Source organism: Rana temporaria, chromosome 7, assembly GCF_905171775.1.
Source record: "Rana temporaria chromosome 7, aRanTem1.1, whole genome shotgun sequence".
Classification (NCBI taxonomy): domain Eukaryota; kingdom Metazoa; phylum Chordata; class Amphibia; order Anura; family Ranidae; genus Rana; species Rana temporaria.
The window spans coordinates 126,698,079-127,735,419 of NC_053495.1; the positions used below are offsets into that span (position 1 = coordinate 126,698,079).

At 44.5% G+C, this 1,037,341-nt stretch overlaps 11 protein-coding genes and 2 long non-coding RNA genes across 21 annotated transcripts; 7 read left to right on the forward strand and 6 right to left on the reverse strand.

The window, feature by feature from the left end:
• Nucleotides 1-22,254: 22,254 nt before the first annotated feature.
• RTCA (RNA 3'-terminal phosphate cyclase) lies at nt 22,255-71,317 on the reverse strand. Its single transcript, XM_040359942.1, has 12 exons — nt 71,218-71,317; nt 66,600-66,682; nt 63,791-63,891; nt 60,215-60,358; nt 58,341-58,464; nt 52,492-52,550; nt 49,799-49,940; nt 46,628-46,752; nt 46,315-46,373; nt 32,443-32,537; nt 30,413-30,517; nt 22,255-22,714 (listed from the first exon to the last, which is right to left on the reverse strand). The coding sequence occupies exons 2-12, from the start codon at nt 66,648-66,650 to the stop codon at nt 22,619-22,621; spliced, it is 1,101 nt and encodes a 366-aa protein (XP_040215876.1). The 5' UTR covers nt 66,651-66,682; nt 71,218-71,317; the 3' UTR covers nt 22,255-22,618.
• Nucleotides 71,318-71,812: 495 nt separating this feature from the next.
• On the forward strand, nt 71,813-99,075 carry DBT (dihydrolipoamide branched chain transacylase E2). Its single transcript, XM_040359943.1, has 11 exons — nt 71,813-71,936; nt 79,024-79,141; nt 81,840-81,915; nt 87,356-87,537; nt 88,686-88,810; nt 89,961-90,204; nt 92,500-92,666; nt 94,262-94,339; nt 95,161-95,352; nt 95,454-95,525; nt 98,503-99,075. Exons 1-11 carry the CDS (start codon nt 71,886-71,888, stop codon nt 98,668-98,670), a joined length of 1,473 nt encoding a protein of 490 aa, XP_040215877.1. The 5' UTR covers nt 71,813-71,885; the 3' UTR covers nt 98,671-99,075.
• Nucleotides 99,076-110,833: 11,758 nt separating this feature from the next.
• Nucleotides 110,834-124,654, forward strand: LOC120945626 (dynein light chain Tctex-type 5-A-like). Its single transcript, XM_040359944.1, has 2 exons — nt 110,834-111,334; nt 123,920-124,654. The coding sequence occupies exon 2, from the start codon at nt 123,927-123,929 to the stop codon at nt 124,503-124,505; it is 579 nt and encodes a 192-aa protein (XP_040215878.1). The 5' UTR covers nt 110,834-111,334; nt 123,920-123,926; the 3' UTR covers nt 124,506-124,654.
• A 7,286-nt stretch (nt 124,655-131,940) lies between these two features.
• Nucleotides 131,941-186,727, forward strand: LRRC39 (leucine rich repeat containing 39). 4 transcript variants are annotated; one of them, XM_040359951.1, is made up of 9 exons: nt 150,899-151,170; nt 155,171-155,333; nt 166,998-167,103; nt 170,728-170,884; nt 173,355-173,491; nt 175,758-175,903; nt 176,368-176,520; nt 184,043-184,185; nt 186,205-186,727. In XM_040359951.1, the coding sequence occupies exons 2-9, from the start codon at nt 155,209-155,211 to the stop codon at nt 186,225-186,227; spliced, it is 990 nt and encodes a 329-aa protein (XP_040215885.1). In that variant the 5' UTR covers nt 150,899-151,170; nt 155,171-155,208; the 3' UTR covers nt 186,228-186,727. The 4 variants fall into 4 exon arrangements, with proteins under 4 accessions (XP_040215884.1, XP_040215882.1, XP_040215885.1 ...); XM_040359950.1 differs by lacking the exons at nt 150,899-151,170; nt 186,205-186,727 and adding an exon at nt 131,941-131,962 and having other exon boundaries at nt 184,043-184,361; XM_040359948.1 differs by lacking the exon at nt 186,205-186,727 and having other exon boundaries at nt 150,896-151,170; nt 184,043-184,360.
• On the reverse strand, nt 186,417-213,326 carry TRMT13 (tRNA methyltransferase 13 homolog). Its single transcript, XM_040359947.1, has 11 exons — nt 213,041-213,326; nt 208,905-208,951; nt 205,257-205,323; nt 198,288-198,347; nt 195,322-195,391; nt 193,481-193,587; nt 191,335-191,502; nt 191,096-191,162; nt 190,944-191,018; nt 186,717-187,101; nt 186,417-186,622 (listed from the first exon to the last, which is right to left on the reverse strand). The coding sequence occupies exons 1-11, from the start codon at nt 213,209-213,211 to the stop codon at nt 186,448-186,450; spliced, it is 1,392 nt and encodes a 463-aa protein (XP_040215881.1). The 5' UTR covers nt 213,212-213,326; the 3' UTR covers nt 186,417-186,447.
• Nucleotides 213,327-214,146: 820 nt separating this feature from the next.
• Nucleotides 214,147-244,362, forward strand: SASS6 (SAS-6 centriolar assembly protein). Its single transcript, XM_040359945.1, has 16 exons — nt 214,147-214,482; nt 218,093-218,153; nt 219,458-219,642; nt 221,302-221,473; nt 221,556-221,633; nt 222,990-223,109; nt 224,176-224,367; nt 231,324-231,518; nt 231,600-231,689; nt 236,142-236,321; nt 239,348-239,429; nt 240,841-240,938; nt 241,027-241,158; nt 241,272-241,339; nt 241,452-241,540; nt 243,694-244,362. The coding sequence occupies exons 1-16, from the start codon at nt 214,412-214,414 to the stop codon at nt 243,786-243,788; spliced, it is 1,908 nt and encodes a 635-aa protein (XP_040215879.1). The 5' UTR covers nt 214,147-214,411; the 3' UTR covers nt 243,789-244,362.
• Nucleotides 244,363-248,937: 4,575 nt separating this feature from the next.
• On the reverse strand, nt 248,938-312,669 carry MFSD14A (major facilitator superfamily domain containing 14A). 2 transcript variants are annotated; one of them, XM_040359952.1, is made up of 13 exons: nt 312,567-312,669; nt 285,705-285,817; nt 282,055-282,150; nt 277,867-277,929; nt 275,098-275,225; nt 274,026-274,140; nt 266,242-266,460; nt 264,201-264,314; nt 260,751-260,822; nt 257,415-257,527; nt 253,846-253,943; nt 252,607-252,770; nt 248,938-249,871 (listed from the first exon to the last, which is right to left on the reverse strand). In XM_040359952.1, the coding sequence occupies exons 2-13, from the start codon at nt 285,783-285,785 to the stop codon at nt 249,665-249,667; spliced, it is 1,470 nt and encodes a 489-aa protein (XP_040215886.1). In that variant the 5' UTR covers nt 285,786-285,817; nt 312,567-312,669; the 3' UTR covers nt 248,938-249,664. The 2 variants fall into 2 exon arrangements, with proteins under 2 accessions (XP_040215886.1, XP_040215887.1); XM_040359953.1 differs by lacking the exon at nt 312,567-312,669 and adding an exon at nt 311,984-312,429.
• Nucleotides 312,670-330,745: 18,076 nt separating this feature from the next.
• NPHS2 (NPHS2 stomatin family member, podocin) lies at nt 330,746-356,361 on the reverse strand. Its single transcript, XM_040359955.1, has 8 exons — nt 356,094-356,361; nt 351,829-351,932; nt 349,106-349,178; nt 346,925-347,007; nt 343,467-343,670; nt 341,849-341,904; nt 331,324-331,402; nt 330,746-331,237 (listed from the first exon to the last, which is right to left on the reverse strand). The coding sequence occupies exons 1-8, from the start codon at nt 356,338-356,340 to the stop codon at nt 330,968-330,970; spliced, it is 1,116 nt and encodes a 371-aa protein (XP_040215889.1). The 5' UTR covers nt 356,341-356,361; the 3' UTR covers nt 330,746-330,967.
• LOC120945635 lies at nt 341,612-352,466 on the forward strand. Of its 2 annotated transcripts, XR_005750610.1 has the most exons (3): nt 341,612-341,988; nt 349,784-350,160; nt 352,207-352,466. It is a non-coding gene; the product is annotated as an uncharacterized LOC120945635 (long non-coding RNA). The 2 variants fall into 2 exon arrangements; XR_005750609.1 differs by lacking the exon at nt 352,207-352,466 and having other exon boundaries at nt 349,784-350,201.
• Nucleotides 356,362-383,025: 26,664 nt separating the features above from the next.
• On the forward strand, nt 383,026-719,359 carry TDRD5 (tudor domain containing 5). Its single transcript, XM_040359954.1, has 16 exons — nt 383,026-383,253; nt 406,506-406,736; nt 423,958-424,335; nt 424,506-425,326; nt 443,023-443,106; nt 470,850-470,903; nt 474,942-475,098; nt 508,954-509,066; nt 543,403-543,614; nt 595,650-595,862; nt 616,372-616,438; nt 616,516-616,716; nt 642,118-642,252; nt 685,627-685,797; nt 697,582-697,750; nt 717,571-719,359. The coding sequence occupies exons 2-16, from the start codon at nt 406,508-406,510 to the stop codon at nt 717,801-717,803; spliced, it is 3,237 nt and encodes a 1,078-aa protein (XP_040215888.1). The 5' UTR covers nt 383,026-383,253; nt 406,506-406,507; the 3' UTR covers nt 717,804-719,359.
• Nucleotides 480,709-481,819, reverse strand: LOC120945634. Of its 3 annotated transcripts, none has more exons than XR_005750608.1 (3): nt 481,679-481,819; nt 481,100-481,557; nt 480,709-480,934 (listed from the first exon to the last, which is right to left on the reverse strand). It is a non-coding gene; the product is annotated as an uncharacterized LOC120945634 (long non-coding RNA). The 3 variants fall into 3 exon arrangements; XR_005750607.1 differs by having other exon boundaries at nt 481,100-481,239; nt 481,424-481,817; XR_005750606.1 differs by having other exon boundaries at nt 481,100-481,814.
• Nucleotides 719,360-721,172: 1,813 nt separating the features above from the next.
• AXDND1 (axonemal dynein light chain domain containing 1) lies at nt 721,173-868,371 on the reverse strand. 2 transcript variants are annotated; one of them, XM_040359957.1, is made up of 25 exons: nt 868,115-868,371; nt 859,257-859,435; nt 844,099-844,199; nt 843,170-843,272; nt 837,687-837,772; nt 836,723-836,779; nt 836,511-836,619; nt 834,848-834,969; nt 830,728-830,868; nt 827,375-827,479; nt 817,449-817,569; nt 817,195-817,296; nt 816,461-816,627; nt 812,711-812,786; nt 811,143-811,377; nt 800,573-800,786; nt 797,378-797,471; nt 792,031-792,236; nt 785,081-785,159; nt 782,040-782,147; nt 770,449-770,565; nt 766,371-766,505; nt 766,197-766,288; nt 763,398-763,522; nt 721,173-721,561 (listed from the first exon to the last, which is right to left on the reverse strand). In XM_040359957.1, exons 1-25 carry the CDS (start codon nt 868,215-868,217, stop codon nt 721,464-721,466), a joined length of 3,075 nt encoding a protein of 1,024 aa, XP_040215891.1. In that variant the 5' UTR covers nt 868,218-868,371; the 3' UTR covers nt 721,173-721,463. The 2 variants fall into 2 exon arrangements, with proteins under 2 accessions (XP_040215891.1, XP_040215892.1); XM_040359958.1 differs by lacking the exon at nt 770,449-770,565.
• A 99,957-nt stretch (nt 868,372-968,328) lies between these two features.
• On the forward strand, nt 968,329-1,006,523 carry LOC120945637. The gene is made up of 15 exons (XM_040359959.1): nt 968,329-968,434; nt 972,966-973,048; nt 974,025-974,087; nt 977,888-977,947; nt 979,611-979,649; nt 981,404-981,469; nt 985,163-985,207; nt 987,651-987,677; nt 989,565-989,612; nt 992,760-992,786; nt 995,055-995,090; nt 997,321-997,368; nt 998,686-998,727; nt 1,003,960-1,003,992; nt 1,006,339-1,006,523. The coding sequence occupies exons 1-15, from the start codon at nt 968,383-968,385 to the stop codon at nt 1,006,354-1,006,356; spliced, it is 687 nt and encodes a 228-aa protein (XP_040215893.1). The 5' UTR covers nt 968,329-968,382; the 3' UTR covers nt 1,006,357-1,006,523.
• The last annotated feature ends 30,818 nt before the right edge of the window (nt 1,006,524-1,037,341 follow it).

Sequence of the window (1,037,341 nt, forward strand, 5' to 3'; positions counted from 1 at the left end):
ACATTTAGAAGGGAAATCAAAGGAAAAGGTAAGTGAACCAACAATGCACTAGCTTAACCTTTTAAGACCCGGACCTTTAGGCAGGTAAAGGACCCGGACAGTTTTTGCGATTCGACACTGCGTCGCTTTAACTGACAATTGCGCGGTCATGCGACGTGGCTCCCAAACAAAATTGGTGTCCTTTTTTTCCCACAAATAGAGCTTTCTTTTGGTGGTATTTGATCACCTCTGCGGTTTTAATTTTTTGCACTATAAACAAAAATAGAGCGACAATTTTGAAAAAAATTCAATATTTTTTACTTTTTGCTATTCTTCTTCTTCTTTGCGTATTCTTCTACCTATGTTTGGTATAAAAAAATCGCAATAAGCGGTTATCGATCGGTTTGCGCAAAATTGATAGCGTTTACAAAATAGGGGATAGTTTTATTGCATTTTTATAAAAAAAATTTTTTTACTACTAATGGCGGCAATCAGTTTTTTTTCATGACTGCGACATTATGGCGGACACATCGGACAATTTTGACACATTTTTGGGACCATTGTCATTTCCACAGCAAAAAATGCATTAAAAATGCATTGTTTACTGTGAAAATGACAATTGCAGTTTGGGAGTTAACCACTAGGGGGCGCCGAGGGGGTTAAGTGTGACCTCACCTGTGTTTCTAACTGTAGGGGGGCGGGGCTGGACGTGTGACGTCATTGATCGTGTTTCCCTATATTAGGGAACACACGATCAATGACAGCGCCACAGTGAAGAACGGGGAAGTTGTGTTTACACACAGCTCTCCCCGTTCTTCAGCTCCGGGGACCGATCGCGGGACTCCAGCGGCGATCGGGTCCGCTGGTCCCACTCACGGAACTTAAGTGCCCGTGACCCTCAGCTGGGCACTTAAAGAGGACGTACAGGTACATGCTTGTGCCCAGCCGTGCCATTCTGCCGACGTATATCTGCAGGAGGCGGTCCTTAACCACTTCCCGACAGCCGTACGACTTTATACGGCCGCAGGGTGGTTCTAAATCTCTGTGGCCTCGTACACACGGCCGAGGAACTCGACGTGCCAAACACGTCGAGTTCAGCCCTGAAGCCGCCGAGGAGCTCGGCGGGCCGAGAGCTCCCATAGAACAACGAGAAAATAGAGAACATGTTCTCTATTTTCTCGACGAGTTCCTCGGCGGGCTCCAACGGGCCGAAAGTGTACAGACGACAGAGTTTCTCGGCAGAATCCGGCTCTGACAGAGTTTCTCGCCGAATTCTGCCGAGAAACTCTGTCGTGTGTACGAGGCCTGAGCCGCCATGTTTTTACGGCATCCGCTCCTCCTGGCCACTGGGGGGCGCGCGAGCATGCCCGCCGCATCACTGGAATGCCGATGCGCGTGCCTGGCGGCCGCAATGTCCGCCATGCTCCTGCGATCGGCGGTTAAAGAGACAAGGACGTGGATCTGTGTGTGTAAACACACAGATCCACGTCCTGTCAGGGAGAGAGGAGACCGATCTGTGTCGGTCACCTCCCCCAGTCACCCCCCTTCCCCCACAGTTAGTAACACTCACTAAAGGTACACATTTAACCCCTCCCTCACCCCCTAGTGTTAACCCCTTCAATGCCAGTCACATTTATACAGTAATTAGTGCATATTTATAGCACTGATCGCAGTATAAATGTGAATGGTGCCAAAAATGTGTCAAAAGTGTCCGGTGTGTCCGCCATAATGTCGCAGTACCGATAAAAATCGCAGATCGCCGCCACCGCCATTACTAGTAAAAAAAAAAAATTTCTGTCCCATATTTTGTAGGCGCTAAAACTTTTGCGCAAACCAGTCGCTTATTGCGATTTTTTTTATTTATTTTTTACCAAAAATATGTAGAATACGTATCAGCCTAGACTGAGAAAAAAAAAATTAAAAAAAATTGAGCTATTTATTACAGCATTGTCGTTTATTATTGTTTATAGCGCAAAAAATAAAAACCGCAGAGGTGATCAAATACCACCAAAAGAAAGCTCTATTTGTGGGGAAAAAAGGACGCCAATTTTGTTTGGGAAACACGTCGCACGACCGCGCAATTGTCAGTTAAATCTACGCAGTGCCGAATCGCAAAAAGTTCTCTGGTCAGGAAGGGGGTATATGTGCCCAGTAAGCAAGTGGTTAAGTGGTTAAAGGAACCTATTTAGAAAATAAAAAACAAATCTTTACAACCCCTTTAATGTAACCATATTGCTACACTTAGAGGCGCCTCTCTTCTCTTTTATACGCAGTTGTGACATGACGCTACTTGAATATCAAGACATTGCTTGTATATCATGTAAAAATGTATTAAAAAACTTTGCTTGTCTTGCAAAACGCTCTCAAACCAAGTCACTCTCAATCCAAGGTTTTACTGTACAGTACATTCAGATCTTTTTACAGAAAAGTGTCCAAAAGACATGCTTTTGTTTGCCTAAATGGTAAAATGAATGATGATTCCCACGCTTTTTATATAGGAGTCCTTTAGTAACTGTATACAGTAAAGTTAACTGTGTTTCTGAATTTGCGGTTTGATCCTCTGACCACAAACCTGATTCACATTATTTACAAGGCAGAAGGGGACTTTACATTGTCCTGTGTGTGGGACAGTCTGTCATAGTCCTCTGCACCTGTCACCATCTAAAGCAGGAATACACCAAATCAATGTGTCACATGCTTCTCAGCCCTCATAGTCACCACATAATAAACCAAAAGAAAACACTGTATGGGTGTTGACTCATCAAGCAATGTAAAAAATGTCATCAAGCACAAGAATGGTTATAGCTAGGGTGTGCATAGCTTCCATGTGTGGGTGCGATGTCCCAGTCATGCACATTACACTCAGGTGAGAACTTCTAAGGAATGTATTATTGAGCTGGAAAGAGATCTAATTAAAACATGATTTGTAAAGACTTTCTCATTTGGAAATCTCCAATTTGATAGAAGTCCCCTTACACCTCATACACACGATTGGACTTCAAACAAACTTTTCCGTGGATTTTTGTTTGAAGGGCGTTGGCCGTGAACTTGGTATGCATACACACGGCAGGACTTTTTCAGCAAACTTTCCCAAAATCACGTGTTTTCTCTGCTCTTTACCGCCACCCTTTGGTCAACTTCTGATATTGTTGGTTGATTTTAACATTGGTTCTGAGCATGCACCATAAAGTCTGATGGATTTCTGTACACACGGCAGGACTTTGCACCATAGGACTTTTGTTGGCGAAAAGTCTGTCCATTTGCAGAGCGAACTTTTGTCCGATGAAAACTGAAAAAGTTTGTCCGATGGAGCGTACACACGGTCGGATTTTTTTTGAAAACTTGTTCATTTTGAAGTTTGTTGTCAAAAAGTCAGACCGTGTATATGGGGCTTTACACTGTTGCAGCCTGAGCTGATAGAGGGTGTGCAGTGAATGTGAGTGATCTCGTTAAGTCCTGGCTTACACCAGTGCTGCTTTACAATCGCACTACTTGGGCGCTGAAAAAAGCGCTCCAAAAACGCCCCTCTCCATTGAAATTAATTGAAAAGCGCTGTAAAAACACCTTACCCTTTCACACTGAGGCACTGCAAAAATGCCCTAAAACGTTAGGGTCTTAGGCCCCCTTTCACACTGGGGCGTTTTTAGAGCTTTATTACAGCGTTATTTGAGCGTTTGTCGAGCGTTATTACAGCGCTATTGGAGCGTTTTTCGAGCGTTATTCGAGCGAAGCCTCATCTGCAATCCCAATGTGCTGGTAAAGCACCGCTAAGGCCCCTTTCACATTGAGGAGTTTTTCAGGCGGTACAGCGCTAAAAATAGCGCTGCTATCGCGCCTGAAAAACTCCTTCACTGCAGACTCAATGTGAAAGCCCGAGGGCTTTCACACTGAGGCGATGCGCTGGCGGGAGACAAAAAAATCTCCTGTCAGCAGCATCTTTGGAGCGGTGAGAGAAGCGGCATGTATACCGCTCCTTCACCGCTCCTTCCCATTGAAAACAATGGGAAACCGCGGCAATACCGCCCGCAATGCGCCTCTATAGAGGCGCATTGCGGGCGGTATTAACTCTTTATCGGCCGATAGCGGGGGTTAATACCGCACCGCTAGCGGCTGATACCCGCGGCAATTCCGGCGGTATAGCGCCGCTATTTTTAGCGGCGTTATACCGCCACCGCAGCTCCCGCCCCAGTCTGAAAGGGGCCTAAGACCCTAAAGTTTTAGGGCGTTTTTGCAGTGCCTCGGTGTGAAAGGGTAAGGCGTTTTTACAGCGCTTTTCAATTCATTTCAATGGAGAGGGGCGTTTTTTTCAGCGCTAAAAAGCTGCTCCAAAGATGCAGGGCTCAGTGTGAAAGGGTCTATTGAGATGCATGGAGAGCGTTTTATGAGCGCTATTTTTAACACTAAAACGCTGTAAAAACGCTTCAGTGTGAAAGGGGTCTTAGCGGTGCTTTACCAGCACATTGGGATTGCAGATGAGGCTTTGCTCGAATAACGCTGTAATAACGCTAGAATAACGCTATAATAACGCTGTAATAACGCTCGAATAACGCTGTAATAACGCTGTAATAACGCTGTAATAACGCTGTAATAACGCTCGAATAACGCTGTAATAACGCTCGAATAACGCTGTAATAACGCTCGAATAACGCTGTAATAATGATGTAATAACGCTCGAATAACGCTGTAATAACGATGTAATAACGTTCGAATAACGCTGAAATAACGCTCGAAAAATGCCCCAGTATGAAAGGGGCCTTAGAGATACATTTGCTTTGCTTTGTGCTAGAAACCCTCCGGGGCGCAGTTTGGAGACCCCTGAGTTAGACAAGCATCAGAAAGATTTACTTCACCAAAAGACACATTTTGTGGCTATATCTTGCCACTTTCTGTTCAATAACAAATTAAATGTTTGTCATATCTCTCATTTTTCTCTTTCACAAAATTGTGTCTATGTGAGCTTCATCTAACTTGATGACTAAGACCCATCCTTATGCCTCGTACACACGACCGGTTTTCCCGTCGGATAAAAAAAACAATGGTTTTCCAGACGGAATTCCTCTCAAGTCTGCCTTGCATACACATGGCCACACAAAAGTCTGGTGAACTTTTGACTGCCAACAACGCGGTGACGTAAAAGACTACAACGAGCCGACAAAATTAAGTTCTATGCTTCAGAGCATGCGTCAAATTGTTTCCGAGCATGCACTTTTTTTTTTCCGTCGGAAAAGCATACAGACGAACGGTTTTCCCGCTAGGATTTTTTCCTAACGGGAAAAAAGAGATCTTGCTCTCTTTTTTTTTTTTTTCGGTAGTTTTCCCGTCGCAGTTTTTCAGACAGGAAAACCGGTCGTGCGTACGAGGCATAAGACACATAATGACAGATGTCTCTGCCATTCATTTTACCGATGGGCTTTTCACCTTCACTCATCCAGTCGAATACCCACCTGAGACCCCAAAAAGCAGTGATGGCGACTCTTGGCGCCCCAGATGTTTTTGTAACTACATTTCCCATAATCCTCATGCACGCTGCAGTGTAGTTGAGCATCGTGGGAAATGTAATTCCAAAACATCTGGGGTGCCAAGGCTTGCCATCACTGCCATAGAGGATCCAGGATTGGGATCCTCACAGCATTGAGAGTAACCAATTTCACCCTACCTGGATTATTTTTTCTTCTCTTTTTTTTTTTTTTTTTTTGAGGAAATAACTACATTTAGATACTGAGGGGCAGATCCACAAAGCGAGTACGCCGGCGTATCTACTGATACGCCGGCGTACTTTTTAAATTTCCCGCGTCGTATCTTTGTTTTGAATCCTCAAAACAAGATACGACGGCATCTTGGTTAGAACCGACAGGCGTACATCTTCGTACGCCTTCGGATCTAAGATGCAATTCTTCGGCGTCCGCTGGGTGGCGTTCCTGCCGTAATCCGCGTTGAGTATGCAAATTAGCTATTTCCGACGATCCACAAACGTACGAGCGGCCGTCGCATTCTTTTACGTCGTCTCTAGTCGGCTTTTTCCGGCGTATAGTTAAAGCTGCTGTTTCGTGGCGTATAGTTAAACCTGCTATGTTAAGTATGGCCGTCGTTCCCGCGTTTAATTTGGATTTTTTTTTTTCGTTTGCGTAAGTCGTCCGTGAATCGGGATGGACGTAATTTACATCCACGTCAAAACAATGACGTCCTTTAGCACAATGCACGGCGGGAAATTTAGGGACGGCGCATGCGCAGTTCGTTCGGCGCGGGGACGCGCTTCATTTAAATGAAACACGCCCCCCTACTCGCCGATTTGAATTAGGCGCCGTTACGCCGCGAGAGATACACTACGCCACCGTAACTTACGGCGCAAATTCTTTGTGGATTCAAAGCTAAAAAAAGTAAGTTACAGCGGCGTAGCGTATCTCACATACGCTGCGCCCATGCAATTCTTTGTGAATCTGCCCCATACTGTACAACACTATAAGGGCTCTCCCATTTCTCCCCTCTTTTTTTCCGGTGGATACCTTGGGCCTTTTTATGGATCTCAATTCTGATTTTTTTGTCTGACCCCTTGGACCTTTGAGGACCAACACCATCATCTGAATCTGACATTTTTAACCACTTGCCGCCCGCCAATGACAGATTGACGGCGGCAAAGTGGTTTTAGAATCCTGACTGGACGTCATATGACGTCCTCAGGATTCTGAGCCGCTGTGCGCCCCCGGGGGCGCGCATCGCGGCGATCGTTGTTGCAGGGTGTCAGTCTGACACCCCGCAACACCGATCTCGGTAAAGAGTCTCTCACGGAGACTCTTTACCATGTGATCAGCCGTGTCCAACCACGGCTGATCACGATGTAAACAGGAGGAGCCGTTGATGGCTCTTCCTCACTCGCGTCTGACAGACGCGAGTAGAGGAGAGCCGATCAGCGGCTCTCCTGACAGGGGGGGTTCGCGCTGATTGTTTATCAGCGCAGCCCCCCCTCGGATCGCCACACTGGACCACCAGGGAAGCCCACCCTGGACCACCCTTTTGCCAGGGAAGGGCAAAAAAAAAGTCTGGACAAAAAAAAAAAAAAAAAAAAAAAAAAAGATGCCAATCAGTGCCCACAAATGGGCACTGATTGGCAACATGGGTAAATCAGTGCCACCCCACAGTGTCCATCAGTGCCACCCCACAGTGTCCATTAGTGCCACCCCACAGTGCCCATCCATGCTCAGTGCCCACCTATCAGTGCCCATCTGTGCCACCCATAAGTTTCCATCAGTGCCACCCATAAGTGCCGCCCATGAGTGCCCATCTGTGCCGCCTATGAGTGCCCAGTGCTGCCCATGAGTGCCCATCAGTGCCGCCCATGAGTGCCCATCAGTGCCGCCTATGTGTGCCCATCAGTGCCGCCTATGTGTGCCCATCAGTGCTGCATACCAGCGCCACCAATCAGTGCCACCTCATCTGTGCCCGTCAGTACTACCTCATCGATGTCCAACGTAATTTTTTTTTAAAATTTTCAGTCTTTTTTTAGTTGTTGCGCAAAAAAAAAAAACGCAGAGGTGATCAAATACCACCAAAAGAAAGCTCTATTTGTGGGGAAAAAAGGACGCCAATTTTGTTTGAGTACAGTGTAGCATGACCGCGCAATTGCCATTCAAAGTGCGACAGTGCTGAAAGCTGAAAATTGGCTTGGGCGGGAAGGTGCGTAAGTACCCTGTATGGAAGTGGTTAATATGGCAATGGTCAGGCTTTATTTTTCCGATGAGGCATGGATAAATAAACAATAAAAAGTTGCCACATGAAATTAATGTGGGAATGAAATAGCTTAAAGTACAACCACTTTAAGCTCTGGACAGTGGTCTGAGGAGGCCTGTAATGCTGCACAGTGCTAAGAACGCCACACCACTAAGCATACATTCCACCCTCAAGTTTTTGTTAGTTGACGAAAATTTAAATTGATTTTCGTCATAGTTTTTTTTAGTTGACGAAAATTTGGCATAATTTTAATTTAGTTTTCGTTACTGGAAACATGCTGCTGACAAAAACGATGACAAAAATATTTTTCCGTTGACGAAATTTACACTGGAGCAGATCCTCCCCCCTACGAGTAAGCATCACACGATGCGAAACATGTCAGCTCTTTTTTCCTAGTCCACTTCTTGTTTGACTGCATGAATTTTGGCTGTTTTTTCTATTTGCATTTTTTTTTTTTTTTTTAATGTCTTGAATAAAGACATCGTTTTTTGAGGAGTGCGGCGATCCAGGATTTTTCTTTCATCCCATGCTAATTGAGCACAGCCAGCACCCTCTTGGTTTGTTGGGACGGAAGCAACGGGGATTAATTGTTTTATAGAGCGGTATACTTTTCTCCCTTTTTTTTATACTATTATTTATTTATTTTATTACTGGTGGTATGATAATACCATCTATGTATGACATTTTGTATGTAAAATATTTTTCAATAGACTTAGATTGAACTACAACTATGAGAGCAATTTATGAATAAAGGCTACAACAGTACATAAATGCACAACAGGAAAGCACTGACAAACTGACAGAAGAGCCCTGTAGATTACACTGGGTGAGTACAGCTCTCCCTGTGTAAATAATAGATCTTTGCTGTCACTTTTACAGCCAGTCTGTAATTTATGCATTGTCAAGGCTTTTGATATAGAGGGCTCCACAAGACTGAGCTGCCACTTTTAACTGATTGGTCCTACAGGAGACTGCAGGTTAATGTAGAGATAGACAAGGGTTGTGCCCCCACCCCAACACTGCACCCAAGGTGGGTACTTCTACCCCTGGGGATTACAGACATTACCCCGCTGCTCTGGGCTGTCTCTAGGGTTTCAATTACAAAGCCTTGGAATTCATAGGCAATAAATGCAATTCACAACATAATTGGGCATCAGAAATACAAATATAACTTCACTATAGTAGATGTAGAACAGCTGTGAAAATGGTTATTCGTTTTTTTGGATTACACTTTATTACCAGTTGTAAGTCATAAAAGGGGCAGATCCACAGAGATCTGCACCCGCGCAGCGTATCAGAGATACGCTACGCCCCGGTACCTTACCTGGCTTTAGTTCGAATCCAGGAAGATTTCGCGCCATAAGTTACGGCGGTGTAGTCTATCTCTGGCTGCGGAATTCAAATCTGCGATTAGGGGGCGTGTTTCATTTAAATGAAGCGCGTCCCCGCGCCGAATGAACTGCGCATGCATCGTTCCGAAATTTCCCGCCGTGCATTGCGCTAAATGACATCGCTAGGACGTCATTTTTTTTAACATAGACGTGAGTTACGTCCATCCCGATTCACGGACGACTTACGCAAAAAAAAAAAAATTCAAATGAAACGCGGGAACGACGGCCATACTTAACATGGCAAGTCTAACTATACGCCGCAAAACACCAGCTTTAACTATACCCTGGAAAAAGCCGACTAGAGACGACGTAAGAGAATGCGACGGCCGCGCGTACGTTCGTGGATCGTCGGAAATAGCTAATTTGCATACCCGATGCGGAAAACGACGCAAACTCCACCCAGTGGACGCCGCAGTATTGCATCTAAGATCCGAAGGCGTACGAAGCCGTACGCCTGTCGGATCTAACCCAGATGCCGTCGTATCTTGGTTTAAGGATTGAAACTAAAGATACGACGCAGGAAATTTGAAAGTACGCCGGCGTATCAGTAGATACGCCGGCGTACTCTCTCTGTGGATCTGCCCCATACACTGTACTCGCCATCTCCTTCCCAGACTATACATTTATCTGAAGCTGGTCTGGTTTATTTCCTCTGTGACCAAGAGATATGAACAGATTTTTTTGCTGCTAAAGATTTCTCATTGATCAAAGATGTTCCGGAGTACAATAGTGAAGAAATACAGGTCATTTATATACAGTACATAATGTGGTGCAGTAGCAATGTGATAAAAGACATATATGCCTTCTGTGGCCAGGATGTGGCTGTAAACACCATACATGTAAATACATACAATTACAGAAAGAGACTTGACAAAAGCATTGTGTTTTTGTCGTTTAGCGTTTAAAAAGAAAGAAAAAAAAACAGAGGATATCACCAAATCTCACTACATCCTGTCATTAAGTCACTGGTTAAAATTTAAAGTTTAACCCACAATAGTAAAATCAGTCTGTATATGCAGTAAATCATGCTGGTTCTACTCACTGTGGAACCTAATGGGTTAATCCTTTGCATTGTGTAAAAAGGCTTCTTGATCCTGTATGCACAGATCCTCCTCTTCTTCCACTGACTGTACAGATCCTTTGGAGTCAGGCTGCACATGCTCACTTTGGTGTGTATTGCTAGAGAGAGTTTTTTTTTCTTGGGGGAGTGCATGTGATCAGCACAGGGCCAATCAGCACTGTCAAGAGGGTCAGGGATCCTGGATCCTGATAGGACAGCAGTATGAAAAAACTCCTCCTACAAGCTTATCAAGAACTGATAGAAGTCACAAGATTGCTATATACTGCTGAGAACTGCTGAAAAGGTATTTGACAGTTTATATTTACTAAAATAATAGCATGTTCTGTGTACTGTGGAAGACCAGATATAGTGAATGCAGGGTCCTGGGTTTACCAACACTTTAAGTTTAGAGCAGGAGTTTTCAAACTTTCTAAACAAAGGGCCAGTTTACTTTCTTTCATACATTAGGGGACCGAAGTGGCCAGTGGAAGGAGAAAATGCCCCCAGTAGGTAGTGCATCAGTTGGAGTAAAAAATATATGACATAGGAATATTGTCCCATCCTTGGTGTCAGTGGAAGGAAAAATGCCCCATTGGTGTCAGTGGATGAAATGGTGACCCCTTGATGGTGTAAGCTGGAGGAATAGTGCCCTGAGGGCCAGATAAAGGTAAGCATATTTAGGGTAGAACATGTATCCTTTTCTAGGTCCTGCCTCCTCTTTCCCTGATCCCTCGCTCAGTGTAAGAGCTGGCAGGGGTTCCCCCCCCCCCCCCCACACCCGCTGTCACAATTCATAAAGAGCGCGGCCATGTGGGGCTCCGCCCACATGACCATGTCAGTTATTCATAGTTGCCTCCGAATGAACGAATTACAAGTACCGTCATCCAACGCAGCACGCGGCTTGTAGTTATCAATGAACTTTGCAAATATCTGTGCATTTATTTATTTTTTCTAAGAAGATAAACTTATTCTTTAATTAAATTATTTTTAAAAAGTGATGATACTTGCATTAAAAGCGAAGTGTCAATTGTTCTGGTGGCTGCTCAATTGAAATCTTCCATGTTCTGGCCCCATACTCCCATAATGGTAATCTTGCAGTGCTGCGTGGATTAATACGAGCCACTGGACCTGTCACAGGCACTTATGAGGAGTGCCGACTATGTCCACCCTTTCCACCTCCCTGTCATTCACAGAAGCTGAACTATAATTCTAGCATTAAAAAGACCTTTCATTTATCTGTCCATCTTCCATTCATAAGCCTCATACACACGGTCGGACTTCAAACAAACTTTTCCGTAGATTTTTGTTTAACCACTTAACGCCCGCCGCACGCCTATTTACATCCACAGAATGGCACGTACCGGCAGATGGGCGTATATATATGTCCCTGCCTTCTAGCGGGTCGGGGGTCCGATCGGGACCCCTCCGCTGCGCGCGGCTTACCTCGGGGAGCGATCCGGGACGACGGCGCGGCTATTCGTTTATAGCCGCTCCGTCGCGATTGCTCCCTGGAGCTGAAGAACGGGGAGAGCCGTATGTAAACACGGCTTCCCCGTGCTTCACTGTGGCGGCTGCATCGGTCGAGTGATCCCTTTTATAGGGAGACTCGATCGATGATGTCAGTCCTACAGCCACACCCGCCTACAGTTGTAAACATACACTAGGTGAACCCTAACTCCTACAGCGCCCCCTGTGGTTAACTCCCAAACTGCAACTGTCATTTTCACAATAAACAATGCAATTTAAATGCATTTTTTGCTGTGAAAATGACAATGGTCCCAAAAATGTGTCAAAATTGTCCGCCATAATGTCGCAGTCACGAAAAAAATCGCTGATCGCCGCCAATAGTAGTAAAAAAAAAAAAAATTATAAAAACGCAATAAAACTATCCCCTATTTTGTAAACGCTATAAATTTTGCGCAAACCAAATCGATAAACACTTATTGCGATTTTTTTTACCAAAAATAGGTAGAAGAATACGTATCGGCCTAAACTGAGGAAAGAAAAAATGTATATATGTTTTTGGGGGATATTTATTATAGCAAAAAGTAAAAAATATTGAATTTTTTTCAAAATTGTCGTTCTATTTTTGTTTATAGCGCAAAAAATAAAAACCGCAGAGGTGATCAAATACCACCAAAAGAAAGCTCTATTTGTGGGGAAAAAAGGACGCCAATTTTGTTTGTTAAAGCGACGCAGTGCCGAATCGCAAAACCTGGCCTGGGCATTTAGCAACAAAATGGTCCGGGGCTTAAGTGGTTAAAGGGCATTGGCCGTGAACTTGGTATGCATACACACGGCAGGACTTTTTCCAGCAAACTTTCTCAAAATCACGTGTTTTCCCTGCTCTTTTCTCTTTGGTCAACTTCTGCTATTGTTGGTTGATTTTAACATTGGTTCTGAGCATGCATGTTTGTACTTTGGACAAAAGTCCAATGGACTTCTGTACACACAATAGGACTTTGCACCATAGGACTTTTGTTGCCGAAAAGTTTGTCCATTTGTCCGATGAAAACCGAAAAAGTTTGTCCGATGTGCCCAATAAAAAAAATAAAAGCATTAACATGGATATATGCATAATCATGGGCATCAATAGAATAGATCTGGGCAGCTGGCATGATACAGAATGTAAACATGAAATATATTTGCATCTCTTTCCAGCCGATGATTTGGCCAAACCCAAAAATGTGTCAATATGGACATTGCCAGAACCACTTAAAGTCGCATTGCAAGAATTAATATGTCTGCTAGTGTAAATAGCAACAACAGTCTAAAACAAAAACAGTGGTTGGTATTACAGGTTACGTAATTATGTAAGGCCCTTATTTCTACACATAAATATGGCAACTTTCCCACTGAAGGGGTTTTGGAAATGCAGAACAGATTTACAAATGAGGAAGCAGAGCACATTCATAAAAAGATCCCAATAGCATGTATGATATACACAAAAGAAATAACACAGTATGTGGCATCACAAAGCAGTGCATTTCATTAACCACACTTGCTAGGGAAATCCTAGGACACTGGTATTAGTGCAGCAGTAATCTTTTAATCTCACAGCTGACACAGGCAGGGTTCATCAACCTTGAGCAAGTATTCAAAATCAAACTCTCTGCTGCCATCTTCTGGTGCTCTGACACATAACCAATTTTGGCAAAAAAAAATAACTTTTTGGGATATCTTTACATATTACCCACTTCAGCTCCGGGAAAGATTTGCCTTACTTTAACTGACAATTTTGCAAGAGGTGCGACGCTGTACCCCCCCAAAAACAAATAAATGAATGTTTCTTTTTTCCCCACAAATAGAGCTTTCTTTTGATGGTATACGATCACCTCTGCGTATTTTTCTTTTTTGCGCTATATACAAACAAATTCCGACAATTTTGGAAAAAAAAAAAACAACAATATTTTTTACTTTCTGCTATAAAGCATTCCCAAAAAAAAATCGAATTTCTTCATCACTTGTGAATACGGGTGTATTGATTGTCTTGCGCACAAGTTACAGTGTCTACAAACTGTGGTATATTTTTATTAATTTTCCTTTTTTTATTAGTAATAGAAGCGATCAGCGATAGTGGGACTGTGATATTGCAGCAGACAAAAACTATGAACTGTCGCTGTAACAGTGAAGGAACAGGAACAAAAGATCAGCACATTGCTCTCACAGAAATGCATTGTTTTCATAGAGAGACTACAGTTCTTCCTTTCTCAGGAATGATCGTCGGGTCCCAGCGGATATTACGTCCACCGAACCCGCTGATTGGCTCCCACTCTGTGTAATCACAGCGGGAGTGGGTTGCTGACGGCACGCGCCCCAGACTCAGAACTGTCAGATCACGTACCATGTACGTGATCTGGCGCAGTAAATCTACGGTGGGCAGTCGCTAAGCGGTTAAAAGAAAAACATATAAAAAAAATATGTTAAAGGGTTTGTAAAGGAATTTTTTTTTTTTTTTTTTTTTTTGCATTTTAGTCTAAATATGAGATCTGAGGTCTTTTTGACCCCAGATCTCATATTTAAGAGGAACTGTCATGCTTTTTTCTATTACAAGGGATGTTTACATTCCTTGTAATAGGAATAAAAGTGATAATTTTTTTTTTTTTCCAGTGTAAAAAATAATAAAATAAATAAAAAAAAATAAAAAAAAATTTAAAGCGCCCCGTCCCGACGAGCTCATGCGCAGAAGCGAACGCATACGCGAGTAGCGCCCGCATATGAAAACGGTGTTCAAACGACACAAGTGAGGTATCGCCACGATCGTTAGAGCGAGAGCAATAATTATAGCCCTAGACCTACTCTGTAACTCAAAAAATGCAACCTATAGAATTTTTTAAACGTCGCCTATCGAGATTTTTAAGGGTAAAAGTTTGACGTCATGCCACGAGCGGGCGCAATTTGTAAGCGTGACATGTTGGGTACCATTTTACTCGGCGTAACATTATCTTTCACAATATATAAAAAAATTGGGCCAAATTTATTGCTGTCTTATTTAATTAAAAAAAATGATTTTTTTCCAAAAAAAGTGCGCTTGTAGGACCGCTGCGCAAATATGGTGTGACAAAAAGTATTGAAATGATCGCCATTTTATTCTATAGGGTGTTAGAAAAAAATAAATATATAATGTTTGTGGGTTTTAAGTAATTTTCTAGCAAAAAAAATGTTTTAGTCTTGTAAACACCAAGTCTGAAAAACACCCAAAGTAGAGAAGTGGTTAAAAATAAGTGCCTCTGCTGTTTAAAATGCAGTAATACACTCTGTCACCCTGTTCTGCACATGCTCAGTTGCGTTCTAATTTTAGGCACTGCCAAATTTGTAGAGACCGATCTGCTGACAGTCTTAAAGCAGAATTAAACCCTCCTATCCTTTACAGCCAAGGAAGCTGCTTATCTGCAACTTCCATATTACACATGTGACCAGTTATGATGCCATCCCTTTGATGGTTTGACAGTTTGGTTGAGCACACAAGCAAACGTGACACTAAGTAGTTCCTGCATTCCAGGATTGTAACTTTTTTTTAAACTATTAAATCAAAGGCTTCCTGATGACATGGTAACGAAACGTATGTCGAGGCGGTACCTGGTCACGCGCAGCTACACACTTCCGGTCCCGCTGGTTCTCTGTAACAAGGAGGTGGAACGCACGCCAGCTTCCCCAGCGTGGAGCCATCTCTCCATAACTACACGCCGAACAGCCTCAGTGCCAGGTCACAGGCACCAACAAAAGTAAGGAGCCACTTGGCACTGTTGTTTTATACTATCTTTTAATAAACTGAATTATAGTATGGCGGTCTTTTCTCTACTTTGTCCCGCTACATGATGTTGAAGTCAGGCTGAACCAAAGGAATTTAAGCTGCATATAAAGTCCATTGTGACACAAAGCTACTATTGACCTCTTTTTAATTAAATAGGTCAATACCATCTGGTAAGGTTCCATCCTTTGAGCACATTTTGGTTGATTTTACAGCTGGTGAAGGTGGAAACTTTTTCACAGTGAAGTTTGAAGATATCATCTGAGCACAAGCACTTTATTTATTGAAGGACTTTTGTACTCATATTTTGCATAAATCCACCAGATTTGGGTGGTATTTCTGGAGATTGCTCACAATATGAATTGTTGGTTTTGTTATTTATACATTTATTGATTTATTCATTTTTTGATGTATTAGGATTACTATTACTATTTACTAAATTTGGAGCGCCCCCTTCATTCACTATTCACCATTCAATTCAGTTCACAGATTTTTTGGGGAGCAGCCTATTACTCATGTATTTATGAGTTAATAATATTCACTATTTATATTTTGCACGGTAAATTCATTTTATATATTTAGTTGGTGCGCGATCCTTACCTTTTTCATATTAAATCAATGTGTTAAGTTCCACTTTATGATTTACTGCTGTTCAGGGGTTTTGGGCTTCAGCAAAATGGCAGCCTCCTGCAAGAAAAACAGGAACAATGCTGGAGGCAATTTACAGCACACACTAATTTTTGGTAGCAGAATTGTTTAGGTGGATTGAACGTCCCATGCCAAAGAATATTACTTTTGATCAAGTTGTTATGGGTAAAGTTCTGCTTTAACTTATACCCGCATAGGTAGTTTTCAAAATTTTGAGATGTGGCATGAATGGCTTAAAAGGTGAACTTTACCCTTGACAACTTAATAAAAAAAATGTTCTTTAGCGAGGAACATAATGGATATAAAGTCTATATACTCCTGTTAAAATGTCAGTTTTCTGTGATGTACAAATATTTGAGAAAAATCAAATCATTTCAGAACTTTTTCCACCTTTAACCACTTCCATACCGGGCACTTACGCCCCTTCCTGCCCAAGCCAATTTTGAGCTTTCAGCACTGTCGCACTTTGAATGACAATTGCGCGGTCGTGCTACACTGTACCCAAACAATTTTTTTATCATTTTGTTCCCACAAATAGAGCTTTCTTTTGGTGGTATTTGATCACCTCTGCGGTTTTTATTTTTTGCGCTATAAACAAAAGAAGAGTGACAATTTAAAAAAAAAACACTATTTTTTACTTTTTTATTTAATAAATATCACAATTTTTTTTTAAAAAAACATTTTTTTTCCTCAGTTTAGGCCGATATGTATTCTTCTACATATTTTTGGTAAAAAAAATCGCAATGATCATATATTGATTGGTTTGCGCAAAAGTTATAGCGTTTACAAAATAGCTGATAGATTTATGGCATTTTTATTTTATTAATTTTTTTACTAGTATTGGCGGCGATTTGCGATTTTTTTACTGTCACCGTGACATTGCGGCGAACACATCGGACACTTTTGACACGTTTTTGGCGCCATTCACATTTATACAGTGATTAATGCGATAAATATGCACTAATTACTGTATAAATGTGACTGGCATTCAAGGGGTTAACACTAGGGGGTGAGGGAGGGGTTAATATGTATACTTAAATTGTGTTCTAACTGTGGGGGAAGGGGGGTGACTGGGGGAGGTGACCGATCTATGTCCCTATGTACAAGGGACACAGATCGGTCTCCTCTCTCCCCTGACAGGACGTGGAGCTCTGTGTTTACACACAGAGCTCCACGTCTTGTCCCTGTAGCCGCCGATTCCGAGTGCCTGGCGGACATCGCGACCGCCAGGCACGCGCATCGGCATCTCGGGGACGCGACGGGCGCTCGCGCGCCCCCCAGTGGCCGCAAGAATACAGGACGTCAATTGACGTCCTGTTGAATTTTCAGAGTCACCGTGGAGCCGTCATTTGACGATGGCCCGGTACTCTAGTGGTTAATGTGACATATAAGCTCTACAACTCAATTGGGGAAAAAAATACTGAAATCTTTAAACTTTTTGGCCACAAATCCAATAGATATGCACATCAGGAAAAGAACACCATACCCACCGTGAAGCATGGTGGTGGAAGCATCATGCTTTGGGGCTATTTTTCTTCAGGTGGAACAAGGGCCTTAGTCAAGGTAGAGGGAATTATATACAGTTCCAAATACCAGTCAATATTGGCACAAAACCTTCAGGCTTCTGCTAGAAAGCTGAACGTAAAGAGGAACTTCATCTTTCAGCATGACAACGGCCCAAAGCATATATTCAAATCAACAAAGGAATGGCTTCTTCAGACGAAGAATAATGTATTGGATTGGCCCAGCCAGAACCCAGACCTGAATCCGATTGAAAATCTGTGGAGTGATCTGTAGAGGGCTGTGTACAGGCGATGCCCTCGCAAACTGATAGATTTGGAGTGTTTTTGCAAAGACGTGCCATGCTGATCGACTCATACCTAAAAAGACAGTGCTGTAATAAAATCAAAAGGTGTTTCAACAAAGTAATAGTCTAATGTCGCGTACACACGATCGGAAATTCCGACAAGAAAACCGTGGATTTTTTGCCGACAAAATTTTGCCTCAAACTTGTGTTGCATACACACAGTCACACAAATCTTGTTTGAAATTACGAGCATCAAGAACGCCGTGGCGTAAAAACACTACGACAAGCCGAGAAAAATGAAGTTCAATGATTCCGAGCATGCGTAGGATTTTTGTGCGTTGGAATTTCATAGAGACAATCGGAATTTCCGACAAGAACTTTTCCCATCTGAAAATTTGAGAACCAGTTCACATCGAACTTTTCTTGTCGGAATTTCCAATCGTGTGTACGCGGCATTAGGGTGTGCTCACTTATGCAACCATATCATGTTATTCCCCCCCCCCCCCCCCCCCCAAAAGATTTCAGTTTAAATTTCAATTCAGTTGTACAGTTTGTAGGTCACATGAAAAAGGTGGAAAAAAAGTTCTGATTTATCTTTGTCTCATTTTTTTACATCACAGAAATCTGACATTTTAACAGGGGTGTGTAGATTTTTTTATATCCACACTACATGCCACATAATAATTATGCTACCAAATCGCTGGAAATTATTTCCGGCATTGCTCCGGTTTCTTCTTGTAGAACGAAGGCTGCCATTTTGCTACAGCCCAGAGCCTATGAGCAGCAGTAAATCTCTAGTGGTTCTGATTTTCAGTGCAATGCCAAAAATGAAGCGCAACTGAGCATGTGCAGAGCAGGGTAAGACAGTGTATCATGCGACTTTGAAAAGTATACGTACTTAAAGTTTTACATAGCTATACCTGCAAATAGGACCATGATGAAGTGATCGAGCGGGATTTAATTTTCTGAATAAAGTTCCACTTTAATGAGCCTATTCTTGATAACCTTGGTTTTAGTTATGCATAGATACTTTGGAGATTTTAGCCCTCTGGGAAGATAGTCGAGTTGTACCTCCCCGCTATATGATAATACTGCTAGGCATGATTGAACGCGCATCAAAGTCTGATCAAAGTAGTGGGAAAAAAAGCCAAAAAGAGAAAAGGGAATGCAGCCACCACATCTAATGATTGGTAAGCTGCAATACCTTACTTTTTTGGTTTTGGGCTTAAAACCACTTCTCATACTGCAAGTCATTTTCTGTTTTGCACTTGTTCTCTCACTTTTCTGTAAAGCTAAGCCAGGGCTTTTTTTCAGGGGCAACCTTTGGCTCAGACCCTTTGGTGCCTGCTCACCACAATCACTTGTAAGCACAGAAGTCTGGTTTCTGTGTTTACAAGTGACAGCTCTGCCCTCTGTGTGTAACCCCCTGAACTCTGCACTCTGTATGTAATGCAATTCTGGTATTTAATGCCCCTTTAAGACCCTTCTACTGTTTGTGAAATCCGAACTCGGGTCGTGGTTGAGTTCCTGCACCTATTTTATATTCATATATATATATTCACACTAAATAATCTTATAAAAGGGGTTGTTGGGGTGAATAGGGCCTGATTAGGAGCAGTAAGAGCTTTATTTTTTTTAAATCCTCTTTTTTACTTTTTCAGGTTTGCAGCATTTGTAGTTCAGATCAGATCACAAAACAAGTCATTAATCTACAATAATAGTCTGTAGCAGTATAACTTTATTGCAACGTTGCCCTAAATGATCGCAGTCACTTACTAGCTGCTATAGTAATCATTCAAGCAGGAGCGGCTATAATTGGGTCTTGCTCACAAACCAGGACTTCATGTGTCAAGCTGACAGCGGGTACATTGAGTTTAGCACGGGCATATTTGGAAAAGCACTCAGAATGGAAATCCATTAAACATATATATATGTCCTGGAGGCTTATTGGAAATGTATAGTGTTTTGCATGCATGTCTTTAAAACCATTTACTTATTTTTAATTTTTAAACCTAATATAATGCATATGAATACTTCTTTCTTAAAGCTGAATGAAAAACATCCCATCCTTAGGGTCACGTTTAGATATGTAGCAGACTGCATAGTGAAAAGTTGTTCACAGTGGATCACTTTTCAGATGCATTTGACAGGGGATAAGGAGGCAATCTGTCCCTTCCTTACAGCCTTTTAACCCTGTAAATACCTTGCCACCGCAACACAACCTTGTGCATTGCGTGTGGTTTGAGGGCGGTTGCACCATGGCCCCATTCACTTAAATAGGTTGCGTTCAGCTGTGATAATGCCTGTCGAACATGACTGGGTTGTATAATTTTTGCTGTGACCATGATGTGTACACCCCATCAGCTCAAGGGGGGGGGGGGGATGTGGTTCAGACCCTTTTTTTACTCTCCCAAACCACAAGTGTAAATAAGACCTTACAGCTGAGAAAGGTACCATCTTAGCCCCTTCCCAAGACTTCCTTGGCTTGTGCCTCTCCATCTCAAATCTTCCTTCCTCACCAAGTCTCAATTTAGCTATAGAAGTAGTATTAGCTGCCAAACAAACCATTGTAAGGGCTTGGAATCCTTGGATGAAGCAATTTACACAATTCACACCCAATGGAAAGCCTCAGTGTCTTTTGCGTCTCATTCTTTCCGCTAATATTCCTTCTCTCTCCCTCTATTTCTATTCATTGAACTTTCCCTTCTATACTTTACATTGCTTCGATGACGACTTGGCTCTTTTTCTCATCTATGATTAACGCTTCCACCTACATTTCCTTATACTTTTCATAACTCCGTTACCTTACACATTTATTTTCTGCATCATGGGCTTGCATATCTTTTATGCTTTATCCTTGTCATATACAGAATATGTAAATTTACACTGTATTGACCATTTTTATTTTATGACAGTTGTGTACTGATTGTACATTATATAAGAACCTCTGCGACTTGGTAATGGTTTCCTGTATAAATCATAAAAAAATAAAAATAAAATCTATTGAAAGTGAAGGCATCTGTAATCTTCTAATCAGTCGCTGAATTTCAGGTCCAAGCTGTACACTGGGCATAACATCTGATCATAGGACACTGGTCCTGGCCACTAATCACCACCCTCATAATTCAATGATCCAATGATAGAACCCCATTAGCTAGTAAAGACCCCGACAGTGGACTGTGTAATAACATCAGTAGGGCTTAGTATTAGCTTGGTTACAGGTCAAAACTAATCATGGGCCTGAAATCCATGAATTTCACAGGGACTGCTTCAAAGATTTTTACAGGTTCTTGGAAAATCAGTTTTTCAGTGCTTAGCTTTAACCACTTGCCTACCGGGTACTTTTAACCCCTTCCTGCCCAGGCCAATTTTCAGCTTTCTGTGCTGTCACACTGTGTGAAAGTGTGAAAGTAGCCCAACACTTACCAGTGCAGGGATCCATTGCTCCAGACCAGTTCCTCACCGTCTTCAGGTCCCAGGCGCCACCCTCTTGTTTGTGGGAAGCTGGCTGCGGCTTCTTGGGACTTTTTAGCTGGCTCAATGCGTGAGTCGCATGGACCTGCAGCCTCCTGGGATATGTGATGTGTCCCAGGAGGTTGTAAGCAGGGGAGAGCAAGCCAGCAGAGTGAACGTGGGAGCAGGTACATGTCAGAAATAGGTACCCACTCCCAGAAATACAATAATAATAAAAAAAAAAAAAAAAAAAAAACATCCAAAAAAGGAGGTAGGGGGAGCAGTTTTTAGGACTTGACCGACCGATTTACTTTTAAGCCACAGGGCTGGGATTTTCAAGGAACATTCCTTCCATTACACATGCTCCAACAGTTTTTGGTGAAGAATGTTATCTGTGTGATATTTTACTAGGTTAAACATTTGAAGAATAATAATAAATATATATATATATATATATATATATATATATATATATATATATATATATATATATATATATATATATATATATATATATAAATAAATAAATAAATAATACACACACACACGCACACACACACAGACGCACACAGACGCACACAAAGAACATATAATTTTTTTGAATACATCAACACAATTGTGCATGGTATCCAGCTAAATGATTTAATGTAACGCATGAAAGTTGCTCCCCAACAGGACTCTCTGCCTTCTCTTTCAGATGTCACTGGTGTCCTTTGCTGCACAAAATCAAAATGGAAGAGAAGTACTCTGTCCGATACGTGGCAGAAAGGTTTTGCAAGGCATAACTTGTCCCTGTTGCCAATGACAATCTACCTGGAAAAAAGAAAAATTTGCTGCTGGTTTGTGAATCCAACTAATCAGTGTAGTTATAAATGCAATGGAAACAAGCAGCCATTTTCAGTAACTGATCAGTTATATAGACAGACATTCATATCATCTGTTGGGTTGATTGCGCTATTTTATTACACTTCGGCTGATCCTTTAAAGACGGCAAATACAAATCTGATATGCAAGTCACAGCAAGTAAGCCAAGAAGCCCATAAAATGACAACCTGCCATCATTTGTGTACCTCCATTTATTTATGGCATTGGCAATTGACTGTCACAAGTCATAAAATATTCATTTCAAACTCAACTTCATGCGCACAAAATTTCTGATTACCTCTCAGACTGAAAACAAAAATGGAAAGCTGTAAAATGCCAAGTCCTATGCATTGCCCCCATGTGTCATGCTTTCTTTATTGCATGCCATGCTGCAATCTGCGGAGACTTCTTTTAGAATCCTTTCCTTTGCTGTAACGATTTTATGAAGCATTCTTGTTCTGCAAGCCGGTTCCTTGACATTCTATGATGTTGCTATCCGTGTTGGGTTCATCACATTTTGTCACTGTAAACTTAGCCTGTTGGGAAGTAAAGATGTAAAACAGATCATTATATAAAAAGAAAAAAACACAAATAAACCGCCGAGCAACTATTTTTGACTGACAAGCCAAATGGTCACTCATGGCTGACCAGCAATAGGCATCAAACCAAACACACAAAAAAAATTAACAGTGGCGCTAGACCAAAGAGATTAGGTGAAAAATTGTACAACACATGGATGGACAAATGCACATAAAATATCTATATAAAATGCATGTGAAGTATAGACAATGGACATTACATATTAGATCATATTATAGTCCTTAGAAGTCCATGATGCAATTCTGTCAGCACCTGGGAGCAGCACCCTAATGCCGCGCACACACCATCACTTTATGTGATGAAAAAAAAACAACGTTTTAAAAAACGTCAATTAAAATGACCATGTGTGGGGGAAAACGTCGTTTTATGTCTTGTGAAAAACGACCAAAAAAAATTGAAGCTTGCTTCAATTTTTTCTGACGTTTTTCAAAACGTCGTTTTTTGTGTCAATTAAAATGATAGTGTGTGGGCAAAACGACATTTAAAACAACGTTTTTAAACCCGCGCCTTCTCAGAAGCAAGTTATGAAGCTAGCTTCAATGGAAAAGAGTGCTGAACGTAACCGCGCTTTTCTAGAGCATTTTGAAAAAACTATGGTGTGTAGGCCATCGTACGTCGTACGCGGCATTAGAGTGAAGCAGTGGACTCTGTGGGTAAAGCAGGAACAGAGGGGCGCCAGACTAAGTGCAGTATTAAAATCACAGATTTATTAGTAAAAGCAAATGCCAACTCACAAGATTGAAAAATCAAATTGGCATGTGTAATGGAATCGCCAGTCCTGGAGTCTGTGTAGACTGGGTTTTCTCCTCACACATGCACATCATGTCTTAAAGCATGTCTCTGTGCAATGTCACCAGATGGACAGAACTGTTGGAAAAACTGCAATAACAATTTTGAAGTCCATAGCCCAAACTGCTAGACGTGCTAGCCTATCATGGTCTGGAAAGGAGCACCAGCTTCGAAATGCATTAGCGCCCCCCTTCATGTCTGAACGCCAATTATCTTCTTCCTGTGATGTCACGTCCAGCCCGGCGCCATCCTGTGGTTCACGCTGGTCACGGCTGTGCTTCCCGATTCTTGGATCCCCTGCATATACCATCCATGCTCATGGTGGCCATAGGCCATTGTGACGCTGTTACACAGACTGCAGGACAGGCGATTCCATTACACATGCCTATTTGATTCTTCAGTCTTGTGAGTTGCTATTTGCTTTTACCAATAAATCTATCAAACCAATGGCTTTAAACTAACATGCAAAATATTGAATTGAAATCTAAGTGATTAAAGTGTTTGCAAACCTAAAAAATGTAAATAAAAAACAAATTACCAAAAAACGTTTGTTTAGATCTGATTTGTCATTTCGGTATTAAATGTCAGCCTTCCGATGTCTTGTTTTACCTGGTTGATCCTGCCTGTGCCCCTCCTCCTGAGAGTAAACGAACCATGCTAGCAATGCTCCATGCTAGTGTGGTCAGTTTACATCTTGTGTCATTCCGCTGAAGATACAGGCATGATTTGCCAAAGTACAGCATATTTTCTGTAGTCCTAACGACGTGGCAATCACGAAACGTACGTCGAGGCGCACTGGTCACGCACAATCAACGTACTTCCGGTCACGCTGGCTCTCCTTCCTTGAGAGGTGGAACGCACACTGCTCTGTAGGCTTCCTGAAGTGTGGGACCGTCTTTCCCTCTGTATTCAACGCCAATTAGCCTCAGTGCCGGGGATAGGCACTATTCAAGTAAGGGGCCACTTGGCATTGCTTGTTTTTATCATTTTTAAAATAAACGTTATTATTCTATGGCGATCTTCTTTTTTGATTTACTTCATATGGTGTGGAGTGTGGCGGTTTCAAGATAGCAAGAATCAAGTCTGGAATCTATGGTTATGTCTTACGCCTTATTGACCTCTTTTTAATTAAATTGGTCAACATCTTGCAGTAAGGTGCCATCCATAAGCACTTTTGCATTGATTTTACCCTTTTTCTGGTGGAGGTGGAAACCTGTATTAATTAAGTGGAATCATCTTTCAAGCATTTGTTGTTTATTCACTTCAATCTATGGACTTTTTTCTGCACATTATTTGTTTTAGTTATCTCCCATTTGGGAGTTTTGCACTATAATGGACAATAATGTATTGTTGTTACATTTTTAATATTTACATTTGTATTATATTCCTCACTTAGACGAATCACTGTTGTTGACATAATTATCTATTTGTTCACACTTAGATGATCAATACCTGTTAGCGCCCCCTTTCTTTCACTCATTCACATGGTTACAATTCACTGTAATTTTGAGGAGCAGCTCAGTACTTAATTTTATTTATATTTTTATTATATTTTTGGCGCGAGATTTTACCCCCCACATGAGTAAGGTTTACAAAACACTTTAAAGCTGCAAGCATACTTCCTTAAAGGATGAGTCCACCTTTTGAAAAAAAAAAATAATGTTTTTGCAGGTAAAGAAAATGTGCATTTTGCTTTCTCAGGAGCCTGCAGAGCATTGCACCAACGATCAGTGGATCATGGGTATAATGTCAGGCTCCTGCAGACACTTACTACAGCTTCCTGCCCATACTTCTGTAAAGGCTTACTGATAGAAAGTTGTAGGTAGTGTATATGAACTACAAGAGCGCTCACCAGTGCTCTTGCAGTTCATGGAGAATTACAAGCAGTCTGTTGCATTGGTAGAAGGTAATTGTAGTTCATTCACAGATTCCTGCAAATGATTGACACGGCTGTGCCGCACGGTTTTTGAAATCTGACAGTGGGTTCAGAGGAGAGATCCCCCACCCGCTGTCACTTGGGGGGGGGGGGATCAGGGGGATATGGGAACAGGTGCTCGTTACACATTGTAACCGAAAATATGGGTGGAGCATGCTCCAAATGGTGAACTTAAGCTGGCCAAAGATGATGCGACTTTCTTTCCATGGATTGTTTGCAGGAAAGAAAAATTGCTCGCTTCCCCCATCAACACAGTGCCGATAGGGGGATCCCTCCTGAAGAGCTATTGTGTTCTACCAGTGGGGGGCCAGGAGGAGCCATAACAGCCGGGAGAACACAGTGATCTCATAAAAAAATTGACAGGCTGGTTGTACCCCGGTTGATCGATCGTTCAATCTGGGTACAATCAGCCTGCCCATAGATAGTTCAAGTTCAGCAAGGACTGGCCGAGATTTAAATGGTCGGCTATAACATTTAAATGACAGGTCTTGAATGGCTCTCAACTATATCCAAAGAGTGTTTTATTCTTCCCCAATTATAAACTGTGTCAAATCTGGAAGACCAAAGGGATTATTAATTGGGGTTTGTTAATAGTCCATTGTTACCCTGTCCAGGTTTACAAACACTTTAAACAGTGCCGATCCTGACCTTCCTGGGGCCCTAAGCAAAATGACATGGCACATTAAAAATGAGAAGCGGGGGGGCCCTGACGACAGTGACATGTCACATTAAAGAAAGTTGAGAAGCGGAGGGAGGGGGTGTTCTGCTGTCGGAAATTACTCAGCCAGCGAGTTTAGAAGTGGGGTGAGGGTGCGAAAATGACTTCTCACCAGGCGGGGCCTCTAGTACTTTGGGGGGCCCTTTGCGTCTTTGCGGGGCCCTAAGCTGCTTGCATAGTGAGCCTATAGTGAGGATCGGCCCTGACTTTAAACATCCCACAAAAGGTGTTAGTAAATGAAGTGATTCCAGTGTAGCAGGGTATTAGGGATATTTTTTTAGTTTGTTCCTTTTATTTAAAAGAACACATCCTCCAAATGGTTTATTCTAGAGATAAGTGGCAACAGAAGATCAGTTCACGGTCAGTGTAGAATTATAGATCTCCACAAGATGGGGCTGCGATTGTGCTTTTTTTTTTACACTTGTTCTGGTCAGACATCCCCAGTTTCTTATCTGACTTGCTAGACCTTCCTGTACTAATATATATATATAATCCAGGGGAAATACTAAGAAAACATTGTGCAGGCCAATTCTTTTAATATGCCTGTAATGCCATAGCATTTCACTGGAAATCAGCTACTGTTCCCAAGCTCTCGTACTGAGAAAAGCCAATTAACCCAGCTCTTCCTTTGTACAAATGTACCTGGACAGTGTGCAGCTCTTAGAAAATACAATAGCACTAATTTTTCCCAGAGATTGGAGAAAGATTAAAGTGGATGTAAACCCACTCTCTTCCTTTCTAAACAACTGCCATAGTGGTTATCTATAAGGATATACATGCCTCCTGCATGTATCCTTACCTGTCAGAGGACCCGAAAAACTGCAGATTCTGTGGGTGGTAGGGTGCCCACGTGTCCCGGACTGTCCCGCAATTGACATGTCTGTCCTGGGTCCCGGGCACCTTCATTCTGGGACAATACAGTGTGCCAGAATGAAATAGAGGACACAGCCACCCCCTACTAACTAATAACTACATTTCTAGAACTGATTGCTAGGGCTGGCTCTGCCTGGCATCTTGCAACCAGTGACAATTCTCTCAGACAGTGAGACCGGGAGTGAGGCCTGCGCCTAGTGCAGCACTGCTGTCCCCTCCCACCTCAGCACCTTCTCCGGCACCCAGCCGCAAGCAGCAGAGACTGGTGTGATCTTCACTCTCCAGATAGAGACTCCACTCCTTTCCTTCTACGCACGTGGCTCATGCAGAGGGAGTGACAGCAGCGCTGCATCTGGTGGCAGGCTATGGGTGGCAAGCGGCACTGCATCTGGTGGCAAGTGGCACATTCACCTGACAAAGAAGCCGCTGCCTAATTCCCCATCAACCCCGAGACTACATTTTCCCCCGCCCCCCTCATCTTTTTTTGGGGAAGGTGAGAGAGGGGGTGTGTCCCTGAATGGCGGTTTGGAAATGTGGTTACCCTAGTGGGTGGTTCTGTTGTCTGGAGCTTGGTCGGTGGAGTCATGATGTCAGTAGACTCCCCGCCCACCTCTACACTCCCCTTGTCAACATACATTTTCCCCTGTGTATTTCTTACACTGAACTTCTGCTATGATCACTTATGCACTTGTACACACAATCGGAATTTCCGATGGGATAAAATCTGATGGAATTTTCTGTCGGAATTCCGTTCAAGCTGTCTTGCATACACACTGTCAGACCAAATTTCGACCGTCCAAAACGGTGATGCAAAACACTACGACGAGAAAAATTAAGTTCAATGCTTCCGAGCATGCGTCGACTTGATTCTGAGCATGCATGTTTTTTTCTCCGTCAGAGTTCCACACAGACGATTGGAATTTCCGATAAGATAAAACATGTTCGATTCCTAAACTCTGACGGAAAAAAAGAGCGATGGGGCCCACACATGGTCGGAATATCCGATGAAAAAATTCCGTCTGACTTTTTTCATCGGAAATTTTAATCGTGTGTACAAGGCATTACATCCAGTCAAAACGCAGAAAAGTCACCACATGACTTCAGCATTTCCAATAATGCTATGGTGTGGAGCGGCCAATTATGGGATAGCTGGAAAAGAAAGGAGGAGGGGATCTAAACTACACAGAATGCTTGTCTCAGTCTCTTGCATGAGATATGTAAATCACCTGTCACTCACAGCAAGGGGGAGAAACATCTATTTCTCTGTCCTGTCCTATTATCTAACTGAAAAAAAAAATAAGAGGACTGCTCAGAGCTGGAATAACTCTTTGTATAAAGACTGGACACAGATGACATGAAATCCTATACTGTACAAGGTGCAAACCTTAATTAAAAAAAAAAAATTGGCATTTATATCCACTTTAAGATTTGCTGATTCCCATCATCCAGATCATGTGCAAGCAAACATGCTTTCCCCCCCCCCCCTTGCACCCGATTGGGTATACTTTACAAAGTCAAGCTTCACCACAGTTGGACTCCACTTGCAAAGCGCACAGTCTGGGGTGGATTTACGAAAGGTAAATGTGCTGTGCACTTTTGCAAGTGCAGTGGTCTAGAGCTTAGTACATGAGGGAGAGCTCTGCTGACTTTCATCATCCAATCATGTGCAAGCAAAAATGCTGTTCATTTTATGTTCCTTGCATGTGATTGGGTAATCTTTGTAAAGTGAAGCTTTACATCATTTACTAAGCTCTGGAGCATGGGTCTTCAAACTTCGGCCCTCCAGTTGTTCAGGAACTACAATTCCCATCATGCCAAGTCATGTCTGTGAATGTCAGTGTGTTACAATGCCATCATGGGATGTGTAGTTCTACAACAGCTGGAGGGCCATAGTTTGAGGATCCCTGCTCTGGAGCAACTGCACTTGCAAAAGTGCACAGTCTATTTGCCTTTAGTAAATCAAACCCATTATCTTGTAACAGTTGGGGGTTCAAGTGACATGATGATTTATTTATTACCTGGTTTATTCCTTTAAAACTATCATAAGGGCAATCAGCAATTAACGACCGCTGCATGTACATATACGTCGGCGAAACGGCACGGTCAGGCAGAACGACGTGCCCGCACGTCGCTGCCTAGACGTGGGTCGGGGGTCAGATCGGGACCCCCCCCCCGGTACATACGGCGGTCGTTAATCATGTGGGAGCGATACGGGATGAGGGGACGGCTATTCGTTTCTAGCCACCCCCTCGCGATCGCTCCCCGGAGCTGAAGAACAGGGAGAGCCGTACGTAAAACACGGCTTCCCCGTGCTTCGCTGTGGCGGCTGCATCGATCGTGTCATCCCTTTTATAGGGAGACACAATCGATGATGTCAGACTACAGCCACACCCCCCTACAGTTGTAAACACACACTAGGTGAAACATAACTCCTACAGCGCCCCCTGTGGTTAACTCCCAAACTGCAACTGTCATTTTCACAATAAACAATGCAATTTAAATGCTGTGAAAATGACAATGATCCCAAAAATGTGTAAAAATTGTCCGCAGTGTCCGCCATAATGTCGCAGTCACGAAAAAAATCGCTGATCGCTGCCATTAGTAGTGAAATTTTTTTTTTATAAAAATGCAATAAAACTATTCCCTATTTTTTAAACGCTATAAATTTTGCTCAAACCAACCGATAAACGCTTATTGCGATTTTTTTTACCAAAAATATGTAGAAGAATACGTATCGGCCTAAACTGAGGGGAAAAAAAAAGTTTTTTTTATATATTTTTGGGGGATATTTATTATAGAAAAAAGTAAAAAATATTGCATTTTTTTCAAAATTGTCGCTCTATTTTTGTTCATAGCACAAAAAATAAAAACCGCAGAGGTGATCAAATACCACCAAAAGAAAGCTCTATTTGAGGGAAGAAAAGGACGCAAATTTTGTTTCGGTACCACATTGCATGACCGCGCAATTACCAGTTAAAGCAGCGCAGTGCCAAATTGTAAAAACACCTCTGGGCATTTAGCTGCATATTGGTCTGGGGCTTAAGTGGTTAATAAATCATTTTTTGTAAATTATAGGTTTGTTATGGTAAATAAAAATTGTTTAACTAAAAATTGTATTACAATAGGTGGGTTAATGATTATATTCTGTATCGAATGCTTATCTCCAAAAGGGATACAGTGTGATATCTTGCCGACTTATTTTGGTGATAAACCAATCAGATCTGATCTTTCACAGGTTCACAAGGACAAATGATTGCCGATTGGCTGCCACGGGTTAAAGCACCTTACACATAGATCTTTGTTTTGATCAGGACTTACCTTTGTTAATTGCTCTGTGAAGTGTATGGCTGTTTGCGTATGCAGGGTAAGAGGACCTGTCCTAATCTGAGAGACTCCATCTGCCAGAGCCATGAAAATAATCAACTGTAAAAAAGAAAAAAAATATATATTATCAACATTGCAGTGGCTTTGATACAAATTTACACAACTACACCTAACCTTTAAAGCCTGGGACATTTTCTGTGGCACAAACTAACTAAAATGCAAACCATGTACAGTATGGCAGCCTTATGGAAAGGGAGGTAACCGGTCCAGGTGGATGTGCTTTGGTGATCAGAGAGCAAGGGTTCTGGCAATGCATATAGCAATGAGCAAAAAAAAGATGTTTGGACAGCCGCACTCCAGAAAAAAATCCTTTAGTTGCCTTTATTAGTAAAATAGGATAAAAAGCACAAGTCACAGCAAGAAAATAGGACACACAGCTGACGTGTGTCGTACTAGTACTTAGTCATAGCTATCCTATTTTACTAATAAAGGCAACTAAAGGAATTTTTCCTGGAGTGCGGCTGTCCAAACATCTTTTTTCATTCTTTGTATGGCAGCCTTAAAGCGGAGTTCCACCCAAAAATGGAACTTCCGCTTTAAGTGAAGGTGACCCCCTGACATGCCACATTTGGCATGTCATTTTTTTTGGGTGGTGCAGATACCCTCTTTTTAGGAGGTATCCAGCGTCCACTTCCTCCCGGGGCTCTGAAAAAAAGTTCAACTCTCCCCCTCCCTCTGTGCAATCTTCTGGGACATGTCACAGGTCCCAATAGATTGCCCAACCAATCACAGAGCGGCACGCAAATGCGCAGTGTGTGCCTGGCTGTGAAGCCACAGCCGGGCACCCACAGTCATAATGCTGGCACCGTGGAGAGGATCGGGGCTTCATTCGCCCGCATCGCTGGACCGTGGGTCAGATGAGTGTCCGGTTATTAAAAGTCAGCAACTATACTTTTTGTAGCTGCTGACTTTTATATGGGTGGAACTCTGCTTTAAGTGACCCACACTCCTATGTGAAGGGGCAGTCTTCATTTGCATGGGATTCACAGGTGTTCTGTGCAGAGCCATGCAGACAGCCTGATGAAATCAATGATAAGCAGCCAACTGCACAGATCTGCATGTGCAATGTGGACTGTACATCTATGTGGGTCTTATGGTACGCAGTCTGTCTACATTGGAGTGCAGGGGAACCAGAGCTTACATTACAGATTGAAACAAACAAAAAACAAGAAATGTATTTAGGACTGGTTTATACCACATTGCTCCTGTTCTGTATGCATGTTTCCATACTTATGTAATGTATTTTGCAGGCATTACTTATGATTTTTTTTTTTATAGGAGTTGTATTTACATGTATTTAAGGTGCATTCATGAACGTTTATGTGCTTTCCAATACAGTGCTGTACTTTATTTTTTTTTAACTAGGCTCATTGAAATGCATTAATTTTGCTGCCATATAGGTTCAAACTGCATTTAAAAACATGGTCGACTGCATTTTCTGTATGAGCTCTTACATTGAACTCTTTTAAAACAGTCTTTAAAGTGGTTGTATAGTTATATTTTTAACTTTTACCTACAGGTAAGCCTATAATAAGGCTTACCTGTAGGTAAAAAAAAAAAATTATCTCCTAAACCTTTATGGTTTAGGAGATATTCCCCTCGCAATGAGCCGCTGAATGCAGAGGCGCATGCGCACAGGGGATTTTCGGCTTAGTGTCCTGCAGCCGCAGAACCTTGCAGGAAGAAGTCTTCCACACGCATGGACGACATTGCGACATTGCGGCTCCAGCCACTCAGAGCTCTGGAGCCTTGATACCCGGAAGACAAGCCGAGGCAAGATGTCATCTCCCTCGGCGTGGACCAGGTAAGTTACTGATGCCTCGTTCTAAGGTAAGTATTTCATAATGAGCTAGTATGCAGCTCACTGTAAATACTGTAAATACTGTAAATGTCGTTCGTATGCTGGATGTAATGTTAGCCATTTTTTTTAGGGTGAACCCCTGCTTTAAAGCCTCAGATCATACCTGGTCCTGAAGATACTCATCAACACAGCCTCCATGACGCAGGTTACGGAGAAGGATTTCTGCAGCTTCAGCTCCAACACGGTCTGCAGTTACTCCTGAAGTACACAGAACAATTGAGTCAATGATGTAAAAAAAACACAAAAACGCACCATGAACGCATGACAAATTTTAAAACAATCCTGGAAATTAATTTAAGCTAAACAGTATTCGAATTGGTGAAAAGTCCAATGATTAGGGGCATAACCCATAGTACCTCATTAGAATATACATGACTATTGAACACTACTAAAAAAATATGAAATATTACCGATTGTAATGCTTTATTACACTTGGTAATACAACTTATTCATGGAACCACTGGATAGTCAGTAACATCACATCCCCAATGCAACTTTTATGACAAAAAAAAAAAAAAACGATTTTTTATAAAAGAATTTGCATTAATGCATTTTATGCTATATAATGATATTCATATTGTATAGTTATTAGGAAGTTGCAATAATGTAGCACATGCTTTTAGAACCTTGTTTTTACCCGCCTAGAGGATGTGCAAGTAGCGAGATAGCAGAAACATATTGCATGCTTTCTGTCTGCAGATTTGTATTTCTAGTTTTTAATGGTAACCATTAGGATTAAGGCATTATACACCTTTTTACCTGCTTCTTGTGTTTTTCACCTACATAAAATGTGCATTGATCACCTAGTTTTATGATATAATTTGTTGCACTTTATGCACAGCCTAATGTAAAAAAATAACAATCCCTGTGTCAGCAGTTTTTGTGTCAAAACATTCTGTCAGTAGTGCGAGACCTGACACTTCCTACGAAGAAACTGCTTATTTCATAATCCCTCCCTGGGTGTCTGTCTAGTGATCATGCAGGTGGAAGCTACGCAGTAATTAGATGCGACACAGACACAACATTTGCCGACACTGAGGTGGGGATGATGTGCTTCTATACATTAGCACTCCAGCACGGAGGGAATGACAAAGCATGCATTGGATGCTGTGTGACCTAGAACAAGAAGTTGTCTTGTCCCCTTGGTACATAGGGACCAGCTTGCTGAAGCAATATATGGATATGGAGGAATCGATCAGCCATGACACTACACACTGCAGCCATAACATATGAGCCCATCATTGCAAGGCAAGACAAACAAAATACACTAATATAACAATGAAAACACTTGAAAGAGTCCAATGACTTTAACTACATACCAAGGACATCCCTAGGCACACTTAACCCCTTCAGCGCCACCTAGTGGTTAACCCCTTCACTGCCAGTGTAATTTTCACAGTAATCACTGCATTTTTATAGCACTGATCCCTGTAAAAATTACAATGGTCCCAAAAATGTGTCCGCCATAATGTCACAGTCACGATAAAATTTGTTGATCGCCGCCATTACTAGTAAAAAAAAAATATTAATAAAAATGCCATAAAACTATCCCCTATTTTGTAGACGCTATAACTTTTGCGCAAACTAATCAATAAACGCTTATTGCAATTTTTTTTACCAAAAATATGTAGAAGAATACGTATCGGCCTAAACCGAGGAAAAAATTATTTTTTTATATATATATAATTTTTGGGGATATTTATTATAGCAAAAAGGTAAAAAATATCGATTTTTTTTTTCAAAATTGTCACTCTATTTTTGTTTATAGCGCAAAAAATAAAAACGGCAGAGGTGATCAAATACCACCAAAAGAAAGCTCTATTTGTGGGGGGAAAAAAAGGACGTCAATTTTGTTTGGGAGTCACGTCGCACGACTGCGCAATTGTCAGTTAAAGCGCCGAATCGCAAAAAGTGGCCTGGTCTTTGACCAGCAAAATGGTCCGGGGCTGAAGTGGTTAAAGTGGAACTGCAGGAATAACACATTTTGGACATTTGCTACATACCAATACAATTATGGACGTACTATGCGTGGATGACCAATGGGTTGGGAAAAATCCCTTTTTGGTTCAGCCCCGACACAACTGTAAGTGTCAAACTTCCGCTGCTGTAAATCAGCTCAGCTTCCATCACTTATACAGAGCAACACTTGCTCTAAACTACATCCATTTATAAAAAATGCCTTGTGTTCTATTGACAGAATACAAGGCGTTATGTGACTAACATGGGGTGGTCCTGACATTAATCCACCCAGCCTCTTCTCTTGTTAAACCACAGAGCATCTTGTATCCTGTAAATCAGGGCTATGCAAATAGAAGACCTCCAGCTGTTGCAGAACTACAAGTCCCATGAGGCATAGCAAGATCCTGTCAGACACAAGCATGACACTCAGATGCAGAGGCATGATGGGACTTGTAGTTTTGAAACAGCTGGAGGTCTGCTAATTGCATATGCCTGCGGTAAATAGAATTCCAGAAGTTTTATGAATAAAAAAGTGGTAGATCGTGAGCTATGCTGTTCATGGCAATACGAGAGACAGAACATTGATTCACAGATCTGGAGCAATCACAGACCATTTCATTTTTGATCTGAAGTCTGTATTCAGGCCATTAGACGTGGCATATAAAAAAAAAAAACACACACACACACATTCAGCTCTGTCATTACATTAATTACAGCACTGCAGGCTCCTTGGGACTCAAGCAGAAAATTTGGTGCTGCGGTCCTATGCCAATTAATTTCTGTATAATTAATACAATACTTTTATGCAGTATTAACACAATAAATATTATGACACTCTAAAAATTTAAAAGCTCAATAAAAGGGACTAATTTACAAAAGCTGGAGCAAATTTAGAGCTGCTGCCACTAACAAGCAATGAGCAGTGAAGAGATGAATGAATTTCTACTGTTGAAAAATGATGATGAATCTGGCCTTTTTCTATCGTTTGGACATACGATTTTTTGCAAAAGTCAAACAGTATGCGAAAGCATTGCAAGCCATATGTAATATTTGGCAATTTCAAAAATAGAAATTGTTTTTATAAAGGCCAATAGAGCTGTGCGTACTTTCATTATCTAAAGCCATCTAAGGCTTCTTTCACACTGAGGCGATTTGCAGGCGATATAGCGCTAAAAATATCGCCTGCAAAGCGCCCTGAAAGAGCCGCTCCCTTCTATCCAGTGTGAAAGCCTGAGGGCTTTCACACTGGAGCGTTGCGCTGGCAGAACGGTAGAAAAAGTCCTGCCAGCCGCATCTTTGTGGCGCGGTAGGAGCGGTGAAAATACCGCTCCTATAGCGTCCCTGCCCATTGAAATCAATAGGGCAGCGCGGCCGTAGCGCCTGCAAACCGCAGCGGCATTTTGCGGGCGGGTTTAACCCTTTTTTGACCACTAGTGAGTGTTAAAATCTCCCCGCTAGCAGCCGAAAATTGCGGCAAACACGACGGTAAAGCGCCGCTAAAAATAGCGCCGCTTTAACCGCCAGCGTACCAAACGCCTCAGTGTGAAAGTACCCTTTGCTGCCATTTATCTATCATATACAGTATTGCTAAATTTTCTTGCCATGTATCTCCCATATATTGCTGAGATTTACTGTGATTTATCCCACTATATATTGCTGATCTTTAAAGCATCACTTTTCAACATGCTAGAACTAAAGCAGCTATTTGACTTTTGTCTAAACAGATTATGCCGAGAAAGGCTTGGGGTAAAGCCGCTGTACTAACGATTCAACATTAGTACAGCGATCGACCCTGCTGGTTTTTTGTGTTCCGACAGGGGGCGGCCCCCTCCCCACCAGAACCCTCCGGTCAGCGCTCCTAGCCATTTACTGAGAGCGCTGATCGGCTGCTGGTTTCCCAGCATGCTCGTCCAACAGTCGGCTTCTGTCGGACTTGCTGCGTTACACATGGGCGAAATGTTGGACAGTTTTTATTGAACTGGCTGATGTTGCCCAATTTCAGAGTATTCAAGTCCCTTTCTCTAATGAATAAGAGCCTAAATGAGTAAAGAGTTCCCAAAGTACACCCCAGCAAATGATGTTTGGGTTACAGCAGCAGAAAATCTGAATAGTAAGCAGACAGATGTGTCATTACATTTGGGCTGAAGACCCAAGTGCAATGATTGGATGAAGATGCACACATGACAGGCTGACAACGCTTCTACTGCCGCATAGAGTTGTCAGTCTGCAACAGATGTATTGCAACTAGCAGAATCCCAAGGTAAGAAACTTTGACAAAGATTCATAAAAAATTCTTGTTTGGGAAAATCATATACCATGAAGCATAATGCCAAACATGCAGAAAAAAAGAAGATGTAGCTTACAAGAATTTTTTTTTTATCAAAATGGAAAAAATAAATAAAAATCACATAAAGCCATGTGCTGATAATATGTTTATATACCATTTTATAACATCAGTAAGTAATGTTGGACCTTGTGTTGGGACCAGCGTTTATGCATTATTTGATACTGCCATTCAACATTTAAAAAAAGGACCCTTTAACTGGTGGAAGGCGTTTGATGTGCTCGATAGCGCTGGCTCATTCCCATCTCTTCACAAATCAGCCTACGTAATATTCTTACATTTTTGACAGAGATTGGGGAGGTTAACCCTTTCTGCTGGGAGGGGAATTATACTCCAATAAGGTTATGAGGATGTTCTTTGTTTTTTCATTTGTTACCATTGTTGCTGCTCCCATGTCCGCCGGGTGAGGGTTTTGCCCCCTGGCGAGTTTCGGCGACTTTGGGTAGGTGGTTTTGAAGGGGGTTAGCCAGTCATGAATTTTCTGTGACTCACATTAACATGCATTTATATTGTATGTCCTAAGTATATATATATATATATATATATATATATATATATATATATATATATATATATATATATATATATATATATATATATATATATATATATATATATATATATATATATATATATATATATATATATATATAGTAGATTCAGAAAGAGTTAGGCCGGCTTATCAGTAGATAAGCCGACCTAACTCAGAATCTACGCCGACTTATGTTTAAGTGTATTCTCAAACAGAGATACGCTTAAACATATCTAAGATACGACGGCTTGCGCCGTCCTATCTTAGGTTGCAATATTGAGGCTGGCCGCTAGGTGGCGCTTCCATTGCGGTCGGCGTAGAATATGTAAATTCGTAGATACGCCGATTCACGAACGTACGCCCGGCCGACGCAGTACATTTACGCCGTTTCCGTAAGGCATTATCAGGCCTAAAGTTATTCCATCTAATAGATGGAATAGTAATGTTAAAGTAAGGCCGCCGTTCCCGCTTCGAAATTCGAAATTTTTACGTTGTTTGCGTAAGTCGTCCGTGAATAGGGATTTACGTAGTTTACGTCCACGTCGAAATCAATAGGCCCGTGCGGCGTACTTCGCCGCAATGCACACTGGGAAATGTAGGCGCCCGACTCATGCGCAGTTTAAAAAAAACGTCAAAAACGTAAGGTCAGGCCCCATTAACATAAAACACGCCCCCTTAGACACATTTGAATTAGGCGCCCTTACGCCCACCCGCTTTAGGCTACGCCGCCGTAACTTAGCAGGCAAGTACTTTGAGAATCAAGTACTTGCCTAGCTAACTTACGGCGGCGTAGCCTAAACACACTAAGCTACGCCGCCGCAACTTTGCACCATTCTATGTGAATCTACCTAATAGAATTTAACATGTATGTATATTTTGTTGTAGAAATTTGAATGTGCTCCCTAAACGCCTAAAGAAGCAACAGACCACAAAAAACAAAACAAAAACAAAAAACACACACACACACACACACACGAATTTAGCTGTCCACGCATTTTCCCTGTGCATTTTCAGCATACTGACTGACCCTACTATTTACATCTTGTGATCAGCAATCATAGTCGGAAACTCATGGCAGCTTTTGGGAGAGGATATGTAAAATTGTGTGTGTTTTTAGTAACGCTTTTGAATTTTGTGCTAAAAGAGAGATTTATGTAGACTTTTAATTATTGGATTACATGTAATCTATGATAGTACCAACAAAATCCACAAACTCTCCCTCGCCCTTTTCAGGTTTTGGAATTGATAGGACGAAGGGAACACTTAAAGGGGTTGTAAAGGAAAAAATGTTTTTTCATAATAAGCATCCTTTACCTACAGACATTGCTCTTTTCACTTCCTCATTGTTCGTTTTTACTCAGAAGTTGCTCTATTTCTTCTCTGTTCTGTTCACTTCCTGCTTGTCTGATTGTTACTCACCACCGTGATGAGAGGCTTTACTGCGGTGGTGAGTAACGTGCTCACCCCCTCCTGGGAACTACATCTGTGCGGCAGGACGCTCTCTACGTGTTAGAGACTTCAAGGAGGTGTGAATTACTGGGCGTGCCGCAATTCATACTGGGAAATGTAGTTCTTACATGAACGAGCGCCGCAAACCAGGAAGTGAATGAGAGAACAGAAAAAGAGATTTTTAATACAGCTTACCTGAAAAATCTTTTTCTTGGAGTACATCACGGGACACAGAGCGGCATATTCATTACTATATGGGTTATATGGAGTACCTTCAGGTGATGGACACTGGCAATCTCAAAAACAGGAAGTGCCCCTCCCTATATAACCCCCTCCCATAGGAGGAGTACCTCAGTTTTGTAGCAAGCAGTATGCCTCCCAAAATGGTCCCCAAAAGAGGGGTGGGAGCTCTGTGTCCCGTGATGTACTCCAAGAAAAAGATTTTACAGGTAAGCTGTATTAAAAATCTCTTTTTCTTTATCGTACATCACGGGACACAGAGCGGCATATTCATTACTATATGGGATGTCCCAAAGCAATGCTTACAATGAGGGGAGGGAGAACATCTTCCTAAGACAAAGGGATTTAATTTAGAGATATACTCAAATCATAATAAATCCAACTTAGTTGAGAAAAATTAAATTTTTAATTTTTAAATTTAACTCAAAAGGGAGCCCCCGGAATCCGAGGGTCTCAAACTGCAGCCTGCAGCACTGCCTGCCCAAAGGCTGTATCAGTATTCCTTCTTACGTCCAACTGGTAGAATTTTGTAAACGTGTGGACAGAAGACCAGGTTGCCGCCTTGCAAACTTGAGCCATAGAGATCTGGTGGTGTGCTGCCCAGGAGGCGCCCATGGCCCTAGTAGAATGAGCCTTTAATGATAACGGAGGAGGCAACCCTTTCAAGCTGTAGGCCTGAGTGATTAACTGTTTAATCCACCTCGAGATGGTGGATTTTGCAGCTGCCTGCCCCTTCTTGGGCCCATCCGGTAAAATGAACACCACATCTGTTTTCCGGATCTTCTCTGTAGCTTTAAGATAGGCCTTCATGGCCCTGACAATATCCAAGGTATGCAGCAACCCTTCCTTTCTGGAAGTAGGTTTAGGAAAGAAGGATGGTAATACCAAATCCTGGTTTAGATGAAAACTGGATATAACCTTTGGTAGGAAGGAAGGATGAGGGCGGAGAACGACCCTGTCCTTATGCAAAATAAGATATGGTTCCTTACAGGATAAGGCTGCCAGTTCCGATACTCTTCTGGCGGAAACTATGGCGACCAAAAATACTAAACTTCCTTGTCAGTAAAACCAAAGGAATTTCAGCCAACGGCTCAAAAGGTTGTTTCTGTAAACTTGACAGAACAAGATTTAAATCCCACGGACAAAGCGGGGATTTAACTGGAGGATTAATACGTAAGACCCCTTGAATGAAGGTCTTAACCAGTCTTAACGAGTGGGTGGCCAGCGGCCGCTGAAACCACACTGACAAAGCTGAAATCTGTCCTTTGATAGTGCTTAATGCCAGTCCTTTATCCACTCCTAGCTGGAGAAAACTTAATACTCTATCGATGGTAAACTTACGAGAAAGCCATAGCTTGGACTCACACCAGCCTACATAGGCCTTCCAGACCCTGTAATATATCACCCTAGAGACCGGTTTCCTGGCTCTGATTAGGGTAGAGATTACTTTCTGAGACAGACCTCTACCCCTGAGAATCAGGGATTCAGCTTCCAGGCCGTCAAATTTAGATGCCGTAAGGCAGGGTGGAGGATCGGACCTTGCGATAGCAGGTCTGGCCGTAGAGGAAGAGTCCAAGGGTCTCCCACTACCATCTTCAGGATTAGTGAATACCATGCCCTTCTGGGCCATGCTGGAGCTACCAGGATGACTGGTATGTGCTCCACCCTGATCCTGCGCAGCAGGCGGGGTAGTAACTGGAGCGGGGGAAAAGCATAAAGAAGTTTGAACTGATGCCAAGGGCAAACCAGCGCATCGGTTCCGCAGGCCATCGGATCCCTTGAGCGGGATATGAACCTGTCTAGCTTCTTGTTGAGTCTTGATGCCATGACGTCCACGTCCGGCACTCCCCATCTCTGGCAGAGTGTCTGAAAGACCTGTGGATGTAGAGACCATTCCCCCGGCAACAGAGTCTGGCGACTTAAGAAGTCCGCCTGAAGGTTGTCCACTCCTGGAATGAATATTGCCGATATGCAGGGTACATGAGCTTCTGCCCATAGGAGAATCAAGCTCACCTCTCTCTGAGCGGCTTGACTCTTGGTTCCCCCTTGGTGATTTATGTATGCCACTGCCGTGGCATTGTCCGATTGAATTCTCACCGGGAACCCCTGCAACTTGGACGTCCAAGCCCTGAGGGCTAGTCGAGCAGCTCTGAGCTCCAAGATGTTGATGGGCAACTGCTTCTCTGGCTTTGCCCAAGTGCCTTGGCGAGTGCAACCATCCAAAATTGCTCCCCAGCCTGTCAGGCTGGCGTCTGTGGTTACTATCTTCCAAGCCACTGGGCTGAAAGACTTCCCCTTCAGTAGATTCTGAGGGTCTAACCACCAACACAGACTTTGTCGGACTCTTGATGAGAGCGGCAAAGGGATATCTAAGGCCTGTGGCCTCCTGCTCCATGCTGACAGGATGGCTGCCTGCAGGATGCGAGTGTGGCTCTGGGCGTACGGTACCGCCTCGAATGTGGCCACCATCTTGCCTAGTAACCGCATACATAGGCGAACAGTTGGTTCTCTCTTGCTTAGAACCAGTAGGATTAATTCCTTGATGGCTTTGACCTTTATCAGAGGCAGAAACACCCTCTGTTGTTCTGTGTCTAATCTCATGCCGAGATATTCCAGCTGCCTTGTGGGCTGGAATGCTGATTTTTCTCGATTTAGGACCCAGCCGAACCTCTCGAGGTACTGAACTGTGAGGGCCACTGCTCGTTCCAAGCCAGGAGATGAGTGATCTATGACTAGGAGGTCGTCCAGGTATGATAGGATCGTGACCCCTTGGATCCTTAGATTGGCTAGGATTGGAGCTAGGACCTTCGTAAACACCCGGGGGGCCGTAGCCAACCCGAAGGGAAGCGCCACGAATTGGAAATGACGTAGAGCCACCGAAAAGCGTAGAAATCTTTGATGTGGCTGGTAAACTGGAACATGAAGGTAAGCATCCTTTATGTCTATGGATGCCATAAAATCGTCCTTCTGAAGTGCGGCCACTGCTGACCGCACGGATTCCATCCGAAATGAGCGGACCTTTAGGTATGCATTCACCATTTTTAAGTCCAAAATTGGCCTGACATCGCCGTTGGGCTTTGGGATGATGAATAGGTTGGAGTAGAAACCTAGCCCCTGTTCTTGGACTGGTACCTCTACTATTACCTCCTGAGAGAGTAGATGATTCAATGCCGCTATTAATGCGGCTCCCTTCTTCGGATCGTTTGGTACAATTGACTCCTGAAAATGAGGAGGAGGAAACTTTAGGAAGTCTAGTTTGTAGCCTGTAGCCACGGAAGACCGTACCCATCTGTCGGGAATGCTGGCCTCCCAAACCTCTGCAAAGAGACGCAGTCTTCCCCCCACCTTCGAGGGTGGGGGCGCCCCTTCATAAGGCCGGCTTGGGGGCTGGCTTTGCTGGCTTGCGAAACCACTGCTTCTTGCCTGCGACGGCCTGTCCCTGCGACTTGTTAAAATTTGATCTTGCAGGAGGCCGTCGATACTGTCTGGTATTGGAAGGCCCCTGCCCAGGGGAGTACTGTCGTTTAAACGCAGGCCCCCGAAACTTCTTCTTGGTGGGCAAAAGAGTACTTTTTCCGCTTGAAATGGTCTGGATGTATTTGTCCAGGTCTTCTCCGAAGAGTCGTCCTCCATGGAAGGGGAACCCTACCAGGAGCTTTTTGCATGGGGGCTCTGCCTCCCAGCTCTTTAACCATAAGAGTCTTCTCATATGGATAAGGGATAACGATAAACGCGACGCTTGCTGGATAGAATCCTTAATCGCATCTACCGTAAAGAGTATGGCCCTAGGGACGTCCGAAAATTCTTCTGCCTGCTGGGCAGGAATGAGTTTAAGCATCTGCTTAGTTTGATCCGATAATGCTTGTGCAACCCCAATTGCAGCCACAGCTGGCTGCACTACTGCCCTTGCAGTAGTGAAGGAGGTTTTAAGTAGCGTTTCCAAGCGTTTATCAACCGGATCCTTGAACACCTGTATGTTTTCTACAGGGCATGTTAAAGATTTGTTAACACATGAGATGGCTGCGTCTACAGCCGGGGCTGCCCATCTCTTGGAAAATTTCTCTTCCATAGGATATAAGGCAGAGAATCTTTTTGGTGGTACAAAGATTCTATCTGGCTTGGCCCAATCTTGGAACATAACTTCCTCTAGTAGAGGATGGATCGGAAAAACCGCATTGGTTAGAGGCGCTCTTAGTGAGCCCAAAGCTGAGACCGCTGATACTTGGAGATCTGGTACTGGCAAGTTGAACGTCCTATGGACCAAGTCTGTTAAAACTTGAACCCACCAGCTCTCCCTTTGGGAGGCTGCGCCAGACTCCTCCGTACCCGGGTCCTCGATCCCTGAACCTGCTTGGTCCTTGTCCAAGAGGTCTTCCAATTCCCCTGTGAAGGGGACCTCCTCATCTGAGGGTTCACGCTCGGGCGACGGAGATCTATTCCGTTTCTTGCCCCGCATAGCCCTGGCTATCATTTTTTCCATTCTTTTTTCCATCTCCTTTAGAGAGGTGGACAGTACCTCGTCCGTGACCACCCTAGGGTTGGACTGACCCGTGCCAGCTCCAGCCCCAGATCCCGATGGTCTCACCAAGGCTCCTTCTGAGGAAAGTAGCGGTAAGACTTTGTCCGAGACCTCAGACCCTCTGGGGGAATCCCCACCTTTTGTACCCTCCGGACCAGATGCCATGGTACAATACCGAGGTACGCCCGCTACTTAACGGTGTTTGGGAAAATAAATAGTTGTTGCCCAAAAAACCTTTCTGGGGAAAAAAATGCCTGTTCTTATTAATCTTGGTTTGTTTTCTTTTTTCTTTTTTTAAACCAAAGAAAGAAAAACCATTCTGTCCCCCTTTAGTAGTATTTGCCAAAAAAAACTGCTGAAAAGAAAAAGAAACCCTATCTCTAGGGTAAAAGACAGTCTTTTTGAAGACTGTAATACTCTTCTTTGGCCACTGTGTGTCCTCGGCGCCCCACTCTGCCGCTCTGGTCCTTCCTCTCTCAGTTCCAACACTTCACTGAGCTGGGAACTTTTTGGAAGGGCCGCCCCTTCCTTTTACCTACGGGCCCGCCCTTCCCCTTCAGCAAAACGGCGCGAAATTGCGCCCATATCACGGGGACGCGCGCCCGCCGGCGGGGGGGGGGGGCATACACGAGGAGGTCAGAGGCTGATCCTGCCGTCCAGGCCAGGATCCACAGAGCGGCATTATTTTTCTGCAGCAACCGCCTGGACCTCTCTGAGCAGGCTTGCAGGTAAGAGCATTCACTCCCTTTACATAAGAAACCTCAGTAGATTCCCAGGGGCTTCTCTTAGAGAGAATTGTCACTATACACACAGGCCCTTTTCAATGCTTTCTAGCACCAGTTGCAATACTACCAGGGAGGTCACAATTATGGGGAATATATACATAGAGTCATCCTATCCTAAGATATGTGACTCACCTTGCCAGATGCAGCGCATAAACCATAGGCATGTCCCACTGTGACCTTCCCCCAGAAAAAACCTGCTGCGAACCAAGTTCCGCAAGTTTCCCCTTCACTTACCTGCTCCATGCCGCAGGACTTTGCACAGCAAGAGGTCCAATCTTCCCCCATCTCCGTGGGGCGTCTAGACCTTCAGGCCCTGGGTTCCTATGAAGGATCCACTGTCCTGGGCCCATATAGCACCCTGGCAACAGAAACATTAGGCCCCCAAAGGTTTCTAAGTTCTGGGCCCAGAGTCCAGCTCTCTGTGACAGAAAGCATTATGGGCTATACCCCAATGGTTTGGGGTCCGGTTGCTGACCACTTTAGCACTGAGGCCTTTGGACAGAACCGGTTAGCCCACCTTAATCCCAAGGATGTGGAGGCAAGCTAAACCATGACCAACACCTAAGACACTGGCGTAAAAACTGAGGTACACCTCCTATGGGAGGGGGTTATATAGGGAGGGGCACTTCCTGTTTTTGAGATTGCCAGTGTCCATCACCTGAAGGTACTCCATATAACCCATATAGTAATGAATATGCCGCTCTGTGTCCCGTGATGTACGATAAAGAAACTAGAACGCCGGAGGTGATATAGATGAAGGAATTTGATAGGTATTTACTCGTTTTTTAACAGAATCATTACACTATCCTGTCTACCTTGCAGACATTAATTTTGGGCAATTTTTTCTTTTTCTTTTAGTGACCCTTTAATTGTGCTGCACTCAGATTGGAATGTTGGACATTGTAGGATGTCAAGGTATACCACTACAGTGAATAATTTCACTATTAGCACAGTAATTCATATACGTCTTCATGTAATGATGTTAATCTTCCTTACTTATCAATTCTTAAAATGTTATGCAAAGTCTTCTGTTGGTGTTTACGGAGTAACTGTTTTATTGAATTTTTTTGGTTGCATTTTTGCCTTGCTTATCCTTTATACAATACGTAATCTATGATTTTCATGGACAATGTGCTCTCACTGTCAATTGTGTTTGTTGGGAAAAAAATGAATAAAACAAAATTAAAAAATATATTACAAATGATACTCGACACAAGGCCTGCTGGATGGTCAATAGGGAGTCCCCTATATAGGCCAGTATCATATGTAATTTAGAGCTGTACCGTGGCTAAGTGGTTAGCACTTCTGCCTAGCAGCACTAGGGTTGTTGGTTCGAACCCCAAACAGGATGCTACCTGCCTAGAGTTTGCATGTTCTCCCTGTGCCTGCATGGGTTTCCTCCGGATACTCTAGTTTCCTTCCACACTCCAAAGACATGCTATTAGGTTAATTTAGCTCCTGTCTAAATTGGCCCTGGTATGTGTATGTATCAATGAGAGCAGAGGCGGCTCTAGGCTTTGTGAGGCCTTAGGCAAAACTTAACATGGGGCCCCAATCACACTCATGATGGGAAAAATAATTCAAGGACAAGAGCCTCTTCCCCACAACCCTGGCCACTAGGTGGGGGGATGCCGGCAGGGGGCTTATCGGAATTTGGAAGCCCCCTTTTACAAGGTGGCCCCCAGATCCTGCTCTTTAATAACTAAGGGGTGGGGTTTTACCCGGTGATGTCACCTAGTGAACCCACCCCCTTGTGACTGAGGGCATGCTGGATTATTGACGCCACAAGGGGTGGTGTCACTGATATTCACGGGTTGTTAGGGATGCTGGCAGCCCCGCTCCTTGAGTCAGGGCTCTTAACGCTGGTTGAGCACAGCAGCGTTAAGGTCCCCTGTCCCTCCAAACTGGGGTAATGGATTGGGTAAGTTAGGCGGCCGCAAGGCCCATGTGAGTGTGAGGCCTTAGGCGACCGCCTAATTTGCCTAATTAAAGGGCCGCCTCTGAATGAGAGTTAGGGACCTTAGATTGTAGCTCCCTGAGGGCAGTGACTGATGTGAATGTACAATATATGTGTAGAGCACTGTGTAAATTGAAGACACTATAAAAAGTACCTGTAATAAATAAATAATAAAATAAAGCAGCATTACCCTTCTTCCCTAGTGATGATCCTGCAAATATACAACCTGTGGAAGTCTCTGCAACGATTCTATAAAATACAAACAAAAGTAATACACATTAACAGATAATTAAGTAGAAAGAGTTTTTATTTTTATATTTTTTAAAGATACTAAAAATGTATTCTGCAAGAACAGTCATGCCTCTATACATGTATCTCCATAAAGCATTCTGTGTTAAAGACAACTCTGTATCATCCAGACAGTTCTATTGCACAGCAGTGCCCCCCCCCCCCCCAAACATATTCATACAACCCATAGACATAGAGACCCAGACAACACTTACATAATGCCACTACCGTTCCCCACTGCTTTGTCTGCAGGCTCTTGGACACCTTGAATGTTCACATACAGGTCCCTCAACTCCCGTCGTATGCAGCGCACTGCTGCTGAAATCATGTCCTTCACCATCTTGCAGCGAGATCAAGAAAATATGGTGCAGAAATTAATTGTTTTTTTTAGGTAAAATTAAATGCCATAAATAAAATGAAAACTTTGCTATTGTGCAACTCTATTTTTGCTGAAATCGGAGCTAAAATGTAAATGATATTTTTAGAACAAATGTAAGTCATAATTTCATCAGCCAGGGGTGTGGGCACTTAAACCCCCTTCGTGCCCAGACCAATTTTCAGCTTTCAGCGCTGACGCATTTTGAATGCCAATTGCGCGGTCATGCAACACTGTACCCAAATTATATTTTTATCATTTTTTTCCCACAAATAGAGCTTTCTTTTGGTGGTATTTGATCATCTCTGCGATTTTTATTTTTTGCTTTTAAACAAAAAATCACAATATTTTTTACTTTTTGTTATAATAATATCCCAATTTTTTTTAAAAAAAAAATATTTTTTTCCTCAGTTTAGGCCGATACGTATTCTGCAATGCAATAAGCGCATTTGATCGGTTTGCGCAAAAGTTATAGCACCTACAAAATAGGGGATAGATTTAGGATTTATTTTTTTATTTTTTATTAGTAATGGCGGCGATCTGCGTTTTTTTTTTGTCAGGCCTGAGATATTGCGACGGACATATCGGACACTTTTGACACAAATTTGGGACCATTCACATTTATACAGCGATCAGTGCTATAAAAATGCACTAATTATTGTATAAATGTGACTGTCAGGGAAGCGGTTAACACTAGGGGGTGAGGAAGGGGTTAAATGTTAAATGTATTCCCTGGGTGTGTTCTAACTGTGTGGGGGGAGGGGACCGATGCTGTGTCCCTATGTACAAGAGACACAGATCGGTCTCCTCTCTCCCTGACAGGACGTGGAGCTCTGTGTTTACACACAGAGCTCCACATCCCTGCTGTGTCACCGCCGATCGCGTGTACCCGGCGGACATCGCGGCCGCCAGGTACACGCATCGGCTTCCCAGCGATGCGCCGGCACAGTGTTAATCCGCTGCGCGCCCCCCAACGGCGCGCGCGGGTAATGCACAGAAAAAGGCGTCCAAAGACGTCTACTCGGCACTTGAGAGCCGCGCTGTGGACGTCTTTTGTCTATAGCGCGGATCTCAAGTGGTTAATTAGGATAAGACAGCACTAAAAAAACTCAGCAGAGTTTAGACCGGTTTCTTGAGGTATAGTTGAACCACAATAGTAAAAATAAAAGCTAGCCATGCACTAGTAGAATGTTAAGATGGTTTGATTTTCTAATCTTAAGTGAGGCAAAATCGATTTTCCTTTTTTTTTTTTGTCACAGTGCAAAGACAATTTGAAGATGCAGAATGGAAATTTTTCCATGAATGAACGAATTTAGACAGTGCAAACTTCTTTCCTGCAACACAGACTGTGCCGACAGGGGAATCCCTCCTGCCAAGCAATTGTCTGCTACCGGCGGTGAATTTTTTGTTTGGGAAAGTCCATTAAATCCAAAATTGAATGTTAAAAGAAAATGTTTTTGAAGTACATTCAAATGGCATTCCTCAAATGATCGAATATACAGATGAGAATTTTCCTACAAACATTGGCCAGCTTGGGCATAGTCCCAAAAACGAAAGCTTTATGCCCCGTACACACAATCGGAATTTCAGATGGAAAAAGTCAGATGGACTTTTTCTATCGGATTTTCTGATCGCATCTGAGTTTTTTTCATCGGAAATTCCGATAAACTCCATCAGACTTTAGATATAGAACATGTTCTATGTTTTTCCGATTGAATTCCATCGGAATTCCGATGTGATTTGGCCAGGCAAAAGTCCAATCGTGTGTACGTGGCATAAGGGGAAAGCAGCCAAAAGTCACAAAGGGCGATTTTTAGTAGCTCAATCGGGCTTTCAAAATGGTTTGCAACAAACTGCTAAGAGTATAGATCGATCTCTCATCGATGGAACAGATTTCCCCTACTGATGACAGCTACAAAAGTAGAAGGTAGTAGTTGTTATTTGCACACAACTGCTGCATTAGGCTTCCGTGTGTGATTAATTGTTGTTGTAGCTGTATATAACCATCCTATTAGAGACACAAGTGCATTCACATAATGTGGGCACTTATGTAGCAGTGCCCAAGCATAATGATCCCGGTTAGACTTTCTTCTACTCCAACAAGCTGTTCTCATTCATTTATGTAGCCTGGTGATAAAAGCTTTGGCTGGAATAGAAGATAAATAAATCAGACAGACCAATTAACTTTTTGCTGAACTGAACATCTTATATATACACACATTTTTTTTTTTTTTTTTAGAAAATAAAGAACTGTAATCAAATTGGGGCTAGTCATTCCTTGAAAAAATGTTTTTATTTTTTTTTACAAAGATAATATTGAGAGCCGGTTCACACTGGGGTGGCACGACTTCGGGGGCGACTCGGCAAGGCGTCCTGAAGACGACTTCAGAGGCGACTTGCAAAATGACTTCTGTATTGAAGTCAATGCAAGCCGCCCCCGAAGTCGTACAAGAACCTTTTTCTAAGTCGGAGCGACTTGCGTCGCTCCTATTAGAACGGTTCTATTGAATAGAATGGGGCGCGACTTGTCAGGCGGCTGAGTCGCCCGACGAGTCGCCCCAGTGTGAACCGGCTCTTATGAATGTGAAAAGGTGGTTATTATACCAAGACAAAATTATTCCACTAAGAAATGTGTTCCCAATAAATAAAAAACAAACAAACAACAAAGTAACATGCTTAACGCCAACCACATACTATATCCTTTAAATGAATAGAAAAAAAAATTTGAGCAAGTGATACTACGGTTTTGAAAATGTTAGGAGCCCACTTTTGTCACCTGCATTTGTGGTGCAATGTGAATTATTAATAGAATTATTCCAATACAGGATTTGTATAGAGTCAACAGTTTCACAGTGCTTTACAGCATAAAGATAGACAGTACAGTTACAATACAGTTCAAGACAAGAGATTTAGGAGGGCCCTGTTCCTGGAAGCTTACAATCTACAACAATTGTAAAGACTGGCATCGCTGCATTTACACAAATATTATATAGGAAATGCACACACTGACCTTGTAGGGAAGAACTCCAGCCACATAGGCCCGTCCATAGATCTTTGTGATGGTGCCTTTGTCTGTTAGGTTGATGGGCTTCAAATATTTTATAGGAGATACTCTGACTAGTATTTCCCCTCCTCCACGTGGGTAGTAACCCCTGCAATAAAAAAAAAACAAAAAAAGAAGTTGTCAGCACCAAATCAGAATTAATCAGAATACCATGCCAGCCAATATGTTTTCAATTTGATAAACAGATCATTATAATATCTTTATTGGATTACTTAATTACAAATATGTATAATATATACAGAAGACATAAAAATCCATATACAGTGAGGGAAAAAAGTTATTTGATCCCCTGCTGATTTTTGCCCACTGACAAAAAAAAATGATCAGGCTATAATTTTAATGGTAGTTTTTTTTTTTTTTTTTTTTAACAGTGAGAGACAGAACAAAAAAAAAAATCCAGAAAAACACATTTCAAAAAAAAGTTATAAATGAATATGCATTTTAATGAGTGAAATAATTATTTGACCCCTTGACTTAGTACTTGGTGGCAAAACCCTTGTTGGCAATCACAGAAGTCAGACGTTTCTTGTAGTTGGCCACCAGATTTGCACACATCTCAGGAGGGATTGTGTCCCACTCCTCTATGCAAATCCTCTCCAAGTTTTTAAAGATTCAAGGCTGATATTTGGCAACTCGAACCTTCAGCTCCCTCCACATATTTTCTATGGGATTAAGGTTTGGAGACTGGCTAGGCCACTCCAGGACCTTAAAGTGGAGTTCCATCCTGTTTTTTTTTCCTAAAATTCCCCCAAAAAATTTGAAAAACTTTTTTTTTATACTCACCAGAAAGGGCTGTTGCTATGCGGAAATAGCTCTTCTGCCTCTTCCTCCACCACAGTTGTCTTCTTCCTCATCCTCCGTCGCGGTGTCTTCTGGCGAATGGGGCGCGCTGCCTTCTGGGAATAGTGTGTATCCCAGGAGGCAGCCGCCCATTCACAAAGCGCCGTGCGAGTCGCGCATGGGCAGTAGGAAACGGGCAGTGAAGCCGTAAGGTTTCACTGCCTGTTTCCCTTAGTCAGGATGGAGGCACCAGGACCGAGCGATCGTCGTCGGGGGCCCATTATTGCGGCCGCCTAGGACAGGTAAGTGTCCTTATTAAAAGTCAGACTTAAAAAAAAAAAAAAAAAAAATTTGCGGGTGTAATCCCTCTTTAATTTGCTTCTTCTTGAGCCACTCCTTTGTTGCCTTGGCCGTGTGTTTTGATGGTGTGTCATGCTGGAATACCCATCCACGACCCATTTTCAATGCCCTGGCTGAGGGAAGGAGGTTCTCACCCAAGATTTGACGGTACATGGCCCCGTCCATCGTCCCTTTGATGCTGTAAAGTTGTCCTGTCCAAACACGGCAAGTTGAGTTAATGCCAAGGAGCTTGATTTTGGTCTCATCTGACCACAACACTTTCACCCAGGTCTCCTCTGAATCATTCAGATGTTCCTGAGCTAGCTTCAGGATGGGCCTGTACATATTGCTTTCTTGAGCAAGGAGACCTTCCGGGCGCTGCAGGATTTCAGTCCTTCACGGCATAGTGCAGTGATGATGAACCTTGGTACCCCAGATGTTTCCCATGATGCTCAACTACACTGCAGAGTGCATGAGCATCATGGGAAATGTAGTTTCAAAACATCTAGGGTGCCAAGGTTCGCCATCACTGGCATAGTGGGTTACCAATTGGTGACTATGGTCCCAGCTGCCTTAAGATCATTGACAAAATTCTCCCGTGTAGTTCTGGGCCGATTCCGCACTCTTCTCAGAATCATTGAAACTCCACGAGGTGAGATCTTGCATGGAGGCCCAGATTGAGGGAGATCCACAGTTATTTTGTGTTTCTTCCATTTGCGAATAATCACACCAACTGTTGTCACCCTCTCACCGAGCTACTTGCCGATGACTTGTAGCCAATTTCAATCTTGTGTAGGTCTACAATCTTGTCCCGGACATCCTTGAACAGCTCTTTGATCTTGGCCATGGTGGAGAGATTGGCATCTAATTGACTGCTTCTGTGGACAGGTGTCTTTATTTACAGGTAACAAGCAGAGATTAGGAGCACTTCCTTTAAGAGAGTTCTCCTAATCTCAGCTCACTACCTGTATAGAAGAAACCTGGAAACCAGAAATCTTGCTGATTGATAGGGGATCAAATACTTATTTTACTCATTAAAATCCAAATCAATTTATACACTTTTTTGAAACGCGTTTTTCTGGATATTTTTGTTATTCTGTCCCTCACTGTAAAAATAAACCTACATCCCCTCAGCTCCAGAGTCCAAAAACCTCACCCCCTCAGCTAAGAGTTGTTGGGAGAAGGAAGGCTGGTAACCCTGTGGGCTCTGCTCGTGCAGAGAGGCGTGTGAGCTGGCTGCATATTCCATATCAGGGCTGATCTGGCAGGGATCTGTGTCAGTTTTCTATACTGCAAACTGCCAAGATCCCTTTATTAACTGGACGCAGAACCCAACAAGTTCCTATTTTACTGTGATGCAGAAACTGCTGGAACAGGATGGGCAGTGAAGTAAACAATCTCAACTCCATACGTATATCAGCCAAAAAATAGCATATGAAAACAAAAAACAAGTCATATTACAATATATGTAACACACACAATGTTTAATTTCATTATTATTTGTTAAAAAAATGGTTTACCTTTTCCTAATGTCACAATCCAGCTTAAACCCAAACTGCTCTGCAACAGGCTTAAACACCTGAATTAAACATAGATTAAAGAAAGATTTGATAAGTATTGGTCAGAATAAATCAAATAAATGTACAATTCTATTATTTATATATCAGTGTCCTTTTACTCAGGCCTGTGACTGCTTTGACTGGCCATTCAGAGGTACAGAACACTGTGCAGACACACAGCATGCCTGTATTTGGTAGGTTGTTCAGCCACAATGCCCTCCGACCAATCAAAGATTACCTCTGGCACACACCCCCTCCCAATCACAGCATGACTCTTGAACATGTCCCCTGCTCAAGCACTGCATCTTGTCTCAGACTGAACAGACTATAGTACAAAGGCAACACTGTGGGGTCAATTTACAGTAAAACCTTGGTTTGCAAGCATAATTAGTTCCAGAAACATGCTTGTAAACCAAAGCACTTGTATATAAAAGCATTTTTTTTTTACAGAGTATAAAAGAGAAGAGAGGCACCTCTAAGTGTAGCAATAAGCTACTAAATGTTGTACCTTTATTAAATGTAACCGTATTGCTACACTTAGAGGCGCCTCTCCTTTTTTATACTCAGTTGTGACTTGACGCTACTCTTATATAAAACACATCACTTGTATATTAAGGCAAAATGTATTAAAAATTTAGCTTGTCTTGCAAAACGCACTCAAACCAAGGTTTTACTGTACTAAATGCAAACAGACTGTGCACTTTGCAAGTGCAGTCATTACAGAGCTCAGTAAAATGAGATAAAGCTTCACTTTGCAAAGACTATCCAATAAAATGCAAGAAAAAAAAAAAAAAGAAGAAGAAAAAAAAATTGGCGTGCACATGATTGGATGATTGATGTCAGCAGAGCTTCCCCTTGTTTACTAAGCTCTGGAGCAATTGCACAGTCTAGTTGCCTTTAGTAAATCATCCCCTGTGTGTCTTTACAATGTCCTGTAACCCTGCCACCTACTATCAGAAAGAAGGAGGTGCATGGTCACATGACAGAACTTTTTAACCTTGAGAAAATAGATAAGAAAGTTAATTTTTGAAACTAACCAAAAGCAGTCATGGAGCCTGCATAGTAACTGTAATAAAAAGTGTCTATATGATACAGTGGAACCTCGGTTTAAGAGTAACTTTTTTTTTTTTATTCTGACACTGTTTGGGAGAGTTGACTCGCAAGACGAGCAGAATTCAAGCTAAATAGGCATGCAGTACCTCATTTGGCCTGAGGTACGGGGGCGCAGGAGCCGAGAAAAGCCAAAAATTGGCCTGCAGTACCTCATTTGGCCTGAGGTACGGGGGCGCAGGAAACAGGCTGAAGTGTCCTCAGGCCTTTTCAGCGCTCTCTGGCAGTGAAGGGAAATCTTCGCAATAGGACACAGATGGAGAAAAAAAAAAATCCAAAAAATAAAAAAAGTTTTGCCTATAGTTAATCGTTAATCATTCTACTTCAGAAAAAAAAAAAAAAAAAAAAAAAACGTACATCCTAAAGCTGTCATGCATGGAGTATGGATGAATACATAATTTTATATCAGGGACAACGCTGTATCCTGGCCTAGGCCAACAAGGCCCATGCCTAGGGCAGCACTTTGCAGGGGGAAAGAATCCCCGCCGGCTTATGCTACACTGTTATTGTAGTGCCAGTTTTATGGTGTGGAACTGGGCTGAGAGGCAAATTAGTAGAGCCCCCCCAAAGCGGCCGCACTGCTTCCAGTATGCGGGCGGCCAGCATTCCGCAACTGTGTGTGTGGGGGGGGGGGCGCTGCTTCTAATTTTGACTGTCCCATAATCCTGGACCACAAACCTTCCTCACTGTGCTATGTGTTTTCTGTTGCACCACTGGCATGGTTATATCTTCTTAGTCTTCTGCATAAAATTATCAGAAATTTGTGCTTAAAGTAGAACTATAGGCAACACTTTTTTTTCCATTTTGGATAGAGTAAGGGAGGGTTACATCCCCTGTCAGTTTATTTTTTTACCATCCCTGTCCCATTGCAGAGATTTCCCTTCACTTCCTGCCCCATAGCCGAACAGGAAGTAAGAGGAAATCTATGCAAATAAAGGGAATCCATCCCCTCTGAACTAGTGTCCCCACTCGAAAATTTCAGGGCGGGTCTTAAACAGAAAGGGTGTGGCCTTGACAGGAAGGGGTGGGTCATATTTAAATTAGGGGGTGCGCAAGTTTAGTCAGGCCTAGGGCAGCACAAAACCTAAATACACTACCGATAAGGGGTAGGAAACCTGGGACCCTCCAGCTGTTGTGGAACCATTTCCCATGAGGCATTGCAACGCTGGCAGTTACAATTACTCCCAGAGGCATGATGGGACTTGTAGTTCTGAAACAGCTGGCGGGCCCCAGGTTGCCTGGCAACATACTGGGCTGCAGTTAATAATCACAGATTACCGTATATACTCGAGTATAAGCCGACCCGAATATAAGCCGAGGCACCTAATTTTACCCCCAAAAAATGGGAAAACTTATTGACTTAAGTATAAGCCTAAGGTGTCCATCTGCATGCCTCACTTTGCCTCACTGTGCATGCCTCACTGTGTCCATGACTAGACTTACGTTTAACATGGGAGAATATAGAAGGGGTGCCCAGCTTTGAAAAATCAGTGCTCCCCGGCCGTAGGTCCCCTGAAGAGCACACTTGTAGAGGAAGAGTGGGGCTATATGTGTGCCAAGTTTGGGGTCCAGGGGACCTAGGACCGGCCGGTACCAGGTCCCCAAAGTCCCAAAAAGGTGACTTGAGTATAAGCCGAGGGGGGCATTTTCAGCACCAAAAAATGTGCTGAAAAACTCGGCTTATACTAGAGTATATACGGTGTATATATATATATATATATATATATATATATATATATAGTTGCAATACTAATACTTTGTCCTTATAATCCACAGGAAAAAACACAGAATAGTCTACTTTGCCATTAAAAAGGCAGATTATCATAATAAGCAATTATTATAAAAGATAAAAACACATGGATGCTCTAAGCCTTGGAGTAAAGCCAACATTGAAGAAGTCCCAAGAGGTGAGGACCCCAAACATCTCAATGAGAGTGCTGGATGCGAATTGTGACATTTTTCTCCAAGCCTGCCAATGTACAGATGCAGGGCACATGCTGTGCGTTCTGCAGAGAAAAGGGAACAAATGCTGAAAGAGCACAAAGATTTTCCAAAAAATGTTTGATAATGAGAGAGTCTAATGTTCTCAAATGCTCATTATCATTCTGTGGATAAAAGGATAACTGTACTGAAAGAATTATGTAAGCTGCCATTGCGCATTTCTGGAAAAGCTAGTTCTAAGCAATCACATTCCACTGGATATGTTCTGTAACGTTGAAGTCCTGCGAAAATTAATAAATGGACACTTACCTGTCCAGGGTGCACACGATGGCAGCAGAAGACGAGCAATCGTTCATCTTTTTGCTGCCCCTGCCTCCAGCCTTGCGGCTTCACTGTGCGGTTCCCTACTGCGCAAACGCGAGTAGCGCTGCACGTTCCCAGTGGTCCCCGCTGTCTCATGGGACCAGTGAGGTTCCCAGAAGGCAGCATATGCAATGTTACAATTTACCCATAGTTCCCTTTTCAAAGATTTTAATACTTACTGATCAGGAGTTATGACTTGACGTCTTAGTTATTGAAAGCCTTGAATCTGGTAACAGTTAGGTAGAGTTCCCATGAAGAAGTGGCCAATGTCAGCCTCAACATTGCTCTCTACACTGCAATTTTCCATAAAGATTTTATAACCAATTTTGCTACACAAGGATGCATTTCTGGCTTTGACTGATGCTACAGGCTTGTGCTGATGAATACTACAATACAGGAGTAGACCTCCCATGTAGAGTGATGGGCAGAGGCGGCTCTCCAATTAGGCGGTCGACTAAGGCCTTGCATATACAGGGGCCTCGCGACCACATAATTTGCCAAATTAAAGAGCTAGAGGTGGGTAGGAATAGCAGCGCCCGGGTGGCTGGAGGACGGGGCGAGTATCCAGAGCTCCGCCCCTCCGTACCCTCAGGGACCCTATTCATCTCCCCTTGGGACAGGGACCCCCCTTCATCTCCCCTGGGGGAGGCACTGAGAAAAAGTGTCCCAACACCAGCACTGAAAACACACCGACGCCAGTGCTGAGAAAGAGTGCACTGACACTTTAAGGCTCTTAATATATGCAATTTATGCAGTTAATTTTTATCGCTTACATTTTTTCCATTACGAGCGCGAGTGGGGCCTCATGTCTAAGTTACGCCCAAGGCCTCACAAAGTCTAGAGCCGCCTCTGGTGATGGGTGGTGAAAATCCAGTCACACTCTGCATATGCAGAGCCCTGACTATGTGTGTGCGAATCCATATGGCACTAACAGCTTCAGTTTTTTTTTTTTTAAGCAAAGATAAAATGTAGTGTCTTCAGCTAGCCACTTTCATTGGTGCACAAACTCCTGGATAGCAGGGCAAACATAACTGGCCCAGATCACCAAGTGAAACAGACAGGATTTTGTTCAACAAGGTGAGAGGACAATGATGTCTGTATACAGTGTCCCAGATATGGATAGGCTTATCCTTTATCCCTGTAGTGTAGTGCTACAAGTGTCAGCAAAATGACTACCGGCAATGATGTTTGTATATAGGTGTTCAAATAACTCCTTCTGCAGTGCAGTGTCTGTTCCCTGCAAATGGGCAGAAATGCCCTTTCACCAATAGGGCCCAAACGAACGTCCTGGAAAAGGCAGGCTTTCCTGGCAACCTGACCGGTCCCCATATGTTGCGCCTCAATATACACCTGGGATCCCCCTCTCAGGCTGGACATCCCAACTGGCAGCGGAGGCCTGAATCGCACAGAGAGATCATCTGAGAGACAGAATCTCTCCCTCAGGTCTGGTCTCTTCCCTCCCTCAAGTCTGACCCACCTTTCCTCAGGACACAAAATGGAGTCTTTTACTCTCCTGTCAGCAAAGCCTCTTGGGATTTGTATTTCTCCCTGTATGAGGCCATTTTGTGTGGGAACTGCTTGTCCCAGAATCCATTGCAGCTCTTCGTGTTGTTCAGTACAATCTCTTTCATTGGTTGTTGTAACTGTGCCCTCAATTGGTTTTCCTCTTCTGGCCAATAGGGACACAAGAAAGACCACTAAACGCAGAATTATGTGTGTGTCAGCTCATATTACATCAACTCAGTCAGTGAAAACAGGAAGAAGGAAGGGGGAGGAAATCCCCCTTGCTACTGCTAGCAGGCAGCTCTCCCTAACTCCAGCTGGAAAGCCTGTGTTCTGGCCGGATTGCGGGTGAGACACCTGCTACATTTGCATTTCTTTTTTAATTAAACGGTATTACCCTATGAGATCTCTCTTGGTTTTCTCTCTGTAAGATGTGGATTTGAGAACCATCATGAGGATTAAACACCCATCTTGGTTGATGTTGACCTCCCTTGGCATAAGCCTAAGATGTCAACAACTTCTGGTGAGTTTGCACTCATAGGGGACACGGAGTGGAAATTGAGTACATACTACATTTTTTAAGAGGAATTGCACAACATCCGTTTGCACTTTTTTTCTGCATAATAGCACTTCAATGTGGACTGTTTATAACATCAAGTACTGGATAAAACTGTTATTTTAGCACTAAAGCACTTTAATTTTGATTGTAAGGAGGATTTATGCCCTTCTAAATGCATTTTTGTATTAGATTTGATAGGTTGGAAGGGTAAGCCCAGCTCTTTTCTTTTATACACAACCCCAATTTGTCATTGTATGCCCTCTGCTGCCCATATATTAAATTATCTGTCATTCATTGAATATTTGATATGATTTACATGATAAATCATACTCACCATTGTAGTATAGTCAATCTGTGGTGCCATCTCAGCATTTGTACCTCCTTTGAAGATGAGTTCACAGGGGGACTCGGCAAAAAGGACGCAGGGGAGTGAGACTTGAAGCAGCAAGCACACACTTCTACAGGGGACAGGGAAGGGAAGAATAACGTGATCAGGAAATTTCCTTCTGAGGATTAAATAGCAATATAAGCAGAACAGAGACCCTAACTCCTCCCTGTTCTCTTAGTCATGAGCTCCGGCACGTTTGTATACTAGTCTAAACCTGCCTGACATATCCCACCAGGTCACTATGGACCGCCAACCATAAGAGGTGGAGGCATTCCTTGCCCCTCAGCCATGCATATATATAGGTCCCTTGTATAGGTATGGCTGCGAGGTAGGGAATGCCTCTGCTGCGTCCGACTGCTGCCTGGTGGGATAGCTTAGGCAGATTCAGGCTAGTATCGGAACACAACTCTAAATAAAATGTATTTCAGGCTGCTAGTGTCTCTGTTGGGAAAACTCCCCTTAATTTCTGTCTTGATGACAATACTGGAAGTAAAGGGTAATCATCCCAAGCGGAGATAAACACTTGAGCTCTTGTTATTTCCAATATCTTTTCTGGAAAAAATATACACACATATAATCTACACTTTACATGATAACATTTAAAAAAACAACAGGACAAAATTATTCTCCTTGCAATTATTGTAAAAAAACAAAGAGTGACCCCATTCGAGATGGAAGATACAATACCGCAGCGGGGAGGATTCTATTTTCGAAGCAGGACCTGCAATTGGCTATAGCACTGATAGAATGAAAAAAAATTCCTACATTCTTGTTCAAGAGAAGCCGATCATTAGATTGACTTCTCTCTAGCCACCATAGATGGATCAAAATTTGGTCAGTCACTACTGAACCGGCAAATTTTGATCCATCTATGACCAGCTTAATGAAATGCTGTAATAACCCTGTGGAGATTTATGGGTTTGCATTCTGAATGGAGTGCCATATTATTAACCCTTGTGAGCCCTCAAATTCATTGATTTGACATGCAATCCATACATTTTAAAGTCAAATTAAAGTTTGACATAAACGAGATGATGTCCCAGGTCTAGCTTACACACTTTACAAGACTGGAGAATTTCTATTAGTGTAGCTGATCCACAGATAACCAAAGCCTTAAAATACCCCCCATCTGGCCAGATGCGGATTAAAAGACCGCACCGTGCATGCGCGAACCACATCACATCTGTCGCTCAACCCATTACCGCTAGGTCCCAAAGTCCGGCCCCAGAGAGGGCAAGGAAGCTCCCTCTGGTGGTCGGAGGAAGAAAGTCCCTCTCAGGTCGATACGTCAGGAGACTTTGGCAAGCAATATTGTCGTCGGATTGAATGTGCACATGTATGTAGAAAATTATCATGTACTCCTAACAAGAGTGAATAAAGGAATGTGCATACACAGTACATTATGTGATTTTAAATTGATTATTATGTGTATATATGTTTTCTCAATAGAAGGCTTGTATCTCTAATGGACAGCATCCCCTGAAGAAGTCCAAAATATGGGCGAAACATGTTCGGAAATCTATTCTACAGTGCTGTATCCATGAAATTGTATTGAAACGTACTTGCCAATTGTTTAACCTTATTGTGAAACTTAAAAATCCCATTCAATTCCTTCTTATTTATTGCTTTTACTATAGACACCGTTGGGCTTTTTTGGATGTGCAGCACTTGGGATCTGTCCTTCCTTTATGTTTACACATGGAGCCGAGCTCTCCCTCAACCTGCACTCCTTAGCAAGAGTCATCGGACCTAGACAGATAAGAAGCCTAAAGCAGCACCCCCAATGTTTGGCTTTCATCCAATATAATATGCCAACTAACCCAGCTGTCTTTGTATCAGCAGTCAGTGCTCCTCCTTTTATCCTTCCAGGTGCAAAGTTGATCTCTGTTGATCCAATATGAGCGTTTTCCAACTGCCCACAACACAAATCCCGAACAGTCTCTAGTCCAGATAAGTGCTGTGGCCTAGGGAGAGGATAGAAAATGTTAGGCACAGTAATAACTGCAAATAGTGGTCATGTTTGTTCTGGAGACATTAAGGTCAATTGGAAAGACACTGTCAAATGAAAAAAATATTTTTAGTTAAATACAGTAAAATTTTCTTTACATAATACATTTTGATGCAAATACAACATTTTTTTTTTATAGCCGCCAGTAGTAGTAGTCTATTGTTAAATTCCATTTACCAAAACAGATCCCAACTTTGATTACAGATTTGAGACGGATATAAAAAGGATTAGTAAAGTGTAACCACTGCACTACAAAACAGGGGTCACAGCATGCATATTTAAAAGGAGAAAATGGCAGACACTAATTTACATCTAATTAAAAGCTATAAATAGGTTTTTAAAACATTGATACGTGTTGATATGACTTTTGACATCAGACTAGTTACATATGTATATCGAAAAATATGCACAGAAATACAACTTTATTCCTTTAGAGCAGGAGTTTCCAAACTTTCTAAGCAAAGGGTCAGTTTACCATACATCAGGCTTTAGGGGGGGCCGTGGTATTGGTGCCCTATCATTGATTTATTTATTTTTTATTTTTTAACAGAAACGTTTTTATTAATGGAAAAAGGAAAAAGCAATACAGAAAATAAATCAACAAAACTGTGGTACAGCAAGGTTCAGTACAGCAGAAATCACAGCACAGAGTAAAAACTGATATAAGTACAGCGCAACACACTAGAGTTAGACCCTGTCGGGTCAAGGGTGGGTAACCGGACAAGGCGAAGACTATCTATTCATACTTCAGGGCAGTGAGCATCTTCCCCAATGTGGGGGGGGGGGGGGAATATGGGTCTCCGCAGAGACATAGAGGGAACAGCATGTATCTGTAGGTCATTGATCAATGGCTTCTAGCATCTCAGGGCCTGAGGATCTCGACTCAAGGGGAGAGCAGTTCAACATGCGTGCGATGGTGTGGAGATCTAGTCTCGTCAAAAAATAAGGAAAAAAGGGGGGGGGGGCACCAGAGACTACCCAGCTCGTCATGGAGGCCGTCCCAGAGTCCAAGAGTATCGTCAGCTATGTCGCTACACAGAGGTTGCCCTAGCCGCTACCCTCGACCCCCAGACCCTGTCAAATTTCTGAGGGCACTTCCGGCCCATATATGTCAGCTTGTAGAGAGGCAGTACTGAGTCAACCAAAGCAAGCCACTGGGTCACAGTAAGGGGGGTCGTCAACTTCCATTGGCGCAGTAGCGCCTTCCTGGCGTAGAAACATAGATAAAACAATTGCAGTCCAGCATGCGTGGACTGTGTCACTCCCTCCGTAATACCCAGAAGGAGAACCTTAGGGTCCAGTGGCACCTGGAGTCCAGTAGCTGCAGTAATTTTCGCCACCACCTCTTCCCAGTAGCCCCGGATCACTGGACAGTCCCAGACAACATGATAGAACGTTCCAGTTTCCCCCTGGCACTTCGGGCACTAGTATGATCGAGTACTGTATATTCGGGCAAGTCGTTGGGGGGTGTAGTAGGCCCTATGTAAGAACTTTAGTTGGATGAATCTGTCTCTAGCAGATATTACTGTCGGTATGTAGTGGGCCAGTGCAGACTCCCAGTCGTCTTCCATCATTGATTTTTTAATGGGAGAAAGTGTCCCATTGTTGGTATCAATTGGAAGAATAGTGCCCCACTTATGGTGTCCGTAGTGGGAATGGTGCCCCATCATTGCTGTCAGTTGGTGGAATAGTGCCCCAAGGGCCAGATTAAGGCAAGCAAAGGGCCACATTTGGCCCCCCGCGCAGCAGTTTGGAGACGAGCTAGAGAGTCTCGGACATCCAAGTTATGGAACAATGAACTCCGTCTAATACATTTTGGAAGGGCGCATACCCCCCCCCCCCCTAATCTTTTCCCCTTCTAACACCACAGGTCTCGATTCCCCCATCATTAGAGTCAGTGTTGATGGAGGGCTTTTGTGTTCTGCCTGAGGGGAGCCTTACCTGCGAGCAACACACAATGAGTATTGCTAGCAGCTATAGCTGCTGGCAGTAAATGCATGGAAAAAAATCTGATAGACTGAATATAATGAAGTCCGTCGATGGATCAACTTCAGTACAACCGGCTTGCCCATAGATTAATCAAATCTCGCCTAGTCCTTCCTGAAAATCGGCCAAACTTTGATTCATCTGTGGCCTGTTTAAGTTGGCTTAGTACAGATTTCCTTTACAGATTAAGGACCCATTCACACTAGAAACATCGGGCTAGATTCAGAGAGAAGATACGCCGTCGTATCTCTGAGTCCGGCCGGTCGTATCTATGCGCCCGATTCATAGAATCAGTTACGCATAGATTTCACTAAGATACGACCGGCGTAAGTGTTTTACACTGTCGTATCTTAGGCTGCATATTTACGCTGGTCGCTAGGTTGGGCTTCCGTATAGTTAAGCGAGGAGTATGCAAATGAGCTAGATATGCCGATTCAGAAACATACGTCCGGGCGGCGCATTTTTTTTACGTCGTTTACGTCAGGCTTTTTTTGGCGTATAGTTACCCCTGCTATATGAGGCGTATCCTATGTTAAGTATGGCCGTCGTTCCTGCGTCGAGTTTTGAAAATGTTACGTCGTTTGTGTAAGTCGTTCGCGAATAGGGATGTACATAATTTACGTTCACGTCGAAAGCAATGGCATTTTGCGGTGTATTTTCGAGCATGCGCACTGGGATTTTTTCACGAACGCATGCGCCGTTCGTAAAAAACGTCAAATACGCGGGGTCACAGTTAATATACATAAAACACGCCCACATCATCCACATTTGAATTATGCGGGCTTACGCCGACACAGATACGTTACGCCACCGTAACTAAGGGCGCAAGTTCTTTCTGAATACAGAACTTGCGCCCTAAATTACGGCGGCGTAACGTATATGAGATACGTTACGCCGGGCATAAAGATAGACGATTCTATCTGAATCTAGCCCATCGTCTGCACGTTTTTTCCTTGCATGTATGTATGCATTTCATGTGCATTTTTATGCGTAGTTGCATGCAGTTCAGGAGCATTTTTCTGTCTGCATTTGTCTTGTGTGATCACTGGCTTCTTCTTTCTTTCTTTCCCTGGGTTCTATGTGCAGTGTGATACGTTGCAGTGCATTTGTGGGCATTTTTACACATTTGCGGCATGGAAAAATAACTGCACTGCAATAATGTGAACTATGCCATAGTGTTACCTTGTATTTGGACTGTCTATGCAGTTGGAGTGAAGTCAAAAATGCATCCAACTGCACCAGGTGAGCGTGGGCCCAAACACTGAGAAAAGATAATGGCTCTGCAAACCTAGTCATGGAAAGCAGCAGCCTTTTCAACCCAGTAGACAGCTAATAAAGACATCTTGAGGTGGGTAAACTTGCCCTCTTTTATATACTACATAGGATAGAAATGAGTTCTCACCTGAGTCCTGGAGTGCTTCTTCCTGCCCGGATCTTCATTACACGCACGCGTAATCCAAGAAGGCAGCTCAGAGAAGTGCAGATACGCAGGATCTGTCCTCCCTAGGTTTCCAGAATAACACAATGACCATAAATGTCAGACACAAAAACAATCTGTACATGTACTTCTTAATGCAGAACTGTTTTGGACAGAGTAGAGAAGGTTTACAACTTCTATGATGTCCTTGCTGGAAAAAACTTCACTTCCTACCCACCTTTAAAGCAGAGTTCCACCCAAAAGTGGAACTTCCACTTAAACCACTCCTCATCCCCTTACATGCCACATTTGGCATGTCATTTTGTTTACCACAAAAATTCTGTAAAAAAAAACAAAAAACACACCACAGCAAAATTGTAAGTTAATTTTGAAAAAAAAAAAAAAAAAAAAACGCAATAAAATGACCACATTTTTTTGTTAAAATATAAAAGCCGAGGTTGCACCGAGTAAATAGATGCCCAACGTGTCAAACCTTAAACATGTCAGTACCCTATATTTTCCATAGACACTTTAAAAGCCCCCTTAAGGTCATCAGTTTCATGTTACCAAGGAGGTCTGGTGCTAGAATTATTGCTCTCATTCCGACGTGTATCGCATAAGGCACAGGGATCTTCCAGGAAATTTAGGAAGGTGTGGTTTTCGGTGGGTGGACTCGAGAGATACTCTGGATGGGGAGGTAAATCAATGAGACAAAAGTTTTTTTTTTAATATACATTTTGGATAAAGTGGAGATGGATTAAAACTCCTGGCAGTTTTCATTGCGGTCTGTGCCCCCGTTCACCATTATCATTCAAAGTGAAAGTAAAAAAAAAATCCCATTTGGAGCCACTAGTTCTGATCAAAGTAAAAAAAATTTGGGTTGTCCCCAGAAAAGTAATAGAGGAAAACTTACAATGGGGACTCTAGTTCTTGTGACCTGGGGATTCCCTTAATTTGCAGAAATTTCCTCTCACTTCCTGTTTGGCTATGGGACAAAAAGTGAAGAACAATCTCCCCATAGGGACACAGATGAGGAAAAAAAAAAGTTCTGCTTAGGAGTTCTACTTTAAAGGAAAGTTCCAGCCTTTTTTTAGGTTTATTAAAAGTCAGCAGCTACAAAAAGTGTAGCTGTTGACTTTTAATAAACAGAGACTTACCTGTTCCAGCGATGCGATGCTCCACTCCTCTCCCCCCCCCCCCCCCTTTCCAGCCGGAGCCTCCATTCATGCGCAAGTCACGCTGCACGCTATGAATGGATAGACGATCTCCTGGGACCTGTCAAGTGTCCCTGGAGATCGCCTAAATGGAGGGGCCACCTAAGATGAGAAGAGAAGTCGCTGGAGTGCTTAAAGCTGAAGTTCCACTTTTGGGTGGAACTCCGCTTTAAAGGGGTTGTAAAGGTACAATTTTCTTTTCCTAAATAGCTTCCTTTACCTTAGTGCAGTGTTTCTCAATTCCAGTCCTCAGGCCCCCCCCCCCCCCCCCCAACAGGTCAGGTTTTCAGGATTTCCATTATTTTGCACAGGTGATTTGATCAGTTTCACTGCCTTAGTAATCACCACAGCCTTTTAATCTGAGGGAAATCCTGAAAACCTGACCTGTTGGGGGGGCCTGAGGACTGGAATTGAGAAACACTGCCTTAGTGCATTCCTCCTTCACTTACCTCATCCTTCCATTTTGCTTTTAAATGTGAAAATATTCACTTCCTGTTCTGTCTAACTCCACACAGTAATGCAAGGCTTTCTCCCTGGTGTGGAGTGTCGTGCTCGGCCCCTCCCTTGGTCTACAGGAGAGTCAGGACGCCCACTAACATGCAGCTCCTTTCTCTATCTGCAACATAGAGAGCATCCTGACTCTCCTGTAGTCCAAGGGAGGGGGCGAGCACGACACTCCACACCAGGGAGAAAGCCTTGCATTACGGTGTGTAGTTACAGACAGAAGAACAGGAAGTGAGGATTTCTCAGAAGAAATAAGGACATTTAAAAGCAAAATTAAAGGATGAGGTAAGTGAAGGAGGACTGCACTAAGGTAAAGGAAGCTACCATATTTATCTTGCTATAAAGCGCCCCAGCGTATAGCGCGCACCCCCGAACTTAAAGGAAAATTCCTGGAAAAATAAATAAAAATACTTAGTTTGGATGCCCTTCGTCGGTGTCTTGCCCGTCGTCCATCGCATCCTGCCCGTCGTCTATCGGTGGCCTCGTCCGGTCCGGCGTCTTTCTGCGGCCATCGTGGTGTCCTCCCCGCTCGATCCCCGCGCTGTGTTTGAACCACTGCGCCGACATATACCAAGCGCAGTACACTCGGGTATAGTCGGGCAGGCTCGGCTCCTCTCGCGTAAAGGATGTACAGGACATGACCGTGAGAGGAGCCGAGCCTGCCCGACTATACCCGAGTTTACTGCGCTCAGTATATGTCGGCGCAGTGGTTCAAACACAGCGCGGGAAGCGGGTATCGGCGTATATCGCGTACCCACGATTTTTGCCCCGATTTTCAGGGCAAAAAAGTGCGCGATATACACCGATAAATACGGTATTAAGGAGTTTTTTTTTTTACCTTTACAACCCCTTTAAGTATCAGTAAGCCGATCACACACAGAGTTTGCTTCTGATTCAGTCAAATTGATTAACAAAATTGAATGATAATTATGTAATGTGAGCATTTATTTAGATTATATTCAATGAGGTAGAAGAGCTCATACTACACAGAATAAATCTGAACACATACAGGTGTGTGCCCAGCATCACTCTCCTGGGTACACAGAGGACAGCCAGTGACAATATGAATTACTTACTCCCTCCATGATGCTACCATCAATGTCTATAGTTGACCCCTCTTCTGCCATGTTTCCAGCCTCTTGGGTTTCACTAGTAACTCCTAAAACATAATAAAAAGAAAGATAAAAATTGAATACTTCTGCCTTGCAGCACTGGGGACCAGTTCCAGTCCCGGCCAAAACACGATCTACATGGAGTTCATATGTTCTTCCTGTGCTTGCATGGGTTTCCGGAAAGTAAAGATGAACTCATGGGGGTATGAACATGCCTGAGCTCTTAGACCCCTTTCACACTAAGGAGTTTTTCAGGCGTTGTGTGTTGTCGGATTTTCCGACCGTGTGTACACAAGTCCCTCGGACAAAACTCCAAAGTACAAACACGCATGCTCAGAAGCAATGCTAACCATAACACAACATTAGCAGAAGTTGCCCAAAGGGTGGCGCTAAAGAGCTGAAAAAAACGCGTAGTTTTGTGTTTTTAGGCCGACAATGCTTTGCCGTTACAAGTTCACGTCCAACGCCCTTCGGACAAAAGTCCTATGCTTTGTCCGCGGAAAATCCGATCGTGTGTATGAGGCTTTACTCTATCCAAAATTTTTAGCTCTACTTATAGCCAGACGCTGATACATTTTCTTCATTCAGCATCAAGGCTGAACAACTGAAATCTAACCGATTCCTCCATCCACCCTATACAGTGTAGGTGAATGAATCTCTCACTGTGCGCACTGCATTCTCACAGCCAGCCCCGCTTCCTGTCAATATACCTGGACAGCTATTGCATCTGATTGGATGCAGCCATTTTTTGGGCCAACAATTTTTTGTTGGGCGACAAGACCATCCACTGAGCGAATTTCAGAAAGTTCATCAGCAATAGGGAGAAGCTTGGCGTGAACCTAGTCTGAACTTATTTGAGTGAGCTCGCCAGTAAGGTGTCACCTCTACTGGGCCAATCAACTGCAGCCATGGCATTCCCCACGCCACAGCCACGTGTATGCAATAGGCGTGTATACATGCAGCTGCGGAGCAGGGAACGCCATGGCTTGAGATGGCTGGCCCAGTACAGGTGACACATTACTGGCAGGTTCGCTCAGGTGGGTTCAGACTAGGATCCAAACCCAGTGGAGCTCATCCCTAATCAGGAACGTGCCAAAATGTGCATACTGTATGGCCAGTGTTAGACTGTAATGCCCTGTACACACGATCTGAGTTTCTGTCGGAATAAACTCAGACTGGTTTTCCCTACGGAATTTGGTTCAGCCCAGGTTCACACTGGGTACGATTTGGTACGATTTGAGATGCGATTTCAAATGTCAAATCGCATCTCAAATCGGCGGCATTTGCCGGCAATTGTCAGCAATGGCACGTCCTAATCGGTGCGACGCCGCATCTGCGGCGCTGCACCGATTTCAAAAAGTAGTTCCTGTACTACTTTTTGCAATTTCGGGCCGCGATTTACATTGAACCCTGCACAGATGTCTCTTAAATCGCGGCCGAAATCGCGGCAAAACCGCAGCCGCGAAATTGCGGTAAAATCGCGATTTTACCGCGATTTTGAATTCGCAGCAGTGTGAACCTAGCCTCAAGCTGTCTTGCATTCACACGGACACACCAAATTCCGACCGTCGAAAATGCAGTGACGTACAACACTACAACGAGCCGAGAAAAATGAAGTTCTGACCATGCGTCGAATTGTTTCCAAGCATGCGTGACGAACGGAATTTCCATCGGAAAAAAAAAAAGAGAACATGTTCTCTTTCTAACTCCGTCGGAATTTCCGATAGAAAAAGTCTGATGGGGCATACACACGGTCGGAATATCCAATGAAAAAATTCCGTCTGACCTTTTCCATTGGAAATTCCGTGTGTACGAGGCATAAGCCCCTTGGTGCTGGGACTGAAGTGAATGCACAGTACGTAAAGCTGCAAAATTGTCACCACCATATAAATACCTGTAATAAAAGAATAAATAATACAAAGGATGAACTATGAAGGTACTGCCTGACTAATTGCATCTGCAGGATTCTTGAGAGCATTACTAATATAAAGTGTACCCCAAGGTACATATATATTTATATACGTATGTCTGCAATCTAAAGTATACACTGATCAGCCGTAACATTGTGACCATCGACCATAACATGACCACCCACCGTAGGTCCCCCTTTTGCCACCAAACAGCCCTGACCTGTCGAAAAAAAAATGGACTCCAGAAGACCTCTCGTGTTTTGCCGTGGTATCTGGAACCAAACCAACAGCAGCAGATCATGTTGTGAGATGGGGCCTCCATGGATCAGACCAGGGGTGGACTGACAACTCATGGGGCCCCCGGGCAATAGGAGATTATGGGGGCCACCGGGCAATAGGAGATTATGGGGGCCCCCGGGCAATAGGAGATTATGGGGGCCCCCGGGCAATAGGAGATTATGGGGGCCCCCGGGCAATAGGAGATTATGGGGGCCCCCGGGCAATAGGAGTTTATGGGGGCCCCCGGGCAATAGGAGTTTATGGGGGCCCCCGGGCAATAGGAGATTATGGGGGCCCCCGGGCAATAGATTATGGGGGCCCCCGGGCAATAGGAGATTATGGGGGCCCCCGGGCAATAGGAGATTATGGGGCCCCCGGGCAATAGGAGATTATGGGGCCCCCGGGCAATAGGAGTTTATGAGGCCCCCGGGCAATAGGAGATTATGGGGCCCCAGGGCAATAGGAGATTATGGGGCCCCAGGGCAATAGGAGATTATGGGGCCACACAGTATACACACAAACATACAGTATACATACACAGTATACATACACACAGAGAATACACATACACACACTGAAAAGGTTCTGGAGAGGCAGGGCAGCTATAATCTTGGGATTTTTTTTAAAACACAGATTTTTACATACCGTCCCTGATTTTACCGAGGCTGGCAACCCTGATGGGTCCCCCTAGTGGCATGGGGCCCTGGGACAGTGCCGAATAGTCAGTCCGCCCCTGGATTGGACTTGTTTTTCCAGCACATCCCACAAATGCTTGATGGATTGAGAGCTGAAGAATTTGAAGACACCTTCTTCCATTGCTCTGCGGTCCAGTTCTGACGCTTACATGCTCGTTGGTTGTGGGCAAGGGTGATCATGGGCACCATGACCAGTCTGCAGCCACGCAGTCCCACTATGCACAGTGGGGTTGATTTACTAAGACTGGAGAGTACAACATCTGGTGCAGCTCTACATAAAAAAAAATAAAAAAATGGAAGCTGATTGGTTTCTATGTCAAGCCTTCATTGAACAAGCTGAAGTTAGAAGCCGTTTCTCTACCATGCACAGCTGCACCAGATTTTGCACTCTCCAGTTTTAGGCCGCGTACACACAATCGGTCCATCCGATGAGAATGGTCTGATGGACCGTTTTCATCGGTCCAAACCGATCGTGTGTGGGCCCCATCGGTTAGTTAACCTTCGGTCAAAAAAAATAGGAACTTGCTTAAAAAAATTTAACCGATGGACGCCTAACCGATAGGTCAAAACCGATCGTTAGTATGCAAAAGCATTGGTTAAATACCCGCGCATGCTCAGAATCAAGTCGACGCATGCTTGGTAGCATTGAACTTTGTTTTTTTCAGCACGTCGTTGTGTTTTACGTCACCGCGTTCTGACACGATCGGTTATTTAACCTATGGTGTGTCGGCACATCAGACCATCAGTCAGCTTCATCGATCAACCGATGAAAACGGTCCTTCGGACCTTTCTCATCGGATGGACCGATCGTGTGTACGAGGCTTTAGTAATCAAACCGATGTATGTTCTGAAACCTATCGGAACCAGCATTAACTTTTTCTGCAATTTGAGCCACATTAACTCCTCTACCGTATCAGACTACACAGGCTGGCCTTCGCACCCCATGGGCATCAATCAGCCCATGACCCTGTTCCTTCCTTGGACCACTTTTGGTAGGTCCCAAGGATGAGCCCAGGGGCGCGTTCGCAAAGTCCACGTGCAGAGCGCGCCAGGAAGTCAGCACTGCGCTGCGCTAATCACAGGCAAGGAGACATTTCTCAATCTCTGCAGCCGAGCATTCGGGACAATGTCTCACTGCCTGCGATTAGCGCAGTGCCGTGCCGACTTCCTGGCGGGCTCTGCACGTGGACTTTGCGAACACGCCGGAGCTCATCCTTAGTCCTGAACACTACAGACCTGGAACATCCCACAAGAACTGCAATTTTGGAGATGCTCTGACCCGTTGCAATTAGGCAAAGTCACTCCAATCCATACACTTACCCATTTTTTTCTGCTCTCAACATATCAACTTTAGGGCTTTAGGGACAACATGTTCACTTGCTACCTAATATATCCCACCCACTTTCAGATGCCATTGTAACAGAGTAATTCATGTTGTTCACTTTACCTGCCAATGATCATAATGTTATGGCTGATCGGTGTGTATGCACACCCTCACATATGAGTGGGGATCTGTGATTATGGCTGCACAGCCCATAACCCGAGTATTGTAGCAGCCTCCCTGTATATATATATATATATATATATATATATATATATATATATATATATATATACACATGGTCTGTGTGATAAAACCCTCTCTATACATATATACATATGCATGGTGTGTGTATGATGAAAGCCTCCAGCACCCACCAGTCCCCGATCAGTCGGCCCTGTCCAGTGAATAGAAGTGCAATGAACACCGGTGTGGCTCCTGTCACCCTGAGCCCGCCCCTTCCTGTCACTCATTAACCCTGCCACTGCCAGGGGAAATCGCGCTATGCACTCCAATTATGTACTAAAAACCTGTTTATATATCTCTCTCTATATATATATTGACATTCCAATAAAGTTAAGTAACCAATAAATAAGAACACCGTACAACAATATGTTTATTATAACTACTTAGACTTATTTGTACCCAGGTTTATGTTGCACCCACATCTAGATGCATTATTCATATAAGGACTAGTAAGGATTTCGCAATATTCGAAGTAAAAGCCTCATTGAATGAAATTTGTATTATTGATGACGGTCTCCTGATCTTTTTCTAGCCAAGAAAATGGCTGCTCACATTGCTAGCGACAGGTTCATAAAAACGGTGTCCCTGTAGGATCGTTCAGATGGTCTGGCGCTCCGCCCCCTGCTCTGACAGCTGAGCAATGGTTCATTCCAACTCCGATTGGCTGTCGGGCCTCCACACCCCCCTCCCTCCCCCATCTCCTTGGCATTGACACTGAATTGTTCTAGCTCTTGTGTTTTGGTTGGTCGGGAGAAGCAGCTCTGTGATCTGATTGGTTCTCCGGGCTTTTCCGGGAAACATGGCGGCTGTGAGAGCCTTGAGGAGTTGCAACCGGTCATTCGTCCGTCTGGTGAGAGAAGCTGAAATGTGCTGTTCTGTGTGAGGGGCAAACTGTGAGGGACACCCCGGGGGTAATGCCATTCATGTCTGGGGGACGGTGACAGTGACACTTTCTTATCAGTTATTAGAAGACAGTCTGATGTCACTGGGCTGTACATTGCAAGGACTGATAGAGGAAATCCGCCATGACATTGGCAGGATAAACCAGCTAGAGCACAATAATAATCACAACACAGACAGCTGGCTTTCCTCCATTCCAGAGCTGAGGTGCTGGCTTCATTCTCCATGGGGCACGATCTGCGTGGAGTTTGTTCTTTAGGGGGGCGCGATCCGCGCAGAGTTTGTTCTTTAGGGGGGCGCGATCCGCGCAGAGTTTGTTCTTTAGGGGGGCGCGATCCGCGCGGAGTTTGTTCTTTAGGGGGGCGCGATCCGCGCGGAGTTTGTTCTTTAGGGGGGGCGCGATCCGCGCGGAGTTTGTTCTTTAGGGGGGCGCGATCCGCGCGGAGTTTGTTCTTTAGGGGGGCGCGATCCGCGCGGAGTTTGTTCTTTAGGGGGGCGCGATCCGCGCGGAGTTTGTTCTTTAGGGGGGCGCGATCCGCGCGGAGTTTGTTCTTTAGGGGGGCGCGATCCGATTGTTGTCCTTTTGTTATCATTAGTGCTCCCTGGGTTAAGGTGACCAGATTTTTAAAATGAAATCCAGGGACATATTTTTTCTTTACTAGTAATGGCAACAATCAGCGACTCTCTGCCCGTCGTCGCCCACCTCACAGCCTCTCAAGTCTCACTCTCCGGGCCCCCGGATACTACTGGATGGGGAGCAGAGGAAGATCCCTCCGCCAGGGAAGGCAAGGAGATAGGCAGGTGGCTAGCCAGGATTTGAGTCAAGGCAGAATAACATGTGAGCGAAGCTGAATGGGCATGTGCCCAAAACTGAAGAAATATTCCCTCCGCTCCGACCAGCACATTATCATAAAAAAGGGGCACAGATAATGGGGAAAAATACACCCCCTATGCTAGTAGGCACGGCGGAGCTGGGGTGTGTAATTCAAATATTTTTATTTTAATTCTGCACTGACTGTCTTTGAAATTGCCCCTGCCCCCTATTAAATCCAATCTGGGGACAAAACCAGGGACAGACTTGGTCCGGGGACAGTGTCCTCAATCAGGGGACTGTCCCCTGAAACTGGGGATGTCTGGTCACCCTACCCTGGGTGCCCTGCTTTATACCAGAAACATACTGCCAGCTTAATTGGCTTCTGGATACACATACTGTGTGTATAGTTATACCAACAGATTGCAAGCTCCTCCACTGTGTTTATATTTTATAGATACAGTGCTGAGAATTTACATATAGCACATTTAAATCAGTCCCTGTTACCATCTAAAGTCCCTAGCTCGCATTCATACATACACAATTTCTAGAACCAGTTTAGAAAGGAGCTAATTAACCTACCAGCATGTCTCTGGAGAGTGGGAGGAAACCGGAGTCCCAGAAGTAAAGCCACGCAGGCACAGGGAGGACATGCCAAACTCCAGGCACATTTTGTCCTGTTGGGAATTTAAACTGAGAACCTCAGTGCTGGCAGGCAGAAGTGCTTACCATTTAAAGTGGAGTTCCACCCGTTTTTTTTCTTTCCATTAAAAATCCTAAAATAAATATTAAAAAAATTGTATTTTTTTTTTTTTTTTTTTACTCGCCTGAAAGGGCTGTTGCTTTGCGGAAATAGCTCTTCTGCCTCTTCTTCCACCGCAGAGGATCTTCAGGCTCGTCCTACGTCGCTGTGTCTTCTTGTGAATGAGCCGCGCTGCCTTCTGGGAACTGTGTGTATCCCAGGAGGCAGCCGCCCATTCACAATGTGAGTCACGCATGCGCAGCAGGAAACGGGCAGTGAAGCCGAAAGGTTTCACTACCTGTTTCCCTTAGTAAGGATGGAGGCGCCAGGACTGAGCGATCGCCTTCGGGGGACCGACATTACGGGCGACTAGGACAGGTAAGTGTTTTTATTAAAAGTCAGCAGCTACACTGTTAGTAGCTGCTGACTTTAAAAAAAAAATCGCGGGTGGAATCCCACTTTAAGTGATACTAAAATCTAATTTTTAAAGAAAAAAAAAACAACAACAAACATATTATACTTACCTGCCCTGTTGCAGTGGATTTGCCCAGGGCAGCCTGGATCCGCCTCTTCTTGGCTCCCTCTTTGTTTCTGCTGGCCCCTCCCTCCTGTCGAGTGCCCCCACAGCAAGCAGCTTGCTATGGGGGCAGCAGAGCCGCAGCTCCCTGAGGCCATTCAGACACGGAGCTGCGGTCTCTCTTTCTCTCTCCTGACTTTGACAACAGCGGGAGTCAATGGCGCCGCTGCTGTGTCTTTTCCAATCAGGAGGAAGAGTCCCGGACGACCGAGGCACTCATGCACATCGCTGGATAGAGATCGGGCTCAGGTAAGTATTAGGGGGCTGAGGCACACATACGTTTTTTTATCTTAATGCATTAAGATAAAAAAACCTTCTGCCTTTAAAACCACTTTAAGTGTCACTAATGGCAAAAACTATTTTTTGTTTCTCCTTTTGGATATAGTCAGTTTATTTTTTTGTTTGCCCATTTGTGTCCCGTTTATGAGATCTCCGTTCACTTCCTGTCCCATAGCTACAACAGGAACTGAGAGAAAATCTGTGCAAAGTGAATCTAAGTGTGTCACCAGCACTAGTGTACCCATTGGAAGAGCCCGCCCCCCCATTCCAGTTCTGATGTCAACTCAAATATGGGATTCTCTTTGACAGCTACTCGTCCCCACTCCCGGGAGACCTTGCCACAGTGAGGAAGCTCAGCCCTCCTCCTTCCACCGCTGCCGGGCCATTCAAAAAACGCAGCGCTCTTCACGCATGCGCAGTAGGGACCCGGCTGTGAAGCCATGAGTCTTCACTGCAGGTTTCCCTTACAAGGAATGGAGGCGGTAGCACCCCGAGAGCCCATTGGAAAAATCAGCTGGTGTGCCCCCGGACAGGTAAATGTCCTAATAATAAAAGTCAGCAGCTACAGTATTTGTAGGGGAGGCTGGAGTTCTGCTTTAATGTTTTACATCACTTTACCTGCAAAAGGGCCCAGCCTGAAGTAATCCATTCAGTACTTAATTTTCTGATTAAAGCTGCAAAGGCAGCCAGATGGGGCCGTTCACAAGCTTAGCAGGTGCAGCAAAAATTCATACCTCCTGTGAAATGAATGCCACCGTACTGCGACTGTGTGCCCTGTGGCGAGGGGCAGCAAGGTCAGTCTTTTGCTTTGTTCACTCCCATTGACAACCCCTAAATGTTGTAAAAATACATAGAAGCGTATTTATAAAGCAGTGGATGTGATGCTCACTGCAGGAGAATCTTTCTGCTGAATGTATGAGAAAGGGCCAAGTATTAAACCAACATTTATATCATCCGCTTCCTTTCTTCCCTGGCTGAACCTGCATACATTTTATACCAGAAAAGGTATATACATTTTTTTTTTTGTATGTGCAAACTTAAATGCAGAGTTTCAGCGCTATGATTTTTCTGGGGAGCTGGTAGGTATGAGGTCTGCCCCGCCAACAGAGCCTAGAGCAGTGGACATCATCTGGTGACGTCCCCGCTGTACGTGATTCAGCTTTCCACGTTACGCCAATGTGCTGGAGCCCCGAGGTCATGTGACCAAATAGAAACACATTTAAAAAAGGTATTTGCATTGTGGGGAGAAAAAAGGCAGTGACATGAAAATGTTGGTTTATTAGACTCTCCTTTTACTTTGATATACAGTGAATGATTTCACAGTAGAGGTCGACCGATATGGGTTCTTCTCTGGCCAATGCCAATATTTAGAAATCGGGGTGGCGATGGCCGATATATGATGCCAATTTTTGCGGCCGATATTTTAGGCCGATTTTTACTTTTTTGGCAGGCACTGGCTCGTGGAACTAAGAGATGACAGTGGCACTAATTGGCACTGCCATGTTGCACTAGTTGGCACTGGAAGATGGCACTGATTGGCAGGTGACACTGGCAGGCATTAACAGGTGGCACTGGCAAGTGGTACTGGTTGGCACTGATTGTCAGGAGGCACTAATTGGCACTGGCATGTTGCACTGGATGGCACTAATTGGCACTGGCACTTGGCACTGGAAGGTGGCACTGATTGGCAGGTGGCACTGGCAAGTGGTACTGCTTGGCACTGATTGGCAGGTGGCACTTATTGGCACTGGCAGGTGGCACTAATTGACACTGGTAGGGATCACTGGATGGCACTGGCAGATGGCCCTACTTGGCACTGGCAGGTGGAACTGGTTGACACTGGCAGATGGCACTGATTGGCAGGTGGCACTAATTGGCACTGGCAGGTGGCACTAATTGGCACTGGCAGGTGGGTCTGGATGGCAATAGTTGGCACTGACAGGTGGCACTGGATGGCACTGGCAGGTGGCACTGGATGGCACAGATGCGTCCAGTGTTAAATATCGGCCTAATTTGCATAATAATCAGCCGATTTCTCCGAATTGGCCAAATATCGTCCGACCTCTAATTCACAGCTTTAAAAAAAAAAAAAATGCTCTTGAGTGTTTATATAGCAAACCCTTATTTAAAAAAAAATCTTACTCCTTTATGGTACTATTTGTACTCCAGAGAGCAGTTGGAAGTGGAGAGTTTGATCTTTCTGTAGACAATAGGGCAGCCTTTCTCAACTTTTTCAACACAGAAGAAACCTTTAGCGCAGGTTCACACTGAGTGCGGAATGAAATCATGCGAGTTCAGCTGAAATTTCACCATTCCATTCCCACATGTCGGTCCTGATTTCGGGGACGATTTCAGAGACGACTGTGCGCGTTTCTGCTCAGATGTCAGTGAAAATTGCATCCCGAAAGCACCAAAAATAGTACAGAAACGACTTTTGGAAATAGGTGCGGCGCCGCAAATGTTGTGCCGATTAGGACAGTGCAATTGCTGCCGATTTGGCATGCGATTTGACATGTCAAATCACACCCATGTGAACTAGGGCTCAAATAATTTACCGGTTTTGGGAAACCCCTGCCAAAAATTCCCCTATCTGCAACTCATGGTACGTTAGTGTGGAGGTCAGTGGGAAGAATTACCCGCTTATAGATGGATAAGTTCCCACCGACACTGCTGACCTTTTTATCTGAGAAGCAGAAATGTCCCATTGCTCAAGGAATCCTGGTTGAGAAACCCTGCTAATAGAGTATTTGTTGTCATTTTAATAATCTCTTTAATATTGTTGAACATTATCAAATTCTACACACTTTGTAAAAGTGTTTTGAGGCTGCTGATGAGTTCCAGTGATTAAAGCGAAGTTCCACCCTAAAAACAAACTTTCTATAAAAAAAAAAAAAAGTTTTACTCACTTATATCTGGCTGTTACTAGGCAGCCTTGTAATCTGCCTAGTTCCTGGTCCTAGGTGGTTCAGCTTCCTGTCCTAAGACCCCCATTGCCTCCTGGAAAATGATGACGCTCATTTCCCAGGAGTCTCTGGGCATTACTGTGCCTAAAAATCGCCCAGCATGCACCTCTCCCTGAAAACCAGAAAGAAAAAGGAACTGGGCTTCACATGCCCACACATATGATGGATACGGCCACAACATGAGCTGGAGGATATAAGGCAAGTGTTTGCAATGATTTCTGGAATGATTGGGGAGCTATTAATGTTTTAGGGACTATTTGATGTGATTAATTTTGGCTTGCAAAAAAATTTAAAATTACGCCCGGAACCCCCACTTTAATATGATGCTGATGTTCAACAATCTTAAAAGAAACATGACAGAGAATGGCCTTGAAGTGATTAAATACAGAGAGCAAGGGCTAATCGTCCAACATTTTTCATTGCAGCTCATTGATTTTTCCGAGTCGTCATCTTGATGATTGTCCCTAACATATTACATTGTATCATTCATCTGGATATTGACACATCTGGCAAGAGCTTTATATTTTATGTATATGAGAAATTGCTATTTTTTTTTTCTGGCAGATTCTATGTAATAAAGTATCGCTACAGGTGGAGGGGCCCTAATGTTGCATTTGACTTGAATATAACCCACAAAGCAAGGCATTTAAATGCAGCACAACACAGTAGGGTAGATTTATTAAAACTGGAAAGTGCAAAAGCTGTGCATGATATCCAATCGGCTCCTAACTTCAGCTTGTTTAATTAATGCGGAGTTCCACCCAAAAGTGGAACTTCTGCTTAATCCACTCCTCGCCCCCTTACATGCCACATTTGGCATGTCTTTTTTTGGGGGGGGGGGGGAGTGGGGGTTTCAGTAGGAGTGGGACTTCCTGTCCCACTTCCTCCTTCCGCCCAGGGACCGCTTGGGCGATACGTCATATCACCTTTTGGTGGCCCCTCCCTGTAGGCCAGTGGTTCTCAACTCCGGTCCTCAGGACCCACTTACAGGCCAGATTTTAAATATTACCTTGGGGGGAGATGCAGACTAAAATACTGCAATCACTGAGCAGCAAATAATATCACCTGTGATTTATTTCAGTTATTTTGAAAACGTGACCTGTTAGTGGGTCCCAAGGACAGGAGTTGAGAACCACTGCTGTAGGCGGTCGCCTGTCCACCGCCGTTCGCAGTGAGTGCCCGGCTGTGAAGCCGAAGGCTGTCACGGCCAGGTGCCCACAGTTACAATGGAGGCCCCGGCGGAGAAGGGGGGAGACAAGCAAAGATCCGGGGGCGCGTCGCTGGACCGTGGAACAGGTAAGTGTCTATTTATTAAAAGCCAGCAGCTACACTTTTTGTAGCTGCTGACTTTTAATAAACATAAAAAAAAGGCTTGAACTCCCCTTTAAGCTTTGGGGGGGGGGGGGGGGAAACCTGGAAGCTGATTGGTTTCTATGCAGAGCTGCGCCAGATTTTGTATTTCTCCGGTTTTAGTAAAATAACCCGTGTGTGTATATGAAAGACCATGCTCCATCTGAAAGCATGACTTTCTGCATTGCTCTGCCTTTGGTCTGTAATGCAGGGTAACACAAGCAGTGTGATTGGTCTCTTGGAAAACTACATTCCTCTTGCCTTCTATTGATCGTGTATTTCCACTGATTGCTGTTTTGCTCTTATTCCCCCTAGGCCAGTTTTAGACAGCTGACCTCATGTAACCGGTTTTTGCTGATAAAATCATGCAAACAACAACCTCATTCTTCACATCTGCAAACTTCACAGATCAGATACTTCAGAACTATTTCAGGTAAGCGTAGAGAATCCCTTTCTAAAGCTTTAACAATCGCTACTTGCTGGGCTAGATGCGTTGATGTTTAAATATTCCCAAGGGTTTGATCTCATTCCACAGTCAATTTTCTCCATTACCAGTATTGATGGAGACCTCCATATGCACTTGCAGTGCACACACTGCCAACAGCCAGCCAGGGAGGGAGAGGGCAATCTTTTGACACAAGCAGGAAGCTCCAGGGCTTTGCCTAACCAGACCAACCCAGGATTTGAGTATTGGGTGAAGAGGAGAGATCATAGGCTGCAGCAGGTTCTGTGCAGGCACCTCTAGGTTATGCTGCAGCAGGTTCTGTGCAGGCACCTCTAGGTTATGCTGCCGCAGGTTCTGTGCAGGCACCTCTAGGTTATGCTGCAGCAGGTTCTGTGCAGGCACCTCTAGGGGTATGCTGCAGCAAATGGTTTTAAAGTGGAATTTTCCTTTTAAGAGGAATCGCAGGTCAAGTTGGTGAAACTAAATTGGCTACTAATATGGAGGAAACACTGCAGCTATGTAAAATCTAAAAGGCCACTCAATTTAACTGTGAAAGGAACATTTTAATGATAGAAATTTAGCAGCTGACATTGTTGACTTGTGTTTTGAACATGTGAGATCCAGAGCTTTTATTCTTTCTGTACAGCTTAGCAAATCATTGTCCTTGAATGAGCATGAGTCAGTAAAATAACAAGACGCCTATTACACACATGCTTGTTCCAGGTCATCCTCTTCTCTGGCATGGTTGTTTTTACCAAAAGATTACTGAATGCTGATGGAAGTGGTGTGTGTCTTTGCGTATATTTTTGACTGTAAGTAAGCAAAAGGGGTTCCCGTGTTTTGAACAAATTTTAGGATGAACTGGTTCACTGCAGCTAAACCCTGAGCAGGTTTGATATGTATGTAGCCATTGTAGACCAGAGTTTACATTTCAAATAAAAAAAAGGAAATCTGGGCTTGCTGAAACTTTGATTGCAGCCATCAAAGAAAAAAATAAAAGTAATGGGTAATATTTACAAATTTTCTTTGCCTAGATATACACCGCACAGCCATAACTATATGACCACTGACAGATAAAGTGAATAGGCAGCAAGAAAACATGTTGACCTTGAAGTTGATGTGTTGAAAGCATTGCAGTTTGTTGTGTAAGGAACCAGTCGGGGAGCCCATGCTGACCCATGTCCCCAACCAATGGGCACATGAACATCAGAACTGGACCACTGAGCCATGACTAAGCACTGACTGCCAGTGCGAAACGCGTCGGCCATACTGTATGTTGTTGGTTTGCAGTGACTGTATGTACAGTTGAAAAATAAAAGACATCTCTTTTTTAAGTGATTTTGGAGTGCGGCTGTCCAGTCTTTGTCCTTTCTATTTTTGCCACTGAGCAATAGAAGATGGCCTGGCTAATGAATCGCATTTTTATTTAAATGTGGATGGCTGGGTGCGTGTGTATCGCTTTCCTGTAAAAGAGATGGCACCAGGATACACTATCAGCATTGTTATTGACCCAACTATACCCCTTCATGTAAATTGTAATCTCTAATGGCAGTGAGGTCAGAACTGTACAGGCCAGTCAAGTTCCTCCACCCCAAACTCGTTAATCCATGTCTTTATGGACCTTGTTTGTACACTGGTGTGCAGTCATGTTGGTACAGGAAGGGACCATCCCCCAACTTTTCCCACAAAGTTGGGAACATGAAATTGTCCAAAATGTCTTGGTATGACGCCTTAAGAGTTCCCTTCACTGGAACTAAGGGGCCAAGCCCAACCCCTGAAAAACAATCCCACACCATAATCCCCCTTCCACGAAATGATTTGGACCAGTGCACAAAGCAAGGTCCATAAAGACATGGATGAGCGAGTTTGGGGTGGAGGAACTTGACTGACCTGCACAGAGTCCTTGCCTCAACCCGATAGAACACCTTTGAGATTAATTAGAGCAGAGACTGCAAGCCAAGCCTTCTCATCAGTGCCTGATCTCACAAATGTGCTGGAAGAATGGTCAAACATTCCCATAGACGCACTCCTAAACCTTGTGGACAGCCTTCCTAGAAGAGTTGAAGCTGTTATAGCTGCAAAGGGTGAGCCAACTCAATATTGAACCCTACGGACTAAGACTTGGGATGCCATTAAAGTGGTTGTAAAGCCTCAAGGTTTTTCACCTTAATGCATCTTGGTTACATCATATACAGATGTAAGGGGCAGATGTGCAGTATAATGGTCGCCGGTCTCAATGTATTTTGCTGTTCAATCGCTTCATCAGGAGACCTCACAAATGACATGACCATAGCCTCATTACTCTAGCGCTACATCCAAAATGGAAATAATCAGGCTGTCTCAGATAGAAAAAGGACACACAACTCAGTATAAACGGCTATATGAAGCCTCTTCTGAGTGGCTTATGTCCTAATAAATTGCAAGCTAAGTCCAGTTACTTAGTCGATGAAAACACCCACGTATTCCAAAATAGTGGGGCCTCCTCTTGTATGGGTGGTGAGCAATGGAAATGTACTTCTAGCCAGTCAGTAGGTGATCTTGTCCCATATTGTGCCACCCCGGTCACATCCCAAAGCGCCCAAAGATTTACCTTTGCCTTCTCTCTGACTTACTGGTTGTTAATGTATGTGAGCTGAATGGTTTCTTTGTATTCACAAATCTAGTGATGGTTTATTTGTTTTTTCAGCATTGAATGGTCAGATTGTACAGTTCAAGTTATCAGACATTGGAGAAGGAATCACAGAGGTGACGGTGAAAGACTGGTAAGTGAACAAGAACTGGCAATCTGATTTCTGAAGACTGACGCATTGAGAATGGCAAGTGTTGCCCAAGCAACCAATCAGGCCGTTTTATTTTTCCATTTCTGACATCTGCAATTTCTTACCTTGTATATACTTCATGCTTTGTATGATTGGTATTCATTTTATTTTTCCACGCCATATTATAAAAAAAGGTTTTCAGATTCTTCTATGACAGTGTACAGGTGAAAGTGTTTATATAATATAGTTATAGCATTGGAGAGAGAGCGGAGAAACAATAGAACCTCTTGTCATATTTATTTTTTGGACCCCCTTTCACACTGAGGCGATTTGCAGGCGCTATAACGTCAAAAATGGCGCCTGCAAAGCACACTGAAAGAGCAGCTCAATTCACTCCTGTGTGAAAGCCCAGGAGTTAAAGGCGCCCTGCTAACTGCCAAATAACGCAGCGAAAATGACGGTAAAGCGCCGCTAAAAGTAGCAGAGCTTTACCGCCGATGCCCCCACCGCCCCAGTGTGAAAGGGCTCTTATAGCGGTCTGTGCCCCCATATGTAAGATCTCCCTCCCTTCTTTTAGGACAACAATTCCAATAGCGTATGATGAATAAGCAGAAGCTCCAGTCACTTAAAATTTTTATATTAACCGTTTGCTTACTGGGCACTTAAACCCCCTTCCTGCCTTGACCAATTTTCAGCTTTTAGCGCTGTCTCTGACAATTTCGCGGTCATGCCACACTACACCCAAATTACATTTTTTATTCTTATTTTTCCCACAAATAGAACTTTCTTTTCGTGGCATTTGATCACCACTGGGTTTTTTATTTTTTGTTAAAAAAAAAAAAAAAAAATTGAAAAAAACAAAACGTTTTATATTTTGTTATAAAATGTTGCAAACGGGTCATTTGTTTTCCCTTCATTAATGTATGCTGACGAGGCGGCACTGATGGGTGGCCCTGATGAGCACTGGTAGATGACACTGATGGCCACTGGTAGGTGACACCAATGAGTCACTGGTGGGCATTGATAGGTGGCACTGTTATGCACTGGTGGGCAGCACTAGCAGGCGTCACTGGTGAGGTGGCTGCACCTCTTCCTCTTTGGGACCGATGTCCCTATCACAGAAGCCGGTGATCGGCTGTGAGCACAAGGAAAAACAAAATCGATTACCAACCTTCTGTTTACATCACGTGATCATCTCTCATTGGCTGACAGCTGATCGCGTGGTAAGGGGACTCATTGACTTACAGATCACAGAGCACGCGCCACAGGGGGCGCACAGGGTGCTTGCAAAGGGGAGGACGTAATTTGACAGCCTCCCGCCAATGTAGGTCTGCGCTGTAGCCGTTGTTTGGATATAGCGCGGGCAGGAAGGAGTTAAAATGAGTAGATTTAAAAAATATATAGCTGAAGTAATATGCAAAAACATTATTTTGCTTGACCTAATCTACTTGAGTGGTCTCATGAACCAGTAGGTAGCATCTACCTGTTATTTTTTTTTCTATATTGGCTGAAAGTGGAAAGTCAGGAAATGAAGCCCTGCTAGATCACCTCATGCTGGCCCTTTTGGCAGGTATAGCTACTGTATGTAAAACATTAAAACTAAGCACCTATACTGTTTAAAATCCAGTAATATACTGTCTCACCCTACTCTGCACATGCTCAGTTGCTCTCTATTTTTAGGCACTGCCAAGTTTGTAGAGGTCAATCTGCTGTCAGCCTTAACCAGTTCGGCTGTAGAGCAATACATACAAATCCTAATTGTTGGCAATAAAATTATATAAACCCCCAGAACATTTATATATTTTCTGAAAGCAGAGGCTTTGTAGAATAAAAAGGGGATAGTTGCAATTTTTTTTTATCATTGTGATATTTGTGCAACTCTTTATTAAATTGAAATTTTCTGGAAAAAAATATAATAAAATAAATTTTAGTGCAAAACCACACCATATTATACCCATTTTTGGTTAAAATATAAAAGATGAGGTTGTATCAAGTAAATGCCCAACATTCCATATTTTACGTTTTAAAAGCCATTACAGCTCATCATTTTAGAGTTGACTAGGAGCTCTTGTGCTAGAATTATTGTTCCCACTCTGATGTCTGATGTAAAAGAAAAAAAAAGGCTAATATATAAAAAAAAAAATACCAAACCCCCCCCCCCCCCCCCGCACCTACATACATATGGTGTGCACATGTATGTAGGTGCGGGGTTTTGGCTTTTTTTTATATATTGGCATTTAATTTTTTTGATTTATTTTTTGATTGCTATAATAAACCCCTGTGATGGCATTTGGCAGGTGACAGGTATTATTTATGGAGACATTAGTGGTCAAATAGACCCCAATGTCTCCCCTGCCCTTCACACTATATATAACCGAGCACAGATCGGCTTGGTTAGATGTGTCTCCTGCCTGTACTGACCAGGAAAGTGTGCATATAAAACTGGAAAGGGGCATCCCTTCTGGTTTCATTGTGTGCATGTTAGATCAAGGCATGGATCTTTATGCAATCTCTCTCCCCCAGCTGGTGGATGTGTTCCTGGGCATCGGTAAGCACAGGACAGCCCGGGAACCATAGGGGTGGGGGGGGACGTTGCACTGCCGGCTTGGAGAAAGTGATCGACGGCTATGGAGCTGTCGCATCACTTTCATGGTAAAGCCGGTCACCGGCTCTACAGAACACACACCCGCTGATGACTGCAACTTGTGTTTAATGGTTCACACTTTGAACCAAACAGCTGAACTGGTTAAAGCGGAATTAAAGCCTCTTATTCGTTACAACCAATGAAGCTGCTTCTGTTTGATCTGAAACTGCCATGGTGCTGCACATGTGACCAGTTATGACTGCAGCTATTTGATTGTTTTGTCAGTTTGGTTAACCGCTTGCCGCCCGCCGCACACAGATATACGTCTGCAGCATGGCACGGGCAGACAAAGGGACGTACCTGTACGTTCCCTTCAAGAAGCGGTAGTTGCGGGTGCGCGCGATCGTCTCACGGACACATAGAACGAGGAGATGTTAGTGTAAACATCTCCCCGTTCTGCCTAGCTGACACTGTCACTGATCGGGAACACGATTGACGTGTGACGTGTCACAGCAAGCTATTCCCCCCCCCCCTACAGTAAGAATCACGCCTTAAGGAACACTTAACCCCTACAGCGGCACCTAGTGGTTAACCCCTTCACTGCCAGTGTCATTTTCACAGTAACCAGTGCATTCTTATAGCACTGATCGCTGTAAAAATGACAATGGTCCCAAAAAATGTGTCAAAAGTGTCCGATGTGTCTGCCATAATGTCGCAGTCATGATAAAAATCCCAGTCATGATAAAAATCCCAGATCGCCGCCATTACTAGTAAAAGAAAAAAAAAAATAATAAAAATGCTATAAAACTCCCCTATTTTGTAGACGCTCTAACTTTTTGCGCAAACCGATCAATAAACGCTTATTGCGATTTTTACCAAAAATATGTAGAAGAATACGTATCAGCCTAAACTGAGGAAAAAATATGTTTTTTTTTATATCTCTTTGGTAGATAGTTATTATTTCGCAAAAAGTAAAAAAATATAGTTTTTTTTTCAAAATTATCGCTCTTTTTGTTTATAGCGCAAAAAATAAAAACCGCAGAGGTGATCAAAAGAAAGCTCTATTTGTGGGGAAAAAAGGACGTCAATTTTGTTTGGAAGCCACGTCGCACGACCGCGCAATTGTCAGTTAAAACGACGCAGTGCTGAATCGCAAAAAGTGGCCCGGTCATTTAGCAACAAAATGGTCTGGGGCTTAAGTGGTTAAGGACACAAGGAAACGTGACAGTTGGCAATCCTGGCATTTCAGCAATGTAACTGTTTTTTGAAACCGTTAAATCGTCCAGTTTAGTACTGCTTTACGATTTGCTGCTGTTCAGGGGCTCTGGGCTTCAGAAAAATGGCAGAATCCAGCTAGAAGAAACGGGAGCAATGCTAGAGACGATTTACAGCACACACTAATGTTGGTAGCATAATTAGAACTGTGGAATGTACAGTGCATCCGCAATGTATTCACAGCGCTTCATTTTTTTTTTTTTTTGTAATGTTACAGCCTTATTCCAAAATGGATTAAATTCATTATTTTCCTCAAAATTCTTCAAACAATACCCCATAATGACAACCGGAAAGAATTTTGTTTGAAATCTTTGCAAATTTATTATTGGGAAGAAAAAAATATCACCTGTACATAAGTATTTACATCCTTTGCCATGACATTCAAAATCACCTGATTTTTTTAACCTTTTAATTGCTGTACTACTGTGTCGCAATTGCATGGCATTCATGGGTTTTAAATCAGGTGGTGAAGAAGCAACATATCGCCTCCTCACTACCTGTCAACACACACACACACACACACACACACACACACACACACACACACAGATCACTTTTCAGAGGAGCAGCAGTGCCTGCTGCACTTGTAAATGAGCTCTTAGTTGCATTTGGAAGGGGCACCCTTAGGGCTCGTTCACACTAAAGTAGGGGGGGGGGGGGGGGGGGGAAAACAGTAGGTACACTGCACTTTGTGGTGAACCCGCAGTGCATCAGTGTGAAAGAAGCCTTGTACTAAAATGCCCAGTGTATTGCTTCACACTGACCTAAAGATCTCTTCTTTTCTGCTGTTGGCACCACTCTGGAGACCACTAGCCAGGATAAGAGGTGGAGTGCATTTGGTATCGCTCCGCATGGGACAGGAACCAGCACTACAGAGGAGGGATCAGCTTATGTGGCTCTTGCTCCAACTTTACAAGTAATCTTCCTACATTGCACTCTGATGCTCTAGAATGGCGGGTCAGCAATCCCAGACTGAGATCTTCCAGTCACCTGTCCGTGATCTAGTGGTAGATTGCGATCTACAGGTTGCTGACCCCCATGCTAACCTCTCTATGGATCTATAGTAATGGGGACAAGCTCAACTGCTATTGGTCACAGCAAACCATGCATAAGGCAGGGACAGTCTAAGCAGGTTTGGCCTGCACTTTTGATCAGCAAGGCAGCAAACAAACACAGTTTCAATGCTGGAGGGCTTTGTACAGCAAGTCCATAGCTTAAAACAATGAAACAAATAATCATCTGCTCTTCTGTGCCTGTGGCTGGCTTACAGGGTGTACTGTAATGGGTTTCCCAAAATAAACAGGCGGCACTTGCACCTTTTTTAGTGTTTTGTCATCACTCAGCCTTTTCGCACAACAGTGGGGTCCTACAGCAGACAGCCTAAGCTCACATATATGTATGTGTATATATGGCTGTGGACAGCTGAGACAAATGGCTACCAGGTGAGCTGTGGACTTAGAAATAGAGGCTTTATCCCACCCCCAAAGTCTCTGGGCTGCAGGACCCAAAACACAACTTCGCCACTTATTTTTACATATTTTTCTTCCAGAATTGTCTATTTGCTTGTAATATCTGTCTTCTCAGGTATGTGAAAGAAGGCGACACAGTGTCACAGTTTGACAGTATCTGCGAAGTACAGAGTGACAAGGCTTCAGTGACGATCACCAGCCGCTATGATGGGGTTGTTCGGAAGCTGTATTACAATGTGGATGACACAGCATTTGTGGGGAAGCCTCTGGTCGACATTGAAACGGATGTTCTGAAAGGTTTGTAAGCAAGCTAATAGGATTGTGTATTTGTACCACTAAGCATTATGATACCACTTAAAGCCTGTCAAGAGAACTATGCAGGCTGCAATTATGACCTTTTCTGAAAAAAAAATACTAGTTGCCCGAGTGTCATTCTGATGCAATAGTTTTAAAGAAATCTTGTTAATAATTTAATAATACATTTAGTCCTTTAACCCCTTCCATACAGGGCATTTTCACCCCCTTCCTGCCCAGACCAATTTTTAGTTTTCAGCGCTGTTGCACTTTGAATGACAATTGCGTGGTCATGCAACACTGTACTCAAACTAAATCTTTATGTTTTTTTCCCCCCACAAATAGAGCTTTCTTTTGGTGGTATTTGATCATCTCTGCGGTTTTTATTTTTTGCGCTATAAACAAAAGAAGAGCGACAATTTAAAAAAAAAAAAACACAATATTTTTTACTTTTTTATTTAATAAATATCACAATTTAAAAAAAAAAAAAAAAAAAACATTTTTTTTCCTCAGTTTAGACCGATACGTATTCTTCTACATATTTTTGGTAAAAAAAAAATCGCAATAATCGTATATTGATTGGTTTGCGCAAAAGTTATAGCGTCTACAAAATAGGTGATAGATTTATGTCATTTTTATTTTATAAATTTTTTTACTAGTATTGGCGTTTTTTTTTTTTTTTTTTTTTACTGTCTGTGACATTGTGGCAAACACATCGGACACGTTTTTGGGACCATTCACATTTATACAGCGATTAATGCTATAAATGCTATAAATATGCATTGATTAAATGTGACTGGCAGGGAAGGGGTTAACCACTAGGGGGCGTTGAAGGGGTTAATATGGTCCCTAAGGTGTGTTATAACTGTAGGGGGGAGGGGACTCTCAAGGGGAGGAGACCGATGTGTGTTCCTCTGTACTGGGAATACACTCGTCAATATCTTATATATGGCAGATATGTCCCTTTGATTCATATTGACTACATAAATGTTCCATGGGTGTCGGTGTTGCTAGATTTCCCCCCCCCCCCCCCCCCCCCTCTTACACTTTTTTGTCTTTTTTTTAAGCATACAATTCACGTTTTGTGTATGGAAATGAAGCTTTGCCAGTTGTTACTGTATATATTGCCAGTGATCACGTTTTTCCTGTAGATGGAGCTCCAGAAGAGGATGTTGTGGAGACTCCTGCTATATCTCAAGAGCATACACACCAAGAAATAAAGGGACACAAGACTCTAGCAACTCCAGCTGTCAGACGCCTTGCCATGGAGAACAATGTATGTTATTTTGCTGTTTATAGAAATCTTTACATCAATGCTATGTTGAAAGTGCTATTTGCATTGCACTTGGTCTACATGTTCAGCCAATAAATAAATCCTGAACATCCATACAGTGTAGGTACAGTGCCTTGAAAAAGTATTCATACCCCCTTAAAATTTCCACATTTTGTCATGTTATATTGGGGAGTTTATGTGATAGACCAACACAAAGTGGCACATAATTGTTTTTCAAAATGATTTACAAATAAATATCTGAAAAGTGTGGTGTACATTTGTATTCAGCCCCCCTTCTGATACCCCTTACTAAAATTCGAATGGAACCAATTGCCTTCAGAAGTCTCCTAATTTAGTAAATAGCGCCCACCTGTGTGTAACTTAATATCCGTATAAATACAGCTGTTCTGTGAAGCCCTCAGAGTTGGAGAACCTTAGTGAACAAATGGCATCATGAAGGCAAAGGAACACACCAGAAGGGGCAGGGATAAAGTTGTGGAGAAGTTTAAAGCAGGGTTAGGTTATAAAGAAAATATCCCAAGCTTTAAACATCTCATGGAGCACTGTTCAATCCATCACGGAAAATCTGACTGCAAACCTAACAAAACATGGCCAGCCTCCTAAAATGACAGGCTGGGCAAGGAAAACGTTAATTTAGTTTAGATCAAAGCATATTCATGTATTAGAACGGCCCAAAGTCCCGACCTAAATCCGATTGAGAATCTGTGGCTTGAGACTTGAAAATTGCTGTTCAGACGCTCTCCATCTGATCTGACAGAGCTTGAGCTATTTTGCAAAGAATGTGCAAAATACCCAAAAAGACTTGCAGCGAAAGGTGGGTGTACATAGTATTGACTCAGGGGGGCTGAATACAAATGCATGCCACACTTTTCACATATTTATTTGTAAGAAATATTGAAACCCATTTATAATTTTCCTTCCACTTCACAATTTTATGTGCCACTTTGTGTTGGTCTTTCACATAAAATAAGTTTATGCTTTTGATTAAAACTGACAAAATGTGGAAAATTTCAAGGGGTATGAATACTTTTTCAAGGCACTATACTTCATTGACAGAAACCCTAATTTAGCACAAGATGAGCATTAAATGTTTGCAAGGTACTGAATTCTGCGTTCTTTTATCTTGTTTTAGATAAAACTAAGTGAAGTAGTGGGCACTGGACGAGATGGACGTATCCTAAAAGAAGACATTTTAAACTTTCTGGCCAAACAAACAGGAGCCATATTGCCACCCTCTCCAAAATTGGAGATCATACCACCTCCTCCTAAAGCAGAGATCTCCAAGTCATCCCAGATACCGATAACCCCTAGTATTCCTGTGACATTTACTAAACCCATCACATTCTCTGGAAAGGATGTGACAGAGCCGTTGAAAGGTAACACAGTGCTCACAAACAAAGACATGTGCATGTGAATTGTTCTCTTTTTTCATAACACAGCTAAAGCAGGCCATACACACAGCAAATTTCTCCCATCAAAACAGACCTTTGTTGAATGGAGGAATCCCTCCCACCAAACCATTGTAATCTCCCACTGGGAGAAAACAGTGAATTTTGTTAGTGGCTATACCAGCTGCTAGCAATAATTGCAAGTAAAATCCAGCAGGCTGGTTGTACCCAAGTTGATCGATCAACTTGATACATTCAGCCTTGTGCATACATGGTTTAAATCTCGGCCGAGATTCAAACTGTCTATGACCGGCCTAAGTGGTCTATTATTGCAAAATTCAGCAGCTGACTGTGTACCCATATATTTCAGTTGCATGCACAACGGGTTTAACCGCTTAAGCCCGGACCATTTTGTAGCTAAAGGACCAGGCCCCTTTTTGCGATTCGGCACTGTGTCGCTTTACCTGACAATTACGTGGTCATGCGACGTGGCTCCCAAACAAAATTGATGTCCTTATTTTTTCCGACAAATAGAGCTTTCTTTTGGTGGTATTTGATCACCTCTACAGTTTTTATTTTTTGCGCAATCAACAAAAAAACTTTTTTTTCCTCAGTTTAGGCCGATACGTATTCTTCTACATATTTTTGGTAAAAAAAATCGCAATAAGTGTTTATTGATCGGTTTGCGCAAAAGTTATAGCGTCTACAAAATGGGGGATAGTGTTATGGCATTTTTATTATTAATTATGTTTTTACTATTAATGGCGGCGATCAGCTTTTTTTTCTTTTTTTTTTTTTTTTTTTTGATCATGACTGCAACATTATGTCGGACACTTTTGACACCATTGTCATTTTTACAGTGATCAGTGCTATAAAAATTCACTGATTATTGTGAAAATGACACTGGCAGTGAAGGGGTTAACCTGTAGGGGGTGCTGAAGGTGTTAAGTGTGCCCTTGTGAGTGATTCTTACTGTGTGGGGGCGTGGTTTGGCGTGTGACGTCATTGATCGCCATTCCCTATGACAGGGAACAGACGATCAGTGACCCTTTCACTAGGAAGAACGGTAAAAGGTTTGTTTACACTTGCCTCTCCCAGTTCTTCAGCTTGGTGACCAGATCCCGGGACACCGGCGGCGATCGGGTTCGCGGGTGGCGCGGCCACGGAGCTCACTACTGGGTCACGAGTGCGCGACCCACGGATGGGCTCTTAAAGGGGACGTACTTGTACGTCCTTTTGCCCAGCCGTGCCGCTCTACCGATTGTATATAGTCGTTAGGAGGTCCTTTTTTAAAGTGAAGTTTCCATCCCAAATTTTTTTTTCATTATTGTGCTCATTAGACCTAAAAAAGAGAAAAAAAAATTTTTTTACTCATCTGGAAATGCCTGTTGCTATGCAGTCCCACAAAATCTGCCTTTGGAATCACCTAGGATCCTGACATCATCTCCCTCTAATGCTCCTGGGAAATGTGTGCCGTCATTTCCCAGGATGCAGTGCGCTACCCAATTATCACTCCCCATCCAAGACTTCGAGGAAGTAAGTTGCTTGTGGGCTTCACAATGCCCACAAGCAAAATGACAACGGTGTGGACATAGTTATTCAAAAAAGATAGTTTATAAACTATGCGGAGCGGCGGCAGATTGTAAAATAGTAAGTGACCGGATTTATATTCTAAAAACGCAGGATGAAAGGACATACATTTAAAAAATGCTAATTGTGGTTGGAACCCCGCTTTAAGTGGTTAATTAATGATTATTAATATACCACCTTTAGCTCTAATATGCCTTCTAATAAGCTACCAAAGATGTAAATTTGTTACCTCATTTTTCCCACCACTTTTATTGGCTCGTATTGGAAAATATAGAAAAATCCCAGCCAAAAAGCCAAGTCTTGTGTCTGCCATACCCAGAAGGGGAAACCAATAGTCATAGGAGGAAAGTTCAGAAAGCAGCATGCGGCTTCAGCCTACAGCTTGCCATTAATAGGATTACAGCAAAGGAAGCCATTCTGATTATTTTGAGAGGTACAGGGCATTTCGGATCATTGGCGTATCATCAAATATATGCTAGGAACAGTCTTTTCAGATGTATTCATAAAAGGGTAAATCCTATATTTCTATCCCAATGAGCGCTTATATAGTCTTTGCTCAGACATCGAAAGGATTGTTTACAATCTAAAATAATATATAATTATTTTTACTGAACCAAAAATATTTCTCCAGTTTTTTGGAAATGTGCACATTTTCTTCCTTGTTATATTTTTTGTAATGTTTTATTGACGTAGGGTTCCATAAAGCCATGGTGAAGACCATGTCTGCGGCATTAAAGATCCCTCACTTTGGGTATTGTGATGAAATTGATATGACCAAACTTGTCCAGCTGAGAGAGGACCTGAAGCCTTCAGCGGAAACACGAGGGGTCCGTCTGTCATTTATGCCCTTCTTCCTCAAGGTGAGGTTACAGTAGAAGGTACAAGAACGGTAATAATAGTACAAAAATCGCTACAATTTTTCCTGTTTATAAAAATGCAACATTCTCCATATTTTCCTTCACTGGAATCCACACCTCCTCCTTTTTATTTTATTTTAGGGAAATTGTGTTTATGCCTTATAATGGAATTGCTGCATTTGTGTCAAATAGAAAATCTGTCAATGCTAATAGGATGAGAGCTAATAAACTGGCTTGCACTAACAATTGTACTGTATTTGCACCTACAGAAAAGATCCCACCCAATGGAAAACAAACCTTGTCAATGATGGTAACTGTTTTTCAATGCCACAAAGAATGAGAGGAACATTACAAGTTGAATTGTAATTGATTGTGGCCACATTAGTGCACTTGCAGCAAAACAAGTACTGTTAAAAATTTGCACTAACACTTTAAAACCAGCCATAGAGATTCGAACCATGTATGAGCAGGCTGATTGTACCCAAATTAATCGATCGGTCAACTTGGGTACAACCAGCCTGTCAGATTTTCCATGCGGTTATTGCCATTAGCAATAATCGTTGTGTGTTCTCTCGGTGGAGAAACCCTTGTTGACAAGCACAGACCTAAGACTTTTCTTGTAGCTGATTATCAGGTTTGTACACATCTCAGTAGGGATTTTGGTCCACTCCCCCTTCTGTTATAAAAAAAAAAATCTTCTTTAAATCCTTAAAGGGGTTGTAAAGGTAAAAGTTTTTTCACCTTAATGCATTCTATACATTAAGGTGAAAAAACTTCCAACTATACTGGCCCCCCCGTTATACTTTCCTGACCCCTTGAAAGTCCCGCGCTCGGCCCCGACATCCTCTTCGCCGCTCAGCCTGGCCGTTGATTGGCTAGAGTGGCTGCATTGAAAGCAGCGCAGCCATTGGCTGGCACTGCTGTCAATCGCATCCAATAACACGGCGCGCCAAGGGGCGGGGCGTCATGGGAGCTCGCCCGCAAGGACGCCACACAATGCGAAGGAGCTTGCATGAATGTGTGAAGTTCTTGCAGGGAGGACCAGAGACAGCCGCCGAGGGACCCCAGAAGATGTGGATCGGGGCCACTCTGTGCAAAACGAGCTGCACAGTGGAGGTAAGTATAACATGTTTGTTGTTTAAAAAAAATTGTTTACAACCCCTTTAAGGTTTCTTTGCTGTCGCTTCCTATGGAAGTTTCAGCTCCCTCCATAATTTTTCTTTATAGGATTAAGGACGAGACTGGCTAGGCCACTCCATGACCTTAATGTGCTTCTTCTTGAGCCACTTCTTTGTTGCCTTTTGCGGTATGTTTTGGGTCATTGTCATGCTGGAAGACCATCAAAGACCCATCTTCATTGTTCTGGCTGAGGGAAGAAGGTTCTCATCCAATATTTTACTATACATGGCCCCATCCATTGGCCCCTCAATGCGGCAAAGTTGGTCTGTACCTTTAGCAGAGAAACTGCCCCAAAGCATAATATTTTCACCTTCGTGCTTCACTGTAGGGATGCTCTTCTTAGGGTCATGGTCACCATTTTGCTTCCTCCAAACATGGCGAGTCCCCCCCCCCTCAATCATATTTCCTCTTCCTTTCAGGCAGCCAGTCTGGGTTTACTGCAGTATCCAGTCCTCAATGCCTCTGTGGATGAAAACTGTCAGAATATCACGTATAAGGTCTGTATTTGCAGAATTGTACTGTTCATTTAAATATACATGGTTACTGTTTTGAGAGGACCAACCAAAAATGTAACTTTAAGTGCAGGTAACCCCCTGACATGCCACATTTGGGGGACGAGCAGGCACTCTGTTTTTATGAGTACCCAGCTCCCACTTCTCCACTTGCTCCATGGCGCCAGAAGGAAGTTCACCCCCCCCCTCCTGTAATCTTCTGGGATACATTGCAGGTCCCAGAAGATTGCTCGGCCATTAGCAGCGCGGCTCGCCCAACTGTGAAGCCACAGCCGGGCGCCCACAGTTAGAATGTCGGCGCCTCGGAAAGGATTGGGGCTTTGTGCGCCCGTATCGCTGGTCTGTGGGACAGGTGAGTGTCTGATTATTAAAAGTCAGCAGCTACACCTTTTTGTAGCTGCTGACTTTTAAATGGGTGTACCTCCGCTTTAAATGTTTTTAGGGTTAAACCGAATCGGGGATAATATTCCAGGAATGTAACAAACATCAAGTACAGATGTATACAAGTCATAAAGTGATATATTCTGATTATAGATAGAGGAATGTGAGCCAGAATCTTGCATCTACTGCTGCAGTCTCTGCGGTGTTGTACAAATGAGAATTCTTTCAGTAAAATCTTCTTGTAATGGATGTTCTTGCAGCCTAAATGCAAAAATCTTTTCACAATACCCGCATACATATACAAAGCTCGCAATGAAAGCTGCTAAAAAGTGCAATATCTGTTTCACGTGGACTGACCATTTAACACAAAATGCTTTGCCCTGTATATAAGCACATTTTGACTATTTTCAACATGTCATTTCTAGGCTTCTCACAACATTGGGGTTGCTATGGATACACAAAGAGGTCTGATTGTTCCAAATGTGAAGAATGTACAAGTACGAAGTATATTTGAAATTGCTGCTGAACTTAACCGACTACAGGCCATGGGTGCCTCGGGGCAACTGGGGGCTTCCGAACTGACAGGGGGAACTTTTACACTATCCAACATTGGTTCTGTAAGTGATTGTGGTATAGTGTGTGTGTGTGTGTGTGTGAGAGTGAACACTTACAGAGCCATCTGCATAGTTTACTGACCTCTTCTGTTTTTCATTTCTAGATTGGGGGTACCTATGCCAAGCCTGTTATATTGCCTCCAGAAGTAGCTATTGGTGCTATTGGAAAATTGCAGGTTGGTTATTTGTCATAAAAACATGTAGAAAGAAAATGTAATGCCACACTATGTCCTGGAATATCATTGTTCCACACTTACACAGACACTGTTATTGAAGAATTACATACATATATCTGTACATTGCCTGTATATTATCTTAGCAGTGTGAATGTGTTTGCATTGCAACAATTTTATATTTGTATGTAGGCTTTTAACAGAACAGGATTAAGATACTTCTGTTCATGTTCAGTGTTTCTTTTATTGGAAATCAAATGCTGTGTTTCAGACAAAGCTCACAAGGAAAAATGTGTACATTCGGATCTTTCAGGTCTACACAGTTGCAGTAGTTCATATAGACCATAATGGCAAAAAACAAAAGCTGGACAGCCGCACTCCAAAATTTTCTTTAAAAGAGATGTCTTTATTTTCAACTGTGCATACAGTCACTGCAAGCCCACAAAAATCAGTATGGCCAACGTTTCGCACTGGCGTCAGTGCTTAGTCATGGCTAAGCACTGACGCCAGTGCGAAACGTTGGCCATACTGATTTTTGTGGGCTTGCAGTGACTGTATGCACAGTTGAAAATAAAGACATCTCTTTTAAAGAAAATTTTGGAGTGCGGCTGTCCAGCTTTTGTTCTTTTGTTTTTTGCCATTACCGCATTGCCAGCACCCTGGTGGTTCAACAACCCCTGATCATCACGAGGCTCACCTGGAGCGGTGAGAATTCTGTCTGTGTGTCATATAGACCATAAACTGGTATTCAGTGCATCAACAAGTATTTACCGTTCAATCCAGCATACTGCCGACATGGACAGTATGCTGTGTTTTTTTTTTTTTCTCGGTTTACATACCGTAGTATAGGTATTTCTTCCCCCGGCTTCCGGGTAGTGAATCCCGCGGGACTGGGCGTTCCTATTCGAGACTAAGTGATTGACATATGACAAAAGCTTGCCCCCCGGCGCATAATGCGCATCACCAGTTTCCGAAAGAAGCCGAACTGCGAGACGGCGCGATACGGCGCCTGCGCACCGACGTTCGGCTTTTTTCGAAAACAGGTGATGCGCCTTTTGCGCCGGGGGGCAAGCTTTTGTAATACGTCAATCACTTCGTTTCGAATAGGTACGCCCAGTCCCGCGGGATTCACTACCCGGAAGCCGGGGGAAGAAATACCTATACTACGGTATGTTAACCGAGAAAAAAAAAAAAAACAGCATACTGTCCATGTCCGCAGTATGCTGGATTGAATGGTAAATACTTGTTTTTAGGGTGAACCTCCACTTTAACTGTCTACCCCTGTTATTCTCACTCCTTCTTCAGTTCTCCTCCTGCCCAAATGGTTGTCAGGATGAAAATTGCATAGATCCTTTGGAATAGTCTACATGGTCTCTAGGAGATAGCATTTTTGCCTATGGCACTCTAAGAGACATTCTGAGAATAAAATGTTTTCACTTTTATTATTCATTTTTTGATGGCCCAAAGAGCAGGACTCATTATTGTAATATTGATTTCTAATTCTTCTATCATGATAGTATGTAAGGCATGCTGAAGTGGCCTCACAGACAATAATCCTCCCTTTGCATGCTTAAGTTGTAAATCTGGTAAAAACCTAACCACGCTTAAACCTGCTCCCTCCCCATTCTAAGCCCTATACTAACTACTTTGTATATACTTGCCTAATCTGAGGGTGTGCGTAATGTGATTGGCTCCTAGCGGTGGCCTCAAGGGAGTGGAGGGACAAGAGACAACGGATGCCCCATAGTAAGTCTATGGGTGACGTCACCACCCAGGCATTGCAGCCATTGTTCCTATCTCCTGTGCCCTGAAGCTGGCTGCTGGGGAGATCACATGACCAGATCAGAGTGCCCTTAGATTAAGTTTACGCCCCTTTTCTTTACATGGTAGTATAGGGCTAAGAATGGGGTCTGGGAACAGGTTTAAGCTTATGAAACAAGAAAAGCTGCTCCAGATAATGACTAAGCGGTAACATTTGCGCGAAACACGTCTACCTATTTGTCCCCTGCTCCATCTGTCAACCACTTGTCATATGAAGTTTCAATAAAAAGATTTTTTGGAAGTGCAGCCGTCCGGAATTATTTCTTCAGGTTTCAGCTTAGTTGGGTTTTGACCAGACTTCCACTTTAAGTTCTGATATAGCTGTTTTAAATTGGGATTATAATGTTTAAAAATTCTCTAGCTCTGACTAGCCGTGAAATGCTGTCACTTAATAGTATCTAGCAATAGCATCATTTTATACATGTAATGCCGCGTACACACCGGTCGTTTTTTGTCTTGTAAAAAAACATTGTTTTTTCTCATGGGGAAAAAAAACAACGTTTTTCAAACTTCATTTTAAAAAACGACGTTGCCTACACACCATCGTTTTTTCAAAATGCTCTAGCAAAGCGTGGTTACGTTCAGCACGTACGGCCACACTCTGTTCCATTCAAGCTTGCGTCATAACTTGCTTCTGAGCATGCACGGGTTTAAAAGCGTTGTTTTAGCCCACACACAGTCATTTTTTTATGACACAAAAAAACGACGTTTTGAAAAACGACATAAAAAATTTAAGCATGTTCGAATTTTTTTTTTTTGTCGTTTTTCAGAAGACATAAAACAACGTTTTCCCCACACACAGTCATTTTAAATGACGTTTTTAAAAATGTCGTTTTTTTTCCATCACAAAAAACGACCGTGTGTACGCGGCATTAGAAGCCGCTACATATGACTGAACCCTGTGGTGTTCAGCTGCCATATTTTGAGGAAAGGGCAAGCTGTGAGATTCTTCCCACATCTTTGAGACTTGAACGGTCTGTTTCTTTATTTTGCCACTGCATGTAATTTATACATTGATGTGTCTCGCCTACATTTTTTATGTTGTTGCATCTGTAACCACAATGACAAAGGGGATTAGTTTCATTATCACATAATCTGTCATTAAAATCTTGCATAACAAACTGTAGTAATTAGCTGTCTTCTTTCTCCTGTCATACAGGTAGTTCCACGGTTTGACTCAAGAGGGCAGGTTGTGAAAGCTCAAATCATCAACATTAGCTGGTCTGCAGACCACAGGATTATCGATGGAGCAACCATGTCCAGATTCTCTAATCTCTGGAAATCCTACCTAGAGAACCCATCTTCCATGCTCCTTGATCTAAAATGAAATGGATGACGAAAATGTATTATATTTTCTCCAGGAACAGGAACAACAAGCTCTCTCCAATAAAAACCTCAACATGATTTCCCTTTACTGTGGGAGGCACTTCAGCCTGGCTGTATTGTCCTATGGACAAATGTGCACAAATTACAGGCCGTCTATCCAATTCAAAGCGAACGCTCTTTAATACTGTTTAGAATTTTAAGTTTTTAGATTCAAATATCTGGAGCTACATTACAAGGTATTGCTAGCCCATCGATCTATGAATGGCTTTAAGTGGATCCTTCAAACACATGTATACATTGGGCCTTACTAGATAACTTGCATAAGGGAGAGGAAGAATGTATGTCGTTTTTAAATGCCGCTTATATTCTGCCTTTCAATCATATGATACACAATGGGAGAATAAGAGATATAATGTTTGACATTGGCAACAAAATATTTTTTCCTTGAAACACTTCAAAAAAAATAAGGTTCGCTTGTCTAGTATTAATGTTTCTTTTGTGGTATCACTTGACAAGTGTTCTCTGCCATAGAAATGGATCTACCATGTTTTGCAAGATTCATGAATGTGATTCATAGTCTGAACTAGGGTTGTCCCGATACCACTTTTTTAGGACCGAGTACAAGTACCGATACTTTTTTTTGTGTACTCGCCGATACCGAATACCGATACTTTTTTTTTTTAAATGCAGCCATGTGTCCCCAAATGCAGCCTTGTCCCTAAATGAAGCTTAAATGCAGCCATGTCCCTAAATGCAGCCTAGTGGGGCTCAGTGTGGATGGAATGGACTACACTAGTGGGGGCTCAGTGTGATCAGCCATAGAAGTACACATTGCTTTCTCTCTCTCTCTCTTTCTATGTGTCTGAGAAGAGGACCTGTTGATTTCTGAGTGTTGATCCTCTCCTCTGGGTAATGACTTCCCCCTGCCATCTCTACACAACACACACCTCCCCTCCTCCTTATATTATACATGGGGGGGGGGTCTGTAGTGATAACACATTTCCTGCTCCTCAATATAGATGGTGAGTGTTGTCATCCTATCAGAGGACGAGCTCTGACCGGGAACAGCGCCCCCCATCCAGGGACCGGTGCTGTGCAGTGGACTGTTGGGGGATTACACACACTGTAACTTTCTGGCTGGACCCAGTGGGGGAGGGGAGATCTCCGTACTACAAGTCCCGGAGCCATCCGTGAGAAGTGAAGTGATTATCAGGGCCGGGAGGTGAGGGGTTAAGCCGCGGGACGGTGCGGTGTGCACGGGGAGGGAGCTTACCCCCTTGACATCACTCCTCTCCCTCTGGCTGTCAGTGTCCCTCTGTATATCGCGGGGTAAATGTGCAAAGTCAAACTAAAGTGAAAGTCAAGCCCCCCCACCCCCGCCGCTGCCGACATCTAGTTGATCAGCGCGGGGAACATACAGCTTTCATTTGAATAGCTGTGTGTTCCCCGCGCGCCTCGTCATGTATAAGCACTCCCCCTTGCTCGGGCACTTTGATAGACATATCACCCGTCCAATCCTGGGACGGGTGATATGTCTATTAAAGTGCCCGGACAAGGGGGAGGGGCTATTCAATAACGAGGCGCGCGGGGAACACACAGCTATTCAAATGAAAGCTGTATGTTCCCCGCGCTGATCAACTAGATGTCGGCAGCGGCGGGGGTGGGGGGGCTTGACTTTCACTTTGGGGACTAGGCAGCAGCGGCGGCGGCAAGTCTCCTCTCCTCCATACCCGAGGAGTGCTCTGCTCCGCCCGCTCTCCACCCGCTCGCGGCGGGGGGGGGTTGGGGGGGAAGTATCGGGGGAAGCATCGGGAGCATTTGCGCGAGTACAAGTACTCGCACAAATGCTCAGTATCGGTCCCGATACCGATACTAGTATCGGTATCGGGACAACCCTAGTCTGAACCAACTGTTGAATGCCTGGACAAGATCATAAGTTAAAATTAAGTGTTGTATTGGCTACTGACTGGTCAATGAATTGAAACTGAGCCTGTCAAGCAAAAAAAAAAAATTAGGTGACTGTTACACTACATAAGGATCAAATTAAACCTACAAATGTGCTGATTAGTGTGTGTGTTTGCGGTAATTCGAGAAATATGTAAAATGGTTTTAAATGATCATGAGAATTTACACTCCATGCCCCCATAATGTTCAGTGTCGCTGTAATAAATATGGGATTGTGGCAAAATACCTCCTGATTTTTTTTTTTTTTTTTTTTTTTTTTCTTTTTATAAACTAGAATGGGACTTCTTATATTTCATATTCTAAATGAAAAACATTCTTGGAGTTTAAATTGTTCAGCTTAAAGATGATCCAAAATGATCCAGTATTCGCCTTGTGGGTAACTACATTTTTGATGAACTTCAGACAAAACTTTTATGCTTCCTCTATGTCACATAAAACCTTTTTTGTTTTCTCTAAAAGTGTGTCAGTGACACCATCACAGGTTTGACACCGCAACAAAACTGAACTTTCCACAGCCCTGTGCATAGCACTGAGCTGTGGAAAACGTCCTGCTTTTGGCTTACCAGGTCTAGCCCAGGACACGTGTGTGTGTAGGGGAAACTGCATTTATTTTTCAATCTGATAATATATCTCTCACAAGTTGTGTACATATAAGCATCTGTATGAATCAAGCGAATTGGCCAGTTGCATGCCCATCTGAACAGCAATTTGTAAGTCTTGCCACAGATTCTCAATTAGATTTACGTCTGGACTTTGACTGGGCTATTCAAACACATGAATATGCTTTGACCTAAACCAGTGATTTTCAACCTTTTTTTTTTTTTCTCCAGGCAAGGCACCCTTTAACCACTAGCCGACCAGCCGCCACAGTTAAATGGCGGCAGGTCGGCGGCGCGAAATCACGTAGCTATATGTCACTTCACATTGCAGCCATTAGGAGCGTGCGCCCCCCTGCTCGCCCCTGGTGCCGACACAAGTGCCCGGCAGGCATAATAAAAATGCCATAAAACTATCCCCTATTTTGTAGACGCTATCATTTTTGCACAAACCAATCAAACGCTTATTGCGATTTTTATTTTTTTTATTATTTTTTTACGAAAAATATATAGAAGAATACGTTTTTGTTTATAGCGCAAAAAAAAAACGCATAGGTGATCAAATACCACCAAAAGAAAGCTCTATTTGTGGGGAAAAAAAGGACGCCAATTTTGTTTGGGAGCCACGTCGCAATTGTCAGTTAAAGTGACGCAGTGCCAAATTGCAAAAAGTGGCCTGGTCGTTGACCAGCAAAATGGTCTGGGGCTGAAGTGGTTAAAAGTATGGACAGTCTCAAGGCACCCCATTCTAAAATGTAAACATTTTTTCTAATAGCGTTACATAATGCAGCAACATCCACACGTAGGACACCCAATGTTGGAGGTGATTTTATTTTTTCAAAGCATACTGGTACAGACTGGTATTCTCCAGCTCTGTCCATGTTCCCATCAACTCTGACCAGCTTCCCTGTCCCTGGTGAAGAAAAGCATCCTGACAAAATGATTCTGCCACCGCCATGTTTCACATGGGGAAAGTGTGTTCAGGGTTATGTGCAGTGTTCGTTTTCCGCTACACCGAATTTTTGCTTTTAGGCCAAAATGTAAAATTTTTACTCTGACCAATGTTCAATCTGATCAGAGCACCTTCTTCCACATGTTTCCACATGGCTTCTCGCAAACTGCAAACCGGACTTCTTATGGCTTTCTTTCAAAAATGGCTTTCTTCCTGCCACTCTTCCATAAAGGCCAGATTTGTGGAGTGCGAGACTGAGGCTGGATTCACACTTATGCATTTTTAGTGCTTGTTGCATTTTGCAGATTTGCACTACAGAACATTTAACATGGTTTCCTATGGAACACGTTCTGCAGTACAAATCTTGCAAAATGCAAAAAGCACTAAAAATGCATAGGTGTGAATCCAGCCTAATAGTTGTCCTGTGGACAGATTCTCCCACCTTGGCCCTATAGACCGGTCATATGCGTGCCCTGGAGCGTCTAGCTCACCGGCCACACGTAGAGCGACGGGCCTGTCGTGGACGACCCAGTGCGTAGCTCTGGTCGGCACACGCTCGATGGCTGAAACTGGGGGGACTACAAGGATCTGGGATCCAGCCTGTCGCCCAGTCGAAAAAAATAAATAAAAAAAATAAAACCAAAATCCAAAGTAAATTTGAAATAAAATCTCCAGGCCTATGGGCCCGAAGGGAGCCATGTCTTCTTAACTAGGCAGAAAAAAACTGAGCTGCTTGGTGCAGGCTGAGGGGATATAGCCAGTAGGACCGCCCCCTGAGCTGGGCTGTTCAGCTTTGAAGTTAACATTTTCTGCCTAGTCACTCCTAAATGAAGGCTAATACCCACTTTGTCAAGATTAAGGCTGTGTCCATCCATGAACGAAAGAGAAAGTGGCCCGGTAATTTGGCTGCATAATGGTCCTGGGCTTAAGTGGTTAATAAAGTAAAAAAAGTGTGAAAACTTTTTGAAGAACCCTTGTATTTAGGCTGTGGCAGGTCTGTCGGTTTAGTAACAGGTAATCCGATGAGCATACCACGGCAACTATGCATCACTGATGTGTATCCTCTATCTTATTATTGCATAAATTTGCTTTATGTTAAATATTTAGAATATGGAATGTAAATAAAAATTAACTAAAAGAAGGTAAATTCATAATCCGAATGACAGCAAGGTCCGATTCGGTTAGGAGGGCGATGTGGTTAAAGACCTGGCCAGGGGACACAGCACCTAAAAACAGGCTGTGTGGAGTACCTTTTCAGGGGGATTTATTGTTTGGGTCAGATTTAGATGCAGTGCTTGACAGGACTGTAGACAAGAAAAAATCTTTCCCTGTCAAAAAGAAAAATCAGGCAGAAAGTTTTTTTCGTCCTCAAAAGGCTTAACAACAAAGTAAGCCTCAAGAGAGGAAGAAAGGTTGGTCAGGAAAGGGAAAAGGCAAAAGTAATGTCCTTTTCCATCCTCCTGCGGCAACCAGCAAAACGCAATGACAACCGGTTGCAGGTAGGGGGAAGACTTCAGCGTTTTCTCCCTTTTTGGGCAAGCATAACAGAGAATCAGTATATTCTCTCAATGCTGTCTCAAGGTTACAGAATAGAGTTCTCGGACCCTCCCCCAGAGAGGTATCTATTGACAAAACTACCAAGAGATATAGTCAAATCCCTAGCAATGAAGAACCTTTTGAAGGATCTGATGAACCAGGGGGTTGTAACTCTAGTACCAGAGGGGGAGCTTTATCAAGGGTTTTATTCCCATGTATTCATGGTAAAAAAGCCGTCCGGAAGTTTCAGACTCATTCTCAACCTGAAGCCATTGAACAGATCGGTCCGATACAAAAAATTCTGTATGGACTCAATCTTCACAGTCAAAAATCTTTTGACAAAGGATTGCTTTATGGCATCAATCGACCTGTGAGATGCTTATCTGCATATCCCCATAGCCCCCCAATCCCAAAAATTTCTAAGGTTGGCGGTAAACATGGGAAAAGAGGTTGTGCATCTCCAATTCAAAGCCCTCCCCTTTGGCCTTTCCTCAGCTCCGAGAATATTTACAAAGGTCATGGCAGAAGCCCTAGCTCCCCTTCGCTTACAGGGGGTATCGGTAATTCCATACCTGGACGACCTGCTCTTCTTTGCCCCCTCCAGGGAGAAATTGTTGGAGCATCTCGAGAGAGCTCGCAGTCATCTAGAAGCATTGGGCTGGAACATAAATTTGGAGAAACCAAATTTCAATCCAACCCAAGAAGCTCAATTTCTGGGGTATCGTATAAGCTCAGTGGAGCAAAAAGTTTTTCTCCCAGAAGACAAAAAACTAAAGATGCTAAGGGTTGTAGCCTCCTTACAGACAAACCAAGAGCTATCAATCAGACAAGTAATGTCCGCTCTGGGAACCCTTACCTCATCTATGCCAGCGGTGCAGTGGGCAAGGCTTCACTTCAGACCGCTTCAGAGTTTCCTTCTGAAAATTTGGGATCACAGGACAGAATCTCTGGAGGAAAAGATAAAAATCCCCACCAGGGTAAAACGGTCGCTGTGGTGGTGGAGAAATCTGGCAAACCTTTCAGCAGGCCTGTTATGGTCATTCCCAATAGAAAGAGTGGTTACAACAGACGCCAGCCTATGGGGATGGGGGGCACACAAAACAAAACTATGCTCAGGGGGTTTTGTCCTGGTCAGAAGCGGAAAAGTCCTCCAATTGGAGAGAACTAAGGGCAGTAAGCTTAGCTTTCGATGCCTTCTCCGCAGACCTTCAAGGTGCCCATGTTCAAGTCTTCTCGGACAATGCCACTACCATAGCCTACTTAAACAGGCAAGAAGGCACAAGAAGCAGGTCACTTCAGCTTCTCAACTTAACCATCCTAAAATGTGCAGGAAATCATTTGCTGTCCTTATCAGCGGTCCACCTCAAAGGCACTTTGAACATAGTGGCAGATTTTCTAAAGCACAAAACGGATTCAGGAAGCAGAATGGACCCTAAATCAGAAGTCTTCAGGTTGATCACCCATGCCTGGGGTCAACCACAAATAGACCTATTTGCGTCAGAAGAAAATACGCAACTTCCCAGTTTTTTCTCCATTCACAGAAAAGACGGTTCCCAGGGAACAGATGCGTTGATACAGCCTTGGAACTTCCAGCTGGCTTACGCCTTCCCTCCGTTTCAACTAATTCCGTTGGTACTGAGGAAGATTCAGGAGGAGAAGGTGGAAGTAATCCTAATTACTCCATTCTGGCCAAAAAGGGCTTGGTTTACCACTATTCTTCAAATGGCAGTCAGGCCACCTTGGCGATTGCCGCCCCGGCAGGACTTACTTCTACAGGGTCCGATATGCCATCCGGAGGTGGCCTGTCTAAGCCTCACGGCGTGGTATCTGAGAGGCAGTTATTGAGACAAAAAGGTCTGTCTTGATCACTTGTGACTACCTTACTTTCCAGTAGAAAACTGGTTACCAGAAAGACCTATGGTAAATATTGGAAGGTCTACAACTCCTGGTGTCACTCGTCAAATAGAGTGGTAAAAAATCTAGTGTCAGTGTTGGAATTTCTTCAGAATGGAGCTGTCAATCAGTACACTAAAAGTGCAGATAGCTGCATTATGAGTCTTTCTGGAAAAGCCTATATCTTCAGAGCCTTTAGTGGCAAGATTTTTAAGGGCACTTTCTAGGTCTAGACCAGCTCCCGTGCGACACTTCCCCAGTTGGGATTTGTCAGTAGTTCAGTAGTGCCTTACTCTCAAGACGGTGTTCTTAGTGGCAATTACGACAGCCAGAAGAATCGGCGAACTACACGCCCTGTCAATAAAGAAACCCTTCCTATCTGTCTATACGGACAGGGTGGTACTAAAGACTGACCCAGCTTTTCTACCAAAAGTGGGGTCAGCCCTCAATAGGGCGCAGGGAATGGTCATTCCAACCTTCTGCTCTAATCCATCAGGGGAGAAGGAACGCCAATTTCACATGTTGAATGTAAAAAGAACCTTACTACATTACCTTGAAGTGACCAAGGATTTTCGATCTTCAGACTCCTTGGTCATACTGTTTTCAGGGAAAAAGAAGGGCCACCAAGCATCTAAGGGGTCAATTGCTAGATGGCTAAGAACCGCTATTCTGGAAGCCTACTCCCAAGCAGGGCTATCTCCCCCATTGGGAATTAAAGCACACTCTACTAGAGCTCAGGCCACTACATGGGCAGAAATAGCTGGTGCCACCCCAGATCAGATCTGCAAGGCAGCTACGTGGTCAAGTTACCTTACGTTTGTCCGTCATTATAGACCAGATCTTCTGTCAGCAAGCGATCAGGCTTTTGGCAGAAAGGTCTTGCAGGCTGTGGTCCCTCCCTACGTGGGTAAGTCTCTATTATCCTCTCAAGGTGCTGTCCTGAAAGACAATAAGGGAAAAGTCAAGTTAGGCTTACCGGTAACTTGTTTTCCATGAGTCTTTCAGGACAGCAGCAACCCGTCCTTAATGTTTTGAATAATTATGCTGTGACTAACCATACTCTGATTATGTGTTCCAGCTTGGGCCAGAGGTTTCTCTACTACTACTGATGATAAGTGGAAGGAGCCTCCCTTTTAAGAAGTTTGGTGGAGGTGTGTTTCCTGTCAAGTGGGTGGAGCCACGCTCTCAAGGTGCTGTCCTGAAAGACTCATGGAAAACAAGTTACCGGTAAGCCTAACTTGACTTTTCTCTGAGTAAATGGATGGACACAGCACCCACCCCTCTTTTTTTAAGTTTGTACTGCTTGTTACCAACTGAGCTGCTTGGTACAGGATGAGGGGATATAGCCAGTTGTTAACACTTTCTGCCTACTCACTCCCTCCTAAATGAAGGCTAATACCCCCTTTGTCAAGATCAAGACTGTGTCCGTCCATGAACTCAGAGAAAAGGATTTTACGGTGAGTATAAAATACTATTTTTTGCGATTCGGCACTTCGGCGCTTTAACTGACAATTGCGCGGTCGTGCGACGTGGCTTCCAAACAAAATTGGCGTTCTTCTTTTTTTTCCCACAAATAGAGATTTATTTTGGTGGTATTTGATAACATGTGGTTTTTATTTTTGCGCTATAAACAAAAATAGAGCGACAATTTTGAAAAAGTATAATAAATATCCCCAAAAAATATCTAAAAAAAAATATGTTTTTCCTCAGTTTAGGCCGATACGTATTCTTCTACATATTTTTGGTAAAAAAAAATTGCAATAAGCGTTTATTGATCGGTTTGTGCAAAAATTATAGCGTCTACAAAATAGGGGATAGTTTTATAGCATTTTTATTAATATTTTTTTTTTTTTTTACTAGTAATAGCGGCGATCATCGATTTTTTTTTTTAATCGTGACTGCGACATTATGGTGGACACTTTTGACACATTTTTGGGACCATGATCATTTTTACAGCAATCAGTGCTATAAAAATGCACTGATTACTGTGAAAATGACACTGGCAGTGAAGGGGTTAACCACTAGATGGCGCTGTAGGGGTTAAGTGTGCCCTAGTGAGTGATTCTTACTGTAGGGGGGATGGGCTACACGAGACAAGACATCGATCACCGCTTCTGATTACAGGAAACGGTGATCACTGTCATTTTCACTAGACAGAGCAGGGAAGATGCTTGTTTACATCAGCATCTCCCCGTTCTTCCTTATCGTGAGACGATCGCGGGTATACCCACGGCGATCGAGTCCGCGGGGACCCGCGGTCGGGCTCACGGAGCTTGCGCGCGTCCACAATGATGCGCTCTTAAAGGGGACATATATATACGTCTTTCTGCCTGTCCATGCCATGCTGCCGATGTATATAGTCGTGCGCTGGTCGGCAAGTTGTTTAATTAAATTAAGTGCAAAAACTTTTGAGGACCCCTCATACATTTGTCAGGTTGTGTACCTTTTGGCCCAGTTTCTGTAATGGAGCCTGCTCTGTGCTTTATACACTATAGCTACACTATTGCATGTAAGGGTGGAAAAAATAAACATAATCTTAAAAAGAAAAAAAAGGTTAAAGATGCACATATTACATAAACAGAAGCAGCCGCAAGTGAATGCAGTGATTGAAATAATACACAGAGCAAAACATGGATCATCGTCCAAGGTTTCCTTGCTCTAATGAGAGGATGTGCAATGTTTATTCACTAGATCTGTTGTTATGTAAGTAGTCTTATGTGACAGTTACATGTTTGTTTATTAACAAGAATTAATCAGCAGGAGTGTGTATATAATTTACATAACAAGCAGTTTTTTACACTCAAATTAATCTTTTAAGCTCCAGGAAAATGTAAAGCTTTCTGTAATCATAACATTCCATAGTATCACATCACAGTCTTTATATTGTCCAACAATCTTAACTGCTGTAATGTGTAATAATGCAAAGAGCAATGTATTTGTTTTCTTACTTACAGACCAAAACTTCATACATAACCCATAATTCTTACTGTAATAGTCACCTTCGTTAAAAGTGGCCATATAACATACAAAGTTACATAGTTAGTCAGGTTGAAAAAAGACACAAGTCCATCCAGTTCAACCACAAAAAATAAAAAAAACAAAATAAAAAACACAGTAAAATCCTATACACCCAACTCCATACCCACAGTATATGAAAAGACTATTTAGTAAAACTTCAAACATGCTTATATTACAAAATAGACATGTGCAATTAATATTGTTACAAATTTACAGTTTTCGGATGAAATTTGCCATATTCATGCATTCGGAAGCATCCGAATGAACGAAAGACTCTTTTGAAGAATGCATATGAAAACGAATTGTCAAAAAGAACGAAGATCCAAAAAAACGAAAAACTATTTAACCTACGAGTTTAACGAATCGATTACATTTGGATAATTTCATTTTTGGTATTTTCGATTATAATTAAATTATTAAAGTGATTGTAAAGCTTCAGGTTTTTTTTTTTTTAAATAACAAACATGTTATACTTACCTCCTCTGTGCAAGGGTTTTACACAGAGTGGCCCTAAAACTCCTCTTCTGGGGTCCCTCTGCGGCGCTCCTGGCTCCTCCCCACATCGAGTGCCCCCACGGGTAAGCGCTTCCCTGGGGACACTCCTGTGGGCGCACTCCCGGGTCCTGCTGCTGACAGCAGGACTCGGCCTCGCCCCCAACTCCCGCATCATTGGGAATGATTGACAACAGCGGGAGCCAATGGCTGCGCTGCTATCAATCTATCCAATCAGGCCCCGAGACACCAGCATAAGAATCCACCACTAAACTATAACTAAAACGAAAAACGGTGTCATTAATACAAATTAAAAAAAAAAAATCTTTAAATTTAGGTAAATATGAAATATTGCCTATTACTATTTTACATTCTCTTTTTGATCTAGCGGGTGGATTTTAGCTGTATTTAGAGCTATAAAATTGTAATTTTATTTAAATTTTTTTTTGCATATGCCTTGCTTTTTTGTGGACCTTGGCTAGTATAAAATGACAATCTCACCTTTAGGGGGCAAAGGTATAAGCCAATACTGGCTATACACGGGAAGGGGGATAGGGGGCTTTTTTGAAGTCGTCCTTAAGGGATTTAAATCAATGGGGAACTAGCTGTTCTCCAGTGGATAAAAAGTACATTTCCTAAAAATCTTTCTCTTGGACAAAATGTTGTAATTGCTACCAATAATTACCAAAGTGCCATTATCTTTAACCACTTCCCTACCGTAGGACATCATATGACGTCCTGGACTTTAGGGGGGGGATATCTGAATGATGCCTGCAGCTACAGGTTCCGCCGCTTTATCGTTCTTATAGGCGGCGGGAAGGGACGTCCCCCCCCTCTCGCCGCCATCCGGTGCTTCTCCGGGCTCTCCCGTGCCATTGGAGGCCCGAAGAACGAATCGGCCGCCGCCGGATGAGGAAGATAGAGATTTCCGGTGACCTCTATAACTGTCGGAGGCCCGGGTGTGACGTTATGACATCACGCCCGGGTACCCAGAAGTAAACAAAGCCGCAATCGCGGCTGAAAGCATGAGATCTGTGAATTTTTTTTCCCACGATCTCATGCTTTCCAGCCTGGAGGAGAGATGTGGGGTCCTATTGACCCCGCATCTCTCCATAAAGAGGACCTGTCACACACCATTAAAAAATTACGTAAAACTATTTTTTTTTTAAAACGCCTCTGTCCCCAGTAGATCTTGCCCAGAAGCAAACGCACACTTAACGCACATATGTTAACACCGTTCAAACCACACATGTGAGGTATCGCCGCGTGCGTTAGAGTGAGAGCAATAATTCTAGCACTAGAACCCCTCTGTAACTCTAAACTGGTAACCTGTAAAAAAACATAAATGCGTCGCATATGGAGATTTGTAAGTACCAAAGTTTGGTGCCATTCCATGATTGTGCGCAATTTTAAAGCATGACAAGTTAGATATCTATTTGCTCGGCGTAACATCATCTTTCACATTATACAAAAAAAATGGGCTAACTTTACTGTTTTGTTATTTTTTAATTCATAAAACAATTTTTTTTCCAAAAAAAGGCGTTTAAAAAATGACCGCCACTTTATTCCCCAGGGTGTTTGCTAAATATATATATATATATATATATATATATATATATATATATATATATAATGTTTGGGGGTTCTGTGTAATTTTCTAGCAAAAAAAATTATGATTTTAACATGAAGGAGAGAAGTGCCAGAATAGGCACGGTATGGAAGTAGAAACACCCTAAGCACCCTCAAGTGACTTTTTTTTTTTTTTTTCGATTGAGGATTAATTATACTTTAGGAATGTGACTTTTAAAACGACTTGTTTGCTTCCTAGCCACCAATTGGTAGTATTTCATGGTATTTCAAAAGGGAGGGGTGCCTTTAAAGAAAAGCGAAAAAGACATAGGGAATGTGATATTGTAGCTAATCCACAGACCTGGATCTGTGTGATAAGGAACATCATTGTTGAATGTTCTATGCATGCTAGGATGATAGTGTCAGTTTGGGTGAGGAATAATAGTAATAGTAAAAAGCACAATAAAGAGCATCAGGGGTGACAGCAGGGGAGCAAGGACTCAGGGTCTCATGGCAACATCATAGTGCTGCAATAACATGCAACTCTGGCAGTGAGCAGGTTTATTTACTTCTGAGCTGAAGCCTGGAATAAGAGCAGACAGATCTACAGAAGCTGAGGGGAGCCGAGTCGTAAGGACCAACAAGTAAGTGGATGATAATACAATATGCGTTTACGTAAAAAGTCACAGGGCAAAAAGCAGCAACCCATGGCAACCAATCATGAGTCATATTTGGAGCTTCTCTAAAGCTAATATAAGGTGAAATGTAATAAGATATTGCACTTTAGATGCAATTGTTCTTTGTGAAGTCTAATTAAATAAGCCAGAAAGACAACTGCCGTAGACATCACATAGCAGCTGAGTTTGAGGCCGAATGAAAATAGCTTTTTAAATCTGCCACTTCTGACATTGAACATCTCTTGCAATTATCCGTTTTTTTCTCATATCCTAGAGGCTGATGATGTAGTCTGAGATATTTGTTATCATTCGGGGGAAACTTTCCAATTTGTTAGAAATTCTCCCATCAAGTGGTTCACAATTCATCATTATTCTGTGTAGAAGAGTGAAGGAGTAGAAGTAGCACACATGTACCAATGTCATTGTCATGTAAGAATTTTAGCAGGTCCTAAGCAGGAACAAGTCCCTTCAGAATAGGCAGATATCAACCTGCACTTTGTTTTGGGGGATACGGGCATACCCCACTTTTAAGTACACAATGGGGTTTATTTACTAAAGCTGAAAAGCGCAAAATCAAGCTCACTTTTACATAGAAACCAATGAGCTTCTATCCCCAGCTTGATCGATTAAGCTTTGGTAATAAAACCTGGAAGCTCATTGGTTGCTATGCAGAAGTGAGCCTGATTTTGCGCTTTCCAGCTTTAGTAAATAGACCCCATTGTGTACTTAAAAGTGGGGTAAGCCTGTATATCAGTTTAGTCATGATCTAGTTAACATCAACAGTACATGTTTAAATGGCACAAGCATACATGTCTATACATGTGAAGTAGGTTTGATGCCATCTTTATTCGGGGGCATGGGTATCACACAGTAGACTCACCCTAGGCACTATGGGCCAGATTCACAGCGGAGATACGACGGAGTATCTCAGATACTCCGTCGTATCTCTCAGAGTATCTATGCGACTGATTCATAGAATCAGTTACGCATAGTTAGCCCTAAGATCCGGCAGGTGTAATTGTTTTACACTGTCGGATCTTAGGATGCAGTACCGTGGCCGCCTCTGGGGGGAGTTTGCGTCGTAAACCAGCGTCGGGTATGCAAATTAGGAGTTACGCCGATCCACAACGGTTTTTCGCGTTCGCTACGTCGCTGCTGGTCTAGTTTCCCGTCGCAATTTTAGTCGTCGTTTGACCTGCCCTAACACGTATGTGCTGTATAAAGTATGGCCGTCGTTCCCGCGTCGAAATGTAAAAATCAACGTCGTTTGCGTAAGACGTCCGGGAATATGAAAGTACGCTACGCACGTCGCCGTTCGAAAAAATGACGTCACTTCGCGCAAAGCACGGCGGGAATTTCGAAACGGAGCATGTGCAGTAGGTCCGGCGCGGGAGCGCGCCTAATTTAAATGGCACACGCCCATTTGAATTACGCGGGCTTACGCCGGAGGCCGCCAGCGTAGGTTTTCATTGCAAGTGCTTTGTGAATCAGGCACTTGCGATGAAAACTTGCGGCGGTGTAACGTATCTACGATACGTTATGCCGCCGCACTTCTACGTGAATCTGGCCCTATACTCCCCTCCCTCCCAAGAGCTGTTGGCTACAAGCGGCCAGAAAGGGCTTCTAGTCATAATCCATTATTTAAAATTTGGGAATGCTTAGACTGTTTACATTTTTTTCTGAACCTGCAATTAATAGGTGCTATTTGGCTGAAGAAAAAACAATATTGAGCCTTTCTGAGCAACAGAAAATTGTTGTACAAATTGTTGTAATGAACCAAAACAGGTATTACAGAAAATAGTATATTTATCTTGCAAGTTTAGAACAGTTTATGAAAATAGCATCAACTGTTTGTAAAAGATCCTTCATTGCTTTGCTTCACTGGGAGTTCTCCTGTGGCTTTGTGACTTGTTTTATAGGGCTGGGCATGAATAGCTATACTGGGTACATGGATACAATGGGAATGTAGTTAACAATGTACAGATTTCTGTAGTCAGGCTTTCAGACATGTATAGAGGTCTTCTATAGTTCGAGATTTTCCTAGCTTGTGACGGAAAATATTGATTATATGAAGACAGGAGGCGAGTATCTTATGCATTATCTTTCTTTAATAATGCCCATAGCAGAAATACAGTAAACATTTATTGTAACTTAAAAGAAAAAATTCAAAGAACTACCCTTCCCAGCAGTCCCTGGGCCAGTGTAGCCCCTCCCAGACCGTAGTCTATATAAGGGACTGTCTGAGGTAACCTCTTCCTCTTTCTTCATGCGAATTAGTGTAAACAGGAACCGAAAGTCCAATTAGACATCTCCGCGGCTGCCGGGAACCTTCCGACCGGAACACAACATCTGAATCTGGAGGAAACGAAAGGACAAGGCCAACACGGACCAACTTCATCCGGACCAACTTCATCCCAACGGGGACTATAGGAAAACCAAAACCATTCGGAGCCGACCGGTCAGTCGTCTTCAGGAACATGGACCAACGGATTCAGTCAACGGCACAACGGCATCCCGACTCCGGATCTGGAACGTAGTAGGAGCCTCCATCTGCGGTGAACTAAACCCATGGATCGAAACGGAACAGCAATCCCGACGGGGTTAGTGAAAACGAACTGCCGGGGCGTACCAGCCTCCGACTTGCAGGGTGTGTGGTTCAACAGTCTAGAACGAGAGAGAGACAACCTCGTGACAGGGTTGGGTCGGGAGGGAAGATACTCGCCTCCTGTCTTCATATAATCAATATTTTCCGTCACAAGCTAGGAAAATCTCGAATTATACCTCAGACAGGAGGCTCATATCTTATGCAAGTTCAAAGCTATAACAATGCATATATAGATGATAACAAATGAAACAACTACAAAATTGATATAGATATGTGTTCCTCCTCCTTGGCGGAAAGCAATCGTGGTTACCAGTCCGCCGCTAGCCGTAAATCCTATAGGGAGCCGCCCGGGGTGATGACCTAGGAGCCACCGCTCCTCTGGAGGGGTGGGCGCCCAACGGGGTTACGTAAGACCCTGCCATTTCCATGATTGATCGTACCCCTCTGGCTAGCGTAGCTGAGGAAACCGGAAACTGATGTTTAGCGTAGGAATGAGGAGTAGGAAGAGATGCGAAGATCGCAGTGGGACCGTGAAGGACTAAGAAATCCGTAGACAACGGAGTATGATGTGCGGGGAAGAACGGGTAGAAAAAAAAAAAAAAAAAAAAAAAACGATGAAGTCCCGCCGCTGTCCTACGCACGACGGAAAAACCCCGACTCTCCGAGGCGGGATCCGACGCCTGGAATGGCCAACGTCGTGACACTCGATATGCGTCTGACGGAATCAGACACGAGGGGGCAGTAGCTCAAACGACAATAACCTCCGACAGAGTGAGATTGTCCCCCCAGTCCTGGCGCATGGTCAGGACCACTGATCACCTCCCAAGAGCGTTGATACCCTGGGTGTGATGGGCGTTGAAACTTAACGCTTACTAAGTCGGTACACCATGGGTGTTATCCCACCGGTAGTAAGTCTACAAGGGAGCGGTAGTCCAAGTTCGCAGCGCGGAAGGCGCAGGGGAGCTATAGGACCTCCCGGACTCAAACGAGTCCACCAGGTAGTTGGTCATCTCAGACGAACGCCTTCATGAGGTTAACTTGTCGTTGATCACCAACTAACCCAGAGTCCTCCGGATGATCGAAATGTATATCTAGTCCCAAGGCTTAGATCAAGGCAAGTGGAACCCCCGTTATAAAAGAAAAGGTCACTGTCCGTGACCGACACCCCGAAAACCCAACCATGCGAAGAGAAGTAGGACGTGCGTCGTGAATAGAGGGTGCAGATCCCCGTACAGACTGGGGAGAGAAAGGATCCCATAAGGGAGCAAGGGCCAGGAACACTGACCGGTGCAGTCGTCAGTCGATGGAATTGGGCGGGTAACGAGAATTCCAATCTAACACCATAGCGGAAGTGCCTGGGGTACATTTCGCAGCTGGAACGATGTCGCGTTCCAGGCAGAAATGTCAGAGATCTTGCTAGATCCATTAGGTGGACGTGTGTGGCATTAGAGTCCTGATGGCAAGGCGGTCGTCAGGATTTCCACGTGTGAACGTGCAGCAGAGACTCCGCTGTGGGCCACGCCCCTCCTGTGGACGAGGGACCGCATCGAGTACCCCAACCGAGGTGGTTGGCAACCTATTCCAAGATGAATCCGTAGTGGAGTTGCAGGTGGACCTGCCGTGCCGTCTGTCGACCTGACGTAGCCACCACCGTAGTTCAATTATGGCTTCCGTGTCCAGAGTGACGACGTCTGCACAGTGAAACCCCTGGCAAAGACGTAGGGACTGAGACTCTGAAGGTCTCGATAGTGAAAGAAGCTGGACAAATGGCCTGGATTAACGCCAGAAACAGGCCAACCAGGCGAGCCAGTCCGCGTAAGGATACTGACCTCGTGCAGATGGCGGCCAAGTGGTCATGGGTAGCCGAAGGATCACTAGGTTGGTGTCCAACAAGAACCCTAAAACTCTACCTCCTGAGATGGGGAGAGGATAGATTCCCCGTGATCTATGGGGGACTGTCCCGGAGGCGTGTTCGTTCGCCAGGCGAGGGGTACGAGCCATTAAGAGTAGGTCGTCCAAGTAGATAATCAACCTCACCCTTTGTGTCGCAGAATGTCGTCACTGTATACGGTAATTACGAGAGATTTCTCAAGTTACTACCGGGCGATAACCGCCCTCCTTTCCTGACCAGGAAGACGTTCTTGGGGAAACCCGGGGAGAGCGGGTCCGTCTCCACTATCGTTTGGGTGAACCAGAGGCCCTGCAATTCGTTGTCTATTAGGGCGGTGTTCAGGTCTGAAGACCGAGGAAAGAGGGACTAGGTCCATCTCCGGTCCTATAATCCTGATAGACCGGCACTGTACCGTGTTAGACTTTGATGACGTTTGGGCTCATCCGGGATGGAATAGAGTCCTACCGTCTTGGAATATCTTAATCAGCGTGATCCCGACTAGCCTGCCCTCGGTGGTCGGACCGGGGTCTGATTCGGCTAGGTGAGACAGCTGGGGAACAAGCCACGTTAAGATTCGAGCGGCGGTGTCCAGTCGGACCCGTAGTGTCCACGCATCCCAGGAGGCGACCGCCCGTTGGGCCCAGCCCCGATTTGGGACAGGTCAGTCGGCTGTTCAGCGGCGTGGCCTGCTCACTAAGGTGTGGGATGATGGTGATAGGTCCCAAAGATCCAAGGCCCTGGTCTGTATGATCCGAAGGACCTCTCTATTCCCAGCTTGGGGGATTTCCCGTGTATGGTGGGATACCCCCAGGGTATGGGGTTCACCTCGGGAGTGTGCACAGCCATAAATGGTAAAGGAAGGGGGTTACGCCCTGAAAATGATTCGGTGAGTTTTTCGACCGATCTCCGGGTCCATTATGTGATATATTGGATCACCTCGGGTGGAGGTGCCCAGTCATCGGAGTGTGGATGGCATATCGCCCCCGGATCTATAATGGCTCTCTACGAGAATCCATAGAGTGTCACCCTGGGAACAGGGTTGGCGTCGTCATAGAGCGCCATGTGCCCACTGCCCTAACACTCATCATCATTCTCATCATCTACAACCTCAGACTCAAGGTGTTAGCCGCCTCAGACTCCGCGGACAACTCTGGAAGAGTCCACGAATGGGTCTGGCTTAGTCCGTCTAACGGATCGCTGCCTCTGCATGTGCATCTCCCCGAGGCTCGGGGGTCGGTCGGAGTCTGGGAGGGCAGTGGGTCGGCAGTCCGGGTAGGGTACTGCCTGGGACATATTATTTACTTCCCCTGTCGGGGAGTAAAGGGCCACAGAAACGTGGCAGCGTTTTGGAACGCCCAGCCCTTCTCAGGGGCGGTAGACCGTTGCCAGATGGTCCAGGCATATGGTGTGCAGGCGGGGGTAACCGACGCCATGGTCGTAAAGATTGGTCTACCGATCAGTTTTGGCAACTGTGTAACACTGTTGAGATTTGGCCTCCTAGGACTGTGTCCACCCTATCCGGGGTACCGGCATGAACAATGCCATGATATTCATTAAATTGTAGAATCTTTGTACAATTCAATACAATTTTTTATACATATTTGTATAATTTATTTATATAATGAATATATAATTTGTACAATCCATCTATAATTTATTATATGTAAAACTGAATAATGGATTTAGTTATATATTATAAGTAATAATATATATTAATAATAATATCATTAATAATAAATGTATTTATTCATTCAATCCTTAGATAGTTATTTAATACATTATTTATTAGGAGTATGTTGTAGGGAATAAATTCCCTGGAGATAAACATGCTATAATTTCTTTATTTAATTTATTGATTTATTGATCTATCTACATATTGATTATTTATTTATTAGGATAAATAAGGTATATGTTCTAGGGAATAAATTCCCCAGAAATATAATTTGAGTATATATTGAATTATTTATTGTAGATTCGGTTATTTAAATTATTTAATTTAATTAATTAATTTATTAGATATTGATTCATTGGAATGAAATATATATATTTATATATATATATATATATCTGAAAAGATGTACTGCCATCTAGTGGTTGAAAGCATGGTGAAACAGCAGCAGGTTCCTGGCTACGACACCGCTGGGAAGGACATCCTGCGGTGTGAGGGGAGCCTGAGGAGATTCTAACTCCAGAGGCGAAGTCTCGCGAGACTACGGCCTCTGGAGTTCTTATTGGCCCGAGGTTGTGAGGGACGGAACGGTCGATGAGAACCGTTCTCCCCCGTCTCGCTCTCGATACCGAGAGAGGCACCGAAAGAGAGGAGAGGAGCGGCCGCGGCGGAGACCCCGCCCCCCACCTGAGCGCGCGAAGGGAAGCGTGGGGAGGGAGGGGGGGGGACAGTTGCCCAGGCATGGCGCCCGCCGAGGGAGCGAATGAAAAACAGCGCGGATCCCGCACGGACGCCGCAGTGCTCCGACGTCAAAGAAATTGGAAACAAACAAACGTGGCCTCTCAAACATATCTGCCTGACACCGGTCCGGTGTCAGGCAGACAGAAATAAAGCGCAGAAACGGGGGATAGCAGGGAGAACCCCCAGTATTCCAAATCTTCCAAAAACTACAGAACAATCAATTCTGACAAAATACCTGACACCGGGGCATTCGGTATCAGGGAGGAATTCCAGGGAAACTCCCCATGTTCCACAATACCTCAAACATATCAGTCAAGACTGAACAAAATCACCCGACACCGGGGCACTCGGTATCAGAGACCATATATACAATCAAACAATAAAGGTACATGAAACACCTATCTTGTAAATAATAAAGATACAAGAAGTACCTATCCTGTAAATAATAAAGGTACATGAAATACCTATCTTGTAAATAATAAAGGTACATGAAATACCTATCTTGTAAATAATAAAGGTACATGAAATACTTATCTTGTGTGCTCTGCCATGAGCAGAAAGAAAGAGGAAGAGGTTACCTCAGACAGTCCCTTATATAGACTACGGTCTGGGAGGGGCTACACTGGCCCAGGGACTGCTGGGAAGGGTAGTTCTTTGAATTTTTTCTTTTAAGTTACAATAAATGTTTACTGTATTTCTGCTATGGGCATTATTAAAGAAAGATAATGCATAAGATATGAGCCTCCTGTCTGAGGTATAATTCTATACACTTCACAAAGGCAATGTTAGGAAAGGAATGAGGCTGCAAACTAAAGCAACCCATAGGTTAGTCATGCAAAATTACACACTATCCAAAAAATAACGGTTCCTTTATTCGTTTTCCACTATGGAATCTTTGCTCCCATATCTGTAGAATCACCTTCTTTATATACAGTTTAGAAAGTTTTTAAGTCTTGAGCACTCATGTTTTTGTTTTTTTTAATAGTGAGGTGCATCCATATACACAGCTGAAGCTTACAATACGTACAGATCAAAATACATTATGCATACATTTATATCTCTGCAAGACATGTATTTGTTAACGTTTAGCATGACTCAGAACCTATATCAAGTTTGTTTGATAGAACGTTTAATGCTTTTTCTGATTTTTCCAATGTTGTGTTAGATCCACCAGAATTCCTAATTCTGTCCAAAGGCTAATGTAAAATGCAGAGCTAAATGGCAATGCCAGGCTCCCCTGATAAGTAGAATGAACTTACAAGTGTTGGATCATGCTGCAAAAGTACAACACTTGCTATTTTAACATTCTGTGAACATTTTAGTGGCACCATAACAGTATATTGATACAATCTTTAGACCTACTAAACACATTTTTGAATATTTTTTATTGTCCTACAACTTCCCATTGTAAAGTTCCATATCGCCCTACTCACATCTTCCTCATGCCCAACAGTTCTCTGTGAAGGCATATTGGACTGGGAAAAAATATCCTGTTCTGGCTTTTCTTCATTTCACTGAGACAGCAGTTTTTCCACCAGTAAGAGCAGCATTTTACGAACAAGGGAAAAAAAGAACTGTAGAGCCCTGTACACGCGATCGAAATTTCGATGGAAAAAGTCCGACGGACTTTTTCCATTGGTAATTCCGACCGTGTGTATGCCCCATCGGACTTTTTTTCAGAGGAATTCCATCGGAGTTTAGATAGAGAACATGTTCTCTTTTACTCTGATGGAATTCCATCGGAATTCCGATTTGAGTTTGGCCCGGAAAAAGCCTGATCGTTTGTACGGGGCATAACAGTTTTGGGATCACTTGGAGTTAGCCAGGGTGGCCATCTGGAATGAATTTCCATCCTAACCCACTGCAGAACTGTCCCTGCAAACAGTCACTGGTGATAATTCTAAAAAAAAATATTCCTTTTATTCCCATATTCTCCGTGATCCAAACAGCTTGTTAATATTTAAAGTTTTTATACTGGGCCTCTTTGACCATCTAGGCTTTGTGCTGAACTCTCTAAGTATATCCTATCTGTCACCTGTCAATTCTATCCAGGTCGTGCTGGCTACGTGGTTATGTTTTTGGGAAGCTTTCCAATAAGCTCCACTGTGGGCAGAAAAAAAGTGTCCTCTCTACCCTCTGGTTTGGATTACTGAGGCTGTCATTCAGTTTCAAATATCCTAATGACACTACACTTCTGATAAGGTTTGAAATGTGACATTTTTCACAGCTGTAATATAAGTTGCCTTATTTTAGGAGACAAATACAGCAGACCTAAAAGCTTTCTAATAAATTAATTGACAAAACAAGCATTTTTTCATTGACTGATATATGCACTGCACATAAGCACACGGTTGGAACTAGTGTGCTAACACCATTGCCAGAAAACTCTTTCCAAGTCTTTTTAAACTGGGCATTCTGCAAGATGAGAGGTATTTTAGAAGTGAGTAGTAGGAAAGAGGAAGCTGAAAAAAAAAGATTTTATGTCCCAGTCTGGGAGATTTCCTATTGGAAAGTTAGGATATGATTGTCACCATTCAAGATAGTGATTGATGCTTCTTTTTAGAGTTGAAAATATGTTTATTGGAAATTTCGACATATCAAACAGAAAAAGGACAATAAACATTAGAAGGCACAGTCCGCATACAGTCACAATAATGATTGGGGGGAAGAGTCAGCCAAATGGCTATCGCCCACAGCTAGACTCTCACCGATAAGCAAAACAATAGATATGACAACAACTGTATATAAAATGAACCAATAATAAAAGAAATTATGTGCGACCGCTAAGGCCTTTTCTTTTTGGCAGAGCTGCGTCTGTAAACTACGGTATTGAAACAAACAACAACAAAAAAAGGGGAGGGAAAAAGAAAAAAGGAGGAGGAGAGGAACAAGAATACAAAAAAATTTGAAATGAGAGGGGAAAGAGGAGGGAGAAGGGGGAGAAAGAAGGGAGGCGAAAGAGAGACAGGTAAGAGGGGATTCGAGGGAGGAAGTGTGGGCTGCCGACAAGACAATCTGGAGGGAGGGTGAGGGAGGGTGTATCTACAGGGAAAGATCCCGAATCGGGGCATCAACCCGTCCCGGGGTATAGAACAATACACTAACGATCATGTTGCAGGTGACAACATGCTCAACAAAGCATCAGAGGAGAAGTGGAGCCAGGTTGATGCTTCTTTTTATATGTGAAAACAAAAGGAACAAAGAAAAGGGAAATTAAATCAAAACCATGTAGGTCCACTAGGAAGAATATTGCATTAGACCAGGGGTCTCCAAACTTTCTAAACAAAGGGCCAGTTTATTGTCCTTCAGACTTTAGGGGGGCCGGACTGTGGCCAGCAGGAGAGGAATTTTTTCTGGCATCAGTGGGAGCAAACATCACCCATTTGGTGTCAGAAAGAGGAATAGTGCCCCATGGTTGGTATCATTGGGAGGAAAAGTGCCCCATTGTTAATGTCAGTGTAAGAAATGGTGCCACATTTTGATGTCAATTGGCAAAATTGTGTCTTGTATCAGTGGGAGGAATAGTGCTCCGAGGGCCGGGTTCAGGCAAGCAAAGGGCCCTAGGCCGCAGTTTGGAGACCACTGCATTAGACTAATAACATTACTACCTAGTGGCAAAACTACTAATCATAGTATAAATTATATTAAAATGGTTGTTGCATTTGTATAAACAGCATGCTAACATTTCCCCCAATTTCCTGCTTCTATAATGGTGTCAGACCGAACAAAAAGGGAGGGGATATCTCCTCTATAAGAATAAAATAAAAAATTATTTTCTAGCAGCATGAGGAAGGCTTAAGCCAGGGGTGCCCAACCTTTTGAAGAATGAGGGCCACTTAAGCAACTTGGTAACCAGTCGAGGGCCACAATGAGCGAATCGGGCGGATGACAGGTCACGGCTACTCTATAGGCCCTCCGATCCGCCCAGAGGAAAGGGGACGATTTCCCTTCTGTTTTTCGGATTGGAGGTAGGTGGGCGTAAACAAACATCTGTCGCTCTATAGAGGCGAATTGAGAGTCCCATTTGGTCAGGCTGATCGTGTGAAAGGGGCCTAAGACTGCTTTCACACTGATGTGCTGCGGTTTATCCACACCGCGGGTGCAGCGTAGTGCACCTGTGTCTATCCTGCTGAAATTTGCCATAGACTCCACCTTTGCCAAATGCCGGCGCTGTAGAGGAAACATCGGCTTATGGGGCTCTGCTCCGCAACCGATTTCTTCCTATACCACCAGCTTCATTCACAACACTGATGCTGTGGTATGTCGGGTCGGCAACCTGCGATCTGGGCTTGCCAACCCATTATTCCAGAGCAGGAGGTTGTGGGCCACATCAGAGGGCTCCGTGGGCCACTGGTTGGGCACCCCTGGCTTAGGCAATCAGGTTTTCATTCCAGTGGGGGAGAAACAGGTTTCATACAGTACAGGAAGCAAAGAAAGATTTCTTGAATAGGAGCACATAGAATCTGAGAGACACTAACCCCACCCAACTCTTTTTAAAACCTAAAGAATATTTTGGTTGGAGTTGGATTTGCTTTTTATTATTCTGTATACTGGAAGTATTTTTCCACTTTGGAACAAGATTGAGGAGAATCTTTAAATGGAGTCACCTGTTCCATCGAATGCCTCATACAGACAACCAGTTTTCCTGTCGGGAAAACTGCCGTGACAGCTTTTGGCCGGGAAAACTGGCCGTGTGTATGCTCCATGGCAGTTTTCCCGACAGGAAAACCACTGGAAATCATGGCGGGAAAAATTAGAACATGTTCTCTTTTTTCCTGTCAAGATTCCCGGCGGTCTGTTCCCTAGCAGTTTTCCTATGGGAAACACTGTGGTGGAGCACACACATAACAAAGCTCTCATGGCAGTTTTCTTGCCAGGAAAACCGTCCGTGTGTAGGGGGAAAAAGCTGCCGAGCCGGTTCTCGGGTTTCCTGTCGGTAAAAAGTCCGCCGGGAAACCAGATCGTGTATATGGGGCATAAGAGGACTTTCTGTTGTGTTTCCGGGATGAGACACAGACAGTGAGGCCCCATACACACCATAGAATCTATCCGCAGATAAATCCCATCAAATGGGTTTCTGCGGATAGATCCTATGGTGTGTACACGCCAACGGATATTTATCCGCAGATAAATCTCCCCTGGGATGGATTTCCAGCAGATGGATATTTGCTGACATGCTCAACAAATCCATCTGCTGGAATCCATCCCAACGGATGGATCCGCTCGTCTGTACAGACTTACCGGATCCATCCGTCTAAAGGGATTCCCCGCACGCGCCGTAATGATTTGACGCATGCGTGGAATTCCTTATATGACAGCGTCGCGCTCGTCGCCGCGTCATAATAGCGGCGACGGCGCGACACGTCATCGGCAGAGGATTTCAGCGCGGATTTCAATGCGATGGTGTGTACACGCCATCGCATAGAAATCCTCTGAAATCTTAGAGAGGATTTATCCGCGGATACGGTCCGCTGGACCGTATCTGCGGATAAATCCTCTCGTGTGTATGGGGCCTGAAACATGAATGTCAGAGGTTTTAAAAATTCCCTATTCTATGAAAAAAAAAAAAAGGCTCGATATACTTTATACTGACTGATGGCTATGTTTTTCCAATTTAGCTTGGTAATGTGCAATTCTAATGTTTAGGTGACAAATGGAGGCAACCCATGACACTGAGATAAGACGATGTATTTGTCCAAAGCCAAAGCAGCGCCAGAAGAAGTGTGAAGGTGATGGGGTGAGATCTCTTTCAGAGACACCCATGCTTCTTTGTTCCCAGCGGTTTCAAGATCAAGGCCTGAGACGTAAAGCTGTTTCTCAGGATAACATAAAAGCAAGGAGCCATTCTCGACCTAGTGCCATGGAAAGCAGACCTAATGATCCAGATCTTGATCTACACCCACAGCCTAGTCGATGTTTTTCGGCAGAAGAAGCAGTACGTGTCATCAAGTCTGTCTTGGATGAAGAGCTGAAGGATTGTGTTTATGATGCCACAACAAGCCAACATAGAGCAATGCAGCTTGCAGAGTTAGTAAAGGCAGCAATAAGAGATCTTGGGTATGAACGGTACAAACTTGTCTGCTTTGTTGCAATAGGTCCAGTATCACAAGGCACTATATATTGCTGCAGCAGAAGTGTGTGGAGTCCAAATTCAGATACATATGCAGAATATCTGTTCAAGAATAATTCTCTCTTTGCACTATGTGTTGTGTATGCTGGATACTATGAATGACACTGTCTACAGAACTAAAGTGTGGGAGTTGTAGCACATGGATTTTATTAAAGGGAACAGGAGGGCTTCTACCATTACTATAGAACAGGGGTGCCCAACCAGTGGCCCGGGGCCACATGTGGCCCGCGGAGCCCGCTGAAGTGGCCCGCGACCTCCTGCTTTGGGTTGGAATAAAATAGAATAGAATACTGTTATTAAGCCTAGGTTCACACTGCTGCGAATTCAAAATCGCGGTAAAATGCGCGATTTTACCGCGATTTTGCCGCGATTTGCCGCGATTTCGGCCGCAATTTAATGTAAATCGCGGCCCGAAATCGCAAAAAGTAGTACAGGGACTACTTTTTGAAATCGCAGATGCGGCGTTGCACTGATTAGGACAGTGCCATTGCCGACAATTGCCGCCGATTTGAGATGCGATTTGACATGTCAAATCGCATCTCAAATCGTTCCAAATCGTACCCAGTGTGAACCAGGGCTCAAGGTAAGTTTATTACTAAAATCACAGGGCCAGATCCACAGTGAGAGTACGCCGGCGTATCTACTGATACGCCGGCGTACTTTCAAATTTCCCGCGTCGTATCTTTAATTTGAATCCTCAAACCAAGATACGACAGCATCTGGGTTTGATCCGACAGGCGTGCGGCTTCGTACGCCTTCGGATCGTAGATGCAATACTTCGGCGTCCGCTGGGTGGAGTTCGCGTCGTTTGCCGCGTTGGGTATGCAAATTAGCTATTTCCGACGATCCACGAACGTACGCGCGGCCGTCGCATTCTCTTACGTCGCCTCTAGTCGGCTTTTTCCGGCGTATAGTTAAAGCTGGTATTTTGCGGTGTATAGTTAGAGTTGCCATGTTAAGTATGGCCGTCATTCCCGCGTCGAAATTTGAATTTTTTCTTTTTTTTGCGTAAGTAGTCTGTGAATCGGGATGGACATAAGTCACGTCTAAGTTTAAAAAATGACGTTGTTGCAACGTCATTTCGTGCAATGCATGGCAGGAAATTTCGAAACGGAGCATGCGCAGTTAATTCGGCGCGGAGACGCGCTTCATTTAAATGAATCACGCCCCCTAATCGCCAATTTGAATTCCGCCGCCAGAAATACACTACGCCGCCGTAACTTACGGCGCAAAATCTTTAAGGATTTGAAAGAACGCCAGGTAAGGTACGGCGGCGTAGCGTATCTCTGATGGATCTGGCCCACAGTGTATATATGAGCATATCTGTTCTGCAATGGTTACTGGGCTGCTTTCAAACTGATCCGCAGGTGCAGAAAAGTGCCCTTGTGGGTTACCTGCACTGAGCCATAGACTTCTATTACCTGTGAATTTGGCATGCTGAGAGTAAAGTGGGCTCTATAGAGTCGAGTGGGCTGCCATCCACCCGCTGCGCTCATTGTAGCCCGCGACCGGTTACCAATTCGCTTAAGTGGCCCTTGCTCTTCAAAAGGTTGGGCACCCCTGCTATAGAACATGCTATTTTAAAAGCAAACAATATGCAGAAATATATGCTAAGGAATAATAATAAAAAAAAACTTTTATTTCAGAAAAACATTTGATCCACCTTAGCCCAAGAGGAATACTTGAAATAGCTTTGCAGTCTCAGGGAACCCCTGCTAAAAAATACTATGGGCTAGATTCAGGTAGGGGCGTGCATTGTTACGGCGGCGTAGCGTATCGTATTTACGCTACGCCGCCGTAAGTTCGAGAGGCAAGTGCTGTATTCACAAAGCACTTGCCTTGTAAGTTACGGCGGCGTAGCGTAAATGGGGCCGGTGTAAGCGCGCGTAATTCAAATGAGGATGAGGGGGCGTGTTTTATGTTAATTCTTGGTGACCCGACGTGATTGATGTTTTTCCCGAACGGCGCATGCGCCGTCCGTGGAATTTCCCAGTGTGCATTGCTCCAAAGTACGCCGCAAGGACGTCATTGATTTCGACGTGAACGTAAATTACGTCCAGCCCTATTCGCGAACGACTTACACAAACAACGTAAAAAACACAAACGAAGTAAAAAATTCAAAATTTAACGCGGCAACGACGTCCATACTTAACATTGCGTACGCCTCATAATAGCAGGAGCAACCTTACGCCGAAAAAGCCTAACGTAAACAATGTAAAAACATAGCGCCGGGCGTACGTAAATTTGTGAATCGGCGTATCTAGGTCATTTGCATATTCTACGCCGAAAACGACGGAAGCGCCACCTAGCGGCCAGCATAAATATGCACCCTAAGATATGACGGTGTAAGAGACTTACGCCAGTCGCATCTTAGGCTAATGTCGGCGTATCTTGCTTTCTGAATACAGAAAGAAGATACGCCGGCGCAGCTTTGAATTTACGCGGCGTATCTATAGATACGCCGGCGTAAATCAATGCTGAATCTAGCCCTATATCTACAACTCATGATACATTAGTGTGATGGTCAGTGGGAAGACTACTCCTCCTTATGCTTGTGGTCATTGAGAAGAATTACCCCCTTATACTGTAGATGGCTAAAAAGATCAATGGTGTCAGTGGGAAGCAGAAAATGCTCATTGCTCATGGACCCCCTAACAACCTCTGGAGGAACCCTAGGGTTCCATGGAACCTTGGTTGAGAAACCCTGCATTAGACATTCATACACATCAGATGTTAATTTATATCAGTATAGCACCAGGGGTAAATAGGGAGGGTAAAAGAGCCTTGGCTAATTGACAAATAATTTATGCAACCTAGAGTGAAGCCAAACCAAGAATGAACAAACTGATTGATGGAGCATCAATTAAAACCATTTTTTAGAGATATAATGTAGATCAGACTACACAAACACTCAATCTTACTTAGAAACCTCTAGAAAATTACCAATCTCAGATTTTGTCCACACAATACTTTTAATTTTAAAATTACATTTTATTTTGTTGTAAATATGTGAAGTATTTTCTTGATTGTTGATGAACTAAATAAAGCCTTTGAATTAACCTTTTACCTCATGCGCCACTTTTGTTGTATTATGCTGCGTACACACGACCGTATTTCATGTCATGGAAAAAAACAAAGTTTTTCGCAGCGTGATTCTTGTCAAGCCTGCCTTGCATACACACGATTGTGATAAAAAATGCTCAAGCAAAGCGCGGTGACTTACAACACGTACGACAGCACTATAAAGGGGAAGTTCCATTTGAATGGCGCCACCCTTTGGGCTGATTATGCAAATTTGCCTTCTCATAACTTGCTTCTGAACATGCGCGTTTTTTTCCCTGTCATTAAAGCCTACACACGACCGCTTTTCACAATGAGAAAAACGCTGACGTGAAAAACAACGAGAAAAAATAGAGCAGGTTCTAAATTTTTAATGGCCATTTTTCTCGTCGAGAAAAATGCTCTGGAGCCTACACACGATCGTTTTTAATGACCAATTAAAAAAATTGAATTTTTCTCTTTATGACAGGATGATTACTCTAAGGCCTCGTACACACGATAGGTTAACCAGAGGACAACGGTCTGATGGACCGTTTTCATCGGTCAAAACCAATCGTGTGTGGGCCCCATAGGTTATTTAACCATCGGTTAAAAAAAAGCCAACTTGGGGGCAGATCCACGTAGATTGGCGCTTCTCTCCGCCGGGCGTAGCGTATCTAACATACACTACGCCGCCGTAATTATTTTTTTTTGAATCCTCAAAGAATTTGCGCCGTAAGTTACGGTGGTGTAGTGTATCTTTGGCGGCGTAAGGGCGCGGAATTCAAATAGATGTGATGGGGGCGTGTTTTATGTAAATACGTCGTGACCTGACGTAAACAACGTTTTTTTTCCGTGGGGGTATCCCAGTGCGCATGCTCGAAATTAAACCGGAACCAGCCAATGCTTACGACGGTGACGTCATTCTATGCAAATCCCTATTCGCGAACGACTTACGCAAACAACGTAAAAAATTCAAAATTAGACGCGGGAACGACGGCCATACTTAACATTGAGTACGCCTCATAATAGCAGGGGTAACTATACGCCGGAAAAAGCCGAACGCAAACGACGTAAAAAAATTTGCCGGCCGGACATACGTTCGCGGATCGCCGTAACTAGCTAATTTACATACTCGACGCGGAATTCGACGGAAACGCCACCTAGCGGCAGGTGGAAAAAATACACCTAAGATCCGACGGCGTACTAAGACGTATGCCTGTCGTATCGATCCGCGATGCCGTTGTATCTTGTTTTGTAGGTACAAAACAAAGATACGACGCGGGAAATTTTAAATTACGCGGCGTATCAATAGATACGCCGGCGTAATTCTTTTGTGGACCTGCCCCTAGGTCAGCGTATGTCTGCTCTAGAGAATATGGCTGTGCACTGGCGGAGGCGGAATAGAGGAATATTTTTTTTTTTCCTCGTGGTTCTTTTTGGTTGGTTTGTTTTTGTTCTGTTTTTGTTTTTTGTTGTGCCTGCTTGATAAATAGAAAGGACGATGATTATCTATACAGTCAGTATATCTAGAAACGAAAAAATTTTGGAACTGAAATGCTCTGTAAATTCCTTCTATTGCAGAATCAATTTGAGATATGTTATATATGTGATACGTATGCAATTGAAGTATGTTTGTTTGTATAAAATCGATTAAAAAACAATAAAATATAGAATAAAAAAAATAAAAAAAGAGCCAACCTGCTTCAAATTTTAACCAAAAAAAATCCATGCATGCTCAGAATCAAGTCGACGCATGCTTGGAAGCATTGAACTTAGTTTTTTTTAGCACGTCGTTGTGTTTTACGTCACCGCGTTCTGACACAATCGTTTTTTTAACCAATGGTGTGTAGGCGCGATGGACCATCAGTCAGCCTCATCGGTTAACCGATGAGAACGGTGACCGGTCATGTGTACAGGGCATCAGGCTCTCATTTTTTCATGTTGAACAAAAAAAGTAAATTCCCCCATTCACACACTCAATGTGGATGGGGCAATCCTTCCCGCTAAGGTATTGTATTCTGACAGCGAGGAGCCTTCTCCACCATCAGAATATAATAATCAGTGTTGCCGACCATGGGCGTCCGCATGGTGGGGCAAGGGGGGAGGTGTCCTCCTGGAGCAAGCGGACACTCAGGGCCGATTCTGGGTGGTTGCCCAGGGTGCACAATGCTCAAGTGTCGCAAGCTGCCGCAAAGGAGGGGGGCACCGAAGCTGTGGCAGTCACTTACTGTTGCATTCAGCAGCAGCGGCACCGCTCCAAGGTTCTCTCTAGGTTCTCCTTTTGCACAATCCGCTGGCCTCTCTTCTGCCCGCTGCACTGGTTGCTAGACTCACCTTCTGCCTGGTGTTAAGCAACCATGAGGCCGAGGTGAGTCCCCAGCATTCAGAGCAAAGGAGGAACTTCTTCCTTCTTGGCGTCTGGTCAATTTTGGCTCCATCCACCTCCTCCATCTTCTCCAGGCAGCACGGCAGAGTCTGAGGGAAGGAAAGGAGCACGCCTGAAGAGCTGAGTATGAACTGTCCACATGCACCAGCACCTGCCAGTGGGGTAGATATACAGGAGATATCATTGCTAACCTTCTAAAAATGCTCTTTAACTTGCTGTAATGCTGACCCATGGGTCTGAAAGCTTTCTAAGCCAGAGCCTGTATGCACATCAGAAAAGTTTAAGGAAAGTAACAAATTCTTATCTGCATTCCTCCTCTTGGTTAATGAATATAAATATTGGAACAACAGAGCCATGGTGCTGTAATTTTCAGACAGCAAAGTCAGCAATGGAAACCTCTGTAAACATGAAAACAGATTATAAATGCTAATCAGACAATGACAGCTTGATCCTTCTATTAAGCTTTTGCATCAGGTTTCTCAAACGCTTTTTGTGAAAATGACTAGGCCCCTCATATTCATGACATTGTCAATAAGGGGCGGAGCATGGGTGACCTTAAAATTATGCCCCCCCCCCTCCCAAAAAAAAATGGCTGCACTGATCATTTGGAAAAAATTGTTTGCATACAAGTCCACTGATAGATTGACTTGTGTACAACAAGCCCGCCCATAGGGGATGGAAATTTGTCTGGATCCACTGACAGAACACAATGGCACAGCAGGAGTGATTCCCTCATCCACCTTGAATGTGTGGATGGGAGAATCACAAAAAAAATTTGTTCAACACACTGGTAAAAAAAAAAAAAAAAAAGATAATGTATTTAATGCCTTAGCGATAGTTCTCTTGCATTTATCTTTTATATCTCCTGCAGTCTCCATGGTCGATTCCCTACAACCTCTGACTGAAACCTGCACCACCATTTAAAAAAAAAAACTTACTGGTCACCAGGTTCTTCTTCCTTGATGTGTGATAGCCAACCAGCGACATCTATAACTAATCTTGTGCATGCAATGCATGAGACCTAGCACAGCTTAAAGGAGTTGTATGGGTTCGGGTTTAAAAAATAAAATAACAAACATGTCATACTTACCTCCACTGTGCAGTTTATTTTGCACAGAGTGGCCTCGATCCTGGTCTTCTTGGGTCCCTCGGCGGCTGTCTCGGCTCCTCCCCGCAAGCGCTAACCCCCTTCATGGGAAGCTCTCTCCCAAGGGGGTTAGCTTGCGGGCACGCTCCCGTGATACAGCCGGTGGCTATAGCCACCAACTGTATCACTCGGTCCCACCCCCGGCACGCAGCGTCATTGGATGTGATTGACAGCAGTGCTAGCCAATGGCTGCGCTGCTATCCATCTTTAATGACGAGCCGCCTCAAGCAGGGGGAAACCATCGCAGGAACAAGCTCAGGAGTTTCGTGGCTTAGGTAAGTAAAACGGGGGGGTCGTCCGAGATTGCAAGGTGTTTTCTCACCTTAATGCATAGGATTAAAAAACACAAAGCTTTACAACCCCTTTAATATGCTCAATAGGAAGCTGCACCAGATCTCGCACGGGTCATGAGAAAGATCAGATGTAATAGGAATAAAAGTGACACATTATTTTTTTTTTTTTTAAAGAACAGTGAAAAATAAAACATAAAATAAATAATATATTTTTTTTTAAATGCGCCCCGTCCCGCCGAGCTCACGTGCAGAAGCAAACGCATACGTGAGCAGCGCTTACATATGAAAACGGTGTTCAAACTACACATGTATTGTCTTATTTTTTTATGAACATTTTTATTTTAAGTGTGCTTGTAAGACTGCTGCGGTGTGACAAAAAGTATTGCAACGACCGCCATTTTATTCTCTAGGGTGTTCGGAAAAAATATATAATGTGTTCTAAGTAATTTTCTAGCAAAAAAAAAAAAATTGTTAACTTGTAAACACCAAATCTCAGAAAGAGGCTCGGTCCTTAAGTGGTTAATAAGGGTCACCTGTTTGACACATGTTTTTTTAACAGACTGAATGACCTCACTAATTGAATTCCACACTTGTATTATTTTGAACACCCCCCCTTTCAACTAATGATTCAATTACACAGAATCAACAGCATGCATGTCAGGTCTGATGGCCAAAAACAGTTACTGGTCTGGTTAGTGATGTTGGTAGGGTTGCCACCTCATCCCTTTAAACCCGAACACATATTAATTACACAGGTTCTGAGGCTAATTAAATGCAGATAAGACAAGTGAGTTTAATTACCACCTTAATCAGCCTCATAATTAGTGTTGAGCAGAATATGCCATATTCGATTTCGCGATATATCTCGAATATATATTCGAATATTCGAGATATATTCGCTAAATTCGAATATTCGTGATATTTTATCGAAATTAATTGAATGCGATTTTTCGCTATTGCGAATGCGAAAATAATTGCGATTTTTTTAATAACTGCGGTAGGAGCGCTCTGATTGGCTTAGAATATTCGTGATATTTTATCGAAATATCGCAACATGCGAATGCGATATTTATTGCGCAATTTCGAGATATGCTGGAGGAGCGCTCTGATTGGCTCAGAATATTCGTGATATTTTATCGAAATATCGCAACATGCGAATGCGATATTTATTGCGCAATTTCGAGATATGCTGGAGGAGCGCTCTGATTGGCTCAGAATATTCGTGATATTTTATCGAAATATCGCAACATGCGAATGCGATATTTATTGCGCAATTTCGAGATATGCTGGAGGAGCGCTCTGATTGGCTCAGAATATTCGTGATATTTTATCGAAATATCGCAACATGCGAATGCGATATTTATTGCGCAATTTCGAGATATGCTGGAGGAGCGCTCTGATTGGCTCAGAATATTCCTGATATTTTATCGAAATATCGCAACATGCGAATGCGAAATTTATTGCAGATATTTCGAAAACTGCTGTAGCAGCACTCTGAAATCGAATATGTATGATATTTTAACCAAAATACATATTGCGATTGCGATTTTTCGATCGCGCATGCGCAATTGCGCGAACAACACGCGACCATTTCCTGGAGCCTTGCCAGTTTCCCAATATTACAGCAACATGGTGGGAAGCAATTTCACAAAGTCTGAGGAAAAGTTGCTGATTTGTGTAAGTATTTTGACCACTGTTATTTCATCATCTTCAACTGCATTTAAGTCTAGTTTAAAAGTTAGTATATATGATCAGATATTAGTATTTAACCAAAAATGTGTCTCCTGCTTTTACAAAACTACAAGTCCCAGCATGCCTGGACAGCTGCAGACACCCTGGTTGGCAAATGTGTATTTAGGCACTTTTCCTTGTTATTTAGCATAATGAATTTAAAATTTTTTTGGACATAGGACGTATGCGAACGTCCTGACTTCAGTGTCCTCAAGGCCCAAGGACGTTCGAATACATATTGCCCTTTAGATGTTGCAGAACTACAACTTCCAGCATGCCTGGGAATGCTGGCACTTCTAGTATTGTAAGTTCTGCAGGCCCACATTTTTCAGGCCTTTATGCACGGGTCTCTAAACTGTGGCACCCTAGATGCAGCAAAAGTAAAATTCTTAGCATGCACTGAAAGACCGTGGCTGATGGGAGTAGTAGTTTTGCAACAGCTGGAGGTGGACTGGTCTTGAAACCCAGAGTTAGGTAACAAACCCGTAGTGTTTTGCAACCATTCTGCCTCCAGCTGGTTATTTTCTGTTGAAAAGCCTGTGGCGTGCAAAACACAACCCAAAAACTCCACCCGGTGCAAGGAAAAATTTGCACACACCTAAAGAGTGACATCACAAAAAACTGCGACGGTTGCATACGTCAGTGGTCCTCCGAAAAGGTCCCGTCTCTGACCCCCCGGGGCGTTAGGCTCCTAGGCTCCTGACAGGGAAAAGAGTTACTGTGGTCCATACAGCCGAAGCCATATGGACCCATCTCGGTCCAAGCAGCGCAATCAACACGCGAACAACACGCGACCATTTCCTGGAGCCTTGCCAGTTTCCAACTTATGATCGCAGCGCAATCACACAGCAACATGGTTGGAAGCAATTTCACTAAGTCTGAGGAAAAGTTGCTGATTTGTGTAAGTATTTTGACCACTGTTATTTCATCATCTTCAACTGCATTTAAGTCTAGTTTAAAAGTTAGTATATATGATCAGATATTAGTATTTAACCAAAAATGTGTCTCCTGCTTTTACAAAACTACAAGTCCCAGCCCAGCCCAGCATTTAAGTCTAGTTTAAAAGTTAGTATATATGATCATATATTAGTATTTCACAAAAAATGTGTCTCCTGCTTTTACAAAACTACAAGTCCCAGCATGCCTGGACAGCTGCAGACACCCTGGTTGGCAAATGTGTATTTAGGCACTTTTCCTTGTTATTTAGCATAATGAATTTAAAATTTTTTTGGACATAGGACGTATGCGAACGTCCTGACTTCAGTGTCCTCAAGGCCCAAGGACGTTCGAATACATATTGCCCTTTAGATGTTGCAGAACTACAACTTCCAGCATGCCTGGGAATGCTGGCACTTCTAGTATTGTAAGTTCTGCAGGCCCCCATTTTTCAGGCCTTTATGCACGGGTCTCTAAACTGTGGCACCCTAAATGCAGCAAAAGTAAAATTCTTAGCATGCACTGACAGACCGTGGCTGATGGGAGTAGTAGTTTTGCAACAGCTGGAGGTGGACTGGTCTTGAAACCCAGAGTTAAGTAACAAACACGTAGTGTTTTGCAACCATTCTGCCTCCAGCTGTTTTTTTCCTGTTGAAAAGCCTGTGGCGTGCAAAACACAACCCAAAAACTCCACCCGGATGCAGTGAAAAATGTGCACACACCTAAAGAGTGACATCACAAAAAACTGCGACTGGTACATACGTCAGTGGTCCTCCGAAAAAGGTCCCGTCTCTGACCCCCCGGGGCGTTAGGCTCCTGACAGGGAAAAGAGTTAGCAACGCATATCTCCCCTATACGTGTATCCTGTGTTGTTAATAATATATTCATAATTATGCAAATGATAATGGCTGCTATATTTATGCAAAAAAGGTGGCGACCGAAATGGCAGGATATAAAATCTTTCATGTTACCCCTGTCATTGATTAATAAGGCGAGAATGCTTCCAATTGTTGAATAGCATACATTTACGTCATATATCCATAAGGCTGTCAACAGAAGTATTACAATATACTTTGTTCTTCATCTTGCAGAAGTTCCTGGAAACAGGATACGATGACCTGCGGCGGCAGCCACAGAAAAGGGCTGTGGTCAGCGCCCTAATCGCTGACTTTGGCGGCCATCATGACCACAAGGCCATTGTTAAGAAGTGGTCTGATCTAAAGAGGCGCCAAATGGGTAATGTCAGACGTCTTCGGGCTAAATATCATCCAGGTAAGTTATTGTTGACAGTTATGTTTTTTTTTAAAAAAGTGTATTTTGTGCGTGAACTCGAAAGAGAGAGGAGCCGGCCTGCAGGAGTTGGGAGGCCTCCCCCAGAGGCAATCTGCCACCTTTCTCCATGCCCCGGTTGGCAATGGCGGGTGTGAGGGGGTCCTCCCAACCCAACCTCGCATAGCACACCCACCAGTGGCGGGGCTGAGACCACCAAACTCAATTCACAGGTAGCCGAGAGCGGGATCCGAACCCCTAGCTGCAGAGGTGAATCAGTTGTCAGTGCAGTGGCAATCGCGTGGAGCCACCGCAGCTCCTTTGGTGACAGTTATGTAAGGTCATATGTAATTCATGTAAGGTCAGATGTTGTTAACCAAGATGCCATGTTGTGCTAACATATATCACCACCGGCCAAGGTATTCATAGTACTGTTGAAAAAAGACATGGGGCAGCAGACAGGAACACAGAAGTTATGTGGGAACATAATTTTCCCATTGCTTTGCATGGGACTTTAAAGAAAAACCCCGACCATGGCAAGTGGGGGTGGGTAAGGTTTAAACCACCTATCCTATGTTTGTGGCTGACATATAAGTAACCTGTGTGCCAAGTTTCATATAAATATCTTTAGCCGTTTGTACGTGATGCTGGAACATACATACATACATACATACATACATACATTTATGCACACACACACGTTGAGTTTTATATATATAGATTACCACTAAATTCCTGTGTTAGGAGTGGGGTTGTTATAGTAATCCCGTGTGCTCCATCAGGCCCTTTTTTTAACATGAGATGGTCTGAACAAAACAAAGGAGACAAAAACAGCTCATTTTAACATGGTTGCATCCCAGCTCACGCTCAGTCCCCTGTAGTGCCCACAAGACCCTTTAATATAACATTGTCCCATTGGTTAACTGTCTATATAAATCAATTTGTATTCATATACAATACAGCACAGTACACAGAATTTGCATACGTCATTAGAAAACATTTTTATAATATATGAACATTGTGTTATTATAGGAGCTCCAATGCCAGTTGTCCGCGCCAAGCGCAGAAGGCGCCAGGCCGATGAGGAGGAGGAGGAGGATGCGGCAGAGGAGGATGCGGCAGAGGAGGACATGGATGAGGAGGAGCAGCCAGGGCCCTCCCACTCCCCAACCCCAGCTCCTGTTGAGGAGCAAGCTGAGGAGCTTCCCCCCCCCACCACCCCAACTTCTCAAGCAGAAGAGCAGGAGGAAGAGAGCGGTCCTGTGAGCCTCATTCAGGAAGGTAAATATGTGCACAATGATTAATAACATTTCAACAACAAAATGTAGATATAAAAATGGACAACATATAAAGCGCACCTGTCAGATTGTAGAACCATAATATGGTATTGATGCTAGAAGTATACAGGTAGTGCATAATTATTAGTCAAGTTGTATTTTTTGAGGATTCATTTTATTATTGAACAACAACCATGTTCTCAATGAACCCCAAAAACTCATTAATATCAAAGCTGAATTTTTTTGGAAGTAGTTTTTAGTTTGTTTTTAGTGTTAGTTATTTTCGGGGGATATCTGTGTGTGCAGGTGACTACTATTACTGTGCAGAATTATTAGGCAACTTAACCAAAAAATAAATAGATAGCCATTTCAATGATTTATTTTTAACAGTGAAACCAATATAACATCTCAACATTCACAAATACACATTTCTGACATTTAAAAACAAAACAAAAACAAATCAGTGACCAATATAGCCACCTTTCTTTGCAAGGACACTCAAAAGCCTGACATCCATGGATTCTGTCAGTGTTTTGATCTGTTCACCATCAACATTGCGTGCAGCAGCAACCACAGCCTGCCAGACACTGTTCAGAGAGGTGTACTGTTTTCCCTCCTTGTAAATCCCACATTTGATGATGGACCACAGGTTCTCAATGGGGTTCAGATCAGGTGAACAAGGAGGCCATGTCATTACTTTTTTTTATTTAATACCCTTTCTTGCCAGCCACGCTGTGGAGTACTTTGACACGTGTGATGGAGCATTGTCCTGCATGAAAATCATGTTTTTCTTGAAGGATGGTGACTTTTTCCTGTACCACTGCTTGAAGAAGGTCTCTTCCATAATCTGGCAGTAGGACTGGGAGTTGAGCTTGACTCCATCCTCAATCCGAAAAGGCCCCACAAGCTCATCTTTGATGATACCAGCCCAAACCAGTACTCCACCACCACCTTGCTGGCGTCTGAGTCGGACTGGAGCTCCCTGCCCTTTACCAATCCAGCCACGGGCTCTTCCATCTGGCCCATCAAGACTCACTCTCATTTCAGCAGTCCATAAAACCTTAGAAAAATCTTTCTTGAGATATTTATTGGCACAGTCTTGACGTTGCAGCTTGTGTGTCTTGTTCAGTGGTCATCGTCTTTCAGCCTTTCTTACCTTGGCCATGTCTCTGGGTATTGCACACCTTGTGCTTTTGGGCACCCCAGTGATGTTGCAGCTCTGAAATATGGCCAATCTTGTGGCAAGTGGCATCTTGGCAGCTGCACGCTTAACTTTTCTCAGTTCATGGGCAGTTATTTTGCACCTTTGTTTTTCCACACGCTTCTTTTGTTTGATGATCACGCTTCAGAAGCTTTGCAACTTTAAGAGTGCTGCATCCCTCTGCTAGATATCTCTCTATTTTGGACTTTTCAGAGTCTGTCAAATCCTTCTTTTGGCCAATTTTGCCAAAGAAAAGGAAATTGACTAATAATTATGCACACCTGATATAGAGTGTTGATGTCATTAGACCACACACCTTCTCATTACAGAGATGTACATTACCTAATATGCCTAATCTGTAGTAGGCTTTCGAGCCTATACAGCTTGGAGTAAGACAACATGCATAAAGAGGATGATGTGGTCCAAATACTCATTTGCCTAATAATTCTGCACTCCCGGGATGTGTTAGACACATAACAAGTGTATACACAGGATAATGATTGATTAATAAGCAAAAAAAAATATTTATTTATTTGGTAACGTTATTTGAAATCCAAATGTTTTTTTATTATATCCTAAAAGCATCAAGAGATCTGAAGAGGCAAAATATACTCATTGAAAAGACGCACCAGAAGATCCTTCAGAACCAGCGTAAGATGAGCTACCTCAACCAACAAAATGCTCTGCTAGAGCAGCAGCTATCGGGTCAGATTGCGGAAATGCACCGCATTCAAAAACGGATTGAGAGCTATATTTAAATTTATTTTTGTATTAAAAAAACTTATTTTTTGGAAATGTTTCATTTCTTTTTGAGATAGAGTTGTAGGTTTTTCAACACATCTAACTTCACATCAAACAAATCAACATCAACACATTTAACTTCATAATAAGCAAAAACATTTTATACTATTATTTTATTTAACATTAACCTAGGACAAACTAAAGCACACGACACAGACACGACGAACACAAAATAAACTGTTGAAAAATGAACATAACAAAAGCAACAATATATATATATATATATACAAAGAGAGAGAGAGGGAGAGCAAGAAAGAGAGAGAATGCAGATGAGCTCTTGCAGTCAGCCCAATGGTTGCAGTATAAATGCCGCAAAACAGGGTTTAACATAAGGTTCATTGTTATAGTTACACTTGCTGTTTAGATCCGGTCTGGTAGTCCGGTCTGGTAGCTTGTAGCGGAGGCTGTTGGTGGATCCGCTGTGCCAGAAAGGTCATGAAGCTTTACTCAGCATGGAGGCAGCAGCAGGAGTATTAAAATATAATATAACTAGACAATGCATTTCCTGAGGAAAATGCGAGTGGGAATGCTGAATAGCTTAATTGGTGAGCCCCTTGCCAAAGACATTCACCATAACCACTACACTATCTTTAGGACACACAGCTTCTTTCTCTATCTGCAAAGTATAGAGTATGCTGACTTCCTGGTCGCCCCTCCCCCCTCAATAGGTTTCCCCTCCCCCCCAGGTCAGTGAGGAGGAATATTGCACTGAGGTCAGGAAAGTTATTTATGGAAAGAAATAACATTACAAACGCTTTTAATTCACAGATCTAATACATGATTTAAGCCTCCAAACAAAGCTTAATAAATCCTCAAACGTACATGCAATTGATACAACGACTACACCGTTTGAAATACACGGCCCTTGTAAACGCATCGATATGAAATTTATGTAGATAAACTTAAAAATGTGGCCATTTCTGCGATTTAGAAAAGAGCGTCTTTGTGAGTTCTGCAGCAACATTTTTTAGATAATTTCACATGAGAGTCTATGAGACATAATTTCTGGCTGTTGCTCCAATAATTAAAACTAAAATACGTATCGCAGAATTGGTCACATTGCCATAAACCAGACAAGCATAGCTACGTTTTGATCTAAAAATTGTGTATGAAAAGTAGATCTTGTGGGCGTGAGACCAATTTGTTTCCCCTTTTTGTAAAGATATTTTTAATTACAAAGATCTCCAATGTTAAGGTCACATGACAGACTCTAAATCCCCTCCATAGGATTACATTATAACCTATTGCATTTTTGTGAAAAATTCGCAAAACGTAAATTGCGTTTTCACCAAAAAATTGTAAACGATAACGATCTGAAAAGTCATAGCCGGATAGCTAAATATTTTGTGACCGCTTTAAAGTTTTTTCAGTGTCTGTAAGTGAAAGTATGAAGTAGCTGAAACTTTTGGCATGGCATGTGAATTCAAAGGGGAAAAGGATGTTCTCATTGACTTCAATGTTTAAAAAAAGGGTCTAAAAGCTTAAAATTTATAAAAGTGTAAAAAGTAGAAAAAAACTTGAAGAAGTCCCATCATTAGCTGAACGAGACGAACATTTTTACAGTTGAATGGTCTCAATAGCTGAAAGTATGCCGAAGTTACGCAGAACCAAAAAACTTAAGGAATAATAAGATTACTAAATTTACGGATATCAATACTGGAAATGTTTATTAAAGCATTCACACTAATTAAGATTAATACATTTACGGGTATCCATACTAGGAATGCTTATTAAAGCATTCCCACTAAGTATCACACAGGCATGATTTACAAGCAGTAGTGGTAATAGTAATACATAGCATAAAAACACTTGGGGAATACTTTACAGCATCAGTAGTGGTCATAGTAGTCAATAGTGTACCAAAAAATTGGGACACAGGTGTCTTGACTGAGCTGTAATAGTAGTAGTAGACATTGACAATACAGTGTCAAATCACTCGGGCAAGAGGTGCCATGATGAACAGCAGTCTTAATAAGAGTATATAGGGTGTGAAATAACTGCTGACATAGGTGTCTTGACTGGGCAGCAGAAGCAGCAGTAGTAGTATTAACAGTAGTAGTTGATACAGAGTCATATCACATGGGCAGGAGGTGCCATCATGAACAGCAGTAGGAATAGGAGTATATAGAGTGTCAAATAACTGCTGACATAGGTGTCTTGACTGGGCAGCAGCAGCAGAAGCAGCAGTAGTATTAACAGTAGTAGTTGATACAGAGTCATATCACATGGGCAGGAGGTGCCATCATGAACAGCAGTAGGAATAGGAGTATATAGAGTGTCAAATAACTGCTGACATAGGTGTATTGACTGGGCAGCAGCAGCAGAAGCAGCAGTAGTATTAACAGTAGTAGTTGATACAGAGTCATATCACATGGGCAGGAGGTGCCATGATGAACAGCAGTAGGAATAGGAGTATATAGAGTGTCAAATAACTGCTGACATAGGTGTCTTGACTGGGCAGCAGCAGCAGAAGCAGCAGTAGTATTAACAGTAGTAGTTGATACAGAGTCATATCACATGGGCAGGAGGTGCCATCATGAACAGCAGTAGGAATAGGAGTATATAGAGTGTCAAATAACTGCTGACATAGGTGTATTGACTGGGCAGCAGCAGCAGAAGCAGCAGTAGTATTAACAGTAGTAGTTGATACAGAGTCATATCACATGGGCAGGAGGTGCCATGATGAACAGCAGTAGGAATAGGAGTATATAGAGTGTCAAATAACTGCTGACATAGGTGTCTTGACTGGGCAGCAGCAGCAGAAGCAGCAGTAGTATTAACAGTAGTAGTTGATACAGAGTCATATCACATGGGCAGGAGGTGCCATCATGAACAGCAGTAGGAATAGGAGTATATAGAGTGTCAAATAACTGCTGACATAGGTGTATTGACTGGGCAGCAGCAGCAGAAGCAGCAGTAGTATTAACAGTAGTAGTTGATACAGAGTCATATCACATGGGCAGGAGGTGCCATGATGAACAGCAGTAGGAATAGGAGTATATAGAGTGTCAAATAACTGCTGACATAGGTGTCTTGACTGGGCAGCAGCAGCAGAAGCAGCAGTAGTATTAACAGTAGTAGTTGATACAGAGTCATATCACATGGGCAGGAGGTGCCATCATGAACAGCAGTAGGAATAGGAGTATATAGAGTGTCAAATAACTGCTGACATAGGTGTATTGACTGGGCAGCAGCAGCAGAAGCAGCAGTAGTATTAACAGTAGTAGTTGATACAGAGTCATATCACATGGGCAGGAGGTGCCATGATGAACAGCAGTAGGAATAGGAGTATATAGAGTGTCAAATAACTGCTGACATAGGTGTATTGACTGGGCAGCAGCAGCAGAAGCAGCAGTAGTATTAACAGTAGTAGTTGATACAGAGTCATATCACATGGGCAGGAGGTGCCATCATGAACAGCAGTAGGAATAGGAGTATATAGAGTGTCAAATAACTGCTGACATAGGTGTATTGACTGGGCAGCAGCAGCAGAAGCAGCAGTAGTATTAACAGTAGTAGTTGATACAGAGTCATATCACATGGGCAGGAGGTGCCATCATGAACAGCAGTAGGAATAGGAGTATATAGAGTGTCAAATAACTGCTGACATAGGTGTATTGACTGGGCAGCAGCAGCAGAAGCAGCAGTAGTATTAACAGTAGTAGTTGATACAGAGTCATATCACATGGGCAGGAGGTGCCATCATGAACAGCAGTAGGAATAGGAGTATATAGAGTGTCAAATAACTGCTGACATAGGTGTATTGACTGGGCAGCAGCAGCAGAAGCAGCAGTAGTATTAACAGTAGTAGTTGATACAGAGTCATATCACATGGGCAGGAGGTGCCATCATGAACAGCAGTAGGAATAGGAGTATATAGAGTGTCAAATAACTGCTGACATAGGTGTATTGACTGGGCAGCAGCAGCAGAAGCAGCAGTAGTATTAACAGTAGTAGTTGATACAGAGTCATATCACATGGGCAGGAGGTGCCATCATGAACAGCAGTAGGAATAGGAGTATATAGAGTGTCAAATAACTGCTGACATAGGTGTATTGACTGGGCAGCAGCAGCAGAAGCAGCAGTAGTATTAACAGTAGTAGTTGATACAGAGTCATATCACATGGGCAGGAGGTGCCATCATGAACAGCAGTAGGAATAGGAGTATATAGAGTGTCAAATAACTGCTGACATAGGTGTATTGACTGGGCAGCAGCAGCAGAAGCAGCAGTAATATTAACAGTAGTAGTTGATACAGAGTCATATCACATGGGCAGGAGGTGCCATCATGAACAGCAGTAGGAATAGGAGTATATAGAGTGTCAAATAACTGCTGACATAGGTGTCTTGACTGGGCAGCAGCAGCAGCAGAAGCAGCAGCAGTAGTATTAACAGTAGTAGTTGATACAGAGTCATATCACATGGGCAGGAGGTGCCATGATGAACAGCAGTAGGAATAGGAGTATATAGAGTGTCAAATAACTGCTGACATAGGTGTCTTGACTGGGCAGCAGCAGCAGAAGCAGCAGTAGTATTAACAGTAGTAGTTGATACAGAGTCATATCACATGGGCAGGAGGTGCCATCATGAACAGCAGTAGGAATAGGAGTATATAGAGTGTCAAATAACTGCTGACATAGGTGTATTGACTGGGCAGCAGCAGCAGAAGCAGCAGTAGTATTAACAGTAGTAGTTGATACAGAGTCATATCACATGGGCAGGAGGTGCCATCATGAACAGCAGTAGGAATAGGAGTATATAGAGTGTCAAATAACTGCTGACATAGGTGTCTTGACTGGGCAGCAGCAGCAGAAGCAGCAGTAGTATTAACAGTAGTAGTTGATACAGAGTCATATCACATGGGCAGGAGGTGCCATGATGAACAGCAGTAGGAATAGGAGTATATAGAGTGTCAAATAACTGCTGACATAGGTGTCTTGACTGGGCAGCAGCAGCAGAAGCAGCAGTAGTATTAACAGTAGTAGTTGATACAGAGTCATATCACATGGGCAGGAGGTGCCATCATGAACAGCAGTAGGAATAGGAGTATATAGAGTGTCAAATAACTGCTGACATAGGTGTCTTGACTGGGCAGCAGCAGCAGAAGCAGCAGTAGTATTAACAGTAGTAGTTGATACAGAGTCATATCACATGGGCAGGAGGTGCCATCATGAACAGCAGTAGGAATAGGAGTATATAGAGTGTCAAATAACTGCTGACATAGGTGTCTTGACTGGGCAGCAGCAGCAGCAGAAGCAGCAGTAGTAGTATTAACAGTAGTAGTTGATACAGAGTCATATCACATGGGCAGGAGTTGCCATGATGTACAGCAGTCTTAATAAGAGTATATAGGGTGTGAAATAACTGCTGACATAATTGTCTTGACTGATCCAAAGGAGTCATGGGAGAAAATCATGTGGTCAGATGAGACTATAATATAATTTTTTGATCATAATTTCACTAACCGTGTTCGGAGGAAGAATAATGATGAGTACCATGCCAAGAACGCCATCCCTAATGTGAAGCATGGGGGTGGTAGCATCATGCTTTGGTGGTGTTTTTCTGCACATGGGACAGGGTGACTGCACTGTATTAAGGAGAGGATGACCGGGGCCATGTATTGCAAGATTTTGGGCAACAACCTCCTTCCCTGAGTTAGAGCTTTGAAGATGGGTCGAGGCTGGGTCTTCCAACATGAGAATGACCCAAAGCACACAGCCAGGATAACCAAGGATTGGCTCTGTAAGGAGCATATCAAGGTTCTGGCGTGGCCTAGCCAGTCTCCAGACCTAAACCCAATAGAGAATCTTTGGAGGGAGCTCAAACTCCGTGTTTCTCAGCGATAGCCCAGAAACATGACTGATGTAGAGAAGATCTGTGTGGAGGAGTGGGCCAAAATCCCTCCTCCAGTGTGTGCAAAGCTGGTGTAAAACTACAAGAAATGTTTGACCGCTGTAATTGCAAAGAAAGCCTACTGTACCAAATATTAACATTGATTTTCTCTGATGTTGAAATAGTTATATTCAGCACTGTAAATACATCAGGTCCGGGGCTTCATCAGGGAATGCATGGCAAGGGACCCTTCAGCGCCCTGAACCGACGACGGGTGCCAGAAAGTCACCGCCGATCCAGGACTCATTCATCTTTATGAATGTGAGTCTGTCCACGGACTCTGTGGACAGACGGGTCCTCTTGTCCGTGACCACCCCACCTGCCGCGCTGAATGTCCGCTCAGATAGTACGCTGGAGGGGGGGCAAGACAATAACTCCAGCGCATACTGAGCGAGCTCGCGGCAGGTGTCCAATCTGGCAACCCAGTACTCCATGGGGTCGTCGGTGCTCATACTGTCAGAAGCACCGACGGACGCCATGTAGTCTGCCACCATGTGGGCCAGCCGCTGGTGGTGACTGCTGCTGCTGCTGCTGGTGGTGGTACTGGGTCGCTCGGTTTGGAAGAACATCCTCATCTCTTCCATTAGGTCCCCTGCTCGGCTGCAGCTGGGTGCAGCCACCTGCTGGGTGAGATGAGGGGGGACAACTGGAGGCCGGGGAGTTGCCTGCTCCAACCGTCTGACAATGGCTGCCTGCAGTTCCTCCATCCGGTGCTGCCTCCGGCTGGCTGGGATGAACTGCTCCAGTTTCCCCTTGCACCTGGGATCCAAAAGGGTGGCCATCCAGAAATCATCCCTCGTCTTGATGGTCTTAACCCGGGGGTCCCTCCTGAGGCATCTGAGCATGTGGGCAGCCATGGGGAAGAGCACAGCCCGCTGTGACTCCTCAATGCTGGCCAGGTGAATGAGGTGCGACTCTTCTTCCCTGAGGCGCTGCTGGTCAAACTCAGACATGCCCAACCCCCGGACTATCGGTGCCCCCAACACCGGCTCTCCCTCCTGACCAGGCCCTGACTCCGGGACGACACCAGCAACCACCTCCTCCTCCTCTTCATCATCATCCTCCTCCTCCTCCTCCTCCTCCTGGTCCTGGCCCTGGTCTCGGTGGAGCATTGCTGACTCCTCCTGCTCCACCAAGGCACTCTCCCCAGCCTCGAGCAGGCGATCTAGTGTCCTCTCCAGCATGAACAGTATTGGCAGCACGCTATTGAGGCCAATTTGCTCACTGCTGACCATCTTGGTCGCCTGCTCGAAGGAGGACAACACTTGGCAGACCTGGTTTATCTGCCCCCACTGCGCACAGGCTATGAAAGGGAGTTGTGGTGAAGCCCTCTGAGTGCCTAGTTCCATCAGGTACTCCCTCACCGCCCTTTGCTGCTCCCACAACCTCTTCAGCATGTGGAGGGTGGAGTTCCACCGCGTCACACTGTCCACAATCAGCCTGTGAAGGGGCAGATTGTACTTCCGCTGCAATTTGGACAGGGACGCGGTAGCGGTTGGGGAGCGCCTGAAGTGGCTGGCAATCCTACGCGCCTTTGCCACAATGTCACTCAACCCTGGATAAGTGCGCAGGAACTTCTGCACCACCAGGTTGAGGACATGTGCCAGACAGGGCACGTGCGTCAGACTGCCAGCATGGAGGGCGGCGAGTAGGTTGCTGCCGTTATCGCAGACAACCATACCTGGCTGGAGCCTTCGGGGTGTCAGCCACTTCTGGACCTGAGCTTGAAGTGCTTTCAGCACTTCTTCTGCAGTGTGTCTCCGGTCCCCTAAACTAACAAGCTGGAGCACGGCCTGACAGCGCACGTGCCCCACACTTGAGTAGCTACGGGGGCGCTTGCTGGGAGGCTCAGCAGCTGCGGAGACAGTGGCTTGAGGGAGACCAGCAGTTCTCCCCTGGACACCCCGGGGCGGCACCACAAGATCGGTTGCCGACGATCCCTCACCGACGCCTCGGAGGGAAACCCAATGGGCCGTGAAGCTGATGTAGCGTCCCTGCCCATGCCTGCTGGTCCAGCCATCCATTGTCAGATGAACCCTGTCGCTGACAGCGTGATCCAGCGACAGGGTTACATTCTGCACAATGTGCTGGTGTAGGGCAGGGACACCAGTCCTGGCAAAGAAATGGCGGCTGGGGACACGCCATTGGGGTTGGGCCTGCTCCAACATCTGCCTGAAGGGGTTGCTGTCAACTATGTTGAAGGGCAGCAGATGTTGGGCAATAACCCTTGCCAGGAGCCCATTGAGGGAACGCACACGTCGGTCTCCAGGGGGGAAGGGAGTGGTGCGGTCAAAGGCGTCTGAAATCGACGCCTGGCGCCGGACGGCAGTGCGGGACACAGACGTGGAGGGTGCTGTGGAAGTAGAGGTCTGGCTGCCGGTACCAGTACCTCTACTAGAGGGAGCGGGGGGGCATGACCTGCTGGAAACAGATGAAGATGTGGCAGGGGCTGCTGTACCCTGCTCACTTGTGGTGGTGGCGCTGCTACCACCACCACGCTTCATCTCCTCATACAACGCCCAGTGGTTTATCCTCAGGTGCTGGTTCAGGGCTGTGGTACCCACCCGAGCCAAACACTTCCCTCTCTTCACCCTCACTTTACAAATCCGGCAGATGGCCACGGTAGGGTTGTCTGCCACCAGGGTAAAGAAATTCCAGACAGGTGACTTCAGCACCGCCCTCCTGTCAGATGGGGTGACGCTTACTTGCACCTGCTGGGATTCGGTGCGCACAGGTGGAGCTGCCTGCTGCTGCTGCTGCTGCTGCTGCTCCTCCTCCTGACACCTCCTGCTGCCATCACCAGTGGAGACCCTGACGATGGTCTCCCTGGTGGTGACCTGGCGCACCGTTTCACCAGGGTGCCTACCTTCCCCGTCGTCACTGACGTAGTGAGCCGACGCGTCAGATGGCAACCATGATGGGTCACCCTCTTCGCCCCCAGAGATGTCAGACCAAGGGCTGAGATGTGTTGGTCTGAGGGAACCACGTGACATGGAGCCTCTAGCCTGGCTCCGCTGTCCCCTCACCCACGCCTGGGTCTGACTAGGTGCTGCTGTTTCCTGCACCAAAACAGCAGCACCAGTTTGAAGGGATGTCTCTGGGATACTGCCAGCAGGTATCCCATCCTCCTCATCCATCCCTTCAAAAAGGTCCTGACCATCAGGACAGAGCTGGAGGTCTGCCTGATGCATGGCCTCCCCCAAGAGATCCCTATCACTGTCGCTGTCGAACAGTAAGATGCTGGACTCTTGGGGGCTGGGGGGGGGTAGTACAGGCAATGGTGTAATGGTGGTACTACTGTGAGTCGGGACCGACGACTCAGTGGCACTGCTGTGCCCCATGTAGTCCACCACTACTTGAGCCTGAGATGGCAATATCGGGCGGCTGCCCGATGGGAAGAACTCCCGGATCAGGCGTACTCCCCTTGCACCCGATCCTCTACCACTAGTAGGGGCACGAGAGGTACCCCGTGCTGGCAGCGATCCAGCACTGGGAGTAACTCCCCTACCCCTACTGCCACGGCCACGGATGCCGCTCATAATTGCTGATATGTGTGTGGGGGGGTTAAACTTTATTGGGGGGGAAAATGTGAACAAAATGTGTTTTTGTGTTTTTTTTACAAGACAGGCACGCAGACAAAGACGTACACAGACAGCTACTAAACTATAAGAAAAGTAGTACACCAGACAAGGACTACAAAATTAAAGATAAAAAAAAAAAGCACTAAACAAACACTAACTTTTTTTTTTTTTTTTTTTTTTAAACACAAAACACAGACACTAAACACACACTAAGCTAAGCTAGATGAAATAAATGTACACTAACAGTGTGTACACTTACTACACAAAATTTAACTAAACTGAACACAAAACTTAGCTTTTATAAAAGCTCTTTAGGGAAAACTAAACAAAATTTGAACTGAGATGCCTATCAAATATCACTGAACAGCGAACCTGCAAGATCTGACAGTAACACAAGATGAACAAAACTTAGCTTTTAGAAAAGCTCTTTTATAAAGCTCAGATCAATATGTGTTCTGAAATCTCTTGCAAATATAACTGAACAGGGAGGATTGCAGGATCAAACAGTAACACAAATGAAAAAAACAGCACAAAACAGCACAAAACGTAGCTTTGAAAAAAGCTCTTGGGTCTATTGCTTTGAAAAAAGCAGTTGATATACTGGAAAAGATCCACTGGAATCACTAAATAGCAATGCTGGTGATGATCTAAATCAATCAAGAACAAAGACACAGGAAACCAGGAACACAGAAACAGCCTCCACACTCTATAGCCAGCTTCTGAATCTGCAATGAAATGGTGCTGGGAGTGAGCTTATATAATGTCCATGCAGGCAGGTTCCTATTGGTTGCTAACCTGTGACGAGTGTGGAAGGAGAACTCTGATTGGCTCTGATGCAAAAGGGCGGAGCAAATAATCGCGCAATATTCCTATTGCCGAATATTCGCATTGCGAATATTCGGCAATATAAAATGATCGCTTCAGCTACTCGGCCCAATGGCTCTAATCATACCAGCAATGCTTTCAGACGTCTATGGAGATCACTAGGATGTGATCTGTTTTAAAAATGAAACTGTAAAAATCGCTCTGATGCGGAAGATCGGGGCGAGGAAAATAATCGCGCGATATTGCGTTTGCCGAATAATCGCATTGCGATCTTTCTGGAAAATTCAATGAACGCTTCAGCTACTCGGCCCAGGGTCTCTAATGATACCAGCAATGCTTTTAGACGTCGATGGAGATATCTAGGATGTGATCTGATTCAAAAAAAAAATTGTAAAAAATCGAATATTCGGAATTGCGAATATTCACCGCGAATTTCGAAATATAGCGCGATTTCTCGAATATGCTATATTCGAGTCGAATATTCGCAATGCGAATATTCGTGAGCAACACTACTCATAATCTGTGTAATTATTAATTGTTTGGGTTTAAAGGGATGAGGTGGCAACTCTAGATGTTGGACTGCTATTATTTTGAAAACAACTGTATATTTTGCCTCCCCCCCATGAATCTGGTAATGAAATATCAAACTTTATAGAAGGGTAAATGTCCATGTGGAGCAATAGGCATTCCTAGGCAGACTGCCCTATGTATCTCCCTCATGTGATGCTGAGCATCCAATAATGAACAAACTGAAACCCAATGAATGAAAGGAATGTACCAGAGAAAAAGAAACAACTTACCGCGCTCTACCCAATATCCCATTTGGGCTTGTGAAAAACGTTTGGTGCTCTGACTTAGACCCCTTTAACACTGAGGAGTTTTTCAGGCGGTACAGCGCTAAAAATAGCGCCTAAATACCGCCTGAAAAACTCCTGCCCAGCCTTCTCAATGTGAAAGCCGGAGGGCTTTCACACTGAGACGATGCGCTGGCGGGAGAGAAAGAAATCTCCTGCAAGCAGCATCTTTGGAGCGGTGAGAGGAGCGGTTTGTATACCACTCCTTCCCATTTAAAAAATGGGAAACCACGGTAATACCACCCGCAATGCGCCTCTGCAGAGGCGCATTGCGGGCGGTATTAACCCTTTATCGGCCGCTAGCGGGGGTTAATACCGCACCGCTATCGGCCGAATCCTGCGGCAATTCCGATGGTATAGCGCCGCTATTTTTAGCGGCGCTATACCGCCACCGCGCCTCCCACCCCTGTGTGAAAGAGGCCTTATGCCGCGTACACACGATCGGTCAAACCGATGAGAACGGTCTGATGGACCGTTTTCATCAGACCAAACCGATCGTGTGTGGGCCCCATCGGTTATTTATCCATAGGTTAAAAAAAGCGAAATTGTTTTAAATTTAACCGATGGATACCTAACCGATAGAAAAAAAACGATCGTTAGTAGGCACAACCATCGGTTAAAAATCCACGCATGCTCAGAATCAAGTCGACGCATGCTTGGACGCATTGAACTTCGTTTTTTTCAGCACGTCGTTGTGTTTTACGTCACCACGTTATGACACGATCGTTTTTTTAACCGATGGTGTGTAGGCACGACTGATCATCAGTCAGCTTCATCGGTTAACCGATGAAAACGGTGCACCGGTCCGTTCTCATCGGATGGACCAATCGTGTGTACGCGGCATTAGGCATCTGTTGGCGAGTAAATGTTCAATCATCCAAAATAGTGCCTACTATTTTGGATGAGTGGTGGACTAGGGACAGGCCAGCTGGGGAGGAAACAGCAAAACGAAAAGCAAGGTTGGAATTCAACTGAACAGAAGGATCACACAGCCTGTAACACCTGCCATTTGTAAATGATATACTTCATTTTCTGTAATGAAACACATTTGAGTGAGTCCTATAACCCATGTCTTCTAGTAGTACAAATCCAGCTACTGGACATACTACAGTATATATATAAATCTTTATTCTCAAATAATACTAGCATATGATATATGAAGTCACAGTGGGTTTGATTAACTTGAAGCCAGTGACGTCCCACCTGTCACACTATCTAGCTTCATGCTATGACGGCTATTTTCAGCTGGTCACGTGTTACATTCAGATGATGGGTGACATTCCTTCATCCACAGACTGAGTACAAGGTCTGTAGCAGTCTCCCATAGAACTCTCAGGACCCTGTGATATTACTCAAGGATTTTTTTTATAACAAAATGTACACATTCTATTGTACTACACTGAATGGGTCACTGGAATTCTTTCAGGAATATTACTGTGTGCTTTAAATCTTCATAAATATATGAGCACTACGTTCCTACATGGAAATTAATGTGTTGCAGTAAGGAAGATGCAGTGATGAGATCAATCAGGGTAAGATACAATGTGAAAATGAATGTATTTGTATATTTTATTATTATGCCCATTTAGCAGTTATCTGTAAGCCATTGTGAAATGTTTGCAGCATGCAACAGCTGCGCATTTAGGATGTACATATTTAGTTTTTCTACTTGATTATTTTTTTTTTTAATTAGTTGTATAACAGTTTACAATGTATTCATTATAAGATCATGTTATTTTTTATATCAATATACATTAAAAAGCAAATGCTAACAAGTATACATATTCTTCATCAGTAAATAGCCATGCTGAAAGAGGCTCCTGCCATCAGGGAATACTGGGCCAGATTCACAAAAGAGATACGACGGCGTATCTCCTGATACGGCGTCGTATCTCTGAGATACGATTGTCGTATCTATGCGCCTGATTCATAGAATCAGGTTACGCATAGATAGCCATAAGATCCGACAGGTGTAATTGACTTACACCGTCGGATCTTAGGCTGCAATTCTAGGCCGGCCGCTAGGTGGCGATTCCATTGCGGTCGGCGTAGAATATGCAAATTACTAGTTACGACGATTCACGAACGTCCGCTTTGCCCGTCGCTCTAAATTTACTTTGTTTCCGTAGAGATACGCGGGGTAAAACTAAGGGTGCCCTCTAGGTGGCCTAGCCAATGTTAAGTATGGCCGTCGTTCCCGCGTCGAAATTTTAAATTTCACGTCGTTTGCGTAAGTCATCCGTGAATGGCGCTGGACGCCATTTACGTTAACGTCGAAACCAATGACGTCCTTGCGACGTCATTTAGCGCAATGCACGTCGGGAAATTTTAGGGACGGAGCATGCGCAGTACGTTCGGCGCGGGAACGCGCCTAATTTAAATGGTCCCCGCCCCATTTGGATTAGGCGGGCTTGCGCCGAGTGGATTTACGGTACGCCGCCGCAAGTTTACAGGTAAGTGCTTTGTGAATCAGGCACTTACGCTGTAAACTTGCGGCGGTGTAACGTAAATGGGATACGTTACGCCGCCGCAGCGTAACGCATTTGTATGTGAATCTGGCCCACTGTTTCCATGAAGGAGTGTACCTGGTTTGTAGCAATGTTTAGGTGGGTGGTACGTGTCAAAGTACACCTACATGAATGGCAAGGCCCAAAGTTTCCCAGCAGAATATTGCCCAAAGCTTCATACTTCCTCCGCCGGCTTGCCTTCTTCCCATAGTGCATCCTGGTGCCATCTCTTCCCCAGGTAAGCAATGCACATGCACCCGGCCATCCATATGATGTAAAAGAAAAAAGATTCATCAGACAAGGCAACTTCTTCCATTCCTTTGTGGCCCAGCTCTGATGCTTACGTGCAGAATGTACGCAATTTTGGCTGGGTCAACATGGGCACCGTGACTGGTCTGTGGCTACGCAGCCCCAAACACAACAAACTGCAATGCCCATTTTTTTTTTTTTTTTGCTTATAACACTCAGCTTCAGGGACAACATGTTGACTTGCTGCCTAATACAGTATATCCAACTGACTTTCAGATGCCATTGTAACGAGATAATCAATGTTATTCACTTAACCTGTCAGTGGTCAGAAATGTATGGCTGATCGATGTATAATTTAATTTGTTATACATATTATCATTTGTTGTTCATTATCTTAAAACCACAGAAAAGCATTCAAACCTAAAAATCATCATCATAACATCTGCATATATGTGACATCTAAGGTGAGATGCTAGACAATGGCTATGTATAACGTAAGTTACTGGGTGTCTGAGTATTTACACATTGATGCTCAGACATGCTGGAACATAATATTGTGGGATGTTATTACCGATTTTTTAAAAGGGTCAGGCTAGGTTCACACTGCTGCGAATTCAAAATCGCGGTAAAAATCGCGACTTTACCGCAATTTCGCGGCTGCGATTTTGCTGCGATTTCGGCCGCGATTTCGGCCGCGATTTAAGAGACATCTGTGCAGGGTTCAATGTAAATCGCGGCCGAAATCGCAAAAAGTAATGAAGTGAAATCGGTTAAGCGCCGCAGATGCGGCGTCGCACCGATTAGGACAGTGCCATTGCCGACAATTGCCGGCAAATACCGCTGATTTGAGATGCGATTTGACATGTCAAATCGCATCTCAAATCGTACCAAATCGTACCCAGTGTGAACCAGGGCTTAAGTGAATTTATGGGATCTAATTAAAGATACACCCTATGTAAGAAATGGGGTTGTCTGTTGATTAGAAGATTGTAAATGTCACTTGTGCAAATGGTGAAAAATTGACTAAGGGCTCTTTCACACGGAGCGGACCGTTTCCGGGTCCGCTCCGTGTGTCTCCGTCGGCTCAGCGGGGATCCCCGCTCAGCTGTCGGCGGATAGGGCGGTCCCCGCACACAGTGCAGGGACCGCCCTGTCTCTGCTCCGCTGTCCCCTATGGGGAACCTGATGCAGACGGACTGTCTGTCTGTCTGCATCAGTTCCGCTCCGCCGAACGGAAGAACAATAGGGTTTCTTCCGTTCGGAAAAGCGGATCCCGACTGACGCGGACGCTAGCGGATGCTCCATCCGCTAACGGACGCGTTCCCATAGGGATTCATTACAAGTCCGTTAACGGACTTGTAATGAACGGACAGGCGGAGCGGACGTGTGAAAGAGCCCTAAAGGCGGCCATACAAGGTTCGAATTTTCGAAAGAATTTTCTTTCGAAAATCGTATCAAAGAATTTTCGTCCGAATTTCGCACCGTTAGTGGGTTGCAGCAACAGCCGATTTTCGCGCGGCAAACAAATTAGAGAAATCCGACATGTTGGATTTTTTTTTAAAAACAAACGATTTTCAGATCAATTATGGGAGAATCGTGCGAGAAATGTAATATAAAAAAAAACGCATGTGCAAGAAAAGAATATTCCCAGAGAGAAACGAATATTCCCGGCAACATGAATATTTTCTCGGCCGAATTTCGAACATCAATGGTGGCATCATCGGATCACAAAAGAAACAAACTTTCTGATTTTGAAAAGAAAATTTGTTAGAAATTTGACCGTATATGGCCTGCTTAAAGTACACTATTAGATTTTCTGCAGATTTTTTGTCTTCAGATTTACCAAAACCATATAATATGAGGTCAAACTTTTAAGCCCCATACACACTATCAGTTTTCCTGCAGGTTTTTGTCTTCAGATTTACCAAAACCATCTAATATGAGGTCACACGTACACACGGTCGTTTTTTGTGATGAAAAAATACCGACATTTTTAAAAACTTCATTTTAAAAAACGACGTTGCCTACACACCATCGTTTTTTCAAAATGCTCTAGCAAAGCGCGGTTACGTTCAGCACGTACGGCGGCACTCTGTTCCATTCAAGCTCGCGTCATACCTTGCTTCTGAGCATGCGCGGGTTTAAAAACGTTGTTTTAAACGTCGTTTTAGCCTACACACGGTCATTTTTTATGACACAAAAAACGACGTTTTGAAAAACGACATAAAAAATTGAAGCATGCTCAAATCTTTTTTTTGTCGTTTTTCAGAAGACATAAAACGACGTTTTCCCCACACACGGTCATTTTAAATTACGTTTTTAAAAATGTTGTTTTTTTTCATCACAAAAAACAACCGTGTGTACGCGGCATAAGAGTTTCAATTCGTATGCAATCAGGCAGGGCCTTGCACTACAAGGTTTTGGTAAACCTAAAGACAAAAACCTTCAGAAAATTTTATATGGGGTGTCTGTGGGAATGCAGAATAAACTTTTATGCATGTGGGTAATGGCTCGTATTGCCTACTGATAGGATGGTGCACCATTAAAGGTGCTGCGTTTCCTACTTATATGAAAAATAAAGTGCTGATGTCCTATACACTAATTAATACATGAAAAAATCCATGCATAAATAAACCATATAAAAACCTCATCAGTGTCCAAAAGTCATCCAAAATAATTCATCATTGCCAAGCACCATCTGCTCTGTCTAACTTTTTACCTCACTGTAGAAGTGTGAAAGACATAACATTCTAATAAATATATATTATGTCCACAGAGACATTTCTAATCACAGCTTGGGTATGAGAAAGCAACATGGCTGCTGTGGTGTACGTAGGGTCCATTTCTAGTATCCGAGCTTTATGGGAAGGCCGAATCCAACAACACCAAGAAGACCTGAAAGCCCAGAAAGATCGCAGAGGAAAGAAGGGCGTGGGAGAGTGAGTGACAAGAATTATTTTTTCTGTATGGCCAGCTGCTTACATAGCATATGTATGTGTGCGTGTGTTTAATATACAGAACATACAGTATATGTGTAGCACCCTCTAGCTTAGTGTGCTAGATGTAGATACATTTTTTGTGAGCTGTACAGTAGGTAAATTTGGCTGGGCTGGCAGCCAGGCCTAGGCTAAACCTGAACAACAGCAACAATGTTCTCCTGCGCATAGATGTGATAGTTCAAGTCAGAAAATAATTCTGTAGTCAAAAGTGGATATTACTTTAGAGCAGTGGTTCTAAACCTCCTAGCGCGTGACCCCTTGATAAAATTTCCCAAGTTGTGGGGACCCCTAACAGTAAAATTATTTGCGTGTCAAGACAAGTAATTTGCGCCCCTAACCCACAGACATTTAGCGCTCCCTGAGTCCCTTCTACTCGTACAGTGTTACAACCCCTTATGGTACATTTTAGGATGTACCACTCTTTCTCTTTGTTCTCCTTTTTTTTCCCTTGTATCTCTCTCTATCCTAATTTCTTGTTTTTTCCCCCATCCCTCTCTCTAGCCATCTTTCTTGTTATTTCTCTTATTCTTTCTCTTGGTTCCTCCCCCTTTTCCTCTCCCTTCCATGTATTCTCTATTTTTATTCCTTCACTTACTCCTTGGTGGGAGGCCACAGGAACGTACCAGCTGAGCGGCCACATTCTCCAAGGACAGCCCTGCTGGGGGGGCCGCAAAAGGCTGGGAGAGCGGTGTGGGCTTTAGGAACAGCCCAGGATTCGTTGACCCCTGGCAAATCATCATTTGACCCCCGAGGGGGTCCCGACCCCCAGGTTGAGAACCACTGCTTTAGAGCCTTACTGCTCTCTATGGGCCATATTCTCAAATACTTTACGCCTGCGTATCAGCAGATACGCAGACGTAAGTCCGATCCTATGTTTAAGTGTATTCTCAAACTGAGATACACTTAAACATGCCTAAGATACGACGGCCTGCGCCGTTGTATCTTAGGCTGCAATATTTACGCTGACCGCTAGGTGGCGGTCAGCGTAGAATATGCAAATGACTAGTCACGCCGATTCTCTAACGTACGCTTGCCCGCCGTAGTGTTTTAACGTCGTTTCCGTAAGCGATACGTGGCGTAAAGATAAAGATGCCCCCTAGGTGGCGTACTCAATGTTAAGTATGGCCGTCGATCCCGCGTCGAAATTTGAAAATTTAACGTCGTTTGCGTAAGTCGTCCGTGAATGGCGCTGGACGCCATTTACGTTACAGTCAAAACAAATGATGTCCGTGAGACGTCATTTAGCGCAATTCACGTCTGGTAATTTACCTGACGGAGCATGCGCATTACGATCGGCGCGGGAGCGCGCCTAATTTAAATGATCCACGCCCCCTACCAGGATCATTTGAATTAGGAGGGCTTGCGCGGGTGGACTTTACGCGCCGCCGCCGCAAGTTTACAGGTAAGTGGTTTGGGAATCAGGCACTTGCCACTTAAACTTGCGGCGGCGTAACGTAAAGGACATACGTTCCGCCGCCTCAGATATTTAAGAATATGCCCCTATGATAGGGGTTGTCCTCAGAAGACTGTGGGAAAACAGATAACAACAGAGGGCACACTGGCCTAGTGCATTATCCAACAATAAATGTATTGAAGATAAAATATAAGATATAACTACTAACAAACGTAGGTAATGAAAGTGCTCATCAAGTCACTACAAGTGGCTGCCATCTCCCAGCTTTGCTGAAGCCTCTAGCACAAGCAGCACCTTACCATTGTCCCTGCTGGCTGACACGTTTAGAAGGAATGTCCTTCTTCATCAGAGCCAATGTGCTGGGAGATTGCAGCCACTTGTAGATACAATTAGGTAGATTCAGGTAGAGTTAGGCCGAATTAGGCCGAATTAGGCCAACTTATCAGTAGATAAGTCGACCTAACTCAGAATCTACGCCGACTTATGTTTAAGCGTATGCTCAAACAGAGATACGCTTAAACATATCTAAGATACGACAGCTTGCGCCGTCCTATCTTAGATTGCAATATTTTGGATGGCCGCTAGTTGGCGCTTCCATTGCGGTCGGCGTAGAATATGTAAATGAGGAGATACGCCGATTCACAAACGTACGTCCGGCCGACGCAGTTCTTTTACGCCGTTTGCGTAAGAGATGGGCCGCGTAAAGTTAGAGCTAGGCCCTAGTGGAATAGTAATGTTAAGTATGGCCGCCGTTCCCGCTGAGAAATTCGAAATTTTTACGTCGTTTGCGTAAGTCGTCCGCGAATCGGGATTTACGTCGTTTACGTCCACGTCGAAATCAATAGGCCCGTGCGGCGTACTTAGCCGCAATGCACACTGGGAAATGTAGGCGCCAGGCGCATGCGCAGTTTAAAGAAAAACATAAAAAACGTGAGGTCAAGCCTTATTACCATTAAACACGCCCCCCTAACACAGATTTGAATTTGGCGCCCTTACGCCGTAACTTTATTCCATTCTACCTGAATCTACCTATTGATGTGCACTTTCACTACCTGCATTTGTGAAAAGTTATATTCTATCTTCAATAAATTTGTTGTTGGATAATGCACTAGGCCAGTGTGCCCTCAGGTTTTTTTATATTTTTCAATGGGTTGAATCTGGGTCAGGGATGAGTGACCCAGGGAGGCTGGATGACTTATCAAGCAGCACCTCTAGCAACTCCCCCTGCTCTCTTGAACCTTGGAGAAGCTTCCAGAAGTAGAGGATGGAGCCTAGGAGGGGCCACTTGGAGTATTGAAGAGGGCCCCAGCCAATCCCCCAGCAAGAGGACTGGCAGGGGGTGGGCACCTCTTAACCAGTTCCAGACCGCCCACCGCACATATACTGCGGTAGGGCAGCCCGGCTGTGTGGAAAAATGTACATGTACGTTGTCCGTGCAACCTAGTTTGGGGTGCGCACACACATCGCCAGCAACCCACTCTCAGTGTGACTGGATATTGCTTCGATCGTTCTGGTGAATGAAAGAATGGCGGTCTGCTGATCTTTGTTTACATCAGCAAAGCAAAGCAAACAAGCAAACCTTCTGTCAGGAACAAAGAGATCTGTGCTTCCTGTTAATCAGGAACACAGATCTCTCTGTTCTTGCAGTGAGTCCATCCCCCACACAGTTAGTAAGCACAATGAGGGAACACATTTAACCCCTTGATCGCCCCTGATGTTAACCCCTTCCCTGCAAGTGTCATTTATACAATGTCAGTTAATTTTTTTTAGCACTAATCACTGTATTGGTGTCACTTGGCCCCAAAAAGTGTAATTTAGTGTCCAATTTGTCCACCGCAATGTCATAGTCCCGCTAAAAATCGCTGATCTCCACCATTACTAGTAAAGAAAAAGTCCCAAAATCTATCCCATAGTTTGTAGACGCGATAACTTTTGCGCAAACCAATCAATATACGCTAATTGGGATTTTTTAACCAAAAATATGTAGCAGAATACATATTAGCCTGAATTGATGAAGAAAACTGAAAATTTACTATCAAATACTAACCACAATTTTCCTTTCCTGATAGGCTCCATGGCAGCACTGTGGGGGTTAGCCCTGCCTCCATAACTACCCTATAGGACTGCCCCATATATCTTTGCTCTAGGTTACCAGCCATGTTCCATAACTAGCCTACTCCAGGCATTGGGAGGGGACTCCTGTTGCCATGGAGCCTATCAGGAAAGAAAAATTCTGGTAAGTATTTGATAAGAAATTTTTCATTTTCCTGACAGGCTCCATGGCAGCGTACGTGTTGGAAATAACTCGCCAAACACACCTGGAGGGGCCAAATGCTGAGCAAAGAAAGCAAAACACCGCAAACCGACATTATATGCAAACCAAAATTAACAGATGACAAGGCAGCTGGTACAACACAGTAGTGAGACACAAATGTGTTGATAGAAGACCAGGAAGCCGCTCTACAGATTATTTCAGGAGCTACATGTCAAGAAACTGCCCAAGAGGTCAAGATGCTCCGAGTTGAGTGTGCTGTCACTGCCTCTGGAGGAGTCAAGCCCTTTGCTTTGTAAGACCTTTGAATGGTCTGTACGATCCATGCAGCAATGCATCTAACCGAAGCCTGCATTCCATTGTTTTTTCCGCGGAGAAGGATGAAAAGAGAATCCGATTGTCTAAAGGGAGCCGAGACTTCCAGGTATTGCTTCAGAGTGTGCCCCACATCAAGGGGATGGACATCCTGATTTTCCGTTGACCTAAAGGTGGGAAGCACAATTTCTTGATTTTCATGGAAAACTGTGGTCACTTTAGGGTTTGACCCCAACATGGGAATTAACACTGCTCTGTCTGGAAAAAAGTTAGAAAAGGCTCCTTCGAACCCAATTTGAGACACTCTTTTGGCTGAAGTAACAGCCACCAGAAAGATGGTCTTGCGTGTGAGATCTTTCACTGAGAGAGGCTTGTCAGGATCAGATCCGAGCTTAGAAAGGAAAACAGCCGTCACAGAGAGACTTGCTGGCAGGGACCGGGGCCCTACATCCCCCAACATGACTTCTCCGCCCCTTGCTGGGGTGAGATGAGGGAGGATCTTTACTACAGTGTCTGGACTTAGAAGAGCCGCGGTGCCTGGATCCAGAGGAAGAGTGCCGGTGGAGTGATTTAGAAGACCTGCTCCTTCTGCGGGAACTTGCTGCGGATCAGACCTGGAAGGGCTGTGGGAAAGAAAACAGGTACGAGAAAAACTATATATTAACGCTAATGCCCTGGACTCACTCTCCCCCCCCCCAGCAGGCAGAACACTGGAATAGTCCCACATTCATACCTGCTGCGAGAGGGCTGGCCACCAGGAGGCAGTGAAGGATCCATAATATTCCAGATAGAACACTGCAGGTGGGAAATAAGGATCAGTCACAGGTAGGGTTTAAACAATCCCCTAAAGGACATTATTTACCTGGGATAGCCGCAACAGATGCATGGGGAAGTCGCGGCAAGTTCCCACGATCATACCCGAGGCTCTGCAGGCTTCCCCACAATTTTAAACGTGGTACCGCGTGACGTCACGACAGCACCAGACACAAGACACTCACACGCATGAGCGAACCAGGCCTCATTTTATTTCAGGGACCCCGCATGTGCAGACCGTACGCCAGGACCCTAAAGAGAGAGAGAGCGGCGGCTGTAGCGCAGAAGAAACCAGCAGCCAAGCACAGGGACACAAGCCGGCAGGAAAGAGAAATAGACACAGGATCAGAGGTAAAACCAATACAACATATACAGACACTGCTGCCATGGAAGGCAACGTCCATCTTACCCCTCCAACTACGATCGCTTAAGCCGAGAGAATCCCATACACACACTGGACTTATAGCAGTTAATGGCCGCCTGCTCATAGCTAGGCAATCAGGCCTATGCGTGCTCGCCTAATGACAGACAGGCTTCCAGCTCTTCAGCGCTTGTCTGCATATATAATCCATACCTGCCTTAACAGTCAAGGCTTATCGGAGGGATGAGACTAGATATGTGCATTCCCGTTCGTACGAATGTTATTTTCGTACGAAAATGTTCATTTTCGTACCCGCAGAATAATGTGTACATACGAAAAAATTTAAGCACCAAAATACGAAAACGACGGGATTACGAATGAGTCACATAACGAACAACCGCAAATACGAACGAACGATCCGACGAAAATACGACAAAACGAAAACGGCAAAAGAACGAATATGACATCTATAACAAAAGACTTGCATTCTTTATTTTGTTTGAATCCTTGTTCTGTTCGTATTTTGATTTTCAGTCGTATGTTCATATGACATCTAACAAAAGATTTTCATTCTGTATTTTGTTTGATTCCTTTTTCTGTTTGTATGTTCATATGACATCTTATAACAAAAGATTTGTATTCTGTATTCTGAATTCCTTCTTTCTGTTCGTAATTTGGTTTCAAAATACAGAATGCAAATCTTTTGTTATAAGATGTAATTTTCGTTTTTTTGAATGGACAGTGAGTGTAGTTAGTTAGTGAAGCAGCTTCTCTTTTGTGCTGAGTACAGTAGTACAGTAGAGCCAAATAAACTTTTCTGTGGATTTTCGTCTGAAGGGAGAGATCAGTTGGCTAGACTTTTGAACCTGGAACCCAAAAATGGTTTTCTGATGGAGTTTAAAAACGAACGAACGTTCGGTAAAACGATCGTTTTTATGTTTGTTGTTAAAAAAGTCTGACCAAGTGTATGGGGCTTAACAATAGTTAATATGGATGAGCCGCGTGTTGAAAGTGCCGCGAATCCCGCAATATATTTACGAAAGTACAAAATGATGAAAATTCACAAAAATTATTGTCTAACAAGTAACGAACATGAATTAAACAGAATAACGAACCATTCCGCATGTACGAAAAATAAAACGGTAACCAAAATACGAAGCGATCGGAATACGAAAAAATCGCATTGTACGAAAAACGAACGGGAACGAACAGGAAAACGGGCGTCTTACGAAAAACTAACGGGAACGAACCTACGGAACGATACGAAACAGAACAAAAAAAAACGAAAAAAAATTCTGTGCACATGTCTAGATGAGACACCATATAAGTTGTCCGATCCTGATCATAAGGGAGTCGTCTTCGGGTAGGAAAACCAACGACTTGGTCCTACGGAGGAGGACAAAAAAGGAACATGGCTGGTAGCCCAGAGTAAAGATGTATGGGAGAGGTGTCCTATAGAGTAGTTATGGAGTAGCCAGGAGGGCTAGTGAAAGATGCTGCTGCAGCTTGGAAGGCTGGCAGGGCCTGAAGAGGTGGTGCTGGGACCAGTGACCACAGGAGGAAGTGCAGTAAATGAGTTAGTGTTGTCACTCTACATCCTAGAATATAGGGGCAGCGCGTCCATGGCAGGGTGGGGATCCCAGTTCACTTGCGGCTCCTACGTGGGGTGCGCTTCATATGGAATACATATTTAACATATGGCTGGCCATACATCTGTAAGCAGAAAGCATGAGATAGCTCACCTACCAAAACAAAGGTGCTGAAGTATGTTTTTGTTCAGTTCTATGACACACAGACACATCCACAATGGAAAACATGGTTTTGTGTTTAGTCTTGCATGATCGTATTAATTTTATATGTAGCACTACCCCCAGAGGAGCTGCTGGTTTGTTTTGGGTGGCACATTTACCTCGTGGCTCTCCAAATTCCTAGGGGGGTTTGGTGCATATAGCAGATGTAGCACTACCCCCGGAGGAGCTGCTGTTTTCTTTGGGTGGCACATTTACCTCATGGCTCCCGCAAATGCCAAGGGGTGAATGATACGTATTGCATTTGGTAGCAGTAAAGGAATGTTCGCAACAGGTGCTCTTTGCTGTGCTCTTTATTAGGTGAACAGCAGATTCAGGCGTGATGGTAGGGAAACAGTCCTGCTCCCAAGCGTAACAGTTTTCTGCGCCACTCCTATGTGAGTGGGTTTAGCGTACCCGGAAAGGCCTCTCTCACTGACCTTGCAGCCGGAGTATCACTTGAACATTTGTAGGATAAAGTGCCTGCCACATACCATCCTTGGTGAACTTGAACTTGAGGAAAAGTCTCTGCCACAGACCCTCCTTGGTGAACTTCAGAGAGACACCCCTGCCACAGGCCCTCTCTGATTTGTAGTTACGGAGGAGATCCTCCTTAGATGAGTTACGCCTGGATTTCCTTCAACTTGTCGCCCAGGTACCGACAGGTGATCAATCCTTCAGTGTCTGGCTACCTTGATCCCCGGTGGTTTGTCGGGGCCCTTTTGGACCGCCAGCCTCTCAATGGCGCTCCTCAGACGGACTCCCCACCGAACAGCAATACAGCTTGGGATCCTCAAAGGTGGCAACCCAGTCACTCTGATCTCCCTCTAAATTTAACTAGCACCGGTACTAAAAAGTACACAGGCGCTACACAGAAGTAAAGGAATGTCCGCAACAGGTGTCTTTTGCTGTGCTCTTTATTAACCAGCCAGGTAAAAACAATAAACTTGTGGCGAATAAGGTAGAGTTGAAGGAAGAAGGAGAATAGCAAATTCAGGCGTAGCAATAGGGAAACAGTCCTGCTCCCACGTGTAACACTTCTTTGCGCCACTCCTGCCTGAGTGGGAATAGCGTACCTGGACAGGCCTCTCTCACTGACCTGGCAGCCAGAGTATCGCTCGAACCTTTGAGAAGAAGTCTCTGCCACAGACCCTCCTAGAATGGATTCAGTGAGAAACCTCTGCCACAGGCCCTCCTGATTGTAGTTACGGAGATGTACCTCCTTACTGGAATTAAGCCTGGAACTCCTTCTAATTCCTTTCAGGTACAGACTGACAGGTGACCAGCCTCCCAGTGTCCAGATACCTCGATCTCCGGTGGATTGTCGAGACCCTATTGGATCGCCAGCCTCTCATTGGCTCTCCTCAGATGGACTCCCCACCGAACAGCTATACCGCTTGGGATCTTCAGGATTGGGAACCCAGTCGACCACTGGGCTCCCTGCCACGACTTAAATGTTCCAGACCCATATGGTCCCGGAACCAGTAACTCCGGTAGGCCATAACGCCGGGCGCCTTGGTGCAGACACCCTAAAGGTGGATGCCGCACTTGAAGAAGAAGAAGACCCAGAACCAATGGCGTCTGCCCCATAAATACCCTCCCCCAGCATGCACAGCGAGGCTCAACCCTCCTGATTGGCTGCTGGGGAAGAGCACCCAAACCTTGACTCCACTGCTGCCACCTACTGCCCTGGGGTGGGAAGAACACCCCAGCACAACAGAATGAGCCCACAGCACAGGCAAGCTGAGACAGAGACCCAATTTGAACGCCTAATTAAACTGACCTGGCCCCTCCTCCCCTTGTCCTATGTCCCCCTCACTCCAAACCCCCTTGCTACTGTTTGTTTTTATTGTTGATATTTTACATGGTTTCTCTTTTCTTTTATGTACACGAGCTATCAGTTCGTCTATGAAGTATTTTTTCTTTCTTTTCTTGGATTGCTTTTTGGTCCAGAATAGACCAGCGGACCTCCTTCCAGCGCTTAGACACACCCTTCAGGGTGTATGTGGCGCTGTAAAGAAATCTTAAAATCAATCAATCAATCAATCAATCAATTTTAACCAGATCAGAGTTTAACTACACTCTGACCTCTTTCCAAATTTAAATAGCACCGGTACTTTGAAGTAACCAGGCGCTACACATATTTATTCCCAGAGGATTAATGTTATGTTCCTGACACCTAAATAAAGGTGCTGCTTCCTATAAAAATCCTTAATTTATGCTGCCAGGTACCACCCAAAGCTAGGGTGACCACATTTCCAAAGTGCCATTCAGGGACACCCCTCCCCACCCCCAGCATGCACCGGTCAGTGATGTCACAAGGGGGGGGGCTGTGCCAACATGTGATGTCACTGGTTGGCCACGCCCCTTGCCAATTTAAGCATTTGTTTCATCTATGTTAGCCCAACATTGCATCTGCAGGGGGCCACTTATATTCACAGAGTGTAATTGTTCTTACAATATTGGGTTAACATACATGAAACAAATGCTTTTTATATCTAAGGCACTAAAGTTGTATATAAAAGCCCGTACTCTATACTACAAGAGGAATACAAATGACCAGAGGGATCTGGAGTAAAAATTGGACATATGCTGACCTTCCTGATTCCTACACTGACCTTCCTGATTCCTACACTGACCTTCCTGATTCCTACACTGACCTACCTGACCCCTACACTGACCTACCTGATTGCTGCACTGAAATACCCGACCACTAAGCTACCTGATTCCTACACTGACCTACCTGATTCCTACACTGACCTACCTGACCACTACACTAACCTACATTATCCCTATACTGACCTACCTGACCCCTACACTGACCACAACACTGACATACCTGATTGCTGCACTTAAATACCTGACCACTAAGCTGCTTGATTCCTACACTGACCACTACACTAAGCTACCTAATTCCTACACTGACCACTACACTAAGCTACCTAATTCCTACACTGACCATTACACCAACCTATCTTACCACTACATTCCTGATTCCTACACTAAGCTACCTGATTCCTACACTGACCATTACACCGACCTACCTGACCACTACATTCCTGATTCCTACACTAAGCTACCTGATTCCTACACTGACCATTACACCGACCTACCTGACCACTACATTCCTGATTCCTACACTGACCACTACACTAAGATACCTGATTTCTACACTGACCACTACACAACCTACACTGACCACTACACTAAGCTACCTGATTCCTACACTGACCACTACACTAACCTACGTTATCCCTATACTGAACTACCTGATTGCTGCACTTAAATACCTTACCACTAAGCTACCTGATTCCTACACTGACCACTACACAACCTACCTGACCATTACACTAACCTACCTGATTCCTACACTGACCACTAAACTAAGCTACCTGATTCCTACACTGACCACTACACCAACCTACCTGACCACTACACTAACCTTCCTGATTCCTACACTGACCACTACATCAAACTACCTGATTCCTACATTGACCACAACACAACCTACACTGACCACTACACTAAGCTACCTGATTCCTACACTGACCACTACACTAACCTACATTATCCATATACTGACCTACCTGATTGCTGCACTTAAATACCTGACCACTAAGCTACCTGATTCCTACACTGACCACTACACAACCTACCTGACCACTACACTAACCTACCTGATTCCTACACTGAGCACTACAACTAAGCTACCTGATTCCTACACTGACCACTACACCAACCTACCTGACCACTACATGAACCTACCTGATTCCTACACTGACCACTAAACTAAGCTACCTGATTCCTACACTGACCACTACACCAACCTACCTGACCACTACACTAACCTTCCTGATTCCTACACTGACCACTACATCAAACTACCTGATTCCTACATTGACCACAACACAACCTACACTGACCACTACACTAAGCTACCTGATTCCTACACTGACCACTACACTAACCTACATTATCCATATACTGACCTACCTGATTGCTGCACTTAAATACCTGACCACTAAGCTACCTGATTCCTACACTGACCACTACACAACCTACCTGACCACTACACTAACCTACCTGATTCCTACACTGAGCACTACAACTAAGCTACCTGATTCCTACACTGACCACTACACCAAACTACCTGATTCCTACACTAACCACTACAACTAAGCTACCTGATTCCTACACAACCTACACTGACCACTACACTAACCTACCTGATTCCTAAACTGACCACAACACTAAGCTACCTGATTCTTCCTACACTGACCACTACATTAACCTACCTGACCACTACACTAACCTATCTGATTCCTACACTTACAACTTCATTGCAAGTTGTGCAAGCCCTTCACATTTTCAGCCACTGCTGTTAACCCCTGCAGCATCAGATGACTACTCGGGACAGTATCAGGCAGCACTATATAGCACTGATGACCAGTGCTATATAGTTCTGTACAATGGCCATTCCCTCACAAGCAGTACTATATTTTGGGTGTTTAATACTACACTTGCTGGTCAAGGCATCTCTTGCACCTTTCTTCTAATCTGATGTTTTATGATAATGTTCAGCACAGAGTTAAAGGGGAGAAAAGAGCATGCTCTTATGTGTTTTTCTATTCTGCTCCACCAGAATCTCTAATGTATGGGAGAGCCGTATCCAATTATCAAGACTGAAGGAGAAGATCTGCAATGAAGATGGAAGGCTGATTCTCAGGATTGAAAAGGAGGAATGGAAGGTACGTCAGCTTCAAAAGTGCAATTAGTTCTGTGATGATCACATGAAAGAGTCTTAACACACCTCTGAAAAAGAGGGAAGGTATAGAGACACAGGAGAAATTTCTTTATAGTATAGTAATCAAATGGTACGTGATTTTTAAAAGGTTAGATGATTATCATCAATTTATACTAACTGGTTGCTTGATACCTTGTAAATGGTCAGCAACTGGTCAGTGTGCATGGTGAATATTTCTGTCTCCATGCAGATCTTTAGAGGATAGAATGCTCTCTAGGTAAATCAAAAAAGTAATCAACTAGTTACGTGCTGCCACCTAGTGGTAAGTGAAAAAACATATCTAAAAAAAGCTGCTGCTATCACTTACAGTGCTTTGCAAAAGAATTCCTCCCCCTTGGCATTTTTCGTGTTTTGTTGCCTCACAACCTGGAATTAACATGGATTGTTTGATCATTTAATTTACAGAACATGCCCATAACTTTGAAGATTTTTTTTTTTTATTATTATTATCATTAAAGGGGAGGTTCACCCTAAAAACGACTTTCTCTTATTACACTGGCCCCCCCACACTACAAAACGATTATGCCTATTAGTTTTTTTTTGATGCTGTACATACCTTGATACAGCTTATTCACCCGTGGCTTCCGGGTTGCGAGTCCCGCGGGAGTGGGCGTTCCTAACATGCTGGTGATTGACGTTTTGACAAAAAACGAGCTCCCCCCGTCGCGTAAGCTGCGTCACGATTGGCGAAAGGAGCCGAATGGCGAGTCGGCGCTATACTGCGCCTGCGCATCGCCGTTCGGCTAATTTCGGCAATCGTGACGCAGCTTACGCGACTGGGGGAGCTCGTTTTTTGTCAAAACGTCAATCACCAGCATGTTAGGAACGCCCACTCCCGCGGGACTCGCAACCCGGAAGCCACGGGTGAATAAGCTGCATCAAGGTATGTAGAGCATAAAAAAATAACTAATAGGCATAATCGTATTGTAATGTGGGGGGCCAGTGTAATAAGAGAAAGTCGTTTTTAGGGTGAACCTCCCCTTTAAGCAAACAACAAATAGGACAAAATAACAGAAAACATCAATGTGCAAAGCTATTCCCCCCCCCCCTAAAGTCAATACCTTGTAGAGCCACCTTTTGCAGCTATCACAGCTCCATGTTGCTTTGGATAAGTCTTTACGAGCTTGCCACATCTTACCACTGGGATTTTTGCCCATCCCTTCTTGCAAAACTGCTCGAGCTCCTTCAAGTTGGATGGTTTGCCGTTCTGAACAGCAATCTTTAAGTCTGACCACAGATTTTCTATTGGATTGAGGTCTGGGCTTTGACTAGGCCATTCCAACACACTTACATGTTTCCCGTTAAAACCACTCAAGTGTTGCTTTAGCAGTGTGTTTGTGGTCATTGTCCTGCTTGAAGGTGAACCTCCGTCCTAGCCACAAATCACACACATAGTGGTACAGGTTTTTCTCAAGAATATCCCTGTATTTGGCACCATTAATCTTTCTCTCTATTCTGATCAGTTTCCCAGTCCTGACTGCTGAAAAACAATGGTGCTCTTTGGGTGATGTGATGTGTTGTGTTGGGATTGCCTACACATGGTCTGAATATCCGACCAAAAGCTCACATCGAACATTTGTTGTCAGAAATTCAGATCGTGTATATGCGGCATTAGGTTGCACACAGGTGGACATCATTTCACTAATCATGTGACTTCTGAGGGTAGTGGGTTGGAGCAAAGCTTTTTATGGGCTTCATAACAAAGGGGGTGAATACATACGCACATGGCAATTATCAGTTTTTTATTTCTGAAAAATAGTTTTATGTATATATTTTTAAAATTTTACTTCACCAACTTAGACTATTGTGTTCTGATCCATCACATACAATTCAGATTAAAAAAACATTGAACTAAAGGCATTGAACATGACATGACACGTGACTTTGTTCTGCCTAATGCGTGCAGAGTAAGGATGAGCCAAACAGGGTATTACATAAAGGATATAAGAGCCTCCATAGTGTAGTAGTTTAAAAAACTTAAGATCTTTTATTTAAAATAGATAGAATAACATCAAAAAATTGCAGAGTCAGCAGCATACACCGGAAGTTACGTCACCCAGCTTCTTCCGACTTGTTACGTCACAACACACGTGACTATATTATATTTATAAAAAAAAATGGTCATTCGGCCATAACAGTATAACTCAAGGCAAAAAAAAAGTTTGTGTTGGATGGAGTGGAGAGGGATTAGTCAGGTTTTATTGCAGTCTGTTTCCCCCATTAGGGAGACTCACCCTCTCTGTTTGTCCTGTTTACCATTATCATTGAAAGTAAAAGAAAGTCCCACATTTTGGGTTGTCCCTAGAAAAGTAATAGAGAAGAAAAATTCCAATAAGGATTAGTGGCGACCTGTCTATTAAGGGCGCACAGGCGTCACCCCCCCTTTCCAATGCGTCCAGCCCCATACAGGGTGCCGGACACAAGGATTCCAATGGGGGGGTGGCCAGAGGCTCTAATAGGCTTCAAAAAAGGGTGGGCTTGGGGCACAGAACCCACCCAGTTGTGTGACATTAGCGAATGTATATTTGCTATTGCCACACTGATCCTCCTCCCGGCCAATCAGGAAGCGAGTCACCTGATTGGCTGAAAGGACAGGCGATCCTAGTGGATGCCTAGGAGGAAGGAAGGAGGAGACTCACAGAGGAAGCAGCCGCAACACAAAAGAGGAGGAGAGGACACAGGAGCCGCTGCCCGTAGCCAGTGGGAGCACTGCCCTCCCGCAACCTTGACGGGGTGGGTGACCAACCGACCGGGGGGGGGGGGGTTCAGATGACCTGACCACCGACCTAGAGCATTTGTTTTCTGTTTGCTGACTTCCCCCTAAAAAAAAAAAAATGCCAGCCGCCACTGCAAAAAGGTACAGTATCTTCATCTTTTAGGATATAACTTAGTAAATTTCAGATTTAAAAGCTAACATGGAGGAACTTTTGGCCCTTTCATGGTGGGGACTTTTATCTGGGCTAAAGAAGGTGTAAAATGGAAAAAGTGCCATGGTACCACAGTAATTGGTGAGTGAGGTGAAAGATGGGTACATAGATTTCATTTCAGGACACCTTTCTCTGATAGAAAAAAAGTTTAGTTATATACCATCTGCCATGGTGACTTTTTTGCAGCAGTAGCCTGGTGGGATATTCCATTAAGTAGCATGTGGGATTATTTTTTTAAATATACTGTACAAATGTACATTATTTAATGTGACACGCCTACTTGCATCTTCCAGCATCAGCTTCCTTTACAGTTCTTAACATATGGTCACATGACATCTCATTGCCGCTAAGGAAGTTGATGCTGGAAGACTTGTTTCCACCAGATGCTGCGATGGGCGATCTAAACAAGGAACAGGTAGCTACTGTATATAAAAACCCACTTACTGGCTAAAGCTTCCACTCTGATGTCTGAATGGTGAAGCCTTACATTCCATAAAAATATTGGCCAAGGGGTGCAATAATACCCCACAGACCTCTAGCCCACCCCTGATAGCGAGTAAAGTGCAGCTCCACTGCCAACTATTTGTTTGTCCTACCCTTTAAGGATTGCTACACACTTAGATTGATTCTTCTACATGCAGACACTGCCGGCTTGCCTGGTAAAATTGTCGCAGCTTCAGGAGTGGCAGCTCCACCGCACAGGACTGACCGCCATACCCGCATTCATAGCAAACTTTAGCAACCTTTTGGTCTTGGACTTATCTCGAAATGCTATTGCTACAATTCCTCGAGAGATTGGTAAGTCATCATGCATGTTACTGTTTTTTTTATGTGCTATTTAGATGATAGTACTTTATAAAAAATATTATATTATATCAATTATGCTCATGTTTAGAGGTATAGATACCCATACCTAATGTTCAATAAAAATCCACAAATGTTTAAAAAAACACCTGTCATGTGGGAAATACATGCATTGCTGGCCTTCTGAAAATGTCTGGGATTGTCACAGACCAAGAAAGAGGTATAGTGTCAGAATTCCATTAGGTAGATTCAGTAAGAGTTAGGCCGGCTTATCAGTAGATAAGCCGACCTAACTCAGAATCTATGCCGACTTATGTTTAAGTGTATGCTCAAACAGAGATACGCCTAAACATATCTAAGATACGACGGCTTGCGCCGTCCTATCTTAGATTGCAATATTTCGGATGGCCGCTAGGTGGTGCTTCCATTGGGGTCGGCGTAGAATATGTAAATGAGTAGATACGCCGATTCACGAACGTACGCCCGGCCGACGCAGTACTTTTTTACGCCGTTTACGTTAGAGATAGGCCGCCTAAAGTTAGAGCTTAGCCCTACATGGAATAGTAATGTTAAGTATGGCCTGAAATTCGAAATTTTTACGTTGTTTGCGTAAGTCGTCCGTGAATCGGGATTTACGTAGTTTACGTCCACGTCAAAATCAATAGGCCCTTGCGGCGTACTTAGCCGCAATGCACACTGGGAAATGTAGGCGCCCGGCGCATGCGCAGTAAGAAAAAAACTTCAAAAACGTAAGGTCAAGCCTTATTAGCATAAAACATGCCCCCCTTACACACATTTGAATTAGGCGCCCTTACGCCCGCCGCTTTAGGCTACGCCGCCGTAACATAGCAGGCAAGTACATTGTGAATCATGTACTTGCCTAGCTAACTTACGGCGGCGTAGCCTAAACACGCTAAGTTACGCTGCCGCAAGTTTAGGCCAATGTGTGTGAATCTAGCTACATATCTTTATATCTGCTCTAGGTCATTGACTCAAACTAGTGAGGCAAAGCACCATTATGAAAACCAGGAAACTAAGGCTGGCCATAGATGATATGATTTTCTTTCCTTCCACCACCTTCTTCCACAGGTGGAAGGAAAGAAAATCACTCAATTCCTCACAGTCACTGCTGATGGGGGAATGCCTCCTGCTGCGCTATTGCATTCTGCCAGCAGGGGGGTACGGGGAGCATAGAAGGATACAATGGTTTCTCCCATCAATTGATCGAGCCTGTCCATACATGGTTCTAATCTTGGCCGGTCCCTGCTGAACTGGCTGAGATTCAAACCGTCTATGGCTGGCTTAACATTAAGCTTAAAGAGGAAGTAAACCCGGTATTTTTTATTTTATTTTTAAAACCCTGCACGAGAATGGCAAAATGAGCTAGTATGCATAGCAGGTGCATAGCATACTAGCTCATTATGAATGACAGGTGCATAGCATACTAGCTCATTATGAATAACTTACCTTGCCTACGCCGCCTTGCCTCGATGCCCCTTCCGTGTATCGCTGCTGTGACTGGCCGGAGCGGCGATGACGTCACTCTTGGGCATGCGCGTGGGACCGGCACAATCCCGGCATGATTCCATTCATGGAGCAGGCCCGCTAGTGCGCCTGCGCGGTTGTCTACAGCGTGCATGCGCCGTAGACATCGGTGCCCGTTTTTGGGTAAATATCTCCTTAACCGTGTAGGTTAAAGACATATTTCTTGCACCTACAGGTAAGCCTTAATCTAGGCTTACCTGTAATTGCAAGTTGTGTGGTTGGGTTTACAATCCCTTTAACATAAGCTTAACTTATGACTAGGGTATGTGTGTGTACTAGATTATAATGCCCATTTTGTTGGGTGTAAAAGACAAATAACGAGATCATAGCAAAATATTCCTTGAATGTGTGAAAGCCCCTTTAAAGCGGAGTTCCACCTCTCCCAGCAAAAAATTTAAACTCAGCAACTACACATACTGTAGCTGCTGACTTTTAATATGGGGACATATACTGGTCTTGGAATCCATCGATTTTGGCAACCCAGCCAATGTTTCCATCGGCTATCGGTGCTGCCGCCGCCATTCGTGGTGAGGGGAACCGTCAGTGAAGCCTTTTCGGCTTCACAGCCAGTTAACTACTGCTCATATGCAAAGCACGCTGCGCTTTCTGAATGGCCTGGCGGCGGAGAAAGGAGGAGAGGGGCTGAACTTCCGAATGATCTCGCGGCAGCATTGGAAGAGGGGAGGAGGCAAAAAAGTGGAGCTTCCACTTTTGGGTGTATCTCTGCTTTAAATTAGCTGACATGGATTGTAGATAAATGGGACTGGAGGAAAGAGGGCATGCAGGATAGAGGGATCGAAGGCTGGGTGTAGCATGCAGGGAAGGAAGACATGACTCTGAACTTAGTATTTATTTGAAGGCACAGAGGATTTACTACTGAGCTTATTATGAACTGGTCTTTATTTATTACCATTACCAGGCAGACTGACTAAGCTCCGGGAACTTCTACTCAGCTACAACCGCATTTCTGAGGTCCCTGCAGAACTGGGTGACTGTGAGAGTTTAGAAAGGCTGGAACTTGCAGTAAACAAAGACATTTCTCATCTACCAGACCAGGTAACAGGAAAACCTAATATGTTACAGCTCAACACCAAGCTGCCTTTAAATGTACCTATGCTGTAGGGTTCCCCGTCCACTGTATAGGTTAAATTATAACTAAAGGCAAAACTTTTTTATTCGTTTTGGATAGAATGGGATTAGAACTCTCGTCAGGTTTTATTGCTGTCTGTGCACCTGGGAGGGAGATTCACCCTATCTATTTGTCAGGCTAAGGCCTCTTTCACACTAGCGGACCGTTCGTCCGTTTATTACAAGTCCGTTTACGGACTTGTAATGCATCCCTATGGGATTGTGTCCGTTAGCGGATGGAGCATCCACTAACGTCCGCAACCATCCGCGTCTGTCAGGATCCGGTTTTTCGGATGGAAGAAAACCCTATTTTTCTTCCGTCCGGCGGAACGGATGAAGACGGACAGACGGTTCGTCTTCATCCGATTCCCCATAGGGGAGAGCGGAGGAGAGACAGGGCGGTCTCTGCACTGTGTGCGGGGACCGCCCTATCCGCCGACAGCTCAGCGGGGATTACGGATGATCCCCGCTGAGCCGACAGACAAACACGGAGCGGACACAAAAACGGTCCGCTCCGTGTGAAAGGACCCTTACTGTTATCATCGAAAGTAAAAAAAAAAATTGGGTTGAAACCAGAACAGTAAGAGGGGAAATCTTCCAAAGAGGACACTAATTCTGGCAATCCTGGTGACACCCTGGGATTATGTCGCTTTGGAGGGATTTCTTCTCACTTTCTATTTTGGCTATAGAACAGGAAGTGATGGGAAATCTCCCAAATGGAACACAGATGGCAAAAATAAATAAAGGTGAATTGCTTACCTAATTCCTCACACCCCTGGCAAATAGCGCTCTCCTCTATAGTTTTACTCTCCAGGTTGTGGGCAGGCCTTTATCATTCAGTATTGTACTTGATGGGTAAATTCAAATGCAGCCCAGAATTGGGCTTGCGCCCTGGTTAACACTGAGCTATGCGATTTTACTCCAGCATGTCAGTCCCGATTTTGGTGGCGATTTCACAGACATCTGTTCCTTCTGCACTGATGTCAATAGAAATCGCACCCCTAAATTGCAAAAAGTAGTACAAAAACTACTTTTTTAAATCGTGGCGGCGCTGCATATGTTTAGGACAGTGCCATTTTTGCAGATTTGACATTCAATTTGACATGTCAAAACGCACCAACATAAACCAGGGTTTAAAGTGGTTGTAAAAGGAGAAGGTTTTTTTACCCTAATGCATTCACAGGTCCCCTTCCCGACTTCCATAGACAGACTGCGGCCTGACCTCCGGGAAGTTTGCCCCCCTCTTCCTTCCCCTGCCGCCAGGCCAATTCAAAAGCGCAGCGTGCTTTGCTCATGCGCAGTATGGAACCCGCTGTGAAGCCAAAAGGCTTCACTACCGTGTTCCCTTACCAGGAATTGCGGTGGCAGCAACCCGGGAGTCGATCCAAACATCGGCTGGTGTGCTGACATTGTGGGCTCCCTGGACAGGTAAGTGCCCTTCTTTTATTTGTTTTCACCCAGGCTGGACCTCCTCTTTAAGAAATAGCTGGCCAGCTCAATAGGTAAAAAAAAAAGGAATAAAACATAAAAATAAACCAATGCAGCCACCACATCTAAGAACTGGAAAGCTGAAATACAGTGGAACTTCGGATTGCGAGTAACGTGGTCAACGAGCGTTTCGCTATACGAGCACTGTATTTTTAAAAAACTAACTCGGTTTGTGAGTGTTGTCTCGCAAAATGAGCATGATTCAGGCCAAAGCGGTGTGCAGTACCGCATTTGGCCTGAGGTGGGGAGGGCTCCAGAAAGAAATGCTCGGAAAGACACTGAAATACTCCGTTCCCGAGCCTTTCCGAGGTTTGCCGAGGACAGCTGAACTGTCCTCGGGCCTTTCCATGTGTTTCCGAGGCTCTCCGGCGCCCCCCACCTCTGGCCACATGCGGTATTGCATGCCATTGAAGTCAATGCGGAAAAAAACTTATTTTCGTTTCCATTGACTGGGAAAACTTGCTTTGATATGCCCTTGTGGAACGGATTATGCTCAAAATCCGAGGTTCCACTGTATAATAGTCAAAAGCTGGATCTCAGCACTCCATGTAGATGACAAGTTCTTTTTTCTGGAACAATGAAAATCAACTGGCATTGTACATACTAAACCATGGGAAAATTTTGATAACAATTGGTACATTAAGATCAATATCCAAAAATGAAATTTTATTATTTTGAAACTTGTTTGGCTTTATCACTTCTCTAGCTGTGTAAACTGAAACAGCTTACCAATCTGGACCTAAGCATGAATCAATTCTCATCAATCCCAAGGGCTGTTTTGGATCTCCCAGCACTGGAATGGTTGGACATGGGCAGCAACAGAATAAGTGAAATACCCAAAGAGATAGACAAGTGAGTAACTTCTAGTAGTTGTTTAATTATATTTATACTTTCCATTCAAGTAGCAGGTCTGGACAAACATTTAGGTTAAAATGAGTTGACTCAATTATGACAGGATCAAATGCTCTGCTGAATATATTGTTTTTTGATTTTTGTATGAATGGTCAAATTTCCACTGGTGTATGGCCAGCTTAAGAAATGTCTTACTTCTACAAATCAGATTCCAACCTGTCTTTGGAAGAAGAGGGATGCAGAAGTGCATACCGGTACTTCAATAAGTGAATCCCCACAGAATATCTGTAAAACTGTCTAGATTCTGCTCCATGGGCTCACACAAAACTGGATTACAGGAAATGTAGTGAACTTTCTAAATTATGCACAGTTGTGTCTACTAGATTGCAATGGTAGTTCACCAATTAACTTTTTTTATTTTATTATTGCCTGGAATTCCTCTCACTGTGGTTTTCATTACATAGGATGCAGACATTACACACTTTGTGGCTTCAACGCAATGAAATCTCTGAGCTTCCAGATTCCATCAGCTGCCTGAAAAACCTCAGTACTTTGGTCCTCACCAATAATCTTATGAAGCAGATCCCACTTTGTCTGCAGAGCTTGCACAACCTTCGGTAGGATTTTTTTTACGATCATTGTAAACTTTGTATTATTCGTAATATATGTAGCGCTACCCCCGAAGGAGCCGCTGTTTGATTTGGGATCGGCCTATTAAGTTACCCTGGCGCTGTCTAGGGGTGCAATTGTAGAGACAAACAGTGAGCGAAGGTCCAGACAGTGAATAAAGGTTTTTTCTAATGCTTTATTTTCCAGGCCAACATCAACATCAATTGAGAAGGGTAAAGTTGATGAATAGAGAGAGAGGAAGAACCTTGCAGTATCAGGCCTGGATATTAAATAGAGCAGTCAGTACTGCTCTGCGTAGTACCAATTTGTAACTTGTCGCCACTCCAACTGAGTGGGTAAAGTGCCCCCGGACAGACCCTTTTTTACAGGCCTGGCAGCCGAGACGTCACTTAGGATTTCTGGGAGGAACAGGCCTCTCTCACAGACCCGGCTCGGGCCTCTGCCACAGGCCAATTACAATAACTGAGCTAGATAGATCGATAGATCGAGCGAATCCTCCCAGTAGATTTCTGCATCGGTCACCAGATGACAGCAAACATACCTGTCAGTACTCTGGTCACCGGATCCCCAATTGGTTTGTTCAGGCTCTGTTGGACGACCTGCCTCCGGGTCCTCCTCAAACCGACTCCCCAATCGAACGGCACCCAGCCCGGGATCCTTTCAATAGAATCAGGAACCCAGCCAAAATTGACTGGGGTCCCCTTGTACCTCCGGATGAGGTTTCAAGCGGTCTGCAACTATGGCCAGGTGGGCCACGCCGGCGGGGTCCATGGATGCGCGCACCCTGAAGGTGGATGCCGCACCTGGAAGAAATGGATGCCGCAAAGATTTTTAGAACACATGACACCTGTCACAGATATACTCCTCTCCAGCACGCCCCATGAGGGAAAAACTCCTCTGATTGGCTGCTGGGGAAACTTACTCTGCCAGAACCCCTCTGGCGCCAACTGCTGGCCAGGAATGACATTGCATCCCTGGCCCACAGACTGACCCAGTGGACATTTTTGGAATGACAGAAGTCCCATAATTTGAACAAACAGTGAATGGGAGCAAGGTAACTCTCCCATTCCCCACTAACTTTAGCGTAGTGCCCATACTGAAAGTAAGGGGGTGCTACATATAATTTTGTCTGTATCTATAAGTAGATAAATAATGTATAGAGTTGTTGTTCAAAAGCACCTACATCCCTGTATATATATATGTGTGTAGATTAACCCCAATACGGGGAGAGAAAGTGGGATTTTTTGGGTGCTTATTGAAGATCAAAGCATATTTAAGGACACACAAATTCATAAAAAATCCATATTTTTATTCACAAAATTCATTGTAGTTAAAAATTAAGAGACAGGAGATACAACGCAGTGCATGCTCTTCTACAAAGTCAAGGTTAACAGTCCTACATGTTTCGCCTGGGTTAGGCTTCCTCAGGGACATACAAAGACTTTGATTTATCTCCAAGCTCCTCTATAACCTCATGAGCAGTAATAGTATGCCACCTTACGGAAAGTAGGGGACCCCTACATAAATGAAAACCAGGGCTCAACACTCATACGTGTCAATGCTCAAACACAGATGCATGGAATATCACAGAGGGTCTCAACAAGCGGGATCCGCTCGGGGAGCCGTGATGTACACACACTAATTAGCAGATCCATCTGGTTTGGTGATCTTATATGGTCTTTTTTTTACATCGTCCTCGACCAATAACCCCATTGTGGCAAAGTCAAACTTAAGATATTGTGATGTTTTGCGTCCTTAATCTGTAAAGAATACCTGCTGCTTTGTGCATTCTAGGCTCCCGGGCCATATTGTTTTTGTTTGGCTAATGTGTCAACATATCAATAGGACCCACCTTGCTGTCCTTTTGTTAGCCAACTGACCTTACTTTGTACAGTAAACGTTTATGGGGAACTGTATTGAATGCTTTTGCAAAATCCAGATACACCACGTCTATGGGCCTTCCATTATCTAGATGGCAGCTAACCTTCTCATAGAAGGTTAATAGATTGGTTTGGCAAGAACTATTCTTCATGAATCCATGCTGATTACTGCGAATGATACAGGTGTCATTGCTAAAATCTTGTATATAGTCCCTTATCATCCCCTCCAAGAGCTTGCATACAATTGATGTTAGGCTAACTGGTCTGTAATTCCCAGGGATGTATCTTGGCCCTTTTATAAATATTGGTGCAACATTGGCTTTTTTCCAATCAGCTGGTACAATTCCAGTCAGTAGACTGTTCGTAAAAATTAAGAACAATGGTCTGGCAATTACTTGACCGAGTTTCTTAAGGACCCTCGGCTGCAAGCCATCTAATCCCGGTGATTTATTAACCACTTCCATACTGGGCCAATTCTGGCACTCCTCTCCTACATTACAGGACCCCCAAACATTATATATGTTTTTTTTTAGCAGACACCCTAGGCAATAAAATGGTGGTCATTGCAACTTTTTATCTCACACAGTATTTGCGCAATCATTTTTTAAACACCTTTTTTTTGGAAAAAAAACGATTTCATGAATTAAAAAATAACAAAACAGTAAAGTTAGCCCAATTTTTTTGTATAATGTGAAAGATGATGTTACGCCGAATAAATAGATAGACAATATGTCACGCTTTAAAATTGTGCAGACTCATGACATGGCGACAAACTTTGGTACTTAAAAATCTCAATAGGCGACGCTTTATTTTTTTTACAGTTTAGAGTTACAGAGGAGGTCTAGTGCTAGAATTGTTGCTCACACTCTAACTCGATTCTGAGCGAGAGCTACCGGGGACAGGGGCGTTAAAAAAAAATTGAATTTAATTTTACACTTTCTTTTACATTCATTTTTTTTATCACTTCTATTCCTATTACAAGGAATGTAAATATCCCTTGTAATAGGAATCTATCATGACAGGTGATCTTTATGGAGAGATGTGGGGTCAACAAGGCCATCCACATGCCCAGCGGTTGAACGCTAGCTTAGCTAAATTGCTAGCACTTCAACTGCTGCCTTTTCAGTTGGTAGATTCTGCCCCCTTCCGTGAGTTTGTGGAATGTGCGGTACCTCAGTGGCAAGTTCCCAAACACCACTTTTTCTCACGGAAGGCGATTCTGGCTCTCTAGCGACATGTGGAAGGCAATGTCCATGCCTCGCTGGACAGGGCGGTCAGTGGTAAGGTGCATATTACCGCTGACTCATGGTCCAGCAGGCATGGACAGGGACGTTACCTTTCTTTCACGGCGCATTGGGTGACTACTGGCAGCTGGGAAGGACGCAGGACAAGGTACAGTAGTGTTGGAGGTTGTTTCGCCACCACGCCTCCAAAATGCTACTACTGGTTGTGACACACCTCTCTCCTCCACCCCCTCTTCTTCTTCCTCTGTGGCCTCTTCCTGTGCTGATGTGTCCTCGGAACCAGCGGTGCTCCGTAGGCGTTCAAGGGGCTACGCAGGTACGCAGGCAAAGAGATGCCATGCGGTGCTTGAGCTGGTGTGCTTGGGGGACAGGAGCCACACTGGGCCAGAGGTCCTGTCAGCTCTGCAGGGCCAGGCTCAGAGATGGTTGACGCCACGCCAGCTTAAGCCAGGAATGGTGGTTTGCGACAATGGCACCAACCTCCTCTCCGCCCTGCAACAGGGACAACTGACCCATGTGCCCTGTTTTGCTCATGTCCTTAACTTGGTGGTGCAGCGGTTCTTGGGCAGGTACCCGGGCTTACAGCATGTCCTGAAGCAGGCCAGGAAACTCTGTGTGCATTTCCGATGGTCATATAATGCCAGTGTTTGGCTGGCAGACCTCCAAAAGGAATACAACCTGCCCAAGAACTGCCTAATCTGCGACATGCCCACCAGGTGGAACTCTATGTTGGCCATGCTGCAGCGGCTGCACACGCAGCAGAGGGCCATCAATGAGTATCTGTGCCAATGTGGCAGCAGGACAGGGTCAGGGGAGCTTGTTTTTTCCCCCCAAGCCAGTGGGCCATGATCAGGGATGCATGCACTGTCCTGTCACCATTTGAGGAGGCCACGAGGATGGTGAGCAGTGACAGTGCATGCATCAGTGAGACTGTCCCTCTTATTCACCTGTTGGAGCACACGCTGCGTGGAATAATGGACAGGGCCCTTGAGGCAGAACCCTGTGGTCTGGACTTGCTGATCCATTTTTCCAGAGCATCAAAACAGAGTGCAATGCAGAGTGACTACTTGTAAAGTTGGAGGTGTAGTAAGGAGCAGAGCCGCAAGAGCTGATGCTTCCTCTGTAGTGCTGGCTCATGTTCCATGTGGAGTAATACCAACTGTACTCCATCTCTTATTCCGGGTAGTAGTCTCCAGAGTGATGCCAGCAGCAGGAAAGAGGAGATCTTCAGGTCAGTGTGAAGCAAAGCACTGGGCATAATAGTATAGGGCTGCCTTTACAATGATGTGCTGTCGAATGCCACAAAGGGCTCAGTCACAAGTGCAGCAGGCACAGCTGCTCCTCTGAAAAGCAATCCAAGTGTGTTTGACAGGTGTGAGGAAGCGATATGTTGCCTCCTCACCACCTGAATTAAACCAATGATTGCCGTGCAATGCACATGATTGCGAAACCGTAGAACGGCAATTAGAAGTTTAAAGGTGTCAGGAGGCAACACTGTGCCTGGTGATCCTTGACTTCTCCCATGTTGTTCAGATAGATCTCCACCTCATTAAGGTTTCCTTCCCCGATATATCAGTGGTGTTGAACCTTTTTAAACTTGTAATCTAGGCATACATCCAGTGAATAGTTTACAAACTCATCACTGACAGTATACTATTGTTTTGGAGCCACAAAAAAAAAAAAAAAAAAAAAAAAAAGGTAAACTTGTATTACTTGCATTTAGTGTCTACTTTTTATTTTTTTTAGGTACATTTATCCAGTACCCATGAAGGTGTTAAATTGTCAGCATTTAGTTAATACCATGGATTAATGCGTGCCCAGAAAAGTTCCCCATAACAATACACTACCCTCAGCCACTGACGCAAAATCAGATGGATCCATGGATTAATACTGTGTATCCCAAATTCTGACCTTACATGTTGCTGCTGCAGAAATTGTCAATGTTTTCCCTATATTCAGTCATCCAATTTTTGTGCTTCTATGTTCCACTGTAACCTGATGTTCTTGTTAGCTGACAGCAGTGGTTAGGGTAATGAATGAAAATTCGCTGATGTCCGGTCAGCAAAATTTTCTTCCAGCAGAGGTCTGAATATCACGTTAGTACCAGTGGCGCCTTTTCGCATGTGCCAAAGTGCATGTTGCTGCAGCACCATGTGGCTTGGTGCGGTGCAATAAAAAAAAAAAAAAAAAGTTCAAGGACTTCTTTTCCCTGTGATTTTTGCGGGTAGTGCAGCCCATTAAAATGGGCTGACCTACTCATGACGTGTGTACCTAATGCACATGCACAGATTTAAACCCATTCTTATATCAGCGTCCTCAGTCCCCTCCTTCGTCAGGAGTGTCCTTAGGTTCCCCTTTACATCACCCCCTCCACCCCTTTCACAGTAATGTTCTCATACTTCCTTGACATCAACCCCGACAGTACTGTCCTCTGCCCCTATTTACATTATCCCCCAACATTACTGTCCCACGTCTCCCCCCCATTACAGTCCTCAGCCCCCCCCCCCCCACATTACTATCCTCAGCACCCTTCACATTACTGTCCTCGTTGCCCCCACATCACAGTCCTCAGCCTTCCCCAATTTGTTGTCCTCAGCCCCCCCCCCCCCACGCGCACACACACACACACACATTACAGTCCTCAGTCCCCCACTTTAATGTCCTCAGCATCCTCCACATTACAATCATCAGTCCCCCCACTTTAATGTCCTCAGCCCCCCCCACACACACACACACGCATTACAGTCCTCAGTCCCCCACTGTAATGTCCTCAGCTCCCTCCACATTACAATCATCAGTCCCCCCACTTTAATGTCCTCAGCCCCCCCCCACACACACACACACACGCATTACAGTCCTCAGTCCCCCACTGTAATGTCCTCAGCTCCCTCCACATTACAATCATAAGTCCCCCCACATTACAGTGCTCAGCCCCCACTTTAGTGTCCACAGCTCCCCCCACCACATCACAGCTCTCAGCAACTCCACTTCAATGTCCTCAGCCCCCCTTCAATGTCCTCAGCCCCTCCCCCCATATTACTGTCCTCGGCACACACACTCCTCACTCCCTGCAACTCCCCTCCCTCACTGTCTTACCTTACACAGATTAGAGGGAGGCACAGCATGTTTGAATGGAGGGAGGGTGTTGCAAGATGGTGATTGGCTGCTAGTAACCAATCACCTGCTTGTTAACCTCAGGCAGCTTCACCCTCCATCCAAAACTGTCTTGCCTCCCGCTGTCGGCTCTGTGAGGATTACAGAGTGATGGCAGGGGGAAAAAAAGGCTTCTAAATGGCAGTAACACGGCAGTCTGAATGGGAATGCATTGCAGTCTGCATTTGGCCCACGGTCCACCATTTAGTGATGCCCGGGTTATGGCCTTCTGCTGCTGTAATCCACCCAGTTCAAGGTTTAAAGTACTGTGCATTGGGCAGTGCCCTTTTACAGTTTACTATTGGGAAAGGTGTTTTACAGAGCAGTTTTAGGCTGCATTCACACAGGCGGCCAGGAGCGGATAGCAAGCTGCGTTTTAGATGCAGCAACACTTTATGCTATGGGTGCCTACAAATTGTCTGATTATATGCAGTCAGTTTGTGTGTGGCCAAAACTCGGCAAAAATGCAGAGGCTCTATTCTTATGAAATTGCTAAGATGACCACACCCTTCACCACTTGTGTTAATAAAGTGTTTTTGACCACATAACTACCACTCACTGTATGTTTCCCACCATGGAAGGTGAACACCCCCACCAATTTTCAGGCAACAATATAAGTAATTGTAGTACTGACCAAGCTCCATTAAGCTATGATGAACAGTAGAGGAGTCCACAAACAATTGCAAGCAAATTCAGAAAAAAAAACATTTTTAGAATGTATGCACGGGTAGAAACAAATCTGAAGGCTTTCTTATAGAAAGGGAAAAGATCAACTTAGTTTAACTGTAACAAAACACTCCTGATCAATTTAGAACAGTGGTTCTCAATCTGGGGGTCGGGACCCCCTCGGGAGTCAAATGATGATTTGCCAGGGGTCATTAAAAGAGAGTGAGAAACAAAGAAAAGAGGCAAAGAAAGAATAAGAGAAAGAATTAAAAAAAATATTAAAAATAAAACGGCTAAAGAACAAAACGCCTACGATTTTTTTTTTTACTGTTAAGGGTCCCCACAACTTGGGAAATGTTATCAAGGGGTCACAGCACTAGTAAGGTTGAGAACCACTGCTTTAGAAGGAACATTATACAAAAGATATTATTCCTTGTAGGTGTTTAGCCAGAATTCTGGTAATACTAGCCATCGTCTGATTTTACAAATATACTGTATAGTTATAACCTAAATATATTGAAGAATATTGTAAAACTGAATAACTTAATATACCATTATGTTCTCAGGTTTGTAAATTTCAGGGATAACCCATTAGCGCTTCAGGTCACTCTACCAACCAGTGATGAAGAAGAGGAGGATGAGAGAGAACTGTTTGGCCTACAGTTCATGCATGCATATATCCAGGAGATCTTAAAATGCAACAACTCAGGTATTTTTCCCACAATGGCCTTCAGTCTGTCATTTAAAATCTCCCTTTTGTATTTTCAGCCTCACAGAGACAATGCTATTTACCGTTAGGAAATTTCTATTTACAGCTGAACATCAGGCAAAACGTTAAAAACACAAATATAATTTGTACATGAAGCCGTTTTCCTTGCCAAAGCATTTGCATTTATGTATATGAAGTTCTAAGATTTAAAGCAACTATTTCACTAAAGTTTTAAAAAGGCTTACCTGCAAAGAATAAGGTTTAGGCCTTATTCGGCCAGCTTATATTATGACGTGGAAACACAGCCACATGTCCTATGTGATGGGCATGCAGGGAAGGGTGAATTGCCCCAAACACACACACTGTCTGCATTAGGGACCACTCTCCCATCTCTGCACATCTGTCACATTAGGATGAATGTTCATACATCCACTACGACCCTATAGAGTAATATGGGCTGCCTGCATGCAGCTCCAGCTGCATAAACATGGCACTTATTCACATTGTACACGCCACAGTGTGAATTAGGACTTATACTTCCCCTCCGGCACTGTGGATCTCGGCAGTCTTCAAGCGCTACACTGGCTTTTTTTTTTTTAAATCAGATACACTGTGTGCCGAGGGTTCTCTCTAATGCCCCTTACATCACTCTTGCGCCTTGTTATGGTCATAGAGTACAGAGAGGAACCAGGCTTCTGACACTCTCTCATGCTACAGATTTTTCAACAAGGGTAGCGAAAACAGAAAATTGTATCACACTTACTGTAATATTATTTTCCTGGTGCCTATTTATGGCAGCATACATGTGATCGGTATTCTGCCATGGAGGCAACAGAAAAACTGAAAATTGTATCATACTTACTGTAATTTTCTTTTCCTGTTGCCTATCCATGGCATCTTACTGCCATGGAGGCACCAGGAAAGACTGGTGGTGCAAGGGTAAGCATTAACCTCTTATATTATTTTTTTTTAAGGAAGTTTTTAACACTTTTAAGCCTAGCAACTGAGCCACTTTAGGGAATATATTGGCATCACCTCCTTGTACTCAGCCTGCTCATTGGATATTAAAATAAAAGAAGTAATTGGCTGATTCCACTACTCTGCTCATTCTGCTTTCTTCTCCTGTTAGCTTGTGCATGTCAGCAGTGAATGTGACTTTCAACAAACAATTACTGGTAATGAATCAATCATTGACATTTAAACACATGCAGGGGGAAGATTCACCTGCATTGAAAGTTTGTTCGGTGTCACATTCACTGCTTTAGGCCCCTTTTACAGTAGCAGACCAATCGGGTCCACCTGTCAATTTTTTTAGGCGGTTCTGATTGGTCCCTCCAGTCTCCTCTATGAAGCGGCAGGTGTCAATGTTCATGTGAAGGTTGACAACCGCCAACATCTGATGCGCTAAAAACAGATGAATGGGGATCGTTCCCCACCCGTCTGTCGGATCGGATGGCAGGCATGTGTAAACGGACAAACGGTCTGTTTACATCCAACCACCCCATAGAGGAGAGATTGATGCTCATTTTGTCAAGGGGAATCGGGTGTTTTTTTTTAAATCGAAGCAGTACTTACCGTTTTAGAGAGAGATCTTCTCCGCCGCTTCCGGGTATGGGCTGCGGGACTGGGCGTTCCTATTTGATTGACAGGCTTCCGACTGTCGCATACATCGCGTCACGATTTTCCGAAAGTAGCTGAACGTCGGTGCGCAGGCGCCGTATAGAGCCGAACCGACGTTCGGCTTCTTTCGGCAACTCGTGACGCGATGTATGCGACCATCGGAAGCCTCTCAATCAAATAGGAACGCCCAGTCCCGAAGACCATACACGGAAGCGGCGGAGAAGATCTATCTCTAAAACGGTAAGTACTGCTTCGATTTAAAAAAAAAAACACCCAATTCCCCTTGACAAAATGAGCATACATTTAATGTTAAAACATTTTTTGCAGGTGAACTTTAACAGGACCTCCAAGTAAGACTTGCTTTAGAGGAGCTTAGGTTAACAGTGTTATGTATTTCAGACACTACAATGGATTTTCAATAAAGACTTCAAAGCTGGATTAGTAGCAGCAACTTTGATTGTGTAAATGCTCAGGATCCTGGAATTCCTCAAAGGGCTTTCATCCACTTAGCAGAAAGAAACTTTTCATTGCTAAGAGAAGAGATAAAATTTGACTTTTTTTTTTCTACATCCTGGATGATGTGCTGGCAATAAGAATGTAAAAAAATTGTGAAAAGTCTACAGTTATTTAAGAGTTTTTGCTTTACAATCGAGGTACTGCTATCAACAGGACATTCTCTAAGGACACTTCCGGCTCTGTATAATATTCAAGACTAGCAGTGTAGCCCATATTGCTCAAGTAATCTAGACGTCCGTGATCTATGAGCAGTTTGCAAAGACGTCCTAAATTTTCTCTCTCCTCAACAGTCAAAGCCAGCCTGGAAAACAGAAAAAAAAGACAGGACTTTTGTACAGTCATATGTGCATATTGTTTTTTTTCTTTAATAAATAAATGGTAATAATCACACATACCCTTGTACTCCCTCTAAACTGCAGTCTGTGTTTTTCAGGTCTAGGTCATGTTCTTCTGTCTCTTCAGGTTCTCTTTTCTCATTCTCAATTAAAACCTTCCCTGCCGTCCTGGAACCACAGGTTGCCCAGCTTGACATGCGCTGAAATACTCCAAATTCCTTCTGTCCTAGTCCTAGCTTCTGGAAGAAATCTCTGCCCACATAGTGGTGCCAGTCACAACGGTGGTGACAACAAAGGGCAATAACAATCCCTTTGACTGGACAAGTGTTTATTGCTTTGTCTTCTGCATTGTCTTTAAGTTCTCCAGTATCCATCTTGAGGCGCTTATACTGTGGTTCCTTCACTAGATTAGAGTAATTTTGCACGAGGCAGCGAAGACCCAAATCTACAAATTAACAAATGAGTAGACGTTTAAAAGCAGAAACAAAATATTCTCACTATAAAAACAAAAAAAAATACTACAGCAATCAATAACTGTCAAGGTAAGAATAATTCTATCTTTGTATTATCAAGTAGAGATATATATATATATATATATATATATATATATATATATATATATATATATATATATATATATACACACACACATACATACATACACACACACACACACGGGGCCAGATTGAGAAAGATTGGCTTAAGTTTAGGTGGGCGTAGCGTATCTCATATACGCTACGCCGCCGTAACTTAGAGAGGCGAGTACCGTATTCACAAAGAACTTGCACCCTAAGTTACGGCGGCGTAGCGTAAATGGGCCAGCGTAAGCCTGCCTAATTCAAACTAGGCTGGTAGGGGGTGTGTTGTATGGTAATGAATCGTGACCCCACGTAAATGACGCACCTAACGAACGGCGCATGCTCAGTATCACGTCGAATTTTCCCCGTAAATTACGCTGGCTCAATGCTTAGAGGGCAGCAGATTTTCCATAAGAATTTGATGGTATTTTGCCCCATCCATTTTTCTTCCATCCTGACGAGGGTTCCAGTCCCTGCTGCAGAGAAACACCCCATAGCAGGATATTACCACCTCCATGCTTTACTATATGAATGGTGTTATTTGGATGGTGAGCTGTATTGGATTTCTGCCAGACATATCATTTGGTGTTGAAGCCAAATCATTACATTTTGGTCTCATCTGACCATAACACCTTTTTCCATGTGGCCTCAGAATCTGCAAGGTGCGTTTGAGGTGGTGAGAGGAGACCAAAATTGAATGATTTGGCCTCAACACCAAACAATACTGTGACAGACCTAGCTGCGACAGAGGCTTTTGGAGAGGGCTGAATGCGAGCCTCTTGCCTTGCGATTATGGACCAGGGCCTCAAAACAGGAAGGCGGATGGGTTATCCCGGCAGACAGACCTGGAACCTTAAGATTACTTTTCCAACATCCTCGAGTTGACCCGTTTGGGGTCCCACTGTGGCTGTTGGACTGTTTCTCAGGGGGGAGTATTGTCAAGGACCTTGGAATGCTGAAGTGTTTGAATCTGCTACACAGTGGGGGGTCTTCTACCCTGTCTTAAAGCTAACCCCCCCCCCCCTCCAGACGGCTCCATGGTCTGGAGGAAAAGCATTGTTCTGTGTTTGGCTGTTTGTGTACTTTGATTGTCCCCTGTGGCTTCTGTCTCATTAGACATAGCAGTCCTCCTTTTCAAGCTATCGGACCAATCCCTGCTGACCCTGTTTCAAGTCCTTATTTGCATGGCTAAGAGGACCTAATTGAGAACTACAATGTACTTTACAATTGACCAATAGGAAAGCGGTTGTTGGGGGTGGGGTGTTCAAACTGCTGTTTAAAAGTGTGTTGTGTGTATCCAATAAAAGAGTTTCCTGTTTGAACTTACATACAGCCTGCCTGGTGTTTGTTCTGATGGATTTCGAACGGCACATAGCTGTAGTTCGAATCCCGGAGCCTTGGATGACCGAACCATCAGACGTTGCGATCTGCAATCTGATTCAATAGCAGCAGAGGAGTGTCGGGAGAGTGGAACCGAGCGAGCAGGGGTCTCGTTACAAATATGTCTGGCAGAAATGTAATACAGCTCACCATCCAAATAACACAGTTGAAAATCTGACCTGAAGACTGCAATGCACAAACAGTCACCATCAAATTTAGCTAAACTTGAGCAGTTCTGCAAAGAAGATCGGGTAAATATTGCAAAGTCTAGATGTGCAAAGTAAAAAAAAAATTCTTCTGACATGTTGGTTTTATATCTCTCACTTGGATGTTAGAAGTTGTAGTAATAAATGCAGCTAGATAAAACAAAAACGGTGTCTGTCTTATTTCAGGCTGCAAAGCAACAAAAATGTGATTATTGTACAGGGGAGTGATTTGTTTCCTATACCCACCGTACATCATAACTTACATTTAGTATGATGTGTCCCTTTTGCTGATTCTTCTTGGTTTAGGAGACATTTTCTATAACAACTGTATGTCCCTTTTGCTGATTTTCATGCTTGTAATTTAGGCAAAATTTAGACTTAGTGTGTTTCACACCAGGGCGGGAGGTGCGGTGGCGGTATAGCGCCGCTATACCGTCGGAATTGCGGCGGTATTCGGCCGCTAGCGGTGCGGCTTTAACCCCCGCTAGCGGCCGAAAAAGGGTTAATACCGCCCGCAATGTGCCTCTGCAGAGGCGCATTGCTGGCAGTATAGCTGCGGTTTCCCATTTCTTTCAATGGGAAGGAGCGGTAAACACACCGCTCCTCTCACCGCTCCAAAGATGCTGCTAGCAGGACTTTTGGAGCTGTCCTGCTAGCGCAAGGCTCCAGTGTGAAAGCCCTTGAATTCAGATAAAAATTGAGCCACAGCATGTGTGAATGGATCTTTAAGTCCCTTTTACACCAGCGGACCGATCAGGTCAGTTTTTCAGGTGGACCCGATCAGACCACCCATTGTTCTCTAAGGGGTGAGGTGTCTATGGGGTGTCCATGCCTGCTCAGCAGGGATCAGCAGAGAGCTCCCCTACTGAGCAGGCAGATCCGCTTGGACGGATTCCGCCCCGTGTGAAAGGAGCCTAAATGTTAAGTGCTCATTAGGTTGTCAGAGTGAAGGTTAGGTGTTAAGCACTCATTTAAAGGAATAGGTTAAGTGAAAGGGTTCAGGCAGAGAGAGTGCTGTATTATTATTAGATTCGCTTTGCTATACTTATTTTTCTAAGAACTTACATATTGCTAAAATACATTAAAGCGGATGTCCGCTGAAAAAAATGTATTAAAAGCCAGCAGCTACAAATACTGCAGCTGCTGACTTTTAATATTAGGACACTTACCTGTCCTGGAGTCCAGCGCCGTCCGCAGCAGAGGATGAGCGATCGCTCGTCACTCTGCTGCTCCCCCCGCCATCCTCAGTGAGGGAACCAGGAAGTAAAGCGCTCCGGCTTCACTGCCCAGTTCCCTACGGCACATGCGCAAGTTGCGCTGCACCTGCTGATTGGCTCCCGCTGTGTACTGGGAGCCGAGTGTTCCCAGCACACAACGGGGGGGACGGGAGGTGATGTAATGCCTGCAGTCTGCCCGAGACTGTGTGGCCGGAAGTGGGTGCAAATACCTGTCTTTAGACAGGTATCTGCACCCCCATCCCCCCTGAAAGGTGTCAAATGTGACACCGGAGGGGGGGGAGGGTTCCGATCAGCGGGAATTCCACTTTAGGGTGGAGCTCCGCTTTAAGTGTGTGTAAAATCATGCTGCAACTTTTTTTTTAGAAAGGGAAAAATAGTTAAAGAGGAACTGCAGTCTGCTCACATAATTTGTAATAAAAACATCTTTGCTATTCTGAAGCTTCCCTCCAACCACTTTGTATATTATTTTATATAATGTGTTATTCTCCACTTGCCAAATTTGCTGCAGAAATCTCCCTCCACCAAGTCTGGCTGCAACCATTTGAACTGTGGGCAGCTGAAGCTGCTGCCTGTTCACTTCCTGGATTTACACAGATGCACACCTCCAGCTCTGCAACTCTCATTGGCCCTCTTATGATTCACCCCCCCCCCCTGCCTTTTTGGCAAACTCTTACCAGAGAGAGAGCGCTGTGCATTATGTCATAAGCCTAGGCTTTTTACCAGACAAGAAACAGGAAGTGGGCTGTATAAGGTATTTACTGACAGGATGTTTTTTTTTTTTTACTATGCTAATTTAAAACAACAAGTGCAGAAGATTTAATAGATGGAAAGATGAAAAAAATTACTGAAGGTCCACTTTAACAACCCGTCCTTAGAGTCACTGACCTGTGCCAGCTCCACAGAGATGTTTTCCAATTCCAATGACTGGCAGCTGTTTCTGAGCAAGGCTGGGGACTTCATCTGAAAGGAAGAAATTCAATATATCTCATCTTTCCTCCTTCCAATCCCATCCCTTTATACCTTATTAATCTACTAACCTAAAGAAAGGTGCTGGATGTCAATATGTAGTCTCTCAAAAGTGGATTTTTTCTGCTTCCCATCCACCTTAGGACAAACAAAAGGTTACAGCTGGTTAACATGCCTTTCAATTCCACTTTAATCTAATATACGATTTAATAATATACTAATAGCATACATAATTATCATAAAGTGCTATAATATAAATTGGTACTAAAGATAAGAACTGGTTTTACTAGAAAGATGGTGTAAAAATTACCTTAAACCTTGTGGAGGCTCTCTCTACCAATAGGAAGTGGACATTTTCAGCATTTTCTATGGCAAGGTTTACCCAATGGGATAACTTCCCTCGACCTGCTCCAAACTCCACAAAGCAGTGGGACGTGCCCAACAGACCCAACCTATCCAAATGACCCAAAATAGAAGCCTGTAAGAAGAGAATAGACATGTGACTACACAAACTGTATACAGTAAAACCTTGGTTTGAGAGTAACTTGGTTTGAGAGCGTTTTGCAAGACAAGCAACATTTTTTAATACATTTTGCCTTGATATACAAGTGATGTCTTTTTAGAGCTTCCATTTGTCGATGGACATTTAAAGCGGATGTGCCACTAAAAAAGTATATTAAAAGACAGCAGCTACAAATACTGCAGCTGCTGACTTTTAATATTAGGACACTTACCTGTCCTGGAGTCCAGCGGCGTCCGCAGCAGAGGACGAGCGATCGCTCGTCACCCTGCTGCTCCCCCCTCCATCCACGGTGAGGGAACCAGGAAGTGAAGCGCTCCGGCTTCACTGCCCGGTTCCCTATGGCGCATGCGCGAGTCGCGCTGCGCCCCTGCCGATTGGCTCCGGCTGTGTGCTGGGAGCCGAGTGTTCCCAGCACACAACGGGGGACGGACAGGATGCCAGAGAAAAACCCGTCTTTTGCCCGTGACGTGTGGCCGGAAGTGGGTGCAAATACCTGTCTTTAGACAGGTATCTGCACCCCCCTCCCCCCTGAAAGGTGTCAAATGTGACACCGGAGGGGGCCGATCAGCGCGACTTCACTTTAGGGTGGAGATCCGCTTTAATGGTTACACAACCTGGTCACATTACGATAATATTTTTATATGGACTTTAATCTGAAGGACCTACGAATAAATGGTTGTTGAACGAATCATTTGAGTTTCCATTATTTCTTATTGGGAAATTTGCTTTGATAGACAAGTGCTTTGGATTACAAGCATGTTTCTGGAACGAATTATGCTCGCAATCCAAGATTTTACTGTAATTGGTAATAAGCCACAGTACAAGAAGAGAAGAAGTGCTAGCAACCATAAGGTTTTTAATTCTATTTTATAGAATGTAAAGTTGAGAATGAGGGGCACTTCAGGGGGACAGTGATCTGTGGTGTGCAAAGGTAGGTGAATTTTGAGGACCGGGGAAGACACAATCTGGCACCCCCTGGGTGCCTCAACCACTTCCCCTTTTTACTGCAGCTGCAATGCTTTGCTTCGCAGGTGCAGCATGAATAATACCTCCTGCCAAACATGACCCATTTAAATGAAATCCACATGGTTGCAGTATGCTAGTGCGGGGTTGAAGGGGTTAAAGCAGACAGCAAGGAGGCGATACAAAGCCTCCTCATCGCTTGTCAAATGCTCTCAGAAGAACGATCTGAATGTCGATCTCAACACGTGAACAAACGCTTATTTATTTTTGTAATTACCGTTTAAAATATATATTCTCTTTTTTTACAGTCTTTACACTTTCACATTCTCACTTTTGAGACAGGCAAAGGAACAAAGGACATTCCTTAATCCATTTCTTTGCAGCCTTAGCTGCACTGGACAGTAAACGAATGGGAAGCTCTCTACATTGCAGCTTTCTATTCATACACAAACTGAAACATAATAAACAGTTTACCATGCCTTAATTATGAATAAACACAGGAGCAATTGGTACCGATCACTCACTGTGTTTATTCATGGAAGGGACCCTGAACCTGATTCTCCTGTGTCTCTCTGCAGCTGTAGCCAGCAGGAGGAAGAGGAGGAATACTGCCATCGCTGCGGGGGGAGGGGCAGCACACCAGGGGATCAGAGCAGCGGAGGGGGCATGAATAGGGGTTTGGGGTTGTTTGGCACAACTGGAACCAAGCCCCCTGGGGGGACAGTCACCAGAATGGAAGACTACTGTATGCAGATACTGTAACCGATCCCCTGAAGCGGGATCAGAGCCGGATTAGCAGCAGGGAAATTGGTGGAACCCAGTACCAGATCTCATTCTGGAACTGGGCTCTGGGATTAGGCATGGAGTCATCAGGACTTCAATGAATTCTCGGGATGGTCCTACCCATTTTGGAAGGGTTGAGAGATATGTAAAGCACATACAGATTCTGGGTCAGTCAGATTTGCAATACCTGTTGTTTGAGATGCTTGGAGGCAGTGTCTCCATTTGTTGGGTCATTCAATGCTTCTTGTAATGCAGAGTGACATAATTTTCTGTCTGGCAGTGGCGGATCAAGACCTAGTAACAAGACAAACTGTACTGAACAAACCAGAGAGTGTGATGGTGGCGGTTTTGGCAATGTATAAGCCCCCCCCCCCCCCCTTCCCACACTGCTTATTTAAGTTACATTGTCTAAATTGTGAAGGTAATATCCCTCACAAAGGGCCACATGAGACTTGTGAAATATCATTAACATTAATACAGAAGGTTAGTAAACAGAATGTCTCAATCATGTAAGCCTGGGTACTGTTGCCCATTTTATATAACCTCCTAAATGCTACCATTTTTTTTATTTTACAGTGCCTGAGGCATGAATGACAACATTAAGGGCCAGTTCACACCGCATGCAGTCCAGTGCGTTTTTTTTCTGCATGAAAAACGCATGGAAAGTAGGTTATACGGTTTTCAATGGCATAGTTCCCACCAGTGCTTGCAGTTCCAATGGGGTAGATTCAGGTACGTGCGCTTCTTCTTACGGCGGCGCAGCGTATCGTATTTACGATACGCCGCCGTAACTTACAGGAGCAAGTGCAGTATTCACAAAGCACTTGCTCCGTAAATAGTGGCGGCGTAGCGTAAATGGGGCCGGTGTAAGCGCGCGTAATTTAAATGTGGAAGGGGGGGCGTGTTTTATGTAAATGTATGATGACCTGATGTGATTGACGTTTTGTACGGACGGCACATGTGCTGTCCGTGTACATATCCCAGTGTGCATTGCTTCCAAGTACGGCGGAACGACGTATTGGTTTTGTCGTGAACGTAAATTAGGTCCAGCCCTATTCGCAAACGACTTACGCAAACGACGTAAAAAATTCAAATTTCGAAGCGGGAACGACGTCCATACTTAACATTGGCTGCGCCTCCTAATAGCAGGAGCAACCTTACGCAGAAAAAGCCTTTACGCAAACGACGTAAAAAAACTACCGCCGGGCGCACGTACGTTTGTGAATCGGCGCATCTAGGTAATTTGCATATTCTACGCCGAAAACAATGGAAGCGCCCCTAGCGGCCAACGTAATATTGCACACAATTCTACGCCGCCGCATTCAAGTTACGTCGGCGGAGGAAGCCTATTTTTTCCGCGTATCTGCCTTTGAAAATCGGCGTAACGATAAGCCGGCGCAGATTTCAAATTACGGCGGCGTATCTGGAGATACGCCGCCGTAAATGCTACGTGAATCTACCCCAATGTGTTCCAGAAAAAAAAAATAGAACGTGCTGCATTTTTCCAGCACTGGAACGCTGTAAAATGCACCAAAAACACACTGGAACACACGTCTTTATTTACGGTTAGGAAAAAAATGCACCGGACTGCATCAAAAACACACCAAAAAAGCACTGGAACGCATGAAAAATGCATCAAAAACTTGTCTGTAGAAAAGCATCTGGAACGCATACTGCCACAGACTGAATTTCTATGGTTTGAACTGGCCCTAAATTTTGTAGAAGCAGCTGTAAAAGTAATCCGCTGACAGAGAAATATTAGCAAGGTCACTTAAAGTAGAACTCCGGATAAAAAAATAATAATTGAGCTCTGGATAGCATGGTGAAAAAACTTGTAGCTGTCTGTGACCCAAAACATAGAGATCCACCCTATCTATCCTGGTGACCACTCAGAATGCTACAGAGAATAAGAGGAAATCCAAACATTTACATCTGTCACCGGAACAGGAGAAGGGGCACCTGGCATGACAGCAAACAAAGGTTGGCTGGAGTTCCACTTTTAGTAATTCAAACTGATTGGTCACTTACCACTGGTGACCCTTCGTAATATTTCTGTAAGATTCTGCAGGTCTTCTTTCGACAGGGAACTGAGGCTTACCTAAAAGGACCATAGAAAGAATATAAAAATATTAAGTGGGTTACCTAGGACCCGAAGGGTGACAGACTCTCACATGTTGTGAACTGAAAACAACGGTGCATGTTACTGAATCTCATTATCTGTGAGATTCAGTAATATGCAAAGATCCAGAATATTTCTGCACTCCTCGGTATCTTAATTGGAGCATTAAATTATGACAGGAACATTAAAAGGTAACACATTTCACTCTTACTCCAATCTCATATATACATACATCACAGGTGAAATACCTTCTGTGCTGCAGCTCCTCACTTTTTCTTACTTGACCCCGATCCGATCCAGTGATGTGCACGAGTGCAGCGGCTCCAGCCACTGTTGCACTCCTCATTGGGTAGATTCATAGCATTACTAAAACTGAAATGTGCAAAATATGGCGCAGCTCTTCATAGAAACCAATCGTCTTCCAATTTTTTTTTTTTTTTTGCCGAAGCTTAATTGAACAAGCTGAAGTTAGAAGCTGATTGGCCACCATGCACAGCTGCAATAGATTTTTCACTCTCCAGTTTTAGTAAATCAACCCCATTGAGTCACTAAGAGCCGGTTCACACACAAGCGGCACGACTTTGGGGGCGACTCTGCAAGGCGATCTCAAGGCGACTTGAGAGGCAACTTGCAAAATGACTTCTGTATTGAAGTCAATGCAAGTCGCCCCCAAAGTCGTACAGGAACCTTTTTCTAAGTCGGAATGGCTTGCGTCACTCCTATTAGAACGGTTCCATTGACTACTGTGGACCGTGACTTGTCAGGTGGCTGAGTCGCCTGACAGGTTGCCCCTGTGTGAACTGGCTCTTAGGCTGGGTTCACACCTATGCAAATTGGATGAGGGTTTCCCTGCATCCAATTCGCATTAGCAGGAGAATGTGACCGGCTCTCTATGGGCAGCTGCGGAGCGCACTGCACAGAAACGGTGTGCGTTTTTAGCTCCGCAGCCGTGGTGTGCGTTTTCAGCTCCTTTTTAGCCTGAATTCGGCCCGATTCGTCCCTGAACCGGAGAATCGGGAACGCACAGCGTTCTTGTGCGATCTGCAGCTGGTTCCAGTGTGAACCGAGCCCAACTGTGAATACGTTTGAGGATCAGGAAAGAAGTGTATAGATGGGTATATAATAAAATTGGAGCACACAGAACTTGTGAATAATAATTAATCAGCTTTTAACCTCAATTAAGCTTTGACAATAAAACCTAGAAGATTCCATGAACTCCAGTACAGTGGAACCTCGGATTGCGAGTAACACGGTTAACGAGCGTTTCGCAATACGAGCACTGCATTTCTAAAGTTCCTAACATGTCTCGCGAAATGAGCAGTATTCAGGTCAAAGCGGTGTGCAGTTCCGCTTTTGGCCTGAGGTGGGGGGCTCCGGCGCTGTTCGGAAATGCACGGAAAGGCTCGTGAACGGAGTCTTTCCGAGGTCAGCTGAACTGTCCTCGGGCTCTTCCAGACGTTTCCGAGGCTCTGCGGTGCCCCCCCCCCCTCTGGCCGCATTCGGTATTGCATGCCATTGAAGTCAATGCGGAACAAATTATTTTCGTTTCCATTGACTTCAATGGGGAAACTCGCTTTGATATGCGAGTACTTTGGATTACAAGCATTCTCCTGGAACGGATTATGCTCGTAATCCAAGGTTCCGCTGTATTAGTAAATCCCTCATAGTTTTTAAACCAGAGAGTTAGCACGAAAGCCTCCATGATCCTTCCAGTATGTGTTTACTCTAAAAATGTACCTACATCTAGTCTGGAGTAGAAGGGAGTACTCCAAATCTGCAGACTGTAAAAACTTGGGGCCAGATTCACAGAAAAAGTACGCCGGAGTATCTGCTGATACTCCGGCGTAATTTCAAATTTGCCGCGTTGTATCTTTAGTTTAAATTCTCAAACCAAGATACGACGGCTTTTGGCATCGATCCGACAGGCGTACGGCTTGGTACGCCTTCGGATCGTAATTGTAATTCTTCGGCGCCCGCTGGGTGGAGTTTGCGTCGTTTTCCGCATCGGGTATGCAAATTAGCTGTTTACGGTGATCCACGAAGGTACGCACGTTCGTCTTATTCTCTTACGTCGTCGCTAGTCGGCTTTTCCCGGCGTATAGTTACGGCTGCTATTTAGGTGGTGTAAAAATAGACAGGCCATGTTAAAGTATGGCCGTCGTTCCCGCGTCGAATTTAATTTTTTTTTTGCGTAAGACGTCCGGGAATAGGAAAGGACGTACAGCACGTCGCCGTTCAAAAAATTACGTCAGTGCGACGTCATTTCGCGCAAAGCACGGCGGGAAATTTCAAAACGGAGCGTGTGCAGTACGTTCGGCTCGGGAACGCGCCTAATTTAAATGATGAACGCCCCATTTGAATTAGGCGGGCTTGCGCCGGACGGATTTACGCTGCCGCAAGTTTACAGGCAAGTGTTTTGTGAATCAAGCACTTGCCCGTAAAACTTGCGGCGGTGTAACATAAATGAGATACGTTACGCCGCCGCGCAGCTACGTGAATCTGGCCCTTCATGACCATCCATGCAACCTCAGTAATTCCAAAATGCTATTGCAGATACAATTAGAGTACAATTTCAGACAAATAACAAAACACACAGTTGATGGACGCTAATGTGAAATTTTACCTGCTGAAATAATTTTTTAGTTTTGTGATTCTTATTACTCTGCCACACTGTGTAGCCTGGAAGGTCACACCATTATTTCCTATTTCACTCATGGAAGCGCTTGTATCACCTGCTTGTCCAATGGACTACAAATCAGCGTAGTGATGCCAATTTATTGTCCAACGGGAGGAAAGCTGAAGAACAAAGTGCACATCCTGGCATGATAATAACATACAGCATCTCCAAAGCTTGTATGTAATATGCTTGAAGTACCTGTTCCTCGCAGGTGTCTAGATCCAAAGAACCAGAATTAATATTTTTCACATAAAAGACCTAAGAAAAACAAAACAAAAATGAAATTCTTATTACCAAAAACAGTACTGGCCAAAATAACTGTAGATGTTATAACATAAAAAGAATTGTTAAACTCCATAGCTAAATCAGTTCTCAGTTCAGTTGGATCAAGTGATGGGCAAACCACACCCTCAGCTTAGGCCAATTTGGGGTAACAGCCATTAGACAGGTTGGAAAACCTTGTTTGCTTGCTACTGCTTTCTCCTCTGATAAACTAACACCATGGGTACCTGCAGCATTTCTTCCACAGGTCCACTGCAAAGGCTAAATATCAAAAGCTGCTTGAAGAGACCATGGGCTAGATTCAGAAAGAATTTACGCCGGCGTATCTATTGATACGCCGCGTAAATTCAAATCTGCGCCCGCGTATCTTCTTTCTATATTCAGAAAGCAAGATACGCCGAAATTAGGCTAAAACCCGACTGGCCTAAGTCTCTTACGCCGTCGTATCTTAGTTGCATGTTTACGCTGGCCGCTAGGTGGCGCTGCCGTCGATTTCAGCGTAGAATATGCAAATGAGCTGAATACGCAGATTCAGAAACGTACGTGCGCCCGGCTGATTTTTTACGTCATTTGCGTAAGGCTTTTTCCGGCGTAACGTTACTCCTGCTATATGAGGCATAGCCAATGTTAAAGCGGTAGTTCACCCTCCTTTCCATCATTAGACCATTAAATTCGGCATCGTAGCGCGAGCTACGGTATGCCGGTCTTAAATTTTTAATCCCCGTACTCACTGTGGTATCGCTGATTGAAGAAATCGACTCCCGCGGGGAATGGGCGTGCCTATGGAGAGGGAGGATGATTGACGGCCGGCTCTGGCACGTCACGCTCCCCGAAGACAGCCGGAGTAGGTCTCGGCTATTCACGACGCCTGCGCACAGGCTATGCGCAGGCGCCGTGAATAGCCAAGCCTATTTCGGCTATTTCCGGAGAAGCGTGACGTGCCAGGGCCGGCCGTCAATCACCTTCTCTCACCATAGGAACGCCCATTCCCCGGATTCTTCAATCAGCGATACCGCAGTGAGTACGGGCATAAAAAATGTAAGACCGGCATACCGTAGCTCGCGCTACGATGCCGAATTTAATGGTCTAATAAAAAAAAACTTTTTTTTTTTTTTTAACAGGGCGAACCCCCGCTTTAAGTATGGACGTCGTTCCCGCGTCAAATTTTGAAAATTTGACGTCGTTTGCGTAAGTCGTTCGCGAATAGGGCTTTGCGTAAATTACGTTCACGTCGAAAGCATTGACTATTTGCGACGTGATTAGGAGCATGCGCACTGGGATACGTTCACGGCCGGCGCATGCGCCGTTCGTGAGAAACGTCATTTACGTGGGGTCATGATTTATTTGCATAAAACACGCCCACCTCTTGACAATTTGAATTCAGCGCGCTTACGCCGGCAGATTTACGCTACGCCGCTGCAACTAACGAAGCAAGTGCTTTGTGAATACTGAACTTGCCTCTCTAAATTGTGGCGGCGTAGCGTAAATAACATACGCTACGCCCGCACAAACTTACGTCCCCCTACCTGAATCTAGCCCAATGTTTTTTTCAACCTGATCATTAAAACGACCTTGCCTACACACGATCGTGGGCTGCTTTAGCTGATTTTGTGTTAGTAAAAGATGATTTGCGCTTTTCTGTCTGTTACAGCGTGATGAATGTGCTTACTCCATTACGAACGCTAGTTTTACCAGAACGAGCGCTCCCGTCTCATAACTTGCTTCTGAGAATGCGCGGATTTTTCACGTCGTTAAAGCCCACACATGACCATTTTTTTACAACCCGAAAAACGACAACGTTAAAAACGCAGTGAAAAAATGGAGCATGTTCGAATTTTTTTTTGCCGTTTTTCAGAACCCAAAAAATGCTTTAAACCACACACATGATTGTTTCAAATGAAATAAAAAAAAACGTCATTTTTTACAACCCGAAAAATGATTGTGTGTACGCGGCATTAAACTGTTCTCAGACCTTTCACAAAGAGAAAAGTACAGATGGCTGGAAGTGGTCTGAATGTGCCTGAACATAGGGCTGCTCTTGTTATAAAACTCAACTCCAGCTCCCCCATCTTCTAGATCCCACCATACTTGGAGTATTCCTTCATTCTTTTATTTAAAAAATAATAATCTGTAAGCATACTGTCATTTTCAGTCTGGGCAGCATGTTAAAGGGGTTGTAAAGGTAATTTTTTTTCCCTAAATAGCTTCCTTTACCTTAGTGCAGTCCTCCATCACTTACCTCATCCTTTGATTTTGCTTTTAAATGTCCTTATTTCTTCTGAGAAATCCTCATTTCCTGTTCTTCTGTCTGTAACTCCACACAGTAATGCAAGGCTTTCTCCCTGGTGTGGAGTGTCGTGCTCGCCCCTTTCTCCTTTCTCTATCTGCAATGTAGAGAGCGTCCTGACTATCCTGTAGTCCAAGGGAGGGGGCGAGCACAACACTCCACACCAGGGAGAAAGCCTTGCATTACTGTGAGGAGTTGCAGACAGAAGAACAGGAAGTGAGAATTTCTCAGAAGAAATAAGGACATTTAAAAGCAAAATCGAAGGATGAGGTAAGTGAAGGAGGGCGGAGGAAGGAGGAAGGAGGTAAAGGAAGCTATTTTTCAAAAATATTTTTTAACTTTACAACCCCTTTAACCACTTCCCGACTGCCGCATGTAGATATACGTCGGCAGAATGGCACGTACAGGCACATTGGCATACCTGTACGTCCCTGCCTAGACGTGGGTCAGGAGTCCGATCGGGACCCCCCCCCCCCCCCCCCGCTACATGCGGCGGTCGGATTCCCACGGGGAGTGATCCGGGACGAGGGCGCAGCTATTCGTTTATAGCCGCCCCGTCGCGATCGCTCCCCGGAGCTGAAGAACGGGGAGAGCCGTATGTAAACAAGGCTTCCCCGTGCTTCACTATGGCGGCGCATCGATCGAGTGATCCCTTTTATAGGGAGACTCGATCGATGACGTCAGTCCTACAGCCACACCCCCCTACAGTTGTAAACACACACTAGGTGAACCCTAACTCCTACAGCGCCCCCTGTGGTTAACTCCCAAACTGCAACTGTCATTTTCACAATAAACAATGCAATTTAAATGCATTTTTTGCTGTGAAAATGACAATGGTCCCAAAAATGTGTCAAAATTGTCCAAAGTGTCCGCCATAATGTTGCAGTCACGAAAAAAAAGCGCTGATCGTTGTCATTAGTAGTAAAAAAAATTTTTTTTATAAAAATGCAATAAAACTATCCCCTATTTTGTAAACGCTATAAATTTTGCGCAAACCAATCGATAAACGCTTATTGCGATTTTTTTTACCAAAAATAGGTAGAAGAATACGTATCGGCCTAAACTGAGGGGAAAAAAAATTATATATGTATGTTTATTATAGCAAAAAGTAAAAAATATTGCATTTTTTTCAAAATTGTCGCTCTATTTTTGTTTATAGCGCAAAAAATAAAAACCGCAGAGGTGATCAAATACCACCAAAAGAAAGCTCTATTTGTGGGGAAAAAAGGACGCTAATTCTGTTTGGGAGCCACGTCGCACGATCGCGCAATTGTCTGTTAAAGCGGCGCAGTGCCGAATTGTAAAAACCCCTTGGGTCATGTAGCAGCATATTGGTCCGGTCCTTAAGTGGTTAAGTCATGAGTCTTTCCTTAAAATCAGGGGGTTTTCTCGTCCGAAGGAACTGCTGTTTGCTTCACTGTGGGGTTTATTTACTAAAGCTGGAGGGTGCAAAATCAGTCTCACTTCTGCATAGAAACCAATCAGCTTCCAGGTTTTATTGCCAAAGCTTAATTCAACAAGCTAAGGTTAGAAGCCGATTGGTTTCTCTGCAGAAGTGAGACTGATTTTTCACACTCCAGCTTTAGTAAATAAAACCCTATGTCCTTTATGAAACTCATTGCAAAATGTAAAAGTTGGTCACCATACACCCTCAGAAATCTCAGTGTTGTTAAGACGAAACACTGTAGTGTCTGCATCTCTTAAAGTGGATGTAAACCCACCCAAATCCTTTCTGAACTACTGCCATAGTGCTGATCTATAAGGATATACATGCCTCCTGCATGTATCCTTACCTGTCAAATGTCGCCCCTCTGTCTCTTATGAGACCTGAAAAACTGCAGATTAGGTGGGTGGATCTGTTGTCTGGAGCTCGGTGGGTGGAGTTGTGATGTCAGTAAACCCTTGCCAACATGCATTTTTTCCTGTGTATTTCTTACACTGAAGCCAGGTTCACACCTATGCGAATTGAGTGCGGCTTAAACCGCATCCAATTCGCAGGACATTTCAAAATACATTGTTTTCAATGAGGCTGGTTCACATATGTGCGATGCATTCGCACTGCGCATTGCCTCCAAACTGTGTGCGGTTTTTATGTCTTGCGGTGCGGCTCAGGTGCGAATTCAGTCCCATTATCTTCTATGGGTACGCATCTAATTCGCAGATGTGTTCAGTTGTCTTCAGGAATTTCTCTCATTCAGCTCAATACACTTCTCCCCCACTCTCCTCTCACCTGAAACTTCTCCCAGGTCTCCAAATTCGCATCTAAAACATTGCTAATCTGCTGAACACTTCTCTTATCTCTCTGCAGAGATAAGAGAGCTGAAATTCGCACTGCACTAGTGTGATTCCGGCCTGAATTCTGCTATGATCACTAACATCCAGTCAAAATCCAGATAAGTAACCACAAGACTTCAGAAAAGGAGTGGGGGTGGGAATTAAAAAATAATGCCTGTCTGAAGCTAGTGCATGAGATATGTAAATAACCTGTCATACACAGCAAAAGGGCGGAAGGGACTAAGGTTTTTCTCTGTAAGTCTGTTTTAATTCACTGAACAATAAAAGAGGATTGATCAGAGCTGGATTAACTCTGAGTGGCAAGACTGTGCACAGATGATAGGAAATCTTATACTGTACATTGTGACATAAAAAAAATCAGGTTTACATCCACTTTAAGGTATGGATGATCCTGAGCAATTTAAAAAAAATAAAAATAAACATTCATTGCAGAAGATGCCTGCGACTTTACTCCTAGCTCAGTGCAGATTTCTGGGTAAAGCAGTTAGGCAATCAGATAAGACAAAAATAAACTTTCTGGGGGAGTTTCTGCACACACACACACAGTGTACAGAGTACTCCAAACTTGCCAAACTGAAAATAAAAAAAAATTACAATTAGATTTTTGACAGCATTAAAGCACTGAAAGGAACGGTTAACATTCAAAAATCATTGATAAATACATTTGGAAAAAGTAAAATGGGATTTGTGTTTTTCTAATGTGATCAGAAAACAGTCTTCTTTAACTTGCCTGATGACATAATAAGATTAAAAAAATGGTCTGTAAAATGTAAACCCCCATATTTTATTGTTTTAGATAGTGTAGAAGGATTAAATTCCTTTTAGGCACTATCCATTTTTTACGGTTCTCTGTGTCCCCAGTTGGGAGACTTTTTTTCATTTCTTAGCAGTTTTATAATTGTCAGATACAGTAATGTTGCCACTTCCTATCAATTTGACAGAGTTAAAACTAAAACAGGAAGTGAGGGGAAATCCCTCAATGGGAACACTGCTGCAATAAAACACATTTCCTAGTAGTCAGGAAGGCTTATGTCTGGTACACACAATGAGATTATTGGATGAATGATTGTCCGTATTTTTTTTTTTTGCATGCTAGTCATATACCGAAAGTTTTGTTTACTAAAGTTACAAAAATTCTTGTACGACAGAATTTTTTTTTGGAAGTGATGTAATGTATTGTAGTGTATTCGTATTGTATTTTCGAACGACAACTGTACTGATTAAATGAAAATTGTAAGATCTGGTATCGTATGAGAAAAATGTTTGTGCTTGTCCCATGGGATAATATCAGATGAGCTTGTGATCGGCTCTCGAAAGCTGTGTACTAATGATCCGATTATCGTACAATCACTTCAAAAGCAGTACATGTTGTAAGATTTTCTGTTTGTGTGTACGTGCAATTAGATCACGTGCCAGAATTTTACAATGCTCTGATTATATGAGTGAGATTCACCCTCACTTCCTATACACGTGACATTTGTCAGACAGTATAGAAACAGTAAAGAAACCCAGAAAAACATCCTCAACAGTAACACTGACAGCACCTGAAGCCTCGTGCACACGCACGGTTTACTCGGCAAGAACCAGCAAGAAAACTGCTGGCAGAGCTTTCTTGCTGAGTAAACCGAGCGTGTGTACGAGGCTTTCTGGTTTCTCGTCAAGAAAACCGCCCAAAATCTCAACAAGAAAAATAGAGAACCTGCTCTCTATTGTCTCGTTGAGATTCTCGGCAGTGTTTTCCTGCCGAGAAACCCGAGAGTGTGTATACTTACCTGCCTCCATGGAAAGCTGTGCATGCTCAAAATGACTTTGACGCATGCGCAGTAGCTTCCTAGACATAGGTATTGAATGTGACGAGTGCATGCTCGTCGTACGCGATGACGTCACCGCGTTCTTGCCATTCAAAAAAACGGCGGTTCCTTTCAATGGAGTGTCTGTACACTCGAGCGGCAAGAGATTCTTGCCAAGAATCTCGTCAGGAAAAACAATGTTTTTTTCCTGACGAGATTCTGCCTCGTATGTACAGGGCTTGAGGCTGGATTGACATCTATGCATTTTTAGTGCATTTTGCAGATTTTCACTACAGAACGTGTTCCATAGGAATCCATGTTAAATTGACTGCAGTATAAACCTGCAAAATGCACTAAAAATGCATAGGTGTCAATCCAGCTTAAATCCAGACCTAACAAACGTTCTAATCCTTCCCTACACTATTCAATGCTAAAGGAAAATATTGGCTGCAGCTGGGCTTCATAGAAAAGGATAACTACTGCATCATTGTATTTATTATCTACCGTACTTACCGGTTGGGGCTTCTCCCGGGAATTACATTTCTTAATGTGTTTTTTCAGCTGATCCTCATACACTGTGCTATGAGAAAGAAATAAAGATACATTTTAGGAACAGTACTGTTGCTGCCAACACCTTCCATGTTACTTATAGTTGATAGTTCTTCTCTCACCAAAAAAAAAAAAAAAAAGAAGAAAACATACCAAGGGTGTCGCTGATGCCACATAGGCATTCAGATTGTGAATTTGTCAGGACAGAACCCAGCCAATGACTATGGGCTATTTTTAAATGATGCAGACCTGCGCATTGCTCTGCATTTCATCAGAAGCAAAATAGATGACAGTCACACATAAATGACAGTCTCTATTTATCTACGTCGATCTCATTATGATCTAGTGGTGGGGGAGGGCAGAAAAAAGCACAAAATAAATGGTATTGAGCCCTTGCGCATGCAAGTGTCTGTTACTGCAGTCACATTCTGTTTATCCATAGAAGTCATGAATAAGCCCTACTGCTCCAGTTCAAGGGGGAAAGCCGAGAACCTGGCAGGAAAACTGCCATGGAGCTTTGGTCGGGAATCCCGGCCAGGTGTATGCTTCATCGGCACTGCCTCGCAGTGTTTCCATAGGTCAGTAGTAAAAAAAAAAAATTGGGGTCTCACCTGGACCCGTTTCCCATTATTCAGGGTATTATCATCAGTAGTATGCTTGATATTGGGGGGTTTTTCTTCTCCAACAATTTAATGCTTTGCATGCAGACATTCATATTGCTTATAGAGTTTTCCCCCATTTTTCCTTTCTTTATTTGGTAATTATTTATAATATATTCATATTGATATGTATGATCCGTTCGGGCATGTGTTGCTCATGATGCTTATCACATTGTTGTAACCTAATATGAATTCTCAATAAAAATTTATTGAAAGTAAAAAAAAAAAAATTGGGAATCCCGGCGGGAAAATAGGGAGCAGGTTCTCTATTTTCCCGCCTGTTTTCCTGACAGGAAAACTGTGAGGAAGCATACACACGTCCGGTTTTCCCGGCCAAAAGCTCTCCTGGCAGTTTTCCTGCCGGGAAAACCAGTCGAGTGTACGAGGCTTCAGAATAGAACTTATAAAATAAAAAAGTAACTGAGGATAGTAGCTTTAATGCAGTAAAACGCATAGCTAGCTAGGTGAACAGGCCACTGCAGTCACCCATTAAAGCCAAACTCCATGCAAATAGGTAAATACACATATGAAAATACATATAATACATTTGTATTTCTGGCAATCCAGTCCTGAGAATACTAGCTCTGTCACATAGAACAGCCCTGTTTGGCAGACGAGAAGACTACATTATCCTTTGCTGAAACACTGCAGGTCATATCTCTACCCCAGCCTTTAAAGGGGTTTTTTCACCTTAATGCATCTTATCTGGCAGTGACCGCCCCCCCAGCACCACGTTTTACTTACCTGAGCCCCCTACTTCCCTCGGCGGAGACATGGCTCTTGATTGTATATATTGATAGCAGCGCAGCCATTGGCTCCCGCTGCTGTCAATCAAATCCAATGATGCGAGTAATGGGCCGAGTGTGGTATTCGTGTCTATAGATGCCGAATGCTGGACGCGGGAGCGCACCCGCAAGGTAACTCCCCGGGAGAGCGCTTCTCCTAGGGGATTATCTGATGCAGGGAGGAGCTACCGAGGGACCCCAGAAGTCGAGGATCTGGGCCACTCTGTACAAAACAAGCTGCACAGTGTTTGTTATTTAAAAAAAAAAAAAAAAGAAGGCTTACAATCACTTTAAGCCAGGGGTGGCCAACCACTAGCCCTCTGATGTGGCCCGCAACCTCCTGCTCTGGAATGGCAGGTTGGCAAGCCCAGACTGCAGGTTGCCAACCCGCCATACCTGCCATACCTCAGCATCAGTGTTGTGAATGAAGCTAGTGGTGGAGGAAGAAAGTGGCTGCGGAACAGAGCCCCATATTCCGATGCGTCCTATACAGCGCCAGCTTTTGCCACAGGAGGAGTCTATGGCAAAGTTTAGCTAACCCGCAGGATAGACACAGGTGCACTATGCTGCACCCGTGGTGTGGGTAAACTGCAGAACATTAGTGTGAAAGCAGTCTTAGGCCCCTTTCACACGCTCAGCCCGACTAAATGGGACCCTCAATTCACCACTATAGAGCTACAGATATCAGCCTACCTCCAATTCGAAATAACAGAAGGGAATTTGTCCCCTTTCATCTGGGCGGATTGGAGGGCCTATAGAGTACCCGTGACCTGTCATCCGCCCGCTGCGCTCATTGTGGCCCGCGACTGGTTACCAAGTTGCTTAAGTGGCCCTCGCTTTTAGAAAGGTTGGGCATCCCTGTTTTAGGCAGAAAGAACAGACTAATGAGCTCTACTTCTATCACCATGCTCATGGCACTGTAGCATAGCTGACTGGTTCCTTATGTTGTTTCCTCCTCTCCCAGTCTGTAACAGGCTGACATTAATCGCTTGCATGTAATGAAATACATTTACTGATGTATTTATACAAACATACAGTGCCTTGAAGGTGCTCTTTGTTCACTAAGGTTCTCTAACAAATCTCTTAGGGCTTCAAAGAACATCTGTTATTTATACTGAGATTAAATTACACACAGGTGTAGTACTCTATTTACTAATTAGGTGACTTCTGAAGGCAATTGGTTCCAATAGATTTTAGTAAAGGGGCTGAATACAAACGCATGCCACACTTTTCAGATATTTATCATTTTCCTTCCACTTCACAATTACAGTATGTGCCACTTTGTGTTGGTCTATCATATAAAATCCCAATAAAATACATTTACGTTTTTGGTTGTAACATGACAAAATGTGAAACATTTCAGGGGGTATGAATACTTTTTCAAGGCACTGTATGTGGAGGGGGGTGCCTTTCCTCCAATCATCTCATACACAGTGTATGCCCAGACTGACCTCCAAACTGCTGAAACAGGAATAAAAATCTCTAACATGATGTGCACTTTCTAAAGAATAAAGATAGCTGAGGACAGCAGATATACATGTAAAACTTATGTAGGGAGATGTGTTTCATCTCTGTGTATCATCGGAGGCTGTTCACTTCACTGGGTATATGTGAGGGTTTACATCCACTTAAGTTGTTGCTGTTCTATATTGCTATGCTGGATATGTCCCACAATCTATGAGAACAAGGGGTCAGTTTATGGTCCTTCAGACTTTAGGGGAGCCGGACGTAGGTGTGAGTGGGAGGAAAAATGCCCAATTGGGGTCAGTGGGAGAAAGAGTGTCCCATCATTGGTGCCTGTAGGAAGAATAATGCCCCATCATTGGTATCGGTGGGAGGCATAATGTCTTGTATAATTGAGGGAAACACTGACCCAAGGGCCAGATAAAGGCAAGCAAAGAGCTGCATCTGGCCCCCGGGCCACAGTTTGGAGACCACTGGTCTATCACATAAAATACCAATAAACTACATTTACGTTTTTGGTCCGTAACATGAGAAAATGTGGAAAATTTCGAGGCGTATGAATATTTTTTCAAGGCACTGTAGCTGCACTAATTTGGGTAGTTTATAGGAGACTGGAGTTTAGTTGTAACTTTATAACCCTCAACTACTTTTGTTGTTTAGACAAGCATTATACAGATAACAAACCAAATTGACTAAAGACTCACTGTTTGGGGTCCAGAGGACAAGGAATCCTTCTTCTGTTGTTTGATTCCTACAATAAAACCAAAACGATTTACAGTTCATTGTTTTCAGATCCACACAGGTATTGATTGTTCAAACATGGAGAGGACTGCTGCACTAAATTAGACAAGCCATAGATGGACAGATGCCTACCAAGTTACCAAGACCCATCTGAATTACTCTAGTGACTCGCACTAACAACTGAAATAGTGCACAAGCATTGAAGCTGGGTTCACACATATGCAAATTGGATGCGGAAATTCACAGGACATTTGAATATATGTTCTTTTGAATGGGTCTAGTTCACATATGTGCGTTGCATCCGCACTCTACATTGCACAAAAAACGTGTGCGTTTTTCTAGGTAGTGCGGTGCGAATTGCAGACACATCCATAATCTTCAATGGGAACTCATCTGATTCGCAGATGTGTTCCGTTCTGAACACAAATTCTCTCCCCCTCCTCCTACACCCCCCCCCTCTCCCTGGTCGGCTGACCCGCAGCTACAATGGAGAGGAACCGGAACGAATAATTTTTATCTTCGCAGGGAAACCGGAGCTGAAATTCGCACAGAACATGTCTGAACCCAGCCTTAAAGGGACACTAAAGGTTCCCGTTTAAAAATGTTATACTTACCTCCACTGTGCAGCTCGTTTTGCACAGAGTGGCCCCGATCCACGTCTTCTGGGGTCCCTCTGCAGCTGTTTTGGCTCCTCCCCGCAAGAACTAACCCCCTTAATGGGAGCTCTCTCCCATTGTTTGTTCTTGCGAGCGGGCTCCTGTGATACAGCCGGCGGCTATAGCCGCGTCATTGGATGTGATTGACAGCAGCGCAAGCCAATGGCTGCGCTGCTGTCAATTCATCCAATCTAGCCAATCAACGACCAGACTGAGTGGAGAAGAGGACGTCGGGGGCGAGCACAGCAGGTGAAGGGGCTCAGGTAAGTAAAACTGGGGGGCTGGGGGGGCCGTCATTGACAGGTTTTTTTTCACCTTAATGCATAGGATGCATTAAGGTGAAAAAGACGAACAATTTAATATATTCCGTTGTATCATTCCTTTAGTGTAGTAGCTGCATTCCTTTTATTATAAGGCCTCATGCACACTGGGCATTAAAAAAATACTTAACAAAACAAAACGGAGCAAATAAAATAAGTTCAATGTAAGGCCCCTTTCACACGGGTGGACTGTTCAGGTCCGCCTGTCAGTTTTTTCGGTGGACCTAAACGGGTGCTCCATGTAAGTCTATGGAGCATCGGATGTCAGCGGTGACCATGTCCGTGGTGCTGACATCCGATCCACTAAAATCAGACGTATGGCGATACGTTGCCATCCGTCATGGCGGATCGGATGATATCTGATGAAGACAGACATGCTGTCCGTTTTTGTCCGACCTCTCCATAGACAAGCAGCGGTGCTCGACAAGCCCCTCCCCGCTCAGTGAGCAGAGAGGGACCTGTCATCCGTCGGCTCAGCAGAGATCAACGGCGATCTCCCGCTGAGCTGGCGGATACCTCTGACGGATCCGTCCCCGTGTGGAAGGGGCCTTAGGGTTTACATATGCTTTATTGTCTAATTTTCAAGGGTGAAAATTCAACATAAAATAATTGAATAATCACGCTAGAGGAGAAAAAACAAAACACATCCTTCCTGCAATGGATATTTATTTAGGATTCCAATTTGTTCCTCTGTAATATACTTCTAGATTTTGGCAGATTAAAGAGGAAGTAAACCCTGATGGGTTTTACTTCCTTATTGTTCCCTGCAAAGTAAAAGCATAATTGGCTACTATGCATCGCATAGTAGCCCATTATGTGGCACTTACCTGCAGAAGCAACCTGCGATGTTGGCGATGTCCCCTCTCTCTCGTTGCATCAATCTTCAACCCCTCTTCCTTCCGGGGCCGGGGACTCCGGCTCTGCTATTGGCATGCATGCAGGAGCCGATGGTCACGGTACGGGCACTATAGAAACGGCATGAATCGTGCCCTTTCTTTAGTGCACATGCGCAGATAATGTCGGCGCCGGCTTCTATGGCAAATATTTCCTAGACCATAGAGGTTTAGGAGATATTTCTAGTCCCTACAGGTAAGCCTTATTATAGGCTTACCTATAGGGAAAAGTGGTTGTACAACTTTAAAAAAAAAAAAAATAACACGCACATCTTTTTGCAGGTAAAAATAATAATAATAATAAAAATGCCATAAATCTATCCCCTATTTTGTAGACGCTATAACTTTTGCGCAAACCAATCAATATACACTTAATGCGATTGTTTTTACCAAAAATATGTAGAAGAATACATATTGGCCAAAACTGAGGAAAAAAAATGTTTTTTTATATATTTTTGGGGAGATATTTATTATAGCAAAAAGTAAAAAATATTGCTTTTTTTCAAAATTGCAGCTCTTTTTTTGTTTTATAGCGGAAAAAAATAAAAAACGCAGAGGTAATCAAATACCACCAAAAGAAAGCTCTATTTGTGGAAAAAAAAGGACGCCAATCTTGTTTGGGTATAACCTTGCATGACCACGCAATTGTCAGCTAAAGCGACGCAGTACAGAATCGCAAAAAATGCTCTGGTCAGGAAGGGGGTAAATCCTTCCGGGGCTGAAGTGGTTAAAATAAAAAAAAAATGTGATCACTTTTTTTTCCTATTACAAGGAATGTAAACATCACTTGTAATATGAATAGTGCATGACAGGTCCTCTTTATGGAGGAATCTGGGGTCTATAAGTCCCCAGATCTTTCCTTCAGGCTGGAAAGACAAAGATCAAAAAAAAAAAAAAAAACTGTCTCTGCCTTCCCAGCCGAGCCCCTGGCATTGTTTACATCCGCCGGCCCAGACGTGATGTCATAACATCGCGCCCAGGCCTCCGAGGGTCATAGAGATGACTGGGGACAATCTGGTCAACAGAAATCTCTATGGCTAACATCAGGCAGCGACCGATTTATACATGAACGATCAAGCGGCTGAACTGATGCTTTGATCGCTCTTATGGTGCACAGAATCGCCGGCTGAACAAAATATATATCTGAATGATGCCTGTAGCTGCAGGCATCATTCAAATATCACCGCTGAAAGTCCATGACGTCATATGACGTACTGCCGGTGCGATTTGATGGCTTTACAGTTCAATTGAGAGCACAAACAAATGTGACAGTTATCATTCACACGGCATGCCTTAAATGGAACTGTTTTACTAAACAGGTAAATCAATTTCTAACTTATACATTTAAAAGTGGAATGAAACCTGACAATTTAAAGGGGTTGTAGAACATCATGTTTTTTCACCTATGCATCCTATGTATTAAGGTGAAAAAACAGATTACGATTACCAGCCCCCCGTTTTACTTACCTGAGCCCTGGAAAGTCCCACGTCGCGAACGCGTTCGATCTTTGCTCGGGCTTCTTGGCTCTTCATTGGATAGATTGATAGCAGCGCAGCCACTGGCTCGCACTGATGTCAATCAAATCTAACGACGCGGGCGACGGGGGGCGGGACCGAGTCATACACTCGGCGACTACAGGAGCGCGCCCGCAATGTAACCCCCTCAGGAAAGAGCTTCCCAGAGGGGGTTAGCTATTGTAGGGAGGAGCTGAGAGGGCCACCGAGGGACCCCAGAAGACGGCGTACGGGGCCACTCTGTGCAAAACTAACTGCACAGTGGAGGTAAGTATAACATGTTTGTTATTTTTAAATAATAACATTTGAACCTTTAGTATCACTTTAACTGTTTCCTAAAACAGTTCCATTCAAGGAACACCATGATGATAACTGTCACATCTGCTTGTGTTCCCAACTGAACTGTCAAGCCATCAATTGGCTGGTGACATAACTGATCACGTGTGCAGCACCATGGCAACTGCAGATCTAACAGAGGCTAAGATGGCATCTTCCTTAGCTGTAATGGATAGGAGGGTTTAGTTCCACTTTAATTTACCTGTGATAATAATGGCAGTTCTGGTTAGATTCAGGATTTCCTGTTATCACTCACTCTAAGTCACGCCTCCTTGTTATATCATTCCCATTGGGATGAATGGGCTGGAATATTCCAGTATAAACATTCCCTCCATGTACTACTGTAGTGTCCATCTCCTCTTATAGTAATAATAATTACCTCCCCATTGTCTGCATGCTCACCACAGAGCTTCTTCCCTTCTGACACGATCATCTTACAATATCTCCTCTTCCTCTGTACAAAGTAACTGCATCTCCCCGGCATGGGCCCGCCAGTACTCCCAGCCCCCTTCTCGGGGACACGTTCTGCTTGCTGCTCAGTGACCTCCATTAGCTCGTACGTGGCTGTATTGAATTTACTTTCCAATAAACTTCCTATAGCTTCTAACACCCCGTTTACTCTATATCAGCATATGCACCTCTTTGCCCATAACAAAGATGTCCGCCCTTCGCAAAAAAACCTTGCAGTGCCCAAATGCAACATGGCGACGTAGAGACCTGGACGCCAAGACGTCAGCGCGTACAGGAAGGACGTAGCGGGCGGTTGATTTGGAAATAGTACCGCGACTCCTGGAAGCCCGATAGAGAGACTGGGGTATACATAGAGGGGAACCGTGTGAGGTGATAGAGAGGCCCGGGGTACACCGAGAGGGGGGTGTCCTGTGAGGGGATAGAGGCCGGGTATAGTAGAGGGGGTGTCCGGAATAGAGGCCGGGTATAGTAGAGGGGTGTCCTGTGAGGGCATATAGAGGCCAGGTAAAGTAGAGGGGGTGTCCTGTGAGGGCATATAGAGGCCAGGTATAGTAGAGGGGGGTGTCCTGTGAGGGCATATAGAGGCCAGTTATAGTAGAGGGGGTGTCCTGTGAGGGCATATAGAGACCGGGCTACACTGAGAGGGGGGTGTCCTGTGAGGGCATATAGAGGCCAGGTAAAGTAGAGGGGGTGTCCTGTGAGGGCATATAGAGGCCAGTTATAGTAGAGGGGGTGTCTTGTGAGGGCATATAGAGGCCAGTTATAGTAGAGGGGGTGTCCTGTGAGGGCATATAGAGACCGGGCTACACTGAGAGGGGGTGTCCTGTGAGGGGATAGGGGCCGGGTATAGTAGAGGGGGTGTCCTGTGAGGGCATATAGAGACTGGGGTACACTAAGAGGGGGTGTCCTGTGAGGGGATAGGGGCCGGGTATAGTAGAGGGGTGTCCTGTGAGGGCATATAGAGGCTGGGGTACACTGAGGGGGTGTCCTGTGAGGGGATAGGGGCCGGGTATAGTAGAGGGGTGTCCTGTGAGGGCATATAGAGACCGGGGTACACTGAGAGGGGGTGTCCTGTGAGGATACAGACACAGTACACAGTTTAGGGTGAGGGAAGCCGGTCAGGCTGGGTGTAGGGTATTATAGGGGTGACAGCAGGACTCATGTGGTATTAATAGAGCTCTGAGAGGCCGGGTTCAGCCAAACAGGAGCAGGACGTTATCCTACAAACGCTGGAACCCTATTAAAAAGTGAATAGCACAGACATAGGCTTGTGCGCACCATGTCTCAAGTCCAGGAGTTGCTCAGCCGGGAGCTGAAGGTTCTGATAAGAGGCCAGGACTGCAAAGAGAGGTAATAAAAAAAAAAAATATATATATATATATATATATATATAACACACGTGTATGAATTTATGCACCAGGTGTGCTGCCAACAAAAAATGCCTCTAATGTTGCATATGTATGTGCGTTTATGGGCGTATGTAATGGCGTATTTAGAAGCACATGAGCATAATCTCATTCTTTTGGCTGGAGTATTTGTTTTCTGCCTCTAGAATACATTTTACACACATATACATGCGTTTATGGACATCAATTGTGCTAAATGATCCTCTCTGAATGCACAGACAACCATAAACACTTTACTGATCATTGGGCAAATAAAGCCCCTTTCACACATGCGGACCGTTGAGATCCACCTGTCAGTTTTATGGAGATTTTTAAGTACCAAAGTTTGGCGCCATTCCATTAATGATCGCAATTTTAAAGCGTGACATGTTGGGTATCTATTTACTCGGCGTAACATCATCTTTCACATTATACAAAAAAAATTGGGCTAACTTTACTGTTTTATTTTTTAATTCATGAAACTTTTGAAAAATTATTGCGCAAATACCGTGCGAGGAAAAAAATGACCGCCATTTTATTCCCTATGGTGTCTGCTAAAAAAATATATATAATGTTTGGGGGTTCTGATTAATTTTCTAGCAAAAAAAATGTGATTTTTACATGAAGGAGACAAGTGCCAAAATAGGCCCGGTGGACAAGTGGTTAAATGTCCTTATTTCTTCTGAGAAATCCTCACTTCCTGTTCTTCTGTCTGTAACTCCACACAATAATGCAAGGCTTTCTCCCTGGTGTGGAGTGTCGTGCTCACCCCCTCCCTTGGACTACAGGAGAGTCAGGACGCTCTCTACGTTGCAGATAGAGAAGGGAGCTGTGTGTTAGTGGGAGTCCTGACTCTCCTGTAGTCCAAGGGAGGGGGCGAGCACGACACTCCACACCAGGGAGAAAGCCTCGCATTACTGTGTGGAGTTACAGACAGAAGAACAGGAAGTGAGGATTTCTCAGTAGAAATAAGGACATTTAAAAGCAAAATCGAAGGATGAGGTAAGTGAAGGAGGACTAAAGTAAGTCGCCCCAGTGTGAACCGGCTCTAAAGGAAGCTATTTAGGAAAACAAAATTGTACCTTTACAACCCCTTTAAACCCAAAAACCAAAAAAGTAATGTATTGCAGCTTTCCAGTTTTTATATGTGGTAGCTGCATTTGTTTTCTTATGTTATTCATTTTCGCCTTGTGATCTGGCCAGTAAGTTATTTTTCAACTTTTTTTTTAACAGACCAATCTGTCCAGCAAAAGTTGCAGTTGGTTGTTGTGATTGGTTAAAAAATGTTGGCTGGAGTTCAGCATTAAAGTACTACTAATTTCAAAAATAAAAATGTATTAAATTGCAGCTTAGCTAATTTTATGCCCCATGCACACGAGACGCTGTAAAAACGCGTGTTCAGAGGTAGTTGGACACTTTTTGTCAACTGCCCCTGAACACATTCAATGTTATCCTATGTGTCCATGCACACAGACTTATTTATTGCCGTTTTTAGGCAGCAGCGTTTAACCTCGTTTTTCCAGAAGCAAAAAAATTGGTTCAGACGCAAAACCTTTCCACGTTTCAGACGCTAAACGCGGTAACAGCGTTTTTTGCCGCGATTTCGTTTATAGGCGTTTTTAAAGGTGACCTATTTTTTTTTTTTTTTTTTTTTTTTTTTTACATTAGAAATCTCAAATGATGGCAAATGATGAAAAACCATTAAAATATAAAAAAGAATAATTGCTTGCATTGCATTGTGGACACTCCACAACTTGTGGCCAGGGGACACTCCACAACTTGTGGCCAGGTGACACTCCACAGCTTGTGGCCAGGTGACACTCCACAACTTGTGGCCAGGGGACACTCCACAACTTGTGGCCAGGGGACACTCCACAACTTGTGGCCAGGTGACACTCCACAGCTTGTGGCCAGGTGACACTCCACAACTTGTGGCCAGGGGACACTCCACAACTTGTGGCCAGGGGACACTCCACAACTTGTGGCCAGGTGACACTCCACAGCTTGTGGCCAGGTGACACTCCACAGCTTGTGGCCAGGTGACGTGGACAATCCGCAGCTTGTGGCAGGTGACGTGGCGAGTGGACAATCCGCAGCTTGTGGCAGGTGATGTGGCGAGTGACACGCTAAATACAAGTACACTGCTGGTGTCTCAGCTGCTACTCACTCTGGTCTCAGAAAATGGCTGAAATGGTTAAATAATACAGTTTTTTTTGAGCTTTGGGAGGGTCTTATGATGTTTCTTAACTAAACGCCTAAAAACGCAAACGTGGTAGAACGCAGCGAAATCGCGGCAAAACGGGCGTTTCTAAACCGTGTGCATGGGGCCTTAGATGTGGAGGCTGCATTTGTGTTTTATTTTTATTTTTTTGGGGATTGTTTTCCTTTATTTTCACTTGGTGATCCAGTACCTTAACAGACCAGGCTGTCTAAGCAAAGTTAGCAGTAAAGTAAGAGGGTTGAGACAAACCACTTAACATTGACAGTAAGATTGCACCGATACTAAGCATTTACGCAAGTATCGGTACTCGTGCAAATGCTCCGATGCTTGATCTGATACCTGTTGTATCTGACCAGGCATCCTCAGTGTAGCAGGGGGGACCGGGCAGCCTCACAGCCCCCCCCCGTATAGCCTTTCAATAAAGCAGCTTCTCCCCCTCTCCCTCCCGTGGCTGTCAGCGGCTTTATTAATGGGCTATAGGGGGGGATCAGTGCTTTTTAACCCCCACTAATGCCCCGATTACCCCCTTACCCCCGACTGTCTCCTGTGTCCTCCCTCTCTCTGGTGTCCTTCTCCCTCTGAGTCCCCCCCTCAGATCTGTCAGGTTGGAGAGTGGAGGAAGGAGCTGGTAGATCTGTAATTTACCGGTTCCTTTCTTTTCTGACTGCACAGAGTCACTGACTGTCCATTCATAACTGAGCATAGTAAACTGTGTTTACAATGTTTGTTTATGAATGGAGGGGAGCCTCTGTCTTCTATCCATTCATCTTCAGTGCAGCTAAGGCTGCAGAGAAACTGACTGGGGAATCTGTGTCCTTGGTCCCTTTCCCTGTCTCAAAGAAGATGGCAGGGTCTGTTTAGACACCTGATATCTTGGCAAAACCCCCTCAACAGGGCTGATAAATAAATAAATAAAAAAAATTAGAGAGAATAATAAGTAAATGTTAAATTGTAAAAAACAAGCTAAAAAAATAACACTAACAAACCTATGTATGTGTTCTATCATAATTATGCTGATCTATACTGATAACACACCATCTTTCTGCGATCAGTTGCCTCCTCTCTCCACTGCTGACAGTTCCAGCGGGTGGTGCCGAGCGCTGCCGCTGACATCAGCTGGAGAGGAGAGACAGACCTGAGGAGTCACATCATCGCTGGAAAATGCTGTGTTATCAGTACAGATAAGCATATTTATGATCTAACAGACACAGGGGAACGTATTGTTCTAATACAGAGTGGATGGGAGCTTTTAAACCCAAAAACCAAAAAATTAATGCTTTGTTTCACTAAATGTACAGCATTGCTGCAGAGTGATGTGAATTTTCTTAACGTGATGCCGCTTGATGTCTTCCAGGCAACAAAGGATTCGGGTCTGCATAGAGGTGCACGTAGCTACCACACCTGTCCATAAAAAGGTGTGTATACTTTTATCTGTGATCTGATGTTTACTTGATGAAGGCTGATGATATTTGCTCGGGGGGAAAAAAACTGATTTTTTATTTTAATAGCACTGAGCTTGTATGTCTGGTACAATTGTCTCATTAGTATAACATCTCAACAGTCATCATGCAATTGCTTTAATGTAGGAAGGTATGAGTGCATTTTATGTGATGGTGGCACTGTAACTGCAGTGCCTTTAAAGCGGGGGTTCCGCGGGTTATCAATTTTTTATTTTTTTTTTTTTATTCTTCTTGCGCTCTTACCTTTAGCACCCCTCCACCAGTGTGTCCCACTCCTTGAGCCGCCGTAATCTGTCTTCTCGAGGAAACAATATTTTATAAAAACGAGCGATGTACGTTTCCATTTTAACTGAGGGCACTGTGAAGCCCACAGGGTAGTCTTCCGGGATACAGTGAATGCTGACCTCCCAGCATTCACCGCTCTATCCCGCGCATGTGCAGTGTTGACGGCGAGCATCAACACTACACGCTTGCTGAGTCACGTGACCCGCGGGATTAGAGCACAGCGCGTCTCCTGGGAGCACTCACTCCCAGGAGACATAGCATAGCGCTGGTCGGGGGAAAAGGACCATACACGCCCACTCCCCGCGGGGAATGTTGATTGACAGGACACAAACGGCAGCAATACAAAGGTAAGAATGGCGATTAAAAACAAACAGTGGATTATTGCTTGTCTATGGCTAGTAGTTGACTTCAGCCAAAGTGAAAATTTAGAGTGAACCTCCGCTTTAAAGAGGCTTCAGGGGATGGGTGGAGGAAGCCTGCAGCAGAAAAGAATAAGGTATTACATCTTCTTCTCCACCTCTAGACTTAAGGAGTGTTTAAAGGGGTTGTAAAGGTACAATTTTTGTATTTATTTTTTCCTAAATGGCTTCCTTTACCTAAGTGCAGTCCTCCTTCACTTACCTCATCCTTCGATTTCGCTTTTAAATGTCCTTATTTCCTCTGAGAAATCCTCACTTCCTGTTCTTCTGTCTGTCTAACTCCACACAGTCATGCAAGGTTTTCTCCCTGGTGTGGAGTGTCGCCCCCTCCCTTGGACTACAGGAGAGTCAGGACGCCCACTAACACAAAGCTTTTTTATCTGCAACGTAGAGAGCGTCCTGACTCTCTTGTAGTCCAGGGAAATTTTTTTTACCTTTTACAACCCCTTTAAGCTTTGTTTTTCTTGCAAAGACACTTGTTTCACTACCTACTAAGATTTAAGTTTTTGCCTCCCGTTTTAGTCCTTCTCTAAATAATGTATTCTTTTCCTGCAGGATCTTGTTGTTCGGATGACAGATGATACAGATCTTTTCTTTTTGTATACTCTTGTCATTTCTGAAGATGATTTCCAAAGCCTGAAGTTACAGCAGAGTCTGCTGGTAGACTACACAGCATTTCCTCAAAAGTTTATTGATTTACTGCATCAGTGTGTTAATGAGGAGAACAAAGATGCACCTAGGTAAGGAATTAGGTGACGTGTCCATTGCAAATTGCATGAGGTACTGCTGAAGTCTTTCTTGGTACTTTAAACCAATACATTTTGATTGCTTTTTCCCAAAAAGAATGAAAACATTGTGAAGGTGGTGTTATGATTATACAGAGCTATAGAATTCCACAGGCTTTTGTACCAAACAGGGTAATGTAGCTAGAGACAGCACCTGATAAAAATTGTGACTAATGAATCTGGTGTCAGAAGTCTACAAAAAGAGTGCAGCAGGAAAAGGGGGTGGTTGGAAGGAAAGGAATAAATAGGTAAGTGACAACTTAAAAAATGGGGATTTTTTTTTTTTTTTTTATCACGAGTGGTCACCAGGACAAAGAAAGGGTTGCACCTCATTCATACTGTCACTCCTAGGTTCGGCTTTTCTAAATGCAGGAGAAGCCACCTGGAAAGTGTAAACAACGTTTGTCCCCCAGGTTTTTTTTTTTTTTTTTTGGTGCAGTTTGATTTACCCTTTTACTGACGTGTTTTTTATTTTTTTCTATTAAAATAATAAACATGTTATACTTGTCTGCTCTGTGCCGTAGTTTTGCACAGAGCCACCCCCGATCCTCTTCTTGGGTCTTCCGCAAGGCACTCCTGGCTTCTGCTGTGTCTGAGCCAATGAGTTTGGAGAGAGCCTTTGCTCTCGGGCACATCACTGGATCGAGATTGGGCGTAGGTAAGTATTAGCGGGGAGCTGGTGGGGCAACATACTGAAGGTTTTTTTCCTTCATGCATAGAATGTGTGAATGTAAAAAACCTTCAGCCTTTTAGAACCCCTTTAAAGCCCCTATAGGTCATCACTAGAGTTATCCGTGAATAGCCCTAGAATTCTTCCTCTCACTCTGTGTGGGGCGATATTTAAAGTGTATTGCAAACAACCTTTTTCTTCGTGAGTGTGCCTACATTCATGTCTGCATATGTAGGGCATGTGCAACATTTTTTTGGGGGAGGTATTCTTACAGCTTGGGTGTAACTAAGATTTTTTTTGTCACATTTTTCACTAAAACTTTTTATTGCGTAGGGACAAAAGTCCCCCATGTGATGTAATATGTGGTTCTTTTTTAATGAGACATCAGAAGTCTACAAGACCCATAATGTCTCACCAGCCTTTCATTTAAGTTAATGGAGCGCAGATAACTCAGTTTTAGGGGGTCACAGTAGGTTTTCTGGGGGCTGTCTTCTAAATGTAGCGACAGTGGTGTGATGGCTTAATATTTATCTTATTCGGTTCCAGGAGCGGCTGCACCCATTGCTGTTAGTCATATGCTTTCCCTGCTGAATGAAGTGAAAAACCCAGTTGTAGAGGCAATGGATCTCTAAATAATATTAGATATTAATCCTAAAGGTGTTTAATGAGCTTGTGTGGTGCAAAACCCTTTTCTGTGCACTGCGTTGGGCAATATGTTTTTTTTTTGTTTGTTAAAATCAAAGTTTAATGAGCATAAGTTTATGGAAGTCGGATGTTTTTCTGATTTATACATCTAATATACACCTAGTTAAATAGAAAGTGCTCATCCAGCGAGCAATCGGTCATTGAGACCTGAATGTTTCATGTACTTGAGACCTAATTCTATTACAAGACTTGGGGATACTTGTAAAATCTAAAAAGTAACATATGATATATATTTGCAGGTTCCTTCTACAATTCTCTTATACAGGCTCGGTTTTGGGAAGTTCACCTGCACAGCTAGACGTGGTTGAGACAAATTCATTTAAGCACCTGACGCACCTTTCACTACGCTTCCAGCCAGCAAATGATGTAGAAGTAAAAACATACCTAGCAACATGCTTAAGATGTATTAAGGTAGTTCTCTGAACTCCTCATAATAGCGAGACATTGCAATTCTATTCTTTGCATTTTCTCCTAAAATCTTCTTCTTGTGCAGGAGGAAAAATGTGTATTACAGCAAGCATTGAAGAAAACAGAGGAAGATCTGAACCGGCAGCTAGTCTGTGCTCAGCAGGTGGTTATTTTACTGAAAGGGATCATGTGTTAAATAAAAAAAAAAACAGGTGGTACAAATAAATATTTGGGATTAGTGTATGTGAAGGTTGCAGAACCCTGGAAGGATGCTCATACAACACTGCTAGAATAAAACAAAACGGTCAAGTAATCAGTGGGCTTCTTAACCACTTAAGCCCCGGACCATTTTGTTTCATTTTTTTTTTTTCGTGACTGCGACATTACAGCGGACACTTGACACATTTTTGGGACCAATGTCATTTTTACAGCGATCAGTGCTACAAAAATGCACTTTTTACTGTGAAAAATGACACTGGCAGTGAATGGGTTAATTGAGCGCTTCTTACTGTAGGGGGGATGGGCTGTGTGTGACAAGACAGTGATCACCGCTTCCGAATTACAGGAAGCTGTGATCACTGTCATTGTCACTAGGCAGAGTGGGGAGATGCTTGTTTACATCAGCATCTCTCCGTTCTTCCTCATCATGAGACGACCGCGGCTATCGGGACCTGCAGTCGGGCTTGCGGCGGGCGCGCACGTCCACAATGCCGCTGTCTTAAAGGGGATGTACAGGTACATCCTTTTGCCCAGGAGTGCCATTCTGTCGTCTTATAAGTGCGTGCGGCGGTTGGAAAGTGGTTAAAGAACAACTGCAGGCGTTTTTTTTTTTTTTTAATTATTCACACAAGTTGTAAGCATCATGAATTGATACCTGATTAACACGCATCATCTGTCTCCTCCCCCATTTTTGTTTCTCTGCCACTGAATGCTGATAATGATGGTTGGAGGAGTATAGCAGAGCTCCTGCATGATTTCCTATTACTGTGCTAGGCTTTACTTCTCCCATAGGGAAATAAAGTTCCCAGGATTCCCCTGGCCAATACGTCTGATCAGGCAGATTATTTTTGCATAACAAAGTCTTGATTGACAGCTGGGGTGTGTAATATGAAAAACAGACTTGGCCCTATCAGTTATGTGACGTTCCCAGTGTTGGGCAGGTTGTTGTGTGCAGGGAAGAGTTAGGCAGGGAATGGGCATGCTGTTCCACCGACAAGACATAACTCATACAGTATCTACCGTACACCCCTAAATTGCCACCAACACACAGTTATGGAAGGCTCTTATTTCCAAGCTCTCTGCTCCCTAAGATGACAAACATTAGATAAGTCTGTAGTAATGTACAATTTCTACACCTTTGGTAGACCATGCACAATCCTTGTATTGTTTTTGGAAACTCATAGAAGAACTCTTAGTTTGGAAAGATGTTGGTCTACTGTATAAGGGTTTTGCTGTTGAAACGCATATTCTTCTGTATTTACTGTAAGCACATTACATTTTTCTTTTGTATTTTATGCAGGCTTTGTCTGATAAAATCAGGGAACTGGAAAAATTAAAAAGTGACTCCTCTCTCAAGGTTTCTGAACTACACAGCCAGCATACAACAGAGATTGCAAGTGAAAAAGAAAAGGCCCATCAGGTAAAACAAAAGCAAGTCCCATATGACCGATTCTGTGTGTGTGTTTCAGCCGGATACACCAGACATATGCCAGATCCTCTCACGTTTCCTTAACACTCATTGAGATCCTTGTTGGTTTTTACCCTACAATTGCTTTTATCTACCAGGACCCAGAACTCCTTCTATTAATATGCCCTTCGTGCCTTAAACCCTTGTGTGGGGAAGGAGTACCCTAAGTAATTCTAGCCTTATTGCCTCCAGGCACACCAGCTAGATCTTAAAGCCCTGAGAATTGGCGTCTATAAGTCAATAGCACAGAGCTGCAAGCAATGCCTATGAAATCACATCCCTTCAATGCTCCTCTCTGCACCCTTGCTATGGAAGTCACTACATTAAAGCCCAGTCCTGTCATGCTCTCAGAAGTAGCCCCTTCTCCCATTCTGAGTTTGGATTCCTCATCTTCAGACACAACTTTTTTTTTTTTCTCTCATATACTGAAGGGAAGGGGAATTCTTTAACCTTCGGATGATTTGCCGCCTATTGCTCCTTTTTATTCTCCATTCTCAACTTTTTGCTGGAAAAGAGGGACTAGCTGCTAATGTTATCTGTCCAGTGGAGTGTTGCGTGAGCACAGTCTTTCCACTGCTGCGCCTGCTTGCAATGCACCTCATGAAATTTTAATCTTCAAACTGTTACTGCTGCCCGCCTACAGTGACTTTGGTCCCTTGCAGCAATCCAAGTCTCACCTGTCACCAGATGCCTGGGTTTCAGAAGACCAAAACATTTCCACCTCAACGAGAACATTATTCTGCCGCAAAACATGGCATAAAGAATATTGAAAGCTGAAGACGGCAGATATACATGTTAAACTTATGAAGGGAGATTTGTTTCTGCTCTGTATCATCTGAATCTGTTCACTTCATTCTTTTGTGTGTGTGTGTGTGTGTGTGTGCGCGCATGCCAGGTTTACACACCTTAACTATAGGTGTATAGAAATGGGCATTTTTTTTTTGTGTTGCCGTATATAAATGTAGATGTATACAAGTAAGCCATAGGTACATTTATTTATTTTTGGTTATTCTTTCAGGCATATACTCAGCTACTTCAACAGTATGAACAACAAAGGAGAGAGTTTGATTGCTCGCTTCAGAAGAGCACACAGCAGATGCAGAGCCGAGTGAGTGAGTTGGAACTATCCAACAAGGAACTTCTTGAAAGGAGATACAAAGCAGAATCCACTGTCCGAGAGCTTCGTTCAAAGGTCCAAGGACTGGAAGAGGTAACAAGTGCAGACTTTAAAATCTATTTAAGAAAACTGATTTTTGTTCTCTGCATATAACCCTCCTTCTGAAGTATAGAAATCAGGTGATATACTATATCTTTCCTTTATTACTAAAAGCGTTTGTTTTTGTTTTCTTTGGAAAGATTACTTTTTACTCTTCTGTGACAGATTGCTTCAAGTACAGGCAATAAGGGGAAATCCTCCCAGGAGATCAGACAACTGTAAACTACTACTAAATCTCAGTCTTCTTTCTATGTACTAATACATCAACAATAAAAAAGAAAAATTCCCAGCATGGTTCCAAAATCAAAGGATTGACCGATCGGATCCATTTGAAACTAGCTTATATGCTAAGATAAATGGTACCTGAGCCTCGCAAGGTTTTGCCTGTAATAGGACCTCCCGGCGCTGGACCCTGCTTGGTGGAATTGTGGACACCACAGAGCTAAGGCATTCCTGCAGGGTGTGGGAATGGACCCTAAAACATGAAAAGGGTACCCAGTCCTTTAAGGTCCTCAAGTAACAGGAACCCACCGTGATGGGTGGGTAACCACTTGATGGGTAATTTAGGCTGAGAGTGGCTGACATGCAACGCTTCCAGGGGACAGCTGTGGGATACCGAGCAGGCTCTGAAAACCTTTCGCTTTCAGCAGTTCATTTTGTCTTAAAGCGGAGTTCCACCCTATTTTTCAACTTATCAGCATTAGTTTTAACACTGCCCCTTTAAATACATTTGGGATGTCTTTTTTTTTTTTTTTTTTTTTTAAAAACTCACGTTTTTATCCCGGAGTGTCTTATTCCCCCCGCCGCGGCGGAATGGCCCCCCCCGCCGCATCCAGCGCTGCTATGCCTCCTGGGATATGTGTGTCATCAATCCCAGGAGGCTGGCCTAAACATCGCAGCCGTGGATGAACATCTCGGGGGGGCGGGAGGGAGGGAGGGCAGTGCCGCCCATAGAGGTGGTGTCCTTCCTCTTCTCCCTCTCTAACTCCTCCCCCGTCCTAGCAAGGCCCCCCCCCCCCCCCCCCCCCCCCCCCCCCCCCCCCCCGCCGTCTGTCTCCGGTGCACGGAGATACAGATCATCAGACAGACAGAGCGGATCTCACTCTGTCTGATAGATCTGTATGTGAGAGCACCGAGCGTAGTACAGCCCTGCCTCCCTGTACATAGAAACATCGCTCTGCACTGTGTGTTACAATTCTAGTGCAGGGAGGCGGGGCTGTACTTCAGTGTACTCACATACAGATCTACACAGACCGAGATGTGCTCTGTATGCCTGATCATCTTTACCTCCCCCACTCTGCACTGGGCACTAATTGTCACCGCACTGATGGGCACTAATTGTCACCGCACTGATGGGCACTAATTGTCACCGCACTAATTGTCACCGCACTGATGGGCACTAATTGTCACCGCACTAATTGTCACCGCACTGATGGGCACTAATTGTCACCGCACTGATGGGCACTAATTGTCACCGCACTGATGGGCACTAATTGTCACCGCACTGATGGGCACTAATTGTCACCGCACTGATATAAGGCACTAATTGTCACCGCACTGATATAAGGCACTAATTGTCACCGCACTGATATAAGGCACTGGTGCCACTGCACAGATAATGAACTGGTGTCACCGCACTAATGGGCACTGATAATGCACTGGTGGGCACTGACATTTGGGTCTGTTTGTGGTTCTGGGGCCGATGCGGGGTGCTGTGCCGGGGATGATGCGGTGGGCTGGGGCCGATGCGGGGTGCTGTGCCGGGGATGATGCGGTGGGCAATGTTATGGTGGCAATGTGCTGTGCTGGGGGAAGAAGGAAGCAGGAGGAACTCGGCACAGCACAGGGATGGTGGGAACCCCTCATAATGGGCACAGCGGGTGTACAGACCCAGGAACTCAGCACAGGGATGGTGGGAACCCCTCATAATGGGCACAGCGAGTGTACAGACCCAAGAACTCAGTGCAGGGATGGTGGGAACCCCTCATAATGGGAACAGCAGGTGTACAGACCCGGGAACTCAGCACAGGGATGGTGGGAACCCCTCATAATGGGGCACAGCGGGTGTACAGACCCGGGAACTCAGCACAGGGATGGTGGGAACCCCTCATGAAGGGTTCCCACCATCCCTGTTCTGTGCTGACTTCCTGTGGCTGTACTCCTGCTGTGCCCATTCTGAGCGTCCGAATTGAGTTTCGGGCACAAAATACGAAATAACGGCTAATGCGAAACGAAACTAAACAAAATGAATTTATTGACAGTGCACATGTCTGGTATATGTATACACACCACATATATAACAAGAGATATATATCATCTTGTTATGTAGATATATCTGCACAGGAACAAATTATTTCGTATATTTACTGGTTCCTGGAAGGAGGAGGGGAGGATTGCATAGATAAGGGGCGGTAACTTCCTCTGACACTCCCGTTGCTATTGAAACCTGATCTGAAACCATTACACTGCTTGTACAGCACTGAGCATGTGCGAGGCTGAAATCCAGGAAGTCATACAGTCTGGCTTCATGATGCCCACACTTAAGATGGCCCCAGTCAATTTCTGTTTTATAAGTGTCTAAATGCTGTAACAACCTAACAAAACGGACCTTAGTTTACAGACTAACTGTAGTAGAATACATTAAGCTTGTGTATTACAGGGGTATTCATATTTAAAAAGTTTTTATTTTTAAAATTGTGTCCGGAACTCCACTTTAACCGGTTCACGTTGGTCACAAGGTGTTGGTTGGCAAGCTAAAGAGCTTAGCAGAATTGTTGCATAGGGGCTTGGTGAGCCTTATTAAAGGGTCTCCCTTCTGGGGTAAAATACTAAACCCAGGTACTTCCTTTTTATGGCTTGCAATGTCTTCAAAAAAAGAGGAGCGAGGCTAACACTATAGAAAAGGGCACACCTATGTCATCAGTAGCTCCTGAGGAGCCTAGTTGAAACCCTAGTGTTGTATCCCCTGAGAGACCAGAGGCTGAGCCGCTGCACCTGTCCTAAACCTAAGCTGGTGGTTGCAGGATCGGAAAAAGGGAAGATCCTTCCTCCCGGTGTCTTGGAGCGTACTGACCACAGATGCCAGTCTCTCGTGCTGGGAAGCGACCCTAGAGGGACTCTCATCTCGGGGAAGATGGTCAACAGCAGGGCCTGCCCATCAACATCCTGGAGTTACGGGTGGTAGGTCTGACCCTACAGTCCTGGACGGTGGAGCTTCAGGACTTGCCCCTTCAGAGATCAGTCCGACATTGCCACTGCAGTGGCCTATATCGACCACCAGGGTTTACCAGGAGCCGTTCAACTCAGGAGGTGAACCACATATTAACCTGGGCAGAGGAACATATCTCGGGTGTAGAGAACTGAAAGGCAGATCATTTCAGCCGCCAGCAGATCTGCCCGGAGAATGGTCCCTACACCTAAAAGTTTTTCGGGAAATCTGTCAGCGTTGGGGATGGCCAGAGGTTGTTCTATTGGTATCCAGGTTCAACAACAAGCTACAGCAGTTTGTATCCCAAACATGGGATTACTTCCTTATTAAAGACCTTTGTTCTACCAGTGTCCATTCACCTGGAGATGAAGTATAACCCAGTAGGTAATGAATATTGGCCTCACTCTGTGTCCCATGATGTACTCAAATAAAAGGATTTTACAGGTAAGTATGATGAAACAACATTTTTTTTTTCTCTTTTAGCGCTGCGCATATTTTCATAATTTTGCTACACAATTTTGTCATTTTGCTGTGCTGGCTGCTTTTTTCAATACTTGGGATATTGGCGTGGTATTCCCCATTCTTATTGTATACTCCCCTTTTACATTCCAGGCCCCTCTCCTCCCCCTCCCCTTTTCTCCCGTGTGTACAGATAGGAGAATAGTTGGGTAATCTGGGTTCTTTTGGTACTGATGGATTTGTAATGGAACGTCCCACACTCCGCTTGAGTGTTTTCGTCATATACCGCTTCCTATCAGTCTGGATATAGATATCGGATATTCCAGCTGCTCTCAACACACGAGACAAGACTTGTTTGTGTGCTAAACATGGAGTGTTTAATAGAACCAAGAATGCAACCTTATATACAGTTTAAAGAGGAGGTTTACCAGAACATAAATTAACATGAGCTAATTAATCATTTACCCAGACGAGGTGACTCCGAGATATGACCTTCAGAGTAAACGTCCCGTCTGCTCACCTGCTATACAATACACATTATCATAAGTGTAAACACAGGACATCTTCACACAATAGCAGGGTCAATTAGCACAGGGAACAGACAGATGGCTGGAGGTGATGGCATTAGCATCTAACAGTATGTGTCCCAACATGATGAATGGGTGACTCTTACAATTAACCCGTTGAGTTCAGAATCAACAACCAGTAAATAGTTCTTTACAGATATCCTGGGATATATTGTGGATAATAATTACATAATCCATCTCAGGTAGTCCAAGATATCATTTCTCAGTCATCCTATGCCCCTAGTGGGCATAGGATGATTTTACCAGGGGTGCTCAACCAGTGGCCCGGGGGCCACATGTGGCCCGCTTAGCCCTCTGATGTGGCCCACGACCTCCTGCTCTGGGATGGAGTAAAATAGAATACTGTTATTAAAGGTAAGTTTTTATTATTAAAATCACAGGGTGTGTGTATATATGGGCATATCTGTTCTGCAGTGGTTACTGGGCTGCTTTCAAACTGATCCGCAGGTACAGAGAAGTGCACCTGGGCGTTACCTGCACTGAGTCATAGAATTCTATTACCTGCGAGTTTGGTGTGCTGAGAGTAGAGTGGGCGCTATAGAGCCGAGTGGGCTGCCATCCACTTACTCCACTCATTGTGGCTCACGACCGGTTACTAAGTCGCTTAAGTGGCCCTTGCTCTTCAAAAGGTTGGGCACCACTGTTTTAGACATAAGAGGGTCCGGGGATGTCCCGGGTGAGTCTGTCACAGGATTCATTGATTTATTTTTATTTTCTCTTGATGTTGCGCTAAATACGTGTATTTATGGAAAAAGTTGCAATGCATATAACATAAACTATGTATGCCTTGATGCATGATTTTTTTTACGATGCATGTAGGCAACAGGTCTGCTTTAACCACTTCCCTACCGCACGCCGTCATATGACGTCCTTGACTTTCAGCTGGGATATCCGAATGATTACTGCAGCTACAGGCGTCATTCAGATATCATTCTTTTCTGCCGGCGATTCTGTGCACCATAAGAATGATCATAGCGGCAATTCTGCCACTTAATCATTCTTACAGGCGACGGGAGGGGACATATACCCCCCGCCGCCATCCGGTGGTTCTCCGGGCTCTCCCGTGCCATCGGGGACCCGGAGAAAGAATCGGCTACCGCCGGATGATGACCATAGTGATTTCCGGTCATCTCTGACTGTCGGACGCTCGGGCACAACGTTATGATGTCATGTCCGGGCCGCAGATGTAAACAAAGCCGCGGTCGTGGCTGGTAAGCATGAGATCGGTGAAATTTTTGTTCTCGATTTCATGCTTTCTAGCCTGGAGGAGAGATGCGGGGTCTTATTGACCCCGCATCTCTCCATAAAGAGGACCTGTCACGATAGCTCCTTATTACAAGGGATGTTTACATTCCTTGTAATAGGAATAAAAGTGATCAAAAGAAAAATGAAATGTAAAAAATAAAAAAATAAAAAGTGTAAAAAATAAAGTTTAAAAAAATTATTTAAAACTGTCCCCGGTAGCTCGTGCTCAGAAGCGAACACACATGCAAGTCCCGCCCACATATGTAAACGCTGTTCAAACCACACATGTGAGGTATCGCCACGTGTGTTAGAGCGCAAGCAACAATTCTAGCACTAGACCTCCTTTGTAACTCTAAACCAGGGATATGCAATTAGCGGACCTCCAGCTGTTGCAGAACTTCAAGTCCCATGAGGCATAGCAAGACTCTGACAGCCACAAGCATGACACCCAGAGGCATGATGGGACTTGTAGTTTTGCAACAGCTGGAGGTCCGCTAATTGCTTATCCCTGCTCTAAACTGTTAACCTTTATAAAAAAAAATTTAAGCGTCGCCTATGGAGATTTTTAAGTACCGAATTTTGGCGCCATTCCATGAGTGTGCGCAATTTTAAAGCCTGACATGTTGTGCATCTATTTACTCGGCGTAACATCTTTCACATTATACAAAAAGATTTGGTTAACTTTACTGTTTTTTGTTATTTAATTTATTCCATAGGGTGTCTGCTAAAAAAAAGGGTTTGAGGGTTCTGAGTAATTTTCTAGCAAAAAAAAATTTTTTTACATGTAGGAGAGGAGTGCCAGAATAGGCCCGGTATGGAAGTGGTTAAACACTTTAAAGTGGTTCTAAAGCCTTAAAGGGGTTGTAAAGATTTGTTTTTTATTTTCTAAATGGGTTCCTTTTAAGCTAGTGCATTGTTAGTTCACTTACCTTTTCCTTCGATTTCCCTTCTAAATGTGTGTTTTTTTTTTTTTTTTTTTCTTTGTCTGAATTTCTTACTTCCTGTTCCTCGGTAAGCTTGCCCCATCTATGCCGCCCCCCCCCCTTTTTTTTTTTTTTTTACCTGAGCCAAATCCAGTGATATGCGCAAAAGCAGTGGCTCTCACCACTGTCTCCCTCCTCACTAGTCAGTTTGATAGCAGCAAGAGCCATTGGCTTCTGCTGCTGTCAATGAAATAAGAGGGGGGCCGAGCTAATTGCTCTGTGTCAGTTAACAGACAAGGTAGCTTGGAAGCGCACAGATGCTTCCGTGGAAAGCAATGTTCCATGGGGCACTTGCTGAAGAAAAGGAGCCTGGAGCGCCGGTGCAGGACCCCAGAAGAGGAGGCTTGGGGATGCTCTGTGCAAAACCATTGCACAGAGCAGGTAAGTAGGACATGTTTGTTATTTTAAATGAAAAAACAAGTTTGAAATTTAACTGGATTTTCTGCTATATCTATTTTTGCTTTTTAGGAATTACAAAGAGCACAACAAAAGGCGTCTTCCTTAGGCAGAGAGAATACTGCACTGGATGGGGAATGTCATGATAAAGAAAAAGAGGTAAATCGTCTTCAGACTCGCCTTGCTGTTCTGGAGCAAGAGCTGAAAGACAAGGATCAGATAGTGCAGAGAAGTAATGAGATTCTCTTGGCCACCCAACAGCAGAAGGTTTGTGTACTTAAATGCTACAAAATGTGTATAAATTACACTGCTATAAACAGGGATCATGAATAGTGTGTTTTTTTACAGACCGGATTAGAGGATAGCACTGAGAAGAAGCAGGCACAGATCGGAAAGTTGGAAGCAACAATACAATCCTTATCTGCAGAGCTCCTCAAGGTAAGAGCCAGTTTGTGGCATGCTGCTTCATGTTTTCTGTGTATGAGATTCATGTTTGTTCCCACATTTTTTTAATATTAAAGTGGATGTAAACCCTCACATATACTTAGTGAAGTGAACAGCCTCAGATGATACATAGATATGAAACAAATCTCCCTACATACGTTTTACATGTATATCTGCTGTCTTCAGCTTTATATACTGTTTAGAAAGTTAACTTCCTCATTCTGCACTGAGAGAATTCTTGGATTACACTGGGAGACAGCTGATTGGAGGAAAGGCACACACTCCCCTCCAGATAGACAGAAGCTTTCAGAGCTGTTTTGTGACTAAAGCAGCTTTCTGCTAATCTATTTATAGCACCCTTCTTGATACAAAATGCAGCCTGGTTTTATCAGGTGTCAGAACAGTGCTTTGAAGAGGAGAGATAAGAAAATACTGCAGATATATGTGCCCAGCTCAAATTACATCCACTTTAACTGCTTTGTTTTTCAATACTAGCAAGAGAAGGGTGAATATTAAAGTGGTTGTAAACCTATTACAACCACCTTTTACTACAGGTAAGCCTATAATAGGGCTTACCTGTAGCTACCTTGGATATCGCCTAAAACTGCATGATTTAGGCGATATCCCTTGTATCAGCATGTGCCGACGCCATCGAAACATGCGCACTGAAGCAACGGCACGTTCGACCCAGAAGAGGATCAGGGCTGCTCTGTACAAAACCATAGTACAGAGCAAGTAATTATAACATGTTTGTTATTTTAATAAAATAAAATCAAGTTTTACAATGGCTTTAAAGATGCCTTTTTAACCTTTTCTGTAGGTGTGATGATAATTTGGCACAGGGGTGCCCAACCTTTTTTTTCCCTTCAAATAACAATTTTTTTATTTATATAAAACAGTTCAGTTTGCGATAAAACACATACATTAAAAGGTCAAAGCAAACATGTGCCAAGAAATATGAAGACTTTTCCCACAAACCGCGGGAGTAGGAGGGATTGGGCCAATGGCCAGCGCAGTATGGCTATAAAAACTAGTCCCTCCAATGATCATGTCGGTAAACCTAGCACAATGAACCGTATCTCACATTTAGTGTCGCAAACACTGCAACAGTAGTCTATTAGAAAGAAGGGGGGAGAGAGAAATGGAAAGAGAAAAGAAAGAAGGAAAATACAAAACAAGAATAGGTTCTAGGTTACTGTGTCTGCTCCCACACCCGGCGAATACTCCTGCCGATGCCACTCCCTCCAGACCTCTTTGCATTCTGCCTGTCATCTTCTCAATCAGCTCCACATCCTTGATCCTAGCGTACAGGGCCTCCTGAGATGGGGGTGTGGATTTCTTCCAGTTGAGGGCTATTAGGCACCTAGTATTTTTTTATATGGTTTGGCAATTTTAGGCTGAGATATGCCCAGCAAAAACAGTTTGGGAGTCAGGGGAATTGGTGTCCCAAGGAGACGGGTGAGCAATTGCTGTGTAGATTGCCAGAACGAGGCAATAAGGGGGCAGGCCCAGTAGATGTGGAAGAGCGAGCCTCTGTCTTGGTGGCAGCGCCAACATCGATCAGAGGTGGAGGGGTAGATTTTATGGAGTCTGGTAGACGCCAAAAAATAGATTTTATCCGGGGTCTGGTACCAGAAGAATACCTTGTATGTGTTTTTCTTTATACAGAGTACACAGGGAGCTTTTGGCCGCCTGTCTCCAGATGGCCTGCCAGGCTTCCGTCGGCAGTGTCTCTCCTAGCTCTCTCTCACTGCAACATGTATGCATGTTTCCCCCGCACTGGCAAATCATACGCATTTAGGATCTGATGTCCGAAATCGGTCCCCTTCGGTGGCCACCCTCCAGAACAATACGTTCAAATGGAGAAGGATGGGAGAATTGGAGCCGCAGGGCTATGGTCTGGGCATAGTGTCTGATTTGTAAGTAGCTATAGAACACCCGTCTTGGCAGATCGTGTTTCGTTTGGAGCTCTGAGAATGCCAGCAGCCTACGGGTCCCCAGGTCGACCAAGTGCCCAAAATGGAATAAGTTCCGCGAGGCCCAGGGCCAGGACATCTGGTGAGTTAGGCTGTCTGGTAATTTAGGGTTACAGATAAAGGAGTTCAACAGGGAACACTCGGACTTTCACGGGACAGCTTGCGCCAGAGCCCGTGAAGCAGGGACATCGATCCCAGTAGGCAGCGGGCGTCTACCTCCACATTTGCATCCCATAGGAGACTATTTGGGTGAACTGGAGCTAGCCAGATTTTTTTCTATCTCTGTCCATTTGTTGTAGGACCTCCTGGGGGAACCACGAGACTATTGCGTGCAGCTGGGTGGCCTGATAGTATCTAACTAAGTCAGGGAATGCCAAGCCTCCGTCCCTACGCGACGCCGTCATGACTGAACAGGGTATCCTATGCTTTTTATAGTTCCAGACATACCTTGGCACATCGCTCTGAAGTCTGCGTTAGTGGGTATACGGGATTGGGATGGGCAGCTTCTGAAATGAGTAGAGGAGCTTGGGGAGGACGACCATTTTAACGGACGCGATTCTGCCCAGGAGGGAGATGTGATGGGCCTTCCACTTTTGGAGGAGATTTCTAACCATCCGGAAGAGAGGGGGGAAATTAGCCTGATAAAGGGAGCCGAAGGATGGGGTAATATGCACCCCCCAGGTACTTAAGGGAAGAGCGTTCCCATGTATAGGGGAAATTCCACTGCAAATGGCAGACCTCGGTCTCCGGGATGTTGACTGGGAGGGCTGCGGACTTTGATGCATTTGTTTTGTATCCCGAGACTGTCCCGTATTCCTCTAGTTCGGCATGAAGGTTGGGTAGGAAAACCCTGGGTTGGGTCAGGGTGAGAATAATGTCTGCAAATAGGGACGTTTTGAATTCCTTACCCCCTTACCGAAATGCCCCTAATGTTCGGATTCCCCCTAATGGTCGCCGCCAGGGGTTCTACACACAGGGCAAAGAGTAGGGATGAGAGTGGGCATCCCCGGCGTGTGCCATTGGTTATCATAAAAGAGGTTGATGTGGCAAAGGGGGGGTTTTAACTTGGGAGGTGGGGGTTTGAGTACAGATGATGTACCACCCGCAGGAAGGGTCCTTTGAACCCCATGTGTCGCAAAGTAGCTACCATAAAGGGCTAGCTCAGGCGGTCGAAGGCCTTTTCTGCGTCTAAGCTCAGAATCGGGGCCTCCGCCCCGTCTCTGTTGACAACATCGATTAAGTCTATGACCTTCCTGGTATTGTCGCCTGCCTGACGAAGAGGGACAGAGCCCATCTGATCTTTGTGGACCAGCGCGGGGAGAATAACATTCAGACGGATCGATAGTAGTTTCGTAAATATCTTAAGGTTCGAATTAAGCAGGGCTATGGGTCTATAACTAGCGCAGGAGGCAGGGTCTTTATCCGGTTTTCGGTATAAGGGTCAAGAAGGATCCCTGCATGTCGCCAGAAATTTGGGTCTGTTGTAGGAATGCATTGAATAATTTGGTCATGTGGGGACTCAGGAGAGGGAGGAAGGCCTTATAATACTCATAGGGTAACCCGTCCGGGCCAGGGGATTTACGGGCCGGGAGGCCCTTCACGGTCGCCGCCAGTTCTTCCGTCGTTATGGGGGCGTTTAGGTCCTGTAGGTCCGCCTCTTGAAGTCGGGGCAGACCGACCTGCTCGAGATATCGGGTCATACGGGCTGTCAGGTTGGTGCCCAACCTTTTGAAGAGCGAGGGCCACTTAAGCAACTTGAAACCAGTCGCGGGTGCCACAATGAGCGTAGAGGGCGGATGACAGGTTGCGGCTTTTCTATAGGCCCTCCGATTCGATCTGCCCAGATGGAAAGGGACAAATTCCCTTCAGTTTTTTTTTTTTTTTTTTTTTGCGGATCGGAATGGAGGTAGGTGGGTGTAAGTGGACAAAAGTCTGTTTGCATCTGCCGCTCTGTGAATTGAGGGTCCGATTAGGTCAAGCCGATCTTATGAAAAGGACATAAGACTGCTTTCACACTGATGTGCTGCGGTTTACACACTCCGCGGGTGCAGCGTAGTGCACCTGTGTCTAGCTGAACTTACCATAGACTCCACTGTACAGGAAGCATCGGCTTATGGGGCTTTGCTCCGCAGCCGCTTTCTTCCTCTACCAACCAGCTTCATTCACAGCACTAATGCTGTGGTTTGGTGGGTCACGAACCTGCAATCTGGGCTTGCCAACCCACCATTCCAGAGCAGGAGGTCGTGGGCCACATCAGAGGGCTCCGCTGGCCACCCCTGATTTTAGCATCTACCCACAGCAACAACTTTTCTAAAGATGGCGTTCAGGTTCCCACGTATGTAAGAGTGCAAGTCATTTTATTGCAATTTGTCGGGTGCTTTAGAATCTAGCTGAATTAAGGTGGTGGTGGGTTCAATTTGGTTGAAATGATCATGTTTTTTTATTTTTTACTTTCATTTATTTACCAAAGGCCAATACTATTATTAAGAAGCTTCAAGGAGACCTAAAGACTTTAATGGGCAAACTAAAGCTAAAAAATTCTGTGACTGTGCAGCAGGAAAAACTTTTGTCTGAAAATGAGAAGCTGATTCAGGAAAGGGAGAAGAAAATGACTGATGTCCAGCATAATCTTCATGTGAAAGAAGAGGAGGTAAGTTTAAAGGGTGATAGATATACTTAAAGCCAAACTGGTAAGATGTGTTTATATTTCAGATACTGAAACATACTGTAGATCAGGGGTAGGTAACCTTTAAGAGGTGGAGATCTGCCTAAACAGCAGTGTCTCCTTTTCACACCTGATTTAAAACTCCAATTGCTGTACTACTGTCTCACAATGGCATGCATTGCAATCATAAATTTAAATCGGGTGGTGAGGAGGCAACATATAGACTCCTCACCACCTGTCAAATACACTCAGATCGCTTTTCAGGGGAGCAGCGGTGCCTGCTGCACTTGTGCATGAACCCTTAGTGGCATTCTGCAGCAGCACTCTTAATGCTTGTTAACACGGAAAGTTGAGGGTGTTAAAACCCTGCGGGTGAGTGGTGGTTTTACTGCCCCCAAATCCCTACCTCTAGTTGCTAAGGCAGCACCCAAAACACCAGATGTCTTAAGAGACGCAGGCATGTTCTGGCGAGCGTGGCGTAAATCTAAATCCCTGCAAGACTTTACCCTCTACAAATTTGCCCTTCTCAAATACAACTCCTGCCTCCACCCTGCTAAACAAGTCTACTACACCACTCATTAAAACCCTCTCATCCAAACCTTGTCAACGCTTTCTTTTCTACCTTTTAATTCCTTCCGTGATTCTGCTCTGTCAACAGCTGTCTGCATTAGGATCTGTACTCCTTAAACTCTTTCTTCTAAGTGCACAAGATTTGCTGGTGTGCTTTATGGGAGCTTCATTTTGTCTAGGAGATTCTAGCCTACATAGTAATCAAGGACGCTCATCTTCATGTTTCCATTGCTCCATCCGCCAATGTTTCCTCAGCCCATAATGGGAGATCTGCCTTCCAGTTCTTTTGACCTTCTGTTTGGATTGGCACTGTGAGTCTTCACTAAGACACTGGCTCTAGTCTTGGCTCTTTTACGCCTCGTGGGATATCTGGATATCTTGTTCCTGTGAACTTAGCTTGCTTTGGACTCGAGCTGTCCATCACAATTAAATCTCTAGAGAACTTGCCTTTATTCCAGTCAGTCCTGATCCCTCCTTCCCATTAGGAGTACCTAGGACTCACTCAAGAAAACTTATTTTGGTCATGGTTTTCCTTCCACAGGAAAATCGTCTTCATGTCCTTTCGCTTACCTCTCTGCCGGATGATGGGCCTAGTGGGGGTCCTTCATAGAAGTATTTTTATGCACAACCCCATTCCAGAACTCTTTAGAGAGGATTCTGCTTTTATTGAACGGAGTCCTGGGTTTGATAGATCAGCCCATCTGCTTATCTTTCCAGTTGCATCAGTGCCTCTGGGTTTTGGTCTCCAATTCTGTTTGCTGGGAGGTCCTTCCTATCCACCTGCTCCATTTGGCAAATCATTACCAGAAAACCCAGTCTCCTTTTGTGGGGCTGTTGATGGAGCTTTTCCCCATTCAGGGCCATTAGAGTTTTGAGGATATCATTGTCCTCTTTGATATCCTAGAGTTTTTTTCTGGGGGGGGGGGGGGGGGTTTAGTTATTTTTCTCCTTGTTGGACGCCGTTGCTCCAGAGTTTCCTGGTCAGAGTACCATTGCACTTGCTGTGGCTTGCCCCTATCATCATAGGGGTGCCAGGAGCTGGGCAATGGCTCTGGAGGCGTTTCCACTTCTCCACTAAACTAAATTTCTTGTACCAGCCTTTTTTCAGTAGTTTACTTCTTAGAGGTGGACTATACTGGCTAGCAAACTATTTTACGCACCAGAATCTGGAAAAGGGGCAATGGTCTTGCATGTTTTGTGACACAATTACTCCCTCATACAAAACCTAACACTGAAGCACCTTCCATGTTTGCTGCCAAGTATGGAGCAGGAAGGCTCCATACTTGGCATGAAACCGGGCTGACCACACAGACTGGTTTCACATATCTCCTGTGGGTGATTACAGACACCCCATGGTGCCTTCTGCTCCATCAGGATCAGTCCTTCCATTGTTCAATCTTCCACCTCAATTGACAGTTGCTGGTTTTGATTGCTTAGCTGTTGAGGTCCAGGTGCTGAGGAATACAGACCTATCTCCTGTAGTTAAGATGACTGGAACATGGAAGTCCACTTCTTATTTCTCTTGCCATGCCTGGCATTGGGTGACCAAAAAGTTACAGGTATTTTACTCCCATGTCCTGGCTCTTTTCCAGGGGCATGGAAAAAAAATTGAGCTCTGTGAGGGGCAAGGGTTCAGCCTTAGCCATTATTTTGTAAGTCCCTTGTCATGCCTGTTTCGGGGGGGGGCCTTTTTGATAGGTTTCCTTTTCTAGGCCTTCTGCCACCATGGGCTGTGAATCTTATTCTGACGGCCTTACGAATTTTTTATTTTTTTCATTGTTTAATATTAGAGAGATTCTCTTTTTGACCTAGCGCACAGTGGCTTCTGCTGGCCGTCTATATAATTTTACGTTACCTGTGCCTGTTTCCCTTTCATCTGCGAGGGGAAGCTCTTGCCTGGATGGTGGTCAGGGCCATTGGAGTCTACCTCCCCAGCTGCAGCGTTTGGTCGGCTTTCTGATACTCTCCGCATTTTTCAGGTTGGGCAGGACAGGCTGCTTCCTCTTCCACTATGTCTAGCTGAATTTGTTGCTCTGTGATCCAGGCCTATGCCATATCCAGTCAAGAAGCTCCTTTCCCAGCTACTATGAACTCTGCCAGGGTACTTGTGCATCCTGGCCGGTTTTCCGACATACAGGTCGCAGGAGACAGCAGGGACCCCGTAAGGATGCGCAAAACGACTCAAGCATGTGCATTAGGGAACCAGGCTGTGAAGATGCCTGCACCCGGGAGCCGAGAACCATCGCGGGTGCCCTGGACAGGTAAGTGTCCTAATATTAAAAGTCAGCAGCTGCAGTATTTGTAGCTGCTGACATTTTAATATATTTTTTGGCAGAACTCCGCTTTAAGACTGCTTTTATAGGGGAACTAAAAAAATGTAAGCAGTTAATGTTGTTGGTAATAATTTTGTGAAACCAAGCTAGATTTATTTATTTTTTAAGGTAGGAAAGTTGCATGAGAGACTTCAAGAAACAGCGCAAAAGTTGGAAGAGAGCAAAGAACTGCTTAAAACGAATGAGAACGGTGAGTTAAAAATAATCTGATAATATGTATATTTTTGGCTGCTGTTAATGGACACCTTTTCATTGTGTACCTTTTTTATTTATTTTGTTCCTGTAACTAGAGCAATGATCATTTATCAATATTTTCCACAAGAGGTGCCTTATTACCCTGCAGTTACTAAACTGATTTGAAAAACGTAAAGGACAGGTAGTCCTAGACTATGGGTTATATGCCACTATACTATTTTATAGTAATACATTCGTAATTAAAGTGACAATATAGTTTTGCAATGATATCTATTCATAGAAGGTGGCATATGACCTGGGCCCAGCTGGGCAGTACATGAACAGGGAGAGGCGTAATCTGCAATACTAGACGCATTTATCGGATGCACCAAGCCAGCGATCCCAGATTTTTTGATTTTTTGCAGGGCCCCCTTTATTAATATAAATTAATATTTTATGAGGTAATGTATTGTTTACTTCAGTCTTCCGACCCAGTCAACCTGGGGGGGGGGGGGGGGGGGGGGGCCCTGTCTCATCCAAAGTTTGGTAAATGTTTTGCGGGCGGAAAATAAGGTCTCATGCATGAAAATGTTGGTGTATTTGTCGGCGGCATTGTCCGGGAAGATACCTAGTAGGCACAGTTTGGGGTCTAGGGTCAGTGGAGACCCCATGTCGTCATGAAGGAAACCACCACCCGTTTCCAGAATCTGTGTGTGTGTGTGTGTGTCTGACCACAGGGGGTGATAGAATGTGCCTGTTTCTCGTTTACATCACAGGCATATGGAAGGGTGTCCCTGATTAAATCTGGCTATTCTCACTGGTGTGAGGTATGTACGGTGCAAGATATATATTTGGGTTAATCTGTCAGACAGCTTGGGTAAAACAGCCTTGCACGTATCCAGTGCCTCAGTCTACTCCTCATCCTCGATATTCCCCAGGTCACCCTTCCATCTCGTTTTTACATTGTAGGCTATTTTAGGTGAGGTTGCTTTTTAACTTTTTGCTATTTTTTCTTTTAGTTTGTGATGGCATTGGACAGATGACTGGTGCACACTTTCAAGCCTTATAGAAATGATCAGGTTCTAGAGATGCTGGGATCACTTTATCTAAAAGTCCCATGTTGGCTGTCGCTACCATGCGCACAACTGCAGCAGCTGTAAGCTTGCTTTTAACCCCATGTTTACTATTTTTATTTAAATGTACCTTGGTAGACAGGGGGTTAAAATACAGCATTTAATTAAGGTCCTAAATCAAAGTTGTCTGTCTTGCTCTAAAACCCAATATTTACATACTTTTACTGAGGTGCATTTGAGTAGTTGGATCCAGCAACCAATCACTGCCCACTTTGTTGGCTAATCTGTATGAAACTTGGAAGCTGATTTCTAAGCTGCTGAAGGTTAAACAATTTGTCTTACTGTCTTTATCAGTCATTTCATGGTTAAATAAGCAACTGAATGAGACTCATTCTGTGGGATCCAATCAGAGCAATGCTCCCTTCCGTGCCACAGTGTCACCCAACCAAATGGTGAGTCTTTTTTTTTATCTGCTACTTATACTGCCTGCATGCCAATACCTCAGTAATTTTACTGAACTTTTTTTTTTCCCCCCCACAGCCAGACAACAGAATACCTTGTCACAGCACTCGCATAAACTACCCTCTACCGTCCTACCCAGTTACGTCCTTTCTTCCAGTCCCTGTATCTTCCCATCAACCTTCTCTGGACATAAACCGTGCAGGCCTGAGGGTGAGGAAACTGTCTGGAAAGACACTCAATATTTGGTATCTTGCATACATGTGCTCAGTTTTATGTTTCCAAAAGTGTTATAGTCGGTCTCTTCTTCTTTCCCCACCCTCAAGGTTCACCACAATAATCCACTTACAAAATTAAATCGGCCGCAAAGCCTTTCTGGGCCAAACAAAGAAAAGTAAGTACCTTCTCATGTCACTGCTTCTCTCCTGACTTCACCAGAGCTTCCATTCTGACTGCTAAAGCTTGACCACCCTAGATCAGTATGTTAAAGCTGTTTTCTGTTTCAGTGGAGAATCAGCAGGCCTGGATTTGAAATATTTAAAGAAGCAAGAAGTGGGCCTCCCTTTGCATGGCATTAACCAGAACACTGCTTCAGGTAGGCACTTTTCAACTTGCTATACTTCAACAGTGTTTGCACGCCAGGAAGGTTATGGTGCCCATACAAGTGCAGATTATCTCCAGACTTTTGCCTATTGGTGTGCATAGTTCCTATCCCATAATGGTATATTTCAGGTCCAGATGAAAGATGCAGTTATTCAGGGATTGTAATTGTACATAGGCCCCCTCTAAAGTGGGGTATACACAGAAAAGTGTGTGTGTGTGTGTGTTTGTGTTTTTCCCCCCCCCCCCCCATTCAACGGCAGGTTAAATGAAAAAATAAACCTGACGACAGATCTCTCTATCTGCACTATTATATTGTCATAAATACACTGATTATTGCTGCAGCCATTGGCTACAAACGCTGACTGAATGCTGGTTTTACAGAATTCAACAGACAGGTTCACACATACTGAAATTCAGCCAGTTCCTGCTGAACCAGACACATTTTGATATGTGTATACCCAGCTTTAGGATACTGGATGCAGAAGGGCATCAACCATTTGTGTTGTGGTGGCCTCCCTACCCGTGGACAGCTGGGGTATGGAAAACGTAAACTCGATAGACAGCCTAAAATGCAAGGTGTGTTGGTACAAGTTTACCCGCAAACCTCCAGTAACCAGTTTACCCGCAAACCTCCAGTAACCAGTTTACCCGCCTATATTCTGAGAGTTGGAACCACCTGCACAGTGCTTCCCCCCCAGCCATAGGCTTGAAGTGATACTATAGCTTTGTTTTTTTAAATAACAAACATGTCTTGCTTGCCTCCACTGTGCAGCTCGTTCTGCAGTGTGGCCCCAAATGCTTTTTTCTGGGGTTCCCCCAGTGGCTCTCTCAGCTCTTCCCCCCGCTTCAGATAACCCCCTAATGGGAAGCGCTCTCCCAAGGGGGTTACCTTGCAGGACTCTGCCCCGCCAATGGCTGCACTTCTATCAATCTATCCAATGAAGAGCCGAGAACCCCGGGGAAACCTCAAACGCATTCGACGCAGGACTTTCCAGGGGGCTGGTAACTGTCAAATGTTTTTTTAACCCTAATGCATTAAGGTAAAAACACATGAGGGTTTACAACCCCTTTAAATCCCAGATAAGGACAGTTTCTTTTTTTCACATCTGGCCATTACTGTGGATAATGACTTGTGCTGCGAGGGAGGCCACTGGGCTCCAACAGGTTTTTGTTTAAACAATTCAAGTACTTTGCTTAAGGGGAACGTTGGGATCCAGACAGATGCATCCTTCCGTCAGCAGTAATTGTTTGAACAGATGCCTAGTTAATATTAATAAATATAATGTATATAAAAAAAAAAATATTGCTTAAAAAAGGGGGGGGGGGGTGGCCTTTCTTCCCCAGGGCTAGCTCACGTGAAAAGTGTGTCAAGCAAAAGCTGAATATTCGCAAAATAAATCACTAGGCAGGAAATTAAAGCAATCTTTACAGTGGGGACAGAAGAAGCATTTTAGCAGATTGGGAATGTGATCGAATCCCCTATATTTGTGCTCCCAATAATATGTCCTTACTTCCCCCAAGTGATGCAGACAGAACTAAATCTGACAAGTTGTAACCCTCCGCACTGTATCCGAAACAGTGTGATATAAATAAAACGTACACATCCTATGGAGGTAAAGTGACTGTAAAGGATTTTTTTTTTTTTTTTAATAACATGTCATACCTGCTGTGTGCAATGGTTTTGCAAAGAGCCCCAAACCTCTTCTGTGGTTCCATGCTGGTGCTCTGGGCTCCTGGACTTTGTGTGCCCCCCATAGCAATCTGCTTGCTCTAAGGGCACATCTGCAAGCTTACTCCAGCAGCAGGCTGTGTGCATCTGACACAGCATGGCCCAGGGTTGCTCTCTGCTCACAGAATCTGATCAACAGCAGCCAATGGCTAGTGGCTCTTTCTCCTCACTGGACAAACGTTGGATCAAGATTGGGCTCAGGTAAGCATAAAAGGAAGTGTAGCTAAACAGATGGGTTTTTTTTTTACCTGGTAAAATACTTTCTGCTTTTAGAACCATTTTCATTCTGGATCTATTCATTGCATAGAGATGTCTATAACAGAATGGCATGAACATGTTTGTTTCCACTAAATACTAGTCTTTAATGTTCCACTTGCACATATAATAAACAGATGTGATCTTTCTTCCTTAATTAGAGCCACAGAAAACATTGCGTACACTGACACAAGCAAAGGCCGTTCCTCCTCCTATTCAGTCGGCTTACTTTCCTGGACAAGTTTCCTCTTCATGATGAATTGAAACATGGTGATCCCTTCTTGTGGTTTTGGAGCCAACAGATCAGGCTTGTTGATAAACCAGAACTGACAGACTCTCAAGTGCAGTGGCTTTGTTTTCAGAATGACTCTGGCTGATAAAGCGAAGTAAATGCACTTCTGTGATCTCATAGGGCCATCAGTGTGATATCACAAATATGCAATAAGATCTCACTTACCTTCTGCTTCTAAAATATATGCATCGGTGCTCCAAGTTTTAACATATGGATGGATGATTGAGTTTGTTTTTCCTTTATATTAAAGCAAAGCATTGTTTTGTGTTAACAGTTGGCACACTTTCAAGCTCCTAAAATGCTGACTGGAGTAGGACATTTTAATACTGTATTTTGCACATTATGCGATAAATTGCATTTAACATTTTTTATTTTGTCCAAAGAAATTAATACATATTCTACCTCCTGATTTTGTATTGCAAATATGTTGTGTGCTTCTGGAGTGTGTAACTGTTAATATCTAAATCAGAGCTCTTCCTAATTCTGAATGTAATGTTCTCATATTAAATGCCATCTGGCAGGTCTTCCATTTCACAGACCGGAGATTGTTTTATTATACTTAACATCTGCCTTTAAACATCTTTTCAGGGGTTGTGTCATTCATGTGGATAAAACGGTCATGTCTGGACTATTGTGCAAGTTTCTATAAAGTCCCCTTAAGTTTTTCATTCTTCAGATAGTTGGGGCGCATTCATACTGCCCGCACAATAAACTAGGGGTGATTTAGTATAAAGGCAGCTGTTAGATTTGGTTGTGGCGAAGGAGCAAAGTGATGCATGTTTCAGCGCAGCACAGTGACACTTCTCTCAGGCCACTGCTCTGCTGTCGTAAAATGCAACATGTCTGCATCTCATCGCAACTCACTGCAGCTCCAGCTTGTGTTGCAGTGTGAACAGGGCCCATGCAAAATGTATTGTCAATGTTCTTCCAGTGCAGAAAAATACAAGTCATTGCACTGTGTGTGAATAGGCCATTAGGGGCTTCTTTGTCAAATGTCCTTATAGAATAGTAGCTGTGATGGGAGAGTAGCAAAAAGTTCATCTAACAACACCTTGTATTCTGCACACTCTGAAAATAGTCAGGATGTTGTGGCAATGGCTATTCTGGCTAAGGTGGCCATGGTTTGCTCCTAGAATGACTGGTAGAGCTGCCAGCCCCCCCCCCCCCATGCAGGACAGTCACCTGCACCTAGTATTGTACACCTGACTTCAATAGCAAAGAATTTGAAGGGGAGAGGCTTTGACACCTAGACCTGTCTTCTGCAGTAATATTTCTAAATGCTACTTTCTCCCAAATCAACCTATAATGGAGGTCTGGTCAAGGCACCTACAGATGGCTTCAGAAAAAGAATGGCAAGCGGACAAACCTTGTGTCATATTCTTGACCTCTTTCAGTCAGTTTTGGATATTTGCCTTCCAGAAGAAAAGACTCATCTGATGCCATTAGTGGCTACATCCTGGGCTTCTTATGCCAAGGTTTTGGCTGATGTCATGTGTGCAAAGTATATTTTCCCCGTCTTTAAAGTTTGTTTTTCTGCAAACGCTAGAGTCGTTGGTACTTCAGCCTTATCTTTGAAAAAAAAAAAAATTCTTTGTTTTATTGATTCGCTGGTACACTTTTGGATGAGTCGGGCATAAGGATGTTTTTCATACTTATCGGTTTTCCTTTACAGATGTTCCCCACCTAATATGCCTTTGCTCGGCTAATTAGGGAATGTTGAACGAGGGTATAGGGCTGCCTTTATTAGGGTTGTCCCGATACCACTTTTTTAGGACCGAGTACAAGTACCGATACTTTTTTTTCAAGTAGTCGCCGATACCGAATACCGATACTTTTTTTAAATGTGTCCCCAAATGCAGCCATGTCCCCCCCCATATGCAGCCATGTCCCTCACATATGCAGCCATGTCCCTCTAGCCATGTCCCTCACATATGCAGCCATGTCCCTCTAGCCATGTCCCTCACATATGCAGCCATGTCCCTCACATATGCAGCCATGTCCCTCACATATGCAGCCATGTCCCTCACATATGCAGCCAGGGGGGGGGGGGAGAGAAGTATTCTACTTAGGTATCGGGGGTATTTGCGCGAGTACGAGTACTCCCGCAAATACTCGGTATCGGTCCCGATACTGGTATCGGTATCTGGACAACCCTAGCCTTTATGCTTGAGCAAGGGGCAGAACACCCAATAGTGCATCTCCAAAGTTACGTGATTTCCAGTGCGACTTTTGGTCCAATTTTAATCCTACTTTGAATCCTATGGCTCAAAAATCATACCAAATTAGTGCAGGCAACTTTCAAAGTCACCGATTTGAATGGGTGCCACTGAAAAGAATTGGGTGCGATTTGTCATTGCATGACAAATCACACAAATTTACGAATAGCGCTTTGATATAAGAGTACAATTACGGTAAGTACGGAAGAACGGAAGAACAATTTTCCATAATATGAACACAATGAGTTATACTTTCACAGAATCCTTTTGGTAAAAATATCCTCTGTATTTTATATTCCAAACCTCCTAATTTTAGCCTGAAACACATTGTATTAATAACCATGGATTCTGTATAAAAATAACTTACAAGTATTTTGCAAGGTTAAATATAAAAATATTTAGGTTTATTTGTAAACGTACATCATTCAAATCTGAGCCAATGAGAAATGTTCAAAGTACCAAGCAAAACAAAAAGTGATCTATTAAATTATACAATACTTTTTATACAAAGAACACTTTTAAATAACCAAGTAAAAATATGTACAAGTTATATTGTTTTAGAAGATAAATTCACATCTGTTACTTTTTTTTGTATAAAGCTTTCTGTGGAGTTTATCATAAGTATCTAGACTAAAATAGCTTTTCTTTAAACCTATTGAGTGCCAGCAAACCAAAGTCTTGCCAGCTTCTGGCATTCATGAGGTTAAAATTAAAATGGAGGAAGGCCACCAATAAATGCACAGCCTCTGGAAGCTGTATATTCAAGTTTTGGACATCAAACATCCAACATATTATAGATAGTGGTATGTAAAAGTAGAGGTGTTAGCCTGAATACTTCTCTAACATCTGACTGGGAGTCACACAATTATTAGAGTAAAAAAAACAAAATGCTACCTTTTGTACTTGCTGTAAAAAAATCTTTCCTGTTGAGTTAATGCAAATATGGTGACATTACACTGCTGCCTACAAGGGAACTGGATATTGGCAAATAGTCAACCCCTGCCCCTCTCAGCATGCCTATGTTTTGGCATAAAGTAGGACCGATAATATAAACAAAGACAGAGCGGTTGGGTTTATGGTGAGTACAAAAAATCCTGCATTCTTGTTCATTGAGGGACACAGGAGTTTAAATACAGAAGTCCAACAAAGGATAGGCAGCCCAGCAACAACCCCCATGTGAAGGGCACTGGGATTTGCCTGCAGGACAAATCTGAAACCAGGTGTGTGAGGCAGTACAAGGCCAAAATATCCTGCATGGAGATCCCCTCCCCCAACAACAGGTAAGAGGACTTCACCTCATCAGATGGCACTGAGGAAGACTCTACTGATCTAGATGCTGTAACTATAGGGTTCTAGTTCGCAGCTGCCATTTACTTCAGACAATACAAGGAAATGGTCCAAAATTTACTAAAGGTGTATGGGCTGGGGGGCTCACTTGTAACAGCAGGACTTGCCCCTCTGTGCAATGGTAATGCAACTAGACCCCAAAGTGTTAGTCAAGACTTCAGGTAATTGCAAACCCAGGTAACTGCCACCAGCTTCCCAACAATCTCACTGTAGTTGGGCAGTAGGTACAGGCAGAGAAGGGTTGGGTAGCTTGGTGGCAATCATGTCACAGTAGGTGTAGACCACATGGAACATTGCAAGCAGGAAGCTTTCTTCTCCCGGCTAAATGGTGGGGAAATATGGCAGAGTAACATTACAATGCAGATGGATGTGTTAACCTATTCGGTGAAACCAGGAAATCTGAACAGCACACAGTACGGTAGCTGCAGGTGCTTTAGTTTATGTGACCTTATTCAAAGACGGGGAGCTGAGGTAATTCAATGGCTAACTTATCAGTACACCAAGGTCTACTTGCCACATCCAGCGGGATCCAGGTACAACACTCTAAAGTCAGACTTGGGGAAAAGCCAACCTGTATAGCCGCTACATCGAGACCAGCTCAAGCAACAAATTCTGACTGAAGTGAATGGAGGAACAAACTCAAAAAAATTAAAATGTTCCTCTTCATGAAAAGAGAGACTATATTTAAAAAAAAAAAAAAAACCTAAGGGATGCTGGGTGAAAGAGGGATTATACAGGGGCTGGCTTTTATTTTTGCCCGTGTCCAATCCTTCTATAGGCAGCTGTATCTGAATTATTATGTCCCTTAATGGAGGGGAGAGGGTGTTTTCCTCACATATTTTAGTTAATCTTGGGTGGGGGAAGGAGAGAGGAGGCAGGGTAAGATCATTTTTTTACACATGTAAAATAAGATGGCAGTATATGACTATGATCACGTAAAGAGAATTACCCTTCACACATAAGGCTAGAAGTACTTTGAAACAATGCGCAGTGATTAAAGAATCCCTGTCCAGCAGGTTCCAGCTCAGTGCACAACCCCTGAAAGAAATCAGCTCCTCTGTTTTAGATTTATTTCTTTTTTACATTTACTCTACAGTGGTTAGGGCTGTGTGTCCAAGTGGTAGAAACTATCAATAACACCCAGCTCCTCTCTAAAAACCTGGATTGATTTTTTTTTTTAAATCGAGAAAGCCTCAGGCTTTGTATTAGGTACATGTCCAAGACTGCATCATCCAGCAATTATTGTCAGTACAACAGTCATATGGATTTAGAAACCATTAAAAACCCTCCCCACACTGCATCATCCAATAATTTTTGCCAGTACCACCATTGAAGTAAAGCTACAGCCTCACATTGGGAGAGTACAAAGGTAATGTGAGGCTGTAGCTTTACTTCAATGGTGGTACTGGCAAAAATTATTGGATGATGCAGTGTGGGTGGGGAGGGTTTTTGAGGGGGACACCATGACACTACCCTAGGCAGTAAAAAAAAAAAAAAAACAAGGATTAGACAATGCAGTTTTCAATTAATTTTCCATGCCACACATTAGGTTAATAAAATCATGTGGCTCTAAAGCTGCTGAACTCCACTTCAAATATACAGTACAAATGATGAATATCTAGTTTTTCTTACAACACAGGACAGTCTATCACATGTTGCAAGTAGTAATTAAGGCTTGGTGATTTACATAGCAAAGTTACTTCAACTGTGCTATAGTATTCTAAAACTGGGGCAGGGCTAAAATAGTTCAGTCATTACCGTTACATGATGTATGTTTTGTAACATACAATCTGCTCTATTGAGCTATCATTACATAGAGAGGAAGATACACAGGCAAGCATCAGAGAAAGAGGGGAGGGCACTGTAATGAATAAAGCAAAAGAAAACACTTTGGCTAATGAAAAACTGCTGGAGGCAATTCAAATGCAAGGATCATGTTTCTTGTCCCATGCCAGCAGGGTAAGCCTGCTGTATGTCCAAGTCCACCAAATACATCTATATTTTCAGATCTGTGAGTTGCAATAACCTGGCACTCAGAAGGTAGAACACACGCTGATTGTCTCAATCAGGCTGTAAGTAGGCTGGAGACTTGCCTGCTAGAATAGAGGCAGCAGAATTCACATCTCTACAGTAGAAAGGGCCCAAGGTTGGTCCTTCACCGGAGAGCCCATTCATTCCATTGGAGTAGAAATTGATCCTGCAGGTATCTCAGTTTCTAACTGAGTGGAATGCAACTACATGAGCAGCAGAAGCCTGTCATTGTCTTTCAAGCACTTGTCATACATTTGTGTCCTGTAAAAGAGGCTCCTTGCCTTCACCAGGTGCTGGCGGACTGTGGGGGTGGCTGTGCCCTGTTCCATGCTTTTTCCAGTTGCCGTTGCGCATGTTCAGGTTGGTGTGTTCTGGGATAAACAAAGCTACGAGCAAGGCTAGAAGAACAGAGCACGCTCCAAACAGGAAGGGAGGCCCAGGGATGATTGAATTCTGAAAACAAATACAAAATTTAGATTATACTCTGCCTGTTCTGCAATTAATTAGAATTGGTGTATGAGTATTGCATGTTCACATGAAAAATATGGTGCATTATGTTCTAGTCGTAAAGCTGTTCTGAAGGCTTTAGGGACCAAGTAGACACAGCGCTGTTCTGTAGTTGTGCAATAAATGGACACCCATTTCTGTTCATGCTGGCTGTAGCGCCAGGCCATGGGTATTTCAATGCGGGAGTTACAGCCAGCAACGAAGGATGGCTGAAGACTCCCTTATGTTTTCCTATGCAGAGCAATAGGTTTGTAATCAAGTAATTGTGTTGCACAACTGCTAAGCAATATACAGCTCCAATGCCACAAAAGTGTGTAAAATCTACATTAAAAAAACAAAAACGCCCTACAACCACGCTTTTATGGACAAAGCTCTCAATGTAATATCTGTTTATAATCCAGAATACTTATTGATTTCCATTAGTTATCTTTTACTACATTTTGTTGACCACAAATCTGCTATTTACTGACATGTTGTTTATGATCCTATATTTGCTTGAAATGCATCCTGTATTTTGTTAAAATGGCAGTGAAAACCGAATAAAATGATTTGCAAAGATTAAACCCATATTTTATTATTCAAATTTCATAGTCTTAAAAAGGGCCTTGGCAGGAAGGGGGTGAAATGATAGAGAGTGATGGTGTCCCAAGGAGCCGTACATCAAGTCAAAGCCTGCTGTGTGACGGTGAATGGCCGTCTCAGCCTGGACCACTGCCAGGCCACGCCCCCAATGTGTTTCACGCTGCACACCAGAGCTTACTCATGTGGAAAAATATAGTGCAATATTTACAGCATCTGGTTTTTAGTGCACGATATCTAATCCAAGGACATATAATCCATGTAGAAATCGTCCACATCAAGTTTAAAACATTCATAAACTCCTGCAAGTACTTTGGGCAACAAACTTTATGACAAACACAGCAGCATGCATGTAATCCTGTAGTAATTTCTCCACCTACCCCCATCAAGACAAAGTAATAAATCAGGTGGTTTGTGATTGCTGCCCAGGAAGGTCCAGCATACATCACCAGTTGTCCAAGCCCATGGAATTCCTGTAAACCAGGAGCACACAAGGAGCCTTGCGTTGGCAAGTCTCCTCTTCCTACTTGTAGTGAATGACAGCGCTGGTGTCCAGAACACTCTGCTGCCAGAGACAAGCACTGTCACTCGCACCCAATTGTCATCAGATGAGACAGACTGTATTGTAGGTAGAGTAGAATGTCTCTGATGGGTAAATGGTGTTTTCTAAAGCACAGAGAAAGACAAATTTCAGGTCACAAGGGAATAGACTAGGTGAGATCCCATGTAACAAGGTTCTAATTCAGTAGTGATGATAGACCAATGGTCTCTGAAACCGGATACAAAGCACAAATCTGGTTCAGACCCCACTGCAGGAAGGAGAGAATTCCTCCCACTAGCCCTGAAACTCACCCCAAGAGCAGATGATAGATAGACCTCCATATCTGACGATAAGACCTTGTGGGCAAGTACACTTCCTAGCTTTGCAGGAATCACACACTGAAATTAAGGTCACTTTCTGGGATGGTAAATTGAACCTTAAAACAAAAGATACTGATGATCTGGCAGCACCCATGAAACATCTACAGGAGTCTTACCAGGTTGGGGTACATCATCTACCTAAGCTAGCTCAGAGCAATGGGGAGAGCTAGAACCCCCCATTTCAACTGCACAAGTAAAGAGGTAAGAAATGCATAGATCAGGGTGTACCAATTGTATAGTACAAAATTTGCATTTACTGCTTCCACATGAGGATCCCTGTACCTCAATACAAGTTTTTCTAGTTTGTTGATAAGCCTGGGCCAGAGGGTCCACCTACAACATAGGTTCTGGAATACCTTCAGATGTAGGGGCTACTTACCCATTGAGCAGCCTGTGCCAACTGTTCCCTTAACAGATTGCTGTCTCAATATCTCACAATGGGTGCAGAAAGGCTAATATTGGGGTCAAGACCCTGGTGAATACCCGAGGTTTATTTGAGAGACCGAAGGGCATGGCCATAAACTGGTAGTGTAGGGGCCCCACATTAAAGCTTGCAGACATTTAGTGAAGCAGAGTCAGAGGCTAGTGTCTTCCAAGTAAAAGGAGATGGTTATGACAGATCTGGTAGATTCAATCCATAATTTCTGGACCCGAATAGACATTCAGAGCCTTGAGAGTCAAGATGGATCAAATGCTCCCTTTGGATTTGGGAACAGTGAACAGGTTACAGAAAAACCCCTAAAACAGTTTTTCCACAGGAATTATGCCAACCACACCTTAAATCTGACTGGTCTTGATGAAAATCTGCTAATCTCTGTGCCAACAAAAGGATTGGAGGTAAAAAAAAAAAACAGTAGTAAAATTAGAAGTAGTAGTCCTAGAATACAACCTCAAGCATCTCTGCTGCAAGCTGTCCACACATTTGCAAGGGTTAACAAATGTGCAATCACACTCCGATTTGCTCAGCCAGAATAGGTAAGCTGACCTACATACTTCTTTTTATTAGGCACTGGATGACCATGACAGCAAAGCAACTAAACATTTTAGGTAAGATGAGGAGGATGCGAGGAGAGTGTAACCTAACAAATTACATATACATGATCAACCCATCTTTTTCAAATCTCCACTTTAAAAAGTAGCCATTTAATCAAATATATCCAGTACGTCTACAATAAATATACCTGTTGTAAATGTGTAGTGGACATTTTGTCTTGGCCTGGGCTTTCCTCTTTAATCGGGTTTTCATCAAACTCCACATGAAAGATGTAAAATATAAAACCGTATAAAGCAGGTCCAAGGCCGTTGCACAGCCCTCGAATTCCTGTTATCATTCCTTGCACAACACCTGCGGTAACACATTCATTAATGTCAAGATTTGATCTACTAAATTAGACATTAAAAAGTCAATATACACAGACGCCAGTCTAGACATTGGTTATTATTATTAATTTTGGATTCCAGCTGTCAAGCTGCATATGTACAATAGTAAGAAATTTACTTTAGTAGCTCTATATTGGGAATTCACTTCTATAGAAGCTTGAGCAGGAGCAAAAAGGCCTTACTGCGAGCTGTTCTGTCTGATATTTTTCTTGGTCTTCCAGATCTTGCTTTAACTTCCACTGTTTCTGATGACTGCCATTTCTTAATTACATTCCGAACAGAGGATACTGACATCTGAAAACGCTTTGCTATCTTCTTATGGCCTTCTCCAGCTTTGTGAGCGTCAACTATTTTCAGTTTCAGTTTTCTAGACAACTGCTTAGAAGACGATGTTTGAGAACAATCCATGACACTGGCAGGTCTCAGCTTTGCAAAGGGGGCAGTACAAGATATTAACTCTGCAGGGTGCCCAAACTTTAGCAGACGCCAATTTTTTGTTTTCTGTAATTTTGAAAGTGTAAATGATGGAAATAAAATCTAACTTTTTTTGACATATAAGAATGTCTAATCTGTAATTTGATGCCTTTTGGAGATTTTTCCATCTTTCCTTGGCTTCGTTATACACATTAATATACATTTTTACCTGGGGTGTCCAAACTTTCGATCCCCACTGTAGATGGATTTGCATTTTAAACACAATTAATTTAGTATACCATTGACAGGTAGTATCAAGGAACACTTGTATAAACTACTATAAATGAAATAATAATAAAAAATAAATAAATCATAAAGCTTCTTAATGCAGTCCTTTTAGAAGGGGGGGGGGGTGTTATTTTGCATTGTACATACCTCTTTGGACTTCACTGGAAACATTGCAAGAAACACATGTACACACACACAAAGGTAAGTGCAAGTTTGGGATTATATTTGCACCTCAAAACACTGCGGTAACTAATTTTGTGTAATACAACATATATTCTTTCAAAGCAAAAGTTTTAGGTTTCATCTGTATACAACAAATGGTCTCATGTCTACCTTACCTTGTTGGTCAGCATCAGCAGTTCGAGACACCAGAGCACTCACTGCAGGGAATGTAATACTGGACATGGCTGCCACAGCGCCAGCAGCCCACATCATCCTAAACAAGTATGAAGTGGAGAATAATACATTATATTTATAATAGTATGCGATTGTTTTATTATTACAATTGTACAGTTTATCCTTTCCTGACTGCAGCAGTTTTAGCTCATTAAACTAGATGTAAACCCCAACTAGAGGACAGCACTGTGCATCAAAAAAACTGCCATGCTTTTGTTTTATAAAAGAGTGTTTTCACATTTTTCCCTCAGTTTTTATCTCAGTGCTGCCAATCTCCTAGTTTTTCAAGCAGTAGGCACTTCCTGTCTACATGCATTTCCTAATGTGGCAGCTGCAGATCATTGCTCTAGACAAGCTTTGCGATAGTTGTCTACTAGGGTTCGGTGTACCAGGGTGACCACTGAGGATCAAAACTGGGAAACAGAACACTGCAGCTTTTAAGGGGCTTGTGAACACCTTGTTAGTGCATTTATATTAGAGATTTGGTTTAGATCTACATTAAATGCACAACTGGGTATCAATTGCTGCACATTCTCAGTAGAATATAGTACTTTAGTTCTGGGGAAAAAGAAAAAATACCGGTAGATCCCATATCTTGGAAATGGTATTACAGTACATAATAGAGGCAACTTGTTCATACACCATGGGTTATAGGGGCATACCTTCAGATGACTGGACACTAGCAAGCTTTTGAGGATACATCCTCTCCTATAACCTTTTCTTACTCGGTGGGTGCTCAGTTTTGTAGTAAGCAATGCAGAGTAAAAAGGAGAGTATCCTGCACTGCGGGTTTTCCAACCACGTGCGGTAGGCAAAAGAGCAGCGATGACATTATCTCTCACCGCCAGCCCTGCATCTCTGCAGTTCCGCCCTCGCTGTGCAGCCGCAGCCAGCAGAGAGATTAATTATGTCTCACTGCCTGCCCTCGCTCTGGGACTCAGCCAATGCACATGTGCTAAAAAGCTGGGGAGAAAGACCTCTTTGAGGTCACCGTTGCCTGCCCATCAAATTGCCTTTACATTTAAAAAGTGACAAGCTGCAGGCATAACCTGACTGCTCTGATCTCCAAGATGTTGACGGGGAGTTTGGTTCCTCTCTTGACCATGTTCCCTGAACAGTCAAGGATTGAAAATCTCCTCCCCAGCCTGACAAACTAGTGTCTGTTGTAAGGACTTTCTAGCTGTAAGTAAAAGATTTTCCCAGTGATAGAGCTGGGGTGGCGATTCACCAAGACAAGGAGGTTCTCTTTTTCACTCCAATCTGACTGAAGGTTTTGTTGGAAAGTTCTTGAATGGAAATGGACAAAAGGTTATTGCCTCCAATGCAACCATTAGGCCCAGAACTTGCATGGCAAATCTCACTGTGGAATCTCAGTTGTTGAGTATGAGCTCTTAAAGAAAATAAAAATCTTTTTTGGAAGGGATGTTTCCAGGGTCAGTCCAAGTATTCCAGGTTAAAGCAAGGCTGGAGAACAGATTTGTTGAAATCGATTACCCAGCCAAAGACTTGAAGCAACAGATATCTTTTGGACATTTTTTAGACGTTGTAAAAAAGATGAATCCTTCAGGACCAGGTAATCTAGACAGACTGACTTGTTTGCACCGAGTTCTGGAAAGGGCAAGCAAGGAACACCCTGGAGCAGAGGGAAGGCTGAAGGGTAGTGCAAAGAACTGGAATTGGTTGTCTGTCACTGACAAGTGCAAAAATAGCTGGTGAGTTGGGTGAGTGGGAACATGCAGATAGGCATCTTGGGTGTCCATGGATGCCATGTACTCTCCTGGTCTCAGAGAGGCAATTACTAACCTTGCGGATTCTGGGCAAAACTTTAGAATATGAAGGAATTTAAAGTTGAACGATAGGCAAAACTTTTTTCCCCACTTTGGATAGAGTAAGGGAGGGTTCAAACTAGAGCTGCACGATTCTGGCCAAAATGAGAATCACGTTTTTTTGGCTTAAAATAATTGATTCTCACGGCATAAAACCTTTCACATTATACAAAAAATAATAATTTGGGCTTTTTTTTTAAATTCATAAATTGTTTCCAAAAAAATTGCATTTAAAAGACAGTTGCGCAAATACAGTGCGACATAAAATATTGCAACAAACACCATATTATTCTCTAGGGTCCCTATTATATATATATATATATATATATATATATATATATATATATATATATATATATATATATAAAATATATGTTTGGGCTTCCAAGTAATTTTCTAGCAAAAAATAATAATTTTAACTTGAAAAATACAAATGTCAGAAAAAGGTTAAACTTCCCTAATTTACATACAGAAGTCTATTCCTTTGATGTAAAAGACAAATTGTTACAATGTTTAGACTCAAAGTTCCACTGCTAAAGAATGTTCTGATACTTGGCAGACTGCCCAGATTTTTTTCTTCCTTTCTTTCGACTCCGAGCAGAGAGAATTCTCTGCATAGAATGATCGGGAAATACTTTGATTGATACTAAGATTGCAACAGGAAAAAAATCACAATAACGATTCTTGACAATTAAAGCAGATGTGCGCTGAAAAAAAAAAAAAATTAGAAGCCAGCAGCTACAAATACTGCAGCTGCTGACTTTTAATATTAGGACACTTACCTGTCCTGGAGTCCAGCGCCGTCTGCAGCAGAGGACGAGCGATCGTTTATCACTCTGCTGCTCCCCCCGCCATCCTGCTCCCCCCGCCATCCTCGGTGAGGGAACCAGGAAGTGAAGCGATCCGGCTTCACTGCCCGGTTCCCTATGGCACATGCGCGAGTCGCGCTACGCATGCCGATTGGCTCCTGTTGTGTACTGGGGGCCGAGTGTTCCCAGAACACAACGGGGGGGTGGGGGGGTTGGCGAGTTAGTGGCGTCATGCCCACAGTTTGCCCGAGACTGTGTGGCCGGAAGGTTGCCAGTGTCCAGTCATCTGAAAAGTACACTCCTAAAACCAAAGGAGGTATGAATAAATTGTCTGTATACTGTACAATTAAAATAATAATATTTTTAACTAAAACAAAAATGTAAAAAAATACTTAATAAACGAAAAGCAAAAGTGTTTAAATTTTCCCCCTCAAACGAAGAAATATTTGAAATAATTTACCCCTTTGACAGAGTGGGCAATGCAGAGGATCCGTAGAAGACACATTTCTCTGATTTGACATTTCAGGTTTAGGGCAGATAATAAAGCAAAGACATGGGCGGGCAGGTTGGTCTATCTAGTATTTGACCCATATTTGTCAAATGCACACACTCCTAAAGCATAATTTTTTTTCACCACCCTCGATTATAAAATGAGAAAAGAAGATAGACCAGTCTATCCAGAATTCTGGCTTCATTGGCATATTATGCTGCCAGTTTATCTAGTTTCAGGATGTGTACTATTTGCATTAGCAAAGACTGACATCATAGCCGTTGTGTGCTGAAAGGTTTTTCCAGTAATTATCTGCAAGGAGATTATGTACAACTCAGCATTGTTGAAAATGTCTTGTTCCAGCAGTAAGGTAATGAAAAACTTACCAAGGTTCTGATCCAAATCCATACCAGGCCAACTGCAATATTTGGAATCCCAGACCCAGGAGAATGGTATTTTTGTTTCCAATTGACCTCATGAGAAAGCTCAAGACAATGGTCTGTACAAAGAAAATACAAGATGTATCAGGTTAAACATGTATCAGATCTAGAGTGGTATAGGACAAAGGGATTTTAATGCAGTACAGTCAGATTGTTCTTGTATTTTCAAAAGTAACTGAACATATGTCATATTTAACATCGCTCCCATCATTAAGATGGATGGACACAACATTGCCAACACAGACCGTATGGATCCTGCAGAGTCAAATACTTGTAATCTTAGACCATTTACAGTAAAATCTATTTTGAAGTGATTGATCAAGTCAGTCACTTGTACCAAGTATATCAAATAATATGGCTTAAGAGCAGGCGTCAAAAGGAGGCTGCAAGTACGGTATATTTTTCAAATCACTCTGTATCCAATATATAGGCTAAACTTTTACATGTTGGAGGCAGGATTTGGCTCCAAGTCAAAGCAAAACCATAGCCCATGGACAGGTAGATTTTGGTCTCGTCTGACCACAACACTTTCACCCAGTTCTCCTCTGAATCATTCAGATGTTCATTATCAAACTTCAGACGGGCCTGTGCTTTCTTGAGCAGGGGAACCTTGCTGGCGCTAGTGTGTTACTGGCACAGTGCGTAGTGCAGGGTTCGACAAATTCCGGGTGCCAGGTCGCCGTTGCGCCTAGAATTATCGACCTGGCGCCCAGGGCAGCAGAGCTGGGGTATCCTGTGCGCGTCAGACGCCCCCCCCCCACCCGCGATGGCCGCTAACTAAGGCCACGGCTTTGCGGCCTATGCTTCCTAGGGGACTGGAATGACCAGGGGGCGGGCCGCCCCAGGGTGACACCCACTGGGGGGTGTCAGGCTGGCGGCGCCCCTCCCGCGACTGAAGACAGTGCCGCAGGTTTAGGCAGCGGCAGCACGGATCGGTCACGTCCTGTACCTGTAGAGTCCGAGGTAGTGGCTTTGCGGAGGGTATTGCGAGCTGCACCTGAGCCAGTCGGAACACCCGGGACCCGGCACAACCATCACATTCTGTCCTCTCTGTGGTCGCAGCTCTGATCAGTCTCTGCAGTGGCTTTCATAGCCCAGCAGAGTGAAGCCGCCTCCCCTCCTCCGTTATGTCTACACAGTGCTGTGCATGCAGGAGGAGGGGGGGGGGCGCCTTCACTCTCTGCTCAGCTATGACAGCTGCTGCCGAGACTGATCAGAGCCAAGAGTCCGCGCGACCACGGAGAGAATGGGATCATCATGGCGCCGGGTCCCGGGTCTGCCGACTGGCTCAGGTGCAGCTCGCATTACCCTTCCCCCTGCAAAGCCACTACCTCAGAGGCGTACTAATTGGGGGCCGGGCCCCCCCCCCCCGTGACTGGAGCTATGACAGCGCTGAGCGCCGCGGTACAAGAGGAGGGGGGGGGGGTTGCGGGGTGACACCGCGGCACCATCCATCCCCTCCTCTCACTGTAAAATGCAAGTCTAGAGGTGCTGTGCAATGTAAAGGGGTCCAGGGGTGTTCGCTTCTGCACGTGAGCTTGGCGGGACGGGGTGCGTTTTCTGGCTCCTAACTTTTTTAGCTGGCTCCTAGACTCCAAGCAAATTTGTCAAACCCTGGCGTAGTGTGTTACCAATTGTTTTCTTGGTGACTATGGTCCCAGCTGTCTTGGGGATTCATTGACAAGATTTCCTCCTGTAGTTCTGGGCAGATTCCTCACCATTCTCATGATCAAACTCCATGGGGTGAGATCTTGCATTTAGCCCCAGACCAAAGGAGATTGCATTATTCAATACACACTTTTGATCTATTAAAGGCTTCAACCAAGTTTTCTGAAACCTCTGCAAAGGTTCTATAAACACATGCTGTAACACACACTGCTCATACGCAAGCCAAAGCCTGTGTAAACAAGGTCCTAAAGGCCATTCTGGACCAGAAAATAATATGGCTTCAAAGATGCAATGGTATTCTTATCTTCTGTTCTATATCAAAGAGCATGAAGGGAAGAGATAGACAGAATGCTCTGGTGTTAGACACTAGACCACACATCAGGTGCACATAGCATAGTGTGTTGTCGCTTGTTGTACTGCAATCCACATGTGTCTGTGCGCTGCTGTGCAATTCAGAGTGGCATCTCACAAACAATGTGCGTTCCCGCAATGCAACAGTGTGAACTTTCCCTTAGATTAAGAATCAATTTTCTAGAATGCTATTTCTTATAGCGCACCCCCTAAAACACAGGTGTCAAACACAAGGCCTGTGGGCCAAATACGGCACACCAGGCCATTTCACGTGGCCCCCACACCTCTCCAGCCCTCCTCCAGACCCTTAATTTCTGCTTTCAAGCACAGCATCCAGCTTCCCAGCAGCAGCATAGGGTAAGGGGGTGCACTGTGATGTAAGGGGGGGGACTCAACTTCTGATAGTGGGGTGGCTCTTGACATCCAATGTAAGGGGAGGGGATGTGCCGGAGATCTAATCTTACAGATACAACCGGCCCTTTTGAGCACAATAAATGCTGATGCGGCCCACAATGAAATTGAGTTGGACACCCTTGCCCTAGGATATTAAATACTCGAGAGATTCAACTGACAAAATCGCAACCAGTTTTCATTGTCACCTTCTCTGCCCTTCTGCTTTTGTCTTATTACTGACTCATCACTTTGATGGGTGGTCTCCTGACAAATAAGTCAGGGAAGGAGAGTGTAGTTCTGTCAAAAAGCTGGATACACATTAAAGCACCCCAGTATATTTGGCGATCCTGACGAGTATGGCTTGTTCCACCAGTAGACGGAGGCGAATCATCCTTGCACGGCAGATAAGTGCAGCAGAATGGGTGTTGGGAATTTTTAGGTGTAAAAAAACTGAACTAATTTTTTAAAGCTACAGTATACACTGATTAACAAGCCTGGACATTGCTTGCCTATGGCTTTGCACATAGCAAATCTAGATAATCAAAATTAAACACTCTTGGTGCATGATGTTACTGATCAACTATGCAGGATCTTGTTAGAAGAAAGCATACGCATGTACATGTGTAAATCACCAACCTCTGGTGCAGATTTTAATATTTTTACTCTATTGATTTGAACACAAATAGAAACTGTGTTCAGACATAAGAAAACAAAAAACGCAGTACTGATAATTCTGCTATTTTTTTGGGCTGCATGCATTAGCACACAAATTTTAATTTTTCCAAAAGGAAAACTTGAAGACACTCATAATATATACACACACACACACACACACACACACATACATACATACACACACGCCTCACTCACCTGAGCAACAATAGACAGTATTCCCAGCACCGCTATGAAAGCAGTCACACTTTCAGGGGAAAATTTCATTATCTGATGTAAGGAGAAAAATAAATTTAAGAATTTAGCTTTTGTCAGAAGCAGCTGACACAATTTGAACAATTTTATCAGTTACTCAGCAAGAAAGCGGTTAATGCATGTACTTGTATACAGTTGTGCTCAAAAGTTTGCATACCCTGGCAGAAATTAGGAAATGTGGGCATTTAAATTGAAAATCTGACTAATCATGCCAAAAAACGGTCTTTTATTCAAGGATAGTGATCACATGAAGCCATTTCTTATCATAGTTTTTTGTCTCCTTTTAAAATCATAACAGAAATTACCCTGATCAAAAGTTAAAGCGGGGGTTCACCCTATCGACGGGAAAAAAAAAAAAAATTTTATTTTACCTTAAAATCAGGCATTGTAGCGCGAGCTACAGTATGCCTGTCCCAAATTTTTTACCGCCGTACTCACCTTGTAGTCGTCCATCGAAGATTCCGGGGAATGGGCGTGCCTATGGAGACGGAGGATGATTGACGGCCGGCTCTGGCGCGTCACGCTTCTCCGGAAATAGCCGAAATAGGCTTGGTCTTCACGACGCGTGCGCATAGCCTGTGCGCAGGCGCCGTGAAGAGCCGAGACCTACTCCGGCTGTCTTCGGGGAGAGTGACGTGCCAGGGCCGGCCGTCAATCATCCTCCCTCTCCATAGGCACGCCCATTCCCCGCGGGAGCCGGAATCTACGATGGACGACTACAAGGTGAGTACGGGGTTAAAAAAATCGGGACAGGCATACTGTAGCTCGCGCTACAATGCCTGTCTCGATGGTAAAATGTGTCGGGGGGGTGAACTACCGCTTTAACATACCCTGGAATGTTTGGCCTTGGTACAGGCACGGAAGGTGACACACACAGGTTAAAATGGCTATTAAAAGGTTAATTTCTCACATTTGTGGCTTTTTAAAATCGCAACTAGTGTCTGTGTATAAATAGGCAATGAGTTTGTTAGCGCTCACATGGATACACTAAGCAAGCTAGATACCAAGCTATTGGAAGCAGAAAAGAACAGTCAAAAGACCTGCGTAACAAGGTAATGAAACTTTACAAAGATGGAAAAGCATATAAAAATATATCCATAGCTTTGAATATGCCAGTCAATCATTTAATAAGACGTGGAAAATTTGGGGATTTATTGATACCAAGCCAAGGTCAGGAAGATCAAGAAAAATTTCATCCACAACTGCCACAGGAATTGTTTGGGATACAAAAAAAAATCCCACAGGTAACCTCAGGATAAATACAGGCTGCTCTGGAAAAAAATGGTGTGGCTGTTTTTAGAGGAGCACAATACGATGACACTTGAACAAAAAAAGAGCTGCATGGTCAAGTTACTAGAAAGAAGCCTTTACTGCACAAGTTCCACAAAAATGCCTGAATACAATATGCCCAACACCACCTTGACATGCCTCATTGGGCTTTTTTGTGGCATTGGCGCAGTAAAGGCTTCCTTCCGGCAGCTCAATCATGCAGCTCTTTTTTGTTCAAGTATTGTTGAATTTTTCTCCTTAAAAACAACCACACCGTCTCTTTAGAGACCAGCCAGTATTTCACCCGAGGTTACCTGTGGGTTTTCTTTGTGTATCCTGGGCAATTCTTCCGCCAGTTGTGGCTGCAATCTTTCTTGGTATACCCGACCATGGCTTGGCATCTAAAGGGCTTTGAATTTTCCACTTCTTAATAAGGGATTAAATAGTACTGACTGGCATATTCAAGGCCTTAGGTATCAGTTTATATCCTTTTCCATCTTTAAAAAGTCCCTTTAGTGTCTAGATGCTTAGGGCACCCAAGAGATAGCTTACAAACTCATTGACTATTTTTCACAAATGTGAGAAATTAACCTTTAATTGCCATTTTAACCTGTGTGCGCCACCTTCTGTGTCTGTACCAAGGCCTAACATTCCAGGGTATGTAAACTTTTAATCAGGGCCATTTGGGCGATTTCTGTTATTATGATTTAAAAAGGATCCAAAAAAGTATGTGATAATAAATGGCTTCATGTGAGGACTATCATTAAATAAAAGACATTTTTTTGGTATGATCAGTCATATTTTCAATATAAATGCCAACATTTCTGCCAGTGTATGCAAACTTGAGCACAATTGTACTTGCATAAAAATAAGATATAAAGGAGATATCTGGTTGGCTGCCACAAGTTGCAAGAAATCAAAACACGTTGTACAAGTTCAAGACCTAACATTAAACCATCAAATTTCAACACTCCCTGGTAGTGATGGTTTTGTGTCTTTGCATGTTCCTATTGGCTCACAAAGCCACACATCCAAGGATAAGGTCATCACTAAATAGAAATTTAATGCACAAAACAGTTTGTGTATTTCAGGATTTGAATAGAATTCTAAAATAGGCCTAAAGAAATATCCATTACCAACAAATTGTAATAAAATACTAGATTTTCAGGTGTAATTTTTTCCCCCGATTTTTCTGGTATTTCCTTGTTTTATACTGGCTTTGCTTTGTTAATTCTTTCATGACCAGGGTTCATTAATGCCAAGCCAAATGTAGCAGCTACACCATGTCAGCATGTGTCAGTTAACATAGCAATTCTATGACTAATTATAATACCTAAATAATTATATTTTTTACGAACATGCTAAGGCTCAATTTAGTACACAGTTTAAAGTTGAATAAAATTCCTTTGCTTTTAGTTAGGGCTGAAAAATTTGAACACATCTTTGAAATATTATTTCTATTTTTGTAATCCTTGCTGACATAGTCATTACATCATCAAAATCTATAGAGCGGGGATCCTGAATGCCAGTGACAGCCTGAATTGAGATCAGGCAGCTGCATAAAGTGTTGTGGCGTAGACTCCCACAGATAATGCGGGAGTCTATGCCCAGAAGTGGGTGCAAATACCTGTGAGGTATCTGCACCCCCCTCCCCCCTGAAAGGTGCCAAATGTGACACCGGGGGGGGGGGGGAGAGAGGGTTCCGAAAAGCAGAAGTTCCATTTTTGTGTGGAACTCCGCTTTAACATAACTCCAGCACGAGGCTTCATGCTTGGGGATGTTAAACAGATTGTAGATTGACAATATGTAATTAAAGTTTTCCACTAAAGGCATAACTATGGAGGCATCTCTCTCAATAATATACCCAAGGCAAAGCAACCAGCATCTGTGCAATAGGCAAATGTTGGGAAAGAACACCCAAAACTCTCATGTGGACAGGAAAAGACTAAGGAATTATCAAGATCCTGATCATCAACACAATTTGCATAAATGTGTTTGATTGTATATTTTTCCATGCAATTTTCACTTTAACAAAAACATATTCAAACCATGTTAACAGAGCAAGGGTCAAAAATATGATTACCTGCCCTATCACACATCCCAGGAGATGCCTTTATTGCTTACCTGTCTGAGGTACAGAAAAAAGCTGGAATACTGTCCAGCCTCAGGGAGGTAGGAGAGGAACACTGTGATACAGATAAGCAACACAATGGAATCCTGGCCGACCTTCTTCAGAGACTGAAAAAATAAAAAAATAAAAATAAAAACAGTATTTAAAAAAAATTAAAATAAAAAAAATTACCACAGTAAAGAACTTAGGAGTCCAAACATGCTGCATTAAGCCATGTGCAAGATATGCAGTGTCTTACAAGCTAGTTTCTAATTAAACAGGAGTGTTAAAGAGGTTGTAAACCCCCCCCCCCCTCTATACTAGCATTATGAAATACTTACCTTAGAACTAAGCTGTTACAGCAGCACACCACTGAGACGGCTGACATTTTCCCCAAAGTTTCTTCCAGGTTCGTGGGCTCCAGCGCTGCGATTGGCCGGAGCAGCGATGATATCACTCCTGTGCATGCCGCCGGTCACAGCAAAGGGCCCTGAAGTAAAGGCATGATCAGCCACTCCTTCAGTGTGCATGCTCCGATGACGTCGGCGGAAGAGTATATAAGTAAATATCTCCTTTATGAAGTTTAGGAGATATTTACAGTAGCTACAGGTGAGCCTCGTTACAGACTTACCTGTAGGTACAATTAAACAGGAAGACTTTACTTCCTATTAAAAGTCACAAGAGCACTCTATAGAAGACCAAACTGCAAAGATAACCCAGATATTTTGGATAACTAGGTTCTCTAACCAGTCCAATTATTTTGTTCTCCGAGAACACTTAGGCTATATATACACACACACATGGATGGTTTGGCCTGTCAGCATCAAATCCCAACATTTCTGGGCACCCAGAAGGCATAGGTGCAGCGGCCAGCAACCTGTTAAAGCCTGAGATGCTAAAAAGCTTGGCAGCTGGATGCTGTATCAAGGTACTCACATTTAGTGCCGTAGGAATTCAGGGTCCTACTCCAAATGTAGAATTGCTTTGTTCAGGTAATATGGCCCTAAATATGAGTATCATATGGTACAGCAGCCAACTCTCGTGCATTTCAGCCTTTCATAAATTTTAACAGGCTACTGGCAGCAGGGCTGGATGCTGCACCGATGCCTCATGGGAACCCAAAAATGCTAGGATTTGACGTTGATGGGCCAATTGCCCCCTTATTCAGGCTGATAGAGCGCTGTCCCACAGACATTGGATCAATGCCTGATGTCCACTGGCACCTTTAAAGCTTTTAACAGGTGTTGATAGTGGGCAGATGTGAAGAAGCAAATCAACCATCTGAAGAGGTTCTTCGGTCCAGCTTCATGCATAAAGTCATCACAAAAGTTCCTGTTATGTCAAGAATACTTGGGAGGAAACATGAAGATGCAACACAGATGCGATCAGGTAAAAATCCTTGCATGTTTATTGCCACTTTTAGAACATGCTAGTAGACAAAGCAACAAGGTCCAGTAATAAAGTTGCGTTTACATGTAGCAGAAAAGGCAACAAAACCTAAAGTTGGCCACAAAGCATACAAACTGTACCAATTGTGATATAAAGGACTAAAAATGCAGCAAAACAAAATAGCTGCTAACACAGCCTAATCCCGTTACAAAAGAAGAATTAAATAAGCCAGTTCCTCCACAAAAGGAGCACAAAACGAATGAGTTTTCATCATGTGTCTTTCTCTGACATTGTTTGCAATATTTTGTATGCTATTGTCACTTTGTAAAGAGGAAGAGAGGGGAGAAGAGATCCAGCCATGCACAGCTTTGGATCTTTTCTTTTCTCCTCCCCTTCATTCAGAGATGGGGGGAGGATAGAAAGCTAAAAAAAAACGTTTTTTACCTTAATGCAGGGAATGTATTAACTAAAAAACTGATTGTATAGCGATCGTTAGGAAATAATAAAAAAGTACCAATCATGCTGTTTGAGCATCACAAATCAAACATGCACAATGAGAGCAGTTTTTCATCTCTTTCCACAGTTCAGCAAAAGGGGTGTCAAATCACAGAATTACAGCAGTGTAATTAATTAATATAACAGCTATGGGCAAATATGGCCACTTACTGCAAAAGGGTCCGCTTGCTCCCATGAAATTGGGGCACCCCATGATGCAGGCCTCATTTTCTCCGGGAGCGACTCTGGAACAGCCACCAAGATGAAACAGATGTCAAGCAACGCTATTGCCGTTGCTAATAGCACCACAAGGGAGTCTCCATATGCATGACTGAGGTAAGCTCCAATGGCCGGACTAGTGACAAGACTAGCAGCAAATGTGGCAGACACCTGAAAAAGAAGGAGTAGGAGGAGTGTTTAAACTTAACAATACACATAAGACACAAGGAAGGCATCTACAGAAATACATGCATGTGTTATCCATAGTAACCAGATGCCCCAATATTTTTTCTCAAATGCAAAGTGAATGTAAACCCCAACAACAAACTTCTCTTATTTGTTCCAAATGGGTACGTAAAAAGGTGTACAGTATACCGTATCTGGGCAAAGCCTTATAGTTATACTGGTGACCATTGCCATTTAGAAAAGGAGGCGAGCAGGAATTTAAAACTTTAGAGTTATCACCAGAACAAGATGTAGCGAGAAATCTTCTAATAGGGATACTCGTTCCGCAGAAAACTGTCCAAGGCCGGGCTTAACAAATTTTCTTTGAATCTAGAAGTCAGCTAAAAAACTTAAGAGGCCGTTTTTATTTTTTCAACAAAGCTTTATTATCAAACGATAAAAAAACTCTCTCTACGATAAACAATAAAAAAAAAAAAAAACATCCCTGATGGGCATCTTTACATATGCACAACACAGGTTTACACACAGAGAATACATGGAGGTGCCGATATGTGAAAAAAAAAATCTAGACGCCCTCCTAGAATTAGCCAACCACACGTTCAACAACCATCTGCCTGGCGTCCGAAACTGCATATCCGATGTGGGACAAGCGCCCAGGCACCAGGTCACAATGGCACCTGGGATTTTGAGCCCTGGTTTAAGGCTAGGTTCTCACATGTCTGGCTGTGGTTTGCAGTCAGTTTTTAAAAGTAGTCCAGTGTAGTTCACTGGTTCAGTGCAAATGTTAACTTGAATTTGCATCTGAACCAGACCTAAAATCGCACAGGACTCTTCAAAATAGACCACGGCTCCCCCGGACATGTGTGAACTGGCTCCATTGCAAGCCAGTCTAGTTCACGTTATGCAAATCGGATGTAGTTCAAAAAGCATTTGAGTTGCAACCAAAGTGTGTTAACCAAGCCTAAGAGGGGATGCCTCTCACTTCCCATTTCACCTCTGGTACAGGAAGTGAAATTAAAATGTCCCCAACTGCACAAAGACAGCAGAAAACAAGCAGGGATTTAACCCTTCTCTATTCTACCCAAATGAAAATAAATGTTATGGTTATCTTAACTGTAACGCCACCATATTTTCATGCCATATATGTCGCGCTTTGTTACTAGTGGACTAAGGGTTAATAATACAGTTACTATGCTCATTTTACCATGACTTAAAGACCTATATTTTATCATACTTATGCAATAATTGTCCTATTGTTAATATTATGATTTCAATGTATACTTGTACATCTGTTGGAGTCAGGTTGATACTCCCATGTTTTCACTCTCTATTGTTTAATTCTTGTTTAAACCTTAATAAAACAGATTCAACATAAATATACTTCCGAAAGTCTAGTTAAGTGCAAAAAACAAAAAAATAATCCTTTGATTCTGCCAGAAATTGAGGCATGTCTTGTGCACACTAATTGTTATCTCAAACTATTTTCCCTCCAACTTACATCCATGGACTACAGGACACCTCCCTCTATGTTATGGAGGTTTGAAAGGGAGGAGCCGTGGGATTTGTAGTCCTAACACTTCCTGCCCTAGGGTGACAACATTGTCCCTCCATAGATAAGGTACAGTGAATATTACCACCCTTGGACAATAAATAATAGCAGGATAACCAGATAAAAGGAGAGGGAGGGAGAGAGAGAGAGAGAGAGAGAGAGAGAGAGAGAGAGAGAGAGAGAGAGAGAGAGAGTGTGAGAGAGTTGTGCTCATAAGTTTACATACCCTGGCAGAATTTATGATTTCATGGCAATTTTTCAGGGAATATGAATAATAAAACAAAAACATTTGTTTCACTCGTGGTTGGTGTTTGGCTGAAGCCATTTATTATCAATCAACTGAGTTTACTCTTTTTTAAATCATAATGGCAACATAAACTACCCAAATGATTCTGACAAAAAGTTTACATACCCTGGTGATTTTGGCCTGATAACATGCACACAAGTTGACACAAAGAGGTTTGAATGGCTATTAAAGATAACCATCCTCACCTGTGATCCATCTGGTTGTAATTAACGTGTGTAAAAAAGTAGGACCAAAACAACTAATCGATTATGAAATTAATTGATTACCATTTTCATAATCGATTAATCGGCCAGTAGCATAATGGGGTTAAAAAAACACACTACAGTGCATTTACATGGTTTCCTATGGGACACGTTCACATCCATGATTTTTTTTCAGCTGCTGCGTATTTGGAAAGGGAAAGGACTTTTAACGCAAAACGGTGCTATTTTGTTTTTTTGGTTCAATATACTTCAATGGAGAAGCTGCAGAAATGCATGTAATGCGTTTTTGCGACAATTTGTGTTTTTTTAATCTGCCCAAACAAATTGGCCAAAAAAAAAAGTCAAAATGCAAATCGTAGCAAAATTACCATTTTTTTTTAAGGTTATTAACCGATTAATCAAAACAATAAATCGGCCAACTATTCTATTAGGAAAATAATCGTTAGTTGCAGCCCTATATAAAAGGTTGAGTTTCTGGACTCCTGACAGACCCTTGCATCTTTCATCCAGTGCTGCACTGACGTTTCTGGATTCTGAGTCATGGGGAAAGCAAAAGAATTGTCAAAGTATCTGCTAGAAAAGGTAGTTGAACTTTATAAAACAGGAAAGGGATATAAAAAGATATCCAAGGAATTGAGAATGCCAATCAGCAGTATTCAAACTCCAATCAAGAAGTGGAAAATGAGGGGTTCTGTTGAAACCAAACCACGGTCAGGTAGATCAACTAAAATTTCAGCCACAACTGCCAGGGAAATTGTTCGGGATGCAAAGAAAACCCCACAAATAACTTTAGGTGAAATACAGGACTCTGAAAACATGTGGTGTGGCTGTTTCAAGATGCACAATAAGGAGGCACTTGAAGAAAGGTGGGCTGCATGGTCGAGTCATCAGAAGAAAGCCATTACTACGCAAATGCCACAAAGTATCCTGCTTACAATACGCCAAACAGCACAGAGACAAGCCTCAAACCTTCTGGCACAAAGTCATTTGGACTGATGAGACCAAAATTTTGCTGTTTGGCCACAACCATAACTTTTGTTGAGAGTCAACGAGGCCTATGATGAAAGGTACGGAGGTGGATCGCTGATGTTTTGGGGATGTGTGACCTACAAAAGGTATTAGTCAAAATTGTTGGCAAGATGAAAGCAGTATGTTATCAAAAAATACTGGAGGAACATTTGTATTTATTAGCCAGGAAGCTGCGCATGGGATGGATTTGTACATTCCAACAAGACAATGATTCAAAACACAAGGCCAAGTTGACCTGTCATTGGCTACAGCAGAATAAAGTGAAGGTTCTGGAGTGGCCATCTCAGTCTTCTGGCCTCAATATCATTGAGCCACTCTGGGGAGATCTCAAAACGTGCCGTTCATACAAGACAGCCCAAGAATTTACAGGAATTGGAGGCTTTTTGCCAAGAGGAATGAGTAGCTTTACCATCTGAGAAGAAAGAGCCTCATCCACAAATACCACAAAAGACTTCAAGCTGTCATTGATGTTAAGGGGGCAATACACTGTATTAAGAACTGGAGTATGTAAACTTTGATCAGGGTCATTTGGGTAGTTTCTGTTGTGATTATGATTTAAAAAGAGTAAACACAGTTGATTAATAATAAATGGCTTCAGCCAAATACTAACCATGAGTGGAAGACAAGTAATTCATATTCTCTGAATAATGGGCAAGAAATCAAGTTCTGCCAGGGTATGTAAACGTGTGTGTGTGTCACAAAAAGTAGTCCTTGGGATAACATACACTTTAAGGGGCTAGTTTTAAAAGTTTTAAAAGTTTTCACCCAATATTTACACATTTGGGAATTCAATTAGGAATGTGTAAATCCTAGGTCAAAGCTGTGACAAAAGATTTATGTACATATACGTCTGCAAAATGGCACGGACAGGCAGAACGACGTCGCTGCCTTTCCGCGGGTCGGGGGTCAGATCGGGACCCCCCCCCCCCCGGTACATGCGGCGGTCGGTAAGCCTCAGGGAGCGATCCGGGATGAGGGCGCGGCTAGTCGTTTCTAGCCGCCCCCTCGCGATCGCTCCCGTATGTAAACACGGCTTCCCCATGCTTCACTGTGGCGGCTGCATCGATCGTGTGATCCCTTTTATAGGGAGACATGATCGATGACGTCAGACCTACAGCCACGTCCCCCTACAGTTGTAAACACACACTAGGTGAAAACATAACTCCTTCAGCGCCCCCTGTGGTTAACTCCCAAACTGCAACTGTCATTTTCACAATAAACAATGCAATTTAAATGCATGTTTTGCTGTGAAAACGACAATGGTCCCAAAAATGTGTCAAAATTGTCCGAAGTGTCCACCATAATGTCGCAGTCACGAAAAAAAATCGCTGATCGCCGCCATTAGTAGCAAAAGAATAAAAAAAATGCAATAAAACGATCCCCTATTTTGTAAACGCTTATTGCGTTTTTTTTTACCAAAAATAGGTAGAAGAATACGTATCGGCCTAAACTGAGGAAAAAAGAAATGTATATATGTTTTTGGGGGATATTTATTATAGCAAAAAGTAAAAAATGTTGCATTTTTTTCAAAATTGTCGCTCTATTTTTGTTTATAGCGCAAAAAATAAAAACCGCAGAGGTGATCAAATACCACCAAAAGAAAGCTCTATTTGTGGGAACAAAAGGACGTCAATTTTGTTTGGGAGCCACGTCGCACGACCACGCAATTGTCTGTTAAATCGACGCAGTGCCGAATCGCAAAACCTGGCCTGGGCATTTAGCTGCCTAAAGGTCCGGGGCTTAAGTGGTTAATAGGTTTCTAAAGCCTAGTACACACAGGCCAAATGTCCTGCGACATCAGGCTGTTTATTAAAAACCGGCCTACATTTGACCCATGTGTATAGAAGCCAGCCGAGCACACTGGAAAACCAGCAGCCAACTGGCTCCCATCAGCGCTCTCAGCCAATAGCCGAGACGCTGACAGTAGTGTTCTGGCAGAGGAGCCGCCCCCTGTCAAAAGACAAAAGAACAGCATGGAAGATCACTATACTAAACATCAGTTTGTAAAGCGGCTGCGACCAGAGCCGTCAGCTTTTATTCGTTCAACCCGCTGGATTGAACAAAAAATAAAAATAAATGGCGTGTACTAGTTTTAAGTGTAAATTGTTGGGTTATCTGCTCAGAAGACATTTACACATCTAATAAGGATGTACACCTGTCACTTGTGGCTCATTTAAAAAGGTAGTAGCACATACACAATTCACATCATCTTTAAAGTGGAAAACTTACATCCGAACAGATAAAAACACAGGCCCAGATTCACAGAGAGCGGGCGCACATTACGGCGCCGTAGCGCAAACAATGTACGCTACGCCAATGCAGCGCAGAGAGGCAAGCATGGAATTCACCAAGCCAGTGCTCCCAACGCTGCGCTCGGTTTCGAAGGCGTACGCTGGCGTAGGTGGAAGTGGGCGTGAGTAATGCAAATGAGGCGTGACCTCATGCAAATGATGGGCCAAGCGCCAGACAGATACGTATCACAAACTGTGCTTGCGCCGAGACGTGGACGCATGCTCACAACCACGTCGGAACAACTGCCTAAACTACGCCCGATCACTGCGTATGGCGTGAACATAACCTACGCCCAGCCAGACACGTCCAACGCAAAATACGCCGGCTTGTGTTCCCTGGTGCAAACCTTTGCATGTCTGCTGCTAGGTTACACCTCCTGTATGGGGAATAACTTTACGCCGGACGTACAACTTACGCGCACTGCATCGGGCGCACGTATGTTTGTGAATAGCCGTATTTCCCTAATTTGCATATTTGAATGGCTAATCAATGGGAGCGCCACCATGCGTCCAGCCAAAATGTGCGCCCACCCTACGCCGGCAAGTTACGTCGGCGGGATGAAGCCTATTTTTAGGCGCATCTTAGTTTGTGGGTTCGGCACACAGATACGACGGCGCACATTTGCACTTACGTCGGTGTATCTTGTTATACGTCGTGCTTTGTGAATCTGGGCCACATACTTTATCATGTTAAGAAAAAACGCCAAAACACAAGTCTTTGCGTTGACCCACATCGCACATCTATCACAATTAATAACAATCTATGTCCTGGTCATACCTGTGTAGAACAAAGTTTACACTACTGCCTACATCATACGGCTATGGGAGGCGCATTCCCCGAAAAATGTAACACAAGATGCTCATTTCATGACTAAATGAGGACTATGTAAATATCTCTGGGAACAATCAACAAAGATTTTAATATCCAGTTCTTAAAGCGGAAGTTCACCGAAAAGTGAACCTCCGCTTTTCGGAACACCCTCCCCCCCCCCCGGTGTCACATTTGACACCTTTCAGGGGGGAGGGGGTGCAGATACCTGTATAAAACAGGTATTTGCACCACTTTCGGGTATAGACTCCCACGAGAGTCCGGCCCCTCTGCGTCACCCCCCCCCCCCCCGTTGTGTTCTGGGAAACACTCGGCTCCCAGAACACAACGTGGACCAGTGGGAACTGCACAGCGCGACTCGCGCATGCGCAGTAGGGAACAGGGCAGTGAAGCCGCAGCGCTTCACTTCCCGATTCCCTTACCGGTGATGGCGGCGGGGGAAGCTGGACAGGTAAGTGTTAACTTTTTAAAAGTCAGCAGCTGCTGTATTTGTAGCTGCTGGCTTTTAAAACATTTTTTTTGCAGGTGAACCCCCGCTTTAAGGATAACATATCTGAGTAAATAACACAAAGCTGCGGCATTCTTATTCCACTCATTGCTGGCCAACAACTGAACAATTTAACAAAGTGATACCGATTTAAGTGCTTTTTGTGTATGTGCAAGAATTTGCTTGGTTGCTTTGCCAGATAACAAGCAAAAACTGTGCTTTACGAACAAATAGCAAACAGACAAGTGGGCATGCTTACACAGGAAAGATTACTCATCTTAGAAAACTTAAAGCGGAACTAAACCCTCATATCGTTTTCAGCCAAGGAAGCTGCCATCTTAGCTTCTCTTTGATCTGCAACTGCCATGATGCTGCACATGTGATTAGTTATGACACCAGTCATTTGATGGTTTGGCAGTTTAGTGGAGTGCACAAGCAAAAGGGATATAACATTCCTGGCACTACAGCAAGCCACAAAGCAATTGTGCTTCATAATAGTGCCACACAATACAACAAAAAAAAAGTTTAACAGTTAATAAATAAAAAAACAGGGCTAGACAAAGAGAACCAGTCATTTTCTTTACAACTGTAGCATGCAACAACTCAACCCAATCTCTGCTTAGGAGAGTTGTAATATTCCAATCTAGGTTTAGGCAAACAAGGCATCTGGTTTCAGACACGTGGAATCAAATGCATTCAGTTCCACTGCCAATGACATCACTATCCTAGGAAAGACAGTTGGCTGAGACTTTACTAGAAAATGGACTGGACTGCTTAGAGTACACAAAATTGAGGTTGGTTTCAACACAAAGGCTTTTAAACAAGCTGTAGCCAATGGCAACATGATCCACTCACCAGTCCATATGCCATGCTTCTTTCATGTTCCTGTGTTATGTCAGCCACATAAGCAAATACCACAGAGAAGGTGACAGCAAACACTCCTGACACAGATATCACCGCAAAGTACCACCTGAAAAAAAAAAAAAAAAATAGGTTAAAGATCAAATGAGCACACAATTTAAAACTGTTCAGCAATACATTACCATTGTTGTAATAATTCAAATTCCATATAAAAATCAATAAGGAACAGTCAAGGAGACTAAATGGTGTCTTTGTGAGGACTGTAGAACATTACTGGTGCGCCACATCACTTTGCATCTTGAGTTGGTGTGAAACAGAAGTCCTGGTTCACACTGGTGCGTTTTGACATGCGATTTGACATGTCAAATCGCCGGCAATGGCACCGTCCTAATCGGTGCGACACCACATCTGCGGCGCTGCACCGATATCAAGAAGTAGTTTCTGTAATACTTTTTGCGATTTCGGCCTGCGATTTACATTGACATATGTGCAGAAACTGCACAGATGTCTCTGTAATAGCATCCAAAATCGGAACTGACAAGCGAGAGTGAAATTAGCTGAACTCGCACAGCTTCAGTCCTGCAGCCCAGTGTGAACCTGGGCTTAGTTGTGAATTGCCACACTGCAAAGTCTGCCACCCAGGTAGAGCTGGGAAACCCAGGCTTGGGATAACGAATTACAACAATGTTTTCACAGAATGCGAGGCGTTCAGTGAAAAGACTACAAAGAGTTTTGTGTATGGACGAGATGAGTGGGTGAAAGATAGGATTCTAGAGCTCTCAGTTGCAGCACCAAAAGATAAACGCTATGTGTCGTATCCTAAAATAATCAAACTAAGATGTGTACAGTAAACAGCAGAGACTGGGGCACAGGATAGACAGCATCAGAGGCAATTTTATTGTGGACTACAATAAATAAAAAGATAGCTTTCTGCTTTAAGCAAGTAAAAAAAAAACTCAAATATCCTAGTATGAACAACGCCCATATACACATTTCTATGCCACGACTATGTGTCTGAACTTTACATAGGGGTTGGCAACAGAAAGAAATGATTGCTTCTACATACCATGGGCTGATCTTCATGAGTGGAATAGGAGCACATGTGAAGAACACTGTTAGCAGCAAGAAGGACTTTCTTCCCCAGACATCAGACAATGCTCCTATCAAAGGGGCACTAAGGAAGGACAACAAACCCTAAAGAAGAAAATAATAATATTAAAGTCAAATCACAGCTATACAGCACAAATTGTACTGCATTTCATGGTACCAAACAGGTCCCTGCATGTGCAGACCTCATGAACTCATTTTATAATCAGACTAAACCAGTTTCCTGAACACACAATTGGCAAAATGCTGCCAAGAATACACAAACATGTGACAAATGTAATTTATTAGAGTAGAGTGAATCTAACATTACAATCTATCCTCAGTTTGTTACCACCAGAACCCCTACAAAATTCTTCAATCTACACATGATTTCTATTTATTTTTCCATATTTTGAGGTTTTGTAAAAAGATGAGCTATACACAAACCTATAATGGCCCTTTGTGGCACACCCTTTTGGGAGTGAGATTATTTTTAGTGTGGTTCTAAAAGCACATTATGTCAGGCCTGTAATTCCTACTAAACAAGGAGAGCAGAGGTACGAGTTTTCACAGAGCCTATGTGGATTGTTACAACTATCAGAACGGGGGGGGGGGGGGATTCCCTCCAAAAGGAAACATTCTATATGCGCAAGATGCCAACAAGAAGGCTTCAACAGATGAGTAACTTATTGAGGTAAATTTGTCATATGAAAATATTAGACTAGGTTAGTGACTTTTATACTGTTCTGCCAACATGGTTTATGAATTAACAAAAATTGTAAATGTCCTTTAAAGTGGTAATAAATCTACAGTACATAAGCCCACTAAAAAACCTCAGGGTATAATCAATGATGAAACAAATCCTCCCACATAAGCCCTCTTCCCCTTCAGAGCAGATGGTATTTCTCTGCTTCCAGGAGGCAGGGGTAGGGATCAGTCATCTCACACTCCACAGCATAGAGCCAAGTATAATCTGAGACCTCAGTTGAAGAAAATGAACGCACCTCCTTTTACACAGCCCCACCGAGAAACATGCACATCATCAGTTTGGTGATGCAGTCAATCACCTCCTGTGTTACCATGAATTGCATGGTGTCACAGGGTATGGACACTAATTTACCGACATACCAGTATGACCACCAAAAACCTAATCTTTCTGATCCTGAGCTGATAATATCCTGCTTCCACCCACCAAGCCATTATCTCCTCTGAAGACCCCTAGTCACCCCTCCTCCCGTGCCCAACTCCCAAACTTCTCCAATGCCTCTACTTCCCTCTGAAAAGCACTCTACTCCAATCTCTTTGGCCATCTTCTTCTCTGTCCACCTTTAGGACATCTATGAACTCTTTTCTGAAGGGAAACCTATCCTGCCTCTACCTAACAACTAAACTTTCTCTATCAACTTACCCTCCTCACAGTTATTGCCTTTTGTATAACTCCCCCCTTCCTTTTAGATTGCAAGTTCAAACGCAGGGCTCTTCTAAACGTCTTGAATTGTATTGTAACTGTATGGTGCTGTGCAAACTTTTGGCATTATATAAATTCTGCATAATAAGAAAACCAAAACAATGATCTTTTCTTATGTGCTCCTTTTTGGTATGGTAACTAGACCATTGATAACATTCTAATATTGGTTCGATAAGTGCAAAAATCTACCTTCTGATTTTTTATTTTCAGATCTGCAATATATTCTTACAAAGATCCCGATTAGCCCTCCTAGATCTTATCTTGACATTACAGATCAATCTGGCAAGCCCACAGGCCGAACAAGAAAAGGATTGGCTATATTATATTTAGACAGCCCCGACCTGTGATTGTCTGAATGCCTGAACAGCAACTACATCAAATACAATGCAGTCACTGATCAGCCGATCATTTTCCACCTACCTCAGTGGATTTTTATCAAGTTGGGCTCAAATATCAGCAGGTTTTGGCTAGCTTATAATTTATGTTGTGTAGAATAGACTAGTGGGTGGGTTAGAGTCGTTTAGAAAAAAAATAGTCCACAAACAAGCTATTTGTGCATTTCTGACCGATCAACAGGTATTTTATGTGTATTTGAATGTCTTCAAAGGGATAAAAATGTGCATGTATTGAACAGATGTAACGCATTTTTTTGTTCTAACATATACTTTATACGATATTAGAGGAAATTTTAGCCACGTATAGTAAATTAGTGGTATTAACCAACAGCTTTAGAACATCTCGTAATGCTGAGAGTAGGGGCTAACAACAGGTAAAAGGCAAGAGTAGAGCTGGAGGGTTAAAGATTGCAGAAGCACTCCCTTCTTTGTTGTTCCTTCGCAACCGTGAAGATAATAGGTTTCTGTTCAGTACATGGTTCGTCTTTTATCTCAGTGCAAATTTAATTAAAGAGACACTGTTAGCTTTGACAATACAGTAAGTGTGTCTCTGTAAAGACATCCAAAATCCCAAAGTATGCCTGGGTGCCACCATCATGGATGCAATGTCAGCAGCGCCAGCAGACTAAGAGCTATTATTTAAATAACCATCTGTAGTATTACCCTATGTCCCTTCCCTGGCAACTGTGTAAATATGTTTAAAAAATGTATAGGAAAAGGACAAGGACTTAGGCCAGCAATGACAATAATTAGACACTCCCAAAAGAGGAGAGGGCTGTGGTAAACAAATTAATATTATACTTTTCTAGCAAGTTCAAATGGCACATTGAAAGTGAATATACAATTATTTATGACATGAAAAAACAATAGTAGAATGAGAAATTACCTTTACTCCCTGGATGAGGCCATTCATAAGGAAGGTATGCTTAGGGAATGTCTCATGCAACACCTACATAGGTTAAAAAAAAAAAAAATTAAGTGATTTACACCACTCTAATACATGAAATGTCTGCGACTCATTCTGTGGTTTGCAAGTTTTGGGCCTCCACTGCTTAAAATATTTTTTTTTTTGCTTTAAGGGAAATGACTGTCACAGCTGGGAAAAGCAGGTCAGGTACAAAGGCAACACAGAAACAAAAATGAATGATCCCTCCAGGTATTGCCCCTAAAAAAATAATTACAAACATTAATGTGTAGAACGCTCTAAAAAGCGGAAAAGGGAAGGATAAGTAGGGTGGGAGCTCTCGGTGAGCACGTCATATATAACTCAATTAAAAAACCTGTATGAGCTCTACCAACCCAATTGTGTACCTATAAACACAGCCCACTGTACATATTAGAATACCAAAAAAAAATTTATTGTATCAGATACATAGAAAAGCCAACATTTAATCATTCAAATGTGACATTCGTGCAGGTAAAACCCCATGTCCACCCTGTCATAACCATACCCAATGACCATATATGTAGAACAATTGAGATCTTTGAAATATATGAAAACACAATTGTATCGCTTACACCCTCGAAATAGTGCCAACACTATGTATTTAAAGGAATCATTCCTTGGAATACAAATGGTCCACCAGGGACCAGGATTGGTGCACATATCAACCAATCTCTTTGTGAATTCCAGTACAGTACATGGTTCTACCTATAGCCTTTGCACTCATATGGCAATCTTTGATATACAATACAGACTGTGACTACAAGCCTGATTACTGTAGCTCCTCTGGACCACTGTCATCATTACGTTTTTCTTCAGCTACCTTCTTATTATTACATCAGATATCATTGAGGACGAGTGTTAGTTGTTCAATTTTGTGCATCTGTCCAAAGAATTGAGGTCCCACTTAATTGATCCAGGACCATTTACCATCAATCCCTTGCAAAAGTATAGCATAGCCAAGCAATGACTCCCCCATATACACAAACATATCCATCCCTCTGTGTTGGCACTATTTTAAGGGTGTAAGCAATACAATTGTGTTTTTATATATGTCATGGATCTCAATTGTTATACGTATATGGTCATTGGGTATGATTATGAGAGGTGGACAGGATTTACCTGTATGAATGTCACGTTTAAATGATTTGGATTTTAATGCTGGCTTCTCTATGCATTCGATACAATAAAAAAAAAATGCTATTCTAATATGTACAGTGTGCTGTGTTTATAGGTACACAATTGGGTTGGTAGAGCTCATACAGGTTTTTTTAATTCCGAGTTATATACAAAGGCAACACAGCTTTAACAAGTCATATACAAAAAGTATAGGAGAAAGTTGGTCAACGTTTAAAATTACTACTGGGGCAATATAAAAAGTCCCTTTAAGAAAGCTCCCAAAGATCTGTGTAGGCATTAAGAATCGACACAGTCTGTAGCACTTGAAGGTGGCAGAGTGTGCCTACTGCTGCCCACCCGAAATATTCAGAGGTTTTTATGACTGGGAGCATATAAACACACATTTTTTGCTCAAGTGACAGTCCCTCTTTAAAGGGTGGGTGATAAGTTCTATATCACAAACGCAAAAAAAAAAGTTAATGAAAGAAAGGCATCATTCTTATGAAAGGCTAAAACACACTGCAGACCAAATGAAGGCTAATAATATATTTAAGTGAACCCGTCATGAAATGTGTGCTTTCATTTTCAACCTACTTCTGAAACTGCCTAGCTTTCATGTTACTTTTCTGGCTTCCTCAGTTAGGATGTCACTGGAAAGTTTTAAGATTGGGAGTTCCAACACAATAGATTGCATATCTACTCAAGGTCAGAGATTCACTAGCCAGTAAAACCAAAGAGTGTGATGGCCAGGCAACTAGTATTTCCAAAATGAGGTTGACAATGGCAGTGCACTTGTGGCTCATTGCAGGTTTCAGCAACTGTCAATATGCACGTTGTACATGTTCAGCTTAGCAAGGGGGACATTTGTGGAATATCAATTTTTGGAATTTCCTAGAACAGTTCACCACAAAGCTGGTAAACGCAGCATTCAACTTTTAAGGATGGACAGACATTAAAGCGTATAGCCAAAGGAATTGTTGAAAATCCTTTCTTCCTAAAATTGTAACACTATATCAGTAAAAAACAACCAATAACTTGTGCCCTTTGGTTTATTAGGACAAACATTTCTACAGCTGGCTTAAACGCCCTGCAAAACTTTCAATATATGACATTGCCATGGCAAGCTATGCAACAATGTAATTTTTGCCCCCTCACAGATACTCTGTACTTTTGAAGAGAACTGCATGCGGGCAGCCATCTAGTCCAGTAGTCTCCAAACTGCGGCCCAGGGGCCAGATGTGGCCCTTTGCTAGGTTTTATCTGGCCCCTTGGGGCACCCTTCCACCAACTGACACCAATGATGGGGCACCATTCCCCCTACTGACACCATCAACTGCGCACCATTCTACTATTGATACCAACAACGGATCACTATTTCGCCCATTAAAACCAATGACAGGGCACTATTCCTCCCGCTAACACCAATGATGGAGCACCATTACCCCCACTGACACCATCAATAGGGCACTATTAATCCACCGACACCCACAATGGGGCACAATATCTTCCATTAAAACCAATTATGGGGCACTATTCCTCCCACTGACACTAATGATGGGGCACCATTCCCCCTACTGACACCATCAATGGAGCAATATTCTGATGTTGGGGCATTTTATACTCCCACTGACCACAGTCCAGCCCCCCTCAAGCCTGAAGGACTGTAAACTGGCCCCTTGCTTAGAAAGTTTGGAGACTCCTGATCTAGTCCATGGAGTGTCAAAAGCGCAGGCCATCTTGGGTAATTCACCCAATCTTGTGGTACCCCTATACCTCCCGACATGTGAGAAAGATCTCAAGAGCACTTTTTCACCAGCTTGAGAGCATATCCTCCTCTTCTCTCATAAAGCATACATTTCTAGCTTTATTTGAAAAACGAGGAATAAAACAAGAGGGTACCACGTCTTTTCCAGGCTTCATAAATTGTTTGATTGATTGATTGATTTTTGAGCTTAATTAGGCGCCAAATGCCCACTGTGAAGTGAGCGTCTAAGCGCCGCTGGTGAGTAACTTTGAATCAATCCGTGGTGAAGAAGAGAGAGAAAAGAGAAGAGAGGGTGGTGAAAGGAAAGGGTATCCAGTGTCGTTCCCTCTGTTGGAGATGTGGCTTATAAGAATAGATAATACTCATTTTCTGGAGCTGTCCTCAGATTTGAGGCTTTAAAAACTTACAGATAATAAGTTTAATAATTCAGCTGCATTTTTTCTTCCACCTTGCTCACAATAAAATAAATCCCTCCTGATACATTTAGATAAAGCAGCCAGAGCAAGCAAACTATATTGAAAGAATCAGACTCCCCACTCCCAGGTTGCGGTCCTTGAAAAAGAAGGATAGCAAAACAATGGGAGACCTCAACTTTCTGCTCAAACATAATGAAAAACCAGGTTTTACTTGGTAGATTTCACATGCTCCCAATAAACCAAAACCCAATTGATTGCATCTGATAGACAGACAAGCCCACATACACGACCACTTGAGAGCTTTACCCCTATACTATTGTAACCATGGAGCCCACGCACATTTGACTTTTGTTCCGCCTAGTTTTCACTCTTTATCCCTCTGACCCCCTATTCCATCTTTGTATTCCCTACCCTACTTTCCTCCCCATGCTTTGGGCTGTTATTGCCCCTAGCTTTTTACCAAGATCCATGCCCAAGTCAGAGCTCGCCTTTCCCCTTATGTCCCCTCCATTATACCCTACCAGGGACTCTGTAATATTATTTTCCTGACAGACTTTAAATTGATAAATATTGGTCCCTGGCAGGGGTTCATTTTTATTTGATCTGTACTGAAGCCTCTTAAATTTGAATTTTTGCCAACGTAGGTAAAAATATCAAAAAAAATAATACAAATAAATGAGCAAGAATGAACAGCATAAATAATAAAATAATCAGGAACATTTCTGAAGTAGTATAAATATATATTTTATTTACATCAGACATTATAATGCCCAACAGTAATGTAAATGCGTCTTGTCATTCTGTAACCAGTATATGTCATTCATAACTTACCACCAATGTTGGAGCAGTAAGCAAGCCCCAGGCAAAGAACTCGAGGAAGATCACAATGACAGCATGATACACGCTGGGAGAACCAAACCCCTGAGGCTGCATAAAAATGGAAATATAGAGCATAATTTAATGTAAAGCAAACCCATTTGTACTGATAGAGCAAAGTATCAATCACAAGTTTCACATTATACAAATCTTACAGCTCTGCTGTACAGCCTGTACATAAACTAAACGGGTCAAATTCAGGAACTTCCACTGCGTGCATTTAAAAAGTTTTGATGTATTGATTACAGAGCTGCATTTTTTGTGCCTACATTTAATTCAGGAGCTTCTAAACAAATTAACTGAACAAAAAACAATGTCTAAAATTGCTTCTTAAGTTTTGCTTCCTTGGTAACATCCAATTCCCTGTCCTGCGAATGGACACTGAACAATGCATGCAGAGACATATTTATGGAGGTCATTCCTATGCATGTGTACTGAAAGTCAAAGAAACCCAACTGGCTCAATTTATTCCCTCTCCAGCTGCTGTGCAAGGGACTGATTACAGAAAATTAGAAGGTACAAGCACTAGTTTTAAGTGATACTAAAGTCTTGTTTTTTGGCTAAAAATAACAAATGTTATAGTTACCTCCTCTGTGCAGTGGATTTTCACAGAGTAACTTGGATCCTCCTCTTTTTGGGTCCCTCTTCCGCTCCCCTACCCCTGCGCCCTAGTGAGTGCCCACACAGCAAGCAGGTTGCTGTGTGTCTGAGACAGCAGTGGGAGTCAGATTCCCCGGAGAGCTAAGGTACTCGTGCACATCGCTGGATCGAGATGGGGCTTAAAGCGGTGGTTCACCCTGCAGAACAACTTTTTAGCATAAAATTCGGCATAGTAGCGCGAGCTTCAGTATGCCTGTCTTAATTTTTTTATCCCCGTACTCACTGTGTAATCGTACATAGAAGATTCCGACTGCCCACGGGGAATGGGCGTTCCTTTCAAGAGGGAGGGTGATTGACGGCCGTGAAGAGCCAAGCCTATTTCGGCTATTTCCGGAGAAGCGTGACGCGCCAGAGCCGACCGTCAATCACCTTCCGTCTGGATTGGAACGCCCATTCCCCGTGGGCAGTCGGAATCTTCTATGTACAATAACACAGTGAGTACGGGGATAAAAAAATTAAGACAGGCATACTGTAGCTCGCGCTACTATGCCTAATTTTATGCTAGAAGAACATTTTTTTTTTTTTTTTTTATAGGGTGAACCCCCGCTTTAAGTAAATATTAGAGGGGCTGCTACACAGAGAAGGGTTTTTACCTTCATGTCCAATGATTGCATAACAAAAATAATTTTCAATGTCATAAAAAGAAGGCGTTTAACAAAAAAGCCTTAAAAAAATTATGTACGTGTATTACTCAGGTAATGACACAATTATTGCCCAAAAAATTCCCATGTCTATAGGGGGTGTAAAGGTGTAGGAGAATCTATTTAGGAGCCACTACTGACTTGATTTTTTTATATAAATCTTTATATATTTAGAAAGAATTTTCCTTTACACAACAACAACTAGGACAGGAAACATACAATGCTGTCCAACCGTATATCCAGGCAAAATACAATACAACAGGCCCGATTGGCCATCCAACAGATAGGATAAAAGGGATGGAGGCGTCAATTGTTAGGTTCGAGGTACATATGAATCTAAACATACTTAAGGCGTCCCCAATCACTTAGTTAGGTGCAAAGGATAGGGAATGAGTGGATGACACCAAGTCAGACAGGTAAATAAAAACAACAAGAATAAGAAAAGGAAAAGTGACCAGAGGACAAAACAAGAAAGGTGTACTCATGTTCATTGCGAAAACATACCTGCAATATATTGGTCAAATGTAATCATCCGATCAAAAGAAAAAGCTAATAAGAACATAATTACTGCGCTCCTCCTGTCAGGGATTGGAAAGAAGGGAGTGAATTTGCAGCTGTCCCCATCACCATAATGAATCCATGTGGCCCAAACACCATACCATTTGTCATATTCGTCCTTACACTTTGTGATCCACTCCTCTGCGGTCTTAATATAATTCACCAACCGAACCCAGTCAGAACGGGACGGAACTCGGCCAGTCTTCTAAAAAGTGGGAATTAAACTCTTGGCTGCATTTAAAAGGTGAGGCAACACCGATTTTCGATAGAGGCCGAGGGGAATGGCGGGAACGTGCAGGAGAAAGCCCATTGGGGAGTCCAGAAGGTCTATATCTAGGAGAATTTTAATTTTGGATCCAACATCCTGCCAAAAAGGGCGCAACTTAGGAAACTCCCACCATATATATCCCTGCCAGATATATCTAAGAAACGCACTGTTGAGGCTCAAGAAAAAAGACCTAGGTAAGGAAATGGGCACCATTTGGAGAAAAAACAAAAATGCGAGGTAGCACGTTCATCTTTAACACACTGACTTGGCCCATCCACAAAAAGGTCTCTCTATCCCACCGGCGCAGAACTGACTCAATAGTGGAGAGCAACTGGGTGTAATTACTGGTATACAGTTGGAAATAGAGGGGGGTAAGATAGACCCCCAGGTATTTCATGCGAGTTGTACACCACATGAAGAAGAAGGAGGATTGCAACCGTGTACACAGGTTCGGGGGAACATTTAATGATAAAATCTTGGTAAAAATTAATTTTGAAATTAGAGAGGGAGCCGAAAGTCTGCAATTCGGTCATAATACTGGGGAGGGAGATCAGAGGGTCTGCTACATAAAAGAGGACATCATCCGTGTATGCGGAGAGTTTATGTTCATGGGAGCCGACGCAGAAGCCCTTAATGTTAGGGTTAGAGCAAATCCTATTAAGCAGGGGTTCCAGGGTGAGGGCAAAAATAAGAGTTGACAACGGGCAGCCTTTTCTGGTCCCATTCCCAATAGGGAAAGCGTCAGAAAGAACTCCATTGACCTTAACTCGGGCCTCCGGACTGCTGTACAAAGAGAAAACCCATGAGAGCATTTTAGGGCCAAGCCCCAGTCTAGACAACACCGCACGAAGGTATGTCCAATCCACCCTGTCAAATGCCTTTTCGGCATCAGTGGAGAGTAGAAGATGGATGGTCAGCCTGCGTCTGTACCCATTGAATCAACAGAATGGCCCGGTTCGAGTTGTCCCTCGCCTCCCGTTCGGCAATAAACCCAGTTTGGTCAGGATGGATGAGGAAAGGAAGAATAGGCTGCAGACAATTCGCTAGGATTTTTGCTAAAATTTTGATATCGGTGTTCAAGAGCGATATTGGCCTATAACTACTAGGGCCCGCGTGAACCTTCCCCTCCTTGGGCAACACCGATATATGGGCCAGCAGGCCCTCCTTGGGCATAGGAGCGCCCGAGGCTAGTGACTTGTTTTTAAAAGTGTCAGCTCTGGTTCCTCCATCCTGATTTCACATAGTAAGATACTGACCTGAAACAAGCATGTGGCAAAATGCATAAGATTTCTATCCTGCATACATACATTAGGACACTGACTCACTATGTACCAAAGCCAGGTTGGCAAGTGCTCTTATTTTTGTAAACAGGTTTATAATCGGTTGGTTTTTTAACAGCAGTTTGTAAATTATAGCTTTACCAATGTTTTTAGCAGTGAACAAACTCAGTCAGTTTATATTGCTGTTTTTATACTCACCGTGCCACCATCTTTAATGATGATTTTTTTGGCAAGGAGCACACTACGGTTCACCCTCTTCTTTTTCTTCCCCTGAGTCATTTTTACATCACCGTTGCCCTTTCAACATCTGCCTAGAAAAACAGAACCATAACACGTAACTAATTTACAAACACAAAAAGCGATCTTGAAAAACAGAACCATAATCAAATATTCAATTCTGTGAACAGGACAAACAAAATTTTATGAGAATTGTCCTTCGATTATATAACTGATGATGACATTTTACGTTGCTAAGCTATAGCACCTACTTATATAGTTTACAAAGCAGGGGAGAGGGTACAGATGTAACAGTTCCTTTTCAAAGAATAGATGGAAAAAATAAAAAATAAATTGGCAGAATCTAATCACAGATGGATATTGGCAGAATGTAGAAATGTGCTACATGACAAAAGGATCAATAGCACAATGGAACAAACTGGCAACTGCTCTACCAGGCCTTGTAGTGTGCTGGGTTTGGGAAAATGCTGTGTCTCTTTTTTTTGTTGGCAGTGACCACTGGCATTCAGTTCAAAATAATTAATCTGCTGTAATTCAGTGTCAATGCAATAGATGGATCTGATTGGGCCCTTACTTACCTTACTTATCAGTTTAGCTTTACTAATTGTGTCCAAGCATAACAGATAATGGCTGCTTTGCCCACCTGCCTGACCCACAGACACCCAACTGAATCTACAAACATGCCAAAAAAATCCTGTAGTTGTGGGGACAACGGATACTATAAGGAATTACAATCTCTGTCATGTTGTGCACGATGGCAATTACATGGAGTCACATGATTGACACACATTTTTTCCAATAAAAAACTGCGCTCCTTCATGGATTTGCAGAATAAAATGTAACCTTCCTCAATCAATGTAGAAATTAAAATATACTTCTAATTGTCTTAAAGCGGATATCCGCTGAAAAAAAATATTAAAAGCCAGCAGCTACAAATACTGCAGCTGCTGACTTTTAATATTAGGACACTTACCTGTCCTGGAGTCCAGCGCGTCCGTGGCAGAGGACGAGCGATCACTCGTCACTCTGCTGCCCCCACCACCATCCTCGGTGAGGGAACCAGGAAGTGAATCGCTCCGGCTTCACTGCCCAGTTCCCTACGGCGCATGCGTGAGTCGTGCTACGCCTGTCGATTGGCTCCCGCTGTGTACTGGGAGCCGAATGTTCCCAGAACAGGGGGGGACGGGAGGTGACGTCATGCCCGCAGTCTGCCCAATACTGTGTGTCCGGAAGTGGGTGTAAATACCTGTCTTCAGACAGGTATCTGCACCCCCCTGAAAGGTGTCAAATGTGACACCGGAGGGGGGGAGGGTTCCGATCAATGGGAGTTCCACTTTAGGGTGGAGCTCCGCTTTAAGGGTGAACAGTGTTCTTATGTCTGATTGTGAAGGACTACGACGTATCTGGAATTGACAATGTTGAATTGTATGTTCTTGTTTATTTCAATAAAATCCTTTTGAGAAAAAAAAAAAAAAGACTTTAAGTGCCTGTTCACACTACTGCGACTTGGGATCCGACTTGTGTCGCCCCAAGTCACGCGACATGAGACATTGAAGTGCATGAGAGCCAACTTAATGTACACTACTGAAGTCGCTCCAACTTCAGAAAAGGTTCCTGTACTACTTCAAGGTAACTTGTACACATTGATTTCAATGGAAGTTGCCTCCAAAGTCGGATCACTGTCTTAACTGAAGCAACTTTACAAGAAGAGAAAAATAGTTTTCTCAGGCAAAGCCCTCCTTCCCACAGAGCTGATTATTCTTTGATTGGCCACTGGCAAAGTCGTCTGTCCTGGAGGCGACTTGAAGTTGCGTTGTAAGTCGCTCCAAGTCGCCTTGCAAATTCGCACTGGAAGTCGTGTTGCCCCTGTGTGAACCGGCACTAAGTGTTTGTAAAAGTTATTTTTATTTTTTTCTATAAAAATAACAAACGTTATACTTGCCTGCCCTGTTGCAGTGGATTTGCACAGAGGAGCCTAGATTCTCCTCTTTTCCAGTCCCTCTTCTGTGATCCTAACTCCCCCCCCCCTCTTGTTGAGTGCCACCACAGCAAGCAGCTTGCTATGGGGGCACCAGAGCCGATTCACAGCACTCTGTGTCCATTCAGACACAGAGCCACGGGCCGGCCTGTCTCTCTCCCGATTGGCTGACTGACTTTGATTGACAACAGTGGGAGCTGCTGCATTTCAGCTAATCAGAAGAGGAAGAGTCTCGGACGGCTGAAACACTCGTGGACATCGCTGGACAGAGATGGGGCTCAGATAAGTATTAGGGGGGCTGCTGCACACAGAAGGCTTTTTATCTTAATGCATATAATGCAATAAGATGAAAAACCTTCTGACTTTACAACCCCTTTAAATGTGATTGGGGGGCTTCTATTGGACAGCGTGGCACAATCAGGAGTTGTAAAGCATTATATGAGGTCTTGGAGTTTAACTTGACACAGCAACAACTCTCAGATTTCAGGTAACTTGATTCTTGCACCAAAGCTTAAAATGGAGTTCCACCAAAAAGTGGAAATTCCGCTTTAAAGAGTTGTAAAGGAAAACATTTTTTCACCAGGTATCTGCAATCTATGCATTAAGGTGAAAAAACATATGATGATGCCGCCCCCCCCCTCCCCCGAGCCCCCGTTTTACTTACCTGACCCCTCGAAAGTCCCGCGCTCGGTCTCGAGATCCTCTTCGCTCTCAGCCTGGCCGCTGATTGGCTAGAGCGGATGGATTGAGAGCAGCGCAGCCATTGGCTGGCGCTGCTGTCAATCACATCCATTGACGCGGCTCGCCGAGTGATACAGTGAGCGGCTATGGCCGCTCGCTGTTTCACAAGGGCGCGCCCGCAAGGACTCATCACCATGTGAGTTCTCTCGCATGAATGTGATGAATTCTTGCGGGGAGGACCAGAGACAGCCGCCGAGGGACCCCAGAAGATGTGGATCGGGGCCACTCTGTGCAAAACAAACTGCACAGTGGAGGCAAGTATAACATGTTCGTTATTTTTAAGACATTTTTTTTTCCCCTTTAGTAACCCTTTAAGGTCTCCTAACCCCCTAACACAGTGGTCTCCAAACTGCGGCCCGGGGGCCGGATGCGGCCCTTTGCTTGCCTTTATCCGGCCCTTGGGGCAGTATCCCTCCCACTGATACGAGACACTATTCTGACATCTGACACCGACAGTGGAGGACCATTTCTCCCACTGACTCCACTAATGGGACATAATTCCTCCCTATGATATAAACGATGGGGCACCATTTCTCCCTCTAACATATGGTATTAAGTCCCACTGATGCCAGGAAAATTTCCACCCCCCCGCTTGCCAAAGTCCAGCCCTCCAAAAGTCTGAAGGACAATAAACCGGCCCTTTGTTTATAATGTTTGGAGACCCCTGCCCTAACATGTATTTTTGGGGGGGTACCTGATTTTTACAGGTACCCAGCTCCCACTTCCATTCGCGCAGCCTAGGTGACTCGAGCGGAAGTTGTCTCCTCTCCCGCCCTGCAATCTTCTGGGACACGTCACAGGTCCCAGAAGATTGATCGGCCATTCAGGACGCGCAGTGCGCACCCAGCTGTGAAGCCACAGGCTGTCACAGCCGGGTGCCCACACTAGTAATGCAGAGGCGGGGGAGAGAACCGTGGGCTTCAGACAGCTGCATCGCTGGACTGTGGGACAGGTGAGTGTGTGTTTATTAAAAGTCAGCAGCTACACTTTTTTGTAGCAGCTGACTTTTACTAAACACAGAAACGGCTGGAACTCTGCTTTAAGGGGTTGATTTACTAAAGACAAATACTGTTTACTTTACAAGAGAATTTTTCCCAGAGCTTGGAGTCTTGAACTTTGTTTAAGCAAACAGCATTATGTTTACTGGCCTGGTTTGGTTCCAAGGAATCAGCTAGTCATATGGCTAAATAAACAAACAAAAAATCTAATTTCATGGAGTCCTTTCTCTATTGGTAGAAAAATAAGAAATCTTTGCTGCTTGAAGCCTTGTTCACACGGGCAGTGCATTTACACATACTTTGAAAAAGTGATCTATGGTGGATCACTATTCAAAGACAGTTTTGAATCAGTTCATAGTAGCCGAGAAGACAATATTGCAGTCTCCTGAATGCCCTTTTCCCAATAGAATGTAGTAAGGTAAAGAACCTTCTGCCTTTACAAACAATTGAACTTACTGGAAATTAGTGTTCATTGACAATTCAAATTTTGGGGTGTCCTATAGATCACACATTATGCAACATTCTCAAGACATAATTCATAGTGTATGGGATGTGGCATGAATGATCATGAGAGTTTGCCCAGGTCCCTCAGTATACAACAATAAACCTTAAGAGCCGGTTCACACTTAGGCGGCATGACTTCAGGGGCGACTCCGCAAGGCATCCGGAAGACGACTTCAGAGGCGACCTTCAAAATTACCTTTATATAGAAGTCAATGCAGGTCGCCCCAAGCCGCCCCCGAAGTCGTACAAGAACCTTTTTCTAAGTCGGAGCGACTTGCGTCGCTCCTATTAGAACGGTTCTATTGCATAGAATGGGACACCAATCGGCAGGTGGCTGAGCCGCCTGACGAGTCGCCCCAGTGTGAACCGGCTCTGAGCTTAGAGAGAAGAAAAAAACAGCCAAGCTACAAAGCTTGGAAAAAGGAACATTGATCCCAACAAATTGAACGAAAAAATTATTGGGCGGGTAATAGCGATGTCCTGGAAATTCAGCTAACAGATAAATAAACCCCCCCTCCCTCCCTCTCAAAGCCATATTCCAGGACAGGAGAGTACATGCTAGCAAAATTTCTGAGGACAGTGCCAAAGTCCCATGTAGGAAATCTTGCTCTGGACGGTCTGCTACACCTTGAGACTGCCATCATGAACCTTTTGAGTAGCGGCTGCTCTGCCAGTTAAAGCTCAAAGAAATTAAACAGGGCTGCTACTTTGACATCATTATTATACAGGACTTATATAGCACCAACAGTTTTGCTCAGCACTTTACTTAAAGCGGGGGTTCACCCAAAAATACATTTTTAACATTACATTCAGCCGAGTTGTCCTAATGACAATCGGCTGTTTTTTTTTTTTTCCCCGTACATACAGACTTTCACCGCTGCTTCCGGGTATGTCTTCTTCGGGACTGGGCGGTCCTATCTGATTGACAGGCTTCTGACCGTCGCATATAGCGCGTCACGAGTTGCCGAAAGAAGCCCAACGTCGGTGCGCAGGCGCCGTATAGAGCCGCACCGACGTTCGGCTTCTTTCGGCAACTCGTGATGCGCTGTATGCGACGGTCGGAAGCCTGTCAATCAGATAGGAACGCCCAGTCCCGCAGAAGACATACCCGGAAACGGCGGTGAAAGTCGGTATGTACGAAAAAAAAAAATAAAAAAAAAATTGTCATTAGGACAACTCGGCTGAATGTAATGTTAAAAATGTATTTTTTGGGTGAACCTCCACTTTAAGGGCAGACAGTATAGTTACAACACAATTCAATACAGAAGGCATCAGAGGGCCCTGCTCTTTAAAGCTTACAATTTAGAAGTTCATGCCTACTACACACAATCAGAAAATCGGACGAAAAATGTGGCTTTCAAAGAGATTGTGTGATTATCTGACCTTTCGTATACAGCTTCAGAGAGCCGATAATGACAGTTCATGCAAAATTATCCAAAAGGAACAAACACAATCATTTTACTTGTATGATACCAGAACGTACGATTTTCGTTTAATCAGAACAGAATTTATCTGAAAAATATCAGAAGACCAAGACTTTACATGCTCAAAAACAAAATACATTATTTAAAAAGGTTTGTAACTTTAGTAACCTCTTCATTTTCGATACAAGACTAGCATGCAAAAAGACAAAAAAACAAAACAAAATAATTTGTACGATACGCTTATCATGTGTACAAGGTTTCTACCAGAGAGTTTGAAAATACCAATAGCATTTAAGAAGCTACCGACGTGTAAAACTTAAGGTGAGAGAGAAAGTACCCCACACCTCACTCTTTTACCACCGTGCTCCAAAAACGCCCCAGAAAAAAAGAAATGGTGCCTGAGCCCCTGCACTAACCTGTGTCAATGACATACAAGGGAAGAGGTAGATTAAAAACCACCAGCCTCCTTACATTGGTGCCTGCCTCCCCCAGCTCTGCCAGATCTAGTTCAGACATGGCTGTGGACATTCCCTGCCAACCATCTGACTGTCCTACTGGCTGGCTGTATATATGGGAGTATAATAGGCTCCACCCAAGCACCTGTGTCCACCCACCTGGTCCATATGAGGAGTTATGGATCTAGTGCCAGTGCCACCATGACTGCGATACAGCCCACAAGAAATGGCAGCCCCAGGTTTCTTACACTAGTATGGGCAGTAATCCAGCTCTTCCTGGAGGGGTTACTAGGAAAATACAGAGTCCCCTGAATGCAGAGACGACCTGTCTATCTCCTTCCCTAGGAACTAACCATTCTCCAGGATCTCTGCTCCTGTTAAGCTATGAATAAGCACTGTATGAGAGTGTGAAACGCGTTATCCCTTTTTCCTGTTTTTTTTGCTGTGACATCCATGTTGTGACCAGTTTTTATTAAAAGGAACACATTTTTATTTTTGGAGTGCGGCCGTCCCGGTTCTTTCTTATACATTTTTGCATACTATTGCAGCGCCTGCACCCAAGTGTTTGGACTCCACTTTGCAGTTCTCTGGGACCTCTGAGCGGTATACTTTCTTTCTTTTCCTGTTAAGGGAACACTGCATCCAGGTGGCATCTGCCATTTTACACCCTATCAGCCTGATAGGGTCACATCTATTGTTTAGATTTTACTCCCTATCTGGCTGGAGGAAACGCATAAAACTAAAGGACCTGGGAGATTGTGTGCTTTTTATAATAACGCGGATCATGTGTTTTCTGTCTAGGTGGGAGGAGTCTCTCTTTTGTGAAGCTGTCCTGGAAGATGACTTGTGAAAAACAGTTTATTACTTTTTTTAAAGGGGGTTTTCCACCCATTTTTTAAGTTTATTAAAAGTCAGCAGCTACAAAAAGTGTAGCTGCTGGCTTTTAATAAACTGACACTTACCTGCTCCAGCGTTCCAGCGACGCGCCGGCCAGGGGTCCGCTCCTCTCCCCCCCTCCCTGGCCGGCGTCTTCATTGTCACTGTGGGCACCAGGCCGTGACAGCTTTCGGCTTCATGGCCGGGCACCCACTGCGCATGTGTGAGCGGCACTGCGCATGCAGCGCTGTTTGATTGGACAGGCGATCGCCTAGGACCTGACGTGTCCGAGGCGATCGCCTGCAGGGAGGGGCTGCCAAAAGGTTCCATTTTTGGGTGGAACTCCTCTTTAAGTCAAAATAAAGTGAGGACAGTATAAAAGCACCTGAAATTACCTAATTGCATACACTTCCCATTGGGAAGATCAATGTATTGCTCTCGCTGCCTCCTGCAGTCTCCACACCCACCTCGTCAAGCCTCGTATGTAGCTAAAAACAGAGGTCATATGATCACTTATAGAAAAATATATATATATTTTTACACACACACACACACACACACACACACGTTTTGCCTGGCATTTCTGTTTAAACTGAATAGGTTTTACAAAGGTGAGGGTTCACATACACTTTAATAAGTATGTGTAAAGGATAGGCGGGGGAGAAAGGGTTTAAAAACAAAACAAAAACACACAATCTGTGAAAACGCAAAAAATGAATCAACAGCAGCTGCTGCTGCAGATCCATTAAATCATTCATCTCCTGTTGACAACTTACTACAATTCTTATCCTTTCTCTGTTGTAAGAGGAAGAAGACAGATCTCCAATATCAACAATAGCATGTGACCTCTGCAATGGGCTATCATGTGGCACCAAGACCCACAGATCGGCTCAGTACACCATGTTCCAAGCCATCAAATGCCATAGTGGTACATGGCTATAAGTGCTTAGAACATCCGTCTAAGCAGTTTTCTCCATCTGCATTTATAAAGAAATAATGGTCCACCAATTTGGCGTTTATAAAAGTACGGCTTGCGTAGGTTTTTGCCTGTGTACGACTGTGTGACCCATATTACGATACAGAGATTTCTAATGCAATAGTGGTAATCCTTTCTGATTTAGTAACCCCACTGAATCAGAAGCATTCAATCTGATGCAAACACAAAATGCTCAGAATTCTTGTCCGGTCGGATATTTTAACCCACACATGATAGTAACTAAACGTGAGAGGAAAGGGAATATCTATCAATAGCAGAGGGCAACACATGCAATCATGGGGTAAACCAAGTTAAAAAAAACAGCTGTTACTGTAAATTTTTTCAGCTTTTAGGAACCCTTGAAATGATTTTCAAGTCTCAGAGAATCCCTACTATAATGTATACCTACAGCTTACAGTGTGTTTCCAATATCAAGCTTTATGCACAAGAAGATTACTATAATTTTCTATGGGGCCCATTCACGCCTGTGCGTTTCTCTTCTGTGAATTTTTGTAAAAAAAGTACTGTTTAGTAAGTGCGCCTTTTCCCCTACAGAGGTCAATGGGATTGCGTAAAAAAAGCATAAATACGCAAAGGCATAAGCGTGAAAAGTGATTAAAACCCATCAGGTTTGTACAGACAAAACATTGCCACATGGCAAAACACACGTTGACCATGCTAATGGCCCCCCAGTGCACTTTCAGCGCACCTGTGTCCCACAAAAATCCAAAAAATGAGTCTCAATCCAATACTAGCGGTATTTAACCACTTAAGACCCGGACCAACATGCAGCTAAAGGACCTGGCCCCTTTTTGCGATTCGGCACTGCGTCGCTTTAACTGACAATTGCGCGTTCGTGCGACGTGGCTCCCAAACAAAATTGGCGTCCTTTTTTTCCCACAAAGGGCTTTCTTTTGGTGGCATTTGATCACCTCTGCGGTTTTTATTTTTTGCGCTATAAACAAAAATAGAGTGACAATTTTGAAAAAAATTCAATATTTTTTACTTTTTGCTATAATAAATATCCCCCAAAAATATATTAAAAAAAATGTTTTTCTCCGTTTAGGCCGATACGTTCTTCTACCTATTTTTGGTAATAAAAAAAAAAAATCGCAATAAGTGTTTATCGGTTGGTTTGCGCAAAATTTATAGCGTTTACAAAATGGGGGATAGTTTTATTGCATTTTTATAAAAATTTTTTTTTTTACTACTAATGGCATCGATCAGCTTTTTTTTTGTGACTGCGACATTATGGCGGACACTTCGGACAATTTTGACACATTTTTGGGACCATTGTAATTTTTTACAGCAAAAAATGCATTGTTTATTGTGAAAATGACAATTGCAGTTTGGGAGTTAACCACAGGGGGCGCTGATGGGGTTATGTGTGACCTGAAGTGGGTTTACAACTGTAGGGGGGTGTGGCTGTAGGTGTGACATCATCGATTGTGTCCCCCTATAAAAGGGATGACACGATCAATGCTGCCACCACAGTGAAGAACGGGGAAGCCATGTTTACACACGGCTCTCCCCGTTCTTCAGCTCCGGGGACCGATCGCGGGACTCCAGCGGCGATCGGGTCCGCGAGTCCCGCTTCGGGTCGTGGGCGCGTGCCCGCGACCAGGTACTAGTACAGGACGTACCTGTACGTGCCCAGCCGTGCCATTCTGCCGATGTATATGTGCAGGAGGCGGTCCTTAAGTGGTTAACAATCAATCAATAAGTAAGCCGCATACATGCTATCTCCACCAAAAAAAAAAAACTTCTATAAGTGTTTCAACTAGAGGTCAACCTATATATCAGCCGATATTTGTCCGTTTTGAAGAAATCGGCATCGGACGATTTTTGTGTAAACCATGCCGATTCGCTGCTTTACCCGCTCCTGCTACAGCATGTGAAATCAATCCTTCACACGCACGCTGCTGTTCACTTACAGAAGGGAAAAGTTTCACTGGCACCGCATCGCCCCGCCCCCCTTTCCCGGCGGGCTGTAGCAAAGGAATAATACTTCATTAGCATGTCACAAGCCGACTAGTAACTCCACCCAGCAGGTGATCGTGGCCAGCATCATCAGCTAGCACTTTCTTCCCTGCTAAAAAGGAGCCTACTGGCTGCTTCTATTTTATTGTTATGCGATTGGCTGATCAGCGTCTATCTGCATGCACCTCCTAGTCTTATCAGGTGCATGCAGATAGATATCAGCAAGAGTGGAGGGTAAGTCACAAAGTGCTACTGTGCCCCCCTGCAGACTTTATTGAATCTCTTTTTAAAAAGGGAAACCTTGCTGAGGCGGACATTGAGAAAAAAGGATGAGGATGACTCTGGGTGGATAGGATTGTTACATTGTAGAGATCCTCTTCACAATGCAACTCTCATCCTCACACAGAGTCATCTTCATCCCCACCCAGAACCATCCACCCCTCTCCACCACGCATCACCATTCACCCCTCTCCACAACACATCACCAGCACCATTCACCCCTCTTCACAACACATCGCTAGCACCATCCACCCCTCTCCACAACGCATCCCGGTCCAAAAATCGGCCAAAAATATCGGCATCATATATCGGCCGCCCCGATTTCTAAATATCGGCATCGGCCAGAGAAAAACACATATCGGTCGACCTCTAGTTTCAACACTCCTGGCTTGCTTACAAGGACTGCCTCTGTTGCTGTGCCAACACTATCAAGTGTTGTGGAGCACTGTTGAAATGGCACCCATTTTTTATTAATAATAAATCATCATCATTCTGGATAGGGTAGGGAAGGATTCAAACCACTTTCAGTTTTTTCATCTGTATCCCATTCAAAAGATTTCCCCTCACCTCCTGTATCATAACAGGAAGTGAGGGGATATCGATTTCCAAGTTAAAGTGTAACTCCACTTTTGTTGAGCAAAAAAACATTCCTATGTATAGCGCAAGGAATATAACAACCTTTGTTGCCGATTCCTACCTTTTGTTATTCTGAAGAAATCACTGCGTGTTTGTCTGTGCTGAGTGGGTCTAATAGGAGTGGTTTTAGAATTATCAGTTAGCTGTGGCAGCAACCCTTTATACATGTTCCTATTGGAAATATCTCACCAAAATTTTTGTTTTTTGTTGCAGGGGATTCCTGAAATCTGATTTGTATCTTAGACAGACTTCTGTGAAAATTAGTGAGCCAATCGGGTCAACCTGTTCGGATCGGAACAGTATGCGATCCGCGGAACGCACTGCCACCGCAGGAAAGACCGCGGCTTCGGCCTAGCTCCGGAGCGGTCGGCCATCTTGGTACACTCGGCGGCGGTGCGCGCTGACGTCATCACCCCTCCCTCTGCTCGTGGATTTTTTTTCTATTTTGCAAGAGCGCGCTGCGCCGCTGACTCTGCATGTAACTTGGAGACGGACCGAGTACATCAGTACAGTGAGTTGGCTAATGGCTTAATAGCCATTAGCCAACTCACTGTACTGATGTACTCGGTCTAGTAAAACAGTAACACTGTAATTACCATTTTTGCCACTGTAATAGTCATAGCCAACATTGCCCCCACACTAGTAAACAGTAACACTGTGTGTATAGCCATTTTTCCCACTGTAATCAGTGGCAAAAATGGCTATACACACAGTGTTACTGTTTACTAGTGTGGGGGCAATGTTGACTATGACTATTATTACTGTGGCAAAAATGACAATTACAGTGTTACTGTTTTACTAGTGGGGGGCAATGTTGGCTATGGCCATTAATAATAGCCATAGCCAACATTGCCCCCACACTAGTAAAACAGTAACACTGTAATTGCCATTTTTCCCACTGTAATGGTCCCAAAATTGTCCGATGTGTCCGCCATAATGTCGCGGTCACGAAAAAAAAATCGCTGATCGCCGACATTAGAAGTAAAAAAAAAAAATATTAATAAAAATGTAAAAAAAAAAAACTTTTGTTTGTCGTGTTTTTTTTTTTTACTGATCCGAAAATGTTCCGATCCGTGACTCCTGATCCGAGGATCGATCCGATCCATGAGTGTTTTGATCCGTTGCAGCCCTAATTTAAACTATTATTAACTTCTTCAAATCGCCCACCCGGCAGTTTATGTGCAGTGGCCAGCGATTTGCAGTTCTGAGTGGACATTCAGGAACGTCCCTCAGAACAAGGCTGCACAGCAGCGCGATCCAGATGCGGCATATATCTCCAATAGGTAGAGGGGCTCTGTGATCGGACACAGCCATCATGTGATCAGAATAGCCAATCACAGCCACGGTGTGATGTATACAGAGCTGGCTGTCAGTAAATCAGCTGTGCTTCTCCTCACATGGAGCCTGTCGGTGAAAGGGTGAGCCGGTCTGTGTTGCAGGCAGAATCAGTGAGTGTACAGCACTTTACACTCACTGACGACACAGGTAGTGTCCCTACACAGTAAAAATCATCTGTCCCAGCGATCAACATCTGTTGAATGTGGTTATTTTGATGGCAATTCCATTGTCCTGGTCTTCTAGGGCCTTCACAGTGTAATAACTAGTCAGGAAATGAAATGTGTCATTTCCAAAGGCTGTGTAAAAGTCTCATGTGGTATCACCAAACTCAGAAGCAGAATGTATTTCGGGTTGTAATTGTGTTTGCTTTCCAAAATAGGGTCATTTAGTGGGTATTTCCATTGTTCTGGTGCCCCAGGGCCTTCAAAAGTGTGATAGATAGTCATGACACTAGATGTATAATTTATTTTCCTAGAATGCCTGAAGGTGATACTTGGATGATGGGCCTCTCTATATGGCCAGGCTGTGAAAAAGTCTCACACATGTGGTATTGCCATACTCAGGAGTAGCAGAATGTCTTTTGATGTGTAATTGCAAGTATGCCTATGCCGTGTGTGAAAAATAACTTAATATGACAATTTGGGGAAAAAACATTAAATTCAAGTATTGTGGGAAAAAATGAAAACTTAAAAAAAAAAAAACCACCATGCCTCTTACTAAATGCCTTGGACTGTCTACTTTCCAAAAAGGGGTGACTTGGGGAATATTTGTACTGTCCTGACATTTTAGGGCCTCAAGAAATTAGATAGGCCACCAGTACATCAGGATTGATCAATTTTCAATGATGCTCAGCATAGCTTGTAGACTAACTTTAACACAAACCAATTATCATCCACTTATTAGGATGTTATTTTTTACCGAAGACATGTAGCAGAACACATTTTAGCCTAAATTTATGACAACATTTTTATTTGATATGTTTTAAAAAAGAAAGTAGCAAAAATAAAAAAAACATGGTGGTGAATCAATACCACCAAAAGAAAGATCTATTTGCGTGAAAAAAAAATAATTTTATTTGGGTACAATTTAGCATGACAGAGTACTTGTTATTTAAAGTGTGAGAGCACTGAAAGCTGAACATTGATCTGGGCAAGAAGAGGATGAAAGCGTCCAGTATTGAGGTTGTTAAAGTAGAACTATAGGCAAAACCTTTTTTTTTTTCATTTTGGATAGTGTTTAAACACTTGTCAGGTTTTTTTTTTTTTTTTCTTGCATCATGTCTGCAATCTCTTAATTAAACTTACACTGCTAATAGTATTAGCAAAATTTCCATTCAATGCACCTCTAGCAGACATGATACAGGAGATGGTCATGGACTGCAGACATAAGACATCTTCCCCCTCTGTGGATCAATGCAGCCTCACCAGTGCCTGACAGATGCAGCCTACCATGTCAGACGCAGCCTGCCTGTGCCCGGATCAGAGCTGCGATCTCCCGCTGTGTCACGGAGCTGGATTTGAACTTCCCGGTCGCAGTAACAATGTCCTGTAATCACATCACACTGATTCAATGTCCAGCCATTGGATCAGTGTGCCTTCTATTACAGTAGGCAGGACATTGTAACTGCTGCTGCCTGAACAATTCAGCATGGCTCTGAGAGGAAAGCATTATCAGCATTTTCTTCTTTCGGCAGCATGTCAAAAACACAGTTTACCGAAGATAAATTTTGGTGCACCACTACTAAAAAATAAAAAAAGTTTTGCCTTTAGTTATACTTTAAAGCGGGGGTTCACCCCAAAAAAATAATTTTTTAACATTACATCTAGCAGAGCCAGCATAGTAAGGACATTTACTTTAGGCAGGTAATTTTTTTTTTTTTCTCCTTTATATTCTGTTTTTGTCCAGGGCTTCAGGGTTCCGATGACTACGGGACTGGGCGTTCCTATCCTTCGGTTTGATGATTGACGGCTTGTGAAACAGGTGACCTGTCGCACAACGCGCGTCACCAGATGTCGGAAATAGCCGAGCTGCGAGTCGGCACTATACAGCGCCTGGCAAGTCAGCTCTACGCGGCGGGCGCAGGCGCCGTATAGTGCCGTCTCACAGCTCGGCTATTTCCGGAAATCTGGTGAGGCGCGTTGTGTGACAGGTCACCTGTTTCACAAGCCGTCAATCATCGAACCGAAGGATACGAACGCCCAGTCCCGCAGTCATCAGAAACCCTGAGGCAGGGATAGGAACGCCCAGTTCCGCAGTCATCAGAACGCGGAAGCCCTGGGCAAAAATCATAAAATCAAGGTATGTACGGAGAAAAAAAAATAAAAAAATGACCTGCCGAAAGTAAATGTCCTTAGTATGCTGGCTCTAGTGTTAAAAATTTGATTTTAGGGTGAACCCCCGCTTTAAGCACCTTAGTACCATTGTAAGTATATTTTACAGCCTCATATTAAGTTGATACCAAAATCACGATTTCTGCTTTCAATCTGTCCAATGAGGAGAGAGACAGCGGCTGAGCACATCGCTGAATCGGATTGGGCTCAGGTAGGAAAAAAGAGGGGGACTGCAGCATAGAAGGTTTTTAACCTTTAGGCTTTATAACAAAAAACAAACATTTATCAAAATTCAGAGTACCAGTCCTTAGATGCGATTGCTGCATTAAAAAGGCGGTCCAGCCCCCCACAAAAAAATGTCAGCAGCTACAAACACTGCAGCTGTGGACTTTTAACATTAGGACACCTACCTGTCCAGGGAGCCCGCCATGTTGGCACGCAGTTATTCCTGGTAAGGGAACCCAGAAGCGAAGCCTTTAGGCTTCACAGTCGAGTCCCTAATGCACAAAGCATTCCCGCAATCGGTCCCCGGGGGTGAAGAACGGGGAGAGCCGCGTGTAAACACGGCTTCCCCGTTCTTCACTGTGGCCCTGTCATCGATTGTGTGTTCCCCAATATAGGGACGCACAATCAATGACGTCAGACCTACAGCCACACCCCCCTACAGTTGTAAACACACTTCAGGGAACACATAACCCCTTCAGCACCCCCTTGTGGTTAACTCCCAAACGGCAACTGTCATTTTCACAATAAACAATGCATTTTAAATGCATTTTTTGCTGTGAAAAAGACAATGGTCCCAAAAATGTGTCCGAAGTGTCCACCATAATGTCGCAGTCATGAAAAAAATCGCTGATCGCCGCCATTAGTAGTAAAAAAAAAATAATAAAAATGCAATAAAACCATCCCCTATTTTGTAAACGCTATAAATTTTGCGCAAACCAACCGATAAACGCTTATTGCGATTTTTTTACCAAAAATAGGTAGAAGAATACGTATCGGCCTAAACTGAGGAAATTTTTTTTTATATATATATATATATATATATATATATATATATATATATATATATATATATATATATATATATATATATATATATATATATATATATATATATATATATATATATATATATATATATATATATATATATATATATATATATATTTTTTTTTGGGGGATATTTATTACAGCAAAAAGTAAACAATATTGCATTTTTTTCAAAATTGTCGCTCTATTTTTGTTTATAGCGCAAAAAAAAAAAAAAAAACGCAGAGGTGATCAAATACCACCAAAAGAAAGCTCTATTTGTGGGGAAAAAAGGACGCCAATTTTGTTTGGGAGCCACGTCGCACGGCCGCGCAATTGTCTGTTAAAGTGACGCAGTGCCGAATCGCAAAACCTGGCCTGGGCATTTAGCTGCCTAAAAGTCCGGGGCTTAAGTGGTTAACAGACCAAGCTGTTGAGAAAAAACACTTAACACTGACAAGGGTACTTACAATTAACAGTTTTTATTCATGTAAAAACTTTTAGCCCACAAGGAAAAAATGAAATAAAAATTGATGCTTATATACTGTTATATATATATAGTATCAGTAAATAATACTATTATATAGTACTAGTAAGTTAACTGTGCAAAGATTGCATGGTCAGAATGGACTGTGTATGATGACCCCAGCTGGGACACAAACTGGAAAAAAATAAAAAAGAGTGATTCTAACCCCTCACCATCAAAAAATAAAACAAATTCGTTTTTTTTTTTATCAGTCAGTGTTGATGAAGAAATCCCTCTTGCATCACTATTGTTTTCAGCCATAGGGAAGCCTTCTCTACTGGCAGAATACGATTGGGCAACAAACCTGACAGGCTGGTTGTACTGAAGTAAATAAAAGGATCAACTTCAGTTCAACTAGCCTGCTCATAGACAGATTACAATTTGTCCGGTTTCTGCTTAACTGACCAAGTTTTGAACCATCTATGGCCAGCTTATGCTCACATAATTTGCAATTTAAACATCTTTTCCATGCTTCCCTCCAACCACTTTGCATTCTTTATATATACTGTGAATCTGAACTTGCCCAATATGCTGCAGAAGTCTACCTCACAAAGTCTGGCTGAAGCCATTTTAAATGTGGGCAGCTGAAGCTGCTGCTTGTTCACTTCCTGGATTTACACAGAGGTACACCTCCAGCTCTGCCACTCATTAGCCCTCTTATGACTCACCCCCCTCTCCTTTCCAGGCAAACTCTGACAAGTGAGAGAGAGAGCTGTGCATTATGTCATATGCCTAGGCTAATGACCAGACAAAAAACAGGAAGTAGACTGTATAAGGCAGTGATGGCGAACCTTGGCACCCCAGATGTTGTGTAACCACATTTCCCATGATGCTCATGCACTAGGCATTGTAGTTGAGCATCATGGGAAATGTCATTTTAAAACATCTGGGGTGCCAAGGTTCGCCATCACTGGTATAAGGTATTTACTGGCAGAAAAAAAAAAGTTTAACAATCCAAAAGTTAAAACAAGGGTAGAAGATTTAATAGATGGAAAAATTACTGAAGGTCTGCTTTAAATCCTAAATCCATTATATTCGTCTGAAGCGCTACAGATAATGTACACTGACCAGTCATAACATTATGACCACTGACAGGAAAAAAGAGATTTTTAATACAGCTTACCTGTAAAATCTTTTTCTTGGAGTACATCACGGGACACAGAGCGGCATTCATTACTATATGGGTTATATGGAGTACCTTCAGGTGTAGACACTGGCAATCTCAAACAGGAAATGCCCCTCCCTATATAACCCCCTCCCATAGGAGGAGTACCTCAGTTTTGTAGCAAGCAGTATGCCTCCCAAAATGGTCCTCAAAAAGAGGGGTGGGAGCTCTGTGTCCCGTGATGTACTCCAAGAAAAAGATTTTACAGGTAAGCTGTATTAAAAATCTCTTTTTCTTTATCGTACATCACGGGACACAGAGCGGCATTCATTACTATATGGGATGTCCCAAAGCAATGCTTACAATGAGGGGAGGGAGAACATCTCCAAGACAAAAGGATTTAATTTAGAGATATACTCAAATCATAATAAATCCAACTTAGTTGAGAAAAATAATTTTAAATTTTAAATTTAACTCAAACAAGAGGAGCCCCCGGAATCCGAGGGTCTCAAACTGCAGCCTGCAGCACTGCCTGCCCGAAGGCAGTATCAGTATTCCTTCTTACGTCCAACTTGTAGAATTTTGTAAACGTGTGGACAGAAGACCAGGTTGCCGCCTTGCAAACTTGAGCCATAGAGATCTGGTGGTGTGCTGCCCAGGAGGCGCCCATGGCTCTAGTAGAATGAGCCTTTAATGATACTGGAGGAGGCAACCCTTTCAAGCCGTAGGCCTGAGTGATTAATTGCTTAATCCACCTAGAAATGGTGGACTTTGCAGCTGCCTGCCCCTTCTTGGGCCCATCCGGTAGAATGAACAGCACATCTGTTTTCCGGATCTTCTTTGTAGCTTTAAGATAGGCCTTCATGGCCCTGACAATATCCAAGGTATGCAGCAACCCTTCTTTTCTGGAAGTAGGTTTAGGGAAGAAGGATGGTAATACCAAATCCTGGTTCAAATGAAAACTGGATATGACCTTCGGTAGGAAGGAAGGATGAGGGCGGAGAACGACCCTGTCCTTATGAAAAACAAGATATGGTTCCTTACAGGATAAGGCTGCCAGCTCCGAAACTCTTCTTGCGGAAACTATGGCAACCAAAAATACTAACTTCCTTGTCAGTAGAACCAAAGGAATATCAGCCAACGGCTCAAACGGTTGTTTCTGTAAACTTGACAGAACAAGATTTAAATCCCACGGACAAAGCGGGGATTTAACTGGAGGTCTAATACGTAAGACCCCTTGAAGGAAGGTCTTAACCAGCGAGTGGGTGGCCAGCGGCCGCTGAAACCACACTGACAGAGCAGAAATCTGTCCTTTGATTGTGCTTAATGCCAATCCTTTATCCACTCCTAGCTGGAGAAAACTTAATACTCTATCGATGGTAAATTTGCGAGAAAGCCATTGCTTGGACTCACACCAGCCTACATAGGCCTTCCAGACCCTGTAATAAATCACCCTAGAGACCGGTTTCCTGGCTCTGATTAGGGTAGAGATTACTTTCTGAGACAGACCTCTACCCCTGAGAATCAGGGATTCAGCTTCCAGGCCGTCAAATTTAGATGCCGTAAGGCAGGGTGGAGGATCGGACCTTGCGATAGCAGGTCTGGCCGTAGAGGAAGAGTCCACGGGTCTCCCACTACCATCCTTAAGATTAGTGAGTACCATGCCCTTCTGGGCCATGCTGGAGCTACCAGGATGACTGGTATGTGCTCCACCCGGATCCTGCGCAGCAGGCGGGGTAGTAACTGGAGCGGGGGAAACGCATAAAGAAGTTTGAACTGATGCCAAGGGCAAACCAACGCATCGGTTCCGCAGGCCATCGGATCCCTTGAGCACGATATGAACCTGTCTAGTTTCTTGTTGAGTCTCGATGCCATGATATCCACGTCCGGCACTCCCCATCTTTGGCAGAGTGCTTGAAAGACTTGTGGATGCAGAGACCATTCCCCCGGCCATAGAGTCTGGCGGCTTAAGAAGCCCGCCTGAAAGTTGTCCACTCCTGGAATGAATATTGCCGATATGCAGGGCACATGAGCCTCTGCCCATAGGAGAATCAAGCTCACCTCTCTCTGAGCGGCTTGACTCCTGGTTCCCCCTTGGTGATTTATGTATGCCACGGCCGTGGCATTGTCTGATTGAATTCTCACCGGGAACCCCTGCAATTTTGACGTCCAAGCCCTGAGGGCTAGTCGAGCAGCTCTGAGCTCCAAGATGTTGATGGGCAACTGCTTCTCTGGCTTTGCCCAAGTACCTTGGCGAGTGCAACCATCCAAAATTGCTCCCCAGCCCGTCAGGCTGGCGTCTGTGGTCACTATCTTCCAAGCCACTGGGCTGAAAGACTTCCCCTTCAGTAGATTCTGAGGGTCTAACCACCAACACAGACTTTGTCGGACGCTTGATGAGAGCGGCAACGGGATATCCAAGGCCTGTGGCCTTCTGCTCCATGCTGACAGGATGGCTGCCTGTAGGATGCGAGTGTGGCTCTGGGCGTATGGTACCGCCTCGAATGTGGCCACCATCTTGCCTAGTAACCTCATACATAGGCGAATAGTCGGTTCTTTCTTGCTTAGAACCAGTAGGATTAATTCCTTGATGGCTTTTACCTTCCTCAGAGGTAGGAACACTCCTTGTTGTTCTGTGTCTAATCTCATGCCGAGATATTCCAACTGCCTTGTGGGCTGGAAAGCTGACTTTTCTCGATTTAGGACCCAGCCGAACCTCTCGAGGTATTGGACCGTGAGGGCCACTGCTCGCTCCAAGCCGGGAGACGAGTGGTCTATGACTAGGAGGTCGTCCAGGTATGCTAGGATCGTGACCCCTTGGATCCTTAGCTTGGCTAGGATCGGAGCTAGGACCTTCATGAACACCCGGGGGGCCGTAGCCAACCCGAAGGGAAGCGCCACGAATTGGAAGTGACGCGAAGCCACCATGAAGCGTAAATATCTTTGATGTGGCTGATAAATTGGAACATGAAGGTAGGCATCCTTTATGTCTATGGACGTCATGAAGTCGTCCTTCTGGAGTGTGGCAGCTGCTGACCGCACGGATTCCATCCGAAATGAGCGGATCTTTAGATATGCATTTACCATCTTTAGGTCCAAAATTGGCCTGACATCTCCATTGGATTTTGGGATGATGAATAGGTTGGAGTAGAAACCCAGCCCCTGTTCCAGGACTGGTACCTCTACTATTACTTCCTGGGAAAGTAGATGATCTAATGCCGATCTTAATGCGGCTCCCTTTTCCGGATCGTTTGGAATCCTCGACTTCTGGAAATGAGGAGGAGGAAACCTTAGGAAATCTAATTTGTAGCCTGTGGCCACGGAAGACCGTACCCACTCGTCGGGAATGCTGGCTTCCCAAATCTCTGAAAAGAGTCACAGCCTTCCCCCCACCTTCGTGGGTGGGGGCGCCCCTTCATAAGGTTGGCTTGGGGGCTGGTTTTGCTGGTTTGCGAAACCACTGCCTTTTGCCTCTAACAGCCTGTCCTTGTGATTTGCTGTTGAAGCCGAAGTTTGCTTTTGCAGGAGGCCGTCGATACTGCTTGGCATTAGAGGGCCCCTGCCCAGGGGAATACTGTCGTTTAAACGCAGGTCCCTGAACCTTCTTCTTAGTTGGCAAGAGAGTACTCTTGCCGTTTGAAATGGTCTGAATGTATTTATCTAGGTCTTCTCCGAAGAGTCGTCCTCCATGGAAGGGGAACCCTACCAGGAGCTTCTTGCATGGGGGCTCAGCCTCCCAGCTTTTTAACCATAAGAGTCTTCTCATATGGATAAGGGATAACGATAAACGTGACGCTTGCTGGATAGAATCCTTGATTGCGTCTACCGTAAAACATATGGCCTTAGGGACATCCGAAAATTTTTCTGCCTGCTGGGCCGGAATAAGTTTAAGCATCTGCTTAAATTGATCCGATAATGCTTGAGCGACCCCAATCGCAGCCACAGCTGGCTGTACTACTGCCCCTGCAGTAGTGAAGGAGTTCTTAAGTAGTGCTTCCAAGCGCTTATCAACTGGATCCTTGACCACCTGTATGTTTTCTACAGGGCATGTTAACGATCTGTTAACACATGAGATGGCTGCGTCCACTGCAGGAGTAGCCCATCTTTTGGAAAATTTTTCTTCCATCGGATATAGGACAGAGAACCTTTTAGGTGGTAAGAAGATTTTATCTGGCTTGTTCCAATCTTGGAACAAAATTCCCTCTAATAGAGGATGGATCGGAAACACAGCATTGCTTTGAGGCGCCCTCAGTGAGCCCAAAGCTGAAACCCTCGATACCTGGAGATCTGGTACTGGCAAGTTGAATGCCCTATGGACCAAGTCCGACAATCCTTGAATCCACCAGCTCTCCCTCAGGGAGACTGCCCCAGACTCCTCTGTATCCGGATCTTCGATCCCTGAACCTACTTGGTCCTTGTCCAAGAGGTCGTCCAATTCCCCTGAGGAAAGGACCTCCTCTTCTGAGGGTCCGCGCTCGGGCGACGGAGATCTATTCCGCTTACTGCCCCGCATAGCTGCGGCTATCATTTTACCCATGCTTTTCTGCATCTCTTTTAAAGAGGTGAGTAATACCTCCTCCGTGACCATCTTAGGGTTGGACTGACCCGCGTCAGCTCCAGCCCCAGATCCCGATGGCCCCAAGGCTCCCTGTGGGGAAAGCAGCGGCATAGCTTTGTCCGAGACCTCAGACTCTCTGGGGGAATCCCCACCTCTTGTACCCTCTGACCCGGATGCCATGGTACAATACCGAGGTACACCTGCTACCTATTGGTATTTGGAACTATAAAAGTTAATTGCCCAAACACCTGTTTGGGGGATAAAAAATGCTTCCTCTCCCCTAGATGAATTTTTTTTTTTTTTTTTTTTCGTTTTTGTTTCAAATCCAGGAAAGAAAAAACATTCTGTCCCCCTGAGTAGTATTGCAAAGAAAAACTATGAGATGGAAAAGAAACAGCCTATTTCTAGGCTTGAAAAACAGTCCTCTGAAGACTGCAATATCCTTTCTGGCCACTGTGTGTCCTCGGCGCCCCGTGCTGCCGCTCTGGTCTTTCTCCTCAGTTCCAAAGTATTGAATGGAACAAACAAGGAAGGGCCGCCCCTTCCTTAAGCCACTGACCCGCCCTTCCCCCCCCCAGCAATCTCAAACAGGAAATGCCCCTCCCGACAGGGGGGGGGGGGGGGGGTTTGGGAGGAAGGGACCTCTCTGTTCCAGCAAACTGCAGCCTGGAACCATGAGGAGGTCAGGCTTTGAGGAGGAAGACTGAATGGAGCATCGCCTGGAGGCTTGCAGGTAAGCACAGCTCTCTGACACACACATATATTTTTATATAACACAGGCCCCACTCAATGCTTTTCCAACACTACAAGGGAGGTCACATCTTATGGGGAATAATACATAGAGAGCCATCCTATCTTTATGATATGTGACTAGTTTGCCAGATGCAGTGCATAACTTTAGGCATGTCCCCTGTGACCCCCCAGAAAAAAACCTGCTAAGAACCAAGTTCCGCAAGTTTTCCCCTCACTTAGCTGCTCCATGCCGCAGGACTTTGCCAAGCAAGAGGCCCAATCTTCCCCCATCTACGTGGGGATGTCTAGACCTTCAGGCCCTGGGTTCCTATGAAGGATCCACTGTCCTGGGCCCATATAGCACCCTGGCAACAGAAAACATTAGGCACCCAAAGGTTTCTAAGTTCTGGGCCCAGGGTCCAGCTCTCTAAAAAGAAAAGCATTATGGGCTATACCCCAAGGGTTTGGGGTCCGGTTACTGACCACTTTAGCGCTGAGGCTTTTTTGGACAGAACCGGTAGCTCACCTAATCCCAAGGATGCGGAGGCAAGCTAAACCATGACTAACACCTAAGACACTGGCGAAAAAACTGAGGTACTCCTCCTATGGGAGGGGGTTATATAGGGAGGGGCATTTCCTGTTTGAGATTGCCAGTGTCTACACCTGAAGGTACTCCATATAACCCATATAGTAATGAATGCCGCTCTGTGTCCCGTGATGTACGATAAAGAAAGTAAATATTATATTAGAACAATGGCATCTGAAAGTGGGTGGAATATATTAGACAGCACGTAGTTGACAACATGTAGTCCCTGAAGTTGGACAAAAAAGGCAAGCGTAAGTATTTGAGGGCCTTTGACTAGGCCAAATTGTGATGGGTAGACGACTGGGTCAGAGCAACACAAAACTGTAGCTTGTGAGATGTCCCCAGCCTGCAGTGGTCAGGAGCTAACAATAGTGGTCCAAGGAAGGAAAACTGGCAGACCAGCGACAGGGTCATGGGAGGCCAAGGCTCATTGATGAATGTGGGAGCGAAAACAGGCCCATTTAGTCCAATCCTATAAAAGAGCTACTGTGGTTCAAATTGCTGAAAAAGTCAATTCTGGTTGTGATAGAAAGGTGTCAGAACACAACAGTGCATCGCAGTTTGTTGTGTATGGGGCTGCGTAGCCACAGACTGGTCAGAGTGCCCGTGCTGACCCATGTCCACAGCCAAAAGTGCCTACAATGAGCATGTGAGCATCAGAACTGGACCACAGAGCAATGGAAGGTGGTTGAATGGTTTGAGAAACACAATGACCACTTGGAGGTGTTGATTTGGCCTCCAAATTCTCCAGATCCCAATCCAATTGAGCATCTGTGGAATGTGCTGGGAAAACAAGAGCGATCCATGGAGGTACTACCTCGCAACTTACAAGGACTTAAAGTATAATTAATAGAAAAATGTTTTTTGTTTTGGATAGAGTGGAGAAGGATTAGTACATTTTATTTAGAATAGTTTATTGTTTTGCTGTCTGTGCCCGTTATGGAGATTCACCCTCTTTATTTGTCCTGTTTATCGTTAAAATTTAAAGTAAAAGAAAATCCAAAATGTTGGATTGTTCCCAGAACAGTAATAAAGATTAAAATTTTCCTAAGGGGGCAATATTTTTGGTAACACCCTGCGATTCCTTCACTTTAGAGGGATTTTCTCACTTCCTGTTTGGCTATGGACCAGGAAGTGACGGAAAATATCCCCAATGGGACACTGATGAGAAAAAATAAATAAAAACCTTAGGCTGGTTTCACACAGGCGGTCCAATCAGGTCCGGCTGTCAGTTTTTCATGCCGACCTGATCGGAGCAGCCATTGTTCTCTATGGAGCGGTGGATGTCAGCAGACACCTGCCGGCATCCAATCCGCCATAAACAGACAGATAGGGATCCATTCCCCACCTAGCCAGCGGATTGGATGACAATCAGATGTTAAAGGACAGGCAGTCTGTTTGCACCCAACCACTCCATAGAGGACAGGAGGGCTGTGTCCATTCTGCATAGCGACGTAGACATGGACCCGTCATCTGCCGGCTTAGCGGGGATTCGTGGAAAGATCCCCTGCTGAGCAGGTGGATGCACATTACAGAGTCCACATTGTGTGAAAGGGACCTTAGGCCCCTTTCACACGGGCGGACCGTTTAGGTACATCTGTCAGTTTTTTCTATGGAGCGTTGAATGTCAGCGGTGACCATGTCCGCTGACATCCGATCCACTAAAATCAGACATATGGCGATACGTCACCATCAGTCCTGGCGGATCAGATGAGAGCTGATAAAAACGGACATGCTGTCCGTTTTCTTCCGATCTCTCCATAGACAAGCAGCGACACTCGACAAGCCCCTCCCCGCTCAGTGAGCAGAGAGGGACCTGTCATCCGCCAGATCTCCCGCTGAGCTGGCGGATGCCGCTGACGGATCCACACAGTGTGAATGAGGCCTTACAGGAATTATAATAGGAAAAAATATAAAAAAGCGCGCTGCCTTTAGTTCTAATTTAACTACTCGCCGACCAGCTGCGATGTCTGCCGGCGACCTGCGATCGCTCCTGACAGAGACAGAATGGGGATCTGTCAATGTAAACAGATAGATCCTTGTTCTGCCAGGGAAGTAGAGAGAGATCTGCTGTTCCTAGTGATCAGAAACAACGATCTTTCTATTCCAAAAGTATAAAAACGCATAAAAGCAATGAGTATAAAAACACACAAGCATAAAAGCAATGATAATAGGTGCACCTATTATCATTGCTTTTATGCTTGTGCGTTTTTATACTCATTGCTTTTATGCGTTTTTATACTTTTGCATAGAATTTTATCAACAGCTCAGCACTACTTTTTATATCCATGCACACTCAGGTCTTGGTCTTACCTTTCAGTGTTTTGTAGCAGTTGATTCATACTTAACCCCTTCACAGCTGTCATTCAGCTGTTCCACAGTAGCGCGTGAATACTCTTTATATTGATCTCTCTATTCCCCCATCAGTCCCACCCCAAATGTAACCCCTTGATCACCCCCCTAGTTCTAACCCCATCCCTGCCAGTGACATTTATACAGTGAACAGTGGCTATTTTTAGCTCCGATCGCTGTCAATGTCCCAAAAAAATATGTCAAAAGTGTCTAATCTGTCGGCCACAATGTTGCAGCCCTGCTAAAAAAAAAAAAAAAAAAAAAAAAAAAAGCGCTCATCACCGACATTACTAATTAAAAAAAAAAAAGTAATAATAAAAATGCCATAAATCTATCCCCTATTTTGAAGACGTAACTTTTGCACAAACCAATATACGCTTATCGGGATTTTTTTTACCAACGATATGAAGAAAACATATTGGCCTAAACCAGTCATGGCGAACCTCGGCACCCCAGATGTTTTGGAACATTTCCCATGATGCTCATGCACACTGCAGTGTAGTTGAGCATCATGGGAAATGTAGTTCCAAAACATCTGGGGTGCCAAGGCTTGCCATCACTGGCCTAAACTGATTAAGAAATTTGTTTTTTTACTTTTTTTGTTTATATTGCAAAAAAATTAAAACCACAGAGGTGATAAAATACCACCAAAAGCAAGCTCTGTTTGGGGGGGTCAATTTTGTTTGGGTACAACGTCACGCAACTGTCAGTTAAGGCGACGCAGTGCCATATTGCAAAAAAAATGGCCTGGTGAGTAAGGACGCAAATCCTTGCGGCCCTTAAGTGGTTAAAGGATCTGCTACTGACGGCTTGGGGCCAGATACCACAGCATACCTTAAGAGGTGTAGTGGAGTCCATACCTGGCCAGGTTTATGGAGGGTGGTCATAATGTTATGAAATATAAGACCCCCTGATGTGTCAATGTATCCTTCTTGCCGAGCTCCTGGTGGGGAGATCCCCCATAGTGACAGAAGAGGAGATGAATGGAAGTCCTCCTCAGTTGGGGGTCATAGATAATAAAGCACTGACCCTCTCTCCCTGTACAAAGTTTCTGCTGAAGACTCTACTTGGTGTTCCCGGATCTAGAAGGTGTCATAGCAGCTTCCTGCCTTCAGCACACACCGCTGTGGATGTGATCAGCGCACACAATGATAGTCTTCTCCACACACACCATACAGACAGGTCCTCCTCCTCCTATACATCCGGGCTCTGTGTCAGCTCCATTGTGTGTAATGGTCTGTCCAGGTCACTATTCACCTGCTGCTTCTCCTGTCAGTGCTTGCCCCTCCCCCCCATTCCCCGGACACCAGGCCAGTCCTCAGAAACGTCTCCCCCCTGTCTTGTACCCCGCACTGAGACCTTCTCCCACCCCCACCTCCTTTATTCCCGGTCACCCGGGGCTTCTCTCCCCTCCTACCTGTCTCTTATTATTCTCGCCGCTCTTCTCACTCAGCCGCCATGTTCCGCACGCCTCACCCTCTCACGTCAAATCGCGCGACCCGCCCATTGGCTGTTTGCGTGTAGCATCACCAGCGAGGCTCGAGTCGCGGCACGTGAGGGGGAGGGGCGTAGAGGAAAGCGTAAGCGGTACCTGAGTGACGAGAGCGTGACACGTCGCTGGAGAACACCGGGAGCGCGAGATTATAAATGGTCAATGAGCTACGCACAAGAGCCAATCAGATGCTTTCTTTTATTCACCGTCATGCAATAGAAAAAAGCAGTTTGAGTCTGATTGGTTTCTCAGGGTAACAGTGTAACTTATTTTACTGGCTAGGAAACTGAAGGGGAGGAGGAGCGCGTTCAGGTGTACTTAGCTACTAAACGCTGAAGCTCGTACTTACAAAAAACACATTGGGGTAGATTCAGGTAGGGGCGCGCACTGCTACGGCGGCGCAGCGTACCGGTTTTATGCTACGCCTCCGTAAATTACTGGAGCTACGCTTCATTCACAAAGCATTTGCTCCGTAATTTGCGGCAGCGTTTCGTAAAAGGGGCCGGCGTAAGCGCGCGTAATTTAAATGATCCCGTAGGGGGCGTGGATCATTTAAATTAGGCGCGTTCCCGCGCCGAACGTACTGCGCATGCTCCATCGGGAAAATTTCCCGACGTGCACTGCGGTAAATGACGTCGCAAGGACGTCATTTGCTTCGACGTGAACGTAAATGGCGTCCAGCGCCATTCACGATCCACTTACGCAAACAACGTAAATTTCGAAAATCGCGACGCGGGAACGACGTCTATACTTACCATTGGCTGCGCCTCCTAATAGCAGGAGCAGCCTTACGACGAACGCAAACGACGTAAAACACAACCGCCGGGCGCGCGTACGTTTGTGAATCGGCGTGAGTATGCAATTTGCATACTCTACGCTGACAACTACAGGAACGCCACCTAGCGGCCAGCGTCAGAATGCAGCCTAAGATACGACGGCATAAGAGCCTTATGCCAGTCGTATCTTAGCCTACAGTCGGCGTATCAAGCTTTCTGAATACAGAAAGTTGATACGCCGGCGCTACTTAGCAATTACGCTGCGTATCTATGCATACGCAGGCGTAATTGCTTGCTGAATCTACCCCATTCACTTCCAGCGCTAATAGGTCTTCTGGGGTGAAGGGTAACAGGTTTGAAGTATAATGTGGTATAAATGGTATGGATGGAAGCTGCCTTCCTCAGATGGGGTCATCTCAAGGAAACACTTAGTCCCCATTCACACCTAGGCGTTTTGTCGCCTGTAGTGTGACGCCGCTGCCGCCAGAGGGCTGGAAACACATTGCCCTCTATGGAGATGGTTCACATCTCCACGCCGAACGCCATACGCCTGGACCGGACCTTTTTTTCAGGCGGCTTTCGGCGTTCGGGAACCATCTCCATAGAGGGGCACATCCTAGGGGCACATCTAGGCAGACAATCGCGGTACATAACGCCACTATTTGCCCCCGCAATTCGCGGGACAAAACGCCGCGATTTCGTCCACCTAGATGTGAATGGAGCCTAAGGACGAGCTCCAGCGTGTTCGCTGCGCTAATCACAGCCAGTGGGACATTGTCCCGATGCTCGGCTGCAGAGATCGGGAAATGTCTCCCTGGCTGTGATTAGCGCAGCGCCCTGCATACTTCCTGGCAGGCTCTGCACGTGTACTATGCGAATACGATGGAGCTCGTCCTTAGGAGACACCAAGAAAAACTAAAATGGAAGGCGCACACACTTAGTGCATTACCAAAGATAATTTATTGATAATTTTTTTATAAAATGTAATACTTACAAAATGGACCATAGAGACTGTGGGTCGGATTCAGAAAAGAGATACGACGGCGTATCTACTGATACGCCGTCGTATCTCTGAGTGCGGGAGGTCGTATCTATGCGCCTGATTCAGAGAATCAGTTACGCATAGATATCCCTAAGATCCGACAGGTGTAAGTGTCTTACATATCTTAGGCTGCATTTTCAGGCTGGCCGCTAAGTGGCGCTTCCGTATGTTTACGCAAGGAATATGCTAATTAGATAGATACGGCGATTCAGAAACGTACGTTCGTCCGGCGCATTTTTTTACATCGTTTACGTTAGGCTTTTTTCGGCGTATAGTTACCCCTGCTATATGAGGCGTAGCTAAAGTTAAGTATGGCCGTCGCTCCCGCGCCGAGTTTTGAATTATTTACATCGTTTGCGTAAGTCGTTCGCGAATAGGGCTGGACGTAATTTACGTTCACGTCGAAAGCATGACGATTTGCCAACGTCATTTGGAGCATGCGCACTGGGATACGTCCACGAACGGCGCATCCGTTCGTTAAAAACGTCAAAAACGTGGGCTCACTACTATTTTACATAGTACACGCCCCCAACCAGCCTATTTTGAATTAGGCGGGCTTACGCCGGCCCAGTTACACTGCGCCGCCTTAAGTTTCAGCGCAAGTTCTATGTGAATACACAACTTGCTGCTCAAACTTACGGCGGCGTAGTGTATCTGAGATACGATATGCCCGCCTAAAGATAGGCGAAGCTCTCTGAATCTGGCCCAGTGTATGCAGAGGCGGCTCTAGGCTTTGTGAGGCCTTAGGCAAAACTTAGACATGAGGCCCCACTCACTCCCATAATGGGAAAAATAATTCAATCAAGAAAAATGGCTGCAGATAATGCACGGATCTAGCACACAAGTGATCAGCACCACTTCCAGGGCACCTCCCTTACGCATCAGACATATTCAGACAATTCAAGAGAGGGGAGGTGAGAAAGAGAGAGGGGTAATAGAGAGATCCGATGATGCCGACATTAGTATTGATCACAGGCAAATTATGCGGCTGCGAGGCCCCTGTGAGTGCGAGGCCTTAGGCGACCGCCTAATTAGAGAGCCGCCTCTGAGTGTATGGACATGCACAGAACACATAGACTGCACAGAGCCTAGCTCTGAGGATGGGGGTGCGCCCCCGAAACGCGCTAGCTGTACACCATGTTCTGTGCATGTTTATACACTATTGTCTCCCTATTGACGGTTGCATTTTGTGCATTTTTTGTGGACTTAGCTGCTGGCTGGTGATTACCCATCTACACATGCAAGATGGATGGAGGAATCCTCCCAGTGGAACTCCTCCACTGTCAGAATACACCGATCGGCAGGTGCAGTCAGCTGATCGACAAGAGTTTTCCAACAGTCCCATTAAACAGAAGACAAGCTTTGGATCATCTTTTGTTGAGCTGAAACAGCTATAGATAGATTGAAATTAGACCCAGTGCCGATCCTGACCTCCCTGGGGCCCTAAGCAAAATGACATATCGCATTTAATTTGAGAAGCGGGGGGAGGGGGTGTTCTGCTGTCGGAAATGACATCTTACATTAAAGTGAGAAGCAGGGGGTGCTGACTTCTTACCTCTTCTCCCATGCAGCCAGCGAGTTGAGAAGCAGGGTGAGGGGCCAAAAATGACTTCTCACCAGGCGGGGCCCAGGGGTGGACTGACAACTCATGGGGCCCCCGGCAATAGAAGATTATGGGGCCCCCGGGCTTACAGATGGCCACCACGCCAGGAGGCATTGCATAGGCAGGGCAGCTAAAATCTCAGGATTTTCACATCAAAAGCATGTCGGTTTTGGACATATTAGGGACAGATGTAAAAAAAACACAGATTTTTACATACTGGTTTTATTGAGCCTGGCAACCCTGATGGGGCCTCCTAATGGCATGGGGCCCTCGGGCAGTGCCCGAGAGTCCCAATGGTCAGTCTGCCCCTGGCGGGGCCTCTAGTAATTTGGGGGGCCTTCCACAGCTTTGCGGGGCCCTAAGCGGCTTGCATAGTGAGCCTATAGGGAGGATCGGCCCTAATTAGACCTGTCCCTGCTAAACTGGCTGAATTAAGACCCACCTCTGGGCAAAATTAGGCATCTGTTTATGAAACTGAAGAGCAGCGATCCAGAGGATCACTGCTGATCTCAGTTCATTAATGGTTTATGAAACAGAGATGATCGGGAGAGAACATGTTCTCTGCTTATGATCTCCGCACTCAGAGAAGTTGTCATTAACTCACAAAGAAACGGACAGTTTATGAAGGTGCAATCTCAGCACTTCACTGGTGATCTGTGTCAGAATTCACCATCCCCGATTCACCATCTCTGTGCTGGCAGCTAAACTGTCAGCTAATTGCCAGCTCCCATCTCTCCACAGTGACCCACCTGTTGATGATCCTGCTCGTCAGCTCTGCCTACTTAAAGCCTTCCAGTTAATTTGCTCTTTGCCTTCGCCTGTGTTAACATTACAAGAGACTTTCTCCTGCGTTCCTTTTGAAGACCTGCTTGACTCACATTTCCTCTGGCTACAGATCCTGCTTGCTGTACTACTACCTTTATCGATGGCTCTTGGACATTGGCTTGGCCGACTACCCGATCCGGTTACTGAACTCTGGCTATGTTTTGACTACGCTTACTCTGTTTATCTTTTTATTTTTATTATTAAACAAGTGAGATTTAACTGTACTTCTGTCTCGGTCTGATTCATGGTTTCTGACAAGTTCAAAGTTCGGCGGCCATTTTGCCAGAGCCCTCAAGCATGCTGAGGTGGCCGGCGGCCATTTTCTAGTATTCTCAGCTTTTTTTTGCCTCTAGCTCTGGGGGATTTCCTTCTGGAGCGGCGCGAATCACACAGAGCACCTTGTGAGGGAGAGCGGACGGCAGCACAACAGCACAGTACCTGGATCTGGGTGGTGAGTCCTACGGGGGGCCCCTCAGTCTGTGGCAGCTAGGAGGGTGGACTTTTTAGTGGCTTGCCTTCAGTCCCTAATGGGTGTCAGGCGAGTGTGGGTCAGCATGGGATTAGAAGTGCTTCTTCCCCAGACATACCTGTGGTGGCAACCGGATCTCCTGCACCTGAGGTGCCTATGGACGCTTTGTCGGCGGTTCTGGAGTCTTTTGTTGCCAGGGTGGAAGCGGCATGTGGGCACAAGGGGTGTAAAAATCGCCCACTCCCCCCACCGTCTTCTGGGGAAAATTCTGATTCAGACTCGGGCCTTGCTGTGGCAACCGGCTCCTGTTCTGAAGTTTCAAAGGATGCGGACCAGGACCATTCGGAGAATGAGGATGATTCCGGGTCAGCGCAGGAAAAGGGGCTGACCCGGATTAGGGGGAGATATTTCTTAATAGGATATTACTGCCTATACAAATGTGGATCTCCTGGCTTCTCGACTCAATCGGAAGGTACTGAGGTTTGAGTCGAGAAGATCCCTGGGCGGATGCGTTGGTGGAATCCATGGGGGCATTATTGGCTCATTTATGCCTTTCCTCCAATAAAACTTCTCCCTCGTCTGCTTCGCAGAGTAGAGACCGAGGGGATTCCGGTGATTCTGATTGCCCCAGATTGGCCTTGGCTCCCCTGGTATGCCGACATAGTACGAATGGTGGCGAATGTTCCGTCGCGACTGCCGATGCGAGAGGACCTTCTGTCGCAAGGTCCTATTCTTCATCCTGCTTTACAGTCGCATGGCTGTTGAAAGTCAGGTGCTAAGAGACTGAGGTCTGTCGGATTCGGTAATCTCCACTATGATGAGGCCGCGGAAGTCATCTTCTCGGAAAATTTATTATTGCACATGGAAGGCCTACATCTCTATGTGTGAGGAGATAGGGTGGTGTCCACGTACGTATTTGACTTCCAGGGTTCTGCTGTTTTTGCAGCGGGGAGTGGATCAGAAACTTCCCTAAGCACCATTAAGGGGCAGATATCAGCCTTGGCTGTCTTTTTTCAGCGTCCTTTGTGCTCTCGGTACTTCAAAAACCTTCATTTAAAAACATTAGTGAGATCCCCCTATGGTCACGCTCTCAGAAAGTAGCCTTTCTGGTGGCTATTACATCTGCCAGGAAGGTTTCAAGTTGGCGGCCTTGTCTTGCAAGTCTCCCTACCTGATCCTCCACAAGGATCCTGCAGCCTTCGTTTCTTCCTAAGGTTGCTTTGGCGTTTCATCAAAATGAGGACATTGTGCTTCCATCCTTGTGTCCTCGGCTGTCGCATCCAAAAGAGGTTGCTTTGCATTCCTTGGATGTAGTCCGGGGCTCTGCGGGTGTATCTGTCAGCCACAGCTACGTTTCGGAGGTCGCATTAACTTTTTGTGTCAGTGACTGGTCCAAAGAAGGGCCTGATGGTCTCGTCGGACACCATTTCTCGTGGATTAGACAGATCGTAATCCAGGCTTATGCCTTAAAGGGGCGGGCGCCTCGTAATCAGATCGTAATCAGATCGTAATCCAGGCTTATGCCTTAAAGGGGCGGGCGCCTCCCTTTCCTGTCACGGCACATTCGACCAGGGCAATTGGTGCCTCCTGGGCTTTCCGACATCAAGCGTCCGTTTCTCAGGTGTGTAAGGCGGCGACCTGATTTACAAGGTTGATGTGGGTGCATCTGTGGATGCTTCCTTCGGCCGCAAGGTTTTGCAGGCAGCTGTTTAAGGTTGCAGCTCCTCCGGTGAGGAGCTCTGGTTGTTTGGGTGGAGTTTTTTAGTTGTTGTTCCCACCCCTTGTTATTTTGACACTCTTTGGGGATGTCATTAAGGTCAAGATTTAAAGTGCTTTGTCCTTCAATGAACGAAAGAGAAAATAGGATTTTTGTACTCACTGTAAAATCCTTTTCTCTAAAGTTCATTGACGGACACAGCACCCACCCCTCCTTTTCTGTCTGTACTGCTTTTTGACGAACTGAGCTGCTGGATGCAGTGTGAGGGGTTATAGCCAGTAGGACCGCCCCCTGGGCCGTACTGTGCAGTTTTGCTCTTTTTACATGTTCTGCCTAGTCCTCTCCTGAAGGTGGCGATATAACCCTGATGTCCGTCAATGAACTTCAGAGAAAAGGATTTTACAGTGAGTACAAAAATCCTATTTTTTACTTTCTGTTATAATACAAATCCAAAAATATATAAAAAAAACTAATGTATTCATCAGTTTAGACCAATATGTATTCTGTTACATATTCTTGGTAAAATAAATCGCAATAAGCGTATAGTGATTGGTTTTGTGCAAAAGTTATAGCGTCCACAGAATAGGGGAAAGATTTAGGGACTTTTTTTTATTGTTTTTACTAGTAATGGCGGCGATCTGCGTTTTTTTTTGGTGACCAGTGACACCAATACAGTGATGAGTGCTATAAAAATGCACTGATAACCTGGTGGGTCAACAAGGGACAGAATTGCCCATTTTATGGACCATAAGGGGATAAGTACTACCACTACTTTAAGGAAACTTTAGAAATGCCCCCCACAGAGACCTTTTGTCTATACCAAATTACACACTTTCTACAAACCTTATAGCGGGAGGGGGTAGACATCACCACTAGGACACTCTTTGAGAACAGATGTGCGAAAGAGCCAGAATCAAGAGGAGGGATCACGGAATTATACTCCATGTTCAACAATCAGGGTACCAAACCCTCCTACCAAACAGCATGGGAGGCGGACCTAGCGGTAGACAATTGAGGAGGAGGTGTGGACGAAATGGTCGACCATGGTACACAAAGGCATACTAAACAACTCATTGGTAGAGGCGAATTATAATGTGCTATCGCATTGGTATCTTGTTCTTACAAAACTGGCAAAAATATATCCTGGTTCTTCCTCCCTATGCTTTAGGGGATGCGGCCAGGAAGAAGATATGTATCATGTCTGGTGGTCTTGCCCTAAAGTCCGACGGTTCTGGATTAGAATGTTCAACCTAATCTACTCAGTGACCGGACAAAATATACCTAGAAGGGCTAAAACTGGGATGTGTAGTGATATCCCGGAGGGGATACCCAGACATTTATGTACTCTCATATTCTTCATTCTTTTAGCGGCTAAAATAACCATTCACGTGCATGGAAATCGCCTGTAATCAAAATTGCCATGGTGAAACATAAGATATCATGCATTATAATCACTAAAAAAGAGACTAGTATTCGACAAGATAGGCAAACTAGGTTTGAAAAAGTATGGAATCCCTGGATCGTTTATCTCCAGGCTCCTTGAGGGCGTGACAGGTTCGTGAACGGGGATCCAAAATTAAGAGATGCACCTAACTCTGCTCTTTCTTGATTTTTCTGCATTTTTTTCTTTCTCTTTTCTCTTCCTTTCTTCTTTTCTCTCCTTCTCTTTTTGGAATTGTTTTGCTACCAGTTCCATAATGTAAAAATATAGAAAGCTGGAATCTCTATTGAAAGCCTCCTCCTGGCATCAATAGACATCAGAGATGCATATCTACATGTGCCAATATTCCCCTCTCACCAAAGATTTCTAAGGTTTGCGGTGGGTCAGCGCCACTTTCAATTTGTGGCCCTTCTTTTCGGGCTGGCTACGGCACCTTGAGTGTTTACAAAAATACTGGCCTCTGCCCTGGCAAGGCTAAGGGCACAGGGCATAGCAGTAACAGCCTATCTGGATGATCATAGATCAGTCCGCTGCACGCTTGGGCCACAATGTGCACAGCAAAGTGAAATATTTAGAGTACCCAAGCTGGGTCCTCAATCTGGAAAAATCCTCCTTGCAGCCTCAAAGAAGGCTGGAATATTTGGGCATGATTATAGACACATCCCAAAGCAAGGTATTACTTCCCAATCCAAAAGCAGAAGCCAAAGGAGACTTGGTCCGAGTGATAAAGGCAAAGAGAAGGCATCCATCCGTCTATGCATGAGATTATTGGGAAAGATGGTAGCCTCATTCGAGGCTGTCCCTTATGCCCAGTTTCACTCAAGGCCATTACAGGGAAGAATTCTGTCCGCTTGGAACAAAGATGTTCATACCCTGGACCTTCCTATGATCTTATCTTAAGGTTCACCAGAGCCTCAATTGGTGGTTGCTCCCCCAAAATCTGTCAAAAGGAAATTCTTTCACTCCGGTTACCTGGAAATTGAAATCAGTCTGACAATGCTACAGCCATGGCCTATATCAATCACCAAGGAGGCACCGGAAGTCTGTCTGCGATCCTCATTCCAGGGGTAGAAAATTTGCAGGTGGATGGTCTCTACATCCCAACATATTTCAAATCATATGTCAGAAATGGGGCACCCCAGATGTGGACCTGTTTGCTTCCAGGTTCAACGCAAAGCTGGACAACTTTGCTTTGTGTCAAGAACAAGAGATCCTTGTGCTCAAGGGTCGGATGCCCCGACAATCTCATGGGATCGTTATTCTCTGATTTATGCGTTCCCTCCAGTTCCGCTTCTCCCATGATTCCTTCAGAGAGGCAAGAGGGAAGGAAAGCCAGTGAGACCCTGGTACGCAGAAATCGTAAGGATGGCAGTGGGAAGACCTTGGGTTCTGCTATCACAGGGGCCAATATTCCATCCTGCCTTACAAAGTCAAAATTTGACGGTTTGGCTATTGAGACCCACATTCTGAGAAAACGTGGGCTTTCAGGTCCAGTCCTATCCACTCTGGTTAATGCTAGGAAGCTGGCCTCCAGGCTCATCTACTACAGAATCTGGAAGGCATATGTTTCCTGGTGTGAACCCAGAAGGTGGCATCCTAGGAAGTATGCCATTGATAGGATTCTTGCCTTTCTTCAGTTGGGCTTAAATATGAAGTTGGCCTTGAGCACCATCAAAGGCCATATCACAGCCTTGTCGGTATTGTTTGAAAAACCGCTTGCCTCTCATTCCCTAGTCCGGGCCTTTGTTCAAGGAGCACTGCGCTTGAATTCGCTGGTTAAGTCTCCCGTGTGCCCATGGGATTTGAATTTGGTATTGTCTGTTTTACAGAAGCTACCTTTTGAACCATCACACCATGCTTCTTTAAGGCCGCGTACACACGATCTGTCCATCCGATGAGAATGGTCTGATGGACCGTTTTCATCGGTCCAAACCGATCGTGTGTGGGCCCCATCGGTTAGTTAACCTTCTGTCAAAAAAATAGGAACTTGCTTTAAAATTTAACCGATGGACGCCTAACGATAGGTCAAAACCGATCGTTAGTACGCACCACCATCGGTTAAAAATCCATGCATGCTCAGAATCAAGTCGACGCATGCTTGGAAGCATTGAACTTCGTCAGCACGTCGTTGTGTTTTACATCACGCGTTCTGACACGATCGGTTATTTAACCTATGGTGTGTAGGCACATCAGACCATCAGTCAGCTTCATCGGTTAATAGATGAGAACGGTCTTTCGGACCGTTCTCATCGGATGGACTGATCGTGTGTACGAGGCCTTAGTCTTTTGACAGTTTTTTCTCGTAGCCATATCCTCAACAAGGAGGGTATCGGAATTGGCGGCTCTTTCGTGTAAATAACCGTATATGTGCTGCGTCCTCATTCGACTTTCTTACCTAAGGTGGTTTCAGGATTTCATCTGAATCAAGATATAGTCCTACCGTCTTTTTTTTTCAGATCCGCAGTCTGCAGAGGAAGAGAGTTTACACTCTTTAGATGTTGTAAGAGTGGTGAAAATGTATCTGCAAGCAACGGCTCAGATACGAAAGACTGATTGTCTGTTTATTCTGCCACAGGGCCCAAGGAAGGGCCAGGCAGCGTCGAAGTCCACTATTGCAAGTTGTATTCGACAAGTCATTATTCAGGCCTATTGCCACGTACACACGATCATTTTTCGGCATGAAAAAAAACAAAGTTTTTAAAAACGTCATTTAAAATGATCGTGTGTGGGCTTTACATCGTTTTTCGGCTTCTGAAAAACGACAAAAAAAAATTGGAACATGCTGCATTTTTTCACCTCGTTTTTTAAAATGTATTTTTCGTGTTGTTAAAAATCATTGTGTGTGGGCAAAAACGACGTTTAAACCCGCGCATGCCCAGAAGCAAGTTATTAGATGGGAGCGCTCGTTCAGGTAAAACTACCATTCATAATGGAGTAAGCACATTCATCACACTGTAACAGACAAAAAAGCACGAATCATCTTTTACTAACACAGAATCAGCTAAAAGCAGCCCAAAGGTGAATAGAACTTCCCCTTTAGAGTGCCGTCGTACTTGTTGTACGTCACCGCGCTTTGTTTATCATTTTGAAAAAACGATTGTGTTTGGGCAACGTCGTTTTTAATGATGAAGTTGGAAAAACTTCATTTTTTTTCATGATGAAAAATGATCGTGTGTACGCGGCATTAGGTTTAGAAAGGAAGATTCCTCCTTTTCAGGTGAAAGCGCACTCGACTAGAGTAGTTGGTGCTTCATGGGCAGTGCATCCCCAGGCCTCCATGGCTCAGATCTGTAAGGCTGCTACTTAGTCTTCGGTCCATACATTTACTAAATTCTACCTGGTAGATGTGAGAGGGTACAAGGATGCCGCCTTCGGGCGTAGTGTGCTGCAGGCAGCAGTATAGATCCTCTGGCCCAATGGCAATCTTGTTCTGATCTGTGTCTCCCTCCCCTCAAGTTTAGCATTGCTATGGGACATCCCATTAAGTGATTAAAGGCTCTGTGTCCCGTGATGTATGAGCAAGAAAATAGGATTTTTTAATACAACTTACCTGTAAAATGCTTTTCTTGGGAATACATGTCGGGACACAGAGCTCCCGCCCCTCTTCAGAGTTAAACGTGGGACACCTATTGCTTTGCTACAAAACTGAGGTACTCTCCATTTTGGAGGGGTTATATAGGGGAGGAACTAAATTTTAATTGGGTTTACCAGTGTCCAATCACCTGTATTGACTACATAACCCATTAAGTAATTAAAGGCTCTGTGTCCCGTGATGTATTCCCAAGAAAAGGATTTTACAGGTAAGCTGCATTAAAAAATTCTATTATATAGATGGGCAAATATATTTATAAATACGGTGTGTGTGTAATAAATAAGGGTAAGATATAAGACAATTTGAAAAATTACAATTAATATGTAAACTATGTTTATGTGTCATTAACCACTGAAGGACCGCCGCACGACGATATAAGTCGACAAAATGGCACAGCTGGGCACAAGGGCGTACATGTACGTCCCCTTTAAGAGCCCAGCCGTGGGTCGCGCAGCACACCGCCGGGTGCATGCTCACGATCCGGTTCTCTTCATGACGTCCCTGCGGGAACAGCGGACCTGATCGCCGCCGCTGTCCCGCGATCGGGTCAAACCTTCCCCGTTCTTCCTAGTGTGGCTGTCACTGATCATCTGTTCCCTGTGTTAGGGAACGACAATCAGTGACGTCACACGCACAGCCATGCCCCCCCCACAGTAAGAACACTCTCTTAGTACACACTTAACCCCTACAGCGCCCCCTCCTGGTTAACCCCTTAACTGCCAGTGTCATTTTCATAGTTATCAGTGAATTTTTATAGCACTTTTTGTTGTGAAAATGGTCCCAAAAATGTGTCAAAAATGTCCGATGTGTCCACCATAGTGTTGCAGTCACGAAAAAAATCAATGATCGCCGCCATTAGTATTAAAAAAAAAAATATTAATAAAAATGCAATAAAATTATCCCCTATTTTGTAAATGCTATAAATTTTCCGCAAACCAATCAATGAACGCTTCTTGTGATTTTTTTTACCAAAAATACATAGAATACGTATCGGCCTAAACTGAGGGAAAAAAAAGTTTTTTTATATCTTTTTTGGGGATATTTATTATAGCAAAAAGTAAAAAATATAGATTTTTTTTCAAAATTATCGCTCTATTTTTGTTTATAGTGCAAAAAATAAAAACCGAGGGGATCAAATACCACCAAAAGAAAGCTCTATTTGTGGTAAAAAAAGGACGCCAATTTTGTTTGGGAGCCACGTCGCACGACCGCGCAATTGTCAGTTAAAGCGACGCAGTGCCGTATCGCAAAAAGGGGCCAGGTCCTTAACCTGCATATTGGTCCGGGTCTTAACTTATTAACTTGTGGTAATAGAATAGTGCTAATTTCCATGTCCTTATTGAAGCCCATAGGTGACGGGGTGTTCAATGTATAGATCTAGTAGAATTATTAATGATACTACAACAGCCTATGGAAGGAGTTGGGAGGAGAGGGATTCAATAATGAAAACATTTCATTCTTATGTGGATTTTTGGTGTTTCATAAAGAAATTAGGCAGCATACTATGATCTAAGCTCCCGGTTTCTCATTTGCTCCCCAAATTATTCTGGTTATCCCTAAATGTAAACTCCCCGTACCCCTCCATTCCCTATGAATTTGGCTTATCGTCCCTCACATACTACCTTACACATTGCTCAGGCATAACCTACAAGCATAGTTCATTGCAGATATCACCAGAATAACAATGGAATCCTGCAGACTAAGGGCACTGCTATGCATTTAAATTTTGCACCAAGCTTTGCCAATCTAATAATCAGGAATTGGGATAACATAAACGTCTGGTCCAATAATGCATTTTTTTTCATAGTGGATATGATTTTATAGCGCTGCTATTTATTTAATTACATATATTGGCTATCAGAGGCAGGGGCGGCCCATCCATTAAAGGCGCACGGGCGCCGCCCCCTTCATCACGCCACCCCCTATATGACTAATGGATTGATTAATGCACCATGAATCTATCCATGGCTGCCACTACCACCACCCTATTCAGGCGTTCGGACCCTTTTCACTATAGGCTCTAATAGGCTTCAAAAAAGGTGAGCACAATGAGTCCACCCAGATGTGTTAGAACAGTAAATACTATTTGCTTTTCTAACACTGAACCACCTCTCCGCCAATCAGGAAGCGCGGGTCTAATACCCATCACCTGATTGGCTGAAGGCACAGGCGCCCCTAATGGACGCCTAGCAGAGCAGAAGAAGAGAGGAGGGGGAAGCATGGAGGACACAGGAGCCATCCCACAGCTCGCTGCCGTCACCCGCTGCCTGACCCGCCACCAAGATGGGGTAACTGCCGGGCAGACAGTGGCTGGGCAGGGGTCACAGTGGCTACATTTGATGGGAAAGAAGTGGTGACATTTGATGGGCACAAGTGGCGACATTTGATGGGCACAAGTGGCAGCATTTTATGGGGCACAAGTGGCAGTATTTTATGGGCACAAATGCCTGCAATTGAGGGCACAGTGGCTGCAATTGATGGCACAGTGGCTACAGTATTATTTAGTTTGTTTGTGCCCCGCCACTGATCAGGGGATATTTTGAAGCAACAGCTGGAGGTCTCCATTTACTGTATGTTTGTCTATAAAAATGCAGGTGTTTTACTATTAGAAGTTTTTATTTCTGTTAGTGTCCTTATTCGCAAGATTTCCCTCATCACTTTTTGTTGTGGTGACACCAGGACAGGGAATGAGAGGGTGCAACTGATATTGGGACAGATACACTAACACCAATAAAAACCTGAAGGATATTCTAACCTCTACCTAATCTATAATATAAATGTGCATTTTTTTTTTTGCTACTTCTGGCCCACGTGCTTGAGACACCATTTTACCAGAACAGAAAGTTAGGGTAAATCTCACTAACATATGACCCCTCTCCCACACAAATCTAAAAAACAAAAAGTGTTGGATTGTAGCTGGGTTCTAAAGTAATCCACATGGACTTTTTAAAGGCAGCATTGTTATCTGGACATCATTAGCTGCATATGGATTAGTGATGTTTGCAGCTAAAGTGGCTGTATTTTTAGCTTACATAGAAAAGTGATGGCAGAAAAAATACCAAGTGGTCCATCAAGTATGCCGTTTTTTTATTTTGACATGTTTTTGTATTTTTCTGTTTAAAAACTTTTTTTGTCTGAGTATTGTTTTATCTTTGTCCCAAACATCGGCTACCAACTGGATGTCGTCCGCATACAAATGGAACCAGAGACCATGTTTGGCAATAATGTCAGGTAAAGGCCTAACATAAACTTTGAAGAGAATGGGGGACAGGGCGGATCCCTGAGGGACCCCATTCTCCACTGTGGTAATCGGGGATAGAAAAAAGCCCACCTTAACTTGGTGGGTGCGAGCTGTTAAAAAATCACGGAACCAAGCAAGGGCAGTATCTCCCAGTCCGAAAGAGGACTCGAGTCTGGATAGCAGAATGGAGTGATCCACGGTGTCAAAGGCTGCGGACAGGTCGAGCAGCACCAGGGCTGCCGACCTGCCCGCATCCACCACGTTAAGGAGCTTCTCTCGAGTGGACAAAGCTACCAGCTCGGTTCCCCTCCCAGGGCGGAAGCCCGACTGTAGATCGTGGAAGAGCAGGCCATCCTCACACTGAGATGAAAGAAAAATCCTGGAACGCCGCACTCCTCAAAAAACGATGTCTTTATTCAAAACACAAAAATTCAAATGGAAAAAACAGCCAAAATTCATGCAGTCAAACAAGAAGTGTATTAGGAAAAAAGAGCTGTCATGTTTCGCATCCTGTGATGCTTACTCGTAGCTACAGGATGCAAAACATGTCAGCTCTTTTTTCCTAATCCACTTCTTGTTTGACTGCATGAATTTTAGCTGTTTTTTCCATTTGAATTTTTGTTGTTTTTTCATGTTTTGAATAAAGACATAGTTTTTTGAGGAGTGCGGCGATCCAGGATTTTTCTTTCATCTCATGGCAATTGAGCACAGCCAGCACCCTCTTGGTTTGTTGGGAAGGAAGCAATGGAGATTGATTGTTTTTAGAGCGGTATACTTTTCTTCATCCTCATAATGAGTTTGGAGCTGGAGAAGAGCCACTCTTTCGATAACTCTTTTAGTAAAATAATAATTTCTAAGATAAGTTTTAAACTTTACTCCTGTTAGTTTAAGGTCATGTCACTGTGTTCCCAATTTTGGCTTCATATTGAAAATTCTGCCCTCTTGAACCTTATTCGCTGGTTTGAAGTATTTAAAGGTTTTAATCGTGTCTCCCCTTTCCCTTCTTTGCTCTAGACCAGGAGTCTCCAAACTTTCTAAAGAAAGGGCCAGTTTACTGTCCTTCAGACTTTAGGGGAGCCGGACTGTGCCAAGTGGGAGTAAACGATGCCTGATGTTTGGTATTAAGGGGAGAAACAGTTGGTGTCAGTGGAAGGAATTATGCCACGTTGTTGGTGTCAGTGGAAGGAATTATGCCACGTTGTTGGTGTCAGTGGAATAAATAGTGCCTCAAGGGCTGGATAAAGGCAAGCAAAGGGCCCCACCCGGCCCCAGGACTGCAGTTTGGAGACCACTGCTCTAGACTGTACCACTGCTCCTGATATGTATTATGTTTCAGCATTTTTGTTACCCATCTCTGGACTCATTCTATCTTATCAATATCTTTGTGTAAAGTCCTGTACACACGGCCGGGAATCTCGTCAGGAAAAAAACATCGGTTTTCCTGACGAGATTCCTTGCAAGCTTTCCTGCTCGCAGAGTGTACACACTGGCCATTGAAAAGAACCGCCGTTCTTTTGAATGGCAAGCACGCAGTGACGTCATTGACTACGACGAGCATGCGCTTGTCACACTCGATGCCGTTGCCGCCATCATGCTACACCCTACACTACCCTTGTAAGCTACCGCGCATGCGTCAATATCTCATTGAGCATGCACGGGCTTACCGGGGACAGGTAAGCATATACACACGCTCGGTTTTCTCGGCAGGAAAACATTCCTGCCGAGAATCCAGACCAGAAAATAGAGAGCAGGTTCTCTATTTTTCTCGTCGAGATTCCCGTCAGTATAGTTTTCTTGGCAAAAAGCTCTCCCAGTAGCTTTCTTGCAGAGAAAACCGTGCGAAGGGGACAACAACCACGTCATTGGCTGAAGAAGGAACCAATCAGTAGTTCCAAAACTCGTCCCATATTGATGACCTATTTTCTGTTTGCGGTCCACGCTGGTTGTTGTCCGCTTCTGCTGACGTCATTTCCGGGATCCTTGTTCCATGCTGACCTAGACTGCTTCACCAGTGTTTCCAGAGCCTGGAGCGCACATCTGCTGGTCTCCCTGGATTTTTTGCTGGAAGTTGTATATACTGGGACCCTCCTGATGCTGGATCACCCATTGTACACACGCATGATATGCCCTTTGTTATCTTTGATCCTGTAAGTGTTTTTAATCCTTTTTGGGGATATAAAAAAAAAAATTCTACACTTAGAGGCGTCTTTTTCTTTTATCTGTTTTCTATTAGAGATTGCTTTCCTCTTTGAGTGCGGCCTGAAGTGTTTGAAGATCACATCCTCTCAATACCCTTATCCAATGCAGACATTATCTGCTGGTCCTGACATTTCAGAGCGCCCTTGTTAGATGTTTATCTGGATTACTGGAACCATGTCCTGTAGTCTGATGAGACCAAGATAAACTTATTTGATTCAGATGGTGTCAGGCGTGTGTGGTGGCAACCAGGTGGGAGTACAAAGACAAGTGTGTCTAGCCTACAGTCAAGCATGGTGGTGGGAATGTCATGATCTGGGGCTGCGCGAATGCTGCCGACACTGAGGAGCTACAGTTCATTTAGGGATCCATGAATGCCGTGTACTGTGACATACTGAAGCAGAGCATGATCCCCTCCCTTCGGAGACTGGGCCGCAAGGCGGTATTCCAACATGATAATGACCCCAAACACACCTCCAAGCTGACCACTGCCTTGCTCAAGAAGCTGAGGGCAAAGGTAATGGACTGGCCAAGCATGTCTCCAGACTTAAACCATATTAAGCATCTGTGGGGCATCCTCAAATGGAAGGTGGAGGAGCACAAGGTCTCCAATATCCACCAGCTCCGTGATGTTGTCATAGAGGAGTTAAAGAGGACACCAGTGGCAACCTGTGAAGCTCTGATGAACTCCATGCCCAAGAGGGTTAAGGCAATGCTGGAAAATAATGGTGGCCACACAAAATATTGACACTTTGGGCCCAATGTGGACATTTTTACTTAGGAGTGTACTCACTTTTGTTGCCAGCAGTTTAGACATTAATGGCTGTGTGGTGAGTTATTTTGAGGGGACAGCAAATTTACACTGTTACACAAGCACTCACACTGAGGGGTGTACTCACTTATTGTGTGTGTGTATATATATATATATATATATATATATATATAAAAAATATATATTAATATTATTCAGCTGCAAAAAATATTTTCTAAATGGCTACAGTACATTTCAGCTTTAATAGCAAGTTGAATAGACTGGGTTCCAGTCATTTTAATGTTGTCATTTTTTTTTCTAAAAAATAAATAAAAAATTTAATTCAGATATTACAGGACTAAGGGGTTGATTTACTAAAGGCAAATCCACTTTGCACTGCAAGTGCACTTGGTAGTGCAGTCGCTTTAGATCTGAGGGGAAGATCTGAAATGAGGGGAGGCCCTGCTGATTTTATTATCCAATCATGTACAAGCAAAAATGCTATTTTTTATTTTCCTTACATGTACCCCTAAAATCTATAGCAACTGCACTTCTAAGTGCACTTGTGGTACAAAGTGGATTTTTCTTTAGTAAATAACCCCCTAAGCATCTAAAAATGGGGCAATATGTATTACAATTGTATCAGATAAACATAATCAAAGTGTTTGTTAAATTACAGCATTGGTGAGTCCTTCTTGGTATCCTGATCGGCTTCTGTATCTAATTTGGGCGAGTCCGTGTTATTTTGCTGCACTTTGGGCAAAACATTGAGATTCATAAGATCAAAGGGAAAAGGTACTAGGAAGGTGGCGGGTTTTTCAGAAGTCATACATTGCAATGTGTGCAGGTAACGGAGTTGAACTGCAGTGGGGGATCCAGATAAAGTTTCTGCTGCTACTTTCAGTGATTCAGACACAGTCTTCTCACATTCTGCTGCAAGAATCTGTCAGAAAGTACAAGGTAATGATTACATGAGTCAAAGAATAATTAGAAATGGTTACCGCTATCTACCAAGTCTTAAAAATGTACCTTTACTTTAGCATGCCTTTGTGCTTCCGACTCAATGGCCATTGTCTGCTTGACCTCTTCTGGCAGTTTTACGTCTTTACTGCAAAGAATAACAGAATATTTCTCCATTACTAAGGAACAGTTATTTAATATGATTAGTGGGTCAAAATACACATGCTTAGATCTGCTACAGTGACAGTAAATAAAACATAAGAACTTGAAGTGTTGCAATGTTTATCCTCATGACATGTCACAGGAAACACCCTCGTGGCCAATAGAGGACAGGATTAGCATTAGACTTGAAAAAATTATCAATAAATCACCAGGACCAGATGGCTTGCACCCGAGGGTCCTCAAGGAACTCAGTCAAGTAATTGCCAGACCATTGTTCCTAATTTTTAAGAACAGTATACTGATTGGAATGGTACCAGCTGATTGGAGAAAAGCCAATGTAGCACCAATATTTAAAAAAGGGCCAAGATACATCCCTGGGAATTACAGAGTTTAGTAAATGAGGTAAGGCTTCACTTTGCAAGGAAAAAAACAAAACTGCCTTTTTGCTTGCACATGATTTGATGATGGAAGTCAGCAGAGCTTCTGCTCATTTACTAAGCTCTGAAGCAACTGCTCTTCCAGAGTGCAACTGCACTTTTTGATTTTAGTAAATCAACCCCTGTATTTAGCTGATGGGTCTCTTACACCTCCACTTCTCATCCTTGACCCTGCCATAAAGCATTACTGCTATATGAACCTATTGATTCAGAGACTGGATCCCCTTCTGCTCAGAGTCCTTACGGCATACATTTGTGGTAGCATTTGATTTGTAGGTGCATAAGGGGATCAGTGGGAACTAGGTCCATAACCTCTAACCTAAGTATTATTACCTTTTTAAATAAGGCTGTATTGGTGGTTCACAAATTCTTACTACACATTTTTAGGGTGGAACATGTAACATGTCCCTGCTGCTGTAGCTCTTCCCCAATCCCTCCCTCCCGGTGACAGCAGGCCGGGAATTTCCCTGCACACGTTATCACAATTTAAAAGGAGCACAACTGTGCGGGGCTCCGTTCACATGGCCACTTTGTTCATTCACAGAGTTCTGTGAATAAATATAATACAAGTAGCCCTTACAGCTGATGGCTTGCAGTTCTCAGTGAACTACAAGGGTGCTGGTGACCATCCTTGTAGTTCATTAAATCTACCTAAAGTACAGTAACTGCCCATTGGAGGTATGGACAGACAGCTACACTAATGCCGTGTACACACCATCACTTTTTGTGATGAAAAAAACCCAAAATTTTTAAAAACGTCATTTAAAATGACCGTGTGTGGGGAAAACGTTGTTTTATGTCTTCTGAAAAACGGCAAAAAAAAAATTCGAACATGCTTAAATTTTTTGTGTCGTTTTTCAAAACTTTGTTTTTTTTGTCATTTAAAATGATAGTGTGTGGGGAAAACGATGTTTAAAACAATGGCCCAGATTCAAAGAGATTTGCGCTTTTTTTGCGGAGGCGCAGGGCAACGATTTTGCTCTGCGCCCCCGCAAATTTGCTCCACTGCCCTCGATTCACGGAGCAGTAGCTCCGTAAATTGCGAGGGCGCGCCGGCAAAATTGCCCGGCGCTAGAGCACGCAATTTAAATGATCCCGTAGGGGGCAGGAATCATTTAAATTAGGCGGGTTCCCGCGCCGATCGTAGCGCGCATGCTTCATCGGGAAACTTTCTCGACGTGCATTGCGGCAAATGACGTCGCAAGGACATCATTTGCTTCCAAGTGAACGTGAATGGCGTCCAGCGCCATTCACGAATCACTTACGCAAACGACGTAGATTTCAAATATCGCGACGCGGGAACGACGGGTATTCTTTAGCATTGGCTGCCCCTACTATTAGAAACGGCGGCCTTACGCTAAACACGCCATACGGAAACAACGTAACTTGCGTACGCAGGGCTCGCGCAACCTTGTGAATCGGTGTTAGTATGCAATTTGCATACTATACACTGAGCACAATGGGAGCGCCCCTTAGCGGCCAACGCAAAAATGCAGCCTAAAATATGCGTGGCATAAGAGCCTTATGCCACGCAGATTTTAGGCTGCAGTTGGCGTTACGATTTTCCTGAATCAGGAGCATTCGTAACGCCGGCGCAAGTAAGCAATTGCGCTACGTAACTATGGTTACGCAGGCGCAATTGCTCTCTGAATCTGGGCCAATGTTTTTAAACCCGCGCATGCTCAGAAGCGAGCTTGAATGGAACAGAGTGCCATCGTATGTGCTGAATGTAACCGCGCTTTGCTAGAGCATTTTGAAAAAACGATGGTATGTATGCTACGTCGTTTTTTAAAATTAAGTTTCAAAAACGTCGCTTTGTTTCATCACATAAAACGTCGTTTTTTTCTATCACAAAAAACGACCGTCTGTACGCGGCATAACAGTCTGCAGGAGCCTGACATTTTTTTTATACATGTAAAAAGAAATGTGCATTTACTATTTTACTACTGCAAATTCTATCTGAAAAAAAATGAAAGAAAATCGAGAATTCAAATTAAGAACTATTAAATTACAGGTATTGGAATTTCCTTTCAAATTTGGCTGTTAGTGAATGTAATGAATACAAATTTATCTGGAGGTTAAGAATTATCCAAAATAACGAATGGAACAAAATAATAATAAATAATAATAATAATAACATTTATTATTATTATTTATTATTATTAGATCGTTACGTTCCATTCATTATTTTGGATAAATTGTAACTTTGGATGAATTTGTATTCGTTACGTTCACTAACAGCCAAATTTGAAAGGAAATTTCAATACCTAATCTCCAAAATATAGAATTTTGAATTTCCTAATTGTCGAAATTTCGGTATTCCAACTTGCTCATTTCCCGACTTAGTTGGGGTAGGCGGTAATCTTTGGTGGGGGGTGGGTCAGCCATGCCTTGTGACCATTGACCTCTGGGGGAGGTCCCTATTTCAATTCCTGAGTACTAGCCTTATTCTTCAAGGGGAAACCATAACCCTAAACCCTGGCCCTGACCCTCAAAATTTGCCAAAATTTGTTATAAAATTAATTTCGGAACTAAACGAATTGCACATGTCTACGACATTCACTTACCTGCAACTCATGTTACTCTCATTCACAAGCTGCAGCTTCACACGTGGACCAGCAGAAGGTGGGCCGGGGGGCAGTCATCTCCTAGGCTTGCACAATCAAACAGGTGCCTTAACATTAGCTGCTGGGGGGAGGGATCTCTGTCCCTGGCAATCAATCTTTTTTTATGTTTCTTGCCGGGCAGCACACCTAAGCTCCCCAATGTTAGTGACACATTCTGCGCAGGGCACCCGTGGCACAGACTGACTGCTTGTGATCGGCCTGGATTTACCTTTTTAAAATCTGTGACTGTCCCGGCCAAATCAGGACAGTTTCCAACTATGCACTATACACACAGGAGGACTTTTCAGGATCTTTGTCAAGGGGAGCATATTTGAATTTTTTTCTAAATGTAGAATTATTGCCCTAAGGCTGCATTCACATTACAGCGTTTTAAATCCTGGGTCTTTTATGTGGTCCGCCCAAACCTGCATGAATAGTTTGAGTCTGGCTCCCACTACCGCAGGTCGGACAGGCATATCTTCAAAATAACTTGTGTTTGTTCCCCACAAAAGGAAGATTTTTTTTCCGTAATCTCAAGAAAGAAGACTGGGTATTCCTTCAATTTCTTTTGAATTCCTTGCCCGGCCTATATGACTTTGCTTCCCTGTATCTCTCTGGAAGATGCTTTCTCCTGTTTCAGTCTCCTGTCGGAAAGGAATAAGACCCAACTTCCCATCTGTAACTTTTGAGATGGCTGAATCTAGTTTAGATCCAAAAAGATTTGTTCCATAATTGGGTACCTTGCACCAATTGGTTTTGGAGGCTGCATCCACTACCCATGGTTTCAGCCACAAAGCCCTTCTGGAGGTTATGGAAGTCAGCAATGCTCCGGCGGGAGATTTAATTATGTTCACCGATGCCTCAGTTACGAAGTCTCCTGTGAGATGGAGTTCATAAAGAGCAGTTATGGTTTTATCCTGGTAGGCCTCCCTCTAGCAGCGCCTTTTCGATATTAGAGGCCCAGCTGGAAAATGCTCTTCCTACGGCGGCTAAAGCATTAGCTGGTCTGCAAGCACCTCCTACTACCAAATAAGCTTTTTTAAGGTTGAGATTAATCTTTTGGTCAAGTATATCTCTGAAGATTACCGCATGCTCAATAGGCAAGGTTACATGCCTGGCCAGGCACATTAGGGATGCGTCGACAACTGGAGCAGAATTAACGTATTCATGTTGGGCTCTTTTAATGGATATTACTTTGCCTATCTGTTTTTTTCCACTGGCCCTAATCAGATCTTCGAATTCCTCTATAAATGTGAAATATTCTGGTTCCGTTTTTTGATTTGGGAAGTACTTCCTGACCTTGCGCGGTTCTTCCTTCGCCTTCTCCCAATCGATTCCTTCTTTGACCGACTTGGCAAATGGCTCTATAAGAGAGAAAAAAAATCTAAGCCCGGCAAAACTTCCAATTCTTCACTATCGGATGAGTTCTGTTACTTCTCTTTCTCTTTAGTTGCTTCCTCAAAGCATGAACGGCAAGCCAATTTGTCTGTAAGTGCTGGGGCCCCGTATAACCAATGGGCGTTTGTTGCAGGATGGGTGCGATGACTGCCAGATGATGGATGGTGATGAGGCGAAAGCAACTTTCTATGACGTGAGTGACCATGACGGAAGCAGGACTTGGATCGACTTTTCTGTGAGTTCTCCATCTGGAATTCCAGGATCTTGAGGACCAGATAGGGCTGGCCAAATAAGACGGCATTAATGGTAAGGCTCTCTTTTCTCATTATCTTCGCTACCTGCCAAGACCTCTTACCTTTCAGGCTGAGGATGGTCTGCTTGGGCAGTGGCCTCCATGAGCAGCGATAAAGAAAGCTTCCACCTAAAAGATATGACACTAGCGGAGAAAAAAGGGGAACATTCATCCAGGAGCAGCAGTTATAAACTGTGCCTGCGTGTTATACACAGGGGGCTGTGGAAAGGGTTTTTCCTGAAACTTCCCTCTTAAAGTTAGGGTGCATTTTATACCCCTGTGCGTATTTTACGCCGATAAATAGGGTATAGTGTCCCGCTTGGATGGCCGGACTAGAGTAGGGAGTGAGAGCGCTATTGTTGGCTCCCACAATAAAGGACAGATGTATGGATTTCTAAGAGGTTATATAATCGCGATTTATTTCCTGATTGGCCATTGTTTATATGTTTTTAAAGGCTGTTATATGATTGAAAGTATATACATGTATATATGACATCTGAATGTGATTACTGCTTAACTGGTTTATTGTTTATATGTTTTTATATCCCCCTGTGCGGAACCCTGCTATTTGATAATGGATATGGAGTTATTCCAAAAGCTGGGATTTTAATGCCTTTTTGGGATTAAATAGGAGAACAGGGTGAGGTAGTGTCACAGCATGACTGTATACACATTGCTCAACGGGACACTTCTCCCAGGTCATTTATGACTTCCACTGTTTTATCTGATGTACACAAGGGTTTTGTAGATTCTGCTGTTATTAGAGGGCATTTGCAGAGTCAGCTACTAGAGCAACCAGCACATACCCAAATCCCAGTACTAATACCTGAAATAGCACTGCTAGGTCATTCATTATTAGATCTCCAGACACATGCCACAGAAAGAGATTTTAAGGTTTGCGAGGGATTACTCGGAAAAGACCATAAATGGATTTTTTCCTCGAAGAGGGGAAGACGGGACATGATGCATCCCCGCAGCTAGTGCATCTTTGTTTATGGCTCAATACCATGGGGTAGGTCATAGAGGTTGGCAGAACACATTTTACTGAAGGATTTCTTTGTCGCTAACCTACCCAAAATTGTTAAAAGCATATGTGTCACGGTGCATCACATGTATCATCACATGTACGTGCAAACATACCACACATGAACACCTCCCGTTTCTTACTACACCTTTCACTCATCTGAAAATAGATTTCACCCACATGCCAAAGAAAGGGACAGAGCAAGAATACCTTTTGGTCATCGTGGATGTATTCTCATGATAGGTGGAAGCATTCAAAAGAAGACACACAGACAGTAGTGCGCATACTCATGCAGGAAATCATTCCTAGGTGGGGATGTCCATTGCAAATAGGAAAGCCACGCAAGGAAATGTAAAAGATTAGCTAGTACACTTACCCTTGATACTATACCAAATCAGAAACACCCCTAGTTCAAGAAAAGACTTTCTCCTTATGAAATTTTAATGGGTAGGCCAGTACAAAAGAGGAAATGGTTTATGGAAAATGAAGATCCCCAAGTGGATCCTAACCGTTACTCCCTACAGGAAAAGTACGTGAGAAATCTGGTAAGTACACTTAGTGGAAATTATGAAGCAATGGCTGTCACCTTTCCTCCTCTTTCCACAGATCCAATCCACCGGGTCATACTGGGAGACAAAGTCCTAATAAAACAACTTGCAGTGAAGAAAACATATAGGACCCGTTTACACCGGCCTACACGAAGTAGAAAAAGGTCTCCAGAACGGCTGTACTTACTTCCCAGGGACCACAATGGATTTGTGCATCCCGAATAAAGAAGACCCCCCTTTTTTTTACTTTCAACTTCAGAGGCACCGACAGAAGAGCAGAAAAGGAGGGACCAACAAGCCGCACAACTGGAGGACTTAATCCAAGGATTGGAACAGGTCACAGTGAAACTACCTTGAACATTGTCAAAGACTGGCCCCCAATTTGCTCCCCCGTTTCAGTCCCAGACCACTTACCAACTCCACATTGGCCCAAGTTGCAAAATATTTTTCTTTGTCACCGATTTTTACATGTTGTGTTCTCCTTATTGAAATCCCAGGAAAATTACTAACCCCCATGTGAAAAGGGGTGAGAAGGTCAGCATGGCAATGTTGACCATAGAGCAGAAATGTTATAATGAGTGATCGCGTAGGCTAGGGCCTACACGAGAAAAGGAGGGATTGAAAGGCTAGAGTTCCCCCATAATATCAATGCATTATAAGGCTTGCTAGAGTTCCCCCATAGTAATGAATGCTTGTATGTTTATGTATCCTTTCACCCAGAGCTTCTAGGACTAGTTACATAGAAACTAACAACAACCTTGCCATTTGTTATTATGTACTGAGCAAAGAACAATAACAAAAGATAAGACGTGCTCTGGAAACAAGATTTAGTCGGGCACACAGAAGACAGATTGTTATATTTTACATACGATGTATAATTGTGACGAATATTACTTGTATAACCTAATTATTTAAATATGATTGGCTGAGACAAGGGCGTTCCTTTATTGTATGATTTGATTATATACAAGTAAGCATGAGAAATAAAGCCTAGTCTTGACATACCATATCTCCGTGTGGATGTATTGACTTGCTGATGCATGAGAGAGTTCCATACATCCAGAAGTTCTAATAGCCCGGGTCTAGTTGAACCAGCAACCTTACAATGGATACCATGCATGTCTATGATCTGAAGTGGAAGCCCTGGTCCCCCAATCATAACGCCGTCCATTTAGCCACAACTTTCCTGAATCCTTACAATAAAATGCATTACTGCCTGCATCTTTCAGTTTGATTTCCCGGTAACCTTTTTTGTTTTAATCTTTAGTTTGGGAGGGTTTCAAATTTTTCTTTCTTTCACATGTTATGTTTATATTTTATTTTTCATTCTGCTCAGAAGTGTCATAGTAATGTGTAGAGATCTAGTACATCTTTTGCTTGCATGATTTTCAACTCTATATGACTGACTCTAATTAAAGCTTAATTGTTGTAACATCAGATTCGTTAACTGGACCTCTTTGGTCCTTGTCGATAACCTACTATCCTAATCAGGATTACTGTATCTCATTTTTATTGATACCACACATTGTTACGTGTTCTATCTCTTTTTATGCTCTGTACTGGACGCTTATTGTTCATGCCTTTATTTCCCAAATAAAAGCGTTTGTATTAAAAAAAAAAAAAAAGAAGAACATGAGCTTCTTTGGGGCAGATTACAGGCGTTTTTCTGCTTTTTACATTGGTGACCTGTGCAAAAACGCAGTAAAAAAAAACGTGTGACTTTGAAACGTTCAGGTGTGAATGCAGCCTAAAAGGTAGAAAATTAATTCCCTGCACTTCTTTTTTTTATAAGGTAAAGGTAGAAAACAGAGCATGTGGGCATCCCCCGGCACAAGGTAGTACAATAATACACAGAAACGTAAAAAGCAAATAAACCTAGAGTAAAATAAAAAAGAACCCACTCTTGCTAATCATAGGAATTCCCTGCACTTCTGCTAACCTCTTCCTTGTCCAGACAGAGGGTTAGGGGTCTTGCAGTCTCATAGCACAGTCAGGAAACTCCTCCTACAAGCTTTAACCAGTGCTTGGCTGGACACTGATAGAAGTCACAAGACTGCTCTAACTGCTGATGGGAAAAGGTATTCAGCAGTTTATATTTACTAAAATAATAGCATTTCCATGTTCTGTGTACTGTGGGAGACTAGATATTGTAAATGCAGGGCCCTGGGATTAGTAACACTTTTAAAGGCTAATTCATACCAGCTGACACATTACAATGCAGTGGCTGGTGTGGTGCAGTGGGATCACTGCAGTGTTGATGCACTGTTCACGGCGCATCGTACTGTTTACTTTTTTGTAAACCAGCTTCATTGAAACATCACAGAGTTACATTCCATTAAGTTGTATTGGCTGTCGTTCCGTACAAGGCAGTGGATTGCCTCGCACTGTGAGGTGTTAAAAAAAAAGAACAGCCTGCCATAATTTTTTCAGCACACATCACCAACACGCACTGGTATGAACTGGGCACATAAAAGACAAGGCATTTTGCCCTGTATTGTGGTGGGACTGCACTGGAATTAGCCTCTTAATGCAGTCCCACCATACCTGGTGTGAATGGGCCCTTAAGATGGACTTTTTAGTTCAGACCTCTCCTCCCCCAAGTGGAAAAAGTCACCTGCGAGATAAAAGTTAGAAAATGTACTTACTTTACAATAAGTTTCTAAGCATTTACCTATGCATTTAACTATGATGTCATGATCCTTCCAGCAATATCCAGGGAACAATGAGGATTTCAGATCTTGTAACAAGACACTTTTGCACTGATCTCTCCAGTGTGGAAGCCAAAGTGTATTTTCTAAATCTTTTCCTTTTTAATGCAGCAATTACATACGCGGTAGGAAGGGTCTGATGTCATAATGGAGCTTAATTTAATATAAGGTCCATGTGTTGCTAAGGCTATTTGTAGTGATTTTTATAGCACTAATATGGAGTAACAGTTTAGTTACACGTGTTTTAGAGGCTAGGCCTCTCCTATTGATATGCAAATTAACCCGTTGAGCTGGTTTATGAGCTCAGCACAGGAAGTCAGACTACAGGATATGATGTAGCAGGAAATAGGGGGAGGGGAATAGGACTTTGAACAAGCCACGTGCTTGAGGAACAAAGGAGCAGCAGTGGTTCTGGAAGACAAAGAAGACACACCTGTACTGGAGACAGGGGAGGACAGAGTTGTTTTGAGACTTTGGAGGAGTTGTGCTGGACTATGAGAAGATTTAACCGCCAGTTAAGTAGCTGATTAGCATACTTATACCAATTTCATACATTGTACATGCTCATTTGTTGGGAAGGATAGATAGTTTTGTACATTGTAGGCATATTTTGTTATACTTTGTATGCTATGCATTGTGTATTCTGCAGTTGTATATGCAGCTTTTCTGTTTAGTAAAAGCATTAATACGCTACAGAGTTTTAATTGGTTCCTTTTACTTTTACCGCAAAGTAACCTTAAAGAGGAGTTCCACCTAAAAATTTAACTTCCTCTTAACCCACTCCTCGCCCCCTTACATGCCACATTTGGCATGTAATTTTTTTGGGGGGGGGGGAGTGGGGGCTTCAGGAGAAGGGGACTTCCTGTCCCACTTCCTCCTTCCGCCGAGGGGCTGCTAAGGCGATACGTCATATCGCCTTTTGGCAGCCCCTCCCTGTAGGCGATCGCCTAGGACACGTGACAGGTCCTAGGCGATCGCCTGTCCAATCAAACAGTGCAGCGCCGCGCGCGCATGCGCAGTGCCGCTCGCGCATGCGCAGTGGGTGCCCGGCCGTGAAGCCGAAAGCTGTCACGGCCGGGTGCCCACAGTGACAATGAAGACGCCGGCCGGGGAGGGGGGGAGAGGAGCGGAGCCCCGGCCGGCGCGTCGCTGGAACGCTGGAGCAGGTAAGTGTCAGTTTATTAAAAGCCAGCAGCTACACTTTTTGTAGCTGCTGACTTTTAATAAACTTAAAAAATGGGTGGAAAACCCCTTTAATGGACACCAAGCAAAAGAGTCCACGTTAAATCTAGCTTTGAAACATGACTAGGAATATGTGCTTTACACAGGACCCATTTTGCAAATAAACCTTTTTTGCCAATGAGGAGAAAAATGGTTGCTTTATGGCCTATGATTTTAGTTTTCAACAATCACACTTACATTTCTGTCCTTTCCACTTTGATCCCCCAGTGGCAAGTTACAGCATCCAGAGCGACCTGCAAAATCACCAGAAAGGACAATATACAGACATGATTTCCTTGGTTAAAGAATTAGAAATACATAGGTGAAAAAATGCACAGGTAAATTGATCCTGAAAGTATTTAAATAGAGGAATGCTTATTTATACTTAGTGTTAACTTAAAAAAAAAATCAGAATCAACTGTCTGCCCTAAAGTGGTTTGAATGGTAAAATGTTTTTTACCTGAATGCATTCTCTGCTACACAAAGCGATTAGTAAAATTGTTTATTAGAGATTTATATGGGGGGAAATTCATCAGGGGGGTACAGGCAATACACCTGTAAGGGGCCCGGATGGCAACCCCCTTTGTTTTTTGTAAGGGGCCCGGAGGTCCCCAGGGCCCCTTTTTTTTTATTTTTTATAATTCTTTTTATAGATATATTTTTTTGTTTTAATTAAAGGGCCCAGAGGTCCCCAGGGGCCCGGATGGCAACCCTCCCCTTTTTTATATATATATTTTTATTTTTATTAAAGGGCTTGGAGGTCCCCAGGGACCCGTATGGCTATCCCCCCTATTTTTTATGTACTTGTTTTTATATACTTTTTTTTTTGTAAGGGGCCCAGAGGTCCCCAGGGCAACCCCCCCAATTCGTGGCAACCCCCGCTTCTCAATTCACGGCCCCCCTGCTTCTCAATTAGCGGTGGCCCCCTCACCGCTTCTCAATTTGAGACAGCCCCCCTGCTTCTCAATTTGAGGCAGCAGCACCCCCTCCCACCGTTCTCTGCTACAGGAGGCCCATGCCTGAAGCTGTGTAAGCGGCGAAAATGTGAAAAGAGGGAAAAACCTGCGCTAACCCACAAGTGAAAAAAATGTATATATAGAGCGGCCAGCACTCTAACAAACAAAGTAAATGAAAAATGGAAATAAATAGTGCAGCGCTGAATATATCAAACATATTATGACTAATATGGTGACAAAAAAATCAATGTATACTGGGTACACAATCACAACTAATTATAGTGTTATAAAAGTCCATATGTGGTGACCACAACGTGAAATATTCTTCCAAATAACAACACTGGATGTGGAATGGCTGATCGCCTGAAAGAATTAAGGTGACTTCACATAAAGACAGGATGAGGTACTTTACCGTATGGTGTGGACTCATCTGTTTAAAAAACAGTAAATCTGATGTGCCTATGGTCTCAGTGTAAGGGGCCACATAATTCCTGATGGCGGCCCTGCTTGGGGATATTTATCAAAATATAACATTTTACAGCCATACATGTATACTGATGTATGGTCGTGTGCAAGAGCCCTTAATCTTCAAAGTACACAACATAGACAATTAATTCACTTCTCTTCCTTCTCCTTTACTTTTAATGAAAAGTAGACAACATGGCACTATGACAATATGTGTATTTCACTACGTGACCGTACACCTAATGTGTGACTGTGTAAAAGAGTCCTAATTTCTCCAAAATGCGTATAGCTTCAGAGGTAAATGAATGCTTGCTTCAAAGCACTTTTGCCATCTATGTCCAAAACGAAATAAAAATAAATACACTTCTTTGAATCTTAATACATTTTGTCCTGACCTTCACTTCCTGTCCAATGGATCTTCTCTCCAGCAAGATATCGGGAAACGATTTGTGTGCCAGGATACGCTTTGTTGTGCTTTGGATGAGCAATTGCAGTGCACTGGACATATTGCTTACAGTGGTCACAAAGAGAGAGGCATTTTCTAAGCGATAGTAACAAACTGCATCAACCTCTAAAGTAACCAGATCCTTGGTCACAATCTAGTTTATAAAAAAAAAAAAAAAAAAAAACAAGAACATAAGATGACAGAAGCTGACGGGATGTAAAGTATGTAGTCAAAGTAAAATAGCAACACAAAGGGCCCCTTCACAATGGTGCACTTTTGCCACGCTAAAAAAACTCTTTTCCAGCATGACAAAAGCACATGAAAATTATTCCCCACTAAATCCTATGTAACTGCTCACATTGCTGCTCTGCGCTTTGAAAGGTCCTGCATGCTGCATCTTTGGTGCACTTTTTAAAAGCACACCAAAAATGCACCTTCCATAAATTCTATAAAAATGCACCAAAAATGCATTTTGAGTGTCATGTCTAAATCTCACAGGTGCATGCCTGGAGTTAAGAATCCAGAAAATGCACCAAAAAATGCATTGAAAAAACCACAACATGTGTTTTTGAGTGCGCCATTGTGAAAGGGCCCAAAGTAAAATTTACATTGCTAGTAGTCTGGGCCATTAAGCCATAAAAGTAAGTCAAAAGACAATTTTTAGGACATGTACAACAGCAAGGCGCAGGACAGATAAAGGTAGAGTTGCACACCTTTCAGTTCTATGAAAATGATAAATAGTAAAGGATTACTGTTTGTAAAAGTGAAACTCGGGGACACAGCTAAATGCACACATACTGTATGTGAACTGTTTTGGTATTCCTGCTCAGCCAGTCCTGTGATTCACATTTCTGCCACATTGACACCCCTGTTTCCTGATGCAGTTGTATGGTTTCTTGCATCACCCTTCACCAAACAGGCTATCCATTGGACCAGGACACTGCACATCTGCTGTTGAGAAGTGTGTGGCTGGCTGAATTTATTTACAGATTAAAAAAAGTGTACACACCTGCTTATCTAAAGATCCAAAAAGGAATAAAAGGGGGCGCCAGCTAAGTGCAGCATTAATGGGTTTATTACGATTAACCACTTTCCGACCACTGCACGCCGATATACGTTGGCAGAATGGCAGCAGGGGGGCAATGGGCGTACCTGTACATCTCTTTTAAGAAGCCGTGCGGTGGGTGCACTGCTGGAGGCACACGCGAGTGCCCGCCGCACTTTTAGTGGCCACGAGTCCGGCAAACTCAATGTTCGCCAGCGGCTCATGATCGTGTCACAGAGATCAGACGAACCGATCGTGTGTACAGGGAATTAGCGTTTGCAACCAAACACAATTATTTTTGGTTTGAGAATGTTTTACAACAGAGAGGGGTCGCTATGGGAGCAACATTTTCCCCCATTTTAGCAAACTTGTTTATGGGCAAGTGGGAGGAGGATGTTGTCTATGCCTATGAGAGACCCAAATTGGTCCTCTGGGCTAGGTACATAGACGACATCCTCCTCCTATTGTATGGTTCAATACTGCATCCACCTAGGTATGTATAATGGACAAATAAAAAAAAAAATGATACTTCTCTTTTAAGTGAATGTTGGTTACCTTTTACAACTGCCACTGGAATGGATTAAACTTCCAACTTTCTACATTTGGACCTTCTTGATACACAGTAGTTGTTGGCGTCCCAGGCCCCTCCTCTTCATTGGGTGCCCCAGGGAAAGCGGTTTTCCCTGGGGGCACCCATGTTTGCTTGCTCCCAAGTCTCGCTGCTGCTTCCATTGGCATGTACTCCGCTCCTGTGTCACAGGATTTGATTGAAAGCAGTGTTAGCCTTTGGCTCCTGCTGCTATCAATCTGTCCAAAGAGGAGAGAGACAGCAGCTAGAGCCGCTGTGCTCATGCACATCACTGGATCATGCTCGGGTAAGAAAAATGGCGGGTCTGGGGGAGCTGCAGCACAGAAGGTTTTAGAACCACTTTAAGGATTAACTGTTTTAAGTAAATTAGGGTCAGGTTTTGTGACCGCTGGGCAAAATCTTTTGACAGTTGTCCTGCAATCTTTTTTTTATTGATAGATTGCTAGGAGTAAACTGATTACTTCTGAGGAAAAAGCAAGTGAAATGCTTAGTTATCAGTTACAGCTGCTGACTTACAATACCTTCCCAAAAGAAACAGTTATGCAATTGTAGCGCTACCCCCGGAGGAGCCGCTGATTAGATTTGGGATTGGTGTGTTTAAGTTACCTCTATACTGTGTCTAGGGGTGATAGTAGTGCCGAGAGCAATAATAGAATGTCCAGGACCGTTGGTTGACGTTTTCAAATGAATTATTTTCCCGGTCAAACACGACCAACATGTGAACTTGAGGTAGACAGGATGGGTTGGTGAAAGAAGGGCAACTTCACAGTATCAGGCTATGGATAGTAAGGGCAGTCCTGCCCTCTGTAATTTGTATTCGTCTACGTCGCCACTCCAGCCGGAGTACGTAAAGTGCCCCCTGGACAGACCTCACTCACAGGTCTGGCAGCCAGAGCGCCACTTAAAGCTTCTGGGAAAGGAAACAAGTCTCTGCCACAGACTTGGCTCTAATTTAGATTTAGATGTCCAGATGAGACCTCTGCCATAGGCCTAGTGCTTGGAAGTTAGGACGGTAGAGCAAATCCTCCCAGTATGTATTTGGGATCACCCACTGACAGCTTGAACGTGACCTGTCAGTGTCTGGTGCCCAGATCCCACGGTGGTTCGTTCAAGCCCTGTTGAAACACCTGCCTCCGGGCTCTCCTCAGACCGATCCCCCACTGAACAGCACCCAGCTTGGGATCCTCTCAATAGAAGTGGGGACCGAGTAAGTCACTGGGGCCCCTCTTTAGTATTAGTTGCTCCGGGCTATGAGAGCCCAGAGTCAGGAACTCCACGTAGCACGTGACCCTGGCCAGGTAGGCCATAGTGGTGGGGCCCGTGATGTGCGCACACCCTAAAGGTGGGTGCCGCACCTGGAACCAGGAACCCGCGAAGATCCCCGAACAACTGCCTCCGCCACAGAAATACCCCTCCCCAACATGCCCCGCGAGGGAAAACTCCAATTGGCTGCTGGGAAGAAGCGGCTCCGCCTGGATCCCTCTGGTGCCACCTGCCGCCCAGAGATGAGACTGCATCTCTGGAGCGCAAACTGACCTACAGGACAATCCAGATTTGGCGACAGCCAAATTTAACAAATCACAGAATGAGAGTAACATAACTCTCTCATTCTGCCACTAAATTTGAACATAGCACCTGTACGAAAGTACACAGGCGCTACACAATAAATTTGCATACATTTTCACAATATTTAAGTTTGACACACAAAAATATTACTTATACTCTGTGATTTCACAACTACATTATGATAACCATCTCTTTAATGCTCATTTACCTGGTGAAAAGGAACCTCAAAGGTTTTAATGCGGAAGTCCACTTTGCGACACTTGTCCAAACAAGGGAGGTAAAAAAACAGCCCTGTGAACAGATATAATGATGACATGAAAGCTTATTCATATACTACTAACGAAGCATAATGTTACATAAAACCGCTATTCTTTGTAAACTGATACCAGAGACAGGGGATGGATTATTTTTATAAATAAATACTACACACCAATAAAAAATGTATCTGTACACAAAATGCACATTTCAATTCTAAAATAAATAAGTGCTGAATTTAATAAGACCCCTTTGATCATTTAAAAAATTGGAGGTGAAAGCGCAAACAAATCAAGTACAACCCCAATTCCAAAAAAGTTGGTATGTTGTGTAAAATCTACATAAAACAGAATGCAATGATCTGCAAATCTCATAAACCCATATTTTCATTACAATAGAAAATAGAAAACATATCAAATGTTCGAACTGAAAATATAAAATTTTAACAAAAAAATTATGTAAATTTGAAATTATTGTTCAAAGACACACGTCTTAAAAAAGTTGGGACAGGGCAACAAAAATTAGCAAAGTACAACGCCAATTCCAAAACGGTTGAGACAGGGACATGTTGACCACGGTGTAGAATCCCATCTTCTTTTGACTCTCTTAAGTAGGGGCAGATTATTCATGAAGCATTTAGGGCCAGATTCAGGTACAATTGCGGCGGCGCATTGTAACCCGTTTACGTTACACAAAGCCTGATCCACAAAGCACTTACCTGTAAATTTGCAGGAGTGTATCGTAAACACGTCCGGCGCAAGCCCGCCCAATTCAAATGGGGCGTGTACCATTTAAATTAGGCGCTCTCCCGCGCCGGACGTTCTGCGCATGCTCTGTTCGCAATTTTCCCGACGTGCTTTGCGCGAAATTACGGCGAAATTACGTGTTTGTTAATCGCGACGTGCGTAACTTACTTACGCCAAAAAAAATAATCGACGCGGGAACGACGGCCATACTTTAACATGGTGGAGTAATTTTACACCATGTTAATAGCACACCTAACTTTGCGACGGGAAAAAAAGACTTGCCCCGACGTAACGAACGCGAAAACCTTTGTAGATCGCCGTAACTGCTAATTTGCATACCCGATGCTGGAAAACGACGCAAACTCCACCCAGCGGCGGCCGAGGTACTGCATCCTAAGATCCGACGGTGTAAGTCAATTACACCTGTCGGATTTTAGGCCTATCTATGCGGAACTGATTCTATGAATCAGCCGCATAGATACGACAAGAGATACGACGGTGTATCAGGAGATACGCCGTCGTATCTATTCTGTGAAACTGGCCCTTAGTTCCTGGAATATATCTCCTCTTAGCTCAGGCATGCAAGCAGGAGGGTGTTCTTAGCTGGGAAAACCCCTCCTCCCCTTTTCCAGATGAAAGAAAAAAATGCCCAAGAAAACTGAGATTTATGACATAATTTTGGCCTAGGTCAGAAACAGGAAAGCAACTAAAGAAATGTTAAGGCATTTTTAGTTTTTGGCCATTTAAAAAAAAAAACATTTTTGAAACGCTTCTAAACGCAAACGTGGCAAAACGCCACTAAACGCGACAAAACGGACGTTTTAGACGTGGTTTACTCTGTCAAATTGAATCATTTAGGAGCAGTTGTAAAAATTTCCCGTGTACATGGAGCCTTAATATAAGATACTTTTCTATTTATTACTGCTAGCAACATATGGAATAAAAATAGTTAATATTGACTGTGAGAGTTTAGTTCCACTTTAAAGCGGATCTTCAACCTCCATGCAATCTTCATTCCTATCCACCCCTTCTCCTCTGAAATAGTAAGGCTTTTTAATATATATATTTTTTTAAGTGTTTAGGCCGCCCCTAGTTGCACATAATTTATCTAGATGTGCACTGTGCTCCCTTTGCCTCCTGGGATATGCACATAACATATCCTAGGAGACATTGTCCTTCATTCAGTAAAAAAGGAGAAGGTGATGTGTCATCGGGAGACCCATTAGCTAAATCCGGAAAAGATGGCACCTACCGATGAAAACATGGAAACATGAAAACATGAAGATCTGCTTAAACTCAACTGCAGATCTGTACACTGCAGGGAAATGACAGCTTACTAATTGTTGGTATAAATGTTACTAGTGCAGAAGCAGTTAAATTATTATTACCTGGTCCTCTAGCTCGTCCTGGTAACAACCGCCCTAGTCGAAATATAATAACTCGCTCATACTCCCTTACAATCTGCAATGCAAATTATTATTTAATGTTTAAAGCCACCTTAAAATAAATATTTCTGTACATAAATTCATTGTTTTTAGTACATAATACAGATGAAGATAACAACAGAATATTTGATCACTTCTGATAAAAACTATGTCAGTATGAAAAACAAGCACTTGCTACATCATACAGTATGGGTATTCATATGAAATACTTTGTAACGGAAGGGTATATATTAAAAAATAAAAATAAATTTGCAGCTGTCAATACATAATATATGAAAGCCTATACAGCAATACCCATTAATATGAATAATTTCAATATATGGGTAAGCATATCAACTCTGCAAAAAATGTTTTAATACTTAAAAAATAATATATAGAAAGAACATGAGAAAAACAAACAAACATGTAGGTGTACTAGCATTTTTGTTTTTGCTATTTACTAATGTTTTGTGACAAGTTCACAGAACAATTAATTTACAATTTAGGATGTAACAGTCTGAATTTAATTTGGAATACATATTGATGTTGTACTTTAAGTGGATGTTCTCCCTAAATTACATTTTGTGCTGACTTGTCTCCTTGTCCCTTTCTCTCTTACCAATGGATGCTATTTTTTTTTAGGTAAACCTTATTTACAACTTACAAAGCAGCAACTTTCTCTTTTCTCACCCAGGCAAGATATTCTCGCCGCCCGCTGACAAAATGCCTACATTGACTTTAACACTTTGGCAACTTGCAAATGCAGCAGTAGGAAAATTACTGTAGGGGAAGAGCTTGCAACTTAGACTGGATGATCTTGCCACTGGATTCCCGAGAGATATAGGAAATGAATCAGGTCAGGCAGCATATACCTAAAAAGAATATTAATAAAACCCTTGAGAAAGTCACGTGATCTGTGACGCAACACTTCGGGAAGGAGCCGGGTGACCTTAGACTTCCGGACATGGCCGAGACGGAAGCTCATAAATAGACTGATGCTGACTACTGTGCAATTTTATGTGAGCTACTACTTATGATTAAATGTGTTTTATTTGAATTACTACACTATGAAGATCTATAGGTAGATTCACAGACAATCGCCTAAACTTGCGGCGGCGTAGCTTATCGTGTTTAGGCTACGCCGCCGTAAGTTAGCTAGGCAAGTACATGATTCTCAATGTACTTGCCTGCTATGTTACGGCGGTGTAGCTTAAAGTGGGCGGGCGTAAGGGCGCCGAATTCAAATGTGTGTTAGGGGGGCGTGTTGTATGCTAATAGTGCTTGACCTTACATTTTTTACGTTTTTTTTTAACTGCGCATGCGCCGGGCGCCTACATTTCCCAGTGTGCATTGCGGCTAAGTACGCCGCACGGGCCTATTGATTTTGACGTGGACGTAACCAACGTAAATCCCGATTCACGGACGACTTACGCAAACGACGTAAAAAATTCAAATTTCGACACGGGAACGGCGGCCATACTTGACATTACTATTCCACTAGGGCCTAGCTCTAACTTTACACGGCCTATCTCTTACGTAAACGGTGTAAAAGTACTGCGTCGGCCGGGCGTACGTTCGTGAATCGGCGTATCTCCTCATTTACATATTCTACACCGACCACAATGGAAGCGCCACCTAGCGGCCATCCAAAATATTGTAATCTAAGATAGGACGGCGCAAGCCGTCGTATCTTAGATATGTTTAAGCGTATCTCTGTTTGTGCATACGCTTAAACATAAGTCGGCGTAGATTCTGAGTTAGGTCGGCTTATCTACTGATAAGCCGGCCTAACTCTTTCTGAATCTACCTACTTGTTTTCCTTTTTTATGTGAGTGTTTAATAGGGGAGAGTGGAGGAGCCTAAGGAGATTATGGGGGTTATTTACGAAAGGCAAATCCACTTGTAAGTTCAGTCACTATAGATCCGAGGGGGACATGCAAGGAAAATAAAAAAAATAATTTTAGCTTGCACATGATTGGATGATAAAATCAGCAGAGCTTCCCTTCATTTCAGATCTAACGCTGAGATTTACAGTGACTGCACTTTCGAGTGCACTTGTAGTGCAAAGTAGATATGCCTTTCGTAAATATCCCCCATATCTACTCAGAAGGAATATTAGTTTCATCTTGATCTATTGCCATTTCCATATACCACAACTCTATGGGATACGGCAAGGAGAGGATTTCTTAATGGTCGGCAGTGACCCGAAGCACCATGAGACCCATTGGGGTCTTTTTCTGTAGTGAAAGTCTGGGGCACACCTGTGGTGGATCACGGATGCTGGTGAAGGAGATGTTTACCACATATTAATTGAACTTCACCTTTTACTGCTTTTGAAATACTGCACTTTATTATGGAACGTCCGTCATTGGACTTTGAAGCTATCTTGCACAATCTGCACATTGCTCTTTTTTTGCACATTTTTGTTGCACTTTATATAATTATATTGTTTTCTGTGGATTATGGACCATTGAATCTACATTTTTTGGACTTGGTTTTAATGCACATGCATTTTGCACTTTATATTTTATTTGAAGATTGTTGAGTGAGCGCCACTTATACATTCATTCATATTCAGTGGCTGCCGCTCTTAATTTATCCAATTGATTGATTTGAGCATCAGACTACTTATTATCATCTACCTAAAAAGGAAATGCCAAAAAAGATTCTCACAGATAAATACACACCTTGAAACAGAACCAGATGGAGAGAGGGAAAGTGAGGATTAGCAGCAGAAGACAGCAGCAAATGAGGATCACCTCACATACTTGGAGACCTGTGGGCTTCAAGGCTGCAAATGCAAAAATGTATAGTATAAACTGTCTTGTAAAAAGCATGTTATAATGCAGATGCAATTCAGCAAAATATAATGCAAACATCAATAGGCAAAATGTTAAACTTAGCACTAATTGTCTAAAGAAAAGGGTGCAAGAGGTTCAAAAGAGTCATGCACATATAGTCACATGGGCATCTCTCATTCATTTTACAAGGCTCAGCCCAACACTGCACTACAAAACCTACTGCAACTCTCAAAGGCTTAAATGCACTGTTTTATTTTTTAACAGGGGCCCCTCATCCAGATCCAAAGGCAGAGAGAAATATTTCAAGACTCATTCGCGTTGATTATGAACCCTTGCACACCGAGGCATCTAGCTGTTGGGTATCACTCCTGGCGGATCCACTTTCCCTTCCTAGCAATGCCTTTTAAAAATATTTCACTTTTGGAGGATCTGTAAAATGCACATTGGCTGTGGACTGGACAATTCTTCTCTAAAAAGAACATGTGGAAAATATAAATATAAAGGCAGAGATAAATTCTCAAAATTTAATTCTACGCAAGTAACAAAATACACAGTTTATATCTGTAGATGGGAGCTAGGGTTGTCACCTAAAACCCGGACACATTATTCAGACTGGACTATGACTTCCCAGCAGGGTTGATGGATGCAGTTGTCTAAGCTGAGAGTGTCTGTTACACACTCTTTTACACTGCCCAAAGCCAGCACTAACAATCCCCCCCCCCCCACAAACACACACAGACGGGAGAGGAAAGCTGGCTCGATCTGCACCTCTCCCTTCCACCCCTACCCCTCTGTGTCTGCCCACACTCCAATCCCCGGCGCTGTGCCTCAGAAAAGGAAAGTGGGGTCCGTAAATTTGAAGACCAGCAGCCTCAGATATATCTGGATTGAAGGTGCTGACTGCCAGGGGGTGAGTGAGCTCCCCCTTCATAGGAAAAAAGGGGAGAATATGGGAATCCCACCTAATAAAGAATAGTGCAGTACTCACCGATATTATCGGGGGGTGCAATCAAAAAGTACAATATAACAAAAATAAAAAAAAGAGACAGACCCTAAAGTGTTAACTACAAGTTTATTGAAAAAATATATCAAAAAGAACACACATGTATCAGGCATAAAAAAATGGGTCCCCTAAAAATAGGTGGACCTACCCAGATAATTCCCTAATGGACACCCCCCCCCACAGACCGGCATATACTGGTAACTAGGATGAGGGAATACTCGATCCTCCCGAAGGAGGGTCAGAGTAAATAAATAGCGCACCCACCCTTCACACAATACACAGATACCGCCCCCCACATAAAAAAGCCCAATTGCTAATACAATATATCCCTAATAGTTCCCACACAGGACAGTGGTTTCCTGAAATGACAGGTAAAAGTTACCACTATCTATGTGAGGGAACGCAGCAAAGAGGGAAACCAAAGGAAGGACATGAAAATGTATCCTGTATAATGGTAGTGGTAATATACCCCTCCACTAGGACTAGTGACCAACAAAGTAATCAATACTAACAAAACCAGAGGGATCGTGAGCCTGAAATAGCTGAGAAAGTCTCTCATGGAGATCACCCGTTTAGAAACATATGTAGCTTCCATGTGAATCTGGTTTCATTAATTTAAAGTTATTAGGGAGACATTGAAGAGATGGCAGAGGCACTGTAGTTATAGTTTTTCTTCACAATCAATTTCACCTGAGATGCACTTAAGGGGTTTTCCACCCATTTTTTAAGTTTATTAAAAGTCAGCAGCTACAAAAAGTGTAGCTGCTGGCTTTTAATAAACTGACACTTCATGCTCCACATTCCAGCGACGCGCCGGCCGGGGCTCCGCTACTCCCCCCCCCCCTCCCCGGCCGGCGACTTCATTGTCACTGTGGGCACCCGGCCGTGACAGCTTTCGGCTTCACGGCCGGGCACCCACTGCGCATGCGCGTGCGGCCCGGCGCTGTTTGATTGGACAGGCCATCGCCTAGGACCTGTCACGTGTCCTAGGCGATCGCCTACAGGGAAGGGCTGCCAAAAGGCGATATGACGTATCGCCTTTGCAGCCCCTCGGCGGAAGGAGGAAGTGGGACAGGAAGTCCCCTTCTCCTGAAGCCCCCACTCCCCCCCAAAAAAAATTACATGCCAAATGTGGCATGTAAGGGGGCGAGGAGTGGGTTAAGCGGAGGTCAATTTTTAGGGTGGAACTCCTCTTTAATGAGAATGCAACAATGTTACCACTGATAGATATCTGAACTGATTCCCATAAAGTGTGGATATAGTCCATTGGGTTGCTTAGGCAAGCATGTCCTTGAGGTGGTTCCTTGTGTTGCTTTTGCAGCTTACAGGTTTGGATAGGCAATTAGTGATTAGACAAATGGTATGATGGTTGTAAGTGACAGTATTAGCAGCGATGTTTCACAACAGTGTAACACAAGATTTACTCACTGTTTGCTGTCAAATGATAGCCCGAGATCGTAGCTATTCCATCCAGTCTATAATCACACGTTTGCTCAAAGGGTCTGCAGCCAAACCATCCATACGTATATCTCCATAGTACCTGAAGTGCTGCTCATTATAAAAGTGCTTGTCCGGTGAGGTGATAGTAGGATCTTATATCCAGTGAAGGACAATGATAGATGTCCAGTGTCTCTAGTGATAGTTGGTAGTGCCAATGTCCAGAATAGGATAATAAATCTTTGGTCTCCAGTTCAAAAAGTAGCTCAATGCAGAGCATGGCAGTTGTAGTCACTATGTATTGTTCATGTCTCCATAGGATATCCTTCAAATGGCTGCATCAAAGCTCAAGGTGCAAATGTCACCTAGCTAACAAAGGGAAAGGTAGCAAGGCTTAGACATGTATAGGGGGGTGCCTGTACCCCACGAGTTTACATGTTTCGTTCCGCTACTCTCGGAACTTCATCAGAGAGTTCTGATGAAGTTCCGAGAGTAGCGGAATGAAACATGTAAACTCGTGGGGGGGATATATTTTTTCAATAAACTTGTAGTTAACTCTTTAGGGTGTGCAGCAGTCTCTTTTTTATTTTTGTTATATAGCTCCCCATTCATCCCTGTCTGTGACTGAAGTCTCTCCCTTCCCTGCCTCTGAGTGAGTATACTACAGTAAATCAGGGTTTTCAGAGCACCTCTTACATCAGAGTTCCACTGTGTTCCCCCCTTACATCAGAGTTCTCAGTGTCCCCCCTTTAATCAGGGTTCCCAGAGCATTCCTTATGTTAGAGTCCCCAGAGTTCTCCCTTACATCAGAGTGTGCAAAGTCCCCCCTTGCAGTGAAAGGGAACTCTGTGAGTTCAGAAGTAAAAGGGGAACTGTAGACTCTGACGTAAAGGGAGACTCTTGTTTATCAACTTCATATAATTAGAAATGTATTTTATTAGCAAAATATACAGTATGTATATTAAAAAATTGCTGTGCGCCGCTAAAGTGTTCAGTTTTGACTTGAAGAAAAGGTGGTAACCCTAATGGGAGCCCCTGTCAGACAGCACAGCTTTGTCCTTGATGTCCATTGCTGCAGTATCACAGCTTAAACAAGAACACAGTTGACTGATTGAAAAATGAAGGCGTAGCAACACGTGGATAAGCATTTTTTAATCACTACCTTTATTAATTGGTGTTTATTATATATATATATATATATATATATATATATATATATATATATATAAATATTATCAGTAGCATTTTGCACAATATTCACAATTAGTGCACTTTCACACGGATCAGTTTTTTTTTCAGTTTTTGCATTACAAAAAGCACAATAAAAATGCATGACCATTAAATCCTATGGAACTCTTCACACCAGTCAGCTGTGTTTTAAAAGTCCCGCATTCTGCATTTTTGGAGGATGTTTAGTGTGGTAAAAAAAAAAAGAAAACACCAAAAACACACTTTTCTATTGGAATCCTTTGAAAACGCATCTAAAAAAACCATGACAAAAATACATAATAAACGCACCCACGGTTGTCGGATGTCCTTTTTTTTCCATAGATGCAGACTGATGTAAGGCAACCACAAAAGACACAGAAACATGGCAAAAACGCAGAAAAATTATGAATATACTGTATAACTCTATTGATTTATGTACAGTATATTGGTAAAATGTATCAATCAGAAGTCAGTAACAGTCTATGTATATTTGAGTGCCTACCTTCATCCTTCTGTCCAATTTCCAAAAGAGCCATAACTTCTGTCTCCTGGTCTGAAGCCAACACATCATCCACGTCGACCACAGCAGAAACCTTTGCATGATTCTTGCTGGGCTCCCTACTTCTTCCAGACCTAGATCTTTCTGAGCTTTGGCTGCTTTTCTTTTCTCTTTTAGAGCCTTGACTAGAATTGTCTCTCTGTTTCTGAGGAGGCTCTCTGGAAGAGCTGCGAGATCTCTTCTCAGTCATAGTTGTGATAAGCAGTGAGGGGGCAGAGCAACCTACTTATATGATGCCACCAGGTGGGAGATATCAAGGAGGACGGATACTAATGAAGATGTGCAGTTAATTAAACTGTCTATTGTAAATGCTTAGTGGTGCTTTAGCTGGAGTTGACCACAAACATTGGACAATTGTGATTAGAATTTTATATTATTTCCAAAATAAACTCTACTAGTTATAACGCATATTCAGATATAGTGGTGAACATGATTTGATTTAATGCAAATGACCTTATCAATGTTTTAAAAACTTTGAGTCTGTGCATATCTTCTATTTAGAATTGTAAACTAGCACAAATGTGTCCCTTAGGCCATACATGGTCGAATTTCAAAATAATTTTCTTTTGAAAATCAGAAATTTTGTGCGTTTTGTGATCTGATGGTGCCACTATTGATTTCGAAATTCGACCAACCAACCCTTCAATTTCACCTCATGTTCCTACAGAAAAGTATTTTCGTGTCTGGGAATCTTCTTTTCTTTCTAGGAATTTTCTTTTCTTGTACCAGCGCATTTCTTTTTCGTTTACATTTCTCCCACAATTCTCCCATCATTGATTAGAAAATCATTCCTTTTTCAAAAAATTTCCAACATGTCTGATTATTAAAATGCAAGAAAGGTGTCAAATGTGACACCGGAGGGTTCCGATGAGCGGAAGTTCCACTTTAGGGTGGAGCCCTGCTTTAAAGCAACCTGCCTTTACACACACATGAACTTTAATGGTATCCCAGTCCAAATCCATAGGGCTCAATATTGAGTTGGCCCACTCGTTGCAGCTATAACAGCTTCAACTCTTCTGGGAAGGCTGTTCACAAGGTTTAGGAGTGTGTCTATAGGAATGTTTGACAATTCTTCCAGAAACGCATTTTTTGAGGTCAAGCACTGATGTTGGACGAGAAGGTCTGGCTTGCAGTCTCTGCTCTAATTCATCCCAAAGGTGTTCTATCCGGTTGAGGTCAGGATTCTGTACAGGCCAGTCAAGTTCCTTCACCCCAAATTCGCTCATCCATGTCTTTATAGATTTTGCTTTGTGCATTGGTCAAATCATTTGGTAGATTATGGTGTGGAGTTGTTTTTCAGGGGTTGGGCTTGGCCCCTTAGTTTCAGTGAAGGGAACTCTTAAGGTGTCAGCATATCAAGACATGATGGACAATTTCTAGCTCCCAACTTTGTGGAACAGTTTGAGGATGGCCCCTTCCTGTTCCAACATGACAGTGAGGCCCGGAATGACAAACACAAAAAGAAATATAATGCAGGGCCGGGCATGACTGGTGGTGGATGCAGGCAACCAAGGGGTTAAGGAAGGAGGTGGTAGCAAGGAAGGAGGCTGGGGACCAATTGGAAGAAGGGGGAGGAGTGGTATATAAGGGGGGCGGGGGCGGCCCACGTGCACAGCCCCGGGAAGGAAGCAGACAAAGAGGACAGTTTTTCTCCCATCTGCACAGCAGCGTTTTTACTCAAAAAGAAAATGCAGAAAATTGACTTATTTTTGGCAAAACTGCGCGCGGCAGCGGCGAATAGAGAACCAGGATGGCTTGAGGAGCAGATGGGGGCCCTTATTCCAGAAGAAGGGGGGGGGTCGCAGGCCGCAGAGGTAGCTTCACCACGTGCTCGGCGGTCGCGAGCGCCGGATCGTTATTCCCCCGCACCAACTGGCAGGACCCAGCGCCATAATAGGAGCCCTAGGGAGGATCCGTCACCCCCGCCGGCCAAGCGCTCTCATGCTTCGGCCGGGGGTGCAGGTAGACGCAATACGCCAATCAATTTGGGCCCTGCGGGCGGGGCATCGGGCCGTAATGGCGCCCGTGTCTTGCCCAAAAAGAAGACAGCAGCAGGAGCGGGTCCCTCAGGAGCAGACAGGAACAAAAGGGGGGGGCCCCAACAAGAGACAAGCAATGGAACGGCCGGGGGGTCCTCACGGATCGGGACCACCGGCTCCAGGTCAGCGGGGAGGCCGGATTCACTTGAAAGGCGGAGGGAGGTGTCCGGTAGATCCCAGGGACAGAGCGGACATTTTGATGCGTCCACGACCGGGTTGAGGGGGAGAGGACGACCCGCCGAGAGGCTGGGGTCTTCGGCCTCCAGGCTTACCGGGCCTGGGGGGCTGACGTCGTCGGCAACGCCGGTCTTGGAAGGTCGTTCTGAGGTGGAGTCATCGGGATCGGATGAGGAAGATCGGGTGGAGGATTCGCCAGCGGTGGAGCTTCCGATGTCGGCTGTGAGGGATGCTCCTGGTCAGCCTGGTAAGTTAACTAATTTTACTTCTGGGGATGTTGCTGCTTTGTTATGCTCATTGTTGGGGGTTGGGGGGGGCGGGCCTCAGGTAACAGGGGGCAATGTGGGGAGTAATGTCCTGCCGCCTTCCGGGGGCCCCGGGGTGGCGGGGGTAATGCCTGCCGCCCAGGGTTCTCCTGGTGGGCTGCAAGAGTTATTGAGGGGTATGGGGGAGCTAATGCAACGGTTTGCCGGGGGGGGCGGGGTGGTGACGCCGCCGCAGGCTGCGCCCTGGTTGGGGGCTAATGCTGTGCCCCCCGTATTGGTTGGGGCACCAGCCCTGGTTGGTGGGGAAAAGGGGGCGACACCCGAGGGTGGGTCAGGAGACGCCGCAGGGGGTGGGAAGCCCGGGGGGGGGGGAAAGGGGGATGAGGTCAGGCTGGAAGATGCGGCGAGAGGGGAAATGTATGTATGCTTTGAGGGTCCACTGGGGTCCCATTTGAAACAGGAGGTCAAGGATAAGATAGAAAAGGGCGAGTATGTTGAAATTTTTTCCCTGTTGCCTTTAGAAAAATTCAATCTTGACAGGGTTAAAACGGATGGGATAAAAAAGGATGATGAGGAAAAGAGGAGGTATGGATTGATTCCCCGTACGTTTAGCAACTGGTTGCAAGCGTTTGCAATCATGGCCAGCGTCATTGGAGAGAAAAGCCCGGAGCATTGTTCGGCGCTTTTCTGCTACATGGACGCCATAGGGGAAGCACAGCGGGTTTATGGGGGAACGGGATGGCTGCGGTACGACGAGCAGTTTCGGCAGCGGCGGGCGGTTCGCCCGTATCTGCGTTGGGACCATAAGGATATTAGCTTGTGGATGAGGATGATTTCCGCTCCCAGGTCTAATACACCGTTTTTTCAGGGGGGGGCCGGGGGTACACCCACCTCTGGATCGCCGGCCGGGAAAAAATGGGGGGTGTGCTGGCAGTTCAACGAAGGTTCCTGCAAGTTTGGGGGAACCTGTCGTTTTAAGCACGAGTGCTCCGGATGCGGGGGTGCTCACCCCCTGTCACGGTGTTTTAAGAAGGGCAAGCGGGGGGGGGGACGCTGCTAGCAAAGGGGGTAACGCCAGTGAGGGTGGAAAAGATGGGACCTTTTCTAGATAGGTACCCGGATAGGGCGGCAGCTCGGCTGCTCGCGTCGGGGTTCTCCGAGGGATTTGTCATTCCCAGTTCTTTGTCGAAGGTGCCACCCTTGGCGAAGAATCTGCGGTCTGCCTTGGAGAATCCTTCAGTGGTATCGAAAAAACTAGCAAAAGAAGTGGAACTGGGCAGGATGGCTGGGCCGTTCACGGAGATGCCACTGCCGGATTTGGTAGTGTCACCTCTGGGGGTGGTGCCCAAGAAGGAACCAAACAAGTATCGCCTCATTCACCACTTGTCTTTTCCAAAGGGGGGGTCGGTGAATGACGCAATAGATCCAGAAGCATGCTCCGTGTCGTACGCGTCGTTTGACGCGGCAGTGCGGTGGGTGCGGCGTTACGGGAGGGGCGCCCTGATGGCGAAGTCGGACATTGAGGCTGCGTTCCGCTTGCTGCCGGTTCACCCGGACAGTTTTAGGCTGTTGGGTTGCCGGTGGCAAGAGGAGTTTTACGTGGATCAGTGTTTGCCTATGGGATGCTCGATTTCCTGCGCACTGTTTGAGACATTTAGTTCCTTCTTGGAGTGGGTGGTCAGGGACGTGGCAGGGGTGGATTCAGTTATCCACTATCTTGATGACTACCTGTGCGTGGGACCCCCGTCATCCAAAGTGTGCGCAGTCTTGCTGGCAACATTGCAGCACATTGCGGAGAAGTTCGGAGTGCCGCTGGCGGCCGACAAGACGGAGGGCCCGCGCACGGAATTGATGTTTCTAGGTATCATGATTGATTCAGAAAAAATGGAGTGTAGGCTTCCGAGGGACAAGGTTGAGAATCTCCGGATGGAGATTCGGGGGATGGTGGGGCAGGACAAAGTTCAGTTGCGGACGTTGCAGTCGTTATTGGGAAAATTGAACTTCGCCTGCCGCATCATCCCTATGGGCAGGGTCTTTTGCCGACGGCTGTCGGCAGCAACCGCGGGTGTTCGGGCACCGAAGCACTACATTAGGTTGACAAGGGATCTAAAAGCTGATTTACAGGTGTGGGACACATTTCTAGAGACATACAACGGGAGGGCCATTTGGATGTCCGGCCCCTTCAGCAATTTTGATTTGGATCTGGTCACGGACGCGGCTGGATCCACAGGTTACGGGGCCTTCTTTAAGGGAAGGTGGAGCGCGGAGGCATGGCCGGAGTCCTGGGTAACGGCGGGTTTTGAAAAGAACCTGGTGCTACTGGAGCTATTCCCAGTGGTGGTGGCGATTGAGCTATGGGGGGCAGAATGCAGGGATCTGAAGATCAGGTTGAACTGCGACAACATGGGGGTGGTGCAAGTCATCAATCGTATCTCCGGTTCATCGGTTCCGGTGGTGCGGTTGCTGCGGCACCTGGTGTTACGTTGTCTTCAGTGGAATATTTTCCTGTATGCAGTGCATATTCCGGGGGTGGATAATAGGCTTGCTGACGCCCTGTCTCGATTCCAGCGGGACAGGTTCAGGGAGCTGGCTCCAGGGGCCGACGCAGAAGGGGTTCCTTGCCCAGGGTGGATGTGGGGACTTGCTTTGGAGCCGCAGCAGACTGGCTCAGGAGGTCGGTGAGTGGGCCGACGTGGACTGCATATGCTAAGGTATGGGCGGAATGGGCTGGTTTTAAGCGGTTGGCGGAGGTGGAGCGGGCAGACATGGAGATGGGCTGGTTAGTGGTGTATTTTGTGTCTAGACACATGGAAAAGGTGGGGTCAGTCTCTGCGTTGGAAAAGAAGCTGGCGGCCCTGGCCTTTTTGTTTAAACTGGAGGGGAGGGAGGATTTTACGAAGTCGTTTTGGGTAAGGCAAGCGGTAAAGGGATACAAGAAGGGACGTCAGAGCAGTGATGCGCGGAGGCCGGTGACATTTTCCGTACTACGCAGAATTTTTGGGGTATTGGGGGAGGTTTGTTCGTCCGCATATGAAATACGGTTGTTTCGGGCGGGGTTTTCGGTCGCGTTTTTCGGTGCGTTTCGGGTGGGGGAGCTAGTAAGTCCCTCCAGGCGGGTTCCCGGGGGTTTATTGGTCAACGACGTTCATTTAGCAGAGGGCAAAGTGGTTTTTCGCCTTAAGCGCTCAAAAACGGATCAAGGGGGAAAAGGGGTGGACGTATCTTTGTATTCGCTGCCGGGTTCAGAGGCTTGTCCGGTAGGGGTGGTAAGGGAATTTTTTAAGGTACGCCCCAAGTTGGGGGGCCCATTTTTGATGCATGGGGACGGGTCTTTTGTTTCACGGTTTCAATTTACGGCCCTGTTTAGAAAATGTTTGAAAAAGGCGGGTTTGGACGAGCGGCTGTTTGCCTCGCACTCCTTCCGCATTGGGGCGGCGACCGAGGCGGCCCGGTGCGGGTTGGATGAGACAGCAGTAAAACGAATCGGGAGATGGGAATCTAGGAGATTTCGCTCTTACGTGCGCCCACACTTGGCGTTGGATTTGTGAGAGGTGTGGGATCAAGAAAAAAGGACCGGTTTATTGCAATATGTTTAGGGTGTGGATGATCATTGTTTATTTTGTTTTACAGGTGGAGGAAAGCCAGGCCTCGTGTGGATAATGGGGCATTCATATGTTTGTAGGGGGGCCAGGAGAGCAGATGCTAGGCCAGAAGGTAGGCAGTTGGGGATTTCCAGGCGGGAGGCAACGGTCAGGTGGTTGGGGATCCCCGGGATGGGTTGGAGCAGGGTGCTGTCTGAAGTGCAGCGCTATGCTCGGCTCGACCGACCTCCTGATGTGCTACTGTTGCACGTCGGGGGAAACGACTTGGGGATCCGGCCGATAGGGGACTTGATGACGGCAGTCAAGGCGGACGTCTTGACGTTGCGGGCATCTTTCCCGAGAATGCTGATAGTATGGTCTGACATTGTCGCGCGAACTACCTGGCGTATGGCAAGGTCAGTGGACCGGGTCAACAAAGGGAGAATAAAGGTAAATAAGGTGCTAGGGCGGTTTGTGGCCAAACATGGGGGGTTAGTGGTGAGACACAGAGAATTGGAGCTTAATTTGGGGCTGTACCTGCTCAGGGATGGTGTCCACCTAACCGACGTGGGTACGGACTTGTGGGTCCTGGGAGTGCAGGAGGGAATTCAGAGGGCCCTGCGGGTGTGGAGGGGCCCGTAAGGAAAAGGGGAGTTTCCCTTTCGGGCTGTGGCGGTGTCCTTGGTCTTTGATGGTGGCAGTTAACGGATGGAATGGAAATGGTGGGGGGCTCATCGGTGGGATGGCTCCCCCCTTACGGGGTTATTACAGTGGAATGGTGTCCGCTGTAATACGGTGATGGTACACTGCAGGTTAAAGGGGTGTCTCAGAGCTGGGTCGGCTGGAGGCCGGTTATGGTAATGGAACGCAGTGGTGGTGGTGAAGGAAAAGGTTAACTGGGGTTTACCGTCAAAGACCAATTGGGACTGGTGTAAATAATAAAAGAGTTTTGATAAAATATTTGTTAATAATAAAGTTGGAATTGTTGGAAATTCCTATTTCACGTTTGGTTAAAAATATAATTTAATTTGGTTACAAAATAAAAATGGCTGTTGTGGCCAATTTACTCCAATTTTACTGTGTCAGTGTCATTACTGGGTAAGAGGGTCAAGAGAAGGGAAAAGGGGGGTTGGGGTGAAAAGGGGGGAAGGTAAATAACAGGGTTGCAATATCAGACTACAATAGTCAAGTGAGGCCCGGAATGACAAACACAAAAAGAAATATAATGCAGGGCCGGGCATGACTGGTGGTGGATGCAGGCAACCAAGGGGTTAAGGAAGGAGGTGGTAGCAAGGAAGGAGGCTGGGGACCAATTGGAAGAAGGGGGAGGAGTGGTATATAAGGGGGGCGGGGGCGGCCCACGTGCACAGCCCCGGGAAGGAAGCAGACAAAGAGGACAGTTTTTCCCACCCACCCTCCCTGTGTTTTTGTGGTGTGTGTTGGTGTTGTGCGTTTGTTTTCTTTTCTTTCAGGATAAAGGCAGGATTGTCGCAACAGCATTGGCGGTGTCCTTGGTCTTTGATGGTGGCAGTTAACGGATGGAATGGAAATGGTGGGGGGCTCATCGGTGGGATGGCTCCCCCCTTACGGGGTTATTACAGTGGAATGGTGTCCGCTGTAATACGGTGATGGTACACTGCAGGTTAAAGGGGTGTCTCAGAGCTGGGTCGGCTGGAGGCCGGTTATGGTAATGGAACGCAGTGGTGGTGGTGAAGGAAAAGGTTAACTGGGGTTTACCGTCAAAGACCAATTGGGACTGGTGTAAATAATAAAAGAGTTTTGATAAAATATTTGTTAATAATAAAGTTGGAATTGTTGGAAATTCCTATTTCACGTTTGGTTAAAAATATAATTTAATTTGGTTACAAAATAAAAATGGCTGTTGTGGCCAATTTACTCCAATTTTACTGTGTCAGTGTCATTACTGGGTAAGAGGGTCAAGAGAAGGGAAAAGGGGGGTTGGGGTGAAAAGGGGGGAAGGTAAATAACAGGGTTGCAATATCAGACTACAATAGTCATGTGCACCAGTGGACAAATCAAAGTCCATAAAAACATGGACATGCCAAGGTCCTAGGAGTAGTCCAATCACTGTTCAAATCTTGCCGTCTCAACCTCTGCAACATCTCCAAAATACGCCCCTTTCTAACCAATGACACAACAAAACTCTTAATTCACTCCCTGGTCATCTCTCGCCTCGATTACTGCAACTCCCTCCTCACCTCTGCATACTCTATCCCCCCTTCAGTCCATCATGAATGCTGCTGCCAGACTCATCCACTTTACCAACCGCTCTGTTTCTGCTACTCCTCTCTGTCAATCCCTCCACTGGCTTCCGCTCACCCAACAAATTAAATTTAAAATACTGACAACTACCTACAAAGCCATCCACAACTCTGCCCCCAGCTACATCACTGACCTAGTCTCTAAGGCTGCATTCACACCTGAGCGTAGCGTTTTTTTCAGCGTTTTGTCGCGTTTATTCACACGTATTCGCACGTTTGCATATAGCGTTGTCCGACGTTTTTGAGCTTCATCGTTTTTTATTTTAGCCAATAGGAAAAATGATCATCTCTTTCATCATTTGTTGCTATGTTTTTAGATTTTTTTTTAACTTCTTCCTGGGTGAATATTCTATTTCACAGAACAGATTAAAGCTACAAAGCGCCCGTAGAGACGCTTGAATCGAGCATTTCCATTAGTTCCTATGGGAATACAAACGTTCAAAAATGCCCAAATCAGCCCGATTTGCGCGGCAAAAAAGGGTCCAGAACTTGTTTGAGCTTCAGGCGTTCGGCTTCAGGCATTTTGGAGTGGAGATGTGAACCATCTCATTGAGAATAATGGATTTTTTCCCCCTCTAGCGTTTTGGAGCTTCAGGCTTCAGGCTACAAAACGCTCAGGTGTGAATGCAGCCTAAATACCAACCTAATCGTTCTCTTCAAGACCTCCTGCTCTCCAATCACCTGCTCCCATGCTCGTCTCCAGGACTTTTCCAGAGCCTCTCCGAGCCTATGGAACTCCTTACCCCAATCTGTCTACATCTCTATTAGCTTTTAGAGGATTCCTGAAAACCCTCCTCTTCAGAGAAGCCTACCCTACCCACACCTAACAACTGTATTTTCATTTTGTCCATCTGATAATCACCCACAGCTAATACCCTTTGTTCCACTTGACCCTCCTTTCTAGACTGTAAGCTCTAACAAGCAGGGCCCTCTGATCCCTCCTGTATTGAACTGTATTGTGACTGTACTGTCTTCCCTGATGTTGTAAAGCATTGCGCAAACTGTTGGCGCTATTTAAATCCTGTATAATAATAATAATAATGAGCGAGTTTGGGGTGGAGGAACTTGATTGGCCTGCACAGAGTCCTGACCTCAACCCTATAGAACACCTTTGGGATGAATTAGAAAGGAACTGTTATAGCAGCAAAGGGGGGGGGGGCAACTCAACATTGAGCCCTACGGATTAAGACTGGGATGCCATTAAAGTTCATGTGCGTGTAAAGGCAGTTTACTTTACACACACATACTTACTAACATGGGATTCCATTAAATTTCATGTGCGTGTAAAGGCAGGCGTCACAATACTTTTGGTAATATAGTGTAATATGTTTGAGACTGGCACAAACAAACTATGTAAAGTAAATCAAAAGATAAAAGTTCAGCTTTAAACCCCTTTCACATGGGCGAGTCTTGCTCTCCTCTATGGGGAAATGGGATGAAAAAGGACTGCCTGTTCGTTTTCATCTGATCCCATCCAATCCGCCAGCCAGATGGAAAATAGGACCACCATCCATCCGTCTATATTTGTCGGACAGGATCGGAGAGCAGCGGGTGTTAGTGGACATGTCACTGCTGATAGGGGTGAATGCATGGTCCGATCAGGTCCGCCTGAAAAACTGACAGACAGACCTGATTGGACAGCCGTGTGAAAGAGCCCTTAAAGCGGGGGTTCACCCTTAGAGGGCACTTTTCCCCCTTCGCTTCCTGCTCGTTATTACTAGGGGAATCGGCAATTTATTTTAAAATATGTGCAGTACTTACCCGTTTACGAGACGCATCCTCTCCGTCGCTTCCGGGTATGGGCTTCGGGAATGGGCGGTCCTTCTTGATTGACAGGTTTCCGAGAGGCTTCCGACGGTCGCATCCATCGCGTCACGATTTTCCGAAAGAAGCCGAACGTCGGTGCGCAGGCGCAGTATAGAGCCGCACCGACGTTCGGCTTCTTTCGGCTACGAGTGACGCGATGGATGCGACCGTCGGAAGCCTCTCGGAAGACTGTCAATCAAGAAGGAACGCCCGCTCCCGAAGACCCATACCCGGAAGCGACGGAAGAAGATACAGCTCGAAAACGGGTAAGTACTGCACCTATTTTAATATAAATAGCCGATTCCCCTAGACCGAACGAGCAGGAAGCTAAGGGGAGATTTTTTTTTTTTTTTTTAAATGGGTGAACTCCCGCTTTAAGGTTTCAGAAAATGTTATTAAAAAAATTATCAGTAGCATTTTGCACAATATTTACAATTAGGCCTGATCAGTTTTTCTTCAGATGGTGTTTGAAAAACAGCAGAAAAAAACCCCCCGCATGACCATTAAATCCCGTGGAACTCTTCAAACCAGTCAATTAAGTCCCACATGCTGCAGGTTTGGTGTGGTCAAACAAAAAAAGAAATGCACCAAAAACCCATCTCCGCATTGAAATGCATTAAAAAGGCATCAAAAATGTATCACCCACTGTTGCATTTTTGGTGTGTTGTTTAAGTCACATGTGCACAGGTACAAGCTGATGTCAGGCAACTACAAAACACACCAGAAACATGACAAAAAAAAGCACATTTTTGGAACAGAGCAGTGTAAAAGCAGTTTTAAACTACTATACTATATTCCTAAAAACTATGGGCCAGATTCACCAAAGAGATACTACGGCGTATCTCCTGTTACGCCGTCGTATCTCTGTTTCTATCTATGCGACTGATTCATAGAATCAGTTACGCATAGATATCCATAAGATCCGACAGGTGTAATAGTTTTACACTGTCGGATCTTAGGATGCAGTACCGCGGCCGCCGCTGGGGGGAGTTTGCGTCGTAAACCAGCGTCCGGTATGCAAATTAGGAGTTACGGCAATCCACGATGGATTTTCGCGTTCGCTACGTCGCCGCTAGTCTAGTTTCCCGTCGCAAAGTTAGTCATTATTTGACCTGCCCTAACTTTACACAGCAATCGTATTGCTGTATAAAGTATGGCCGTCGTTCCCGCATCGAAATGTAAAATTTAATGTCGTTTGCGTAACACGTCCGGGAAAACGCGTCGCCGTTCGAAAAAATGACAAAGCACGACGGGAATTGCACAACTGAGCATGCGCAGTAGGTCCGGCGCGGGAGCGTGCCTAATTTAAATGGCACACGCCCATTTGAATTGGGCCGCCTTGCGCCGGAGTAGTTTTTATCGCAAGTGCTTGGTGAATCAGGCACTTGCAATGAAAACTTGCGGCGGTGTAATGTATCTACGATACGTTACGGCGCCGCAGTTCTACGTGAATCTGGCCCTATAAACCTACATCAAGTTTCCATATATGCACATCTGAAAAAAACATTCACATCCTACAAACATAATTGTCATTGTACAAGTGACTTAGTAGTTAGCATTTCTGCCTTGCAGCCCTGGGGTCTTGGTTCAAACTAACAGCTACTGTAATGCCGCGTACACACGATCGGTTTGTCTGATGGACCGTTTTCATCAGACTAAACCGATCGTGTGTGGGCCCCATCGGTTATTTATTCATCGGTTAAAAAATTCAGAACTTGTTTTAAAATTATCTGATGGATAAAAAACCTATAGAAAAAACGATCGTCTGTAGGCACGTCCATCGGTTAAAAATCCATACATGCTCAGAATCAAGTCGACGCATGCTTGGAAGCATTGAACTTAATTTTTTTCAGCATGTCGTCGTGTTCTGACACGATCGTTTTTTTAACTGATGGTGTGTAGGCACGACTGATCATCAGTCAGCTTCATCGGTTAACTGATGGAAAAATCCATCAGACCGTTTTCATCGGATGGACCGATCGTGTGTACAGGGCATAAGATGCTGTCTGCATAGAATTTGCATCCTGTAGTTGTGTGGGTTTCCACAGTGGTACTCTTAAGCCGTGTACACACAAACGGTTTGTCCGATGAAAACAGATCAATGGACTGTTTTCATCAGACAAACGGATTGTGTGTGAGCCCCATCGGTTTGTTTTCCATCAGTGAAAAAAAAATACAACATGTTTTAAATTTTTCCTATGAATAAAAAAAACAATAGAAAAAAAACGATCGCCTGTGTGGAAGTCCATCGGTCAAAGATCCACGCATGCTCAGAATCAAGTCGACGCATGCTCGGAAGCATTGAACTTCATTTTTCTCAGAACGTCGTAGTGTTTTACATCACCGCGTTTTGGCACGTTCGGATTTTTGACTGATGGTGTGTAGGCAAGACTGATGAAAGTCAGCTTCATCAGATATCCGACGAAATAATCCATCAGATATCCGATTGTGTGTACGAGGCTTTAGTTGCCTCTCATGCTTAGCTGGCTTCTGTCTAATCTGTCCCTTGTGTGTGCATCTAATATAGTGGACCTCAGCTTGTAAACTTTTTAAAGTTAAAGTGGAGGTTCACCCTATAAAAAAATTCTAACACTACATCCAGCACCGTGCTGCATATAAAATGACACTGACCTTTATTTTTTTTGCCGTAGATATCGTTTAGCCGTGGAATTCACCACGGCTTCCGGGTAGGGAATCCCGCGGGAGTGGGCGTTCCTATTGTCATGCCAATTGATTGACATGCTAAACGACGGCGCACACAGCGTGTCACGACTTCCCGAAAGAAGCTTGAGTCGGCTCGGCTCTATTCGGCGCCGGTGCGCAGTTTGGTCTAGACACAATTAAGTTTACACGCTGTGAGTGGGTAACTATATATACCAATATTTTTATGTTCCACAATACTCAGTATTAATTGTTAAGACTGTTTTACTTTTATACATTCATTTTCTGTTACAGTAGCACCTCAACTTCCTCCGAAGAAGACCCCAATATGGGTTGAAACGCGTCAGGATTTACGTTACTTGCATGTTAACCATTCATGTTAATTGATGTCATGTATTTTGGTGCATACTCTTTGTGTAAACGTTTTTTAGTGTATACTATACCCGAGCTTATTTTTACAATTGATTAAACTTTTTTACTTTTTACATCTGTGCATTTCATTCAATCTTTTACCCGTTTTCTGCCTAAAAACCCCATTGGGGAGCCTTTCCATTTACTAGTGTCATTTTATATGCAGCACGGTGCTGGATGTAGTGTTAGAATTTTTTTATAGGGTGAACCTCCACTTTAAGTAATGATGTGGATGTATAATATGCAAAGCACTGTGTAAATTGTTGGTGCTATATAAATTCTTGTGATAAGTAATTTAAAATAATGTTTCAGAGGAACGTAAAAAATAGTCTTCTACGCCAGCCACTCATTGTTAAAGTGGAGCTCCACCCTAAAGTGGAACTTCCGATCATTGGAACCCTCCCCCCCTCCGGTGTTACATTTGGCACCTTTCAGGCGGGAGGGGGGTGCAGATACCTGTCTAAGACAGGTATTTGCACCCACTTCCGGCCACACAGTCTGCGGGTAGAACGTCAGATCCCCCCCGTTGTGTTCTGGGAAACACACGGCTCCCAGAACACAGCGGGGACCAGTGATCACGGCGCAGCGCGACTTGCGCATGCACCGTAGGGAACCGGGCAGTGAAGCCGCAATGCTTCACTTCCTGGTTCCCTCACCGAAGATGGTGGTGGGGGCAGCAGAGTGACAAGCGATTGCTCATCTTCTGCTGCCGACGTCGCTGGACTCCAGGACCGGTAAGTGTCCGAATATTAAAAGTCAGCAGCTGCAGTATTTGTAGCTGCTGGCTTTTAATATTTTTTGTACGGCGTAGCTCCGCTTTAAGATTTTGTGACATGACCGAACTAACTAAATATCAGTGGTTCATAAATGGATGCAGGTCACTAAGAATACAATGTGTAATTATACATCCTTGAAGCACAATTCAGTCTGTCATTTGTGCTTGAAGTTGCTGACATTGCAGTTTTCTCATACATACTAGTACAAATGTAATTGTTGTTCTATGTGGGCAGATCTTAACGGAGGAGTGTTTGGTAATGAATTCCTTTAAAATTAGACAACTGACCTGGTTATAACCTTTAGTTGGGAAGAAAAATAGCTTAAAAGCAAACCTAAGGAGCATCTGAAAGTCAGCAAACAGAGGTGACTGTAATTACTTTTTTTTTTTAACCCTTACAAATATAAAGTGTGCTAAAAACTCTAACCCTCCCCCTTCTCCGTCCAAGTACAAGGGGGATGACAGAGCCCTCTCCTTTGCTCCTCTGCTTTCAGGGAAATCTTAATTTTACAGTTTTTCTCCATTGTTTTGGCTCATTTCTTGAAACAGAAATGACATTCTCGAAACTCTAAGATCATTTGGCTAAACAGTCTTACAGTTCAGCACAACACTATAACTCACGTGCAAAAGCCCATCTCTCTCCCAAAACTGTTCACTCATGCTTCAAAAGCATATTCCTTTCCCATATAAAGAGTCAATGCCCCCAAAATGGCAAAGATTCTTCTCAATTGCTTTGGCTCATTTCTTGAAACAGACCAGACGTTCTCAACTCTCTTGGTGCTTTTGCCAAAATAACCTGGATGGTTCGGCACAACACCATGGTTTACCTTCAAAAGTTCATATCTTTCCCAAAACAGTTCACTCATGTGTAAAAACTAAGGGCCAGATTCAGATACATTTAGAAAGACGCAGAGTATCAGAATACGCTACTCCGCCGTATCTTACCTGGCTCTAAGTCGAATCCAGGAAGATTTCGCGCCGTCTTAAATTCAAATTTTGGCGCGGGAACGACGGCCATACTTAACATGGCAAGTCTATCTATACGCCGGGAAAAGCCGACTAGCGACAACGTAAGAGAATGCGACGGCCGCACGTACCTTCGCGGATCGACGGAAAAAGCAAATTAGCATACCCGATGTGGAAAACAACGCGAACTCCACCCAGCGGGCACCGAAGTATTGCACCTACGATCCGAAGGCGTACGCCTGTCGGATCGAAGCCAGAAGCCGTCGTATCTTGGTTTGAGGATTCAAACTAAAGATACGACACAGCAAATTTGAAAGTACGCCGGCGTATCAGTAGATACTCCGGCGTACTCGCTCTGAGAATCTGGCCCTTAATTTTTTTCTCATTCAAATAGTCAGTGCCCCCAAAATGCTTTGTCCCTTTGGCATTGTGTAAGCACTGCAATTCAAAATGTTTAGATGTTTTGTCTCTATGGCACAGGACCATTGAAATATCCCTCATGTCCACCGTTCAGTCTTAGCCCAGTCCTTCATTGACAATGGTTACTGTACACTTTTTGTCTAGCTAACTGAATACAATTGTGTATAAAACTGAAAAAAAGAAAAGATTTTAGGGTAAGAGTAGCCTCCAAGGTTTAACATCACACATTGCACTCATACTGCCAAGAAACAATTACTTTACAGTATTGTAACTAGGGGTGCGCATCTTCACCGGTCTCACGATTCAATTCAATTACGATTATCTGGTCAACGATTCGATTCCGCGATGCATCAAGATTACCGACGAGGTCTCACTTCCGCTTGGGCCGCCTAGGTGGCCCTTCCTCTCCGCAATCTTCTGAGACACATCACAGGTCCCAGAAGATTGCCCGGCTATGCAGGACAGCGCAGTGAGACATGCGCACCTGGCTGTGAAGCTGCAAGCTGTCACAGCCGGATGCCCACAGTAGTATTGCCAGCGCCGTGGACAGAATGGAGTGTTCGGGTGGCCACATCGCTGGATTGTGGGACAGGCGAGTGTCTTTTTATTAAAAGTCAGAAAATACACTTTTTTTTGTAGCTGCTGACTTTAAATAATTAATTTTTTTACGGAACTCTGCTTTTAAAAAAAAATAACCTCACTCCCTTAAAGTGGAGTTCCACCCAAAAGTGGAACTTCTGCTTTAAGCACTCCTCGCCCCCTGACATGCCATATATGGCATGTCATTTTTTGGGGGGGGTGTCCTCTTTTTAGTGGGACTTCCTGTCCGGGCTGTCTAGGTGACTCCTCCTGTCGCCCCTCCCTGCCAGCTATCTTCTGGGACACAGGTCCCAGAAGATTGGCTGGCCAATGTCAGATCACAGTGCGCGCCTGGCCATGAAGCCATAAGCTATCATGGCTGGGTGCCCACAGTAGATATGACGGTGTTGAGGAGAGGAGCAGGGAAAGGTATGGGGCTCTGTGTCGCCGTATCGCTGGACAGGTAAGTGTCGGTTTAATAAAAGTCACCAGCTACACTTTTTGTAGCTGCTGACTTTTACTAAACTAAAAAACGGTGGAACTCCACTATAAAAGGTGCACTAATCCGGTGCACTACAGGGTACAGTAATATACGCATTTGGCTGCTGGGAGGTCAGGAGGGATTAGAATTCACAGCAAGTTCCCTGTACCGTCTCTGTGTTGAAATTTCCCTGGATTCCCAAGTTCGCAAATTCCAGCACACTAGGAGTTAACACAATGGAATGTGCAAACTTGGGAGCCCAGGGAAATGTCAACACAGAGCACAGGACCGTTTCCTATTCAGAATGGAACGCGTCAAGGATGCCCACTCTCCCCCATTATATTCATCCTTACCCTGGAACCACTTCTGAGAACTATAAGAGCTAACTCAGATATCAGGGGTATCCGGGGTAAGGGGGATGAGTATAAGGTGGCAGCATATGCCGACGACCTACTGTTTTCGATCACTTCCCCAGTAACGTCATTACCATTTCTACTAGCGGAAATAAAAAAATATGGGGAAATGTCAAATTTCAAAGTGAACTATAACAAGCCAGAGGCTATGGGAGTGGAGGTAGATATTCGATTGCAGCAACAACTAGCAGTCAATTTCCCTTTTAGATGGACAGACTCCCACTTGGGATATCTGGGGACTAAGATCCCATGTAAGTTAAGCAGAGTTTTTGAACTAAACTTTGTACCCCTGATAAAACAAATTAAACTTGATCTGCAAAAATGGGATAAAGAGATCTTCTCATGGTTTGGCAGAATCAACATAATAAAAATGAATGTGATGCCAAGAATACTATATCTGTTCCAGACCTTACCCATAAAAATACCGTCGGGATTTCTGAGAGACTTGAGATCCAGGTTTATTAAGTTTATTTGGGCAGCAAAATCTCAGAGAGTGCGGAGAAATATATTGACTCTGCCAAAAGAAAGAGGGGGAGTGGGACTCCCAGATCCAATGGGTTATTATGACGCCTCACACCTAGCACGAATAGTGGATTGGTGTACACATCAGGAGGACAAACCATGGGTTAACTTGGAACGGGAGATTAGTAACATCCCCCTAGAAGGCATGGCGTGGATAGCTGAGATTAATATACCTCAGATTGCAAAAAAACACCCAATGATAAGTGCTACACTCAGAGTTATTAGAAGGATAGGGAAGAAAATGAAGCTGTTGAAATGTATCGGCCCAATGACACCCGTCTTGGGTAATCCAGGCTTTGAGCCAGGTCTAAAGGACCGATGTTTTAGTAATTTGAGAAGGAGAGGATTTAGTAGACTGACGCATTTCATGATAGGTAACCATGTGATGAATAATGAGGAGATGGAGAAGGCATATGGGGAAGAACTAGACTTATGGAGACGAAATCAGCTCAGAACTTTCATAGGATCTCTGAAACTTCGAGGGGAAGAAATAGGGAGTCCATCGAAATTTGAAGAAATATGTTTAAAAAGAGAACCAATGAGACATATATTATCATATACGTATAATTTACTGATCGAGTCAGATGCACCAGAAGAACTTGTCTTTATACAGGCGTGGGAAAGAGATCTGGGTATAAAGTTCTCAGAGAAACAGAAAAATAAGATATTCTTATTCACGCATAAGGCGTCCATAGCATCCAGATATCAGGAGGGGGGTTATAAAGTTTTGACAAGGTGGTATCGGACACCAACATTGTTAAATCGGATTTTCCCTCAAGTCTCAAACATTTGCTGGAGATGTCACAAAGAAGAAGGCACTATGATACACATCTTTTGGGGTTGTCAAAAACTAAAAGAATTTTGGAAAATGGTCTCGGATACAACCCGTGAAATTACTGGGGTGAATCTCGGAGACAGACCATCAGCATTTCTATTATATGACATCCCACTATCTGTGGAAAAATATAAGCAGTCCCTGTTAAGGCATTTGATTACGGCAGCAAAGTCCTGTATACCAATACTATGGAAGAGTACAGCACGTCCAACAAGGACACAATGGCTTAGTAGAATAACAGAGATTCAGCTGATGGAAAATCTCACTATGGGGCTGAGGGAGCTAGAGGAGGAGTACCGGAGGACCTGGACTCCATATATTGAATACAGGGAACAGAATCCTTGAGGGGGGGAGAGGGGGAGAGGAATAATCTTGTTTTTTTTTTTTTTCTTGCGAGGGATTGGGGAGGGGAATGAGGGGGAAATATTACTCCCTTTGGGTGGAATGCTCCTCCGTTGGGCGAGGTCGGGGGAGGCAAGACCACGCAAGGGGTAGTATTGGTGTAAGGGAGAGTTGAGAGGGTGAAAACAAAGAAAGAAGAAAGGTATATAAGGACCAAGAGATGTTTAGTTGATGTGAAATATGGATGTTAAGGTATATATGATGCAGAAGAGATTGTTTTTTGATTGTGAAAAAAAAAAAATATACATAAAATAAAGAATTATAAAAAAAAAAAAAAAAAAAAAACAGAGCACATGGAGGAGGAGAACGAATACTGCTGTAACTAAGAATACCCGTTTTGCAATACATGCCGTTCTAAACCATTAAGTGGCCACTGCTGCATGTGCTTTTTAAAATATATACAGCTTCTCATACCTGCATTTCTGTCTGTGTATGCTCTCTATATTCCGCACATGTGACTCTGTCCTGTCCGGCCCGCCTCTCGCTCTCCTCTTTCCCGACGTCAGTGGGAGTTCTCAGCCCCACCCACCGACTGTACTGTAGCTATCAGATGAGAAGAGAGGCGGGCGGGGCTGACGTCAGGAGAGACGTGGGAGGTGAGAGGCGGGCCGGAGCGAACAGTCACATGAGAAGACAATACAGAGTATACAGACAGCAATATAGGTATGAAACACAGTATATTTTAAAAAGCATATGCAGCAGTGGCCACTTAATGGATTATAGCAGCATGTATTGCAAAACGGGTATTTTAATACACACGCTCGGAGCGCTCTCCCGGGAGGGGCGGGGCAAGTCGGGATGACGTCACCCGACATCGATTATTGGGGTCACATGCATCGATGCCGCATCGGGGGCCCCCGAATCGCGGTGCATCGATGCACCGATTATATTCAGCACCCCTGATTGTAACCATTATCATTCACACACAAAGTAACTTCCATACATCAGAGTCAAAAGAAAATGTATACAGCATAATATACGGAAATATAAACACACAAACAAAAAACAAGGAAAATTACATTTAGCCTACAATGCTGTAAATAAAGCTGGAGCTATACAACTACTGTAACATCTCTTCACTGGTTGCTGTCATCACCCTCCCTCTCATTGATGGGCACTTATCAGGCTGAGCTGATGGGCACTGGTGATGCTGCATTTACTGATGAGGCTGGGCTGATATTCACTGGTGAGGCTACATTGATGGGCACTGATCAAGCGGCACTGGTGAGGCTGCGCTGATGGGCACTGATGAGACTGCACTGGTGAGTATAATACACTCTTCAAACATGCACAGAACACGGGGTACAGCTAATGCGTTTCGGGGGCGCACCCTCTTCCTCAGAGCTAGGAGCCTGTACATTTTTACATAGGGGTGTACTCACTTTTGTTGCACGTGGTTTAGACATTAATGGCTGTGTGTTGAGTTTTTTTGAGAGGACAGCAAATTTACACTGTAAGGCCCCTTTTACACTAAGGCGTATTTCAGCGCAAAAATAGCGCATAAATAACGCCTGAAATAATCCTGCTCCAGCATTCTCAATGTGAAAGCCCAAGGGCTGAGCACTGAGGCGATGTGCTGGCGGGAAGAAAAAAAATCTCCTGCAAGCAGCATCTTTGGAGCGGTAAAGGAGCGGTGTGTATACTGCTACTTCCCATTGAAATCAATGGGACAGCACGGCTATACCGCCTGCAAATGTAGAAAGGAATGTTTGGACAGCCGCACTCTGAAAAAACCTCTCGGTTGCCTTTTATTGGTAAAAGTTTTCAAACACCACACATCACAGCAAAAAAACAGGGGCATGCAGCTGACGCGTTTCACACTATTGGTTAGTGCTTACTCATAGCTAGCATAATAGAAAATGCACACAAAATATATAGTATCAAAAAACCAAAACCATATGATCAACATCAACCAATGATAGATTGTTCCCAATTGAATGAGAATCCATCATGTGTGTCCGTTAATTAAATACCACTTATGGGTGAGGACACACTTTAGACCATTGACCCTTTAAACAGAGACTGAACTGAAATGTGAAAGATAAGGAAAAAATCCTTATAAATACGTGCTTAAAAATAATAACGTGTGAAATAAAATTGTGTTAACGAATTGATAGTGTTATATGGTGACATAATGAAATACAATTAAATTAAATCCAAGTATGTGTGACTGTCTGTTTATATAAGAAGGATAAAGTGTGTATATATAGGACTGGGAGTGTACCCCGTTGGGACAGTATGAACACTTGGAAAAGTGATACTTATACAAGATCTATATGTATATGTTATTATCCAAAAACTGAAACTGTGAGGAAATTTATATATCTATATATGACAATTAACAAAAGTGCAACTATAATTTATGTGTGAATACAATAAATGTACCAATTTATGAAAATTACGTGGACTTAAATTATAAACAAATACCAGAGTAAATGAATGGATTCATAATGTATTATGTAAGGGATTGGTTGGAAACTGACTAAATGGCTATTTTCTCGCTGTATGCAATGCATTATGTGTGGTGTAGATATCGTTTCTAAAGTATGATAATTCTCAGTCATAAAAGCTGGTACATAATTCATACACAACCTCACTAGAGTCCATCAATGTAGCCTCACCAGTTTCCATCAATGCAGCCTCACCAGAGTCCATCAATGCAGCCTCACCAGAGTCCATCAGTGCAGCCTCACCAGAGTCCATCAGTGCAGCCCCACCAGAGTCCATCAGTGCAGCCCCACCAGAGTCCATCTGTGCAGCCTGTTCAGTGCCCATCTGTGCAGCCTGTTCAGTGCCCATCTGTGCAGCCTGTTCAGTGCCCATCAATGAAGCCTGTTCAATGTTCAGCAGCTCAGCCTGTTCAGTGCCCATCAATGCAGCCTGTTCCATGCCCATCAGCTCAGCATGTTCAGTGCCCATCAACACAGCCTGTTCCGGCCCCATCAACGCAGCCTGTTCAGTCCCCATCAACGCAGCCTGTTCAGTCCCCATCAACGCAGCCTGTTCAGTCCCCATCAACGCAGCCTGTTCAGTCCCCATCAACGCAGCCTGTTCAGTCCCCATCAACGCAGCCTGTTCAGTCCCCATCAACGCAGCCTGTTCAGTCCCCATCAACGCAGCCTGTTCAGTCCCCATCAACGCAGCCTGTTCAGTCCCCATCAACGCAGCCTCTTCAGTCCCCATCAACGCAGACTGTTCAGTCCCCATCAACGCAGCCTGTTCAGTCCCCATCAACGCAGCCTGTTCAGTGCCCATCAACGCAGCCTGTTCAGTGCCCATCAACGCAGCCTGTTAAGTGCCCATCAACGCAGCCTGTTCAGTCCCCATCAACGCAGCCTGTTCAGTCCCCATCAACGCAGCCTGTTCAGTCCCCATCAACGCAGCCTGTTCAGTGCCCATCAACGCAGCCTTACCTAGAGGAGAGGAAACAGATTATACAGAGCGGGGATCACCCCGTGCGGCCTTGGTCCTTAGACAAAGTACCGCTTCCTATGATAGACGTCATAAGTGTGCTCCTATCATAGGAGCAGGCCCAGGAGGCGGGACTTCGTCTGGCAGCCGGGTGATCCCCACTCTGTGTAATCCAGGGACAAAACCAGGGACGGTGTTCTCAATCCCAGGACGTCTGATCACCCTACCGTTGGGGATACTTGAGAACTGAGTTTGAGAACCACTGCACTAATACGAATAGGAGTTTTATTTAGCAGAGGCTAGGGTTGTCCCGATACCACTTTTTTAAGACCGAGTACAAGTACTGATACTTTTTTTCAAGTACTTACCGATACCGAATACCGATATTTTTAATATAATCTCATGTGAAAGTGGCACGTGTGAGTATTTTTTTTTTTTACAATGCTTTCCTCTTTTTTTTGGGGTGGGGTGGGGGGGGATGTGGGGACAGTGTCAGTGTGTGTGTTTTTTTTATTATTTTTTACAATTTTTTTTAATTGTTTATTGCAATTTTTTTTTTTTTTATCAGCCCTGTTGGGGAGGCTTTGGTGAGATATCAGGGGTCTTAACAGACCTCTGACATCTCCCCTTTGAGACAGAGAGAGGGACTAGGGACATGTATTCCCCAGTCCCTTTCTCAGCAGCCTCCGCTGCACTGAAAATGAAAGAAGAGAAGACAGCGGCTTCTCTTCATTCATTAACCTCTTTCCCACCGGGCTTGTTTTTCAGATTCGGTGTTTACAAGACTAAAACAGTTTTTTTTGCTAGAAAATTACTTAAAACCCCCAAACATTATATATTTTTTTTCTAACACCCTAGAGAATAAAATGGAAGTCATTGAAATACTTTTTGTCACACCGTATTTGCGCAGCGGTCTTACAAGCGCACTTTTTTGGGAAAAAAAATCACTTTTTTGAATTAAAAAATAAGACAACAATAAATTTGGCCCAATTTTTTTACATATTGTGCAAGATAATGTTACGCCGAGTAAAATGATACCCACGTCACGCTTAAAAATTGCGCCCGCTCGTGGCATGACGTCAAACTTTTACCCTTAAAAATCTCGATAGGCGACGTTTAAAAAATTCTACAGGTTGCATTTTTTGAGTTACAGAGGAGGTAGAATTATTGCTCTCGCTCTAACGATCGCGGCGATACCTCACTTGTGTGGTTTGAACACCGTTTTCATAAGCGGGCGATACTCGCGTATGCGTTCGCTTCTGTGCGCGAGCTCGTCGGGACGGGGCGCTTTAAAAAAAACATTTTTTTTGTTTTCTTATTTATTTTTATTTAGTTAATAATTTTTTACACTGAAATAAAAATAAAAAAATTGATCACTTTTATTCCTATTACAAGGAATGTAAACATCCCTTGTAATAGAAAAAAGCATGACAGGTCCTCTTAAATATAAGATCTGGTGTCAAAAAGACCTCAGATCTCATATTTAGACTTAAATCCAAAAATAAAAAACAAAAAAATGTCAAAAAAAAAAAATGTTGCTTTAAGACGCTAGGCGGGACTGATGTTTTGACGTCACTTCCGCCCAGCAGAGCTATGGGGACGGGTGAAGGAAATTTTTCCTTCACTCGCAACCCCAGTCACTTGCCGAACAGTCCCGATCGCCTCCGCCGCTACCGACGGCTCCAGTAAGCTGCGGAGGGCGCGGGAGAGCCCCTCTCCCGCTACCGATAACGGCGATCTCGCCGCGGAGACCGCCGTTATCGTGTACACCACCGCCCACTGAAAAGATGGATACCTCGGTTGTGGCAGCAGCTGCTGCCGTTACCGAGATATCCATCTTTAAAAACAGGACGTCTTTTGGACATGGGGCGGTGGTCAAGAGGTTAACTGAGACATCGTAATCCCAGGAGGTTACAATGTTTCAGTTATGTGAATGGACAGAGTCAGTGATCACTGACTCTGTCTATTCAGAAAACGAAGGAGCCAGGTTTACCTCCGCTCTCCATCCTGAGATACCGAGAGGGACAGATGCACGGAGGGGGACACGGAAGAGAGAGGGGGACGGATGCACGGAGCAGCATAAAGGGGGACAGATGCACGGAGGGGGACACGGAAGAGAGAGGGGGACAGATGCACGGAGCAGCATGGAGGGGGACACGGAAGAGAGAGGGGGGCAGATGCACAGAGGGGGACACGGAGGAGAGAGGGAAGACAGATGCATGGAGAAGGACGGATGGGGACTGGAGATGGATAGGGGACAGTCAGCGGTGATCGTGTGTGGGAGAGAAGCACCGATCACTGCTGAAAGCCGCGGCGGGGCGGTTTGAAAGAGAGAGGACCGGCTGTGGCTGTCAGACTTTTAAATCTATACAGGGTGATCAGGCTGGGAAGCCAGCTGCTGTGTCCTCAACAACCGATGAATGTAAAAAAAAAAAAAAAAAAAAAAAACATTGCCGGCTAAATACATTCACTGTGTGGGGTCCCACCCCCAAGGGCATACCACACCCTTCAGTCTGGTATGGATTAGGAGGGGACACCCCAAAATCCATACCAGACCCTTTTCTGAGCATGCAGCCTGGTAGGTCTGAACCATACCAGGCCCCATGCCCTCAACATGTGAACAAGAGCCTTTTCCAGTTAACCCTGGCCAGTGGTTGTTGGGGTCTGCAGGCGGGGGGCTTGTACGAATCTGAAAGCCCCCTTTATCAAGGGCCCCCTCCCCCCAATGTGAATCAGGTACATCATACCCCTACCCATTCACCAAAAAAAGCAATGAAATGTTAAAAAAACACAAAAAAACCCACCAAGAGCCAGTTTTTAAAAAGTTCTTCATTCTTTATCTCCAAATGACATCATCCGATGGCCAATCCCCATGGCTATATAAGAGATGTCAGACAGCTGGGGATGTCACAACGGAGGAAGACAACCTCAGGACAAGATCGGCCTTTTATGTTTTTAGCGGGTAACCGGCGGCGAGTTAGGCCCCATGCACACGAGAAGCAAATGCAAACACATGTAAACTCAAGTTTTCAAAGGCAAAAAACGGCGTTTAAAAAGCCAGTTTTTCCCGCGAATTTCGCTGCGTTTTGCCACGTTTTACCGTGTTTGCGGCTATCAGCGTTCATAACAAAGACATTGTAGAACCTCCCAAAGCTTTGAAACGCAAAAACGTTTGCGTCTGAACCCAAAATTTTGCGTCTGAAAAAACGAGCCTAAACCCAACTGCTTTAAAACCCAAAAAAACGTGAATGTGTGCATTCACACATAGGATAACATTAAAAGCGAACGCACACGCAAGTCCCGCCGACATATGTAAACGCCGTTTAAACCACATATGTGAGGTATCGCCGTGTGCGTTAGATTGCTAGCAACAATTCTAGCACTAGACCTCCTCTGTAAATCTAAACTGGTAACCTGTAAAAAATTTCAAAGCCTTGCCTATGGAGATTTTTAAGTACCGTATTTTGGCGCCATTCCATGAGTGTGTGCAATTTTAAAGCGTGACATGTTAGGTATCTATTTACTCGGTGTAACCTAATCTTTCAAATTTTACCAAAAAATTGGGCTAACTTTACTGTTTTGTTATTTGTTTAATTCATGAAACAATTTTTTTCCCCAAAAAAGGCATTTAAAAAATATTGCGCAAATACCGTACAAGATAAAACGTTGCAATGACCGTTGTTTTATTCCCTAGGGTGTCTGCTAAAAAAACATATATAATGTTTGGGGGTTCTGAGTAATTTTCTAGTAAAAAAAATTATGATTTGTACATGTAGGAGAGAAGTGCCAGAATAGGCCCGGTATGGAGGTGTGTATAAGAGCCCTGTATGGAAGCGGTTAATAAAGTACTTGTCAAAAAGCGGCAGTTTTTTTTACATTTCACAGCTTTTTTTGTAAATGGGTAGGGGTACCATGTATACGATACCCATTTACATAGGGGGGGGGCTGGATCTGGGGGTCCCCTTGGTAAAGGGGGCTTTCAGATTTCGATAGGTCCCCCGCCCGCAGACCCCGACAACCACTAGTCAGGATTGTCAGGAAGAGGCCCTTGTCCCCATCAACATGGAGCTTTGGGTGGGAGGGCACAGAGCCCCCCTTCACATGTTGAGTGCATGTGGCCTGGCATAGTTCCGGGGGGGGGGGGGCTGCTCACTCACCCCGTCCCTTTTTTGACCTACCGGACTGCATGCTTGGATAAGGGTCTGGTATGGATTTTGGGGGGACTCCATGCCAGTTTGTTTTATTTTTGGCGTGGGGGTGTCCCCTCCAAATCCATTTTGTTAGTGAATTTTTTTTTACATTTAGCTGTTAGTGGGGAAGCCCGCTGACAGCCGATGACTCATCGTTGTTAAGGACATGGCGGCGACTGAGGGACAGAATGAGGGACACCTACATAGGACATTCGCCCTGCCACACCCCCTTAAAGGAGTATTAATCACTAAAGGTTAATTAAATCCACAGGGGCTTTTTTTTTTTTTTTTTTAACCACTACTATTCCTTTATATTGCCATTTTTAAATGTATAAATGCAGAAATTTAGAATTTTGATGAAAGGTTTAGCCCAGCGAAACACAATTTCAAAGATAAAAAGTGCATTTTATATACAACCACTGGTATATAGATCAGACCAAAATGAGGGGGAAAGAAGGACATTGCTCCAAATCAGGGACAGTTGGGAACTATGTAACATTTCAGAAATGTTTCACCTGGTGCAAATCACAGCTGTTGCTATCCATATCCCTGGAAATCTTAGAAAAGGATCAGTAAACTGGGATCTATTTTTTTACCAACAAAATGCAGATATATTAATACACTTATCTTCCACAGTGCGCGGGTCAGTATCACGTGACGCCTGAGGTTCCTCTATGGTCCGACACAAGAAGTGCGATCCGCTCCTTCTGAGAACCACATTGACACACTGCCCCCAGCGTCTGGTAGCCGCCACTACACCACGTGCACCGCATTACCTGCTACGCGGCGGAATGATCTGTGAGTCACGTTGCAACCGAGGCGGAGTAATCTACGCTGGGAGGAGGACCGCTGAGTGTGGCCGCGCTGTTGAAGTTTGGAAAGCTAAGTGAGTATTTTTCTCGTATAGCACAGCTTTATTATATAAGAGTTGGATTACATACACATTTCCTCAGAAAGAAGGGTTCTAATGAGGTATCCAGGTCCATAGAGTGTCCTTCCTGATATGCAGGCCCACCCAGTGTTAGACATACATCTTGCCATCTCTCCCTAGGGCCCATTTAAACGGGGTGGATCTCTTTGGGTGTGTATGAAGGAGCCCATAGATTTTAGTTGGCACTTGACTAATGCACAACAACTAATCTAATAGTGAATTCTCTGCATTTTTAGGTTTCATTTCAAATTCTATTCATTACTGCAATACAATAGTGGGACTAGGCCCCTAGAGCTACCAAAACGATGCTAGAGGCGTAGCTAGAACCCTCAGGGCCCCGCTGCAAGAAATTATGAAGGCCCCCCCCCTGTCCTGGGGGCCCTAGCCACTAATCCAGGCCCTTTAAAGTGGAGTTCTACCCAAAATTGGAACTTCCGCTTTAAGCACTCCTCACCACCTTACATGCCACATTTGGCATGTCATTTTTTTGGGGGGGACTTCGGTAGTCCCACACTTCCTGTCCCACACCCTCCTTCCGCCCAGGGACCGCCTCTGCAACTTTTCTTCTCGCCTTAGGCGGCCCCTTCCTTTAGGTCAGGGGTGGCCAACCAGTGGCCCGCAGAGCCCTCTTATATGGCCCGCGACCTCCTGCTCTGGGAAAGAATAGAATACTGTTATTAAAGTTAAGCTTATTACTAAATTCAGTGTGTATATATAGGCATATCTGTTATGCAGTGGTTACTAAGCTGCTTTCAAACTGATCCGCAGGTGCAGAGCAGTGCACCTGTGGGTTACCTGCACTGAGCCATAGGCCCCTTTGACACGGTCAGTTTGACCCAATTGGACCCCCCCATTCACCTGTAATGAGTAGCAGATGTAAAGTGTCTGTTTACAAACGCCTACCTCCAATTAGATCCGCAAAAAAAACGAGTGGGCTCTATAGAGTAGAGTGGGCTGCCATCCACCCGCTCCGCTTATTGTGGCCTGTGACCAGTTACCATATCGCTTAGGTGGCCCTCGCTCTTCAAAAGGTCGGGCACCCCTGCTTTAGGTTATCTCCATGGACACGTGACAGGTCCCAGGAGATCGCCTGTCCATTCATAAAGCGCGACTCGCACATGTGCAGTGAGTGCCCGGCCGTGAAGCCGAAAGCTGTCACAGCTGGGTGCCCACACTATCAATGGAGGCGCCGGCGGAGAAGGGGGGAGAGCAGCTGAGCTCTGGGCGGCTGCATTGCTGGACCGTGGAGCAGGTAAGTGTCTGTTTATTAAATGTCAGCAGCTACACTTTTTGTAGCTGCTGTCTTCTAATAAACGCAAAAAGGCTGGAACTCCCCTTTAGCCCTGGTTCACACTGGGTACGATTTGGAACGATTTGAGATGCGATTTGACATGTCAAATCGCATCTCAAATCGGCGGCAATTGTCGGCAATGGCACTGTCCTAATCAGTGCGACGCCGTATCTGCGATTTAAAAAAGTAGTTCCTGTACTACTTTTTGCGATTTCGGGCCGCGATTTACATTAAATTGCGGCCGAAATCGCGGAAAAATCGCAGCCGCAAAATCGCGCATTTTACCGCGATTTTGAATTCGCAGCAGTGTGAACCTAGGCTTAATGCTATTGCAGGGCCCTTTTATTGTGTTCCTGCAGCAGGACCCCTTTCTGCATGGTTGCCTAACTTCCCAAAAGAAGTCACGTGCACTTTTTTTTTATGTGTTCAGCCAATGTAGGCCAATTTTTTTTGGCTATTCATACTTACCTCAGTGGATGCAGTATCAGACTGATGCTGCATGTGTCCCCTGGTATCTCTGCACTGAGAACCGAGCCACAGAACACCACCGATGCCTCAGTTCTCACTCCTCCCCGAGCAGGGTGATGCTGACTGTTAGTCGCTTCTGCTCTACTTCTCAACGCTCATTGGAGCGCTGAGCCATGGAGGGGCGGGAAGCGGCTGTCTCATCGGCTCGCGGAGACTACCATCAATTAAGGCAGCTGGCGGATCCTGATCTGGAAGTCGGGATGACGCGCTGTCTCGACTGATGGCAGTGATGTCAGCGGAGAGTGGACTACAGACCGCTCTCTGCTGAAAACGGCTCACAGGAATGCAAAACGAATTGCACTCCTGTGACCCAGAGGAGAAGCCCAGCCTAAAAAGCTCAGGCTGGACTTCTCCTTTAATTAGGGGTGGGACATATAAAATGTGCTTGGTTCCACAAGAACCATCCAATGCCATATCCCTTTCCCAGAATACCTCCGTACCCCTCAGCATGCCTCTATACCCCTTGTACCTCCAAAATGATCCCTGTACCCCTAGCACACTTTTGTACTTTGCTGGACCTCCTACAAATACATCTGCAGCTCCCGGCATCTATCATACCCCCCCCCAATCACACCTTGCACCTCCTAGAATCCTCTTTGTCACTCAGTATGCCCCCATAAACCCAGCAAGCCATTGTAAACCCCAGCACACCTCTGCACCCCCAACACACACCTACACCTCTGCATTCCCCAGCACTAACTAGACCCGGTTTTAAGGTATACACTCTGCTGCACATTTCTGCACCCCCACACATACATTGGCACCTCTGTATGTCTCCAACACACCGCAGCAAGTGAACTTGGCACCCCTAAGGCCCCTTTCATATGGGGCAGACTTGTCCGCGGAATCCGCTTGCTGGAAACCAGGGTGGATTTGATGTAAATCGCTAGTAAAAAGGCTTGATTTAAATCATAATTTTGAAAGAGCAACTGTCATCTCTGTCCCGCAGTGGGTCCTCCTCTGACCCGCTGTTGACTCATCGACAGTCCCATTCTCCTTAATGGGATGGCTGATGATGCGGCAGTGACACATCAACGGTGAGGCACGTGGCGGCAGCAGGTGAGTGGATACCCGCTAACAGGCGCTGCCATGATGGATCTGAAATGACAGGTGCTTTTTAGATGCAAGGACTTATTCTTGCTGGTAGTTAGAATCTTTAACCACTTGTCTTCGGGTGGACGTCATATGACGTCCTCGACTTTGTGCAGTGATATCTGAACGATGCCTGCAGCTACAGGCATCATTCAGATATCACTGTCTTCTGCCGGCGATTCTCTGCACAATAAGAGCGATCAAAGCAGCAGTTCCGTAGCTTGATCGTTCTTATAGGCAGCGGGAGGGAACAACCCCCGCCCCCCCTCCCGCTGTTATCCGGTGCTTCTCCGGGCTCTCCCGTGCCATCGGGGGCCCGGAGAACGAATCAGCCTGCGCTGTCTGGGAAATGTAGAGATGACTGGTGAAGTCATCTCTATGACCGTCGGAGTCCCGGGCACGGGTACCCAGATGTACACAAAGCTGCAATCGCGGCTGTCGGCATGAGATCAGTGAATTTTTTTTTTTTCACAATCTCATGCTTGTAAGCCTGGAGGAGAGATGTGGGGTCTTATTGACCCCACATCTCTCCATAAAGAAGACCTGTCACAGTGATTTCTATTACAAGGGATGTTTACATTCCTTGTAATAGGAATAAAAGTGATAAAAAAAAAAAATATTAAAATAAAGTGTAAAAATAAAAAAATGAAGTGAAATAATTTTTTTAAAAACGCCCCTGTCCCCGTTAGCTCGCGCTCAGAAGCGAACATGTATGTAAGTCCCGCCCACATATGTAAACGCCTCCACTGTAACTAGAAAATAGTAACCTGTAAAAATGATTGCGCAGATACTGTGCGAGGAAAAAAAGTTGCAACGACCGCCATTTTATTTCCTAGGGTGTCTGCTAAAAACAAATATAGAATGTTTGGGGGTTCTAATTAATTTTCTAGCAAAAAAAATTTGATTTTTACATGAAGGAGAGAAGTGCCAAATAAGGCCCGGTATGCAAGTGGTTAATATTTGTTAACTAAATTAAGGTTTCCTATTTATAATAAGCTGTCAAGTTAGAAAAACAGCGATATAAGAACCGAATTCAATCGTACAGTTTTTAGTGTACATAGATTTGCATTTGGATAAAGGTATTTTCCTGAACTTTGTTTTATCTCATGGTTACTGTGAAATTGTGTGAATGCAGTACATCTTAACGGACAGGGGGACCAGATAAGTTTTAGTGTGAAAGGGGCCTAACACATCTGTGCTTTGTACCCACTCCACCTCCGGTGTGGCTTTCCCTCACCGCATTCTAGTGTGAAAGCAGTCCTTTGCATCCCGGGATAGTGGAGCAGGTGAACTCTCTCAGGCCTGTTCACATTGGTAAACTCAAATTTCCCGCACCGCATTCCAAATACACTGCCCTTGCGATCTGCAGCGGGTATCAATGGATACTTCTTGCAGGTCGCAACTGCAGTGCGTTTGCCCTAACCGGATTGCATGGTACAGCATGTACCATGCGATCCAGTTGTAGTGCATGCCCTACTTTTGGTGTGGTGTGATTTGAGCCGATTTGAAATGAATGGGCTAAAATTGTACTGCACCGCACTGCACTTGGATCATACGTACATGTGTGATTTGTAGTGTGAATGAGCCCCAAAGCTGTGAAAAATAAACAATTAACCAAGTTGAAAAATAGCCATAAACAAAGCATATTAAAGGGGTTGTAAAGGTTTGTTTTTTAATTTTCTAAATTGTTGGTTCACTTACCTTTTCCTTCGATTTCCCTTCTAAATTTTTTTTTTTTTTGTCTGAATTTCTCACTTCCCGTTTCTCCTCAGTAAGCTTTCCCCCATCTTCCGATCCGTTCTGGCTGGGGGTTAGTCATTTACAGGACCTCCTAAAGAAATGATGGATATCCCGGTTGTGGCAGCAGCTGCTGCTGCCGTTAACGAGATATCCATCTTTAAAGTACTGACGTATATGTACATGAGCGGGTCCTTAAGTGGTTAAGCACTATTAAGGGGCAGATTTCAGCCTTGGCTGTCTTCTTCTAACGACACCTGGCGGCTCACTCACTGGTAAGTACATTTGTACAGGGGGTCCGACACTTGATTCCTCCGATTAGATCACCCTTACTCCTTTGAGAATATCAGGGAGATTCCTCTCAACGTTTTCTCAGAAAGTTGCCATTACATAGGTCAGAAGGGTTTTTGAATTGGCGGCCTTTACTTGCAAGTCACCTTACTTGGTCCTCCATAAGGTAGTTTCGGCTTTTCACCTAAACATTGTACTTCCATCCTTGTGTCCTCGGCCTTCGCATCCCAAGGAGGTTGCGCTACATACTTTGGATGTTGTACGTGCCCTACGGGTGTACCTGTCTGCTACGGCTCCGCCCTGGAGATCTGACTCGGTGTTCGTGTCGGTGTCTGGTCCACAAAAGGGCCTGGCGGTCTCGTCAGCCACCATTTCTCGGTGGATCAGGCAGACCATCATCCAGGCCTATGTCCTTAAGGGGTGGGCTCCTCCCTTTCCTGTCACGGCGCATTCGACCAGGGCAATTGGTGCCTCCTGGGCTTTCCGACATCATCAAGCATCTGTCTCACAGCATCTGTCAACGGGTCTTCCTGTTTACAGGAGCCTCCGCCAGAGGCTCTTTTCCGAGATCGGAGATGCAGGGTTTCAGACTGACACCCCGCATTACGGATCGCTGCGCGCCCCCATGTTAGCCTGCTAGACGTCCATAGACGTCCAGTCAGGATTTCAGAACCACTTCCCGGAGGTCAATATACTATTGACCGGGCGGGAAGTGGTTAGGAGTTGAACAGCCCCACCCAGGAGGTGGTCCCTCCAGACATAACCCTCCTCCCTGCAGTATGCAGCCTCAGTTTCGTTCTGTCTAGCAAAGGAGGACGTATGGCTCCCCTTGGGCCCAGCGCTCTGAGGAAAATTTTTATTTTATTTTTTTCTTGAAAGAATCTTCTATCAACTGTCGGCTGAGAGACTGGCTGGATATATAGATCCTTGTAGTCTACTCAGTCCGGCCAGCGAGCGTGGACACACCTTTGCAAAAGAGGATGGGTCTGCCACGACATACCTCATGACTCCTGGGCTGGCCGGTGAGCTTTGCTCCGAGGTCCACATATGACTGGGCTGTGGTGTTGTCTCACTCACAGTGGACCGGGCTGATAGCTACCTCCATTGTGGTTGTAGGCCTGTCAGGAATGCGTCAGTGAGTCCTCGCTTGGACGGGTAAGTACAGTCCTCCCGCTTCGGTGGGTTGGTACAGCTGGGGTTCGGGGGTCCTCCTATCCTCCCTTCCCTGCTCCTTTTTCCCTCTGCTGCATTACATTATTGCCCCCCGCACCTTACTGAGGGGACTGCGGTGTGTTTATTTTTACTGCTGGGGTCTTTTTAAAAAAGGAGTTTGGACACTTTAGCCTCTTTGGGCTTTCACTGTTTTGCTGCCATTTTTGCAGCTCTGTCGCCATTTTTTGGGTGATTTTCAGTTACTATTGAAAATCCCATTGGCGGCCATTTTGTTGTAGCCATGCTATGACGCAGGTTACTTTTGCAGTCGGCCATCTTGTGCTGGTCCCTACGGCGTGCATCACAGTTTACCTCACGGTTTTTCCTCCTCTCACACACGCTGTGTACTGAAGGCAGGCAGCAGTGCTGTGCAGTCTTTTCCTGTGATGGTGAGTCCCCTGGGACCCCCCTTTCAGCGCAGCAAGAGGGTGGGTTTTCAGTCTAGCCTGAATAGGGAGCTTTTGAAATGGAGTCAGTCTTTTCCCCAATCATGCCTGAACTGGCAGCTGGTGCTCTTTCACCTGGGATTCCCACAGACACTTTGTCAGTAGTCCTGGAATCCTTTATTTCCAGAGTGGGAGCGGAGTGTGGATGTGAGGGGTGTACTAGGCACCCCCTCCCCCCGCTATCCCCTGGGGAATGATCTATATCAGACCAGGACCTGGCTGCGGCTCAGGTCCCCCCAGTTCTGTTTTATATGGAGACTTGGTGTGGTGGTTCACTCCCTCACCTGGCAGCTGGACTCCAACACAAACTGACTGGAGATTGCATGCTCTCTCCTTATGTCTGCGTGGGTTTTCTCCGGTTAATCCGGTTTCCTCCCACACTCCTATGACGTGTGTAGAGCAGTGTTTCTCAACTCCAGTCCTCGGGGCGCACCAACAGGTCTTGTTTTCAGGCTTTCCATTATTGTGCACAGGTGATTTTATCAGTTTCACTGCCTTAGTAATTACCACAGCAGTTTGATCTGAGGGAAATCCTGAAAACATGACCTGTTGGTGCGCCCCGAGGACTGGAGTTGAGAAACACTGGTGTAGAGCACTTGTCAGTGCGCTGTATGTAACTCCCTTATGCTGTCTGTGCAGCGGAGGTTTCCTCTGAGGGCTCGGTCTTTTTTGTGCAAATCAGACCGCTCTGTGAAAGCTTTTCCTTATTTTTTTCTTTGACTAGTCAATTTATAAGGAATGGGAAATGCCGCAGAAGTATTTTTAGTTCCTCAGCGCCTGGGGTTTCTACCTTTTTGAGGAGAGTTTAAAAAAAATAAAAAAATAAATTCTCTGTTGCTCTCCCTATAGAAGGGACCTTATTGATAGGTGGGTTGAGGCGCTGACCTGCTCAATGTTTACCATGCTGGGTTATGCATTGCGACCTGTTGTGACCGCAACCTTGGTGTCTCTTGACACTCTCTGAATGGGCAAGGTTTTGCACAGACTGTGGAGGAGCACCAGCTCCCTCCCTAAATTTTTAGACTGGCCGACCAGTTTGTCCAGGGCCTTCTATATGTCTGTGATGCCACACGGGCATCCTTGATGTTCAAAGCCTCTGTTTCTGCGGTGGTTTTGCGCCCTCTGATTTGGCTGAATTGCTGGTCTTCTGACCTAGCATCTTAAAATGCCCTGGCTGATTTACCCTTCAGGGGTGGGAGTTTTTTGGTACCTCGTTGGATGACATTATCAAAGATGTCACTGGGGGTGAGAGCACTTTCCTCCCTCAGTCCACCAGGGGAAAGGAGCCTTGCCGTGGGCTGGGTCCTTCAGTCCCCGCTCAGAAGCGGCATTTTTGCGTCAGTCAGGGCCTGCGGGTTGACCCTCCTGGGCCGACTAAAGGCTTAACTGGGAGACTGAAATGTCCCTGGGTGCGTAAGCTGAACACGCCGGCACCCTATCCCGCCAATGAATGTAGCCACCCCCTGCCCGTAACTTGGGTGGGGGCACGGCTTTGCAGGTTCACAGCTCGGTGAACCTCCCTGCTCACCGACCAGTGGGTCTGCGGGGTGGTCTCTTCGGAGTATTAGATAGGGTTCATTCCTATTCACAAACAGATTTTTTTCTCTCGAGTCTTACGGCTCATCGGTCTGCCCTAAGTCAGTGTGGCACTTGCTATGCGGAGGGGTAATTTTTACTTGTCCTGCAGGACTAGAGGTTTGAGAGATTCTATCCGATTCCGTTCTCGGTCCCAAAGATGGACAGGGTCCGTCCGAAATCCATTCGTTCGGTGGTAGCTGCGCTCCATCCAGGGGACTTTTTGGCGTTTTTGGACATCAAGGACACATACATGTATTTCCTATTTTGCGCAAGTCGCAGAGATTCTGTGCTTCGCGATTGGGGAGGTCCACTGTCAGTTTGTGGCTCTTCCTTTTGATCTAGCGTCCGCACCAAGAGTTTTCACCAGGGTGCTCGCACTTATCCTAGCTTTGCTGGGACAGCGAGGCTTTGCCATCTTGGGCTACTTGGGACGCCCTTTTTCTGAGCGGAGCTTCTGGCTCAGAATTAGTGGAGGATGTGTCTATAGCCATTGTGGACCCTCCGAAAATTTGGGTGGGTGTTAAACATTTGAAGTTGGTCCTGGTTCCAACTCAGCGTTGGGAGTACCTAGGGTTGATCTCACTCACCCACTTCTTCATCCCCCCTCCCCTCCAATACTCACAGTTAAAAACAATTCTATTGTAAAAAACAATAGTGCAGGTAATGTACAGTAGATGCTATGTGTTTACTCTTATGAATACTTCCTTACGAGGATAGGCTTGTGTCTTCTATTCTCACAGGTAACCATTACTAGATTATTATTTCACACTGAACAGAAACCAAATATCCCCCAAAAGGCAGATTTTCTGAGAATTACTCATCACTTATACCTTAACTTAGGTTGCTATGTGTTGAAGTAAAACAATAAAAGGCTTGTTTTAACGTGTGTTATGGGAAGGCATGCTAATGTAATGGGTTATGACACTTTTAGATGACCTCACTCACCCACTTCTTCATCCCCCCCTCCAATACTCACTTTTAGATGACAGACCTCAGACCAGCGCGCTCGAGGTACAGGTGCCTCCTTCCCTCCTCCTCCTTTGACCTCTGTGCACAGGAGGAGGAAGGGCGGGTTCAGTTTGCTCTGTTCTACAGTGCAGCTGGGGAGAGGAAAGATGCCAGCTGCAATGCAGTGGGGTGGAGCGGAGCTGGCGGCGTGCAAGAACGGGGACACCTCACACAAGCCGCGGGCATTGCGGCACTCTATTGCAGCATGGACGGTCCCCGCGCTCTTCAACTAGACAGCGGTGGCGGGGGGGGGGGGGGGGGTCTTGGCCTTCTCTTCGAGCCAGTGCACTGCTCCGCTCTCCGCCAGTGCTGGATTGAATGAGGGCTCAGTTAAAGCGGGGGTTCACCCTATAAAAAAATTCTAACACTACATCCAGCCCAGTTCTGCAAATAAAATTACACTGATCTTTTTTTTTTTTTCGCCGTACATAGCGTTTATCCTTAGAATTCACCGCGGCTTCTGGGTAGGGAATCCCGCAGGAGTGGGCGTTCCTATTGACATGCCAATTGATTGACATGCTAAGCGACGGCGCGTACAGCGCGTCACGACTTCCCGAATGAAGCTCGGGTCGGCTCGGCTCTATTCGGCGCAGGCGCCGACTAGAGCCGACCCGAGCTTCTTCCGGCAAGTCGTGACGCGATGTACGCGCCGTCGCTTAGCATGTCAATCAATTGGCATGTCAATAGGAAAGCCCACTCCCGCGGGATTCCCTACCCGGAAGCCGCGGTGAATTCTAAGGATAAACGCTATCTACGGTGAAAAAAAAAAAGGGTCAGTGTAATTTTATTTGCAGAACTGGGCTGGATGTAGTGTTAGAATTTTTTTAGAGGGTGAACCCCCGCTTTAACTGAGCCCTCATTCAATCCAGCACTGTGCACGTATGCAGCTCTCCTCTCCACTCACTTCCTGGTCTCACAGGCTTTGCTAAAATAGTGGGAGCCACTGTCAATCAAAGCCAGGGATGAGGGGGTGGGGGGCCAAGCCCCACTGTCTGTGTCAGTAGACGGAGACTTGGGAGTGAGCCCGCACAAGAGAAAAAGGCTTTCTGTGGGGGCACTCACTGGATGAAATGAGCCAGCAGTGCTGGTGGGGGACCCGAGAAGAGGAGATTCCGAGGCACTCTGTGCAATTCCATTGTTTTCCAAAGCTTTATAACCACTTGCCCACAGGGCACACCCCCTTCCTGCCCAGGCCATTATTCAGCTTTAAGCCACAAATTAAAAAAAAAAAAAAAAAATGTTTAGACCTCAACCCAATAGAAGTCCTTTGGGGTGAATTAGAGCTCAGACTGAGCCAGACCTCATCATTTCTTCTTCCTTTTTTTTTTTTTTTTTTTTTCAAATAACATTTTATTGATCTTTAAAGAAAAAATAAAACGGTAGAACAGTGGTACAAAAATGGCAAGTAGACATAGGCAGAATTAAAACGAGAGCATCGTCAAGTATGCAAGTGTCGGAGCCCTGAAAGAGGGATCCTCCTGTAAACTATGGCATCACACAAAATAACAATAGTAACAATGTCTCTAGAGGGATATGTAGCGTATGTTGCCTCGAAACTGATGCCTCGTTTAACTTTTCATAAGACACTTTAAATATACTTAAAGAAGTGAGAGAGTGGGGAGAGAAAAGGGAAGCAGAAAAAGAAGAAAAGGGGGACCAAATGAGCAGCAAAATAAGGGGGAGAAGTACCTTCCAATGTCGACCGCCGGATCAGGGTGGATCCTCCCGAGAGCGCCACCGCTCCCAGACACTGTCGTGGTCGTCAAGTCTGTCTCTCAGTCTGGCCGTCATTCTCTCCATTATCTCAATGTCTTTGACCCTGGTATAAAGGGCTTCCTGTGACGGAGGTGCAGTCCTCTTCCAATGGAGGGCTATCAGGCACCTTGCTGCTGTGAGAACATGTCTGAGTAATTTTTTATAGGGTTTGGCTAGCTTTGGCTGGGAAAGACCGAAGAGGAAGAGTTTCGGGGTCCAGGGTATGGGTGACTCGAAGAGTCGGGTCAATAGTTGTTGCATAGAGGTCCAAAACGGGACTACTACAGGACATGCCCAGTAAATGTGGAAGAGCGTGCCCTTAGCTTGCTGGCACCGCCAGCAGCTATCAGAGGTGGAGGGATAAATTTTGTGGAGGACGTCCGGAGTCAGGTACCAAAAGAAGAGGATCTTGTAGGAGTTTTCCTTATAGAGGGTACACATGGAACTCTTGGCCGCCTGGCGCCAGATCGCCCCCCCACGCCTCCTCTGGGATCTCCTCTCCCAATTCTTTCTCCCAGCGGAGCATATAAAGGTGCTTGCCCTGGACTTGCATAGAGTGCTTGTTCAGGATTTGGTAAATGTCAGAGATCAGTCCTCTACGTGAGCCTCATCATTTCTATTGTGCTTTACCTATTTAATTGTGAGTTATGTAACTTCAGTTATTTCCTAATACTAAGGGACCATAAGGGAAGAGTTCTTTTTATAGTACAGTGAAACCTTGGATTGCGAGTAATGTGGTTAACAAGCGTTTCGCAATACGAGCACTGTTTTAAAAAACTGACTCTGTTTGCGAGTGCTGTCTTGCAAAACAAGCATGATTCAAGCCACAGCGGTGTGCAGTACCGCATTTGGCCTGAGGTGGGGAGCTGAAAACTCTGAAATACTCCAGTTCCTGAGCCTTTTCGAGGCTCTCTGGTGCCCCCCCCCACCTCTGGCCACATGCGGCATTGCATGCCATAGAAGTCAATGCGGAACAAATTATTTTCGTTTCCATTGACTTCTATCTGTAAACTCGCTTTTATATGCGAGTGCTTTTGGATTGCGAGCATTCTCCTGGAATGGATTATGCTCATAATCCAAGGTTCCACTGTAATGTGAATCGTGTGTTTCCTGTTTAGGTGAGAGGGGCCTCTCTCGTTAAGCTGTCCTGTAAGATTGTTAGAGTTCTAGTTTTTTTTTTTTACAAAAGTGTACCCCTCTTCTTCTTTTTTTTTTTTTTTTTTTTTTTTATTTCTGGTGCAAAGCCTGCTAAATTTATTAGTGAAATAAAGGCATGCTTTAACTCAGGGGCCAGCAACCTGTAGATCGCGGACAGGTAACTGGTAGATTGCGGTCTGGGCTTGCTGTCCCACCATTCCAGCGCATCAGAGTGCAATGCTGGACTACTTGTAAAGTTGGAGCTGTAGTAGGGATCAAGAGCCACATAAGCCAATGCCTCCTCTGAAGTTCTGGCTCCTGCCCCACGCAGAGCGATACCAACTTCACTCCACCTCTTATCTCCTCTAGCGGTCTCCAGAGTGGTGCCAGCAGCAGGAAAAAAGAGATCTTCAGGTCAGTGTGAAGCAATACCCTGGACATAATGGTATAGGGCTGCTTTCCCACTTACCGCGACTCAACAGCAGGGTTTTACCAACCCCCCCCCCCCCAACTTTACGTGTAAACAATCCCTAAGGGTGCCACTGCTGAATGCAACTAAGGGCTCATTCAAAAGTGCAGCAGGCACTGCTGCTCCACTAAAAAAAAAAGAAGAAAAAAAAAGTGATTCGTGTGTACTGAACAGGTGATATATTGCCTCCTCACCACTTGTTTTAAACCCATGATTGCATGCAATGCACGCAATTGCGACACGGTAGTACGTCAGTTAAACATTTAAATCGTTTGTGAGGAGGTGACACAATGCCCGTTGATCTTTGACTTCTCCCATGTTGTTCAGGTAGATATCCACCTCCTTTAACCACTTCAGCCCCGAAAGGTATAATGCTATAATGAATATCTCCCAATTTCCCTCAGTTTAGGCCAATATGAATTCTTCCACATATTTGTGGTAAAAACAATGCAATGAAGCCCTGTACACAAGGCCGGGAATCCCGTCAGGAAAAAAACGTTGGTTTTCCCAGACGGGATTTCTGGCAAGCTTGCCGTGCATACAGATTGGCTTTCAAAAGAACCGGCGTTCTTTTGAATCGCAAAAACACGGTGACGTCATCGATTAAGACGAGCCTGCGCTTGTCTCATTCGATGCCGTCTTCGCCATCTTGCTACACACCACAGTAGGGGTGCAACGGATCGTCATTGATCCGTGATCCGAACCGAAAAAGATTGATCCGAACCGCACACACGTGATCCGAGGATTGTTTTCTAAAAAAATAAAATAATAATAATTTGCGCATGTTCAGTCCACACACAGTGTGGTCATGGCGAACGGAGGAGCTTGAATGCCCCGCGTCATTTAAATCCCCTGTATGGGAGCATTTTGGCTTCCCTGTCAAATATAATGATGAAGGAAAGAGGTTAGTGGATAAAACCGTGACGGTGTGTAGGCACTGTGGCACAAGAATGCCATATGACAGTGGGAACACATCAAGTATTGTCACTAGGGGTGCAACTGATCCGTACGGATCAGCACCTTCGGGTCGGGACACACGGCGATCCACGGGCCTCCCGGTCCATAGGAAAGGCCGCGGCTTCGGCCTAGCTATCGAAGCGGCGGCCATCGAGGTCCACCTGGCGCGGAGGATGCAGGCTGCTCCTCGGAAGTTTGTGGGCACTTGAGCTCAATATGTCATTGACTCCTAACAGCCCAGCGTTGAGCTCCATGCTGCACCTTGAGGAATCCACACGGGGAGCCGCTCCGCCGCCGCACCAGGCGTCCTGCTGCTTGCCAGAGAAGAGAGAGGAGGCGATCGGGGGGATCTGTATGGACTGAGCACGTAGGGGGGATTTTCACTAGACACTCAGCCCGCCGATCAATGACACTAAAGGGATCTGATGATTGGGATAGTTCAGGTCACAGTAGGGAACTGGTGACAACACTTTCGTACATGGGGCTGCGACTTCCACTTGGCTGCACATATAAGTATTGCAAGATGCAGTTATTTCAACACAAAACAGAGCTTATACGCTTAAATACAGTATTTGTAAATCTGACGGACTGTTTAAATGTGAAAATCAGGAGGTGTTCTGTCACATTAGCAATAAACAGTCCGTCGGATTTCCAAACACTGTATTTAAGCACATAAGCTCAGTTTTATGTTGAGAAGAACTGTGAAATCTAAAACTCTGGTGGGTGTAACAAGATTTGTCTTTTTTTTTTTTTTTTGCTAATCCGAAAATGATCCGATCCGTGACTCCTGATCCGAGGATCGATCCGATCCGTGAGTTTTTTGATCCGATGCACCCCTACACCACAGTAAACTTGTATGCTTCCGCGCACGCGCCGAACTCATATCGCGCATGCGTGGGTTTCCAATGGAACAGGTAAGCATACAGACGACCAGTTTTCTCGGCAGGAAACACTGCATTGAATCCCGACGGGAAAATAGAGAGCAGGTTCTCTATTTTTCCCTGGCAGTTTTCCTGTCGGGGAAAACTGCTAGGGAGCATACACACGGCCGGGATTCCTAGCCAAATGCTCTCCTGGCAGTTTGCCTGCCGGGAAAACCGGTCGTGTGTATGAGGCTTAAAGTGGTTGTAAACCCACTTTTTTTTTTTTTTACTGTACGGTTTAGGAGATATTCCCCTTGCAATGCGCCGCGGTGCATGCGCAGGGGGATCTACGGCGAAAGGACCGGCAGCCGCCGGACCTTGCCGAGTTTTAAATCTCCCGCGCGGGAGTGACGTCATCGCCGCTCCAGCCAATCACAGCGCTGGAGCGGTGCATATTAGCTCATTATGACTTTTGCCTTACAGGAGAAAAAAAATAAAAAATATTTGATGCAGGTTTACAACCGCTTTAAGCGTATATTGGTTTGCGCAAAAGTTATAGCGTCTACAAAATAGGGCATAGATTTATGGCATTTTTATTAGATTACGTTTTTCTCAAGTCGTCTTCCAGGACAGCCTCTGAGACCTTGGGCTCCTCCCTCCGGGACAGGAAACACACACCCCCACTTCTTTAAAGGCGGTCCTCCAGGCCTCCATCTTCAGTTATTTGTGTTTCCTACCGGACGGGAAGGAGCACGCACGTAGGGAACATGGGAGCTCTAGGTCTCAGGACTGTCCTGTAAAAGAGCACTTGGTTATGATCTTCTCAGCCTGGGCACCCCTCTGACCTATTAGGGTAGAGTACGGTTGCCGGATCTAATGCTGCCCCTTTGCTCGGAGAGAGTGGGACCGTCGGTGGTGTTTACCCTAACCCCATTACCTTAAGGGTTCGGCATACTGGCGGCGGCGGGGGACGCTGACCGGCCAGTATCGTTCCTCCACGTTGTGAACGAAAGACTCCGGACTTCCGGAAGCCGAGGGGCGGGGTATGCGTTCCAAGGGAAGGAAGTGACGAGCACTTCCGCCGGAACGACGTCATCGGAGGGCGCCGCGGAGATGCGTTCTGATCTCCTTAAACGGCACAGCAGAAGAGACAGGCCCGGAGCAGGGTGAGTTCATCGGCCAGGCCGTGAGTATACCCAGTGACATGGAGGAAGCGATCCAGGCTACAGATCCATGCGCAGCAGGCTCCGGTACCTCCTAGGTAAGGTGGTGAGGGAAGACTACACTTACACTCGGAGGTTGGCACTCTTTTTACTTCACTCTCCTAAGGTGGGGAACCTATGGTGGAGGGTTAGGCACACACTCATTCCTTCCTGCACAGAGGTGTTAGGTTAAGGCAGTGTTTCTCAATTACAGTCCTCAGGCCCCCCCAACAGGTCAGGTTTTCAGGATTTCCATTATTTTGCACAGGTGATTTGATCAGTTTCACTGCCTTAGTAATCACCACAGCCTTTTCATCTGAGGGAAATCCTGAAAACCTGACCTGTTGGGGGGGCCTGAGGACTGGAATTGAGAAACACTGGGTTAAGGAGATGTTCTAATAGCTTCCTGGTCTGTTGTTTCAGGTTAAAGTGCCTCCTGTACAGACTCCCAGGAAGAAGTGTGCCGTGTGTGGGGCAAAAATGAGCATTAATTGGAAGAAGCCAGTATGCCCAGACTGTGTGAGTGACCTAGTTAAGGACGATTCAGCAGCAGAGTGCCGAAAAATCCTGTCTTCCGTTAAAGATGAATTGGCGGCCACCTTTTCATCATTCAGCGGAATGATGGATAGAGTACAAGTTCCATCCCCTCTGCCCAGGGCAGCCAGTACCCCTTCCTTGTCGGTTCCGGGACTTCCAGCACAGGAAGAGGAACTAGAAAGGGAGGAGAGAGCAAGTGGATGGTCTTATTCGTGCCCGGCCTCTTCCCAGGCAGATTCTGCTTCAGGGTCCGAGGATGGGGAAGATTCCTCCAGGGGATCTAGGTATAGGCTGACACTAGAGGACGTGGGAGATCTGTTAAAAGCGATCTATGACACGTTAGAGATTCGTGAGGAGAAAGTCATACTTTCTAAGCATGACCAGATGTATTTAGGGTCTAATGCACAGAAAGCCAGGGTTTTCCCTGTACATAAATCTCTCATTGAATTGATTTTGCTGGAATGGGAACATCCAGAAAGAAGACCATTCTTTTCGGGAAGTCTTAAGAGGAGATTCCCGTTTGAATTTGACGTCTCTCAACCATGGAATAAAATTCCAAAATTGGATGCACCATTGGCCAAAGTATCTAAAAATACAGATTTGGCCTTTGATGATCTAGGCGCACTGAAGGATCCCATGGATAAGAGGGGAGATGTGCTGCTCAAAAGGGCCTGGGACGCCTCGTCCATCAGTTTAAAACCAGCCCTAGCAGCTACCTGCGTAGCCAGGAATCTTGAATGCTGGCTTACACAGTTACAGTCACATATTTCAGCAGGTACCTCTAGGCAGCAACTGCTGGGCTCATTTCCCTTACTGTTTAAAGCAGTGGGTTTTTTAGCGGATGCCTCAGCTGAGTCTGTCAGACTTGCAGCCAGATTGGCGGCTTTAGTCAACACCGCTAGGCGGGCAGTATGGCTTAGGACTTGGCCGGGTGACTCTGGTTCCAAACGAAAACTTTGTGGACTGCCTTTTTCAGGCGATCACTTGTTTGGGCCTGGTCTACAGGAGGCCCTAGAAAGAACCCAGGATAAAAAGAAATCCTTTCCTGAGAAATAGAAAAAAAGCGACAAACAGTTTTTTCGTGGATTCAGGCAGCAGAGGTCAAAGGAGAGGGATGGTCACCCCAAAAAGCACTGGGCAGGGCATAAAGGGCGAGGGAGAGGAGGCATCTTATTTAATCCTCAATCCACCCCAAAACCCCAGTGACGCCTTAATCCCTGTGGGAGGAAGATTGGGGGAGTTCCTTCCACAGTGGATTCAGTGTATGCCAAGTCCGTTCGTTCTAGATGTCATCAGGAACGGTTACAGGCTGGAATTCGATTCAATTCCCCCCCCTATGTTTTTGCTGACCAGGTTGTCAAAAGACCGAGAAAAGGCGGAAGCCCTAAGCCTTTTGTTGGGAGATCTTCTAGACCAGAAGGTCTTGGTGAGAGTTCCTCGGGAGGAGCAAGGCCAGGGGAATTACTCACACGTGTTCGTGGTGAAAAAACCTTCTGGGAAGTTCAGGTTGATCCTGAATCTCCGTCCCCTGAACAGATTTCTGAGGTACAAAAAATTCCGGATGGAATCGATATTTTCGGTAACAAATTTTTTGTTTCCAGGTTGCTTCCTAGCAACAATAGACCTCAGGGATGCGTATCTCCATATCCCCATACATCGGGAGTATCAAAGATTTTTGAGATTGGCAGTGCAGAGAGGCTCGGAAGTGGTCCATTTCCAATTCAGGGCACTTCCCTTCGGCCTAGCCTCCTCTCCGAGGATCTTCACAAAAGTGCTAGCCGAAGCCTTAGCACCCTTAAGGATCAGGGCGATCACTGTAATTCCTTACCTGGACGATCTGCTTTTTGTTTCCTCCTCCGGTCCCCAGTTGAAAAAAGGACCTAGAGGAGTCCCAGAGGCTACTACGCTCCCTGTGCTGGCTGGTCAACTGGGACAAGTCCCAGCTGATTCCGTCCCAGGAAGTCCTGTACCTGGGGTACAGGATTTCCTCAGTGAAAAGGAAAGTGTTTCTTCCGGTAGAGAAGATTCAGAAGGTAGTCCAGGCAGTGGCTCCGATACAAACCAATCAGGTCACCCTAATCAGGGATGTTATGAGGGTTTTGGGACTTATGTCAGCCTGCTTTCCAGCAGTGCCGTGGGCTAGGCATCACCAGCGCCTGTTACAGAATACGATGCTAAGACAGTGGGATGGCAGGAGAGAAAGTCTAGACCTCCCAATGCACATCTCGACCAAAGTAAAAAGAACCTTATGGTGGTGGCGGAACCACCGCAATTTGGAGATAGGGTTGTCTTGGAATCCGTCCACGGCCATAGTGGTGACTACGGATGCCAGCTCGCTGGGGTGGGGAGCCCACCTAGGAGGCAACTTGGCTCAAGGCTCCTGGTCTCCGAGAGATGCTCAACGGTCTTCAAACCAGAAAGAACTTCTCGCAGTCCTAAGGGCAATAGAGTCCTTCCAGCCCTTGATATCAGGGAGGCATCTGCAGGTCAGGACGGACAACGCGGCTACTGTCGCATATTTAAACAAGCAGGGGGGCACAAGGAGCCCTCCCCTGCAGGCTATTGCAGACAGGATAATGAACTGGGCGGAAATAAACTGGTCTTTCCTGTCGGCGGTTCATCTAAAGGGTTCTCACAATACTCTGGCGGATTTTCTGAGTCGTCAGCCAGGACGAGTGGTCCCTAAATGCGGAGGTATTCAACCAGATAGTGTCCCACTGGGGGGAGCCAGAGGTGGACCTTTTCGCATCTCAGAAAAACAGGAAAGTGATGAAATTCTTTTCCATTCACCCACAGGACCTAGCCATAGGGGTAGACGCCTTTGCCAATCCTTGGAGCTTCAGACTAGCTTACGCCTTTCCACCGATAAGGCTGATAGCCAGAGTCCTTCAGAAGTTTCTGGTAGAATCCACGGACTTGATCATAGTAACGCCATTCTGGCCCAAGCTACCATGGTTCGCCAACCTGAGGAGATTAGCTGTGGATCCTCCTTGGACCCTTCCAGTAAGGGAAGACCTAATTTCCCTGGGGCCGGTTCTTCACCCAGAAATAGGGAAATTAAATCTCACAGCTTGGTATCTGAAGAACAGCTGTTGATATCTCATGGGTTCTCAGAAAGAGTGGTTAAAACACTCTTAGAATGCCGCAAACCTGTTACCAGGGCCATTTATGGCAAGGTCTGGAAAAAATTTAGTTCCTGGCAGGCGGAACGAGGGATTGTTCGGCCTAGTGTTCCGATAGTATTGGACTTCCTTCAAGTAGGGGTCGATTTAGGTCTATCTACCAGCACTTTAAAGGTGCAGACGGCGGCCCTGAGTGTGTTTCTTGAGTTTCCTCTCCAGAAAAATCAATTCATAAAGATTTTTTTCAAGGCTTTAGCAAGGTCCAAGCCAGTTAAAGTAAGAGCTTGTCCTTCCTGGGATCTGTCCCTAGTCCTTAGGGCACTTACCAGAGTCCCTTTTGAACCCCTGGAGAAATTATCTCTACAGTATTTAAGTTTAAAAACAATTTTTTTGATAGCGATCACATCGGCCAGGAGGGTCAGTGATCTGCAGGCCCTGTCAATTCAGGAGCCTTTTCTGTTAGTTCTGGAGGATAAGATAATTCTTAAGACAGACCCTTCCTTTCTACCCAAAGTGTCGTCCACTTTTCATAGGACACAGGATATTATCTTACCCACTTTTCGTTCCACTTCAGAAGGTAATGAGGAGGAATCTATAAGCTTATTAGATGTCAAAAGATGTCTCCTATGTTATTTAGAGGCCACTAAGAATTTCAGGCACTCTGAATCCCTTTTCATTAATTTTGCGGGAGCCCGCAAAGGATATAGGGCTTCTAAATCGTCCATGGCAAGGTGGCTCAAGTTGGCGATCACAGAAGCTTACCAGTCAGAGGGCAGGCAACCCCTTTTGGTTAAGGCACACTCGACCCGGGCAGTCTCGGCATCATGGGCGGAGAGGGCCGGAGCGTCACTGGAAGACATTTGCAAAGCAGCGGCATGGTCATCTTCCTCCACGTTTGCCAGGCACTACAGGTTAGACCTGCTATCGGACAAGGATCAGGCGTTTGGACGCAAGGTCCTCCAGGCAGTTGCCCCACCCTAACGAGTGAGTTTTCTTGCTTATCTCAGAGGCTGTCCTGGAAGACGACTTGAGAAAACCAGAGTTAGGCTTACCGGTAACTCTGTTTCTAGGAGTCTTCCAGGACAGCCGGGGTTTCCCACCCGGTGTTATTTACCTAGGTATCTGAGGTATGAACTGACGTTGTGTTAGTGTATTATGTCTTTCAGAGCCTTCCGGTAGTTTCTTGTATGAACTGAAGATGGAGGCCTGGAGGACCGCCTTTAAAGAAGTGGGGGTGTGTGTTTCCTGCCCCGGAGGGAGGAGCCCAAGGTCTCAGAGGCTGTCCTGGAAGACTCCTAGAAACAGAGTTACCGGTAAGCCTAACTCCGTTTTTTTTTAATCAAGAATGGCGGCGATCTGATTTTTTTTTTTTTTTTCTCGTGACTGTGACATTGCAGCAGACACATCGAACACTTGACACCATTTTGGGACCATTTTGAATTATACAGCAATCAGTGCTATAAAAATGCACTGATTACTGTGTAAATGACACTGGCAGGGAAGGGGTTAAACACTAGGGGGGATCAAGGGGTTAAGTGTGTCCTAGAGAGTGATTCTAACTGTAGGGGGGATTGTCTCGCAACAACATGACAGAGATCACTGCTCCCGATGACGGGGAGCATTAGATCCATGTCATGTTGCTAGGCAGAACAGGAAAATGCCTTGTTTACATAGGCATTTCCCCGTTCTGCCTCTCTGTGCCACAATTACGGGACACTGGCAGACATAGAGTCCGCGGGACCCGCAATAACGGTCACACAGTATGCGGCGCGCTCGCCCACTAGACAGCAAATTAAAGGGGACGTACAGGTACACCCATTTGCCCACTACTGCCATTCTGCCGACGTATATCGGCGTGCAGCGGTCGTAAAGTGGTAAAGGTTGCCTACCTCTGCTTTAAAGTGAAGTTCCACCCAAAAATGGAACTTCTGCTTTTTTCCTCTGGTGTCACATTTGGCACCTTTTAGCGGGAAAGGGGGGAGCAGATACCTGTCTAATACAGGTATTTTCTCCCACTTCCAGCGATAGATTGCTACAGGTTCCGCAGCAATCTACGCCACGTCCGTCCCCCCGCTGTCTTCTGGGAGACGCACATGTCCAAGAAGACAGCAGGGACCAGTGAGGACAGTAGGGAACCAGGCTGATTCCCTTACTAAACATGCCAGCGCCTGCACCTGGACCCGAGGGATAGATCGGCTTTGGGTGAGGACATCGCAGCTGCCCTGGACAGGTAAGTGTTAGTGTCAGTAAGTCAGCAGCTGTAGTATTTGTAGCTGCTGACTTTAATTTTTACTTATTTTTTTGGCGGAACTCCGCTTTAAATTGTATGCGTTCTTTTTTTTTTTTTTACAAAAATGACAAACCATTTTTTTATATGTATTCATAATACAATTAAGAAAAATTTTAAGGAATTAAAGAAGTTGGACTGTTTAGGAATTAGTAAGTGCTCGTTCACAACTGCGGCACTCTTTATCGCCCCTTTGAAAAGTGATATGTGGTGGATTGCTTTTTAAGATGGTGGCAGAGCAGTGACTACCAGGCATTCAGGATGCACACAGTCTGTGTCCAGGGCTGATTACTCGTAGGTAATTGTTGCATAGTGATTACATGCAAATGGGTACAATTGGCCACGGGAGCCAGCAGCCTCACATTGCTTTCAATGAGGACGCCTCCCGCAGCTAAGCGCTAGGACCCTCTGCTGATTTTCTCACATCTACATGCTGTCAGACAAAAACACACGTGTTAATGCAACCTATAGGAACTATGTTAATTTAACTACCGTATTTATCGCGGTATAACGCGCTCCCGCGTATACCGCACACCCCCAAAGTGGCCCGAATTCCTGTGGAAATTTTTTTTTTTTTTGTACTTAGTTTTGGTGTCTTGCGCGGTGTCCATCGGCGGCCTCGTTGGGTCCGGCGTCCTTCTGAGGTTCGGGTGTCCTCTGCGGCGGGTCCGGTGTCCTTCTGCGGCGGGTCCGGTGTCCTTCTGCGGCGGGTCCGGTGTCCTCTGCGGCGGGTCCGGTGTCCTCTTCGGCGGGTCCGGCGTCCTTCTGCGGCGTCCTCGCGGCCTCCTCACGTCCGTCCCGCCACGAGTTTGAATACTGCGCTCGCATATACCGAGCGCAGTACACTCGTGAAGCTTCGTACAGGACGTCAGCGCGAGAGGCGCCGAGACTGCCCGAAGATTCACGAGTGTACTGCGCTCGGTATATGCGAGCGCAGTATTCAAACTCGTGGCGGGAAAGCGGGTATCGGCGTATATCGCGCACCCACGATTTTGCCCTGATTTTCAGGGCAAAATAGTGCGCGGTATACGCCGATAAATACGGTACTGAGTACACCCATGTTATTTGGATGACCCACTGTATATTTCACGTACTTGGTATGCTCAAGGACTTCAAAGCGGTAGAAAAGTCTCTTTGAGGAAAAAAAAAAAGTTCCCCCTGCAGGTTAATATAATAATGTACCAGTATGCACCGCATACTAGCACAATATGACAGACTTATCTGTATCGCTGTTTTCTCCAGCGGCACCCTGTCACTGCTGACAGGGATTCTATCTTCAACTGGTTTTGCTGCAGGGTTCACATGCTCTGAATGGCTAGGCTGCAATGATGTCACTGTGCATGGGAGCCATGAACGCTGTACATCACTCTCAATGGACGGCACACTAGTGTGCCGCCCATTCAGAGCGCAGTGTGCATGCATCAGTGACATCTCCCGCCACTACAAATGTAAATATCGTACCTTTTTATAGGCTTACCTGTAGGTACAAGCGGAAAAGCAGATTTAACTAGTTTTATCTTTGAGCTCTCCTTGATTGTGTTAACATACTGGCTATAACACTCATTGTAGTCAGGATTTTATATGCTTTTGTCTGTACTGATTCTTTCTTACATATGACTACATGGAAGCACAAGTAGTCGATTTCTTGTAGATAGTAAATTAATAACTACTACTTTTATTTTCTCCATCGAACAGAAATGGACAAAGACCGGATCTTGGAACGACTGAAAAAAGATCTACGCTCCTTGCTGATTGCCTCCAAAGGAGGGCTGACCATCCAAGAGCTTGAACATGATTACCGCATGTTAATTGGTTCGCCTCTCCCAGTCAAGTCTCTAGACTATAGATCAACCATGGAGCTGGTTCATGATATGCCAGATGTTGTAACAGTTCAGTCTAAAGCTGATGGCACAGTAATATTGATTGGTATGTATCAGTCCATCTGAGGGGGGGGGGGGGTATTCGATTCACTTGAAAAATTTAAAGAATTAAAGTGGAGAGGGACTAGACTCTGTCTTATTGCAGTCTTTGCCCCCGTTATGGAGATTTACCCTATTTGTCCTGTTTACTGTTTATGATTTAAAGTGAAAGTAAAAGAACATTTTGGGTTGACATCAGAACACTAATAGAGGTGCAATCTTCCAATAGGGACACTAGTTCTGGTGACACGTCGATATTTCAGCACTTTGGAGGAGTTTCCCCTTTCCCATTTTGGTTATAGGACAGGAAGTAAAGGGAAATCTCCCCAATGAGACACAGATGGCAAAAAAACTGACTGGGGTTATAACGCTACCTTACTACAGGCATACCCCACTTTTAAGTACACAATGGGACCGGGGCATGTATGTAAAGCGAAAATGTGAAGCAATACCTTTTTTCACTTCTAAATGTGTGCACTGCATTGCAATAGTCATTTACAAGCATAACTGATATGAATAATGCATTGATAACTAAAATAAACACAATATTCAAATAAAAATTGTAAGCTTACCCCATCTCATTGTTGCAAGGCCAGAGAATTCATTGTGGTAGGAAGGGTGAAGGCATACAGGTATCTTCTGTTTCACTAGTCAAATCTTCAAAGGCGAGACGCTTTCTTGCTGGCGAAATGGGTGTACTACAAGAAGAAATCGGAGTAGGAGCAGGACTTGATGGTGATGTCAGAGCTGGAAATGGACTGTCAGGTATGCAGGTATCTTCTGTTTCACAAGTCAAGTCTTCAAAAACGAGGCACTTTCTTGCTGGAGAATTGGGTGTACTACAAGTAGCAATAGGAGCAGGACACGGTGGTGATGTCAGAGCTGGAAACAGACTGTCAGTTGATGATGTTCTGCGTGCTGATGGACTTTTAGAAAAGTATGTTTCTATGGAGGTTTGAAGTGTAGCTCTCTTTTTCTCCCTGTAGATTTCTTTGTAACAGGCATAAGCCCATGAGATGTTAGCATTGATTTTGGAACTTCTTTCAAAATCCCTATCATGCTTTTCAAATAGAGCCATGGTGCTATCAAGATGACGGAAAGCTTCAAAGAGAATTTTTGAAGTTAAACATTCAGGCTGATCAATGATCTCAACCCCATCCTGCACATCTTCTTCTCTCTCCTCTTCAAGTTCTAGAAGATCTTCATTGCTGAGGGACTCTGTGTGGGACGCAAGCAGTTCAGCAACATCTTCTGGCTCCACTTCCAGCTCTAACTGCCTTGCCATATCTACAATATTTTCAGTAACAGTAGCTACATGATCGTCACAGCCTTCTGTATTTTCAACTAACTGGGCATAATTTTTTCCATGCCCTTTTCATTGTGGTTTCCTTTATGTCATTCCAAGCATCTCTTACAGTTTTAATGCAATCCAAGATGTTGTAGCTTTTCCAGAATTTGGATAGGACTTCTTTACCTTCTCCTTCTTCTTTGTCTATTGCTGCAATACACTTACTGAATGTTCTTTTTAAGTAGTTTAACTTGAAGGCGGCAATGACGCATTGATCCATTGGCTGCAGTAGTGAGGTAGTATTTGGTGGTAGGAACTGCACTCGAATGTTAGGGTTCAGCTCATCTAGTGTTCGAGGGTGTCCAGGGGCATTATCAACAAGCAGCAAAATGTGGAAAGGGATATTGTTGTCCTTTGCAATAGGCTTTCACCTCTGGAACAAAGCAGGTGTCAAACCAATCTTCAAAAAGGGCTGCAGTAACCCATGCTTTTTTGTTAGCTCTCCAATGCACTGGAAGCCTAGTTTTAACGTAGTTCTTCAAAGCTCTTGGATTTTCCCATCTGTAAATTAGCAAAGGCTTTAACTTTAAGGTACCAGACGCATTGCCACCTAACAGAAGGGTTATTCTATCTTTAGCTGGCTTGTAGCCTGGCATTGATCTTTCCTGTATTGCGATGAAGGTTCTTGCAGGCATCTTCTTCCAGAATAGACCAGTCTCATCCACATTAAAAATCTGATCCATGGAGTAGCCTCCATCTTGAATAATTTTGGCAAGATCGCTTGGATAGCTTTCTGCAGCCTTATGATCTGCAGCAGCTGCCTCTCCTTGTATTTTAATGTTATGTAGGTTAGACCTTTTCTTGAACCTATCAAACCATCCACGGCTTGCAGAAAATTCTGCATCCTTTGCTGTCTCACCTTTCTTAGCCTTCAGGTCTTCGAATAGACTTAAGGCTTTAGTTTGTATAATTGCCTGGTTGACAGAAAAATGACGTGTAGTCTGATTTTCTATCCAAAGTATTAAGAGTCTCTCCATGTCTGCAACAATGCTATCCCTTTTTCGAATTGTTGTTGTGTTAACAGGTGTAGCACTCTTAATTTCTGCAAGAAGTTTTTCTCTGTTTTTCATGACGGTGTTAACTGTAGTTCGAGTGTAGCCTAGCCTTCGGCCTATTTCAGCTTGAGTTACACCTTCACCATACAATTTAATCATTTTAGCCTTCATATCCAAGGTAATTGATTTACGGCTTTTTTTTGGTACTATCTGCCATTATTCAATGCGTACCTGGCAAGCAATGCTGGGCTGGCTGGCGGACACCTCTGGGCAATGCTGGGCTGGCACCTATTGGTCTTGGTGCTGGCTGGTGTGCACCTCTTGGTCTTGGTACTGGCTGGTGTGCACCTCTGGGTCTTGGTGCTGGCTGGTGGGTACCTCTGGGCCTTGGTGCTGGCTGGTGGGCACCTCTGGGCCTTGGTGCTGGCTGGTGGGCACCTCTGGGCCTTGGTGCTGGCTGGTGGGCACCTCTGGGCCTTGGTGCTGGCTGTCGGGAACCTCTGGGCCTTGGTGCTGGCTGTCGGGCACCTCTGGGCCTTGGTGCTGGCTGTCGGGCACCTCTGGGCCTTGGTGCTGGCTGTCGGGCACCTCTGGGCTGGCAGGCACGATAGGTACCTGTAACAATGAAAAAAACTGTGGGGGGGGGTCAGGGGCTGTAATGTGGGTCCAGGGCTGGTAGTGGGGGGGGGGTAGGGCCAATAGCAGGGGGGGCTATACAGTACTGTACTAGAGGTAGACCGATATGGGTTTTTCTCTGGCCGATGCCGATATTTCAAAATTGGGGCGGCCGATGGCCAATATTTTAGGCCGATTTTTTGCGCCCGATATTTTAGGCCGATTTTTTTTTTTTTTTTCATTATCTCAGAAAATCTAGGTTGGGGAGGTGGTTATTGTTTAGGGTGGAGAGGTGGAGTGCAGCCTATCAGTGTCCATCAGTGCCCACCAATGCAGCTCACCGGTGTAGCCTATCAGTGTCCATCAGTGCCACCTCATTAGTGTCCACCAGTTCAGCCTGTCAGTGCAACCTCATCAGTGCCTACCAGTTCAGCCCATTAGTGCCACCTCATAATTATTAAAAAATAAAAAAAATACAATCTTAGTCATTTTAAGGAGGGGGGTACAGAGAGGTGGTTGTGGAGGAGGGGGGTACAGAGAGGTGGTTGTGGAGGAGGGGGTACAGAGAGGTGGTTGTGGAGGAGGGGGTACAGAGAGGCTGACTGGCTGTAAAGCCACCTCTCTGTACCCCCCTCCTCTACAGCCACCTCTCTGTACCCCCCTCCTCTACAGCCACCTCTCTGTACCCCCCTCCTCTACAGCCACCTCTCTGTACCCCCCTCCTCTACAGCCACCTCTCTGTACCCGCATCCTGCACAGCCATGTGTTGTGGAGAGGGGTGGATGGTGCTGGGCGTGGGTGGGGATGCGTTGCGGTGATGCGTTGTGGAGAGGGGTGGGTGGGAATGCGTTGTGGAGAGGGATGGGTGGTGCTAGGCGTGGGTGGTGGTGCGTTGCGGAGAGGGGTGCGTTGCGGAGAGGGATGGGTGGTGCGTTGGGGAGAGGGATGGGTGGTGGTGCGTTGCGGAGAGGGATGGGTGGTGGTGCGTTGCGGAGAGGGGATGGGTGGTGGTGCGTTGGGGAGAGGGATGGGTGGTGGTGCGTTGGGGAGAGGGATGGGTGGTGGTGCGTTGGGGAGAGGGATGGGTGGTGGTGCGTTGGGGAGAGGGATGGGTGGTGATGCGTTGGGGAGAGGGATGGGTGGTGGTGCGTTGGGGAGAGGGATGGGTGGTGGTGCGTTGGGGAGAGGGATGGGTGGTGGTGCGTTGCGGAGAGGGATGGGTGGTGGTGCGTTGCGGAGAGGGATGGGTGGTGCGTTGCGGAGAGGGATGGGTGGTGGTAGGCGTAGGTGGTGCTGCGTTGTAATGAAGATAATTGATTTGCAGTGCATTTTGAAAATGAATGAGGATGAGAGTTACATTGTGAAGAGGATCTCCACAATGTAACTCTGATATACACCCAGAGTCATCCTCATCCATTTTCTCAATGCCTCAGCCAGGATTCCCTTTTAAAAGGAGTTTAAATACATTCTGCAGGGGGGGCACAGTAGCACATAATTTGGGCAACTAACCCTCCATACTTGCTGGTATCATACACTAATTCTATCAGCATGCACCTAGCCTATTAGGTGCATGCAGATAGTATTAGTGTATGATCAGCCAATCATTGTTTAGAACTTGGTGCAGGCTCCGCCTCAGCAGGGAAGGAAGACAGCTATTGCTGACAACGATCTCCTGCTGGGGGGAGTTACATTAGTCAGGCGGCAGTGTAAGCCAATCATTGTTTCTCCCTGTCCCTAATACAGAATGCCGAGGGAGGGGGCGGGGCACGGCTGGCGGCGCGATGTCGGTGATATCCATGTCCCTTCTGTGGTGGCCGTGCAGATGGAGGAATTGGATGGGAGCGAGGTCAGTACTGCAGGGCACTTTAGCCGCGAAAAATCGGCCGATGCCGATGTCACAAAAACGGCCAAATATCGGCCGATATATCGGTCGACCTCTATACTGTACTTACGTTTATGCAGACTGTGGCTGGCTGGGCTGGCGGCACCTCTAAGCAGCGCTGGGATTGCTGACAGCCAATGCTGGGCACCTCTGGGCCGACAGGCAATGCTGGGCTGGCTGGCAGGTACCTCGGTGCCGAAGAGCAATGCTAGGCTGGCTTGCTGGCAACTCGAAGGAAGTTTTGCCTCTTCCCTCACAACTCTGGGCGGCAGCTCCACCCCTCCAGATCATACTGCAGCTGCGCGGCGCGGGAATGTCCGTAATTGCGAGGCACTTTACGTACACTCGCGGGCATGTCCGTACTTGCGAGTGTTTGTAAAGTGAGTGTCCGCAAAGCGGGGTATGCGAGTATATTCAAAATGGGAAAAAAATAAGGTTTTGCCTTTTAGTTACACTTTTATTGAAACTCTACATTGAAAATAAAATGTTTTTTTTAGTTTTACAGTACAGGACACAAGGGCTTTGGTCATTAATACTGGGTTATATGCAGCTACCTTCAGGTGATTGGATGCTGGCAAAAAGGAAACCCCCGCAAAGCCTCTGTTTTCTGCCTTGGGTGTATGATTTTTTTTTTTTTGCTGGATTTAAATTGCCCAGGCCGGGCGGGTGCAGTAACAAAGTACCCGCCTTGTATTGTACACATCACACTGATTAAATTTCCAGACATTGGATCAGTGTTCCGTCTGTCATAGGAGGCGGGACATTGTTATAGCGGCTGCCGAACAATTGAGCTTTGTGACACAGAGGGAGATCGCGCTCTGCGTGACAAGGAGAGAGGGGAGGACTCTGACTAGGGCGCACCAGGATGACACCCCCACAATGTGCAGCACCCTGGGGGGGGGGAGACGACTCCCATTGGCGGCCATTTTGTCATAGCCATGCTATGGCGCAGCTTACATTACGGTCAGCCATTTTCCTGTGGCTGCGTTCTGAACGCTCAACGGCCATCTTGGAGTAGTCCTGACCCCTAGTGCTGTATACAACTCACGGAGTGAGCATTTTGCACCAAACAGTGGAGGAGCACTGACTCTCCCGAAGTTATTAGGCTAGCGGACCAGCTGGTCCAGGGCCTCATATAGGTCTGTGATGCTTCATTGAATGCTGCGCCCTTGTTATCCAGGGCTTCCGTTTCAGAATGGTTTTATGCACACGGTGGTGTAGTGGTTAACTCCATTACTTGGCAGCAAGAGAGTCATTGGTTCGAATCCGGACACCGACGCCAATCTGCCTGGAGCTTGCATTGTCGCTCCCTGTGTCTGCGTGGGTTTTCTCTGGGTACTCCGGTTTACTCCAAAGGCATGTGTGCATGCAACTACATAATATACATACACACTATGTGTGTGTATTATTTAGGGGCAACCCTCCCAGGCTGTCAAAGGCCCAGCTGGGGGACTAATCCGTCCCTGGGTGCGTAAGCCGATCACGCCGGCACCCAAATCCTGACAATGTATGTAGCTTTCCCTCCCTGTCTCTAGGTGGGAGAGGCGGCTTGCAGGTTCACAATTCGGTGAAACCTCCCTGCTCTCCGACCAGTGGGTCTGCGAGGTGGTCTCTTCGGGGTGCTAGATAGGGTTTCCTCCTATCCACAGAACAAAGTTCTTTCCTCGTGTCTTCCTCTACCGGCCCGTCGGTCTGCCTTGGGCAGTGTGGGACTTGTTAAGCTGCGGGGTAATTTTACCTTTCCTGCAGAATAAGAGGTTTCGGGTTTTTTATGGGCCTCAGGCCCTAAATACCTTTGAATGTCTGGTAGTTCCGCATGGAATCCATTCGTTCGGTGGTAGCTGCGCTCCATCCAGGGGACGTCCTGGCGTCCTCGGACATCAGGGACGCATACATGCATGTCCCGTTTTGCGCATTTCAGTGTTTCTTTCTGTGCTTCGTGATGAGAGAGGGTCTCTGTCAGCCTGTGGCCCTCCCATTTGATCTGGCGTCAGCGCCATGGGTTTTCAGCTGGGAGCTCGCATATATCCCAACTTTGTTGGGACAGCGAGGCTTTGCCTCATTGGCTACTTGGAAGACTTTCTTCTGAGAGCAGCTTCTGTCTCCGACCTAGTGGATGTGTTATTCCCATTCAGACCCTCCAAAGATTCGGGTGGGTGTTAAACGTTTAGGCCAGAAGGTGTAGCTCAGTGGCAGCAAGCCTGCCCTCCATGTGTGCGACCCAGGGTTCAAATGCTGGACATGCTAGGTTCCAACTCAGCGTTGGAGTATCTAGTGTTGATCCGGACTCCTCGGTGGCGAAGGTCCTTCTTCCCCTGGAGAAATTGCAGACTCTTCAGTCTGCGGTGAAGGTATTGGCATCACGCAATCGGTCTTCTCTCCGGGCGCCTGCTGGTCCGGGGCCTGTGAGTAGCCTCCTTCAAGGCGGTACTGTATGCCCAGTTCCACACTCTGGTTTTCCAGGAGAAATTCTGTCCAGGTGGTAAAAATCTCTGGTCTCTGAAATCATCAGATTCCGGTGCGCCACCTAGTCAGTCTCTCTGAGTTGGTGACGGAGATCCCCCGACTCTTCGGTCCGGGAAGTTGTTTCCTCCTTCCAGTGGTCGGTGTTTGCGACGGATGCTAGCTCACGGGTTGTGAACCTGGGGGGGTTCACAAACCTGGGGGGTCCAGTCGCCACTGAGTCGCTGGACTTGCGCGGACCTACGGCCACACCTCCCTGAATGTGCCCACTCTCGACTGGTCTCGGTAGCTACCCAGGGTCGGGCCTGGCTAGTGCCTGGGTGGGAGACCGCCTGGGAATTCCAGGTGCTGTCTACTGTTCATTGTCCTTCTATTTTAGGCGATCAGGCTATGCTTCTCCTTGTGGTCGACCGATCTGGTTTCAGCCGGACAACGCAACGGCCGTGGCTTCGGTCTACCATCAGGTATACCGGCAGGCGGACTACTGGAGTCGCCAGATGCTTGACCAGGGCGACTGGTCTTTGTGCTTGGGGTGTTTTGGCTCCCTTGCACGAGGTGAGCCTCACAAGGCATAGATCGTCTCCGTCGCCAGGGTGTCGAAGTTCAGTCAGTCACGCTGGTGGCCCTGTGGGGTCTGTATCGGCGACTTTTTGCCATTCCTCCATGGTAGTTGCTTCCTCAGCTGCTCCACAGAGTGGAGGATGAGGAGATCCTGATGATTCTAATCGCTCCAGATTGACCTTGGCATCCTTGGTACGCCAATATCGGGTGCCTGGTAGCGGAGGTACCAGGGCAGGAGGTCCCTCTTTTTCGAGGTCCCATACTTCCTCCTGTTGTACAGTCACTGACTTCCTCAACATGGCTATTGGAAGCCAGACTTTATGTGACCGGGGTCTGTCTGACTCGGTCATCTCAACAATGCTGAGGGCACGGTAGTCTTCTTCCGGAGGATCTACCGTCGCACCTGGCAGGCCTACATCTCAGAAGGTGGCCCCTTTAGTGGCCTTTACCACTGTTAGAGGGGTTTCTGAGTTGGAGGTCTTGTCTTGCAAGCCGCCATGCTTGATCCTCCATAAGGATAAGGATTAGGTGATGGTGTGCCCCCGACCTTCCCTTCTTCCGAAGGTGGTTTTGGCCTTTCGCCGGAATAAGAACATTGTTCTCCCATCCTTCTATCCTCAGCCGGCACACCCTACGGAGGTTGCCTTTCATACTTTAGTCGTGGTACACGCTTTGCGGGTGTACCAGCCTACTATGACTCCGTTTCGGAGTTCTGACTCTTTTGTGTCGGGCCCCCTTTCCGGTCACGACACTTTCGACCAGGGCAATTGGTGCTTCCTGTTTTATTTTTTTTTCGACATCATGCGTCGGTCTCACAGGTGTGCAAGGCGGCGACTTGCTCGTCCGTTCACGCTTTTTGCAGAATTTACATGATTGCTGTGAGCGCATCTTCTGATGCTTTTTTCGACCGCTAGTTTTTGCCGGCGGTTGTTTAAAGTTGCACCTCCTCCATTGAGGAGCTCTGCTTGTTTTGGGGTGAAGTTAAAATTGGTTTTACTGATATTTCACACCCCTCGTTTTTGACACTGTTTGGGGATGTCCCACTTGTCAAGATTTAAGGAGCTGTGTCCGTCCATGGACGATAAGAGAAAATAGGATTTTTTGTACTCCTTTTCTCTGAGTCCATGGACTCAGAGAAAAGCACCCACCCCTCCTTTTTAGGTTTGTACTGCTTGTTACGAACTGAGGCTGCATGCTGTAGTGAGGAGGGTTATGTCTGGAGGGACCGCCCCCTGGGCGGGGCTGTTCAACTCCTGTTAATGTAAAATGTATTTAATTATCTAACATGTTTCTGCCTAGTCCTCTTAAACAGGGAACATAACCCACTTGTCAAGATTTAAGGAGCTGTTTCCGTCCATGGACTCAGAGAAAAGGATTTTACGGTGAGTACAAAAAATCCTATTTCTCTTCCGTTCATGGACGGACACAGCAGCCTTTGACCTTAGGGTTATTAACAACACTTTCCTCAGTGCAGCTCCTCCCAGGGGGCGTGGTTCCCCGGGTATAACCCACACCCTGCTCTAGCAGCCTGTTTTTCTCTGCCTAACGTCAGGAGAGGACAGGCCCTCTAGAGTTTTTTTTTTTTTTCCGCTTTTTGTTTTGTTCCTGCATTTTTGAAACCTGTGATTATTCTATCAACAGCCGACTGGGTGAGAGGCTGGGTCTTGACTCTTGTAGTCTCCCCATGTTCAGCCATCGAGCGTGTGCTGGCCCTCAGCTCAGCTTTAGGTCGTCCCTGACAGGCCCCATTGCTCCAGGGGCGGCCGGGGAACTTCATGTTCCAGGACACACATATGACCGGTCTCTATGGCTTTGTCACAGTGTGTCTGGCCGACAGCCATGCCGTTAGTGGACGTTGGTTCTGTCTGGGATACCTCCAGCCGGTGGTCGCAGGACGGGTAAGTAGTGGCCCCTTGCTCAGGTAAGGTGGTATGGCTGGTGTTTTCCCCTGGGAGGTCGACTGAGGGTTCACCCTGCTTTCCTCTCTCCCTTATTTCCTCTCCCTCCTTCCCCATTTTGGGTAGCGGCTGTGCGGGGGGGGGGGCCTTCTGGGGTCTCTTTATTACCACTGGGGCCTGTGTGTATAGCGGGGGCTGTGTATTTTACTCTGGGGGGTGCTGCTGTATGCTGCTGTGTAGTGTGAGGTGTTTGGTGCATCACTGTGGAATTTAAACTGCGCCACGGCCGCCATTTTGCCGTGGTTGCGGTTTACATAGCTCGGCGGCCATTTTCCTGTAGCCTCAGACGGCGGCCATCTTGGAAATGTCTTGGCCTCTTGTGTCAGTTTTAGCGCTGCAAAACACAGCAAATCTTCCCGGAGGTTACAGACGCAGCACATCAGAGCACACCTAGGGTTTTCAGCTCTCTCTGCAACCGGGTGGGGTGGTGAGTCCCTGGGAGGCTTCACCTTCTATTTTTACGGCTGGGAGGTGACCGGTGGGGTTTTCTGCCTTGCAGTACACAGCGGTGGGGCCCTAGCAATGCCTGAATCATACTTTAATCCCCCTGCCGCATCTGTTGAGGCAATGTCGGTGAAGCAGCTAGTGCCCAGAAGGGGGGTACAAAAGCTTCCCCTCCCTGAGCCTGCTTCTGGGGATATCTGACACAGATCTGGTCTGTCATGTCAGACGATGCTGGCTTAACCCACACGGACTGTGAGGATGACTCTGCCCCAGGGTCAGTACGTAATAGGGGATTTGTCTTATTTCTGCGGTGATACTCATAAACTTGAGCATGGCGGGGGCACCGGATGTGCCGGTCCCTTTTGGGTTCCGCAAAACCGCCCAGCACCGCTAGAGTATTTCCCTGTATTCTATGTTTGGAGCAATTGCTATGTATGGATTGGACACACCACAGAAAGTTTTTTTGCTGTTTCTAAAAAATTTGTGGCCACTACATTGCCTGTGGAAGGGGCTCCCGCTTTTACGGACCCCACTGATAGGAGGGTGGAGACTGTGGCCCGCTCTGTGTTCACAGTTGTGGGTTCGGCTGTGAGACCGGTTGTGGCCGAGTCTCTGGTGTCGCAGACACTGACTGAACGGGCAAAGTTGTTGCTGCAGAAGCTGGAGGAGCAGGATGCTTCCGAGACCTGCAAGGACCTGGCTAAACAATTGGTTCAGGGTGTAGAATTTGTCTGTGACTCGACCCTATATACGCTTCCCTTGCTTTCCAGAGCCTCCGCCTATGCGGTGGTACTACGCCGCCTTGTGTGGCTGACATGCTGGTCTGCGGACCAATCCTCCAAGAAGGCCTTGGTGGATTTGCCCTTTAAGGGTGAACGGCTTTTTGGGGCGTCCCTGGATAACATCATTAAGGATGCCACAGGTGGTAAGAGCACACTGCTCCCACGGTCTGGGAAGGGCTAGGAGCCTCGCCGTAGGCAAGGGCCCTATTTTACTACCCCTGCAGGGCTAAAGCTCCCCTGATTCCGCAAGCCTCAAGCCTGCGGACAAACCTGCTTCCGCATGAAGGTCTGCCCCCGCCCGTGTCTCGGGTGGGGGGGCCGGCTTTGCGAGTTCACGGCTCGGTGGAGGTCTATTCTCTCCGACTGTTGGGTTTGCGAAGTAGTTTCCTCGGGATACAAGATAGTGTTTCTCTTGTCCACCAAACAGATTTTTTACTTCCTACCTCCAGCTTCCTCCGGTTCGCCGGCAGGCTCTGTCAGGGGCTGTCCAGGATCTTCTGGTCAGGGGAGTGATTGTACCAGTTCCCCTCGTTGGAACGGTTTCAGGGGTTTTACTCCAATTTGTTCGTAGTACCCAAGAAGGAAGGGGTCCATCCAATCTTGGACCTCAGGGCCCTCAATTGTTATGTCAAGGTGCATAAATTCAGGATGGAGTCGATTCGCTCGGTAATAGCAGCACTCCATCAGGGGGACTTCCTGGCGTCCTTGGACATCATGGCGTCCTTGTACCTACATGTTCCCATATGCACAAAGCACCAGAGGTTTCTGCGCTTGCGTTTGGGGAGGACCATTTTCAATTTGTGGCCCTCCCATTTGGCTTGGCATCGGCACCACAGGTTTTCACCAAGGTGCTTGCCCCGATACTGGCCCTGCTGAGACAGCTGGGGATCGCTATCATGGGATGTCTGGACGACCTTCTCCTGTGAGCTTCCTCAGGCTCAGAATTAGAAGAGGACGTGTCTATCACGTGTCAGACTCTCCAAGAGTTCGGCTGGCTTCTGAATATCCGGAAGTCAGTGTTGGTTCCGTCTCAGAGACTGGAATACCTGGGACTAGTCCTGGATTCCGCGGAGGCAAGAGTTTTTCTCCCAACGGAGAAACTTCTGACTCTGCAATCTGCAGTGCAGCAGTTGTCGACCCAGAAGTGGTCATCTCTTTGATTCTGCATGAGGGTTCTGGGTCTGATGGTGGCCTCTTGCGAGGCGGTTCCGTATGCCCAATTCCACACCAGGGTGCTACAGAAGGAAATTGTGTAACGTTGGGACAAGGTCCCGTCATCTCTGGATTACCAGATTCAGTTGAGTCAACTGGCGTACGTCAATCATCAGGGGGACACACGGAGTTCAGCTGCAGCGATGGAGGTCGCGCACATCCTTCGGTGGGCCGAGAGGTCCATTCCGGATGTACAGAATTGGCAAGCCGACTTCCTAAGTAGCCAAACACTAGACCAGGGATCCTCAAACTACGGCCCTCCAGCTGTTGCAGAACTACATATCCCATGAGGCATTGTAAACCTCTGACATTCACAGACATGACTAGGCATGATGGGAATTGTAGTTCCTGAACAACTGGAGGGCCATAGATTGAAGACCCATGCACTAGACCAAGGAGAGTGGTCACTCCACCCAGAGGTGTTTGAGTCTGTGCCAAAAGTGGGGCACGCCAGACGTGGACCTAGCGTCCCGTTTCGATCGGAAGGTGCCACGGTTCGTGACCAGGTCAAGAGACCTGTGGACGGACGCATCAGACGCGTTGGTGGCACCTTGAGGTTGCTACCGCCTAATCTACGCCTTCCCTCCTCTGAAGCTTCTTCCTCGCTTGCTGCGCAGAGTGGAAGCTGGAGGGATTCCAACAATCCTGATCGCCCCAGATTGGCCGCTCCTGGTCCGCGGACCTGGTGCGTCTGGTGGCAGACGCCCCCTGGCGTCTACCCCTGAGAGTAGATCTTCTGTCGCAGCGTCCACTGCTTTTACAGTCGCTGGATTTGACGGCGTGGCTGTTGTGAGCCAGGAACTGAAAGACCGAGCTGTGTTGTATTATGAGCCTTGACCCCACGTAATTGACGCGCCTAACGAACGGCGCATGCGCCGTGCGTGAACGTATCCCAGTGCGCTTGCTTGAAATCATGTCGCAAATAGTCAATGCTTTTGACATGAACGTAACTTACGCACAGCCCTATTCGCGTACGACTTGCGCAAACAACGTGAACTTTGACGCTGTCCCGACGTCCATACTTAACATTGGCTACGCCTCATATAGCGGGGGTAACTTTACGCTGAAAAAAGCCTTACGTAAATCAATGCGCCGGGCGGACGTACGTTTCTGAATCGGCGTATCTAGCTCATTTGCATATTCTTCGCCTAAATCTACAGAATCGCCCCTAGCAGCCAGCGTAAATGTGCACCCTAAGATACGACGGCGTAGGAGACTTACGCCGCTCGTATCTAGGCCAAATCTATGCATAACTGATTCTATGAATCAGGCGCATAGATACGACCGCACTCATTCGGACATACGACGGCATATCTGTAGATACGCCGTCGTATGTCCTTTATGAATCTAGCCCCTAGTCTTTACAAACTCAAAACCAGCACGTTCAAATGTGCATTCAAAGTCCTGTATCAAAAGAAAATGGTCCCGGTATGCAAACCAGAAGATAATGCTTTTTCCTAGGATTCTTGCCAGATGTGAAGACCTTTTCATCTGGGTCTAATAAAGCTTGTGATCTAAAATTTGATAATATTTGGATCATAAGCTTTGAAAATATTGAAAATGCATCCTGTCTTCTGCTTTGAATGCACTATGTCTTCTGTGATGTGATCATTCTTTAATAAAGATTTGGACATAATTAACGATCTGTGGTGTGCACCCGCTACTCCTAAAGCCTAATCCATGAAAGTGTGCGATGGGAATATCGACGCTACTTTGTTTACTGCTTAATATCTTACTTATGTCCCCCCACTTGACATAAGTAACCAAAAACAAAAGTGTAGTACTTCAATTAATATTGTGCTCACATTATTGTGAATAAAATGTGCCACCAACTCAGTGCTCTTCCATGCACACTATCCCCATTGTCCATCTATTCTTGCCCAATAAGGAGCACAGAATATATGGTTTATATGTGATTAAAGGGTCACTAAAGGAATTTTTTTTTTTAGCTAAAAAGCTTCCTTTACCTTACTGCAGTCCTGGTTTCATGTCCTCATTGTTCGTTTTTGCTCTGATGTTGCTGTAAATCCTCTCTGTTCTGGACACTTCCTGGTTGCCTGTTTCCTGATAACCACAGTACTGGGAGATTTCTCACGGTGGTCACTACACAAGGAGGTGTGATTACTGTGTGTAAAACGAAACTGGATTGGTGCTGAGGAGTTTTAGACAAAGTATCACTGCTCTCTATTGGCTGACTGCCCTCTAGTGGCTCTCTGTACATCAGAGAACCAGCAAACAACAGCAAAAACGAAACTACACTGCAGGCACATTATATGATTGTTTTTTATCTATGTTTAATCATTTTTAAAAGGAATCAGTTAACTATTATGTCTCTATGCCCTGTAAACAGTCATTTCAGCTAAAATTTTTTTTTCCTTTAGTGACCCTTTAAGAGGTGTATTACTAATATAGTATTTTTTTGGGCTGAATTGTCGATAAATGAGGACGTTATTGAACAGGATTTGTGAAAAAAGTTATATTTGCCCTGCTCACCTTCCCGTCACTCCCCCAGAAAATATATGCAGGATCCCTACATCCAATTCGCAAAGGTGCGAATCCAGCCTTAAAAGGGTCACTAAAGGGAAAAATCTTTTTTTCTGAAATGACTGTTTACAGGGTATAGAGACATAAAAGTTAACTGATTCCTTTTAAAAATGATTACAAATAGATAAAAATCAATTATATAATGTGCCTGCAGGTTAGTTTCACTTTTAAACTGGTTTCATGTTCCTGTGAACTAGAGAGACACACAGAACAAAAACAAACAAATCCAGGGCAGTGTTTTGTTTTTAAAATTAATCCGATTAGTTCTGTTAAGTTTTAGACACACAGTAATGACAGCTTAGACCAACAGTGAAAAGCTCCCAGTACTATGGTTATAAGGAAACAGACAACCAGGAAGTGTGGAGATCAGAGCAGAATTACAGCTACTTCAAAGCAAAAACAAATAATAAGGACATGAAACCAGTACTGCAGTAAGGTAAAGGAAGCTATTTAGAAAAAAAAAAAAAATTCCTTTAGTGATCCTTTAACCACTTAAGCCCCGGACCTTTAGGCAGCTTAATGCCCAGGCGAGGTTTTGCGATTCGGCACTGCGTCGCTTTAACAGACAATTGCGCGGTCGTGCGACGTGGCTCCCAAACAAAATTGGCGTCCTTTTTCCCCCACAAATAGAGCTTTCTTTTGGTGGTATTTGATCACCTCTGCGGTTTTTATTTGTTGCGCTATAAACAAAAATAAAGCGACAATTTTGAAAAAAATTCAATATTTTTTACTTTTTGTTATAATAAATATCCCCCAAAAACATATATACAAATTTTTTTTTCCCTCAGTTTAGGCCGATACGTATTCTTCGACCTATTTTTAGTAAAAAAATCGCAATAAGCGTTTATCGATTTGGTTTGCGCAAAATTTACAGCGTTTACAAAATAGGGGATAGTTTTATTGCATTTTTATTAATTTTTTTTTTTTTTACTACTAATGGCGGCGATCAGCAAATTTTTTCATGACTGCGACATTATGGCGGACACTTCGGACAATTTTGACACATTTTTGGGACCATTGTCATTTTCACAGCAAAAAATGCATTGTGAAAATGACAGTTGCAGTTTGAGAGTTAACCACAGGGGGCGCTGTAGGAGTTGGGGTACACCTAGTGTGTGTTTACAACTGTAGGGGGGTGTGGCTGTAGGACTGACGTCATCGATCGAGTCTCCCTTATATAAGGGATCACTCGATCGATACGCCGCCACAGTGAAGCACGGGGAAGCCGTGTTTACACACGGCTCTCCCCGTTCTTCAGCTCCGGGGAGCGATCGCGACGGAGCGGCTATAAACAAATAGCCGCGCCGTCGTCCCGGATCGCTCCCCGAGGGAACCCGACCGCCGCATGTAGCGCGGGGGGGGTCCCGATCGGACCCCCGACCCGCGGAAAGGCAAGGACGTACGTGTACGCCCATTTGCCTGTACGTGCCATATTGTGGACGTACATATACATGCGGCCGTCGGGAAGTGGTTAAGGTCTGCAGAATTTGTAAGTATCTATAACTTAAAGTGGAACTTCACCTGAAAAGGAAAGTTCTGCTCAACTCGATTCTCCCACAACCCCCATAATTATGAATTTTTATTTTCCTGGTTGCGGGTACCTATTTCTGACAGGTACCCACTCCTGAGTTTAGCCCCCTCCCCCACTTGCAACCTCCTGGAACATGTTGCATGTCCAAGAAGATTGTGAGGCCATTGAAAAAGCACAGCGCATCTTGAATTTGCACAATGGGGAGCCAGCTGTAAAACGCCAGAAAGTCCCAGATGTCTTCCCACAAGTAAGATTGTGACACCGGGGACCTGTAAATCGGCGAAGAACTGGCCCCGATGATAGCACTGGATCCCTTGGCTGATAAATCTGTATAATAAAGTGATTGTAAAGCCTCTCTTAATTATTTTTAACAAAAAAAACAAAAACATGTTATTCTTACCTGCCCTGTGTAGTGGTTTTGCACAAAGCAGCCCAAGTCCTCCTTATTGGGTCCCTCTTCAGCTCTCCCGGCCCCTCCCTCCTGATCAGTGCCCCCACAGCAAGCAGCTTGCTATGGGGGCACCGAGCCTAGCCACAGCTCCCTGTGTCCTTTCAGATACGGCTCTGGCCCTGCCCCTTTCTGTTCTCATTGGCTGACTGACAGCAGAGGGAGCTGATAACGCGGTGCTGCTGTTTTAGCCAATGAGACAATCCTACAGCCGAGACAATCCTACAACTTCGCTGGATAGAGAGTGGGCTCAGGTAAGTAGTGTGGGGGGGGGGGGGATGCTGCAAACAGAAGGCTTTTTATCTTAATGCATTAAGATAAAAAACCTTCTGACATAAACAACCACTTTAAATGTCAGCAGCTACTATATTTTTAGCTGCTTACTAATTTTTTTTTGTAACTGGCCAGAGCGTTTCTTTAAATCTTTTTGTGTTTTTGTTTCAAGGTGTGGTTAATGAAGAAACTAAAGGTGTTGCAGAACTGGTATCCAGACAGAAGACCAGTAGGAGATCTATAAGTAGGCGACGTATCACAATACCTCGTTACCATGTGGACCTGGTGAGACGTGGCAGAATAGCTCCGGTTCTTCCAGCATCACTAAAGAGTGACCTACGAGATCTGCTCTCTATCTCTCCGTTGCTGGTCTCCAAGCTAGAAACTGCCTTCTATAACCGTTTTGGGCGCAGTTTTCAGTATACTCGCTATGGATTCTACTCGTTATTGGAAGTCCTAAGATCTGTGTCTGATATGGTGGAAGTGACGCAAACTAGAGCTGGGTCATTGCTGATGTTGAAGACTCCGTATAATCATGGCACATTTACTGGTGAGATAAACGCAGCGTTTTTAATTTGTTACATTTGACGCTTTATCTTTATTTAGGTGTTGCATATAATTTATGCCCTTCTTTTTTTAAAATTTTACCAATCTTGTATTTGGTTTCTTTACATTTGTGCATAGCAGTCTAAACAATGCATTTTCATGTCTGTGTTCCAGATTTCTTTGCAAAGCCAGTTACAAATTGGTCATATAATCAAGTTACCCCTGCCAAGCCAGCTAAACCTTGCAGGGTTCTTAAAAATGAAGCACCATGCTCCAGAAATAAGACATCCATGAATGTTTCTTTGCCATCAGCATCTTCTGCTTCAGTGCCATCCACTGGCTGCATGCCAGCACTTTCTGCAACGGCACTATCCATTAGCCCCACATCAGCATCTTCTGGAACTGCACCATCCACTGGCCCTACGTCAGCACTCTTTGCAACTTCACCGTCCACGGGCCCCACATCAGCACCTTCTGCAACTGCATTGTCCACTGGCCCCAGGCCAGCACCTTCTTACAATGCAAATTCCACTGGCACCACACCAGCACCTCCTGAAAATGCACGCTCCGCACCAATGCCTTCTGAAAATGCACAGTCAAGACCATCACCATTCATAACTGTACCTTCCAATGGCCTCACACCAGCATCTTCTGCCACCACATCATCCGCTGCTCTCACAGTTTTGGATACGTTGTTTAAGGCAGCCGAGGCTGAATATTATGCCAGAAAATATTCTCTTAAAAATGACACTAGATCAAATTTAAACTGTGAAACTGGAGACTCAACAGTGAACTTTAACAGTGTAGAAATCACTAAAACCCCATTATGCTCTTTGCCTCCAGCTATAATTCAGGATACTAATAACAATTTACTTGTTCAGCTACCTCCAAATGTAGAAACTGTCACTGCTGAGGTTATAAGCTTTGCTGATGACTTGAAAGTTGATATAGTTGAATCTAGCATGGAGTGTAACCTCCAGGAACTGGAAGAAGAGGTATGTTTTAAACATTTACTTTTTCTCTAATATTCACTGCACATTTTCTTTTATTCCTTGTTCCTATCAACTAGTTGTGACTTTCCTGCTTATTAATCTAACTTTCTTTTGTAAAAAGCATTGCTGTTAACCACTTAAAGCGGGAGTTCACCCTAAAAAAAAAATTTAAGATTAGATTCATGCTCATTTTGTCTAGGGGAATCGGCTAGTTTTTTTTAAAAAACGAAGCAGTACTTACCGTTTTAGAGAGCGATCTTCTTCGCCGCTTCCGGGTATGGTCTTCGGGACTGGGCATTCCTTCTTGATTGACAGGCTTCCGACGGTCGCATCTATCGCGTCACGAGTAGCCGAACGTCGCTGCGGCGCTATACGGCGCCTGCACCGTTCGGCTACTTTCGGAAAATCGTGACGCGATAGATGCGGAAGACTCAATCAAGAAGGAACGCCCAGTCCCGTAGCCCATACCCGGAAGTGGCGGAGAAGATGTATCTCTAAAACGGTAAGTACGGCTTTGATTAAAAAAAAACTACCCGATTCCCCTAGACAAAATGAGCATGAATCTAATCTTAAAAATTGTCATTTCCGGGTGAACCTTTACTTTAAGCCATGGAGGTTTTGGCTGCCAAATGACCAGAGCACCTTTTTGTGATTTGGCACGAAGTCGCTTTAACTGACAATTGCACGGTCGTGCGACGTGGCTCCCAAACAAAATTGACGTCCTTTTTTTCTCTTTTCGTCCATGGACTGACACAGCTCCTTAAATCTTGACATGTGGGTTATGTTCCTGTTCATAGGAGAGGACTAGGCAGAACATGTTGTTTATCTTAAAACATGTAACTTTAACAGAGTTGAAGAGCCCTGTCCAGGGGGCGGTCCCCCCTGTCATAACCCCTCACCTCATTTTTTTTTTTCTCTTTCTTTCTGCCTAGTAGAGGAGATCATTCATGGACGGACACAGCCTTAATCTTGACAAAGTGGGAAATAACACTTTCTGCCTAGTCACTCCTAAAGGAAGGCTAACAACTTCAAAACTGAACAGCCCCGCACGAAGCAGTTCAGTTTTTTTTTCTGCCTAGTTAAGGAGAAGACATGGCTACCTTCGTGCCCATAGGCCTTGAGGCTTTTAGTTCAAATTTATTTTGGGATTTTTATTTAAGTTTTTAATCATTCCTGTGATCTGCGATCAACTGCTGACTGGGTGACAGGCTGGATTCCAGATCCTTGTAGTCCTCCCCCCTCCAGTTTCGGCCATCGAGCGTGTGCCGACCATAGCTACGCACTGGGTTGTCCACGACTTGCCCGTAGCTCTACGGGTGGCCGGTGAGCTATACGCTCCAGGGCTGCATATGACCAGTCTAGAGGGCCGAGTCGCAGCACCCGGGCCAAAAGTCGCCTTCGTTACCATGCAGGAGATGCTCTGTCTAGGATGCTTCCAGCATAAACCCACAGGAAGGGTAAGTAGTTATTACCTTGCTTCAGCAAGATGACAGAGCTGGGCATCCCTGGAGAGGTAAGTAAGTAAAGGGCTCTGTTTCCCTTCTCCCCTCCTCCCTAGGCTCCCTGAGCTAGCTGCTGGGGCGGGGGTTCCCCTGGGGAGCTTCACCTGGGGGGAACCATGTACGTTCACTAAATCAGTGTTTAAGTGCCAAGAGAGATTGCTTACCTGTGTCCTTCTCCATGCTGTCGGCAACCATTTTCCCTGTGATCCATGCTGTATTGTTTGTACTTGCACTGGAGGCCATTTTCCTGTAGCCGCATATATACTTTTGGTATATCTGCATGTTTACTTTCTGGTTTTACATTTGCACTGGCGGCCATCTTCTTGTGGCCACACTGTATTTTGCCTCTAGCGGCCATCTCGGCGGCCATTTTTCATAGGATTCCGGCGATATTACATCCACGCTCGGCGCCCATGGTTTGTAGGGCCGTACCGCGTCTTATCGGCCGCTCGGCGGCCTGCACAGTATGCCCCATTACGGCACTATAGCAGTGGCATTGCTTGCAGCCTTTTTGCCACAAGGTCGGGGGCCTCTAACTGCCGTTCGGCGGCCATATTTTTGTAACCTCACTATCTATTATACCAGCCCTCAAAATTTACACTCGCATTTTGCGAGTAAATTTTGAGGGCTGGCGAGTGTCTGGCTGGCTGCTTGGGAGCAGGGGGGGGGAGAGGAGGAGGAGGAGGAGGAGCCGCCGCGGCATTCAAACCGCGGGGAACATTACAGCTTTTAATTCAATAGCTGTGTGTTCCCTGCAGCGCGCGGCTTATTTTTTCTTTTTAAAGTGTATTTTGTGCGTGTACTCGAGAGAGGAGCCGGACTGCAGGAGTTGGGAGTAGGCAAGCCTCCCCCAAAGGCAATCTGCCACCTTTCTCCATGCCCCGGGTGGCAATGGTGGGTGTGTGAGGGGGTCCTCCCACACAGCCCGCCCTACCTGCTCCGCTTTGAAGCCCAACGAGGCAGAGGGACTCCCTATAAGGGAGTGAGAGGATCTAGCCCGCTCAACCAGCCCCGTTAGTCCTTCACCTCTCTTTTTAGAGACCGCGTGGTCAAAGTGCGTGCATGTTAACCCAATTTTGAGTGTGTGTAAGTGTGGTGGTTTTTGTGGGAGGGGGGTGGGCGTACTAAGCGCAGGCTTACCTCGCATAGCACACTCACCGGTAGCCGGGCTGAGACCACCAAACCCAATTCACATGTAGCTGAGACCGGGATCCGAACCCCTAGCTGCAGAGGTGAATGGCTTGTCAGCGCAGTGCCAATCGCGTTGAGCCACCGCAGCTCCCCAGCGCGCGTCTTATACAGCCCCTCCCCTCCGGGAAACTGATAGGCAGATCACCCATCCCAGGATTGGATGGGTGATTGTCTATCAAAGTTTCCCAGACAAGAGGGGAGGGGCTGTATAAGACACGCGCTGCGGGTAACACACAGCAATTGAATTGAAAGCTGTAATGTTCCCCGCGGTTTGAACCATTCGGCGGCGGCTCCTCCTCCCCTACCCAGCACAGGTAGGATGCGGGGGAAGAACTCTGGCTAATATGTGTGGGGGGGGGGGGGAGAAGAACTCTGGGTAATATATGTGTGTGTGTGGGGGGGGGGAGAGAAGAACTCTGGGTAATATATGTGTGTGTGTGGGGGGAAGAACTCTGGCTAAAATGTGGGTGTCATGGTCTTACCTCTTTGCTGGCTCATCACTGACCTGTGTGAGCGGCCATCTTGCTTCATGGGGTTCTTGTAACTTGTCCCACCCTACGGCTCCTCCTTTCCACTGGGAGGAGCTGGATGCTCAGCATATATATAGGACGGCAGCTGCAGCATTTCCTCGCTTGGGCCTTTCGTCTGACACCTCTTCTGTGATCGTGCTGCCTGCTCCTGGTTTCCGATCCGGTCTCGGACGTTCCTTCTGGTTCCTGATTCCCGGCTTCGTTTCACCCCGCCTCTGGCTACAGACTCCGGCTCGGCTGACTCTCATCCCTGACTATCGACCCTGGCACCGTTGGACGACTCTTCTGGCTGTTTCAATCATCTGTGTGGACTTTGACAAGTCCGTAAGAAGATGAAAAGAGAAAGATAACCGCTCAGGGAAACCGGAGAGCCACGATCCTTGGATTCGAACCTTGGGTGCAGGCAATGCAATAGTAATGCAGGCTTGAGGAAAGAAGATTGGGACAGCCGCACTTCAAAAAAATCCTGGTTTATTAAAAGTTGATCACAAAACAACATGCCACGGCCAAAAAACAGAAAAAAGCTAAGTTAGCTTTTTTCTGTTTTTTGGCCGTGGCATGTTGTTTTGTGATCAACTTTTAATAAAACAGGATTTTTTTGGAGTGCGGCTGTCCCAATCTTCTTTCCTCAAGCCTGTGTGGACTTTGACCTTGCTGTTTGGTTTCCAATAAAATCTTCTTATTCATTTATCTGTTTTGTACGTCTGATTCATGCTTCCATGACAGTGTGTGAGGGGACTCTGGCTGCAATGTGGGGGGGGGGGACTCTGGCTGCAATGTGGGGGGGGGGACTCTGGCTGCAATGTGGGGGAGGGGACTCTGGCTGGAAAATGGGGACATTTTGCTGCATTGGTAGACATGGGCAGGCTGCATTTTTTTTTTCTTGGGCACGGATTAAGTTGTTGTTAATATTTATTACTTAATTCTACATAAAACATTTAAGTGTAATTTCATGAGATTTATGAGGGCGTGTCTAGGGGCAGGACATGGTAGGGGTTGGGCGGGGCAACTGGTGGCGAGTATGCCTTGAGGCCTGGCTAGTAGTTTAGGACTTTAAATTTTGAGCCCTGTATTATACATAACTGGCGGCCATGCTTTTGGGGCCTCGGCGCTGTTGGCCTCTAGTGTCAGAGCGGTGGCCATCTTCATTATTTAAACGACACAGTCAGACAGACACGCTGCTGACTAGTCAAACCAAGCAGCTGACAAAAGCAGCAGCCCTATTAATTAATGGCTATCACTAAAACCGCCCAGACCAACAGACACAATCTCTGTTAGTGTTCAGCGGACAAGAAGCAGCTCCGCTAAAGAACGGCACCGTACTACTGGTTCCTGGGTGGTGAGTCCTCTGGGGGGGGAACCCCTCATCTCTGCTGCAGCTAGGAGGGTTGGTTACTGTACCTTGCTTGGGAGTCCCTGTGTCAGGCGTGTGGGCAGCATGGTGTCAGAAGCAGATGTTTTTTCCCCGGAGACACCTGAGCTGACAATTGATGCCCCTGCACCCGATGTATCGGTGAACGCTATGTCGGCAATCCTAGATGCCTTTGTTGACAAGGTGGAAGGAGCGTGTGGGGAAAATGGGGGGTAGAAAGCGCCCCCTCCCCCCGCCATCTTCTGGGGACAACTCAGATGCAGAGCCGGGTCCCTGGCTCTAAGGACCCTGGCTCTAAGGTATCTGGCGATGCGGACCTAGATCGGCCAGACAGTGAGGATGATTCCGGACCCAGGTCAGCACGCGAGAGGGCTCTGGTGAGTGACCTTATCACCGCAGTGCGAGATACCCTAAAGATAGAGGGGTCTGTAGAAGCAACAGAAGCGCTGGTCCCCTTTGGGTTCCGTAAGGCGGTCCGCACTGCTAAGGTGTTCCCTTGTGTGTCTTACCTAGACAAACTTTTGTACAAAGAGTGGGACAAACCACAAAAGACTTTGGGCTAGATTCAGAAAGAATTTACACCGGCGTATCTATTGATACGCCGCGTAAATTCAAATCTGCGCCAGCGTATCTTTTCTGTATTCAGAAAGCAACATATGCCGAAATTAAGCTAAGATCCGACTGGCGTAAGTCTTACGCCGTCGTATCTTAGGGTGCATATTTACGCTGGCCGCTAGGTGGTGCTGCCGTCGATTTCAGCGTAGAATATGCAAATGAGCTGGATACGCCGATTTTTTTACGTCGTTTGCATAAGGCTTTTTCCGGCGTAAGGTTACTCCTGCTATATGAGGCATAGCCAATGTTAAGTATGGACGTCGTTCCTGCGTCAAATTTTGAACATTTTACGTCGTTTGCGAATAGGGCTTTGTGTAAATTACGTTCACGTCGAAAGCATTGACTATTTGCGACGTGATTAGGAGCATGCGCACTGGGATACGTTCACGGCCGATACGTTCACGGCCAGCGCATGTGCCGTTCGTGAGAAACGTCATTTACGTGGGGTCATGTTTTATTTACATAAAACACGCCCACCTCTTGACAATTTGAATATGGCACACTTACGCCGGCAGATTTACGCTACGCCGTCGCAACTTACGGAGCAAGTGCTTTGTGAATACTGCACTTGCCCGTCTAAGTTGCGGAGGCGTAGCGTGAATAGGATACGCTACGCCCGCACAAACTTGCGTCCCCCTACGTGAATCTAGCCCCTTGTCAGTACCTTAAAATCTGGCGGTACGTTGCCCTCTTGGAGAGTTGCTTGAAGAAATGGACCTCGCCCCCGATAGTGGACCCTCCTGTGTCCAGACTAAACAAGCTAACCACCATACGGTGAAAAATAAAAAAGAAAATCTGCGCTATCAGGGTAAACAAGCAGCTACATACAATCCAGTGAAAAAGGAAAGAAATACAAACAAAAAATCCAAAAAATGCAGCGCTAAGAAATAACTGATGAAAAGACAGTGATGTCTGTGTTAAACGCACATATAAATAAACAAAAGATGCGAGTCCATGATATGTGAATAATTCATATAAAATAATGATGAATAGTGTGATGAGACACCATAGACCTAAGTCTTAATGATTATAAAAATGAAAGTCCATAAGGTGAACGTGAAATCAAAAGTCAAGATGATCAATCAAGTGACAGTGATGAGGCACCCACGGTGATTCTAATTGGTCTGGAATGTTAGTGATAACGCCCGCCACCAGGAGGGAAGGCTTACCAGATGCGATGGATCCAAGTGAGCGTATGCCCAAAGGATCAGTAAAGCTTTGTATATGGGATGGATGGACGGATATACCAGGACACACCAAACCGAGCGACCAGCAAATAACGGTGGGGTCTTCACTTAGTAACAGGTGGAAGGGATAGCATCAGCTGGGAGATGGCTCATGGGAGTTGGAGAGCTTGCCCAAAGTATGTGGAGGAAAATGAAAGGCACATAGCGTAATACCGTAAAAACGGGAAAGTTTAATGCCGGATAAAAACACTTACAATTTAGTTGATAAAAAGGACATCAATGTGGAAAAGTGCATGGCAGCAGTAGAGTCCCAGGGACTCCCAGGATTCGTGACCCGGTGGACATTTCAGATCCCCGACCGGTGGGTTTGCGAGGTAGTCTCTTCAGGGGACAAGATAGAATTTCTATCTTGCCCACCAAACAGATTTTTTTCCCTCCAACCTCCAGCTACAACCGACTCAGTGGGAAGCCCTATTTGGGGGAGTTCAAGACCTGCTGAAACGCGGGGTGGTTATTCCTGTCCCAGTACAGGAACGGTTTCAGGGGTTTTACTCCAACCTGTTCATAGCACCAAAGAAGGAGGGCGTTCATCCAATTCTGGACCTCAGGGCCCTCAATTGCTTTGTGAAGGTACAAAGATTCTGGATGGAATCGATTCGCTCTGTCGTCGCTGCCCTCCAGCCGGGGACTTTCTGGCATCCCTGGACATCAGGGATGCCTACTTACATGTCCCCATATGCACAAGACATTAGAGACACCTGCGCTTTGCGGTCGGGGAAGACCACTATCAATTTGTGGCTCTCCCCTTTGGCCTGGCATCGGCACCAAGGGTGTTTACCAAGGTGCTTGCCCCTATTCTCGCCCTAAGACAACGTGGCATAGCTATTGTGGGCTACTTGGACGACCTGCTTCTGAGGGCCGCTTCAGCCTCAGAATTAGAGGTGAGCATATCTATAATCTGTCAGACCCTCAGACACTTTGGGTGGGTACTGAACATTCAGAAGTCAGTAATGGTACCGACTCAACGCCTAGTATATCTGGGATTGATTCTGGATTCCTCAGAGGCAAAGGTTTTTTTCCCTGTGGAAAAATTGCAGACCCTCCAGGCTGTGGTGCGACAGCTGACATCCCAGAAATGGTCGTCGCTCTGCTTTTGCATGTGAGTCCTGGGCCTCATGGTGGCCTCCTTTGAGGCAGTACCATATGCGCAATCTCACACGCGAGTGCTACAGAAGGGCGATCAGGCTGTGCCTCTCCACATGGTCTCATAGGCTACAGGGGCGTCCAGTCAGGATCCAGTCGGACAAAGCCACGGCGGTGGCATATGTCAACCATCAAGGAGGAACAAGAAAGCTCGGCTGCAGTGTCAGAATTCGCTCACATCCTAAGGTGGGCAGAAAGGAGCATACCGGCCCTGTCGGCCGTATACATTCCGGCTGTGGAAAACTGGCAGGCGGACTACCTGAGCCGCCAGATGGTGGACCAAGGAGAATGGTCTCTGCACCCAGATGTGTTTCAGCTCCTTTGCCAAAGATGGGGCATGCCAGACGTAGATCTCCTGGCGTCTCGACTCAATCGAAAGGTATTGAGGTTTGTGGCGAGGTCAAGAGACCCATGGGCTGACGCGACAGATGCGTTAGTGGCGACGTGGAGTCAGTACCGGCTAATCTATGCCTTCCTTCCTCTAAAGCTCCTTCCTCATCTGCTTCGCAGAGTGGAGGCAGAGGGGATTCCAATGATCCAAATTGCTGCGGATTGGCCTCTGCGTCCTTGGTACGCCGATCTAGTGCGTCTGGTAGAAAACGTCCCTTGGCGTCTACCGCTGAGAGAGGACCTGCTGTCACAAGGTCCCATACTGCACCCTGCATTACAGTCGCTGGCTTTAACGGCATGGCTATTGAAAGCCAGGTATTAAGAGATCGGGGCCTATCGGATTCTGTGATTCCTACCATGAGGAAGGCTAGGAAGTTGTCCTCTAGGAGGATTTACCATTGCACTTGGAAAACTTACTTAGCCCTTTGCGAGGAAATGAAGTGGAATCCACTGGCTTATTTAGAGTCCTGCTGTTCTTACAGCGCGGGGTGGACCAAAAGCTTGCTTTAAGCACGATTTAAGGGGCAGATATCTGCCCTGGCTTTTTACTTTCAGCGACCCCTGGCGACTCACTACCTAGTGAGAACATTTGTACAGGGGGTTCGGCATGTGGCCCCTCCAGTCTGACCTCCGTGGGACTTAAACCTGATTCTCTCGGTGCTTCAGAAACCACCATGCGAAGAGATTAGGGAGATTCCCTTGACACTTTCTCAGAAGGTGGTCTTTTTGGTGGATGTCACATCAGTTAGACGAGTCTCTGAGCTGGCAGCCTTGTCATGCAAGGCTCCCTATCTGATCTTCCACAATGATAAGGTGGTGCTGCGTCTGCAGCTTTCCTTTCTACCTAAGGTCGTCTCGGCCTTCCATCTCAAAGAAGACATTGTACTTCCATCCTTGTGTCCTCATCCATTGCACTAGAGAGGCGGCGTTGCATTCCTTGGACGTTGTCCAAGCTCTGAGAGTATACTTATCTGCTACTTCTCCGTTCCGGAGGTCAGACTCACTGTTTGTTTCGGTGGCTGGTCCCAAGAAGGGCCCAGCGGTCTCATCGGCCACCATTTCGAGGTGGAGCCGACAGATCCTGATCAGGCTTACGCTATAAAGGGTCGGGCACCTCCCTGTCACGATGCATTCGACCAGGGCAATGGTGCCTCTTGGGCTTTCTGACATCAAGCGTCTGTTTCCCAGGTGTGTAAGGCGGCGACCTGGTCGCCTGGTCACACTTTCACTAAACTTTACAAGTTGATGTGAGTGCATCTTCGGATGCCGCAAAGTTTTGCAGGCGGCTGTTTAGAGTTACAACTCCTCAGTTGAGAAGTTCTGTTTTGTGGTGAAGTTTGATTTTGTTGTTCCCACCCCTCATTTTGACACTGCTTTGGGACGTCCCACTTTGTCAAGATTAAGGCTGTGTCCGTCCATGAACGAAAGAAAATAGGATTTTATACTCACCGTAAAATCCTTTTCTCTGAGTTCATGGACGGACACGACCCCCACCCCTCTTCTTCTTCTTTTTTTTTTTTTTAGTTTTTACTGCTTGCTACGAACTGAACTGCTTGGGGCAGGCTGAGGGGATATAGCCAATAGGACCGCCCCCTGGGCGGGGCTGTTCAGCTTTGAAGTTAACACTTTCTGCCTAGTCACTCCTAAAGGAAGGCTATTTCCCACTTTGTCAAGATTAAGGCTGTGTCTGTCCATGAACTCAGAGAAAAGGATTTTATGGTGAGTATAAAATCCTATTTTTTTTTTTTGGGGTGTCCCTGCGGCCTTCTCATCCACCTCAGTGTGCTCGGGCACCATTTTTGGTAGCGCCGGCGCCATTTTCTAGTGTGTTTTTTTTTTTCTGCATTGAAAATCTCCATTGGCGCCCATTTTGTCGTTGCCGCGCTGTGGCGCAGGTCTTCATTGCAGACGGCCATTTTCCTGTAGCAGCACCCTTTTTTCCTGCAGAGTTTTTTTCACTTTGTGGCTTGGCCTCTTGCGCTGGAAGCTTCCTGAATGGCACGACTAGCAATAATCACCTCACAGAACGCCTCAGTCACACTCTGTGTGTGAGGCAGAGCGGACAACGGTGCTGGGCAGTCTCTGGGTGGTGAGTCCCTGGGTAACCCCCCGGTTAGCGCAGCTAGGAGGGTGGACATTTTCTTGTCACAAGTGTCTTGACTTGGTCCCTAAGGACTGTCAGTGGCCCAGATTGGAGTCTGAAGCTGGTATTTTTTCCCCAGACATTCCAGAGGCAGCAGCTGGTGCCCCTGCACCTGCAGTTACCATGGACAATTTGTCGTCAGTCCTGGAGGCATTTGTTGCCAGGGTGGAAGTGGCATGCGGGCGTAAAGGGGGGGTAAAAAGCGTCCCCTCCCCCCTCCATCTCCTGGAGAGAATGCTCTGACTTGGGCCTGGTTGCAGCACAGGACCCCTGTTCTGAGGTGTCAGAGGATGTGGACCAGGACCGTCCTGGCACTGAGGAGGACTCCTCTTCCGGGTCAGTGCAGGACAGAGCACTTATCAATGCAGTAAGGGACACCCTTAAGCTTGAAGATACTGCTGGGACATCCACTGGGGTGTCAGTCCCTTTTTGGGTCGCACAAAACGACCTGCCCTGTAAAGGTTTTTCCTTGTTGATTTCTTTGACAGATTCATAGATAAGGAATGGGAACGGCCACAGAGGTCCTTTGTGGTCCCTCAGCGCATGGCGGTCCGTTACTCCCTTGAAGAGAGCCTTTTGAAAAAATGGTCTTCTCCCCCCTGTAGTTGACCCCCCCCCCCCCCCGGTAGCAAAGTTGGACAGAGTAACCACTATCCCAGTTGAGGGGACCCCTGCCTTTAAGGACCCTACTGATAGGAGATCCCAAGCGGTGACTAGGACCGTGTTCGCCATGCTGGGGTCAGCGTTGTGGCCGTTAGTGGCTGCGACTTTGGTGTCCCGAATGGGCTTAACTCTTGCACCAGGCAGTGGAGCAGCATCAGCTCCCACAAGAAATTGTGACACTGGCCGACCAGCAGGTGCAGGGTCTGGTGTACATATGTGATGCAATCCTGGATGCGACTCCTTTTAATCTCCAGGGCCTCTGTATCCGTGGTGGTCTTGAGTCGCCTGATATGGCTGAATCGCTGGTCCGCTGACAAAGCTTCTAAGAAAGCTCTGACAGATTTGCCTTTCAAAGGTGGGAGGCTCTTTGGTGCCTCACTGAACGACATTATTAAGGATGTCCACTGGAGGTAAGAGCACACTTCTATCTCAGTCCACCAAGGGTAAAGGGCCGCCCTGTAAGCCGGGGGCCTTCCTTTTCCACACAAAAGCTGTATTTACGTCAGTCAGGGCCCGCTAGCAGACCCTCCCAAGCCGATAAAGGCTCAACTGGGGGACAGAAGCGTCCCTTGGTGCGCAAGCAATCCAAGCCCCGCAAACAATACCAGCATTTGCATGAAGTTTTGCCTCCACCCGATACTTGGGTGGGGAGACCTCTTCGCAGGTTCACAGCTCGCTGAACCTCCCTGCTTTCTGACCAGTGGGTTTGCGAAGTGGTCTCTTCAGGGTACAAGATCGAGTTTCTTTTCTTGTCCACCAAACAGATTATTTCACTCAAATCTACCTCTCCTACCGTCTCGTCGGACTGCCCTGACTGGGGTAGCTCAAGACTTGTTGAGGTGCGGGGTAATCATACCCATACCACCGCAGGACAGGTTTCAGGGATTCTTCTCAAATCTGTTTGTGGTCCCAAAGAAGGACGGAGTCCAATCCTAGACCTCAAGGCCCTCAATGTCTTTGTAAAGGTTCGGAAATTCAGGATGGAATCGATTTTGCTTTCTGACCAGTGGGTTTGCGAAGTGGTCTCTTCAGGGTACAAGATCGAGTTTCTTTCTTGTCCACCAAACAGATTATTTCACTCAAATCTACCTCTCCTACCGTCTCGTCGGACTGCCCTGACTGGGGTAGCTCAAGACTTGTTGAGGTGCGGGGTAATCATACCCATACCACCGCAGGACAGGTTTCAGGGATTCTTCTCAAATCTGTTTGTGGTCCCAAAGAAGGACGGAGTCCAATCCTAGACCCTCAATGTCTTTGTAAAGGTTCGGAAATTCAGGATGGAATCGATTTTCGCTTGGTGGTAGCTGCACTCCATCCCCCGGACTTTCTGGCATCCCTGGACATCAAAGACGCGTACTTGTATGTCCCCATTTGCAACAGGCACCAGAGGTTCCTGTGTTTCGCGGTCGGGGAGGACCACTATCAATTTGTGGCTCCCCCTTTGGTCTAGTGTCGGCACCAAGAGTTTCCACCAAGGTTCTCGCCCCGATTCTAGCTTTGCTGAGACGGCGAGACATTGCCGTTGTAGGTTACTTAGACGATCTTCTTCTGAGAGCTGCTTCCTTCTCAGAATTGGAGGACTTGTCTATAGCCAACCCAACCGGTCAGGCTGGCATCCCACGTGACAAGATGTAAGGAGCTGTGTCAGTCCATGGACGAAAAGAGAAAATAGGATTTTTTTGTACTCACCGTAAAATCCATGGACACAGCACCCACCCCTCCTTTTTAAGTTTGTACTGCTTTTTGACGAACTGAGCTGCATGCTGCAGGGTGAGGGGTTATGACTGGGGGGACCACCCCCTGGGCGGGGCTGTTCAACTCTGTTAGTTACATGTTTTAAGATAACATGTTCTGCCTAGTCCTCTCCTATGAAAAGGAACATAACCCACATGTCAAGATTTAAGGAGCTGTGTCCGTCCATGGACGACCGATAAAAGGATTTTACGTTGAGTACAAAAAAATTTAATTTTCCCCACAAATAGAGCTTTCTTTTGGTGGTATTTGATCACCTCTGCAGTTTGTATTTTTTGAGCTATAAACCAAAATAGAGCGACAATTTTAGAAAAAAAGCTATATTTTGATATTTTTGCTATAATAAATGTCCCCAAAAAATATATTAAAAAAAAGTTTCTCTTTTTCGTCCGTGGATGGACACAGCTCCCTAAATCTTGACTTGTGGGTTATGTTCCTGTTCTATAGGAGAGGACTAGGCAGAACATGTTAGATATTTTAAATACATGTTACTTAAAACAGATTTGAACAGCCCCGCCCAGGGTACGGTCCCTCAAGATATAACCCTCCGCCCTGCAGTCAGCAGCTTGTTTTTTTTCTGCCTAGTTGAGGAGGACCTGGCTCCCTTTTGGTCTCAGGGTCCTGAGGAAATGTTTTATTTTATTTTTATGATTTTATTTTGAAGAATCGTCTATCAACTGCCGGCTGGTTGACAGGCTGGATAATATAGATCCTTGTAGTCCCCCCCCCCCCCAGTCCGGCCATTGAGCGTGAGCAGGCCATAGCTACGCGCTGGGTTGGCCACTATATTCTCCAGGGTCCACATATGACCGGGCTGCTTTCTGTCTGTCACAGTGGACCGGGCTGACGGCTACTCCGTATTACTCGGTTGAAGGTCTGACCTCGTAGGGACGGGCAAGTACAGTTCCTCCTGCCTCGGCAGGATGGAACAGCTGGGCATTCCCGGGAAGGGGGTTCTCCTGTCCTCCGCTTCCTCTCCCTCTGTCACCTCTTTTTCTCTTATCGTCCATGGACGGACAGGCTCCTTAAATCTTGACAAGTGGGTTATGTTCCTGTTCAGAGGAGAGGACTAGGCAGAAACATGTTAGATAATTAATACATGTTACTTTAACAGAGTTGAATAGCCCTGCCCAGGGGGCAGCCCCCCCAGACATAACCCTCCTCCCTGCAGTATGCAGCCTCAGTTTCTTTCTGCCCAGCAAAGGAGAAGGATGTATGGCTCCCTTTGGGCCCAGTGCCCTGAGGAAAATAAATGTTCCTTTTTTTCATGAAAGAATCTTCTTTCAACTGTCAGCTGAGAGACAGGCTGGATATTATAGATCCTTGTAGTCTACTCAGTCCGGTCAACGAGCGTGAGCACACCTTTGCAAAGAGGCTGGGTCTGCCACGACATACCCCGAGATCCACATATGACTGGGCTGTGGTGTTCTCTCACTCACAGTGGACTGGGCCAACGGCTACCTCCAACGCGTTTGTATGCCTGTCAGGAATGCGTCAGTGGGTCCTTGCGTGGGCGGTTAAGTACAGTCCCTCCTGCTTAGGTGGGTTGGTACGGCTGTGCATACCTACGGTCCTCCTGTTCTTCTTTTTCCTTGCTCTGTCATATTTCCCTCGTCACGCCCAGTACCCGGAAGTAAACAAAGCCGCAATCGCGGCTGTCGGTCATGAGATCCGTGAATTTTTTTTCACGATCTCATGCTTGTAAGCCTGGCGGAGAGATGTGGGGTCTTATTGACCCCACATCTCTCCATAAAGAGGACCTGTCACAGTGATTCCTATTACAACGGATGTTTACATTCCCTGTAATAGGTATAAAAGTGATTAAAAAAAAAACAAACTTTTTTTAATTTTTAATACTCCCCTGTTCCCGGTAGCTCGCGCTCAGAAGCGACCACGCATGCAAGTCCCGCCCACATATGTAAACGCTGTTCCAACCCCACATGTGAGGTATCGTCGCGTGCGTTGGAGCGTATGCAACAATTCTAGCACTAGACCTCCTCTGTAACTTGAAAATAGAAAACTGTAAAAAACTTTAAAGCGTCGCCTATGGGGATTTTTAAGTACCGAAGTTTGGCGCCATTCCGTGACTGTGCACAATTTTAAAGCGTGACGTGTTAGGTATCCATTTACTCGGCGTAAAATCATCTTTCACATTATACAACAAGAATTGGGCTAACTTTACTGTTTTGTTATTTTTTTTTATTCATGAAACCGTTTTTCTTTCCCAAAAAAAAGGTTTGAAAAATGATTGCGCAAATACCGTGACCGCCATTTTATTCCTTAGGGTGTCTACTAAAAAAAAATATATAATGTTTGGGGGTTCTGATTAATTTTCCAAAATAGGCCCGGTTGTCAAGAGGTTAAAAATCTCCTCGGGTAGTGCCCCCCTGTGCCCGGTTAAATAGGGGTGACCGCTCTCTCTATAGAAGGGACCCCTGCCATCAAGAACCTTACTGATAGGAGGTCTGAGGCGCTGACCCTCTCCATGTTTACCATGCTGGGGTCTGCATTGTGGTCTGTTGTGGCCGCACCCTTGGTGTCTCGAGCTCGGGAAGTGATGTTCCTCTATGTAATCCGCTCTACGAGAAGCCAAAAAAGGGCAATCGGTGTGTGCGGGGAGCGGGATGAGGACGGGGAGTACAGCATGGATCTGAAGAAACAGCTGACGCTGTGAAACGCGTAATCCCATTGGCTGGCCTGGACTCCCACGTCACTTCCGGTGCGACGGCGGGACGCTGCGCTCCACAGTGAAGCGCACGCCGAATCTCCGTGGCCTTTCTGGTGTTCCTATCCCCGGACATCGAACATCATCAGCCTGCTGCTGCCCGCGATTTGGACACCCGCTAGTTGAGATCACCGAATGACTCCAGGCACGCATCTTATCACCGATCATCTGCATCTCTCCATTCCGGTTCTGTGGCTACTATCTACCTCTGTTTGTGAGTAGGCATTGCACATGTATACTTATTTTATTTGTATCCTTCATTAAATTTGGGCTTATTGCACTTAGATTGGCGCATCTTGTCCCTTCTACTTTATTTTATTTCACTTGTGTACCAGACACTAATATTGCACTGGTGTTCCTTGTGCACTATTTACAGCATACTGTTTATTCGATGTTTTAAATTCACAATTTTTATTTGCAGCGCAGCTTTCTCCTTTTGTATTTGCCATTTATGTTTCTATCTGACATATTAGCTGCAGCAGCATTTCCATTTATTTTCCACACTGTGATTCATTGTTCACGAATATATAGACCTGCGCAGTATTTTTTCCAACCTTATCAACTCAATCGCAAGGTGTCAAGGTTCGTGGCCAGGTCCTGAGATCCCTGGGCAGACGCATCAGATGCGTTGGTGGCCCCGTAGGGTCAGTATCGGCTAATTTATGCTTTTCCCCCACTGAAGTTGCTTCCTCGTCTGCTCCGCAGAGTAGAGGCCGAGGGGATCCCGGTAATTCTAATCGCTCCGGATTGGCCCCGGCTTCCCTGGTACGCCGACCTTGTGCGCCTAGTGGCGGATGCACCCTTCCGGTTGCCAATGCGGGAGGACCTTCTGTCTCAAGGTCCAATACTTCATCCTGCTTTACAGTCGCTGGTTTTAACGCCATGGCTATTTGAAAACCAGGTACTAAGGGATCGAGGTCTGTCGGATTTGGTCATCTCAATAATGCTGAGGGCGCGAAAGTCATCTTCTCGGAGGATCTACCATCGTACTTGGAACGACCCTTGGTGACCCATTTACTAGTGGGTACGTTTGTGCAGGGTGTTTCGACATGTGATTCCCCCAATTAGACCACTGCTTCCTCCATGGGATTTGGGATTTGAATCTGGTGCTCTAGGCTCTTCAGGAGCCTCCTTTTGAGAACATCAGAAAAATTTCTCTCCTGACACCATCTCAGAAAGTGGCCTTTCTATTGGCCATTACTGTCAGACGTGTTTCTGAGTTGGCGGCCTTGTCTTGCAAGTCACCTTACTTGCTACTCCATAAGGATAAGTCGGTGCTACGTCCGCAGCCTTCTTTTCTTCCGAAGCTGGTTTTAGCTTTTCACCTAAATGAGGACATATTACTTCCTTCTTTGTGTCCTCGGCCGTTGCATCCCAAAGAGGCTGCGTTACATACCTTAAACGTAGTACGTGCCTTGCGGGTGTACCTGTCTGCTACGGCTCCGTTTCGGATGTCTGACTTAGTGTTTGTGTCAGTGTCTGGTCCACAACAGGGCCTGGCGGTCTCGTCGGCCACCATTTCTCAGTGGATCAGGCAGACCGTGACGTAGCCAGCTGGACCCGCCCCTTACCTAATATAAGATATGTCAAACTGGGGAGCCTGCAGTAGGAGGCCAGCCTTCATGGATGGCAGGAGCGCTTTTATTCTGTTTTCTTTTCTTGGTGCGGTGGGTGGTGTGATTGACAATGGTTTTACATGGGGAGGACACTGTTTTTGACAATTCCTTCATTAAAAAAAAAACTGTGTGTTACTTTTTGACACCTTTTTTGGTGACTGGGTAGAGGTATCCCATACTCATTCACATGGGGGGGCAGGATTTGGGGCCCCCCTTCTTAAAGGGGGCTTCCAGATTCCGATAAGCCCCCCCCTGTCCACAGACCCCCACAACCACCAGCCATGAGGCCCTTGTCCCCATCTGGTATAGATTTTGGGGGGGACCCCAAGCCATTTATTTTTTTTCCCATCACTTTTAATTGTCTGCACTTTTTTTACATTAAGCTGTCAGTTTCCTGGCCGGCTCCTCAACAACTAGCTATTTGTCAAAAAACAGCATGGAGTCTCCTCGACCCGCACACTGTTTTTTTTTTACAGATACCGCCAGCAAAACCCTGGGGGTAAACATTTTTTTACTCCCTGTTCTGTTTGAATTGTTACTTAAGTTTTTAAAGTGATATTTACCTGCACACTTTTTATGATTTTTTTTTTTTTGTGGCAAATACTGCATAATCGTTGTTTTTTTTTTTATTTATTTTTTTCCCTCTATGAAATGGGCTTAATTTGCCACATGTGATAATTTTATACAAATGAGTCGCGTGTGGTGGTAAATGGTGCATTGACCCCATTAACCATAGTTAAAAAGATTTATGCCAAGTTTTCTCTACTGCAATATAGGACCTAACGTTTTCTGTGCCCTCTTTTCTAACAGCTGGACAGGAACTTGAAACTGTGTTTGTCACAGAAAACAGCAGGCAATGTCATCGGCCCTGAGCTGCGACAAGAAATAAAAACTGTAAGTTAATAGAACACATATTCATTTACATAGTAGATAAGGTCCATCCAGTTCAATCCATATGCCAATGTTTGTGGAAGCTTTTTTTGTAATCATATACATATCCCTGTATGCTGTGCTAATTGAGGAAGACATTTTACTTAACCACTTCAGCCACGGAAGAATTGACCCTCTTCCTCACTAAGCCATTTTTTGCGATACGGCACTGCTTCCCTTTAACTGACAGTTGTGCGGTCATGCAATGCTGTACCCAAATAAAATCTGGCCCTTTTCCCCCCACAAATAGAGCTTTCTTTTGGTGGTATTACCTCTGCAGTTTTTTTATTTTTTTGCGCTATAAACAAGAGCGACAATTTTGACAACTTTTTACTGTAATAAATATCTCCAATTTTTCAAAAACAAATTTTTTCTTCAGTTTAGGCTGTGTATTCTTCTACATATTTTTGGTAAAAGGGCATATATTGATTGGTTTGAGCAAAATTTAGAGCGTCTACAAAATAGGGGATAGATTTATGAAATTTTTATATATATATATATATATATATATATATATATATATATATATATATATATATATATATATATATATATATATATATATATATATATATATATATATATTAGTAATGACGGTGAGCAGCATTTTTTTTTTTTTAATTGGGACTGCGACAGATCGGACACGTTTGACACTTTTTTGGGGACCATTGACATTTATATAGCAATCAGAGCAAACTGATTACTGTATAAATGTCGCAGGGAAGGGGTTAACACTAGGGTGCGATCAAGGGGTTAATTGTGTTTCTAGGTGTGTGTTCTAACTGTGGGGTGATGGTACTGACTAGGGGAGGATACCAATTATTGTTCCTAAGCATTAGAAAATATAACAAGAGGTCACACCAAAACAACACATTTAAATTGGAGTTTCCATCCCAAAAATCTTTTTTCATTATTGTGCTCATTAGACCTAAAAAAAGAAAAAAAAGAAAAAAAAATGTTTTACTCATCTGGAAATGCCTGTTGCTATGCAGTCCCACAAAATCTGCCTTTGGAATCACCTAGGATCCTGACATCATCTCCCTCTAATGCTCCTGGGAAATGTGTGTCGTCATTTCCCAGGATGCAGTGCGCTACCCAATTATCACTCCCCATCCAAGACTTCCAGGAAGTAAGTGCTTGTGGGCTTCACAATGCCCACAAGCATAATGACAACGGTGTGGACATAGTTTATAAAACTATCTTTTTTGAATAACTATGCGGAGCAGCGGCGGATTGTAAAATAGTAAGTGACCGGATTTATATTATAAAAACGCATGATGAAAGGACATACATTTAAAAATGCTAATTGTGGTTGGAACCCCACTTTAATCTCTTGTATGAACTCAGGTATGCCCTTCCCATACATAGTTGAAGGTAAATCTAAAGGAAATTGAACAAGAAAATTGCATAATGTATGGCCAGTTTTACCCCCTCGCCTTACCACCAGATTAACAATGCTGCTCTCTGCTGTGCCCCTTTATCCAAAAATGTTGACATGCTAATACTGGAGGTGTGTTTAGTGGCCAGATCACCAGGAGAAAACAGAGGGAAAAAGACTAATGTAGTCACCACGTTGAAGGATTGGAAAACTGCAGTATATAAAATTTTTGGTTTTAGCTCTTTAATAAGTGACCAAGTCTCTATTTTTCTGGTGTACCACTGAGCTAACCAGTGTCAATGATCTTTAACCACTTAAGGACCGCCTCCTGCACATTTACCTCGGCAGAATGGCACGGCTGGGCACATGCACGTACAGGTACGTCCTGTGCTAGTACCCAGCTGTGGGTCGCGGGCACGCGCCCCAGTCCGAAGCTCCGGGATCCGATCGCCGCTGCAGTCCCGCTCTTCACAGCTTCCCCGTTCTTCACTGTGGCGGCGTCAGCGATCGTGTGATCCCTTTTTATAGGGATACACAATCGATGACGTCACACCTACAGCCACACCCCCCAACAGTTAGAAACACATATTAGGTCATACATAACCCCTTCAGCGCCCCCTTGTGGTTAACTCCCAAACTGCAATTGTCATTTTCACAGTAAACAATGCATTTTAAATGCATTTTTTGCTGTGCTGTGAAAATGACAATGGTCCCAAAAATGTGTCAAAATTGTCCGAAGTGTCCGCCATAATGTTGCAGTCACGAAAAAAAATCGCTGATCGCTGGCATTGGTAGTAAATATTTTTTTTCCTATAAAAATGCCATAAAACGATCCCGTATTTTGTAAACGCTATAAATTTTGCGCAAACCAACCGATAAACGCTTATTGACCTAAACTGAGGAAAGAAAATGTTTTTTATATATTTTTGGGGAATATTTATTATAGCAAAAAGTTAAAAATATTGCATTTTTTTCAAAATTGTCGCTCTATTTTTGTTTATAGCGCAAAAACTAAAAACTGCAGAGGTGATCAAATACCACCAAAAGAAAGCTCTATTTGTGGGAAAAAAAGGACGCCAATTTTGTTTGGGAGCCACGTTGCACGACCGCGCAATTGTCTGTTAAAGCGATGCAGTACCGAATCGCAAAACCTGGCCGTGTCCTTTAGCTGCCTAGTCTTAAGTGGTTAAGAACCAGAAGGATTTTCCCCCTCAATGACCAGGCCATTCTTTGCGCTACGGCACTGCGTCGCTTTAACTGAGAATTGCACTTGTGCAACTGTACCCAAACAATATTGAAGTCATTTTTTTTCAACAAATAGAGCTTTCTTTTGGTGCTATTTGATCACCTTGCGGTTTTTATTTTTTTGTGCTATAAAATGCGAAATTTTTGAAAAAAATATTTTTTTTTTTGCTAGAATAAATATCCCAAAAAGCTAATTTCTTCATCAGTTTAGGCCGATATACATTCTTCTTCATATTTTTGTTAAAATTGCAATAATCATATATTGGTTTGTGCAAAAGTTATCACGTCTATAAACTATGGGATAGATTTAGGGACTTTTCATTTTTGTTTTTTATTGTTTTTACTAGTAATGGCGGCGATCTGCAATCATTTTTTATTTTTTTTGTGGGACTGCGACATTGCGGTGGACAAATCTGACCCCAAATGACACTTTTTGGGGACTAGTGACATTATTGCATTGATTAGTACAATAAAAATGCACTGATCAATGTAAAAAATACACTGGCAGCAAAGGGGTTAACACTAGGGGGCAATCAAGGGGTTAACTGTTACCTAGGTGTGTTCTTTAACTGTAGGGGGATGGGCTGCCTGGGACATGACAGAGATCACTGTTCCCGATCACTGAGAACAATAGATCTGACATGTTCTGTCAGAATGGGGATCCACTTTGTTTAAAAAAGGCAAATCCCCATTCTGCCTCTTCTCACCGCGATTGCGGGCCTCCTCCGAACATCGAGTCAGCCCGACCCGCAGGCATGCTCCCACAGCGTGCCCGCCCTACAATAGCGCCAATGTACAACGACAGCGTTTCGTGCAGGAGAGCATCAAATATTTTTTATTCTTAGGCCCCTTTCACACTGAGGCGTATTTCAGGTGTTTTATCGCTAAAAACGGCTATAAATAACGTCTGAAATAATCCTGCCCCAGCATTCACAATGTAAAAAAGCCTGTGGCAGTGAAGCGGGGGAGGATGCAAACAAGCAGTCGTGCTTTGCTTCGAAGCATCCCAAAGAAATTATCTTCCCCGTCAGTGCAGCAAGGAGGGTGGATTTTTCAGTTTTATTGACTAAGTCCCTGAGAGCTGTCAGTGGTGTACTATGGAGTCAGTGTCTGGCCCTTCTTCCCCAAACATGCCAGAAGCAGCAGCCGGTGCCCCTGCACCTGCGGTTCCCATGGACACTTTGTCGGCAGTCCTGGAATCATTTGTTGCCAGGATGGAAGCGGCGTGCGAGCATAAGGGGGATAAAAAGCACCCCCTTCCATCTCTCGAGGAATGTTCTGACTCAGACCCGGGCTTGGCTGTGGCACAGGACCCCGTTTCTGAGTTGTCAGATGATGCGGACCTGGACCTTCCTTGTGAGGACCCCTCGCCTGGGTCAGAGCAAGACCGGGCACTTGTTAGTGCACTTGTCAATGCTGTAAGGAACTCTCTCAAGCTGGAAGGTGTAGCTGAGGCATCCACGGAGGGGGTCAGTCTCTTTTGGGTCGCACAAATATAACCGCTCTGTAAAGGTGTTTCCCTATGTGTCTTTCTTTTAAAAAAATTCATAGATGAGGAATGGGAAAATCCGCAGAAGTCCCTTGTGGTCCCTCAACGCCTGGCGATCGGGTATCCTTTTTAGGAGAGCCTTTTGAAAAAATGGGCTTCTCCTCCTGTTGATCCTCTGGTTGTTGACCCCCCCCGGTCGCTTGGTTGAATAAAGTAACCACTCTCCCTGTAGAAGGGACCCCTGCATTTAAGGACTATACTATTGTAGGAGGTCCGAGACAGTGAGCAGGTCCATGTTTTTAGCCTATTTTAGCTGCAACCTTGGTGTCTCAGACACTCATTGAATGGGCAAAGATTTTGCACCAGACTGTGGAGGAGCATCAGCTCCCCCCAGAGTGTGTAAGACTGGCAGACCAGTTGGTGCAGAGCCTTGTGTATGTCTGTGATGCCACTCTGGATGCAGCCCCCTGAATTTCTAGGGCCTCTGTTTCTGCGGTGGTATTGCACCGCTTAATTTGGCTGAAATGCTGGTCTGCTGAAAAGGCTTCTAAGAAAGCTCTAGCAGACTTGCCCTTCAAAGGTGGGAGGCTTTTTGGTACCTCGCTGGATGACATTATTAAGGATGTCACTGGAGGTAAAAGCGCTTTTCTCCCTTAGTCCACTAAGGGGAAGGAGCCGCGTCGTAAGCTGCGTCCTTACTTTCCTACGCAGAAGTGCTATTTTTGTCAGTCGGGGCCCGCGGGTAGACCCTCCCAAGCTGACAAAGGGCCTGCTGGGGGACAGAAGCAACCCTGGGTGCGTAAGCCGAACAAGCCGGCAAACAAACCTGCCACTGCATGAAGTTTTGCCCCCGCCCGACTCATGGGTGGGGGGACGGCTTTGCAGGTTCACAGCCCGGTGGACCTACCTGCTCTCCGACCAGTGGGTCTGCGAGGTGGTCACTTCGGGGTACAAGATCGAGTTTCTTTCCTGTCCGCCGAACAGATTCTTTCGATCAAATCACGCTCTCCTTCCGACTCGTCGGTCTGCCCTATTGGGGGCAGTGCAAGATTTGCTAAGGTGTGGAGTGATTTTTTGCCTGTACCACTGAACTAGAGGTTTTAGGGATTTTATTCAAATCTGTTTGTGGTCCCAATCTTGGACCTCAAAGCCTTAAATGATTTTGTAAATGTTCTGAAGTTCCGCATGGATGCTGCGCTCCATCTGGGGGACTTTCTGGCGTCTGTTGGACATCAAGGACGCATACTTGTCCCAATCTGCGCAAGACACCAGAGGTTTCTGCGCTTTGCAATCAGCGAGTACCACTACCAGTTTCTGGCTCTTCCCTTTGGCCTAGCGTCAGCACCGAGGGTTTTCACCAAGGTGTTCACCCAGATTCTAGCTTTGCTGAGACAGTGAGGCATTGCTATGGAGGGCTACTTATACGATCTTCTGAGAGCAGCTTCTGGCTCAGAATTAGCCAGTCAGACCCTCCGAAAATTCGGTTGGGTATTAAACATTCAGAAGTCGGTCCTGATACCGACACAGCGTTTAGAATACCTAGGGCTGAGGCAGTACCGTATGCCCAATTCCACACAAGTCTTGCAGAAGGAGATCCTGTCCAAATGGAACAAATCTCCATTATCTCTCGATCGTCAGATTCAGGTTATTTACCTGGTCAGGGCCTCTCTGAGTTGGTGGCTGAGATCCCCGGCTCTTAAGTCTGGGAAGTCATTCCTTCCCTTCCATTGGACTGTGATTACACGGACGCCAGCCTCGCAGGTTGGTGGGGAGTCTGAGGGGGTCCAGTCGGCCCAGGGTCGCTGGACTCTGGACAAATCCAGTCTGCCGATCAAATGTCCTGGAACTTCAGGCGATCAGACTGTGCCTCTCCTTGTGGTCGAGGAGGCTACAAGGATGCCCGATAAAGATCCAGTCGGACGGCGTTGGCTTATGTCAACCATCAGGGGGGAACACGGAGCTCGGCTGCAGCGTCTGAGGTCGCTCATATCATGCGGTGGGCGGAAAGAAGTGTGCCGGCTCTGTCGGCCGTTTACATTCCGGGCGTAGAAAACTGGCAGGTGGACTATCTGGGTCGCCAGATGCTGGACCAAGGAGAATGGTCGTTACATCCGGAGGTGTTTCAACCCTTTTGCCGGAGGTGGGGCACGCCAGATGTGGATCTCCTGGCTTCTTGACTCAAATATCAAGGTGTCGAGATTTGTGGCCAGGTCCAGAGATCCCTGGGCAGACGCGTTGGTGGCCCCATGGGGTCAGTATCGGCTAATTTATGCCTATCCCCCACTGAAGTTGCTTCCTCGTCTGCTCCGCAGAGTAGAGATCGAGGGGATCCCAGTGATTCTAATCTCTCCAGATTGGCCCCAGCGTCCTTGGTATGCCGACCTGTGCGCCTGGTGACGGATGCACCCTGGCGACTGCCAATGCGGGAGGACCTGTCTCAAGGTCCCATACTTCATCCTGCTTTACAGTCGCTGGCTTTAACGGCATGGCTATTGAAAGCCAGGTACTAAAGGACCGAGGTCTTTCGGATTCAGGCATCTCAACCATGCTGAGGGCACAGAAGTCTTCTTCTAGGAAGATCCACCATCGCACCTGGAAGGCCCACATCTTTATGTGCGAAGAGATGGGGGTGGTGTCCATGGACGGTTTCCAGGGTCCTGCTGTTTCTACAGCGTGGAGTAGATCAGAAACTTGCCTTAAGCACCATTAAGGGGCAGAGTTCAGCCTTGGCTGTGTTCTTTCAACTGCCTTTGGCGGCCCATTCCCTAGTTGGTACCTTTGTGCAGGGGGTTCATCATGTACTTCCCCCTATTAGACCACCTCTTCCTCCATGGGATTTGAATCTGGTGCTCTCGGTTCTTCAGGAACCTCCCTTTGAAAACATCAGAGAGATTCCTCTCGACACTATATCAGAAAGTGGCCTTTCTAGTGGCAGTTACATCTGTCAGAAGGGTTTCTGAATTGGCGGCCTTGTCTTACAAGTCACCATACTTGGTCCTCTATAAGGATAAAGCGGTGCTACGCCTGCAGCCTTTCCTTCCGAAGGTAGTTTCAGCCTTCCACTTGAATGAGGACATTGCGTTCTTTTGTCCTAGGCCATTGCATCCCAGAGAGACTGCGCTCCATACTTTTAGATGTGGTACGTGCCTTGCGGGTGTACCTGTCTGCTATAGCTCCGTTTCGGAGGTCTGACTCACTGTGTCGGTGTCTGGTCCACAACAGGGCCTGGCGGTCTCGTCGGCCACCATTTCTCGGTGGATCAGGCAAACTGTCATACAGGCCTACCTTTCCAGTCACAGCACATTCAACCAGGACAATTGGTGCTTCCTGTGCTTTCCAACATCAAGCATCTGTCTCACAGGTGTGTAAGGCGGCGACTTGGTTGTCCGTTCACACTTTTTCCAAATTTTACAAGGTTGATGTGAGTGCATCTTCAGATGTTTCCTTCGGCCGCAAGGTTTTGCAGGTGGCTGTTTAAGTTTGCAACTCCTCCGTTGAGGAGCTCTGCTTGTTTGGGGTGAAGTTGGTTGTTTTTTTGATACTGTTTCTACCCCTCGTTTTTTGACACTGCATGGGGACGTCCCATATGTCAAGACTTGAGAAGGCTGTGTCCGTCCATGGACGAAAAGAGAAAATAGTATTTTTTGTACTCACCGTAAAATCCCTTTCTCTGCCGTCCATAGCAAAAAACAAAAGAACAAAAGCTGGACAGCCGCACTCCAAAATTTTCTTTAAAAGAGATGTCTTTATTTTCAACTGTGCATACAGTCACTGCAAGCCCACAAAAATCAGTATGGCCAACGTTTCGCACTGGCGTCAGTGCTAAGCCATGACTAAGCACTGACGCCAGTGCGAAACGTTGGCCATACTGATTTTTGTGGGCTTGCAGTGACTGTATGCACAGTTGAAAATAAAGACATCTCTTTTAAAGAAAATTTTGGAGTGCGGCTGTCCAGCTTTTGTTCTTTTGTTTTTTGCTATTACCGCATCGCCAGCACCCTGGTGGTTCAACAACCCCTGATCATCACAAGGCTCACCTGGAGCGGTGAGAATTCGGTCTGTGTGTCTCTGCCGTCCATAGATGGACACAGCGCCCACCCCTCCTTTTTTAGGTTTGTACTGCTTGTTACGAACTGAGTTGCTGACTGCAGGGCGGAGGGTTATGTCTGGAGGGACCGCCCACTGGGCGGGGCTGTTCAACTCTGGTAAAGTAACATTTGTTTAAATATCTAACATGTTCTGCCTAGTCCTCTCCTATGAACAGGAACATAACCCATATGTCAATACTTGAAAAGGCTGTGTCCGTCCATGGACGAGAGAGAAAAGGATTTTACAGCGAGTAAAAAAAATCTTTTTTTTTGCCTGTTTATTACTCCATCTTGGAGTACAGTACAGAACCCAAGCAACCCTCCCACCTGTTCCTGTGCTTTGCTTGTTAAAAATCGGAGTAATCACAGAGTAGGGTAGGTTTGCGGGGTAAGCCATAGGTGGGGCCCATCCAAAAACATTGTCAGTGTTGAATCGCTGTAACCTATAACCCAGGTAGTGGCCTATAACCCAGTGTGTATAAATATCCAGCCTCTGTACTTTGCTTTACTCCTAGATACAGATATTACAGGTAAGTTACATTCCCTTTTAATCACTAAACTGAGGGGGGACCCATCAAGCATATTGGCAACAAAATGGGTACTTGGTAAAAAAAAACTGGTTGTGGTTTTATTTAGCAAACAAAGGATTTCTATTGGTGTTGTGTGTGTGTGTGTGTGTGTGTGATTCCAGCACCTACAATCCTGGACTGAACAGGAAAAGACAGAAGCGTCTTCTAAGTGTAGCTGTTAGTACATAGTAATTTATTGGTAAGATAAAATCAGAACTACTCACAAGTGTAGTTAAATAGTGAACATCCATAAATGGCTCAGAAACTGGTAGTCCTCAGTGACCATTGGCTGGGGAGGAGGTCCACGAGAGACGTGCCAATCCGTCAAGCTGTTAGCTGGCGGCTGGCCTAAATAAGGGGCTCATGCTCCACAAACGCGTTGCCGCTGCTACGTCGTCCACCCGGGAAGTGATGTCATTTTCACATTGCCAGTTTATTCCACAGACCTAGTAGTGCCGGAATCCACCGGCCAGCCCACAGCCTGACTGATGACGGCATCCCTCGTGGATCCCCCTGCCCAATGGTCACTGAGGAATACCAGTTTATATGTTTTTATAGATGCTTACTTTTTAACTACACTTGTGAGTAGTTCTGATTTTATCTTGCCAATAAATTACTATGTGTATCAGCTATGTGCTGGTGTCTTTCCCTGTTGTGTCTTTAGAGCTGTCTTCTTGCTCTACACAAAGCTGCTTGAATCATTTATGGACTACCTCTAATGGACTCTGTTCTTATGAGCAATTTATCTCCAATGAACTATGTATTGATGGTTTTATGATGTTATCCACTGTTTGCCCCTAGTTTTTTTATATTGACCACATGATCAAGTGTCAAAGTTGCGCCACTTTTTCATGCTTTTGCAATCCTGGACAGGCAGCTGCATTACTTTGTAATAGATTTAACATGCTTGTATACAGTTGTCTCCTGAGGCTCTCTAACTACAGATGATGGCCTTGTAGGGCTGCACGATTCTGGTCAAAATGAGAATCACGATTCTTTTGCTTAGACAAAAGATCACGATTCTCTCACGATTCTCAAAAATGTAATACCAGAACCCCCCCAAAAAAAAAATTTATAAAAAAAAACTGATTTATCTGAAAATATGAATATATAAAAAAAGAGATCAGTGATATGTCTATAATGTTAAAGATCATATAACTCCTATGATAAAAGCAGAATAAAACTTTGATTCAGATTTTTTCATAGGAGTTATATGGTCTTTAACATTATAGACATATCACTGGCCTCTTTTTTTATAGATCAGAAGCACTACTATCAGCAACCATTGGGTGGCGCATGGATACACACAGTTGTACAGAACTGTGAGAAGGTTTAATACATCAGAAGCAGTGCCGCAGTACCGCCGACAACCTCTGGGTGGCGCATGGATACAAACTATTGTTGTGAGAGAAGCTCAAGGAATCTATCCAGCGGCGCAGGCTGCTGACGACGGTTTCGATGTCGGCGGCATTTGCGTTCCACGCTGGTTACGTGGAACCAGCGCAGAACACATTAGAATCGCGGGTCATCCCACGGGGAGATCGCGGGCGGGGAGAATCGAAATCGCGATTCTCTCCGCGATTAATCGTGCAGCTCTATGGCCTTGTACAAATGAGGGCTCACTGTGCAAGCTGCCAGTGCTAAAGAGGATGGAAATTAGGATGTGGGTAGGAGTAGACCATGGTTTTGCTGGAGCATTTAACCACTTCAGCCCCGGAAGATTTGGCTGCCCAATGACCAGGCCATTTTTTGTGATTTGGCACTGTCGCTTTAACTGAATATTGCATGGTCGCGCGACACTGTACACAAACAAAATGAACGTATTTTTTTTGCCACAAATACAGATTTTGTTTGTTATTTGATCAGCTCTGCAATTTTTAATTATTTGCGCTATAAACAAAAAAAGCAACAATTTTGAAATAGAGGACTAGGCAAAACATGTTAAAATGGCAAAAACTGTACAATACCACCCAGGGGGCAGTCCTACTGGCAATAACCCCTCACTCTGCATCCAGCAGCTCAGTTTTTTCTGCCTAGTGTAGGAGAAGGACCTGGCTCCCAGTGGGGACCATTTGTCCTGGAGATTATTTTATTTTTTTTTAAGATTTTTTTTGATTCCTGTGAGATCAGCTGGGCTGGGCAACAGGCTGGATAATATAGATCCTGGTAGTCTCCCCAGCTCTGCCATCAAGCGTGAGCAGGCCCTAGCTACAAGCTGGGTTGGCCACGACATACCCCGTCTGATCCAGGGCTGGCCGGTGAGCTATATGCTCTGGGGGAAACGCATATGACCGGGCTACTGCAGTGTGCCGTGGCCGACAGCCACCCCATTCTGCTCGGGTGATGGGTCTGTCCGGAATGCGTCCAGCAGTTCCCACAGGAGGGGTAAGTATGGTTCCACCTGTTTTGGCAGGATGGAGCAGCTGGGCATTCCCTGGGACAGGGGGCCGCACTGGGTGTGTTGGTCCGCTCGTCAGGTCCCTATGTCCTGAGCATTCTGGGGGGTCTGGCAGGTGCACGCTGAGGTGGGGGGGCCTTCTCCCGGCGGCCTTCTCCCGGTGCTCGCGGCCATTCTGTTTCCATTTTCTTGCAGTCTCAGCCTATTTTTGCCTTTAGCGCTGGGGGACTGGTAGCTGAACGGCACACATTCCACACAGAAAGCCTCGTGAGGGAGAGCGGACAGCTGAAGCGTGGTACCTTGGTCATGGTGGTGAGTCCTGCGGGGGGCCCCTCAGTCTGTGGCAGCCAGGAGGGTGGACTTTTTGTGTACCTTGCCTTAGGTCCCAAAGCTGGCGCTTCTTCCCCAGACATCCCTTTTGTGGCAACCGGTGCCAGTCGACACTTTGTCCGCGGTCCTGGAGTCCTTTGTTACCAGGGTGGATGCGGCGTGTGGGCGCAAGGGGAGTAAAAAATGCCCCCCCACCGTCTTCTGGGGAAAGCTCTGATTCAGACTCGGGCCTTGCTGTGGCAAGCGACCCCTGTTCTGACGTTTCAGAGGATGTGGACCAGGACCATTCGGACAGTGAGGATGACTCCGTGTCCTGGTCAGCGCAGGAAAGGGCGCTTGTAGGAGCACTTATCACAGCAGTGCGGGATAACCTGAAAATGGACGATACGGTGGGGCATCTACTGAGGTGTCGGTCCCTTTTTGGGTCCCACATGCCGACCCACACGGCTAAGGTGTTTCCCTACCTAACTTACTTTGACAAGTTTATTTATAAAGAATAGGAACGCCCGCAGCAGGCCTTTTCGGTCCCAAAACGCATGGCGGTGCGTTACCCCTTTGATTAGAATTTCCTGAAAAAATGGATATCTCCCCCAATTGTGGATCCCCCGGTTTCCAGGTTAAATAAGGTAACCACGATTCCGGTGGAGGGGACCCCTTCCTTTAAGGACCCTGCCGATGGGAGGACTGAGGCGGTTGCCCGGTCCATGTTTACGGTGGTGGGGTTAGCATTGCGGCCAGTCCTGGCCACGACCCTTGTGTCCCAGACACTTGCTGAATGGGCAAATTGTTGCACCCTGAGTTTGAAAAGCAACAGGCTTCCCTGGTCTGCGTAGAACTGGCAGATCAGTTGGTGCAGGGCCTTAAAGGAGTTGTAAAGGAAAAACATTTTTTTGCTCAAATTACTGTTTACATTGTTTAGAGACATAATAGTTAACTGATTCCTTTTAAAAACGATTAAAAATCGATAAACAATCATATAATGTACCTTTTAGTTTCAGTTTAGTTTTTGCATGTTATTCTGCCTCTGTGCTGAGCCATAGAGAAGTGAGGGTTTGGAAAACAAAACTAGAAGCTCCCAGTACTGTGGTCCAAAGGAAACCGACAACCAGGAAGTGTCCAGAACAGAGCAGAATTACAGCAACATCAGAGCAAAAACGAACAATGAGGACATGAAACCAGGACTGCAGTAAGGTAAAGGAAGCTATTTAGCTAAAAAAAAAAAAAAAAATTCCTTTAGTGACCCTTTAAGTATGTCTGCGATGCGGCCTTATATACGGCCCCCTTGCTTTCTAGAGCCTCAGTATCTGCTTCGGGGGTTTGCGGCTCGTTGCACCTCCCTGCTTTCCGACCAGTGGGATTGCAAAGTGGTTTCATGAGAATACAAGAGAGTTTCTCTCTTGTACGCCAAACAGATTTTCTCTTTCGTCCATGGACGGACACAGCTCCTTATATTCATGACTTGTGGGTTATGTTTTGTCTGTTAGGAGAGGACTAGGCAGACATGTTAGACATTTAAAACATATGACTTTAGCAAAGCTGAACAGCCCCGCCCAGGGGGGCGGTCCCTCTGGTCATAACCATTCACACTGCAGCCAGCAGCTCAGTTTTTTTCTGCCTAGTAGAGGAGATGGACCTGGCTCCCTTTTGGGCCCATGGTCCTGAAGAACTTTGAGTTTTTTATCTTTATATTCTCGATTAGGGGGTCTCCTGTCTTCCCTTTCCTCTCCCCCCTCCCTTTTTTTTCCTCCTCCCCATACATGCGGGGCCTGCTGTGTGTGACCGGGGTGTACCTGCAGGGGGGCTCTGGGGGCTGCTGGTGTGTCCGGGTCCGCTCTCACTGTGGGTGGTCTGACTTTGGGGGGGCCTCTGCTTGGGGGCCACTGCAGTATACCTGCCTTCTCGTCCATCTCAGGACGCTCGGCGCCATTTAAAAAAAAAAAAGCCGGCGCCATTTTCTTGTAGCCGCGCTGGTGCTGTATGTAATACAGCTGGCGGCCATTTTGTTGTGGTCGCGTTGTGGCGCAGATGGTTACTGCGGGTGGCCATTTTCTAGGAGTTTGCGCTCCTTTCTCTGAGGCGTACGGCCGTCATCTTTGTGTAGTTTTGCTCTCTAGTGCTGGAATGGCCTTCTGATGGAACATTCAGGATGGATCGGCGTTGTTCACCTCTGAGACATCCAGGCACACACTGGCAGTGTGAGAGGGCGGTCCGCGGCGCTGTGCGGTGCCCTATCACTAGTCCGGACGTAATTGGTTCAGCCACAGGTCATATGCACACCATCCAATTTGATTCTTTAATCTAGCTGTAAAGGAAATGGAAAAGGGGCAATCGAATGGTTCAAGTCATAAGTGCTTGATAACCCCTCCTTTAGCAAAGCCAAAGGGGGCTTTTACAAGTGGCTGGACCCAGTGTGTGAGGGGGGGGGGGCTAAGAAGAGAGAAGGAGCAATGGGAGTTTGGCTAAGGGACATCCTAAATTGCCTTATCTTTAAGAATAAAAGTGAAAGCCGTGTGCATGCACTGGTTAGACCATATTATTAGTTGGTAGTCCTAATTGCCAAATAAGCAGAAGGATGAGCTGGGAATTAATCAAGCAGTTCTGCAAAAGATTTGTTAGTATTGTTAATTAAACAATCCCGGCTGAGGATTTCCAGTTAGATCTGTTAGTATCCAGTAGGTGGAAATTGATCTAGTTCATCATTAATTTGCCTTGGCCATGCATAAACAGTCCTGTCACAAATGGCTAAGAGGGAGATACTCTTAACCAGATATAGTTAGACAAGCATGATGAGCATTGCACTGAAGGTGATGATAGAATGCAAAATGCCAAGGTAATGCAGGCAACCGGTAACTGAAACAGATAATAAAATGTTTAATACGTTACCGCAGTGTTGCTTGTTGTCACTTTTACACTTGCTGGTTTGTTACTGAAGCATCAACTCATGGTGGTGAGGTGTAAACATCCCACTGTGATGATGAATTGACCAGGTAGCTAGATGAAGAGGTGACAAGGGATGTCGCGATTTTTGACCATTCCGAATTGTTGTCCTGGATGGACTCTATGTTGCACCAATTTATGGAGCCTGGTCCCTTTAAGGCAGTGGTGTAGGGTTCAGGAGGTCACCCAGAGGGGGGTGAGAAGTTCCGGCAAATTAAAAGTTGATCCAGAGAGGATGGGCTTACAGTCCTCTGTCCTTTTTTAATGTTATTTGGGGGCCGGAATTTCGGAGGCTCTAAAGTGACATTCGGGAGGGAAAGAGCCTCCCCTTCTGACCCCTGGCTTTCAGGCACACAGGGGGTTAAGAACTCCCAGGAAATCAGCTTAAAGGACAGGAAGTGCTGATAGAGTGTGTGAAGGAGTATGGGAGTGAACCTGTCTGCAGAAGCTGTGCACTGCTGAGAAGGACTGGAAGTTCTACCTAAACTGTATGTGCCTTTGTTTTGCTTTATTTGCTGTGCTGAAGGAAAAACTGACTTTTTCATTTATGCTGAAGACAAGCAGGACTTTTGCTTTGATGCTTTTCCCTGTGTGCTGAAGAAAGCGTTGTTTCGTTTGGTCACAAATAAAAACCATTTTTGTTCACTGTTACGGTTTTAGCACGTAATCTCGCAGAGCTAAAGAACCCCCAAAGTTCACATTGTGTATCCAAGTGCTGCCAGAAATTACTGTTCACTGTAGTGTGAATCCGGTCCTCATAGCGGGGATACCGCTTATGGCTGATGCACTTCCCCGTTCCGTCCCGCATCTCACTCGTCTCACTCACGGGGGGCGTCATGTGACTGTGCAGGGTGATGACGTCAACTCATTTCGCCGTGCTTAGTGGCGTAGCTTCATCTCAGGCGTTGATCATCACCAGCAGCTGTACTTGTTTATATACAGATCAGCTGATGATTATCACCAAAAAGGAAGTGAAAATAGTTAAAAAAAAAAAAAAAAAAAAATCTGGTCCCATTGTAAAGAATACGACAAATAGTCCATTGTAGCAATTCTTCTTAGTTCTATACCATTGCCGTGCCTTTTTGGAGGGTAAGGGGTCACTGCTGGTGATGGGGTAACGTCCGAAATTAAGCTACGCCACTAAGCACGCCGAAACGCGTTGACGTCATCACCCTGCACACGCCCCCCGTGAGTGAGATGCAGTGAAGGAGCAACGGAACACCAAAGTGTATCAGCCAAAAGCGGTACCCCCGCTATGAGGACCGGATTCACACTACAGTGAACAGTAATTTCCAGCAACACGAAACCCTTGGATACACAATTGGGACTGGTCACGAATCTCGACATCCCTTGTCACCTCTTCTAACTGGAAATCCTCAGCCGTGATTGCTTAATTAACAATACTAACAAACCTTTTGCAGAACTGCTTGATTAATTCCCAGCTCATCCTTCTGCTTATTTGGCAATTAGGACTAGCAACTAATAATATGGTCTAACCAGTACATGCACACGGCCTTCACTTTTATTCTCAGATAAGGCAATTTAGGATGTCCCTTAGCCAAACTCCCCCTGCTCCTTCTCTCTTCTCCCCCCCCCCTCACACACTGGATCCAGCCACTTGTAAAAGCACCCTTTGGCTTTGCTAAAGGAGGAGAATTTTTGTGAACAAATACCAATTGTCAATAGCACCTCACCCCGATAAGGAATGAAAAGTAAAAAGGACAAAAAAGGGGTACCATATGGACCCAGGGGCTATTGAAGTGGTGCAGAATAGAGATTTCAGACAGTCAAGATTTTGTAAAAAATAGAAAACAATTTATTACACAAAAATTATATGACATAAATATGATAAATAGAAATAAATCTTGATTAAATACATGATGTGGAATCAAGACGAAGCATTGTTTTGGTCAGCTCTACATGTTTCACTCTTTTGAGTTTCCTCAGGAGCTTTTAGACAGACAATGCTAGATATCAGAAAGAAGAAATTAACAAAAAACATATAATTAAATAACTGTAAAGTAATTTTTACACATCAAATGTATACTGATAAATATACAAATAATAGTTAATAATATAAAGGGGAAGAATACATCAATTTTAGCAGAATATGCATGTTTAAGGGTCTCAATCATAAATAAACAAACAAGGGCTCCAAAATAAAATTAATAGAATTAGATTTTCAAATAAACTTACCATAAGGTAAAAATTAATATATCAAGAAATAACAGCATCAAAGAACAGCAGATCACGCAGGAGTAGCCAATGCTTCAAAGGGCAGAACCCGAAAGACACCTCGAGAGAACCACAGCAGAATATAAAGCCAATTAATATGAAATAAATATCTGAAAGATAAAGGATACATATGTGTACACATATGTCCAAGAGTCTTTCCAAATTGATACAAAGTTCAGTATATATATAAATAATAGAAAGTACCTGTCTGTTTGAGACTAAGGAGCTTATATTAATAGAACCAATCACTATGTTCCACAATTAATGAATCAAATCACGAAGGGACATCATTGCAGCCAGTTGGTGGGGAATTGATTGCAGTGGACAATCACTCTATAGAAAAGTATATAAATATATATATATTATATGTTTAATAATAACAAGGAATAAATGTGCGCCCAAAAAGCGCACATAAGTAATCCTTAGTAGCCAAAAAATCTGAACACAAATCAAAAATGAACTGCGAGTAAATACCTGGTTTGAAAAAGTCCAAGGGAAAAGGATGCATAGCCACCTGGATGGCTGTGAGGGATACAACCGTTCCTCACAGAGCGTGTGTCTGATCTGATAGCTAGAACGCCAAAACACGGCGCTGGGCTTTAAATTCGCCACCGCGGCGGTGATTGACAAATCACAACGCCGCGATGCGGACACGTGACCGGAACGTCAGCATAAACATCTACCAGCTGACGCTCAGCTGTTCCTCATATGACGAATCAGGAGGCGGCGCAAAACGAGGCCTGATGACCGAGCCTCAATGGGCGGCCCCCACATGATCAGCGCCATTTTGGAAGCTGGAAAATTTCCAGTACTAAAATCACTGAAAAGCAAATGGAGTGAAAAGCGCAGGTGATGGAAAGACAAGGGCGCTAAAGAGATGTTTATACTGGAGTGCAAATGCTAACATATGGGTCAAAAGAAACGGACCTGCAGGGAAAATAAAAAAGGGGACTGGTTAACCCTATTAACCCTTACAGGTCCCTACGTGTCCGTATGGTTCTCATAGAGGGATCCGGGCCCAGAAGCAAGATCAAAGCACCCCTGGAGGTCACTGTCCTTAAGCACAAGAATTTTGCCGAACAATGCTGAAATAAATAAAATAAATTTAATGGTATATACTATAATTATAAATTTGTATGTTAGTTGAAAAAATAGTATATAAAAAATAATAAAGCGCCTTGTAATGATGAGATCCATGAACAGGCAAATCCTCAATACATATACATAGAAAATTGGTAAATATCCATACATGATTGCACAAAAAGTTTCCTTTATATAAATGTAGCGATTCTAGGATCAAGGAATCCTCATGAAGGTTTCTAGAGTAAGAAATGCAGAATTAGTAATAGAGAATTTAGAAAATTTGGTGGGGATATAGAGTAGATAAATAGCCATTGAAAAAATAAATTGAAAACGCCAAAATAAATAAAATAAAAAATAAGAATAATAATAAATTATAAAAAAGGTTTGAAGCTCAAAGCTTCATTGAGCCCCGGGAAGGTTAAAGCGGACAAGGAGTATATCCATTTGGTCTCTTTCTGAAGCAGTATCTTGTCGTAATTACCCCCTCTCTCACCAGGGGTAATGTATTCCAGAGCAGAAAATTTCATCTTATGACTATTGAATTGATGATGGATGCCTGAGTGGCGGCTTATCGGAGTTTCCATTTTTTTCTTTGAAATAAGAGAAATGTGATCCCTTATTCTATGAAAAAATGGACGTTTAGTTTTTCCCACGTAAAAGGCCCCACATTCACATTGCATCAAGTATACTATACCGATAGACTGGCATGTCACAGAGAAAGTGGGTTTTAGTATAAGTCCGTTTGGAAGTTTCACGGTGGTGGAAGCGTGAATGTAACAACAAAACGGACATTTGTGACACGGTCTGGATCCTCTTGGTCCACATCGACGTGTATTCCCGACGGAGTAATGACTGCGGACCAAACGGTCCCGCAGCGATCTAGATTTCTTAAAGGTAATCTGTGGATGATCCTGTATATGTTTAGACACAGCTTCATCACTAAGTAACAGACACCAATATTTCTGAAGGATAGAGCGCACCTTCTGGTGGTGACCAGAAAAGCGCGTAATTACCCATATACAAGGGTCAGTTTTAGGTGTTTTAGGATGATGGAGCAAGGAGCTTCGTTTGTTCTGTTTTGCTCTTAAATAGGCTTTCTTTAGGCCCTTTTTACTGTACCCTCTTTCTTGGAATCTAGTTTGTAATAACTTTGCCTCGTGCTCGAAGCCAGAGTCTGTACTACAATTGCGACGTAGTCGCAAATATTGTCCATACGGGATATTTGAAATAAGGGATCTCGGATGTGAACTAGATGCATGCAGGAGTGAGTTACCTGCCGATGGTTTGCGAAATAGGGATGTCTCAATCATTCCAGCATCGTCAATTGAAATTTGAATGTCTAGAAAAGTTATCGACGATTGACTCATCTCTGAGGTGAATTTAAGATTATATTTGTTACTTTCCAAGCTTTTAAAAAAAGACAAAAGGTCGATCTTGGGGCCCGTCCAAATAAAGAAAATGTCATCTATAAAACGACGCCAGAGAGGGATGTGCTCAAAATATGAATGCACATCATCTGTGCGTAACAAATTTTGCTCCCACCCCCCCAAGTACAAGTTCGCATAGGAGGGGGCACATTTGGTCCCCATTGCTACGCCTTGTACTTGGAGGTAGGGGGAGCTGTCAAAAAGAAAAATGTTATTGGAAAGGATGAAATCCAAGAGTTCCAAAATAAATTTATTGTATGCCGGTGAGGCCTCAGTTTTCTGATATGAAGCCCTCTACAACCCTCAACCCCAAGGAATGGGGGATGGAGTTGTAGAGGGCCTCTACAAGAGTCCTTGGGGATATTGATCCCGTCTAAGGACTTTAAGAGATCTGTAGTGTCCTGAATATGCGAAGCTAAATTTTCAACCCAAGGGCGAAGATATTCGTCAATTAATTGACTGGCTTTTTCAGTCAAAGAGCCATTGCCCGAAACAATGGGTCTACCCGGTGGGTCAATGGGATTTTTATGTATTTTGGGCAACGCATATAGCGTCGGTGTTCGAGGATTAATCACATTTAAAAATTCCCATGTAGATTTGACGATTAAGCCCTGATGATAAGCCAAGTTGATAAAATTTTGATAGCGCAAGATGGTATTTCTGAGATGAGTCTCAGATACCTTTTTGTACCACTCTCTATTGTTTAGAATCCTATAGACCATTGATTCATAACTTGATTTATCTTGAATGACAATGTTGCCACCTTTATCAGATGGTTTTATGATAATTGTGTCATTAGTCTGTAAAGACACAAGGGCAGATTTTTGTGTCTCCGATAAATTAGAGTGGGGCATACGGGACCAATTGGTCCTAGCTATTTCTTTTGTTACCTGATTGGTAAAGGCCCATATGCTCGGGTTCCCTTGCAAAGTAGGAAACATCTTGGATTTTAATTTATAGTCCCTAGGTTTAGAAATCGTAACTGATGTTGTTTCAGTAACATTAGACTGAAGGTCAGGGGGGGTGGCCACATCAAGGAGATCCGCCTCCAATAGGTCGGTCTCGTCGATGCCTCCCTCCTCCCAGAGTTCTGTCAGCTCCTCAAGAGCCTTAATATCTTTTAGGGTCATTTGTTGCCAAAGTGGATTATCAAAATTCGTAGATGTAACTGATGGCTTTGGCTTGTCAAAAAGGACTTTCAGCATTAATCTACGGGAAAATAAATGTAAATCTTTGATTAAATCAAAACTATCCATATTTTGTACAGGACAAAAAGTCAGACCTAGATTCAAAACGTCAATTTGTTCAGCTGATAACCGTCTCTATTAAGACATCTGATCAAGCCTCGAATGCTAAAACTCATGGCTTTTTCCAGCCAAAATCAAACAGAGGAAACACAAGAGGCAATTCCTCCAGATTGACATCGAGGACCCCTATCAACACGCGGGCACAAGCTGCCAAGGCCACTTCAGCAAATGCATCAGCATTATCAGATCCAGCGAGCGGTATAGAGAGTGGTACAAAAAGGTATCTGAGACTCATCTGAGAAATACCACCTTGCGCTATCAAAATTTGATCAACTTGGCTTATCATCAGGGCTTAATCGTCAAATCTACATGGGAATTTTTAAATGTGATTAATCCTCGAACACCGACGCTATATGCGTTGCCCAAAATACATAAAAATCCCATTGACCCACCGGGTAGACCCATTGTTTCGGGCAATGGCTCTTTAACTGAAAAAGCCAGTCAATTAATTGACGAATATCTTCGCCCTTGGGTTGAAAATTTAGCTTCGCATATTCAGGACACTACAGATCTCTTAAAGTCCTTAGACGGGATCAATATGGTTGGTGGCCCTAGACGTAGAGGCCCTCTACAACTCCATCCCCCATTCCTTGGGGTTGAGGGTTGTAGAGGGCTTCATATCAGAAAACTCTGAGGCCTCACCGGGATACAATAAATTTATTTTGGAACTCTTGGATTTCATCCTTTCCAATAACATTTTTCTTTTTGACAGCTCCCCCTACCTCCAAGTACAAGGCGTAGCAATGGGGACCAAATGTGCCCCCTCCTTAGCGAACTTGTACTTGGGGGGGTGGGAGCAAAATTTGTTACGCACAGATGATGTGCATTCATATTTTGAGCACATCCCTCTCTGGCGTCGTTTTATAGATGACATTTTCTTTATTTGGACGGGCCCCAAGATCGACCTTTTGTCTTTTTTTAAAAGCTTGGAAAGTAACAAATATAATCTTAAATTCACCTCAGAGATGAGTCAATCGTCGATAACTTTTCTAGACATTCAAATTTCAATTGACGATGCTGGAATGATTGAGACATCCCTATTTCGCAAACCATCGGCAGGTAACTCACTCCTGCATGCATCTAGTTCACATCCGAGATCCCTTATTTCAAATATCCCGTATGGACAATATTTGCGACTACGTCGCAATTGTAGTACAGACTCTGGCTTCGAGCACGAGGCAAAGTTATTACAAACTAGATTCCAAGAAAGAGGGTACAGTAAAAAGGGCCTAAAGAAAGCCTATTTAAGAGCAAAACAGAACAAACGAAGCTCCTTGCTCCATGATCCTAAAACACCTAAAACTGACCCTTGTATACGGGTAATTACGCGCTTTTCTGGTCACCACCAGAAGGTGCGCTCTATCCTTCAGAAATATTGGTGTCTGTTACTTAGTGATGAAGCTGTGTCTAAACATATACAGGATCATCCACAGATTACCTTTAAGAAATCTAGATCGCTGCGGGACCGTTTGGTCCGCAGTCATTACTCCGTCGGGAATACACGTCGATGTGGACCAAGAGGATCCAGACCGTGTCACAAATGTCCGTTTTGTTGTTACATTCACGCTTCCACCACCGTGAAACTTCCAAACGGACTTATACTAAAACCCACTTTCTCTGTGACATGCCAGTCTATCGGTATAGTATACTTGATGCAATGTGAATGTGGGGCCTTTTACGTGGGAAAAACTAAACGTCCATTTTTTCATAGAATAAGGGATCACATTTCTCTTATTTCGAAGAAAAAAATGGAAACTCCGATAAGCCGCCACTCAGGGCATCCATCATCAATTCAATAGTCATAAGATGAAATTTTCTGCTCTGGAATACATTACCCCTGGTGAGAGAGGGCGTAATTACGACAAGATACTGCTTCAGAAAGAGACCAAATGGATATACTCCTTGTCCGCTTTAACCTTCCCGGGGCTCAATGAAGCTTTGAGCTTCAAACCTTTTTTATAATTTATTATTATTCTTATTTTTTATTTAATTTATTTTGGTGTTTTCAATTTATTTTTTCAATGGCTATTTATCTACTCTATATCCCCACCAAATTTTCTAAATTCTCTATTACTAATTCTGCATTTCTTACTCTAGAAACCTTCATGAGGATTCCTTGATCCTAGAATCGCTACATTTATATAAAGGAAACTTTTTGTGCAATCATGTATGGATATTTACCAATTTTCTATGTATATGTATTGAGGATTTGCCTGTTCATGGATCTCATCATTACAAGGCGCTTTATTATTTTTTATATACTATTTTTTCAACTAACATACAAATTTATAATTATAGTATATACCATTAAATTTATTTTATTTATTTCAGCATTGTTCGGCAAAATTCTTGTGCTTAAGGACAGTGACCTCCAGGGGTGCTTTGATCTTGCTTCTGGGCCCGGATCCCTCTATGAGAACCATACGGACACGTAGGGACCTGTAAGGGTTAATAGGGTTAACCAGTCCCCTTTTTTATTTTCCCTGCAGGTCCGTTTCTTTTGACCCATATGTTAGCATTTGCACTCCAGTATAAACATCTCTTTAGCGCCCTTGTCTTTCCATCACCTGCGCTTTTCACTCCATTTGCTTTTCAGTGATTTTAGTACTGGAAATTTTCCAGCTTCCAAAATGGCGCTGATCATGTGGGGGCCGCCCATTGAGGCTCGGTCATCAGGCCTCGTTTTGCGCCGCCTCCTGATTCGTCGTATGAGGAACAGCTGAGCGTCAGCTGGTAGATGTTTATGCTGACGTTCCGGTCACGTGTCCGCATCGCGGCGTTGTGATTTGTCAATCACCGCCGCGGTGGCGAATTTAAAGCCCAGCGCCGTGTTTTGGCGTTCTAGCTATCAGATCAGACACACGCTCTGTGAGGAACGGTTGTATCCCTCACAGCCATCCAGGTGGCTATGCATCCTTTTCCCTTGGACTTTTTCAAACCAGGTATTTACTCGCAGTTCATTTTTGATTTGTGTTCAGATTTTTTGGCTACTAAGGATTACTTATGTGCGCTTTTTGGGCGCACATTTATTCCTTGTTATTATTAAACATATAATATATATATATTTATATACTTTTCTATAGAGTGATTGTCCACTGCAATCAATTCCCCACCAACTGGCTGCAATGATGTCCCTTCGTGATTTGATTCATTAATTGTGGAACATAGTGATTGGTTCTATTAATATAAGCTCCTTAGTCTCAAACAGACAGGTACTTTCTATTATTTATATATATACTGAACTTTGTATCAATTTGGAAAGACTCTTGGACATATGTGTACACATATGTATCCTTTATCTTTCAGATATTTATTTCATATTAATTGGCTTTATATTCTGCTGTGGTTCTCTCGAGGTGTCTTTCGGGTTCTGCCCTTTGAAGCATTGGCTACTCCTGCGTGATCTGCTGTTCTTTGATGCTGTTATTTCTTGATATATTAATTTTTACCTTATGGTAAGTTTATTTGAAAATCTAATTCTATTAATTTTATTTTGGAGCCCTTGTTTGTTTATTTATGATTGAGACCCTTAAACATGCATATTCTGCTAAAATTGATGTATTCTTCCCCTTTATATTATTAACTATTATTTGTATATTTATCAGTATACATTTGATGTGTAAAAATTACTTTACAGTTATTTAATTATATGTTTTTTGTTAATTTCTTCTTTCCGATATCTAGCATTGTCTGTCTAAAAGCTCCTGAGGAAACTCAAAAGAGTGAAACATGTAGAGCTGACCAAAACAATGCTTCGTCTTGATTCCACATCATGTATTTAATCAAGATTTATTTCTATTTATCATATTTATGTCATATAATTTTTGTGTAATAAATTGTTTTCTATTTTTTACAAAATCTTGACTGTCTGAAATCTCTATTCTGCACCACTTCAATAGCCCCTGGGTCCATATGGTACCCTTTTTTGTCCTTTTTACTTTTCTTTGCTAAAGGAGGGGTTATCAAGCACTTATAACTTGAACCATTTGATTGCCCCTTTTTCATTTCCTTGATGGCTAAATTAATTAATCCAATTGGATGGTGTGCATATAACCTGTGAGTGAACCAATTACGTCCAGACTAGTGCTGTGTCTATGTTTTGTAACTTGTGAGTCCTGTTCGTCATATATGTCCATGGCAATCTATTTCTTTTAAATGATTCAATTTTTTCTATAAAGTTCGTCATAACTGCACTTTTAATATACTAACTTGATACTGGAATAAAACTAATTTTATATCATTTTTTGTTCAGATCATTACTTGTTGCTAAAGGTAACCCCTTTTCTATTAGCCTTCTCTTAGGCTATTCCCTCTCCCCATTCCCTTTTTTATAGTTATGCTTATTGGTTACAGCAACAAAACCCAACAGGGTACATGATCAATTATAGGCATCTGTATTGATTACCTATACAATTAGTGGTTAACTTGCGTTCTCCCCCCCCCCCCCCCCCATCTTCCCTGTATGTTTGATACAAGGGTGAGCTGTCTGGATCCAGTCGGACAAAGCCACGACAGTGGCGTATGTCAACCCTCAAGGGGGAACAAAAAGCTTGGCTGCAGCATCGGAGGTCGCTCACATCCTGCGGTGGGCAGAGCGGCGCGTGCCTGCTCTATCAGCCGTGTACATTCTGGGCGTAGAAAACTGGCAGGCAGACTATCTAAGACGCCAGATGCTGGACCAAGGGGAATGGTCGATACATCCGGAGGTCTTTTGACGCCTTTTTTTGAGATGGGACACGCCAGATGTGGATCTCCTGGCCTCTCGGCTCAATCGCAAGCTGCTGAGGTTTGTGGCCAGGTCCAAGGATCCCTGGGCGGACGCAGCAGACACGTTTGTGGCTCCATGGGGGCATTATCAGCTGATTTATGCCTCCCCCCTCGATAAAACTCCTCCCTCGTCTGCTTCGCAGAGTAGGGACCGAGGGGATTCCGGTGATTCTAATTGCCCCAAATTGGCTTTGGCCTCCCTTGGTACGAATGGTGGGGGATGTTCCTTAGGGACTGCTGATGCAAGAGAGCCTTCTCTCGCAGGGCCCTATTCTTCATCCTGCTTTACAGTCGTTGGCTTTAACGGCATGGCTGTTGAAAGTCAGGTACTAAGGGACCGTGGTCTGTCAGACTCTGTAATCTCCACTATGATGAGGGAACGGAAGTCATCATCTCAGAAGATTTATCATCGCACATGGAAGGCCTACATCTCTATGTGGGGGGGAGATGGGGTGGCGTCCACGTACGTATTCGGTTACCAGGATTCTGCTGTTTTTGCAGCAGGGAGTGAATTAAAAGCAGGCCTTAAGCACCATTAAGGGGCAGATTATCAGCGTTGACTGTCTTTTTTCATTGACCCTTGGCGACTCATTCTTTGGTGAGTACGTTTGTGCAAGGGGTTCGACATGTGGCCCCTCCGGTTTGGCCACTGCTGCCTCTGTGGGGTTTGAATCTGGTGCTCTCGGTTCTTCAGAAACCGTTATTTGAAAACATTAGGGAGATCTCCTTATTGACACGTTCTCAGAAGGTAGCCTTTCTAGTGGCCATTACTTCCGCCAGGAGGGTTTCTGAGTTGGCGGCCTTGTCTTGCAAGTCTCACTACTTGATCCTCCACAAGGATAGGGCAGTGCTACGCGCGCAGTCTTCTTTTTTTTCCTAAGGTTGCTTCGGCATTTCATCTCAATGAGGACCTCGTGCTTCCGTCCTTTGTGTCCTCAGCCGTCGCATCCTAAGGAGGCTGCTTTGCATTCCTTGGACATGGTCCGAGCTCTGCGGGTGTACCTGACTGCTACGGGTCGCGATTCGGAGGTCGGACTCACTCTGTGTCGGTGTCTGGTCCGAAGAAGGGCCTAGCGGTCTCGTCGGCCACCATTTCTCGTGGATTAGACAGATCGTAATCCAGGCTTATGCCTTGAAATGGCCGGCGCCTTCCTTTCCTGTCACGGCACATTCGACCTGGGCAATTGGTGCCTCCTGGGCTTTCCGACTTTAAGCGTCAGTTTCCCAGGTGTGTAAGGCGGCGACCTGGTCGTCCGTTCACACTTTCACAATATTTTACAAGGTTGATTTGAGTGCATCTGCGGGTGCTTCCTTCGACCGCAAAGTTTTGTAGGCTGCTGTTTAAGGTTGCAACTCCTCCGTTGAGGAGCTCTGGTTGTTTGGATGGAGTTGTTTGTTTTGCTGTTCCCACCCCTCATTTTTTGACACTGCTTGGGGACGTCCCTAAGGTCAAGATTTGAAGTGCTGTGTCCGTCAATGAACGAAAGAGAAAATGGGAGTTTTGTACGCGCCGTACAATCCCTTTCTCTGAAGTTCATTGACGGACACAGCACTTACCCCTCCTATTCATGTTTGTACTGCTTTTTGACGAACTGAGCTGCTGAATGCAGAGTGAGGGGTTATAGCCAGTAGGACTGCCCCCTTTTAACACGTTCTGCCTAGTCCTCTCCTAAAGGTGGCGATATAACCCTAAGGTCAAGATTTAAAGTGCTGTGTCCATCAATGAACTTCAGAGAAAAGGATTTTATGGTGAGTACACAAATCCTATTATTATTTTGTACTTTTTGCTATAATAAATATACCCATACAAAATAGGAGAAAGATTTATAGCATTTTTATTATTTGTTTTTACTAGTAATACCGGTGATCTGCGACATTATGATGGACACATCAGACACTTTTGACACATTTTTGGGGACCATTGGCATTTATACAGCGATCAGTGCTATAAAAATGCACTGATTACTGTAAAAATGTCACTGGCAGAGAAGGGCTTTGATGGTGTTCCCTAATGTGTGTTCTACCTGAAGGGGGATGGGACTGACGTATAGGAAATGATAGATTGTGGTTCCTAGCTATTCGGAACTCACGATCCACATTTCCTCAGCTCACAGAACAGCGGTGTGTGTGTGTTTACACATACACGTCCCTGTTCTACCTCTCGTGCCTGGAGATCGCTTGCGATGCAGTGGACAGGTGCGCACGCCTGCTAGCTCGCTTAAAGCGACCGACGTACAGCTACGACAGTTCGCCCAGCAGAGCCAGCCTGCCGCAACGTAACTGCGGCGGCTGGTCCACAAGCGGTTAAGCAGCCGAGGCGTGGAGGTTCTAGTAAAGGGCAGCTTTAGAGGGTGGATTTGTGTGTTTTTTTTTAAATGTCAACAGTTTAAAATTTGAGCTGTAATATGTAACTAGACATAACATAACATTCTACAATTTTCATTCATTTAACAGGTTGTTCACAAATATCCAGGACTATCCATTTCAAAACTCCCAGTTTTGTACAAGGTACTGTATTTTGGTGTGTGTTTGTGTTTTTTTTAATTTACTTTTTCTGTTTTATTGGATAATTTGGAAGTACATCCTTTTTAGCAGCTGTTTACAGAATTTATTAAGTATTGGGTCTTTTTAAAGGAGTTGTAAAGGAAAAAAATGTTTGCTTAAAATTAATGTCTGCAAGGTAGAAAACGAGTAAATACCTATTAATTTTCTTCATCTATATCGCCTCCGGCGTTCTAGTTTCTGGTCTTTTATTCACTTCCTGGTTTGCGGCGCTTGTTCATGTAAGAACTTAATTTCCCAGTATGAATTGCGACACGCCCAGTAATTCACACTTCCTTGAAGTCTCTAACACGTAGAGAGCTTCCTGCCGCACAGATGTAGTTCCCAGGAGGGGGCGAGCACGTCACTGACCACCGCAGTAAAGCCTCCCTTCACGGTGGTGAGTAACAATCAGACAAGCAGGAAGTGAACAGAACAGAGAAGAAAAAGAGCAACTTCTGAGCAAAAACGAACAATGAGGAAGTGAAAAGAGGAATGTCTGCTTTAAAGGATGCTTATTATGAAAAAAAAATGTTTTCCTTTACAACCCCTTTAAATACAATGGTCCATGTTGTTTAATGCCCATGTTTATGTTCCCTGTCACTTTAAATAGTTTGCTTGGGGCATGATGACCCTAATAAACTATTTCTTTCCACTAAGTGATGTGGCAGGTCTTAGCACGGTATCCTACTGTAGAATTATGAGCTACATAGAGTATGCATTGCCATGTTCCTGCAGCATTACAGGCAGCCCCCCTGTCTGCTACTGGAACAAAATCTAGCTGATTGAGTGTTTCTCAGCTATTCAGAGGAAGCCTTGTATTTTCATGAAGGAATATGATTATTCCTCCGATTGGCCAAGGTGGGAGAATGACGTTATGATCTCCACCTCCGCGTGGGGAAGTTGCCTGTACTGCCTGTATTTTCTGCGTGTCCCGGTCCACTTTTTTTCCAATTTATTCCTCATATTGATATTAAATTCTTTCACTATATTGGAGTCATTGACCGGTTTCAGCTTAATTTGTATTAATTTGATCTTTTCATTGAGTCTACTCAACTTACTTTGTTTCCTTTTCAGTACCAAACTTTGTAATTCTCTCCCTACTCTATTAAAAAAACTCGAGCCACTCATCCATATATATTTTATCATTGAGTCCATTCTGAGGTGATACCTCCCACCTCAGGCTTCTAAAAATCAAATTCTCCTTCTCATAATGCTCGAATGTAAAAACATCCCACCATGTCTTAACCTGTTTTTCAAGCAGGTTATCCAAATTTTTGAGTAATCCTGAGTAATCCTCCCCACATTCAGCCATTTCCTGACTGTTGGAGAAGATGCACTCAGAATCCATCTGTCTGTTGGACAAATAGTTAATCGCTTCCATAGCTGCAAGTGGTTAAAATAATCAGTATGTAAACAATGGTAACAAAGATGAATCCGCCCTTTCTGTGTTATACTGTAATGTTACTTTGTTTTATTGTTAACCATCATTTGCTTAGCCGGTACGCCATTCAGCTGCAGCACTGATTTATTTATCTTGACATCAACAACGTTTGCTCATACAATACGTAAATCGGTGACTCCAGTGCTGTAAGAGGTGATTTCACCACCACAGTTTAAAAAAAAAATGGTGCATGTATGCCCATGTTTAGAATTGGGTGGATGAAGGTTGGTATTCTAATGGTGGGACGAATTAACTCAACAGCACGCTTGCGATTTATCACAGACGGATTCAGGCATTTTACCAATTTTTTTTCAATATGTGCGACATAAGCTTCTAATGTTGTGCATAATAACCTATTGAGCCTAATGTTGTGCATAAAATGCCAGGATTGTTCAAAACCCCCCAAATTACCCCTTTTTGAAAAGTAGACACCCTCACCTATTTGCTGATAGGCATGTTGAGTTCATGGAATATTTTATATTTTGCCACAAGTTTCGTTTTTTTTTTTTTTTGCACAAAGTTGTCACTAAATTATATATTGCTCAAACATGCCATGGGCATATGTGGAATTACACCACAAAATACATTCTGCTACTTCTAAATACAGGGAAACCACATGTGTGAGACTACTTTTTGGGAGCTGTGTACAGGACCATGAAAACCAGGCTCAGGCTTTCTGAGGGCGTAAAATGGTGATTTCACGTTCTCACTACCTATAACAGTTACGGAGGCCCTGAAATGTCCAGATAGCAGAACCCCCCCCCCCCCCCCCCCCCCCAAATTACCATTTTTTGGAAAGTAGACGCCCCAAGGTATTTGCTAGTAGGCACGGTGAGTATTTTGCAACTTTCATTTGTTCTTGAAACTGAAGAAAGTAAAACAATTTTTTTTTTTCAATTTTCAAAACTTTGTGACAAAATACTCAACATGTCTCTGGGCAAAAGCTTGGGGTGTCTTCTTTCCAAAATTGGGTCACTTGGGGGGGTTTTGTGCTATCTTGATATTTCATGGCCTCCGAAACTGTGATGGGTAGTGAGGAAGTGAAATCATAATTTTACGTTCTGAAGGCAGTGATTGGTTTTTAGGGATGCTGTACGCGGCTAGGCTTCCAGAAAGTCTCACACATGTCGTATACCCGTACTTGGAAAAAGCAACAATGTATTTTGGGGTGTAATTGCACATATGACCATGGCATGTTTAAGCAACATATCATTATTTAGTGACTACTTAGTGCAAAAAAAAAAAAATGTATTTTCCTGCGACTTATAGCGGGGGTTCACCCGTACATAACACTTTTTCCCCTTAGATGGATGCTCGTTTTGTCTAGGGGAATCGGCTAGTTGTTTTAAAATATGAGCTGTACTTACCGTTTACGAGATGCATCTTCTCCGCCGCTTCCGGGTATGGGCTGCGGGACTGGGCGTTCCTATTTTGATTGACAGTCTTCCGAGAGGCTTCCGACGGTCGCATCCATCGCGTCACGATTTTCCGAAAGAAGCCGAACGTCGGTGCGCAGGCGCAGTATAGAGCCGCACCGACGTTCGGCTTCTTTCGGCTACTAGTGACGCGATGGATGCGACCGTCGGAAGCCTCTCGGAAGACTGTCAATCAAGAAGGAACGCCCGCTCCCGAAGACCCATACCCGGAAGCGACGGAGAAGATGCATCTCGAAAACGGTAAGTACAGCTCATATTTTAAAACAACTAGCCGATTCCCCTAGACAAAACGAGCATCCATCTAAGGGAAAATCTTTAAGGCAAAATCTAAAATATTCAATGGACTCAACATGCCTCTCAGCAAATAGCTTGGGGTGTCTACTTTCCAAAATTTGGTCATTGGGGGGGGGGTGCTATCTTGCCATTTTATGGCCTTTGAAATTGTGATAGGTAGTGAGGAGCGAAAACAAAAATTTAGGTGGTGCTTGGTTTTCGGGGCCCTGTACGCGGCTAGGCTCCCAAAAAGTCTCACATGTGGTATCCCTATATTTAGGAGAAGCAGCATTGCATGACTGCACATTTTACCAGTTAAAGAAGCACAGTGCCAAATTGTAAAAAGTGCAGGAAGGGGGCAAATCCTTCCGGGGGCTGAACTGGTTAAAGTGATACTAAAGTCCTTCTTTTTTTTTTATATATATATATTTTTATATATATAGATATAAATATAGACATAGAGAGAGAGAGAGAGAGAGAAACATGTTATACTTACCTGCTCTGTGTAATGGTTTTACACAGAGCAGCCCAGATCCTCCTCTTCTCGGGCGGACAGCTGAGTTCCTTTTGCAATTTCGCTGGATCGAGATGTGGCTCAGGTAGGTATGAGGGGAGCTTCTGCACGCAGAAGTTTTTTTTATCTTAATGCATAGCGTTTAGAACCAATTTAATAAACTATGCATGCATATGTAAAACATCAGCTTTGCACTTACTGCTGTGAAGGCCTTATCTCAGGATGGGGGACTTAGCACATTGTTTTTAAAATATTAGGTTTTATCTAAAAGCTTTAAAATAGGATTTATCTAGACATAAGCATTCCTGCTCTTCTATAATGATTTTGTCTAATTTTAGGAATATACTGGAAAGATCCTGCCTTTCAGAGATCTGGGATTTATGTCTGTATTGGATCTGGTCGGATCATTGGGAGATACGCTAAATTTGGAAAGCACGAAGAATGGAGATTGGTGTCTCTTTGATGCTGAAACAGAGTGCAAAGAAAATGAGACCGGTGAGGGATGACTGAATTTTCTGCTATAGAAGGTGTAACACCAAGTCCTAATTCACATGGGTGCTATAGTCCTTACAACATCCATGAGACGGTTGTTTATGCGGCTTGATCCACACAGAGCTACATGCAGGTAGCCTATGGGTCCTGCAATCGCCGTAAAAATCCAGCACTCTCATATAATAATTGATAACCTACCACTATCTTTAAAAATTCCATTAAGCAGATATGCTCAACCCCTGGCCCACAGAGCGTTCTGATGTGGCCTGCAACCTTAAGCCTGTGGCAACTCGCACAGCCTCTTTAGGGTGCATACCACTCTACTGAGTGATTGCTGGTTCTCAATTTTGGCGGCTGTCATCTGGCGGCCATCTCCCCGCTCTTCTCTTTTCTAACACACTGAAGGTCGATTCTCACAGTTGTGTGTTGAGCTTGGATGTCATTCAGGGAGTATGTGAGTGCATTATGTGTCATTTTATCTTTGCTTGGTAAAGAAGTTTATTGCACTACTATGGCAAGCGCTTCCCTGGTCAGTTGTTTTTTTGTTTAGATTGCCCACAGTCCTTATTTTGGCAATTCAAGGGATGGCTGCAAAGACCCTGATATAGTGAAGGCTGCAACACTGGTTCAGAGCGTTTTTGTCTGGTCACACCTGAGCAGGAGAGTAGGATTAATCTGGTTAATCAAGTAATTAGATTTTTGTGAGTAAACAACTGACGGGCATTGGAAAATTATGATCCTGATTGGTTAAACAACTCATGTACACTGGGCATTTGTACTGCTGCTGTTTTGGGCATGAAATGTTTAAAGGAACACTAAAGGGAAAAAAAAATATTTTGAAAAATAAACCTGTTATTCTTACCTCCACTGTGTAGCTCGTTTTGCCGATCCACTTCTTCTGGGGTCCCTCGGCGTCTGTCTCTGGTCCTCCCCGCAAGAACCCCACACATTAATGCGAGGGAGCTTGCATTGTGTGGATTCCTTGCAGGCACGCTCCCGTGATACAGCCGACGGCCCCGGCGCAGCGCATCATTGATTGTGATTAACAGCAGCGCGAGCCAATGGCTGCGCTGCTTCAATCGTCCAATGAATGAGCTGGGAAGCAGGCCAAGATGCCAGTGCGTTCACGGTGTGGGAGTTTCGAGGGGTCAGGTAAGTAAATGGGGTGGGTGGGGTCAGTATTGTCGGCAGTTTTTTCACCTTAATGCATAGAATGCATTAAGGTGAAAAAACTTTTACCTTTTACAACCCCTTTAACTACCTCTAATCTCCCCAGCTTGTTATATATGTGTTCATGCACATACAGGCTTTTATCAGTGTTTTTTGGTAGAGTTTAGTGGCAAAAAAAAAACCTTCTCTCTCCCCTCTCTCTCCCCTCCTTTCTCTCTTTCTCTTTTTCTCTCTCTTTCTCTTTTTCTTTCTCTCTCTCGCTCCAAGAGTGTGCATATATCTACAATATATCATGAAAGAGGGAGACCATCATGGTGCTACACTGCTTTTATTAAAACTTTTGTAAAACAATAAAATAAATCTAAAATTGGCTAGTGCTCACCCAATGTTTGTCTGTTTGACGTGAGACTTTGTATAGCCAGGTTTTTATAGTTAAGGGTATGTTACCTAATATATTAGATTAAGTTTAAGTGTAAAAAGACGTCTGTGCTTTGCTCCTGGGGGCTTTAGCTGCATAAACTAATGGCCCATTCCATTTTAAAAGTGAAACTCCTATATTTTATTTATAATATATATATATATATATGCGTTACACAGAGTGATACATTTCAAGCATTTCTTTCTTTTAATTTTGATGATTATGGCTTACAGCTAGTGAAAATCCCAAATTTTAGTGTATCAGAAAATCTGAAATGTAATTTTTGGGGGGGGGGGGGGGGGGAAGAGTGGAAACCCTCTTTTTGGAGGGTTTCAGCTCTTCCTTCCGAGGCACCGCGGCGCCGGAACGATGGAGCACTTCATGCTTCCCTCTGCTGACACATCTATAAAAAATTTATTTCACATTTTGGATTTGGTAAGTGTAAATGTAGCGCTAGTGATAATGTAAAAAACTCCAAAATCAACTGGGTAACTGAAACAAATTGAACAAAAAATCCATAGAAGTGAATAAATAATGTGAAACAGTGTCCATCAATATAATCTGAAGATAGATGCTGCATGAATCATCATGGAACCAAAATTCCTTCCTGCTCTAAGAAGTAGATGGAATGAATGGAATACCCTTACCGGATCTGGTGGATCTAACCGTCAGCGACAGTAGATCGTACAGGCATGAAAGCTCCCAAACGAAAAAGTAGACTGGTCTGCTGATTCTGAAGGGCCACAAGCTTGACCACCCTGGAACTCGACAATCATTCGCTGGAAACCTATCACTGGGTAGATGACAATCCATATGACAGGAATGGACCTGGAGAACCGTGATAGCTCTTTTCCAAAGTAAGGAACGAAGGTGGAACTCCAAAAAAAACGTAATCCAGCAAGACATGCAAGGAAAAAGAAAACAGGGGCTCCCAATGGTGCAGGTCAAAAATAATCTGGGGTTTATTATAATAAAAACCAAACAAAAATGACATAAAAGTGATCACAAAATGGAATAAAATATATAAAAGCAATATGGGGAAGTAGGTAAACCAAGCCCTACGCGTTACGTCCAAGGGGACTTCAATTGGGGCATCTACCTTCTCCCCCATACCATATATATAATATATATATATATATATATATATATATATATATATATATATATATATATATATATATATATATATATATATATATATATATATACTCCTAATTGAACTGTGGAACTGGCCACTCAGACGAATTCCCAGTGTGTGTCTGTGATTGGAGTAGAGTCCATCACATGACAAGCTGGACTCATCTGGTCCTCCAAACACAGACCAATCAGAGTAAACTCAATAAACCCATCCTGGATCACACAGTGACAACATCCTGTGACCCGGTATTAATCCTCCTTGAACCAATAGAACATGAAATAAACAGAGGGGCCAGAAAACATGCAACATATCCCCTCATCATGTGTCCAGTGACCAATAGAAAAGCCTAAACATAAACATGAACTCAAAGGCACGAGGACAGGGGAGGTACACCATGAAGGGAGGAGGGGCTACACAACGAAAAAAAATGTAAGCGGTTCTGGTGTTTTTAATTTGAGCTCGGTCATCCTTACTGGTGAAGAGAAACTTGTTCTTGATAAAGGTTTAAAATCCGTTCCTCCTAGAACATTGAACAAGTTCTCTACATTCATAGATGTACAGAAGTTTATCCGTAAACTCAGTATAAAGAGACATTTTTTTGTCGCCACCTTTTGGTACAGTCCCCACAGTTTCTAAACCATCGGATGATCATGTACATACAGGGCTTGCTAATCCATCCCTGTTTAACCCCTCTGGAACCATGGCTCCGGCAATTAATGTTTTCCGCAGTCTGGTCCTACAGGATTTAGAGCAGGGGTCTCAAAGTACCGGCCCGCGGGCCATTTGCGGCCCACGGACCGGTTTTAAATGGCTGCGGGGGGTGCCGCGGAAGTGTAGATGCAGAGTAGCGCAGGAAGCGTCTGTCATAAGTTCACTTGTCTCTCATGTCATGCTTGCGCTGCTACTCCCCGGCTCCCCCCCCTCTCATCTCGTCCATCCCCAGTTGCTTGTGACATCATCTGAGATGGACGAGAAGAGAGGGGGGAGGGGCCACCGGGGAGTAGCAGCGTGACATGAGAGACAAGTGAACTTATGCCAGACGCTTCCTGCGCTACTCTGCCTTTGAAGAAAACAGGTAAATGCTGACCTGTGCCCTGATGTGCTCTCATGTGCTACCATGTGCTACCATGTGCTCTCATGTGCCCTGATGTGCTCTCATGTGCCCTGATGTGCTCTCATGTGCCCTGGTATGCCCTGATTGTGTCCTGATGTGCTCCCATGTGCCCTGATGTGCTCCCATGTGCCCTGATGTGCTCTCATGTGCCCTGATGGGCTCTGATTGTGTGCCATGTGCCCTATGTACCCTGATGTGCCCCATGTACCCTCATGTACCCCGATGTGCTGGGCTCTGTACATCAGGGTACCCTGTTGTGCCATGTGCTCTCATGTGCCCCATGTTCCCTGATTGTGCCCTGATGTGCTCCCATGTGTCATGATTGTGCCCTGATGTGCCCTAATTGTGCCCTGGTGTGTTTGTATGTGCTCGGATTGTGCCCCATGTGCCCTGATGTGCTCGGATTGTGCCCCATGAGAGCACATCAGGGCACAATCAGGGAACATGGTGCACACCAGGGAACATGGGGCACATGAGAGCACATCAGGGTACAGGACAGCCCATCTGGACAGAGCACATGGCACATCAGGGTACAGGGCACATGAAACAGCACATCAGGGTACAAAGCCCAGCACATCAGGGCACATGGCACATCAGGGTACAGGGCACATGAAACAGCACATCTGGGTACAAAGCCCAGCACATTAGGGTACATGGGGTACCCTGATGTGCTGGACTTTGTACCCTGATGTGCTGTTTCATGTGCCCTGTACCCTGATGTGCCATGTGCCCTGTCCTGATGTGCTGTGCCCTGTTGTGCTTTCATGTGCCCTGGTGTGCTCGTATGTGCCCTGATATGCCCCATGTGCCCTGGTGTGCTCGTGTGTGCCCTGATTGTGCCCTATGTACCCTGATGTGGCCCATGTACCCTGATGTGCCATGTACCCTGATGTGCCCTGTCCTGATGTGCTGTGCCCTGATGTGCCATGTCCTGCACCCTGATGTGCCATGTGCTGTACCCTGATGGTGAGTGGTCAGTGTGCAGTGTAGTGTAGTTTAATAATGCGTCCGCTCACACCAGTGCTGGGGGGTTAATAATGTGTTCGCTGACACCAGTACTGTTTTTAAAGTTGGAAAGTTTGCATGCGGCCCCCCATGGGATATGAAAACTTGTCTTGTGGCCCTCAGGTAATTTGAGTTAGAGACCCCTGATTTAGAGAAATTACCTAATAAAAAGATACACATGAATCCCAAGGTCAAGGGAGGTCTGAAAAGACTCTGCGAACAAAAAGATTTATTCATTCGTCCAGCTGATAAGGGCGGTGCCATTGTTGTGTTGATTACATTAAGGAAATGAATAGAATTGTTGGTGATTTGGAAACTTATACCCCTATCCACACGAATCCCAATTCTCAGTATAAGAAATCTCTCGTTGAGTTGGTGGACAAGGGTTTTTCTTTGGGGATTTTGGATAAAAAAGAGCAGGATTTCCTGGTCCCTGTGGTACCTAGGATTCCTGCTATATATTATCTTCCCAAAGTACACAAGGATCCGGCCAATCCTTCTGGCCGGCCTATAGTTGGTGGGATCGAACGGCTAGGATAGGCAAATATGTAGATTTCCACCTTCAGCCCTTGATCAGACTCATGCCCTCCTACCTTAAAGATACTGGGGACACTATCAGGTTATTGGAATCGGTCCCCTTTCAAGAGGGCATGATTCTGGCAACGGCTGATGTGGCGGCACTTTATACGTGCATTACCCATGAGTTGTGGAAAAAACATGAAATACCCCCTCAAGGGTGGGACTTTATAAGTGACACAAACACGTGAATGAGTAGAAAAATATATAGCAAATTTATTTAAACAATTTAAGTAAGGACATCGTACAGTGTCCTAGCAAGGATAAAAAACCACATGCAAGTGGTATACAGATCCTATTTGTAAAGCAATAAAACAGACATGAGACAAAAATTGGTCCAACCCGACAGCCGTTTCGGTATCTGTGATCCTTCTTCAAGGGGTATTACAGACGATCATTGTGTCAGAGAAATACATGTCTATTAGAAAAGAGATATATACACATATTACATAGAAAAAATTCAACTTAAACAATATTTACAACTCTAGTGACCGAAATTGTTAAAAAACATGGGGAAGGGGGAGACAAGAAAAGGACAGCCATACAACTATGTCATTTATCAAAACAGATATGAGTTACTTACAGTCAATAAGATCTGTAGATAGAGTCCTGTCTCAGTGTGAAAGTACGCCAAAAACAAGGGGAAAATGCTGTATATGGAGATCAATGTCTCTGTGTTCACGGGGAGGATATACAATCATAGCCTACCAAAAAGGTCCACGCCTAGGGAAGGAAGGGAAAGAGGAAAGAAGAAAAAAAAAAAAAAAAAAAAAAAAAAAATAATATATATATATAATATGCATATATCATTATTTGTTGCATTCAAAGAGTTAAATGCAGACACACATTTATAGCAAAAAAGAGTAACCCCATAGAGCTGGTAATCCAAAAATGGAGAGTAACTTACCAGATATGGGAATCCATATAGGAGAGGGTATGCATGTGCCAGAGAACAAAAGTTCAGCCACAAGGAGACAAACTACCCAGATTATCCTATGTTTCAGGAAGGGTGGATTGCTGGGTGATCGCAGGCAGAGATCACTGGAAAAAGGAATTTAGGAGTATATATAAATAATATGTATGGCTAGTCTGGTGAAGTGTGCATAAAGGCACAGCACCAAAAACAAACAATAAGCCAAACATCAACAACCAGTGGTCCTACCTGCATGTGAGAAGTCTCCATAAGTCCAGCAGACGCCATGACAGTCAGAGACAATAGTGTCTGCAATGGGCTTAAATAGAGTCCATTAGTGGCTATGGCGCATGCGCGCGCGCACGTGCTGCGTAGTGACGCAATTGCGTCTTGGAAAAAAAAAAAAAAAAAAAAAAAAAAAAACGGGATGGGCTTGAATAAAGTACATTAGCGGCATAAGCGCATGCGCGCGCGTATGCGCTGCGTAATGACGCAATTACGGAAATGACGCTATTGTGATGAAACTCGCAAGTGGACACCAGCACATTGATATCAATGCGGTGACTACACTCGAACAATTATTGCCTGCACAGTCCAAATACATTTAACAGACGCCATGATAGTCAAAAGTATGGACGTCGCATGTGTCGATCAGCATGGTAACACCATTGCTGCAATGACACATGTAGTAGCGTTGGCATGATGATGCAATCGCGGCAGACGGGTATAAAGTCGCAATTATATCAATGTCAATATGGTGATTCCATATATGACATTGATTAAAAATTGAAAATAAAATTAAATTAAAAATTGGAAATAATAAAGGGAGGAGATATCACTTAAATGAGTGATTTTGCCAGTGCCAATCCACCCTTACACAAGTATATAACCCGAATTAGGATGACAATGCCATCAATACGGGGGAAAAAAAAAAAAAAAAAAAAAGGGGGGGGGGGGGTGGGAAAGAAAGAAAGAAGGAAGGGAGATGGAGAGGGCCTTTCGCACAGGGCGTGCCGGATATCGCCCAAATAATGGGAAGGAGCCGGCATGGAGTGTGCGCTGACGCAAGAAAGCAGTAATTACTGCAAATATGGGGGGCAAACATAACAAAACCCAGGTGGTGAACCGTAGGTGCGCATGATATGCCCCCCACGTGCGTCAGGTGGGGGCCAAATAGATACCCTCACCCGCGAAGCATTATACAGCAAATGAGTGTACAAAAAATGGTCGTATGGGGATGGATGTGGAGAAATCTATTCCTCCCATCCCCCGGAGGAAAACCCCTCCAGAAAAGGGCGATAGCTAACTATTTCATTAAGGCCTGGTTTTCTAGTAGCATCTAGCATGGCTATCCATCTTGTCTCCCTCTGCAGCAAGGTCCTATTCCAGTCGCCCCCTCTACTGTTGGGGTGTATTCTATCCAAAATGAGGAATTTGATTTTAGGGATCATCCCACCATGGGCGTCTCGAATATGGCGCCCCAGGGGGAGGTCCGGGTCTGCTTTCCGCATACATGTAATATGTCTGGAAGCGCGTTTAAAGAAAGGTTGTTTCGTTTTTCCAACGTAAAAAGCCCCACAGTGGCATGAAAGTAGATATACCACTCCAGGTGTTTTGCAGTTCGCAAAGTGGGAAGGTCTGAAAGTTTTACCATCAGGTAATAGAATATTGTCCCCAATGTTCATATATTGACACAGATTGCATCCTCCACATCGGAAGGTGCCAGGCCTTTTACATGGATCTGTGCGAAATTCACCCACGTATTCACTCTGAGTAAGGCTATCTTTGAGTGACTTGGTTTTACGGTAAGTGATCAAGGGTCTTAATGGTACATAGGGGGCTAGTAATGGATCTACACTAAGCAGATGCCAATGTTTAGAGATAATCCTGCCCACATGTTTGCTCTGCCTATTAAACCTGGTAATGATCCGAAGGGCATTTGGATTTGCGTCGGTCGGTAATTTCTTACATTGTTTTTTTCTTGGTAAGTAGGTCATTTCTTGGTCTGGCACTGGCTTTCCTAAAGGCCTTTTTGAGGCAAGTTGGAGAGTAGCCTCTTAGAAGGAGCCGATCTCTTAGCTTGTCAGCTTCTATTTTAAAGGTCTCATCCTTTGTACAGTTGCGGCGTAGCCGCAAGTACTGGCCAAAAGGAATAGATCTAATTAAAGATACAGGATGTGCGCTTTGTGCATGTAGAATAGAATTACATGCAGTGTCCTTTCTAAACAACGCACTTGTAAGTTTACCAGATGGGTCTTTCTCAATGGTCACATCCAAAAAATTGATTGAGACATCACTATAAGTCATAGTGAAGGTTAAATTGTATGTGTTGTCATTCATGGCTGAAAGGCATGCTAATAACATTTGGGGGGTACCAGTCCAGACCAGCAGGATATCGTCAATATATCGACTCCAGTGTATAATGTGGTCTGTTAGGGGCAAGTAAGCCTCCTCAGACAGAAACCCCTGCTCCCACTCCCCCAGGTACAGGTTTGCGTAGCTTGGGGCACAAGAAGTCCCCATAGCTACGCCCTGTACCTGGAGGAAGTGGGAGCCATCAAATGAAAAAACGTTTCGAGTAAGAACATGTTCCAAGGCTGAAAGCAAAAAATTATCAAAGGTCCGGTTGTCTCTATGGGATTGGGATAAAGTGTGTCTGATCACCTCGATGCCCCTCCGGTGGGGAATGGAGCTATAAAGAGCCTCCACATCAATAGCCACCAGAAGGGCATCAGGGGGAACAGACAGACCATCCAGTTGTTGGAGAAGGTGCAATGTATCTTGAACAAAGGAGGGTAAATTATTGACATATGGACGTATTTGTTCGTCTATAAATTTACTAATGTTTTCTGTGATACTGCCACAACCCGAAACGATAGGACGTCCGGGGGGTGGTATCTTGTTTTTATGAATCTTGGGAAGACTATAAAACGTGGGAATTCTGGGGTGCATAGTCCTTACAAAATTCCACGTTTGAAGATTAATGGTTTTTATAGCATACGCATTGTCAATAAGTTTGTAAAATTCCTCATAAAACTTATTGATCTGCAGCCTAGAAATTTTAGTATACCATTCATTGTTGCTCAAGATTTTTAGACACATCTCTTTGTATTGCTGGTTATTCATAATTACTATATTACCGCCCTTATCCGCTGGTTTGATAGTTAATTGTGTTTGTTTGATAAGGTTATCTAGAGCAAGTTTTTCTTTTTTGGTCAGATTAGATGAGCAGGTGGGGTGAAAATTTAATCTGTTGATGTCCCTAGACACCATGGTTAGGAATGCGTTCAAATTCATATTGGCGTTTAGAGCGGGAAATTTATCCGATTTTTTCAGTGCAGTGGAGCACTATCTATCCCTCAGTACAACCTTGTCTATCATACAGCGCAATTTTATTATGCAGCTTCTTAGGTTCGCAGCCAAACACAATTACTTTTGGTGGCTATGGGGGCTAAATGTTCCCCCAGTTTGGGCTAATCTCTTCATGGCCAAGTGGGAGGAGGATGTCTTCTTTGCCCTTAAAAGGCCGGAATTGGTCCTATGGGCTAGATATATAGACGACATCCTCCTCCTATGGAAAGGCGACCATGAAACATTAAACGAGTTTATGTCTATTAAACACCAACGACAGGGGTATTAGACTGAGCCATGAGGTTATTTCTACCTCAGTGTATTTCTTAGACTTGGAGTTCAAGGTGGTTGATAACCACCTTGAGTTTAATACTTCAAGCCCACTGACCATAAGGGGTATATCCCGGTGGACAGTTGCCACCACCCACAATGGTTGAAGTCCGTACCTCGGAGTCAGTTTTTGCATCTAAGGCGCAACTGCACCAGAGTAGAAGATTTCAACATTCAATCTGCCATTTTTTTTTTTTTTTAAATTTCATTCTTTATTTGTCTTTTTTTTCTTTATACACATTTGATTATTTAAACAAATCTTTCATATCAAAAAAGTTCCAAGAACCAACATCCTTACTTGTTTGTCACTTAATCTTAGTGTGCGATACATCTATTATAAAAATTAAGAATATACATTGATCATCTTATTTATATAAAGGGAAAGGGAAACAACATCCCGTGAAAAGGATGAGAAAGAGAAGGGGAGAGGAAAAAAAAAAAAAAGAAAAAAGAGAAAGATAAAAATGCTCAGATCATCCCCATTACAGGGGGCTGTTCTTATATCTATTCACAATGTGGTTGGTGCCCAAAGTTTTCGTTCTCAACTTTATGTATCTAGACCCTCCCTCCATCTTTCTCTCTCCCCAGGTGGGGTTTCGAAGCCAGCCTCGGCTTTCCTAAATGACACATGTCTAGCTTTATTTTTAAGAATTATTTTATTTCTACCTCGTCCCAGTTATATTTCTTACCCACTAGAGGGGCAGGTCCTTCTGTTCCAGCCAAGGTCTCCACATCTCCTCAAACTCCTTAAGGTTACCTCTTTTTGTATAGACTGCTCTTTCTTTACATATTGTCTCATTTACTACTCCCTCCCATTCCCTTATTGTTGGAGGTGTTATCGCCTGCCATCTTAACATTATTAATTTCCTTGCTTGGAACAGACATCTCAATAACACTACTGTGGTGCTTTTCTTCTCGTTCCGTTCCCTTCTATATCCCAGTACACATAGTGTGGCTTCTGCTTCCAGAGGTACCCCAAATGTCTCCCCTATGACATTTACGACTCCCTCCCAGTAACGAAACAACTTTGGGCATCGCCACACCATGTGTACTAGGTCTCCGGTCCCCTGGCATCTAGGGCATTTGTCATTTGTTCTTCTCCCAAATTTGAACAGACGTTTAGGTGTATAGTAAGCACGATTCACCAGCATCAGATGGGAGACCTTCTGTGGGGGTGAGACCGAAACTTTCGGCCCCATCTCCAGAACCCTCCGCCACTGATCCTGTGTCAATTCCCCCAAGTCCTCCTCCCATTTCTCTTTTGTTTTTAACAGATGCCGGCCCATATTAGCCTTTTTAACCATCTGTTTGTATAATTCAGAGATGAGTCCCTTGGTTGGTCCTACCTTGCCTAGTTCTTGGAGAAGGGGCATTTCGCACCACACTAGTGTTTGTGTCCTAAACTGGGCTTCAAGGGCATGCCCCACCTGTATATAAGTGAAAAATGAATACTGAGGTATCTTAAATTCCTCTCTTAAATCCTGAAATTTCCTATATTTATCCTCTTTATACAGTTGTTTCAACCTTTTAATACCGTTTATTTCCCATGCTCTGACCTTTCCTATCTGGAGGACTTCCTTCAGTTTATTGTTATTCCACAAAGGGGAGAGTTCAGAAAACCCGGTATAGCCCATCAATTTTTTAACCGATTTCCATATTTTGGTTATCATTTTTGTTGTTGGATTCCTATATCTAAAGGAATCAGCCTCTAGTGCTTCAAAGATAGTGTCGTGAGAGACCCCGTTCATCATTATCATCCCATTAGGGGTACCTCCTCCTGGGATATTACCTCCCCCTATTTGTTGCAGTTGTGCAGAAAAATAATATATCTCGGGTTGGGGCACTGCAAGTCCTCCCTCCCCCACCGGGAGTTGTAATGTGCGAAGGCGTATCCTAGCTTGTCCCCCTTTCCAAATTAGCTCCCTAAAGAGAGATTCAATTTTATTGAACCATTTTTTTCCAATCCATATTGGGGAATTGTGCATTATGTATAAAAGTTGTGGTTGCCAAATCATTTTGATTAAGCTACACCTGCCCGCCACTGACAGATGGAGACGTTTCCAAATATAAATTTTTTGCTTGAACTTAGCAAGTAGAGGGATGAGATTTTTATAAATGTATTGATTAGGGTTTTTCGTCACCAATATCCCCAGATATCTCATTGTGTCCACCACTGATAACTGTGGCAATCCACGTATTGCCGTTTCTCCCAGTGGATCTAACGGCAGTAACTCGGACTTCCCCCAGTTTATTTCTAATCCCGAAAAACTCCCAAATTCCTCCACCAAACTCATTGCTTTTGTCAGAGATTGTTCCGTGTCTCCCAGGAAGAGCAGGATATCGTCGGCATAAAGCGCGATTTTTTCTTCTCCCGTCATTCTCTGGAAGCCGGATATCTCGATATTTGACCTAATAGCAATTGCCAGAGGTTCCATCGCTAGGGCGAAGAGCAGGGGTGACAAGGGGCACCCCTGTCTCGTCCCCCTCTCGAGGACAATTTTTTTTGAGAATTCATTATTTATTTTTAACTTAGCACTAGGGTTATCATAGAGCATTTTTATCCACCCTGAAAAAGTCGGGCCAAACCCAAATTTATCCAGCACCCTCCAAATATACCCCCATTCTACGCTGTCAAAGGCTTTGGTCACATCCAGTGACAATACGGCCCTTGCTCCCTCATTCTGTGTTGGGGTTTGTAAGTTTAGAAATGTCCTCCTGATGTTCATACTAGTGGATCTATTGGCTATAAACCCCGTCTGGTCTGGGTGAATTAATTTTGAAATAACCCTATTAAGCCTTGTCGCCAAGACCTTTGCTATAATTTTGGCGTCAGAGCACAAAAGGGATATAGGTCTATATGCCACAGGGTCCAGTGGATCTTTCCCATCTTTTGGTATAATTATAACCGTTGCTTCCAGCATTGAGGCAGGGAGTTTACCTTCTACCGCCGCTCCATTTAATGTTTTTATAAGCTGAGGTAACAATATATCTCCATAATATTTGTACATTTCTAGTGGGAGCCCATCTGGTCCTGGCGATTTTTGATTCGCCATACCTGCTACTGCCACCTGTAACTCCCCAAGTGTTATTGGGTTTTCTAGTTCTTCCCTTTCTAATTGGGATATAAACGGGATTTCTAGTCTCTCCAGGAAGTCCTCCATTTCTTTCTCCATTCCCCTCTTTTGTGTAGTGTACAATTTCTGATAATATGCCCAGAAAATCTGCACTATCTCTGAGGTGTCCGAAGTTATCGCACCACTTGTTAATCTGATGGACCGAACGCCGGAGGAGGAGGAGTTAGATTTTACCACCTGCGCCAGCATCCTTCCAACACTTTCCCCTTCTACAAATGAGGATTGTCGCAAAAAAAGTCGTCTGGTCTCTACTTCCCTTGTAATTACCGATTTATACGCTTGTTGTTTTTCAAGCCATATTTTCTTTCCCTTCGGCGTTGGGTCCCCCACATAGTTATTTTCTGCCTCTAACACCTCTCTACGGGAATTTTCCTCCGCCTCTCTTGCTTTTTTATTAAATTTTGCTATCTGCTGGATCAGGACTCCTCGTAGGTATGCCTTCAGGGTGTCCCATAATATCCCAGTGCCCGAGGTGCCTTCATTGATATCTACAAATTCCTTCAGTTTGGGCAGAACTTCATCCGATTTTTTTATTAACTCACACCAGTGTGCATTAATTTTCCAATCTCTCTGAATTTTTTGTCCACCTTGATTTAGGGTAAGAACCATAGGAGAGTGATCAGACACTCCTCTTGGCAAATATATTACTTTTCCCACCCTCTGTAGTGCTAAATAATTCCCCAGGGCCATATCAATCCTCGAGAGTGTATTGTGTGTACTTGAATAACAAGAATATTGTTGAATCCCCGGGTTCCTCACTCTCCACAAGTCTAACAGACCAACCTCTTCCAAAAATTGACCCAGGCGGCTATTTTTCATGAGGTCTGGGACCAACGGTGTGGGAAACCTATCCACTCTTCGGTCCAAGACCTCATTAAAATCTCCTACCACCAACACCGGTATCTCTTCCTTCCCCATTATGAATTCATTTAATCTGAGCATAATATCAATCCTAAAGGGCGGGGGGACATATATATTTGCTATTATATACATTTTGTTGTCTATTATACAATGCAAAAAAATAAATCGACCATATTCATCTATGCTGACCTGTCTGCAGGAAAACCCCACTCCAGCTCTCACCAGGATACTCACTCCTCTAGAATATGTAGAGTGCACTGAGTGGTACTGAGTAGGGTATTTTTTACTCTGTAGTAAGTAACTTGTATTTTTCATTAAATGGGTTTCCTGCAGACACATCAGCCCTATTCCATGTTTTTCCAGCGTGGCAAAGACTGCAGCCCTTTTAGCTGCAGTTCCCAGGCCTCTAACATTCCATGAGCTTAAGTTTAACATTTTACTTTACATTTTACTTTACATCTAGCAACCACGGTTATACCATAGGGGGATAGGGGCATCCATCCCAGAAAATAATTTATGTAGCTATTCATTACCCTAGTTATCTATGTGTATAAATAGTGTTTACTAATTTTACCGTGTCTATTAGAACTTGTGAACTAACATCCCCAAGAAATATATGTGCTATTTTAGTGTTATTTCCATATAGGTTTTCAAACTCTATTTTCCCATATAAAATTTATACCCCTTATGAAATACTTTAGCGTTTTCCCCTTTTCCCTATCCTTTGTGCATTATCATTACCTTCTATACTTTTCTTTGGTTCGTGTTTTACGTATATTTTACTTATTACAGTGAACATTTTTTCCCTGTGTATCATGTACTTGTCTTCCCTTCCCCTCCCACCCTTCCTCCCTCTCCTCCCCCTCCCTCCCTTCCCCCCCCTCCGCACCTACCCAGGTGTTCCCCTAAGGGGTTTCCTATGGCCGTTTCCCATATCGTCCTTTCCTCTCTTAACATACTTTCATTCACTCCCCCCTTCCCCCCCCCCTCCCCACTTCTCCCACCCCTCCTCATTCACAATCCTCCCTTCTATATTCAACTCTTGACCAATTCCTCTCACTCATTTAAGTGTGCACCTTTCCTCCCACCTCCCCCCCCCCCTATCCGTGCAAGTTACAAATTAAACCCCTTACTCCTAGCTCCCCCCTCCCTCCTTTAATTGCGTTTCCATCCATAATGCTGCATCTTCAGGTTTATCAAAAAATAATGTCGTTCCCAGCGCAGCCACCCGTAGCCTCGCTGGGTATAATAAAGCATATGGAAGTTTAGCCCTCTGCATTTTCCGTTTAACCTCCAGAAACCCCGCCCTCCTCTTCTGTAACTGGGGAGAAAAATCAGGGTAAAATGAAACTTTAGAGCCTTCAAAAAAAACCTCTCCCATTTCTCTACTCTTTCTCAATAGGGACTCTTTATCTCGGTAATTCAAAAATTTTAGTAGCATTGATCTTGGACGCCCCCCGGTGGGGGGAGGCTTAAAGGGGACTCTATGCGCTCTTTCTATTGTAAATGCTTGTGAGAAGCTTTCTCTACCAAATAGTTTTACAAACCAGTTTTCCAAAAATTCTATTGGTCTAGCCCCCTCGCATTTCTCCGGTAGCCCCACCAGCCTAACATTGTCCCTCCGGAGTCTATTTTCTATTTCATCCATTTTCTCTTCTAATGTCTCCACTTGGGTCTTCATGTTCTTAACATCTTGTTTGAGAGGGTGCATTTCATCTTCCATTTGTGAGATCCTCCCTTCTGCTTCTGATATCCTTTCATTAGTCTTCCTTAATTCCTGTCCCACTGAGACCAGTTCTTCCTTGACACTTTTCATTTGGTCACACAGTTCTCCCAGTGCCTTTTTACATTCATTCACCACTAGGAATACGTCTTTTATTGTGGGAGCATCTTCAGGCCTGGGGGTTACTTTTGGATCCATAACTATGGGCGCTGCGTTCTTATTAACTGCAGTTTTGCTTACTGCCGCTGCCGCTGTTTGGCCTTGGCTTCGTCTCTCTGTGTTTATTTTGGCAGAGGCCTGGGACGTTGAGCCATTTTTAATGGGGGTCTGTTCTGATAAAAGAACATATTTTTCTAATTTGGCTGCTGCTACCGCAGCTACCCCCACCTTGTCTTTTGCTGACCTTAATGCTTGCGGCCCAGACATTCTAGAGAGGAGAAAAAAAAAAAAAAAACTTCTGTTTCTTTCCCCCTTCCCTCCCTCTCCCCTTTAAAGAAAAAAGGAAAAACAAAATAAATTGACCATTAATGCTCAATCTTCAGCTGATCCTGATCCTGATAGGCAGTATATAGTCACAATGAGACCAGTAATGGCTATTAGAACAATAACTCTGTATTTACAAGCGTATAATGAAGAAGTCTCTTTTATCCTCGATACGGTATGCAGTATGCGTATTCTCACTTTACTTCACTTTGCTTCCTTGTGCAACTGAATTCGTTTAGTTTTAGGATTTTAATCAGTCCATTTATCAATGCACATCACCGCACAGTACAGCACCATTAATTCATTTAAAACCAGCGTAAGTCCAGCAACTCACATAGGGCCTCCATAGGTAGCAACAAAGCCTATCAATGGCGCAGTGTTCAATTGTTTGGAAGTGCTAAAACAACAAGTCCAAAAGGCAGTTCAAAGGCAGGATGTCACACCAGCCGTGTGCCAGAGGTCATAAATAGATAATGATCAGTAGCCCTGCTTCACGAGCGTATTCTCACTTTACTTCACTTTACTTCCTTGTGCAACTGAATTCGTTTAGTTTTAAGATTTTAATCAGTCCATTTATCAATGCACATCACCGCACAGTGCAGCACCATTAATTCATTTAAAACCAGCGTAAGTCCAGCAACTCACATAGGGCCTCCATAGGTAGCAACAAAGCCTATCAATGGCGCAGTGTTCAATTGTTTGGAAGTGCTAAAACAACAAGTCCAAAAGGCAGTTCAAAGGCAGGATGTCACACCAGCCGTGTGCCAGAGGTCATAAATAGATAATGATCAGTAGCCCTGCTTCACGAGTGTAAAGTGGAGAAGTCTCAGTTTTCTTCAATGCAGTGTACAATGTATATACTCTCACTTCACATTACTTCATTTTACTTCACTGAGCAGTTACTTCATTAGGCATATAGCCAAACCATGTCTCAATGCACAGCACCGCACAGCACTATTGGTACCTTTGATATATATCCAGTCCAGACAGCATACCACAGTACAGGCCCATTCAAGGCACAATGTAATCCATACGTCACTATTTGTGCAGAGTTTTACTCACTTTTATGGTGTTTTTTTTTTGCAGGTTTTCCCCACTGTTTCTCCTCCTTTAAACAAGCCTGTGAGGCTTTTAGTATAGCGGTATAGGGGGGGAGTAAGTCCTCCTTATCAATCTGGTTCAGCTCTGCAGGGTAAGGCAGACCCCCTGGCTATCTCCCGTGTCTCCTCAAGCCTCCAGCAGCTAGGAAACGCCGATTCGCGCTGGGACTGACACGGCCGGTCACATGGGCTAGTCAGCTGACCACCGCCGTCCAATCATGCGGTTAGCTCGCCTGCTGCAGCTACGCCTCCACACCAGGTCTCCTCCGCTCTCTCCCTGGCTCCAGAAGCTCCCCAGACGGGACGGAAAACGAGCAGGTAATAAAAAAAAAAAAAAAAAGGGCACAGGACATCAACAGCTCCCGACCAGCGATGCAGGTAAACCGCCTCTGTCAGATAGGCTATGGAACAGATACGGCGTAGTAGGGAAGAAAGATAAGTTCAGCAGGTAGGAGAACCAGACTCCAGCAATTTAAGCAGCGCTCCCAGCATGGCCATTTCATATGCCTGTAGGGGGGGAGAGATACATGGGAGGCTTAGGCACACGCCTCTCCACTTCTCACATCTCTGCCTCGCTCACTCTCCACACTCCACGCTCCACACTCCTACATCCGGCCACACCCCAGGCTGTGATCCAATCTGCCATTTTGAAGGACAGGTTTGTCGAAGGGTTATGTGCCTAGCGACCTCGATGTTGAGATTGATCGAGCCTTGCAGACTGATCGTAGCTCATTGTTGCAGGTGCGCCCTAAGAAGACCAGGGATGACAAGTTCAGGTGGTCCTTCTTTACCACATATTCCATTCAGTCTGGACAAAGTAAAGAAATCCTTAGGAAGCATTGGGGTGTCCTTCAAAATGACAGAATATTGGGACCAGCTTTACCTGAAAGAGCAGGTGTTATCTTCAGGCGTGCTAGATCTATACAGGGCCAAATTGCGCCTAATGTTATAGATCTCCCCAAAAGTGTAACCTTTTCAGGATTGTAAGGCTTTCTTTCCTTGCTGCAAGTGTAATGTGTGCTTACACAACACTAGCGACAGACGAAAAAATGAGATGTTTCAGTCCATGGTCACCTTACAGGTATACCAGATGAAACAATTTACCACGTGCGCCACACAATATGTTGTGTACCTTTTTGACTTGCCCATGCAAGAAACAGTATATTGAGCGCACTATTAGGACCTTTACTGTTCATGTGAACGAGCATATAGCTAACATCAAATTGGGCAAGACCAATCGCAGCGTTCCCCGTCACCATTTACAATTTCACCATCGTGACCCCATGGGAACACAGTTTCTGGTGATTGACCAATTCGTCCCTCATTGGAGAGGTGAGTCCCGTATACGTGGAGTGTCCCGCTTGGAAACATATTGGATCCATGAACTGCGTACATGCAAAACTTTCGGTATGAACGTGGAATGGAACATTAATTCCTTTATTAATAGGGCTTGATCACCCATTCACTATCAGGTTGTTTCTATCCTGTTGTGCCACCCCATCTGAGATTTTTTGGCAATTTTGTGGATTCATGTGTATCTTTTTTATTTGTCCATTGGTCCAGTTTTTGCTAGGGTGAGGTAGTTCTGTTCAGGAGGTTCTCTCCTTCACAGATCTATGGCCACTTATGTGGCGTTTGTTGGTCGTGGCCTGTAATGGTCCGGCTTCATGTGGCTGGGTATGGATGTGTGCAGTGCCTTCTGTTTTCCTTAAGGTGGTGCTGTTCTACCCTAGCAGTGGTCACGTTAGTATCTGTCGCCCGTACGTCTCCTGCGCACGGCTGGACGCATTGCGGTTTACCTGTGCGCTTCATGTGACGTGGACGGCGTCGTCGTGGCGTCATGTGTGGCGCGACGGCTTTCCGATTCAGATTCCAGGTGCCTGTATAGGCAAATAATCGGCGCTGTTGCTGATTTGAGAGATCCGGTTCACAGCCGCATAATGCATTCATGGATTGGACGCCTCCGACGGCGGTGTCCACATATCGCCCTGTATGTGTGCCTCTCTATGGATGGTCTATGTCTGGGCTTCCCCATTGGTCGCCTGATAGGTGATGAGGGGACACGTCGTTGCCCATTGGTGCACGTCGTGTAGCCCCTCCTTCTTTCATGGTGTCCCTCCCCTGTCCTGTCCTTGTGCCTTTGAGTTCATGTTTAGGCTTTTCTATTGGTCACTGGACACATAAGGGGTTATGTTGCTACTCATTGGTGCATGTTTTCTGGCCCCTCCTCTGTTTATTTAGTGTTTTTTTTAAACATGTTCTATTGGTTCAAGGAGGATTAATACCGGGTCACAGGATGTTGTCACTGTGACCCAGGATGGGTTTATTGAGTTTACTCTGGTCTGTGTTTGGAGGACCACGTGAGTCCAGCTTGTCACGTGACGGTCATGTGATGGACTCTCCTCCAATCAGACGCACACTGGGAATTTGAGTGGCCAGTTCCACAGTTCAATTAAAAGTATTTATTATTTTTATATATATATATATATGTATGGGGGAGCAGGTAGATGCCCCAGTTGAAGTTCCCTCGGATGAAACGCGCAGGACTTAGTTTACCTGCTTTTATCCATTTTATTTTATTTTGTGATCACTTTTATGTCATTTTTGTTTGGTTTTTATTATAATAAACCCCAGATTATTTTTGACCTGCACCATTGGGAGCCCCTGTTTTCTTTTTCCTTGCATGTCCTGCTGGATTGTGTTTTTTTGGAGTTCCACCTTCGTTCCTTACTTTGGGCATTGGTTCTTTTTATTTGTAACACCTGCCGGAAGGAAAAGAGCTATCACGGTTCTCCTGGTCCTTTCCTGTCATTTGGATTGTCATCTACCCAGTGAGAGGTTTCCAGCGAATGATTGTCGCGTTCCAGGGTGGTCAAGCTTGTGGCCCTTCAGAATCAGCAGTCCAGTCTACTTTTTCGTTTGGGAGCTTTCATGCCTGTACGATCTACTGTCGTTGACGGTTAGATCCACCAGATCCGGTAAGGGTATTCCATTCATTCCATCTACTTAGAGCGGGAAGGAATTTTGGTTCCATGATGATTCATGCAGCATCTATCTTCAGTTTATATTGATGGACACGGTTTCACATTATTTATTCACTTTTATGGACTTTTTGTTCAATTTGTTTCAGTTACTCAGTTGATTTAGGGTTTTTTACATTACCACTAGCGCTATATTTACACTTGCCACTTTACTCAATTTTGTCACATTGCTGTGTAGCAGCTCACTTTGTCTAGATGAGCGCAGTATTTTTTTCCTTTTTATTTTCACTTTTTGGATTGAATTACTGAAATAAACTTTTTGATGATATTCTAATTTTATCAGATGCATCTGTATATTCACCTGTTTAAAGCGGTTGTATACCCGCAACATTTTTTGTTATTTACACCTGAAAGGCAAAAGGCATAGTGAGCTAGTATGCACCGCATACTAGCTCATTCTGAAATGCGTACCTTGGAATGAGGTGTGGAGAACTTACCTGGTCCACGTCGAGCGAGATGTCATCTTGCTTTGGCGTGTCTTCCGGGTATCGCCGATCCAGCGCTGTGATTGGCTGGAGCAGCGGTGTCGTCACTCCCGCGCGGGAGATTTCATTCCGGCAAGGTCCGGCGGCTGCCAGGCCTTTAGCAGAGGATCCCCGCTGTGCATGCGCCACTGCAATCAGCGGCACATTGCGAGGGGAATATCTCCTAAACCGTACAGGTTTAGGAGATATTCTTTATACCTACAGGTAAGCCTTATTATAGGCTTACCTGAAGGTAAAAGTGGTAGTCAAGAGTTTACTACCACTTTAAAAACAATTGTGCAATTACAATGCTAGTCAGAGTTTGATCAGTGTGATAAAATGCTTTCCCAATGGCGCGGTTTATATCCGGCGAAACCGAAGTCATGAAATCCTTGTAGCTTCCATTCCTTCCTTCATTAGTCACTAGGATTGCTTTTGCATGAAAGCTGACTGCTAGCTGAACAGAATGATACCAAGATGATACCTAAACCTGCAGGTATCATTCTGGTATAATCACTCAAAAGTTCAGCAACATACCTGTGGGCTGAATGAAAAAAGATTGATCGGTGGGTATGCCCACCATTAGAATACCGCCCTGTATCCACCCACTTCTAATCATGGGCATACATGCACTGTGCCAATTCCATGATCAAACAAGTGACTAAAAAGTGGCACGCTTGTGTGTAATGTCCACGTTGTTATGACCCTGAAAATGATAAGACTCTACTTAATGTTTAGACCGCAGGTGTAGAGGCTTATCAGAAATCAACCACCAGTTCACTCTCACAGAACAATAAGAGTTTGGGGTATTATCATCATATCCTCTAATGAAGGTAACACATAAAAGTAGTAGCTTAATTCCTCTTAAGCTTAATTCCTCTTAAGCTTAATTGATAGACACAACCCAAATTCTATAAGCGTAAATCTAATTTAGGTATTTGCATCAAATAAAGGTAGTAGAAATTACTGGTATTGTAGTATCTCACCACACACATATGAATAGTATGAAGTACTCTGCTGTATCTGGTGCTAGTATATAGTAATAAGTATAGAGTCTAGGATATAGTTCAGGCATATACTAGCAATCACTATTAGCAACAAGCTGGTATTACATATACTTGCGGTTTAGGAGGTGGTCTGTACCAGGAAGGTCCGCACAGGTGTTGATGGTATCTTATACTGCAGTAATGTGGTTTGGATATACTTGCGGTTTAGGAGGTGGTTTGTACCAGGAAAGTCCGCACAGGTGGTGGTGGTATCTAGCCTGTAGTGAGCAATGGTGGTGAATCTCCAGCAGAAGGTAGTGATGTCTTGGGTCTCTGAACAGGTGCGCTGTGAAGAGAGGTGCTACAGGGACTCTGTAGCTCGTTCTGGGTTCCCAGGTGGCGGCAGGGTCCAACAGGAATATCCGAACACCCTGCCGCCATTCCCGGGAGTTTAAATAGCCCGGGCAGTGGCTGAGCTGAGCGCCGCACGTTGGAACGCACTTCCGCGTTCCAACGTGGAGCGCAGACGTCCGCGCACCGGAAGTGACGCGGACGTGTATCTGAATGGAGCGCAACTGTCATAAGTGACAAGTCTGCGCTCCATGTGGAAGGAGTAACGCTGACGGCGTTACATACCCCCCTCCTCAAGGGGGCACCTCCGGAGCGCCCAGTGAGACATGGTTTATCAGGATATTTATGATGAAACTGCTTAATGAGCCGAGGAGCATGAATATTTGAAGAACATTCCCAGGAATCATCTGTGGGAGAATAGCCTTTCCAACGAATCAAATATTGAATAGAGGATCCTCTTTTCCTAGAATCAAGAATCTTCTCTACCTGATATTCAGTTTCACCAAAAACTTGAATTGGAGGAGGAGGTTGTGGATCTCTATTTGGAAAGGGGTTAGATTTATAAGGCTTGATTAGTGAAACATGAAAAGATGGATGAATCTTCCAATCTGGAGGTAGAAGTAATCTAACAGCATTTTTATTTATTACATGAGAAATTGAGAAAGGTCCTGTATATTGACGACCAAGTTTCTTTGAAGGAATATTAAGTCGTAAATTCCGAGTGGATAACCATACCAAATCTCCAATCTTGTATGGAGGTGATATTGTTCTATGAGAGTCGTAATATTTCTTTTGTCTAATTTGAGCAGTCTTTAGATTAGAACGAAGAGTGTTTAGAGTGTTTTTTATGGTTGATAAGAAATTCTCAACAGCCGGAACATTACTTGGAGAAAAAGTAGAAGGTAAACTATTAGGATGAAACCCATAATTTGCGTAAAAGGGTGAAAACTGAGAAGATGAATTGGAAGCATTGTTATATGCAAACTCTGCATGTGGAAGTAAGTCAACCCAGTCATCTTGAAGATGGGTGCAATAACAGCGCAAATATTGCTCAAGAGTTTGGTTAACACGTTCCGTTTGCCCATTTGTTTGGGGATGATAAGCAGTAGATCTACGATGATCTATTTGTAAAGTTTGGCAAAGGGCTCTCCAAAACTTGGAAATAAACTGTGACCCACGATCCGAAATGATTTGGGATGGAAGGCCATGCAATTTAAGAATATTAGATACAAAAGCCCTTGCTGTTTCTTGAGAAGTAGGTAACTTTTTCAAAGGTACAAAATGGGCCATCTTGGTTAATATGTCAACAGTGACCATGATGGTGTTAAATCCATTTGATCTAGGAAGATCTACTATGAAATCCATGGATATAACATACCAAGGTCTGTCAGGTATTGGGATGGAGGTTAATAACCCATAGGGTGGTTTCCTCGAATGTTTGTTGATTGCACAAGTGTGGCAAGAACTCACATAGTCATGAACAGTCTTTGTCATATGGGGCCACCAATAATTTCTCTTCAGTAAAAGAATGGTTTTACTAATACCAGGATGACCTGCAAGTGGGGCATCGTGGAGTTGTTTTAATAGTGTGAGTTGTAAACTTGGTGGAACGTAGATCTTGTCGTTGAAAGTAAATAGTCCATTAGACTGCTGTTGTAGACCTTTAGGGAGTTGAGATTTATCTTTAGAAAGAGTTTGAATGAGCAATTTATCGAATGTCAAAGTTGTTCCAATAATTCGGTTGGAAGGAATAATGGAAAGTGGTGGAATGTCCATGGATTGATCTTCATTCATACGAGATAGAGAATCTGCTTTGATATTTTGAGTACCAGGGAGGTATGAGATGACAAAATCAAAACGATCAAAAAATAAACTCCATCTGACTTGACGGGCAGAAAGAGTTTTGAGATGCTGTAAATTACGATGGTCAGTGAGGATAGTGATAGGGTGTGTAGAACCTTCCAGAAGGTGTCTCCAGTTTGCGAGAGCGTCCTTTATTGCTAACAGTTCCTTTTCTCCAATCGGATAGTTCTTTTCAGCTGGTGATAAAGTTCTGGAATAAAAGGCAACAGGATGTAGTGGGTGTGATAATGTGGGTCGTTGGGAAAGTACAGCACCCAAGGCAAAATGTGAAGCATCAACTTCCAACGTAAAATGAAACATTGGATTGGGAAGTTGGAGAATGGGAGCTGAAGAGTAACTAAGCTTAAGTGTTTCAAAGGATTTCTGTGCTTCCTTGGACCAAATGAAAGGTATCTTAGAACTGGTTAGACTAGTAAGTGGTCTCACAATTGATGAGAAATTTTTAATGAATTTTCTATAATAATTAGAAAATCCAAGGAATCTCTGAAGGGCCTTTCTGGACTGGGGAGAAGGCCAAGACAAAATGCAATCCACTTTAGTATGGTCCATCTGAACTCCATCTGGAGTGATTTGATAACCAAGAAAGAAGATAGTAGTCTGACTGAAGACGCACTTCTCAAGTTTTGCATATAGAGAGTGAATTCTGAGTCTCTCCAGAATCCAACGCACATGTTTGTGATGTTCCTCGAGAGTATCAGAATAAATTAATATGTCATCTAAGTAGATAACAACACAAATGTCAAGCAGATCATGAAAAATATCGTTAATAAACCACTGAAAAGTTGCTGGGGCATTACATAAGCCGAAAGGCATTACACAGTACTCGAAAAGCCCGTATCGAGTTTTAAAAGCAGTTTTCCACTCATCTCCAGAGCGAATCCTTATGAGATTATAAGCACCTCTGAGGTCTAGCTTTGTGTAGATCTTAGCTGTCTGTAACCTTTCAATAAGCTCTGGAATGAGTGGTAATGGATATCTATTCTTTATTGTGATGTTATTGAGGGATCGATAATCTATTATCGGTCGAAGTGATCCATCCTTATTTTTTACAAAAAATAGAGCTGCACTGGCAGAAGAAGTGGAGGGCCTTATAAATCCTTTTTTAAGGTTCTCATCCAAGTAAACTTTTAGGTGTATAAGCTCTGGTTGTGAAAGGGGGTAGATCCGAGCGGTAGGGATAGGACTGTCAGGAATTAAGTCAATAGGACAATCGTAAATCCTATGTGGAGGGAGTTTCTCCGCGTTAGTCTTACTGAACACATCATCAAAATCTTGTAAGTAATCTGGTAAATTAGTAGGATGAATCTCTGAGAAGGAGATGACACATGGAGGATGACAAAATTCTGTACAGTAAGTAGACTGTAAAGAAAGAGATCTTGTGGGCCAAAGAATAGTAGGCTGATGAAGATGCAACCATGGTAAACCTAAAACTATAGGGAAAACTGGAGATGAAATAATATCAAAATTGAGAGTCTCTGTGTGGCCATTGGCACAAGAAACTATTAAAGGAACTGTCTGAGATCTAACTGGTCCGAAAGAAGAGTTAGATCCATCAATAAATGTGAGTGACACTGGAATCTGCTTTAACACACTGGGAATTTTATTTGCTTTTACAACATTTGAGTCAATGAAGTTGCCACATGCCCCGCTGTCGACCATTGCTTCAATGGAAATCTTTCCTTGATCCCACTGTAGGGTGAGAGGAACAAAAATATAATGATTAGATATGGTTCCGGGTGAATTTAATTTATTAATGTGGGAGAAATTACCTTCTGAATTCTTCTTGAGAAGAGGGCAGGTGGAAACGATGTGGTCAGGAGCAGAACAATATAGGCAAAGATTGTTAGCTCTGCGGCGCTGTTTCTCTGCAGAGGTTAAAGGTCCTTTAATAACACTAAGATCCATTGGAGAATCTTTGGGAGGTGATCTAGATCTCCTGAAGGGAGTGACAGAATAGGTAGTGGCACGTTCGGTCTTTCTTTCGCGAAGGCGACGATCAATAGTGACTGAGAGGTGCATAAGATCTTCCAAAGTAGTGGGTAGGTCAACACGAGCTAACTCATCCTTCATAGCTTCAGATAAACCCAAACGGAACTGGTTTCTGAGAGAAATATCAGACCATTGAGTTTCTCTGCACCAACATTTGAATTCTGAAATAAAATCTTCAACAGGACGCCTTCCCTGTCTAAGACTCCTGATTGAATTCTCAGCTGTTAACTGTTTGTTGGGATCTTCGTATAACAAAGACATCTCATCAAGAAATGTGTCAAAATCTCCTAAGAGATCTCCGTGTTCTTCTACATAGGTGTCAGCCCATACCCTGGGCTCACCTCTAAGAAAAGAAATTAATGTAAGGATCTTTATCCTATCAGAATGATAAGTACGTGGCTGTAGTTCAAACATCAGTCGACATGAACTAATAAATTGTCTGTAATTTTTTCTATCTCCAAAAAATGGTTCCGGTGAACAGGCCTTTGGTTCAGGTCTTTGCCTGGCTTGTGCCAAATTTTGATCTCTTAAAGCATCATTCTGCATACGTAACTCATTCATGTTGTTAGTAAGATTATCAACTCTTTGAGAGAGTGCAACTAAATGATTTGCAAGGTCAGCTGGATCCATTTAAAAGATATATGTAAATATATCCTTTATCTTTTTGGGTTCGGATATTATGTTATGACCCTGAAAATGATAAGACTCTACTTAATGTTTAGACCGCAGGTGTAGAGGCTTATCAGAAATCAACCACCAGTTCACTCTCACAGAACAATAAGAGTTTGGGGTATTATCATCATATCCTCTAATGAAGGTAACACATAAAAGTAGTAGCTTAATTCCTCTTAAGCTTAATTCCTCTTAAGCTTAATTGATAGACACAACCCAAATTCTATAAGCGTAAATCTAATTTAGGTATTTGCATCAAATAAAGGTAGTAGAAATTACTGGTATTGTAGTATCTCACCACACACATATGAATAGTATGAAGTACTCTGCTGTATCTGGTGCTAGTATATAGTAATAAGTATAGAGTCTAGGATATAGTTCAGGCATATACTAGCAATCACTATTAGCAACAAGCTGGTATTACATATACTTGCGGTTTAGGAGGTGGTCTGTACCAGGAAGGTCCGCACAGGTGTTGATGGTATCTTATACTGCAGTAATGTGGTTTGGATATACTTGCGGTTTAGGAGGTGGTTTGTACCAGGAAAGTCCGCACAGGTGGTGGTGGTATCTAGCCTGTAGTGAGCAATGGTGGTGAATCTCCAGCAGAAGGTAGTGATGTCTTGGGTCTCTGAACAGGTGCGCTGTGAAGAGAGGTGCTACAGGGACTCTGTAGCTCGTTCTGGGTTCCCAGGTGGCGGCAGGGTCCAACAGGAATATCCGAACACCCTGCCGCCATTCCCGGGAGTTTAAATAGCCCGGGCAGTGGCTGAGCTGAGCGCCGCACGTTGGAACGCACTTCCGCGTTCCAACGTGGAGCGCAGACGTCCGTGCACCGGAAGTGACGCGGACGTGTATCTGAATGGAGCGCAACGGTCATAAGTGACAAGTCTGCGCTCCATGTGGAAGGAGTAACGCTGACGGCGTTACACACGTACAAGTGGTACCCCTTTCCGAAAAAGGCCCCTTTCACACTACTGCGATTTCACAGTGATTTCACGGACACGATTTTGCCGTGATTCGCGGCCTGTGTAAGTGGCATCAAAATCAGACCAAAGTAGTGCGGGGACTACTTTTGAAGTCGTAACGACTTGAAGTCGTACTAATATGAATGGTTGTCATTGGAAATCATAGGAAACAACTTGTCATGCTACTTTGCCATCACAAATCGTGGGACAAGTCGTATTACTGTGAAAGGGGCCTAAGGGGTGACACCAAGTCCCACACAATTACCAGCATTCCCTATGTAGTTTGGGCAGTTTTCGGGCTCCACGTGACTATCTTTTCCCTCCTAAACCATAAAATTATATGTATAGCCTGTTGCCCTGTCAGAGCTTATACATCTTGACCCCATATCTTTTTTTTTTTTTTAATCCAACAAAATTTTATTTAGTTTACAGAGGTACAAGGTATGCAAGGTCCCCTTAACATTGCGGGGAAAGATAAAGAGCTGCAATGAGATAACCACTACTCACAATACATTTATGAACAGGAGGTAACCCTCCCCCCCCCCAGCAAGTCAAACCTTTCCCTCCCGACAATTAGCTCAATGCCCACCTCACCCAATATTGACGCCTAGAAGCCTGTCCATCACCAGGTCCACAGGGGCCAGACCCGGCACATCCAGCCACTTTGCCCATAACTTCTCAAATTTTTGGGCATTACCCCTGTGTTGATATATCACCTTCTCCATCCTCAGCACTATCCCAATGTTATTGATCCATTCAGCTAGAGTCGGAGGAGCCTCGGCCCTCCAGTGAACCATAATAAGCTTCCTAGCTTGGAACAAGACCCTTTGCACCGCCTCCCTGTCCGCCTCCTCCCATTCGTACTCCTCCAGAGCCCCCAAGAGACAAGCCCTCGGGTCCTGCGGAGGAGACACTCCAAATGCTGAATTGATGGTACTCACGACTCCCGCCCAATACGTGTGGAGCTTTGGGCATCTCCACAGCATATGTATCAGATCTCCATGGTCTCTCTTGCACCTGGTGCAGGTAGGGTCGAGCTGTGGATTCATTCTATGGAGTCTGTGAGGGGTATAATAGGTTCGTAACAAAATGTACAGTTGCGTGAGCCTCTGTGAGACATTCAGTGAGCACTTGCCTACTGCCTGAAAAATTTCCTCCCATTGTTCACCGTCCAAGTCCCCTGCATCTGCTTCCCACCTTTCCCGTATCTTCAGGGGATGCTGCTTCATCACATACTGTAACAGGATGGCATAGCATTGGGAGATAAAGCCCTTAGACGTCCCAGCATCCCCCAGAAGTTCAAAAGCAGGGGTCGGCGACAGGCACCACTCAGAGGAGCGACCCTGTGCCGCCACTGCGTGTCTCAACTGTATGTATGAGAAGTGCATGGACTGTGGCAGGCCAAACGCCTCCCGCAATTCCGGAAACGTGCGAAGTACCCCGTTACGGAATATGTGGGTAAGGTGTGTGATCCCATAATGTTTCCACCTGGCACCGGACTGCAGTTTAGCCAGTTCAGTGTACGTGTCATTTTGCCATATAGGACTGTACTTCGTGTAACCCTCTGCGTTTTGGACATATTTAACCTTATTCCATATCTTCTGAATCAGACTAAATGTGGGGAGCTTCTTGTGCGGTCTAGCAAATGCCTGCGCCTCCAACGCCTCAGGGATCGGACCTCCGCCCACGGTGTGCTCCATAAGCCTCTGAGCCGAGGACCGCACCGTCGGCCGAAACATGCCAACCAGCTGCTGCATCTGAGCCGCCAAGTAGTATAGCCAGGGGTTTGGCAACGCCAATCCCCCGCTATCTTTAGGTCTCTGCAGGTGTTCCAACTTAATCCTAGGATTCTTATCCTTCCAGATGAGACCCCGAAAAATACTGTTCACTGTATGGAAAACTTTCAGGGGGATGACCATGGGGGTGTTGTGGAGAAAGTATAATAGTTGCGTCATGAGTATCATCTTGATAAGATTCACCCTCCCAGCAACCGACAGAAGCAGGGCCTTCCAAGTTTTAACTTTGTCCCTAAACCGCAGCAACAGGGGGGAGATATTTAGATGTATGAAATCTCGTGGCCGAGCCGTTATCTGTACCCCTAGATATTTAAAGGATGAAGTAATGGATATGGGGCAGACAGAGTTAATTACTTGTGTGTCATCACCGTCCAACAAAAGCAATGCTGACTTTGCCCAGTTTATGAGCAGGCCAGAGAATTTTCCAAACTCTGTGATTGCCATCATAGCCTCTCTAAGGGAGGAGTCCGTGTCTCCCAGCAGAAGAAGCGTGTCGTCGGCATACAACATCACCTTTTCCTGCATGTCGCCATAACAAAAACCGGTGATGCGAGGGTTAGCCCTGATACTAATGGCCAGCGGCTCAATAGCCAGGGCAAAGAGGAGGGGAGAAGGGGACAACCCTGCCGCGTCCCCCTCCTCAGTGCAAAGCCCGCCGACAACGAGCCAAATGTCCGTATCGCCGCCTGCGGCTGGCTGTACAGCAGCCGCACCCAGGAAATGTAGACAGGGCCAAATCCGAATTTCCGCAACACGGTCCAGAGATAATTCCAATCAATACTATCGAAGGCTTTTGTTGCGTCTAAGGATAATAGAGCCCTACTGCCCATGTTGTCCGCCCGCGCCTGTATATTAAGGAACAGCCTTCTCAAATTAACCGCCGTCGATTTGTTAGGCATGAACCCGGCTTGGTCTCCATGTACTATAGAAGTCACCACCCCATTTAGCCGAATGGCGAGCACCTTGGCCAGGATCTTAACGTTCTTGACCCCATATCTTGCACGCTTGCTAAGAAGATGCTGTTTGAAAGGCAAGCATCCAGAAATTTAATCAGGGACTTATCAATGCAGACAACTTGATTGGGAGTAAACAAGGCAGCAAACTGTTGAAGTGGTATACGAGGAGCCAAATTTTGTAGAGCCGATCGTATTCAGGGTCACCCCGAGGATGACAGAGTTCATTGTCATTAAAATGCATTTACCCTGCAAGATCTGCTCATATCTAGTCCTGGTCATGGATGCAGAGAACACGGGCATGTGTTGAATTGGGTTAGTGGACCAATATGACCGCAACTCAGTTTTTTTTAACTATGTCCATTAGAAGAGAGTGTCCCATGAAGGTCTTGCATTCGGAAACCGTAATAGGTTTCCAATCTCTGGCAAGGGTCAACTGGGGATTAGCGGCAATTAATTGACCAGCATACAAATTGCTTTGATCCACAATAGATCTGTAGAGATATTCAGTGAAAAACAGCGAATAAAAATGTAAGTGACGTAAAGTCAACTGTTTCCACCTGAATTCCAGATTGGCCAGTGAATGGGGGAAGTACGGGTGCTGCAGAAGTAGTGGGCTCCCAATTTAGATTGGCATATTCTGCAGGAAGGGCTCTATGGGTAAGACGGGCTTGTGTTTGTTTTTTTGGTGGCTGCGGGACACTAGTTGTGCTAGCCACCGCACCAGCTTGAACAGCACTTATGGGACTTTCCACAGCACCACGTGATACTGCAGTGCTGGATGTATGACCAGGGTGTACTAGGCCGCTGATGCTTGCCAGTTCCCCAGAGGGATGAGCGGCACTAGTACTAGCTCTCTGCTCCATACGAGAGCCCTTAACAACAGAAGAAGAATGGGGTTAGGTACGCCTGACTTTGGCAAGGACCACTACTCTGTCGCCAAGAGCTATCTGTCAGGGTGCCGCTGCTGTCCACTAGATCGTATTCTGAGCCTAATTGTGACAGATGGGTGACTTCCTCTTCAATCTCATCTGTCATGCTCAAACATGTAGGCCTCCTCACTAATGTACCTTCGATTGGCCTCTAAATTTACTGGCACAACTTGTGAGACTCGCAGGCAAAAAGAGCACCTGATTGTCAGAGCCTGCTTCAATCCCTACCAAACAAACTGTTAGCGTTCGCAGGGATCAGGCCTGACTCTGCGAATGCTGCAGTTATGTGTTTTGTTAGTGACCGTGATCGATTTGATATTGCACTTGGGTGGGCTGGGCAGAGGGGCTAAACGCAGTTGCTAGCAGGTATCTGCGCTGATCCAGTTAACTATGCATTTTTGGGAACCCTAAACTACTGGGGACGCTAGTATAGATCTTATCAAATCAAAGATATTGATCCGTTAAGACACTATACTACTAAGAGAGGTGTATGGGTGTTGGCGCTACTGGCACTAATCTGATGCTGCCTGGGGCTTGCACAGACCCTAACTGACGCTAAAACCTTACTGATGTCACCCGCCGGGTGATCAGGGGGTTGAACCTTTATTAGGTAATATACGGTGGGTACCCTGAAGCTATAAAAAAATAACACCCGTGACACTAATACAGCAATCGGAAAATAGATCTACTAGTGACACTGGTGGCAGGGGGTGAAAGGGTTAACCGGGGATTAAACCTTTATTTAGTTGGGTACCCTTGACCTACCTGGGCCTACTACTCGCTGCCCTAATTCTGATAAGTATCACAAAGTGACACCAATGCAGTGATCAGGAAAAATCGGAAAACTGAAATTGGTGATGCAGTGACGGAGTATAAAGGGGTTAATCGGGGTGGGGGATGAAATGTGTGCCTATGTGTACTGTGTCAGTGTAGTGTTGGTGCAACTCACTTTTAAATGTCTTTTCTCCTCTCTCTGGAACCGATAAGAATTATGCGAGGGGCGATAACATCACTTCCCACGCCTGTGTTTTCACTTATAGGCAGGAAAAGCATTTCATTGGTCTGAACCGATCAGCAGGTCCAGGCCAGAAATCATTGGCCTGGACCTGAAGACTGATTGGTTCTGCACTGAATTGGATCGCCGCGGGGGCACGCGCCCCCCTGCCCGTGGACGACTTATCGGTACGTTGTTTTGTGCACCCGTGCCATTCAGCCAACATATATCCGCATGAGCCAATCGGGAACCGGTTAATAGATTAGATGCCGTTGAGACAAGCACCCCTTCTTCCTGCTGTCTGCACCTGCTTAATGCTCCATCTGTTGGCCCTGATCAGCATGTGGCTGTAACTGGAGCAAGTGAGAGCTAGCACTGCATATGTGTGGTTCCTGTAGTGCTAGGGGCTCTCCTTCTGACAGCTGTGCCATCTCAGCTCAGAAGACAGGAGGGTGCCATGAAAAGCATTTGCAGTTTTCCCTCAAGCTCTTGTCAAGTTAAGAGCTATGCCTTCTTTCCACATCTAACCCTTCCCATTGGCTGCTGCCTTATACAGAGAGCAGTGACGGGACTGTCGCAGGAAGCATTGGGGTGTTTTTGTCCTGCAGGCAGTGATTCACAGCCTGACTTCACCTTCTTCATTCTGTGCCAGATACAAGATGGTGGAATCTAATTAAGGGGTTACTGGAGATAGACCAGAGCATAATTATTGCTCATATAATATGCATTAGAGTTGTTAATAAGTTGAATAGTTCTTGTTTGTTTTTCTGTAGTGGCCTATTCACACCAGCGTGATCTGTTGTGCATTTAACGTATGTGCATTATTTTAAGACGTCAATTGATTGAATGGATTAAAAATTGCACCACAGTGGATCTAAAGTCACAGCGTGTCTGTGCATTTTGTAGGTACCTGGCACCTCTGCAAGTTACACAGTGGAATGAATGGGCCCTAAAGATTGGAAATGGATAGGGTTGCTTTAAACACAACGGGGGTTAGGATTCACTTCAACTTTAACAAGGATTCAAACATTGAATCCAGAAAGAAAATATGTCAATCTTGGGTGAATGTTGTATGAATCCTGATTAAAAACATTTATAAAACCACCCCTATATAAATGTAAAATAACAGCATCTATATTAGTCTTTTGATAGTTTTCTCTTAATATGCAATTGTTTGTTTCTTGTATAATAATCGTATTCATTGTAGAAACTGATCTATACCTATTTTGTATCGCTTCGTATTGACTAGAGTGGGTGTGTAAATTCATCTACAACTACAGGGTTGAATAAAATTTTTACTGGAACCAGGGAATCTGTTCACTGGTGTTCTAAAGACACAAAGGTCTGTGTGATGTTCCTAGTAGCCTTTGAATTGATGGGATGATCTGATGTTGCTCATGCTTCTTCCTGCTTTGTGTTAGAATGACAGGCTTTGCATACTTTGCTGTTAGCAGTTTCCATTTGCCATTGCTAAATATTTAAATATTGTGTATACATTTGCTCATCCTTTTTTTTTTTTTTTTTTTTTTTAAGGCAATGTATCGCTGCTTGTTGATGACGTTTCCGGATGGAATTCAGCTGCAGAAACATCTGAACTTATAAAGCCACTGGTGATCAAAATTCCTCCAGCTGCAGGAAATGCAATGGTAGTGTTTGGGTTGAGTTTCAGCATTGTGTTATTGTAACTTCTGTAAAGTACCCAGTTGTGTTTGTCATAATTATAATTGCAGATAAGAGCAGAAGATCCCGGGAGCTGTACATTAGAACAAGACCTGTTGTGTGTAGACAAGTGACAGTCTCAGCCTGGACCCCCACCAGGCCATGCCCCCAATGCGTTTACTCCACCCACTGAAACTTATTCATGAGGATGGGCCATCCCTATAAGTAAGCTCTAGTGGGTGGAGTGAAACACGTAGGGAGTGTGGTTTGGCGGGGGCCCAGGCTGAGACTGCCATTTGATTACACACAGCAGGTCTTGTTCTGATGTGCAGCTCTTGGGATTGTCTGGAGCATGTGTGGGCTTCTTCCCAGCCAGCACTCGCAGCAGCAGGCACATGACTACATGTCATAGCAACCTGAGTGGCTCACATAAATACCATGGGTTCGCAATATATATATTTTTTAAACATTTTAAAGTTTATTAAGCTTTAACAGTAGTACAGAGATGGTTACAATCATATACCAAAAATGTACATATCTGTCAGTTGCATTTAAATTTTAGGAAAGTGTTAAGAATAATGGTTCGGTTGACTGTAGTTTCAAATATTAAGGCAAAGTACCACACAACTATACCACTTTAATCTGACCGCAATATTTATAATTGCGTTAAAGTATATGTAAACTCTAAACGCAAGCTTCTGTTACTTGCTCTTTTTGGCTGTAAATATACAGTTTTGTTACATCTTTTCGATAAGTGCAAAAATATCTGATCCTGCCAAAAAATTTGGGAGCTGGTAACTTTTGCATGCTCCATTTGTACTACACATTTATCGGTTACATTGTTACCATTTTTCTCTGGGCTACAGAACATCTCCCCTCTATGCTATGAAGAAAAGTAGAGGAGGTGTTCTGCAGTCCTGTCTTAGGACAGAAAGTAGGATACTGTCAGGATCACTAGATGAAAGCAAAGGAAAATAAACTGTTGCAGCCACCTCACTAAAGCATTGTAGGCTGAAATATATTAGATTCTTGTTTTTGAGTTTGGGTACACTTTAAAGCCTTCATGCAAAAGTTGTTTTCTGCCTTTGGAATGCAGGGCAAAGATATGAACAGGAAGTGTTTATAAAATAAATTAAGTCTATAGATTTATGGAATCAGTGGACGAGTCTGCTCTGGTGATATATAGACTGCAGTGGCAGCGGGAACTTAATCTGGACGATGACGATTTAGATTGGGCAGGAGGCTGGCAAAACATGCGCAAGTGTACTAAGTCGCTGACAGTAAGAGAAACTGTAATTAAGCTACTGACGAGATGGTACTACACTCCACTCTGGCTTAGTAACATTTTTCCACAGGCCTCCCCTTCTTGCTTTCGAGGTTGCCCACAGCAGGGTTCATTTCTCCATCTATTTTGGGAATGTGAGAGGTTACAGCCTACCTGGAAGGCAGCTCTGGAAATGATAGATAAGTTGGCAGGTGAGCAGGTTGACGTTTAGGCATTGCCTTCTTTTCCAGACCCTGCATGACATTCCTAGACATCTGATGAGGTTGATCCACTCCATATGTATTGCTGTTCACTGGGCTATTGATCTTCACTGGAAAATGCAGTCGGTCCCCTTCCCCCCCAATAATTGCTCGGATATATCAGATGATGCTGTCAGAAAAAATATTTCATACTCTACACGATTCTGTCCCAGCTTATGATGCTAAATTGAACCCTTGGTTTCTGTATAGACTCCAGGAATAACTGACCTTAGTCTTTTTGTTTTGTTTTACTTATGTGCTTTTCTTTTATGTGTTTTATTCTTTATTTTTCTCTTTTGCATATAATACATGTGATTCTTCAATTTGTTGCTGAAATCGCCTTATGCATTCATTGTATGTTATCCTCCCAGGGCTCTGGGTTTGCACTATATACAGGTTTCCTATTTCTTTTTTTTTTTTTTTAATTTTTTATTTCTCATCAAAAAGTCAGTCTTCGCGGACCACCAATATACACAAGTTACAGTAGCAAGAATACAAATCAAACACAGTCACAGAGATACTTGTAGGCCTTTGGTTATACAAATAATGTCGCAGTGGGACACTAAGGCATAACTGGGAGCTCTCGGAACTTGTCTCAAGGAGGGTACAGCTGCCCCCAGCTGTCCTGGTATTGGGGTTCGATCGGACCGACCTCCAGGTCCGTTTTCCATTTTCAATAGAAAAGATAGAGTAAAAGTTAGAGAGGGGTATAGAAAGGTTTATCAGAGTGAAGACAGGGAGGGGGGAAGAGAGGCGTTGTTGGCTAGAGAGTATCAAGTCCTCCATTCGGCTGATCTCGTCCACCTTGTGCAGCCAAAGAGCAATAGTCGGAGGGTGAGGTGACTTCCATCGGAGAGGTACGCAGGCCTTGGCCGCGTCCAGGAGGTGGCGGACCACGGACCTCTTGTAGACCCCTGATGGCATATTGGTTGCGTGCAGGAGGAAGTAGCCCGGGTCATCTGGTACCACGTATCCTGTGAATTTTTGGGCGATCCGTCGCACCTCTCCCCAGAAGCCCCTGATTCGTGGGCAGGTCCAAAGGACGTGCAGTAGGGTGCCCCTATCCCGCTGGCATCTCCAACAGACGCCAGCAGTGTTGGGGAACAGCTTATTTAGGAGGTCTGGGGTCCTGTACCAGCGGGAGAGAATCTTGTAATTCGTCTCCTGGGTTTTTGCACAAAGGGAGGACTTGTGTGTGAAGTGAAGTATGGTTTGTTTTTTGGCGGGCGAGAACTGTGTGTTCAGGTCCCTTTCCCATTTTTCCAGGGCTGGCAGCCGATATCCTCCAGGTGGTGTTATCAGCATGGCATACAGTAGGGAGAGAGCGTGTGGAAGCACCCCAGACTCCTCGCACATTGCCTCCAGTTCAGTCATTGGTACTTGTCCCGTCGGGGGGGCAGGGATGCTACTTAAAAAGTGAGTCAGCTGATTCGAATCGGGAGGGCCTGCAGGAGGTACAGAAATTTGGGAAGGATCGTCATTTTTAAAATGTTACATCTGCCCACCCACGAGTGCAGTCCGCTAGTCCACTGAGTTAACAGTTTCCGGACCTCTGTCAAAAGGGGTGGAAAGTTCAGTCGGTAGAGGTGCGAGAGTGTGGGAGGGATGAAAGTCCCTAAATATTTGAGCGCCACTGCCGTCCACCTCAGACCAAATCCCGTCTTAAGCCGGGCAAGGTGGTGCTGCGAAATCCCTATGCCCATGGCCTCTGACTTTGACAGGTTGATCTTTAGATTGGAGAGTGTACCATAATTATCGAATTCCCGGAAAAGGGCTGGGAGGGAGGTGTCGGGGTCTGTGAGGGTGAAAAGTAGGTCGTCTGCATAAGCGGATACTTTATGTTGTGCGTTCGTGGTAGCGACGCCCTTGATGTCAGGATTCAGCCGGACATGGCACAAAAATGGCTCTAGTGACAGAGCGAACAAAAGGGGCGAGAGGGGGCAGCCCTGTCTCGTCCCATTAGTTATCGGGAATGAGTCTGATAGTACCCCGTTAGCTCTTACTCGCGCCGTCGGACCAGTGTATATGGCCGCCACCCAATTTCTCATAATTTCTCCAATCCCTACATGTTCCAGGGTCGCCATCATAAACCGCCAGTCCACCCGATCGAACGCCTTTTCGGCGTCCGTTCCGACCAACAGGCTCGGTGTTTTATTGATAGTCACCATGTGTATCAGGTTGAGTACCTTAATGGTATTGTCCCGGGCTTCCCTCAAGGGGACAAAGCCCACTTGATCCAGGTGTATCAGGCTCGGGAGGTGCCTCTGGAGCCTAGAAGCCAAGATTTTGGTAAACAACTTGAGGTCAGTGTTGAGAAGGGATATGGGGCGATAGCTACTACAGCTAGCTGGGTCTTTCCCTTCTTTCAGTATTACAGATATCTGGGCTTGCAGTGTGGTGGTGTGGAATAATTTCCCTGAGCCCAGATCGTTAAAAAGTCTCACTAGGTGATGCCCCAAGGTCGGCAGTAACGTCTTGTAGTATGCTATGGTAAGTCCGTCAGGGCCCGGGGCCTTCCCCGGTTTGGCGCTTTTCAGCGCAAGTTGGACTTCTGAAAGTGTAATAGGGGTTTCCAGATCTTCTCGGACCTCCGTGGGCAGAGAGGGCATCAGTGACGTCGAGATATAGTCCCTTATTGTGGTATTTGGAGTAGGGGGTTTGTTCAAATTGTATAGCGAGCTATAAAACTGTCCGAATTCCCGTGATATCTGCTGTGGAGTAGACTGCTTCTGTCCCGAGTTGGACAGCACGTGTGGGATGTACGAGGCCAGTCGACGGGTTCGCAGCGTGTTGGCTAGCATTCTGCCACATTTATTGCCCGATTCGTACGTGGCCCGCCGGCAGGTCTGCAATGCCGCTTTGGCTCTGAAGAGTAATAGATCTGTGATCTGCGAGCGAAGCACATCTAGTTCCGCGCCAATTTGCCTGCACGGGGTTATTTTATGTGAAGTCTCAAGTGCACTCAGCCGAGTAAGGAGCGAGCCCAGCTGTAGCGATCGCTCCCTCTTCAGCCTCGCGCCGTGCTTAATGAGCACCCCTCTGATCACCGCCTTATGCGCCTCCCACACTACTCCCGCCCCGCTGCCCGGTGTATTATTAATGGAAAAGTAATGTTCGAGTTCTGTGATGACTTCTGCCATGACCTCCGTATTCTGAAGAAGGCTCTCATTAAGCCGCCACATAGGCCTCTGGCCATATTTTGGCTCCGAGAGGGAATACCTCAAGGTAACTGGGGCGTGGTCAGACCACGTGATCGAGCCAATAGTGATGTTCTGAATCGCGTCTAGTTGACTATGAGGTATGAGGAAGTAGTCTATCCTCGAATACACTTGGTGAGGTTTAGAAAAAAAGGTATAATCCCTGTCACCAGGGTGGAAGAGACGCCAGGCGTCTATCAGTTGCATGGAGCGCAGAGCGGTGTCAATACACTTCCGCGTGTCTCTAGATAGGGACGTCCGTCCGGTTGATGTATCTTCAGTCGGGAGTAGGGGTACATTTAGGTCGCCTCCCAAAATCAAGTGGCCTTCTGTAAAACGTCTGAGCTGTATCAGGGTCTTCCTCAGGAAAACATCCTGTCGAACATTGGGTGCGTAAAGATTAGCTAGGGTCACTGTTCTATCACCTATCCTTCCCTTCACAAAGAGGAACCGTCCCTCCCCGTCTGCGAGGACATCTAGGGGTGTCCAGGGCACTCTTGCAGAGACCAGGATAGATACTCCCCTGCTCTTGGTTACCGCATATTGGGAGTGGTGTGCTGTGGGGAAGAACTTGTTTTTCAGTAGCGGCAGGTTGGATTTCTTAAAGTGCGTCTCCTGGAGCAGCACAACGTCCGCCCCCATGCGTCGCATGTCTTGCATTAACATACGTCTTTTTTCGGGGGTATTAAGTCCCTTGACATTAAATGATGTCACCGTCAGAGTCTCCATGCTCGTGCAGCTGGGGGGGGGAGGGGGGGGGAGGCGTGTGTGTGTGCGCTTAGGTGTCAGGGAACCAGGTGGTCCCACCCAGTGGAGTGGGGTAGAGGGGGGCGGGTGGCGGGAGAGGAGGGGGGGGGCAGGAGAGTAAGGGTAGCAGAGAAAGGAAATAGAAATAAGTAGAGGTAAAGAGCTTAAAGGGTAGGCCTCAGGTGCGGCCTCCAGGTAGCTTTAACTAAATTAGCCGAAATCAGCTATATGCGCTCTCTGGGGGTATCCCAGGGATCGAGCGCAACCCTAGTTGGGGGGATGTACTAGACAGGGACAGGGAACGAGCCCCCAGCCCTTTCCCCCCCGTCTCAGCCATATCTTGTATAGAGTGAAAACACGTAACATGAACCATTAATACACAAAACATTCAGCATTGATTGCGGAACTTAACAGCAGAACGAGCAGTTTAAGAAACAAACATAAGAGCATTGCAAACAGGTACAATAAGTGCAAACAGAGGACCCCTGGATTCAATCAGCCCAGGGGCTTGGGCATTATCAGCGGGAATCGTGGCCCGATCCAACCAACCACCCTGCTCCCCCACTCCAGCCGTTCAGAGAACATCGCTCCCCTGGTATCCCCCATTCCGTGGGGTGCTGCGCCGCCCCGGGGCTCATTGGTTGCAGGGTGTCTAGTCCCTAAGCAATAGCGGTGGCCCCCGCCCCTCCTGGTATGGGGTCCATAGAGAGATACCCTCCACGTGTCGCGGAGCCCCCCCCGGGTGGCCCCCGTGTCACATCCCAACATTCCCCCACAAATAGCCGCTCCTTCCCCTCCCCCAGCAGCAAGATCTATGTCCCTCATTCTGGGCAAGGGGACTAAAAATAAAGCAAAATATAAGAAAAAAAACAACAAAAGTCCAACCTGGGATTCTCGGGCTCAGGGCTGGCAGGCTCATGTCGGCTCTCAGTGCAAGGAGGGGACGCAGTGTCGAAAGTCCCAGCATCTGCGGGGTCCCGGTCGCAGCTGAGCTAATGTTCCAGGGGTATTGTGTCCAGCACTGGGGGGGGGTGTCAAGCCCCGGGAGCTATATCGTCCCCCTATTAGAATCTCTTCAGCCGAAGAAGATCAGAAGATGGGGGCAGCTCCCCGGGGCACCAAAAGTGAGGAGAGGGGTCAGCGCCGAATGTCACCTGAGGCAAAGACCCGCAAGCGGGGCGGCCATAATCGAGGTACGCGGGTCCCCCCAGACAAGGTCTATCCCGTCTGCCATCCGGCTCCGGGAGTTTCCAGGGGTGCGGGTAGCCGGGTGGGCGGCGCGGGTTTCTCCGGGGCAGGGAGCGTAGGGCCGGAAAGGTGTGGTGGCATGGGTGGAGGGAGCAGATGTGTGGCCTACGGCCTACTCACGTGCCGCTCGTCCACGAGCCGTGTTGCGGCGCCTCCTGCCTCTCTGGGGACGTGGGGCGAGGGGACCTCCGTACGCCGGTGCACCCGACCGTCCGGTCGGGCGCGGGAAGAACTGCAGCCAGTCAGGAACTTGAATGGGCTCCGTGCCCATGAAACGGAAGAGGTCCGGGAGGTCCGCAGTGGTCCGGAGGGTGAAGGCACCGGCATCCTTCCGGAAAGTCACTGATAGTGGATATCCCCAGTGATATGTGTGGTCCGTTTGCCTGGCGAGGTCCAGAAGAGGGCGTAGTAGTGCTCTGCGTCGGAGGGTTGCTCTGGAGAGGTCAGGCATGATCCGGATCTGGGCACCGTCCATCTCTATGTCCCCGAGATCCCAGGCCTTGCGGAGGATTGTTTCCTTCTGGGCATATCGATGTAGGCGGCACACAATGTCCCGCGGCCTGTCTTGATCCGTCGGCTTAGGCCCAAGCGCTCTATGCGCTCTGTCCAGCGTGACCACCGCCTCCGGGTCCTCCCAACACCTCGCGGAAGAGGCCGATCACTTTGGCGCCCACGTTCTCCGCCGCCGCCGGCTCGGGGACCCCGCGAATCCGCAGGTTACTGCGGCGGCTTCGATCCTCCACATCCTCCAAGTGGAGCTGCAGCGTTATAGCCGCCTCTCGGTGCTGGTCCCGGGCCTGCTCCAGCGCTGATACCCGGTTCGCCAGGGAGGACACCGATTCTTCGCCCGAAGCCACTCGGTCAGTAAGTGTGGATACTTCCCCTCTCACTTCCTGAATATCTCTCCTGTGTGTCTCCTCCAGCTTCAGTATCAGCGTTTCAATGTCTCGCCTAGTCGGTAGGGCCTGCAGCATGGCCTTGATGGTCGGGTCCAAGCCCACCGGCTCCGGAGCCTGTAGGTCCGCCATCTCCTCCCTTGGGGGGTCCTCCGGAGGGTCAGGGGCGAAAGTGAGCCAGTCCTCTGAACCACCAGGGTTCGGTATTTGCTCAGTTGGGTCCACCGCTGCGCCACGTGGGGATACTCCCGGATGGTCACGCGTCGCCGGTAGGCCCGGATCGGGGGAGACCTCCTGGCAGGCCTTGAAATATCTCTGAATATTCCCCGAGATCTTCGCGGAAGGGGTCCCTTTAGATGCTGCTCTAGTCCCGTATTTCTTTACGGGTATCATGCCGGTCTGAGTGCGTTTTTTGGCCGAAAATAGGGGGTTCAGGCCGGGAGCTCAGATGGAAAGCCTCCTCACTCAGCCATGTCCAGGCCACGCCCCCAGGTTTCCTATTTCTATGCAATGATATTTTGTATCCTTCCTGTATGGCCCGTTTTGATGTCGATTCATATGTTATTCTTCATGGTGATTTGCTTGTTTTATCTTCAATAAAACTTTTTGAAAACAAAATAAAATAAATTAAATGAGCAATTAACCTATTGGTTGTTAAAGCGGAGGTTCACCCAAATATCAACTTTCTGCCATTAGATCCAGCATACTGCTGACATCTGCAGTATGCTGTTTTTTTTTATCAGCCGTTGTTATCCGGCTCCGAGCGGGGATTCCTTCCGGGTATAGGCGTCCCTAAGCCAAGCGGAGTTGATTGACGGGCTGCTAAAGCGCGTCACGCCTTCCAAAAATACCCAAAGTGACACTCGAGTGTTTACGGCGTTTGCGCAGTCAGCTCTACACGGCAGGCGCCGTAAACACCCGAGTGTCACTTTGAGTATTTTCGGAAGGCTTGGCTTGGCTTAGGAACGCCTATTCCCCGCAGAAATCCCCGCTCGGAGCCGGATAACAACGGCTGATAAAACGATAAGTACAAAAAAAAAAAACGCATACTGCAGATGTCAGCAGTACGCTGGATCTAATGGCAGAAAGTTGATTTTTGGGTGAACCTCCGCTTTAATAGAAATTTTTGCCGAGTAGATATTAAAAGGGTTGTAAAGATTTGAGTATTATTTTTTTTAAATAAAAAATATATCATGCTTGCCTCCTCTGTGCAGTTTGTTTTGCACAGAGTGGCCCCGAACAGTCTTCTGGGGTCCCTCGGCGGCTCCTCCCTGCATCAGATAACCCCCCTAGAAGAAGCGCTCTGCCAGAGGGTTACCTTGCAGACGCGCTCTGGAGTCCAGCACGTGCGTCTATAGACATGAATGCCCGACTCAACCCCGGAGGCCACATCACTGGATTTGATTGACCGCAGCGGGAGCCAATGGCTGCCCTGCTATCAATCTATCCAGTCAAGAGCCGAGAACCCCAGGCAGAAGGGTGGCATGTCCCCGGCGTGGGAAATTCCATGGCTCAGGTAAGTAAAACAGGGGGGCTGAGGAGCCCGGTGACTGCTAGGTGTTTTTTTTACCTTCATGCATAGGATGCATTAATATGAAAAAACACAAGTCTTTACAACCCCTTTTAAAGTGATACTAAACGCACACTGTTTGATTTACCTTATCTCTTCTCTTTCGGTATATCCTCGGTCATTGTATTCTGGGGATCCGTGAGGGCAGACATCACGCTCCATGGATTCCCCAGAGGACAAGGACCGAGGGATACATATCCAGTACATTCTCTCCTTTTACATGAAGGATTGTGGAAAGGCCTGACCCAGCCTATACTGGGTGATCATTCCTTGGCCAATTAAGTTTCTGCTACCAATTTGCGAAGTGTGTGTGTGAAATTGATACTGCATCCTCCGTGAGGCATCATAGATTTAAACGGAGGCTAGACCAGACCTCCAACTACGCCATCCACTGTCAGTGATGACTCAGTCTCTGCCTGAATAATTGTAGGTTGGAGTGCTGCACCATTTACTATATGCTGAACATGGATTCTACTGTATAAATTCCCCTGGCGAAAGGGCTTGAACCTGAAACGTGTCAGTTTTCTCAGACATTGGAGAGTAACTACTCAGACCTTATGTACAATAATTTTCAACTGCAAGAAATGATGTGCGTTTGTTAATGGTCCATGTGTTTTTTTTTAATCAATCTTCACATGTGTGATCGTTTTTTTTTTTTTCCCACCCAATTTTAATAAAACATACATTTTTTATTATACTTTTGTAGTATTGTTGCCATTTAACCAGTTAAGCCCCGGACCAATATGCAGCCTAAAGACCCAAGGTGTTTTTACAGTTCGGGACTGCGTCGCTTTAACAGACAATTGCGCGGTCGCGCGACGTGGCTCCCAAACAAAATTGGCGTCCTTTTTCCCCCCACAAATAGAGCTTTCTTTTGGTGGTATTTGATCACATCTGCGGTTTTTAGTTTTTGCGCTATAAACAAAAATAGAGCGACAATTTTGAAAAAAATGCAATATTTTTTACTTTTTGCTGTAATAAATATCCCCCAAAAACATATATAAAAACATTTTTTTTCCTCAGTTTAGGCCGATACGTATTCTTCTACCTATTTTTAGTAAAAAAAATCGCAATAAGCGTTTATCGATTGGTTTGCGCAAAATTTATAGCGTTTACAAAATAGGGGATAGTTTTATTGCATTTTTATTAATTTTTATTTTTTTACTACTAATGGCGGCGATCAGCAATTTTTTTCGTGACTGCGACATTATGGCGGACACTTCGGACAATTTTGACACATTTTTGGGACCATTGTCATTTTCACAGCAAAAAATGCATTTAAATTGCATTCTTTATTGTGAAAATGACAGTTGCAGTTTGGGAGTTAACCACAGGTGGCGCTGTAGGAGTTAGGGTGCACCTAGTATGTGTTTACAACTGTAGGGGGGTGTGGCTGTAGTAATGACGTCATCGATCGTGTCTTCCCTATAAAGGGAATGACGCGATCGATGCGCCGCCATAGTGAAGCACGGGGAAGCCGTGTTTACATACGGCTCTCCCCGTTCTTCAGCTCCGGGGAGCGATCGCGACGGAGCGGCTATAAACAAATAGCCGCGCCGTGGTCCCGGAACGCTCCCCGAGCGGACCCGACCTCCGCATGTAGCGGGGGGGGTCCCGATCGGACCCCCCACCCGCTAATAGGCAAGGACGTACATGTACGCCCATGTGCCTGTACGTGCCATATTGTGGACGTATATGTACATGCGGGGTCGGGAACTGGCTAAAGTCCCATTTAGGGGGTACTTCTTTCTTTCAATACAGCTGTGAAATGATCCATATCTTTCCCATCTTGTCTGTAGGGAACAAAACCGTGACAGGAGGAGCTTCTAGTCCTGTTACTGGTCACATGTTCAAAATAAATAAAAAGCCTTTGGGATACAGATTAAATAATATCAATATACTGGGTTAAATCTGTCATATAAATATTTAATTTAAAATATATAATATTTTTTGGCAGTAACATGGTGTGAGCGGCGTTCTGCTAGTCACAGGCTGTGTCACATCCCTCCAGCCTGTGTCTTAGAATAACAGGGAGGAGGTGAAACCTTTATCCATAGCATGTAATATCCTGCACCCTTTGTGTTTAGCTAATAAATGAGTGCGGAGGAGGAGGGAGGGAGTGGGCTGTCATTTAGCACGGTGTATAGGCCTGTGATTTTATAGTCACATGAGCTGCTCGGATGTGATAGGGAGGAAATGCTCAGCATAGGAACCCAATGAAAACCGAGCATGTGCAGAGCTGCCGACACTGCTCTGCAAAATCCCCACTGGCATTAAAGCAACGGATGGGGGGGGGGGGGGGAGAGAGACTGAGAACAGGAGGATCAAACAGGTTTTCATGCAATACAGCATTTCTTGATCGTTTTGAATGATGTAGGTTAGTGACACTTTAACCACTTGCCTACCGGGCACTTACACCCCCTTCCTGCCCAAGCCATTTTTCAGCTTTCAGCGCTGTCACACTTTGAATGAGAATTGCGTGGTCATGTAACACTGTACTTAAACAATTTTTTTATAATTTTCTGTACACAAATGGAGCTTTCTTTTGGTGGTATTTAATCACTGCTGGGTTTTTTATTTTTTACAAAAGTTTTTTACTTCTGTCAGTAAATTTTGTAACTAAATTTCTCTTATGGTCCATTGACGGACACGGCCTTCACAAGTCTTGACATATGGGTTATATTCCTGTTCATAGGAGAGGACTACATGTTACTTTAACAGAGTTGAACAGCTCCGCCCAGGGGCCTACCGGCTCGGAGCGGTCCGGTCCTCCCGGGGGCCGTGCACTTGCAGCTAACGGCTAAAAATTTGGGACGTGGCTTTGCGGCCTACCGCCCTTCTCGCGGCTGAAAATTTAGGCTGCGAGTTGCGGCCTACTGGCTCGGAGTGGTCTGGTTCCCCAGGGGCCGCCCACTCGTGGCCCTCAGTGGGGTCAGCGACTCCTGTGAGGTGTCCTGGTCTGTCCCTCCAGAGATGGATCCGGTATGTTGCCCCTTGGGGGGGTCCCATTATATGGCCCCTGGGGGGTGTGCCATTATGTGGCCCCTGGGGGGGTGCCCCGTTATGTGGCCCCTGGGGGGGTGCCCCGTTATGTGGCCCCCGGGGGGTGTCCGGTTATGTGGCCCCCGGGGGGTGTCCGGTTATGTGGCCCCCGGGGGGTGTCCCGGTCTGTGCACCGTGGGGGGGCCTCGGTCCGTGCCCCCCTGTGGGGGGCCTGGGTCTGGTCCACTATGGTGGTCCCCCCCCGTGAGTTTTTTGTGGGGGTGGCTTAGTATATGGTACCCCTGCCCTCACCTACCCCCTCTGTCTCGAACAGTCCGATCTGGCTCTGCCGCCGCGGACGTGGCCCACAACGGTCCAGCTGAGGGACAGAACTGTAAAGGAAGAGAGGGGAAGTATACCCTTAATCCTTTTCAGTACTGATATTCCGCTTAGATTTGTTTTCCTTTATTCCAGTACTTTTTTATAGTTTGCAGCCCACCTTTAAAACACACAAGTGCAGTATTCCTGTAACATTGACTGTTTTAGATTCCCTGTTGTATCAACTAACAGTCTCTCCACAGTAGAACACTGATCTTGACACAGTTCAATACATTGATACCCAGAAAAAGATGATGCAAAAGATGGTGCAATTCTATGGATTCCATAGAAAGAGAAATACCCACCAATAAAAACAGTTCTGGCCCGAAGTACTGGGGGAGGTACTCACCACTCTCTCCCTTTACCCATCTCCCCTTACCTGGCCCCCTGGTCTTCTACTTTAGAGTGTGGTAAGAATTACTGCTCTGTGTCTTTAAGTCCAGTTTTGTTGCATGTTGTTCGCAACGTTATCCATGCTGCACCCTAGTGACCATTAGAGGTCGCTCCTAACATAGCAGCCGGCCTTTTCACTTATATCACTGTAGATCACCCACTTGCATACGCCTGTGTCTAGCAAGAAGGGTGGTTGAGGTAGCGCAATTTATATTTTTCTTATGTTTATCTCTTGTAGTTATTGTTTGCATGATAATCGCAGGACCTGGAGGGATTAGACTGTGACTACGTTGCAGTTTATTTTCCCTTTTTTTCATCTTTTCGGTATTTTTTTGTTTCTTTACATTTTCCTTATATAAATTTTGGCAATCTAAAACACACTGGGGCTTATTTTTGGGGGGTGTCTTATTTAACTATGGTATGTACAATGATCCTAAAGTGGAAATGTGAAAACAGTGCGCTTACCAAATACAATAATAAAAAAAAAGCAGCAAACTCAAAAATGTTATACAAACATAAATATCATAGACAAAAGGTGGAGTTTCGCTAGAAAATGAATATGTCTTCACAGGTCATATAAACATATGTGAAAGGACCAAGAATATAAATATAATAGTCCAATAAGTGACAAAAAATAGATATAGATGAAGTCCAACAATGTATCAAATCTGTGTAGTAGCGCACTACTACATAGGTGAAGATAATAATCAGGGATCACCGCTCACTGATATTGCTGACCCTTACCGCAATGAAAGATCCTACCGGATCGGAAAGAGCAAGTAGCCAAACACATGAACTGCAAAGGAAGCCTGTCTCTTGATGCGATCTTCCAAGGAGTCCACCAGCGAAGCAACTAGAAAAAACAAAACTAATATAGTGTAAAACTGTATGGTGAGCAATACACACAGGACATCCCCCAGTGACTGGCAACGAACATTGTGAAGTGAAGAGGAGAACCACCACCAGTGTACACACTGACCCTTACCAGAGCCCTTGATCCCTAAGGATCGGATAAAGCAGAGGGGATGTATACAGCATGGAGCAATGGCTGAGCAAATAAAAAATATAGAATTTTTTTCAAAATTGTCGTTCTATTTTTTTTTTTATAGCGCAAAAAATAAAAACCGCAGAGGTGATCAAATACCACCAAAAGAAATTTCTATTTGTGGGGAAAATGGGATGTCAATTTTATTTGGGAGCCACGTCGCACAACCACGCAATTGTCAGTTAAAGCGACGCAGTGCCGAATCGCAAAAAGTGGCCTGGTCTCTGAGCAACAAAATGGTTCGGGGCTTAAGTGGTTAATTGTCAAAAACTCAACTTGCTCAGCCAACCTGGCAGCTGCTCTAAATTTATGTATTGGGAAAAATAAACCCCACGTAATTAACAAAGGGTTTGTTGAATTCCTTGAAACTGAATTCATTGGAATGTAAGTTGAGCAGTTTCTAATTCTTTTAAACTATTATAGGATCTTATACATGTGACCCTTTTACCATACTTATATATAATATATTTAACGGGTTTATATATGGATTACTAATACAGGTACATTGTAAACATATGAAAGAAAAATATTATTACAATATATAATACTATAATACGATCGTATATATGTGAAATCTAATCAGATGGATTTTTTTTGGCGGATATCCGATGAAGCTGACTTTCATCAGTCTTGCCTACACACCATCAGTCAAAAATCCGACCGTGCCAAAACACGGTGACGTAAAACACTACGACTAGCCGGAAAAAATTAAGTTCAATGCTTCCGAGTCGACTTGATTCTGAGCATGCGATATTTCTGCGATGGCATTCCACACAGACGATCTGATTTTTCGATCGTTTTTTTTATCCATATGAAAATTTTTAAAAGTTCTATTTTTTTTTTAACCCCGATGGGGAAAAAAGACAGATGTTTTCATCGGACAAACCGATCGTGTGTACACTGCTTCATATACAGTGGGTACAGAAAGTATTCTGACCCCCTTAAATTTTTCACTTTGTTATATTGCAGCCATTTGCTAAAATCATTTAAGTTAATTTTATTTTCTCATTAATGTACACACAGCACCCCATATTGACAGTAAAACACAGAATTGTTGACATTTTTGCAGATTTATAAAAAAAATAAAAAAATAAAAATGATGGTCCTAAGTTTTCAGACCCTTTTCTCAGTATTTAGTAGAAGCACCCTTTTGATCTAATACAGCCATGAGTCTTTTTGGGAAAGATGCAAAAAGTTTTTCACACCTGGATTTGGGGATCCTCTGCCATTCCTCCTTGCAGATCCTCTCCAGTTCTGTCAAGTTGGATGGTAAACATTGATGGACAACCATTTTTCGGTTTCTCCAGAGATGCTCAATTGGGTTTAAGTCAGGGTTCTGGCTGGGCCATTCAAGAAGCCACTCCTTCGTTATTTTAACTGTGTGCTTAGGAGCACTCTGGAGAAGGTTTTTGTCCAGGATATCCCTGTACTTGGCCGCATTCATCTTTCCCTCGATTGCAACCAGTCATCCTGTCCCTGCAGCTGAAAAACGCCCCCACAGCATGATGCTGCCACCACCATGCTTCACTGTTGGGACTGTATTAATCAGGTGATGAGCAGTGCCTGGTTTTCTCCACACATATCACTTAGAATTAAGGCCAAAAAGTTCTATCTTGGTCTCATCGGACCAGAGAATCTCATTTCCCACCATCTTGGAGTCCTTCAGGTGTTTTTTTGGGCAAACTCCATGGAGGCTTTCATGTGCCTTGCACTGAGGAGAGGCTTCCGTCGGGCCACTCTGCCATAGAGCCCCGACTGGTGGAGGGCTGCAGTGATGGTTGACTTTCTCCAACTTTCTCCCATCTCCCGACTGCATCTCTGGAGCTCAGCCACAGTGATCTTTGGGTTCTTCTTTACCTCTCTCACCAAGGCTCTTCTCCCCCGATAGCTCAGTTTGGCCGGACGGCCAGCTTTAGGAAGGGTTTTGGTTGTCCCAAACGTCTTCCATTTAAGGATTATGGAGGCCACTGTGCTCTTAGGAACCTTAAGTGCAGCAGAACTCCCAGACCCGATCGCCGCTGGAGTCCCGCGATCGGTCCACGGAGCTGAAGAACGGGGAGAGCTGTGTGTAAACACAGCTTCCACGTTCTTCACTGTGGCGCTGTCATAGATCGTGTGTTCCCTTATACCGTATTTTCCGGCATATAAGACGACTTTCTGGATGCAAAAACATGCATCCAAAGTCAGGGGTCGTCTTATACGCCGGGTACAGTCTCAGTACTCACTTTTTTTCCCCAGCGCTGACAGTCTAACATGCTACGATCGCGAGCGTGAATGATTTCAAAGCCGCGCCTTCACTGCAGAGTGTTCTGTGATAGGAGGAACAAAAATCTTCCCAGCAGCGCCTCTGTTCTTTGTTCCTCCTATCACAGATGCCTTCTCATCCTCGGACGAGATGAGAAGACGTCCGTGATAGGCGGAAAACATAACAGAGGCGCTGCTGGGAAGATTTTTGTTCCCCCTATCACAGAACACTGCAGTGAAGGCGCGGCTTTGAAATCATTCACGCTCGCGATCGCAGCATGTTAGACTGTCAGCGCTGGGGAAAAAAAGTGAGTGTTATTGCACAGGGGGGGGGGGGACAACAAGTTCAGGCACAGTGGGGGCAAGTGATGGCAATGTGGGGGCAAGTAATGGCACAATGGCAATGTGAGGGGCAAGTGATGGCAATGTGGGGGCATGTAATGGCACAGTGGCAATGTGGGGGCATGTAATGGCACAGTGGCAATGTGGGGGCATGTAATGGCAATGTGGGGGCATGTAATGGCACAATGGCAATGTGGGGGCATGTAATGGCACAGTGGCACAGTCTGGGCATGTAATGTAATGGCACAGTGAGTAATGTAATGGCACAGTGAGGAATGTAATGTAATGGCACAGTGAGATTTGAAAAAGCCTGTTTCTGTCAGCGGTTCTGGCTCCCCCTCAGCTTCCAGAAAGACAGTAAGAAGGGGGTAGTCTTATACAGCGAGTATATCCCAAAATCAAAATTTTTCCTGGAAAATTAGGGGGTCGTCTTATACGCCGGGTCGTCTTATACGCCGGAAAATACGGTATATGGAATCACAATCGATGACGTCACACCTACAGCCACACCCCCCTACAGTTAGAAACACAGATGAGGTCATACATAACCCCATCAGCGCCCCCTTGTGGTTAACTCCCAAACTGCAATTGTCATTTTTCACAGTAAACTGCCTTTTAAATGCATTTTTTGCTGTGAAAATGACAATGGTCCCAAAAAATGTGTCAAAATTGTCCAGGCACACTGTTGAACACAAAGTCTGACTAAGAAACTGTTGTATTGTTATGACTCTTATTTGTGCTTTATTGTGTATCTTTGAAAAATACAATAAAAAACATTTGAAAAAAAAAAAATTGTCCATAATGTCGCAGTCACGGAAAAAATCGCTGATCGCCACCAGTAGTAGTAAAAAGAATTCCGCAAACCAACTGATAAACGCTTATTGCGATCAAGGGATTAATTGTGTTTCTAGGTGTGTGTTCTAACTGTGGGGTGATGGTACTGACTAGGGGAGGATACCAATTATTGTTCCTAAGCATTAGAAAATATAACAAGAGGTCACACCAAAACAACACATTTAAATTGGAGTTTCCATCCCAAAAATCTTTTTTCATTATTGTGCTCATTAGACCTAAAAAAAGAAAAAAAAGAAAAAAAAATGTTTTACTCATCTGGAAATGCCTGTTGCTATGCAGTCCCACAAAATCTGCCTTTGGAATCACCTAGGATCCTGACATCATCTCCCTCTAATGCTCCTGGGAAATGTGTGTCGTCATTTCCCAGGATGCAGTGCGCTACCCAATTATCACTCCCCATCCAAGACTTCCAGGAAGTAAGTGCTTGTGGGCTTCACAATGCCCACAAGCATAATGACAACGGTGTGGACATAGTTTATAAAACTATCTTTTTTGAATAACTATGCGGAGCAGCGGCGGATTGTAAAATAGTAAGTGACCGGATTTATATTATAAAAACGCATGATGAAAGGACATACATTTAAAAATGCTAATTGTGGTTGGAACCCCACTTTAATCTCTTGTATGAACTCAGGTATGCCCTTCCCATACATAGTTGAAGGTAAATCTAAAGGAAATTGAACAAGAAAATTGCATAATGTATGGCCAGTTTTACCCCCTCGCCTTACCACCAGATTAACAATGCTGCTCTCTGCTGTGCCCCTTTATCCAAAAATGTTGACATGCTAATACTGGAGGTGTGTTTAGTGGCCAGATCACCAGGAGAAAACAGAGGGAAAAAGACTAATGTAGTCACCACGTTGAAGGATTGGAAAACTGCAGTATATAAAATTTTTGGTTTTAGCTCTTTAATAAGTGACCAAGTCTCTATTTTTCTGGTGTACCACTGAGCTAACCAGTGTCAATGATCTTTAACCACTTAAGGACCGCCTCCTGCACATTTACCTCGGCAGAATGGCACGGCTGGGCACATGCACGTACAGGTACGTCCTGTGCTAGTACCCAGCTGTGGGTCGCGGGCACGCGCCCCAGTCCGAAGCTCCGGGATCCGATCGCCGCTGCAGTCCCGCTCTTCACAGCTTCCCCGTTCTTCACTGTGGCGGCGTCAGCGATCGTGTGATCCCTTTTTATAGGGATACACAATCGATGACGTCACACCTACAGCCACACCCCCCAACAGTTAGAAACACATATTAGGTCATACATAACCCCTTCAGCGCCCCCTTGTGGTTAACTCCCAAACTGCAATTGTCATTTTCACAGTAAACAATGCATTTTAAATGCATTTTTTGCTGTGCTGTGAAAATGACAATGGTCCCAAAAATGTGTCAAAATTGTCCGAAGTGTCCGCCATAATGTTGCAGTCACGAAAAAAAATCGCTGATCGCTGGCATTGGTAGTAAATATTTTTTTTCCTATAAAAATGCCATAAAACGATCCCCTATTTTGTAAACGCTATAAATTTTGCGCAAACCAACCGATAAACGCTTATTGACCTAAACTGAGGAAAGAAAATATTTTTTTATATATTTTTGGGGGATATTTATTAGAGCAAAAAGTAAAAAATATTGAATTTTTTCAAAATTGTCGCTCTATTTTTGTTTATAGCGCAAAAAAATAAAAACCGCAGAGGTGATCAAATACCACCAAAAGAAAGCTCTATTTGTGGGGAAAAGACGTCAATTTTGTTTGGGAGCCACGTCGCTCGACCGCGCAATTGTCAGTTAACCACTTAACGAACGCCGCATGTAAATTTACGTCGGCAGAATGGCACGGACAGGCAGATGTACGTGCCTGCCTTCCTGTGGGTCGGGACCCCCCATCCCTCCCCCCCCCCCGGTACATGTGGCGGTCGGTAAGCCTCTGGGAGCGATCTGGGATGAGGGGGCGGCTGTTCGTTTCTGGCCACCCCCTCGCAATCGCTCACAGCCAATCTCCTTCCGCCGAAGGACTTCCTCTGCCTGTGTAAACACAGGCAGGAGGAAGTGATGTCATCTCTCCTCTCGGCGGTATTTTCGTTCGGCGAGAGGAGAGAAGACATCACAAAGTGAGTTGCACCAACAGCACACATACACAGTAACACACAGCACACTTAACCCCCCCCCCCCCACCCCCCGATCACCCCCCCCCCCCCCCCCAGCCCCCTGTCACAGTGTCACTGATTGCAGTGATCATTTATTTACTGATCACTGCATTTAGTGTCAGTGTGACAGTTAAAAGTTGCAGGGCAGTTAGTCTTGGGTCCAGTGTAGCCCCCTACCCCCCCTAATAAAGGTTTAACCCCTTGATCACCGCCCTAGTTAACCCTTTCTCCCCCTATTGCCAGCGTCACTAAGCGATCGTTTTTCTGATCGCTGTATCAGTGTCACTGGTGCCGCTAGGTAGCTAGTTAATTTTTGAGGTCTGCCGCCAGGTTTTTCTAGCGTTGGGTACCCCCATAAATTTTCTAAATAAAGGTTTTAACCCCTGATTGCCCCTAGTTAACCCTTTCTCCAAGAATTGAGATAGGCAGTCATAAATTAAAGGCTGTGTAAATTCCAGAAAATGTACCCTAGTTTGTAGACGCTATAACTTTTGCGAAAACCAATAAATATACGCTTATTGCGATTTTTCTTTTTTTACTAAAGACATGTGGCTGGATACATTTTGGCCTAAATGTTTGACTAAAATGTTGTTTATTCGATTTTTCTTATAACAAAAAGTAGAAAATATCATATTTTTTCCAAATTTTCTGTCCTTTTCCGTTTATATCGCAAAAAATAAAAATCGCAGAGGCAATCAAATACCATCAAAATAAAGCTCTATTTGTTGGAAGAAAAGGACGCAAATTTAGTTTCGGTACAACATTGCATGACCGCGCAATTACCAGTTAAGCAGCGCAGTGGCAAATTGTAAATACACCTTTTGGTCCTTTAGCTGCATATTGGTCCGGGGCTTAAGTGGTTAAAGCGACGCAGTGCCGAATCGCAAAAACTGTCCAGGTCCTTTAGCTGCCTAAAGGTCCAGGTCTTAAGTGGTTAATGAGGAGAAAATTAATTTAAATGATTTTAGCAAATGGCTGCAATGTAACAAAGGGTGAAAAATGTAAGGGGGTCTGTATACTTTCCATACCCACTGTATGTGACATTATTCACTTAAATAGGTATATAAGTGTTTTCAATATACCTTTGATCAATACCTTACTTGTATTTTAAAGTGGATATACAAAATCCTGAGCGTATCGTTAGAGAATTTTTTCAATTTTATTTGTCCTTATACAATCAGCGTGATGGGTTAGATTCTTCCAAAGTTGAAGCTTTCTTTCATGACATTAACCTGCCCAGATTGGCGCAGGACCATGTTGATCTTATGGAAGGAGCAATAACGGGCACTGAGGTTAGGGCCGCCATAAAGTCCCTGCATCCTGCAAAAGCTCCGGGACCAGATGGTTTCTCAGGCCATTATTACAGGAAGTACCAGGACATTCTTGTTCCTCACCTATGCGCTTATTTTGACAAAAGTCCTAGCTCTTAGATTGAATACCTTCCTCCCCCGTTACATTCACCCGGACCAGGTGGGTTTTGTTCCTAATAGACAGGCGTCGGATCAAACCCGTAGAATTTTGAATTTGATCTCGGCCATCCTATCTGATTGGGATGGCGAAGGACCTAGGAGGGGTATGATACTCTCATTAGATATTCAGAAAGTGTTCGTCTCCCTTTCTTGGGATTATCTATTCGATGTATTGCATCGTTATGGATTCGGCAAACGCTTCCTGACCCTCCTCCGAACGTTATATGGCGCTCCGACGGCCTCCTTGATGCTTCAGGGGTATTTTTCCCAATCTTTCGCTATTGAGAGGAACTAGGCAGGGATGTTCGTTGTCTCCCCTTTTGTTTGTCCTGGCAATAGAGCCGCTTGCTATAAAAATTCGGGATTGCCAGGATGTACGGGGTATAGTTGGCGGCGGATATGAACACAAATGCTTGCTTTTTGCGGACGATTTGTTGTTACCTTTAACTTCGCCGATTACGTCTCTTCCCAATTTGTATGCGATACTTAATCCATTTTTGGTAATATGCATTAAGGATGCATTAAGGTAAAAAAAACTTTTACCTTAACAACACCTTTAACTTGATTTCATCTCTTCAAACGCTATACAGGAGAGATAACCCAGCTCTTTTTAGGAAGTTACTGAGGATCTGGCCAAGTGGCAAATTTACCCTCCATCGTGGTTTGGCAGACTTCACTCTATTAAAATGAACGTCCTCCCAAAGATAATGTATCTGTTTCGTACGATACTGATAGCCTTGATACACAGTGATTTGAAAATGTTGCAAAGGAAAATCTTAGTTTGTTTGGGGGGATAAGAGGCCTAGGGTAAATAAGCTGGATGGATCTGATGAACCAGCGGATGCTGAGAAACACGTCATCCTATTGGCTGGCCTGAGTCCCCACGTCACTTCCGGTCGTACGACGGTACGTTGCGTTCCACGCTGGAATGCACGCCGCTTTGAAGCAGCGTCCACGGCTCCTTGATCTCCTGTGGTTCCCTAAAGGCTCCCTAATGTTTGGATTTCAATCTCCTACGGTCCCATGGTATGAGACAAGCCAGTTTGAACCCCTGTAGCTGCAGATGACACCCTGTGACACCGGACCAGCCTTTTGCCCTATCTTGCCTGTGTTCTCACTTTGTTTGTGAGTAACCAATTTACTGTTTACGAAATTACTTTTAATTAAATCCTTACTTACTGCACTTAGTTTGGCGCATTTCCTTCTTGTTTGTATATATCTTTCAGAGTTCGCTTCTGCTTCAGGATTTTGCTGCCGCTAGTGTTATTGGACTTTTATTGGATGATTATTCATTCATTCATTTTAATATTCCCTTTCCGTTTGTTTTCTCCTGTTACTGACATGGACCTTATGATGTGTTAATTTTACCGATTGTCGATTGTGCTCTTTAAATCATGCGCCATCTACCTATATTTATTACATAGGGTAAATAAGCGCACTATGTTTAATCTTAAACGTAAAGGGGGCTTGGGCCCAGCTAGCCCAACTTTCCAGATTTCACTCTAAGCGATCGCAAGCGATATGGATGATCATGGAATCTTACTCCTGTCGTCCGCATCAAATATCCCATATTATGTGGCTTCCGCTTAAGGATAGACCCACTATATTATGCCCGTCTTTTTGTCTTTCTCCTTGGATATTTGGGATGGAGACTCAAGAACCCATAATTTTAAATCTCCACACTCCCCATTGGCACCTTTAGTGCAGAATAGTGCCTTTACCCCGGGCCTCGATCCTCTTGCTTTCAAATGGTATACAAACAAGGGTTTGCTACGTATAGCAGACATTTGTGACTGGGGGGGTGTGCTTAACGAGCAAGCTATGCAGGAAAAATATCATATGCCATCGGTAGAATGTTATAGATACGCCCAATTGCATCATTATGTGCAGGCTCTGGCTCTTTTGGGATTTCTGTACTCAATATGATAGACTCAAAGGTCATATTTCCGAGATATACGCAATGTTGATGAGCTCAGACCAAATTGACCTATATGCTCCAGTGGGAGGGAGATTTGCAGGAGACGCTAGGCTTGGAGGAATGGCACAGGTTGTCAGACACAGCGTCCAGATCGCTTATCAATGCGTCTATAATAGAAGCTAATTATAAAGTGTTACTTAGATGGTATATGGTGCCGACTAGGCTTGCTACCTTTGTACATGGAGTTACCCCCAAGTGTTTTAGAGGCTGTGGCCAGACTGGAACCACCTACCATATTTGGTGGACTTGTCCTAAAGTTTGGATCAGGATCTATAATTTTATATACTCTTTGACTCAGTTGAATTTGGTTAAATCTGCAAAACAGACTCTTCTGGGTGACAGGGTTGCGAAGGCCTCTAAGGCCCAAAGGCGGCTGCTTACATTTCATTTTTATATCGGCTAAAATTACAATCGTTAGAAATTGGCGCTCCACAGCCCTGCCATTCGATCAGTTTAGGAGGAAAATGTCCTGGCTGATGCTAAATGAACGCTTGACGGCACTGGTACAGAACAAAATTAAGTCATTTCATAAAGTCTGGGACCCATGGCTTGGGTACCTTACCAACGACCTGAGGACACTGGCGATGTAGTTATGATCCTATTTGCTGGATTTTGGGGTCCTGGTCGGTAGCTCTCATGTTTCTCTTTTCCTTTTCCTTCTCTTCCTTTTTCCCTTATTTCTCTTATAAGAGCTCTCCAACACTGGCCCTTTTTGCTCAGATGTCGGCATTAGCGGGAAGATGGGCATACAATTTTACGCCCAAAGACTCTTGCCCTGCGGGACTTGAGATCCCTGGGATACGTACTGCTAGTTATGTTGTCCCTAAAGGGCTACCCCTAGGGTGATATCCTGTTTTTTTTTTCAGAGTTTGTGTGTATTTATATTTTTATAACTTACTGCATTATTTATATGGTATATGTATGGGTCTCAGATTGCGTTTACTAACGCTGTTGGAGATGTTGAAACGCTTTTGTACTGTTGTATACATCTTTTAAATCTTTTCAATAAATATCATTGAATACTAAAGTGGATGTAAACCCGAAACATTTTATTTTTTTGATGTCACAATATATGGTATAGGATTTCCTATCATCTGTGCCCAGTCTTGCCACACAGAGTTAATCCAGCTTTGAGCAATTCTCTTTTATTGTTCAGTGAGATAAAACGGACAAACCGAGAAAAACCTGTGTCCGTTCCGCCCACTTGCTGTGAGTGCTTTTCTCGTGCACTAGCCTGAGACATGCGCATCCTGTGTAATAAGCAGGGCTGTGGAGTCGGTAGATAAATGTTCCGACCCCGACTCCTCAGTTTTATGTACTTCCGACTCCCCGACTCCGACGACTCTGTATTAATATGCGAATGTATTTTATACATTCCTTGAGGGAAAGAAACGCAACCTACCACAGTACTACTGGCTGGGAAGCCAACAGTCTACTGTATTGCACAGTTTAAGCAAAAGACAAACACAATGAAAACAACGTTTTTTTATTCTAAAACATGATTGAAATGACATGAAAGAATCCCATAGTCATGTTTAAAGTTTAAGCTAACAATCGGAGTTTACAAGTTTTTATAGCCTTAGCTAAATGACAGCAGTTTTTCCAATGGTTTACAGCTTCAGTCTTGAACTATTGGCCCTCCATTCCCTTCACTTATACAAGTGTCTCACTCTCTAGTCCTGCAAAAAACATATTTATTTAATCCCTTATCAGTGAGAGGCTAGGTTACACATGGACGCTGCGTTCCCTGTAAAAGCAGAACACAACACTATGGAAAGTATAAGTATTGCCGCTTCTAATTGTGCATTGTGTGCCATATAGTGAAGCACATGAAAAGCATGCTTCTTCACGGTCACTTAATGTGTTCGTTTTGCGGGTTACGTGAGGCACTGCATGCATTGGTCTTTATTCTTACAGTAGAGAAGTCATTAATTATAACTTTTTGTGAATTGGGACATTTAAACTTGCTTTTTTTTTTATTTATTCCAATCTAAATTTAGTCGGAGTCGGTGCATTGTTTGCCGACTCCGACTCCAGGTACCCAAAATTTACTCCGACTCCTCGACTCCGACTCCGACTCCACAGCCCTGGTAATAAGTTCACAATTCACATCCCCCTCCAGCTCTCCCAGGATTGGCTGCCTTTCCTGTGTTTTGACTGGATGTTTCTCATCATGGGGTGTGATCCACAGATCAGGGTGACAAAGAAATGTATGCTGCAGTAAACGGCCAGCAGAATATACATAGACAAGTGATTAGGGGGGACATGTATTTAGTCCAAGCTGGGCAGAGTAGAAGCTTGAGTGATCTTATTATTGTTATATTGCAGTGTGTGTGTGTGTGTGTGTGTGTGTGTGTGTGTGTGTGTGTGTGCGTGTGTGTGTCTGAGGTCACCTGATCACAGTTGCAACATTCCTTTTCATCACCAGGATGTGTTATGTGGGGAAGGGGTGGATTTTTCACTTTTTATAATTGCACCCAGTGAGGCTGAATGAGCTTAGGGCTGGTTCACATTAGTGCGCTGTGCGAGATTGCATGTGATTAGCACAGCACTGCAGCGCAAATCACATGCGACGTCCGTGCAGTGCGATTTCAGAAATACAGATGGTATGGCTATCGCAACACATTCGGACCAAAATCGCACAGGACCCTTTGTTTGGTCCGCACCAGAATCGCATGGTTGTTCACACCTATGCAATGCGATTCATGTCCGATCTGTCAGTTCGCAGTGCAATATGCAAGCTGAAATTGTATGACACTCCCCAGCAGTTTGCATTTGGCAGTGTGAAGTGCCGTGCGATGTGGGAACCCGCAGTGGATTCGCAGGGTTCACGAATCGCCCCAGTGTGAACCCAGCCTCAAAGCATACAGCCTACAAATGTCACCTGACTGCTCCCACCAAGGCTTGGTTCGCACTGGTGCGATTTTTGTACTATTGATGGGAGGGTGGGGTTTTATTTTTTAAATATATTTTTTCACAGAGCTTTTGGGAAAGGGGGTGTGGGGATGGGGCAGTGGTTGGTGTCGGTAGGGCAATGGTCGGTGGCTGTGGTCAGTGTCAGTGGGGCAGTGGTCGGTGTCAGTGGGGTAGTGGTCAGTGGACATTGTCAGTGGGGTAGTGCTCTGTGTCGGGGTAGTGGTCGGTGTCAGTGGATGATGTCAGTGGGGTAGTGGTCGGTGTCAGTGGACGATGTCAGTGGGGTAGTGGTCGGTGTCAGTGGGATAGTGTCAGTAGACTATGTCAGTGGGGTAGTGTCAGTGGACGATGTCGGTGGGATAGTGGTCGGTGTCAGTGGGGTAGTGGTCGGTGTCAGTGGGGTAGTGGTCGGTGTCAGTGGGGTAGTGGTCGGTGTCAGTGGGGTAGTGGTCGGTGTCAGTGGGGTAGTGGTCGGTGTCAGTGGGGTAGTGGTCGATGTTAGTGGGGTAGTGGTCGGTGTCAGCGGGGTAGTGGTCGGTGTCAGTGGACGATGTCAGTGGGGTAGTGTCAGTGGACGATGTCAGTTGGGTAATGTCGGTGAGATAGTGGTCGGTGTCAGTGGACGATGTCAGTGGGGGGTAGTGTCAGTGGACGATGTCAGTGGGGCAGTGGTCGGTGTCAGTGGGGCAGTGGTCGGTGAGGTAGTGATCAGTGTCAGGGTAGTGGTCGGTGTCAGTGGTCTTGGGGCTCTGGACCGCGTCGGTATGGGGGGGGTTGTGGTTTCAGCTGTTGTGTTGTTGTTTTTTTTCAATTTCATTTTTTTATCTTTTTTTTTATCAGCCCTTTGGTGACATGTCGGGGGTCTAAACAGAGACCCCTGACATCTCCAATTTGAGACAGAGAAAGGGACAGAGGACAGATTCCCCAGTCCTTTTCTCTACATTGAAAATGAATGGAGAGAAGACAGCGGCTCTTCTCCATTCATAAACTGAAGCAGAGTAACACACAGGTTACTGTGCTCAGTTATCACAGGACACACATCGATCGGTAACGAACGCTCTGTGTGTCGTTCAGAAAAGAAAGGGCTGGTAATTGACATACCAGCTCCTTTCTCCGCTCACCATCCTGACAGATCACCTGCCTCCCCTCGAAGCCCGCTGGAGAGGGGAGGGAAGCCGGCGGGGGACGAGCAGAGGAGGAAGACACAGCGGTGGGGGAATGAAATCATGACTCCGCCCACCAAGCGCCGATAACTGACCCGCCCACTGAATCTGCTGTTTTTGAGGGCTTCTAACTGCTAAATGGGACATATTTGACAGCTAAGTATACATGCAGGAGGCATATATATCCTTATAGTTCAGCACTATGGCAGTAGTTTATAATTGATGAGAGTGGGCCAGATTCACAAAGGTTAGCGGATCTTTAGATCCATGTAACCTATGTGTTTTAAGATCCGCCCTCGCAAGTTTGTGAGGAAAGTGTCAAATTCACAACACACTTACCTCCAAACTTGCGACGGCGGATCCTAACTCCCCCGGCGGAATTCTAATTCCGCGGCTGGGGGAGTGTACTATTTAAATCAGGCGCGCTCCCGCGCCGATTTAAATACGCATGCGCCGTCCGGGGAATTTCCCGGCGTGCATTGCTCCCACTGACGTCAATAGGACGTCAGTGGTTGCGAGGTGAGCGGGACTTGCGGCACGCGTGTTCGTGAATCGGCGTACGCAAACGACGTAGGAAATTTCAAATTCGACGTGGGAGCGACGGCCATACTTAACAATACTTACCCCTGCTTTTAGCAGGGGTAAGTATACGACGGGTACCGCGCTACGGAAACGACGTAAGAACACAGCGTCGGGTCCGCGTACGTTCGTGAATTTCACGTATCTCGCTGATTTACATATTATTCAGTGTAAATCAGCGGGAACGCCCCCGGCGCCATTTTTAAATCCAAAAAAAGATCCGACAGTGTAACACAGTGTGACACTGTCGGATCTCAGCCCTATCTATGCGTAACTGGTTCTATGAATCAGGTGCATAGATAGGACCAGTAAAAATCAGAGATACGATGGTGTATCTGTAGATACACCGTCGTATCTCTTTGTGAATCTGGCCCAGTGTGTATACATCTACTTTAAGTAATACAAGACATTTCATTTGGTCTTATTTGAAAAAGCCCCTTTTGTTTTGTGGCTTAATCCTGGGAATACTAATTTATGTTTGCAGGCTCCCTTGAAACAAGAGCTCCTTACTATTCTCTTATCTTGTTTATTTTACTAATAGGTAGATTCACCTACATTGGTGTAACTTTAGGACGGCCTAGCCTGTTTAGGCTACACCGCTGTAAATTGACTAGGCTAGTAGTGATTTTCAAACCACTTACCTGCTAATCTACGGCGGCGTAGCCTCAAACGAGCGGGCGTAAGGGCGCCTAATTCAAATGACTTGGAGGGGGGCGTGTTGTATGGAAATGAGGCTTGACCTCACGTTTTTTTGACACTGCGCATGCGCCGGGCGACTACATTTCCCAGTGCGCATTGCGGCTAAGTACGCCGTACGGGCCTATTGATTTCGACACGGACGTAAACGACGTAACTCCCGATTCGCGGACGACTTACGCAATTGACATAAAAAATTCGAACCTCGCGGCGGGAACGGCGGCCATACTTTAACAATGTTATTCCACCTCATAGGTGGAATAACTTTAGGCCGCCTAAGGCCTTACGGAAACGACATTAATCGACTGCGGCGGGCTCGCGTACGTTCGGGAATCGGCGTAAAAGTTAATTTACATAATCTATGCCGGCCGCAATGGAAGCTAAGATAGAACGGCGCAAGCCGGCCTATCTTAGCTTTGTTTAAGCGTATCTCTGTTTGAGCCTACGCTTAAACAAACGCCGGCGTAGATTCAGAGTTAGGTCGGCTTATCTACTGATAAGCCGGCCTAACTACTGATAAGCCGGCCTAACTCTTTGTGAATCTACCTATAAGTGTCCAAACCTTTTGAGTTATAACCTGGGATACTGGTATAGAACAGACTAAGGCCCAGATTCACGTAGGGCGGCGTAACTATGTGCGGCGTAGCGTATCTCAGATACACTACGCCGCCGTAACTTAGTGAGGCAGGTCCCGTATTCTCAAAGAACTTGCGCCCAAAGTTATGGCGGCGTAGTGTAACTGCCGGCGTAAGCCCGCGTAATTCAAAGTAGGCTAGTGTGGGAGTGTTTTATGCTAATGAATCGTGATTCGACGTGATTGACGTTTTTAACGAACGACGCATGCGCCGTCCGTGAACGTATCCCAGTGCGCATGCTCAAAATTACGCCGCAAATAGTCAATGCTTTCGAAGTGAACGTAACTTACTTCCAGCCCCATTCACGGACGACTTGCGCAAACTACGTAAAATACGACGCTGTTAGTATGTTTCCGACGTCCATACCTAACATGACTTACCCCTGCTTTATGAGGGGTAACTTTACGCCGGCGTATGTCTTATGTAAGCAACGTATCTTGCTCCGCCGGGCGCACATACTTTCGTGAATCGGCGTATCTAGCTAATTTACATATTCGACGCGGAAATCTACAAAAGCGCCACCTAGCGGCCAGCGTAAATATGCAACTAAGATACGACTGTGTAAGAGACTTATGCCGCTCCTATCTTAGCTGAATTTATGCGTAACTGATTCTAAGAATCAGCCGCATAGATACGACGGCTCTCATTCGGACTTACAACGGCGTACATGGCGATACGCAGTCGTAAGTCCTTTGAGAATCTGGGCCTAAGTGTTCAAAATCTTTGAATTACAACCTAGGGAGTCTGGCATAGATAAACCCAGTCTCTCTGCAAGAGATAAAACCGTGGTCTATTCATGAGCTACAGTCAGGTCCATAAATATTCATGAGCTACAGTCAGGTCCATAAATATTGGGACAACACAAATCTAGTCTTTTTGGCTCTATACACCACAACAATGGATTTGAAATAAAACTAACAAGATCTGCTTTAACTGCAGACTTTCAGCTTTAATTTGAGTGTATTTACATCGAAATCAGGTGACCGGTGTAGGAATTACAAACGTTTGTATATGTGCCTCCCACTTTTTAAGGGACCGAAAGTAATAGGACAATTGGCTGCTCAGATGTTCCATGGCCAGGTGTGTGTTATTCCCTCATTCTCCCATTTACAAGGAGCAGATAAAAGGTCCAGAGTTAATTTCAAGCGTGCTATTTGCATTTAGAATCTGTTGCTGTCAACTCTCAATATGAGATCCAAAGAGCTGTCACTATCAGTGAAGCAAGCCATCATTAGGCTGAACAAACAAAACAAACCCATCAGAGAAATAGCAAAAGCATTAGGTGTGGCCAAATCAACTGTTTAAAACATCCTTAAAAGGAAAAAATGCACCGGTGAGCTCAGTAACACCAAATGACCCGGAAGACCACGGAAAACAACTGTGGTAGATGACCAAAGAATTCTTTCCCTGGTGAAGAAAACACCCTTCACAACAGTTGGCCAAATCAAAAACACTCTCAGGAAGGCCAGATTAAAGTTTACCAAACAACATCTAAAAAAGCCTTCACAGTTCTGGAACAAAATCCTATGGACAGATGAGACCAAGATTAACTTGTACCAGAGTGATGGGAAGAAAAGTGTATGGAGAAGGAAAGGAACTGCTCATGACCTCATCAGCGAAGCATTGTGGTGGTGGTAGTGTCATGGTGTGGGCATGTATGGCTGCCAATGGAACTGGTTCTCTTGCATTTATTGATCTGACAAAAGCAGCAGGATGAATTCTGAAGTGTTTCGGGCAATATTATCGGCTCATATTCAGCCAAATGCTTCAGAACTCATTGGACGGCCCTTCACAGTGCAGATGGACAATGACTGCGAAAGCAATTAAAGAGTTTTTTAAGGGAAAGAAGTGGAATGTTATGCAATAGCCAAGTCAATCACCTGACCTGAATCCGATTTGAGCATGCATTTCACTTGCTGAAGACAAAACTGAAGGGAAAATGCCCCAAGAACAAGCAGGAATGGGAAGATAGTTGCAGTAGAGGCCTGGCAGAGAGAGCATCACCAGGGATGAAACCCAGCGTCTGGTGATGTCATCGCGTTCCAGACTTCAGGCTGTAATTGACTGCAAAGGATTTGCAACCAAGTATTAAAAAGTGAGTTTGATTTATGATTGTTAATCTGTCCCATTACTTTTGGTCCCTTAAAAATTGGGAGGCACATATACAAACTGGTGCAATTCGTACACCGTTCACCTGATTTGGATGTAAATACACTCAAATTAAAGCTGAAAGTCTGCGGTTAAAGCAAATTTTGTTTGTTTCATTTTAAATCCATTGTGGTGGTATATAGAGCCAAAAAGATTAGAATTGTGTCGATGTCCCAATATTTATGGATCTGACTGTATAAACTTTAGATTTAAACTTTAGAGGGAAAATGGCTGCCCTCATGTCATTTGAAACATATACAGTATAATTATAATATAAAGGCCTATATATGTGTATGTATGTATGTATGTATATATATATATATATATATATAATTATTTTTAACCCCAAATGTTCTGACAAACCACTTCAGCCCCAGAAGGATTTATCTCCTTAATTACCAGGCCATTTTTTGCGATACAGCACTGTGTCGCTTTAACTGACAAATGCGGAGTCGTGCAATGTTATACCCACACAAAATGTATGTCCCCTTCCCACAACTGGAGCTTTTTTTTGGTGGTATTTGATCACCTCTCTTTATTTTTTGCGCTATAAACAAAATAACTGACAATTTTGAAAAAAAAATAATTTTTTACTTTTTGCTTTAGTTATTTCGTTATCAGTTTAGGGCAATGTGTTTTCTACATATTTTTGGTAAACAAATCGCAATAAGTGTATATTGATTGGTTTTAGTTATAGCGTCTTCAAAATAGGGGATACATTTATGGCATTTTTATTTATTTTTTTACTAGTAATGGCAGCGATTTTTAGCGCAACTGCGACTGCCACGATCAGACACTTTTGCCACTTTTCTGGAACCAGTGACATTTATACAGCGATCAGTACTATAAAAATGCAGTGATTACTGTATAAATAATACTGGCAGGGAAGGGGTTAACACTAGGGAACGATCAAGTGGTTGAATGTGTCCTAGGGAGGTTTTTCTAACTGGGGGGGGGGGGGGGGAGTGGACTGACGGAGTACAGAGAGATCGCTGTTCCTAATCACTAGGAACAGACGATCATACTGTACTCCCTGACAAAACGGGCATCTGCTTTGTTTACACAGGCAGATCCCCGTTCTGCCTCTCTGTGGAGCGAGCGACAGGGCCAGCGGATATTGCGGCTGCGTGCCCACTGTATCTATTGCACAAAGTGCCATACTGGTATGGCGTTTTGTGCAATAGAGCCAACCTACCGCAATACTGCAGCGGCTGGTCAGTAAGTGATTAAAGAGAAAGTAAACCGCGATTTTTCATTTTTATGTGCAAAATTACAGGAATAATATGCTAGTATGCATTGCATGCCATCACATTATGTGAAACTTACCTGAAAACAAAGTCCTTGTCACCTCCAAAGACCACATTCATCTTCTCCCTCCACCCTGTCCTGACAAGGAGTACACTGCTTGATTGGTGAGTGTTTTTTGGCATTGGGCTCCATTTTGTGCAGATTTGTAAGTCTTTTACCTAGTCTTCTGTTTGTACATTCTCCATGTATTACCAGGTTGATGTTCAGACCTCAAAAAAACACAATGATTGAGCGCACTCCCTATAAGTATCTATATGAACAATACATGGCATATGGTAAATAGAAAGGGAATGGAGGGGGAAACAAAAAGGGGAATGAAATAATTTGTATCAAGCAATAAAATAATAAAGTGCTCTATGGAAATACAATAGTCCAATTCAATAATGTCCACAGCACTGTATGAATAATGCCTTGCTTAGGTGGCAGCCAGCTAGCAGATGAAGCAATCTGTAGAAGGACAAGAAACACAATGCAGCGCCTTCTAAGCGTAGCAGGTAAGTTTAATGTTGGCAAAATCGTTAAAACATATAAAAAGCCTACTCACAATACAGATGTAGGTGAAGGCATAACAAAGTAAGGAGTATCATCCGCGAATCATCAGGAGCCTGATGAAGAGACTTGAAAGTCTCGAACGCGCGCACCTCCCGCGCCCAGAAGTGACTTCCAACGCAGCACACAGTGGAGATCTGACCCCTTCTCGTTAGTTCCGAGGGCGCTCTGGTTCCTGCCGCCGCCGCTGCACAAGCAAGGACAGCTCCATATGCCTGCACGAGGGTACCTCGTCGTCTCCGGGAACCCCGCGGATGATACTCCTTACTTTGTTATGCCTTCACCTACATCTGTATTGTGAGTAGGCTTTTTATATGTTTTAACGATTTTGCCAACATTAAACTTACCTGCTACGCTTAGAAGGCGCTGCATTGTGTTTCTTGATGTTCAGACCTCATCTGATGCCAGCTGTGAGTGTAAAGTTCTTCAGGCGACACTTTAAGATGCAGGGGGTTGCAAGTTCTATTTCTTTTTTTTTTTTGCGTGGGCCTGTTAGTTCCATGTTGCACCTTGGTTGATTTACATTTTGACATCACAACAGTCTCTTAAAGTGGTTGTAAACCTTTACATACACCCACTGAAGTGACTACTCAGGTGATACAGAATTGATGCAAATCGTCCTACATAAGTTGTACCTGTTTTTCTGCAACCTTTTTTCCTCTACAACCTCCAAAAGCTCACTTGCTACACAGTATTTTGCAGCGGTTGACGGCAGGGGGTAGGGATTAGAGGTAATCTGAAACCTGAGGAACGAACACCCACCTCTCCCTCTACACAGTCTCATAACTAAACATGCACAGCTGAGGCTATCAAACACTTGCTGTTTGCTGGCGGGGTGGTGTAAGCCATCTTCCTGGAACCTCTAGTGTCCCCATGGAGTGTCAAAGGTAACTCATTCAGAGAGAAGTGGAATGACAGAGCGGGCAGAAGTCACAGTAGGGAATCAAGGCAAGTACACACTATAGAAGAATATGCTTTGTTCACTTTTTCATTTCAGAGGTTTACTGCCGCTTTAACCCCAGTGTCCCAGTGTGAAAATTAGGATTTTTGTACTTGCCATAAAATCTATTTTTCAGAGTTTTATGGACACTCCTTGTACCTTTTTTAAATCTTGGATCTTTCTCTTACTATGCTAGCCTACAATTTGTTTGCCAGTGTCCAAATCATCCTGCAGGCGAAAGTATACCCCAACAGTGTCTAAATTCCTGTGTCCCTGAATGAACTCCAAGATACAGATTTTACTGTAAAAAAAAAAACTTTTTTTTTTTTATATCTAGAAATTGTGCATATTTTTTGATTTGTTTGTATTCTCTTTCAGTGGATACACCAGGAGTTTAAGCTTTCTGACAAGGAACAAGAAATCCCACCTGATGCTGTGAGAAATCAGAAGCTTCACTGTTTGCCATACATGAAACGTGGCTTTATTATTGGGGTCTTTGTAGAGAATATGACTTCTGCCAGTGAGTTCTATATTCGTTGCTACAGCAAAGACACATCTGAGAAGCTGGAGGACCTGATGATAGAGATGAGGTGTGAAATTACTTTGGAATTCACTTGATCTATAATTTTAAACTCCAGTTGCCAGATAAGTTAAAATATTTTGGGCACAAACATATTTTCATTTAATTAATGTCATGCTAAATGTTTGATATAACATTAATTTTGAACTGCAGACACCTAGGTGTGCCCTACAGTAAGTGTTAATCAGTCATTTTTCCTGGATTCTGGGGACATGCATTATATAAAAAACAGACTCCTGCCTAAGTTGATGCTTAGCCCCACCGCTGCCAGATTTAAGCCCTGATCCCTCTATTCAGAAGTTCAGTAGCTGAGGCTCAGTGTTTAATCTATTAGGCTCTGGTATTGTCTAGTTGAAAGTTGGCGAGGGCAGTATTTAGTATCAAATTAAAGAGGAGATCCAGCCCCCCATGAAAACTTAAGTCGGCATCTACAAATACTGCAGCTTCTGACTTTTAATATATGGACACTTGCTTGTCCAGGGAGCCATAATGTCAGCACCCCAACCGATCTTCAGATCAGCTGTCAGGTGCAGCCGCTGCCATTCCTGGAAACTTGGCATTGAAGCTTTTGGGCTTCACAGCCGGTTCCCTACTGCGCATGCGCACTGTACTTTCTAATTGGTCCAGTGAAGGAAAGAGGAGGGGGCCAAACTTCCGAGAGACCGGGCCGCAACCATGTCTCCTGGAAGTGGGGAACGGTACCTGTCAAAAACAGCCACAGATGCTCACAGAACTGAAAAATTGAAAATTTCCTATCAAATACTTACCGTAATCTTCCCTTCTTGATAGTCCACAACGACATATGTTTGGGTACACTACACCCTCGCTTCTACCCTATATGAGCCTGTCCCTTAAATTTTGAGGCTGATCCAGCCCGGCTCTGCAACTGGTTTTCTCATGACACTGGAAGGCACCCATGGAGTTGTTATCCAGAAAGAAAAATTACAGTAAGTATTAGATGGGAAATTTTCAGTTTTCCTGGCTAAATGATGGCATATGTTTAGATAGATAGATAGATCTATCTATCTATCTATCTATCTATCTATAATATAAAAAAGCGTTTGGTTGCAGGAAAGGGTAAGGTTTGAATGTGGGGGTGACATTCTTGCCGGAAAAGGGGTGTCACCCTCGGTCGTCGGGGAGAAGTCATCCCCAGGACCAGGGAGAAGTGGTCCCCAGGTCCGTGTGAATGTGGTATGAATGAACAGCAACATAATTGGAGCCTTGACGGGGCGTTGCTGCTCCCAAGTCCTGCATTGTGGACTTGGGCTAATCCAATGTGACGAGGATGGGGGGTGTGTGTGCTAGGGACCACAGTGGTGTGCATGCATGCATTCTCCTTGTGCCATGATGAATGTGTGTGTTTAACGTGCAAAGATGCCTACTGTGAGGCATCTCCTGACTGCTCTTTCCTTCGCAGACGGGGTAGCCTCATTTAGGCGGGGAATGTCTGGTTCGGGGGTCAGGTCATCACGTAGGTCAATCTCCAGGCCCTTTCTCACGGCGAAGTTATGCAACATGCACCGATGATCTGGCACACAAAGTTTGGGGAATACAACAGGGTCCCCCCGGACTTATCCAGGCATCGGAAATGGGACTTCAGGAGGCCAAATGTGCGTTCCACCACTGCACGGGTACGTGTGTGTGCATCATTGTATCTTCTCTCTCCTGGGGTTTCTGGATCCCGGAATGGAGTCATGAGATGGGGTCCAAGTGCATATGCCGCGTCACCTAGAAGGGAAAAGACAGGAGGATGTTAGTCATGCATGTGCCCCTCGTGATGTCTGCAACGTGGGTCGGACAGTCATGCCTGACTCCCATGTCACTCACCAACCAGCCAGCTGTCCCCATAAACATTCTGTTCAAATTCTGTTGGGATGGTGCTTTGACGGAATATGTAGCTGTCGTGGCTGGACCCTGGGTGTTTGGCACAGACGTACCATATGAGGCATTGGGCATCGACTATCACCTGTACGTTGATGGAATGCCAGTGCTTCCGATTGCGGTATATGTGCTCTGTGTCACGGGGGGGGGGGGGGGGTAGTGCCACATGTGTGCAATCAATGGCCCCCATGGTGCGTGGGAATCCTGCAATTCTGTAGAAATCACGGATTGCCTTCACCCGCAGATGCTCCTGGGTGGGTCTGACAATGTGGTGGGCCATGTGTCTGAGGATTGCGGGGACAACCTGGTGCACACATCTGCTAATGGAGGATTGTGCCATCCCAGCCAATACTTCACTTGTACGCTGGAACAAGCCACTGGCAAGGAAATGGAGTTTTGCCAGTATCTTGACCAGTGGCTCCACTGCATGTGAGCGGTGTGTCTGGCTGGTGATGTCATCTTTCAGGGTTGTGGTTAATTTCAGGATGGCAGCAGGGCTGAATCTGAAGATGCGATACACCTCCGAAGCCCCCATGCCAAAGACGTTTAGGCGCGGTCGGTATATCCGCTCCCGTGCCCTCCTCCTACGCGCCTGTGAAGCCAGTAGTATAGCTATGACGATGGATGCCCCTGGCATGTTGGCATACAGATTGTTGTCCTGCAAGTGTGGATGCTCAGCTCGTCCCTAACGGTGCTGCTGAAGCTGCTCTCCAGCTGACCTGCACATGTTTGGTGCAAAGTTACCCCTGCTTTTATAAAGGGGTAACTTTAGGCCGGACGTATAACTTAGGCGTGGCGCGCGTACGTTCGTAGATCGCCTTATCTACCTCATTTGCATATTTGAATAGCAAATCAATGGTGCGTCCAGCGTATATATGCGCCGGCGCAGAAAAGTTACGTCGGTCAGAAAAAGCCGATTTTCAGGCGTATTTCGTTTTGTGGATACGGCGCATAGTTACACTGGCGTATATATACACTTACGCCACGCATCTCGAGATACGTCGGCGTAAGTGCTTTGTGGATCTGCCCCTTTATGTTCAACAGGTCCGATGTGTGTCCCAAGTAATTTCATATTTCTCCTTACTTTACAAAGAAAGGATTCCAATATCTATAGCAAACAGCAGGGACAAAGGACACCCTTGTCTCGTACCATTACGTATTTGAAAATAGTCCAACAGTACCGTTCAGTTTCACTCTAACTCTTAGGGTCACATACAATGCAGAGACCCAACCCATCATATGATCACCCATCCCTACCCCCCTCAGTACCTCAGTCATTAAAACCCAATTCACCCTGTCGAATGCCTTTTCGGCATCCATGGAAAGTACCAGTCTTGGGGCTTTATCAGGGCCGTGTTGCATCCAAAGAAGAATATGGAGGGCATGGATGGTATTATCTCTAGCCTCACGGCCCTTCATAAAGCCGTCTGGTCTGGGTGAACTAGCTTCACTATATGGTCCTGTAATCGAAGGGCCAAAATGTTAGCCAGGAGCTTCATGTCGGAATTGAGTAGGGAGATAGGTCTGTAATTAGCATAGTGTTGGGGGTCCTTTCCTGATTTAGGGAGTCCTGTGATGTGTGCCAATAAGGCTTCTGGAGGCAAAGGATTGGAAGCATTAATTGAGTTGAAATAACTACATAATGGGGGCCCTAGTCTAGAAATTTTCCTGTAATATATATTTGTAAAGCCATCCGGCCCTGGACTTTTACCTATTGACAAGGTCGATATTGCTCTATTTAGTTTGTCAATAGTGATTGGTCGTTCTATTTCTTTGATCACCATGGACGGCAGCGAGGGCAACGCTGAGTCTTTGATAGCCTCATAAAATCGTTGAAACTCTTCCGCTATTGCTTGAGTTTCAACTATCTCTTTTTATTTTGAACTAGTAAATTATGAACGTGCCTAGAGTCCTGCTGTTTTTTAAGTTGTCTGGCTAGTAACCGACCACATTTATTCCCTTGTTCATAGAACCGATGTTCATAGTATCTATACTTATTTTTAACTTTACGATCCAAGCACTGTGAAAGATTGCATCTACTGGATCCAAATATCTTTTATGTTTAGTCTCCAGTTCACCAATTTCTTCCAGTAGATCTATCATCTCTTTTTGTTTTTCTTTTTTTAATCCGAGACCCGTGTGCTATCAATTCTCCTCTAATAACTGTTTTATGGGCTTCCCAAACTGCTTGTTCAGACACTTCTCCAGGTTGTTGTGCTTTTTTAAGGTCAGTTTTACCCGCACAGTATTTATTTTGAATTATTTTTAACGAAGATATTTTTGAATACAAGTCAATCTATATGACAGTCTATAATCTGAAACGTATTCACGGAGACGTATAATCATACAAAATAGCTACATTTATTGGTTGACAAAAATATGAATATTTACATGAAATTAAAATATCAATTGCGTTACATGAACGACTTGAAAATCAATAAAAATACCCCCAAAATGGGCATGCAGTACATTTGACATTTGTGCCATGATATATTCTCAATGTGGTTCAATAACCTTGTGTAAATGACAATGAAACAGAACGTCTATTTCACACGTCCAACCGTTGCTATACTGCAGGTAAGTAAGTGGTTAACGATGTGAAATAAATTGGACGTTTGTTTTGTCACTAAAATTGGAAATAAGCAAAAAGAAAAATACAATGAAAAAATGTACTCTTTAGAGAAAAATCTATCAGTTATTGATTAAGAATAAATCATAATTGCAAAATATTTAATACTTCAATATTTTAGAGAACAATAGATTCAAGATAAAATCAAAAATGACATAATTGCCCATTCCAAAATGTCCATTTCCTACTTGCAAGTGACCAGAGTTAAAAATGGCTGCCGTGGCTTTCTATGAATTTTCATGGGTGTAAAAATATATCTTCATGCAGTGTGCCAGTGTGCCCTCTCCCCGTGGGAGTCAGTCCTGAGTCATCCCTCTTGAGTCTCTCCCTTCTTCAGCTTTGATACTCTTTCATCTCATTTTCCTTAACTTAAGTACCCCTCCGAACAATAAGACTATAAAGTTTATACTAAGTTCTGCCCAACCGGTATGCGTCCTTAACTCCTATGCTTGCAGATATGGGAATGACTGACAAAAAGTGTCTGGTTTCTATTGGTTGACAACTTAAAGGGTCACTAAAGGAAAAAAATTTTTTTAGCTGAAATTACTGTTTACAGGGTATAGAGACATAATAGTTAACTGATTCCTTTTAAAAATGATTAAACATAGATAAAAAACAATCATATAATGTGCCTGCAGTGTAGTTTCGTTTTTGCTGTTGTTTGCTGGTTCTCTGATGTACAGAGAGCCACTAGAGGGCAGTCAGCCAATAGAGAGCAGTGATACTTTGTCTAAAACTCCTCAGCACCAATCCAGTTTCGTTTTACACACAGTAATCACACCTCCTTGATTAGTGACCACCGTGAGAAATCTCCCAGTACTGTGGTTATCAGGAAACAGGCAACCAGGAAGTGTCCAGAACAGAGAGGATTTACAGCAACATCAAAGCAAAAACGAACAATGAGGACATGAAACCAGGACTGCAGTAAGGTAAAGGAAGCTATTAAACAAACAAAAAAAAATTCCTTTAGTGACCCTTTAAAGCAGAGGTGTCAAACTGGCGGCCCTCCAGCTGTTCCGAAACTACAAGTCCCATCATGCCTCTGCCTGTGAGAGTCATGCTTATAACTATTAGCCTTGCAATGCCTCATGGGACTTGTAGTTTTGCAACAGCTGGAGGGCCGCCAGTTTGACACCCCTGCTTTAAAGGATCACTAAAGGATTTTTTTTTTTAGCTAAATAGCTTCCTTTACCTTACTGCAGTACTGGTTTCATGTCCTTATTGTTCATTTTTGCTTTGAAGTTGCTGTAATTCTGCTGTGATCTCCACACTTCCTGGTTGCCTGTTTCCTTATAACCACAGTACTGGGAGCTTTTCACGGTCTAAGCTGTCATTACTGTGTGTCGAAAACTTAACAGAGCCAATCAGATTCATTTTAAAAACAAAACACTGCCCTGGATTTGTTTGTTTTTGTTCTGTGTTTCTTTCTAGTTCACATGAACATGAAACCAGTTTAAAAGTGAAACTAACCTGCAGGCACATTATGTGATTGATTTGTATCTATTTGTAATAATTTTTAAAAGGAATTGGTTAACTTTTATGTCTCTATACCCTGTAAACAGTAATTTCAGCAAAAAATTTGTTTTCCTTTAGTGACCCTTTAATGATTAACTGTTCTCTGGACTTTGAGATCCTCAAGTAATATCACTTTCAACCACCAGGTGTCTCACCTTTTATTGTGAGATTATCTCTTTACGTTAATATTTATATTATGCTGGGGCGACTATATATTGAACATTCTGGTAACTTTATATTATATAAAATTACAATTAAATACAATACAATTTGTATATTTTTGATTCCTACATAACATGCTTTTATATTCCTGTATAAATGTATATCTTTGAAAACAGTTTTTCTAAACATGCACAGATTATATCTATCAATCTACACCAAAATGAAATGTCTGAGGCCTTGTACAGACGACCGGATCTGTCCGCTGAAACCTGTCCGACGGACAGTTTCCGGCGGACAAGGCTGAATTGTTTGTTGGTCCGCTGGCTTGTACACACCAGCGGACGAAAATCCCGTCGGACCAGAACGCGGGCACGTAAACCACGTATGACGTCACTATAAAGGGAAAGACCAAAGTCAACGGCGCCGCCCTCTGTTCTGCTTTTGCTAGTTACGTGTTCCCTCGTGTTAGCGAAGGTTTGGTTAGAGCCGATTCGCGCTTTTCGGTCTCCGCGCTTTACAGGTCGTATTCTCGGGTTCAGTGCGTGTGCTTGCGGGATCGTAGTTGGCAATCAGGTACAGGCTTTCAGGTCGTTTCTGTTTTACAGTTGCGTCCTGTCCGCTCGTATCCGTTTGTTGCGCGTTCTTTGCAGGTAGTGCTGGATTTGTGGGTGCTTTCTGTTGGAGTGCGTTCTTGACTGAACAGCCGGCTGGTTTGAAGCCATGATGGAGCAGCAGCGTCGATTTTTGCGAATTGGTGCTGGATATGGGCTTGCTTCTGGATTTGCTCATCGATCCAGTAGTTTGGCCAGGAACAGGGGGAGGAGGAGTTCCTGGGCCAAGAATTGGTTGCGCCAGCGTGACCAGTTCTCTCATATGCCTCTGCTTAGGGAAATCCAGGAGAATAATCCTAATGACTATAGGAACTTTCTCCGTATGACGGACCCCGTTTTCTACCGTCTGCTGGATCTTCTGTCCCCCTATATCACGAGGCAGGACACTGTGATGCGCCAAGCCATCACGGCCGAGCAGAGGCTTATTGCCACGTTGCGGCAACTGGGAGGAGCCTGCAGGACCTCAAGTTCTCGACAGGCATCTCTCCCCAGGCGCTTGGGGTCATCATACAGGAGACGTGTTCTGCCATCATACAAGCTCTGCAGGAGGAGTATCTTAAGGTAAGTTTCCTCATTTTAACCTCACAATCTGTCTTTAATAATGTGTGCAAAAGTATATTAATTTTATATTTTTTTCCAGAATAACCATGATTGTAATATGCTGTGTGTTGAAGTTCAACACACAGCATATTACAATCATTGTTATTCTGGAAAAAAAAAAAAAAAAATGAATATACTTTTCTCCCTATGCATGTTGATATAAGCTTTCCCTGTTTTTTTTTTTGGCCTACCTGCATATTTTTACCTTACCCACTATTAACCTGTCCAGCATGCTATCCTAGGGACAAACACACCTAGCCTATTTTTATATTGACATTTTTTGGGCTACTCCATTGTAGTCCCCCCCCCCCCCCCCTAAAACTGTTTATTTCCCCATCAGAGGAGTGTGGAGTCTATTAACCCTTTCACGCCGAGCGTACGCATATATGCGTCCTCGGCTTTCAGGGGTTGTACCGGGATGATGCCTGCAGCCGCAGGCATCATCCCGGTACCGTTGTTTAGAGCCGGCGATCGGCTTTCCAAACATAACAACCGATGCGGCTAAAAGCCGCTCGGTTGTTATGCCGGAGGAGCGGGAGGGGACATCCCCCCCCTCCCGCCGCCTCTCGCCGCTCTGACCGGGCCTCCCGTCCCACCGGGAGACCCGATCCACGATCCGGCGCCTCCAGCGTCTCGGCGCGCTCTGAAACAAAGCCGTAAACGGCTTTGATTCAGTGTGCGCATTGAAACCACGGAAGCGGCGTCATGACGTCACTTCCGGGTTTCTCGGCTGCCAATGGCGCCGGATTTAAAAAAGTACACAGTATTCAGAATCGCCGTTTTCGGCGATCTGAATACTTTGAAGTGCAAAGGAGGGCTCGGGGGTCTTTTAGACCCCCGATCCCTCCATAAAGAGTACCTGTCACGACCTATTGCTGTCACAAGGGATGTTTACATTCCTTGTGACAGCAATAAAAGTGATCAAAATGTAAAAAAAAAAAAAAAAAAAATGTAATATTAGAAAAAATAAATAAATAAATAAGAAAACAAAAAAAAAATTTTTTAAAGCGCCCCCCTCCCCGCGAGCTTGCGCAGCAAAGAAAGCGCATACGGAAGTCGCGCCCGCATATGAAAACGGTGTTCAAATAACACATGTGAGGTATCGCCGCGATCGTAAGAGCGAGAGCAATAATTATAGCACTAGGCCTACTCTGTAACTCTAACCTGGTAACCGTAAAAAAAGTTTAAAGCGTCGCCTATGGAGATTTTTAGTTACCGTAGTTTGTCGCCATTCCACGAGTGCGTGCAATTATAAAGCGTGTCATGCTTGGTATCTATTTACTCGGCATAACATCATCTTTCACATTATGCAAAAAAATTGGGCTAATTTTACTTTTTCATTTTTTTAAAATTCATGAAAGTAAATTTTTCCCAAAAAGTTGTGTTTAAAACACCGCCGCACAAATACCGTATGACATAAAATATTGCAACAATCGCCATTTTATTCTCTAGATTCTCTGCTAAAAATATATATATAATGTTTGGGGGTTCTAAGTAATTTTCTAGCCAAAAATATGGATTTTAACTTGTAAACACCAAATGTCATACATAGGCATAGGCATGAAAGGGTTAATTAAGTGGGCCTATATATTTGTGGGCCGAAATTCTCCCTGCACAATTTTTTGCCGTAATTTGAATACTGTGATGTTGCACAAGGATGCTTGTATGATTATGTTTATGTGCCAAAGTACTAATTTTCTTTATTTGTTTGTCCCCACAGCTTCCCTCCACGCCACAGGAATGGCAGACTGTGGCTTCCCAATTTGCCCAGCGGTGTGATTTTCCGAACTGCGGTGGAGCAATAGATGGGAAACACGTCCGCATAGTGCCGCCACCCCGTTCGGGGTCCTACTATTTTAACTATAAAGGTTTTCATAGTATCGTGTTGATGGCGGTGGTGTCGGCACACTACGAATTTTTGTATGTGGACGTGGGGAAGAACGGCCGGCTGTCTGATGGGGGAGTGTTCGCGCGGACTGAATTCTACAGGCGTCTACAAACTGGTGGTCTGGAACTGCCACCGGATGAAGACAATGTGGAAGGACTTCCGTCATGCGGCCTTTTCCCCAGAGAGGACCCTCACCTCAGAGAGGAGGGTGTTCAATTTTCGGCTGGCCAGAGCCCGGAGGGTAGTAGAGTATGCCTTTGGGATACTCGCCAACCGGTTCCGCCTGTTCCTGATAGCGATACACCTGGCGGAATATAAATTGAACACCGTTGTTTTTGCCTGCTGCATTTTGCACAATTATTTACGCAGGCACTCCCAGGCGTACCTACCCAACATCGGTGCTGAGGCAGGACTACCCTCAGATACCCTTCCTGGGCTGGACACTGGTCGCGCTGGCTTGGCCACCCAATCTGCTCGTTAGGTACGCGACAAATATGTTGAGTACTTCATGGGTCGGGGGGCCATTGCTATGCCTGATCATATTTCTTTCTAATTCGGCCCCCAAAAGAAAAATATTCACAGAACTAATAAATAATTTGACCATTGGACTTTATACAGTTGTCATTATTGCTTTTTCTTTTTTTATCTGTCTTCCTGGTTCTCCAACTAACTAGTGCACTTCTAGTGACAAATTTAGTTCTCCGGTTTTAGTAAATAACCACAATTGCACATTATTCACTCTACAAACTGCATATTGAGCATAGAAAGAAGAAGCCACAAATTTTTCAGATTTTGATGTAAATATTTTTATTTGCAGCTTGTTCATTACCCACAAAATTTGGGATTTTTTTAGCAAAACATGGCTTTTTTGTTTATTGTAAACAATTTAGTAAGATTATTTTTTTGTTTATTTTTGGAAAAAAAAAATGTGTGTGTGTGTGTGTGTGTGTATATATATATATATATATATATATATATATATATATATATATATATATATATATATATATATAATATTTTTTTTTAAATGATATAGATCTTTTTTGACGATATTTTTTTTTATCAAATATATATATTTTTTATTTTGGGTTTTTGGTCAGATTTTTTTTTTTCTTTGGTTGTTGATTTTCCAAACTTTTTCAGTCTTCGACACGGCCCATCATGTCGATTTATATTTTTTAAATTCTGTTCAATGACCAACATCCATTGCCGCATATTGTACATCTCTGTGCTGCACTCCATAATCTGCTGTATTATGATTTGTGCACTTGCACGTGAAAAGTGCGGAACACCATCTTCATCCCCTAAACAAAAAACAAATATTATTTTGCAGGCCTATCTAGATCTGTTTTGCCCTATAAAGCTGGGGTGACACTGACCTGATGGGCTGCTCATTTCCACCTCACCAACTTCAACAACTTCTCCTTCGACAACTCCTCCTTCTTCCACCACTTTACCCTCATCTTCAACAACTCCTTCTTCATCCACCACTTCACCCTCATCTTCAACAACTCCTCCTTCATCTTCCATAACTCCTTCTTCCATAAATCCACCTTCTTCCATAAATCCAACTTTTTCCTCAACTTCCCCTTCATCTTCTATCACTCTTACTTCCAAAATGGCTTCTTCCTCCTCTCTTCCTTCCACCACTGCTTCCACATCCTCCACCACATGCCGAGATGCTTTTTTTTTGGCGTGTCTGACCCCTCCCTGCCTCCTCCAAATGCTGTCGCCTTCTTTCCCCTAAATAACACAAAACAAAAGGTATACTCATCAGCACACCGATATTGGAGAGCAGAAATCGCACACATTGCTTAGAAGAGGCTTTAAATTTGTATTGTTTATTTATTTCTTCCACCAAACCTACATTTTTAGATGACTTCTAGCCCAAGCTCTGATCCTGCCCCTTTTTAGCGAAGTGACACACATGGATGTCCCCCCTAAACTTTATTTCTCGGAGACCTTAAAAAAGTTATTTTTTTTGGGGGGGGGGGGACACAGGTGCTCTTGATTCCAGATGGGAAAACAGCTGCTTATTATCACTGTTGAGAATGAATCCTGTTTGTCTTTCACATTATATTAATTTCGTTAAAATAAAACAAATTTTCCACAATGTTTACAAACGTTGTTTTTTGCCAGATAGCCATGTCCAGGTGTGTTTTTCCTGGACCAACATCGGATTTCTGAGAAACGATGTGATGTTACGATGTTTACTATTAACGATCGTTGAAAAAGATAGGTATTTTCTTTAAACACATACAATTTCAACATGTGTTCAAAAGTACAACCAGGCCAAGGAGGCAGATGTAGAAATATACATGTCAACAAATTAATCAAGATAATTGACCCAAAAAATAACTTACTTTTCTTAAGAATTTTCTTGATCTTCAACTGATGTGGCTCCCGCAGTTTCAAGTCGGACCAACGTTTCCGGAGCTGTTCTTTGGATCTGGTGACACCAAACATCTCTTTCATTCTCCTCGCCACCTTGTCCATAATTTGGGCCTTTCTGCGGTTAGGGGTCTTGTATGGGCCATGTTCCCCGTCGTAGTCCTTCCTCCGCAGTATGTCAACTAACTCCACCATCTCTTCTAAAGCCATATTAGTGGCCTTATAGCGTTTGGGCCTGGATCGGGACGTTCCTGCCTCTGTCCCTTCATTTTCAGCCTGAGAGCTTAGTGCACACTCGTTTGACATCGCCATTTTTCCTTTCCACAGTGATTATGGGCGTGGAAAAGAGGAAATGTTCCGTCATGGGCGGTGACGAGGGCAGCGTTTCATGCCTACGCGGAGTGTATAGAATGAAAACGACGTGATTACGTAGGTTACGCAGAGATTATTCGAGCGTTTATAGAAGCTACAGAGTTAACGCCATATCTTTCCGTTTCACATTGATTAGGGGCATGGCAAAGGTGACGAGGGCGGCGTTTCATGCATACGCGTAGTGTATAAAAGGAAAACGACTTGATTACGTAGGTTACGCAGAGATTATTTGAGAGTTCTAAGCGAGGAGCTACAGAGACCAAGGTAAGAAATTACAACATGGGATCAGCAGAGGCCTAGAAACTTGAGAGACATGGGATGGGGGTTTGGTCTGTTGTTTGCACCCTTTTAACGCTATTATATATCTTGGGGACCAACATGGTATTTGGTTCTCCAAATGCTTGGACACATCACAAAATCTAGATGTGAAGAATGCTCTACCTCTTTTTAATTTTTGTCTGGTGTATTCAGATCATGCAAGTATTGTTCTGTGTTGGTTGGACAGAGGTAATTAGGAAGTGTCTTATGTCATCAATGCTGAGGGGCAGGATATCTACACATGAAATAGTGCCTTGATGAATGCTATCATGAATAATAATTGGGGATGGTTATAGATGCCACGTATTTTGAGAAATGGAACCAAAGGGTCTGCATATAAAATCATTTTTTGGTACAACAATGGGGCAGAGCTGGCTAGCATTTTAGCAGCAGGAGACACTGTGTTTGTATAGTAGCTCAAAAATGTTTGGGCACATATTCTGACAATGTCAAAGCTGAGCCTTTTTTAAAATGTGTTTTCTGTATTTTTTTTTTTTTGTTAATCTAGACCATGGGTGCTCAACCTGTGGCTCTCCAGCTGTTGCAGAACTACAATTCCCATGAGGCATTGGAAGCCGCTGACAGTTACAAGCATGACTCTCGAAGGCAGAGGCATGATGGGACTTGTAGTTCCGCAACAGCTGGAGAGCCACAGGTTGAGCACCCATGATCTAGACTAAAATTTATAAAAAAACATTCAAAAGGATGGACCAATTGCAGGGACCACAGAATATCCTTAGGCTGATCCACAAATATCGGGAAATGCCCATCCTCTGGAATACCAAGGACCCTTTATACTTAAAAAAAAAAGACGAACGGCAGCACTTGATCAGATAGCAACATATATGCAGATTTGGGTTCCTGACTGCACAGGCGACATGGTCAAGGAGAAAATGGCAAACCTCAGGAGCGCATACCGAAAAACATATAAAGGTCAACAAGAAAAAAGATCAGGATCAGCAGCAAGTGAGTCAATGGAGCCCAGGCTGTGGTACTTCAAAGAGCTCCATTTTTTGGGTGATTAAATGGAGGGCCGGGAATCGCTTTCAAGTCTTCCTTCCAGCCTTCCTTGCAGCGGAACTTCCACAGATCCCCACACCCCTGCAGAGTCCGCCGAGGGGCTGGCTGACATGGACCCAGATATGCGAGTCTTCACTTCTGAGGTAGAGTAGATTACAACATATTTCTTGGCTGCTAATTATTGTTTGTTTATTGAGTTGATATTGTAAACAAAAAAACAAGCTTTGAAAAAAAAAACACAAGTCGTGGGCATAAAAATAGGTGTCAGGGATGCCAAGTGCAGGGGTCAGAAGGCGAGTCTGTTCAAGTTAAATGAATACAAAACAAACCAGTCTAGAGCATGAAAATGTGTGTGATTTGATTGTGCTAAATATTACAACATGTCCCTTTTTTTGAGGAAGAAGAGACCAGCCAGGAGGTGGCAGCTCCTGATGAGGAACATGTCAGCCAGGCGGAAGGGGTCAGTGGCAGCCAGGAGGAGGCTGGGCCCAGTGGAGGTCAGCGGGTGCCCAGGCTCAGCACCACCAGCCAAGTTCCTCCCCTCCAGATGAGGCGACCAGGCGTAAGGAGGCGCATGAGGCAGGTGGAGGACGAAAGCCTGGAGATGATTCGGGAGGCTAGTGCCTTAATGAAAGCCCCCCTCAACCCCACTGAGGCATACAGCGCCTCAATCGCGCACAAACTCAGCCAGGGGGGGAGGAGCAAAGGATGCTGGCAAAGGACCTTATCAATCAGGTCATTTCGTGGATGCACTGGGGCCAGCTGACCAGGGACACTGAGCTTAGTGACCCAGAACGGCCTGCTCAACACCTGCGCCCTCCTCCTGCTGCCACATCATCCCCACCTGCAAGGGTCCGTGGACGGGTCCGTGCAAGTTCCACTGCAAGGCAGCCTGGAAGGAAGGTTGCAAGGAAGACGAGAAGGTGATTCCCTGCCTTCCAGTTGATTCACCCAAAAAATTGACTTGTTTTGGACTATCACAGCTTGGACTCCATTGGCTCACTTGCTGCTGCTCCAGTTTTTTGTTTTTTGGGTTCTTTATATAATGTTCGGTATGTGCTCCTGAAGGTTTCCCATTTTCTCCTTGACCATGTTGCCTGTGCAGTCTGGAACACAAGTCTGCATGTATGTTACTCTCTGATCAAGTGCTGCCGTTCTAGTTATAATTTTTGGATTTGCCTAAATAAATGGCTTTTTTCTTTACGTAAATACCTTGTCTATTGAGTTTTAATACTGTGGTGATTAGACATCAAACATTTTAAAAAATACTATGTGTCATTTACAAAGGACACAAACTCTTTGGGTGGGGGAGGGGGGGTTACATTTGGTGTGCCAACTTGGTAAATCATAAAAAAAAAGGAAAAACACCCACACCCCAAAAATGTAGACATAACTTGCCAAAAAAAAAAAGTCCCAAAAAAAACCACAATGTTGACATAACTTGCCAACAAAATAAAAAAAATATATATAAGATCAACATTAACTAAAAAGAACATAACCCAAATATGTATATATTTAGGTTATGTTCTTTTTAGTTAATGTTGATCTTATATATATATATTTTTGTATTTTGTTGGCAAGTTTTGTGGAGGAACAAAAGAAAGTTACAACATCTGGCTAGATAGCATCAGCAAGAGAACGGGTTTATTCTAGCAAGAGAACGCAGAAAAAATACGAGGCAATAAACGACACACTAGATATTTTCAAATGACGAATGTGCCATGTCACAAACAAACGCGAGTTTTACCTGAACGAGCGCTCCCATCCCCTCATTTTGTCTGAGCATGCGCGGGTTTTTTGTCCGATGCTTTTGTGTACTAACCAGCGAACATGTCCGACGGACAGGTTTCCAGCGGACAGGTTTCTTAGCATGCTAAGAAATTTTTGTTGGCTGGACAAATGTCCGCAGGAAAACGGTCCGATAGGCTGTACACACGACCGAACATGTCCGCTGAAACTGGTCCGCGGACAAATATCAGCGGACAGATCCGGTCGTGTGTACGGGGCCTGAGAAGTGGCATATGCATCTCTTATGATCATATATCTATATATGCAGATATATGAGTCAAATTTTAAACATGACTTGGTTTGTGAAAATCGGACTTTAGACTGTCTTCTAATGAAGACAGGATCCTGGCCCAGCTGTATAATCAAATTCTCCTTATGGACTTTTCTTGGTTAACATCATCCATTGTTTTTAAGACATCTAGCGTCAACATTAGTATTTACTAAAATCTATTCACAATGGGTTTCTCTGCCATAGGTTTCTTGAACAAAAGTCCCAATAGCCTGAGAGCTCAAGACACCAGTTTGTCCACTCTCAGCTACTTTGATACCATTGTTCAAATTATTCTGAGTACACATCAGGCCTTGTCTTTCGTTTCCACAAAGGGCTCATAAAAAATAGAAGATGGTTAATCCCCTGACCATTGGAGAACATGTGTTTTTGCTCTTAAAGGTTTTAATTTGCAATAGTTCACTTCAATTTTGAGGCCTACTGGACTTTTATATTTCTGCCAGTAAATATTAAATTATTGTCGTTATTTTTCTCCTTCATAACCCACGACACGGTGTACTGTATTCATTTCAAAATATGCTCCTATTTTAAGAAGTAACGCTTCCACTATGCTTTTATCCAATAGAATGGACCTGGCAGTTAAATGAATCACTATGTGACCTGGGGCGACTGGAAAGAGGGTCAGAGTTATGGGGGCATGATCTGAAATTGTTATTGATTCTATAGTACAGAAACTGATCTTTTTCAAGTAGAACTGGTCTACAAAGAATAGATCAAGGCGAGAGTAAGTGCCATGTGTTTTAGAGTAGTAGTTATAGTCCCTTACCCCAGTGTATCTTACAAGCCAACCATCAACTAAATGGAGAGAACGCAGGAGCTGTTTTATGTATTTTAAGGCCCTGAAAGGATGGGGAAATTTTACCCGTTGATGTATCTATACTTGGGTCTAAAGTAAGATTAAAGTCTCCTCCCAAGATCAAAAATCTTTCCCCAAACTTCAACAACTTCAGGGTCTTCGCAAGAAAGTTAACCATCCCTGTATTGGGTGCATAGATCGAGGCAAACGTATAGCAATAACCATGCAGCATCCCCTTAAAAAAAAGAAAACGACCCTCATGATCCATTTTTGAGGATATAAAAAGTATTGGACATGATTTTTTGAACACTATTGTCGCCCCCCTTGCCCTTGCAATAGGTGATGGTGCATGGAACCACTGATTAAACGAATGTAAGGGCATATTCGTGGTAGCCCCTGCCACGAAATGTGTCTCCTGCAGGAAAACCACATCCACAGCATGATGGCGCAGTTCATGCCAGAGGCGACCCCTTTTCTGAGGTAAACATAGGTCTCTTCCAATAAAAAGTGTATCTTATAATGTAATAGCCATTGCTCATATTCCTGCTGGGTACCCACTGTATTAACCAAAGAGCTACTGTCTTTGTTCTCTGCAAATGCCCCTGAGAAAAAAAAGGAATGACACCCAACCCCCCCCCCCCATACCCCAGTATTCCACTATGTGGAATACCAATACCACCTAATAGGAAGAGGGGTCCGTGCATGGGCTACACCCCACCCACGGGCCTCTCTACTCTCCTGGTAAACTGCAGATTATCAAGTCCATTATAAAGGAACTGACCCAATGAGTAAAAATAAACTATACCCAAATACATTAATATGTATCCCTCTACCCCGGGCATCATATTACAATCCCCACTTTTTTAGCTGTATCCATCTAGTTGTCCCTTCTGTAGGGACACCTATTATGCCCCCCAAGTGGAGTGAAAAGACAAAGGCGGAAAGAAGAAATCGCATCTGAAACCAACACTAAGAAGTTCAAAACATAAGGGTTTCATGGGTTCACCTTGTCCATAACCTCAATTCCCTCATGTATTGTCTCAACCCTGCCCCCAACCCCCCTTTCCAAAAGGTCAAACATCATAAACGCATTAGGTTTTTGCAGCCAAAGGAAAAACAATTGGGGAGGAGGGGGGAAAAAGAGGGGTGGGTACAGGGGAGACGAGAAACGGATACCAACACTAAAAGAGTGATGGCATAGAGGGATAAGACCTGTCACAGTTAAATAAATAACTGCCAAGCAGGGATACTGCACAAGTTTAAAGGAGAACTCCACAATGTTAAGAAGAAATCTTATAACATATGATTGTTACTCAAACCATCTAGTAATTTCATGATACTAAAACTTACTTGCCCAAATCTATGCTGCTATTGAGTAAATTAGGAAAAGTAGATGCCCCACAGATTATTGATATCTTAGGGCAGCCTTTCTCAACTCTAAAGTGGATGTAAACCCAAATTTTGTTTTTTGATGTCACAATGTAGAGTATAAGATTTCCTATCATCTATGCCCAGTCTTGCCACACAGTTAATCCAGCTCTGAGCAATCCTCCTTTTATTGTTCAGTGAGATAAAACGGACTTACAGAGAAAAACCTTAGTCCATTCCGCCCCTTGCTGTGAGTGACAAGTTATTTACATATCTCATGCACAAGCCTGAGACAGGCATTATTTTTTAATTCCCACCCCCACTCCTTTTATGAAGTCTTGTGGTTACTTTTCTGGATTTTGACTGGATAATAGTGATCATAGCAGAATTTAGTGTAAAGAATACACAGGAAAAAAATACATGTTGACAAGGGGAATGTAGAAGAGGGCGGGGAGTCTACTGACATCACGACTCCACCCACAGAGCTCCAGACAACAGACCCATCCACAGAATCTGCAGTTTTTCAGTTCTTATAACAGACAGAGGGGAGGTTTTTGACAGGTAAGGATACATGCAGGAGGCATCTATGTCCTTATAGATCAGCACTATGGCAGTAGTTTAGAAAGGATGAGAGTGGGTTTATATCCACTTTAACATGAAGGAACCCTTGAAATATTTTTGGGCTTCAGGGAATCCTGCAAATTGTTATATTTACAAAACATTAGTGTAATGGTCAGTGGAAATAATGCTCCTTACATTTGTGGTCATTTAGAAGATATACCCCCTACAGATAGCTAAAAAGATCATTGGTGTCAGTGGTTACTCATCTGAGAGGCATAAATGGCGTATTGCTCAAGAAACCCCCAGCAACCTCCTTGGGGGAATCCTAGGGTTCCAATAAACCTTTTAGGGTGAGATACAATCCCAAGGGTGAAAAGGATAATGTTGGCACTACACAAGGGAAGCTTGTGCAACCAGCTTTTTATACAGCAAGCCTAATGTCTTTAGAGAAGAACTTTAGATTCAGCCAGTAAAGGATTATACAGTTACATGACAGGACTGTAAATAGGTACAGATTTATTACAGTGTTTTATTATGTGCCTGCTAACATCTACAGGTGATACTCGAACAATTTGAATATCATGCCAAAGTTTATTTATTTCACTAATACAAATTAAAAGGTGAAACTAATATATGAGATAGACTCATTACATGCAAAGCAAGATAGTTCAAGCCGTGATTTGTCATAGTTGTGATGATGGCTTACAGCTCATGAAAACCCCAAATCCACAATCTCAGAAAATTTGAATATTGTAAAAAGGTGCAATATTGTAGGCAGTGTGTCCCACTCTAATCAGCTAATTAAGCCATAACACCTGCAAAGGGTTCCTGAGCCTTTAAATGATCTCTGATTGGTTCAGTAGGAATCACAATCATGGGAAAGACTGCTGACGTGACAGTTGTGCAGAAAACCATCACTGACATCCTCCATAAGGAGGGAAAGCCTCAAAAGGTAAGTGCAAAAGAAGTTGGATGTTCCCAAAGTGCTGTATCAAAGCACATTAATAGAAAGTTATGTGGAAGGGAAAAGTGTGGAAGAAAAAGGTGCACAAGCAGCAGGGATGACTGCAGCCTAGAGAGGATTGTCAGGAAAAGGCCATTCAAAAGTGTTTGGGACTTTCACAAGGAGTGGACTGAGGCTGGAGTCCGTGCATCAAGAGCCACCACACAGACGGATCCTGGACATGGGCTTGTCGTATTCCTCTTGTCAAGCCACTCCTGAACAACAAACTACGTCAGAAACGTCTTACCTGGGCTAAAGAAAAACAGACCTGGTCTGTTGCTTAGTGGTCCAAAGTCCTCTTTCCTGATGAGAGCAAATTTTGCATCTCATTTGGAAATTAAGGAGCCAGAGTATGTAGGAAGAATGGAGAGGCACACACTGCAAGACGCTTGAAGTCCAGTGAGAAGTTTCCACAGTCTGTGTTGATTTGGGGAGCCATGTCATCTGCTGGTGTTGGTCCACTGTGCTTCATTAAGTCCAGGGTCAACACAGCAGTCTACTAGATTTTGGAGCACTTCATGCTTCCTTCAGCAGACAAGCTCTAGGGGGATGCTGACTTGATTTTCCAGCAGGACTTGGCACCTGCCCACACTGCCAAAAGCACCAAAACCTGGTTCAATGACAATGGGATTACTGTGCTTGATTGGCCAACAAACTTGCCTGACCTGAACCCCATAGAGAATCTATGGGGCATTGCCAAGAGAAAGATGAGACCGAACAATGCACAAGAGTTGAAGGCCGCTATCGAAGCATCCTGATCTTCCATAACACCTCAGCAGTGCCATAGGCTGATGGCTTTCATGCCACGCCGCATTGAGGCAGTAATTGCTGCAAAAGGGGCCCAAACCAAGTACTGAGTACATATGCATGCTTATACTTTTCAGAGGTCCGATATTCTATGTGCAATCCTTGTTTTATTGATTGCATGTAATATTCAAATTTTCTGAGATTGTGGATTTGGGGTTTTCAGGAGCTGTAAGCCATAATTAATCACAATTATGACAAATATCACAGCTTGAACTATCTTGCTTTGCATGTAATGAGTCTTTCTAATATATTAGTGCATGTACATATACGTCGGCAGAATGGCACGTACAGACACATTCACGTACCTGTACGTGTCTGCCTTCCCGCGGGTCAGGGGTCCCCTCGCGATTGCTCCCAGCAAATCAGATGCTTCCTCTTCCTGTGTAATGTAAACGGGCAGAACAAGTGATGTCACGCTCCACGAGGCGGTCTTTTTGACCGGAGCTCGTGGAGCGAAGACATCCAACGTGAGTTGCACTAACACCAGTACACATAGCCACACTTTTGACCCCCCAGATCATCCCCGATCACCCAGCCCTCAGTCACAGTGTCACTGCAGTGATCATTTATTTACTGATCACTGCATTTAGTGTCATTTGTCACTGTAAAAAGTGTTAGGGACATTAGCTTTAGGTCCAGGGTAGCTCCCTACCGCCCCTTAATAAAGGTTAACCCCTTGATCGTCCCCCCAGTTAACCCTTTCACCCCCTATCACCAGTGTCACTAAGCGTTCGTTTTTCTGATCGCTGTATTAGTGTCGCTGGTGACGCTAGGCAGCCAGTTAGTTTTTTTAGGTTCGCCGCCAGATTTTTATAGCGTCAGGTACCCCCATATATTTTCTAATAAAGATTTAACCCCCTGATTGCCCCCTAGTTAACCCTTTCACCAGTGATCACCGTATAAGTGTCACTGGTGTGACGCTGGTTAGCCAGTTAGTTATTTTGGATTGCCGCCAGGTTTTTATATAGCGTCAGGCAGGGTTTGACAAATTTGCTTGGAATCTAGGAGCCAGCTAAAAAAGTTAGGAGCCAGAAAACGCACCCCGTCCCGACGAGCTTGCGCGCAGAAGCGAACACATATAAGTGAGCAGCGCCCGCATATGTAAATGGTGTTCAAACCACACATGTGAGGTATCGCCGCGATTGGTAGAGCGAGAGCAATAATTCTAGCCCTAGACCTCTGTAACTCAAAGCATGCAACCTGTAGATTTTTTTAAACGTCGCCTATGGAGATTTTAAAGGGTAAAAGTTTGTCGGCATTGAACGAGCGGACGCAATTTGGAAGCGTGACATGTTGGGTATGAATGTACTCGGCGTAACATTATCTTTCATAATATTAAAAAAATGGGGGTAACTTTGCTGTTGTCTTATTTTTTAATTAAAAAAAGTGTTTTTTCCCCCAAAAAAGTGCGCTTGTAAGACCGCTGCGCAAGTACGGCGTGACAGAAGGTATTTTAACGATCGCCATTTTATTCTCTAGGGTGTTAGGATAAAAAATATATATAATGTTTGGGGCTTCTAATTAGTGGGAAGAAGATGGCAGTAAAAATAGTGAAAAATGACATTAGAATTGCTGTTTAACTTGTAATGCTTAACTTGTAATACCAACGGCCACCACCATATGGCGCCAGCTCACACATCTGGTGGTAATAACTTGTAATACCAACGGCTCACCACCAGATGACGCCAGCTCACACCTTCCAAGCCAAGTCGCCAGGACGCTATTTCTAGTCGCCATGGCGACCGGGATTTGTCGAGCCCTGGCGTCAGGTACCCCCATATATTGCCTAATAAAGTTTTAACCCCCTGATTGCCTAGTTAACCCTTTCACCAATGATCACTGTAAAAGTTACGGGTGACGCTGGTTAGTTAGTTTGCTGTTTATAGGATCAGGGCACCCGCCGTATATAACGCCGTGATATCAATTAAATGTTAGCGTCAGTCAGGGTCTGCGTCGCCCAAGGCAGCGTCAGGTTAGTCCCAGTAATGCTTACACCCATGTACAAAGCATACACCCCCCTTAGTGGTATAGTATCTGAACAGATCAATATCTGATCAGATCTATACTAGCGTACCCAGCAGTTTAGGGTTCCCAAAAACGCAGTGTTAAAGGGATCAGCCCAGATACCCGCTAACACCTGCGTTTTGCCCCTCCGCCCAGCCCACCCAAGTGCAGTATCGATCGATCACTGTCATTTACAAAACACAACACACATAACTGCAGCGTTCGCAGAGACAGGCCTGATCCCTGTGATCGCTTACAGTTTATTTTTTTACCTGTGAATTCTTACTAGTGTAGCACTAAATTTAGAGCCCAAAATGGCAAAGCGAATGTACACTAATAAAGAGGCCTACGAGTTTCTGAGCATGACAGCTAGTGAAGAGGTCGTCACGCATCTGTCAGATTCTGACTCAGAATACATCCCCGTAGAAGACAGCGACTCCATGTCAGATAGCTATGCCGACAAAGTTGTGGTCCCTGCTAAGGGCAGGCGTACCCGACCCCATTCTGATGTTGAGGAGCAAGAACCGCAGGACCCTCGTATGGAGCAGAGAGACAGTACTAGCGCCGCTATTCCTTCTGGTGAACTGGCAAGCACCCCCGGCCAAGTACACCCTGGTCATTCATCCAGCACTGCAGTATCACGTGGTGACGTGGCGAGTCCCATAAGTGCAGTTCAAGCTGGCGAGGTGGCAAGCACAAGTAGTGTCCTGCTGCCACCAAAAAGGGGACAAAGACAGGCCTGTCGTGCCCTTCCTGCAGAATTTGCCTATCCTGATTGGGTCCCCACCACTTCTGCAGAACCCGTATTTCCCCCATTCACTGGCCAACCTGGAATTTAGGTGGAAACAGCTGATTTTACGCCACTTGATTTTTATTCGTTGTTTTTCACGGAAGATCTCTATAGATCTATTGTGGACCAGAGTAATTTATATGCTGGTAATTTCATCGCCGCTAATCCCCAGTCCGTACTTGCCAGAGAATGGAAACCACTAAGGCCCCGTACACACGGTCGGTTTGGTCCGCTGAGAATGAACCGAAGTTCATTTTCATCGGACCAAACCGACCGTGTGTATAGGCTATCGGTCTGGTTTCCTTCGGTCCAAAATTTCTAAACATGCTTCAAAACCAAACCGATGGACCGCTGCCCCATCGGACCAAACCGATGGTTAGTACAGAAAAGCATCGGTTCAAAACCCGCGCATGCTCAGACTAAATGAGGGGACGGGAGCGCTCGTTCTTGTAAGCCTTGCATTCGTTTTTGAGATTTCACATTCTACATTTTTCAAAGTAGTGTTCCGTTTCTTGCTGAGCATTTGTTTCTTCGCTCTATTGCGAGAATGAACATGTTGTTTAGCTGATGCTATTTAGCCACCGTTCTCCCATACAGAATTATTTTGTTTTTTGCTTCTGATCTCCTTTTTTGGAATCCTTTTTCCCTAGCCAGATCTCAAAAAGATTTATTTGTACTACACAATATTTTTTTGCTTTTTTGTGCCAAGTTATCACACCAATGTTTTGTATACTTTATCATTTTTTTATCTTTCTATTTTTTTGGAGTTTAGCCTGTTTTCTTTTTTTTTTTTAATGCCAAGTTATCACACCAATGTCCCCCCCCTTCAAGGAGTTTTGTGTCCTTTGTTAATTACACATTGTATTTTTTAAATGTTTGATGGCTATTCACCAGAAAAACACAATAGACAAGGTTGTAACGTAATCTAAATTTCCTTTTATTCATGAAAAAGGAAATAATAAAAATAATGGAAGCACTCAACCAATTTACAACATACATGCAGACTTTATGGATACCAAAGGTACAGTCCACCATGATCAGGGAAAAAATAAACAACATCAGGGGTCACAATGTGCAACACATACCACAGAACTCAAAAGCAGCAGCAAATGCCATAACAGACCCCAAGCTGTGGTACTACACAAAGCTCAGTTTTTTAGAAAATCATCAGGAAGGCAGGGATTCACTTTCTGGTCTTCTTTCCAGCCTTCCCTCCAGGCTGCCTTGCAGCAGAACTTCAACGGCCCCTTGCAGGTGGTGAAGGTGGGGCAGCAGGAGTCACAAGATGACTAGCAGGCCGGGCCGGGTCACTCAATTCAGTGTCCCTGGTCAGCCAGTCCCTTCTGGCCCACCACATGACCTGGCTCATCATATCCTTAGCCAGGCCACGTTGCACCTCTCCCAAGTCCTGCAGGTCATGAGCCAGGAAAGTGCTGAAGCTCTCCGCGGGGTTCAGGGGGGCCCACATGACCTGCATGCTCTCCTCCTCCATCTGCCTCAAGCGCCTCCTTTGGCCTGGTGGGCGCATCTGGAGGGGAGGCACTTGGGAGATGGTGCTGAGCCTGGGTACTGGCTGACATCCACTGGGCCCGGCCTCCTCCTGGCTGCCACTCACCCCTTCCGCCTGGCTGACATGTTGGCTATCTGCCGCCTCCTGGCTGGTCTCCTGTGTAGTAAAAAGGGACATGTTTTAATATTTTGCACAATTAATCACACACATTTTCATGCTCTTGACATTTTTATTTGTATGAATAGAAATTGAACAGACTCTCATTCTGGAACCCTGCATTTGGCATTCCTGACACAATTGTTTGTGCCCCCAACTTTTGTTTGTGTTTACAAGCTTTCCTTGTTGCTAACAAATTCATCTCAATAAACCCACAAGATTTTGCAGCCAAGAAATATGTTGTAAACTACTATACCTCACTGAAGCCCGGCAGATCTGCGTCCTCCATGTCAGCCAGCTCCTGCTCACACTCTGCAGGGGTGGGGCGATCCGTGGAAGTTCTGGTGGAAGGCCGCCTGGAAGGAAGGGTGGAAGGAAGACTTGAAATTGAATCCCGGCCCTCCATTTGATCCTCCAAAAAACTGAGCACTGTGTAGTACCACAGCTTGGGTTCCTTTGCAGCACGTGCTGCTGCTCCTGACCTCTGTGGTATGTGTTTTTTCTTATAGGCCTTTCTGTATGTGCCCCTGATGTTCTTTATTTTTTCCCTGATCATGAGGCCTGTGCACTCCGGTATCCATGTCTGCATGTATGTTGCAATTTGGTTGAGTGCTTCTGTTCGCAGATCTGCTCTATGGTAGGATGGGAGCCTTGAATCCCATAGGCATGGCTGTTCTCGATACTGCTGTATCATGGGTTCAAGATTTTCCTTTACATTTAGGAGGTCCATCTGAAATGAGATTACCAAAATCCAAAAATTAAAACCTCTTGGCTGAGCGTTGACATTGTCAGATTCTGCGCCCTATCTTTTGAGCCTCAAACACACTGTCTCCTGCTGCTAAAATGATGCCCAGCTATGCCCCATTGTTGGTGTAAATGCTGACTTTACCTGCAATCCCTGTTTTAATTTCACTAAATAAGTGACATAATCACATTACAAAGTAATGATAGCATTCATCAAAGCACTATTCAGTGTAGATATCATGCCCCTCTCAGCATTGATGAGATGATACAGTGGCTAATTACCTCTGTCCACCATCACAAACGTTGCCTGATGTGATACACACTAAAAGTATGATGTTTTTAAATCTCACATCTATATTTGAAGCAGTCTCCAAGCAAAAGGAGTGCAAAAAAGCATGAAGAGCCCCAAGCTACATAATCGTGCAAGGGTGCAATCAACATATAAACCCCACATCCCATTATACTCAAGTCTCTAGGCCTCTGCTGGTTCTAGTTTCAAAAGTACCTTTGTTTCTCCCGTGCCAAACTTCCACTTGAGCAGACTCCGCGTTACCTCACGTAATCACGTTGTTCTTGTTATATACCCGCGCATGCATGAAGCGCCGCCCTCTTCGCCCGCCCATGACGGACCCTTCCCTCTTTTCCACGCCCTTTTAATCCTAAAAAAAAACGAAAATATGGCGGGGTCACAGGAGCGTGGGTTACCCTTTGCTGATGAGGAAAGACAGGAGGCGGGACTGTCCCGATCCCGGCCCAGGCGATACAAAGCGACAAACATGTCACGAGACGAAATGGTGGAGATTCTGCGGAGGAAGGACTATGATGGGGATTATGGCCCATACAACACCCCTAATCGTAGGAAGGCCAAAATTATGGATAAAGTGGCAAGGAGACTGTATGCCAGATTTGGGGTCACAAGGTCCAAGGAGCAGCTGAGAAAGAGATGGTCCGACTTGAAACTGCGTGAGCCAGAGCAGTTTAGGAGGATCAAGCGTATTATAGCTAAAAGTAGGTAATTTTAATGTTTATTTGGCAATTGTCTTTCTAATTTGTGAACATGTTTTGCTCCATGTGCTGCTTTGGCCTGGTAGTACTTTTGAACCTGGCTAATTTTTTTATTGTTTTTTGCGAAGTGTAGTATTTGACCCTTCGTTTTAAACATCGTTCCTCCACATCGTTCTTCACAAATCCGATCTTTTCCGTTATTCCATGAAAAGTGCACCTTTTTTATAAACCATGTTGACAAGATGATGTGTTTGTTCTACTTTGCTAGAATGTGAAGGGCAAATGTGAACCATTCATTCTTACAGTGATACTAAACAGCTGTTTTCATATCGGTACTCAAGAGCACCTGTGTGTCCACCCCTAACTAACTTTTTTTAATAGTGTCACCCACAAATATAATATTTGGGGTGCATCCATGTGTGTCACTTTGCCAAAAAGGGGCAGGATCCCAGCTTGGGAGAAGTCAGACAAACAAAGTTTGTTTGTAGGAATGCTCCGAAACACAAAATTAGAGCTCACTTCTAAACAATGTTTGCTCTTTCTGCCCTCAAAACTCCGTGTGCTGAGTCTACCTTTTTTTGATGTTATTAGGGGAAAGAAGAGGACAGGCTACGGAGGAGGCAAGGAGGGCCAAACCCACTAAACCCCACGAACCACAGCATGTGGAGGAAGGAGGAGTGGAGGAAGGAGGAGTGATGGATGTAATCGAGGAGGAAGGAGTTGTTAAAGAAGGAGAGGTGGAGATTATCAACACAACAGGTCAGTATCCCCCCAGCCTTCAAGGAAAAAAGTGATGTAGGTAGGCCTGCATATTACTCCAATTTTTTTTTTTTCTTTTAGGGGATGAAGATGATGGTATCCCTGCAAGTGGTACTTCAAATTTTTCAAGGCCTAGTGCCCAAATTGTAGTACAACAGATTATGGAATGCAGTACGGAAATGGACAATATGAGAAATAGAATGATTGTGATGGAGCAAAACTTCAAAAACATCATCGACATGATGGGCCGTATCCAAGATTAATACCCCCCCCCCCCCAAAAGGGTTAAATGTGATGTTTTGCCCAACAATTTTTTTTTAAAATTCTACATGCCAAATTTTTTAGATGCACAGTGTCAACATGTGCTATCTGCCATCACAGGATATCCATTGGCTTTGCTTTGGGGGTTCAAGCCCTTCCTCGCTACTCAAGTAGGTGAGAGGAAGGGTTTGCCCCCCAAAACACATCCATTGATCACCCATGATGGCAGATAGCACATGTTGACAGATGGCATGGTATCAGGAGAGAATTCCCCATTTGGCCAGACAAAATGTGTGCATCTAAAAATGTTGGCTTGTTCTGGGGTCACATCACCCCATCACATGTGTTTGGAATAAGGTTGAACTTTGTAAGTTCCATTGTTTGTAGATCTTGTTTTATTCTAAAAACGCATGGGTTTTGTACAAAATGTAAACATATATTTTACCAAGGAAAAAAAAATATTGAAAATGGAAAAATTAAAAAATAAAGTAAAAAAAAAAAGTGGAAAAATTAAATAAAGTGAAAAAAAAAAAAAAAAATTGGGCAGAAACAAAGACTTGTCTATTTTGTTACCAGAAGTTAAAAAAATTAGGGAGTTTGAACAAAGAATAAAAACCCACGATAAAGATAAAAATGGAGTGGCTTCTTCTTTCTATGCTCTATACCAGTACATGTGTGACTATTGTGCAATTGTGTTAATTTAAGATAACTGAGAACTACATTTGGCACTAGAAGTGCACTAGAAGGAGAACCAGGCAGACGGAGAAATGAAACCAAAGCAAGAATGACAAACAACTGTATAAATTCCAATGGTCAAATTATTTATTTGGTAATTAATATTTCTTTCTTTTGGGGGCCGAATTGGAAAGAAATATTTTCAGGCATAGCAATGGCCCCCCGACCCAAAGTACTCAACATATTTGTCGCGTGCCTCACGAGCAGATTGGGGGGACCAAGCCAGCGCGACCAGTGTCCATGCCAGAAAAGGTATCTAAGGGTAGTCCTGCCTCAGCACCAATGTTGGGTAGGTACGACTGGGAGTGCCTGCGCAAAAAATTGTGCAAGATGCAACAGGCATAAACAACGGTGTTCAATTTATATTCCGCCAGGTGTAGCGCTGTCAGGAACAATTGAAAACCCTCCTCTCCGGGGTGAGGGTCCTCTGGGGAAAAGGCCGCATGAGGTGAGGTCCAAGCCCGAAAGCTTCATCCGCGAGAAAAACAAACGGAAGTCCCTCCAAATTGTCTTCATCCTGTGGCAGTTTCAGACCACCAGTTTGTAGACGCTTGGCAAACTCCGTCTGCGCGAACACTCCCCCATCTGACAGACGGCCGTTCTTCCCCACGTCCACATACAGAAACTCGTAATGTGCCGACACCACCGCCATCAACACGATACTATGGAAACCTTTGTAGTTAAAATAGTACGACCCCGAACGGGGTGGCCGCACTATGCGGACGTGTTTCCCATCGATTGCCCCTCTGCAGTTCGGAAAATCACACCGCTGGGCAAATTGGGAAGCCACAGTCTGCCATTCCTGTGGCGTGGAGGGCAACTGTGGGGACAAACAAAAAATTACAATTAGAAATTTCAAAAAAAAACATTGCAGTCACAATTCAAAAAGCATCCTTGTGCCACATCATTATTAGAACATTTATTAGTAGCATTGGAGTGAGTATTACATGGCCAAAAATATAGGCCCACTTCAGACTCCTCACTTCTCTGATGGGGCATTAAACAATTTTAGGGGGTGGGGTTGCTAGCTGAGTGTAGGCCCTAAAAATCTAAAACAGGTAGCACTATGCCTAAAAATAGTTACTAAATCACAAAAACACAAAACAAAATATAAGGGGGGGGGGGCAAAACTACAATGGAGCAGAAAAAAATAAGGTTGAAAAAAGACTAGGCTAGGTGTGTTGGGCCCTAGGATAGCATGCTGGACAGGTTTAGTAAAGGGAAAGATGCATGTAGGACAATAAAAAAGCTTGTAAAGCTTCAAACAGGCATGGGGACAAAAGGGAATATTCACAGCATAACACAATCATGGGAAGTAGGTAAATCTGCAGAAAAAAATAAAAAATTTGCATACATGTGAAGAAAAAAAAAGATTGTGAAGTTTAAAGGAGGAAGCTTACCTTAATATACTCCTCCTGCATGACTTGAATGATAGCATAACACGTCTCCGGTATGATGATCCCAAGCGCCTGGGGAGAGATGCCCGTCGAGAACTTGAGGTCCTGCAAGCTCCTCCCAGTCGCCAGGTACCGCAACGTGGCAATAAGCCTCTGCTCGGCCGTGATGGCAAGGTGCATCAGTGTCCTGCCTCGTGATATAGGGGGACAGAAGATCCAATAGACGGTGGAAAACGGGGTCCGTCATACGGAGAAAGTTCCTGAAGTCATCAGGATTATTCTCCTGGATTTCCCTAAGCAGAAGCATATGAGAAAATTGGTCACGCTGGCGCAACCAATTCTTGGCCCAGGAACTCCTCCTCCCTCTGATCCTGGCCAACGTCCTTGAGTAACTATGAACTGCAGAAGCCAGCCCATAGGCAGCACGAATTTTTGCAAAATCACGCTGCTCCATCATGGCTTAAAACCGGCCGGCTAGTCAGAACACACTTCACACAGATAGCACCCCCAAATCCAGCAATACCTGTAAAGATCGCACTGCACCCAGATACGAGCGGACGAGACGGCACTGCAAAGCAGAAACGACCCGAAAGCCTGCACTGAATGGCATATACGATCCCACAAGCACACACTGAACCAGAGAATACTATCTGAAAAAGCACGGAGACTGAAAAGCGCGAATCGGCTCTCACCAACCTTTCACTAACACGCGGTTACACGGAATTATCAAAAGCGGACTCAAGGGCGGTAACGAAGGCTTTAGCCTACCCCTTTATAGTGACGTCGTACGTGGGTCACGTGTCAGCGGGCTGACCCAATTGGAATTTGGACTGATGGTGTGTACGCATATCAGGCCGTCGGGCCACTTCAGAGGTGAACCGCTGAAAACGGACCGACGGACCAGTCTCATCGGTTTAGTCCGACCGTGTGTACAAGGCCTTACAGTGTCCGAATTTTAAACCTTTCTGGGCCTTTGCCTCAACATGGGCATACAACAATTTCCTAAGTTGCAGACTTATTGGTCCACATGACCATATGCCCGTGTTCTCTGCTTCCATGGCCAGGAAACGATACAAGGCGATCTTGCGGTTCGTGCATTTCAATGACATTGAACTTTGTCGTCCACGTGGAGACCCTGAATACGACCGGCTTTACAAAATTTGGCCCCTCATAAACCACTTCAACGAACGTTTTGCAGCCTTGTATACTCCCCATTAAGTTGTTTGCGTTGATGAGTCCCTAATTTAAATTTTCTGTCTGCTTGTCTTTCAAGCAGTACCTTCCCAGCAAGCGTGCCAGATACAGGGTCAAGCTCTATAAGCTCTGTGACAGGGCAACAGGCTATATATGGAGCTTTATGGTTTGAGGGAAAAGATAGGTAGAGCCGGAGGACTGCCCAGATTACATAGGGAGCGCTGGCAAGATCTTGTGGGACTTGGTGTCAGCCTTATTCGGAAGGGGCTACCACTTGTATGTGGACAATTATTACACGAGCGTGCCACTTTTTAGTCACTTGTTTGATCATCAGATTGGAGAATGTGGCACAGTGCGACCTGATCGCCAGGGTTTTCCCCAGCGGCTTCTAGATTCCCGTCTTAGGCGGGGGGAGAGAGCCTGCTCATATTGCCCATAAGGCGAGACGCTGAGAAGCTGGTACAAAAAAGTGTCTCTGTACTTATTTCAATTGGCTTTACTGAATGCTCATGTGATATACAGAGCTTCAGGACGGGCTGGATCCTTAAATTCCAGGGTGAGATCATCATAGAACTCCTGTATCCAGGCGGTTCTACACCTCACCATTCCCAACCAAATGCAGTAAGCCAACTGCTTGAGAGGCATTTTCCTTTTTGTCCTCGAGAGTACCCCTACCCAGTGAGCCCCCCAAAAAAGATGTGTCTGTAGCAAGCAGGGATATAGGCGTGACACCCCTTATTATTGTCCCTCCTGTCCTGACAATCCTGATCTTTGCATTGACATGTTTTTTACGCTTCCACACACAAGTAAAGTTTTAGCATAGGGTAAAGCATTTCACAGACTAGGACACACTTACACAGGGTCTCCCAAGATGCCATCGCATTTTGAGAGACCCAAACCTGGAAACGAAAACAGTTACAAAAAAAAGTGTTAAATAAGTAAAAAATAAAACCACAAAAATAATATAAAATAAAAAAAACAAAAATAGTTGTTTTATTGTTCTCTCCCTCTCTATTCTTTCTCTATTGTTCTGCTCTTTTTTTTACTGTATTCTATTCTGCAATGTTTAATTGTTATGTTGTGTCATGCTTGCTTTTCAGGTATGTAATTTACTTTACTGTTTTCAGGTACGCCATTCAGCTGTTGCGCGGATTTATTTATCTTGACAGCAACAGCTTTTGCTTCCACAATACATAAAGCTGTGACTCCAGTGCTGTAGGAGGTGATTCCATCACCACAGTTAAAGAGCATATATGCTGAAGCATGGGGGCATTAGGGGCGGAGGAGCTATTTTGCTGATAATGCCGTGTACATACGGTCGGAATTCCGACAGAGGCTTGCCTGTGGAAAAGTCTGACCGTGTGTATGCGCCATAACTTTTTATGCCAGCGGTGGGCTTTCATGTAAAAGCAATCCTGGCGGCTAATTAGCCTCTAGACTGCTTTTACATCCAGTGGGAGGCAATGTCCCCCCCTGGATATAAACAGGGAAATTGGGAAAGCATTTTATCACACAGATCTTGATGTGGTCAGATGCTTTGAGGGCAGAGGAAAGATCTAGGGTCTAATAGAGTACATGTCTCTAACAATTGCTATCATAGGGGATTTTACATTCCCTGAGATAACAATAAAAATGGTAAAAAAAAAATGGAAGGAACAGTTTACAAATAAAATAAAAAAGCTAAATAATAATAAAAATGGCATCCCTGTCCCCCTGCTCATGAACAAAGGTGAATGCAAGTGTCGGTCTGGAGTCATATGTAAACAGCAATTGCACCATGCATGTGAAATATAACCGAAGGTCAGATCGAGGGCAGCAATTTTAGCAGTAGACCTCCTCTGTAAATCTAATGTGGTAACTTTTAAAGGCTTAGAAATGTATGTAGTTTGTCGCCACTGCGCGTTTGTGCGCAATTTTAAAGTATGTCATGTTTGGTATCCATGTACTCGGCCTAAGATCATCTCTTTTATTTAATCAATAATTTGGGCAAAATAGTGTGTTTTAGTGCATTAAAAAAAACTCCCCAAAAAGTGCGTTTGAAAAATCGTTGTGCAAATATTGTGTGGGAAAAAAATGCAACACACACCATTTTAATCTGTAGGGCATTTGCTTTAAAAAAAATATATGTTTGGGGGTTCAACTTAACTTTCTTGCAAAAAAAATTAATGTTTTCATGTAAACAGAAAGTGTCAGAAATGGCTTTGTCTTCAAGTGGCTAGAAGAGTGGGTGATGTGTGACATAAGCTTCTAAATGTTGTGCATAAAATGCCAGGACAGTTAAAAAAAACAAAAACAAATGACCCCATTTTGGAAAGTAGACACCCCAAGCTATGCTGGGAGGCATGTCGAGTCCATGGAATATTTTATATTTTGACACAAGTTGCGGGAAAAATAAAACATTTTTTAATTTTTTTTATTATTTTTTTTTTTGCGCAAAGTTGTCACTAAATGATATATTGCTCAAACATGCCATGGGAATATGTGGAATTACACTCCAAAATACATTCTGTTGCTTCTCCTGAGTAGGGGGATACCACATGTGTGAGACTTTTTGGGAGCCTAGCCGAGTATGGGACCCCAAAAACCAATCACCGCCTTCGGGCTTTCTAAGGGTGTACATTTTTGATTTCACTCCTCACTGCCTATCACAGTTTCGGAGGCCATGGAATGCCCAGATGGCACAAAACCCCAGCAAATGACCCCATTTTGGAAAGTAGACACCCCAAGCTATTTGCTGAGACGTATGGTGAGTATTTTGCAGATCTCGCTTTTTGTCACAAAGTTTTGAAAATTTAAAAAATAAAAAAATATACATTTTTATTTTTTTTTCATTTTCAAAAACAAATGAGAGCTGTAAAATACTCAGCAAATTAGCTTGGGCTGTCTACTTTCCAAAATTGGGTAATTTGGGGGGTTTTGTGCTATTTTGGCATTTTATGGCCTTCGAAATTGTGATAAGTAGTGAGGAGTGAAATAAAAAATGTATGCCCTTAGAAATCTTGAAGGTGGTGCTTGGTTTTCGGGTCCCGGTATGTGGTTAGGCTCCCAAAAGGTCCCACACATGTGGTATCCCCGTACTCAGGAGAAGCAGCAGAATGTATTTTGGGGTGTAATTCCACATATGCCCATGGCGTGTGTGAGCAATATATCATTTAGTGACAACTTTTTATACATTTTTATTTATTTTTGGTCATTTATTCAATCACTTGGGGCAAAAAAAAAAATATTCAATGGGCTCAACATGCCTCTCAGCAAATAGCTTGGGGTGTCTTCTTTCCATAATGGGGTCATTTGGGGAGGTTGTGTGCCATCTTGGCATTTTATGGGCTTCAAAACTGTGATAGGTAGTGAGGAGTGAAATCAAAAATGTATGCCCTTAGAAATCTTGAAGGCGGTGCTTAGTTTTTGGGGTCCCGTACGCGGCTAGGCTCTCCCAAAAAGTCCCACACATGTGGAATGCTCGTACTCAGGAGAAGCAGCAGAATGTATTTTGGGGTGTAATTCCACATATAACCATGGCATGTGTAAGCAATATGTCATTTAGTGACAACTTTTTTTATTTTTTTTTGTCATTATTCAATCACTTGGGACAAAAAAAAAATATCCAATGGACTCAACATGCCTCTCAGCAATTTCCTTGGGGTGTCTCCTTTCCAAAATGGGGTCATTGGGGGGGGGGTGGGGTTGTACTGCCTTGCCATTTTAGCACCTCAAGAAATGAGATAGGCAGTCATAAATTAAAAGCTGTATAAATTCCAGAAAATGTACCCCAGTTTGTAGACGCTATAACTTTTGCGAAAACCAATAAATATACGCTTATTGAGATTTTTTTTTTTTTTTACTAAAGACATGTGGCTCTCTACATTTTGGCCTAAATGTATAACTAAAATTGAGTTTATTAGCCTTTTCTTATAACAAAAAGTAAAAAATATATATATGTTTTCGAAATTTTCGGTCTTTTTCCATTTATATCGCCCAAAAAAAATCGCAGAGGCAATTAAATACCATCAAAAGAAAGCTCTATTGATAATTAGGGGGGCGTGGCCGACTGCCGAGCATGGTAGACGTGTAGCTGTACAGCTCCTGCACCAACCGGATCATTCGTTCTTACACCCGCTTCCCAAGCAGCTCCCAGAGACACCGAGACCCACCGGCACATCACTGCAGCCTCACAGAATGTCCGGGCAGATTTGCAAGACGAAGGAGATCCGTCAGCCGAAGAGGCTGACTGATTTCTTTGCGCTGGCAAATCCCCAAGATGGCGCCCGCAATGCCGCACACGCTGCTACTGCGGCCTACACGGACCTTCCTGATGCCGCTGAAACGGGCACATCTCCACACCTGGACTCCCAGGATTCCCCACCTTCCTCCCTCACCTCCTCAGCCGGCAACAGCCCTGCCAAATCGTGGCTGCGTCTGGATACGGGCTCAACGTCACAGGAGGTGAGTGCTGGGTTAATTCTCCCTCCCCCTCCTCCGTCTCCCATTGCGGCCTTCCCCACGGCTGATCAGCCTGTGTTAGACACATCTCTGAAGGAGATGCTTGTCTCAATCCACCGCTCCCTCCACGCTGATTTCTCAAGCATGTTCCATCAGTTCTCCACACAGATGCAGCATATGGGGCAGAGAATGCAACATGTGGAGAATCAAATGGGGCAGATGACAGACACTGTTAATAACCTAGTAGACGCTCATGATTGTAATCTGGACGAGCAGCGGTGGGTGAGGGTCAAGCTGGCGGACGTTGAGGATAGGTCCCGCCGCAATAATGTGAAAATCAGGGGGATCCCTGAAACAGTCCCTCCCCAGGACTTGAATGCTTATGCTAGAAAACTGATGTCTACAGTCCTGCCTGAGTTAACCCCCCCCCCACCTATCGAATGACATACCACGTGACGTACTTGTGCGTATTCACTTTTATCACACCAAAGATCAACTTTTGTTTAAATCCAGACAACTTGGCTGTTTGCCGGCCCCCTACGCTAATCTACAGCTGTATGCTGACCTCTCCCAGCACACTCGTCGGTTACGGAAACAGCTTAACACAATTACCAAACCACTTAACAACCACAAAATTCCCTACCAATGGGGTTTCCCTACAAAAATTATTGTTACCCAGAATGGTGTCAAATACGTCATATCTACGATTGAAGAAGGCCTCACGCTCCTTCATAAATGGGGCATTGTACCTGAACCGTCCCGTGATACTCAACCCAGTCGCGGACGAACCACCTACTCCATGGATAGAAAACACGCTGGGAGCACACATTAACTTACGTTTACATGGCGGAATTTCATCTTCATAATTTAGCAATTCTCCGGGCCGGATGCTTTGCTCGGTGCCTACTGTTCCACAGACTTTCACCCCGACGTTTCGCAGTAGTCGCAGTTCCAATTGACTGCTGTCAGTTTGCTGTTTTTTCAGTTTTTCTTTTATCTTTTCATTTTGTTTGTCTCTCCCCCTCGGTCTCTCCTTACCCTCTGCACCTGACCTGAGAGAGCACCTCCTAGAACAACATCTTGTCCTTTTTCATCGTTCGAATAGACCAACTGTACCTGCAAACTTGTGAGCATCGTTCTCCTGTATTTTTTCTCCATCGATCTTTACAATGCCTAAATTTCTGTCGCTTAACGCAAAGGGCTTGAACCACCCAGCGAAGAGAGCCTCGTTATGGCGTACGGCTCAAAAATCTAACTGTGATGTCCTGTGTGTACAGGAAACCCACTTTAAAGCCTCAGAAGCCCCGGCCTGCACCAATAAGAACTTTGCTCACATTTACCAGGCTTCTGGTCCCTATAAAAAAAACGGAGTAATGATAGCAATTAGAAACACAGTGAGCTTCACTCTTCACGACAGTCTCATAGACGAAGAAGGCAGATCTCTTGCTCTGGATTGCACCATAGACAATAACAGACTCACGATTGCCACGGTCTACGTTCCTAATACAAATCAAATCAATTTCCTCTCTAAACTGTTGCCCAAACTCACCAAATTTCGCAAAGGTAATTTCATTATGTGCGGGGATTTTAACATTGTCCCAGATAATTCTCTTTATGCTTCATCTCGCACCTCCATATTTGTTTCTCCAATGGGTCGCTCCCTAAGATCTAATGACTTATATGATGTATGGAGATGTCACCACACCACAGAACGTGACTATTCATTCTTTTCCCACCGGCACAATTCTTATACCAGGATTGATTATTTTCTTGTCGATAAATGGATCCTACCCAGTGTCTTCTCATCGTCCATTGACACAATTACCTGGTCAGATCACGCTCCTGTATCTATAGTAGTTAACCTTCAACCGGCCTCCCCTCGCACAAACCTTTGGAGGGCTAATGCCTCGATCCTCCGATTACCAGAACATTCAGCATATATCCAAGCATTTGAAAGAATTCTTTGCCATAAACCAGGGTACAGCTTCCACAAGCACCATCCTATGGAATGCCCATAAGGCATTTATTAGAGGTCTCCTCATTCAATTGGGGGCTAGGGAGAAGAGGAGGAGATCACAGCGTCTAGAAACCCTCACCTCCCAGATTAGGCTGCTTGAGGAACGAAATCAATCATTCCCTGACACCCAACTTAAAGATCAGCTGACGCTTCTTAGAAAATACCTTAGAAACTTATTGCTGGGTTATTATGATAGTGCTCAAAAATTCTTTAAAGCTTCACACTATTCCACTGGGAATAAAGCAGGTAGAGCCATGGCTCTTAAGAGTTAAGGGCCACCGCACAAAAACTAAAATTTCTCATCTTTATCATCCCTCTACTAACATTAAACTATTAGATCCCCAGGCTATAGCGGATGCTTTTAGTCTGTACTATGAAAAACTGTATAACCTAAAGGATGACCCTAATTCTCTCCAACCGTCTGCAGACGAAATACAGAGTTTCCTGCAAGACATTAACCTCCCTAAAATATCCCATGACCAACTTAAGAAGCTGAACGCACCCTTCTCCCCAACTGAAGTCTTAGATGTGATCACTAAACTCCCTTCCAACAAATCCCCTGGCCCAGATGGGCTCACCGGGGAATATTACAGTCAATTTGGTTCCATTTTAGCCCCTTTTTTCTCACAAGTTTGTAATATCGCTGCCTCCTCCTCTTTTCTACCAAATTAAATGTTTTCTGCATTAATAATTACACTGCCGAAGCCAGGGAAGGATCCTACCTCCCCACAGAATTTCAGACCTATTTCCCTCCTCAATATCGACACAAAAATTTATGCTAAAATTATAGCCACTAGGTTGATCGATGTAATGCCATCTTTGATACATCCGGACCAATCCGGTTTCACTAAAGGGAGACAGACATGCGATGCCACACGCCGAATCATAAATATTATTCACCACGCGGACACTACCAGAACGCCTTCTCTGCTTCTTTCACTGGGCGCAGAGAAGGCGTTCGACCGGGTTAATTGGGCTTTCCTGCAGGCTGCGCTCCAAAAATTTGGTCTCCATGGACACATATTTTCGGCCATAATGGCTCTGTATTCGGAACCCTCGGCACGGGTGTACACATCCGAAATGGTGTCCAAACCTTTCCCTATATCTAATGGCACACGACAGGGGTGCCCCCTTTCACCCCTTATTTTCAATCTCGTGATGGAACCCCTTGCAGAACATATTCGGTCAAACACTTCCATATCCGGCTTCAGAATTGGAGCGATTGATCACAAGATAAACCTGTTCGCCGACGATGTGATACTAATGGTTACCAACCCATTGTCTTCCCTGGCTTCGATTCAAAATGTTTTACAAAGATTCAGCAATGCCTCATATTATAAGGTTAATGAAGCAAAATCCCATGTTCTAGATCTGGGCTTAGATGCTGTATCTAGTAATTTCCTACAACTTAAATACCCTTTCCCGTGGGCAGACGTGGGAATCACATATCTAGGAATTGCGCTTACCAAATGCTCCAAGACCCTGTTTAAAAATAGCTATGTGGAGGCTAGACAGATGTTAATCAAGGAAACGGCCAAACTCTCCAAATTTGAATTTTCCTGGTCAGGGAGGTTGGCCGCTTTCAAAATGCTTATTTTGCCTAAGCTATTCTACTTATTCCGCACTCTTCCTATACCACTTTCCTCCTCTTTCCTTCAATCTCTTCAATCTATCATCCAACATTTCATCTGGCAAGGCAAGCAACCTCGGTGTAGACACTCTAGAATTATCAAACATAAGCTGAAGGGAGGACTAGGGTATGTGGACATCAAATAATATTATTTAGCGACTATATTGGCGCAAATGCCTGAATGGGTAACTGACCACCCAATCACATTATGGGGAGATATTGAAAATGTTTTGACTCCTAGTCACAACCTGAAAGAATGGTTGTTTAGTTCTATGGTCACCCGGCAAAACCTCTCCTTGTATTCACCAACTATCCAAGCTTCTATTAAAGCCTGAAAAACACTACACTTTATGAAATGGTCGCAGACCATTACGAAAAGCGTGCGAATACCTGTTCGAACGCTCCACCTCCTGTCGCCTGATCTGACTATCCCAGGATGGATTCACGCCCTAACATCTGACACTGCGGACCTTAGACCCAAGTTATTACATAAGACATTCCAACAAGCCTGAGCGACGTACCATGCACCTACCACAGACTTTCTCTCTTTTTTCCGAATTCAACACTGTCTAGCGACATATCCCCGCCTGGAAGGTGAGTTGCCCCTAAAACTGTGGAACTATTTTTTCTCTGACACACGCCCTACCAAAGGTACCTCACTTATTTACTCTGCTTTACAGGAGAAAAATGTATTCCACAAATCTAAACCCTACACAGATTGGGAAGCAGACTTAAATTTACACTTTTCCGACCTCCAATGGCAAGCAACTTTACATTCAATTTACAAATTCACTACTTGCACCTCCCTTTGGGAGCTGTCCAGTAAAATCCATCTACAATGGTATATGACACCGCAAAGACTTGCCAAGTTCCAACCTCACACATCCCCTACATGCTGGAGGAATTGTAACCAAATTGGAACTATCTTTCATGTTTTTTGGACTTGTCCTAAATTAGCAAATCTTTGGAATGAGGTAGAACGCGTTATTCAGAATATCTGCAACATCCCCTTTATTTTGACTCCACAACTAGCGGTACTGAATATAGATATCACCCTGTTACCTCCACATACCCGCCTGATTGTAACTCATATACTCTTAGCAACTAGACTTCTTATTGCTAGGAACCGGAAAAAAGATGTCTCACCCTCTATAATGGAAGTATTAGCATTAGTGCACTCTCATCATGCATATGAGCTCATAATATCTGCAGGGAAACACACTTACCAAAAAATGTATTCCCAATGGCTCCCTTGGTCTCAATGGTACGCTAAAAAGCTTACTTGACTTAGTAACTCCTGAGGATGCTCTCTTCCTCCCCCTCCTGCTTTTCCTAGCACCTTGTCCTGGCTTTTTCTCTTAATTTCCTGTATCTTCTCCCCCTTTTTTATTTTATCTTCCTCTTTTTTTTCTCTGTAGCCCTTGATATTTACATATGTTTAGTTGATATGTCTTGTTACCGATACTGAGCTGTTAGAACGGTTAGAAAGAAATGTTCACCCTATTCAATACAGCAGGCGATTGAACCATCCTGCCTCTAGTCGCAGATTGTTCCCATTAGGGGTGACTAGAGGCATGTACTGCACCATTTTTGTTTGTTCAGTACCTGAATAGGATGTATGATCTAACTATATCTGCATAGTTTTAATGCTACGTTCATGCCTTACAGGTAAATATCAAGTATGAAGTTTGTTACTGAAAATCTGTATCATATCTTATATTTTCAATAAAAATAATTGAACAAAAGAAAGCTCTATTTGTGGGGAGAAAAGGACGCAAATTTAATTTGGGTAAAACATTGCATGACTGCGCAATTACCAGTTAAAGCAGCGCAGTGCCAAATTGTAAAAACGCCTTGGGTCCTTAACCTGCATATTGGTCTGGGTTTTAAGTGGTTAAGGGTCAGGGTTCGTCCATATCCATTATTTTTAAATTGGCTTTTGTTTCTCACTCCTTGATTCGCACAATTACCAGGCCCTTCAGGTCTAGTGTGGATATTTAGGGAAACCCTGCATCAAATAAATAAAAAAATTACGTGGGGTTCCCCCCAAATATCCATTACAGACCCTTCAGGTCTGGTGTGGATTTTAAGGGAAACTCCACCCCAAATTTAAAAAAATGGCGTGGAGTTCCCCCAAAATTCCACACCAGACCCCTTATCCGAGCACGCAACCTGGCAGGCCGCAGGAAAAGAAGGGGGGACGAGAGAGCGCCCCCTCCCTCCTGAATTGTACCAGGCCACACAAAGCACCATGTTGATGGGGACAAGGGCCTCAACCCCACAACCCTTGCTCGGGACGAGAGAGCGCCCCTCCTGAACCGTACCAGACCCCTCAACGGGTGACGGGTGGCCCGCCCTCACCTACATTAGAGCTGTCACTGGCTGGAGACAGGCGATGTGTGCGCTGGATCCCGAACCTGGATGAAGAGATCTTCTCATCGCTGGACCCCATTGGAAAGGAGATCACCCGTCGCAGGATACCGTCGGCGTTGGAGCGGAGACCAAGAGTGGATTACACCTGCTGGATTTTTTTTTAAATAAAGGACTCCACGGTGTGTGTGGGTTTTTTTTTTTTATTTACAATTCTTTACACTTTCTTAGTGAAATGGTAGAGGTACAATGTACCCCATTACCCATTCACATGGGGGGGGGGGCGGGATTTGTTAAAGGGGTCTTCCAGATTCCGATAAGCCCCCCGCCCGCAGACCCCCACAACCACCGGGCAAGGGTTGTGGGGATGAAGGGTCTGGAATGGATATTTGGGGGGAACCCCACGTTTTTTTTTTTGTTTTTTTTTTGACGCAGGGTTCCCCTTAATATTCGTACCAAACCTAAGGGGCCTGGTAATTGAATTTGGGAGGGGACCCCCACGTTTTTTTTATTTTTTTATGAATGACCTCTGAATTGCCGGGAGCCGACAATTCATTATAGCTGCGAGTGATTTTAAATTACTTTTTCTCATCGTCCATGGACGGACACAGCTCCTTAAATCTTGACAAGTGGGTTATGTTCTTTGTTTACAGGAGAGGACTAGGCAGAAACATGTTAAAGTGGAGGTTCACCCTAAAAACTATTTTTTAACATTAGAGCCAGCATAGTAAGGGCATATACTTTCGGCAGTTTTTTTTTTTCTCCGTACTTACCTTTTATATTCTGATTTGGTCCAGGGCTTCCGCGTTCTGATGACCCTGGGACTGGGCGTTCCTATCCCTGCCTCAGGGTTCCGATGACTGCGGGACTGTGCGTTCCTATCCTTCGGTTCGATGATTGACGGCTTGTCACTAGATTTCCAGAAATAGCAGAACTGCGAGTCGGCACTATACGGCGCCTGCGCCCGACGTGTAGAGCTGACTGCGCAGGCGCCGTATAGTGCCGACTTGCAGCTCGGCTATTTCCCGACATCTGGTGACGCGCGTTGTGCGACAGGTCACCTGTTTCACAAGCCGTCAATGGATGGATAGGAACGCCCAGTCCCGCAGTCATCGGAAGCCCTGGACAAAACCAGAATATAAAGGTATGTACAGAGGGGAAAAAAAACGCAGAAAGTAAATGCCCTTACTATGCTGGCTCTAATGTGTGTAATATTAAAAAAAATTTTTGGGTGAACACCCGCTTTAAATACAGGTTACATTAACAGAGTTGAACAGCCCCTCCAGACATAACCCTCCTCACTGTAGCATGCAGCCTCAGTTTCGTTCTGCCTAGCAAGGAGAAGGATGAAGGATTTGGGCCCAGCGCCCTGAGGAGAAATTTTATTTTATTTTACTTTTTCTTGAAGAATCTTCTTTCAACTGTTGGCTGAGAGACAGGCTGGATAATATAGATCCTTGTAGTCTACTCAGTCCGACCAGCAAGCGTGGACACACCTTTGCAAAGAGGCTGGGTGTCACGTACCTTACCAGAGGCCGAAGTGCTGAGAGGGCTTCCCTTGCGACTGAGTGCAGAACGCCCCCTGGAGGTGACACAGGGGGTGCTATGCCCGGAGATGCAGGGGTTGCCAGCTGCGACTTGCTGAGAAGATGTAGAAGCTCAGCTGTCCACCAGGATACGTAGTCAGGCAGGGGTACCACGGAAGTACCAGATGAGGTAGACTCGCAGGGAAACCCAGGGGCGGAGTCAGGAGCCAAGTCGGAAGTCATGCACAGGAAGCAGGAGGTAGCTGGAGCAGGTCAGAAGGCAAGCCGTGGTCATACACTGGAACAATCAGGCAGGAACAGGATAAAGAGTAACCGAGAGACAAGCCGGGGTCATACACGGAGAAGTCTGGTCAGGCAAGCCGGGTCGTCAACGGGTACACAGGAACAAGAGCTCAGGAACACACAAAGGCTGAAGATCATGCAGCAGTTGGTAACTGCTGCAACAAGTCTTTAAATAGGGCACTGACGCCAGGAGTCCCGTCCGCATTGCATGCGCACTGGCGCACACGCATGCGCAGTGAAGAATACAGGACTTGCAGAGTTGTTGCCCGTTTGCGCGTGCATGCGCACTGTGCCTGCTGGTCCGTGAAGGGCAGGTCTGACAGCTCTTCCACGGTTGGTTCCCTGACACTGGGTCTGCCACGCCATACCCCATGACTCCTGGGGGGGCCGTGGAGCTTTGCTCCGAGGTCCACATATGACTGGGCTGTGATGTTGTCTCACTCACAGTGGACCGGGCCGACAGCTACCTCCCATTTCGGTTGTAGTTCTGTCAGGAATGCGTCAGCGAGTCCTCGCTTGGACGGGTAAGTACAGTCCCTCCTGCTTTGGTGGGTTGGTAGGGCTGGGCATTCCTGGGGTTCGGGGGGCCTCTTCTCCTCCCTTCCCTGCTCCTTTTCCCTTGCTGCATTGCTAACATTGCCGCTGTCAGGGGGGAGGCGGCCCTCCTGAGGGGACTGTGTTATCTGGCCTGTGTTTTTTCCTTTTTGTATTGGGCTTTCCTGTGAGGAAAAAGCCCTGTGATGAGCACAGATGTTTATGATTATACTTCAGCGAGTAGTTAGACGCTGACTGATTGACACCTGTAACGGTTTTTCTTTTTATGCTGTATCTTATCCTTAAATAAAAAAGCCCTAGGAGGCTTTTCCTGTTTAAACACAGGTCCCTGCAGATGCCGCACAGTTACCTCACGGTTTATTTTCCTCTCACAAGCTGTGTGCTGAGAGCGGACGGCAGCGCTGGGCAGTCTCCTCCTGAGGTGAGTCCCCCGGTTACTCCTGGTCAGCGCAGCAAGTGGGTGAGAGGCCCTGATTAGGGCTCTAGGAGCTTTTGTTTATTTGTATGGACAGGTGTGCATATTATAATACAAACTATGTAAATATTGGAGTCAGTATCTGGGTCCTTCCCCACATGCTGGTGGTGGCAGCAGGTGTTAGCACCTGGGATTCCCACAGAGTTTTTATTGTTAGTCCTGGACACATTTGTGCCAGGGTGGGGGTGGACGGCAGGCGGTAAAAGAGTGCCCCCTTCCCCGTTATCCCCTGGGGAATGCTCTGTTATGAAGCCATGAACCAGGTACCTAGTTAAAAAAAAAAAGCAGAATAAGGCATTTATGGGTGCGCTTTTTACTGCTGCAAGGGACTCTGTGCAGCTGGGTTTCCGCCGAGGGCTCGGTCTTTTTTGGATCACACAAATCAGACCGCTGTGTAGGTTTTTTCCTTCTGTGCCCTTCTTTGATAATTTCTTAGATGCGGAATGAGAAAAGCCGCTGAGGGCTTTTGTAGTCCCTCACCGCCGGGCGGGAACCTCCGCTTGTATGGATCTGACTGATAGAAGATCCGAAGTACTGACCCGTTCCATGTTTACCAGGCTGGGGTCTGGCTTGCGGCCTATTGTGGCCACTACTCTGGGGTCTCAGTCGGCGCTGGTGCCATTTTTTGGGAGGGTTTTTCAATTACATTGAAAACTCCCATTGGCGCCTATTTTGTCGTAGCCGCGCTATGGCGCAGCTTACATTGTGCCGGCCATTTTCCTGTGGCCGCGTTCTAAACGCTCGGCGGCCATCTTGGAGTAGTCCTGACCCCTAGTGCTGTATACAACTCACGGAGTGAGCATTTTGCACCAGACAGTGGAGGAGCACCGACTCTCTCCTGAGGTTATTAGGCTAGCCGACCAGCTGGTCCAGGGCCTCATATAGGTCTGTGATGCTTCATTGAATGCTGCGCCCTTGTTATCCAGGGCTTCTGTTACAGAATACTATTTATGCACACGGTGGTGTAGTGCTTAAAGGATCACTAAAGGAAAATATTTTTTTAGCTAAATAGCTTCCTTTACCTTACTGCTGTACTGGTTTCATGTCCTCATTTTTTTTTTTTGCTTTGAAGTTGCTGTAATTCTGCTGTGATCTCCACACTTCCTGCTTGTCTGGCTCCTTATGAAAAATCTCATGGCAGCTTTTCACTGTGGTCCAAGCTGTGTGTCTAAAATTCCTCAGAACCAATCAGATTCATTTTAAAAACAAAACACTGCTCTGGATTTGTTTGTTTTTGTTCTGTGTCTCTCTCTATTTCACATAAACATGAAACCAGTTTAAAAACGAAAGTGAAACTAGAGGCACATTATATGATTGATTTTTATCTATTTTTAATCATTTTTAAAAGGAATCAGTTAACTTTTATGTCTATATCCTGTAAACAGTCATTTCAGCAAAACATTTTTTTTCCTTTAGTGACCCTTTAACTCCATTACTTGGCAGCAAGAGAGTCATTGGTTCGAATCCGGACACTGACGCCAATCTGCCTGGAGCTTGCATTGTCGCTCCCTGTGTCTGCGTGGGTTTCCTCCGGGTACTCCGGGTTTCCTCCAAAGGCATGTGTGCATACACCTACATAATATACATACACACTATGTGTGTGTATTATTTAGGGGCAACCCTCCCAGGCTGTCAAAGGCCCAGCTGGGGGGACTAATCCGTCCCTGGGTGCGTAAGCCGATTACGCCGGCACCCAAATCCTGCCAGTGTATGTAGCCTTCCCTCCCTGTCTCTAGGTGGGAGGGGCGGCTTGCAGGTTCACAATTCGGAGAAACCTCCCTGCTCTCCGACCAGTGGGTCTGCGAGGTGGTCTCTTCGGAGTACTAGATAGGGTTTCCTCCTATCCACAGAAAAAAGTTCTTTCCTTGTGTCTTCCTCTCCCGGCCCGTCGGTCTGCCTTGAGCAGTGTGGAATTTGCTAAGCTGCGGGGTAATTTTACCTTTCCTGCAGGACGAGAGTTTTGGGGTTTTCTATGGGCCTCAGGCCCTAAATACCTTTGTGAACGTCGGGTAACTCCGCATTGGAATCCATTTGTTCGGTGGTAGCTGCGCTCCATCCGGGGGATGTCCTGACGTCCTCAGACATCAGGGACGCATACGTGCATGTCCCGTTTTGCGCATGTCAGTGTTTTTTTCTGTGCTTCGTGATGAGAGAGGGTCTCTGTCAGCCTGTGGCCCTCCCTTTTGATCTGGCGTCAGCACCATGAGTTTTCAGCTAGGAGCTTGCACTTATCCTAACTTTGTTGGGACAGCGAGGCTTTGCCTCATTGGCTACTTGGACGTCTTTCTTCTTAGAGCAGCTTCTGTCTCCGACCTAGTGGATGGGTTATTCTCATTCAGACCCTCTGAAAATTTGGCTGGATGTTAAACGTTTAGGCCAGAAAGTGTAGCTCAGTGGCAGCAAGCCTACCCTCCATGTGTGTGACCCAGGGTTCAAATCCTGGGCATGCTAGGTTTCGACTCAGCGTTGGAGTATCTAGTGTTGTTCCAGACCCCTCGGTGGCAAAGGTCCTTTTTCCCCTGGAGAAATTGCAGACTCTTCAGTCTGCGGTGAAGGTATTGGCATCAAGCAATCGGTCTTCTCTCGGGGCGCCTGCTGGTTCGGGGCCTGTGGATAGCCACCTTCAAGGCGGTACTGTATGCCCAGTTCCACACCTTGGTTTTCCAGGGGAAATACTGTCCAGGTGGTAAAAATATCTTGTCTCTGAAATCATCAGATTCCGGTGCGCCACCTAGTCAGAGTCTCTGAGTTGGTGACAGAGATCCCCGACTCTTCGGTCCGGGAAGTTGTCACAAAACTGGGGGGTCCAGTCGGCCCTGAGTCGCTGGACTTGCGTAGACCTATGGCCACACATCCTGAATGTGTCTGGTCTCGGTAGCTACCCAGGGTCGGGCCTGGCTAGTGCCTGGGTGGAGACCGCCTGGGAATACCAGGTGCTGTCTACTGCATTGTCCTTCTATTTTAGGTGATCAGGCTATGCTTCTCCTTGTGGTTGACCGATCTGGTTTCAGCCGGACAATGCCATGGCCATGGCTTCGGTCTACCGTCAATTATACTGGCAGGCGGACTACTGGAGTCCCCAGATGCTGGACCAGGGCTACTGGTCTTTGTGCTTGGGGTGTTTCGGCTCCCTTGCAGGAGGTGAGCCTCACAGGGCATGGATCTCCTGGCCGCTCATCTCCGCCGCAAGGGTGTCAAAGTTAGTGGCCAGGTCTAGTGATCTGGTACAGACGCGTCAGTCATGCTGGTGGCCCTGTGGGGTCTGTATCGGCGACTTTTTTGCCGTTCCTTCAGGCTAGTTGCTTCCTCGGCCACTCCACAGAGTAGAGGCTGAGGAGATCCTGATAATTCTAATCGCTCCAGATTCACCTCGGTGTCCTTGGTACGCCGATATCGGGCGCCTGGTAGCGGAGGTACCCTGGCGGTTGCCAGGGCAGGAGGTTCCTCTGTCTCGAGGTCCCATACTTCCTCCTGTTGTACAGTCACTGACTTGCTCAACATGGTTATTGGAAGCCAGACTTTAGGTGACCGGGGTCTGTCTGACTCGGTCATCTCAACAGGGCACCGTAGTCGTCTTCCGGAGGCTCTACCGTCGCACCTCTCTTGTTGCGAAGGGATGGAGTGACGTCCACGGACGTACTCTGTATCCAGGGTCCTGCTGTTTTTAAAGCTTGGAGTGGATCTAAAAATTGCTTAAAGCACCGTTTGGGGGCAGATTTCAGCCTTGGCTGTGTTCTTTCAGTGGCCTTTTTGCGGCCCGTTCCCTTGTGGGTCCCCTTTTTTTGTGTACAGGGGGTTTGTCATATACTTTCCCCTCTTGGCCCATCTCTTACCCCATGAGTTTTGACTCTGGTGCTCTCGGTTCTTCAGGAACCTTCCTTTTGGAAACATCAGAGAGATTTTCTCTTGACACTATCTCAGAAGATGGCCCCTTTAGTGGCCTTTACCTCTGTTAGAGGGGTTTCTGAGTTGGCGGTCTTGTCTTCCATAAGGATTAGGCGATGGTGCGCCCGCGACCTTCCCTTCTTCCGAAGGAGGTTTCGGCCTTTCATACTTTAGGCGTTGTATGCGCTTTGCCTACTACGGCTCCGTTTCGGAGCTTCTGACTCTTTTGTGTCGGTGTCTGGTCCACAAAGGGCCTGGCGGTCTCGTCGACCACCATTTCTCGGTGGTTCAGGCAGGCCGTCATACAGGCTTATGCTCCTAAGGGGCGGGCCCCCCTTTTCGGTCACGGCACTTTCGATCAGGGCAATTGGTGCTTCCTGTTTTTTTTTTCCGACATTATGCGTCGGTCTTACAGGTGTACGAGGCGGCGACTTGCTCGTCCGTTCACGCTTTTTCCAGAATTTACATGGTTTCTGTGAGTGCATCTTATGATGTTTTTTTTCAGCCGCTAGTTTTTGCCGGCGGCTGTTTAAAGTTGCACCTCCTCCGTTGAGGAGCTCTGCTTGTTTTGGGGTGAAGTTAAAATTGGTTTTACTGATATATTTCCCACCCCTCGTTTTTTGACACTGCTTGGGGACGTCCCACTTGCCAAGATTTAAGGAGCTGTGTCCGTCCATGGACGATAAGAGAAAAAAACGGACGTTTTTTCGGGAGCTGTGATTTAAATAATGGTTGAAGTGAAACAATAAAAGTGAAATATTCCTTTAAATTTCGTACCTAGGAGGTGTGTAAAGTATGCCTGGTAAAGTAGCACTATTTTCCCATGCTTAGAACTGTCCCTGGACAAAGTGTAATTTCTGAAGGAAAAAATTGTATTTTTTGTACTCACCGTAAAAATTCTTTTCTCTAAAGTCCATGGACGGACACAGCTCCTTAAACCTTGACAAGTGGGTTACGTTTCCTGTTAACAGGAGAGGACTAGGCAGAAACATGTTAAATAGTTAAATACATGTTCCAATAACAGAGTTGAACAGCCCCGCCCAGGGGGCGGTCCCTCCAGACATAACCCTCCTCACTGTAGCATGCAGCCTCAGTACGTAACAAGCAGTACAAACCTAAAAAGGATGGGTGGGAGCTGTGTCCGTCCATGGACTTCAGAGAAAAGGATTTTACGGTGAGTACAAAAAATACAATTTTTTTGCATTGATACACGTCCCCTGGGGCAGGACCCAGGTCCCCAAACACTTTTTAGGACAATAACTTGCATATTAGCCTTTAAAATTAGCAATTTAGATTTCAAACATTCGAGTCCCATAGACTTTAACGGGGTTCTAAAGTTCACACAAACTTTTGGTCTGTTCGCAGATTCTGGTGCGAACCGAACGGGGTGGTGTTCGGCTCATCCTTAGTGGAGTGTCCGAGATGGCGGCTTTCATGCAAGGAGCTGTTTTTGGTCTTGCATCATGTTAAGGTGATGTTGTATCCTTATCCATTTTTTTGCCTAGTGGTGTCTGGTTTTCACTTGAATCAAGACAATTGGCTAGATTCAGAGAGAGTTAGGCCGGCGTATCAGTAGATACGCCGACCTAACTTGGAATCTGCGCCGTCCTAAGTTTAAGTGTATTCTCAAACTGAGATACACTTAAACCTAGCTAAGATACGACAGCCTGCGCCTTCGTATCTTAGGGTGCAATATTTAGGCTGGCCGCTAGGTGGCGCTTCCGTGGAGTTTGGAGTAGAATATGTAAATGACTAGATACGCCTGTTCACGAACGTACGTGCGCCCGTCGCAGTAAAGATACGCCGTTTACGTAAGGCGTTTTCAGGCGTAAAGTTATTTCATCAAATAGCTGAACTAGTCAATGTTAAGTATGGCCGTCGTTCCCGCGTCAAAATTTGAAAATTTTACGTGGTTTGCGTAAGTCGTCCGTGAATAGGGCTGGACGTAATTTACGTTCACGTCGTAAACCAATATGTCCTTGCGGTGTACTTTGGAGCAATGCACACTGGGATATGTACACGTACGGCGCATGTGCCGTTCGTAAAAAACGTCAATCACGTCAGGTCACCCTCAATTAACATAAAACACGCCCCCTCAGCCTAATTTGAATTAGGCGCGCTTACGCCGGCCCCCTTTACGCTACGGCGCCGTAAGTTAGGAGGCAAGTACTTTGTGAATACAGTACTTGCCTCTCTGACTTAAGTTGCGGCGGCGTCTCTGAATCCAGCTAAATGTTTAGCCTTCCTTTCTGATCCTCAGTTGGCAGGAGTTAGATCACTGCATATTCTGGAGGTAGTTCTGACGGTCAGAATAACTTAATTTGTCGATACAGGTCAGGAATTCTGGTTTGTGCTGCCAGGATAGGCAGGAAGCATCCAAGTTAACGATTTTCATTTTTATTTGCCAGTTAATTATTCGAGCCTATGGCTTGAAAAGGCAAGTTCCCCGCCCCTTTTTTTTATAAAAGCGCTTTCTACCAGGTGTGTGGGGGCATCTAGGACCATCCACCATCATGTGTCAGTGGCTCAGGATTTAGGGCCATTACATGGTGTTTTGTTCATACATTCACATAATTTTTCCAGATAGATATCAATGCCACAGAGGATACTGCTTTGGCCACAGTATGTTTTGGGTGGCAGTTTCTGTGATTGTGTCTCCCTCCCCTCAAGTGCATTGCTTTAGGACATCCCATATAGTCAGAATTATGGTTGCTCTGTGTCCTGTGATGTACGATAAAGAAAATGGGATTTTTTTCAATACACTTACCTGTAAAATCCTTTTCTAGGATTAGATCACGGGACACAGTGGTCCCTCCCATCTTTTTTGGGATATTCATTGCTTTGCTACAAAACTGAGGTCCTTCCTGTGTAGAAGGGGTTATATAGGGGTGGACTTCCAGTTTTGAATATCTGCCAGTGTCCATCCACCAGTAGGTGGCGTATAATTCATACAGTCATTATTATGGTTGCTCTGTGTTCTGCGTGATGTACTGCGAAAGGGATTTTACAGGTAAGTATGACGGAAAAAATTATATAATTTTGCGTTGCGCTAAAATTAAAAAACAAACTAATATAATATTAAACAAAGTGAGTCCATGAGTCCCTCACGTGATATTAAATAAGTGAACAAGTGTTTCCACCAGATCCTCCACCTTGTGATTCACAGCCCGACCGGTTTTGTCACTACAAGGCCTTTTTCCAGGGCATGGGCATCTTTCCCCGTCATTGCATGTATGTAATCCATGTATTTGTCTGAGCCTCGTTCTCATCTCCTGCCTTGTGTGGTTCAACACACTTAACCAAGCCTTATTCTGGCCAAAAGTGCTGTTCTCACGAGTCCAGCTCCGTTCTGACTGTGTGTCTCCTCTTTATGATCACCAAGAGCTGATATAACATCACATGGCCTGAAACCCTGGAAGACGAGCTCACGGCTTCAATCTAAAATATACAGTCACATCCTGTGGAGACATGGCATCCTAAGTTCCCATATCACGGGTTGAAATGAGATCAAGCTCACCAATATATACATTACAAACTATGCATATAATCCCACACTTTATTTGTGAATAAACGGGCATTAATACAAAAAATTCTAATAATGTTAACAAAGATATTGTAAAATTATGCATCAAATGGTATTCTGTTATCACAAGCGCAGTTTATTTTTGTTTTAAGTAATAGGCACGTGACAGGTACTCTTTATGGAGGAATCTATGGTCTATAAGACCCCAAATCACTCCTCTGCCTTTGAAAGCATTCAAAACTCCAAGATCTGTGTTTTTGAATACTTTTGATTTAAAAAAAATGGAGCGGTTGACATCCGGGTAAACTAAGTTATGTCATTGCGCCCGGGTTTCCATAGCGGAGTCCTGATCAAAGCCATTCCTGGCTTTATATGGGTGTTTGACTAGCCGGGGGATGTGGCGGCTGGTAGCCCAAGCAAGCTGCGCGGGGGGTATGTGATGGCAGTCGTGCAGCTAGTTAGCCGCTACAATTCTTATTACAAGAACCATCGGTTCTTAAAAAAAAAAACATTACCAGGTTGATGACTGCAGGTGCAGACATCACCCTGTCAAATGACATACTTGGTATGATTTGGCACCAAGAGGATAAGGTATTACGGATAGGTACCTTATTCTTCTACCCCTTTATTTAACAAACACTTCAAGGGTATGATTTTACAACAACCTAACATTTAAACGCATTGAGTATTAAAAAAAAAAAGAACGTAACCGATTTTAATCCTAATGCATTTTGTAAACAATGCCAATATACTTTATTTTCTAGAAGCTGCTATTCAAATGAAAATATATCTGATCGCTATGTGGTACCTGACGATTGTGTAATTGTTGGTGAAATCTATGCTGTCCGTGACGCTGGAGATGTTTGGTGGTACCGAGTTATTGTCCATTCTGTGATCAGTTCCAAGGATGTTCAGGTCTACTATCCTGATTTTGGCTATATGGCAACTGTAAAAAGACATTGGCTACGATTCCTCAAGTAAGTTTTTATAATTAAGCATAGAAAAGTATAACTGTAAAAAGAAAAATATTGCGCTTGTTAAGGTGAAAAAAAAGCAGCGATCAAAAAGTGTTATACCACACAAAAGTATAACTGTGCTGTAATGGAAACCTGAACACTCTAGAGCCGTCTTCTGCAGAAATTACCGTATTTATCACGGTATAACGCGCTCCCGCGTATACCGCGCACCCCTAAAGTGACCCCCAATCCTGTGGAAAAAAAGTTATTTTTGTACTTACAGTTTTGGTGTCTTGCGCGGCGGCCTCGTCGGGTCCGGCGTCCTTCTGCGGCTTCGGGTGTCCTCTTCGGCGGGTCCGGTGTCCTCTTCGGCAGGTCCGGCGTCCTTCTGCGGCGTCCTCCACGCTCGTTTCCCGCGCCGAGTTTTGAATACTGCACCAGCATATACCGAGCGCAGTACACTCGGGCAGGCTCGGCAACTGTTGCGCTCACGTCCTGTACGTCCAGGACGTGACCGCGGAAGAAGCCGAGACTGGCCGACTATACCCGAGTGTACTGCGCTCGGTATAAGTCGGCGCAGTATTCAAAACTCGGCGCGGGTATCGGCGTATATCGCGCACCCACGATTTTGCCCTGATTTTCAGGGCAAAAAAGTGCGCGATATACGCCGATAAATACGGTAGTTGATTTGGTTATATACCTTATCTGCTTTAACCACTTCAATACCAGGTACTTACCCCCCTTCCTGCCCAAGCCAATTTCCAGCAGACATTCTACACTGGGTGGCACTGATGGGCATTGATAGTGGGCACTCATAGGTGACACTGATGGGCACTAAAAGGCTGCACTGATGGGTACTTATGAGTGGAACTGATGGGTACTGATAGGCAGCACTGCTGGGCACTGATATGTGGCACTGATATGCGTCACTGATAGAATGGCACTGATAGACATCCCTTGTGGCACTGGCAGGCATTGTGGATGGGCATTGATTGGCAGCTGCCTGGGCACAGATTGGTATTTCCCTGGTGGTCTAGGTGGCATCCTAGTGGTCCTGGGTGGGCATCCGAAGGGGGGGGGGGCTGCGCTGATAAACAATCGGCACAGACTCTCCCTGTCAGAGCAGCCGATTGGCTTTTCCTCACTCGCGTCTGACAGACGCAAGTAGAGGAGAGCCAATCGACAGCTTCATCGTGATTGGACACAGCTGTTTACGTGGTAAAGAGCCTCCGTCGGACTGAAAACAGACTGAAACACTGCACCACCGATCGCTGCAATGGGCGCGCCCCCTTGGTTGAGCCACGGCTGTTATGCTGCTGGACCTCCATATGAAGTCCAGTCAGGATAACGCAACCACTGCCCGGCCGTCATTTTGCTATAGGCCGGGAGGGAAGTGGTTAAAGATTTTTTTTTTTTGTTTATAATAGTAAACATAATTCATTGGCTGTCATTGAGCACTTGACAATGGCTGGGAATTATAGGAGCGTGACATCACCTATAGGCTCCCATGGCCCAGCCTTTGTCAGTGCTACTTCCTATTCCCTGCAGCTGCTGGTCACTGATAGACCAGAGATGGCTAAAAAAAAGTAACTACTGTATATATCTCTTTTTACAAAGGGTAGGTAGGAGGCGGAAGAAGTATAGTTGGTATTCGGCTTTAATTCCACTTTAAAAAGTAGGAATTTTGTTAGGGACTAGTTGAGTAGCAGAAGTGAAGTAAAAATAAATATATATATATTTTTTATCTATCACTTCCTGTACAGTACAGGGCACAGATGACCTGTTCATACACCATGGTTATAGGTATGTACCTTCAGGTGATTAGACACTGGGAAGCTTCTGAGGACACAATCCCTGTGGCACCTTGTGTTTTACCCTATCCCACGCCATGAGTCCTTAGATTTTTGTTAGTGTCTGAAGGTGATCGATCTCTTCTCTTTCATAGACAAATATGCTTCACTAGTTTATTATTATTTTTTTTAAATCCTCAGTCATAGAAACTTTGAAAAGTGTTTTTTTTTTTTTTGTCTGCATGTACAGTAGATCTGTGTTTGTCCCAAACATGTTTGAATCCACTTACTGTTGACTGACTCATTACCTCTTTTGGAGGTCTATTCCAAACAGTGACTACTCTTTCACTAAAATAATAATTTCTAAGCCAAGTTTTGAATTTTACTCTTGCTTGTTTGAGGTCATGTCCTTTTGTTCTTGATCTTTGCTTCATATTGAAAAACTTCTTTACTGAAATCTATTCACCTCATTGATGTATTTAAGGGTATCAGTCATGTCTCCCTTTTCTCTTCAGACTGTACATTTTGAGTTCCCGAAGTCTCTCCTGACATGTTTTATCCCTCAGATCTTTCACCATTTTTGCAGACGATCTCTGGACTCTATCTTATCAAACTCTTATTGCATTAATAAGTGAGGTCTTCAGAACCTAACACTGTATTCTAAATGAGGTCTAACTAGAGTTCTATTTAAAGAAATCGGGACCTCCTGCTGGTGATCCAGCCTCCAGTGATGCATCTTAACATTTTATTTGCTTTTCCCACTGCATGGTCACATTCTTTCCTCATTTTGCAATCTGGAATAAGTGCTCCCCAATCTTTTTCCTCTGTAGTGCTGGCAAACACTGTACTCCCAATACTATACTTAAAAAAGGAATTCTTTTTCCCTAGTTGCATTATTTTACATTTAGTATCCTTGAAGTGAAGTTTCCACTGTTTTTTGACTAATTTTCCAGCAATGCCAAATCATCTTCAGTGTCACAGACAACTCCAGGGATGTCGACCCTATTGCACACCTATGTGTTATCAGCAAAAATACATACATTGCCCACCAAACCTTTAATTATGTAACTTACAAATAGAATGGGACTTGTGCTATACTGCTATTGACTGGTCTCTGTTCCAAATGAATCCCATATACAACCACGTGCTGGTATCTACCCTTTAGCCGACTGCATATCCACTGAACCATTAGAAAAAAGTGCATAAATAAAGGCCTGCAATGCACTTCTCTGCGCCAAGGAACAATGTATCAACAGTTCCTGAAGTAGAATATAGGATGTATATCTCAAAAGCAGAGAAAAAAATCACAAGGGAAATACCCACAGATTGCAGCCGGTATTAGCCTAACAGCAGCTATTTAAAATTAAGTGGAAAACCATTTAAAAGCAGATATAAAACAAAGTATCAAAATCACAGAACTGTAGTTCAAATGATAAAATAGCGCTATATAGCTAGATATGGTCCAGCTCCTAATTTAAAACCAAAAAGTAAGGAAAGATGTATTGCTGTGACAGGTGATCCTAGGAAAGATGTAAGTGCACCCTACACCAATCCACTGACTTCACCAAAAGTGGGTCACACTTCCCCTCCGGGGTTCAGACTTGCCACAAGTAAGGTAAAACAATATCCACTGAATCACCCAAGGGTTAAGACCTGGCTTTACTGTCTTCTTGTACAAAGAGTTTTATTGAAAAAACACATCAACAAACAAAAAAGAATACAAAAGAAAAAAGCAGTGGAGGACACACCATAAGCTTATCATATATCAGAAAAGATAGTCCGTAGACCTGAGATCAGTCCAGCTCCTAGGGATCCGAAAGCAAATCCAGAAGGCCGGCAATATAATGTCCTCAACTCAAGTGGCCTGCTAGATTGACCTAATGCTGGCTTAGGTAACATACCGGTTAACACACCGGGGTAAATGTAGAACGTAAAAGCACAGTTGTTATACGATACACAACCTTACAAAAAAAAAAAAAAATGAAATACAAAAAAAATTCAAGCAGGCACATAGCAGAGGATATCAGTATTCCAAATTGTAAATTAAATAATGCATCCTGTGTCCAAGGCCAACAGGACCAAGCCTGAGGGCCCAAGCCACAAAGAACAAAGAAAGAGAGGATGAAAAGAAAGAAAGCCAGCTAGAAAAGTAGCATGAACAAGTAGCAATGAAGAGAAAGAGGAATAGGAAAGAACAGCAAGAAGAAAGTATAAAAGAAAATAGAAGAAGGAAGGAAGGAAGGGGGTCCACGGGGCGGGGGGAACAGACACTCCTCAAAGAGAAAGTAGTGCTGGGTCAAATCGTGAAGGGTGGTTGTAAGCCACCCAGGGTTGCCATACCCGGAGAAATTTATCGTGGGTATCTGCTAACACAGCAGAAACTTCTCATTAACCATAATATCATTAATGCAGTTTTTAACTGCTTCGAAGCTGAGAACCGGGGTCTTCCGGGCCCTTGCAATGATCAATTTAGTTGCAGTAAAAACATGCGCCGCCAACTGGCGTTCAGGGCGGAGAAGCTCCGTGATCGGTTTCCATAAAAGGGTCCCTCTTTAAGTTGGTATCAAAGAGGTTGCGGAGCAACACATAAACTCTAACCCACAATCTGCATACCCTGGGACAGGTCCACCAGACATGTGCCATCGTACCCTCCTGAGAGCATCCACGGAAACACAAAGGAGAGTAGGAAGGTATAAAACTCGCCAGCCTGGTCGGGGTATAGTACCACCTATAGAACACTTTATAAGCGTTCTCCTGAAAGAGAACATTCGTAGAACATTTAGACAATGCCATGGTCATAGCCTGCCAATCTTCCGGATCGAGTTGCTTCCCAAGCTCAGCCTCCCACTGAAGGTGATAAGGTCTCAACGGCGGTCTCTTAGAATTGATAATCGCTGTGTAAATCAGAGATATGAGACCCGGGGAATGGGGGCGCGATCTACATAAGCTTTCGAAGGGGGTCATGGTATAGGGGTTAGGTTGGGGGCTTTACTGTCTTCTAATGTCTATACAGACACAGTTTATCCAGATTGGTGTAATCTCAGTAAAACCTTGCAACTGTACCCAGGCCCCACATAGTGTTGCAGCCTGTAATGTTGCTTTGGGCACTGGATCCTGCATGGACCCTCACCTTGACACGAGTCAGCTGCAGGGTGATATACAGGTCCTGGTCAGTGATGCATCGCCGTGGAATCCAGTCCCTGAAGCCCCTTTCCATAACAAGAAAGCCTGGATTTTATACAAGTCCAGCTTCATGGACAGGTAAAACAGAGTTATCCTGTATGTCTGACATCACTGTATAAGGCTGGGTTCACACTGGTACGACAAACGCTCCGACATTGGGAGTGCAAGTCACATGATGTGTATAAATGAATGGTTCCCTATAAGAGCCGTCTTAACTGATCCAACACAAGTCTGTCCGACTTTGAAAAAGGTTCCTGCACACATGTTGATGGGGACAAGGGCCTCTTCCTGACAACCCTGACCCTAGCTGGTGGTTGTCTGGGTCTGCAGGCAGGGGGCTTTTCGGAATCTGGAATCCCCCTTTAACAAGGGGAGCCCCAGATCCCAGCCCCACCCTATGTTAATGAGAATGGGATACATTGTACCCATACCCATGCACCTAAAATTAATTTATTAAAATAGCTCCAGCGTCTCTTGCGATATCTTCTGCCTCCGGCGGTGTGTCTTCATCCTTCGGTTCTTCTCCCCCCGCTGATGACCTCTTCCTCCACTGCCGGTTCTCCTCTCTCTGCTGTCTTATCCCTCTGATCTTCACCCGACACTCGCTCCTGCTTTAATACCAGGGCCGCCGTGTGCCATTACTTATATAGCCATGGGGCCTGGCCATCCGGTTACGTCACACAGAGCCAACACCCCTTGTGATGTCACCGCCCCATCATGCCACGGGGCAGGGACGTTGCAAGGGGAGGGTCCTCCGAGTGACCTCACATGGGACAAGACCTCTGGGTGATGTCACCGGATGGCCACACCCCATGGCTATATAAGTAATGACACACGGCGACCGTAGCATTAGAGCGGGAATGAGCATTGGTTGGAGAACTGAGGGAGAATACAGCGGAGAGAGGAGAATCGGCAGCGGAGGGAGAAGAACCGGAGGATGAAGACAGAGGAAGAATAAATCGCAAAGAGAAGAGACCCCAGAGCTGCTTTAATTACCTTGTCAAAAACCTGTGTATTTTTGACACTTTTTTTGGTAAATGGGTAGAGGCACAATGTACCCCATACTCATTCACAAAGGGTGGGGGCCCCCTTGTTAAAGGGGGGCTTCCAGATTCCATAAAGCCCACAGACCCCGACAACCACTGGCCAGGGTTGTCGGAGAGGGGAGGCCTGACAAAAGCGTTCAACCCCCCCCCCCCCCCCCATGTTGACTCGGCGCACCCCGGTTCTTCTCCTTCAGGGCTGGCCGCCGCTATCTTCGTGTGTTAGCTCAATTACTAGCAGGCGGCCAGCCCGCTGTTCTGTGACTTCTTCTCTTCTTTTCTTCTCCCTTCTTCCGATGTTGACCCGACGCCTCTTCTCGCTGCATGGCCAGGGTTGTCGGAGAGGGGAGGCCTGACAAAAGCGTTCAACCCCCCCCCCCCCATGTTGAGGGCATGTGGCCTGGTATGGTTCAGGAGGGGGGGTGCTCACTCGTCCCAACCACCGTTCGTGACCTGCCAGGCTGCGTGCTTTGATAAGGGTCTGTTATGGCTTTTGGGGGGCCCCAATGCGTTTTTTTGGTGTGGGGGATTCTCCTTAAATTGCAGACCGCAATCAGTCAGGGTCAGGTATGATCTTGGAAACTCAATGTCGTTTTTAAAAGAAAATTTGGTGTGGAGTTTCCTCAAGATTCATACGAGACTCAAAAAGCCTTTGCATTGTCGGGATCAAAGTCTGATCCCGTTCATTGAAGTCGAACTTCAAATTGCAGGGCAAAGTCAGATCCATAGTGGTACGGCTGTCGTCTCATACCAGTGTGAACCCAGCCCAAGTGGGGCTATGGTTGGAATGTTTTCACTTCACAGTGTAAACTTTTTTAAACTTGCAGTAAAATTAAACCGAAATAGGTAGTTGCGCGAAGTGATACCAAAGATATAAATAAGTGATAAGTAACATTAATAACAGATGAGTGAAAAAAATGTGAAAAACAACTCGGCAGCAGATAATTTAAATCGCAAAATATCTGCCAGTGAAAAAAAAAATTAACAATAATGCCAATTGACATCAAAATGCAAACAACAAATACTAAACAGTATGTGATTTAAAGTGTCCCAGGGCAAGACAACCAATGGATACAAAAATATTCAGATTGCATCCACATGCAAGGAATGATCAAAAATTCAATACAGTAAAAATAGTCCAATAAAGGGAGGAAAGACCAGAACTTCAAGTGAACACTGATAGATGTGTCTGCAGATAGGAAGTGAGACTGTCATCCGCCACCACAGCGATGAAATGTTCTCCCGTGCCACACAGAATAGTAAAGGGGGGACCCTTACCAGAACCGTAGGACCTCAGAGTGTAAGGTCTAAACTCGCCTTTGCAGATATAAACCTCTGCAGGGGTTATGGTAGATCCTCCAGCCTCCTCGGTATCTCCACAAGCAATCCTCCTCTGAGACCAATAGTGGAATGATGGTGATTAATCCACCGAATGCCAGTCCATGGGTCATAGGGAATATAAGAAAATAAGCCACATGTGCATTATCTCCTTTCAAAAATAGGTGGTTTATTGCAAAGCTAGTGTAGCATTACAGCAGTAAAAAACGAGCAAGTTCAAAAACGAGCAAGTCACATGTTAAAAAGTAGCCGGCATAAGAATAAAAACAAAGAATTGCGAAACACCTGTGCTTCCAGGGTCACGTGGGAGCGTGATGACGTCACTACGTAGCTCCGCCCTGATCGGTTTTGACACACCTGTCGTTTTCAAAGGGCACGGGCGACGCATTGACATCACCACTTAATATAGGAAGAGGCTAAACCAAGCCTCGTTTTCCTATTAATGAGCCACGAACGAGGTTCAGAACCAAGCCTCGTTCGTAGCGTCCATGTGGGCGGTATCCAATTCAGAGGACCAATCACGGCACTTCCCCATCGGATCCCGCCCTTCAACTGGACATAGTATTTTCATTGTGTTGCTGTGCAAGATTGACAATGCGCGCAACCAATGAAAGGAGAGTAGGCCTCTGTCGCCACCTATGGACGTAACACTAGATTTATTTTAATACAAGTAAGTAAATATAATCTAAGTAAATATAATCATAGAAATACAATCACATTCAGAGGAACAGGCGTCAGATCCTTAGAAAAATAAAATTAAACCACTTTGAGCTCACGCCCGCTTTACTGTGTACTCTTAATCGGACATGTTTACCCACATATTCTACACTCTCTACGAGTACCCCACTGGGGAATACTCTCCCTTGTAGCTATGTTGGAGACCAGGGGAAAGGGAGCCAATTCAAAATCGCAGGTGAACATTTTCTTCTGCCGAAGACCCGCACAATAATCCACTTCAAAGTGACTTGCACCGAAACAGAAACTGCTTGAACACCAGCCTCAGCCTCCAATTCTAGCTCCGTTTTAGGCACACAAGTGACCTGTGACAATTTTTCTGCATCTACAGTGGGTGACCGCGATATTGTCAATCTCGCTCCCTTTCTCGGCGAGATTGAGCACCTACGAGCCCCATCGCGGGAGCCAGCGCCGAGCTGGCTTGCCGCGATGGAGACAAAGCCGTCAGAAGCGTCGGGAGATCCGACTTGGATTCCCGCCAATTCTAGCTGCGGTATTTGGTATGCATTCCTGAGAGGGAGAACTCCACGCCAATTTTTAAATAAAAAACCGACATGGGTTCCCACCCCAGGAGCTGTAAGGAGACCCCCCCTACGCTGAAAAACCGACGTAGGGGGTCCCCCTACAATCCATACCAGACCCGTATCCAAAGCACGCTACCCGGCCAGCCAGGAAATGAGTGGGGACGAGCGAGCGCCCCCCCTCCTGAGCCGTACCAGGCCGCATGCCCTCAACATGGGGGGGTTGGGTGCTCTGGGGCAGGGGGGCGCACTGCGGTGCCCCCCCACCCCAGAGCACCCTGTCCCCATGTTGATAAGGACAGGGCCTCTTCCAGACAACCCTGGCCGTTGGTTGTTGGGGTCTGCGGGCGGGGGGCTTATCAGAATCTGTGAGCCCCCTCAAGGGGGATCCCAGATAACGGCCCCCTTAAGTGAATGGATATGGGGTACATCGTACCCCTACCCATTCACCTGGAGGCAAAGTGTTAAAGTTAAACACACGGCACAGGGTTTTTAAAATAATTTATTAGTCTGCTCCGGGGGCCCCCCTGTCTTCTTTAGCTCTTTCACCAGGGGGGCTTCTTCTTGCGCTCTCCGGGGGGTCTCCTCCGCTCTATGGGGGTCTTCTCCGCTCTCGGGGGGTCTTCTATCTTCGCCGCTCTCCGCTGTTGACTCGGCGCACCCCGGTTCTTCTCCTTCAGGGCTGGCCGCCGCTATCTTCGTGTGTTAGCTCAATTACTAGCAGGCGGCCAGCCCGCTGTTCTGTGACTTCTTCTCTTCTTTTCTTCTCCCTTCTTCCGATGTTGACCCGACGCCTCTTCTCGCTGCAATGACAGGTGTGCGGTTTGCATCCGACTTATATAGGCCTCACGGTCCCATCATGCTCCGGTACCTACCCACGTGGGTAGGTACCGGAGCATGATGGGACTGTGACATCATGAGAGGCCTATATAAATCGGATGCAAACCGCGCACCCGTCATTGCAGCGAGAAGAGGCGTCGGGTCAACATCGGAAGAAGGGAGAAGAAGAGAAGAAGACGACGTCACAGAACAGCGGGCTGGCTAGTAATTGAGCTAACACACGAAGATAGCGGCGGCCAGCCCTGAAGGAGAAGAACCGGGGTGCGCCGAGTCAACAGCGGAGAGCGGCGAAGATAGAAGACCCTCGGAGAGCGGAGGAGACCCCCGGAGAGCAGAAGACCCCCCGGAGAGCGGAAGAAGCCCCCCCTGGTGAAAGAGCTAAAGAAGACTAATAAATTATTTTAAAAACCCTGTGCCGTGTGTTTATTAACTTTAACACTTTGCCTCCAGGTGAATGGGTAGGGGTACGATGTACCCCATATCCATTCACTTAGGGTGGGGGTCCGTTATCTGGGAGCCCCCTTATTTGAGGGGACTCCCAGATTCCGATAAGCCGCCCGCAGACCCCGACAACCAACGGCCAGGGTTGTCGGGAAGAGGCCCTGTCCTTATCAACATGGGTACAGGGTGCTCTGGGGTGGGGGGGCCCCGCAGTGCGCCCCCTGCCCCAGAGCACCCAACCCCCCCATGTTGAGGGCATGCGGCCTGGTACGGCTCAGGAGGGGGGCGCTCGCTCGTCCCCACTCCTTTCCTGGCCGGCTGGGTAGCGTGCTTTGGATACGGGTCTGGTATGGATTGTAGGGGGACCCCCTACGTCGGTTTTTCGGTGTAGGGGGGGGTCTCCTTACAACCCATACCAGACCAAAGGGCCTGGTATGCTCCTGGGGGGGGGGGAACCCATGTCGGTTTTTTATTTAAAAATTGGCGTGGAGTTCTCCCTCTCAGGAATGCATACCAAATACCGCAGCTAGAATTGGCGGGAATCCAAGTCGGATCTCCCGTCGCTTCTATGACGTGCACGCTGGAATCTGCTTTGTCTATTCCAGCGAGTGCGAGATGTCGGCACCATGTCGCCGAGAATCAGCGCGATGCTGTTGTGCTAGAAACACAATATCGCGGTCACCCACTGTATATCACAGTTCCATGGACCGATTACAGCCTTAATACAGTCATCTTTGTTTAGAGAATCAGAAATGCCCTGCCTCTTTTTCGCCTCCAGTTTCTTAGATCCGATATTCCAGCCCTAGGGGATGTATAAAATGGCAGGTAATGAAGAGGATATGGAGGCAGCATTGAAGGAAGCTGCAGAGGATTTCTCTTCCTCCCTTTGTCGCTGTATTGATGAGGGAGCTTCATGCAACGCAATTGCTAACGTTGAAAAGCTCATGTGCGAAAAAGCGTTGGTATTGTGCATTTTGACCGTTCTCCATCTCAACGTGCCCCTTTGAGCATGAAAAGACCTACAAATGATTTTCTGTTCATGAACCTAAAGATGTTTGGGTCACTCCTGAAAGGATTTTCACTCTCTCCTAAAATCTTTGCGGAATCCTTTTCAGGGGAAAAAGAGTTTACAAAGCAGTGGGCTATTCCTGTGTGTGATCTAGACATCTGTCCTAAACTGGTATCTCACTGTACCTACTGAGGATGTTCCCTCTCTCAAAGATTCTGCAGAAAGTTTTAGATGCTCCTAAAAGCTCTCTGTAACCTGGCAGGCCCAACCCTGCAAACAGCACTCAATTAAATTTCAGTATGACATACTGTAGTATACTCCCATTTCATTATAGGCCGAATTGCAATCAAAGGGCCGCTTGTATCTGGGTCACGCTATGTACCGAGTGCAGAGTTCAGGATTATGTCAGCGTTATACTATGTGCAGGGTTCAGGGGTGAGTTGCGTGCTGGGTTCATGGGTGCGCTACATACAGAGTGCAGGGTTTAGGGGTGCGCTACTCACAATGTGCAACATCTCACTTCCACCCCTCCTCTTGGGTGTTGATCTCTGCACCCATCACTCTGCCCCCACCCCCCCGCACACATCTTTCTCCACGGCCTTCGCACCCCCCCCCCCCCCCCCCAAAAAAGCAAACCTCATGTCTGTACTCTTACCTGTCTGATGTAAGATGACATTTACAAGAAATGTCTCCCTTCATGGCCACTATTGGGTGCAGCAAGTCCTCAAAAGACCAGCCTCAGGATGCAGACGCTTGATGTAGATTGGAAGAACACACCGCCGCGGGAGCTATCAGGTACCTCTGCCACTGATGCTGTGCCAGGCTGACTGCACTCGGCAATACACAAAGCCGCTGCTGCTGGGGAGACCTAGGAGGAGAGAGCAGGAAATGTTTACTCCTATTGCCAAGGAGACCTGTTCTGTGACAGCAGAAAGCAGCTGGTGAAAACAGGAGATGGGGGTCGGCAGTCACTGCATGGTCTGGCCGGCCAGATTCGGCCTACAGGCCTTGTTTGCCACCTGTGACTTAGGACATGTCATGAGACAAATCTCCAGAAGGGGTCTGGTCTCCAGTCACGTGAAGAACCTTAAAACTTGGACAGCTGACGCTGCGTGCACAAGGCGCTTCACACATAAGCCCTACCAAGGAAATATGTCTCGTGAGGCAATTAACCCATTCATTAAAGAGGTCACAGGTGTGAAGGTTTTATACAGTGGAAGGTTCCAAGTACAGCCTCCTCAGCAACCCCTAGGTCTTCTAAATGTCCTCTCTAGGCCGCTTACAATTTCAAAACCTAAGTTTAACTATTTTGAAACAAGGCTTGGCCCAGAAAGGCCACCAATTCTTCCCCAAAGCCCTCTTCACAATTAAAATGCACCCTCACTCTGAGAGGAGGGATGTCTGTTAGTTTCCCTCTATCTTGTTTACAGATCCAGCAGACCTGTTCAAGACTCTACCAACTTATCACTTTCTTTTTTCAAATGAGCCAAAAGCTGCCCAAGGACAGTTAGATTTATAGAATTCCCTAAAACACCTGTTGCATTAGGAAGTGGTTGTGCCAGGATCCGCCACAAAACTGGTTTAAAGGATTCTACTTAAACCTGTTCACAGTACCAAAGCCCATTAGAGGTATTCATCCGTCCTATTTTGGACTTAAAGCGGAGTTCCAATGACATGTAATATTTATTTTTTAAAACATTTCTTAAGGTCATAACATAGACATTTAACACTCACGTCTTTAGAAAAATGTGTCCCCTGATGTCCGGTTTAATATAAAAAATCAACTTTATAAAATTCCTGGCCGTTCCCATATTGCTTGTGGGCATGTTAAGCCCACAAGCATAATGTTACGGGATACGGTGCAGCTGAGCAACCAGCATGCACCGCCCGTTCTTGCGCACACACATTTTTGCAGTCCCATGAACTTCTCAGGTTGCCATCGCAACGGGTGGCGGAAGTGCCCACCCCGTTGTGATGGCAACGAAGCACTCTGCATTGCCCACTGACTCCTGGGAATGCATTGCCCACTGACTCCTGGGAAATCATATTTCCCAGGAGCAGTAGCGAGTGCAGGCGCCGAGGGAAGTAACATAAGGAGCTGCGGTAAAGAAAGGGAAGATTTGAGGGGACCACATAGCAACAGGCATGAAAGGGTAAGTAAAAAAAAATAACAATCTCCAAATGTCAATTATATTTACTGCACAGTAATGATTTTTTTAGATCCATCAACAGATTCAAATGACATGGTCTTGCATGGAATCTGCAAGGTCGGTAATTGCATCTCTGAAATGAGGGGAATTCATGGTATCCATGGACATCCATGATGACTATTTGCATGCTCTCATTTACCCACCTCATCAGCGCTTTCTATGCTTCGCAGTGACCGAAAAACACTTCCAGTAAGTTGCATTGCCTTTCGACCTATCCCCTGCATCCAGGATGTACCCAAAAGTATTGGCACCATTGTTTGCCCTTCTCAAAACTCAAGGTGTTCAAGTCAGACTTTGTAGATAACCCTCTTATGAGGGATTTATCTCCATTGCAGCCCTCAGAAAATTTCCAGAAGAAATTTTCAGGTGCTCCAGGTTTTTTGCTGGTGATAAATGTGTGCAAGTCTACTCTCCAGCCTTCCCTTCGCTTCAAATTCTTGGAATTGCTCCTGAACACATCCCAAGCAAACGTCTTTCTTCCAGAAATTGCCTCTTTATCCAGATGTGTTCTGTCTGATATACCAACGATGGGGGTTTACAGATTTGGACAGCCTGGCCTCCAGTTTCAACAGCAAGCTAACTCTGTTTATTGCTAGAACCAGGAATCCTCTAGACTTGGCCTCGGTTTTTCTGTTAATCCCCAAGTTTTAGTTCAGGCTGATCTGTGCCTTCGCTCCGGTGCAAATTTTGCCTAATGCTCTGTACACACAAGCAAAATTTCCATCAGAAAAAAGTTGGATGGTTTTTTTGACGGAATTCCGCTCAAGCTTGGCTTGCATACACACGTTCTCTGAACTTTCGAGTGTTAAGAACGCAGTGACGTACAACACCAAGACGAGGTAAGAAAAAGAAGTTCAATGCTTTCGAGCATGCATGTTTTTTTTTCCTGTCAGAATTTGTAACGGCTACCCATGTAGTGTGAGGGTCTCAGCCGTTGGCGACGTCCTTTTCCCTGGCAAGCTGCGATATGCAGGTACCGCCGGTATATCCCATCGAACGCCCTTCCAAGAAACGAGACAGGCTACGTTTGAAGGGTCAAGCAGACTGACTTTATTTGGCATATTTCACCTGCTTATATCTGATTACAACTGTTACAAGAACAATGACAGTTTCCGCCCCCCCCTTCACCCAGTAGGGGGCTTCAACACAGACCCCCTGAAACAATGACATCTCCTTGAATTAATCACTTGGCCAGTCTCTAGCCGCTTCGGCACCGCAACCACTTAACATTTTCTGGCCAGGCACATTCCTTTCTCAATAGAATTCAATTAACCTTTAAAACAATTATCGCTCACACATAATCCCCATCAGCATACACCTCACAGGGGGCTGTTTACCTGCACACAAAAGAGAGTTCTCATTAGCTATGCGAAGGGAACATTAGCATTCAGCAATGAAAGAGACTTGTCCAATTAACCCTTTGAGCTCAGAATACAATGTGGTACATCCAATTGTGACAAGCCATGCAGTTCCTTGTAGTCCTCCCTGCATGAGATTATAACTGTCCCGGCAGCATGCATATGTCCGTTACAGAATTGCATACAGACAAATTGAGAACCTGCTCTCAAACTTTTGCTGGCGGAAGTTACGTCAGCAAAAGTCTGATGGAGCATACACACGGTCGGAATTTCCGATGAAAACCTCACATCAGACTTTTTTGCTGGTAGAAATTCTGCTCGTGTGTATGGGGCATTATCTGTTCCACAAAATAAAGCAAAGAGACGAGAACCAATTGTATTGTGCCAAATTGGCCCAAAAGAACCAGATGAGATGTACCCACCACGATGGTTGAAGACCAGGCCTTTTGACCCTGCATTTATGGACTGAGTGCCTCTGATGTTAGTGGAACAGTGACGGCGTTCCCTGTGATATAAAGCAAATTAAGCACTTTATCTTGAGGTTCGACATATGGGAATGGCTGAGCTCAAAAAGGGCAATGTCGTCACACCCATCTGATCATACTCGGCTGTCGTTTAACTGGTTGCAGTATACATACATTGTGAATTCCTGGGTCTTGCACTGATTACACCAAGCTAGAGATGGCTCTCTGTTCCAAAGACATTCTACCTTCAGCCCAACGCAACTGCATCTGCCGATACAGCACGTATTGTTTACTGGGGGTGACTTGCAACATGTCTGGTATTAGCCAACATTAGTCTTAGTTTGGTGGTCTCTCCTCTCTGGGTTCAGAGGCCTTTTAACCCTCAGGAAACGATAGCCTTGTGCAGGCAGAGGTGAGAGAAAAAGGATGATTGGATTGGCTCCCAAATGTCTGTCAGGTAGGAAGGACACCCTGCAAAGTCTATCCTGCAATAGCTCTCCAAATGTTCAGATTGGCTTTAAATCACTGCCCTTTTCTAGTATTGCCACTGTTTCAGGGGCACAAACCTCCACGTGACAAGTGAGGCATTTTCTGGAGCTTTATCTGGGCTACATAATCAGTTAGGCTTGAAGCACATGGGATACAATCATGGGCATTCTCCTATTTTCTCTTCTTTTGAGGGAAGTTGAGGTATCAGAGGAAATGCTTTATGATAAGGAAGAGATGGGAGCTGTTGAGAATCCTCTGTAGACTAGTCTTCCTAGGGAAAATCTCTGGGTCCAACTGTCTAAGACACACAAGACCACAGTAGACTTCCTAGTGGATGTGGGGTTCTCTAGTGTGAAGTTGCCACTTTTGGAATCCTCTTCTCCTAAAGTCAGTGGTTTTGGGTCCTGGTAGCCACCAAAAATGTATTTTCCAGTGCACGTTCACAGGGTGCAGGAAGTGATGTATATAGGTTTGGCTTACCCTGAGATGTTCTCACCACCAAAGGGTTTTTCTCACCAGTAACCTGGCTATTGACCCAGGCCTTTATTAAGATGTCCTTTTCTTTGGTAGGAGCAGCCTGTGGCCTCGTTGTTTTCTGCTATTTGCAGTGCAGGATCGCCAGTATCTGTTTGTGGTGTTACCTTTCAGCATGTTGTTGAGAACCTAGATTATCCGTTGTGCAGTACTTGGACAATCTGCTTCTCAGCGATCTGTACCTTTAAGATGTTGGCCTTGGTCCTGATGCAATGCTGGGAGTACTTAAGCTTGATACTGAACATGGCATAGGCGAAAGTACTGCTTCAACAAGTTTAAATTCCTGTCTCTTGGTGCCCAGATGGCGTCCCTGAGGTCGTTGGCGAGTTCCTTAATTCAGACATGCATGAAGGTGCTGAAGATGGTTGCTGCCGTTGATGTGGTCTCCTATGCACAGTTTCACTCCAGAGCTCTGCAACTCAAAATCCTTTGTCTCGGACACATTTCAGGGGTTCTCTGATTAGCCAAAGCAACAAATTCCCAGTACTGGACGGGCTCATGGTGGATAGCCATGCTAATGCTGGATACTGGGAAGCCTTCTTTTCATTTAGCTTGAAGGTCTTAAAAAATGTCGGGCTTGGGAGGTGTTCTGGAGAAGATTAAGGTTCAGGGAATGTGGTCTTCAGAGGAGTGGAAGTTGCTGATCAACATTTTGGCTGGCTCTCCAACAGTGGTTTATCCACCTTCAGGGTACAGCCGGACAATGCCATATTTGGTTGCATATCTCAACCATAAAAGGGCAAGAAGTTGCACTGCTCAGGAAGAAGTGGACCTAATCCTGTCTTGGGTAGAATTTCACATTCTGGTCATCACTCTGCATTTGCAGAGATTGTCTGTGCAGACACTAAATGTGGATCTCTTGGCATACAGATTCAGCCGCACACTGGACAGGTTTGTGTTTTTGAACCAGGTGATCCTGTTTGCACTGGCTTGGCCAAGAAGAATGTAGTATGTTGACATCGTGGCCTCATCCAGATCGACAATATTTGCTCTCAACATGGTCTTATCATTCTCCAGGGTGGCTGGCTTTGATGCCATCACTGTTAATGCCCAAGTCCTGAGGGATAGGGGTGTTTCTAATTCTTTCATTTCTAACCTCTTGAAGGCAAGCAAAGACGACCTCCAGGAAGGTGAACCTCCATACATGGACAGCCTACAGTATTTTCATAATTTTTTTTTGTACCCCTAGAGAGGGGAAAGTGCTCTGAAGGCCAGCCATTTGCTACCACCTGTGCCGTCTGAGCCTGGTATAATAGCTATACCCATTTTATAAATTTTGGGCCCAAGCCAAACTTGCCCATGCAGGTCCACAGATATCCCCACACGACCGAGTCGAAGGCCTTAGCAGTGTTCAAGGCCACTATTATCCTGGAGCCCGGTTCATCATGTGCAGTCTGTCGATTAATAAAGAGGTTTCTCAAATTTAAAGACTTATTCCTGCCCGGCATAAATCCTGTCTGGTCCTCGAGTATTATAGACAGTATGACCTTGTTAAGGCGGATCGCAAGTACTTTCGCAAGTATCCTGACATCCACCTGCAGAAGGGAGATGGGATGGTACGATTCAGGGAGATGTGGGTCCTTACCCGGCTTGGGAATCAGAACTATGGTGGCTTTACACATAGATGCTGGAATTTCAGTTGTTTCAAAGATGAAATTATACAGCGACAATAATTTAGGAACCAGCAGTTCCGAATATGTGGAGTATAGTTCCGCTGGTAGGCCATCCGAGCCCGGGGCCTTTGACCTAGGGAGCTCTGCTATGGCCCCCGAAATCTCATCTCCTGTCAGTGGTGCCCCTCTAACTCCTCAACCTGCTCCTCAGTCAGTCTAGGAATAGGTAGGTCAGAGAGGAACAAGTCCATCTCAGATGGGGCCTGTGTTGCGTATAGGGCAGCATAGAAGTCTTGAAATTGTGACGTTGCGTGTTTAGGGTCTGTCACCAGCGCACCCCCAGGAGAGCGGAGCAAAGTTTTCCAGCCCGCTCCCCATGTTCAAATACATTTTGTCTATGAAAGAACCTTTTGCGTTTAGAGTTTTCATAGTGTGGTAGGTCAACCGTCCTGGATCGTAGTTTAATGGCATTGGCCCTGTCAATGGTAGGGTCCTCCAAAAATTCTCTCTCCGCTGTAAGCAAGTCATCTGTCGCCTTGTCTATGGCCGTAGCCGATGTACGCTTAATCCTATTGATACGTTCGGTGAGCGTCACGCGATAGTCCCAGACTATCTATGGCGTGGAGGTACCGTCATTCCTGTTTAAATGTTGCTCCCAGTCTGTGACAATATCATCGTCTTCTGGGGACAAAGGGCCTGATCCACAAAAGGGATACGCCGGCGTATCTACTGATACGCCGTCGTATCCCTGTTTCTATCTATGGAACTGATCCACAGAATCAGTTTCTCATAGATAGGCAGAAGATCCGACATGTGTAAGGGACTTACACTGTCGGATCTTAGGATGCAGTACCGCAGCCGCTGCTGGGGGCATTTCTCGTCGAAATCCAGCGTCGGGTATGCAAATTAGCACTTACGGAGATCCAAAAAGCTTTTACGCTTCGTTTTTTCTCCTTAAGTATTAGTTTGCCATCGCAAAATTAGGGCTGCTTTTACAAAGTGTAAACTGTTTACACCTTGTAAAAGTATACCCTTCTATCCCGCGTCGCTGTCATTTTTTTTTTCATTTTTTTTTTTTTCCCCGCCGCAACTTTTTTTTTTTTTTTAACGCCCGTCGCGATTCTCAAAACTCGGTGCAACGAAAATCCGCGCAAAGCACGTCGGGAAAATAACGTCGGGAGCATGCGCAGTACGTCCGGCGCGGGAGCGTGCCTAATTTAAATGGGACTCGCCCCATTAGATTAGGCACGCCTTGCGCCGGACGGATTTAAGTTACACTGCTGAAAATTTCTAGGTAAGTGCTTTGTGGATCAGGCACTTAGGTAGAGATTTTGCGGCGGTGTAACTTAAATGGCAAAAGTTAAGTTGCGGACGTTTTTTGTGGATCAGGCCCAAAGTGAGCCAGAATGGGTTTAACCGCCATGTGGCTGGTGGTTTGTCATGAGGCGGGGACAACGTGGCCCAGTAGGGACAGTGATCAGACAGCGGCCTGGGGAAGAAACCCACCCCAACCAACCGTGGCAGCAAGGATTGAGACAAGTGGATAAGATCTATGCGAGACATGGAGTGGTGGGAGGGAGAGAAGCAAGAGTATGCTCTTGTGGTGGGGTACATGGACCTCCAAGTGTCCACTAGGTTAAAGTCTTTCGGTATTCTAGCAAACCAAGTTGGGAGGGGAGGTGGTACGCGGATCTACATAACCTGTCCAGACTGGGATTAAGGACATTGTTAAAATCTCCCAGCCACACTGCCGGAATGGAGGAGTGTTTTGCTATGTATTCAAACCCAGCCATCAGAACAGTCGAGCTGAATGGAGGCGGCACATAAAAAGCCAGCAGTAAAAGCACCTCTTCCTGCAGTTTAACCTTTAGGAACACATCTACCTGCAGGGTCAGCCTCTGAGTCCAGGAGCTCAAAATGTGTGGATTTTGATACCAGAACTGACACCCCTCAGTGGGTGGTGTGTACTGGGTGGTAAGCCCACCCAGTCCAGGGGCGTTTAAATGCCCTCAGTACCTGTCCCTCCGCGTGTCTCCCCACCAGGACAACCACACTGGCATGCTGTTTCTTTAATAAAGAAAATACGGCTCATCTCTTAAGGGGGTCCCTCACGCCTTGAACGTTCCATAGAAGAAACTTCAAGGTGGCTATATGGGAAGGAAGAAATCCATGCTGCTGATGCGGGCCTCAGCCTCCATCACTCTCTCTCTCTCTCTCTCAGCTTCTGGAAGTCCTGCCGCACCAAGGATATGTCGACCTTTACCTCTTCAATCTTAGCTGTGAGGTTAGTGTGGCAAGCTGTGACTGCCTCCTGGCAGGCTGTGATGGCCTCCAGTAATTTCACTGTGTCCGCCCCTATCGAGGTCTCCCCCTCCGGCGGGTCGCCATCTTGGTCTTGTGCGTCCGGGTCTTGACTGTGATATTTGCCAAGTTTAGCCACCGCTTCTGTAGCTTTTTTTGGTGGGGACATGTTGCCGGAAGGTTCCCCTTGCTATATCAGTCAGTGGTGGGTTTCTAGCAGCGGAATGGGTCACAGGATATGTAGATCAGGATATTCGAACGGCGGAGCTCACGTTCCGAACATCCTAATGCCGCTCCAGGCCACGCCCCCCAGTATTTTTAGTTTTAAATGTATTAAATTATCTACACGTTAAATACATCAGACTGTCACTTTACAACAGGGATCCTCAAACCATGGCCCTCCAGCTGTTGTAGAACTACACATCCCATGAGGCATTGTAACACACTGACATTCACAGACATGACTAGGCATGATGGGAATTGTAGTTCCTGAACAACTGGAGGGCTGTAGTTTGAAGACCCATGCTCTACAATATGAACAGCAGGCAGCATGCTGGTTTAACCCAGCATTAGGGCTAGGTAGTAAACTTGTACTTTTTAATATGATTTAAAAAATGTCCTGTGCTAAATTAACATATTTATATTATTTTCCTGCATCCAGGGCTTGCTATATGAAACTACCTGCCCAAGCAGTGCCTTCTTCACTAGCTTTCGTGAAACCAGTAGAGGTAATGACACAGAATGCTAAATGGAAAAGCCAGACCATATGTTCTTTCTCTTAACAGTTCTTGAACTTTGTTCTCAGGATCGGTGGTCAAATGAAGTGATGAATATTTTTGAGCAATACTGCAGACATGGTCCTTTAGTGGGCATTGTTCAACAGTACGTATTAGGCCGGCTCCATTTGTATCTTTGTGATACCTCAACTGACGAAGATGTTTATCTGCACCAGTTACTGTTAAATCGTGGCCTTGCCAGCATGGTCCAAGACTCTGAATACTACCAGGCAAGTAAAGTAAGCCGAAATGAAAAAAATTGTGATTATCTTCTCACCCATCTCAGGAACAATTTTAGTAAAGTAAGTACTATAAAGCTGAGTTAGAAAAATTCTCTGGAAAATTAAATGGACATACTGGCCATAACAGCAGGTCACATCAGCAGGAATGTGTACAGTTGACCTTGACAGTGGTGTGTTCTGCAATTCTAATCATTCTGTTAAGCTGGCCATACATGGATGGAAATTCGGCCTGTTCAGAAGCAATTTTGATCCATGTATGTGCTAGCTGGTTGTACACGCATGTACAATCAACCTGTTGAGTTTTCCCCCAAATGATCAGTGCCGCCAGCTAGCCAGCAGCACAGATCATTTTGTAGTGCCCTGGGGTTTAGTCGGGGAGCACCTCACCAAATTCCTTGTTGGGGGTAGCTACTGTAGATAGTAGAGATCCATTGATTTTGCCCTTGTACTTTTTTCTTCTGCCACTAGGTGGCCAGGCACTTGGTGGTATTAGATGTGAGCATAACAAACAGAAGACCCTCTGGTGGGACTTTAAAGGGCACTGACTACAAAAAATGCGTATGGAAAAATATGTATGTAAAATATACAAGTTTAATAATACAAAATCTAAAAGTATAGACACAACATTTGCTGTATCAACAGATTGCAACATTTTATTTAGATTGATTTAACATGTTCATAATGAGATCAAAAACCACAAATTTACATTACTCTTGTACATTTGGACAGAGTGATACTCAACGTGTTTCAAGGTCATGCGTTATTCCTCTTCATCAGGAGAAAGTGTTATGAATATTTATATGATATATAGAAACAGGTATCTTGGTATATCACATCAATAATAAAAAAAAACAAGGAGGTATGGCTGTGCTAGCCTCATAGCACCCATGGAGAATGGGGACAGGCACGACCACACCAAACGTCCAAAAGGGTGGGGGGGGGGGGCAAAAGAGGGGAGAAACCTGACCCAAGACCGGGCAGTCTGCACCAGAATAAGGATGACACAGATCTCACTCAATAGGCGCCCAGCATAGAAGCTGGAATAGTTCCAGATTAGGGGATCCAGAAACCAAAAGATACGTATGGTATGTCTAATTTAGGAGTTGATGTTACAAGGGAGTGATGTCCACTGAATAAGGTGCCTGGAAGGATCACTTTTTAAGATGTGAATCTATATCTTTCGTTGGTGAGATATACCACATAGATGGCCTTTGATAAAGAGATCCTTTCCAGACCTGGGATATCCATATGATAAGCCATCTATGTAGTATATCTCACCATCTAAACATATAGATGCATATCTTAAAAGGTGATCCTCCAGGCTTCTTTTTCAGTGGACATCGCTCCCCTATAACATCAACTTATAAATAAGACCTACCAATAGCTTTTGGTTTTTGGATCCCCTAATTTGGAACTATTCCAGCTTCTATGCTGTGCATCTATTGTGTGAGATCCATGTCATCTTCATTCAGGTACGGACTGCCCGGTCGGGTTTCTCTTGCCCCCCCTTTTTGGCTGTTTTTTGGGGTGGACGTGCCTGTCTACATTCTCCCTGGGCGTTGAGGCTAGCACAGCTATACCTTGTTTTTTTTTTTTAATTCTTGATACCTGCTTCTATATGATATCATAAATATTCATACGACTTTCTCCTGATGAAGAGGAATAACGCATGACCTTGAAACGCGTTGATTATCACTCTGTCCCAATGTACAAGAGTAATGTAAATTTGTGGTATTTGATCTCATTATGAACAAACATGTTAAATCAATCCTAATTCAATTTTGTAATCTGTTGATACAGCAAATGTGTCTATATACTTTTAGATTTTGTATTCTTAAACTTATATATGTTATATACATATTTTTGCATACGCATTTTTTTGAGTCATTGCCCGCCAGAAGGTCTTCTGTTTTCTCTGTTTCATATTAAAGATGTGAGCAATTTCTCCTATACCCCGCTAGAATTTAATTACTCTTGAGAAGGACATGTCAAGGTCAAATTATAGGTATATGCGATATCTTAGCTAATAGGTAGGGGTTTTCTTGAATCCCTTAGCCTACCATTCGGGGGGTAGTCTGGTGATCTATGTTCTGTGCCACCCAGGCCGCTGTCTGGGTGGACGTGTGTCATACGCCCCAGGCTGCTAGGCTGGAGATTAGGCTATCCCATGGGCATCTGGCTGCCCAGGCTGTGTGAGGGCCTATCCAGAAGTAAGAGGACAGCGCAGGGTTGGGACTGCAGCTTGCAGTCCAACAGTGACAGTTCTGCCGGCCTGAGAACTGTTGTGGTCGGAGGTAGAAGGGAAACTGTCATCACTAAGGGACCAACCACCTTTACCAGAGACCACAGTGAGTAACTGAAGCAAGTACCAGAGTAGTATTCTCAACGATTGGGCACGGTGCAGAATCGGGAAACTTCAGGCGGTGATTAAGTCAGGGACCCAACCAGCGGAGGTGACGCTTGCAGAGCAGCCTTGTGTGTTAAGCCAGGGACCGAGCCAGTTTGTAAGGGTGAAGCTTGAAAGATATCTGGAGTGCCAAGCTAGGAACCCAGCAGGGAAGCGTGGGTGACGCTTGAGGGAAATACCACGCCAAAGCCTTGAGGAGCTCAAGGGATTCAGTCTCGGTGAATCAGAGTCTAGTGAGAGACTAGGAGCTCAAGGGGCTGAAGAACTACAAGTTGACATTGTAGTGAAGCTGAGAGAACTGTTGAACTTTGTATTAGGAACTGTTAGATACTGTTGCCATAGGAGACGGCAAACCTGCACGTGCAGAAGTGGCACTTTGCTGGGGCTTTTCCCCGTATTGCTGTCCTATTAAAGTTTCGGAGTCTGCCAATTGAAATTATAACTACTCATGGGTGTCCTGGCCCTACCCTCCTTCCCTTGCAAAATATTAAAAGGTCTGTTTGAAGAAATAAAATCTTTTTTGCATCCATGAAGTGTCTGGCGCCCAATGACTTTCACCTTTCATCTTTGCACCCACTATGCCTCACAACCCACTACATAGTGAAGGATGTCAGTTGTCTTTGGCCTTGAAGGTCCTCATTAGGCTGAAAGACTTTGCTACAATTGTATTCTAACAACTTGGAAGACTCCCCTCCTAGCACAGTGGGCGTGATTCCCACATCCACATGAAATCTGTGGAACGGGGGAATCTGTTCTTCTTTTTTTTTTTTTTTCTTCAACCAGCTGTTTTTTTGTGTATAAATGTCATAAAATGCTTACTGGGCTTTTTGTAAACGCTCTCACTCAGATATGGGCTGCTGTCACATGACAGGACAAGGCTGAATAAAGGTGCATGTTACAGGAAACAATTTCTTTCTAAATTCAACCCCCCTCATTGATGTAGTGACAAATGCGTTTTTTTTTCACACCCTTGATTTAACTAGCATGGTTATATAACTTGGCCTGCTGTTATATAAGAATAGTCGCCGGCAGCGATCCAACCTGTACTACTATTGTATTGGAGTGATCAGTTGAGAAATCACCTCCATTGATGCCATTTCACCTGATGCTGTTTAGAGTCTGGATGAGATTCTGGAATGTCAGCCCGGCATTCAGTTTGAACTGGGGTTTAAAGGATAAGCTCACCTTTTGTAACATGTTACATGTATGACCTATATTCAGGATGTAACATGTTACAGATGCACCGGTCCCCGAACCCCCAGTCTGACAGCTAGATGGGGATCTTTTTTTTTTTTTTTTTTTACAGTAAAAGTTTTTTTTATTTTGAAGACAGACAACAAACATACACACAAACCAATGACCGTACAAAAACAACAAAGATGACAGAATGATTGCATAGAGTCATACCTAAACAGCATAGTGGCCCTGGTGGGATCATAGCCCAGCGATACATACAATGGGATACAAATCATAAACAAGACAGTCGCCAGTCAAGGGACGCACTCTGCAGAAGGCCCCCACTCGGATGCCATCCCCACATCACCCGGGGATAATTTTTAAAAGATGAGGCTGTGCGGTCCTCCGCTCGCATCATACATTTATAGTGTTCTGTTAATCTGAAAACGACAAGGTCTGACAGCCATTGCAGCAGTCAGCTTGTAGTTCTCAATGAACTACCACGTCGCTGTTGAGTGCTGTGGTAGTTCATTGATGCTTCCTGGTGTACAAACCACTTACACACAGTCTGCAAGAGCCCTGCATAGCACCCACGATCTGCTGATTGCAGTGCTTTCCAGCAAAAGTGTGTGCATTTATTACTATTTTTAGTAAAGGTGAACTTTTCCTTTAAAACTTTAGTCCTCCCACCATAGAGTAAATATTGGTAAGTAGTAGAAACATGTTGGTGATATTTTTTAATCGTACATCACAGGGCACCTTCATAGTTACATAGTAGGTGAGGTTGAAAAAAGACACAAGACCATCAAGTCCAACCTATGTGTGTGATTATATGTCAGTATTACATTGTATATTCCTGCATGTTGTGGTCGTTCAGGTGCTTATCTAATACTTTTTTGAATCAATGCTCCCCACTGAAACCACCGCCTGTGGAAGGGAATTCCACATCCTTGTCTCTCTTATAGTAAAGAACCCTCTACTCCGTTTAAGGTTAAACCTCCTTTCTTCTCATTTTAATGAGTGGCCATGTGTCTTATTAAACTCTTTTCCGCAGAAAAGTTTTATCCTTATTGTGGGGTCACCAGTATGGGATTTGTAAATAGAAATCATATCCCCTCTCAAGCGTCTCTTTTCCAGAGAGAATAAGTTTAGTGCTTGTAACCTTTCTTCATAACTAAGGGTGATGATTGGGCCCTTAATTTCTAAGTGGCCCTGCGCCTGGATGGGTAAGTAAAACTACTTTATTATTGTGGGTGTCCTATTGATTGTAACAATCAGTCAAGCTATTAGGATTGTTGCATAGAGCAGTGTTTCTCAACTCCGGTCCTCGGGGCGCACCAATAGGTCTTGTTTTCAGGCTTTCCATTATTGTGCACAGGTGATTTTATCAGTTTCACTGCCTTAGTAATTACCACAGCAGTTTGATCTGAGGGAAATCCTGAAAACATGACCTGTTGGTGCGCCCCGAGGACTGGAGTTGAGAAACACTGGCATAGAGGCCTGGTGAGCCCTATTAAAGGGTCTCCCTCCTGAGGTATTTTAAATACTACACCCAAGTACTCTTTGTGGCTTTTAAATGTCTTCAAAAAAGAGGAGTGGGACTAACACTACAGGGAAGGGCACACCTATGTCATCAGTAGTTTTTGATGAACCTAGTCATATCCCTAGTGTTGTATCTCCTGATAGACCAGAGGCTTTTGGCAAATCTGAGCCGCTGCGCCTATCTGGTATTGTGCCTACAGTCAACGCTTCTGTTTCACCCTTTATCACTAAGGATAAACTGTCAATCAAAGGAAATTGCCGCTCCAAGCCCAAAACCAAACCTCTGAGGCACTCGCCCTGTTCAAACCTTCAGGTGCAGGCTCTGCAACGAATTAGGGAGCAAAGAAACGGTCCTGGGCGGCCACACACCGTTTAAGGTATATTTATTGTAGGTAAATATTCAATACAGTCACTCCATATTTACCAAAAGCAGGGATATATCACTGACGCGTTTCACACCATGTGTTGGTGCATAGCGTCAGTTGTAAATACTTGCTTTTGCTAAATTTGACTGACTGTATTGGATTTTTACCTGCAATAAAGATGCCTTAAACGGTGTGTGGCCGTCCAGGACTGTTCCTTTTTCTCCCTAAGGATGAACTGTTCTCAGCCCTAGTTGGGTTAGAGCACAGGATTGCTGGCATGATTGCCTGCATCCCGCAGGGTGGCAGAAAGCGTGACAGATGCCCCTCCCTGGAGCTTTCCTAGTTTGGAACAGGAATAGATTGAGAATGGGGAAGAGCTAAAAAGCTCAGGATTCGGTGGAGTGTCCGGCAGATGTGTCTGCATCCGAGCAAACTGGACAAAAGGAGATCCAGTTGATGTCTGCCTCTCAGTCGCAGAGGCTTTTATCTTAACTCTGACCAAAATAGTTTGTTCTGCCTTTAAGTTCCCTCTTAAAAAAGCAGAGGTGACTGAGCCCCCCTGGTCCGCCTCTTCAGGTCGCACATGCTTTCCCCCTGCTGGAACGGGCGGTGTATGCTGATTGGGAATATCCTGGCAGGATTTTTTTCCTCTTATATTCCATTGGATCAAAGGTTTGTTAGGAAATGAAGCAGGCCAACCGTAGATGCAGCTGTTTCTTTTTTTTTAACAAAGATTTTATTTATAATCAAAAGTAACAATCATACTAGCATTTGTACATTAATTTTAGCATGAAAAATGTGACATTTAGCATAGCCGGATTCAGTAGTGGAGTGTTTATTTTTCTCCCCCCCCCCCCTTTTCTTCCCCTTCCCAATCAACTTTATTGTAACAGAGTGCATACATGTCATTACATACATGTAAAGTGTCAATAATGATATGAGGGTGTGCAGCATTCAGAATACCAACAGTTCAAAGCCGGTGTCATGACCAACAAACAAATATTTTGTAATGAACAGAAGAAACAAAGAAAGCAGTATCTGGTGCCGACCATGCAGGTCCTCAAGACCCACAACGGTGCGCCCAGCCAGGTGTGAGCCACCCATCTGGCAACATAGACCCGTGGCGCCTCACGTACAAGTATCAGGGTCCTGTAACCAACGGTCCCAAATTTTATCATATTTGGTCGGGCATTCCCTGTTAATGTACATCTTTTTGTACGGAAGATTTTTATTGACCTCCACCTTCCACTCCACAAGTCTAGGGGGTACGGGTTGCATCCAGTTCCAAGCAATTACCTTCTGCACAGAGAACAAGGTCTCATGCAGGAACGTCCTTGTATATTTGTCTATAGTATCCGGAAGCACCCCAAGTAGGCACCGTTTTCGGGTCCAGCGTGACCGGAGGGCCCATGTGATCGTGCAGAAATGTTACCGCTTGTGCCCACAGGCCCTGCACTTTGGGACATGACCATATTAAATGAAAGAACGTACCCACCTCCCTCCCACACATCTGACAGTGTAGATTGGGTGCTTCTATATCTAGCAACCCGGAGGGGGGTGAGATATGCCTGATGGACTATATAGATTTGAGTGAATCTGTCGGAGAGCTTGGGTGAGACAGCCTTGCAGGATTCCAAAGCCTCTTCCCATTCCTCATTCTCCAAGGGGCCCAACACTCTCCCAGCGAGGTTTGAGTTTATACGCCGATTTGGTTGAAACGGGGGCAATGAGCATACCGTAGAAGGCCGGCGTTAATTTGCGGGGGTCAGTACTTTTAATTATAGCTATAAGTGGATTTGGGGCAGACTGCGGGGTGGACCCCGAAAACTGAGCCCGGACTGCGTGTCTCATCTGCAAGAATTGAAAGAGCATGTGTCTGGGGAGTGAAAATTCTTCACTAAGCGTGGTGAAAGGTTTGAGGGTTCCGTCGGCAAACAGTTGGTGCAAGTAGAGAATACCAAGATTGCACCATCGGTCTGCATCAGGCAGGTGCAGAAATTCTGACAGATTTTTATTGTGCCATAAAGAAATATAATCATTGTAGATTGGTATCCCTAGCTTGGTAGAAGCGAAGTCCCATATGCATCTGTAATGATACAGCAGGGTCCGTCTGTAGTTCCCCAGACCCGCACCACTAGAGCCCATAGTCAGGGCGTAGATTGGGTCCTTATTGCGTCGAGCCCATCTCAGGCAAAGCAGCTGGAGAAACCGCTCCTTGTCCGTCTTGTCGATATGGTACAGTTGGGATAGTTGCGAGGCGATATAGTAGAGATTAAAATCAGGGAGGTCTGTGGGGTTTTTAAGCACCTGCCAAGCCAATTTATGTTTCCCCATACAAAAGGTTTAGGAAGGGCCTCAAGGGATTTAAAATGTTTCAGGGGTAAGTACACCAGGGAGTGCCAGAGAACATAGAGTATCTTGGGCAGGAGGACCATTTTAATGAGGTTCACCCTGCCCCAAACCCCCAGTGACAGACGGGCCCAGGTCCGTAGTTTGGATTTAACATGGGAAACTAGGGGTTCTAGATTTTAATTTACATAATCCGCCAGTGTTCTGGATATGCAGATCCCTAAATATTTGATGGTACTTACTCGTAATGGCAAACTATCCTGAAATTCAGTCGGTGGGAAGCTGTCAAGAGGAAGAATCTGGGACTTACTCCAGTCAATTTTTTGCCCGCAAAAAGTCCTAAACCGTTTGATTGTCTGGAGAGCCATGTGTAGAGAGGGGCCCGAGTCCGCCAGGTATAATAGTGTATCATCCGCATATATGCTGATCTTTTCAGTCAGAGTGCCAGAACTCAGTCCCCTGATCTCCGGGTTAGCTCGAACGGACATGGCTAAGGGCTCCGCGGCCAAGGCATATAGTAGTGGTGAAAGAGGGCAGCCCTGTCTCGTGCCTCTGCTGAGGTCAAACAGTCGAGATGGCCAGCCATTGGCCACCACCCTGGCCGTGGGTGCCCTATACAGCAGTTGGACCCACTTGATGAACCGTGGTCCAAAGCCATATCCCTCAAAGCAGCTCCAGAGATTTCCCCACTACACTGAGTCAAACGCCTTTGCCATATCTAATGTGACCACCACCCGTGACCCAACTTCAGTATGTGTAGCTTGCAAGTTAATGTACAGTTTGCGTAGATTAAAGGAAGTGTTACGGCCCGGCATGAAGCCTGCTTGATCTGTGTGTATGAGGGACAGAATGACTTGGTTTAGTCTAAGGGACAGCACCTTGGCCAGTATTTTTATATCAACTTGTAGTAGAGAAATGGGGTGGTAGGACTTGGGGTAGCCTGGGTCCTTCCCAGGTTTAGGGATAAGGACTATCGTCGCTTCCCGCATAGAGGGGGGCAGGTTAAAGGTTTCAAATAGGTGATTAAATAGTGCAAGCAGTTTGGGAGTTAGTAATTCACTAAATTGAGAGTAAAATTCCACAGGGAGACCGTCAGAGCACGGGTATTTGGATCTAGCGAAACTGGCGATCGCAGTATCTATTTCTTTCGTGGTAAGGGATGCCTCAAGTGAGTCTACCTGATCCTTCGTCAATTGGGGAAAGGTGATGCTGCGAAGGAAAGCAGTCTGTAGGTCCGTCGGGTCAGTCACTGTCGTTTTATATAGGTCTGCAAAAAAGTCCCTGAATTTAGAGGTTACACTACTTGGGTCTGTAATCTGTCTCCCCCCTGGGCCATGAAGGGTGATGACAACTGGGGGCTTGTCCTCACTATGCACAAGGTATACTAGGAGCTTGCCTGCCTTTTCTCCATATTCAAAGAGTTTTTGTTTAGTAAAAAATAACTTTTGACGAGCCTTCGTGAACTGTAGTTGGGTTACCACTCTAGTCTGCATTTTAAGTTGGGCCGCCACTGCCGTGGTGGGATTGGTAGCGTATTCTCTTTCAGTGGAGTCTAGCTCCATCACCGCCCTGTCAAACGCACCAGCAGAGTCAGTTTTAATTTTGTTTATGAGTGATATCAGGGTAGTACAGGCGTACATTTTAAATGAATCCCAGACTGCAGCAACAGAGGCCGTGCAGTCATTTTCCAGAAAATATTGCCTCCATTGGGCGATGAGCTCATTATCCTCCGGCAGCAGCGTGAGCCAGAACGGGTTCACCTGCCACGGCCTCTGCGGCTTCTCAATAGGAATACTAAGGGTGGTCCAATATGGACTGTGGTCAGACAGTAACCTGGGACAAAATGAAGTTTCCAGGACCCGCGGTGCCAGGGTGTGAGACACAAGAGTAAAATTATGCGGGACATGGAATTGTGAGCAGGGGAGAAACAGGAGTAGGCTCGAGTATGTGGGAAGTTGTGTCGCCATGTGTCTAGAGGTGGAAGGTGGAGGTGAGTTTCGAGAATTTAGTCGCATTAGCACTACCGCCTGATGCCTGTGTCGTTTGGAGTCTGTCAAGGGCCGGACATAATGTAGTGTTGAAATCACCTAACCATATTGCCTGTACTGAGGGGTTACGAGACATAGAGGGAAAGCCTTCCAGAACCACTGTTGTGCTAAATGGAGGAGATATGTAGAAAGCCATGAGAAGGAACGGTTCACCGTATAACTTCGCATGGAGAAATACATATCGGCCGTTGGGGTCAGTGAGGAGCTCAGAGTTCAAAATGCACCGATTTGGCTATCAATACATAAACACCCCTGGCATAAGCCGTGTGAGTGGAGTGATACGCCCACCCAACCCAAGGACAGCGAAGGGCCATTTGTAGTCTGCCCTCGACGTGAGTCTCAACCAGCACCACCACGTCTGCACGTTGTTTTTTAAGGAATGCAAGGGCAGCCAAGCTTTTAATTTTCTCGCGCAGGCCCCGAACATTCCACGTGAGGAATTTTTTAGTTACCATAGTGCTGGACATGGATTATAACCTTGCCTCAATAAAACACGTATCCTAAGGTCTAGTGAAAAATATAGAATGTAACAGATCTGAAATGCATTAAACACTGTTGGCCGGATTCAGATACATTGGAGTATCTTTCAGCGGGGCATAACGTATCTCAGATACGTTACGCCGCCGTAAATTAGGGCGCAAGTTCCGTATTCAGAAAGAACTTGCGCCCTTAGTTACGGCGGTGTAACGTCTGTGGTCCGGCGTAAGCCCGCCTAATTCAAATGTGGATGATGTGGGCGTGTTTTATTTAAATTCACTGTGACCCCACGTATTTGACGTATTTTACGAACAGCGCATGCGCCGTTCGTGAAAAAATCCCAGTGCGCATGCTCGAAATTACGCCGCAAATCGTCAATGCTTTAGACGTGAACGTAACTTACGTACAGCCCTATTCGCGAACGACTTGCGCAAACGACGTAAAATTTTCAAAACTCGACGCGGTAACGACGTCCATACTTAACATAGGACACCCCTCATATAGCAGGGGTAACTATACGCCGGAAAAAGCCGAACGTAAACGACGTAAAAAAATGCGGCGGACGTACGTTTCTGAATCGGCGTATCTACCTACCTAGCATATTCATTGCGTAAATATATGGAAGCGCCACCTAGCGACCAGTGTAAATATGCAGCCTAAGATACGACGGTGTAAGACACTTACGCCGGTCGGATCTTAGGGAAATTCTGACGTATCTTGCTTTCTGAATACAGAAAGAAGATACGCCGGCGCTTCGTAGCACTTACGCGGCGTATCAATAGATACGCCGGCGTAAAGGCTATCTGAATCCGGCCCTGTATGTGGCAACCATTCAACATATATACATTCTTCCCTGAACGGTTTCTGAGACACTGTGTGCACACTTGAAGATTGGAAAAATAACTGTTTAACAATCCCATCCCCCCTCCCCGCCTTACACCCACCCCAACTTGTGCAGGCATGAACCCTTAACAACTCTGCACCGCCATCTGGGAAAAACAGTAGCTTCACATGTAAGGAGAAAATGAAGAACAGTCTTAGCAACTGGGTCAAGTAGTTGTTCCGAGTCCACTACCATATGGAATGATGAGGATGGGGCCTAGTAGTGTGCCCTAGCAAATTGGCATGAGAAAAAGGCAGAAAGACCCAGTTTCTCTGTTCATCTGCATAGTGCGGGTTTCCAGCGGTTAGTGGGGCGTAAATTCGCGGCACTGTGCATGCAGCTTGTAGGATTAACGTGCCCCTGTAGTTCTGTGTAACAAATAAGTTGAGGGGTATGAAAAAGACCCCCATGGGGGGGTGATGAAATGTAGTAAGTCGACTCAAGATATACAGAGAGGGAAAAAAAAATATTCATGCCAATGTGTGACATAGGTCAGGGTAGCAGTGCAATAAGGATGATTTAAGGCAGGTCAAGTAGCGGTAAAAACAAGAAACAAAAGTATCTCGCCTTGTGGCTCACCTGGTGAACGGTCATTCAGCTCCTCCATGTTCAGGCCTGCGCTCCAGCCAGGAGATGACCTCCTCAGGATCCTCAAAGAAGATACGCGACCATCGTTCTCCACCCTCAGGCGTGCAGGGAGAAGCATAGTATACTTCAGGTGACGGCTGCGCTGCCTGCGTTTTGGCCTCCATAAAGCTCTGCCGGCATTTCTGTATCTCGGCCCTCGGCCCAGAAGTCAGGGAATATAGCCACTTTGATGTTTCCTACTGGGATGTTGCCCTTCTCTCTCGCCAGCCTCAGCGCAGCATGGGGAACGTCATTGGTGAGCATTTGGACGAATATATTCAAAAGATTTCCAGGGAGAGGAGTTCTCTACTTCCTGTGAAGAAAAGCACCAGACGTTCCTCATTTAAAACCTCAGGGACTGCTTCCTTAAATGTCTGTGTCAAGGCGGTTCGGCCGCCAAGAGGGGGCGCTAGGGCCAGGGGCAAGCCACAAAGTCACAGACCAGAAAAAGCCCTGGGTCCAAAATCCTTCTAAACACAGCACCAAGCCCTCCTTTTAAAGGGGACACCCCACTCCATCAGGTGGGGGGAAGGCTGCTGCACTTTGCGGGCATTTGGAGTACAATAATTCAGAATGAGTTGGTCACCTCAATTATATCCCGCGGGTAAAAGCTGGAGTTGCGGGGGGTTTCCCCACAGAGGTTTTTAAGATCCATTGTTCTCTTGGATCCTCCAAAAAAAAATGTATTGCTTCAGGCACTACATAATTTTAGTGCATCAAGGAGTGATTATACAGGTTCCTGTATCCGAAAGAGCGAACCTGTTTTACAGTTTAAAAACCAAATGGGGTCGCAAGGATCCCTGAACCAGTATCTACAAATCCAGGCCTTTTGGATGGAGTCTGTCCACTCAGTTGTAGCCTCGCTCCAGATGGGAGACTTTTTTGCCCCATCAATAAGGGACGAATATTTTACGCATACCTATCTTTAAGGCCGGGTACACACGGACAAACATGTATGGTGAAAGCGGTCCGTCGGACCGTTTTCACCATACATGTCTGCCAGAGGGCTTCTGTACGATGGTTGTACACACCATCGTACAGAAGTCCGCGCGTAAACAATACGCGGGGCGTGTCCGCGGTGTCGCCGCGTCGATGACGCGGCGACGTGGGCGGCCCGCCTTTAAAATGCTTCCACGCATGCGTCGAAGTCATTCGACGCATGCGAGGGACGGCGGGCGCCTGGACATGTACGGTAGGTCTGTACTGACGACCGTACATGTCCGAGCGGGCTGAATTCCAGCGGACTGTTTTAAAACAAGTCCAGGAATATTTGCCCGCTGGGAAAAGGCCCGGCGGGCAAATGTTTGCTGGAATTCGGCCCGCTCGCGCCCACACACGACCAAACATGTCTGCTGAAACTGGCCTGCGGGCCAGTTTCAGCAGACATGTTTGCTCGTGAGTATGGGGCCTAAGCCTCATCAGAGGTTCCTGCGATTTGCAGTGGAGGAATGTAATTTTCTGTTTGTGGCTCTACCCTTTCGGGCTTGCTACAGATCTCCAGGTGTTTACAAAGGTCCTAGCACCAGTACTGGGTCTTTTAAGGGCCTAAGGGACAACCTTCTGCTCAGAGATTACTCATTACAGGCTCTAGAACAGAGCATAATATACACAGCAAGGTATTTGAAAAGCTTAGGCTGGATCATAAATACCGAAAAGTCAGCCTCGAAACCAGCTCAAGGTCTAAGGTATCTAGGTCTGATCTTGGATCTTGGTCCAAGCAAGTGTATTCTTGCCACCTGTAAGTATCTGTGCCCTTGTCAGGAAGGGCATGCCAACACCCAAGATGGCGGCCGTAGAAGACGGTCAGTGACTCCTGTTCCTGTGAGAGCGCCGTTAGCGCGCCTGTGCGCGCGGGTGCACCCCTTGATCGTTTGGCGCCAGACAGGCCATTTAAACTGGGCCACTTCCCGGACTCAGGTGCTGTCCGTTCTACAGAGCTTGCTGTCTCCTGATCCTGCTATCCGATTCCTGTTTCTGTTACCCGACCCGGCTTGCCTCTGACGTTCCTGCATTCTACCCGTATCTGACCTTGCTTGTTTGACCTTGCTTCTGCCTGCCGCTCCTGCTACTTCGCTGCCCGCCCAATACGGATCCGGCCTGCACCTTGACTCCGCTCCTGCCTCCGCTTCGGTTCCTGACGTGCCCGCCAGTGTATGACCCGGCCTGCCTGCACTGGCTTCCTTCTCAGTCCTGTTGAGCATCCATCCGCAGTTTCTTCTGTCCTCCTGCCTGTGGTGCTCCCGCACGAAGCCGTTCCTGCTATCTGCTGACAGCTGCTCCCGGGCTTCTCCTGCACCAGTGTCCTCCTGCAGTTCTTCAGAGATTCCAGCCCAGCAACTTCATCAGCGATCCTGCCAGGCACTCGTGCGACTCTGCACTCTTGCGCTTCCTGTCTGCTCTACCAGGGGCTCAGAGTCAGAGCTGTAAGAGAGGCCGTCCTCTGCACATCAGGCTCTACTGCCAGGGACGTGACAGCCCTGAAGCATCAAGTGAGTCTGATAAGGGGCACCAGATAACCCTCCATTTGGCTCTGTATGAGTCTTCTTGGGAGGATGGTATCCTCTTTCGAGGCAGTGCCCTATGCCCAGTTGCATTCCAGGCCTTTAGAACAAGACATATTTTTAGCTTGGAACAGCAGAGATTGTGAGACTGACAATAGATGGGCCATGGACGCTTCCAGGGCGCACCTGAACTACATACTAACCTGGGCAAAGGGGCAGGGGCCGATTCTAGCAGCAGTCCATATCCTGGGGGTAGAGAACTGGAAGGCAGATTATCCCACTCGCCAGTAGATCTACCTGGGGGAATAATCCCTACACCCAGAAGTGTTATAGGAAATTTGCTGGGGATGGCCAGAGGTCGACCTACTGGCATGCAGGTTCAACAACAAGCTACAATAGTTTGGGTCTCAAACAAGAGATCTGGCAATTGGAGCAGATTGTTCATGCTTTTCCTCCAAACCCTCTCCTTCCAAATTTGTTGCGCAGGATTCGGAGAGAGGGGGTTCCAGTCATTTATGGTGGCACCAGCATGGCCCAGAAGGCCCTGGTTCCCGGAGATTGTGAGACTGACAATAGATGGGCCATGGACGCTTCCAGGGCGCACCTGATCTGCCGTCTTAAGATCCTATATTTCACCCCAATTTACAGCCTCTAAATTTGACAGCATGGCTATTGAAGCCAGGGTGTTAAAGGACCGTGGCATTTCGGGACCAGTGGTGTCTACCCTAGTGAATGCTAGAAAAGCTGTCACTAGGAAGATCTATCATAAGGTCTGGAAGATTAATATTGCTTGGTGTGAAGCCAAAATATGGCATCCTCGCAAATACGTGATTGGGAGAATTCTCTTTTCTACAGTTAGCTGTAGAAATCAAATTGGTTTCGAGTACAATCCGAGATCGGTATTCTTCCAAAGGCTTTTAGCCTCCCATTCACTGATCCGAACCTTTATGCAGGGGGCAACTCGTTTGTTTCCCCTCATTAGGTCCCCAATGTGTCCTTGGTGCTGTCTGTGTTACAGAATCAACCATTGGAACCTATTAAGGAAATTCCATTAGACTTTTTTGACTGTCTCGGGGGGCACATTCATTTGGTTTGTGTCTAGGGAGGAATTCTCAGTAGCCATTTCTGGTCTGCGTAAACCGATTTATAGGGGTTTTTGCTGCCTTGGAACACCTGGTGTGCTCTTCTCCTCCTCCTCCCCCTCCTCCTCCTCCTCCTCTTTGTGCGGTAGAATGTGATGTTGGGGAAACATCTTTGTATGAGGAGGAAGCTGAAGAGGATCAGGAGTCTTCCTTTAAAGAATCCTCTCGGGAAGAGACTCACGATCTGGGCTTGTGGTAGATGCAGAGGAACCCTTTTTGTTCAGTGTTTAGGTCTTGACAGGTGCCAAAAGTATCCACAGTCCTTCCCAGGGCATCCTCATTTTTAGGGATTGATCTGTACAAGATGTCTTCACCGAAGTTGTTGACTCAGTGGTACCCAATAGAGGAGGGAAGAGTTCTGCAAAAAGTGGAGTTCTGCAGCATTAGTCCCAGCTACAGTATTTACTACTTGAACAAGTCTCCCAGTCACAGTACATTAAGTTATTGTTTTTAAAAATTCTACAGATAAGAGGTAGAATCCTGTGGCTTAAATGCTTGTCAGCTTTTCCTATTGCTCTTTTCCCTTGAAGAGATAGGCTTGAAGCAGGAACCAATCAGAAGTTTCGAAACGCGTCCCTCTTTGATGACCTCACTTCCTTTTTGCGGTCCATGCTGGTTGTAGGTCCCCCTCTGCTAACGTCACTTCCGGTATTCACATCCAAAGCTGATTCTGACAGCACGGCTGCTCCATTGGTGCCTCCAGAGCTTTGGTGTCTTCCTTCTGCCTCTCATCATCCATCCTGTAAGGCCGGGTACACACACCGTACATGTCTGCCCCGTGGACTTCTGTACGATGGCTGTACTAAACATCGTACAGAAGTCCGCGCGTAAACAATACGCGGGGCGTGTCCGCGCCGTAGCGCGACGATGTGGGCGGGCCTGCCTTTTAAATGCTTCCACGCATGCTTCGAAGTCATTTGACGCATGCGAGGGACGGCGGGCGCTCGGACATGTACGGTAGGTCTGTACTGACGACCATACATGTCCGAGCGGGCAGGATTCCAGCAGACGGTTTTAAAACAAGTCCAGGAATATTTGTCCGCTGGGAAAAGGCCCGGCGGGCAAATGTTTGCTGGAATTCTGCCCGCTCGCGCCTACACATGACCGAACATGTATGCTGAAACTGGTCCGCGGACCAGTTTCAGCATACATGTTTGGTCGTGTGTACGGGGCCTTAGTGTTCTTAATTCCTTTTTGAGATATTACAAGTTTTTTAATATTGCACTTAGAGGTGCCTCTTTTTTGTTTTTTTTGGTTATTTTGTTTCTAGAGTTTGCTGTCTCTTTTGAGTGCTGCCCCAAGTGCACTGAAGACTCCTCATCTGAATCCCGTCACCTCCAATAAAGACAGTATTCTGCTTAGTCTTGTTACTCAGAGCACCCTTACACAAAACTTTATCTGGCGCTTTCTGTAGGAAGCAACTTAAATGGCTGCCCCTTAGGGGAGAGCATTTGGGGCATCCTTGGATGCTTTCATCCAGAAGGTGATTTGGGTAAGAGCACACTTTTGCCCATGAGGAAGGCAGCAAAGCATTTAGGCTAAAAGCTGAGACCTTCTGTGGCTTCCAAGCAGCAGTCTATTCGTCAGCCACAGACCTCAAGCTCTAAGCAGAAGCCTGCAAAATTCTGCAAGAAATGGACCCCAAAGACCTCCAAGTCCAGAGGGGAGGCCTTTTTCCTTTTGAAGGGGCATCCCCACGCTCAAGATTGGGGGAAGCCTTTCAAATTTGTGGCTGCCTGGACTCAGATTGCAAAAGAAAGGGTTCTGCAGTGTGTTGTTCATAGGGTTAAACCTGGAATTCCACAGGTTCCCCCTCCACGCTTTATTCATTCAAATGTTCTTTTGGTGCCTCAAAGAGTGTTTTTCTTTGCATCACTGCAAAGGTTGCTGTGTTAGTGTCATTTTACCCATGCCCGAAGAGGAGAGGTATCACGGGTTATTTTCCAATCTCTGTTTCTCAAGCCAAACTGAGATGTCTTGCCCATTCTGGATGGACCTAAAGGTTCTCAACAAATTTCTTTGGCTGAAAAAAATCCACCAGATCAGTAAATGGATTCACTTTAGCAAAGTCTTCTTGGCATCAGTGGCTGTCGAGGACACATCCTGATTTTCCAGCCTCACCAACAGTTTTGCAATTTGCTTTGGAGGATCACCACTACCATTTTGTGGCATTGCAATTAAGCCTCTCTAATGTGCCCTGTAAAATATTGTGACCCTTTTTATAATACTGTCTCAAGGAGATTATTTCAATAAAATAGCTGGCAAAATAAAACAAAGTGTAATTTTATTAGATCACACTTGGCTTAAACATAAACTGAATACAAACCATAAAACAAATTACAGTTCAGTGTAAGTAAAACAAAAATAAAAACAGAGGGCCAGATTCACAGAACAAATACGCCGGAGTATCTACTGATACTCCGGCGTATTTTAAAATTTGCCGCGTCGTATCTTAGTTTGTGATTCACAAACAAGATACGACGGCTTTTGGCTAAGATCCAACAGGCTTACTGCGCTGGGTGGAGTTCGCGTAGTTTTCCAGCATCGGGTATGCAAATTAGCATTTACGGCGACCCACGAACCTACTCGCGTGCGTAACGTCGTTTTTTTCCCGTCGCAAAGTTAAGCAATCTTTTTCATTGCTTAACTTTACACCAGCCATGTTAAAGTATGGGCGTCGTTCCCGCTTCGAATTTAAATATATATATTTTTTTGGCTTAAGTACGTTACGCACGTCGCCATTCACAAACATGTCGGGGAGCCGTAATTTCGCGCAAAGCACGTCGGTAAAATTGCAAACGGAGCATGCGCAGAACGTTCGGCGCGGGAGCGCGCCTAATTTAAATGGTACACGCCCCATTTGAATTAGGCGGGCTTGCGCCGGACGTCTTTACGATACACCGCCGCAAGTTTACAGGTAAGTGTTTTGTGAATCAGGCACTTACGCTGAAAACTTGCGGCGGTGTAACGTAGACACGATACGTTACGCCTCCGGAGTTCTACGAGAATCTGGCCCAGAGTTACAAAGATGTGACAAGACTTAGCATGGCTGTCCATGCATGTGCTTTTTGCTGTAAGCCGCGTGTTCAAGAAGAAGCAGGAATTTACATGATCTTAGGCCTCTGGGAGAAAGCACATGTCTAAAGTATATGAATACGTATCCTCATGTCTCCATTCTTCCTAGCGTGTGTATGTCTGAATAGATCTATTAAGATGTCTTTTTATGTTTCATGTAGACATAATTCCATAAAATGCTATTAACTTAAGCAATTTCCTAAATAAGAGGAGGAACTAAATTCAGAGTCCTATATGAACTTTGACAAGCCCACATGTAACCCTCTATTCTTGTACTGAAACGTGACTTTAAAGTTAAGTGTCTCAGTAATGTATAACCAAACATCTACTTATGTAACATATATTACCAACATATACAACATAAATTAAATACACACAGATACTTCTAATTATGACTCAGAATACACTAATCCTAACAGTATTTAAAGCGGAGGTTCACCCAAAAACACACCTTTGTACCATCCATACTAGCATCAGCTACAGTATGCCTTTTTTTTTTTTTTGTGCTGTACTTACGGTTTAATCCGTAAGTTTCGTTTTAGACACCCGCGGGGAATGGGCGTTCCTATGAAGAGTGGAACATGATTGACGGCCGGCAATGGCGCATCACACATTCCGAAAATAGCCGAAATAGGACTCCGCTCTTCACGGCGCTATACGGCGCCTGCGCGCAGACTAGGAGCTAACTGCGCAGGCGCCGTATATGTCCGCGTCCTATTTCGGCTTTTTCCGGAAGGCATGACGCGCCATAGCTGGACGTCAATCATGTACCCGTCTTCATAGGAACGCCCATTTCCCGGCCGGAGTCTGAAAAGAAAGTTACGGATTAAACCGTAAGTACACCGCAAAAAAAAAAAAAAAGGCATACTGTAGCTGTATGGGGGGCCGCCACCATCCGGTGCTTCTCCGGGCTCTCCCGTGCCATCGATGACCTGGAGAAATGATCGGCCAGCGCTGAATGGGAAGCATAGAGATTTCTGGTGACCAGATGGTCAGCAGTCACCTCTGACCACCATTTTATTCCATAGGGTGTCTTCTAAAAAAAACATATATATTGTTTGGTGGATCTGAGTAATTTTCTAGCAAAAAAATAATGATTTTTGCATGTAAGAGAGGAGTGCCAGAATAGGCCCGGTATGGAAGTGGTTAAACGGCAGCGTGGTCAGTAAACAAGCCAAAAGGTCGGTAACCAGTAGTTGAAGGTTAAGATCAGGCAGTATAGTATTTAAAGAACAAGCCAAGGGTCAATCACTAGTTATAGCAAAATACAGGTGGCAGCAGGGAAGTCAAAAGCAAGGCACTGGCTGAGAAGGCACAATAAGAGGGAAGTTTCAGGGAAAAACTTGTATTTAAAATAAAGAACTGTGAAACAAAATAAGGGTCAGTGCCGCCTCACCATTGCCAGGAATGCAGCCTCACCATTGCCAGGAACGCACTCCCACCATTGCCAGGAATGCACTCCCACCATTGCCAGGAATGCAGCCCCACCATTGCCATGAATGCAGCCCCACCATTGCCATGAATGCAGCCCCACCAGGGTCATCAGGGCAGCCTGATCGATGCCTCAGAAGGGACAGGGGCAGGACAAGCGCCAACAGATTACATACAGGAGAATCTCCTGTTTTCTCAGCAGCCTCTTTAATTCAAAGTCCCGCCTCCTATGATAGACAGAACGGTCGTGCAATGGCAGCGCACGAGACGGTACTAGGCTGTCAGGTAAACAGGAGATTCTCATTGTATGTATTCTGTCGGCATCGTCCTGTCCCCTCCGAGGCACATATATGTATACCTAAATATGGGTATATATCTTTTGTGGTCCCCGAGGCGCTCGGATTAGTTGGGGGGGGGTGCACAAAAGATATATGGTGTGTGTGTGTGTGTGTATGTGTATATATATATATATATATATATATATATATATATATATATAATATATTTATTTATAAGTCAAATTACCAGTGGGGCCGTTTGAAACCAGAAAGCAATTGGCCCACGGGCTGGACTTTGGACATGCATGCTGTAGGTAGTCAAAAATGGGTCACATAAGCCGACTCAGATGATGTCCATAGCTGCTTTTTAAGATATACGTAGCTTGCTCCACTAGTTTCCCGCCAATAAATGCGCTTCTTCTGGAGCTAGATCAATCCAAGGAATAAAGGAAGAGGTTTTTTTGTTCTGGATGTGGTCCATACCGTTCAGGTTTTCCTGATGTCTAGCGCTTCCTTTCAACAGTCTGACTTCCTGTTTGTTCTGTCTATTCTGCCTGAGGGCCATTTCAAGGGGAAAGCTTCTTGTTGGACCAAAATTTCTTGGTGGCTCTACCAGATAATTTTTCAAAACAAGGTACATCCTTTTCTGGTCAGACCATTTCACCAGGTGTGTCAGTGCTTACTGTTAGGCTTCAATGGCTAAAATCCTTACGGTCATCTGTTCAGTTATACCAGGTAAATGTTTGTGTTTCTGTGGACATTTTGGGCAGAAAATCCTGCAGGCGACTATAGTGTTGGTTTCGGTTTTGGGCTTGTTACTGTAATGTACAATTTAAAAAAAATAGGATGTTTTGTTAGAATCCCTTCCCTCTTTGTGTTTCTCATTGCTTGCTAAAAAAAACTGAGGCTAGGCTGTGATGGAAGGGGTTATACCTGTGGGGAGAAGCATGCCTTTTTTTTATTCTGCCCATTTACCTAAGGGTAGCAGCATAATCCAGTGAGTGATGAAAATGAAAATGTCCTGTGATATACTTCAAGAAAGAGATTTTACAGATACCGTAAACCAGAAATACTACATATGTCTCTCCTGACAAATTAAAGTGGTTCTAAAGTAAATTTCTTTTTTTACCTTTATGCATTCTCTGCACTAAGGTAAAACGCACCTCACTCCATATCCTAACCCCCTCATCCCTAAGCACTCACCTGACTCCTGTCACATCTCCAGCTCTCTTCCAGGCTACACCACCACTCCTCTCACTTCCTGCTCTCATAGGCTCCTGATGTTCTCTGTCAAACTAATGTGAAGAGGGAGCTTGAATGTGGCTTACCAGCACTGTGTCTTTGAACACACACAGCCTGGCTTGAAAGTGCACGCATAGATGCCTCCATAGCATCTAATTTGCTAAGGAGGCACCCGCAGGAAAGCGAAGCAGACAGTAATATCTGTTTACTCTACAATTCGGTGACATATGTGGTAAAAGAAACGTATGGCCTCCTCACCACACTTCCATACACTGTGGACATAGGAAGTGACGTGACTTCCTGAGGAAGTTGCATCATTTTCTCACTGGATATATTTTCTGTGTTCAAATAAAATGCCCGAGCTCATCCTTAGTCCTGAGTGGTGTTTGGGGGCCACAAATGAGATAGAAATGTATGTATGTATATATATATATACAGTTGTATTCAAAATTATTCAACCCCCACTGAAATTGATTGTTTTGGCCAGTCTTACATTGATTCTGATCATTCAGTCATCCTGCTTACAATTAAATCAAAGAGGCACGTGTAGGTCAGACAAATATAACATAACATTTATAATGAAATAACCACAAATGTATTTTCTGTGCTCACATCATTATCAGTTTTATTCAACCCCCAAGTGACATTCAATCTTAGTACTTAGTACAACATCCTTTTACAGTTATAACAGCTTTTAAACGTGAAGCATAGCTTGACACAAGTGTCTTGCAGCGATCTACGGGTATCTTCGCCCATTCGTCATGGGCAAAAGCCTCCAGTTCAGTCACATTCTTAGGCTTGTGCACTGCAACTGCTTTCTTTAAGTCCCACCAGAGGTTCTCAATCGGATTTAAGTCTGGTGACTGCGATGGCCACTCCAAAATGTTCCAGCCTTTAATCTGCAACCATGTTCTAGTGGACTTGGTGGTATGCTTAGGATCATTGTCCTGTTGAAAGGTCCAACGTCTCCCAAGCCTCAGGTTTGTGACGGACTGCATCAAATTGTCATCCAATATCTCCTGGTACTGAATAGAATTCATGGTACCTTGCACAGCCTGAAGCTTCCCTGTACCTGCAGAAGCAAAACAGCCCCAAAGCATGATTGACCCCCCGCCATGCTTCACAGTAGGCAAGGTGTTCTTTTCATCATAGGCCTTGTTCTTCCTCCTCCAAACATAGCGTTGATCCATGGGCCCAAACAGTTTGTTTCATCAGTCCACAGAACACAATCCCAAAACTTCTGTGGTTTGTCCACATGACTTTTGGCATACTGCAGTCGACTCTTCTTATTCTTTGAAGAAGAGCAAGGGGGTGCGCCTGGGAGTTCTGGCATGGAGGCCTTCATTACGCAGTGTGCACCGTATTGTCTGAGCAGAAACTTCAGTACGCACATCTGACAAATCTTTTCTCAGTTCCTCACCAGTCACACTGGGACTTTTCTCCACTCTACGCTTCAGGTAGCACACAGCAGTCAAAGTCAGCATCTTCTTTCTGCCACGACCAGGTAGCGTTTCAACAGTGCTCTTTGCCTTGAATTTGCGAATGATGCTTCCTATGGTGTCTCTTGGTATGTTTAACATCTTTGCAATCTTCTTATAGCCATTGCCCTTCCTGTGAAGAGTAATCACCTCTTCTCTTGTCTTCCCGGACCATTCTCTTGACTTCCCCATGTTTGTAACCACACCAGTAAATGTCTAGAAGGAGCTGAGTATCACAGTCATTTTAAAGCTGCCTAATTGGTGCTTATTAGGCTTTATTGTTGCTCCCTGACATCCACAGGTGTTTTCAATACCTGATTGAAAACACTTCAATGAACCTCTGTTCTTCAGAGTGGTAGTCTTTAAGGGGTTGAATAATTGTGTAAATGAAGAATTCACAAAATAAACATTTACTAATGTATTACAAAACCAATTGATGTCATTTTAGTTGCATATGGTTCTTTAAGAAGTCCTTGTAGGATTTCATTCTGAATACAATTACAAATGTACACTAAATTCCCTAAAACCCTTTACAGCATTGGGGGGTTGAATAATTTTGAACACAACTGTATATTAGAGGTCGACCGATATATCGGCCGGCCGATATATCGGGCCGATATTCAGTCATTTTGGAGAAATCGGCATCGGCCGATTATTATCCAAATGTGGCCGATATTTAGCAGATCTGCATCAGCAGAGTGTGGAGAAGGAAGGAGGAACATGGGGTTCCCCCTCCCTTCTCCACACTGTCTGCAGAGCAGTGCCGTGTGTGTGAAGGAGAATGGAGCTGTCGGACTGATGTCGGGGTGGGCGGGACTCAGCTGTCCAACACCAGCCAATGGGATGAGATCATTGGCTGGATAGCTGCTGGGTCCCGCCCACCCCGGGTCCCGCCCACCTCCAACATCACGATGAATCTGAGCTCCTCTCTCTCTCTGCTCTCACAGTTTCACAGCACATAATGTAGCTGAATGTGTGAAACTCTCTCTTCATACAGTTTCACAACTGCTGCAGAGAGAAAGAGGAGCTCAGATTCGTTGTGATGTTGAAGGTGGGCGGGACCCGGGGTGGGCGGGACTCAGCAGTTATCCAGCCAATGATCTCATCCCATTGGCTGGTGGACAGCTGAGCCCCGCCCAACCCGGGTCCCGCCCACCTTCAACATCGCAATGAATCTGAGCTCCTCTTTCTCTCTGCAGCAGTTGTGAAACTGTATAGAGTTTCACACATTATCCGCTACATTATGTGCTGTGAAACCTGCCAGTGCCATCTGCTAATGCCAACCAGCCAGTGCCACCTGCCAATGCCATCCAGTGCCACCTGCCAATGCCATGCCAACTAGTGCCATCTGTTAATGCCATCCAGTGCCACCTGTCAATGCCATCCAGTGCCACCTGCCAGTGGCAAGGCCATCCAGTGCCACCTGCCAATACCATCCAGTGCCACCTGCTAATGCCATCCAGTGCCACCTGGCATTGCCAATGCCATCCAGTGCCACCTGCCAATGCCATCCAGTGCCACCTGCCAATGCCACCCAGTGCCATCCAGTGCCATCTGCCAGTGCCATCCAGTGCCACCTGCTAGTGCCAACTAGTGCCACCTGCCAAGGCCATCCAGTGCCACCTGCCAATTAGTGCCACCTGCCAGTGCCAACCAGTGCCATCTGCCAGTGCGAACTATTGCCAATTAGTGCCACCTGCCAGTACCATCCAGTGCCACGTGCCAATTAGTGCCACCTGCCAGTGCCAATTAGTGCCACCTGCCAGTGCCAATTAGTGTCACCTGCCACTGCCACCTTAGTGCCACGTGCCAACCAATGCCACCTGCCAGTGCCATTCAGTGCCACCTGCCAATCAGTGCCATCTGCTTTTGCCAATTGGTTCCATCCAGTGCAATCTGCCAGTGCCAATTAGCGCCACCTGCCAAAAAATAAAAAATCGGCCTAAAATATCGGCTGCAAAAATCGGCATCATATATCGGCCATCGGCCGCCCCAAATTCTAAATATCGGCATCGGTATCGGCCAGAGAAAAACCCATATCGGTCGACCTCTACTGTATATATATACACATACATACATACGTATATACTGGATACGATTATAATCACGATAAGGACTGGTAATAATAATAATTTTGGACTTTCGTTTATATAACTTTTTTTGCACATATATATTATATGCTTTTGATCATATATGGAGTTTGAAGGTTTTATGTTTAATTGATTGTGATATTTTATAACATATTTGAACAAGCGTGCTATTATACACCTATTTACATATTTTGTCTAAAACAATAACTTCCCTATACTTTCTACACACAACACACCTTCATTTCTGTGAACTAAAACCAACTCCTTTCTTTCTTAAGGATTTCCAGAAACGTAACATGTTTGTTGACTACCTGATCCAGTCTTCAGAGCAACCACAGGAAGAGTCACAGGAATCCACACTGCCAAGTGAAGAGAACACAACAGGTTTAAAAAATGAAGAATCCATAATACAGGTGCTAACTCTCCACTCTGCACTTTGTCTGTAGGCCAGTATTTACAGTACAGTATGTTTGGTCATAAAGAGGGTTCTCTAGATGAAGTTGAACTTTTTACTTACAGAGAAAGGCTGCTCAGTGCTCACAAATTTTTATTTGATTTAGCTGACTGTGGAAAGGACTGTAAAATAATGTAACCACTTTCATACTGCGCAAATTCCAGCATTCCTCTCCTACATGTAAAAATCATAATTTTCTTGCTAGAAAATTACTCAGAACCCCCAAACATTATATTTTTTTAGCAGACACCCTAGGGAATAAAATGGCAGTCATTGCAACTTTTTATGTCACACGATATTTGCTCAGCAGTTATTCAAATGCAATTTTTTTGGGCAAAAAAAAAACACTTTCATGAATAATAAAAAAAAAAAACAGTAAAGTTATCCCTATTTTTTTGTATAATGTGATAGTTGATGTTATGCTGAGTAAATGGATTATTCACCTGTCGCACTTTAAAATTGCACACACTCGTGCAATGGTGTCAAACTTCGGTACTTAAAAATCTCCATAGGCAACGCTTTCAACATTTTTTTTTTTTTTTCTCAAACAAAGGTTTTTATTGAACCAAAATGACAGTACAAGCAAAGAGCTCCAGAGCAAAAATATTACTCAATCGGTGTGGCACAGCACCCCCATACTACATAAAAAAGGTACACAAGAAAAGAAAGAACAAAGGAAAACGTTAAATACAATTGTCCCTACCCAGCACACTTCCCCAGCAGTCAAGTCACAATTACCCTTATACCCGTCCCCACCCCTACACCTTGATACAGTACATCCTGTGCTAGCCAGCCAGTAGTTTATCAGAGCATAGAAATTCACCCCCTCCCCGCATCTCTAAAATAGACGGTCATACACCAAATTTTACATCTACCAATGGCTTTCCTAGAAACACTCTCTTCCAGCAGGTCGTCTCCTGTCCCCAGCAAACAGGGTTTGGGGTCTAGTGGTATCTGAACCTGAAAAGCCCAGTTAAGGGTATCAATGACCTTTGTCCAATATAAGTGTAGTTTCGGGCAACGCCACAGCAGGTGAATAAGATGAGTGATCTCTACCGCATCTAACGCAGGTCGGATCAACCCCCACCCCCATTTGTGCCAGCCTGGCCAGCGTGTAATGCACTCTCAGAAGAACATAGAGCTGTGACAGTCTGTGCGACACGTTCAGGGAACACGTGGGAACCGCCTGCAAGGCCTCTTCCCACTGCCCCTCCTCAAACACTCCCACGTCTTGTTCCCACCGGGCCTTCGCCCTCAAAGGGGCCCCCGGTATGAAGAGATTCAGGAGCATGGCATAGCAACATAAAATAAAGCCTTTAAACGTGTCCACCTCAAATAGGTGATTGAAGACAGATGCCGAGTCCAAGGACCAGACATCAGCCTCCCCCTGAGCGTCTACAGCGTGTTTTAGGTTGCAAGTAATAAAAATGCATAGAGGCCGGCAATCTAAAGTCTACACTGAGCTCCTGGAAGGATCTAAGTCTGCCCCCCCCCCCCCTAATCACATGGGTCATAAGAGAGATGCCGTATTGTTTCCACTTTAGGCCATAAGGTAGTTTAGCCAGTTCTTGATAGTACTGATTATCCCAGATAGGACTGTATTTAGTGAACCCTGTCACCCCCTGATGCATCCTAACCTTGTTCCAAGTCTTCTTCATGAGCGTATACGTGGGGAAAAGCTTGTTGGACTTAGTATATCGTAGGGCCTCCAATCCCTCCGCCACCTCCCCCCCAGTGGTGAAGCAGAGCAGCCGGACTGAAGAGTCCAGCAAATTCAGCTCCCGGTCCTGACTAGGGCCTACAACTCTTGCAATATGTTGCATTTGAGAGGCCAGGTAGTACAGCCAATTGGGCAATGCCAACCCACCAGCGTCCTTTGGCCGTTGCAGTTGTTCAAGCTTGATTCTAGGGGGTTTAGCGAGCCATATGAGTGAACGGAAGACCGAGTTAATAATTCTAAACTTTTTGAGGAGGATGACCTTCGGGGAATTATGAAGTACATACAACTGTGGCATAAGGATCATCTTTATCAAGTTCACTCTACCTACGGGGGACAGTTTCAGCCTACTCCACACCTTTACCCGATCACGACAGCGATTAATCAGGGGGGTGAGGTTGAGACTAACATACTCCAACAAACATGCAGTAACCTGGATACCAAGATGGCGAAATGACTTGGAGACAGGAATGTCCTGCATGGTCACCGGGGACAGGGAAGGGTCACGATCAAGCAGTAGAAGGTAGGACTTGGTCCAATTGATAACCAAGCCCGAGTATTCACCAAATTGCCTGACAACATTCATTGCCTCCGACAGCAAAGCAGAAGTATCGCCAAGGAGAAGCATTGTGTCATCTGCATACAACATGATCTTCTCGTGAAGATCTCCGTATTGAAATCCCTGGATCAATGGGTTCATCCTGATTAGGGCCGCCAAGGGCTCTATGGCTAGGGCAAATAGGAGAGGGGACAGGGGGCACCCCTGATGTGTACCCCTGTGTAGGTTAAAAGTGTGTGAAATCCTCCCCCCCTCCCGTATAGCTGCCACCGGGGACGAGTACAAGAGCTGTACCCACGCAATAAAGCCATCTCCAAATCCAAATCTCCGCATCACCGCCCAAAGATACTCCCACTCGACACTATCAAATGCCTTATGGGCATCCAAGGATAGCAATGCTCTGTCCCCCACGTTATCCACCCGGGACTGGATATTTAAAAAAAGTCGTTGACTTTTGGGGCATGAACCCGGATTGGTCAGAGTGAATTATGGTGGAAATGGCACTATTCAATCTCACGGCTAGGACATTAGCAAGGATCTTAACATCATTTTGTAGTAGGGAAATCGGTCTGTATAACCAGGGTCAAGAGGGTGCTTATTTGGCTTCAAAATTAAAACTATATTGGCCATCGACATAGATTGTGGTAGAGTGCCGGCCTCTCTTGCGTTATTAAACACCCTCAGAAGGTGCGGGAGTATTGTTTCCCATATTGCTTGTATACCTCCGCCGGAAGTCCATCATCCCTGGGGGCCTTCGAGTTAGGGAACAAACTGGTCGCCGCCTGCAACTCCCCCAGGGTCAGGGGGGCATTAAGCATTTCCCTATTGGAGGCTGACAGGGCTGGTAGCCGGACCGGGTCCAAGTATTCGGCCAGGGACTCAAGCGTATACGCTTGGTTAGATTCGTAGAGTGAGGAGTAGAAACTCACAAGCTCAGACAGGACTTGATCGGGGGAGGTAGTCACACCGCCGGCACGGGTGCGCAGTGCCCCAATAGAGGGGGACATCTGTTGGGAGTGGGCAATAGTTTCCAGTTGTGCTCACCCACATAAAACGCCGCCCTCTGAAAAAAACGCTTCCTCTCCGCCCCTGAGGTTGTGACCTGATACAGCGCATCCTGCGCCGAGAGCCACGCCTCCCTGTTAGTCTCGGACGGGTCTGCAATAAAGGCGTCCTCTAATTTCCCAGCCTTAAGCTCTATTCCCTCTCTCTGAGCATTTGTTTGCCTTATATTGGCCTGGATCTCTGTGATAAACAGGCCTCGCAGGACGGCCTTAAGGGCCTCCCAAGTCACAGCTATGTTCTCCGAGACAGCATGAATTCGCCAAAATTCTGAGATGCAGAATCTACATGGTCATGGGAGGGGAAAAGATTCAGCCAAAAGCCGTTCATCTTCCACGGGGCCTTGCCCCCCGCAAAAGGGGGACGCACATCTAAGGAGGCAACCAGCGGTGAATGATCCGACACACTTCTCGGAGCATACGCCACCTCAGAGATGTATCGCTCAGCCCCATGTGAGCAGAGACAAGTCAATCCTCGACAAAGAGGAGTAACTCTTGGAGAAACAGGAAAACTGCTTCACATCTGGGTTCCTAGCTCTCCACGGGTCTCTCCACCCCACCTCCTCCATGAATTTCCTCAGGGCAGTGCGACACACCCCCCGGTGGGTGCTTGTCCAGTAGGGGATCTGTGAAACAGTTGAAGTCCCCGAAGGCGTACAATGGCACCTCTGGGAACCGCACCTGAAACTCCACCAATGCCCTCAGTACCTGGTTATTATATGGGGGTGGTATGTACACAAAAGCAAGAATACATTTAAAATTAAACAACCTACATAGCGGAAACATATATCTACCATCAGCATCAACCTCAGAGCTAAGCTCCTCGTACTCTATAGAGCTATGAATCAGCACACTCGCACTCCTAGAATATGAAGTGTGAGTGGAGTGATAACCCCGACCCACCCACCGATAGTTCAAACAGGACTCAGAGTCAGCAGTGAGATGGGTCTCTTGCAGGGCACAAATGGCCGGGAGCCTTTTCCTCATCAGGGTTTACACCATAGTGCATTTCAGAGGGTCTTGCAGCCCCCTAACATTCCACAAAATGTCAACTGCATTAGAAGCATTGGCAGCAATAATTACATTTCCAAACTCACATTTTGTGTAAAGAATCATTGTATGTTTCCGGCAGGTTCCTCAGCCGTGGAAAAAATCAAGGCAGCACAACTAGTATACCTCAGATGATTCAATCTTCAAGCATAGGAGGTCCCTGGGCCTGGCGCAGTGCGCCCGCATTAGCATCCAGCCAATCCGAGGCTTCAGCAGGGTGCTTGCCCCCTCAATATGATTCTGAGTTTCGCCAGGTATAGCATTGCATATGGCGCCTGTAGTTTCTGCAGGCGTTTTTTGATTTCAGTGAAGCATGCCCGACTCTTCTGGACTGCAGCAGAGAAGTCTGGATAAAACGAAGCCCTTGTGCCATTGAACTGAACATTCCTCTTTTCCCTGGCCAGCCTCAGTATAATTTCTTGGTCTCTATAGTTCAGCAGCTGGGCTAGCATCGGGCGGGGGGGGGGGATTCCTAGGTGGGAGAGGCCTAGTCTGTACTCTGTGGGCCCTCTCAACTGCATATAGGTGTGTGAAAGCATCTCTACCAAACACATCTGCCATCCATTGCTCCACAAACTGCGTGGGGTCGCGGCCCTCCACTTTTTCTGGCAACCCCACTATACGCGCATTATTGCGCCTGAGGCGGTTTTCAAAATCTTCCGCTCTCACGTCCACGGCCCTAGCCAGCCGTGCTGCGGATTGGGCATCTCTGATCATCGGGGGCAGCTTATCCTCTATGTCACTGATCCTGCTCTCAGCTGCAGTGGTGCTCTCCCTTATTTTCTGGATGTCCTGTCTAATCAGGCCGACCTCCTCCTCCAGGCTCCCAAAACGTGCCTGGAGGCTGTTCACAGATGCTGTACACTTGTTTACAGCTTTCAGTATGGCAGCTAGTGTGGGTTGCTCTCCCCCCTCAGGGTCAGGATCATCATCATCCTCCTCCTGCTAGTCTGGGCTGCTCTGACTCTGCACATGCATGGCGCCAGCTCCTTGCACACTCTCCCCCTCCTCCATGCCATTGTCCCCAGGGGCAGCACAATCATCCAGGGGCTGTGCCTCTCCCATGCCTGACTTCCCTGTCAGTTTCAGGGCATAATACCCCATGTCCTTAGGGGGCTCTCCGGAGTGCTTTTCAGGGTACTTGAGTTGTTTACTCACCCCCTCCTTAGCCTTGTCTCCCGTTCGCGCCTTCTGTGCTGATGGCGGAGCGGCTCCATGTTGGGAATCCATGCAAACATATTCGCCAGCACACCGAGGATCATTTAGAAAAATGTCCAAAAATTCTTTAATGCATAGAAACGATCAAAACAGCAAAGTTTTGAAGTCGCACAGGGCCTCTTCGTCAGGCAAAAATCATCATTTGCCTGACGAAGAGGTCCTGTTTGACTTCGAAACGTTGCTGTTTTGATCGTTTCTATGCATTAAAGAATTTTTGGACGTTTTTCTAAATGATCCTCGGTGTGCTGGCGATTATGTGTGCATGATTGCCTTTCCAGTTCCCAGCTGGTAATCGTTTCAGCACCCTCCTTTCTTATCGGCCGTTCTCCAGGAAGGTGTGCAATTGAAATATTTTTGAGAAAGTTGGGAATCCAGCCGCACGTTTTCTCCCTTTTTGTCCGCGGGTCCTTATGCCCCCTGGAAGCAGCGGAACGTCAGACGGGTGTTGAGGGAATGTTCCCAAAGCAGGATGGCGAAAAACGGATCAGTGGAGGATCAAAGCGGGAGCTCTGTGAAGAAGCGTCTGCTCACGTGCCGCGCTGGCCACGCCCCCCCCTTTCAACATTTTTACAGGTTCCAGTTTTGAGTTAAGAGGAGGTCTTGGGCTACAATTATTGCTCTTGCTCTAACGTTTGTGGCGATACCTCACGTGTGGTTTGAATATCGTTTTTAAGTAATGTGGACGTGACCTATGTATACAATCGCTTCTGCGTGCGAGCACGTGGGGACAGGGGCACTTTAATTTATTTGTCTAAAGTATATTTATGCGCTGCTATGTACCTTTAAATAATAAAAATAATAATTGTAGTGAAAAGATATATATGTGAAAAAATGCCATCAAAGGAAAGGTCCTAAAATATATTTACTTTCATTTTTTTTTTTTTTTTTTTTGCACTTTCTCTTTAAAAAAACATGTTGTTCCTATTACAAGGAATATAAACATCGCTTGTAATAGGAATAGGGAATGACAGGTCCTCTTATGGAGAGATCTGGGGTTAATTATATTCCACATCTCTCCTCCAGGCTGGAAAGACTGAGAAAACATAACCAAAACAATCTTCGCTTTCCAGCTGAGTATATGGCATTATTTACAACTGCCCGGATGTGATGTCATAATGTCACGCCCGGGCCTCCGAGAGTCAGAGCTGACCGGCGATCATCTGTTCCTCGGAAATCTCTATGGTCATCTTCAGGCATCGGTGCGGGGGGGGGATCCCTTCCCACTGCCTGTAAGAACAATCAAGCGGCTGAACTGCTGCTATGTATGTTCTTGCAGTGCAGGGAATTTCCGGCTGAAAAATATATCTGAATGATGCCTGCCGTTGCAGCCATTATTCCGATATCCCCACTGAAAGCCCAGGACTTCATATGACGTACTGCGGTATTAAAACCCAATTGAACCCTCATTATTAGTGTTATACAGCCAGGCTACATGCATAGTAATTAATATATAATGAAAATTATTAAAATACCCTCTGCTACTAATAGCAAGAGTTAAAATATACTGTACTAACACATTTTGCCATCAGGATTTTACTACAGGATGATTTGCACCCAGTTTGCTTACTGCTCTTTGTCAGATACACCATATTTCTGCACCCAATTCCGAATGCCCCACGGGATAATACCTTCACCTGTAGCAGTGGCGGAAACCAGGCAAAAGGGAGCCACGGCAAAAGCTCAAGCAAACATTCACTTTGCTGGGGACAAGCACAGTACTCAATCTCATAGTGACAATACTTCTCTTGCACTGGAGCAGGACCCAAGTTTAACAGTCTCTACACCTGATTTTAGCTCTACCTCAGGCATGCAACAAGTAGCCTAGCTGACTTAGGCTGGTCATACATTCTACAATTTTCTTGTGCAATTTTCCTTTAGATTTATCAAAAACCATATAATGTGAGCTCAAACCTAAACACTTTGATTTGTATCCAATCAGGCAGGCCCTTTTATTACATAGTTGAAGGTAGATATAAAGGAAATCGTACAGAAATTGTATGGCCTGCTTAAGTCAAACTTTTCTGCAACTACGTCACAATTTATTGGACAACAAACTGCTTTAATACAGCTATACATTACCTTTCCAGGGCTCACAAACGGCATGCTCCTTTTTCCAGCTCCACTGTCTACCTGATTCCGATCCCAATATGCATGCCCTAGCAGTGGCAGACCTAGAAGGGAATAAAAAGGACCGGAGCATGTATTAGAAGAGGCTGTGGAAGATTTTTCACCCTGATTTTCCTCTGCATGTGATATTAAGGCTTTATGCATAATGCATGCCATTGTGTAGATGCTCATTTCTGCTCTGCCCAAAATTGTTGGCATGGTTGCACTTGAATCTCCCCTGGCTCGCCATGCCCCTTGGGTACAAAGAGTCCTGCAAAATTTAAAAACACATTCACTAATTCATGGACATATAGAATGGGCAATTTATGATAATTTGGTTAATCCAGAAAGGATTCTTACCCCACAAAAAAATCATTGTCAAGCTATAGCCAGTAGGAAAAAAAGAGTTCACAAAAATGTGGACTGTCTGTTTCAGTAGTGTAGACCCTGCTGTCTCATTCCTAAATATCTCAGTGTTCCAGTTGAAGATGTTAATTTAAAGATTCTGCAGTTAGGAAATTTGAAATGATTTGATTCCAGGACGGAACTTTAACTGAGTAATTCATTTCTGCCATGCTCTTTTGTATGGATTCTCTAGAACAAGTTATGACACAATTCTCCAGCATGGCTCTCTCTGATTTGCACACACAGACTCATAATCCAAAGTTTGGTCCGCTAAAGCTGCCTCTAAAAAACACCTTACATGTATGCCCCTTGAAGATGTAATTTTGGTGAGGCACTTGATAAATGCATTAAAGATGTTGCATGAGGAAAGTTTTTGTTCCATATTGGAAAGTTTCAAAATCCCCTTTCTTAGGATCCTCTTCCTCCTCAAAACACAGAGCACCTCAACGCTGTACCAGGTTTCAACTTCTAAGCATACGTTTAACCCTTCCTTTTGGTGCAACACTTGTTCCACAAAGCCCACCAAGTTTTCTCGAAGCCTTCCCAATGAAGGGATGCCCTCACCACGTAGTGGTGAGACTTATGTGACAGTTTGCCTCTCTGGGCGGTTCATCCTTATAGAAAACACAGTACACAGTGATCCAGCGCTCATAGGGCTCTAAAAGCAGGTAATTTCATGATAACAGCAAAGAACTGATAGTTTATTCAGTCAAAGGGTTGATAAAAATACAGTTTTGAATGGATACAATTTGATATAGGAAGAATAGCTTGTAATATCACCTGGGGTCCATAGAGCAACAAGGAGCTGACAGCGTCCAGTTCAGGTCAAACTCACACAGCGGGGAGTGAACGAAAAAGGGTGAAAGGCGGCCGCCAGAGTCCTAAGGTGCAGATCACAGATGAAGTGTACAGACCCGCGTGTGGAGACCATTCCGACGTGTGGGAAGCAAAGACCGGGGCCACTGCAACAGAGGGAAGGACAGGGTAAGCTCCGTGCTGCGTGTGCCAGTGACGCCAGTCCAGCTGAGACACTGACGCAGAAGCAGGAAACAGCCGCCAGATGACGAAGGATGAGCCGTAGATCACTTCCCTGCACTGGGAAACATCCACCGCTGCTCTCTGGTGGAGACAGTTGGAAAGAAAACCAACTGTAAATCCAAACTGCGCAGGTTGGCTGTGTGAGTTTGACCTGAACTGGATGCTGTTGGCTCCTTGTTGCGCTATGGACCCCAGGTGATATTACAAGCTATTCTTCCTATATCAAATTGTATCCATTCAGGACTGTATTTTTATCAACTTTTTGACTGAATAAACTATCAGTTCTTTGCTATTATCATGCGATTACCTGCTTTTTGAGCCCTTTGAGCGCTGGATCACTGTGTATTGTTTGTATCCGTATTTCCAGTTGCGGATTTATCCAGCTGCACTGGGATCATATTCCTCTTAATTGACTTGCCCCTATCTTATTGTGTTTTTATTTGCACACAAGGCCACACTGTTAGCGCTAGTGATTTTGCTGTTTTTTCCATCCTTATAGAAACCAAAACCTGAGGACACTTTGGGGTATGCCCACCGCGATGGGCAGAGTCTGGACTATAGAGACCAGCAATGTATGGCAGCGTCACCCTACATCTCTGGTCATTACTGTATCCCCACATATTTGAATAATTACAAATGTAGAAGACCTTCTAAACTATCTGCAAAATGTCCACAGGACAATTGAGAAGCTTCAGGCTTTCGGTTGGGTGATCAACTCCCAGAAATCTGCTCTCCAACTATCTCTTCACCTGGAATATTTGGGCCTGTTTCTAGACACAGCCCAAGCAAAAGTATTTTTCTCAGAGAACAAACTGATCCCTCTCAAAACTCACACTCAGGACTTGAGATCAAAGAGACACTCCTCTGTGAAATTCTCCTTGAGAGTTCTGTGTCTCATGGTGGCCTCCTTCAAGGCTTTCTCATTTGCCCAATTTTCATTTGAGACCTTTCCAACACGTTGGCATGGAACAAGCATGCTCCTTTTGACCTACCCATTTTATTTTCCAGCCAATTAGGAAATTCCCCAGCTTGCTGGATTTCCAACCCAGCCTCGACAATGGGAAAATCATTTCTACCTATCATTAAAAGGTAGAGGTGCATATATTTACTGGTCCCACTATTCGATTTGATTACGATGATCATGTCAACGATTCATGATGCATCACAATTACTGCTTGTGGTTTTCATAATTTTTTTTTATTACACAGTCCATTTACATTACACAGCCCCATCCCCATTTACATTACACAACCCATTTGTTATACAGCCCCCTGTAGTGATCTAGATGTGTATGTATAGTGCCCAGTAGTCCGGTCAGATAATTAATATCTTAGATGTTAGTGTGATGATCATAAATTACGTTGTTTCGCAGCGACACACCAGGCTCTCCAGAGAACACAAAATTTAATGAACTTTCAATAACATACAAAGTCCAAATTCCACAGATGATACAAGAGTCCAACAAAGTAATGTAGTGTCAAAGTCTCATCTTAGAGAATACATGTTCTGATCCCTTCTAGATCTGTGCCTTCACATGTTCATGCAGAGAATACGTGGGGGTATCTTCTCTAACTGATAACCAGAAATTCCCAACATTATATATTGTTTCCTTTGAATAGCTGAGCAATTGATTGGCTGTCTCTTAATTGAAAAACAGGAAATATTTGCCTGCCACTCTAAAAGACAGGATGTGACTTCAGCCGAAGTCACTAATTAGTATGCATACTAATAAGCCCCCCTCTAATAAGTAATTTGATTGCATGTGATCTGAAAGAGACTCTTCCTGTCTCTTTGAATCACAGGTTTGAAATCCGGCCTGTATATGTTAGACTCATACAATATAGATATAGATATATATATATATTACTACTACATATTCCCCCACTTGGATCGGTTCTAACTACTAGAACTGATCGATCCATAAATCAAGCATTATGGTTTGAGGTACTGGATGCTTTACAATGGCTCATATGAAATATTAAGTTGAGACTGGTTGCATCTCTCTTCACCAACCTCTAAAATATCCCCATGAAACAGTTATTAGATAATATAACTTTAGACCATGACTGGAAAAGGATTCAGTAAACATTCGTGGCCAGTATAGCTGTTAGGCCTTATTTCAAAGATTGCTCCTTGTTTTGTAAATCACACCACGATCTTGAATATTGTGCAAAAACGAGCTGATGTCACCGTCCATTCAGACTTCATCACATCTCTCACCATCTTACTGAAAGTAAAGCTTGGTATGTTTTGGGAGGTCCAATCCACATAAGTCCAGGATTCTCTCATCTCCAGGCTCAAAGTTTTCATTTTTAAAGATGCTTTTACACAACCACCAGCAATTCCTGAAATTCTTCCATCTTCCATCTTTGTAGTAAGAAGAACCATTAATGTATCAGCAGTCCCCTTCAAGGTCAAAAAGGTTTGGAAAAATTCTGTGCTGCAAACTAATTCCTTGCACTTGACACCTTGAATCATTCAAACCTTCAATATTCTGAATTTGTTGATTGCCAGCAACAATTTGCTTTCGTAATGTGCTGTAGGCCGACCCCTCGTTGCCTTTAATAGAGCTGTTCTTTGTATCATTCAGTCCATAATTCCACCAGAATGGTCTACCAACACATATATATATATTCCCCCATGCGACGGTATAGATATTATCAGCTTGACATCAGTGTTTATCAGATCTTCTGTGCAGACAAATCAGCAGTGGAAATTCTTGCCAGTATTTTTTTATGAAAGGTAGAAAGGTCTCTTTCATCCATATGTGTCACAGCCTTCAGCATATTATAAATAACTGATTCAACAATGTTTCAAATCATGATTAGAGTGACGAATTTCACTCATCCCTCTTATAAATTTAGGAAAACCACCCAACCTACTATAATGTATGCCCAGCCAATTGTGCAACATCACCTCAGATGTAAATATATTGATATCAATATGCATTATTTCATATGTACAGATGTTATAAAATTATTCTAGATTTAAATGCTTTGCTCTGGTTTTAAGATTAAAGCGGGGGTTCACCCTATAAACCCCAAAACAATTTTTTTTTTTCTTCTACCATAAAATCAGGCATTGTAGCGTGAGCTACAGTATGCCTGTCCCGATTTTTTTTATCCCCGTACTCACCGTGTACTCGTACATCGAAGATACCGACTCCCCTCGGGGAATGGGCGTGCCTATGGAGACGGAGGATGATTGACGGCCGGCTCTGGCGCGTCACGCTTCTCCGGAAATAGCCGAAATAGGCTTGGCTCTTCACGGCGCCTGCGCATAGCCTGTGCGCAGGCGCCGTGAAGAGCCGAGACCTACTCCGGCTGTCTTCGGGGAGAGTGACGTGCCAGGGCCGGCCGTCAATCATCCTCCCTCTCCATAGGCACACCCATTCCCCGCGGGAGCCGAAATCTATAATGTACGAGTACACGGTGAGTACGGGGTTAAAAAAATCGGGACAGGCATACTGTAGCTCGCGCTACAATGCCTGTCTCGATGGTAAAATCGTGTCACTGAGGGTGAACTACCGCTTTAAGTTCAATGAATAAAAAAGAAAAATATATCGGGGAAAGGGAGAAAATGAAAAAAATAGGGCGTTGGGTAAGTCCATTGAAAATAAAATAAAAAAATGAAGAGAAAAAAAAAATTTGAATGTTCAAAAAAAAGTCCATTGCTTGATGAAAATTGAGAGAGTGTCCATGAATTCTTTATAATTTCTTGTATAGTGATATTGTCCATTCAGTGTCTCTCCCCCACTAGTCAACAATTACTCCTGCTTTTCACATGCAAATGCATATCTCCAGCAACGTACCTGAAAGACAAAAAACTCTCAGACAAAATCTCATTAGCCAGGACCTTAAACAAAGAACTATTTACATGTTTACACTTTAAAGCTAATTCTCCCCCACTGCTATAGAAGTGTAATTTTCATTCAAAAACAGATCTGTACCATTCAACTGTTCTAATAGTGTGTAATATTCTATTTTCATCTTATCATACTCAATCTTCAGGTGGTCATATTTCTGTTTTAACTGAGGAAATGGTATCCAGGTCTTTTTCTTATTATTATTTTGGTCAGCTCTGTTTTTCATGTTAATATCACCCATGTTTGACCCAGAGTTTCCCCTTTTGATGTGATCATTAGATATTATCTTCTGATCTTTCTGTTCAGTGTTTGTCCTAAACAATGTGGCTACATCAATTCTGACAGCTTGCTCATTTGACTTTCTCCATAAATGATCTGCTCTCAATAATACGTATTTTAAATCATGAGGATTCGGGGTAACTAATAAAATATTTTGTTTGATATCTTCATGCAAAGCATCTAGAAACATACTGATATGTATCAAGCCTCCACGTTCAAATGCAAGATTATTACCAACCAAAAATTCCATAACCGTATATATCCTGTGCGACAATTCATAGGGAGATTCACCTTGCATCTGCTCAATCTTCCCATGAATCGTAACATCAGAACGCACACCATACAAAACACATAACTCCAGTAATATGTCCCTTGTCCTCAGAGGCTGAAGACAGATCTGTTTGATTCTCAGCCAAAGACTATTCCCTATAGAATGTTGCAAAACTCTTTCGAAGTCAGATGCGTTTATATTGTACAAATCTATGACATTCTGCAAGTCACAAAACCATTTTAAAAATCTGTTTAAATCATGGCAGGGAACCATTCCTATTTCTTTAAGAATTGCATCCAGTTCTTTTGGTTTCAAATGCTTCATTACAACCTGAACTTCACCTGTATTGTTATTGTTATAAACCGTGGTGGTCACAGTGGGTGCGGCTGGCAATGAATTATCAGATTTAATATGAGGTTCTGTTTCATTTGATAGAAAGTTTGTATTTTGCTGCAGATTGCTGAATCCAAGATTTGATGCACATCTGCATTCCTGAGATCTCTTCTCCAATTCCATAATTCTTAATTTTAATCTCTCATTTTCCTCTGATAATTCATCACAACGTTTAGATTTCTCAAGCAAAGCTCCACCAATGGTAACTGCATGCAATTTTAAATTTACTTTTTCAGTTTCTGATTGGTTTTGTAACCTCTGGCAAACCTTATGGCTATTATCCACTGCACTCTGTAACTGCGCAATTTCCTCAACTTTATCATTCAAAGAACTTTCCATTTTTAAACAGCAAGACAACAAGCCCTGCACAATACAACCTTTTCTTTTACTTTCTGAAATTTTGCTATCAAAAGCACTTTCTTCTAAAAATTCCTTCATCATAGTCCACGTCTGCTTACATTTTTCTGGAATTTCATAAGGACCGCCATGACGGCTAATACATTTTAATACCCATCTATTAACTTTATCAGAACTGACACTAGCTTCACACTGAGTAAGCATTTTGACTATAGTACTAATAATTTAAGATAAAGGAAATATTTTACTCGCCGCATTTGAAGCTTCACCTTGCCAGTTCCGGTCTTCTAGTACATGGCAGTCTTTTCTTTCTTCAGTTTCCAGTCTCCAGAGAAAAATTCTGGGGTTCCAAACTTGTATAGTCTTGTATATCAGACTCTCTTATGTCACAACCAGACATTAGAGTCACCGCATAGCTCTTGGGTCTCCATCAGACTTCTGTCCAACTCACAGGATTGTTATCACCGACTTCTGTTACTAAGTCCTGAAAATGCGCTTCTGGTCACTTGAACGGCACCAATGTAGTGATCTCATTATATATCCAGAGAAGGCATTTAATGGATCTTCCACTAATGTAGTGATCTCATTATATATCCAGAGAAGGCATTTAATGGATCTTCCACTAACAAAGTCCAAATTCCACAGATGATACAGGAGTCCAACAAAGTAATGTAGTGTCAAAGTCTCATCTTAGAGAATACATGTTCTGATCCCTTCTAGATCTGTGCCTTCACATGTTCATGCAGAGAATACGTGGGGGTATCTTCTCTAACTGATAACCAGAAATTCCCAACATTATATATTGTTTCCTTTGAATAGCTGAGCAATTGATTGGCTGTCTCTTAATTGAAAAACAGGAAATATTTACCTGCCACTCTAAAAGACAGGATGTGACTTCAGCCGCAGTCACTAATTAGTATGCATCCTTGCATACTAATAAGCCCCCCTCTAATAAGTAATTAGATTGCATGTGATCTGAAAGACTCTTCCTGTCTCTTTGAATCACAGGTTTGAAATCCGGCCTGTATATGTTAGACTCATACAATATAGATATATATATATATATATATATATATATATATATATATATATATAGATATATATATATATATACATATCCATATATTACAACATATACTACTACACCCCCCATTTACATTACACAGCCCTCTGTTTACATTACACAGCCCATTTGTTATGCAGCCCCCTATTTACATTACACAGCCCTCTGTTTACATTACACAGCCCATTTGTTATACAACCCCCCTCATTTACATTACACACACTTTTATATTATAAAGCCCTCCATTTACATTACACCGATAACTTTACATTACACAGCTCATTTATATTATACAGCCCCCCCCCTCCCCTCTCCATTTACATTACACAGCCCATTTATATTACAAAGCCCCTCCATTTACATTACACAGCAATTGATGCAGCCGTTCTCTAAATCGATGCTGAATCGTGCAAGGCTGCATCGATTTAACGATTTTCCATACCCCTACTAAAAGGTGACCGTGACAGATGTCGTTCTTTCAGGCTGGGGGGAAATGTTCCAATCCCTTACAGTTCAGGGAACATGGTACCGGAGAAAGCTAAGCTCCCATTAACATCCTAGAGCTCAAAAAGAAAAGGATGGCTGAAAAAGAAAAACCCCCGGAGTAAAAAGAATGGCACTGCACCATTGGACTCCAAGACTGTGGAGACACCCAATCAGAGTGCAATCAGACAATGCCATGGCTGTGGCCTACATCATTCACCAAAGGGGTTCCAAAAGTCAAGCAATTTCAAAGGAAGCAAGCCTGATCATTTCATGGATGAAAAAAACATATCCAGTGTTCTCTAATGTCGACATCCCAGGAGTGGACAGCTGAAAGGCGAATAACTTCAACCAGCACTGCCTGGACCAAGGGGAATGGGCCTTTCAGCCCCCTGTCTTTAGTCTGAGATGTCAGAGATGGGGGACTACAGATGTTGATTTTCTGGCCTCCAGAATCAACAGAAAGTTACTTTTGTTTGTCCAGGGACAAGAATCCTCTAGCACTGGCTTTGGTGGTTGCTTTGATGAATCCCTGGTCTCAGTTCAGGATAATCTATGCCTTTCCTCCCAGTGCAAATTCTGCACCAACCCCTGAAAAATAAGGCAAGGGAGGAGACTGGTGCTTCTCACTGTACCATACTGGCCCAGAAAGAACCTGGTACATACACGGACTACTAAGACTGTCCTCTTGGCCCCCTTACCAACAGGTCAGAACTGTTGTATCAGGGCCCACTATTTCATCCTACTTTTCAGTCACTGGTTATGGCAGTTGAAGCCCAGGTCTTTAGAAACAGAAAGGTCTCTGAGTCTGTTTTCCTAAAAGATAGAAAAGCCACTTCCAGAAAGTTCTACAATCGTACCTAGAAAATCCCTTTTTTGCCTGGTACTAGCATGGACACTTCAATCCCAGAGATTGCTCTGTGCCTTGTATTCTGTCTTTCCTACACACAGGACTTGACCAGAACATGGCCTTGAGCACTTTGCCCCTGTCCATTCTTTTTCAAAAACCTCTGGCCTCGCTTTCCCTTTTCAAAACCTTTATTCAAATTAATCTGAGATCAGGCCCTCCTTACCGCACCCTGTGCTTACTTGGGACCTCAGGCTGTTCCTCTCTGCCCTGCAGAAACCACCCTTTGAACCCACCAGGGATATCCCCTCAGGTGATCTCTCCTACAATGCGACCACCTTGGTCACGATTACATCTTCCAGACGCATCTCTCTTGTGCTGTTTATCATTCTTCACAAGGACAAGTTGGCCTTACACCCAAGACTATCATTTGTTCCTAAGGTGGCATCAGTCTTCCACCTCAAAGAATACGTAGTACTTGTCACTGCATCAATGTAGTCAGAGCCATTAGAGTCTACCTCAGCAGTGATGTATTAACCGTGACAACCCCTGCATCAAAATATATCCCACCCTTTTTTGTTTAAACTTCACCCCCTTCGCAAGAGTGAGGGAGATCGCAGGAAACAAGTAGAGAGAGGGGATCACACAGGGATCCAGTGGGGGGGGGGGGGGGGTTCGTGCAGTCTCTATACACAGATTTGGCACATCATTTAGAGAGTTTAGCTGTGTAGGTTGGACTCGCCTTGGTGTAGGGGGTGTCTGGTGCTCACAGCTCTACACCCCAGGGACTCTGACGACTACTGGATCTGTGCCACCGCATACCACCCAATAATCCCTCTGGGACAGTGACAGTGCTCCGATCACATGCCTGTACACTGCCCAGTGTTCCCCAAGAATCGGACTGGGAGTGTAAGCTGTGTGCCTCCTTCTCTTTCCCCCTCTGCTAGATGTAGTCGATTCCCATCCATACACTTAAGCAAAGGCATCACTAGGATTGATTTCACCTGGTGCAGTAAAACATGGTATCACCCTTCCCTGGTGCTGGACCTTCTGAGAAACCCCGGTTTTGAACCCCCCTTTAAAAAAACAGATGATTCCATCTTCTGGTGAGGAACCCCTAATCTCAACCCCCCTAAACAACCAGGATAATATTTTCCCTTCTAGGGAACCCCCATCGGAGCTCTGAATCCTCCTAAGGAACCAGTTAATGAGTCCCCCACACCCTAAGGAACCAGTACATAATTCCTCCCTTTGAGGACTCCCCGATCTGGATGCTGGAAACCCACCCCCCAATGATTCCCCGATCTATACACTGGACCCCACTTATGAGGAACTTCTAATCTAAACTATGAACCTCCCATTTCAGGAACCCCAATTTAAACTCTGGACCCCCCTCCTCAGAGTAACCAATAGATGATTCAGCTCACCACCCTTCACCTATAAGTGAAAAATAGCATTAAGGCTGATGGTACCCCTTTATTTTAGAATCCTCAGACTTTTCTGAGTCTCTGGGGGTCATGTCATTGCGCTGCTGCATCTCAGCCTTCTCGTTGGTCCTGTTGGCTTTGCACTCAAGGTTGATGGCATCTGCCAAGGTGAAGTCCATGGTGTCCTAGAGCTGGGCTGGGGGGAAGCTGCATCTCAGCCTGACCAAAGACTTGTAAACAGCCAGGGAGGAGGAAACCACCCTGCTGCTGGACTTCACCTTAATGCATAGGATGCATTAAGGTGGAAAAAACATTTACCTTTAAAATCCGTATAGAAAATAATTCTTATTAATTTTATTTATTTTTATATTATTAAATTGTGTTTTAAAAATAAAATAACTTTCATCACTTTTATTGCTGTCACAGATATGGAAACATCCCTTGTGACAGTAATAGGTGGTGACAGGTACTCTTTATGGTGGGATCAGGGTTATAAAAGACTTTGCACTTCAAAGTTTTCTGAATACTGTTTTTTTTTTTTTTTTTTAAATCTGGCGCCATTGGCAGCCAAATAAACCGAAAGTGACGTTGTGAAGTCACATCCGTGTTTACATTTGTGTTTACATTTAGGAGACTGGAACAAAGCCGTTTACGGCTTCATTCCAGTCTGTTTCTAGGCGCTGGAAGTAGCGGGTCGGATCTCCCGGTGGGACGGGAGGCCCGGTAAGAGGGGTGGGGGGGAAATGTCCCTTCCAGCTCCTCCCAGGATATGTGCGTACGCTCGGGTTAAACTGCGTAGGGCACAGGTGTCAAACACGAGGCCCGTGGGCCGAATCCAGCCCTCCAGGCCATTTCATGTGGCCCTCGCACCTCTCCTGCAGCTGCAGGAGAGCTCCAGCCCTCCTCTGGTCCTACTCCAGACCCTTACTTTCTGCTTTCAAGCAATGCATCCAGCTTCTTCCCAGCAGCAGAATAAGTAAAGGGGGTGCATTGATATGTAAGGAAGAGTGGGGGACTCAACTTCTGATGGTGGGGTGGCTCTTGGCATCTAATGTAAAGGGGAGGGGATGCGCTGGACATCTAGTCTTGCAGATACAACCGGCCATTTTGAGGGCAATCATAATGCTAATGCGGCCCATGATGAAATTCAGTTTGACACCCTTGACGTAGAGGGTTCTTTACTGTGAGAGTGGTAAGTATGTGAAATTCTCTTTTGCAGGCAGTGGTTTTAGTGGGGAGCATCGATAAGTTCAAAAAACGATTAGATAAGCATTTGAACAACCACAACATACAGGGATATACAACGTAATGAGAGTGAAGAGTGCAAGTGAAGGCCTAAAGATGCACTGCCGGCGCCAAGTGAATGCACAAAGTGATTGGAGGTGACTTGATATAGGAGCTGAATATACCAATAACAGAATGAAAAAAAACACCAAAATGGGTGAAAATGGTGTTTGGTATAATAAAGCGGCTATTTTTAATAAAACGGGGGTGAGACGTTTTAAAGTGTAAAAACAAATATCTCTAACCGTGAACTGTAGTTCAAACAAAGATGAAAACGGCGCTAATGAGTAGATATGTCAACTCAGAGAGAAAACACTGGTGGACCCAGATGGCACAAGAGGTGATCAGAACCTGAGTGTAAGTGCACCAAAAACAGCTCAAGTAAAAGATACCTCAAAAATGGCTAGTAATACCCACAAGGGGTGCAAACCTGCCACGGCAAAGAGAAGTCTCTGCAACTGTACCAACAGTTCCTCCAGGTATTGTATGGGTGATACACGTCTCAGCGAGATAACATGAAAGAAAAATCAACAAGCAAATGATAGTGCAGTGATGTCTAAATATAGTCAAGTGAGAGCAGGTCAATCAGAAACCATAAGTATATGTCCGTACAATAAAACACTGAAAATGTAGCAAAGTAAACAGAAAGGGTTCACCGCTGATGTCAGACACCTCCTGGGGCCGCGCGCGCTCTGTGCAGTAGTTACTGTATCAGGTGCTGGGCTGCGATTGGAGATCGGTGGAGCGCAAGCTGCTTCCGTGTGTAGCGTCGTTGTAGCCACGCTCTGACGCGTTTCGTCACTTCCGACTTCAACAGAGGGCGTGGCTACACAACGCAGTCAATGTCCCTTTGTACTCTGGCAAACAGAGGCTATTGGTCGAAACCACCCGCTTGTCGGTCGTGATTGGCGCTTCTCAGACCGGGTGGGCGTGGTGCCTTCAGCCCTGTTGTGTGGAGTTTAGCAAAGGGGAAAATGAGACGGATTAGTAGGGGGCTACTGCTATTTTAATATGGACAAAAGCCAAAATGAAATAAGTAGTGTGACGCTTGTCCGCAGGGATAAAAGGGATCGTTTGTAAACGATCTCAGCAAGCGAAGAACTAAAACTTTATTTAAAGAAATAGTTATATTGAAAAAATATACTACAGGGGTGTGTTTTAAAAGAGAGTGCCAAACCCACCTATCACGGAATCAAATGGGCGTGTCAAACAGTGAACTAGATGTGTAGTGTTTATAGTGATAGTTCAAAACAAGCACTGACACTGCGGGGAGACCCCTTCTTATAACTTAAGACACAAATAGAAGGATAATTCCATTTTGATAGGTGGTGATTGCAGGTATGAACGAGACTAGTGCCGCTGTATCGAATAATAAATCGAAAAAAATATATATAATGCACAGCAACGCACAGCATGTGGTAAAGAAACACACATGCTAAGACATACTCGCCCAACTGTCATAATCCATTCATCAGGGAGATATAGATCGATAGGTGAATGGAAATGTTATGTATGGGCTAAAATGGTGATATAGGTAATATCAGTAATACAAATATTACAGATTAGTGGACATGATAATAAAAAGAGAACTACAAATTTAGCAACCCAGGGTGGTATGGCCCAAGTAGCACTTGGAATTCATTCTCTTTTGAGTAGTGTACCAAAAACTAAGGTTACATATGGAGTGCTCTGTATAAGTCCACAATCAAAAGACGGGGCATCAAAGGGAGACTTTATAGCGAAGCAAATGTGTCTGCCTAAAAAATGCCAAAAAATAGAACATTAAAATATTAAAATTTTAAAAAAATGTATATATATAAAATATATAGTATATATATAAACGGTAATAAGGGACCCTTTAAAAACACTGATAATACCAGGGCTGATATTTATTGTTTTGCTCTTAGCCCTGGTATTATCAGTGTTTTTAAAGGGTCCCTTATTACCGTTTATATATATATACTATATATTTTATATATATAAATTTTTTTAAAATTTTAATATTTTAATGTTCTATTTTTTGGCATTTTTTAGGCAGACACATTTGCTTCGCTATAAAGTCTCCCTTTGATGCCCCGTCTTTTGATTGTGGACTTATACAGAGCACTCCATATGTAACCTTAGTTTTTGGTACACTACTCAAAAGAGAATGAATTCCAAGTGCTACTTGGGCCATACCACCCTGGGTTGCTAAATTTGTAGTTCTCTTTTTATTATCATGTCCACTAATCTGTAATATTTGTATTACTGATATTACCTATATCACCATTTTAGCCCATACATAACATTTCCATTCACCTATCGATCTATATCTCCCTGATGAATGGATTATGACAGTTGGGCGAGTATGTCTTAGCATGTGTGTTTCTTTACCACATGCTGTGCGTTGCTGTGCATTATATATATTTTTTTCGATTTATTATTCGATACAGCGGCACTAGTCTCGTTCATACCTGCAATCACCACCTATCAAAATGGAATTATCCTTCTATTTGTGTCTTAAGTTATAAGAAGGGGTCTCCCCGCAGTGTCAGTGCTTGTTTTGAACTATCACTATAAACACTACACATCTAGTTCACTGTTTGACACGCCCATTTGATTCCGTGATAGGTGGGTTTGGCACTCTCTTTTAAAACACACCCCTGTAGTATATTTTTTCAATATAACTATTTCTTTAAATAAAGTTTTAGTTCTTCGCTTGCTGAGATCGTTTACAAACGATCCCTTTTATCCCTGCGGACAAGCGTCACACTACTTATTTCATTTTGGCTTTTGTCCATATTAAAATAGCAGTAGCCCCCTACTAATCCGTCTCATTTTCCCCTTTGCTAAACTCCACACAACAGGGCTGAAGGCACCACGCCCACCCGGTCTGAGAAGCGCCAATCACGACCGACAAGCGGGTGGTTTCGACCAATAGCCTCTGTTTGCCAGAGTACAAAGGGACATTGACTGCGTTGTGTAGCCACGCCCTCTGTTGAAGTCGGAAGTGACGAAACGCGTCAGAGCGTGGCTACAACGACGCTACACACGGAAGCAGCTTGCGCTCCACCGATCTCCAATCGCAGCCCAGCACCTGATACAGTAACTACTGCACAGAGCACGCGCGGCCCCAGGAGGTGTCTGACATCAGCGGTGAACCCTTTCTGTTTACTTTGCTACATTTTCAGTGTTTTATTGTACGGGCATATACTTATGGTTTCTGATTGACCTGCTCTCACTTGACTATATTTAGACATCACTGCACTATCATTTGCTTGTTGATTTTTCTTTCATGTTATCTCGCTGAGACGTGTATCACCCATACAATACCTGGAGGAACTGTTGGTACAGTTGCAGAGACTTCTCTTTGCCGTGGCAGGTTTGCACCCCTTGTGGGTATTACTAGCCATTTTTGAGGTATCTTTTACTTGAGCTGTTTTTGGTGCACTTACACTCAGGTTCTGATCACCTCTTGTGCCATCTGGGTCCACCAGTGTTTTCTCTCTGAGTTGACATATCTACTCATTAGCGCCGTTTTCATCTTTGTTTGAACTACAGTTCACGGTTAGATATTTGTTTATATACAACGTAATACTGACATAAAAGCGCACACACACAGGTTGGACTTGTCTTTTTTCAACCTCGCCTACTATGTAACTATGTGCTCATGTGGTACAGAGATTAGTCCTGTCAGTTTAGGAAGGTGCTCCTAACGACAACTCATTGTGCATAAAAGACACCTGTCCATAGAATATTTTTTTTCCATTCAAACCTTACCATCTTGTGCAAGACCGAAGAGCTGTCAAAGGACATCAGGGATAAGATTGTAGACCTGCACAAGTCTGAAATGGGCTACAAGACCATCAGCAAGGAGGAGACGACTGTTGGAGAAATTTTCTGTAAATTAAAGAAATACAAAATAACCATTCACCCTTGGTCTTGAGCTCCATGCCAAATTTTACCTCGTAGGGTAAGGATGATCATGAGAAAAGTGAGGCATCAGTCCAGAACTACACTGGAGGAGCTTGTGAATGATCTCAAGGCAGTTGAAACCAGTCACCATACAAACCATTGGTAACCCAATACGGAGCCATGGATTAAAATCCTGCAGAGCCCGCAATGTCCCCCTCAAGAAGGCACAAGTACATGCCTATCTGAAGTTTTGCCAATGAACATTTAAATGGTTCTGAGAAGGATTGGGAGAAAGTGCTGTGGTCAGATGAGACCGAAATTTATCTTTGGCATTAACTTGACTCGCCATGTTCGAAGGAAGAAACATGCTCACTATGACCCTAAGAACACCATCTGCATAGTCAAGCAGGGAGGTGGAACCATTATGCTTTGGGGCTGTTTTTCTGCTAGTGAGTGAGTGAGTCACTTGTATAGTGCAACAAATGCGAACTTGTTGTCCTGATCCATTAGAAGAGGTGGGTCTTTAGTTTTTTCCTAAAAGCCGGATGGTTTTCTTCCAAGCGGATGGTCGTGGGTAGAGCATTCCAAAGCCTGGGTCCTTGAACTGCAAATCTACGTTCTCCCTTAGATTTGTAGCAGGATTTAGGGATTTGGAGAAGGTTTTGGTTGGTTGATCGGAGCACGTGCTTGGTGACGTAAGGTTTTATTTTCTCGCTTAAGTATTGAGCGTTTCCTTGTGTACATTTGTGGGTGAGGCAGAGCGTCTTTAAAGTCACCCAGGTCCTGTATGGGCAGCCAGTGGAGGGACCTCAAGATCGGAGAGATAGATTCCCACGGTTTTTTACCTGTTACCAGTCTGGCTGCCGTGTTCTGGATGACTTGTAGACGTGAAATCTGGTATTTCGGTAGTCCTAAGTAGAGGGAGTTTGCGTAGTCGAGTCGTGAGTTGATGATGGTTCCAACCACTACTGCTGTGTCCTCTTCCGGGATGAATGGGATGAGTCTACATAGCATGCGGAGAAGATGAGAACCGCTGACGACTGATCCTATTTGTGCATTCATAGTCATGTCTGAGTCAAAGATGACTCCAAGACATTTGACTTTGTTGCTTGGCGTAATGGTGTGTCCAAGTGGTCCTAGAATTAGATTTCCGATTTGCGTGAAGGATGAGTAGTTCTGTTTTGGATCCGTTGAGTTTGAGGGAGCTTTCAGTCATCCAATTATCGATCAGAGTGAGGCATTTTCCTAGTTCATGATATTGGTCTTTTTTGTTGGTGATTCGAAAGTAAAGCTGCGTGTCGTCAGCATAGGAGTGGTAGCGCAGGTCCTGTTTGCTGATGATTTTGAGAAGCGGGCGGATGTAGATGTTGAAGAGTGCAGGTGAAAGGGGTGATCCTTGCGGGACTCCGCATGTAATGGTCCGTGTTTCTGACGTGAGGCCTCCAAGTTTCACGGTCTGAGTGCGACTTTCTAGAAAAGATGCGAACCACGGTAGGGCCAAGTCTAATGCCGCATACACACCATCACTTTATGTGATGAAAAAAAACGACACTTTATGTGAAGTAAAAAATTACGTTTTTGAAACTTCAATTTTCAAAGACGAAGTTGCCTACACACCATTGTTTTCTCACAATGTTCTTGCAAAGTGAGGTTACGTTCCACCACGTTTTACCATTGAAGCTTGCTTCATAAGTAGCTTCTGGGCATGCGTGGATGAAAAAACGTCTTAGAAAACGACGTTTTTTGCTACACACGGTCAATTTCTGTGAAGTAAAAAGTGCACTTTTGAAAAACGACACATAAAATTGGAGCATGCTTCAATTTTTTTTGGTCGTTTTTTAGAAGACATAAAACGACGTTTTCCCCCACACAGTCAATTAAAGTGACGTTTTTAAAAACGTCATTTTTTTTCATCACATAAAGTGATGGTGTGTACGTGGCATGAGACTCCGGCTACTTTTTTGAGTCGCGTGAGCAATGTGTTGTGGTCTACCGTGTCGAAGGCTGCACTGAGGTCCAGCAGCACTAGGAGACAGGATTCTCCGTCATCTGCTGCTTCGAGGGCATCATCCCATATCTTCAGAAGAGCGGTTTCTGTCCCGTGGCCTGGGCGAAAACCCGATTTGTAGTGGATCTAGGAGTTTGTGGTTGTCCAGATGGGGCTGTAGTTGTACTACTGCTTTCTCCATGATCTTGGAGATGGTGTTCAGGCTTGTTACCGGTCTGCGATGGTTAGGGTCTTTGGGGTTGTGGTTGGGTTTCTTTAAGAGGGGTTTAATTATGCCCTGCTTGAGGGTGATCGGGACCATCCCTTCCCTGAACGATTGGTTTATGATGTGCGTTATGGTGGGTGCCAAGATGTCAGTGCATTCTTTTAAGAGTTTTGTAGGAATGATGTCATTCGGAGATGTGTTGTCTCGGAGGTTTTTTGTGATGTCGATGGTAATTGGGACCAGCGCAAAATTCGTTGATCGTGGACTATTTGTGTTGGTTGCTTCTTCTTGCTTTATCTGAATGGGGTTTGTGTTTTTTTTCTGTTGAATTGTTGCCCGAATCTTTCCGATTTTGTCAATAAAAAAGTCAGATAGTTCATTACAGAATTCTTGTGTCTCACTTGCAGGGGGCTCCAAGCAGGAGGGGTTCATAGTCTGGGCGACTAGTTTGAAAAGTTCCCGTGGGTGGTTTAGGGCTTTTGAGATGGTGTTTGAGAAATTTTCTTTTTTTGCTTTAAAGATCGCGTTGCGGTAATTTTTGGTGAGGGTTTTGTAATTTGTGTGGTTTCCTTTTGATGGGTTTCTCCTCCAGGCTCCTTCAGCTCTTCTGCGTTCTTGTTTCAGTAGAGTGAAAGTGTCGTTAAACCAGCCCGAGTTATTTTTCCAGATGAGAGCTCTGCGTTTCGGAGCAACTGTGTCAGCTGTCCATAGTAAAGCTTTGTTTAAGGCGTTGTGATTGTTCCGTTGAATGGTTTTGAAGAGTTCAGAGTGTAGTTTCTTCTGCGATATTGCCCAGTGTATTGTTGTTTGGAGGTGCAGGCCAACGCATTGAGCAGCCAATAGACGGGCCATGTATTGGGTAAAATCTTGGATGTGAACCTTCTTCTCTTAGACCCCTTTCACACTGGGTCCCTTTGCAGGCGCTATAACGCTAAAAATAGTGCCTGCAAAGCGACCTGAAACAGTCTCTGCTGTCTCTCCAGTGTGAAAGCCCTGAGGACTTTCACACTGGAGCGGTGCGCTAGCAGGACAGTAAAAAAAGTTCTGCTAGCAGAATCTTTGGAGCGGTGAGTATACTGCTCCTGCCCATTGAAATCAATGGACACCCGGCTATAACGCCGGCAAAGCGCCTCTAAAATTTGGTGATTTTAACCCTTTCTCGGCCGCTAGTGGGGGTAAAAGCGCCCCGCTAGCGGCCAAAAAGCGCCTCAAAATTGACGTTAAAGTGACACTCTACCCCCGCCCCAGTGTGAAAGGGGCCTTAGACAGAACAAGAAGCACATTAAAGGATAAGTTCACCTTTCATAACATGTTACACCTACAGTGCCTTGCAAAAGTATTCACCCCCCCTCTGACTTTTTACCTATTTTGTTAAATTACAGCCTTTAGTTTAATTTGCATGTGCCTATGTATTCACCCCCTTTGTTATGAAGCCCATTAAAAGCTCTGGTGCAACCAGTTACCTTCAGAAGTCACATATTGGTGAAATGATGTCCACCTGTGTGCAATCTAAGTGTCACATGATCTGTCATTACATATACACACCTTTTTGTAGGGCCCCAGAGGCTGCAACACCTAAGCAAGAGGGCACCACTAACCAAACACTGCCATGAAGACCAAGGAGCTCTCCAAACAAGTAAGGGACAATGTTGTTGAGAAGTACAAGTCAGGGTTAGGTTATAAAAAAAAAATCTGAATCTTTGATGATCCCTAGGAGAACCATCAAATCTACCATAACCAAATGGAAAGAACATGGCATAACAGCAAACCTGCCAAGAAACGGCCACACACCAAAACTCATGGATCGGGCAAGGAGGGAATTAATGAGAGAGGCAGCACAGAGACCTAAGGTAACCCTGGAGGAGCTGCAGAGTTCCACAATAGAGTGGAGTATGTGTACATAGGATGATAATAAGCAGTACACTCCATAGAGTTGGGCTTTATGGCAGAGTGGCCCAAAAGAAAGCCATTACTTTTAGCAAAAAACAAAATGGCACGTTTTTGAGTTTGCGAAAAGGCATGTGGAAGACTCCTAAAATGTATGGAGGAAGGCGCTCTGGTCTGAGAGTACAATTGAACGATTTGGCCATCAAAGAAAACGCTATGTCTGGCGCAAACCCAACACATCATATCACCCAAAGAACAGAATCGCCACAGTAAAATATGGTGGTGGCAGCATCATGCTGTGGGGATGTTTTTCAGCAGTCGGGACTGGGAAACTGGTCAGAGTTGAGGGAAAGATGGATGGTGCTAAATACAGGGATATTCTTGAGCAAAACCTGTACCACTCTGTGTGTGATTTTAGGCTAGGACGGCGGTTTACCTTCCAGCAGGACAATGATCCCAAACACACTGCTAAAGCAACACTTGAGTGGTTTAAAGGGAAACATGTAAATGTGTTGGAATGGCCTAGTCAAAGCCCAGATCTTAATCCAATAGAAAATTTGTGGTCAGACTTAAAGATTGCTGTTCACAAGCGCAAACCATCCAACTTGAAAGAGCTGGAGCAGTTTTGCAAGGAGGAATGGGCAAAAATCCCAGTGGTAAGATGTCGCAAGGTCATAGACTTATACAAAGCAACTTGGAGCTGTGATAGCTGCAAAAGGTGACTTCAAGTATTGACTTTAGAGGGGTGAATAGTTATGCACATTGACTTTTTCTGTTATTTTGTCCTATTTGCTTCACAATAAAAAAAAAACATCTTCAAAGTTGTGGGCATGTTCTGTAAATTAAATGGTGCTAATCCTCAAACAATCCATGTTAATTCCAGGTTGTGAGGCAACAAAACACGAAAAATGCCAAGGGGGTAAATTATTTTACAAGGCACTGTATATTCGGGGTGTAACATGTTATAAATGCACCAGCCTCCGCACCTTCCCAATCCTCGCTGTGCCAGCTAGTGGGGTTCTTCTCCACCAGCTAGCTGCCAGAATTAGAAAAAAATATTTGGCCGTGTGGGATCCGCCCAGCAGGTCGCATCACTTGTCCACAGCCCTCTAAATTGAAAACTATAAGGTCTGGCAGCCTTTGTGGCTGTCAGGTTCTTGTTTTCAACTAACTGCCACGGCTCTGTTGTAGTTCATTCATTCATTCCTGTCTGCCAGTATCGGCTTCCTCGTACGAGGAAGCAGATACACTAACACTAAGTCCACGTGATGAAACATGTCGGGGCGTGGTCACTTCCATAATCTATCCTGAACTATTTGGACGTGGGACGGTTGAGCTGAGACAGGCACCTATTACAGCAGTCGCTCCAGTACACTTCAAAGGGCTGTGAGTACGTTTGGGCTGTTCGCTGGTCCGCTGTGACCACTGGTTCATCTGGAGAAGTTTTTTTCTTGTGCAACACTTTGGTTTACTTGGAGTTATTCACTGCTTGATTCAAATGGATTGTTTGTTTTGGAGGATTTTACATGGCGTTTTTATTAAAGTTGCTTTGCAGTATTACACTATTGTGCACTTTTTTTCTTCATTTATGTGGCAACCCTCTTGGAGTTCATTGCTTTGAAACGGATTCCTACCTTTTGATCTGAGTGATCCTGTTTAAGCTTATTTGCCAAAACACGGGTGTGAGGCCCATTGTTGCGGTGAGTGCGCATTTCTGAAGGGTGGTGGAATCACTTAAACACTTTGGTGTGGTGGAAGAACATCTGAAGACCTTGAAAGGAATTATCACTTATGAACTTTAGTTTCAATATACACTCATCAAGTTCACGGATTATAGATACTACTGCCATATGTTTTGTGTATTTTATTTGCACTGTTCATTTAAATTCACATATAGGGGGTTTATTCATTTATTTATTCATTTAAATTATATGTTGATTTATTTATTCATGTATGTGAGCGCTGCTTCATACAGTCACTGACACATTGTTTACAATTAGGTGTCACTACACGTATTCATTCACTTTAATCTATTTAATAGCAGCAGCTACAGATCACTGTAATTTATTTTCCAGTGGAGCGCAGTGGGGGTGGTTCAAACAGACGGCCCCTTTTTTACTACCAACTTGTTCAGATACACTAACACGTCTGCAGGAGACCTGCATGGCATCAGTGATCTGCTGACCACTGGTGCAATGCTTTACGGCAGGGGTAGACAAACCCCGGCACTAGTGCCGCAAGTGGCACTCAAAGTCTCTTTTGCTGGCACTCGACTCCCTCCCCATCAGCAGAGCAGCGCATGGAAGTGTCACTGAGACACTAAAGCATTCCAATTTCAGAATTCCCCACCCTGTATCTGCACTGAGGGTGAGGCACTTTGCCCCCACACATTGTAAAAGATGGGAAACATTGGTTTTCTAAATTTGCTGTAGCTGCAATCATCAGACATATCAGACAACGTGATCAGTTTCTCCCAGCTCAGCGGTGCAGCAGGACGCTCTCACGCGAGTCTGCTCACCTTAGGGCAGTGAGAGCTGGACTTTCCAACATGAGTCGGCTCTCCACAGGACAGGGTTAGATCAGCTAGGCATTGGTCTCCCAGCTCTCTGCTGCAGCATTCGGAAACAACATCCAGGACGAGCACTGCCTCCCTCTCCGTGGGCTCTCCCTCTTCCTCCACCGCCGCTTCCTCCCTGTAGCCCTCCCTGCCCAGCAACCTCACAGGTAAGGCCTGTTATTCTCTCGCCTTCCCCCCACCATCATCCTCCGCCTTGGGTACACTTCCGCGGCCATCCTTTTCAGGATAAGCCACGGCTGTGCCCCATCAGAACGGACAAACTGCTTGAGGTAACTGCCTCTCCTCGCCAACCTCTCCCCACAACCCCCTTTCCCCCCAATCGTAACCCCCCACGTCTCTCCCCGCCACCGCCTCATCTAAATTGAAACCCCCGGTCCAGAGAATCCAGGAATTAGCTTTTCGCCGCAGCTAGGAAAGTCCCTGGCTTCAGCCGGGACCTAGCAGCGCGCTGCGCCTACATCAATGACACCCCCCCTCCTAAACATCACCAAACCCACCAATCCCCCACACAGACCCCCACTATCTCCCTGGTGTCCTACGAGGGTCGCTACCATCTCACCTCGCCCCCCAAAATCTCAGCCACTGACTCGGGCCTAGCTCCCGAGGCGGCCATCTTGCTACACCCCAAACACTGACCCCCTGACCAATCACCCCTATTCACCCTCCTCAGCCCTATTGCAGGGGTTTTCTGCTCCCACCCGCAAACTTAGGGGTGCGCGTACCCCAAGCCCCCCCCCCCCCTCCATTAGCTCGTCAGCTTTTAATCCAGGGACGCCTACCATTCATCACTTGATCCAGGCTTTGCTCGATCGCCCTGAGGGATCAGGAAGGATTTTTTTTCCCTATCGCTGTAGATTGGCACAGTACAGCCAGGTTTTTTTTCGCCTTCCTCTGGATCAACGGGGAGGGTAGATTTAGCGGGTGGAGATCCACTTGGAAATCTTCCTCCCATCAACCATCAAATACCCCCTCGATCGATATCATCTTCTCCGCGTTTCTGTGAGTATGGCTAATTTGAGATACACTGCAGAAACCATTTGGGATTTAAAACCACCCGTCTCGAGATTATCAGAGGTCACCATAAAAACTCTAAGGAGTATGCAACTGTTAAGAATCGATCGTCGATCGACAGTAAAACATTATACCCACTCACCCCAGCCTAAGCGCATATCATGCGCTTTGCTCAACACAAGATCGGCAGTAAAACACTGACAAGAAATCCATGATTTCATCCTACAACACGACTTAGACTGCCTCTATCACTGAAAGCTGGCTTACAGCCGACTGTAACACCATTCTGGGAGAATTGGTGCCAGCAAGTTACCTCATTCTAATGCAAAACAGAGTGGGTCAAAGAGGGGGAGGCCTAACAGTGATCCGCAAGACTCACCTCTCGATCACCAAACCAGTCCTCCAATACTCCCTTCCATCCATGGAAACCCTCACTCTGCAACTCCAAACAAATCCACAAGAAACAGTCCATATTCTTCTCTGCTACAGACCTCCCGGTCCAAAAACGCACCTTCTCACCCTACTGACGGAGTTCATCTCCACCTATACCCTAAACATCAAGCACCTTTTGATGCTTGGGGATTTCAACCTTTGGGCCAACTCCTCACTGGACCCCGTCGCCGAAGCCTGCATCGACCATCTGGAAGGATTAGGTCTGCAGCAACTAGTACATGGGCCCACTCACACCTCAGGTCATACGCTCGATCTCATTTTCAAACAAGATGTGGAAATCGACGTCCTGGAGAATGAGCCGCAACCATGGACAGACCACCATGCTATTAAATTCACACTTACCAATAACGCCCCCGCAAAAAAAACAATAAAACCGGTGACAACTCACTGGACTAGATCTCAGAAGAAGCTCTATTCGGAACGCTTCAAAACAACACTAGGAAACAAAATAAAAACAATCCAACCACAGCTAACAGCCACAAACACTCTACGCCCTTAACAAGGCTCTACTACAGTCAGCCGACTTAGTAGCACCAAAACGTAAAACATGCATCCGGGAAAACGCCGCCAGCTGGTTTAATGACCAGCTGTCGTTGCTAAAGCAAGAGCGCAGAAGAGCAAAAGCTGCCTGGAAAAGAAGCTCTTCAGAGGTAAACCTCACCACATATAAGACAATAACCAAGAAATACCATAAAGAAATCTTTATGGGCAAAAAAAATCACATCTCCAACACCATCGCAAATGCCCTAAAACGCCCCCGCAAACTCTTCAAACTGGTCACTCAGACTATGAACCCAGCTTGTTTAGAGGCCCCTAATTCCAATTCACAAGAATTTTGCAATGAATTATCGGATTATTTCATCAATAAAATTGAGGAAATCCGTGTAAGCATTCAGCAAAATAAACCCGTCGTCAATCCCTCCCCAAAGCTCAAACCAAACACCCACATAAAACCATCGAAATCAACTAATTTCTCCCTAAAACACATTACCATCGAGGCAACTAAAAATATCATCGGTACTCTGCGAAATGGCACAGCGCCCAATGATGTCATCCCCACCAAACTGCTGAAAGAATGTGCCGACATATTGGCACCAGCTATCGCGCAGCTCCTAAACCAATCATTCAAGGAGGGCACGGTGAAGGTATAATAAAACCAATTCTAAAAAAAACTCGACCCAAAAGATCCAAGCAACCGTCAACCCATAACGGCCTTAAATGTCTTCTCCAAGGTAATGGAGAAAGAAGTGGTACAACAGCTGCAACATCATTTAGACACCCATAAATTACTTGATCCGTTTCAATCTGGTTTCCGTCCTGGTCACGGAACAGAAACAGCGCTGCTCAAAATATGGGATGACGCCCTTGAGGCAGCAGACAAAGGAGAATCTTCTCTTCTGGTACTGTTGGACCTAAGCACTTCTTTTGACACGGTAGACCATGGATTACTACTGACTCGGCTAACAGAAGTAGCCAGAGTTGCGGAATGTGATTTAGCTTGGTTCTCCTCCTTCTTGGAAAACCGATCAAACAGTGAAACTGGGGCCTTTCACTTCTGAAAAATGGATGAAATCATCAGTAACCAGAAGTTACTATATCACTCTTATGCAGATGATACACAATTGTATTTTCGCATATGCAACAAAAAGGATCATTCTCTTGGACTAGAGAATTGCCTTTCTTTAATAGAAAACTGGATGACAAAGAGTTATCTTAAACTCAACGGCTCGTAAACAGAACTTCTCCTGTTTCAAGCCAACCGGAAAAATCACCACGTGACAACATTGACACCCCCACCCATTCTGGGCAAAACGATCACCCCTAGCACCAAAGTGAAAAGCCTGGGAGTCATTTTTGACACCAACATGACAATTGATGCACAAATAGGGTCAGTAGTCAGCGGATCGCACCATCTGCTGCGCCTACTACGTAGACTCACCCCCTTTATCCCGAAAGAAGACATTGCAGTCGTGGTGGGAACAATCATCAATTCCAGACTTGACTATGCAAATGCCCTCTACCTCGGACTCCCCAAATTCCAAATCACTCATCTGCAAGTCGTGCAAAATACGGCTGCTCGATTAGTCACCGGCAAAAAAACATGGGAATCACTCACCTTCTCTGAGATCCCTTCACTGGTTGCCGGTAAGACAGAATCACTTTCAAGGCTCTCTGCCTAATGCATAAGTGTATTCAAGGAATCGCCCCCCAATATCTATGCGAAAAAATAAAAGCTCATAACCCCAGTCGCATTCTGCGATCCACCAATCAAAACCTTGTGCAGATACCCAAAGCCAAATACAAATCCAAAGGAGACCGAAGGTTTGCAGTCCAGGGACCTCGACTGTGGAACGCCCTACCAATTACCATTCGATTGGAGTTGGACCACTTGGCCTTCAGGAGAAGGATTAAAACCCATCTCTTCTGAGGTCAGGTGGTTTCACAAAATAGATACAGCGCCCAGAGGCAATTCAGTTTGCATGTGCTGCGCTATACAAGTTTTTCACTCGCTCATCGGCTTTTGTGATGGGGAAGAGATTGGGTGCTTTTCTGGTGGGGGGGGCGGTCCCTGTTTACAGGAGGAGGACGACTGTCATTGGCCACTGCTAAAGTCATTTACAGTCCTGCTAGCCCCGTCGACCATCTGAAGGAAGATGACTTGCTTGGTTGCCACTATCAATCTCACAAATAAGGGATTTCTCTGTGATTGAGAAAACCACAATTAGGTCACAGTTTGTGGAATTGCTGTTGAGCTTCTGGGAACTTTGCTGAAATTATTTCTGAACCTTTGTGTCACTGTCACCTACTACTGAACCTCTGCACTCTGTGTCCCTTTAAGCCACAGCCAGTATTCAGCGTAATGAAAATAAAACACAACTTTTTCTCAGCTGTGGGGGCCCAACGTATGATCATCCTGCACACAGGCCCACTGCTTTCAGAAAATACCCCTGACCGAAGCTCATCATTGCACATCCATTCCAGATTCTTGTATGTGACATCATACACAAGCATGTGGGCTGGATGCGAGGGGTTGATCAGCAGGATGAGTGTGCCAGGACAGGTTTCACCGCTCTGTATATCACGCATATCATAGATGAGAAGAGAGTACAGTGGTGGAGCAGATGAGCAGGAGGGTACAGCGGTAGGGCAGATGTGGGTACAGTTTAGTGTTGGGCCAGAGGAGAAGGGGGTTCAGTGGTGGGATATAAAAGCGGGGGGGTGGTAGAGCAGTGGGGCATATGTAAAAGGAGGTGTATTGGTGGGACAGATGAGCAGGGGGAACAGAGGTGGGGCAGAAGAGCAGAGGGCAGGGGGTACAGAGTTGAGACAGATGTACAGGAGGTACATTGGTGGGGCAGATGAGAAAGCGGGTTACAGTGGTGAGGCCGATGTGCATTGCGAGGATTTTAACAAACTTTGTTGCAGACTTCTACCTTTTTGTTATTCTGAAGTAATCCCTGTGTGTTCCTCTGTGGTGAGTGGGTCTAATGGGAGTGGTTTCATAATTATCCATCATGTGTGTACCTGCAGGGCACTAATGAGGAAATCTGCTGGGACCTGCATCCCTTTAGATGTGTTCCTACAAGGAGTATCTCACTAAAAATTACATTTTTGTTGCAAGGGATGCCGGAAATCTGACTTGTATCTTAGGCAGACTTCTTGGAAAATTGGTGAGCCAATCACACAAGCAGAAAATTGTTTCTAGGGGGTGGTCAGTACACACTCTGTGTACAGAACAACTCTAGGTAGCCATATTGCAATGCATTCTCAGCAAATTAGTGTCTGCAGATTGAAAAGGAAAGGTATTTTTTTAATAAAATTCCATTACAATATGACTTGTGTCACAATTGTAAACGCAATTTTTTTTATTTGCTATTTTACGAATGTGGAGTTACCCTTTAAAGATTTAGAGAAGATCTGTAAAGAGTTGAACAAAATCCCTCCTGAGATGTGTGCAAACCCGGTAACCGAAAACAAGAAACGTCTTACCTTAGTATTTGGTGAAGAATCCCTTGCTGTCAAGCACAAAGTCATGTTTTGCTTGGGAATCAAATACTTATTTTACTCACTGAACTGCAACTCAATTTCTCTATTTTATTTCTTGCAAAATCTGAAAGGGATCATATAATTAATTTCCCCACTGTATTTTGATCTATTGAACCAAGAGAAACAACGATATACATTTTGCATAACACGCATTCCAACTGTCAAACAAAAATAAATATAAAACATAATACAAAAGGTATTACATCCACATGTCTGTTTTCACCAAAATTAGCAGCAAATAGGTCGGGTAGATACCACATAAATACTGGTACTTCAAAAAATTATAACGCAGCCCAGACTGTCTAAACGCTTCAGTCAATTCACCAGAAAAATTAGTAAGGTTCCATTCAAAATTGAAATCATTGGGATGTTCCTTCATTTTAAGGATTCTTCAGACAGAAAATTTGAGATGCCCTTAAAATCGCTTTGTCAGTTTGCAGCTAATTGAACTTGAGGAATTAACAATCAACACGATAACACGATGTAAAAAAAAAAAACAATCAACACGATCCTGTATTCCATGACTATTTTTCTTTTGTGGAACACTTTCAAACGTTGCCATCCACTTTATTTTTCTCATTCAATACTTTTTTTGAAATCTAAGAAATTAGTATATTAACATGCAAGGGCACAGCGCTGTATTAAGATGTAACCTGAACAAAAAAAAGAGAAAAATGAAACAATCCAGATTCCTGAGACTCTGATGGCCTGGACTCTTGAACACTGCCATGGATCAGCCAAGGTAGGGAGTCGCTAGAGAGCATATGCTTGCTATGATGAAGAAAGAAGGGAAAGGGGAAGAGGAAAGCCATGAGCCATAGGAAGGGGAAAAGGAGTAGACTGCATAGACCCGTAGTAAACCAGTCAGACAATTTTATAAGTATAACATACTGGTAATATGCACCTGTAGACAAGGCGTACTAGAACCACGGCTCCTATGTTTTAAAGAATTTAGGCTGAGAACTGTTGAGGATGCTGAACATCTTTTCAATGATCATTATAGTCATACAGTCTTTAACTTCTTGAAGGGATACTGATGGCTTCTTCCAAGCCTTAGTGATCATCTGCTTGGCTGCTACGAAAAGGTACATAGCCAGTTCTTGTTGGTGAGAAGATAGACCTGGAATAGGGTAGTGAAGTAAGGCCAATTTAACATCCTTGTGTAAAAGTGTCTGAAGTAGGTCGAAAGTTCGAGACCAAAATGCATACCATTTTGAACAGGACCACCATGTATGGAAAACGTCACCCCGCTGTATGCAACCCCTAAATCATCTATCAATATAGGTAGGATTTGCATGAGAGAGATGACCAGGAACCCAGTACCACCTAAAAAATACTTTTGTAAGCTTATTTCAGGCTAGTTGCATTATAGGAACAATTGTCTATTAACGACTGGGCTTTGAGTGCACCAAGATTCTATTCCCATTGATTAACAGAGTGTCGATAAGGGGCCACAACCATTCAAAGTAGAGTATATAATGGAAATACGTTTGGGAGACCCTGGGGAGTGTAAGCAGGTATACTCAAAGCACATTTTATGGCAGGGGAAGTCTGAGGTATGTTTCAATGACATGATCCAGTGTCGGATTTGTAAATATCTGTAATATTTCGAATTGGGTGCGGCATGGTATTATTTTCAAAATGGTCCAGGGAGGAAACGCGCGCAAAGCCAAGAAATGGTCACTATGTATAAAGACATGGAACGACCACCATGTAAAAGCGCCATGATCTGCAGTAGTCCAGGAGGGAATAAGGGGTTCTTCAAGAGCCAACAGAGGCAGAAATGGAGACATTCAATAAAGGGGGGGGGGTAGTGACAGAGTGGCGATATTTAGGGAGGAGGACACCTATGGGGCTCAGAGATGCTGGTAACAGAGTGGCTGGCTGAATGTGACGAGGGGCACAGAATGGCGGAATCTGATGTCAACGTGCATGAAAACTGATGTCCACATACATTAAAACGGAGGTGAGGTAAACTGATGTGAAACTTTTACGTCTCTGAAAGTAAAATCTGCAGTTTTCCTTTCCGTTTTCATGCACGTATGATGTGAACGTAAATAGGGTACACACCAGCCAAATCTAGCAAATGAGAGTCTGATTTGTACACTACCCTGAACCATCTTTGATCCCAGGGAGCTAGACCTAAAGCAGGGATCTTCAAACTACTCCTATCCAGCTGTTGCAGATCTACACATCCCATGATACATTATAAAACTCTGACATTCACAGACATGACTAGGCATGATGGGAATTGTAGTTCCTTAACAACTGGAGGGTCATAGTTTGGAGACCCCTGACTTTTAGGATAGGTTTGAAGGTTTCTTTTAAAACCTGTTTACAGTACCAATACCCTTCCTATGCTGGACCTGAAATGCCAAATAAGTACGTGTGTTTGAAGTTTTTCATAAAATCAGTATGGTCAGTGATTGACCCTGAGACGGAACATCTTGAATCAGTAGACATTCAAGATGCATTCCTGCACATTCCAGCTTATCTACAGTGGGGTAAAAAATTATTTAGTCAGCCACCAATTGTGCAAGTTCTCCCACTTAAAAAGATGAGAGATGTCTGTAATTGTCATCATAGGTATACCTCAACTACGAGAGACAAAATGTGGAAACAAATCCAGACAATCACATTGTCTGATTCGGAAATAATTTACTTGCAAATTATGGTGGAAAATAAGTATTTGGTCACCTACAGACAAGCAAGATTCCTGGCTCTCACAGACCTGTATCTTCTTCATTAACCTCTTGACCACTGGGCACTTAAACCCCCTTCCTGACCAGACCAATTTTCAGCTTTCGGTGCTCTCACAATTTGAATGACAATTACTCCGTCATACAACATTGTACCCATTTGAAATTTTTGTCCTTTTTTTCACACAAATAGAGCTTTCTTTTGGTGGTATTAGATCACCTCTGGGTTTTTTATTTTTTGCGCTATAAAAGAAAAACGACCAAAAATTCTGTAAAAAATAACTTGTTTCTGTCATATTCGCAGGTTATTTCTCACACACAGCATATGCATACCACGAATGACACCCCAAAACACATTCTGCTATTCCTCCCGAGTATGGCGATACCCCATGTGTGCAACTTTTACACAGTGTGGCCACATACAGAGGCCCAACATGCAGGGAGCGCCATCAGGCGTTCTGGAGCACCCAGGCCAATTCTGACATTTCTCTCCTACATGGAAAAATCACAATTTATTTGCTAGAAAATTACATAGAACCCCAAAACATTATATATGCGGAGTATTGGGGTATTGCGGAGTATTGGGGTATTGCGGAGTATTTGGGTATTGCAGAGTATTGGGGGTATTGCAGAGTATTGGGGTATTGCGGAGTATTTGGGTATTGGGGGTATTGCAGAGTATTGGGGTATGCAGAGTATCGCGCAGGGTATTGGGGTATTGTAGAGTATTGCGCAGGGTATTGGGGTATTGCAGAGTATCGGGATATTGCAGAGTATCGGGGTATTGCAGAGTATGGGGTATTGCAGAGTATCGGGGTATTGCAGAGTAACGGGGTATTGCAGAGTAACGGGGTATGGCAGAGTAACGGGGTATGGCAGAGTAACGGGGTATGGCAGAGTAACGGGGTATGGCAGAGTAACGGGGTATGGCAGAGTAACGGGGTATGGCAGAGTATGGGGTATGGCAGAGTATTGCGCAGGGAGGGATGGCAGAGTATGGGGTATGGCAGAGTATTGCGCAGGGAGGGATGGCAGAGTATGGGGTATGGCAGAGTATTGCGCAGGGAGGGATGGCAGAGTATGGGGTATGGCAGAGTATTGCGCAGGGAGGGATGGCAGAGTATGGGGTATGGCAGAGTATTGCGCAGGGAGGGATGGCAGAGTATGGTGTATGGCAGAGTATTGCGCAGGGAGGGATGGCAGAGTATTGATGGTACTGCAGAGTATTGCGCAGGGAGGGATGGCAGAGTATGGGGTATTGCAGAGTATTGCGCAGGGAGGGATGGCAGAGTATTGCGCAGGGAGGGATGGCAGAGTATTGATGGTACTGCAGAGTATGGGGTATTGCAGAGTATTGATGGTACTGCAGAGTATTGCGCAGGGAGGGATGGCAGAGTATGGGGTATTGCAGAGTATTGATGGTACTGCAGAGTATTGCGCAGGGAGGGATGGCTGGATCTGTGACTGCAGTTGTCACAGATCCAGCCCACAGCAGCTGCTGACACCCCGCGCTCCCCCCCTCCTCTCCTCTCCTCTCGCACTGTACCGAACGGTACAGAGAGGAGAGGGAGGAACCGGCGTCATCAAATGACGCCGGTTTGTTTACAAGTGATCGCTCCGTCATTTGACGGAGCGATCACGTGGTAAACAGCCGCGATTCGCGGCAATTTACCGTGATCCGTGATGCGCCGGGTCTTCTAGACCCGGCGAGCACGGACACTTCCGCGAGCGCGCCCCAGGGGACGCGCAAACGCGGAAGTGCACGAGGATGTCCCAGGGACGTCCTGTCACAGTAACTCGACCGCGCTGTAGCAGTATTTTTGCTATAGCGCGGTCGGCAAGAGGTTAAGAGGCTCCTCTGTCCTCCACTCATTGTATTAATGGCACCTGTTTGAACGTGTTATCAGTATAAAAGACACATGTCCACAACCTCAAACAGTCACACTCCAAACTCCACTATGGTGAAGACCAAAGAGCTGTCGAAGTACACCAGAAACAAAATTGTAGACCTGCACTAGGTGGGGAAGACTGAATCTGCAATAGGCAAGCAGCTTGGTGTGACGAAATCAACTGTGGGAGCAATAATTAGAAAATGGAAGACATACAAGACCACTGATAATCTCCCTCGATCTGGGCATCCAAGCAAGATCTCACCCCGTGGGATCAAAATGATCACAAGAATGGTGAGCAAAAATCCCAGAATCACACGGGGGGACCTTTTGAATGACCTGCAGAGAGCTGGGACCAATGTAACAAAGGCTACGATCGGTAACACACTACGCCGCCAGGGACTCTGATCCTGCAGTGCCAGATGTGTCCCCCTGCTTAAGCCAGTACATGTCCGGGCCCGTCTGAGGTTTGCTAGAGAGCATTTGGATGATCCAGAAGAGGATTGGGAGAATGTCATATGGTCAGATGAAAGAGAAGAAAAAGAGCGAAGGGCGCACCGACCTCGTGTGATACTGATAAAATGTATTTATTCCAATATTAAAATCAATGGTTATACTCACAAAATTGGAGTTAAAATCAGGCTTTAAAAATGAGTACAGCAGATGTCCAGCATCGTCAGTGGAACACGAATAATCGTTTGAACCAATCAGTCGATGTAATAGCTGACGCGTTTCGGGGGCGTACCCCTTTCCTCAGAGCTAACGTGGTCTGCAGTCAGATGGTCAGATGAAACCAAAGTAGAACTGTTTGGTAGAAACACAACTCGTGTTTGGAGGAGAGAAAATGCTGAGTTGCAACCAAAGAACACCATACCTACTGTGAAGCGTGGGGGTGGCAACATCATGCTTTGGAGCTGTTTCTCTGCAAAGGGAACAGGACGACTGATCCATGTACATGAAAGAATGAATGGGGCCATGTATTGTGAGATTTTAAGTGCAAACCTCCTCCCATCAGCAAGGGCATTGAAGATGAAACGTGGCTGGGTCTTTCAGCATGACAATGATCCCAAACACACCGCCCGGGCAACGAAGAAGTGGCTTCGTAAGAAGCATTTCAAGGTCCTGGAGTGGCCTAGCCAGTCTCCAGATCTCAACCCCATAGCAAACATTTGGAGGGAGTTGAAAGTCTGTGTTGCCCAGCGACAGACCCAAAACATCACTGCTCTAGAGGAGATCTGCATGGAGGAATGGGCCAGCAACAGTGTGTGACCTTATGAAGACTTACAGAAAACGTTTGACCTGTGTCATTGCCAACAAAGGATATATAACAAAGTATTGAGATGAAATTTTGATATTGACCAAATACTTATTTTCCGCCATAATTTGCAAATAAATTATTTTCAAATCAGACAATGAGATTGTCTGGATTTGTTTCCACATTTTGTCTCTCATAGTTGAGGTATACCTATGATGGCAATTACAGGCCTCTCATCTTTTTAAGTGGGAGAACTTGCACAATTGGTGGCTGACTAAATACTTTTTTGCCCCACTGTACCCCATCCGCTCTTTTTTGGGCTTCATACTAGGAGACAATTTTTTCAATTTGTCTCTGTGCCATTTGGCCTATCCTCAACCTTTAGAGTATGTACAAAAGTGCTTGATTCTTTAGCTCTTGATCTCATCATGTCACACCTGGGGGGTCCTGAGCACACACACAGCCAAACTTCTGCAAAAGATTTGTTATGCACTTCTCTCTCCCCGAGGAGTTTAAAAGGTTCACTGCGGTGCAGAACAAGAAAGCCATTGAAAGGCTGCAGCAATTCCTAACCTGGAGCTGCCTCTTTGTCTGGTGGCTGTGATCAATAACTGGATCAAAGAGCAGATATTGAACCATCGATTTACTTTCTGGAGCGAGTTAATCTTGGAGTCATTTTGTCTTTGTCCTGTACTGTACTCAAGATATAGACTTGGTCAAAGGTCCTTGTTTCATTTGCTCTCTATTGTTCTCAAGGTGGCCTTTTTCACTTAGGAAAAATAATCCATCTTCCCTTTCTGGAACTCTAGGCTACCTTTTGAAAAATGTGACTGTGCACATGTGGGAAGGCACAGGGGATTTAGCCTTTCCTAATAATTGTAAGACGATTTCATATCCATATGCAGAGCAGCATGCTGATGTGGATTTTTTTTTTTAGTGAAAGGAGGAATGGCATGCTTTGACCTTACAGTACTGTATTGCTGCCCAACAAGTCAGATGAACTTTCTGAGGGGCGGTATGAATTGCCTATTATTCCATTTTTGGATTTGCACTTTAGATTGAATTGAGAGAGAGTTGTGTGCTTCTTGAAGTTTTATATAAACTTTTCTCACCTACTGAACAGTGTATTGCTATTGTTGATTTGAATTGCTACACAGAGAGTTGTCCTCCTTTTGAGAGTTTTATATGGAGTTTTTTTTTCACTTAGTGTCTATGAATTTTATGTGTGGGGATTGTTAGCACATTATTTATCACTGACAGTATATATTTTGTACTAAGGTTGTATTGCTTATTTTTAGCACTGTATTATAATTATGATTGACAGCGTGAATCAATGTATACAATTTTTTGTGAACCTGTTGCAAAGTTTCATACCTGGAGATCCTGCCAGTAAGAGCACTAATGTGGAAGCATAACAATGCTAGGCCATACTTTTGCGATAGGCAGCTGTACTTACACCCTGTCATGCAAACTTTTTCAGTTGGGTACTGGACTGCCTATCTAATAGAACGGATGGGCAGCTCAATGGCAAACAAGACGGAATTTACAAGACGGACAGCACTGCAATTTGCACGGCATTGACTTATTGTTGGCCTGATATAGAAGGTGCTGCAGGTAAGAAATCTTGCAACAGAATAAAGGATTTGTTTTAGAAATCTGCATACAGTGATTCATGCTGCCAAACATACTGAAAAAAAAAAGATGTCATAATCATACAGTGAAGGACACAGGAAGAGTATCCATAGACCTTGGGTTATAGGCTGATACCTTCAGATGATACAACAGCAACAAAGCTTCTGGGGACGAGATCCCCCCATCTTTGCAAAAATAAAACTAAAGAAGGAAAAATGCCACCAATCGAATCAGTTTAACCATTTGCTATCTATCTTAATTTTCTATGTGAATCTTCGTAAAATGTTGGGTACAAATTATATTGAGCAGAGGTTATGTTGTACTAATACAGGTTAGGATTATTTTTATTCAGGTAACAGAAGAGAAAGAACTTGAGATGCCCTTCTTGGAGGCTATTCCCTCTGGTGAAGATGTATGGGATGAGAGATGGTCTTCATCAGGAAGAACAGTGTCAATTAATGACACTTTAAAGCCTTCCATTAATAACACAGATGATCTTCAGAGTCAGAATCCTAGCCAACAGGTAAGTTTTTCTTCTTAGATGAAGTGTTCTACCTTGTTAGCCATAAAATGGGCTGACTTTAGTATATTTAAATATAGAAATTGAACTCAAGACCGATAAAAAAGCACAAGTAACCCCATACAAAATAAACTAGCCTCGAGTGACCTTATACATCAAACAGTTTAGGAAAAGTGATTTGTAAATTATGAAGCACTAATGCCGCGTACACACGATCAGGCTTTTGCCCGGCCAGCTCGCATCGGAATTCCATCGGAAACATATAGAACATGTTCTATATCTAAACTCTGATGTAATTCATTGGAATTTCCGATGAAAAACCTCAGATGGGGCTACATACGATCGGAAAATCCAATGGGAAAGGTCTGATCGTGTGTACGGGGCATTAGACTAGGCATTTTACTGACACCATCAATGTGGTCAGGTATGTCTAAAAAAATACTAAGACGTTCTTGTGTCTATAGACACAAAACAATCCAGCTGGAAAGCGAGTCTGCAGGTGTGCCCTTTTATAGGAAGTGGCTTCCTATGGTGGCACACAGAGAAGAGGAATATGAGAGCACCAGCGGGGGACCTAAGAAGGGGAGGTTCAGGGCTGCTCTGTGCAATAACATTGCACAAAGTAGGTAGGTATAACATGTTTGTTGTTTTAATTTCACAAGAGTCCTGTGCGTCTTCTGGTCCGTTTCAGGTCCAAATTCAGCACACAATTATGACCACTGTTTGGCTGTCACAGTATTCACATGACCAGGAGTCGGTCCCGCAGCTTTTGATCCTTACTATAGACTGGGAACTGCTTTTGACAGCTTAGTCACTGTCTTGGGGGTAAAAAAGAGAGCCATGCTTTTGGATCCATCCAAGACGCCGAATAAATTACGCTGAAACTAGATGGGATCCGTGCCTCATGCACGAGGCGTCGCCTGTAATGTCTCTCTTGTCTTCAGAGGACTGGGCTCTAGGGTCCAGCACTTTCGCTCTATACGCTAAAAGTCCTGGTAATAGTCTTTTACAAGGCCTAAGGGAGAGGTCTCCTTTAAATAGGAACCCATATCCCTGAAGGTTGGCACACAAAGCCTGCCAAGATGGGTGAAGATTGGTGCTGTCTGAATTTTTCAGCAGAAAAACCTGCGGCAGGGATAAATGTAAGAGGGAAAGGAGACCTAAGAACAATCTTAAGGACCTTTTTTTCAATTTTGAGTAGGGTGTTGTGAAGGATGCTTCAGTTTAATTCTCCCTGCTCGTTATGCTGTGTGTGTGTTAGAGGATTTCAGGTGTGACTCATTCCTCGGCTAACAGGCTGTTGATATGGTAATGACCTTTCCTCAGCCAGTCCTAGTTCAAAGGGTAAATGGTCTAGTGTGTTGTGTGAAGAAGCCCTGTGGTTACTGTTTACTGTGATTAGAAGGGGCTCATGTTAATTATTCTGATTGCTTCATTGTGGTAATTATCGCTTCTACATGCGGGGCCGGGCTGTCTAGATAATGTATTCTGTACAACTAGTAATTACCTTCACTGATGTCATTATCTAAAGAAAATGTGTTTTCAGAATCGGCTCTGAAATGTCTGCCCATGATCTGTATGGAAGCCCCAGTGTGAGGAGGGCGGAGATTTGTCATTGTAACAGTTTTGGAAATTACATATAAGCTGTGTGTTATACTATTAAAGTCTGTCTGGTTCCAGCATTCAGTCTTGGCTCATGTGTGGATGATTCTGTGATGTTCTGTTATGGGAAGAAGGGACTGTTTGACGGGGATATCATTCTAATACTGTAACAACTGGTTGGCAGCAGTGGGATTTTCCCTTCTATTCCCCTTTACACCCGGTTTCCAAGCAGACACTGGAAGAACTACTGGAAGTTCGTGGAAGGATTGCTAGCAACAAAACCAAGCGGGTCATCATAGCAGAATTAATGGAGCTAGACCAGGAGGACGGGATTGCAGCAACGCCAGCAGTACAAGAGATGGAGACACCAGTGATTCAGGAGGAGGAATCGCCAGCCAACAAAGTAATGACAGAGAAGCTAGCATGGTTCGGTCCGAACCCAACGGCGGATGTGGTGCTGAGAGTGATGGAGCTACAGGAGGCTAAAGAAATAAGAGACGCAGAACTACAGTTAAAACTGGCAGCAGTCCAACAAGCAGCCGCACATTCTCCGAACAGTGAGTACAGCACAGCAGACACAAGGAAGATTCCGTTTAGCGCTTTTAAAGCTTTTGATGAAAAAGACTGTGAGATTGATAATTACCTGGCAGATTTTGAGCGACAATGTAACCTGCACCGAATAGCTAGAAGAGAGTGGGTCGCAATATTGTCAGGCAAACTGTCAGGCAGAGCTTCTGATGCTTTCCGGACCGTGCCAGATCAGGATATCCATAGCTACGCCCGGGTTAAAGAAGTGCTCCTGGCTCTTTATGCAGTAACCCCAGAGTCCCACCGACAGAAGTTCCGGGACTTACGCAAAACCACGGAAGACTCTTACGCGGAATGGGCATGCCAGTTATCCCTGTCGGCCTCTAACTGGGTTAACAGCAGCCAGGCCACCACCGCAGAGGACATTTTGCAACTAATGCTCCTGGAGCAATTTTACAATCACATCCAGACGGACGTCAAAGACTGGGTGAGAGATCGCAGGCCCATGACTCTACCAGAGGCCGCGAAATTGGCGGATGAATATGCGGATACTCGCAAGACAAACCAGGTCACACCACGGGTACAACCTCCACGACCAACGGTGCCCTCACACCCACCAGCCGCTAGATACCAACCTCCTAACAGACCGATGACATCTAGCCCTCGCTATCCACGCCAGGAGGACAACGAACAACGCTGCTTCCGGTGCAAACAGCTGGGTCACTTCAAGCAGAATTGCCCCATGAATGACAACACCAGGTCAAATTGGTCTCAACCTCGGTACCGCCCACCAGCAGCAGCCCATTGTGTAGACTCGGCTTGGGATCCCCAGGAGCTGGGTCCGGAGGAACCATTGGGCACCCCTTACGAAGCCCTCATGGTACAATCTGTTATTACAGGGAACACCATTGTCAGCTGGTCATGGGAGACAGCCATGAGCCGGAGGGGCTCTGGAGGGAGCTGGGCAGAATGAGGCACCGCCGGCCACCCTCCAAGAAGAAGAGGTCCTGGAAGCCGTATAACAAGCTGACCTGGGAGGAGAAGAAGCGACTGGAGGAGAGGGAGTCGCAGCAGGCGTCCCAGATGCGGGCCGAGATGTTCGCCAAGGGCCCACCGGTGGCCCCTTACACCACCACCCAGTTCCTGATGATGGACCACGTGGAGAGCCTGCAGGACATGAGCAAGCAGGAGCTGATCCGTGAGTACATGGAGCTGGAGGAGTGCATAAGCCGCATGGAGGAGGAGAACAACCACCTGAGGTCACAGCAGGCTGACCCCCCAGGCTCCATGAACTGGAGATGGAGCTGGAGAAGCTCAAAGAGGAGAACCGGTGGCTGCGGAGGGAGCAGAGGGTGGCTGACCCTATGGGGCACTGATTCCAGCCCCCCGAACTCTGAGCACCAGTGCTACAGCATTTCAACAAATATAACTTTTTTTTTTTTTAATCTCCTGTGATTGTCACTTCAGAGCCATAACCTGCCCCTCCCATAGCGGGACACCTAGACGGCGGCGCACAGACCCATTCGCCGTCTTCACACTGACTTCTGGTGACTCTGCAGATCGCACAAAGACTTGGGGACTGACCGGCGTGTGATCTGACGACCCGGTGACATACCTGAGTCGGAAGCAGTTGCCAAGGGAGGTCAGTCACGCCAAACGGAGTTAACCTCGGACTAAAAGCTCTGAACCCGTCAACCCTACTGGACCAGGGAAGGTTCAACCGGGTTGCCGGAGCAGGGAGAAAAAGGGGGGCCATTGTGAAGGATGCTTCAGTTTAATTATCCCTGCTCGTTATGCTATGTGTGTTATAGAGGATTTCAGGTGTGACTCATTCCTCGGCTAACAGGCTTTTGATATGGTAATGACCTTTCCTCAGCCAGTCCTAGTTCAAAGGGTAAATGGTCTAGTGTGTTGTGTGAAGAAGTCCTGTGGTTACTGTTTACTGTGATTAGAAGGCGCTCATGTTAGTCTGATTGCTTCATTGTGGTAATTATCGCTTCTACATGCGGGGCCGGGCTGTCTAGATAATGTATTCTGTACAACTAGTAATTACCTTCACTGATGTCATTATCTAAAGAAAATGTGTTTTCAGAATCGGCTCCGAAATGTCTGCCCATGATCTGTATGAAGCCCCAGTGTGAGGGGGGCGGAGATTTGTCATTGTAACAGTTTTGGAAATTACATATAAGCTGTGTGTTATACTATTAAAGTCTGTCTGGTTCCAGCCTTCAGCCTTGGCTCATGTGTGGATGATTCTGTGATGTTCTGTTATGGGAAGAAGGGACTGTTTGACGGGGATATCATTCTAATACCGTCACAGGTGTCTTCTCTTTTTTTGGCCACTAGAGGGAGTAAAGAGCTGAGTTTTTACTCACCACACTCTCTACAGTGTCAGATCCGGCAGGACAAGCACACCTCCTCCGATGCAGAGCTCTGCATAAGGACGGCCACCGCTTCTCTCCTCCAAACGCTGGGTAACGAAGCCCAGCACAGTCCGTATAAGCAGGGGGAGGCTCCCCCTCATCCCAGGACAGCCGCCATTATTGCCCTAGGTTGCGCACGGGGGTGTGCTTTATCAGCATGGGAGCGGAGGAGGGGGATTACGAGCGTGCGTGTGCGTGAATGCAGATTTGAAAGATGTAGCTTAATACAGGAGCAATAAAGGAATCTTGGAGGCCGGCAGCTCTTCCTTTGGAACACAGCAGTATTCAGGGGACACGTAAGCTCTATGTGGTTGGTGGGGCACTACCAAGAGACACCTAGTCTATGGCATGAAACTGTGTGTTTTTAAGTTGCATACTTGATGTAGATTGCTAAACTGAGCACAGTAGTATATGCGTTGTGGTACCTCGGTTTGTTGCTTGGTAATATGTCTTCCCTTTCAGGAACTAAAAGACAAGCACCGCTGCCTGAGACGGGGCTCTAGCCGTGCCTGCTCGGTACCTTCCTCCCCTGTAAATTTTGACATACCTATATATACAGGAGGAGCCAATGCCACTATCAGGCGTAACAATTTCTCTGGTGGCACCTGGGCCTGCATATGTCACTGAGGACACTTTTAACCGCAGCCCCGGAAAAATTAGAAGGAAAGATCGGTACACTAATCGCAAAGTCCTCGCAAAAGGACAAAAAGCGAAGCAGATCTCCTTCGGTGGTTTTAGATCCTCTTTCAGAAAAATCTGAAGAGGAGAAGGATGAGGTAACACCTACAGAGGACAGGGATGAGGAGTCGGACGGATCAGGGATATCGGAGGAACCCTTTTCTGCTTCCCAGATGCTAAGGTCACAGGTACAATGTAATGATGAAACAGTGCATACTGCATTCAGGTTGTTCTCTACGGAGTTAACTGAATCACCTGTCTCCTCCCTGGGCTCATTAAAATCTCTGCGGGGTGCATGCTCTTTTCCGGTTCATCCGTTATTAAAAAAGTTAATCTACGCAGACTGGCTACATCCAGGTAAGAGTTTCTCACCCCCAAAGAAGTTTGACATTCTTTATCCTATGGCGGAAGAGTTTTCCAAGAAGTGGAGTCTGCCGTCTGTAGATGCAGCCATTTCTTGTGTAAATAAGAACCTGACTTGTCCAGTGGATAACGTACAGGTGTTCAAAGATCCTTCGGAAAAGAGGTTGGAATGTTTACTGAAATCTTCCTTCTGGGAGTCAGTTGCCCAACCTGCTGTAGCAGCAGTAGGCATGTGTCAGGTCCTCAAGGACCAGGTAAAACAGTGGCTGAAAGAGCTGCCTCCAGAACCCATTTAAATTGTGGGAGAATTTGCCTAAGGCCTTATGTTTTACAATAGATGCTATGAGAGATTTGATTCAGCAAGCATCTCGTCTCACACTACAGCTGGTGCATATGCGCAGAATTCTTTGGCTAAAGCATTGGTCAGCAGAGGCACCACGCAAAAAGATTTTGGCTAGTTTCCCCTTCCATGGTGAACACATCTTTGGGGAAGATTTGGAAAAATATATCCAAAAGATATCGAGTGGAAAGACCACTCTATTACCAGAGAAGAAGAAAAACAAGCGACCTTGTTTTTAATGTTCTCTCTCCTCGGCTCCTGGTAAATCTAGCTCCAGCCAGTGGCAACGGCATTTTCAGCCAGCCACAAAGGCTAAAGACCAGGCCCAGAAGAAAAAGAAGCAGTGGGGTTCAAAGGCTAACAAGCAGAACCACAAAGCCTCTTCATGAAGAGGCACCCCCGTTGGCTGAGTGGGGGGACAGCTTTGTCAGTTTTCAGCGGCATGGCAGACAGAAATCCAGGACAAATGGGTAGTATCCACAGTATCCCTAGGGTACAAGCTGGAGTTTCGAGAGATCCCATCTTCTCAGTTCCGAAGCTCAAGACTCTCCAAGGATCCATTAAAAAGAGTATCCTTCTTCAAGGGATTGGATTACTTGCTGTCTCAAGGGGTGATCACAGAAGTACCCCTAAAAGAGCAAGGTTCAGGTTTTTATTCAAACCTCTTTGTGATCCCAAAACCAAACGGAGACGTCAGACCCATTCTGGATCTAAGATCTCTAAATCAATTTCTAAACATTCGCCATTTCCGATTGGAAACTATTCGATCAGTGGTCGCCACCCTACAAGGCGGAAAATTCATGGCATCAATAGACCTCAAAGACACATACTTGCATGTGCCTATCCACCCCTCTCACCAAAAGTTCTTAAGGTTTGTGGTAGAACATCGCCACTTCCAGTTTGTGGCTCTGCCCTTTGGTGTGGCTACCGCACCCCGGGTATTTAAAAAGTTGCTAGCCCCTCTGTTGGTAAATCTGAGGGCACAGGGCATAGCAATAACAGCCTATCTAGACGAACTGCTCGTGATAAATCAGTCAGAGGCAGGATTGGATCACGCTGTGCTCACCACAATAAGATACCTGGAGTATTTAGGATGGATTGTAAACTTACAAAAATTCTCTCTACAAGCTCAAAGAAGGGTAGAGTATTTGGGCATGATCATAGACACAGCCCAAAGCCAGGTATTCCTACTAGAGCCAAAGATCAAGTCGCTAAAGGACCTGATCCACAAGGTCAAGGCAAAGAATAAACCGTCGATTCGCCTTTGCATGAGGCTATTGGGGAAGATAGCCTCCTTTGAGGCTGTCCCTTACGCCCAGTTTCATTCAAAACTACTTCAAGGCAGTATTTTAGCCGCCTGGAACAGGAAGATCTAAGCTATGGATTTACCCATGCGCCTGTCTTCACAGGTGCGCCAAAGCTTCAGTTGGTGGTTAAAGACCAAGAACTTGCAGAAAGGAAGATCCTTTATCCCAGTCACCTGGAAGGTGGTGTCTACGGATGCCTGCCTAATGGGCTGGGGAGCAGTATGGGAAGAAGCTCAGCCCAGGGAACCTGGGCCAAGACCGAAAGGAGCCTGCCGATCAACATACTGGAAATATTTAGCCCTCAGAACCTGGACACACAGGGTCACCCAGTTCGGATTCAATCTGACAATGATACTGCAGTAGCTTATCACCAGGGAGGCACCCGCAGTCAGGGTGCTCAGAAAGAGGTGAATTGGATTTTGACATGGGCAGAAGAACATGTTCCTTGTCTCTCTGCAATCTTCATTCCAGGGGTAGAAAACTGGCAAGCGGACTATCTGAGTCGCCAGCAGCTGTCACCAGGAGAGTGGTCTCTCCACCCCGAGATCTTTCAGGCCATATGCCAGAGATGAGGGACCCCGGATGTAGACCTGCTAGCTTTCAGGTTCATCAAGAAGTTGGACAACTTTGTGTCCAGGACGAGAGATCCTCTGGCCTACAGATCGGATGCGCTAATAATTCCATGGAATCAGTTCTCACTGATCTATGCGTTTCCTCCGATCGCTCTCTTACAAAGACTACTTTGCAGGATTAAGAGGGAAAGCCTGTAATCTTAGTGGCCCCAAATTGGCCCAGAAGACCCTTGTACGCCAAAATCATAAAGATGGCGGTAGGAAAACCTTGGAAACTTCCACTTCGTCATGACCTGCTGTCGCAAGGTCTAGTGTTCCAGCCTTCCCTACAAAATCAAAATTTGACGGTCCCAAGAAGGGACAAGTGGCATCAAAATCCACTATCTCCAGGTCAGGGGCGGATCCAGAATCTAATCTCAGGAGGGGCACTGCCAAAATTTCTGCAGGCAATTTGTAGGGGCAATGGCTGGTGTTGGGGCTTCAATCATCACCGTGGTTAATATGGTGTCAGGATGATTGAAGCACATAATTTCAATTATTACTGTGTGGGAGCAGCCAGGTGAAGGGGAGGACAGAGGGGTTGCAGCCAGGTGGAAGGGAGGACGGGGGGGGGTTGCAGCCAGGTGAAGGGGAGGACGGAGGGGTTGCAGCCAGGTGGAAGGGAGGACGGGGGGGTTGCAGCTAGGTGAAGGGGAGGACGGGGGGTTGCAGCCAGGTGAAGGGGAGTTGCAGCCAGGTGAAGGGGAGGACAGAGGGGTTGCAGCCAGGTGGAAGGGAGGACAGAGGGGTTGCAGCCAGGTGGAAGGGAGGACAGAGGGGTTGCAGCCAGGTGGATGGGAGGACAGAGGGGTTGCAGCCAGGTGGATGGGAGGACAGAGGGGTTGCAGCCAGGTGAAGGGGAGGACGGAGGGTTGCAGCCAGGTGAAGGAGAGGACGGGGGGGTTGCAGCCAGGTGAAGGGAAGGACAGAGGGGTTGCAGCCAGGTGGAAGGGAGGACAGTGGGTTGCAGCCAGGTGAAGGGAAGGACAGATGGGTTGCAGCCAGGTGGAAGGGAGGACAGATGGGTTGCAGCCAGGTGGAAGGGAGGACAGGGGGGTTGCAGCCAGGTGGAAGGGGAGGACAGGGGGGTTGCAGCCAGGTGAAGGGGAGGACAGAGGGGTTGCAACCAGGTGAAGGGGAGATAAGTTCTTACCTTGGATGATAATAATGGAATCACTGGCTTCCTCCACCCTACAGCCTCATGGTCACTCTTCTTCTCTCTTCCCCAGCTCCTGCTCGGCATGTTGGGGGGCTGCAATCATCCTGGGGCCTGCTGGTACTACATGTCCCATAATCCTCTTGGTTGTGTTTTACCAGCCATTGGCTCTGAATGTAGCCAATATCATCAGGCATTGCCTGGTGAATGAGAGTTACTGGGCTCAAGGAGGAGAGGGAGGGGTGGAAATCCCCCGCAGCTGCAGCTCTGCCTGTGTCCCTTCACAGAGCCTGTCAGCAACGGCTGATGGGGTCGGCATCAGCACAGCCTGCAGTGCAAAAAAAAATCAGGGGAGGGGGCCAATTGACATGCACAGCAAGGCAGTTTAAAAAAGCCTGATTAAAAAAAAAAAAAATGTTTTTTCAAAACCAAGCGAGTGTGACATGATTGTCTCGGGGGGGGGGGGGGAATTGCCCTGTTGCCCCCCCCCCCCCCTGGATCCGCCGTTGCTCCAGGTGTATTCGACAGACAATTATTCAAGCCTATGGTTTAAAGAACAGAACTCCTCCTTTTTCTGTTAGGGCGCACTCTCTTCCAGGGCGATAAGTGCTTCATGGAAAGTGCACCACCAGGCTTCGTTGGCTCAGATCTACAAAGCTGCAACTTGGTCTTCAGTCCACACATTTTCCAAATTCTATTAATTGGACGTGAAAGAACATGAGGATGCCGCCTTTGGGCGAAGTGTGCTGCAGGCAGCAGTATAGGGCTTCTTGTCCGTAGCGGCCTGCTTGATCTGTGTCTCCCACCCTTCATATGGAGCATTGCTCTGGGACGTCCCATTATGTAATGAATGGCTCTGTGTCCCGTGGTGTACAAGAAAGAAAACCGGATTTCTAAAACTGCTTACCTGTAAAATCCTTTTCTTGGCGTACACCACAGGACACAGAGGTCCCCCCCTTTTTATGGGAACCTGATAGGAGGGTGCTTCCCTGATGGGAGGGGTTTATATGGAGGGGAACTGTCTTCAATTGGTTGTGCCAGTGTCCAATCACCGCTGGTGACCCTTAACCCATTATGTAATGAATGGCTCTGTGTCCCGTGGTGTACTCCAAGAAAAGGATTTTTACAGGTAAGCGGTTTTAAAAATTCTGTTTTATTCCTTAGATTTTGTCCTGCAGAGATTTTCCATCAACAGCAAGGCTGGGCGATGGGGTTATGGGCTAGATCATTTAGAGCCAGCGATCACCCAAGGTTTTTGTAGACTGCTGTTTGGGGTTTGCCTGTTTTTCTTTTATTTCTTTCCCATCCATCATTGCAGCACTACTTTAGGATGCCTTTACGGTCAAGATTAAGAAGCGCCGTCTCAGTCAATGAATGCAAGTGAAAACATGATTTTTGTTACAGTAAAATCCATTTTTCTGAGTTATTTGACACACAGAACCCGCCCCTCTGATGATTGTGTTTGTTCCACTGGTTTGTGACTAAAGCCTGGTGTGTGTTTTTTTTTTTTTTTTTTTTTTTTGGTTGAGCAACAGCTGTGCTAACAGTCTGTTAGTACGGCAATCTCCCCCGCTGAGCTTTTGTGTTCTGACAAGGGGATCCCCCACAAGAACACTCCGTTCAGCGGTTTCAGCCATTGGCTGACATGCACACAGGCCGAATGTTGGTGGGTTTTTATTGAACCAGCTATTGTATCCCGACATTTGGCCCGTGTGTACTAGGCATAATTGAGCTTCCTTTATCAGAGAGCAGGTTTATATCAGTTATGACTGCACTTAGGCAGTGCAGAGTTCTTTTTCTGCTTAGTGTCCTACTCCTGTAGATGGCGCCATAGACCTTACTGTCAAGATTAAAGTGGTTGTAAAGGATTTTTTTTCCCCCTAAATAGCTTCCTTTACCTTAGTGCAGTCCTCCTTCACTTACCTCATCCTTCAATTTTGCTTTTAAATGTCCTTATTTCTTCTGAGAAATGCTCGCTTCCTGTTCTTCTGTCTGTAACTCACCACAGTAATGTGAGGCTTTCTTCCTCTTGAGGGGGAGGGGGGCGGGCAGGCAAGTCAGGACACTCTACTTTGCAGATAGAGAAAAGAGCTGTGTGTTAGTGGCCATCCTGACACTCCTGCTTGCCCCCACCCCCCTCAAGAGGCTTTCTTCACACCAGGAAGAAAGCCTTGCATTATGGTGGTGAGTTACAGACAGAAGAACAGGAAGTGAGCATTTCTCAGAAGAAATGAGGACATTTAAAAGCAAAATTGAAGGATGAGGCAAGTGAAGGAGGACTGCACTAAGGTAAAGAAAGCTATTTAGGGAAAACATTTTTTTCCTTTACAACCTTTTTTAAGAAGTGCTGTGTCCAGCCATGAACTCGGAAAGGGATTTTACGGTAAGAGCTCTTTCACACTGAGGCACTTAAAAGCTACCCATAAAAGCTGAGCGCTTTTGAGGCATTAGCGTTGTGCTTTCTTTTGGAAGATGACTCAAAAACTGCTTCAAGAACCTTTTTAAGGCGCTTCCCATTCATTTCAATGGAGAGGAGCGCTGTTGAGGCCCTTTTTTTTTTTTCTAAGATGCCGCTTGCATTGATTTTTAATGGAAATTGGTTTTCGTGGGCTTTTCAGATGCTTTTTTTTTTTTTGTTGTTGCGTCAAAGCGCTTGAAAAGTGCCTCAGTGCGAAAGGGCTCTAACTAAAATGTTGTTATTCCTCTCACGGTTGTTTTCTATTTTTACTTATGTTGGTTACCCATTGTTTACATTTTATTTTATTGTTTCTCTTTTCAGACAGGTAATGGATGTGCAAACAGCGCTGACACGGATTGCTTCTCCCACCATCCCCCAGAGGAATTTTACATATCTTTAATTAAGACTAGAAATTCAGTAGAAAAAGCTTCAGTTTCTCTGCCAGACAAATGTGGCCTAAATGAAAACTCTGAAATCTCTTCAACTAATGGTAATGAATTTATCTGAGTAAAGAATAAATGCACGCAATGTACGGAAATATATATGAAGATTGAAGGACAGTGCCCTTGAATTAGGTTACATCTCTAACTGGGAAACATTTTCTTTTGTTAATGCTTGTTTAATGTCATTTAATTCACCGATTGATACCTATAGCCTAAGTTCAGCTTGTTTAAAAAACTGAAAAGATCAGTTCCCAGCTGTTTTTGTTTTTTGGTCCAAAAAAAAAAAACTGCTTTGAGTCAGACTTATTAGACCCAGCAATTAAGTTCTGCTTTTATTTTTGTTTAATGATGTGCAGCATCATTCAGTCCACTTCCTGTGAGCCCAGGGCATCAAGGACCTGCTTTCTTCCCCGCTAACCCTGGATGTGCGTGAGAATGTGACAAAGACAGGCAGTACTTGGCATCCAGACTCCGCGCACCATCAGAGAATGAATAGAGTGAAAAGGACTTGGAATTTCACACAAATTTAACAAAGACAACCCGGAAAAAGCAATGTATACAGTTGTGTTTTTTTTTGGGGGAGGTTTTTTAAGTAAAGAGACAGGGGTTGCTTCAGTAAAAGGAAGGGGCAAATGTGGAGGCAAGGATCTGAGCTTGGAGTTCAAACTACATGAGCTTTGTCACTATTTTAAGGCAAAAATGATAAAAATGTAATCTATTGTAGGAATACTGTTCGTATAATCTGCAGCAATTGAAGGATGTACAGCATAAGGCTGTTAACTACTCAGCAAATGCTACATAAAATGATGTATCAGGATTTAGAGATTATCTTCTCCTAAAGAGTAAAGTTTGCCATACATAGATCAAAATTTGTCCAGTTCAGCAGAGACCGGCCGAGATTCAATCTTATGAATGGGCAGACTGATTGTACTCAAGTCAATCCATTGGTAGGCTGAAAGAAAGCAAAGTGGGACTGTACTCTGACCCCGCATACAAGAGTGGGAAATGTCTGCCAGTCAATACTGGATCCTGCTGGCAGAGATCTCCTGTGTACAGTGTACCCTGTGACTTTACTGACAGGGTGCAATCCAGATCTAGGGCAGTAATCCCCCTAGAGGGATGTTGAGACTCTGAAGTCTCTGCTTGGCACACCCATCATTAAGGGTAAAGACTGGGCATGCAGAGTCATTTTTCCTGGACAGTGTTTCCCTGTGTTATGGGGGTTGGTCTGGAGCAGTTAACCAATGGGGGTGACAAATTGCGGTCGCAGAGCACAAAAGGGGCAGTCTAGCGCAGCACATGTGCATGATGGCGTCGTATGCTTCTGCATATTTACGGACACCACTTTATCTCAGATCCCGGACACAGTACACTTGTCTATGCAGCTCCCTAAGTCTACACAGGATGGGAATCCTGTCGTAACACACCAGGCTTCAGTCTGCTCAACGCCAGTCTGCTTTTTGACCAACAAAGTAGCAGCAGCTGCGGCTTCCTGAGTGCTAGCCAAGGTAGGTGTTCTGGGTCAGGGGGAGGGGGTTTAGATTGGACTCTCAATCAAATCCTTTTATCAGGTACGGAAGACAGACATACATACATACATACATACATACAATGTTCTCCTTGCCATAGATCCCAAAGGGGTCAGATTAGTTTCGAATTCCAATCCTTATTTGGTATTTCTAGTGCTCCTACGGGCATAGTCTTCCACTTCCTATGTGTCAAGGGAGGAATTTCTGCTGCCATATTAGGGATGCGTGATCACTCTCATAAAACCGCTTTCATGGATGGGAACCATGTCTGTTCTTAGAAGTATTCTATAGCTCAAGTATTGTTTGGCAGGCTGCCCTTTAAAAGCAAGTGCTTGGTTTGGACCATCCTTGGATGCCTTCAGAAGGTGGGCAGTGGAAAGAGCATGCTCCTTACCCCTTAGAAGGTAGTCAGAAAATGGGATGTCTTCAGATTCCAATAAGAGTTAATTTCGTAAGCAAGCAGCTTCTGGCTCTAAGCTAAAGACTAAACCAGGACCCTGTATTCACTATATTTGGTTTCCCACAATACACAGAAGATGGAAATTCAATCGTTTTAGTAAATAGAAACTACTGAATACCGTGTCTCATCAGCAGTTAGAGCAGTCTTGTGACTTCTATCCGTGTCTAAAGCTTGTAGGAGAAGTTTTCCCCCGATCCTCTTTCTGGACAGTACTGAGTGGCCCTCTGCTGATCGCATGCACTCTACTGTTCTGTCAGTAGATGGGTTGGTTTCAGTCAAAGAAGAGGAGGATAAGAGAGATCGAATCGCACATCCTTTATACACAATGCAGAGGATTAACCCCTTAGGTTCCACCGTGAGTATAACCAGCATGCTTTACTGCATTTTCAGACTGGTTTTCCTGCTGTGGGTTTAGTAACCCTTTAAGGCAAGCCATAGATGATTACATTTTTTTTCCTTCCACAACAGGTGGAAGGAAAGAAAGTCGCTTGACTATAGGAAAGGGTTTGGGACTTTGATCGAGGCACGCATAGACACGTGCCTCCATCCCTGTGGCGCAGGAAAAAGGTTGGGACTTTAAAAGAGGTGTATATCCAAAGATTGGTGCAGTGAACATGACCTTTTCAGAATGTTTATACTGAAATAATAAAATAGTATTGTATTTATGGAAATATGCAAATCTTTGATTTGGGAGATTTACAATTTCCTACAATATCAATAAGAAACTCAAGTTTGTTTCTCCGTGCTATTTTGAAGACAAGTGACACAAATGATATTGCCTAAAAATATTTACTAAAAATGCAGTGCAATTAATATCAGGTATATTTGGTGATGAAACAAATGGATATACTTCTACATATAAAAAATAAATGGTTATAAAGATAATTCACATTTCTATACAAGCTCTATTACAAATTATCACATTTCAATTCTAGAATACTTGTATATTTAAAACTTGGTAACTCTTATGCCGCATACACACAATCAGGCTTTTGCCTGGCCAAATCACATTGGAATTCCATCTGTGAAAAATAGAACATGTTCTATATCTAAACTCCGATGGAATTTACGATGAAAAAAACTCACATGGGGCTACACACGATCAGAATATCCGATGGAAAAAGTCTGACTTTTTCCATCGGAAAATTCCCATTGTGTGTACGCGGCATTAGTGAAAAGCTTCCGTGACTCCATGGACTTAGTGTAAACAATTATGTTTACCTTAACTATGGTGTGATCTCTTCTCAAAACAAACAGACCTTCTTCTTACACTCTTAAATGCACAAACAAAAATGTTATATTGTGCACAGCTTGATAATCTGATCAAGACTTATATTGAATTTAGAATGAATCCATGGTTTAACACATACTATAACCAATCCAATTCTAAATACTTTGAAGTCAGTATTGTGAGATATAACAATATATGTATCTCCCTTGTTTTAGAAGCGAAACAAAAAAATACTGTAGTTAGAATTCGCTTCACTCCAAAACTAATCTAACGATGGATTGGATTAGTCAAGCATATACTCAACAAAACTTCAATTACCTAAAAAGGTATACATGAAAAGATTTATACTTTACCAGAATTTAAGAGTTCTGTCTGTTTGAGAAGCTTCCTGTGAGGTGATCAGTCCCATAAGACTCATTCCAACCCCCCTACATGTTTGCGTTTCAAGATCTCCTCCTTCCAGCTTCAGTCTCCAGAGAGATCTCCTCAGCCTTTCAAATGTAGAGCCAGTTCCCTTTGAGCTAAGTGCAACACCTTTTCATCTCACCCAAAAAGTGGGTGTGTCTCATTACTATGTAATGGATAATGTCATATGACAATATGTTATTGTAGGTAACCATGACAACCAAGTATGCGGCCATCTTGAGTTATTATTATATTCGACCACTAGAGGCAGTATTGGATAAGAAATTACTCCTAATGTTAGGGTCACCGAGGCCTAATATAATGTATGACCCCTTTTGACCTAAGCTTAACAAAACAAAATTAATTGTCCAATGTTTGACAATCACGTGTCAATATCCTCAGCCAACCTGGCGACAACTTCAATTTATGTGTTGGGAAAAATAAACCCCACATAATTAGCTATGGGTTTGTTGAATTCCTTGAAACTGAATTCATTGGAATGTACCGTATTTATCGGCGTATATCGCGCACTATTTTCCCCTTAAAATAAGGGGGAAATCGTGGGTGCGCGATATACGCCGATAGCCGCTTCCCGCACTCAGTTTGAAATCCTGCGCCGACATATACCGAGTGCAGTACACTCGGGTACATTCGGCTCGGCTTCGCTCGTGCTCACGCATAAACGTCACAGAGCGTGAGCGCGAGGGAAGCCGAGCCTTGCCGAATGTACCAGAGTGTACTGCACTTTATATGTCGGCGGAGGCGTTCGAACTGAGCGCGGGAAGCGGGGACTCGACTTGAGGCGCGCGCTGGAGAAGCCGAGAGGACACCATCGAGGCCGCAGACGGACGCCGGACTGGACGATGGACGCTGGGAAGACACCAAAACTGTAAGTAATAAAATCATATAACATTTTTTTTTTACAGGAATTTCGGGGGCAACTTTAGGGGTGCGCGGTATACGCGGGAGCCCGTTATTCCGCGTTAAATACGGTAACTAAGTCTAAGCAGTTTCTAAATGTCAATACAGTTAGGATCTCACAATTGTAACTTTACCATAATATATATATATATGTGCTTAACGAGTGATCATGAATAACTAATACATTGTGAAGATATATAAAGGAAACATTATTTAAAATACATAATACAATAGGCTTAAGCCCTATGGCTTTGTGGCTTATTCTGACATACTATTTAGGTTACACAGACTGTAAGTCTGTACCAACTCCCCTTATCTTATTTATGTCAAAGACAAAAATATATATAATCTGGGATACTGGTATATTTTACTAAGTGTTCAAACCTTTGAATTTATGGTCTGGGATAAAAATACAGATAACAATGTCTATTCGTGAGCTTATGAACTTAGTTGAAACCTTAGAGACAAAATGGCCTCTGTCATGTCAAATATATCTGAATATGAAAAATTATACAATATGCGACATTATATGTATATGAATATAAATTATTTTAACCCCAAATGTTCTGACAACCTATGTATGAATGCATTGATCCATAAACAAAATGTGAATGCACATTTTGAGATAAACTTTATTAAAAGATCTATCAACAGTTATAAGCATGTTGCAACAGGATCAAAGCGCTACATTGAAACAGTTGCTTCAGCAAAAATACAGCAATTGAGCATATAACAATAAAGACAAAAATGATGAGATACATAGTATTGGATGTTAAAAAACGAGTTTCGTGAACCATCACTTATCAGGAGCAAGCGCCAACCATCCATCTAAAAATAACATATGAGTATGCATAGGTACCACTGTATTCTAGGTAGTCATAGTAGAACATTTTGGCCCGGATGAGGGAAAAGGTCAATTAAAGTTACTCACAAACATGGCTACCATCGTGAGCACTAAGCATCGACAGCCAGCAGGCCATCCCAAAGATGTCCACCATGGGAGCTGAGGGGGCCAAAGTCGCTTAATTACTCCATCAACACAGTCAGTGTTTATGGGGAAAGGCCTCCCATAGCGCTATTGTATTCTGCCAGCAAGGGTGCGCAAGGCACGTTCTTGACCAACACGATTTCTGCCAGCGGCAATCGGCCTGCCCATACATGGATCAGAAATCGTCCGGTCTTTGCTGACCCAACTGAATTTCAATCCATGTATGGCCAGCATAAGTCCTTACCATATGAAGAACTTAACCCACAAGTTCTCCTCACAGTGAAGATGAGGGGATGTCCTATTGGTTTTTGCAGTGGTTATAAGCTGGCATTCACTGCTTTCCTGCTTTATGCGCTCAAGGATATATTTGGAGCCACAAAGCAGATCAGTTTTCTTTGCAGCCCTGAAAAAGCTGCTGTCCCAGGGTTCATCACATTCATTCCAGAATGGCTTGCTTTTCAGCCCAGTTATGGCTCCCAAGTGAAATTAAGTGCCGGTTTAAACTGGTGTGGAAATCGCAGCAAATTCTGTGTTTATTCTGCACCGTATTAAAATCTCACCCAGTTCATGCGAATCACTGCGGGGGTGTATATTAAGTCACCCCAAAATCTGTTTTGTGAACACCCATGCAATACGATTCTGGTGTGGGCAAAAAAATGGGTCCTGCAAATTTCTGATGGTACAACAATTCAGGATGCACGGTACCCATCAAAGATTGCTTTGCTTCATCAGGGGGACTTTCTTGTGTCAGTGGATATCAAAGATGCCCACCTAAACCTCTCAATTTTCCAGCATCACCAGTGGTTTCTGCATTTTGTATTAAAGGATTGCTCTTAGTGCTACCATTCGACCTGTCCACAGCCTCCATACTAAGGAGTTAGCCTGGTTCTGGGTTTGTTAACCACTTGCCGTCGCCGCACCGTCATAATACGTCCACAAGGTGGCTCTCCTAGGCGAGAGCACGTAATATGACGTCCTGCCGATTAGCCGCCACTAGGGGCGCACGCGCGCCGCCGGAGGCGCTCGCCCCCGACTCCCGTGCGTGTGCCCGGCGGGCGCGATCGCCGCCGGGCACACGCGATCGCTCGGTACAGAGCGGGGAACGGGAGCTTTGTGTGTAAACACACAGCTCTCGTTCCTGTTAGCAGGGGAAATGCTGATTTTCTGTTCATACAATGTATGAACAGAAGATCAGTGTTTCCCCTAGTGAGGCCACCCCCCCCCCCCCCCCCACAGTAAGAACACACCCAGGCATACTTAACCCCTTCCCCGCCCCCTAGTGTTAACCCCTTCACTGCCAGTGGCATTTTTATAGTAATCTAATGCATTTTTATAGCACTGATCGCTATAAAAATGCCAATGGTCCCAAAAATGTGTCAAAAATGTCCGAAGTGTCCGCCATAATGTCGCAATACCGAAAAAAAAATCGCTGATCGCCGCCATTACTAGTAAAAAAAAATATTAATAAAAATGCCATAAAAATACCCCCTATTTTGTAAACGCTATAACTTTTGCGCAAACCAATCAATAAACGCTTATTGCGATTTTTTTTTTACGAAAAATATGTAGAAGAATACGTATCGGCCTAAACTGAGGAAAAAAAAAGTTTTTTTTTATATATTTTTGGGGGATATTTATTACAGCAAAAAGTAAAAAATATTCATTTTTTTCAAAATTGTCGTTCTATTTTTGTTTATAGCGCAAAAAATAAAAAACGCAGAGGTGATCAAATACCACCAAAAGAAAGCTCTATTTGTGGGAAAAAAAGGACGCCAATTTTGTTTGGGAGCCACGTCGCACGACCGCGCAATTGTCTGTTAAAGCGACGCAGTCCCGAATCGCAAAAAGTACTCTGGTCTTTGGGCAGCAATATGGTCCGGGGGGTAAGTGGTTAAAGACCACTTCCTTCTCAGGAAAATATTGCTCCAGACGTCAAATGTCCATCAGGAATGTACAGGTCTTGGAAAAGTTAGGTGTGGAACCTTCAGAAATTGGCTATTTTTTTTTTTTGCTAGAGCTGGAGAGTGCAAAATAAGGTGCACTTCTACACAGAAACCAATCAGCTTCCAGGTTTTATTGCCAGAGCTTAACCACTTACGGACCGCCCGCTGCAGGAATACGTTGCTACTTTGACAAGAAATACCATTGTTATGGTAGCAGCTAGCTAACATAACCCCAGTTCTCTCTTCAAGAGCAGGAGGTACGCTTTCAGATAAAAGTGGTCTCTGTGGCGGATTCACCGCAAGATCACTTTTATCGGTGGCGGGAGAGGGGTCCGCATATGAAAACGGTGTTCAAACCACACATGTGAGATATCGCCGTGATCATTGGAGCCAGAGCAAGAATTCTAGCCCTGGACCTCCTCTGTAACTCAAAACATGCAACCTGTAGAATTTTTTAAACATTTTTTTTTTAAAACATTTTTTTTAAACAGGGTAAAAATTCCATGAGCAGGCGCAACTTTGAAGCGTGACATGTTGGATATCAATTTACTCAGCGTAACATTATCTTTCACAAAATAAAACAAAATGGGCTAACTTTGCTGTTGTCTTATTTTTCTATTTAAAGTGAATTTTTCCAAGACCGCTGCGCAAATACGGTGTGACAGAGTATTGCAACGACCGCCATTTTATTCTCTAGGGTGTTAGAAAAATATATATAATGTTTGGGGGTTCTAAGTAATTTTCTTGTAAACACCAAATCTCAGAGGCCCTGGACTTGGGTGGTTAAAGTGATGGAAAGTCTTGTTTTTAAAATAAAAATAATAAACATGTTATACTTTTCTGCTCTATGCAATGGTTTTTCACAGAGCAACCCAGATCCTCCTCTTCTCGAGTTCCTCTTCAGCTCTCCTTGCCCCTCCCTCCTGTTCATTGCCCTCACAGCAAGCTGCTTGCTATGGAGGCACCTGAGTTGAGCTGCAGCTCTGTGTGTCTATTCAGACACAAAGCAGCCGTTCGGCCCTGCCCCTTCTCTCTCTCTCCTGATTGGCTAACTGACTTTGACAGCTGCAGGAGCTAATGGCACCACTAATTTGTCTCAGCCAATCAGGAGGGAGAGTCAGGGACACCTGAGGGACTCATAGACATCGCTGGATAGAGATGGCCCCCTGGTTTTGGCCAACAGGGTTTCGCTAGAGCCTTGATGGCTCAGCTGTATGTGGGCCCCTTCCCTGGTTGGTCTGGGTCCCAGAGACTGTGGGGGGCATCGGTGCACACACTTTGTGTTACCACGCGGTTGTGGGCAGGCAAGTACTCTCCCCACCATCCACCTGGCCAGTACTTAGTACGCAGCCCTCCCGCAGATACCCTCACTATGCGGTTGAGCTGCCATCAATTTAGGCTAAGGCTTTGCACCTACTGCGGCGGTTTCTGCACCTGCCATTTTGACTATGAGCATTTACCATTTGCCTCTGTTACTTCCGCCCGCTCTGCCTATGTAGTGGGTAGATGTCTGTAACCGGCATCCTTGCCCTATTGAGGAGGGCAGAGATATGATGGACGGCCATTCAGGCATAAGTTTGCACCAACATGATCAACAGCAACGATCTTCTCCTGCGCACTGGTGTGGTAGTCCAAATTAGAAGAGAACTCTGCGGTCTTGTGTGGATATTACTAAGCAGCCTTGCTGCCCTCTAGGACTGGGGTTGTCCTCAGAACACTGTGAAAAATATATAAAAACAGAGGGCGCACTGGCCATTATCCAACATCAAATTTATTATAAAATAAAATATAACAATTTAGGTATTAAGTGTAGGTAGTAAAATCTCTCGTCAAGACACTAAGTGGCTACAATCTCCTAGCTTTACCAAAGCCTCTAGCCCAAGGAGGACCTCACCAGGTTCCCTGCTTACTGACGCGTTTCGAAGGATGTCCTTCAGAGGCAAACAACTGATCATACAGCCTTTTTAAATACCTTCAGTCTAGCCACCAGTCTCGGAAGGAAGGGTTTCAGCTGGGGGTCAGGGGAGCCCGTCATAGTTTTTTGCACTGTGGCCCTGAAGGTTCTAGATATGCCACTGATACAGGATCTTCTACTCCAGGCGGCGACTGCAACGTCCTGGTCATGAAGAAGTTTTGGGGGTTTTACTCCAACCTGTTTACAGTTCAGAAGAAAAAAAGTTCATCCCACTCTGGACTTCAATTCCCTTAATTGCTTGGTGAGATGCAGAGGTTCAAGATGGAATCACCTTTGTCAATGTAAAAACACTTTATGTTGAAACATTTTTTATTTAGCAAAAAGGAAATATACATACAGAAAACATACATTGCAAATGTCTGATATGGTAGACAGTATGCAGACTACTATCATACAAAGACATCCTGTGACATTACAGGTAAAAACACTTTAGATCCTACATATGTAACGCCATCTCTCTCTCTCTTTCTCTTTCTCTTTCTCTCTTTCTCATGTACTTGCATTCTGTACAGGTTTCTAAAGTTCCTATTTTTTCTCTATATTGTGATCCTTTAGACAAATTGAGGCATTTAAAAAAATAAAATAAAAAAAAGTTGAAGACTTCCTGTTTCTCAGTGGAAAAAGAAAATGGTATTTTTGCACTTACCGTAAAATCTTTTTCTTGGAGTCCATTGAGGGACACAGAGGGGTCATAGCCTGAGATGACCTACAGTTTTTCTTACTCGCACATTACAGGACATGGGCTGAGGTATTCTGGAACCAATAGATTATTATTCCACCTTCAGGGAAATTTGACACTGGCAAGCTTTAAGGACTGCATAGTATACACTTAACATAAAATGTGCCCATCAGCATGCCCCTTATTTTAGGTTAAGGTTCACTCTGATGTGCACATTTTATTTTAAGGGCCACTTTGGGCACATTTTGTCAAGGGGCACACTAATGGGCACAACAAAATGTGCCCATTAGCATGCCCCTTAACATAAATGCACCCATCAGAATGCCCCTTGACATAAAATAAGGGGCATGCTGATGGGCACATTTTATGTTAAAATGGGCACACTGATGGGTACATATGTTACTATCCGCACATATGTTAGTGGGGCACGCTGATGGGCATGTATGTTAAGTGGATATGCTGATGAGGGACACCTGAAGGTTAGGGGCACTCTGATGGAAACACCTGATGTAAGCTGGCACTGTGATGGGGACGCTTGATGTAAAGGGGCACTTTGATGGGGACACCTGTTGTAAGGGAGCACTCTGATCAGCACATATTATGTTAAAGGGGCACGCTGATGGGCACATATTATGTTAAGGGGACACCTGGAGGTTAGGGGCACTCTGATAGGAACACCTGATGTAAGGTGGCACTGTGTGTGCCCATCACACCTGATGTAAAGGGGCACTCTGATGGGCACACCTGATGTGATGGAGACACCAGATGTAAGGGGTCCTTATGAAGATATCTGATGTAAGAGGTCACTCTGACGGGAATACCTGTAAAAGGGGACACTCTGATGGGGACACCTGATATAAGAGGATACTCTGTCGTGGCAACCGATTTTTAAGGGTAGTCTAAAGTAATGAATTACTCTGGTACGGGCACCTGATGTAAGGGAGAACACTATTGGGGACATTTACAGAGTATAAGCAGGGTGTGTGGAGGAAACCGTAAGAAAAACGCCAGAGAGTGCGGCTTGTGCCAAAAAAAGGACAATCTTTCATGGCACAGACTTGTGATTCAGACCTCGGCCGAATTTTTTTTTTTTGTTATCGGACCTCCTTGAATCCTCGGTCTTCCCCATGCTTCAGGTGCATTATTGCCTGCACTTTGCTATTGCTGTGTGACATTTCCAATTCGTAATCCTTCAGTTTGGCCTGTCCACTGAACTTTTTAAGTCTTTACTAAGGTGCTTCATTCCGTCCCAAATGTCCAATATAATTCCAGATCATTACTTCTCAATATTCTGGCAGCATCAGTCTCTGGACTGCTGCATTCATCTGACTTTCAAAACCAAACTTTCCACCAGGCTGACCTGGTAATTAATATGTAAATCCAACATTTCATTGCATTCATGCCTGTTGCACCATGTACTTCTATGAAAAAGTATCCGGTTTTCTATTGTATTCCTTTATGTGAAATACTTGGTATTCTTGCCAGCCCCTTTGCTTTCCTATCAAAACCTGACCACACTAGGCATGAGAGCACAGCATGGTCCGTTTTCTAGCTGTGTTTCTGAATTGCGCCTGCTCTCCTCAAATGATCAGATCTGTCCTGCCCCCACCGCCTTCAAAACCACTCACCGAAAAGACCATTCAGGAAAAGACCAATGAGCTGCTGTTTCTCCTTCCCGAGCTCTTAAGCATCCGAGAACAGAAGGAATGTGAACTATCGCTTATTAAGGGGGGGTAGGCGTTTTTTTAACTCTATACAAATGTTTTTCCTTTGACTCCTATTTAAACTGAATGGGTTGTTTTACAAGGTAATGAATTACACTTACAGTACTTTAACCACTTGCTTACTGGGCACATATACCCCCCTCCTGCCCAGGTGAAATTTCAGCTTCCGGCACTGCGTCGCTTTAACTGACAATTGCGCAGTCGTGCAACGTGGCTCCCAAACAAAATTGATGTGCTTTTTCCCCCCACAAGTAGAGCTTTCTTTTGGTGGAATTTGATCACCTCTGCGTTTTTTATTTTTTGCGCTATAAACAAAAAAAATCGACAATTTTGATAAAAAAAATCAATATTTTTTACTTGTTGCTATAATAAATAGGCCATTTTTTAAAAAAAAACATTTATTTTTTCTCAGTCTAGGCCGATACGTATTCTTCTACATATTTTTGGTAAAAAAAAAAAATCGCAATAAGCGACTGGTTTGCGCAAAAGTTATAGCGCCTACAAAATAGGGGACAGAATTTTTTTTTTTTTTTATTATTATTTTTTTACTAGTAATGGCGGCGATCTGTGATTTTTATTGGGACTGCGACATTATGGCGGACAATTTTGACACATTTTTGGCACCATTCACATTTATACTGCGATCAGTGCTATAAATATGCACTAATTACTGTATAAATGTGACTGGCAGGGAAGGGGTTAACACTAGGGGGTGAGGAAGGGATTAAATGTGTACCCTGCATAGTGTTTCTAACTGTGGGGGAAGGGGACTGACTGGGGGAGGTGACCGATCTGTGTCCCTATGTACAAGGGACACAGATCGGTCTCCTCTCTCCCTGACAGGACGTGGATCTGTGTGTTTACACACACAGATCCACGTCCTTGTCTGTGTAACCGCCAATCGCGGGTGCCTGGCAGACATCGCTGCCGCCAGGCACACGCATTGGCATCTCAGTGATGCGGCGGGCATATAGACGGCTTCCCGGCAATTGGGATCCCTGCTGCGGCCGTACAAAGTCGTACGGCCGGCAGAAAGTGGTTAATATGCCTAGCGCTGGAAACAGGCTAAGCCTTCCTCCAGATTTTCTGGGAGGTTCTCGCGATGAGTGCCCGTCTGTTGAGCTGGAATGGCGTCTTTGGCACTTAAGGTGCAAGGGACTTTGTAGCCAGAAAAATGTTCTGGAGCTCAGAATGATTAGATTGTCCTTTCAATGATGGACCATTTGTCTCCAGGGTTATCTGACCAGGATTCAGTCATTCAATGTGGTGGCTTGCATTAACCATTGGAAGGAACCGGAAGTCTCATGGCTCAAAGAGGAAAAAAAAAGAATTATTGCTGGAAAGTCATGTTCCTCAACCTAATTTTATACCTTTCCGCCTCAAACGCTTTTGTCGCTTGCAGGGTCGAGATGAAAGGGAATTCTGATTAGACGGTCACAGTATTTGGTGCTCATCAGGCTCCTGGCGTATACCCTGTGGGCCCTCCAAGGTCATCCAGATCCTCTGCTTCAAGGATCGATTTATCACGTGCTTCTTGGTCTCTGACTTTAATGGTCTGACTGTTGAAGCCCAGTACCATCAAGGGTTAAATCTCCCCCAAAGCGATTCTCCTCCAGAGGCCTTTTACTTCTTATTCCTTTGTGATGGCCTTGTACACTCCTTAGTGGCTTAGTGAAATCTCAACTTGGTGTTCTCTTTTCTTCCAAAACCTGTGAGCAATTGGTTTAACCCAGGGGCGGCGCCAGGTGGGTGCTTGGGGGTGCTTTAGCTCCCCCAAAATGTCACATAGCAGCTTAATAGCACCCCCATCAGCAGCCAGATATTCACTATTTGTAACCCGGGTCTGCCTACACCAGCGGCGCTTTGGCCCCTCAGCCCACCTCTGTGTGCCCGAAGATCGGCAACTGTGTGCATTGCAGAGCAGCCCTATTCACTTGAATGGGTTGTGTTCATTGGGTGGTAGCACATGCCAAAGGTTCCTGTCATGACAAAAAAACATCAAGACCACAGCATGTGTACACCTCCAGCTGCTGCCTATGCAGCTAAAGGGGTAGCAGTTGGGGGTTGTAAAAATGTCTCCAACTGAAGAATTTTACAGCCCCCTAACTACTAGTGTGAATGAGCCCTAACATTGCTGGTGTGGTGTCACAATAAATCTCAAAATAAGTAAAGTGAACTTTCCCTCTTCCTCCTCATGTTACCAACAAGTTTTTTTTTACTAATCTGATAAATATATATGCCACCAATCAATGTAAAAGCTCATTTGCAGTAAGGGGGCAACAAAATCAGGCATTTGAGCCTTGGGTTTATTGCCACCTGAACCGCAGGTCGTTATCCTTGCAGGACCTGGACTAGCTCTGTGACATAAACCGACAGCGAGCTTTAGCGGAGGGGCAGAGCTGAAACAGTGACGTCCAGAGTGTCATGCACTTTGTGTATTGTCTGTGGTGTAAGCTTATTACTGGTTGGAAGCCTCTGTGGAGACTCTCAAAATTTATAGTTAGGACTACAGAAAATGGGGTGCCTTGATGAGGCTCTGTAGCTTACGCATGTATTTGCTAATGTGTGCTGACTAAACTCCGGCTTTTAGGGCTCTGAGTGCATGATATGTCTGCTAACAGCCTGGGCACCAACGGAAAAGAATATGGGTCTTTATCATTTTTTCTACTTTTTTTTCACTTTTTTTTTTCTGCTTGTCATTTTTTCCCGATCTTTTTTTTTTTTCTCTGGCAGAGAAAAGCCCTTCGCTAGTACGCTCACTGGTACAGTGGGCACGGTCCTGTAATGTGTTGCGTTACGCAGCAAAGTTTCGCCCCACATGCTGCAGTTCACCTCCTGGGATGAATAGAACAACTGACACTGTTCTTTTTTTTTCATCGTTGCTGCCGTCCTATCTGTATTTGTATATGATCTGTTGTTTCACATTGTTTTCTTCACAGGATGGGCATTGTACTCGCCATGTTGACAGTTAAGGGTAAACGCCTGCACCAGTTGGGGACAGGGCAGGGAGGGGGGTTCTATGGGTTTTATTTGTTAGAGACAGAATGTTTCGTTATGTGTATATTTGTTACCGTGATACTTCAGCTATGCTGCTGGTGTGCACTCTCCCTGGGAGATTATCTATATTACTATGTGATTTTAGGGGTGACCTGGATCCTGGATTAAGAGGTCGGCTATTTTTACACTGCTCAAAATGCAGAGAGCTGATGTGGTGGTCCTGGTGGAGACTCATGCTGAGGGATCGGTCCAGAGGGCACTTAGACGCCCGTGGTTGGGATGGGCTTACCATTCTGTCCACACCACACATTCCAGGGGGGGTCTCGATTTTCATCGCTAAGACAACACACTTTGAGCTCCAGGTTTCAGAGATTGACCCGCTGGGTAGATATGTTTTCCTAAAAGCTAAGCTGCATGGGGATACAATGTTATTGCTAGCTTTCTATGTACCACCCCTGTTCCAATCTACTATCCTTATAGCTGGGTTTAACTTTATGGCTCTACACCATGACGTACCCACGATATGGCTAGGTGACTTTAACAATGTGCTAGACCCGTCCCTTGACAGGATGGTGGGGTCCCCCTCCTCCTCGCCTCACCGCCCCATGAGATTTGCGAGACTCCTAGATGACTTTCACGTCGTTGACTCGTGGAGATTCAGGAATCCTGCATCCAGGGCGTATTCCTGCTTCTCCGCCTCCCATCACACAATGTCCCGCATAAGGAAAAATTAAGTTGCGCTAACAATATGTGATAATAAGTTATTAAGTGAATAATAATAAATAAATATAATTGATATAAATCGTGTCCAAGGTCCAATGGACAAAAAATTCATACAAAAAAACGTGATAAAAGTTCAACTCAGGTGAATAAAATGATGAGTGACTGGCAAACACAAATCCTCCACCAGTGTGATAGATGAATATGATTATGCGCTTACCAGAAGGGCAAGCAAACAGGGCTTGCAGCTGGAACCCCCAGCTAGGGTCTTTATCCGGAGCTGCTACCAATGATCTGGATGGTATTCCTCCAATAGATAGATAGGATCAAGGTCCAGGATACATGAAAGAAAATATGTCTCATATGGTGATGTACCGCAAATGAATCCAATAAAGGCACACCAAAGGAAAGCCACCACCAATAGGTATCACCAAGTAAGGGGGGACTCTTACCAGATATATGAAAACAGAGCGCTTGTGGCCAAACCCAGCCAGGGCCTTTAAAAGATTGCCTCCAATTCACCAGCTAAAGAAAGAGTACTCTCACAAGCAGCCACAGCGGAGTATATCACCAAAAGAAAATGAAGATCCACATAGTGATGTACCGTAGATAAAATGTTTAATAAAACAAAAGATGCACTTACATAAAAGTCGATCAATATCAGCATAAAAGTTTTGAGCCGGCCGGCTACTACGAACGCCCGTCCTTCGGGACCTAGACGCAGCACGTCAAAGCGTGGAGGAGACGCTTTGACGTGCTGCGTCTAGGTCCCGAAGGACGGGCGTTCGTAGTAGCCGGCCGGCTCAAAACTTTTATGCTGATATTGATCGACTTTTATGTAAGTGCATCTTTTGTTTTATTAAACATTTTATCTACGGTACATCACTATGTGGATCTTCATTTTCTTTTGGTGATATACTCCGCTGTGGCTGCTTGTGAGAGTACTCTTTCTTTAGCTGGTGAATTGGAGGCAATCTTTTAAAGGCCCTGGCTGGGTTTGGCCACAAGCGCTCTGTTTTCATATATCTGGTAAGAGTCCCCCCTTACTTGGTGATACCTATTGGTGGTGGCTTTCCTTTGGTGTGCCTTTATTGGATTCATTTGCGGTACATCACCATATGAGACATATTTTCTTTCATGTATCCTGGACCTTGATCCTATCTATCTATTGGAGGAATACCATCCAGATCATTGGTAGCAGCTCCGGATAAAGACCCTAGCTGGGGGTTCCAGCTGCAAGCCCTGTTTGCTTGCCCTTCTGGTAAGCGCATAATCATATTCATCTATCACACTGGTGGAGGATTTGTGTTTGCCAGTCACTCATCATTTTATTCACCTGAGTTGAACTTTTATCACGTTTTTTTTGTATGAATTTTTTGTCCATTGGACCTTGGACACGATTTATATCAATTATATTTATTTATTATTATTCACTTAATAACTTATTATCACATATTGTTAGCGCAACTTAATTTTTCCTTCTGTCTATTTATTGTGTGTATATCACAATTTTTGTTGCAGCTTTTTTTATTATTTTTTAATGTTTATTTAGTTAGGTAGCGCAGTTTCACATTTTTTCCTATCTACAATGTCCCGCATAGACCGCATACTCATGTCTAAATCACTTCTCCCTAGATTGACAGGTGCGGGATTCTCCCCCAGATCGCTCTCTCTACCCCATGCCCGCCACCCTCTTGGAAGCTAAATCCTTTCTGGCTGACCTTGTTTCCGGAGGATGATGACCTTGCCACTGACTGGGAACAATACTTTGAGACCAACATTGACTCTGCTTCACCACATATAGTCTGGGAATCATGCGCGCATGACACTCACAGCCCGCATTAACAACCTGAAAAGGACCTCTGCTGAGGCTCTGGACAAAGCTACAGAACTCTTTATCACGACAGAAAGGGCATTTTTGGAGGATCCCACAGCTGATAAGGCTGCCAATCTTAAGCTATGTAGTAGGACAGTAGACCAGCTACTTTGGAAGAAATCTAAGCGCAAACTCTTTTTTTCATAGACAAAAGTCATATGAACATGGAGAGAGGGCCGGGAAGTTGTTGGCCTACCTGGTGCACTGCGAGGAGAGACCTCCAGTAGTGATTTCACTCCTCTCTCCTGACGGTGCACTTGTGACAAAGCCTATACGGGTTGCGTCACTGTTCCGAGACTTCTTTGCTAATTTATACACCATTGTAGCTCCAGATGATGACTCCCTGATGGAGACTTTCCTTACAGGCTTACCCATTCCTCGGCTAACGGAGGAACAGACCAGAGACCTAGAAGCGCCATTGACATGGGAGGAGATCTCCAGGGCAATAGCGGCGCCCCCCAGTTCTAAGACCCCAGGCTCGGACGGCCTACCTGCGGAGTTTTACTCTACTTACTCAGACGTATTGGTCCCCAGGCTCCTTGCATTATATGCCTCCATATTTGAAAGTTTCGAACTCCCGACCTCTATGAGGGAGGCCAATATAGTGTTAATTCCAAAACCTGGTAAGGACCACACCTCCCGTAATCTTATCGCCCCATCTCACTGCTTCAGGTGGACGTCAAGATACTTGCAAAAGTGCTTGCTCTCCGCCTGAACACAGTAATTCTGACCTTGATACATAGAGACCAGGCCGGATTTATGCCGGGCCGGAACACCTCTTTTAATTTGAGGAGATTGTTCATTAACCTTCAGACGACGCATGACAATCCGGGATCCAGGGTGATCGTAGCCTTGGACACCGCCAAGGCCTTCGATTCGGTTGAGTGGAGGTACCTATGGACTTGTTTGGATAGGTTTGGTCTCGGCCCTAGGTTCATAAAATGGGTGCAGCTTCTCTACCAGACTCCAGTGGCCAGGGCTCTGGCCAATGGATGGCCATCGGAACAGTTTCCCCTATCTAGGGGCACGAGACAGGGGTGCCCCCTGTCGCCACTGCTTTATGCTCTGGTGGCAGAACCCCTCGCAATAGCCATACGGTCGCATCCAGAGATAGAGGGACTGCAGAGAGGAGGGGTGGTGGAAAAAATCAGCACCTACGCGGACGACCCTTTTATACTTAGATGACTCAGGTGAATCCCTGCCTTTAGCATTAGACTTAATAGAGCGCTTTGGTGCCTTTTCTGGCCTCCGGATTAATTGGGACAAGTCCCAGATTCTCCCCCTTGACCACTTCCCACCACCTCGCGACAGGGCACTACTACCCCTTCAAAAGGTAGATATCAAGTACTTGGGCATCCGGACCACCCGCGACCCTGCGGACTATGTCCCACTCAATATCACGCCACTATATGACATGTTGAAGCAAAAGACACAGGTGTGGGCCCGCCTCCCACTGGGAGTGATGGGTTGCATAAACCTTGTGAAAATGGTCCTGCTGCCTAAGATGCTGTACATGATATGGCACTCCCTGGTGTACCTGGTGCTCAGGCATTTCAAAATACTGAAAGCCTTCGATAAACCATTTATCTGGGGGAAAACTAGACACAAACTTCTGTGGCATCGGTTAAAGAACCCGTCAGACCTGGCTGGCGCAGCGTTACCTGACTTCAATGCCTACTACCTTGCTGCCCAGCTGTCGCAGATATTTCATATTGACAAGGTAGACAGGGACAGATTTCTCCACTTTCTATGCCCACGATGGATGTGGCCGATATTGGACCCGTTCCTGCATGAAACGCTCTTTGCGGCACGAAAAGTCATAGCCAGGGTCTGGATGAGGCCCAATTCACCAGAGTTTTCGCAATGGTTAGCGGAGGTCAATAATGTATTGCCCTATAAGAAACTGGTCTACTCCCATAGGGGGTGACCCTCAAAGTACAACAAGATATGGGACAGGTGGCTCAGGGAATCTGCAACCTGTGCTTGATCAGGACTGGTCATAATGCGGCCTTTGGGTCTTCTTGGTTCTCCTGCGGTTTATCTACACCAGGAAGGAGATTGTATGTCGCAGTGCAACATGTACACTATATGGATACGACCAATTGTTCACGGTACCAACAACTTAGTCTCCAATTAATGCATACAATAATGGAGAATGTTGTTTCATGCCTTTATTGAGAGATACTGATTGATATGCACAATGTTTGTCAAGAATGCCTGCTGTATGTATTTTTTCTTTTTGCTCAATAAAAGCATTTGTTTAAAAAAAAAATATATATATATATAATATATATGTGTGTGTGTGTGTGTATATATATATATATATATATATATACAAGACTGCTTGACTTTAGGAATTGAAGTTTTGATATGTAGTGTTGGTTTCAAGTCTGCTGACTAGATATCTGTTCATCTACAGGTTATATTTCACCCATAACCCCAGAAGAAGAAAAGCCAGAAAACGAGAACGTAATAGTATTTCAAGAACCATTAAGTGATGATAAGGCAACAAAAGGGAACAGCCCGCTTATAGGATTTCAGAAGTTACAGATTCCTAGGCGCTCAACAACAGTAGCTCTTGGCCCGGCAGCTCGCTTGGCTGCCTTTCCTAGCAATTTGTTGAACTGGCTTTCTACTTCCACCAAGACATAACTGATCGAACCTGCATAGGATGCAGCTCAGTGCTTCTCAAAAAACAAACGTGCATGATTGGCAATTAGCCATCACCTGTTTTTGCTTCTTAAGTTGGCTTTTCTTCATCTTTTTGTGTGTTTATTTTATTATTATTCTGCACCTTCAGAAAGCATTTGTCTCTTTATGTAAAGCTAGTTGTTCCCATTAGAGAAAGTGCTTAAGTCTTTGGATATAAAAAATAAGAGAGTGCCTAAGACTAATTGTTCAATGTACAATTTTTTCGTTTATGAATGTGGAGCATATGATTAGATCACATTACTGTGTGCCATGTCTTCTATCTAGCTAGAGCATTCTTCATTCAGCGCTAGGCAGCAGAATGGAAAACTTGTGAACAGGTGTATATGAAAGGCCTAAAGCATCACATACATATGATGTCAGTCAGATTGTGTGTATGCTTATGAAGAGTTAAAGCAAACCATGCCTTTGTTTGTGCTTTCCCATCAAACACTATCTGTGCATAGAAGTTGTTGTAAGCACTTTATTGATCCCTCTCTCATCTCATGTCTCATTAGATATCCCCTAGGTAGCAGCTGTGAAATATAGTAAAAGTGCAGTTTACTTTCTCTTCCTTCATCCCTCCTTTCCAAACTAGCTGGAATTTTATTTTTTCTATATGCGAAGGGAAAAAATAATAGGATGTAATTGTATTTAGACAGACATGGTAAGACTTTGCTTTACCTTCGAAAAGCTGATTTTCAGTCTGCGTTTCTACAGCTGCTACGTAGGTATTGCTATAATGCTTTTATATGAAAGGGAGCAATGGAAACCTTACAACAGCCTTTGGTACAGGCACTGCTAGATGGAAAAACAGAAAAAAGAGACACTTTGTAAAGACACTGTCGTCTTGCTCAGTCAGGGTAAGGTGACAATGTCTGTGTAAAATCCACTCTTTGACCACTTTATATTTACATATATTATTTACTTATTACCTTGCAGCACTTCCTCACTTCTCCATCTGTGGTCGCCACTGCCGAATACCCGGTACTTCTGGGTATTGGGGAGCATGTCGCCTTCTCCAATGATTCAGTGCACAGGCCTAGCGGAAGGGGTGATGTCACTGTTCTTCTGAGCTCTGACACCAGATATTTTGAGTGGTGAGTAAAAAGTGGTCAGGGGTAAGCTGTGCACAGACACTGTCACTTTGTCTTTAGCAAGGTGATCGTTCCTCTAAGTTTAATTTCTGCTGCGCAGTGCAGTCTGAAGTAAAGCTGTCCAAGAGATAACAGTTCCAGTATTTTATGTTTTAAATATATATTTTTTTACTATTCTTCATCATAACGGTGCACAGAACTAACCGTGAAATGATATACCCAGAACCAGTCACAATCCATCATGTACTAGTTTTGGTTTATTAAAGTCAAGTGTGAGTGGTTGCTATGTTTCTGCAATTAGCCCTTTGTCCTGTTTATTGAATTAACCTGTAATGTTTAGAATACAAACAAAATTTTGTTAGCCTGTTGTAAGATCGCTTTAAAACTATTTTGAAGTAATAAAAATACACCTGAGAAGACCTATTTAACTATTCTAGTTCATTTAGAAGATGTTGCAATTGAGATATCTCAGAAACTGGTATGTCAAACTTTGCAATGGGGTTTTGCCGTTGCTTGAAAAGGGATAAGTATAAGTGAAAAACAATGCCATATTAATAAAGCAGTAGTATTCTCCAATGTTTTTGCTTTAAATATTAGGCAATTTCTGATTATTAGTTGTAATGTTAAAATGCTGCGATTTATAAAAAATTAGACGGATTGCCTGGCACCCTGAATTGGTGCTGCCTTTCAAACTCTTGCAGCAGAACCGGTAGTTGATACTAGCCCTTTACCCTAAGCATCGTACACAGATAAGATGTGGAGGTAAAACGAAAGGAATCATTGTATTGAAGAGAAATACAGGTTTCTATATACTTCAAAAATAGGGGCAGTCACCACATGAACAATAAATACAAATATTACACATTGGGGGAAGCCAGCCTGACTGCAGTACACACGGGCTGAATTTCGGACGGTTTCCATTGAAATTGACCGATGCCGCCTGACAATCGACCAATGTGTACTAGGCTTATAGCAGTAAACGCTTAAAACCTTAATAAACAGATTACACATACAGTGGGGGGAAAATATTTGATCCCCTGCAGATTTTGCCCACTTACAAAGAATTGAAGGGTCTATAATTTTTATCATGGATGTATTTTAAATGAGAGACAATATCAACCAAAAATCAAGAAAAATAAATACATTATACAAATGTTATAAATTGAGTTGCAGTTCAGTGATTAAAATAAGTATTTGATCCCCTACCAACCAGCAATAATTTTGGCTCCCACAGACTGGCTACAGTATGTGCTCATGTGGTACAAAGATTAGTCCTGTCCATTTAAGAAGGTGCTTCTAATGACAAATCGTTATGCGTATAAAAGACACCTGTCCACAGAATCTCTTTCATTTAAACCTCACCATCATGGGCACGACCAAAGAACTGTCAAAGGATGTCGGGGATAAGATTGTAGACTTGCATAAGGCTGGAATGGGCTACAAGACCATCAGTAAGAAAATATTTGATTCCCTGCAGATTTTACCCACTTACAAAGAAATGAAGGCCCAGATTCTCAAAGGACTTATGACGGCGTAGCGCCATGTACGCCGTCGTAAGTCCGAATGAGAGCCGTCGTATCTATGCGGCTGATTCTTGGAATCAGTTACGCATAAATTCGGCTGAGCTACGAGCGGCGTAAGTCTCTTACACCGTCGTATCTTAGTTGCATATTTACGCTGGCCGCTAGGTGGCGCTTCCGTTGATTTCCGCGTCAAAGTTACCCCTCATAAAGCAGGGGTAAGTCATGTTAGGTATGGACGTCGGAAACGTACGAACAGCGTCGTGTTTTACGTCGTTTGCGTAAGTCGTCCGTGAATGGGGCTGGACATAAGTTGCATTCACGTCAACTATGCATTGAGCGAGCGTAATTTAATTTGAAAATTCGACGTGATACTGAGCATGCACCGTTCGAAAAAAAACGTAATTTACGTGGGGTCATGATTAGTGTACATAAAACACACCCCCCTGTTCCTCATTTGATTTAGGCGCGCTTACGCCGGCACATTTACGCTACGCCGCCGTAACTTAAGACACAAGTGCTTTGTGAATACAGCACTTGCCTCTCTAAGTTGCGGCGGCGTAGCGCAACTACGATACGCTACGCCCGCCCACATTTACGCCGCCCTACGAGAATCTGGGCCTAAGGGTCTATAATTTTTATCATAGGTGTATTTTAAATGATAGAGACAGAATATCAACCAAAAATCCAGAAAAACATCAGGTACAAGTGTTATAAATTGAGTTGCAGTTCAGTTAGTAAAAAAAGTTTTTGTTTCCCAAGCAAAACAGGACTTAGTGCTTGGTGAAGAAACGCTTGTTGGCAAGCACGTAAGACGTTCCTTGTAGTTAGTGACCAGGTTTGCACACATCTCTAGAAGGATTTTGGTAAAAACTTCTTACAGATCTTCTCTAAATCCTTAAGGTGTCTTGGCTGTCGCTTGGCAATGCAAAGTTTCAGATCCTTCCATACATTTTCTATAGGATTAAGGTGTGGAGACTGACTGACTAGGCCAGTGATGAAGGAATTCATTTATGTTGTTTGACTTTGCTTGATTTGGGTCTCTTCTTGGGGGAAGCTGGAGGGTGGATTTGTTCATTCAGAACTTCTTTGGCAGCTGGGGTTTCTGGGAATTAAAAAAAAAGGTTGCCATCATATCTGAGCTGAACAAAAGCTACAGGAAAACAAGATGTTAGATACAGTATATATACACATTTTGGCTAAAGATCAAAAGCAGGCTAATGAACTGGTCTTGTTGGCAATATCAACCAGTCAACTTAATTACTCATAAATGCTGGCATTCAAAGTTCTCACAAAAAAATGTTGTGTATATATAAAATAATATGCAAAGAATGACAAATATGTTTTTATTACAAATCATGTGAGCAGACTGCAGTTTCTCTTTAAGGCCCCTTTCACACGATCAGACCGTTCAGGTCCGCCTGTCAGTTTTGACATGTCTGCTGACATCTGATTCGCAAAAATCAGACGGATGGCGATACGTCACCATCTGTCCATATTGGATCGGGTGAGATCTGATGAAAAGGACATTCTGTCCGTTTTCATCAGATCTCCCCATAGGAGACAGGAGCGCTGCACAAAGCCCCTCCCCACTCAGTGAGCAACGAGGGACTTGTCATCCACCGGCTCAGCAGAGAGATCTGAGCTGGCGGACTCCGTAGCAACAGAGTCCGCCTGTGTGGAAGAGGGCTAAGTGATGATTTCCAGCATTGGTGTGTCAGTGTCTGCAAAAAATAACCCAGAGTATGGGTGCCAGTGACTGCAATAAACCCCCGCCAACATTATTGCCAGTTTAGGAAAGAAAAAACAGCACCTCCAATGACTACTGCTCTGTGGGGTGGAGTGAAACGCATTGGGGGCTTGGCCTGGTAGGACCCCCAGGTTGTCTCTCTCATACCACCAAAGGGACTCCATGGATGTGTGGCACCAGTGATCTTTCCTATCTTCCATCTGCATTGGTGCCAGTTGAAGCCGTCACGGCCGTGGTGCCCACACTATGAATGGAAGGGGGGGGGGGCAGAGCTCTGGGCGGCCGCGTCGCTGGATCGTGGAGCAGGTAAGTGTCTGTTTATTAAAGTCAGCAGCTACACTTTTTGTAGCTGTTGACTTTTAATAAACACTAAAAGACTGGAACTCCCCTTTAAGCACTCCCTGCATTGGTGGTCAGTGGTGTTATATTACTTAAACCCTCATAAACCAAGGAAAATGAAATTAGTACAAATGTTTTAAATAAAGCATACATTTAGACTTGTATCTGATATAGTAGTAGTTTGGTGTGCAAACATAGGTGGAACAGATGCTGATAAAGCAGCGGGAAAATCTTAGGGCAGCTTTGACAGCAAAGGCAGCTTGCCTGTGTATAAACCAGTCCTGGTGGCTTGATAAGCTGACAGAAGGAATCCATATGGAATGCAGAGTGGTTAGAGTAGGGAAAATTTATTTTATCCCCTCCAAATTGCTCATAAGCTTATATAGATGGATCTGACGAAACAGCTGACACTGTGAAACGCGTTATCCGATTGGCTGGCCTGGACTTCCACGTCACTTCCGGTGCGTCGACGGCACGCTGCGCCCCGCAGTGGAACGCACGCCGCATCTCAACGTCTCTTCCGGTTTCCTGATCCCTGTGTGCGAAACATCTTCAGCGTGCAGCTGCCCTGGATATGGATCCCCATAGATGACGACACCATAATGACTCCAGGCTTGCATCTCATTCATTGCCTGTGTTATTTCTCCTTTTGTGAGTAGCCATTCTATTGTCTTTTTTATTTATTTAATAAATTATGGCTCACTGCACTTAGATTGGCGCATCTTACCTTTTTGTTTCTTTGATTCCTTCAGAAGTCTGCTTCTGCTTCAGGTGCTGCCGCCAAGTGCCCCCTACAGCCACCACCATATATTGACAACCAGGACTTTTTTGGACATTAGCCCTCATCTTTTTAGATGGACTTTATTTGATAATTTTTACACCTTTTTTGTTATATTATTTTATTGTATGCTTTATTAGATCGTGCGCCATATACCATTTTCATAAGCTTATATACCCTGGCAGAATTTATGATTTCTTGACCATTTTTCAGAGAATATAAATAACACAAAAACTTTTCATTCACTCATGGTTAATGTTTGGCTGAAGCCATTTATTATTAATCAACTGTGTTTTATGCTTTTTAAATCATAATGACAACAGAAACTTTCCAAATTACCAAGAAGTTTAAATACCCCCATTCTTAATACCAATGACATCTTTAAGTCATTTGTGGATGAGGCTCTTTATCTTAGATGGTAAAGTTGCCCATTCCTCTTGGCAAAAAGCCTCCAGTTGCTGTAAATTCTTGGGCTGTCTTGCATGAACTGCACATTTTGAGATCTCCCCAGAGTGGCTCAATAATATTGAGGTCAGGAGACTGAGATGGCCACTCCAGAACCTTCACTTTATTGTGCTGTAGCCAATGACAGGTCAACTTGGCCTTGTGTTTTGGATCATTGTCATGTTGGAACAAAGAAAAAAATGGTTGGAACCCCTAGGGGGTATTATAGACAGACCAAAAGATAGTGTAAAAAAATAGGATTTTTGTACTCACCGTAAAATCCCTTTCTCTGAAGTCTATGGATAGACACAGCTCCTTATAATCTTTACTTGTGGGTCATGTTCCATCTATTAGGAGAGGACTAGGTAGACATGTTAGATATTTAAAAACATGTAACTTTAGCAAAGTTGAACAGCTGCGCCCAGGGGGTGGTCCCTCTGGTCATAACCCCTCACCCCAGGGGTGGGTGCTCTGTTCGTCCATGGACTTCAGAGAAAAGGATTTTACGGTGAGTACAAAAATCCTATTTTCTCTTTCGTCCATGGATGGACACAGCTCCTTATAATCTTGACTTGTGGGACGACCCCCAAGCAGTGTCAAAAAAACAAGGGGTGGTAACAGCAATTAACAAACTTCACCCCAAACAACCAGAGCTCCTCAATGGAGGAGATGCAACCTTAAACAGCCGCCTGTAAAACCTTGCGGCCGAAACAAGCATCCGAAGATGCACTCACATCACCCTTGTAAATGAAATGAAGGCGTGAGCGGACGACCAGGTCACCGCCGTACATAACTAAGAAGCATGATCCCGGAAAGCCCAGGAGGCACCAATCCCCCTGGTCGAATGCGCCGTGACAGAAAAGGGAGGCGCCTGCCCCTTCCGGCAATAAGCCTGAATCACGATCTGTCTAAATGGTGGCCGATGAGACCGCCAGGCCTTTGGACCAGTCACTGACGCAAACGGTGAGTCTGACCTCCGAAACTGAGCTGTAGTAGACAGATACATACAACCTCTTTGGGATGCGACGGCCGAGGACACAAGGACGGAAGTACAGTGTCCTCATTCAGATGAAAAACCGAAACCACCTTTGGAAGAAACGAAGACTGCGGGCGTAGCACCGCTGTATCCTTATGGAGGATCAAGTATGGGGACTTGCAAGACAAGGCCGCCAACTCAGAAACCCTTCTGACAGATGTAATGGCCATCAGAAAAGCAACTTTCTGAGAGAGCTTCAAAAGAGGATCTCGCTGATGTTCTCAAAGGGAGGTTTCTGAAGTACAGAGCGCACCAGATTCAAGTCCCACAGAGGCAGTGGTGGACGAACCGGAGGAGCCACATGTCAGACCCCTTGCACAAACATACTCACTAGTGATGAGCCACCAACGGTCGTCGAAAGAAAACAGCAAAAGCTGAAATCTGCCCCTTAATGGTGCTTAAGACAAGTTTCTGATCACTCCACGCTGTAAAGAGAAGGATCCTGGAAACCGAATATGCCGTGGACGCCACATCTCCTCACACATAGAGATGTAGGCCTTCCATGTGCAATGAGAAATCTTCAGAGAAGATGACCTCCGTGCCCTCAGTATGGTGGACCTTACTGAATCCGACAGGCCTCGGTCCCTTAGTACCTGGCATTCAACAACTATGCCATTAAAGCCAGCGTCTGTAAGGCAGGATGAAGTATGGGACCTTACGACAGAAGGTCCTCTGGCCTCGGCGTCCTTGGTACGCCGACGTGGGGCGGATGCCGATGCAAATCTGGGGAAATTAGATCACCTGAATCCCTTCAGTCTCCATTCTGCGGAGCAGACGAGCAAGAAGTTTCAGTGGGGGAAAGGCATAAATCAGCCGATACTGTCCCCTCAGGGCCACTAACGCGTCCATCACGGCCACCCAGGGATCCTTTGACCTAGCCACAAACCTCAATACTTTCCAAATAAGTCGAGAAGCCAGGAGATCCACGTTTGGTGTGCCCCATCTCAGGCAAAGAGTTGAAACACATTCGGGTGTATTGACCACTCACCTTGGTCCAGCATCAGGCGACTTAGGTAGTCCGCTGTCAGTTTTCTACGCCTGGAGTGTAAACAGCCGATAGAGCCGGTACGCTCCTTTCTGCCCACCGCAGGATGTGAGCGACCTCCGATGCTGCAGCCAAGATTCTTGTTCCTCCCTGATCGCCACCACTGTATCCTGACTGGACGCCCCCTTGGCCTCTGTGACCATGTGGAGAGGCACTGCCTGATGTCCCAAAGTTTCAGTACATTGATCGGCAGGCGGGAATTTTCCCGTGGCCAGCGACCTTGTGTCAACTGAACATCCCAACACCCCCCCAACCGTTCAGGCTGGCGTCCGTCGTGATCACCATCTAGCGAAAGGGAAGGAATGACTTTCTGGACTGAAGGCCCGGAGATTTCAGCCACCAGACCAGGGAGATCCTGGCTAGTTAGCTCACCCGGATCTGACAATCCAGGGACAATGGAGACTTGTCCCATTTGGACAGGATCTCCTTCTACAAGACTCGAATGTTGGATTGAACATATGGTACCGCTTCGAAGGAGGCTACCATGAGACCCAGGACTCACATGAAAAAGCGCAGCGACGACCACCTGCGGGATGCTAACAGCTTCACCGCCACCTGAAGAGTCTGCAACTTTTCCAAAAGGAGAAAAACGCTTGCCTCTGAGTCCAGAATCAAGCCCAGGAACTTCAGGCGTTGAGTCAACACCAACACCGACTTCTGGAGGTTCTGTACCCAACCAGAGTCTTGAAGGTCTGACTGGCAATTGCCACATCCTTCTCTAAGTCTGAGTCTGAAGCAGCCCTCAGAAGGAGGTCATCCAGGATCGTGGAGAGCACCTTGGTGAAAACCCTCGGTGCCGAAGCCAGGCCAAAAGAGAGCCACAAATTGTTAGTGATCGACCCCCCCCAAAATGCAGAAATCTCTAATGCCGGCCATACACCCCGTTCCAAATTATAATGCAAATTCTATTTTAGTGTCACAAAGATTACATTTTTTTATTTTTTTTCCAGTTTGTCATGGATGGCATTGTGTTTCAGGGGTCTTTTGATCACTGAAAACAATCTTGGTTTGCAATTAGATTGCCAGGTGAGCCCAATTAAAGGAAAAACTAAAGGAGGGTGTTCCACATTATTAACCACTTGCTTACTGGGCACATATACCCCCCTCCTGCCCAGGTAAAATTTCAGCTTCCGGCACTGCGTCGCTTTAACAAAATTGACGTCCTTTTTCCCCCCACAAGTAGAGCTTTCTTTTGGTGGTATTTGATCACCTCTGCGGTTTTTATTTTTTGCGCTATAAACAAAAAAAACAATTTTTTACTTGTTGCTATAATAAATAGCCCAATATAAAAATAACAATCTCAGTCTAGGCCGATACGTATTCTTCTACTTATTTTTGGTAAAAAAAAAATTGCAATAAGCGACTGGTTTGCGCAAAAGTTATAGCGCCTACAAAATAGGGGACAGAATTTTTATTTATTTTTTTACTAGTAATGGCAGCGATCTGTGATTTTTATTGGGACTGCGACATTATGGCAGACACATCGGACCCTTTTGACACCATTCACATTTATACTGCGATCAGTGCTATAAATATGCACTAATTACTGTATAAATGTGACTGGCATTGAAGGGGTTAACACTAGGGGGTGAGGGAGGGGTTAAATGTGTACCCTGCATAGTGTTTCTGACTGGGGGAGGTGACCGATCTGTGTCCCTATGTACAAGGGACACAGATCGGTCTCCTCTCTCCCTGACAGGACGTGGATCTGTGTGTTTACACACACAGATCCACATCCTTGTCTCTGTAACTGCCGATCGTGGGCGCCTGGCGGACATCGCGGCCGCCAGGCACGGTCATCGACATCTTAGTGATGCAGCGGGCTCCCGCGCCCCCAGTGGCTGGAGGCCGTTGGCCGTATATAGACGGCCTCCTAGAGATTAAGAACCACACTTCTCTCTGCTGCCGAAAGAGTGAAATAGTTCAATGCCTTGGACGAGGTATGAAAACATTAGATATTTAATGAAAACTTAAGCGTGATCATTGCACTATTAAGAGATTTGTGGCTGATTCAGAGCACAGACGGGTTTCATGCAGATAAAGGTACATTGAGGAAGATTTCTGCCAGACCCATGCATCGGATCAAGAGAGCAGCTGCTAAAAACACCATTACATAGCAACAAGCAGATATTTGAAGCTGCTGGTGCCTCTGGAGTCCCACGAACATCAAGGTGTAGAGTCCTCCAGAGTCTTGCAACTGTGCATAAACCTTCCATTTGGCCACCAGTAAACCAATGCTCACAAGCAGAAACTGCTGCATTGGACAGAAAAATACAAGAAGACTATTTTTCAAACAGTCCTGTTCACTGATGAGTCCCGTGCAACCCTAGATGGTCCAGATGGATGGAGTAGTGAATGGTTGGTGGACGGCCACCCTGTTCCAACAAGGCTGCGATGTCAGCAAGGCGGTGGTAGAGTCATGTTTTGGGCTGGAATCATGGGAAGAGAGCTGGCCGGCCCCTTTAGGGTCCCTGAAGGTGTAAAGATGGCCTCTGCAAAGTATGTGGAGTTCCTGACTGACCACTTCCTTCCCTGGTACAGAAGAAAGAACTATGCTTTCCGTAATAAAATCATCTTCATGCATGATAATGCACCATCTCATGCTGCAAAAGGATACATCTGCATCAATGGCTGCTATGGGGATAAAAGGAGGGAAAGTCATGGTGTGGCCTCCATCCTCCCCTGACCTCAATCCTATTGAGAACCTTTGGAGCATCCTCAAGCAAATATCTATGAGGGTGGGAGGCAATTTACATCCAAACAGCAGCTCTGGGAGGCTATTCTGACATTTTGCAAACAAATTTAAGCAGGAACTGTCCAAAAATTCACAAGTTCAATGGATGGAAGACTTGTGAAGCTGCTATCAAATAAGGGCTCCTATGTTATAATGTAACGTGACCCGTTAAAATGTTTAAAAAGTTAAAATGTTGTTCAAAGTTTGATTGAAATAGCTTTTGATTTCAGTAAATTTGCTGCAAACACAAATCATTTTCAGTTCTTTACAACTATAAAGTGTTTTGAAACTTACTGTGTGTAATAATTTGGAACAGTGCATTGTAAGTTTTTTATTAAAAAAAAAAAACTGTTATTAGGAGGTTTGTTCAATAAAATTTGAATTGTACTCTTAATAGCTGATAACATGAGAATTATGATGACTGTTGTTTACATCAATTATTTAAGTAAATGAAAAAAATATAATTGGCATAATAATTTGGAACAGGGTGTATATGGGGACATGCAATATATACGTCCTTGATGTCCAAGAACGCCAGAAAATCCCCCAGATGGAGTGCAGTGACCACAGAGCGAACTGATTCCATCCTGAGTTGAGGGCCTTGAGGTTTAGTATTGGACGAACCCCGTCCTCCTTTTGGGACTACGAACAGATTGGAATAGAATCCCTGAAGCCTTTTCGGCAACGGCACAGGAGCTATTACTCTGCGCTTCAGCAGGTCCTGCACTGCCCCAAACAGGGCGTCCTGACGAGCCGGAGGAAGATGAAGGTTGGAGGGGAAAAAAAATCTGTTTTTGTGGACAAGAAAGAAATTCCATCTTGTACCCTGATGAGACCACATCGCAAATGCACTGGTCGGAAAGCAGACTGCAAACTCGTGAAGACAACCCCTCCCTCCTGAGAGTCGGACAGGGGCAACACATGTAGTCGCAGACTCGTTCACAGGCCTGATTGGCTTGCGAACCCAGGGAGTTGCAACAACCACCGATAAAAGAGATGAAAAGTGGGTAAAGTGAAAAGCAATACATAAAGTAGATATGCATACCATATAGAGTAGCAAGATGTACTTGATAGTGAATTTTATTAAAAAAAGAGATTTATGAATGGTGGGAAGTTTCTCGATTTCCAAAAACGGACCTCATTGATATTCAAATGGGACAGTTCTGTGATAGAAAAAATATTGATAATACAGTCCTGATCAAAAGTTTAAGACTTAAGACTATACTTTCAGGGATCTATAGTTCTTGACTGTCGAAATGTGCTCTAAAGTGTACAAAAGTTTAAGACCACTTGAAAAATGGCAAAAAATCATATTTTACATTGTTGGATCTTAACAAGGTTCCAAGTAGAGCTTCAACATGCAACAAGAAGAAATGAGAGTGAGACAAAACATTTTTTGAGCATTCAATTTAATGAAAACAACGAATAAACTGAAACAGGCCGTTTTTCAGCTGATCAAAAGTTTAGGACCACACCTCCAAAAAAAAACGAAACCCCCCCCAAAACAGAAATCCAACTTCCAAACATGAACTCAGTAATGAGTAGCTCCGCTGTTATTGTAGATCACTTCAAAAATTTGTTTTGGTATGCTTGATGCAAGCGTTTCCATGAGGTGAGTGGGAACATTTCTCCAAGTGGTGAAGACAGCCGCACGAAGGCCATCTACTGTCTGGAACTGTTGTCCATTTTTGTAAACTTCCCTTGCCATCCATCCCCAAAGGTTCTCAATTGGATTTAGATCAGGGGAACACGCAGGATGGGCCAAAAGAGTGATGTTATTCTCCTGGAAGAAGTCCCTTGTCCTGCGGGCATTGTGTACTGTAGCGTTGTCCTGTTGAAAAACCCAGTTGTTACCACACAGACAAGGGCCCTCAGTCATGAGGAATGCTCTCTGCAACATCTGGACATAGCCAGCGGCCATTTGACGCCGCTGCACTTCCTGAAGCTCCATTGTTCCACTGAAGGAAAAAGCACCCCAGACCATTATGGCACCCCCTCCACTGTGGCGCATAGAAAACATCTCAGGTGGGATCTGCTTGTCATGCCAGTAACGTTGGAAACCATCAAGGTTACATTTTTTCTCATGAGAGAATAAAACTCTTCCACCTTTGAATGTCCCATGTTTGGTGCTCTCTTGCAAAGTCCAAACGAGCAGTTCTGTGGGGTTCAAGGAGACAAGGTTTTTGAAGAAGTTTTTTGTTTTTGAAGCCCTTCAGTCTCAGATGCCGTCTGATGGTTATGGGGCTGCAGTCAGCACCAGTAAGGGCCTTAATTTGGGTCGAGGATCGTCCAGTGTCTTGACGGACAGCCAATTGGTTCCTCCGGCTCAGTGCTGATGAAATCTTTTTGGGTCTTCCACTTGAACTTTTTGTTCCATAACCCTCAGGATCATTTAAGAAATTCCAAATGACTGTCTTACTGCGTCCCACCTCAGCAGCGATGGCGCGCTGAGAGAGACCCTGCTTGTGCAGTTCAGCAACCCGACCACGTTCAAAAAGGGAGAGTTTTTTTGCCTTTGCCATCACAACGTGTGACTACCTGACAGACAATGACAATGAATCCACATCTTTGCACAGATTTGGCCTTTTAAAGGCATGTGGTCCTACATTTTTGATCAGCTGAAAAACAGCCGGTTTCAGTTTATTTGTTATTTTCAATTAATTGAATGCTCAAAAAATGTTTTGTCTCACTCTCATTTCTTCTTGTTGCATGTTGAAGCTCTACTTGGAACCTCGTTAAGATCCAACAATGTAAAATATGATTTTTTTGCCATTTTTCAAGTGGCCTTAAACTTTTGATCAGGACTGTATAATAAATATGTAGTAAGATATGGGCTGAGAAACCAAAGACTAAACGTCAATAAGGAACACCATACCAGCTCTTACCTCTAAGGCAGCCACGGAATAGTAAAAAAAATATATATAAAAAGTGGCAGCTGGGCTGGATATGTCAAAATGACTTTAAACCCATATGAAATTAGAGAGGTATGCCATCAAACTTGTAGGATAAACCTATAGTAAGACTTTGCAAAGCAGGTTACCGTAGAGGTTGTAACAGTGATGTAGTACCTGTGACGGTATCGGTATGATATCCCCGTCAAAGATTCCCTTCTTCCATAAGAACATCACCCCAATATTCCACTAGGAGGAATATTCCTGAGATCGCCCATTAAGCCACACATTAGTCCAGGCTTACTGCTAGAACAAGACAGACTTTAATGTTATATCACACAGTTTATATGTCATTTCCAAAACTGTTACAATGACAAATCTCCGCCCCCCTCACACTGGGGCTTCCATACAGATCCTTTGGAATAAGGATATTTCTTTGAACTAATCAGTATCTAGCCGGTTCGGCTCCACATATAGAGAGATAATTACCACAATGAAGCAATCAGCATAATTAACATGAGCCACTTGTCTAATCACAGTAACCAGTAAACATAGGGCTAGAGCAATTAACATTTGAAACAGGACTGGCTGCAGAAGGGTAAATACCATTAACAGCCTTAAACAAGCAGGGAGCATTAAACTGAGACATATAGGCAATTGCATCACAATGGCCCCCCTTTTTCTCCCTGCTCCGGCAAACCCGGTTGGACCTTCCCTGGTCCAGTAGGGTTGACGGGTTCAGAGCTTTTAGTCCGAGGTTAACTCCGTTTGGCGTAACTGACCTCCCTTGGCAACTGCTCCCGACTCAGGTATGTCACCGGGTCGTCAGATCACACGCCGGTCAGTCCCCAAGTCTGTGTGAGATCTGCAGAGTCACCAGAAGTCAGTGTGAAGACAGCGAATGGGTCTGTGCGCCGCCATCTAGGTGTCCCGCTATGGGAGGGGCAGGTTATGGCTTTGAAGTGACAATCACAGGAGATTCATAAAAAGAAAAAGTTATATTTGCTGAAATGCTGTAGCACTGGTGCTCAGAGTCCGGGGGGGGGGATCAGTGCCCCATAGGGTCAGCCACCCTCTGCTCCCTCCGCAGCTGCCGGTTCTCTTTGAGCTTCTCCAGCTCCATCTCCAGTTCATGGAGCCTGGGGGGGTCAGCCTGCTGTGACCTCAGGTGGTTGTTTTCCTCCTCCATGCGGCTTATGCACTCCTCCAGCTCCATGTACTCACGGATCAGCTCCTGCTTGCTCATGTCCTGCAGGCTCTCCACGTGGTCCTTCATCATCAGGAACTGGGTGGTGGTGTAAGGGGCCACCGGTGGGCCCTTGGCGAACATCTCGGCCCGCATCTGGGACGCCCGCTGCGACTCCCTCTCCTCCAGTCGCTTCTTCTCCTCCCAGGTCAGCTTGTTATACGGCTTCCAGGACCTCTTCTTCTTGAAGGGTGGACGGCGGTGCCTCTTTCTGCCCAGCTCCCTCCAGGGCCCCTCCGGCTCAGGGCTGGAGCCCATGACCAGCTGACAATGGTGTTCCCTGTTGTCCGTAATAGCAGATTGTACCATGAGGGCTTCGTAAGGGGTGCCCAATGGTTCTTCCCGACCCAGCTCCTGGGGATCCCAAGCCGAGTCTACACAATGGGCTGCTGCTGGTGGGCGGTACCCAGGTTGAGACCAATTTGACCTGGTGTTGTCATTCATGGGGCAATTCTGCTTGAAGTGACCCAGCTGTTTGCACCGGAAGCAGCGTTGTTCGTTGCCCTCCTGGCGTGGATAGCGAGGGCTAGATGTCACCGGTCTGTTAGGAGGTTGGTATCTAGCGGTTGGTGGGTGTGAGGGCACCGTTTGTGGTGGAGGTTGTTCCTGTGGTGTGACCTGGTTCGTCTTGCGAGTATCTGCATATTCATCCGCCAACTTAGCGGCCTCTGGTAGAGTCATGGGCCTGCGATCTCTCACCCAGTCTTTGACGTCCGTCTGGATGTGATTGTAAAATTGCTCCAGGAGCATTAGTTGCAAAATGTCCTCTGCGGTGGTGGCCTGGCTGCTGTTAGCCCAGTTAGAGGCCGACCGGGACAACTGGCATGCCCATTCCGCATAAGAGTCTTTCGTGGTTTTGCGTGAGTCCCTGAACTTCTGTCGGTGGGACTCTGGGGTTACTGCATAACGAGCCAGGAGCGCTTCTTTAACCCGGGCGTAGCTATGGATATCCTGATCTGGCACGGTACGGAAAGCATCAGAAGCTTTGCCTGACAATATTGAAACCCACTCTCCTCTAGCTATTCGGTGCAGGTTAAATTGTCGCTCAAAATCCGCCAGGAAGTTATCAATCTCACAGTCCTTTTCATTAAAAGCGCTAAACGGAATCTTCCTTGCGTCTGCTGTGCTGTACTCACTGTTTGGAGAATGTGCGGCTGCTGGTTGGACTGCTGCCAATTTTAACTGTAGCTCTGCGTCTCTTATTTGTTTATCCTCCTGTAGTTCTGCGTTTACTAACAGGTCCATCACTTTCAGCACCACATCCAGCGTTGGGTTCGGGCCGAACCAAGCTAGCTTCTCTCTCATTAGCTTGTTGGCTGGTGATTCCTCTTCCTGAATCACTGGTGTCTCCATCTCTTGTACTGCTGGCGTTGCTGCAATCCCGTCCTCCTGGTCTAGCTCCATTGATTCTGCTATGATGACCCGCTTGGTTTTGTTGCTAGCAATCCTTCCACGAACTTCCAGTAGTTCTTCCAGTGTCTGCTTGGAATCCGGGTGTGAAGGGGAATAGAAGGGAAAATCCCACTGCTACCAACCAATTGTGACGGTAACGGTATGATATCCCCGTCAAAGATTCCCTTCTTCCATAAGAACATCACCCCAATATTCCACTAGGAGAAATATTCCTGAGATCGCCCATTAAGCCACACATTAGTCCAGGCTTACTGCTAGAACAAGACAGACTTTAATGTTATATCACACAGCTTATATGTCATTTCCAAAACTGTTACAATGACAAATCTCCGCCCCCCTCACACTGGGGCTTCCATACAGATCCTTTGGAATAAGGATATTTCTTTGAACTAATCAGTATCTAGCCGGTTCGGCTCCGCATATAGAGAGATAATTATCACAATGAAGCAATCAGCATAATTAACATGAGCCACTTGTCTAATCACAGTAACCAGTAAACATAGGGCTAGAGCAATTAACATTTGAAACAGGACTGGCTGCAGAAGGGTAAATACCATTAACAGCCTTAAACAAGCAGGGAGCAATAAACTGAGACATATAGGCAATTGCTTCACAGTACCTATTAGAAATCGTAATTTATATGTTGATTGTCCGTTTCTAACAGTAATGAGCCACAGCAGCAGTGCATTCAAGAGTGAGAAAGTACATACCAACAAGAGATAGATAGTAGGAGCGTCTGGGTGAGGAGGTCCGTGGATAGCATTGCAACCGAAGGACAGGGCTGCACACAAAGCCTTATGTGTGTCCCAATCAGGTGTGCGGCGTGAACTTTCCGCATCACATCACCCGGCCAAAGCACAGGAGTGCGCCTCCAACACCACCAACCATGCAGGCGCCGCTGAAAACAGCCGCACCAGAGAGGCAGGTCACATCGGAACGAGCGTCTGTAGGAGACAAGGAGTGCCGCCAGCTCCCCCTAGTGGCACCAGTGCAAAATGCCGTGAAACGGCAAGATGGAAATAGCTGGGGACACCAAGGGTGGAAATGGCTGCAAAAATCCACTCCAACCTGCCGAGCACCATGTCCAGCATAGCGCTCTGCGGCTACTCGGCCGCACATCATCACCCACAGAGCCATAGACGCAAACTGGTCCGGACGACAGCAGATGTACATACTCAGAACCACTCGAAGTCTACAGCAAGGCCCAGTCACCACAGCACATTGGGAGGAGGAAAAAGAAAGGGAGAGAAGAAAGGAAAGGTGAGAGACCCCTAGTCAACCTCCCCAGGAATGCCCAGTTGTTCCGTCCTGCCAAGACAGGGGGAACCTTACTTACCAGTCCGTGCGAGAACTTGCTGGTGCGTTCCTGACAGACCTACTTCCGAGCAGTACGGAGTAGCTGTTGGCCACGGTTCACTGTGACTTAGACAGCAGTAGCCCAGTCATATGCGAACCCCAGAGCCTATAGCTCACCGGCCACCCCTGGAGCAAACGGGGCATGTCGTGGCCGACCCAGCACGTAGCTAAGGCCTGCTCACGCTCGATGGCCAGACTGGGGGGACTACAAGGATCTATATTATCCAGCCTGTCACCCAGCCGGCAGTTGATAGTAGATCTCAGGATCAAAAAAAAATGAAAAATACAAATTTTTAATTCTTCAGGACCATGGGCCCAAAGGGAGCCAGGTCCTTCTCCTCTACTAGGCAGAAAAAAACGGGGCTGCTGAGTGCAGGGTGAGGGGTTATGACCAGAGGGACCACCCACTGGGCGGGGCTGTTCAGCTTTGCTAAAGTTACATGTTTTTAAATATCTAACATGTCTGCCTAGTTCTCTCCTAATAGACGGAACATAACCCACAAGTCAAGATTGATTATAAGGAGCTGTGTCCGTCCATGGACGAAAGAGAAATATACATTTTATTGAATATAACATTGTGCATCGCCCATCGTCTTGTTGGAATGTCCAAGTACGTCCCATGCGCAGCTTCCTGGCTGATGAATGTAAATGTTCCTCCAGTTTTATTTGAGAACATACTACATTCATCTTGCCAACAATTTTGACCAAATTACCTGTGCCTTTGTAGCTCACACATCCCCAAAACATCAGCAATACGACTCTGTACCTTTTTATCATATGCCTTGTTGATTTCTCTCCATACGTAGAGTTTATGGTTGTGGCCAAAAAGCTAAATTTTGGTCTCATCACTCCATATGACTTTGTGCCAGAAGGTTTGAGGCTTGTCTCTGTGCCGTTTGGCATATTGGGATACTTTGTGGCGTTTGTGTAGTAAAGGCTTTCTTCTGATGACTCGACCATGCAGCTTCTCTTTCTTCAAGTGCCTCCTTATTGTGCATCTTGAAACATCCACACCACGTGTTTTCAGAGAGTCCTGTATATCACCTGAAGTTATTTGCAATTTTTTTTTGTTTTTTTGCATCCCAAACAATTGTCCTGGCAGTTGTGGCTGAAATTTTAGTTGGCCTACCTGACCGTGGTTTGGTTTCAACAGAACCCCTCCTTTTCCACTTCTTGATTAGAGTTTGAACACTGCTAATTGGCATTCTCAATTACTTGGCTATCTTTTTATATCCCTTTCCTATTTCATAGAGTTCAACTACCTTTTCCCACATATTCGTTGACAATTCTTTATTTCCCCATGACTCAGAATCCAGAAATGTCAGTGCAGCACTGGATGAAAGATGCAAGGGTCTGTCAGGAGTCCAGAAACTCATTGACCTTTTACGCACACACCACAGGTGAGGATGGTTACCTTTAAGTCATTCAAACCCCCTTGTATGCATGTTATCAGGTCATAATCACCAGGGTATGTATCATCAGGATCATTTGGGTAGTTTCTGTTGTCGTCAGGATTTAAAATAAGTAAACACAGTTGATTGATAATAAATGGTTTCAGTCACACACCAAGTGAAAGAAATTGTGTTGTTCATACTCTCAGAAAAATGGCCAAGAAATCATAAATTCTGCCAGGGTTTGTAAACGTATGTGCACAACTGTACAAAGAAATAAAGGGTCTAATTTTTATCATAGGTGTATTTTAAATGATAGACAATATCAATCCCCCCCCCCCAAAACACACATTATACAAATGTTATAATTTGAGTTGCAGTTCAGTGAGTAAAATAAGTATTCGATCCCCTACCAACCAATAATATTTCTGGCTTCCACAGACTGGCTACATAGCGTGTGCTCGTGTGGTACAAAAATAGTCCTGTCAATTTAAGAAGGTGGAGACAAGAAATTTTGCGCTAACCCAAGAATATAAATTAATAAAAAAATATAGGTATGCTAAACCAGGAGGCAGCAGTAAACAGTGCATACACACATAGATACAAATGGGAAAAAAAGAAAAAAAACTGCACCAACTCAATATAACCAGCTGTGATGCCGGAACAAAGTAAATAAATTGATCAAGATGAAACAGTCCTAAAAAATGTCCCAGTGATAATGGAGCAGTAAATGTAGCAATAAATGGTATTCAGCTGGAAACTGACAACACCGCAGTGCAGGATAAAATCATCAGTGAAACCGCCACCACATAGACAGCCTCTTACCAGATCGATAAGAGGGATTAGCCTTAAACCGCACAGTGATAGCACCGGGTCCAGGGGAATCCAGATCAATCCTCCATGGGAAAGAACCAGCTGCCAGGGGAATCCACAATCCTCCACAGGAAAAACAGCTTGGGGATTGAAAACGTCAACCTATGACGAAACGCGTCTGGGACGTGCGCTCAGTGACGCTACCGCGCTCATTTTGAATGAGGAAGGGCTCATCCGTTGCCGGCCGGCACCAATTTTAAATGCTTTTATGATTCTGCTTAATTGTAAGTACAATCTTTTTTACTGAAATAAAAACCCCTAAACGGTATCACGCTATGGCCTGTTTTCTGTTCTGGTGACCCACGGAACTTCCGAGTGAAGGGGCAGCGGTTTTTTTCCTGTGGAGGATTGTGGATTCCCCTGGCAGCTGGTTCTTTCCCGTGGAGGATTGGATCTGGATTCCCCTGGACCCGGTGCTATCACTGTGCGGTTTAAGGCTATTCCCTTTTATCGATCTGGTAAGAGGCTGTCTATGTGGTGGCGGTTTCACTGATGATTTTATCCTGCACTGCGGTGTTGTCAGTTTCCAGCTGAATACCATTTATTGCTACATTTATTGCTCCATTATCACTGGGACATTTTTAGGACCGTTTCATCTTGATCAATTTATTTACTTTGTTCCAGCATCACAGCGCTCGTTCTGGTGAAACTAGCATTCGTAATGGAGATGGCACATTCATCACGCTGTAACAGACTAAAAAGCGCAAATTGTCTCTCACCAAACTTTTACTAACATGAAATCGGCAAAAGCAGCCCCAAGGGTGGCCCCATTCCGAATGGAACTTCCCCTTTATAGTGCTGTCGTACGTGTTGTAAGTCACCGCGCTTTGCTCGAGAATTTTTTTTCACAATTGTGTGTAGGCAAGGCAGGCTTAACAAGAATCGGGTTGAAAAAAACTTTTTTTTCTAGACTATTAAAAATGGTCATGTGTACGCGGCATAAGTAACAATATGCCACCCTGGAATGAAATCCTACAGGGCCTGCAAGGTCCCCCTCCTCAAAAAGGCTCATGTACATACCCGTCTTAAGTTTGCTAATGAACATCTAAATGCTTCAGAGAAGTATTAGGAGAAAGTGCTTTGGTTAGATGAGACTAAAATTGATCTCTTTGGCATTAAAGCGGAGGTTCACCCTAAAAAAACATCTATATACCAGTACATCCAGCATACTTCCGACATGTACAGTATGCTGGTATTTTTTTTTTATTCTTATAGTTTATTCTTATAGTTCTTTTTCACCCAGCTTCCGGGTTCTCACTCCCGCAGGGAATAGGCGTTCCTATGAAGAGGCGTAGATGATTGATGTGCAGATAAGACGCGTCACCCGTTCCGAAAATAGCCGAACTGGGACTCGGCTCTATACGGCGCCTACGCACAGACTAGGAGCCATGTAGAGCTGACTGCGCAGGCACCGTATACAGCAGAGTCCCAGTTCGGCTATTTTCGGAACGCGTGACGCGCCTTATCTGCACGTCAATCATCTACGCCTCTTCATAGGAACGCCTACTCCCGCCGCGAGTGAACCTGGAAGCTGGGTGAAAAAGAACTATAAGACGGTATGTACAGCGAAAAAAAAATGTTGGAAGTATGCTGGATGTAATGGTATATAATTGTTTTAGGGTGAACCTTTTCTTTAACTTGACTACTCGTGTTTGGAGGAAGAAAAATGCTGACGCTGACCCTAATAAATCCATCCCTACAGTCAAGCATGGGAGGTGGAAACATTATGCTTTGGGAGCGGTTTCTCTGCTAAAGGTAAAGGCTGACTTTGCCGCATTGAGGGGCCAAAAATCTTGGATGAGTACCTTCTTCCCTCAGCCACAACATTAAAGATGGGTCTTCCAGCTTGACAATGATCCAAAACATACTGCCAAGACAGCAGAAGAGTGGCTCAAGAAGAAGCAAGAAAATTTATGGAGGGAGCTTGAGTTGCCAGGCGACAGCCAAGAAACCTTAAAGTGGTTGTAAACCTAGTTACACCACTTTTACCTACAGGTAAGCGTATAATAAGGTTTGAAAAAAAGGGAGAAAAAAACTGCGCTAATAAAACAAAGGAAAAAACCCATAAACCAAATGGGTATACAAGTGATTGCAAAATGTGAAGCTGCAACTTACTGTGTAACATTAAACAGTGATAAGATTGTGGAAAGAAAAAAAGTTGCGCTAAACCTTATGAACAGCTTTGGTGTGAACACATATAAAACAAACGTGAATTATAATGATCAGCTAGAAAACAACATAACAGTCATTATGTGTTAATGAAAAAACATGTGAAATATTGCATAGAACCTTCCGCAAAAGTCCACGTGTCAAATAATATAAAATATAAAAGTTGGATCACATCTGTGACCACAATGGAAAAATATAATAATATAGTAAGATGCTCTTTCACCAGTGAAGAAAAAAAAAGAGTCCTTAAACTGTGTAGTCAGATGAATCACCAATACAGAGTGACAACCAATCAGCTGAAATTCTCCACCGACAAAGCATATGAATCTGCTTACCAGATCCCGGTGGTCCCTTGGTTATAGGGGACCCCAGGTAACATGAAGATGTAAAGGATTGCGAAGCCAAAAGCTTGGATGGAAGCCGCCTAATAGGAATCATCACCTCGTTCCATTACTCCAAAACAATTATGTTCATGTTGCATAGATATGAAAAAAGGGGCCTCGATCGTGTAAAACCTTTTGAAACTTTAATATAAAAAAATGTACATACTAAACACTCACAATTTTGCAGTGATTAGAAAGCCTTGTAGTCTGATGTCCCGGCCGGATACATACAGACAGACCTGTATATACAGGAAAGCCAAGCAGTCCAGGGGGGTGATGCCGAATGTACCGCTCGTTCCGCGAGAAATCGCGCCATCAAGGGGGGGGCACTGCAGGAATGACTATAATCAATAAAACCTATTCTCCCTGGCAAAGAGACACTTAAAGGGGTTGTAAAGGTTTGTTTTTTATTTTCTAAATAGGTTCATTTAAGCTAGTGCATTGTTGGTTCACTTAACTTCCTTCGATTTCCCTTCTAAATTTTTTTTTTCTTTGTCTGAATTTCTCACTTCCTGTTTCTCCTCAGTAAGCTTGCCACCATCATCCGAGCTGTGGTTAGTCAGAACGGCTTACTGAGGAGGAACAGGAAGTGAGAAATTCAGACAAAGAAAAAAAAACAATTTAGAAGGGAAATCAAAGGAAAAGGTAAGTGAACCAACAATGCACTAGCTTAAAGGAACCTATTTAGAAAATAGAAAATCATAGTTACTCTTGGTGGGTGCAGGAATGTGAAATATTAGATCAAGAATTGTAATTACATGCACCTGTTGAACAGGGGCAGAAAAATTGGGCCTTTGTTGTTGGTGGTGCTGGTGCCACAACACTGTAAGCCCTCACAGTTACTCTTGGTGGGCGCAGGAATGGGCCCTGCTGTGAAATATTAGATCAAGAATTGTAAATACTTGCCCCTGTTGAACAGGGGCAACAAAATTGGGTCTTCAGCACTGGTGTTGGTGCCACAACACTGCAACCCCTCTCAGATACTCTAGTTGGAGCGCAGGAATAAGCCCTGCTGCAAAGTATTGCATCAAAAATTGTAATTACCGCCCCTGTTAACCACTTGACCACCAGGCACGTAAACCCACTTAATAACCAGACCAATTTTCAGCTTTCGGTGCTCTCACAATTTGAATGACAATTACTTAGTCATACAACATTGTACCCAAATGAAATTTTCGTCTTTTTTTCCACACAAATAGAGCTTTCTTTTGGTGGTATTTAATCACTATTGGGTGTTTTATTTTTTGTGCTATAAGAGAAAAAAAAGACTGAAAATTCTGTAAAAAAAAAAAAAATTTTCTTTGTTTCTGTTATACAATTTAGTATTTTTTCTTCATTCTTTTGCATAATGTGAAAGATGAAGTTACGCCGAGTAAATTGATACCCAACATGTCACCCTTCAAAATTGCACACGCTCGTGGAATGGCGCCAAACTTCGCTACTTAAAAATCCCCATAGGCGACGTTGTGGGGTATTGCAGAGTAGTGTGGGGTATTGCAGAGTATTGCACAGTTTGGTTATGTTGTTATGTTATTATTATGTTATGTAATGTTGTTATTGTTCTGGGGCAGGGATGGCTGAATCTGTGACTGCATTTGTCATAGATCCAGCCCACATCACTCGTGCTGCCATCCGATCCCTCCCCCTCTCCTCTCACACTGTACCGTTCGGTACAGAGAGGGGAGGGAGGATGACGCCGGTTTGTTTACAAGTGATCGCTCCGTCATTGGACGGAGCGATCACGTGGTAAACTGCCGCTATCAGCGGCGATTTACCGTGATGCGCCGGGTCGTCTATAGGGCGGTGACTAAGTGGTTAAACAGGGGCTGAAAATTGGGCCTTAGCCACTGGTGGCGGTGCCCAGAACCAAAAATGTTCTTACAAGCTATCAGCATGATCATTGAGGAGGAAAAGAATAGTCACTCAGCATAACAGGATAGTCACTCAGCATCAGCATAGGCAGTTTTGAAGGGATCTGACATTTCCAAAAAAATTATTCAGTTACATCAGCATCAGGTGCTGATTCTTTTTTATGAAGGTCAGTCGATCGACCGAGTCGGTGGAGAGGCGCACCCTGTGATCGGTTACAAAGCCTCCAGCAGCACGTAATGTGCGTTCCGAAAGAACTCTGGATGCAGAACAGGCCAGTAGCTCAATTGCATACTGTGCAAGCTCTGGCCAGTGATCCATCCTCAAGACCCAGTAAGCCAGAGTATTTTCGGTGGGAAAGGTGTCCAAGTCTGATCTTGCCCCTAGGTCTCACGCCATGTAAAACAGACGCTGGCGATGATTGCTGGAACCGGTCATACCTTGGGGCTGCGGACTAAAAAATTGTCTGAATGCATCGGTCAGACACCTTCTCCACCGCTCCTTCTTTGACCGACCGAAGCCTCAGCAACACATTGTCCAGGACCAGGATTTTGTAACCTCCCAGTCTCTGGGAACTCGTTGCACAGACCTTTCTGCAAGGCCTCCCGAAGATGTTTCATCCTCTCCCCCGGCAAGAAAAGGTCCGCAACCTTACCCTTGTAACGTGGATCAAGGAGGGTTGCCAGCCAGTAATGATCCCTCTCCTTGATAGCACAAATACGAGGATCCTTCCGCAGGCTTTGCAGGATCAGGAAGGCCATACAGCCTAGGTTTGCTGAGGCATTCGATGCAGAGTCCTCTGGGTCACTGAGGACGACATGATCCTCGGCCGCCACGTACAAGTCCATGGGTTTCTTGGGACTGTAATTGATCTCTTAAAGATTGCTGCCGAGTGCTAGGCTCCTCTTCCTGTGTGATAGGCGGGCAAGCAGGAACACTGTCTGGATAAAGGGGGCCTTGAGAGGCAAGGAAGGCCTCCTCTTCCTCCCTCTGTTCTGTCTCAAGGGCCCTGTCCATTATTCCAAGCAACGTGTGCTCCAACAGGTGAATAAGAGTGACAGTGTCACTGATGCATGCACTGTCACTGCTCACCATCCTCGTGGCCTCCTTAAATGGTGACAGGACAGTGCATGCATCCCTGATCATGGCCCACTGGCATGGGGGAAAAAAAACAAGCTCCCCTGTCCTGGTGCCATATTGGCACAGATACTCATTGATGGCCCTCTGCTGCGTGTGCAGCCGCTGCAGCATTGCCAACAAGGAGTTCCACCTGGTGGGCATGTCACAGATTAGGCGGTTCTTGGGCAGGTTGTATTCATTTTGGAGGTCTGCCAGCCGAGCACTGGTATTATATGACCCTCGGAAATGCACACAAAGTTTCCTGGCCTGCTTTAGGACATCCTGTAAGCCGGGGTACCTGCCCAAGAACCGCTGCACCACCAAGTTAAGGACATGAGCAAAACAGGGCACATGGGTCAGTTTTTCCTGTCAGAGGGCAGAGAGGACCACCTCTGAGGCTGCCCCTGCAGAGCTGACAGAACCTCTGCCCCAGTGTGGCTCCTTCCCCCCAAGCATACCAGCTCAAGCATGGCATGGCCTCCATTTGCCTGCATAGCACCTTGTACGCCTACGGAGCACCGCTGGTTCCAGGGACACATCAGCACAGGAAGAGGCCACAGAGGAAGAGGAGGGGGTGGAGGAGAAAGGTGTCACAACCAGTAGTAGCATTTTGGAGGCGTGGTGGAAGAACAACCTCCAACACTACTGTACCTTGTCCTGCATCCTTCCCAGCTGCCAGCAGAGTCACCCAATGCGCCATAAAAGATGGGTAACATCCCTGTCCATGCCTGCTGGACCATGAGTCAGCGGTAATATGCACCTTACCACTGACTGCCCTGTCCAGCGAGGCATAGACATTGACTTTCACAGGCCGGTAGAGAGCCAGACTCGCCTTCCGTGAGAAAAAGTGGCGCTTGGGAACTTGCCACTGAGGTACCGCACATTCCACAAACTCACGGAAGGGAGCAGAATCTACCAACTGAAAGGCAGCAGTTGAAGTGCTAGCAATTTAGCTAAGCTAGCATTCAACCGCTGGGCATGTGGATGGCTGGGAGAGAACTTCTTTTGGCGCTGCAGCAGCTGGGGCAGGCAAATTTGCCTGGTAAAATCTGACGTTGCAAGTACTTGGCTGTGACACACCTAATTCTATACCTTCAGTCCTATCAGTGCAGGCTTCAGAGAGGACTGAGGGTATAGTGGGGTTGGAGATCCCAGCTGATGAGGAGCAAGAAGAGGTCCACTTTGGTGTGGGTCTTTGAGGTACGCTTGCCAACGAACTGCATGGCTGGTCGACATATGTCTGGTCAAGCATGTGGTGCCCAAGAGGGTGATATTTTGGCCACGCGAGATACGCTTGAGACATATCTTGCAAATAGCAGCGGAGCGATCTGATGCACTCATCTCAAAAAAGGCCCACACCAAAGAACTTTTGGAATAATGCTGAGAGACAGCAGCGCCCTGCACATGCGTAGCTCTGCATTGTGATGTAGTCGGTGTGCTGCCCTTAAGCTGGCCCCTGGAGGGCATCCTGCCTCATTGGAGATGTGCCTCCTCCTTCTCCTCTCTCCTATCAGGCCCCCACATGGAGTCAGTGACCTCATCATTCCCTCCCTCATCACTGTAGAAAACCTGGCAGTATGCTGCAGCTGGGGGAACATGACTGCCAGATTGCTATCCTTCTTGGGCACACCCTCTCTCTGGGCTCACGTTACTGCCTTCCTCTAGCTGTGTACCATCATCGGAGTCTTCAAAACGCTGCGCATCCTCCTGCAGCATGTACCCAACACTGTGGTCAAACAGTTCGGGGGACTCCTCAGGAGGACATGGTGGGGCTAGGGAAGGAGTGACTGATGCAATTGAGCAGAGGGAAGAGGCTGCGTTGGCAGCTGCTTTGCCAGACAAAGTACCCTGAGACTGGGTGAGAGAGGATGCGGACAGCTTGGTCATCCACTCTACCAAGTCTTCGGCATGTTGCGGCTCAACACGGCCAGCTGCCGAAAAAAAGTACAAGCCTGTCTCACGGCCACGTGCTGATGAGGATGCACCGTGTCCATGACTAGCACTGTTGCCTCTAGACGCAGAGCCTGCTTGCCCTCTTTTATCGGCTCGTGACTCTCTGTCTCTCCTTGTTGTCCTTCCAGACATACTAATGGCCTGCAGGGAGATGTAGCTGCACAAATACTGACAATACTTGCTGATCCCTGCCTGTGGTATTGATATGAGCAGATCCCTGCCTGTATGAATTAATATGAGAACACCAGCAAATCTATTGACGTAGCTTTAGGTACACACTGTGCAGAGGACACAGACAGTACACCAAGTGAAAATACTGCAGCTAGCACAATCACCTGTCTGTCAGTATATTGGGAAGAGCGGATCTAGCTGAACTCAATACAGTGTATAAATATATACACACACACACAACACCTGGGATGCATATATATCCTCTACTCCAGGGATATGCAATTAGCGGACCTCCAGCTATTGTAGAACTACACGTCCCATGAGGCATAGCAGGACTGACAGCCACAAGCATGACACCCAGAGACAGAGGCATGATGGGACTTGTAGTTTTGCAACAGCTGGAGGTCCACTAATTGTATAACCCCGCTCTACACACTGTAACTAACTGACTAGCCTGCCTGCTCTATCTGACTCAAAAAATGTCTCTCTCTGTAACCACCGCAACACACTACACAAGGCTGCCAGGGAGGCGGCCTTATATAGTGTGGGGCGTGTACTAAACCCCCTGAGATAATTGGCCAAAGCCACCCTGGCTTTGGACAATTATGGCTCTCCGTTTTTTGCAAGCTGTGATTGGCCAAGCATGCGGGTCATAGTGCATGCTTGGCCAATCATCAGCCAGCAGTTTCATGATAGTTTTAAGGGCATAATTGGATACCATTCAAGATATTACTGCACTAACTGTAAAGCAAGTAACAGAAATTACAGTAATGGTCCAATAAATGGGGTGACTTTGTCTTACTTGTCCATGTCCTTAGACCCTATATAGGGACCAAGCTTTACCCTTCATGGTGGGCATAACATCGAAGGGTCTTCAGCGTCTGCTCTCCATAGGGATGGATTACGGCCCTAGAGGTATAGCTCCTTGTGGCCAGCTATACATGTTGCACCAAGTGCCAAGATGTGCACTCAAGCAGGATCCAGTGGTCAAAGCCAGATACAAGTCCAAAGGTGATCGAAGATTTGCAGTCCAGGGACCTCGGCTGTGGAACTCGCTACCAACCACCATCCGATCGTAGTTGGACCACTTGGCCTTCAGGAGAAGGATTAAAACCCATCTCTTCTGAGGTCAAAGGTTTTTAACCAGGCAATGGATACAGCGCCCAGAGGCAATTCAGTTTGCATGTGTTGCGCTATATAAGTTTTTCACTCACTCAAAGCAACATTACACGCCATCCCCACTATGTGGGGTCCTGGTCAGGGGCGGACTGACCAGTCGGTCCATTCGGACGTGGATCAAGGGCCCGGCCGCTGAAGGGGGCCAGCCATTGCCACCTGCTGGAACTTACAGGGCCGGTTCCAGGGACAAAAACTCTGCTGACTCCTACCCAACGATCATCTTTTTGGGCTCACACGGGCCCCTGCGCTGCTTCAGAGAGTAAGGGAGGAGGGCGGGCGCCAACAGATCACATAGAACGGGGATCACCCGCTTAACGCTGTCATTCGATGTACCACCTCCTGCACTGGCTCTTTTGATAGCCGTCTCACTGGACCAATGCCGGGACGTGTGATGTCTAACAAAGGAGGCAGGACATCCGATGACAGCGGTCGCCAGGTGTCACAGCGGGAGTTACCTGCTCTGTGTTATCCGGCAGCTCTACTCTCTAACCCCCATGTACTGATCAGGCTGCATGGAGGGGGGACTTTTCTGAGGCTGCATGGAGGGGGCACACTTGTAAAGCTGCATTGAGGGGCAATGGTGAGGCTGCATTGATGGGCACTGGTGAGACTGTGCTGATGGGCACTGGAGAGGCTGCATTGATGGGCACTGTAACGGTCACCACCGTTTACAACCTTCCATCAACCCACAACAGCTTATCGACACTCCAACCGTCCATCAGACATCCCATTTGCCCAGAATCAATACGAGACACGTAGCTCTGTACTTGTTCCAAATGTAATGACAACTTTAATGGTTTCTTTCAGTCTTATATACAGTACAAGGCATTAAAGGAACAATCAACTTCCCACCCACACATCACACCGTGGGGCTTCAATCACATTCTTTGAGCTAATTACTAATCATTCTAGACATGTCGGAGCCGGCCTATAATTATCATGATCTAATCACTGCACATCCCTTCATTAACAGCATAACAAACAAAACACCATCACACAATGATCTCTTCAACCCACATCCCTAGACAGACGTTCTGTCTTCGCATACAGCTTGACAGGTATTCACACCTCTGAGCATCAATAGGCTTAAAGCAGTGTTATCACACATTGAAAGGTCTACCAGGAGCCTGACTCAATTAGCATGTCACTAGTCAGGGCTAATGATAGAATGAGTCACTATTGACTGGTTGGGTCACAATTAACCAACATCTTGCAACCTCTCAAGATCCTGCAATATGAACTATTATTAATGTCCCATCTCATGTAATACATAAATTATGATTCACTTGCCACCCCATGCCCAAAGGGCACAGGGTGGACTCAGACCCAAGAGTTATCAGTGACGCTGACACAGGAGTATCCCCCATCCTCACAAAGTCTCTGGGTGTCACGGGTCACTAATGCCAATTGTGGTTGGAACTCCGCTTTAATAAAAAAAAATATGTATAAAAAAAAAAGGGGGTTGCCATCCGGGGGCCCTGGAGACCTCTGGGCCCTTTAAAAATAATAATAAAATATTATATATATAAAAACATTTTTTTTAAATAAAGCATATATAAAAAAAGGGGGGGTTACCGTCCGGGGCCTCCGGACCAATAAAAAAAAAGGCGGGCCCTATAATAATAATAAAATATATTTATATATATATATATATACAAAATATATTTAAAAAAAACATTTTTTTTAATAAAAAAAAGGGGGGTTGCTGTCCGGGGCCCTAAAAAAAAAAAGGGGACCCCCTATTGGGCGGGGCCCATGGGCTTGAGCCCAGTCAAGCCCAATGGTAAGTCCGGCCCTGCCGGTGACGGTATTTCTAAGAGCCTTTCAGGACAACCTTGGAGAGAGCGCAGCTCCGCCTCTTCATTAGGAAACACATGCAGATCTTTAAAACCCCTCCTCTTCCACCATGGCTTCAGTTATTGTGGTCCGACTCTCTGGAAGACAAAGCACAGAAAACCACACCATGATAGATTTATAACTATTACTTTAACATACATTTAGGGTGGGAAATAGCGGTTGTCCTGAAAGGCTCTTAGAAATACCGTCACCGGTAAGTCTAACTAAGTCTTTCTCAACTCGCCTTTCAGGACAACTATGGAGAGGATAAACAAGTAACTTACCCTAGGGTGGGACTACTGCCTGCAGCCCTTTTCTGCCAAAGGCTTGATCTGCGGCAGACAATAGGTCCAACCTGTAGTGTCTTAAGAACGTTGAATAGTTGCACCAGGTGGCGGCCTTGCAAATCTGCTCGGGTGTAGCACCGGCTCTTTCAGCCCAAGAAACTGCAGTTGATCTTGTAGAATGCGCCAGAATGCCTGAGGGAGGCGTAACTCCTTTAGCTTTGTAAGCTTCCATAATTGTGAGTTTAAGCCACCTTCCGAGCGTACATTTGGACGCTTTTTCCCCTTTACGAGGACCTGAGAAAACTATAAACAGAGCATTTGTTTTTCTGAACTCTCTAGTGACTAAGAGGTATTGAACAAGACACCTTTTCACATCTAAAGTATGAAACGCTTCTTCTCCAGCGTTAGAAGGATTCAAAGAAAAAGTGGGTAAAACAATTTCCTGTGAACGATGAAAATTTGATGCCACCTTTGGAAGGAAAGCAGGATCCGTCTGAAGAATCACTCGATCTGGGAAAATTCTTAAAAAAGGTTCAGTAATGAAGCTCGCTAACTCGTCTTGCTGAAGTAGATGCCACCAAAAAAACTGTTTTGAGAACTACATTTTTCAAAGAAATATCTTCTAAAGGTTCAAACGGTGCTCCCGTTAAGCCTTGCAAGACAACTGATAAGTCCCAACTTGGAAAAATTTTAAGGGTCACCGGTCTGTTTCGTGAGAGTGCCCTGAAAAATCTGGAAATCAAAGGTTCTCTAGATAGTTTTTTCAAAATAAACAGAAAGAGCTGCTACCTGCGTTTTTAACGTATTGGCTGCCAGTCCTTTCTCCATTCCCTCATGGAGAAATTCTAGAACCGAGACTACACTATTGATTTGGAAATCTTTAGAAGAACACCAGGAATTAAATTTCTTCCATACCTTCCTGTAAATAGATCTGGTTACTTCCTTCCTACTCGACAATAAGGTTCTCACTACCTTGTCAGATAAACCCTTGTCTTTTAAAATGTCCTCTTCAGAAACCAGGCGCACAGGTGTAATCTGTCTGTTTCTGGGTGACACACTGAGTCCTGCATTAGAAGGTCTTTCCTAGCTGGTAGTTTCCACGGGGGTTTTACGGCCAGATTTAACACTGTTGCAAATCAAGGCCTTTTTGGCCAAAAGGGAGCAATTAGAATCAGGCTGGTCTTTTCTTCCCTGAATTTCCTCAATACTAGCGGAATCAGGGGAAGGGGGGAAAAGCGTAGCACAGATGGTAATCCCATGAATGGGCTAGAGCATCTATGCCTATTGCTTGATCCCCCCTGTGTAGGGAAAATAATTCTTGGACCTTGGTATTCTGTTGGCTGGCAAACAGGTCCACTTGAGGATGTCCCCATTTCATTGTGATCATGTTGAAAACTTCCTGATTTAGGCTCCATTCCGAGTAGTATAAATTGCACTAAGCAGATCGTCTACTTCGTCTAGAGAGACCTTATATCTAGAACTTCTGCTATCTTCTTCCTCTTCCTCTTCATCTGAATCCATGACTGAGCGAAGAGTACTTGTCCCTTCATCCCCTGAATCCGCCATCTCTGATTTAGAGGTGGAAGCTTTAGGGCTAGGTGGTGATTGCAGAGATTCAGCTTGAGCCACTGGATTTTGCACCAGCATAGTTTTAACTGAACTCAGGGAACTTTTAAGTTCCTGCACAGAAGAAAACAAATCTTTATATTGCTTGGATGTTTCTTTTTCAACTAAATCCTTGATACAGCTTCTGCACATTGCTTTCTGCCAGGTATCCCTAAGAGGGTTCTTGCAAGAAGGACACTTCCTTTGAGGTGGTGGTTTTTTAAAATGTAGCTTTTTCCTAAAATAAAACACACAGAAAGGAGAATATCTCACTTAAAAAATTTTTTTTTTAAAAAAGCCACCACTAAGGACGAGAAACCAGAGAAAAACTCCCTAGAAAGCAAACAAATCACCACCACAAGTGAAAAAACTGACAGGGACTGAGAAAAGTTACCTCTGACCCTGCAGCACAGGCTCCCAAAGGAGGACACAACCACAACTAATACAAGAGTCCATAAGGTACAGAATAAAGGCCCCACTGTGCCCCTCTTACCTGGACTTGAGCGGTGTCTGAGGCGCCTGTATCCGCCATTGCTGCAGATCCCTCTTCCATCCTGAACAGAGATCCCTCGGCCTTCAGAAGAAAGATCAAAACTCATCTCTTTTGATCTCAAAGGAGAAAGGAACAACAAGCGCCCAGAGGCGATTTAGTTTGCATGTGCTGCGCTATATAAGTTTCTCACTCACTCAGAATGCAGCTGGGACTGTGTAGTTTTTAAACTTATAGAATGTGAAGGATTAGGAATGGTGGCGCTGCCTAAGTGTATTGCTACACTGTAAGGTCCCGATATGGGTCTACCTGGACCAAAGTGGTAAAAGTGTGCTCCACTTAGTGCGGTATGGACTGAACCGACTAAGGTCTATATTGGTAGGAGTCCCACAGAGTCGGAGGACTGAGGGAGCATGTGCTGAATGACCTACAGCTACACTTAGAGTGCTAGGGGAAGGGTGTACCTGGGTGTAAACCCAACAACTGTGCTCTGATAGTGTACTGCTGGTCAGTGAAATGTCTGGGCTAGTATACCTCTGTATTGTGGACACTAACACAGTATGCAGACATCAGTGAATAAACACACACAGATTGCAATAGGTGAGCCCTATGTTTCTCCGGCAAACATTGTATGTGTAAATGATCACTGTAAATAACTTAATAAGAAAACACAATATAGCAGTAGCTAGAAACAATTGCATAAATAACACATGCATAAATATTGTGTAGTTAACCAACAACACCAGTCCACCCTGTGGTCTACACAGGACAATGCTGGATGGAAATATATGCGGATGGCTGGTAGCCTATGTAAGCCAATGGTATACAATGTCTATAAATATCCGAGAGGAGACAATATTGGGATGTGGAGATCTTGATGGAATCCAGTAAAGGGATCTGGATGGTGAAAGAGGGGTGCTCCTATAACACACTCCGACGTGCTCCCCTCCAGGTTCCCCACTCACCAGAAAGAGGTCCCCTCTTGGGGTAACAGGCACGTAATTTAGGCGTTCCTCTGCTCCAATTTTTCTCCTTCCTTCCGATGGATTTCAAACTTCCAGTGTCTCCACTCCTTAGCTGTGTCGATTCCTCAAAGGGAACAAAACCAGGGGCTCCAATGGTGTAATAACGTATGGCCAAAAAGTGTTGTCAAAAGTTCAAAAATATTTATTTAAAATAAACAATAAATCATAACCTGCAACGTATCTGGCTGCTGCAGCGGATGTAATAAGACCAAAGTCCACACGTGACTCCGATGCCAGAATGTGCAGGGAAAACACTGAAGGTGTATGCAGGTAAAAAAATATTAAAAATATATAAAAGAAAGAAAACCAAAAAAGCGGGGCCGTTGTCTGCAATGTAGCAGCTCAAAAGGCTGCTAACAGCCGGCGTTAGGTGCCGTCACCTAGCTATTAAGTACGACAGCGTGTGCTGTCTGAGTGTTTGGCTTGCGTTCCAGCCGAACCACCCGACGTTACCCGGAAGTGACGTAGCACGTGACGCAGCCTGACGTACGTTTCGAATTGTGATTCGTCCTCGGAGGCTTGTCAGTGTCACGTCGGCTCATCGGATTTATGGGAGTCGCCGGACCGCTATGCTCCTCCCATCCCCAGCGGCTAAACCAATAATGTTATCCAAAGGAACGTCATTAGTATGGATGCAATGCTGGATATAGCCAAAGGCTATTAGGTCTGCGGTGCAGCGTGTCCCATAAACGTAGCTTGCTGAATATATCACAAACACAACATAATGACATAACTATCTAAAAACCGACTAACACAGCAGGTACCATACAGTTGAGATAAATTCATGCCTAACCCAGAGGGTCATAAGTGGGGTTATGTTTGTGTTATAAAGGTAGTAATGGGGGGTCATAATGATAGTAGTGTAGAAGAAGGGGGAAGGGAGTTCATCCAACGGAGACTTCCAGGCATCATTCTACTTGATCCTAAAATTATGAGTTACCGTGTTGTGCAGGAGTTCAAGTTTGGAGTGTGCAGAGGGACTTCCCAACAAAGTGTGGAAAAGTTGATAAGTTGTGTATAACTGTTGCCATAAGGCTAACAAGATACATGTGTATTCAGGGTAATCGTCACTAATAACAAAGTGACTAATGGACTCATATCAAAGTGTGAGAGGAAAATTGTGAAGTTGGTGTGACCATACATAAAATAAAATAAATATGTGAAAAATCCTAGTAATGGAAGCCATAAGTATAAAGCGGTGAGGTTGAATATAAATATACTTAATAAGTATGGCCAGATGGGGCTAAGTATTACCTCCATGTGACCACCTCTAAGATAGGTGTGGTAATTGCTGACTTGTAAAGTGCATGTCAGCCATACTCTGTGTGTGCACAAACCTAAAAAGTGATAATGGGGCATAGAAGCCCTACGTGGTAAGTATGTGCTTGGCCTAATGTCCTAAAAAGTGGGAACGGGCATTCCCATAAGTATGGGAAAATGTGGCCATTATGAACGTGAGCATATGGTGTATGCTACATGTGCAGGCAGTATTCTCTATAAAGGAAGGGTGAAACATTGTGGGTCATGAGAAATTGTGGATCATGAAAAAAGGGAAAGATGATAATGTCATGGATAAATGTCCCAGAGGACAGCTAGTGTCTCTACGATAACCCCAAAGGGCAGCTGCTTATTGTGGAAGATAAGGTAACAGCTATCACACATAGTTGTTATATATGGCGAGTATATAAATCGGTGCCCCAGAAGACAGCTGAGGGTTATGGGTTGGCTAGGAAACAATTTAGATCTATATCCACATTGAGCCCATGTGGCACCAACGATCCTAATCGGTAGATCCAGCTTGTTTCATTTTGCGAAACGGCTATTTCTTTATTTCCTCCCCTCCAGTTGTCTTTAATGCTATCTATACCATAAAATATAATGCCTGAGGGGTCCTTATGATGGAATTGTTCAAAATGCCTGTACAGATGGTGTTTAGAGGACCCTTTCCTAATCAGGTTAATGTGTTCTCTTATCCTGATGCGCAACTCTCTAGTGGTTCTTCCTATATATTGAAGATGGCAAGGGCATTCGATGGCATATGTGACATGGGTGGTATTACATGTAATGAGGTTTCGGATCTTATATACTTTTTGGTAATTTCTAGATCTAAATTCGGTTTTTCTCCGGGGTTGGGGTTTACTGGTTCTGCATGCTAGGCATCTTTGACACTTGAAAAACCCTTTGAGGTCTGGGCATATCTCAACTGGTTTAGGGGGATTGATGACATTGTGTACAAGGTGATGTCTGAGCGTAGGTGCCTTCCTATAAATGAATGATGGTCTGTTGGGGAGGATTTTTGATAGTATGCAGTCCTCCTTCAGTATGGGCCAATACTTTTTAAGGATATGTTCGAATTCCTTATATTGGGAATTGTACCCTGTAATGAAAGAGCATTGGTTCCGGCCTTGGTTTACTGGTGTTTTCTGCTTAAGAAGGTCTTTGCGATCTCTTTGGAAAATTTGTGTTTGTAATATTTCCAGGCTTTCAGTTGCATATCCCTTTTCTTTGAATCTGCTGACAATGGTTTGGGCTTGCCTGTTATAGTCATCATCCGAGTAGCAGTTCCTTCTGAGCCTAAGCAGTTGTCCTTTCGGAATATTGGCCTTCCATTTCGGGTGGTGGCAGCTGTTCATAGGGATGTATCCATTCCTATCGGACTCCTTGAAGAATGTCCTGGTATGTAATTCTGTACCATTCTTATAAATTTCTAGGTCCAGATATTCAATCTTCTGTGTATTATACTTTCCAGTAAAGTCAAGGTTAAACCGGTTATTGTCAAGGTTCCCTAAGAATTCCTGTAAGGCCTCTACTGTTCCATCCCAGAGGATGAGGAGGTCGTCGATGTAACGACGATACATCTTAATCTCCTGATGGTTGCCATTATAGATGTATTCTTCCTCCCATACATTCATCAAAAGGTTGGCGACACTGGGGGCATAACGTGCCCCCATTGCCACCCCCTTAGTCTGTACGTAGTACTCATTGTCATACCAAAAATGGTTGCACTCCATTGCCATTTTAAGTCCATCCAATATGAACTGTATCTGCTCTTGCCTGTATGTGGTCTTCTCATGCAGGGCTGTAGCTACCCCCATGATGCCATCCTCCTGTTTAATGCTTGTATACAGGGAACTGACATCTATGGTGACTAATATGAGGTCCTCTGCTCCCTCCACCTCCCTCAGCTCCTGTATCAATTGGAGGCTATCTCTAAGGTATGATTTACCTTGTTTGACCAGTGGCTGCAGGAAGGTGTCAAGGTACTCTCCTAATCTCGAAAAAATTGAGTTGATGCCGCTAATAATTGGTCTTCCAGGAGGTTTTGTCATATTCTTATGGACTTTGGGAGTATAGTATATCACTGGCATTTTAGTGGAGTTGGAGATAAGGTATTCAGCCTCTTTTGCACTTAGTATTCCTTTGTCTTTCCCTTTTTTGATGAAGTTTGCAAGCTTCCTTTGGTATTTATGTTTGGGGTTACCATTCAGTTTCAGGTAGGTATTGGGTACTGATAAGAGATTCTTCATTTCCTCCTCGTAGTCCTCAAGGCTAAGGATGACCAGACCCCCTCCCTTGTCCGCTGGACGGATAACCACTTCATGTTTATTGCCAATTTCTTTGATAGTTTTCCATGTGCTTTTGCTCTTCCTATTAATCTTCCTCTCCAATTTTCTAAGGTCGTTTTCCACCATTTTTTGAATGCAATCACGCATTGGTTCCCTGGGTTGGTGGGGTTGAATGTGGAATTATTTTTGAGTCCTGTTTGTTTATACCACAAATCTTTTTCCACATTCTCCTCTGTATTATTGGCAAAGTATTTCTTTAAATTGATTTTCCTTAAAAACTTCTGAAAGTCAATATATACCTCGAATTGATCCAGAGGTTTGTCAGGGGCATATTTGAGCCCAAGGTCCAGGATTTTGATCTCCTCTGTTGTTAGGGCTACCCCACTGAGGTTAAAGATCCCCTTTCCTAGTGGTGTCTTGGCCTTTTGCTTCTTCCCTCCCCTGCATCCTCTGGGCCGCTTTCTCTTTGTGGGTATCTCTGAGGGAGACCTCCTGGTTGTCCCGTCTGTCTGTTGTCCCATGTTGGATCCCGTCGATCTGTTCGTTGTTCTCCTATCCAGGGTTCTCGGTGGTCCTCTTCTCTCCGGGCGTTTCCACGGGTAGCCCCTCGGTTGCCATTCCCCCTCCAACCTGGGTTGTGGTTTGTTGGTCTTTCTTGTCCTCGGCCCGGAGGTCTGTTTCTGGGCCCTCCCCTGCGAAAATCCCTACTATCTCTCCCCCTCATGTGTGAGGGGGTGCCTCTGCCCCTCTGTTGTTGCCCATTATGACGGTATTCTGTCTGAGGATATCTTGGATTATCCTCATACTCATCGGAGTATTCATCAGATAGTGACGGGTGTCTATTGTGGGTACTAGGTGTCCGTCTTCTATTACCTGGGCTCTTATTGTGTTGGTACCTAACTTTTTTACGCGATCTTTGTTGGTACCATCCCTGGTTTGCTGGCTCCCGATTCCTGTTTCCAGGTGTACTCATTGACTGTAAGGAGTTGGTACCTGGAGTGGGGGGGGTCTTCCAGGTTAGGGGGTGTTGGGTCTATGCCGCTTGCTTCCATCAAGGTCTCATCAAGGTCTTCATTTGGGTCTTCCATTGAGGCTTGCCATTTATAGACCCTAAGTTCCTTGTAATCGATCACGTCCCTTTTGAATTTCTTCTGTTTTTTTGCCTGTATGTCCCCATCATATTTCTTGATTATATCTTGTAGTTCAAGCATTTTGTCTTTATAATCTTGTTGAGTTACGAAAGGTATCAGTAGGCTCTTAATTTCAACGATACTTGCCTCAATTATTTTGAGTTTAAAACGTCTTCTATCTATTATCTTATGTAGTAGTTCGTTTTCACATTTGTTGAAGAGCAAATACCATTCTTCCATAAGTGCTGCATCTTCGATGTTATCGTTTGGGTGTATATCCCACCGAGGGGCTACCCGTGGAAACGCCCGGAGAGAAGAGGACCACCGAGAACCCTGGATAGGAGAACAACGAACAGATCGACGGGATCCAACATGTGACAACAGACAGACGGGACAACCAGGAGGTCTCCCTCAGAGATACCCACAAAGAGAAAGCGGCCCAGAGGATGCAGGGGAGGGAAGAAGCAAAAGGCCAAGACACCACTAGGAAAGGGGATCTTTAACCTCAGTGGGGTAGCCCTAACAACAGAGGAGATCAAAATCCTGGACCTTGGGCTCAAATATGCCCCTGACAAACCTCTGGATCAATTCGAGGTATATATTGACTTTCAGAAGTTTTTAAGGAAAATCAATTTAAAGAAATACTTTGCCAATAATACAGAGGAGAATGTGGAAAAAGATTCGTGGTATAAACAAACAGGACAGAAGAATCTCTTATCAGTACCCAATACCTACCTGAAACTGAATGGTAACCCCAAACATAAATACCAAAGGAAGCTTGCAAACTTCATCAAAAAAGGGAAAGACAAAGGAATACTAAGTGCAAAAGAGGCTGAATACCTTATCTCCAACTCCACTAAAACGCCAGTGATATACTATACTCCCAAAGTCCATAAGAATATGACAAAACCTCCTGGAAGACCAATTATTAGCGGCATCAACTCGATTTTTTCGAGATTAGGAGAGTACCTTGACACCTTCCTGCAGCCACTGGTCAAACAAGGTAAATCATACCTTAGAGATAGCCTCCAATTGATACAGGAGCTGAGGGAGGTGGAGGGAGCAGAGGACCTCATATTAGTCACCATAGATGTCAGTTCCCTGTATACGAGCATTAAACAGGAGGATGGCATCATGGGGGTAGCTACAGCCCTGCATGAGAAGACCACATACAGGCAAGAGCAGATACAGTTCATATTGGATGGACTTAAAATGGCAATGGAGTGCAACCATTTTTGGTATGACAATGAGTACTACGTACAGACTAAGGGGGTGGCAATGGGGGCATGTTATGCCCCCAGTGTCGCCAACCTTTTGATGAATGTATGGGAGGAAGAATACATCTATAATGGCAACCATCAGGAGATTAAGATGTATCGTCGTTACATCGACGACCTCCTCATCCTCTGGGATGGAACAGTAGAGGCCTTACAGGAATTCTTAGGGAACCTTGACAATAACCGGTTTAACCTTGACTTTACTGGAAAGTATAATACACAGAAGATTGAATATCTGGACCTAGAAATTTATAAGAATGGTACAGAATTACATACCAGGACATTCTTCAAGGAGTCCGATAGGAATGGATACATCCCTATGAACAGCTGCCACCACCCGAAATGGAAGGCCAATATTCCGAAAGGACAACTGCTTAGGCTCAGAAGGAACTGCTACTCGGATGATGACTATAACAGGCAAGCCCAAACCATTGTCAGCAGATTCAAAGAAAAGGGATATGCAACTGAAAGCCTGGAAATATTACAAACACAAATTTTCCAAAGAGATCGCAAAGACCTTCTTAAGCAGAAAACACCAGTAAACCAAGGCCGGAACCAATGCTCTTTCATTACAGGGTACAATTCCCAATATAAGGAATTCGAACATATCCTTAAAAAGTATTGGCCCATACTGAAGGAGGACTGCATACTATCAAAAATCCTCCCCAACAGACCATCATTCATTTATAGGAAGGCACCTACGCTCAGACATCACCTTGTACACAATGTCATCAATCCCCCTAAACCAGTTGAGATATGCCCAGACCTCAAAGGGTTTTTCAAGTGTCAAAGATGCCTAGCATGCAGAACCAGTAAACCCCAACCCCGGAGAAAAACCGAATTTAGATCTAGAAATGACCAAAAAGTATATAAGATCCGAAACCTCATTACATGTAATACCACCCATGTCACATATGCCATCGAATGCCCTTGCCATCTTCAATATATAGGGAGAACCACTAGAGAGTTGCGCATCAGGATAAGAGAACACATTAACCTGATTAGGAAAGGGTCCTCTAAACACCATCTGTACAGGCATTTTGAACAATTCCATCATAAGGACCCCTCAGGCCTTATATTTTATGGTATAGATAGCATTAAAGACAACTGGAGGGGAGGAAATAAAGAAATAGCCGTTTCGCAAAATGAAACGAGCTGGATCTACCGATTAGGATCGTTGGTGCCACATGGGCTCAATGTGGATATAGATCTAAATTGTTTCCTAGCCAACCCATAACCCTCAGCTGTCTTCTGGGGCACCGATTTATATACTCGCCATATATAACAACTATGTGTGATAGCTGTTACCTTATCTTCCACAATAAGCAGCTGCCCTTTGGGGTTATCGTAGAGACACTAGCTGTCCTCTGGGACATTTATCCATGACATTATCATCTTTCCCTTTTTTCATGATCCACAATTTCTCATGACCCACAATGTTTCACCCTTCCTTTATAGAGAATACTGCCTGCACATGTAGCATACACCATATGCTCACGTTCATAATGGCCACATTTTCCCATACTTATGGGAATGCCCGTTCCCACTTTCTGGGACATTAGGCCAAGCACATACTTACCACGTAGGGCTTCTATGCCCCATTATCACTTTTTAGGTTTGTGCACACACAGAGTATGGCTGACATGCACTTTACAAGTCAGCAATTACCACACCTATCTTAGAGGTGGTCACATGGAGGTAATACTTAGCCCCATCTGGCCATACTTATTAAGTATATTTATATTCAACCTCACCGCTTTATACTTATGGCTTCCATTACTAGGATTTTTCACATATTTATTTTATTTTATGTATGGTCACACCAACTTCACAATTTTCCTTTCACACTTTGATATGAGTCCATTAGTCACTTTGTTATTAGTGACGATTACCCTGAATACACATGTATCTTGTTAGCCTTATGGCAACAGTTATACACAACTTATCAACTTTTCCACACTTTGTTGGGAAGTCCCTCTGCACACTCCAAACTTGAACTCCTGCACAACACGGTAACTCATAATTTTAGGATCAAGTAGAATGATGCCTGGAAGTCTCCGTTGGATGAACTCCCTTCCCCCTTCTTCTACACTACTATCATTATGACCCCCCATTACTACCTTTATAACACAAACATAACCCCACTTATGACCCTCTGGGTTAGGCATGAATTTATCTCAACTGTATGGTACCTGCTGTGTTAGTCGGTTTTTAGATAGTTATGTCATTATGTTGTGTTTGTGATATATTCAGCAAGCTACGTTTATGGGACACGCTGCACCGCAGACCTAATAGCCTTTGGCTATATCCAGCATTGCATCCATACTAATGACGTCCCTTTGGATAACATTATTGGTTTAGCCGCTGGGGATGGGAGGAGCATAGCGGTCCGGCGACTCCCATAAATCCGATGAGCCGACGTGACACTGACAAGCCTCCGAGGACGAATCACAATTCGAAACGTACGTCAGGCTGCGTCACGTGCTACGTCACTTCCGGGTAACGTCGGGTGGTTCGGCTGGAACGCAAGCCAAACACTCAGACAGCACACGCTGTCGTGCTTAATAGCTAGGTGACGGCACCTAACGCCGGCTATTAGCAGCCTTTTGAGCTGCTACATTGCAGACAACGGCCCCGCTTTTTTGGTTTTCTTTCTTTTATATATTTTTAATATTTTTTTACCTGCATACACCTTCAGAGTTTTCCCTGCACATTCTGGCATCGGAGTCACGTGTGGACTTTGGTCTTATTACATCCGCTGCAGCAGCCAGATACGTTGCAGGTTATGTTTTATTGTTTATTTTAAATAAATATTTTTGAACTTTTGACAACACTTTTTGGCCATACGTTATTACACCATTGGAGCCCCTGGTTTTGTTCCCTTTGAGGAATCGACACAGCTAAGGAGTGGAGACACTGGAAGTTTGAAATCCATCGGAAGGAAGGAGAAAAATTGGAACAGAGGAACGCCTAAATTACGTGCCTGTTACCCCAAGAGGAAGAAGGGTGGTAGGGGACATTCTAGAGGTACCTCCCAACATATTGGATCTTATTTTTATTATCCTGAGCAAGGGAGACATCATACAAGTACCCCTGTAGTTCCATATGGCGAACGCCATGAGAACTACCATTATCCTTATAGTACTCCTTCAGTCCCTGTGCATAATAGATTCTCTCCTCTCAGAGATCAACGTTCATACGACCAACATCGTATGAGAGATGATTATGCACAGTCCCCTCATTATTATAATCAAAGGGACCACCATGGAGGACAGGGTTTTCGCGAGGACCACCCTCCTCGCGGAAAAGGCCTAAATCCAAGAGAGGATGTAGAGGAGGATACAGGATACAGAAAAGGAAAGAGACAAAGGGTCTAAGCGGCCAGGGTATTTTTAATTTGGGGTCGCCTCCACTGCCGCCTCATACTATAGAATATGCGAGTTTTATCCAGATACATGTGAGTGCACTTGCTATCTTTTTACAATAAATACCCAGTTTTATACCGGTTTACACTATGTGGCCCTTCTCTTTCCATTTTCTTTCAACTATTTAACCCCTTGCTGAGCTGCAAAGATCCAAGGTTATCCATTTATGATCATACACTGATTGATTACTTCTAGCAAGTTTCTTGGTGATTGCTACTTTGTGTACCCCGTCTGGTACTTGAAGCTTGTTATGACTTGATTGACGTACGTCATTTCAGGTCCACCATCTTCGGTAAGCCTCCATTTACAACCACTGGTGGCGGTGATCACTCACTACACAATTTGTCTCGATGGGATTCTAATCAAGTTCCCTCATTTTGCACGTGGTGTCTACAGATATATGGACTTTGTGTTTACAACCATTGGACTTTATCTTTCACGAGAACTTTTTTATTGCATTTGTTACTTTATTTATGTTCCCATTGTTCCCATGAGGAACTACCATTATAGATATTAATTTGCCATAGCGCTACACAATTTTGTTTCTGTTTGTTCCAGCTAATGTGTCTTTGTTAGCAGTGTGAGCAGCTGGTCTTATTAATTAGTGTGTTTTAGGCAGCGCAGTATAATCACCCTTTTTTACCCCAAGAGGGGACCTCTTTCTGGTGAGTGGGGAACCTGGAGGGGAGCACCGGGAGCACGTCGGAGTGTGTTATAGGAGCACCCCTCTTTCACCATCCAGATCCCTTTACTGGATTCCATCAAGATCTCCACATCCCAATATTGTCTCCTCTCGGATATTTATAGACATTGTATACCATTGGCTTACATAGGCTACCAGCCATCCGCATATATTTCCATCCAGCATTGTCCTGTGTAGACCACAGGGTGGTCTGGTGTTGTTGGTTAACTACACAATATTTATGCATGTGTTATTTATGCAATTGTTTCTAGCTACTGCTATATTGTGTTTTCTTATTAAGTTATTTACAGTGATCATTTACACATACAATGTTTGCCGGAGAAACATAGGGCTCACCTATTGCAATCTGTGTGTGTTTATTCACTGATGTCTGCATACTGTGTTAGTGTCCACAATACAGAGGTATACTAGCCCAGACATTTCACTGACCAGCAGTACACTATCAGAGCACAGTTGTTGGGTTTACACCCAGGTACACCCTTCCCCTAGCACTCTAAGTGTAGCTGTAGGTCATTCAGCTCATGCTCCCTCAGTCCTCCGACTCTGTGGGACTCCTACCAATATAGACCTTAGTCGGTTCAGTCAATACCGCACTAAGTGGAGCACACTTTTACCACTTTGGTCCAGGTAGACCCATATCGGGACCTTACAGTGTAGCAATACACTTAGGCAGCGCCACCATTCCTAATCCTTCACATTCTATATTCTTTCTGCCCTCTAGGGGACAGTTTTTCAGGAAGGCAGCAGCCTCTTAACCTCAGATATCCCAGCGCAGGTTTCTTTACACGCTAGTTTTTAAACTTCCCGGGTCCTGATGTCATCAAAGATGGCCGGAAACGGCCGCTCTATAGACCTGCCCCCCTGGCTTCTGCGTTCCAGGCAGCGTGGACCACGCACCGCCCCGCCCCTACAGGAGACCGCGCCGCTGAACGTGACGTCACCCGTCCGACAGGACCCGGGACCGACATGCGGCAAAAACAAACCGCAACCGCGGTAAACATGCCGCCCGGTCACCTGAACCTCAGCCTGCGGATCCCGGGCACACAGCGCAGCTTTCCCGCAGAGCCTTAACTCCACTGAGCAGGGAGAAGCTGGGGACTCCGGAGCACCTTACCTCACTAGGAAGAGCTGGGATGGCCTTCTGCACACCAAGCAGACAACAAGCCGGTAAGCTTACCCCTCGCCCCTTGGAGAGAATGCAGCTCCTTCTGGTCCACATTGCATGCACTTCCACCATGGCAGAGGAAACACAATAACTGAAGCCATGGTGGAAGAGGATGGGTTTTAAAGATCTGCATGTGTTTCCCAATGAAGAGGCAGAGCTGCGCTCTCTCCAAGGTTGTCCAGAAATGCGAGTTGAGAAAGTAGCATTGTGGTTATTTTCAAGAGATATTTTGGGAAATGTACTTAGTGGGGATGTTTCTTTTTAGGTGAGATATGCAGAAATATTTTACATACCCTCTACTTTTTCATCTTCTTGGAATTTGATTTCCAACTCTTGTATTCTCTGCAATGCTGCTTTTAATTGCTCATCCAGATTCTCAGATCTTTCTTCAGCTTCCTGAGATCTCATCTCTGCATGTCTGTTATGGGAAAAAAGAGTGTATGTAATATAACTATTAAGCATTTTGTAGAGCAAAACAAGTATTGTAGTCTTGTTTCATTAACCAGTGCAAGGAGAAATGGTTATTTGCCTTGACCTTCTCAAGAAGATCAGCCTCTGACACACCAGATTGAGTGTACAAATATACAATATCACAGGGATTGCTTAGGCCGGGTTAACATATGTGCATCCAATTCGCATTACATGCGAGTGTGACCAGCTCTCAATGGAGGTGGTTCACACATGTCTGGGGCAGCCACTGTTCGAATTCCAAAAGCGTCCTTTGCGTGTTTAGGTCTGGTTTAGGTGCCAATTCAGGCAAAAATTCTGACCTGATTCACACCTGAACCAGTGAACAGAAACACAGCAGACCCCATGCTGGGAACCACGGCCACACATATGTGAACCCGACCTGAAAGTAATATATCGAGTATCCAATAGTAGTGCTATATCAAAGAAAACAGGCAACAAACCAGGTAGTAAAGGCAAACTTAGTACATGCAATCCCCTCTGTTAGAAAACGTCCTATGCTCCAGTGTCTGTGCTTTGTAAAAAATATGCTGATTTCAACCTTATTTCATAGCAGAGCTCACATGACTCTTCGCTGCTCCCTCTCCCGATCTAAAGGCTACAGTGGGAGAGGCTGAGAATCCCCTGCTGATGTCAGTCAGGAGGAGAGCAGCGAGGAGTCACGTGAGCACTGAGTGGCACTGTGAAATAAGGTAGAAATGGGCAAATTTTTTACAAAGCACAGACACTGGCGCATAGGATGTTTTCCAACACAAGGGATTTCATGTACTTTACAAAGTAATTTCAGCAGTGGGAGGGGAGGATGGGCACTGTCACTAGCAGGGGAGGGAGGAGAGATGGACAGATGAGAGCAGCAGATGACAGAGGCACGTAAACTGGCCACGGTGTCAGGGCTCAGCAGCCATGATAAACCGTGGTCAGTTAACAGGGGGGCAGACAGGATCAGCCAGGTATTTTTAGGTGATACAGGGGGCCAAATGACACTGCACAAGTACTGTGCTACTTAACATGCTGTAAAGTAGCAGAATCGATTTTTTTTTTTTTTTTAGGGTTACAAACACTTTGATATATTGTCACCCAATATGGTGGGTAACCTACAAGTATAAAATGGATTAACAATGGTAATAACACAATTTAGCTTACAATGTAGGTAACAGAACTGGGCGTCAGATTATGTCCAGATCAGCATAAACAATAGCAAGGCCACCTCACGTGCAGCAGTGAGCAGTAGTAAAGTTTAAAGTGATTATAAAGTTAAAAAAAAAAACATGCCTATACTCACCTGCTCTGTGCAATTGAATTGCACAGAGCAGTTGCTGAACCTCCTCTTCTCGGGTCCCTCGCTGGCACTTTTGGCCCCTCCTCTCTGTCCAGTGCCCCCATGGGAAGCTGCTTCGCTTGCTCCCAAGCCCTGCTACTGCATTTATCGACACAGACAGCGAGACTCTGCCCCACTCCCTCATTACTAGCTTTGATTGACAGCAGCCGGAGCCAATAGGTCCCAGTTCCCCAGCAAAGCCAAAGTTTATTTCAGATCATCAGAAAAGACCATAATAACCTACATTCCCTAACTGGCTATATTTAGCGCTCTGTGTGCAAAAATACCTATATCATATGCCCCGAACAACTTATTGTTTAAAGGGGTTGTAAAGGTACAATTTTTGTTTCCTAAATAGCTTCCTTTACCTTAGTGCAGTCCTCCTTCACTTACCTCATCCTTCCATTTTTCTTTTAAATGTCCTTATTTCTTCTGAGAAAACCTCACTTTCTGTTTTTCTGTCTGTAACTACAGTAATGCGAGGCTTTCTCCCTGGTGTGGAGTGTCGTGCTCGCCCCCTCCCTTGAACTACAGGAGAGACAGGACGCTCTCTATGTTGCACATAGAGAAAGGAGCTATGTGTTAGTGCGTGCCCTGACTCTCCTGTAGTCCAAGGGAGGGGGCGAGCACGACACTCCACACCAGGGAGAAAGCCTTGCATTACTGTGTGGAGTTACAGACAGCAGAACAGGAAGTGAGGATTTCTCAGAAGAAATAAGGACATTTAAAAGCAAAATCGAAGGATGAAGTAAGTGAAGGAGGACTGCACTTAGGTAAAGGAAGCTATTTTTTAGGAAAAAAAAAATTGTACCTTTACAACCCCTTTAAGTAAATGAAGGTCTTCACATAAAGGGCCAGGTACAAGAATCAGCAGACGTAGTCTGCAACTCTATGCATAAATCATTAATAGGACCCCTGAGGAAGCCATCTATCTGTGATGATATGCTGATTCCTGTACCTGGCCCTTTATGTGGAGACCTTCATTTACTTAAATTATAAGTTGATCCGACCATCTGATACAGATCTTTTAAAGCTGTGATCCAGGCAGACATTAAAACACAGTAATTGCAGTACAGCTCCCATATGTATATTTCAATTAGGTGCTTAGTTTACCGGATGATCAGCTTTAAACGTTTTAACTAAACAGTGTCGCATTGCTTTATTTAAAAAAAAAAAAATGTTAAGCACATTTTTAATGCCTTCACCCTGCCCTAATTTTAACAATTTATTTTCCTTTTGTATCACCCTTCTGACAGAGCATACTCTAAGCTTGTGTACAAATTAAAAACGAATTTTATGTACTCACAAAAGTCTCTTCTCCAGTTGTTCAAGAGATGTCAAGGATTGAAAAGCTTGCATAGATCTTGGGGTGGTTGGCCTGCTAGCCTGTAAAGCACTCTATTGAAGATAAACATGTGTAATCAGACTACTGAAAGTAAGAAAGTGGTATAAACACTACATATTTGAAAGATGGTCTAACCTCATGAGCAACAGGAATTTCATCTTCTCTCAAACTCTTCTTGTGAATATTTCCATCATAACCAATTATCTTTACCACATAATTTTCTGAAGTCCCTCCATTCTGAAGACTGGGTTCTTTAGCAGGTGTCCTACCCTACAATATTAACATAGATTTATGATAAAACCTTAACATGTGCGTGACCACTAAAGTGTATCCTTGTTTATCAAACCAACAGCTTTGTAGTTTAGCTAGTTAAATAATCTAAAGTCACACTGCTACTAATGAAATATCTTAGTTATCCTATAGTCAGGTTGCAGAAAATGTAAAGTGGTAGTAAACTCAAGATTTCTACTTTCATCCCTTGAAATAGTTCATAAGCAATGTACCGGTCTTTACAATCTGTCTAACCTGTACCATTCCACAAAAAATGAGCGATCTTCAATCTCATGACATCACCAGCGCATTCGCATTATAGCCATGATTCACAGCATGCCCGCTCTGTTTGATAGAACGCCGTCCCCATGTCCTTCACTTTCAGTGGCATCGCAATGCTGCAAGCATACATTGGCTCTGATCACGGGACAAGCCAAGAGAGCGAGAGATCGCACAGCACTTGCCAATGTTTAGACAAAATCTCAAACCTGACAGAATGTCGAATCCACGTCACTTCAGGCTTGCCCAATTCATACTGTGCATGCGCAAGATTAAAGCCGCCCTCATAGAGAGGGGGCAGAAGCTAGAAGAGGAGTCCCAAGATGGCGTAGGCTTCAGCAGAGAAATTCAGAAATAAAAATAAGGTGAATAATACTTAAAATAGAAGATTTTTCGGGAAATAATATAGTGATGCGCATTATCATCACCTAACCTACTGCCCTTATGCTTTTCCCAATAGGTGCTGGCTGAATTTACTACCGCTTTAAATTCACTAAAATGCATGTTTCAGTGGTGATATAAGTAGGATTTATGTCTTCAAAATCAAATGTGTTGCTAGGTATGTTTACCCATGATGCTAGCCTGGGGTGACAGGAAGCCAAATTACTAATTGTATAAAATAGAGTGTTGCAACACAGAAAAAACTCATCTTGTTAGATAAAATCATTTGATCTGCTGCATAATGTGTATTAGAAGTCTGCTTTCCAACACTAAAGACATAGGCCTGGATTCACATACATTGGCGCATATTTATGCCGCCGTAGCGTATCTGATATATGCTACGCCGACGCAGCGCAGAGAGGCAAGCACAGAATTCACAAAGCACCTGCCTCCCAAACTGCGCTGGGTTTCCCCAGGGTAATCCGGGGTAGGTGGAAGTGGGCATGAGCCATGCTAATGAGGCGTGACCCCATGCAAATGATGGGCCGAGCGCCAGACAGATACGAATAATGAACGGCGCATGCGCCGTCCCGTGGACGCATCCCAGTGCGGATGCTCAGAATCACGTCGGAACGAATGCCTAAGATACGACGGATCGCTGCCTATGGCATGAACGTAACCTACGCCCAGCCATATTCATGTACAATGTAAACGACGTAAAATACGACGGCTTGAGTTCCCTGGTCCATACCTTTGCATGGGTTGCACCTCATATATGGGGAATAACTTTACGCCGGACGTACGACTTACGCAAACCGTGTATATTATGCGCCGGGCGCAAGTACGTTCGTGAATCGGCGTATCTCCCTCATTTGCATATGTGCATAGAAAATCAATAGGAGCGGCAAATGCGCCCAGCGTAAATATGCGCCCACGATACAAAGGCGTAGGCAAGTTACGTCGGTCGTAGGAAGCCTATTTTTAGCTGTATCTCAGATTGTGGGCACGGCGCATAGATACGACGGCGCAACGTTACACTTACGCGCCGTATCTCGAGATACGTCGGCGTAAGTGCTTTGTGAATCCGGGCCATAGTCTTTTACAAGAAATTACGGAGTTGCAATAAATGACCTGAAACAACATTCATAGATTTGTTTCACAACCAAATAAAACCTTACAAATTACTGTAGCTACATGTGAGATTTTTCTTTAATTTGATTTTTTTGACCGTAAGTTGATATACATTTTATTTTTTTAGCATATCATTCATTTTACTATACAGTGGAACCTTGGATTGCGAGTAACGTGGTTAAGGAGCATTGCGCAATACGAGCACTGTAGTTTAAATATCCTAACTCAGTTTGCAAGCGTTGTCCCGCAAAACTAGCAGGATTCAGGCCAAATCGGTGTATGCAGTACCGAGTTTGGCCTGAGGTGGGGGGGCGCCGGAGCTGAATGAACGTTTAGTAATGCTCGGAAAGACACGAAAATACTCAGTTCCCAAGCCTTTTTGAGGTCAGCCGAGGTGTCCTCTGGCCTTTCCGGCCATTTCCAAGGCTCTTCAGCGCCCCCACCCCTGGCCGCATGCGGTATTGCATGCCATTGAAGTCAATGCGAAACAAATAATTTTTGTTTCCATTGACTTCTATGGGGAAACTCGCTTTGATATGCGAGTACTTTGGATTACAAGCATTCTCCAGGAACGGATTATGCTCGTAATCCAAGGTTCCACTGTATTTAATGACCACCATGAATTATTAACATATAAAAACAGAAGGGTATTGGGACTTTAAATAAAAGGGCATAAATGCATGCACCTCCATCCCTAAATCAGAGATTAAAGAAAAAGGGGTTTGTGGGACTTTAGATGAGACACAGGACGCGTGGTATGGAGAATCTTTTTAGTCAAATCAAGGTTTGTGAAGCAAGTCTATCCCAGGAGCTGTGGGGAGAGCGCACAGACACAACCCAGGGAAGAGAAGGAATCTCCAATAGTAATTAACAATGATGTAGGGAAGTGCCTCCAATTATATCTCCAAAGTAAATAAATCATATAAAAACTATCATGTGTAATTGGTGCCAATATATTCAGTAAGTATAACCAGTATGATCAGTGAGTATAACCAACACCCATCGCTACCTAACAGGAGAGTGCATCGCACAGTGAATGAAGGATCCTATTTTACAGCAACCAATATGTAAGTATTTAAGGGAGATATTTCTTGTTTCCCCCTGCCCCTATCTTTTTCTTTCCATCTGGGCAAAATATTATATCATATTGGTACTTTTAATTTTTTGCAGTGTGAACTTTGGGCGTACTTTAGCTCTGCGAGATTAAGTGCTTAAACCGTAGTAGTGAACAAAAAAGGGTTTTTATTTCTGATCAAACCAAACAAAACAACGATTTCTTCAGCACACAGGGAAAATCATCAAAGCAAAAGTCCTGCTTGTCTCCAGCATAAATGAAAAAGTCTGTTTTTCCTTCAGCACAGCAAATAAAGCAAAACAAAGGCACATACAGTTTAGGCAGAACTTTCAGTCCTTCTCAGCAGTGCACAGCTTCTGCAGACAGGTTCACTCCCATACACCTCTACACCCTCTATCAGCACTTCCTGTCCTTTTAGCTGATTTTCGTTGGAGTTCTTAACCCCCTGTGTGCCTGAAAGCCAGGGGTCAGAAGGGGAGGCCCTTTCCCTCCCAAATGTCGCTTTAGAGCCTCCGAAATTCCAGATCCCCAAATGACATTAAGAAGGACAGAGAGGACTGTAAGCCCTTCCTCTCTGGATCAACTTTTAATTTGCCGGAATTTCTCACCCCCTCTGGGTGACCTCCTGAACCCTACACCACTGCCTTAAAGGGACCAGACTCCAAAAATTGGCGCTACATAGTGTCCATCCAGGACCCAACCCTGGCGTCCTGTACAGCAGATATGCTATGCGTCTGCTCCTGATGAATGGAAATTGCTCACGAAACACATCAAGCCTACTAGATGCCATTATATCTCTAATATATAGTTCAACTTCCACTATGATCCATCTATGCAATATAAATATATATATATATATGAGATAGATAGATATACACTGTATAGGAATGTGTCTATACTATTGTCTTGTATATAGATGAAATTACCTACATATAATCATGTATCACATGCAATAAGTTATACTATGTTTTCATGCAAATAAAACATCTTAAAAGTTTCTCCAAACCACGTGTCATGTGCCTCATCTAAAGTCCCACAAACCCCTTTTTCTATAAACCATGAATTATTGTGTGATACCTCAGGAGTTACTGTATGTGTTCCTCCCTGAAGGGGTTCTTCTGTAAGTCCCTCATTATCTGTATTTTCTGGCACTTTCTGTGATATTTCCTTTCTGCTAGACATCAGGCTCACATCCTGGAAATATTAACAGCCCATAAAGTTAGAATGCTTGTCATAGTGTCATAAATATTTTGCCGATAAATTCACTAAAATGTAAGCTTAATAGCTTAATTGCTATAATTTGCTTGGCTGATTAACTGCCTTATTTAATAAAGTATTGCACATCTTGATGGAATAAGACAGGTTTTGCTTCTGTGTGCTTGAAGAGTTAATATATTCAAAAAATGATCCTGCTATTAGGGTCCTTGCTCAAGCACTTCCTTTTATAAGGTGACAACACTGATATTTGTTCCCATGTGTTGTCATCCTGTCACACAGGGGCATTGGAAATGTGTGCAAGAACGCAAGTTATGCCCAGTGTGGACCTGCAACAAGGGAGATCCATGCCACACTGCAGACACCCACATGTGTATATAATTTAACACATTCCTATACCAACAACATTCAGTATTAAAACTGCACAGAATGTTCGGTAGGGCCAAATTGTGCTAACAGTGGGAGGGTCTTAAAGGGGCATGGTTAGCTAAAACAGACATTTTCAACACTCAACTTTGCAACCTTTACAACCCCCCGTTTACACCAGGAGTCCTGTTTAATGTAAGTGTTTACATTTATAATCAGAGTCCCCCTTAGATCACGAGTCCCCCTCTTTAATTAGAATCTCCAGTTAGATCAGGAGTCCCCCCTTATTTCAGAATGCCCTTGTAGATCAGTCTTCCTTCAGATGAGAGTTCACCCTTTAGATTAGAAAACCCCCATGATCAGATTTCCACTTTAGATTAAAGTCCTCTTTTAGATCAGAGCCCCCCCTTTAGATCAGAAACCTCTCCTAGATCAGAGGCCTACCTTAGATAATAATTCATATTTAGACCAGAGTCCCCTCCTTGATCAAGAGTCCCTTTTAAATCACAGTCTCCTTAGATGAAATTCCCCCTTAAATCTGGAGTTCCCTTTTAAATCAGAATCTTCCATCAGATCAACATCCCACCTTAGATCAGCAGTCCACCTGTAGATCACAATCTTTTTACCTTACAAGATAGGAACCCTAGAATCCATAATGCAGGAGCCGGAGTCAGAGGGTGGAGCAGCTCTGCACAGAGGAAGTTTTGTCTTGCTGTGCATGCTAGGAAAGCTGGTCATTGGGTACGAGGATGCCAGTGGTCCTAGCAGCCAATGGCAACAAAGATGATCCTCAATGTGTGTAGTATCCCTCATCCCCCTTGACGCCCATGTACTCTGCACACATTGAGGATATGCTACTCCTGTCAGATGATTTCCCAATGAAGACCACATGCAGCCGTTTTGACACACCTTGCATTGGCATTGAATCAACGAGTGCAGCGCTCCCTTTAAGCAATATATGACAAACTTATGACTAAACCAAACTTTAAATAAAAAATATAATGTCATGCGTTTTGAAACCATATACAGCAAGTGATAAGTGAATCAGTATAATCTTTCAATATTTAAATAAAGAAAATCTCATTCATCAAAAAACAGCCCTTCAAAGCAAAACAATAAATTAAAAATCTCCCATCATGGTGGAATTTCTGATCAGAAGTGGAATTTTTGATTACAAGAGGAAGAGTTAATAACCAGGATTTGCTTTTAGCTGCTTTTAACTGTTTCTGCTGCAAGTGTTCAATTGTTTGTCTTTTTTTTCTCTGACACTTTTTAAACAGCTTTTTTTTTCCTTTCTGCTAATTAAGGGGAGTGTTTAATTGTTAACAGGGGAGTGTCTAATTGTTAACAGGTGAGTATATAAGTGTCTGTAAAAACTCCATAAGAGCTGGCTCCTTGCTAAGATCTGGTGTGGAATTTCTGATCAGAAGTGGAATTTTTGATTACAAGTGGATGAGTTAAAAACCAGGAGTTTAAAACAAGAGTTAAGACAGGAGTCTTCTAAAACTGTAAGTATTATCTTAATCTTCATACAAGTAATTATATTGTAACTGGGAAATGAGTGCTAGCAGGGTTGAAGGTTTTGCTCAGTGCACAGTGTGTCACATGTATGCAAAATTGGTGCAACAGCTTCAAGATGGATACCGCTGTGACAGATGTGAACAGGTTGCCCTTCTGGAAGCTCGTATTAGAGATCTGGAGGAGCAAGTTGCAACACTGGGTAGAAATGACAACCTTGAAAAGGGTTCTCTGCTCGCTGAGCAAGTGGTCAGTAAGGTTGATGTGGAGGGTGGAGGGGAAAGGCAGGATTATCAGATAGGGAGATGGGTTAATGCAGTTAGAGGGAGTGGAAGGGGCGTGAAGAAAGGGAAGGCCAGTCCTGTATTTGTGCATCAAAACAAATTTGCCAAGTTGGGTGATGATGTGGAGGTGGCAAACACAGAGGTGGCAGCCCTAGATGTTACTGCTACCCCTAACAGCCGGGAGAGCAACCCATCTAGTAGAGGTGGGGAGGGGAGTGCAGGTAGGCCTAGACAGTTGGTGGTAATAGGGGATTCTATAATCAGAAGGACTGATAGAATAATTTGTCGCCAGGATCGCTTCAACCGAATGGTTTGCTGTCTCCCTGGTGCCAGGGTTCGGCATGTGGTGGACCGGGTGGATAAATTACTGGGAGGGGCTGGGCATGACCCAGCTGTCTTGGTCCATGTTGGAACCAATGACAGTATACATGGAAGGTGGAGGCTCCTTAAGAATCAATTTAAAGAACTAGGCTGCAAGATGAAGGGAAGGACCTCCAAGGTGATATTCTCTGAAATATTGCCTGTGCCATGCGCAACACAGGAAAGGCAGGGGGAGATTAGAGAGCTGAATGCATGGCTAAAGACCTGGTGTAGGAAGGAGGGATTTGGGTTTCTAGAGCACTGGGCTGACTTTTCATTGGGGTGCAGCCTATATGCTAAAGACGGTTTGCACTTGAATGGAAGGGGGTCTGCTGTGCTGGGGGAGAGGTTTATGGGAATGCTGGAGGAGTATTTAAACTAGGATTGAGGGGGGAGGGTGAATTAGAATTACATCGAGCAGACAGGTCAGTTAGTGATCAGACATTAATGGAGAGTGGAATGGGGATAGATGGGGGGAGGGTTATGGCAGGTGACAAGAAAGTTCCCATGTTGCAAACAGCCATTGGAAATAATAGTGCCATTTGTACTACTATAAATTATATCAAAAACACCAGAGAAAAATGTAACAATACATTTAAGTGTTTGTTCACCAATGCCAGAAGTCTGCCAAGCAAAACAGGTGAGCTGGAAGCTCTGGTGCATGAGGAGAGCTATGATGTAATCGGTATTGCTGAAACTTGGCTTCAATCCTCACATGACTGGGCTATTAATATTCCTGGCTATGCTCTCTTTCAGAAAGACAGGGTAAAAAGGAAAGGTGGAGGGGTCTGTCTCTATGTGAGAAGTGACCTCAAAGCAAGCGTGAAAGAGAACCTGGTTGATGGAGAGTGTGATGAGGCTGAAGCATTATGGGTGGAACTGCATACAGATGTGCGTAGTTCAAAATTAATCATTGGAGTTTGTTATAAACCACCCAATGTTAATGAGGAGGTGGAGACTCAGCTCCTTGCACAGATGGAAAGGGCTGCAAGGTCTGGGACGGTGATAATAATGGGGGATTTTAACTACCCAGAAATTGACTGGATTAATGGCACTTCTGGGACAGTTAAAGGACAAAAATTTAAAAACCTATTGCAGGAACACCTGGGTAGCAGTGATCATAACATGATTTCATTTAATGTTAACTATAAGCAAGAAATACATACAGGACATATTAAAACACTCAATTTTAAGAGAGCAAATTTTCCAAGGATGAGGGCTGCTCTCCAGGACTTGGACTGGGAGGGACTATTGGCACAGATGAACACAGAACAAAAATGGGAATTCTTCAAAAAGACTGTGTGGAACCTCACTGCAAAGTATCTTCCCATGGGCAATAAGTTTAAAAGGCTAAAAATAAAACCTATGTGGCTCACGGTCAAAGTTAAAAAAGCTATAAACAATAAGAAAGTAGCTTTTAAAAAATATAAAAATGAAGGAACACTAGTGTTGCTTAAATGTTACAAAGAATATAACAGGATATGCAAAAAGGAAATCAAGGATGCAAAAATTCAAAACGAACGACAGATTGCAAAAGATAGTAGGACAAACCCCAAAAAATTCTTTAAATATATTAATAGTAAAAAGGTGAAGTCTGAGCATGTAGGCCCCTTACAAAATAATCTAGAGTGGGTGACTGGGGACAAAGAGAAGGCAAATTTATTAAATGTTTTCTTCAGCTCTGTGTATACAATGGAGCATGGGGGAGCTCATGTCCAAAATGGGGGTGGGAGTGACACAGCCCCAAATCCACAATGGCTCAAAAGTGATATGGTCCAGAAATATTTAGACAGAATAAAGGTGGATAAAGCACCTGGACCTGATGGCATCCATCCACGGATCCTAGGTGAGTTGAGCTCTGTCATTTCAAAGCCACTGTATCTAATATTTAGGGACTCATTAAAGACAGGAATAGTACCACTGGATTGGCGCAGGGCCAATGTGGTGCCCATATTTAAAAAGGGAACAAAGTCTTTACCAAGTAACTATAGACCTGTTAGTTTAACTTCTATAGTTGGGAAGATACTGGAACGTTTAATAAAAGACCACATGGATGAGTTCTTGCTGGAAAAAAACTATTTAAGCAGCAGACAACATGGATTCATGAAAGACAGAAGTTGTCAGACAAACCTGATTTCCTTTTATGAAGAGGTAAGTAAAACCCTGGACAGAGGAGTGGCTGTGGACGTGATATATTTGGATTTTGCAAAAGCGTTCGATACAGTTCCGCACACACGGCTCATGTGTAAGGTAAGGTCTACAGGATTGGATATATCAGTTTGTAAATGGATAGAAAACTGGCTGAAAGACAGAATTCAGAGAGTCGTGGTTAATGATTCTTACTCTGAATGGTCCAAGGTTATCAGTGGTGTACCCCAAGGTTCAGTGCTGGGACCCTTACTTTTCAATATATTTATAAATGATATTGGGTCTGAGATCAAAAGTAACATTTCTGTCTTTGCAGATGACACCAAGCTATGCAGTGGAATAACGTCCTTACAGGATGTCTCCAATTTACAAGCCGACCTCAATGCTCTGTCTGATTGGGCGACTGAGTGGCAGATGAGGTTTAATGTAGATAAATGTAAAGTTATGCACTTGGGGGCTAAGAATATGCATGCATCATACATACTAGGGGGAGTACAACTGGGGGGATCTGTAGTGGAGAAGGATCTGGGGGTTTTAGTTGATCATAAGCTCAATAATGGCATGCAATGCCAAGCTGCGGTTTCCAAAGCGAGCAAAGTCCTTTCTTGTATTAAGAGAGGTATGGACTCCAGAGACAGAGATATAATTTTGCCCCTGTACAAATCATTAGTAAGACCTCATCTGGAATATGCAGTTCAGTTTTGGGCCCCAGTTCTCAAAAAGGATATAGGAGAACTGGAGAAAGTGCAGAGAAGAGCAACCAAACTGATAAGAGGAATGGAGGAGCTCAGCTATGAGGAAAGATTAGAGGAACTGAATTTATTCACTCTTGAGAAGAGGAGAATAAGGGGGGATATGATCAACATGTACAAATATATAAGAGGTCCATACAGTGAACTTGGTGTTGAGTTATTCACTTTACGGTCATCACTGAGGACAAGGGGGCACTCTTTACGTCTAGAGGAAAAGAGATTTCACCTCCAAATACGGAAAGGTTTTTTCACAGTAAGAGCTGTGAAAATGTGGAACAGACTCCCTCCAGAGGTGGTTCTGGCCAGCTCAGTAGATTGCTTTAAGAAAGGTCTGGATTCTTTCCTAAATGTACAGAATATAACTGAGTACTAAGATTTGTAGGTATAGTTGATCCAGGGTAAATCCGATTGCCTCTCGGGGGATCAGGAAGGAATTTTTTCCCCTGCTGTAGCAAATTGGATCATGCTCCGCTGTTTTTTTTTGCCTTCCTCTGGATCAACTGTGGGTATGGAGTTGGGTGTATATGATTTTGCTGTGTTTTTTTATTTTGTTTTTTTTGTTTTTTGTGGTTGAACTGGATGGACTTGGTCTTTTTTCAACCTGACTAACTATGTAACTATGTATCATATTGTGAGTGCATTTTTAACTTGTTGAATATAAGGTATACATGGTTTTACACTATGGAGCTTTCTTTTTACCTATGGAATGGCCTGCATTGGAGTCATGTATAGAGAGAGGTGGGAGCCACTGAAATTATATATACGTCAAATAGCGCTCTTTGACCTCCTATTTATGGTGAGGTCCATCTCGAAAGGTGAGAGTACATCTGTTGTGGCACAATGGTGGTGTTTCACAAACATATCAAGATTATAGAAGGCATAGTGGAAAACCTTTAAATACACTGTATTTTCATTTTTTACATAAAAATAAATAAATACATTATGTTGGATTTATTTTGTGCTTTAAAAGGAATGTTTTTTGATGAATGACTTTATATAAAAAGTTTGGTTTAGTTAGAAATTTGTCATATATTGCTTAATCTCTTGCCGACCACCCCACGTACATATACTGCGGGGCGGCGGCTCCTCTGTGCAGAATCACGTACAGGTACGCGATTCTGCACTTTCCGGGTCCGCTTGCGGCCCACTGCCCCTGTGATTGCACACAGCGGGAGCCAATAAGCGGGTCTTGCCAGTCTGTTATTAGGGAAAACAGAGATCCTATGCTAGGCAGGAAAAACGGATCTTTGCCTTCCCACAGTTAAAGCACCCCCCACACAGTTAACAAGCACTCCCTAGGAAAACATTTAACATTTAACCCTTTCATCACCCCTGACGTTAACCTCTTCCCTGCAAGTGTCATTAGTACAGTGACAGTGCATATTTTTTTAGCACTGATCACTGAATAAATCCGGCCATTGCCGGCTCCCCCCAATCGCGGCCCGTCATCATCTTGCAGGCCTCAATCCAGCACCATCCTTACTCCTGCTGGCCCGGGGAGTGATCTTGCTTGCACAGACTGTACATCTGCATCCCCTGCTCAGGTCACTACCTATATTTTTCAGCCTGCCTGCTGGATTAACCTGACTGCCATCAGCTCCACTCAATAGTGGCCCACCGGTCTTTTGTGCCTCAATCCAGCACCATCCTTACACCTGCTGGCTCAGAGAGCATTGCTGCTTGCACAGATAGTATATCAGTATCCCCTGCTCCGGTCCTGCTCTGTATTTCTGAGTCTGCCCAAGTGATTACTGGTTTAATCTGGTCGCTGACATCTTGCCGCAACACCTATCCAGTGGCCCAAACATTTCATCTGCCCTCTAGCCTGATTGTGGGTGTTGTCTTGACAGCTGACTTTGAAAATCTGCCTCAGCTGCCAATAGTTGGGTCTTTATAGTCTACCACCATCTTCACTGTCTCCTGTGCACCCTGCACAGCATCCATCCTGGTGAGGACCCTCCCCTACATAAGGGTCTTCCTAGCTGCATGGCCTTCCTGCAGATGCCCTCAAAGAGCGGGTCCACAAAATCTGCCACACCCAATCAGCCGCGGCAGACTCCATCCACGCGGCCTGATGCAATTATGGACGGCAAGCTCCAGACATTGCTGGCTGAGCTGGAAATGGAATCCGGGGAGACCCCAGCGGAAGCAACACTGGTGTTCTGTCAAATTTTCCAACCAATCAAAAATTTCAACCACGTCACTTCCGGTTTATTTAAACCATCAGTAATCAGAGATTTTGACAAATTGCTGTTTGGACACAACACCGACAACAGTATAATACAGTCCGTTTCACGATATTATGAGCGGATATTGTTACACAGCACCGATACTAGCCAACAAAATGTCCGTCCCTGAGGCAGAAGCAATATTTTCCTGTACTGAACTGTATTTGGTCGCCAGTGCTGTGTGCAATTCGTCAAAATATCCAATTACTGATCATTTAGATAAACAGGAAGTGACATGGTTGGAGTTTTTGATGGGTTGGAGAATTTGTCAGAACACCGCCCCCACCGGCTGAGGATAATACGGCAGCGATCCTAGCAGCAATTAAGCAAAGCAAAACCTCCATGCTTGTGTGCATAGATTGTCTTACTGAATTGTAACCTTATGCGGAATGATCTCGACAAAATAAGGGGAAGGCTGACCAGAATATTGGCCACTGAGGATCTAACCACCACTCACGCAACCACCATAGCAGATTTACAATGCACAGTGCAGGCCCTTGTTGCCAAGTCAGATGACGCTGAGAACAGGTCATGGCGCAATAATATTCAAGTCCCAGGTCTCACTGAAGGAGAAGGTGATCGTCTGGCAGAATTTGTTGAGCAGTTTTTCAAGAACCTCCTAGACCTCACAGAAGTTCACCCCACATATGTGGTTGAAAGTGCCCACGGGTCGAGTCATTCTAGGGACTAATCCTAGACTCTTTTTGCCCTTCTTTCTCAACTACCGAGATAAGGACAGGATCCTTTTGGAAGCCTGCAAACAACATACATTTCAATATGGTAATGCCTCCATTCTACTTTTCCCAGATTTCTCAGACGAATTGCAGCAAAAGAGGAAAATCTTCAATGATGTGCGCAGAAGGCTCCGAGAAGTACAGCATGCTCTAATGCAGCCGCCTTCGAGTCCAGCATGATGGGTACTTCTTCGACAGTCCTGCGGATGCTGATGACTGGCTTACCACGATGCGGTGAGAATCGCACTCGACTTGGGGCTCAGGTCTGCTTCTTCTTTATGCTGGTTGTGAAAATGACACTACAACCCCCTATACACTTCCTGTTGCCCATAAATTTAAACATTTCCGAACGTTCTTCTGAATGCAGGGCTTAGCGTGGTTGGCATGGTCCAGTTAACTTATGGGGGTTGTAGTGATCTGGAGTGACTTTCCAGGATGTTTCTGTGCTTCCCCTCTCCCGAGTTGATGCTTTCAATATGTTTACCTTTGCAGTACCTTCCCGTTTGGATTCCCCAGGTGCATGGATCTTTTTCATAGTCTGAATTAAAGGGGTTGTAAATGAATTTTTTTTTTTTCATAATAAGCATCCTTTACCTGCAGACATTCCTCTTTTCACTCCCTCATTGTTCGTTTTTGCTCAGAAATTGCTCTATTTCTTCTCTGTTCACTTCCTGCTTGTGTGATTGTTACTCACCACCGTGAAGGGAGGCTTTACTGCGGTGGTCAGTGACGTGCTCGCCCCCTCCTGGTAACTACATCTGTGCGGCAGGACGCTCTACGTGTTAGAGACTTCAAGGAGGTGTGAATTACTGGGCGTGCCGCAATTCATACTGGGGAAATGTAGTTCTTGCATGAACGAGCGCCGCAAACCAGGAAGTGAATGAGAGAACAGAAACTAGAACGCCGGAGGTGATATAGATGAAGGAATTTAATAGGTATTTACTAGTTTTTTAACAGAATCATTACACTATTCTGTCTGTCTACCTTGCAGACATTAATTTTAGGCAAAAAAATGTTTTCCTTTACAACTCCTTTAATATTCTTACAATACCTGTCCTATGTTAATGGGACTACCTTGTGTACAACCTTGAATTTACTTCACACCCACTCTCCTCAGTTCCACCCTTCTTTGAGGCAATAAGAGGAGAACTGGTAAATAGAAAGAACTCCCGTGCTGTCTAAAACAATCTAACTCTAGGGGGCACTGCTGCAAAGACACCTGAGAATCTAATTCTAAATAAAACAGGTGATATTACAAAAGAAAAATGGTGTCTGCGCTGTGTAAGGGATTGGAGAGGTGGAAAGAATGTGACTGATAACACACTCAGTAAAAAATCAAATTAGTGGCAAATAATACAATACACTGACATTCACACCTATAAGCCAGGTGTAAAGGTATGGCCAGTACATACAGAAACCATCCAATGCATATAACAAATAAATATCATACAGTGCACATGGTAAACCTGAAAATAACAGTGATAGGGTCCAGTAGGCTGAATAGTCCAAGTAAAATAGTGCTGTATTGAAAAAAGTTCATGTGGATAGTGATTCCCACCACCAAATAAAATACCAAGACACACACTTGGTGCTACAGGGTTCTTCAGTGATACACCTCTGTGTCTGCAAGCAGATCACCTCACTGCTGTTAGGTAAACAGCATTCGCATATCACAAAAATCACTAGAGATGCTGTTTCCCTCGGTATAACGGTCTCCTTAATGTTGCTGCAGTCCTCTCAGTACCAGATAGAGATCATAAATATAGAGACAGGTAGAGCGATCATAGTGTATCTCAGATGAAATGCACACTAGGAAAACTCCACACATACGGTATTACACTCACTTGTTAAAAAGGGAGCATGGATAAAACTCCACGAACACAGAGTTTGTAAGCCCTCTGTATGTGTATGGCTCTGTATAGGCCCCTTACTGTTGCCAGATCTTCAGTAAGTAAAGTACTCAATGAATGATATAGGGATAAGAAGGGAGGCATACATTGCATAATCCCGTTTAAAACGTTTAATAAAACCATAAAACAATGAAACTCAGATTTAGCAGATAATAGTCATGTACTGTATCCACGAGAGCCGAGCTTGTCCTCCTGTGGTTAGGATGTTGGTATACCTAATGCTCCAATCCCTACGCGTATCGTCACGTCATTGTTCCCCTGATAAAGTCACGTGACGTGACAATACACGTAGGGATTGGAGCATTAGGTATACCAACATCCTAACCACAGGAGGATGAGCTCGGCCCTCATGGATGCAGTACATGACGGTTATCTGCTAAATGTGAGTTTCATTGTTTGTTTTATGGTTTTATTAAATGTTTTAAACGGGATTATGTGATGTATGCCTCCCTTCTTATCCCTATATCATTCATCGAGTACTTAACTTACTTAGGATCTGGAAACAGTAAGGAACCTATACAGAGGGGCTTACGAACTCTGTGTTCGTGGAGTTTTATCCATGCTCCCTTTTTAACAAGTAAGTGTAATACAATGTGTGGAGTTTGCCTTGTGTGGTATTTCATCTGAGATACACTGTGATCGCTCTCCCTGTCTTTATATTTATGACCTCTATCTGATAGTGAGAGAGGACTGCAGCAACATTAAGGTTTTGAGCTGGGGGAGGAGAAGCAGCAGCACACTGAACTGCTCAGTAAAAGGGTGTGCCAGGACAAATCTGATCATTGGAGGAAAGCACACTGAGTTCAGAGCATAGCTAGAGAACTGCCAGGCTGTGTTCTTATGCCTAGTGTGGCCAGTTTTTAATAGTAAAGAAGAGGGACTGTCAGGACAACCAGTGATTTCACACAAAGGAAGCAATACAAAGAGAACAGGATACTTTTTCATACAAGTACATGGTACAGCATGCACATATCAGGAATATGAAACGTTGAGTTTACCTATTCTTTAAGTAGAATGGGCAAATCTATTTGTGAATGAATTTTGGAACACATGAAGTATTAGCTTCTTGAAAAACCAAATCAATCTAGTAAAAATATTTCCTTACTGCACACAATCCTTATTCACGTTGGCACTCAGATATCAGATATTTTACCTTGTTTTCTCTGGTGTGTGGATGTTGTGATATCTCAGAAGGGGCTTTGTTATCTGCGACTTTTGAAAGAAGCAGTTGGCACGTTTCTATCCACTCATCACATGAACCCTGTGGAATTAAAGAGCAAGATGATGAAGACAAAGAACACTATATCAGAACATTACAATGAAAAAAATGCACCCTAAAATCTGGTACACACTAAGGGCCAGATTCACATAGATCAGCGGATCTTTAGATCCGCTCGATCTACCTGATTTAAGATCCGCTCCCGCAAGTTTGCAAGGCAAGTGGGTAATTCACAAACCACTTACCTCCAAACTTGCGGCGGCGGATCGTAAATCCCCCAGCGGAATTCAAATTCCGCGGCTAGGGGGAGTGTACTATTTAAATCAGGCGCGTTCCCGCTCCGATTTAAATGAGCATGCGCCATCCGCGGAATTTCCCGGCGTGCATTGCTCCCACTGACGTCGCTAGGACGTCAGTGGTTTCGACTCTTACGTAAACGACGTCCATCCGTATTCGAGGACGACTTACGCAAACGACGTAAAAAAAAAAAAATTGACGCGGGAACGACAGCTATACTTAACATTGGCTGCGCCTCATAGAAGCAGGGGTAAGTATACGCCGGGAAAGCCGCTAAGGAAACGTCGTAACAACACTGCGTCGGGTCCGCGTACGTTCGTGAATTCGCGTATCTCGCTGATTTACATATTATTCAACGTAAATCAGCGGGAACGCCCCCGGCGCCATTTTCAAATTGAAAATAAGATCCGACGGTGTAACACAGTTACACCTGTCGGATCTTAGCCATATCTATGCGTAACTGATTCAATGAATCAGGCGCATAGGTAGGACCAGTGTAAGCCAGTGTAAGTCAGAGATACGACGGTGTATCAGGAGATACACCGTCGTATCTCTTTGTGAATCTGGCCCTAATAGTTTTTTTTTCATTCAACCCAGCAGGTTGAATGAAAAAAAAACTGACCGCTCTGGTTGGAGCTGATGTACTAACAATCCGACATTAGTACCACGATCTCCCCCACTGAGCTGTTGTGTTCTAACAGGGGGATGCAGGGATGCCACCCCCGCCAAAAACACTCTGATCAGCGCTTTCAGGCATCGGCTGAGAGTGTTAATCGGGAGTCAGTCGGCTGCTGGTTTCCGGCTGACCTGCCAGACAGTGTTTATTGAACATTGTTGTGTACTAGGCATAACTTTATATTGAAAGAAAAAAAGTTAACCTTTTCCATGAGAAATAGAATATTGCCATCCTCATTCTAAAGATGCTTTTTGTTTGTTAACTGACCATGAACAAGTAAATAAACAGAGTAATGCCGCGTACACACAGTTGGAATTTCCGACAAGAAAAGTTCTATGCTCCATCTGACTTATTCTGTCGGAATTTCCGACAGCAAAAATTTGAGAGCTGGTTCTCAATTTTTCAGACGGGAAAAGTTCTTGTCGGAAATTCTGATCGTCTGTATGCAATTCCGACGCACAAAAAAACACACATGTTCGGAATCATTGAACTTAATTTTTCTCGGCTTGTTGTAGTGTTATATGTCACCGCGTTCTTGGTGGTCGAAATTCTGTGTGACTGTGTGTATGCGACACAAGTTTGAGCCAAAATTCTGTCGGAAAAAAAATCCACGGTTTTCTTGTTGGAATTTCCGATCGTGTGTACGTGGCATTAGAAAGGGAAAGCTACCTGTAACTGCACAGCAATATGGCTGCTTACTTTTTCAATGCCTAATGTACCGAGTAAAAGTTAATTTCTTGTAGGGTTCAGTGAAAGCATCTCTGTACACGCGTATACAACAGACACAGCTCATTAGTATCATGAACGTACAATGTAGACCATTATTATTCCATAATCATCATATAATGCTCAAGGCCACAAAATTAAAGTTATACTAAAGTCTCCTTTTTTTTGTTTCAAAATAACAAGAACCTAAAATGCAACACAGCAGTCAAAAGTAAAACTTGTTCACACTCTCCACTCAAGGTTCCCACTGTCTAGCCTCCAACCAACAAGACTGGCAATTTCACATGCGCTCGACAGAAATTTATATAGGCCTCAAGCACCTGTGACCAATTAACCACTCCCCTAGTAGGCTGAAGGAAAAAAACAAACAAAAAAGCTGTTTAAAACATTCCAGAAAAAGGTGTTAAAAAGCTGCAAGGATAAAGAACCTAAAATGCAACACAGCAGTCAAAAGCAAAACTTGTTTACACTCTCCACTCAAGGTCCCCCCTATCTAGCCTCCAACCAACAAGAATGTCATACTTACCTGCTCTGTGCAGTGGTTTTGCACAGAGCAGCCCAGACCCTTCTCTTCTCAGGTCCTTCTTCGGCACTCCTGGCACCTCCCTTCTGTTGCGTGCCCCCACAGCAAGCAGCTTGCTATGGGGGAACCCGAGCCGGAGCTCCGTGTATCAATTTAGACAGAGCCGTGGCCCAGCCCGCCCCCTCTATCTCCTCATTCATTCACTGACTTTGATTAACAGCAGAGGCAGCCAATGGTTCGTTGCTGCTGTCTCAGCCAATGTGGAGGGAGGACATTCGAGTCTCATGCAACATCGCTGGATTGAGAGGGGGCTCAGGTAAGTTTGAGGGGGGCTGCTGCATAGAATGCATTAAGATAAAAAAACCTTCTGCCTTTACAAACACTTTAAATTCTTACTTTTCTTAGGTACTCTGTGTTTCTACTCTCATTGAAATGGTTGACCATTATGTATAGGATGCTCACTCTAACACACCTTTAGAAAAAATCAGTGTACTATATGGACCAGTGGTCGCAACTTAATGTTACAGAAGATTTTAGAGCCTGCAGATACTGTATGCTACAGAAGATATTAGACCTTGTAGACATGCAGGTATTATTGGAGACTGGAAACCTAATGCAGGAGACAGTTAAGGGACATGGGACACATTACCTGACATTTCTAGAGATTCTATTACAGTTCAAAGGGAAGCAGGTTGGAGCAACCGGGGTACAGACTACAGTATACAGGTATTGTATGTATAAATATATATGTACCTTAATTGTCTGCAGCTGCCTCAGCTCATAACCATCATCTTCACTCTGAGGAATGTTCTCCACCATCTCCTGGCAACACCTGAGATACAAAAAATAACTTAATTTGAACCAAAATTCAAATGTTAACTTAAAGTCCAAATCTAGCTTACAATATTTAATTTCGGTTTGGACAGAGTGAGAAAAGGTTAAAATTAATGGTAGATATTTATTACTATGCTAATGTTTGGATTATTTCCTTCCACTTTCTTTGCCCCATGACTGAGACATATTGAATTGTCATTGAGTCCTTACTGTGGAGATTTCTCATAATTTCCTTTACCAGTGACACTCTGTGTGCCATGATGTGGAGGAAAAGTCCCTGACAGGATCAGAGGGAGGGTAGAAAACCTGACAGGAGTATTAACCCATTCACACATTGTCCACTAAAAATAATTTTGGCTGGAACTGGGGTTTAAATCTCAGTTTCAACAAGCTTGGCATGGTTTACAGAAAACAATAGTAAAGTAGCAATACTAAAAATAGGTGATGGAGTGCATGTTCACAGTGTGGCAAAAATGTTGCCATGGTTCGCATTTGGCAGGCAGTATCGCTGCCAACCGCAACACATTCAAATGAATGGGGCCTTCCACAACCACTCTGCAACTGTATGTAATGCACTCAGTTGCAGCTTTAGGCTTTCAGGGGTTAAAATGGGTGTGAGGTGGTGAAATATTGCCTGCCTCAGAGCTGCCTGTCAAATGCCTCTGCCACCCACCCACCCACCCAAAAGTACATCACTTTTCAGGGGAGCAGCAATGATGGCCACAAGTGTAAATGAGCCCTAAAAAAGGGATTTTTAATACAGCTTACCTGTAAAATCCTTTTCTTGGAGTACATCACGGGACACAGAGCGGCATATTCATTACTATGTGGGTTATATGGAGTACCTTCAGGTGATGGACACTGGCAATCTCAAACAGGAAGTGCCCCTCCCTATATAACCCCCTCCCATAGGAGGAGTACCTCAGTTTTGTAGCAAGCAGTATGCCTCCCAAAATGATCCCCATAAGAGGGGTGGGAGCTCTGTGTCCCGTGATGTACTCCAAGAAAAGGATTTTACAGGTAAGCTGTATTAAAAATCCCTTTTTCTTTCTCGTACATCACGGGACACAGAGCGGCATATTCATTACTATGTGGGATGTCCCAAAGCAATGCTTACAATGAGGGGAGGGAGAACATCTTCCCAAGACAAAAGGATTTAATTTAGAGATATACTCAAATCATAATAAATCCAACTTAGTTAAGAAAAAATAATTTTAAATATTAAATTTTACTCAAAAGGGAGCCCCCCGGAATCCGAGGGTCTCAAACTGCAGCCCGCAGCACTGCCTGCCCAAAGGCTGTATCAGTATTCCTTCTTACGTCCAACTGGTAGAATTTTGTAAACGTGTGGACAGAAGACCAGGTTGCCGCCTTGCAAACTTGAGCCATAGAGATTTGGTGGTGTGCTGCCCAGGAGGCGCCCATGGCCCTAGTAGAATGAGCCTTTAATGATAACGGAGGAGGCAACCCCTTCAAGCCGTAGGCCTGAGTGATTAACTGTTTAATCCACCTCGAGATGGTGGATTTTGCAGCTGCCTGCCCCTTCTTGGGCCCATCCGGTAAAATGAACAACACATCTGTTTTCCGGATCTTCTCTGTAGCTTTAAGATAGGCCTTCATGGCCCTGACAATATCCAAGGTATGCAGCAACCCTTCCTTTCTGGAAGTAGGTTTAGGAAAGAAGGATGGTAATACCAAATCCTGGTTTAGATGAAAACTGGATATAACCTTTGGTAGGAAGGAAGGATGAGGGCGGAGAACGACCTTGTCCTTATGTAAAATAAGATATGGTTCCTTGCAGGATAAGGCTGCCAGTTCCGATACTCTTCTGGCGGAAACCATGGCGACCAAAAATACTAACTTCCTTGTCAGTAAAACCAAAGGAATTTCAGCCAACGGCTCAAAAGGTTGTTTCTGTAAACTTGACAGAACAAGATTTAAATCCCACGGACAAAGCGGGGATTTAACTGGAGGATTAATACGTAAGACCCCTTGCATGAAGGTCTTAACCAGCGAGTGGGTGGCCAGCGGCCGCTGAAACCATACTGACAAAGCTGAAATCTGTCCTTTGATTGTGCTTAATGCCAGTCCTCTATCCACTCCCAGCTGGAGAAAACTTAATACTCTATCGATGGTAAGCTTACGAGAAAGCCATAGCTTGGACTCACACCAGCCTACATAGGCCTTCCAGACCCTGTAATAAATCACCCTAGAGACCGGTTTCCTGGCTCTGATTAGGGTAGAGATTACTTTCTGAGACAGACCTCTACCCCTGAGAATCAGGGATTCAGCCTCCAGGCCGTCCAATTTAGATGCCGTAAGGCAGGGTGGAGGATCGGGCCTTGCAATAGCAGGTCTGGCCGTAGAGGAAGAGTCCAAGGGTCTCCCACTACCATCTTTAGGATTAGTGAATACCATGCCCTTCTGGGCCATGCTGGAGCTACCAGAATGACTGGTATGTGCTCCACCCTGATCCTGCGCAGCAGGCGGGGTAGTAACTGGAGCGGGGGAAATGCATAAAGAAGTTTGAACTGATGCCAAGGGCAAACTAACGCATCGGTTCTGCAGGCCCTGGGATCCCTTGTGCGGGACATGAACCTGTCTAGCTTCTTGTTCAGTCTCGATGCCATGATATCCACGTCCGGCACTCCCCATTTCTGGCAGAGTGTCTGAAAGACCTGTGGATGCAGAGACCACTCCCCCGGCAACAGAGTCTGGCGACTTAAGAAGTCCGCCTGTAGGTTGTCCACTCCGGGAATGAATATAGCCGATATGCAGGGTACATGGGCTTCTGCCCACAAGAAAATCAAGCTCACTTCTTTCTGAGAGGCTTGACTCTTGGTTCCCCCTTGGTGATTTATGTATGCCACCGCCGTGGCATTGTCCGATTGTATTCCTACCGGGAACCCCTGTAGTTTGGACGTCCAAGCTCTGAGGGCTAGTCGAGCAGCTCTGAGCTCCAAGATATTGATGGGCAACTGCTTCTCTGCCGCTGCCCAAGTGCCCTGGCGAGTGCAACCATCCAAAATTGCTCCCCAGCCCATCAGGCTGGCGTCTGTGGTTACTATCTTCCAGGTCACCGGACTGAAAGTCTTTCCCTTCAGGAGATTCTGAGGGTTTAACCACCAAGATAGACTTTGCCGGACTCTTGGTGAGAGTGGCAAAGGAATGTCTAAGGCCTGAGGCCTCTTACTCCATGCTGACAGGATGGCTGCCTGCAGGATGCGAGTGTGGCTCTGAGCGTACGGTACCGCCTCGAATGTGGCCACCATCTTGCCTAGTAGCCGCATACATAGGCGAACAGTTGGCTTTCTCTTGCTTAGAACTATTTGTATTAGCTCTTTGATGGCCTTGACCTTTAATAGGGGTAGGAACACCTTCTGTTGTTCTGTATCCAATCTCATGCCGAGATATTCCAGCTGCCTTGTGGGCAGAAATGCTGACTTGTCTCGATTTAGGACCCAGCCGAACCTCTCGAGGTACTGAACCGTGAGGGCCACTGCTCGTTCCAGGCCAGGAGACGAGTGGTCTACGACCAAGAGGTCGTCCAGGTAAGCCAGGACCGTGACCCCTTGGGTCCTTAAATTGGCTAGGATTGGGGCTAGGACCTTCGTGAATACCTGGGGGGCCGTAGCCAACCCGAAGGGGAGCGCCACAAATTGGAAATGACGCTGAGCCACCGAGAAGCGTAGAAATACTTGATGTGGCTGAAAAATTGGCACATGAAGGTAAGCATCCTTTATGTCTATGGACGCCATGAAGTCGTCCTTCTGGAGCACGGCGACAGCTGACCGAATAGTTTCCATCCGGAATGAGCGGACCTTTAGGTACGCATTTACTCCCTTTAAGTCCAAAATTGGCCTGACATCGCCGTTGGGCTTTGGGATGATAAACAGGTTGGAGTAGAACCCCAATCCCTGTTCCTGGACTGGTACTTCTACTATCACCTTCTGGCACAGCAGATGATTCAATGCCGCCATCAATGCGGCTCCTTTCACAGGGTCGCCTGGTACTCTTGACTCTTGGTAATGAGAAGGAGGGAATTTTAGAAATTCTAGTTTGTAGCCCGTGGCCACGGAAGACCGTACCCAGCAGTCGGGAATGCTGGCCTCCCAAACTTCTGCAAAGAGACGTAGCCTTCCCCCCACCATCGTGGGTGGGGGCGCCCCTTCATAAGGCCGACTTGGGGGCTGGCTTCGCAGGCTTGCGGTACCACTGCTTCTTACCCCCAGTGGCTTGGCCCTGTGGCTTATTGTTAAAGCCTGATCTTGCAGGAGGCCGTCGATACTGTCTGGTATTAGAGGGCCCCTGCCCCGGGGAGGGCTGGCGCTTAAACGCGGGCCCTCGGGCTTTCTTCTTGACTGGCAAGAGAGTGCTTTTGCCACTTGATATAGTCTGAATATATCTATCCAGATCTTCTCCGAAGAGTCGTCCTCCATGGAAGGGAAACCCTACCAGGAGTTTTTTGCACGGGGGCTCAGCCTCCCAATTCTTCAACCATAAGAGCCTTCTCATATGGATTAGAAATAAGGATAAACGTGACGCCTGCTGGATGGAGTCTTTGATAGCATCCACCGTAAAGCGTATAGCCCTGGGTATATCCGAAAATTCCTCTGCCTGCTGGGCAGGGATAAGTTTAAGCATTTGCTTAGTCTTATCTGATAATGCTTGGGTAACTCCAATAGCAGCCACAGCGGGCTGAACTATCGCCCCTGCTGAAGTAAAGGAGGCTTTAAGTAATGTTTCCAAGCGTTTATCAACCGGATACTTAAACACCTGTAAGTTTTCTACAGGACAAGTTAAAGATCTGTTCACACAGGAGATGGCTGCGTCCACCGCCGGGGGCGCCCACCTTTTGGAGAATTTCTCCTCCATAGGATATAAAACAGAGAATTTTTTAGGTGGTAAAAAGACTCTATCTGGCTTAATCCAATCCTGAAACATGACATCCTCGAGTAGAGGATGGACCGGAAAGACTGCGTTGCTTTGAGGCGCTCTTAATGAGCCTAAAGCTGAAACTGCCGATACTTGAGGTTCTGGTATGGGTAACTTAAATGCCTCATGGACCATGTCCGTTAAGGCTTGAACCCACAAACTTTCCCCTTGGGAGGCTGAACCAGACTCCTGAGTATCCGGATCCTCGATCTCTGAACCAACCTGGTCCAAAACGTCAGGATTATCCAATTCCCCTAGGGAAAGGATTTCTGTGTCTGAGGGTTCCTGCTCGGGTGACGGAGACCTAGTCCGCTTTCTACCCGATATAGCCTTAGCTATCCTTTTTGCCATTCTTTTCTCTAGTTCTCCTAAAGAAACAGCAAGCACCCTCTCAGTGACAAAGCCGGGGTTGGACTGACCTGGACCAGCCCCAGCACCAGATCCCCCAGGTCCCATCAAGACGTGCCCTGATATGTCCTGTGGGGAGAGCAGCGGCATAGCCGTGTCTGAGCCCTCGGATTTTGCGGGGGAATCCCCACCCTTTGTACCCTCTGACCCAGAAGCCATGGTACAATACCGAGGTACACCTGCTATCACCCAGCCACAGACGTAGCTAAGGGGATCTGTCGGTTTGGGAGCGATAGTGACTAACGCCCAAACTGAGAAGGGAGATCAGAAGTTCTTTCCCTTCTTCTCTTTTTTTTTTTTATATATCCTTTTTTTTTTTATATATCCTTTTTTTTTTTTTTGAAGAGGAAAAGAAAACACTCTGTCTCCTAATAAGTATTGCCAATAGCCATTTGCTGAAAAAAAGGAAAAGAAAACCTATCTGTAGGTTTGACAGTCTATTCTTTAGAAAAGACTGCAATCTTTCCTTCCGCCACCGGGTGTCCTCAGCGAGCTCCGCTCTGCGTCCTCCTCTCCTCTAGCCCAGGAAGACACTGAGCTTTTGGTAGCTAATGGAAGGGCCTCCCCTTCCTTTATGTAATTCGCTGCCCACAGGGACGCGCCCCCACCCCAGCCAATGGCGCGAAAATCGTTCATATCTCGGACGCGCGGCGGGGGCCATCGCACATGGAGGAGGACGGAGCTGCGCAGCACCCAGGCAGGTAAGCCCTCAGGTAGGTCACAGACCTCCTCTTTAGCATGGGAAAAACGGCTCCCCTTTTCACAGAGATCCCACACCTAGCGCCAGCAGACACAGCTAAGCAACACTTACCAGGGAGGTCACATATCACTGGGGGAAAAAGATTGAATCATCCTGTCTCTGTCATAGACATAGTGATTCCTTGCCAATGCAGAGCATACCCAGGCATGTCCCCCTGTGCACCCCCCTCCAGGGAACCTGCTAAGAACCAAGTTCCGCAGGCTCCCCAATACTTACCTGCTCCATGCCGCAGGACCTTTGCACAGCAAGAGGTCCAATCTTCCCCCATCTCCGTGGGTGGCGTCTAGACCTTCAGGCCCTGGGTTCCTATGAAGGAGCCACTGTCCTGGGCCCATATAGCACCCTGGCAAACAGGAGCTTTAGGTACCCAAGGTTCTAAGTCCTGGGCCCAGGGTCCAGCTCTCTAAAAAGAGAAGCGTTATGGGCAAAAACCCCATGGCTTTGGGGTTCGGATACTGTCCACTTTAGCACTGAGGCCCTTGGACAGATCCGGTTAGCCTGCCCTGATCCCAAGGATGTGGAGGCAAAGCTAAACCATGACCAACACCTAAGACACTGGCGAAAAAACTGAGGTACTCCTCCTATGGGAGGGGGTTATATAGGGAGGGGCACTTCCTGTTTGAGATTGCCAGTGTCCATCACCTGAAGGTACTCCATATAACCCACATAGTAATGAATATGCCGCTCTGTGTCCCGTGATGTACGAGAAAGAAATTGCAAAAACCACTTAATCAGCAAGTTATAGGTAATTCATATATAAACTTACCTCATGATGTAAATGGAGAAACTGTTTAATTTGTTAGATAGGTCAAGGGCTTGCTCCTCAACATTCTGCACAGAAACTGGAGAAGCAAAATCTTCTTCACCAAACGCAGTATTTGTGGTATCTAAGGGATCAGAGGAGTAGTCTGGAGATAATAAGATCAGGACATTCACCATGTACTGAACCATTGCTGTGTGAAGGGTTGTTACCTGTAGAAAGATAGATAAAAAAAAAATGTATATATATATATATATATATATATATATATATATACACACACACACACACACACATACATATTTAGTATGTCCCAAATGGTATACCAGTAGAGTACAGGAAAAAGAATGACTATAAAAAGATTGGATTCTAAAAGTTACCCAATAGTTTTTTTATGTGGTTTTACATTATTACAAACTTGATGTTCTATGTGTTCATATAAAAACCCAATAACCTAAATTTCATATAAGATTTAAAAAGTCAAGGTAGGTAGAAAAATGTAGTTTTTGACTTACCAAACGAGGGGTAGGCAACACAGCAAACAATGCTAACAGGACCACATAACAAACAAGTCAAGAAAAAGCTCAACAGAACTCTAATGCCTCGTACGCACAATCGACTTTTGACCGTGCAAAAGTTTGACGTGAGTCCGTCGGAAGTCCAACGGAAAGAAAAAGAGAACAGGTTCTCTATCTTAGGTCCGTCGGACTTCCGACAAAAAAAGTCAGATGGAGGCTACACACGGCCACTTTGAGAAAAAAAGCCCATCTGACTTTTTTTCTCGGAAAGTCTGACCATGTGTACAAGGCATCAGAGCAGCTTGCACCACCTTATGTCTGAAACTGGCATCAAAGAGGGCCTAAACATCCCCCTAGTAAAACTTAACATGTGAACAGAAGACCAGGTTGCAGCCTTGCAAATCTGAGAAACAGATGCCTGATACTGAAAAGTCCATGAAGCACTAATGAGTCTGGTACATTGCACCTCAACAGGGAAAGGAAGAAACCTTTGGGAATCCTTTACCCAGTAGGCTTGAATGATGGCTTGTCTATTCCTCCTGGCAATGGTGAAGTGAGATGCAGAGAGCCTCCTGCGGAAACATTCAGGAAGGACAAAGAAAGATTCCAATTGCTGAAAAGAGGCTGTAGCTAGGAGGCAAATCTCACAGCATGTACTAGGTTGAGACAACAGAGCGAATATTCCTTGGGATATTTTGGGGTAGAAATGTAGAAGAAAGGGCAATATTCTGGTTGAGGCTTTAGACTTCAGGAAAAGCTTGTATTTTTGTAACATTATAAAGGTTATTTACAAGATAAGGCTGCCAACTCCAAGACCCTTCACACCAAGGTGACAGAAACAAGAAGCCCCCCTTGCAAGTGAGGTCAAACAAGAAAACTTGCATAATGGGTTCAAAGGGCAGCCTCTGAAGGGCCTACCGATAAAGTTTATGGTGCCATGGAGTCATAAAGGAATGTGCAGGGGGGGGAAATGTGTGCAACAACTTGCTAAGAAATGTTCAAATGTTGAAAAATAGCTAAGAAATGAAAGGTCACTGGTCTCTGAAACAAATTGTTAAGAGACGATATTTGCCCTTTAATCGTACTCAAGACCATATACTGGTCCAGTCCATACTGGAGCAAGAACAGGATACGTCCTACAGAGCACTTTCTAGGATGGAATTTACTAGTCTTGTATTATGCAAAGTAGGTCTACTTCCAGGTCATCAGAAGGATGTGGATGACCAAATTCAAGGGGCCTCTTTCCCTCATGACCTGGGCTTCAACATTCGTGTCATTAAAGCCAGCAGCCAAGAAGCAGGATTTGGGCCACCAGGCTTTGTGAAAGAAGATCTGGCGGATCTGAAAAAGTGCATGGAGTGCAGGAATCTAAATTTGCTTGGGTACCACATCCTCCTGGACCAGAAGCAGGATTTGGGCCACCAGGCTTTGTGAAAGAAGATCTGGAGAATCTGAAAAAGTGCATGGAGTGCCGGAATCTAAATTTGCTTGGGTACCACATCCTCCTGGACCAGTTCAGTCCAATGAGAATCACCGGAATGCCCTCTATCTCGATCCTATGGAGCTGTACAGGAGGAAAGCAATAGATCAGGTTGTATGGATATTTAGTGTGTAAATGTAAATAAAAATAATGAGGAAAAACATAAATTCAACAACATTTTTCGAAAAATACAATCTTAATGTGTAAAAGAGTCCATGAACTGAATATAAAGTGCCAAGGTTGCAAAATTCTTCACATGCAAAGGATGAAAGAAAAAACACTTGGCTCAAATCACCTAGTGTTCCTGTCCACACTGGCACAACCATCTATAAGACCTACACTCACCAGATGCATCCCCAATTTATAGGTAGGCCACACTGAGCGCTAATCCAATAAGCAACCACTGTAAGCAAAACAGCTCCTCACGCTGCCTCTTACAATGCATACAGTATGTATCTCCTGCATAAATATAAAGCTAAAATGAAACAGAAGCTCAACATAGTGTAACCTGTCTTTATTTAAAGATAAAATCATTTGCTATTGGTGCACATGTATAAAGTGCACCAAGCTGAAACAGATTATATCGGGCATTATCATGGTTGCCAAATATACCACATCTAATGGTGTGAATAACATCAACAGCAATCTGTCACCTCTCCAACCCAGAGTGCTAGTGGCTTCATGCAGCATTCATGGCAAGGTCACGAGTCCAACAGGTTTTGACATTACATCTTCATCAGGCCCCACAGTCATGTAGTACCCTTTTTAAGGATCACTAGCACAGGCTGATATTGTTTTGTTTGTTATATAATTTAAAGTGAACAATGGTTCCACACACACACACGTGAATTTTACCTTTTCCATATACGCAGAGGAAGAATACATTAAAATAGGACTAAGAGGCAAAATTCGTTTTAATTTTTGATAGAATAAAGGAGGGTAAAAACCATAGTCAGCGTTATTGCCATCTGTGTCCCATTGGGGAGACTTCCCATCAATTCCTGTGCCACAGCCAAAACAGAAAGAGAGGAAGTCTCTCCAAAGTGAGGAAATCCCTGGTTGTTACCTTGTAATAATTCACATTCCCATCGAAAATGTTCCTGGAGAAAGCTCTAGGATATTGGGTGCTGTAGCAACCACCAGCTGGAGACTGGATCATACAGCCACAATGAAGATATTTGTCAGAACACCACGGATCTTCAAGTTGAGTGCAAAAAAAGGTATTGTCATGATCGTTGGAATACTCAAGTATTTCTCCTTTGATTCTATTACACAGTGGTGGGTCCTCCGCCCTGTCTTAAGGCTAACCCCCTCCAGACGGCTCCGGGGTCTGGAAGGAAGGCATTGTTCTGTGTTAGACTGTTTGTTTATGTACTTTAAACGATCTCCTGGGACTTCTCTATGTCATTACACATCTGCTGACCCTGTTTCAAGTCCTCATTTGCATGGCCAAGAGGACCTAAGTGAGGACTAGAGTGTACTTTACAATTGACCAATGGTTGTTTAGGAGGGGTGTTCAAACTGCTATGTATAAAAGCGTGTTGTGTGCATCCAATAAAGGGGAGATTCCTGTTTGAACTTACATACAGCCTGCCTGGTGTTTGTTCTGAGCTATCACAACTGGATTCGAACAGCACATAGCTGTAGCATCGGATGACCGAACTATCAGACGTTGCGATCTGCAATCTGATCCAATAGCAGCAGAGGAGAGTCGGGAGGGTGGAACCAAGTGAGCAGGGGCTCGTTACAGGCGTAAATTAAAAATGTTTAAAGTGGTTGTAAACCCACTTTTTTTACTTTTACCTACAGGTAAGCCTATAATACGGCTTACCTGTAGGTATAAAGAATATCTCCTAAACCTGCACGGTTTAGGAGATATTCCCCTCGCAATGCACCGCTGACTGCAGCGGCGCATGCGCAGGGGGTATCCTCGGCTAAAGAACCGGCAGCCGCCGGACCTTGTCGAACTTAAATCTCCCGCGCGGGAGTGACGTCATCGCCGCGCCAGCCAATCACAGCGCTGGAGCGGCGATACCCGGAAGACACGCCGGAGCAAGATGATTTCTCGCTCGGCGTGAACCAGGTAAGTTTTACACACCTCGTTCCGAGGCAAGTATTTCATAATGAGCTAATATGCGGTGCATATTAGCTCATTATGACTTTTGCCTTGCAGGAGAAAAAAAATAATACATTTTTGGTGCGGGTTTACAACCGTTTTAATATTTGTTATAAACTCAATACAGGTTAAGCTTTTATATTTAGCAGGAATTTTGTAAAATGTACTGTGTTTATATCTGCCAATAATGATTTTAGAGAACTTTTAGCGAATATATTGTTTTGATAAACATTTGCGCAAATACTGCAGGGTGTTAAAATCAATAGTACCTTCTTTTTATTCTACAGTTCATATGCTTTCTGAAAATATATGGCTTGAGGGAAAAATTAAATAGTAATGGAAGAATTAGAAAAATGGTCCGGCCAGCTAAGTTTAAAAGTGGAGCACAGGGCCTGGCAGCGAAAAGGTTAAGTAATCCAGCTGTTTATACAGATATATTAGTCCGATATGCCTGTTTGAATTCACTGGCTTTTTGGTGTGACTGATGATGTCACACCTGTCAAGGGGTGGGTGGTTGTTTGTTCTTTGTTTCTTTTGATTGGTGAATGTTTATTAAAATAATCTGCACTGTTACTTTACATTTATCACATGCCTAATGAAGGGGTCCTGCGTCACTTTTTGGTGACGCGATCATGCTTCAATAAAAACCGTTTGGACTCAACTTGAAGATCAGTGGTGTGCTGGCATATATCTTCATTGTGGTTGTCACCTTGCTCGCCAGAACTATTGTTCCCGTTGTGCGTTTTCCCCTCTATTCCCATTTTGGTGACGACCCAAAATTTGTGACTTCATTTCACATTCATTTTTTGGAATAACAGTAAACAGGACAAATAGAGAGAGTGTTAATCTCCTAACAGGGGCACATACAGCAATAAAAACCTGACAGATGTTCTTACCCTTCCCAACTTTATCCAAAACCAATACAAAATGTTGCCTTTAGTTATACTTGAAAATAATACATCATGATCCGGTCATGAAGGTCCTTGTTCAAGCACTTTATGGTATAGGGTGACAACTGTTTGCATTTCCAATTCTTCTCTTGCGTTGTCACCTCTCACACACTCTTCCAACTCACCATGCCAACACACACTGCAAGATTATGGTCCACTGATGTCATTATTAAGAAATGCTCTCTGAGAAAATGCCATGCAGCCATGTATACATTTAAAAAAAAAAAAATATGAGAAGTATATATATATATATATATATATTACAAAAAAAATAATTAACACTACAAACCTGCTGGTTAAGCTGCACATTGTCCCTCTCTGTTCCACTTGTGATATTTAGAACCCAGTGCTGCAACATCTTAAAGACATCTTCAGGTTCCAACCTGTGAGTAATGCATACATTCATAGAATGAGTATTCACATGCTGCACAGCTATACTGTATACTTGATAACAGTAATAGTAGATGCTGAGAGCAGCAAATGGATGGCACTGTCCAATATTCAATCCAAATCCATGTCAATAGCATACCCATCCTTATAATTGCTTTTTAAGGAGAAAAGTACAAGAATCATGAGAGAAAAGGATGTATAACCATATACCATCAATTTCAGGGACCTTATCAGGCCTATTTTTAAGGTTCAGATATCCTTAATTATGAACACAACTTGCACCAAATATATATACATTTTTTGGAAATCTTTTTGTGTATAAAATGTAACATACACCAACTCACCAACATCTTGACACAGCTCCAGCATTAGATCCACGCTGGGGTCCCAGTAAGGCAGTACGGTGCAATAAAACATCAGGGAATATACAGGTGCAGCAAGGTAACACAAATGACTAGTATTGCTCGTGCTCAAGAGATAAATAGTTGGTGCAATAGCCCTCAGGTGAGATGGAACACGATGAAGGTTAATCTAATATTTACCCTAAAAGGGGGTATATGGGCTGCATAGTGGACCTCTTAGTCAGTCGTTGCAGTAGAAGGTTCTGCTAACCATTTAGCCCACAATGTATCATATTTGTTTTGGGGCAGCCTCTATGTAGATAAGTGTCCTTATAAAGAGGAAGCACATTGGGGCAGATCCACAAAGATCTGCCTATCTTTAGGCAGGCGTAGCGTATCTAAGATACACTACGCCGCTGTAACTTACTTTATCTTCTTGTGAATCCTCAAAAAATCCGCGCGATAAGTTACGGCGGTGTAGTGTATCTATTGTGGCGTAAGGGCGCGCAATTTCAAATGGGAGTGATGGGGGCGTGTTCTATGCAAATACGTCGTGACCCGACGTAAACAACGTTTTTTTTTAACTGCGCATGCGCCGTCCCTGGGGGTATCCCAGTGCGCATGCTCGAAATTAAACCGGAACCCACCAATGCTTACGACGGTGACATCATTCTACGCAAAAATTCCTATTCGCAAACGACGACGTTAAAAATTCAAAATTGTACGCGGGAAGGACGGCCATACTTAACATTGAGTACGCCTCAGTATAGCAGCTTTAACTATACGCCGGAAAAAGCTGAACGCAAACGACGGAAAAAAAAGCGACGGGCCGGCGTACGTTCGTGGATCGCCGTAAATAGCTCATTTGCATACTCGACGCGGATTACGACGGAAAATTGCATCTTAGATCCGACGGTGTACGAAGACGTACGCCTGTCGGATCGATCCCAGATGCCGTCGTATCTTGTTTTGAGGATTCAAAACAAAGATACGACGCGGGAAATTTAAAATTACGCCGGCGTAATCCTTTTGTGGATCTGCCCCATTATTTACATGCTTTTTCCAAATGTCCCAAATATTTTAATTATCAACAGCAAATAGCATTGTCACAATCACATCAACAGGGAGCAGCATTTGATGCAATTTGTGATCTGCATTCAGTTATAAAACTTATAAAAATATATTATACAAATACAAAGCTTCTACCAGTACATGCTGGCTTGCTTGAGCTTATGTGCAACAATGGTTGTTAATGTCATTGTGATGTCAAATGTGAATTGCTTTTGGCATTCTGTAGGTTAAGAATTGGTTAAAAATTCACAGGGTTCCTATATTTTAGGTATGGCAAAAAATATGACGCTTCTGCTAGTACATGCTGAAAATACTGCACTAATATATACCCCAGTGACTTGCAGCATGCACCCTGCGCATGATTGTTGAAATCATGATGTCAAATGCGAAATGCTATTGACATCCTTTTGCCTGTAAAATATTCACAGGAATCTTGTATTATCAAGGATGACTGAAACATCATAACAAGACCCTGCTGATTGTTTGAAATATTGGTGATGTGTGATGATATACACTTTAATAACATGTATTTATGCAATTGTTGTACTTAGGATTCAATAAATTAAAGTGGTTGTAAACCCGCAGGGCATGTAATATTAAACAAAGGCACCATAGTAATGTGCTCACACCTCCCAATTGAATCTATGTTTTTTTACCTTTCAATTATTTTTCCCTGCACCTGTATGAGCCCTGTAAACATTGGATATGGGTGTGTGGGTCTCAATGCCATAGCTCGGGAGGCAGAGTTGTGACCTCACAGGGGTTCCCCTCCCATCTCTTTGCTCCTCCTAGCAAGCAGAGCCATGCGGTTTAGCCTTGTGCACGGACATAGGAAAGTGTGCGCACGGCTGACCATGCTCCTCACGAGTACCATCCAATCAGAACTCGGGGAAGGCACCACATAACTTTGGCATGCCCAATCATGCTGTGGCTTGGAACAGCCAATCCTGGGAGAGCTTGAGGAGAAAGAAGAGATGATTTGATGCTGGAAACCTGGACATACTCCCCCTGCTCTCATGCTCATGTATCAGAGAAATACGTCAGATGTCAGTCACAGCAGCAGGGGTGTGGTGACACAAATTTTTCTCATGTGTCGGCTTTCTCTTTGCTGGATTAACTGTTCATGGCAAGGCTGGGCACATATGACTTGACATCCTTTACTGTACCAGGTAGAAAACGTAATTTTTTTTTCAGGTTTACAACCACTTTAACTCATATAAACACAGTTAAGTATGTTTGTTGTGCGACAGCCCTACATGCGACAAAAAGTGCCAAAGTAGCTCTTGTGCCCTTTTTAGGCAATGAACCTTGTGCATTTGCTAGTCTTGTTTGGGGTACCATTAGGAATTAAGGGCACTGCAAGCAAGTTGCAAGTTTTAGCATGGGTTTCTGCACTGGTATCTTACGTAATATGTGTATGTTATTTATAGGTATTTAAAAACATGTCCATGTTATCTATGATTCAGCGTTTGATACCACCAATCTCCAACTTCCCACACCCCATGTGTTTTCCTCCAGCATACCATATTCACATATACAAATCAGGGCCTTTACATGAATATTATGGGTATTTGTTTAAAAGAATTTGCTAAAAGTAACAAAAATGTAAGCTCTTTGTAATAAAAACTTTAAATTGCAGTAAATTTTTGCACACAAAATCTATAAATTTAACATTTTCATACTTATCATTTGGGTTTAAAAGGGGTTTCTCCTCTGAATGTGGACTCCCAATTATTTCCAATAGTCTTTCTGCTTGAGCAGTCCATTTGGGTAGAAGATGATATAAGTTTGACCAGTCAGATTCTTTTGTCTCACTGGGGGCATATTTAAATCCATACATTGGCACAGACCAGTTTTCCAAGCTGCTTGAAAATGCCATGAGACCTCTGGCAACTCCTGTCAAAATGAAAAAAAAATTAGGAACCAGGCTTCCAATAAACTATCTCTTTCTACATTAGTGTTGTCTCTAGTTCTGTCTACATTAGTGATGGCCTTAGTCATCTAATTTAACCATGTACCAAATTTGTCTATGTATATATTACAGTGAACCTGAGGCCATGTCATGTGAATTCAGATATTTACATATTCATAACAAAAAGCAAATAAGCTTAAAGGGTCACTAAAGGAAAACATTTTTTTTGCTGAAATGACTGTTTACAGGGTATAGAGACATAAAAGTTAACCGATTCCTTTTGAAAAAGATTAAAAATAGATTAAATTCAATCATATAATGTGCCTCTAGTTTCACTTTTGTTTTTAAACTGGTTTCATGTTTCTGTGAAGTAAAGAGACCCACAGAACAAAAACAAACAAATCCAGGGCAGTGTTTTGTTTTTAAAATGAATCTGATTGGTTCTGAGGAGTTTTAGACACACAGCTTGGACCACAGTGAAAAGCTGCCATGAGATTTTTCATAAGGAGCCAGTCAAGCAGGAAGTGTGGAGATCAGAGCAGAATTACAGCTACTTCAAAGCAAAAACGAACAATGAGGACATGAAACCAGTACTGCAGTAAGGTAAAGGAAGCTATTTAGCTTAAAAAAAATTGACATCTGCAGGTGGTGTAGAGCAAGTTATCCTCCAGGTTGATAACAAAGGCATTGAAACTGCAGCAAATCTCCACTGGCTTCCTCTGGCAGTAGGGACTTAGGATCCTTCCAGCCTTTAAATGTAAACAAACTGCAGATACTGAAAAGTGTCCAGAAGCTAATTGCAACCAGACTTTAGAGTGATCTTTGAGAAATTACTCCACAATGCCTGCATTTGCAGAGGTCAGCGAGGAATTGATGCTTTTTGAGAATATATAACTTAAGCGGAGTTCCACCCAAAAAGGGAAGCTACGTTTGTTCCCCCCCTCCACTGACACTTTTGCCACTTTTTTAGGGGGAGCGGTTTTGACAGGTACCTGCTCCCACCTCTGGGTAAGATCTCTGTGGCAATCTACAAGCATTTCCGGCCCCTTCTTCTTCCTTCTGGAACACACAGGTCCCATAGGATGTCAGGACCATTCAGAAAGTGGAGCGTGACTCATGCATGCATAGTAGGAAACCGGCTGTGAAGCCTGAAGGATTAAACTGCCGGTTTTCTTACTTTCAATGCCGATGCCTGCACCCAAAGCTGATTAAAGAGGAGATCTAGTCTGGAATTAATGTCCATCACCTGGCCACAGGTTTACTAAAGGATAGAAAACGTATTTAAATGCAAATTTGCAGCGATTTCCTGCTGTGTTTCTGGGCTGAGCAGTATGGAGGCTGTTCTGAGAGGACTGGGTGCACATCAGGCTGCTAATTGACCACTCACCCTTGCACTCAAGAGGGAGAGAGGCACAGTGACGGACATTCTGGGACATTAGAGGGTGTCATGGATTCTGATAGAGCTTGCTGATCAAGGGGGGAATGACGTTGCAGACAGAGACTGAGACCAAGAAGTTGGTGAGAGGCCACTGGCAAAATCCACATTACACTTTGCCAAAAGAGGGACAATGTTGGCTGCAAGCAGGGCTGGACTGGGACAAAAATTTGGCCCTGGACTTCACTTTGACAGGTCTCTCCTACAGCGGCCAGACAACTCCCGCACCCCACCGGCCACCCAAGCCCGCTCTCCCCCTTCACTAGCCACTAGCCGTTTTACTTTATTAGAGTAGAACGGCTGGTACTGGTGATCTTATAGGCAGTACCAGTGGGGAAGCTAAACATTATTTCTCCTGGGGCAAAGAATCAGTTTGGTGCCCCCCCCCCCTTATGGGACAAGATTAGGCAGAAGAAACTCCCAGGCCGCTGTCACTGAAGCCGGCCCACTGAGCCATTGGCCCACCGGGAAACTCCCTGTAGTCCCAATGGCCAGTCCATCCCTGGCTGCAAGTATCACAGAGCCAGTGACTTTAGTAGAGTTAATAGGAAGTAGAGTCAGTGTCATCATAGGTGCTTGAATGGACACTATCTTGAATGCTCCAAAATAACAGTTGGGTCCCAACAGCTGGTCAACAGAAGAAAGTATATTACAGACTGCTGAACTGTTAGTGGTGCAATTCTCCTTAGTTATGATTGCCCCAGTATAAGGTTTAGGAGAAATTATAAAGCTGTGAGAAGAGATTAGTATTTATATATTTTGTTTTATTTAGGGACACTATATGGGCTGATTAACAGGGAGCAAATTTCATAGATGGGACTTTAAAGTAGCTGTAAACCTTCACATATACCCAGTGAAGTGAGTAGCCTCAGGTGATACACAGATTACAAAATCCACCTACATAGGTTCTACTTGTTTAAAGCGGCATTACACCCATTTAAAAGTCAGCAGCTACAAAAAGTGTAGCTGCTTACTTTTAATAATCAGACGCTCACTCACCTGTCCCATGGTCCAGCGATGCAGGTGTACAAAGCTCCGTTCCTCTCCCCCTCCTCTCTGTGGCGCCGGCATTCTAACTGTGGGTGTCCGGCTGTGGCTTCACAGCCGGGGCATGCACTGCGCGCTGTGAATAGCTGGGCAATCTTCTGGAACCTATGATGTGTCCTAGAAGATTGCAGGGAGGGAGGGGGGAGAGGTGATCTTCCTTCCTGTTGCTGCAATGCCGGGGGAGGAAGTGGGAGCTGGGTGCCTGTCAAAACAGGGTACCCTCTCCCCCTCCCCCCAAAAAAAAAATCATGCCAAATGTGGCATGTCAGGGGGTCACCAGCACCTAAAGCGGAAGTTCAATTTTTAGGTGGAACTCCGCAGTGGAACTGCAGTCTTCTCTTCTCTTAGGGCCTTCAGGCTTCATGCACGCTGGCTCAAAAATTGCTGCTTCTACTGGAGTTTTGTGTTTTTAATGTAGAAGCAGCTCAATATTATCCTATGTGTCCATGCACATTAGGACCATTAGAGGCATATTTTGAGCTCAACGTTTAGAGGCAGGAAAAAAACCCTTCTGGTTTGTGTTTCTCATTAGAGCTTTATGGCAGAAAAAAATGCTAAACTCTTCTAAACTATGTACCAAAAACGCTCTTTGAAAGTTTTTTTTCTGCCAAATGAGCTAGCATTTTTTTTAGCCCAATGTGTATGGAACCTCAAAGCGATAAAGTCCTTATGCATCTGTGAGTAGTACAGAGAAGGAAATGGGGAAATGCAGCTCCAGCTCTGAGACACTGTGTGAGAGCTGATTGGAGGAAAGAGACACACCACCCCCCCCCCCCTCCACATAGGCTGAGTAATGAAGGAACATGCAGAGCTGAATTCTGTATAGACGAGCTGCTATGTCATGTGGCGGAAAACTTCTCATAAGTGACTCATGTTGATTACGGAGGAACGAAGTACCAATGAGAAATTACATTTAGAGCTTTGGAGAGAGACACGGAAAAAAACTCTACAGATATATGTGCTTAGTTCAAATTTAACGACTGGGGTTTACAACCACTTTAAGTCTGATATTTTTCATAGCCAGCCAAAACCTGTTCCCGGGTTCGAGACTGGAGTCTCCTGCCAACGTCAATCTGCAAATCTCTTGTGTCTAGCAGCAGATAGCTGTAACAGATTTAGGACTTGCAAAAAAATTTGATTCAAATTCTTCTGTAAAACATCCAGGGCATTATGAGCGAACTCTGCTGACGGCAGAAGGGAGTTCCCTGATGGGCTATGCTAATAGGAATTAGAAATGAGTTTGTTCCATTTGTATGATCCATGTAGATTGTGATCTGATGAGGCAAACCTTCCAAGAGGTATTTTCACTGTTCTACAGGCATTTTTACAGCAAGTAGTTCTCGATCTCTGATGAAGTCGTTTCTCTCTGCTGGGGAAAATGTTTTTGAGAAAAAGGCACATGGATGTCTAGCTCCACTAGGCGACTGAAAAAAGGACTGCTACAACTTCTACACAGGAGGTATCAATCTCAATGGAGAAAGGCTTGGTGATGTCCAGCCTCAAGAAAGCAGGGCCAGAAAGGAGGGCTCGTTTTAGCATGTAAAACATTTATACTGTTTTGGGCAGCCAGTTTTTGGGATTAACATTCTTCAGAATAAGGGCTGTAATAGGGGCCACAAGTACAATAATACTGTGGACTCAGGAAGCACTGGGTAGCATTAAGGCTGCTAGGCAAGTGTCAGTTGGTAATGGCAGTAACCTTTTCAGGATCTATGAAGAGTCTATCCTTAGAGACAATATAGCACAGGAAGGGTACTTGTGAGAGTTCAAACGGACACTTTTCCACCTGAGCATAGAGCCCTATGTGCCAAAGGCACTGTACAGACATAAAGAAGGTTAAAAAAGACCTCATTCACAAAATACTGGAAAACTGCAGGGGCATTGCACAGGCAAAATGACATACCTTGCGTTGAATGCAGTTTTCCATTCGCCACCTTTCCTTTATCCTTTAAGCCCCATACACACTATCAGTTTTCCTGCAGGTTTTTCTCTTCAGGTTTACCAAAACCATGTAGTGCAAGGGCCTGCCTGATTGCATACGAATTAAAACTCTTAAAGCGGGGGTTCACCCCTGTAATGGAACTATGCATGCTGCCTGGACATCGATAACCATCATGCAGTGAGGACTACAAAGAACTGCATGGCTTGTTACAATTGGATTTACCAGATTGTATTCTGAGCTCAAAGGGTTAATTATAGAAGGGACTCTTCCACTGCTGAATGCTAATATTCCCTTTGCATAGCTAATGAACTCTCCTTTGTGTAGTACAGCCGCCTGTCAGGTGTATGCTGAGGGGATTATGTGTATAATTGTTTTAAAGGTTAATTGAATTCTATTGATAAAGGAAGGTGTCTGATCAATTTAATGTTAAATGTAAGCTTGGAGCCAAAACGTCTAGAAGACTGATAGGCTCAAGGGAATGTCATTATTTCAAAGTATCTGTATTGAAGCCCCCCCTGTGTGAGGAGGGGGGGGAGGAGAGTGTCATTGTTCCTGTACAGTGTTGTTACCACATATAAGCGAGGTGAAAGTGCCATTAAAACAGTCTACTTGACCCTTCAAACCGCAGCCGCGTCTCGTTCTTGAAGGGGGACTCTCTCTCTCTCTGGATCTTGGGGATGGAATGATACCGGTTTTACTTGCATATCGCAACTTGCTAGGGAAGAGGACGTCTCCAACTGCTGATACCCTCGCACTACCTGGGTAGCCGTTACAACCCCCAAAAAAATTTTTAACATTACATTCAGCCGAGTTGTGAGAATGACATTAGGCTGTTTTTTTTTTAAATCCTTGCCGTAAATACCGTATTATCTATATTTTCACCGCGGCTTCCGGGTATGTAATCTGCGGGACTGGGCGCTCCTAATTGATTGACATGCTTTCGACCAGCGCGTCACGAGTTGCCGAAAAAAGCCGAACGTCTGTGCGCAGGCGCCGTATAGAGCCGACTCGCAGTCCGGCTTCTTTCGGCAACTCGTGACGCACTGTATGCGCCGGTCGGAAGCATGTCAATCAATTAGGAACGACCAGTCCCGCAGATTACATACCCGGAAGCCGCGTTGAAAATATAGATAATACAGTATGTACGGCAAGGATTAAAAAAAAAAAGACAGTCTAATGTCATTCTCACAACTCGGCTGAATGTAATGTTAAACATTTTTTTTTGGGTGAACCCCCGCTTTAAGGTTTGACCTCATATTAGATGGTTTTGGTAAACCTGAAGAGAAAAACCTGCAAGAAAACTGATAGTGTGTATGGGGCTTCAGTCCTGTAAATTTAGTTTTGTGAGATTCTCAAACAATTCCAAAATGAGTGGCAATGGGCATTGTTTCATTATTGTGATGGCATTTAGGCCTCAAAAGTCTATGCAGGGACATAGCAAGCTGTCTTTCATCTCAACAAAGAAGAACCATGCTCTAGTGGGGGGGGGGGGGGGGGATTTCCAGATAAATCCCTTCTCAGGCTGGATTCACACCTATGCATTTTTTGTGCTTTTTGCATTTTTCAGATTTGCACTGCAGTCCATTTAACATGGTTTCCTATGGAACACGTTCTGTAGTGCAAATCTGCAAAATGCAGAAAGCACAAAAAATGCATAGGTGTGAATCCAGCCTAAAGGTTTTCAGTAATGCATTCAGACATGGCCTTGGTCTTGGAAAGGCTGAGAGGGTATAACCGACCTTTGAGGACATTGGAGCCAGAAACAAAATCAAAAGCACAGTCATAGGGCCTGTGGAGTGGAAGCTGATCTGCCTTGCACTTGGAAGAAAACAAATCGGCATATTGAGCAGGAGGAATGAGACGCATGTCATTTAAAATGATCGTGTGGGGTTCTGAAAAACGTAAAAAAAAAAAATTCCAACATGCGTTTTTTAACGACGTTTTAAACTGTGTCGTTTTTCAGGTTGTAAAAAATTATCGTGTGTGGGCTAAAATGACGTTAAAAACCTGCGCATGCTCAGAAGCAAGTTATGAGACGGGAGCGCTCGTTCTGGTAAAACTACCGTTCGTAATGGAGTAAGCACATTCATCACGCTGTAACAGACAGAAAAGCGCGAATCGTCTTTTACTAACACAAAATCAGCTAAAGGGTGACGTCATCCGAATGAAACTTCCCCTTTATAGTGCCGTCATACGTGTTGTACGTCACCACGCTTTGCTAGAGCATTTTTTTTAAACGACCGTGTGTGGGCAACGTCGTTTTAATGATGAAGTTGGAAAAAATGCATTTTTTTCTACATGCTGAAAAACGTTGTTTTTTACATGCCGAAAAATGATCGTGTGTACCCGGCATTACAGTCTCGGAAGATGCCAAATAACTGTTTTAAGTGGAATCAACTTGGCTTCTGCTATGATAGAATAGACTGCAGGTGAAAAGGTCAGAGGAGGTCCAACCAAACACTGGGGATTGCTGTTGAAGTCATGGGAGACACAAGACAAGTTTAAAAGGAGGCTTTAGGTCACACCAGGAATGAAATTGTCTCATGTTGAAGTACACCATGTATACTTGGACTGGAGTGGTATGGGAACACATTTTTTCCCAAGAAAAAAGAATAGTTCCATCAGTAGTAGTAGATTTGAGGAAGAGGTTCAAGTGTTTAAGCCAGTTTCTGTACAAGGGAGGCTGAGACAAATTTGCCAGCTGCACCCAAATCAGTAAATGCTTCCACTGTGGCTGTAAGTAGATAACTGCAGCTGCACAAGAATAGAGTGCTGTGGGCATCATTTAAAAAAAAATCCTTTTTGGCCACATCAAATTTAGAGTCCCTGAGACAAACATCTTGTTCTTTCCTCTAAGGGAAGACATGAGTGGCCCAATTGCACTTGGCTCATCTTGAGGAGACGGGGAAGTGGCCTTACATCTCAGAAAATTTGGGGGCAAACGTAGCACAAAGGATTTGCACTTTTTGCCCTCTCTTGGGCATGCTCTTGGAAGTGGATGTCATTCTGGATTGCCAGAGAGATGAGATTATCCAGGTTGGTGGACATTTCATGACCTGCCAGTTCAACCTTACTATGCCCTGCCAGGCAGTACTAGAAGGTAGTTGCAAAAGCTTCATGGTTCCACTGCAAGCATGCAAAATTGAATGGAAAACTGCCCCACAGTATGGGTAGCTTGATGGAGCTCAAGGAGAGCACTTGCTGCCGAATAATCACAAACCGGCTCATTAAAGACTTTCCCAAAGAGCGTGAAAAATGCTGTTATGCTGTTAATTACAGGATGACGTTTTTTTGGAGAGTGGTGCGGCCTAGGCCAAAGCATCCCCAGTGAGCACATGCACAATGTATGCCACCTTGGCTCGGTCAGTGGGAAAATGCTGCAGCTGACAGTGTAGATCTACAGCAGGCATGTCCAAAGTCCAGCCCACGGGCCAATTGCAGCCCCCGTTACGGTTTAATGTGGCCCCCCTGGTAATTTGTATATATATATATATCTTTTGTGGCCCTCAAGGGCCACAAAAGATATATACTGTATTTATCGGCGCTGCCTCAGAGGGAACAGAGAGGGGGACGAGTGCCATCAGATTACCTACAGGAGAATCTCCGGTTTACTCTGCGGCATCTGGAATAGGAAGTCCCGTCTCCTGGACTGCCATTGGACGACTCTTCTGTCTATCATAGGAGGCGGGACATTGTATTAAAGAGGCTGCTGTGTAAACAGGAGATTCTGGTGTATGCAATCTGTTGGCGCTCGTCCCGCCTGCCCCCCGTCCCCTCCGAGGCTGAAGATGGGCATAAATCAGGCTGCATTCATGGCAATGGTGAGGCTGCATTCACGGCAATGGAGAGGCTGCAGGTGGGCACTGACCCTTATTTTACTTTACAGTTCTTTATTTAAAATTATTATTTTTTCCTGAAACTTCCCTCTTAAAGTGAATGTGCGTGTTATACGCCAATAAATACGGTATATCCAAATAACACACCCGATCTCATCCTTAGTCCTGAGAGGCGCTCAGGGATTCGTTGGGGCCACAAAAGATATATATATATATATCCAAATAACAAGCCCAACCTCATCTCTTCACCACACACAGCCACAAAGGCAAGGGAATTCTTGTTGGGCATTGTGTATTGGTTGCTCAGGGGAACACACTTAGACCAACTTTTTATGGTTCAAAGAATGTCAGGCAAAATGGTCGGCCCTCACGCATGTTCACTTCATCAAATCTGGCCCTCTTTAAAAAAAAGTTTGGACACCCCTGATCTACAGTAAGGGAAGCCTGGATTTGACCCCATGATGATGATGCACCATCTTAACTTTAGTGGCTTCATAGACAGAAAGTCTTTGAAAGAATCCCTCATTTAGATCCAAACAGGCTGCAACCAAAAGCAGGTGATACTCTCTTGCAGCGCCGGGGGCCCAACTGTCCCTGATTTTGAACATGTTGGTCTGATCTATATAGTTGTATATAAAATGCACTATTTATCTTTTAAAAGGTGTTTTCCAGTGCTAAACCTTTCATCCAGTTTCTAAACTGCTGCATTTGTATAAAGGAATAGTAAAAAAAAAAAAAAACACTTGTGGGTTTAGATAATATTTTTTTATTTAATTCTCCCTTAAGGGGTGTGTCCTATGCTATATATACTTTTGCTAATAGGTGTCCCTCATTCCCATCTTAAAAAGTTAGGAGGCATGGTACTGGGTACACAGAGTAACAGTAGCAGGAGTGTATGAGAGCAGTGGAGAAACACAGGCTGAGTACAGAGGTGCAGATAATGAGGGGTTGACTGAGGCACACAGGGAAACACACAATCAAGAACTAACTAAAGTGCAGAGGGTGATAAGAAACAAAACACTGGCAGAAAAGTAGGGGGATCACTGAGATAGGAGACAGAAGGGAGACACAAGGAACATAGGCACAGGAAGGAGTACACAAGACTTGATGAAGACTGGAAACCAAAGACACAGGGAACACCAGCATACAGAAACACACGGCCTAGGCTCACAAACAGCACAGAGGCTGAATGACTGGTAGCACTAGCTAGCGAACACTTGAAATAGACTGAGAGTTGGGAAACAACTGTTTTTTATTGATGGTATGAAAGAGGAACTGTTTTACCTAAAATGATACCCTGCTTTGGTTATGCTAAAGTAACACCCTTCTAGTTTGCAAGTTGTTGGACAAATTTAATTTGCTCCTCTGTAGGCAGAGGAGCATGGGGTTAATTATGTTAAGAGGCTGTGCAGTGCTTCACAGACTGTGTCTGTTATCTCCCCCTGTGTTTTGGAACTTACTGGATGTTTCTAGAACATTGTATGTGGGGGGACAGAAGCTGCAGCCTGAATACTTCTGAAGCTTCCATCAATCCCTGGGAAGGCAGGCCTAGAAGGTAGAGAAGCAACCCAAAAAATATTATGAAGTCTGGGAGCAGAGTCCAGGATCCAGCCATCTGGAGGTGACCCCTGTACTCGGGGCTCTGCCCCTGGGGAAGAGAGGAGAAGTACTCCATGTTCCTGCTGCACTATTACTCTGGAGTGCAGCACAGTTCGCAGTTTGGATAGAGCAGCCAGAGACTCAGCAGGTCCTCGACCATTGTTTTGGAGTTTACAGTTTTTCTTCAGTACTGGGTATCACATGCACCCTCAATCCCCATCCAAGCTGTTCCTAAAGAATCACCAAAACCCAAAACCTCTAGACTGCTTATTGAGCCATCCGGAAGCATGTGAAAATACAGTTTGCCTGGCTATGGGTGCTGTGGGGTGGGGGAGGCCTGAAATCCAGCTGCTCCTTCAGGGGTAGCTCTACGCTAAAATTTGTTCTATTAATTCTTGTAAATTTTAATGATAAATACACTTTCAGTCCTAATTTACACTGTGGACTGCCACTGCAATGTATCCACTCTTAAGTTTCTTACCATTTTCCCCTTCCACTCTTCTCCTGTATTGCTCACATAGTACCTCTATGGTGTTATTTAGATCGGCCATGGCTTTGTGCTCTGGAGAAGGTGTACCATCTAAGCCCCGATGTCTCCTAAGAACTTCTTCTCCAACGTGAGCCCATTCCTTTTGGATGTCAGCAGCTGCTTTCAGAGACTCCTGGCTGCTCAGGACCTTATTTCCCTCAAACTGCTGCTGTTCTTCAGCCAGCATCTATGTGTATATTTAAAAAATTACGGGAAAAAAATAGAATACATAAAACATATACAGTAGATCAAACATATGGTTACAGGGCTAAATGTTATTTAACTTACTGTACATACTCGAGTATAAGCCAAGTTTTTCAGCCCTTTTTTTTGGGTTTAAAATGACCCCCTCGGCTTATACTCGAGTCAGTACCTGCCAGTCCATTGCCGCCTGACCTCACGTTGCCCATTGCAAAATCCGATCTGTTTTACCGAGTCTGTGACATAGACGGCGACCGTGCAGTTTTAAAAACTTGCGCTCCCCCTTGTGCTGTTCCTTGATAGGCGGGACACTCGGTTTCCCAGCAAACACTGTGTTCAGTGTTCCGCCTATCACGAACGAGAGGGCGATCGTGATAGGCGGAACACTGAACACAGTGTTTGCTGGGAAACCGAGTGTTCCGCCTATCACGGAACAGCACAAGGAGGAGCACGATTTTTTAAAACTGCACCGCCGCCATCTATGTCACAGACTCGGGTAAACAGATCAGATTCTGCAATGGGCACGGTGAGGTCAGGCTGCAATGGGCACGGTCAGGCTTCAAATGGGTACAGTCAGGTCAGGCTGCAAATGGGCACAGTCAGGACAGTCAGGACAGGCTGCAAATGGGCATTGTTGACCATTATTTCCACTTAGAGTAGCTGCTGCATTCTCACCCTCAGCTTATACTCGAGTCAATAAGTTTTACCATTTTTTTGTGGTAAAATTAGGTCCTCGGCTTATACTCGAGTATTTACGGTATGTGTTAAAGTGACTGTTATTGACTTATAGTAAAGGGTGCTTGGACTGTAATTCTGTTTTTGTGAAAATAATAATTAAGAGATAATCAGAAAATAAATACTAAGCCTCATGGAAAATACAGTCTGAGATTCCTATTGGTCATAGTGATAATTCAGATTTTCCCTCTGTGTTGCCAAATTTGCATAAAAGCATGAAATGTAGTATCTGACTAATGACACAGGAGTGACATGTTCACAAACAGAACACATTTCTGTATTTTTTTTTATTGCATTTTTTTACTAATTTGGCTAGTTTTGCTCGTAACAAAATATTCAGCATCAGTTGAGATACTTATTTCTTTTTTAAAACTATAGGTTTAGGCAATCAGCTACATGGATACTGTAATATGCATAAAACAGTTTACAATTTTCCTGCTGAAGGAACTACTCTATCAGAGATCACAGATTTTTTGCAATAGCTGCAAACTGTAAATACTTTTTTAGTAATAGCTGCAATTATTTCATTCTAGATTTACATATGCAGTTTATATTTATAGTTTTAAAATATAAAACATACATACGTTTTCCCAGGTTTTCAGGTCGTCAAGCACTGATACAACTATTTCATCTGGTACTGCGTAGTAGTTCCAATCTACACTAATCAAAGAACAAAAATGCAGACACATATCAGCATTAACAAAGTAAACAACCTCTTAACTAGAAAGAGTAAGATAACAACATCTAAAATCAATATGCTATTTTTCATTCCAACACTGCAAATATCAACACTGACATCCTTCATCTGTATATACAGGTGAAACTCGAAAAATTTGAATATCGTGCAAAAGTTCATTTATTTCACTAAGGCAACTTAAAAAGTGAAACTAATATATGAGATAGACTCATTACATGCAAAGCAAGATAATTCAAGCCGTGATTTGTCATAATTGTGACGATTATGGCTTATAGCTCATGAAAACCCCAAATCCACAATCTCAGAAAGTTAGAATATTGTGAAAAGGTGCAATATTCTAGGCTCAAATGTGTCCCACTCTAATCAGCTAATTAAGCCATAACACCTGCAAAGGATCCCTGAGCCTTTAAATAGCCTCTCAGTCTGATTCAGTAGGAATCACAATCATGGGAAAGACTGCTGACCTGACAGTTGTGCAGAAAACCATCATTAACACCCTCCATAAGGATAGAAAGCCTCAAAAGGTAATTGCAAAAGAAGTTGGATGTTCCCAAAGTGCTGTATCAAAGCACATTAATAGAAAGTTATGTGGAAGGGAAAAGTGTGGAAGAAAAAGGTGCACAAGCAGCAGGGATGACCGCAGCCTGGGGAGGATTGTCAGGAAATATCCATATAAAAGTGTTGGGGACTTTCACAAGGAGTGGACTAAGGCTGGAATCCGTGCATCAAGAGCCACCACACAAAGAGGGATCCTGGGCTTCAAATGTCGATTTCCTCTTGTCAGGCCACTCCTGAACATAAACAATGTCAGAAGTGTCTTACCTGGGCTAAAGAAACTCAGCGGTCCAAAGTCCTTTTTTCTGATGAGAGCAAATTTTGCATCTCATTTGGAAACCAAGGACCCAGAGTATGGAGGAAGAATGGAGAGGCACACACTGCAAGATGCTTGAAGTCCAGTGTGAAGTTTCCACAGTCTGTGTTGATTTGGGGAGCTATGTCATCTGGTGGTGTTAGTCCACTGTGCTTCATTAAGTCCAGGGTCACCGCAGCCGTCTACCAGGAGATTTGGGAGCACTTCATGCTTCCTTCTGCAGACGAGATCTATGGGGATGCTGACTTCATTTTCCAGCAGGATTTGGCACCTGTCCACACTGCCAAAATCACCAAAACCTGGTTCAATGACCGTGGGATTACTGTGCTTGATTGGCCAGCAAACTCGCCTGACCTGAACCCCACAGAGAATCTATGGGGCATTGCCAAGAGAAAGATGAGACATGAGACTGAACAATGCAGAAGAGCTGAAGGCCACTATTGAAGCATCCTGGTCTTCCATAACACCTCAGCAGTGCCACAGGATGATAGCTTCCATGCCACGCCGCATTGAGGCAGTAATTTCTGCAAAAGGGGCCCAAACCAAGTACTGAATACATATGTATGCTTTTCAGAGGTCTGATATTGTTCTATGTACAATCCTTGTTTTATTGATTGCATGTAATATTCAAATTTTCTGAGATTGTGGATTTGGGGTTTTCATGAGCTGTAAGCCGTAATTATGACAAATTATGACAAATCCCGGCTTGAACTATCTTGTTTTGCATGTTATGAGTCTATCTCATATAGTTTCACCTTTTAAGTTGCATTAGTAAAATAAATGAACTTTTGCACAAGATTCAAATTTTTCGAGTTTCACCTGCATACAATTTAAATAATTCTCCTTAAAGCAGAGTTCCACGCAAAAGTGGAACTTACGCTTATATGTCCCCCCCCCCCTCTGGTGCCACATTTGGAATGGGCACATAAAAGCATAGAAGGAGATTTGTCATTAAAAGTGTAAGCTCTAGCTATCAGAATAATTATCAATGACATAATGCAGTACTTGGAAGCAGGATATCCCTTATGAGGTCCTGAGGACAGGATAAATAGGGAATCTATCTGTCTAATCGAAGCTGTAGCTTTGAGGGAGACGCTAATGGCTCTGATTTCATCCAGACAATAAAGAGAGGTTTCCTTTGGAGCTGGGCATAAGGATGGTTGAACTACATATGTCCTCAATGAGGTGGAAGAGGATATCACCTTGGGAAGAAAGGACGGTCATGGATGTAAGACAACCTTGTCTTTGCAAAGTTTGGGGAATTGCTCCTTAAAACAGAGAGCCACCAACTCAGAGAAACATCTGACAGATGTGATAGCAACCAAGAGGGCTACCTTGCAGGAGAAGTCATCTGGTTTGTTCAGGGCAGAGCAAACCAAGCGGTGATCCAGAGGAAACACAGGGTACTTCTGGGCTTTTCATCATTCTCCTCTGTGTTTCAGATCTGTGATGCCCCATACACACGAGCGGTTTTCCCCTAACATTGTTTTCCCGGCGGAATTCCTCTCAAGCCTGCCTTGCATACACACGGTCACACAAAAGTCCGGTGAACTTTTGACTGCCAAGAACACAGTGACGTAAAAGACTATGACAAGCCGACAAAATCAAGTTCTATGCTTCAGAGCATGCGTTGAATTGTTTCCGAGCATGCATGTTTTTTTCCCCATCGGAAAAGCATACAGACGAATGGTTTTCCCGCTAGGATTCTTTCCTGACGGGAAAAAGGAGATCTTGCTTTCTTTTTTTTCTGGCAGTTTAACTGTGGGAAAAAGTCCGATGGAGCATACACACGTTTGGGATTCTCGACGAAAAGCTCTCATCGCAGTTTTTCCGATGGGAAAACCGATCGTGTGTACGGGGCATAAGGCTGTAACCTGTTTTTTTGTACATATGTTCTCTAAATTTTAAGATTGACATGTCTGCCTCAGCAGATGTTCATTTCAATCTGTGTCCCTCAAAAAAAGAAGAGAGAAAATTGGATTTTTTGGACTTGCTGTAAAATTATTTTCTCTGAGTCTATTGAGGGACACAGCTTCCTTCCCTCATATTCTCTTGTTCTCTGCTTGCTACAGCTAAACTGGTGTGAGGTGAGAGGTGTTTTAACATCAAGATGGCTAGCCTTAATTTTTTATATGTGCCCAGTGTCCATTTCTTCTGTAGGTGACAGTATAAATCTATGTTTCGTAAAGTGGTTCTAAAGGCAGGACATTTTCTACCTTAATACATTCCCTGCATTAAAGAAAAAAATGTCCCAGAAATTGTATCGCTCTCTCCTCCACCTCCCCATACTGAGGTCTATCTTGTGCTGTGCCCATCTGTAGTGGAGCTGGTCTCTGTTCCTCTCCCCACAGTACACAGTGGCAGTCAATTAAATACTGTGAGGAGCGAGTGAGGCAGAGCTACACTGTGTGTGTCTATGGACGCACACAACCCACCTCGGAAACGACATGGTAGGTGTGCCCCCCATAACAAGTGGCTTGCTATGGGGGCACACAGAAGAGGAGGGGCTGAAAGCAACAAGGGGTCCCCAGGCCACTCTGTGCAATACCACAGCACAGAGTAGGTTAGTAAACCATGTTTTTAATTTTAGAAAAAAAATACCTTTACAACTGCTTTAATTATCATTAGCTGTGTCCCTCAATGTACTCCAAGAAAAGCATTTTATGATGAGTACAAAAATACTATTTTGGTGGTATAGGCAACACAGACAATTCCTATTTGTCTCACTTAAAAAACAAGACTCATCAGTTTAAAAGCTTCACATACAAGATTTTTTCCTGAAAATACGCGTGCAGTTTCTTCATATCTCTGCAGATAATCTGCAATTTCTCTCTGCTCGACTCCTCGCTGCGCTTCACCTCTTGATCAAAGCGGGCCATGTGCTCTCGCCATTTTTCGGTACTTTGTTGAACTTCAGAAAGGTCTTTTGTGTCCTACAAGGATCATGAATAGTGAATAAGACAACAGAGATTAATTGATAGGGTAGTGCAGAATGAAATGGCGAAGTGCAAAGTTGCACAATCCAGAGAAAGCAAAAAATCCAGAAAATATCAATTCTAATTAATTATTCAAGATGCAATTTGTAGTTGCGGTTTTGTCTTATTACAGGACACTTCTACTTAACCTATAAATGTTGTCAATACCTGCTTCTAACTCCTGGTGCTTAAAGAAACCTATACATACCAGGAACCCATTTATAGGCATAATTGTGGCTCTTTTAATTTTTAGCATTTTTAACACTATTTTACAATAATAAAATACTGTATATACAGTAAGCTGGGCTGGAGGAAATGGGCCCAAATACTTGGGTTTTTATAGCTACTTATTTACCTGCTCTTTTTGGTTAACATTTATTTTTACGTGCAGGAAAGCACTTTCAATAATCACAAATTAAACATAGGAAACCTACTTTGCTGTATTTTTTATTTAAAGTCAAAGGCAATGAGGCAAATAACATTATTAGTACACTTTGTATTTACCTAGATCTTACTTCAACCTACATTTGATGCAAGAAGCACAAGAAAATGCAGGACCACCTTTGTCCAGGCTTTCTCACATAAGTACATTTTACGAGCCAGTTGTAGTTGGTTGGCTTCTATTACCTAAATTAAAGAACACAGTGACATTAATACTGATCAAATGCCCTAATATGCAATATAGGATTGAATTAAAGCATTCAAATTATAACTTCTACAAGCACAAAATGTACCACAGTCTTCAATACCAGACTGTCTGTAGTTGGCAATACACTCACCTTTCTAGCCAGTCTATATGTGGCTGAACTCCAAAGATCTCTTTCTTCTGTGAGGTGAACAACCTGTTTCTCCAAACGACTCCTCTGCAATTCATATAAATCACGATACTCTTCCAAAAGGCTATAGAAATAAGATTCCCAGTGAGAAAACACATAGAATGCATAGAAGGCTACATTGCAAAAACACCTTACATTGCAATATACAGTATTTAAATATATAAATGTCCAAATTGGGCCCCATTACCCATTTTTCCTCCCCAGTGTCATGTGACTCGTAAGGCCCCTTTTACACAGGCGGACCGTATGTCCACTTTTTCATCCATTCGTTCACGGATGAAAAAGGCACATACATTGGTCCCTTTGAGATTGCGGGTGTCAGCGGATGATCCGCTGACACCAGATCTCGCCCACTTCCGCATTCCTCCGATTCTGCAGACGGAGGAAAGCCCTATTTTTCCTTCCGTCTGCGGATCGGATCGGGTGAACAAGGACAGACGGTGTTCATCCGATCCCCCCATAGGGGAGAGCGAAAAAAAGCGGGGATCAACGGATCCGCCCCGTGTGAAAGGGCCCTTAGTGTTACAAGGTCTCAGGTGTGACTGGGGTGTAGGTGTGTTAAATTTGGTGTTATGCAGTCTCCTATCCCCATGTATACAGCTTCGAAGAGGTACCAGGCAGGGGTGTCCTCTGTCTCTGCTGTTTAAAGACATCACTATGGGTGAGAGAATAGGTACGCAGAGGACATTATTTAAAATATGCAGGATACCTCTGCCTCATTAGGAATAGCAATGCAAATCATAGACAAATTGGGCACATATTCAGGCCTTAAAATAAACTGGTAGAAGTCAGCCCTGATGCCCTTTTCCTCGCAGGCCCTTCCATGCATTGATCCTCCATGCCTTCTTAAGGTAGTGACCTTGTTTAAATATTTGGGAATCATTATTACCCTGTCTCCTTCAGAAGCTTCCCAAGGGAATCTGGACCCTCTGGTTACCATGATTAAAGCTAAACTTACTGTCTGGGCCAAACCTCCCCTGTCTGTGGCAGGCAGGATTAATCCTTTTAAGATGATCCTTATGCCTAAGTGTCTGTATGTGACTTCTCACATGCCTACCTCAGTACCTAAATAATTTTTTAAAACCCTGGACATGCTACTTATCAGCTTTATTTGAGCCACCCATAGACGGAAACTTAAATTCTCCACTCTGCAACGCCCTAAGGCTGATGCTGGCATGGCATTGCCTAACTTATATTATTATATTATTATTATTATTTGGCTGGGCAGCTATGCCATCTGACAGAAAATATGGGGAGGGGAGGCAAGTTAACCACTGGTATATAGGTAATCCGTATAGATGCTTATAATTGATCATATACCCTGTTGGGTTTTATTGCTGTAACCAATATGCATAGCTTTAAAAAAACAAGGGGAAATGGGGAAAGGGAATAGCCTAAAGAAGGCTAATTGAAAAGGGGTTACTTTTAGCAACAAGTGATGATCTAAACAAAAGTATGATACAAATTAATTTTATTCCAGTATCAAAAATAGTATAAAAAGTGCAGTTATTATAGAAAAAATTGAATCATTTTAAAAGAAATTTGATTGCCATGAACATAAATTACGGACAAGACTCACATGTTACAAAACATAGACACAGGACTAGTCCGGACGTGATTGATTCAGCCACAGTTTATATGCACACCATCCAATTGGATTCATAAATTTATATGTCAACAAAATATAAGGGGGGGGGGGGAGAGAAGGTTTGGTAAAATCAAGCAAAATTGCTTGATGTCCCCTCCTTTAACAGAGCCAATGGGTGCTTTCACTAGTGGCTGGACCCAGTGTGTGAGGGGAGGGGGAGGGAAGAGATGGAGCGATAATTATTTGGCTAAAGGATATCCTAGATTGCCTTATCTTGATAATAAGAATAAATGCAGTGTGCATGCACTGGTTAAGCCATGTTGTTAGTTGTTAATCCTAGTTGCCATAGATCGGAAGAATATGGTGGAAGTAATTAAGCAATTCTACAGGAAGTTTTTTAGTATTATTAATTAGACAGTCCCTGTTAGAGGTTCCCGTTGAATCCGTTAATGTCCTCTATTTGGTAATGGATCTAGTTCATTACTTGTGTTTGCCTTAACCATACAGTAACAGTCCTATCGCAAATGGCTGGGAAAGAAATGCTTTTGCCCAGACTGGTTGGGACCGACCACACCGTCGGTGGTTGAGACATATTTTGCCTATGTCCTTAAAATCAAACATTTGTTGATAGCACTGGAGGCACCTATGGGCGCACTGGGGGAAAAGCATATAGCATATACCACTACCACTCTGGCACAATCCAATGTTCCCCCATTTAAAGCAATTTGTAGACTTCTGGGAGCATAGGGGAATGGTTTCTCTGGACAACATCAATGATGTAAAAGTATTGGCTTCTTTGAGGGATTGCAAAGAAAATCTAAAAGGTAGATTGCGGCAATTCATAGATATTTAGAACTTAGACATGTGCTACAAACTTTGTGACACTGACTTCTCTGAATACCCACTGATAGGAGTGCTTCGATCTCAGGGCCCTAGGGAACTTATCTCAACTCTGTATCTACATTTACTCTCTGCCACGACTAGTGGGGCTCCACTGGAGGTGCACATCAAGTGGCAAAACTTTGTCCCCGATTTGTCTAATGAGGATTGGGAGGAGGCATGCTCCGCCCATCTATCTGTATCTCCAGCAGTCAACAATAAATGAATCCAACTTTATATGCTACATCAAACATACCTGACCCCGGTCAGACTGCACGCAATGCACCTTATACCTACTTCTGCCTGCACCAGGTGCAACTGTCCGCGAGCGGATTTCACGCATTTTATGTGGCTCTGTCCAGTTATAGTGAGATACTGGAAACAGGTGATGGAGATATTGTCTGCGGTCTCATCAATTCCTGTTCCATGTTCCCCACAGGTGTGTCTGCTGGGGGTCCTCAAACGAGGAGCAATGGCCAAGACATATCAGGACCATGCTACTGGAGACATTATTTATGGCCCGTAAAGCTGTAGCACTTAAGTGGATCCAGTCCACACCTCCTACATGGCTTTGGTTAGTAAATCAGGTATTACCCTATAAAAAATGAATATTTGAACACAGGGGTTGCCCAACAAAATATAATAAAGTGTGGGATGCTTGCTGTTCTTCTGCCCCTACTGTAACCAACACGTAACTATATCACTAAAAGATTTGAGAAATAGCTATTGTACTTTTGTGTTTCTATGGTGTTTTCTATAACGTGTATCGGGATCAATATGCTGAGAAATGCAGTGTACTTGTAAAGACGTTGACATTTTTGCACTGTAAGATGTACCACACTTGTTTGCTCATGTTGAGTGCATTTGATAACGGTCATTGTCATGTACCTTTTTCAAAAAAAGAGTTAAAAAAAAAAATGGTGTTATCGCTCTCACTCTCGTACTGGTCACCTGAAGTTTAACATGGCACCTCATGGCAAAGAACTCTGAGGATCTGAAAAAAAGAATCGTTGCTCTACATAAAGATGGCCTAGGCTATAAGAAGACCCTGAAACTGAGCTGCAGCACAGTGATCAAGACCATACAGCGGTTTAACAGGACAGGTTCCACTCAGAACAGACCTTAACACGGTCAACCAAAGAAGTTCAGTGCACGTGCTCAGTGTCATATGCAGAGGTTGTCTTTGGGAAATAGATGTATGAGTTCTACCATCATTGCTGCAAAGGTTAAAGGGGCAGGAACGTCAACCTGTCAGTACTCAGACTATACGCCGCACACTGCATCACATTGGTCTGCATGGCTGTCATCCCAGAAGGAAGCCTCTTTTAAAGATGATGCAAAAGCAAGCCTGCAAACAATTTGATGAAGATAAGCAGGCTAAGGACATGGATTACTGGAACCATGTCCTGTGGTCTGATGAGATCAAAATAAACTTATTTGGTTCAGATTGTTTCAAGCATGTGTGAAGAGGACTCCAGTAGCAACCTGGTGAACTCCATGCCCAAGAGGGTTAAGGCTGTACTGGAAAATAATGGTGGCCACACAAAATATTGACACTTTGGGCCCAATTTGAAGAATATTCACTTAGGGGTGTACTCACTTTTGTTGCCAGCGGCTCAGACATTAATGGCTGTGTTGAGTTATTTTGAGAGGACAGCAAATTTACACTGTTCTACAAGCTGTACACTCACTACTTTACATGGTATCAAAGTGTAATTTCTTCTTTTTTGTCAAATGAAAAGATAGAATTAAAATATTTACAAAATGTGAGGGGTGTACTAACTTTTGTGAGATACTGTGTGTGTGTGTGTGTGTGTGTGTGTGTGTATATATATATATATTGTACAGGACGCCATGGCTGGGTCCTGGAAGGACGTTATATTTCCCCTCTGTTTGGACTGTGGTGCCTTTAAGGGAACGGAAAGGGTTAATGCACCTGTCCAAGGAAGTAGTTTAAAGCAGACAGGAAGTGCAGGTGAGAGTGAAGGAGTGTAGGAGAGTCCAATGCATGGTGAATGGTGGACAAGGAAAGCTGTGGAAGCTATGAAAAGCTATGAAAAGCTGTGAAAGGACTTGGCAGTGTCCTGCCTAAAAACCTGCTACTGAAGGACTTACCTGGAAGGACTGTTTAACTGCGATAGCAGTTCTGAGCTGTACAAGTCGGTGAGACTGTTATTTCTTTTGTTTTTGCTGCGGCTAAGCCATTTAAGTTTAATAAACCTCAGTTTTGATTTAAGAAGCCTGTGTCCTGCGATCAAGCTGGTCCCCCAAACATTACACTGGTGCTCGAATGCGGGCAGGACTGAATAACAGGCATAAGAAGGGGAAAAAAAAAAAAAAAAGTTTTTTTCTTTTTGCATTGGACTTTATGTTGAACTGACGTTTAAAGGGACAGTACATTGGATTTATGTCCTGGGTTAAAGCTGCACAAACGTTGAAAGCTGAAGCAATGGAGGAGCTAATTAAACAGCTGACCTTGGCTAACATGCAAGCGCAGACTCGCCATGAGGAAGCTAATCAACACCACAAAGAGGCGCTGGCTCTGCAGCAAGAAAGTACTCGCCTGTTGGTGGCCCAGTTAGCAGCCCAGCAAGCAGCCCAGCAAGGGGTTATGCAGGCTCAGGTTACTGCCTTAAAGGAAGCGGTGCAGCGGCTGTCTCAGGTTCAGGAGCCAGCGGCTGTTGCCCCTGGCAACCAGGTGACTGTAAGGGCAAGCCATTTTCTACAGAAGTTGTCCCTGAGCGATGATGTAGAGGCATTTCTTGCTACGTTTGAGAGGACAGCGGAGAGAGAAGGATGGTCTCAGGACCAATGGGCCGGCCTCATTGCTCCTTTTCTCACTGGAGATCCTCAAAAAGCCTACTTTGACCTGCCACCAGATGATGCTAAAGACTATCAAAAGCTAAAGGCAGAAATTCTGGCTCGTCTGGGGGTGACTACGGCCCAACGTGTGCACCAATGGAAATTTCGTCCAGATCGGCCACCCCGGTCTCAAATGCATGACCTGGTGCAACTAGTAAAAAAATGGCTGCAGCCTGAGGTGTTGTCTGGCCCCCAAATTGTGGAGCGGGTCGTGCTGGACCGATACCTGAGGTCCCTGCCAGATGACCTCCAACGGTGGGTCAGCCATGGAGACCCCAAAACAGCAAACCTCCTTGTTGAGATGGTGGAACGATATACAGTGGTGGAGGACCTGCTCGGACCTACCAAGCGCATAGGGCCTAGTCTGCCACGGCCTGTTCGACCAACTGCTGCCCTTCGAAAGGATGTTCCAAGGAGCCCTGGGACAAACACCCCGGAAGGCCAAGAGACACTCCCGGTACCTTCGCAGCGTTCTGTTCCTGTTCGGAGAGGAGGGGATGTACAATGTTGGCAATGTCATTCCTGGGGTCATACCCGGGCACACTGCCCACTGCAAGAGGAGCCCATGGAATGCGGGGTTCTTCGGAGGGGGTCTTTTTGTGCCCATAAAGTGTGCACCACACACCTCGACCTGGATGAGGAAAAGTTTGAGTGTGAAGTCCAAGTGAACCACCTCCCTGCCCGGGCTTTGTTGGACTCTGGAAGCATGGTAACCCTGGTTCATCCTAGAGTGATTGGGAAGATCGGTCCGGTAAGAAAAACTTTACGGGTGGTATGCATTCACGGGGACACTAGAGAGTACCCGCTCATCACGTTGTCTATCTCCTCAGCATGTGGCACTGTTACTCAAGAGGTGGGGGTGATAAAGAACTTGGTGCATGATGTTATAATAGGACGAGACTGTCCATTGTTTACAAAACTGTGGGAACAAGGAGAACAGTTCAGAGACTGGGGAGAAACTAGCCCCCCTGTTCCTGCTGCTGAGAGGGATAACCCTGAACTGCCAAACGTTAATGTGGACCCAGATGGGGAAAATGCTAATGATTGGGTTAATGGTGATGAAAGTAGTGTTGATACTATTGAGGATGTCAAGATATGTGGTCCACAGACCTACCAAAACACTAAGGGGGAGGAGCCTTTCCCACTTCAGGTAATGCTGGGGGAAGAGGATGAGGAAGTGGCCTCTACCCCTGCGCTGCCGGATTTGGGTGTTCCCCATGGGGCATTTGGGACTGCTCAGATGCAGGACCCCACTTTGGCCCATGCACGGGAACAAGTGGTAGTAGTAAATGGGGTTCCCCAAGAGCCAGGTGCGAATGAGAGGTGGCCACACTTTGCAATATATAATGAGTTGCTGTATCGGGTTACCAAGGAGAGAGAAAATGTGGTAGAGCAATTGTTGGTACCCCAACAATATAGACGAAAGGTTCTGGACCTGGCCCATAACGATGTGTTAGGGGGACACCTGGGAGTTGAAAAAACGGAGGCACGGATCACCGACCGGTTTTACTGGCCAGGTCTGAAAGCAGAGGTAAAGAGATACTGTACCTCTTGTCCGACCTGTCAGTTGACCGCTCCGGTGACTCATTTTCGGAGCCCTTTGGTCCCTCTGCCCATAATTGAGGTCCCATTCGAGAGGATAGCCATGGATATAGTGGGTCCCTTGGTAAAGTCAGCTCGAGGTCACTCCTACATATTGGTGATTCTTGACTATGCCACCCGATATCCTGAGGCGCTACCCCTGCGGAATACCTCCTCAAAGGCCATTGCCCGGGAATTATTCCAGATGTTTACACGGACTGGTTTCCCCAAGGAAATACTCACAGACCAGGGTACCCCGTTTATGTCAAGGGTTATGGCCGATGTGTGTAAGCTGTTCCGGATTAAACAGCTACGCACATCGGTCTACCATCCCCAAACGGACGGGTTGGTGGAACGCTTTAATAAGACCCTTAAATCTATGCTCAAGAAAGTGGTACAAAGGGATGGGAAAGATTGGGACTGCCTGTTACCAGCTCTCCTGTTTGCTATCCGGGAAGTGCCCCAGGCCTCCACGGGTTTTTCGCCCTTTGAGTTGGTATATGGGCGGAGACCTCGCGGACTTCTTGACGTGGTTAAAGAGGAGTGGGAAAGTGAACCTGTTCAGCATAAGAGTGTCCTGGAATATGTCTCCCAAATGCAGGAAAGGATCCAAACCGTGATGCCGCTAGTCAAAGAGCATTTGCAAAAAGCCCAGGAGGCTCAACGACGGGTCTATAACAGGGCTGCTAAAATAAGGCACTTCCAAGTGGGGGATCGAGTAGCGGTGCTAATTCCCACTGTGGAAAGTAAGTTCTTAGCCAGGTGGCAAGGACCCTTTGAAGTTGTGGAAAAAGTGGGAGAGGTCAATTATAGAGTCCACCAGCCAGGCAAGAGGAAACCGTATCAAATATATCATGTCAACTTGTTAAAGCCCTGGACAGACAGGGAACCGGTGACCTCCCTGGCTAGTGCAAGGCTTGAGCCACAGGTTGGGGTGGAGAGTGTCCAAGTAGCAAATACCCTATCTAAATACCAAAGTCAGCAGGCAAAGGAGTTCTTGCAGAGAAATAAAGAGAAGTTTTCAGACTTGCCGGGGCTAACTAGTATCATAGAGCATGATATTATCACGGAACCTGGAGTCAAAGTTTTTGTCAGGCCCTACCGCATCCCAGAGGCTCAAAGGAAGGCCGTTTCAGAGGAAGTAAAGAAGATGCTGGACCTGGAGATCATTGAGGAATCGCAGAGTGAGTGGTCGAGCCCGATTGTGTTGGTACCAAAGCCCAACGGGACTCTGCGATTCTGCAATGATTTCCGGAAGCTTAATGAAGTTTCACGGTTTGATGCCTACCCCATGCCCCGGGTAGATGAACTTATTGAGAGACTAGGTCCAGCTAGGTATATCACAACATTAGACCTTACCAAGGGGTATTGGCAAATCCCATTAACTAAGGCTGCTAAAAAGAAAACTGCTTTTTCTACTCCAGAGGGGAGTTTTCAGTACAAAAGAATGCCTTTTGGACTGCAAACTGCTCCAGCCACGTTCCAGCGAGCAATGGATAGGATTTTACGACCTCATCGGGAGTATGCCTCAGTGTACTTGGACGACATAGTCATTTTTAGCAGAGACTGGGAGTCACACTTGCCCAAGGTCCAGGCAGTACTGGACTCTCTCTGGAAAGAGGGGTTTACAATAAACCCTGAAAAATGTGCTTTGGGAATGGAGGAGGTGAAATACCTGGGCTATATTGTGGGTAGAGGGGTGGTGAAACCTCAGGTCAGCAAGGTAGAGGCTATAAAGAGTTGGCCCCGCCCCCTCACAAAAAAGCAGGTACGTGCATTCCTGGGCATGGTGGGATACTACAGGAGGTTCGTACCCAACTTTGCCACATTGGCGGCTCCATTGACCGATCTGACTAAGGGCCGGAAATCGGTCATGGTGGAGTGGAATGCAGACGCTGAGAAGGCTTTTTTGGAGCTTAAGTCAGCACTGTGCCAACACCCTGTCTTGATAGCGCCCAATTTTTCTGAAGAGTTCATTGTCCAAACTGATGCTTCCGATGTAGGATTGGGAGCTGTATTATCACAGGTTATTCATGGTGAGGAGCACCCAGTAGTCTTCCTCAGTAGGAAGTTGACACCAGCGGAGAAAAACTACGCTATTATTGAAAGAGAGTGTCTGGCCATTAAGTGGGCTCTGGATTCCCTCAGGTATTACCTCTTGGGGAGGAAGTTTAGGCTCATTTCTGATCATGCCCCTTTAACGTGGCTGAGGCAAGGTAAAGGGACTAATGCCAGGATTACCAGGTGGTTCCTGGCGCTCCAAGAGTTTAAGTTTATAGTGGAGCATAGGCCCGGGAGACTGCATCAAAATGCAGATGCCCTCTCCCGAGTCCATTGTTTGAGCTCCACTGTTGCCTCCACCTCCTTGGCGTTGGGGCACAGGGGGGGGGATATGTACAGGACGCCATGGCTGGGTCCTGGAAGGACGTTATATTTCCCCTCTGTTTGGACTGTGGTGCCTTTAAGGGAACGGAAAGGGTTAATGCACCTGTCCAAGGAAGTAGTTTAAAGCAGACAGGAAGTGCAGGTGAGAGTGAAGGAGTGTAGGAGAGTCCAATGCATGGTGAATGGTGGACAAGGAAAGCTGTGGAAGCTATGAAAAGCTATGAAAAGCTGTGAAAGGACTTGGCAGTGTCCTGCCTAAAAACCTGCTACTGAAGGACTTACCTGGAAGGACTGTTTAACTGCGATAGCAGTTCTGAGCTGTACAAGTCGGTGAGACTGTTATTTCTTTTGTTTTTGCTGCGGCTAAGCCATTTAAGTTTAATAAACCTCAGTTTTGATTTAAGAAGCCTGTGTCCTGCGATCAAGCTGGTCCCCCAAACATTACAATATATATATATATATATATATATATATATATATATATATATATATATATATGATATTTATGTAAGTGCCACAAATCCACATTGCCACACAGTCCTCACATTGTGGTGTGGCTATCATTAATCCTTACTTGGCATTCTTCTTTGCATTCTTTAAGGCTTTAGCCAGTTCTGCTTGTGCTTGTTTAGCTTCTTTGCTAACGCGCAGATCATGCTCTCTCACTTGATACAACTCACTAGAAAGTACACAAGTAACAAATTAGTAAAATAATAATTTCCAAACCTATTTAAAACATTAAGAGGTCAAATAAAAGCTTTCTGAGTATCCAACAACTAATACAAATGAATAATCTGTGTTCTGTCCCTAGAGATAGGTCCAGTTGTTTGTGGGTTTATCAGTTCACATTGCATTTTTTTTACCTGTCTTGTAATTCATGTGCATTACATAGTGTGGTAACAGCACCATCTACTGACCAGATCATGTATTTCATTCAGCCTGTTTTCTCTGTGCATTATGGGAGGCCCAGTGTATTCTGGGTAGTTCCTGGTCCTTTCTAGTCTAGTGCTGTACAGCAAGCAGTCACCATCTTGTGTCTCAGGAGCCAAACATTCTCACTGGATTTCCTGCCCCATCATCTGTTATTTAGTCTGTTTTCAAGCATAGTCGGGAAGAGCACTATCTTGTGACATTTACCATAGACTAAATGTGTTAATTGTTTCGTAGCTTGTTGCTATCATTTGTATTACCTCATGTACTGCATGTATAGCAGATAATTCTGTGTCTTAGGCCATGTACCATGGATTTATGTTCTGAATGCTACTGTTTTTATTCTGTAGTTTCACCACTTTCCTGTCAATCTACTATCAATAAAAGAGAAAGTTAAAGCAGTACAGTTTTCTCTTCTTCAAGACAGAATGGTTTAGCTACATGTCAGATTACACACCGTGCGAACGTGTATGAGGACAGTATAATCTGTAATCGCTTATACATGAAGGAAACTTGCACTAATGATTTATTTACTGACTAAAGCGAGTATGTAGCAAGTATTCTTAGGCCTCGTACACACCACCGGATCTATCCGCTGGAATTGATCCGCGGATCAGTTCCAGCGGATAAATCCGGTCGTCTGTACGGCCTAGCGGATATTTATCCGCGGAGATTTCTCGGCCGGATCGATTTCAAGCGGATATAAATTTCTTAGCATGCTAAGAAATTTATCCGCTTGAATCGATTCCAGCGGATTAATCCGGTGGCCTGTACAGACTCACCGGATCAATCCGTTCGCTCCCCTCCCTCGCATGCGTCGTAATGATTCGACGCATGCGTGGAAGTACTTACCTTCCAGCGTCGCGCGAGTCGTGGCGTCATCATCGCGGCGACGGCGCGACACGTCACCGCGGATGAATTCCGCGCAGATTTTGATCCGATGGTGAGTACAAGCCATCGGATCCAAATCCAGAGGAGGAATCTCCGCTGGAAACGGTCCGGCGGAGATCCCCTCATGTGTACGGAGCCTTAGAGTGATCAGAATTCTTGATCTGCAAACATTTTCTGGGTTAATGAATCAGAGTACAGAAGCCTTTGGATCTGAATGACAGCCAGACTCTCCATGGAAATGTGTAGAAAAAGGCTGAACCGCAAAGCTTGGTTTGACACACTAGTGTCAGAGGTAGGGGAGACTGGACAGCAAGAAAAACTTAACTACTAGACTTTGCTGCACCTTTTTAGGTGGTACTGCTCTTTAAAAGGGTAACATTGTGATATAATGCAGGCAATTAACAAAAACAAAGTCACAAAGCATTCTGTATTGAAAGAAAAATACCCATCTACATCATATACATCTGAATTAACTACATAGGAAAGTGATATACAGTTTGTGGCAAAGTTGATCAATGAGGGAAATAATGCAAAGCAGCAAAAGGGAAATGCTGAAAATGTTCATCAGACATTACCCTTCAGAGACATCTAAAAATCAAAGATAAAATATACTGTGTTAATGCTGATTCAGGAGTAATAAAAACCATTCATCTAATTGGTAGTTGGGTCACCGTTTATGGTAAACCTCAGCAAACATCACTCCACAAAAAGTGCTGAGGCACTCTGTATTTTTTAACTATTATTTCTCAAAACATCTTACAGGATGCCAACTATGAACAACTTCATGATTTGTCCTGGTAGTTTGGGCTCAGCAAACATACCTGTGAAGATTTAACCCCTCTATATGGCTCCACTCTCCACAAGTCAGCTTCTCAATGGTTTTCCTCCAGTCTCCATTTGCCAAGCACCAATGCTTACTCCAATAATCAAGTCAGATAAAAAAGGTTGCCACTAATTATTTGCTGTTGTCCACTGCCAACATCAGGAGTTATATGTAAATTTAATTATTTACAAATAATGTATTTTAACGTGTTTTCATAGGGTTTATGCCCATTCTTCATGAAATGTCATCTAACATGATATTTCTTAAATATAAAGTGGATCACTGTGGGACTGAAGTCCGACAATCATGTTTACAACGTTTCACAATAAACTGTGACCCAGGCACCAGATGACATGCTTTTATTACTATGGATACGTATAGAATCACAAGTATAGTGTACAGTTAGAAGCACTATCTATTTTTCTTTCATTTCGGACGAAGAAAATGTACTTTTACATTTGCAGAAGAACAACTATTATTAATTGAAAAAAAAGTAATATGATTATCTGCATGATGTGTTTGGAGGTCCTCTCACTAAAGCCTAGTACACACTACTACAATACATAAACTCACAGTTTAGGTCAGAGCCTCTGTACTAACAAGCTGATGTTAGTACAGCGATCCCCCCTGCTCTGCTATTGTTTTCTAAAAAGGCGACAGCTCCGCCACATAACACTCCGGTCAGCGCTCTGAGAGCGCTGAACGGGAGCCAGTCGGGAGACCGTGATTGGTCATGAACCTTCGACAAAAGGCCTGCTTTTGTCAGACTGGCCACCATACACATGGGCTGAATGTTGGCTGGTTTCTATTGAACCTGCTGGTGTCGTCCAACTGTTGCCCTTTGTGTACTAGGGTGAACAAGGACATTTTTTTGGTTGTATTTTTTGAAGACATTTGCCTGGCAACATCCTATTGGCAGAATGTGAGAATGTGCTCCAAAATACTGATTGTTAGTCCCAAAAAATCAATATTGAGAACATACAGTGGTTGTTATTTCAGAACTGCTATGTTGATACTGTATATACGGCTTTAAAACTTTCCAAGTCGTTCAGCTGCAGCAAGTATGCAGATGAGGATTTTCAACTTTATTCTGGCTACACTAGTTGCATGCTAGCTTTGAGTCAGTAACTTGTAAAGAGATAACCAGAGATAACCAAGCATCTACTCTTTTCAGGGGAAGTCAACAATGGAACTTCCATATTCCTCTGTGTACTTGTTTTCTTTATAATGATGTGGAATCCCCTTGTGTATAAACAGCTACAAAATATACCATTGTAACTTACCTGGTCAGTTCTCCAATAGAATTCTTGAAATAAATGATCTCTTCTGTGAGACTTCGGTCCAGAGCTCGCTGAGCCAAGAGGTCATTGTACAGGCTTAGTACCTGGTGGGGGATCTTATCCAGTAATGATACATACCGTTGTCTACAAAAGCAATACACAAAATATCAGTGGGTTTAAAAAAGTTTGTAAATGTTGCTACATTACTTAACCTCAACTTCTCCAATAAGCTGAGGTATTGTGAGTTCATCTTCAGTTACCACCTTGGCAAATCAGAATTCATATTGTTATGCAATACCATACTAAAGGAGAGTTGGGATCATACCAGGCAGTTGCCGAAAGGGGCCAGCACAGATTCAGGTGGAGATAAAAAGTGGCGGGCACCAAAGCAGAGTAGATTGGTGACAGTCAGGAAGTATAGAGGGGAAAGAGTAAGGGAGGCTGGGCTGGAACATTCCAATAATTTCCCCCCCCTGATGAGTGAAAATGGTGAAACTAGTCAGCGACCCGCACTGCTAGAGCTGAGTGACTCCGGGACACAGGGGAATAACTCCTCCAGTGAGGTCAGGAGTAAGGCCAAGGGAAAGGAAAGTCAAATTCTGGGGGTAGGGGACTCAATTCTCAGAAGGGCAGAGAGGGCAATCTGTCACAAAGACCTGAAGCGCCGAACTGTATGTTGTCTACCGGGCGCTCGGGTTCGGCACATCACGGATCTGGTGGACAGATTACTGGGAGGGTCATGGTGAACGTTGGCACCAATGACAAAGTCAGAGGAAAATGGAGCATCCTAAAAAACGATTTTAGGGACTTAGGAGCTAAATTGAGAAAAAGGACCTCCAAGGTAGTATTTTCACAAATACTACTGGTACCTCGAGCCACACCAGAAAGGCAGAGGGAGATTAAGGAAGTAAACAAGTGGCCGAGGAGCTGGTATAGAAAGGAGGGGTTTGGGTTCCTGGAGAACTTCCCTATATCACAGGGATAGAGAGGGTAAAAAAGGGGGATGGGTATGCCTGTATATAAAAAATTATGTACAAGTGAATGGGAGAGATAACATCCCTAAGGGAGCAAGGGAGGAGGTGGAATCCTTATGGGTAGAGCTACAAAGGGAGGAAACTAAAGGGAAAGTAATACTGTGAGTATGCTATAGGCTCCCTAACCAGAGGGAGGCGGACCTCCTATCACAATTTGGATTAGCAGCAAGAATGGGAAGTGTCATTATATTGGGGGATTTTAATTATCCAGACATAGACTGGGTGAAGGAACTGCGTATTCATCTTATGCCGCGTACACACGGTCGGATTTTCCGACAAGAAAAATCCGATGTGAGCTTTCGGTCAGAAATTCCGACCGTGTGTAAGCTCCATCTGACTTTTCCTGTCTGAATTTCCGCCAACAAAAATTTGAGAGCTGGTTCTCAAATTTTCAGACGGAAAAAATTCCAATCGGAAATTCCAATCATCTGTGGCAATTCCGACGCACAAATTTCCGACGCATGCTCAGAAACAATTCAACGCATGCTCGGAAGCATTAAACTTAATTATCTTGGCTCGTCGTAGTGTTGTACATCACCGCGTTCTTGACGGTCGAAAATACAGAGAACTTTTATGTGACCGTGTTTATGCAAGCCAAGCTTGAGCGGAATTCCGTCGGAAAAACCATCCAAGGTTTTTCCGATGGAAAATCCGATCGTGTGTATGTTGTATAAGGCTTGCCAGTTCCTACATGTCTTGCAGGACAATTTCATGGCTCAGATGGTAAATGCACGAACTAGAAACAAAGCATTACTAGACATACTGTTTACCAACAATACAGACCTGATCACGCATGTGGACATACGGGGCAATTTAGGAAACAGGTCACAGGTCAATTAGTTTTAGTATAAATCACACAAATAGGAAACATAATGGGAATACAAAGACACAGAATTTCCTATTTATGGGCACTATTCCTAGGCACTCCTGTGCATACAGCCTCAAAGCTGTATCTTTGCAATGTAAGATCTAAAGTATTGCTGCCTCTGACTGCTAGTCTCAGGAGATTTGGTGCTGTCACTAATGTCCTGCTCACTGTTCTCTATGCTTTGAGGCTCTGAAATGAGGAAGCAAAGCCCTGCCTCTTCCAAGGTGGCTATCTCCACACATAAATACAATATAATGCAGATTAAGGCATAAAAAGTCACCAATAAGAATAAAATAAGATAAAAGACATGGTGACTATGCAAAATTAAATCAATAATTCTACCACATTTCACTGCTCCCACATTACTATCCTCATCAAAAACTCATACATGAATTTATATGTAGTGCGGTATAAGTACAGTATCAATTCTAAAGCAAATCCACGATGTTCAGCAATGTTTTAACACTGTGTTCACCAGTCTTCCAAAGTAACACGCTAGTGCACATGTGCTTTACCACTCCCCGACAGACAGACGCTCACTACAACAATATGCCTCTCTGGTAACAGATTGTCATAAAGCGCTTTATCAGATGATAGCTCGGTCTTGAAGGGTCAACTGTGCTCTCCTCCTCCACTCCTTCTCTTTATGTGTCCCAGATGTTGCTCATTAAAAAAAAATATGCACTCCAATAATGTTATACTATAAAGGCAAGCGACTCACAAAAGGTAAGCAAATAGCAAGCATATATAAAATATACAACATCTAGGACTTCAGCACATGGTGACAGCCACAATCTTCAGCCTGAAAATCACAAAGCAGCTGCTCAGTGTAGCAGTATCTCACAGCCCAGCCACCAAGATCCCAAACATTACTTCCAGTTTCCGCATGGAAGCCTGACTTGGCTACAACCAGAAGTGAAGTTTGGGACCGGACAGGTTGGGTGGGAGATACCGCTACACTGAGTGGCTGCTCTTTGATTTTGAGGCTGAAAGTTGTGGCTGTCACCTTATGCTGAATGTCATATATTTTATATATGTTTCATATTTGTTACGTACCTTAGTTTTTCTTCATTAATAATGTCACTTTCCCTTATGGTATTGCACTACTGGAGTGCATTTTATTTTTTATAGCAACACCTGGGACATATGTGCGGAGAAGTAGTGGAGGAGTACAGTGGACTGAGCCATCATCTTATAAAGTACTATGTGCCAATCTGTTACCAGAGAGGCATATTGTTGTGGTGAGTGTCTTTTTGGCAATGGTGAAGCACATAAGAACTATTGGGTCACTTTGGAAGACTGGTAAACACAGTGGCCCGGATTCAGAGAGCAATTGCGCCTGCGTAACCATAGTTGCTATTAGCAGGGGCAGCCAATCTTCCGTATACCCGTCGTTCCCGTGTCGCAAAATTTGAACTTTACGTAGTTTGCGTAAGTGATTCGTGAATGGCACTGGACGCCATTCATGTTCACTTTGAAGCAAATGACGTCCTTGAGACGTTATTTGCCGCAATGCACGTCGGGAAAGTTTTCCGACGGAGCATGCGCTCTACGATCGGCGCGGGAACGCGCCTAATTTAAATGATTCCCGCCCCCTACGGGATCATTTAAATTGCGCGCGCTTACGCCGGGCATTTTGCCAGAGCGCCCACGCAATTTTCGGAGCTACTGCTCCGTGAATCGCGGGTAGCGCAGAAAATTTGCGGGGGCGCAGGGCAAAAATGGTGCCCTGCGCCCATGTAAAAAATGCGCATATCTTACTGAATCTACCCCAGTGTTACTTTGGAAGATTGATGAACATAGTGGATTTGACTGGTTTGAGGACTCATCCAATCTTTTATTGGGGACTGAATTGGACATTTTAATATTCCAATGGTTTGGACACTGGGTGGAAAGATTATTATTTTTATAAATTTGTTTGTAATCAAGTTTGTTCGCACTTCTTTGCATATTTATTTTATTTGTATTTTATCACAGTATTACATTTGAATTGAAGTATAGATTCATATATGAATATTGGCGACTAGTCTTTCGCCCTTTTTCTGGGCACAGCTTCTCTTTTACACTAGAGCTGTTTTCACAGACTACCCCTTGATACTGTATATATGAATAAACTGTCTTAAGTGTTTTTTTCTCTTTCTGATAAATTATTATTGTTCATTCCAACATGATGAACAGAATGTTATTATTGCTTATGAACGATTTCCAGGTTAGTACTGACCTGAGCTTAGCCAATAGCTCTCCTCTCTCCGCACATTCCACACTGACCTGTCGGATCAGCTCATGAAAGACAATGTTGTAGATATTCTGCTCAGTCTTTAGCAATTCCAGCAAATTGTGTATCTGTATCAGCGTATATAAAGAAGTGCAATTATATGGAAATAACAAATTCATATACACAAAATCAAAGATTTCTCCACAGGAACCACTGAGGTACCAAAATCACACTAATTGTATACAACTCAGGATTAAATATTCAGTGTTTGGTGGCATTATTTTTAAAATTAAAGCCAGCTATGATCACAGGGCACATTAAAAAACGAGAGACAAAAACACTTTTGGGTGAAAGGGTGATTCCGTGCAACATGTTAACAAATTTTTGAGCTATTTATGCTATCCGGCAAACCATGCATCTGTGCTAAAGGCAAATAGTGTTTATCTAAAGTTGATGTAAACTCTAATTTGAAGACTTTTAGTTTGCTTAAAGTGGTTGTAAAGCATAAACAAGTTCTACCTAATAAATAAACAGTGTAGCACCAAAATATCTGTAATAAATAAATAAATCATAAACTTATTGTGGCAATTATTGTGGCAATGATTTAAAAAGTCCATAAAAATAATATAAGCTGATAGACATAATCCCCCAAAAAAGTCCAGAGAATATTAATACATTGTATAGTCCAAATGAAAACAGAAGTGAAGAAAAATGTATCAGATGCAACCACTCCAGTGAACATGAAGACATTATTGTCCAAATGTCCAAGTGAACTGCAAACTCACCCCAACAAATGGCTTCTGTCACAGCAACATGTGCGCCTTACAGCATATGTGGAAATCTCTCTGGATGTGTCACAGCAGGCCACAATGAAGGGTGGTCAAGGCTTTCATTGTCCCAAGAGTGTTGCTAGGATTTGTAAAATACTGTTATTTTGTGGCCCCCAACGAATCCCAGAGCGCTGCTTTTGGAGCACAGGTGGAGCTACAACTGCAGTCAGTCAAATCCTGTGACGTGGGAGCAAGGGGCAGGGCTGAGCCTTGCAATCTGTGTCAATAGACACAGGCAGTGCAGCTTGGGAGCCCGCAGATGTGCCACAATAGGAAGCGACTTCCTATGTTGGCATACCGAGAAGAGGAGGAGCCAGGAGTGCCAACGGGGGACCCCAGAAGAGCAGGCAAGTATAACAAGTTTGTAATTTTAAAAGAAAAGATAACTATTGACTTTAAAAAAACAAAAAGTATTTTGTTTTTAATAAACAATTGCAATGACTTTTTTTCAGATACTGTTTTGACCTATTTTAATGTTTCATTGTATTCTCAGTGTCGCTGACCTCCCCCAGCCTGTTATTGACTTGTTGTCTACATGTACTGTACTCGCTTCAGCTTTGGCTGGAAATCAATAATTTAAGACCAGCGTTATGATATGGATCACAGCAAACTATGCATGTGCAGCGTATGTAAGGAAGTCACTAGTCAATACAGCATGGGTAACTTGATCCCATGGAGAAGACTTAATATATACACAATACATTGACCAGTAGGTTTTATCCTGATTAGAGTCAATCTTTTTTTAATGCTACTATCTGAGTCTGGTGAAGTTAACCTGTTTCTTAAATAAAGTAGATTGAACTAAGCTAATAAGAAACGTAATCCCTCATATTATTTACCTGAGATGGACCTTCCAATTTTATGTCTTTTTCATCCACCCCTGCATCCATTAGCATGTTGTCCATCACTTTCATAAGTTGCAGAACCTCTGATCTCCCACTAGGTTTCCTAAATAGATAGAAAAAATAAATAAATGCAAGTGATCATACTATTTGCAGAGTTCCAGATTATGATTTTCACTTTGTATCCGACCAGTGAAGACCAAACTTACATAGATGGAAACAGACGAAGCTTCTTCTCATCATCTTCAAGCAGGGTTGTATATTTACTAGTGGCAGAACAAAGAAAGAAGTTAATGCTGGATAACCCATCTGTTATTGTAAACTACAGTAGAGCTTTATATGGGAGAGTGATCAGTTCAGATTTAAGGTATGGTTTGGTATAGCAAATAAATGGATTGAGGCGAAAATGCAGATCACCAATTGTTAGTCAACACAGTCTATATGCACAAAGAATGCGAGTCTGACTTAGAACAAAACATGGCTATTGTCCATGATAACTAATCAAGTATAGGCTATTATTTCACTGTAAGTCATTACAACTTAAAGAATAACTAAAGGCATAGCATTTTTTTAGATTTGAATAAAATGGTAAAAGGGCAAAACCCCCTGTCAGGTTTTTATAGAAGTCTGTATCTTGCTAGAGACATTTGCTCTTTCTATTTGTCCTGATAACCAATGTCACGTAGATTGGAAGTTAGGTAAATCAGAAAATTTGAGCTGCCACCAGAACAGGAAAATAGGGAAAAATCTTTTAATGGGAAAATTTGTTTCAATGACAAATGTTTAAGAAATTCCTCTAATAGTGATATTTTAGCTATACATAAATGCGTAGGTTTATCAACACATTGATTTTCATGTTATCGGTGGACTCCAGTGGGAGCAAAGTCTTCTTGCTGTACTCATTCCAAAGTTAGTAGAAAGTATCCATTGGACAGGGAAAGTCCTGTTCTAATGACCACAGTAGGGGGATGAAACTGGGAAGCACCGGTAAATGTTCTCCCCACCAGACTCCCTGAGAGATACAGCATTTGCAAAGCTGCTGGGTGGTTCAACTTGTCGGCACCTAGCCAGAGATGAGTGGATTGACTCTTTACAAAGTGCTTTGTGTACTGAACAGTAACTGTATACATTTCTACATAACTGTCAGATCCATACAAAACAAAGTCTACTCACTCTTCATAATACTCAAGTCCCAAAACACCTTTGTTCTTAACCACGTAGAACTCCTTTGGTATAATACTTTCTCCAATATTTCCTTCCTAAGAAAAATAACATACTGGAATAAACCACATTTACGCATTCTGAATGTTACTTGTAAAATTCTAGCATTCATCATGTTCATTTCACCATTATATTTTGTGATGAGCAGAAGTACACTGTTTAAAAGCAGCTATGTGTATAATGCAAACAAACAGAAGCCTGTAAAAAATAATAATAATTGGCATGGTGTTTTGTGAGTATAAGGGTACCTGCACACACAGGGGCAGATCCACAGACATCTGCGCCGGGCGCAGCGTATCTAAGATACACTACGCCGCTGTAACTTACTTTGCTTTGGTTTGAATCCACAACGAATCCGCGCAATAAGTTACGGCGGCGTAGTGTATCTCTCGCGGCGTAAGGGTGCGGAATTCAAATGGCTGTGATAGGGGCGTGTTTTATGTTAATACGTCGTGACCCGACGTAATCAACGTTTTTTTGGAACTGCGAATGCGCCGTCCCTGGGGGTATCCCAGTGCGCATGCTCGAAATTAAACTGGAACCCGCCAATGCTTACGACGGTCACGTCATTCTACGCAAATCCCTATTCGCGAACGACTTACGCAAACGACGTAAAAAATTCGAAATTGTACGCGGGAAGGACAGCCATACTTAACATTGAGTACGCCTCAGTATAGCAGCTTTAACTATACGCCGGAAAAAGCCGAACGCAAACGACGGGCCGATGTACGTTCGTGGATCGCCGTAAATAGCTCATTTTCATACTCAACGCGGATTACGACGAAAACGCCACCTAGCGGCCGCCGAAAAATTGCATCTAAGATCCGATGACGTACGCCTGTCGGATCTAGCCGAGATGCCGTCGTATCTTGTTTTGAGGATTCAAAGATACGAAGTGGGAATTTTGAAATTACGCCGGCATATCAATAGATACGTCGGCGTAATTTCTTTGTGGATCTACCCTACAGGGGTACTGATGTATGAACATGTATGAACATCATATATTCCTGGCAGGATTGGCTATATAGCACTTGCGCATATATACACATATGTGTATGCAAACATTCTCCTAGCTTTTGGTCTTAAGGTGGTTAAATCAAGGAAGTGTGGCATATGCACTTATATGCACATATTTGCATGAATGTATATTAAAATACTGACCAGCAATGCAGATTGTTGTATTCTTTTTACTGATCTATATGCAGCGCACATTCACAGTGCCTTGAAAAGTATGTAAATGTATTTTATTGGGATTTTATGTGATAGACCAAAACAAAGTGGCACATAATTGTGAAGTGGAAGGAAAATGATAAATGATTTTAATTTTTTTTTTACAAATAAATATGTGAAAAGTGTGACGAGCATTTGTATTCAGTCCCCTTTTCTCTGATACCCCTAAAATCTAGTGGACCAATTGCCTTTGGAAGTCACCTAATTAGTAAATAGTGTCCACCTGTGTGTAATTTAATCTCAGTATAAATACAGCTCCTCTATGAAGCCCTCAGAGGTTTGTTAGAGAACCTTATGGCCCGTACACACGATCCGAAAATAGGACAAAAAAAACTGCTTTTTACACAAGATAACCGGATCGTTAGTACAGAGCTTTCAAGAGCCAATCACAACAATTCATCCAATATTATTCAATCGGACAAGCACGAAAATTTTCCTCGTACGATAACAGATCGTACGATTTTCGTTTAGTCAGTATAGTTGTCGGCAGAAAATACAATACAAATACATTACAACACATTTTTAACCTATTCAATTTCTACTTGCGACTATTAAGCGAAAAAAGTCAGACAGACAATCAAATAGCATTGTGAAGGCCAATGAACACACCAGACAGGTCAGGGATATAGTTGTGAAGAAGTTTAAATAAGGGTTAGGTTATAAAAAAATATCCCAAGCTTTGAGTATCTCACGGAGCACTGTTCAATCCATCATCCGCAAATGGAAAGAGTATTGCACAACTGCAAACCTACCAAGACATGGCCTTTCACCTAAACTGACAGGCCGGGCAAGGAGAGCATTAATCAGAGTAGCAGCCAAGAAGCCCATGGTAACTCTGGAGGAGCTGCAGAGATCCACAGCTCAGGTGGGAGAATCTGTCCACAGGACAACTATTAGTTAAACACGCCACAAATCTGGCCTTTATGGAAGATTGGCAAGAAGAAAGCCACCGTTGAAAGAAAGCCATAAGAAGTCCAATTTGTAGTTTGCAAGAAGCCATGTGGGGAACACAGCAAACATGTGAAAGAAGGTACTATGGTTAGATAAAAACCAAAATGGAACTTTTTAGCCTAAAAGCAAAACGCTATGTGTGGCAGAAAACTAACACTGCACATCCCCCTGAACACACCATCCCTACTGTGAAACGTTGTGGCAGCATCAGGTTATGGGGATGCTTTTCTTCAGCAGGGACAGGGAATCTGGTCAGAGTTGATGGGAAGATAGATGGAGCCAAATACAGGGTAATCTTAAAATCTTAAAAGAAAACCTCAGAGTCTGCAAAAGACTTGAGACTGGGACGAAGGTTCACCTTCCAGCAGGACAACAACCCTAAACATGCAGACAGATCTACAATGGAATGATTTAGATCAAAGCATATTCATGTGTTAGAATTATAAATAAAGAAAAATAAATAGTGCAGCGCTAAACAATCAATAATAAGTGATAAACACACTAAAAATCCACAAAAATGAATGTGATAAGAAAATAAAGGTAAATGTGAAAACAATATTGAAATACATCAAAGTTCAATAATGAAAGGTATAAGGAAGCCAATCGGCTTCAACAAGTGATATAAAGAAAGTCCATATGGAAATAAACTCAAAACTAAAGTGGTGAAAATCTTCCCATACGATGGCACAAAGTACAGGAACAACAAGTTGACTAAAATTCTCACACTATACATGAACAAATGAGGTACTCTTACCGAAACTGGTGGATTCATCTGTTATATAACAGTGGGTCAAACAGGCTTAGGATCTTAGGGCCAGATTCACCAAAGAGATACGACGGCGTTTCTCCCGATACGCCGTCGTATCTCTGTTTCTATCTATGCGACTGATTCATAGAATCAGTTACGCATAGATATCCATAAGATCCGACAGGTGTAATTGTTTTACACTGTTGGATCTTAGGATGCAATACCGCGGCCGCCGCTGGGTGGAGTTTGCGTCGTAAACCAGCGTCGGGTATGCAAATTAGCAGTTACGGCGGATCCCCGACGGATTTTCGCGTTCGCTACGCCGCTGCTAGTCTAGTTTCCCGTCGCAAAGTTAGTCGTCGTTTGACCTGCCCTAACTTTAGTCAGCAATCGTATTGCTGTCTAAAGTATGGCCGTCGTTCCCGCGTCGAAATTTAAAATTTAACGTCGTTTGCATAACACGTCTGGGAATACGGAAGTACGCTACGCGCGTCGCCGTTCGAAAAAATTACGTCACGGCGCGCAAAGCACGGCGGGAGTTAGGAAACAGAGCATGCGCAGTAGGTCCGGCGCGGGAGCGCGCCTAATTTAAATGGCACACACCCATTTGAATTGGCCCGCCAACGATACGTTACGCCGCCGCAGTTCTATGTGAATCTGGCCCTTAGAGACCTGGATCTGGATCAATGTAGAGGGATTTCTAGGTTTCTAGGTAGATCCGAGTATGCCACCGGGAGGAGACTGAGAAAAGATCCGCCAGCACCGCTCTCCCCATGTGTTAGAATGGCCCAGTCAAAGTCCAGACCTAAATCCAATCAAGAATCTGTGGCAAGACTTGACACTTGCTGTTCACAGATGCGTTCCATCCAATCCGACAGAGCTTGAGCAATTATGCAAAGAATGGGCAAAAATGTCGCTCTCTAGATGTGCAAAGCTGGTAGAGACATCCCCAAAAAGACTTGCAGCTGTAATTGCAGTGAAAGTTGGTTCTACAAAGTATTTATAATAAATATATTGCGCTAAACCTAAAAATAAATATATATGTGTAGGCAGCCAACACAACAACAAGGAAAATTGTGAATGTGAATATGAAAATAAGTGTAGCGCCAAAAATGGAAGACCCACTTGTAGAGTGGATCTACTAGGACAGGAAACCCTAGGACAATGTGTTCCTCCAAGTGGACCTCTTCCACTAAAGACAAACAGGTTAACCACAATGGGGTATTGACTACAAAGTATTGGCTGAATACAAATGCACGCCACACTTTTCAGTTTTTTTGTAAAAAATGTTGAAAAACCATTTATCATTTTCCTTCCTACTTCACAATTATGTGCCACTTTGTATTGGTCTATCACATAAAATCCCAATAAAATACATTTACGTTTTTGGTTGAAATATGACAAAATGTGGAAAATTTCAAGGGGTATAAATACTTTTTCAAGGCACTGTATGTGCCTGTGTCTGTACAGATCCATTAAAAACTGAATTTAGATCAGTAAAGAAAAATGCCTGAATGCCTAAAAATGTGGGCAATGTTTAGGCATACCACATGCACAAGATCTTAGGCAGAAAAAAAAAACAAGTATTGAATGTAAAAACAGATATTTGATGCACAAGGTGAGAAGGGGTGTGCTTGTATTATCTAAAAATGTTTTATGGGTGTAACCATACCTCCCAACAGCCCGGATTCGCCGGGACTGTCCTGGCAAATCACAGCAATGTGCCGGAGGGAGCCAAGTGCCGAAACATGTTCCAGCACTTGGCTCCATTGAAAATCCTGGCATGGGTGCGCTGGCGCTAGGCTTTTTTTCAGCTGGTGCTACTCACTTTTCCCTGCATCTCCATGTCAGCGCTGCTGACTCCACCTCCCCTTTCGGCACTCCGTGGGTCCAGGGCAGTCTGACCAATCGGGTGCTGCCCTGGGAAAATATGCAGATTGATTGACAGCAGATGTGGGGAGCGGAATAGCACCCTGCTGAAGGCTCCAGGAAGCAGCAGGGACAAAGAGCCACGAGGGCAGCCAGGACGGATTGCCCTGGAGCAGGGAGAAGAGTTCAGAAGACCTCCCAGCCCAGGACTGATAAACAGGCTGACCAAAGGGCGAGCGGGCAGGAAGTACAGGCAGCCAGGGATAGCAGCAAACAGATCCGCTGGATGGAGCATGACCTGTGACCATCCAGCTATAAGAACGGGCTCTGCACACTGCATAGAAGGTACTGTGTCACACACACCTTCCCACAGGAGGGACTGCAGACAGGACGAGGGTCTCTCTTATGTCTCTCTCCCCCGCCCTCTTCATTCAGTACGTAGCGCACCCCTCAACCATGTACTCTTTATGTAGCGCAACCCTGCACTCTGTACATAGCGCACCCCTAAACCCTGCACTCTGTACATAGCGCACCCCTCAACCCTGCACTCTGTACTTAGTGCAACCCTGCCCTCAGTACAAGCCGCAATCCTAAATAAAAAAATTAAGACATTTTCAGACTTAAAACTATAACATACCATTGTTTGAGGTGACATATCGCTTCGGTCTGTTGGCTGTAGAGCAGAAATTGCTGTATTCTTTTTTTCTATTGCCAAAGCATCACAAAGAAAAGAAATGTCCCTGGATCATAACAAAGAGTCATAGTAGTAACATTCTGCTCTTAAATATTTGATTCACTGACAACAAACAGAAGAAATACACACATTCTATCCTTCAATATATACAGTATACTATGTTTATATACTGTATATCCAGCAAATGTTTGGCTACATGTCGATTGTCAGACCGTTTACCCTCCCCTGAATGCCTGTCAGATCAGGAGCAGCTTATTTTACCCTATAGGCTGCCTGCATACAGCTTCTGGTGGCTCCAGCTGCATACAGTAAATGACTAGTTCACCAAGCATTGTCACAAAGGGTAGGTCACGTGCTCCTCTCTTTAACATAAGGATGCAATACAAAATATGAACTATAAACATGTAAAATCTGGTAGCATGATCCAAACTAAGTCACTTTCAAAACATAATTTAACATTACATAGATATCTAAAATTATGAATAATTTTAAAGTAGTTCTAAAGGCAGAGAGTTTTCTACCTTAATGCTTTCTGTGCCTTAAGGTAAAAAAACATCTGAGAGTAATCGAGTGATCCAGTGCTGTGCATAAGAGAGGCGGCTCTCTCCCTCCTCACTGGCTTAGAATAAGAAGGAGCCATTGGCTCCTGCTGCTGTCAATCACAGCCAGTGAGGAGGATCTGGGCTGCTCTGTACAAAACAATTTCATTGGGCAGGTAACTATGACACGTTTGTTTTTTTAAATCCAGTTACAATAACTTTAACCCTTTCTGTGGACCAAAGCCAGTTATTAAATATTCCCAGGACACATACAAGCATGAATTTCTACTGGGAATAGTTATTACAATGCCTACATATGATTTTACAACTCACCTCCCAGCCCCTGTCATACAGACAGGTTGGTCAATCAGGTGTTTAAACTTGCTTCTGCGAAGAGGATGATGCCAAATCTGATCAGCAGTACGGAGGCCAACCTTAAAGTAAAAAAAATTAAAATATATTTTGTGGCATAATATTCATGTTAGAAAAATACCACAATAGACATTATACTAACTAAAGCTATTAATAAGTGAAAACTAAATGGAAAGCATGGGAGACTCATATTGGGAATGTATAGAACAGACCAGTAGCAGTATGTTTCCTGAAGCACAGAGGAGACTGGAGGAATGCTGCAAATACTTAAAAAAAGCTCTGGTGGTCCTATTGTTGCTGGGGGCCTCTACTTTTGCATGGCAGTTTTGTTGCTGGGGAGGTCTATTGTTGCTGGGTATGCGTCTATTGTTGCTGGTTGGGTTTATGCTGCTGGGGGTCAATTGTTGCTGGAAGCGATCTACTGTTAAGGGAGCAGTCTATTGTTGCTGGCTGCTGGGAAATCTGTTTTTGCTGCCAGGTTCTATTGTTGTTGGGGTCAGACTACTGTTGTTGGGAAGGGTCTATTGCTGCTGACTGCAGGGGATTAATACATTTCATACAAATGACTTTGCACCACAAAATTATACTTGGTTCTGTATTCTCTAAAAGGGGTGGTACTGGGAGGTGAGTAGGGAATGGAACCAAAGGATGGTGCTCAGCGGTGGGTAGGGGGCAGAGTCAAGAAGTTATTTAGAAGGGGGAGTCCATGCATCTATTCTCAAAAAAAAAAGCCCTGGTTAACCCTCTAGACAGGCAAACAACTCTCCTGCACATACCATAGGGAACCATGCAGACTCTCAAAACCCATGGAGCATGAGCGATCCAGTTACGGGACGATCTGACATCAGCCTTGGGCTTCCCCCAGTCTCCTGCCCTGAAGTGCAGGGAGGACCAGCCAAACGCTGACATGCCCCAAGCCCTTTACATGGCTGAGACAGCTCGCATACTACACTCCCTCTCACCAGGGATTAAATGGCAGCCTTTGAGAATTGAATTCCATCTACCTTAAAGGGAGCGCTTGTGGATGTACACCAAGACCTTCAGGCCCCGTACACATGACCGAGTTTCTCGGCAGAATTCAGCCAGAAACTCGATCGGAGCTGGATTCTGCCGAGAAACTCGGTCGTGTGTACACTTTTCAGCGAGGAAGCCGACAAAGAATTTGTCGGGCCAAATAGAGAACATGTTCTCTATTTCCTCGTTGTTCAATGAGGAAAGTCGGCCCTGAACACTGAACTCGACGAGGAACTCAATGTGTTTGGCACGTCGAGTTCCTCGGACGTGTGTACGGGGCCTCAGACTCTTTCAGAGAATGTCTTCACACAGGCAGGGCCGATCCTAGGGTCACAGGTGCCTGGGTGCAGAAATATTTCTGGCGCCCCCACATGGGCATGGTCATTTTACTAACTCCTCCTCTTTAAAAATGTTTCTATGGCAATGACTCAACCACAGAGATGCTCCCCCACAAAGTATTCGTTACCCTGGGATCCTTACATGATCTCTTAACAATAAACAAAATACAGGAAGAGAATCAGAGTACTTTATTGGGACCTGAAGGGGGGGTCTCTCTGATGGACACAGAGAGGTCTTCTGTTAGAGCCCCCAGACATACTACAGACATGATACAGGAGATGGTCAGAGACTGCAGATATAGTACTGTGATAGATTATACTAAAATTCCTATTTTTAAGTTAGGCTAATTCTTTTATTAAGAACCACTAAAATGTTTTCTCTTTCTTATACTGTTTATTTGTTTTTATATTCATTATCTAAATAAGATATATATGTATGGGTATGTGTTGCAATGCGGATATTATCCTTACATGAAGTTTTGTCAGATATGTTTTTAAAGTATATTTCAACATAGATGCACATACAGAGAGAGCTATTGAAATCAAAAGCTCCATTCCCCCCCCCCCCCCACTCACTCCTCATTTCCACTCCGTGTCCCCCCTCCCTCCTAAATTCCTCATTCCAAAGAATAAATATGGACTTGGTTGTAAGAGGAAACCGCCCCTCCCCCTCCTCCTCACTTAGATCTTTGTGAGTTTGTGTGACTTTGGAAGGAAACTCTTGCAGAGCTGACAATGGACTCTTTATGCCTGAACGACACGTGGATGTGTGCAGCATGCCCAAGAATGGACTTCCAAGGAGAAACCATCCCTATATGAACTGACCTATGAGGGCTTCATGCCAAGGACAAACGTCACAGGGGGGTGGGTAAGTGGGAGTAAAATGTGTAAGCTAACCAATCAAATGCATGTATTTGTGATTCTGTGGTGTTAATAAAAGAGCCAGCAGGCTCCAGCAAGTTCTCTTTGACTTGGATGCTGCAAAAGGTGAGATGTAGATTCTTTGCCTGGTCTATATATTTCACCTTATAATTTGAATCAAACAGCAGAATGGGTTAGCCCTGAGGTTGGATCAGGGGTCAAATCGCTATCAGTACAGGAGACAGTCAGAGACTGAAGACTTAGTACAGGAGACGGTCAGAGACTGCAGACATGGTACAGAAGATGGTCAGAGACTGCAGACACAGTACAGGAGAGTACGCGCATACGTCACTTCCGGGTCAGCGTTAGGTGTTTGTAGTTGGAGCGCACGCTGCATACACGCTTTGAACCCATACAGCCATATAGTGATTACACTCTGGCGAACCTTCTGTTTGTATTTGTTTTTTAATTATTACAGCCACTCCTTAGGAGACCGGTATTTTTTTGTACCTCAGGCTATATTAGATTTTCTTAATAAATTTTATCCAAAACGTTATTGCACTATTGGAGCCCCCTTTTTTTCTGAGGCACGGAGGGAACCGGGCTGTGTGCATTGCCCGCTGGACAGCTGATACGTGAAGCACCAATTGGGAAGCAGCAGACCGTGTGAGCAGAGGAGAGGAGCAGTGACCTAAGGAACCCGTGTTATACACCTGTTACCCCAAGCGGGGAGTACTATCTGGTGAGTGGGGAACCCTGAGGGGAGCACCGGGACCACCTCGTATCAATATAGGATCACTCCCTCCACATGAAGTAACTCTTCTGGACTCCATCTACATTGCAATATTATTGATGTTCATAGACGTTTTTGCTTTGTATGGTTTTTGATGGATATGGACTGACTGTCCTTTTCCCAGCGGCTTTTATACCAACTTGGTTACACTGAAATCGGACTTCAACTGGATTTAATATTTTAAAAGTGTTATACAATAGAGCTGCAGCTTGCTGTCACTAATTGATTAAGTGATTTGTTACATGCACATGTTGTTTATATGTCACTTATGGTAGAGGGTAGTTACTCTCCAACTATATTATAATATATCATTATAGTCTGGTATTTATATTAGCACTCATAGCATCACATTAATTGTGTCATTTTACTTTATTTGGTTTACCTTTACCCTACTGTTGGGGATTTTTTAGTGACTCATAGCCAATTTGGGTTGCACTAAACATATTGTACCTTTACTTATTCAGCTTATAGCTCCATGTTGTAGGTATCTATACTGCTTAGATGTGCACCTAGGCAGCGCCAACACCCCTACTCCCATCCTTATTTTTTGCCACATCTGTCTCCTTTCAGGGGACAGACACAGGGGGGCAGCAGCCTATCATTTATAGTCCCAGCGCAGGTTATACCATAATACAGTACAGGAGATGACCAGAGACTGCAGACACAGTTCAGGAGATGATCAGAGACTGCAGCCATAGTACATGAGATGGTCAGAGACACATCAGTTCTGGACGGACTCACACCTATGCTCAGAACACTAGCTCTGGATGGACACAAACTAGGAGAGAAGGAGGGAGGGAAGAACTCTGCCACTTTGGCGCCCCCACCTCTGCAGGTGCCTGGGTGCAAAGCACCCTGTGCACCCTGCCTAGGATCGGCCCTGCACACAGGCCTTAAATTGTTCTTCATTAGAGCAGCAGGTTGTAAAAATAGAGAAACTACAAATTTCAAGCCATAAGATGGACAACCTGATGCAGATTCACAAAGGCTACCATGAAAATCATAGCTATAGCAACAACATTGCGCACAGGAGGACAGGGGCACTTTCAATTTTTTTCTCTCTTTTTCTATCTCTCTCTGTTTCTGCTTTTTTTGCAGTTGAGAACATGGATGACCTAAATTGTAATCTCTCTAAATGCCAAGGGACTGAATTAATCTTTTCCTGAAATAGAATGAAAGCCTGTGTCACATACATCTAGGAAACAAACTTTAGAAATGACAGACCCCCTACCACGAGAGATTGACACTACCCCATAGTTTACCACAGTTGTAATAGCAAAGACAAGTCTAAAGGAGTATTTATTCCAATCTCTAAATCTATTCCCTTGACTTTAATAGATATTTGTAGGGAAGACGATGGCAGATACCTTTTTTTCGCAAAAGGCACTTTAAGCGGAGCCAAGGTAACTATCCCACTGGATCCCACCATTTATGCGTTGGATGGGACCATCTCACTTGTACCACTCAAAAGCATACTTTCAACATAATCCACCACATGCAACTGATTGATATCTGGAGATTACAACACCCCAAATCAAGAGATTACACATTACCACTTTAACTACTATTACTACTTTAACTACTTCTTCCCCCAAACAATACTCCTACATTGACCTTTTTCTGATGCCCCATTGACACATCCCTCTTATAAAATTAACTGCAATAGGCAACATCACTAGGGTGACCACGTGTCCTGGATTGCCTGGTTCAGTCCCACATTTTGCAGGTCTGTCCCGGGCACCTTCGTTCCAGGACAATACAGTGTCCCGGAATGAAACTGCCATAGCCACCCCCCGGGCCAATCTTATGCCCGCAAAAAAGGCCGCCACATCACCGCTTTACTCAATGACAATACTTGTCCTGGCCGGGAATGCCTGGAGGAGCACAATCCCTGCCCCCTGCTTGTGATTGGAAAAATCATAAATCCCGCCTTTTGTGTCCAATTACTGTTCTGTGATTCGTTACAGCACAAGCTGATTTTTGGGAGGAGGGGGTCACCCTAAACATCACATGGTTCACCCATACTCCTATATCTCTATAGGTGTACCTTACACCTGACACAGGACTAAGAGCATGGCACTGGTGCCTAAATGAAGGCATGCTCCAAAGCCCCCAGATCCTGGCAGACCTATTTAGAAAGGAATCTGTAACACCATTGTACTATAGGAGGCTCTTAAGCCTTACATTTGAGGTATCCTCATCAAACATGGCTCTAGAGTTAAGCCAGTTTCTCAAGAAGGGATGTGGCTAGTAACAGCAGACGTTATGTAGCTGTACACAATTATACCTAATATAAAACTTGAAAAATCTCCTTTCATGTTGTGATTGCTGCCTGCCTGCTGACTATCTGCTGACCACACGGTTTCCTGCATGCTTTGCAGTTTCTCCCCTGCTCATTCCTCATTCATTTGCTTTACTTTCAATTTACAAGGATTACATATCATATGGTACCTTGCTTCCTACAAGTAGCGATACTGGTACTGACTCTGCCTTCTAAAACTCCTCCTCTCAGCACCTCTGTTGTTCAGAAGGCAGGCTCACAGGGCATATTGAATACATGTCAGAGAACTCAAGGAAGTAAATGAGTGGGATTCTTCACAAAGTCAATTTATAAACTTTAAAATTGTTTAGAATAATAGGAATAGACTATAAATAATAAAAATTCCATGTGGAAATGAAGATAATGATTTTAAACATTGGCCACAGATATACTTTAACCACTTGCCGACCGCAATATGTATATACGTTGCGATTTGCAAGTGGTTTACCAGGATTATTGCTGAACATATCAGCCACAACCTCGGTATAGTTTTTTACAGTTGGCGGCTGGCTTTCTCTTGAAAGCGTTCCAATCGGCTCATAAGCCAATGTCTCTCGGACTTACCATTTATGCTATAAAGGGATTTTTAATACAGCTTACCTGTAAAATCCTTTTCTTGGAGTACATCACGGGACACAGAGCGGCATATTCATTACTATGTGGGTTATATGGAGTACCTTCAGGTGATGGACACTGGCAATCTTAAACAGGAAGTGCCCCTCCCTACATAACCCCCTCCCATAGGAGGAGTACCTCAGTTTTGTAGCAAGCAGTATGCCTCCCAAAAATGGTCCCCATAAGAGGGGTGGGAGCTCTGTGTCCCGTGATGTACTCCAAGAAAAGGATTTTACAGGTAAGCTGTATTAAAAATCCCTTTTTCTCTATCGTACATCACGGGACACAGAGCGGCATATTCATTACTATGTGGGATGTCCCAAAGCAATGCTTTTAATGAGGGGGAGGGAGACATCTTCCCAAGACAAAGGATTTAATTTAGAGGTATACTCAAATAATAATAATAAATCCAACTTAGTCGAGAAAAATTAAACTTAAACTTAAATTTTAACTCAAGGGTGCCCCCGATTCCGAGGGTCTTAATCGCAGCCTGCAGCACTGCCTGCCCAAAGGCTGTATCAGTATTCCTTCTAACGTCCACCTGGTAAAATTTTGTAAACGTGTGGACTGAAGACCCGGTTGCCGCCTTGCAAACTTGAGCCATAGAGATCTGATGGTGTGCTGCCCAGGAGGCGCCCATGGCCCTAGTAGAATGAGTCTTTACTGATAAAGGAGGAGGCAACCTCTTCAAGCCGTAGGCCTGAGTGATTCACTGTTTTTATCCACCTCGATGGTAGATTTTGCAGCTGCCTGCCCTCTCTTGGGCCCATCTGGACAAATGAACAACACATCTGTTTCTTGAATCTTCTCTATAGCTTTAAGATAGGCCTTCATGGCCCTGACAATATCCAAGGTATGCAGCAACCCTTCCTTTCTGGACGTAGGTTTAGGAAAGAAGGATGGTAGTATCCAATCCTGGTTTTAGACGAACACTGGATATAACCCTTGGTAGGAAGGAAGGATGAGGACGGAAAAACACCCTGTCCTTATGCAGAATAAGATATGGCTCCTTACACGATAAGGCTGCCAACTTTGACACTTTTCTGGCGGAAACAATTGCGACCAGAATTACTAACTTCCTTGTCAGAAAAACCAAAGGAAACTCAGCCAACGGCTCAAAGGAGTTATTTCTGCAGAGTTGACCGAACTAGATTCAAGTCCCACAGACAAAGTGGCTACTTAACCGGAGGAAAACAATACGTAAGACCTCCTGTATGAAGGTCTTAACCAGCGAGTGGGTGGCCAGCGGCCTCTGAAACCACACTGACAAAGCTGAAATCTGTCCTTTGATTGTGTTTTAATGCCAGGCCTTTATCCACTCCTAGCTGGAGAAAACTTAACACTCGATCACTGGTATACTTGCGGGAAAGCCATTTCTTGGACTCACACCAGCCTACGTAGGCCTTTCAGACCCTGTAATAAATCACCCTGGAGACCGGCCTTTGTAGCCCTGATCAGGGTAGAGATTACCTGCCTAGACAGCCCTCTACCCCTGAGAGTCAGGGATTCAGCCGCCAGGCCATCAATTTTAGACGCCGTAATGCAGGGTGAAGGATCGGGCCTTGCGAGAGTAGGTCTGGCCGTAGAGGAAGCGTCCAAGGGTCTCCCACTGCCATCTTTAGGATTAGTGAGTACCATGCCCTCCTGGGCCATGCTGGAGCTACCAGGATGACTGGTTTGTGCTCCACCCTGATCCTGCGTAACAGGCGGGGTAGTAACTGTAGCGGGGGAAAGGCATACAGAAGTTTGAACTGATGCCAGGGGCACACCAACGCATCGGTTCCGCAGGCCATCGGGTCCCTTGTCCGGGACATGAACCTATCTAGTCTCTTGTTGAACCTTGATGCCATGACATCTACGTCTGGCACACCCCACTTCTGGCAGATTGTCCGAAAGACCTGGGGATGTAGAGACCATTCCCCCGGCGACAGAGTTTGGCGACTTAGGAAGTCTGCCTGCCGGTTGTCCACTCCGGGAATGAATATTGCCGATATGCAGGGTACATGAGCTTCTGCCCATAGAAAAATTAAGCTCACTTCTCTCTGAGCGGCGCGACTCCTGGTTCCCCCTTGGTGGTTTATATATGCCACAGCTGTGGCATTGTCTGATTGTATCCTCACCGGGGACCCCTGCAATTTGGATGTCCATGCCAGGAGGGCTAGCCGAGCCGCTCTGAGCTCCAGGATATTGATGGGCAGCTGCTTGTCCGCCTCTGCCCAAGTACCTTGGCGAGTGTACCCATCCAAGACCGCTCCCCAGCCTATCAGGCTGGCATCTGTGGTCACTATCTTCCAAGCTATGGGGGTGAAAGATTTTCCCTTTAGCAGATTCTGAGGGTTTAACCACCAACCCAGACTTTGCCGGACTCTTGATGATAGAGTTAAAGGACACTCCAAGGCCTGGGCCTTCTTGCTCCAAGCTGTGAGAATGGCTGCCTGTAGGACGCGAGTATGGCTCTGTGCGTAAGGTACCGCCTCGAAAGTGGCCACTAGCTTGCCTAGTAAACGCATACATAGGCGAACAGTTGGTTCTTTTTTGCTTAGAACCAATCGAATCAATTCCTTGATAGCTTTGACCTTTACCAGGGGCAAAAATACCTTCTGCTGAGCCGTGTCTAACCTCATGCCGAGATATTCCAACTGTTTTGAGGGTTGAAATGCTGACTTTTCTCGGTTTAGGACCCAACCGAACCTCTCCAGGTACTGAACCGTTAGGGCTACTGCTCGCTCCAAGCAAGGAGGCGAGTGATCTATGATTAAGAGGTCGTCCAAGTATGCTAGGACTGTGACCCCTTGGATTCTTAGATTGGCTAGAATTGGAGCTAGGACCTTCGTGAATACCCGGGGGGCCGTAGCCAGCCCGAAGGGGAGCGCCACAAATTGGAAGTGACGCTGAGCCACCGTGAAGCGTAAAAATCTTTGATGTGGCTGAAAGATCGGTATATGAAGGTAAGCGTCCTTTATGTCTATAGACGCCAGAAAGTCTGGAGCGCGGCGGCTGCTGACCGAACGGATTCCATCCGAAATGACTGGACCTTTAGGTAAACATTTAGACTCTTTAGGTCCAAAATTGGTCTGACATCGCCGTTGGGTTTTGGTATGACAAACAAATTGGAGTAGAAACCTAGCCCTTTCTCTTGGGCTGGTACCTCTACTATCACGCCCTGGCGAAGCAGACGATCCAATGCCGCTAGCAACAAGGCCTTTTTTGCTGGATCATTCGGAACCCTTGATTCCTGGAAATGAGGTGGAGGAAACTTTTGAAACTCTAATCTGTAGCCTGTGGCCACAGATGACTGGACCCATTTGTCAGGGATGTTGGCTTCCCAAACCTCTTCAAAGAGACGAAGCCTTCCCCCCAGTGAGTGGGGGCGCCCCTTCATAAAGCAGACTTAGGGGCTGGCTTCGTTGGTTTGCGATACCATGGTTTCTTGCCCCCAGGGGCCTGTCCCTGCGACTTAATGTTAAAATTTGATCGTGCAGCAGGCCGTCGATACTGCCTGGGATTTGAGGGTCCCGGAGCAGGAGAAAGCTGTCTTTTGAATGCAGAACCCCGGAATTTCCTCTTGACTGGTAAAAGGGTACTTTTGCCACTTGAAATAGTCTGAATGTATTTATCCAGATCCTCTCCGAAGAGACGCCCCCCATGGAAGGGAAAACCTGCCAGGAGTTTTTTGCATGGGGGCTCGGCCGTCCAGTTTTTTAACCATAAGAGTCTCCTCATATGCACTAAAATTAGCGACAAACGAGACGCCTGCTGGATAGAATCCTTTATAGCATCTACCGCAAAGCATAGAGCTCTAGGAATATCAGATAACTCCTCTGCCTGCTGGGCAGGGATGTCTTTAAGCATCTGCTTTGTCTGGTCTTTCAAAGCTTGACAGACTCCGATAGCAGCCACAGCCGGCTGAACCACTGCTCCTGCCGTAGCAAAGGAAGCCTTCAAAAGTGTCTCTAACCGTTTATCGACCGGGTCTTTAAACATTTGTATGTTTTCCACTGGGCAAGTTAATGACTTATTTACACATGAGATGGCTGCGTCCACAGCTGGGAGCGCCCACTTCTTGGAAAACTTCTCTTCCATAGGGTAAATCACAGAAAATCTTTTAGGCGGCAGAAAAATTCTATCTGGCCGTACCCAATCTTGAAAAATCAATTCCTCCAATAGAGGATGGACCGGAAAAACTGCGTTGCTCAAAGGCGCTTTTAAAGAGCCCAAAGAGGAAACTGCCCTAGCCTGAGTTTCTGGTAGGGGCAAGTTAAACGCCAAGCGGACCATGTCTGTCAAAGACTGAACCCACAGACTCTCTGCTTGGGAGGCTGAAAAAGGTTCGTCCACCGTAGACTCCTCAATCTCTGAACCTTCTAGGTTTCGGTCCAATAGATCCTCTTGAAATTCTACTTCCTCTGAAGAGAGAACTTCCGCATCTGAGGATACACATTTAGGTGAAGGGGATCTAGTCCGCTTCTTGCCTGGAATGGAATTAGTGATCATAGCTGCTAATCTTTTTTCTAGCCCCCCCAGGGAGGCGGCTAGCATGTCCTCCGTGACAAACACAGGGTTGGGTGGATCTGGGCTAGCCTCCGCACCAGACCCCCCTACTGGCTCAACCAAGGCAGCCACCACTGGGTTAACAGGTGGGGAAAGTACTGGCATAGCCTGACTCGTCTCCTCAGAATCCGAGGGGGAACCCTTTTGTTTTTTGACCCCTTTTGTACCTCTCGATCCTGAGCCTTTGGGAGCCATGGTACAATACCGAGGTATCCCTGCTACACCAACTGACAGGCGCAGCCAGGAGATAATTTAGGGGTTTAGGGAACAGCAGTACTACTGATGTCCAAAAACCTGGTGGGGAACCCAGTATGTGCCAGTATTTATTTATTTTTATTTATCTTTTTTCTTTTTTTTTTTTTCAAAGAAAACCTCTTTCTTTTTTTTTCTTTTTTTTTTGAAAGCACTACTGTTCACCCACACCAAAATTGCTAGTATCCACCTGCTGCATAGGGAATTTCTAGGCTAGACAAAAAATAGCTAGTTCTGATTTCCAGAACTGCAATACTTCCCTGCGCCACTGGGTGTCACTGTGTAACAGCCACAGACGCTGCCGCTCTGTGTCCTCCTGGTCCGAGCTCAGCTCTTGAATGAGCTGCATAGCATGGAGGAGGAGAACACCCCTTCCTCCTATGAGCGTGCAACCCCGCCCCCCCCTCGCAACGGCGCGAAAATGTTCTTATAACTCGTGCACGCGCGCGCGCCCGTTTACAGGGGGGCCAGGCAGGAGCCATGAGGACGCCGTGGGACCTCCTAGAGGAGAGCGTTTTGAGGCTTTCTGAAGCCCTTCCCAGCTGCCTGTGACACCCAGCCAGGTATGAACACTAGGTAGGTTCAAGACACTTCCTTAGTTCTGGCAAGGTATGGGTCCACAGCCCCCCTTTGCCAACCTAGCGCGCAGCCAGATGTATACAGCAACAGACCAGGGAGATCTAATATTTGGGGAGCACATTCACAGACCATCCTGTCCCTTAAATAGACATAGTGGCCTAACTGCCAATGCTAGAGCATACACAGGCTAACTCCCCCACAGAAATCCCCTGGAGAGCCTGCTGCGAACCAAGTTCCGCAGGCCCCCCTCTTACCTGCTCCATGCCGCAGGACATTGCACAGCAAGTGGTCCAATCTTCTCCCATCTCCGTGGGTAGCGTACTAGACCTTCAGGCCCTGGGGTCCTGGAAGGTACCCACTGTCCTGGGCCCATACAGCACCCTGGCAAACAGGTTTCTTTAGGCACTAAAAAGGCTCTAAGTCCTGGGCCCAGGGTCCAGCTCTCTAGAAGAGAAGCATTATAGGCAAACACCCCCCGCTTGGGGGCCCGGGTACTGTCCACTTTAGCACTGAGGCCGTTGGACAGATCCGGTTAGCCTGCCTTGATCCCAAGGATGCGGAGGCAAAGCTATTCCATGACCAACACCTAAGACACTGGCGAAAAAACTGAGGTACTCCTCCTATGGGAGGGGGTTATATAGGGAGGGGCACTTCCTGTTTAAGATTGCCAGTGTCCATCACCTGAAGATACTCCATATAACCCACATAGTAATGAATATGCCGCTCTGTGTCCCGTGATGTACGATAGAGAAAAAGAGTACCTGTCATCCTTATTTCTATTACAAGGGATGTGAACATTACTTGCCTAGTTCCAAGCCTTCCAACTTCATGAGCTGCTAAAGTGCAGTGGGGAGCATTAAATGAACACAAGGAAACGCTGGAGGTTGGAGGAGCAGTGGCCAAGCTCAACTTTTATTGACGACTTATGTCCTGTACACACGATCGGTTCGTCTGATGAAAACGAACCGATGGATTTTTTCATCAGATATCCGATGAAGCTGACTTTCATCAGTCTTGCCTACACACCATCGGTTAAAAATCTGATCGTGTCCAACGTGGTGACGTAAAACACAACGACGTGCAGAGAAAAATTAAGTTCAATGCTTCCGAGCATGTGTTGACTTGATTCTGAGCATGCGTGGATTTTTGACCGATGGATTTCCCTACAGACGATCGTTTTTTTCTATCGGTTTTTTAACCATACAAAAAATTTAAAACAGGTTCTATTTTTTTCACCGATAGGAAAAAAAAACTGATGGGGCCCGCACACGATCGGTTCGTCCGATGAAAACGGTCCATCGGCCCGTTTTCATCAGGTGAAACGATCGTGTGTACAGGGCATTAAGATTAGCACATAGCTTCATCTGTCCATTTAGATCTAACCAGGGATGGACTGGCCATTGGCACTACAGGGAGTTTCCCGGTGGGCTGACGGCTCAGTGGGCTGGCTTCAGTGACAGCGGACCGCCACCCCCCTCCGCTCCTCTGTCTCTCCCTTCCAGCAGCGCTCACCTCCTCTGCCTCCCCGCAGCGCTCACCTGGGGGGGGACCAGAGGAGCAGGAGGAGGACCAGAGGAGCAGGGGGAGGACCAGAGGAGCAGGGGGGGCGACAGAGGAGCATGGGGGAGGGGACAGCTGACTCAACAGCTATGGCCTGGGAGTATCTCACTCCTACCTAATCTTGTCCCATAAGGGGGGGCATCAAACTGATTCTTTGCCCCGGGTGAAATAATGTCTAGCTTCCCCACTAGTACTGCCTATAAGAGTACCAGTACCAGCCGTTCTACTCTAATAAAGTACAAGAGCTAGTGGCTAGTGAAAGGGGGAGAGGGGGCTTGGGTGGCCGGGGGGGGGGGGGTGCGGGAGTTGTCCGGCCACCATTGGAGAGACCTGTCAAAGTGGTCCAGGACCAAATTTTTGTCCCAGTCCAGCCCTGGATCTAACTGACTTTTTAGCATGCGTTTTTCGCTGAAATTAACCTCTGCATATGAATTTTGTCCTCACAGTCCCAATTTATATAGTAATCAGTTTACATTAAAGCCCAACTCTAGCTAAAAAAAAACGACTCTCCACCAGTCAAGTGTTGGACTGTTCCTGATCTATGGAGCCTAGTCTAGGCTTAATGACGTCAGGAACAGTTCACAACTCAAGACAACTGGAGCACAGGGGTGCCGGACCGGTCTTGTGCTGGGAGGATTGGAAAATTAAGTATATCTCCCTTCTCCTCTCCCCTAGACAAAAACGAGTGATTGTTAACCACTTCCATACAGGGCACTTACGCACCTTCCCGCCCAAGCCAATTTTCAGCTTTCAGCCATGTCGCACTTTGAATGGCAATTGCGCGATCATGCTACACTGTACCCAAACAAAATTGGCGTCCTTTTTTCCCCACAAATAGAGCTTTCTTTTGGTGGTATTTGATCACCTCTGCGATTTTTTTTTTTGCGCAACAACTAAAAAAAGACTGAAAATTTTGAAAAAAAATTACGTTTTTATTTTTTTCTGTAAATTTTTTTGTAAATAAGTATGTTTTCTCTTTCAATTATGGGCACTGATATGGCGGCACTGATGGGCACAGATGTGATGGCACTGATGGACATCGATGAGGTAGTACTGACGGGCACAGATGAGGTGGCACTGATTGGCGGCGCTGGTATGCGGCACTGATGGGCACACATAGGCGGCACTGATGGGCACACATAGGCGGCACTGATGGGCACTCATGGGCCGCACTGATGGGCACTCATGGGCCGCACTGATGGGCACTCATGGGCGGCACAGATGGGCACTCATGGGCGGCACAGATGGGCACTCATGGGCGACTTTTTTTGTCCCCTTTTTTTTTGTTGCCCTTCCCTGGTGGTCCAGGGTGGGCTTCCCTGGTGGTCCATGTGGCGATCCGAGGGGGGGCTGCGCTGATAAACAATCAGCGTGAACCCCCCCTGTCAGGAGAGCCGCCGATCGGCTCTCCTCTACTCGCGTCTGTCCTGTTTACATCGTGATCAGCCGTGGTTGGACACGGCTGATCACGTGGTAAAGAGTCTCCGTGAGAGACTCTTTACCTTGATCGGTGTTGCGGGGTGTCAGACTGACACCCTGCAACAACGATCGCCGCGATGCGCGCCCCCGGGGGCGCGCAGCGGCTCAGAATCCTGAGGACGTCATATGACGTCCAGTCAGGATTCTACAACCACTTTGCCGCCGTCAATCTGTCATTGGCGGGCGGCAAGTGGTTAAAGTCTTGTTTTTTTTTTTTTTTCAATTAAAATAACAGACATGTCAGACATGTCATATAACATAACAGTACCTGCCCTGTACAGTTGGTTTTGCACAGAGCAGCCCACATCCTCCTCTTCTCGGGACCCTCTTCGGCTCTCTTGACCCCTCCCTCTCTTTGAGTGCCCCCACAGCAAGCAGCTTGCTATGGAGGCACCCGAGCCGAGCTGCAGCGTGTATCTATGGTTCGCCCCGTCATCTCTCTCTTATAAGCTAACTAACTTTGATTGACAGCAGCGGGAGCCAATGGTGTCAATGCTGTCTCAATCAATGAAGAGAGGAGTCCTGGACGACCGAGACCGTTATGGACATCGCTGGATAGAGATTGAGCTGAGGTAAATATTAGGGGGGCTGCTGCACACAGGAGCCTTTTTATCTTAATTAATTAAGATGAAAGACCTTCTGCCTTTACAACCCCTTTAACCCGTGCAGTGCAGGTCCAGCAACACTGCATGGGGAAACTTTTTTTTGGCCGGAGACAGGACTTTCTTAGACTTACATAATGGAACACTGTACATACCTTTCCCTCTTTAATAAGCTTGCTTTTCTTGACATGACCCAGCTCAGCCTTTTCATCATATCTAGCAGTGGAAGTGAGCACATGAAGAATTTCATCTGGGATAAAGTCTATCTGTTCATGTGTAGAAAGTTGATGGGATAGTTCCAAACTATTATTCCTTTCTTGAACAGTCAGCAAGTCTAAGGAAAAACATAGCAAACTTAATATTTCAAAGATTTAAGTTATAGCTTGCATGCAGATAAAGATTATATACTGTAAATGTCTCTAAATCAGTCCAAAAATTCCTATCTACCTTTAGTACATGATATAAAATATAGTGTACCCTCTGCCTCTCTGACACAGGCTGCTTTCTTTACTCTGAAAGGAAGAGGAAATAGTGGGAGTACCTGTCCTTTTTTTCCCCACAAACAGAGCTTTCTTTTGGTGGTATTTGATCACCTCTGCGGGTTTTATTTTTTGCGCTATAAACAAAAATAGAGCGACCATTTTGAAAAAAATTCAATATTTTTTACTTTTTGCTATAATAAATATCCCCCAAAAATATATATATAAAAAAAAAAATGTCCTCAGTTTAGGCCGATAGGTATTCCTCTACCTATTTTTGGTAAAAAAAAATCTAAATAAGCGTTTATCGATTGGTTTGCGCAAAATTTATAGCGTTTACAAAATAGGGGATAGTTTTATTGCATTTTTATAATTTTTTTTTTTTTTTACTACTAATGGCGGCGATCAGCGATTTTTTTCGTGACTGCGACATTATGGCGGACACATCGGACAATTTTGACCCATTTTTGGGACCATTGTAATTTTTACAGCAAAAAATGCATTAAAAATGCATTGTTTACTGTGGAAATGACAATTGCAGTTTGGGAGTTAACCACTAGGGGGCGCTGAAGGGGTTAAGTGTGACCTCATCTGTGTTTCTAACTGTAGGGGGGCGGGGCTGGACGTGTGATGTCATTGATTGTGTTTCCCTATATCAGGGAACACGCGATCAATGACAGCGCCACAGTGAAGAACGTTCTTCAGCTCCGGGGACCAATCGCAGGGACTCCAGCGGTGATCGCGTCCGCGGGTCCCGCGGAGCTTTGGACCGGGTCGCAGGCGCTCGCCCGCAACCCACGGCTGGGCACTTAAAGAGGACATACAGGTACGTGCTTGTGCCCAGCCGTGCTATTCTGCCGACGTATATCTGCAGGAGGCGGTCCTTAACACCTTGAGACCCGCGCTATAGACAAAAGACGTCCACATCGCGGCTCTCAAGTGCCAAGTGGACGTCTTTGGACGTCATTTAAAGTGCATTACCCGCGCGCGCCACTGGGGGGCACGCAGCGGGTATACACTGTCCCGGCGCATCGCTGAAGAGCCGATGCGTGTACCTGGCGGCCGCGATGTCCGCCGGGTACACGCGATCGGCAGGAACACAGCAGGGACGTGGAGCTCTGTGTGTAAACACAGAGCTCCACATGCTGTCAGAGGAGAGGAGACCGATCTGTGTCCCTTGTACATAGAGACACAGCATCGGTCACCTCCCCCAGTCACCCCCCTCTCCCCACACAGTTAGAACACACCCAGGTTACACATTTAACCCCTTCCTCACCCCCTAGTGTTAACCCCTTCCCTGCCAGTCACATTTATACAGTAATTAGTGCATTTTTATAGCACTGATCGCTGTATAAATGTGAATGTCACAAATTTGTGTCAAAAGTTTCCGATATGTCCGCCGCAATATCGCAGTCCCAATAAAAATCGCAAATCGCCGCCATTACTAGTAAAAAAAAAAAAATCATAATTCTGTTCCCCATTTTGTAAGCGCTATAACTTTTGCGCAAACCAGTCGCTTATTGCGATTTTTTTTTACAAAAATACGTCGAAAAATACGTATCGGCCTTAACTGAGAAAAAAAAATAGTTTTTTTTTTTTTAAATTGGGATATTTATTATAGCAACAAGTAAAAAATATATATATTTGTTTTAAATTGTCGCTCTTTTTTTGTTTATAGCGCAAAAAATAAAAACCGCAAAGGTGATCAAATACCACCAAAATAAAGCTCTATTTGTGGGGAAAAAAGGACGTCAATTTTGTTTGGGAGCGACGTCGCACGACCGCGCAAATGTCAGTTAAAGCGACGCAGTGCCGGAAGCTGAAATTTCGCCTGTGCACGAAGGGGGTTTATGTGCCCAGTAAGCAAGTGGTTAAAGGAACCTATTTAGAAAATAAAAAACAAACCTTTACAACCCCTTTAAAGTGGTTCTAAAGGCAGAAGGTTTTTACCCTAATGCAATCTCTGCATTACGGTAAAAAACCCTCCACTAAGTGTGCCTCCCCCCACTAAACACTTACCTGACACTACTCTCAATCCAATGCTGTTCCTGCCGGTGTTCTATCGAGAAGTGCCCGGCTATCGAATAGTACCCAGGTGGAACTGCGCATGCGCAGCATGGAGCCAAGTTGACGATCAGCTGTTGAGTCGCGTTGCCGAGGCATGTTCATGTAGGTGAGGGGTGGATAGATACATGAAGTGGAAGGTTATTTAAATGATGGGCAGTGTTGGGGGCGGAATTTTTATCGATGGCCAAACAAAACTGCAAAATAAATCTTTATCTAATATGGAAAAAGATGCCCTTCAATTGACTAAACACGCCCCGCAAGCGTCCAGAAAGACTAGTAGATAAACATTTCCTTTGCAGCTTTGTTTGGTCATCGATAAAAATTCCACCCCCAGCACTGGCCTTCATTGAAAAATCCACCCCCTTCATGTAAGTAGCCGCCCCTCAGCTACATGAACGTGCCTTGGCAATGCGAGACAATAGCTGATCATAAACTCAGCTGTTCTGGGGCTCCGTACTGTGCTTTCGTGGCGCATGCACAGTTCCACCCGGGCATTTCTCCACAGGACACTGGCAGCCCCGCTCTTTCTTCCTGTTTTCACAGGATTTACTTTACCATTGGCTCCTGCTGCTGTCAGTCAAATGCTGTGAGTGAAGTACAGGGGGCGGGGCCAAGCCACACTGACTCGGGAGTGCGCCTGCATGAGTACCCTATAACAAACGGCTTGCTATGGGGCACTTGGAGAAGTGGAGGAGCCAACATCGCCAGTGGGGGACCCCAGAAGAGGATGTTCAGGGCCGCACTGTGCAATAACTTAGCACAGAGCAGGTATGTACAACATTTTTTATTTTTATTAAAATAAACAAGTAGCTTTACAATCATTTTAGGGGTTCATGCAGACGAAGCGCCTGACAGAACCCCTGTCAAAAAAAATGCTCATAATGGCTTGTAGTACACACTTATTTACAGGATTTTTTTTTCCCCAAAACATTCCTCTCTGGACATTTTTCACTATAATCCATTTACACTTAAAAACACCTTGCTTTGCCAAATTGCCATGTTTATGCATGTCATGATTTTTTTCTGCCTGTAAATGTAGATTCTCCTCTTCAAATATGCCTGTAAATGCCCAAATGTGCATGGACACCTAGGCCAACATAGAGTTGCTTCTACAGGCTGAAAGAAAAAAATGCCAAATGTGTGTGTATAAGCAGTATTTGTTATGTTCAGGGTGCATGAGTCCTTTCATTCATAAAATCTTTGTTTGGACTAAGGAAAAGGTGTGTAAAATAATTTTTACCTGGAAAAAATATATATATGTGTGTGTGTGTGTGTGTGTGTGTGTGTGTGTATATATATATATATATATATATATATATATATATAGTGACAGGAAGTCAGGTAAATCTGTGGGTGTTGTCACTGATGGGACATACATTTCTGCCTTGTTTAGACGATACACAGATTATTATCGGGCGTCGGCTACAAACGTAGCCAGAGGAAGGCTAGAGGCCGTTACAAAACTTCAGCTGTTCAGAATGAAGCAATCAAGGCCTTTATAAGTAGCCAGAGGGTTACCACTTGGTTTCTGCATCACTCCTAAGGCTGTGTGAGTAGGAGAGCAGTGCCTGATGAGGTGAGGAGACCATTGCTTTTTTGTGTGTGATAAAAATCCAAAGACTATTGTTTGTGCTGTATGAGCAGCACTGTCTATCCAGCGGTAGGCTGTGTTAGACTTCATAGTTAGGTTCATGTGTGGAAGGTAGACGCCCAGAGTGGCTAGGATTTACTTTATGTTTGATTTTGTTTATGCTGTTTGGATGCTTGCAATTGTTTTCCAGCAAGATGGAAAAATAAACCAGAAACTTTGTTTTCAACCGTCTTTGACTGCCAGTCTGTATAAATTCAGTGTGTGGTGAACCCATCCAAGGGGTCACACACCCCGCTACCGAGCGAACACACACCAGGAAGGGAATTGGGTATAAAAAAAAAAAGCACATACCGTATGCCATGCTATTAGAGCAATAAAAAGAAGGCAACTTGTACAGTATATAATGTCCAAACCTCTAAATACTGTACATATACACTTACCGGCCACTTTATTAGGTTTATTATCTGTTCAATTGCTCAGTAACACAAATTGCTAGTCAACCAATCACAGGCAGCAACTCAATGCATTTAGGCATTTCAAAAACTGTTGATCTACTTGGATTTTCACGCACAACCATCTCTAGGGTTTACAGAGAATGGTCCGAAAAAGAGAAAATATCCAGTGAGCGGCAGTTGTGTGGACAAAAACGCCTTGTTGATGTCAGAGGAAAATAGGCAGACTGGTTTAAGATGATAGAAACGCAACAGTAACTCAAATAACCACTCGTTTCAACCAAGGTATGCAGAATACCATCTCTAAACGCACAACGCATCGAACCTTTAAGCAGATGGGCTGCAGCAGCAGAAGGCTAAACTGGGTGCCACTCCTGTCAGCTAAGAACAGAGGGGTAGATTCAGGTAGAATGGCTTATTTTTATGCGGGCGTAGCATATCTCAAATACGCTATGCCGCCGTAACTTAGTGAGGCAGGTTCTGTATTCACCAAGAACCTGCGCCCTAAGTTACGGCGGCATAGCGTAAATCTGCCGGCGTAAGCGCGCCTAATTCAAATTGTGAAGAGGTGGGCGTGTTTTATGTAAATAAAACATGACCCCATGTAAATGACGTTTTTGACTAACGGCGCATGCGCCGTTCGTGAAAGTAACCCAGTGCGCATGCTCCAAATTAACCTGCAAAAAGCCAATGCTTTCAACGTTAAAGTAAATTACGCACAGCCCCATTCACGGACGACTTACGCAAACAACGTAAAATTTTCAAAATTTGACGCGGGAACGACGTCCATACTTAACATAGGATACGCCTTATATAGCAGGGGTAACTTTACGCCGGAAAAAGCCTAATGTAAATGACGTAACAAAATGCGCCGGGCGGACGTTTCTGAATCGGCGTATCTACCTAATTTGCATATTCCTTGCGTAAATATACGGAAGCGCCACCTATCGGCCAGCGTAAAATTGCAACTAAGATACGACGGCGTAAGAGACTTACGCCGGTCGGATCTTAGTCAAATCTATGCGTAACTGATTCTAACAATCAGGCGCATAGATACGACGCCGCACACTCAGAGATACGACGGCGTATCTGGAGATACGCCGTCGTATCTCATGCCTGAATCTACCCCTGAGGCTACAATTTGCACAGGCTCACCAAAATTGGACAATAGCAGATTGGAAAAACGTTGCCTGGTCTGATGAGTCTCGATTTCAGCTTCGACATTTAGGTGGTAGGGACAGATTTTGGTGTAAACAACATAAAAGCATGGATCCTTCCTGCCTTGTATCAACGGTTAAGGCTGGTGGTGGTGATGCAATGACATGGGGGATATTTTATTGGCACACTTTGAGCCCCTTAGTACCAATTGCGCATTGTTTAAACACCACTGTTTACCTGAGTATTGTTGCTGACCATGTCTATCCCTTTATGACTACAGTGTTCCCATCTTCTGATGGCTTCTTCCAGCAGGATAATGCACCATGTCACAAAGCTCAGATCATCTCACCACTGGTTTCTTGAACATGACAATGAGTTTACTGTACTCCAATGGCCTCCAAAGGCACCAGATCGCAATCCAATAGAGCATCTTTAGGATGTGGTGGAAGGGGAGATTCGCATCATGGATGTGCAGCCGACAAATCTGTAGCAACTGTGTGATGCCATCATGTCACTATGGACCAAAATCTCTGAGGAAGGTTTCCAACGCCTTGTTGAATCTACCCAGACGCTACGAAGAATTAAGGCAGTTCTGAAGGCAAAGGGGGGTCCAACCCAGTACTAGCAAGGTGAACCTAATAGTGGCTGGTGAGTGTATATTTAGGCCTCATGCACAGACAAAACATTTTTTTGATTATGCCTCAGAAGGCAGCGCCATTTCAGCCAAAGCTTCCATGTAAATGTGGCTGAGACACAGCAGCGGCGCCATTGTCCCCCCGCTTCTGTCAATCAGTTAGCCAATGAGGAGAGAGAGGGGGCGGGGCCGAGCCACAGCTCCGTGTCTGTATAGACGCAGGGAGCTGCTCTCAGTTTGGGTGCCCCCATAGCAAGCTGCTTGTTGTGGGGGCACTCAACAGGAGGGAGGAGCCAGGGCACTCAACAGGAGGCAGGGGCCAGGAGCACCAAAGAGGGACCCGAGAAGAGGAAGATCAGGGCTGCTCTGCAAAACCACTGCATAGAGGAGGAAAATATAACCTGTTTGTTATTTATTTTTATAGAAAAAAAAAAACAACACAAAAGACTTTACAAATTGCTTTAAGGTCTTAATACACATTACAATCTGGTTGTACAATCTACCAACCACTATGTATTGCAAGGGCTTGTCTGATTGGATAGTTTAGGGAGGCATTTATGTTACAAAGTTTTGGTAGATCTAAAGTTGATTGTACAGAGATTATATGGTAAAATTGTAACATTTATAGTGACCCTTAAGCCCCATACACACGATCGGATTATCTGACGGGAATTGTGTAATGACAGGCTGTTGTCGGAAGATCCGACCATTTGTATGCTCAATCGGACAATTGTTGTCAGATTTTCTACCAACAAATGTGGGATAGCATGCTTTAAAATTGTCTGCCAACAAATGTGTGTTGTCAGATAATCCGATCGCATGTACACAAGTCTGGTCGGACAAAACTCCAAAGTACAAACACGCATGCTCAGAAGCAATGCTAACCATAACACAACATTAGCCGAAGGTGCCCAAAGGGTGGCGCTAAAGAGCTGAAAAACCACATAGTTTTGTGGTTGTTGGCCGATAATTCTTTGCCGTTTGTATGCAAGACAAGTTCCTGGCCAACGCCCTTTGGACAAAAGTCCTACGCTTTGTCCACAGAAAATCCAATCATGTGTATGAGGCTTTAAGGTTCTTTTACACGGGCGGACCGTTCAGGTCCGCCTGCCAGTTTTTTAGGTGGACCTGAACAGGCGCTCCGTGCTCCTCTATGGAGCCATGGATGTCAGCGGTGACATGCCCGCTGACATCCGACCCGCCAAAGTGTGACGGAGGAAAAACCTACTTTTCCATCCGTCTATCGGATCGGGTGAACCACGGACAGACGGTCCATGTTCATCCGATCCCCCCCATAGGGGAGAGCGGAGAAAAGACAGGGCGGTCCCTGCACAGTGTGCAGGGACCGCCCCGTCATCCGCCGGCTCAGCGTAGATCAACGGAGCGACCCCTGCTGAGCAAGCGGAGGTTCACGGGGCGGATCTATCTGCAAAAACGGCACTACCTGTCAAACGATGTATTATTTTTACATATTATTAACCCTTTCCCGCCAAGCGTACGGATATATGCGTCCTCAGCTTTCGGGGGTTATACCGTAAACGGCTTTGATTCAGTCTCCGCAATGTAAACACGAAAGCAGGGTCATGACGTCACTTCCGGTTTACTCGGCTGCCAAATGGCGCTGGATTTAAAAAAGTACACAGTATTTAGAATCGCAGTTTTTGTCGATCTGGATACTTTGAAGTGCAAAGGAGGGATCGGGGGTCTTTTAGACCCCCGATCCCTCCGCAAAGAGTACCTGTCACAACCTTTTACTGTCACAAGGGAAAAAAAAAAAACACAATTTAATATTATAAAATAAAATTAAGACATTTTTATTTATTTTAAAGCACCCCCTCTCCCTGAGAGCTCGTGCAACAAAGAAAACGCATACGGAAGTCGCGCCGGCATATGAAAACGGTGTTTAAATCACACATGTTAGGTATCGCCGTGATCGTCAGAGCGAGAGCAATAATTCTAGCACTAGACCTCCTCTGTAACTCTAACCTGGTAACTGTAAAAAAAAGAAGTTTAAAGCGTTGCCTATGGAGAGTTTTAGGTACTGTAGTTTGTCGCCATTCCACGAGCACGTGCATTTATAAAGCGTGACACGTTTGGTATCTATTTACTATTGGCGTAACATCATCTTTCACATTATGCAAAAAAATTGGGCAAACTTTACCTTTTCATTTTTTTTTTTAATTCATGAAAGTACATTTTTACCAAAACGTTGAGTTTAAAACACCACTGCACAAATACCGTGTTACATAAAATTTTGCAGCAATCGCCATTTTATTCTCTAGATTCTCTGCTAAAATATATATATATATATATATATATATATATATATATATATATATATATATATATATATAAAATATATTGTTTGGGGGTTCTAAGTAATTTTCTAGCAAAAAATACGGATTTTAACTTGTAAAACACCAACTGTCAGAAATAGGCTTAGTCATGAAAGGGTTAACATGAAAGATCAATTAATAAGACAAGGCAATGGCTAGTAAACTAAATTAGGTAAAAGGTGGATAAAGAAAGATACATATTGTGTGAAATATTGGATTGTGTGCAGACATTAGTAAAGCATTGTGTCGCCGAGCGTCACCCATATAATGATGATGATACAAGTATCTGTCCTTACCAGTGCTGTGTTCTCCAATTGTTAGAAGGGAGCCACTGCTGACCACTCTCCTTCCTGAGGACTTGGGACCCATAGGTGGTGAAGGGAACTCAATCACTGACATGTTGCACTCTTTATTTGGCTGTGATGTGGTGACACACTAAACTCTGCATTCACACACCTCCCAATCTGTGCATACAAAGACCTCCGGACAGCCAGAAATACACACAAGGTGATGAGAAAAGTCCCATGTCACTCCCTTCCTAACTAGTGTAACTTCTAATCATTGTGGAAGAATGCCTTAGCTGTCTCCATGACAGCGGCCCGCCTTGTTCCCCTAGTGACCGACACAAATAACACACTGAGCATTGCCAAGATCTGCCTGTGTGGAATCATGTGCTGAGCTCTGGTTAGTCTCCAAGTAAAGTTTTTTGTGAAAAAAAAAAAAAAAAAAAAGCTCATGATTTCTTTACACATGTGAGGAAAGTGTAGTACAAAGGCCTTCCTGATTGCACACACATTGAACGTGTTTAGGTTTGACCTCATATTATATGGTTTTGGTAAATCTAAAGTAAAAAAATCGAAAGAAAAAATTGTATAGTGTTTATCCGGCTTTAGAAGAGTATGACAATGTTTAGGAAACAATAGGAAGTAAAGCCTCAGGGTATTTTAAATAGTTCACTTCCCAACTGAAAAAAAAAAAAAAGAGGGGGGAGAGAGAGGTTTGTAACAGTAATGTGTGCCTATTGTTTCATATCCCTGTTGTTCTCTGTGCATTGTTCTCTTGTATAAACAAAACACCCATAAAAGTCAAGCAAACAACAAAAAATGCTTCTATAAGGCCTCATGCACACAGGTGTATGTATTTACACCCCAAATATGCCAGATTTTTTTCTGTGGCAGAAAAAAAGCCTGTAATGCTGTATGTGCATTTACATGACCAGTGTTATGTGTGTCTGGCCTGGTTTTCCATGTTTAACAATGCTTATTGCCTTAGCGCATTGGCCTTATCCGCCACTCCAACATATCCAGCACTTCAGACACCTGCCAGCGTTCCTTTTTTTTTTTTTGCAACTCACCCTCTCACTTTCCCAGGAAAAGGGGCTGGGGGATGTTCCCAGAGCTACTTCTTCACTGGTGTCCGTTTGAAGTATTTCGACCTTCTCGGCCATCGTTTTGCAGGGGCTCCTCGGGCCAGCCCTTGCTATCTTTCCCCCACGTATCTTCTCATTACAAGCAGTTCATTTTCATGTCTGGGTTGCCTCGGGCATCAGGCTCAATCCAATCTTTACGGGACATTTAGTTCTGGGCTGCTTCGCAGGTTATATAGGGGGTGCCTTCCATCTCAAGTCATGTGTTGATGGGTTTCTCCTGTCATAGTGGATACTCATCAGATACAGATACTGTTGCCATCCAGGCGCACGCTACTCTACTTGACATATTGTTACCTATTCTTCTTCACCTAAACATGTGCCTCTTTCAGGCATACTGACCAGCTAGGCCAAGTCACACCTCAGGCCTTGGTTGTTAGGGTTATCGCATTTACCGGAGGCTAGGTTTGTGGGAGCAGTCTGAGGGTACATAATCCTCCTCCCCTGTCGGGTTTAGTATCAGCGTCACTTTCAGGTTTCCCACAGCTTTCATATACTTATACTCATCATACGTTTTTCTTATTCTTACATTCTGGGTATGCCCTCTTTCAGGCATACTGACCAGCTTGGCCAAGGCACACCTCAGGCCTTGGTTGTCAGGGTTATCGCATTTCTTACTTGAAGACTCTGATGACTACAAATGCATTCTATTGGCCAGAATATAAATTCATTCAGGCCATTGAAAAACATACAGTATCTCACAAAAGTAGGTACACCCCTAACATTTTTGTAAATATTTTATTATATCTTTTTATGTGACAACACTGAAGAAATTACACCTTGCTACAATGTAAAGTAGTGAGTGTACAGCTTGTATAACAGTGTAAATTTGCTGTCCCCTCAAAATAACTCAACACACAGCCATTACTGTCTAAACCACTGGCAACAAAAGTGAGTACACCCCTAAATGAAAATGTCCAAATTGGGCCCAAAGTGTCAATATTTTGTGTTGCCACCATTTTTTTCCAGCACTGCCTTAACCCTCTTGGGCATGGAGTTCACCAGAGCTTCACTGGTTGCAATCCTAGAAACCATTTACCAGCCTGTTAATGTGAAAAGTAAACTTCAGCAGTTCCCACCCCCATCCAGCCCTTTGATACCAATCTTTGTTCTGCTGTACACCTGTGTAATGTAGGAGAGTTCAAACTACACAGTGGGGGGGGGGGAAGAGAGAGGACACTAATGTGGTACTTGGGACACTAGACTGAGGGGGGTGCAAGCAGTGGCGTCACTAGGGCTGGTGTCACCCAGTGCAAAAAAAAATTGCCGTCAACCCCTCTACCAACTATAGTCCCCCCCCCCCTCAGTACAGACCCCCCTCCACTAACTACAGACCCCCTCCCGCAGTATATATCCCCCTCCCTCAGTACAAACCCTCCTCCATCATTATAGACCCCCTCCATCAATATAGACCCCCCCTCCCTCAGTACAGACCCCCTTTCATCAGTACAGACCACTTTCAGTACAGACACCCCTCAGTGCAGACCCCCATCAGTATAGACGCCCCCTCAGTATAAACACCCCTCTCCCCTCCCAAAGCGCCCCTCCTGCACATGTCCTTCTACATATAGTACAGTGTACAGACCTCAGAACAGTGTGGACGAATATACACAGCGGTGTATGTCCCTCGGGCTCCTCCTCCTCCTCCTCCTGTGTGGATGTAAACAGAGAGATCCCTTCACAGAGGAGAGGATCCGAGCCGGTGATCAAGCGGACGCTCTCAATACATGTAAAAAGCTCATTTTTGTTTTTATATCTAGTAAGTGTCCTCTTTTTTAGCAGGGTTTTATATAAAAGTTTTATAGCAGAGAGCACTATGTCGGCTGTGATTTTGACTATATGATACCCGAGTCCCCTGAAGTGGAGGAACAGCTGAGTAATCCCAGAGATCAACCCCCTGTCTGTGGGGGACACATTGGGTGGAGTGGAGATTGTAAAAGGGAGAAATTGAACAGCTGATCCCTGATAATAAGAAAAGATGTTTGGGAGTGAAAATAAAGAGTTAATTTGAGTCTTCCTGACTCATCCTTGAGGTGAGCAGATAAAATAACTGGTGGTAGTGTAAGAATTATTGAGACACACAGTGATATGATAATAACACTGGAGCACTACTATCAAGATTTATATAAATTTATGGGACATTTATGATTTTTGTATGAATACGAATTTTATTGCATGTATAAATAGCACTAAGTATAGCATTGAATTATCATTGTAGTAGCACTGCTCTGTGTGTATCTTTTGGTACATATGCACACACACACATACATATGTAGCGCTACCCCCGAAAGAGCCGCTGATTAGATTTGGGATCGGCGTATTTAAGTTACCTCTGTGATGTGTCTAGGGGTGATGATGGTGAGGAGAGCAGTAATAGACCGTTGGTTGACGTTTTCAATGCTTTATTTCTGGTCCAACATGACCAACAGTCAACTCAAGGTAGATAGAGTAGATTGGTGAAAGAGTAAACCTTGCAGATACAGACTGTGGATAGTTAGAAGCAGTCCTGCCTCCAATGAATATGCTTGTCTCGTCGCCACTCCAGCCCGAGTGGGTATAGCGCCCCTGGACAGGTCCCTCTCACAGGCCTGGCAGCCAGAAAGTCACTAAGAATTGCTGAGTAGGAACAAGTCTCTGTCACCGACTCGGCTCTACTAGAATTTGGTTTAGTAAAGGGTCTCTGCCACAGGCCCAGTACTCAGGAACATGAACGTAGAGTGAATCCTCTCAGTCAGTAATTATGGGGCCACCGACTGACAGTTTGCAGCATACAATCTGTCAGTGTTCGGTACCCAGATCCCCGATGGTTCGTCTAAGCCCTATTGGTTCACCTGCCTCCAGGCTCACCTCAGACCGACTCCCCACCGAACAGCACATCCAGCTTGGGATCCTTCTCTTGTAGAGTGGGGACCCAGTAAGTCACTGGGGCCCCTCTGTAGCTTTAGTTTCTCTGAGCCATGAGGGCCCAGAGTCAGGAACTCTGCGTAGCATGTGCGCCCCGGCCAGGAAGGCCATAGTGGTGGGACCCGTGATGTGCGCACACCCTGAAGGTGGGTGCCGCACCTGGAACCCGCGAAGAACCCCGGAAAATGGCGTCTGTCCCAGAAATACCCTCCCCCAGCATGCCCCGCGAGGGAAACACTCCTCCAATTGGCTGCTGGGGAAAAGCGGCTCCGCCTGGGCCCCTCTGGCGCCACCTGTCGTCCAGAGGCGTAACTACACCTCCAGAGTACAGAACGACCCACAGGACAGCCCAGAACTGACAGAAACCCAATTTGGCAAAATAACACAGATGAGAGCAATGTAACTCTCTCATCCCCCAACTAAATTTTACTATAGCACCTGTACTGTGTGTGTGTGTGTGTGTGTGTGTATATGTGTATATGTGTGTGTATATATATATATATATATATATATATATATATATATATATATATATATATATAATCATACATACTGTGCTAATCTGCTTTGTGTATGTATTATTATGCTAATTTCTGTGCACTTCTATGGGTAGAAGGTTTGTGTAAAAACATTGAGCTTTAGGCTGGGTTCACACTACTACACTACTTTCATTCTTCTTTGCTCTGTGTTCAATGTTTCCCTATGAGAGCGTCTTGTAGCGTCCTACACAAGTCGGTCCGACTTTGAAAATGCTCCCTGTACTACTTTTGGTCCTACATTGATCCTACTTCAGGCCCATTGAATATCATTGAAGTTGGACCAAAGTAGTATCCTGTTCATGAAAGTAGGATGGATGTAGGACCAATGTAGGATAAATGTAGGACCAATGTAGCCGAGCAAAGTAGGATGAAAGTAGTGTAGTAGTGTGAACCCAGCCTCATGGACATTCAGCCTTGTGTACAGCAGCCTGTCCGACAGAAGCAGGCTTAACGACGCCTGTTGAACGGGCATGCTGGAAAAACACCTGCTGATCGACATCTGATCAGCCCTCACAGCCAATGGCCCCTGTCAGAACACAATAGCTCAGCAGGGAGATCGCTGTACTAAATTTGCTTAGTTAGTGCAGATAGCTCCTCCCGAGCTCCTCAGTTTTTTTTTTGTTCAGCCTGTTGGGCTGAATAAAAAAAATAAAAATAAAAGCTGATAGTGTGTACCCTGTATTAGGCTTATCATTTTCCCTTTGTTGCCTTACCCCCACCTGTAGCATTCCCAGTGACCGGCGTGCACGCACAATCTGGTTTGGGTTTTGTGGCTGTTTATGGTCTCAGAGCCAACTATGATGTCCACACATGCACTGTGCTGTGGGCTTTATTTGTTGGCAATCTTTGACATGCCATGTCCAGGCTCCCACATGCACGAGGTGGGTGGCGGCCACCTTGGAAATGTGAAAGCCGTGTGCCAAGTTGGGGGCAGCATTGGAGGAATGCGGGGGTGTGCCAGTTTTTTTTTCTGAAACACTTTACTGCCCTGAAGTTGAAAATATTGCGCTCTTTGGCTTCCTAGTTTGCATTGGAAACATATTCTGTTTTCCCTTGCTTATACCGCAGACAAGCAGGGGGAGGAGGGAGTTGATTTGGGCACATGTCTGTGATCTGTCTGTTTCTTTCTCTGAGTCTCTTTCATTTTACTTTCTGTGCAGTGCTGACATCCTTACTCTAATATGAACCTTCTGCCACATACCCAAGACCTCCATATGCTCAGGTAAGGACCATCAGTGTCGTAAGTAAGAAAAGAAAAAAGAGTGCGTTTCCATGAGTGTGGCCTTCATCTTCTGGTGCAACCTAGCCCACTCTTAGGTAAGGTAAGGGCCATCAGTTTGGTAAGTAAGAAGAGAAAAAAAGAGTGCATTTCTATGAGCTTGGCCTTAGCCTTCTGGTGCAACCTAGCCCACTCTCGCTTCAGGTCAAGCTAAAAGAGTGTCTGCATTTCATGATGAGTCTGGTGTGAACAACAGCTCATCCAGCCCCGCAGATCTTGCCCAGGATGCCGAGGATATGCATAAGGTTACCAGTTTGTGTTGACATTCCTCCTCCCCCGAGTGCCAACAGTGACAAAGGGGTTAGACTGGCCTGAAACGTGGACCTATTACCAGACAAACATGTCTGTGGATATTGCCATTGAGACCTCTCTAAGAGCAAAGGACTCTCTGAGCCAACAAGTCGTGGCCCTTCAGGGGTGAGTAGTTAATGAGTCTCTGAATTCTCCAGCCACTGGACAGGACTCTGGACAAAGCCCTGCAGATGAGTTAAGGGTATCACAGTTAGAGCCAGAAATAAAGATGATTGTGATGGGCTCAGGGCCTCCTTGGTTAGGAGGGCTAAGGACACTTTTTTTCCAATCCATTCACCCTTGCCTTACACTTGGCTTCAACAGAGGTAGACGAAGGCAGGTTTTTAAGTCTCTGAGTCCAGTCATTCATTAGGGTGGTTAAGCAGACCCGGAATGGGATGACCCAGATGACTGTCTTTGAAATCAGAACATAACTTTACGTTTTTAAGACACTGCCTTCCATTATCCCCGATTAATTCAAGAGTAGTGGTATAAAGTTTTACATAAAAAATTATACAAAGTTATACTCTACCTAACACTGCAATGTGCACTTAATATGCGTTGCAATAACACACACACACATTACAGAACTGCACCCTACTGCAAAAGGTGTGGACGCTACCATTATGCATTTTGAGTGTTATTCTTCTTAGGCAAGATTCAGTTTCATTAGCTGTGTCCTCAATCTAGGAATTGATGGAGATCTGAGAGATTCATGTTGAGAGGCAGGGGGCACTTGTAAGCCAGTGATCACAGGACTTTGTGCTAAGTACAATACAGTTGGAAACCAAAATCTTGAGGTCACAATTTATTGCTCTTGGTGAGCTCAATTGCTTGACGGATTTTGTGGATGAAGCACCATTTGTTATCGGCGTGCCCCTTATGCAGTGCTGCATTCACTGACAACGAAGAGGGCTATTCCTTGGTCAATAAACCCATTCTCAGACCGGGTAGTTGTAAGTGCTTGTATGATGATACATTTTTCCCTCTGTCCAGAAGTTGGATGCGACTATGCCAAGAAATTCAATGTTGCTCAACCCTGGATATCCTCAGTTTGACGTGCGAATGAATGGTGATTGCGGCCAGCTCTTTATTGCCATGTAACAGTGTTTAGGTTTTATAGACGTGACCAATAAAGAGTGTTGAAATGTGAAACACTCTTTATTGGTCCCGAATAAAAGTCACGTGTATATCCAAATGCTAAGCACTAATCAAAAAGAAATCAGTGGTTAGTCTGGGCTCTGGTGAGTTCTCTACCAGTTTGGCCCATTCTACATTCCAGGACTCAAGATCCTTTTACCAGTGAGGAAACTTCATGAGCGGATAGAAAGTTGTGAAAGGGCACCTTTCTAAAGGATGCACAGCCTTGATCCTTTATGGTCCCTTCATCCTCTACAGGAGTCTTGTTGATGAGAGACCCCCAGGCTAATGTGGTGGGGGCCAGAGTGGCTGATGATGCCCACAAGTGGTAACACCCATTTTTAGGATCTGTGGGTGGCTGGGTGCCTTCTACAGTGAAATTGTTACCTTTGGTGGTTCAGACATAACACTCCAGAACATTTCTTCACTACCAGAGTAGCCATTCCGCTCAGGAGGTTGATGTCTTTTCTCTTAGCACATCAATATTATATGACTGCAAAGGGCAATGATTCTAAGTCCTACCTCAGAGAATTACAGGCTTTTTTTCTCCTCAGTGTCTTGTATGATAAAGAATGGAGATCGGTGTTGAATTTAAAGAAACTGAGTCTCGGTGCGAGATGAACATTTCCAGTTTGTGTGCCTTACTTTAAGGGCTCTCCACCGCACTGATGACCTTTTACCAAGGTCCTAATCTCTCTTTTGCCCCTCTGAGGGAATGGGGGTGGTTCGTCTCCATTACTTGGATGGTATTCTGCTATTGGCTCAGAAACCAGATCACCTACTAGTTCAAAAGGGAATTCTGGCCAGCCTGAGAAGTTTTGGCTGGATAGGAAGTGGCAAAACATTGGGAGCAGACCCGACTAGTCATCGATACAGAAGTCCAGTTCAATGCGCAAGCGATTACTTTTCTCCTCTTTCTCAGAATGGGCCAAGCAGCAAGAGTCTTCAGAATGTGGTATATCTGTCAGTGTGTTCAGCTTTCCAATGCAGAGGTCTCAATGTAGGGGAAATTATGGTATCTTTCATCCCTATGCTACCTTGGGTACACTGGATTCTCTAGATGTTCCAAATAATTTTCATTTTGCAACACAAAATGCAGCACCTGAGCCAATTCAAAGTGCTTCTCCTCAGATATGCAGGAGCCTCTGGTGATGGGGTATGTCAGGGATCCTCACTGGATCCTGTCTGGTAGGTTCATTATCCTGCACCATTGACGCCAGTGCTACAAGGGGATCACCATCTGCAGTCATATCAGAACACAAGACAGGTGGAATTTTTTTGTTGGATAGGGTAGTCTATACTATAATATATATATATATATATATATATATATATATATAGTGGTGGTGGGACCCTGTGCTATCTTAAAGATTGCTGGTTTATACCAGATTTTGGAGAGAAAGGCATGCTGATTGTACAGCTGTGTGTTGGGCTATTTATTTGGGACCTGACTATGGCTCAGGGCCCCATCCAACAGACAGGAAGTCTGTGCATGGGAGTCGGGTGGACTCCCATTCCTCTGAGAGGAGTCAGAGGCTGCATGGGTGCAGCCAGAGCATGCATGTCTGCAGGAGGCAGATGTCTTTGGTGATAGAAGCAGCAAGGCGCTGATCAGGAGTAAGTTTAACTCCAGGAAAGTCTTTTCTTCTGAGGAGCAGACCTAAGGCCTAGGCTAAAGGCCTGAAGCAGCCATATGGCAAGAATGTAAGCCAGGAGGTTAAAGTGTTGAGTCAGCAAGATACAGTAATGTTGGAACCCCCCTGTGAGGATTACTGATGTCTTTGTGAACTTGTTGTGCTTTTAAATAAAAGTGGGCTACCAGGCCCTTAAAAATTCAGTTCTGGACTGGCGTACTTAATGAAAACGCATATATATATATATATATATATATATATATATTACACACACATATATACCGTTGTGCTCATAAGTTTACATACCCTGGCAGAATTTATGATTTATTTTCTTGGCCATTTTTCTGAGAATATGAATGATAACGCAACAACTTTTCTTTCAGTCATGGTTAGTGTTTGGCAGAAGTCATCAATTACCAATCAACTGTGTTTACTCTTTTTTAAATCATAATGGCAACAGAAACTACCCAAATGACCCTGATCAAAGTTTACATACCCTGGTGATTTTGGCCTGAAAAAATGCAGACGAGTTGACACAAATTGGTTTGAATGGCTATTAAAGGTAACCATCCTCATATGTGATCCGTTTTCTTTTAACGTGTGTGTGTGTGTGTGCGTGTATAAAAGGTCAATGAGTTTCTGGTCTCCTGACTGACCCTTGCATTTTTCATCCAGTGCTGCACTGACATTTCTGGATTCATGGAGAAAACAAATTAATTGTCAAAGGATCTGCGGGAAAAGATAGTTGAACTGTATAAAACAGTAAAAAGATATAAAAAGATATCCAAGGAATTGAGAATGCCAATCAGCAGTGTTTAAACTCTAATCAAGAAGTGGAAACTGAGGGGTTCTGTTGAAACCAAACCATGGGCAGGTAGACAAACTTAAAATTCAGCCACAACTGCCAGGAAAATAGTTTGGGATGCAAAGAAAAATACACAAATAACTTCAGGGATGTGTGAGTTATAAAGACACTGGGGTAGATTCAGTAAAGAATCACGCCAGCGTATCCATACGATACGCCGGCGTATCTATTTTCTGTATTCAGAAAGCTAGATACGCCGACTGTAGCCTAAGATACGACTGGCATAAGTCTCTTATGCCATCGTATCTTAGGGTGCATTCTGATGCTGGCCGCTAGGTGGCGTTCCCGTAGTTGTCAGCGTAGAGTATGCAAATTACATACTTACGCCGATTCACAAACGTACGCGCGCCCGGCGGTCGTGTTTTACGTCGTTTGCGTTAGTCACTTTCGTCGTAAGGCTTCTCCTGCTATTAGGAGGCGCAGCCAATGGTAAGTATGGACGTCGTTCCCGCGTCGCGATTTTCAAAATTTACGTAGTTTGCGTAAGTCGATCATGAATGGCGCTGGACGCCATTTACGTCGAAGCAAATGACGTCCTTGCGACGTCATTTACCGCAATGCACGTCGGGAAATTTTCCCGACGGAGCATGCGCAGTACGTTCAGCGCGGGAACGCGCCTAATTTAAATGATCCACGCCCCCTACGGGATCATTTAGCTTACGCCGGCCCCTTTTACGCAACGCCGCCGCAAATTACGGAGCAAGTGCTTCGTGAATACAGCGTTGCTCATGTAATTTACGGCGGCGTAGCGTAAAAACGATACGTTGCGCCGCCGTATCAGTGCGTGGCCCTACCTGAATCTACCCCACTGTTATAAAAGCTGTACACTCACTACTTTACATTGTAGCAAAGTGTAATTTCTTCAGTATTGTCACATGAAAAGATATAATAGAATATTTACAAAAATGTGAGGGATGTACTCACTTTTGTGAGATACTATAGTGCGTATCATGGCTCATTGCCTCAATACAACCTTGACTGCACATAACATGTTCTCATGTAATAAATGACAAACAACAAGCAGTGGTATTTCCCGCTATTCACTGTTATACCCCAACACCATATACAGGCATACCCCACTTTTAAGTACACAATGGGGTTTATTTACTGTACAACACAGTTCATGGCCTCAGTAGCTGGGGAAATCCAATGCGTTTCATAAAAATTCAGTATCTTCTTCAAGGAGGACCACTCTGCAATATAAACATTAGGATCATTGCAAAATTCATATATCAATGTCGTATATCATACACCACAAGGTACACTTGCATAATGTTCTCTTTTTAGTCAAAGTGTTTGCATACAATCAGCACTGAAAAATTCTAGCCACAGCTTACTAGGAGCGCTAAGCCGCCCGAACGACCAGAGTCATCAACACAGAGAGGGAAACTAGAAATAAATATACAAATAGTACCATTGCCAAAATTACTTCAAGTATATCAATAAAAGAGGCCACCTATTTTCCTATTTTTTTAAATGGCCTCTCAATTTTCTATATATTTATTTATTGAGGGGTTAGCCAGGCAGCCGGTGTGTGTGACCCCCCTGGAAGGGTTCAGCACACAAAAACACTAGGCACAGCAGACAGTGGTAGGAGGAAAACAAAAAGGTGCGGTTTTATTTGAACTATATACAAATAAAAATATGACAGAAAACAAAAGAAATACAAAAATAAATCCTGGTCAACTTGACCTGCTCACTATAAACGTTAGTGTCCCTAACTAACAACTGGGTACAGCCTTGTGCTGCCCCAGTCCCTGACTCCCTGCTGTTTAAATCTCTTAGCAATAGCCACACAGGCTTGGTCTCACCGCACAGAGATCACACTCCCCAGACTAATCACACAGATCTGGTTCCAGGTTGGAGCATATCTCTCTGCATGCTGGGAGTTTTTGTAGAGGACCTAATGAGCTCACCTAATTCAGCTGGGCCCATCAAGTCTTCCAGCAGGACTCCCAGCACTCCCCCTAGAGGTATAAACTGGCATAAAGCCTGAACCTAGGGGATATATAGGGCCAGATTCAGAAAGCTTTTACGCTGGCGTATCTATTGATACGCCGCCTAAGTTAAAAGATGCAAAGAAATGTGGCCTAATATTGCACTTCCAGTGCCAGGTAACAATGTAACACCTTACCCAAAGTGAAAGTGAAGTGGTGTATACTATTCAAAAGATATGGAGAGGCTACCAGTAATAAAAATGGTATTGCTCTCAGAGCAGCTATTTAAATTAAACGGCAAAAACCGTTTAAAAGAATAAAACGAAGTATCTATATAATCCGTGAACTAGTGTTCAAGAGATAAAACAGCGCTGTGAATTGGTGTATATCCAGCTCTAATAAAAGCAGTCCTAGAGATCAATGGTCATATGATAGGTGCACCATACACCCAAAAAAAGATACACCTCTAAATAGTGGATTACTCGCCCAACTGGGGTGCAGGCTTACCACGGCAGAGAAATCAATCTCTGAAAAACCATCAAATGATCATCCGGATATTGTCAGGATTATCTCTCAGCAGAGGTACATATAAAGCAAAAAAACAGACCAAACATAGTGTGATATTGCATAGATATACCCCAGACAAGTTAGGTGAAAAAAACCAACTGATAATGCCCGTACAATATAGCACTTGAGAATGAACTTATAAACAAAAAGGTTTCACCGCTGTCACCACCGTCTTCCTACCCACAGGGGCCGCGCGCGTGCTGTGAGATTGGTGTGGTGTTCCTAGCTGTAGCTGGAGGTCAGTGGAGCACGGTGGAACACAAGTTGTCTTCCTTGTAGCGCCATTGTAGCCACGCCCTGACGCGTTTCGTCACTTCTGACTTCGACAGAGGGCGCCCTCTGTCGAAGTCGGAAGTGACGAAACGCGTCAGGGCATGGCTACAACGGCGCTACAAGGAAGACAACTTGCGTTCCACCGCGCTCCACTGCATTCCACTGACCACCAGCTACAGCTAAGAACACCACACCAATCTCGCAGCACGCACGCGGCCCCTGTGGGTAGGAAGACGGCGGTGACAGCGGTGAAACCTTTTTGTTTATAAGTTCATTCTCAAGTGCTATATTGTACGGGCATTATCAGTTGTTTTTTTTCACCTAACTTGTCTGGGGTATATCTATGCAATATGACACTATGTTTGGTCTGTTTTTTTGCTTTATATGTACCTCTGCTGAGAGATAATCCTGACAATATCCGGATGATCATTTGATGGTTTGTTTGCAGAGATTGATTTCTCTGCCATGGTAAGCCTGCACCCCAGTTGGGGGAGTAATCCACTATTTAGAGGTGTATCTTTTTTTTGGGTGTATGGTGCACTTATACCCTGAGTCTGATCACCTATCATATCACCATTGATCTCTAGGAACCTAGATACGCCTGAAATATGGCCGTTCGTTAGGCGCTTCATTTACATGGGGTCACAATTAATTTCCATACAACACGCCCCCTACCAGCCTACTTTGAATTAGGCGGGCTTACGCCGGCCCATATACGTTACGCCGCCGTAACTTAGGGAGCAAGTGCTTTGTGAATACAGTACTTGCCTCACTAAGTTACGTCGGCGTAGCGCACATGAGATGCTCTACGCCCGACTATAGATACGCGGTATGTGAGTTTGGCCCATACACTGCATCCTGGATGCAACCAGGGAATTTAACCTGCCTGCTGCCACAATGGCCCGGATTCACAAAGCACTTGCGCTGACGTATCTCGAGATACGCCGTGTAAGTGCAAATATGCGCCGTCGTATCTGTGCGCCGTGCCCACAAAACTAGATACGCCTGAAAATAGGCTTAATCTGACCGACGTAACTTGCCTACGCTGGTGTATCGTGGGCGCATATTTACGCTGGACGCATTGATTTTATATTAAAATATGCAAATGAGGGAGATACGGCGATTTGCGAACGTACTTGCGCCCGGCGTAGGCTACGCGATGTGCGCGTAAGTTGTACGTCTGGCCTAAAGTTATTCCTCATTAAGCAGGTGTAACTCGGCAACAGACATGCACAGGTCAGCTGAGAGCAGCTGCAGCGTTACGGACAAGCTGAGCAACCACACTTGCAGGACAACACATCTGTATGCCAACATGCCAGGGGCAGCCATGGTCATAGCACTACTGTGTCCACAGGCACGGGAGAGGATATACCGAACGTCTTTGGCATGGGGGAATCGGAGGTGTATCGCATCTTCAGATTCAGCCATGATGCCATCCTGGAATTAGCCACAGCCCTGCATGATGAAATCACCAGCCAGACACAACGCTCACATGCAGTGCAGCCACTGGTCAAGGTACTGGCATCACTGCATTTCCTTGCCAGTGGATCATTCCAACGTACAAGTGGAGTCGTGTCTGGGATGTCACAATCCACCATGAGCAGATGCGTGCACCAGGTTGTCCCCGCAATCCTCACACGCATGTCCCACCACATCATCAAACCCACCCATGAGCATCTGCGGCAGAAGGCAATGCAGGATTTCTACATAATTGCCGGATTCCCACGCACCGTGGGGGCCATTGATTGCACACATGTGGCACTACGCCCCCCCGTGCCACAGAGCACATATACCCTAAGCGTAAGCAGTGGCATTCCATCAACGTACAGGTGATAGCCGATGCCCAATGCCTCATATGGCACGTCCGTGCCAAACACCCAGGGGCCAGCCACGACAGCTACATATTCCGTCAAAGCAACATCCCAACGGAATTCGAACAGAACGTGTACAGGGACAGCTGGCTGGTTGGTGAGTGACATGGGTGTCAGGCATGACTGTCCGACCCCATGATGCAGACATCACGAGGGGCACATGCACGGCTAACATCCTCCTGTCTTTACCCTTCCAGGTGACTCTGCATATGCACTTTGGCCCCATCTCCTGACTCCATACCGGAATCCTCAAACCAGAGGAGAGAGAAGATACAATGCTGCACACATACACACCCATGCAGTGGTGGAGCACACATTTGGCATCCTGAAGTCCCGTTTCCGATGCCTGGATAAGTCTGGGGGGACCCTGTTGTATTCCCCAAACTTTGTGTGCCAGATCATCGGGGCATGTTGCGTGCTGCACAACTACGCCATGAGAAAGGGCCTGGAGATTGACATATGTGATGACCTGACCCCCGAACCACACAGTCCCCCCCCCCCCCCGCCCGAGGCTACCCTGTCTGCTGAGGGAACAGCAGTCAGGAGTTGCCTCGTGGAACGTATCTTTGTACGTTAAACACACACATTCATCATGGCACACGGACAATGCACGCATGCACACCACTGTGGTCCCTAGATCACACACACCACATCCACCTCACATTGGTTTAGCCCAAGTCCACCATGCAGGACTTGGGAGCAGCAACGCCACACCAAGGCCCCAATGGTGTTGCTGTCCATTCATACCACATTCACACGGTCGTGGGGATAACCTCTCCCCGACGATCCAAGGTGACACGCCTTGCTGGCAAGAATGTCACCCACACATTCACACACCAGTCACACTGTAGCCTGCACTACTGACCGTGTGCAGTGACTACAAAAATAATAAAAAGGGATCATGTCATTGTCCGACATGGCATGCCCTTATAGGAGGACAGCACATCCTTCTGTGCACGTCTCCAAAAAAAAAAGCTCATAGTCTGAGCAAACAAAAAAAAAGAGCACTCATTTGCCCTGTCGTGGGCCAGGCCTGGTGCCACGGCTCCGGCTCCTCAGTTGTCTGGGGGGAGCCTCGGGTGGGGGGGTGGGGCATCAGGAGGAGGATTATCCCCTGGTCTGTCACTCCTGGAAGATGCTGGCTGCGTGCCCTCCAACGCAAGGGCAATGCGGGTGAGGACAGAGTTCGTCTCCGCCTGCATCCGCAGCTGGCGGGTGGTGGTCTGCCGCTGGTGGCGCCTGGTCTGCCTTCCCTCCGCCTCGATGGCAGCAGTGTTGGCCTGTATAGCCACTCCCAGGCTCTTCACCTCTGCCACGAGGCCTGCTGCTGTGGCCTGCAGCTCCCCAATGGCCAGGGTATGTCGCTCCAGGCTGGCCTGCAGATTAGAGCCCTGGTCACCAGATGGTGAGGGACCCCCTGCCACCATGTGCTGCCGCATGGCCTCCAGGATCTGGGCTTGGTCACCCATGCAGGTCATCATTGCAGCGCAGTTTGCGCTCACATCCTGGAGGCAGTAAGAGATGGAGCTGCTCTGCTCAGCCTACTGCGTGAGGCACTGCTGCACAGTGGCTGCGGTGCCCTGCACAGCCAGTGTGCATTCAGCCTCGGTCTTGGCTGAGGAGGCCAGGCTGTCTGCCACACAGCACAGATCACTGGCTAGAGAACCCATGTGGCGTGTCTGCCGGGGGTGCTCCCTCTGCAGCCCTTCTGGGAGGGCTCCGGGTATACCCCTGATCTTCCGTATAGCCTTCCTGGGGGATGGAGAGGCTTGTACCCGTCCGGACAGGGTAGCCCGGGAGGGGGTAGACCTGGAGGGGGTAGCCCAGGAGGGGATAGTCCTGGAGGGGCTTCCCCTGGATGGGGTAGCCCTGGAGGGGGTTCCTCTGATGGGCGGGGAGGTGTCTGAGGGTCCGGGGAAGGTGGAAGCCTCCTCATAATAGAGGCATTCCTCATGGTGGAGATCCACCGGCTCCTCCACAACAACCTCTAGAGGAGAGTTGTGGGCACTCCCCTCCACCAATATTACCGGGCTTCCCAGGGGGTCAGGCTGAGGCACAGGATCTTCCGGGGATGGCATGGGTCGGACACCGGCACACGACGGCCCAGCTCCCTCCAGCACATCTGTGAATGACACAAAACATTCACATGTTGGTGGACCCACACACTTGTCACATGTTCCCTTCCACCCCCTCACATGCTACACACCGAATGGGGGATAAAACACACTTACCTGTCCTCAAGTCCTGGTCACTGGAGTCAAAGCCCTCCATGCCCTTTACCTGCTCCCGCTCCAGACAGCTGGCGATGACCTCCTCCTCATCAGTCAACCTCAGAGATGAGGCTGGTCCTCCTCCCGTACCCCTAATGTGCCTGCTCATACTGGCCAGCTTATCCCGGACCCGACGTCTCATATCATTTATCTTCTTATTGATATCGTCGGGGGTCCTGGTCTCATACCCAAGGGCATTGACCTCCAGGCAGATGTTTTCATAAATCTCCTTCTTACGTGCCTTGCTGGTCCTGGCACTGTGGGCACCATGGAGGTACACATCATATTTGGCTATTGCAGATATCAGTATAGCCCTCTCCTCCATAGAGAAATTTCTCTTCCTCCTCTCCTTGTCCACCTTAGCAGCTGCCATGGCTCCACAAAAGTACTTTGCTCCAGGGGGGGAAACAAGCAAACGGATGTACTTTTGCGGTGGACGGGCGCATGGCTGGGCGTATTTATGCGCTCGGCGTAAGCCGGTGGGCCGGCGTATCCCAGGAAGTTGCGCCGGCGTAGTTGTTAGCTTGCGCACAGGGGTGCGGTCATACGTCCGTGTCACTGCGCATGCGCCGTTCATGATACGCCGGGCGTAAAACACTGCTCCACCCTCGGACCATCATTTGCATGGGGTCACACCCACTTCCACCTACGCCGGCTTACGCCTTCGAAATCTAAGCCACGCCGACGCAGCTTGGGGAGCACTGGCTTCCTGAATTCCATGCTTGCCTCTCTGGGCTGCGTCGGCGTAGCGCAAAGGAGATACGCTACGGTGGCATAAATATGCGCCGATGTATGTGAATCCGGGCCTATATATGTACACACACATATACACTAAGCATGATACTTACAGCTAAATCAATGCTGTTAATTGTCCAAGCCACCATTTGATAGCAAGGTATGCCTTAAAGTGATTGTAAAGGTTTGATTATTTTTTTTTTTTTTTTTTTAAATAACAAACATGTCATACTTCCCTCCATTGTGAAGCTCGTTTTGCACAGAGTGGCCCCGAATGCCATCTTCTGGGGTCCCCCGGCGACTCTCGCGGCTCCTCCCCACATCAGATAACCCCCAACGGAGAAGCACTCTCCCAGGGGGTTACCTTGTGGGCATGCTCCAGAGTCCATCATTCGGCATCCATTGCCGCCGAATGCAGGACTCGGCCCCGGCGCCTGCCTCATTAGTGGGAATGCTTTAATAAGCATTCCCAGTATTGATATTCGTTTTTTATTAGTGGGAATGCTTTAATAAGCATTCCCAGTATTGATATTCGTTTTTTATTATTAGTGGGAATGCTTTAATAAGCATTCCCAGTATTGATATTCGTTTTTTATTATTAGTGGGAATGCTTTAATAAGCATATAATAAGTGAAAACGCAATTTACGTTTAGTGATTTTTTTATCGGTTATAATGTAATCCTATGGAGCAGGTTTAGAGTGTGTCATGTGACCTTTAGAGTGGAGATCATCCACAAAAAATATTATCTTTAAAAAAAGGGGGAACAAATTGCTCTCACGCCCACAAGATCTACTTGTCATACACAATTTATATATCAAAACGTAGGTATGCTTGTCTGGTTTCAGGCAATGTGATCAGTTTTGTGATACGTATTTTAGTTTTAGTTCCAGGAGCTTCTAAAGGACAAGAGCGACAAAACCACTCTCATTGACCGTCATGTTAAAAATTTTAAAAATGTTCCTGCAAAACACACAAAGACGCTCTTTTCTAAATCGCTGGCATGGCCACAATTTTAAGTTTATCAACATAAATTTCATATCGATGCGTTCACAAGGGCCGTGTCAAACGGTGAAGTCGCTGTATCGATCGCATGTACGGTTGTGAATTTATTACGTTTTGTTTGAAGGCGTAATTCATGTATTGGTCTGTGAATTAAAAGGCGTTTGTAATGGCATTTCTTTCCATAAATAGCTTTCCTTACCTCAGTGCAATATTCCTCCTCACTGACCTGGGGGGAGGGGAAACCTCTTGAGGGGGGAGGGGCGACCAGGAAGTCAGCATACTCTCTACTTTGCAGATAGAGAAAGGAGCTGTGTGTCCTAAAGATAGTGTAGTGGTTATGGTGAATGGCTTTGGTGCGGGCTCAGCTATTCAGCATTCCCACTCGCATTTTCCTCAGGAAATGCATTTTCTAGTTCTTCTTAATTAGTGGGAATGCTTTAATAAGCATTCCCAGTATTGATATTCGTTTTTTATTCTTAATTTTAATTTTATCCTTTATTCCGTACGTTTTTTGGCTCTGCGTAACTTCTGCATACTTTCAGCTATTGAGACCATTCAACTATTAACCACTTCCTTACTGGGCACTTAAACCCCTTCCTGACCAGAGGACTTTTTGCGATTCGGCACTGCGTCGCTTTAACTGACAATTGCGCGGTCGTGCGACGTGGCTCGAAAACAAAATTAACGTCCTTTTTTCCCCACAAATAGAGCTTTCTTTTGGTGGTATTTGATCACCTCTGCGGTTTTTATTTTTTGCGCTATAAACAAAAATAGAGCGACAATTTTGAAAAAAAAAAAATATTTTTACTTGTTGCTATAATAAATAGCTCAATTTTTTTTTTTTTACGTTTTTTTTTATCCTCAGTCTAGGCCGATACGTATTCTACATATTTTTAGTAAAAAAAAAAAAAAAAAATCGCAATAAGCGACTGGTTTGCGCAAAAGTTATAGCGCCTACAAAATAAAGGACAGAATTATTATTATTATTTTTTTTTTTTACTAGAAATGGCGGCGATCTGCGATTTTTATTGGGACTGCGACGTTATGGCGGACACATCGGACACTTTTGACACGTTTTTGGCGCCATTCACATTTATACTGCAATCAGTGCTATAAATATGCACTAATTACTGTATAAATTTTTTTTTTTACTAGAAATGGCGGCGATCTGCGATTTTTATTGGGACTGCGACGTTATGGCGGACACATCGGACACTTTTGACACATTTTTGGCGCCATTCACATTTATACTGCAATCAGTGCTATAAATATGCACTAATTACTGTATAAATGTGACTGGCAGGGAAGGGGTTAACACTAGGGGGTGAGGAAGGGGTTAAATGTGTATCCTAATTAGTGTTCTAACTGTGGGGGAGGGGGGGTGACTGGGGGGGTGACCGATCTGTGTCTCTATGTACAAGAGACACAGATCCGTCTCCTCTCTCCCCTGACAGCACCGCTGTCTGCGAGAGCCGGGAATGAGAGATGATCTCATATGTAAACATATGAGATCATCTCTCATTGGCCGCACAGATCGCCTAGGAAACGGCCGCTCCGATTGGCCGTTCACGGCGATCTGTGACTGGCTGTGTCCAAGGGACACGGCCAGCACAGCAGTTCCCCGCTGCGCGCTCGGGGAACGCGAAAAGGGGCGGCCGTAAAAACACGGCCTCCCAGAGAAGTAGAGCCACCCGGCGGCCGTATATAGTCGTACGGCCGTCGGGAAGTGGTTAAAATGTTCGTCTCGTTCAGCTAACGATGGGACTTCTTCAAGTTTTTTTGTACTATTTATACTTTTTAAAATATTAAGCTTTTAGACACTTTTTTTTAACATTGAAGTCAATGAGAACATGCTTTTTACCGCTTCAAAACACACGTTCTGCCAAAAGTTTCAGCTCCTTCATACTTTCACTTACAGACACCAAACAAACTTTAAAGCGGTCACAAAATATTCAGCTATCCAAACATGACTTTTCAGATTGATATCTTTTACGGTTTTTGTGAAAACGCAATTTACGTTTAGCGATTTTTTCAGAAAATGTAATCGGTTATAATGTAACCCTATGGAAGGGATTTAGAGTGTGTCATGTGACCTTTAGAGTGGAGATGATTGAAAAAACAGTTATCTTTAAAAAAAGGGGGAACAAATTGCTCTCACGCCCACAAGATCTACTTGTCATACACAATTTATATATCAAAATGTAGGTATGCTTGTCTGGTTTCAGGCAATGTGATCAGTTTTGTGATACGTATTTTAGTTTTAGTTCCTGGAGCTTCTAAAGGACAACAGCCTGAAATCTTCTCTCATAGACTCTCATGTTAAAAAGTCTAAAAAATGTTTCTGCAAAACACACAACGACGCTCTTTTCTAAATCGCTGACATGGCCACATTTTTAAGTTTATTAACATAAATTTCATATCGATGCGTTCACAAAAGCCTTGTGTTTCAAATGGTGTAGTCGCTGTATCGATCGCATGTACGGTTGTGGATTTATTACGTTTTGTTTGAAGGCTACGATAACTGATTTTGCGTGTGGATGAAAGCGTTTCTAATGGTATTTTGATTCCCTAAATAGCTTTCCTTACCTCAGTGCAGTCCTCCTCCCCCACCTCATGTGGAGAAAGCCTCTTGAGGGGGGAGGGGGGAGGGGCGGCCAGGCAAGTCAGGACACTCTCTATATTGCAGATAGAGAAAGGAGCTGTGTGATATTAGGCTTTATAAGTACTGAAGGAACACTGCTTGTATGTCCTAAATATACTGTAGTGGTTATGGTGAATGGCTTTGGTGCGGGCTCAGCAATTCAGCATTCCCACTCGCATTTTCCTCAGGAAATGCATTGTCTAGTTATTAGTGGGAATGCTTTAATAAGCATTCCCAGTATTGATATTCGTTTTTTATTATTCTTCTTCTTAATTAGTGGGAATGCTTTAATAAGCATTCCCAGTATTGATATTCGTTTTTTATTAGTGGGAATGCTTTAATAAGCATTCCCAGTATTGATATTCGTTTTTTATTAGTGGGAATGCTTTAATAAGCATTCCCAGTATTGATATTCGTTTTTTATTATTAGTGGGAATGCTTTAATAAGCATTCCCAGTATTGATATTCGTTTTTTATTAGTGGGAATGCTTTAATAAGCATTCCCAGTATTGATATTCGTTTTTTATTATTAGTGGGAATGCTTTAATAAGCATTCCCAGTATTGATATTCGTTTTTTATTATTCTTAATTTTAATTTTAATTTTATTATTCCGTACGTTTTTTGGCTCTGCGTAACTTCTGCATACTTTCAGCTATTGAGACCATTCAACTTTTAAAATGTTCATCTCGTTCAGCTAACGATGGGACTTCTTCAAGTTTTTTTGTACTATTTATACTTTTTAAAATATTAAGCTTTTAGACACTTTTTTTTAACATTGAAGTCAATGAGAACATCCTTTTTCCTGCTTCAAAACACACGTTCTGCCAAAAGTTTCAGCTCCTTCATACTTTCACTTACAGACACCAAACAAACTTTAAAGCGGTCACAAAATATTCAGCTATCCAAACATGACTTTTTAGATTGATATCTTATACGGTTTTTGTGAAAACGCAATTTACGTTTAGTGATTTTTTTATCGGTTATAATGTAATCCTATGGAGCAGGTTTAGAGTGTGTCATGTGACCTTTAGAGTGGAGATCTTTGAAAACAAAAATTATCTTTAAAAAAAGGGCGAACAAATTGCTCTCACGCCCACAAGATCTACTTGTCATACACAATTTATATATCAAAACGTAGGTATGCTTGTCTGGTTTCAGGCAATGTGATCAGTTTTGCGATAGGCATTTGACTTTTAGTTCCAGGAGCTTCTAAAGGACAAGTGCCTCAAACGCCCTCCCATTGACCGTCATGTTAAAAAGTCTAAAAAAAATTCCTGCAAACACACAAAGACGCTCTTTTCTAAATCGCTGGCATGGCCACAATTTTAAGTTTATCAACATAAATTTCATATCGATGCGTTCACAAGGGCCGTGTCTTTCAAACGGTGAAGTCGCTGTATCGATCGCATGTACGGTTGTGGATTTATTACGTTTTGTTTGGAGGCGTAATTAATGTATTGGTCTGTGAATTAAAAGGCGTTTGTAATGTTATTTCTTTCCATAAATAGCTTTCTACCTCAGTGCAATATTCCTCCTCACTGACCTGGGGCGAGGGGAAACCTCTTGAGGGGGGAGGGGCGACCAGGAAGTCAGCATACTCTCTACTTTGCAGATAGAGAAAGGAGCTGTGTGTCCTAAAGATAGTGTAGTGGTTATGGTGAATGGCTTTGGTGCGGGCTCAGCAATTCAGCATTCCCACTCGCATTTTCCTCAGGGAATGCATTTTCTAGTTCTTAATTAGTGGGAATGCTTTAATAAGCATTCCCAGTATTGATATTCGTTTTTTATTATTCTTCTTCTTAATTTTATTCCGTACGTTTTTTGGCTCTGCGTAACTTCTGCATACTTTGAGCTATTGAGACCATTTAACTTTTAAAATGTTCGTCTCATTCAGCTAACGATGGGACTTCTTCAAGTTTTTTTGTACTATTTATACTTTTTAAAATATTAAGCTTTTAGACACTTTTTTTTAACATTGAAGTCAATGAGAACATCCTTTTTCCTGCTTCAAAACACACGTTCTGCCAAAAGTTTCAGCTCCTTCATACTTTCACTTACAGACACCAAACAAACTTTAAAGCGGTCACAAAATATTCAGCTATCCAAACATGACTTTTCAGATTGATATCTTTTACGGTTTTTGTGAAAACGCAATTTACGTTTAGTGATTTTTTTATCGGTTATAATGTAATCCTATGGAGCAGGTTTAGAGTGTGTCATGTGACCTTTAGAGTGGAGATCTTTGAAAACAAAAATTATCTTTAAAAAAAGGGCGAACAAATTGCTCTCACGCCCACAAGATCTACTTGTCATACACAATTTATATATCAAAACGTAGGTATGCTTGTCTGGTTTCAGGCAATGTGATCAGTTTTGTGATACGTATTTTAGTTTTAGTTCCAGGAGCTTCTAAAGGACAAGAGTGACAAAACCACTCTCATTGACCGTCCATGTTAAAAATTTTAAAATTTTTCCTGCAAAACACACAAAGACGCTCTTTTCTAAATCGCTGGCATGGCCACAATTTTAAGTTTATCAACATAAATTTCATATCGATGCGTTCACAAGGGCCGTGTCTTTCAAACGGTGAAGTCGCTGTATCGATCGCATGTACGGTTGTGGATTTATTACGTTTTGTTTGGAGGCGTAATTAATGTATTGGTCTGTGAATTAAAAGGCGTTTGTAATGGAATTTCTTTCCATAAATAGCTTTCTACCTCAGTGCAATATTCCTCCTCACTGACCTGGGGGGAGGGGAAACCTCTTGAGGGGGGAGGGGCGACCAGGAAGTCAGCATACTCTCTACTTTGCAGATAGAGAAAGGAGCTGTGTGTCCTAAAGATAGTGTAGTGGTTATGGTGAATGGCTTTGGTGCGGGCTCAGTGATTCAGCATTCCCACTCGCATTTTCCTCAGGGAATGCATTTTCTAGTTTTAATTTTAATTTTATTCCGTACGTTTTTTGGCTCTGCGTAACTTCTGCATACTTTCAGCTATTGAGACCATTTAACTTTTAAAATGTTCGTCTCATTCAGCTAACGATGGGACTTCTTCAAGTTTTTTTGTACTATTTATACTTTTTAAAATATTAAGCTTTTAGACACTTTTTTTTAACATTGAAGTCAATGAGAACATCCTTTTTCCTGCTTCAAAACACACGTTCTGCCAAAAGTTTCAGCTCCTTCATACTTTCACTTACAGACACCAAACAAACTTTAAAGCGGTCACAAAATATTCAGCTATCCAAACATGACTTTTCAGATTGATATCTTTTACGGTTTTTGTGAAAACGCAATTTACGTTTAGCGATTTTTTCAGAAAATGGAATCGGTTATAATGTAACCCTATGGAAGGGATTTAGAGTGTGTCATGTGACCTTTAGAGTGGAGATCTTTGAAAACAAAAATTATCTTTAAAAAAAGGGCGAACAAATTGCTCTCACGCCCACAAGATCTACTTGTCATACACAATTTATATATCAAAATGTAGGTATGCTTGTCTGGTTTCAGGCAATGTGATCAGTTTTGTGATACGTATTTTAGTTTTAGTTCCAGGAGCTTCTAAAGGACAAGAGCGACAAAACCACTCTCATTGACCGTCCATGTTAAAAAATTTTAAAATTTTCCTGCAAAACACACAGACGCTCTTTTCTAAATCGCTGGCATGGCCACAATTTTAAGTTTATCAACATAAATTTCATATCGATGCGTTCACAAGGGCCGTGTCTTTCAAACGGTGAAGTCGCTGTATCGATCGCATGTACGGTTGTGGATTTATTACGTTTTGTTTGGAGGCGTAATTAATGTATTGGTCTGTGAATTAAAAGGCGTTTGTAATGGAATTTCTTTCCATAAATAGCTTTCCTTACCTCAGTGCAATATTCCTCCTCACTGACCTGGGGGGAGGGGAAACCTCTTGAGGGGGGAGGGGCGACCAGGAAGTCAGCATACTCTCTACTTTGCAGATAGAGAAAGGAGCTGTGTGTCCTAAAGATAGTGTAGTGGTTATGGTGAATGGCTTTGGTGCGGGCTCAGCAATTCAGCATTCCCACTCGCATTTTCCTCAGGGAATGCATTTTCTAGTTCTTCTTCTTAATTTTAATTTTAATTTTATTATTCCGTACGTTTTTTGGCTCTGCGTAACTTCTGCATACTTTGAGCTATTGAGACCATTCAACTATTAAAATGTTCGTCTCGTTCAGCTAACGATGGGACTTCTTCAAGTTTTTTTGTACTATTTATACTTTTTAAAATATTAAGCTTTTAGACACTTTTTTTTAACATTGAAGTCAATGAGAACATGCTTTTTACCGCTTCAAAACACACGTTCTGCCAAAAGTTTCAGCTCCTTCATACTTTCACTTACAGACACCAAACAAACTTTAAAGCGGTCACAAAATATTCAGCTATCCAAACATGACTTTTTAGATTGATATCTTTTACGGTTTTTGTGAAAACGCAATTTACGTTTAGTGATATTTTATCGGTTATAATGTAATCCTATGGAGCAGGTTTAGAGTGTGTCATGTGACCTTTAGAGTGCAGATCATCCACAAAAAATATTATCTTTAAAAAAAGGGGGAACAAATTGCTCTCACGCCCACAAGATCTACTTGTCATACACAATTTATATATCAAAACGAAGGTATGCTTGTCTGGTTTCAGGCAATGTGATCAGTTTTGTGATACGTATTTTAGTTTTAGTTCCAGGAGCTTCTAAAGGACAAGAGACATGTTAAAAAGTCTAAAAAATGTTTGTGCAAAATACACAAAGACGCTCTTTTCTAAATCGCTGACATGGCCACATTTTTAAGTTTATCAACATAAATTTTATATCGATGCGTTCACAAGGGCCGTGTCTTTCAAACGGTGAAGTCGCTGTATCGATCGCATGTACGGTTGTGGATTTATTACGTTTTGTTTGAAGGCTTCGATAACTGATTTTGTGTGTGGATGAAAGCGTTTCTAATGGTATTTTGATTCCCTACATAGCTTTCTTTACCTCAGTGCAGTCCTCCTCCCCCACCTCATGTGGAGAAAGCCTCTTGAGGGGGGAGGGGCGACCAGTCAAGTCAGGACACTCTCTATATTGCAGATAGAGAAAGGAGCTGTGTGATATTAGGCTTTATAAGTACTGAAGGAACACTGCTTGAATGTCCTAATGATAGTGTAGTGGTTATGGTGAATGGCTTTTGTGCGGGCTCAGCAATTCAGCTATTCAGCATTCCCACTCGCATTTTCCTCAGGGAATGCATTTTCTAGTTAGTGGGAATGCTTTAATAAGCATTCCCAGTATTGATATTCGTTTTTTATTAGTGGGAATGCTTTAATAAGCATTCCCAGTATTGATATTCGTTTTTTATTATTCTTCTTCTTCTTAATTTTAATTTTATTATTCCGTACGTTTTTTGGCTCTGCGTAACTTCTGCATACTTTCAGCTATTGAGACCATTCAACTTTTAAAATGTTCATCTCGTTCAGCTAACGATGGGACTTCTTCAAGTTTTTTTGTACTATTTATACTTTTTGAAATATTAAGCTTTTAGACACTTTTTTTTAACATTGAAGTCAATGAGAACATCCTTTTTCCTGCTTCAAAACACACGTTCTGCCAAAAGTTTCAGCTCCTTCATACTTTCACTTACAGACACCAAACAAACTTTAAAGCGGTCACAAAATATTCAGCTATCCAAACATGACTTTTCAGATTGATATCTTTTACGGTTTTTGTGAAAACGCAATTTACGTTTAGTGATTTTTTTATCGGTTATAATGTAATCCTATGGAGCAGGTTTAGAGTGTGTCATGTGACCTTTACAGTGGAGATCTTTGAAAACAAAAATTATCTTTAAAAAAAGGGCGAACAAATTGCTCTCACGCCCACAAGATCTACTTGTCATACACAATTTATATATCAAAACGTAGGTATGCTTGTCTGGTTTCAGGCAATGTGATCCGTTTTGTGATACGTATTTTAGTTTTAGTTCCAGGAGCTTCTAAAGGACAAGAGCGACAAAACCACTCTCATTGACCGTCATGTTAAAAATTTTAAAAAATTTCCTGCAAAACACACAAAGACGCTCTTTTCTAAATCGCTGGCATGGCCACAATTTTAAGTTTATCAACATAAATTTCATATCGATGCGTTCACAAGGGCCGTGTCTTTCAAACGGTGAAGTCGCTGTATCGATCGCATGTACGGTTGTGGATTTATTACGTTTTGTTTGGAGGCGTAATTAATGTATTGGTCTGTGAATAAAAGGCGTTTGTAATGGTATTTCTTTCCATAAATAGCTTTCTACCTCAGTGCAATATTCCTCCTCACTGACCTGGGGGGAGGGGAAACCTCTTGAGGGGGGAGGGGCGACCAGGAAGTCAGCATACTCTCTACTTTGCAGATAGAGAAAGGAGCTGTGTGTCCTAAAGATAGTGTAGTGGTTATGGTGAATGGCTTTGGTGCGGGCTCAGCAATTCAGCATTCCCACTCGCATTTTCCTCAGGGAATGCATTTTCTAGTTATTCTTAATTTTAATTTTAATTTTATTCCGTACGTTTTTTGGCTCTGCGTAACTTCTGCATACTTTCAGCTATTGAGACCATTTAACTTTTAAAATGTTCGTCTCATTCAGCTAACGATGGGACTTCTTCAAGTTTTTTTGTACTATTTATACTTTTTAAAATATTAAGCTTTTAGACACTTTTTTTTAACATTGAAGTCAATGAGAACATCCTTTTTCCTGCTTCAAAACACACGTTCTGCCAAAAGTTTCAGCTCCTTCATACTTTCACTTACAGACACCAAACAAACTTTAAAGCGGTCACAAAATATTCAGCTATCCAAACATGACTTTTCAGATTGATATGTTTTACGGTTTTTGTGAAAACGCAATTTACGTTTAGCGATTTTTTCAGAAAATGGAATCGGTTATAATGTAACCCTATGGAAGGGATTTAGAGTGTGTCATGTGACCTTTACAGTGGAGATCTTTGAAAACAAAAATTATCTTTAAAAAAAGGGGGAACAAATTGCTCTCACGCCCACAAGATCTACTTGTCATACACAATTTATATATCAAAACGTAGGTATGCTTGTCTGGTTTCAGGCAATGTGATCAGTTTTGTGATACGTATTTTAGTTTTAGTTCCTGGAGCTTCTAAAGGACAAGTGCCTGAAATCTTCTCTCATAGACTCTCATGTTAAATTATCTAAAAAATGTTTCTGCAAAACACACAAACACGCTCTTTTCTAAATCACTGACATGGCCACATTTTTAAGTTTATCAACTTTCAAACGGTGTAGTCGCTGTATCGATCGCATGTACGGTTGTGGATTTATTAAGCTTTGTTTGAAGGCGTAATTCATGTATTTGGTCTGTGAATTAAAAGCGTTTGTAATGGTATTTCTTTCCATAAATATCTTTCCTTACCTCAGTGCAATATTCCTCCTCACTGACCTGAGGGGGGGAGGGGCGACCAGGAAGTCAGGATACTCTCTACTTTGGAGATAGAGAAAGGAGCTGTGTGTCCTAAAGATAGTGTAGTGGTTATGGTGAATGGCTTTTGTGCGGGCTCAGCAATTCAGCATTCCCACTCGCATTTTCCTCAGGAAATGCATTTTCTAGTTAGATTTGACCTCAGTGAGAGCCAATGGCTGCGCTGCTATCAATCTATCCAATCAAGAGCCGGGCAGAGAGACAGCGCGTCCTCTTCGTGGGACATTCCAGGGTTTAGGTAACTGCCGGGGGGCCGGTGACTGCCAGAAGTTTTCACCTTCATGCATAGGATGTATTAAAGTGAAAAAACAGGAGGGTTTACAACCCCTTTAACATATGGCTCCAGCTTCTAACTTTAGTGACCGCTTCATTTTTGATATGTAGACTAGCATCTTATGTGTGCATGAGGCTTTAAAATAAGAACTATCTAAATATCTAAACATAACATTACGTGGATGTGCAAATGTCACCGAACTGTAAAAGGAAATATCATTGAGGAAGATGGAACTTATCATCCTGATAAAATAATTGGATTATGTTCACTGACATTAGCAGACAGACTTTATTTATTTTTTTCAATCATATACTTTTTACTGAGTTCAAATTTTGTTTTTCTTACTCCTACTTCCTATACAGAATAAAAAACTAATAATAAATCGATTTTAAATAGATAAATGCATTTAACAATAATTTGTTGCGGTATATAGCAGTCATTGCTGAGAAATATTTAGCATTACAGAACAATCAGACATTCATTAAACCACTTCAGCCCCGTGCCTTGTTTTGTGATTTGGTGTTTACAAGTTAAAAACATTTTATTTTTGCAAGAAAATTACCCCCAAACATTATATATATCTTTTTCTAACACCCTGGAGAATAAAATGGCAGTTGTTGAAATACTTCCTGTCACACCGTATTCGCGCAGCGGTCTTACAAGCGCACTTTTTTTTTGGAAAAAATACACTCCTTTAATAAAAAAATAAGACAACAGTAAAGTTAGCCCAATTTTTTTTTTATATATGTGAAAGATAATGTTACGCCGAGTAAATTGATACCCAACATGTCATGCATCAAAATTTCACCCGCTCGTGGAATGGTGACAAACTTTTACCTTTTAAAAATCTTTATAGGCGGTTTAAAAAAATTCTACAGGTTGCATGTTTTGAGTTGCAGAGTATGTCTAGTACTAGAATTATTGTTCTTGCTCTAGCGGTCGTGGTAATACCTCACATGTGTGGTTTGAATCCTGTTTTCATATGCGGGCGCTACTCACTTATGCGTTCGCTTCTGCACGCAAGCTCGGCGGGACGGGGAGTGTTAAAAAATATATATATATTTTTTATTTTTACACTGTCCTTTAAAAAAAATGTGTCAATTCCTATTACAAGGATTGTAAACATCCCTTAGTAATAGAAAAAAACATGACAGGACCTCTTAAAAGGGGTTGTAAACCCTCGTGTTTTTTCACCTTAATGCATCCTAAGCATTAAGGTGAAAAAACACCTTGCTGTGTCCGGGCCCCCTGACCCCCCCCCCCCAATTTCTGTAGGCACGATCCCACATTGCTTTCCCCACGTCTTGTCAGCTCTTCATTGGATAGATAGATAGCAGCGCAGCCATTGGCTCCCACTGCTGTCAATCAAATCCACTCGGCGGCTATGTACGCCGAGTGTAGGACAGCTAGCGTGTCCGCAAGGTAACCCCCTTGGGGAGAGAGATTCCCAGAGGGGGTTAGCTATTCCGGGGAGGAGCCGTGAGAGTTGCCGTGGGACCCCAGAAGAGGATGATCGGGGCCACTCTGTGCAAAACGAACTTCATAGTGGAGGTAAGTATGACATGTTTGTTATTTAAAAAAAACAAAACGGAACCTTTAGTACCACTTTAAATATGAGATATGGGGGTCAAAAAGACCTCAGATCTCAAATATACACTAAAATGCAATACAAATGCAAACATAAAAAAAAATGTAGTTTGAAAAAATAATTTAACCACTTCCCGACGGCCGTACGACTATATACGGCCGCAGGGTGGCTCTACTTCTCTGGGAGGCCGTGTTTTTACGGCCGCCCCTTTTCGCGTTCCCCGCGCGCGCTCCCGAGCGCGCATCGGGGAACTGCTGTGCTGGCCGTGTCCCTTGGACACAGCCAGTCACAGATCGCCGTGAACGGCCAATCGGAGCGGCCGTTTCCTAGATCTGTGCGGCCAATGAGAGATGATCTCATATGTTTACATATGAGATCATCTCTCATTCCCGGCTCTCGCAGACAGCGGTGCTGTCAGGGGAGAGAGGAGACGGATCTGTGTCTCTTGTACATAGAGACACAGATCGGTCACCCCCCCAGTCACCCCCCTTCCCCCACAGTTAGAACACTAATTAGGATACACATTTAACCCCTTCCTCACCCCCTAGTGTTAACCCCTTCCCTGCCAGTCACATTTATACAGTAATTAGTGCATATTTATAGCACTGATTGCAGTATAAATGTGAATGGCGCCAAAAATGTGTCAAAAGTGTCCGATGTGTCCGCCATAACGTCGCAGTCCCAATAAAAATCGCAGATCGCCGCCATTTCTAGTAAAAAAAAATAAAAAAAAATAATAATTCTGTCCCTTATTTTGTAGGCGCTATAACTTTTGCGCAAACCAGTCGCTTATTGCGATTTTTTTTTTTTTTTTTTTTTACTAAAAATATGTATAATACGTATCGGCCTAGACTGAGGATAAAAAAAAAAACGTAAAAAAAAAAAAATTGAGCTATTTATTATAGCAACAAGTAAAAATATTTTTTTTTTTTTCAAAATTGTCGCTCTATTTTTGTTTATAGCGCAAAAAATAAAAACCGCAGAGGTGATCAAATACCACCAAAAGAAAGCTCTATTTGTGGGGAAAAAAGGACGTTATTTTTGTTTGGGAGCCACGTCGCACGACCGCGCAATTGTCAGTTAAAGCGACGCAGTGCCGAATCGCAAAAAGTCCTCTGGTCAGGAAGGGGTTTCAGTGCCCAGTAAGGAAGTGGTTAAAAAAAAAGTCCTATTAAGAGCAATGGGCAGAAGTGACGTTTTGACTGTAAGCGGCAGAGGGCAACTCTGAAATCCGACTACCCGATGAAGAAGAGGATCCCGGAGTTATGGCAGCTAGCTGCTGCCATAACAACGACACTCCTCTTCAAACAGCCGACGTATAATGCGGGCAGTCGGCAAGTGGTTAAATTCCACACCATAGGGGGCGTGGTCTGGACAGTGTCATCTTAAGAGCATTATAGGCCCCCGGGCAATACAGTGCACTGGGGCCCTGTCTACACAATTACGCACGAGAATTACTGACAAAAATCATAACATTTACTGGCAGAACCACATTTTTTACTGCCACTGCAAAAAAAGTACCTAAAATTACAGTTTTCAGTGCCCAACAATGCAAATGTCAGTATTTAAACTATAAACATATAGCTAGTGCTATTAGAAATGTGTTTAAGTTAAACAAAAGTAAAAAAAAAAAAAATGTCTTCATTGACATGAAGGTCAGGTTACTATAACCCAGCCAGCACAGAGTTTCCTCTTACATCAGAGTCTGCAGGATTCCCCCTTACAGTGAAAGGGAACTCTTATGTAAAGGGGAACGCTGCAGATCATGATCTAAGGGGGGAACTCTGATGTGGAGGGGGGCTATGGTGACCAGAGACAACCTTATATCAGAGTCCACTGCTTTCTCTTTCCCACTTACATCAGGGTCCGCAGACTGAGTTCCCCCTTGCATTGTAAGGGGGAATCCTGCAGACTCTGATGTAAAGGGGAACTCTGATGTGGGGGGTACTCTGTTGACCAGAGACCACCTTCCTTAGATTAAATACACTAAGGTAAGGGTCACTAATATAGGAGGGGGAACCTTTATATCAGTGCCCCCTTACATTTTTGCATTCACTCCCCCCTTACATCAGCAACCCCCCGCACTCGTGGAGGACCGGATCTTCTCTGTGATTTCCGCGAACTGGGCATGGGCAGTTCTAACCCGTCACTCTCCATCATTTTTTACTGGGGTTGCTGGGCAGCCGGTAGGGCCCCCCAGGCAAGCGGGGCCCCCGGGCAACTGCCCAATGGAAAAGATGGCCCTGGGTCTGGACATGACCGAGTAGAGACGTGTCTGAGGTGAGCTCCCGGCTATCTCCTACTTGCCCCGACTTTTAAGCTCTTTTACCGCACAATGCTCCCATCTAAGAAGCACATTGTTAAGAGGAACAAAAAGACAGCCACACAGGCTCCATCGCCCGCCACACCAGGCGAAATACAGAGGTTTTTTCAACTTTTGCAATCGGGCTCCCCAGAGTTCAAGATGGCGACACCCCAGGCCTCAGTCATCGAGCCTCGTGCCTGACGCCCGACCAGCCTCCCCTGATGGCTCGCAAAGCCCAGAGATCTACCCCAGCGTCCCTCAAGCCTTATCGCCTGACCCTCGGCTGCCAACACACCTACCTCTGATGTATAGAGCAGATGAGGAACTGAAAGCCATCCTCCAGGCCCTCCCGACAAAAGCTGACATCGAGGACTTGGTGGGGCGAGTTCAAGCGGCCCACAGGAAGGAAATAGGAGTGGTGAAGCGGGACATTCAATCCCTCACTACCAGACTCACGGCGGGGGAAAGCTCCTTCTCCACGCTGGAACAGAGGGTGTCTGCACTGGAATCAACTCAAAGCGCTGAGGCGGAGACATCGTCGGCCCTGCGGCTTCAGGAAATGGAGGACCGTAGCCGCAGAAATAACTTGCGGCTTCGGGAACTGCCTGAGGCTACGGAGCCACCGGATTTACTCGCCACGGTCACAGACATTTTTAAGAGGGTGGCTGGCGAGCAGATACAGGGCCGTTGGGGGGTTTGATTGCATCCACCGGGCCCTGGGCCCCAGATCTGAAGACCCCGCCAGACCACGAGACGTCATTTGCCGTCTACACCACTACACCCACAAAGAAATTATCGCCCGACAGGCATGGGAAATGCAGGAGCTGGAGCTAGACGGAGCGGCGCTCAAGATACTGCCGGACATTTCACGGGCGACTCTGCAGCGCCGGGCTATGCTGAAACCCCTGCTGGACCTTGCCAAGAGGAAGAACTGCACTTACCGTTAGGGATTCCCCCTCGCGGTCACCTTCCGCAGAGAGTAGTGCTCCTTTACGCTACGTACTCCGGAGTCGCTACCAGCTTTGTTCCAGTTCCTAGAGGTGGAGCCGTTTGAGATGCCGGACTGGCTAGGTCCCTTGCTGGGTCCTCAGAGCAGAGCGGGCCCTTCTTCTTCATCGTGGGGGAGGCCCCCTCGTAGATCACAGCGGAGACCGCGTGCGGCGTCTCCGGAGGATGCTTGGGAGACATGAGTGCCCTCTCGCCGCTGATGTACTCCTTGGGGATCCCTGCGCCCTCTCCTCTGCCCGCGAGCCACGAAGTGAGCCTGTGTACAGTCACCCCGAGCTGCGGCTCTGCCTCGTTCCCCCTCTCCGCCCCCGCCCTGCCCTTTAATTTTTATTCTTCACTCATACTTTACTTTTATTGCCTGCAGTGCCTTTACCCCCCCCCCGCCCTTCCGGTCCCCCCTTGCAAACATGGCGGTTCCCCCTCGGGGAACAGCGCTGACATGAAGCTACGGATCACCTGGCCCGAATAGACAATGCTTCGGCCCGTGTCACCGATCCCACGGAGTGGGTGGATGGGTGTGACCCCCCCCATGCCTTCATGCTGGAATCGCCGCTGAGACGGGCCCGTGAGTTCACTGACTTATGATTATGATGTTCCCCATTAGCATGGGTCTGTTTGTGTGGGATGGATTGAGGGGGGGGGGACTTGCTGGGATGGGGGGCCTGTAGAGATTAATCTGCGGGGGTTCCCGGGGAGCGGGGGTCTGGACCAACCTAGAGAGTGGTAATGAGCCATAGACGCGGGCTGCAGATCACTGGAGGTGCACCCTGTTCGTGGGTGGGGGAGATGTATATTCCCGGGGTCTGTAATGTCAGGTCTTCCATGCGTATCTTCCTGGTATTTTGCTTTGTCTTTCCTTTTTTTTTTTTTTCTCTTTCTTTTCTTCATTTAGTTTCATATTGTGGTTAATGTTATTTCCATAAACCATGCTTTATTTGAGGTTAAAATATATTGTGCTTCTGATTGTAACTCTGATCTGGTTGGGGTGGGTGGGGGGGCTGGGACCTCTCCTCCTCGGTTATTGTTTAACTTCACCCCCAACTAGGCCAACGCACACCCCCGCACTTCCGGTGGTGTGTCGTTAATTCAAGTTGTTACTTGTAAATTTAGTTGATTTGGGTCGTACCGTCTTGGTCTGACTCATATTTCTGTCCCCCCCCTCCCTTCTCCCCCCTTGCTGTCACCTTTTGTTTTGTTCCTGTTGTATTTTGTCGTCCCTTCCCCCTAATCCTCCAATCCAGGTAAATGGATGCTATCAAAATAATCTCGCTCAATGCAAAGGGCCTCAATTCACCAGAGAAGAGGCGTATGCTCCTAAATGATCTTAAGAGATCTCACACTGATGTTGCCTTCATACAGGAGACCCATTTTAGAGACAGCAACTTGCCACTCCTTAAAAATAGATTCTTCCCGGTGACCTACCATTCCACTAACCCAGCAGCCAGAACTAAAGGGGCATCCATACTGCTCTCTAGTACGCTCCCGTGGAGATGTCAAGCGGAACTTAGAGATCCGGATGGGCGGTTTATGTTCATCAAGGGGCTGGTGGGCGAAGTACAACTTACGCTGGCGACTGTTTACGCACCCAATGAGCACCAAGCCGCGTTTATTAAGACCACCCTAGACAAACTTACGGGATTTGCTGAGGGCCAATTGATCCTCGGCGGTGACTTTAATGTCCCCCTGATCCCTGCATCTGACACATCCTCTGGCCAGTCCTCAATTCCCCCGAGTCACAGGAAACGCATAGCCAATGCCTTACACAGAGCTCAATTGATTGACATATGGCGCCTGCAGCACTCGGGTGACAGACTATACATTTTATTCCTCGCCGCACAGAGTGTATTCCAGGATAGATTTTTTTCCTGATCCCCCACAATCAACTGCACTCTGTGTTGAACACCTCGATCGATCATATTACTTGGTCTGACCACGCCCCGATCTCTCTCACTTATGCCCTCTCGGGGGGTCCTTCGTCTAGATCCCGCTTCTGGCGCTTAAACGAGAGCCTCCTGCAAGACCCGGAAGTACTAACAGAGGTGACAAAAGAGCTCACCCTGTATTTCCAAGAAAATGACAATCAAGAATGTGACCCTGGCTCGCTTTGGGAGGCGCATAAAACAGTACTCAGAGGGGTGCTTATTAAGCACGGTGCGCGCATAAAGAAATCCAGGAATGAGCAGCTTGCCAAACTTTTTGTCAAGCTAGCCTCTATTGAGGCCCGCCATAAGCACGCCCCCTCCCAGGCCCTGGAGGCAGAACTGGGAACGCTACGCAGGCAGATCACAGATCTCCTACATTACAGGGCCAAGGCAGCGTTGCAAAGTTGCCGCAGAATTTCATACGAGTCGGGAGACAAATGCGGGAGGACACTGGCCAGAGCGGTGAGAGAGCAAAGACTTGCATCTTATATCCCACACATTCAGTGCCCCGACGGCCAAAGAGCCACAATGCCAGAACAAATCTCGAAAGGCTTCCGCGACTTCTATTCCACCCTATATAACCTCCCAGACAGTTCGCCTTCCCATGCCGCTATAGAGGAGTACATATCGTCTTCCCAAATTCCGTCTCTCTCCGCGTCTATTCGGGAAGACCTAGACTCGCCAATCATGCTAGAGGAGCTTCAATGCGCAGTGGGGACCATGAAACTAGGTAAAGCCCCGGGCCCGGACGGATACACCATTCAATATTTTAAGACCTTCCTCCCACTGCTTGGCCCGCGCATGGTGTCTTTTTTTTAATGCGGTGGGACCGAATGCCATTCTTCCCAGAGACACACTGAGGGCCCATATCTCTCTAATCCACAAAGAAGGCAAGGACCCGGATTCCTGCGGAAGCTATAGGCCCATTTCTCTTCTGAATGTGGACCTAAAAATGTTCTCAAAGATCCTAGCTTCCCGCCTCGCACAACATCTTCGGTCCCTGATACACCTTGACCAGGTGGGCTTTATCCCTACAAGAGAAGCTAGGGACAACACTATCAAAGTGCTGAACCTGAGATACAACTAGTGGATGTGTGGAGGATCCTACATGGAGAGGAAAAAGATTACACCTTTTTCTCTAACCCGCATCAGGTATATACCCGGGTAGATATGTTTCTTGTCCCTCACTATTTGATCACTTCTGTAACAGAGACAACAATTGGGAACATAACGTGGTCGGATCATGCTCCAATTAGTCTATGTCTCTCCCTTTCTAACGAGGTATTCGCCCAAGATAGAAACTGGCGCTTGAATGAGGGGCTGCTGCAAAATTCAGAAGTCAGGAATGATGTGGCTAAAGAGATTGCAGCATACTTTCAGGTCAATGACATACCAGGAAGTAATCCAGGAATGGTATGGGAGGCTCACAAGACAGTCATTCGGGGAATCCTGATAAAACATGGATCTTATTTGAAAAAAAAACGGGATAAACAGATCAGGGAGATATTAGAGGAAATTCAGAAACTAGAACTTCAACATAAAAAAAAACAACTTCCCGAGACTGGGAGAAAGTTGGGGCAACTAAGGAGGCAAATCTCAGAGATTATGCGGTATAAAGCTAAGGCGATTATACAGAGAGGCAGGAAGGCTAATTATGAGCTGGGAGATAAATGCAGTAAACTACTTGCAGGGAAACTTAAAGAAAAGAATAGGGCGGTATATGTTCCACAGATTAAAGGGAAAGAAGGACAGCTTAAAAAAAAACCTAGAGAGATAGCCCAGACATTTGGGGAATATTACTCGGCGCTATACAATTTACCAACAGTAGGGGACAAACAGCTGGAGATAGAGGAATATTTATCTGGGGCAGGCATACCTAGACTACCATCTGTAGTCCGAAAGAAGTTGGAGAGTCCTATATCTGTGGAAGAAGTAGGGGAAACTTTAAAAAAAGTGAAGTTAGGGAAATCTCCCGGCCCAGACGGATTCTCGGTAAGTTATTATAGGGAATTTTCCACGATATTAAACGGACAGATGGCAAAGTTTTTTAATGCAGTTGGAGGTACGGCGGTATTCCCCCCGGAGGCACTTTTGGCTCATATTACTGTCATTCCTAAAGAGGGGAAGGACCCGGCCGATTGCGGGAGTTATAGGCCTATCTCATTACTAAACGCAGACCTTAAACTTTTCTCCAAGATAATAGCGTCTCGGCTTCAACCATGGATAGCTGAATTAGTAGATATGGATCAAGTGGGATTTATTCCAGGAAGGGAAGCTAAAGACAATACGACCAAAATACTTAATTTGATACATTATGTAGGAGAAAAAAAAATCCCTTGTGTGTTTTTGAACACCGACGCAGAAAAAGCGTTTGATAGGGTGAACTGGCGTTTTTTGGAGGAAGTACTGAGACAGGTGGGAATAGGGGAACAGATGGTCAGATGGATTATGAGTATATATACATGCCCACGTGCCTCAGTAAGGGTCAATGGAGTAATATCACCTCCTTTTAAAATTACAAATGGAACAAGACAAGGATGCCCCCTATCACCCTTGTTATTCGCCCTTACACTAGAGCCCCTATTAAATAGGATCCGACAAAATGTAGACATCCAGGGAATTCAGATGGGAGATCAGACACATAAAGTAGCAGCATATGCGGACGACCTGCTTTTTTCAGTGACCAACCCTCATGTATCACTCCCTAATCTCGTAAGAGAAATAGAGGTATATGGTAGACTATCTAATTTGAAAATAAATAACACAAAATCTGAAGCAATGAAGGTGGCGATACCAGAGCCTATGGGGGATATAATTAAACAGAATTTTAGGTTTAAATGGGGAAGGGTATTAAAATACCTAGGCACATATATATCATCCGATATTAAAAATATCTATGCGTTGAACTTTCCCCCATTATACAACAAAATACGAAGACTGCTAGAAAAGTGGAGACATGGAATGCACTCCTGGTTCGGGAGAGGAAATATAGTTAAAATGTGTATCTTGCCAAAGGTATTGTATTTGTTTCAGGCACTGCCAATCCGCATACCAATGACCTTCCTTCGACAGGTAAACACCCTGTTCATGAAATTTATATGGGCAGGGAAAAAAGACAGAATTAAAAAAGAACTGTTGAGAATGCCGAAAAACGTAGGAGGGATGGCAGTCCCAGATATAATAAAATACTACAGAGCAACACATTTAACTAGGTTGGTAGATTGGTGTAGACACGGGGAGTCTAAACGTTGGGTAAATATAGAGCAGTATGTGAGTCAGATACCTCTAGCTAGAGCACCTTGGTGCTACGCGGTTCTTCCCAGATACCTTAAGAGACATCCTATAATAGGCCCTACACTGCAAATCTCAGAGAGAATTTGTCGAGATAAGAAATATACACCAAGTAAATCGCCATTGATACCTATAATAGGTAACCCTAATTTTACTCCAGGGATGGAAAAAAATATAAAAGAAGAATTTAAAGAAAAGGACCTCTGTCAGGTCTCAGATTTTTTGAGGCCAAATGCGTGGCCATCAATCAGGGACCTGACAGAAGTAGGAGGTACATTTGAACTTGCAATATGGCAGGCACTGCAGGTAAACCATTTCTTAAGATCTTTGGGCCCGGTAACAGAATTTCACAGGAAACTGACAACATTGGAAAAAGGTTGTAGCGGGGTGGAGCCAGTCTCAAGGACATTATCTAAAATGTATGGGTTTCTGAACATGCCAGCTGAGGAATTTGTGATGCCAGGTATTCAGAAATGGGAGGAAGATTTGGGGAGAATATTCACCCCAAGTCAACATAAACAAATAATATACCTGGCATTCAACTCATCAGTATGTTCAAAAATGCAAGAAGCTAATTACAAGCTCCTTATACAATGGTACTACACTCCAGAAAGATTATATCAATTTGATAAAGAAGTAGATGAAAGGTGCTGGAGATGTGGTAGAGAACAAGGAACTCTGTTTCATATTTTTTGGTCATGCCAAAAAATGAGACATTACTGGGAGGAAGTAAGAAGAATCTCACAAAAATTTTCAGAAGAATTGATTTTGGACGATCCCGCTCTCTTCCTGTTACATAGCTCACAGATACCAGTGCAGAAGTATAAGAGGTCGGTAGTGTGCCATATGATAAACGCGGCAAGAGTAGGAATTACGTTGAGGTGGAGGGATGTGCGCCCGCCATCTATTGCAGGTTGGCTTAAAAGGATTGATGAGGTAGGAGCAATGGAAGATCTGGTGTATGCAGCACAGAACAGGAAAACACAGTATGAAGACATATGGTCGGGGTGGAAGGTATTTATTAGATCAGAAGAAGGAAAGAGGTTGTTGGAGGAAAACTAGAATTTTAGAGAGAAGGAAGTAAGGTAGAGGCGAATGGGAAAGATCTGAGAGGTTCAAGTCCTATGGCTCGAGAGAGGAGAGAGGGAAGGGAAGGGGGGGGGGATAGGGTGGGGGTTTTTTATTTATTTTATTTTTTTTTTCTCTTTTTTTTTTTTTTTTTTGGGTTGTGGGGTTTTCTGGGTAGGGAGGGAGATTAAGATGGGATATAAACGAAGATGGTCTAGGAAATAGCTACTGATAGATGAAAATGTGTGGAATATGTAATCACAGTTGTAACATTTTCTGTTGTTTATTGGAGAAAACAAAATAAAAGATATGTAAAAAAAAAAGTGCTGAACCTTCTGCACGTGGCGTCTGCAGGGAGGATACCTTGTGTATTCCTCAGTACGGATGCCGAGAAAGCCTTTGATAGGGTTAATTGGGCTTACATGTTTTCGGTACTCCACCTCATAGGTCTAGGGGAGAGGATGATTACCTGGATCAAAAAGATATACTCTAACCCAACGGCCCAGGTGAAGGCGAATGGTCTGCTCTCCCCGCCGTTCTCTATTGGTAACGGAATGAGACAGGGATGCCCTCTCTCACCCCTCCTCTTTGCCTTATCCCTGGAACCGTTCTTATGCAAAATAAGACTGAACCCGGACATACGGGGGCTGACCTTAGGGGACTCCCAGTGTAAGATTTCAGCGTATGCGGACGATTTACTCTTCTCGCTGACCAATCCCAGGATCTCGCTACCAATCCTCCTTAAGGAATTCGATATTTATGGAGCCCTGTCGAACTTGAAAATAAACTTCTCAAAGTCAGAGGCCATGGGGGTGGCTGTGCCTACGCATGTTCTACGGACTATGCAATCTAGCCTCCGCTTTAAATGGACAGACTCAGCCCTGAAGTATCTGGGGACATACATGCCGAAAGACACCTCACGCACGTTTGACCTAAACTTTCCACCGATCCTGTCGAAGGCGCGCGCCCTGCTGGAGGGCTGGAGCAAAGGCCTACACTCGTGGTTCGGCAGAGGTAATCTAATAAAGATGTGCATCCTGCCCAAATTCCTCTACCTTTTTCAGGCCCTACCAATACATATCCCACAATCATATTTTAAGCAGGTGCAGGCCCTTTTTGCCCGGTTCGTCTGGGCTAACAAGAAGCCCCGCTTGCGTCGTGTCTTGCTCTCGCTCCCCAAACAGAACGGGGATCTTGCACTCCCCGACATCAAACAATACTATCAGGCCACCCGCCTGGGTCGGGTTTTGGATTGGCGCGTAACAAGACATCCAAGTTGTGGGTAAATCTAGAGCAATCGCAAACGACTGTGCCCTTGGGGAGTGTGTTGTGGTGCTACGGCGCCCTCCAACCATGGCTGAAATCCCACCCGACGATAGGGGCTACTCTGCGTCAGGGCGACGAGGTGGCCAGGCGGTCGTCCCTTACGACAAATTCCTCCCCGCTTTACCCGATTCTGGGTAATCCCAAATTCACCCCAGGCTTACTGCCTACGGAGTATATAACCCTTAGGAACATGGGCTTTGAACATGCGTCCATATTCATGATGGCGGGGAGATGGCCAAGCATCTCGGAACTGACCGCCGAGTCGGGTAATTTCCAGCTTCCCTTCTGGAGAGCAGTCCAGCTGCACCACTTTTTACATTCCATCCCTGACCCTCAGAGCTTCTCACGACAATTGACAACCTTTGAGGAGCTCTGCTCAGAAACGGAACCAATATCGCAGACGTTGTCCAAAATGTACTCCCTCCTTAACACACCACCCACACAGCCTCAGCTACCCTTTTTTGATGGGTGGGAGAGAGATCTGGACTATAAATTCTCAGCGTTGCAACAACAACACATGATCAGCTGTGCACTGAAATCTTCTATCTGCACCAAAATTCAGGAGACAAACTTTAAAATCTTGTCCAGATGGTACCTCACACCTGTCAAACTGCACAAATTCTTCCCGACTACCTCGGACCGTTGCTGGCGCTGTGAGAGAGAGGAAGGCTCCCTGCTGCACATCTTCTGGTCTTGTCCAGTACTGGGGAACTTCTGGGAGGAGGTGCACCGCATAACACAGACTTTCACGGAATACGAAATCCCACATGATGCAGCATTTTTCCTGCTGCACCTCTCTACGATCCCCACCAAATTGTACAAAAAGTCACTAATGCGCCACCTACTGAATGCCGCGAAGGCTTGTATACCCCTATTCTGGAAACAGTGGGCCCCTGCAACCATCGCGTGCTGGTTGAGAAAAGTAGAGGAAATAAAAGCGATGGAGGACTTGGTCCTCACTGCGAAACACAATCGTGAGAAATACTCTGAGACCTGGAACGTTTTTATTTTTTCGGATGAAGGGACAGCCCTTCTACGATAGTAACCCAGTTGTGGAGTACTACATAATCCTGTAGCGGGAGTCGGTCCCCGCTCTGACACCCACTCCCTGGATTGCCCCCCCCCTCTTGTGTGAATACTGTTCCCCCTCTTCCCTGTTAGTCTCTGTCATAGCCCTAACTCTATTTTCCATGTTGCTTGTTTTCTCAAGAAAAAGTGAAAAAGGAGGTGGGGAGGTCCTATATCTATGGATGCTTACACTGTGAGGGAAACATTGGCCCTGGGGTTGTGCACGGATTGTGATGCATTCATCTGATATGTACTGTTGTATAAGGGTCTCGTTATGACAACATGTTGCATGAAGTGTTTGTAACCTGTATACTGTTTGCTGTACTTGCTGTAGTGTTGGGACCTCTCCCCTTGGTGTTGTGCAATAAAACTTATATTTGAAATTCCACACCATAGATCCATTATAATGCAGCAACACTATTGATAGAAGCAAAGAGATCATCCACACTAGTAGATATTATATATGGGGAGGATAACCAAAAAGACCAGAACGTATCCAATTTATGTATACAACCCCTAAATCGCTCTCTATCCAGCACAGGATTTACCATCGTGCACTACTGAACACAAGTTGACGGGTTAGAAGATAGCCAACGTTGAGAAATCAACTTACGGGCAAGAAATTACAAATGCGTAAATGACATTTTCTGAAAGAATAATGGCCAATCCTCTGGAAATAGGCCCAACATGGCAAGTTTAGGATCAGGAGACAATTAAATTGACCAAAGTTTGGATAAAATTTGAAATATATCTGTCCAATACCGAAATAGTTTAGGACAGTGTCATAACATGAATTAATGTGCACGTATGCATATTACAACCCCAAGAGAACAATTTTTGAGCGCTATAAAAAACTCTATGGCGTATATAAAGGAGGAAAGTGAAGCTTCTGCAAGGAGCTTTAATGCCACTATCCACTTATCCTCTTCGAAATCGCCTATACTGTATCTTGACTCCATGTCAGACAGACAACATCACAAATTCTCAATTGACTTCATAAACAAAACATAAAACTATTTTAGACAGTTTGTCATTCAATTTTATAATCGTGCATAGACCTTTGTACCCCCATAGCTTCAACCATTAAAATAAATAGCAAACAAAAACAATAAGAGAAAATAGAAAAAGAGAGATTTGGTGAGAAAATAGATCACAGGTACAGTCTAAAGATATCTGAGATGCTGAAGTCTTTCCAAGCCCCCCAATTATCTATGAATTTGGTGTATTTCTCCTGTAGGCTTGCTGTGAATTCCTTCATACTTTTGCAGAGCATTTCCCTGCCAGGGTCTAGAAGGAGGTTGTGACTCAGAATTCTCAACCGACGGGTTGAGGGGCTCCAGGGAGCTTGTAACATGAATAGGGATGAGCCGAACACCCCCCCCCCCCCAGTTTGGTTTGCATCACAACCTTCGAACGGACCGAACGTTCGCGTGAACTTTAGAACCCCATTGAAGTCTATGGGACTCGAACGTTCAAAATTGATAATTTTGAAGGCTAATATGCAAGTTATTGTCCTAAAACGGGTTTGGTGACCCGGGTCTTACCCCAGGGAACATGTATCAATGCAACAAAAAGTTTTAAAAACGGCCGTTTATTTGGGAACAGGGATTTTAATGATGCTTGAAGTGAAAATTTTTTTTAAATATTCCTTTAAATATCGTACCTGCTGGTTGTCTATAGTATGCCTGTGAAGTGGCACGTGTTTTCCGTGTTTAGAACTGTCCCTGCACAAAATTACATTTCTATAGGAAAAAGTAATTTAAAACTGCTTGCGGCTTTAATGTAATGTCTGGTCCCTGCAATATGGATGAAAATCATTGAGAAAAATAGCATGGGTTCCCCCCCACTTCCCCCCAGGTCATTACCAGCCCCTTTGGCCCTATATACTTTGAACAGCAGTATACATTTGGTGCAAACAAGACAGGGACTGTAGGTTTGTTAAGTAGAATCTGTTTGTAATTTTGAACTGGTACATTTTTAAAGTGTAGCTCCAGCCTGTAACATTTGTTTTGCTGTCTGTGCATCTGTTCAGAAGATTTCACCTCACTTTCTGTCCCAATGACAAATGTTTTTTTGAAAATGTATTTTTATTTGTGATAAAGCATCAGTGGTCAGGAGACACCTCTTGCAGAAGAGAATTTCCCTTCCTAGGGGTAGATTTCCTCTCACTTCCTGTTGTCTCCTTCCGTTTGCAAGTAGGAGTTGTTTGTAAGTTGGATGTTTGAAAGCTGGGGCCTGCCGTATATACTCTGCAGAAATGTGGGCCCTAGGTATTGCCACAACACTGTAAGCCCTCACAGTTAGTCTTGGTGGGTGCTGGAACACCCTGCTGTGAACTATTAGATCAATAATTGTAATTACATGCCCCTGTTGAACAGGGGCAGAAAAATTGGGCCTTTGTTGGTGGTGGTGGCGCTGGTGCCACAACACTGTAAGCCCTCACAGTGAGGCATCGTACACACGATCAGTCCAAACCGATGAAAACTGACTGAAGTTCAGTTTCATCGGTCCAAACCAACCGTGTGTACGCCCCATCGGTCTGTTATCCTTCAGTCCAAAAACAGGGAACTTGCTTTAAAATTGGACCGATGGACGCGTGACCGATAGATCAAAACCGATGGTTAGTACGCAAAAGCATCGGTTCCAAACCCGGGCATGCTCAGAATCAAGTCTGAGCATGCTTGGAAGCATTGAACTTCATTTTTTTCAGCACGTCGTTGTGTTTTACGTCACCGGTTTTTGAACTGATGGTGTATAGGCACATCAGACCATCAGTCTGCTTCATCAGTGAACTGATGAAACTGAACTTCAGTCCGTTTTCATCAGTTTGGACTGATCGTGTGTACAAGGCCTTACTCTTGGTGGGTGCAGGAATGGGCCCTGCTGTGAAATATTAGATCAAGAATTGTAATTACATGCCTCTGAACAGGGGAAAAAAAATTGGGCCTTTGTTGGTGGTGCTGGTGCCACAACACTGTAAGCCCTCACAGTTACTCTTGGGCGCAGGAATGGGCCCTGCTGTGAAATATTAGATCAATAATTGTAATTGCATGCCCCTGTTGAACAGGGTCACAAAAATTGGGCCTTTGTTGGTTGTGGTGGTGGTGCTGGTGCCACAACACTGTAAGCCCTCACAGTTACTCTTGGTGGGCGCAGGAATGGGCCCTGCTGTGAAATATTAGATCAAGAATTGTAATTACATGCCCCTGTTGAACAGGGGCACAAAAATCGGGCCTTTGTTGGTGGTGGTGGTGCTGGTGCCACAACACTGTAAGCCCTCACAGTTACTCTTGGTGGGCGCATGAATGGTCTCTGCTGTGAAATATTAGATCAAGAATTGTAATTACATGCCCCTGTTGAACAGGAGCAGAAAAATTGGGCCTTTGTTGGTGGTGGTGCTGGTGCCACAACACTGTAAGCCCTCAGTTACTCTTGGTGTGTGCAGGAGTGGGCCCTGCTGTGAAATATTAGATCAAGAATTGTAATCGCATGCCCCTGTTGAACAGGAGCAAAAAAATTGGGTCTTAGGCACTGGTGCTGGTGCCACAACACTGCAACCCCTCACAGATACTCTAGTTGGAGCGCAGGAATGAGCCCTGTTGCAAAGTATTGCATCAAAAATTTTAATTACGCACCCCTGTTAAACAGGGGCAGAACAATTGGGCCTTAGCCACTGGTGGCGGTGCCCAGAACCAAAAATGTTCTTACAAGCCATCAGCATGATCATTGAGGAGGAAAAGGATAGTCACTCAGCTTAACAGGATAGTCACTCAGCATCAGCATAGGCAGTCTTGAAGGGATCTGACATTTCCAAAAAAATGATTCAGTTACATCAGCATCAGGTGCTTGGTAGCTGGTGGTGATCCAAGCCTGATAAATTTTTATGAAGGAAATGTTACCCCGGGGGGCTTTGTATTGCAGCAAAAAATAAATAAATGGATATTATTTAGTTAATACAAAAGTTTTATTGTAGTTTTATAAGTCTCACAAGGAAACGTATCTGATATATTTTTTAACCAAAACAGTCAAGTAATGGCAATAAAAACATGTACATACAAGATTAACAGTATATTGATTGGGCCGTAAGGGCAAACCTGCAAAAGCATGGCATAATGTTATAACCATGGTACACATGATGAACATGATACATATGATAAACTCTGACGCGTTTCGACCTTGTAGAGGGCGGTCATCTTCAGGGGGGTAGGAAGGAGATGCTCTAGAATGAAATACATCGTATAGGTGAGATTGTTAAAAAAACAAACAAAAACACTCAACAGAGAAACATCTACCATATTGACAATATTGTGAATAATGAATATATTTACCCTTTACCGGCTAAAAGAAAGGGCAAAAGCGCTTTCCCATGTGTCCTGCGACTGTGGACCAACTAGGAACCATGTAACTTTTGCCAGTACACCGCACGACCCCCGTGGAGGCGGGGGAGCAAAGATGGAAAAGGCTCGGCTGAGTGGGCAGACCAAAAAACTGCTGGGAGCCGCACTGATACGTGGGGGGCGAGGGGGGATCTGGAGGGAGAGACCCAAAAGACCAAAATGGTGGCTATCAAAGACTGGAACCGAAAAAGGGGGCACCCAAGCTGTAAAAGTAATAATATAAAGTAAAAAATAGTATGCAAAAATAGTTGGAGAAATGTAGTACTAATATAATAATGATAAACTGAAATATATGAAAAAAGTAATTGAAGCCATAATTAAATCCCGAAGCAAACAGTAAAAATTTAATTTGCACTGGAAAATATAATTAATGAAGAAACCCAGTAGAGTATCGAGATAGGTGAATGTGGGGTGCAAAGAAGAATGTAAGTGTAAAGATGGTGCATGTGAAATGTGACTGTGATGATGAGTGAAATAAAGTGTGGAAAAGTGTGAGTGTAGTTGACTGAGACAACAGTGGCCCAGATTCAGGTACGACTTGCGCGGGAGCAAGTGCGATTTGCGCCGCGACAGTACGGATTTGCGCCCAGGCAAATTTGCGGGTGACCCAGAAAGCAAGCTAAGCCTGAAATGTGCCATTTTTGCACGGAGGAAGTTTCTCTGCCCCGGCGCAATTAAGGGGCAATTTTGCTCAGGGAGAAACTTGCGCTCTCATGGTTTTCCCTCAGCAAATATGCAAATGAGGAACTGCCATTGATTCATAAACTTGCGTGTGTGAGGAGCATTTTGCGCCCAAAGCGCGCAAGCTGTTTGGCCGGGGCAAATTTACACTTTATAAAAGCAGGGGCAAGTTAGCAACAGATGGCCACAGGTCAGCTGGAGAGCAACTACAACAGCACCAAGACGGACGAGCTGAACAAGCAGAGCACCCACACTTTCTGGATCTCACATCTGTGTGCCAACATGCCAGGGGCAGCTACAAAATTAAAAAAAAGCTCATAATCTGAGCATCAATAAAAAAAAAAAACTCAAAATCTGAGCATAACCAAAAAACAAGCTCATAATCTGAGCCACCAAAAAAAAAAAAATGGTCATAAACAGGGGCGGACTGTGACAGTTCATGGGGCCCCCGGGCAAAAGGAGATCATGGGGCCCCCTGTGTCTCCGCCCATGTGTCCCCGCCCACGTTAAAGCTACATTCACACAAAGTCCCACCTACATATTGCACTGCCCACATTGCAGGCGTTCAAAGAATTTCTCTACACACTGTTCAAAATAAATGTTTATTATAGGAATTAAAACATTCTTCCCACTGATGATCACCAATGTAAGGAACATTCTTCCCACTGATCACCAATGTAAGGGACATTCTTCCCAATTTTGTTTATTAAAAGTCTTGCAAACAAAAAGCATAAAATCACTATAAGATATACATAAATATACACATATTTACATAAATGAAAATAAATATAGCAAATCTGCTCTCAAACAAAAGACTTTACAGCAAAGCAAAAATCATGTAATCACTGGGAAAATAAATCTTAATACAACTCACACCACTACACCAGACAAACCTGCAAGGTCAAGAAACAAACCCGCACCCATTATGCATGCAGCCCTTCTAAGGCCCCATACACACGATAGAATCCATCCGCTGAAATTTATCCGCGGATCGGTTTCAGCGGATCGACGGATTTATCTGTTGATCCGCTGGAACGTACACACTAGCGCCCAAAAATCTCCGCGAACCAGAACGTATGCAACGTAAACCACGTAAAACGTCACTATAAAGGGGAAGACCAAAGTCAACGGCGCCGCCCTCTGTTCCGCTTTTGCTAGTTCCGTGTGACCGCGTGCTAGTGAAGGTTTGGTTAGAGCCGATTCGTGCTTTTCATTCTCCGCGTTTTGACAGTAGGTATTCTCGGGTTCAGTGCGTTTGCTTGCGGGTTTGCAGTTGGCATTCGGGCACAGGCTTTCAGCACGTTTCCGCGTACTGTGCGCTCGTATCTGTGTGTCGTGCGGGCTTAGCAGGTTGTGCTGGATTTGCGAGTGCTTTCTGTTGGAGTGTGTTCTTGACTGACCAGCCGGCCGGTTTGATTCCATGATGGAGCAGCAGCGTCGATTCTCGCGAATTGGTGCTGGTTATGGGATTGCTAATGGACAGGCTCAGCGAATCAGTTGTTTGGCCAGGAACAGTGGGAGGAGGCGTTTCTGGGCCAAGAATTGGTTGCGCCAGCGTGACCATTTTTCTCATATGCCTCTGCTTAGGGAACTCCAGGAGAATAATCCGGATGATTTTCGGAATTTTCTCCGCATGACGGACCCCGTATTCAACCGTCTGCTGGAACTTCTGTCCCCCTATATCACGAGGCAGGACACTGTGATGCGCGATGCCATCACGGCCGAGCAGAGGCTTATTGCCACGTTGCGGTACCTGGCGACTGGGAGGAGCCTGCAGGACCTCAAGTTCTCGACAGGCATCTCTCCCCAGTCACTTGGGGTCATCATACCGGAGACGTGTACTGCCATCATACATGTTCTGCAGGAGGAGTATCTTAAGGTAAGTTCCCTAATTTGAACAACACAATTTTGTTTTTTTAAATGTGTGAGAAAGTCTTTTTTTTTTTTCTTCCCTAATAACCATGAGATTGTAATCTGCTGTGTGTGGGATGTTCCCTTTTCTCCCCAGGCATGTTGTTAACCTTTACATGTTTGTTTTGGGCCTACCTGCATATTTTGTCCTTACCCACCATAAACCTGTCCAGCATGCTTTCCTAGGCCCAAACCCACCTAGCCTAAATTCTCGGTTATTTTTAGGATAATCAATTGTAGCTCTGCCCCCCCCCCCCCCCCAAAATAGTTTCTTGCTCTATCATCAGAGGGATGTGGAGTCTGATAATTAAGTGGGTCTATATTTTTTCCAAAAAAAAATCAATTCACAATGCTTGTGTGAAATGTGAATCCTGTTGTTGATGTTGCACAATGATGGATTTTCGATTATGTTTGCAATGTTTATGTGCCAAAGTAGTAAATCTCATTTTTTGTTTGTCCCCACAGCTACCCTCCACCCCACAGGAATGGCAGTCTGTGGCTTCCCAATTTGCCCAGCGGTGGGATTTTCCTAACTGCGGTGGAGCAATAGATGGGAAACACGTCCGCATTGTGCCCCCACGCCACTCGGGGTCCTACTATTTTAACTACAAGGGTTATCATAGTATTGTGTTGATGGCGGTGGTGTCGGCACAGTATGAGTTTCTATATGTGGACGTGGGGAAGAACGGCCGGATGTCAGATGGGGGAGTGTTCTCACGGACTGAATTCTACGATCGTCTCCAAACTGGTGATCTGGCACTGCCACCAGATGAAGACAATGTGGAAGGACTTCCGTTTGTGTTCCTAGCGGACGAGGCTTTCGGGCTTGGACCTCACCTAATGCGGCCTTTTCCCCAGAGGACCCTCACCTCAGAGAGGAGTGTGTTTAATTTTCGGTTGTCCAGGGCTCAGAGGGTAGTCGAGAATGCCTTTGGGATCCTCAGCAACCGGTTCCGCCTGTTCCTGACATCGATACATTTGGCGGAATATAAATTGAACACCGTTGTATTTGCCTGCTGCATTTTGCACAACTTTTTACGCAGGCATTCCCAGACGTACCTATCCGACAGCGTTTCTGAGGCAAGACTACTCTCAGATCCTCTCCCTGGGCTGGTCACTGGTCGCGCTGGCACTGGCACCCAATCTGCTCGTGAGGTACGCGACAAATATGTTGAGTACTTCATGGGTCGGGGGGCCATTGCTATGCCAGATCATATTTCTTTCTAATTTGGCCCCCCAAAGAAAGGAATATTCACAGAAATAATAAATAATTAGACCATTGGACTTTATACAGTTGTTTGTCATTCCTGCTTTTTGTATTTTTTTCTGTCTTCCTGGTTAGCCCAAAAAATAGTGCACTTCTAGTGCCAAATGTAGGGTTCAGGTTTTAGTAAATAAACACAATTGCACATTATTCACTCATCTCCAAACTGGGTATTCAGCATCTTAAATAATCAAGCCACTCCTTGTAATGTTTTAAAACCAACTTTTTTTATTGTCAGCTTTTTTCTGGTTTTTAGCCAAAAGGTTATTTTTTTGCTCTTAAACATGCCAACATTTTTACGTTTCACGTTGATTTTTTTTTTTTTTTTTTTTTTAGTAAGTATCCTTTTTTTTTTTTTTTTGGGTTCCAAACAATTTCTTCTATATTTTTTGTCGTAATTGTGTATAAAAATATTTTTTAAATTTTTTAAACATATTTGTTCACCAAATAATCGTTATTATTTTTTTTGGGGAAATATTTTATAACAATATATTTTATTTTATTTTTTTTTTTGGGTGTTGTGTTTTTTGGAAATCAATTAAAAATATTGATCATATTTTTGGGATCGATGTGTTAACCAATCTTTTTTTTGTTTTTTTGGTTTAATTTTTTTTATTTTTTTCCATTATTTTTTTTAATTTTTGTTTACTTTTTCTGTTTTGTATGGCTTGTTGAATGGAAGCCATTTTTAAACTATACAATAGAAAACATGTCCCAAAAAATACAAACCAAAATGTGTCACTTTTGCATTCCCAAAAACAGTCATGGTGTGAGGTCACACCGGAACACGCCAAAATTTGAAGATGCACACATTCAGTGTTTTTCGCCAAATGTCAGTTATACCACAACAAAAGACTTTAAAAAGGCGACATGTGCTATCTGCCATCATGGGTGAACAATGTCTGGGTTTTGTGGGAGCAAACCTTTCCTCGAAAATTATTTAATAATCGAGGAGGGGGTTGTACCCACAAAGCACAGATATTCTATATTCTGTGATGGCAGATAGCACATGTTGACACACTGTGTGTGCATCTTCAAATTTTGGCGTGTTGCTGAGTCAGACATAAAAACAGGTTGGGGGATGGGAGGGGGGGGTTGGTTTAGTCTTTCACACGGCCCATCATGTCAATGATGTTCTTATAGTTTTGCTCTATAACCACCATTCGTTGCCGCATAGTGTCCAGCTCGGCACAGCAGTCGACTATTATATTGCGCACATTCTGTTCCATCTGAACCATCTGTTGCCGCATATTTTCCATTTCGCTGCTGCACTCCATTACTTGCTGGATTATAATTCCCGCACTTGCCCGAGAAAAATGGGGAACAGCATCTTCATCCCCTACAAAATTAGTAAAAAATATAAAATTATACATTTGACCGGCCGAGATACATCTAGGGTTGCCAGCTCATCACTTTAAACCAGAACACATATTAATTACACAGGTTCTGTGGCTGATTAAAAGGTGGTAATTTTACTCACCTGGTGCCATATCAGCATTACATTAGCCACAGAACATGTGTAATCCATATGTGTTCTGGATTAAAGGGATGAGGTGGCAACCCTATCTACATCTGTTTTGCCCTATCAAGCTGGGATGACACTGACCTGATGTCGTGTTGATTTCCTCCTCCTCCACCACTTCTCCATCTTCAATAACTCCTCCTTCTTCTTCTTCCACCAATCCACCATCTTCAAAATCAGCAACATCTTCTTCTTCAATTTCATCTTCCTCCTCAACAACTACCAGATCTAAAATTACACCATCATCCTCTCTTCCTTCCTCCTCCTCCTCCTCCACATCCTCCTCTCTTCCTTCCACCTCCTCCTCAACATCCTCATCTCTTCCTTCCACCTCCTCCTCAACATCCTCATCTCTTCCTTCCACCTCCTCCTCAACATCCTCCTCTATTCCTTCCTCCTCCTCCACATGGCCAGATGGCAGATCCCGGGCATGTCTGGCCCTCTCTGCCTCCTCAAATTGCTGGCGTCTTCTTTCCCCTAGAAAAAAAAACAAAACAAAAAATAGTGTAGAGCATAAATCGCACACATTGCATAGAAGTTTAGAGGATTTTTTTAAAAATATTTAGTTGTCTTATGAACACAAACCTATATTTTAGGATGACTTCTAGGCCAAGCTCTGATTAATTCCATTTTTAGCAAAGTGACACACATGGATGTCCCCCCCTTATAATTTAGAGCAGAGACCATCCAAATTTTCTGGTAAGATTTTGAGGGAGACACAGGTGCTATGGATTACAGATATGGAAACACCTGCTTAGTAGCACTGTTTGCATTTCCCATTCTTGGATTTAATTGTTCAATTAATAAATTTGACCACAATGTTTACAAACAATGTTTTTGGCAAGAGAGGCATGTCCAGGTGTGTTGTTCCTGGGCCAACATCGTATTTTTGCGAAGCAACCTGATGTGAACAAGGTTTCCTATTAACAGTCGTTGGCCAAGCAAATGAGATTTTGAGAAATACAATTATTTAAACATATTTTCAGAAGTACAACCAGGCCAAGGATACAGATGTAGAAATGTACCTGACCAAACATTAAAAGAATAAAATTGTCCCCACCCCTCAAAACAAAAAATAACTTACGTTTTTTGAGTATTTTTTTTATTTTCTTTAGTTGATGTGGCTCACGAAGCTTTAAGTCGGACCACCGCTTCCGTAGCTGCTCCTTGGACCTTGTGATACCAAACATCCTCTGCATTTTACGTGCCACCTTCTCCATAATTTTCCCCTTCCTGCGGTTGGGGGTCTTGTATGGGCCATATTGCCCATCATAGTCCTTCCTCCGCATAATGTCTACCAGCTCCACCATTTCGTCAAAGGACATATTAGTTGCCTTATAACGTTTAGGCCTGGATCGGGACGTTCCTGCCTCTGTCCCCTCACTTCTGGCCTGAGAGCTCCGTGCATGCTCGCCTGTCATCGCCATCTTTCATCCCCACAGAGATTAGGGGCGTGGAAATCTGGAAATGTCCCGTCATGGGCGGGGACCAGGGCGGCGGGTACTACATACGCGGAGTCTAGAGAATGAATAAGACGTGATTACGTAGGTTACGCGGAGATAATGCGCCCGTTTCTGCTCAGTTGCTTACGCGGAGATTAGTAAAACATTTGACTGCAGTAACACAGTTAACGCCAGATTTACAGAATTAACATTGAGTAGGGGGCATGACGAGGTGTCACGCACATGCGGAGTCTATAAAAGGGAACCGACGTGATTACGTAGGTTACGCGGAGATTATGCGCCCGTTTCTGCTCAGTTGCTTACGCGGAGATTAGTAAAACATTTGACAGCAGTAACACAGTTAACGCCAGATTTTGAGAATTAACATTGATTAGGGGGCATGGCAATGGTGACGATGTGTCACGCACACGCGGAGTCTTTTAAAGGGAACCTACGTGATTACGTTGCTTACGCGGAGATTTGTAGAACATTTGACAGCAGTAACACAGTTAACGCCAGATTTTGAGAATTAACATTGATTAGGGGGCATGGCAATGGTGACGATGTGTCACGCACACGCGGAGTCTTTTAAAGGGAACCTACGTGATTACGTTGCTTACGCGGAGATTTGTAGAACATTTGACAGCAGTAACACAGTTAACGCCAGATTTTGAGAATTAACATTGATTAGGGGGCATGGCAATGGTGACGATGTGTCACGCACACGCGGAGTCTATAAAAGGGAACCGACGTGATTACGTTGCTTACGCGGAGATTATTTCATTGAGCTGCACGAGGAGCTAGAGATAAGGTACAAACTTGAAACATGGGATCAGCAGAGGCCTAGAAACTTGAGAGCCATGGGATTGTGGTTTTGTCTGTTGTTTGCAGCCTTTTAACGCAAATTAGTATGTTTATTGTGTCCCCCCAAACTGAATTAAATTCTCACAATGCTTTTACACATCACTTAAATCTAGATGTGAAGAATGCTCTACCTAGTTTTACTTTTTGCCAGGTGTATTGTGATCATGCAAGTATTGTTCTGTGTTGGTTGGCCAGAGGTTATTAGGAAGTGTATTTAGATTTCAGGAATGATGAGTGGCAGGCTAAGTACACATTAAATACTGCCTTCATGAAAGGTCTCAATCTGTAAATTTGTGGATGGGTCTAGATTACACGTATTTAGCAAAATGATTTTAAAAAGGGTCTGCATGTGAACTAATTTTGGGTCACAACAATGGGGCAGAGCTGGCCAGCATTTTGGCTGCAGGAGACACTGTGTTTGCATCGTACAAGATCAATCTGGGGCCACATATGAATACAATGTGAATGATGGGCATTTTCTAATTTTTTAAATTTTTGGTTTAACAGTGTTCATCAGAAATTTACCTTCTAAAACTCACAAATGGAAAATATCGTGGGAAAGGAGATAATTTCTAGGCTAATAGCGAAGTTTAGGGAAATGCCCCTACTTTGGGATTCAAAACATCCTCATTATTCAAACCGGGACCAACGAAAGGCAGCACTTGCTGAAATAGCTAGATATATGCAGACATGGGTTCCCGGCTGCACAGGCAACATGGTGAAGAACAAAATGAATAACCTGAGGGCCGCATACAGAGCAAAAAGAAGAGAACTTCGGGAGCAAAGATCAGGAGCAGCAGCAAGACAGTCCACGTTGCCAAGTCTGTGGTACTACCAGGAGATGGAGTTTTTGGGGGATCAAATAGAGGGCCGGCAATCAATGTCAAGCCTTCCACCCAGACAGCAGGGCAGCAGACCTTCCACAGATCACCCCAGCCAGGAGGAGGACGGTGAGGGGCTGGCTGGCAGGCCGGAAAATCTGCGACTCTCCACTTCTGATGAGGTAGAGTATTTTAAAAAATGTTTTTGGCCTGCTAATTCTTGTTTGTTTATTGAGTTGATATTGTAATCCCAAACAAAAAAATGGACTTGAAAAGTCATGGTCATAAAAATAGGGGTGATGGATGCCAAGTACAGGGATCAGAAGGAGAGTCTATTCAAGTTTAAAGTAAGATAAAACAAACCAGTCTAGAGCATGAAAATGTGTGTGATTTGCTTGTGCCAAATTTTTTAACATGTCACTTTTTTTTACACAGGAAGAAGGGAGCAACCAGGAAAGATTGGCTCATGATGCTGAGCTGCCTGCCAGCCAGGAGGAAGGGGTCATTGTCAGCCAGGAGGAGGAGGCCGGGCCCAGCACCAGCCAGGAGGGCCCCAGGCCCACGGTCAGCCCCACCAGGCAACTCCCTCCCCCCAGGGTCAGGCAAACTGGCCTAATGAGGCGCAGGAGGCAGGTGGAGGATGAGAGCCTCCGAATGATTAGGGAAGCTAGCGCCTTAATGAGGGCCCCCCTCAACCCCACTGAGGCCTACAGTGCCTATGTGGCCCATGAATTGTCCCAAGCGGGGGAGGACGGTCAGAGGCGTGCCAGGAACCTCATGAACCAGGTGCTTTTATGGCTGCACCAGGGCTGGCTGACCGATGACACTGAGCTGAGTGACCCGGCCTATCCTGCACAACACCTGCTAACTCCTCCTGCTGCCACATCATCCCGACCTGCAAGGGGCCGTGGACGGGTCCGTGGAAGATCTGCTGTAAGAAGGAGTGTTCCAAGGAACAGGAGACGATGATTGCCGGCCTTCTATTTGATCCCCCAAAAACTTCATGTTTTTTGGAGTACCACAGCCTGGGCTCCATTGGCTCACTTGCTGCTGCTCCTGGTTTTTGTTTTTGTTGTTCTTTTTTTGTTCTCGGTATGCGGTCCTCAAGGTTCTTCATTTTGTCCTTGACTATGTTGCCTGTGCAGTCTGGAACACAAGTCTGCATGTATGTTGCTATCTCAGCAAGTGCTGCCCTTCTTGGTAATTTAATTTTGTTTATGTACCAAATAAATGGTTATTTGATTTACTGAAAGACCTTGTCTATTGTGTTTTAATACTGTGGTGATTAGGCATGAAACATTTTAGCAAATAATATGTGTCATTTAGAAAGGACACCAACTCCTTGGGGGGGGGGGGGAACATTTGGCGTACCAACTTGCGAAAACAAAAGAGGAAAAACACACGCCTACATAAAATGGTGACATAACTTTACCAAAACGAAACCCAAAAAAAAGGGTAAAAAAATGGCCAAGGAAAAAGAATGGGGACATAATTAGCTAAACATAAAAAAAAGGGTAAAAAAATGGCCAAGGAAAAAGAATGGGGACATAATTAGCTAAACCTAAAAAAAAGGGTAAAAAAATGGCCAAGGAAAAAGAATGGGGACATAATTTACTAAACATATAAAAAAGGGTAAAAAAATGGCCAAGGAAAAAGAATGGGGACATAATTAGCTAAACCTAAAAAAAAGGGTAAAAAAATGGCCAAGGAAAAAGAATGGGGACATAATTAGATAAACATATAAAAAAGGGTAAAAAAATGGCCAAGGAAAAAGAATGGGGACATAATTAGCTAAACATAAAAAAAAGGGTAAAAAAATGGCCAAGGAAAAAGAATGGGGACATAATTTACTAAACATAAAAAAAAGGGTAAAAAAATGGCCAAGGAAAAAGAATGGGGACATAATTAGCTAAACATAAAAAAAAGGGTAAAAAAATGGCCAAGGAAAAAGAATGGGGACATAATTTACAAAACATATAAAAAAGGGTAAAAAAATGGCCAAGGAAAAAGAATGGGGACATAATTAGCTAAACCTAAAAAAAAGGGTAAAAAAATGGCCAAGGAAAAAGAATGGGGACATAATTTACTAAACATATAAAAAAGGGTAAAAAAATGGCCAAGGAAAAAGAATGGGGACATAATTAGCTAAACATAAAAAAAAGGGTAAAAAAATGGCCAAGGAAAAAGAATGGGGAAAATAATTTACTAAACCAAAAAAAAAGTGTAAAAAAATGGCCAAGGAAAAAGAATGGGGACATAAATTGGAAAAGAAAAACAAAGACATTCACATGTGGATGCAAAAAATAAAGTTCAAACATCTGGATAGATGGCATCAGCAAGAGAACGGGTTTATTCTAGCAAGAGAACGCTGAAAAAACAAGAGGAAATAAACGACACACTATATAGTTAAAATGACGAATGTGCCATATCACAAACAAACGAGAGTTTTACCTGAACGAGTGCTCCCATCCCCTTATTTTGTCTGAGCATGCGCGTGGTTCTTATCCGCGGATAATGTGTACTAACCAACGGATCTATCCGTCGGATAGATTCGCAGCGGATAGATTTGTTTAACATCTCAACAAATATTCGATCTGCTGAAAAGCCATTCGACGGATAAATATCCGCGGAAACAGATCCGCTGGAGTGTACACACCATAGAATATATCCGCTGAAACCCATTTGCGCGGATTTATCCGCGGATGGATTCTATCGTGTGTATGGGGCCTAAGAAACGTCCAACACCATGCATCCACCTATTTCTACCTCAATTACCCGCCGGCACGTTACCATATCGGTTTCAAAAAGTACCGCAACTCCGCTGCAAGGCTCAGCCGCAAGAGACCAAAAGGAGGGACCGCATCTCCACTCCCTTTTTTCCAGATGGACATCGGCCAAAGTATGGAGCCAGGTCTCTTGCAAAAATAAAATCTCAGCATCAAACTCACTGAGCAAAAATAAGGCCATATCACGAGCTCTTGCAGATTTAATGCTGGCGACATTAATGGTCGCCATCTTTATCGGAGGGGGAACTGCCATCAGGATGATTGGGGTAGTCGTTTCTTGACCTTCACCACACTCTCATCACCAGAAACCGCTCTCTTCAAACAACGTGACTCTCCCTCATCCATAGATGAAAAAGAGGAAGACAAAGACATCTTGTCACCTGACAACACATTAAAGGTGTTACCAAGGGGAACCCCTCTTGGATCCGACTCTGAGGAAGAGACGACTGGTTTTCTAGTCTTTCTCTTCTTTTTTTTCTTCATCCTGATCTTCTCCCACCCCTCCTCATCCGAATCCCCATCAACGGAATGTGAAACATGGGGTACGGACACCCTTCCATCAGCCCCACCCCCATCCAGCACCCCCACATTCCCCTGACCACATTTGCGCTGCCGAGGGACAGGGACTGGAGGCTGAGTGGGAAGATCCGCTAAACCTGCCCCCCCAGCAGCCTCCGCCAGTCTGGAGGATCTACGAATAGATGGATTAGGGACAGGAGGGACAGATTTAGGGACCACCTCTCTAGGGGGAACAGAAACAGATGTCACAGACACAGAAGGGACAGACTCAGGGACCACATCACTAGGGGGAACAGAAACAGATGTCACAGACACAGAAGGGACAGACTCAGGGACCACATCACTAGGGGGAACAGAAACAGATGTCACAGACACAGAAGGGACAGACTCAGGGACCACATCACTAGGGGGGACAGAAACAGATGTCACAGACACAGGAGGGACAACAACAGTTTCAGTGGCGTCATCCTCCTTATCCAGCCTCTGCAGCTCAGCCTCCAACCCTGGCAGGTTATGTAATGCCTCCGGGCATTGACTGTAGGGGTGACCAAGTTTTTGGCACAAATTGCACCGAATGTCAGTACAGTCTTTAGCCAAATGGCCCAGCTCCTGACACAAAGAACATTTCTTGCGGGTGCAGGTGGAGGCGAAATGGCCCTTGTCACCACATTTATTGCACACCTTAGGCTGACCCTGGTAAAAAATGGTCAGCCTGTCCCTCCCCAGAAAGGCTGAACAGGGCAGATGTTGAACAACATTTCCCTGCACCCCCAATTTTAGTGACACTGTCCAGGCCCCTGTCCATATCCCATGCTGATCAAGGACCTTCCGCAGTGGAGCGAGGACCTCACCATATCGGCGTAACCATACTACCAAATCAGCCTCTGGGATGGATTCGTTACGCACGAGGATCGTCACTGATTTTATTAGAGGCTGCCTGGAAACCACCTTTGGCATCCAACCATTCCACTGCGGAAGGTCCCTGCGCCCCCTAAAACGTTCCCAAAATAAATCCAGACCCTCAGGTTTTACAAAGGACAAATCAAATTCCCAACTCCCAACGGGACAAATCAAAGCAAAAATGTCTGCGACTTTAAACCCCATTTCCAGGATCAACTCGGCCACCCTCCCCCTTACTGGTGGGGTCCCCTCCCCCTCCCACTTCAGCTGGACCACATTTCTCCGCTTATACCCACCAACCATCCCCCCACTAAACCCCCCCAAATTGTGACCACCAACATTTGCACCATTCCCCCCACCCTCCTTGGTGCGACTCCCCAAAACCGATGCGTAGCTCCCAGCAGATAAAACATTGGTTTGTTTTGAACCATCTGACACATTTGCAGCAGATATCGATTGCACAGATTTGGTCTGGACAATCGGTGAGTCTTTCCTCTGCTGAGCAGGGGGAGGAATGTCATTTTTATTTTTCCCAGCAGTATTAACCCCGTCACCACCCACCACATCCATTGAATTATCATTACTGTCATTCTTAGTACTTGCTGGAATATTCACAGTTCCTGCAGTCTTCCCAGCAGTGTCAGTTCCCACTGCTGTGCTTGTAGAAGCTTCAGCTGGTCGGTTCTCTTCTGTCAGGACAGGGTTGTCATCAGAGGATAGTGCAGGCTGGTCTGACACTGCAGCAGGTGAAACCTCCATTGCTTCTTCCATTGCACATGGTGCAATATGCTGATCCCCTCCCCCACCACAGGGAGGCTCAGGTGAGGCAATCTCATTGCTGGTAACAGGCATACCTTGTACAGAGGAACTACAGGTCCCAGCAGAAACTCCAGGCAGCGTTTTGCACAAGGCCTTCCCTTTCTGCTCCTCAGTCAGGACACCGTCCACCACAGCAGGTTGGGCAGACATCTTGGAAGGCAGTGAGGTGTGCTGACATTTCTCCACCTGTACTGGCTTGGCTTCAGGGACTTCTGTAAAAGCAGGCTTGTTTGCTCTCAGGGGTGACTCCATCTCCTGGATACATTTCAGGGTGCCATGCTCACTCTCAACCCCCTGACTGGTTGCTGTCGGCGATTCCAAGCCCTGACATGGAGGGAGAGGTGCAGAGGCAGATGGACCCGCGTCATCCATTATCTGAGGCTGGTCCCTGGAACTTGCTGTCTGGCTGGCAAATCTCCTCTCATTAGCAAACTTTTCTCCACTTTTATCTTTCAGCTTTTCCAATAATAAAGATTGTTCCTTTACCTTTTCCTCCAATTCCTGCAACTCAGGCTTCATGGCCAAACGGTTTTTACTCCAGGCCTGGAAGTACTTGATTTTGAAGGATTTATGTTCAGCCTTCAAAATTTTTAGTTTTTCTTCAGCTCTTCCAATCGCCCTAAAACGATCAATGCTCTTCTGACTGAAGACATTTGCATCCACAGCAGGGCCTGGACCTGCAGACAGATCCTCCACCTCCTCACTAGGCCCCGTATCATCAGGGGGATCCGTCCCGGGGCCTCCCCCAGGATCAGGCATTATTCCTGGGCCAAGCTAGCAGGCAAGGCCCAGGCTTGAAAAAGGTTGGATCTCTCAGAGAGCTCCTTGGGTGTGTCCTCCTCCTTCTTCCCACTGATCACCAATGTAAGGAACATTCAGCCCACTGATCACCAATGTAAGGGACATTCTTCCCACTGGCCACCAATGTAAGGAACATTCTTCCCAATTTTGTTTATTAAAAGTCTTGCAAACAAAAAGCATAAAATCACTATAAGATATACATAAATATACACATATTTACATAAATGAAAATAAATATAGCAAATCTGCTCTCAAACAAAAGACTTTACAGCAAAGCAAAAATTATGTAATCACTGGGAAAATAAATCTTAATACAAACTCACACCACTACACCAGACAAACCTGCAAGGTCAAGAAACAAACCCGCACCCATTATGCATGCAGCCCTTCTAAGAAACGTCCAACACCATACATCCACCTATTTCTACCTCAATTACTTGCCGGCACGTTACCATATCGGTTTCAAAAAGTACCGCAACTCCGCTGCAGGGCTCAGCCGCAAGAGACCAAAAGGAGACACTGCATCTCCACTCCCTTTTTGCCAGATGGACATCGGCCAAAGTATGGAACCAGGTCTCTTGCAAAAATAAAATCTCAGCATCAAACTCACTGAGCAAAAATAAGGCCATATCACGAGCTCTTGCAGATTTAATGCTGGCGACATTAATGGTCGCCACCTTTATCGGAGGGGGAACTGCCATCAGGATGATTGGGGTAGTCGTTTCTTGACCTTCACCACACTCTCATCACCAGAAACCGCTCTCTTCAAACTACGTGACTCATCCATAGATGAAAAAGAGGAAGACAAAGACATCTCATCACCCGACAACACATTAAAGGTGTTACCAAGGGGAACCCCCCTTGGATCCGACTCTGAGGAAGAGACGACCGGTTTTCTAGTCTTTCTCTTAATTTTTTTCCTCCTCCTAATCTTCTCCCACCCCTCCTCATCCGAATCCCCATCAACCGAATGTGAAACATGGGGTATGGACACCCTTCCATCAGCCCCACCCCCATCCAGCACCCCCACACTCCCCTGACCACGCTTGCGCTGCCGAGGGGCAGGGACTGGAGGCTGAGTGGGAAGATCCGCTAAACCTGCCCCCCCAGCAGCCTCCGCCAGTCTGGAGGATCTACGAATAGATGGATTAGGGACCACATCTCTAGGGTGAACAGAAACAAATGTCACAGACACAGAAGGGACAGACTCAGGGACCACATCACTAGGGGGAACAGAAACAGATGTCACAGACACAGGAGGGACAATCTCAGGGACCACATCACTAGGGGGAACAGAAACAGATGTCACAGACACAGGAGGGACAACAAGAGTTTCAGTGGCCTCATCCTCCTTATCCAGCCTCTGCAGCTCAGCCTCCAACCCTGGCAAGTTATGTAATGCCTCCGGGCATTGACTGTAGGGGTGACCAAGTTTTTGGCACAAATTGCACCGAATGTCAGTACAGTCTTTAGCCAAATGGCCGAGCTCCTGGCACAAAGAACATTTCTTGCGGGTGCAGGTGGAGGCAAAATGGCCCTTGTCACCACATTTATTGCACACCTTAGGCTGACCCTGGTAAAAAATGGTCAGCCTGTCCCTCCCCAGAAAGGCTGAACAGGGCAGATGTTGAACAACATTTCCCTGCACCCCCAATTTTAGTGACACTGTCCAGGCCCCTGTCCATATCCCATGCTGATCAAGGACCTTCCGCAGTGGAGCGAGAACTTCACCATATCGGCGTAACCATACTACCAAATCAGCCTCTGGGATGGATTCATTACGCACGAGGATCGTCACTGATTTTATTAGAGGCTGCCTGGAAACCACCTTTGGCATCCAACCATTCCACTGCGGAAGGTCCCTGCGCCCCCTAAAACGTTCCCAAAACAAATCCAGACCCTCAGGTTTTACAAAGGATAAATCAAATTCCCAACTCCCGACGGGACAAATCAAAGCAAAAATGTCTGCGACTTTGAACCCCATTTCCAGGATCAACTCTGCCACCCTCCCCCTTACTGGTGGGGTCCCCTCCCCCTCCCACTTCAACTGGACCACGTTTCTCCGCTTATACCCACCAACCATCCCCCCACTAAACCCCCCCAAATTGTGACCACCAACATTTGCACCATTCCCCCCACCCTCCTTGGTGCGATTCCCCAAAACTGATGCGTAGCTCCCAGCAGATAAAACATTGGTTTGTTTTGAACCATCTGACACATTTGCAGCAGATATCGATTGCACAGATTTGGTCTGAACAATCGGTGAGTCTTTCCTCTGCTGAGCACGGGGAGAAATGTCATTTTTATTTTTCCCAGCAGTATTAACCCCTTCACCACCCACCACATCCATTGTTTTATCATTACTGTCATTCTTAGTACTTGCTGGAATATTCACAGTTCCTGCAGTCTTCCCAGCAGTGTCAGTTCCCACTGCTGTGCTTGTAGAAGCTTCAGCTGGTCGGTTCTCTTCTGTCAGGACAGGGTTTCCATCGGGGTAAAGTGCAGGCTGGTCTGACACTGCAACAGGTGAAACCTCCATTGCTTCTTCCACTGCACATGGTGCAATATGCTGATCCCCTCCCCCACCACAGGGAGGCTCAGGTGAGGCAATCTCATTGCTAGTAACAGGCATACCTTGTACAGAGGAACTACAGGTCCCAGCAGAAACTCCAGGCAGCGCTTTGCACAAGGCCTTCCCTTTCTGCTCCTTAGTCAGGACACCGTCCACCACAGCAGGTTGGGCAGACATGTTGGAAGGCAGTGAGGTGTGCTGAGATTTCTCCACCTGTACTGGCTTGGCTTCAGGGACTTCAGTAAAAGCAGCCTTGTGTGCTCTCAGGGGTGACTCCATCTCCTGGATACATTTCAGGGTGCCATGCTCACTCTCAAGCCCCTGGCTGGTTGCCGTCGGCGATTCCAAGCCCTGACATGGAGGGAGAGGTGCAGAGGCAGATGGACCCGCGTCATCCATTATCTGAGGCTGGTCCCTGGAACTTGCTGTCTGACTGGCAAATCTCCTCTCATTATCAAACTTTTCTCCACTTTTATCTTTCAGCTTTTCCAATAATAAAGATTGTTCCTTTACCTTTTCCTCCAATTCCTGCAACTCAGGCTTCATGGCCAAACGATTTTTACTCCAGGCCTGGAAATACTTGATTTTGAAGGATTTGTGTTCAGCCTTCAAAATTTTAAGTTTTTCTTCAGCTCTTCCAATCGCCCTAAAACGATCAATGCTCTTCTGACTGAAGACATTCGCATCCACAGCAGGGCCTGGACCTACAGACAGATCCTCTACCTCCTCCTCACTAGGCCCCGTATCATCAGGGGGATCCATCCCGGGGCCTCCCCCAGGATCAGGCATTATTCCTGGGCCAAGCTAGCAGGCAAGGCCCAGGCTTGAAAAAGGTTGGATCTCTCAGAGAGCTCCTTGGGTGTGTCCTCCTCCTTCTTCCCACTGATCACCAATGTAAGGAACATTCAGCCCACTGATCACCAACGTGTAAGGGACATTCTTCCCACTGATCACCAATGTAAGGAACATTCTTCCCACTGGCCACCAATGTAAGGAACATTCTTCCCACTGGCCACCAATGTAAGGAACATTCTTCCCACTGGCCACCAATGTAAGGAACATTCTTCCCACTGATCACCAATGTAAGGAACATTCTTCCCACTGATCACCAATGTAGGGACATTCTTCCCACTGATCACCAATGTAAGGGACATTCTTCCCACTGATCACCAATGTAAGGGACATTCTTCCTACTGATCACCAATGTAAGGAACATTCTTCTCACTGATCACCAATGTAAGGAGCATTCTTCTCACTGATCACCAATGTAAGGAACATTCTTCTCACTGATCACCAATGTAAGGGACATCCTTCCAACTGACCACCAATGTAAGGGACATTCTTCTCACTGATCCCCAATGTAAGGGACATTCTTCTCACTGATCCCCAATGTAAGGGACATTCTTCTCACTGATCACCAATGTAAGGGACATTCTTCTCACTGATCACCAATGTAAGGGACATTCTTCTCACTGATCACCAATGTAAGGGACATTCTTCCCACTGATCACCAATGTAAGGGACATTCTTCCCACCGATCAGCAATGTAAGGAACATTCTTCCCACTGATCACCAATGTAAGGAACATTCTTCCCACTGATCACCAATGTAAGGGACATTCTTCCCACTGATCACCAATGTAAGGAACATTCTTCCCACTGATCACCAATGTAAGGAACATTCTTCCCACTGATCACCAATGTAAGGGACATTCTTCTCACTGATCACCAATGTAAGGAACATTCTTCTCACTGACCACCAATGTAAGGGACATTCTTCTCACTGATCACCAATGTAAGGGACATTCTTCTCACTGATCACCAATGTAAGGGACATTCTTCCCACTGATCACCAATGTAAGGGACATTCTTCCCACTGATCACCAATGTAAGGGACATTCTTCCCACTGATCACCAATGTAAGGAACATTCTTCCCACTGATCAGCAATGTAAGGAACATTCTTCCCACTGATCACCAATGTAAGGAACATTCTTCCCACTGATCACCAATGTAAGGGACATTCTTCCCACTGATCACCAATGTAAGGGACATTCTTCTCACTGACCACCAATGTAAGGGACATTCTTCTCACTGATCACCAATGTAAGGGACATTCTTCCCACTGATCACCAATGTAAGGGACATTCTTCCCACTGATCACCAATGTAAGGGACATTCTTCCAACTGATCACCAATGTAAGGAACATTCTTCCCACTGATCACCAATGTAAGGAACATTCTTCTCACTGACCACCAACGTAAGGAATATATATAGGGAATAACACTCACTTAGGCTGGATTCACACCTATGGCATTTTTAGTGCTTTTTGCATTTTGCAGATTTGCACTACAGAACGTGTTCCATAGGAAACCATGTTAAATGGATTGTTGTGCAAATCTGCAAAATGCACAAAAAATGCCATAGGTGTGAATCAGCTTTAGTCCAGGTTCGCACTGACAGCGGGAATGAAATTGTGCGAGACAGTTCAGCTAAACTCGCATGATTTCATACCCGCATATCAGTGCGAATTTGGCGGGTGATTTCAGAGACATCTGTGAGGGTTGCAGCACAGATGTCTATGGAAATTGCACCAAGAAGTCGCCAAAAGTTGTACAGAAACTACTTTTGGGAATCGGCGCCACAAATGGGGCATCGCACCGATTTGGTTAGTGCCATTGCCATGCGATTTGACATGTCAAATCGCATGGTAAATTGCTTCAATGTGAACCAGGTCTAAGTGCTATTCCCTATATATAACACTGATATCTACACACTGAGTGGCATTCAGTGTACCAGATATCAGTGTGCAGGGGCGGATTGACCAGTCAGTCGGTAACTGCCCGAGGGCACTGTGGTGGCAGGGCCCGGGCCGGCTCAGTCCGCCACTGGAGGTGCCCGCAACAGTGGCAGCTTATCATACACAATAAAAAAAAACTGAGTCTGTACCCCCGAGAAAGCAGTGCCTTGAACCATTAAATCCCACTAGCTAGGTTGATGTGGCTGTTGTATATGAGGGGTCGGGAGATATGAGCTGGCCGGTGTCCTGACGATATGGTTCCTCTATCTGATAGTTTCCGACCTCAACTGTGCATGCTCAGTCAGAGTCTACGGAAATCTCTGAGGCTGAACAGCTGTTTGTCCGCTGTAAATGGAGCATGCGCAATGCGCTCGCTCCCGACCCGATGCTTGGGGCTGGTTATACACGGCTCCTCCACTCGATGGCCAGTGCTTTTGTCAAAGGGGTGGATGTCATATTGAGAATATCAACAAACTGGGGGTGTGTGTAACCAGCACCAAGCATTGGGTCGGGAGCGAGCACAGTGTTCATTGCAAATATGCTCTGTTTACAGCTAACAAACAGCTCTTCTGGCTTGGAGATTTTCGTAGCCTCCGACTGCGCAAGTGCAGCGCCTGCGCAGTCGAGGTCGGAACCTATCCGATAGGGGAACTATCTCAACAAGACACCGGGATGGATGGCTCAACATGTGCACTAGTGAATAGCCCCTGACATGACCTGCTACCTGGTAAATAAGCACAGACACAGCACAGGGCAAGAAGGTAAAGAAACAATCAGCATGGGCATGGCTCTTATTACACAGATTAGACACTGTCACGGTAACTGCAATCACAGGGCTTTCATTACTTATCACACTGACCTGCTAATCTGCACACAACACAAGGCAGGTCATTGTGAATGCCATTCGTTCCTGTGTCTGTGCAATTCAGTGTGCTCTGCCTCTCCAGTCCAGCAGCAGCAGCTCCTTCACATGCAGTCCTCCGAGGCAGTGACTTATGGCCCCGCCCCCTCAGCTGAAGCACAGGGGAGAGAGGTGGCCGGAGCGCCTGTCATAGTGTCACTGTACATCCCCACACGCACGGTTCACGGCTCTGATGAGCCATCCATCCTGGGAAGCTCATAACTCCCGAGCGAGCCTCTTATACAAGGCATCTCGGGGGTACAGAGTACAGACTACGTTTTTTTTAATTGTGTAGAAGCTGACGCTGCTGCGGGCACCTCCAGGGACGGACTGAGCCAGCCCGGGCCCCCCCACCACGGGGCCCTCGGGCAATGACCGAATGGTCAGTCCGCCCCTGGTCATAAATTATTTTTTTCATTTGGACATCCTTGGCCCAAGGGTGCCCCGGCTCTGGCTCCTCAGACGCCGTAGTGGAGCATGGGGAGGGGATGGATGGGGGAGCATCAACCCCTACTTCATCTCTCCTGGCAGGTGGTGCCTGCAAGCCCTCCATGGCGTTGGCCAGGCGGTTGAGGACGGTGTTGGTCTGTCCCAACATCCTCATCTGCCATGTGGTGGTGATCCTCAACTGCCGTCGGGTAAGTCTCCCCTCTTCCCGCACAGCAGCAGTGTTGGCCTCCACCGCACCTGCCAACCTGCTCACCTCCGAAGTTAATAATGCAGTGGCATCCTGCTGTTCAACCAGACAGGTCACAATGGCTGCGCAGTTGCCACTAACATCCTCCAGGGTCTCATTCTGTCGGTCCCCCCGGTCAGCATGGTGGGTGAGGGCCTGCTGGACAGAGGAGGAGGAGGAGGAGGATGCCAGGCTGTCCGCCACCCGCCTCAGGTCTCCCACCATCTCCCCTATATGGTGGGTCTGCCGGGCCTGCTCCTCCTGCAGACCCTCACGGAGGCTGGAGGGTACACCCCTCGTTTTAGAAAGAGCCTTCCTTGGAGGAGAGGCTGGGGCACGAACTGAGGGAGGAGAAGGGGAGGGGGTCACACAGGAGGGAGTGACACTGGAGGGAGGGACACTGTAGGGAGGGACACTGGAGGGGCTTGCCCTGGAGGGGGATGATGTTATGGTCGGGGAGGTGGTGGGTCGGTCAGGAATGGTGGGATCCTCCTGGAGGGACACTGCTTCCTCCAGATTGAGGATAACGGCCTCCTCCACCACTTCCTCCTCCCTAGATGGACTCTGGCCGAAATCCTCATCCACCAACATGCCCAGGATCTGCAGAGGGCCTGACTGCACCCCATGATGTTCTGGGGATGGCGTGGGTCGCCCTACAGCCGACGACGGCCCAGCCTCATCATCAACATCTGTGGATGACACAAAACAAAAATGTTGCTGGAGCAACACACTTATCATATGTTCCCTTCTACCCCCTCCCATGATACACAGCAGATATGAGAAACAAAAACTTGTTACATGTTCTCTTCTACCCCCTCATATGTTCACTTCTACCCCCTCCCATGATACATAGCAGATATGAGAAACAAAAAACTTACCAGTCCACAAGTCCCCAACAGTGGAGTCATAGCCTGGCAGTCCCTCCACCTGCTCCAGCGCTAGACTCTGAGAGATGACCTCCTCCTCCGGATTGAGTCGCACAGAACAAGCTGTGCTGTGCTTTTTAATGAGGACAATTTTGTCCCGGACGCGACGCCGCATGTCTGTGAACTTTTTCTGGATGTCCATCCAAGTCCGGTCCTCAAAGCCCAGGGCATTGATGTCTAAGGTTATCGACTCAAATATTGCCCTCCTTTGGGCTACGGTAGTATTTTGGCATTCAGCGCCATACAGAACAGCAGTATGGCGCGTCAGTGCCGCCAGCATGATCTCCATCTCCGCTGCCACAAAATTATAGCCTTCCTCTTTTTTTTTTTTGGGCCGGGAGGTGCCATCTCGCAGCAAAGGGAAAAATTACCTTGCTCAGGGGGGGGGGGTGTAATTTTGCACAGGACCTGCGCAGGTCTGCCCCTATTTATTTGCTCAGTGCAAGCAGGTGGGCAAAATTTGCCCTGAAAATAGGCGCAAACCACTGCTGAGTGGAAAAAATATAATTTGCATAGGGCACACCCACTTTAACTTGCGCTGCCTTACGCCCTGATTTTTGCCTTACAAAGGAGCAAATTAGCAGACAAAAGGAATCCTGAATCAGGTGGCAATCTTTCCAATTTGCCCCAGCACAGAGCAAATCAGCTGCTCTTCACAGGTGTAACTAAAGGGCAAATCTACCTGAATCTGGGCCAGTGTATGGAGAAAATGGAATGAAATAAGTGTGCAAAAACGCATGATGAAAAAAAGTGCAAGTGGGGACTGGAATGTATTGGAGTGTGAATGGTAAAAAAAGAGAGATGGTGTGAGGGTCAAGAAATGGGATACCTGCTGGGCTATTAAGTAGATAAATAACAAGTTGTCTTAAAGGAATCCATTAGAGGGAAGGTCCAAGATAAGTAATTAGGGAACAGAGAGGAATATGAATAGGTAAAAAAGGTACCCAGATTGCGAAGACTCTGGAGAAAAATTGCTAAATAAATAAAATAAAAATTTTATATATAGAAGGAAACAGAGCTCTAGTGAAAGGCCCTAAAGTGTCAGGCATTACTTACTTTCATCTAGATACCAGTTGGAAATTGTTCCCTGTGATGGCTATCTGGGATCTGCAAAGAGTCCATCTAGTGGTATAAGTATCATGCTATAATTGGGCACACCTGATAGGTAACAAGTCAGATGGCAAACACAGGTCCTCCTATGGGCTCCCCCCCCCCCCCCCCGAAAAAAACCAAAAAAACACCCAAGCAAACTAACTCCAACGCAGGGGGAACATAGGGCTGCCATGACGCAGCCCAAATGCGGCCTCTCCGGCGTTCCGGAAGGACAAAGCCCCGACCCAGTCGTCACTTCCGCCGCCAACATGGCGTGACGTCACGATGCGCCGCGCACATTGCTTGCGTATGCGCAGGTTAATCAGTGATGTCCAGAAAGATCACCGGATGCCGCCGGCAGGTGAAAGCTCCCTCAAGCAGCCAATCAGGAGCTGGCCACTGTGGAGCACATGGGGGACATAGGGGGGGACCCCAAACTGACCCCTCCACCTGCCGTGAAGGTCAGTCGATCGACCGAGTTGGTGGAGAGGCGCACCCTGTGATCGGTTACAAAGCCTCCAGCAGCACTGAATGTGCGTTCCGAAAGAACGCTGGATGCACAGGACAGGCCAGTAACTCAATTGCATACTGTGCAGGACAGACCCAGTAACCCAGAGGATTTTCGGTGGGAAAGGTGTCCAAGTCTGATCTTGCCCTTAGGTATTCCCGCACCATGTAAAACAGACGCTGGCGATGGTTGCTGGAATCGGTCATACCTTGGGGCTGTGGACTACAAAATTGTCCGAACGCATCGGTCAGCTGGCCCCCTTCTCCACCGCTCCTTCTTAAACCCCTTCCCTACCAACGCATTGTCAAATGACATCGGCAGGAACCTTCCCTCGATCTGGGTGGACGTCATATGACGTCCTTTATTCCTGGCGTTCTAGGGCGCGGCACCGCTCGTGACCTGGCACGCGTGCCCGGCGGCTGTGATTGCCACCGGGCACCTGCGATTGCCGGTGATCACGGCAGGAGTGTGGATCTGTGTGTGTGTGTGTGTGTGTAAACACACAGATCCACCTCCTGTCAGCGGTGAGGAGACCAATGTGTGTTCCCAGTACAGAGGAACACACATCGGTCTCCTCCCCTTGTGAGTCCCCTCCCTCCTACAGTTAGAACACACTATAAGGTAACATTTTAACCCCTTCAGCGCCCCTAGTGGTTAATCCCTTCAGCGCCCCCTAGTGGTTAACCCCTTCCCTGCCAGTCTCATTTACACAGTAATCAGTGCAAATTTATAGCACTAATTACTGTATAAATGTGAATGGTCCCAAAAACGTGTCAAAAGTGTCCGATGTGTTCGCCGCAATGTCACGGTCACAATAAAAAAATCGCAGATCGCCGCCATTACTAGTAAAAAAAGAAATAAAATAAAAATGCCATAAATCTATCACGCTATAACTTTTGCGCGAACCAATATACGATTGAGATTTTTTTTTTTTTTTTTTTTTTTTTACCAAAAATATGTAGAAGAATACGTATCGGTGTAAACTAAGGGAAAAAAATGTTTTAAAAAATAAAATTGTGATATTTATTAAATAAAAAAGTAAACATTTTTTTTTAAATCGCTCTTTTGTTTATAGCGCAAAAAATAAAAACCGCAGAGATGATCAAATACCACCAAACGAAAGCTCTATTTGTGGGGGAGGAAAAAAAATAAAGATTTAGTTTGGGTACAGTTTTGCATGACCACGCAATTGTCATTCAAAGTGCAACAGCGCTGAAAACTAAAAATTGGTCTGGGCAGGAAGGGGGTGAAAATGCCCTGTATGGAAGGGGTCAACTGACCAAAGCCTCAGCAACACGTTGTCCAGGATTTTATAACCTCCCAGTCTCTGGGAACAACGTGCACAGACCTTTCTGCAAGGCCTCCCGAAGATGTTTCATCTTCTGCTCCCTCTGCACCGGCAAGATAAGGTCCGCAACCTTACCCTTCTAACGTGGATCAAGGAGGGTTGCCAGCCAGTAATGATCCCTCTCCTTGATAGCACGAATACAAGGATCCTTCCGCAGGCTTTGCAGGATCAGAGAGGCCATGCGGCGTAGGTTTGCTGAGGCATTCAGGCCGGAGTCCTCTGGGTCACTGAGGACGACATGATCCGCAGCCACCTCCTCCCAGCCACATACAAGTCCATGGGTTTCTTGTGACTGTAATTGATCCCTTAGACTGCTGCTGATGCTGAGTGCTAGGCTTTACCTCCATGCTGACACAATCCTCATCCTCTTCCTGTGTGATAGGCGGGCAAGCAGGAACACTGTCTGGATAAAGGGGGCCTTGAGAGGTAAGGAAGTCCTCCTCTTCCTCCCTCTGTTCTGTCTCAAGTGCCCTGTCCATTATTCCACGCAGCGTGTTCTCCAACAGGTGGATAATAGGGACAGTGTCACTGATGCATGCTCTGTCACTATTCACCATCCTCGTGGCCTCCTCAAATGGTGACAGGACAGTGCATACATCCCTGATCATGGCCCACTGGCGTGGGGAAAAAAACCAAGCTCCCCTGACCCTGTCCTGGTGCCATATTGGCACAGATACTCATTGATGGCCCTCTGCTGCGTGTGCAGCCTCTTCAGCATGGCCAACGTAGAGTTCCACCTGGTGGGCATGTCACAGATTAGGTGGTTCTTGGGCAGGTTGTATTCCTTTTGGAGGTCAGCCAGCCGAACACTGGCATTATATGACCATCGGAAATGCACACAGTTTCCTGGCCTGCTTCAGGACATCCTGTAAGCCCGGGTACTTGCCCAAGAACCGCTGCACCACCAAGTTAAGGACATGAGCAAAACGGGGCACATGGGTCAGTTGTCCCTGTCGGAGAGCGAAAAGGAGGTTGGTGCCATTGTCGCAAACCACCATTCCTGGCTTAAGCTGGCGTGGTGTCAACCACCTCTGAGCCTGCCCCTACAGAGCTGACAGAACCTCTGCCCCAGTGTGGCTCCTGTCCCCCAGTCATACCAGCTCAAGCACCGCATGGCATCTTTTTGCCTGCGTAGCCCCTTGAACACCAACTGAGGACCTCTGGTTTCGAGGACAAATCAGCACAGGAAGAGGCCACAGAGGAAGAAGAAGAGGTGGGGGTAGGAGAGAGGTGTGTCACAATCACCAGTAGTAGCATTTTGGAGGCATGGTGGCGGAACAACCTCCAACACTACTGTACCTTGTGCTGCATCCTTCCCAGCTGCCAGCAGAGTCACCCAATGCACCGTGAAAGATAGGTAACGTCCCTGTCCATGCCTGCTGGACCATGAGTCAGCGGTAATATGCACCTTACCACTGACCGCTCTGTCCAGCGAGGCATGGACATTGCCTTCCACATGCCGGTAGAGAGACAGAATCGCCTTCCGTGAGGAAAAGTGGTGTTTGGGAACCTGCCAATGAGGTACCGCACATTCTACAAACTCACAGAAGGGGGCAGAGTCTACTAACTGAAAAGGCAGTAGTTGAAGTGCTAGCAATTTAGCTAAGCTAGCATTCAACCGCTGGGCATGAGGATGGCTGGGAGCAAACTTCTTTTGGCGCTGCAGCAGCTGGGGCAGGGAAATTTGCCTGCCACAATCTGACGTCGGTGTACCGATAGTAGATTGCCCGCAAGTACTTGGCTGTGACACACCTGATTCTACACCTTCAGTCCTATCAGTGCAGGCTTCAGAGAGGACTGAAGGTATAGTGGGGTTGGAGATCCCAGCTGATGAGGAGCAAGGAGAGGTCTGCTTTGTTCTTTGGTGTGGGTCTTTGAGGTACGCTTGCCAACGAACTTCATGGCAGGTCGACATATGTCTGGTCAAGCATGTGGTGCCCAAGCGGGTGATGTTTTGGCCACGCGAAATACGCTTGCGACATATGTTGCAAATGGCAGCGGTGCGATCTAATGCACTCATCTCAAAAAAGTCCACACCAAAGAACTTTTGGAATAATGTGGAGAGACAGCAGCGCCCTGCACATACGGAGCTCTGCGGTGTAAAGCAGTTGGTGTTAAGCTGGCCCCTGGAGGGCATCCTGCCTCATTGTAGATGTACCTCCTCCTCCTCTCTCCTATCAGGCACCCATGGGGAGTCAGTGACCTCATCATTCCCTCCCTCCTCATCACTGTAGCAAACCTGGCAGTATGCTGCAGCTGGGGGACATGACTACCAGATTGCTGTCCTTCTTGGGCACCCCCTCTCTCTGAGCGCACGGTTCTGCCTTACTCTAGCTGGTTGCCATCATTGAAGCCTTCAAAACGCTGCGCATCCTCCTGCAGCATGTACCCAACACTGTGGTCAAACAGTTCGGGGGACTTCTCAGGAGGACATGATGGGGCTAGGGAAGGAGTGACTGATGCCATTGAGCAGAGGGAAGAGGCTGCGTTGGCAGCTGCTTTGCCAGACAAAGTACCCTGAGCCTGGGTGAGAGAGGATGAGGAGGATGAGGACAACTTGGTCATCCACTCTATCAAGTGTTCGGCATGATGCGGCTCCAAATGGCCAGCCGCCGAAAAAAAGGACGAGCGTGTCCCACGGCCACGTGCTAATGAGGATGCACCGTGTCCACGACCAGCACCGTTGCCTTTAGACGCAGAGCCTGCTTGCCCTCTTTTATCGGCTCGTGACTCTCTGCCTCTCCTTGTTGTCCTTCCAGAAATACTAATGTCCTGCAGGGAGATGTAGCTTAACAAATACTGACAATACTTGCTGATCACTGCCTGTGGTATTAATATGAGAACGCCAGCAATTGTATTTACGTAGCTTTAGGTGCACATTGTGCAGAGGACACAGTACACCAAGTGAAAATACTTGCTGATCACTGCCTGTGGTATTAATATGAGAACACCAGCAATTGTATTCACGTAGATTTAGGTGCACACTGTACAGATGAGACACTACACCAAGTGAAAATACTGCAGCTACTACAATCACCTGCCTATCAGTATATTAGGAAGAGCATACAGGAATGGATCTAGCTAAACTCAATACAGTGTATAAATATATATACAACACCTGGGATGCATATATAGCCCCTACACACACTGTAACTGACTCGCCTGCCTTCCTGCTCTATCTAACTCAAAATAAATGACACTGTCTCATTCTGTCTGTCTGTCTGTCTTTAACCACTGCAACACACTACACAAGGCCGCCACGGAGGCAGCCTTATATAGTGTGGGGTGTGTACTAAACCCCCTAAAACATAATTGGCCAAAGCCGCCCTGGCTTTTGCCAATTATAGCTCTCCGTTTTTTGTGCGCTGTGATTGGCCAAAGCGTGCGGGTCATAGTGCATGCTTGGCCAATTATCAGCCAGCAATGCACTGCGATGCTGCAGTGAATTATGGGCCGTGACGCACCACCCATAACGTTCGTAATTCGACAAACAATCGAACATACAATGTTCGACTTGAACACAAAGCTCATCCCTAGTCGTGAAGAAACCTTTCGGCAGAAGGGCCAATGGGTTCATGGTCTCTCATATTAATAGGGAAGAGGGCATACCCCTACTAACATTAGTTGAGTGTGACCAGTTACCAGACGAAAGGGAAGAAATTCCTACTCCAGAGGCTGCATATCGACATCCTCACTTAAGGCACCTTGCTAATGAGATTCCTGCAATGGACATGAATGCTGAAATCTTGGTCTTGCTAGGAAGAGACATTCTCAGAGTACATAAAGTACGCAAGCAGTGCAATGGACCTGATAATGCACCTTACGCACAAAAACTTGATCTAGGCTGGGTAATCGTGGGCGATGTATGCTTGGATGGAATGCGTATGTCATCCGAGATCCAATCCTTCAAAACTTACACATTAGGAAATGGACGTGCATCCCACTTCAAACAGTGCCCTCACCATTATGAAGTAAAAGAGAAGCCTCTTGACCTCATCCAAGTACCTGATGTCACTCCTAACCTTTGTGACAACAAAATAGCCTTGTCAGTTAAAGACAGAGAGTTCATCAAAATAATGGACAAAGAATTCTTCCAGGATGAGTCTAATGCCGCGTACACACCATCACTTTATGTGATGAAAAAAAACGACACTTTCTGTGAAGTAAAAAATTACGTTTTTGAAACTTCAATTTTCAAAGACGAAGTTGCCTACACACCATCGTTTTTCTCACAATGTTCTTGCAAAGTGAGGTTACGTTCCACCACGTTTTACCATTGAAGTAGCTTCTGGGCATGCGTGGATGAAAAAACGTCTTACAAAACGACGTTTTTTGCTACACACGGTCAATTTCTGTGAAGTAAAAAGTGCACTTTTGAAAAACGACACATAAAATTGAAGCATGCTTCAATTTTTTTTTGGTCGTTTTTTACAAGACATAAAACGACGTTTTCCCCCACACACAGTCAATTAAAGTGATGTTTTTAAAAACGTCATTTTTTTTCATCACATAAAGTGATGGTGTGTACGCGGCATTACAGCTGGGTTGCACCATTACCTCTTTGTGCTGCAAGGGTTAAACTCCCAACCAATCGTGAACAGGCTCTATCTAGATTCAACTCACTTCAGCGAACACTAAAGAACAGGCCTGAAATGAAAGACCATTCCATCACCTTTATGAAAAGGATCTTTGACAATGATCACGCCGAACTAGCTCCACCACTTCAAAGACATGATGAGTGCTGGTACCTGCCTTTCTTCGGAATGTATCATCCACTTAAGCCAAAGCAAATCAGGGTAGTATTTGACTCCAGTGCCAAGCATCAAGGCGTATCCCTGAAAGATGTTCTTCTCACTGGTCCGAACCTAACCAACAACCTTGTAGGTGTACTTATGAGGTTTAGAAGAGATCCAGTTCAGCGGGATGACGTGGTGCACGTGACGCACGCACGCCGAGGGAGCAGCAGCTCGCGCCACGGATCGGACCCTACGACGGGGGATGGAGGAAGCCGGAGGTCTCGAGGGTGCATCGGCGGCGGCAGGAACGGCGCAGAGCGGGAGACTGCGGGGCTGCTAGACCGCCGACTGCTCCCTCTGCGAGGCCGCTCTCCCCCGCCGTCTTAGCCGAGGCCCCCCCTCTCTCCCTCACTCTCCCCACCGCTCTCTGAAGGAGGAGTTGAACCGAGCGGCACAGATAGCGGGGAACAGGTGCGGTTGTCTGCAGCATCGTACGGTGGGTGCTTATGGCTTTCGGCCCCCCGCGGATTACGGCTCCTCATCAGTCCCCAGGGAGCCCAGAAAAGCATTGAGGTAATATTTACGCAAACCTTCTTCTTTTGTGTCCTATGGAAGCACATCTACAGGATAATTAATCCAGGTGGACAACCTGAAATTGCAGGTAATGGTGAGAACCTTATTTTGTCAGCATTTGCTATTTAGTTTGCCTTTCTCTCCTCCCTTCTCTGCCATAGAAGGACAATGCAGCAATTTACCCACAGACACTTCAGGGCTGTTCCAGTAAGAGCAAAGAGTGAACTCACTTGTGGATTCTGACAAAATTTTGTTATACAGCAGAGAGGCACCTGGAGTGAATGTGGCTTACATAAGCTCGATTAGTCTCTCCTCATACATATCTACACAGGATTTTATGCCTCTATGGATTGACAGCCGTACAGACGGCAGACATTCACTCGGGTAGGCAAGCATAAAAGCACCAGCCACCGCATAGACATTGCACCCGCTTCCACCAATTAAATTCAAAGCCTGGAAGGGGCATGTTTTGAAGCACTGTCTGAAATGCCAGGGATTGGCAAGTAACATTCCCTATATCGCCAGGTCATCTGGAGGCGAACTCAGTGCGGGTTGGGGTTTGACTCTCCTGCCCAAGATGCTCAATCGCCTCAGGCCCACAAGCTTTTAGGCAGTACACACTACGGCCCAGGGCGAAGGGAGCTAGATGTCTGAGAGACCCTAGATCTTGCATCTATAAAAACGTATGCTAAGTACGGAAGGGGTGAGAGGAAGTTATCGACGGCCATCGTATGGCATGCCCCACTACACACTAGGCGCTGACTAAATCATAAAGTAAAGAAAAGGGAAAAAAGAAGGGGGGTGCAAATGCAGCCCAAGCCATAGGATTGTCGCTGCGTAAAAACCGCAAGGCATCTCGTAGTGGAAAATCCCCAAAATAATTTTAAATCCAAATAGGGAGTGCACAGCCTTTATTACCAAGGACGTGCAACCCTCCTTTTCAAAAACCCGTCTTAGCGCAAGAGGGAGAACCCCCGGTCCATCTCTTGTTTCTTTTAAAGTAATGGAAACACCCGGTGTCACATACTCTCCAAGATTTAATTAATATCCCCAAAATTGTGCAAAATTGCCCCCTAGGGAGTTATAAAAAACTTTCAAAAAAAAAAAAAAAAAAAAAAAAAGAGGAAAGGGGGAGGGGGAGAAGCTCCTCATCTTGCGATCAAACTGGGGAAACGCATCAGAGCGATAAAGAAATATAACATGAATAGATCAACTAGGGGGGCGGCCCCGAAAATACCTAAAGATACCTCCACTACCAGTACGATCAGACACTATATGACGCCGGAAGGAAGTTCTAAGAGTCCAGGACTGATAAAAAAAACAGAAAAAACTGGGACAAATAAAAAGGGAATAGGGGGGGCAGAAACCCCAAGCGCGGATACCTCAACAGAACTTGATCATGCAGTCAGCCAAATAGAAGACCCTAGCTTGGACTCTCACATTCCCACAATGGGGGAAATGGATGCCATGTTAAGGAGGTTGGAGAATGTAATAAGAGAGGAAATCAGTACCCTAAGAACGGATTTATTCCATACGCTAGAACGGGTAGAGGAAGCAGAGAAAAAAATAGAAAAGCAAGATCTTGAACTAAAAGAATTAAAAACCCAACATCTGAATATGAAACAAAACCAGAGGTTACTGCAATATCGCCTAGAAGATCACGAGAACCGTAACAGAAGGCAAAACCTTAGGATACGAGCGGTTAAGGAGGAGAGGGGCGAAGACCTGAGGAAAATTCTCAACGATTTGTTCCTGCCCCTCCTAAACAATGGTTCGGAAGGTCCCCTCAAAATAGAAAGGGTACATCGAGTTGGAAAGACAAGGGAGGGAGGAGGAAACTGGAACAGGGACATAATTGCCAGGTTCAGACATTTCGAAGATAAAGAGGAAATCTGGCAAAAACTGAGAAGAAAGCCTCCCTTATCCTATGACGGGACTGAGATTCAGATTTTCACGGACTTGGCCTGGGAAACCCTGTCCAGAAGAAGGCATTTAAAACCCTTATTGGAACAAATGCGGAAATCTAATATAAATTACCAATGGGGCTTTCCGGCTTGCTTGATAGGGTTTAGAGAGGGTATATCAGCTAAACTAACATTCCCTGAGGATTTGGCAGGGTTCTGCCGTAAACTGGATATACCGTTGATTGAGTTACCTGAATGGGTGGAATAGGGATGGGTTGAATAGGGACCAGAAAATAGCAGCAACTTGGGGCGGTCCTGAGAGATTGGCACAGAGGGGGTGAGAGGGGGAGGGGTCGGAGGGTGGGTGATCGGAGAGGGGAACAAGTAGGGAGGATCCGTCCCCGCCACACATATAAGATCAATCTCCCGGGAAATTCCAGGAGACAATGTATGGGAGGGGCGCTGAGTGCTACACCTCATCCAAAAGAACCGACAGGTAGGGGATACAGTGGATCCCCACGGTTCAGAGGCGATGCATGGGCCTAGACAAGGGGGGGGAGGGGGGGATCGAGGGGTGGTTTTGGAAGGGGAGAGAATATTCTCCCCCTTCAAAATAGGGAGGGAACAGGGAAAACGGCTCCCAGGGGATCTCTTAGAAAGTCCAGCAAGTTCACGGAACGATCCAGCAATAGGAAATGACTGAAGTTAAATTTTTATCCTACAATGTAAAGGGCCTAAATTCAGCGGTCAAAAGACTAAAAGTCTTGGCTGAGCTGGAGCACCTCAGAGCGGATGTGGTATTTATCCAAGAATCTCATCTGACCATTGACGCAAACATTAAATTATACTCCCCGGTGTACCCCGTTTGGTTTTACGGTGATTCCATATCCAAACGAGCAAGGGGTGTGGCTATCGGGTTTACAAGAGGCTTTGGATTCACGCTTGAGGCGAGGCTGACGGACCCCGAAGGGAGATTTTTATTTCTCAAAATAAAGTTTGAAAATGTAATCTATACTCTAGCAAATATATATGCACCAAACGTACACCCAACACAATACTTAGGAAAAATTTTGGGAAAACTGAACAACTTTGCGGAGGGATATATAATACTGATGGGGGATTTAAACTTTGTATTTAACCCAACAGAAGATAGTACGTTCCGTGGGAAGGTGACAAAAAATGAGCAGTTGCAGAGAATCAAACATAAGCTACACGAACGCCAATTAGTGGACGTTTGGCGGATTTTTCACCCAAAAGAACATGACTACACATTTTTCTCCCCTCCCCACGGAACGTATTCTAGAATAGACTACATCTTGGCGGATCACGGGCTGCTAGACTCTATTACAGAGACTGAAATCGGAATCATGACGGTGTCAGATCATGCTCCAATAACAATGAAAATTATATTATCTACACAAAAGAGGCAGCGGCCGGTGTGGCGCCTGGATGATAGCCTGATCCGAGATGAAGGAGGGGGTAGAAGAGTGGAGGCTGAACTAAAACAATTCTTTCATATTAATGATACAGTGGGGATTTCCAGCGCAACCCTTTGGGAGACGCACAAAGCGTATATCAGAGGAATTTTAATTGCCGAGGCCGCTAAAAAAAAAAAAGAAAGGGAAAACAAAGCCAACTCCCTGAGGAAAGAGATAGAGACCCTAGAAAGTAAACACAAAGAGCAAAGATTAAAAGAGACCTACCTTAATCTAACCCTGAAAAGAGATGCACTTAAGGAAATCATGGAACAGGAAGCAAGGTATAAACTAAACTGCATCTCCAAGGAGAGGTACATATGGGGTAATAAACCAAGTAAGCTGTTAGCCAAAATGGCCCAAAAAAAGAAAACTAGGAACTACATTGAAAAAATTAAGGGGAAAAATGGGAACTTGGCTTATGCAACTCCCGAAATCGCAGACAGTTTTAAAAACTATTACGAGGAATTATATACAATAAAACACCCAGGTCTGCAGGAAGGGGAAAGGGAAGAAGAGACTAGAGACTTTCTTGCAAAGGCAGGACTCCCCAGATTGGAGGAGATGGAGAGTTTTGATATGGATCGCCCCATAACCGAGGCAGAAATCAAAATAGCAATAAATACCTCCACGGGCGGAAAAAGCCCGGGTCCGGACGGGTTCTCAACCATGTATTATAAGAGATTTAGCAACATATTGATTCCAAAGATGTGCAAATATTTTAATGGGCTAGGCTCCGAATTCGAAGCCAGCAGTGAAGCAACAGCGGCCGTGATCACGCTAATATTGAAAGAAGGGAAGGACAGCACTCTCTGTTCGGGATACAGACCTATTTCGCTGTTAAATGCAGACATCAAGCTGTTTGCCAAAATCCTTGCAGGACGCCTGAGGGGAGTTATGCACTCTTTGGTGCACCCCGATCAGGTAGGATTTGTACCCAATAGAGAGGGCAAAGATAATAGCCTTAGGGCAATTCTTCTGCTCCAGTCCATTAGGCAGAATAAATCCCCCGGTCTATTCCTGTCAGTTGACGCTGAGAAAGCTTTCGACAGGGTAGACTGGGGGCTTATGATGAAGACCCTTACTATCATGGGAATAGGAAATAGGATGTCCCGTTGGATTAAAACACTGTACCTCTATCCTACCGCAAAAATTAAAATAAACGGAACGTTATCGGAACCATTCGAAATGAAAAATGGAACAAGGCAGGGGTGCCCCCTATCACCCCTTCTCTTTATACTATCATTGGAGCCATTATTGGCTACTATCCGCAATGATCCCGATATCAACGGAGTAGGAGTAGACGGGGAGGAACACAAATTATCGGCCTTCGCCGACGACATTTTATTTTATGTAACCAACCCGATCAAATCCATTTTAAAGCTCTCCAAAGTAATGAAACAATACGGGAATATTTCTAACTTTAAAATAAATATAAATAAATCAGAAATTTTGAATATAAATTTAAATAAAAGAGAGGCAGGACTAGTAAAAGAAGTCTGCGCCTTTCCTTGGACCAAAGAACTAAAGTACCTAGGTATTAAACTAGCTAATACAGTACAGAAGATGTATAAAATAAACTATGTTCCCTTACTAAATGAAATCAAGAATGAACTAAAAAACACGGTAAATAAACCTATATCTTGGATCGGACGTATAAATATGCTGAAGATGGTCGTAGTCCCAAAAATTCTTTATAAATTTTCACTGGTACCAATCGCCCTTCCACAGCAATTTCTGAGCATCCTTAATACCTTGCTACTAAACTATGTATGGAAAAACAAGAAGCATAGAATTTCCCTCTCCACACTAAAACAGGGAAAGCTGCATGGCGGGTTGGGTGTTCCGGACATCAAAAGTTACTATAAAGCGGCGGTCCTATCGCGGGCGGTCGAATGGGCCCGGGACAGGCCAGATAAAAGATGGGTGCAAATTGAGAAGGCGTTATCTAGCAAACACTTGAATAATACCATATGGATCCCTACACAACACAGAGCACTAGATCACAAAACACATGAAATAACAAGACACACTTTAAGATTATGGGATAGAACTCAGGCACAACTAGAGGGGAAATTTAATTCCCCACTAATGAATTTAAAAGAAAATCCTTATTTTGCACCGGGGGAAAACAAAATTGGAGGGAATTGGATTAGGAAAGACACAGTGCACTTAGGAGATATTATTAAGGACGGAGAGATGATGACCTACGGAGATTTGAAGTCCAAAACGGACTACTGGAATCTCGATAGGTGGCATTATTCTCAGCTGCATCACTTTGTGTGGCACCTCCCCCGCCCATTACGGACGGAGGCGGAGCTCACCCCACTTGAGAGGATCTGCAAATCCAAGAATTCAAAGGGCACTATCACTAAACTCTACGAGATATTGGTCAAGATAGGGTCTCGGGGAGAAGCACCCTTCATAGAAAAATGGGAAAGAGAGTTAGGTATCACGAGAGGGACAAACACTTTTCAGAGGATTATTCAATTAACTCACTCATCTGCTATAGATGTCCGCACAGCCGAAGCAAATTACAAGTGCCTTTCAGGGTGGTATATCACCCCTGACAAAGCTAATAAATTTAAAGCAAGCCAGCCAGCTGAGTGCTGGCGGGGTTGTTCAGAAATAGGCACCATGGCCCATTTATGGTGGCTATGCCCAAAAATTCAAAGCTATTGGGATATAATATTGACCCAAATAAAGGTTATAACGGGGGAGGAGATAAAGAAAGACCCCTGGGTCGTGCTCTTTCACGGCAGTCCGGAAGGGGTAAAAAAATACAAGCAGTCTTTACTACCCCATCTCTTAAACGCAGCGAAGAGACTCATTCCCAAAAAGTGGCAGGAGAAGGAAAGCCCCCATGTCTGGAACTGGATAGACGAAGTAGAGGAAACGTACAGGTTAGAAGAACTAAGGGACAGTCACCTGGAAAGAAACGGGGAATATAGGGAGAAATGGGCAAAATGGAAGGAATACAAAAAAACATGGAGCTACGCTGAAAGAGTTAGGGTTTGATAGGAACAGGAAATGTGTAAGTGGGTAGTAACCCACATGCACCGCCAGCTCGCCCTTTTTCGACTACTTTCAGAGGTATATTCAAAAATAGTTCCCTTTGCTGAACTTTATAGGCGATATGTTAGAAGAGATTAGGATGAGATCCCTGGGAGCCATGGGGGGGAGGGGAGGGTGTAAAAAATTGAAAAAATTCATTTTTCTGTCAAATATTATTGGGTCCCGACCAACAGGGCGTAGGGTTAATGCCTTTATGATCTGTTGGTTGGCCGACAAAGAATACGTAATATTTATGAATATTTAAAAAAAAAAAAAAAAAAAAAAAAAATTTTTTGCAGAATAAATACCACATATGATGCAAACCACAACTTGAGACATAAGAAGCATCAAATTATGAGCTGGTCTCTAGAATTGGGTAAATGAAAGCTGAGGTGGTAAAAAAAAAAAAAAAAAAAGAAAAAAAAAAAAAAGAAGAGATCCAGTTGCCATAACTGCTGACATTGTACGTGAAGACCATAGGAACTTCCTAAGGTTTCTGTGGCACCGTGACAACATGGACAATGCGTTGATTGCATTCCGCATGAAGGTACATGTTTTCAGAAATAGTCCCTCACCCGATGTTGCAACATAAGGTTTACGAAGGACTGCCCTTGTTGGAGAAAAGAAGTATGGCGTAGATGCTCGACACTTCGTTGAGAGAGACTTCTATGTGGACGATAGACTTAAATCTTTACCTACAGATGAAGAAGCCATAGACCTGCTCCGAAGGACACAAGGTATGCTTTCTGAGGCCAACCTCAGACTACACAAGATTGCCTAAAATAGTGTTGCTGTTATGAGAGCCTTTCAACCTGGTGATCATGCCACAGGATTTAAAGACTTAAATCTGGGAATGGACATACCATCTGTACAGAGAAGTCTGGGCCTGGACATACCATCTGTACAGAGAAGTCTGGGCCTATGGTGGAACTTATTAGAAGATACCTTTTGGCTTTCAAGTCAGCTCTGCAGACAAGCCATTCACCAAACGAGGTGTTCTGTCAGTGGTGAACAGTCTATATGATCCATTGGGATTCATAGCTCCCATCACCATACAAGGTAAAATCCCTACTTAGACAGCTCTTGGAGACTATTAAAGATTGGGATGCTCCACTACCAATAGACAAGCTTTCAAAGTGGAAGTCCTGGAAACAATCGCTACATGTATACCACGCTGCTACACTCCTGCCTCCCTTGCTACAAGTCAAAGGAAAGAGCTTCACATATTCTCAGATGCATCTACTGAGGCCATAGATGCTGTCGCTTACATCAAGGTAAGAGATTCTTCTAATCAAGCCCACATAGGGTTTCTGTTTGGGAAGTTAGCAAGTTAGCACCTAAGCCTGAACACACGATTCCCAGGCTTGAACTTTGTGGGACTGTGCTAGCTGTAGAAATGGCAGATTTCATACTGCGTGAGCTAGACATTCAGATAGATGACATCAAATTCTACACAGACAGCAAAGTTGTTCTGGGCTCCATATACAACCAGACTAAATATTTTTACGTCTTTGTCAGCAACCGTGTAGAGAGAATCAGGAAATCATCTAAACCTGAACAATGGCATTACGGTATGTTCCATCTGAAATTAACATCATGCCACCAGGCCAATGTCTGCAAGTGTCGTTGCAAATTGTCCTTGGATAACAGGTCCTAAATTCCTGCTGGATCATCCAGAGGAAACCACAGCTGATGTCTTCAGTCTTCTAGAACCTGACAAAGATCCAGAGATTCTTCCAGAAGTCAAGACTTTTGCCACTGATCTGAACCCTAACCTCCAAGTTGGAGATCTCGTTCTGCTTAAGGACCAGCAAGCTGAAAGAATCAAATGGCCCATGGAACTTATTGTAAAGAGCATTCCTAGTGATGACGGTAAGATACGCAAGGTGAAGGTTTCAAGACAAGGGACTGTCAAGACTTTCATCAGACCTATCGCGGAACTTGTTCTGCTCTTGCCCTTTGGAGAATGAACTTGTTTGCTTACGCTGCTGGATCCTACTTGTGACTTCAAGAAGAATGTGCCTTGAACTTTTAAGTAACACTTCTTGATGCCTTATTGCAGTTATTATGGTTGCATATATATGCATGTTCTTTTATGTCTTGCAGGTCTTCAAGACATCAAGGCAAATTACACTGTTTGTTATTTGCAGTCGCATCACTACCGTTCTGATGTATATAGTGACATTTACAATGCCAGATGGGGAGTGTGCCACCCAATAGGCGTATAATTTGCTATATATACATCTTGTTTCCAACTATTTCCTATGTATGTTGTGTTTAGTTTACATGCTGCCATCTAGTGACCTTTTGTGGTAATGCACAGTTTCTTATTTTCTTTGTCTGATCTATTACACACTTCCTTTCTGTGTATGCTCCACCCTTCTTCCTGACTTTCTTCTTCCTGTCTATGGAGACTGCTTACTGGCCACATGTAACAAGGGCACATGTATTCTGCATAGTAAGATACAGACAGTATCATCTTTTGACCGCACAATATTACAACCTGTTTATCTGCTGTAACCTGTCATCTGATGTATTCTGATGTTTGGATTAAAGCAGCTTCTGCGAATAGAATTGATATTGGTGAGTTCAAGCTATCTGATAAGGATTGTCCTCAGTGATTATGTAGCACTACCCCCGGAGGAGCTGTTGGTTTGTTTTGGGTGGCATGTTACCTCGCTGACTCCGCCATCTAGGGTAGTTGATAAGAGCCGTAGTAATGGAATGTCTGTGGGCCAGATTCTCAGAAGAGTTACGCCGGTGTATCTACTGATACACCGGCGTAATTCGAATTTCTCGCCGGCGTATCATTATTTTGTATTCACAAAACAAGATACGCTGGAATTAGGCTAGGATCCGACTGGTGTAAATCACTTACACCGTCGGATCCTAAATGCAATACAACGCCGACCGATAGGTGGCGTTTACGTTCAGGTCTCATTTGTTTATGCAAATGAGCCTGATACGCCGATTCCCGAACGAATTTGTGTCGCGTAGCCGTCGCTTACGTAGTTTCCGTAAGCGTAAGGTTACCCTTGCTATATGAGGGGTAACCTTACACCAGTCCGCCGTATGCCATGTTAAGTATGGCGTCGGGTCCGCGTCGGCTTTTTCCGTTGGTTACGTCGTTTTCCTAAGTCGTCCGCGAATATGACTTTACGTCAATGACGCCCACGTCGGCGTCATTGGCGTTTTCCGTCGAGAACTGGAGCATGCGCACTGGGCTATTTTAAGCCCGGCGCATGCGCAGTTCGATCGGCACGGGGGCGCGCTTAATTTAAATACAAGCCGCCCCCTTTGAATTACGCGGGGATACGCCGGGCCATTTACACCACGCCGCCGCAAATTACGGAGCAAGTGCTTTGCGAATACGGCACTTGCTCCAGTAAGTTGCGGTGGTGTAGTGTAAATGACTTACACTACGCCGGCGCCGTATCTACCAGAATCTGGCCCTGTGTCTTTTTACCAAACAAGGTAAAACAGTTGAACTTGGTGAAGAATAGAGGAATAGCAGAGATGGAGAACACAGATTCAGGTGTAGGCAAAAGGAAACAGTCCTGCTTCCAACGACAAACTTTCACTTCACCACTCCTGCCGGAATGGGTATAGAGCACCTGGACAGGCCTCTCTCACAAGCCCGGCAGCCAGAATGACACACAAACTTGGGGTTAAGTCTCTGCCACAGACCCTCCCAATGGTTGCAGAAAATAGTGGTCCAAAGTCCCCTTGGATGGACTCAACACCTGGATCTCCTTCAGGTAGTTTAGGTTAGGTTACCGACTGATAGGCTACCAACATCCAGCCTCTCAGTGTCCGGTTCCCCTGGTCCCCGATGGATGGTCAGGCCCCTATTGGAACACCAGCCTCTCTTGGCACTCCTCAGGCAGACTCTCCACCGAACAGCTTCCTCCAAAAGGACGGACAGCCCAGGACCTCTTTAGGTGGGACCCAGTCGATTACTGAGTCACAAGTGGCAGATTAATTGCTCCGGCCAATGTGGTCCTGAAGCCAGGATCTCTGCGTAGCACGTGCACCCCGGCCCGGAAGGCCATTTGCCGGGGCGCCATGGAATGGCTATCCTGAAGGTGGGCGCCACACTAAAAGAAGACCCAGGAAGATGGCGCCTGCCCCATAAATACCCCTCCCCTGCATGCACAGCGGTGAAGCCTCCTCCTGATAGGCTGCTGGGGAAAAGTACCCAGTCCTTGACTCCACTGCTGCCACCTGTCGACCTGGGGTGGAACTGCACCCCAGGAACAACAGCATGAGCCCACAGTACAGCCAAGCTGGGATAGAAGGTCCAAATTTGAACTAATTAACAATGGTCAGAGTTACTTAACTCTCTGACCCCCTCTAAATTTCAATAGCACCGGTTCTGAAAAGTAACCAGGAGCTACAAATATATCTGCTTATACAGGCCAGGCATACAGGTCACACAAGGGATAAATCGCTTCACAACAATCGGAGTCAGAATAAGAACGTTACCCCTAACAGTTTGATAAGAAGTAATGTTCTTAAACAAAAGAACATACATTCATCATTAATATTTATATATCTAAAATTAGTGTGTGTTGTAAATTGCCTCCAGCATTGCTCCTGTTTTTCTTGCAGGAGGTTGCCATTTTTTTGAAGACCAGAGCAGCTAGTTCCTTAATGGAAACTCTCCCCCTCTTTTTGGTCTCAAAACTGTAGGTTACTTTCTTTAATCAAAATATGTAAATTTCCAGCCATGATTGTATGTCTTGGCTCAGATAGAGAGGGAAGGTGCAGAACAAAACATTTGATTCGTTTTGGATGGATTCAATAAGTTAAAAATTGAATTTAGTTACATTCGTTATGTTAGAATGATTTGTTTTCAGATTTTTTCCTTTTCGATTCCATTCAAATTTTTGGGCCTTATTCAAATTGAATTCGACTTGAATTGATATAGATTTGGATTGAATATCTAAAAATTAGCTAGGCGCTACTTATTTACAGACTGCTTAAATATTTGTGATTTATCAAATAAGAGCAAGTTTTCACAACATAAAAGCCTCTATTATCGTCCCAACAGAATATTTGACATGAAATTATAGGTAAGTTATCATCATTATGATATGGGAAAATCCCCCAGTGGAGTTTTTAGGCAGCTGATTCAAGGATTCACAAAAGGTGTATGATAAAAAATGTTATTGTATAAAATTGATTGGAATCATAACAGTTGAGATATGAGCTCTGGTAAAAATCTTACAATATATACACACAAATATGTGAGCATAAAAGTCATGCAATCTGACATAGGGCATGTGCGGGCAAATGACAGTTACTGACACGTTTCAACCCCTTGGGGGGTCTTCTTCAGAGGATTTTTTAAATGCTGCTGTAACAGAATACATAAGAGAAATTTGCTTCTACAAATTATTGAAAAAAGCATACATTATATATAGAAAGCTTTTATATAGTTACCAAATGGCTGCATGTTAACATGAATAGCTTAGACCATTAAGCTATTCGTTTCCATTAAAATCCAATTTCCAAGGATCCCAGATCAACCTTCCACCAGGATGGCGTCCAAGGAGGGGCGAACGATAGGGGAAAAGTTACCAAGCGGCCTACAAGGAGTCACAGGTAATGGAGAAAGGAGTCCACATGATGGTCGGCATGGAGGGGAGGGGGAAATGGAAATTCCAATCAATTTTATACAATAAAACTTTTTATTATACACCTTTTGTGAATCCTTGAATCAGCTGCCTAAAAACCCCACTAGGGGATTTTCCCATATGATTACTTTTTCGGGGTGAGCAGCATCCTTTCCTTTCCACCATGTGTCTTTTCTATTTCAGTTATCATTAAAATCTATAAAAATTGTCGAACTACCAGAGTATCATGCCCCCAAACACCTTGATGCTATTCATGATATACCACTAAATTGTTCTATTGGAAATTATGGCGGCAACATTATGCATTGTATAAAAATTGAATTACTATTAATAACATGAAACTCACGTGATCGAAGGTACTCTCTTTTTGTATACCTTAGACCAGTGGTTCTCAACCTGGGGTCAAATGATGATTTGCCAGGGGGTCACCAAATCATGGGCTGTTCCTGAAGCCCGCAGCCGCCCATTCAATTCAAGGCATGGCTGGGGGGCAGGGAAGTCGGCTGACATGAGGAATGTGAAGTGGCAGAGGCTGGAGGAGACCTATCTCCTGATTTCAGCAAAGGTGTCACTGCTACGAGACTCTACAAAGTCTGAGACACCGTAAATGCGGAGACACAGTGAGTAACACTACCTGTGATTATAGTTGCCATTAAAAGTCCCCACTACAGTTCTCAGATCAGCACATGGCCTTGATTAAGAGCACCTTAGTTGACTCATCAGAACCCCCCGCCAGCACTGCCACTGATCTGACTAACCGCACCCCCCACCAAGAAATAAGAGAAGAAATAAAAATAGAGAATGCATGGAAGGGAGAGAAAAAGAGAGGAAGGAACAAAGAAAAAGGGAGCAAAAGACAGCTAGAGAGAGGGATGGCGGGGGGGGGGGGGGGAAAGGAGAAAAAAGAGATAGAGGGGTATATCCTCAAATGTACCATAAGGGGGTTTAATACTGTATGAGTGGAAGGGACTCGGGGAGCGCTAAATGTCCGTGGGTTAGGGGAACAAATTACTCGTCTTGGATGCTGACAACCCACGCTACGAAAATAATTTTACCGTTAGGGGTCCCCGCAACTTGGGAAATTTTATCAAGGGGTCACGGCACTAGTAAGGTTGAGAACCACTGCCTTAGACACACATGCATAACAATTAAGTTGAGTATAGTCATTACAAGCATGTTATGCCTTCACTTGTGCACACCATACACTGCTGCCAGAATAATGTTGGGGGGGAAACAAGGAGCATGAAAATGAGGATCCTATACATTTACAATGCCATTTAAGAAGATCCAATGAGTTAAATACTGGTAATGGCAATGGTAATGAATTGGATATGTACTGTACAATAGATTCCTATTCTATATTTGGTAAAATGTATGCACAGTAGATCCATCCTATTGCATTTAAAAGCAGCTCACCTTCTCATCATCAAGTAATCAGGGCCAGTGCTCCTGCCAGGTGAACTAGGCAGCCGCCTAGGGTGCACTGCTGCCTAGAAGGCACAGCCATGGCCGCTGACTTCCCCACTAGGCTGGCCAGAGAACACAAGGGGCCCCACACAGGGCTGGGGTGCTGACTGACTCTCCAGAGAAAGCACCAACTGTGGAGAACATCATGGCTGCTGCAGAGGAGGTCAGCAGCAGCTCAGCCTCTGAGGGGGCGACAGCAAAGGAGGCAGGCACAAGGACAGCTGGGGAGGTGGAGGAGGCGGGCACAAGGGCAGCTGGGGAGGCAGAGGGGGCGGGCACAAGGACAGCTGGGGAGGCAGAGGAGGTGGGCATGAGGACAGCTGGGGAGGCGGGCACCATATCTCCGGATGTAGCTGCTGCCCTGGTGAGTTCACTCTCTGACCCTGTTGTAGTAACCCATGCGGCCCTAGGAAAGACTAGTGACACCCCTAGGGTGCACAATAGTCAAGCATCGGCCCTGCAAGTAATGTAAATCATGTAATCTATAAAGAAAAAGGTGGCAGTTTTATTAGGTGAATTAGTGAAAGCGCTAAGATGAGCATACAAAGTGCAGTAATAGTAATCCTAACCCATGACAAAACATTACTTTATAGGCACCACAATGACAAAATATCTATACAAAATGTAATTTCTTTATTACAAATGTTTTTTAAAAATAATTAATGTTGCTAAAAAACATTTTCCATTCATGAATGCCTGGGTGGTAATTGACACACCGCCAATTACACCAATATTGTTCATCTGTATATGGGTCAGAAAACCATTATATATAACATAATAATAAAGTTGCAACAGGCTTGGTCTGGAGTGGTTTTGGCGTGCTATGGCTCAGCTCTACATGTTATGCGTTGGAACATTTCTTTAGAAAATTAGGCATATGTTCTACATGAATAGAAAACAAAACAATAAATCTCACATATAATAATACTTAGTTAATAGGGTGCACATGCACAGTGGTCAAATGGATTTTGACTCACTAAACCGGGAGAGAGCCTGGGTGGATGTAGCAGTGGTGTAGAGGAAGTCGGTCAGAGGAGACCTATGGTCTTCTTCCTATGGCAGAGGAGAGCGTCTCCTAGCCGTTCCTTCAAGCGCCACAGGCTGACAGCCCACAACAGATGAGACAGCCAGACCTGCGGTGCTGGGCTGCCACATAGCTTTTATGACCCATATACAGGTTAGCAATATTGGTGTAATTAGCGGTGTGTCAATTACCACCCAAGGCATTCATTTTTTTTTTAAAGTATTTTGTAATAAAAAATGTTATTTCAAGTTGATCCCATATCCCATATGTTCCCAAAACAGAATGTTTTTAGTGATTATACAAAAGCTGGGGAAGCGCTGTCAGTTAACATTGTCTCCTTCTCTGTTGCCAAAAGGGAACAAAACTTTTTATGAATAAGGCCCCATACACACGAGAGGATTTATCCGCAGATACGGTCCAGCGGACCGTATCCGCGGATAAATCCTCTCGAGGATTTCAGAAGATTTCTATGCGATGGCGTGTACACACCATCGCATTGAAATCCGCGCTGAAATCCTCTGGCGATGACGTGTCGCGCCGTCGCCGCTATTATGACGCGGCGACGGGCGCGACGCTGTCATATAAGGAATTCCACGCATGCGTCAACTCATTACGACGCGTGCGGGGAATCCCTTTGGACGGATGGATCCGGTGAGTCTGTACAGACGAGCGGATCCATCCTTTGGGATGGACTTCAGCAGATGGATTTGTTGAGCATGTCAGCAAATATTCATCTGCTGAAAATCCATCCCAGGGGAGATTTATCCGAGGATAAATATCCGCAGGAGTGTACACACCATAGGATCTATCCGCTGAAACCCATTTGATGGGATTTATCTGCGGATAGATTCTATGGTGTGTACGGGGCCTAAGAGAAAATGAAGGGGGGTTGTTAGGGACTTTGAGGAAGCCATAGCCTGGTACGGCTGTGTATTTCCATCCCTAGGTACTTTATATGAAATCGTGGCCCGGTAGGGTCACTTGTTTCCATCCCTATTACATTTGAGAGGGGGAAAGCAAGGAAGGTGGGACTTTACGTGAAGTACATGGATGCAAAAGAATAAATGGGTGAACCAAAATAATTTTATTAAAATATCACATTACACATACAAACAATAGTAGTATCAAGGTACATGATAAGCAATGTAATAACACTAGACATGATTATAACACAAAGTGTCACAATGAAGCCTCTTTTATAGGGATAAACAATAAGCATGATTCTGACAAGAATGTATGATAGTGTAGTAACAGTTATGTCACAATTTGAGACAATAACAAAATTCAATGGGTCACCACAACCAGGGTACTGTAAAATCATAGTACCGTGTTTCCCCAAAAATAAGCCTGGGTCTTATATTAATTTTGGCCACCAAAAACACAGCAGGGCTTATTTTCGGGGTAGGGCTTGCCATGCAATGTGCCAAGTGTTAATAATAGCAAAAGTGCTTGTAAACTGCCAGAATCCTCGCCACTACAGCAATATACAATCCAAAAGCATTGCTCGACACTTCCATGACCTGAGCTGTCTTCCTTGCACCAAGCAATGCAGAAGGGGGCCAAGATCCCCCGCTGATAGGAGGAGAAGAGAAGGGGAGAGCAGTGAAGATGAATGGCGCTTTCCATGACCTGCTCTGAGCAATGCAGAGGGAGGGGAGTTAGGATCCCCCACTGACAGTCAGGAGAAGGGGAGAGCAGCAGAGGACAGATGAACGGCACTTTCATTGCCCGCACCGAGCAATGCAGAGGGAGGTGGGGCAAGATCCCCCACTGACAGTCAGGAGAAGGTGAGAGCAGCAGAGATCCAATGAATGGCACTTTCACTGCCCGCACCGAGCAATGCAGAGGAAGGGGGGGGGTAGAGGTCCCCCGCTAGCAGCCAGGAAAAGATAAGGGGAGAGTAGTGAAGATTAGCTGAGCAGCGCTCCAGTGCAAATGGAGGAGGGGGTCGAGATCCCCCACTGACGGCCAGAAAAAGTGAAGGGGAGAGCAGCTGGAGATTATATAGTGGCACTAAAAGAAGGTATCTGATTAAAGCAGACCACAGCAAACACACACCTTCCACACTATACAACACTGCATTAGTGAGGATTCTAGCAGTTTACAACCACTTTAAACCAGGGCTTATTTTCCGGGTAGGTCTTTTATTGCAGCCCTCCCCGAAAATCCTGCAAGGTCTTATTATCGGGGTAGGTCTTATTTTCGGGGAAACGCCGTAGGAAGCGCAATGAAGTTGGAAATGTCACATTTGGTTCAAATTTGATAAATTTGGTCCTAACTGTGTATGACCATAACAGATTTGGCCATTACTAATGGAGCCTACACATTATACGATAGAAAAGAAAGATTTTTCTCCCAAGGGCCTATATGCAGCTCAAGAAAATATAAATACCAGTATGTAAAATCATTTGCTTTAATGGGGGCAGATCCACAGAGCGAGTACGCCGGTGTATCTACTGATACGCCGGCGTACTTTCAAATTTCCTGCGTCGTATCTCTGTTTTGAATCCTCGCATTTTACGGCGTCTCTAGTCGGCTTTTTCCGGCGTATTGTTAAAACTGGTATTTCGTCGCGTATAGTTAGACTTGCTATGTTAAGTATGGCCGTTGTTCCCGCGTTTTAATTTGAATTTTTTTTTTTTTTTGCGTATGTCGTCCGTGAATCGGAATGTACGTAAGTCACGTCTATGTTAAAAAATATGACGTCCTTGCGAAGTCATTTAGCGCAATGCACGGCGGGAAATTTAGGGACGGCGATTGCGCAGTTCATTCGGCGCGGGGACGCGCTTCATTTAAATGAAACACGCCCCCTAATCGCCGATTTGAATTCCGTGCCGTTACGCCGCTTGAGATACACTACTGCACGGCGAAATTCTTTGGGGATTCGAACCGGCCAAAAGTAAGTTACAGCGGCGTAGCGTATCTCACATACACTGCGCCCATCTATTTGTATGTGGATCTACCCCTTAGTATATAAATAAGAAAAAAAAAAGAAAAAGAGAGGATTTTTTTTTTTCTAACTTTACATCATATTATCAAACATTCTATCAAAAAAATGATAAATAGAAGAGAGATCCATAGACATTAAAAAGATGACAACAATTCACCACTGTAGGGTATCCCCAACGCATATCAATCTCTATTGGATATAAACTATCTTTAGGGGGAGGAATGTGAATATCTTAGATAATGAACCAAATATTATTAACCAGAGTATATATTAAAATCATCACAGCTGGATTTTCCACGAGGATCACTCAACCGAGTGACGAGCATGTGGCCCCAAAACTGCCTTATCTTTGGTCACAAAGTGGGATAGAACGTTGTCACTATTTTGCCACTGAAGGATTATCAACCTCTCATGTATATGTAGTTAGTAATCAGATTAAATATTCATAATAAGGATCCAAGTCTCCATCCATATGATGGTAAGCTGCACAAGATATATATATATACTAGCTGAATACCCGGCGTTGCCCGGTCTTCCTATCTTAACCTTTTGGGGAGGAAAATCATAGTAATATAAATATACCCATCTTTTATATAAGGGTGTAGGTAAGGGTTAATTTAAGTGTCATATATTTTTATTTGGCATATAAGTAATATGTGTACCAGGTATTATTGAAATATCTCCAGGCGTACAGAAGTTATGTGGGAACATACATTTCCCATTGATTTGCATGGGACTTTAAACAAAAACCCCGACCCTCACAAATGGGGGTAGTTAAGGGATAAATTAACTATCCCATAGTTTAAGTGAACATATACTGTAAGTAACATGTGACCCGTTTGGAAGTTATGAAGTAACATGTATTTCCCATAGAGTTCAATGGGACGTTAAAGAAAAACCCCGACCATGGCAAATGGGGGTGGGTAAGGGTTAAACCACCTATCCTATGTTTGTTGCTGACATATAAGTAACATGTGTGCCAAGTTTCATGTTAATATCTTTAGCCGTTTGGACGTGATGCTGGAACATACATACATACACACACACGTTGAGTTTTATATATATAGATATAAAAAAAAACTTGTATATACAGTAAGAGCTGTGAAAATGTGGATTAGTCTCCCTCAAGAATTAGTTCTGGCCAGCTCGATAGATTGTTTTAAAAAAGAGCTGGATGCATTCCTAAATGCATGAACTATAACCGGATACTACAATTTGTAGTTAATAACACCAGGGGTAATTGATTCTGGGAATATCCAATTGTTTTTTTTTCTTCCTCTGATACAACCATGGGTTTAGGATAGTGTATATGCAGGTTTTTTTTATTTATTTTTTAACCTATTTTCCTTCTTTTTTTTTTCTATTGGTTGAACTAGATGGATTTATGTATTTTTTTCAACCTGACTTACTATGTAACTATGTAACCACTTTATAATATATATTTCCAGGGCAAAGGCACAAAATATTTGAAATATTGTGCAAGACAAAAAAGGGTGAATAGTGGGCAAATTACCAAACAAATCTAGGTGATCGATATGATGAGGATAATTATTATCAATATTTGGTACATAAGCACAGTCATATGTTCTATATTATGTGAACAGGATGAGAAGAAGCACTCATAAGGGGCCCCTGTGGGGTACAATGGCCAAGGGGTATTTGTTTAGTGAATGCTTTATATTTACTGTGTATTAACAGTATATATTTTACATAATATTAGAATTTAGTATTGCCTAATGAATTAGAACATTATTTTGATATGGAAACTACTAATGACTGATTTTGAAGAATAAGTCTCAACAATTACCATTTTAGCTGCCAGATCCTTGTATTTGGCAGTTTCCTAACCATATCATCATATTTTCTCTTTCAGTGATTTTAACCTTTTCAGACTTTACACATCCATATCACCTGAACAAAGGAGGTACTGATATTTTATCAGTCTTTAAAAGTCTTATCCACATATTCATATTTGCATGAAATGAACAAATAATTTTCTGACAGATATGAATTCAACATGACAGAATGAATGATCTTTTGTTAAAGTAACTACATGCTGTACAGGTGAAGAGTATAATGAGCTTAGACCATCTGCTTCTAACCAAAGCTGTATTCTGGCCTAGGGCAGCACTTTGCAGGGGGGCAGCACGCAAAGAGTCCCCGTTGGTTTGCACTGCACTGTTAGGCAAATTAGTCTAGCACCCCCATTAAGCGGCCGCACTGCTTCCAGCATGCAGGCGGACGGAATTCCGCAACTGGGGGGGGGGGGGGGGGGCTCTGCTTCTAATTTTGACTATCCTATCATCCTGGACCACAAACCTTGCTCACTGTGCTATATGTTTCTGCTGCACCATTTGCATGGTTATATCTTCTTAGTCCTCTACATAAAATGATCAGAAATGTGTGCTTGAAGTAGAACTATATGCAACACATTTTTTTTTCATTTTGGATAGAGTAAGGGAGGGTTATAGCTAGGGTTGTCCCGATACCACTTTTTTAAGACCGAGTACAAGTACCGATCCTTTTTTTCAAGTACTCGCCGATTCCGAATACCGATACTTTTTTTTTTTTATCTCATGTGACATGTGTCGGTATGTTTTTTTTTTTTTTTATCTTTAACAATTTGTTTTTAATTTTTTACAATTTTTTTTATAATGCTTTCTTTTTTTTAAGGGGGGTGGACCGTGTCAGTGTGTTTTTTCTTTAATTTTTTTATTTTCTACAATCATTTTTTTTTTATTCTTTATTTTTTTATTTCTTTTTCAGCCCTGTTGGGGGGGCTTTGGTGAGATATCAGGGGTCTTAACAGACCAGGTCTTAACAGTGATCACTGACTCTGTCCATTCTGAGCAGTAAGGAGCCGGATTTACCGTCCATCCTGACAATTCCAGGGGGTGGAGGAGGGGCACCGAAAGGGGAGAGAAACACGGCGGGATACACGGGATACACACGGCGGCATACACGGGATACACGGCGGCTTTCAGCTGCTTTAAAATCAGCGGAAATCGGTGCTTGTAACTTGCCCACGCACTGATCACCGCCGACAGTACAAGTATCGGGTGAAGCATCGGGAGCATTTGCCCGAGAGATTTCCCTTCACTTCCTTCCCCATAGTCAAACAGGAAGTGAGAGGAAATCTATGCAAATTAAGGGAATCCCTTGCCCCCCCACAGGCCCTCAAAACTAGTGTCCCTACTCGGGCAGGTCTTAAATAGCAAGGGGTGTGACCTTGACAGGAAGGGGTGGGTCATATTTAAATTAGGGGGTGCACAAGTTTAGTCAGGCCTAGGGCAGCACAAAACCTAAATACACTACTGCTTCTAAGACTGACCAAGTTTTTGACCATAACCCAGTTTAGCTGAATTGCAACCAGTTGATAACACAACAGCCTTTTTATGACAATGGTTTTACTGGTCAGTAATGTATGATTCTTATTTTTTTATGTTCAGTACTATGAACACATTTTTAATAAATGTTTTATTTCATTTTTTTCCAAATACTTTTTATTAACGTTCAATTTTACAATACAAAAAAACTATTCATTCAAAGTCTGTGAATCAGCAGTTTTTCAAAAGTACAACAGTAATAATAGGAAAAAATAGCAACTGTTTTATCTTGCAGAGTGATGTACAAGGCACTAAAATTGTTTCTTCAAATACTATAGAGGAAGGCTTCTGCCAGAGTATACCCATTAAATGCTTACTTCGGGAGGACTATTATACTTACATTGTTCATGGAGGCTGGGAGCATGGATGATTCAAGTGCCTCATTGAAGACTACCAATAGCTCAGGGAGTAGAACATCACTAGTTGACTTATGACTTTCTGACCGGAGTCCAGCTTTGCCTGTGGCTTTGCAATTAGAGGCTCAGCGGCTTACCGTGCTTACCATGCTATGGTAAATTATGGTAAATTAGGTGACCTTAATGCAGCTGCTAACATACAGTCTCCTCTTAACAGTCCTAGAGATGTGTCTGCTGCAAAAGGTGGCTACTTTGAAGAACCTAGAATATTAAATATATTTTCAGTTGTTTCACACTTTTTTGTTATGTATTACATGTGTTAATTCATAGTTTTGATGCCTTCAGTGTGAATCTAGAATTTTCAAAAAAAAACTTACCTGTCCTCACGGCCTCCTCGGAGTCAAAGCCAGGCAGGCCCACCACTTGCTGCCTGTTGAAGCACCGGGCCACCGCACGCTCCTCATCAGTCAGCCTGATGGTGCAAGGTGGTCCCCCTCCAGTGCCCATGGAATGTGCTGTAAGCTTGGCCAGCTTATCACGGACCACGCTCCTCAGATCATTAATCTTTTTGGAGATACCACTGACGGTCCTCGTCCCCCCCCCCCCCCAAGGCATTGATATCATCAACTATCTCCTGGAGGATCTGCTTCTTCCTGGCCGGGGTGGTGTCCCGGCTCTCAGGGCCATGCAAAAAACGCCCATTTCGGGTGATGGCCCTGGCAAGGATCTCCTTCTCAAGGACAGAGAAGTTTATCTTCCTCCTCTTTGGTGCCATATCGCCACCAAACACTCAGCACCAGACAGACACAAAAACAGACAGCAAAAACCAGACACCAAAATCAGACAGCACAAACAGACAGCTAATACAGACACCAAAAAACACTCAGAAAAAACAAACAGCTAATACAATCTCCTACTCCAATAAATCTTTCCTATAACACTCCTACACAAACCAACACACAGCCACAGACAACAGAACAAAAGCACCTTGCTTCAGGAAGGGAAACACATGGATGTACTTTTGCAATGGAAGGGCGTTTGTCTGGGCCTTTTTATACACAGGGCGTATCTCACTAAGTACGCCGGGCCTAGTTCCTATCTCACTGATTGCGCCGGGCCGAGTTCTGAGCATGCGCAGTGAGGTGCAGAATCATGCGCGCACGCGCAGTCCGGCCGGCCCTTCATTTGCATGGGGTCACGGCTCATTTCAATGGAGCACGCCCACTTCCTTCCCACTTTCAATTACCCCACCTTACGACTCGGAATTTACGTTACGCTGGCGCAAATTTGGGCGCAAATACTCTGTGGATACGGTACTTGCGTCACGAAATTGAGCCAGCGTAACGTAACAGAGATGCGCTACGCCGGTCTATATATGCGCCGCTCTACGTGAATCTGGCCCAATGTCCCTATCACAAGCTCAACAAGTGTTGATCATAATTGGACATGTTACAAAAGCAGGACCTGGTGCCAAAATTGCAAAATGGTACTTTGGCACATTATTCTCAGTTTATGATGAGGAAAAAAATTGGCAATCACATACTGTTTTTTTAACTTCATCCAATATTTATTTTAATCATTTGCCCTTTAGGATTAAAAATTACTGTCATGTGAAGACCTTTAAAGTCCTTGATTTTGTTCCATATTTTTGATGATGTCATCATCTTCAATGATATAAAAAGAGGAGCTACACCTAGGTACAGTACCTTGAGGTTGACCAAAAGAACCTGAACAATGAAGACCTTCATCTTCACCTTCTTTCTGCTGGCTAGTCACAGCTTTTGGGGTAAGCCATTCGCTTTTATTTGTCAGTTAAGTGAAATAGAAAGGTTAGATCTACTTCTTGGTGCTACATTTTTTAGTGATGCATTACTCATGTATATTGAGGCACTATAAACATGGCTTCTATTTCCACAAGACACTAATTGGATAAGGCTAGAACAGCAGGGTAGCAGGAGGCAACATTCAGTACAGCTTTTACAATTACACTACATTTATTAGTTTGTTAGCATTACATTTGTTCTATACCTTGCTACCAGGGGCGTAACTAGAAATCACAGGGCCCCATAGCAAAATGTTGTATGGGCCCCCCCCCAGAAAAAAAAATCACGCCCACCAAAATGCCCCACATCCTTTATTTGATATCATTATAACTAAAGAGGACCTGTCATGGCTCTATACATGTATAGGAGTATAAAGAGGACCTGTCATGGCATTATACGTGTATATAGAAGTATAATGAGGACCTGTCATGGCTCTATACATGTATGTAGGAGTATAAAGCGGACCTGTCATGGCTCTATCCTAGTGATTAGGAACAGAGATCTCTCTCCTCCTCCAGTCAGTCCCACCCCCCCAGTTAGAAACACCTCCCAGGGAACACATTTAATCCCTTCCCTGACAGTGACATTTACACATTAATCAGTGCATTTTAATAGCACAGATCGCTGTATAAATGTGAATGGTCCCAAAAATGTGTCAAAAGTTTCTGACCTGTCCACCGCAATGTCGCAGTCTCACAAAAAAAAAACAGATCACTGCCATTACTAGTAAAAAAAAATAATAATAATAAAAATGCTTGAAGTGCATAATTTCTATTATTACATTGTTATATAAAATAGTTCAACTCACCATATTGCAGAATCAGTAGGAGCCCCGAGCGTGTCACTTGCCAACGTCACCTGCCTTCAGATGCGGATTGTCACTTGCCGCGTCACCAGATGCGGGTTGTCACCTGCCACACATTGCAGATTGTTACTTGCCACAATGTCACACATTGAGGATTATCACTTGCCACCTGCCACACATTGCAGATTGTCACTTGCCACGATGTCACACATTGAGGATTGTCACTTGCCACCTGCCACACATTGCAGATTGTTACTTGCCACGATGTCACACATTGAGGATTGTCACTTGCCACCTGCCACACAATGCAGATTGTCACTTGCCACGACGCCACCTGTCACACATTGTCACTTGCCACAACGTCACCTGCCACACGTAGCAGATTGTCACTTGCCACATCACCTGCCACACATTGCGGATTGCCACTTGCTGTGTCCCAGAGTAAAGGCAGGCAGCAGAGAGATAATGTAATCTCTCTGCTGCCCGCACAGTGGGGACAGATCTGCAATGATGCAGATGATGTCATCTCTCTGCTCCCCCGCCCGCTGATTGGCAAGAAAGCCCGCTCACCCGCTGAATGTTCTCCTGTCCTGCCCGCAACGCCCAGGTGAATGGAGCGTGCTGGCAGAACAGGTGGAGCGGGCTGGCTGGCAGGTGGGCGTCAATTTGCCTCACAGTGGAGCGCGGGGCGGGCAGAACGGGCTGGCAACAATTTGTCTCACAGTGGAGCGGGCTGGCGGAAATTTGCCCCTCAGTGCAGGCATGGCCGGTGCTAGGCAATTTGGCGCCCTAGGCAAGACCAGCTATGTGCGTCCGTCCCCCCCCCCAAAGAAAATGTCCCTGCATCCATCATATGTAATGTGCACCAGTAAATTTAAGGGGGTGGGGTGGTATGAAGATTACAGGGGGTGGTAGGAAGATGACAGGGGTGGGTGGTAGGGAGCTGACAAGTGTGGGTGGTAGGAAGCTGACAAGGGTGGGTGGTAGGAAGCTGACAAGGGTGGGTGGCAGGAAGAAGACAGGGAGGATGGAGATGACAGGGGTGGGTGGTAGGGAGGTGACGGGGAGGATGGAGATGACAGGGGTGGGTGGTAGGGAGGTGACGGGGAGGATGGAGATGACAGGGGTGGGTGGTAGGGAGGTGACGGGGAGGATGGAGATGACAGGGGTGGGTGGTAGGGAGGTGACGGGGAGGATGGAGATGACAGGGGTGGGTGGTAGGGAGGTGACGGAGAGGATGGAGATGACAGGGGTGGGTGGTAGGGAGGTGACGGAGATGACAGGGGTGGGCGGTAGGGAGGTGACGTGGAGGATGGAGATGACAGGGGTGGGCGGTAGGGAGGTGACGTGGAGGATGGAGATGACAGGGGTGGGTGGTAGGGAGCTGACAAGTGTGGGTGGTAGGAAGCTGACAAGGGTGGGTGGCAGGAAGAAGACAGGGAGGATGGAGATGACAGGGGTGATAACATGTATGACAGCCTCAGAGGTAAGATGGTGGGATCATCGTGCTCCTCGTCATCCCCCTGTTCCTGGCATCCCACTGGGATGCCAGGAACAGGGGGATGACGAGAAGCATGATGATGACAGCAGACAGTAGGTGGCATCACAGCATTAGGGCTGTGTGTAAGGTCATCACAAGCAGCTGGTAGCAGGGACGTTCGGGCGCCCTTGTTCAGGGAGTGAAATCGTATGCTTGCAAGCCACACCCCCCCCCCATCCCCATCATCATTAAAAAAAAATTGCAAGCCAAGCCAGCCCCCCCCCCCCCCCCCCATCAGTATCAAAAAAACATCAGGTCCCCCTCAATCAGCCTGTGCTGTTACTCACGTCTCACGGCGGTCATCTGGGTTCTGGCGCGCTGATAATTGTCCCGCCCTCCTCCTCTAGACCAGCTTGTGTGACAGACAGCACACTGGCTCTATCACACGAGCTAGTCTTCACGAGCTAGGAGGAGGAGGGCGGGATATTTATCACAGCGCGGCGTGCTCTTTTCCTCCGCTGCCGCACTCAGCAAAGCTGTACAAAAGAGCCGCACTAGACACTCGGCGGCGGCGGCGGCGGCGGCGGCGGTGAAAAAAAAGAAACCTCATTGCCTTGCCCTGCTCACCGGGCCCCACTCGGCTGCGGGCCCCATAGCGCCCGCGTGGGTTGCTATGGCGGTAGTTCCGCCACTGCTTGCTACCTACTGAAACCTGTGGACAACAACAACAGCCAAACAAATTAAGAAAGCTGCTGCTAAGTACTTTCTGTATCAAGATTCCCTACTGCTCACAGCCAAGCAGCCATGTCCCCGCTCTCTGCAGGCTGTATTTTGAATGCAAACTATGGAGTTGCTTTAATAAAGGATAGTGGCTGTTTACTTAGTGTATGTTCACCAGGTTTAGCAAATAGGAAGAACCAGTGTTCACTTCAATCTACCAATCAATCATGTGCTAGCCCAAAAAATTTTTTTTTTACCTTTTCACATGATTGCATTTTGAAAGGGAACACAGGCTCACCTGATTTACTAACATTTTTGAAATATTAACATCCTTTACACCTTCAGTAAATCAATCCCAGTTTAATAGCATTGTTTTTCACATTTGCATTAGCATGATTTAGCCTATACAAAAGGCCATCCCCATTAATCTGTGCCCATAAAAAGGTATAATAAAGGGTTAATCTATCATTTATAAATGTTACTTTCTTTTTCCTAACACAAAATGCTAGCACATAGTTACCCCTGTATACAGTATTGTGTTCCCTAATTAACACATCTAAAAGTTTTTTTAAATTATCAACACTCCCCGTTGACACCACCAACTTTGGAAGAGACCTCCACATCCTTACTACTTGCACGGTAAAGAACCCCCCTACACAGTTTAAGGATAAACTATTTCTAGTCCAACTTCATTGACTGCCCGCGGGTCTTCTTAAGAAACCTAAGGCTAAATAGTTTTCTCCCTAAGCTGGAATCACCTTTCAGATATTTGTATATTGAGATTATATCCCCTCTTAAGTATCTCTTCTCCATGGAAAATAAGTTTAAAGTGGCTCTAAGGTCAAAAGAATGCATTACTGTAAAAAAAAAAAAATTCTACTAGCTGCTTTTCCCTCTTCCTTGAGTCCTACATCAATGGAGTGCTGTGAGTGCTGTGTGCAGCTCTTGTCGCCCCTCTTTCTTTTCTCACAGCATCAGAATCAGGCAGCACCAGGAATTATTGGCTTCTGCTGCTGTCAGTCAAATTATGTGAGGAGGGAGCTGGGCGGGGTCAAACAGCCATGTGCATGTCTATGGATGCAAACAGCCCAGCTTGGTAGCATGCCGGCAGATGAGCCCCCATAGCATACGACTTGCTATGAAGGCACACACAGAATAGGGGCAGACCGTGTCGCATATTAACAATTTACAATAAACAGAATTATAAAAAAAATAAATGTTTTTGATTTTACAACCGCTTTGATGTTTGCAGTCGTTCCTCAAATCTGAGGTCCTCCAGTCCCCTTTCTTGCTGCCTCTTTAGATAAATGGACTTCTAAAAATCAAGCCAGCAGTATAAAAACACATTGCATTTTATTATAAAGGGTTCAGTAATTGGAAAGTTATTATACATGGACTTGAACAATATGTGAAAACAAGAGCTACGGTGAAAGTATTGCTATGATGGATGAGGATTGTCGTCTAATATGTATTTGTCTTTTCATTGTAGAAACAAAAGCTCAAGGATCAGACTCAGCATCAGGATCACAAGGAAATATAGTAGGACTTAATTGTCTTGGGAAGATTGTTGAGGTAAACTTTTTTTGTCTTGTCTTATTCGTGTATCAATTTATTTGAGCACATTATATACACAAATATTTGGTTCAGTCCTTCAGCATATGCCTTTTCTACCTCATTATTCTGGTGTCAGTGACACAGACCCTGCCACCATCCTAGTGACACAAATCCTGCCACCATCCTAGTGACACAAATCCTGCCACCATCCTAGTGACACAAATCCTGCCACCATCCTAGTGACACAAATGCTGCCACCATCCTAGTGACAAAAATCCTGCCACCATCCTAGTGACAAAAATCCTGCCACCATCCTAGTGACAGACCCTGTCACCATCCTAGTGACAGACCCTGCCACCATCCTAGTGAAACAAACCCTGTCCCTGACAAAAATCCTGCCACTGTCCTAGTGATATATATTTATTATAGTTACAGTTATACCAGACATCCCAACCAACAAATTTCAGGGAGGTGGCACTTCATGCCCGCAGCCCCCCAGCCCCCCCACTCTTTGGTGACAGGAATCCTGGAAAGGACAGAGAGAAACATTTAACTGTTTCCATGGCATTGCTCACTGGGCAGATGAAGAAGCAATACTTCATCACCGGTGAGGGAGATTCTGCATTGTTTCCATCAGCATGAGTTACAATATCTCACTCATCCGGCCCGTGAGGGAGCGACGCTGGTCACAGGTGAGTATTTCTCTCTGCCCTTTTTATAAAGTATCGTGCCTGGTCCTTTATCTGTATACTGCTCTAAGTCAGGGATTTATAAAGTAGTGAAGCCACTGGATGGCCATGACAGTGAGGGAACTGGTACCTCAGAAGGAGAGGTTATCATTGTCAGCCTCAATACTTCTCCAGTACAGTTCCCTTCATTGTTCAACGGCCCCCAAACTAAACAAATATGTGGATCTCTGCTGTAAAATGTTGGTAGATACTTTGTATTGCAAAATCAATGACTTATTAATGCTTCTCTTTTTTTTTCCGAACAGGCGGCTCCAAACTTCGCTACAGATCTTATAGATTTTATATGCGCAGTATATAACAGTGACTCGGTAATTATTAGACATAAAAAAAGTTATCTTTTAAGTCATATAATAGAATGCACTAAAATGGATAAAAATTGTTTTAATAATATTAATTTCTGTGCTAAGAATGTTCATAGGGTAACTAATAACAATTAAAGAAAGGAAGTCGCACTCAATAATATTAAACCAATCCCGCTACTCCTCTGACATGTTTCACTCAGTAGAGCTTAAAGTCACTCTAAACGATATTCTTATTTTCTACAAATAACCCATACACATTCCCTGCTTACCCTCCCTGGTGGTATGATTATGTCAGATTTTTGATGCTGAAAGCGGTACAATTGTTTCACATGGAAATTTGGCGTTTTATATTGTAGACCTGTAATTCTTATGCCTTGTACACACGATCAGAATTTCCGTTGAGATAAACTCTGACGGATTTTTCAGACGGAATTCCATTCAAGCTGTCTTGCATACACACTGTCACACCAAATTCTGACCGTCCAAAACGTGGTGACGTACCACACTATGACGAGCCGAGAAAAAAGTTCAATGCTTCCGAGCATGCGTCGACTTAATTCTGAGCATGCATGTTTTTTTCTCCGTCAGAGTTCCATACAGACGAACAGAATTTCCGATAGAATTTGTTTTCATTGGAAAAAAAGAGAACATGTTCTCTTTCTAAGTCCGTCAGAATTTTCGATGGAAAAACTCAGATGGGGCACACACGCGGTTGGAATATCCATCAAAAATTCCGATCGTGTGTACAAGGCATTAGAAATAACTCACTTAAATCTGTCCAAACAAGAGTCTAGTAGACATCCAGTGTATGATAAAGTTTGAAACACAAAATCATAAATTATAATATAATAAATAACTATAAATAATTATAACAAATAATAATATAATAATGATAAAAATTATTCAGTAATGTAATCAAATAAAAAACACAGAAATTTGCTCAGTTGCAGAATTGTTGCTGTCATTACTTTCAGTGTTTGATGACGAATTTCCCCACAAATCACTATCTGCAAGTGATTCTAATTTATTATCGCTGTTTTCTAGCTGGTTCTAAAACCGCTTTTGACGTAAAGGGACACTTTTTGGTTGCTATGGACATTCTCAAATTTCCAGGCAGAAAGAACAGTATTTATAATATAAATCTACATGCAGGGCACTGGACAAACCACTAGGGACAAAGGGAATGTGAAACTATTTGATACAGTACTGTAATCTGTAAGATTACAGTACTGTATGTATTCTGTGTTTTTCACTTTAGAATTTGGCGCCGGGCTTCGTCCCCGTGCGTCGCAATCAGAGCTTTTTTTCTCAGAAATTAGGTGCAGGAACTCAACCACGACCCGTTTAGATTTCACAAACAGTAGAAGGGTCTTAAAGGGGCATTAAATACCAGAATTGCATTACATACAAGTTCAGAGTTCAGGGGGTTACAAAGCTGTCACTTGTAAACACAGAAACCAGACTTCTGTGTTTACAAGTGATTGTGGTGAGCAGGCACCAAAGGGTCTGAGCCAGAGGTGGTGGAACTGAGTTCCCCCAAGTCGCAATGCTCGCAGGGAACGGAGCTCGGCACTGTGATACATCGAGCGGAAACACAGCTTGCAGACACAGCGGGGAGACAGCGCAGGATCCTGGGGACAAGGTAAGTAAGCTGTACATGGATCCTGCGATGTGATCCCGAGTGTGGCTCGGGGTTACTGCTTTTGGTACTGAAAATTCACCCTGAGCCTAACTCAGGAATAAAGAGGTTAAGGGACCTGTAATCTATTTTGCATGAAATTGTTTCTTATTGCGTTTTCCTCCACCCTGTAATGTCCTCCATGAGCGTCTGAGCCCCCTCCTTTTCCCTCTCACTTCTGTTTGTTTAGAATGAGCAGGGCATGTTAGTTGCCGCCATGTACTATGCTCTATGCACCCTACAAATCCATAGTCCACAGTCCCTAGTACATCTTGGGAAAGGTTGGCTATGATCCTACATACAATGGTACCATGGAGAATGTACGGAACTACCCTCTAAAGAAAAGGAAAGAAAGGAGGGCGCACCGACCTAGTGCATTACCGTAATAAAAATGTTTATTAAAAATAGAATAAAAGCAATGGTCCTACTCACAAAATTAGCATAGGTATACGCTTTTCTGACAAACAAACTAGCTCTCCTGGCCCCTACAGGTGGGACTTGATGATGAGAGGATCAGACGTCCCTCAAACGGCTGACGCGTTTCTGGGGCGAACCCCTTTCTTCAGAGCCTAGGTGGTCCGTGGTGCCTCTCTCGCGTGCGCTTCCAAATATATATACATGTACTCATGTGCACAGGGGATCCATGCTCAGGTGACCACCGAACAGCCAACCCCGCCCTTTAATCTCTGCTTGTCCAACCCATAGGGATGGAGCTCCCACGTTCTCAGGAAATCAGATTACAGCAAACAAAAATCATTTTAGGGACTTAGAGGAGGCAGAAAACAAAAGATAGACGGTACTTTTTGAGTTAAGAATACATGCTTGAATAGAACTTTTTATTTTTTTTAAGATAGAATTTAGTGTCACTTTAAGTGATCACAAGTTCCAAGAAGTAGAGGAATGTGTGGGGAGAGAAGAGATAGAGGTGGGATCAGGGTACAAGCTATGGAAGGGAGAATAAAAGGAAAGGGGTTACATTTGTTTCTATTTGGACCCACGGCTTGAGCTTAAATTAATCATTTTGAATAAATATTAATAGCATTGGCACAGGTGAAGTTGGCCCATATGTATCAAAGGAGAGTCAATTTTAAAGTGGTTCTAAAGCCTTACATTTGTTTACCCTAATGCATTCTATAAAAAGCCTTCTGGGCTGCATGATCCCCCTCAGCCCCTCCTTTACTTACCTGAGCCCGATTTCGATCCTGTGTTGTGCATGAGAGCAGCGGCTCTCTCACCTTTCTCCCTCCCACTGGGCAGATTGATAGCAAGTGAGTGTGGCTCAGCGCTGCCCACCTCTTCCGCATTACAGAATTTGATTGACAGCATCAGGAGCCAGTGGCTCCGGCGAGCCACTGGCTCCTGATGCTGTCAGACAAATTCTGTAATTTGACACAGGTCAAATTCCAAACTCATTTTCGTTCAAATATCGCAATTGAGAATTTTGCCTTCTAATGTCGCAAAATTTGTGGGCCACAGCAATGTGCGATTTTCGCATGGCCATCGAATTTGAGTGATGTTGAAATTTTTTGAAAAACAAACAAATTTCTAATCAATGATGGGAGAATCGTGTGAGAAATATGAATGAAAAAGAAATGAGCGTGAGATGTGACCTGGAAAGAAAAGAAGATTCCCAGCCACAAAATTCATTTTCTGTAGCAACATAAGGCGAAATTGGAGGCTTGGTTGGCCGAATTTTCGAAATCAAAACGCACAAAATTTCTGATTTTCAAGAAAATTTGTTTTGCCTGCATTACAGTAAGCTTCTACTGAAGAAAATATGGGGCTGTCATTGCTGACCTATCCTAAATATGCTACTTGTTTGTTTACCTCTTGTTTTATTTTATTAAGTTAATGACCCAGAACAAGTATGCAGCAAGTAAAGTCAAAGTGAATTCAGAACTCAATTCACTAGATCAGCATGGCATTTTTGGAAGATTTAGCAATGGTAGTCCACATATTTCTCCCAGTACATATTTGCCTTAATATATTAGATATGACAAAATAGAAATGAACAAGTACTACAGTGTTGTGGTGCTATAGGTTATATTATATACATTTTCTAATAAGATTGCATCATAAGCAGAATTCCTCTCCTGCATGTTTAACTGATTGCATTTTACTTCCACAGTCATCAGAGGACAAGGCTGCAAAAATCGTAACATTTGTAAAAGAGTATGGAAATGTGGTGGTAAGACAAGCCTGTGTTTTGTTTAACTACAGTGCATATTTTATACATTTCATTGACCCTAATGCCAAATTTTATTTGATGGTATTACAACAAAAGTTGTATCTATATGTACACTTTAACCACTTAACGCCCGCCGCACGACTATTTACGTCCACAGAATGGCACGTACAGGCAGATGGGCGTATATATACACGTCCCTGCCTTCTAGCGGGTCGGGGGTCCGATCGGGACCCCCTCCGCTGCGTGCGGCGGGCGGCTTACCTCCAGGAGCGATCCGACTCGAGGGGACGGCTGTTCGTTTCTGTCCGCCCCCACGTGATCGCTTCCAGCCAATCCTGTGAGCCACCGCCGCGTCACTTCCTCTGCCTGTAAAATGTAAACACAGGCAAAGGAAGTGATGCAGCTCTCATCTCGGCGGTATTTTCAAACCGCCGAGATGAGAGAAGAGTCACAGTAAGTCGCACCTAACACTACACTGACACCAGTACACATAGGCACATTTAACCCCTTCCGATCACCCACCCCCCTGTCACACTGTCACTGAATGCAGTGATCATATATGTACTGATCACTGCATTTAGTGTCAGTGTGACAGTTAGTGTGACAGCCAGTTAGTGTTAGGTCCAGGGTAGCCCCGTACCCCCCCTAATAAAGTTTTAACCCCTTGATCACCGCCCTAGTTAACCCTTTCACTCCCTATTGCCAGTGTCACTAAGCGATCATTTTTCTGATCGCTGTATTAGTGTCACTGTTGCCGCTAGGAAGCTAATTTTTTTTTATTGCGATTTTTTTTACTAAAGACCTGTGGCTGAATACATTTTGGCCTAAATGTTTGACTAAAATTTAGTTTTTTCAATTTTTATTATAAGAAAAAGTAAAAAATATTGATTTTTTTTCAAAAATTTCGCTCTATTTTTGTTTATAGCGCAAAAAATAAAAATCATAGAGGCAATCAAATACCATCAAAAGAAAGCTCTATTTATGGGAAGAAAGGGACGTGAATTTTGTTTAGGAGCCACGTCGCACGACCGCGCAATTGTCTGTTAAAGCGACGCAGTGCCGAATTGTAAAAACGCCTCTGGGCATTTAGCAGCATATTGGTCTGGGGCTTAAGTGGTTAAAAAATAAAGAAATACATTTTTTTGACCCAACACCATTATAGTTTCCCTCTGACCCTCAGTATAGGCTAGTTGTGTCCTAGAATATGCAGCCAGACTAGCTAATACTCAGGATACAAATATGTCCAATAATACATTCTGATCATCACAAGAAATACCGGTAACTGTAACATTTAGAGCCTAATTTACCATTATGGCTGTCACAGCATGCTTGCTTTTATTTACTATAAAATGATCTTCCATTAAATTGGTGCTTCAGCTAAATCAGAATTTTTATTGGCTGGTGCTAATCTTGTCCAAAGAATCTTTGTAAATAACAGGGAAACTGGCGTGTCGCCATTTATTAGACTCATATGTTATACTACATATAATGCCCCTCACAGAGCAGCATTACATCTGATTAAATGGCTATATTACATTTCCTCTGCAGGTGACCCTTTATGTGAATGATGCAGCTCACTGTCCCTATCACATCCTGTATATAATCAGAAGGAACTTTTTGTTTAAACCGCAGTAATGTGATCTGATTTCTTATTACCCAACAGGATGGCTGTGATCTCCGCAAAATCCTCGGGCTTGGTGAAGTAAGTTTACACACTAGCACTTTGCATTGACAATTTTCAGAGGTGGTTTCCATACACAGTGATTAAAGGGGTTGTAAACCCTTGTGTTAGTTCGAGTCTGTTTGTTCCCACGCCGGAGACATGCACACCCTCTCTGACCCGTGTCTCGGCTCTTGATTGGATAGATTGATAGCAGTGCAGCTATTGGCTCCCGCTGCTGTCAATCAAATCCAATGATGCGGGGGGCGGGGGCGAGTCCGGCATTCTGTGTGTATGCGTGCAAATTCTGGACTCCAGAGCACGCCCGCATGGTAACCCCCAGGGAGAATGCTTCTCCTAGGGGGTTTTCCGATGTGGGGAGGACCCGCGAGCACTGTTGGGGGATACCAGAAAACCAGACCAAGATCACTCTGTGCAAAACGAACTGCACAGTGGAGGTAAGTATGATATGTTTGTTATTTAACAAAAAACAAGGGTTTACAACCCCTTTAATGTATTATGGGTGTATGCTTTTTATTCAGGCTTTTTTCCTCTTTATTTTCACCTGGTGTCTTGCCAGTAACACACTTCCTGTCTTAGGCTCACAACACTCACCCAACGTAGTGCATCTACGGAGGAGCAGTGTTGTCACCCTAGGATAAGACTACAGAGCACCTCTACATCGCTTTATCTCCATAACATAGGAGCAAAGTTTTTTCAGCGGGAACGCGGGGAACGCAGTTCTGTCACCTCCAACACTGAATGTATGTAGTGGTAAGGGATGGTGGAGTGTTCAGGGAGGTCTGTTGTTGCTGGCTACTCAGAGATCCATTGTCGCTGGGGGTCTGTCATTGCTGGTGGTGGATCTATTATTGCTGGTGGGTCTTATGTTGCTGAGAGGGATTTACTGCCGAGGGAGGGGTCTATGGTTGTTTGCTGCTGGAGGGTCTATTAATGTTGGCTGCTGGGAGATCTATTGTTATTTTATTGTATACAGTATATCAAACAGATATAACTAAATACATTCAATTGTATATTTAACAGACCATATAAAAGAAGTTGAATGCTAGAGTTTACATACAATTTAAAAGCATAAAAAAAGACCCTCTTATGGGATTTTGAAGGTAACCAAAAAAGAAAAAAGCACAACCATTATATATATATATATATATATATATATATATATATATATATATATATATATATATATATATATATATATATATACATTTTATTACAATACTCTTAAAAGACATAGCCTTGTTAAAAACACACATGATCATATTTGGGCCAAGATCCATTATTGTACTCATCAGTATGCAGTTTGGCAAGGTTACATATCCCTTTAGATGGTTTGATATTCAGCAGATAGTTTGCTTGGGCATTATCCCTCCAGCATGATTCTAGATGTATTAATGTATCTCTTCTTCAGTGATGATTGGATGCCTTTCTGATATACCAAAACAAATACCTTCAATGGTATCCATACAATGGTGTAAAAATACACATACCAATTTATCCAAAAATATTATCACTTCTCATGATGACTGCCTATATTTGAATCCCACTAAGGCTCTGTTCACGTAGCTGCAACTTTGGATCCGACTTGTGAGACCCCAAGTCACTTGACATGTGAAATCCCATTTTAGTCAATGAGAGCTTTCATAATAAGCACTACAGAAGTTGCTCTGATTTTTTAAAAGGTTCCTGTACTAGTTCAAGGAAACTTCTATCCAATTTGTGCCCAAAGACTTTAATGGAAATGCATATAATATATGATTTATTTCTCATTCTAGGTAAATTTGGTGGATGTCACTGCTGACTCTGCACAACCTATTGTAGAAACTGTTATCACATCTTTGGTAAGTTTACTGATATTAAAAGAGTGTTAATTGGCTCTAATATAAACTAAAAGCACTTTCCTGTCTATTATATTGATGCTAAAAACAAGAACAACAAAAGCACAATGAAAAGTTCAGCCTGCATGATGGTCCTACAGAATATCATATCTATTAACAAACATGGGGAGGTTTTTCTTGCTTTTAATATGCTCACATTAGAAACCTCACTCTGACTTATACACGGTCCAAACATTTTTTGGCTTTAAAAGAATGACAGGACCTTAGGACCTTGTGAGTAAAAGGAATAATGTGTGCAGGCTGCCTGTCCCAGTCTGCACACTGAAAAGCAAGTAGACTTAACTATGCAAGGGAATTTTCTCTTAGCTTGAATAAGGCGAAGCTCTGATGACTTCCATCATCTAATCATACGCAAACTGAAATACTGTATTCTTTATTTTTCTTGCACGTACAGTATTTAATAGGAATTCTTTGCAAAGTGAAATCATAAAGTTAAGGAAAAATTCCCTTGTTATATGAACAGTCTATTTGCCTTTAATAAAGTAACCCCATTATGTCAAACAGAAGGAGTGAGCAAGCAGTAGGTTTTAATCAGTGTGTTCAAAAAATAAATAAAAAAATTCAAGCATGTATTATGCAAATATAATGCTAGATTTTGGTGAAACACTTACACATAACTCCCAACTTTAAAACTTGAGAATGAGGGACATTTTATGGAGATAGTGACCTACAGTGCGACCAAACTGTTAACAGCGGTAGGGGCTAAAGAGGCACGGTTAAACCTTCATCGTCCTATAAAATATGCTTTGATTGCTGTTGCTCAAGCAAGAGTCTCACAAACACATACCCCCTATACTCCTAGATTACACCAGAACCCCCTATACTCCTAGATAACACCAGACCCCCCCCCTAATACTCTTAGATAAAACCAGACCCGACCCCCCCCCCCCAATACTCCTAGATAACACCAACCCCCCCCCCCACCCTAAACTCCCAGATAACACCAATGAGGGACATTTTATGGAGATAGTGACCTACAGCGCACTATGCGCGCCACAGCAAAAAAATGGGTGCGACCAAACTGTTCACAGTGGTAGGGGCTAAAGAGGCACGGTTAAACAAAACCTTCATTGTACCTATAAAATATGCTTTGATTGCTGTTGCTCTACCAAGAGTCTCACAAACACATATCCCCTATACTCCTAGATAACACCAGAACCCCCTATACTCCTAGATAACACCAGAACCCCCTATACTCTTAGATAACACTAGAAACCCCATACTCCTAGATAACACCAGAACGCCCTATACTCCTAGATAACACCAGACCCCCCCATACTCTTAGATAACACCAGACCGCCCCCCCCCCCATACTCCTAGATAACACCAGAACCCCTTATACTCCTAGATAACATTAGAACCCCCTATACGCCTAGATAACACCAGACCCCCCTACACTTCTAGATTACACCAGGACCCCCTATACGCCTAGCTAACACCAACAACCCCTATACTCCTAGATAACACCAGACCCCTCCCCCCCCATACTCCTAGATAACACCAGACCACCCCTATACTCCTAGATAACACCAGAACCCCCTAGACTCCGAGATAACACCAGACCACCCCTCCATACTCCTAGATAACACCAGAACCCCCTATACTCCTAGATAACACCAGACCCCCCCCCATACTCCTAGATAACACCGGAACCCCCCCCCCTCATACTCCTAGATAACACCAGAACGCCATATACTCCAATATAACACCAGACCCCCCCATACTCTTAGATGACACCAGACCGCCCACCCCCACCATACTCCTAGATAACACCAGAACCCCCTATACTCCTAGATAACAACAGACCGCACCTCTATACTCCTAGATAAAACCGGACTCCCCACCTATACTACTAGATACACCAGAACCCCCTATACTCGTAGATAACACCAGACCCCCCTATGCTCCTAGATAACACCAGAACACCCCCTATACTCCTAGATAACACCAAACCCCCCTATACTCCTAGATAACATCAGACCCCCCATATACTCCTAGATAACACCAGAACCCCCTATACTGACTATGCCAGTGCAATGTTCACCACAGACTTGCGCTGCTCCATGTACAATGTACAGTGAGAGCAAGATCTGCTTATGTGGCGACCTCATTGCCTAATTACAAAATTAGCAGAAAAGCTGTAAATAAAATAAAATAAAAAAGACATTGAAAGTAGGGCCTCATGCACAGAGGGTGTTTATTTAGTCCCTGTAAATGCTATTTCTACTGGCAGGAGAAAAGCGTCTTAGAAAACGTGCCTAAAGCAGCCGTGTATTACGTAGGGATTTAGGAGCATCAATCTTTTGAGGGTTAATGGATTATTATTATTATTATTATTATGGTTAATATTATTCTATTCTGGTCATTCAAATGTATAAACCCCTAAACGCTCCTAAATGCATCAAGCATTTAGGCGCCTTTAAATGCATTTAGGCACATCAAGCGTTTTTTCTGCCCTTCGGGTCCTTTCCCTAACGTGCTTTTGATGTTTTTTGTTTTTTCAGCTTGTATATGGTCCTCTTCTAATACACCTACAAATGCCTATGTGTGCATGGACACATAGGCTAACATAGAGGTGCTTTTACAGGCTGAAAAAAAAGCCAAATGCCTGTAAAAGTGGATTTTTTTGAGGACCAGTGTGTATGAAGCCTATAACATTAAAATACAGTATATATCTTACTCTCCAGCTTCTGGTGGGCTCACCTAGGCGAGGGTGACATATCTAGAAGTTTTTGTAGAATCCTGGAAAAAGCGAGTATCCCAAATAATGCAAGAATGCACTTCTGAAAAGTGCTAAAAGCTTGTTCTTGTGATGGACATCAGCCACAGGTAGTAAGCATCAGCCAAAATCCAATGCAGAAAGGTGATTATTATTTTCTAGTCATGAGGGTTGCCATATAAGCAGACTTTGGGGTTGATTTACTAAAACTGAGTGGAAAAACTGGTGCAGCTGTGCATGGTAACCAATCAGCTTCCAACTTCAGCTTGTTCAATAAAGCTTTGACACAAAAAAAATGGAAGGTAATGGTTTCTATGTAGAGCTGCACCAAATTTTGCTCTCTCCAGTTTTAGTAAATCAACCCCACTGTCTTTTAGTGTGCAGTCCTCTTTTAAATAGAAGTATATTTCTCACTTTGGATAGAGTAAGGGAAGGTTATAACCCATGTCAGTTTATTTTTTTGCCATCTCTGTCCTATTGGGGACATTTACCTTCACTTCATGTCCCATAGCCAAAACAGGAAGTGAGAGATAACCCCCACAAATTTAAGGGAACTTCTTGGCGTTCCCCATTGGAAATGTTCCCCTCTATTACTTTTCTTGGGACAACACAACATTTGGGACTTTGTTGACTTTCTTATGCGATGATAATGATAAACAGGACAAATAGAGAGGGTGAATCTCTTGAACGAGGGCACAGATTGCAATAAAAACCTAATAGGTGTTCTTTTCCCACTCTACTCCACTCCAAAAAATAATGCCTTTAGTTGTACTTTAAGTGTTCCAAGCTGTTATGGAAAGAGGTATTTAGGATCTAATTCTCCATACATTGAGCAACAATGGCTTTGAAAGGTTTGAAGCTTGACTTATTCATTAAAAAATACAAAGTAAAAAATATGTATCTTCTTTCTATTTTAGGATAGTTTGGGATTAAAAGATGTACTCTCGTTATTATGCGATTCGGTAAGATCTCTAACAGTATCTTAAATCTTTCTAATTTTCACCTGTAATTAATGCTTTTCTTCAGACTAAAAATATATAATTAGGCATAAATCAGCATTGTTATTCCTATATACAGTCTTGTCGATTAGTTACTGTGGTAGCACTAGTGCTGTTCCTCTTAACTGCTATATTTACAAAGATATTGCATTCACCAATTATAATGTCTGAATATTAGTCATTGTAAAACACATTCAAACAACAGATTTAAAGCGGAACTATAATCACCTGTTCTCCAGCGCTGTAATCTCCGGAGTTGATCTGACAATATGGTTTCTCCTATCGATATGTTTCCTGTCTTGACTGCGCAGGTGCAATCCGAGCCAACGGAAATCACCGAACCTGAGCAGCTGTAGCAAAAGGTCCAGGGCGACGTGGAATTTGCTGTAAGTGGCCAGTCGGCCTCACGTCCTCGCTTCGTTCAGACGGCTCGCTGCGCTCGCTCGGCCTCCTGGCTCTTTTTTTAACATCCTCCAATCCACGGGGATGTTAAGGAATGAGCCTGGATGCCGCCCGAGGTTCGGAGATTTCCTTGGGCTTCGTCTGCGCCTGCGCAGTCAAGCATGGAACCATATCGATAGGGCAACTAGATCGACAAGACACCAGCTTCCTGTCATCTTCAGCCCAGAGGTTTCTGGGTATCGATCTCCGGCTGTTTGCATTGGCCGAGATGTTGTCACTCCCATGCATGCACAGAAGTTCAGTAATCTCAGCACTGCTGTCATCTCAGCATGTGCATGCATACAGGCAGGCAATGGAATGGTAATGCAGAAGAGACATGCATTAAAAATCCTGCCTGTTTGCAATTTTTTTAGGCTATTGTTCTAATTTAATAACTAAAATTCATAAATGTAGAAGTTTAAACAACCGATTCAATTTAAATATAATACCCTTTTCAGATCAGTCATTGCTTCGTGTACATTGCTGTAATTTTTGTGTACACTGCTTTAAATATTTTAAGCTGAATTGGAGCTATCTAAAAATCTATATACTACCTACACTAGCATTACCTTTTTCTAAAATTGTCATGTCTACCTTAATTGTTTACCTATGAATAATTTCAGTTTCTGTTTAAGATTTGGAAACTGCAGAGCTGTCTAGTTCCAGAGTCAGGGTTGGGGCCAAGGCAGAGACCTAGAAGGAACTCACCTTGGGTGCCCTGCTGGGAAAGGATCCTTCCCTGCCTCTGCATTTCCCATAATTACAGCCCAGACATGCAGATTATACTGGGAGAGTACGTCTCTGCCCATGTAATCAGCGGTGCTCCTCTGCCAGTGAATGGCACTAATGTGCCATACTGTGCTAGTAACTGCATATGTGGATGTGCAGGCTCAACCTCAGCTTGGCAGGGGCACACTTTAGCATCCTCACCTTACCAGAGAGCCGTCTCCTGGTACTGTCCAGAATAGTAGTAGAGCAACTGTTTGAACTGCTTATATTACATTTTCCTGACACCCTGCATGGCCTGTCAGGAGGGGAAATTACAGGTGATATCAAATTTAAAGATTTGGAACGCACAGGTATGAAATACTCTTCATAACACAACTGGACTAACAAATATAGATATAACATTGTTGCAATAGCTACAGACCATTTCTAGGATTTTTTTATTTTTTTTACAGTATTCATGTTTCAATTATTTTATCAGCATTTAAAGCCCAATTAAACCAATTTTAAATCTGCTAAATACAAACTAAGTGCATCAATACAATGTTTGTTTTCATTATAAAGCAGGCACAGATTAAAGCAGAAAATCTCATCCCCTGCTATCAGCTGCAAGAGGGACTCTTGCTCTCTGTGGAGAAGCAGTGGTCTCATTGCAGAGGTCCGACATGCACCCTACCGAGTCAGACCTGTAGCTGTGCAATCAGCAGAGCTCATACTCCCTGCTGATTGGAGAGCACTGGCTCTGACTACCCACAGAGAGCAAGGGTTCCACTCTGGAAGATGCTGGCATGACAGGATTTTCTCCTCAGGCTGCGGCTGATTTTTAAAGAAACAAACTGTTAAGCCCTGTACACACGATTAGTTTGTCCGATGAAAACAGACCGATAGAAAAAAACGATCGTCTGTGTGGAAGTCCATCGGTCAAAAATTCATGCATGCTCAGAATCAAGCCGACGCATGCTCGCACGTCGTAGTGTTTTACGTCACCGCGTTTTGGCACGGTCGGATTTTTGACTGATGGTGTGTAGGGAAGACTGATGAAAGTCAGCTTCATCAGATATCTGATGAAAAAATCCATCGGATTCGATTCTAACAGATATCTGATCGTGTGTATGAGGCTTAAGACATGAATACCTTTTGCGTTCATGCACCTGAATTATATTTAGCTAATTTAAACTAAAAGTTCACTTAGACTTGAATAATGATTTCTAGCCCTTACTAACACTACTTTATTTTACAGGCTACCTGTATAACAAAGATTGTTGCGGTATGCATACATTTTTTATTTATTTGTGTTTTTTGTTTGCCTAATGAATGCAGCAATTCAAATTCCAATTGAAGCATATAAAAAGGAAGTGTTAACTGTTTAATTGGCCGCTATCACTATCTGTGAGCTTTTACACAGATAATTGGTTACCTTAAAGCTTAGACTATAGGATTTAAAGGCTAGGGTTACCTTTGAAAAAAAAAATGCACAAACTTTTGCAGAAAACAAATGTGCATTTATAATTTTTTGTATTGGAGTCTGTAAACCATTGCACCCGCAATCAGTGGATCGTGGGTGCAATGGTAGGTTCCTGAAAATATTTCTTCCAGCTCTTTGCCCATACCTCTGTACGGGCTGTCAGTTGGAGAGCTGGAGGAAGTGTCAATTACAGCACTTGTAGTTCATTAAAGCGGAGTTCCACCCAAAAATGGAACTTCCGCTTATCCCACTCCTCACCCCCTTACATGCCAATAATTTGTTTGGGGGGGAGTGGGGGCTTTAGGAGAAGGGGACTTCCTGTCCCACTTCCTCCTTCCGCCGAGGGGCTGGAAAGGCGATTAGCTTAATCGCCTTTTCACAGCCCCTCCCTGTAGGCGAGCGCCTGTCCAATCGGATGGCGCGCGCGGCTCAAAAATGCGCAGTGCCGCTCGCGCATGTGCAGTGGTTGCCTGGCCGTGAAGCCGAAAGCTGTCACGGCCGGGTGCCCACAGTGACAATGAAGACGCCGGCCGGGGAGGGGGGGAGAGGAGAGGAGCGGAGCCCCGGCCGGCGCGTCGCTGGAACGCTGGAGCAGGTAAGTGTCTGTTTATTAAAAGCCAGCAGCTACACTTTTTGTAGCTGCTGACTTTTAATAAACATAAATATTGGCTGGAACTCCCCTTTAAGAACAACAAGTCCGTCTGTCACAGTGGTGACAGGATTTGTAGTACATTCATTCACAAATTCTGAGGCTCTGTAGGAGGAGCCCAACCCATCTGCGCTGGTATTAAATGGGACAGCGGCTGTCGGGGAGAAGTAACAGGGTAAGCCAGCCTTGCATTTTACTGTAAGGTCCTCTTTAAACAAGGTCTGTTCTCCTTTATAACTAGTGGTGCAACGGATGGTCATTGATCCATGATCCAAACGGGTCACCATGTTCGGATCGGCACAGCAGGCGATCCACGGATTGAGCCCCGCTGCCTCGGCCATAGGAAAGGCCGCGGCTTCGGCCTAGCTCCGGAGCGGCAGCCATCTTGGTACACCCAGCGGCTGCCTAGGTGAGCTCCCCTAGAGCGGCGCGCTGACATCATCACCCGCCTTAACTGCTCGTGGATCTGCCTGCTTGTGCCGTTCTATTCTGTAGTGGTAAGACTAAGCAAGCAGACAATCGTATATACAGTGGGGGAGATGTGGATATTACAGTGGGGGAGATGTGGATATTACAGTGGGGAGATGTGGATATTACAGTGGGGGAGATGTGGATATTACAGTGGGGAGATGTGGACATTACAGTGGGGAGATGTGGATATTACAGTGGGAACTATATTTGGTGGTGATCCGAAAAATGATCCGATCCGTGACTCTGATCCGAGGAACGATCCGAACCGTGAGTTTTTTAATCCGTTGCACCCCTATTTATAACTTATGTTTATTTGAAGTTATCTATGAAGTATAAATCATTTTCTAAAATTAGCCTCTGTTTAAATGTGGCTGCAGCCAGGCTCCAACTTGTTAACTTGAAATGACAATTCTGTATAGAGGGGCACCAGATTGTGGGGCTTTCAGGTCTTTGAATATGATGAAGGTACCAACTTTTTTACCCCATGGGCTTTATTTTATTTCTTAAACTAAATTGTACATTGGCTTTAAGAGTTCTGCTGATTTAAATAATTTTATATTTTATTGCAGTCACTAACAAACCTCCTAAATAAACGGAATCCCACACAAGTCTGCAAGGTATTGTTCATTAATATATATATATATATATATATATATATATATATATATATATATATATATATATATATATATATATATATATATATATATATATATATATATATATATATATATATATATATATATATATATGTTATTAGTTGTTGTTGCATAATAATAAAGAATAATAATAAACATCTCTGAAATGTAAGAATACAGGGGTAATTAAAAATATGTATTTAAAGTGGAACTACACTGCATCTGAGCACCACAAACCAAATATTCTATTTAGTTCATTTTTATTATTTAAGGCAAACTCACCCATCTATCAATGTCGCCATGCTTTATTTTGCTGAGACATCACTTTGAAAAACATGCAGGCAGGAGAGTGTGTTTGGCTATGAAAGCCCCTCCTCCCCTCCTGAAGACTCCTGGGATGTATGACATCCTTAACCTAGGCCTGGAAACCAGGAAGTAAATGAAGAAATGTAAAAAAAAAAGTTTAAAACAAGTAAATATGATATTGTTTCCTATCTAGCAGCATTATAAATTAAAAATAGTCAACGTTGACTGAGAGAATGAAGTTCCACTTTAAGCATTCTCTTGTGTCCACAGCAATGCCATAGCTCCCAACTGTCCCTGATTTCTTGGGACTGTCCCTGATTTGGAGCAATACCCCTCTGTCCCTCATTCCTCCTCATTTTTCCCTCATTTTGGTCTGATCTATATAGTTGTATATAAAATGTACTATTTATCTATCAAAAAGTGTTTCCCAGTGCTAAACCTTTCACCCAATCTCTAAATTGCTGCATTTCTAAGTACTAAAATCCAATATAAAGACCTTTCTGTAAAAAAAAAAAAAAAAAAATCCAATATAAAGGAATATTAGTGGTAAAAAGCACTTGTGGGTTTAAGTAATCAATTTTTTTTTGTACAATTCTCATTAAAGGAGTTGTAAAGGAAAACATTTTTTTGCCTAAAATTATTGTCTGCAAGGTAGACAGACAGAATAGTGTAATGATTCTGTTAAAAAACGAGTAAATACCTATTAAATTCCTTCATCTATATCACCTCCGACATTCTAGTTTCTGTTTTCTCATTTACTTCCTGGTTTGCGGCGCTTGTTCATGTAAGAACTACATTTCCCAGTATGAACTGCGGCACGCCCAGTAATTCACACCTCCTTGAAGTCTCTAACACGTAGAGAGCATCCTGCCGCACAGATGTAGTTCCCAGGAGGGGGTGAGCACGTTACTGACCACCGCAGTAAAGCCTCCCTTCACGGTGGTCAGTAAAGTCAGACAAGCAGGAAGTGAACAGATCAGAGAAGAAATAGAGCATCTTCTGAGCAAAAACGAACAATGAGGAAGTGAAAAGAGGAATGTCTGCAGGTAAAGGATGCTTATTATGAAAAAAAATGTTTTCCTTTACAACCCCTTTAAAGGAGGAAGTGGTAGGGGGTGTGTCCTATGCCTACATACTTTTTCTAATAGGTGTCCCTCATTCCCATTTCAGAAAGTTGGGAGGTATGCAAAAGTTGTTTTTATTAGTTTCAAGAGTACATCCAGCTGAAAAGTTATTATTTTCTAAAAAGGAGAAGGTGTAACTCCTTAAAATTTAACTCTGGGCACAAAAAGTTCTATTCAAATATATTCCTCAACAATTACAACGGATGTAAACCCCTTTCATTTGCCCGAAATGCCTTTGCAAACCCAGATACTATTATGCAGAAGTTGCAGTGACATTATCGCTGTGATGTACGTAGCCTGCGCAGAAAACAGAGCTGTGGAAGGGGCCCAGCAGGCCCCACCCACTACAAGCTGCCTGCAAAGAAATACAATAGGGGTGGAAACAAGACCAGTCACCCTGCACAAAGAGAAAGCAGCAGAGACCATTCTTTATTACAGGAAGCTCCTGCACAGAGGCAAAGTTTCACACTGAATTACTGCTTTATTTCACGCCTTCTTCTGGAAAGCAGGGGGTGGGCAGTTTATTACATCACACACAGATGAGAACTAAGCCCTCCAAATGGTGCATCCTAGAAGGCTGTGCCTTCTGCATTCCACTCCCCTACAGGCTGTGACAGCCAGTCAATGCTGCGCTCTCTCCTTGTGGAGGGTGACTCCTCTTGGCTCTGCCCTCTTCTGTAGTTTTCTACAGGCAGCCTGTAGGACCCTCACATAGCTCTGTTCTCTGCACAGTGATGATGTCACTGCTTCTTATAAGAGGTAATATCTGTGTTTGTAAAGGCATTTTCACACAAAGTGAATTTATATTCTTTTTGGCATTTGAGGAATATATTTAAAGCGGAGTTCCGCCAAATTTTCAGAAAGTCAGCAGCTACAAAATACTGCAGCTCCTAACTTTTAAAATATGCACACTTACCTGTCCAGGGCGCCTGCGATGTCGACACCCGAAGCCGATCTGTCTCTCGGGTGCTGCCGCCACCATCTTTGGTAAGGGAATCAGGAAGTGAAGCCGCAAGGTTCCCTACTGCGCATGCGCAAGTCGTACTGCGCGATCTGAATGGACCCTGCTGTCTTCTGGGACATGTGTGTCTCCCAGAAGACAGCAGGGGGTGGAGGAGGCGCAGGACGTGGCATAGATATATGCGGATATATATGCCCGGAAGTGGGAGCATATACCTGTATTAGACCTGAAAGGTGCCAAATGTGACACTGGAGGGGGGAGGCCTTTGCAGGGTGATATTAAACCAGCAGTATAGCATGGGTGTTGGGAGAAAATCTGCTGTTATAGAAACAGTGTTGGGTGAAATCTGCCGTTATGATCCCAGGTATGAAGTAGCCATACAAGCAACAAGGCAATACATTTAAATGTGCCATGCTGTTTAATTTCTCTCAACAAGTATGCAAAGCAGTAGATATTTCCCCATGAATTTGCTTCAGTGACAAACAGCCCGAATTGTCCCAGAAATGTCCTTTAATTACGAGTCTGTTCAAGAAAGCTCATCAATATCCTACAACCAATAGCAGATACCAATCAAATGGAAGGGCTCAGTGTGAATCATGCATTTATTTATTATCTCTATAATTTCAGTCATATATTTGTGATCATGCTTCCTTTAAAAATACTGCCATGCATTCAGTAATAATTCATTATGATTCTCTGTACAACCAATAACATTGTTTGTTTTTTATGCACTAGAATCTGAATAAGACCATTAAGGATTTGGTAAGACCGACAGCATGACTAGTACTTTTCATATTTAATCTTTTGTTTAAGATTGCCTTTCTGAGTCTGGGAATCTGTTTGTGAGAAGTTTACAAAGGGCAGTGCAAAATAAAATGTGTGTATATTCTTACTGTTTTTTCAGCAGTTTTTAGCAGTTGCAGAGTGAGACCCTTGCTCTCTCTGGGTAAGCCATGTAGAGGTCTGACACGCCCCCTACTAATTCAGACCTATAGCTCTGCAAGCACAAAGCTCATGCTTCTTGCCGATTGGAGAGTTCTGGATAGGCAGGGGGCGTGGCTGACATCCATAAAATAATCACTGACTGTGGCATTTTTTTTTTAAGCAAACTGTAAGAATTTGACAGGTTTTGTTTTGATACACTTGTAATATAATTAACTCATTTAAACTGAAAGTTCAGCTGGGTTTTAATCCCAAATCTATCATGTCTGATCTGGGGGTGCAGTAAAAAAAGGTGTGGGGGTATACTGCAAAAACACCTTTGTTTTATTTTCTCCGGGTAGCACACCCTGCTTTTCAGTCTCTTCAGCAGAGATGGGCTTGGGCGTGTTACGAAAACCCCACGTGCCCGATCCCGCCAGGAAGCCGGCACTGCACAGCGCTAATCACAGACAGTGAGACGTGTCCTGATTCGCAGCTGCACAGATCGGGAAATGTCTCACTGCCTGTGATTAGCCAAGTGCAGTGTCGGCTTCCTGGTGGGATCGGGACTGTGGGGTTTCCAACACACCCGAGCCCATCTCTACTCACCAGGTCACTGACAGTCTGTCACACAGTGTTAGAGATGTTTGGAACCTTTATTTCTTGTTCACTCTGCAAGCTTCTGTATTGTCACGACCTGGAAGTGCCGTCTGACTCTACTTCTGGGTAGTCAGCCTGGATCACATCAGAAACCCCCATCACATCAAAGTCCCCCCTTCACATTATGGTGTCATAGTATCATAGAGTGGGGTGGTACAGCCCACCCCAGCTCCCTTTAGATCAGGTCCTGGACCATCTTCATACATACAAATATAAGAGTGTTAAGTCCTGCGAGGCAACCTATGCTGAAAGAAACACTGACTATGCCCTCCATCTGAAGATGCTAGTTGCCTGACTGTCAGGCAGTTCATTTCTTTGAACAAGTATGGAAAACAGGAGATCTGGTTTCATTTTGAATTTAGATTATTAATGTTTGCTCTGTGTACTTGAGCTAGATACATTTGGGTGAGTAGCACAATGGGATCAGCATTGAGAATCCTAAATATCCCTCAGCACTGGTATCTTTTAACCTCTGGAGACTATGGGGCAGATCCACAAAGGTATTACACCGGCGTATCTATTGATACGCCGGCGTAATTTGAAAATTCCAGCGTCATATCTTTGTTTTGAATCCTCAAAACAAGATACGACGGCATCTCGGGTCGATCCGACAGGCGTACGTCTTAGTACGCCATCGGATCTTAGGTGCATTTTTTCCGCCGGCCGCTAGGTGTATGCAAATTAGCTATTTACGGCGATCCACGTACGTCCGGCGGGCGCATTGTTTTTACATCGTTTGCGTTCGGCTTTTTCCGGCGTATAGTTAAAGCTACTGTTATGAGGCGTACTCAATGTTAAGTATGGCCGTCTTTCCCGCCTCGCATTTTGAATTTTTTACGTCGTTTGCGTAAGTCGTCCGCGAATAGGAATTTGCGTAGAATGACGTCACCGTCGTAAGCATTGGCTTGTTCTGGTTAAATTTCGAGCATGCGCACTGGGATACCCCCAGGGACGGCGCATGCGCAGTTAAAAAAAAAAACGTTGTTTACGTTGGGTCACAACGTATTTACATAAAACACGCCCCCATTACATCCATTTGAATTCCGCGCCCTTACGCCGCAAGAGATACACTACGCCACCGTAACTTACGGCGCAAATTCTTTGTGGATTTGAAATAAAAAAAATAAGTTACGGCGGCGTAGTGTATCTTAGATACGCTGCGCCCGGCGGAATCTTACGCGAAGGTACGTGGATCTACCCCTAGGTATGCAAAGGTTTGCACCTTGATGCCAAATAGAACTTTGTTGGCTATTGAACCCAATTTCCAGTAGTTTCTATTACTGTCAGTACCTATAACTGTACACTAAATGCATAGATTTAATTATTGGTAAACATGAGGAAAAGGCGGTAGCTATTTGTTATATACAAAAGTTTATTTTGTATGTCGCCTTTTGAGTTTAGATCTAAAATATGATTTCTACTAACTAAAGTATTTGTTATTTTTTCAAGATTACCCAAAATTGTCCTCTGCCTAAAAAAGCTATGGTAAGATTTATTTATAACTTAACAAGTTACAAATAAAATTTTAAACATTTTATTTTACTCCACATTTGCGAAATGTCAGTTTTTAGTTTATTAACTAAATGTTGGTATATTATATATAGGTATTCTTTTCACAAGATTGTATTAACCTCCCTGTCGGTATGATTATGTCAGGTTTTTGATGCTGAAAGCGTTACAATTGTTTTGCATAGAAATTTGGGCGTTTTATATTGTAGGCCTGTAATTCTTAGGAATAACGCACTTAAATCTGTCCAAACAAGAGTCTAGTAGACATCCCGGGTATGATATAGTTTGAAACACAAAATCATTAATTATAAAATAATAAATAACTATAAATAATTATAACAAATAATATAATAATAATAAAAATTATTCAATAATGTAATAAAATCAAAAACACTGAAACTTGCTCAGTTGCAGAATTGTCGCTGTCATTACTTTCAGTGTTTGATGACGAATTAACACACAAATCTCTATCGCTCAATTCTGCAAGTGATTCTAATTTATTATCGCATTAGCATCATTGGTTAACTTGACAATAACTATATGAATAATTGGCCTACTTAGTATGTTATATTTCTATTTTAAGGACTGATATACATGTATTTGGTATGCTGTTATAATAATAAAAAAAAAACATTCTTTGTTTTTCTAAACGAAGGGTGACAATGTACAATTTAAAAAAATATATATAAATATTTTTTACAATTGAATCTATTATAAAATTTTAATACAGTAATTATATGAGATGAATATAATATCAATGAATGAAAACTGCAGGTGGAAAACTTATTATATCAATGAAGTCACTCTGGCCTGCATGTGACCACATGCTAGGGAACAAAAAATCATTAAGATATAAATAGAAATGTAAAAATATAGAGCAATAGGTCAAATCTCAAAACAGAGCTGATGGGTCACTCAGGACCTGTGGCATTTTGTGAATAAACACAGCATGAATATAAGATAAAAAACATTAAACGCTACCAGGTGATAAACAGAAAAAAAATGGGGGGGGGGGGGGGGAAAAACACTGAGCTCCAGCAGTACAACGGAAGAGGGGGGGGAAAAAAAAGAAGTCACCTAGGTGGATGAGGGATTTTAGGCAGAGATCAGTCAGCAGCCTTTTCCTCTCCTTTATAAATTGTGGTCATAGATACTCCTGTAGATAGAGATTGTCAAAATACAACAGGCACAATAGGCACAGTGAATCCCTCCATCTTCTGTGTATGGCGTGGATAGCAGAGTCTGTTAGTTCTTTTTTGTTGAAAAAGAACTATCAGTGTAAACACTATAATGTGGAAATTCAGGTTAATTTTTGCTTTTAATGGTTCATTTGGGCTAAGCTGACTCAAACAAACAATTTTCATTGCATAAAGTGGCAGCCGCTGTGTGTGCTGTAATGGACTGTAGTAGTATTAACTACATAAAGTAAGCGACACAGCGGTATGGTTGAAATAAAGAGAGTCCAGCTCAGTGCTACTCTTCCATTCAAGAAAAGCCTTGTATTTTTATCAATGAATATGAGGCTTCCTCTGAATGGTTGAGGTGAAAATAGTGACATTTTCCAACTGCCAACCCGACAAGGGTACTAATCCTCCCCGACTCTATTCAAACAAAAAAACAAATATTAACATTATAGCTGAACTCCTGGAATTAGGCCTCGCACCAAAACACTCTGAAATTGCGATCTGCAGGGGGTGTCAATGTTAACGACACCCCAAACACAGGTCGCAAATGCAGTGCATTAGCTTGCACCGCTATGCATGGTACTAGAGTACTAGTCTAGTCTAGGGGCACAAGGATATGGTGAATTACTTACCCTATCCCTCCAGCACAGTTCTCTTCTACTCAAAGCTGTGGACTGGCAGCAGTCCCTCAGCATCATCATTTACAGCATTTACAGTGCATAGGCCATAACATTTTCCCAGGTCCTCGACACTGTGCCTACAAGTGCCTCATTAAAAAGTCAGCTCTGCCCCAGATTATCACAACTGTTCCATATTTTTTATAGCTGTGACCACTTATAAGTTCTCCCCACAAAGTCCTCAGCCATGCAAACCTTTAGTAATATATATCTGAGAGGGATGGTTTAACTTGGGAAAAAAAGCAAAACATTTTTTTGAGGAATATACTGTAATTAAAAAGTGTAAACAATGCAATTTGAATTTACAAATAGTATTGTGAAAATAATGTGGTTTTTTTTTTTCAGCCTGGCGCTGCGAAACTAGCGACGGATCTCGTAATAAAACAAATTCTGGTACGGTGTTACTAAAATATTATTTTATATAGTATCTTTCTTTCTCCTGCTTTTAACTACAGCTAGCCATATCTAGAAGATTTTTGAATGAAAGAATCTGGACAGAAATTCTTAGTAGAGTCGATGGCTTGACAAATGTCGCTCTAAAGTAGTTTGAAATGTAATTTGCATTTAACATTCGATTTTGGAACAAATAGACTTTACTTAACGAAATCCACAAACACGTTGTCAAAATAGTTTGTGTGAAAAAAAAAAAAATCCTGTTCCTTTGATTTTTCTCATCACTGCAGTTGACAATGTACATCAATTTGACCCCACTAAGGATTAGAAAATCAACCGACCGCTGTAAAAAAAAAAAAAAAAAAAATTCAAATGAGATTCTACTAGTGTATAGCCAGCTCTAGATTTCCTAAAATCAGCCTGCAGAAATTGACAAGCACTTCCCATGCATTGCCTGATACCAGAAAATGCTGAAAAAGAAGCAAAGTACCTATATTATACACAAACCACTCATTTAGAGTCAGATTGGATGATAAAATCAGCAGAGCGTCCCCTCATTTCAGATCTACCCCTCAGATTTACAGCGACTGCACCTCCAAGTGCACTTTGCACTTGTAGTTTACACTTGTAGTGCAAAGTGGATTTGCCTTTCGTAAATAACCCCCATTGTATTTACCCACCCAGCACTGAAACTTCAGTAGGGGGAAGATTTCCATATTAAATTAGGTGATGGCCGTCTATTCACCTATTTTGCCCAGATCGGTTTGTTGTAGTTACCAGTTATCACTCTAAACTACTAACACCACCGATGTTACAGACTTTTGAAGGGCCAGCTCCAGCCGACTAGAAAGGGTCGAAGAAGCTTCCCCCTTGTATTATGTTCTGCTGACAGTAATTCAATCTACAATGACAAGCAAAAACAAAAAATGCTTTTTTAGTAGAGATGGGGAAGGAAAGTACCCTTGTAAGCTTTTTATTGCTGTCGGTATCACTGTTGTAGATTTTCCTCACTTCACTTCTGGTGAATTCATTGACAGAGGGATGGCGAGTGAGTCTCAGACAACAATATAATCTGGACTTGGACTTCATTTGTAAAATGAAAGTGTAATGCTGCCACCCTATTGCCTTACAAACTTGTGAAATTGACAATAGCTATGCTCAGACCACAGCCACAGGCACTGTCAAAAATCTTCCAGAAGGTCGGCAATAAGACATGTCATCTGTTTGTGTATATAGTATATGTATATCTATTTGTGTATGTATGTACAGTATGTATGTATAATATATATTTCACAATAACTTATTTATTTTTCACAGGAACAAGTTGGACCTATATTGGAAACAGTTTGTGGAGTGGTAGTAAGTAAAATGTTGTGTTTAATTTTAATCTTGTTTTAAATATGAATTTTCCTTTTTGTGGGTATGAATAGCAGTAAGATCTTGAAAAAACATAAAATACTTTAAACTGTTTTGTTGTAGTAGTAGTAGTATACAGTACAGTGTTTCCTTTATTTATTTACTACATATTCTTTCAGGAGTTTAGGAAACATTAGTTATATTTTCAAAATAGATCTACTAAATATTCCATCAGCCTTTAATGCCATAGATTTCATGATAATGATAGAAACTAAATAAGGAATCTGCATGGTGGTGAATTTATTCATCTTACTATATCTAAAAATATAGGTATAGGATAATGTACTGTAAATTAGGAATTTATACCATTTGCTTTCTGCAGTCACTTCACTCTTACGTCTTTTTACCTAAGGCTAGACAGATTTTGCCATTGTTTTATTTATTCCTGATCCCACGTAATTTTCTCTTGGAAGCCCCATAGTCAGACATATAGATTTTTGTGAATAGATGGTATAGTATTGGAAATAAACCATCTCAGACATTCAGAAAGTCCTGGATGGGACTATAATACTTTATTTTGGTATTGTTGGGAGAGGGCAAGCAAAGAGAAGAGAGAATCTTCCAAAATGATATGTGAAAGGCCAGGAAGAGATACAGGATCAGAATCAGGATCAGGGGATGTGTAATGGTTTGGAGTAGTGTGGCACAGAAGGAGAAGCAGTGGAGATCCAGGACTGACATCAAATAGAGAACCAATGGAACACCCACCCCCCTGAACACATATATAGGAAAAGAACTAGTGTTTATAGGTGGCCTGGTACATTGCAGGTATGCTTCAACAGAGGGTTTGGACTGGTAGGCTATGTGCTCTGTAAAAAAATTAAACAAATACTCAAGTCTTTGGTATGTTAAATATAGAACACAAAACAAAAATAGACTAAGGTATAAAACACACATCCAGTGATGGGGAATATTAAATCAAACATTGAAGAAATAATGAAACGCCAATCTAAGCACCATATGATGATGTGTGTTGCTTGTGCCCACTTGCAACAGTCACAGCAAAGTCCGGATGGAACCTGACAAATCTCCTCATGAAAACACATAAAAAGACCAGATTCAGAGCTTGCAGATCATTCCATATTTATTGCCAGAGAGTTTGCGCGAAGCCTCGTACAGACGGCCGAGGGACTCGACGGGCAAAACACATTGTTTTGTTTGTCAAGTTCCTTGTTAGGCTGTCGAGGATCTCGGCGAGCCAAATTTCTCCATTGCCGTTGAGAAAAGAGAAGACATGCTCTCTTTTTGGCTCGACGAGATCCTCGACAGTTTCCTCGTCAAAGTATACACACGACCGGTTTCCTCGGCCAAAACAAAACAGCAAGTTTCTTGCTGGTTTTTGCCGAGAAACTCGGTCATGTGTACGAGGCTTTAGAGATCCATGGCCACTAGAGGGAAATGTGCCAACGGTAAGCTTCCTTGCTTGCGTCAGTGGTGCTGCCCCCTCCCAACTGTCTGTGCATGAGTGCTGCGGAATGGGAGATGACAGCTAGAATCACACCAAGGGCTGGGGATGTGGTGCAGACTTCCAGGCAGTTGTCTCCATATTTTATTTAAAACCACATTTCTAAAAAAAGTTAGAACACTGTGTAAAATCTACATAAAAACAGAATGCAATGTTTTTCATATCTCATATACCCATATTTTATTCACAGTAGTAAATAAAATACAGATCAAAAGTTTAAAGTAAATGTGCCTTTATTTTAAAAAAAAAGTAGGTATTATTTTTTTGCTCTATGAACAAAAAAAGAGCGACCAATTTGAATTTTTTTTTACTTTCTGCTATAATAGATATCCAAGAAAAATGTATTCATCAGTTTAGACCAATATGCATTCTATATATTTCTGGTAAAAAAAAAAATCGGAATAAACGTGTATTGATTGGTTTGCGAAAAAATAGTCGACAAAATAGGAGAAAGTCGACAAAATAGGAGAAAGCCTTAGGGATTTTTTTTACTGGTAATGGTGGGCGATCTGCAATTTTTATCGGGACTGCGACATTGCAGCAGACAAATCTGACCCTAAGTGACACATTTTGAAGATAAGTGACATCAATGCACTGATCACTGTATAAATGGCACTGGCAGGGAAGGGATTAACACTAGGGGGGATTAAAGGGTTAACTGTGTTCCCTGCACAGTGTTTCTAACTGTATGGGGATTGGGCTGCCTGGGAAAAGAGAGAGATCACTGTTCCTGATAACTAGGAACAGCTGATCTCTGTCTCTCTCTTCTGCCCTGTCAGAATGGGAATCTGTTCGTTTACATTGACAGATCCCTATTCTAGCTCTCTTTACCGCAATCACAAAAGCCTCCAGCGGAGGGCGCGCTCCCTCAAAAGCCAGTGCACGAACCAATGTACCAGTACGTCGATTCACACAACCAAGCTAACTTACTGCAGTATAACTGTGGTGACTGGTTGGCAACTGGTTAACCTAATTTGTTGTAAAATGTTTTTCCAGCTCTTACTGGCTAGTACCACTTACTTTGCCAGCTTTTTATTGCCCTGTACCAACTTTTTTTTTAAATTACCTGATTTTTTTCTTAAAATTGTAAATTTTCTCAGTTTACATTTGAAATGTTTTCTATTTTCTATTGTGAATAAAATATGGGTTTATGAAATTTTCAAGTCATTGCATACTGTTTTTATGTAGATTTTACACAGCATCCCAACTTTTTGGGGTTATAAATGGATACTTTATTGAAACAAATAATTTAGGCTACATTCACACCTAAGCTGTTCAGTGAACATGCATGTTCATAGAACATGTGTCCCATATGTGGTGCCATTCATTGTTAAAGCGGAGGTCCGGTTAAAAAAAAAAAAAAAAAAAAATTAAAAGTCAGCAGCTACTAACACTGTAGCTGCTGACTTTTAATAAGGACACTTACCTGTCCAGGGTGCCCGCAATGAAGGCAGCCAAAGCCGAGCAATCTCTCAGGTCTCGGCTGCCCCGCCTCCATCCTCGGTGAGGGAATCAAGAAGTGAAGAATTGCGGCTTCACCACCCGATTCCCTACTGCGTATGCACCAGACGCACGGCGCTACGTGAATGGGCGATATCTCCTGGGATACACACAAGGTCCCAGAAAACACCGCTCCCCCATTCCCCAGGAGGCAGCGCAAGGAGGAGAAGAAAGAAGACGGACCGCGGATCAGGAAGTGACAGATTAAGACTATCTGCCTAGCAACGGGCACTTCTGGTATGTATAAAAAAAATTAAAACTTTTTTTTTTTTTTTTTTTGCAGCATTTTGGAATTTTTGTTTTCAGGTAGGAGCTCGGCTTTAATGGAAACTCAGACCCGGCAAGCAGGCATTAATTTTTGTATGCCTTAAAATGTGTGACAAACGCGTCAAAGTACATGTTTTTCACATGTAGGACAGCCCATTAAAATGAATGGGCTGCTCTATGCGTGTAGCTCTAAAACATGTGAAAACACACAAAAACAAGAAAATGCGTTCAGAAATGTACATTTACAAAACACTAGATGTGCACCTAGCCTTATGGTTAGACTCAATAAAATCACTGAGTGTAGACAATGTAAATAAAGCTCTATATAAAATGTTGTGTTAGGATTCCTAGTCCTTTGTTGAATATCACACCAAGCAAACGTATGTATTACCGTATTTATCGGCGTATAACATGCACCCTAACTTTAAGAGGGAAGTTTCAGGAAAAAAACTTTCCACAGCCCCCTGCGTATAACACGCAGGCACAGTTTACTCTCTATTTTCAGGGTAAAAAAGTGAGTGTTATACGCCAATAAATACAGTATATATTTCACGGAAAAAAATAACTGCAATGTTCATCAATCACAACAAAAAGGTCAAAAATAGCCTGATCAGAACAGCATCACTCTCCAGCAATGATCACATGCTGTCTTGTTAAGGATTGCAATCAACTATCTGGTCAACTTGCCTCTTCTACTATGTCACCATCTCCTCAATGCTCGATAGAAGCATATGAAAACAAAAAGGGGAAGATCTAATGCTCTCTGTTTCAGTGCTATTTATTGAACAAATCCAGCTGCGCTTACAGTGTAGCAGTCTTAGACTAGGCATGTATACCAAGCAGCCAGCATCCTCAGTGGGCTCATTCACATATACAACACTCCTGTCCTCCCGACTGGTTGTTGAGATAAGTACGCCCACTCACGGAATGACGTCATAATCAGCACCCTGCTTTACGTGTTATGTACAGGGACTTCCTCAGAAGCTGTCTACCAGAGAGGCAACTTTGCACATATTTGGTGAATGTGGAGGATAACAAGGTGGCAATTGTGGTGGAGAAGAGACTGTGATAAGCATCCAGTTTTGATTGATGTATATTGTGGCATATATGTTGCATACATTTTCTTTGCAAAAAAGGACAAACATTTTTTAACACAGCATTGTAATATAAAGCTTTATTTACATTGTATACAGTACACTCTTTGTTTTAATTAAGCTCAATTTTTTTTTTATGCATTTATAATTTATTCAAGTACAATTATTTGCAGTTTATATATTATTCACTGTATATTATTAGCACCAATTTATTTATATGTTTTTTTTCTGATTTATACTTGTGGAGCGCTGCACCATATGTTCTTTGCAATTCATCAAAAACTTGTGTGGAAAAATGTGGGACTCTAATTTACGGCGATTTTGAGTTGCTACACGGTGATACACATTTTATATAATTATGGTTATACTACTGAATGGAGTGCTTTTTGTGCATTGAGATCTTCCTCTAGTGGATCTTTGAAGCAAACTCTCTGCCAATAAACAGTATATGGATGATCCACAAGCTGTGACTCTGCTCTTTTCATGTTTGAACATTTATAGCAGATCTGTCAAGTTCCATCCAGACTTCACTGTGACTGTTACAATTGGACACAATTAACACACATCATAATTAGTACTGATGCTCTATGGTTTCTTCAATGTTCAATAATTCACTGTCTGATTAATTATCTCCTGACACTGGATGTGTGTTTTGCGTATTATTCTTTTTCCTTCGTATTTTTTAATTTTAGGATGTACCGCGGGTATCCTCAGTGGTGGAAGATTTGGGCTACAACACTTATATCATAGACATTTCACCATGTTTAGTGTTTTTAGCTCTTTTAGAGTGCTGGGTTGCAATTTTTTGTCTGTAGTTAAATATAGATTTGCTTTCTTTTCCTCAACCAGGATGGGCTTTTAAACAAGGTTGTTGGTGGTTTGGTAAGTTCCATCTGTAGATGCAAAATATATCCATTTATGCTAGTTTTTGAAATCTAAATAATATTTTACTTAATTATTAACTGCTTTAAGATTCATGCCTTTATTATTTTTATAATTGGCTGTTTTTACTATTTAATAACCAAGTAAATCAAACCATTCTTTTTTTTTTAATGCCATGGCCGTAAATTTGCATGGACAGTAAATTGAACAAGTATTCTATTTTAAAGCAGTATTGAAATATAAACACTTATGTGAACAGTTCATCTAATATGATGATTTTTTTCAAAAAAAGCCTAGGCAATGGAGTTCACTATCTGTGCATTTCCACACAGGCAGTTAAGTTTAACAAGTAGTGGAGATCAGCACATCACAAATATGCCACAAATCTTTTGTACAGACCGTTAGATTATTTGCTAGAACCTTATGGCTCGAAACACTAAAGCCAGCTTTATACAGATGGAATTTCAATCAGTTCAGCAGAGTGCTGTCAAGATTCCATCCATGTTTGGGCAGGCTGAATGTTGCCAAGTCGATCCATTGATTGCCTTGGGTAAAACCAGCATGTACAATTTTTTAGCATGCGATTATTGCCAGCGGCTATAGCTACTAGCAACAATCATTGTGTTCACAATACATTGTGATCACAATAGCTCTGCAGAAGGAATACAGTCTGTGTTGATGGGGGAATTAAGCAATTGTTGCAGATCAAAAGTCGCATAATCTATGGCCTGTCTTACTCTGTTGGTGCCCTTAGTATGTCTGTTAGAATAGAGTTTCCTTTTATCAGGAATTTTTTGATGTGTTGACCTCCACATTATAGTAAATAAAAACCATCTGGATAGAACAGAGAAAGTGCAACCTGTAAGCAAACAAAAGTTTTTGAGGCCTAATAAAATGTCTACACATATCTATGAGTTGTCTATTCTATACACAGAAATAAAATCAGGTATCACAAAAATGAGTGCTGTTGGTAAAGGATGCAACCTGGGCACCTACCAAGGGCCCCAAGTTTCTAAGTTTTACCATCCTTCAAATTAGGTACACTTGTGAATTCCGGAAAAATGGTCTACATTTGAAGCCAGACTTAAGCTTCTGAATGCATCCACATTGTCTTTTAGAAGGGAAAAATAGCAGTTCAGATTAATATATTAAATGATATGCTAAATTCACTAAAACAAGTGAGCACTGCTCCTTATGATCCAGTTAAAAATCCAAATCCTCCCAAACTACTCCAACATTTGTCAAGCTTTTAGTGTATAGGATTAAATGTATTACTCAAGGAAGGTCTGGGCTTGTACCTGGAGTTTCTTGAAATAGTAATGAGCAACTAAGACAGCGAGAGAGAATTAATAACCAGTGTCTGAGACAAGTTCTATCTCAGCTGATGCCCTTGCCCATAACAACCAGTCAGCCTCTATCTTTATTATTTTTCTTCAAGCTTAGAAAATAAAAATGTAAAAGCTGATTGGCTGTGGTTCAGTAATAAAATGTTTGTCTCGGGCACTTTTTTTTCATAACTAAATGACATTTATAATATTCTATTAATTCAGCAGTATTAGCAGAGTATAGACTAGTATGTAGTAGTATAAATCCAGTCTACGGGAGATGCTATTGCAAATCATTGCACTCTATGGAGAGAAGCGAGTCATACATTAGGCAGCCAGCAGTGTGTGAGGTGCAGTGGGATGACAAGCACTCTGCCAATCCCATGTTTGCTTCACTAAGTGCATAATTCAACACTTTGTACTATTCAGCTGTGATTAAAGCTCAGTTCACATTGGTGCGATGCAGGAAGCCCTGCAAATCCACTGTGGGTTCCTGCATCGCACCCGACTCACAGGCAGTTCACGCTGCCCTATGCGAATCGCTGGGAGTATCAAAACAAAGTTAATGACACCCCAGATCGGTTCGCATATCGCAGTGTGAACTGTCAATTCGACATGAATCAGATCGCATGGGCGTGTACACCTATGTGATCCGATTCTGGTGCGGACCAAAAAAAGGGTCCTGCACGACTTTGGTCTGAATGCAATGCAAATTCAGACGCACAATCTGTATGGCTGAATTTGCATCGCACAGACATCGCATGTGATTTGCACAGCAGTGTGAATGACTTCGAACCGCGCACTAATGTAAATCCAGCCATAAAAGTCAATAAAAACTGCTTCCAACTCTGCCAGGACTCCTGTATGTCCCCCATTAGCATCTGATATAAATGACACCCACTGTCTTCTAAAATCACAAATCTGATTATTGTATTTAGTTTATCACAAATCCCAAATAAAAGACTAATAATAACATATGATTTAATATGTACAATACTGATATCACATTATTCTTTTACAGGTGGGCCTCTCTGTGTGAACATGGAAAGAAGATCCTTCACATGGATGCAATCAAATACTGAAATTCCAATCAATACTCTCTTTTCATTTACCTTTTTTTCCTAAATCAAGTCTCTCTAAATTAATACTAGAAAGTCGTCTTTACTGCTTTTCAAATAATTGATTAATAAATTCATTGCATATCAATCTATGTGTTAGTGATTTCTTCTCATAGTTTTCTTCATTTGTGCCGTGAACATGTCTGGTAAAAGAACATATACGTTAGCCGGTATTAACACAGACCTATTAGTAATATTATATTTAATATTGCATCAGTCATCCATATTATAGTTCGGGGTCTATTCATCAATGCTATCAGACAACTTTCACCCAAAATGTACACACATTTTACATTGGATTGTATTAGAAACACGTGTGCATCTTGGGTGAAAGCATTGACAAAGAAACCACTTAGAGCCACAGGTCTTATTACATGAAAATGTCACCTGTAAATTCTCCTTTATCCTTCCCAAGTATTGTGTCAGGGCAATAAATTACAATTAACAACTAGCAAGTTACTGAGGAGTCTCCAGCATATGGTATAAAACAGCCCAGAGAAACGTCTTGGCTATGTAACTGTTTTCATTAAAAATTGAAAAAAGTGTAAAAACAATATCTTTTTTTTTAATTCTTTCAAGTAAAAGTGACCTTTAAAGTGTAAGTTTACCTTCACAGAAAATCTGTAAGGTGACGTTACACTGGACCCCAATACCCAATCCCAACCCCCCCCCCCCCCCCCCAGTCCCACTGCACCAGACTGACGCGATCCCCTGCTGTCAGATAAGGAAATGCTGTTTTACTGGTCTGAGGATTTGAAACCCCAGACCGGTGAAGTGGCTTTTCCGTGTTTGACAGCAGAGGGGATCGCGGAAGTCTGGTACATCAGGACCGGGGTATGGGGAGGGGGTCCAGTGTAAGGTAAGCTTAGAGATTTTCTGTAAAGGTGAACTTACCATTTAAGTGAACTCTATGCGCAAAAACTGTCCATTAAACATATCCCTATAACAGCCACGAAGAATATAAATTCACTTTGTAGGCACCGAATGCCTCTGCAAACTCAGATATTACTATGTAAAATTAGCGGTGGCATTATCACTGTGCTGCACACAGCTTGTTATTAGGGTTTATTGGATGTTTATATTTTTTTAACTTTTACATATTTTTATTTGTTAAATAAGCATTTTCTAGTTATACAAATTTTTTATTTCGTATTTACCATTTAATATAGAATGTAGCCATGACCTAAAGCGTTGTGGAATTTCTAAACAGAGCACACAGCAGAAACTGCTTCCAGACTCTGGGCCAGATTCTCAGCAGAGTTACGACGGTGTATCTCAGGAAACACCGTCGTATCTCTGTTTTTTGGCCCGGGTATCTATGCGAGTGATTCCTAGAATCGTTTTCGCATTGATACGGCCAAGATCCGACAGGTGTAAGTGACTTACACTGTCGGATCTTAAATGTAATTCGCCGCCGGCCGCTAGGTGGCGTTTACGTTCGGGTCTCATTTGTTTATGCAAATGAGCCTGATACGCCGATTCCCGAACAAATTTGCGTCGCGTAGCCGTCGCTTACGTCGTTTGCGTAAGCGTAAGGCTACCCCTGCTATATGAGGGGTAACCTTACGCCAGTCTGCCGTATGCCATGTTAAGTATGGCGTCGGGTCCGCGTCGTGTTTTCCTGTCGGGTACCTTGTTTTCCTAAGTCGTTCTTGAATACGACTTTACGTTAATGACGCACACGTCGGCGTCATTGACGTTTTACGTCGAGAACTGGAGCATGCGCATGCACAAGCCCTGCGCATGCGCAGTTCGATCGGCACGGGGCGCGCTTAATTTAAATACAAGCCGCCCCCTTTGAATTACGTGGGGATACGCCGGGCCTTTTACACTACGCCGCCGCAAACTACGGAGCAAGTGCTTGAGGAATACGGCACTTGCTCCAGTAAGTTGCGGCGGCGTAGTGTAAATGGCTTACGCTACGCCCGCCGCAAAAGTACAAGAATCTGGCCCTTTATCTCTAATTTCAAGACCACACAGTGCTGTACAGAGCAGACAGAGAAGATGAAAGGAAAAGGAATTCAGCATTTAGCAAGGTGTTAATAATTTGAGCTCATTAAACTCTTTAAACCACAGGTTGAGCAAAGCAGTTAGTGTTAGCCTGGGAAACACAATAAGTGGGCATCACTAAATTTGCGGCTCGTGGTCCACGCCCGACCTGAGCTACTGCTCTATCTGGACTGCCGCGATCGAGCGATTTAGCTGCCGATTTTGTCCCCAGCCTCTGCCGCTGTCATTAGTGGGACAATTCTGGCCTGGAGCGGGACCAGCACTGTGTGGAGAGAGGCAGCTGCTAAACACCTGAATTAACTTTTCACATTAAAAAGGAGATGGATGGCTGCTAGGAAGGAAGCGCTCCTATCAGACAATCACCAGCTTGCTAAAATGAAAAGATAACATGGCAGCTCCCGTGCCCCATTCAGTGCTGCTGTGCCTCCACCTTCAGTGGGGGGGGCAATGCCTTGTGTGTGTGTGTGTGGGAGGGGGCATGTAAAAGGGAGAAATACTGTGGGTGGATGTGAACAGGGCTGTTAAAAAAACATATATATATATATATATATATATATATATATATATATATATATATATATATATTAAATTGTAAAAAAAAAGATAAAAAACGAAAATTGTAAATAAAAATACTACTGACACCACAACTGTCCCCCCCCCCCTCATACCGACACGGTCCAGAGCCCCAATACCACTAACACCGACCACTGACACCGACCAGTGCCCTACTGACACGACCACTGACACCGACCACTGCCCTACGGACACCGGCCACTGCCCTACTGACACCGTCCACTGCCCTACTGACACCGACCACTGCTCCATCCCCTACCTCCTTTACCAAAAGCACTGTGAAAAAATATATTTAAAAAATAAAACCCCCCCCCCCCCATCATTGTGAGAAAAAAAAAGTACAAAAATTAATTGTAAAAAAAAATAAAAACATTCGAACACTGTCCATTACTCTACTAACACCATCCACTGGTCCCAAAAAAAAACTTTTGGAAAAAAAAAAAATTATTAATTAATTGCAAAAAAAAAAAATACTGAATCTGTCCTACTGAAACCATCCTGCACATACTACCTACCACTGTACACTCAACATTCCTCACCTGCACATATTACCTACCTTCATACACTCCACACTACTCTCCTACACATACTACCCACCTCCATACACTTCACACTCCCCTAGTGTACATAGTACTCACCTCCATGCACTCCACACCCCTCTCCTGCATATACTACCCACCGTCGTCCACTCTACCTGTGCATTCCCTATTTAACATTACCACATTCTGCGCTATGCAAGTCATCTCAGATTGTATTAAACCACACCCCTTTAAGTCAACGCCCAATATTTTATGCAAATTGTAGCACCCTCTAGTAGTGTAGGTGCTAGAGTGAGAGTTGTTAGTGTAGGTACATGTAGACTGGCCTGGCTGCCAGCCAGCCCTGTTTGTTTTTGTTTGATCTGGGCTGGGAGTGGCTCAGGGTAGAATCTGGGTGACTCACAGGCAGCATTACCAAGACCTCCTTTTTATTTCCAGAGTCTATAGAAGGTTCTGAAAAGAGAGAAGGAGAGGGGATGTGGAGCTGCCTGAGGTATTCTGAGGAGCTCTGACCAATCCCCAACTCGGAACTGGCAGGGGGCAGGCCTTCTCAAATACCCAGGGTCAGCTCAATTTGGGAGAAGTTGTTGGGTGGAAGAGTTGGAGTACTGAGGCTGTCAGGGCCTTGGAGGGAGCTCTCCAGTCTGGGGGGGTGACCTTGGGCCTGGACTCAGGTGCGGACAGCGCTTTCCAAGAAAATGTGGAGGTGTCCTGGACAGGAGGCACAGGGGGAGCAAGAGAGGACAGCAGGAGAGAGTACTGCTGGGCAGGTCTCCAGGGAGAGGAACCATTGGTTGCAGCCAAGAGGGCTAGTGAGTGGCATGCACAGTCGGGAGGACTGGGGAGGCACACCTGAAAGGACTGGGAGAGTGCAGTCGGAGATGGGTGCAGAACCATAGGAGAGGACTGTGTATTCTAAGATGGAATAGTACAAAAATAAACAATATATCAAAATCAATCAAAATTAACAATTGCAATAATATTTTTTTTTTTTTTTTTTTATGTCTGCGCATCCCCAATCCCCAGAGCACTGCCACCTATCTGCCTCTCCTATGGTGGATTCCATCAATGTCATCCCATTCGATGACCGGTCAGGTCCGACACACCATAAGGTGCTGGGTCAATACAGGGGGAACAGAGGGACCAGCCTTATAAGGTATAAGGTAAAATAAACAATAAGTGGACCATATAGAAAACGGGCCCACACTACTTGAAGTATATGAGGGAAATAATGGATAAACTTACATGGGCTAGTTCTACTTTAAGCCTAAAAACCTGGGACAAGTGCTGTCAACAAGATGCAATAGGTGTTAGCCAGGCTTTTTTTTCAGGGGGAACTTGGGGGAACTCAGTTCCACCACCTCTGGCTCAGACCCTTTGGTGCCCGCTCACCACAATCACTTGTAAACACAAAAGTCTGGTTTCTGTGTTTACAAGTGACAGCTCTGCACTCTGTGTGTAACCCCTGAACTCTGCATTCTGTATGTAATGCAATCCTGGTATTTAATGCCCCTTTAAGACCCTTCTACTGTTTGTGAAATCTGAACGGGTCGTGGTTGAGTTCCTTCACCTATTTTCTGAGAAAAAAAGCTCTGGTGTTAGCATCCAAAACTCTAAACAAAAAAGAAAAGTGGAGTATAGAGTCAATGGCACAGTAGTTACTCAGCTAAAGAGATTGCACTAAAAAGAATTATATAGCTGTGCATACCAATACACAGCAGGTGGCGACAAGCCTTAAAGATAATTACAGATAAAAAGCACATAAATCACCAATTCATTGGGGAACCAACAGCAGTATGTTGAGAACAATTCCAAGTATTACCTATGCCAGTATGTCAGCAAACATTGTCCCAGGGGCTCCAGCAGCATCTGAACAGCCGGAGCTTGCGGCCCTTATAACCCCCATCCGGTCCGTAGACCGGAAGCAGACACAAGACTGTAGCGGGCATGCGCAGCCCTCGTCGCTGACATCACTCGTGCTTTCCATGCCTAATGTTAAGTCATCGGAAAGATAGCACAGGAGTTCCATCTAGTGGTTGGAAAGAAGATTAACCCAACTGATGGGGAACCTCACAGAGGAAAGGAGGAAAGTGAAGGGGACAGAGGCATGCACGGACAGTGAAATCGGGTGCCCTGCTTGGAGACAGAGACACCCTTGGGCGTCCATGTGGTAACCCGAGAGGCACCCGGGGATCGGACAGCCATGTCAAACAGGGGCGAGAACATGGGAGATGAGATAAACCATCAGGGAGAGAGAGAGAGGATTGATGGGAAGAGATGCTCAAAGTAAAATGGCGATACGCAGGCATATACTATAATAAGTGTATATAAATAAACATGTATAAATTAAAACAAATAAGTGTTAGGCTGGGTTCACACTACGATTTTCCCGTCCGTCAGCCGCATTTGATTTCAGTATTGAAAACGTACGGGCCCGTACGGGAAAACGCATACATAGACAATGCATTGCAAATCGTATGCACTCAGATGCATCCGGGTGCGTACGATTTGCTGGCAAAACGTTTTTTAACAGTACGCAAAACCGTGTTCAACCACGGTTTTGCGGCCGTTTTTAAAACCGTATGGCAAACGCATACTTTTTTTTAACATTAAAGTCAATGGAAAAAGCACATATGTGCGGTTCCATACGTTTACGTCCGTTTCAGCCGCATACGTTTTTTCATATAAATCGTATGCGGCTGACGGACGGGAAAATCGTAGTGTGAACCCAGCCTTACAAAGATCAAATTCAATTAAATACAATTACATTGTGTATAATTATATGATTAATTAATAAATGTGATCATGTGCATGCTGTGCGACAATATAATAAAACAGACTGATTTTAATTAAATAAAAAACAGTAAAGTACATAAAGAAGAATACTGAAACAATTATAACAATCAAAAATAGTACACAAGTAATTAATATACTCATTGGGAATCATCAGGCTAGGGAAAAGGGGGAGAAAAAGGATGGTAATATAAGGAGGGTGTAGGAAGAGATGTAAAAACCCATCATTAACAAAAGAAAGGGGGAGAAAAAATAATATATATAAAATAAAATAAAATAAATTTAAAAAAAATGAAAACAAAACAAAAAACAAAGATAAATAAAAATAAATATAAATAATAATAAAAATAATAATGATAATAATAATAAAAATAAAATATATTGAAAAAGGGGAGGAGCAAAAGGAGTGGAATGGGGAAAAAGTGATAAGGAAAGGAAAAAGGGAGGGGGGAGGGGGTGTGGATTGGAGGTTGGGGAAAAGGGAGGGAGGGGGGAAAAAGGGGAGGAAAAAATATTAAAAATAAATAAAAGAATAAATAAATAAAAATGAAAAATGAAGAGAAAGGGAAAATGAAAAAAGAATAAGAAACAGAGTTCAATGAAAGATAGGGGGCACAATGAAAAAGGTTGTACAAATTATAAAAAAGGTTTATAACTCAACGTTTCATTTAAACCAGGGTACACTGTTGCTTTTAGAGAAAAGATCTACCGAGATTCTAATTGCAACAACTTTTGATCATTACTGCCCCCTCTAACATCAGGGGGGATATGTTCACGGGCCATAAATTTGATAGTGTCCAATCTGAAGCCATGAAAGAGTCCTACATGGCGACTGATTGGAGTCTCCATCTTATGTTTTTTAATCAAGGACACATGATCGTTTATTCTTACTTTGCATCATATATATGACACCAGCAGTTTGACAGGTCATGCAATGCTTAATTGATGAACACGGACATCGGGTAGTCTGACTTCATTGCTATTTAGCATAAAACCACGGTAATTGCATTTTGTACAAGAAAAAGAGCCTGGAGACAAAGTGGGTATGGATGGAATTTTGGCAGACGATCTTTCAATGACTTAGCACAGACCAGAATTTACTATTTTCTTTTTGCTACACCATAGGTGTCCGCGGTCCCTGCCTGTGAAGGGCATTTGCTTTAGGCCTGGCTGAATCAGTGTCAGGCCTACAGTGCTAGCTAGTCTGGAGAACGAAAGAGAGGAAGCGATGTACAGTAGTCCATCAACAAATATCAATTTCAAGTAATGTTCAGGGCCACCAAGAAGGTGTACTGCAGGCCCCCAGCCTACTAAGGATCATCAGTTGAAATCACTACTAGAGCCTATTCAGAGTGAGGCCTGGTCAGCTCAACATGGTGGGACATGAGTACTAATGCTGTGACAAGAAAGTGATGTGCAGGAGAAGTGTTCTGGAGGTAAAAGTCTGCAGGGATGGTGCAGAGGTGGGAAATGAGTAATGAGTGAACCGCTATAACATTTCCAAAGTAATGAGTGAACCGCTATAACATTTTCATTGTAAATCCCATATCCCTTTCCCCAACCAAGTTCAATCCCCCAAATAAAATAACATTGTTGTCTACAAAGTGTGATGTATGGATGTCTGGCAGCAGGGTGAATATGCGTGTATCTAGTAACTAGTAGCAACACACCGCTACATAGGGACTTGGTAGGAGCAGTCAGGTGACACGAGTAGGGACTTGGTGGGAGCAGTCAGGTGACACGAGTACGGACTTGCTGGGAGCAGTCAGGTGACTCGTGTAGGGACTTGGTGGGAGGAGTCAGGTGACTCGTGTAGGGACTTGGTGGGAGCAGTCAGGTGACTTGTGTAGGGATTTGGTGGGAGCAGTCAGGTGACACGAGTAGGGACTTGGTGGGAGCAGTCAGGTGACTCGTGTAGGGACTTGCTGGGAGCAGTCAGGTGACTCGTGTAGGGACTTGGTGGGAGGAGTCAGGTGACTTGTGTAGGGACTTGGTGGTAGCAGTCAGGTGACATTTGTAGGGATTTGGTGGGAGCAGTCAGGTGACACGAGTAGGGACTTGGTGGGAGCAGTCAGGTGACTCTTGTAGGGACTTGCTGGGAGCAGTCAGGTGACTCGTGTAGGGACTTGGTGGGAGGAGTCAGGTGACTTGTGTAGGGACTTGGTGGGAGCAGTCAGGTGACATTTGTAGGGATTTGGTGGGAACAGTCAGGTGACTCATGTAGGGACTTGGTAGGAGCAGTCAGGTGACTCGTGTAGATACTTGGTGGGAGCAGTCAGGTGACACGAGTACGGACTTGCTGGGAGCAGTCAGGTGACTCGTGTAGGGACTTGGTGGGAGGAGTCAGGTGACTCGTGTAGGGACTTGGTGGAAGCAGTCAGGTGACTTGTGTAGGGATTTGGTGGGAGCAGTCAGGTGACACGAGTAGGGACTTGGTGGGAGCAGTCAGGTGACTCGTGTAGGGACTTGCTGGGAGCAGTCAGGTGACTTGTGTAGGGACTTGGTGGGAGGAGTCAGGTGACTTGTGTAGGGACTTGGTGGTAGCAGTCAGGTGACATTTGTAGGGATTTGGTGGGAGCAGTCAGGTGACACGAGTAGGGACTTGGTGGGAGCAGTCAGGTGACTCTTGTAGGGACTTGCTGGGAGCAGTCAGGTGACTCGTGTAGGGACTTGGTGGGAGGAGTCAGGTGACTTGTGTAGGGATTTGGTGGGAGCAGTCAGGTGACATTTGTAGGGATTTGGTGGGAACAGTCAGGTGACTCATGTAGGGACTTGGTAGGAGCAGTCAGGTGACTCGTGTAGATACTTGGTGGGAGCAATCAGGTGACATTGGTAGGCTGTAAGCTTTGAGCTTATTTAGCCTTAGAGTGCTTTCAGACTGAAAGCACCCCGGGGATCGACTATTTTGAGAGGTGCTTTACCGTTGTTTTTGCGGCACGTTTTGGCCGCTAGCGGGGGGCTTATAACCCCCGCTAGAGGCCGAAAAAGGGTTAAAAGCGCCGCTGCATCGGTGCTTTTCAGGGGGTTCGGCAGAGCTGCCCATTGATTTCAATGGGCAGCGGCGCTTTAGGAGCAGTGTATACACTGCTCCTAAAGTGCTGCAAAGAAGCTGCTTGCAGGACTTTTTTTGACACCTTGCCAGCGCAGCGTCCCAGTGGCAAAGCACTTGTGCTTTTTACACTGGGATTGCAGCTGAGGCTTTTTTCAGGCGCTTTACAGGCGCTATTTTTAGCGCTTAAGCACCTGAAAAACGCCTCCGGTGTGAAAGGGGTCTTACTGGGTATAATTATGAAAAGTGAGACATCCACCCCTCCCCCACATAACACATCCTTGTGATCAAAAGGAATGTTGCGACTGTAATCAGGTGACCTCAGACACACACACTGCATCATAACAATAATCAGATCACTGGAGCTTCTCCTCTGCCCAGTCTTGACTAGGTACATCTCCCCTAAATCAAATCACTTGTCTGTGTATCTTCTGCTGGTGGCCTGTGAGTTCAATGCACCATACATGCATTTTCTCCTTCTGTGGATCCGACCCCATGATGAGAAAAATCCAGTCAAAACACAGGAAAGGCAGCCAATCCTGGGAGAGCTGGAGAAGAAATAGGGGAGGGGGAGGGGGTGTGAATTGTGTACTTAGTACACAGAATGTGCCTCTCTCATGCATGAGATATGTAAAACACCTGTCACTCACAGAAGGGGGGAAGAACAGACTGGGCTTTCACCATAAGTCTGTTTTATCTCACTGAAAAAAAGATGAGAGGTTTGCTCAGAGCTGGATTAACTCTTTGTGGCAAGACTGGGCACAGATGACATGAAATCCTATACTCTACATTGTGCCAGCCAAATAAAGTGGTTTACATCAACTTTAATGTCTCCATATAGGAAAGCAGTTTTAACATCTAGATATTTCACTTGCATGCCCTTCCCTGCTGCTAAGAAGCGCTCTGATGGTGGAGTGTTTTACGACGGGAGCGAATGTTTCATCGTAATCTTCACCGAAGTTCTGGGAGTAACCTTTGGCGACTAGTCTGGTTTGGTATTTGTGGATATTCTCTTCTGCGTCTGACTATACTTTGAAGGTCCACTTACTTCCATTGGTTTTGCAGTTAGGAGGGAGCTCTGTGTGTCCAGGTTTTATTTTCTTGAAGTGACTTTAATTCTTCTTTTGCTGATTTTCTCCATTTATTGGCTTCACAGTTTGGCAGTTTTTCTATGTCTTCCCAGGATGTTGGTTCAAGTATGCTGTGTGTTTTGACAGTATATGACAGCTTGCAGTGTGGTATCCCCTTTGTGGTCTGAATGGATCCTCTGACTTCAGGCAGTTCAGCAGGAACTTGATTTAGGCATTGTGAGTTCCACCTCTTGTTCTGACTCTTGCACAGGTTCGCTTTGGTCAACCTTTTCTTCTGGTTTGCTTGGCATATTAACTTCACAGCTTTAAGAGATTTGTGTTTCTGATGATGGGCTCTCATCAAAATAAACACTACGACTTATTGTCACTTTGTCAGTCTTTGGGTGTAGGATTATGTAACCCTTATTTTGATCACTGTAGCCTACTAGAATGCCCTCTATTGCTCTTTTCTCCAGCTTGGATTACTTTTCACTTGGAATATAGGCATATGCTTTACATCCAAACCCTCTGATGTGCCTAGCGGCTTTGATCCATACCACATTTTGAATGGAGTACCTTTAATGGCTCTTGAGGGTAGTCTGTTCTGTAGATAGGTTGACTGCTTCTCCCCAGTAATTGTGAGGTAGGTTGGTATCCGACAACATGCACCTGGCCGATTCTATAAGAGTGTGATTTTTCCTTTTTGCTACGCCAATTTGATCAGGAGTGTATGGTTATCTGGTGTACTATTCCTTGTCTCTTCAGATATAAAACTACTTCTTTGCTTATGTACTGTATTCTCCCCCATTGTCGGAGCGTATTATTCCTGGTTTGCTCTGGAATTTGTTGATAGACATGGCAACAAACTCTTGAAGTTTCTCTGATGTTTCATTCTTGTGTTTCATCAGATAAATAGTTGTGTACCTGGAATACTCATCAATAAAAGTCAGTAGATATCTGTTCCCGCCTGATGTGGGAGTATTCATTGGAACCACATACAACACTGTGTATGAGCTGCAGGAGGTGGGTAGTCTTTCTTTGAGACGCCTGTGGAAGGGGAGCACGAGTGGCTTTTGCTTCAATACAGCACTTGCGTTTTTTATAAGGCACTTTGCGAGGCGCTATTGTTAAATCTTCTGATAAACCTCTCTTTGTAATGTCCTGTATAGATTCTAGACTTCTGTGCCCCAGCCGTCTGTGCCATACGTTAATACATTTTCTTTGTAGGTCATTAGAAACTATATTGGCTTGCTGGTCTGTCGTGATGAGCCTGTATAGGTGATCATCCAGTTTTCCCTTTGCGAGGAATCGCCTTCTATTATGAATTGTGCATTCATCACCCTGGAACTTAACTGTGGGACCGTTTTCATGAATTTTCACTGATAGAAGGCTGCCTTCTAGTTCTGGACCATACAGCACTTTCTTTAAAAGGAAACTCTGCTCACCTTGTGGTGTAATGCAACACAGAAAGCCCTGACCTTTACCTTCGGATGTGATGCTTTTCCCATTTGCTAGGAAATCTTTGTCTTTTGTACTGTAATCAATCTTTGTGAAGAAGGTCTTATTGCTAATCATGTGGCTTGTCTCACCCAAGTCTATGCACCAGGTGTGTGGCTTGCTGCTCCTTGTGAATTTAAATGTGCCACTCCATGATGTGCAGTGCCTGATTTGCTCTCCCTGCTGCCCCAAGGCCAGGTTCTGCAATGCACCCCCTCCCTGCCAACCAAACCACTCCCCCAAATCAATGGAGAATGCCAACCGGATTAGTTCAAGTATTCTTTGTTTCTTTTTTATCACTTTTTTTATTTTGTAGCTTGTCGTTTACTTTTTTTTATTCTTATATAATTTTCTTTTTATTTTTCTTATTCTTTACTTTTTAATATTTTTTTTATTTTAATTATTTAATTATTATTTCTTATTTTTTTATCAATTTTTTTTATCAAATTTTTTCACATAACTTTACTGCTATCACACAGGAGAAAACAATTCCCTGTGTGATAGCAATTTGGAGGTGACGGGTTCTCTTTATTGACCCTGTCACCTCCAAAACAAGAGTCCTAGCACTGTGCTAGAACTCCTGCCACAGCTAAGATGGGAAGAGCACAGATCACCCCTCTCATAGTGTACATCGGTGGCAGGGACAGTCACAGGAGATAGACTAGGCGACCTGGGGAGGACGGAGTCCCGAAGACAGAGCCAGTAGAGAGGTATGTGGGGGGAGGGGAGGACGGACGGCAGCACACATTTTACAAGTGATTTGAGCGACATCGCCACAATCACTTGTTAACGAGGGAGCGGATTCCAGAAAGCAACTTACCGCCCTTAACTGGCCATCGGGGGACTCCATGCTGCTGCCGCCCCTCAGCGCCCTGCCACCCCGAGGCCTGGCCTTGGTGACCTTGTGGGAAATCCGGGCCTGATGATGTGTCTGCAGTTTCCTTTGTGATTGCTTTGATGCTTTCTTTTGTGAAAAGCTCTAGCTTTTACTGCTCGGCTTTCCAGATAGAACAGTCATTTTTTAAGTGACCGTTCCTTTTACAGCGAAAACAGGCTCTGCTTTCTTTGTTGTGCTTTGTGCCTTTGTACATCTTAAAGAGGAAGTAAACTCTGCATTCTGTATTGGGCTTTTCATGTACTTTGACTGGAAACATTACTTACAAGCATTGCATAGTTTAATGTATACTGTATAAGAAAGATGCTTGCTTACTGTATTTTAGAAGTTTGCAATAAAATAGTCTTCCGGGATTAGGCTGTGCCATCTTGAGTAATGCTTTCTGTCTCCCCCTGGGGATGTCATCTCCCCCTTGCCTTGTTTCCCTGCTAAAATCTAGCACATGCGCAATTGTGTGTAATCCAAGCCTCTTTACCAATCTACGTTGCTATAGCAACCAAGCTCCGCTGCTCATAGCTGCCATGCCACAACCCATAACACATGTTTAGCAAGTTGATTTGTCCCTAAACATTTTTTATAATTTTCCATGCAGTTTAATTTCTTTTTTTTGTCACTAAAGTTGCAAGTCGCAGATGATTGCTGCTATAGATGTCTCTCGAATCCCCTGGTTTACTCCCCTGTGTGACGTCACACAGTCACAAGGGGACAACCAGAAAGCTCCAGTTTCACAAGGCTTCTAAGGTGTGCCACAGACAACGAATCCTGCACGGCATGATGTTGATGGGAAGAGCGTGCTTATTCTGAGGCACTGGAAGACGGAGGAACCCCCTACTGTACGGGAATGGATTAACCAAATGGGCGATACTATTAGACTGGAGAAATACATTTATCAGCACAGGGGGAGTGTGAAGAAATTTTAAAACATTTGGGCATGCTGGTTGAATGGTCCCGGGTTAGCTCCGGTTGATCTCATTATGGACCGCCTGTTATTGTACCGTAAGAGGAGGGAGGAGGATTGGGGGATCAGGGAAGCCGTAGTGGTGCAAGTCGCAGGTCGCGGTCCGGTGGCGAAGTGGACATTGTAATTCCACATGGGATGGCTAGTTGTATCCCTAAGAGGAGGACTGCACTGATGGGTATGCTACTTAGAATACTATGAGATGGTCCAGAGGTGAGATGTCTGCTATGTATTTATGATTTGTGGTTGTAAGTTCAAGTCGTACCTTAACTGGGTGTGCTGTACTGCATTTATTTCTGTGATTTTTGTATCTTCCTTTGTTTTTTGTTGTTCTTCAATAAAACCCTATTTGATTTAAAAAAAAAACTTCCACAACTGGTAATTGGCATTGTTCAGCTTTGCTATTGCAAACTTCACGTGTCATGTTTCAGCAGCTTGTATACAGTACTCAGACTTGCAGGATTCTTTTTCTAGTGCCTGGGTGCTGCTGGGTGCCTGTAGTATCCTCTCCAATGCTTGGGTGCCTGGGACCAATAACCTATTAGCAGGTTATTGAATCATGCGCTGGAAGATTGTTGTATGCAGAGTATACCCTTACTTTCATGGAGGATATCAAAGCATATCATGGAACAGGAAGCAAGAGGATACAACTACACACACATAGGAAGGAAGCTACTTCCTCTAAATATATTACCATAGCCACCTGCTGGACAGAAAGGTATAATGCATGTGTATATATATATATATATATATATATATATATATATAGTTCACAGTACAAAGCAACTTTACATTACTTACTGAAAGAGGAGGAAACTTTGACAAAAAAGTGCTTCAACAAGAAGCAAGATGGATATTTAACCAAAGGGCTACTTATGCACCAGGGCTTAATACAGCCCTATCATTTAAACCATTTTTGTAAAGAGTATGCAAATAGCTATAGTAAGAATTTTTCTATTTTTCTTCTTTTATCTATTATTTTTTCATCTATTTTAATTTATACTTTTCAAATGTGTATCTGTATAGCCGAATTCCAATTCCTATGCCACTCAATGTGACTCTACTATGCCATCTAGCGGTCCTTTTTATGTTATGTGATAGTGAACATCTAAATTCTAATTTCCTTACTGTGTGTGTTCTACATACTAAGTACAGCGATGTACATTGCAATACTACAATTCTATTCTTATTTCTGCTGCCTTGAATAGATATGAATGCAAATATATATATATTTTTTATGTATTATATCCAATACTTTATTTTTGTTTCCTATGTAGACAGGCTCAGCAGCATGGCGTTTGGTGATGCTCGGATTGCGGACGATCAACACCGGAGGACACACCGCTAGGTGGAGCTGTATCCACTTGCTTACTGGGCACATAAACCCCCTTCGCGCCCAGGCGAAATTTCAGCTTCCGGCACTGCGTCGCTTTAACTGACATTTGCACGGTCGTGCGAAGTGCCTCCCAAACAAAATTGACGTCCTTTTTTCCCCACAAATAGAGCTTTATTTTGGTGGTATTTGATCACCTCTGCGGTTTTTATTTTTTGCGCTATAAACAAAAAAAGAGCAACAATTTAAAAAAATATATATATTTTTTACTTGTTGCTATAATAAATATCCCAATTTAAAAAAAAAATAACTATTTTTTTTTCTCAATTAAGACAGATACGTATTTTTCGATGTATTTTTGTAAGAAAAAAAAAAAAATCGCAATAAGCGTCTGGTTTGTGCAAAAGTTATAGCGCCTACAAAATGGGGAACAGAATTGTGATTTTTTTTTATTATTATTTTTTTTACTAGTAATGGCGGCGATCTGCGATTTTTATTGGGACTGTGATATTGCGGCGGACGTATCGGACACTTTTGACACAAATTTGGGACCATTCACATTTATACAGTGATCAGTGCTATAAAAATGCACTAATTACTGTATAAATGTGACTGGCAGGGAAGGGGTTAACACTAGGGGGTGAGGAAGGGGATAAATGTGTATCCTGGGTGTGTTCTAACTGTGTGGGGGGAGGGGGGTGACTGGGGGAGGTGACCGATGCTGTGTCCCTATGTACAAGGGACACAGATCGGTCTCCTCTCCTCTGACAGCACGTGGAGCTCTGTGTTTACACACAGAGCTCCACGTCCCTGCTGTGTTCCCGCCGATCGCGTGTACCCGGCGGACATCGCGGCCGCCAGGTACACGCATGGGCTCTTCAGCGATGCGCCAGGACAGTGTTTACCCGCTGCGCGCCCCCCAGTGGCGCGCGAGGGTAATGTACTTTAAAAGACATCCACTTGGCACTTGAGAGCCGCGCTGTGGACGTCTTTTGTCTATAGCGCGGGTCTCAAGTGGGTATGGTTAAGTCCTATTGTGGGGAGATACCTCTTTTCCCCACACTCAAGTCCACAATATATGCGGACTATGATGGCGCATTCGCAGTATGGCCGTTGCCGGTGGTTCATCGGCGCACGCGCTGCCCGGGAACAACCGCCGGAAGTGATGTCAGGGGTCAGTAATGACCCATCACTTCCGGGTGGACCTCAGTACTTAGGATGCCGATGCGGATGCCTGTTTGTCAGATGCGTCCGACGGTCATCCGATTAAGGCAGTACACGGTGGGAGCACACAGCAGGGAATACCACCACAACGCTCTTCAAGGTAATAACGCTACTGGGGTCCTCTGTAACTCCTAATTACCCATGACTGAGTAAGAAAATGGGGTGCTGTATATATAGCATCACCTCTTGTCTTCGTTTTTGAAGCAGCATGGATACTTTTAGATACTTTACATACCCTATCTATATGCTTTTTTAAACAACATGCATTATTATCCTTTATTCTTAGAGCACCCTCTGTTTGTGGCCCCAGCTCCTCACCAGTCATTTGCCTAGTATAGTAACCACCACCTAATCTATGGGGATAACATTCATGTGGAACACCAACCATTTATCTAGTAGGTACCTCAGTAATTACCAACTTAAACATATCTGTGCGTTGGATCTAGTCACCTGACGCTAATTACAATTATATTTTATTATATTATATTAATTACCATTATAAAAATTGTTTTTTAGACATTGGAAACCCCATATCCTGTTAGGTATATGTAAGGTCCAGCAGCTCCACAGCAACCTGATGGGTCTGGCTCCCATCAGGTAAGTGTCCTCCTACGGTTGCTCGCTCCTGCTCTCTGTGACCACGAACCATCTTGTGCAGTCCCTGTCTCATTAGACAAAATAGGTGAGCACAAAATTGCAATTAGATTACCAGCAAATAAATCTATGATCGAAAAATGTTGTTACACCCTGTAATACAAATCTACACTAGTAATATGCTTTGTGCTTTACTTTGTTTAGAACTAGATGAAGAAATAGATGGATGCGGCTCCCTGATGACGCTAAAACTGTGAAACATGTCGGCGACCAGCATTATCTCCATCTGAATCATCTTGTAATCTGTATCATATCAGGGAAAAACTGATTTTATATCATTTTAACTATTTAATAAAATTTATACTTTTGTATTATAACGTTGTTGTTATCCTTGCTCACCTTAATAGACACACCCCCCTCCACAAAGTCCTAATTATTCTGAGTAGGCTCACACCTGCTCAGTCTAATTTATTTTCTCCAATTTATTTACATTACTTGCTATTGTTCTTTTAACACAGATCAGTCCCAATTCCTGCAGCATCATAATAAAGGAATTGGGCTCCTTCATGTAGCAACTTTTGAAGCCACAGGCAGGCCTATGGTGGTACTAGGAGAAGGGCCAGTACCTGAGGTCAGGCTGCCACTCTAAAGTGTATGGGGGTGTATGGGGGGTGACTGAACTGCAGATACAGAGGGGCGGGTCAGGTTTTGTAATTTACAGCATGGTGAGTAGGGATGAGCTCGATGTTCGAGTTAAATGCCCCATTGAAGTCAATGGGACTCGAACGTTCGAAATCAAAAGTGCTCATTTTAAAGCCTAATATGCAAGTTATTGTCATAAAACAGATTTGGGGACCCGGGTCTTGCCCCAGGGAACATGGATCAATGGAAAAAAAAGTTTTAAAAACTAACGTTTTTTCGGGAGCAGTGATTTTAATGATGCTTAAAGTGGAAAAAAATGAAAAATTAATTTAAATATCGTACCTGCTGGGTGTCTATAGTATGCCTGTGAAGTGGCACGTGTTTAGAACTGTCCCTGCACAAAATGACATTACTATAAGAAAAAAGTCATTTAAAACTGCTTGCGGCTTTAATGTAATGTCTGGTCCCTGCAATATGGATGGAAATTATTGAGAAAAATAGCATGGGTTCCCCCCCCCCTTCCCCCCTCACCCCAGGTCATTACCAGCCCCTTTGGCCCTATATACTTTGAACAGCAGTATACAGGCGGTGCAAACAAGACAGGGACTGTAGGTCTGTAGGAAAAGGCTTGTACAAATATTTCAGTGTGAGGTCATATAATAAAAGAGAATATGAATAGCCCTGTAATCATAGCATTCCAGTCATTTGCTTCAGCTGATAGAATAAGTCTGCCATTCAAATAAACAAATCCCAGCTGTCTATTGCAGTATGCGTTATAGAGTTCAGTGGAACCTTGGATTGCGAATAACGCGGTTAACGAGCGTTTCGCAATACAAGCACTGTATTTCCTAAAATCCTAACTCGGTTGTGAGTGTTGTCTCACAAAACAAACAGGATTCAGGCCAAAGCGGTGTGCAGTAACCGTGTTCGGAAACGACTGGAAAGGCGCGAGGACAGTTCGGCTGAGCTCGGCAAACCTCGGAAAGGCTTGTGAACGGAGGCTCTCCAGCGTCCCCTGCCTCTGGCCGCATGCGGTATTGCATGCCATTGAAGTCAATGCGGAACAAATAATTTCGTTTCTATTGACTTCAATGGGGGAAACTCGCTTTGATATGCGAGTACTTGGATTACGAGCATTCTCCTGGAACGAAGTATGCTCATAATCCAAGGTTCCACTGTATTAGAATAGTCTCTCTCTTGTGTAAAGGGCTGCAGTAACCATATAGACAACGTGAGAAGTGAGGCATTCATCACAGTTTAAAATATATCCGTGAATAATCCCTGTAATATCTCATTGAAGGGAAGAAATACGTGGATAGTGTTTGCCCAGAACGGGCGCTTACCCTTCCTTTACCAGAACGTTTTGGCCATGATATAATATCACTAGATATGTCCTCTGGCAGAAAGACCATAAGAGGTGACTGTGGTGCCGCTTGCTGGACTCTGACCGCTTGCGTTGACTGTTCCGAATGGCAGTTTGTTTGTCCGGAGAGACTTCCTCAAGACTTCCCCTTCAGCGTCTGGAATGCAGAGCTACAGCGACCAGAATGGCCCGCTAGTGATTGCGGACGTAGACTTATCCAAGTATGGTCCCTTAGATGTCAATAGTGAGGAAACACCTTACCATCCCAGATTGGGGGCCATAGTGGAGTGCAGGGATGGGCTTGCTACAGCTACGTTGATGCATTTTGTGCACTTAGCTGTGCACTTCGTCTGGTGCAGCCGGTGTACTGTTTCTAATAAGTGCAGGCAGTGTTCAAAGTATAGAATACAGTGTAGTGTGCTGTGAAAAGAAAAAATCCCCATCATGTCCAGAAGGCCACCAAGGAGAGGCAGACGCTCACAGGCCACCAAAAGAGTCTACAGTCAACAGTGGTGGTCGTGGACATGTAGCATCCTCTGCAGGTGGCTGTGGGGCACGCTTGTCCTTTTTTTCTTCTGCTGGCCATGTTATTGAGCCACAACATGCAGAAGAGTTAGTGGAGTGGGATAACAAAGTCGTCCTCATCCTCTGTCACCCAGGCTCATAGTACTTTTCCTCCCAACGCAGCTGCCAAAGTGGCCTATTCCACAGGCTCCTTGTCCACAGTTACTCTTTCCGTAGCCCCACCATCATGCACGGAGGAGTCCCCAGAATAATTTGACCACAGTGTTGGTTACATGCTGCTGGAGGATGCGCAGTAATTTGAAAGTTTAGATGTTTGGCTGGAGGATGCGTAGCAATTTGAAGGCTCCGATGTTGGTTTCCAGGTGGAAGGGAGTAACATGAGCCTAGAGAGAGGGGGTGCCCACAGAAGGACAAGAAACTGGCAGTCATGTTCCCCCAGCTGCAGCATATTGCCAAGTTTGCTCCAGTGACAAGGAGGGAGGGGATAATGAGGTCACTGACCATACTTGGGTGCTTGAGAGAAGAGAGGAGGAAAGTGAGCAGGAGGAGAGGCACAATTCCTCCAGCGGTCAGCCTAAGGGCAGCCACCCTATTGCATCACACCACAGAGCTCCGCAGGCGCAGGGTGCTGCTGACTCCCCACTGGCTTTTAAAAGTTCCGTGGTGTGGGCCTTTTTGACACGTGTGCAGAAAATCGAACCGTTGCTGTTTGCAACCTATGATTGAAGCGTATCAAGCGTGACCAGAACAGCATCCGCTTCCCCCCCTCCTCTTCTTCCTCTATGGCCTCTCCTGCAGAATTGTCCACTGAACCAGCAGTGCTCCCTAAACACTCAAAGGGCTACGCAAGCAGTCAGGCAAAAAGATGTCATGTGGTGCTTGAGTTGGTCTGCCTAGGGGATAGGAGCCACACTGGGGAAGAGATTCTGTCAGCTCTGCAGGGGCAGCTCAGAGGTGGTTAACCTCACATCAGCTTCTCTCTCCGCCCTCCAACAGGAACACTAGACCCATGTTCCATGTTTGTGGACACATTCTGAATTTGGTGGTGAAGCATTTCTTGAACATGTACCCAGGCTTACAAGATCTCCTGAGCAGTGCCAGAAAAGTCTGTGGTCCTTTCCGCCAGTCATACAATGCCAGTGCTCAGCTGGCTGACATCAAAGGGAAGCAACCTGCCCATCAACTGCCCCATTTGTGCCTTGCCCACCAGGTGGAACTCAACATTGGCAATGCTGCAGCGGCTGCACACACAGCAGATCAATAAGCCATCAATGAGTACTTGTGTGAGTATGGCACAGGACAAGGTCAGGGGAGCTTGGCTTATTTTCGCCATGCCAGTGGCTACTGATCAAGGATGCATGCACTGTCCTGTCACCATTTGAGGAGGCCACAAGGATGGTGAGCAGCGACAATGTATGCATCAGTGGACACTGTCCCTCTAGTCTTCCAGCTGGAGCACACACTTTGTGGAATCATGGACAGGGCACTTGAGGCAGAACAGCGGGAGGAAGAGAAGAACTTCCTTTACTCTCAAGACCCCCCTTTATCCAGAAAGCATTCCTGCAGGTCTGCCAAATACACAGGAAGAAAAGGAGGATTGTGTCAGCATGGATGTCAAGGAAAATACGCAGCAGTCTTCAAAGGATGGTATTCAGTCCTCAGAAACCCAAGGAGTTGTACGTGGCTGGGAGGAGGCAGTTATGGATAATGTGATCCTTATTGACCCAGAGGACTCAGAATCGAATTTCTCTGCAAACTTACCCTGCATGGCCTCCCTGATTCTGCAAAGCCTGTGAAAGGACCCTAGGATTTGTGGTATTAAGAAGAGGGATCATTACTTGATAGAGGCTATAAAATGGAAAGCCGCACTCCAAAAAACCTTGAAGGTTGTCTTTATTGTAAAAACAAATGGAAAATGCACTACAAAGCACAGCACAAATAGGGATGGCAGCCTACGCGTTTCACACTATCGTTTAGTGCTTATCATGGCTGATTATTACTTGCTGGCAACCCTTCTTGATCCACGTTACAAGGGTAAGGTTACTGGGAGGTTACTATTTCCTGGTGCTGGACAACGTGTTTCTGAGGCTTTGTTTGGTCAGAGGAAGAGATGGGGCCGGCTGACCAATGCCTTTAAACAATTTTTCATACCTCAGCACTAAGGTCTGATAGGTTTCCAACAACCATCGCCAGCGTCTGCATTATATGGTGCAGTAATATCTAGGGGTAAGAGCAGACTTGCAAACCTTTCCAACAGAGAATCCACTGAGTTACTGGGTCTTAAAGTGGAGGTTTACCCTAAGACAATTATATACCATTACATCCAGCATACTTCTGACATTTACTGTACAGAATGCTGGTATTTTTTTTTCCGCTGTACATAACCGTCTTATAGTTCTTTTTCACCTGGCTCCGGGGTTCTCACTCGCGCCGGGAGTAGGCGTTCCTATGAAGAGGAGTAGATGATTGACGTGCGGATAAGGCGCGTCACGCGTTCTGAAATAGCCTTACTGGGATCACGGCTCTATAAAGCGCCTGCGCAGTCAGCTCCTACACGGCTCTAGTCTGTGCGCAGGCTCCGTATAAGCGCTGTATAGAGCCGAGTCCCAGTTCGGCTATTTCGGAACGCGTGACGCGCCTTATCCGCCGTCAATCATCTAAGCCAGGTGAAAAAAAAACTATAAGACGGTACATGTCAGAAGTATGCTGGATGTAATGGTATATAATTGTTTTTTAGGGTGAACCTCCGCTTTAAGGTTTGGACCACTGGCCAGAACTTGCTCAATATGCAAATGAGCTACAGGCCTGTCCTGCATCCAGCATGCTTTCTTTTACATTTTTTATATTATATCATATTTTATATTTAGAGGATTTGGCATCAGTTAACAAAAGACTACATAACTGTATAAATAAATCTGACAGTTGTTTTGAAACATTTTCCAGGTAGATTTTCAGTTGAAAGGCTATCTAGATGTACAAAAGTCAGATAAGGCTATAAGTGTTTTTAATCTGAGCATATCCCAAAACATTTCTGTTAGTATAGTATATAGAGAGAATAGGAAAACGAAGGAAGAGGGGCGAAGTGTGGAAAAAAAAGGGGGGGGGTGGAGAAGGGGTAGGTGAAGCTCACCGCTGGGGGAGCCAAAAAAAAAGTAGGTCCAGTCCAATACTTAGTGAAGAGGACAGGCCCAAACATTGTCTGGATCAGACGTGTTGCAAGTATTCCTCAGAGAAGCGAAAGAGACTCCAATAGAACATCTGGTCTTATGCTCTTCGGTTTTTGTCACGGAGGGTCGAGGTAAGGGTCTTCCAGTTGCTCGATACTGTAAACAGATATATATATATTTTAACTTTTTACTTCACACCAACTTCTTATTTACAAGAATCTTTTCACCCAGATTGAGCAGCATTGTTGCTGCTTGTTATTTGTGTGTCATTTTGCACAGTTCCTTTGTTTTTTGCTTCAATCATTGCACCATTAAGGGTTGTAAAGGAAAAAAAATGTTTTCCCTAATAGCTTCCTTTACCTTAGTGCAGGTCCTCCTTCACTTTACCTCATCCTTCAATTTTGCTTTTTAATGTCCTTATTTCTTGAGAAATGCTCACTTCCTGTTCTTCTGTCTGTAACTCACCGCCGTAATGCGAGGCTTTCTTCCTGGTGTGGAGAAAGCCTCTTGAGGGGGGAGAGGGCGAGCAGGAGTGTCAGGACACCCACTAACACACAGCTCCTTTCTCATTTGCAAAGTAGAGAGTGTCCTGACTTGCCTGCTCGCCCCCTCCTCCCTCAATAGGCTTTCTCCACTCCAGGAAGAAAAGCCTAGCATTACCGTGGTGAGTTACAGACAGAAGAACAGGAAGTGAAGATTTCTCAGATGAAATAAGGACATTTTAAAACCAAAATTGAAGGATGAGTAAGTGAAGGAGTACTGCACTAAGGTAAAGGAAGCTATTTAGGGGAACAAAAATTCCTTTACAACCCCTTTAATTTTCACATGCACACATTGGTTTTACCGTTGATTTGTCCCACTTAATACTAGAAACTTTTACTTTATCGCACCCCACTTCACCTCTTTTTATTAAGATATAATATTACATAATCATGTTGCATGGGGCTCTAGTTATATATTTTTATTTCTTAGCCCCAAATTAAATCGATTAAATACAAACTCAAATTAGAAATAAATGTTAACCTAATATCAATAAAACAAACTATTTGGTTCGACTGGGTCTGGTTTTAATAGTGGTACAAAACAAAAACCCTAGCTCCTAGTTTATTTAGTGAACTATACATTGCAGGTGTTTGGCCTCCTTCCTTTCCCTCTCTGGGGTTCGAACGCGTGACTCGTTGTAAGCCCCATGGATTAGGGCTAGCCCGAAGGGTGTTGAAGGACCACATGGAAGTACTTTGGATCACTGAATGAACTTAAATTCTGGTTGGGTGTCGCACACTTTTATCTCCATCAATAAAATGGTAAATATACTTGAAACTTTACCAAAGATATATTTTGCTTATAATTAAATGTTTATGCATATTCTTGGAAATATCATATAGGTCAACAAGTAAAAATCTTCCCTTTTGAAATGTTCCTAAGATTAACAAAACCTCCTGATGAAGACCATGAATGTAGTGGTCGAAAATGCATTGGGTATTCATGTGTAAAGTAAACGTTAATGTAACAACATATAGTGGAAATGCTTTGTTCTATATTCCAACCAGGGCTCACATTTTAAAACTCTTGTAAAAACTTGTATTTGGCACTCTTTGATAATAAAATATTGAAAATACTTACCATTTTATGATTATTTTGCTGCTTAAAACTACCCGGGAACTTTTCCATTTTAAGAACTCTCATTTAACCCAACCATCTCTGAGAGATATTAAATCTTAAAAGGGTTGTAAAGGTACAATTTTTTTTTTCCTAAATAGCTTCCTTTACCTTAGTGCAGTCCTCTTTTACTTACCTCATCCTTCGATTTTGCTTTTAAATGTCCTTATTTCTTCTGAGAAATTCTCACTTCCTGTTCTTCTGTCTGTAACTCCACACAGTAATGCAAGGCTTTCTCCCTGGTGTGGAGTGTCGTGCTCGCTCCCTCCCTTGGACTACAGGAGAGTCAGGACTCCCACTAACACACAGCTCCTTTCTCTATCTGCAATATAGAGAGCATCCTGACTTATTTGTGCAACCATTTACACATCATCATTCTATCACCCACACATATTAAATTCCATCCATCACTTCTATCATTTTTTTTATCATTTTATTATATTTATTATATATTATATATATATATATTTCTTTTGGGCCCGTCCTGGGCTATATATGGCTGTATATGCATATATACACATATATATATTTTCTGATTAACATTTTTTTGATTAATATATAGACAGGCAAATATCTGCATGTTTATGCTTACTTTTGTACAATCTCCCTACAGGGTTACTGGTGTCACTCCTTTGGTGGATAGTCTTCCTCCATCTTTGGTTGGCCTGCACCCCTTGGCCCCCTCCCCGCCCACTGGACCTTGGTGGCTGCTGCCCCGTCCCCCGCTCCCCCCCTCTCTCCCTGGGTCCTGCCTGGTGGCCTCTCCCTCCACCCGCTCTCCCCCCCCTTCCTGGCTCCGCTGGTGTGGGGCTGCAGGTTGCGGCCTCTTGTAGGCCAGGGGGTGATGCTTTTCTCACCCCGTAATCTTTTTGGTCTTTCTATCCACCTGACCATCCTCCCATCCGGCTGGGCCATTCAAGGGCTGTTCCTCGACATTTGGCTACTGGATGACTGCCGTCCTTGACCTCTGACAGTCTCCTGGGTATGTGTACCTTGGCAGTGATGTCATTATATGTCAGTGATGTCATTATATGTCTTGTGTGTGCAGCTTGCAAAAAAACATGTATATAATATTTAATATATATGTATTTTATTGTAGTACTTATGGTCGCAAATCTCGTTCCCCCCTGAAGAAGACTGCAACTTTTGTAAAAGGTCAGAACTCGTTGTGGCCTTGCGTCCTCAGTAATCATTTTTATGTTATACTTATTTTCCATGGCTGCCTTTTGTATGCATTAGCACTTGTATTATGTTTCTCTCTGGAGCTCATGTCCTGATTCAAATTAGATTTTTTTTTACCATTTATACATATATTTCTTTGATACCATTTGAATGTAAATAAACTTTATACTTTCATATAAATTTTCACCCATTGTTTATTTTGTTATTTTTTGCTGCAATTCAAAGTCCCTAGGGGTACTTTTTATTTTTCGTATATACAGTAAGAGCTGTGAAAATGTGGATTAAACTCCCTCAAGAATTAGTTCTGGACAGCTTGATAGATTGTTTTAAAAAAAAGCTGGATGCATTCCTAAATGCATGAACTATAACCGGATACTACAATTTGTAGTTAATAACACCAGGTGTAATTGACTCTGGGAATATCCGATTGTGTTCTTGGGAATCAGGAAGGATTTTTCCCTCACTGGAGCAAATTGGATGATGCTTAATTGTCTGTTTGTTTGTTTGTTTTTCTTCCTCTGATACAACCATGGGTTTAGGATAGTGTATATGCAGGTTTTTCTATTTTTTCTATTGGTTGAACTAGATGGATTTGTGTCTTTTTTCAACCTGACATACTATGTAACTATGTAACCACTTTATAATATATATTTCCAGTGCAAAGGCACAAAATATTTGAAATATTGGGCAAGACAAAAAAAGGTGAATAGTGGGCAAATTACCAAACAAATCTAGATGATCGATATGATGAGGATAATTATTATCAATATTTGGTACATAAGCACAGTCATATGTTCTATATTATGTGAACAGGATGAGAAGAAGCACTCATAAGGGGCCCCTGTGGGGTACAATGGCCAAGGGATATTTGTTTAGTGAATGCTTTATATTTACTGTGTATTAACAGTATATATTTTTACATAAATTAATTTAGTATTGCCTAATGAATTAGAACATTATTTTAATATGGAAACTACTAATGACTGATTTTGAAGAATAAGTCTCAACAATTACCATTTTAGCTGCCAGATCCTTGTATTTGGCAGTTTCCTAACCATATCATCATATTTTCTCTTTCAGTGATTTTAACCTTTTCAGACTTTACACATCCATATCACCTGAACAAAGGAGGTACTGATATTTTATCAGTCTTTAAAAGTCTTATCCACATATTCATATTTGCATGAAATGAACAAATAATTTTCTGACAGATATGAATTCAACATGACAGAATGAACTATCTTTTGTTAAAGTAACTACATGCTGTACAGGTGAAGAGTATAATGAGCTTAGACCATCTGCTTCTAACCAAAGCTGTATTCTGGCCTAGGGCAGCACTTTGCAGGGGGGCAGCACGCAAAGAGTCCCCGTCGGTTTGCACTGCACTGTTAGGCAAAAATTAGTCTAGCACCCCCATTAAGCGGCCGCACTGCTTCCAGCATGCAGGCGGACTGAATTCCGCAACTGGGGGGGGGGGGGGCTCTGCTTCTTATTTTGACTATCCTATCATCCTGGACCACAAACCTTCCTCACTGTGCTATATGTTTCTATTTGCATGGTTATATCTTCTTAGTCCTCTACATAAAATTATCAGAAATGTGTGCTTGAAGTAGAACTATAGGCAAAACATTTTTTTTTTTCATTTTGGATAGAGTAAGGGAGGGTTATAGCTAGGGTTGTCCCGATACCACTTTTTTAAGACCGAGTACAAGTACCGATACTTTTTTTCAAGTACTCGCCGATTTTGAATACCGATACTTTGTTTTTATCTAATGTGACAGCAGCACATGTGTCAGTATTTTTTTTTTTTATCTTTAACAATTTGTTTTTCATTTTTTAAATTTTTTACAATTTTTTTTTAATTTTTTTTTATTTATAATGCCTTTTTTTTTTAAGGGGGGGGAGGGGGGTGGACCGTGTCAGTGTGTTTTTTCTTTAATTTTTTTATTTTCTACAATCATTTTTTTATTCTTTTGTTTTTTTATTCTTTATTTTTTATTTCTTTTTTCAGCCCTGTTGGGGGGGGCTTTGGTGAGATATCAGGGGTCTTAACAGACCTCTGACATCTTCCCTTTGAGACAGGGAAAGGGACCAGGGACACATGTTCCCCTGTCCCTTTCTCAGCAGCATCAGCTGCACTGAAAATGAATGGAGTGAAGACAGCGTCTTCTCTTCATTCATAAACTGAAACATTTGTAAACACAGGTTACAATGTTTCAGTTATGTGAATGGACAGAGTCAGTGATCACTGACTCTGTCCATTCGGAGCAGTAAGGAGCCGGATTTACCGGCTCCTACCCCGCTCTCCATCCTGACAATTCCAGGGGGTAAAGGAGGAGCACCGAAAGGGGAGAGAAACACGGCGGGATACACAGGATACACACGGCGGCATACACGGGATACACACGGCGGCATACACGGGATACACACGGCGGCATACACAGGATACACGGCGGCTTTCAGCTGCTTTAAAATCAGCGGAGATCGGTGCTTGTAACTTCCCCACGCACTGATCACCGCCGACAGTACAAGTATCGGGTGAAGCATCGAGAGCATTTGCCCGAGAGATTTTCCCTTCACTTTCCTTCCCCATAGTCAAACAGGAAGTGAGAGGAAATCTATGCAAATTAAGGGAATCCCTTGCCCCCCCAGGCCCTCAAAACTAGTGTCCCTACTCGGGCAGGTCTTAGACAGCAAGGGTGTGACCTTGACAGGAAGGGGTGGGTCATATTTAAATTAGGGGGTGCACAAGTTAGTCAGGCCTAGGGCAGCACAAAACATAAATACACTACCTGCTCTCTAACACTGACCAAGTTTTTGACCATAACCCAGTTTAGATGAATTGCAACCAGTTGATACACACAACAGCCTTTTTTATGACAATGGTTTTAACTGGTCCAGTAATGTATGATTCTTATTTTTTTATGTTCAGTACTATGAACACATTTTTATATAAATGTTTATTTCATTTTTTTCCAAATACTTTTTATTAACGTTCAATTTTACAATACAAAAAAACCTATTCATTCAAAGTCTGTGAAGACTTCCATCAGCGGTTTTTCAAAAGTACAACTGGCCCAGTATAAAGGAAAAAATAGCAACTGTATATCTGCAGAGTGATGTACATGGCACTAAAATTGTTTCCTTCAAATACTATAGAGGAAGCTTCTGCAGAGTATACCCATTAAATGCTTACTTTGGGAGGGACTATTAACTTACATTGTTCATGGAGGCTGGGACATGGATGATTCAAGTGCCTCATTGAAGACTACCAATAGCTCAGGGAGTAGAATATCACTAGTTGACTTATAACTTTCTGACCGGAGTCCAGCTTTGCCTGTGGCTTTGCAATTAGGAGACTCAGCGACTTACCATGCTATGGTAAATTATGGTAAATTAGGTGACCTTAATGCAGCTGCTAACATACCTACTTTATAACCCCTGTGTCAGGAGTATAAATAACGAAAATGAAACTTGAAAATGGCATAGCGCATCAATGTACCTTGTGCACAAATCACTTGATATTTACTCAAACCACAAGCTAACAGGCATATATACAGTACAGACCAAACGTTTGGACACACCTTCTCATTCAAAGAGTTTTCTTTATTTTCATGAGTATGAAAATTGTAGATTCACACTGAAGGCATCAAAACTATGAAGTAACACATGTGGTATTATACATAACAAAAAAGTGTGAAACAACTGAAAATATATTTCATATTCTAGGGTTCTTCAAAGTAGCCACCTTTTGCAGCAGACACATCTCTAGGACTTTTAAGAGGAGGACTGTGTGAATCAGGCCTTCATGGTAGAATATCTGCTAGGAAAACCACTGCTAAAGAAAGGCAACAATCAGAAGAGACTTGTTTTGGCTAAAGAACACAAGGAATGGACATTAGACCAGTGGAAATCTGTGCTTTGGTCTGATGAGTCCAAACTTGAGATCTTTGGTTCCAACCCCCGTGTCTTTGTTCGACGCAGAAAAGGTGAACGCATGGACTCTACATGCCTGGTTCCCACCGTGAAGCATGGAGGGAGGAGGTGTGATGGTGTGGGGGTGCTTTGCTGGTGACACTGTTTGGGTATTTATTCAAAATTGAAGGCATACAACCAGCATGGCTACCACAGCATCTTGCAGGGGCATGCTATTCCATCCGGTTTGCGTTTAGCTGGACCATCATTTAATTTTCAACAGGACAATGACCCCAAACACACCTCCAGGCTGTGTAAGGGCTATTTGACCAAGGAAGGAGAGTGATGGGGTGCTGCGCCAGGTGACCTCTGAGAATGCCAAGAGTATGCAAAAGCAGTAATCAAAGCAAAAGGTGGCTACTTTGAAGAACCTAGAATATGAAATATATTTTTCAGTTGGTTCACACTTTTTTGTTATGTATTACATGTGTTAATTCATAGTTTTGATGCCTTCAGTGTGAATCTACAATTTTCAAAAAAAAACTTACCTGTCCTCCCGGCTTCTTCGGAGTCAAAGCCAGGCAGGCCCACCACTTGCTGCCTGTTGAAGCACCGGGCCACCGCACGCTCCTCATCAGTCAGGCCTGATGGTGCAAGGTGGTCCCCCTCCAGTGCCCATGGAATGTGCTGTAAGCTTGGCCAGCTTATCACGGACCACGCTCCTCAGATCATTAATCTTTTTGGAGATACCACTGACGGTCCTCGTCTCCCCCCCCCAAGGCATTGATATCATCATCTATCTCCTGGAGGATCTGCTTCTTCCTGGCCAGGGTGGTGTCCGGCTCTCAGGGCCATGCAAAAAATGCCATTTCGGGTGATGGCCCTGGCAAGGATCTCCTTCTCACGGACAGAGAAGTTTAGCTTCCTCCTCTTTGGTGCCATATCACCACCAAACACTCAGCACCAAACAGACACAAAAACAGACAGCAAAAACCAAACACCAAAATCAGACAGCACAAACAGACAGCTAATACAGACACCAAAAAAACACACAGAAAAAACAGACACAAAAAACACCCAGAAAAAAACAAACAGCTAATACAATCTCCTACTCCATAAATCTTTCCTATAACACTCCTACACAAACCAACACACAGCCACAGACAACAGAACAAAAGCACCTTTCTTCAGGAAGGGAAAACACAATGGATGTACTTTTGCAATGGAAGGGCGTTTGTCTGGGCCTATTTATACACAGGGCGTATCTCACTAAGTACGCCGGGCCCTAGTTCCTATCTCACTGATTGCGCCGGGCCGAGTTCTGAGCATGCACAGTGAGGTGCAGATCATGCGCGCATGCGCAGTCCGGCCGGCCCTTCATTTGCATGGGGTCACGGCTCATTTCAATGGAGCACGCCCACTTCCTTCCCACTTTCAATTTACCTCGCCTTACGCCTCGGAATTTACGTTACGCTGCACAAATTTGGGCGCAAGTACTCTGTGGATACGGTACTTGCGTCACGAAATTGAGCCGGCGTAACGTAACAGAGATGCACTACGCCGGTCTATATATGCGCCGCTCTACGTGATCTGGCCCAATGTCCCTATCACAAGCTCAACAAGTGTTGATCATAATTGGACATGTTACAAAAGCAGGACCTGGTGCCAAAATTGCAAAATGGTACTTTGGCACATTATTCTCAGTTTATGATGAGGAAAAAAATTGGCAATCACATACTGTTTTTTTAACTTCATCCAATATTTATTTTAATCATTTGCCCCTTTAGATTAAAATGACTGTCATGTGAAGACCTTTAAAGTCCTTGATTTTGTTCCATATTTTTGATGATGTCATCATCTTCAATTATATAAAAAGAGGAGCTACACCTAGGTACAGTACCTGAGGTTAACCAAAAGA

Bases quoted from the DNA above. Each gene is read 5' to 3' on its own strand.
- SASS6 (XM_040359945.1), top strand. From the start codon at position 214,412: ATGTCTCAAGTCCAGGAGTTGCTCAGCCGGGAGCTGAAGGTTCTGATA. The intron at 214,483-218,092 runs GTAATAAAAAAA...GATGTCTTCCAG, and splicing joins GGCCAGGACTGCAAAGAGAG to GCAACAAAGGATTCGGGTCT. The intron at 221,634-222,989 runs GTGGTTATTTTA...TATTTTATGCAG, and splicing joins AGCTAGTCTGTGCTCAGCAG to GCTTTGTCTGATAAAATCAG.
- DBT (XM_040359943.1), top strand. From the start codon at position 71,886: ATGGCGGCTGTGAGAGCCTTGAGGAGTTGCAACCGGTCATTCGTCCGT. The intron at 71,937-79,023 runs GTGAGAGAAGCT...TATTCCCCCTAG, and splicing joins ACCGGTCATTCGTCCGTCTG to GCCAGTTTTAGACAGCTGAC. The intron at 95,353-95,453 runs GTAAGTGATTGT...TTTCATTTCTAG, and splicing joins CACTATCCAACATTGGTTCT to ATTGGGGGTACCTATGCCAA.
- NPHS2 (XM_040359955.1), bottom strand. From the start codon at position 356,340: ATGACTGAGAAGAGATCTCGCAGCTCTTCCAGAGAGCCTCCTCAGAAA. The intron at 351,933-356,093 runs GTAGGCACTCAA...TTGCATTTGCAG, and splicing joins AATTGGACAGAAGGATGAAG to CCTTGAAGCCCACAGGTCTC. The intron at 331,238-331,323 runs GTACATTTTTAA...ACTTTCTGACAG, and splicing joins AAAGGCATGCTAAAGTAAAG to ATTCTTGCAGCAGAATGTGA.
- RTCA (XM_040359942.1), bottom strand. From the start codon at position 66,650: ATGGCAGAAGAGGGGTCAACTATAGACATTGATGGTAGCATCATGGAG. The intron at 63,892-66,599 runs GTAAGTAATTCA...CTGGAAACCTAG, and splicing joins ATGGTAGCATCATGGAGGGA to GGAGGACAGATCCTGCGTAT. The intron at 46,753-49,798 runs GTCAGTGTGTGC...TCTCGCTGCAAG, and splicing joins CTGGAGTTCTTCCCTACAAG to ATGGTGAAGGACATGATTTC.
- LOC120945626 (XM_040359944.1), top strand. From the start codon at position 123,927: ATGGAGGCAACCCATGACACTGAGATAAGACGATGTATTTGTCCAAAG.
- LRRC39 (XM_040359950.1), top strand. From the start codon at position 155,209: ATGGCTGCTGTGGTGTACGTAGGGTCCATTTCTAGTATCCGAGCTTTA. The intron at 155,334-166,997 runs GTGAGTGACAAG...CTGCTCCACCAG, and splicing joins GGAAAGAAGGGCGTGGGAGA to AATCTCTAATGTATGGGAGA. The intron at 175,904-176,367 runs GTGAGTAACTTC...TTCATTACATAG, and splicing joins ATACCCAAAGAGATAGACAA to GATGCAGACATTACACACTT.
- TDRD5 (XM_040359954.1), top strand. From the start codon at position 406,508: ATGGACAAAGACCGGATCTTGGAACGACTGAAAAAAGATCTACGCTCC. The intron at 509,067-543,402 runs GTAGTGTTTGGG...ATTCTCTTTCAG, and splicing joins CAGCTGCAGGAAATGCAATG to TGGATACACCAGGAGTTTAA. The intron at 595,863-616,371 runs GTAAGTTTTTAT...TCCTGCATCCAG, and splicing joins CATTGGCTACGATTCCTCAA to GGCTTGCTATATGAAACTAC.
- MFSD14A (XM_040359952.1), bottom strand. From the start codon at position 285,785: ATGACTCAGGGGAAGAAAAAGAAGAGGGTGAACCGTAGTGTGCTCCTT. The intron at 277,930-282,054 runs GTAAGTTATGAA...TAACCTATGTAG, and splicing joins TTACTGCTCCAACATTGGTG to GTGTTGCATGAGACATTCCC. The intron at 274,141-275,097 runs GTATGTAGAAGC...TTTTTTTTTCAG, and splicing joins CTCATGAAGATCAGCCCATG to GTGGTACTTTGCGGTGATAT.
- AXDND1 (XM_040359957.1), bottom strand. From the start codon at position 868,217: ATGTCAGTGATTGAGTTCCCTTCACCACCTATGGGTCCCAAGTCCTCA. The intron at 817,570-827,374 runs GTAAGGATTAAT...TTATTTCTATAG, and splicing joins AATGCAAAGAAGAATGCCAA to CCTTTTGGAAGAGTATCGTG. The intron at 721,562-763,397 runs GTATGTAAAATA...TTTAATTCCCAG, and splicing joins AGAAGATGAAAAAGTAGAGG to AAACCCCAGCTGCCAAAGAA.
- TRMT13 (XM_040359947.1), bottom strand. From the start codon at position 213,211: ATGGAGGTCACTGAGCAGCAAGCAGAACGTGTCCCCGAGAAGGGGGCT. The intron at 191,019-191,095 runs GTTAGTAGATTA...TCTTCCTTTCAG, and splicing joins CATCCAGCACCTTTCTTTAG to ATGAAGTCCCCAGCCTTGCT. The intron at 186,623-186,716 runs GTATGTGTGATT...TCTGTTTTCCAG, and splicing joins AGTTTAGAGGGAGTACAAGG to GCTGGCTTTGACTGTTGAGG.
- LOC120945637 (XM_040359959.1), top strand. From the start codon at position 968,383: ATGAAGACCTTCATCTTCACCTTCTTTCTGCTGGCTAGTCACAGCTTT. The intron at 987,678-989,564 runs GTATGCATACAT...ATTTTATTGCAG, and splicing joins GTATAACAAAGATTGTTGCG to TCACTAACAAACCTCCTAAA. The intron at 998,728-1,003,959 runs GTAAGTAAAATG...TTCCTCAACCAG, and splicing joins AAACAGTTTGTGGAGTGGTA to GATGGGCTTTTAAACAAGGT.